Below are 1,153,433 nucleotides of genomic sequence, written 5' to 3' on the forward strand. Positions count from 1 at the left end.
TTATTATAGACTTTCAATTATGAATACATGTATATGTTTATTTATATTGTTTTATATTAATATATTTACCTGTACTTAAAAATTACTATAATTGTAAAGTTTTGTTCTTAATAATACATTTGTGTCATACACATTCTAATATTTAGGACATTTCTTGTCTGTATACCTGTCTTTAAAATTATTGCTCAGTATTCCCTTGTATAGATACCATATTTATGTTATTTCTTATTGAGGGAAATTTGATTTATACACAATTTTTACTATTACAGACTTGGATGTAATTAATCTGATTGTTCATATATCTTTGAGTACAGGTTAATTATGGGATCAAAGGCTTTGATGGATATTGAAAATTGACTTCAAACAATAATTGATTCATAATTTATGGAATATGTGGTATTGTTTGTGACAGACTTTACAACACTAAATATTATAGAACTGTTCACTGTCCCAGAAGATTAAAACAATAATGTTGTATGGAATTAACTGCCATTTTCCTATGATTATTTTCATCCATTTTTTCTTTCCTGAACTTTTTGTTTTTATTTTTAGACCATTTTTATGCCATGATGTTAATTCTGTTCTTATCTATTTTTAAGAATTGTCTTTAGTTTCAGTTGAGTCTTCAGTTAGATTAATTTTTAAAATCAATAGTGGAACTCATGACATTTAATGTTAACACTGAATAAAAAAATAAGAATTCAATATTTATTTGCTACCCACCACTAATAATAATGATGAGTTCTGGAAAATTTTGACCAGGAGTTTACTTTTATATCCTTGAGTTTAGTCACTTCTGTAGGAATATGATAGGCACCACACTAGTGGAGGTAGTGTTTATTACTCAAATTTAAAAGAGTTGGTTTTTTAAAGACACACCTGTCTTAGAGTCTTATATTAGCAAAGAGAAAATATTTAGGAATTGACTCATCTTTTTTTGTTTTAATGAATGAAGTAACTAGATTCTGACAGATGGATTATCTTCCTCTTTATTTTATCTTAGAAAATTTCCACCTGCTTTATAAAAGTTCTGTCTATTGACAGGCAAACTATGTTAAATGCAAGTTAATAATTAAAATTCTTAAGACATTGTTCGCTTACATAAAGGTGATTGTTCCTATACAAAAGCTTCTGCTTTTTGGAGTACATCATGCAGATATTTGCTCCAAAAAGTAATGCATATTTAGGACTTAATGGTATAACTGAATTACGAGACTGGTGCTCAGCGTCATTTGTCCTAAATCATAGTCAATGCTTCTTTCATAATTCAATAACTCGCTGACGTTCAGATATAATACTTGAACAAAAATAATTCTTAAGAGACATTATTGGATTATTAATTTACCTTTCACAGTGAAATGTCGAGAAGGTGATTATGATTAAGCAAAAACTGTTAGCTTATTTAAATTTAGAGTTAATAACTGGGAATAGACTACTGCAACTGGCTTTAGAGTAGCCAATAAATGACTAATTTTAATCGTATTGTATTTAGGTAATGATGCCTGCTACTTCCTGATTACCAAAACAGACAACAGAAGCAAAGTTTTCACTCCTTGCATTTCATCGTCATAATGGATTTCCTCATTTGTATTCTGTTCTCTGTCAATTTTGTGATACCCCTTAGAAGTTTTACAAGAGTCTTTCCTACCTTTGTAAGTTGGAGGATAGCAGTATTCACTAGGACAGACCCAGATGAAATGGTAATCTGGACCATTAAAAACACTTCCTTCTTGGAAAATAATAATAATACAATGTTGAAAACTCTGATGTGCCATGAAGGAGGAGCAAAGGTCTCTGTCTTATGGCTTCAGACGTGCTTGTTGAAAATAAATTACCTGGGATAGAATAATCCCCAATCCGCATAAAGAATGCCTTGAAGTCATGGCTCATTGCTAATGCTTCTTCCATATCGCTTTTAAATTGTGGTTCTGGTGACCCCATTACCTTTTTGACAACTGACATTTATCCTTTGCAGTCCTCTGCTACAAAATCTAGTTGCTTATCCTTATCCCATCAGTAGTAAATTAGACTGAATGTGGGGGAAATGATGCTACACTTTAGGGGCCTTGGAAGTAAGAAGTCCACTTTATAATGTGTGGTGAAAATATGTGAAATGAAATAAGCTTTCTCAATACACAGCTTAAGAACCTCCACTCTTTGAAATCTCCACCAGGAACTCACCTTCCTGGAAACTGTCTATCTAGAACAGAGCAGTGCAACCTCTTAACACTCTTTTTAAGATAGGCAATTGCTGAACATTTTCCCCGTACAATGGGCAGGATTCTCTAGGGGAAAATGAGCAGTCTACAATCATGCAGCTGGACTGAGCCAGGCAGAATTTCTCACCTTCCTCAGTAAAATACCATTTTCAGTGGTTTTAAACATTCTATGTATAGGATAAAATTACCTCAGAGATGACTGAGTGTGACTTGCTATGAACTTTTGAGCAACATGGCTAAAAAAGAAATAAAAGGACACATTTTAGCCTGTTTCAGTCCTGACTGTTTGCTTTAATGCTGAGGCTGAACAAAATGCTTTTAAGGAGATTGTGGTTTGTGCCTTAGGAGGACAGCAAGGAAGAAAATGAAAACAGAGAAGGTGAACAAATTCCAAAGAATAGGAATTATTATTGTCATCTCCTAAATGCCACTTGATTTCAGAGATCCTATTTACCATAGTTTGACAACATAGAAGAGTATATCTTATTAAAATATTACCAGTTTAAGCAGAAATCTTGAGAATCGACAAGGGATCATATTTAAATGCACTGCCTAGAGTACAGTGCATTTTACATACTAGTTGATGCCCTCTCTTGGCAATAACAGTCAATCTTAGATTGCTTTAGGAAGAACTATAAAAATGTAAATTACTGAGACCTGATTTGATCTTACTGCCTTAGCTAACTTCTAACACTTAAAATATATGGCTGCTGGAGCTAATTAATACTGGCTAATTTGCATATTTGAGAGTGTTCCCATAGTGCTCCTTCACTCTCTTAACTAATATAATATGACTCTTTCAAAGCTCATGAGGCCATTTAGTGAGTTGGATTGAAATGTGTGCCTTCATTTAAGAATGTTTGAATTTTTTCTTTTTTCCATATCTCAGTTTGAATTCTATCTTGTATTCCTTACCAGTTTTCCTCCCTAGTAAACAGAAGACAGGGACTGTTTTGTATCAAATTACACAATTTAAATAAAAAGTAATGTCTTAAATTAGCTCAAAGAAAAGTTTTAGAAGTGATTGTCTACTCATAAAATGATTAAACCCTGCATTTAAATACAGAAGAAAGTAAGCCTAGAATATATTTTTGCCAATAGGTCATAAAATTATCTAGCAGAATAGATTCATAACACAGCAGAAAAAGGATTAAAATAGTTACATCATTGGAATATAAAAATCTTTATTTGATATCAATATTAATGTTTCTTAACTTCGGCACTCTCTAATTTTGAGGGTTTTTTTGAATAAATAAGAATTAATGATTGGTAATAACAAAAGAATGTTTGTTACAAATTATGAAATGATATCAGCTATATATACAATTATATATTACTTACAATAATTAAAGTATATTTAGGTATATAAGCCATCTATACAAAAAATAAAGTCAAAATATGTGGATAACTGATATCAAATGCAAGATCTGGTAACTCAACTCTAGTACTCCAATATTTATTTAACTTTTTTCATAAAGTCCATCGATATTCAGATTCTTATTCCTTTCTTTGGAAAACTACTTCAGAATTTCTTATCTTCCAAGGTTAACATTAGCTTTTACCACCTGACATTGCACCCCTCCTAACAACACCTCTGAAATACATGAGAGGAATTTGAGGGCAATGTTATTATTGAAGTATGTGCACGGTCACACCTGGTGACTAATTTGCCAGAAAGAATACAGTATCTATAAAAGCTCTTAGCTATACAAAACCAATAAATGATAACAGAGATATGTGGCTGAATTCACCTTAACACAGTTAGTAGTCAAACCTCATTTTATAGTTCTAATTAATACCTGAACCATCCAAGCACACAAACTCCAGACAAATCTAGAGCTAAGAAGAGAAGGAGAAAAGCTGAGACAATTGGTCCTCATTTGGAGGCTTTAAATGTAGTTGCAAGCAGATTTAAAATATGTTATTTAATGCCAATGGATCGCCAAAGTGTAATTAATTTGTATGTTTACCATCCTCTTTCTTGAAGGACAAAATAGCTCCTTGGACGCTGTCCTTCCGCAAGTTATTTTCCTCACCCTTTAGATTCTCTCTTGAAACACTTTTTTCTCTATAAAATTAAACACCTGGCTTTTCATGAGTCTAAAATCTCTCAGTTTTTGTTTTCAAGTGAATGTCCTAGCATGTTTTGTGGAGAGGATATACAGTTTCAGTAGAAGTAATTTAAGAATGAGATGCTTTTAACACTAATAGAGTTAAATCATCATTTACATTCTACCAGAATCGTCTACTCCCGATTCAAAGACATGGCTGGCAAATTCAATTAATTGGACATTGTGGTTTATTTCAAAGTAAAAACCTGGTATAATTATTGGAGTGCATGAACCCATCATTGTTTTTATAAGCTCTTATAAGCATTTTCACTATTAGAAATGTGAAACTTGCTCCTCAAACATCACCACCACCTCTTGTACCTGGATCAACATGAATCAACCCTGAAGGGAACACTCAGGATGGTAGAAATGCCCACTAATGAGAGAACCCAGCAACTTTGAAAGTCTGAATTTCAGAAAACACCAGAAAAAGAATTTGGGGATGAGTACTTGACAGCACTTCTCCATACTAAGCATCTGACATCAATTACAGTTAGAAAGAAGAATAGTGCATCTTTTGAAAGCTAGATACCGTGATTGAGTATTGCATAACTTTACATAAATTAGTCTATTTGCAAATAAGAAATGTATAATGATGACTGTTGATAAAACACTAATGGCTCGTATATTCATTTGTAATTCTTAAAACAAGTTATATATTAGTTTATTTGAACTTTACAACATTTCAGTAAATTAATTGTGAACAAACTGAAGCCCAGTACATTTAGGTAATGTGTTCAATTCACACACTTAGAAAGTACAGAACCACTGTAATGGTCTCTTAATTAAAGTAAGTCCTCACTTAACATCACCCGTGGGTTCTTGGAAACTGCAGCTTTAACTGAAACAACATATAACAAACCATTTTTTTTCTCATCTATGTTATACTGAAATGATGTTGAAAGAAATGGCATTATTTGGGCACCTATTGTAAGTAATTTCACTTAAATTCATATGTTTCCAAGAATATCCAGTAGATATTTTATTTCACTGAAAAGCAAATAATTCCACTGCTGGAAAATTTAATTCTTAGAAAATTTCTCCTTTTATTGAGTGAAAATGGGTAAACAAGTAAGTCTTTTTTATTAAAGTATAAAGAACCCAACATTAAATCTGAATTCAATTAATGATTTTCTTTGCTGGTCTGAGATGCAGTGGTGTTAGTACTTCAGTTTATGATGTTTCAACTAAAATTAGGGATTCTCTGCAATAAAATACACACTATTTAAAATGTGCAGTGAAATATGCAATAATTGTTAAACTGAATGCTAAGAACAGAAAAAAAATTGGTGTTTCCCCTACAATATTGTCTTCTTTAAATAAATTTTGAAGATAATTAGAATAACACTAAAAATTGTGACTGTGAAATTAACAAATGCCCATCTGTGCTGTAGTTAAGTTAGATATCTAAGATAAAGATGTCAAAGTAGTCAGTTTCCTTCAAAAAATAAGAGTGTTTTCACCTACTCCCAAACAGAAAGCCAAAATACTCCAGTCTGGTGTCATTTGTAAGAATATCCAGTAGATTACAAACCACGGGATAGCTGTCCCCTAGGCTAATGTAAATCTCTCTACATATCTTTTATCCTGTCTTTTTTAGAAACTCTGTTCTATTGATTATCATTTCACTCTCCTGTATCTACAACTGTTACTCATTCCTTCCTGTCAAAGTAAAATTTGTACCAATGAAGTTAAATAAGTAAGGAAAACTTTATTGCAGCATATAGCAATGGACAAGAGGGACTAGAACACAGTATTAACTCCACTGAAATGAAGCCGTAAGAGTTCCTCGTAGCTTGAGTGGGGGGATCATAGACCATCTGTGTTTGCTAACTGGCCTTCAAAAAGAAGTCAATTTTCTGATGTCTTCAAACAGGAGGTAGTTTTACAACTTGAAGCAAGGCCCATCAAAGTTAGGTTTCTATCCTCCCAAGGAGACTGGGAGATAGAGACTCTATTTTCCTTAATGATCACATTTCAAAGGAATTGTTCCCATGTCCTTGAGAAAGACAGTCAGGGGTCATAAAGCTAACAAGAGGATTTTAAAAATATTCACATCTCAAAGGGGCAGAGAAAGAATTTGCAAATACAATGTTTCTAAAGTAAATGCTGTAAGAAAAGGGAAGGGAGAGACTTCTGTGGTTAGATATTTGGGTTCTCTAACTGCCAGGATGAGAGCAAGCAAGGTCAGGGGTGTAAAGGCAAGGAAGCAAGCAAGCAAATAAATAAATAAAAAAAAAAGTTTGTTTAAGGCTTAGCCAAGTTAAAGGAAATGTTATGGCCGTTTTGGTCATATCAGTATCTAAACATATACAAGTATTTCCTTTCTTATAACAACAAGCATAACAAATCAGAAATCCTCCTTTAACTTCTTGCCCTCCTTTTTATTTTACTCAATGGTGTTGGGAGAAAATGGTAGAGATGAGTGGTCTTCTCTGACCGAGAATAATATTTTGTCATCGAATTGCCTATGCACGGTTATAATAAAAACAGACAGACTTGGTCAACTGTATCATTGTTTTAAAATTCTCTATGATAATCCAGTCTTATTGCCTCTGTATTCGGCAGAAAAGACTCCTCTCCAGCTGCTACCCTTTTATGCCACCTAACCTTTTCCAACCTAACTTCTTGAAAGTATTCTCTGTCATCAATGTGGTTCCCTTAAAATAATATTTTCAAGCTTTATCCATGTTTTAGCATGTATTAGAACATTATTCCTTTTTCTTGCCAAATAATATTTCTTTGTATATGATCATTTATCCACTCATGAAATGATGGTCATTTGGGCTATTTCCACATTTTGTTTATGGATGATGCTGCCATAAATATTCATGTACACATCTTTGTATGTACATATGTTTTTATTTCTCTTGGATAAAGACCTAGGAGTAGAACTACTGGATGATATGATAAAGTTGTTTTTAAAATTTGAGGAACTATCAAACTATTCTCCAAAGTGGCTGCCCGGTTTTATATTACCATTAACAACGAATGAGATTTACAGTTCCTTTGCAACCTCACCAAGATGTTTTATTGCCTACCTTTTTACTTTAGTCATGTGAATGTGTATGAAGTGGTATTTCATCATAGTTTTGAGTTGAATTACTCAAATGGCTTAAGAGATTGAGCATCCTTTTATGTGATTACTATTTATATATATTGTTGGAGAACTGTCTATTCAAATTCTTTGTTCATTTTAATGGGATTATTTGTATTTTTATTACTGAGATGTAACAGTGTTTTTGTAACGTATTCTAGATATAATCTTTTATCAGATATATGAGTTGCAAATGGTTTCTCCCATTTTAGGGGTTCTTTATTTTCCTGATTTATCATTTACTGCACAAAAGTATTTTAATTTTTATGAAATCCAATGTAACTATTTTTGTCACTTGTGCTTTTAATATTGTATCTAAGATACCATTGCCTACTGTTGATCCGTAATATTTACTCTCAGGTTTTATTCTAAGACTTTTACATTTCTAGCACTTATATTTAGGTCTATGATTCATTTTGAGTTACTTTGTGTATGATGTGAGGTATGGATTCCACTTCATTTATTGCATGTAGATATCTAGTTTCTAAGTACCATTTGTCCTTTGTTCCCCGCCTGACCCCATTAAAATGTTTTCACACCCTTTTCAAAAGTCAATTGGCCACAAAGATCTGGGTTCTCAATTTAATTCCATTGATCTATGCAGGTCTAACCATATGCTAGTCCCACACTCTGTTGATTAAATTTTAAAGTCAGGAAGTGTTAGTACTTCAACTTTGTTGTTTGTCTTTTTGTAATCAAACTTGTTTTGTATATTCTGGAACCCTTGAATTTCCACATATGTTTTAGAAACTGCTTGTCAACTTCTGAAGAAATAAGGGAGCTAACATGTTCATAGAAATTGTATTAAATTTGTAAATTAATTTGGGGAGTATTGCCATCTTCACAATTTTTTGACCCATGAGCTTGAAATATCTTTCTATATTTTTAAATCTTCTTCATTTCAACAATGATGCTTACAATTTTCAGTATGAAAGTTTTACATTTATTTTGTTAAATTTGATAAGTATTTAATTCTTTTTATAATATTGTTACAGAAATTTTTAAAATTTATTTTCATAATGTTGATTTCTAGTGCATATAAGTACAATTGATTTTGTATGTTGGTCTTTTATCCTGCCAAATTGACTGACTCATTTATTAGGACTAACAGTTTTTAAATGAATACCTTGGAATTTTCTATATACAAGATCATGTCACCTGCATATAAAAATTGTTTTAGTTCTTTCTTTACAATCTGGAGTTTTTTTGGAGGGTAGGGGACAAGACCAAACAGCCCTGGCTAGAACCTCTGGTAAAATGTTGTGTGGAATGGTGAGAGCAGACAACCTTGCCATTAAGAATGATGTTAACTACTAATTTTTCATAAATGTCGTTGGTCAGATTGTGTGTGATTTTATCAAGAAAGGGGTAATTGATTTTGGCACATCTGTTTTCTGCATCCATTAAGATGATCATGTGAATTTTTTCCTTTATTCTTTAATATGGCATATTATACCAATTGATGTTTCAGATGCAAAACCAACTCTGCATTACTGGGACAAATCCCACTTGGTTATGGCATTTAATCTTTAAGATGTTCCTAAATTTAGTTTGCTAATATTTGGTTGAGGATTTTCTCATCTAAATTCCTAAGAAGTATCTGTTTATAATTTTTATTTCTTGTGACATCTTTCTGATTTTGGTATCAACAGATTCTCTTGGATATGGCTTTTCTAGGAAATTCTTTCCTTTTCTTTTATTTTTATGAGGTAGTTTTGCTATATATATGATTTTTTGTGGATTATTTTTACTTCCTATACTTTGAAAAAGTCATCCTGCTGCATTCTAGTCTCTATTGTTTCTAATATAAAGTCAGATGTTAAACTTATTGTAGTACCCTTGTATGTGGTGAGTCATTTTTTTTTCTCCTGCTGTTTTCAAGATTTTTCTGTTTTTGGCTAACAGCATTTTCATTTTAATGTGCCTGTCTGGGTGTGGATTTTTTATGTTTATCCTACTTGGAGCTTATTGAGCCTCTTAGATGTGTAGATTAATGCTTTTTATCAAATTCAGGAAGATTTCAGGAACTAATTTTTAAATTTATTTTTTGGCTCCTTTCTCCTTTTTTCTAGTAATCCCATTTTACATATGTTGGTACACTTAATTGTTTCACACATTTCCATGAATCTCTGTTTTCTTTACTTAAAATTTCCCTTTTTCTCTGTTCTACAGATTGCATAATCTCTATTGAACTATCTTCTACTTTACAGACTCTTCCTTTGGCCAGTTCAATTGTACTTTCAGTCAATCTAGTTAATTTTTACTTTTGTTTTCTTATTTGTCAACTCCATAAGTTTTTGAGATGAAGTCTCATTTTCTGTCGCCCAGGCTGGGATGCAGTGGTGTGATCTCGGCTCACCGCAACCTCCATCTCCCAGGTTCAAGCAATTCTCCCGTCTCAGCCTCCTTGGTGGCTGGGATTACAGGCACCTGCCATAATGCTGGGCTAATTTTTGTATTTTTGTAGAGACAGGGTTTCACCATGTTGACCAGGCTGGTCTTGAACTCCTGACCTCAGATGATCCACCTGCCTTAGCCTCCCAAATTGCTGAGATTACAGGCGTGAGCCACGGTGCATGGCCCATAATTTTCATTTTACTGTTTTTATATTTTCTTTATTTGATTTTTTTCTTCTATTTGATGAGACACTATCCTCAAACCTCACTTTAATTATTTAGTTCTGTTTAGTTAGTTCCTTGAATATAGCCACAATGATTGTTTTTAAGTCTTTATCTACTATATTCGACACCTGGGTTACATCAAACAAAATTTCTATTATCAAATTTTTTCCCCTGCATATGTGTCACACCTTCCTGTTTCCTTATAATTCTTATTATTTAAAACTGGTAGTTTTAGATAATACAGCATAGCAACTCTGAATATTAATTTGCCCAAGCCTCTGAGGTAATATTGTTGTTTGCTTGGTCATGTTTTTATTTTGTAAGTGATTTGTATAAACTGTGAAGCTGATTTCCTTTGTGTACAGCATCTGATATTCCTGCTTAGAACATTTTTGTTATTGTTTCTATCAGTTAGCCTGGATATGTTGGGGTCTCCTCTGCATCAGAATGAGTGAATTTTTTGTTAAAGGTTGTGTTTAAGCTCTCTTAGCCAGTTAGGTGTTTACCCTTTACCTTTGGATGTATAAGTGGCTTGAAAGTGGCTTTCACAGTTCAGTAAGTTTACATTTTTTTCCACATATTCTGCCAGGTACTAGTAACTTAAATTTTTCCTCTCTCATCTCTCCTAAAAAGGCACAGCCTTGGACACCCACACAATCTTCCAGACTGCTAGAGATGAGTGCAACTTTGTTTTAAAGGCTTGTGTCCTGGGAGTTGTTCCTGGTTCAGGGTAGCTTCTCGGCTTCTCAATCAGCCAATGTTTGGTTAGGGGTTGTGCTCAAACACCTTCTTTGTATCAATTAGGTTTCTGCCTTTTACTGATGCATCTGCATGTGGCTTGGAGAATGTCATTGAGTCTATTTTCAGAATGTTCCAGATTAGGTGCAAATTAGTGCTTGTGCAAAGCCTTCCCAATCCCCAGAGTTGATTATCATTTCAGGAGAGTTCTTTTTGACTGTTTATCTGTTTTATTTATTTATTTTTGTCAAAGTTTTTATTGCTCTGCCATTTTCCTTATTTCTATAAGTATCATAGTATTATGAGTGCCCTCTATTATTTTCTACCAAAATCTCCGTCGTTTGCAACAATACTCTTAGATGCTGAATTCTTTACCCTCTATTCTAAATAACATGAGTCCCCTCAGACATGCTGAAGAACTCTTAGGCCTTATGGCTTGCTTTTTCCTCTGACAGAACTCCTGCATCATTACATAGAATCTGGGAGCAGAGAAAATGGCCCACTTTTTTTTAGAGTGACACTCCTGCTCCACAAGTGGGTGCTGGAGGGGGTAGCAGCTTCTAAACTTCTTGTTTTGCCCCTTCTAATGGGGAGACTTTTTTCCCTACAAACAATCCGAGGCAGGGTAATCAGGCGTAGTGTCAGCCTGCTGCATTACCACTGGAGTGGTTTTACTGCTCAAATGCCGTAGACTCTCAGTTCTTACCAAGATTTAGTCAATTTTCTTGAGGGAATGATTCTCAATAAGTTGTATATCTTTAGAACAATGTCCAGACATTTAAATGGTTTTTTTTTTATTGTTTGTTTCATAATTTTCTCCAGTTAAGTGACTGTTTTGGCAGAAAGCATATCTACTTTATTCCCCACTCCTCTATTTCAGAAGCCTGTCCCTGCTCATTCACTTCTGAGTGTATCTAGGCTCTTCTTCAAACCAGGAAGATAGCTCAGTGTCCATCAGAGTTCTGGCAGGGAATAGATGGCACATTCTGACATTAACTGAGACTACTTTAATAAAAGTATGGGGAAGTTTAAGAAATAACCAGTTTTAGTGAAGCATCCAGGGTATGGGAATATTAGGAAGCATTATTACAGGAATTAAAGGGGCAACAGAAGAAATTGTTTTAATTGAGTTTGTAGGGAGGTAAAAACCATGAGAATGGTACCCCCCAATGGGCTGTATCTGTGGATCCTACTCTTATTAATTCGTTTCCTGCTTTGTTGTGAGTTTTTAACCACTCAATCTCTACTGGTTTCTTCTTATCAGCCAAAATAATTCAGGTGCGGAGAAGAAGTGGAGTGTAGCAAGGAAACTACAAACTCTTTCTCCTCCTTCCACATTTGAATCTTTTGTTGGTTCTTTCTGTTGTGCAATGGACCCAGAAATGGGACAGAATGGATTTGGAGCAAGCAAATAGAGACAAATCAGCCTTACTTACAAACATGATTACTCAAACATTCTTGATATTAAAGATTATCACAGCCTATGGCTTTATGTTAACTACAACATCTGACTCCTTTAGATATTTTCAAAACTGTGCATCCAGGCTGAGATTGCCAATTAGCTTTACATATGATCATTTAAATTTTTTACCATTTGGACTCTACAGTACTTATTCCTCCAGTTTTAATTTCTGGCCCTCAGTATCCCCATCAGTCTGTTAAACAGTCCCTAAAAGGCCTTACTTCCTGTACATTGGCATGGCCTTTGCTCAGTATCAATTTTAATTATAATATCTAAGGACGAGCTAGCTACAAAATGTGCCTGAAGGCAGAAGATGAACTAAAGTGTGACTTGAGTTTATATGTTGAAGAAAGCCTTACCATCAAGGTAATAATTTAATTTTGACAAAGTTAATAAAAAACCTTCCTTTTGTAAAACATAGTAAGCTAAGAGAACTCAATGTTTTAAATTATTTTTTATCTGATAGAATAAAATCACATATGTATAAATATATATGATTTATATATAACATTTAGTTATATATTATCTATAATTATATAATTATATATAATATATATTTAGATAATGTATATTATTATATAATATATATAATTATATATAATATATATTTAGATAATATATATAATTATATATATTTATATATAATAATTTTATATATAATATATTATATATTATATAATACATGTTATATATTACATATAACATATATTATACATTATATATAATATATAAATATATTTTATTTATAATATATTTATAATATATTCACATAACTATGTAACATATTATATAAATTATATATTTATAATATATTATATAATATGTTACATAATATATTATGTTTTTATATGTTATAGATAATATATATTTGATATTATATAAAACATATAATCATATATATTATATAATATAGGACATATTATATGTTATAGGTTTTATGATATATATTATCATAAATTATATATACATTATATATAATGTAATTTTATATATTTTATTTTATTTATTATAATATATATATTATATATTATTATAAATATAATTATATAATTATATAAATATATAATTTTATATATTTTATTTATTATAAAATAATATAAATTTTATATACATTTTATATATATAATGTATATAAAACTTGGAGAAGAACACTTACTGTTTTTTTTGATAGAAGGAGGCACTTCACTCAGTTTATTGGGTACCTGAAAATAATTTGAGTATAATTGAAAGGAGTATGACTTAAGGTACTATTAGATACATTTTAATACTGAATGTGTATATTAAATGAAATCACACTCACTCAATTTTAGCAACAGCAGTGTGTTAAACACTGTGAAGTCTCTAGTATATATCAAGAATATATAGTTTGGACCACTGATACTTTTTATCAATTAAATAAAAGATTAGCTTATATTGCCTTTGGCATCCTCGATTATTTTCCCATGAAAAACAAATTAAAAAATTACTGAAAATCTATGTATTATTCATGTAAAATGTTAGTTTGAAAGCTTAGTCCTACTGACATTAATTTAAAACTTAACATTATATTGAAAAACTTATCTAATATCCTGCAATGGAATTAACAATTTTTTTTCCTTTCCTAAAGGCCTACTTGATTATGATCTGTGCCCCTTTCAAGAGAAGGGCATCGAATGTATTTACAGGAATTGGAATCCATCCTCAGAATAATGGGGGACACATTCAACAATTATGATTGCAAGAGATCACCCACTCTGGGCTTTTTGAAATTTTTAAATAATCGATCAAGTATTTTAGACAGTGTGTGATTGGAAAATGTCTGGGAAGGTCAGTGAAACATGACAAATTACAGTGCAATTCTCATAGGTTTGTGATTCTACAATTCATCTTACAAAACCCATGTCTACAAGCAACAGAAGCCCAAGTGCATACTTATGACTAGCTTTTCAAGGGAGTTGCAACTTCTTATTGGGATTATAATTTAGTTTAGGGGGTTAAGAAAAATGCTACTTATGGATTTTTTCTTAAAATTGAGTATCTCTAATTTTAACTTTCCAATTCAGCTTTCTGTAATTTTTGCCTCCTGTCAGTGTTATATATGTTTCTGAAACAGAAGGTTAAAGGAGAACATTTCATGCTCTGTCAAGAGAATTTCCTAAAGAGTATCTCGAAAACAGGAGAATTAAAAGTGACATTGAATATAATTTTATTTGATACACACAATGAAAATGGGATATAACTTTATCTAGTCAATGATACCTAGCCATAAGAATATTTTGATTCTTTGTGTTAGGAAACTATTTTCTTCTGTAAGTATTGTAACATAGTTTTCCCAACAAGAAGCAAATCTCCATTTATCTGAATAGATCTTGGCAGTAAAATGTCCAAAATATACTAAACCCTGGCTTCCAAGTTGGCATCCTTGCTGGGGAAAGAGAAGGGATAAGCACTGCTCTGAATGACATATGAGAGTTAAAGTGATTGGTCTTCATCTGATGGAAAGAAGTGAGAAACATGAAGAAAGATTTTAACCCCAGAAAACTGATCATAGATAACAAACCATAAATTAGGACCACTATTTAGAAGCCTATTTACCATGAAACTGATAAACTACATGGTTTATAGCCCCTAATTTTAAAAAATTCTTTCTTGGTAGATATCCTATTAATGTATTCAAACAAGTCATGTGTTTTTGTTAACACTGCAAAAGTAACTCATTGGTTAAAATAGTGCCAATCTACAGTTTTCGTGGGTGGTATTGGCTTAGGTATAGGCAATTTTGTGATCCAACAATAGGGATGCTGAGTTTAGATATATTCGGTTACAGTTTAACCGTTACAGTTTTGCAATTTGTGCTCACTTCTATCTTTAATTAAATTGGTGCTGGCTGTCTTGGTCTAAGAATGGCTACAGTGTTCCATAACCTCAATATTCTGACACAGGGACTCCTGCCCAGCAGGTGAAAAAAATACGAACAAATCCTACCTGCCCAAACACAAGTAAGTAGGTAGTGAGGGAGAAATAGGGTTTGAAATGCTTATAACTCCAAGCTGATCTTCAGAAGGTCTAAATATAAAAGCTCATATATGGAAGTAAATTATAACAATTCTAAATGTTTACCTGATATTACCAAAAATGAGCTATAAAGCTAAAAGTAACTTTCTCTACTACTAATAAGAAACAATATTTGATTATACTAAAGAAAAAGTATTTTTTATTCTTTCAAGTTATTGCTATGAAAGAGCTATCAAAGGCTGCAGCTGCAAAATATAAAAAAATTAAAATATTTTGGGAATAGATGCAGCAGTTAAATAAAAATGTGTTGTTTTTTCATATTTTGTGATAATTTTGATATTTGTCAGCTTTTTAAAATTTGGAATTTCAAAAAATTTGAAATATTTTCTCCTTCTAAATAAATATTCAATGTTGTGCCTAGTCTATGTTCTTTTGCTTACGTAGGATATTGGAAATTGTATGAGCTTCATGTTTCAGAAAACCCAGATCTGCTGCTTCCTTACTGTCTTCCATGATATTTTTTGGTCCAACCTTTCTGTGACCAAATCCTACCACCCTGTTGCCAACACTCCTAGAAGATCTGGGATTCGTATGAAGTTAATCTTAAATCCAAAAAAAAAAATAATAATAATAATCCATCAACACTGCTGCAATTCATTAACAGGAAAATGTTCAGATTTCAAATTGTTTTTTTTCTGGCACCAGGGATGTATGATTAACTGAGGTAGACATTTGGTGTTATTCTTATCTTCACTATCAAACCTTACCCCATCCAAAATACTAGTTCTTTCCATTGTACATGCCTAGAATTGAGCTTAAATTATGCAGATATGTTAAGAAATGTTTTTATTAACCCCTTATACCTTCCCTTAATTACCATAACTATTTTAAAAGTCATTTCACAGTGGATTGTCAATGTTTCCTTTCTTAAATGTATTAGTCTGTTCTCACACTGCTAATAAAGATATACATGAGACTGGGTAATTTATAAGGAAAATGAGGTTTAATGGATTCACAGGTTCACATTGCTGGAGAGGCCTCACAATCATGTCATAAGGTGAACGGAGGAGCAAAGTCATGTCTTACATGGTGGCAGGCAACACAGTTTGTGTATAAGAACTACCTTTTATAAAACCATCAGATCTCATGAGACTTATTCACTATCATCGTAAGAACAACATGGGAAAGACCCTCCCCTATGATTCAATTACCTCCCACTGGCTCCTTCCCAGGACATGTGGGAATTATGGGAGCTACAATTCAAGATGAGATTTGGGTGAGGACACAGCCAAACCATATCATCAAGCAAAAGCAATTTAAGACTATATGTTTGCATTTACTTAAAATTAAATTTTCAGAAAAATGAGGCTGTTTTGAAATCCTTCTTGGGAAAATTCAGTTTTTCCCTTTTTCAGTGTGCCCTACTTCCTTCCAGTAAAAAATAATGAAGTCAGTGCTCATAGAAATTACTTGTGTGCTTCTTGTATTATATATGGCTTTCTGTCTTAGATTTTAGTTACAAATCAAACTGACTAAATTTGTCAATAAGGATGTAAACTAACTGAGGACAGAGAAGACATCTTTATTCTTTGCAAATAATAAGAGTTTAGAAGTATTTATTAAGATATGAGGACAATTTCATTGTCGCTCTTTATTGTGTGGTCCTATCCAGAGTCATACAGTAATTAATTTTTGACTGCCTACTGCTGATTACATAGTTACAATTGATTAGAGAAAATATTGATTTGTTTTATTGAATTATATATCTTTTATAACTTGAATCTTTATTCTAGTTTGGAATCTGTCTTTTATTTTTAAGGATTTGACATTTTTATTTTTTAATTATTTGGTGATTTAATCATTATAAAATATATGGAGACTTTTTAAAAAAATAAGATAGGGAACATATAATCCATTATCTTTCTGCCACAAGTTTTACCATGAGAAATTATGTTTTTGTAATATTTAACTCTTTAAATATAATTTACACAAACAAATTTAGTTACATGTAGTCTTGATAAAATATTTAAAAAAGCAGTATAACACATTTAATAAGAGAATTAAAAATATTTAACTTTAAAACAACAGTTACATTAGATACTGAAACTATAATGTGATATTTCTATAGCATATTACTACCTAAATGGCACATTTGCCAAATAAATAAATCGATTAGACTGATGTCTTAAGAAAATCTCCCAATTGAAATGACATAATGACCATAAATTTGTACTATTTATACTAATAGACCATCAATTGGTCCTTAATCACCTTGATACATAGCATTATAAATAGCACAAATAAGTTCAGTTGAAAGTGACTCAGATGATCCTTTGCATTGATATTTCTATTGTATATTTTCAGAAATTATTTGGAATTGAATAAAGGGCAGAAAATGTATTTGAGCAGCTTTTGTTAAGCATTTTATTAATTAATTTGAACATTTGTAACTGAACAGTTAGCACTGCCTAAACAACAAAGTCCAAATCCTTTCCCTGATTAATTAATTTCCTTCCTTCCTTCCTTCCTTCCTTCCTTCCTTCCTTCCTTCCTTCCTTCCTTCCTTCCTTCCTTCCTTCCTTCCTTCCTTCCTTCCTTCTTTCCTTCCTTCCTTCTGCCCTCCCTCCCTCCCTCCCTCCCTTCTTTCCCTCCTTCCTTCTTCCTTCTATGGCTGAGTAGTTACCAGAGGCTGGGAATAATAATAATGGGATGAAGGAGAAGCGGGGATGCTTGAACAAGTACAAAAAAAGTTAAAGCATAAACAACATCTAGTATTTTATAGCACAACAGGGTGACCACAGTCAGTAATAATTTAATTTTACATTTAAAAATAACTAAAAGAGTATAATTGGGTTGTTTGTAACACAACGAATAAATGCTTGAAGTGATGAATACCCATTTACCCTGATGTAGTTATTACACATTGTATGTCTATACCAAAATATCCCATATACTCCATCAATATATGCATCTACTGTCTTTCCTTCAAGCTCAGGTTTCTCTTCCTCCATTAATACTTCCAAAAACATTTCAGCTCACTTTAATCTCTTTTCCCTTTCTGAACCTCTGAAACTTTTTAACCACTCATTACAAATTAATCTTTAAAATTCCTTATGGCTTCACATTTCTCCATGTCTGAAAGAGTACACTCAAATATTTTGCACTGTAATTACCATTTCCCCTATTTTAGCTTTCCTATATCATCTCTAGTCTATGACATCATCTAGATTTCTAGAACCCATTTATTTTTCCCTAGTTATCCACCTTATTCACTTTACACCCTTATTGACCATATCACTTTCACAACACATTTTCATGCCCTACCTTACACAAGTACCTTGCTGCACTGATCTGATCAAAACGCCTTTGACTAACCCAATAATTGCTTTATATATATACATAATATCTAAAAAGTTGATATCTTCTATGGCAAAAATTATGTAGCCATGTAGATCAGTGCCATTGCAAATCTAGCCTTCAACCTCATGTGAAACTTCAGTGTGTATAGAAAATCCTTTTGTGTCTTACCTAGCTAACTATATCATTTTTTTATCTTCAACAATCTCTCCAGACTTTGCTTTTTTCTTAAGCCCCTTTCACAACACCCACCATAGTCATTTTCAATAGACTTTCTGCCTTTTTTCTCTGACTCTAAATGAATGGGTTAAATTGAATTTATTACATGAACTCCTTCAAATTCAAAATCCTAATAACAAAGTAAACAGGTTTGCTATGATATCCCTTCATTTCATTTAGTCCATGCGAAAAAGATACTCCATTTCCTCTTTAATTCAACCAATTCATGTCCAGATAATGGCTTCTTTAAAATCGCTGTAATCCTTCTCATCTACTAGATCTTCTCCTCTACTACTTCATTATTTTTCACATTCTACATGGTTTTTTTATACCTAAAGTCTGACCAGTCCTCTTTCCACTCACTAACAAATTTGTTCTCTATATTTCCATTCAGAGTGATATTTCTAATCTTGTCAGTATTTGCAGTTTCCATTCAACCAAGTACAGATGAAAAATATTTTTTTTAAATAAAAATACAAGAAAAAATACAAATAAAAACAATACAGTATAACAACTATTTACGTAATGTTCACATTGCATCAAGTGTTATTAAGTAATTTAGAGATTATTTAAAGTATACAGAGCATGCAAATATTGTTCCATTTTATATAAGGTACTCGAGTATCTTGGCTTTTGGTATTCTCAAAGGGTCCTGGAATCAATTTCCCCACAAACACCAAGAGATAGCTGTATAGATAGATTTGATACATTATTCTTTCTTCAACATTCTCAATGTATTCTCTATAACTTTGTTTATAACCCAAATGTCTTAGCCACACTAATCAGGCCTATCATGAGTCTAGCTCATCATTCAGCTGCCCTCAAGCCACATACCCCACATTTCTTATATACCACATATTATCTTTTATTTTTTATCTCAGTATATGTTGCTTCTTCTTCCTGGAATGCCTTTTCCCAATCTTTCCTGTGAAAATTCCCATATGTAACTTAAAGTTTTCCTGTTCTATAATATTTAACCAGATAGTTCATTTTCCAATGCTCTTATCCACCAGTTTGGGTTTCACAATCTTCTTTGTGCTCCGTGGCATTGTGCTTGCCTTCTGTCTTTTGCAGTTATCTCTGCAGTGGAGGTGCAGATAGCTTCTTTTACCCAAGATCACATTAACTTTAATACAAAGGGCTTTTCACCCAAAATCAGCTTGTTGCAAACCATCAAATGATCCCATTTATTTTCTTCTGGTTTTGCTTTAACATCTCATATTTTGCAGCTGGAAACCATCATTCTTAGCAAACTATCACAAGAAGAGAAAACCAAACACCGCATGTTCTCACTCATAGGTGGGAACTGAACAATGAGATCACTTGGACTCGGGAAGGGGAACATCACGCACTGGGGCCTATCATGGGGAGGGGGGAGGGGGGAGGAGGGAGGGATTGCATTGGGGAGTTATACATGATATAAATGATGAATTGATGGGTGCTGACGAGTTGATGGGTGCAGCACACCAACATGGCATAAGTATACATATGTAACAAACCTGCACGTTATGCACATGTACCCTAGAACTTAAAGTATAATTAAAAAAAAAATAATAAATAAATAAAAAAAATAAAATAAAATAAAATAAAATAAAATGCTAAAGTCATATACTCTGTCTTTAAACACTGTGGGCAAAATGAATAGCACTGTTTAGCACATATTATAATGTCACATTTACTTTGCATGATTTGTATATTTTATTAAGCAGTAGGCATTATTGAACAAAGTACTTAGTACTATTCTGGGCATAAAGAACTGGATTGAAGTGTCTATGATTTATTGGTATGCAGTGGGCAGGGCAATGAGAGCCTCCCTAAAGGGAGGTTTGAAGATTGTGTTTAGATATATGGATATAAACACAGAAACATCTTCATCATTCATATTTTATGTCAGAGCCCAGAAGATAGTACAACTTTATTCATTTATATATTTTATTTCTTCAATATATATTTATTGAGTATCCAATAGGTTCTAGGCACTGTGTCAGTTCATGGTTATATGCTGGTGAAATACTATAGGTATATCTAGCTGTTTGACGCAGTTTTTAATCTTACTATTTCAGTTTCAAATAGAAAGTGACAACAATATCATATATCAAATAAGGAGAAAGTAAATGCTTCTGATCTAATATAATTAACTATTTGCAGGTATAAGGTAGGCAAAGACAAATTCACGTCCAGCCTTGAATGATGCTAGAAGAAAAATTTCCATTAGATGTCTGCATAAGCTTTCATTTAGTTTCTATATGGATAATTAGCAGATTAGAGTCTTTATTAGGCAATGCATATCCACCTTATAACCGAGGAATACTTTTCAGTTATTCGTAGTCTACTGGGTCAGAAAAAGTGTAGCCATTTTTTGTTTGGAAGTGAAGGAAGAAAATAACCATTTTCGAATACTTGCCATGATTCTGTCAGTGAACTAGCCATTCTTATATGCTATTCCATTTGATGTAACAGACCTACTATTTATATTCTTACTCTCATTCCATGAACAATGGTTCAAATATTCAGAAAAATGCATTCCCAAGGGCAAATATTTAATACATGTCAGAGTTATTAATAAGATTTTAATTCAGCATAATATTCTTCCTATTACCCAGTTGCTATATGATCAAAAACACTGGTTTGAATGGGCCTTTATCTGACCAAAGACACAGAAAAGTCAAATAATTTATTGCTAGAGATGTGACTGTAGGGTAGTAAACCAATGAAATCAGGAATAAGCACAAGAAAGCTTATTTGCTTTCAAGGAAATCATATTCTATAGTTAGCAAAAATAAATTAAAGTGTGAGGAACAGTCAGTATGAATATTTAAGGCCCCAGTAGATAGTACAACTGAAAAAGAATTACACTTTGAACAGAAATAATAATATCACTTAATGGAGATGTCAATGGAAAAAAAATCAATAGATGAAGAAACTTGTCCATCTGATAGATTTTCATGACAAGTTGCCAGGGAGGATCATTTCAGGAAAATAATACCACACTAGATGAATTAGTGTCAAGATTTAGCCCCTCATACTTTTAGAACTGTTTTGTAGGAATTTAAGTTCTCAAACCTGTCTATGAGATCTTATATTCTGCCTCAGAGCAGAGGCAAACTGGCACAAGATCACCTTACATCATTTTCTATCCTCCTAAAACATTTCATGAGAATCTTAGGCTGAACATAACCCAGAAGCGACACAGACATTTTCCTTTTGAAACTATGGGTTTGGCTTTATTTGTTTCCCTTATGAGAACTAAAAAGAAGTTAAGGCTGAAATTATTTTAAGATGTTTTTACATGTAAATTTAAAGTATTTGTAACTAACTTGTATTTCAACTTTGTATTAAAAACATCTTAAAATAATTCCAGTCTTAACTTATTTTTAGTTCCCATAAGAGAAAGAGATCAATCATGACTGTATACAATTAGAAACCCTCTGTAGTCCTTCATTAATTTATTCATTCAATAATATTTGAGTGTATATTTTGTGCCAGGCTCTGAGCATGTACTAGGAATATAGAGGTACACAAAACAGACATGGTTCCTGCCTTCATGGAGTAGCAATGTAAGGGAAAACACTTCATAATGTTTAAAAAATGCTTTAGGGATATGAGCCATCTTGGTATACAGTCTAGATAATCCTTCCGAAATATCTGATGGCACAAACATTTTAATAAAAGATTAATTAACTTCCTGTTGGTTATTCTAAGGGAAAACTGACATTAAAGGAAATGTGACAGCTTTTATTTTGCATATCTTCTGGTATTGTTATTGTGAATAACTTATTGTAAATACAGAACCATTTGTTTATTCTCTGTAATGAGTATCTCTAAGTTTTGCTTTCCTGGTATCCATCCCTGCTATGGTCTGGTAACAACACCTGGATTTTCTGTGAGGAATTACTATTCTTTTATTGTACACAGTTTGTGTGTCTATCAGTTCAGGTGCCCTGTGTTCTTTTTGCCAAGAAGCAGGCAAGGGACTCAGTCCAGAACAATTTGAGCATTTTTTTTTTTTTCTGCGCATTTTGAGTCAAAGAGCATAAAAATACAGATAAGGAAAAAGTTGGTTTGTCCCCTGACAGGACCCTGAAGAGTTAGGCCAATAATTCTGCAGCCTATATTCTCTTTGTAGCTCTCTTCTTTGAATTTTCTTCAGTTAAACCCTGCCTTAAGTGTTAGGGTACAATGGTGAACAAAAGGGATGTGATCTTTGCTCTGACAGTGGTTAAAGCACAGTGGGGAGGATAGACATTTATCAAATAATCAAATAAATAAATTAGTTGCAAATTGAGATTAAAGAAAGGCCAGAAAAAGATTAAGACTGAGTATAAATGAGGTGTTCCTTTTAGTTAGTGTCATGGAGGGTGTAAGCCCCTGCTCATCTCTCTTACTTGGAAGGAATTCTAAGATTCATTGAGAGTTATAGTCTAATTTGATTTATATAGGTAGATACAGATGAACTCACACAGAAAACCCCAAGAAACCAAAGAGAACCAGCAGCCTCCATTGATGTTTGTTTGTTCTATCTGAGGAATATGTGTACAAACAAAAGTGTTTTTTTTTTTTTTTTAATTCAGTAGAATACTAACACCATCAAAACTAAAGTGATATGGATCAAAAAGGTGAAGCAATTATAATACTGTTAAGCTTGTATGGAATAAATATAAGGCACTCAACACTTCACATTATATACTTACAGGTAGCTAAGAGATAATTGAATATTACAGGAAGGTAAACCATCTGCCTTAATGATTGTGGTAGATATTGCCTCACAGTTGAAACTTTTCTATGCAAGTGTTATGTTTCTTTTGGAAGAAAGACAGTCATGTTGTGTTTCTCTTTATAAATGATTTTCCATGATTCAAAAAGCAAAATCAAAACAAACAAACAAACAAAAAGTCATTATCAAAAATAAATTTGTCAGAAGACGGAAAATATACATTTAAGTAAACAAAGGTGAAAATCAAGGTTGAATAGTTATTTATTTACAGGTTAACTCTTCTCCCCATATAACATTCATGCAACTGAAAACAGCAAATATTATAACTATACTTAATCCTGTAAATTTTTAAATTTCTTATACGGCTAAAAATATTTATAGGTGAACCCATTATCTAATTTATGGATGTAAAATATTTCTTATTAATCATAAAATATAATACTGATAAAATATAAATATTAGCAATAATCTTATTCATCAACAGTAACCCAAATTCAAGGAAGAAATGGAAGTAATGACTGGCAATATAAAAACAAGAGCTAGAATTTCACACGATTCTTGGCCTTGCATCCTGGTGTAGCTCATAGGTGTTAACTGCTGTTGTCATGGTTCATCCGCTAAACTGCATTGTCGCTGTTTCCCAGAAGATGGGCATTGTCAGGAATGGGGACCTGCCCTGACCCCAGCTCAGAAATAAATTCAATTCCAAAGAATGACCACACCCTCTTCAGTAGAAGGTAAACAGAATCTAGTATTTTTGAGTAGGAAGACCTGGTTCTCGATTACTGAGAAGAATCAACCTTTGAAGTATATAATTAATTTAGTTGTCAGTAGAGAATCCAAGGAACCACCACAAAGAGCTCCTTTTCCTGCCTAAAGTCTGAGTAATGCCTTAAAGCATATTGAGCAACTAGAATTAGCGAATAAACTAGACATGGTTTTTACAGTGGGAGTCAGTTCTGTTTATAAGGAATCCATGAATTAAGAGACCATTTTAAACTATTTGTGGTATGGATCATGCAAGACCTTGAAAGTGACACTTTTTTTCCCCCAGAAGACGATTTAGACAAATATACACTTCTCCAGAATACCCACAAGGTGTTGTCTCTGATGTGAAGGAGGAGAAAGGCATTAAGTACAAATTTGAAGTATATGAAAAGAATGATTAATATAAAAGTGTTTTCTGATTTATTTCAAGTTGTTCTCCCTTTCTCTAAAATCTTATATATCGTTACATTAGAAAAAAAAAGATTTTGTTGACTTTAGATCTATGAATAATTATTTCTAAGCAGCATGTTTTTATTCCCCATTAATCTTAGACTATATCAAACACTATTTATAAAACATTCTTGCTGTAACTGTCTAAGTGCTTCTCTAAGGCCAGACTGTCTCCAGCACCTGCTGCGAAGAGATGCCATTTCACACTCATCACATGTGACATGTTCACCAGTCATTGACATTGTCAGGTTTTTAAATGTTGGCAGTATTTATTAAAGGTGAAGATGCACATAGCCTTAAAAAAAAAAGAGTTAGATTACATAAGCTTGTTTTCTGACTCCAGCTATATATACTTGCACCTATTTGTCATCATTACTTTTTCACCCCCTTTTGGAAAATATGTTTTAAAATTTTGAAGAAAAATCTTATTCATTAATTATAAAAATTTCCCAGATTATCCATCAAAAGATACTTATGAATTCTACATGAAGTTTGCCAGTTACTGAAACATGGTACACCTCAGATGACTTCTTGATTTTAATTTTATATTTAAAGATGTATAAATAAGTATCTTTTTGTGACTTAGATTTGCAACTTATTTTATCTTAATATTATAGACATATTTTTCTGTATTTTTGTTTTGTTTTTAATAATCAATATAGTTGAAATAGATAGATATGGGATTTTAGCCCCCAAGCTTTTCTACGTATTCAAATTTGATCAAACCCATTTTAAACTCTAAACATACTTTGGGCATATATAAGTGGCTAAAACAATTTATTAAAAAATGTTATTTAACTTTTCTTTCTTTTTTTTTTTTTTTGAGACGGAGTCTGGCTCTGTTGCCCAGGCTGGAGTGCAGTGGCCAGATCTCAGTTCACTGCAAGCTCCGCCTCCTGGGTTTACACCATTCTCCTGCCTCAGTCTCCTGAGTAGCTGGGACTACAGGTGCCCGCCACCTTGCCTGGCTTGTTTTTTTGTATTTTTTTAGTAGAGACGGAGTTAACTTTTCTTATTAAAACTTATTGGCCGGGCATGGTGGCTCATGCCTGTAATCCCAGCACTTTGGGAGGCCTAGGCATGCGGATCACAAGGTCAGGAAATCAAGGATAGCCTGGCTAACACGGTGAAACCCCGTCTCTACTGAAATACAAAAAAAAAAATTACCCGGCATGGTGGCGCGCGCTTGTAGTCCTAGCTACTCTGGAGGCTGAGGGAGGGGAATCGCTTGAACCCGGGAGGTGGAGATGGCAGTGAGCTGAGAACGCGCCACTGCACTCCAGCCTGGCGACAGAGCAAGACTCCATCTCAAAAAACAAAAAAAACTTATTACAGTGCATTACGCAATGATTTGAAATAATTATAGTACTCACTGTTGTAACCTGTCTTTACATTTCATTAAATACTTTGATAAAACAAGAGTTTTGGAAGAGGAAGAGCCTTTTGTTTTTAAGGATATATCACAATTTATTTATCCAATTCTATTTAATGGAGCATTTTATTTGTTTTCCATCTTTCCTTACTATGTAGATTTGCCAGAAACATTTTAATTTTTTTTTTTTTGCATCTAAGTCTTTGATTATTTTTAAATAATCAGTAATTAGAATTAATACTGTTGGATTTGTGCTTGTATAATTTGGATTTTAGAACAAATTTTATTGTTTACTTACATTTTTTGCTGTATGTCTTTACTTTCAAGCGGAATTGCTTTCATAAAATGTGTAACCATATTTTCATCAATTATTTAAATAATGATTGCATTACCTGTCCTTTCAGACCACAAATTTTCCTTCTGGAGTTTTGTGGTGATTTTTTTACGTTTTTTTTTTTTTAATTGAATGAAGTGAATGCTATTCATTCTAAGCCCTCTGGCATTACAAGGTAGTTGGGGAGAGGTCAGTTTGGCTGTTTTACTCCCTAACCTCTCCATTATCTTCTCTTGTTTAACAAAGCAGAAAGGAAACCTAAGAACAAGCAACAGTTTGCTTTAATGAAAAAAAAAGTTTGCTCTTTGGGCTTACACAGTATATAATTTTTAACTTATAGTTAAATAATTTTAATATAATTTACTTGATAATTTATCTTTTCTGAATTTTGTAGTATGTGAAGGACTCTTTTAGATGTATAGAATTTTCTCTTTAGCAGAGAAAATTAGTTTTCTACCAAACATACTTATTATTTTTATTCTATTTGTTAACACATTGTCCTCAAGAATATGTACTAAAACTCTATTGGGGCCAGGCGCGGTGTTTTACACCTGTAATTCCAGCACTTTGGGATTACGCCTGTAATCCCGCTGAGGCGGGTGAATCATGAGGTCAGGAGTTGGAGACCAGACTAGCCAATATGGTGAAACTCCGTCTGTACTAAAATTACAAAAAATTATCTAGGCGTAGTGGCAGGCACCTGTAATCCCAGCTACTCGGGAGGCTGGGGCAGGAGAATCGCTTGAACCTGGGAGGCGGAGGTTTCAGTAAGCCAAGATCACGCTACTGCACTCCAGTCCTGGCCACAGAGTGAGACTCCATCTCAAACAAAACAAAACAAAACAAACAAAAAACAACCAAGATAACTCTATTAGATTATTTTTCTTGTCTTCATAACTATCACCTTTAACTGTTTTCGTCCATTTGCTATTTCTCTAAATTCCTTGACCATATTTATTCCCATACAAATTGTTTGGCTTTCTAAAGTCCATTTCTACCTTTATTAGTATGAAAGAAGTTTTTGTTGTTGTTGTTGTTGTTGTTGTTGTTTTGCATTGTGTCATTACAATTTGTGGTTCCTTGTAATATTTCTAACTTTATTTACCTTTTTAAAAATCTCATCTCAGTAAAAAATCACCCTATCTTTTAATGTGTTCTTCACAAAATTAATGCCTATTCCCAATGACCTTTCTTTTCTGTTGCCCATGATATGAATGATGAAATGTCTGTTTATTCTGATTATTCCCTCAAACACCATACCCCCAGCTATGATATTAGAGTTTTCTTGAATTCAGACCCTCCTTGTGCATGAATTTAGGATCTCCTGTTTACACCTTAAGCAATCTTGATAACTAAGGTAAACTGACATCAAAAGTCCGGGAACTCAGCATTTTGGTATAAGTAAGGGCTAAAACCAGCAGTTTTCCTACTTTTCTTTCTAACATTAGCTAAATTGTTGCTCCCAAATATACTTGGTTTTTCTATGTTCTCCAGTAGCATATTTGTGATCTAGAAGAGAAAGGTGGCTAAGAGGTACAATTAAAAAAAAACCCATCAAAAAGTGGGCTAAGATATGAACAGACAATTCTCAAAAAAAGACATTTATGCAGCCAACACACATATGAAAAAAAGCTCATCATCAGTGGTCAGAGAAATGCAAATCAAATCCACAGTGAGATACCATCTCACACCAGTTAGAAAGGTGATCATCAAAAAGTCAGAAAACAACCAATGCTGGAGAGGACATGGAGAAATAGGAATGCTTTTACACTGCTGGTGGGAGTGTAAATTAGTTCAACCATTGGGGTAGACAGTGTGGTGATTCCTCAAGGATCTAGAACCAGAAATACCATTTGACCCGGCAATCTCATTACTGGGTATATACCCAAAGGATTATAAATCATTCTACTATAAAGACACATGAATACATGTGTCATTACAGCACTGTTTATAATAGCAAAGACTTGGAACCAACCCAAATGTCCCTCAATGATAGACTGGATAAAGAAAATGTGTCACATATACACCATGGAATACTATACAGCCATAAAAAGTGAGTTCATGTCCTTTGCAGGGACATGGATGAAGCTAGAACCCATCCTCAGCAAACTAACACAGGAACAAAAAACCAAACACCCCATGTTCTCACTCATAAGTCGGAGCTGAACAATGAGAACACATGGACACAGGGAGGGGAGCATCACACACCGGGGCCTTTTTGGGGGTGGGGAAAAAGGGGAGGGAGAGCATTAGGACAAATACCTAATGCATGCGGAGCTTAAAACCTAGATGATGGGTTGATAGGTGCAGCAAACCACCATGGCACATGTATACCAATGTAACAAACCTGCACGTTCAGCATATGTATCCCAGAACTTAAAATAAAATAAAAAAATAAAAAAATTATTCTCCAAAAAAAAAAGAGGTACAACATAACAAGAATATTCAACAATATTCAGGTAATACCTTTTAGACATGAGATACTGAGCTAGAGACTGGGAATTAAAGCCCTGAGCACACCAAACACTACACTACACTACACCTTCATGGAGGTCGCAGTTTAGTGGGAGAAAGTAGATTTTAAACAAATCAAATATACATATACATATACATATATATACACACATACTATATATGTATTTAACTACAATTCTGATAAATGATATAAAGGAAAAGTATATAATAATTTCTATTTATACTGGAAAAAGAATTGGCCAGTGTGGGAGATCAGAAAGCTTTGCTGAACGATTGCCTTTTAATGAATGTGTAGGAGTAACTAGGTGAAGGCAATTGAAAACAGGGATTCAGAAAGAGGAAAAATGTACATATGAAGGAACTGAAGTAGGCTTTTTGGAGGGTTAGTGAGGTCAGATTGCCCAGAGCATAATGAAAAGAACAGAGACTGGCAAGAAATGAGGCTTGAAAGGTATTCAGGGAACAGATCATGCAGGGACAAGATAGAGGGTACTTGAAAGGACTGGCTAGTCATGCAAAAAAGTTAGGACCTCATCTTGTGGGTGGAATTTGGGGATATTCAGGCTTTTGTGAATCAACAAATTTTATTCAAAAGCACAAGACAGATATACCTTTGCATTCTAAAATGGTGACACTGTTAATCATACTGTTCTTTGAAGTTTTTTTTCACATACATTAACTGGTATTTCTTTACAATTTTTCAAAAAAAAAGTCAGTAAGTCTTAACCGTTGTAATTTTAGAGGTAAAGAAAATGTAGCAGAGTAAGTTGAAGTGACTATCCTAAATTTTCATATAAGTTAGCTGACGTTACATGATTCTTAAATTATTTTTTTTTCTATTTAGATTGCATTTAGGGCTATTATGCAAAAAAGCTCATAAGATCTTTAAAGTGCTTATAGATTCTCCCTTGTTTTTTATTATATTTGAGACCCAATTTTCCTATTCCTCAAAATTATTCCCTTTATCAGTTCAGAAAAGTGGTTTATTCATCCTGTTTCTGTTTTTCTTATAAAATAGAGATAATAGCCTTCAACAGTGATATCAAAACTAACTATGTGATATGTATTAAAAGTGCTGCTGTTGGAAACATTACATAAGAACTAAGCATTAGGCTTATCTCATATGGGGTTATGGGAGAAATAACTAAGCAATTATTTCAACATGCTTAGAAATTCAAAGCACAATGCAAATACTAATCAAGCATACCATGCATAAAGGCAAATTCATTAGTAGAGAATACAGAGGATGTAAAACTTTTGAGTATGGTAACAGATATCCAAAGGTGTTATATATTTCAGGTACCTCATGAAAATGAATATGAAAAAGGCATGGACTGTTGCATTCTCATGCTTCGAGTATCTAGCATTATATGAATGAATGATAGTAATTAAGTCTCCTTCAAAATTATTTTGCAAGTGACAGAGTCTCTCCTTGACCAAACTGTAGATGGGCTTCTCTGAGCCCTCTTTTCAACTTGGCCTCATCCTTGGGCCTTGTTCCCAAGCCCATCCCAGTTGTAATAAGAATCCTGCTGACTGTACTCTTCACAACAGCAAAGCCATGGAATGAACCTAAATGCCCATCAATGGTAAACTGGATAAAGAAAATGTGGAACATAGACACCATGGAATACTACACAGCCATAAAAAAGAATGAAATTATATCCTACACAGCAACAAGGATAGAGCTGGAGGCCATTATACTGAGCAGACTAACACAGGAACAGAAAAATAAATACCACATGTTCTCACTTTTAAGTGGGAGCTAAACATTAAATACATATGAACACAAATAAGGGAACCAAAGATCCAGGGCCTACTTGAGGGTGGAGGTTGGGAGCAGGGTGTGAATCAAAAAACGCTTTGTCAGGTACTATATTTACTACCTGGCTGATGAAACAGTCTGTACACCATACCCCCACAACATGCAATTTACTTATATAACAAACCTGCACATGTACCCCGAACCTAAAATAAAATTAAGAAAACAAAAACTAAAAAAAAAAAAAAACCAAACAAACAAAAACAAAGGCAGATTGTCAGAATGGATAAAAAAGCAAGACCCATCTAAATGCTGTCTACAAGAAGTATATTTAAATAAAAAGACACACATTGGTTAAAGGATAGAACAAGATATATCATATTAACACTTGACAAAAGAATGCTTATGGGCTGTGGCTATTTAATACTGCAGTAGATTTCATTGTAAAAATATTACCAGCAATAAGCAAGTTCATTTCATAATGATAAAAGTTTTAATTAATCAAGAGGATATGACAGTCCTATACATTTATGTACATAATAACATAAAAGTTTCCAAATACATGATACAAAGAAAATGGACAGAACTGCAAAAGAAACAGGCAGATTAATAAGTATAGTCTGAGATTTTTGTATCTCTTTACTCAATTGATAGAACAAGGAGACAGAAAATCGGCAAGAATAGAGGAGACTTGAATACATTCTCCTCAAGTACGTATGGAACACTCACCAAAATAGACCTTACTCTAGATCATGCAACATATCTTAATAAAAGGATTAAGTCAAAAGGATTTAAGTCATATGAAACATATTCCCTGACAAAAAAGCAATCAAATTAGAAATCAATAACAAAATTATATCTGGAAAAACTCAACCATTTGGAAACCAAGTAACACAGATCCAAATAACCCTGGGTCAGAGGTAATAAAAACAGAAAGTAGAAAGTATTTTTAACTAAGTGAAAATGAAAACACAACATATGATAAATTGTGGAATGCAGCTACAACAGTAAATAAAAATTTTCAACACTGATATCTGTAATAGAAGAGTCTCAAATCAATGACGTTGACTTCTACCTTAAGAAACTAGAAAAAAAGAAGAGAAAAATTAAACCCAAAGGAAGCATTGGAAAGGAAATGATAAATACATGTTATGGTCTGAGTGTTTGTGCTCCTCCAAAATTTATATGATAAAGCGAGATCACAGAGGTGATATTATTAGGAGATGGAGCTTTGTGGACATGATTAAGTCATGGCGGCCAAGCCCTCATAAGTCAATCAATGTTCTTAGATAGATGACCCAAGAGATCCCCTTAACCTCTTCTGCCATGTAAGGTCACGGGGAAAAAATAATGCATCTATGAACCATGAAGTGGTCCCTCACCAGACATCAAATCTGACAGCACCTCGATCTTGGACTTTGCAGTTTCCAGAACTGTGAGAAATCAATTTCTTTTGTTTGTAAGTTACTCCGTGTATGGCATTTTGTTTTAGCAGGATGAAGAGACTAAGATATCAAAGCTGAAACCAATAAAACAGAAAAACTGTAGGAAACATCAATACCACCAAAGATTTGAGGAGTTCAATAAAAGTAATAAACTTTTATCTAGTCAGACTGCTCAGGAAAATGAGAAGATATAAATTAATAACTTTGGAAATGAATAATGTGATATTATAGATTCTATAGATACTTTGAAAAACAAGGCAATATTACAAAATTTATGTGAATAAATATGGCTAAATTGCCAAAATTGAAAAATTCCTTGAAAAATGAAAATTACCAAATCTCAATCAAGAAAAGATAATCTGTATTGCCCTATATCTATTAAAGAAAATTTAGCCATAGTTGAAAACCTTCCTACAAAGAAAACTCCAGACCCAGATAGCTATACTGCTAAGTTCTACTAATTATTTTAGGAAGAAATAATATAATTCTACATAAACTCTACCCCAGAAATAAAAACGAGTACATATCAACCCATTCAATAATGTTGACCAGACAATGATTTTTTTTGTAAAAAATAAGAAAACTTCCTCATGAGCATGAATGTATAAATTCAACCATTTTTTGAAGCAAGCAAGATATCCTCCAATAGGTGAATGAGTGAAATGTGGCGCAGCCATATAATAGCATATTACTCAGTGATAAAAATAAGTGAACTATCAAGCTATGAAAAGACATGGAGGAACCTAACTGCATATTGTGAAGTAAAACAATTCAATCTGAAAAACCTTCTTACTGCATTATTCCAACTATGCAACACTATGGAAAAAGCAAAATTATGAATATGGTAAAGAGATCAGTGGTTGCCAAAGGACTGGCAAGAGAAGAAAATGATACATTGGCAGAGTGGAGGGTTTTTAGGGAAGTGAAAATACTTTATATGTTACTATAATGATAAACACATGTCATTATACCTTTGTGTAAAGCCATACAATGTACAACAACAAGAGTCAACCCTAATGTAAACTATGGACTTTGGGTGATTATGTGTCAATATAGGATCACCATCATAGCAACTGTACCACTGTGGTGAGCGATATTCATCATGAGGGAGGCTGTGCATGTGTGGAGGCAGGGGGTATACAGAAAATCTCTATCTTTGTCTCAATTTTGCTGTGAACATAAAACTGCTCTAAACAAGTAGTCTTTCTAAAAAAAAAAAAAAAAAAAAAAGAGAGAGAGAGAATCCAGCTAACTAGTATACAGCCTCTATGAAGAACAGTATGGAGCTTTATCGATAAACTAAAAATATAGCTACCATATAATACAGCAAATCTGCTTTGTATATACTCAAAATAAAGAAAATCAATGTATCAAAATGATATCTATACTCTCATGTTTATCACAGCACTATTCACAATAATGAAGATATGGGATAAACCTAAGGATCAACCTAAGGGAATCAACCATCAATGGATAATTATTTTTTAATGTGGTATACACTGTGTGTGTGTGTGTGTGTGTGTGTGTGTGTGTATACCACATTAAAAAAACCTATTTATCCACTGATGAACATTTAGGTTGATTCCATATCTTCATATCTATAATAAAATTATATATATAATTATAAAATTATTTTATATTTATAATTTTATAAAATTATTATATATAATTATATATATATATAGTACTCCATCTATATATAATGGAGTACTATTCAGACATGAAATTAGTGAGATCCTTCATTTGCAACATGGATGGGACTGAAGGACAATATTAAGTGAAATAAACCAGGCACAGAAAGACAAAAGACAAATACCATATGCTATCACTAATAGGTGGGAACTAAAAAAAAAAAAAAATAGCAAAGAAATAGCAAAGACTGAGTTCTCTTTTCTTTCTTTCTTTCTTTTTTTTTTTTTTCGTTCCCACCTATTAGTGATAGCATATGGTACTTGTCTTTTGTCTTTCTGTGCCTGGTTTATTTCACCTAACATTGTCCTTCAGTCCCATCCATATTGCAAATGAAGGATCTCACTATTTTCATGTCTGAATAGTACTCCATTATATATAGGTGGAGTACTATATATATATAATTACATATATAATAAAACCCAAATGTCCATCAGTGACAGACTCGATTAAGAAAATGTGGCACATATATACCATGGAATACTATGCAGCCATAAAAAAGGATGATCTCATGTCCTTTGTAGGGACATGGATGCGGCTGGAAACCATCATTCTCAGCAAACTATCACAAGAACAGAAAACCAAATACCACATGTTCTCACTCATAGGTGGGAATTGAACAATGAGATCACTTGGACACAGGAAGGGGAACATCACACACCGGGTCCTATTTTGGGGAGGGGGTAGAGGGGAGGGATAGCATTAGGAGATATACGTAATGTAAATGATGAGTTAATGGGTGCAGCACACCAACATGGTTCATGTATACATATGTAACAAACCTGCACATTGTGCACATGTACCCTAGAACTTAAAGTATAATTAAAAAAAAAAAAAAAAAAAAAAGAAGAGAACTAAGGGGATAGAGAGTAGAATGATGGTTACTGGGAAGGGAGTTTGTTAATCGGAACAAAAATACAGTCAGATAGAAGGAATAAGATTCATTGTTTGTTAGCACAATAAGATGACTATAGTTAATTAATTTATTCTATATTTCAACATAACTAAAAGGGTAGAATTGGAATGTTCATAACACAAATAAATGATAAATGCTTGAGGTGATGGCTTCCTGGCTTACCTATTTTGATTGTTACACACTGTATGCTTGCATCAAAATATTACATATAACCCATAAATATGTACAACTATGATGTAGTCATAAAAATGAAAACCAAATAATCTTGCTAAGTCAGTTTAGCAAGAATCCCCCACCCTTCATATCTGATCATCTGGCTTGCCTTCAGCAAGAATCTCATTAAGTCAGTTTAGCAAGAATCCTCCTCTGAGTAATTTTCCATCTACTGATGCCTTCACTTTGCTCGTTGTCTATAAATCCCCAGCTGTTGTTCCTGTATTCGGAGTTGAGTCTGCTCTTTTTACCCTATTGCAAAAATCATTACATCTATTGCTACTAATTCTGAATAAAGTAGTCTTCATTTTTTAACTAGTGTCAGAATAATATTTCTTTATTACTGGTGATAATTAACTTATGCAATCCTTTTTCCTTTTTTACTGCTACTTTCCCACTCTCAAAAAGAAGAATCTAATAATCTAAATAATGAGATTTGAAATTATTAAATTTTTGCATTTGTTTTAAATAACATGGTTCTTATCTACTATGAAAAAGGAATTTAATATGAGGTAAATATCTTGTAGAGATGACTTTGAAATATGTCATTATGATTTGTGTGTGTGTATTTCATCTAAATTCAACGATTCACAGCAGAAAAAGCATGTACCACCGAGGCAAGCCAATTCCATATATTTAAGAGTGGAAAGCAAACTGAGCATTATTTATTTATTTTTAAAACATATTTTGACTAGTTTTACATTTCTGTGATCATATGTAGACAGGGCTTACATAAATATTGTCAATAATAATTAATATTATTACTGAGCTTGATAAAGACACATTCATTTCAAACTTTTACCCCCTTAACTATTTATTTGCATGTTGGAAACTATATGGAAAGAATTTCATATAGTTTTCATATAGTATGAAATTTCATATAGTATGCGTTTTTCTCTTAATTTCAAAAACTACCTCAGAAACTGTTTAGGTATGGAATCATTTCAACGTGTATCCCATCAGAACTGTGTTTGCATATGTCAGATGAAGACTCTTTGATTCAATGGTTTAAATGCTTGAGCATGGGAAATACTGTTTTAATATTTGACTTGTGCATGTATGCCCACCTGAGTGTGTGTGTGTGTGTGTGTGTGTGTGTGTGTGAGTGTAGACACTACTAATGAAAAATATTACTATGGTTACAAAAACCTTTTTTAACCTTTTATTTTATATTTAAATCTATGCTTAGAAAATAAGATTGTTTACAATAAAATATTGTCTTTTATTTTTTCTGATATTCTGTAGAGCTCTTTTTTTAACCTAAATAAATATTTTTAAAAATCTGTATGTTGGCCAGTCGCGGTGGCTCAAGCCTGTAATCCCAGCACTTTGGGAGGCCGAGACGGGCGGATCACAAGGTCAGGAGATCGAGACCATCCTGGCTAACGCGGTGAAACCCCGTCTCTACTAAAAAATACAAAAAACTAGCCGGGCGAGGTGGCGGGCGCCTGTAGTCCCAGCTACTCGGGAGGCTGAGGCAGGAGAATGGCGTGAACCCGGGAGGCGGAGCTTGCAATGAGCCGAGATCTGGCCACTGCACTCCAGCCTGGGCGACAGAGCGAGACTCCGTCTCAAAAAAAAAAAAAAAAAAAAAAAAAAAAAAAAAAAAAAAAAAAAAAAAATCCGTATGTTATTTGTGAGGTAAAGTACAACTTTAATGCATACATGTCTGCTAAAGAAAACAGATAAGCTTATCTAAACATCATTTTTTTTGCCCAATTGTCAGCTTTCATTTTATCACCAAATGTATTTCATTACCAAATGGCAAGAATGACATTTTAACTCTCAGCTGATGAATTATTTAAAACATTTTTCAACAATTATTATCTTTCATAAAGTTTAAAGTCAGTCAATGGTAAAATGAAAGAAAACATTAGCAAGTTAATGTAAAAAAGTAAGCGCTACATAGACAAACATATGATTTAATAGATACATGTAAATTTTTATCAGAGTATAAATTTTTCACTGGATTTTTATTCCCATGTTTCTATATCTATTTTTTCTATTTAATATATATTATGTTTAATATATTTTCTCCTTCATCTATTTCTTGAGCAATTTATACTACCCATCCCCAAACCACTACTTCTCCCTCATTCTTCAATGATCAAACATCTTGTAAAATGAAATATTTGGTAAATAATTTGACGTATTCTGTAGATGCTGTCCCTTCAACTGACTTTTTCTCTTCTAAGTTTGAGGACTCTGCCTCAGCCAAACAAAATAAATTAATTGAATTTCAGAAATATAAAGCTATTCATCTGCCTTCGTTTATAATTCAACAAAATATTGCCCTCAAAATACCTTTCAGACTGGTCTAACGTCTTTAACTTCAATGAACTTCTCAACCTTTATAATTCCTCATCTCCTTGATCACTTTTCACTTCCATATTTCTCAAGCGTTATTTCCCAACATGTGCAGCATTTAAAAAGAATTAACAGGATAAATACACTAATTTTAAATTTAACTATATACAGTGTAAGAAGAATATATTTAAGTGAAATATCAGTATTTAGGTATAGACTGTCTTTTCAAGAACATCTTGTGTCATGTACTATGATTTATTTTACTACGAGGTGTCTTTGCACTTAAACAGAATGGCCACTAGAGTGCTGCAAGTATCCATTCAAGTCAGTCTCCATTCTGCACAGACGTTCTATTAATGATGAAAACAATAAGGCTGATATATCTTTAGAACTTATGGGCCACGATCAGTAAAGAAACACCAAGATTCATTTAAACTATGCATAGTTTTATCTGTTGTACATTTATGCTGATAACCCTTTATTAGGTTAGATGCAGAAAGTATGTAGATATAATTGAAATAAAGTCCATCTCTCAGTTAATAAAAATTAGTTTTCCTTTACCATCTTGCTATCAGCACTTTTACAACTTACTTCATTTTAATAATATATATAGACAAGTATCCATATGGGCATTGTTTACAAATAATTTCTTAATTTTTATTTACAAAGAATATAGGTCATGCTGGAGATGAACTTTGATTAAATTTCTAAGATATATTGTTTAACTTACATATCTATTCACTATATCAATGAAAATATTTTTGAAAAAGGTGCTCCTTTTAATATTTTACTGGTTTTAATTTTAAAGTTCAACCTAACACCTGTAATGCATATTTTTGTACTTAGAAATGAATTTTTTTTGAAGATCAGGCAATATTTTATTTATCTTTATAGTTGCAGTGTATACTATATATTTTAACAAATAAAATCTGAATATTCATCGTTTAAGAATAGATGGACGAATGCAATGTATTTACTAGCAAGCATCAAGAAAAGCACTTGTCGAAGCATGCATATACTTTATTTTCTGTATTGTTTACTGCTACTTACCTTTAGTAATAGTTTACATGAAATATCTTATTTCTTCTGTTAAGATTAGAAGTATAGGGCAGTGGTGTTTTCATTTTAAATATAAATTGAGAAACAGTTTGTTCCATATATTATTGATAAATACTACATTGGAATTCAGATCTCCTTAAAACAGAACTATTTAAATTATTTTTTAATATATGATACTGCCTTGAATTTGCCAGAATCTCCATGTCTGATCAGTTTGTAGCTCAGGAAAATGTGCTATATTTTAATTGCAAACATGTCACTATACACTAACGAAGTATAAACAGTTAACTTCAAGTTAATTCACATAAGCATTTCTCAAATAAGGCCAAGAACTAGTATTTCACCAAAGTCAAATGAGTAAACAAGAGATCAGAGCCATTAAGTTCCCACTTCTGTTGATTTGTCTCAAGGACTAATGGATGCACTTATATTTATATAACTGCACGTGCATGATTGCCCGTTGTTGCCAAATAGAGCCGGTGGTGAGACAGGTATATTCATTTCTTAGGTAAAACTCTACAGCTTCCCAATGCATGCAAGTATTCAGTTGGTTTTGCATGACCCTGGAGGCAAAACTGTAACTCCAGGCTCACTTCCCACAAAAATCCTTCATAAATGCTATCACTTAAATCATTTTCTGCCCTGCCTCTGCATGCATCATGCCGTCTTTTTCTGAAATACTTATTTCCCAAGTCAGCTCAAATTTCAGTTAATTTGTAATGCCTTCTATGAATCCCAAGTTGGAAATAATTGCTTTCTTATTTAGAATCACAAAGGATTTTGTTTACAGATCTCATTTTAATATTATCATATGTATTTCTCTCTGTCTTACAATTAGTCTATTTTTACAAATGTATTTCTCTCTGAAAACTGACTAACTGAATCACTTATTCATTCATTTGATGAATACCTGCAAGTATACATCAATGATTACCTAAGGTAAGTATTCAATGAGCACCCCTACAGTGAACTCAGAAGTGTTGTAGGCCCTGAGAATAAAATAGTGAACAAGACAAAAATTCCTGCCTTCACAGAGTTTTCCAGAATATAGATAAATCAGGTTATAAATAAGTACAAACATGAATATGTACTATAATTGCAGGAAATACATACTATAGAAAAATTAAAGCAGGCTAAGCAAATCAAGAGTGATTACAAGTTTCCTCTCTGTGGAGAAAGAAAAGGTGAGATCTGACTGCCTAAAGGAGGCAAGACATTCACTGTCTAAGGAAGGAGTGATTGAAAGAGAGGAAGCAGCAAGTGCAAAGAATAGAGATAGAGTAAATTTGGCAAGGTGAAGAACATAGAGATTAGCAAGGGGGAAGTTAAAGAAGGAAAGTTCAGAGAGTGGAAAAATTATATCTTGTCATCATGCTTTATCTTCCCCTAGTTTCTTATATTTCATACCACATTTAGTACACAAGATTTTACATATAGTAGGTACTCAATAGTAATACAATGTTGTGATTTTGAGGTAAGCAAAATCTGGGTTCGAATTGAAGTTTATCGTTTTATTTGTTTAATGACCTTGACTTATTTGTTTAATGACAAGCTTGTTGACTTAATAGAACTGGTAAACTCCTTAAGGAATTTAAAGTCTTCCTGCGTTGAAAATCAGTTCTAACAGAGCCATGTTTTGTTCCAAAGAACAAAGTTCTTGAACCAGGCTCATCTACCTGAACTTTAGCATTCCTCGTTTAAATTGTTCTGCATTAAGTTCTGAGGTTGACTTCTTCCACTTTCTTTCTAGATAAGGCAACTGAAAAAATCTCATTCAAATGATGTAAACCACCAGCTGATGAACATCAAATTATACCAATCAGTTTATGCCTATGATAAAAAGCATCTTGAGATAAGAAATAGTTATAGTGATTCTCTTCTATTTTCAATGTGTAGGTAAAAATCAGGGTCAGTAGTGAAAATATTTTTTCCCAAAATCTAGAAGACTATACAAATGCTATCAGTTCTGCCAGAATTATCTATTGTTCTCTTTGAGATAGAATAATCTTTGGATAGTATTTATGTCCTGCACTTACATGACTTCCAGCCAGTCTTCTTACATATGTGGGTAGAAAGTATTGATCATTTTAAATGTGAACTGAAGCAGTGTCTTCATTTACTTCTTTGATGAGCGCTCCAGAGCTAGCAGCATACTTAATATGCTTGAGAGGCTTGGGATCGCTTTACTAGAGAATAATAAAATAAATAGAATAATTTTACTTTTTAATATATTTACTTTCAGTACATGCCCTGAAAAAGTAATATTGACTAGTTAATTATGAGTTTAGGAATAAATGTTTTATCCATCTTATTTCTACTAGCGTCCTCCTTTGTGTTTCCACTCTTCCTTTGTGCCTTCATACCCTGGAAAACATAACCTGTTCTTTTAATATCTCTGTGAATTGGCATGTTTTGCCTTCTTTGGTATCCTAGTCTCCCTTTACCAGTTCTTGTCTTTAAAAAACTCCTGTTTTGCACTCACCTACAGCCACACCCCACCTGTGTTGCACCCCACCACAACACTGCTGCTCAAGTGAGCACACCCTGGTATACCCTGGTCGAGTGGCCATTGCTGATGTACATGTGTACAGATGCCAGAGGCCCTGCTCCCCAGCCTGCACTTTCACTGCTGTGGGAGCAAATGTGTGCATGCAGTCCAGCAGCCCTGCAGCCTACCAGTGCCCAACCACCGTGCCGGCACTGCTGCCAGTACATAAACGACAGCATATAAATGCCAGCAGCCGTGTCCCGGCCCCATGGTGACACCATGCCACTGCAAACATGCACATGGAGGCTGGCAGCCCCATGCCCACCAGCTCCCTATCCCAGTCAACCAGTATGTACCCCGTCATGCTGTTGCTGCTGCTGGATTGTGCAAATAAGCAGAGATCTCACTGCCATTGCCCAAACATAGTACATTGGTTGGCATCACACATTACAGCATTGTGACCAGTGGTCTAGGACCACCATAGCCTTTCCAGCACAACAGGTTTCTAACCTAAAGAGACCAGAGAACAAAGCTACTGGCCCAATATCAGCCCAAAAAGTTATGGCATGCAGCCCAGGAGTGTTAACTGAGCCTTGGACCCTAAAATCTTCCATAAACAAAGTCAACTGACTGAACCCACATTATATTACAATCAAACCCTCAATGGCATCAAAGAAGATAAAATCAAAGAAAAAAAAACCTATCCAAAGAACAACAGCTTCAAAGATTAAAGAAACATCAACCCACACAGTTGAGAAAGAACCAGAACAAAAAAAACTCTGGCAACTCAAAACATCAGAGTGTATTCTTACCTCCAAATGCCCACACTACTTCCCCAGTAATGGTTCTTAGCCAGGTTGAAATGTCTGAAATGACAGACATAGAATTAAGAATATGGATAGAAACAAAGATCATTAAGATTCTGGAGAAAGATGAAACCTAATACAAAAATTCTGAGGAATACAATAAAATGACACAGAAAATAAAAGATGAAATGGTCATTATAAGAAAGAACCAAAGCGATCTGATACAGCTGCAAAACTCACTTCAAGAATTTCATAATGCAATTGCAAATATTAAAAGCAGAATTGTCCAGGCTGAGAAAAGAATTTGAAGCTCAAAAAGCTGTTCTCTGAAATAACTCAGACAACAATTAAGAAAAAAATTAAAGAAGAATGAACAAAACTTTGAGAAATACGGAATTATGTTAAAAGATAAACTATATGACTCATTGGCATCCATGAAGAGAATGAGAGAAAGCAAGCAACTTGAAAAATATATTTGAGAATATCACTCATGAAAATATTCCTATCCTCATTAAAGAGGCTGACATTCAAATTCAGGAAATGCAGAGAACCCCCAGAAGATAGTACATAAGACTATACCCAAGATGCATAGTTATCAGATTCTCCAAGGTCAAAATGAAAGAAAAAATGTTAAAGGCAGCTAGTGAGAACAGGCATGATACATACAAAGGGACCCCCATTAGGCTAAAAGAAGACCACTCAGCAGAAATGCTACAAATCAGAAGAGATTAGGGGCCTATATTCAGCATTCTTAAATAAAACAAATTCCAACATTTCATATCCAACCAAACTAAGCTTCATAAGCTAAGGAGAAATAAGATCCATTTCAGGCAAGTAAATGCTAAGGGAATTCATTACCACTGGACTTGTCTTTCAACAGGTCCTGAAGGGAATGCTGTATATGAAAATAGAAGAACATTACCAGCCACTACAAAAACACTAATGTACATAGACCATTGACACTATTAAGCAACCATACAAATATGTGCATACAATAAACAGCAAACAACATGATGAGAGGATGATCAAATTCACACATATTAATATTAGCCTTCATAGTAAACAAGCTAATTGCTCCAATTAAAAGACACAGAAGTAGCAAGTTGGATAAAGAAGCAAGACCCAACTGTGTATGGTCTTTAAGATAGACATCTCAAATGCAATAATGCCATAGGCTCAAAGTAAAAGGTTGGAAAAAAAATCTACCAGTAAAATGGAAAACAGAAGAAAGAAGGGATAATAATCCTCTTTCAGACAAAACAGACTTTAAACCAAGAAAGGTTAAAAAAGATAAAGAATGGCATTGCATAATGCTAAACAGTTCAATTCAACAAGAAGACCTAACTATCCTAAATATATGCTCCCAACACAGGAGCACCCAAATTCATAAAGCAGCTCCTTAGAGACCTACAAAGAAACTTGTATTACCATACAAAAATAAAGGGAGGCTTCAATACCCCACTGAAAGTATCAGACAGATCATTGAGGCAGAAAACTAAGGTATTCAGGACCTGAACTCAGGACTGGATCAAATATGCCTGATAGATATATACAGAATTGCCTACTCAAAAATGAAAGGTTATACAGTCCTTTCATCACCACATGGCACATACTCTAAATTGACCACACAATTGGCCATTAAAAAAACAACCACAACAACAACAAAGAAAAACTCATTAAATGCAAAAAGAAAAAAGAAATAATGGCAAACACACTCTCAGACCACAATACAATAAAAATATAAGTCAATGCTAAGATTGTTCAAACCACAGAATTACATGAAAATTAAACAACCTGCTCCTGAATGACTTTTGGGTGCACAATGAAATTAAGGCAGAAATCAAGGTTATTTGAAAATAATAAAAATGAAGATTCAACATATGAGAATCTCTGTGACACAGCTAAAGCAGTGTTGAGATGGAAGTTTATAGCACTAAATGCCCACATCAAAAAGCTGCAAAGATCTCAAAATAACAATCTATCATCACACCCTACAGGAACTAGAGAAGAAAGTGCAAACTAATCCCAGAGCTAGCAGAAGACAATAAATAACCAAAATTAGAGCTAAATTAAAGGATGTTGAGACAGAAAAACCCATACAAAACTTGAGTTCATGAGTTACTTTCTTGAAAAAAATAAATAAGACAGATACGCCACTAGCTAGAATAATAAACAAAAAAAAAAGATCAAAATAAACACAATACAAAATAACAGAGGACATTAACACTGATGCCACAGAGATACAAATATCATCAGAGGCTACTACAAACATCTTTATTTACTTATGCTAGAACACCTAGAAGAGATTGATAAATACCTGGAAACACACAACCTCCCAAGATTGAACCAGGAACAGACTGAATCACTGAACAGACCATTAACGACTTCCAAAATTAAGTCAGTTATAAAAGGCTTACAACCAGAAAATGCCCGGGACCTAGATGAATTCACTGCTGAATTCTGCCAGATGTATAAAGAAGAACCGATATCATTTCTACAGAAACTATTCCAAAAACTTGAGGAAGAGAAACTCCTCCCTACCTTATTCCATGAAGCCAACATCATCCTGATACCAAAACCTGGTGCTTACACAACAACAACAACAACAACAACAACAACAACAACAATAACAATGACCTTCAGGCCAATATCTTTGATGAATGTAGATGTAAAAATTCTCAACAAAATACTAGCACACTGAATTCAGCAGTACATCAAAAAGCTAATCCATCATGATTAAGTAGGCTTTATCCCTGGGATACAAGGTTAGTTCAACATATGGAAATAAATAAATGTGATTCAACACATAAACATAAGTCAAAACGCACATGATTATCTCAATAGATGGAATAAAGGCTTTTGATAAAATTCAACATACCTTTGTGTTAAAAACCCTCAACAAACTGGGTATTAAAGGAACATACCTCAAAATAATAAAAGCTATCTATAAAGAATACACAGCCAACATCATACTGAATGGGCAAAACCTGGAGCATTCCCCCTGAAAACTGGTACAAGACAAAGATTCTCTCTCCATCATTTCTATTCAACATAGTACTGGAAGTCCTGGCCAGAGCAATCCGGCAAGAGAAAGAAATAAAGGGCATCCAAATAGGAAAAGAGGAAGCCAAACTATCCCTGTTTGCAAATGATATTGTTCTGTACCTAAAAATCCCCATGCTTTCTGTCCAAAAGCACCTAAAATTGATAAACAACTTCAGCAAAGTTTTAGGATAGAAGATCAATGTACAAAAATCAGTAGCATTTATATACCCAACATCATTTTTGCTGAGTGCAAATCAAGAACACAACACACTTCACAATAACCACAAAAATAATACAATACCTAGGAATACAGCTAACCAGGTAGGTTAACGATCTCTACAAGAATTACAAAACACTGCTCAAAGAAATCGGAGATGAAATATAGGAGGGAAAATAGCAGACAGGAGGGAGGACTAACTAGCAGCTTCCACTCAAACAGGGACAGTAGTGTATGGAGACTCACATTGTGAAATTTTGCTTGAAGAACTACTGCAGGAATATACCAGGAAAGTCTAGAGAATCCACAGACAATTTGAAGGAGGTGTATTACCCCCACAGGCTCCATGTGAGAGCCAGGAACTGTGAGTCTGCTTGCTTTCTCAGCTGGGAGGCTTGTACCCTTAGGCAAGTCCTCAGCTCTGCTCACCAGCTGCCAGGAAATAAACTTGGTGCTGTTGGAAGGGCACAGCTGGAGTTAGATCAATCTTTCAGGCTGTGGGTTGCATGGGAGCTGGGTGAGGCCTGTGGCTGCCAGCTTTTCCCCTGCTTTCCTGATGATCTGTGTGATGTAGCACAGGCAGCCATATTCCCCCTGGGAACATAACTCCATTGGCCTAAAAATCACACACCCATCCATCACAGCAGCCACAGAATGCCTCACCCAAGGAGAATCTGAGCTCAGACACGTCTAACCCTGCTTCCACTCGATGATCTTTCTCTACCTGCCCTGGTAAAAGAAGATGAAGGACATATATCTTGGGTGCCCTGTGGCCCTGCCCACTGCCTGAAAGCACCACCTCCTGACTGGAGGCACTCTAGAAAGCACCACCTTTTGGATGAATGCCAAACAACAATTTAAAAAACCCAGCACACTGAAAAATACAACCAAGTACCCTCACAGAGTCCACTTGACTCCTATGCTACCTCTGTGAGAGCAGATACAGGTATCTACAGCTGAGAAACCTGAAGATTAATCACATTACAGGACTCTTTGCAGACACTCCCCAGTACCAGCCCAGATAAAAACAACCACAACTTCTGGAAATGAAGGACACGCTTAGAAAATTGCAAAATGCACTGGAAAGTCTTGGCAATACAATCAAACGAGCAGAAGAAAGAACTTTAGAGCTCAAAGACACGACTTTCAAATTAACCCAATCTGACAAAGAAAAAGAAAAAATAATTTTTAAAAAAATGAACAAAGCCTCTAAGAAGTTTGGGATTATATTAAATGACCAAACCTAAGAATGATTGGTGTTCCTGAGGAAAAAAAGCAATCTTAAAGTTTGGAAAACACATTTGAGGGAATAATCAAGGAAAACTTCCCTGGCCTTGTTAGAGATTGAGATATCCAAATACAAGAAGCTCAAAGAACAACTGGGAAATTCCTCACCTAGGCACATAGTCATCAGGTTATCTAAAGACAAGACAAACGAAATACTCTTAAGAGCTGTGAGGCAAAAACATTAGGTAAACTATAAAGGAAAACTTACTAGTTTAACAGCAGCTTGCTCAGCAGAAATCCCACAATCTAGAAAGAATTGGGGTCCTATTTTTAGCTTGTTTAAACAAAACAACTATCAGTCAAGAATTATGTCCAGGGAAACTAAGCTTCATAATGAAGGAAATATAAAGTTTTTTCCAGACAAACAAATGCTGAGAGAATTCGCCACTACCAAGCCAGCACTACAAGAATTGCTAAAAGGAGCTCTAAATCGTAAAACAAATTCTCAAAATACACCAAAATAGGCTCTCCTTACCGCATAAATTCCCAGGACCTATAAAACAACACAATGAAAAAAAAAAAAAAAAGGTATTCAGGAAATAAATAGCATGATGAATAGAATAGTACCTCACATCTCAATACCAACATTTAACGTAAATGGCCTAAATGCTCCACTTAAAAGATACAGAAAGGCAAAATGGAATTTACTAACCAAGCATCTTCTGTCTTCCTGAGACTTACCTTACATAAGGACTCAAATAAACTTACCATAAAGTGGTGGAAAAAGATAATCCATGCAAATAGACACCAAAAGTGAGCATTGTAGCTGTTCTTATATCAGACAAATCAAACTTTAAAGCAACAATAGTTAAAAAGACAAAGAGAAACATTATATAATGATAAAAGGACTAGTCCAACAGGAAAATATTACAATAATAAATATATTGATACCAAACACTAAAGCTCCCAAATTTATAAAACAATTTCTACAGACCTAAGAAATGAGATAGACAGCAATACAATAGTAGGGGACTTTAACACTCCACTAACAGCACTAGACAGCTCATCAAGACAGAACGTCAGCAAAGAAACATTGGACTTAATCTATATCCTAGAACAAATGGACTTAATGGGTATTTACAAAACATTCTACCCAAAAAGTGAAGAATATACATTTTATTCATCAGCATATGGAACATTCTCCAAGATAGACCATAGGATAGGCCACAAAACAGGTCTCAACAAATTTAAGGAAATCAAAATTATAGCAAATACTTTCTCAGACCACAGTGGAATACAACTGGAAATCAACTCCAAAGTGAATGCTCCAAACCATGCAAATACATGGAAATTAAATAACGGGTTCCTGAATGATCATTGGGTCAACAATAAAATCAAGATGGAAATTTAAAAAAATCTTTGAACTGAACAATAATACTGCCACAACCTATCAAAATCTCTGGGATACAGAAAAGGTCATGCTAAGAGGAAAGTTCATAGCATTAAATGCCTACATCAGAAAGTCTGAAAGAGCACAAATAGAAAATCTGAAGGCACAACTGAAGAATCTAGAGAAACAAGAACAAACCAAACCCAGCAGAAGGAAAGAACCAAAATCAGAGCAGAATTAAATGAATTTGAAACAAACACACAAGCAAAAATACAGAAGAAAAACGAAACAAAAATATGGTTGTTTGAAAAGAGAAATAAAACTGATGGACCATTAGCAAGATTAACCAAAAGAGGAGGAAAGATCCAAATAAGCTCAATTAGAAATAAAACAGCAGGGCCGGGCGCGGTGGCTCACACCTGTAAACCCAGCACTTTGGGAGACGGAGGCTGGCGGATCATGAGGTCAGGAGATTGAGACCATCCTGGCTAACATGGTGAAACCCCGTCTCTACTAAAAAATACAAAAAACTAGCCGGGCGAGGTGGCGGGCGCCTGTAGTCCCAGCTACTCGGGAGGCTGAGGCAGGAGAATGGCGTGAACCCAGGAGGCGGAGCTTGCAGTGAGCCGAGATCACACCACTGCACTCCAGCCTGGGTGACAGAGCGAGACTCTGTCTCAAAACAACAACAACAACAACAACAAAAACCAAATCAAACAGGAGATATCATAACTGATATCATAGAAATACAAAAGATTTTTCAAGGCTACTATGAACACTTTACACACATAAAGTAGAAAGCCTAGAGATAAGGACAAATTTCTGGGAATATACAAGTCACCTAAATTAAACCAGGAAGAAGCAGAAGCTTGGAAAAGACTAATAGCAAGCAGTGAGATTGTAATAGTAATTAAAAAGTCACACACACACACACAGTCCAGAACGATATGGATTCACAGTTGAATTCTATCAGGTGTTCAAATAAGAATTGTTTCCAATTCTATTTACACTATTCCAAAAGATAGAGAAAGAGGAAATCCTCCTTAAATCATTCTATGAAGCCAGTATCCCATAATACCAAAACCAGGAAAAGACATAACAAAAAAAAAAAAAAAAAAAAAAGGAAAAGAAAACTACACACCAGTATCCCTGATGAACATAGATGCAAAAACTGTTAACAAAATACTAGCTAACTGAATACAATAGCATATCAGAAAGATAATCCCCCATGATCAAATGGGTTTAATACCAGGGATGCAGAGATGGTTTAACATCTGCAAATCAGTATACATTATATACCAGGTAAACAGAATTAAAAACAAAAATCATATGATCATCTCAATAAATGCAGAAAAAAAATTGACAAAATGTGCATCTTTTTATGATTAAAATCCTCAGCCAAATTGGCATACAAGGGACATACCTCAATGTAATAAAAGCCGTCTATGACAAACCCACAGCCAACATAATACTAAGTGTGGGAGAAGCTGAAAACATTTCCCCTGAGAACTGGAACAAGACAGTGATGTCCACTTTCACTTCTTCTATTTGACATAGTACTGGTAGTCCTAGCCAAAGCAATCAGACAAGAAAAAGAAATAAATGTCATCCAAGTCAGTAAAGAGGAAGTTAAACTGTCAGTGTTTGCTGAGGACATGATTGTATACCTAGAAAACCCTAATGACTCATCCAAAGGGCTGCTAACTGGTATATGAATTTAGCAAAGTTTCAGGATACAAAATTAATGTACACAAATCAGTAGCTATGCTGTACACCAACAGTGACTAAGCTGAGAATCAAGAACTCAACTGCTTTTATGACAGCTGCAAAAATAAAATAATAAATGAATAGATAAATCAAACAAACTTAGGAATATACTTAGTAGAGGAGGTGAAAGCCCTCTGCAAGAAAAACTACAAAACATTGCAAATGAAATCCTAGGTGACACAAACAAACAGAAACACATCCCCTGGTCATGAATGAGTAGAGTCGATATTGTGAAAATGATTATACTGCCAAAACAATCTACTGATTCAATGCAATTCCCATCAAAATACCACCATTATTCTTTACAGACCTGGAAAAAAAGCAATCCTAAAATTAATATGGAACCAAAAAAAGAGCCCACATAGCCAAAGCAAGACTAAACAAAAAGAGCAAATCTGGAGGCATTACATTACCTAACTTCAAACTATACTATAAGGCTGTAGTCACCCAAACAGTATGGTACTGGTATAAATACAGGCATATAGACCAATGGAACAGAATAGAGAACCAGAAATAAAGCCAAATACTTACAGCCAACTGATCTTTCATAAAGCAAACGAAAGTATAAACTGAGGAAAGGACACCCTATTCAACAACTGGTGCTAGTATAATTGGCAAGCCACATGTAGAAGAATGAAACTGCATCCACATCTCTCACTTTATACAAAAATCAACTCAAGATGGATCAAAGACTTAAATTTAAGATGTGAAACCATAAAAATTCTAGAAGATAACATTCCAGACTTTGTCTTAGGCAAAGACTTCATGAACAAGAACCTGAAGTTGAATGCAATGAAACAAAGATAAATAGATATGACTTAATTAAACTAAAAAGTTTCATCACAGTAAAAGAAATGATCAGCAGAGTAGACAGACAATCCACAGAGTGGAAGAAAATCTTCACAATCTGTACATCTGATAAAAGACTAATATCCAGAATCTATAAGGAAATCAAGCAAATCAGCAAGAAAAAAACAAAAATCACATCAAAAAGTGGACTAAGGACATAAATTAAAAATTCTCAAAAAAGATATACAAATGGCCAACAAACGTATGAAACACATGAAAAAAATGCTCAACATCACTAATGATCAGGGAAATCCATCAAAGCTACATTATGATACTACCTATGTGGTGAAAAGGGAACACTTTTACACTGTTGGTGGAAATGTAAGCCAGTACAACTACTATGGAAAATGGTGTGGAGATTCCTTAAATAACTAAAAGTAGATATACCACTTGATACAGCAATCCATCTCCTGGGTATCTACCAAGAGGAAAATAAGTCATTATATGAAAAAGATACTTGCACATGCATTTTTATAGCAGCTCAATTCACAATTGCAAAAATTTGGAACCAGCTCAAATACCTATCAATCCATGAGTAGTTAAAGAAAATTATATAAATATAATTGTATATAAAATTATATAATATAGTATTTACATATATATTATTTACATATATTACATATAATTACATATATTATTTACATATAGTACATTATATATAATTATATATAATAATTATAAATGTATGTAATACACACACACACACCCCATGGAATACTACTCAGCCATGAAAAAGGAATGAAATAGTGGCATTTGCAGCAATCTGGATGGAATTGGAGACCATTATTCTAAGTGAAGTAACTCAGGAATGGAAAACCAAATATCATATGTTTTCACTCTCATAAGTGCGAGCTAAGCTATGAGGACACAAAGGCATAAAAATGCCACACTGAACTTTAGTGACTTTGGGGAAAGCTTGAGAGGGGGCTGAGGGACAAAAGACGACACACTGGGTACCATGTATACTACTCAGGTGATGAGTGCACCATAATCTCAGAAATCACCACTGAAGAACTGATTCATGTAACCAAACACTACCTGTTCCCCCCAAGCCTACTGAAATAAAAAAAAAAGAAAAAAAGTCAGAGATGACACAAAAATGGAAATATATGCTATGGATAGGAAAATTCAATATTGTTAACGGGGCCATAGTGCCAAAAGCAACTTACAGATTCAATGCTATTCCTATTAAACTGTCAAGGAAATTCTTCACAGAATCAGAAAAAAAAAAAAAAAAGAAAAGAAAAGAAAACTATCTTAAAATTCACATGGAACAGCAAAAAAAAAAAATAAATAAATAATAATAATAATAAAAAGAGAGAGAGAGAAAAAAAGAAAAAAAAAATAGAGCCTTGAAAGCCAAGGCAATCCTAAGCAAAGAAAACAAAGCTGGAGGACATCATCTTACATGACTTCAAATGCCACTACAAAGTTACAATAATGAGAACAGCACGGTGCTGGAACAAAAATAGACATATAGAACAATGCAACAGAATAGGAGAGCCTCGAAATAATGCTGCACACCTACAACCATCTTATCTTTGACAAAGTCAACAAATACAAGCAATGAGGAAATAATTCCCTGTTCAATAAATGGTGCTGTAATAACTGGCTATCTGTGTGCAGAAGACCCCTTCCTTACACCATCCACAAAATTCAACTTGAGATGGAGTAAAGACCTAAAGTTCAAACCTAAAACTATAAAATCCCTGAAAAATATCCTAGGAGAAATCATTCTGGACATAGGATGGATCAACGATTTCATGATAAAGATGCCAAAAGCAATTGCAACCAAACCAAACATTATCAAATAAGACCTAATTAAACTGAAGACCTTCTGCACATCAAAAGAAACTATCAAGAGCATACAGAGAACCCACAGAATGGGAGAGAATATTTGCAACCCATGCATCTGACAAAGGTCTAAGATCCAGAATCTATAAAACAAAAACTAACTAATGATCAAAAAACAACCCCATAAAAAAGTGAGCAAAGGACATGGACAGACACTTCTCAAAAGAAGACATACATGCAGCCAACAAGCATAGGAAAACATGCTCAACATCCCTAATCATTAGAGAAATGCAAATCAAAACCAAAAGGAGATACTAGCTCATATCAGTCAGAATGGCTATTATTAAAATGTCAAAAAAAAAATGAATGCTGGTGAGGCTGCAGAGAAAAGGAAACACTTACACAGTGTTTGTGGCCAATTCAGTATAATGTTGGCTGTGGGTTTGTCATAGATGGTTCTTATTGTTTTGAAGTATGTTCCTTTGATGTCTGGTCTGTTGAGGATTTTTATCCTGAAAGGATGTTTGATTTTATTGGAAGCTTTCTTAATGTCTATTGAGATGTTCATATGCTTTTGATCCTGTTTATGTGATAAATCAAAAGTACTGATTGGTGCATTTTGAAGTGCCTTGCATCCAAGGAATAAAGCCTTTCTGATCATGCTGTATTAACTTTTTAATGTGCTGCTGGATTCAATTTGCTAGTAGTTTCGTGAGAATTTTTGTGTCTATGTTCATGACGAATATTGGTCTGAAACTTTCTTTTCTCATTGTGTCTCTGCCAGATTTTGGTATTAGGCTGATGCTGGCTTCATAGAATGAGATAGGGAGGAGATTCTCCTCCCTGATTTTTTTGGAATAGTTCTTTAGGATTGGTACCAGTTCTTCTTTTTACATCTGGTAGAATTCAGCTGTGAATCCATCTAGTCCAGGAATTTTTTTGGTTGGTAGATTGCTTATTAGTGATTTAATTTCAGAAGTTTGACATTGGTCTATTCAGTGTTTCAGTATCTTCGTGATTCAATTTTGCGAAAGTGCTTCCAGGAATGTATCGATTTCCTCTTGATTTTCCGATTTGTGTGTACAGAGTTGTGCATAGTAGTCTCTAAGGGTCTTTTGTATTTCTGTGGGATTGGTTGTAATATCATATTTGTCATTTCTTATTGTGCTTGCTTGGATATTTGTTTTCTTTTTCTTTGTTAATCCAGCTAGAGTCTATCAGTCTCATTTATTTCTTCAAAAAAACAGCTCTTGGTTTCATTGATTTTTTTGTATGAAAATTTTCATCTCAATTTCATTAAGTTCTCAAATTTTAGTTATTTATTTTCTTTGGCTAACTTTAAGGTTGATTTTATTTTCTAGTCTCTTTAGATGCAAAACTTGATTATTAATTTGAGATCTTTCTAACTTCTTAATGAAGGTTTTTAGTACTACAAACTTTCCTCCAAACAATCCTTTGGCAGCATCTTGGAGATTTTGGTATGCTGTGTTCTTCTTTCATTAATTTTAAATAATTTCTTGATTTGTGCCTTTTGATCCAGGAGTTATTCAGAATTAAGTTGTTTAATTTTCATGTATTTGTGTACTTTTGAGACATCTTCTTGTTACTGATTTCTACTTTTATTGTATTGCGTTCCAAGAATATGCTTGGTATGATTTCAAATTTTTTGAATTTATTGAGGCTTGCTTGATGACTGAGTATGTGGTCAATTATAGAATATGATCCATGTATATATTCTGTGGTTGTTAGGTGGAGTGTTCTGTAGGTGCCTATTAGGCCCAACTGGTCAAGAGTCAAGCTTAAGTCCAGAATTTCTTTGTTCGTTTTCTCCCTCGATGCTCTAACACTGTTAGAGAGTTGTTGAAATCTCTCACTGTTATTGTGTGGTTGTCAGAATCATTTCATAGCAAGAATTTGTTTTATGAATCTGGGTGCTCCATTCTTGGGTGCATCTATATTTAGGATCATTAAATCCTCATTTTGCATTGTACCTTTTATTATTGTATAAAGCTCTTTATTATCCTTTTTAATTCTTATTGATGTAAAACTTGTTTTATTCGATATAAGAAGAGTGACTCCTGCTCTTCTTTGCTTTCCATTTGCATGGTAGATCTTATGCCACTCTTTTACTCTAAGTCATGTGGGTGTAGTAACATGTAAGATAGGTCCCTTGAAGAAGAGAGATGATTGGGTCATGTACTTTAACCATGCTGCCATTCTGTATCTTCTAAGTGGGGTGTTTAGTCTGTTTACATTCTAGTTTAGTATTGCTATGTGTGATTTTGATCCTGCCATCATGTTGCTAGTTGGTTGTTATGTAGACTTAATTGTGTAGTTGCTTTATAGTGGCTGTGGACTATGTGTTTAAATGCGCTTTGTGGTAGTACGTATTATTCTTTCAAATACGTGTTTAGCACTCCCTTAAAAAGACTTCCTGTAAGCCTTGTCTAGTTGAAATGTATTTCATTCAGCATTTGCTTGTCAGAGAAGGATTTTATTTATCCTTCACTTATGAAGCTGAGTTTAGCTGGATATAATATTCTTAGTTTGAATTTCTTTTATTTAAGAATGCTAAAAATATGCCCCCAATCTCTTCTGGCTTTTAAGGTTTCTGCAGAGATCTGCTGCTACCCAGATGGAGTTCCCTCTGTGGTAACTTGCCTTTTCTCTCTAGCTGCCTTTAAGACTTTTTAATTTATTTTTTAATTTAATTTAATTTATTTTATTTTATTTTATTTTATTTTATTTTATTTTTGCACTGGCCTTGATGAATAACTATGTGCCTTGGGGATGATCATCTTGTATAGCATCTGCCTGGGATTCTCTGTGCTTCTTGAATTGGCACATTGACCTCTCTAGTGAGATTAGGAAAATTTTTATAGACTGTAGCCTCAAATGTATTTACTAGTTTGCCTATTTTCTCCCCTTCTTTCTCAGGAATGCCAATGAGTCATATATTTGCTCTCCTTACATGATCCCACATTTCTCAGAGGTTTTGTTAATTTTTCTTTCTTTCTTTCTTTCTTTCTTTCTTTCTTTCTTTCTTTCTTTCTTTCTTTCTTTCTTTCTTTCTTTCTTTCTTTCTTTCTTTTTTTTTTTCTTTTTTTTTTTTTTCTGAGACGGAGTCTTGCTCTGTCACCCAGGCTGGATTGCAGTGGCACCACAATCTTGGCTCACTGCAACCTCTGCCTCCCGGGTTCAAGGAATTCTCTTGCCTCAGCCTCCCAAGTAGCTGGGATTACAGGCGCCCGCCACCGCACCCAGCTAATTTTTGTATTTTTAGTAGAGATGGGGTTTCACCATGCTGGCCAGGCTGGTCTTGAACTCCTGACCTCATGTTCTGCCTGCCTCAGCCTCCCAAAGTGCTGGAATTACAGGAGTGAGCCACCACACCTGGTCTTGTTCATTTTTCTTAATTCTTTTTTTTCTTTATTTTTATCTGACTCGGTTAATTTGGATAACTGGTTTTTGAGATCTGAGATTCTTTCCTTAGCTTAGTCTCTTCTGCAGTTAATAATTCCGTTGTATTATGAAGTTCTTGTAGTGAATTTTTCAGCTCAAGAAGTTCAATTTGACATCACAAATACATGGGAAGATCACTTCATGCTTATGGATTTGAAAAATCAGTATTTTTAAAGTGGCCATACTGCCCAAAGCAATTTATAAATTCAATGCTATTCCTGCCGAACTACAATATCATTCTACACAGAGGTATTCTAAAATTTATGTGGAACCAAAAACGAGCTCAACTAGCTACAGCAATCATAAGCCAAAAGAACAAAGCTGCAGGCATTACACTACCCACCCTCAAACTATGCTATGAAACCACAGTAACCAAAACAGATTGGTGCTGATAAAAAACAGACATATAGACCAATGAAACAGAATAATAAACTCAGAAATAAAGCTGCACACCTAAAATCATCTGACTTTCAACAAGACTGACAAAAATAAGCAATGAGGAAAGGACTCTCTATTCAATAAATGGTGCTGGGATAAATGGCTAGCCATAAGTAAAAGACTGAGGCTGGATCTCTAACTTTTACCGTATACAAAACTTAACAAAAAAATGGATTAAACATTTAAATGTAAGACCTCAAACTATAAAAGTCCTAGAAAACAACCTAGGAAATACTCTCCTCAACATCAGTCTTGCCAAATAACTTTTGGCTGAGTCCCCAAAAGCAACTGCAACAAAAACAAAAATAGACAAATAGGACATAACTAAACTAAAGAGCCTCTGCACAGCAAATGAAACTATCAACAGATTAAATAGACAACCTATAGAATGGGAGAAGATATTCACAAAATATGCATCTGACAAAGATCTAGAATTTAGAATTTATAGGAAGTTTAAACAAATCAACAAGATAACAACAAAAAACCCCATTAAGAAAAAGAACATGAACAGGCGCTTGACATAGAAGAACCCATACAAGTGGCCAAAAAACACATGAAAAAATGCTCAGTATCATTAGTCATCTGAGAAATGCAAATCAAAACTTCATTGAAATATCATCTCACATCAGTTAATGGCCATTATTAAAAGAGTCAAAATCAACAGGTCCTGGTGTGTCTGCAAAGAAAAAGGAACACTTATGCACTGTTGATGGGAATGTAAATTAGTCCAGCCACTGTGGAAAGCAGTTGGAGATTTCTTAAACAACTTACAACAGACCTACCATTTGACCCAGCAATCCCATTACTGGGTCTATATCTAAACGACAACAAATCATTCTACCAAAGGATGCATGCACTCACTCGTATCTTCATCGCTGCAGTATTCACAATAGCAAAGACATAGAATCAACCTAGACGTCCTTGGATGCTGGATTGGAAAAAGAAAATGTAGTATACCATGGAATACTATGCAGCCATAAAAATATATAAAATCATGTCCTTTACAACAATATTGATGGAGCTAGAGGTCACAATCCTAAGCAAATTAATGACAGAAAAGAAAACAAAACATCACATGTTCTCACAAGGGGAAGCTATACAGTGAGCACACAAAAACATAAATATGGGAAACAATAGACACTGTGGACTACTAGACAGTGGTGGGGGTAGGGTAAAAAAACTTCCTATGATCACTACCTGTGTGACAGGATCCATATTATACACCTCAGCATCACATAATACCATGTAGCAAATCTGTACATGTATCCCCTGTATATAAATTGAAATTATCTAAACATTTAAGAAAAATGAATAAAGTTCAGTATCAGAAGCTAAATGTCTTTTAAAGCTATATTTATTTCATGTTACTCCGAATAAAAGGTAGTATTATCAAAGAGATGTCTGAGATATTATGAAACCAATCAAAATTTATTTCTTAAATTAATTTCAAGTGTGACACACTGAACAAGCACACTCTCCTTCCCAATAAATAAGCAAACACACACACCATGTACAGAATGTTTGTGTCCCCTGAAAACTTATGATGAAATCATAATTCCCAATGTGATGGTATTTGGAGACAAAGCCTTTGGGAAGTAATTAGGGCTTGAAGTGGAGTCCTCATGCTGGGATTATGCCCTTATAAAAAGAGACACGAGAGCATTTTCATACCCTCTCTTTAACATGTGATGATACACAAGAAGGTATCCCTGTACAAACCAGGAAGAAGGCCCTCTACAGAAACCATATCAGCCAGTGCCTTGGACTTACCAGCCTTCGGAACTGTAAGAAATAATTGTTTGTTCTCTAAGTCACCAAGTCTATGGCCTTTTTAATAGCAGCCCAAATTAACTAAGACAATATGAAAATAAAAACTAACCAATGAAAACAAAGCAACACAAACAAAAGTAAGTCTCTATAGGAAGAAAACCAAACAAGGTGGAAGAAGAGGAGATAATTGATAACAGCTTGGCAGACTGATAGACACTGCTCCTCACATTCTCTCAAAAATGTTCTAGGAATGTGAACCTAACAGGCAGCTGACAGGGAAATATAAACAACAGCATCTGAGACAAAAAGAAGTGTTCAGCCGAGCCCATTCCAAATTGCTAACACACAGAATCATGAGTTAAATAAATGGGTGTTACTTTAAACAAATAGGTTTCTGGAGCAGTTTGTTCCATAGCAAAGGAACAACCGTGACACAAACCCAGATCACTCTCTTTCTGTCTGTCCTAATTCCCAAGCAGAACAAGAGAGGCAATATGAATACAGGAACATTTAGCTTATTTACATTGACTTCAGCTAAATTGTGGAGCAATAAAATATATCTGCCTTAACCAATAAGCCCTAAAGATTTCCTGGTCATTTCAGCTATTTATTTAGATTCCACTTGCATTTCTTCATCTCTTCATTTATATTTTACTGCACAATATTTTTTCAAAATTCACCTTAGTTCTGCCTCCATTTCATTTCCTCCTTCATTCTCAACCTAATACTTTTCTCTATTACTGTATTAATCTCATGAGGAGCAGAGTCTAATCACCTAGACAGCTTTCAGAGGTAGCTGTATACTTTAGTGTTAACTTAAATATCATGTCAGATTTTGTTAGCTTTCCTTACTTTACTCTTTAATGGCCTAAAACTGGAAGCATTTCTTTAGTCCCTAATTTTTTATCTTCCTAGACTTTTCCCCCAACTGTTCCCTGAATTTACTGGAAAAAAAATCACATTATTTTCAAAGAATTAGCATGCAAAATATTAATTAGCATAAAAATATTAACAATTAGTATGAGTATTATTAAATGTACATTACCAAATAATTATATTCTTCTAAATATTTACCAGTTGCCCCAACATCATTTTTCAAAATTTATCTTTCATTAACTGAAAAAATACTAACTTTATCATATAGCAAATTCAAAAATTGACTCAAATTTGCTTTTGTACTTTCACATTCAATTCCATTGACTTGCCTAGTCCTTCAGTAGGAAATCTCTTTAATTATACTTTTAATCTCTTTCAACATCTTCTAGGGCCTATTTATTTCAGTTCATTATTATTCTTTTGTAGCATCTATATGATCCTTTTCATAAGGTATTTTTGTTTACATAAATTTATATTATTGATCAAGTTTCATAATAATCTTAGTGCTTCAATTAAAATTATTTTGAATTTTAAAAAACTATTTAGGGGTACTAAATCATAAGATTATCTTCACGAATATCAGAAAAAGCATCTGACAAAATTCAGTTCTCCTTTATGTTAAAGCATGTACTGAAGAGGAATTTATAGATTTTCCTTTAATATAATAAAATTTTCATAACTTAGTGCAGTTTCCAGCATGTTACTTGGGGAAGTAACAGACTTTTCTGATAAAGTCAAGAAAAAATAAGACATAGATTTTGTCATAATATTTAATATTTAGTTGAAGATGTTAGCCAGTGTGATTAAACAAGAAGAAACAAATATAGGTTATAGATTAAAAATTATAAATTAAAAATATTTAAGACAGATAAATTCATATCAACCATCACAATAATAGGCCATTGTGTGTAGTCACCACTCAATCCTCTCCCTAGTGTATCATCAACTGATTTCTTGAAGGTTCTGCATATATTGGTTACATAAAGATGGAAGGCAGAAGGTTAGATGAGGGTAAGCTAACACAATCTGACAAGTTCACAGATCAGTGGGACTTAAAAGATAGTAATAAGTAAATATCTGTACAAATCTGTGGATGGAATAGATCCTATGACTCAAGATTCCACCTTTTTCACAGATGGTGATGACTAATTATTTGAATTCTGAGGGTGTCATGATAATGAAACCTGAGAATAGAGACCCTTGAAGTGTTTACTGGCATAACCTACATATCATTAATCTTGTCTCTTAGAGCTCTGCTTAAACTAGGCCTCAATCTCAATTCCATTATCCAAGAGAATATAAAGTTCTGCTCATACTTCTTATGGTTTTACATCATGTTTTCAATTTTACTTTCTCACGTTCTCTCTCTGCTTCTGAATCTACATGGGATTCTCTTGATTTTACCATCATTCTGCTTGAGAAGTTAGCCCCTTTGCTGGGTTTCACAAATATATGCTGTCACTAAATTTACTCTTATTAAATTTTCTGAAGATTTTGAAATCATGAAAATTAAATCATCTTCTACCATATTACTGACTTCATACTCCACCTCTTACATCTTACCCCACCTCCATATTTTTGCCTTCTAATTTTTTCTATTGTGAAATATTTTTTTCTACATTCAGTCCCTGGGGACTTACATGCTATCCAAGGGGACTTGCAAATAATTATTAATAACAAACCTAATATCCTCCCTAAAAGATGTCATGGTTGATAGCATTTCCTTTGTCTTCTTTCTTTTGAATATAAAATGAAGATCACATAACTTTGGTTTTTTGTACATTCCCAACAGCCATTGGGGACATGACTTCAGAACTTTTGCTTGTCTAAATCCTTCTGATTATAAAAGGGTTAGGTATCTGATTACTCTACCTTGCTAAATATTAAAGAACAATTACTGGTCAGTTTCACCAAAAGTTACATCAGAATTATTTAGGACAAAATCTGCTGGCAATGTAATTAAAGAAAAAGCAGACTTTGGTCTTGGCATGCATGACCAAATATCTAAATTCATATAGCCAGTAGGATTGAAGACAGCATTTAATTCATTTCTCATCATTCATATGAGGACAACAAAGAAGAAAAAAAGACTTCCGTGTTGCCAGAGTTGCTGACAACACCAGAGCTAGAATGCAAATCTTTGAATTTGTTGTCCAAAATGCTTTCTACTCTGTCGCGTCTAATCCCAAAAAGCATATTTTTCTCTGTGAAAATGCCAGAGTTAAAAAAAAAAAAGCAGAATATCTTCTGACTGAGGTACAAAGAGATAAACTTTCCTTGAAGTATGAATTGAATAGCTGTTGAGAAGTATGACAAACTCCCATTTCGATTGAGATTATAATTCCTATTCTCTTCAGATGAGATAGATAATTATTCCAGCAAGTCCTATGGATAGTGAAACTTGACAAATGGTGGAAGGGAAGATTTGAAAGATGTAATTGAAACTGCAGGTATTTTTTAGAAACGAAGTGCAAAGATTTTGTGTGTGTGTGACAGAGCAGAATGATTTATTGATTCCAAGTTACAATGTATTTGTGAGGATTTATGCAAGATAATAAATGAAAATTATGATAAAAACAACAGGTATTTTAACCATATTGTCAATTAATACACATCAAAATATAATCAACAAGTTGAAAATCATGCTATTTTAAAACAGATATAGCAATTAGAAAGAAACGATCTAATTTTACATTTTTTAAAATGTAAACACAGGTAATTCCCAGTCAATGAATGCAGACAAAACCCGTAAGTCAGATCTTCTTAAATTGCAATGCACATCAATATTACCTGGGAACGTTTTTAAAGAACATGTACCTGGCTCCCATTCTAGGCCTCTTGCCTCCAAATACCTATGGAGTGAAGTTCAAGAATTCTTGTTTTGAAAATGTTCCCCAGGTGATCCTAATGCCCTACTCTTGTTAGAATTTGGTCCCTAAATACAATACTCTTGGTATGCTATGTTGAGCTACTGAATGGGAAAGAGATTTCAGGCACGAATCACTCATTATCAGTCACTTGACAACTACTGATGCCTGTACACTGATATCTCCAGGTGGTGAGTGATATAGGGCATGATTACTCACAAGGACAGAGGATTTTTCTGTTGAATGAATTTTTATCTTTACCTCTATTTTGAATTTTAAAGAATCTGGTTATTCCTTTGTGTTCACTCATGGTAAATTGACCACTTCAAACAAGTTTAAATAGACTTCATTGATTAGAGATACTCAGAGAAATACTACAGAGTAAGAATGTGAAGCGAATTGACCAAAACTCTAATATTAAATATGATTTAGATAATAAAATAAAGCTTATACAAATTAGTGAGAAAACAACTAATGATAATTTTATAGTGTTTTCTTTCTTGTCATTACCTATCAAAATGCTGATTATTATATTTAACATTGTAGAATGAGTAAGTAAATTATTGTACAATTAAATCTTGTGTTCATTTGGATCTTTCTAATCTAAAGGAAAAATCTATGAAGACTGAGACTTTTTAACTTTTTCATATGTAAAATTACAAAAATAGAAGTAAAACTAATAGTGCTTGTTTTTATTTTCCTTACATAGCTTCAACAATCTGTTACTTTTGTATTATCTAGTTTTATACGCACCTCATCCTTCCACGAGATTGTTATGTTTCTTTGTTACTTTTTAAGCTAAATTTCAGAGGCATTTTGCAAGTTTTGAGAGCGTGAGGATAAGTTCTAAAACTTCTCTCAGGCTCAATAGTTTTCCAGAAGAAATGACAGAACTCACTGAACAATTATATTCAACGTTATGGTTTATTACAACAAAAGGATAGACTAAAATCAGCCAAGGAAAGAGTTTGGAAAGATTCCAAATGCAAAACTTCCATTGTTCTCAGAGAGACATTACAGTCTGGCTTTGATGTGCGACGTTAGGAAAAAGTATTACCAACCTAGGGAACTCACCCAAGCTACAAAGTCTGAAGATTTTATTGGCCCTTCATGATGGAGGCATGACTGACTAATTTTCCACATGGTTGAACTCAGTCTCTAGACTTCATCTCCATCCTTGGTGGTCTGGCTGACAAGGTGTGACCCAAAGTGTCCACAGTGAGTCACCTCATTAGCTTAAACTAGCAGGTGTGGTGAAAGGGGCTCATCACAGATATCAAAACATTTCTCTAACTTTAAAAATTCCAAAAGTTTAGAGGTGACCTCCTAGGAGTTAGGGACAAAAATCAGATCTCTCTTTAAGAAAGGACAAATTCTGCATGCATGTATTATGAGGTACATATCTTAGCTATTCAATTTTGTAACTCATATATCTATCACAATAAACAAAATTTTCATCTTTCTAGGAAATTTTCTTGATTTCTTTTCTACTCAGATAAATTGCCATTTTGGCTACCAGTATTTTTGTTTGTTTGTTTAAGTTCTGGGATACATGTGCAGAACGTGCAGGTTTGTTGCATAGATATACATGTGCCATGGTGGTATGCTGCACCCATCAACCCATCATTTACATTAGGTATTTCTCGTAATGCTATTCCTCCCCTAGCCTCCTACTCCCCGACAGGCCCAATGTGTTATGTTCCCCACCCTGTGTCCATATGTTCTCACACTTATGAGTAAGAACATGCAGTGTTTGGTTTCCTGTTCCTGTGTTAGTTTACTGAGAATGATGGTTTCCAGCTTCATCCATGTCCCTGCAAAGGATGTGGACTCATTTTTTTAATGGCTGCATAGTATTCCATGGTGTATATGTGCCACATTTTCTTTATCCACTCTATCACTGATGGACATTTGGGTTGGTTCCAAGTCTTTGCTATTGTGAACAGTGATGCAATAAACATAAATGTGCGTGTGTCTTTATACTAGAATGATTTATAAATATTTGGGTATATACCCAGTAACGGGATTGCTGGGTCAAATGGTATTTCTGGTTCTAGATCCTTGAGGAATCACCACACTGTCTTCCCGAATGGTTGAACTAATTTACACTCCCACCAACAGTGTAAAGGTGTTCCTATTTCTCCACATCCTCTCCAACATCTGTTGTTTCCTGCCTTTTTAATGACTGCCATTCTAATTGGTGTGAGATGGTATCTCATTGTGGTTTCGATTTGCATTTCTCTAATGACCAGTGATGATAAGATTTTTTTCATATGTTTCTTGGCCACATAAATGTCTTCTTTTGAGAAATATCTGTTCATATCTTCTGCCTACTTTTTGATTTTTTTTTCTTGTAAATTTGTTTAAGTTCCTTTTAGATTCTGGATATTATCCCTTTGTCAGATGGATACATTGCAAAAATTTTCTCCTATTCCATACATTGCCTGTTCACTCTGCTGATAGTTTCTTTTGCTGTGCGAAGCTCTTTAGTTTAATTAGATTCCATGTGTCAATTTTGGCTTTTGTTGCCATTGCTTTGGGTGTTTTAGTCATGAAGTCTTTGCCCATGCCTATGTCCTGAATGGTATTGCCTAGGTTTCCTTCTAGGTTTTTTATGGTTTTAGGTCTTATGCTTAAGTCTTTAATCCATGTTGAGTTGATTTTTATATAAGGTGTAAGGAAGGGGTCCAGTTTCAGTTTTCTGCATATGGCTAGCCAGTTTTCCTGACACCATTTATTAAATAGGGAATCCTTTTCCCATTGCTTGTTTTTGTCAGGTTTGTCAAAGATCACGTGGTTATAGATGTGTGGCATTATTTCTGAGGCCTCCATTCTGTTCCATTGGCCTATATATCTGTTTTGGTACCAACACCATGCTGTTTTGGTTACTGTAGCCTTATACTATAGTTTGAAGTCAGGTAGCATGATGCCTCCAGCTCTGTTCTTTTTGCTTAGTATTGTCTTGGCTATGCGAGCTCTTTTTTGGCTCCATATGAAATTTAAAGCAGTTTTATTCTAATTCTATGAGGAAAGTCAATGGTAGCTTGATGGGAATAGCACTGAATCTATAAATTACTTTGGGCAGTATGGCCATTTTCACAAAATTGATTCTTTCTCTCCATGAGCATGGAATATTTTTCCATTTGTTTGTGTCCTCTCTTATTTCCTTGAGCAGTGATTTGTAGTTCTCCTTGAAGAGGTCCTTCACATCCCTTGTAAGTTGTATTCCTAGGTATTTTATTCCCTTTGTCGCAATTGTGAATGGGAGTTCACTCATGATTTGGCTCTCCATTTGTCTATTATTGACATACAGGAACGCTTGTGATTTTTGCACATTGATTTTGTATACTGATATCCTTTATTGTTTATTTCTTTCATGTTATATTGGCTTTATTGAACTTCATATTAATGCAATCTGGGTAGCATATTTTTGGTAATGGCATCCTGAAAAAGTTGAGAAATTTCCTTCCATATAAGAAATGTATAAAAGTGGACAACAATGTCACAAACAACCATTTCAAGGCATGAAGCAGAATACAATGATAAAAACCTGAGAGGAGCATATTCTTACAAATTGGTTCACTATCGCGTAATAATGGTTGTAAGTCTCCAGTCATCTTGTTTTCTATTCAGCTCTAATTCAGGATGCAAAAACTCAGCTTTATCAGAGGCATGTGGTGTCCACTATCTATAAGTGGTGGATTCAAAACAGGCAGAAACACACACACACACACACACAAAACAAAAAAATTAATTAATTAATGCCAGGTTAATAGGTATAAACATTGCTTTCTGTTTAGACATATGGCAGATTAGTCATAAATTTAGCAGAGAGATCCTGGAATTGAGGGAGAAGTAGAAGCACTGACATAACAAACTCTCCACCAAAATCCTGGCTTGCTATTAAACTACATGTACAAGGAAGAGACCTGAAAGCACTACAGAAAATTCAAATTCAAATTAGACTTTCGAACTTGCCACACCTTTAATGCTGCATTATGCAACCCACAAACAACTTAGGTGGCAGAAAGTGGAAGGTTTACAGGTCCCAGATATGTGATCATAGACTCTTAGCCCCAACTCAAATTATTAGCTGACTAGTAAACTAAACTATACAGAGGACGGCCCTAAATGGGGATACATACACGCCCACACACATACACATGCACACATAGACACACATAGACACGTACACACACATGATTGTATACTGTAAAGGAGATAGTTATGCAGTTTAAGTCCATGCAAGTAAGTAAATCAAAATCCGTTAGAAGAATAACACAAAATTTAGAAATATTGAAATGTCTTATCTATGATGAACAGTTTTCAAACAAAAATTAGTAGGAATATAATTAATTAAAAAGTGTGAACAAAATTCAGGAAAACTAAAAGGCACTAGTTATAAACTGACTCTGACTGGTTTTTGACATTGGTTTTAGCTAAAAAAATTTTAAAAAAACTTAAGGCAGCTATGATAAATGTGCTCAAAGAATTAAATAATGATATGCTAAAAATAAGAGATAAATGAAAGCTATAGTAACAACCAATTGGAAATTATAGACCTGAAAAATATAACAACTTAAATGAAAAATTTACTAGCTGGCATGTGTATAAAACAAGCAGTTGCAGACATGATCCTACAGGTAGAGAGACATGGATGGATGGGACATAGGTTCTGTTCTAATAAGTGAATTTACCATTTCTCTGTTGCAGCGACATTTTCTATGAGAAGATCTTGGTATTATTACTTATTCTGACTTTCCTTATAATCTTCTGTAATGTATTTAACATATTTGTGCCTGTTTCCTTATGTCTTCAAAACTAAAACAATAATAGTATGAAAATATGTTGCAATTTGTTTGGTAAGAATCATGAGTTACTTTATACAAAATTAACATATGATGCATATTAGTTATAAGTACTATGATTAACACATAATTGTGATGAGAGGTTTTATGAATAAGCTAGCAGAAATTTCTAGATCTCTAGGAAATTTTTATTGAGAAAACTTCCTAATGGCACATCCTAGTTCATCAGATAGAAAATGAATTGCCATTTATAACTATCTCACAGTATCTCTAATGTACAAAATTTCAAGTTCTAAAATAATTCGATTTTTCTATTCTAAGATTCCAGATTTAACTGAAGGTATAATAAATTTTAGACATGGGAAAAAATCAGCAATAGCACATCATCTGGTCAAAATCATCTTCCTGAATTTTCTGACCTCCTTATCCCACTCAACTCTTCCCCATTCATAAACATTGAGGCACATATACAAGTATGTGCAAACAATGTTGCCTTTTACTGTAATGAGCTTATAAAGATGTCAATATTAATGCAACACTTTTAATTTCATTCATTGTTACATATGTTAAAACCACTGTATTTGAATAATACGGAATAAATATTTTTTCATAAAATGAGATTTAAGGAAGAAGTATAGATTTTACAAACTAAGCTTAAAGACCATGAATATGTGTTTCTTTCTTTCTTATAATGATAATCCAATGCAATGACAAGAAGGTATACTTTTTTTTTTTTTTTTTTTTTTTTTTTTTTTTTTTTTGAGACAGTCTCCCTCTGTCGCCCAGTCTGGAGTGCAGTGGCGCAATCTTGGCTCACTGCAAGCTCCGCCTCCCAGGTTCACGCCATTCTCCTGCCTCAGCCTCCCGAGTAGCTGGGACTACAGGCGCCTACCACTACGCCCGGCTAATTTTTTTGTATTTTTAGTAGAGACGGGGTTTCACCGTGTTAGCCAGGATGGTCTCGATCTCCTGACCTCGTGATCCGCCCGCCTCAGCCTCTCAATATGCTCGGATTATAGGCGTGAGCCACCGCGCCCGGCCAAGAAGGTATACTTTTTAAAGGTGTACTAATAATGAGTAAATGAAAGATATAATATTGTTGGATGATAGTTCTATAAAATTTTGGAAGAATCTGATGAAAGAGTGTTGACTGATGAACTAGAAGAAAATAAATCTTACTTAGAAGAATATACAAAAGTTGATATACCTGAAGAAGGAACTATCTGTGCAGAGGCTGCTAATTTCCCTTAGTATCTCTCTGCTTTTCTTCTTTTTTGAAAATTAAAGGACTCCGACATCTAGTCTCTCATTTTTAATAAGAAATATGGCTCAGCTAGGAATTACATATTTCAGCCTTCCTGTGGCTAAATACAACCATATGCCTAAGTTCAGATCAATAAAATGTAAGCAGAATTTCATGTAAAATGTCTCAACAGCAATCTTAAAGTGAAAGTTCACTGTTTTCTATTCTGTTTCTGCTTTACTTAGTCAGGAAAATGGCGATAGCCAAAGGAGTTGCCTTGGCCTCCAAGACAGAATTTTTATGCCAAGTATAGCAAAATCAATCCACCAGCTTGGGTCTATGAATGTCATGGAGTGGAGTCACCTATCAGCCATGAACTGTACACAAAGTTCTTATCTTCTATGTCAGAAATAAATTAATTTCTGTTTATCTAAAGAATTGTATTTTGTAATGTCTTTGTTAAAGCAGCCTTTATCTTAACTAATATCATATTTTTCCTGACAAAAATCACAGACAGGCTCCAAACCATAAGAAGGAGATTACAGTTAAGAATGAGAATAAGAGATTGAGCTTAAAGCAAAGTATTAGTTTGAAATTTGTGAATAGAACACCCCCACCCACAACTTCATTCCAATATCACTCTTCCCAGGACTCCATTCTGCAGTCTACTATCTTGAAAGGAAAAGAAAGTGCTATTCTCTTTGGAAATAGAATGGATTCTTTGTAGAAATAGGACAGTTAAGTTTAGGTTTACTCAGGGCAGGAATTAGGGTGAGTTGAGTGGAAGTGAGTAGAGTCAAGTGAGCCAAGTAGAGAATTAGATCCTATCTTTACATACATTATTGATATTTTTCCACTATGGAGTTTTGCATTAATTTCAATTTTTTAAAACAAATTTCCTTTCCAATTATCTTGATTACTGAGATTTTTGTCACCATCCTCAATTCTGTGCCAGAGGTGTTTCATTTACATCACTGTAGTCCTGCCAAGGTTTTACCAACTCAGTCTTCACTATTGACCATTTAGATCTCTTAACAATCTTAAGGATATCTTATTGAAAGCTTACCCTAAGCAAATTTTAATAGCTGACAAGTTCAGTACAAATGCACAAAGGTACTAATTTTATCATTCTTTTATATTTAAAAAAATTCTCAATTTCATACAAATTATAGAAATATTTTTAAAGCCAATTACTACTAAAAAGTTTATCTAAGCTGGGCATGGTGGCTCACGCCTGTAATCCTAGCACTTTGGGAGGCTGAAGTGGGCAGGTTGCCTGAGCTCAGTTTGAGACCAGCCTGGTTAAAATGGTGAAACCTTGTCTCTACTAAAAATACAAAAAAAAATAGCAGGGCGTGCTGGCACACGCCTGTAATCCCAGCTCCTCAAGGGGCCGAGGCAGAAGAAGAATCACTTGAAGCCAGGAGGCGGAGGCTGCAGTGAGCTGAGATTGTGCTACTGCACTTCAGCCTGGGCAACAGAACAAGACTGTCTCCAGAAAAAAAAAAAAAAAAAAAAAAAAAAAAAAAAAAAAAAAAAGTTTATCTAAATAACTTGAATAACTATAGTTCCTATTTACTTTTACATAAAATCTATAGATGACATTATTTAATAATTATTGAGAATTTAGATGTCATACACCACTCCTCTTTACTTCCCAATACACCTGATATGTTTATATTTTTGTTTAAATAGTCAGTATTTATTTTGTTTTGACTATAGAGATCTTTCATTGTTGAGCCCAATAGTATAACAAAATTTTTAATTTTTTCCCTTTCAACTTTTTTGTTTTGTTTATCATTTGCATGCTTCTCTCTGTCTCTACTAAACAGTAAATGGGAGGCATGTTTTCTGAGTCCTTGAGCCTGAGAAATATCTTAATTATACAAGAATAATATTTGAATAATGATCTGACAAGCTATAGGTTTCTAGACTGAAAATTATTTTCTTCCATATTTTTGAAGGCATATATATCCCAACTTTTCAATTGTAGTATCTGTTGACTATTTGGGTACTATTCTTATTCCCACTTCTTTTCATATTACTACAACATTTTTCCTATTGGAAGTGTTTAGATTTTCCTCTACTACTGGTGTTGTACATGTCATAATGATGTGACTTTGATGTGAGTTATTTTCCCTTATTTCATAGTTATTTCATAGGCACTTTCAGTTGTGAGAAATGTTCTTGTAATTTTATTTTCTAATATTTTCCTCTGACCAATTTCTTATTTGTCTTTTTAAAAACATTTTAATATTGAACTTCTTTTTTATTGGTTACTAACTTTGCTTCTTTTCATTTCTACTACTAAAATATTTCTCTTGGGGATGCTTTTGGAGAGGCATTCTGGAATTTGTCTTCCAAGTCTTTAATTGAATATTTAATTTGAAATATCTCAAGAACAATGTTTAAAAGTGCATCCTTACTCTCTTATTTTATAGTATGTTTTTATTATAGTATGAGATTTTAAAGTATGTTTTTAAAATTTCTTTTTTTAAACTTTTATTTTAGGTTTGGTAGTACATGTTCAGATTTGTTATACAGGTAAACTCCTGTCACAGGTGTTTTCTGTACAGATTATTTCATCACTCAGGTACTAAGCCAAGTACCCAATAGTTACTTTTGTCTGATTCTCTCCCTCCTCCCACTGTCTACCCTTTAATAGGCTGCCAGTGTCTTTCTTCCCCTCTATTTAGTCATGTGTTCTCATCATTTAGCTCCCACTTATAAGTGAGAACATGTTGTATTTGGTTTTTGGCTCCTGAATTAGTTTGCTAAGGATAATGGCCTCTAGGTCCATCCATGTTCCTGCAAAGGACACAATCCTATTTGTTTACAACTGCATAGTATTCCACCATGTATAGTACCACATTTTTTAAAATCAAGTCTACCAATGAAGGGTATTTAGGTTGATTCCATGTCTTTGTTATTTTGAGTAGTGCTGCAATGAACATATATATGCATGTGTCCTTATAGTAGAACAATTTGTATTCTTTTGGGTATATGCCCAGTAATGGGATTTTTTGGTCAAATGGTATTTCTGTTTTTGATTATTTGAGGAATTGCCACACTGCTTTTCATAGTGACTGAACTAATTTACACTCCCACCAACAATGTATAAATGTTTCCTTTTCTCTGCAACCTCACCAGCACCTATTATTTTTTGATATTTTAATAATAGCCATTTTAAGTTCCTTATAAATGTAGAATATTAGACTTCTGACAGACGTATAATTTGAAAATATTTTCTCCCATTTTGTAGGCTGTCTGATAACTTTGTTGGTACCTTTTTTTTATGTGCAGAAGTTCTGAAGTTTAATTAGATCCTGTCTCTCAATTATTGCTTTTGTTTCATTTGCTTTTGGAGTCTTTGTCATGAAATTTTTGCCCAGTCCTATGTCCAGAGTGATATCGCTTAGGTTGTCTTCCAGGGTTTTTATAGTTTTGAGTTTTACATATAAATCTCCAATCCATTTTGAGCTTTTTTTTTTTTTTTTTTTAATATGGTCTAAGGAAGGTGTCCAGTTTCAATCTTCTTCATTTTGCTGGCTGGTTATCCGAGCACCATTTATTGAATGGGAAGTCTTCCCCCATTGTTTGTTTTTGTTAACTTTGTCGAAAATCAGATATTTGTAAGTTTGCAACCTTATTTCTTGGCTATATATTCTGTTCCATTGGTCTGTGTGTCTGTCTTTGTACCAGTACCTTGCTGTTTTTGTTATTGTAGCCCTGTGGTATAGTTTGTAGACAGCTAGCATGATGCTTCCACGTTTGTTCCTATTTCTTAGAATTGCTTTGGATATTTGGGCTCTTTTTTGGTTCCATGTAAATTTTTAAATAGTTTTTTTTTTTTTTAGTTCTGTGATGAAAGTCACTGGACATTTGATAGAAATAACACATGAATCTATAAATTGCTTTGGGCAGTATGACCATTTTAGTAACAATGATTCTTCCTATTGATGAGCATGAGATCTTTTTCCATTTGCTTGCTGCATCCCTAATTTCTTTGAGCAGTGTTTTTTAATTCTCATTGTAGAGATCTTCCACCTCCCTTGTTATCTATATTCCTAGGTATTTTATTCTTTTGTGGCTATTATGAATGAAATTATGTTTCTTATTTGATTCTTAGCTTGGTTGTTCTTAGGATGTATAGGAAAGTTAGTGATTTTTGTATGTTGATTTTGTATCCTGAAACTTTGTTGAAGTTGTTTATCAGCTGAAGCAGCTTTTGAGCCAAGACTATGAGATTTTCTAGATATAGAATCATATTGGCTGCAAACAGGGTTAGTTTCTTTTCTTTATTCTTGTTTGGATGCCCTTTATTTCTTTCTCATGCCTGATTGCTTTGTCTAGGACTTCCAATATTACGGTGACTAGGAGTGGTGAGAAAGGTCATCCTTCTCTTGTACCAGTTTTCAAGCCGAATGCTTCCAGGTTTTGCCCATTCAGTATGATGTTGGCTGTGGGTCTGTCATAGATGTCTCTTATTACTTTGAGGTATGTTCCTTCTATACCTAGTTTGTTAGGAGTTTTTAACATAAAGTGATGTCGAATTGTATCAAAAGTCTTTTCTAAATCTATTGAGATGATCATGTGGTTTTTGTCTTTAGTTCTGTTTATGTGATGAATCATATTTATTGACTTGTATATGCTAAACCAAGCTTGCATCCCAGGAATAAAGTCTACTTGGTTATGGCGGATTAATTTTTTGATGTGTTACTGGATCTGGTTTGCTAGTATTTTATGGAGTATTTTTTCTATCAATGTTCATTAAGGTTATTGGCCTGAACATTTCTTTTTTTTTTTTTTTTTGGTTGGGTCTCTGACAGATTTTGGTATCAGGATGATGCTGGCCTCATAGAATGAGGTTGTGAGGAGACAATCCTCTTCAATTTTTTGGAATAGTTTCATTAGGAATGGTACCAGTTCTTCTTAGTACAACTGATAAAATATGGCTGTGAATCTATCTGGTCCTGGGCTTTTTTTTTTTTTTTTTTTTTTTTTTTTTGGTTGGTAGACTGTTTGTTACTGATTCAATTTTGGAACTCATTTTTCATCTGTTCAGGAATTCAATTTCTTCCTGGTTCAATCTTGGGAAAGTGTATCTATCCAGGAATTTATCCATTTCTTCTAGATTTTCTAGTTCGTGTGCATAGAGGTGTTTGCACTAGTCTCTTATGGCTATCTGTATTTCTGTGGAGTCAGTAGTAATATCCCCTTTGTCATTTCTAATTGTGTCTGTTTGTGTCTTCTTTATTCTTTTTTATTTGTCTAGTTAATGGTCTATTATTTTATTTCAAAAAATTAGCTCCTGGATTTATTGATCTTTTGAATGGTTATTTAGTGTTTCAACCTCCTTTACCTCAACTCTGATTTTGTTATTTCTTGTTCTTCTAGCTTTGAGGTTGGTTTGCTCTTGTTTCCTGGTTCCTCTACATGTGATGTTAAGATATTAATCTGACATCTTTGCAGCTTTTACTTATAGGCATTTAGTGCTATAAAATTCCTGCTTAACACTGCTTTATCTGTGTCCCAAAAATTCTGGTATGTTGTGTCTTTGTTCCCATTAGTTTCAAGGAATTTCTTGATTTTTGTCTTAATTTCATTGTTTACCCAAAAGTCATTCAGGAGTAGGTTGTTTAATTTTCACGTAATGTGGTTACAAAAAATCTTAGCATTGGCTTATATTTGAATTCTGCTGTGGTTTGAGAGAGTAGTTGGTATGATTTTATTTTATTTTATTTTGTGCATTTTCTGAGGATTGTTTTATGTCCAATTCTGTGATCAATTTTAGAGTACATGCTATGTGACAATGAGAAGAATGTAGTAAAATGTTTTCTGCAGGTATACAAATTTGTGGACAATGCTATTGCACACATAATACACTGCAGTATAGTGTAAGCATAACTTTTATATGACTGGCAAACCAAGACATTTTTTACATGCTTTGTTGTTATATTCACTTTTATTGTGACGGTCTGGAACTGAACTCCCAATATTTCTGAGATATGCTTGTGTCTATATTTATATTTATATATACATCTATATCTAGCTATCTCTATATAACCTTTTGGTCCCACTTCTGTGGAGAGCCCTAATACACCCCCAGAGTTCCTCACTTTTCTCTTACTGTTAATGCTAAAGATACTAGATATTTCATTCTTTTTTAGATCTGGGCCTGTCACAGAATTGTGGAAGTAAAGCTGAATAAAGAGTATTACTTAATACATATATTTGATACAAACTGTAAACAAAACCATTTCAAAATTTTTATTATTCAATGAAGATCAAATATAACAAACAATTTGTCCACTCACATAGATAATTAATTGCAGAATCTAGATCACAATCTAGGACTTTCAATACCCATTCTATTTCTTATTATACTAATGGAAAAGTGCAATTCACTTTCTACTACTAAGGTGATATTTAATAGGGTGCAGTTTTTGACAGAAAGATGGAAGAGAATTTTTTTTAATCCAAACAAATGTCATAAGATATATAAAGAAGAAAACCGTATAAAATTAAGTACAGCCGGGGTTCAGAGTGGAGAGTTAAATTATTCATCCATAACACAAATTAAACCATCAAGTCAGGGCACTGAGATGTCAAAACGTATACACCTTACATATTAATGAAGAAGTTTTTGGACTAATTTTTAGGTTTTCTTCATGATCGCAAACACTCATAAAGCAAGTTAATGAAAGAACGTAAAGATTTCAGACAGGTAGGAAATTCATCTTAAGTGAGATGGAACCAAACATAAAACTTGACTTGAGACCAAAGTTTGTCATGAGCATCAAAGAATAACCCTTCCTGTGATAAGAGTTATAAACTTAAATTACTACCCAATCTGGTCCCCAGTAAACATGTTCTAATTTCTGGAAATGCCACCGTTCCATTTGTGAATCTTAAAAACAGGTGTAATCATGAAGGGAGTAAATGCTCCTACACATTTGGAGCACCAGTAACAGAGGCAATCAGAAAGGCAGGAGAAAAAAGTACAGCAGGCTGGGCGCGGTGGCTCATGCCTATAGTCTCAGCAATTTGGGAGCCCAAGGCGGGTGGATCACCTGAAGTCAGGAGTTCAAGACCAGCGTGGCCAACATGGTGAAACCCCGTCTCTACTAAAAATACAAAAATTAGCCAGGCTTGCGGTGGACTCTTGTAATCCCAGCTACTTGGGAAGCTGAGGCAGGAGAATTGCTTGAACCTGGGAGGCAAAGGTTTTAGTGAGCCAAGATCATGCCATTGCACTCCAGCCTGGGCAACAGAGCAAGACTCCGTCTCAAAAAAAAAAAAAAAAAAAAAGTAGAGCAGAGCTGCCTTGTAGGCAGGAGAAATAATATTGTAAGTCACTGGTGTGCACTAAGGAGGGTCTAGGAGGTCTTCATTCCTAGTCTATGGTCTGACTCACTCGTTAGCGGCAAATGCAGCTGGGCAACAAGTGGAAACACCAAGTCTGTGGTTCTCAAATGAATGACCTCTTTACCTAACAACTTACTAATGTTTTCAAGATTTAGGTCAGTTTAATTATACACACATGAAAATATTTAAAAGATAAGTCAGTTTATTAAATGTTAATAAATTTTTGACCTTTTGCTATAATAGGTCATTAAACTGAACTCATAATTTATTTGAGTATAAATAAATTTTTATAAAAAGCCAATTTTGAGGATATACATGTATAACACAAAGACAAAAATTCTTCTTTCTTCTTTCTTTTTTTTTTTTTTTTTTGAGTCAAGGTCTCACTCTGTCACCTAAGCTAGAGTGCAGTGGCATTATATTGGCTCACTGCAACCTCCACTTCCCAGGTTCAAGCCATTCATATGCCTCAGCCTCCCAAGTAGCTGGGACTACAGGCATGCACCACTATACGCAGCTAATCTTTGTGTTTTTAGTAGAGATGGGGTTTTGCCCCATGTTGGCCAGGCTGGTCTCGAACTCCTGGCCTCAAGTGACCCACCTACCTGGGCCTCCCCAAAGTGCTGGGACTGACTACAGGCATGAGCCACCGCGCCCACCCTGTATGTTACAAATTCTATTGTTAGTCATGACATTGAGCATTTAGTGTTCCTTTTTATAAATTTCATTTATGAATTTTGCTTAAATCTTGTTTAGTTGGTTTTTGGCAGTTATAAAAACATGAGTAATTGTAAACTTTATGTTTTAGCAGAGAGAAAATAAGCTCAAATCTCAACATATCACCAAAGGTACATGACTTGTTAAATAAGAAAATGAAAATAGTGTGCACAAATTACTGCAATTTTATTTCTCCTTTCAGGGTCATATTTTCACTGCCCAATATAAAGAATATTGAGTTAAAAATGGCCTTAGGAAAAAAGTCCATATGATTGTCCTAATTCTTTTTCCAGGGGATGCATTATAAACCTTCCAAAATATATATTGCTATGATTATCATGCGTTTTGTTCCACATAAATATTAAAAGCTGAACTTTTTTTAAACGTTTATTTTAAGTTCAAGGGTACAAGAGCAAGTTTGTTACAAAGGTAAACTTGTGTCATGAGATTCATTGTACAGATTATTTCTCCCCCCTCCTCCCCTCCATCTTCTGAAAGTCCCTAGTGTGTGTTGTTCCCTTCTCTGTGTTCATGTGTTGTCATCTTTTAGCCCTATGTGAGAACATGCAGTATTTGGTTTTCTGTTCCTGCATTAGTTTGCTAAGGATAATGGCCTCCAGCCCCATCCATGTCCCTACAAAGAACATGAACTCATTCTTTTTTATGGTTGCATAGTATTCAATAGAGTACATGCTGAACATTTTGAATTTTAAGGTATTTTATAAAATATTTTACAAAGAATAAACATGATTAAAAGTGAGACAGCATTTAAACAATTTTCATTTCTTTGGACTGTCCATTTTTCCATTTTGAGGGAAATCTACATTTTTATTTTTTTATTACGGTATTATTCTGTGTTGAGTAATTATTCCAAATGCTTTTTAATTTGTTCATATAACATATGCCTATAAGTAGTAGCAAATCAAAATTATGTATTCTGACATGTTCTTATTAAAACCGTGATCTGAAAACATTATAAGAAAAAAGAAAGAAACAGAACTCTGATTTCCAAAAATTCTCGTTGAAGCAGCTATATTATGGTTATGTCCAAAGTAATCCATAGATCTTTTCTAAAACATCCATTCTCCTTGCGAACAAAGAGAAGAAAACAGGCATTTGCTCCTACTGGCAAGGCTCTTCTTACTAGCAGTCACTTAAAGAAAGTGATGTTATTTTATATATCAGAACTTCTGTAATGAACCTCCACAATGGTTCAATCATTAATTGAGTTTTCCTAGAACAGGACTTTTTAATTCACATGAAACAAGCAACTATTCACTACACAGCTTTTATAAATAAAGATTTTTTCTCAAAATAATTTATATCTGCTACATTTTAACTTTAGAATAATTTCTTTTTATTTAGTTGTATGCTTTCCTTTTATTTTCAGTTGTCATGTAATAATTGTACATATTTGTAGGATACAGAGCCATATTTCAGTACATGTATTCCATGTGTAACGATCAAATCAGAATAATTAGTATATTCATCACCTCATACATTTATCATTACTTTGTGTTGTAAACATTCAAAATCTTCCCTTCTAGTTTTTCAAAATATAAAATAAAATGTAGTTAATCATATTCACCCTACAGTGATGCAGAACACCAGGGCTTTGGAATGATTTCTAGTCAGTGTTTGAAATATTGTTTTTCTGAAGGTCTATGGGTTTCAGAAACACTTCTTATATGTAGATTATCCCATGTCTCCTTTTAACAAACCAGTGGATATTACAGTTGTACATTTCAAATAAGTAGCAAATTTGCTTAAATACAAACTATATTTATTTGAAATTCCATTGGAAATGAATTAATTGGATCTTATAATTTTACTGTTCCTTTGCGTTTTAAGTTGACTTTGTCTTATGATGATATCATTTCAAATTCTTTTGACAGGCAAAGAAACATATGATTAAACAAACATTCTTTGCTATCATGAGTTTTCAAGAATCACTTAGTTTGGAAAAGTAGAGAATTGAATGATGCATTTTTCCTTCATTTAATTTCCTTTATGTTATTTTTATGAAATATAAAGCTGCATGATACAAACATCATGACATATGCATGCACAAAAGACTGAGTGACAGAGAAAGAAAGAACATCAGACAGAATGACAAAGAAAGAAAGGGAAGGAAGGAAGGAAGAAAAGAAGGAAGGCAGGGAGGGAGGGAGGGGAGAGAGGGAAGGAAGGAGGGAGGGAGGGTGGGAGGGAGGGGAAAGAAAAAGATACTCAGGAAAAGATGCAAAAGCAAAGAAATAGAAAGACCAAAAAGCACGCACACAAAGACACAGAAACAAGAAAACAAGAAAAATAAGAAGATTCACTAATTTTTATTTTTTTCTCAGAATGTACATCTATACAAAGAGATATTTTCTCCCTCCCCTGGGCACAAGGTCTTGGTAAGTTGCAGTTGCAGCATGCACTAATGCGTGATATTTCAGAGTATGGGCCCTAGAGTCAGACAGAACCAAATAGTAATTTAAACTCTGCCATTTATTAACCATATGACCTTGGATAAATTACTCAATCATTCAAAATTTCAGTTTCATCATATGTAATACAGGAAAAATAATGTTACCACCTCCTTTGTGATAAATATATAGCTTTAAAAATGCTTAACAGGGTATCTAGTACACAACCACACTTTTCTATATTCTAACGCTTTAGAGAGGCCAATTGATTGGTCACAATCTTTGTCACTGTTCAAATAACAAAAAAGAATGAGGAAAGAGATTAAGAAAGGAATAAACATGTCTGAAATCCACTTGTTCCTCATGTGTAATATTGGATTGCAAAGCCTAGACTTGTAATTTATTAATGGCATAAAATAAAGGTCATTAAGTAAGCCCTACTACAAAATATCAGAACAAAAACACTCAACAGATCTTTAAAATGACATTGCCTATGTATTTTGTGTCTCTCAGTTGAGATTATATCCTGGAATTAATTTGAAGAAGAGTTTTTGAGAATAAAAGTCAACACCTGGGTGTTTGGGATGGTTTTATGAACAAAAGTTTAAAATTTTTGCTTTTATTCAACTTTCTAAATCAATAAATAAAAATTACTAGATGTCAGTTAAAAAGATAATTTAATATGTATGGATTTTAAATATTTTTATCTCAGGACTGAGCAGCTGACAACTCACAGGCAGAACACTGCTTCGCTCATTTTACTTCATGACCTATATTTTAGCCTACTTTTAAAGTTTGAGTTTTTCCTCATATTACATTTTTTGAGACCTGGGGTGAAATTCCTAACACACATACAATTTTTTTTCTTTCCCTCAACTTTATCCCACCCCATGTCTGGACTCTACACACCAATATTGTCTTCCACGATAGATATTTAGGAAAATAATTTTCAAAGAGAACGTAGAATAATTACTTAGCTTATGGATGTCCTTGTGGAAATGTTTTATAATGCATTTTCCTTTCACTAACACACAGTCTGAAAAAAATATTCTCCTCTCTTCTCACTATATATTTCTCTGATGTTAGCAGTTTTTACTTTTTGTTGCAATAATTGATTTTCTCGTCTATTTTTCTCCACTAGTTTATAAATGTATTGAAAGAAGCTATTGTTACTTACTCATCACTGAATAGTCAGAACATAGCATTCTATGCGGTTTTGTACCAAGAATTCAATCCATATTTGAAACAGTGAAAAAATGAAGTGGTGAGTAAATGACATGACTATAAAAGGACAAAATAATGGAAAGCCACATTTCTTACAGGAAGCATTTAGAAAGACAATTTTTAAGCACTACTTGTGTCTATAATTTTTGCAAGGACAAAAATAGATAAATTTATGGTGTAGTCTTACTTCTTAAGGTTTTTTTTTTTTTTTTTTTTTTTTGCCTTCACAAAATCTCTTACAACATGCTGTATATTATGGCTTAGTATAATAAAAGGGTTCCAATAATTGGATTGGTTAGAAAGATAGAGAATAAGTAGATTCCTCCATCAATAGTTCCTGTTAAGATAAATGCATTGCAATATTTTTTGTCATGTCAGTCTTTTCAAGCTTCTTTCTCACCATCATACACAATAGAGAACCTATTCAGTCAATGCCATGTCTTTAAGGTTCAAGTCAATGGAGAAGCATAAGGAAATCAATTTGTAAATTTATAATTCATGATTCAGGCGGGAATACTGTTCTTGTTTACAGCTATTTCTTTATGATGCTAACTAATTGGAACTATCAGAAGCCATGTAACAATTATTTTTGGTATGTATGTCAATCCCAGTAAAATAGAAGTTACATAGTAAGGTTTCACTATTTGGTTGTAAAAACACAGCATAATGTTATTTAAAAAGCTAAGGTTAATTATGCATTATTTTAAATCAAATGCTAAGAGTAAATAGAGTTTAGCTCATGACACAGCTATGAATATTGTTTAATATTAATGCACTAAATCATCAGGTAGATCACCTAAAGCTTTAATTGCTTGGGTGCTTTTAGGGAAACACCCTTAAAATAACATTTGTGAGATGTTAAAAATATTAATAACGTTTGAACTCATCATATATTAACATTTTCTTATTTTTTTGGCATTGAGAAATTATAGAAAAGCAGAAACCACTGTTGAAATTAGCTTTATTAAAGAGTTGATATCAATGTTTGAGGGAATAATCAGCTCTGTAGTTAGCTTATTCTTTTCAAAATTGTTGTAATAAATGATAATACTCTACATAGGTATATATTTAGTTTAGCATTTTTGTATACCTTCAAGAATGTTTTACAAGTCCAAATCAATGATCACATTTTTTCTTAGTTCATACTATCACTATATTGAAGGAATGGCTGAAGTAGGATTTCCAGAAAAATACAAGACACTCATTTCAATTTGACTTTTCGGATACACAATTAGTAATTTTTGTAGTATATATGTAATACTTCAGAGAGTCTTAGCCTAAAAAGTATTGGTTGTTCATCTGAATTTCAAATTTAAATATTTTCTTGTATTTTTAGTGGGTAAACCTGGGAAGCCTAACTGTAAGAGTACTCCTAGAATAGATTACAATAATTAAATATTTTAACTCCCTCTAAGTGCTCTACTCTTTTGAAACTATGAGCATTAAGCACAACAATTCTGTTACTATTGCCTGAGATTCACTCTATGATATGCAGTCTAATGGCCTTCAAAATATTTGGAAATGATTAAGTCCTATTAGGCAAAAAGAGAAAAGAAAGAAGAAAACTGATAGTTGGTGTTAGATTTATGCAAAGATAGCACAGTTTGTTTTTGTTTGTGGCAACATTTTATGAAACATGGTGAAAAAAGGCTAAAATGATAAAGCTAGAATACCATTTAAAGAAGAATTAGTAGAATACAGTTAGTGAAGCCCAAATGAGGTCTGGCTTTTGTCCTTTACTGCTGGGAGATAATATCTGAACCATTAGAATGTCATGCCTAATAGCACTATGTTTGTTCAAGGACCTTGGGGCAGCTAGATAGTAATACTGTGATTTGGGTGAGAGCATTGAGCCACACCAACAGTATAATGTAGCATCTGGACATTGGGTAACCTTAACCTCCTGAGAGGCTAGAGACTGAAGTCCAAAAGTCCATAAGGGAGTCAACCAGGCCTATGTGATAGAACCCCTATAAAAACTGGACACCAAGAGCTTCACTGGTTCAAAATATTCCATGTGTATTGTCACAAATAATCTCCAAATGGCGTTACCACTGTCTATCATTCAACGGGAAAGGACATTTAGAAGTTTGGAACCCTCCTGAACTCTGCCCTATGCATTTCATCTTTTGTATGATTTTTATCTGTACCCTGCTTTCCCTGTTATAAATTGTAACCATGAGTATAATGGTTATCAGTAAATTCTGTGAATCCTAGCAAATTATCAGAACTGAGGGAAGCTTTGAGAGCTCTCTAAACCTGCAATTGAGGATGGTTTTGTATAGTCTGTTCCTTCAAACTTTGTAGTTGGTTAACTCTCACCCACCTCAATCCTGTTTTACTCTAATGGAATGAAAATTAGATTAGTTAGGCCGGGCACGGTGGCTCACGCTTGTAATCCCAGCACTTTAGGAGGCCGAGGCAGGTGGATCACAAGGTCAGGAGATCGAGACCATCCTGGGTAACACGGTGAAACCCTGTCTCTATTAAAAACTTCAAAAAAAAAAAAAAAAAAATTAGCCGGACGCAGTGGTGGGTGCCTGTAGTCCCAGCTACTCGGGAGGCTGAGCCAGGAGAATGGCATGAACCCGGCAGGCGGAGCATGCAGTGAGCTGAGATCGCCCCACTGCACTCCAGCCTGGGAGACAGAGCAAGACTTGGTCTCAAAAAAAGAAAAAAAGAGGCCGGGCGCGGTGGCTCAAGCCTGTAATCCCAGCACTTTGGGAGGCCGAGACGGGCGGATCACGAGGTCAGGAGATCAAGACCATCCTGGCTAACCCGGTGAAACCCCGTCTCTACTAAAAAATACAAAAAACTAGCCGGGCGAGGTGGCGGGCGCCTGTAGTCCCAGCTACTCGGGAGGCTGAGGCAGGAGAATGGCGTAAACCCGGGAGGCGGAGCTTGCAGTGAGCTGAGATCCGGCCACTGCACTCAGCCCGGGAGACAGAGCGAGACTCCGTCTCAAAAAAAAAAAAAAAAAAAAAAAAAGAAAAAGAAAAAAGAAAAAGAAAATTAGATTAGTTAAGAAAAAAAAAAAAAAAAAAAACAACCTTTTTGTAAACAAATAAATACAAAAAGGGAATGGACTAATTTTATAATGGTTATTTGCTGCTCATAATAAACCAGCTCAAAAATCTGTGGTTTGAAAAAATGTGTTATTATCTCTCAGAGTGTGGTTGGTTTATTGGACTCAAATAGAAATCCCTTTCTCCATAAGGCTAGCTTGAGTTTATTCACAGCATAGTAAGCTCAAGTGATGGAGATATTTTACACAGGGCTGACATTCCCCTGGAGTAAACATTCTAAGACCACATGGTAAGTTGCAAAGATTCTTAAGACATAACCTTAAGTGTCACCCAGTATCAGTTGCTCTGCATTCTATTAGTAAAAGCTAGTCACACTGCCAGTACCAGTTCAATGAAAATTGTCTACAAAATGGTATAAATACTAGAAGGTGTAATTTACTGGATGACCATTTTAGAGACCAGAACGCAATATTCAATGTAATATCAGGAAAATAATTACCCACCAGAAATTAATAAAACACCAAGATTTTTTTAAAAAAATACACTTAATTATGTTTTTAAAAAACAAAAACTGAGAAAGTATGTGACTAGCTGATTTCCAATAAAATAAATTTTAAATGAGTTCTATGGTCAGAAAGAAAATAATCCCAGATGGAAGCATTGTGATACAAGTAATAAGATGAGCACAAAGATTGTACATTTGTTGCCAAATCAAATAAGTATTGACTGAGTAAAACAATGATAACATCTTATAGGCCTATGAGATTTAAACAACAAAAAAAGAGATAGATATAAATACTGGAAAATATTACTATGAAATTTTGAATAGAATATTTGGAATTAAATATTATATAGTGATTATATTTTCTAGTGAAAAATATATTTATTAACTTTAGAGTGTGGTAAGTTGTGTGCGTTTATCTAGCACATAAAAAAATGTTAAAGTCAGAATATTATTTCTAAGCCCTGAGAAAGAGAAATATAATGTGAAAGCCTATTGAATTGATTTCAAACTTGTCTGGAAAAGGAAGAACATAAGTCCAAAAGAAAGCAAAAGACAGGAAAATACAGACAATATTTTCAGCCCCACGCAAAGATTTTCAGCAAAAAATTCCAAGAGATTCATATTAAAAGAATTCAAAATTAAAATTTAGCAGGCAAATACAAACAAAAAATAAGTTGTAGAACTTAACTATAGTTCCTAATATGACTGACTTTAAACAAAAGTTATTACGAGAGATAAAGCGATCACCAAAAAGATTTTTTTAAATTTTAATTTAGCAGAAAATTATAACAAATCAATCATGTATGATTCATTAGAATAGCATCAAATTATATAACACATAAATCAAAAACTAATATAATTGTGCTAAGAAATAGATATGTAGTATGACATTTTTACATGTTTTATAAGTGGTAGATTAAGTATACAAAAATAGTTAAATTTAAAGGCATTATCTAACACTACAAGCTTGATCTAATAGACTACATGTAAAATTCTACTCAAAAAGTTAATAATACAAATAATTTTCAAGAACACACAAAACATTAAGAAAAGTAATTTTTAAAGTATAAGCTATGTTTTTTGAAATAAGTATAAAATAATCTTTAAAGCCAGAAAAAGAAAGTATAAACATATAACTTTGAGAATTAGTAGTACTATAATCTCAATTTGTATGACATTTAAACAATTTGTATTTCTTAGTGTCTCCGTGTCAAGAGTGAAAAAGTATGACATAAACCATATTCTGAAGAAAATGTTACTAAGAATCAAACAATTAGAAATTTGTAAAAATTTAGATAAATCAACAGCCATTAAAGACATTGAAAAAGTTTTTAGGGAATCACCTACTAAAATAGCTCTGGAATGGACATTTTCAAAAAATTAAGGTGAACTTTCTGGAAGTAGAAAATTCACATCATGATCTCTAATCCATCTTGAATTAATTTTCGTATAAGGAGTAAGGAAAGGATCTAGTTTCAGCTTTCTACTTATGGCTAGCCAATTTTCCCAGCACCATTTATTAAATAGGGAATCCTTTCCCCATTTCTTGTTTTTCTCAGGTTTGTCAAAGATCAGATGGCTGTAGATGTGTGGTATTATTTCTGAGGGCTCTGTTCTGTTCCATTGGTCTATATCTCTGTTTTGGTACCAGTACCATGCTGTTTTGGTTACTGTAGCCTTGTAGTATAGTTTGAAGTCAGGTAGCGTGATGCCTCCAGCTTTGTTCTTTTGACTTAGGATTGTCTTGGCAATGTGGGCTCTTTTTTGGTTCCATATGAACTTTAAAGCCGTTTTTTCCAATTCTGTGAAGAAACTCATTGGTAGCTTGATGGGCATGGCATTGAATCTATAAATTACCTTGGGCAGTATGGCCATTTTCACGATATTGATTCTTCCTATCCATGAGCATGGTATGTTCTTCCATTGGTTTATATCCTCTTTTATTTCACTGAGCAGTGGTTTGTAGTTCTCCTTGAAGAGGTCCTTTACATCCCTTGTAAGTTGGATTCCTAGGTATTTTATTCTCTTTGAAGCAATTGTGAATGGAAGTTCATTCCTGTTTTGGCTCTCTGTTTGTCTGTTACTGGTGTATAAGAATGCTTGTGATTTTTGCACATTGATTTTGTATCCTGAGACTTTGCTGAAGTTGCTTATCAGCTTAAGGAGATTTTGGGCTGAGACGATGGGGTTTTCTAAATATATAATCATGTCATCTGCAAACAGGGACAATTTGACTCCTTCTTTTCCTAACTGAATACCCTTGATTTCTTTCTCTTGCCTGATTGCCCTAGCCAGAACTTCCAACACTATGCTGAATAGGAGTGGTGAGAGAGGGCATCCCTGTCTTGTGCCAGTTTTCAAAGGGAATTTTTCCAGTTTTTGCCCATTCAGTATGATATTGGCTGTGGGTTTGTCATAAATAGCTCTTATTATTTTGAGGTACGTTCCATCAATACCTGATATAAATGTCGAATTGATGGGTGCTGACGAGTTGATGGGTGCAGCACACCAACATGGCACAAGTATACATATGTAACAAACCTGCACGTTATGCACAAGTACCCTAGAACTTAAAGTATAATAATAATAATAATAATAAATAAAAATAAAAGATAAAAGAATTTTAAAATTGTAACATGTCTACAAGATCTAGAAAATAGCCTCAAAAGGGCCAATTTAGGAGTTTTTGGCCTTAAAGGAAAGGTAGAGAGAGAGAGATGGAGGTAGAAACTTTATTCAAAGGGATAATTCATAGAGAACTTCTCAAACCTAGAAAAAGTATCAGTATTCAAGTAAAAGAAGGTTATAAAATACTAAGCAGATTTAACACAAAGAAGAGTATCTCAAGACATTTAATAATCAAACTTCCAAAGGTCAAGGATAAAAAAAGGATCCTAAAAGCACTAAGAGAAAAAACAAACCATATGCAATGGAGCTTCATTATATCTGGTGGCAGACTTCTCGGTGGACACTTTAAAGCCCAGGAGAGATTGGCATGACATATTTAAATAGCTGGAGGAAAAAGAAAACATTTATCTTGGAATAGTATATCCAGTGAAAAATCCTTCAAATATGAAGGAGAAATAAAGACTTTTCCAGACAAATAAAAGCTGAAGGGTTCCATCAACACCGGATCTGTTTTACAAGAAATGTTAAAGAGAGTCATTGAATCTGAAAGAAAAGGATATTAATGAGCAGTAAGAAAGAAACTGAAGGTGCAAAACTTACTGGCAATAGTAAGTACACAGAAAAAGAGAATATTATAATACTGTGATTGTAGTGTATAAACTACTCATATCTTAAGTAGAAAGATTAAAAGATGAATTGAACAAAAATAATAACTACAACTTTTCAAGATATAGAGTACAATGAGATATAAAAAGAAACAATAAAAAGTTATAAAGTGGAGAACAAAGTTAAAGTGTAGAAATTGTATTAGTGTTGTCATTCATTGTTTGTTTATGCAATCAGTGTTAAGTTGACGTAAGTTTAAAATAATGGGTTACAAGATACTATATACAAGCCTCATGGTAACAAGAAGGAAGAGAAGACCAAAAAGCAACCATGAAACAAATAACAAAATGGCACGAGTAAGTCCTTACTTATCAATAATAACAGGAATGCAAATTGACTAAGCTCTCCAGTCAAAAAGTTATAGAGTGGTTAGATAATTTTTTTGAAGACCCAATGATTTGTTATCTACAAGAAACACATTTTACTTCAAAAGGCATTCATAACCTGAAAATAAAGGGATGGAAAAAGAGATTTCAACAAATAGAAAACAAAGAAGAGCAGGAGTAGCTATGCTTATATCAGACAAAATAGATTTCAAGCTAAAGAAAAAACTATAAAAAGAGACAAAGGTTTTTATATAATGATAAAAGGGTCAATACAGCAAGAGGATATAACAATTGTAAACGTATATGTACCCAACACTGGAGCACTCAACTGTATAAAGCAAATATTATTAGAGCTAAAGAAAGCTATAGGCCCCAATACAATAATAGCTGGAGACCTCAACACCCCCAATTTTGGCATTGGACAGATCTTTCAGATGTAAAATCAACGAAGAAACATCAGACTTACTCTGTGCTATAAACCAAATGGACCTAATAGATACTTGCAGAACATTTTATCCAGTGTCTACCCACATTGTGTCCTGAGTTTATGGATCACTATCAAATATAGATCACACTTTAGGCCACAAAACAAGTCTTAAACATTCAAAAAATTTAAATTATATCAAGTATCTTCTCTGACTACAATGGAATAATCTAGAAATCAATAAAAGAGAAATTTTGAACACTATGAAAACACATAGAAATTAAATCATATGCTTCTGAATGACCAGTGGGTCAATGAATAAATGAAGAAGAAAAATAAAATTTTTTTGAAACAAATGATAATGGAAACACAACATACCAATACCCATGGGACACAGCAAAAGCAGTACAGAAAGAAATGTTTATAGCTATAAGCACCTACATCAAAAAAGTTGAAAGACTGCAAATAAACAACCTAGCAATGCATCTTATGTAATTAGAAAAACAAGAGCAAACCAGAACAAAAGTTGATAGTAGAAAATAAATAAATATCAGAACAGAAGTAAAGTTGAAATGAAAAAAAAAAAATAAACAAAATGAAAAGTTGCTTTTTTGAAAAGATAAATAAAATTGACAAATCTGTTGCCAGACTAAATAAGAAAAAAAAAGAGAGAGAGAGAGAGAGAGAGAAGACATAAACAAATAAAATCAGAGATGGAAAAGAAGACATTAAAATCAATACCGGGCCGGGTGCGGTGGCTCATGCCTGTAATCCCAGCACTTAGGGAGGCCGAAGCGGGCAGATCACGAGGTCAGGAAATCGAGACCATCTTGGCTATCACGGTGAAACCCTGTCTCTACTAAAAATACAAAAAATTAGCCGGGTGTGGTGGCGGGCGCCTATAGTCCCAGCTACTCAGGAGGCTGAGGCAGGAGAATGGCGTGAACTCTGGAGGCGGAACTTGCAGTGAGCCGAGATTGCACCATTGCACTCCAGCCTGGGCGACAGTGCGAGACTCTGTCAAACAAGCAAACAAACAAACAAACAAAACCAGAAATTCAAGGTATCATTAAAGGCTACTGTGAGCAACTACATGTCAATAAATTGGAAAATCTAGAAAAAAATGGATAAATTCCTAGACACATAAAACCTACTAAGATTGAACGACAAAGAAATCCAAAACCTGATCAGACCAATAACAAGTAGTGAGATGGAAGCCCATAATAACAATCTCCCAGCAAAGGAAAGCCCATGACCCTAAGCCTTCACTGCTGAATTCTACCAAACATATAAGGAAGAACTAATACCAGTCACACTCAAACTATTCCAAAAAATAGACAAAGAGGGAATACTTCCAAACTCATTCTAGGAAACCAGTGAGTGAGTCCAGCATTACCCTGATACCAAAACCAGACAAAGCCACTCAAATAAAGAAAACTACATGCCAATATCCCTGATGAAAATTGATGCAAAAATCCTCATTAAAATACTAGAAAACCAAATTCAACAATACATTAAAAAAAATCATGCATCATGACCAAGTGGGATTTATTCCAGGGATGCAAGCTTTGTTCAACATATACAAGTCATTGTAATACATCATTGCAACAGAATGAAGGACAAAAAAATCATATGGTCATTTCAATTTCACTGAAAAAAACACTTGACAAAATTCAACATTTATTTATGATAAAAAAACTATGTATAGAAGGTACATACTTCAATGCAATAAAAACCATATATGACAGACCCACAGATAGTATCATACTGAAGGTGGAAAATCTGAAAGCCTTTTTTCTAAGATCTGGAACACAACAAGGATACCCACTTTCACCACTGTTATTCAACATAGTACTGGAAGTCCTAGCTAGAGCAATAAGACAAGAGAAAGAAATAAAGGGCTTCCAAACTGGAAAAGAAGAAGTCAAATTATCTTTGTTTGCATATGATTTGAGCTTATATTTGGAAAAACCTAAAGACCCTAGCAAAAAATTATTAGAATTATTAAACAAATTCAGTAAGGTTGGAGGATACAAAATCAACGTACAAAAATAGTAGCATTTCTATATGCCAAAAGCAAACAATTTGAAAAAGAAATAATAAGATAATCACATTTACAATAGCTACAAATAAAGTAAAATACCTAGGAATTAATTTAACCAAAGAATCAAAAGATCTCTATGATGAAAATTATAAGACCTTGGAGTAAGAAACTGAAGAGGCCCCAAAAAGCTGAAAAGCTATTCCATGTTCATGAATTGAAATAATGAGTATTGTTAAAATGCTCACACTACCTAAAGCAATCTGCAGATTCTATGCAATCCCTATCAGAATACTAGTAACATTACTGACAGATATAGAAAAAAAATCCTAGAATTTATATGGAACCACAAAAGACTCAGAATAGTCAAAGCTATCCTGAGCAAAAGGAACAAAACTGGAGGAATCACATTACTTGATTTCAAATTATACTACAGAGCTATAGTAACCAAAACACCATAGTACCAGCATAAAAATGGACACGTAGACCAATAAAGCAGAATGATGAGCCTAGAATCAAATTCATACATCTACAGTGAAATAATTTTTGACAAAGTTGCCAAGAACATACACCAGAGAAAAAACAGTCTCTTCAGTAAACGGTGCTGTGAAAAAAAGGAGATCCATATGCAGAAGAAAGAAACTGGACCCTTATCTCTTACTGTGTTCAAAAATCAAATCAAAATGGATTAAAGACTTAAATCTAAGACCCAAAACTATGAAACTGCTCAAAGAAAACATTGAGAAAATTCTCCAGGACATTGGACTGGGCAAGAATTTCTTGAACACAGTACCCCACAAGCATAAGCAACCAAAGCAAAAATGAACAAATGGGATCACATCAAGTTAAAAACTTCTCTACAGCAAAGGATACAATCAACAAAGTGAAGAGACAATCCACAGAATGGGGAAAAAATTGCAAACTACCCAACTGGTAAAGGATTAATAATCAAAATATATAAGAAGCTCAAACAGCGGTATAGGAAAAAAAATCTCATAATCCAATTAAAAATGAGCAAAATATCTGAATAGACACTTCTTGAAAGAAGACATACAAATGGAAAACAGGTATATGAAAATGTGCTCAACATCATGAGAGAAATACAAATCAAAACTACAATGGAATATCATGTCACCCCAGTTTAAATGGCTTTTCTTCAATAGATAGGAAATAATGAATGCTGGCAAAAATATGGAGAAAGGGGAACACCTGTACACTGTTGGTAGGAATGAAAATTTAAATAGCCACACTGGAGAAGACAACAGTTTGGAGGCTCCTCAAAAATGAAACATTGAGCTACCATGTGATCCAGCAATCCCACTGCCAGCTATATACTCAGAAGAAAGGAAATCAGTATATCAAAGACATATCTGCACTCCCATGTTTATTGCAGCACTATTCACAATAGACAAGATTTGGAAGCAAACCAATTGCCCCTCAAAAGATAAAGAAATAAAGTATAGTACATATACACAATGGAGTACTATTCAGCCATAAAAAAGAGTGAGATCCTGTCATCTGCAAAAACATAGATGGAACTAGAGCTCATTATGTTAAGTGAAATAAGTCAGGCACAGAAAGACAAATTTCATACATTCTCATCTATTTGTGGGTGCTAAAAAAAAAAAAAATTGAACTCATGAAGATAGTAGCAGAATGGTTACCAGAGGTTGGGAAGGGTAGCAGGGTATGGCTAGTGGGGATGGTTAGTTGGTGCAAAAATATAATTAGAATAAATCAGATCTAGTATTTAAGAGCACAATAGTGTGACTACAGTCAACAACAATTTATTGTACCTTTAAAAATAACTGAAAGCATATAATTAGATTGTTTGTAACTCAAAGAAAGGATAAATGCTTGAAGTGATGGGTACTTAACTGACTCTATTGTGACTTTTATGCATTTATGCCTGTTTCAATAGATCTTGTGTACCCCATAAATATACACACATAATATGTACCCTCAAAAAATTAAAAATTAAAAAAGTCTTGTGGGCAGAAATGTGAAAAAAAAGAATGTATTTTTAAAGTTCTAGGTTTATACACAAAGACACACTGATAATTTTGTGTTTGTAAAATATTTTAAAATTTATAACTGCAATATTAAAATTCCAAACCAGATTTAGGAATCTTAACTTACTGATGAAAAAGTTATGTTTCATTTTTTTCTAGGAACTGCTATTAATGAGTTTTCTGTAAGTGCCCCTTTTCTGTGTTTGATATGTCCTTTAACAATATCTTTGCCTGAGCCCATAAAGTTTTTGTTGTTTTGGTTATTCGAAATGTCTTATTTCAGTAATTAAAGCTTGGTCTTGTTTATCTAAATCCTTCAATTTTACATTTCATTCAAAACATTCATTGTCTCTATCCCAGAGATGTTAGGCTAAGAACTTCAGCTGTGGGGGTTGGAGAAGGCAGTGGTCTCTCCTTTCACAGGAGACTCTTTCCAACACTCTTACTCTTATCTTGGTGCAGCAGGTAGAGAGGGCAAAGACATTTCTTTATGCACTTAGCCCTGTGGGCTAGGACAATGTGAGTAGCCCCAAGCCCGACATATAAATGATGGTGAGGATGCTCTAGTGTTGCTAGTTTTCATTGTTTCTTTGCCTTGCACTGTTTAGAGTTTTGTTTCTTTTTCTGTATTTTATGTGTCCTAATGCCATCTCACTCTTGCTGATGCATTTTTCTGGTTTAAGAACTGGCTTCTTTCCCTGTGTGATCTCCTGGCATAGACGAACCATTTGAAGTGCAACTTCTTCTTTTCTTCCTCATGCCAAACTTTGCCTCTAGCTATCTACCTTACAGCCTTGTGCAGTTGGGATATTCTCCCAGTAGGCAGCTCATTTGGAGAAATTGGCAAGAATGCTTACGCCCCTGGAAACATCCAAAGTGTGTGTGAGACCCATGAGGAGGGACTTACCATTGTTACATTAATTAGAGAGAATCTAGGTTTTAATTTCCACTCTACCTCCTCTTCTTTGCCTCTTTTGTGTCCTCACAGTTGAAAAGACTGAGCTGTTTTAGTGTTTCAGCAATTTCCTGATAAAAGGACATCATTTATAAAAGCTTAGCAAATGCATGTTTCAGGCCGTTTCTATAGGAGAAAATGAAAGGAAAAGAGATGAGATGATTACTGCTATAAAAACCACATTTTTTTAAAGACCACAGTTTTTCATTTCTGGTGTAGCATGTGTGTGTGTGTGTGTGTGTGTGTGTGTGTGTGTGTGTGTGTGTGTGTGTGTATCTTGATAGCAAAGTTTATCAAAAAAAGTTTAACCTTCCTTTTTAAACCAGAGAGCATAAGAATCTTATATGAAGAAACAGGTATTCTTCTAATTCTAGAGCATTTAGCAACTTCTTTGTATCTCCACTTAAATCAGTGCATTGTTTGAGTTAGCCCTCAATCAGTACCTCACAATTACTTTTATAAGAGTAGCTTTGTGTTGGAGATTTACAAAAATAGGAATAAATTATCCATGAGACATTTGATCTTCTTCAATCATCTATAAGCACAAAGGTATACAAAACTGTATCTTAGAGGATTTAATATTTTCGGGGATGATATGGGGACATTCTGTCTGAAGAGACGGATAGCTAAGGTTCCTTTTGGGCCATTTTCAGATGCATAGTTGACATTTCAGCATAAATGAGATATTCAAAGTAGCACGAAAGGTGAAAATTAAGATTGGTAATAACTCTGGCATCAGTTATGTTAATATCATTTTCTGAAGTTATTGTCCTATACAAAATTCTCTTGAGAAAGACAAAGAATGAGCCATATAATTCCACAAAATATAGGCATCTTACAATTGCTTCCTGTGAAAGTTCTTTAAATGATTGCTCTCCATGTGAATGTTTTAGTAGCTGGAACTATCTAATTAGAAAGACCAAGGCACAGTAAATTAAAAAGTGCACGACATCTATTGCACCTCTTGAATAAATCACACCAGTGGTTAAGCAAGGAAAAGTCTTCAGAAGTGTAAATCAAAGTGAAGAAAAATATACTCTTTTTTGGTTTTGCAGTACTTTCTGAGCTCCTCAGATGGACAGATTGTCATCACCATACCTATGTCTCTAAGAAACATGGCTGGTTTTCTCTTTGTCAAAGAGCAGAAAAGTGGTTTTCTGGTAATAACAGTTGCATTTCTGCCATCCCTTCACACCAAATTTGACACAAGTGGAACACAACATCCTACAATTTTCCAAAAAGTGGCCCCAATGATATGACACCATCCTGAAATTTCTGTTGGCTCTATTCCCAGAGCTAATGGCTTACTGCTGAGAGAGACAAAGCTGGAGATGAAATTCTCTCCTGAAGACTGCATGGGATCTTTGTCAGTATTAGGAGTCTGTTCATTTTCAGCAATGCTCTGATTATCACAATATACAAAAAAAATGCAAAAGCAAACAGAGACATTTTAGTACTGAAGAAGGTTTATCTTGGAAAACTATAATCATCAAATAATATATGCTAATTATCAGTTGCATCCCTACATTTGTAGCTAAAACTCCATTGTAATGAGATTATTTGTAAATTGAATTCTATTCTAACAGACCTTACCTTTCTCAAATATAAAACCAATTACAGAGCACACTGTCTCACATCATTCCATCTCCTAAATAACCTCGTAAGGTAAATGATTTTACTACTCTACAAGAAAGGAATTGAGACTTGCAAATAATATTCACATTTTTTTCAAACCACATAGGTAATACATTTTAGAAATGGAACTTGAAGCTGAGTCCACTTCAAGATCCATGCCTTTCCTAATATATATCATAGTTGTGTCCACCATGTGAAAGTACAATTGGTGAGATGGTGGGAGGACCTGCCTTTAAAGATTTCAAGCAAACTCAGATATGGGGCTTGGATTTTGGAAAACATATAATATATTGGTTTGTGAATAAATGTTTTTGAGAACATTGAAAATCATGTGTTGATTTCATTATGGAAGAACTCATCTGAACTACTTACCATCAAAAACAAAGACATGGCCGGGCGCAGTGGGAGGCCGAGACGGGCGGATCACAAGGTCAGGAGATCCAGACCATCCTGGCTAACACGGTGAAACCCCGTCTGTACTAAAAAATACAAAAAACTAGCCGGGTGAGGTGGCCGGCGCCTGTAGTCCCAGCTACTCGGGAGGCTGAGGCAGGAGAATGGCGTGAACCCAAAAGGCGGAGCTTGCAGTGAGCTGAGATCTGGCCACTGCACTCCAGTTTGGGCGACAGAGCGAGACTCCGTCTCAAAAAAAAAAAAAAAAAAAAAAAAAAAACAAAAAAAAAAAAACAAAGACATACAAGTTGATGCTTGAAGCACTTTAATTATTCATTGTAAAGAGCAGGAACTGAGACTGAAACATGCTCCAAAGTCAGATTGCGGGTGTGTGGTTGCCTCTCTTAGGACAACTCTGTTTCTGTTCTATCATTGGTACTTACAGCCTAGAGTATGCAATTGTTATGTCTCAGAAAAAAAAGTAAGAGGAAATACCTGCTGCTTGCAGCATCTTACAGTTTTATTTTTTTTTTCAGTGAGTAATTCAAAGTTTATATAGAATACCAAAAACCAACCACTTAGAAGTGATAAACAATATAACCTGGCAAATCAAAAAGGGACATTAGCATTTGATTTACTATCTTAGTGGCTCTCTCACCACTCTATTGATTAGTGAGGTGACAAAAATAGGAATCAAGAAACTAAGACAGAGGAAGAGAATTCTGTTTTAGCATGCTGTTACCTCATAGCAGAAGAAACAAGAGAGTGGCTTTGGTGTTTGAATGGGCATTAGCTATCTCCCATGTGACCAAGGAGGAAATAAAACTTTGTGACCTTGAGAGTCACAACCACTTCTTAATTTTGTCTCTTTTATAATGTGGAACCAGATTAGAAGAAAGTTTTATTTTTTATTTTTTATTTTATTTTATTTATTTATTTATTTATTTATTTTTAGTTAATAAAACACAAGCAATAGTGTCAGAGAGGAAATTGTCAGCTACTTAGCCATTTCCTTTTGGTGTTGCATTTTTCAAGAGTATCTTCCAACCATGGTATAAAACCTTACTTTCACAATAAAATGACATAGTTCTTTTGAAAATAATTTGGGTACTATAATCAGTACTAAATGAAAAAAAAACATCCTATGATAATGATGTCCTGGGAGGTGGTCAATATTCTGACACTAAACAAATGCTCCCATCTACTTGGTTTTGCTTTGCTGGAGCCAACCAGAAGCTCAGCAGGAAGAAACAAGAGCAAATGCCAGAAGGAAGTATGTTTTGAGCAAATAACAACTAGGAAATGATGACAGTAGGAAGCCAGGACTAGTATGTGTAGCAATTAGAGATGAGAAAGCCCAATTTGAGCTACATTATCTGGTCATCCATGAGGCATATTATGAGTTACTTTCTGAGTCCAACCTGTAAGTAATCATACAAGTTAGTTATTTCCATCATTGGGCTCCACCTCTGTGTGCAGGTGTAGCTCTAGGTAAACACAGGGAAGAGTGTAAAACTTATGACGTACTTCATGATGGTGATGGTTTTTGGATTATTAAACGCATGTTTCAATAAGTTAGTGGCTATTTGGATATGGTCTCTGCACCTTCAAAATTGCAAATGGACAGCCATTGGCATATTTGAACTTCCGGTCATTTTTAAAAGTCAGTGCTTTTTATGAACATTAAATCAAAGTGAACATAAATAGCAATAACACCCTATCTTATTAATAATAGAATTAAGGACCATATTATAAACTGTGATTATAGCATACACTAAATAAATGCTTTTTGTTTGTGAAGGACTGCCTGACTAGTGTCATTTATCTGATAATGGGATATATTTTACTGATGCAATGTTTTAGTTAGATAATTACAGGTTTAGTCCTTCTTATTATAATTTGTGAGAAAATAGTCCTAGTAAAGTATCCCAAACACCCTCGTAGGCAAATGAACAAAACAACTATCAAATAAATGTTTTTAATTAGCCTGATAACAGGATGGACCCATTGTTTGATACGTGTTCTAGAAACACTGAATTAATTGCATTGTCCAAAATGCTCCTGTCAATTAACTTGAAGAGGGAAATGATAATAATGTATTTCATTGCAGACATTTACTAAAGAATAGCATTTTCATATCTATTTAGACTGTGGAGGTTCTTGTGACAAAATAGGGAGCTTCATTTTCATCTGTGCAATATAGGAAAAAAGAGGATACATTCTCTTTTTACTACCAGGTGAAGTTACAAACCTCCCAGGTGACTTTGTAGATTACAGTAAGATATTATTGTATTTACTTTATGTTTTATAATATTTCTGACTCATGATGTAGCCAACTCTTTCAACAGAACCATATTTGAAGTCAGAAGACCTCATATATAAAGTGCAGGTAATAATACATATGACCAGTATAGTAAAGATTAAATACAATAATGCACATTAAAATGTTTTAAAATTATAAGTATTACTTAAAATTGTAGAAGTAAAACTTTCTATTGACCTCAATATTTCTAAGGTAATTAGTCTCTGAATTTAATTCTACCTCTTTTTTGCCTGGTTATAGCTGACATTAATTGAAGTATAATTTACATGTAATAAATCAAACAGATTTTAAGAATACAATATCATGAGTTTTGAAAATGTACACCATTTAACCATTTTGAAAATAAATATACAGGAAATTATCATCATATAATAAAGTTCCCTTTCAACAATTTTTAGACAATCTCCACCCACTTCTCCCTCTCGGAGACTAACAAAGTTCTTATTTATATTATTACAGTTTTCCTATTCTTGAACTTTATATAAATGCAATTATACAGTATTAGTTGTATATATACCTGAAATAATTACTTTTTGATACTTCACAAAGTTACAACCAACTAGCTGACTTCCTGGATTATGGTAGCATATTATTTCATCTATTTTCCTTTCTTTTTTAAGGAAAAATTAATAGTAAAAATCCCTTTATCCTTGGGAGAGAGACAAGACATAGTCCTAAACCTAGGCCATACAATTTTTTTTTTATTTTACAACTAGAGGATGAACAGAACTATTTCGAAAGCCCCCACCACGAAGACACGGAGATAGAGGGCCAATTTAAGACTAAAGCTAGATACAGTAGAGCACCCAACCTACTTTCCACAACCAGGCTGGCAAACACCAAGAAACCAGCAGCATCTGTCTGCTGCTAGGGAAGAGCAAAAGCCTTGAGAGAAGTAATGAGGTACTTAGGGTGGAATAGAAAGATGGAGCAAAATTACCTGGCAATCAAGTTCTCACTTTACAAGGTAAAGGTAGGCAAATTTGAAGCTGGAAGTACACTGAGGGTACCTATAGCAACACCAAAATCCAAACCTATCTCAACATGTGACTAGATTGACTCTCCTCCTCACATTTAGTGCCAAGTAGGAAAAGAGATATATGCCTGTTTCCAGGTCAAAAATAATTACTAACCACTTAATAATTACTAACCATTTAACCAGGTCAAAAATAATACTAACCACTGTTAGTATTGTCATACACACAATATGTGAAATATAATGAAAAACTGAAGACATACAAAATGCAAACATAAAGAAGCCATTGTAAAAATACAAAGCAATGAATAAAATAAGATTCAGAGATCATCTATATGTTGGAACCATTAGACAAAAATGTTTAAATCACTTAGATTAATGTGGTAAAGACTCTGGTAGATCAGGTATAGAACATGGAAAAGCAGACGGATAATACCAGGGGAGAGATGAGAGCTAAAAGAAAGACTCCATTTGAAATGCTAGAAAAATAATGGCAACACAAATGAAGAATATCCTGAATAGGTTCATCAGTAGATGTGACACAAACTTGGATAGAGCAGGTGAACTTGAAAGATTGTCCATAGAAATTATTCAACCTGAAGCACAAAAGGAGAGAGAGAAAATGTAAACCAAAGATGTAAGATTGTATCAAGTGGCCTATTTTATGTATATTTGGAATGGCTAGCTGAAAAGAGCAGAAAAGAAACATTTGAAGTGATAATGGTCAATAACTGAAGTGATAATGGCCGAGAATTATACAAAAATTATAAAAGACACCAAGTACAGATATAACCTCAGATAATTTCAAACAGGGGAGTACACACAGACACACACACACACACATACCTAGATACATTATATTCAAATAGCTAAAATCAAAGGTAAAGACAAAGTTTTGAAGGCACAGTGGGGCGGGGCAGGGCAGGAAGGCAGGAGACATGTGCAAGGAAATGAGGATAAAAAAGTATACAGCAAACATTCTATCAGAAACTACACAGGCAAAAAGACAGTAAACTGGCGTCTTTTAAAATGGAGAAAGAAGAACAAATATCAACCTAGAATAATATACTCAGGGACAGTGTCTTTAAAAAAAATCAAGGAGAAAAGACATTTCAAAATATAAGAAATTGAAGGACTTTATTGCCAACACACTTGCATTACAAGAAATGTTAAAGGAAGTTCTGCAGGCAGAATAAATATGATATGAGACAGAAATTTGAATCTACAAAAATGAACGTCTATGGAGACGGTCCAGAATAGATACAGAAACCTCTAAGAGCTCAATAAAATAAAAGCCGAATTTTAAAACTAGACAAATATTTGAACAGGCGTTCAGATAGATGCATGGAGAGCAAATAAGTACAATGAAAAGATGCTCAAGATTATTTAGCCACTAAGGTAATTCAAATTAGTGAAAGCCACAATGCAATGTCACTATACAATCATTAAAATGCCTAAAAATAAAAAGACAAGATATCAAGTTTTGGTGAGGAAGTATGTAGTGGAACTCTCACATATAGATGATAGGAATGTTTTTCACTGTAAATGCAGTTGGGACATTTCTTTTAAAGTTAAAAATCACACATTTCACATGATCCCAAATTTTAATAACATGGATAAATATATGCTTATATAAATATATATGTACGAATATTTATAACAGTTTTATTCATAAAAGTCCCAAACTGGGAGCAACCGAATTTCTACCAACAGACATTAAACAAGTACTGGTTACAGGAAAGAAAAATATAATCTATAGTGAAATTAAGCAGACCAGTAGCTGTCTAGTGCTGGGGGTTGGGGCAGCTACCTTTTGTGACCACAAAATAACTTTGTATGGTGATAGAAATGTTCTATATCTTGACTGTGATACTACATACACTGATGTATAAATTGTCAAAACACATCAAAATATATACTGCATATAAGTACATGGCATTATAATGAAATTATGCTTCATAAAATTGATTTTAAGAAAAGAATGTCAATTTGTGAAAGAAAAATCAATTTAAGGAATAATATATTCCTCATAAAGAAAATTCTAGAAACCTGGAAGTTTCCTGGAAATCTCAGATGAAATAGAACAATTATATTATTAGATTCATTTTACAGACTTTGAAAGTTGTAAATTTCTATAAACTTTATTTTTTTTAAGGTCCCATAGCAGGTGAGCAGAAATTACTAATCCAAACTATAGAATTCAGTGGGAAGAATTTTAAGGAGCAAATTGAAGGTGTGAAAGACTAGAACACTTTTAAAAATAATTTTCTAATATTTATCTTGGGATATCTAGCTCAATTAAAGTATTGCTGTTTTTAGTCTTATGAATCACCTTCATTTAAGAAAACATTTCAACAGCAATTCAACTTTGAAATAGAGGTATTTAATTAATCAAAACATTGACATATTCTAATACTTGTATGTTGTGAGCAAACTAGCTTATGGAACAAATTCAACCTATTACCTGTTTTATAAATAAATAAAGTTTTCTTGAAGCAGCAGCCACACCCATTTATTTATATATATTTAAAAAATATTTAAAACAGAGATTATGTGGTTTATGAAGGCTAAGATATTTAGTATCTAGTCCATTACTAGGAAGTTTGTTGAATCCTACTGTAGAGAAATATTTCTTGTATGAATTCTTTGACACAGAACATATTTCATGATATTTATGACATTTGCAGTGATGATTTAAGAGACAGTATTGTATGGTGGTTGACAATGTAACTTTTAAAACCAGATAGCCAAGATTTCTTCCTGGTTCTGCCCATACTAGCTGTGGGAACTTGAGCAGATTATTTAGCCTCTGTGTCCTTCAGGTCTCCTGCTTTTAAATTCTAAATATAATAGCATCTACTTCATACAGATGTGAGAATTTACCAACTCAATACATATCAACTACTTAGAGCAGTGACTAGCACATAATGTCCAATAACTGTTAGTTAGCATCACCACCATCATCATGACCATCATCATCACCACCATCATCATTGTTGGTAAGACATTATCACACAACAGGTCAAATAAAATTTCAAAATTAAAGGTATATTAAAGTGTATTATAATGATGATTATAGAGAGAAGAACAACGTGAAATTAAGGTATTTTAAATTTTGAAAAGTTATCAATTTAACATTTACATTTTTTATTATAGTTAATTATCTGCATGCCCTTTATTTTCTTTTCTTTTTTTTTTTTTTTTTTTTTTTTTGAGACGGAGTCTTGCTCTGCCACCCAGGCTGGAGTGCAGTGGCCCGGATCTCAGCTCACTGCAAGCTCCGCCTCCCGGGTTACGCCATTCTCCTGCCTCAGCCCTCCCGAGTAGCTGGGACTACAGGCGCCCGCCTCGTCGCCCGGCTAGTTTTTTGTATTTTAAGTAGAGACAGGGTTCACCGTGTTAGCCAGGATGGTCTCGATCTCCTGACCTCGTGATCCACCCGTCTCGGCCTCCCAAAGTGCTGGGATTACAGGCTTGAGCCACCGCGCCCGGCCGCCCTTTATTTTCTATTTGAGTTTATATTCTTTGATTCCTAGAAGGTTCTGGTTTTTAACTCCCAAAGTTTTGAGCAGTTCTACGCGTGATCGTAAGAAAAAAAATGTCAATTTGTAAAAAAATTCAATTTAAGGGCCAATGTTGTCCTGATAAAGGAAATTCTAGAAACCTGGCAGTTGCATGGAACATATGTAGTGGTTATTCAATATTTATTGACTGATCAGCAAATTAACAAATAATGTGTCACCATTTATAGCACAGGACATTGGAAATGATGCATCATTCATATTAAACAGAAAGTTAACTGAAATAACTAGCTGTTTTTGATTAAGCACTTTTCTCAGTTATTTAAATCCTTTGAAAGCATTGAAGTTGTCTGTGATATAAAGGGATTACTTCTGTTGAGGATGTGAATTAAGATATATTCATTTGTGTTTAATTAGATGAGGATCTTTTACTACTGGAAATTTCAGAGTTCAATTACAACCCTATTAGAACGTGAATGCTGAATTCCTTTGTTACAAGGCCATTAAACGATGATCATCTCATTGCATGGGTAAGTTGAAAGATATATTTTATCAGTAGTTTCTTATCTTGTTACTTATTTGACAAGACAAATAGAGTAAATGTAATAAATTAAAAAAAAAAAACACTTTAAAACATTTAGTTAAAAATTCCCTAAATGACTAGAAAGATTCATTTTGTTCTTTTTCTAGTGATGTGATATGGATGTTTTTCCAATTTTCATTTCAGTAATTTATGCTCAAAATTCATGTAAAAGATGTTTCCACAAAATATTCTGCATTAGTACAGATAGTAACTAGTTGATTCACATACTAAGTCATCAAAGGCTGATCATGACATGAAATTAATCTTCCACAGTGGAGATTCATCCTGGAATTGTTACCCACGTGAGAGCATAATGTGCGTTTCTCAATATTCCTGCTTGGATAGTTAGAGCATATTCATATTGATTTGTAACAGTCAATACCATGATAACATATGAGTGCTCACTCTTTTGTATAAAACAATTACACTTTCAAATAAACCTTTGAGAAACCTGTAAGGAATTGAGGTGAATGTGTCTTTGAGTATAATGTTCTGTGTTAATGAAAAAAGTGGCCAATGCCCATAATCTGAAAAATATTCTGTGTACTAAAATTAGAGGCATCTTCAACATTCTGGTATTTGCTTACTGGTCAAAAAAGGTAACATATAATTCTTAAGCAGACACTGAGAGTGCATAAAACTGCTATAAAAATCAAAAGGGAGTAGGTTGTGACAAATGAGAATTCTATTTATTTATTTATTTATTTATGTATTTATTTATTGGAGACAGAGTCTCACTTTGTCACACAAACTGGAGTGCAGTAGCAAAATCTCAGCTCACTGAAACCTCCACTTCCCGGGTTCAAGCGATTCTCCTGCTTCAGCCTCCCTAGTTGCTGGGATTACAGGCACACACCACCTCACCCAGCTAATATTTGCATTTTTAGTAGAAACAGGGTTTAGCTATGTTGGCCAGGCTGGTCTGGAACTCCTGACCTCAGGTGATCCACCCCCCTCTACCTCCCAAAGTGCGGGTATTACAGGCATGAGCCACCGTGCTGGCCAAGAATTCTTCATTTGAAAGTACAAAGCAATACGGGTATACGAAAGAGAAACTTGAGGTCTCTTTGAAGAATTTAAAACTATAAAAATGTCATCAATACACACAAATGAAGGATAAGAAAATTACAAATTAATTTTTTAAGAGTATCTGCTAGAGCCTATTAGTCATGGACATTCAGATACATTGTACTTTCATATTTTACAAGAGACTATGAAAAATATTTCTGTAAAATGCTCTTAATAAGAAAATGTTATCTGTAAACTAGTCATGTTCTGTTAATTAGAATAAAGGATTGAAGGAATAATCATTACTATAATTGCTGGTAGAATAAGCTAAAACTATCTTATTATCTTTCCAAACTTTCAGCATCCTGCTAATTTAGGATAATAAATATCCTCATGTGTATAGTGGTTTTTTTTTTTTTTTTTTTTGAGACGGAGTCTCGCTCTGTCGCCCAGGCTGGAGTGCAGTGGCCAGATCTCAGCTCACTGCAAGCTCCGCCTCCCGGGTTTACTCCATTCTCCTGCCTCAGCCTCCAGAGTAGCTGGGACTACAGGCGCCCGCCACTTCGCCTGGATAATGTATAGTGTTTTGTATGTGTATAAGTGCATGCATTTTGTGTGTGTGTGTATGTGTGTGTGTGTATGAATTTGTATGTATGCATTACTTTGAGGAGTGTAAAGCTCTGTGAGCTGTACAGTATAATTTTATGTTATCATGATATTGATTATGAAATGTTCACTCTACTTTGGATATCTCAGGTCTACTGTCACCTATGCCTAAGGAGATTAGAATTGCTCTGCTTCCAATATTTCCAATTCTAAAATTCTTCTCTAATAACAGTCTCCATGTCTCCAATTCTTAACTTTTTGCCTATCTCGTTTTTTGACCAGCTATAAGCAGCCCTTACTCTTCTTGTTGTTCCCATCTCTGATATTCTTCTTGATCTTCCCAGTTTCTCCTGTTCCTAGAAGCTGGATTCCCCCCAACATCCCTATATCCCCCTTGTATCTTGAGCTCCCAATACTCTAGAGATCACTGCAACATAGTCTTCTCTGATTTGAGAAGACCTGCTATTTTCTTAGCAATCTTAAACTGATATCTATTTTTCTTCCTATTGCTTTGTTCACAGTGTCTTTAGAAACTTCTTGATAATTATTATAATAGTAGATAATAGTTCAAAAGTACCTACAATGTACCAGATTATCTAAGAATTTTGTTAACTCATTTAATATCACAGAAACATACAGGTGTTTAGGCAGGAAGATTTTCAGAAAATGATTAACTTAGAAATGCAGGAGGAGTGGCCGGGCACAGCGGCTCACGCCTGTAAACCCAGCACTTTGGGAGACCGAGGCTGGTGGATCACGAGGTCGGGAGATTGAGACCATCCTGGCTAACACGGTGAAACCCTGTCTCTACTAAAAATATAAAAAATTTGCTGGGTGTGGTGGTGGGCACCTGTAGTCCCAGCTACTCAGGAAGCTGAGGCAGGAGAAGAGCGAGAACCCGGGAGGTGGAGCTTGCAGTAGACCTAGATGAGGCCACTGCACTCCAACCTGGGCGACAGAGCCAGACTCTGTCTCAGAAAAAAAAAAAAAAAGAAGAAGAAGAAGAAGAAAGAAATGCAGAAGAAAGTATTTATGGCCAACTTTCTAATCCACTTATACAATTACATTTATATTTATATAGTCAACTATCATCTCTCGTAAACCCAATTTGATAGCATTCTTAGAACATCTCATTTTTGAGCACCTTCTAAGGTTAAAGCTTTGACCAGGCTCATTGTGGCAGTCTTTTTTATTTTGTTTTGCTAATATTGCTTTCATTTATTTCTCTTCAGGTATTTATACTACTTAAGCTTTTCTCATTTTCTTACTATTCCCTTTCTTTTTTACTCTAATTATGGGTATTCTTTAAAGTTTATGTTGAGACCCACAGGATTGAAGCAGGCATCCCTTGTAAATGTGTCCACTGCTCAGTTTTTCCATTTCAAGATAAATGAATCCAGTGTAAGGACCATTGTAAAGAAAGAAAAGGAAATTCATGACGTCATTATTGCATCTATACCGGCAGGCATGCAAACCTTGCTCTTTTGTTGAAATATCTTTTTATCTCATATTGAAAATGCAGCTTTTATGTGAGTGCAGGATTGCTATAAGAAAAGGCATGCCTATAGACTATATTATGATTCGAGAAAAAGTGAAATCATTATATGATAACTTAAAGCACAAGGAAAGTGAAGGATCTGAAGCTGGATAATTTAAAGCCAGCAAAGGATGGTTTGATAAGTTTAGAAAGAGATTTGCCTTAAAAAAAAAAAAAAAGTCAACTTAAAAAGAAAAGCAGCTTCTGCCAGCCAAGAGGCAGCAAATGAGTTTCCAAATGGCAGTAAGAAAATCATCCATGAAAAAGGATATCTGTCTGGATAGGTTTGTAATGTAGAGAAAAATATCCTATTCTGAAAAAAAATGACACAATGGACATTTATTAGTAATGGGGAGATGCAAAAATAAGGTTTTAAGGCAGGGAAGAATAGGCCAACTATTCCGTTTTGCACAATGCAGTCAGGTTTATAGTGAGGACTGTCCTTACCTTTGAAACTGCTACCTGTCAAACATTGAAGGAAAAAGATAAACACCAGCTGTCAGTCTTGTGATTGTACAACAAGATGGCCTGAACAATGAGAACACTTTTTCTGGATGATTTAATTGACACTTTGTCTTTGTCCCCAAAGTCAGGAAGTACCTTATCAGTAAGGGACTGTCTTAGTTTTTTTGTTTGTTTGTTTTTTGTTTTTGATATTGGGCAATGCCCCTGGCCAACCAAACCCTATGAGTTCAACAACAAAGGCATCAAAATGGTTTACTTGTCCCCAAACATGTCTTTAATTCAGCTTCTAGATCAGAGGGTCATAATAAACTTTAAAGCTCATTACACATGGTACTCTATGAAAAGGATTGTCAAAGTTATGGAAAAGAATCCTGATGGAACATTGTAAAAATCTGGATGGATTTTACAGCTGAAGATGCCATCGTTATTGTAGAAATAGCCATGGAAGCCATCAAGCCCCAAACAATAAATGTCTGCTGGGGAAAATGCTGTCCAGATGTTGTCCATAACTTAACAGGATTTATGACACAGCCAATCAAGAAAATATAAGAGATTGTGGATATGGCAAAAGAAAAAAAAAAAAAAAAAAAAAAAAAAAAAAAAAAAAAAGGTGGAGGCATGAAGCATTTCAAGACATGGACCTTAGAGGAATTCAAAAGCTAATAGACACCACACCAGAGAAATTAACAGAAGATTATTTGATAAAGATGAGTGCTTCTGATCCAGTGCCAGATGATGAGATAAAGACATAGAAGAAGCATTGCCAGAAAACAAATTGACATTAGGCAATCTGGCAGAAACGTTCTGATTATGCAAGACTGTTTTTGACTTGTTTTATGATATGATCTCTTCTATGATATGGCCACTGAAACTAAAGCAAATGGTGGAAGAGGGATTGGTACTATGTAGAAGCATTTTTAGAAAAATGAAAAAGCAAAAAGTCAGACAGAAAGTACGATTGTATTTCCATAAACTTGCTCTGATTGCATCTGTCTCTCCTGCCTCTCCTTCTACTTCCTCCACCTCTTTGGCCTCTGCCACCCCTGAGATGAGACCAAATATTCCTCCTTCTCAGCCTACTCAACATGAAAATGACAAGGATGAAGATTTTTATGATGATCTGCTCCCACTTAATGAATACTGAATATTTATCTTTCTTCTAATTTTTGAAATAACATTTTCTTTTTTCTAGCTTACTTTATTGTAAGAATATCATATGTAAGACATACATCATACAAAGTATGTGTTAATCAAGAGTTTATGTTATTGGTAAGGCTTCTGGTTAGCAATATTTTATTAGTTAAGTTTTATGGGGGTAAAAATTATACATGGATTTTTTCATGTGCTGGCGGGTGGCACCTCAACCCCCATGTTGTTCAAGAGTCAAGTGTATAGATAATTATACATATGCATATGTATGTGTGTATGTGTGTGTATATATATATACACACACATATATGTGTGAGGCTTTTACAAAAATGTAAAAAGAATTTAAAAAATCTAGTGTTGCAAATTTTACAAAAATATATCACCATGTGAATACATTCCTAGGGACCCTACTATGGCTTCGGAAGGAATCCATGTAAGTGAGAGGACAAGAAGCTTAAGCTTCATTAATTTCTTAGCATACGTTGGTATCGTTAGTCCCTTACTCTTTTCTCTCCACACTCTTTCATAGCAGTTTTAGCTATTATTTTTGTGTATTTCATCTGATTCTGAACTATAGATCTAAATAAATATTGGTAAGCTGGATACACCAACCCGAGTGTACCTTTGAGACTTCAGATATAATGTGAATAAACTAAGCACATTTTCTTTCTTAGGTTCCTTTTTCCAATTGCTTAGTGTTTTGCACCTCACTCCTTACATGCAATAGCTTTTATGACATTCTTTGGATGACTCATCTCATATATAATCTTATCCTTTCTAATCTAAAACAACTTCTTAATACCTCGTCTGAATTTTTAGATATTCCTAAGCATAGGCTATATATTAGAATAAGGGATATAGGCTACATTCTAATTGAGGTCACCAGATGCAATCTTGAGCCTACCAATAGAGAAAGCACACTGACTATGGGTTAATGTTTCTTCCCTATGACTCTAATAGTATTCATTTATTTATATATCTTTAAATCTTTCCTACTATCTAAACTCGCATATTAATCTCCAAATTATTCTTTCTCTCTCTCTGCAAAGATGTACTGGTAGAAAAACAAAGAAAATATTTGTGAAGGAAAGGAAAGGGTAAAACCAGAAAATGTAAGTGTTTTCGCCCCAAATTCATTGTTTATAAATCAGTTTTAGGATATAACTCATGCATTCTGGCTCCAGAAAATACCCGTCACTCCTGTGCTATTCTGACTTCTTTAAGCACCATTGAAAGATAGCTGTTTGGAAGTTGTATATGAAGAAATTGTATAGAACGTAGGATATTTGAGGACAAAGGGAAATACATGTGAAAGAGGAAATCAACAATTTCAACATGCAGAATCTAGCTATGTCATTTATTTCTACTGATTTATATTTGCTGGGTTTTCTGAATCTAAGAACTAGTACTTTTTGTGAATTCTGTTTAGGAGTTTAATATATGTTTGATAAAATTGTAGAGGCTGAATGGACTGGTGCCTGATTCCCATCCAGGGACTGCTTTTTAAGAATAAGATTATTTGGTTAACAACTTGAGTAAAGTAGTAAGGAGCTTTATTATTACAATGGAATTGACCTGACTATTGGAAATTGCCAGGTAAAAAATACCTGAAAGTTTTCCATGGGTCAGAGGGGAGTGATTCATCAGAGAAAGATAACCTGAAGCCAGTTTAAATCTTCTCAGAAGATTGTCTGAGGGGGAATGGGAAACTAAGAAGGAGTGGAGTGAAATTGTTAAAAAGGAAGATTCAAGGAAAACACATGTTCCATGTTTCATTAAGCACAGTCAGATATCACCAGTGGGGAGTCCCCAGAGAACCTTTGAAAGTGTCGGCCGGGCGCGGTGGCTCAAGCCTGTAATCCCAGCACTTTGGGAGGCCGAGATGGGCGGATCACTAGGTCAGGAGATCGAGACCATTTTGGCTAACACGGTGAAACCCCGTCTCTACTAAAAAAATACAAAAAACTAGCCGGGCGAGGTGGCGGGCGCCTGTAGTCCCAGCTACTCAGGAGACTGAGGCAGGAGAATGGCGTAAACCCGGGAGGCGGAGCTTGCAGTGAGCTGAGATCCGGCCACTGTACTCCAGCCTGGGCAACAAGCCAGACTCCGTCTCAAAAAAAAAAAAAAAAAAAAAAAACATGTTCAAGAAAGATAAAAAGACATATTTAAAACTATACACTAAACCCAGAGAACACAAATCCATCTTAACAACTTATTAATCTGTGTAAGAACTTTCCTCCCCACTTAACTGCCTCTTTTTGATCAGACCTGGTTTGAAACCACACTTAACAGGCTTAGAGAGAAAAAAAGAAATAGGATTACACTCCTATTTCCCACATCAAGCAGCCATTCATCCAGGGAGTAAGAGAAGAAGAGCACATTTTGGTTAAATCAAATTCAGTTTTTATTATCATTGAGATGTCACATTTGCTTTGAGACTGTGTTAAATCTTACACAACCATAGGTTTTTCTATTGCTTTACATTGATTAGAAGAGTCATAGTATGCAAGTAAAGAGATACTGAGAAGTAAAATAAAGTTTCTTTTATAAATAATTTTCATGAGTTCTTATTCAATGTAACAGTTACATATATTCAATTGATTGTCAATTTAATATATTTGCCCAGGATATTAAAATAGGTTTATCCATTTAATTGTGTAATCAACATATCCGAGACATTCACATCCTGTGAAAAAATAAACTTTTACATTCATCTGAAAAAGGTCTTATTTTTTAGTATGATTCGACAAAACGTTGGCATATGTCTGCTTCTGGACCAACACCATGAACCAAAAAAAAAAAAAAAAAAAAAAAAAATCGCAAATGGTGATTGGAATTCTGTATCTGGTGAGGAGGATGAGATTATCCTGATTGATTAAGACTAATTAGTATCAGTCCTAAAAGTGAAAACAGAGTCAGCTTTGAAGGAATCAGATGGGCTGGTTTTGAAAGAGAGATATATATATATACGTCAAAGCAGCATTATACTTTCACGAGGTCTGGTGAAGCGAATGTTATGACTTGTCAAAAGGATTCTCTTTACTGATTTTACCTCCATTTTGGATCCATTAAAATTCTACCCCGTTGTCTCCCAGTATGTATCTCAAATCTAAGTACTTCTTATGCTAACCACCATTGATCTATTATCCATCATCAGTCCTTGCCTTTCCTAAACTACAATTCCTTATCTTTTATCTCAAGTAGCTATCCTCGATTTTCTTTGTTAAATTTGTGAGTGTGTGTGTGTGTGTGTGTGTGTGTGTGTGTGTGTGTTTGTGTTGCTGTATTGGATCCATTCTTTACGAGAAACATGTGTGTTGTTAAACACTATGGAGAGGCTGGGCATGGTGGCTCACGCCTGTAATCCCAGCACTGTGGGCGGATCACGAGATCAGGAGATCCAGACCATCCTGGCTAACACGGTGAAATCCCGTCTCTACTGAAAAATACAAAATATCAGCCGGGCGTGGTGGTGGGCGCCCTAGTCCCAGCCACTCGGGCTGACGCAGAAGAATGGCGTCAACCCAGGAGGCGGGGCTTGCAGTGAGCCGAGATCGCGCTGCTTTACTCCTGCCTGGGCGACAGAGTGAGACTCCATCTCAAAAAACAAGTAAACAAACAAACAAACAAAAACACTAAGGAGAGTTGTTATATAAATTATTCCTCTTTCTGATCATATTTACCATATTTTTCACCTTAATTTTATAGGTTTCTTATTTTCTATCTCTTGAGTTTGGGTCATATCCATACATTAATGCCGGGGTAGTTCCTTCCTTATTTATCTTTCTCTTCCTTTATTATTTTTGACTGAAGACAACCACTTGCTGAATAATAGTTTAAGGATTGTGTGAACGACATCTGGGGACAACCACAGCTTTAAATTATGACTGTTGTTTGGAATCCTAAATTTCTTATGTCTATTACCCTCTGAGACATGACCTCCCTCAGCTGTTTACATTCAGATGTGATATGGTTTGGCTACGTACTCACCCAAAATCTCATCTTGAATTGTAATAGCCATAATCCCCATGAGTCAAGGGAGAGACCAAGTGGAGGCGATTGAATCATGGGGGTGATTCCTCTATGCTGTTCTGGTGATAGTGACTTCTCACGAGATCTGATGGTTTTATAAGGGGTTATTTTCCCTTCACTGGGCATTTCTCCTTTCTACCACCATGAGAAGAAGGTGCCTTGCTTCCCCTTCACATTCTGACGTGATTGTAAATTTCCTGAGGCCTCCCAGACAAACTGAACTGTGAGTCAATTAAAACCCGTTCCTTTATAAATAACCCAGTCTCAGGCAGTTCTTTATAGCGTATGAAAACGGACTAACACAAGCTGGTTGATATGATTTATAATATAGTCCCTTAATTCATGAAGTCTTTAAGTTATAAAAACTGTTTTTCTTCCTTCCTTTGTTGCAATTTATTTGGAATCTCTTCTTAGCTAAATGTCTGGCTTAAATTGCAAAAACTGATAATAATTATAATCTTTCAGTTCTAATTTCTCCTACATTTATAATGTGCCAAACTGAGGCAACACCCATATTTTTTTCTATGACCACCTGTGTCAATATATTTGACAATCATTAAACATACCATTTAGGAACTTAATTCATACTTTTAGGGGTAACTTAACACTTTCCCACCTCCCCATGTCTAAGGACATACAGGTGAACTGTTGTCTCTACGTTTTGATTCACATTTTTGAGTACTTGACAGCTTTTCAGTATAATGTATGAATTGTGGTTATAATCTTTTATTTTTTTCTACTTCATTAAAGAAGCAGAAAACTCCTGCATTAAAGAAGGGCTCTTCTATTTTTTGTTCATTTTGTTGTATTTTATAAGATTTAACAAAAGTAAACTAAAAACGATATCACATTGTCAGAATTAAACCTCCATTTATAGCTATTTATTAGTACTACTTATTAAGAATGATTTTTACAATTATGTTTTTCTTAGACTAATCTGATTATAAATGCAGCACAATATTTAGACTTTTACATGTATTTATCAGCTGGAAAACAATTATAAACCTAATTACTTTCAATCTCAATTCACAAAAAAGGCTCAACCTCAGTATGATTTTCTATCTTTACTGATAACTCAGCAAAGTGTCTCAAATAAAATACTATCTAGGAAGTTGTACTTAAAATTTGGCTTTAAAATCCCATTTTTCCTTTCCTTAAAGGTCTTTCCTTGAAGATGTATTTACTTGGCTAAAATATGACGTGAGATTTACAGCGAATTCATGCAGGAAAATGTGTAGTCCAGCTTTATAAATATTCAAGACAGTAAAAATGGGAAGAAATATAGAGAATACCTCATTGGTTCTTTTTACATTATACTATAGATTAAACAACTTAACAGTAGACATGAAAAAGAAGAAAGTATTTTGCTTTGTAGAAATTCAAAAATAATACTATTGTTTCAATTTCTACATATTTATATGTTCCTCATTGTCTCACGATTTATGTTGAGGAAATGAAATTTTCCATTTTTGACAAACAGAACTTATTCAAATATTTTGAATTTCTATGTTCCAGTGTATGACAAAGCTGTCACTTATAGGATTTTTGTACATCACCAATTTTGAAATTTGGATTGCCAGATAACATGCTTTGGCATTTAATTTAGTATATGTTAAATCCTTTTTATAGTAACCTTTATTATTTTTGACATAAGTATAAATTTTTTTTCAAATGGCATCCAAGGGGGCTAAATTACTGAATTGTCAAAATTATTTCCTTACAAAATAGTCCTGACACATGTATTCTAAAGGTAAAGAAAGGCTCCAGGGTTTAATGATGGTTCTTTTTTTGCTGACATCTATTAGCTGCATTCCTTTCTGTACTTTCTGTAGGTGAGGAAGCATGCTTGTTTTGTGTTTACACGCTTGATCCTGCTTACAGCTCAGCTTCCTCCCTTTATAAGAATCATCCTATCTCAGATTACTAACATGCCAACTTGTTCTTCCTGTTGCTATGGTTTCTCAGTCATTGGCTATGCCCTGTTGCTCAAAATTATGCTTAGGCATGTCCTCATAGAATTTCATGTTTCTACCATGATTTTGGTTGTTCTCAGTTTTGCATAAAGCAGTTATTCAACAACCCTTTGCAATTCATATTTAGATTGAGCTTATTTGACTTCAGTGTAACTGAATGTGTCCCAACGATTTGGTTGGCACACGATTTATGGGGGCTTGTCTTGTTAATGGTGGACTCTAAACTTATAATCTCTCTACTGCCCAATTAAGTTGAACAAATGGCATCATCCCTGAATCTGTTTCAATGTCATCATAAATCTGCAATGTATTATTTACTTAAGATGAGTTTCAATAGTGACACAGCTGTTGGTTTCATATAATGACTTACTTTTTGTTCATTGTGACATGGTGTAAGTACTGACATTTACAGTGGCATCTGCGAAAATCTAGGCCTCACAGTCAAATTATAAAATGCATACTACTACCATTCTGTGAGCTATTAGCTCTGTTAAGAGCATTTTGCTCTGTTAGTGTCATATTTTGTTAGTTAGTCTTCCTGGGAACATGCTGCCTTTCTTTATTTTGTTCTCTATTTCCTGGAATGCATGCTATTTAATAATATTTAGCCAAAATAGTAAAATTCAAAAATCAAGTTTTCTTTTTCCATCTCCAATAAAGATTTTATGTTCTTATGCTATGATGCAGTCTCTCACCTTAGTGGACTTTAGACTCATTATCATTATAAACACCATTGCATAATAATTACTAAACATTTGTTAAAGTAATATACTTTGAAATAGAAGTACTGAATCAAAAAGAAAGAGGTGAATCATTTTGATTTTTGAATCAAATAATTTGTTTTGGATTACTTATTTGTTCTCTACCCAAAGTTAATTTTTACATAATACTCTTGTCAATAGAAGACAATAAAGGGAAAAACAAAATGAGAACATAGGTTAAGTTAATTCAGGACAAAAAAAGGGCAAGATTAATCTGTATTAGATAATTAAATATTATGATGTTATATCCTCACATACTTTACACATCTACTTCCATGTATTCATGTTAAAGACAAAAATATGATCTGCTAAGAATTTTCTCTTTCTCTCAGATACTTCTAATTTATATTCAGCCATTCCCTGGAGTATCCTACATTTAAATTTACAAGGCTAAGTTTAGATCAGGAGAAACAAAATTACAGTCTCTATTTTCTTTAATTTAGCCATGACTAGAAAGTGTAACTTCATTACTGGTTAGTTTAAAAAATCTCAGAAGAATGGTAGACATTTAGCCTAGGTAATTTGATTGTACAAGCCATGTGCTAGCTAGTTCATTCTGTTGAAAAACAGTTAAGAAATAAGTAGCAAATTTTTAGCTATTACCTTAAATTTAAGTTAAATCTAAATGTATATGTATCTTGGCAACATAAATCTGAAGTTCTATCTAGATCCTTTTGTTAGAGCAAAGAGTTTTCTTAAAATATTAAAAAGGTTGTTATTATAAGAAAAATTTATTGTATTTGTTACATAAAACCATGTTAACTCAAAGTTTAAACCATCTTTCTATATGGAGTTAATTTTATACCACAAACTTGGTAACACATTGGCTCAATTTAACTCTAACAAAACCAATCTATATAAAAGGACAATATGGAATTTATTTCAAGTGGGTATGGCTAATGTTCTATTTCCCCTCCTGAAATATAATTACTAGTAAAATAAAAAGATAAGTAAAATAAAGACAGGTTTGAATACAATACAGTTATTCAATTTGTCTTCACATGATATTTAAGAATGTTCAACTGGACAAAGGCACTAACTCTAAGAGTTAGTCTCAAAATCTCAAATTTAAGGATGTTAACATTGACAACTTACCAATAATGGTGCTTTTTATGATGTACAGCATTTTGTATTATTCTATGTGCATTTTCTTGCCTTTGCTATTTTGAGTCTACATGGTGAATAAAACAAAATTTGGAGTCAGAAGTACTGAATTGTAGTCTTATTATACCACTTGTGTCCTCTGTGGCCTCAAAAATATCACTTTGATTTTCTGATTTTCTGTTTTCTGTAAAACGAGGAGGCAATGTATGAGAATCAAATGGGGAAAAGTTTTGACTTTTTTTATTTACCCAGGCTGAAATACAGTGGCAGGATCATAGCCCAAACTCCTGTGCTCAAGCAATCTTCTCACTTCAGCCTCCCAAGTAGCTGGGACTACAGACACGTGCCACTATGCTTAACCAACAAAAATAAATAAACTTCAAAGTATTAATACAAATGTTAATTGATAATTTAAAGGTTGAGCCTCAACTGACAGGTTTCTGAGGATGGCATGTATTAAATAGTCTAAAGTTGAAACTGTTTTCTATGAGAACATAAGACAATATTTATTTTATGCTGGATATTAAAAATATTCTCTTAGTCACTTCAAAAAAAGCATAAAATCTAGTTTAATGAATATAACCATTTTAAGAGAAAAATACACTTTTCATCTTCAGAAATGTTTCTCTCTCCATTTACAAATCATTTTCTGCTTTTACTTTCAGGTTACCAACTCCATACTTTTTGAATTATTATTATTTTAGCTTAAACACATTTCATCAAAATAATCCATATTCATTACAAAGATATAAAATATAAATAAATGTAAAGAAGCTGGAAAAAAAACCTATCATATTAAGAACAAACTAGATACTCTGGCAGATTTAGACTTAAATTTTGATGCTGCTACTTTCTTACTCTGAACTTTGGAAAACATTATGAAATTATTTTGTGCTTCTCATTACATAACATGGGAAATAATATCAATTTTTCCAAGATATTCTGTGTGAGTGACATGAAATAATGCATGTAAACTACATTCTATAAAACATGCCACCTAAATGCTTAATAAATCACAGCTTTTGTCATTATAATACTACCATTTCCCATGGAACTATTGTTCATATTCTTATTTCCTTGTTTAACATTTTAAAATTACTTTTAAATGTTAACTATAATAAAATCAAAACATTTAACCCCTTAAACATTTTTAAATTATCTGTCTAAACCTTCTTCTCATATCATATGGCTGCTTTTTTTTCTGGTTTACAATTTATATACCTGGAGCTTAAATAACAATTCCTAAGCATTTTTACCTTTTGGATAAGCTTTTGTGTCTTAATCTCATATTTAAAATGTAAAAGTCTGAATTAGATATACTATGTTTAAAGAGGTCAGACTCCTGAATATTGAAATGAGACTAAGCTCTCTCATTGTCTGAATAATATTCTACTAATAGAACGTTTCTAACTTCCTCTTTCACCATTGCAAACATAATAGTGTGGCTTCTGGTTAAGCTTGAGTTCCACTGAAACATTCTGTCTGCCACGCCTAAAAGAGCTGCTAAACAATCTTCCCTCACCAAATATCTATATTTTTTAATTGCACACATTAATATAACATTTTATATTTATTCTTAACAAAATTTATCTGCTCTTTTTTGCTCATTATACTCTCCTGTTTTCACATAGTTTTAGCCTAATTCTGTCACACAATATTTTAGCAATTCTTACTGCTTTGTAACATTGATCTGCTTGCTTTATACATTTTCAGAAATATTGTTGTTTTAAAATTGAAAAGACAGCCAAAATATAATCCTATGACATACTTCACTAGAGCAGTTTCTCTACAATGACATTTCATTAATCAATACTCTTTTTTTTGAGAAGATTGCACAAGTAGCCATGTATCTAAATGCCTATAATATAAGCTAGTGTTTAGTTTTTACACCTTATTTGTAAAATTATTTATATTATGCTGTATGTAGACAAATAAAAATACACCGTTTATGCAGCAGTCACTTTCTGGGTCTAAAGATCTAATCAGGATTTAGCAAGCCAATTTAATTTTACATATGTTTTAACCAGGATGATCATTACTGATATTACTTTTGCATATCTTCGCAAATTTATTTAATAATCCTTGTGGAGTTTTTATGTTGATATCAAATGTGTTGGTTTGATATGATAGATTCTAGAATTCATTTTTTATATTAAAAGTCAATTTCCCTTATTTTCATCTGATTAATTTTTGTTATCCCAAATATCATAATATTGCTTTTATTCTATAAAATAATAAATATATATAGACCACCTACCATGTGCTAAACCCAACAATAGTGCAATGTTGAACTATATAGACAAGTTCGCTTTTCTCATAAAATTTATATAAGAGGGAGTTACACACAAAATTAATGTATCACCTAATACATACATAAAAGAAACCTAGAAGGGAGTATAATTAGGAAAGAAAAGAACAGATTGCTATGGTAGAGAATAATAGAGGCAGTTTAAATAGATAAATGGCAATGATTATCTAAGGGAGTGATATTTTAGACTAAAAGGGGCCACCTAAGGGAAAAACCAGAAAAATAACATTTCAGGTATAGAGAACAATGCAAAGACCCTAGGCAAAAATATTTTATCTTTTCTGGAGTGGGACAAAAAGCCAGGTGACTACATTATCGTAAAAAAGAGGAGAGTGGCATGAGATGAAGTTGACGATATAGTTGGGGTGAAATCACCAAAATACGCGAAGGCTTCTGGTAAGAAGTTTAGATTTTACTTTGTAAATTGAGGCTCCATGAATATACTCTAAAGGAGTAGCGACATGATCATCATAGAATTTAAAAATGATATTTCTGACAGCTTGGTAGAGATAGGATTGTTAGAATCCCCAAGAACAAAAGAAGAATGGAAACCCTGGCAAAACAGGAGTTTAGACCCTTGTACAACCCCTAAGAAAGGGGGTCAATCCAGAGGGCTGAGCAGCGACAGTCTGCACGTCCCCACTTTGATGACCCCTCGCAGGATAAGACCCAGTAGCTTAGAATGATATTTCTGACAAATTGGTAGAGATAGGATTGTTAGCATGCCCAAGAACAAAAGAAGAATGGAAGAATTGTAATATTCCAAAATTTTAATTTGCCCAAGGGAAAACATACATCAATTATAAAATGACCAAATCCTTAAAAATAACTCATAAGTATATGGAATGATTAATTTGTCAAATTTATCAGTTTACTAGAAAATGTTATTTATTCATACAGTTTAGAGATATTTTGATTGAAATGAATGATTTTAATTTGAAAAATTTCTGAGTTGTTTTAGTCAAACAATTTAAGTTTTTGTCTATTTTTATATCCAGTTTATTTTTATTTATTATGATCCATTTTACTCTAGCAAGCCAAAATTTAGTGTATGCCTGGTTGTTTTACTATTCCTGATTTGAGAATAAGAATATCTTCTGCATTTTTAATGACAGTTATGGGGCATATATTCAATATTGGGACTTTAAAGTGAAATAATGTTTCTATTTTTCAATAAATTTTCAGTCATATAATCATTTTTGAGCTCAATTAGCTTAATATTTGAGGATTTCTTGAAGTCTGAAATGTGAACCCCTCTTAGACATTTGAGTAAACTAGTACAACAAAATTCAGTACAAACAACTGGAGTAAGTAAAATTTAGCAGTCTCAAAACTATTGTGAATCAACTCATCTCACAATTTAAAAATCCTCTAGAAACCATGTTTGTAAAACAATATGCTAGAAACTATATAAATATTTAATATAAAAATGTTTGAGCCTGTAATACCAGCACTTTGGGAGGCCGAGGTGGGTGGATCACGAGGCCTGGAGTTTACCAACCTGAACAATATGGTGAAACCCCGTCTCTACCAAAAATAGAAAAATTAGCCAGGTGTGGTGGTGGGTGCCTGTAAACCCAGCTACTCAGGAGGCTGAGGCGGGGAACTGCTTGAACCCAGGAGGCAGAGGTTGCAGTGAGATGAGATCACACCACTGCACTCCAGCCTGGGTGACAGAGTGAGACTCCATCTCAAAAAAATAAAAATAAATAAAATGTTTGAGTGAATTTGCATTTTTGGTAATTGGATTCTGATTATTTGGCTTTTAAATAATTGATTTTAAGCAAATTTGTTTATTTAGAAAAATAAAGTTGTGGGAAATTAATTATTTGGAAATTTAGTAAACTGGCCAGTGAGTGAATTGATTACTTAACAAATTTATTTTGGTAATAGTTATTCGGTTTTCTTAAAGAAATACTTCAATTGAATTTTAACATGTTGGCTACAAGCAGATTGATTTTTATGAATTGAAATCAATATATTGGCCTGCTTTGGACTTGCACTCTAATAATAGAAATGGAAATAGAGGGAACTGAGTGGATATGATATTTTGGCAAGGACAGTATGGTTTGAGGTTGCTTTGGTTTTGAAAGATGGGAGGTAAAAGAGTTCAATGATTACTCCTGCAGTTTTGGGTTTGAAGTCACGGTGAACACTGGCATCATCCACTGACATAGCGAAACGTGGTGAAAATGGGTTTGCTGATGGGGGAAGAATCAGTTTCTAATTAATATTTGAATATACTTGAGATGCTAAAAAAATGTGAAGATGCCAAATATTATAGACAGGAGAATATACCTGCCTAACAGGGGAGGAATAGTGCGGAGGTAAAAATCAAGTAGTCATCAGAATATGGATGGAACTTAAAACTAAGGATAGGAGGTAAAGAAAGAAGTACCAGGATTCTTTCCTAAGGTTCTCCAACATTTAGATTATGTGTAGAAATATTAACAACACATCGAAGAAAGGAATCTAAAAGGAACAGCTGATCAGATACACCACTACTAAAACAAATGACAAAAGAAAGTTACAAGCAGGGTAGAATTATCACGTATATCCAATAAAAGAGCTTCATTCAGGCTATCTCACTTGGACCCCCACCTCCCTTTTATTTATTTTTAAGATTTTCACTTCACTTTATTACTCATAATTTCTGTGCTTTGTCTTATACATACACACACACACAATGTGAGTGTGTGTGTGTGTGTGTGTGTTATATGATTATGTCAGTATTCTCCCTTATGTTCAACCTTTAACTTTTTAATAACAGGCACTCTGTCATTTACCTTTACATGCCCAGGAGAATACATAAAAATACAAAGTTCTCTGAAATATTTATTGAATTGCATCAGATTATTTCTATAAGTACTTTGTCTCAGACACCATCATGACACAAATATCAATATTTATAAAACATGTAGATATATCTTGTATATTCAAGCCAAAAACGAGAGTATATTTCAATCCTTACCAGACATTTTAATCTAACTTAAAACCGTGTATTGCTTTTTTGATTGAACATGTATTTTTTTCCCTAAAGTTTCCTTTTTGAATTTTTATGAAAATCTTTCAAAGCCATATAGTTAAATCACACATGCTCGTCTCAGAGCAGAAAATTTGCAGAAAGCCATGTCTGCCTGCTACACCAGCTACTAATCTGAAACTGCAGCCTGTACCTTTAATGCTAAATTGATTTTACTCATCTTTGCATATGTCATCAAGATCGGTATACATTTTGAACCATTACTTGAATTTTTAAAATTAGTTTTGGAAGTTGCAGTCTGTGAAAATGATTGGTTTTCTGAAAAGCTCTTTTGCTCATTTGCACTTAGACAAAGGCCATGTGTAAGCTCCTTGACAAAACTATAAACTTGGTATTAGGCCATTATGTGAGCAAAATTTCTAGAGATTTGTTTTCTTCTGGGATTGAAATATTTACTGTCAATATAAATGGGAATGAGTTTCATTCTATGAGCTAACACTATTAAAAATAGAAAAATGTAGCCCAATGTATATAAGAAAAATTAAAACAGGCTGGGTATGAGTCTTCAAAATCAGTAAGCATAATCCAAATAATTTGTGGTTTAACAGGCTTTAAATACGAATCTACATGCAATAAATTGTCTAGCATTTCAACCTCATTTTTCAGGATTCTATCATCATCAAACCACAGAATATCATCATAAAGAGGAATCTTAGTGGTCACTAATCCAAACTTCTGCAGCATGCAAGAATATCCTCTAAGATCTCCAACTAGTAATTATTCAGATTCTGTAGAGACAGCCAATAATGAGAATTGCATTCTGTCCACAACAACCTATTTTAAAAGGTATATTTAAAGGCACCAGAGCTAATAATATATTTATCTCTGTTGGTAGATTTTGAGCTCTTTTGGAACCAAACTTTATTTATATTTCAACTACAATGTTTAGCACAGTTTCTGGCACATCGAAAACATTTGTAAATTTTTGTTTTGTTTTGTGTTAATTTGCTTTGTTATAATAATACCATAAATAGTTAAAGTGGAAACATTTATATTTCTCTACACAGTTCTTGTATAATGGTTGCAAATTCCCATAAGGCTTACTTTTCACTTCTACTATGGAGTGATCATGTTTTGCTTTGTAGTATGAATATGAAGCAGATTGACTTCTCAGACAGTAGAGATGTATAGCTTCAATTTTCTGTAACACAACTCACTATCAGTTTAGGGGGCTCTCACTCAGCATTAGGAGGAAAATTAATTTGGGCTAAGTTTTAATTGTCCTCTCCTTTTAGTTGCAACATAAACGCTACAGGGCTTTTGGGGGCCTCAAGACTTTGAGGTGGAGTAATCTGCCTTTTCCTGTCAAATTCTGTCACTTTTACTTTTCCGGACACCCTTTGATGAATTTTGTTTTTTACTTAATCTTTGGCTTTAACTCAGTTCAATCCATTGCTATTTCAGCTTTCCTTTAATGTACTATCTCTTGAATACTTTTGGACCTCCTTTTAGAAACTCAGAGAACATTCTAAAATTGCATCATATTGAGCCAAGGAGATCCCATGAGCTAATTCTTATTTTTCTAGGTACACCTGCCAATATTTCTGTTCTGGAGACCTGCCAGGCTACCCAGACTCTATAGGGAAAGTAGGTACAGATTCCACCATTGTCTAATTTCTAAACCTAAGTGAGGATTCTCTTTATCTTCACTCAATCCTTGACAGAGACCTGACAGAGTAATAACCCTGTGCTCAGTGACAGGTGATTATTTAACTCTCCTCACTTGCCTTCATTTTTCCTGCCCCCGGAGCCTGTTATCTAGTCTCAGGAGTGGAAAATCTTCTTTTGATACATCATCTTTTTTCCAGACCACCTGACCCTGCTTATGAGCACTTTATATGATTCCTTGGAGTTCTAGGCTTTTGAAATTCAGAAGTAGAAGAAATAACTTTTTCTATTTTGTATTCTGTTGCATCATTTCTTCCTGGAGCTGATGATGCATAATTCCTTATCTGATTCAAAGAAGCAAGGCCATACGAATATGACAATACTGGGGATAGGAACAAAGGAAACTTGCATTCATATTTCAACTAACATATTTTTCTACCAAATCATATGCTTCTCCAATAAGACATCAAAGCTTTTATCCTAGATAATCTAGTTCAGTACCTTGAAGTTCCCAATAAATAATGGTGTGATTGCAAGATAGGATAATTTGCTTTCAATTATGCTCAAAGTTAAGGTACCAAAAAACCTTCTTTTTATTTGGCTTTGTCATGTATTGTATGACTAATAACAGCAGTATATCAATCTAATATTAATATCAGTCTGTGCTACCTAACTACACACTAAGAGGAGTGAGAAAGCAATGCTAAGGGCATATAATTGAGAATTTAAAAATTCACATTTGAAATTATTTGACTATAAAGAGCACTATTTCACCCAGTTACTTTTTAAATATTTAAAATATTGATGCTTGTTACTCACCTTTTCTATGAATTTTGTAAAATAAAAGATTCATTCAATGTGAGCAAAATAGAAAAGATCTTTCAGTTTATGTATTTAAAGTATGAATCAGTTATAATAACTCCCATTAGCACTAATGGAAATTTGCATGTAATAAATCCTTTTGGTGTCTGGAGAATATACCAGAGATCTTTTAAACTGTCTGGTGCTTTACCCCTGAGTTTTTCAGAAATGATGAGCCATCAGCTAACATATAATGTTCCTGGAAAGGAATAGGAGTAGCTCCAGTTTTCTGTCTTTGCGTATAATAGCCACTTTTTTCTTTCTAGAAGTTCATGCATATGTGTCTTAATCTCTCACAACTACATTTCGGTGGAGCTCAAGGAAAAAAAAAATGCCAGATCAGATGAGGGGAACTACGATTATTAGTTATTATTAGTTATGAGACTCATTAAAAATTTCTATAAATATAACTATAATTGGTCATAAAAGTAGTTACAGAAAGTTGTTTATAACTTTAAGTAATGTCTGTTTAGCATTAATATTACCATTTTGCTTGTTTCCTTTAAAAAAGGGAAAAAATCTATCAAGATAAAAATCATCTTTTAATGTATCAATTTTTCATTTTATAGGAAAATAAAGTACAATCTAGTTTTTATTGACAAGTGAAGCCTGAGTCTGTACACACTAATTGCTCTGGTTGATTTGTCAGATTAGTAACCTAAAAATGGACTCATAAGGAATAATTTGATATAGCAGGAAGTGTTTTGTGTCTGACAATTTCTGCCTCTTTTGCTTAAGGCCCACTATTTTTTTTCAATTTTTTTATTGTGATAAAATAAATATAAAATTTACATTTTAACCCTTTTTAAGTGTACAATTCAATGGCATTAAGTACATTAATATTGCTGTGAAAGCATCACCACCATCCATCTCAAGAACTCTTTTCATCTTGTGAAACTAAAACCCTATAACCATTAAACAACTCCCCATTCCTTCCTTCCCTCAGCCCCGGGTAGTCCTTGTTTTAATTTCTATCTCTATGAATTTGACTACTCTAGATACCTTACGTAAATGGAATCATACAGTACTTGTGGGATTTTTTTTGTGACTGGCTTATTTCACTTAGCATTGTGTCCTCTAGATCCATCCATATTGTAGCATGTGTCAAAATTTCCATCTCTTTTAAGGTTGAATAATATTCCATTGAACAGTATGTATATAGTACATTCTTCTTATCTATGTATCCATTGATGAATATTTGGGTATCTTCTACCTTTTAGCTAGTGTGAATAATGCTGGTATAAATGCTGAAATACAAATGTCTCTTCAAGACTCTGTTTTTAATTCTTTTGAGTGTGTATCCATAAGTGGAATTTCTGGATAATATAGTAATTCTGTTTTCAATATTTTGTGAAACTGAAATACGGCTTTCCACAGTGGCTGCACCATTTTACATTATCAGTTGTGCACAAGGGTTCCAATATGTTGACACTCCTTGCCAATTTGTTATTTTTCGACTAGATATTAGTTATCCTAATGGGTAGGAAATGGTATCTCACTGTCCTTATTTGCATTTCCTTAGTGATTAGTAATGCTGAGCATCATTTAATGAGGACCTACTAGATGTTTGCAATCCTTTTTTTCTTCCACAGTATTGACACTTCTAGGGAGGTCCACCTGGCATACATGTTGACTTTAGTTCTGTGTTTAATTTCTTTTTTCATTCATAAGTTCTATGCCCTCTTATTACTTCCTCATTTCTTAATTGCTTATAGTGAGCACTCTATTATTTCAGAGTTTGCTATAATTCATATTTAATTTTTTCAGCTTTTCTGATGTTTAGAGGTTTTATTCTGTGATACATTAAGATGGTAATATTATTAATGGAATAACATTAAAGTATCTATTTTTACTGATAGGGTTTCTTTCCAAAAGACTATCCACAGCACATTCATTCATAAGCTTAATGAATCTAAATCTGAACATCTTATCTTCCTAGTAAGTCTGATGCTCCTACAATCTCCTTCCATGTAGCATTTGAATTCCTTCAATAGAGACTTACTGAGTGACATGGCTATAAAATATCAAATATAAGTGAGGGCTCTAAAATTAGAATCATTTATTTATAATCCTTGTTTCACAGCTTAATAGAATGAGGGCTGTGGGAAAATCATTAACTTCTTCAAGCTGGTTTACTCACATAAACGGGGATAGCAATAGAACCCATCTAGCCTTACTCTAAATAGATGTGGGACACTGAGTAAGTACTGGCTAGCTGTCAGATATATTTTTTTCAAATATTTAAAGACAGTCTTCATATCAGTTATTCTGTTGCTGTCCACATAAAAATGCAGACACATTTCAAATTTTCTGATATTTCAGAATATGTATTTCCTCCCACAGAGAGGATTTCCAGTGCTGCAAAAGTACAAAGAGAATATACTGGTTTACATATTTCGAGATTTGTATCAGAATATATAACACTAAATTTTTATCAAGGTAATTTTACATATGAGAGACTAATGAGTAAAAGAGAATGGAAGTAAACATATCAGTTAAGGCTCTGAAAAATATTTTAAGTGAGAATTAAACAAGCCCTAAATGAAAGAGGTGACAATGGAGAAGTAGAGATTTATCCAATAGAGTTCATAGGTGATTATACTTGAGAAACAGGGCAAGCACGATTTATTCCGAGTATTTGTCTTTGTATCTGAGTGTTCCTCTCATTTGGTGGTGCCCTTAACAAAATACAAAAGAAGGGAGCATTGACAGGTTTAGGAGGGAAGGAAATGCACTAATGTTCTCTAATTGAATTTGAAGTGCCGAAATAATTCCTAGAAAGAAGTGTGCAAGGAAATGTATGGGCCAGAAAATAGACTGATAGGCATGAGAATTGAGGCCATGAATGTGCAAGAAAAATAGAAGGAATAAAGGCAAGAGAAGCCAAAGATAAGCTAACCAGACATACATCAATAGATAAACAGCCTTAAGCCAAACTTATGCCCAAATTATAATAGTATAAAAAAAGTTACTAGAATTTTTTTTATATGTATTAAGGAACATAAGGTGTGTCATTATATGTGCAAAATATACACACAAACATAATATATTCCTTTTATATATTGGGCTCTTTTTTGTCAAAATAGCTAATTATAATTAAGGTATAGGAAGTAAGCATAGCAAATTCTCTGAGAGTATACTGTGGCATAAGTCAGAGAACTTGAGAAAGCAGAAATTGAGACAAGAAAAACCATTTGGATTCAGTTACATGCACAAAATCAGCATTACAGAAGATCAAGGAGGAAATGGTGTGAGTAATGATGTCTGAGTTTATATACCTTCTAAAAGTTTGAGATGAAAAGAAAAGAGGCAAAACAGTGAAAACCAACTTCAAGTCAAGCAAAAATGTTTTAGCTGAGATCGAGACTTATACAATTTTATAGTCAAACAGGAGCCAGAAGAAGAGAGAAAAGAAGACAGTGAGGGAATGAGAACATCTGAGAGCCAGAAGAGGGCAAGAGAATAGTCCTTGATAAGTCAGAGGAACCAGAAATGTGGTATTACTATGAATTTGAGGAAAATAGGGGTAAGCGAACTGAAAACATGTTCTCCTATTCTACAGAAAATTTATTTCTCAAAATAATGTAACATTTTTCTTTTATGCAAGATAAACTTAGATTGTAATGATGGTTTTCAGTTAACGATGCCAAAGCAATTGAGCCTTATTTATTAGAGCAATATTTCAACTTAGGAAAGATCCATTCCATTTTTTTTTTTTTCTAAGAAATGCTGAAGATACATTGCTCTGCTTAAAAACCTCCATGGATTCTATAGGAAATTATTATGCAAGTTCAGATTTTCATTGGCAAGGGATTTCCTGCTTTTCATTTTAAATGTAATGAATTATGACCATGTATATGGTGTTAATAATACAACACTTTGTGTTCCCTACTGAAGAGACACTTCACTGTTGGGCTTTTTCATATTTGCCTTTGATCTTTATCTTAAAGATCTCCTCGTAGCTGAAGCTTAATGACTTAGTGTCACAACCTTGACAAAAATCAAGAGGAAAACAAAATTAAAAAAGAAGTTAAAAGGGTGAAAATAAATAAAAGGTAGAATGATATACTTTCCTTAAATAATAAGCTCTCAGGAGTTCTTGGTTGAAAAAAAATATGCTGGGAGTAGTAACAGAATTGTAGATGATATTTCTGCTGCTATAAACTTCACAGGAAGCAGAAACAGCCTACTTTAGAATTGGGCCACAGATGCCAATGCGTAGATGTGGGAAGTGTAGATAATGAAGACTAGAAAGAGGGTAATGCAATATTTCAGGAGTGCTGAACTGTTCAAATTCTTTCTGACAGCTTCTATTCAGCAATATCCAAACTGAAATCCCACTTCCTCTTATCTACAATGGACAAGTATGAGATATTGGCAGTAAGGAGACTGATAAAGGAAATCGTCCAAACCGTGAGGAGGTGAGGTCTAGATAGCTGCTCCAGGTGTTTTTTTGTTTGTTTGTTTGTTTGTTTGTTTTTTGTAATTCCAGGGAATAATCTTGCAACCCAAACGTCAAAGAGAAAAATTAATTCGGCTTCTAACGTGGAGCCTAAAATAAACACTTGTATTTTTCCATCCTGCAAAGATTGTTTTTGAAATAATGAATAAAACAGGAAGAAAGAAACAGAAAAGATAGAAAAAGACAATAGTATATATACACAGAAAAGAATTTTTGCAATCAGTTATTCAGTAGTGCGATGTCTGTATTTCTTACAACAGAAAAAAATGAGGAAAATATTCTTCATTTTCTAATATATTTTAATATCTTTGCTATTCTCATGGATAGTTTTGATTTCTAAATATATAGCAGCTGTAGCAAATTATTTCTCCATGATGCTTTAAGCTTTTTGAGTTTGCAATCTAAGCTTTGTATTTAAATTTATACTGAGAATCCACATTCTTTCAATAATATACATGAGTTAATATACTCATACTTTCTAGGAATCTATTCTTAATGCTTTAAAAATATGAAGAGATTAAAATTGAATTCATAGCATCTTAAGTCCTATCACGTATACTGAAAAGAGAATATAAAACTAGGACACGAGGAAATTCCTTAAAATTGTATTCTATCCCCCGTATCTACTAAAAAAAATACAAAAAACTAGCTGGGCGAGGTGGCGGGGGGCCTGTAGTCCCAGCTACTCGGGAGGCTGAGGCAGGAGAATGGCATAAACCCGGGAGGCGGAGCTTGCAGTGAGCTGAGATCTGGCCACTGCACTCCAGCCTGGGCGACAGAGCGAGACTCCGTCTCAAAAATAAATAAATAAATAAATAAATAAACAAACAAATAAATAATATTCTATCAACAAATAATTTTTAAGCACTGATTTTATGCACGACAGTTTATTAGGTGCTATGTAATATTTAAAAATGAAGCTCCTATTCTTAAAGAATATAGCCACTGACCTATTTCTGAATTCTATATTTTCTTACTTTGTTATAATAATTTACAATAATTATCTAACTGATTTTCCTTCATCCAGCTCTTTTCCCTTTAAAGCCACCTAAGTTCTTGTTTTGAATCTATTTCAGTTGTTGTTTACTATTTTTTTTCAGTATTAATGTCTTCTATTGAAGACCCCTGCAAATTTGCTTTTCAGGGATAAAAATAACATGTCAATGAATGAAGGTCTTCCCCTCTAGGTTGAACGTTACGTAAATTCAGAGATCACATTGTAATTACATTTTCCTTAATCAACAGATACATACCGGTTGAGTTGAAAGGTAGCACAAATCAAATTGCTTTCAACAACAAATAAATGGAAAATATTTTCAAAAGAATTTTTGTAAATAAAGAAGGAAACCTGAAGTTTGCTATTCAAGTTAGTACTAAAAATGCAAATTCTTTGAGTAGTAAGTCACTTTGTAAGTTTCACATTTTGTTGGACACAATTTATATTTAAAATTATTTAAGGATTGAAAGTTGTAAGAACAAGAATAATTTCTTATACCATTAAAGATTGTCAATGAAAATGTTTATTTTACAAATAATCAAGGGATTATTTAATTCTAAATACATTTATTTAAATATTACTGCTTTCGGCTAATGAATGAGAAATTAGTAGAGAGTAAAGAAAGAAGAACAAGTACAAAGCAGAACTTAAGAAATACCAGAATGAAAGTGTCCCATGGTTTATTTAATTAAATATTACCAACCCACTGATGGCAGGGACATTTGCCTAGAGGGCAATGTTCTCCATTATAATAATCTTTAAGTATATCTATATTGTTTTATCCACTTCTTGTAAGTCCTCCATTTATGTATTTTTCAAATGCTTCTTGAACCTATTAATAGTTTTAATGTGTATCACAGCTTTAACATACTGATTTGAGCCAATTAAATCCAAATAATATTTACCAAGTGCTTATGATAAACCAGCCTCTATTCTGACAAAGAGATACAAAGACAAAATAGCATCTTCTGTTTTTAAGAAAGTTGGCTAACATAAACATTGTTATTAAGAAGTGATAAAAGTGGTAATATTACAGAAAAAGTATTTTAGGATCTCTTTAGGAGGAACACTTAACTAGTACTAGTGGGGGTACAGGTTTTCAAACTTGTCAGAAAACTCGAGGTGAAGCTAGGCAGTTAGAAGTGGGGAAGATAAAGAAAGAAATGAAAACTCCAAGCAGAGGAAAAAATGTGATTAAAACCAGAGAGAAGCATGAATCAGTGGTGCCAGAAACTAAAGACAGCTCAAAGTTGCTGAGAGATAAACCTCTCAAAACGACATTAAGGGAATGATCACTATTTGGAATGTCTTTGAATTTGGTGAATAAAACTGTTGTATGGGGTTGTCTTTCCTTTTTATTTAGATGTCTTTAAAAAACTGACCTTTTAGAGCAGTCATCATAAGAATAATAATAATGACTACCCTTTGTTAAAGGGTAGTTAGTTGTGCTAAGTACTTTGCATGTCATATAACTTTATCCTCACAAAATGGTTTGAAGAAGGTTATATTACCAGCTACATTTTATAGAATGAGGAAATAAGCAAGTAAACATACCCATTTAAGTTCTAATTTTTTCCAAGTATAAGAATTCAAATAATTTTAGATGCCTTCTCCAAGCACTTTAGGTTTCTCTGTATCATTTTGAGGTAATCATTAGTCTTACTAATTGCTATTTCAAGCAAAGAACTTTTTAAGTGATGTTTTTTGGTGCTAAGAAATTGCTTGTTATTTTCTCTGTTCTCCAGAATAATGTAGAATTTTCTATGAAAAATAGCAATCCTATTTGTCACTGATTTTATTTGAGAAATAATTATTTTTGCTCCCCAAAGCTCTTTAACTCCTTACCTCATTTTTAATCACTTTCTAAATTACCATCATTTATTCAGTCATTCAGGATTAAATCATGGTTATTATATTTTAATATCTGTTCTCTTTACCTTCTTTGAACTGACAAGTTTCTCTGCAAAAATGGACGTACTGTCCCTGCCTTTTGAAGCAGATGATGTATCTACTATTACGGCAACATCACTACTGTGACCTCTTAGTCTTGATTAAACTAATTTCCTATTTTGAAACCTCCCGGGATCATATTTCTCTCTAGAGCTCAGACAAAAATTAGTATTTCTTTGTGTTGTCATTAACTTGTTTTTCTGCATTTAGAATATGTTTACTACATTTCTGACATTTAAAAAAGGAGTTATGTCAACAACTTAAAACAACTTCCATTTGTCATATTATAATTAAATCTCATTCAGTCTCACTCAAAATTCCTTTCTTCCTTTTCTTGATATTTCCTTCAGTGAATCAAAGTATTTATTTTGTTCTAGGCCTTTACTTTATTTTATAGATTTATATTATTTTATAAGATATGTTGTTTCTGAAACTTGAAAGTAATTCATTTCTTTTTATATGAAGAGATTTATGATTTTCTTTATATTTGACACTAATAATAGCATCATGCTGTAAAAATGAAATCCTAGTTGAGCTTAGAAACATTCAACTCTCCATCTATTCCTAACCCAAATCTTCAATGTACTATATTATTAACCCACATTACCTAACTCTTTTGACCAGCTGTTCTCAAATGTTAGTGTGAAAAATAATTACTTCAATAACTTATTAAAATGAAGATTATCTGGCTCCAACATAGGATGGCAGGATAAGATACAAAAATTTTTATCTGTAACAAACTTCATTATAGAATTATAATATAAAGGGCTCCTCAGGTAGTCTTAAGAATCACTGCATATGACTGCTATAGAACACTCACTTTTACAGGGCTGTCCTTTTGGTTGGGAAGTTCCTAGGTACATATTCCCAGGAAGCTCACATAATTAATTTATTTAAAAATAATTTTATTGAAGCAAAATTTATATACTGTAAAATCCACTTGTAAGAATATAATTCAAGACTTTTAGTACATTTATTGGATCATGTAATCATTATCACAATCAAATTTTAGGATATGCCCACTATTCCAAAAAATTTTCTTATGCCTTTTTGCTGCCTTCACTTCACTTTCTGTCATTACACATTTGCCTTTTCTGGAGATTCCATGTAAATGAAATCATGCCCTATGGTCTTTTTTGTATGGCTTTTTCACTTAGCATAGTGACTGGAGATAAATCCATGTTTTTGTAGAATCAGTGGTTCATTCCCTTTCATTAATGTATAGTATTCCATTGTTGAATTTACCATATTTTTAAAACATCTCACTAGCTGACAGACATTTGGATTGTTTCCAGTTTTTGTCTGTTATGAATAATACTGCAGATTTGTGTATGAGTCTTTTTGTTTATATTTTATTGGGTAACTTTATATAATTGATTCTTAAAACCATGTGTCCAATATTGAAATATTTTATTTCCATAATCAAAATGGCATTATAAAAATAATTTTTATTTCTCAAAAAATTTATTTACATATATTGCTTTTGTCACATTAAAGAGACTATTTATAGACCATGCGCCAGAGATCACCAGTTGTCTAACCCAAACTTTATGCTCTCTTTCTCTTTAAGAAACATAATTTTGACTTTTACTTGATAATGTTGTCACCTGAATGAAAATACTTCCTAAGTTCCTTTGCAGCTAAGTGTGGCCATGTGATTAAGTCTTAGCCAGGCTTGTAACTAAATATGATGTTTAGAATTTCTAGGAGGGCTGCTTAGAGCAAGTTTACCAAGCTTTGGGTCAGTGAAGATATGTATTTCCCCTCTATATTAGGAGTGAATAAAGTTAAAAATAGATCTTCATATCAAAGAAATGCTAGACAGAGTTACTTGAAATGACCAAAACATGGTAGAGTTTCTCTCAGATGTATGCTGATGACAACTACAAAAACAATTTTTAAAAGAATAATCTTGTATGTCATGTTTTGGGAACAAGTAACAAGATGAATGGCTTTGTTTTATTTTAAAGCGAAGATATATGTCTTGGCATCATTTGTCCATGAATACAACAATGAAAAAGTTCATATAAATACTTTTGTTATACCGGTGGTAATATTTTTTGTTATATAGAAAGTAAGTATAGAAAAAGGAACAATATTTGTTCCTTGCCACAACACCTTGCTGCTTCTTTCAGGTTTAAATGATGATACATTGTCTGGGATTCTAGCATCCACCTTAGATCATAAAGTAAATTAGAGGATAGAAGCCATTCCTCGGAAAGAAGAAAAAATAGAAGCTGGATTCCTGCGAAAATAGAGGAACAATCTATAAGAACACTCTTACTTCTGACACCAACTGCAAATCTCAGGATTGCCCAAGACCACTCTTAGGTTTGATAATTTGCTAGAACTCTCAGACCTCACTAAAGCTGTTTTACTTATGGTTATGGTAATACTACAGTTAAAGGATTAAATAAAGTCGAGGGAAGAGGCACATAAGGGAAAGCCCAAGTAAGTTCCAAACACAGAGGGTCTAGCTTCCAACTTACAGTTGTCATCTCCCCTTGGAGATGTGGACAACGTTAATTTCCCAGCAACAAAGTGTAACAATATGCACAGATTATGCCTAACCAGGGAAGCTCAGCAGAGCCTTGGTGTCTAGAGTCTATCATGTGAATCTTGGTAATCACCCATGTTTCTGACCTCTGTCTCCAACTCTTCTGGAAGTCAACTGTTCTGTGACCCAAAGCCAGCATCCTAAATCATCTTGTTACTATCTGGTCCAGCTTAAGATCCTCAACCTACATCACAGTGTTGGTGCTGCACAAAGCTCTCACTGTAAACCACGCTGTTATATATAGCTGGCCCAAACCCCCCAGGGAAACAGACTTTCATCAGGCAGGATATTCTAAGGATTTAGGGATTTCTGCCTCGGAACCAAGAAAAAAGAATAGACCTCTCTTTGAGTAAGGTTAAACTATTTACTACACAATCTCTGATGACACCAGGAAACAGCAATAACATACCTGGACTGTCTATCTCCAGGCTTTCTGAATAAATATGAGTGATTTTTTATTTTTATTTTTTGAGACAGTCTCACCCTGTTGGCCAGGCTGGAGTACAATGGCACGATCTGGGCTCACTGCAGTCTCCGTCTCCAAGGCTCAAGCAATTCTCCTACCTCAACCTCTCAAGTAGCTGGGATTACAGGCATGTGCTACCACGCCTGGCTAATTTTTGTATTTTTAGTAGACGTGGCATTTCACCATGTTGGCCAGGCTGGTCTCGAATTCCTGACCTCAGGTAATCCTCCTGCCTCGGCCTCCCAAAGTGCTGGGATTACAGGTGTGAGCCAATGCACCCAGCCAAATATGAGTGATTTTAATGTTATTTACATTTTTGGGAAGCAGTTTTTTTTTTTTTTTTTTTTGGCTATGCACAACCAAACACTATCCTACGATTTTCCCTAAACAACTGACATGGGACTGTTTAACACAGGTAACACAGATAATAGAATATACTCTTTGTAACTTCTTCCTAACAGTGCATTAAATATTTAAGAATAAAGCATGATTCATATTAAAAAGCTATGCTTTATAAGAAGACATGAAGCTGTTATGATTGCATTAAATTATATAATTAAAGAACAGCCATCCAAATGTAAGAATGTTATATAAAAAGTTAAATATAAAAAAGGATAAAAATAACATTCTAGAGATAGAGAGATAAAATATAGTCATATACACCAATAAATAAATGGTGTTAATACGTAGGTGGTAATTTTGAAAAAAATTTCTATGTGAAACAAAACCATCCTTTAGCCAAGAAACAGCATTAATAGTGGCAGGGAGAGGAAAGGACTATCACTGTATTTTCAAAATTACCAACCACAATGAAAGGTGCTACAAAACCCTCCTCCTATCTTTTGGATCATCAAAGAATTCAATTTTCAATATCCCAGTGGTCTATAATTCCAAACCCAAAGTGAGCAAGCTGTTCTATAACCAATTTCTGGCACAAAAGATAGTATATAGCATGATGGAATTTTCATGCATAAGAAACTTTGTAATAGTGTTTTAACTAAATAATGGCTTATATTTATCGGTTATTAGAAATCTGTAAGTAGGCTGTCCAAAGTTGATGAAATTGCTTAGGTAAGCAAAAATTTGGGGTTATTCAAGCTTCCTGTTCTGCTTTTTAAAATATATGCACTTTATCCCGGTGGTTAAAAGATGACTGATCTACTTCCAGGATAGACAAGATAAAAAGAACAAAGAGCAAAGAGCAAACGAACTAAGACTTTCATCTGCATTCGAGAAACTACGTGTTCTTAGAAGCCACTTCTTAGGAGACATCTGCTCCATCTTACTTTATGTAGCAAGGTCTCACATCTACCACTAGACATATACGTATTTTCATTAAGCACATTGCCCTAAACAAAACCAGGAAAGATACTGATTATGAAACAAGATACTGATTAGGAAACAAGATACTGATTAGGAAACAAAGATACTGATTAGGAAACAAGTAATAATATGAGTCAAATAAGAAATGAACTGAACTTAATAAACAAAAATTTGTTTTTTCTCTTACTGTCATAAAAAAAGGAGAAGAAAACGTTTCATAATTTTTTAGTTCCCTTGTATAACATAATGTTTTGCCAATGCATGTTGAAATATCAATTATACAAATATATACTATTTTATTAAATTTTATGATTGTGTTGGTTTATACCAAATAGCTTTCTTTTGACATCAAGATATATTGCTTTCTAATATTTTGTAACCAATATTTAGCACAAACATGACAAAATGTCAGAGGTCTGTTTATAGATCTTTTTGTATTGTTATGAATAATATAACAGAATTTACATAATCATCCATAAAATTCCAACTTAGAACTTACTTTCCAGAGTTAATTGGAAGAAAATGAGAGAGAAAAATCATGATATATATCATGTAGTATTCTCTTTGATTTTAAGGTCTTTAGAATTTTTTCCTAAAGTTAAAAAATTTTGACTTAGCTAATGTCAAATTTGGCTTTTATATGAAGGTTTTTCTCTCTGTGTGCATAATAAAACTTTCATGATTATTAACTTACTAGCAGTTTATATTAAATAAAAATATTTTAACCATGGAAAAATTTCAAAACATTTGTATCATCAGTGCTTGTCAAATTTATCAAATATTGCTATGACTTAATAAATCATGAAGACAAGTAAACATTTTAGCTTTTTAAAGCAAATTTTTATGTTGGAATAATTTTAGATTTAAAGAAAAGTTGCAAAGATAGTAAAAATATTTGCCATATACATTGTATCCTCCATTTTGGCATCTTAAATTGTTATTGTACATTTGTCAAAACTAAGAACATAATATAGGTATATTATTATTCAATAAGCTCCAGACTTTAAATCTCACCAGGGTTCCCATCAACAACCTCTTCCTTTTCTAGAATTCAGTTCAGAGTACCACGTTGCATTTAATCATATAGCTCCCAATTCTACTGTGGTCTATGACATTTTCTCAGTCTTTTCTTATTTTTCAGAGTTTTGGCAGTTGGAGAAAAATGTTCATGTGTACTATAGAATGCCTCCCTTATCTCAGTTTATCTGCCCTTAACAGAAAGACCCCAGCATTTACCTTATGCTTAGCCTGGGCTTATAGGTTTTGGGGGAAGAAAGCACAAAGTACTTTTCTTTTCTTTTTTTTTTTTTAATTATACTTTAAATTCTAGGGTACATGTGCACAACGTGCAGGTTTGTTACATATGTACACATGTGCCATGTTGGTGTGCTGCACCCATTAACTCGTTATTTACATTAGGCATATCTCCTAATGCTATCCCTCCCCCTTACCCCCTCCCCACAATAGACCCGGTGTATGATGTTCCCCTTCCTGTGTCCCCTTCCAATGATCTCATTGTTCAATTCCCACCTATGAGTGAGAAAATGTGGTATTTGGTTTTCTGTTCTTGCAACAGGTTGCTGAGAATTATGGTTTCCAGCTGCACCCATGACCCTACAAAGGACACAAACTCATCCTTTTTTATGGTTGCATAGTATTCCATGGTGTATACGTGCCATATTTTCTGAATCCAGTCTGTCACTGATGGACATTTGGGTTGATTCCAAGTCTTTGCTATTGTGAATAGTGCTGCAATGAACATACGTGTGCATGTGTCTTTATAGCAGCATGATTTATATTTCTTTGGGTATATACCCAGTGATGGGATGGCTGGGTCATATGGTACTTCTAGTTCTAGATCCTTGAGGAATTGCCATACTGTTTTCCATAACGGTTGAACTAGTTTACAATCCCACCAACAGTGTAAATGTGTTCTTATTTCTCCACATCCTCTCCAGCACCTGTTGTTTCCTGACTTTTTAATGATTGCCATTCTAACTGGTGTGAGATGGTATCTCATTGTGGTTTTGATTTGCATTTCTCTGATGGCCAGTGATGATGAGCATTTTTTCATGTGTCTGTTGGCTGTATGAATGTCTTCTTTTGAAAAGTGTCTGTTCACATCCTTTGCCCACTTTTTGATGGGGTTGTTTGTTTTTTTCTTGTAAATTTGTTTGAGTTCTTTGTAGGTCCCGGATATTAGCCCTTTGTCAGATGAGTAGATTGCAAAAATTTTCTCCCATTCTGTAGGTTGCCTGTTCACTCTGATGGTAGTTTCTTTTGCTGTGCAGAAGCTCTTTAGTTTAATTAGATCCCATTTGTCAATTTTGGCTTCTGTTGCCATTGCTTTTGTTGTTTTAGACATGAAGTCCTTGCCCATGCCTATGTCCTGAATGGTACTACCTAGATGTTCTTCTAGGGTTTTTATGGTTTTAAGTCTAACATTTAAGTCTCTAATCCATCCTGAATTAATTTTCCTATAAGGAGTAAGGAAAGGATCCAGTTTCAGCTTTCTACTTATGGCTAGCCAATTTTCTCAGCACCATTTATTAAATAGGGAATCCTTTCCCCATTTCTTGTTTTTCTCAGGTTTGTCAAAGATCAGATAGCTGCAGATGTGTGGTATTATTTCTGAGGGCTCTGTTCTGTTCCATTGGTCTATATCTCTGTTTTCGTACCAGTACCATGCTGTTTTGGTTACTGTATCCTTGTAATATAGTTTGAAGTCAGGTAGTGTGATGCCTCCAGCTTTGTTCTTTTGGCTTAGGATTATCTTGACAATGCGGAGTCTTTTTTGGTTCCATATGAACTTTAAAGCAGTTTTTTCCAATTCTGGGAAGAAAGTCATTGGTAGCTTAATAGGGATGGCATTGAATCTATAAATTACCTTGGGCAGTATGGCCATTTTCACAATATTGATTCTTCCTATCCAAGAGCATGGTATGTTCTTCCATTTGTTTGTGTCCTCTTTTATTTCACTGAGCAGTGGTTTGTAGTTCTCCTTGAAGAGGTCCTTTACATAAGTTGGATTCCTAGGTATTTTATTCTCTTTGAAGCAATTGTGAATGGGAGTTCATTCATGATTTGGCTCTCTGTTTGTCTGTTACTGGTGTATAAGAATGCTTGTGATTTTTGCACATTGATTTTGTATCCTGAGACTTTGCTGAAGTTGCGTATCACCTTAAGGAGATTTTGGGCTGAGACGATGGGGTTTTCTAAATATACAATCATGTCATCTGCCAACAGGGACAATTTGACTTCTTCTTTTCCTAACTAAATACCCTTTATTTCTTTCTCTTGCCTGATTGCCCTGGCTAGAACTTCCAACACTATGTTGAATAGGAGTGGTGAGAGAGGGCATCTCTGTCTTGTGCTAGTTTTCAAAGGAAATGCTTCCAGTTTTTGCCCATTCAGTATGATATTGGCTGTTGGTTTGTCATAAATAGCTCTTATTATTTTGAGATATGTTCCATCAATACCGAATTTATTGAGTGTTTTTAGCATGAAGGGCTGTTGAATTTTGTCAAAGGCCTTTTCTGCGTCTATTGAGAGAATCATGTGGTTTTTGTCTTTGGTTCTGGTTATATGCTGGATTACATTTATTGATTTGCTTATGTTGAACCAGCCTTGTATCCCAGGGATGAAGCCCACTTGATCATGGTGGATAAGCTTTTTGATGTGCTGTTGGATCCGGTTTGCCAGTATTTTATTGAGGATTTTTGCATTGATGTTCATCAGGGATATTGGTCTAAAATTCTCTTTTTTTGTTGTATCTCTGTCAGGCTTTGGTATCAGGATGATGTTGGCCTCGTAAAATGATTTAAGGAGGATTCCCTCTCTTTCTATTGATTGGAATAGTTTCAAAAGGAATGTTACCATCTCCTTGTACCTCTGGTAGAATTCGGCTGTGAATCAATCTGGTCCTGGACTTTTTTTGGTTGGTAGGCTATTAATTATTGCCTCAATTTCAGGGCCTACTATTGGTCTATTCAGTGATTCAACTTCTTCGTGGCTTCGTCTTGGGAGAGTGTAAGTGTCCAAGAAATTATCTATTTCTTCAAGGTTTTCTGGTTTATTTGCATAGAGGTGTTTGTGAAGTGCTTTTCTTGTCACATCACATTGGAGTCCATGCTATCCATGTGACATCACTGATGATGCTAAGCTTCATTACTTGAGTAAACTAGTATTTCCTAGCTTCTGCCACTGTAATATTGCTTTTTTTAAAAAAAAAAAAACTTTCCCTACTTTACTCTGTGAAAGTGAGTCATTAATTCTAGCTTACCTTCCTAGAAAGGAGTGCATTCTCTTTGAAAGGATTTGGAATTCTTCTGTAAGAAATATTCATATGTTGGTCCTCATGTAATTTACTCAATATAAATATTTTCTTTATGCCAACAGTTTTTTTTCATGTAATGAATTAAACAGTATAATACATTTAGAATATTATGTTTAAATATTACATGATATACAATTTCTTCTTCACCAGAGAAACAAAACTAGTGAGATCAATTCATATGCACACACATATATCTTTCAAAACCAGTGAGATACAGACATATGCATATATATAGTGAGATACATACATATATACAAACATAATGTAATATGCATGTAATACATATACACACATTATATATATGTGATATGTAGGTACATTGAAAGAGAGCGAGAAAAAGATAGATGTTAGAATTATTTGGCTACTGTGATTGTGGGGACTAGAAAGTTTGAAATAGGGCAGATTAGCATGCTGGAAGCTTTCAGGCTGGAGTTGATGCTGCAGTACTGATGCATATTTTTTTTCTTCTATGGGAAATCTCATGTTTTGCCTTTTTTTTTCTCTCTCTTTCAGCTGCCTAATTTTATTCTTTTATTTTTTTTATTATATTTTAAGTTCTAGGGTACATGTGCATAACGTGCAGGTTTGTTACATATGTATACTTGTGCCATGTTGGTGTGCTGCACCCATCAACTCCTCAGCACCCATCAACTCATCATTTACATCAGATATAACTCCCAATGCAATCCCTCCCCCCTCTCCCCTCCCCGTGATAGGCCCCGGTGTGTGATGTCCCCTTTCCCGAGTCTAAGTGATCTCATTGTTCAGTTCCCACCTATGAGTGAGAACATGCGGTATTTGGTTTTCTGTTCTTGTGATAGTTTGCTGAGAATGATAGTTTCCAGCTGCATCCATGTCCCTACAAAGGACTCAAACTCATCCTTTTTTATGGCTGCATAGTATTCCATGGTGTATATGTGCCACATTTTCTGAATCCAGTCTGTCACTGATGGACATTTGGGTTGATTCCAAGTCTTTGCTATTGTGAATAGTGCCGCAATAAACATACGTGTGCATGTGTCTTTATATTAGCATGATTTGTAATCCTTTGGGTATATACCCAGTAATGGGATGGCTGGGTCATATGGTACTTCTAGTTCTAGACCCCTGAGGAAGCGCCATAGTGTTTTCCATAACGGTTGAACTAGTTTACAATCCCACCAACAGTGTAAAAGTGTTCCTATTTCTCCACATCCTCTCCAACACCTGTTGTTTCCTGACTTCTTAATGATTGCCATTCTAACTGGTGTGAGATGGTATCTCATTGTGGTTTTGATTTGCATTTCTCTGATGGCGAGTGATGATGAGCATTTTTTCATGTGTCTGTTGGCTGTATGAATGTCTTCTTTTGAGAAGTGTCTGTTCATATCCTTTCCGCACTTTTTGATGGGGTTGTTTGTTTTTTTCTTGTAAATTTGTTTGAGTCCTTTGTAGGTTCCGGATGTTAGCCCTTTGTCAGATGAGAAGATTGCAAAAATTTTCTCCCATTCTGTAGGTTGCCTGTTCACTCTGATGGTAGTTTCTTTTGCTGTGCAGAAGCTCTTTAGTTTAATTAGATCCCATTTGTCAATTTTGGCTTCTGTTGCCATTGCTTTTGTTGTTTTAGACATGAAGTCCTTGCCCATGCCTATGTCCTGAATGGTATTACCTAGGTTTTCTTCTAGGGTTTTTATGGTTTTAAGTCTAACATTTAAGTCTCTAATCCATCCTGAATTAATTTTCCTATAAGGAGTAAGGAAAGGATCCAGTTTCAGCTTTCTACTTATGGCTAGCCAATTTTCCCAGCACCATTTATTAAATAGGGAATCCTTTCCCCATTTCTTGTTTTTCTCAGGTTTGTCAAAGATCAGATAGCTGCAGATGTGTGGTATTATTTCTGAGGGCTCTGTTCTGTTCCATTGGTCTATATCTCTGTTTTCGTACCAGTACCATGCTGTTTTGGTTACTGTATCCTTGTAATATAGTTTGAAGTCAGGTAGTGTGATGCCTCCAGCTTTGTTCTTTTGGCTTAGGATTATCTTGACAATGCGGAGTCTTTTTTGGTTCCATATGAACTTTAAAGCAGTTTTTTCCAATTCTGGGAAGAAAGTCATTGGTAGCTTAATAGGGATGGCATTGAATCTATAAATTACCTTGGGCAGTATGGCCATTTTCACAATATTGATTCTTCCTATCCAAGAGCATGGTATGTTCTTCCATTTGTTTGTGTCCTCTTTGATTTCACTGAGCAGTGGTTTGTAGTTCTCCATGAAGAGGTCCTTTACATAAGTTGGATTCCTAGGTATTTTATTCTCTTTGAAGCAATTGTGAATGGAAGTTTGTTCCTGATTTGGCTCTCTGTTTGTCTGTTACTGGTGTATAAGAATGCTTGTGATTTTTGCACATTGATTTTGTATCCTGAGAGTTTGCTGAAGTTGCTTATCAGCTTAAGGAGATTTTGGGCTGAGACGATGGGGTTTTCTAAATATACAATCATGTCATCTGCCAACAGGGACAATTTGACTTCTTCTTTTCCTAACTGAATACCCTTTATTTCTTGCTCTTGCCTGATTCCCCTAGCCAGAACTTCCAACACTATATTGAATAGGAGTGGTGAGAGAGGGCATCCCTGTCTTGTGCCAGTTTTCAAAGGGAATGCTTCCAGTTTTTGCCCATTCAGTATGATATTGGCTGTGGGTTTGTCATAAATAGCTCTTATTATTTTGAGATACGTTCCATCAATACTGAATTTATTGAGCGTTTTTAGCATGAAGGGCTGTTGAATTTTGTCAAAGGCCTTTTCTGCATCTATTGAGAGAATCATGTGGTTTTTGTCTTTGGTTCTGGTTATATGCTGGATTACATTTATTGATTTGCGTACGTTGAACCAGCCTTGTATCCCAGGGATGAAGCCCACTTGATCATGGTGGATAAGCTTTTTGATGTGCTGCTGAATCCAGTTTGCCAGTATTTTATTGAGGATTTTTGCATTGATGTTCATCAGGGATATTGGTCTAAAATTCTCTTTTTTTTGTTTTATCTCTGCCAGGCTTTGGTATCAGGATGATGTTGGCCTTGTAAAATGATTTAAGGAGGATTCCCTCTCTTTCTATTGATTGGAATAGTTTCAGAAGGAATGTTACCATCTCCTCCTTGTACCTCTGGTAGAATTCAGCTGTGAATCCATCTGGTCCTGGACTTTTTTTGGTTGGTAGGCTATTAATTATTGCCTCAATTTCAGAGCCTGCTATTGGTCTATTCAGGGATTCAGCTTCTTCCTGGTTACTCTTGGGAGAGTGTAAGTGTCCAGGAAGTTATTCATTTCTTCTAGATTATCTAGTTTATTTTCATAGAGGTGTTTATAGTATTCTCTGATGGTAGTTTGTATTTCTGTGGGGTCAGTGGTGATATCCCCTTTATCATTTTTTATTGCGTCTATTTGATTCTTCTCTCTTTTCTTCTTTATTAGTCTTGCTAGCAGTCAATCAATTTTATTGATCTTTTCAAAAAACCAACTCCTGGATTCATTGATTTTTTGGAGGGTTTTTTGTGTCTCTATCTCCTTCAGTTCTGCTCTGATCTTAGTTATTTCTTGCCTTCTGCTAGCTTTTGAATGTGTTTGCTCTTGCTTCTCTAGTTCTTTTAATTGTGATGTTAGAGTGTCAATGTTAGATCTTTCCTACTTTCTCTTGTGGGCATTTAGTGCTATGAATTTCCCTCTACACACTGCTTTAAATATGTCCGAGAGATTCTCTTATGTTGTATCTTTGTTCTCATTGGTTTCAAAGAACTTCTTTATTTCTGTCTTCATTTCGTTATGTACCCAGTAGTCATTCAGGAGCAGGTTATTCAGTTTCCATGTAGTTGAGCGGTTTTGATTGAGTTTCTTAGTCCTGAGTTCTAGTTTGATTGCACTGTGGTCTGAGAGACAGTTTGTTATAATTTCTGTTTTTGTACATTTGCTGAGGAGTACTTTACTTCCAATTATGTGGTCAATTTTGGAATAAGTGTGATGTGGTGCTGAGAAGAATGTATATTCTGTTGATTTGGGGTGGAGAGTTCTGTAGATATCTATTAGGTCTGCTTGCTGCAGAGATGAGTTCAATTCCTGGATATCCTTGTTAACTTTCTGTCTCGTTGATCTGTCTAATGTTGACAGTGGAGTGTTGAAGTCTCCCATTATTATTGTATGGGAGTCTAAGTCTCTTTGTAAGTCTCTAAGGACTTGCTTTATGAATCTGGGTGCTCCTGTATTGGGTGCATATATATTTAGGATAGTTAGCTCTTCCTGTTGAATTGATCCCTTTACCATTATGTAATGGCCTTCTTTGTCTCTTTTGATCTTTGATGGTTTAAAATCTGTTTTATGAGAGACTAGTATTGCAACCCCTGCTTCTTTTTGTTCTCCATTTGCTTGGTAGATCTTCCTTCATCCCTTTATTTTGAGCGTATGTATGTCTCTGCATGTGAGATGGGTCTCCTGAATACAGCAGACTGATGGGTCTTGACTCTTTATCCAGTTTGCCAGTCTGTGTCTTTTAATTGGAGCATTTAGTCCATTTACATTTAAGGTTAATATTGTTATGTGTGAACTTGATCCTGCCATTATGATATTAACTGGTTATTTTGCTCGTTAGTTGATGCAGTTTCTTCCTAGCCTCGATGGTCTTTATATTTTGGCATGTTTTTTCAACGGCTGGTACCAGTTGTTCCTTTCCATGTTTAGTGCTTCCTTCAGGGTCTCTTGTTAGGCAGGCCTGGTGGTTACAAAATCTCTAAGCATTTGCTTATCTGTAAAGGATTTTATTTCTCCTTCACTTATGAAACTTAGTTTGGCTGGATATGAAATTCTGGGTTGAAAATTCTTTTCTTTAAATATGTTGAATATTGGCCCCCATTCTCTTCTGGCTTGTAGAGTTTCTGCCAAGAGATCTGCTGTTAGTCTGATGGGCTTCCCTTTGTGGGTAACCCGACCTTTCTCTCTGGCTGCCCTTAAGATTTTTTCCTTCATTTCAACTTTGGTGAATATGGCAATTATGTGTCTTGGAGTTGCTCTTCTCGAGGAGTATCTTTGTGGCGTTCTTTTTATTTCCTGAATTTGAATGTTGGCCTGCCCTACTAGGTTGGGGACGTTCTCCTGGATGATATCCTGAAGAGTGTTTTCCAAGTTGGTTCCATTTTCCCCCTCACTTTCAGGCACCCCAATCAGACGTAGATTTGGTCTTCTTACATAATCCCATACTTCTTGCAGGCTTTGTTCATTTCTTTTTCTTCTTTTTTCTTTTGGTTTCTCTTCTTGCTTCATTTCATTCATTTGATCCTCAATCACTGATACTCTTTCTTCCAGTTGATCGAGTCGGTTACTGAAGCTTGTGCATTTGTCACGTATTTCTCGTGTCATGGTTTTCATCTCTGTCAGTTCGTTTATGGCTTTCTCTGCATTAATTATTCTGGTTATCAATTCTTCCACTCTTTTTACAAGATTTTTAGTTTCTTTGCACTGGGTACATAATTCCTCCTTTAGCTCTGAGAAGTTTGATGGTCTGAAGCCTTCTTCTCTCATCTCATCAAAGTCATTGTCCGTCCAGCTTTGATCCGTTGCTGGCGATGAGCTGTGTTCCTTTGGAGGGGGAGATGCGCTCTTACTCTTTGAATTTCCAGCTTTTCTGCCCTGCTTTTTCCCCATCTTTGTGGTTTTATCTGCCTCTGGTCATTGATGATGGTGACGTACTGATGGGGTTTTGGTGTGGGTGTCCTTCCTGTTTGTTAGTTTTCCTTCTAACAGTCAGGACCCTCAGCTGTAGGTCTGTTGGAGATTCCTTGAGGTCCACTCCAGACTCTGTTTGCCTGGATGTCAGCAGCAGAGGCTGCACAAGATAGAATATTGCTGAATAGTGAGTGTACCTGTCTGATTCTTGCTTTGGAAGCTTCCTCTCAGGGGTATACTCCACCATGTGAGGTGTGGGGTGTCGGTCTGCCCCTAGTGGAGGGTGTCTCCCAGTCAGGCTACTCAGGGGTCAGGGACTCACTTGAGCAGGCAGTCTGTCCATTCTCAGATCTCAACCTCCGTGTTGGGAGATCCACTGCTCTCTTCAAAGCTGTCAGAGTCATTTGCATCTGCAGAGGTTTCTACTGCTTTTTGTTGTTGTTGTTGTTGTTGTTTAGCTGTGCCCTGTCCCCAGAGGTGGAGCCTATAGAGACTGGCAGGTCTCCTTGAGCTGCTGTGAGCTCCACCCAGTTCAATCTTCCCAGGGCTTTGTTTACCTACTTAAGCCTCAGCAATGGCGGGCACCCCTCCCCCAGCCTCGCTGCTGCCTTGCGGTTAGATCACAGACTGCTGTGCTAGCAATAAGGAAGGCTCCGTGGGCGTTGGACCCTCCCGGCCAGGTGTGGTATATAATCTCCTGGTGTGCCCGTTTGCTTAAAGCGCAGTATTGGCGTGGGAGTTACCCGATTTTCCAGGTGTTGTGTGTCTCAGTTTCCCTGGCTAGGAAAAGGGATTCCCTTCCCCCTTACACTTCCCAGGTGAGGCGATGCCTCACCCTGCTTCAGATCTCGCTGGTTGGGCTGCAACGGCTGACCAGCACCGATTGTCCTGGCACTCCCTAGTGAGATAAATCCAGTACCTCAGCTGAAAATGCAGAAATCACCTGTCTTCTGTGTTGCTCGCGCTGGGAGCTGGAGACTGGATCTGTTTCTCTTCGGCCATCTTGCTCCGCCCACCATGTTTTGTCTTTAAAAAAATTTTATTTTAGATACAGGAGATATATGTGCACATTTGTTACGTGGGTATATTGCACTCAGGTAGTGAACATAGTACCCAGTAAGTAGTTTTTCAAGCAACTCTTCCTTCCCTTCCTCTACCGTCTAGTAGTCCACAATGTCTATTGTTCATGTTTATCTTCGGTGAGTGCTCAATATTTAATTCTCACTTATAAGTAATAACGTGGCATTTGGTTTTCTGTTCCTGCATTAATTCACTTAGGATCATGGCCTCCAGGTCCATCCATGTTGCTACAAATGATGAGATTCCATGCTGTTTAATGGCTGCATAGTATGCCATGGTGTACATGTACTGCATTTTCTTTATGCAATCTATCACTGATGGACCCTTAGATTGATTCCATATCTTCCCTATTGTGAAAAGTACAGATATGAACATAGGAGTGCATGTGTCTTTTTCTTTTTTTAAAAGAAAAATTTTATTTTAGGTTCAGGGATACATGTGAAGGTTTGTTCCATAGGCAAACTCATGTCACAAAGGTTTATTGTACAGATTATTTCATCAGTCAGGTATTAAGCCCAGTGCCCAATAGTTATCTTTTCTGCTCCTCTCCCTACTCCCATCCTCCACCCTCAAGTGGACCACAGTGTCTGCTATTTCCTTCTATATATTCGTGAGTTCTTATCATTTATGTCCCAATTATAAGTGAGAACATGCAGTGTTAAGGTTTCTGTCCCTGCATTAGGTTGCTAATGATAATAGTGTCCAGCTTCATCCATGTTTCCACAGAAGACATGATCTCATTTTTCATGTCTGCATAGTATTCCATGGTGTATATGTACCACACTTTCTTCAGCCTTTCTGTCATTGATAGGCATTTAGGTTGATTCCATGTCTTTGCCATTGTGAATAGTGCTGCAATGAACATTTACATGCATGTGTCTTTATGGCAGAAAGATACATATTCCCCTGGGTCTGTACCCAGTAATGAGATTGCTGGGTGGAATGGTAGTCCTGTTTTTAGCTCTTTGAGGAATGGCCCACATTGCTTTCCACATGGCTGACCTAATTTATACTCACATCAAAAGTGTATAAGTGTTTCCTTTTCTCTGCAAGCTTGCCAGAATCTGGGTTCTTTTTTTTTTTTTTTTTTTTTTTGGACATTTTAATTATAGCCATTCTAACTGATGTGAGATTGTATCTCATTGTGGTTTTGAATTGCATTTGTCTAATGATCAAGATATTGAGCTTTTTTTCCATATGCTTGTTGGCATACGTTTGTCTTCTTTTTAAAAGTGTACGTGTCCTTTGCCAACCTTTTAATGGGGTTCTTTGTTTTTCTCTTGTAAGTTTAAATTGCTTATAGATGCTAGACATTAGACATTTGTCAGATGAAAAGTTTGCATGTATTTTCTCCCATTCTGTATGTTTTACTCTGTCGATAGTTCCTGTTGCTGTGGTGAAGCTCTTAAGCTTAATTAGATCCCGCTTGTAAGTTTTTGCTTTTGTTGTGATTGCTTTTGTCATCTTTGTCATGAAATCTTTGCCTGCTCCTATGTCCAGGATGGTATTGCCTAGTTTGTCTTACAGGGTTTTTATAGTTTGGGATCTTACAGTTAATTCTTTCGTTTATCTTGAGTTGGTTTTTGTATATCGTGCAAAAAAGTGGTCCAGCTGAATCTTCTGCAAATGACTGGCCAGTTATTTTAGCACATTTATTGAATAGAGTCTTTTCTCCAATACTTGTTTTTGTTATCTTTGTCAAAGGTCAGATAGTCATGGATGAGAAGCCTTCTTTATGGGCTGCATATTCTGTTTCATTGGTCTATATGCTTGTTTTAGTAGCGATATCATGCTATTTTCATTATTGCAGCCCTGTAGTATAGTTTAAAGACAGGTAATGTGATGCCTCCAGTTTTGTTCTTTTTACATAGGATTGCCTTGGCTATTCTGGCTCTTTTGTGGTTCCATATAAAGTTTTAAACAGTTTTTTTTTTTTTTTTTTTTTGATTCTGCAAAGAATGTTTTTGGTAGTTTGATAGGAATAGCATTGAATCTGTTAGTTGTTTTGGGCAGTATGGATATTGTAATGATATTGATTCTTCCTGTCCATGAACATGGGATATTTTTCCATTTGTTTGTGTCATCTAGTATTTCTTCAAGGAATGTTTTGTAATTCTCATTGAAGAGATCTTTTACTTTCCTGGATAGTTTTATTCCTAGGTATTTTATTGGAGTTTTCTTGGCAATTGTGAATGGGATTGTTCCTGATTTGGCTCTCATCTTGGCTGTTGTTAGTGTATAGCAATGCTAGTGATTTTGTATATTGATTTTGTATTCTGAAACTTTGCTGAAGTTCTTTATCAGATTAAGGAGGTTTTGGGCTGAAACTATGGGATTTTCTAGATGTAGAATCAAGCAGAAATAGCTTGACTTACTCTCTTCTAATTTTGATGCACTTTATTTCTTTCTAATGCCCGATTGCCCTGACTAAAATTTCCAAGACTATGTCAAATAGAAGTGGTGAGACAGGGCATCCTTGCGCCAGTTTCCAAGGGAAATGCTTCCAGCTTTTAACCATTCACTATGATGTTGGCTGTGGGTTTGTAATAGATGGCTTGTATTATCTTGGGATATGTTCCTTCAATACCTAGTTTATTGATACTTTTTAACATGAGGGACCATTAAATTTTATTGAAAGCTTTTTCTATGTCTATTTTGGTAATCATGTAGTTTTTGTCTGTAATTCTGTTTATGTGATGAATCACATTTATTGATTTGTGTATGTTGAACCAATCTCATATTCCAGGGATGGAGCCTGCTTGATTGCAGTGGATTAGTTTTTTGATGTGCTGCTGGATTCATTTTGCGAGTATTTTTTTGAGGATTTTTTGCATCAATGTTCATCAAGAATATAGGCTTGGAGTTTGTTGTTGTTGTTGTTGTTATTGTTGTGTCTTTGCCATGTTTTGGTTTCAGGATAGGACTGGCCTCATTGAATGAGTTGGGGAGGTGTCCCCCCTTCTCAATTGTTTGTAAAAGTTTCAGTAGGAATGATTCTGAATCCACCAGGTCCTAGGCTGTTTTGGTTGGTAGGATATTTATTACTGAATCAATTTTGGAGTTTGTTGTTGGTCTGCTTAGGGAATCAATATCTTCCTGGTTTAGTCTTGGGAGGGTATGTATCCAGGAATTTATCCATCTCTCCTCAGTTTTCTAGTTTGTGTGCATAGAGGTAGGTGTAGTAATTTCTGATGGTTATTTTTATTTTTGTGGGGTCAGTGGTAACATTCCCTTTGTCATTTCTGATTGTGTTTATTTGGGTTTTCTCTTTTTTCTTCTTTATTACTCTGGCTAGAAGTCTGTCTATCTTATTAAATTTTACGTAAAACAACTCCTGTATTCGTTGCTCTTTTTTTTTTTTTTTCAGCTAGAGTCTCACTCGGTTGCCAGGCTGGAGTGCAGTGATGTGATCTCGGCTCACTGCAACCTCTGCTTGCTTCCCGAGTTCAAGAGACTCTCCTGCCTCAGCCTCCTGAGTAGCTGGGACTACAGGCGTGCACACCACCATGCCCAGCTGATTTTTTAAATTTTTTATTTATTTATTTATTTATTTTTTAGTAGAGATGGGGTTTCACCACGTTGGCGAGGATAGTCTCGATCTCTTGACCTCGTGATCTGCCCACCGTGGTCTCCCAAAGTGCTGAGATTACAGGCGTGTGCCACCAAGCCTGGCCTCTTTGCTCTTTTGAATGGCTTTTTGTGTCTCGATTTTCTTCAGTTCCACTCTTGTTTCAGTTGTTGATTCTCTCATTCTTTCAGTTGAGATGCTAGGTTTTTAGTTTGAGGTCTTTCTAACTGTTTTGCATCAGCATTTAGTGGCCACAAGAATTTCCTTCTTAACACTCTCTTAGTTGTGTCCCAGAAGTTCTAGTATGTTGTGTCTCTGTTCTCATTAGTTTCAAATAACTTCTTGATTTCTGCCTTAATAATTTACCCAAAAGTTATCCAGGAGCATGTTGTTTAATTTCCATGTAATTGCGTGGTTTTAAGTAATTTTCTCAGTCTTAACTTCCGTTTTTATTGTGTTGTGGTCTTAGAGTGTGCTTGGTATAATTCTGGTTCTTTTGCATTTGCTGAGGATTGTTTTATGTCCAATTATGTGGTCAATTTTAGAGTATATGCTATGTGGCAATGAGAATATATATTCTGTTGTTTTAGGGAGAAGAGCTTTGTAGAGGTCTATCAGATCCATTTGGTCCAATGTTGAGTTAAGTTCCTGAATATCTTTGTTAATTTTCTACCTTGATGATCTAATACTATCAGTGGAGTGTTGAAATCTCCCACTAATGTTGTGTGGGAGTCTGTGTCTCTTGGTAGGTATCTAATAACTTGCCTTATAAATCTGGGTGCTCCTGTGTTGGATACATACATATTTAGGATAGTTATGTCTTCTTATTGAAATGAACCCTTTACAATTATGTGATGCCCTTCTTTGCCTTTTTTGATCTTTGTTGGTTTGAACTCTGTTTTGTCTGAAATAAGGATTGCAATCTCTGCTTTTTTCTGTTTTCCATTTGTTTGGTAGATTTTCCTCCATCCTTTTATTTTGAGCCTATGGGTGTGATTACCTTTGAAGTGGGTTTCTTAAAGACAGCATACCATTGGGTCTTGCTTTTTTATCCAACTTACCACTCTGAGCCTTTTAAGTGGGGAATTTAGCATGTTTACATTCAAGATTATTATTAATATGTGTGCATTTGAGCCTGTCATTGTGTTGTTAGCTGGTTATTATGCCAGCTTATTTGTGTGATTGCTTTATAGTGTCATGGGTCTGAGAGTTTAAGTATGTTTTTGTGTCAACTGGTAGCAGTCTTTCCTTTCTATATTTAGTGCTCCTTTCAAGATCTCTTGTAAGGCAGGTCTAGTGGTAGCGAACACCCTCAACATTTGCTTATTTGAAAAAGATCTTATTTCTCCTTTGCTTAGGAAGTTTAATTTGGCTGGATATAAGATGCTTGATTGAAGTTTTTTTTGTTTTGTTTTGTTTTTTTTTTTTTTTTTCTTTAAGCCTACAGTCTCTTCTGGCTTGCAGGGTTTCAGGTGAGAGGTCTGCTGATAGCCTCATGGGGTCCCCTTTGTAAGTGACCTGCCTTTTCTCTCTACCTGCCTTTAACACTCTTTCATTTAGACCTTGGAAATTCTGACAGTTATGTGTCTTCAGGATGAGCTTCTTGTGTAGAATCTTGCGGGAGTTGTCTGTGTTTCCTGAATTTGTCTGTTGGCCTCTCTAGCAAGGTTGGAGAAATTTTCTTGAACAATATCCTGAAATACAGTTTCCAAGTTGTTTCCTTTTCCTCCCTCGCTTTCAAGGATGCCAGTGGTTTGTAGATTTGATGTCTTTATGTAATCCCATACTTTTCCGAGGTTTTGTTCATTTCTTCCTTTTCTTATTTTTGTCTGACTGTCTTATTTCAGAGAGCCAGTCTTCAAGTTTTGAGATTCTTTCCTCAGCTTGATTTATTTGCTGTTAATATGTGTGATTGTATTGTGAAATTCTGTCAAATTCATTAGGTTGTTTCTTATACCAGCTCCTTCAACTCCTGTATTGTTATATTGTGACTCTTTCGTTGTCTTGGGTTTTGCTATCCTGGTGTATCTTGATGATCATTCCTATGCACATTATGAATTATATTTCTGTCATTTCAGAAACCTCAGCCTGATTAAGAACTCTTGTTAAGAACTGCTGTCGTTGTTTGAAGGACATACGACACTGGCCACTTGAATTACTGGTGTTCCTGCATTAATTATTTCTCATCTCTGCATATGTATGTTTCTTTAACTGCAGTGTAGATTGAGTACAGTCAATAGATTTATTTTCTGGTTGTTTGCACAGGGCTGGGGCTTTGCATAGGTCTTTATTTGAAGCTGACTTCTTGTCTTTGGTTTCAGAGGGGGCATATTAGCAAGGTGTTTTTGATGTTAAGCTTTTGGGGAATGAGCCAATAGGTGACACTTATGTGTATTGGTCAGTTGGTAGACCTTTGCTTGGTTGTGTGACTCCCTTATGTTTCTTAAAAGTTGCAGTCATGTTTCCTCTCAATTATCTGAAAGGGTGGGTTTTCTCCCCCTTGAGTACTGGTTGTAGATCACAGCTGGGCACACCTGGGCTGTCCACTGAAGCTCTGGGGTAATCTCAGTATTATGTCCCTTCCCCAGTGTGGCAGCAGTAGAAGAAGGTACCTTCATAGTGGTTGTGGCCAGGGTCTTTTGCTTGTCACCTAGGGGCTACCCCTTAGAGAGATGCAGGTCAGCAATTGTTCAGTGCAATGAACCCAGGATGGCGGGTTCGTGCTGTGGGCCCAGGTCAGGAGTTCCCTGTTTGGTAACAAGCAGTGGGGTAGGGTTCGTACCCATGTGAGATGGACTGGCATCCTCTCCTTGGGTTGACTGCAGCTTATTATAGGTGTGGATAAGACCCTTAGGATCTTTGCTTCTTTGTTAGTCTGAGGGTAGCAAATGTAGAGGCAGAAATTTCACTGCAGAGGCAAGTGGCAGAGAGGCTTTCAGTTGTTCCTGGGGGCCCTGTCCAGGAAGTTGATAAGCTGTTTCTCTATAGCTCTAGCAGGAGATAGCTGGATGCCAAGCCTGGAGGACCTGCCCAGTGAAGAGATATGGGAATAGGCACCCATGTAACAGTCTGGTCACTTTTCCATAGGGCTGCTGTGGTATGCTGGGGGTCTGCTCTAGTCTCTATTCACCTCCGATTTTCCAGTTCTTGCAGGTATCAACAATGGCCATGTTTGTAGAGCAGCTGTGCTGGGGGACTGCTTCTGCCCCTGGTTGGCTTCAACTCTCCAAAGTCCTAAGCCTGTAACAGCTAAGTCACCCAAACAGCAAAGACGATGACTCACCTCTTCCCGTGGAAGCTCCATCTCAGGGAGTTACAATTCCAGGTACAGGTGGCTGGCTGGAATTCTAAGCTACTGGGTCTTATCCTTTGAGGTGCCATCAAAGTGGGGCTTGCAGACTGTCACTGCTCAGCCCTCTGGATTGACCCCCTTTCTTAGGGGTTGTACAAGGGTCTAAACTCCTGTTTGGCCAGAGTTTCAGCTGCTTTTGCCAGGAAGCCTGGAGAGCCTGTGTGTCTAAGGCTCTCTCATCTCCTCATGAGCCTGAGTGGCTGCTCTGCCAAAACACTACATAGCTCTGTGTGTCAGACTGAAGGTCCTGGTGGAGAGGGTTCATGAGCAGATCTCCTGACCTGAGGATTGCAAAGATCTGTGGAAGAAGCATGGGTTCTCAGGTCACAGATTCACTCGCCACTTACTTGATGGAGGAGGTTTCCCTGGCTTCATGTCACTCCCAGGAGGACCAAGGCAAGGTCTTGCCTTGCTTTTCTCCATTCTCCACGGGTTGAGTTGTTTCCTTGGTTAATCCCGATGCATGTACCTAGATGTTTTAGTTGAAAGTGCTATATTTACTCACACTTCTGTTTCTCTCTGTGAGAATTGCACATACTAGTTGCTTCTAGTTGGCCTTCATGGCCACCCCTGTCTCCCCCCACCCCACTCCAACCCCACCACACTGCATGTATCTTTTTCCCATAATGGTATATTTTCCTTTGAAACTCTACCCAGTAATGGGATTGCTGGTTTGAATGTTATAGTAGCTCTGTTTAAGTTGTTTGATAAATCTCCAAACTGATTTCCAGAGGGGCTGAATTAATTTCCATTCCTACCAAGAGTGTGTAAGTATTCCCTTTTTTCCTCAGTCTCACCAGTATGTGTTATTTTTACTTTTTTTTTTTTTTTTTTTTTTTTTTTAGTGATGGCCATTTGACTAGTGTGAGATGGTGTCTCATTGTGGTTTTGATTTTCATTTCTCTGATTATTGATGCTGAGCATTTTTTATATTTATTGGCCTCTTGTATGTTTTCTTTTGAGAAGTGTCTGTTCATGTCTTTTACCCATTTCTTAATAGGGTTATTTGTTTTTGTTTTTGGCTTGTTGATTTGCTTAAGTTCCTTATAGATTCTGGATATTAAACCTTTGTCGGATACATAGTTTGTGAAAATTTTCTCCCATTCTATAGGTTGTCTATTTATTCTATTGATATTTTCTTTTGCTGTGCAGAAGCTCTATAATTTGAATAGGTCCAATTTTTGTTTTTGTTGCAATTGCTTTTGGGAACTTAGCCAAAAAAGTCTTTGCCAAGGCCAATGTCCAAAAGTATGTTTCAAGATTGTCTTCAAGGATTTTTGTAATTTTAGGTCTTACATTTAAATATTTATTCCACTTGTGGCTGGGCATGGTGCCTCATGCGTGTAATCCCAATACTTTTGGAGGTCGAGGAGGGTAGATCAACTGAGGGCAGGAGTTCGAGACCAGCCTGGCCAACATGATGAAACCCTGTCTCTACTAAAAGATATATAAAAAATTAACTGGGTTTGGTGATAGATGCCTGTAATCCCAGCTACTTGGGAGGCTGAGACAGGAGAATCACTTAAACCTGGGAGGGGGAAGTTGCAGCGAGCCAAGATTGCACCACTGCACTCCAGCCTGGATGGCAGAGCCACATTTCATCTCAAAATAAATAAATAAATAAAATATTTAATCCATTTGGTTAATTTTTTCATATGGTGAATGTTACTGATCTAGTTTCATTCACCTGCACATGGCTGTTCAATTATCCTAGCACCACTTATTGTATAGGGAATCATTCCTCATTGCCTGTTTCTGTCAGGCTTGTTGAATTTCAGATGATTATAATTGTGAGGCTTTATTTCTGAGTTCTCTATTTTGTCTTATTGATCTGTGAATGTTTTTTTTTTTTTGTTTGTTTGTTTGTTTTTTTGTACAAACTGTTTTAGTTACTGTGGCCTTACATTATAGTTTGAAGTTGAAGTTGGGTAGTGTGATGCTCCTGGCTTCGTTCTTTTTGCTTCGAATTGCTTTGGCTATTTGGGTTCTGTTTTGGTTCCATATGAATTTTACAATAGCTTTTTCTAATTCTGTGAAAAATGGCATTGTTAGTTTTGTAGAAATCGCATTGAATTTGTAAATAACTTTGGGCAGTATGGCTGTTTTAATGATATTGATTCTTTCAATCCATGAGCATGGGATGTTTTTTCATTTATTTGTGTCAGAATTAATTAATTAACTGATTTATTTCAGCAGTGTTTTGCAGTACTCTGTGCAGAGATCTCTCACCTCCCTGGTTACCTGTATTCCTAGGTGTGTCATTTATTTGTAGCTATTTAAAGTGATATTGTGTTCTTGATTTTATTATAAGCCTGGATGTTATACTTCTAGCAGCCTTTTGTAGAGTCTTTAGGACTTTTTAGGTATAAGGTCGTATTATCAGTGAAGAGAGATAGTTTGACTTCTTATGTTCCTATTTGAATGCCTTTCCTTTTTTTCTCTTGCCTAATTTCTCTGGCTAAGAATTCCCGTAATATGTTGAAAAAGAGTGGTGAAAGTCAGCATCCTTGTTTTGTACTGGTTCTCAGGGGAAAGTTTCCAATTGTTGTCCATTGAATTCAGTATTATGTTGGCTATGGGTTTTTCATAGATGACTCTTATTATCTTGAGATATGTTCCTTCAATGCCTCGTCTGAAGTTTTTATCATAAGGAATGTTGAATTGTATTGAAATCTTTCTCTGCATCTACTGAGATGATTATATGGTTGTTGTTCTTAATTCTGCTTATGTGGTTAATCACATTATTGATTTGTGTATGTTAAAGCAGCCTTACATACTTATCCCAGAAATAAAGCCCACTTGATCATGGTGTATTAACTTTTTGATGTGGTACTGGATTCAGTCTGATAATACTTTCTTAAAAATGTTTGTATCTACATTTATCCAGGCTATTGGCCTGAAGTTTTCCTTTTCTTTTTTTCTTTCTTTTTCCTTTTTCATTGTTGTCGTGTCTCTGCCAGATCTTGGTGTTAGACTGATACTGGCTTTATAGAATGAGTTAGGTGGGAGCCCCATCTCTTCAATTATTTTGAATAGTTTCAGTAGGGTTGATACCAATTTTTCTTCGCATGTCTAGTGGAATTCAACTGATAATCCATCTGGTCTAGAGAGTTTATTGGTTGGTAGGTTTTTATTACTGATTTAATTTCAGAGCTTGATATTGTTTTATTCAGGGCTTCAATCTCTTCCTGATTCATTGTGAGATTGTGAGTTTCCAATAATTTATCATTTTTTTTCTAGATTTTCTAATTTGTGTGCATCCAGTTGTTCATAGTATTCTCTGAGCATATTTTGTATTTCTGTGAGACTGGTTGTAATGTCATATTTGTCATTTTTGGTTGTACTTATTTGGATCTTCTATTTTTTTCTTTGTTAATCTAACTAATAGTCTTTGATCTTATTTACTTTTTCAAAAAACAAACTCTTGGTTTCATTAATCTTTAATTTGACTCTTCACATACCAATTTCATTAAGCTCTTTTCTAATTTTAGTTATTTCTTTTTTTCTTCTGTTAGCTTTGGATTTTTTTTTCTGGTTCCTGTAGGTGCAAAGTTAGATTATTAACTTGAGATCTTTCTAACTTTTCGATGAAGACATTTAGCATTATAAACTTCCCTCTTAACACTGATTTATCTGTATCCCAGAGATTTTGGTTGCTTGTATCCCTATTTTCACTAATTTCAAATATATATTTTTAATTTCTGCCTTAATTTAGATGTTCATCCATGAGTTATTCAGGAGCAAGTTTAATTTCCACGAATTTGTGCAGTTTGAGAGACCCTCTTGATAGTAATTTCTATTTTTATTGCACTGTGGTCCAAGAGTATGCTTGGCATGATTTCATTGTTTTTTTAATTCATTGAGACTTGCTTTGTGACTGAGAATCTGGTCAATTTTAGAATATGTTCTATGCATAGTTTATAACAATGAAGATTCTCTAGTTGTTGGGTGGGATTTTCTGTATATGTCCTATTAGGTTCAATTGGTTAAGTGTCGAGTTTAAATTCAGAATTTATTTATCAGTTTTCTGCCTCAATGATCGATCTAACACCATAGTGAGGTACTAAGGTCTTCCACTATTATTTTGTGGTTATCAAAGTCATTTTGTATGCCAAGAAGAACTTGTTTTATGAATGAGTGCTCCAATGTTTGGTGCATATATATTTAAAATAGTTAAGTCTTCTTTTTGACTGTACCATTATCATCATGTAATATCCTTCTTAATATTGATTTAAAGTCCATTTTATCTTGTATGAGAGTAGCAACTCCTCTTTTTAAGTTTTACATTTGCATAGTAGATCTTACTCCATTCCTTTACGTTAAGTCTGAAGGTGTCCTTACAGTGAGATGGGTCTCTTGAAGACATCAGAGGGTTGGATCACGGATTTTTATCCAAATTTTCACTATGTCTTTTAAATGGGGTGTTAAATCATTACATTCAGGATTCACATTTATATGTGAGATTTTGACCCTGTTTTCATGTTGTTAGCTGGTTGTTATATAGACTTGATTTTGTGATTGCTTTGTAGTGTCTGTGTGCTATGCACTTAAATGTATCACTATGGTAGCAAGTGTCATTGTTTTAGTTCCATGTTTAGCACTTCCTCAAGGATCTCGTTGAAAGGCACCATAGTTTAAATATATGCCCTCAGGATTTGCTTGTCTGAGGGGAATTTTGTTTCTCTTTCACTTATGAAGTTTAGTTTGGCAGCATATGAATTATTGGTTGGAATTTCTTTTCTTTAATGATGCTGAATATAGGCCCCCAGTTTCTGGCTTGCAGTGTATCTGCTGAGAGGTGTACTGCTAACCTGATAGTGTTCCCTTTGTACATGACTTGACCCTTAACTCTAGCTGCCTATAAGATGTTTTTCTTTTGTGTTGACCTCGATGAATCTAATGACTATGTGCCTTGAGGATGATTGTCTTTTATAGTATCTCACCAGGGTTTTCGTATTTATTGAATTTATATGTCAACATATCTAGTGGCATTATAGAAACTTTCATGGACAATATCTTCAAATATATTTTCCATATTACTTATTCTCTCTCTTCTCTCAGGAATGTAATGAGTTGTAATTTGGTCTGTTTACATAATCCTATATTTCTCAGAGGTTTTGATCACTTTTTCAAATATTTTTTCCTTTTTCTTGAGTTGATTTGAATTATTGGTTTTCAAGCTCAGAGATTATTTCCTCAGTTTGGTCTATTCTGTTGTAAATACTACTGATTGCATTATGACATTCTTGTGGTGACTTTTTTATCTCTGTAAGTTCAGCTTGGTTCTTTCTTAAGATGATTATTTCATCTTTCAGCTCTTAAACAATTTTCCTAGATTTGGGATTTCAACTTTTCTCCTGAGCCTCGATGGCTTTCCCTGCCATCCAGATTATAAATTCTATGTCTATCAATTTGGTCGTTTCTAATTGTTTAAGAAGCATTACTGGGGAGTTAGTGGACGCATTTGAAGGTAAGAGGACACTGAAATTTTTCATTGCCACAAGTGTACTGGTTCTTCTCATATGCGAAGAGTGGTGTTCATTTAACTGTGGTATAGTATGGGCATAGTCAGTTGGCTTTATTTCTGGATGTTTTCAGAGGACCAAGGATCTGTGTAGTGTCTTTATTTGTGGCTGACTTCTTGCCCTTGGTTTCACAAGAGTGTGTATTAACAAAATATTTTCAGTGTTGTCATTTGGGCCGTGATCTATTATATGGTGCTTAAGAGTAATGGTTGGTGGATAGGCTCTTACTCATCCACACTGCTCCTCTGTATCTCCTCATGCTTGCAGCCATGCTCTGTGGTGACAGGCAGAGAGTGGTGACCCCCTTACAAGGTCCACTCCTGTGCTTCGGGGGAGCCACTTCTGTCACTAGCACTGCACCCATGTTTCTTTTGTTAGGTGTTCCAGGATGTGGGGTTCTCTGGGGCAGACACCACATCAAGGAGATAGGTGTTACCTTTCCCAGGCCAACCCTGGAGAGAGAGGCACACCCTACTCAAATGGCACACCCCCAAACCCAAGCAATCTACCCCTCTAAGAGTGTAGGCTTCTCTTACTCACGTGCTGACCACAGATCTTACCTTGACAATCCTGAGCTGTGCACTGTAGCCCTGGGGCAAGGTCAGGCTTTTTATTCCCTCCCCAGCTTGGTGGCAGCAGAGGCAGAGGCAAGGGCCTTGGCAGTAACAATGACAGAGTGTCTTTCTTTGGGAGCTGCACCCCAGAGGAGCACAGAGCTGCTGCCAATTTGAATGATCAGCTGGAGGTGGGGTGGCTACCTGCTGGCCCAAGCTGAATTGGTCCTGCCTGGTAAAGAGCAGGGGTAAGAGTGGAGGGGCTCTCAGGAAAGACAATCTGACCTCCTCCCTATAGGGTGGCTGTTGTGTGCTGTAGGTGCAAGCAAAGCACACACTTTTTGCTCCTTTCCCAGCCTGAGGTGAACAAGAGCAGGCGCAGCACCAGACAGTGGCAGAAGGGCTATTAGTTGACTCTGAAAGCACCACCCAAGAGATGAACAAAGCCATTGCCAATGGGAATATTCACCTGAGGGTGGAACAGCTAAGCTGTGGGCCCATGGCAGAGGCTGGCAAGGCTTGCTAGGTGAGGAGCAGGGCAGCAGCAGTTTGTGGGGAAGACAGGTTGGCCTTCTCCTCATAGGGTGGCTGTGGCTACTGGGGGTGCCAGCAAAGCAATCAGGAATCAAGGTCTTTGTTTCCTCACTAGCCCGATGGTAGCAAGGGCAGGTACTGCTGTGGCAACAATGCCAGAGAGCCTGTTGGGTGGCTTTGGGATTTCCACCCCAAACAAATGCAAGGTCACCATCACTGAAGTCATCAGACAGGGGTAGGTCAGACAGGTGTAGGCCATCCCTCCTGTCGAGTGAGGAGTAGCAGGGACAAGGACCCAAGTGGAAAACAGTCCTGAAGCATTTCTGTACAGATGCCTGGGACAGTTCTCAGGCTCTTTGTTCCCTCCCCAGCCTGAGAGCAGTAGGGGTGAAGCAGTGGCAGCAGGCTATCCCAGTGGGCCTGTTGGTTACTTCTGGGTGCTCTCTCCCAGGGAAATGGAGAACCAGATGGAGTACTCAGACAGGGTTGGGGTGGTTGCCCAGGGCAGGTTTGCCCGGTGATATGGTTTGTCTGTGTCCCCACCCAAATCTCATCTTGAATTCCCACGTGTTGTGGGAGGCACCTGGTGGGAGGTAATTGAATCATAGGGGCAAGTCTTTCCCATGCTGCTCTCATGATAGTGAACAAGTCTCACAAATCTGATGGTTTTGAAAAGAGGAGTTGTCTCGCACAAGCTCTCTTTCTTTGCCTGCCGCCATCCATGTAAGACATGACTTGCTCCTCCTTGTCTTCTGCCATGATTGTGAGGCTTCCAAGCCATGTGGAACTGTGAGTCCAAGTAAACATCTTTTTTTGTAAATTGCCCAGTCTTGGTTATGTCTTTATCAGCAGTGTGAAAATAGACTAATACACCTGGCGAGGTGCAGCAGAGATGAAGCCTGTAGGCTATCTGCACCTCAGCACCATGGATGTGGCCCCTATGCTGGGGGTATGCAAGAGTGTAGCCTCCCTTGTTGGCAGGTCTACAGCAGCTGGCCCCATGTTGCTCATGGACGCAAGGTTCATGGGGCTTCCTGTGGGCCTGAGCAGTGTCTTTGCCTTGAGCTGCTCTCCATGTTGGTCTGGAGGTCTTGAGTGGGTCAGGGGGATCTCCTGTGCCTGGGATTGCAAAGATCAGTGGCAGAAGTCTGACTTCTGGGGGTTTTCACTCATTCACCCTTCCCCTCCATAGGGTGCCTCCACTGGCTCCACACCAATCCCAGTGAGGCAATTGTCCTGCCTCACTCCTCTCTACTATCCATGATTTGACATTGCTTCCTTGATGAATCCCAATGTGGCCTCCTGGATGATGCACTTAAAGAGCTAGTGTTTCCTCTCTGTGAGAGCCTCGTTTACTCTCTCTCTGTGAGAGCCTCGCACACTAGCGCCATCTAGTTTTTGCTTTAAAAGTCTTTCAACTGATTAGATGACCCCCACCCACATTATCCAGGGTAATCTCTTCTACTTGAAGAAAGCTGATTGTAGATGTTAACCATATCTACAAAATAACATTCACAGCAACACCGAGGTTGGTGTTCGGTTGTATTACTGGGTGTTATAGCCTAGCCAAGTGAACACGTAAAACTGACATTTACACATGGCCCATGGATTAAATCTGTCTTGACACAAAAAAAGACAGTGGTGCTAGTTTTGAGAGGTTTTTTTCTATCTAATGTAAATTTAACTTTATTGTCTGTCACTTGCATTTTAAAATAAACACACAGAATAATCGATTAAATAAAGTATGTAGAGCTACATGATTACTGGAGCAAATACTAACTTTGATTATTTTCTGAAAAGGAATAAAAAAGAAAAACTATTATGTAAAAGGCAGAAGTAACTGCTCTGTCTTTGCCTGGGTTCCCTTGAAGTAGAGGCTGAGACAGAGCCTTGGGTTTAATTTATTTGGGAATGTAAGCCTAAGATGCAAGAGTGAGGGACACATGATTACATAGAGAAAAAGTAGGAACAACAACATGTGTCTATCATGGGGGCCAATTCTGTGAGTAGAGAGTGTGAGTACTTCACTTCTGAGGAATCTTATAAAATGCACTTCAGAATTGGCTTCCATTTCCTATTGGTCTAATGTACCCATCCTGGCCAAAACCCCACACTTCTGTGTGAGTGCCAAATAGATTTCTAAGATACTGGGGCAGAAAGTGTGCAGGCTTAAGGGAGGGCCTGTTAGATTGCACCTGTGAGAAGCTGGTCATGCCTAGGGAAACTGGCATCTGGAGGGGTGGCTGGGGTAAAAGATGGACCAGGGTAAGAGGTAGGGTTATGAGGATAGAAGAGATGCGTAAGAGGTGCCCAGACATGCATCTATTATGTACAATGATGTTCAATAAAACCATCCTCCATGTCTGTCTATTTCACTGTCACTAGAACATCTGTGTCATTAAAAATACTCTCTTTAATTTCTCACAAGCAAACATAGCCATTTCTTTATTTACCTTGGTACACCCAAAGGGCTAGAATAGAACTGAATGGCTGAAGAGATGCATTTTTCAAATTTTAGAAAAATGTGGTAATTTTTTCTTAGACATTTGAGGATTCATTATTTTAACATGGAATATGACTTCTTGATTGAGGCTCCAGGGCCTTCCAGGGACTCTCCCATTCAGTATCTCCTGCATTCTTCTGTCTAACAAATCTTTTTATTCTATTCCTTTTGAACAAATTGAGGCATCTTACTGCAGTGTTTTTGATAACATTAGAACTAATTTTGAACTTTAAAAGCTAATTTCAGCATTTGAATGATTCCCAGAACTTACTCATCAACTTGTAGTATTCCTCTCTATGAGACAGAAACTATTATTTTATTTTATTAATATTTTTGTTGGTAAATCCCATGGTCTATTGAATCACAGTTCCTCAATATGATCCAATTTTAAAACATTTTCCTTTAAAATTAACTCTTCTTTGCTTGATCCTCTGCACAGGAGCCATTAGTCATAAATATAGCTTGCATATATTTTTCTTTTTAAGTCACGAAGTTTAGAATTTCACTAACAAATACTTTCTCTGACAAAGAATACTGTGAATGAAATGTTCCTATACATATAATTACCATGTAATATTAATTAGGACAAACATCATTTAGTCAGTTTTAGCCAGTACTGCAAAAACTGTAAACTAAAGCATGTCCCCTTTCTTATTTGTTCATCTCTTGTTATGTGGGAAGTCTTCTTTCTGATACTATTTTTAATTATGGGTATGGATTCCTCTGGGTTTCATCAAAAAAAAAAGAAACCTGCAATGTTTCAGAAAATTGTCAGCACTTCAGATGACTGATTGATGAATAATGACAGCGAAATCCATTGTTTTCCTACCATGTGCCAAACATTGTGCTAAGTACATCACATACATTACAGATTCAGTTCTTACAAAGACCCAATCAACAGATGAGGACACTGAAGAATTTTTAGTGACCTAGTTTTCAAGGACTGCAGAGTCAATCGTAAGAGTAAAATGCAGGTCAGTCTGTCTCCATAATCAGTGTGACAAACCTAATTTTAGAGACCCTGCAAAAGCTGGCACTACACTAAAATATTTTTAATTTCTGCTTGATATACATCATTGACTCCACTTTAATCCTTTGTGGAACTCTCATATAAGGTCTTCTAAGCGGTACTGCTTTAACAAGAGTTTCTGTAATTTTCTTCCTCACAACCTCAATTTCTCTCTTAATTTAAACACAGTCTTTCTCCTTTTTACCACAGTGGAAAAATGTATTTTTTCCTCTCTGTCACTATTAAATATACCATCACTGTTACTCTGCCATTTCTTTATTGCTTCTGTCTCCTCTAATACCTTTTGCATGGAATCCTCTATCTTGACTGTACATTTATTTGCTCTCTTGCCTCTAGTTCCTCCTCTTCTGTGTAAAAACATGCTTAAATGTCTTCTTTTCTAAGCCATTTAAAAACTGATAATATTCCTTTGAAAATTGTTTGACTCTTGTTGAGACCGGATTGTTGGTTGGAAGGAGACTGAACCTTTACATTAAGGTATCTGTGGTTCTAGCTGTGCAGAGTGGGTAAGAGCAGAGACAGGGAAAATAAGACCTAAATTGTCAAATGCCATAAAAACAAAGTAAAATTTAGATTAACAGAGGGAAGCAGAGAGGTGTTCTAGATTGATAAGAAAGAATGGGCAAAGGAAGAATAATCCTGGCAAGTCCAACAGATAGCGAAGAATTAACCATAACTAGCAGAGGGACAGAAATTTGGCGTAGTTCACCATGAGTTTGAAATTCTAGCCTGGTGGTAGATTTCAATTAAAATACCTGGAAGAGCTTCCTTGATGAGGAGGTAAAGGAATGAACTAGTGTTTCTGAAAGATATTTCAGATGAGAATGAGAAAAAGAGACTGCAGTGGAAAATATCTAGAAGCAGAAATATTGGTTGAAAGATCTAGTAATCCTACTGATATCATGAACTAGGCTGGTAATTGTAGATGACCCTGAAATATATTGTGGCAGAAACATCAGGAAACAATAAGGTCTAAACTGATAGTAAATGGAATGGTGTACAGTCAGAATGTAATACAAGATAATATCAAAATGTTAAGAATAATGGACCTAGAGATTGATAGCTCCTATGGTATAGCATAATTTTGTGTGAGAAGATCTAATAAAGGCACTTTTACTCATGTTGTTGAAAGCTAGAAAATTTTACAATTTCTCAGAAAAAAAATAATTTTATCTTCAAAGAACAGGGTTTCATAATCATTTATTTTTAATTAAAATTTTAGGGGAATATGTGTTATCATGTGGAAATTATTTCAGGTTGTAATGCATTTACTTTGTGTAAATCACTTATGTATTCACAGAGTTGACCTTTTGTGACTAGATCAATAATTTCAAGGTGATCTTTAAATGTCAGCCTCATTTTCTATATCCTGATTTCTGCTACTTACATGTCTCTTTTATTTTTTTTTAAACTTCTGTTTGGATGTGAATCCCAATGTCTTACCTTGATATTCAAATATAGGCAGAACACATCTTTTAAATATCTGCTAAATAGATGAATATATTAACACAAGCCATAGATTCACCTACTATTAAGCTCATCAGGAATTTCCCCCTGTCTTTGACCCTGCATGAATTTTCTTTTTGTCACTCTCCATTCATTAATGTATTATTTATTGGACACTTAAGAAGTACTAGTGCTAGGAAACCAACCATAACCCAGCCCTTTAGGAGATTATATTCTAGTAGGTAGAAACTGACAATAAGTAAGTAAATAAATAGGTGGTATATTTCCGATTGTGGAAACTGCTTTAAAGGAAATAATTATGGTATTGTGATAAAGAAATATATGGAAAGAAAAGTCAAAATTAGACAGAATGGTCAGCAAAGACCTTTCTGAAGACATGACTTTTGAGACAAGACCTGAAAAATGAAAACATTAACCATGCTAAGTGCCAGATGAAAAATATCTGAGGCAGAGAAAATAACAGTTAAAGGCTAAGACTGTAAACACTTAGAGGAAAACAGTGAGATAAATTTTTATGACCTTGTATTTAGCAAAAAAAATTTCCTAGACAATTTCAGAAGCACAATCAAGATCAACAAAAGACAAAAATAGATAAATTGGCCTTCTTCAAATTAAAAGCTATTGTGTTTAAAGGACACCATCAAACAAGTGAAAAGACAATATGTAGAATGAGGGCAAATACTTGCAAATCATAATCTATCTAGAACATATAAACAATTCTAACAAATCAATAATGAAAAGGCATCCCAATTAAAAATGGAGAAAGAATTTGAACAGGCATTTCTCCAAAGACAATATACAAATGGCCAATAAGTACATAAAATTATGCTTTTCGTCTTGAGTAATCAAGGAAATGTAAATGAAAACATCAGCGAGATACCATTTCACATCCAGTAGGATATTTTAGTCCATTTAAGATGCTCCAACAAAAGTGCCTTAAGATAAGTGGCTTGCAAACGATCGAAATTTATGTCCCTCAGTTCTGGAGATTGAGAAATCCAAGACCAAGACATGAACATATTTTAAGTATGGTGAGGCCATGCTTCCTTGTAGACAGCACCTCCTCTTTCTGTACTCATATGGTGGAAAAGGTGAGCTAGCTCTCTGGGATCTCTTTTATAAGGGCACTAATCCCATTCATGACGACTCTGTTCTCACAATCTAATTGCATCCCAAAGGCCTCACTTCCTAGTGCTATGACGTTGGGATCTAAGATTTAGACATATAAATTTGGGGGGAACATAAGCTTTCAGTTCATTGCAGATGCTATAATTAGAAAGTCAGATAACAAGTGTTGACGAGGATATGGAGAGATTAGAAGTGTCATACACTGTGGGTAGGAATGTAAAATGGTACAACTTCCTTGGAAAACAGATTGATAGTTTCTAAAACAATTAAACATATAGATACCATATGACCCAGCAATTCTACGACCAGAAGTATATTAAAGAGATGTGGAAATACATGTCCACATAAAGACTTTGACATGAATGTTTATAACGGCATTATTCATGATAGTCAAATGGTAGAAACAACCCAAATGTACATTAACAGATTTATAAACAGTATATGATATATCAATACAATGGAATATTATTTGACCATAAAAAGAAAGGAAGTACTGACTGATCATGACTGATATATGCTATAATATAAATAAAATTTGAAAACATTATAGTGAAAGAAGACAGTCACAAAGGAAAACATATTACATTATTTCATTCATGTGAAAATCTAGAATAAGAAAATAAAGAGACATAAAGTAGGTTAGTGGTTGGTTAGGGATGGAGGTGGGGGATAGCAGGATAGGGAACTGATAGTAGCTAATGGGTATACTCTTTTTTGAGGTGATAAAATATTCTAAAATAGACTGTGGTATGGCTACACATATCTGAGAATATACTACAAAGCATGAAAATGTACATATTAAATGAACGAATAATATGGTATGTGAATTATATCTCAATAAAGTTGGGGTTTTTATGTTTGTTTTGTAAAAACCCCTATAGAACACAAGCCTGCATGGCTGAATTAGAATGATATAAATTGAAGCTGGAGACACAACAAGGCCAGATCTTAGAAAGCCCAGGACATCCTCTGGAAGCTAACCTGTGGGCTTCCCCTCCTTTCCTGCTAACTCTCACCTCAGTAGCTTCTGCCTGACATCTGGGAATACCAGCAGGCACTGAATAGCTGTTGAAATTTACCTTCACAGCCATCTTCATAACATGTGACTTTTCTCTATTGGCAAAACCAAATCTCAGCTTTCCTAGGAAAGTGAGTGCTAAAAATAGGAGTCCCACATCTCAGGCTGAATTTGACTGTTTCCTTCTCCTAATTAAAAAAGCTATCCACATAGTCACCCTGAGACTTGGTTATTATTCCTGTTCCTTTTTGTATCTCCTCTTTTGTCTACTTTTCAGAAAAGGTAGATTAGTGTCTGGGAGATTAGGGGAGAAAGGTATGGGTTTCCATATGGATCTGTACTTGAAGTTTTTAATTAATGTTAAAAGGTTTTCTGTACTTGGACATGTAGCATTTTCATTGTAGCATGCCTAACACAAAATGGGCAGGATATCACATGTGTATTGAAACCCATTCTTTGTCCGTTTTTCCATTTCTTCAATTGTGACATAGAATAATAATACGTGAGAAGGGAAAATTACATGAAATGAGGAAAGCAACCATTTATTGAGTCTGCTATGTACAAAATCCAATGCTCAAAAAACTTTATATAATTTAAGTCTCTGGACAACTCTATCTTATACATGTCATGGGTTTAATATTATACCTAAATAAACTGAGGTTCAAATTTATCATTCTCTTCCAAAATGGACAAATGCCTGTGTTGGGGGTTGGGGGGTACTCTGACATTTGAGACAGAGTTAGGAGGTAACAGGAAAGTGGATTGCGGTGCATTGTGGAGAGAGTGATGCTCCCAACACTACCACAATGAATTCTGAAATGTCCAAGAATTCTAAATTTGAACATGAGCTTCCAGAATGTTCTGAGAGTAGGAGAATGGAACATATTTGTTGAATATTATTAGTTTAATTTATAAGTAAATTTAAACCTATGGTATATGGCCTCCCTTTGTCCTTTTGTCTCAGGCCCTTCAGTGTTGGAGATAGGCTCAAGTCAATGTATGTTAGCATGCAGGGGTTGCAGTGTAGACATGGGGTGGGCACAGTGCAGGGTAAATTAAGGAACTGATATTGTGTTTACAGAATATGACACATGAAGACCAAATAATCTCCAGAACTTGATACATGAAGGCAAAATAACATGATACACGAAGACCTAATATTTATTGGGCACAGAGTCTGGAAGAAACTATTTGGCTTCGTGAAGGATGTTTTTCCTAGGTTCTTCTCTAGAAAAGAAGAAAGAACAGATTTGCATGGCAATCTAGAGATGAGAGTCCTTATGAAGCTACATCTGGCTGAGAGCCAGGGGAGCAGGTGAGAGGGTGTTTATTGCTGACCAGAAGGAGAAACTCCTTAGTGTCATCCCAGCCCTTTACTGTTGAAACAGTTCTCAGCAGAACAAGACTTTGATCAACTTCCATTGTGCTTTTTTTTTTTTTTTTTTTTTTTTTTTAAGCAGTAGGAATTCTTGTGGGAATAAGAAAAGCAACCCAACCCCATGCCTGACTGAAACAGAGTAGAGAGAATGGTAGTTGGTTGAGAATATAACCAAACACTTAAAAACACTTGCTTCCACTTTGAGGGTTTTATGGTACACCCAGTGAGACAAGAATTCTCACTTATTCTTTCCACAGACCACAGTGGGTGCAGTTGAAAGGAGTGCAGGGTGACAGGTAAAGGAAAAGAAATAACTCTGTTAGTTCTTCATTATTATGGTAGATACAAAATCCACTGGGGATAAGGTAGTTTTACCAATCATGGGTTAGTTAGGAAGATATTTCTCTTCCTTCTAATGTACTTAGATTGAGGGTTACAAAGGAATATAGACAGGATGAATTCAGCCTGCTGACACTTTGCATTCTGTGCACATGACATTTGAGTTTGTTTGATATATTTAGATAAGGATACATACATACTTAGAGTTTTTTGCTCCCTAAAGTTTCACATTATTTTTATTATTTTATATTTACATTACCTGACTGGCTCTGGCAGCATTCTAGTTTGTGGCCTGGAGCTTAGAACATGTTGTCTCTGAAAATTAATACTTATCCTTGGAAGGTGTGTGTGTGTGTGTGTGTGTGTGTGTGTGTGTGTGTGGTGAGAGAGAGAGAGAAAAAAAGTTAAAAGAGAGGCAGAGAGAGACACACAGAGAGAAAAGAATGACAGGACAGGGAAGCAACAACAGAAGGCAGGTACTGAGCAGAAAATATCAGATAAATGTATGCAGCCATTAGCTGCAGCATACACTGATATGGTGGCCTCTCAGTGGCCTTGACATTGGATATCTGTCATCTCCCTGACACCTCTAGGAGATTGGGACCCACTGGATCAAACACATTGGTGGAAACAAACTGCTAAGATTGAATTGTATTTCCCCCCAATTCTTATGTTTAAACCTTATGCTCCTATGTGACTGTATTTGGAGAAGGATTTTAGGAAGTAATTAAAGTTAAATGAGGTCATAAGGGTGAGGTCCTAATTCGACAGGATTGGTGGTCTCATTAATAGAGAAAGAGAAAGAGCGATCTCTCTCTGTTCATGTGCATGCACTAAGGACAGGCCATGTGAGGACACAGCAAGGAGGCCATCTGCAAGCCAAGAAGAGAGCCATCACCAGAAACCAAACCCTGCTGGAATTCTAATCAGAATTCCAGCTCCCAGAACTGTAAGAAAATAGATTTCTGTTTAAGTTACTCAGTCTATGATATTTTGCTATGACAGCCTGAGCTGATTAATACATATATTAGAAAGAAAGAAAGCTGGATTTCACAGTGAGGCAACATCTACAGTAATAAGGCTTCCTCCCAGGGTGATCAGAAAAATGAGGTACCAGAGAGTTGTATATTGAGAACAGGGTAGCAAGAACAGAAAATGGGATAGCTAAATGGAGTTTAACTTTGGGGTGCTTTTCTCTGGTGCTCTGGGAAAGTCATATTTAGAGCAGTGATTGAAATTTCTCTATCTCCTTTTACAAAGAAATTGTCTCTACCCCTTAAGAAAAATCTGATAGACTCCTTTGGTGTTGTTTGTTGATGTGGAAAATAAAGATGTAAAGATGAGAATGTTCTGCCAACTTTTCTTCAGAGAGAGAATTAGAATATCAAAAAAGAAAGGAAAGCAGAGAGGGAGGGAGGGATGGAGGGAGAGAGAGATAGAGAGGCATAATATATACTGACTCCCTGGCTAAATTTGGTATGGCAGGGAGAGAATAAGTTATTGAGTAGCCACTGCCTGGTGGACAAAAGGAAAAGGAATATGAGATAGCCCTTTGTTTCTCAAGCTAAGAATAGAGAGGTAACCTCAATGAGTCCTAAAGAGCTTGCTGAAACTGAAATTTGAGTAACTTAAGTAGTATTATATGAAGTAACTAGACTCAAAGTTACTTTGCAATCTGAACTCCTTGTCCTCTAATTCCAAAAGAGGGATGATACATAGGCATACCTGGAGTGTATTTTCTTCTGCCATGTACTTTTAGATTGGTAATTGGTCACACCAAGAGAATAGAAGGGATTCAAAGGCAAATCATCACACAGTCTTTTGCAATGGCTGGCCCTGTAGAGGGTGTGGTGATGGGAATGTGGTCAGGGCATTTTAAAAGTACATCTATCTCAGCCCTGATGTTTCTGGCATACATCTTAGGTGCAAACTATGACTCAGCATATAGGTTGGAAGATTTTACTATATTTCCAGAATCCTATACTCAATGCATACTGTACATTTTATTAGGAGTGGAAATAAATGTAATGTTATTTTGTTTTGTAAAAGATCTGCATTTATTTCTGTGGAGCATGTACTGAGAATATAGTTAATAAAATATTGAGTCAGCGTTAGCTACAAGACTATGATGAGATTTCCATGAGAAATGAAACAATAATTATATCTTGCATGTGTATTACACTTGATAAATTATCACAGATGCTCGCATTTAATCTTCACAATAGCCCTTTAATCTAGATAAAATAGATATGATACTATTTCAACATTTTTGCAAGTCCATCTAATTTATTGATCAAAGTTTACAAAGTAAATCAAGAACTCACTGAGTACAGTAAGTCCACTGCTCCATCCACCATACCACAGGCTGTTCTGCTACAGTAATTTTCTAAATCTGTTATTGAAATATTTAGATTAATTTTTTATAATTTACTAATATGGGCCCTTATATGTTGCTCACAAATTTAATTGTAACAAATACAATATAAATTTACTATTTTCACTGAGTCATTAGATATTACATCTTTTATTTTAGCATTATATTTTAGGATTGGTCAAATATTTATTTTTGAAACCAAGAATACTTGGAGACATTTACAAGACCATGTGTGTATTAGATGATAGTTTTTTACAAGTGGAATCCTTGTCTTTGGTATATTTTTAGTCTCAGCACAGAATACAATGCCTGGCAGTAAGCATTGAATAAACATTTAGTTAATGGAATAGAAGGCCAAAAATTATAAAATTCAAGAAGTTAAAGGCATGGTTTTAGATTATAAGCATTATAGTATTCCAGATAAAAATAAATTCAAAAACAATACCAGAGAATACATAATCATTAAGGGGTAGCAATATATAGCTATATATTTGTAAACATCTTTTCATTTAAAGTCTCTAATTGAAAATCCTCTACATGATAAAATCCTATTGAAAATCTAGGTTGTGTTTGATTTTCATTATGTTTTGTTTTCCAGTGTACATTGAGTTTCTTAATACAGAGAACTGTGATTTATCTGTGGGTTCAGATTGGCCTTCCCTGCACTATACTCCCACAGCAAAACTGGCTTCCCTCCACAGATTACTCTATAGACTAAATGCACATATGAATTGCACTTTGGACTACAATTCCAAGAAGACAGGCACTGACAATTGACTTGTCACTATTGTCTACCCAAAGTCTTGTATATATACTGCACATAATAGACACTTAATAAATATTTGTTTACTATCAAAATTATAAAAATATAAATACAGAAAATTTTGCAGTTTATATAATCTCAAAAATAGTATATACCAAAGGTAAATCAGGACCTTACAGTAACTTATTTATTGAACCATTATTCTGTGTAGAAAATTAAATCATATAGTTGGAAACAAAAAATATTTTATAATGAAGTTAAAATAAAGCATATGAAATTACTTAAAAGATTTATTTGACCAGATGTTTTGGCATCTGCTAAACATAATGTAAATAGATTGTTTTAATCCACTTTCAACAGAACTGGCTAGAGAAAAAAAATGTCTCAAATAGATTATTTTCAGCTTCTAGAGCTGTATTTGTGTTTATATCCAGTTACATGCTGCAATTCACTCAGTTATTCCTGGGGCATTCTTTAGTCAGAATCTGAAAATACTTCTTCCTTGTTCTTCTTATTCCTTTTTGTTTCCCCTCAAATTGCAAGACAAGCAAACAGAATGCACAAGAAAGAAAAACTTACATTGAGGCACAGAGTTTCACTCTTGAAAAGAAAGTGAGCAAAATACTGTCAGTGGGTGAGTCATATCTTCCTTTTTGTAGTTGGATTGGAGCTTCGGGCTCTTTTTACACCCAAGGAAGAGAAGTCCATTGGGGTCTCCTCCTTATGTTGGGCATGACCCCTACCTCAGGCATATCAACAATGTCCAGTGTGTGAGTTGACCCTATGTTATCCATTGATTAAATGTCTCATTTGAAAGCTAGGAAGAAAATAAATTAAATTGGTATTTAGAGATAGGAAAATCAATATATTAAAATCCCTATATCACACAATGCTTTCTAGAATTTTACAGAAGAAAAGTAACAAATTTACTAAATAGAAGACAAATTCTTAACCATAATTGTTATGCATGGTCTGAAACAGACACTAAGATTTGTAAAATCTCTAGATTTTTGGTAATTTTGACCTAAAATAGCTAAATAAAGGTAATTTTGACCTAAAATAGCTAAATAAATCTCTTTGAATGACAAAAATCTCAAAATATTTCCAAGTTATTTTTGTTGTTGTTTAGGATTTTCAGTCTTATAATGCTGTTTTGGCCTCTCACTCAAGTTACTAAGATAGTTTCCCAGCTGGTCTCCATGTTGCTAGTTTCTCAATTACCAAATGTCCCAAATAAAGCTCACAGAATAATTTTCTTCAACATCAAATTTAAGAAAAAACATTTGTTCCAGTGGCCACTTCTAGGATAGTGAGAGGGGAATTGATGTAGTGCTGGGCAGCCTGAAGTTCTGAGGATACATCTTTGAGGATACGAAAAGAAAAGGCATGAGCAGCTAACATATAGAAATGTGTCTGTGGAAGTGGTCTAGGTGCTCATTCTTAGAATGAAGATAAAGTGATGGGAAACAGAAAATACTGGAAAAGTTCTCTTTGTTCCCGGAGGGCTGTTTGAAATGATAGGTTAAGAATCAGAACATGGACTAAAAAATCCCCTGAGAAAATATTGTCATTCAACAAGTTTCTAAATATAGCGTAGTGATAGCATCATGAATTATTTTCCTGTCTATCTCTTTTGGATTTGGTCCGTGTGTCAGAGTGAGAGTAAGCACACCACAAAAGAGCTATTTCATTGACACAACATGAAGGGGTATGAAAAAGAATGGTGTCTGCAATTCCTTCGATTGCTTTTTGCAAACATAGTCACGCAGGGGCAGGTGGCTGGTTTTTTGGCCTAAAGAGAAAAATGAGCTATGAGTGAATAAACTAAAGTAGATGTGGCAGACAATGGTGACACCACTACAGGAAAACGAAGAGGATTCACTTATAAAACCTAAGTGAGAAGTGCCATTCAAAAGAAAGACTTAGGGGCTCTTGAGGTGTGGGGATTCCTTCATTTCTGGAACTATAATTTATTTTGTAAGAGGTTTCATTCTCCCTTCAGCAGTGCAATCTGTCCATGCAACTCTAGGATTTATAGTGTATCCCTGATTTGTAAATTGTATAATAATTTTCAATTGTATAATAACTACTCTACTTGGATGACGTAGATGGACCTTGAGCAAACCCAAATTTATTGCTTTGGCTCCAAAATCAGCAACTCTTGTTGACTTGCATGTTTTGATTAATGGCACTTGCAGTCTCTGACTTATCCAGAATTAAACCTTTGTGACATCTTTGACTTTTTTCACATCTACCCTATAAGTTGAAAAATCCTCAGTTACCTTTACCTGCCATATTCTGCTTTCCAGTTTTCATCTACAACCATTTTTTAGTTAGCACTATTGATAATGACAATAGCTGTTAGTGTTTGGTGAGTTCTTACTAGGTGCTTACTAAAGCATGACGGGCCTTTCATGACTACTCTTAGGTAATCCTCATAACAAATATAAAAAAGAGGTAAAATGTTAATCACTGTTTTCCAAAATAGTGGAAAATAGTACTCAAAAAGAATTAATTATTTGTTTGAAGTCACTAAGACAATAAACAATCAAGCCAGGAGTTGACCAACAACAGTGTAGCCCCAGAGCCCAAAGTCTTACACATGTACTCATCTAACTTCCACAGAGATATTTGTTACTTTACAGAAGAACAATTTACTAGACTCCTGCCTGAGTCCTGCCCTCCAACTGACAGTCGCTCACAACACTAATTTATTCTAAACATTGCTGTAAGAAATATTTTGTGAAAATGTGAAACCTCAATTATATCAGCTTTACAGTAAACTTTTAATAGCTGTTCATTGCCTTCCCAATTAAGTAAAACTGCCTCCCTTTACAATTTCAGACCTTTCATTTTTTAGACACTATCTGCCTATTTCCTATCACCCTATTTCCTTCTATTCTTTTCTATTTAATAATTCCTGAGCAATTTCTGTTGTTTGTCTGATACCATAGTTTATCTTCTGTAGTTCTTTCCACCTTGACTGGCATCCTACTGATTTACTACTTTGTCTTTAAAAATTTTTTGAAATAGTGTCTTCATGATTAATATATTTCTGAGCAAACCTTTGTATTGGGGCATTAGGTCTCTTGGTCTCCCATTGTACTTGGTCTGTAAATCACTAAAAACCCTTATCTTACTCTCATGATAGCTAATTACATATGGGTACAAGTAAATTTATCAGAGACTAAATTACCCTAACATTGGAACTTAGTCCCACAAATACTACTCATTTTTTTTCCACAATGATTAATTAATTGGCTAATTAACTATGAATTGAATTGGACTGAAGTAGGGACAGAGGGTTAAGGAAAAGTGTTCAATGTGGAAAATAACTAAGCAGAGGAAAGAGCAGGAGGGCAAAAGGAAATGATAAAGTTTAAAGGAATGGGGAGTCCTAAGTGACATATGAACTACAAATTCAGGCATGAGGAGACCACAGACTCAGTCCTATACTGGAATGGTTATGGGCAATGTCGAATGTAGTCTGCAAGAAAACTGGAAATAAGTAGAGTTTCTAAGATGTTTTGTGGCAGTACTGAAAGTGTTAGGACAGAGATATTTTAAAGCGGGGAAAAACAACCATGTATGTGAGACTCACACTGGATAGCCAAATTTCGTAAATTGGCAACAAAGCCATCATCTGCGACTAAAGAAGAAAGAGCAAGCTGATACTTGAAGAACAACACTGTCGCCTGTGGGGAAGAAGGCAAGAATCCAACACAAATAAATATAAATATTTATCTGCATCAAGACTCTAGTGAAAAGGAGGTAGTATGAATTCTAATGAGCATAGTGAGCATGACTTTCTTAGGTTTATCCACAAAGCTTAGATAGATGTCTAGGTAATTAAGAAACAGTAAGTTCTCATATAGCACTATCAAAAATATTGCATGGAAACAATTAAAATTAAATATAGATTTTTTCTTTCTTTCTTTTTTTTTTTTTTTTTTTGTTAAAAAAGACTTTTCCAGAAGTTTTAGGTTCACTACAAAACAGTGGCAAATACACAAGGTTCCCATATACCTATGCATGGCTTAATCCACAGTCCATATCCTGTATCTGAGTGGTACGTTTGTTACAACCAATGAACCTACATCTTTTCACGTTATTATCACTAAAGACTACAGTTTACATTAGGTGCATTCTTGGTGTTTACATTCTATGGGTTTTGACAAATGTATAATGAAATATATCAGCCATTATAGCACCACACAGAATAGTTTCACTGCCCTAAAAATCGTCTGTACTCCACTTACTCGTCCCTTCCACCTTTCTCCTAATCCCCAGGCAACCAGTGACATATTTACTACCTCCGCAGTTTTGCGTTTTCCAGAATGTCATATAATGGTTGGAATCATATAATATGTAGCCTTTTTGGATTGGTTTATTTCACCTATTAATGTGCTGTGAAGGTTCTTCCATGCCCTTTCATGGCTTGTTAGCTCCTTCATTTATAGTGCTTGGTAATACTTCATTTTATGAATATACCACAGTTTATTTATCTGTTTTACCGAGGGACATCTTGGCTGCTTTCAAGTTTCGGCAATTATGAATAAAGCTACTCTAAAACTCCATATGCAGGTTTTTGTGTGGATATAAGTTATTCAAATCATTTGGGTAAATACCAAGGAGAACAATTGCTGAATCATGTGATAAGTCTATGTTTAGGCTTTAAGAAACTGTCCTCTAAAGCACCTGTGTTATTTTGCATTCCACCAACAATGGATGGGAGTTCCCATTACTGCACATCCTTGCTATCATTTGATGTTGTCAGTACCTTAGATTTCCCCCTTTCTGATAGTTGTGTAGTGATATCTTACTGCTGTTTTAATTTGCATTTTTCTAATGGCATGTGATTTTTGAATATACATTTTTAACCCATAATCTGTGTGTGCATGTGGATATATATGTATATACACAGTCAATTTTGGCACCATATAGTTCTTAATTCCAAAAAAGAGCAATATTTTATAGGGTTAAGGCACGTGTGTATATAGATATATATTAATTAAATATATAATTTATATGTTTAATTGAACATAATATATGCCTATACTCTACACATGTTAATTAAATACTAAACACAGATGAGAGGAGAAAGTGATGAATAAAGTGATACTTTTTCTTTAAAAAGTCATATGTTAATATTCAAATGTAGCTGATTTTAATAAACTAAATATAATTGACTAAGGAGATAACTTCAAATCAATTGAAATGTGATCATTTTTTTCAGAAAATCAACTAAATTAATGATGATAATTTCCACCTTAACGTGGATCCCCTTGTTTGTTTTATTTAAAGTATTTTATTTTCATAACACTATAAATATTTGTTTTACCTTACTTTTTAAAAAACGATTTTTCTGTATTACATAGTTATCTCTTTTCCTCAATAATACTCACCCATGCATATAACAAATACCATTCATAGGGTACTATTAAAGTCTTATCATCATCAAATATATGTCTGTAAATAGTCATCTATATTTCAAATGGTCTCTCAGGCTCTAAGCTCTTGTTCTCTTCTTTATCATGGCTCTAATTGGATATAACTGGATTAAATATTAGGATTTGTCTTAGGTTAAGCTACTCAGAAGCAGCACCTTAACAAGAATAAATGTGGAAGTTATTAAATACCAAGTGAATGGTGGAAGCAGAATAGAAAAGATGAGGCAGGCAAGGGTGCAATTTTAAGCAAAATCCTGCCAAGGCTTTTCCTTTTGGGTTAAATCATTTATATTCCATCCTCTTACTTCTACATCTCCCAATCTGCCTCTTATTTTTCCTTGTCCTTCTCTTTAATGTTACATTTTTGAGCATTCAGATTTTACAGTCTAGCTTATAGGGATACAATTGCAAGACAAATTTTTTTTTTTTTTTTTTTTTTTTTTTTTTTTTTTTTACTATCAAATCATTTCATAGCCTTGCCTCTCTATCTAACACTGGTTAGAATCCCAGTACCTCTCCAATCCTGGCATATCTGAGACTCATCTTTCCAAGTCTGATTTGCTCAGAAAATTATGAGGTTCCCAGATTTTACTCTGACAGTATTTATGCAAGAATACACAGACATTATTAAATAATTAACTTAGCAATTGGTTTTTATTTTCACTTTTCCTTTTAAATAATAAATAAAACTGGATTAAATATTAGGATTTGTCTTAGGTTAAGCTATTCAGAAGCAGTACATTAACACGAATTAATGTGCAAGTTATTAAACACTAAGTGAATGGTGGAAGCAGAATAAAAAAGATGAGGCAGGCAAGGGTGCGATTTCAAGCAAAATCCTGCCAAACCTTTTCCTTTTTGATTAAATCATTTTCATGCCATCCCCTTGTTTCCATGTTGCCCCATCTGCCTCTTATTTCTTCTTGTCCTTTTCTTTAACTTGAAATTTTACACTTTTGAGTGCTCAGCTTTTGCAATCTAGCCTATAGGGGTATGATTGTAAGACAAACATTTTTTTTTTTCAAATGTAGTAAAAGACAGAAAAAAAAATTCTTTAATTAAAAATTTCAGATAGTTTTAGGTTATTTCTGAGAAGGGGGGCTAACTGAGATCAGGTGGACTAAAAATGCCTAACTGTGGAATATCTTTGGGATATTATGACAAAGAAACAAGATATGGAACAGGGTCTTTCATGCAGAAGACACTAAGCAAATGCCCAAGGAGATAAAAAAATTGCTTTATTTAAGGAGGAGAACGTAGGCCTATGTAGCTGGGGCAAAGGAAAGAGGTCTCATATTTATGAAAGCAAATTCCTATATGGTCTTATAGCCATACAAAGAATTTAATTTTTTTAAAGGTGATGGGATGCCACTAAAGGTGTTTGAGTTTGTTTTTTAACCCTATTATATTTGTTGTGTGGAAAATAAACTGTATAAGACTGAGAGGAGATAAAAGGAAAATCATATTTGAGGTGAAGTAAGAAAGAAATGTTGATGACTTACATTCGAGTGTTAGTTGCATTTGAAAAAGTTCTCACAAAGAAACCTGCTCAACTTGGTTTCCTCCTTTCTGTCAAGGCTTATAACCCTATATTTTTCATTGTATAACTATTTTAAGCAGTTGTTATGCAATATAAAATATGTAGCCTGAATAATTATTTAGCATGGAAGCATACCAATACCAGCAGACCTGTTATGGCACTAAATAGAAGTGTTTCTCTGTTTTTTCAGGCTTTGTGTCATGCTCATTTGTTTTAGTATCTACAAAGATTTCTAACCCTGTGTTCCATACTAAGTACCAAGGCAGTGCATTAGTTTTCTAGGGCTCCCATAACAAAATACCAGAGACTGAGTGGCTTAAGCAATAGAAGTTTATGTTCTCATGGTTCTGGAGTCTGGAAGTCCAAGGGGGAAATGTTGGCAGATTTGGCTTCTGAAATTTATCTCCTTTGCTTGCAGATAGCCATCTTCCTGCTGTGTCCTCACATGGCCATTTCTCTGCCCATACATGCCCCCAGTGTTCCTTTGTATGTTCAAAATTAATCCTCTAATAAGGATGCCAGTCATATTGGATTAAGCCCTGCCCCCAACAGTCTCATTTTAACTTAATCACCTCTTTAAAGTTCCTGTCTCCAAATAGAGTCACATTCTGAGGTACCAGTGGATAGTCAACCTATGAATTTGGGAGGACACCATTTGGTCCATAATAGGTAGACTGTTCTTATGCTAACTACCTGGATCTAGGTCCATTGCCTATTGCCAGATCCCTTAATGGTGAACATTATCTGGAATATTTTTTTTCACCAATAAACCTGTGTCTTGCCTGTACATTGACTTTTTCTACTGTTTGTTCCTCTCACACTGTCATTCCCCATCCTACCCAAGGTAGCTATCTAAGCATCAAATCCTATTTGCTGTTAATGTCTGAAATATAGTATTAGTTATTTTATATGATATCTGCTTTATGTAGAAAACTTTTTGATACTTTAGAACTTAATTTCTTAAAAAGGACGAGTTTGCCTTGTTTAAAGTTGAAGTTAACAGGAAAAAAAATTCATAGACATTTCTATTACATTAGTAAGATGCAACACATAAACTTTATTTCCAAGAGCCACTTAAGTGAAATAGAGGGAATGGAGGTCAACTTGCTGAGGCATGAGAAATGAATGGGAAATAAAAAGTTCAGAACAAATAATTATTTGTAGATACTGCTCTGTGAATCAAATGATGTTAGTAGCTGGAGCATTTGAGCCTTCTATGGATAAGTTTGTTAATTTTTTTCTTATATTCCTTAATAAATATTCATTGAGTTTCTGCTACATACCAGACACTGGAATACTGTGATGAATGTAACAGAATGGCATATGGACTTGCCATCGTGGAATTTAGACATAATGGAAGACGAGACAGAATAAACACGTGGGCAAAATGTGAGATGGTCATAAATGCCATGGAGAAAAATAAAGTGAGAAAGCAGAAAAGGATGTAGGGAGGGATGGTGCAATTTTCAATGAAGTGACAGCTTCTTTGATAAAGTGACTTTCAAGCAAAGACTTAAATGAAGTGAGGGCATAAGTCATACTGAGGTCAAGGGGAAGCAAGTTTCCAGCTGAAGAAATATTCAGATGTTTAAATACTGATGAAAGAGAGCCAGTGCCAAGAGAGAAGTAGAAGATCCAAAAAGTAAAATAATTGAGAGAGCAAAGTACCTGATGAGGTGAAAATTAACAGGGAACTATAATGCTTATCAGATAGTCTGACTGGCCTTAGAGAGGAGAAGTGACAGAATAAAAGCTTAGATTTGATTTCATTATAATAACAAGTAACTCTTGTGAATTGCTTCCAATAGTCCAAACACTGATGTAAATATTTAATGTACTTACTCATTTATTCCTCATAACAACACCCTTAGGTAGTAGTTATTCCCATGTTACCGATCAGGAAACTGAGTCCAAAGAGGAATTTGCCACAGGTCACAAGCTAGTAAGTGATGGAATTATGTGAATACTCAGACATTCTAGAAATGATAAAACTTTTGAAAAAATGTAATGAAAACATGGGAGTAGTGTTGTGAGGGGTTAGATGTCAGTTAAAAGGGAAATAGAATGGAAAAGGGTGACAAGAATCTGGGCTTTGTGAGTAAATGACAAGTTTTATAATTATTGTTTTTTTACTCCAGGCATAGAGATAGAATTTAAAAACATTGTCATAAGAACTTGTTATGGAATTTATTTGGAGTGGAAAAAGACAGAGAAAGACAGCCAACAAGTAAATAAGCAAACCATCAGCTGTTTTCTACCCTGTTCTTTTTTTCCATAAGTTATTGAGGTGCAGGTGGTATTTGGTTACATGAGTAAGATCTTTAGTGGTGATTTGTGAGATCCTGGAGCACCCGTCACCCAAGCAGTATACACTGCATCATATTTGTTGTCTTTTATCCTTCACTCCCCGTCCCACTCCTCCCCCCAAGTCCCCAAAATCCGTTGTATCATTTTTATCCCTTTGCATCCTCATAGCTTAGCTCCCACATATCAGTGAGAACATACGATGTTTGGTTTTCCATTCCTGAGTCCCTCCACTTAGAATAATAGTCTCCAGTCCCATCCAGATCACTGCAAATGCTATTGATTCATTCTTTTTTGTGGCTAACTAGTATTACATCATATATATATATTATATAAAATGTATATATCACAGTTTCTTTATTCACTCATTGATCGATGGGCATGTGGTTTGGTTCCATGATTTTGCGGTTGTGAATTGTGCTGCTATAAACATGGGTATGCAACCATCTTTTTCGAATAATGACCTCTTTTCCTCTGGGCAGATACCCAGTAGTGGGATTACTGGATCAAATGGTAGTTCTACTTTTAGTTCTTTAAGGAATTTCCACACTGTTTTCCATAGTGGCTGTAGTAGTTTACATTCCCAGCACCAGTGTAGAAGTGTTCCCTGATTGCCACATCCACACCAACATCTACTGTCTTTATATTTTATTATTATTTTATTGTGGCCATTCTTACAGGAGTAAAGTAGTATTGCCTTGTGGTATTGATTTGCATTCCCCTGATCACTAGTGATGTTGAGCATTTGTTTTAAATGTTTGTTGGCCATTTGTATATCTTCTTTTGAGAATTGTCTATTCATATCCTTAGCCCAAGTTTCATTCTTGTTGCCCAGGCTGGAGTGCAGTGGCGTTATCTTGCCTCACTGCAACCTCCACCTCCCAGGTTCAAGGGATTCTCTTAAGAGAAATCATGTAAAATTAACAGAAAAAATTCTTAGTTTAATGAGCATTAAAGAGGCATTACTTGGTTGATGTAGTAAGCTAGTACAACAATGTGTAGAAAAGTTAACCTAGAATTAACAATACAAAGATTGATGACATTTGAACACTAGGGGATCAGAAGGTGTCAAGAGATATTTATTGAAAACAGCCAGTTGTGTATATTATATTTTGTGACTGCCTCTTGTTTAAGATTGTAACAATGGTAGAAGGTAGAAAATGGATAGTCTTGAAGTCCATGTTAAGAAGTTTTTGAACAATTCAAAAACACAAAGGTGGGAAATAGTGTGATCAGAATTGAATTTTTAAAAAAATCACACTATCTTTAAACAATGTATGAACTGAAGAGGATGGAGTAAACCTGGGAGGCCAAAAATGTATTTAAGAAGTTATAGCAAAGTATATGGAATAATGGTAATGACATTAAGGCAGACGGTGGCAGGAGTAAAGTTAGAGAAGAAGTTATAAATACGTAACGTATTAAGAAGTAGAGCCTACAGAATTAGTGGCCGATTGAATGTGGGGAGGTGAGGAACAGGAAGGAATCAAATACTACCAGGTCACTGGTTTGTGCAACAGAGCAGGTAGAGGAATGCCAAGGAACTTATTATGTTGGATATCTTCCATTTTCTTTGCAAATCCACCTGCTCTGTGCTCTAGGAAGGTGGCCTCTGTCAACTGTTGCAGGTATCTTCTTGTCCTTTGGCTTCTGGTTTGGATTTAGCTTATAGGTAAAAGAAAAGAGAGAGGAACCAAGTAAGATGAGTGTTGTTCCCTGGCCCCCTCCTCAGAGTCACCTCAGCTTGTGGATCCTTTTGAGGGAGTTCCCTTGAATCTCTTTTTTAGAGTTTTATTAAGGACTTTTGGTCCTAGACCCCCAAAGACTAGGGTTAATAACACCTCTGCTACAAAAACAAAACAAAACAAAACAAACAACAACAACAAAAAAACAACCTGGGATTTTTATACTGTTTCTTGTGAATTCCCCTATAAACCACTAAACCTCTGTAAATATCCCCCCACCCCCCGCCCCCGACCCTTGGATACAAACACTCTTCACATTTTTCAGATTTGATTTTACTATCTACTTCCTGTTGGGACTCTGACTAAAATAAGTATGTTCAGTTTTTATTCTAAAATGTATTTGTAGACTTCAACTTTTCATCTAGATGAAGAAACAGGTACTGAATGTCCTCTCTTGCCTGAAACAATAAAAAATAGTGGATATAAGTTAATAATGGACAACAAATCTGGACAAATAGAAAACATAAAAGATAAGCTCTATGATTACTACATGTCTTTGAATGCCATGAGAACATTTCTAAGCCAAGATATAATAAGGAGCACCCATATGGAGATAGAGGTGAGAATGCAGAGATGCCAAGGAAATTGCTGTTCACAAAGAGAGCTGCATACAGACGGAATTCCAGACATCTACAAAAGGTCCACATCAATTATTTAAGAAAAAGCTGATCAGCTAATGAGTGTGAGGGAAAATATCCAGAGCTGAGAGAAAGAACCATCTGGAAGGATTAAAGGAAACAGTGCCCAACACTCAAGAAAGCCAGGAATAGTACCTGTTCCAACCAAGCAGCCTGAGAAAAACTCACAATTTACAGAATATTAGGTAGGATATTCAGGAAGGCTTACTCAAATAGTGGATAAAAAGCAGTCCTAGACTTAACAATGCTTCAGACTTACCGAACAAATTATTTTATTAAATAGCAGGAAATAGGGAAAAAAAGAACGTGGACAAATAGAAAAGCGCTATCAAGAAAGTAGATTTAAATCCAAATATACCTGGTGATCCCAATTACCCTGATTTGACTATAGCACATTTTATATACGTAGCGAAATATCACATGTAGCTACAAAATATATACAACTCTTACATATCGATACGTTTTAAAAATATGTGAATGGTGTAGTCATTCCAATTAAAATATATTATCAGAGAGACTAAAAACATATGACCCAATTTTATGCCGTTTATAAGTATACTAACTTTAGGGCCGGGCGCGGTAGATCATGCCTGTAATCCCAGAGCTTTGGGAGGCTGGAGGAGGGAGGATCACGAGGTCAGGAGATCGAGACCATCCTGGCTAACACGGTGAAACCCCCTCTCTACTAAAAATACAAAAAACTAGCCAGGCGTGGTGGCGGGCGCCTGTAGTCCCAGCTACTCAGGAGACTGAGGCAGGAGAATGGCACGAACCCGGGAGGCGGAGCTTTCAGTGAGCTGAGATGGCGCCACTGCATTCCAGCCTGGGCGACGCTAACTTTGTATGCATAAAAGTAAAGTGTAAAATTGAAAGACTAGAAAATTATTAAGTATGAATTCCTTAATCATAAGAAATATATAGTAGCAATAATTGCATAATATCCCAGAATATTAGAGGTAATCTCCAGTCTTTTCATAATGACAAAGGAGTCAACTTATGTGAGGGTCATAAAAATCCTAAAGGTACATGCACTTAACTGAGCTTCAACATACCTGAAGAAGAATTTATAGAACTGAAAGAATAAATAGAAAAAAAATCATAATTTCAGTTCAATAACATATCAAAAATTGATAGAAGAAATAGAAAATCCATTAAGTATGTTGGAGATTTCTCTGATTAATTGATAGATAGTTGCACAGATAAATGATAGATAGATAGATAGATAGATAGATAGATAGATAGATAGATAGATAATCACATTCTACCCAACAACAATCCATGGAAGATTAACAGAGATGGACCTTGTACTGAAAATTAAAATGTGTCTCAATAAATTTAAGGTTATTCACATCAGAGTATGTTCTCTACCAAAACAAGATTAAATAAGAAATTATTAACAGAAAAATATCCAGATAATCTTCAAGTATTTATAATGTAAACGATATTCTTCATGTAATGCACAGGTAGAAGGCTTTTAAAGTACATTATAAATCATTGGAATTAAATGAAAAAAAGAATGATAGTATCAAATATTGATGAGGTTAGGAGTTATCAGAACTCTCATACTTGCTAGTAAGAATTGTAAAACAAACAAACAAAAAACAAAAAAACCCTTCAGAAAGTCTGCCACTTCTTATAATATTAAATATTTACTTATGATTACACTAAGAAATTATATTCCTAAGAATTTTCTCTATAGAAATGAAAATATATATCTACACAAAGACTTGTACATGAATCTCATACTAGCTTTATAAATAATGAAAAGAAAACCGGGTAATCCAAGTGTCCACACACATAAATGGATGACCAATTTGTGGTATAATATAATAAAAGCAATAAATAAATTGCTGATATGTCTGACCATGTATTATAGAATAACCTCAGAAATTGTATGGTAACCAAGAGAAGCCAAATACAATGGATTATATAATGTGTGATTTTAATTATACAAAATTTTAGAAAAAGCAAAAAACAGTTTATGATGGCAGAAATGTGTTCTGTGATATCTGAAGCCAAGGACTTGGGAGTAACTGTGAAGGACCATAAGGGAGACTTCTGTGGTGTTGGATATATTATACATCCTGATTGGAGTAGTGGTTACAAGGGTATGTAAGTTTGTCAGATTTTATTAAACGGTACATTCAAAATAGGTGAATGTATTATATGTAAGTTACACCTTAACAAAGTTGACTTAAAACAAGAATAAACACATTGAAATGACATATTTGAAGTGCTGCGAAAAAATTCTGTCACTGTAGAGTACCATGTTTACTGAAAATACCTTTTAAGAATAAAGGCAATAAATACACTGTCAAACACGTATCAAAGACCTTCATTAAAAGAAATACTGACAGAATTTTCAACTAGAAGAAAAATTGTTTCAGACAGAAATATCGAAAGAAAATGTGGGATTTGATAAAGGAGTCAATTGAGCAGGAAGATATAATCCTACATTTGTATTTAGATAATAAAATAGATTCAAACATATAGAGCTGAAATGGACATAACTAAAGAGATAAACATAATTATCTATAGTCACGGTGAAAATTTTTAACATCACTCTCTCAAGAGCTCATAGAACAAACTGATTAAAAACTAGTAAATATACAAATGACTTAAACAACTTTGACATATTATTACCTGTTGTATACTGAAACTACCAGTGGCAATTCACGAACGTTCTAGCAGCATAAGGAATTTTACCGAAACTATAAGCGATGGGATAAAGAAAACCTAAACAAATTTCACATGATTAAATTGATTCAGAGTGTGCCTTCTGACCTCAGTGGAATTAAATTAAAGGTCAATAACTAGGACATCCCAAACAGACTGGAAAGTAAGTAATACTCATATGCATCACATATGATTCAAATACAAATAAAAGGTAAATTAGAAAATATTTTATACTGAATGATAGCAAAAATATAACTCGTAGGATGCAGATAATATGCGATCAGAGGGAAATTGTAATCTTAAATGCAGGTACAATAAAAGAACATCTGGGCCGGGGGCGGTGGTTCACACCTGTAATCCAAGCACTTTGGGAGGCTGAAGCAGACGAATCACCTGAGGTCAAGAGTTCAAGACCAGCCTAGTCAACATGGTGAAACCCTGTCTCTACAAAACAAACAAACAAACAAAAAAATTACCCTGGAGTGGTGGTAGGCGCCTGTAATCCCAGCTACTCAGGAGGCTGAGGCAGGGCAAACTGCTGGAACGCAGGAGGCGGAGGATACAGTGAGCCGAGATCCTGCTGCTGCGCTACAGCTTGGGCAACAGAGCAAGACTCAGTCTCAAAAAAAAAAAAAAAAAAAAAACCTGAAAATCAGTGGTCTAATTTGTCATCTCAAATACTAGAAAAAAAAAAAAACTGCAAAATAAATAAACATTAAAATATAGATGATAATAAATAAAAATAGAAATTAATTAAATAGAAAAAATATATGAAAGAGAAAATCAACAAAGCCAAATGATAGTCCTTCAAAATAACTATTTAAAATGACAGACACAGTACTGTTGGTCAATAAATCCCAGTCACATCCAAATAGGTTTTATTGCAGAAATGTAAAAGGTTTTACTGTTTGACAATTATTTAATTTAATTCACTATACTATTATAGTGAATTAAATTAAATAGTGCAGCACCACTTCTATTCAATAATGTAGCAGAAAAACTAACCAGTGGAAAAAAAGAAAAGGAAATAAGAAAGATAATTTTAAAAGGTCAAGTTAAGTGGCTCATACCTGTTACCCCAACACTTTGGGAGGCCAGGGCAGGAGGATTAAGGACAGGAGTTCAAGACCAGCGGGGGCAACAAAGCTAGACACCCATCTCTATACAAAATTGTAAAAAATTAGTTGAGTGTGGGGGTGTATGCCTATAGTCCCAGCTACTCTGGAGGCTGATCCTACCCTTCAATATCTTCGGTTAAGGAATTCAAAATTACAGAGGTTACAGTGAGCTAAGATTGTACCATTGCACTTCAGCCTAGGTGACAGAGTAAAATCATCTCCCCCACTTTAAAAAAAAAATCAAAAGGACTAAAAAATAAGTGATATAATTTTCCTATTGCGGTAATACCATATGTATGAAGAAAATTCAAAATAATCTAAAGACAGCTATTAACATTATAAGTTAATTCAACAGGTTTAATGCATATATAGTCAAGAACCAATAATTAATTGCATTTGTATATACAGCGAATAAACAAATAGAACTTGACATCTAAAAAGTCCCTGATATCCAAGCAACCAAAAAAATCAAGCATAAATTTAATATGCTATTCAAGATTTCCATATTATAAAGAATACACTATAATTGAGGGAAAATTTTTAAAACGCTAAGTGAAGGAATATACCGTCTTCATGGGTCAAATGATTCAATATTTTTAAACTATTCATTCTCCCTAAATTGATCTATAGATTTGATGGATTTAATCATATTTCAAAGGGTTTTTTTTTTCTGTGGTAATTGGCAGGCTATTTCTAAAATTCATATGGAAATGAAAATGGGCACAAATAGTCATGATAATCTTAAATAATACAACATCGAAGGACTTACATCAAGTATCAAAACTGATTATGAAAGCATAGTGTATTTATACTGTAATACTGTTTACATGTGAAATTGATTCAGAGTTACACAAATAGACCAATAGACTGGAATAGGAAAAAAAGGAAGTGTCACTAAGGTAGTCTTTTCAATAAATGGTCCTGAGTCAGTTGGGAATTTATATGGAAAAATGTATATATTTGAGCCTATCTCACATGTATATTAAAAAATCAATTACAGATGGATTTCAGATCTAAATTTAAAAAGTAAAATAACTTCCAATGCAATCGATGTAAATGACGAGTTGATGGGTGCTGACGAGTTGATGGGTGCAGCACACCAACATGGCACAAGTATACATATGTAACAAACCCTGCACGTTATGCACATGTACCCTAGAACTTAAAGTATTAAAAAAAAAAAAAAAGTAAAATAAAGCCTTAAAGAGAAAATAAATGTGCACCTATAGTCTCAAATACTCTGAAGCCTAGAGAGAAAGATGCCTATGCCTGAGGCTAAGAATTTCAGGCTGTAGTAAAATTTTTTCATTCCTATAAATAGCCACTAGCCATGGTACTCCAGACTGGGCAAAATAGCAAGACTCCTGCCTCTAAAAAGTTGAATAAACAAGAAAACTGAAGAACCTCTTGATGACCATAGAAAAATCAGATTTATTGAGCAGGACACAAAAGACAAATTGTAAAGGAGAGAATGACAATATGCACCACACTGAGGTTAAGAATTCCTGGTCATTTAAAGTTACTATTAAAAGTGAAAATGCGATTGACAGAGACAGAAAAAATATTTGCAGTAAGTATATTACAGCCAAGGACTAACATTTAGAATGTATAGATTTCAAATAAATCCATATGAAAATAAAACAACTAAGCGAAAAATGGTCAAAAGTCTTAAATGAGAGAAGAATTAAAGATGAAAATATCCAAAGAAAACCAATAAACATCTGAAGAGATATCTAATATCATTATTAACCAAAGAAATGCAAATTTTCAATAATATGTCATTACATACTCACCAAAACAACTAAAATGAAAAATTTTAGCAATATCCATTTTTTTGAAAGAGTGAGAATAACTGTAACTATTGTGCTTAATAAGTCATAATATAAAACTGTAAAATCATATAGTAGAACTTTTTGGTAGTTTCTAATAATATGATTTAAAATATATATATTCGATGTCATAGTAATTTACATAATGGAATATTATACAGTAATAATAAAGTGCCATATAAAATGTCATGGAATAATATTTAAAATAATACTATAAATATAATATTGCAAATGTAATATATGATGAAATACAAAGTATTAAATGTTGACTGATTCAAATTTTGTAAATTTTAAAAACTTGCAAAATGAATATATAATATGTAAAAAGTAGAATAGTAGTTATCTTTGGAAAGTGAATAGAGAATACAAGGTGAATAAAAGTGGGTTCTGAGATTCTTCTGCAGTTCTATTTCTTGATTTGGATGCCAGTTTTACATGTATGTTCAGTTTATGCACATTTACTCAATTATACACTAAGATTTGTAGACTTTATTTAAAGTACACATCAATAAAAAGATAACATATAAAACCATCTTTAACAACTGGGAAAGTATTTGAATTTCCTAATATAAAGGGCATTTTTCTGATGTATAAAGTGTACCTATGAATACATAAGAAAAACACCATCAGCATCTTTTTACCATATGGAATGGCATGAACAAAGCTCATAGAAAAGGAAATAAAAATAAAAATACCTTTTACACATTCTAAGATGCTCAATCTCCTTCATAATAAAAGAAATACAAATTTAAATTAAACTGATAGAATGTTTCACCAATATATCAGATTAGCAAAAATCCAAAAGTTTGACAACACACTGTGAAAAAAGTATGAAGAAAAATCAATTTGATAAAGTACTCTTGGGACTATACATTTGTAAAAAAAAAAAAAAAAAAAAAATGGAGGCTAATTTGGAGATAAATGCTTTGAAAATCTTTGTTCTGCTTCTAGGATATTATTTTAGAAATATATTCATGTACATGAAAAATGACATAATTTACGCTCTTGGCAATATTAACAAATTTGGAAAGCAACCTGAATGTGCATCAGTGGGTGTATGACAAAGATACTCATTTGTGATCACTAACATTAGTTTCCTTCTGGTCGCATTACATTTATTAATCTCCCTATTTTTAGGTGGGATTATATAGCTGAGTTCTGTGGGCCAAAGGAATGTGGACAGAGAGATGTGACTGGCTTCTAAACTGTTCTTCACTATCCTCCATTCTTCTATGTATATATGGATATTTAAAACATAGTGCCCTATGGGCAGGAAAATTTCATGAATGGGGATGTTGGAATAAAGAATAATAAGTATATGGTCGGGTGCGGTGGCTCGCACCTGTAATCCCAGCACTTTGGGAGGCTGAGACGGGTGGATCACAAGGTCAGGAGTGCAAGACCAGCCTGACCAACATGGTGAAATCTCGTCCACACTAAAAATACAAAAATATTAGCCCGGCATGGTGGCACGCACCTGTAATCCCAGCTACTCAGGAGGCTGAGGTAAGAGAACCGCTTGAACCCGGGAAGCAAAGGTTGCAGTGAGTCCAGATCGCGCTACTGCACTCCAGTCTGTGTTACAGAGTGAGAGTTCATCTAAAAATGATTTAAAAAATAAGTATATTATAACAATAATATTATACAGGTTATTAGTTTAAACTTTATAATCTGTATCAAGTAAATTATCTTTTTATTGTTTTTCCAGTTTTCATATGGATGTTACATTTCAGGTAATGCCTTTCCAGCTCATATTATCTATATTTCTCCAAGGATATATTAATACACTGAATTTTTAAAATCATTTTTCAATAAATAAAATAACTGCAATAATTAATACTGGTCCAAATAATAGGTAAGAAATGATGAACTCCTGCAATTTTCTGGGCACTGTCTTAAGTGTTTAACAAGGTATTAACCAACCTAAATCTTCACAAAATTTATCTGAGATAGGTAATATTAGCCTGATAATGTGGATTAAAAAAGTAACGCATGGCGTTTCATTAACGTGACAAGGTTAGACATCCAAAGTATAGCTGAGCTAGTCTTCCAACCCTCCCTGATATATAGATTGGATGTTTCCAGTTTAAATTTATTTTTTAAATTAGCTTTGCCTTTCTGAAATTAATGTCACTTGATTATAAGGAATTATTTTAATGTACTAATGAACATATTTCCTTAATATTTAACTTATAATTTTGCATTTTAACTTGGAATAGAAATTGGGAAGGTAAAAAATAAAGTTTAGGTTCACTTATATTAGCTTTTGAAAATGTTGTGGATGCCTTCTTATTCACAAATATACAGTATAATGTGAATAAGGTAGCTCTAGGAAAGTTTGGATTGAACTCATCCATCCAACAGTCAGACTGGAGGTTTCAGAAGCTTTTTATTTCCAATATTTTCATTCTCTTCCCTAGTTGTCTTCTATTCTTACTGCTTATTTTTAAGCCAAGTCTGGTAAAATGGTATATTTTCCCTTAGAATTATTCTCGACCTATATTCTTGTAACTAGAAAAAGTAGAATTTGTTTGCTGATAGTCTAGAAACTTTATCTGTAAAATGACAATTTCTTATCTGACTTGTAACTTGACCTTTACTTATTTGAATGGATATCCAGTGTGAGACTGGAATTTCCTGTTTTAAGAAATCTTCCACTTCTTCATACACTAAAAGTCATTAGTTTCTATATTTAAGCCTTCCAAAAGTCTTGCAGAATATATCTACTTTGTTCTATATATGAATATAGAAGAAAATATTACTATAGTCAACTGTATTAAAATTTTGATTTTAAAACTACGTATGTGCAAAACAACATTTCACTGAGTTTTTAAAAGCATTTCTAAATTTCCAAGTAGAAATATTTTCTTTAGCATTGAAATGAAAATCTAATTGACAATTGACTGGCAATTTAGACAATTTTCTTTTTAAAACATCTATCAAAATCAAACAGCCATCATATCTAAGATGCCTTATTATGCCCATCAATTTCACTTTTTACAGGTGTCTCTCAAAGTTTGCTTCATTTCTCAAAATAATAAAATGTGCTAGAAGACACCAGTGAACCTTATTCTACTTGATAAATGTATTTTCTGATTTGATGAAAATAATAAGTTCCAGTAAGACATACTTCTTTTTAAAAAAGCATCAGTCAAAGAAAAAAAAATTTTTTTTTTTTTGAGATGGAGTCTCGCTCTGTCGCCCAGGCTGGGGTGCAGTGGCCGGATCTCAGCTCACTGCAAGCTCCGCCTCCTGGGTTCACGCCATTCTCCTGCCTCAGCCTCCTGAGTAGCTGGGACTACAGGCGCCCACCACCTCGCCCGGCTAATTTTTTTTTTTTTTTTTTGTATTTTTTTAGTAGAGACGGGGTTTCACCGTGTTAGCCAGGATGGTCTCGATCTCCTGACCTCGTGATCCGCCCGTCTCGGCCTAGTAAATTTTTTTAAAAAACAAAGGAGACATGGAGAAAAGTTTTGTCCCAAGGGCAAAAAAAATACAAGGACTACACATTTTTTTCATGTGAAAGTATCATCAAATGGAAATGTAAGTTACTTCAAATATACAAAAAAATATTTAACTGGAAGATTTAGAGTTAAGATTGCACAAGGCAAGGATAAAATTTGGGAGAGGGCAAGGATGCTAACTTATGTTCAAGAAGGAAATGTAGCAACCTCAGGGTAAGAGCCATTAGCCAGCTATGTATATTTCCTCAATGCCAGAGGAAGGAAGTCCAACCAGGTATTCACCTTTTATGTTATATGGGAACAGCAAGGAAAGCTGTAGGTGAAAAGGTATCTGTACATCACTGAGAATGTGTAGCTTCCTGATTCAAAAGAGAAGATGAAGTAGGAGGTGGATAGCCTTACAAAAACCCCAAATGCATTAGGAAACATCAATGGGAAGGAAATGAGCTGTGAGGGGGTGGTGTGTAAATAATTGCTGTTGTCCTAACTGTTCAATAGTCAGCTTAAATGTCTTAATTTGGAGTTAAAAATCACTGAGTTGGCAATATGCAATGTTTGAATATGCAAACTGAATGTAAATGTAAGGTTACTTCTAAAGGCACAATTCATGTATGGATCAAATTATTGTTCACTTCTTTGACATAACAATTAACAATGGTTATGATATACTAAATAAGTTCATGAACAGTTAAGCTTGTTTTTGTTGGTTTAGAAATACAGCATAAACATAATGACAGGCTTTCCTTGAACATGGTTATTTGCATATACATATATGTTATTTCAGTGGGATGTGAACTTCTTCAGATGAGAAGCTATTCATTTCTTTTATCCATTCATCACCTAGTACAAATCCTTTTATATAATGGGTACCTAATGACGGTAAGCATGATATGGTTTGGTTTTTGAATATAATGTCTTTACATTTGAATCTAATACTAAGAACAAGCAATTTGCATGATAATTTACTCTGTATAGATAGTCAAATAGTAGAATCTTAGGATATTATGCAATGATATACTAAGGAAAAAATAGGACATTAAAAAAGGAATTTAGGGAAAAGAACTCTCTATATGGCTAAATTATTATTTTCTATGAAAATGTATTCAGGCCTTTTCCCCACTGGATGCACTGTAATTTCTCTGGCTAGAACTGGCAGTATCCTTTAATTTACTCCCTTCACTTCTCATTTGAATATCATGCACTAGATGACCATTCTTGATTGTACTACTTTTTACTGCCTATGGGCTTTTATTTTCAACTCATTTAAAAGGCATTATGCTTTGATAATGGACTGTCTGAAGATAGAACTGAATTATAATTTTTAAACTTCAATTTAATCAGTGCCAGAGGCTACCCAGAGATACAGGTTTGCTCACAAAAAGTTCTACTCTAGTTCAACTCTTTATATATTGTTCTTATTGGAAAATATTTAGAGTGTATATACATGAAAATGTATGGATAAATATGTAAATATATTTTCAAAAGTACTTTTCATAATGATAACAAATTAATATATCTTAGAATTAGCTTTGAATTCTTGTTCTGCATTTTTCTAGCTATGTTACTTAACTTCTCTGAGTTTGGCAAATGATAATGACAAGCCTTATTGCTAAGGTCCAAATTAAATAACATTGTAAATCATCAACATGGTAGAAAGCCTTCAAAAATATTGGTATCCCCCTTTAGAAAAATTAGAGAATCTGCTGGCCTAAATCTAGGTGGTGGCAGTTTTTTGTTGTTGTTGTTGTTGTTGTTGTTGTTGTTTTTTACTCTGGAATTCATAACAACCAAAAAAGAGAAAATTGCATATTTGCACAGCACCTTAGTCTGCTTATGAGTAACATAAAGCAAACAGCAACCAAATCCACTTATGAGTAACGTAAAGTAAAAATAAACTAAGTTCAGTGAGACTTCCTAAGCTGGCTATAGGTCTTCTAGTAAAATTGTAATTAACTACGAATGTTATAAGAAATTTTGCAAATGTATTCAGTTTTGCCTGATGAACTTAGCACATATTTAAAACAAATATGAATAATTTAACATTTTTAAAATATATCACAAATGAAGTCTTTATGTTGCCTCAAATCTGCACCTCTTCAATTTTTCCCCACTTAGTCATAACACCATGTACAAAATTATTGCTCAAGCTACGTATCTTGGATTGATTTTTGATATTTTTATTTCCCTCACTCTTCCATTCTCAATCTTTTGTTTAAGTCCTTTGTGCTCTGCCTCCAAAATGTATCTTTAATTTGTCCTCTTCTCCTTTTACACACTATTATTATAGCACAAGCCAATGTCACCTTTCATTTGAGCTACATCAGTCTCCTGAATTATTACCTGCAATCATAGAAACATCCAAAACAGCCATTACTTTAAAAGGTAGTTGTTTTCTCTTTAACATAAAATAAATGAAAAGTTAAGTAATCCAGAGCTGGTATGATAGTTCTATGAAGCTGTCAGAAAGAATTAAGCTAGAGCTCACTATGTAGGTGTGATTCTCAAGCCTATGTCACAGTCCATGAATACTGATAGAATTCCAGCTATCACAAGCAGCAGTATGGAGGAAGCAGAGCAGAAGACTCTGCTCCTCCCATTAAAGCAATCTCCTAGAAGTACGTATGACATTTCAACTTTCAGTACTTTGGCCAGAAATTAGTTATATGTTTCAACTAGCTGCAAGGGAGTCTGGAAAATCCTTCTAGGTCAGTGTGACTCCCTAAGAACTGGGCTTTTGTTTTTTTATGTGCTTCTTGCCTACCTCTCTAAATTATGATGCAATATGCTCCTATTACACTTCAGTCATCTAAGTGTATACTAAGGTTTCTCCTTCTTTATAATCTTAGCACACACACTCTTTTCTGCCTAGGAGGTTCTGAGGTTCCAACTACATCTCCCACCTCCCTCCCCCACTGAATAACTGTTTATCTTTCAGGTTTTGCTTTAATGCAACTTCTTCAGATAGATCGTCCCTGATAACCCAATCAAAATTGCTACCTCTCATGGACTATCTGTTTCTCTTTCTCAGGGGCCCATTTTTATTCTTCATCAAAATCATTGTTTACTTGTCCATTTTCTTGTTTGATTTCAGTCTATCTCATTCTCTAGTCTAAAAAAAGGTCTGTGAGAGGACTGTGTTTCTTTTTTTCTCAGTGTGCAAAGCCTGGTATTAGAAAAAAAGGAAAGAAAGGAAGTAAGGGAGGGAGGAAAAAAGGGAGATAAATAAAGGAAAATAGAAAATAGAAATTTATTTGAAAACCCAGGTATGTTATCTTTTACAGACTGGTTGTTTGGCTTTCACATGCCTTTTGGACACTTTCCATGTTCCTTGCCTCACAGTTATAGTTCAGCAAAAGATACATCTAATTCAACAAACATTAATTGAGTTAATAATTTGATCTTAAATGGAAAAACAATCAGCACTGATTTTTCAGTTCTGTTTTGCTATTTCAAAATAATATTATAAAATCAATACCCACTGGATTCAACTCTCCAAGTGAAAATGGAACAGAGTGAATGAAGAGTTTTAAATCATACTTAGACAATGCCTCCTAAGAAAATGACTTGAATTCATTTTGGAATACGGTATGTGAATAAAGGTTAACAGGCCTCTCTGCAAGTACAAGCACAAAAATATAGGAATTAAATTTGTGAGTGTTTTATAAAGTACATTGTTTGCTGCTAAAATTGTATGTAAGAAAGTAAAAATACTTTAAAAGGTCTTTCGCCTGTGTGATAATGAGTATGAAAGTGTTCTATTACATACAAGATCATTTATTTCCTCTAAAAATCAATCCAATTGGATTAAGTGTTCCTGACTACCTTATGAAAGTTTTTCAATCTTAAACATCTCTCTTAAACTTGGTTTGTGTTCAACTGTCAATACTAGTATCTTGTTTTGCCTTTCCCCAAATGGCAGTTTTACTTTCAGTGATGAGTATAAAAAAATTAAACCAATATTTATCTTGACTAGCATGAGACTATTCTCAATGCTCTTAGCCTTGCAATCTGTACTTTGATTAGTTTTATTTAAATATTTTCTTCTGTTATACCACGTTAGTGTGTCATTTGGATTTTCCTTTCTCTCTTTTTTTTTCATTGATTTGATTTCACTTCTTTTGGTTGGCTTTGTAGGAAATATAAATTTCCCTTCATTTTACTTTCCATAGGCCATCCTGGAAACTTCAGTACCTTTTTTCTAAAACGTATGCCAAAGAAAGCTTCATAAACATTTGTGAAACAGTGTACTGCCAATACTTTTAGCTGAGCTATATTTTATTTTTAATAAAAGCATGTGTTAATATTCATGGGAGAATATTATATATTTTGAGCTCAGCCACATTTCCATTTGGCTGCTGTGTAGAAATAATTTTTTTTTTTAATGTAGAACTTATCAGAGAATTTTTAAAAGGGAAAAGAGCATTTGAAAGCCATTACCCTGCCACTGGCAAATGATGCAGTGGTCATCATTATATATGAAAATTATTTTCACCTAAGTAGAAGATGATTCTTCATTGACAAATACAATAACAAGCATGCATACTTAGGAACTCATTTACCTAAAAATATAGATGTTGTGATAGGCAGAATAATGGCTTCCCCAAAGACATCCTCATCCTAATGCTAGGAACCTGTAAACATGGAGAGGTTGTATTTGTGAGTTTATTCTGGCTACTATATTACCACACACTTAGTAGCTCAAAACAATACTATTGTATTACTTTATAGTTCTTGAGGTCAAAAGTTAAAATGGGTTGGCAGAACTGTGTCCCTTCTGACTTATCTAGGGGAAAGTTTGTTTCCTTTCCATTTTTAATTTCTAGGGGTCACATACATTTTTTTTTTTTTTTTGGCTGGTGGTCCCTTTGTCCTTTTTCAAAACCATCAGAATAACACCTTCAAATCAATCTCTCTCCCCCACCACCACCGCTCTCTCTATTTCTCTCCTTGATCCTCCTGCTTCCATTTTATATGACCCTTATGATGACATTAGACCCTCACCTCTGTAATCTTGAAAGATCTTTTGTTTCTAAGGTCCTTTACTTAATCATATCTGCAAAATCCCTTTTACCATTTAAGGTAACTTATTCACAGATTCTGTGTATTAGAATGTGGACACTGGGGCATTATTCAGGTTATTGGAATTGCAGATAGAGTTTAGACTGTTAATCCTCTGACCTTAAAATAAGGAGATTATTCTGGATTATACAGATGACCCCAATGAAATCACGAAGGTCTTTGAAAATGAAAGGAGGCGGAAGAGGAAATCAGTGTGATGCAGTGTGGAAAAGGTATAACCCACTGTGTCTGGCTTTGAAGGTGAAGAAAGGGAACCATCAGCCACGGAATGTAGGCAGCCTCCAATAGCTGAAAAGGCAGATTTCACATTACAAGAACAAAATACAGCTCTGACAACACATTGACTTTAACTCAAGGATTTCCATTTAAAATTTCTGACCTACAGAACTGAAAAATAACAATGTTTTATTGTTTTAAGATGCTAAATTTGTGGTAATCTGTCACAGCAGCAACAAAAATTAATATGGGTACCCATTTACAAATAAAACAGCAAACTGGTTAGTAAATGATCTCATAACATTTTTCTTTCACTTAAAAAAGTTTCATTCACTTAAAAAAGTCTTAAATACATAATACATCTGATGAAATAATCCAGATCATGGGAAATGTGTGCTTACATGGGGCATGGTAAAAATATATCTGTGGCTTCACTTCACTATTTTTGAGACCATTTGGGTTGCTTTGGCATCTGGAAAAAAAAAATATTGGCTGATTTGTGTGTAATCACTGCCTTGCTTTTGTTAACGTTCAAGGAAATCACAGTAACTACTGTGAGATGTAATACATTTTATGTGTTTCCAGATGCATTTAATGAGAAATTTATAATCTTTGAATTAGTATCTACAAGTCCCCGGCAAGCAGAGAAAATTTCTGCTTCTATAATTCAATGTTATCCCGAAAGAGTTAAATTTAGTTAAAGCAATAAGCTTTAACTAAATAAGCAATAAGCCATGAAAAATATATATCTTGATTTTATATTCTACATTTTGAAAATTCTTCTTATAAGGTACAGCTTTTGTGGTATGTGGACTAATACTAGTACTTAACAACAAGTCCTAAGAAGAGGATAACGTTTTCTTTTGAAGATAGATATCCACAAAGAGATGGCCTTTAAAATGACGTGGACTACAGGTAATATAAGAACTGTTTGCATTTCCCAGAAGTGCTGGGGAAATTCTCTCTGTGCTATCAGCACTAGCCTCATTTAGTTATGTTATTTTTTTAACATCTTTTGGTTCTTAGGTGCACAGACCCTTGGTCCCAACCACTTGTTTTTGAATATTAATTCTGTTACTTGTCAGTTTACATACTTTGGCCAACTTAACTTTCTCATGCCTCAATTGTTTTCATTGTAAAATGAAGAGGATGGTAATAGTACCTACTTCAAAAGGAATTCAGTGTAGCTGTTCTGTATTTGTGGATGCCATCCTGAAATTCTCTCTGCGGAGAGACCCGTGTCATGACAAACTGAGGGTTCTGGCCAACAACTATGTTGGAGAAGTTCTATATATCAGTCAATGCTTCAGATGACTATAACACTAGCCAAAACCTTGACTGCAACCTCATGAGAGACCCTGAACCAGAACCACCCAATGAAGTTGATTCAGAATTCTGACTATCAGAAATTGACTTATATATTAAATGTTTATCATTAAAAGCTGCTAAATGCTGTGGTTATTTGTTGAATAATAGATAACTAATGCAGTAATTAAAATAAGCTTGGCAAATTGTCAGCATTATATAAGTGACAAGTATTGCTATTCTCTTGTTTTGAGGATAAGTGAATATATATCTATATAAGATATATATATGATGTATATAAGAATATATATAAGATATATATTCACTTATCCTCAAAACAAGAGAATAGGAATAGTTGTCGCTCATATATATTTATATATTATATCATATAAATATACAATGTAATATAATGTATTATATACATATTTACATAATATGTATATAATATATAATATATAAATATTATAATATAAGATAGTTTTCCCACTAAAATCAGAAATAAGACCAGCCTGCCTACTTTCTGCTGAGTACAATAATACTGGGTTTTCCATAAATGCCCTTTGCCATATTGAGAAAGTTGCTATCTATTCCTATATATATGTATATATGTGTGTGTGTGTGTGTGTGTGTGTATGTGTGTGTGTGTGTGTGTGTCTATATATATAATGAAGGGGGTGACTGCTCCCAAACTTTGATCACTATATATGTGTGTGTGTGTGTGTGTGTGTGTGTGTGTGTGTGTGTATATATATATAAATGATCATTTAAGTTTAGTTTGAGAGAAAGTGGACAGATGAGCCCAACAGAGTTGGATGTTAGAACTCATAATAAATGAGAAGGATAAGCATGTGTGCATGTGTGTCTGTGTGTGTGTGGTAAGTGAATGCATTAAGGATTCAACATTTTGTAATGAACTGTATTATTTAACTGACCTTCGGGGCAAAATATTTTGAGAACCTATTAATAAAACAGGAAAACAAGTTTATGTCCAAACAAAACTTAAAGTGTCTAATTGTGGTGAAGCCTACATAAAAAATTCTTGGTTGTTGATTTGCTAAATAAATAACTTTTGATGGGTTTGGTTTCTAAGGACATAGTGTTTAATGAATGTTATGGGTATACATTACTTGTCTGCTTTCAACTTAGAGCAAATTAGGATTAACTTTGGAAGCACTGATTGCCTTCTTATTTTATTTATGTTTATTTTTATTTAAATAATATAACTCCTAAGAGTCTTAAATTATTGAATCCAAGATAAATATGAGATTGATTTTACTCCTTTAAATTTCAAAAATCCCTGGTTAGTTTAACAAGTTTATGCTGCCATCCTGCTGTCTTTATATTACATAATTCAAGAAATACCTGATTTTTTCCAAGATCTTTCATGCAATTAGCAAGCATGGTTTGATATCATGTATGGTCAGAGCTAAAGTCTTTATTCCCAATGTGTGTGTGTGTCTGCGTTTGGGTTGCTTGCATGCACAAACGCATAAATATTTCTCAATTAAATAAGCCAATTCTGCTATATTATTAGTTAGTAACTTTGAGAAAATAATCTGAATAAAAGAAAGGGATGGCAGCTTAACCGGAAAACAAAACGAATAGAGTGAGAGACTCCTTAGCCCTGGAATCCCCTTGAATAAATAGAATAAACAAAGATGCACTATGCATATTCCCAAGCTTGAGATCCTACTGCAGCATTTTCTGCACCTAAACACTTAACAAAATTCATCTCACTTTATAAATTTTATTGAAATGTGAATTCATGTAACACAAAATTAATAATTTTAAAGAAAAAAAATCAGTCACATTTAGTTGATTCACAGCCATTACCTTTATCTATTTCCCAAACATTTTATCACCCCAAAAGGAAATCCTGTATCCGTTAAGCAGTCAACTCCCATTTTCTTTTTCTCCTAGGCCCTGGTAACCATCATTCCACATTTTGTCTCTATGCATTTACCTATTCTAAATATTTCATATAAATTGAGTCATATAATGTGTGATTTTTTGTATCTGGCTTTTTTTGCTTAGTGTAGTGTTTTTGAGATTCATCTACATAGCACATACTAATATCTTATTTCTTTTTATGACTGAATAATATCTCATTGTATGGATACCCCACATTTTGTTTCTTGATTCAGTGGATGATAAGCATTTCAGCTGTTCCCTCATTTTAGCTATTGTGCACTGTGTTGCTATGAATATGTGAGTACATGTATTAATTCGAGTACCAATTTTCTTTTCCTTTATATATATATATACATAGGATAGGAACTGCTGGATCATATGGTAATTTTATGCTTTTTGGAGAGCTACCAAACTCTGTTCCATAGCTTCTGCACCATTAGCCTCTGCATTGTACACTCCCATTGGCAAAGTATGAGGATTCCAGTTTCTCAATATCCTTGTCAAAAAGTGTTACTTTCCTTGTTTTTATACAAATTATAGCCATTCCAGTGGATATGAAGGGGTGTCTCACTATTGTTTTAATTTGCATTTCCTTAATGACTAATGATATTGAGCATCTATTCTGGATACAAGAGTTTTATCATATATTTAATCTATAATTATTTCTCCCTTTGTGTAGGTCTTTTAATTTTACTGATAATGAGGAAAACAAACATTTTCAGATTAAGCCCAGTTTATCTATTTTTTTGTTTTGATGCACGTGCTTGTGATATATCCAAGTATTCATTGCCAGTCCAAGGTCATGAAGATTTACTCCTACATTTTCTTTTAAGAGTTTTATAGTTTTATGGTTTTAGATCTTACACTTAAGTTGTGGTTCCATTTTTGAAGTATTTTTTGTGTATGATATGAAGCAGGGGTCCAACTTCATTCTTTTGCACTTAGATATCTAGTTGCCCTAGCACCATTTGTCAGAGGCTATTCTTTCCCAGTTGAGTGACATTGACATCAATGTTGAAAATTAATTTACCATGATATATGGGTTTGCTTACAGACTCTAATTTCTATATCTTATGCCAGTACCACAGTTTTTTGATTACTGTAGCTTTATAGTAAGTACTTAAGAAGTGTGAGTCCTCCAACATTGCTCTTCATTTTCAATATTGTTTTGGCTATTTGGTGTACCTGACAATTCCACAGAAATTTGAGAATCAGCTTTTACATTTCTACAAAATGTGTTATTGGAGTATTGACAGGAATTACATGGATTCTATAGATTGCTTCAGGGAGTATTGCCATCTTAATAATATTAAGTCTTTCAATCAATAAAATATTTTTTATTGGGATGTCTTTCCATGTATTTAGGTCTTTAATTTCTTTCATAATGTTTTGTAGTCTTCAGTGTATATCTTTCATCTTCTTGGTTAATTTATTCCTAGGTTCTTTTTTTTTAGATGCTATTGTAAATAGATTTTTTTTTTCTTAATTTCCTCTCCAGATTGTTCATTGCAGGTGTATAGGAACACAACTGTTCTATGTGTGTTAACTTGGTGTTTGCAAATTTGCTGAATTTGTTTATTACCTCTAGTAGCTTTTTGTGGATTCTTTGGGATTTTATACTTACAGGATTATGTCTCTGAATAGATAGAGTTTGCTTCTTCCTTTAAAATCTGGATTCCATTAATTTCTTGCTTTCTAAGTGTTCTGGCTAGTACTTCCAACATTATGTTGCATGAAGGTGGTGAAAGTAGGCAGGCTGGTCTTATTTCTGATTTTAGCAGTAAAACTATCTTTCTCTGCTGAGTACAATAATACTGGGTTTTCCATAAATGCCCTTTACCATATTGAGGAAGTTGCTATCTATTCCTATATATATATATATATATATATATATATATGTATATGTATATATATATGTGTGTGTGTGTGTGTGTGTGTGTGTGTATAATAAAGGGGTGACTGCTCCCAAACTTTGGTCACAATAATACAGCAGTATTTACTGCTTCTAAACATTTGCTACAATGGTAAACTTTTGTCACAATATGACAGCAATAACTTTTGTTACTTTGCTCCATTACTTCCATTCCTCCACGTAGTTTCTGAACCAGCCAACTGAATGCATTCAAGGACACGTAAAAAACATTATGTTAGGGGAAAAAAAAAAAAAAAAAACATACGCTTTGTCCATGGCAGCTAACAAACTGAATGAAAGCGTTTAGAAGATACAGGGTAAAATCAGAAATGCAGGGATATCATAACACACTCAAAGCCCAAGATCATATACAAGAAGCATGTAAACTATAGCTTTTGTCCTTTTTTTTTTTTTTTTTTTTTTGAGATGGAGGTTTGCTCTTGTCGCCCAGGATAGAGTGCAATGACGTGATCTTGACTCACTGCAATCCCCACCTTCCGGGTTCAAGTGATTCTCCTGCCTCAGCCTCCCACGTAGCTGGGATTACAAGTACTTGCCACCACACCCAGCTAATTTTTGTATTTTTCGTAGAGACAGGGTTTCACCATGTTGGCCAGGCTGGTCTTGAACTCCTGACCTCAGGTGATTCACCCACCTTGGCTGTGGATCCACCCTCCCAAAGTGCTGGGATTACAGACATGAGCCACCGCGCCTGGCCAGCTGTGTTGGCCAACACAATTATTTGTACTGTCCTTTATTTGAAAAAAAAAACAAGATAAATAGGTAATTTACACACGTGTGGTTGGTATTTTCAACAAGATTTGTAAAGTTATGTTTTTTAAAACAAATTTGTCACTTTGTGACCAAATTTGTGAACTCAATTCACAGTATAACAAAGGTTATGTAATATAAATATGGACTTATGTACTCCATGACTAGCTAGTAAAATATGATACTTAAACTGAAGTATGGATAAAATACATTGCAGTTATTTTTGTTAATAACTAGCTAATTTTAAAGTTATGTTTATATTCTGAAATAACTTCAGATTTACAAAAGTGTTGCAAAAAAATACAGAAAGTTTAAATATAGCCCTTATTCAAACTTCTTCAAGTGTTAATATTTTACCGTACTTACTGTAAGTTGCCATTTTTTCTTTTTATGCTTCTCTCCCTCCCACCTCCTTTATGTGTATTCATAAACATTTATTTTTTTCTTAATTATTTGAAAGTAAGTAGCTGATCTGATGCCCGTTTACCCATTGAATGCTTTATTGTGTATTTTTAAAAATTCATACATTCATTTATATAATCACAAAGCATTAGCAAAATCAGTAAATTTAAACAATAGACTTTTTTACATTTAACAAACTATCCAATTAATGTTCTTTCTCATGAAAAACAGAAATAACAAAATCTGGTTTAGGATCTAATCCAGTATTACACTTGTATTTATTTTTAATGTATTGGGATAATTTTTATGATATTTATTCTATGCTGGTTGGATTGTCACAACAGTCTATTACCAAGCATCACGTACAATGTCTGTGTTTTTGATTTTATTGTTTTGTTTTCCTCTCTTGGAACTGATAAATTCTTAAATTTGGAGCTGTCTATTCTAATTTTATCATTCTTTTAAAATGCCTGGCACTTGCTTTGTACGAACTATTTTATACAGTAGATTTCATAATGATTGTTAAATGCATGGTAATGTCTTTAAATGTGAGAGACCAGAATGACAAAAACTTATACCAAACAAGTGTCTGTTGTAATATAAAAACTTGAATGGGATGGTATTCTCTTAAAATACTATTTTGATATTAATAAACCTTTTCAATTGTTTTTTATTAACCTCCAAATTAAATTGAAATTTAATTCATGCTTCCTTTTTTGTATTATTCATGATATAAAACAATTGCTTATATATCTGCGTCTCTGGCAAAAGTTTTAATACACTTTAACATCGTTTTTATTAAATCATCTCCTAGCCTTCATATTTTTATTTCATACTGAATACAACAGAGATTAGATCTTCATTTGATGTATAAGAAAAATACGTTTAACTGATGTGATTTTTACCTTAAAATATTGATCTCCAGAAATAATCAATACTTGAGCTACAATTCAAGGACTTAATTTTAAGAATATGGTAAATAACTTTCACCTTGGAACAACAGCGCCATTCCCCTTTCCTATAATGAAGTACTGCTCCTCAGCCGCTCTGGGTGCCACCTGAAATGTGTCAGTGCAACAATTGTCCATGGAGATACAAGGGCATCAACTCTGTGAGTTTTCCAAACACAGATAATTTAAACCTCAGAAATAGTTTCTCTGGGCTAAGCTACATTAGAATTAAGAACAGTTTCTTCCTTGGCCTTCCTTCCTTCCTCCTGCTTGTGAGGATTCAGAACAGCAGTGTTCTAACACAGTAGCAGACCCTCAACAAATGTCAATTATTTTCTTTCTGCCTCTATTCCGTTGTTCTTTAATTATACATTTGTATCAGTTTAAATATAATATGCTATTAAATAACTAGAATGCTTTCCAATTAGAAAACACACACACACACCCACATACACAGACACACACCAGCTTTAAGTGGTGAATACTTATGTGGTACTATGATATATTAGCATATGGCATAAATTTTGTCTTTGAGCATATTACATATTAGAAATTTCTTACTACACATGCAATTACCACTATTGGTCATCAGCAGAGCCAAGTCCTCATTTCCCTGTCTTTTCTTACAATCCTAAAGTATAACATAGAAGTTCTAAAATAAACTGGAACTGATTTCACTTGTGTAGTTAGTGAAATTCAAATAAATTAAGATATTAAAATAGCGTCTTTTATATAATGAGTTCTGTCGGGCTCTACTGTAAATGTAAGTGAGCCAGTCCTTTGTTGTACTTTATTATACTCTGTTCTAGGCACCAAGGCATTAGATTGCTAAAAGAATATCAACACCATCATTCTCTATTTTCATTATGTAAATTATTGGGTCAGGATAATTTTGGAAACATAGGGTTCTTATTGTGAGTTGGTTTTACTGAATCCTTTGAGTAACTAGTCAAGAGTTAGTTAATCCTTGGAGTAACTAGTCAAGAGTAGCTAAAGTGGTATCCATAAAGTTAATGAGAACTCTGAAAGCAACAGAAGCTGTGCTCTATTTGATAATGCAGGTTGGGTATTTTTTATTAGTTTGCAAGGATTAGTCTGATTAAATGCCCTTTAGCCTGACCTTTCTTACAAGGGTGTGTGAAAATATTGAAAACACAGTTTGTGCTTTAACCAAAGAACTTATTCTATGGTGTATGACTTGTTCATCCTCCAAAACCAAATTTGGTTGGGGCAAAATTTTCTATAATAATCCCATTTAAAAAATAATGTTAAAATTACTAGAACTCCATTAAAAGTGTTTTGGGGCTAGAAGTCATGTTTACTTAAGTTAGGCAAATCAATTCAGTTATAATTTATTCAAGGGTAAACACAAAATATTCTATACTCAATAATCATTTTTTAAAGTTTTTCTGTTTGCATTTATGTTTATAAAATGTTTGCATTTTCAAGGTTTCTCTGAGAATATTAAAAAATAATGTTGTACCTATAAAATATTTGCATGTGAAATAAATGGAAAACATGCAGTAACACAGAGCCATCTATTGAAAACACGTGGATCTGATGCTGGATGAGTGTATATGTAGGGTCCTTGGTGTTTACCTTTATTTAGTCATATTCTTTTTAAAAATGGGCAATATTTTGTGAGTTAATTCTGAAGCACATTAATTTTTAAGGGTCAATATATTTATATATCTTTATTTTACAATATCCATCATGTACTAAGTACACAAACTTTTCTAAAGATTAGGTTAGAGTTTATTTTCTTTTGATTTTTTAGGTTACATAAATACATTGCTTTGTTAGAATGCATTTTAGGCATTTGATGAGGGATTACCTGAGGAACTACAAATAATAAATCTTTAGTTTTGATAATAACTAGAAAAAAATAACTTGACTATATTTATAATGACTTGAAGACATTATATAATAAAGTCAGCACTTGGACAGCTCTCTGTGGTATCTTCTTATTAATTCTGCAATCACAGAAAAGATGGCTTTGAATAATAAAGTAATTGTTGTTGCTGGACATTATAAGATTTCCTACACCGTCTTCATTCATGAAACTGGGTTTCTGCACGTCCCCATCCTCACCATATGCTTTTACTCTCTTGATATGCAAAATATTATTGTAATTATTGTAAAATATTTTGTTCTAATTTACATTTATTTGAAAATATTTACAGTTTTTTGGCTGTGATTGGCATCGTATTCATCCTTGACTACAATAGCGAATCATAGCCACCTCTTTGAAGTTTGAAGCATATTTTCCCTTTATATCCCTGTTGCAGACCAGGTGCAGGATGCATGACCCATCAACTACTAAACATTCTGCACACCGATAAAATAGCAAGAACTTTTTGTATATATACTCATTTCTAAATAACAGCTTCTTTGAAAGTAACATAAGAATCAGAAAGAGATTAAGAAGAACATTCAGAAAGACACCAATACTTTTTGGTCCCCTATTACACTTAGAATAAAATCCAAATAATTTTCATTCATCGAATCCTGGATGTTTGTACACATCAATCCCCCACCCTTACTGATTCCATTCTTTCCCATATTATAGTAGTCACACTGAAACCAGTCAATTCCAAAAGTCAGCACAGTTCTTTCCACCACAGGGCTTTTTCAGTGGCAAGTTCCCGTGCTTAGAATGCCTTTCTTTGCACATTGTACACACTTGGTTCATTCTTTTTCATGAATTTTCACTGTAAATATCAGCTGCTTATCGAGATTGTATGTTTACCCTAGTCAAAAATAAAGAAACTAACGTCTTCCCTTGTAGTATCTTGCTTAACTCCTTGGTTCTTTCTTGACCTTTATTGCAGCCAGCAATTACCATTTCTCTTGTGTACTTGGTTTTATTTGTCTTCTCTCATTAGAAAATATCTTTGTGATGACAAGGAATGAATGTGTATCTTGTTCATCAATGTTTCTCCAATTTTAAGTACTGTTCCTAGACTCTTTTCAGTATCCAATAAACCTTTATTCAACGCACTCATGCACAAATAAATTAAATATTTAACACACAGAAAGGTAGGTTGAAGCAGTATAATCTGGATCTAAATGGTGCTAATATGGAATTGAATTTTAATCTCAACTTCAGCATTCACTAGACATGAGACGAGTTCTCTGTTTTGCCTCAGTTCCCATATTTATACAGAAAAAGTAATACTTGGCTGGCAACTTTCAGAGTGCCTCTGTGAGGACATATTGAAATAATTGATGTGAGGCACGTTACATTATTTAAACATTATATAAATAAAAGATAATCTCCTAAATTTATCTAAAAATTAAATAAAAAGGAAAATATTTAAATTCAGTAAGAGAAGTTGGAAAAATTTCAGCATATTTTATTTGTAGAAAAGTTGGCCCTCATTCTTCTACATCAAAAATAATGGCGGCCGGGCGCGGTGGCTCAAGCCTGTAATCCCAGCACTTTGGGAGGCCGAGACGGGCGGATCACGAGGTCAGGAGATCAAGACCATCCTGGCTAACATGGTGAAACCCCGTCTCTACTAAAGATACAAAAAGCTAGCCGGGCGACCTGGCGGGCGCCTGTAGTCCCAGCTACTCGGGAGGCTGAGGCAGGAGAATGGCGTGAACCCAGGAGGCGGAGCTTGCAGTGAGCTGAGATCCGGCCACTGCACTCCAGCCTGGGCGACAGAGCGAGACTCCGTCTCAAAAAAAAAAAAAAAATAATAATAATGGGGGAAAGAATCAGGAAGTGACTGCTTATGAAAAGAGAACCCAAGATTGGGGAAAGATTATTTCCTAGCGATTGAGGCATGCAAGTTACATTTTATGGCCACATTGGTAAAAGAAGGATGGGCTTTGTTTTTTTTGTCACGGTTGGTGATATCATGAAGGTTTAACTTTCCTTTAAATAGAGGTGGGATAATGCAAAGTAGCTCAGCAACAGTACCTGGTGAAAGAGACTGGCACATATGCAACGAGGAGAAAGGGGAGAATTAGAGCAAACGTGATTACCTATGTTCTAGTTTCTTCTTTTACATGTCTTCCCAATTTCTTCACAAACTGTGACTAATGAATCATATATATATATATATATATATATATATATATGCACATATATGTTTTTAAATTAGGCCCCTCCCAACCTGCCTTCCACAGATAGGGTCTGGGGAAAGGAGGCACAGATAGGTTACCATAACTAGTTCAATATCCCAATGATTCTACACTGGAAGAATGTTTCTGCACAATATTTCTCTGAGCCACTTTATTTGTTTATCAATGAACATCCTACTGCGTATCTGAGATGTAGGTCATCGGAAATACCAGCTGCCGATCACATGCAGTCTTCATTATATTTCCAGACCCAGTGCGCTGCTGATTCCTGCACAACTGTAGTGCGTCTGAGCTGTGTGAGGGAAAGGAGACACCTGTGCCTTAGGGACGCAGGTGAAGTCCCATCTACCTTCCTGAGACTTTTGCTGGCGCTTTTCCACCCTCTCAGCGGCTCACTTCTCATCTCCATCTCCCCTGTCCACTTGGACTCAGACCTCTCTGTTTAACCTGCGCTTTTCCCGCCCTCTCTCTCCTCCGCACCTTAGCTGAAGACACAGAGAGCTCCACAGAACTGGGCATGCCTAATAGCCAGGGAAGGCTTGGGCTGCAAAAAGAAAGCGTTTGCATCTTCCGAGCTCCCCTCCCCTCTGCAGCTGCCTCCTGCCAGTCAGGCGACCCGACGTGCACCACGGCCCAATGAGGGCCCGCGGCCTTCGCCAGCGCCCCGCCTCTCCTGGCATCCCCACCAATGAGTGGTTGGCGGAGGTGGGCCGCGCCCTGTTCCCGCCTCTCCAGTTAAGGCCGATGGTGTGAGCCCGGGCTCTGCGCGAGCGAGGGACAACGGAAGGGACGGGCAGGTGTGGACGCGGGGCCACGCAGCCCGACGGCGGGAGTCGCAGGTGCTGGGTGCATGGGCCAGTGAGGACGCACGGAGATCCCCTCGCCGCGCAGAGGAGGAGCAGCGCGGGAGCCAGGCGCTGCCCCACGACCCTGCGTCCGAGCGAGCGGAACCTCGCACTTCGCCCGGGGACAGTCCAAAGTCCGCGCTATGGAAGAGGAGAAATATTTGCCTGAGCTGATGGCAGAGAAAGATAGCCTGGATCCATCTTTTGTGCATGCATCGCGCCTTTTGGCAGAAGGTAGGACTTGCCCCCACCGAGGGGCACAAACCGCCGGCTGCCTATCTCACCCTTGGCTTGATTAGGGGAGTGAAGTTGGGGAGGGACTCCTGTCGCCGCCTTCGCAGAAACTGTCCCCCTGAAGATGCTCGTCTCAGAGCTCGGGCGGACAGACCCCATTCTTGGGGCGGACAGCAGTGCTCCTTCTCCACGTCTTAATTTGGAGAAGACCAAAGCTACGGAGATCTAATGGCAGTGGCGATGTGACCTGTTAGGATCATTGATAGAGAAACCGTAAAGTGTAACGCGGTCTATAGGGACATTTTCACTTCGCTGAGAGAGGGGAAAGCAGTTTGGAAGTCAATGGTGATCAATGTAGTGTTCTAAGAGCTTTTTAGCTACAGATCAGTATTTTTATTTTTATTTCTTACTGCATTTAGGAAGTGATTTTTGATGCCCTTTAATCAAAGTCTATCGTATGGAAAGTGTTAGAATTAACCTATGCATTAAACTGTGCATGCTCTTATATGTATGTTAATGTGGTAAGTAGAGGCTAAAGTGCTTATACATTTATTTGAAGTGTGATGATTGGGTACTCTGCGAGATATTGGTCCCTGGGAACACTCTATAATTGATCAACTGTTTTACCAAGTGTGCATTTTCTTTTGTGTACCTGTAATGTTAAAGGAGATTTCATTCCCAGAGGAACATATATGTCTTGTCTTTTGCATTGCTTTGAAAGGTTAAAAAAAAAAAAAGACACGCAAACTTTATTAATCAAATTACTCCATTTATGTTATAATAATGCCATCTAAATACTCAAGACACCTATATCTGTAGTTATTTACACATGCCTTTTTAAAACAGCTGCAGTTTTTTTTTTTTTTAGATGAATGCTTCATTAATAATGAATTGCTTCATCATCAAATTGGTTACAGTGCAGTTTTGTAGCTAAGGTTGTTATGGACTTACATACAGCAAAAAACTAAAAGGGATAACTTTCTCTACCCCAGCTCCTCAGTATTAAAAGATTTTTTTGAGACTTAGTTGTACCAAGGAAGAATAAATTCTGCTCCTCAATATATAATTTAAATCGGTATTAGCTATATTTTTAATTGATGGATTGTTATTTATGTTAACAATAAAGTGTAAGGTATTTTTCTATATTTAAATGCTAAACAGGAAAAGATTTATAGTCAAAACATGGAACATGTGAAATAACTGAACTGTTTTCAGGGGAAAAGCTTGTTTTATAGCTAAGTGGGAAGGTGAAATACAATTATGCCTACTACTTTGGTTACTGAATGAAAAAAATAGAAATTAAAGTGAAAAAGTAAAGTCAATAAAAATGCACTTTTTTGCTTTCTCAAAAAAGACTACATAAAAATAATAGCAAAATAATGAGTTAATAGATGTTTAAGATTGTTTGAAATGATTTAAAAGGCAAGTCTTACCAGTCTTCAGTATCTTTAATATATTTTGAATAGTCTTCAATACATTTTCCAGAAGTTTCTTTATGTAGCTGATAATATGTCTTTAAAGTGAAAAAAAAAAAAAAAACACTTACAAATTGATCGTTCTCTCTGACCCGCTAATTAGAGTTCTATTTGAGACAAGTGGCTCAAAGATTAATTCATCAGTCATTAATATGAGTTATTGTACTTGAAGGCGGTCAAGCTAAATCAATGCATACAAGAAACTCTTAACAGAGTGCATAAGTATTTCTTTGTCTGGTAAAACAGTCAGAGAAGGCTATGCACTTGGTTCCTTAACATTTTATCTTTCCTAGGAACTTGATTTCTTGATATAATACTTAGGAACATGTTCTGATGTTCCCTGTAATTTGATTTTTTCCCAGCAGGGGGAAGCATGCCCTGCTTTTGTAAAGAATTAGAAGGAAAAGCTCCTAAATAGAGGAAAGCATCTAAGTAAGAAACAAAGAGGGTACCCAAATTTCAGAGAAATCAGCATGAGGAAAAGAGAATGGAGGTTGTGATAATCTTGGAGTACATAAAGAGTTATGCAAAAGGATGCATAAGTTTTAGATTACCTCTGTACTTGGGGCTCTTTACGTGTGCTTACTAAAGAGTGTAAGATGATTGTTCTTGGAATCTCAATGATCTTAATGTATATTTTATGGCATAGATCTTTCATTATCTTTCCAAAGGCCAATTGCCAAGATATCTATGCTTAGTTTCAGATGTCTATAGAAGAGTATCGTTGAGGTGATTTTATTTCTCATACTTGAGAGAATGCACTGATTGAAGGCAGTGGCTATAAATAAACCTGACATAGATATTCATTTGGAAAGAAGGTGCATACTGAAGTACATTTCAGTCAGTACTGTGCAGACAGTGTCAAGCCTGAATGAGTAATAAAAATGATACAGATGATTCAGTTCTTCAGAATGATTTTCCGGAAGCTAATATGTATAAAGGCAGTAATATAAACCAATGAGCTTTCCAATGATTTATTTTGCATTTTGATTGGTGATAGATGCAAATCAGTGCTCAATTGACAGTGCTGCATGTAGAATTGAAGGCTGTGGGGTTGAAAGTACTAGTTGGGTGTTTATTTGGGGTTTTCGGGGGTCCATTGTAGTTTGTTTTATTTCACTTGTTTCTGCTGTGTGTTTTCAATAGGAATGATTTCAATTGATTGTTACTCAGAAGAAATTTTGAATAATGTAGTTTGAAGTTTGTTTGTAGTATGCTTAAATAATTAAAATAATGTTCATCCTGTGATTATAATGTTGTTTAGTTATCCACTTGTTATGGTAGGTGCTTTTGAATATGATAAAACAGCAAACTCAGGACTATCCTTAAAGTTCTACTCAGCGTCTGAATTTGGTTGCCAGATGAAATTACATGAGGTTATTTATATCTATTCTGCTTCTGGGAAGTGCATTAAACTGTGAATCTAGATACCTGGATTTGAATTCCACTTTAACCTCAACTGAATCTGGGTAAGCTTTCTTTCCCTGGGCCCAGTTTCCTTGTCTCTCAAATTAAGGAGTTGGACTAAGTGATGTATACGTTTTCTTTTTGCAATTCTAATTAAGTCTCAGACTACTGATGGATACAACGAAGTGATGTTTGTATATTCGGAACAAAAAATCAATGGCTGCACATTTTCAAAACTTTTTTCATTCTTTCCTAGTTTAATGATTAATATATTTATGGCACTAAAATGTAATTTGAGGTGTATACTTTATTTTGGATATTGGGGACAGATTTATGTTCTTAAGTCTATTGAACTACTATTAATGTTTGAGGCCAAAAATATATATACATGAGAATATTGTCTGGAAATATTCTATGTCTACTGACAGACATAGATCTGTTCAGATTTATATATTCAATTACGGTGATTCCATATTCTTAGGAGCATTAGAAATTTTTGTCCAATTGAGAGCGGTTTGGGGAAGGTTTTCTAGCCTGAAATCTTTGCAAGCATTATATGATGATGTCAAACATTGCCAAATACCCCAGCAGTTCGAATGGTTTTCAAAAAACTGTAGGTGCTATTTTCAATCTTTAGTGAAAAGTTTGACCTCCCATCTAGACTTAGCCTTTATTTTTGCAGATATAAATGAGATCTTAAAATATTAAGAAAACAGAGATTAATACTTATCACAAATGCAAACTTTTGAGTTAACTACATTTTGGTTATTAATAAGAACCATTTTTTGGTTAGATAGTGTTTCTTAAATATTTTTCATAAAGCTTGATATGTTTTTAAATTAAGGAAAGTTATTAGTGTCATGTCTAAAGCAGCTTCTGGTTAAAAATAGTATTCCTGTGACTCTTTAAAGTGACTTTTCTTTTGATTAATGTAATCACCTTTTTCTCCCAATAGATTTGGGATAATCTTACTTATGTTTCTTAAATATAAGACAAACATGGACAAAAAATTAAATTCAAGTTATCTTTGATCTTCAATTAAAACAATTTATGATATAGTGGAAAATTTGTACTTTGACAAGAAAAACACTTAGGAGTGAGTATTGACACTTCTACCTACTGGGAAATATAGGATGTGTCATTTCCCCCCTCTCTGATACTCAGTTTCTTCATCTATATAACAAGAAAAGTAATACCTGCCAGGCAGAGTTCTTTTGAGATGGAAAAACAAACAAACAAACTTGTGCTTGTGATGCCTGTGATAACATAAGCAGTATTTTTAAAATTTATTTATTTTATTTTATTTTATTTTATTTTATTTTATTTTATTTATTTTCGAGACAGAGCCTTGCCCTGTCACCCAGGTTGGAGTGCAGTGGTGTGATTTTGGCTCATTGCAACCTCTGCCTCCTGGATTCAAGCAATTCTCCTGCCTCAGCCTCCTGAGTAACTGGCATTACAGGTGCATGCCACCATGCCCAGCAAATTTTTGTATTTTTAGTAGAAACGGGGTTTCACCATGTTAGCTAGGCTGGTCTCAAATTCCTGACCTTGTGATTCGCCTGCCTCGTCCTCCCAAAGTGCTAGGATTACAGGCGTGAACACCATGCCCAGCCAGTAATTTTTATATGTATAACAAATATATAAGCAGAAATTAAACAAATATAACATGATGCACCTCAATTTGAGAAAATAAGTAAAATAAACACTTCCTTACCTTAGATTACTGCTGAGTTAAATTTGAATTCATAAAGCAAATTATGAAATAAATTACCTTATGAAAAATGATTAGAGTTTTAAAAATATCATGTTTAGTAAATGATCACTTGTTAGTCTTTAACCATGAGCTTGATTAGCCCTGATCCTATTTATTTCAAGAGTAATTTCAGACCTATTCAGACTTCCCCTTAAACCCACATGTTCCTCACTCTCAGCAGGTGATTTCATCATCCTTTTTATTGGAGGAAATGGATATATCTCTTCTGCTATTCCTTAACCTCCTACCACCTAAAAACTTCCATAGCCATCGTCACTGTCTTTCATTTCCAGAAGACCAAATGTTTCTTTTCTTCAAGGTTGACTTGCCACTCATATCCTTGACCTAAATGCTCTTCATCTCTGGACTCATTCTGGAGTTAAATCCTTTATTCAATATCTCCTACTCTTTCTCCCAAACAACTCTTTCTTTATAGCAGCTGTCAACATGATTCAATCTGAATAATTTGAAGAAATAGAATACTTCTTTCACTTGCCACGAGTATTAAAAAATGATCTCTCTTGACATGTATCCTTCATTGTTTCCTTCAAACTTCTGATAATACTAGTATATACTAACTGCCTCACTTTCTTCATTTACGTTTTAAAATTTATTCAATTTGGCTTCTGTCTTCATCATTGTCCTGAAACTGATGACTCTAGTGACAGAATAATCTCATAATTGCCAAATCAAATAAAATTTTTCTGACCTGTCATCAAGTCTCTTGGCTGCACTTTCCACTATTGACCTTCTTCTGATTTCTTTCCACCTTCCTTGTCTTCTAGGCACTATACTCTGCTGGTTTTACTTCCTTCTTTGACCGTTTCTTGCCCTCATCATCCTTCATTTCCCTTCTTCCCACACCAACACACACAATGCTGTCACAGTACTTCATTTAAGGCTAAAGTCTCACCATGTCACACTTCTTAATAAGTTCCATTGCCTGCAAGGTGTAGTCCATACTCCTTGATGTTCTTATAACATGCTTACCTCTCCAGAAGCATCTCTTCAGCCTTTCTGCTTAATTTCTCTCAGGTATACCAAACTGCTTATAGTTCACTCTCTAGACTCCCTTGACATTCCCATACCTATTCACAGAAAACTAGGTATTTTCCCCTCATTCCCATAATGAATGCCTCTAGATCACTGTCCAAACTGTTATTTTAGAACGATCAGGTTGTGCCTGTCTCTATCACTAGAGAAACAGCTCCTCTTTGTCCGCTCTTGAGCAGAACTAAGTCTTTTTCATCATTATATTAGCAGCACTTTTCACAGTACCTGGTATGTGGTGGTGCCAGGGAGAGCCCAAACAGGCTTTTCTCCATCAGACTTCAGAACCCGTCTCCTGTTGGCCCCTCTGCTACCTCTTCTGCATGTGGATAATACTTGCCCTTCTTTCTGTCCTCTCCTATGTCTAAGGTGTTGCACATGCTAGGACCTCGCTTTAGAATGCCCTTTCTAGCTTCTCTCCATGATTATAATTTATCTTCATTCAATAAAACTGAGTACCGCTATTCCTTCTTCTAGGAACCCTTTCATAATGGCTTCTCATCTAATTCATTATAAATTAAGTGCACTTCTGGTTTTATTTTCAACCTATCCACCATTACTACATTGCAACATGCAATTCTGTTTTGGTTGTCTTCCCCTCTAAGCTTGAGGGCCAGACTATGACTTCTGTCTTTGAATTTTTAATGCTTGCCTTCAGCCTCATATGTAGAAGGACTCAATAAATGTTTATTAACTGAATGATGCTGACCTCATATCTTCCTTTTTCTCCTATTTTGTGTTTAGAAAGTATCTCCAGAAACAAGTTTTCAGTAATTCTGTCATTTAGAATGATAATACTAATTCAGTCATATTTTATCTTTGCATAATGCAAAACCTCAGGAGGCCACTTTGAAAGTTTCCATTTGTTTCTAAGTCAATTTTGAAAAATTATTCATTTGCAGGAGGTTGGAAAGTTAGTACAAGAAAGTCCTGCTTTACTCTGTGAGGTCTCTGAGAATCTGCTCATTTGTTTCTTTGTTGTTTGGATTGAGGCTTTGTGTGTGTGTGTTTGCTTTTAATACTTCTGAGTTGCCAGCTTTTCTAGCACTCAGTCTGGCACATACGCGGCACAAAGAAAATCTAGGAAAACCATTAAAATGTCATTCCCCGAGTCTTGTGGTACTCAGACAATTGGCCTCCTTTTCTCTACTTTCTAGAAAAGAAAGTTTTCTTATGTTTATCTGTAATGTCCCATCCCCATTCATTTATGTGTTTTAATTTATATCTTTATGAAATCTTTTGAATGAATATTAGGCCTTGTACATTAATATTAATATTTCATTAACTAGTTGTATAAGAATGAGCATTACCATGATAAATTCATCTGGATAATGGACACAGTAGTATTCTCTATATTTATCTCATTTTAAGATTCTTTTTATGGCCTGGTACCTGAGAGTGGGAACATAAGTGATCATTATTCTTAGTTTCTCTGTATGTACACAGTCTGTAGTGAAGCTGTTTGTTCCCACAGCAGCTGTAGAAGGGGAGGAAGTGAGGTTTGGAGGTAATTCTTAGAAACCCTTGGAAATAACTGTAATATCATTGGCTTTCCTTATGCACTTATTTGAACACCGAATTTGATCCTTCTTCTTGGTTTGGCTATATTATAAGAAATATATCTTCATTGGAATTATATTCTGACACCAGTTTGATTTTTTTTAAAGCTATAAACTGTGTAATATTTAATATATTCCATAGATCAAAATTTGGTACTATTCCCTATAAAATGCTGAATTCCAATAAAATAAACATAATTTGGAAAAATTTTTAGAGGTAGAATACCCACTAATTGCTGATATTCTACATTAATGTTAGCAAATATCCATATTATATGACTTCCTCATTTTCTCAAGTGCAGAGTTCTGTAATGAGTGCATCTTTTATTTGCCAAATACTTGCAAGGTCATGGCCAAGCATCCTCTTGCTCAATTGTTTTAATTTTTGGGGGGGAAAGAAGTCATTTTTAGCGCATCCTTCATTTGACTCATGAACAGTAATTCCAAAAAGATTTTGCAGTATAGAGAGATAATAAACAATCATAAAAGCATTAGGCTATTTACTTTATATTTTAGCTATAGTTTGGAAGATTAATTCCATCAGACTAGTACTCTACTTCATTTGACCACACAATCACACATCCCCTTAAATGTGTGTTGGTAAAAACTGCACACGATATGTGCTATTAGTAATGAAATATCAAATGTTTAATTTATGGGGTTTACAATCTATAGGGGATTCAACTGTATACATATAGACATCTATATATATGTGTGTATATATATGTATACATATACATATATGTATATATACACACACATACACACACATGATATAAATAAATATATGGAAGGTCCAATAGGTTTTATATAAATTTTAGAGACAACTGATATAGGAATTCAGAGAAAGTCATAACCTCGGTTGTTTATGGTAATGAGAGATTTATCATTATTACCATTATTATCTCAACGTTTATTGTGAGTTTACTCTTTGCCGGACACTGTACTAGATGATTTGCATGCATTACCACAAGTAATCTACCCACCAGTCTTATTGTGTAGTTATTAGCGTTAGTTTTACAAATTACAAAAATTAAGGCTTAGAGAAATTAATTTATATCAAGTCTTACAGCAAAGAAATTGTACCTGTAACCATTACACCATATTTTTTCCTATGATAGAGATTCAATGTTAGGCTTTGGAAGAAGGCCAGATGCTAGTATGCAAATTTTATCTAGAAGATCAATGTTGTTGTTGCCATTAACTTCTAAAATATGTTTCTGAGTGCAAATATTGGATGAATTATTATATGATATCATAAAATATAAGTATAGCTTATAAAAGTCAAATTTATAAATGGGGGGATTTACCTTATTATAGAATTGAATTAAGGATCATCAAGACAGCCTACATTTCTGAATGACTTATATTGACTACTTCGTAGAGAGTTTAGTGATGTGGTAGCAGAGCAGAGGGAACATTTCAGACTTCTTTTGACCCAAAAAGTGATGGATAATTTTGTGTGGTTTGCTGAGGCATTTTTCCCCATATTTTTTAGACAACTGCTTATATTTGCTGAATTCTTCTAGAAACAAAAGAACAACTGTAGGTCCTCTCTTGTGTCCTGAGGCGGTCACGGTTTGATTTAACATTTAGAAGTGAGCAAATTTTACATTTGATCAGAAGCAGAAAACAATATGGCTTGATTTAAATGTTATCTGCATGTTTTGAGGTATTAGAATTTAATAACTTTGAAAGAGATTGACTGGTGTTATTGTACTGTTATCAGAAATGGCACGATCAATGTCTGTTTCCTTTAAAACATTAAAGATTAGATTTTACTCTTCTTATAGAAAACCAGAATAAGTGTGTTTTCTGTTAAGCATATTTTTAGCAGTTTCATAGCATTGTATGCAAGATAATGATAAGCCCTGACTGCAACTTAGGAGAGGGAGCTTCTGTGATAGAAACAAAATAAAGAGCCTGAATGAGAAGAAATTTGTTGAATTTTGAGGAGAAGAAAGGGGTGACTCAAGTAATGACTGCTTTACACAGTGGCTTAGGTCTTTATTTTTTATTTTTATTGTGTTATACTTTAAGTTCTAGGGTATATGTGCACAACGTGCAGGTTTGTTACATATGTATACATGTGCCATGTTGGTGTGCTGCACCCATTAACTCGTCATTTACATTAGATATATCTCCTAATACTGTCCCTCCCCCTTCTCCCCACCCCACTACAGGCCCCGGTGTGTGATGTTCCCCTTCCTGTGTCCAAGTGTTCTCATCATTCAATTCCCACCTATGAGTGAGAACTTGCGGTGTTTGGTTTTTTGTCCTTATGATAGTTTGCTGAGAATAATGGTTTCCAGCTTCATCCATGTCCCTACAAAGGACATGAACTCATCCTTTTTATGGCTGCATAGTATTCCATGGTGTATATGTGCCACATTTTCTTAATCCAGTCTAACATTGATGAACATTTGGGTTGGTTCCAAGTCTTTACTATTGTGAATAGTGCTGCAATAAACATACGTGTGCATGTGTCTTTATAGCAGCATGACTTATAATCCTTTGGGTATATACCCAGTTATGGGATGGCTGGGTCAAATGGTGTTTCTAGTTCTAGATCCTTGAAGAATCATCACATTGTCTTCCACGGTGGTTGAACTAGTTTACGGTCCCACCAACAATGTAAAAGTGTTCCTATTTCTCCACATCCTCTCCAACAACTGTTGTTTCCTGATTATTTAATGATTGCCATTCTAACTGGTGTGAGATGGTATCTCATTGTGGTTTTGATTTGCATTTCTCTGATGGCGAGTGATGATGAGCATTTTTTCATGTGTCTGTTGGCTGTATGAATGTCTTCTTTTGAGAAGTGTCTGTTCACATCCTTTGCCCACTTTTTGATGGGGTTGTTTGTTTTTTTCTTGTAAATTTGTTTGAGTTCTTTGTAGATTCTGGGTATTAGCCCTTTGTCAGATGAGTAGATTGCAAAAAGTTTTTCCCATACTGTAGGTTGCCTGTTCACTCTGATGATAGTTTCTTTTGCTGTGCAGAAGCTCTTCAGTTTAATTAGATCCCATTTGTCAATTTTGGCTTCTGTTACTGTTGCTTTTGGTGTTTTAGACATGAAGTCCTTGCCCATGCCTATGACCTGAATGGTATTGCCTAGGTTTTTTTTCTAGGGTTTTTATGGTTTTAGGTCTAATATTTAACTCTTTAATCCATCTTGAATTAATTTTTGTAAAAGGTGTAAGGAAGGGATCCAGTTTCAGCTTTCTACATATGGTTAGCCACTTTTGCCAGCACCATTTATTAAATAGGGAATCCTTTCCCCATTTCTTGTTTTTGTCAGGTTTTTCAAAGATCAGATGGTTGTAGATGTGTGGTATTACTTCTGAGGGCTCTGTTCTGTTCCATTGGTCTATATCTCTGTTTCGGTGCCAGTACCATGCTGTTTTGGTTAGGGTAGCCTTGTAGTAGCCTTGTGGTTTGAAGTCAGGTAGCGTGATGCCTCTAGCTTTGTTCTTTTGACTTAGGATTGTCTTGGCAATGTGTGCTCTTTTTTGGTTCCATATGAACTTTAAAGTAGTTTTTTCAAATTCTTTGAAGAAAGTTGTTGGTAGCTTGATGGGGATGGCATTGAGTCTATAAATTACCTTGGGCAGTATGGCCATTTTCACAATATTGATTCTTCCTATCCATGAGCATGGTATGTTCTTCCATTTGTTTGTGTCCTCTTTTATTTCACTGAGCAGTGGTTTGTAGTTCTCCTTGAAGAGCTCCTTCACATCCCTTGTAAGTTGGATTCCTAGGTATTTTATTCTGTTTGAAGCAATTGTGAATGGGATTTCAGTCATGATTTGGCTCTGTATAAGAATGCTTGTGATTTTTGCACATTGATTTTGTATCCTGAGACTTTGCTGAAGTCGCTTATCAGCTTCAGGAGATTTTGGGCTAAGACGATGTGGTATTCTAAATATACAATCATGTCATCTGCAAACAGGGACAATTTGACTTCCTCTTTTCCTAATTGAATACCCTTCATTTCTTTCTGATTATTTCTTATTTCTGTCTGATTACCCAGCCAGAACTTCCAACACTATGTTGAATAGGAATGGTGAGAGAGGGCATCCCTGTCTTGTGCCAATTTTCAAAGGGAATGCTTCCACTTTTTGCCCATTCAGTATGATATTGGTTGTGGGTCTGTCATAAATAGCTCTTCCTATTCTTTATATTCCGAGAGACAGGTAATATTGTCCCTATTTTATAGGAAAAGATAAAAAGGAAGATTACAAGGTAGCACAATCAATTTGGATTTTTTAAACCCCAGTAAATCAGAGGTTAGGCAAATGTCCAATAAAAGTGCGAAAGAGTGTCAAAAAACAGCCATTATACATTGAAATGTAAATTGTATTAAAGAACATAACTCGTTCAAGGGAATAGCAAAATGTTGCTTTGATAAACTTTTAGAAAAATGAACTAACTAGGTTACTGTAGAACTTGTTTCCTTTAAAATAATTTTCTCTGGGAAATTTGAGGAATTTTTTTTCTGGAACTTGATTTACATCCACCAGTACATTCATTTTATAAAATAATACTATAAAATGCAAACAATAGATGAATGACTAAATAATAGAATACACTTACCATGATGTTTACTCCTGTAAATTATAAATGGAAAGGCTTTAGTAAGTGTAAAATTGGATTAAGAATCATCTATGTCTCCACACAGTGTACCTTTTTTTTTTCTGGCAAATGTAGAAGCTGCTTTTTTATCCATCCAAGACCTTGTGGAAAATGGAGCCTTTAAGGAATTGTGTAAAGATGAAAGAACATTTGGTATGCCGAGGCAGATGGCATTTTATTATATGATATTACTTTGGAATGGACTTCAGTATGATAGATGGTCATGCATTAAGCTAGTCTTCTAAAATTACTGAAAGATTGGGTATTATGTCATCGCCACATAGGGAAAATCTGTTAGAATAAAACATTATGATAATTAAAAGCAGTTTAATGAAGTCAGATGAAGTAATAAGTATTTAGAATGAGTTTCAATAAACCAAATGGTTTCCCTTTGAGTAAAATGAGTGTTTTATATATATATATATATATATATATTTAATATATATATATATTTAATATATATATACACTTAATATATATATAATATATTCTAAACAAGTAAGGGATTTAAGGGAATATATATGTGTGTGTGTATGTGTGTGTATATATATATTTGATGAGTGATATATGTATATATTGTGTGTGTTAAGCATACATTAGATATTGGGAATCAAAGAGAAGCGATGCAGACTTGACCCAATTGGTTCTTATTGTTTGTGTTTCTCTTTACTAACAGAGACTTACATTTAGTTTGAGGAGGGGGCAGGAGTTACATAACATCTACACAATACAATGATAAGAGAAGTAGATGATGCTTTAGGAGTTTGGGGCAGGACACCTAAACAAGTGTACGGAGATGAAAGGCTTCCATAGGAAGGGGCATATTAGTTGAGATGCTACAAATAAGTAGAATATGACCAGAATTCAGTGATGAAGCAGCTATAAATTGGAGAGAATTATACATACATATAGTAAACAACATCTTTAAAATCTGACAAGAAAGAGAATATTTATTCAAATAGGTAGAAGTTAAGCATCGTTGGAGACATAGTAAAGGGAAAAGAATCAAGAAGAGTGTGTGTGTCCAGAGAGTGGCAGAGGCTTATCACACATACCTTGTAAAATATGTTAAGAATTTTGGACTTTATGCTACAAGTAATGGTAAATCATTGAAAGGTATTAAAAAAGGGCAAGTGTGATGGAGTTTTATTTAAAGTATAATGTAGCTGCATTGCTGGAGACTGGATTGGATAGGTACAAGACATGGGCAGGACATCAGCTAGCTAGAGCAACAGTTCAGTAGACAGATCTAGGGAGACCGAAGAGGGCAGATCACGAGTTCTGCCCAGGAGTTCAAGACCAGCCTGACCAATATGGTGAAACCCCATCTCTACTAAAAATACAAAAATTAGCCAGGTGTGGTGGTGCATGCCTGTATTCCCAGCCACTCAGAAGACTGAGGCAGGAGAATCAATTGAACCCAGGAGACGGAGGTTATAGCAAGCTGAGTTTGTGCCACTGCACTCCAGCCTGGGTGACAGAGGCTCCATCTCAAAAAAAAAAAAAAAAAAAAAAAAAAAAAAAAAAAAAAAAAAAAAAAAAAAATGCAAGTAAAATGTAAAGTGTTGGTTTGGATAGAGGGGCTGAAAAATAAAGGGTGGTCAAGTTGGCCATCTGGGTTGCTCGTTGGTAATTAGTTAATGACGGTGTCAGTTACTGAGATATTTATTAAAAGAAGGTTAGTGCTGCATTCAGTTGGATATACACTGAAGGGATGCAAGTGGAGAGCTGGGTCTGGAGAAAGATGGTGCTACAGGTAATGGTTTAAGTTTTACTAGCATCTAGGTGATAATTGACCTTTGGAGTAGAAGAGATCACCCTGAGAGAGCATATAAAGTACAATAGAAAGGAGACTTAGGATAAAATTCTGAGGAATATCAGTATTTAAGGGAAAGATAGAAAACTCATCTACAAAGTTGACTCAAAGGACTTTACTAAAATGTAGGTCGGAAAGACCAAGTAAGTTCAGTATCGGATAAATAGGGTATTTGAAGAATGAAGGATTTGTTCAGTATTTTCAAATGTTGCAGTAGATCAAGTACGACAAGGATTAAGAGCCTTTAATGGATTTGGCAACAAAGAACAGACTGAGAGAAGGGTTGGAGAAAACCCCTTATTTCTGCAAGTTGACGAATGAATAGAAAGTGAGGCTATGAGAGAAGGTAGGAGAACTCGCCCAAGAACGTTGACTTCATAGGGGAGGAGAGCTAGGAGTAATATGTTGAACTGTATGAAATTGATAATATTTCATCATTTTGACCTGAAAAAATAGCAATTTTGTGTGATTTAATTTATAAAAGGGGACAGTAGAATGACAGAGTCATTTGAGGGTAGTGGCTGACATGCTGAAGCTAGACTCCCTAAGTCCCTTATTTCTTCCTAGAATTAAAGGCCCATGTTATTCTGAGTGAGGTACTTTAACTTCTATATCCCCTTTTTTCCTCATGTGCAAATTGGGTACACTCTTAGTTCTAAACTGAAAAGATAATGACGGCTGCCTATTGTTTCTTTTGCTCACTGTAAACTACAACAGAACTCCTGTAGTCTCCTATTCTCTGTATCTCTGTTCTTCATCCTATCTGCTTCCACCTTTCTAACTTGCTCAGTGTAATGTGGAACATCCTTTTTATAAAACTACATATGATATTATAAAATTGTGAAATGAATTCTGACTCCTTTTATAAGACTGTTCTTGGAATCCTGAATCTTTTCCTCTCTGAAATCCATTGTAGGCATTTGCTTTTTCCTTTGGCAATTCTTACTGACATCTGGCATATGTGATTTTACTGACCACTCACTGCCAACATCATGATACTTTTTTCCTTTGTATTTGTCCTCCTGTACTCAATACAGAAATTTACTGCCTCCATTGTGGTCAGTGAAGCTATCATCCATGGTGAGCATGAGATGGAATGCCTCAGTGGGCATGCTGCTGGTTCCTCACTGCTTCTTGTAATGTGAGCAGTTCTCTTATTGACTGAGGATATAATATGAAAAGATAAATGTATTATCTTTCAATGCAGCCTGCTACATAGGTCTGTTTCAGTATTGAAGGAAATCACGACTGTGTTGGACCTAAGAAAAAGAATGTGCTTGTGTATCATTTCAAATACAGTCGTTTGTTGCTCAGTGCCAAAGATCTATTCTGAGAAATGTGTCATTAGGCGATTTCATCATTGTGTGAACATCAGAAAGTATACTCACACAAACCTAAATGGAATAGCTACCACACACCCAGTCTGTATGGTACAGCTATTGTTCCTAGGCTACAAAGCTGTATAGCATGTTACTGTATTGATTACTGCAGGCAATTGTAACACAATGGTATTTGTATACCTAAACATAGAAAAAGTATAGTAAGTATCCAGTATAAAATATAAATAGTGATATACCTATATAGGGCATTTACCATGAATGGAGCTTGCAGGACTGGAAGTTGCTCTGGGTGAGTTAGTCAGTAGTGATAAGTGAAGGTGAAGGTCAAGGACATTACCGTACAATACTGTAGACTTTATAAACACTATAAGTTAGGATGCACTCAATTTATTTTTTTAATTATTTCTTCAATAATAAATTAATGGCCATCTATAACTTTTACTTTATAAGCTTTTTAATTTTTAAAAACTTTTTGACTTTTTGTAGTTAGCTATACAAATATCTTTATATCCATATTCTGTAAGCTTTTTTGATTTTTAAATTTATTTTTTTTTTACTCTTCAAATTTTCTTGTTAAGTAATACCCAACTACACACATTCGCCTAGGACTATACAAGGTTAGGATCATCAATTTCACCGTCACCCCACATCTTGTCCTACTGGGAGGTCTTCAGGGGCAATAACACATAGGGAACTGTCATCATCTATGATAATCATATCTCCTTCTGGAATATCTCCTGATGGACCTGCCTGAGCTTGTTTAACAGGTAACTTTTAAAATATGTAAGTTGAGGAGCATATTCGAAAATAACAGTAAAAAGTATTGTATAATACATACATAAAATAGTAACACATTTATTATTATCAAGTATTATGAACTCTACATGATTGTGTGTGCTATACTTTTATACTACTGGCAGCACAGTAAGTTTGCTAACACTGACATCACCACAAACTCATGAGTAATCTATTGTGCTAGATACTAGGATGGCTAAACCTCAGGAGTTTTTCAGCTCCATTATAATCCTGTGGGACCACCATGATGTTATATGTGGTTTATTGTTGATTGAAACAACATTATGTGGCATACGACTATATATACACACACATACATATTTATTGATACATACACATACACGTGTATATATGTGTGTATACTATATATATATATTTAAGGTTAAACATAACTTTATGAAACATTTATTATAGTTTGTGTGTATATATGGAATTTGTGGATTTACCAGGTCATTATATAAAATGCATTTCTTACTGTGGAATATGGTGAAAATGCTGAAAGCTACTGTTATAGTAAAAAAAAAAAAAAGGTAGGTAAAGTCAAAATATTACCATTTGAGTGCCAGATCTGCTAACCTGGTACCTTTGTGACAGTGGGCCAATTTCTAAATCTCATTGAGCCTTTCTTTCCTCATCTATGACATAGGTTCTTACCAACGATCTCATAGGTCATCCAGTCATCTCATGAATCCTATGAAAGTGTATATGCAGTATTCATCTGATAGCAGAAATTAATAAAGATTTATTTTCGTTATCTATTTTCCTTTGGTTTTCTTTCTTTAAAAACATTGAGGTAAAATATATAAACAGTGAAATTCAGATTTTAGGTATAAAACTTAATGAGTTTTGGTAATTGTATAGTCTTCTGTGAACAATGCCCGTATCAAAGTAGAGAACATTTCTGTCAGCCTAGAGACTTCGCTTGTGACCCCTTTCCATAACCTGCTGTGTCAGTCTTTTTTGTATTGCTATAAAGGAATACTCGAGGCTGGGTCATTTATAAGGAAAATAGGTTTATTTGGCTTACAGTTCTGCAGGCTGCACAGGAAGCATAATACAAGTATCTGCTTCTGGCGAGGTCCTCAGGGAAGCTTCAAATTATGGCAGAAATGGAAGAGGAGCTGATGTGTCACATGGAGAGAGAGAGAGAGAGAAGGATGGGGTTCCACACCTTTTAAACAACCAGCTCTTGTGTGAACTAATAGAGTGAGAACTTATCTTTACTGTAGGGAAGGCACCAAGCCATTAATGAGGGATCCACTCCCATGGATCCAAACACCTCCCAACAGGCTCCAACTCCAACACTGTGGATCACATTTTAACATAAGATTTGGAGGGGACAAATATTCAAACTATGTCCCCTCCATTTCCTTTAGGAACCACCTATTCTGATTTCTGTTATTAGAGAAAGCTTTGTTCTTCAACTTCATATGAGTGGAAAAATGTAGTATATACTCTTCCTTTTTCTTAGGTTCAGTATATCTTTGACAGTCATCCATGTTGTTGCATGTATTAATAGTTTATTTCTTTTGTGGCTGAGAAGTAGAAGTACACCATTATACAAGTATGTCCCATTTTGTTTATTCAATATCTTGAATGTACATATGGGCTCCTTTCAGTGTTAGCTGATTATAGATAAGCGGTTATAAAAGTTCATGTACAGGATTTTTATAGACATGCATTCTTTGCATGGAGTGTAATTTCTGGGTCTTAGAGCACATATAATGCTTAACCTTTTATTATAATATATGGAATTGCAAACAGTTTTCTAGAATGCTTATACAGTCTCACTCTCTTACCAGTGATGTATGAAAATTCTGGCTGTGGCATTTCCTTGCCAACATTTGAAGTTCTCAGTCTTTTCAACAATAGCCACTTCAGTGGTTTGCAGTGATAACTTACTGTGGTTTTGATTTGCATCTCCTTGAATATTAACATTGATGATCATGCTTTCATGTGCTTTTTTGGAGTCCATTATATGGATTCTTATTTGAAATGAGTGCCTAGAATGCTGAGACAAATTTTTAATTGGGTTGTGGGTCTTTTATTCTTGTAGCAGTTATTTGTGTTCTGGGTTTGCATCGTTTGTTACAAATATGTTTTGTGAATATTTCCCCCTAATATGTGGCTCAGCTTTTAATATTCTCATCTTTCAAAGAGAATAAGTTATTAATTTTGCTGAAGTCAATGTATAATTTTTTCATACTTGGTCCTGTATGTGTCCTCTCTAAGAAATCTTTGCCTATATCAAGATCACAGAGTTATTCTCAATATTTTCTTCTAGAAGCTTTATGGTTTTAGCTTTTAAGTATAGGTTTATGTCTCATCTAGAAATAGTTTTTGTATGTTGTGTCAAGATAGTCAAAGTATTTTTTAATTGGAATATCCAGTTGTTCCAGAATCATTTGCTGAAAAAATTTTTCTCTGCCCAATGCTGTGTTTAAAGTGTTCAAAAATACCGTGTAAATACAATGAAGGTTTGTGTTTAAATATATAAAATATGGCAAAATACATTTTATAGTGTTTTATGAATATATGAATTGTCTTTCAATATTGACCCTCTGCATGACTGTTTTAATTCTGAAGGAGACAGTGACTCTGTTGAGATTATTAACCATGATATTTGTTTATACTGTACTTTTAATTTATACATAGCTATGGAATCATATCTAGTAAATCCTAAGCACTGCACTGTCCTGAGTGGCGAAGTAGGCTCTGGTGTGAAAAAAAAAAAAATAGAGGAAATATTTTTTCTTGTATTAACACATTAAACATTTCCATTAAAAAGGACCATGTAAGCTTAGACAATATGTTACATGGTTTTTATATTTTTTCAAGAAAACAGTATATTTTACACAAACAGAATTGGCATCCCCACGCTTGGTAGAGTAGATGTACTTGTAGACTAACAACTAAGACCTACATCTGCATCCACAATGATAGCTCATCTTTGTATCTTCATCTTCAGGGGCATGTTAGCTGCCAGCATTGCTGTCACCCTGAAATGTGACATAAATTTCTTGAAATTGCTCAACAGCGTGACTGGTGACTTTATGCTTATCCCTCAAGTACTAAACCACTATCATTTAGTAAACATGTATGTACTCATCATGTCAACACTAATAACCAAAAAGAAGATTTAACAATGATCTAGACTGACAGAATATATCAGTGCTGGCATTTGGTGAGGTAATTCTCAAAGAAGTATGTTTTTATGGGCATGAAAGCTACTACCCCCAAAAGCAAATGAACCTGTATAATGAGGTTTAAGATAGTGTTGCCGTGGAAACTTTTTGTTTGTATTTAGGACAGGAAGAGAAATGAATTTACATGCTATCAAGCGATATAAAATTATAAAATACTGAAATGTGTTCCCATAGGATTAATACCCCCTATAGAAAGTTATGAGAAAAGAAAAATACTTTGTTTTCTTCAAAAGCTATGTATTGATACTTTCTTGAAAATGGAACTTTTGCTTAGATAACATATAAATATCTATTTCATCTTATGTTTTTGCAATTTCATAGTATTGAACAATAATTTCATAACTGATTATTAAAGCAAAACAATTTTGAAGTTTAATCACAAAATATTTTGTGTATGAATGTATGATTTGATGTTAAGTAGTAGTTGATAGATTTGAATCCCTGAAAGCATCTTTTTATACATTTATCAAACTGTTACAATACTAGTCAGTTTAAGATCCACATGGGGGGAATAGGAGAGAATAAAATCTCTGTTGCACTTCAACATTTATCATTAGTCTGTAGCTCATTTTGACTACCCCCAATTACAAACAAAAAATAAATACAATTTGCTTATGTGCTCCACTTTCTATTCCCTAGTAACTGTTATTATTATATAATTGATATTTTATGAGATTTTTAAGGAGATTGTCCAAGTTTGTTTTGACCCATTTTAGAACCCCTGTCTCCTTCTCTGAGCATTTTATTATGGACCCTTGTTCACCTGACTGCAGCCAAAAGGCTCAGAGCAGCTAAAAGACTCTTTCTGTTGGGAGCTTGGCATTAAAACTGAGAGGAAGCAAAGCAGTTTGGGCTGATTCCTAATATAGAGGACATGTAAACTTTGGAGCTGGGGGTCTAATCTTCAGACAGAACAAAACAGTCAGGTAGAGATGAAGGAGAATTTCCTTGGTTTCCTGTGGGCTTCCAAGAAAGTCTTTCAAGGGGCCCCGCTGACCTTGGTCTCTTGAGAAACTCTGGAATTTTTCCAAGATATGTCCTTTTCTGATTATTGTTTAAGATGGCTTCAATTGGTTTATGTTATTTGAAACCAAAAGGGTTACAAAGGAGAACAGGTCTGGTTGTAAGATAATAGCAATCTTTTATAATGTTTCAGTTTGGGATCCCCCAGAAGCAGATGTGGAAATTAGGACTTGATTGTAGAAATTTACTTTTGCTACTACTAATTCCCAGCACTGAAACTAGCTAAAATGCCAAAGGAGCCTTATTAATTTCTAAAGAAAAAATATTTTTATTTGAATGTGTGTGAGTCTAATTGTAATTATGTGTAAATTAAGAACATCTATATATGTATTATACATCAATATTTAAAATTTTTCCTTTTCAAACTCTACTAATTCTCAGAGATAAAAATAAGGAGAAAGAATACAGTTGTTCTCTGTTGACATCTTTATTTTTGCTTTCATTTTAGGGTAAATATGTATCTCAGATTTGCCCTTCATTCATTTTGGCTGAAGTTAGGCCCAAACTTATTTAGTAAGAGGTGCACTGTGTCTTACGAATTCTCCCAGAAATAGTAGACTTTGAGACACATCATTTGAAATGCAGGTAATTTATTTTTGAGGTGATCTCAGGAAATGAGGAAACTAGACCTGCAAAAAAGGCGCCCACATATGATTTGTTTTCAAGCGAGTTACTACTATTGGCAACTGGTGCTTAATCACACAGGAAATTTTAGAAGGTAAGCATACACACGTGGAGAAGTGAGGGAGCTAATATATTTTCCTGAATTCTATCAGCCATAGATTGAGAGCAGCTCCTAGGAGGCATTAATTTGCTGATATTTCATGCTTGTCATGTAGGGGCAAATAAGCAGGCTCTGCCAGCCAGAGCCAGCCCTCAAGCAAGAAATATATAGGCCCTAGTTCGTAGAAGGTGGAGAGATATGCACTGAAGCCAAAAGGACGAGGGAAGGTGGTCAATGCAGACACTGCAATGCATAGGATGCTATAATGTAAGATTATTTTTAATCCCTTTTGGCTGTGCAATACAAATAAAACCTGCCAGAGTCCTTCTTGAGTTGAAAGTTAGTCACCTAAGTGAGGAGGAAGATGGCTTGTCAGCCCTATCTCCTCCTACCCCCCACCTCCAAATCAAGAAATGAATAAACATGAACTAGGCTTGGAAAATACCACCCCTGAAATGTTTCTGTATGAATGAACTTTGGAATAATGCTGCTCTTTGAGCTGAGTTAAAATATTGTAGCTGCCTGATAACAGCCTGCCACATTACAAATCACCACTTGCAAGGTTATACAAGGTGCTTTCAGAAAAAGCTAAATGAGTTATTTCAAATAGTATGTTTGTATTCAAAAGGGAAATAGCTGGTAGTTTGGGTGTGACAATCTTTTCCTTTGGTTTCAAAAGGCCCATTGCCATGTTCTGCCTTTCCATTTGCTGCTGGGAACTAAAAGCCTGCAATGAACAGGTGAATATAAGATACTCCTAATTGAGAAAGAAAATAAGAAAAGAATTTTTGTGAAATAGTCACAAGGTCTCTCATTTTACTATTGTAATATTTATAGGCTTTGGGGTTGGTTAAACTAAATGTAATTGAAAATATAACACTTAGCTGATTCATTTTCTTAATCCTTCCTCAACTTTAATTTTTTAAAATGTTCCCTTTTTAAATTCATCCTTATGTGTTAAATCTGGAGGAGTTCACTTAATTTCACTGCTAATGATATGCCTCAAATACACACATACACACACACACACTCCTCTCACTGTCATCCTGTTATTTCTGCCTATCAAAGTGGATGCTAATTAATTAGCAAATTTGGTTTGTAATTGAAAGGAAATAGCTGCTCTTTTAGCAAGGGTGGTATGCAGGAGACAGTCTTTTCAGTGGTCTATGTTATCCTTTCCCTTTATCATTAAATCACTTATTATATGAACAAGATCACATAAGCTCATTTTCTAGATAAATATTTTAGTGTATATTGCAACACCAGTACTTGGAGGGTCCCCATTTCATCCTTTAGTTAAGTTTTAAGTAAAACTTTAAGCTTAATAGTTCTCTGATAGTTTGTGAACCCAACTTTACATAATCATTCTAACAAAAATGCAAATTTCCTATGATTATTGCTCTAGATCTATTTGTGTTTTGGAACTTATCTTCATATTAGATAGTTGAAATTATTCATCTTATGAGTTTCAGTGGGTAGGGGCAGGGATGTGAAACAGAATACTAGCTATTCAATTGTTAGTCACTGTGAAGTTGTATTTGTGGGACTCCTAAGAAGACAGCAGGACTTTTAATGCCACTTACTTTTTGAGCTTCATGTCGGCTTTTTGATTCAATGACTGTAATAAGGAATAGGAAAAAGGCCTAATATTAGATGATAAATATATATTATATATATATTATTCAAAATATGTATTTCAAAAAACCGAAAGGCAGTCGTAATGATGTGGTAGTAAATCCCTACTCTGTGTATCTCAATAAGTGTAAAATTAGTCAATTATTGCATGTCACAAAAAGAATAAGATCATTTGAAACTGTTAATGGTCTTTTGTGAGTTCTTGCAAGCAGAGAGGCCTGTTGGGATAAGAAAGGATAAAGGCTATAATAAAGGAAAAGAAAATAGCCAACCCATGCTCTTTTGTAGATTCAAAAAGTCACCAAGTTGAATTTGAAAATCACAATGGGAAGAAACAAACTGGCTTTCTGTTTAAACTGGAATATAACTGCTGTATTAGAGTACATAGAATAAAAGAAAGGTTTTGGATATATTCATTTCAGTCTTAGAGTTTCTGATTAAAGGAATGAGTAGTAAGCATTTTTGGTTTGACATGTCACAACAAAGAGAGCCCTTTGGCAGATCCCTGAAACGCTGATAATTTTTGTTTTTGAAAGTAGCATTGGGAACATAAAGAAAACAGAGTAAAGTGATCAGTTAGTATTTTTTCAAAAAATGATGTGACTCAATCATTTCCTATGTTCGCTGACTTTGGGACATAACTTTAGGTGCTTATAAAGAATATATATTACTTGCATCTTTTTTCTGTGTATTTGACTGTATACCCAATTTACTTGTCAGATAAAGGCAGGTTGACGTCAAATGAGAAATAATATCTGGTTGATGTTTTCAGATTGCATTTTGTGCAAAACTGTGTACCTGACTCTGCATTTTGAAAATCAAAGCTTCCCCTGGAGCTTTTATTTGGTAACAGTAAGGACAATGATGTCCTATGACTTTCATCCTGGAGGTTAAAATGATATCCCTGAAATTAAAGCATTTTCTGATTTGCAGAAAATGTGCACATTCATTTAGGTGCAATAATTAATTGTAAATGTTACTCTATGGCAAGGATGTAAAACCAATGTGTCAAGACCATTTCACCTCAAGGCTTCATGCACATTTTTATAAATTATTGAATATTAAGTAGTAATTAAGAGAATTTAGTAAATAGATATAGTATTTAAAGTAACTTCATTTTATAAGAAACACAGAGCATTCATTATGTTATGTACACTTGTGAAGAGATTCTCAGATTTTCCTGTTATAAAGTTGAGAAAAATATTGTTGTATTTGCAGTAATGTTTTTGGATGGTAAAATATGAAAACAATTGATATGAATTATTCTAGTTGGATTTAACAGGTTATCACTCTGCTAAACAAAAATAGTCTGTTGTTTCCATTACAGTAAACATTAATCATGTATCAGTAATATTTGCTTGAGACAATATGCAGCAACTCTTAGTTTAAAAAATATTTTCAAAAAATATAGTTGATAACTGAAGTAATGGAAAAAAGAATTGATGTTACAGTAGCTGCTAGATCCCAAACATGCTAAAAAATACCACTGTGTTTTTAAAAAAAAACATTACATGCGGTATTTGGTTTTCTGTTCTTGTGATAGTTTGCTGAGAATGATGGTTTCCAGCTGCATCCATGTCCCTACAAAGGACACAAACTCATCCTTTTTTATGGCCGCATAGTATTCCATGGTGTATATGTGCCACATTTTCTTAATCCAGTCTGTCACTGATGGACATTTGGGTTGATTCCAAGTCTTTGCTATTGTGAATAGTGCCGCAATAAACATACGTGTGTATGTGTCTTTTTTTTTTTTTTTTTTTTTTTTTTTTTTTTTTTTTTTTTTGAGACAGAGTCTCGCTCTGTCACCCAGGCTGGAGTGCTGTGGCCGGATCTCAGCTCACTGCAAGCTCCGCCTCCCGGGTTCACGCCATTCTCCTGTCTCAGCCTCCCGAGTAGCTGGGACTACAGGCGCCGCCACGTCGCCTGGCTAGTTTTTTGTAGTTTTTAGTAGAGACGGGGTTTCACCGTGTTAGCCAGGATGGTCTCGATCTCCTGACCTCGTGATCCACCCGTCTCGGCCTCCCAAAGTGCTGGGATTACAGGCTTGAGCCACCGCGCCCGGCCTGTGTGTATGTGTCTTTACAGCATCATGACTTATAATCCTTTGGGTATATCCCCAGTAATGGGATGGCTGGGTCAAATGGTATTTCTAGTTCTAGATCCTTGAGGGATCACCACAGTTTTCCACAATGGTTGAGCTAGTTTACAGTCCCACCAACGGTGTAAAAGTGTTCGTATTTCTCCACATCCTCTCCAGCACCTGTTGTTTCCTGATTTTTTAATGATTGCAGTTCTAACTGGTGTGGTGGGAATTGAACAATGAGATCGCTTGGACACAGGAAGGGGATCATCACACACGGGGTCCTATTGTGGGGAGTGGGGTGGGGGAGGGATAGCCTTAGGAGATATACCTAATGTGAATGATGAGTTAATGGGTGCAGCACACCAACATGGCACATATATACATATGTAACAAACCTGCATGTTGTGCACATGTATCCTAGAACTTAAAGTATAATTTAAAAAAATAATAAAATAGAAAAGCATTACAATATTCCACATTCTTTAGTGAATTATATATTTGTAAGAAATAATTTATAAAATTACCCCAGACAATAAATGGCATTTTTTTGTGTGTGAAAATTTCATAGCACTGAATGTGTTTTTTAAAAATTAGGTTGAACAAAGTACACTTACTGCAAATGGCATAGAAAATGCAAATATAAAATTCTAAATTACTAACGAGTCTTTCCTTTGAGTTTTCTTGGCAGTCCAATACATGGCAGTGTATGAAAATCAAGTTTGTTTCCTGTAATTTTAATGTTTATACTCAAGCTTTGATTTCTTGCTTTTTGCTTGCTTGCCTGTAAGGCATAATTGAATGTCAGTATGACACAGGTAAAGCTGACCAAGGTATCAGTTTTACATGTATTTGTTTTTAGAGAGAATGGTTTCTCTCTAGAGAAAAATGTTACTATATATTTTCTATATATTTGTAATGTATTTTTCTATGAAGTTTGTTTTATTTCTAACAGTGATGTGCACATACTTCTGGATGCTTTCATGTATTAAACATATTCTAATAATTCAATTTAGCCAATATTAATTGAATATAACCTTGTTTTAAGCATTGTACTAGATGCTGGGAATCAAAGATCATAAAGCAATACTTGCTAAACATAAGTTCACTAACCCCCCCAAAAAAACTTACCAGAATTTCAGATAGTATTAGTTTAGATTCCAGTTGAGATTTGATTAATTTTAATAAGTTTTTGTTAAAACCTATATTTCAAATTCTTGAGAAATCTCTTTTAGGGTTCAACTTCATTTCTATTTTTATTATTTCATGATATGGATAATATGAGTGTTTGATTTTGCTGACAGTGACAGAAATGATTAATTCTGTGATATAACCTCAAATGGTTTGGCTGACAGATGGGTTTTAATGTAATTTCACTTGGGGTTAATTTCATCTGATTATATACGAAGTGGAAATCTTTTTATAAAGCGATTATGAGGTCAAATGCTGGAAATGCATGATTCCTGAGTCCTGATTTCTATGGTTTTGTACTAAGAGAATGTTGTATTTCCAGAGTTATCCAGATATTTGAATCAAAATACTGGAGTATGTGCCCTGCTACATCTTGATAAAATAAAGAAAGTAAAAAAATAAAAATAAAAATAAAAAACAAAAAAAAAGTAAAAAAAATAAATAAAATAAAATAAAGAAAGTACATCTATAGAAGTTCAAAGATAAGTGGGAAAAAATTGACTGAGAGCAGCTACAGAATGTGAAATTTTGTTGCACTAAATTCATACCACAGGATAGGCGACCTTAATAAAATTCTCATGCATTTTACATTCTATGTAAACCTAAATCCCCCCAAAAAAACTCAATGGAAATTATTATCTTACAGTTTTAAGAGTAATCTAGAACTTTGGCCAAATTTGTCAATTCTTAAAATAAATATATCTAATGCCACAAATGAAAACTACCAGGTATACGCTCATGTATATCCACAACTGATATTTATTTTAGCAGATAGTAATGCACTGGAAGATTAATATTATCAGTATCATTAGCACTGTTTTTAATTTTAACAGAAGCCCACCTGCCTCAATGAGTTGTAACTAATTAGACAGTCCTATTTTATAACATGAGCCATGCATTACTATCTGCTAAAATAATACCAAAAAGCATTATATAAAGTGTCCTATGACTACAAAGATGGGTATATGCTCTTTAGGTATAAACTTATTAGGGCATGGAGCTGGAGCATAGGCACATGTGGAATGAGGAGACTGGAGAAATTGACAAGGACAAAATCGTGAAGAAATGTATGCCCTAATGAGTTGAGTACTTATCTTTTTGGTAATAAGGAGAAATTACAGATCTTAAGTAAAGCAGTAAAATTACTGTATTTGCTTAATGCTGCTTAACTAAACAACTTTAGCACATTCATTTGGGATCCCTTCAGTTTTTCACATTAAAAGCTATCATTATGGAATAAAAGTGAATATATCTGTTTGGTAGTCTAGAAGAAGATACATTGCCAGTGACTAGATTTTAGGAGGAGAGAATTCTGGTTCTGAGAAATGAAAATATCTCAGATATCCCTGAAAAAAGGACACTGGAAAACAAAAGCTACACTAACAGTATTATTAATTATTATTAAATTATGATTTTCTTATTAACAAGTATTTCTTAATTTTGCCTGGTTATTATATTTTTATTTAGGTATTGTGCATACTCATTATACTTAAAAACAACAGGAATGGAAATACTCAGACCTAAAATTTCCCACAATCAGCTTTGGTTCAACTTGCTACAGAGAGATTGAGACTGTTCCTATAGTGATTTTCCTGTAAGAGGTAGCTTCAGAGTTAGATATATTTATCTACAAATACAATTCTTGAAAGAGATCACTGGGAATTCCAGGTAAAAAAGCAAGATTAATCAAGTTTGCTTTTTTAAAAAAAATTCTGAATACCAGTTCATTGTGGAGATCAGATCTGTATCTAAGATGGCTTTTTCTTGGACAAAAGAGAAGTGGAGATCAAAGGCTTGTTGGTAACTGCTTGGAAATAGTGTGGAATTGTTAAATCTACGGGTGGCTGCCACTGTGTTCCATTTAGCCTAAACACACAGCTTAGCTTGGACCTCTCTGACAATCAGATTTTGGTAATAGAACTAAGAATTATATTGACAAAAGGTCATTCTACCCTTCTATCAGGAACCACAGTCTACATTAATCTGTAAGATGCTGTAAAAGGAGGTGCCTGGCACTTATTACTTTATTTGAGACTCATTCTGCCCTTTTATTGATAAGCACAATCTATATTAATCTGTAAGATCTTATAAAAGGCAGGTAACTGGTGCGTATTACTTCATTTGGGCCTCAAACAAAGCTTTTTGAGATAAATGTTAGTATTACCTTCTACTTGATGACAGAGCCAAGGTCCATGCAGCTAGGGAGTGGCCCAGCTCAGCTTGGACCCCAGCTCTGACTGGCAGCAAAGCCTGAGTTCTATGTACAGCATTACATTGCCTTCCTGACAGCAGTGAAAGATCCTCATAGCCTCACCTACATGTAACAGATCCTACCCTGTATAATATTGACCACATAAAACCGCCTTGAAAATTAGACTTATAGAGCTGTATGAGGTATTTGAACATTTTTTGCCATATCAGAGTATAGGTAAATACACATTTTGAAAAATGAATTCTGATTATAACTTTTTATTTGTGCTTTATTGATACAAATAATAATATTTTTAGGGCTAAGTGGCAATGAATATGATGGGTAAAAAAATTGCTTTGGAGTGGCTTTTACCTTTCTGTGGTCCAGGATCTACTATCATGAAAATTATCATAAGATATGAAGTTGATTATTTAACCAGGTGATCAGAGCAAGATTTATTATTTTCAATAGAGAAATGTTTTCTGTCATCTGATTTTTATTTTAGTTAATCTAAACCATTTCCTCTATTTTCCTGACTATATTAACAAAATAAAACATTGGGAAACTACTATTGTGTATGTACAAGGGTGTTTATTCATCATAATAATATATAATGAAGTAATGAATAATGAAATAGTAAACTGAATGATGGAATGAGGCAATGGAGTGATAAAAAATAAGAAGTTGTAAAACTAAATTCCCAGTTAGTTGTCATGTTGTGTACCTTTGTATGAAATACAATATAGAAATAAAATATAGTATTTGAAGAAAATTTAAGGTCTAAATTATAAGAAAAATCATAGAACAAAAATTATATATGCAATATGATCCTGACATAAATATTGGAATGTGTATAGCTAAAGTTCTGAATTCTGGAATTATCCATGATTATTTTCATTATAGTTTTGGTCATTTCCAGTTTTCTTACAATGGCCATATATTTCATTTAGAATCAGAAAAAATATTATTAAAAGCAAACTCTTGCTATTCTGGCCTGTTGCCTCTAATAGGCATAATTATTTGTCTTTTGAAATACATCCTTTTTTCCTCCCTTATCTATTAGAGCACAAGACTGGTTTCTCTCCTGGACTGTGCCTTGGTAAGTGAAAACTTGGGAGAAGAACAATTTCTCTTTTCTTAATTTTCTTCTCTTTGAAGTGAAGTCATTGCAGCTGATCACCTGAAGTCTATTTCTGTACCATCACTGGGTATGCTCCAGAATGCTGTCATGCCTGAGAAGTCACCCTGATGGGGACATGTGCAGAGCTTGAACCGCCTCCCAAGGGTTACCAGTAGAAACACTACTTATTTTCATATACAGGTTGAGTATCCCATATCTAAAATACAGAAGAGTTTTGAATTTCTGTTTTTTTCTTCAGATTTTGGAACATTTATATAGAAATAATGTGATATCCTAGGGCTGAAACTCAACTCTGATCGTGAAGTTCATTTATATTTCATATGTACCTTATACGCATAGCCTGAAGGTGATTTTATACAATATCTTAATTATTTTGTGAATGAGACAAAGTGTATGTACATTGAACATCAGAAAGCAAAAGTGTCACTCTCTCAGCCACACATGTGGACGATGTGTGGCTGTCTGGCATCGCTGTCATTTGTGACTCTAAATTTGTATGCCACTGATCCTCAGCCATTTTCTTACACCTGCTCACATGTAAGTACTTAACAGTAAGAAGTATGACATACCATTAACACAATGAAGAAGGTCATTCATCTGTTCAGGGTAACTAAGCAGCACAGTAGCATCCAGAATATCCGAATTAACCATTAAAACACGGCAACAACAAACAGTACCAGGCTTTCAGTCTATCTGTGACACTGTGTTTCGATTAAAAGGTTGCTATAGACTGGAAGAAACATTTAAAAAACCCATCTAGCAGAATGCCTCTTTATCCTTTGAGGATCCACTTCCTGGTCCCTCAACTGCTTCTGATGTTTCTTTTCACCTAGAATAGTAAAATAAGTGCACAGTAACCCTTTAATCAAAACACAGCATTATACATGGAGACTGAAAACCTGCTGTTGTTTGTGCCACTGCTGTTTAACAGCTAACATAGGTATTCTGGTCTGTGGCATCATGTTGTCACTCAAAAAGCTTCAGATTTTGGAGCATTTCAGATTTTGGATTTTTGGATTAGGGATACTCAACCTCTGTTGGTAACTAGTTAAATGTGCTTCAGTCTTGAACACAAGCTGGGTCATCCTAGAGAGCAAAGGGAGAAAAAATTTTCTGTAATTGGGTAAAGACCAGAAGATGGATGTGAGTTTATGCTTCTGGGAGAAAAAAAAAAAAAAAAAGCAGGATACTTGCTCCATAGCTTTAGTGTTCACAAAGAGAAACTTATTGGGAAGCAGGTTGAGTGAGAGGTTTGAAATTCTTAAAGTAGGTCAGGAAAAGAGGGAAATATGCGGCTGAAGGTAGTGGTGCAATTCATAAGCAAGCAAAATGTGGACTTTTCTCATTGAGCAGGGGAAATAACCCCCAGCTACAGGGGCCACCTCTGCCCAGATATCAGAGGAAAACAAACTGCTTGAAGACTTTCAAGCACTAACTTAATATTCACAGTAACTTTTGAAAATAAATTTGAGTTATTCTAGGGCAAGTAAAAATTAGCAATAAATGAATGCCTGTTGTAGGAGGCTTAATTGCTTCATGCAACTGTAGAGAATAATCCGCTCTGTTATTTATTTCAAATATTTTTGAGTTTGATAATTTTAATAGAGCCAAACAGATAATACACAACCTCTACCAAGGAAGGAATCAGTGTGTATAGCATTGGTTATATGCTAGTCAATATTGTAGTGTTTTACATTTCCTTAAATCCATTTAACAACCCAGTAATAGGGTTGATAATAGGGATGACAACAAAAATCATAACAATGCATTTTTATTGCAAATTATGTATCTAGAAGAATGCTGCACTTTAGTGATTGAGTTTGGGACAGAAGATCTACACTGCCAGTGTTCAAATTCCAGTATTAGTACTTACACCTTAATTTACCTTGGAAAAAGTTCTTATCATTCTGCAAACCTCAGTTTCCTCTTTTGTAAGATGGAGATTACATTTGACCTAACATGTATAGCAGTTTGAGGGTTGATCTATATGAAGCATTAATAAAGCACATGACATAGGATATGCTTAGTGAGATAGCCAAGGCTGCTTTTCCTCCACCACTACCTTGTTAAGCATCTGCACAACCAACTCATGGTACACATACTGTTTAACCCTACATGGGGAGATAGGATCAAGGAATATAGGTAACTAGCTCAAACACAGTTTATATGGATCCAAGAGTTTCCATTCCCATATTCCATATAGTTTCTCTTCTGTGCAACCTGCATTTACAGAAATAACTACTGCAGTCTCCTTCTCCTGACTAGCAGAGTAACGATGCCTCCCCTCTGGCAGTTTTTGAGAGGAATAATTTAAATTCTTCAAAAGCAGATACAAGTATGTATTAGTCTGTTTTCACGTTGCTGATAAAGGCATACCCAAGACTGGCAATTTACAAAAGAGGTTTAATGAACTCAGTTCCACGTGGCTGGGGAAGTCTCACAATCATGGTGGAAGGTGAAATGCACGTCTCATGTGGCGGCAGACAAGAGAAGAGAGTTTGTGCAGGGAAACTCCCCCTTATAAAACTATCAGGTAGTGAGATTTATTCACTATCATGAGAATAGCAAGGGGAAAATTCACCCCCATGATTCAATTACCTCCCCTGGCTCCCTCCTACAACATGTGGAAATTGTAGGAGCTACACTCAAGATCAGATTTGGGTGGGGACACAGCCAAACCATGTCCAAGTAAGAAGCTGAGTAAAATGCTAACGGGTTACAAGGTTCCCTGGGTTTATTCAGCTTGGAATCTAATGTCAGGGCAGAGGTGGACCCTGTAGCTGGGGCTCAACATCTAAAATATTTTCTTAAAGCTGAGATGAAGATTATTGGGTTTTATTTATTTATTTATTTATTTGAGATGGAGTCTCACTCTATTGCCTAGGCTCTAGGCTGGAGTGCAGTGGTGTGATCTTGGCTCACTGCAACCTCTGCCTCCCAGGTTCAAGCAATTCTCCAGCCTCAGCCTCCCGAGTAGCTGAGATTATAGGCGCACATCACCTTGCCTGGCTAATTTTTATTTTCTTTTAGTATAGACGGGGTTTCATCATGTTGGCCAGGCTGGTGTGGAACTCCTGACCTCAAGCGATCTGCCCACCCCAGCCTCCCAAAGTGCTGGGATTACAAGTGTGAGTCACCACTCCTGGCCTTGTTTTGAGTTTGTAAAAAATGTTGTGTCAATATAGTTCACCAACTTAGTTGTAAACTAAGTTGTACAAATCTATAGGATGGTTTTACCTGGGGTAGTATAGTAGTATACCTAGTATTCTGAGATGGAGTAGCAGGATATAGCAGTAAATTCCAAAAGGGTTTGGTAAGGACTCACAGGCAAACAACAACCATTTCTACATTGTGTGTGTGTGTGTGTGTGTGTGTGTGTGTGTGTGTGTTTTAAAGAATGAGGATTGAGAATAAACACAGCATTGCATGGTTGTTAACAGTATTTACAGAAATGGTTACTTCCTTTGAACTGTAAGAGTTCGACTCCCTGCTCTGTAGGTAGTGCATGGGGTAGTTTTTCACCTCTGTGTTTCTTAGGGTTTCATACCTAAGATGGAGATAGCAATAGTATCTACCTCATGAAATTACAACAGGCTTCAATTAATTAGTGCTTAGAATAATGTTGGCACTTATTTAGCATCCAATGAATAGTGCAGTTGTTATGTTCCTCTGATATATCATGTGGACTTCTGACTCCAAAACCAAAACTAGTGTTGGTAACATGTTATAGATTAGATAGAATTCTCCAGGCTACCCTGAAAAACAGCTACAATTTTTGTTTCTATGAGAAAATGTGTTCTGGATTTCCAAGGATGGATGTGTAAGGAGACTTTGGGAAGATGATCTATTTGTAAATTGAAAGATGCCGGTTTATTTTTCTCATATTAAATAGTGTCACTGTCTACAGTGATTACATTTGCGTGACCTTGAGCAAAGTATATCTTGGCATAACTCTCGGGTAAGGTCTTGACTCACAGCACATATTTAAGAACTCATGGGAGAAACAACGGCAATACATTTTTATCACTAATATTTATTTTGGATATACAATGTGCTGTGTACTGTATTAATATTTTACATGCATTATCAATTTAGTTGAACAATTGTTTCATGATAGTATTATACTTATCCTTTTATAATCCTTCCATAATCCATTCCTTCAATTGCTTTCAGAAGTTTCAGAAGTTAAAGTATATTGCCAATCTTCTCCAAACTCGAACTGCTTGTTGCAGTTAGAACAAAATCCAGTATCCTGTTCTACTCCTGCATCTGACTGCTATCTATTTTATGACCTAATTTCACACCACGCTCATTCCACTGCTTATTTTATGCCAGCAGTGCAGGTTTCCTTTCTCGCTTGACTAGATACTGGCTTTCTCCTGTCTTAGGACCATTGTAGTAGCTGCTTACTTTTCTGATAAAGATCTGCTTACTTTTCAAAGATCAGTCCCAGATATTTGCATGACTGATTCCATCTTATCATTCTTGCCTCAGCACAGAGTGGTTTTCTGTGGATGGTATAAATCAAGTAACCTGCCCACTCTCCTCTGTCTCATAATCATCTTTTCTTTTATTGAAAACATTTGTCACTAACTTAAATGTCTTAAATTATGCATATCTTATTGCCTGTCTCTTTGTGGTTCACTGTACCTAGAAATGTACTTGGAATATATCAATGATTCAAATATTTGTTGAATGAAATAGTGGGTACAGTTTAGCAAGGTTACAAATGTCTCCTTTATCTTGAGCATAGTAAAGTGGCAGGACTCTGTAGCATTTTAATCTAAAGGCTTCTGTGCTCTGAAGTGGTAGACATATAAAATGCAGGAACAGCAACTGAAACAAAAGTGTAAAACAAATGTTATCATGTAATTGTTTTTTGACATTATTTTTTCAACACTCTTCCATGCTTTACTGCCTGTTTACTTCCCATATGAGTTTCTGTCAACAGTGTTGTTGTGGATCAGTCATTTCAGTCTTTGTTAAAAGTTAGGATTCTTGCTTGTGTTATTCCCCATGCTGCTAATGGGATAATTCCTCAAATAAAAGAAGAACTCTGATATCCAGTCCTCAGGGCTATGCAAATGAAGAAAAAATATTCTCCACTGTTATACCAGAAATAGCAACATTTTATGACTTCGCAATAATAATGCTAATTGCAGTATGTTATAAATTCAACATTCAAGTAATTTAAGATCATTTAAGGAAAGGTGAGAATGTATTTGGCCTCAGGGTCAGATGGAAATTTGGACTTCAGGGACACAGGCTGTTATTGTAATAATTATTACAGTAAACATCATTACAAATGTATTGCAAAAATAATAGGAATTTGTTCTTCCTCTTCCTCCCCCTTCTTTTTCTGTGTGTCAGTTTTATTCACTCATAGATTTTTTTTTTTTTTTTTTTTTTTAGAGGAAAGGAAACCTGGATTTCGAACAAACGGCTTTCAAACTGTACAGTTTGCATTTTAGCTAAGATAAAGAGACGGAGGGAGGAAAAGGCCAAAGAAGGAGAGGCAGGGTTTCAGGGGGAATAGAGACAGAGAGATTGCCTTAATGAATTTTCTGATCCTAAATACAAAAACCCTAGGGATGGGTCTCATTGACCCAGCTTTGGCTCAACTAGCTCTTTTCAGGGGAGGACCACATAGAGGACAGTCTGTAATTTTGTTTGAATATGGATAAATTATGTGTAATTCATATATAAACATATACAAAGCAAAAAACCTCCCCTGATTAACATGTAAGACATTCTTGATACTTGACAGCATTACTGTATGCCAAACAGAGTCCTGGAAATGATGTTGGAGAAATAAAAGATACTCACTGGCTTCAAAACCCTCATAATGACATTTGGGATACGTTAAACAATAATTATAAAGCCCACACTGTTTTTTGTAAAGAATACAATGTTGTATATGCTGTTTATAGAAATTTCATGAGGAGGTGGATCCACGGAACAAGAGAAAAGCCATCCAATGTTACACTGTGAGGCTATTACTGATAATATCTTTATGTATGCAATTCTACTTTAGTTGCTTTATAGTATAACTTGTTTTTTTATTACTTATGATCATAATTTACATGCAGTTTCTATTTTGTAGGTTTTACTTAATATTTTACTTAAGATTTTACAAATCTTTGATTCACATTCAAATTATCAATAGACTGACCTGAAGAAGAAGAGAAACTGGAAAATTCTATGAAAATATATTCATTTGAACAGGAGTTTTAGAAATAGAATGTTTTGAGCAGAGAAAAAGAAGGGCATTTGTGCCATTTGTTTTCTATTCTTTTAAATAATCAAAAGCGGTATCATAAAAGACTGAAAGTTATTTTAACTTTCTTTGTGAAACTTTGAGACAGGTAAAAATAAAATCAGTACAAAGTATTGAGCTGACTTATCCAGAGGCTAGTAGGCATTATGATTAATGAAAAGAAATCTGATACAGTCCTTAGCTCAAGGAGTACATAATCTGTTTGGTTGGAAATGATAGAACTGGTAAAAAAAAAAAAAAAAAAAAAAAAAAAAAAAAAAAAAAGTCCAGTATCTATAATAAGATTTGAATAGCTGTTCAAGGTAATAATTAGAAGACATAATAGAAAATGCTACTTATTGCTAAACAAATGAAAATATTTGAGTCTGAAATAGGAAAGGTGTTATTCAAATAGATAAGATAAAAGTGATCGTAACAGATGAATGAAGACCAGCAGTGATGTGATGCTGGCTGGCATGTTGATAAGAATGAAAGCATGGAGACCCCAAAAGTATGAAGTATTGCTGCAAACAAGTCTACCGTGAAATGTTCTTCTCGAGTAAATCTAGTACTGATAATATTGAGTGGTATCATCAAGCAATAAATATTATCTTTATTTTTTTGTCAAAGCCTATTAAAAATACCAAAACCTGAGGGAAAGAACACATTTCTAAAAAATTTATTATACCTCTCCTCATAATTTTAGTCAATAAATATTATTATGTGAAATGCTATAACAAAATCTTCTCCTCCTCCTACGGAAGCTATTCAATTCATGTTCACAAATGCTCCACTTTGAGGTATTATAAATGGTTGTGGAATTGTATTTTTAAATATTTTAACATTTAGTAGGATTTTTATTATCCTCACAACTTTAAATATTATTTATGTTTTATATTTAAGACTGCATTTACTATTTTTTAATAATTATTAATTTTAAGTAAACATGTGAGTCTTTGCATGTCTGCAGGAAACAACCTATTTTTCGTTGATTTTCAAAACTGTTCTGTTTCCATATTGTGTGATTACATCAAATGTAGTGTTAGGTATATATGCTGGCAAGAGTTTTAGTGCCTGCAACTGTTATTAAGTAGGCATCCTCCAACCCATCTTTGGGGATAATTGTACTACTTCAATGTCATTTATTGAAATTCCTCAGATTCCTTTGCTATGTATAACAAGCTAATATTCTATTATTTAACAAAACAGAATTGTTGTAAGAGTAGGGACTTTGGATTCGGACTCCTTAGATTAAAATCTTACCTCTACCAATTATAATCTCTGTGATATGGATCCAGTTGTTAACTTCTCTGTGCCACATCCTAATATTTTTTTCTAAAATAATTGCAAACTTACATGGAAATCGCAAGAATAAAAATAGTTCATAAACACCAGTATACCCTTTATCCACATTTACATATTTTTACATATTTATGTTTTTTTAATGAACCATTTGAAGATAAGTTGCATACATCTTGACTCTTTGCCTGTAAGTACACCAGTGAGTATTACCTAAAAGCAGAGATATTCACTTAAATAGCTACAGTTTAGTTATCCACCTTAGTGATTTAACTTTGATGCAATAGTTTACCAATCTTAATAAGATTGTATCATTAACACAGTAATACTCTTTGTAGTATTTCTTCCTGCAGTACAGCATCCAGCTTGGGACCAAATAATCTACTGAGGAGTCTCTTTAGCCTCCTTTATCTAAAACATTTCTATAGCTCGTCTTTGTCTTTGATGACTGATATTTTTTAAGAATACATTTTATCCCCCACCTTTTTAAATAAAAATAACTTTCCTTATTTCTTTTATAATAAATATTTTTTCTCCCTTGCAACTTGTGAGTCTGTGATGAGATATTTCAATATCATGAAAATATCTAGTTTCTCCTAATACATGTCTTATCTAGTCTTTACTATGAAGATTAAAAAATGATGGTTTTCCAACTACAGCACCTCTCCACATATGCCAGCCAGACTTCAACATTCTGCTAAAAGCAAGGGCTACCTCTCTTCCTTCCTTCCTTCCTTCCTGCCTTCCTGCCTGCCTGCCTGCCTGCCTCTCTTCCTCCCTTCCCTTCCCTCTCTTCCTTCCTGCCTGCCTGCCTGCCGGCCTGCCTGCCTGCCTTTCTTTCTTTTGATATGAGCTCTATTTTTCTATGTCTGAAATATATTTCCTAAATTACATTATAGAATTCCTCATAGAAGTTAACTATTTAAGTACGTAAAACAAATGGATAGAAACAGTTTTATTAGAATTACAAGACACTTGTCTAATTACTCTTTAACTTAGATCAGTCAAAACCAGTTGTGTACTGGTTTGTCATTTTATGATATTATTTACAGGAAATATCAAGAGATCATGTTATATACATGGAGAAGCATGTCTAAACAATAATTTATAATTACAACATTTCATTAACAATAGCTGATCTAGAGGATGTCGTTTGTCCCCTTTTATAACTGAACTTTTCTTCATTTGTCAGGAGAGTCAGCATGCACTTTGTATTCCTTAGGATTGACGTTTGAAAGTTTTCTTGACAGCAGACCATTGCCCCTAGAACTGTTCCCATTTATCGTCTTAAACCATACAAAAGCATTTTTCTCTAATTTAATTCTAGTACTCAATGCAAGAACAGAGTGCTACAGTTAATAAAGAAGATAATTAAGAGACAACATGGGGATAAAATTGACACCTTAGTGGATCTTCAGAACATCCTATGAAGCTGCCTTTTTAAATGTGAACTTTAATTATATAAATTTACATTAGTTATTTAAAGCAAGGTTTTTTTTTTTTTTTTTATGGCAGTGTTTAATCATTTGTTGAGAGTGGAAGAGCATGTTCTTTTCCTAAATATGAAAGCTACTTGTCTGAATAATTCCACATAGAAAAGAGTCCCTTTATAGAGAAATAGAACGTGTGTCATGCGTTGATTTTCATGTGGACAGCAAGCTGGTGGTTTTCAATTACACTTAAATGGCCGCCTGCATTCCACAAACTATAGGAGGTAAATGTGAAAGTTGAATTTTTTTTGTTATATTTTATATATTTCCTAAGTTACTTAATATTTGTGAGTTAAGGGAAGAGAAAAATATACAAATTAATGTTTTCCCAATATTGTATATTTTCTTTTGAAAAATTAAAATAGGCTTTAACTGTATAATTATCTAGATAAGATTTTGGTACATTAATATGTGTGATTTATGACAAATAACCTTTAGTGTTCAATAATTTTCCATGGAAACTGATATTTGAAAATAACTTTCAGGTTAAAATATGTTCTTATTATTTTATAAAGTGTACCTTGTACTATACTTTACAAAATCTATTGAGGGAAACTTATAGGGTGAGACATTCATTAAGGACTTATTGATTTACTGTACTTTTGATCAGTGTTACTATAAATATGGCTAAATGACATGTTCATATGTCCGTAATTATGGCATTTAAGTAGTAGTGGAGCAGCTTTACTGATAATTTTAACACATTTGTCCTGTAAATTACTTCAAAGAACTTATTTAGAAATGGCTGAATGGACATCTTTAAAGCATCTTTTGAAACAGATTCTTCAGCACTGAGTTGTAAAAAAATTGATTGGCCTCATTACTTTTCCACAGACATTTTGCTGAATGTACATGGTCAAAATGTAAAGAATTATTTATCAAAAAATATTACATTAATATTTTGGCATCTATGCTAGTTTTGTTTCTCTTCTCTCTCTATCTCAGGTTTTTAAATTTAAATGCCCACGTTGTCTATTGAGCACAGTTTTTACTATCAGTGTTTGTCGACTTCACTTATCCTGTAGTTGCCTTGCTGTGTTTGCAGTAGCAATGGTACAGCACGTTTACTTTGTAATTATTTTGTAATATACCTTTTGCCGTTTAGGATTTTCCTCAAAGTAAAATCAGGCAATTCAATTGAGCTCCCCATCAGTCTTCTGAAGATGAAGATATAATGCCTCATTAATATTGAAGATACTAATATCTTCAATAACTCAAGGTGACTCATGCCTGTAATTCCAGCACTTTGGGAGGCTGAGACAAGTGGATCACTTGGTCCAGGAGTTCTAGACCAGCCTGGCCTGGAAACCCTGTCTCTACTAAACATGGTGAAACCCTGTCTCTACTAAAAATACAAAAATGTGCTGGGCGTGGTGGTGCTCACCTGTAATCCCAGTTACTCGGGAGGCTGAGGTGGAAGAGTCGCTCAAACCCAGGAGGTGGAGGTCGCAGTGAGCTGAGATTGCCCCACTTCACTTCAGCCTGGGTGACAGGACAAGACTCTATTTAAAAAAAAAAATGAAAAAATAAAAAATAATGAAAGTAAAATATTATTGAAACTGGATTAGACATTTTGTTGGACCCCAGATACAACAACAAAAAAGAGAATTTTAGACCAATATCCCTGATGAACATCAATGCAAAAATCCTCAATAAAATACTGGAAAACTGAATCCAGTAGCACATCAAAAAGCTTATCCACCATGATCAAGTGGGCTTCATCCCTGGGATGCAAGGCTGGTTCAACATACGCAAATCAATAAACGTAATCCAGCATATAAACAGAACCAAAGACAAAAACCACATGATTATCTCAATAGATGCAGAAAAGACCTTTGACAAAATTCAACAGCCCTTCATGCTAAAAACGCTCAATAAATTCGGTATTGATGGAACGTATATCAAAATAATAAGAGCTATTTATGACAAACCCACAGCCAATATCATACTGAATGGGCAAAAACTGGAAGCATTTTCTTTGAAAACTGGCACAAGACAGAGATGCCCTCTCTCACCACTCCTATTCAACATAGTGTTGGAAATTCTGGCTAGCACAATCAGGCAAGAGAAAGAAATCAAGGGTATTCAGTCAGGAAAAGAAGAAGTCAAATTGTCCCTGTTTGCAGATGACATGATTGCATATTTAGAAAACCCCATTGTCTCAGCCCAAAATCTTCTTAAGCTGATAAGGAACTTCAGCAAAGTCTCAGGATACAAAATCAATGTGCAAAAATCACAAGAATTCTTATACACCAGTAACAGACAAACAGAGAGCCAAATCATGAATGAACTCCCATTCACAATAGCTTCAAAGAGAATAAAATACCTAGGAATCCAACTTACAAGGGATGTAAAGGACCTCTTCAAGGAGAACTACAAACCACTGCTCAGTGAAATCAAAGAGGACACAAACAAACGAAGAACATACCATGTTTATGGATAGGAAGTATCAATATTGTGAAAATGGCCATACTGCCCAAGGTAATTTATAGATTCAATGCCATCCCCATTAAGCTACCAATGAGTTTCTTCACAGAATTGAAAAAAAACTGGTTTAAGTTCATATGGAACCAAAAAAGATTCCACATTGCCAAGACAATCCTAAGCCAAAAGAACAAAGCTGGAGGCATCACGCTACCTGACTTCAAACTATACTACAAGGCTACAGTAACCAAAACAGCATGGTACTGGTACCAAAACAGAGATATAGACCAATGGAATAGAACAGAGTCCTCAGAAATAATACCACATATCTGCAGCCATCTGATCTTTGACAAATCTGAGAGAAACAAGAAATGGGGAAAAGATTCCCTATTTAATAAATGGTGCTGGGAAAATTGGCTAGCCATAAGTAGAAAGCTGAAACTGGATCCTTTCCTTACTCTTTATATGAAAATTAATTCAAGATGGATTAGAGACTTAAATGTTAGACCTAAAACCATAAAAACCCTAGAAGAAACCCTAGGTAATACCATTCAGGACATAGGCATGGACAAGGACTTCATGTCTAAAACACCAAAAGCAACAGCAACAAAAGCCAAAATTGACAAATGGGATCTAATTAAACTAAACAGCTTCTGCACAGCAAAAGAAACTACCACCAGAGTGAACAGGCAACCTACAGAATGGGAGAAAATTTTTGCAATCTACTCATCTGACAAAGGACTAATATCCAGAACCTACAAAGAACTCAATCAAATTTACAAGAAAAAAACAAACAACCCCATCAAAAAGTGGGAAAGGATATGAACAGACATTTCTCAAAAGAAGACATTCATACAGCCAACAGACACATGAAAAAATGCTCATCATCACTGGCCATCAGAGAAATGCAAATCAAAACCACAATGAGATACCATCTCACACCAGTTAGAATGGCAATCATTAAAAAGTCAGGAAACAACAGGTGCTGGAGAGGATGTGGAGAAATAGGAACACTTTTACACTGTTGGTGGTACTGTAAACTAGTTCAACCATTGTGGGAAACAGTGTGGCGATTCCTCAAGGATCTAGAACTAGAAATACCATTTGACCCAGCTATCCCATTACTGGGAATATACCCAAAGAATTGTAAGTCATGCTGCAATAAAGACACATGCACATGTATGTTTATTGTGGCACTATTCACAATAGCAAAGACTTGGAATCAACCCAAATGTCCATCAGTGACAGACTGGATTAAGAAAATGTGGCACATATACACCATGGAATACTATGCAGCCATAAAAAAGGATGAGTTTGTGTCCTTTGTAGGGACATGGATGCAGCTGGAAACCATCATTCTCAGCAAACTATCACAAGAACAGAAAACTAAATACTGCATGTTCTCACTCATAGGTGCGAATTGAACAATGAGATCACTTGGACACAGGAAGTGGAACATCACACACCAGGTCCTATTGTGGGGACACGGTACAGGGGAGGGATAGCATTAGGAGATATACCTAATGTAAATGACGAGATAATGGGTGCCCTACACCAACGTGGCACATGTATACATATGTAACAAACCTGCATTTTGTGCATAGGTACCCTAGAACTTAAAGTGTAATAAAAAATAAATAAATAAATAAATGAACAAAAAAAATAAACCCAAAAAAAACACCACAAGCTGTCCTTTATTTTCCTAATTCATTTAATTACCCTTTCTCTTGTGTTAATAGCTGTCTCTTTCTTTCCTTTTATTTTTATTTTTGGAATTATAGAGGTAATGAAAGCTAGAATACTCACAACCTTAATTTATGCTAATTTAATTAAATTTATCTTGTGACTGCAACTAGGTATAAAGTGGAGCTAACAACTCTGAAGTAGGCTAATAACTGATAATTATTAATTTATGGGTAACATTTCCTGTTTAGCAATCAATGCTGTACTTCTTTTACACTACTATTCCATTTAGGGAAATACAAAGAAAATGTCATAGCATTCTAGAAAAACTTTTTTTAATCCCTGTTGAATTTTAAAATTCATGGATTTAAAAAAAATGGATATATTCTCTGGGGAGTTTCTCAAATAGAAGATTAATACTACCTATGGCCTTTTCTTTGACATGAAGAGTGATAATATTAGTTCCTTGGTATTCTAATCTTTTGCAGTTATTAGTAGAACTAACTGAAATTTAATTATTATTGTACAAAATGCTTATAGGTTCTATCTCTTTTCATAGCGATGATTGCTATAGGAAGTAGGAGCTATATCATGTCATGTGCTTTCTTTTACAAATGAAAGATGTGATGCTTAGAGAACCTAAGATAATACGGTGAGAGAGTGGAGCAGCAATGTCTGGAATCCAAGTTTGCTGGGCCCCAAAAGCCTACATTTTAAATAACTTTGATAAGTATAAGAGATTTGTGAAATATTTAGTGTAGTTGGTTTTTCTATTTAAGATATACCATTATTACTTTAGTACAGTTCTGAAAAATCTCCCCTTTCTCTTCAAAAGCTAAAAATTTCTTGTTTGTGTTAAATAATGTGAGATATAGTATAAGTATATACTCTCTTTGCTGTTAGGTTGGTACAAAAGTAATGTGGTTCAGTGGCAAAAATCACAATTACTTTTGCACCAACCTAATGCCAAAGAGTGTATATACTTACACTATATCTCATGTTATTTACTTTTAATGGCAAAAAACACAATTACTTTTGCACCATCCTAATAACTTGCATTATAATGTCTTTGGAAATAGAACTTAAACTTTATCCTAAAGCTGTGGTCCTGGTAGGTAGATTTTTAAATGCCCAGAAATGTTAACTATAATACTGCTGGTAACCACAAGTATGAGACCAAAGAGTTACTATTTCTCTATACATTAAGAAGAAATCTCTTTCCCTTCTCTTCCAGGAGACAGTTTGTGTGAATATGTTTGGAAATTGAACAAATAACCTTGATCTTGATGATGAATTGTTGGTAAAATTCTTTCAAACATACCTTTTTGCCTAGGATTTGGCAGTCAACACGTTTTATAAATAATTTGCTATCAGATAATTATTCAATGTTACCACATTTTACGATTTACTTGCTAAAGTTTAGTTTCTTTTATGTATAAAATTATATTATTTATATATAATTGGCTTATTTCATTGAAATTGAAATCATTATTACTCACAACTGAGTAATATTTTGACTTATGAAATTAGGAAAACATATCTTAATATCAGAAATCACTAAAATATGTATAGACATATTTCCCTGAAAGCTCATTAAAGATACATGGGGGTTGATTTTTCTATTCCTACTTTGTCAGCATTTGAAAATAGTTCTATGTCTTGTTTTTTTTTTTTTTTTTTTTCCTTCTAGCTAACTGTATTTTTTTTTTTTATATATACTTTAAGTTCTAGGGTACATGTGCATAACGTGCAGGTTTGTTACATATGTATACTTATGCCATGTTGGTGTGCTGCACCCATCAACTCGTCAGCACCCATCAATTCATCATTTATATCATGTATAACTCCCCAATGCAATCCCTCCCTCCTCCCCCCTCCCCATGATAGGCCCCAGTGTGTGATGTTCCCCTTCCTGAGTCCAAGTGATCTCATTGTTCAGTTCCCACCTATGAGTGAGAACATGCGGTGTTTGGTTTTCTGTTCTTGTGATAGTTTGCTAAGAATGATGGTTTCCAGCTGCATCCATGTCCCTACAAAGGACGCAAACTCATCCTTTTTTATGGCTGCATAGTATTCCATGGTGTATATGTGCCACATTTTCTTAATCCAGTCTGTCACAGATGGACATTTGGGTTGATTCCAAGTCTTTGCTATTGTGAATAGTGCCGCAATAAACATACGTGTGCATGTGTCTTTGTAGTAGAATAATTTATAATCCTTTGGGTATATACCAAGTAGTGGGATGGCTGGGTCATATGGTACATCTAGTTCTAGATCCTTGAGGAATCGCCATACTGTTTTCCATAATGGTTGAACTAGTTTACAATCCCACCAACAGTGTAAAAGTGTTCCTATTTCTCCACATCCTCTCCAACACCTGTTGTTTCCTGACTTCTTAATGATTGCCATTCTAACTGGTGTGAGATGGTATCTCATTGTGGTTTTGATTTGCATTTCTCTGATGGCGAGTGATGATGAGCATTTTTTCATGTGTCTGTTGGCTGTATGAATGTCTTCTTTTGAGAAATATCTGTTCATATCCTTTGCCCACTTTTTGATGGGGTTGTTTGTTTTTTTCTTGTATATTTGTTTGAGTTCTTTGTAGATTCTGGATATTAGCCCTTTGTCAGATGAGTAGGTTGCAAAAATTTTCTCCCATTCTGTAGGTTGCCTGTTCACTCTGACGGTAGTTTCTTTTGCTGTGCAAAAGCTCTTTAGTTTAGTTAGATCCCATTTGTCAATTTTGGCTTTTGCTGCTGTTGCTTTTGGTGTTTTAGACATGAAGTCCTTGCCCATGCCTATGTCCTGAATGGTACTACCTAGATTTTCTTCTAGGGTTTTTATGGTATTAGGTCTAACATTTAAGTCTCTAATCCATCTTGAATTAATCTTTGTATAAGGGGTAAGGAAAGGATCCAGTTTCAGCTTTCTACTTATGGCTAGCCAATTTTCCCAGCACCATTTACTAAATAGGGAATCCTTTCCCCATTTCTTGTTTCTCTCAGGTTTGTCAAAGATCAGATGGCTGTAGATGTGTGGTATTATTTCTGAGGACTCTGTTCTGTTCCATTGGTTTATAGCTCTGTTTTGGTACCAGTACCATGCTGTTTTGGTTACTGTAGCCTTGTAGTATAGTTTGAAGTCAGGTAGCGTGACGCCTCCAGCTTTGTCCTTTTGACTTAGGATTGTCTTGGCAATGCGGGCTCTTTTTTGGTTCCATATGAACTTTAAAGCAGATTTTTCCAATTCTGTGAAGAAACTCATTGGTAGCTTGATGGGGATGGCATTGAATCTATAAATAACCTTGGGCAGTATGGCCATTTTCACGATATTGATTCTTCCTATCCATGAGCATGGTATGTTCCTCCATTTGTTTGTGTCCTCTTTGATTTCACTGAGCAGTGGTTTGTAGTTCTCCTTGAAGAGGTCCTTTACATCCCTTGTAAGCTGGATTCCTAGGTATTTTATTCTCTTTGAAGCAATTGTGAATGGAAGTTCATTCCTGATTTGGCTCTCTGCTTGTCTGTTACTGGTGTATAAGAATGCTTGTGATTTTTGCACATTGATTTTGTATCCTGAGACTTTGCTGAAGTTGCTTATCAGCTTAAGGAGATTTTGGGCTGAGACAATGGGGTTTTCTAAATATACAATCATGTCATCTGCAAACAGGGACAATTTGACTTCTTTTCCTAACTGGATACCCTTGATTTCTTTCTCTTGCCTGATTGCCCTAGCCAGAACTTCCAACACTATGTTGAATAGGAGTGGTGAGGGAGGGCATCCCTGTCTTGTGCCAGTTTTCAAAGGGAATTTTTCCAGTTCTTGCCCATTCATAATGATATTAGCTGTGGGTGTGTCATAAATAGCTCTTATCATTTTGAAGTACGTTCCATCAATACCGAATTTATTGAGTGTTTTTAGCATGAAGGGCTGTTGAATTTTATCAAAAGCCTTTTCTGCATCTATTGAGATAATCATGTGGTTCTTGTCTTTGGTTCTGTTTATATGCTGGATTATGTTTATTGATTTGTGAATGTTGAATCAGCCTTGCATCCCAGGGATGAAGACCACTTGATCATGGTGATAAGCTTTTTGATGTGCTGCTGAATCCGGTTTGCCAGTATTTTATTGAGAATTTTTGCATCGATGTTCATCAGGGATATTGGTCTAAAATTCTCTTTTTTTGTTGTGTCTCTGCCAGGCTTTGGTATCACGATGATGTTGGCCTCATAAAATGAGTTAGGGAGGATTCCCTCTTTTTCTATTCATTGGAATAGTTTCAGAAGGAATGGTACCAGCTCCTCCTTGTACCTCTGGTAGAATTCAGCTGTGAATCCATCTGGTCCTGGACTTTTTTTGGTGGGTAGGCTATTAATTGTTGCCTCAATTTCAGAGCCTGCTATTGGTCTATTCAGGGATTCAACTTCTTCCTGGTTTAGTCTTGGGAGAGTGTAAGTGTACAGGAAATTATCCATTTCTTCTAGATTTTCTAGTTGATTTGCGTAGAGGCGTTTATAGTATTCTCTGATGGTAGTTTGTATTTCTGTGGGGTCGGTGGTGATATCCCCTTTATCATTTTTTATTGCGTCTATTTGATTCCTCTCTCTTTTCTTCTTTATTAGTCTTGCTAGCGGTCTGTCAATTTTGTAGATCTTTTCAAAAAACCAACTCCTGGATTCATTGATGTTTTGGAGGGAATTTTGTGTCTCTATCTCTTTCAGTTCTGCTCTGATCTTAGTTATTTCTTGCCTTCTGCTAGCTTTTGAATGTGTTTGCTCTTGCCTCTCTAGTTCTTTTAATTGTGATGTTAGAGTGTCAATTTTAGATCTTTCCTGCTTTCTCTTGTGGGCATTTAGTGCTATAAATTTCCCTCTACACACTGCTTTAAATGTGTCCCAGAGATTCTGGTATGTTGTATCTTTGTTCTCATTGGTTTCAAAGAACATCTTTATTTCTGCTTTCATTTCGTTATGTACCCAGTAGTCATTCAGGAGCAGGTTGTTCAGTTTCCATGTAGTTGAGTGGTTTTGATTGAGTTTCTTAGTCCTGAGTTCTAGTTTGATTGCACTGTGGTCTGAGAGACATTTTGTTATAATTTCTGTTCTTTTACATTTGCTGAGGAGTGCTTTACTTCCAATTATGTGGTCAATTTTGGAATAAGTGCGATGTGGTGCTGAGAAGAATGTATATTCTGTTGATTTGGGGTGGAGAGTTCTACAGATGTCTATTAGGTCCGCTTGGTGCAGAGATGAGTTCAATTCCTGGATATCGTTGTTAACTTTCTGTCTCGTTGATCTGTCTAATGTTGACAGTGGAGTGTTGAAGTCTCCCATTATTATTGTATGGGAGTCTAAGTCTCTTTGTAAATCTCTAAGGACTTGCTTTATGAATCTGGGTTCTCCTGTATTGGGTGCATATATATTTAGGATAGTTAGCTCTTCCTGTTGAATTGATCCCTTTACCATTATGTAATGGCCTTCTTAGTCTCTTTTGATCTTTGATGGTTTAAAGTCTGTTTTATCAGAGACTAGGATTGCAACCCCTGCTTTTTTTTGTTCTCCATTTGCTTGGTAGATCTTCCTCCATCCCTTTATTTTGAGCCTATGTATGTCTCTGCATGTGAGATGGGTCTCCTGAATACAGCAGACTGATGGGTCTTGACTCTTTACCCAGTTTGCCAGTCTGTGTCTTTTAACTGGAGCATTTAGTCCATTTACATTTAAGGTTAATATTGTTATGTGTGAACTTGATCCTGTCCTTATGATATTAACTGGTTATTTTGCTCGTTAGTTGATGCAATTTCTTCCTAGCCTCGATGGTCTTTACATTTTGGCATGTTTTTGCAATGGCTGGTACCGGTTGTTCCTTTCCATGTTTAGGGCTTCCTTCAGGGTCTCTTTTAAGGCAGGCCTGGTGGTGACAAAATCTCTAAGCATTTGCTTATCTTTAAAGGATTTTATTTCTCCTTCACTGATGAAACTTAGTTTGGCTGGATATGAAATTCTGGGTTTAAAATTCTTTTCTTTAAGAACATTGAATATTGGCCCCCACTCTCTTCTGGCTTGTAGAGTTTCTGCTGAGAGATCTGCTGTTAGTCTGATGGGCTTCCCTTTGTGGGTAACCCGACCTTTCTCTCTGGCTGCCCTTAAGATTTTTTCCTTCATTCAACTTTGGTGAATCTGGCAATTATGTGTCTTGGAGTTCCTCTTCTGGAGGAGTATCTTTGTGGCGTTCTCTGTATTTCCTGAATTTGAATGTTGGCCTGCCCTACTAGGTTTGGGAAGTTCTCCTGGATGATATCCTGAAGAGTGCTTTCCAACTTGGTTCCATTTTCCCCCTCACTTTCAGGCACCCCAATCAGACGTAGATTTGGTCTTTTTACATAATCCCATACTTCTTGCAGGCTTTGTTCATTTCTTTTTCTTCTTTTTTCTTTTGGTTTCTCTTCTCGCTTCATTTCATTCATTTGATCCTCAATCGCTGATACTCTTTCTTCCAGTTGATCGAGTCGGTTACTGAAGCTTGTGCATTTGTCACGTATTTCTCGTGTCATGGTTTTCATCTCTGTCATTTCGTTTATGATCTTCTCTGCATTAATTAGTCTAGCTGTCAATTCTTCCACTCTTTTTTCAAGATTTTTAGTTTCTTTGCGCTGGGTACGTAATTCCTCCTTTAGCTCTGAGAAGTTTGATGGACTGAAGCCTTCTTCTCTCATCTCGTCAAAGTCATTCTCTGACCAGCTTTGATCCGTTGCTGGTGATGGGCTGCGCTCCTTTGCAGGGGTAGATGCGCTCTTATTTTTTGAATTTCCAGCTTTTCTGCCCTGCTTTTTCCCCATCTTTGTGGTTTTATCTGTCTCTGGTCTTTGATGATGGTGACGTACTGATGGGGTTTTGGTATAGGTGTCCTTCCTGTTTGATAGTTTTCCTTCTGACAGTCAGGACCCTCAGCTATAGGTCTGTTGGAGATTGCTTGAGGTCCACTCCAGACCCTGTTTGCCTGGGTATCAGCAGCAGAGGTTGCCGAAGATAGAATATTGCTGAACAGCGAGTGTACCTGTCTGATTCTTCCTTTGGAAGTTTCCCCTCAGGGGTGTACTCCACCCTGTGAGGTGTGGGGTGTCAGACTGCCCCTAGTGGGGGATGTCTCCCAGCTAGGCTACTCAGGGGTCAGGGACCCACCTGAGCAGGCAGTTTGTCCGTTCTCAGATCTCAACCTCCGTGTTGGGAGATCCACGGCTCTCCCCAAAGCTGTCAGACAGAGTTGTTCGCGTCTGCACCGGCCCTCGCTGCTTCCCCTCTTGGTCTTCAGCTGTGTGCTGTCCCCAGAGGTGGAGACTACAGAGACAGGCAGGCTTCCTTGAGCTGCTGTGAGCTCCACCCAGTTGGAGCTTCCCAGGGGCTTTGTTTATCTACTTAAGCCTCAGCAATGGTGGGCGCCCCTCCCCCAGCCTCGCTGCTGCCTTGCGGATAGATCGCCGCAGACTGCTGTGTTAACAATGAGGGAGGCTCCGTGGGCATGGGACCCTCCCAGCCAGGTGAGGGATATATTCTCCTGGTGTGCCTGTCTGCTTAAAGCGCAGTATTGGGGTGGGAGTTACCCGATTTTCCAGGTGTTGTGTGTCTCAGTTCCCCTGGCTAGGAAAACGGATCCCCTTCCCCCTTGCACTTCCAGGTGAGGCGATGCCTCGCCCTGCTTCAGCTCTCGCTGGTCAGGCTGCAGCAGCTGACCAGCACCGATTGTCCGGCACTCCCTAGTGAGATGACCCCAGTACCTCAGTTGAAAATGCAGAAATCACCTGTCTTCTGTGTCGCTCGCGCTGGGAGTTGGAGACTGGAGCTGTTCCTATTCAGCCATCTTGCTCCGCCCCCTCTATGTCTTTCTTCCTAAAGTTGACTTTGATTAAATGTCCTATGTACTATGCACTGAAAGGTTCTTATATCTTTTATTTTGCAAAGCAGGGTATTTAAAGTTTGTGAGCTGTACATCGCAAAGAACAAGAACAGAATTGTGTTATATACCCTCCCAGTCTAAATGATAAGTAAATCTAAGATACCGCACTTGAAAAATGAACTGTTAGCAGTAGAAAAGAAAGGAGGAGTGAGGTATTTCAGATATATGTTGACAGAGAAAATATGTTTTGTGAGATACAAAATTATGTAAGTCCAGCTAGCCTATATAATTTGCTCACTAATTTAAAAAGATCTTGCCTGTATCCTCTTTTGTAGATAGTTCACTATGGTAAGAACTCCCTATTTTAATATACATTCCTCTTCTTTGTGCAGTCTTTTACAGATAAAACAAGGTTAGCATTAGCTTATCTGGGCAGCTTTAACATTGATTATATATATATTATATATATATTTGATTAAATTAATGTTTCTATGCTGTAGAATATGCTGTAGAACTCATAAAATACTATATTCTCCTCCTCAACAGAAAGTCACCTTTATCTTCTTGGTGTGAGCAAAGTTTGCAGTTGCTGCGTGGCCCAAGGTACCACAGCCCTGAGGTTGTGAGGTCCAGATGTTTATTTGGCTGGCCCTGCCCATTCGTTTATTCAAAGTCACAAACCTCTGCAGATACAATATGAAAACATGGACCAGCAAATGCAAACTGCCCTGTTCCCTAGAAGTGACATTCTAAAGACCTGAGAGTAGATCCAAAAAGACTGACTTCAGAGATACGTGACAATGATTTATTGAAACAGATTAAATCTATTGCTTAATCTATTTCTATTTATCTAATCTGCAATTAGAGCATATTATTATTTGCCACCTAAGTTCATATATGATGTATCTGTAAATTGTATGACACACATATTCCTATAAACTGTCTTTAACAGACTGGCATTGGCACATAATTTATTGTATTTTATATTTAAAATATAGTTTGAATCTTTTAAAGATATAAATAAACATTGTTTGGGATGATCCTGGCCAGTAGTTATTTCAATAATTGCATTTATTTAGGCCCAAACTTTACGGTCTATTAAAATTGCTTGAAGTAGAAACAGAAAGAAAATCAAACATAATTATTTGATGTCCAGGTTTCAAAGGATTTCAGCCACTGTTTTGAATTAGCCACATACTCCACAAAGGTTTTTTTTGAGTAGTGGAGCCAGGATTTCCTTTCATGGACTACGTAGGGTTAAAGCGTTCAATAAAAATTTTCTTTTTAATATATCTCGGCAACAGAGATGACATTTGTGAGATTAAAATACTAGAAAGACAACCAGAAAATATGTTGAAAAGTAACAGGAAGAATAGTAGAAACAAAGAGAATGCAGCAAATCTTCTAGGAAGCATTAACATGATGGTGAACATTTTTGATTTGCACTTTCCACCTTGTGTTCAGGTATTCAGTAATGAGTCTCCAAAAACCCTTCTAGCCGCTTGAGAATATTGTCTCTGTTTTCAGTTTTCTAGTATATAGGGATCTTGGGAATATGCTGTAGAACTCATAAAATATTATATTCTCCTCCTCAGCAGAAAGTCACCTTTACCTTCTTGGTGTGAGCAAGGTTTGCACTGGCTGCTGCACGGCCCAGGGTACCAGAGCCCTGAGGTTGTGAAGTCCAGATGTTAATTTGACTGGTCCTGCCCATTCTTTTATTTAAAGTCACAAACCTCCACAGATACAATGTGAAAACACGGCCAGCCAAATGCAAACTGCACTGTTCCCTAGAGGCAACATTCTAAAGACCTGATAGTAGATACAAAAAGGCTGACATTTGAGATCAGTGATAAAGATTTATTGAAACAGATTAAATCTATTGCTTGATCTATTTCTATTTATAAGCCTACAATGGGACCCTGGATTGGTACTATGGTGACTCAATTCACCTGTCTAAAAATATGTTGAAAAATGAAAAAAAAAATTGTCTAAATATCTGAGCTATGCTTCCCCAAAGATCTAGCCAATTGTCTTTAATTTATTCTCAAGATATTATTTTAATTACTACTTGACAATAGCCATGTGCTTTCTTTATCATGTCATAATGTTGACACTTGTTACTCTTCTCTCACTTCTCTCTATTCTCTTTGCTTTTTAAAACACAACTAGGACCATGGACAGATGAATTTAAACTTCCTTTAAATCCTTTTTAAAAAGGATAATCATTTAACAGTGTGAAGAGTCATTAAAAATAGGCAAGTTCCATCCAATTTTCATGGAACTTTGATATTTATGATATATAAATACTTTTTCTAAGTATAGAAAAATACAGAAATATCTCAGCTTTTATTTATGATAGCTAGCAAAACCTAACACAGACTGATAAAGCAAACAAAGCAAAAATATAATAGTTTCATGTGTTAAGTTTAGATACAAAAACCCTACATAAACTCTTGGCAAACTCAGCAATCTTTTTTAAAGTAGCAGATGACAGGAGCAGGCAATGTTTTGTTTTGTTCTAAGATGGACAGCATGACTCAATATTAGAAATATGATTCATAGAATTTATCACACTAATTGATTAAAGGGGAAAATAATACTTGATATACACTGGAAAATTCCAAACAAAATATATTGAAGTCTAATGGATTTTTAATACACTGTGTATAGGATACTTCCTTAATCTGTCAAAGATTCACAGCCACCATTTAGTGAGTATCTGCTGTGTCAGGCTCTCAGCTTGGCATTTGGCATACCCCCTAACCCATCCTCTCAGCAACTCTGCAGTGTTGGTGATGACATCTTCACTTTGTAGATGAAGCCCCAAAGGATTATAAGCTGAGAATTGGTTTTTGAACCCTCAGGATGTGACTGAAGTCCATACTTTTCCTAGTAGTTCCTTATTACAGCAATTCTGTTTTCTAGCAATTATTTACATTTGTTCTTAGTATAATGAGTCATTTTTTTCATATAGGTATGATGTATTATGTTTGAGTCTACTGAATACTGTGCTTTTTCTTTACACTTCAGAGTAAAAGTGACATATAAAATAATCATCTTTGAGCGTGGACATCTTAACACATCTCGTGTCTGTTATTGGCTTACAAGCCTGACTAGCAGTGTGATCATTTTGATTTTAGATTTCTATGTTGAGGTTACTGAATCTTAGGGTATCCACTGTATAGGAATAATATTTGCATTATAAATTTGAAATTGACCCATGAGCACATGTAACTGCACCATGTCAGTATTTATCAAGAAGTTCACTGACCATTACAGAAGCATATAGAAACTCAGTGTTTACTGTCTGGAAAACATCAACAGTAACATTTTCACAACAAATATTCCTATATATATATATAGTGTGTGTGTGTGTATATATATATATAATATTGTATTTCGAGAGCATATATTGTATATATTGTATTTCTAGAGCATATAATATATAAATATTGTATTTCTAGAGCATATATTGTATATATTGTATTTCTAGAGCATATGTTGTATATATTGTATTTCTAGAGCGACTTGCATTGTGCCCAAACAGGTAACACTGAGCCCTGTATTTAGGCCACTGTGTGACTTCCTTTTAGCTTCAGACACAGAGGTAAACTGATGCAAAGCTTACCGAATGGGAAAGTGTTTCTGAAAAAAAATGATCTGAGTACACACACTGTTACTTTCATACCTTTTGTCATTCTGTGATTGTTATGGTTGTGGCACCTGACAAAGTGTATAGTAGCAAAAAGGCATGTCCTGCAGGCAAAACATGTGGCCCAGATTTGGATTGGATTTTAAATTGTGTCACTGCCATAAGGGCAGATGTCTTTAAAGAAACAAGAAAAGCATCAGTTCTGAAAGAGATTAGCTTGTTCAGTTCTCCACTTGTAAGGATGTAATTTTTAAAGGAAATATATTTTTCTTTTTTCTTCAGTGCTACTGAGGACTGTATTTTGGAATAAAATTTAGTTAACTCCTAGGGGGAAAAAACTTTTTTTTTTTTTTAATTAAGACTTTTCTGGTTTGCTGTATTACCAATGGTTCTTCTTTTTAAATTCAATAAATTCCATTCATCTAAAGTATTGGTTTTCATCCTGGGTAATATTACTCCCAGGAGGCATTTGGCCATGCCTAAACTATTTAGCTTGTCACAACGTGGAAACGATTCTGATGCCAGTGAGTGGATGTCAGGGATGCTGCTAAATATCCTGTAATGTGCAGAATACGCACCACAACAAAAGTTACCTGTCCTAAAATGTCAGTGGTTGAGAAACCTTGCTAAAAAATGTATCTTTTGTTGTTGTTTTTGTTGTTATACTTTAAGTTCTAGGGTACATGTGCACAATGTGCAGGTTTGTTACATATGTATACATGTGACATGCTGGTGTGCTGCACCCATGAACTCCTCATTTATTAGGTATATCTCTTTTTTTTTTTTTTTTTTTTTTTTTTTTTTTTTTTGAGACGGAATCTCGCTCTGTTGCCCAGGCTGGAGTGCAGTGGCCGGATCTCAGCTCACTGCAAGCTCCGCCTCCCGGGTTTACGCCATTCTCCTGCCTCAGCCTCCCGAGTAGCTGGGACTACAGGCGCCCGCCACCTCGCCCGGCTAGTTTTCTGTATTTTTTAGTAGAGACGGGGTTTCGCCGTGTTAGCCAGGATGGTCTCAATCTCCTGACCTCGTGATCCGCCCGTCTTGGCCTCCCAAAGTGCTGGGATTACAGGCTTGAGCCACCACGCCCGGCCTATTAGGTATATCTCTTAATGCTATCCATCCCCCGCTCCCCACCCCATGACAGGCCCAGGTATGTGATGTTCCCCTTTCTGTATCCAGGTGTTCTCATTGTTCAGTTCCCATCTATGAGTGAAAACATGCAGTGTTTGGTTTTTTGTCCTTGCGATAGTTTGCTGAGAATAATGGTTTCCAGCTTCATCCATGTCCCTACAAAGGACGTGAACTCATCCTTTTTTATGACTGTATAGTATTCCATGGTGTATATGTGCCACATTTTCTTAATCCAGTCTATCATGATGGACATTTGGCTTGATTCCAAGTCTTTGCTATTGTGAATAGTGCCACAATAAACATACGTGTACATGTGTCTTTATTGCAGCATGATTTATAATCCTTTGGGTATATACCCAGTAATGGGATGGATGGGTCAAATGATATTTCTAGTTCTAGATCCTTGAGGAATCGCCACATTGCCTTCCACAATGGTTGAACTAGTTTATGGTCCCAGCAACACTGTAACAGTGTTCCTATTTTTCCACATCCTCTGCAGCACCTGTTGTTTCCTGACTTTTTAATGATGGTCATTCTGACTGGTGTGAGATGGTATTTCATTGCGGTTTTGAGTTGCATTTCTCTGATAGTGAGTGATGATGAGCATTTTTTCATGTGTCTGTTGGCTGCATAAATGTCTTCTTTTGAGAAGTGTCTGTTCATATCCTTTGCCCACTTTTTGATGGGATTGTTTGTTTTTTTCTTGTAAATTTGCTTGATTTCTTTGTAGATTTTTGATATTAACCCTTTGTCAGGTGAGTAGATTGCAAAAATTTTCTCCCATTCTGTAGGTTGCCTGCTCACTCTGATAGTAGTTTCTTTTTTTGTAAAGAAGCTCTTTAGTTTAATTAGATCCCGTTTGTCCATTTTGGCTTTTGTTGCCATTTCTTTTGGTGTTTTAGACATGAAGTCCTTGCCCATGCCTATGTCCTGATCAAACCACCAATGACTTTCTTCACAGAATTGGAAAAAAGCTACTTTAAAGTTCATATGGAACCAAAAAAGAGCCCACATTGCCGAGACAGTCGTAAGCCAAAAGAACAATGCTGGAGGCATCACGCTACCTGACTTCAAACTATACTACAATGCTACAGTAACCAAAACAGCATGTTACTGGTACCAAAGCAAAGATATAGATGAATGGAACAGAACAGAGCCCTCAGAAATAATACTACACATCTATAGCCATCTGATCTTTGACAAAACTGACAAAAACAAGAAATGGGGAAAGAATTCCCTATTTAATAAATGATGCTGGGAAAACTGGCTAGCCATACATAGAAAGCTGAAATTGGATCCCTTGCTTACACCTTATACAAAAATTAATTCAAGATGGATTAAAGACTTAAGTTTTAGACCTAAAACGATAAAAACCCTAGAAGAAAACATAGGCAATACCATTGAGGAAAAATGTATCTTTTAATTTCAGTAAGTGGAAGAAAAGGTGTCATCAAGTAAAATGAACAACCTGACTTTAAGATTTTGATAGGGCTGCTTTAGGCTGATATAGATGCAATGTTCTGTAAGTTAAAACTCCTGCAGGATGGCTGACATGTGTGAACTGGGTTCTTAAGTCTGTAAACATGGTTTTATCCTCTGTACCTGTAGTGGTCTTTCTCTTGGATTGCCAGTTCCAGTGTAAATTTTAATATTATGACGCTAAATACCTGTTTTTCTTGTTTGAGGTAAAGTGAAAAGTGTGTAAAGTCATTTGATACAGACTACAAGTAGAAGTTTTCAGTTGTCATGTCAAAAATCTGTAAGTTGGGACAGTCTAAACTTCCTGATGTTGAAATTCTACAAGTTGACACTTGGGAGATCTTTCCTGACTGACTTCCAAAAAAAGAACACCACTCCTGGAGAACAGAAGACCAATACAGCAAAACATTATTTTCAGAGCCAGACTATATGCATATGTATAATACCTATTTGCCCTTCTACTGTACTTGGCTCACAAATCTTGAATCCTGGATAATTATTATAATTATTGCTAACATTTTTTGAGCAATAACTGTGTCCCAGGCATCATGCCAACTGCTTTATTATCCCTGTGTTCAAATAAAAACTCAGACATAAAGTATTTCAGTAATTTATTCAAAGTTACTCTTTTAGTTAATGGTGAAACCGAGAGTCAAACCATCTGGTTCTAGACCTGAACTCTTATCCACAATGGTGTGCTACGCCATCAACACACTTATTCAGGATAACTGAGCATTGCTGGGAAGAAAAATCACATAAAACTATGTGGAATAGTGCAGGTGTAAATGTATTTTTTAACCTCAGCTGGTTTTCTTAGTAATCAATTTATTGTATTATTTTCTGCTATTTAAATGAACTTTTCAGTGTTTCATCACTTCCTTCAATTTATCTTGGGATTCTTACTTCAAGTTAATAACCTTGTATCTTTTATCATAGAAAAAAAGAAGAGTAAAACGACAGTTATTAGTGTTTTTAAAGTTAATTCTTGCAGAGAACCTTATTCTGCATCCTTCTATGATGTGTAGTTTCACTGTCTTTACAGTTTTTCCTCACTAAGTTAACCACAAATATACTAAGGAGCTAATAAAGCTTAAGGTTCAGAGTCTCTTTTACATGCTTTCTTCAGAGACACTAGGAGAGCCACTAGCGATGTGTTTGCACAGTTTTATAATTTTATAAATTTTTCAAAATATGTTTTACTTTATTCTTTGCACACTTAAAAATTTTTGAAACACTTCAAACTGACAAAGAGGTAATAACAAAACACGCATATAAAGGGAAGAGGTGCTGATCTAATTATCTTTGGAAATGAGTGCAGTCTGTAAGATTAAAGGCAAAAGGAACTGCACATAAATATTGTTCTCTATTGATAGAGTTGTGTCCTATGGAGATATGGGTCAACTGAAGTTGAAAAATGAATGAAATCTATGATGGATGACAGACTTGGAAAGAGAAGTTACAGATAAAAAAGGGGAGAAGACTAGAATAATTTCCAGCCTAAAGGTTTTGAGTTAAATACATTAGTATGAACTCATGTTTAGCTATATATATATACACACACACACACATGTGTGTACATATGTGTATATGTAGATATATGTGTATATATTATGTATATATGTATATGTAGTCACAGATATTTATAAATATTATACATCCAATTGTATGTATGAAGTTAGTGTATACCTACTTATTTCCTTGTTCTTTCAGCTCAACTAGCCTGCAAGCAATGACACCTCAAGAGCAACAAACATACCCAGTACCCAGATCTTAATTTTTGCTAAACTTTTCTAGTAAAGGAAACCAGGGTCTTTGGAGAACTGGCTGATGGTAGGACTGGGTAGAATGTATACAAGATGAGCCTAAACATGTTTTAGTACTAGAAAGTAAAGAATTTCTCAAAACAAAACACCCACAGTGATGGGGATATGTTAGAAGCACATAGGAGCCTACTGAGAGAACTCCCAGTGGCAAATCTGGAGCAACTTGAGTAAATAGATAAATAAACCAATATTAGATTATAACCCAAAGTCTAATGTAATGTATCAGTGGTGGTTCATTAATTGTGACAAATGTACCATACTAATGTTAGATGTTAATAATAGGAGCAACTGGTGTGTGATATATGGGAACTCTCTGTACCATCTTCGCAGCTTTTCTGTACTCTGTACTATGTATTCTGAAATAAAATTTTTTATTTAAAAAAAAGTTTAGGGCCTGGCATGGTGGCTCATGCCTGTAATCCCAGCACTTTGGAGGCCAAGGTGGGAGGACCATTTGAGGTCAGGAGTTCGAGACCTGCCTGGCCAACATGGTGAAACTTACCTCTACTAAAAATACAAAAATTGGTCAGGTGTGGTGGCAGGCATCTGTAATCCCAGCTACTCAGGAGACTGAGGCAGGAGAATTGCTTGAACCCAGGAGGTGGAGGTTGCAGTGAGCCTAGATCCCGCCACTGCACTCCAACCTAGGTGACAGAGCAAGATTCCATCTCAAAAATAAATAAATAAATAAATAAATAAATAATAATAAATAAATAAATAGTTTAAGAAACATACACCTGTCATCTAAATTGACAGTATGCCACTTTTTTTCCCCAAAAGCACACTTATGCTTTATTTATTTAAGATGTGGTCTAACTCTGTCATGCAGGCTGGAGTGCAGCAGCATGATCTTGGCTCACGGCAACCTCTGCCTCCAGGATTCAGGCAATTCTCCTGCCTCAGCCTCCCGAGTAGCAGGGATTACAGGTGTGCGCCACCACTCCCAGCTAATTTTTGTATTTTTAATAGAAACGGGGTTTCACCATGTTGGCAAGGCTGGTCTTGGACTCCTGACCTCAAGTGATCTGCCCTCCTCGACCTCCCAAATTGCTGGTATTACATGAGTCAGCCACCGTGCTCGGCCGCACTAGTGCTTTCCATGTGTGTAAATGTTTTTGCAAACCACTTGAAAGTAAGTTACAGACATCAAGACAGTTTCACGCCTACCCTAAGCATTTCAGCGTGTATTCCTGAGAACAAAGACATTCTCGTATACAACAATACCACTGTGATACCCAAGAAATTTAACATTGATTCAATAATATTTAATTTACATAGTCCGTTTAAAAAAATCGGGTTTGAAGCAAGATTCACATATTACATTGGGTTGTCATGTCTCTTTAATCCCTAACTTCTTTGTCCTTCATAACATTGAATTCTTTTTAACAGTTCCATCTAGTTATATCATAGCATCATTGCATTGCTTATATTGTTTTCTCATTATTAGATCCAGGTTAAACATTTTTGAGTAAAGTATTATAGATGAGTCATAAATCTCCATATCACATGAGAAGGCATGTTATTGCTCCTGCTCAGTTTGTTTACTTGATTAAGGTGGTTCAGATGTATCAATTTTAAAAAATTAAAAATTTTTCCACTGTAATAAATAATCTGTGGGCTATTAGTTTGAGTCTGTACTCAAATACATGTGTGTGTGTGTGTGTGTATGTGTGTATATGTGTATGTGTTTATATATATATGTTTTACATATATATATGTGTTTATATATATATGTGTTTATATATATATTTTATATATATATATATATATATTCATATATATATATATATATAAAACTTAAAAGCCTTTCACCCAGTCATCTTAGCATCCATCAATGGTGATCACCTGAATTATTTATTATTTTAAGGGTTGAATACGGTAATTTAATAATTACACATTTTCACATTTAGAAACTTGAATTCTTCTGTAAATAAGAGTTTTTCCTTCCCTCCAGAACTAATTTTAGATGTTATATATTTTCTCAGAAAACATAGTTTTATTTTATAAATAGGTATCCTTTTAAATATAGCATGTTTATGTCATCCCCTAAGAAAGGTAAAAGGGAATAAGGTGTTTGAATTACAAAAAAAAAAGTTTTCTGGAAACAGTTTGGGAGTTTCTTATAAAGGTAAAAATATACTTATATAAGACACAGTCGTTAAACTTGAATCTCACTCTGTCTCCTTTCCAGGCTGCTTGTGGGAGAATAATAATGGGAAGCACTAAATAACAACACTGTATAGAAAGATGCATATTTTTCATACATAGTATTAATAAACTACTGTGCAAAATAATGTATGCTAGACCATGTGGATGTATAAATTAAAATATACCAAGTGAAACTTACATCTAGTTAATTTGACAATTTTTAAGGATATCTTTGCTCTTACCAAGAAACTATATCAATTCACTGCTCACTGCAACATCCGTCTCCCAGATTCAAGTTATTCTTCTGCCTTAGCCTCCCAAGTAACTGGGATTACAGGCACGCACCACCATGCCCAGCTAATTTTTTGTATCTTTAGTAAAGACAGGCTTTCACGATATTGGCCAAGCTGGCTTGAAACTCCTGACCTTGTGATCTGCCTACCTCAGCCTCCCAAAGTGCTGGGATTGCAGGCATGAGCCACTGTTCCAGGCCTCAATATTTTTCTTCATGTGAGACAGAGCAATAATGGAACAAGCTTGATTTCCAGATGTTTTGTATATTTTCCCTCTAGTGCGAATGACTGGTATATTTTCTCATGCCTTTTCATTGCCCTGTGCATATTATAAAATACTTTTATAATCTTCTCAGGCTAATACTTTTATTCTTAGGAAAAACACCTGACTTCTAAAGTGTTCAGACATTTATTCTCTTTCACCCATCATGTTTCTGCTTTTTGATACCATTATGCAAACAAAAAATCCAAGCCAGAACTCTTTTAGACACCTCTATATCCAGTTATGTATATGCATCCTGATAAGGATTAGGACCTTGAGTAGGTGATTTATTAAAAATTAATTATTTTTGAGATTAGAGAGTAGTTGTTGGACTTATTTTTTCCCTGACTTGTCTAAAACTATGCAAAATAATAGATCACTTACAGCACACTTATATTTACATAACACAACCTGTAACTGTTATGTAGTAAGTCCACTGCACAGCCATTATGAATTTTTTTATTAGGTACAGATTGGGAAATTCAAATAAATACAAGTTTTAGAGCCTCTATCTTCTTAACATGTTATTAAAAAGAATTATGCTTATGTGATTTTAGAGTTTCTTCCATATAAAACAGCATGTGTAATGCAATGGCAATCTGGAAAACAAACAAAGTAAGCCACCTTGCGTCATTTAGTGAGGAAGTAAGCCATCATATGCAAGTCATAGGCTCCAAGTATAATGCTATAATTCAGGACAAGATAGTTATTGAAGCTCAAAAATAGATCCTGAGTCATCAAATAATCTCTTTTGGTAGTGTGAAACTTCTAAAATTGTTCTTTTATATGAAAAAAATGAAGATAGTTCCAAATGACAAATTTATTGAGGATTTACCCATATGTTATTGGTTAATTTACATTCCTATGAATCTTTTGCCACTGTAAGTTACACCAAGCACATATTTAGCATCATGCCATGTTGTCAATATAGTAATATACCTAACAGTTTATTGGATATTCTTTCTGTGGCAACTTTTAAGTATTTTACATGTATTTTTTTAAATTATTAGAATAAACATTTGAAAAAATGTACTATTACCCTTCCCATAATATTGATGAGGAAACTGAGGCACAGAGAACAAAAGCTAATGTGATAAGGCTAGTGCTAGAACTCATATTTACAGTGTTTTTATATGAAATTGCCTTATCATTTTAAATACTTGTTGGTGAGGTTCCATGGAAGTCTTGATGCTCCCCATTCTCAAAAATATATAAAATTATTCTGATAATACATTATTTTTAATATTTTAATATTATATGTATACATACCTAATGCCCTCTAATTCTCTGGTAGAATTATGTTGTAAATCCTGAAAACCAGAAATAGAGAACTTTTTCATTAATTCTATTAATTTATCTTATTTTACTATACTACTAGATAACACTTTGAGATTAAACTATTAATGTTTATTGATTAATCTGAAGAGTTTTTCTCCACTAAAGCTATGTGCATAGAACATGATATCAATGAAACTTTCAAAAGAAAAAAATCCCTCTTTTGTTATTAAGGTATAGAGGGGGCTAAATAATAAGCAGTTTACAAAGAACTCTAATATGTTATTTTATGTGGTATGTTTATGGTGTGTCAAATATAATTAGCAATCAAGAAAATTATTTTGAAAATGAATTAGTGGCCTGTGCCAAGACCTTGAACAATTTTGATTTTTACTTTCATCAAGCAAATTCTATAAACAGAAATAGACTATTGAAAGACATTAAAGTTGATCTAATTTTCCTCCTCCAGAATAAAAAATGGTATTTGAAACAGATAATGTGATTTACCTGAGATTATAATGCTAGTTAATGTTAAATAAAAATGTTTAATCTGTCACTTCTGTAGGTTCATAAATTATTTTCAATGCAATTAACGTGGTCTTTATGTTATGTTGTTTATTTTGGAGAAGTAAATGGTAGTGAGGAAGGGAAAAACTTGGCTGATATCACCATTTATTTTATTAAATTTTAAATGGACTCAGAATGTTTTTCTATTTTCATCTTTTAAATAGGTGTCACTGAAAATATTATATTATTACATCAAGTTGTCAGGAGAAATTTTGATTTTCCACTGCCTTCCTGGGACAGACTTTAAAAATATTCAATGAGAAAGCACAAGATAAAGGTACATAATATCTGATCCCAGAGGAAATAAATAAAATTCTGGGTCCAGAAGATAAAATTAAAAGGAAACAAAATTCTCAGTAATAATTAAACTCAGAAAGATATGAGAAGATAATATGACTTTCAGTTTCAAGTTTGCTAAAATAGATACAGAATGCAGACTGGTAAATAGGTGGGTTACAAAACTAACACGTGGCAGAAGAAAGTGTCTATCTAGGAGCATTTAGAAGGTTGTGGTACCAGTCAACTGAAGATTAAGATCTAACAGTATAAGAATCTCTAGAGGAAATGGAGAGATAAATATAAAACAGAGTTCAGAGTATAAATAAAACAGCATTTCTTGAACAATTTACCATCCCGTGTATCAAGTGTTTGGTCAACTTTAAACTGAAAATCTAAAATAGAAATGGCTCACGTAAGCATTAGTCCAATGTTTCTTTATTTTGAGAAAAAAAAAAAAAAAGCCTAAAGTAAATGGAAACATCTCAGTTTGTAAAATAATGTGTTCTATCATTTCATAGAATAAATTTTGGTGATTTTTATTCGTTTGTTATCATTATGAACAAAACCACTTAAAATTAGATATACTAACATTTTAAATATTACAATTTTTATAGTTCAAAATTTTGTTTTATTTTGAGTTTTGGTGCAGAAAGGGAACCTCATGGGACTTACTCTGACCTAGAAGCTCAGTTTTAATCTTTGTCAAATCTACTTTAGCCATTACAGATAGCACTGTAATATTATAGATAATGATTGTGTGGTGGTGTCAGAAATTCTTCCGATGATTTCTTTTCAAGTACTCCTGTGGTCACCATTCACTTCCTAAGTCAAGTAATGAGGTAGTCAGTGTTAAAGGACATTAGGTATTTGGTGAAATTAAGGCCTATTCTCTCTATCAAACTTGCTCAGACTACTCTGAGGCTATTGAGTTAGAAACTTTTCAAACTAGCATTCTTCACTTTATTACAACATTTTTATATTTTTAAAACAGTATTTTAAAACCCATTGTTTATTTTTTTAAGCTCCAGGTTGAGGTATGATGAAGAATATTGGATATTAAAAATGATATTTGTCATTTTCATCATTGTGTATGCAATACCTGGCATGTAAACAGTTCTCGTTAAATATTTCTGACTGATTGAATAAGTTACTTTCATTCGAATTGACCTTTCATATGCAGATTGCTTAATCTTTGTAACAACATTGTGCTATAATTAGTAATAAACATACGTTGCACAAAGGGAGAGAAAGATCAGATTACTTTTGCAAGGTCACCTAATTAGTATGTAGTAAACTAGAACTCAAATCTATTTTTCTTCCAACCATAGGTGCTAGTTTGGGAGATGTTTTTACCTTAATCATTCCAAAGCATAGAAGGGTGCTATTTTTTGAGGATCCTGGATAGATCCCAAAAGGATTTTATTTCATGATTGTTATAGGCAGTTATCAATCTGGAATTTAGTTTTCTGAACATATTGCTTTTATTGACCAGCTTTTTTTTTTTTTTTTTTTTTTTTTTAACAGAAATACCATTTGACACAGGAACCGCATTACTAGGTATACACTCAAAAACATATAAATCATTGTATCACCAAGACACATGCACGCATATGTTCCTTGTAGCACTAATCACAATAGCAAAGACATGGAATCAACCTAAATCCCCATCAATGGTAGACTGGATAAAGAAAATGTACATATACACTGTGGAATACTATGCAGCCATAAAAAATGAGATCGTGTTCCTTGCAGGAACATTGATGGAGCTAGAGGCCATTATGCTTAGAGAACTAACCCAGGAACAGAAAACCAAATACCACATGTTCTCACTTATATGTGGGTGCTAAATGATGAGAACACATGAACACATAGAAGGGAACAACATACATTGGGCCTATCAGAGGGTGGAGGGTGGGTGGAGGGAGATGATCAGGAAAAAATAACTAATGTGTCCCAGGCTGAATATATGGGTGATGAAATAATCTGTACAATAAACCCCTATGACACAGGTTTATCAATGTAGCCAACCTGCATGTGTATCCTGAACTCAAAAGTTAAATTTTGAAAAGACCAGTTTTTGTTAACTATGCTATTCCTAAAGACAACTTAGATGAAATCTCCTTTAAATGTTAAAAGCTTAACATTTAACTGTATTGATTAGATATGAGAAGTTAAATATTTGGTGTCTTTGAAATGAATGTGATATTGACAGCTTTTAATGAGAACCATTAAATTTCCATTTTACACCTTCAAGAGTTAGAAACATTGAGACAATCATGGTGTGGGGTGGAGGAGAAGGAGATTATTGTTGGATGTGTATTTTACCCACTTACTCATTATGCCTTCATTCTTTGCAATGGAAGCCAGATCTTCCTCTGGCATCTGAACCTCCTTCACACAGCTCTGTGGTTCTGAGGAAGCTACCCTCTTCCTCGCTTCAAGGGTGGATCCCAATTAGTCTAAGTTAATCTTCATATGACATTTTCCAAGCAACTGTGGGAAACTTAATACCATCCAGTGAAAGTAAATGAAAGGACTTATGGCTATGGTTCAAAGATGGATTTATTTCTCGTTTTGTAAGATGTGACAAAGAACTATGACTGTAAGTGCTACTCTTTGGTTGGACATTAGAGCAAGAAGAATCGGGTCTCTTTGACCTTGTTGTACTTTATTGGTGAATTCTAGTTCCGTGGTGGCTTACATTAATTCTCGGCTTCTTAAAATGTCAAATAATTACCATTTTGAAGCCATTTTGAGCTTTTTTTGTTGTTGTTACTTGCAGTTAAAACCAACTTAACTGACCTCTTTGAAGACATTTTGGAGAGTTTCACATTAGAAAAACTGGGCAAAAGAAGATAATCATCAGTTTACCTGGCTATATATAGGGATATGTTTAATAAAGTATTAGGCGCAACATAGTCACAGGGTTTCAGGTGTGTGTATTTCAGGTACATTTGCATATTTTAAATAAGTATGTGTGTGTATTTCTGGTGTGTTGGTGTGTATTTCAGGTGTATGTTTTGTTGTTGTTGTTGTTATTGTTTTTCCATTGGGGAAGTGACTAGTACCTGTTGTGAACTTACTTCCTTAGAATTATTCCATAATTGAGCAATAGTCTGGTCAAAAATATAATCTCCATTCTATATACAATGGGATTAGGTAGGATAAAAATCATTCTCAATTACATGAGGGGAGGACAATTAGACTTATTTTCTGATGTTTATTCATTCAATAATTATTTATTAAGTGATTATTATTTACCAGGCAATATTTTGAGCAATGAGAATACAGATCTCAGCAAAACAGAGGTCTTTCCTTCATGGGGCTTATGTAAGTCTAGATACCTAACATAATGTCATATTACAGTGTTATTTTATCTGTACTGTTCATGTAAGTTTGAAAGTTGGTGTAAATAAAAAGCAAAAAGGTCTCTCCTTTTTAAGAATATTACTTTCGCAGTAACTTATTTTTTCATGACTAAAAATGACAGTGTAACTCAGGTTTCATACTGCCCTCAAAGAATACAGCAAATGAATAACATTAGATAGGCAAATTATTTCAAAACACATTAAACCAGGAAACCCTGTTTAGATTCATTTCAATGAAATATGGCAAATTAATGTTTATAGGAAGTATTTTAACATGCTTCGTAAGAATTCATCAGGAGGCAATCAAGACAGATTGCTGTCTTGAGTGCTGCATCATAAATAGTTAGAGTATTTATTCTGCTTTATCTCAAATAAGTACTGAGAGTAAATGTTCCAGAGAAAGAAAATTCTTCACGAAGAATAAACAAAGGGAAAAAAAGGAAAGATATTAAAGATATTCTTTGGAAATTAAACCGTAGTACAAACAATATTTTATAAATTTTACCAATTTCTTTTCAGCTGCACCTGATATGCATAATTTATTAGGCTTGATGTAAAGTACTCTTGATGATTTTTTTGTTTTCACTGTTGAATAATCTTGGCATGTTTTATATTGCAGGGTAATGTGGTTTGGCTCTTGTGTGTCCCCACCCAAATCTCATCTCAAATTGTAATCCCCATGTGTCAAGGGAAGGACCTCTAATCCCCAAGTGTAGAGGGAGGAAGGTGATTGGGTTATGGGAATGGTTTCTTCATACTGTTCTCATGATAGTGAGTAAGTTCTCATGAGACCTGATGATTTTATAAGTGTCTGACGTTTCCCCTGCTTGAACTACTCTCTCCTGCTGCCATGTGAAGAAGGTCCTTGCTTCTTCTTTGCCTTCTGCCATGATTGTAAGTCTCCCCAACCATGCAGAACTGTTAGTCAATCAAACCTCTTCTTTCTAGAAATTACCCAGCCTTGGGTCTTTCTTTATAGAAGTGTGAAAATGGATTAATACACTGGGACAATTTACATTTGTGTGTACATTTAGATCTCTCCAAAAGTGATTGGCTATGAGATAGTTACAAATAAAAACAAAGCATTTCTAATATTATATTAAATGAAAATCTACCTTCTTGTTAATCTTCCCTAAATGAGCTTAAAGCACGTTTGAAGGTGTAACAACTCATGTGTTTAAAAACTCAAATGTGTACTTAACTAAAATTCAAACTTAGTACTTAACCAAATAAATATAGCCCTTACATATATAGTGTTATAATATTTTTAAAATTACCTAGGATAGCATTTTGAATTTGTTTTGATGTAACTCTTAGTCAGTTCTAATCATGGGGTCATCATAGGTTATTAAGTAAAAAATAAAGTAATAAAGCTTCTAACATTTATGATTGCTAAATTCCTGATAGTAGCAGCATAGTCTGATTTAATCAAGCTGAAATATCATAGTTGGGATTTTTAAATGCCCTCTGAATCTTAATTGGTCATTCCCCCTCACTTTCAAAAGGTTTTAGAGGGTGGTGAATTGGAGATAGTAATAATTAAACATTAAATAAAATATATAATAATAGTTAGAAATTTGCTTCTAAGTGCTAGGAGCTGTTGTAATCACTTTCTTCAACTTCCTCTAAAGAAGCAAAGCCAGAAATTGATCAATGGGAATGGGGCTCTAAATTCTGGATAGGCACCATTATTTATATTGCTCTAGTCTGTTCAAAACAATGTTTAAAAAGATAAAAGGTCATTGCCCTATTATAAAATGGATGTCCAAGATGAATCTTGGAGTTTTAATTTTTTAACAATTTACTTACATTTAAATTCTACCAATTTTCTATCAATTTAGAGAACCTATGAGTCACTTAATGGTAGAAGAACACTGCAGAAAATTCATTTTTTAGCTACTTCTGTCATATCTGTCATTTAATTTCCTGCTAAATATAACTCAAAATTAACCCAAAACTATTTTGTAACATTTTATGAAACATTTCTTGCTTTAGTGTTTTATAAACATAAAGTAATAAAAAAGAAAAGGAGTTGAAATACATTGTATACAGGAAGACTTTTTCAGGTGTGTGTACTACATATTAAAGGACATACTACATTCAAATTTTCAGCAAGGAAGGTGCTTGCTCACCACTGCTAGAGCAATTTCAGAATTGTGATTTCTAGACACATAAAGACAATGTCCGGGTTTCAGGAGGACCATTATGTTTCTAATGCCAATGTATAAAATATAAATAAACTGGAAGCTGGGGCCAAGATGGCCCATTAGAAGCAGCAGAGATTGGAGGCTCCCATCAAAAAGAACCATCACAGCGTGCAAATCCTGCACCAGCAACCGAGGTCTCCAGGTTCTGTCATCAGGACTGTCTAGGCGGCTGGTGTGACCCAGAAGAAGGAAGGAAGAGCAGTATGGTGTGGCAGCCCACCTGAGAGCCACAAGGGGCAGGGGAGCCCCTACCCCCAAGCCAAGTGAGATGGTGAGTGAGTGTGCTACTCAGCTTGAGAAAACGTGCTTTTTCCATGGAATTGTGAAACCCATGGATTGGAAGATCCCACTTGTGAGCCCACGCTACTGGGGCCTAGGGTCCCAACCATGGAGCTGCACAGATTCTCAACAGCCACTAAGCTAGAATCTGCATAAGCCTGCCTAGCTTCAGCAGGGAGGGGCAACAAGCACCACAGCTGCAGAGGCCTGCTGTCTAAGCCATCTGAGCCACTTGGGGGAGGGGCGATGTCCACCACTGTCATTGACAGCTGCCTAACACACTAATCTCCCAGGACAGGGGAAGGGCAGCAGCCATCTCTATAGCTCCAGGCCGCACTTTTCCCCTATTGGAGCATTTAACCCTATGGGAGGCTAGATGGCTTGATCCTAAGAGGTATCTGTCCCCCACAGCTCAACACAGGAGCTGTGGCAGACTGTGGACAGAGTGCCTCTTCAGGCCTGACCTTGGCCCATCCCTCCTCATTGGGCAGGGCCACTCTGCAGGAACTCTGACAGCTCCATCCAGGGGCTTAGGGACCCAACTCTGATCTCCCTGGGCATAAGCCCCTAGGGAAGGGGATGACCACAGTCTCCACAGACCAGCAGATTCAGCCTTTCCTCCTGCTAGTTCTGAGGAATGAGGGCAGCCCAGATTATTGGGTTTCCCCCCACACCCCCTCTACCAAGGGACAGTCAAAGTGCTTTGTTAAACAGATCCTGCGCCCCGTGCCACCCAACTGGGTAAGATCCTCCAACAGGGTTGTCAGACACCCTATACAGGAACGTTCCTACTGGCAATCAGTTCAGTGCCCCTTGAGGTCAGAGATCCCAGAGGAAGGAGGAGGCACACCTCTTTGCTCTTCTCCAACTTCCTCGAGTGACATCTCCAGGTGTGGAAGCAAATCAACTTCTGAATGACTCCTAGGTAAATAATGGAATTAAGACAGAAATCAAGAAATTCTTTGAAACCAATGAGAACAAAGAGACAACATACCAGAATCTTTGGGACACAGCTAACACAGTGTTAAGAGGGATATTTATAGCAGTAAATGCTCACTTAAGAAAGTTAGAAAGACCTCAAACCGACACCCTAATATCACAATTAAAAGAGCTAAAGAAGCAAGAGCAAACAAATCCAAAAGCTAGCAGAAGAAGCAAGACCAAACAAATCCAAAGCTAGCAGAAGAAGCAAGACCAAACAAATCCAAAAGCTAGCAGAAGATGAGAAATAACTAAGATCATAGCAGAGCAGAACTGAAGGAGACAGAGACATGAAAAACCCTCCAAAAAAATCAATGAATCCAGGAGCTGGCTTTTTGAAAAAATAAAATAACAAAACAGATAGACTCCTAGCTAGACTAATAAAGAAGAAAAGAGAAAAGGATCAAATAGACTCAATAAAAAATGATAAAGGGGATATCACTACTGACCCCACAGCAATACACACTACCATCAGAGAATACTATAAACACCTCTAGCAAATCAACTAGAAAGTCAAGAAGAAATAGATAAATTCCTGGACACATATACCCTCCCAATACTAAATTAGAAATAAGTTGAATCCCTGAATAGACCAATGAGAAGTTCTGAAATCGAGGCAGTAATTCATAGCCTACTAACCAAATAAAGCCCAGGACCAGAGGGATTCACAGCCAAATTCTACCAGAGGTACAAAGAGGAGCTGGTGCCATTTTTTTTCTGAAATTATTACAAATAATAGAAAAGGAGGAACTCCTCCCTGGCTCATATTATGAGGCCAGCATTATTCCGATACCAAAACCTGGCAGAGACACAACAAAAAAAGAAAATTTCAGGCCAATATCCATGATGAACATCAATGCAAATATCCTCAGCAAAATACTGGGAAATCAAATCCAGCAGCACATCAAAAAGCTTATCCATCCTGATCAAATTGGCTTCATCCCTAGGCCCAACGCTAGTTCAACATATAAAAATCAATAAATGTAATCCATCACGTAAACCAAACCAACGACAAAAACCACATGATCATCTCAACAGATGCAGAAAAGGCCTTCAATACAATTCAACATTCTTTCTTGTTAAAAAAACTCTCAATAAACTAGGTATTGATAGAACAAATTTCAAAATAATAACAACTATTTATGACAAACACACAGCCAATATCATACTCAATGGGCAAAAGCTGGAAGCATTCCCTTTGGAAACTGGCACAAGACAAGGGTGCCCTTTCTTACCACTCCTATTCAATATAATATTGGAAGTACTGGCCAGGGCAGTTAGGCAAGAGAAAGAAATAAATGGTATTCAAATAGGAAGAGAAGAAGTCAAATCGTCTCTGTCTGCGGATGACATGATTGCATATTTAAAAAAACCCATCATCTCAGCCCCAAAACTCCTTACGTGCTAAGCAACTTCAGCAAAGTCTCAGGATAAAAAATCAATGTACAAAAATCACAAGCACTCCTATATACCAACAGAAGATAAGCAGAGAACCAAATCATGAATCAACTCCCATTCACAATTGCTACAAAGAGAATAGAGTACCTAGGAATGCAGTTAACCAGGGATGTGAAGGACCTGTTCAAAGAGAACTACAAACTGCTTCTCAAGGAAATAAGAGATGACACAAACAAATGGGAAAACATTCCAGCCATATGGATAGGAAGAATCAATATTGTGAAAATGGCTTTACTGCAGAAAGTCATTTATAAATTCAATGCTATTCCCATCAAATTAACATTGACATTTTTCACAGAATTAGAAGAAAAAAAACTTTAAATTTCCTATGAAACCAAAAAGAACCCATAAAGCCAAGACAATCTTAAGCAAAATGAACAAAGCTGGAGGCATCATGCTATCTGATTTCAAACTACACTACAATGGTACAGTAATCAAAACTGCATGGTCCTGGAACCAAAACTGACATACAGACCAATTGAACAGAATGGAGACCTCAAAAGTAACACCACACATCTACAACCATCTGATCTTGGACAAACTAGAGAAAAACAAGCAATGGGGAAGGGATCTCCTATTCAATAGATGGTGCTGGGAAAACTGGCTAGACATAGGCAGAAAACTGAAACTGGACGCCTTCCTTATGCCATATCTAAAAATTATCTGAAGATGGATTAAAAACTTAATAGTAAAATCGAAAACCTAGAAGAAAACTTAAACAATACCATTGAGACATAGGCATGGGCAAAGCCTTCATGAGGAAAACACCAAAAGTAATGGTAACAAAAGCCAAAATTGATAAATGGTATCTAATTAAACTAAAGATTTTCTGCACAACAAAATAAACTATCACCAGAGTGAACAGGCAGCCTACAGAATGGGAGAAAATTTTTATAATCTACCCATCTGACAAAAGTCTAATGTCTAGAATCTACAAGAACCTTAAACAAATTTACAAGAAAAAAGCAACCCCATCAAAAAGTGGGCAAAGGATATGAACAGACACTTCTCAAAAAAAGACATTCATGTGGCCAACAAACATACGAAATAAAGCTCAACATCACTGATAATTTGAGAAATGCAAATCAAAATTACAATGAGATACCATCTCATGCCAGTCAGAATGGTGATTATTAAAAAGTCAAGAAACTGTAGATGCTGGTGAGGCTGTGGAGAAATAAGAATGCTTTTACACTATTGGTGGGAATGTAAATTAGTTCAACCATTGTGGAAGACATTGTGGTGATTCCTCAAGGATCTAGAACCAGAAGTACCATTTGACCAAGCAATCCCATTACTGGGTGTATACCTAAAGAATTATAAGTCATTCTACTATAAAGACACATGCACATGTATGTTTATTGCAGCACCATTTACAATAGCAAAGACATGGAACCAACCCAAATGCCCTTCAATGATAGACTGAATAAAGAAAGTGTCGTACATATACACCATGGAATATTATGCAACCATAACAAGGAATGAGATCATGGTTTTTGCAGGGACATGGATGAAACAGGAAGCCAACATCCTAAGTAAACGAACACAGGAACAGAAAACCAAACACTGCATGATCTCACTCATAAGTGGCAGTTGAACAATGAGAATCCATGGACACAGGGAGAGGAACAACACACATGGGGACCAGTTGGAGGTGGGGACCAGTTGGAGGTGGGGGCCGAGGGTAAGGAAAACATTACAACAAATAGCTAATGCATGCAGGGCTTAAAGCCTATATGATGAGTTGATAGGTGCAGCAAGCCACCATGGCACGCGTATACCTGTGTAACAAACCTACATGTTCTGCACTTGTCTCCTCCTGGGACTTAAAGTAAAATAAAATATATAAATTAATTTTAAGTTTAGATTTTTGTTTAAACAAACATCCCAAATTGATATCGTAATCATGTTTCTTCCACTTGTCAGATTTATAATTTAAAAAGTCTTTTCAGGAAATCTGAATAGTTGATTAATAGATTAAGTCCATAATTGATGATAATAAGTATATCCTAATTTTATACCTTAAGGTTTTGACTATCTTTAATTTTTTATTTTTTGTTTTAAAGATAGTCTTCATCTAATCTAGAAAACCTGACAGAAAATGATGCAACATTACTGTCTCACAAAGATCAGTGGGATAAGAAAACCCTCCTGGATTGTTCAGATTAGACCAGAGTTTCTCAGTGCAACACTCTTGAAATGTTGAGCTAGATCATTTATTTATATGGGGAGCTGTTCTGTGCACTGTAGGATGTTTAGAAGCATGTGTAGCTTCTACCCACTAGATCCTGATAGAATCTTCCTCAGTTATGAAAAATAAAAACGTATTCAGATAGTACCAAGTGCTCCCTAGGGGTAAAATCTCCTTCAATCAAGAGTCACTGAGTTAACCAGTATTACAGTGAATGTCAAAACCAAGACTAGTCCAACTTGGGGATCATGGTTAAGCCCCAGGAAGTATGTTTTTATATGATATGTCAGGTAAGGATATCTTTGAGCATGAAACTTTTCTTTGTACTAATATTTGGATAGTGAGTTATCATTTTATTCTATGGTAGTATAACTCAGATATTCACCAATTAGCATGTAAAAGACTTTTGCTTAGCTAATTTTTAGTCAGTATTGGTGGAAACTTAAGCCATGTTTCCACTCTTAAACCCTGTACTCTTTAACACTTCATATAAAATTTCTGAGATAGATTGGACTGATACTTTTAAAAAATATTACACAGGATAAATTCTAAAGTATATAGGGAGAAAATTGTGTATGCCAAAATAATTTCTGAAATCCATAGGATGGTGCCAGTGTGAAAAATGATGTAAATTTCTCAGTTAAGTCCTACATAACCAGTGTTTCCAACAATATTATGAAAGTTTAACCATTTCTTCATCTTAATACTAGACAAAAGAGTTGTGTTTAGGAAGTCATATTCCCATGCAAACCTACGCTTTACACACACACACCCCCACTGATATGGTTTGGCTGTGTCCCCACCCAAATCTCATCTTGAATTGTACTCTCATAACTCCCACATGTTTTGGGAGGTACCCGGTGGGAGATAATTTGAATCATATGGGCAGTTTCCCCCATACTGTTCTTGTAGTAGTGAATAAGTCTCACAAGATCTGAAGATTTTATCAGGGGTTTCGGCTTTATGAGGAGTTGCATCTCTGTTCATGAGGGGTTGCATCTCTCTCATTTGCTCTTCCTGCTGCCATGTAAGAAGTGCCTTTCACCTCCTGCCATGACTCTGAGGCCTCCCCAGACACATGGAACTGAAGTCAAAATAAACCTACTTTTTTCCCAGTGTCAGGTATGTCTTTATCAGCAGCATGAAAATAGGCTAATACAGTAAATTGGTACTGCGAATAGGAAGTTGCTGAAAATATACCCAAAAATGTGGAAGCAGCTTTGGAACTGGGTAGCAGAGGTTTGAACAGTTTGGAGGGTTCAGAAGACAGGAAAATGTGGGAAAGTTTGGAACTTCCTAGAGACTTGTTGAATGACTTTGACCAAAAGCCCAATGGTGATATGGGCAATAAGGTCCAGGCTGAGGTGGTCTCAGATGGAGGTGGAACAAAGGTGACTCTTGTTAGGTTTTTAGCAAAGAGATTGGTGGCATTTCCCCCTTGCCCTAGAGATTTGTGGAACTTTGAACTTGAGAGAGATGATTTAGGGTATCTGGTGGAAGAAACTTCTAAGCAACAAAGCATTTAAGATGTGACTCGGGTGCTTAAAAGTATTCATTTTTATAAGGGAAGCAGAGCATAAAAGTTCAGAAAATTTGCATCCTGACTATGTGATAGAAAAGTAAAACCCATTTTCTAAGGAGAAATTCAAGCTGGCTGCAGAAATTTGCATAAGTAACAAGGACACATATGTGAATCCCCAAGACAATGGGGAAAATGTCGTTAGGGCAAGTCTAGGTCTTCACGGCAGCCCTTCCCATCACAGGCCCAGAGGCCCAGAGAAAATGGTTTCGTTGGCCTGGCCCAGGGTCCCCAACTTGTGTGCAGCCTAGGTACTTAGTGCCCTGCTTCCTAGCCACTCCAGCTGTGGCTGAAAGTGGGTAATGTAGAGCTTGCACCATAGCTTCAGAGGACGCAAGCCCCAAGCATTGGCAGCCTCCACATGGTGTTGAGCCTGCGAGTGCACAGAAGTCTAGAATTGAGGTTTGGGAAACTCTACCTAAATTTCAGAGGATGTATAGAAACACCTGGATGTCCAGGCAGAAGTTTGCTGCAGGGGTGGGGCTGTCATGGAGAACCTCTGCTAGGACTGTGCAGAAGGGAAATGTGGGATTGGAACTCCCACTCAGAGTCCCTACTGGGGCACCACCTAGTGGAGCTGTGAGAAGAGGGTCACTGTCTTCCAGACCCCAGAATTATAGATCCACTGACAGCTTGCACCGTGTGCCTGGAAAAGCCACAGACACTCAATGCCAGCCCATGAAAGCAACTGGGAGGGAGGCCGTACTCTGCAAAGCCACAGGGGTGGAGTTGTCTAAGACCATAGGAACTCACCTCTTGCTTCAGTGTGACCTGGATGTGAGACATGGAGTCGAAGGAGATTATTTTGGAGCTTTAAGATTTGACTGCCCCACTGTATTTCAGACTTGCATGGGGCCTGTAACCCCTTTGTTTTGGCTAATTTCTCTCATTTAGAACAGCTATATTTACCCAAGTCCAGTTGATTTTGCAATGTAAGGATATGAGATTTAGGAGGGGCCAGGGAAGGAATGATATGGTTTGGCTGTGTCCCCATTCAGATCTCATCTTGAATTCTACTCCCATAATTCCCACATGTTGCACATGTTGTTGGAGGGACCTGGTGGGAGATGATTTGAATCATGAGGGCGGTTCCCCTCATACTGTTCTTACGGCAGTGAATGAGTCTCATGAGATTTGATGGTTTTATCAGGGGTTTCTGCTTTTGCATCTCTCTCATTTTCTCTTGCCACTGCCATGTAAGAAGTGTTTTTCACCTCCTGCCATCATTTTGAGGCCTCCCCAGCCATGTGGAACTGCAAGTCCAATTAAACCTCTTTTTCTCCCCAATCTTGGGTATGTCTTTATCAGCAGCATGAAAATGGAGTAATACACTCCTCCCAACCCCTCCCCACTCTCTCTCTCATTCTCTCTGTCTCTCTCTCTCCCTCCCTCACTCTCTTTTTCCATCTCATGCAGTATTCATGCAAAATACTAAGGCGTGAGAGGCACACCTAATCCATTTCTACTGTACATCACACAATTAGAGGTGTGACCTTTTTTACTATTCAGCTTAAAATATTTTCTAATTTTGAATATCATATCTTTGGTCAATGGCATATGGAGAATTACATGTCTCAACTTCCAAATATGCAGAGATTTACAGTGATTTGATTTATTTTTGCTACTTGTTTAGAACTTAATTATATTATAGTAACAGATTGCTGGCTGTGGATTATTTGTATGATTTTTAGTTACTACAATTTGTAAAAATTAGTTTTCAGTTTAGTGTCAGGTTTTTTTTTAATTTGTGAATCCTCAGAGTGTGCTTATATAGAGTGTTGACAGTGATATCATTAAAAATCAATGGTTGATATGTCCATGAAGTCAAGTTTGTAATAGTTTTCTCAAAGTTTTGAGTCATTTTTTTTTCCTGATTGACTTATCAGTTGTTGAGAGGATGAAATTTGACTCCAACAGTGATGGTGGATTTTTCTATTTTATTTTACATGCAGCACCAACAGTTTTTGCCTCATGTATAATGAGGCCATGTGATTGTTTTTTAATTTATTTTTACAGTTTTATATTCTTTTTAAAATAATTGTTTGTATATAAGTTGGTATTATCAGACACATGTAGATAACAAAATAGTTAATAGAATGAAGCAAATGAACATATCCAGCATCTCTCATAGTTACCCATTTTTTCTCCTTTGTGGCAAGAGTAGCTAATATCTACTCAATTAGCAAAAATCTTGAATACAATATTAGTAACTATAGTCTTAATGTGGTACATTATATTTCTAGGTTTGTTTAGCCTGCCTTTCTGCTGCTTTATATCCTTTGACATACATCTCCCCATACGCTCTACCTTAATCCTAGTAACCACTGTTTCATTCTCTATTTCTGTATATTCAACCTTTTAATTTTTAGATTCCTCATATAAGTGACATATGCAATACTTTTATTTTTATGTCTGGCTTATGTCACATAGCATAATGTCCTCTAGTTTCATTCACGTTGTGGCAAATGGCACAATCTTTTTTATTTTTTGTATGGCTGGATAATGTTTCATTGTATATATGTATCACAGTTCCTTTATCTGTCAGTGGACACATATTGTTTTCATATCTTGGGAATTGTGAATAATGTGCAATGAACATGGAAATGCAGATATCTTTACAAGGTGGTGATTTAATTTCTTTGGGATATATACTCAGAATAGAGATTTCTGGGTCATATGATTAATTTATGTCTTTTATAAACAGTAAATAAGCGTTTCTTTGTAATCTAACAAATTTTTTCTTTAAATTGGAGCTTTAATTTCATTTCCATTGAAATAGTCACTGACATACTTGCTTTTAAATCTAGCATATTCTAAGTACTTTTTATTTGTCTTACTTGTTTGATGTTACCATATGTTTTCTTGGATTCTTTTCTGTTGATTATTTTATTATTCCATTTTTATCTGTTATAAATCTCTGTGTTCTTATGTTATTCTTTCATTCATTGCACTAGAAATTACAACATGTAATTTCTAATGTTGAATGATCATAGTCTAATGTTAATTGCTAATTCTACCCTCCTCCTGATCAATAGAAGTACCTTAGAACACTCTATTTCCATTTACTCTTATTTACCCTCTAAGATTATATGCCACTTTTACTGTATATTTTAACTGTATACTTGTGTATGCATTTGCTGTACATACTTGCATATATATACACACTTATGTATATTTGTATATAATGTATAATTTCCCCTCAAAATTATTATTTTACTGAAGAAAATTGTTATTTAGGTTCCTCATGTAGCTACCATTTCATTGCTCTGCTTTGTCCCTTTCATCTATGCACGCTCATCTGAGATCATCTATTGCTAAGAAGAAATACATTACTATTTAAATTGTACAGTTTGTTGGTGGAAAATTGTTTGGTTTGACTGAATTGTTCTTTAGTTCACCTTCATTTTTGAAAGATTTTTACTTTGTATAGAATTCTAGGTTGTACTTTTTATTTCAGAATATTTGAGAACATCATTCAATTGCTTCTGGCTTACACTGCTGTTACTGAGAAATTATGTCAGTCCATCTCATGCTCCTCCCGAGAAATTTCTTTTTTCCTTACTTATAATATGTTCTTTGTCTTTTTTATTTGCAACATTTTATTTTCAAAAGTTTCAAACATACAGAATATATACAAATGTACTGTATATCCAGATAGTATATATAGTCATATATACACTATCAAGATATATGTATAATTTCAAATATAGATATATATACACAAAATGATAGTATATATAGTTATATATATAACTATACACATAATTTCAAGTTATGTATACAGCTATATATACTATCATATATAGTAACTATATATCATATAGTAAAAATTTATATATATCTATAACTTGAAAATAAGTTAAAGATGTGCAACTTCAACCCTAGATACTTCAGTGTGTGTCTCCTAAGAATAAGGACATTGTCTTATGTAACTATAGTGCATTATTACTCTTAAGAAAATTAAAAATAAACTTGTATTATCTAATATCCATTCCATATTTTAAAATCCCCAATTATTTGAAAAAATGTTTTCTATAGTGAATTTTCTTCTAATATGCATCTTTTAGGTTGCTAATGGGTTTTTCAGTTTTATTATTTATCTTGGTATTTATTTTTGCTCTTTCATGTTGATATAATCATACATGAGAATTTGTTTTTTTTCATCATTTTTAGGATTGATTGTAATATTGAATTTGTGGATTGATGTCTTTAATCAATTTTGGAAACTCTAAGCTATTATTTCTTTATGTTTATTTTTCCATTTATTTTCTTTATTCTGTTCTTCTGGCACTCCAATTTAATTTATGTTAGTTCCTTTCACTATGCTTTCTGTATCTCTTATAATTATGTATATTTTTTCTTTTTTGGTCTTTACACTTCCTTCTACAAAATCACCAAGTTCATCAGTTCTCAAGTTAGCTGTGTTTCATCTGCAGTTGAATCTGCCTATTTAGTTTTTTGTTTGTATTAATTTAAGGACTACAAGTGTACTTTTGTTACATCCTTATACTGCATAGTGGTGAAGTCTTGACTCTTAGTGTGTTCATCAGCCAAATAATGCACATTGAACCTATTAAGTAATTTCTCATCACCCTGCCCACTTCTTCCCCCTCAGTACTTCTGAGTCTCTGGTGTCTATAGATCCACACTCTATGTCCACGTACATATTATTTGGCTCCCGATTATACACAGTGTGTAACTTTCCATTTTGAGTTGTTTCACTTAAGATAATGGCATCCAGTTCCATTTATGTTACTGCAAAAAACATTGTTTTACTTTCTTATGGCTTAACAGTATTTCATTGTGGATATATACTTCATTTTCTTTATCCAGTTATCTGTTGATGGATACTTAAGTTGACTCTATGTCTTTGCTACTGTGAACAGGGTTGTGATAAACATCTGAGTAAAGGTATCTATTTTGGTAAAATGACTTCCTTCAGGTAGATACCCCATGTTGAGATTGCTAGTTTTTACTATTATTTATTAAATATTTATGTTCTGGAAATTCTGTTTGATTCTATTTTAAATTTATAACATACATCTTTAAAGGTTACCAATTTCTGGCTAAATTTTTTAGTTTCAAATTTTAACTTTATACATATTTGATGTCTGTCTTTTTCTGAATAATTTTCACTACTGTACTCTCTCTGGGCCTTTGCCCATTTTCTTTGTTTGTGTTGGTTCTGTTCATGGCATGTTATCTTTGCTTGAATACCTGCAATTGTGTGCTGCACAATGTTATTAAAAATGCTTGAAGAAATAATTATATGTCTAAGATGATGATATCTGATTCCAAAGGGGATATTCTTTTGCTCTTTTAGATACCCAGAGCATTGCAGATTTTAAAAATCACTTTAATCCTATTTCAAAACTTGAGATTGTTCTCATCTACTGAGATGAGTAGCAGCCTGGCTGCCATCCATTGAGGGCTGCTTTCTTTTGGTATATCCTTACTCTTTTTCCATTGGACTTCTCCTGACTCCACATTTCATCCCTGTAGCATGAGAGGTAATGAACATGCTGTGCAGCCCCTTTGTTGTCCCTTCTATGTCGGCAAGATGCCCCGAGGGTGAAAGCAAACCCAAATGCCAGTCTTATCTCTCCAGAGTCACTCTTCTCTGGGACCTTAGCCCAGGGATTCCTCCTCTTCATTAGTCTTTTGCTGCTTTTAATAAGATTTTTAAAGTATTAAATCAATTTGAAGGATTGGTTCAGATTATCCAGTTGGACAGTTTTGAAAACAGCATCTTTGTCCTAGTTGCAATCAATAAATAATTTAAAAACTTAACTTATATAAACTTTCAGGACTCTATATTTTGATGCTTTATGGATTCCATGATACTGTAGTTTTATCTTTGGCTTCTTCAACATGAGTCCTCATGATTATAAAAGCAACTTATGTTTTATTGTTACATATGTAAGACAATTTGACCCTTTTATTAGACTCAGACTGTTCTAATCAAGGCATCAGTTGGTCATTTTTCTAGAAAATGTAACCTAAATGTCATTTTTGTAAGTCCATCTCCAAGAACTCTGCCTGATTATTTTTCAATCTCTGCTGCTTCCTTAGTATCTTGATAATTTATAAATCATATTTACCATATTGTATTACCAACTATGTGTTTGAAAAACAACTCTTCAATAATAAAGATTGAGTCTAAGACAGCATTTGGAATTTTGTAAGTCCACAGTAATTGCTAAATAAATTATATATGTTTACTTCTAAGTCAGAAATATTGACTGAGAACAATCAGTGACATGATATTGAAAATATACTCCTTAAATAAAAAAGTCACAACCCAGTTGTGAAAGGTTTCTATATATGAATTTAGCTTTATTTCTGGTCATTTGAATATAGGATTGATTGATTGATTGTTAAAGATCTAGATTAATGACAGTGTGATTTTAGGTTCATGAGAAAGACTCAGCTCTTATTGAAAATGTCAAAGGGCCGGGCGCGGTGGCTCAAGCCTGTAATCCCAGCACTTTGGGAGGCCGAGACGGGCAGATCACGAGGTCAGGAGATCGAGACCATCCTGGCTAACATGGTGAAACCCTGTCTCTACTAAAAAATACAAAAAACCAGCCGGGCGAGGTGGCGGGCGCCTGTAGTCCCAGCTACTTGGGAGGCTGAGGCAGGAGAATGGCGTGAACCCGGGAGGCGGAGCTTGCAGTGAGCTGAGATCCGGCCACTGCACTCCAGCCTGGGCGACAGAGCCAGACTCCGTCTCAAAAAAAAAAAGAAAGAAAGAAAGAAAGAAAATGGCAAGAGACATTGCTACTTCTGCATTAAGTACATGCATTATTCTCTTTGAATTGATTTAGTGTTTGGAATAAATAATAATATAACACAGATGTTGTAGATGAAAATAACATAGTGTCAAGGTTTGTTCTTTGGCAGACTTTTTTTTTTTTTTTTTTTTTTTTTATCAGATCATCTCTTTCTGAGAAGATATAAAGACTCTTAGGCCAGGAAATTTCTACACTCTGTTAGTTCACATCATTCTGATACCAAACCCTGTAGCCACTGCTAAAGGTTTTGAGTCCCTGATTTTAATAATAGTGTTTGGCTCCCCAGAGGCCTAAAGATGAGTAGATATGGTCTAATTTTACCAGGTGCAAAATTCAGTTTTCTTATATCTCACCAAAGTGATCAAGGCTTTTAGTCATCTACAGTCTACACTGGTCTACTTGAAACTTGTTGTTCGCCCACTGGGAGAAAAACTTCAAGTGCTTAATTAAAAAAACAAAAAAAAAAAAAAAAAGAGGAGAAAGAATATGTTTAGATTCTTTGAAGCAGGTGGATCAAACCTTGGTCATGTGGCTTTCTTTTCCTTACTTCCCGAGACCACCACCATCTCAGTGCATCATCATAAACTTCACTTTCACAGAGACATTTAGAATGAATATATATTAAATACTGATGATGTCTTGTTTTGCCCTTTTAGTTCCCTAACCTTTAGGTGGCTGTTGGTGTTATGGCATAGTAAACATTTCTGTGTTTTGCATAAGAACTTTTAGATTCCATGTTAAAAACAAATATATTAGATATGCTCTGCTGAGAGCTTTTAGAGGTCCACAAAAGAAATCATTGTACTATGAGTTTTATTTAAAAGTGTCACTCAACCTATTCTTTTTTCTTTCTTTTTTTTTTTTTTATTATACTTTAAGTTCTAGGGTACATGTGCATAACGTGCAGGTTTGTTACATATGTATACTTATGCCATGTCGGGAAGGGGAACATCACACACTGGGGCCTATCATGGGGAGGGGGGAGGAGGGAGGGATTGCATTGGGGAGCTATACAGCACTCAACCTATTCTTGATCATATTATTCAAACTTGTATCGAATGATTCCAAATTGTCATTGAATATCTTCTGTGGCAATGTAAATTTCTTCATACAGGGATTCTAATCCTTGAAAGGGAATTTTATTGGATTTATTGGGAATTTAAATGTAAAATCTAAAAGGGGTCAAATCAAAACTTTTACAAGTCAGGCACAACTCATGTGCCTTTTGGCTAAGTAAAGATGAAAATGTTGAATCTAGTTGGGTTATGATCAATCCAACGTGCATGAACATCTTAATAAAGTACAAAATCTTTAAAATTAAAAACTATATATTATGGGAAATATTTCTTTTTATAAGTGTATTTCTCAATGTGATACCAACTTCTTGGAAATATAGTTTATGGCGTATAAACAATCACAGAGTGTCATATTTATCTTTTCATGTCCTGTATTAACATTTACATTGATTCTTTCTGGTTTAAGTAAGATCCCAATTTAATGAAGGTAATACCTGTTTGCAACTTTGGCTTCTTCAACATAAGTCCTCATGATTATAAAACCTATGATTCTGAAAACCTATGATTTATTAAAGATTGTGTTTCATAATCGAGCTGATCACTGATATTCTGGAGTTATGAAACCAAAATTGTGAAAGCATTGTTTATTCCAGTGGATTGAGAAGATTATGGTAAGATATGTAAACTCAAAATAATTTAATAACCTAAGGAATTAATTATTTTCTAATTTAAATATTATATGTATTTTTAAAAGGGGTAATTTTTTATTGTGGTTGGGGCTGGCATCTTCACAATGTCTTCTATTTCTTTATCATGTGAAAGATCCTCCAATGACTTAAAGTTCCCGAGTGCTCTCCAGTTCCTCAGTTCCTTCTATCTGCAGGGAGGAGTGGCTTATATGGTTGAGTTGGAGGAAGGAGCTGAGTAATCATAACCAGTCTCTATCTCCTTCCTTCTACAGTAAGCTACTCTGCCATAGGAAAGGTGTATTTTGCTCTGCACCTTCATACTCTGGATTGTGATGGGCAACACTCCATGCAAGTGACGATATATAGAACTGCATGTGGGTAGGTGAGGGGGGACATATGTCGAATTCTACAGTTCAGAACCGGAAAACTATCTTGTGTATGTACGTTATATTTTTGAGTTTTTTTTTTTTATAGTAATAATGTGATATTTTGGTCTTTCTGGTGCTTCACTGTTATTTTACAACTAGTTCTGACTTCCTATGGGGTTTAAAAGGTATGCTACCTGTTAGACAGACCTCTGTAGGCTTTCTAAGGAAACAATGAAAAATTCCACAAAACTCTTGAGATTTTGGATGGGTTTTTAAAATTTTTTTAATCTTATGTCTTGATATGTATGTATACTTCTGTCCTTAATTAACTGAATGAATAAAAAATGCAAATATCAAATGAAGAAGAACATACGGTTGGAATTGTTGATAGAAGAGACAAAAGCTTTCAGCTCGTCAACTTTAGAAGAAATAGGGGGAAACTGATTATTGTGATATGTTACAGAAAGAAGAAAAGTATATGTAAGATGTACTTAGCTTCCAGCTAGTTTTGCTGCTCTGGGTAAAATCTGTATGTAACAGAGACTTGCTGGATGATACTCAGCCAGTTTCCTCTTTTGAGCACTCAGAAAAATCTACCTTTCTAGGTCTCCCTTTCAGATAAGTTGCAGTCATGTGAATGAGTTCTGGTCAGAGAGATGTGAGTAAACATATTGTCTGACCACTTCCAGTCCTGCTTCTGTTTCTTTTTCAGGGCCCTCAAGTGGCTGTTTCTGTTTCAGTGCCCTCAAGTGTCTTGGTTATGTCTTGGGCTTACTTCTGTTATCCGTGGAAGGATGGTCTGGTAAGGTCTTAGCCATTAAAAACAGTCAACTTTTAAATGGGTGTATAATTTTGTATAAATAGTTTGTAAGTTACTATTTCTAAGAAATTTTATCCTCTGAAATTTCCTATTATTACAGTTTTCTAGGGTCGTGATTCTTAATATTTAAAAAACTGATAATACATTAATTTCATACTGACCTGCATTGTTATAATCACTAATGGCTGTTCTAATTTGATATATAATCCTTTCCTGCATATAGAAGAATGATATGAAATGTCTACACTGTAGTTGAAAAAGTAAAGTGTATATCGGCAGTCACATCAGTATACTTTGCACAAAGAATTTTTCCATGGATGCATTTCAGAAATATAAATCAAATCTCAAACTTAAGTGAAGCATCAAAAAGATTCGAACATACAGAGAGACCTGCAAGAGATAGAAGATAAAGCTGTTCAATTTGTTGTGGACAAAATAGTACAGTTTGTTAGCTATTTTCTAAATACATTTTATAGTTAAATGGCTAAATATTTTATCATTTATTTCTCTTGCTAGAAAATCTATTTGAGAAAACAAACACACATGTATTAGAAGTTGTCTAGGATACATGTTTTTTTTTTTTTTTTTTTTTTTTTTGAGATGGAGTCTCGCTCTGTCGCCCAGGATGGAGTGCAGTGGCACAATCTCAGCTCACTGCAAGCTCCGCCTCCCGAGTTCATGCCATTCTCCTGGCTCAGCCTCTCAAGTAGCTAGGACTACAGGCGCCCGCCACCACGCCTGGCTAATTTTTTGTATTTTTAGTAGAGACAGGGTTTCACCGTGTTTGCCAGGATGGTCTCGATCTCCTGACCTCATCATCTTACCACCTCGGCCTCCTGAAGTGCAGGAATTACAGGCGTGAGCTACCACGCCTGGCCAAAGCTATGCATCTTTAACTGACTTTTCCACTGGGCTTCTCCTGACCTCATAATCCGCCCACCTCTGCCACCCATTCTTTATTTTAATAAGGATACCATGCCCCAGACTTGATTCATCCCTGAAACATGGCTACAGTTTGGTTTCTTCTTTCCCCATGATTCTGCTAAGTATTTTCTATCTTCCAACATTCTATCCCTGCTGAAAGCTTTTCTTACTTTCACTTTTCTGATTTTCCTTTGATTTCTAAGACTTTTATCTTTTCATTACCCTTCATGATCCCTCTTCCTCTGCTGGCTCCCTGAAAGAGGTGGGGATCCACAGACCCCTATTCTCAGATAATTTTTTTTTCATATTCTGCTCTATGCAACTGCAACCTCAATCTCAGGACATAAAAAACACTTTGGCATCTTCTCCCCAAAACTAGCTTCTACAATTGAGCTTTCTCTCTCAAATAAACATTTCACTGAAAGGAAGAAAAAAATATTGAAACAGAAGGTGAGAGCTATTATGAAAGGATTAAAATTTCCCTTTCTGCTTATCTCTGGAATCCTGCACTTGCTACTTCTGCTGCCTAGGATGAGCCAGGTAGCAATATTTCTTTATTCTGAACTAATCTCTGAATAGCTTTTTTTTTTTTTTAACACTCTCCCATGTCTTTAAGTCTTCCATATTCTACTGAAATATTTAATCACTTTATTCATATATCTAAATCTTTTAGTAAGTGATTTTCTAGCACAGATCCTGGTACATATTATGCACCCGCTTCCCTCTCCCCCCATCCTGCCTTCCTGTATTAGTTTGCTAGGGCTGCCTTAACTGACTATGCCCCCTTCTGAATATATACCCAAAGGAGGTGAAATCACCACCTCATAAAGGTATCTGCATTCCCTTGTTAATTGCAGCATTATTCACAATAGACTAGATACTGAAATAACCTAAGTGTCCATCAGTGCACAAATAGATAAAGAAAATGTGGTAATACATATACAGTAATATTTTACTGTTGTTTTTCATCTTTAAAAAGGAGATCCTATCTGACAAAGTGGTGTGCCCTGTAGTTCCAGCTACATGGGAGGCTGAAGCATGAGGATCATTTGAGGCCAGGAGTTTAGGGCTCTAGTGCACTATGATTGTGCTTGTGAATAGCACTGCACTCAAGCCTGTGCAACAAAGGGAGACCTTGTCTATAAAAAAAGAAAAAAAAAAATTGTAGATCTTGCCATTTATTGCAACATGGATGAACATGGAGGACATCATGCTAAGTGAAATAAGCCAGATATAGAAATAAAAATATTACCTGATCTCACTTTTATATAGAATATAATTCAACTATATAGAAATAGAGAACAAAGCAGCATTTACCGTGGATGAGAGGGAGCAGAGGAAACGAGGAGATGTGGGTCAAAGGATATAAAATAGCAGATGTGTAGGATGAACACATTTAGAGATCTAATGTACAACAAAGGACTAATAAAAATGTATTAGAGATTTTTGTCAAATAAGATTTTAGTTGCTCTTGTCAAAAAAGTGAGTAACTGTGAGATGATTTGTATGTTGTTTTGCCTCACTACAGGAACCGTCTTGGTATCTATATGTATTTCATAACATCATCTTGTAAACATCAAATATGGATAATATAATTATTTTAAAACATACAATATCGTTTTAATCTTTGTATGGAGTGCTCCTCAAAATACAGAAATGATACTAGGTTTAGCCATATGACAATCAATGGGGTTGACAGATGTCAAAGGCAGCTTATCCTGTTGTAATATCACTAGTTAATGGTAAAGAGCTTTGTGGATTCCTATTAAATGTTCTTGTTTTATCATGTGTATCTTTTATTAGTTACAAGTTATTTGAACTTAAAATTCACGTGGATTTTTACTTTGGCTTTAGGCAGTTTGTAAGATAAATTGGTACAGGTTTTATATACTCACCTTCAGGGCTAAGTAGGTATCAGGTTTTGTAATGTAATGGCTCTGATTTCTTTTATAGTTTATATGTAAAGTTTAAACTGATAGGTCTAGGAGTCTTGTTTATCATATAAACTACATTAGCCTTTGCATTTGTGGATAAAGCAGACATTGATAATACATACTGAAGTATATTTTTGGATAGCAAAGTAGACCCTTTAAAATAATTAATTTTGATATTATTAGTGTATTTATATGTACATATGTGATTTTCTAATTTTTATATAATGCCTTATAATTTACAGAATCTTTATACTTTTTTCCTCTGATTTGCATAACATAGACATAGTTCTGTGTTATAGTTTAGAAAATTAGATGTTGCACAAATTTAAAAGAAAAATGCAGCTCACAAATAGGAAGTATCACAGCTAGGATAACTACTTAACCCTACAAAATTAAAGTCTTACAGAATTAAAGTCCATTGCTTTTTTCATACATTATATTGTGATGTGTTTATGCACACACACATCTGCAAGCATGTATATGTACCTGTACATGTAAGTTTGAAGAGAGAAGATATGGACTTTTTTTATTCTTGGGAATGAATCATAGGATTGAAATTTCAAATTAAACCAAATTAAGGAATTTTTATTGAAGTCACACTTTATTCTTCATCACAAGCACTGAAAAACAAAATATTCTTTAGCTTCTGTCCCCAGTTCTAGTCCTCATATACTGTCCAGGTAAGGGTCATTATTGTCACACATATATATGACTTATAAAGGAACAAACTAAAGCAGAAATTTGGGACAGAAAAACAGAAAAATAATCATAAAGAACTGAAACTTACTGGGAAGAATAATTAATTATAAGTATTATCAAAATTATTCCTGACTTGAAAATCTTATTATCATTTTATTTCTGTATTTATAAGGAATATCCAAAAGCATCACTGTTTCAATTTTATTGAAGGTATTTAAATATTTAAGCAAATGAATGAATAGCGAAATATATTAGAATATTCAGCAAAAAAATAGAACTTAACATAACAATAGTGTTTAGAATTTTCTAGACACAAGTGGCCTTATTAATAACAAGGCATCTGAGAATGCCATTTATTTACAATCAATGGATTCAATCAATATATATTTCAGTTTCTTTTTACCAAAGAACATTGTGAGTAAAGCTACACGGTTAGAGATGTCCTTTGTGAGCATTTGCTAAATTTATTATGACATGTTTGTGCATAAACATTTAGGTTGAAAAATGAAACCTAAGCAGACTTGCTCAATGAACTCTACTTATCTTGTTAATGATTTTCTAAATTTATGCATAGTTTTGAAAATTAAATGGATGTTCTATTGAAGGTACTTTTAGTTAGGGTCTCTGTCACATGTGGACTCTTTAGTCTCCAACAAGTATTTTAAATAGCGTGAATGGATGTTTGTTTCTAATACGTAAACCATACTGTTATTCACCATTAAGCATTTGACCATTTCTTCTTAAGCTTCTTCAGCAAGTTGGCTTCTCTTCTCTTTAACTAAAATTCATCATTTCCCAATTTTTTGCTATTGATCATTTTTTGCTTTTGCCATACTTCTTGGATGCTCAAGGTCCCAAAGCCAAATTCCCCATCTCACCAAACCTGCTCTTTCACTTTCATTTCCTGTCACAGTTAATATAATCACAAGTATTCAGTAATCCATAATAGACAGTTTGATATGATCCTACACACAATCTTGTCTGCCGCTCCCTATATTCTAAGATGTGCAGATTTTATTTGAGGCATGAGAGGAAGAAACTTGCTGAGAAAGGAAACCTGTCTTCATCCTGTATTCTTTATTTTTCATTAATTTTTGCCTCACCCTGCATCTCTACTCTTTTCTTTTCTCTGTAATGCACAGATTCTGTCTTTTCTGTTTCCTGACCCTCTTGAAGTCAGCTGGTCCTGAAATTAAATCTGGGCTTATCCTAAGGGAAGGAGACCCGTAATAGGTTTTAACCTGTGATTTCTGTCTAGTTCAGCAGAATGCTTTATTGTTATTTGGGGCACAAACACAGCCGATAATAAAGAAGACTTACTTTGTGTTGCACTTGCATCTTATAAATTTGGGGATCTAATAGGAAACAAATGGTGACTGAGTAATGCTAGATTCAAATATTTCTGGGTCCCTTAACCATAGTACTGTCAAGAACTATAAATATCTTAGATGTTGCCCCGCTTGTGTACTAACAAGTTAGCCTGCCACATTTGTATGGACGTTGTCAGAATACATAAAGATCCTGGGTCATTAATGAAGGACTTTATTACTCATAGTAGTAGCAGTAGCCAGAGTATTAGCATTTGTGCCAATTCCCTAAATTCCAGGTCCCACAAGTTGTTTTGAAATGGACCACATGATTTCTGACCATGCAGTGGATTATGTTACAAAAGATGAACCTTAAGTTTAGGCAACCTGAATGTTTTAAAATTGGCACTAAGCTGATTGACTCTGCCCCAAAAGAAGATATGATATTTGTTACATTAATTAATTAACAAACATTCCCTTTGCTTCAGAACGAGACACTATTTCTGTCCTCTGAGGCTGTTTCCTACATACTGTTGACCCTTGAATAACATGGGCTTGAACTACATAGGCCCATTTATACATTTTTAAACAAAATACACATGGAAAACACAGTACACACAGGATGTGAAACCTGCTTATAGTGAGGACCAGATTTTTTTATATGCGGATTCCTCACAGTCATGGGTTGAGTATACATAGGAGTTCTGGTACCAACCCATAATTTATACCAAAAGACCACAGTAAACATCTTCAAAAAATTAGTCTGGAATAAAAGCAGTCAATACCTTTTCTCCTAAGAAGCACAGAAACATGAGAGGATATCTAGCATTCTAATACAGGTTGGGCATCCCAGATCTGAAAATCTAAAATCTGAAATGCTCCAAAATAGGTTACTTTTTGAGTGTTGACATGGTGCTTAAAGAAAACACTGAAACATTTTGCAGATTTTTAGATTTGGGATTCTCATCTGTTAAGTATAATGCAAATATTTCTAAACCAAAAAAGGCCCAAATGCAAAACTCTTCTGGTCCCAACCAGTTTTGGACATGGGATACTCGACTTGTAATATCCAGTTTACCTCATTGCATAAAGCTGCTTTCCAAGGATTTCATGAATCAGTTCTTTGCTAATCAAAATCATTGTTGCAGTCTTAGTTTTAGCACTGACATATTACGGTGCCTTCCAACTGACCTTTGATATCACTTCATCCTCTTTTAGTAAGTTTCCAATAATTTTATATTGTCTCGTGTCATAATCCATTTGTGGTGCTACAAAGGAATGCCTGAGGCATGATCATTTATAAACAAAAGAGGTTTATTTGGCTCACAGGTCTGCAGGCTATGCAAGGAACATGGCACCAGCAACTGCATCTGGTGAGGGCCTCAAGCTGCTTCCACTCATAGTGTAAGGGAATGGGGAGCTGGGGTGTGCAGATCACGTGAGAGAAGCAAGCAGAGCAGAGAGAAAGGCAGGCACTTTTTAACAACCAGCTCTCATGTGAATTAACAGAGTGAGAACTTATTTGTTACCACAAGGAAGGCACCAAGTCATTCTTGGGACAAGTGCCCCCATCATCCAAACACCTGCCATTAGGCCCTCCAAAATTTGGGACCGAATTTCAACATAATGTTTGGGGGGACAAACATCAAAAGTATAGCACTTGGTATGTAGGAAGTACCAAATAAATGCTAGTTATAGCTGTTTCTCAGTTAAAAATCTGATCTTGCCAGTTCCCTCCAGTATTCCATCTTAAACTTACCTTTTACATAAAGTCTTTTATGGTTCAGCTATGGCTACCTCTTCTGCACTCCTGACCTGCATTGGATAACCCCATATGGATGCTTCAAACATCTCAAGCTCATAACATCTTATACAAATCTGGTTCTCCTCCCTCCTTTCCCCCACCCACAACAGGCACACTCATTCTCTCACAGTGCTACTGTTGTGAGTGAATTTTATGCAACTACCAGTGGTGCAAATCAAAACATAGAAGTCTTTTATTATATGTTCCTCTTTTTTGCCCATTCGTATTTTGAAATTTATCTTCTAAAAAAATATCAAGTTATTTCACTTCTCTCCATTACCACCTTAGTCCAAACCATCATTAGCTCCTCTCTTTTCTGAAACATTGCAATGGCCTCCTCTCTGTATTATCCCTGCCCTCCCACTGCCCCCATATGTATTTCAGTTTTTCTAGGTAAATATGCTTGTGCTAACTTATTTAAAATACACCCTAACATCCCATTGCCACGAGGATGAAGACAAAACTCCTTACCACATCCTAGAAATACCTACAAGATGTTTTTCCTGGATACCTCTCTACTCTCATCCCACTCTTGCTTCCCCTGGCTCCTTTTACTGCAGATTCACTTCACTGGTCCTTCAACAGATATTGCTGAACGATAATTTTGTTCCATGAGCTGGGGTTATAGCAGTAAACAAAGACAGAAAACATTCATGTCCTCAGAGATTGCATTCTTTTGAGGAAAGACAGACAATAAATAATAAAATACAATCAATTATAGTTGCTATGACCTTTTCTGCCATAAGCTGATCACACATGTTGTTTTCACTTTCTGGAATGAATTTTCGTGCCCTTTTCACACAGTGATCTCATCCCTCATTTCTCAGATCAGGGATCTCTTGCTTGAGATCGCCTCCTCTGAAATCATAGACTGAACCCATTCACTGTAAACTCTCACAGAACCACGTACTTTTCTTTAGTGGCACTTATCATGATCATGACTTTATATTGAGTTATTTATTAATAGATTTATATTTGTCTTACACAGCAGATCATAAGGAATTACTTTGGTTTTCCTTTTCCATAACATATCTTGGGCCTAGGATGAATACCACATAACCGTAGACTACTCGAGGCTGGAGAGTTTATTCTATTTTTGATTCACTGATGTGTCCCAATCAGCTACTCAGTAGGGAGAAAAAACAATCTGTCTCCGTTTCTCTCTTTCTGTATTATATAGAATAATACTTTTGTCTTATGATTGCATAAGATGTATTGTGTGAGTATACTGAAAATATTTTAAAAGGAAACTGGGAAAATTGAGCAATGTCTTAGATATATAAAGATAACAACTTTTGAGATTAAGGATGTTATACAGTTTCTATGTTTTTATGTTACCAAGGATGATGAGTTGGATTGGAAGGTCAATTATTAGTCACAGTTGGTGTGGGAGTCTCTAAGAACACAGTTGCTAAATAATTCATTTCAAAATTCTTACTTACTGATTACACATATTTGAGAATGGTATAACGTGTTTTAAACTACTATTTTCTTTTTTTTATAATTTTTTTATTATTATACTTTAAGTTCTAGGGTACATGTGCATAACATGCAGGTTTGTTACATATGTGTACTTGTGCCATGTTGGTGTGCTGCACCCATCAACTCGTCAGCACCCATCAACTCGTCATTTACATCAGGTATAACTCCCAGTGCAATCCCTCCCCCTTCCCTGCTCCCCATGATAGGCCCTGGTGTGTGATGTTCCCCTTCCTGAGTCCAAGTGATCTCATTGTTCAGTTCCCACCTATGAGTGAGAACATGCGGTGTTTGGTTTTCTGTTCTTGTGATAGTTTGCTAAGAATGATGGTTTCCAGCTGCATCCATGTCCCTACAAAGGACACAAACTCATCCTTCTTTATGGCTGCATAGTATTCCATGGTGTATATGTGCCACATTTTCTTAATCCAGTCTGTCACAGATGGACATTTGGGTTGATTCCAAGTCTTTGCTATTGTGAATAGTGCCGCAATGAACATACGTGTGCATGTGTCTTTATAGCAGCATGATTTATAATCCTTTGGGTATATACCCAGTAATGGGATGGCTGGGTCATATGGTAGGTACTTCTAGTTCTAGATCCCTGAGGAATCGCCATACTGTTTTCCATAACGGTTGAACTAGTTTACAATCCCACCAACAATGTAAAAGTGTTCCTATTTCTCCACATCCTCTCCAGCACCTGTTGTTTCCTGACTTTTTAACGATTGCCATTCTAACTGGTGTGAGATGGTATCTCATTGTGGTTTTGAATTGCATTTCTCTGATGGCGAGTGATGATGAGCATTTTTTCATGTGTCTGTTGGCTGTATGAATGTCTTCTTTTGAGAAATGTCTGTTCATATCCTTTGCCCACTTTTTGATGGGGTTGTTTGTTTTTTTCTTGTAAATTTGTTTGAATTCTTTGTAGGTTCTGGATATTAGCCCTTTGTCAGATGAGTAGATTGCAAAAAGTTTCTCCCATTCTGTAGGTTGCCTGTTCACTCTGTTGGTAAATTCTTTTGCTGTGCAGAAGCTCTTTAGTTTAATTAGATCCCATTTGTCAATTTTGGCTTTTGTTGCCATTGCTTTTGGTGTTTTAGACATGAAGTCCTTGCCCATGCCTATGTCCTGAATGGTATTACCTAGGTTTTCTTCTAGGGTTTTTATGGTATTAGGTCTAACATTTAAGTCTCTAATCCATCTTGAATTAATTTTCGTATAAGGAGTAAGGAAAGGATCCAGTTTCAGCTTTCTACTTATGGCTAGCCAATTTTCCCAGCACCATTTATTAAATAGGGAATCATTTCCCCATTTCTTGTTTTTCTCAGGTTTGTCAAAGATCAGATGGCTGCAGATGTGTGGTATTATTTCTGAGGACTCTGTTCTGTTCCATTGGTCTATATCTCTGTTTTGGTACCAGTACCATGCTGTTTTGGTTACTGTAGCCTTGTAGTATAGTTTGAAGTCAGATAGCGTGATGCCTCCAGCTTTGTTCTTTCGGCTTAGGATTGTCTTGGCAGTGTGGGCTCTTTTTTGGTTCCATATGAACCTAAAGCAGTTTTTTCCAATTCTGTGAAGAAAGTCATTCGTAGCTTGATGGGGATGGCATTGAATCTATATATTACCTTGGGCAGTATGGCCATTTTCATGATATTGATTCTTCCTATCCATGAGCATGGTATGTTCTTCCATTTGTTTGTGTCCTCCTTTATTTCACTGAGTAGTGGTTTGTAGTTCTCCTGGAAGAGGTCCTTTACATCCCTTGTAAGTTGGATTCCTAGGTATTTTATTCTCTTTGAAGCAATTGTGAATGGAAGTTCATTCCTGATTTGGCTCTCTGTTTGTCTGTTACTGGTGTATAAGAATGCTTGTGATTTTTGCACATTAATTTTGTATCCTGAGACTTTGCTGAAGTTGCTTATCAGCTTAAGGAGATTTTGGGCTGAGACAATGGAGTTTTCTAAATATGCAATCATGTCATCTGCAAACAGGGACAATTTGATTTCTTCTTTTCCTAACTGAATACCCTTTATTTCTTTCTCTTGCCTGATTGCCCTAACCAGAACTTCCAACATTATGTTGAATAGGAGTAGTGAGAGAGGGCATCCCTGTCTTGTGCCAGTTTTCAAAGGGAATTTTTCCAGTTTTTGCCCATTCAGTATGATATTGGCTGTGGGTTTGTCATAAATAGCTCTTATTATTTTGAGATATGTTCCATCAATACCGAATTTATTGAGCATTTTTAGCATGAAGGGCTGTTGAATTTTGTCAAAGGCCTTCATTCCTGGGATGCAAGGCTGTTTCAACATACGCAAATCAGTAAACGTAATCCAGCATATAAACAGAACCAAAGACAAAAACCACATGATTATCTCAATAGATGCAGAAAAGGCCTTTGACAAAATTCTACTATTTTCAATTAAAATAGAATTTGCATACTTGTTTTAAGTGCATAGTCAGAATAAATACAGGTCCTATACCCAATTCCAATTTTTCTGTAAGATTATTTTCACATATTACTTGAAAACTACTTTTTAAAAAATGAATATATATTTCTTCATTTAAATAATTACATAGAGTTTTTTAACCCTAAATGTTATTTAAAGATAATTTTTACATATCCATAAGAATAAGTATTTCTGAAATCCAGGAGATATATTTCATATGCTCTAAATATTTATGTCTTTAATCTTATGAATGTGTGTAACTTTCAATTCTGTAAACATTGACATGTCTATTGTCATGTCAATAGTCTATTGATGATGATCTATTTTCAATAAAAATGAATATTATCTATCTTTAATAAAAATGACTTATTTGCCCCATTAGCTTAAGGTATTAGTCAAAAATTACTTTATAATAGTTTCTGGTGTTTTAAAGTCCTGGAACAAATTATTTTATCCTTCTAACCAATTTTTTTCCAAAGCAAAAGTGAAACTTTGAATTTGCAAATTAGTTTTGTAAGAAGCATGTGTTTTTCTACGTGTAGCTCACTGTCTTCTATTATTTATATACTTGGTAGATTTCATTTATGAAATTTGTTAGAAGCATGTATTTTCTATGTGTACTTCATTGTCTCCTATTTATACACTAGGTAAATTTCATTTATGTACAGTCTGAAAATACTTTGGATATTTTAATAATAACTACACGCTAATGTTCTAAGCATGTTAAATGATTCACAAACCCTTCTTACAACTTTCAAAATGCCTTTCAAATGTCTGCCACATCTGCTACATTTTAATTATACCTGTTCTGTTCTATTTTTTGTATAAGTTTTCTTTCTTCTGTTTATATCAGCATTAGAATTCTTGTCCCTACTCTAAAATCTGTATTTATAAATTCATGGACTTTGTCTCCACTAGACACACTGGAGGGATTTCATGTTTATTAGTCTGAAAAACTGGGCTCAGGAAAGCTCATTTTCATGCTTAGTGTGATAAATACTTGAATTGGCAAATAGCATGTCTTACAAGAAGGGTAAACTCCTTCAAGACCCATTATCGCTAGAAGCAGTGTTCTTAGAGTAATTTTAAGGAACAGTTTCTGTAGATGATTGGTGATGTATTGTATATAATACCAGTTAAAATTCATGCTGATTTGAATGTAACCATAGGTTTTCCTCAGTAAAATACAGGTTTTCACAAATATTCTTTGATCTATGTTCAAAATTGAGTTTGCAAGTTTTAACTTGATATCACAGTACATATCTTTATCCCATTTGCGTCAGCTTGTGATGGAACATTAGGGACTACATTAGACTGTTAAATTTACTGTATATGACAAATTCATTTACTATAATTTAATACCCATTTTTGAAGGGAAATCTTCATGTTCTATATCCTTGTTATGAAATTTTCCAGAAGATTTAAAGGTTAAATAGTTGCTCTACTTACTGTGCCACTTCTTTTGTCAGTGTGATTTTTATACTGCATGATATACTCATTTTTATACTGCACTGTGATTTTTATACTGCAGTGCTAGAGAGCAAAGTAGATTATAGAATGAACGACATAGTACTGGTCCTATTAGACCTGGGCTAGAGGGGACATTTATGCTTTATTGGAGCTTCCTATGGTTCTCTTCTGGCTGTACCCACACCATAAGGCAAGGAGTTTCATAGGACCCAGGTGTCAGCACGTGGAGCCAGCATTCCCCTCGTCATTCTCTAGTACATATTCTGAGCACCTGAGATCCCCCAAGTCCTTGCCTATTTGGCCCCCAAACCACTTCCAGGACCTATTTAAGTTTGTTCCTCAAGCTCATCTACCTGAGAGCAGACCTCATTGCTAGTGAATGAACATCTAAGTCTGCAGAGTTTCCAAGAAGTGGATATATGCAAGGGATGTGTGACTGAAGCTGGCAATGTGGGTTTATTGTCCATCTTCCCAAGGATAGACCATACCACAGATGTACATACCTCAGACCTAAAGAATTCCAAGACATGAGTCTGTACAGGGAGCTTGGTGGTTTGGGAATGGATGCCCATACAAATGTGAGCATAACCTTTTGTAGTACTGTACAGAACTGAGAGTGAGTCTAGGTCTTCCCATACCAATCTGTTCTGGCACAGGTGGAGTTCTAAAAATCTGAATTCTATAAGGCACTTTGCCTAATTGGAAGTATACTTATTGGGAAGTAATGAATGTAAAGCCAATATGAAGAAGAAGGTCTATTGTCATGATAGAAGTATAGAATTTATTTTATTTGATAGTTTGTTAACTTGCCTTATAACTCTAAATATTTCAACTTATTCTATAGGAGATTCCGTTTGCACTACTACCCTAGGATGTAAAAACGTTAGAAGTTAGCCTATACAGGGGTTTCAAATTCTGTTTTCTAAAATCAGTGTTAACTATTTATTAGAAAATTTGTCTCTTTTAATAAAGTTATTGATCCTAAAGGGAACCTTGAGGTCGTTGGCTCCACTCACTCACCCAGAATGGGAAATCACTTTTTAGAATCCATAACAGATGCTTATTCTGTCTCTATTTTAATATTTTTAGAAACAGGCAGCCCAACAACATTAAAAGCAATGTTTCTAACTGTTTAATTAATTTACATTTTAAAACATTATTTCTAATGTTTAGTTCTATTCTTTCTTTCTTCATTTATTCATGTGAAACAGAGCTCAGTGCTCTCACTGGCCAGCCTAAGCCAAAAATTAGTGGCAGACTGTTTTTCCACACTGACGCCTTTATTTGGGGATGAGAATTCACTGATTTTTTTTTAGCTGGACTGTGCACACTTTCTGTATTGTTATCTATGTCATTTACTTTTACATTCATTCACCCAAGGTTTATCAGGTACCCAATGCCCAAGGGCTTTTTATTCATTCCTTAGTTCAGAAAAGAGTCTCTGAGCGCTGTCATTATTTCACAGGATTAATTTTAATTTTACTAGAATAAAAAAATAATAAGCCATACTTTATAACAAATGCGTTTATTTCCCTAAGGGAGAACTTTTGTTTGATGACTAAGAAATTTCTCATTCAGCCATTGCTTCTTCCTTGAGTTTATTTTATTAAAAATTTTTGCTGATTTGGAAGAAAAATGCAATAAAACTTCTTTCAAAAATACGTTGTGGGAAACAAGGAATATAGAATGCTAAGATAATATAAATCAAAATATAATTGATGTAGAAAATCCTTTAGTATCCACATAAAAATGTTAGAACTAATAAGTGAGTTTAGCAAGGTTGCAGGACACAAGTGCATACAGAAGTAAATTGTTTTTCTGTACATCAACAAAAAAAAAAGGATTTGAAAATGAATTTTTAAAATTCCATTTATAATAGCATCAAAGGAGAAAATACTTAGGAATGAATTTAACAAATAATTGCATGGCTTGTATGCTGAAAATTATAAAACCTTATTGAAAGGCGTTAATGGAGGCCTAATTAAATGTAAATGCATCCCATGTTCATCACTTGAAAGACTAAATATTGTTAAGATGATAATATCCCTTATTCATCTACAGATTCAGTGAAATCCCTATAATATTTCTTATATAACTGACAAAATAATCTAAAAATTCATGTGGAAATCCAAGGGACCTCAAATCACAAAAACAATTGTGAAAAGAATGAACAGATTTGGAATACTCATACTTTGTGATTTAAAACTTTACTACAAAAATACAATAATAAAGAAATTGTAGGCTGGTCGCAGTCACTCACACCTGTAATCCCAGCACTTTGGGAGGCCACCATGGGAGTGAATCACTTGAGGTCAGGAGTTCAAGAGCATCCTGGGTAACATGGTGAAATCCCGTCTCTACTAAAAATGCAAAAATTAGCTGGGTGTGGTGTGTTGGCGGGCGCACCTGTAATCCCAGCTTCTTGGGAGCCTGAGGTAGGAGAATCGCTTGAAATGGGAGGCAGAGGTTGCAGTGAGCTGAGATTGTGCCTCTGTACTCCAGCCTGGGCAACAGAGAGAAACTCCATCTCAAAAAAAAAAAAAAAAAAAAAAAGGAAAAAAGAAAAGAAAAGAAAGTGTAGTATGGACGTAAGGATAGACACGTATATCAATAGAATTGCTTCGAAAGTCCAGAAATAGACTCTCACACATTTATGGTTAATTGATTTTTTTACAAGGGTGTCAAGAGCATTCAATGTGGAAAAAAATAGTCATTTCAACAAGTGATGGTAGGACAGCTGGTTGTCCACATGCAAAAAAATGAAGTTGGACTCTTATCTTGTTTATAAAAATTTTGCTAAATATGGATTGAAGTTATAAAACTCCTGGAAAAAAACATAGAAGTATGTTTGCCACTATGGGTTAGGCAGTGGTCTCTAAGATTCTAAGATATGACCCAAAAGTTAAATGACAAAGAAAAAAACTTAATAAATTGAACTACATCAAAATTATAATTTTGTGGGTGCAAATGATGTCAAGGAAGTGAAAAGAAAGCATGCATAATAGGAAAAAATATTTGCAAATTATTTTTCTGATAAGGGGCTTGTATCCAAGAGTGTAAAGAACTTTTATGACTCAGTAAAAAAATGACAAATAATTCACTTAAAAATTGACAGCCGACTTGAGTAGATTTTTTTTTTATAGAAAGTAGCAAATTTACAATGATCATGTTAATATATGCTCAACTTCATTCTCATTCTTTATTAAAGAAATGCAGATGAAGAATCCTCAATGAAATACCATTGCATACATGCTTGGATGGCTAAAATAAAGACAGACAATAGCAATAGCAAGTGTCAGTGAATATGCAGAGATCATGGAATCCTCATACATTGCTGGCGTGATTGTAAAATGGTACAGTAACATTGGAAAACATTTTGCAGTTTTTCAAACTGTTAAGCATATTGCTACTGTATGACTTACTCCACTTCCATGAATCTACCCAAGATAATGCATTTGAGGAGCTTTCTCCTTAGAGTTGGGTGAAGGGGATATGTTTAAAGGGAAAGGATGTATAATCTTTTCCTAGAGATTAAAAATCACCACAAACATCAAGCCCTTAAATTATATATATCTTAGGCCTAATTTTCAAAAACCACCCAACAAGTTAGGAAATGGTTTCATCATTTTATGTGAGATCTATTTACAGTTCTGAGGCCCATAAAAATTAGAACACATATTTGATTAGTCTGACTTCAAAAATTGTGGCTGTTTTATCCTACATTTACTGTCTCCAAGCACAGAATCAGTTACAAAATGGGGCCTATATACCTAAAACAAAGGAACGATATAAGATTTCAGGTACACCTTATTTTAACATATCTATATATGTATAGATATACACAGTAAATACATATATATTCATTTTAAATATATTTTAAGGGAACCGCTTAATTTCTTCAATTTGATAGCATTAGTATTTATTATATTCAGTGAAAATATTGATGCTAAGGGAGATGGCCTTCCAATTTATATTTAAGCCATTCGTAAATACTAGAAATGTATTTAATAAACTTCTCAATTTGCCTTATGTAAGTTTGGCTTCTTGAAATATACAGGTAAGAAATTAGGAGTAGCATGTGCAACAAATGTAATGACTGTTTCATTGTGACACTTGCAATGAATGGTCACTAGATAACCAGCAGTTTAAAACAGTGTCACGTCACCTACTTCCCAATAATTTACACACAGTAAGATGCTTTCTATAACATGTGCTGAGTGAATGAAATTATTTCATGACAAAACTGTGCCCTGGGGCAAGATGTATGTGAAGCAGGTCATATTCAGTTCTATTTAAATACCTCCTGCTATTGACATAGTTGGAATTTTTACCTCTAATGAATAATGGCCCGCCTCTATACATTCAGAAAAATTGAGTTTTAAACACAAGGAATGCCTAATGTAATTAGATTTCTGAACATCTTGAAAATAAATTAATACAAATTCAAGCACATCTGCTTATAGCATTTCTGTAAATTGAGTCTAAATGATGAATGCCATTTTATATAATTATCACAGTAAAAGTAGGATCAGGGAAAAAGTCTTTTCGTTTGAACTAAACCAATGCAGCTTGAGTTGCTGATTTTAAATATGTTGTTTTCTTTTCATTAAGATAGTAGATCTCAAGATACCTTTGGCAACAGTAAAGCCTCTTATTTTTTTGCACTCACATAGGACATATATTCTACTCATGCTCTGGAAACAAATGCAATTGAATTTGAATGTGATGTGAGAAAATCAGAAATAACTTAGTATTGAGTACAGGTTGTTCCCAATTAATAATTTATTTAAAAAATCAGATCTATTGCTTTTTTATATCAATATCAGATCTACTGATTGATGAGATCTATTGAATAAAATAAGCTCTCTGAGAGCTTATTTTCTAATATTTTACATGAAAAAATTAGAATTCATTGCATGTCAACCCAAAACTTTCAAACACTTTTCTAAAATATAACCCAAATTATCCTTAACCATTTACGTATAAGTAACAAGAGATTATGCTAGGTTTTAAAATGCGTAAATTGTCACTGTCTGATCACTGATCAATAAGGTTGTTAAAAAAAGTTTTTTTTAAATTTATGTCACCTCTCTTAGATGTCACTCTTTTGTTATGGTTTCCAAGATGCATATATGATATTAAAATCAATCCAGATTTTAAAAATGTATTGCATTTTGTAGATATAAATGTGAATGTTAAAGTTTAGTACCATGTTTTGTGGAAATAAATGTAAGTTTTCTTGCATAAACAGCAGTCTAAAAATCATTGTATCGAGAACTGCATATGTTTTATGAAGTTTTCATGTTAAAAACCAAGTGATATTCTTCTAGAAAGATTTATTCAGAGGGAAGGCTGATGGGTAGACCTGAGTTTAAATTTAAATTATCTATTGTAATGGGTGCCAGGAGTGAAAAATAATAGATGTGATATGGTCCTTGGCTTCAAGGAAGTCATAGTCTAATGAGGAAAACACTTGCAAATAGCACAATAAAAAGTGACAAAAGTGTTGCATGTAGAGTAGAAAGTGCTAAAGGAGACCTGGGATGGAGCAATCATGTGAAATGAGTATTAAAGCTGGGCCTGCCTTAGAGATGAAGTAATCCTCCACTGGTCAGAGGAAGGAGGGAAGTTCATCAGCAAAAGCCTAAGAACTTTGAGAGTATTGTTTGCTCAGAGTATGTACGAGGATAGACTGTGCCTGTTTCAGGATGGCAAGAAAGAAGACTAGAAAGTGGTGAGAGACACGACTAGAATGGTTGATCATTTTTTAGTGACCGGGTAAAAATTAGAATTTAACCTTCAACAGTGAGAAGCAGGTACATGTCAGGGTAGTGACACTCATTCATTCAACAAAGATTTGAATACTTAGTATAGCCAGGGAATAAACACAGTTCAGATATCATATTCCAACAGAAGAGAGAAATGTGGAATGCTCAGATCTGTGTTTTAGAAAGATAGCTTGGATGTGGAAGACAAGTTTTACATGGATTTTCAGGGAAACTGGTTGAAGGGGTCCTGCCCATTCAGGTGAGAATGATGGGAAAGTGAATTGAGGCAGTGAGAGAGCATCTGAGTGGAGAAGCTCCATGTGAGAGAAGCTCCAGAGATGGAATCAACAGGATTCCTTGACTACTGCATATAGAATGGGGAGTACCAGGGAGTTCACATGGCTGAGATTTCTGGTTTTGTTGTTCTTGGGTGACTTAGGAAGCTTGTGGTAAAAGAGAAGATAGTGAAAGAATAGGTTTTCGAGCTAATAGGTTTTAGAATACAGTTTGAGATGCACTGAGTTTTATTTGTATTAAACATTTTAGAGTAGAAATATAGAGTAAAATATTGAAAAAAGTATAAAACCCAGGAAGGTAGTTTGGGCTTGTCTAAAAAGATGAAAGATGGTAGATGTGTATTATGAAAGTGGATGAAATCAACTGGAAGTGTGCTTAGCACAGATGACCTTAACAAAAGGATTTAGTTCCAAATGGAAAAGGAAATGGGAAAATGTTATCTGGTTGAAGGAACTGCAGTACCGATGGTCTCAAGAATTTAGAGAAAGGTTCAGGAAGGCAATGAACCAGAGTAGCCCTACTGAGGTATAGGGGGAAACTTCATACTGTGGCCACATCCTCTTCACCTGTTCTCTCATAAATCCACTCTAATGAGTGTCTAAAATTATTCTTATAAAGATACGTGGCATCTTTCACCTTGCCAACGCCAATAGTCAAAACTCAGCTTCCATTTAACTATACTTCTCAATAGGATGAGTCAGTTGATTTCTTTCTTTTTCTAAGATACTTTCTGCACTTGAATCTTGTGATTTACATTTTCCTGATTTTCTTCCTCTTGCACTCATTGCCCCTTCTTACTTCATTTGCTGGATTCTCATTCTCTTTCTAAGCTTTACATATTAGAGTATCACTGGGCTCAGTCCCTGGCGATCTTCCTTCCTTTATCCCACTCCTATAAATTTGAGCATCAATCATGTACTAATGACACAAACATTTATGTAAACCCCAACTTTTTCCTTAGTCTCCAGAATTCCTTATCCAACTCCTGATTCTACATCTCTGATTAGGTCTCACCTAAATGTAGCCAAAGTACAACTTATATTTTTCCCAGCCAAGCCTGTTCTTCTGCCAGTCATTTTTATATCTATAAATGTTGCTACTCCCCACCTACTTACACAGGCCAAAAACCTGAGAGTCACTGCTGATTTCCCCCCTTTTTCTTAGACTTCCATTCTATCTACAGCAAACCTCTACCTTCAAAATAATCCAACCAATTTGTAGACCTTTACCTCTAACACTTTATTCTTCAGCATATCTCACCTGGTCTAGTGCAACTGCCTCACAACTGGTCTTCCTGTCTCCACTCAAATCAGATTAAAACTGTGCTAAAATTATTCAGAATTTTAGCATTGCACTTAAAAGAAAATAAAAATTCTGTCTCATGATGTTAGTTATTGTTGCACAATAAATTACCTCAAAACCTAAGAGCTGAAAATGGCAAACACTTACTCTCTGGCTGTTTCCATAGGTAAGGAATTTTTGAAAATCCTGGATGCACAGTTCTGGCTCAGGGTCTCTTAAGAAGCGGTGGTCATTGAAAAACCTTAATGTTGAGAGAGCACTTATGTCTAAGGTGGCTCCCTCACATTACCGTTAGCAAAAGGCTTCAGTTTCTCACAACATGGGCCTCTACATAGGGCTAGTTGAAAGTTCTCAGGACATGGTACCTGCCTTCCCTCTGACACATGTTCTGTTTCTTTCTTTTTCCTTTTTTTAATTTTTGTTTGTTTGTTTTTTTGGAGACAGTCTTGCTCTGTCGCCCAGGCTGGAGTGGTCAGTGGCACAATCTTGGCTCACTGCAACCTCCGCCTCCCGTGTTCAAGCAATTCTCCTGCCTCAGCCCCTTGAGTAGATGGGATTACAGGCACATGCCACCATATGCGGCTAATCTTGTATTTTTAGTAGAGACGGGGTTTCACCATGTTGGTCAGGCTGGTTTTGAACTCCTGACCTCAAGTGATCCACCTTCCCCAGCCTCTCAAAGTGCTGGGATTACAGGTGTGAGCCACCTCACCCAGCCTACAGACACGTATTCTAAGAGAAAGAGTGAAAGGGAACCACAGTGTTTCTAATGACCTATTCTCAGAAATGGTGGACTTTCTATCCCTTTCTCCCACGTTCATGCCACACTAAACACATCACCCTTCTAGCAATTTCTTAAATGTACCAAATTCTTTCCAGCCTGAGATGTCTTGCACTTCCTGTTTCATTTGCCTTGAAAATTCTACCCCAGATCTTCATGTATTTATTTCCCATACTTAATTCATGTCTCTGGTCAAGGATGACTTTCTTAAAGAGGCCATTTTTAATCACTCTTATCTAAACATCACTCACTTCTCACCATTTTATATGCCGTTACCCCCGTATATGTTTTTCAAAACATTTATTTTCATTTGTGGCAACATGGATGGACCTGGAGGACATTATGCTACGTGTCACAGAAGGACAATCACTACATGATTCCACTTACATCTGAGATGTAAAGTAATCAAATACATGGAAGCAGAGAATAGAATTGTGATTACCAGGGGCTGCAGCAAGGGAGAAATGAGGAATTGTTGCTCAATGGATATAATGTTTATTATACAAGATGATAAGTTCTAGAGACCTGCTTGATATGGTTTGGATATTTGTCCTCTCTCAGTCTCATTTCGAAATAGAATCCCCAGTGTTGAAAGTGGAGCCGTGGAGCCTAGTAGGAGGTGTTTGGGTCATGAGGGCAGATCCCTCATGAATGGATTCGTGCTATCCCCATGGTAATGAGTGAGTTCTTGGTCTGGTAGTTCACCTGAGGACTGGTTGTTTAAAGAGGCCTGGTCCCTCCTCCTCTCTCTCTTGCTCCTTGACTCACCATGTGACATGCTGGCTCCTCTTCCTTTTCACCATGACCAAAAACTTTCTGGGTCTCACCAAAAGCCAAGCAGACGCTGGCACCATGTTTCTACCATCTGCAGTCATGAGCCAAGTAAACCTCTTTTCTTTATTGATTACCCAGCCTCAGGTATTCTTTTACAGCAATGCAAATAGACAAATATACTGCTGTGCAACATAGTACTTATAGTTAACAATACAGTATTGTGTACTTTAAAATATGTTAAGAGGATAGATTTCACCTTAAGTATTCTTAACACAAAGAACCAACAACCGCCTTCTCCCCCCAAAATTAAAACAAACCAAAGCACACACACAAAAGAACACAGGGAAATTTTTGGAAATGATGAATGTATTCAGTATACTAATTGCAGTGATGGTGTCGTGGCTGTATGCATATGTTAAAAGTCATGAAAATATAATAGAAATATGTTCAATATTTTGTATATAAACTTACGTAGTAAAACTTTTAAAAAATCCTTCTCTGAATTACATTATAATTTACCTATTCATTTACTTTCTACCTCACTAGACTGTAAGATTGAATAAGGCACAAATTTTGCTTCACCACATTTTTCAGTTTCTGGGATGGTGCCTGGGACATAGTAGGCCTTCAATAAATCATTATTGAATGAAAGAGTGCATAAGTAAGAATATGAATGATTGATATAATGGTTCAGAACCTGTGCTTTATAATTCAAATCTCTTACTTTCCTTGCTGTGCAATTGGGGAAACTAATATTCAGGTTTTCCTTTTGTATAATGTACGTAATATTTGTGTATAGTGTCGTGGGTTAATATGAAGATGGAATGATATAATGCATACAAATCACTTGAGCAATTCCTTGCACCAGGTACAAGTTTAAGGCAACTTGATGTTGTCTTTGTCAGCATGATGGACTGTGGAACTCTGACACACAAAGTGGAATATCAATATAAGATTGTTACTTTTCTTTTGTAATGTGATTATGGTTGCTCAGCAAAGAGAAATATGTGTCCTGAATTTTTTGTTGTTGTTGTGTTGAAATCTATGTGTATTTAACTTAGCAAGATCTAATTCAAAACACTGAATACATTCAGAGAAAGGGACCCAGATGGGACGACTACATGTAGATATATATGGAATGAGTATCAATAAAATATTTTATTCTTTATAAAAACCCATTAAAGTTCTTAACATTAAAATTTAAGAATTTGTGTCTGAGTCTCAACACAGTTAAAAATAAATAAATCTTACCTCTTGCCTTCTGTGAAGTAGCACTGCTTAGTTTTAGATGACAATACTATCCAAAAGATTCCAACATTTTTTTGATGATGGTTTCAGCAAATTTATACCACACCCTATTCTTATCATCACCATAGTTGCATTTTTCTCCTTCATTTTGTCCTATTTCTTATTTAAATGAATATGTATGATATTCCTAGCATTTATATAATAGTATCAGTCTGATAAAGGACACATTCAAATGTAAATCATGGGTATACCATCAATAATTAACAGTCTACTTAAAGACAAGGTGTAAGCTTGTGAAATACATGACATTGACTGTCATGATGTTTGGTTTCAATGATACAAAACTTCAGTGAAGTACCATGTCCAGCCCACAAATGCAAGTAAATAAAATGATAATAGCTAGTATTTGTCATGTTCTTATTGTGTACCAAATGCTATTCTAAGTACTTTTGAAAATTGGACTCATTGAATCCTTACAACAGTTTTATGAGGCTATGATTCTCATTTTAAATTAAGCAATGTGATGCAGAAAACTTAAGTAAACTAAGTAAATGAACTAGAATATGTGCAGGAATTGATCATTGCCTAATACATAGAAAATGCTTAGAAAGCAATAACTGTCATCATCTTGTTGGCAAGTGTCACACAGTTAACAAGTGGCAGATACAATACTGTATCTGAAAGCCTGCATTCTTAAGAAGATACTAGGATACTAGGATGCCCCTCATAAGATTTGATTCCCATATTAGGGTGAATGGGTGGGAAAGAACAACAGAAGCCCAGAAAACTTAAGTGACTTGTTCAAGGCCACTGTGTCAGATTGTGGTCTTATCTTAAAAGCAAAACCGTACAACCTGAATATTTAACATATGAATTAGGTGATAGGAGTTTATAGAGAGTGAAATTTCTGAGTTACTCTGTACAACTCCATGAGAGAGAGGAACTGTAAGCCAAACCTTGAAGTAGTTATAATTTGGATAAGCAGACAGGAAATGGGGATCGGGGTATCAGATGGTTTCAGAATTTTAGTAACTTCAACGCATTAAAATAAATGAATAGTGATTAAAACAGTTAACTATCTTATGGTTAATATCATTGAAAATATATACCTGGATCATAGTTAAATTGTCTAGCAGTTAATGTCTCTATTTCTACTTCAATAATCAAAAATAATTACTTGTGGCCCGGTGCGGTGGCTCAAGCCTGTAATCCCAGCACTTTGGGAGGCCGAGACTGGCGGATCACGAGGTCAGGAGATCCAGACCATCCTGGCTAACACGGTGAAACCTCGTCTCTACTAAAAATACAAAAAAAAAAAAAAAAAAAAAAACAAAAAAAACTAGCCAGGCGAAGTGGAGGGCGCCTGTAGTCCCAGCTACTCGGGAGTCTAAGGCAGGAGAATGGCGTAAACCCGGGAGGCGGAGCTTGCAGTGAGCTGCGATCCGGCCACTGCACCCCAGTCTGGGCGACAAAGCGAGACTCCGTCTCAAAAAAAAAAAAAAAATTACTTGTGAAGATACTTAAAATTATTTAGCACTGATTTGTCATTAATGGATCTGACAGTCTCTTATCCCTTCAATAAAAAGGAAAATATGATTCTATATTCAAGAACAACTTTCCGTACCTTAAATGGTTGTGCCATTAGACCAGTATTCACTAAACTTTATGACCTGCTGACCGTTGGTCTGGGAGATCCATGATTTACGACATCTGTTTTGCTAGCAACATAGTTCAGATTTAAGGTTAACATGTTATCAGTTAAGGTTTGTTCTGTGAGAAATTACCCATTTTATTTTTGTATGATGTAAAACATAGGTTTAAGGTATAATTTCCTATTCTGCTTTGGCCTAAGAACCAAAGCTATAACGATGGGTAAAATAAACTTCCTGCTAAGAGATTACAAAATACAGGGAGACAGATGTGATAATATCAAAACAATGCAATGATTATTGCCAGAGAGCAATGCACAAAATGTTAATCATTATAATAACATCATTTGAAAGATTTACTTGCTTTTAAAAAGATAAGTAAACAGGCTAACTAACTTGCTTAAGATCATGTAGCTAGCAGGTGACAAAGATATTTTAGTACCCAGATTTAACTCCAAAAACCACAAAGGGAGCTCAAAGAAATTTTGCATTAGTAAGGCCTGTTGGATTAATATTATTAATGCACCATAATAATTTTAAAGTGGCATTTAATCACTTACCTATTTCTGAGGTGGATTTGAGGCACCTTACATAAAAGCAAGTACAAGATAAAAATAAAATATTCCTGCAGAATAAAACAAATACAAAGTTGTAAATTTGATGAAAGGAAAAAAAATTATGCAAGAAATCCTTATCTGAGGAAAGTTAGAGCTATTTGAAGACAGACTTAGCTTTGAGCTTCCTAGAAGGAGTTGTGGCAAAACATGAACCTTAATTGCCCACTCCCTGGAAAAATGTTTTATATGAAGACAAATTTCTAAATGGTATTTTTAAGCAAAGATTGGCTTCTGTTTAATTTTGTTTACATTATTAAATGTAAAACTACATTGAGGACTCCTCAAATGTTACATTTTTTTCTATCTTTTCTTTTATGTATTTATAATATGTATTATATATGCTCTTTGAACTCCTATTTCTTTCTTTGGAAAGTGGGATAATTGTTACAGATTCTACAGGGTTATAATGCAGATATTCATGGCAAAGTACCATTGATGTTTCTTCACCCATTTTTTGATACTGAAATTTGAAAATTTCTATCTTTCTCATGAGTATCAAAGAGGTAAAATTTGTGCAAAGTCATTTCCCTGTATTCTGTGATTAATGTTAGGTTTTTATTTCATGACAATTGTAGTCTATTTGCCCTTTTATTCTGGACTTAGATTTTGAAGTGATGGAAGCTTATTATAATATAGTATACATAATCTCTAAATTTTCATATGAAAATTTCTAAAACGAAGATGAAAATTATTCTTCTGTGTTGCATTATTCTGTTCTATTAACACTAATTATTAAAGGTTTGGTTCTGTATTCAAATACAAAAAGCAAAATGCATTTTTACTTGGAAACTAAAAAAGTATAATTTCAGAGTGGAAAAAAAGTAGTATAAACTTTACTTGGTGATATTATTTAAATATAAGTTGTCCGTGTTCCATTTATAATGAGTTTTAATTATCAGGTAGTTACGTATCATTTGTAAAATAAAGTTCCTTCTGAAAATGTTCGTAAAGAAAAGTTAGGTGTTTTACAACCTCTCATTGAATTTTGGTTATAGATGACCAAAAATTTGAAAACACTGAATACTGGCATTCCACCCTATTGTTATATTTCAAGGTCATTTTCATTTCATTAACAAAAAATATTTTCTTCGCAGACAAATTCCATGTTCTTCATTTAAATACACTCTAAAATTATATCTTGCATGCAAATGTTCTTTTATGTAGCATCGAAAGATTATTTTTGAAGTGTACTCAATAATTAAATGTATCTGGATTCTGAAAATTTCCATAGAACTAGAAACTTCTAGTTGCACATATTGTAAATTTGTCTCTTCTCTTTATTTTTAATTTTAGAAATATAAATATCTGGAAGACCAAGTCATTCATCCTCTATAAAGAAATTAGGCATAAACAGGTTCTACATAATTGGTCCTTGAAGTACATATTTAGTATAATTTAATATTTAGTTTTATATAGCTCTATATTGTGTTTGAAATGACTGGAAAACAAGTAATTCATTTAAATTTATGTAAATTTTGACTTTAGGGGAAATATTATATAATTTTAAAATCCATCTTGAATAACCAACTTAAAATATAAACAGATAATTGTGGTTTCTGTGTTTGTGCATATGTAATTATGTCATTTATATTTAAAAATATGAGCCTCTACAATGTGCCAATTGTAAAAAGAAATATAATCACAACAAAATAACTTGTGTTAAGCATCAAAATACAGACACAGTCCTAACACATTAATTTTATAGCTATTAAGGATTCTAATATCTTAAGCAAGTTCTATTTTGAGGTCAGATAAATACTAGAAGTGTGTGGGAAGCCAGTGTTAAATACTTAGTATATGTGGTTCAGGAAGTATGAATTTTGTTGCAGGAAAGAAATCATGTGGGTTAAGAAAGTAACTTGACAAAGTAAAGATTCACATATTCAAATAGTTCCTTTCACTGAAATATTACTCATATTTTCAGAATGAATATAAAATAATCTTTACATTGATATTGAGTTTTGAAGTCATAGACTATACTAAACTATACATATAGGAGAGGTATTAAAAATATTTTTTAAAAAACTTCAGCAAAATGAAGAACCATTCTTAGTATAAAAGAATTATATAGTATGACTTGCCAGTCCAGGCAATTGCATCTCCTATTTTTCTATAATCCTTTATTGTAAAACAAAGCAAAACAAAATAAAGTAACAGAAAACAAAACCTTCAAAAATTTCCTCCACTTTATTGAGATATGGCTGACATACAAAAAGCTGTACTTTTGTAATGTATACAGCTTGATGAATTTGGAGAGAAGTATACCCCTATGAAACCATTAACACAACCAATACCATAGTCATACCTATCACCTCAAAAAGTTTCCTCCCACTACATTTATTTATTTTTGTGATAAAAACACTTAATACAAGATCTTCCCTCTTAGCAAATTTTTAAGCCAACGATACAGTAATGTTAACTATAGGCATTATGTTGTACAATAGGTCTCTAGGACTTGTTCACTGTTTATAGCTAAAACTTTGTATCTCTTAACTTCCCTGTTTCCTCCTCTCTCAGTCCCTGTCATCAACATACTTCTTGCTTCTATGAGTTTGACTATTTTAGATTCCTCATGTATAAATGTATGGTCTCTTAGTCTATTAGGGCTGCTATAATGAAATACCATAAATGGAGTTTCTTATAAACAATAAACATTTATTTCTTACAATTCTAGAGGCTGGAAAATCCAAGAAAATCCAAAATCTTGGAAAATTCCAAGATCCGGTAGGTTTGGTTTCTGGTGGGGGCTTATTTCCTGCTTCATAGATGATGCTTTCTTCTTGTGTCTTCACATGGTTGAAGGGGTGAATGAGCTCCCTTAACTTACTCATTTATGTGTCATAGCTCTGAAGTTTAGGAAGTCCAAGATCTTGATGCTGGCAGATTCAGTATCTGGGTAGGGGCCCAATTTCTGTTTTATGGATGCTGCCGTGTAGTTGTCTCCTTACCTTCCAGCTGTGTTCCCACTGGGGGAAGTTGTGTTGGGGGCTCTCCCTCAGGCCTCTTTTTTTAAGAGCATGAATCTCATGAGGGTTCCATTCTTATGAAATAATCACCTCCCAAAGGCCTAACCTTTTAATACTATCATCTTGGAGTCAGGATTTGAACATGTGAATTTTGCGGGGGACACAAACTTTCAGACCATAACAACTAGGTCATATGGTAGGTTAATTTTTTTAAGGAATCTGTATACTGTTTTTCATAGTTAGTGGATTCACCAGTTTACATTTTTATCAACAATGTACAAGGATTCCCTTTTATCCACATCCTTGCCAACATTTGTTTTTTCAATAATAGCCATCCTAACAGGTGTGAAGTAATAATTCATTGTTGCTTTGATTTGCATTTCTCTGATGATTAGTGATGTCCAGCATCTCTTCATATTGCTATTGTCCATTTGCATATCGTCTTTGGAGAAATGCCTATTCAGGTTCTTTGCCCATTTTGAATTCATTATTTGGTTTCTTGCTATTAAGTTGTGGGAGTTCCTTATATATTTTGGATATCATTCTATTATCAGATATATGGTTTTCAAATATTTTGTTCCATTCTGTAGGTCACATTTTCATTTTGTTGACTGTTTCTTTTGCTGTTTGGAAACTTTTTGTTTGATATAATCCCACTTGTCTATTTTTGCTTTTATTGCTTATGCTTTTGTGGTCATAGCTAAGAAATTAGTCCCCACACCAATGTCAAGAAGCATTTACCCCTTTTTATTCTAGGAGTTTTACAATTTCTGATCTTATGTTTAAGTCTTTAATTCACTTTGAGTTGATTTTTTTGTGCAGTGTAAGAGAATGGTCCAATTTTATTGTTGGGCATGTGGACATCCAGTTTTCTCAACACTATTTATTGAAGAGACTTTTTTTCTCCCATGTGCATTCTTGGAACCTTAGTCAAAGAACAATTGAACATACATGTATAGATTTGTTTCTAGGCTCCCTATTATGTTCCACTAGCCTATATTTCTGTTTTTATGCTAGTATAATACTGTTTTGATTACTATGACTTTATAATATATTTTGAAATTGGGAAGTGTGATGCCTCCAGTTGTATATTTTCTCAAAATTACTTTGGCCATTTGAAGTTCTTTTATCATGTTATATAAATTTGGGGATTTTTTTTTCTATTTTTGTAAAAAATGCCATTGGGATATTGACAGAGATTGAACTGAATCCTTAGGTTATTGGGGTATTATGGACATTTTAACAATATTAATTCTTCCAATCTATAAAGTGTCTTTTCATTTATTTTTGTCTTTGATTTATTTCATCAATGTTTTTGGTTTTCAGTGTACAAGTCTTGAACCAGCTTAACTAAGTTTATTCTCAAATATCTTATTCTTTCTGATACTCTTATAAATAAGATTGTTTTCTTAATTTCTTTTTTGGATAGTTTTTGCTAGTATATAAAAATGTAACTGATTTTTGGATGCTGATTTTTTATTTTGCAACTTTATTGAATTCACTTAGTAGTTCCAATAGTTTTTACGTGAAGTCTTTAGGGGTTTCCTACATATCAGATCGTGTCAACTGCAAGCAAATAACTTTATTTTTTATTTTCTTATTTGGATGCCTTTTTTCCCCCTTGCTTAATTGCTCTGGTTAGGTCTTCCAGTAGTACATTGAATAGAAGTTGTAAGACAGGGCATCCCCACATTGTTCTGGATCTCTGGAACATGCGGTATTTGGTTTTATGTTCTTACGTTAGTTGCTGAGAATGATGGTTTACTACGCAGTCATAAAAAAAATGATGAGTTCATGTCCTTTTGCAGAGACATGGATGAAGCTTTCTTTGGTTTTAAACCCAGGCAAGTTTGGCATATACCATTTTGTTACTATGCATTTGACAAATGCAAGTATTGAGTTATTAGTCATGGAGATATGCCAGAGAAGACAAGATAACTTCCTTTAAGTATTAGGAGGGCAAAATAATACCAAAACATTTCAAAAGAAAATTGTAGAATTGAATAGAAATAGCAGTGGAAATGCTATTTCACTTAACTCTGTTTCTTGATGGAAAGGTTATTAGAATTAATCCTGGCCTGATCAAATTGCAAATGTCTAAAAAAGCCTAAGGTAGTAGTTTTGTGGATAGCAAATAATGTCAGACAAATTCAATTTATTTTTATGAAAAAGTAACAAGGGAGAAGCCATATGTATTATAGATCAGGAATTGAGTCAGCTTCTGCAGTGTGATCCACATTACAATTACCTCAGCAAGCTATGGTATGTAGGTGCATGCCCCCACAGGGCAGTGATCAAAAGTTTATTCTTAGTATCAGAGCACATGATGAATGGATTTTCTTTGCAGTTATCATAGTTCTGGTTGTAATAATTATATAAGGGACTGAAAAGTTGGAATAAAGTGATTTTCAGTTTAAAGAGTCAAAGTGACTTGTTAGTACTTCCATGTAGAACATACGAATCTGATGTTATCATACCAAGTAGAAATTATAGACATATAACTTATTTTCAAACAATTCAGTTTAGTTCAAGATACTTGTCTTTAGGGAAATTGTACCATATAACAGATAAGATGATTATAAGGCCGGGCGCGGTGGCTCAAGCCTGTAATCCCGGCACTTTGGGAGGCCGAGAAGGGCGGATCACAAGGTCAGGAGATCGAGACCATCCTGGCTAACCCGGTGAAACCCCGTCTCTACTAAAAAATACAAAAAACTAGCCGGGCGAGGTGGCGGGTGCCTGTAGTCCCAGCTACTCGGGAGGCTGAGGCAGGAGAATGGCGTAAACCCGAGGGGCGGAGCTTGCAGTGAGCTGAGATCCGGCCACTGCACTCCAGCCTGGGCGATAGAGCGAGACTCCGTCTCAAAAAAAAAAAAAAAAAAAAAAAAAAAAGATGATTATAAATGACTTTGTAAAAATTATGCAGTGTAGATTTCACTCAGGCACTACATGGGTAAGTAATGTAATATTACTCCAAAATAATTGTTTCAAATTCCACACAGCCCAAATACATAGTATGCAAAAACATTACTAATTGGAATGTTTTAGGAATTTTTCTTTAAGGCATTTGAAAACATTTGGGGGAAAAATTTTAGTTAAAGCTAGAATAACAAAGAAGAAAACTATTAGACAAAATATATATTCCCCTTACCTTTGGAAGTAGTCAGATCTTTAAAAGATAATTGTTTTAAAATGCAATATAAATAAATTTATATGAAACATGTTCATACTTAATAACTATCATCACCTTTTCTCTACTCCAATATAACAAATATAGAATGTTTTGTTCTATCCATAGCAAAAGTGAAACACTGTCACATTCATATCTTAATTTAGTTATTATTTTAGTACACTGACCAACAGCAAAGAACAAAAAGAAATATTTACTGATTATGTCATGGTCTTAATAATAACTATATAAAAGGGAAATTTTCAAAATGAATTTTTAATAATTCTCCAAAACACTTATTTTACATAGTGCATTGCATGAGATGACTCTAGTTGTAACTACACAGTCTTTTAACATCTTATTCCTACCTTGTCAGCCTCGTTTCTCAACTAGACAAATGTAAGTTGGTTTCCTTGTTTGCTTGCCTTCTGCTGTGATTGATTTTGCATATTACATACTATGTTATCCTTAATAATAAAAATACAATGTGACTGCCTTCCTTTATTCTTCAAAGTGGTCCAGAGGCTTACCATTGCATCACAATATAAAGTAGAAAGCATCATGTATCCTAGAAGTTCTTACATGATTTGTCCTATAATCACCCATCAAGCCTTTTTTTTTTTTTTTACATTCACTGTTCTTCTACCACACAGGCTTTCTTGCTTCTTACTATTCCAAGAGCAAGTAAAGCTTGTTTATCATCAGACTGTTAAGCTCTTCTCAGTCTTTTCATGGCTTATTCTTCTCTGTCATTCAGGGCTTTGATCAAATGTCACCCTTTAAATCTGAAGTAATAGCCACTGCTTGACTCTCCTTTGTATTCATAACAGCATATTTTATTATTTGCCTCCAGCCATAACTGTATGTGTGCCCATATATTCATTTTCTCGCTCTTCATTTTCCACGTTAGAATATAGAGTCTGTAAAAGCAGACATTTTATTGTTTTCTGTTGTATTTCTGGTACCTAGTAGAGATTTAACATTTTTTATGGAATGAATTAATTCAAAAATGAAGGAGTGGATAAGTATGCTCCAAAATATCAAATTTGATAATATTCTAATGTTTTTCTTAAACACCTATATAGATAATGTCTTGTTGATGAATATGAATGTTAGCATTTACAGATTTAATCATTTATATGACTTTTCTATAACCCCTTGTAAAATATCATGCAATTTCTCTTTACTACGTATTTTAGCTAACTAAATAATTACCATTTTAATTATTTTTATTTTCTTAGGAATAATTCTTAGTAAAAATAAAGCATATATCCTTAAAATGTATTTTGTTCTATTTATTGCTCCTAGAAAAAATTAAGTTTGTTAAAATAGTTTAAATAGTCAAAGGACATATATTACCTTTTTAATTTTGTTTGAAGATATTAAAATTAATTAAATTCATCAATTTTTTCACAGAAGACACAGTCACATCTTCAATTATCACTTTTTAGTTTGAGTTGACAGAGCTTCTCTTACATACAGTAGCAGCATTCACATAACTGTTAGCGAGATGCTGTTTCAGGCCTTTTATCACTATTCATCGAAATCTTATCTGAGACGACGAGTAATATGAATATTATTTATGATAGCATTTTTCAGCATATTTATAACATTTTTCCTTATTTCACTTGTTTTCTTCCTGTGTTTTTCTTCCAGAAATTGAAAAATTTCAAGGTTCTGATGGAAAAAAGGAAGACGAAGAAAAGAAGTATCTTGATGTCATCAGCAACAAAAACATAAAGCTCTCAGAAAGAGTACTGATTCCTGTCAAGCAGTATCCAAAGGTACTACCATATATACTTTGTTCTCATAGAATTGATTTAAAAAATGATAAAATATTTTATTTATTTATTTATTTATTTATTTATTTATTTATTTTTTATTTTTTTTTTTTTGAGACGGAGTCTGGCTCTGTCGCCCGGGCTGGAGTACAGTGGCCGGATCTCAGCTCACTGCAAGCTCTGCCTCCCGGGTTCACGCCATTCTCCTGCCTCAGCCTCCCGAGTAGCTGGGACTACAGGCGCCCGCCACCTCGCCCGGCTAGTTTTTTGTATTTTTTAGTAGGGACGAGGTTTCACTGTGTTAGCCAGGATGGTCTCGATCTCCTGACCTCGTGATTCGCCCGTCTCGGCCTCCCAAAGTGCTGGGATTACAGGCTTGAGCCACCGCGCCCGGCAAATATTTTATTTATTGACTTTTATAAAATAAATATTTGACGCTTCATAATGTAGGTATATGCAAGCACGTGATATTGACAGAGGGAAAGGAAAACTTTTGAAAGTGCAATGATGAGGGTAATTTTAAACTGAAGGCTACAGCATTTTTGTTCTGTGAATGTAGGAGGCATAATCAGATATTTTAATCATGTATTCAAAATATAAATGATACATCAATTTGTCCAAATATGTGCACCCACATGATTATCTTCGATTCATGTTAAAATGTATCTCCTTATTATAAAACGGAGTAGAGTTAATTATACTAAATATGTAACATTAGAAAATTAGCAGGGAATTATTATTAATATATCTAAGAAAATCATTTAGGTTATTAGACTCTTAGATTATAACCTATAGTCTTCTATAATCAAAGTTTATTCGTAAAATAATTACAATATCATTCTTAATGTTACATCTTTCTTTAAACTAATTTTTCACTAGTAGATCATTGATTATAAAAGATAGCATTCAGTGGCATGGTTTTATCAATTATATTCATACATTTCAATGGGTAAAAAGAGGGATTTTTTGTTTTGGTCAAATGAATGGAGGAAACTAAAATGTAAACTCAAAGATTCAAGCTGATAATTAACTTTCTGAAGAGTGAATGTGAAGCAAGGACCATGTAATTATCCTAATAGTAACGATTACAGAAATAAATGCTCTGGTTTACCAATTGTCTTCTACTATGATAAACTTTAGTAAATATAATTAACTAGATGCTTTGTCTATAATTATTTCAAACAGGGATAAAATTGTTAAAGCCCAGCAAACCATAAAATTTGTCTTTGAGATAAAATGTTTTGGGCATGGAATTTGTTTTTGAGCTCGACTCTACTACAAGAAAGCTGTTTAAAATGGGTGTATGTTTTTAAAATAAACTTTATTAGATTTGCTTTATAATCGTGTTCTCTTGAATATTAAATTGGGCAGGCTTAGAAATGTACATGAAAAATTTGCATGGTAGTGAAATGAGGTAGAAATATGTCGGAGTATAAAGAATAATATGTCGTTTTTCACTTGATCAATTAACCAGTTATAGTCTTGAATAGAAGGTTCTTTTCTTAAATCATACATTTAAATATGGTATAACTTGATGATGATTCTTGGAATAACATATTTGTATCTCTGGATAAGGGAAAGTCAATGACAGACTCAATACCTGCCTCTAAATAAAAATTTAGTTCTGTAGTCTCTGATCAAATTACACTGACAAGGTATGTAAGACATTTAAAGTCTTGATGGCTCTTCAAGTTCCCATATGAGTGGTTTTTTGCTGATTATTACTGGATCTATGTTTGATTCAGAATGATGAATACCCAAATAAGAATATTCTATGATGTCAAATTTTTGTCTGAAGTTTAATTTTGTAATGTATAAGAAAATGCTCTAACAATAAAACTGCTTATTCTCAACTGCCATGGACCACGGATCACCAGCAAACTATTATGTCTCTTATAATTTTTAAAATTATGGAATGTTTAGGCTGGGACTAATCTTGGAAATCACAGAATATATAAAACTTTTATTTTATAGATGAGGTAACTGAAAAATCATGAATTTTTCAAGGTCATGCTTCTGTTAGAGATGGAAATCTTTAGTGCAGTTAGTATAATTTTAGGCTCTTCATTTTTGGTGCACCGTTACATTTTTAACTTGACTGATCATGCCCACATATTTGCATCACTTTTTCATGTTAAATGTGGAAGAATGTGAAAAATGATAACACCTAATAGTTTTATGGAATAGTGTCAAATAACAATTCATGCTTGAGAAAATTTACCATTTCTTTAAATTATGAATAGCCTGCGAAACTCCTTTAATTTATTTTTAAAGGAATATTCATTTCATCTAATTATCACACAAAAGAGAACTTTAGAGGTTTTCTACAGAAAAACAGTGAAATTCTGAGGAGGAGACTATACTCACTTATCAAAGTTGACCTACCTTGTTCTTGTTTTTATAGTATAATAAATCATAATATTTTGAAAACAAACTATATCTTACTATATTTAATAATCTTTTGAAAACACACCATATTTTATTATAAAAGTTGTGATTTTTTCCTGCTGTTCGTTGTCCATTTCTTAGAAAAATATCAATCAGATAGTGTTAAGATTGTGATCACTAAACTTGAGCTGTATTCAATGTACATTTATGAGCTGTAAAATGTGTGATGTGGTGTAATACTATGAGCTGTTGAGCAGAACACAACAGTATTTATTGGTTTAAAGTTGAATCTTTTGTAATAGAAAAGTGATTTATCCTTCAGGGGGCCACACTGGTGAAAGACTTCCTTTACACAGCTTTCTCTCAGAACGATTTCTCCCCTTGACAACTGCTGTCTATTTGTACCAATAATTAATGTGTTGATGACACAGTCCTCTCAAAGAGCAATAAATGACTATGGGAATTCTTAGGGAAATGGTCCTCTCAAGACTTTACTACATGACTTTTTTTGGATAGATTGTGTTTCAATTACTCTCCAATTTCAAGTGAATTTGTTGACATAGTTGAATACTACAAGAAATTGAATGAAGTTTAAAATTTAATTTATAAAAATTACTCTTTAATTTTTACTCTTTAAAAAAAAATGCTCTTTAAGATTGATTTATCTAGCCCTGGTGCTTTACATTTAATAGTTTGACTTGGGGAAATATGTCATATTATAATATTAAATTATTTTAATGAGTAGTTTTTCTTATTTGGCTATACACACACACACACACACACACACACACACACACACACATATTTTTTTTTTAGAAAAGCCGGCATAAAGCACTTTTATTGCAATAATAAAACTTGAGACTCATATATGGTGCTGGGGGGAAGGGGCAGCAATGATTTCTCTCACCAAATCACTACACAGGACAGCAAAGGGGTGAGAAGGCACTGAGGGAGGAAAAGCCAGGAAACTCTGAGATCAGCAGAGGGAGCCAAGCTCAAAAAACAGGAGATGCTGAAGCTGTGATGACCAGCATCATTTTCTTAAGAGAACATTCAAGGATTTGTCATGATGGCTGGGCTTTCACTGGGTGTTGTCTATAGACAGCACCTTCAATTTAAACTGTCAATTAAAGTTCTTAAGATTTAGGAAGTGGTGGAGCTTGGAAAGTTATAAGATTACAAAATTCCTGAAAGTCCATTAGAAAAACCACAGGATGAAAAAAAATAAAAATAACAAAATAAGCCAGGCTACGAGGAAGGCTTCAGAGGTCCCTGCGGGCCCAGGGAGAGATGCCTATATTGTCCAGCATTGCAGTGAACATGATCTGCTTTCAAAGGCAGAGAGTTTAAGGGGAGGGTGGGGTGGGAATGGTGGAGGCAAAGGCTCTCCCCATCGCCACCTCAGTTTTAGGTAGGGTTTGTAATTTAACCCAAGGACATCTCTCAACTTGGAGAATAATTCAATCCTCAACAGCACCTCAAATCTGCTATGGCTTTGCAGCGCAGCAGCAAGAATGTTTAATGTATAATAGATAAAAATTTCATCTAAAAAATTAAAATAAAATATTCTTGCAACCCCCGGCCCCCAACACCAATTCCTATTCTAACATTAACCTATCACTTGTGCTGCTAATGCCTGACCATGTACTTAACTGGAAACCTATATCCAAAAGACTGAAACTGAATCTTCATCCCAAAATGAAAACAAAATAAAATGAATAACTTGAGGTTTATGGCATATAGTTTAGGTAAACACACATATGAGGAGAAAGGGGAAGAGGAAACGGAGGTGTCAGAAGCAAAGCTGAGTGACAGAACACATTCAGTCAGGGCAGATGTCTATACGGAGTGGAGTGGAACATCAGGAAAAGCTCCATATGGATTCATGCGCACACGTCTGGAGGCACCAGATCCCTCTATGGCAGACCAACGAACAGGGAGCTAAGGGAGGAGGCCCTTCCTGTCATTCCAGTTTTAGAAGCTCCGCATCGAAGACGAGAGTGGCATGTGGTGGGATGATGCCTCGGTGCCCAGTGGCACCATAGGCATAATCTGGAGATATAGTCAGTTTGGCTCTCTGACCCACACTCATCTGGGCAACCCCTTCTTCCCAGCCTCGGATCACCTCCTGCTTGCCTAGCATAAACTTAAAGGGCTTGTTTCTGTCCCGGGAGTAATCAAATTTCTTTCCATCTTCAAGCATCCCGGTGTAGTGCAACACGCAGGTCTGGCTGCACTTCGGGAAGGTGCGCCCGTCTCCTGGGGAGATGGTTTCCACTTGCCTCCCACCGCGGCGGCGGACGCTGAGCGCTCTGGCAGCGCTACGTAGACCGGACAACGACCCGGCAGCGGTTCCACGGCTCTGCCTAGTCCCTCTTGGCTTTGTATTTTTATAATAAAATTAATAGACATGTATTTGTGATTCGTGCTAAATGAGTAGAATTTAGCTGCTTTTGCCTACAAAAGCAAATAAAATAATGGGCAACTATTCGGATGAATATGTTAATTTGCTTCACTTTAGTACCTTTTTTTTTACTTTGTATATGTATCCCATAAAATAATTTTGTGTACCTTGAAAATACACAACAAAATTTATTTCAAAAGAGATTAATAGAGAAATAGATGTTGTACATCTATTGTTTGCATTTGCAAATGTTTCGGAATCACAGCAATTACTTATTTTTAATATTCAATTTAGTTTCATGGTTACATGCACAGATTTATTATATAGGTAAATTGTGTGTCATGGGGATGTGGTGTAGAGATTATTTCCTCACCCAGGTAATAAACATAGTACCTGATAGGTAGTTTTTCCATTCTCACCCTACTCCCACCCTCAACCCTCAAGTAGACCCCAGTGTCTATTGTTCCTTTCTTTGTGTCCATGTGTACTGAATGTTTAGCTCCCACTTGCAAGTGAAAACATGCAGTATTTGGTTTTCTGTTCCTGCATTAGCTCACTTAAGATAATGTCCTCCCGCTCCATCTATATTGCTGCAAAGGACATGGTAACTTCTTTTATGGCCGCGTAGTATTCCATGGTGTATACATACCACATTTTTTAAAAATCCAGTCTACCATTGAAGGGCATCTAAGTTGATTCTGTGTCTTTGCTGTTATGAATAGTGCTGTTATGAGCATATGTGTGCATGTGTCTTTATGGTAGCATGATTTATATTCCTTTGAGTATATACCCTATAATGGGATTGCTGGGTCAGGTAATAGTTCTATTTTAAATTCTTTGAGAATTTGCAAAACTGCTTCCCACAGTGGCTGATAAAATTTACATTCTCACCAGCAGTGTATAAGCATTTCCTTTTCTTGGCAACCTCACCAGCATGTGGTATTTTTGGACTTCTTAATAATAGCCATTCTGACTGGTGTGAGGTGGTATCTCATTGTGCTTCTGATTTGCATTTTGTCTAATTATTAGTGATGTTAAGCATTTTTTCATTTGCTTGTTGACCACATGTATGTTTTTTGAAAAGTGACCGTTCATATACTTTGCCTACTTTTTAATGGGATTGTTTTATCCTTGTTAATTTTTTTATGTTCTTTGTAGATGCTGCATATTAGAACATTGTCAGATGCATAGTTTGCAAATATTTTCTTCCATTCTGTAGGTTGTATGTTTTATCAGTAGTTTCTTTTGCTGTACAGAAGCTCTTTAGTTTAACTAGGACCCATTTGTCAATTTTTGTTTTTGTTACAATTGCATTTAGTGTCTTTGTCATGCAGTCTTTGCCAGGGGTTACTTCCAGAATGATAATTTCCTAGGTTATCATCCAGAGTTTTTGTAGTTTTGGATTTTGCATTTAGGTCTTTAATCCTTCTTGAGTTTATTTTTGTAACTAGTGTAAAGAAGGTGTAAGCTTCAATATTCAGCATATGGCTAGCTAGTTATCCCCATTGCCTGTTTTTGTTTTTCTTTTTTTTTTGACTTTGTAGAAGATTAGGTGATTGTAGATGTGTGACTTTATTTCTGGGTTCTCTTTTCTGTCCATTGGTTTAGGTGGTTGTTTTTGTGCCAGTAACATGCTGTTTTGGTTATTGTAGTGTATAGTTGGAAGTCAGGTAATGTGATGCCTCTAGCTTTGTTCTTTTTGCTTAGGATTGCTTTGGCTATTTGGACTCTTTTATTCTGTTCTATATGAATTTTAGAATCATTTTTCTTAATTCTGTAAAGAATATCATTGGTAGTTTTATAGGGATAGGATTGAATCTGTAAATTGTTTTGAACAGTATGGCCATTTAAAAACTATTGATTCTTTCATTATCCATGAACATGGGATGTTTTTTCATTTGTTTGTGTCTTGTCTGATTTCTTTCGGGCAGTATTTAGTCATTCTCATTATAGAGATCTTTTACTTTTTTATTTAACTGTATTTCTAGGATTTTTGTGGCTATTGTGAATAGATTGTGTTATTGATATGATTCTCAGCTTTGATGTTGTTGGTGTATAGAAATACTACTACTGATTTTTGTACATTGATTTTGTATCCTGAAATGTAGCTGAAGTTCCTTATCAGGTCTAGGAGCTTTTGAGAAGAGACTAGTGGGGCTTCATAGGTACAATATCATATCATCTGAAAATAAGGATATTTTGGCTTTCTCCCTTTCTCTTTGCATGTCTTTTATTTCTTCTTCCTGCCTGATTTCTCTGGCTAGGATTTCCAGTACTGTGTTGAATATGAGTAGTGAGAGAGGGCATCATTGTCGGTTCTGGTTTTGAAGGTGAATGCTTTCAGCTTTTGCCCATTCAGTATGTTGGCTGTGGGTTTTTCATAGATGGCTCTTACTATTTTGAAGTATGTTCCCTCAATGCTTAGATTGTTCAGGGTTTTTAACATGAAGAGATGTTGAATTTTATTGACATAATTTTGTGTGTCTATTGAAATGATCGTACGGTTTTTGATTTTAGTTTAACTTGTGTGAATAATCACATTTATTGATTTGCATATGTTAAACCAACCTTGCATCTCAGGGATAAAGCCTATTCGATTGTGGAATATTAGCTTTTTAATCTGCTGCTGGATTTGGTTTGCTAGTATTTTGTTGAGGACTGTTGCATCTATGTTCATCAAGGATATTGGCCTGAAGTTTTAGTGCTTTTTCATTGTGTCTATTCCAGGTTTTGGTATCAGGATGATACTGTATTCATAGAATGAGTTAGAGGTTTAGAATAGTTTCAGTAGGAATGGGACCAGCTCTTCTTTATATATCTGGTAAAATCTGGCTGTGAATTCAACTGTTCCTGGGCTTTTTCTGGTTGGTAGTCTGTTTATTACTGATTCTATTTTGGAACTCATTATTGGTCTGTTCAGGGATTCAGTCTCTTCCTTGTTCTGTGTTGGGAGGTTGTATGTGTCCAGGAATTTCCCAGTTTCTTCCAAGTTTTCTAGCATGTGTTATAGAGGTGTTTTTAATAGTCTCTCAAGGTTATTGTATTTCTGTGGGATCCCTAAAGTGGTAACATCCCCTTTCTTATTTCTTTGTGTTTACTTGGATCATCTCTTTTTTTTTTTTTTTTTTTTTTTTTTTTTCTTTATTAGTCTAGCTAGTGGTTTATCTTATTTATTCTTTCAGCAAACCAACTCCTGGATGCGAACTTTTGTGTTTTTTGCATGTTACAACTTCCTTCAGTTCAGGCCTGGTTTTGTTTATTTCTTGTCTTCTGCTAGCTTTGATGTTGGTTTGCTCTTGTTTCTCTAGTTCCTCTAGGTGTCATGTTAGGTTGCTAATTTGAGATCTTCTTAGTTATGTGATATGGGCATTTTGCACTATAATATTTCTTATTAATAAGGCTTTAGTTGTATCCCAGTGATTCTTGTATGTTGTATCTTTGTTCTCAGTAGTTGCGAAGAAATTCTTGATTTCTGCCTTAATTTCATTGTTCACTCAAAAGTCGTTCAGGAGCAGGTTAATTTCCATGTAATTCTGTGGTTTTGAGCAATCTTCTTAGCATTGATATATATTTTTATTGTGCTGTGGTCCAAGAGCGTGCTTGGTATGATTCCAGTTTTTGTTTTGTTTTGTTTTGTTTTCAGTTTTCTGGGGATTTTTTTATGGCCAATCGTGTGGTCGATTTTAAAGTGCCATGTGCAGAGAGAAACATATATTCTGAAATTTTGGGGTAGAGAGTTCTTTAGATGTGTATTAAGTTCGTTTAGCCAAGTGTTGAGTTCAGGTTCTGAATATCTTTGTTAGTTTACTGTCATGATGATCTGTCTAATACTGTCAGTGGTGTGTTGAAGTCTCCCACTATTGTTGTGTGGTTATCTAGGTTTCTCTGTAGGTCTCTAAGAATTTGCTTATTAATCTGGGTACTCCTATGTTGCATGCATATATGCTTAGGTTAATTAAGTCTTCTTGCTGAATTGAACCCTTCTATTATGTAATGTACTTCTTTTTCTCTTTTGATTTTTGTTTGCTTAAAGTTTGTTTGTCTGAGATTAGAGTAGCAACCCCTTATTTTTGGTTTGTTTGTTTCTTTCCATTTGCTTTGTAGATTTTTCTCCATCCCATTACTTTGAGCCTATGGATGTCATTGCATGTGAGATGGGTCTCTTCAAGGAACATACAGTTGGGTCTTGTTTCTTTATCCAGTCTGCCATTCTGTGCCTTTTAGTTGGGGCATTTCACCCATTTATATTCAAGGTTAGTTTGGATATGTGTGATTTGATCCTATCATCATGTTATTAGGTAGTTATTATGCAGACTTGACTGTGTAGTTGCATTATAGTGTAAATGGTCTATGTACTTGTGTGTTTTTGTGGTGGTACATAATAGTCGTTTGTTTCTATATTTAGTATTCCATTAAGGTCCTCTTGTAAGGCAGTTCTGGTATTAATGAATTCCCTTAGCGTTTACTTGTCTCAAAAGAATCTTATTTCTCATTTGCTTATGAAGCTCATTTTGGTAGGATATGAAATTATTGGTTGTAGTTTCTTTTCTTTAGGAATGATGAATATAGGCCCTCAATCTCTTCTGGCTTACAGGGTTACTGCTGACAGGACTGTTGTTAGCCAGATCGGGTTTCCTTTGTAGGTGACCTGCCCCTTCTCTCTAGCTGCCTTTAATGTCTTTTATTTTATTTTGACTGAAAATCTGATGACTATGTGTCTTGGGGATGGTCATCTTCTATAGTATCTTACAGTGGTTGTTTGCATCTCCTGAATTTGGATATTGGCCTCTCGCAAGGTTCAGGACATTGTTATGGACAATATTCTCAAATATACTTTCCAAGTTGCTTGCTTTCTCTCTCTCTCTCTTTCAGAGATACCAGTGAGTTGTAGTTTTGATCTCTTTACATAATCCCATATCATCAGAGGTTTTCTTCATACATGTTTTTTCTTTTTTTCTTTATTTTTGTCTGACTGAGTGGATTTGTAGAACCAGTGTTTGAACTCTGAGATTCTTTCCTCAGTTTGGTCTATTCTGTTGTTAATACTTGTGATTATATTATTAAATTCTTGTAATCCATTTTTCAGCTCTATCAGATTACTTTGGTTCTTTCTTTAAATGGCCACTTCATCTTTTATTCTCTGTAATGGTTTATTGTATTCCTTAGATTACTTGGATTGGATGTTTACTATCTCCTGAATCTCCGTGATCTTCATTCCTATCCATACCCTGAATTATTTATCTGCCATTTCACCCAGTTCAGCCTGGTTAAGAACATTGTTGGGGAACTAATGAAGTTGTTTGGAGGTAGGAAGACACTCTGGTTTTTTGACTTACCAGGGTTCTTACACTGGTTCTTTTTTCTCTGTGTGGGCCAATGGTCCTTTAATATTTGAAGTCACTGTCCTTTGGTTGGGTTTTTTTTTTTTTTTTTTTTTTTTTTTTGCATTTATCTTCTTTGATGCCCTTGGCAGTTTGACTTTGGTATAAGGCGGGTTCAGTCAACTGGCTTTGATTCTGGAATATTTCAGGGGACCATAGCTCAGTTCTGCACTCCTGGGCTACATGCTCTTACCCTGAGTGGACTGGTACCAGGTCCCCATCTTTGTTCTCTGGCCCCTTGAGGTGAGGAACCTGCTGTGCTGGGGAGGCTAACGTGATTCTGGTTTGTGGTCACAACTGTTTGATGGGGGATCCCAGCCAAAGTGCTTCGTCAGGGTGGTGGCAATGGGATCCATGATTCTTCTCATGTGCCAGCAGCCATGGTGGTATAGCAGGGTGCACATGTGTTGGCTGGGATATGCTGGCAAAATATTTTAGTCCTGTATTTTTTGGCCATAGTCCAGTAGGTGGCACTTAAGAGTGTTAGCCAGCAGATAGGCTCTTACTCCGCTGTGTGGCTCTTCTGTTTTTTGGCACAGTTGGCAGTAGTTCTCTGTGATGCTCCAGAGACGGATGGCCCACTCACGTAGTCTGCTTCCAGGCCTTGGAGGAGCCCCCTTCAATCAAGCTCCATCCCCGCGTTTCTTTTGCTGGGTGTTTTATTCCATAAGGCTTCCTCAGGTAGCGGCAGTGGTCTGCAGACAGGCTGTAGTTGGCCCTGTGGAGGGAGGCACGCCCTGATCCTCCATCAGCCTATGAACAAAGGTGTCTCACTTCTTTCGGTGAAGGCTTCTCCCTGCTTAGTCACCAACCAAGCCAGCAGTGGGTGGGGTCAGACGACTGTCCTGGGTACTTTCCCAGGGAACACGTGATTGTGCCTTCCCACAGAGTTTGGACAGAAGTAAGACAGCGGGCTAAAAGATCTAGCAGGCGTGGCACACATTGCTACCAGTGTTGGGGGTAGGTGAAGTCACCCGCCCTGCTCTCTGGTTATTTTCTAAGACAACAGAAGGCTGTATCCACCAACTGAGTTCAAGCAGAAGAGGGACTACTGGGCCAGAAGCTGGCCCCAAGCTTTGTCTGGTGAGGGTGAATGGATCAATCTTACTGCTCCCACACATTCCATCAGGGCTATGGCACTGGTACTAGTCTGTTTCAGGGTCTAAGGCTGGAGAGGTCTCTGTGGACTTCAGAGTTACCTTTGCCAAAACTACTGGTAGCTCTCTGCCTCAGTTTAGAAGTGTGTGGTGTAGTGCAGCGGGGCCAGGGGCATTTTCCCATCCCCAGTCTTGCACAGGTCCCTGTCAAGAGAATCTCCCATGGAATTTCTATATGGGGAGCTTTCCCTTATGGGGAGCTTCTCCTGTCTACGCATTGATTCCACATGGGTTTCTGCCCAGCTTTGTTCTTCTCTGCTGTGTCCTCTTCCTGCCTTGATGGATCCCAAAGCGATTTCTTAGGTGATCAGCTTGTTGGGTCAGCGTTCACTAGCCCTTTTCTTTCCTCTCCATGAGAGCAGTACACATGAGCTTCTTGCTTCTAGTCCGCCATTTTGACCCTTTGCCTCTACAAAGGCAACTTGTGTCAATATGTTCCTCCATATTCCTAAGACATTCTTGAAGAATCTGGAGGCTGACTCTAGGTGCACTGCCTATGAGTTAGCCCTGCTTTGCAAGGAACAGTTAAAAAAAAAATGTGTGTGTGTATATACACACACACACACATAATTATATATGTATATGTAAATATAAATGTATATTTATATTCATGTATACATATATATTTATATATATGAAGAGAATAAACACTATTCTTAACATTTGCTATTTCTCCTCCACATATACTATGTTTCATTGTCCAATATGCCATTTCTTTCAAAGTTTAACATCTCCACCTATTGTGCATATTACAGTCAGCATCATAATACAATCTCTTTCAGGCATGCAGTGATCGTAGCTCACTGTTTTTGCCTGTACATGTGTAAATGTGGTACTGGCTTCTTATAGTAAGTTGTTGGTAGTGTAGGAACTATGTGTATTGAGTTTACTTGCAGTTTTAAATGTCTTCAGTACAATTACATCATGAGTTAGTGGTGAAATGCAAAGCTGTTACAGATACAAAAAGAATAAAAACATAGCTTAGGGTATAAATTTGATATTAATGAAGACAATTGTTATCCTTGGAGAAATGATAAAAATTCCATATTTTCTTGTGCCACAACAAACAAGTGCCTTGTAGGATCTAATAAACCAAGGTATACCTAAATGGCACAAGCTGTGCTATATTTTGTTACTGCTAGATATGCAAAAGGAATGCTTGGCACATGTCTGGGTAAACTGAGAGACCATTAGAGGACAGGAATGTGCGGCTTCCTCTTGTAAGAGGGTATCTAGTTGTTGCTTGCTGGTGTACCTGTTTGTTCGCCTAGGCAATTCAGCCTCTCAATGCCTTTTAAAAGTATCTCTTTGATGTACCTTTAGAATTCTGTGAAATACATCAGACCTTTTCTTCAATTAAATTTGCCCCAAGGCCCACTTTATATTTCTTGACTTGAGTTACTGCCAACTTTTTAAAGCAATATCTTGCCAGGAGTGTAAATCTGCCCCAAATTTGACCTTTTTTAAGATCAAACGCAGCCACATTCCCCTGTGCTGGTTTTCAAATCAATTTCTTATGTAGATTTATGCAGAAAATTAAAGTTCCAAAGTGTTTAAAACCATCTCACTTGCTCTATACTTATTCTTATTCTATTTAGTCCCAGAAAAAGGGGCAGCCTTCTGTGCCTGGTTGGAAGAAGTCTCATCCATGATTGCAACTTGCCATGTCTTCCCACAGAGTGTGAGTTTCCTTCTTTATACATCAAAAGATGAAATACCCAAGTCCAAGTACTTGATGAGTGTGATTTTTCTGACTTTTAAAGTAGTTATCAGATCATTTAAGAATAGTTCCTAAATGTGGAAACTACGACTCTTGTGGAAACTAAAACTCAAAGCCAAATATAACCACTTACAATCTTGGAAACACATCTATTTTTGTAAGCAATATGGTTTTTCAGAAGCCACTCTGTAGCTTACAGCTTAAACCTGTTTTATCTTTACCACAGACCACTGCACAGCATTGCTTTTTATTTTTCTAAAGTAAATGGAAGAGAGGATTTGACGGGCTTTGTGATTTCAGCTTCATTCATATCAGTTTCCCAACTCCTCGTTTGTGAATTTAAATTTTAACTGAGAAAACGATATGACACTGATTCACATGTTTATGAGGAAAAAAATTTCAAATTGCTGTAGACTATACTCTCTCAAATAGAATGGCATGTGAAATAATCCTGTTTTCTAGGAAAATTTAGAAATTTTCAGTGGTATTATGTCTAGAATTTGTCTTTTCTGATTACCTGTCCTTTTAATTAATGCCTATCCCATGTACTTCAAATATTATTTTTCCATTTTGTATTTTTTTAATTTTTTATGTTTTCCTCCCACATTGAGTCATACATTTCTAATTCTGAATTAGTTGTGCTTATAGTCACATCATTTTTTATGACCCCTTGCAAATATGTCCTTGATTTTCCTGAAATCATACCAGTCTCCTTTTCTAGGTCTAGTGAATATTCAGCCTGTTTTAACTAGTTGTTTTCATTCTCTAACAAAACCCCTAGCCCTTTCCTTCTCATACCTCAGGCTAATATTTTCTACCTTATTTGGGAGGGTTGCTTCTTATTTTCACATTTACCCTCAACTGGAAAACTGAAGACTGCTTCAAAAGGACCATTAAAATGCAGGTGCTTTTAGAAAAATGTCCAAACCCGTATTCTTTCCTTAGGGCCCTGTGACAGCCAAAAAATCTTTCATCTCATGTGCCTCTCTACAATCCTGCCATTCTTTATTTGCTTGTTTGTTCATTTGTTTGTTTGTTTAACTCAGGGAGCCTTCAGTAAGCTTCTCTACACTCATTAGCGCACAGATGGATCTTCTGCTATTTCTTTTGTTGTTGCAGTAGAAGTGGCCTTTTATGTAGACAGATGTTTAAGAGATCAGAAAAGAAATATCACCATTATAATCAAGAGACATTGCATTATCAATAGAATGGATTTCCATTTTATTATTGATTTTGAAAAGTGGAAGCAAGTGAATTTGATATAAACTTAAATACTGTATTTTGGGGGATTAGCAGAAAAATAAAACTTTCTATGAGAAATAAGGAAGTGAAAATTAATGCTTTTTACCTAGAAACATGTAGATAAGGGATTATTAATACTTTTATTAAGTTAGGAACTGACTGCAACCAACTTGTTGAAAGACATTTAGATCCATGTAGAAAAATTAGGAGTAACTTTTATTTTCATTTTTTAAGGTAAGTCATTGTGAAAATAAATTTGTGTAATACACAGTTTTAGATTTATGCAATTTTATAAAGAACCTTCTTAAAAATACATGCGTTTCATAAGGATGTCACAAAAATAAAACTGTAGAACAACCTCAGTTGTGAATACGAATTGGAAAACTGTAAAATATTACCAAGTGTTGAGCACTAGTGTTCATAGAAGTATTATTCACAATAGCCAAAAGGTAAAAACAACCCAAATATCCTCAACAAATTACCAGATCAATAAAATGTGGTATACACATATAATGGAATATTATTCAACCTTAAAGAGTAATGAAATTCTATTATATTCTACAACATAGATGAACATTGAACACATTATGCTAAATAAAATAAACCCATCAAAAAGAACAAATATATGATTCTACTTTTATGAGGTTCCTAGGACAAGCGAAATTATAGAGACACAAAGTGGAATAGAGGTTGCAGGGGGTTGTGGGGGAGGAACGAATGATAAATTATTCGTTAATGGGTACAGAGTTTTTGTTTGGAATGATGAAAACGTCTAGAAATGGATAGTTGCACAACATTGTGAATGTACTTAATGCCACATATTTGTGCACTTAAAATTAGTTAAAATGGGCTAGGTATAGTGGCGTGCAGCTACTTCCCAGCTACTGGGTAGGCTAAGGCTGGAGGATCACTTAAACCCAGAAGTTCAAGTCCAATATAGGTAATATAGACCCTGTCTCTAAAAATAATAATGACAATGATATATTTTAAAAATAGTTAAAATGGTAAATTTTATGCTATGTCTATTTTACAGTAATAAGAAATATTACAAAAATATTACCAAATGTATTTCAGTAGAACACATCTATCAGCATAGTAAATTACACTCAAATGTAGTTCATTTCAGGAATGCAAGATTGATTTAATTTTTAAAAATAAACAAATTCACTAATTTTTTAGATCAAAAAATGCATTTAATAAAACCAATTTTCTATTCCTTATTAAATAAACATGGATGTATATAATTAGTAGATATTAACAACAATGTGAATAAATCATTTATTGAATAAGTGTTAGAGAGATAACCAGTAAGACAATTGGAGAAAAAAGAAAAGGAAGACCAGATCCCTATCTTACCTCTACACCAAAATAAATTCTGTGTCTAACTAAAATTAAGTGCCAATGAATAAATAAATAAATAAATGTACTAGAATGAGTTATGGCCAATTTTATTTAATAAAGTTTAATTGGGGAAAGCATTTCCAAAAAAATGATGAAAATTACTGAAGCCATAAGTAAATGAATAAATTACTTTAAAACATAAATTGAAAACTTCTGTACAAGAAAAGTCATGTTGATAATTAATTACTAAAATCAAAAAGGAAATTCTAAATTTATGTGAATAGTTGAAACACATGACAGAAAATCCATGCCTTTCTATATAGATGAATTCATATTTCTAATTGAACAAGAAGCTAATGTTCCTATCACACATGTATAGTGTAAGGGAACTATACTATACTATACTATATAATACTATATATACTATACTATAAAAAAAGTGAACCTCACTTTTTAGAAAAATACAAATTATGATTAATTTGAGATGCTTCTGTTCTTTATCTGACAAGTTTTGATTATAATCAATCATGATTTTAGGGCATGTAGAAAATTTCACCCCATAATCTCTTGGTCAGAGATTATAGACTCAAGTATTTTAGAGAGCAGTTTTGCAAAATTAATTAATATCACAAAGGCACAGACTTTTGAAAGCAGTTGCCCATCTAGCTATTTATGTTAGAATTATATATTTGCAAAAATACACCTTGCTACATGAAACAAATGCATTTGTTCCCCTTTAGTATAAAAGGTATACATGCATGTGTATACATGTGCCTATAATTATATGTAAATAAATGTAAGACAGATAATTTGAAGTAAAAGGGGGTTCCCTTTTTATTGCAGGCATTTTTGTGCTGTTTGAATTAGTTACTATTAATGTTATTTTCCTAATAATAAAGACATTTTAGAAATAGTTTGGGCTAATGGAAAGCAAGTAATGTAGAAAAATTGGTTCTATGTAGAAGCTTCTTTTTTCCTAGATAATTAAAACTAAGAATTATTATGTGTTGTCTATATGCCAAATAACTTACAGTTTTTATCTATGACTCATTTGATTGTCACAAAATTCTAATAATACTATCCTTCCCATTTTATATGTAAGGAAACTCTCATAGGAACTGACTTGCCAAAATAATATCATTAGTAAGTTTACAGCCTGTTGCCTTTACCTCATTATTACATCGTGTAGTTCATTATTATAATCTAAGCAAATCATATCTTAAAACATGCAGTAGAAAATTTAACCCCAAACATGACTCCAAAATCCACCAAAATCTATTATGAGTTTAAAAACTATATTCAAATTTTGTCTTTATGAAAAAACAATGCACATTTTATTTCTGGTTTATGAATAGATATGGTGCTTAAATTAAGAGCATAGTGTAAAACTCAAGCTTAGAGGAATGACCAACTTTAAAACATTGTAAAATAGTCCTTAAACCTGGGACCTCACACTTAAGAGAATTACAGTTTTTATGACTACCCTGTATATATCAGACACTGAGAAAAGCAGAACAAACTGCTATTTTCTTTTCTGAAGTACATTGTGAGTGTTCTAAAGAAGAGCATAAGGTTTAAAACTATGTAAGTGGCTTTCCTACAGCCCCACAATATATTAATGAGTGTGTTAACATTTGAACCTGGATCTGTCTGCACCAAAGATTCTCTTTGCATTAAACCATGGTATAATTCACTTTCTTTTATCTGAGGAGGCATTGAGATAATTCTGGACACAGACTGCTAAGATTTCAAAGGCCCACAGATGGAAAAACAGATGTATTTCTCCTCTGGTGTTAAGTGAGGCAGAAATAAACTACTCATTAGTTGGGAGTGTGTCTCATAGGTCATATGGCTGAATCTTCTACCCAATTTAGGAATCATTTCTACAGTATTTGTGCTACTCATCAGTCTGTATATGAATACTTCTAGGATTGAAAAGAAAGTTCAATGCCTCATAAACCAGTTGGATCTAATATTGAGTAGATATCGCTGTTCAGTTTTTCCATTTCCTCATTGAAATATGATCCTTATCCTTGTAAGTTTCCAGCGGTGCTGGTTTTGCCTCTGCAGCAATAAAGAAATCACAGTAATTAAAGTCTGTCTTTAACTATTCTTGATAAATTGCCTTCATTGGCTTCCAGGACAAGACTATTTTTATCTCCTGTTGCAAAACTGCTTGTATTTTTCAGCCTAGTTTGCTGGTTTCTACTCTTCCACACAACTTAATGATATTGAAGTTCCCTAAGAATTATCTATAGTGCTCCTCCCTGTCTACACCCACACTCCATTTGTGATGTCACTTGTGCCATGCCCTTACATAAGCTTCTGATCAAGCCAAGGCCTCTCTCCAAGGCTTACTTGAAGCTGCCCACTTGACATCACCATATGGATATCTAGACATCTCAGATTCAACCAATATTCTTCTCACCCCATTTCTACTCTACCTGTCATCTACACTGTCTCAGCTGGTGACAACACCTGATCCTTTTACTTGGTCATGTCAAAAACCATGGATGCCTCCTTCACTCCTCTCTTTCTCCTGCACATTCTATCCAACCTGCCAGGCAAACTTAGTAGTCTTATGTTCAAAATATACCATGAAGTTGAGAAGGATCTGTGGGAAGATGATGAAGTAGGAAGCACCAGAAATCTGTCTTCCTACCTAGAAAACAATTGCAGTTGCAGAATCTGTCTGATGTAACTATTCTGTAACTACTGAAGCCTATTGAAGTATTGCAAATTCCAGGGGAAGCCATGAGTAGTAAATTGCCATTAGTTTTGATCCATTTCAACTGTTAGCAGTTGACTATAGAGACCAGAAGGCAGTCGGAAAATATATCTCAAGTGCTAAAACAAAAATGCTGTCAATCAAGAATCTTATATCTAGCGAAACTGTTCTTTAAAAGTGAGGAATAAATTGACACATTCCCACACACACAAAAGCTCAGAGAGAGTTCATTGCCACTAGACCTTCCCTGCAAGAAATGCTTCAGGGAGTCCTTCAGGGTGAAATTAAAAGAAACTAGACAGTAACTTGAAGCCAGATGAAGACATAAAGATCTTAATAAAGGTAAATAAAGGACAATTATAAAAGCTAGTATTATCTTAACAATGGTTTGTATCTCCATTTTTTTTTTTATTTTCTACAGATTTAAGAGACTAATACATCTTTTTAAATGGTCTAAAAGCTGGTAAAATTGTAACTTCACTTTTTTACTATATAATTAAAGATATTAATGTACTTAAAAAATTATTAGTTTATGTTTTGGGGCATATAATGCATAAAGATGTAATTTTGTGACATGAACAGTGGAAACAGGTATAAAGCCGTAAAAGTGCAGAGTTTTTTGTGTCGCTGAAATTAAGTTGGTATAAATTCAAATTAGAGTGTTACAATTTTGGGATATTAAATGTAGTGCCCATGGTAGTCACAAAGAAAATAGCTATAGAATACATACAAAAGAAAATGTGAAAGGAATTTAAATATTTCACTACAAAAAATGAACTAAACATAAAAGAAGACAATAATGCCAGAAATGAGGGACAAAAATGCTATAAAACATGTAGAAAACAAGTAGCAAAATGACAGAAGTTCATTTCTCCTTATCAGTATAGTTTTTCATTAAAATCTTCAGAGGATTTGTTCTGGGACCCCTGCAAATACCAAAATTCTCAGATGCTCAGGTTCCTTATTTAAAATGGCCTAGTATTTGCATAAAACCTAAGCAATTCTCACATATACTTTAAATGATCTCTAGGTTACTCATAATAACTTATACCATGTACATAATTTATAATATCGAATACTATGTAAATTATTGTTATACTGTATTGGATATTATTTGTATTATTTTATCATATTGTTATATTTTATTTTTTTAATTCTTTTAAATTCATGGTTTACTGAATAACTGAATCAATAGATGTGGAATTGTGAATATGCAGGGACAACTGTAATTACTTTAAATGTAAACAGTTTAAACTCTCCAATCAAAAGTGATTGACAATAGATTTTTAAAAATGATTCAAATATATGATATTTATAAGAGACTCACATTATATCCAAAGACAAGTAGATCGAAGGTGAAAAAACGAAATCCTGGCACGTGCTGCAACATGGTTGAAACAAGAGGACATTATGCCATTCATAAAAGGAGAAATACTGTGTGATTACACTTATATATGGTTACTTAAGTAGTCAAAATCATAAAGACAGAACATAGAATGGCAATCGCCAGGGCCTTGGCAGAGGGATGAATGGAGAGTTATTGTTCAATGGATACAGAATTTCAGTTTCAAGGATAAAAAGAGTTGTGGAGATGGATGATAGTGATGATTGTACAACATTATGAATGTGTTTAACACCACTAAACTGTATACTTAAAAATGTAAATACAGTAATATTTTATGTGTATTTCCCCCATTTTTTTTTTTTTAATTAGAACAAAGAGCTCTTGTTACCCTGGCATAAGTCATCACCTTCTCTCAACTGGGCTCTTACCCTGGCCTAAGTCATCATTTTCTCTCAAGTGGGCTATTACCTGGCCTAAGTTGTCATCTTCTCTCAACCCAGCTCTCTGCTCCTATACAAGTATCTTTACAATCTATTCTTAACAGAATAGCCATCGTCATCTTTAAACATATAGGTCATACAGGTCATGTAACTCCTCAGAAAGTTCCAGTGGTCCTTCATTTTGCTCAAAGTAAAAGGCAGGGGTTTGCAGTTGCCTACAAGAGTTGACTGCCCATTACCATGTCCTAAGTTGCCTTGTTTATTCATTTTGTGCAGTAACCCTGGCTGGCTAGCGTTCCTAACACTTGGCCCTCATACGTTTACAAAACTACCTATCTCATGTAAAACCACTCCTGATTTGGATAACACTTTCTCAATGAGGTCTAACTTAGACAACCTATTTAATATAGCAACCTTCATCCATCGCTACCCAAGTACTCACAGTCCCTTTACCTTTTTCTAGTTTTTCTTTTTTCCCATAACATGTATTATCTTTTAATATAGTTTATAATTTGCTTGTTATATTATAGTCACTTCATGTCAGAGTGTAAAGTTGCAAAATGGCAAGTTCTTCTTTCTCGATTACTCATGTATTCCACTCACTTAGAACAATGTCTAGCACATAGTAGGTGGTCAATAAATACTTTATGAAAAGATACAGAATGCAAATGACCCTTGAACAATAGAAGTTGGAACTACTGGGCCCACTTTTGCATGGATTTTCTTTCACCTCTGCCACCCCGAAGACCACAAGATCAACTCCACCTCTTCAACCTTTTCCTCAGCCTACTTTTACCTCAGCCTACCTTTTCATCAGCCTACTTGATGTGAAGACAATAAGGATGAAGATTTTTATGATGATTCACTTCCACTTAAGGAGTAGTAAATATATTTTCTCTTCCTTATGATTTTCTTAATAGCATTTTGTTTATCTAGCTTACTTTATTGTAGGAATACAGTATATAATACATATAACATACAAAATATGTGTTAATTGACTGTTTATGTTATCAGTAAGTTTTGTGGTCAACAGTCGGCTATTAGTTAAGTTTTAGAGGAGTCAAAAGTTATATGTGGATTTTCAACTTTGTGAGTAGTAGATGTTCCAACCCCCTTGTCGTTTAGGGATCAACTTTAATTAGGTAGTCTCTTCTCTAAGATACTCCCACTTATGGAAGCACAGTTACTGTAGAATGGATTCAGAACAGGGATCACCTGATCACCATTTTCCTCATCTTACAGAATTCCCAGGCACCTTTCACAGTTGCAGCAATGACGTCATGAGTCCTCTGAAAGAGGTTCCATATTGCTGTCTTCATTGATGACAGTTGCCTCAATGCTACTCTAATCTTGGCAGAGAGAGTTAAAGTATAAGAATAAAGCAATTAAAGTGAAAATTTTACTCAACTCTAATGCCTAGCTTATCGGTTACTTTGCTTAACCAAATTTTCTTGTTAAAATGAAGTTAAAAGGTTAACTTAGGAATCACTTTCAAGTCATTACTGAACATTATGCTTTCATTATTTAATTATCCATTTTTACTAAGTGCGGCATATTGAACATTATTTGAACTTTTATAAATGAGCCTACACATCCTCCACATCATCATTTTGAATATTAATTCCAATTAATTCATTAAATCATTCAAGAGATTTTTTTTGGATCTGTATGACAGTCACGTGGCATTTAACTCATGTGAAAATGAAAAAGATGCTATCACTGGTCTAAGTAAATGCTATAGTACATTTGAACAGTTTTCCTAATTTTATCTCACAGTAGGCTGGATTGAGAAACTTTGAGACTAGTATTCGTTTGCATAGAAGCCTGAAGTCAGGTTGTTTTTAATTATTTCCCTTAAAATTTAGAGGCTAACGTTTGAAAGAAAAAACAAGAATATGAAAAAAATAGATCATTATTTTTAAAACACAGAGCAAAGAGAGAGAAGGTATTGTTTGGAATGTAGTGTTGAGAGGAACAGAGAAGTAAGATCAGGGTAATGTTTATCTTCCTACTCTCAAGTTCTCTCAATAAGAGAAACCTTCATTTATATGGATGTTTTTGTAACATGGTAATTTTTATGTCTGGCCTCTTTCCTTGCCTGTAAAGTTTCTCCATGGAAAGAAATCTGTAAGGATATATTAAGATATAGAGTTTTTGAGATGCTAATGAGATCTGTGGAAAGATAATGTAATGTAGTGGGAAAATAAAATTTTGAACCAGATAGACCTGAGTTTCAACCATAGCTGTACTATCATTTAACTGTGACCAGTGGGAAGTTTCATAAACACCTTCATCTTAACTGTTTTATAGCTTCAACATGAATATAATGACATGCCGTGAGGTTTCATCAGGAATACATGAAAATTTATGTACATACCTGGCATAGTGTCAGCACATGGTGTAAGCTGACACAAGTATAATTATCAAGTAAATATTAGCTTCTTCTGTTTCTTCATTTAATGATAGTCTTTTTGGAGGGAGCACCTACTCTGTGCCAGATTCTGTGTGAGTGTAATAAAACAGATAGTCGGAATTATTTATCTAAGAGTTCTGTAATGCCATTCCTGAATGAGAGAATGATGAAGGCACTAATTAGAATAGGGATGAAATGGATGAAAGGAGATAATGATTATATTACAGGTAATAAAAGTTGTGATTTGCTCACTGCTTACTATGTATCAAGCACTTTTCTTTGTGATTTATATTATTACCTGATTAAATCCATTTAATGTCTGTGGAATAAATACTGTACAGAAGAGAAGATTGGGCCACATATAATTCAATTGTTGAAACTCACATAGACATTTGAAAATGCATCAAGATTGAAAAGGGGGAAGCTATGCATAAATCTTACTTTTATATCTGCTTATTTATATCTGCCTATTTACAAACTGAATTTTTAGCCATATTTATTTAAATACAATTCTAAAACATTGTTTCTCTTTATGCTTCTTCTTTGTTCAAATGTTTGGAAGTGGTGATTGATATTCGTGAAATGTCATAAATTGGAAAGTGAATAATCTACATGTAATATTAAATAATGAAATGATAAACATTATATAAAACATGCTATTATTATTGTATTTTATGTATTAGACCTCTGACTCATAGTTATATGCCACTTGGAATTAAAATAAATGAGTACATACTTCAAAAGAACATTTCCTGTGTTCCCATCTGAAGACACATCTCAGAGTTAAAATTGATGCTGTTGCTTATTACCCCAAAAACTGGTTTAATTTTAATTCCATGTGCTAAGTAAAGGAGACCAAAATGTTCTACATTTCAGTTAGTTGGGAATATGTTGAATAGTTCCAGAACTATCAAACAAATATTGAAACTTCACAAACGTGCATTAAATTATACCCATATTGGGCTTAACTTACCTCTTTTTTGTTGTTGTTGTTCTTGTTGTTGTTATTGTTGTTGTTGTTAGAAGGAGTCTCACTCTGTCCCCAGGCTGCAGTGCAGTGGCACTATCTTGGCTCACTGCCTGCAACCTTCGCCTCCTAGGTTCAAGGGATTCTCCTGCCACAGCCTCCTGAGCAGTAGCTGGGACTATAGGCGAGTGCCACCACACCCAGCTACTTTTTGTATTTTTAGTAGAGACAGGGTTTCACCATGATGGCCAGGATGGTCTCGATGACTTGACCTCGTGATCTGCCCACTTTGGCCTCCCAAAATGTCGGGATTACAGGCGTGAGCCACCGCACCAAGCCCTCGTTCTTATTTTCTTCTTTTAAGAGTAAGATATTATATTTAACCTAATGGAAAAAGTATTAATTTTGCGGTGTCATAAAAATCTACAAAATTAACTTTTTAGAAGAGTACCTCTAAATGGTTAAAAAAAAAAGTCTAGTAACACATTTTTATGATTTTACCAGCAAATGAAATCTAACAAAATGCGAAAAATATTCCCTATTCTACGCGTTTTATTTCAGTCTTAAAATAGTTTTTATTTTATAGTTTTATACTAATATTGCAGTTGACTTAATAATCAACATATGATCATGTATCCCATTACTTCATCTTGCTTTTAGTTCAATCTAAGTCTGCTGAACTGACCAAATAAGTGCTTTATTGTAAGATTTAATGTAGTCTTCAAAAGTTCTCTCTGAAATTGACTATTAACGTAAAACTTTTTGGTTAACAAAAAATAGGTAGTACAAAATGCATTAAAAAGTACATAGTTGAGTAGAACTTGGGAAACGTTTTTCACATGTTTATTATTTTTATATTTGTCACAGATCCTTTGAAATTATTAAAAGTTTTTTACACACAGTGATTGGGTACCTGAGCTATCAGGTATAATTGGATTGATGGCATTGCTAAGATCCTTTTATTTTTTAGTATATAAAGAATTTTTTTTCTGACTACACCCTGGAAAATGTAGGAGGAAATGCCTTAAATTAACATACAAAATTTGGCTGCCAAACAATATATTGTCTAACTAGACAGAGAAATTGCTGCAATCTTATTTCACATGTGTGAGCAAAGGAATGAGCCCATTCTGCACTCTGAAATTACGGGATTTTTCCCCTAAAATACACCAGCAGGATAGAACAGTCCAATTTTCACAAAAATTGAAAGATTATGCAGAAACACTCACTTTTTAAAAATTTTCCACTTTTTCACCCTTTCGGCAAATGACTATGTGAACTCTTGTATTTTTGTAAACTGTGGAAAACAGATATGGGAATAGCTTCTACTGTTCATTTTAAAAACAACTATGGGGGGCATTGTTTTAGATTATATAAATAGTATTCATGAGTTACAGAAACAATAGCTTAGCAATGAAGTTGAATAAAATGATGCATGCATACTTTACTATGTCTTGGGCAGTGTTGGGGCCAGAGACAAACCTTCGTGGTCTTGAAGACAGCATGCAAGGCAGAAGGCATATGCATAGATCTTGACCTAGGTCCCTTATGTTAGTCTATACCAATCCCAGACAATCTCGTCTTCTGCCATGATCTTCCGATCCATGTATTTGCTAATGACTCCTAAGACTGTATCTTTTCTCAACGCGGATACTTTTTCTTGATCTCCAGATTTACATATTCAGTAACTTGGTTGATATCTCCACCTGAATGTTTCTAAGATGACTCAAACTCACCACATTCAAACCTAATTAATTTTATTTTCCTTAGAATCTCTGCTGGTACTTTTTTATCCCTCTTCCAGTGAATTTATTCTCTTTGTTACATAGCCAGAATTGGGTGTCATCTTTAACTCTTGCTTTGACTCTTCAATTACTAAATCCTGTCCATTTTTTTTTCTCTAAACCCAGCTCAAATCCAGTTACATTTCTTCAGCCCCACTGCAACCCCTGTCTTCCAGACTACCATCTCCCAGACTCCCATTATAAATGTTATATACATTTCTGCTACAGCTTTCTGACTGGTTTTGCAGAATTCAGTCTTTCTCTTTCTGGTTTATTTTTCACAAAAGATCTTAGTGAGGATTTTAAAATAATGTCATTCTCTGTTGTAAGACCCTTCAATATTTCTCCACTGCTTCAATTCAGTCTACATGACAATTCTTGTATGACTTGAATGGCCCCTCCCTCCCTTGAATTGTGCCATTAGTCACTTACCTGTTTTGGTTTAATTGTGGCATGAGTAATTCTCAAAACTAAAAGCTTTTGATATCATTGCATAACCAGAATCTAAATAAAATAAAGCTATGTGGTAGTATTTTTAATATGGTGTTCCTCCAGTTGGCATTCTCCTCAATGTCATTTGTGACACCCTCATTGTTTTATCATTTTTGCTCCCATGACTTTTTAACCCCTTTATCCATGAATCATTCATTCCGTTTTTATTTTTTTCCTTTACGTCTTAACTCTAAGACGAATAGGAGAAACTAAGGAAATTGTAAGAAGTGATTTTCCTTCATACAGAGAAAATAAGCAGAGATTGAGGCGGTATATAAATCAGAATCCTATTTCTATTTTTCAATGGATAAAAACCAGGGCTTATATTACTATTTTTATAAATTAAAATTTGATATATTCTAGAAGTAATCTGACTAGATGTCCTATAAAATCACTTTGATGCAGTAATTTTAGGGAATTTCATTTCGTTTTTCTTCTACTCAAATCCAGACTGGGAAGTAATGCAGCAGGTGAAATAAGGCAGAAGAAAATAGGAATAGGAAAGGGAGCTATCAAGAAAGGATACAGATGGAATCTCCATGACACCTGAGTGTTGGTGTGTCCCTGGAGCCTGGGCATGTTATTTCACCTCTATGCCCACCTTTCCTAACCTGACATTTGGTTTTTCCAATGTCTTCTTTAAAGTCTTCTCTGATACCTTTTCATACAGCCTCTCATTTGGTAGTCTCCTTGACTTACCCCATTTTGTATTGTCTGGGAAGGGCTGTGGTCATTTACTACCAAGATGATTAACCGAAGAATAAAAGAAAGAAATGCTTCTACTAGTGTAACAAAGAAATCAAACACTCAGGACGGTAGTACCTCGAACTCCTTCAGAGAGGCCTATTTTGTGACTCCAGGATAGGCACGTTGGGGATGAAATAGTGGATGCTGTGTGAGAAACGCCTAAGACGGTTCCCGTTAAAATCATACTGTGAATGCTTTAGACAAAGACTGGATGGAGAGTTTCCAAGGGTAGCAAAAGAATCTCCCTTGGACTATACACATGGTTCAAGAGAACTAAGTATACTTTATGCCAAATATTTTTTTTTTTAAAGGCAGTAGGATTGAGTGAGTCTAACAGTAGCTGCTCCTAGGTCCCTACCACCCTGAGCAACTCACCATGATGTAAGTAAGCATGGCCCTAGTAGATAGCAATGATCATATTCGGCCATTTTTCTCCCCATGCTTTAAAATCAATGTAAATAAATATCATGGTTCATATTTATCTAATTTATTTTTAAATGCATACTCTTTTAAAGGGGCAAAGCATTGTGCTTAGTTATTTTTTCATGCTTAAAAAAACAATATAAAGGCTGAAACATTTTTTAAGAGGCTAGTATTGACTATTATGTCATAATATTAATCGCAGGATAATGCAAAAAGAAGGTGTCTATTTGCTATTTGAGATGAAATATGCTTGGACTCCAAGAATTTGACTCTCTACTCATAGTTTTTTTTTCTTTATTACTAACCGGATTTTATTTTAAAATAAACAGACCTGAAGGAATTTCATCATTTGCTCAGCATTAGAGTTGTACAAGCAAATTTGGATTTGGAATTTGACTCTGTAGCATGTTCTGTTTAAAATACTAAGCAGGTTATTCCCTAATGTTCAATTCATTCATAGTTTATGGTAATGAATTTAAGTCTTGGAAGAGAGTGAAACTAATCCTTGAGATATGACCTTAAAATGTGCAATTTAATGTTTTTCCCATTGAGCAAGCTATAAACTGTGAAATAATGTTTCAAAATCCAGGGTTTCCCCTCCAAGCTGTTCATTCACATACATAATCACCAGTGAGCCACATGTGGGCCAAAGCCCCGATGCTATCAGGTGGATCCGGGATGCTGTATCTTTAACCTGCTGTGTTCAAAGAATCTAAATATGCAATTTAAAGAGCTTGTAACAGGCTGAATATATTAATTTGTTTATTTCAGATCTGAGTTATGGTCTCGGAGCTTGCTTGTCATGCACAAGTTACTTCTGAGTCATTCCTGAGGATAGTGTGTGTATGTGAATGACAGCCACAGAGCAGCCTGCACCAATTTATACCAGCCATCTCTGTGGAGCAAGCAGGTGGCAAAGGAATAAATGAACCTCAAGGAGGATTTAGTCAGGTCAAGATTTGAATATGTATTTCTCATCATCATGTTTAATAATATTTTAGTCAGTCTCCTATGCAAATTCTACCTCTTCAACTTTTAAAATAATATCATAGATTAAATGAGTAGTGTATATCATACGAAGAATTTTTTTGTCATTTATATTCTTTCTTGAGAGTCACTGATTACTAAGTAAATAAAACAATGCCTTCTCTAAAGCAAGATTATCAATCCCATTTGTCTTTATATGCATAAGAACTAACATTTAGTGAATTCTTATTAAGTGTCAGACACTGTGCTAACTGACTTATTTGTATTATATCAATTAAGCCTTACACAAACCCCATGTGGTAAGTATTGTTTTTTGTTTTTTGTTTTTGTTTTTGTTTGAGACAGAGTTTCGCTCTTGTTGCCCAGGCTGGAGTGCAATGGCACGATCTCGGCTCACCTCAACCTCCGCCTTCCAGGTTCAAGCCAGTCTCCTGCCTCAGCCTCTTGAGTAGCTGGAATTTCAGGCATGCACCACCACAGCTGGCTAATTTTGTATTTTTAGTAGAGTCGGGGTTTCTCTATGTTGGTCAGACTGGTCTTGAACTTCCAGCCTCAGGTGATCTATCTGCCCGCCTCGGCCTCCCAAAGTGCTGGGATTACAGGTGTGAGCCAATGAGCCTGGCCAGTAAGCACTATTATTTCCATATAGCAGATGAAAACACTAAGGCATGGAGAAATAAAATATTGCCCATCACATAGCTATTAAGATATGGATGTGGTTCTTAAACCCAGGCAATCTGACCCCAGACCACATACTTATATTAGCTACTTTATAAAGTAGATGGGCACATGTTACCTGTTACCATTTTTTATCCATGTGATTGATATTTGCTGCATTACACTCTGTCTTTATTTGAAATTATTCACCAGTGTTACTTCTTTGCTAGGACAATCTACTCACATTTTTCAGTTATGTTGCATTACTTGAAGTTTTGTGTGTGTGTGTGTGTGTGTGTGTGTGTGTGTGTGTGTGTGTGTACATACCATATTCTTCTTATTGTGTTTATAAGGACTTCAGTTCACAACCTAACAGGTTGAATATGCCACTGCCACTTCCTTCAGAGGTTGTTGAGTTAATCTGTATCTCCAAGATGTGTGCCAATGTCTGTTTCAGCTTATATATAGGCCTTATAGAAGTTTTTTTTTGGTAACTTTTGAAATATTTATTCTTTTACTTAAGATAAATTTTAAAGATGCCCCATTCATCACTAAAGAGGAATATCTTAAATATAGAACCAGCACTATTGTTTAATACATTTTCAAAAAGTGGATTATCAGGAATATTCCCAGACAGAGAGATTAATTCTGGGACTGTGATTGTGAAGTGTAGAAACAGATGGATCGTGTGTGACTTATGTGAATCCAACTTGGGTTTTTGTGCTAGAGGAAGGCAGAGCAACTATCAGTAACTATCTATTGGCCACTTAATCAGCAGCAAGTTTTAGCCTGGTGTTCTTATGTTCAATTTAGAGATGAGGAAACTGAGGCTAAGGGAAATTCATTAAGTATCTCGGCATTTCACCAATAGTATGTGATTGATAGTCCGTGGCTAAGCCCGAATTTGACAGTTCTGAGTCCAGAGTCCATATATGCTTCCACCCCTGACCCTGCTACTTTGTAGCAAAAGGTGCAGATAGAAGTATGGGGTAGGGAGGGGTGAGGTAATGAGGTGAGGAGGGGAGAAAATTTACAAAGTAAAGCTTAAAGATTGTCCGAGGGGAATTGAGATTAAGATCAAACATGAATTATAAATAAATATTACCTTTGGCTCTCAAATGGATGTAAGAACAAAAGAGAGATCTGTCGGTTGCTTACAGAAGTATAAATTAAAATTGTTAACATATTGATTTGATGTCTCCCTTATAAATATTCACTGGGTTGTGGGAATGTAAAGACTTCTGTGACACAAAGCTGAGATAACAAAGGACTAACTACTTTTGGAAAAACAGCATATACATTGTGAGAACACACCCAAATAAATGAAGGGAAACGAATCAGCATTTTTTATTTGGGTGCTTCGAAAGTTGTACAGTTGGTTCAAATATTTTTCTAAACAATTTATATTCCAATCTTTAGTAGAACACCATTTAGAAAGAAAGGAAAACATTATGGTTTGGTATTTATGCCCTGAAATGGGACTGCTCTGAATTCAAATATTGTACAACTCTATCACTTACTGGTTGCATAGACCTAGGGCAAGTACTGTCCCCTCCTAACCTCAGTGATCAGTAGCCGCCTACAAAATGAAGATATAAATAGCACCGACTTAGCATTTTTTAATTAAATTAGATAGCATATGTCAAACACTTAACACATCTTTTAAACATGGTAAGCAAGACCATGTATGCTACAATTTCTAAAGACTTTTTTTCACAATCTCTTAAGCATGATCCCTGCATCAACTATCACCAGCCACATGGTGGCAGCAAAAATACTGTCAGGGCCATTACCTAAAAGAGACACTACTCCCTCACATGATGAAACTGGATGTGGCAAATAAATGAACCAGCCCAACGCAGCTGGATTGGATCTAGTAATTCCCACTGGCTGGATTACTTTCTAAGAGTCCCTTAATGCTGATTGGTTTTTACCATGAATTAAAATGAAGAAAGGTAGATAAACCTGAATTCAAGATGTACTCTGTACCAGCCACACAGCTATGTTTTGCATTTATCTCATTTCATTGTTTTAATAGTTTATGATCTAGACATTAAAACTTCACACATGGAAAAAAAAAAAGAGTTCAGTTGAATTAGATAGCTTCTTATGATCTACTGCTAATACATTTTAAATGTAAAAGGTTGGAACACAACTTTGTCTAATTTAGGCCTATGCTGATGAAATGCTGATGAAAGAGTGCATCACCGTGCTTCTGGTATACCTGTAACTAAAGCTGATTTTCAAACAATTGTTCTTTCTTTGGCTGTGACTTAAGTTCTTAAATCACTGCACTCTATTTTACTTAGCTATAAAATGACTGTCAAATTCTTTCAAAGTGCTTTTCTTATATCAGTTAATTCTCATATTTATTCAGAAGTTAATTTAATGAATATTTGTTAAGAAAATTATGCTAGAAAGTGGAACCACAAACACCAGTGGGATAATACTCATTTTTTTAAATGCTCACTTTTTCTTGAAAGACCTTTTGGTTTGGGGAATGGACAGAGAAGCAGACCACTACAGTACAGTATGGATGGACCCTGAGAGGTGAACTGCAGGGTGATTTGGTAGCATGTAAGATAGCTGTTGCTCTAGACTTCAGAATAAGGAAAGGCTCCTCATAGGATCTCAAAGACATTTGAAATGTTTAGGAATTAACGCATAAAGGAGGAAGGAAAGGAAAGTGAAAGGGTGAAGGGATGGGGTTCTTCAGTGAGTTAAAAGAGAATACGTAAAAGGCTGTGATGTTATAAGCAACTTTGAGTGCAATTGGAAGAATTGTGGGTATTTTTTAAGGGAGGACATCTTCTTTTAGTGGTGTAAATTGTTTTAAAAATGGCTGCAGTGAGTCTCAATCATTTTATGTTTACTTGCCAAGGTTAAGGCTGTGTCTGGGAAAGAACACAGATCCACAGGAAAAATTGTGGTCCATTCTTTTTTTCAAAGGAGATCTAAGGACCTCAATATTTAAAGGAAATAGTGCAGGTATTGGGGAAAGAGGAATAAATTTTTAAAAGAATGTGGGTAGATAAGAGGCAAGTGGTTGCATTCTTTTGAGTCTTTGATTAGCCATTCACAAGTGAGGGGGGTAGAGGAATAGTTACTTATGTATTCACCCAGCTCAGTGAATCTGAATTTTTACATAAGATAAAATAAACATAGGGCAGAGGAAACAATTAGATACATTTGTCTCAGGTGAGCAGAAGATTGACTTTGAGTTCTGTCCTTTGTCCGGTACCTATGAAGATAGGCTATCAATTTACATTGTCAGGGTGAAATTTAACAGAGCTTTCTTAGGGTAAAGTTCTTGAGGCCCTCAAGGGATTTTTTTTTTTTTTTTTTTTTTTTTTTTTTTTTTTTTTTTTGGGGACAAAGGGTGAGAGAGGTCTGAGGCTTTTCATTTTGTTTCCTTTCTTTCTTTTTCTTTTTTAAAAAAATATTTATAGCTATCTTATTTAGGAACAAAATTGGAGGCAGGTTTGTGTGACCCAGTTCTCAGCTTGACTTCTTCCTTTGGCTAAGTGATTTTGGGATTGTGAAATTTGTTTTCCTTTCACAGTGGTTATGATGGACTCTGTGTTTATCTATATACTGCTTACCATGTTGTACTCTAATTCTCTGTTCCTTCAATTGTCCTTGTCTCCAAGACTCAAGAGCTTCTTAAGGTTAAGGATTATCTTTAATCATAGTATTCTTACTGTTAAGTAGAGTATCAAGATCATAAAGTGAAGTTAACAAGTGTTTAGATAGATTAGCTAATTTCTGCCCATATTATGGGCCTTGTTATTTTTATTGATAAGTACTAAGAAGCCGTAGTTTGGTCTATGGTCGGAGAACAGACTTTGTTTAAAAAGAGGACACCAAGATTTTTGTTTTGTCCTTTTGCTCTAATCAATTTAAAAATATCACCAAAGATAATCCAATTACACCAACTTTGTATTAATTTCCAAAGTCAATTCACGAAGTCAATCTGCTCTGTAAATATTAACATAAAATATTTCTTAACACATTTGTCATGAATAATATTTATTTTTTCCAGTTTGCTTGCTTCAGAATATTTAACATTTTTTCTACATCCTGTGGAATGTATCTATGTTTACTTATTCCTAGTTCCAAAATGGATAAAACTTGTAAGAGCTTTGTGTTATCCTTGCATATGCAAACGTTTTAGTGCTGAAATGAATTACTTAATCATTGGCTATCTGACCTTCTCAGGCACCAGTGCCAGGTATAGAGAAGAGCAAAGAAACTTTTGTGTAAAGAGAAAAAGATAATGCCATCACTATTATCACACACATACACAACCCTTCTTAACAAGGCACTGTAAGTGGCTTAATGATTACATTCATTATCCCCTGCAGTCACTGGACTTTCCAGATTATTCAAGGGCATACTTTCAAAAATATTGGCAATTTCTAGGATTTTAACAATTACTTTAATTCTTTGTTACATCACATTCCTCTTGTAACACATAATTACTCTTAAGGGCCTTTGAATAGCAGCTTCTGATGTGGTATCCAAGAAGTTACAGCTGCAACCTCTCTGCACAGAAAAAAAAAAAAAAAATACTGTGGAAACTGAACAAAGGGAAATTAAGCAATGCCCAGTGACTTATGGGAAGTGGTATGTTTTCTCTTTCTCTCTCTCTTTAAAAGATATTAATAATGTAATTTATAAAATTGGAGAACATTAACTTACTAAATATATTGCTATTACTTGGCAGATTTAAGGAAGCTCTTCTGCTTAGTAGAGCATTTCTGGGAAGGGATAGAAAAAAAGACTTTTGCTGACTTCAGTTTCGGCCATCTCCAAAGTATTTGAAGCCCTAAGATTGATCATCCTAGAAAATTGAAGCAACACAGTGCAAACTTCTAAACTGGGGCTAGGATAGTGTATAGATAAGAATGACTAATAGAAACCCAAAGTGCAATTTCTGAACAGAAACCAATTGTAGGGCTGAATAAATGGGCATATAGTCGTGTGACTATCCTTTTGTATATCTTACAAGCATTTTTAATAGTAAGGAATGTAAACAACTGAGTGTAAATATAACTGCTGGGAGTGTGGATTTGGGCATAAAAATATAGCCTTTTACAGGGGGAGCTGCTCATATCCACATTCACTGGATCACAGATTGGGCTCCTTAACCTGTGGAGAAGCCTATGCTCACATTATTATGCAGAAATATTTTTGAGTGTGTCTGGTGACATATCAAAGTTAGCCTTGCCATAGATGTATAGACTTACCATTTTTTCTTAACTCTTGCATTGGGGTTGGAGCAGAAGAGAAAAATCTTTCCTCTGCTATTTAAGGGACAGCTTTCTTTTGCTCTCTTTACACATTTTGGCACATAAATGGAGTTTATGTGCATATGGCTTCCTTTATTTTTATTTTTATAAAAATAAATTTATTACTCTGTGGATAAGAGACCTTGGTGGTAAGAGAAAAAGCATTGTAGTAGAGAACATATTTTACAGGAACATATTTTACAGAAACCAAATCTGGAGAAGCTTTTGTAAAAGCTATCCTTCCAAACTTACAAGTATGTAAGGGAATTTTTAAACCTTTTTTTTTTTTTTAATCCATCTATAAAGTAGCATTTAAAAATAAGACTTAATGAGTTAAGGAATAGTAGAGAGCAGAAACAACAACTAGTGAATTTTAAAATACTTTTCTTTGTTTAGGTGCTTTGAGAAACTTGTCACCCAAGGTACAACCTTGGATCGTATTCCACCTTGGAGAAAGATTATGGGAACAGATAGTGAGGAAAGTTTAAAAGCTATAGAGGATTTTTTGTTTGTTTTTGAGAGGGACTAATTTATAATAATCAATGATACTCTGAGGGTAGTAGCCAGTTTTGCCCTTTCAGTAGAATAGAGAAGAAATATCCTTCTCAAGGGGGAGATGTATGTATATGAAATCTCTGAGGACAGAGATATGGAAGTGACTTAACCAAAACAGACAGTGGTCTCATTATTTTATTAACATAATTTCCAAATCTTCTAGGATTCTTAGCTGACCTACGAGTAGGGAAACTGAAGGGAAGATATATTTTGAAATATTTGCATATACATAATGCAGTCTCTTGGGAGTGGGACTCAAGTCTAATCACAAAATTCTTTGATGTTTCATATATACTTTACACATAAAACTTAAAGGTAGTTTTATACAATGTTTTAAATAATTTTATGCATGAAACAAAATTTATGTTAAGTGCTTATGTGTAGAATTTTCCATTTGTGGTGTCACGTCAGCACTCAAAAAGTTTCAGATTTTAGAGCATTTCAGATTTCAGATTTTCAGATTCACAGGTGCTCCAGCTGTCTTAGATTACAATGAAAAGTTCGATTAAGCCTCTACAGTAGACATGATACAGTTAACATTGATGTGTTAAAATATGACTAAACTAGAATTAATAGCTAAGGTGAACTCCAACTCCTAAACACTTGGAAGTAAACCTAAAAATAAAAGAAAGAAAAACTATTACTTTAATATCACATTGGTCCAAGGGCAAAGTAAAACTAAAATTATTGGCTAGAAAATAATTTCACAGAAAACACTGTACCTAGAAAAAGATATGATACTAGTAAAATTTTTCTCATACAAAAGTTATTATCATAATTACTTTTATTAAGAATGGAAATTATTAGAAATGCATTAAAAAGTGAGAAAACAATGTAAGCTTAAATTGAATATAATGAAGTAAAATGATAAATTAGAAAGAAAACTATAAAATAATTCACAAACTGATATTTTGAAAGTATCTAGCCTACCAAAAAAAAAAAAAAAAAAAAAAAAAGAACAAAAAAGAGACAGCATTAGGAATGATATATTGGATGTAACCATTATTTCAACAAATAGATTTCAAGAACTGAAAACATAAAAGTTATAAAGAAATTTATACAACTGTCTTAGTCTTTTTGTATTACTGGGTAATTTATAAAGAAAAGAGTTTTGTTTGGCTCAGGGTTCTGCAAGCTGTACAAAAATCATCGTGCTAGAATATGCTTCTGGTGAGACCCTCATACTTCTGCTCATAGCAGAATTGAAAGGGAACCAGCAGTGGGGGATCTTTTAAAGATATACATTCAATTATGAATACTGTTCAAAACAATTTGGTAGCTCCCTAATGCACTAAGGACATATCTTTAATGTTTAATAAGGTCTATTACATGGCCTTCCTTCCTAAATGTGTAGGCATGCTACTGTCCTCATTACTCATTATTATTCTTCATCCATGGCACCACCTGTCATGCATAATCTTATCTCAAATCTTTCACGTACCTTGCACCTTCATGCTGGGATATTCTTTCACTGTACTTATTGTTAACTAAAAACTGCTTTTCTTTGAGCTATTAAGTTACATGTTATTTTTGCTAAGAAGATTTTCTTAAAAAACTAAATTAGATGGTGCATATTATTGAAAATACTAGAGTAAGTATTGATTGGTAAGATGAAAATGAGATCCAAATCATTGAATATATTTGTAAAGAGCATGTAGCTATCTCATGTGAACTCCACATTTCTAGAACTTAGAATTTACATATACAGGTATTAAAGGAGATTGCAGACAAGATTATTGAGCCACTATCAATGTTTGTTGAGGAAAAAAACACATGAGGTTAGGAAGAGTTATGAAGGATTAAATATGGGAAACTGCCTATTAATTTAAAAACTATAATAGTCAAGTTTACAAATTATTAACTGGATGACTTGCTATCAATGCTGAATGCAATTTTAGAAATAAATATTTTGTTAACATTTAAAACAGGAAAAATGTGTGATTATAAGTAAGTAGTATGGGTTTCTAAATGCAAAGCCTGTCAAACTAGCTTTTCAGCTAAGAAAATAGAATAGGCAGCATTTCTTGTCTTTATTAAGAGGTTTTCACTAATTTATTTAATATATAATAAATAGAGAAATATGAAACACAGGTAAAACTAAGAAGATGGTAACTGGTTGAAATACGATGCTTGATTTTAATAGTCGATTTTGAAAGATGTTTTTGGTGTGCTACAGAGCTATGTTTACTACTTTATCACTGTCTTAAATGAGTAGAGAGTGGGCTTATTATATTTTGTGTTTCAACTGGCAAAGGATGGTTGTTATGTTGAATATCTGAATTAAGTGGTAAGTTTTGTATCTTAAAAAAGCATAAATTTCAAAACGGTAAATATAAGACCATGTAATTTGTTCCCAACACTTATGTCAGAAGTACTGTCAACATGAATCCATAATATAGGACAACTTTAAGAGCAGCATACCATTCAGAATAGGTGAGTCAGTAATCCTACTCTGCACTACTCAGACTCTTAAATATTACATTCTGTTCTAAGCCTAACATTCTGAAATAGAGAAAAAAAAAATCTGAGACTTAGCCAGGAGAGAGTAACTATTATGATTGGAGAGTTGCAAAATTATCTCCTATAGAACAAAGTGCATGGAACTGGAAATTTACCATAGAAAAGAGAAGACTCCAGAGGAGAATAAATGTAGCAGTCTTCAGATACTTGAGAGTGATACCTGGCCATAGACTAGATGTAGACTGTGAAGTCCCTAATACTAATGGGTGGTAAATAACAGAGACATTGCAGCCCAGTGCAAAATTATGTGAATGAAATAGATTGCTGTCTTTGTCTATTAAATGTATACATTAAAATTAATTTTTATCCATGTTAAAATAGTTTATCTGCTATATAAAAGGCAAAAGCCTATATTCATTTCTGAGCTCAGTACAGTACAAAATATGTGTAATCATTCATGAAAAGAAAGCTTTTGTGGGAGGTGTATAGATAAGTTAGGAATTAAACCCATCAGCTTAGTCACAATACGTTTATGTCATACTGGTATTGCATAAATTTTATTGTCAGAAGACTGAAACATCAAGTATATGCAGAAACATTACTGGAGTTTTTGATGTATTTTCCCATCGTTTTTAAACCAGAATAAGTCAATTATGTTATAATTAGCTTTAAGGTAATTCTATTATTGAGCTTAAGATTTCACAGATACAGAAATGAAAGTGATTTTAAAATTCAATATTTTATACAAACTTAAAACTTATGTTTTCCAGTAAATATGATATCTTTGTTATGAGAATGTTGATTTATTAAAATAAATTATTTGTTACTAACCACTGAAACACAAATCAAGTCAATTAAATCATTCAATAATGTGATGATATATAATATTGTTATAAACCATATATATTTTTCTGTCTCTCTATATATTACATACAATAATAATGCTTGTCTGGATATATTTTGCCACCTGCATGTTTGAAATATGAAGATAATTTTTAGGACTTCAAAATACATTTTTTATAAAAAGTATACACATATAGCTGATAGATACTTCAGCAGTTATCCAGACCTTCCCAATTTATAGACATATTCATTTGGGCTTAAAGTAGTCCTATATCCTCTTTATCATGAAATTTCTTCAAACATTCATGCTGATTATTTCATTGTGGTGTTTTAGAGCTAGGAACAGTGCTACTGATGTTTACTTAAGATTAAGAATAATTACATTGATTACTGTTTTAGATGGAAAGTAAACCCACATTTGCATGTAAAACAAACACAATGGTTTGGTACTTAGAAGAGCTAATCATGTTATGGATAGCACCCAAAGGTTCTCATTGAAATCTATGTGTAAATTTATCCGAGAGATGCAAGGTTTCTCAGTTGTGCACTCCAGGAATATTAATCAGCAAACTTTCAGGTTACAAGACACATTTCTACCCATCAAAACACAGATAGAGACCTAAAACAAGACAACAGTTAAAAAGGATGAAGGCAGAAGTTTTTCATCCTGCTTCAATTTTATATCCTCTTCACCTAGACCTGGGCCTTTGGCAACCAGGAACCTCGCTACAGTTTACCCACTGTTATTTTAGAGTATCTTGGCATATCAACCCCAATTGCTTGCCCTCATCAGTACTCTTCTTTCTCTATTTCCCACAAATTCAGTATATTCAGAAGAAAAGTGTAGAGGTGCTACTGGAGATGAGGTCGTATAGTATGCAAAGAGCTCTTGGACTGGTAGTTAAATTTTGTTCCTCTACTTTTGGTGAATTTTTGTAAGGACTACTTAAAATTACTCAGCGATATTTTTGCCTCCATATAGTGTTTGATAAAGCTTAGGAAAGGCATATTTTTAAGCCCAGGAAAATCACACAAGATAGTATGTTTTAGATATAATACATTTGACTGAAAGCTCTACAGATCAACTTCTAACTTAAGATCTGAGGGTCAGCTTCTAACTTAAGATCTGAGGGTAGGCCGGGCGCGGTGGCTCAAGCCTGTAATCCCAGCACTTTGGGAGGCCGAGACGGGCGGATCACGAGGTCAGGAGATCGAGACCATCCTGGCTAACACGGTGAAACCCCGTCTCTACTAAAAATACAAAAAAACTAGCCGGGCGAGGTGGCGGGTGCCTTTAGTTCCAGCTACTCGGGAGGCTGAGGCAGGAGAATGGCGGGAACCCAGGAGGCGGAGCTGAGATCTGGCCACTGCACTCCAGTCCGGGCGACAGAGCGAGACTCCGCCTCAAAAAAAAAAAAAAAAAAAAAAAAAAAAAAATCAGATCTGAGGGTAAAATTGTATTAGCACTCATGTACATGAAAATATTAGCACTCATGTACATGAAAATTATCCAAGAAATCCACTTACCTTCTACATTAGTAAGGGTCAGAGTAATACCTAGGATAGAGTAAATGCTCAGAAAAAGAAGGAATGTTTACTATATAGAGGGATTGCATATGTATATCAAGACTGACTGTAAAAATATAATCATGAGCCTATGATACATTTTTTCAAACAACTAAAAATGCAGCATCTTATTCATTAGGCAGAGGAAGAAGATTTTCTTCAATGTACTGCAGTAAACATGAAAAATTAGAAATCATCTACTTCACTAACACTCAAATGTATTTTATGGAGAAAATTCATAATACCCAAGGGCTTCTCCTTCCTCTGTCACATAGGATGAAGTTTTTTCTGTCCTATCTAAGGTCAAATCATTTATATTTTGCCAATTCTTATATCATGCAGTGAACTTCCCCAGAGCCTTGGTCTATGATATTATTTTTCCATCTCACTTTCTCTACATATCGTTTACTCTTTAGTCTATATATGTTTAAATCTTCCCCATTGTACAAAGAAAGCTACATCTAGCTACTGTCCACTATCTTTTCTTTTCTTTCTCATGTTAGCTTTACAATATGCATTCTACTCTCAACATACTCACTTTTACACTGCCATTAGTTGTCAAATTTAGTGTATTCTGACTTTCATGCTTATGTCTTCATTGTTCAAGATAGTTGCATATATTTTGAAAATGTTTAGCATCTCTTAATCCTGTGTATTAAATTTCAGTAGTTATAATAATCTGAAAACACGTCATGTATTTCCAGACACCCCATAATGGGATGGAATTATCCTGATTATAAATTATTGTTCTTTCAAAATTGTTCTTTTTAAGGTCCTCAGTGACACTCTAATTGTGAACACCAGTAGAAGTTTCTTTGCATGCAAAACTTCCATGCTGCATTGTACACAATTAAACTCATCCTCCTTTTTAAAAACTTATATTTCCTTTGATTCTAAAGCAATGCATTCACCAATTTCTCTTTATACTTCTGTGATCTTTCTCTTTGCCCTTTGTCATTGATCTGCTGCTTAAATATCAGTGTTACTCAGAGTTACATTCTTAATCCACAGCATGTAACACTCTACAACAGAGGTTCTTAATACTTTTGGACTTTTTTGAACATCTCTTTTAGAATCTGTCCCAAAACAGGAAAGTGTGGATGGTAATATGTATATCATACAAACATAGACAATTATATGTACATTTCAGAAAGCTTATGAATTATTTGAGACTCATTAATGGATTTTTGATTAAGAACCCCTAATCATCTATTCTCTCTAACTGGGTTCATTTTGATAACCCTCAAATTTACGTAATTTATCTCCATGTTCACTACAAAAGTCTCCCGACTGTCCCTGCCTCTAGTCTTGCCCCAACAAATGCATCCTCTATTTAGCTGTCAGAATTATTTATCTAATATGGGAATCTGATTGCAAAACCTAAAGTCCACATTAACTGCTTCCCATTATCCGTCTGTACCTAGCTCTTCTGCCTCATCTCTTGTTATCTCCTACATAGAAATACTTTTTATGGGGTGCTCGCAATGAACCAGACGTTGCATTAATGATTTTACCTTACTTGTTTCAAAAATATTGAATCTTTTAAAAGATATTGCTAAGAAATTTGGAGTTTTTAGTGGAAACTACAGTAATCTAGGAGCTTAAGCAAAATATGGAAGGAAAGTAATAGTGAAGGAAAAGATTTCCTGTGAATCATAGAATAAGATTAATAAACCATAGGGTTTAGGTTTTTTAAATTTATATCCAGACATTTATGATATTTTAATTGAATATTTGAAAGTCATTAAAATGGGCTGAGGAAAAGAATAGTGATTGCAAGGTCTCAGGACAAAAGTGAAAGGTGGAACTGGCATTGGGGGGCAAGAGCAGAGCATACTTCATCTGTAGAGAATCTGCTAAAGGGCTGCTAAAGCAGCCCTTACGTAATTGTCATTTAATGAATGGTTTGACTTACCTCAAGTTAGCATAATGGTTAAAAATCAATGAACTTCTCATTCTTCTCATCAGTGTTGCATAGCTCAGATTAAGTTTACATTGTCCTGGAGAGGGTGTTATTTAATGTGAAATATGTATATTGAATCAATATTTAGGAGATGGGGCAATAAAGAGTAGTCAAAAGATGTATTTCCTCCAAATTTGTCTTTACATATAAATATTTTTAAAAGTTTTTCACTCAAATTAATAGTTCTTTTTGCAAAGTAATATATATATATTTATTCTCTTGTCTTCCCATTGGCATCTAGGGAAGAATTTTTTTTTTCTGAAAATTTTTGTCAATGGCTTCTTGAAAAGTAATAAAATCTGAAACTAAAGGTTTCAAAAATCCTATGTTCTCACATTGTTTTCCATCTAAAAAAAAATCAGGCAATTTGTTTTCAGCACTACTCATTTCATGATAAAAACAACATTGTATTTGCTAAAGGAAAAGTGGATTGCAAACAATTACTTATGACTTGCCCATGGCCATTTTTATACATTGCCTTGGGGGAGTAATTTAAAATAACCAATTTTACACTCTTCCTGTAAAAACATGCAGGCACTTTGATAAGATAAAACAGTAAAGATGCAGGTTTGTTTATAGTTAACCTTATATTTTGTTGTAATAGCAACACATATAGTTTTTGGTAACATATCTTTATTTTCTTTAAAATTTTCTTGAGGATTAATCTATATAAGTCTTATCTGCAAAGTATAATGGGTTCATAAATTCTAGTTCACAGTCAATTTCACAGGGAACCATCTCTAGGTTTAATCAGCCTCCTAGATGGTCTTGACAAGCTTCAGTTATTCTGTTATTTCTCTTGTTTGGCAACAGACTGCTATTTTAGGATTAAGTGAAAATGCAATATGAGTGACTCACTGTAGAATCATTTTTTTAAATCAGCCTTTGAGTTGGTCACAGAAATAAAAGACAACATTTTTAGTTAAATGTTTCACAAGTAGCAATTTAGAGACACACTTGCTTTACATATAACACAATTTCACATAAATTGCAGTTGATGGTGTAATTTTCTCCTGAAATATGGATCCTTTAAAATACCAATGACTCTTAACAATATTGGCTTTATTGCAGAAGTGACACTGCATTTTTAAGTTATCTGATTAGTCAAAAGAACAAATGCATTTCAAGGGCACAACTGTTGAAAAACAGTGGCAATTGCAAAATGATTGAAGCATGTCAGGATAACCTAGATAGCTGAAGAGGAGTATATGATAACCTTTATGTATACAGTATTTGGAATCAAGGAAGACAGAAGGTTATTGAGTGCCTTTTCATATGGTTGCTAGAACTTCAAGTCTTATTCAGAATATAGTGATCAATTGTGGTTGTGTTCCTACACCATAGCAGAGTCAGCCCACAAGTCAGTTAAAATCCATCAGCTGGGGACCTAGGCAATGAGGGATTAGGAAATGCCTAAGTGAACTTTGCAGCAAAGCAACCACATAGAACAGTAAACATGGAAAAACAGCACATTGTGAACTTTTTGTTGTGATATCAAGATCACAGCTAAATCTCACTGCATAACAATTAAACCACTTAAAAGAAACTTTGTTATTATAACTTTGGTACACCAGAATATGAACTGGAATATTTTAAATAATGTATAAAAACTCAAATCAAAGTTTGTAAAGTGGTAGTCTATGAGCAGTCAGTCCTCACAGTGTTTTACATTTAAAAAACTTTATATACTGCCTTGGGGGAAATTAGTAGACAACATTTAAGACTTGAGTATGAAGAAATATGTTAAAGAGAGTACCCTGGGATTTTATAGTCTCAGGTAGGTAGTAAGCAGTGACTGTTTCCGTTATACAGAGCATGGTTTCTCCAGTTTGCCCAAGTATCCACCACTCCCTATTGTTCACTGACACTAAAGCCAACTATCAGTCGTCACTTAATGTAAATCTTGCAATGTTTTTTGGTTTATAACTAGCATTTATAATTATCATTGTTCATTGCATTGACTCTGAAGACCTTGTGTTTATAATTCTGCTCTAAATAAAACTGATATGAAATTCTATGTCTAAAATGAGTTATCCTAGAAGTGTCTACTTACATGCCAGAAATCTAAAAGAACAATTAGGCACAGGATCTGAGAATTATATTGAATTAAGAAAAAAAGCTGAAAGTCAGTCACATGAGGTTTAGCATCCAAGGGTCAGACCAAATAGTAGGGAAAGAGGAGGAATACATTTCAGATAGAGAGACAAAGCCAACTTTGGGAATATTATCACCTTAAGCAAGTTCTTACTTATGTCACCAAGAGCAAGGCTCTTTGCTTCAGGGAAAAGGATGGGTGACTGTGTGTTTAAATGACTGTGCTTTTAAAATGGTTGGTAAGTGTTTGCCAGGCAGAAGCCAACAATCTCATGTGATAGTGACTGTTCATTGTAGTAGGGGGCCAACCTCTCACTGACATTTTAGCGTTAGTGATATTCTTACATTGTAATTGATTTTCTAGTGTTATTTTCATAGAAGAGAAAAATACAAAGCCATAACATTATAAAACATAATTTCAAAAACGAAACCTATCATCTAAAGCAAAAGCAAACACCATTTCTTTTGTGACTATCATACAAAATTAAGATAATCTAGAATAAAATATAAAGAATAAAATGTATTAACGGTAATGAATGATGCTGAAACTTTAGCTATAATGCGTTTTTCATATTTAAAGGAGCATATCACCTGATAGAGAATCAATTAGAGAAACTGTCTCGTGATCAGCTGTATGATTTGAACAAAATTCTTCACCTGGCTTAGTTCCACTTTTCTTATATAAAGTGTTATCGTTGGAACACAAGATTCCTTAGACCAAGAGTGGACAAACTGTGGCCTGTGGACCAAATTTTATGAGTTGTTTCAATAAATAAAGTTTTTTTAATGTATACATTTAAAAATATTTTATTTTATGTATTTAAGGTATCCAACATGATGTTTTGATATACATATGCATAGTGAAGTGGTTACTACAGTCAAGTAAATTAATCTATCTATCATCTCACATGGTTACCTTTCTTTTCTTTTTTTTTCGTTTTGTGGTGACAGTACCTAAAATCTACTCTCTTAGCAAATTTCCAGTACATAATACAATATTAGCTTTAATACTTTTGCCATAGCTTCAATCTCTAAACTTATTCATCTGAGATAACTACATCTTCGTGCCCTTTGATCAATATTTCCCGTTTTCCCCCACCCCACCTTTCTACTCTGTTTCTTATAGTTCTTTTTTTGTTTGTTTTTTGTTTTACTTTCCATATGTGAAAGAGACTATGCTGTACTTTCCTTTGTCTGACTTACTTAGTATAATATCCTCCAGGTCATCCACTTCGTGGTAAATGGCAGGATCTCTTTCCTTTTTAAGGCTGTATAATGTTCCATTGTGTGTGTATGTATATATCTGCACATATGTATGTGTGTGTGTATGTGTGTGTGTGTATATATATATCACTATTTCTTTACCCATTCATTTATCCATGGACACTGAAGTTATTTCCGTATCTTAGCCATGGCGAACAATGTTGCAATAAACAGGAGTGCAGATATGTTTTGGGGGGTGATTATTTTATTTCCTTTGGGTTTGTACACAGAAGAGGCATACGTGGGTCATAAAGTAGCTCTATTTTTAATACTTTTTAGGAATCTCTATACTGTTTTCCACAATGGCTGCACCAGCTGCATTAGTCTGTTTTCATGCTGCTGATAAAGACATACCTGAGACTGGGTAATTCATAAAGGAAAAGAGGTTTAATGCACTCACAGTTCCACATGACTGGGGAGGCCTCACAATCATGGCGGAAGGCAAAAGGCATGTCTTACATGACAGCAGGCAAAGAGAGAATGAGAACCAAGTGAAAGGGGATTCCCCTTATAAAACTATCAGATCTCATGAGACTTGGTAACACAAGAACGGTATGGGGAAAATCACCCTATGATTCAATTAACTCCCACAGAGTCCCTCCTACAATGGGTGGGAATTATGGGAGCTACAATTCAAGATGAGATTTGGGTGGGACACAGCCAAACCATATCATTCTGCACCTGGTCCCTCCCAAATCTCATGTTCTCACTTTCCAAAACCAATCATGCCTTCCCAACAGTCCTCAAAGTCTCAACTCATTTCAATATTAACTCAAAAGCCCACAGTCCAAAATCTCATCTGAAAGAAGGCAAATCCCTTCTGCCTGAGCCTGTGAATTCAAAAGCAAGTTAATTACAACCTAGATACAATGGGGGCGTACAGGCATTGTGTAAATACACCCATTTCAATTGGGAGAAATTGACCAAAATGAAGGGGCTAAAGGCCCCATGCAAGTCCGAAATATAGTAGGGGAGTGAAATCTTAAAGCAGTGATCTCCTTTGACTACATGTCTCACATCCAGGTCACGCTGATGCAAGAGGTGAGTTCCCATGTTCGTGGGAAGCTCTGCCTCTGTAGCTTTGCAGGGTATAGTCTTCCTCCTGGCTGCTTTCACAGGCTGGAATTGAGTGTCTGTGGCTTTTCCAGGTATACAGTGCAAGCTGTTGCTAGATCTATCATTCTAGGGTCTGTTGGATGGTGGCCCTCTTTTCACAGCTCCACTAAGAAGTGCTCCTGTGGGGACCTCAAAACAACATTTCCCTTCCACAATGCCCTAAGCAGAGCTTCTCCATAAGGGCCCCATCCCTGCAGAAAGCTTCTGCCTGGATACCCAAGCATTTCCATACATTCTGAAATCTAGGCAGAAGTTCCCAAACCTCAATTCTTGACTTCGATGCACCTACAGGCTCAACACCACATGGAAGCTGCCAAGACATGGAGCTTGCACCCTCTGAAGTCACGATTGGAGCTGTACCTTGGCCTCTTTTAGCTATGGCTGGAGCAGCGGGGACCCAGGGCAACAAGTCCCAAGGCTGCACATAGCAGGAAGTGCCTGGTCCCAGCTCACAAAACCATTTTTTCCTTCTAGGCCTCTGGGTCTGTAATAAGAGGGACTGCCAAAAAGGTCTCTGACAAGCCCTGAACACATTTTCTTCATTGTCTTGGCGATTAACATTTGACTCCTCATTACTTATGTAAATTTGTGCAGCCAGCTTGAATTTCTTCTCAGAATATGGGATTTGCATCATCAGGCTGTAGATTTTCCAAACTTTTATGCTCTGTTTCCCTTTTAAAACTGAATGCTTTTAACAGCACCCAAGTCACCTCTTGAATGCTTTGCTGCTTAGAAATTTCTCTCCCCAGATACCCTAAATCATCTCCCTCAAGTTCAAAGTTCCACAAATCTCTAGGCCAGAGGCAAAATGCTGCCAGTCTCTTTGCTAAAACATAGCAAGACTCACCTTTACTCCAGTTTCAAACAAGTTTCTCATCTCCCTCTGAGACTACCTCAGTCTGCATTTCATTATCCATATCACTATCAATATTTTGGTCAAAGCCATTTAATAAGTCTCTAGGAAGCTCAAAACTTTCCAACATTTTCCTATCTTATTCTGAACCCTCCAAAATATTCCAACCTCTATTACCCATTTTCAAAATTGCTTCCATATTTTCAGATATCTTTATGGCAGTGCCTCACTCTACTGGTATCAACTTACTGTCTTGGTCCATTTTCATGATGCTGATAAATACATACCTGAGACTGGATAATTTATAAAGGAAAAGAGGTTTAATGGACTTGCAGTTCCACTTGCTGGAGAGGCCTCACAATCATGGTGAAAGGCAAAAGATGCATTTAACATGACAGCAGGCAAAAAGAGAATGAGAGCGAATGAGAGCCAAGTGAAAGGGGTTTTCTCTTACAAAACCATCAGATCTCATGAGACTTACTACCACGAGAACAGTATGAGGAAATCTGCCTCCATGATTCAATTATCTCCCACTGGGTCCCTCCCACATCACACGGGAATTGTAAGACCTACAATTCAAGATGAGATTTGGATGGGGACACAACCAAACCATATCACCAATCTACATTCCCACTAAAAATCTACAAAGGCTTCCGTTCTCCACACGCTCACTAACATTTGTTATCTCTTGTCTTTTTAATAACAGTCATCCTTATTTAAAAATAAAAATCCCATTTGTATATGCATTGTCTATGGCTGCTTTGTGTTATGACAGAGTTGAATAGTTTCAAAGACCATATGGTCTGAAGAGACCAAACTATTTACTATGTGGCCCTTTATGGAAAAACACTGTTGACTCATACCTTATATCCTCAACTAATTTTTTTTATGGTTTTATTTATCCAATGTTCTATAATTTTTTTTTATTATACTTTAAGTTCTAGAGTACATGTGCATAACATGCAGGTTTGTTACATATGTATACTTGCGCCATTTGGTGTGCTGCACCCATCAACTCATCAGCACCCATCAACTCGTCATTTACATCAGGTATAACTCCCAATGCAATCCCTCCCCCCTCCCCGCTCCCCATGATAGGCCCCAGTGTGTGATGTTCCCCTTCTTGAGTCCAAGTGATCTCATTGTTCAGTTCCCACCTATGAGTGAGAACATGCGGTGTTTGGTTTTCTCTTCTATAAAGGAAATAAAGGATTTTATTTCTCCTTCACTTATGAAACTTAGTTTGGCTGGATATGAAATTCTGGGTTCAAAATTCTTTTCTTTAAGAATGTTAACTATTGGCCCCCACTCTCTTCTGGCTTGTAGAGTTTCTGCCGTGAGATCTGCTGTTAGTCTGATGGGCTTCCCTTTGTGGGTAACCCGACCTTTCTCTCTGGCTGCCCTTAAGATTTTTTTCCTTCATTTCAACTTTGGTGAATCTGGCAATTATGTGTCTTGGAATTGCTCTTCTCGAGGAGTATCTTTGTGGCGTTCTCTGTATTTCTTGAATTTGAATGTTGGCCTGCCCTACTAGGTTTGGGAACTTCTCCTGGATGATATCCTAAAGAGTGTTTTCCAACTTGGTTCCATTTTCCTCCTCACTTTCAGGCACCCCAATCAGACGTAGATTTGGTCTTCTCACATAATCCCATGCTTCTTGCAGGCTTTGTTCATTTCTTTTTCTTCTTTTTTCTTTTGGTTTCTCTTCTCGCTTCATTTCATTCACTTGATCCTCAATCGCTGATACTCTTTCTTCCAGTTGATCGAGTCGGTTACTGAAGCTTGTGCATTTGTCACATATTTCTCGTGTCATGGTTTTCATCTCCCTTATTTCGTTTATGACCTTCTCTGCATTAGTTACTCTAGCTATCAATTCTTCCACTCTTTTTTCAAGATTTTTAGTTTCTTTGCACTGGGTACGTAATTCCTCCTTTAGCTCTGAGAAGTTTGATGGACTGAAGCCTTCTTCTCTCATCTCGTCAAAGTCATTCTCCATCCAGCTTTGATCCGTTGCTGGCGATGGGCTGCGCTCCTTTGCAGGGGGAGATGCACTCTTTCTTTTTTTTTTTTTTTAATTTCCAGCTTTTCTGCCCTGCTTTTTCCCCATCTTTGTGGTTTTATCTGCCTCTGGTCTTTGATGATGGTGACGTACTGATGGGGTTTTGGTGTAGGTGTCCTTCCTGTTTGATAGTTTTCCTTCTGACAGTCAAGACCCTCAGCTGTAGGTCTGTTGGAGATTGCTTGAGGTCCACTCCAGACCCTGTTTGCCTGGGTATCAGCAGCAGAGGCTGCAGAAGACAGAATATTGCTGAACAGCGAGTGTACCTGTCTGATTCTTTCTTTGGAAGCTTCCTCTCAGGGGTGTACTCCACCGTGTGAGGTGTGGGGTGTCATTCTGCCCCTAGTGGGAGATGTCTCCCAGTTAGGCTACTCAGAGGTCAGGGACCCACTTGAGCAGGCTGTCTGTCTGTTCTCAGATCTCAACCTCCGTGTTGGGAGATCCACTGCTCTCTTCAAAGCTGTCAGACAGAGTCGTTCGCGTCTGCTTAGGCCTCTGCTGCTTCCCCTGTTGTTGTTTAGCTGTGCCCTGTACCCAGAGGTGGAGTCTACAGAGACAGGCAGGTTTCCCTGAGCTACTGTGAGCTCCACCCAGTTCGAGCTTCCCAGCGGCTTTGTTTACCTACTTAAGCCTCAGCAATGGCAGGCGCCCCTCCCCCAGCCTCGCTGCTGCCTTGTGGTTAGATCGCAGCAGACTGCTGTGCTAGCAGTGAGAGAGGCTCTGTGGGCGTGGGACCCTCCCGGCCAGGTGTGGGATATATTCTCCTGGTTTGCCCGTTTGCTTAAAGCGCAGTATTGGGGTGGGAGTTACCCGATTTTCCAGGTGTTGTGTGTCTCAGTTCCCCTGGCTAGGAAAAGGGATTCCCTTCCCCCTTGCGCTTCCCAGGTGAGGCGATGCCTCGCCCTGCTTCAGCTCTTGCTGGTCGGGCTGCAGTGGCTGACCAGCACCGATTGTCCGGCACTCCCTAGTGAGATGAACCCAGTACCTCAGCTGAAAATGCAGAAATCACCGGTCTTCTATGTCGCTCACGCTGGGAGTTGGAGACTGGAGCTGTTCCTATTAGGCCGTCTTGCTCTGCCCTCCTCAACTAATTTTTATAAGCAAATTAGATCAAAGCAAGCCATGTTGATCTGATTTAAAACTATTTGGATCTGTGTTATGATATATGATTTGTGGGCTTGATGCTGGAATTTACGGGAATTTCATAAAATCCATTAGAAGGGAAGAAAATAAGAAACCTGATAGTTTTTAAACATATTACACTCAGTGGTGTAATGAAAATGATAATGCTATGTTTTATGTTTCTACTGAGCATCTTTCAGGAAACAGCAACATAATGGTTGATAGGTTTCTATGGAGACAGATTTATTTTTAAATCAGCCTAAAACCATAGAAAAACCCTCATCAGTATATTTTGTTTCTTTCCACACACTCAGTCTTCAACCATGGTAGCTGCCTGCAGGTGATTAAATGTAATCCATTAAAGGAATGATTTTCAAACTTCAGCTGCATCAGAGTCACCAGAGGGCTTGTAGCGAGACAGGTTACTGGTCTCCATCTTTACAATTTCTGATTCAGTGGGGTTGGGAGAGGCAAGAATATGCATTTCTATTAAGTTCCCAGGAAGGAATGATTTGGGTACTTGGTCAAGGAACCGCACTTTGAGGACCACAACCTTAAGGTATTTACTCAGCAATGAAAAAACAAGTGGTGTCCTACATGACATCTGCATGTGTACATTTTGTTATGAGAAAGACTTAGATGACAGATTAATCATTTAAGCAAAATAAGTAAGCTTTAAATATACTCTTCCATGAATTCATCCAATCAATTAAAATCTCAGAATTATAATAATTAGAGGATGGAGATGAATTTTTGCCTCCCTTACAAGGTTATTTGGAAGTATTTTTGATTACTTAGTAATGTGAAAAAATTACTATTAAAGTATAAGATATTTATAAAAATTTTAAGATTGGCAAGTTTATAGAGATTTAGTTCTATTTCACTGATTTCTATACAGAATGCCTACTTCATCTTATCCCCAATATATTTTGAATGAACAGGTGCTATTTATATTGTTACAACCTATATAACAATAAGTTATATTGTTCCACAATTCAGAACACATTCCAACATAGAAATTATAAACCATTCATTGAAAATGAGACAATGTACTAGATACCTCAAACGTAAAACATATATTTCTCATTTACTTCTCTCCATATCTACTCTTTACTTGTCTTCTCCCTATTTTCTGCTATGGGAGACTGATATACATGTGTTGCAACAACAGGCTTCTATGACCTCTGGTCTACTGTTGGGTTCAGCCAATTGGGACCCCAACAGGAAACCAGAGGATGAGAAGAGAATGGAAAGTAAGGGAAGGATATCTATTTTCCTGGTTCTTCCCTGTGAAATTCCCTTATAATGTCTATGTTTCATCAGTGTCACTGTTCCTCTCATAGTAGCCTGCTCTACAGAACTTCCACTCCTTCCACTAACCTCGGTTCCCTGCTTCCTTCAGACTTGGTGAAGGTACAGCTTGATGCTGCTAGCTTCACATGGGGATTCATTTGTACTGCCTGTATGCACTACTCTAATCTTCATAAGAAGCCCTTTTGTAAATAAGCTCCCTTTAAATTATTGCAAGTTCAATGGAATTTGTTACGATCCTTGCTAATAAAAGCATCCTTGTAATGATTTAATTAAGGAACTATTTCTTCACTTAACAGATGAGAAAACTAAGACTCCAAGAGATGTGGCAGTGTCTAGATTCAAAATCAGTCTCAATTCTCAAAAGTACAGTTTTTCTGCTGTCAAAGGTTCTCAAGCATGGGCAAATATAAGATTACTTGGGGACTTTGTAAAACATGTTGATTAGTAAGCTTCATCCTCAAAAATTCTGATTACAAGATATATTACAAGTTTTAAAAATCTGTATTTTGAAAATAGCCCAGGTTTTTCTTAAAATAATAATATTAATATTAATTCTTACAACATTATTATAATAATTATGTAATCATACTAATACAGGTCTTCCTTAACTTGCAATGGTTTGACTTACAATTTTTCAACTTTACCATAGGTATGAAAATGATAAACATTCTGTAGAAACTGTACTTCCAGTACCCATACAACCATTGTGTTTTATACTTTCAGTACAGTATTAAATACATTGCATGAGTTATTTACACTTTATTATAAAATAGGCTTTTTTAGATCATTTTTGACCAACTGTAGTCTAGTGTAACTGTTCTGAGTATGTTTGATATAGGTTAGGCTAAGCTATGATATTCTGTGTGTTTGGTGTTTTTAAACACTTTCTACTTAATATTTTCAACTTGTAATGGGTTTATTGGGACATAACCTCATTGTAAGCTGAGGAACATCTGTATATTATTAATTATATATTAACATATAAATCAATATATTAATATAGTAAAATTACAATTATGTCAATAAAAGTTTCTTTATAAATACCATTGCTCATTAACAATTGTTATCTTCCCTATTAATTATCTTCATAACAATTGTAATGAAAAACGTAGTATTTTTATTCTCCTTTTACAGATGAAGAAACTAATGAATCAAGAATTTAAGTAACTTAACTAAGATTATATACTTTAGTTCAGCAGCACAGGTATCTGATTACAGAACACATACTCTTGAATCCTGCACTGTGCAGCGGGCCTCTGGATGATTCTTGGTGAGCTGCAGCAAACTATCATTAGGTCCCCAATTTACTGCCTCAATTTTCTCACTTCACCTTACGTCTCTACTTACTCATTAAAGGGCATGATTCTACCACGATTGTGGCCCTAATTTTAAATTTATCTTCTCATGTGAAGGGCTGTGAAATGAATAATTTAACCTGTTTTTATTTCTTTATTCATTAGTTTTTTATAGACATAGCTGTATCCCTTCTGAGCATTTTGGAATTAAAAATGATGACCATAAGCAATTAAACTAGTTTTTAAAAAATTATCTGGATTTAGTAGTTATGCACAAATATGTGTCCAGTAGAAAACACACAGGTGTTCTTTCAACTAATTATATACAAATAATCTCAGGTAATTTTCCTCAGTTTTTAAACATCATATTAAACGTTTAGGACATTGCCTACAGGTGATAATCACAATTTTATTATATAGCATTTTCTTAAAATTCTAGAATACCATTCTCCAATAAAACTGTGCTGATGAAAACAATCTGTCTGCACTACCTAACACAATAGTCACTAGCCACATATGTCTATAGAGCATGTGATATATGGCTTGTAACAGTGAAAAAATATTTGTAAAGATATTTTAATTCAATTAATTTAAATTTAAATAGTCTATTGAGTGGTGGCCATCTTATTGGACAAAACAGTTCAGTAAAGCACCTTAAAGAGCATTATTTTGTCACTGCTTCTTTATTTGACGTATTTTAAGAATATTTTAAATCTGTGTTCTTTTTAAACTTGCAAGTGGTTAAGATATTTAAGCCACTAAAAAGATTCTGCTCTTCTTAAGTTCCCTTTTATTGCTATTTTAATTTAACCCACTCTATCAAAAAATATAGTTGCATATGTATTTTGAATCTAATGACTTATTCCTTTTGTTCCTGTGTTATATTTTTCATGACTACAATTTTTTCACCTTGGAACTTACCTCCCTGTAGCTGTGATGGATGTTGTCAGAGTACTTGCAATGTTTAGACAGTTCCTCATGAATGACATTTACCTGTAAGAATGCAATCCAGTGTGTCTTCTATAAATCTTTAATCAAATGTATAACTTGTTGTGGGGTTTTAATAAACTTGTAAACATAGGAAATTTAAAGCCATCATCTCACAGTTTTAATCCATAAAACATAGAAAAGTGGTTGTTATTTTATCCATCTGCAGCAAGATGGAGTAATTTTAACAAGCCTTGGAATAAATGCATTGAATATGATACACATTTGTCAGTTGAGTCTGACATCCTACTTCATGAATATAAAAGGTCCTATTTATCATGCAGTGATAGTCACACACATTATATTTATGATGTCTATATAGGAATAAGTTATTTTCTGAAGCTTTGTTATGTCACTGCATAGGAATTATCTAAAACAAAGAAATTATAATCATGTTAAGCATATAAGCAGAATGTAACTACTTCAAATTTGCCTTTAATTTTATATTAATCTATATGTTGGCTGGATTATGATTTTAATTTGTTGATTTTTTATTGTGTTCCTGTAATTGGTTACATCTGGAAGAAGGAAAGATTAATTCTGTCCTGCTTGTAAATGTCTACATTAAAAATATATTTAGAAATATATGACTTCAATTTATCAAGCTGAACAAAAAAACAAAATTAAAGCAGTTGACTTATCTAACAGATATGAAAGGAGATTTTTATTTTAAGAGACAGTGTTACTTGTACATTCACCATAAAAGAGAATATTCAAAGAAGAGTAACAGAGAGAGAGATCATTAAAAGAAATTTAGAGATCATTAAATTTTTGACTTAAATGGTGTCTCATTCCTAAAAGTCACCTCTCCTACATTTTCAGTAAAATACCTATTAAAACACATTCTAAAGAGAAAAGCTTACATGATGAATAGTTGGACTGTCAGTCTACCTATTTACAGGAACACAAAGATCTTTTTACCACCTGCATGGCCAATGAAAGTAGACTAAAATATCCAATCACAGGAACTCTCACAACAACCTTATAAGGTAGCTACTGATTATATCCCCATTTTACAGGTGGGAAAAAGAGCCCAGAGTCATATGCCCATAATTCTATAGGGAGTAAGGGGAAGAGTCAAGATTTGAACCTAGTCCTGCTCATTATTTCATGCTCTTAACTATAATTATATTATCAACTAATAGTCTCTACCTTGTGAGACACTAATAAGATGAGAAAGATTTGTAACCATTTAGATGCCAGGAAGTAACTGTTTCTGCATTAGAATCATGTAAAGGGACATAAAAGAAAAAAAGTTGCTAATTCTATAAAAGATGGGAAAAATATAAGACAGATACTGTTGTTTTAGCCTTAGTAATTGACTACTGTCAGTAGCTTCTCAGCACAACCCATGATCCCTGGCAGATGTTAACTAATTGATAATTACATGATTGAATAAATGAACCAATTTTATGATCAGTGAATTGATCAATCAGTGAATGAGAGACTTTACAGAAAATCATAACCAGAATGTTGAAGGAATCTTGAAGTGTTATATGGAAACTATAAATGTTAGATTTGAAAGACAAATATACCTTCTAACAAGTAAAAATCCTTCAAATAATTGAAGACGGTAGATTTGTTCTGTGTGGCTCCAGAGAGAAAAATTAGGACAAATTAGTAAAATTACAACCCAGCAGAGTCTAACAGAAAATAAGAAAGTATTAGATAAGAGTTGTTTCAATTTGAATTTTAATTTATAAAATGTAAAAAAAGAAAAGAAAAAAAAAAACAGTGTAGTAAAAACCATTTTTCAAATTACATGTCAGACTCTCAGTGTGTAGCCTATTAATATATTATTGAGATTTTAAAGTAAGGATTATTTTATTTGACCAACTCAGAGATAAAACTGACCAGTTTTATGTTTTAAGCTTCATTTGCCTCTGAAGTGCTTGGCAATATATACTTTTTTCACTCTTATGTTTAAAAGGGAGTTTAATAATGGCCAAAGTTTGTTTATTTCTTTTGAAAGCCCATCCTCCTAATAGGGCTAAATACTCAAATTGAAGCAACATTGGTAGCACATAGAATTATGAGTATCTCTATCTTCAAAACACTTTCAGTATACACATGACAATTATGTATATGATTATATTTCAGTACTGTAGGTTTTGAATCTGAAGTTGTATTTAAAGTAAGGAGACTCACTTTCCACCATGTCCTCCTACTCTAAACCACACCAATTTAAATTATTCTAATTAGGAGTTGGCAAGAGTAAGACAATAGCTCCCTAATTACCGGCTATTTACTTACCTTATTGTGAAAGATGGTGAAGCATTATTTAATGACTTATTCAGCCATGCATAGGAAACCTGGTTTGATAAGTGGAAAAGATAGAACTAAATAACTCAAGCCACTAAAAGGTGTATGTTTCATTGTTGATCAGCCAGGGAAACCTGTATATAAATTTAAATAAATCATGGTTCTAAAGCTAAACTGAGTTTGGGAAGTTTCTCTCTGAATAAGGAACTATTGCATCAGTACTGTCTCAGGGATCACAAATAAAATAAGGAAAGAAGAGATCTGTCTAGCTTTATGAAGAATGGAAAACTTTGAAATGAGGAAGAAGCCTTTCATAGAAAATATATTCTTCTTAGGAAGGAGGCAAAATATACCAGCCCTTCCCTTACTTTCCCCCAATCAAATGAAGTCTGTCTGTGGTGAGCTGCCTAGAGCTGAGGGAGGGGTGACCCAAGTACTTTTGTGGCCTTCATCACTGGAACTGTGCTAGTTTGTCTCTGAAGCCAGCCCAGCACTGAGTTTCATCTAAGGCTCTTGGTAAGCACTGTCTGGCTACTGCCTATCTTTGCTCAACATCCTAGGGTTCTACAGTCAGCAGGTGGTGAACCCATCCATCCTTCAACAAAGTAGTTTCCCTAGCCCTAGGCAGGTCCAGAGATGCTGTCTGGGAGCCAGGGTCTAGAACTGGAAACCTTAGAAATCTACCTGGTGCTCTATTTTACTGCAACTGTATTGGTACCTAAGGCACAAGATAAAGTTCTGCCCACATTTCCCTCCTTTTTCATAAGAAATGGAGTCTCTCCCCATGGCCACCACTGCTCTAGGCCCATGGCAAATACTGCCAAGCTACTGCTAATGGTCACTCAAGACCCACGGCCTCTTCAGTCAGCTTGTGGTAAATGCTGCCAGGCCTAGAACTCTCCTTTCAGGGCATTAGACTCCCTGCTGGCCCAGAGCAGGTTCAGAAATGCCATCCAATAGCCAAGACCTGGAATTGGGGACCCCAAGAGACTGCTTGATGCTCTACCCCACTGTGGCTGAGCTGGTACTAAGCTTTAAGACAAAGTCCCCTTTACTCTTCCCTCTCCTTCACTCAAGGAGGAGTCCCTCTCTGTAACCACCACAGCTTGGAATATTCTGGATCTTATCTGAAGCCAGCACATCTCTGAGTAGGTGTGTACTTCCTGGCTACACCTGCTGCTTATTTAGGATCAAAGGCTCTTTAGTCAGCAGGTGAAGAATTCTTCCAGGACAGGTCCTTCCTCTCAAGGCAGCAGGTTCCCTCCTGACCCAGAATGTGTCTAGAAATGTCATCCAAGAGCTGGTGCCTGGAATGAGGGCGTCAGGACCGTGTCCAGTGCTGTATCCTACTATGGATGAGTTGGTAACCAAGTCATAAGACAAAGTCCTCTTTACTCTTCCCTCTCCTCTCTTCAAGTGGAAAGAAGGAGTTTCTTTTGAAGCTGTTGACTGCACTGCCTGGGGCAGGGGATGGGTGGTGCAAGCACTACCTTGGCTGCCCTGGCTAGTATCTCACTGGGTTGTTTGCCCCCCAAGTTCACTGGCTCTAAGCCCAACATAGCATCAAGACTTGCCCAGAGGTTTCAGTGCTGGTGGCATAGACTACCTTTCAAGTTCACTGAGGACCCTACAGCACTTTAGCCAAGGATGGCAAGGCTTACTGAAACTAAGATTCTGACAACTAGAATGGACATTTCCCCTCTGGGGGTCTAAATCCCCCCACTATGGGAGCCAGCTGAGTTCTCAGCATTACTTTCTGCTGTGACAAGGCAGCACTAAGTTCCAATACAGAGTTTCATAATCACTGCCATCTTCCTCTCCCAAGCACACAGATTTTCTTTCCCTGCCACACAGTTGCTGCTGCTGCCAGGGTTTTGGGAGGCATGGCATGGGCAATTCAAGACTGGCTCTCTTACCCTCTTCAGGGCCTCTTTCAGTGATATGAAGTTAAAACCTTATTAATAAGTGGGCAAAGGACATGAACATTTTTCAAGAAAAGAAAAACAAGTGACCAAGAAACATATGAAAAAAAAGTTCAATACCCCTAATTATCAGAGAAATGCAAATTAAAATCACAATGTGATACAACCTTACACCAGTCAGAAGAGCTATTATTAACAACTCAAAATAATAACAAATGTTGGCAAGGATTCAAGGAAAAAGGAACAGTTATACATGGCTGGTGTGAAGGTAAATTTGTGCAACCTCTATGGAAGACAGTATGGAGATTTATAAAGAAAATTAAAAATTGAACTACCATTCAGTTCAGCAATCCCAGTACTAAGTATCTACCCAAAGGAAAAGAAATCATATACAATGGATACCTGCACTCGTGTATTTATATTATTATTTACAATAGCAAAGAAATGGAATCAACCTAAGTGTCCATCAACAGATGATTAGATAAAGGTGGTGTGTGGGTGTGGGTGTGGGTGTGTGTGTGTGTGTGTGTGTGTGTGTGTGTAGGATAGTTTAGAAAAGGTTTCATGGTAGAGTTGATTCTTAAATTAAACAAGTTCCTATTGAATTAAGTAGAGGACATTCCAGGAAAAGTGAAATACGTTAATAAGACACAAAACAGGTTTGCATGATAAGAATCTCTATATGTTTTTGTGAGCCCACAGCACCTGGTTTAAAGGATGTCTCTTGATGGGAGCTCTCAGAGAGTGGTTTTTGGAAATAGGATTACACAAGAACCATGTATCCATCTGAAAAACACCTTGGACTTTATGTTACAGGCATTACAGAACTATGAGCAACTTCTCTCTTGTAGGAAGTTATAAATTTCTTGAAATTGGTACTCAAGATCAAGGTTCTAAGTACACATTTACTATATGATACTTGAAGCCAAGGAGATGAACAAGCTCAGTCTTAGGCAAAAGTAGGAGGCTATGCTCAGACTCCTGGGGGTACTAATATTTAGAGACCCCATGTCTTTACAAAGCTGTCAAGTAAGATGAGAGCAGAAAAGTGTCCATCAAATTTAGCAATTTTGAAGTTACTTGTAACCTTTGCCAAAGCAGTGTAAACATATACAATGAAAAGGGCAAGTACGGGGGGGGGGGGGGGGAGGAAATCAATGAATTAGTGTGATAGGATTTTATCTATTCTGCATGTTACCAAGTTTCAAAAGAGCAGTTGTTTTGCAGGGAATATATCTCATTTGTTTGTATTTTAATTGATAAATGCAAATGTGTCAACAAAACAGTACATAACAACAAAAGGAGCAATATTCATAAATGTCCACAGGCCCCAGACTGCCTCATGTCAAATAGCACTGTAGGATTTCCATACCTGAATACAATCATGTCAAATGCATCCCCTCGAGTGACACTATCAGTGATAAGGTTCAAATTTTCTCATATTTATGGCCTAATATTCTCTGAAAAATTAAACACAACTTTGAACAAATGTAATTTGCTGAGTGGTGTAAATTATTTAAAAAATTATGAATCTCAGTATATCTAAGATATTCAGAGGCTGGCTATACCATTTAAAAGACAGTAGGTGGGATTAAAGGGTGCAGGATACATTTTGTGGCATGTTTTATAAAACCTTTTTAGTTCAACCATTGTGGAAGACAGTGTGGTGATTCCTCAAGGATCTAGAACAAGAAATACCATTTGACCCAGCAATCTCATTACTGGGCATATACCCAAAGGATTATAAACATTCTATGATAAAAACACATGCACACCTATGTTTATTGTGGCACTGCTCACAATAGCAAAGACTTGGAACCAACCCAAATATCCATCAATAATAGACTGGATTAAGCAAATATGGCACATATATACCATGGAGTACTATGCAGTCATAAAAAAGGATGAGTTCATGTCCTTTGTAGGGACATGGATGAAACTGGAAACCATCATTCCCAGCAAACTGTCACAAGGACAGAAAACCAAACACCGCATGTTCTCACTCATAGGTGGGAGTTGAACTGTGAGAACATGAACACAGGGTGGGGAACATCACACACTGGGGCCAGTCGGGGGTTGGGTGGCTAGGGGAGGGATAGCATTAGGAGAAATATCTAATGTAAATGACGAGTTGATGGGTGCAGCAAACCAACATGGCACATGTATACCTATGTAACAAATCTGCACGTTGTGCACATGTACCCTGGAACTTAAAGTATAATTTTTTTAAAAAAGGTCAAAAAGTAAATAAATAAATAAATAAATAAATTTTTAAAAATGTAAAAAATAAAACATTTTTAAAAGAAAATTAGAGTTTATTCTAAAGTGCTCTGATGATGTTTATGAAACTGGCCTTGTTTAAAACTGGCCTCCATTCACCCAAGTGGACACTGGTTAAAACAGGGCTGTAGTGCTGCAGCTGTCCACTTTCAGGTGGTGTCTGCATATTATGCAGAGCCACGGTATGCAGACACCACTCATAAACCACACCCTAGTCTTCTCTTCCTATATCAACTGATCACAGGGAACTTCTCATGAGGCCATCAGTGCAGGCTGAGTGGGAAAAAGTGGGATAGCAGTAGTGGGAACTATGGGCATTTGAACCACTTCCTCATGAAACCCACTTGTTTCCTCAGGACCTGCTCAAGCCTGATCACATATTTACCACTTCCCTTTGATGATGGAATGGAATGCTGCTACACAAGCCCAACTTTATGGTTAGATGTGTCAGAAAGCACCCAGTTCATGATAGGCAATTCAGGTCACATGGTGATTTGATGACCCATAGTCAAACATTCAGTTTCTATCAAAGCCCAATAACAAGCCAAGAACTGTCTGTCGAAAGGAGGGTGGTTATCTGCAGAAGATGCAGGGCCCTCCTCCAAATCCTAGAAACTTTTGCTGTGATCCATCTATGGGACCTGCCAAAGCCTCCAAATAGCATCCCTATCTGTCACTGACACCTCAAGCACCATTGGATCTGCTGGATCATATGTCCCAAGTGGCAGAGCAGCTTGCACAGCAGCCTAGACCTGTTTCAGAGCCTTCTATTCTGGACCTGACTCAAAACTGGCATCCTTTCGGGTCACTAGATAAATGGGCCAGAGTAACACACCCAAATGAAGACTATGTTGCCTCCAAAATCCAAATAGGCCCACTAGGTGTTGTGCCTCTTGGTTGTAGGAGGGGCCAAATGCAGGAACTTATCCTTTGCCTTAGAAGAAAGGTCTTCACAGGCCCCTCATCACTGGACCCCTAGAAATTTTACTGAGGTAGAAGGCCCCTGAATTTTAGTCAGATTTATTTCCCATCCCCTGGCACACAAATGTCTCATTAATAACTCCAGTGTGTTTGCTACTTTTTGCTCACTAGATCCAATCAGCATAATGTAATCAATGTAATGGACCCACGTGATATCTTGTAGAAGGGAAAAGTGATCAAGATCTCTGCAAACAAGATTCTGGCACAAAGCTGGAGAGTTGATATACCCCTGAGGCAGGAGGCAGATTACTTCAGGTTGGCCTTATGGACAGTAATGGAGAAAAAAGCATTTGCCAAATCAGTGGCTGCATGCTTGGTACCAAGAGATGTGGTAATTTGCTCAAGTAATGAAACCACATCTGGTACAGCAGCTTCACTTGGAGTCACCACTTGGTTACGCTTATTATAATGTACTGTCATTATTCAACATCCATCTGTCTTGTGAACAGGCTAAATAGAAGAGTTGAACAGGGATGTGGTGGGAATCACCACCCCTGAGTATCTCAAGTCCTTGATGGTGGCACTAATCTTTGCAGTCGCTCCAGGGATGCAATATTGTTTTTGATTTACACTTTTTCTAAGTAGAGGTAGCTCTGAAGCTTCCATTTAGCCTTTCCCACAATAATGGCTCTCATCCTACCAGTCAGGGAGCCAATGTGGGGATTCTGCCAGCTGCTAAGTATGTCTATGCCAATTACACATTCTGGCACTGGGGAAATGACCACAGAATAAGTTCAGGGACCCACTGGACCCACTAAGTAGGATCTGAGCTAAAACTCCATTAATTACCTGACCTCTGTAAGCCCCTGCTTTAACCAGAGGACCACAATGACATTTTGGTCCCCTGGAATGAATATCAACTCAGATCTAGTGTACAGTAATCCCCGGAAAGTCTCAACATTCCTCTTTCCCCAATGCACAGTTACTCTGGTAAAAGGTTGGAGGTCTTGTTGGGGAAGGATGGGAAAAAGGTTAACATTATAATTTGTTGGTAATGTAGTGGAGTCCTTCCTTGAGTACACCTGGCCTTCCCTTTATTCAAGGGGTTCTGGGTCTATAAACTGGTTCAAGTCCTGAATTGATTGAGGGGCCATGATTCTCTATTTTTATAATTTAAATTATTCATTTGTCCACTCGACCTGGAAGTTTTCTACTTCTACAAATTAAGTAAGAATGCAGTAGGCTTCCTATCAATTTCACTTCTAGGAATACCATGATTAATTAGCCACTGCCAGAGCTCTACATGAGTCAGACTATTCTGATTGCTGCTTTGCCTCTGCTGTCCATTATGGTAGCTACGCCCACCTTGCCTTTGACAGTTGAATGCCACCACTTGACCCCTGCCACCTCGGGATCCAATTATTCCCTTTGCCTTTAACTTTTCTAATTGAGTGACTGTGGTTCCATTGTAAGATCTGTCATACAGAGAAGATCAATCACAGAGCTCTTCAAGGATGCAGATGCTCACCTCACAAATCTATTTCACAAAGTATTGGTGAAAGATATGTGTTCTAGACCCTTCCAACTGGGATGAGTGGATTTAAAGTGGTTAATTCACTTTAGCATCCCTATCTTCCTAAGCCTTTGGATCTCTTCCTCTACATTAAACCAAGGGAGATCACGCATTTCAGCTCATTCACAGTGGGCCACCTTTTTATTCCTATTTCAGCTAACCAAGCAAATAAACTATTAGAACCCTTTTTAACTCCATGAGCTGCAACATTAAATCCAGAATCCCTGCTTACTGGGCCCAAATCAATAAATTCAGCCTGATCCAACTTTACATTTCTTCCACCATTATTCCAAACCCTTAATATCCATTCCAATGCCTATTCTCCAGGTTTCTGCTTATATACATTAGAAAACTCAAGCAGTTATTTTGGGGAGTAGTGTACTACCTTGTGGGTCACACTCTGAACTTCACCTCTTGAGGCCTGCCAGGACTTTGGTTACAGGTCTAGAAGCAAACAGGGGTGTTGGGGTTAGTTACTGAGGAGAATCAGCATTGTCTTGCCTGGCAACTGCCTCAAGAGAGGCCATCACTGTTGCCTCAGGCAATGTATGGTTAATCACCTCAGTCAAAAGTGGCAAGACTGATGGCAGTGTAGGTGGAGGAGGGAATGTTGCCACCACTGGGGATGGGGAGGCTGTTTCCTCTGGTAAGAAAGGCTTATCAGAGTTTACAAGCTTAGTATCCCCAGCTTCATCAGGGTCCTCCCACATGTCCCCATTCCAAGTTGCAGGGTCCCATTCTTTTCCAATCATTTCCCTTACTTTATCAGTAGACAGGTGGTGAGGCTGAGCATACACCTTTTGTTGAAGGTCAGCCACTCGCATGATAAGAGCTTGTGTCTGATTTCCCACATTTTCAGCCCTTTGTCTACAGGAGATAAAACTCTCACTCAGGACAATCTTAGATGTGAGGCTTAGTGTGTGCTTCTGGAACCACGAGTTAGAATCCCTGAGCTACCTATTTTCTTTAATCACTTTGTCCAGTGAACTTAGGAGCAACCCATCAACTTCACTATATTCCCTGGTTACCACATTTGGTTGAAGGTATTATATATAGAGTCACTAAATTTCTTGACTCTCAAGAGCAGTGAATCAGGAACATCAAGTCCATTTATTTTGCATAACCCTCTAAACAGTTTATGCCAAGTTCTGTTAGTCTTCTCCCTACTTTGAGAAGTAGAGTTCTTAGCATTCTGGGGTCTAATCATATTTAGCAGCCAACTCCAGTAACCCCAAAACCAACTAAAGAAATCCATCTTTAAATACGGTTCCTCTAAAACCACTTCTGGTACCAAAATCTGCATTAGGGTTCTCTAGAAGTAGAAAACCAATAGGATAGATGCATCTATGAAGAGAAGTGTATTAAAGAGTATTCAGTCACATGACCACAAGGTAAAATTCCCTAATAGGTCATCTGTCAGGAAGCTGGAAGCCAATCTGAGTCCCAAAACCTCAAAAGTAGGGAAGCTGATAGGTCAGCCTTCAGTTTGTGGCCAAAGGCCACATCGCCCCTGGAAAATTACTGGGGTAAGCCAAAGAGTCCAAAAGCTGGAGAACTTAGAGTCTGACATTCAGTGGCAGGAAGCATCCAGCACAGAAGAAAGATGAAGGCTGGAAGACTTAGCCAGTCTGCTTTCTTCATTCTTCTGCCTGCTTTTATCTTAGCCATACTGGCAGCTGATTAGATGGTACCTACCCAGATTGAGGGTAGGTCTTCCTCTCCTAGTCCACTGACTCAAATACTAATCTCCTTTGGTGACACACCCAGAAACAACATTTTGTTTCCTTCACTTCATTAACTATCACACTGGTATTTTAAGAAACATTGAAAATAAAGAGTAAGGAAAATGTTACCTAAAGTAATCCACAGATTCAGTGAAATTCCTAACAAAACGTCAATGACATTCTCCTTAGCAATAAAAAAAAGAAAAAAGTCCCCAAGTTTGTATGAAGTCACAATGACGCCAAATAGCCAAAGCAATCTTGAGCAAATAGAACAAACGTGTAGGCATCACACTACCTGGCTTCAAAATATACTGCAAACTTACAGGAACTAAAACAGCATGACATTTGCATAAAATCATACACATAGACAAATGGAACAGAACAGAGAACCTAGAAATAAGTCCACAAATTGATAGTCAAGTCATTTTGACAAAGACACCATTAACATACATTGGGTACAGGACTTTCTCTTCAATAAATGGTACTTGGAAAACTGGATAATCATATGCAGAAGAAAGAAACTATACCCCTATCTCTCACCACATATAAAAATTGAGTCAAGGCCAGACGCGGTGGCTCACGCCTGTAATCCCAACACTTTGGGAGGCCCTGGCAGGCAGACCACTTGAGATAAGGAGTTCAAGACCAGCCTGGCCAACATTGTGAAACCCCGTCTCTACTAAAAATACGAAAGTTAGCCAAGGATGGTGGTGGGCACCTGTAATCCAAGCTACTCAGAAAGCTGAAGCAGGAAAATCACTTAAACCCAGGAGGCAGAGATTTCAGTGAGCTGAGATCACACCACTGCACTCCAAACTGGGTAACAGAGCGAGACTCCATCTCAAGAAAAATAAAATAAAATATTTGAGTCAAAATGGCTTAAATATTTAAATCTAAGACCTGAATCTATGAAAATACTAGAAGAAAATATTGGAAAAACACTTCAGGACTTTGGTCTGGGAAAACATATTTTGTGTTAAGACCTCCAAAGCGGCCAGGCGCGGTGGCTCAAGCCTGTAATCCCAGCACTTTGGGAGGCCGAGACGGGTGGATCACGAGGTCAGGAGATCGAGATCATCCTGGCCTACACGGTGAAACCCCATCTCTACTAAAAAATACAAAAAACTAGCCGGGCGAGGTGGCGGGCGCCTGTAGTCCCAGCTACTCGGGAGGCTGAGGCAGGAGAATGGCGTAAACCCGGGAGGCGGAGCTTGCAGTGAGCCGAGATTGCGCCACTGCACTCCAGCTTGGGCGACAGAGCGAGACTCAGTCTCAAAAAAAAAAAAAAAAAAAAAAAAAAAAAAAAAAAAAAAAAAAAAACCCTCAAAAGCATGGGTAACAAGAGCAAAAATATACAAATGGGATTACATCAAACTAAAGAGTTTCTGCAGAACAAAGGAAACAACCAACAGAGTGAAGAGACAGCACACAGAATAGGAGAAAATATTTGCAGGTTCTTCATCCAGCAGCAAATAACAACCAAAATATATAAGGAATTCAAACAACTCAATAGCAGAGTCACAAATAATTAGATTTTGCACATATACCCTATAACTTAAAGTATAATAAAAAAAGTTTGCAATGATTGAATAGACATCTCTCAAAAAAGGATATCCAAATGGTCAACAGGTATGTGAAAATTACTGAGTGTCCTTAAGCATAAGGGAAATGCAAATCAAAACCACAAAGAAATACCATCTCACCCCAGTTAAGATAGCTACTATCAAAAAGACAAAAAATAACATATGCTGGCAAGGATGTAGAGAAATGAAAAGACTAGTAGTACACTGTGGGTTGGAATGTAAATTAGTACAGCCACTATGGAAAACAAGAGTGGAGACTCCTCAAAAAAAATAAAATTGGATTTACCATATGATCTAGAAATCTTATCACTGAATATATCTGAAAGAAAATAAATCAGTATATTGAAGAGATATCTGCACTCCCGTATTTATTGCAACACTGTTCACAACAGCCAAGATATGTAAATGATTTCATAACTGTCCATTAGCAGATGAATGGGTAAATAAATATGGTATGTATGCACAGTAAATCGTTATTCAGCCATAAAAAAAGAATGAAATCACATCACTGGAGGTCATTATGTTAAGTGAAAAAAGGCAGGCATGGAAAGACAAATATGGTTTGTTCTTCCTCATATGCAGGAGCTAAAAATATTGATCTCACAGAGGTAGAGAATAGAGTGGTAGTTACCAGTGGCTGGGTGGGGTGGAGGAGGGCAGGAAAGAAAATGAAGAGAGACTGTCATATATATATATATATATATATATGTGTGTGTATATATATGTATGTGTGTGCGTGTGTGTGTGTGTATATGTATATATATGGGATTACATATATATGGGATTTTTGTGTGTGTGTGTATATCTATAGTTAGAAGAAATAAGTTCTAGTGTTTGATAGTGCAGTAGGGAGAGGATATTTAAAAATAACTTATTGTATACTTCAAAAGAACTAAAACAGAAGATTTAGAATGTTCCCAACACAAAGAAATAAGTATTTGATGTGGTAGATATTCTAATTACCTTGATTTGATCATTACACATTATATACATATATCAAAATATTGCATGTACCCCATAAATATGTACAATTGCTATGTGTCAGTAAAAAATTGACAAAACATTAAGAAATATGCCAGGTACAAAAAGACAAATACCATATAAACTCATTTACCTGTGGAATTTAAAACAAACTCAGAAACAAAGAGTAAAATGGTGGTTTACCTTTACCAAAGGCTGGGGGATGTTGGAAATGAGATGTTGGTCAAATATTACCAAGTTTCAGTTAGACAGGAGAAATATGTTTTAGGAAATCTGTTTCACAGCATAGTGACTATAGTTAATAATGTGTTTTATATTTCAAAATTGCTAAGAGAATAGCTTTCAAATGTTCTTACCACAAAAAAATACATGTTTGAGGTAATGGATGTATTAGTTAGCTTGATTTAATCCTTCCAGTTTTTATGCATATAACATAATTTGTCAATTTGCAATTTAAAAAGCAATAATGATCTCTGACACAATGATGTCTACTTTATGAAATTTTTTTCTATGTATAAATATATTTATGCATATGCATATAATTTTTAATTTTTTAACTCCAAAACACATTATATACACTAACTTTTTAATTCTGTTTTTCATTTCAGTAGATACATTTTGCAACTACATTTTAATGTATATGTATTGTATAACTTTATGGTATGAGGGAATAGAACAAATTACTTTTGTTTCCCCGTGAGTATTTAGGTTACTTTCAAATTTCTCTATTTCAAATAGCTCAAACAAGTAGAATTAGCTGAAATTCTTAGCAAAAAGGCAAAAACTAATCTGAAAAATACTTAAAACAGACAAAAACTATTCAAGATGTATGAAGATTAAGTAATTGCCATATCGGGCATCTTGTTTGGAAGTTAGGTACTTGGAATATGTTTTGACCACTTTGTCATTTTGACTAATCACCACTTGGATTAAATTATTTTAATCAAATCATGTGGGGATAATGTTATTTATAATTATTGCTGTTATTACATGCTATTATTTTATAACTTTTAAGAATGTGCATGTACCATAGAGGAAAACGTTCTTGGACATCTTTATTGCTGAGTTACTTACTCTGTAATTTTGTTGCAAATGCCAATAGTTATTGGTGGCACATCAGAATCCCATTTATACTTGCATATTCTATTATCGCTAAGGTAGCTTAGTTGAGCTAAAAGAGAGATTAAATTTATAGTGACTGTGCTCTCCCTGCTTCCCCTCCCTGGGGTATTTTTTAAATTATAAGCACAGTGCTTATTTTTTCTTTTCTTATTTTGATGATGAAATATCTGAAGTCATGAATTTACCTACAAACATAATTTCTGACTTAGCAGTAGCCCATCTTGGGGATACTGTTTTCATATCAATTATTTTCAAAGTGTTGTTAATGTATTTTGTATTTCTTTTCTGTCTCCATGTTTTATTTAAGAGAATATTCATTGGCTTCTTAATATTGGGCCTGTCTTTTTCCATCTCAGATTAGTAATTTTTGTTTTATATGAGTTCTCATATCTCTTTTAACTCAACATATAATTAACATTAAAAAACTCAATTTGTATCTATCAAAAAAGAGAGTACAGAGAGATTCACTATATGTGTAGAAATAGCCTCACAAAATTTGATCTCTGTTGATTAGAAAAAGAATAGTCTCTGGATTTTCCAAAGTTGTTCTACCTTTACCAATCATCTGCAGAAAGCAAGCCAGTACATACATAAACAGATATTTTCCCCTGTGATTTACCTTGCCATTATTTTTATGAAAGATCATCTCGTAATTGTAGGATTAACTGAGTTCATCAAGGTGATTAAGAGTTTGGCATTTGGATTTCATCCTAGCTTTGCTATTTGGTTTCGTGATCTTGGAAAAGTTGACTTTATCTCTCTGAAGTTAATAAATATTTTTGTTGTAAAATTGGATAATGGTAGCACACACATCCAGCAGCCTATTCTTATGCTGATATCAAAGTAGTCAACCTGGGGTGTGCTGGTCCATTGGTATATAAGGTGCTGAGCAGAATGTAAACATGTTATTTTTTGACTCTTCTTTATGGCCTCATGTGAATACTCTTACTATAAAAATTAATTGTTCTTCATATTCAAAACAGTTCTGTTTTGGGGTAAAACTGACTTTTGAAAGAAAGCAGACAGCTATGAAACCATCAATTTTGAAATGAAAATTTACATTTCTTTGTGGACATTTTTGAAGAAAATTCAGAATAATTTTAATATTCCAACTTAGTCACTCCTAAAACGAATGATCACAGATAGATTGACAACTGATAAATAGTTTCAAAAGTCAGGTAAGAATTTCTTGTGTTAAATATTTATGCCAACAAAAATATACATAGATTTTAAAATTACTTACTAAATATTAAATACCATGTTTTCTCAGTAGTGAGAGTTTTTTTCCATTTGTAACATAAATTTCTAAAAAATTATTATTACATATTGTAATCAACATGCATTTATTATATAGCTTTGTTTGTTTATTAAATTAGACTAATAAAATTGTGGTGGTTGAAAGTTCAGACTCTGGAGCCAACACTTACTAATGCCTTTGATTCCTTATCTGTAAAATGGGCATAATATAACTGCTCCTATGTTAATGTATTTAGTATATGTAAAGTACTTGGAACAATACTTAGTGAAAAATAATGCATATTGAGTGTAAGATATTTTTATCATTGTTTATAATACCAAAACTTCTGCCTTCCATCACTTAGATCATAATATAATTGGATAATGAATATTATTTATGCAGAGGAAGCTTTTAAAATAATTTTACCTATTTTATTCTATTTAATACTCCTTATAATTGATTTCATTGCTATTCTGTCTCTCAAATAAGAAAAATATAGACTCAGAAAAGTTTAGTGACCTGATCAATGTCACAAAATTATTACATTTTAGAAGCAGTTCTTTAAAACATGCTGTTTCTTCTTTTACTCAGCTCACAACTCACAGACCTATTAACTCCTATTTATTTTCCTTTATGCAAATAAACGTTTTATGCAAGTGACACCGGATTTTGTTACTGAAGCATCTTATGGGCCTTTGTTAATTCCACAGGATAGGAATTTATATGGTTTGGCTGGTCCCACCCAAATCTCATCTTGAATTGTAGTTCCCATAATTCCCAAGTGTCATGAGAGGGACCTGGTAGGAGGTAAGTGAATCATGGGGGAAGTGACCCTCATGCTGTTCTCATGATAGTGAGTGAGTTCTCATGTTATAGTTTTATAAGGGACTTTTCCCCCTTTGCTTGGCACTTATCTCTCCTGGCGCCTTGTGAAGAAGAACGTGTTTGCTTCCCCTTCTGCCATGATTGTAAATTTCCTGAGGCCTTCTGGCCATGTGGAATTGTGAGTCAATTAAGCCTACTTCCTTTGTAAATTAACCAGCCTCGGGTATTTCTTCATAGCAGTGTGAGAAGGGAATAATACAGTAATGTTACCATCTTGTGGACTCCTGAAATTCATTCCCAAGTGTGTCAATTGTTTTAATGTTAGAGTTTGGGATTTGTAAATTCCCTGTTAGTAAATATATTTTGTCAAGTCTCTCATCCTTCCTGCTGATTTGTCAGGTAATTTTCATCATCTGATAAGTAGCAAATATGCAAGATATTTTGCACATTTACAAAAGGCTCTAGAGAGAGACAGATGTTCACAGTATTACTCAGTTAAGAACATAGAGGCCATGTGATTGTGTTAAAAATAGCATTTGGAAAAATATGAAAAGATGATAAGGTTTGTTATTTCCACATACACATCCCTTGTCATGTTTCTCTGAGGGAGTTTAGATCAAAACAAAGCAATATTTTTTCTGTATTTTGTATATTGAACCTAAGTACTCGACTCTCAAATGATTATTCCAAATTAACACTTGGTAATTCTGGGTTTTCAGGAATTTATAATATATTTTAACCACATTAAAATTATGTTCTCAACTGTCAGAAGCAATTCAAATATACTGTGATGCTGTTTTTCCTCCTCTCCTATTTTTAGATCTTGGTTGCCTGAGTTTAGGTAGAAGTTAGTATATTCAGTGAGTCATATGTTCAGCCAGAGCCTGAATATGATGACATCATATGTGCCTAAAGAATGTCCATTCTTAATGGGAGGGTTCTTCTAGCCTTCAATATTTGATATACGGCCCTTATCGTGACACAGTTCCCTTGGCTTAAATTTCAAATGAGGTATTTGAAATCCATCCACTGGGCAGCTTCATTGGCTTTAACCAAATAACCTCAGATCATTTTGGATGTCATGTATTATACATAAATGGTACTTTTTTAAAAGTGGTAGGTAGCTTTGTAGGTATGTGAGTGAGAAGATGGATCGGTGAACGGACTGATGAAGAGACAGCCAATACAACTTTGGCGTGTAGTTTAGTTTTTTAATGAAATGTTTTTGCCTACATGATAATTTCAGGGAAGATGCTAGCTAAAGATAATTTTGATGCACCAGCTGCTCTGTTATTCTAACAATATTTTTATCGCACCATTTTGTTAAAGGTATGGAATCCACTGAACACTTTGGTGGACAGTATTCCTGTTTGTCACCACCAACTAGTTTATTTCAGTGAGATAGAAATCGGAGGAAGGTTACCAAATAATTCACCATCTTTATTAGATTTTGCTATGACCCTTTCATTATATAACTGTTTTCATTTATGAAAAGGATTCTCATATTATGTGACTGACTTTATTACCTTTCTGTAAGTTCCAGTCATCTCTTTTATTCTCCTCATGGGAACTCAGGGAACATATTTGCTGGTGTATAAATCCTAGTGGAGATGCCCTATTTGTTGAGTGTTGCCTGAATGTTTTATGCTAGAAGGGTTTCATCTAGTCCTGTTGCTCTGCTGTGAAATTTTAATATTCTTAGAGTAGAGATATAGATGGCTCAAGCCACAAGGATGCTCAAACATACAATAATCATTTCCCCCATCAAAACTGCTTTAATATGGCTCTTCCATTAACTGGGGAAATAATATTTGAGGATTATAGAAATTTTATCCCAGTCTTGTAAAATAAATTTTGCAAGTATAAATGCCAACTTTAATAGCACTGACTTAGTTTAACTATAGAGTTTCACATTTATGATTTAGATCCATTGTGAGAGGTGAGATTTATGACGAATTATAGGTGCTTCCTAGGTAATATTTATTTATTTTCCATTGAGGCACCTTTCCTTTACACTTAGAAGTATGAACTCTGTTCTTAATTTTTCACATATCAGTTAAAAATGATTTCCAGTAAATGAATGGCTCTCAAAGTATGGTTCCTGGATTAGCAGCATCAGCTTCACCAGGAAACTTAGAAATGCAAATTTCTTGGATCCAACTCAGACATCCTAATCAGAAACTCTGTGATTGGGGCCCAGCAGTCTGATTTTTGTTTGCTTGCTTGTCTTTTATAGAGATAGGGTCTCAATCTGTCACCCAGGCAGGGGTTCAGTGGTATGATCACAGCTCATCACAGCCTCAAACTCCCGGACTCCAGTGATCCTTTCACCTCAGACTCCCATTGTAACTAGGGCTACAGAAGTGTGCCACCATACTCAGCTAATTTTCTAATTTTTTGTAGAGATGGGGTCTTACTATATTTCCCAGGTTGGCGTCTAACTCCTGGCCTCAAGTGATCCTCCAAGGAGCTAGGATTACATGTGTGAGCTGCTGCATCTATCCTGAAGTCTGTTTTTTAAACTGTCTAGTAAACTTTGATGCTGCTAAAGTTTGAGAATCACTTTAATTAATCATCTAACTTACCAAAGAAAAATTGGGTATGAGACTTGACATGATTAAATTGCCTAAATGTACTGTCCAATTCCAGAGAATACTTGTTAGACTTCACCATCAAATAATTTTATATAAGATACTATACCATGACAGAGACAACACATAGAATAGGTGTTCAAAAATACTTGTTGAGCGAATGAATGAATTCTGTGCAGACCTAGTTCATTTAGGCTTTATAGTGGTAGTATAATTTCAGTATTTTAAAAATGATCCAATATGAAGCATATTTGAATGTTGTTATCTGTGTTTAAAGGAAGTGTTAATATATTGCAAATTTCTTTTAAAATGTTAATATATTTAAATCTATCTGTGAATTCAAGGTATGTGGATAGTTTAGTTTCTAAAAGAAGCATAAAATGTCTACAAAGTGCATAGTGTGAAAAATACAATTAAATTGCAGTAATTGATCTAGTTCTGAACTTGGTTGTTACAAGTTGTAAGCAGTTTCTCTAGATCCTTAGCTATCCCAGAAAAATGAAAATACTTACTTTATGTATTTACTGGAGTTATTATAGAGGTCCGTTATACTTAAAAACAAGTTCTAAATTTTAACACATGAGTGCTGGTTCACTGGGCTATTAAATTACCACTTTACTTTTTTTTTTTTTTAATTTAACAGCTTTATTGAGCTGAAATTACACATGTAAAATGTGCACAACTTGGCAAGATTTTACATATTTGCACATCAGTGAAATCATTACTACAATCAAAATAATGATTAAATCCTTCAACCCCCAGTTTTTCTTGTTGAAAAGATTGCTTTGTAATCCCTCACTCCTAGCCTTCTCTACCTGACCTAGTCCCCAGGACACTGTTTCGCTTTTCAGTACTATGCATACATTTGTGTATCCTCAAAATCTATATAAATAGAATCATGCAGTATGTGTTGGGTTTTTTTGGGAGAGGGGACTCCAGGAGTCTGGCTTCTTTCACTCAACATAATTATTTGAATATTCATCCATTTTCTATATGTGTAAATAGGCCATTTCTTTTTATTGCACAGTAGTATTCCATTGTATGGCTGTATTATAGGTTCTTTGTTCATTAATGTGATTTGGGTTGTTCCCAGGTTTGGCTTGTTTCCAAGTTTGGCTCTTACAAATAAAACTGCTGCAAACATTAGTGCAGAAGTTTTTGTATGGATACTGGTATTTCTTTCTCTTGGGTAATCAACTATGATTTGAATGGCTGAATCGTATGACGGATATATGTTGGCATCTTAAGAAATTGTGAGATTGTTTTCCAAAATGGTTGTATCATTTTATACTTCCATCAACAAGATATCAAAGTTCCTTCATATTAGCACCAGTATTTGATGTAGTCATTCTTTTTAATTTAAACAATTCCATTAGGTAGGTAGTATCATTTTATGAGATACATGCTTTGGAAATATTTCCTTCCTTCCTGGCGCATGTCTTTGCATCCACTCTAGAAGAGCTGAAAATTTTAATTTTGATGAAGTTCAATTTATCACTGTATTAGTGTTTCCTTTTATGACGTTGCTTTTGTTTTCATATCTAAGAAATATTTTCCTAACCCAAGGTCATGAAAATTTCCTCCTACATCTTGTTTTAGAAGTTTTATAGTTTTAGGTTTTAAATTATGGAATCTATTTTTAGTTAATTTTTATATATGATGTGATTTAGATTGAAATTATTTTTCTTTTTCCTTTCCTTCTCTCCCTCTTTCTCTCTCTCCCTTCCTTTCTTTCTTCCTTGTTACCTTCCTTTAATTCCTTTTCCTTCTTCTTCTCCCTCTTTTGCATATAGATATAAAATGTTTCTAAAACCTTTTTTAAAAAAGACTATTGTTAATGTTTTCAGATGCTACTGTAAATGGTATTTTAATTTTATTTTTCAATTGTTCATTGCCACTGTATGAATATATTTTACATATTCATCTTTTATCCTGTACCCTTGCCAAACTTCTCTATTGGTAGCTTTTATATAGATTCCATTGGATTTTCTACACAGTTGAGAGTCATCTGTGAATAAAGACTATTTTTTTTCTACACAGTTGAGAGTCACCTGTTAATAAAGACTTATTTTCTAACCTAAATGGCTTTTTTCTTTTTCTTGCCTGATTTTGCTGGCAATGCTGATTAGAAGTGTTAAAACCAAATATCTTTGTATAATCTCTTATTCCAGTAAGTATGATATTAGCTATAGAATTTTTGAAGATGCTCTTGAAAAAAATAAGGAATTTTATTTTTTTTTCTAGTTTGGTGAGTACTTTTTTAAAGATTAGGAATGAATATTGGATATTGTCAAATGTTTCATCAGCATCTTCAGGAGATGATCAGAATGTTCATATGATTTCTCTTCTTTAGATTGTTAATATGGTGACTTACATTGCCTGTTTTTTAAATTGTAAACACCTTTCCATTTCTAGGACAACCAGCCCTTGTTCAAACTTTTTATATAACTGTTGGTTTCTGTTAACTAAAATTTTGTTTAGAAATGTTGAATTCATGTCTGTTTATGATACCAGAGTAATGCCAGCCTGTTTGAATGAGATGGGTATTTCTTGCCCTACTTCAACTTTTTGGAAGAATTGATGTAGAATTAGCATTATTTCTATTTTAAATGTTTGATAGAATTGACTATTGAAGCCATCTTGACTTGTTTTATTTGTGAGAAAATGTTTAACTAAAAGATCAATTTTTAATGATATGGGACTGTACAAATGATCATTTTCTTCCTGTTGAGAATGGTAGTTTGTTTTTCAATGAATGTGTCAACGTTTTCTATATTTTCAATTTACAGATGCAGCATTGTTTATGATATTGTCTTACTTCCTTTTAAATGTCTCTAGAATCTATAATGATGTCACTTATTTCACTTCTGTTACTGGTAGTTTTTATCTTTCCTCTTCTTTTATGACAAGTCTCACAGAAGGCTTATCAATTTTATTTACCTTCTCTAAGAACTACTGTTCTGTTTTATTAATTTTCCTCTATTATTATGTGTTATCTATTTCATTTATTGTAATTATGAATTTTTTATAGTGATAACATAGATTTAATTTGTTCTTTTTTTCCAACTTCTTAAGTTGGAACCTGAGGTCATTGATTTGAGAACTTCCAGTTTTATTATAGTCATGTAGTGCCATCCCTTATCCTTATGGATTGTTTTGGTGAGATGCCACAAATTCTGATTTTTTGAGTTTTGGTTTTCCTTCAGTTTAGAATATTTTTTTTTCTCTTTTGATTATGTTTTGACTCATATGCTACTTAGACATGTATTATATACTTTTCAAATTTTGGGGAATAATCAAGATTTTTTAAATTACTGATACCCAATTTTATTCCATTATGGTAATAGAACATAACCATGAATGACTTGAATGATTTCAAATTTAATAAGACTTATTTAATAGTAAAAAGATGGTCTATTTTGTGTAAATGTTCTAGGTACACTGGAGAGAATGTGTATGTGCTGTTGTTGAATAGAATGTTCTAAAGATGTCAATAAGGTCAACATAATTGAAAGTTTTGTTTAAGTCTTTTATACCTTACTGATATTCTAAATCGTTAGTACTTTTATTTAAACAGCAATCATTTAAAGTAATTTAAGCAATAAAAATCCTATATATTTTTCTATAAGGTTGTCATTATTTCCAGTGTTCTTCAGTCCCTTATGTATATCTGTATTTCCCTCTGGTAGCATTTTTCTTTTCCATGGTCATCCTTTATGTTACTTATAGTAAAGATCTATTGTTGATGAATATTTTCTGCTTTTGTGTCTAAAATGACTTTATTTCACATACATTTTTAGTGCTATTTTGAGATGGAGTCTCGCGCTGTCACCCAGGCTGGAGTGCAGTGGCACGATCTCGGCTCGTGGCAAGCTCCGCCTCCCGGGTTCACGGCATTCTCTTGCCTCAGCCTCCCAAGTAGCTGGGACCACAGGTGCCCGCCACCGCACCCGGCTAATTTTGATTTGCATTTTTTAGTAGAGACGGGGTTTCGCAGTGTTAGCCAGGATGGCCTCGATCTCCTGACCTCGTGATCCGCCTGCCTCGGCCTCCCAAAGTGCTGGGATTGCTATTTCACTTTTAATAGAATTATAGATTGACAATTTTATTTTTTTCAATAGTGGTATCAGTCTTGTTTCATTGTTTCTGATGAGGAAAGTGCTGTTGACGGCGGCAGCGGCCTGTCTGGAGGGGCCCCTGCGAGGTCACTAGCTGCAGTGGGAGAGACGCAGCTGGGGCTTGCACTCTCTGCGGAGCCAGAGGAGTCCAGCAACAGGTGACTACAGAGGGAGCCCGTTGTTGAGGTGGAAGCCTGCGTTCCTGGGCGCAGCTGTATCTTCCTGGTTGTGAACCCAGACCAGACATCCTGGTGCTCTCAGAGGTGGGGCTGGGGAGGGGGAAGCCCCCTGCTTTCGCAGGCTAAGAAGTGCCTGTTCCCACTCCTTGCCCTCCCTCTGCTCCCAGTGCCCACTCCAGTGCGGAGCAACGTTGTGACCAAGCCCAGGCACTGTGACAACCCAGAAGGTTGTGCTCGCTGAGACAATTCTGACATGCGAGCCCCTCCCTGCCCTCCTCCTCTGGACTTTGGGCGCTGATGAGGTGAGAGGCAGGCCTAGGGGCTGAAGGCGGTTCCACCAGGGCCTGAAGGAACCCGTTGGTGTGGACAACCTGGCCCAGCAGACTACATATTGATGTCAGCAAGGGGCAGACAGGTTTCTAGGCAAGAGGGGACAGGTCCCTGGTGAAACCCCATCTTCAAGCCAGGGATGGCCGAAAGCCTGGAAGCTGGGCTGCAAGTTCTGGGTGAAGTCTGCAACCTGGAGTGAGAACTTCATTGATGCCTTTTGGCTGGTTGGATGGTACTTTTTCCAGGCCTGCCCATGGCTGTCCATGGACCAATCAGCACGCATTTTCTCCATTTTGAGCACATAAAAACCCAGACTCAGTCAGAATCAGGTACTCATTGGGACAACTGCCTGTGGAAGGAAGGTACCCACTTCGGATCTCTTGAGAGCTGTGTCTCTCAATAAAGTTTTCTCTACCATGCTCACCCTCCAGTTGTCCATGTAACCTCATTCTTCCTGGATGTCGCACAATAAACTTGGGACCCACTAAACACCGGGAGCAAAAGGAGCTGTAACAGGTTCCTTACTGGGTGGCTGAGCTGCAAGCAGTGACACACTCCCAGACTGCAGGACTGAAGAGTGGCGACCCTTCTAGGGCCCCAGATCTTGGGGTTTCCCAAGCCAGAGTTGCTGTAACACTATAGTCCTCCCGCCCTCTGCTGGTGCCTGGCAGCCACCCCATGTGACAGAAAGCAGTATTGTCAGGGCCAGGCTAGCCCAGGAGCCGTGAGCCAGAGTGGGGGAGCAGGACTGAAACAGTGTAACAGAAACGGGCTGAAACACACATTCCCTGCCACCCCACTCACCCACCATTCTATGGCATCGAGAGAAGAGCTTCAGCCCTCTAGGGGCTCAGACCTCGGGACTCCCCAAGCCTGGACTGTGACATGCTGTAACACCCTCTTTGGGGCTTTGCAATCCCTGTTGTCTCAGAGGTTTGAGGTGCCATTGAATTCCCTGGTGCCCTCAGCGGAAGCCACTTGCGGTATGCCTGGTCCAGCCATAGCTTTGCAGGGAGCAAGCACCTCTGCCAGCACCTGAGGTTGTCCTCCCCGCCGTGGCTGGTGTGCCTGGCGTGCCTGGCTGTGCGCAGTGGCCAGGGCCTGCACTCGTTCAACCACACACCCTTCGCCACTCTGCTCCAGACTCACCCCTGGCAGGCGTGGGATCGGGCCAGTAGCCTGAGTCCAGTGCAGCCTATCAGACCACGTGGGCAGAGCGAGCCCAGCAGGTGCAAGGAAAACTGAAGCAGAGGTGTTGCTGGCTACAGAGGTTTCTGGCTGGTGACGTGATACCCTAAGGATCCTGTGATGCTGTTATCCTCATTGTTTGTCTCAATGTGTCTTTATTCTCTGACTTTTTAAAAAAATTTTCCTTTATCAGTAGTTTGATCAATTGTAATACGTTGTACCTTGGTGTAGTTTTTTCATGTTTATGACACTTGGTGAGCAATGACTTGCATCTTTGGTTTATAGTTTTCAAGGATTTGGAAAATATTCAGTCACGATATCTTCAAATTTCTGTCCACTTTGGGGATGTAAATTGCATAAAGATGTGGGCTCTTGAAGTTGTCCCACAGTTCACTGATAATCTTCTTATTTATTTGTAATTTTTTTCTTACTGTTTTATTTCAGACAGTCTCTATTGCTATGTCTTCAAGTTACTAATATTTTGTTCTACAGTGTTTATTCTGTTGCTCACCTCATCGAGTATTTTTTATCCTTGATATTTTAGCTTTCATCTCTAGAAGTTATTGGGGTCTTTAAAAAATCTTATATTTATCTCTAATTTTTTGAACATATGGAATACAATGTGATGATTGTTTTTATATCCTGATCTATTGATTGCATCATCTATACTAGTTTTGGATCTGCTTCATTACTTGATAATTCTCATAACGTATCAGGCTTTGCTTCTTCACATGCTTGGTACATTTTTGATTGTATGCTAGATTATAAATTTAAACTTGTTGGACACTGGATATTTTTGTATTGCGATAGACATCCTTGAGCTTTTTTCTGAGCTATAGCTGAGTTACTTGGAGATACTTCAATTCTGTCGGGTCTTGCTTTAATGATATGTTAAGCAGTTTCAGAGCTATGCTCAGTCAGAGCCTAAGTATTCTTCACTACTGAGCCACACCTTCTTGGATATTGTATTCAGTGCTTGAATTTTTACTTTTTCAAATTGGCTCATGCGAACAAGCACCCTTTCCAGCCCTATGTGAATACAGGCAGTTTTCCCTTTAATTCTTTCAAGTGGTTCTCTTACTGACGTCAGATAATTTCCTCCGTAGCTTTGCATTTACTGCTAATCAGTAATATACTGAATACTTGAGGGAAACTCTGTAGATCTCTGATATTCTCTCTTGATAAATCCCACTCTTCTGTAATGCTCAAGTGAATTCTCTTGGGCTCTTAATTTTGTCTCTTAACTCAGGGAGTGCATAGCTGTCTGCCTGTGAACCCTTACCTACCTCATTCCCTAGAAACTGTCAAACAATAAATTGGGATAGACTGAGGCTTCACCTAATTTGTTTCCTTCCTGTCTCTTGGGAAACTGTTCTTCATAAGCAGTCTATAAAAAAGGTTTTTTTTTCTTCATATTTGTTTTCTGATTAATTTTTAGTTGTTTAAGGCAGGAAGTTAAAGTCAATCCTACTCAATCCTAGATTTTTCATCTTACCTAGAAGCTGAAAAGCTATGTAAGCTATGTATCTTTTTTTTTTTTTTTTGAGACAGGGTCTTGCTCTGTCACCCAGGCTGGAGTGCAGTGGCACGATCTCGGCTCACCTGCAAGCTCCACCTACCTGGTTCATGCCCTTCTCCTGCCTCAGCCTCCTGAGTAGCTGGGACTACAGGCGCCAGCCACCACGCCTGGCTAATTTTTTGTTTTTTTAGTAGAGATGGGGTTTCACCATGTTAGCCAGGATGGTCTCAATCTCCTGACCTCATAATCCACCTGCCACAGCCTCCCAAAGTGCTGGGATTACAGGCGTGAGCTAGCATGCCCAGCCAAAGCTATGCATCTTTAACTGACTTTTCCACTGGGCTTTATGCTCCAGCATTATTTTGTTCAGTATGTAATGAAGCCTGTGTCTGAGACACCAACACATATATATCATTTTCATGTTTTTACCTGCATAACAGTATTTGATGTACCTTGTGTTGTGTAATGCTCAGTGTTTTTCCAGTATTATTGGCTTAAGTTGGTTTCAAATGGCTTATCTCAAAATTACATTTTTTTCAAACATAGGCAGTAGAGAGTTTAAGTTTTGTTTACAGAAGAAGAAAATCTTGTTGCAAGGTTATCTCATATAGAGCTTTATTAAATTATACTGGAAAAAGTTAAAAATATTAACTGGATAAATTGGTACAAATGAGCAACTATTATTTATGTTCATCTGTGCCTTTGTGCTTTGTTGTTATTCTATTAACTGACATTGTTAGATCATAATTTGTTTCAATTATTATTTCTCATGGTTACTGATTGTTTTGGAAAAGTTCGAGTCAACAGAATTAATATAGGTTTATATTTGAAAATTATCTGACCGGACGTGGTGGCTTAGGCCTGTAACCCCAACACATTGGGAAGCCGAGCCTGGCAGATCACCTGAGACCAGGAGTTAGAGAGCAGCCTGCCCAACATGGGGAAACCCCATCTCTACTAAAAACACAAAAATTAGCTGGGTGTGGTGGCACATACCTGTAATCCCAACTACTCCGGGGGCTGAGCAAGGAGAATGGCTTGAACCTGGGAGGCAGACTTTGCAGTGAGCTGAGATCACGCCACTGCACTCCAGTATGGGTGACAGAGTGAGACTCCATCTCAAAAAAAAAAAAAGTATTATATATTGTTTAATGATATAATTTCTACAATTAGAAATTAAATAGGAACATATCTGATATGATTTGGCTGTATCCCCATCCAAAATCTCATCTTGAATTATAATCCCCATAATTCCCATGTATTGAGGGAGGTATCAGGTAGAGGTAACTGGATGATGGGGGTGGTTTCCCCAATGCTGTTCTCGTGATAGTGAGTGAGTCTCACAAGATCTGATGGTTTTATAAGCATCTGGCTTTTCCTCTGCTTGCACTCACTCCATCCTGCCACCCTGTGAAGAAGTTTCCTGCTTCTCCTTTGCCTTCTGCCATGATTTTAAGTTTCGTAAGGCCTCCCCAGCAATGTGGAACTGTAAATCAGTTGACCCTGTTTCCTTTATAAATTACCCAGTCTTTGGTATTTCTTCATAGCAATGTGAGAACATACTAATACAATATGTAATACATTAACAACACAACTATCATATGAAACCCTCTAATTATATTTAAAATTTGTGCGTTTATTAATTCATAAAGGATCCTGCATTTTCAAGACCTATTAAATAATTGCCATTAGAATATAGTTCATTATTATTATTTTATATAGAGAAAAATAAACATAGGAAAAATGATTTAGTTATTGTAATCAAAGAATGTTGCTTATTGCCTGAAACAATGACACAACTAGTGTATTTGCTTGTATTTAAAGTCTTATAGACTCAAGGAAAAAGATCCATAAATATGAGTAAACTTCATGGTAGAGTTGTAATACTTGTTTGTGCATTTTAAAGACTATGAGAAGACCATGTTATGTTAATATAGTTATTTCTTTGAATTTTGAAGATGTGTACAATAAAAGAATGATGCAGAAATAAAGAAGACAGTCATGTGGTATTTGCATTGAATTTTAGATCCTTAAGAATAAATATTCATATACAAAAATTAACATTTCTACACATATCTCCAAAACTGAATTACTGATCATCTATCCATTCTCTAATTTCCTTTACTTACATTTCTTACATTTGTTTAGACCAAAACATCTTTGATACCTGTTTCCCTCATGCTCCATATCCATCACTCAGGACATCCAGCTAGTTCTACCTTCCGTACATATCCAGAATCCTACTATTCTTCCCTGGCTAACACTCTTGTCTGAGCTTCTGTCATCTCTTGCTGAGATTATTGCAGTGATCTAATCTATCTCTTTGCTTACCTCCTTGTACTTTGACATATATTCACAACACAGCAGTCAAAGTGATCTGTTAAACTCTAGTTTTTCCTACCTCTACATAAATCCTGTGGAGGTCCCTATTTTACTCCATGAAATCCAAGACCTTGCAGTTACTTAGAAAGCCCTACATAATCTGTGTTAAGCTCACTCACCTCCATTGAGGCCATTGTTGCAAAACTGTAGATGTTGATATCTTGTAGTATAAACTGAGATTGTCCATAGCATCTAGGTAGGAAGAAAACATTTTAGGACAAGTTTATAATAGGTATAAAGTTGTAGATTTTGATTGTGCAAGCCTAGATTTTCATACCTTGCATGTTTTATTCTCTTCACCTTATAAATAAAAAGCAACTGCCTGAACATTTTAAACTCAAGGTCACATTATGAATGAGCTATAGTGCTTGTCTTGCTGTAAAAAAGAGTTTAAAATTCATGCTCTTCCAGATACTGGAGATAGATTTTCTGCCTATAACACTATTGAAGGACTGCTTTGAGTGTTGAAGGTTTATTCTCATCAATTTGCTATTTTTTTGTAAAAATCTGTAGCTGTAATACAATAGCTTTCGTCTCTTTCTTTAGTCTACCAATAGGCATATACTGTTATGGGCTTGGTTACAGATCAGCACAATAAAATGAATATTGTTCTAAAGTTGCACAAATTATTTGGTTTCCCAGTGCATATAAAAGTTATGTTTATGCTATGCTATAGTCTATTAAGTATAAAATATCATTATTTCTAAAAAATGTACATATGTTAATTATAAAATAAATTGCTGATAAAAATGCCAGTGATTTCCTGAACCCTCAGTGAGTGAGTCTTTTTGCTGGTGAGGGTCTTGACTTGATCTTGATGGCTGCTGACTGATAATGGTAGTGGTTGCTGAAGGTTAGAGTGGCTGTGGTAATTTCGTAAAAGACAACACAATAATGTTTGCTGCATCGATTGCCTCTTCTTCTTATGAAATATTTCTCTGTAGCATGTGATGCTGTTTGACAGCATTTTACCCAGAGTAAAACTTCTTTTGAAATTGGGTGCCTCCAACCTACTGTTTCTTTGTCAACTAAGTTTATGTAATATTCTGAATCCTTTGTTGTCATTTCAACAATGTTCACCGCATCTTCATCAGAAGTAGATTTCAACTCAAGAAATGACTTTCTTTACTAATTTATAAAAACCAATTCCTCATCCATTTAAGTTTTATCATAAAGTCAAGATAATTCAGTCACATCTTCAAGCTTCACTTCCAATTCTGATTATCTTGCTATTTCCATTACATCTGCAGTTACATCCTCCACTGAAGTCATGAAACCCTCAAGGCCATCCATGATGGTTGGAATCAGCTTTTCAAAACTCCTGTTGATGTTGATATTTTGACCTTTCCCATGAATCATAAATGTTCTTGAAGGCATCTAGAATGGTTAATCCTTCCAGAAGGTTTTCAATTTACTTTGTTCCGATTCATCAGCAAAATCACTATCTGTGGCAGCTATATCCTAATAAAATGTATCTCTTAATTAACAGGACTTGAAAGTTGAAATTATTCCTTGATCCATGAACTGCAGAATATATATTGTGTTAGCAGGCATGACAACAACAATAATATCCCTGCACATCTCCATCAGAGTTCTTGGGTGATTAGGTGTGTTGTCAATGAGTGGTGGTCTGAGCCTACCTCAGCAGCAGGTAGGTCTATTGCAATGTGGTCCTTGGATGTACCGCACTGCTGAGCTGGTCTCTGTGACTGTGGAACAAGCAAGAAGAGAGACATCATTTGCTTGAGAGAAGGAGAGAGCAGTAGAAACGAGATGTTACCTTGGAGCCCAGTGCTGGCCCTCCACAGTGGGGCCCAGCATGGGTCACAGCCCCATGGTGCCTGACCCAGGTGGGTTATCATGAACAGGGCATCTGGACCTTTCCTAGCACCAGGTAGAAACTCACAGACCCAGCAGAATATATTGCCATCTTTAGGCCATCCCCTAGGGAACAACACACCAACCAATGCTATGGGATAAACCTTGGATTAGGACACCTCCTGCTGCTGAAAAAGTGGCAACATACTAACTGCAGACTCTTGGCAAACCTGGGCTTTGGGCACTATTTAGAGGTGAAACTGTGGTAGTGATCACAGGCTCTGAGAACATAGTAATTAGCCTGTTTAGAATCTCTAGAAGGACTGGCATAAAAAAAGCTGTGTTGTGAAGACTGAAATAAATACCAAATCCTTGAATGTGCAGACATCATTATATGCTCATAAGCATTAAGAACAGTTAGAGAACCATAACCTCACCCCACAGACCTAATAAGGTGCCAGATACTGACCCTAAAGCAATGAAGATGTAATTTCTTAGACACAGATAATTTAAAATAGCTGTTCAAGGAAACTCAATGAACTTTAAGAATATATAGAGAAACAATTGATTAATTTATCAGAAAAATCTTAACAAGGAGATTAAAATAATTTTTTTAAAAATCCAGCAGAAATTCTGTAGGTAAAAACCATAATGAACTAAATAAAAAAATAATAGAAAGCATCAACAGAATAATAGATCAATTAGAAGAAAAAAATAGTGAGCCAAAAGACAGACTATTTGAAATACACAGAGGGGAAAAAAAGAATGTAAAGGAATGAAGAAAGCCTACGGAAACTATGGGGTAGCATCGAAATAGTGACTCTTCATGTTTTCTGGGTTTAAGTGGGATTTGAGAATGTCAAAGGGGTAGAAAGAATATTCAAAAAATTGTAACACACAACTTCTCAAACCCAGAGAAAGATACAAAATCAAGTTACAGGAAGGCCAAAAGCCACTTAGATTAAACTCAAATGAGTGTACCCCAAGACATATTATAATTGATCTCTCAAAGGTGGAAGACAAAGATAGGATTCTGAAAGCCACAAGAGAAAAGAAGCAAATATTTAATATGGAAGTTCCAACTTGCCTGGCAGCAGACTTATCATCAGAAATCTTACAGGCCAGGGGGGAGTATGATGATATAGTCAAAGTACTCAAGGAAAAACAAAACAAAGCAAACTGTCAACAGAAAATGCTGGAGCCAGCAAAGTTATCCTTCAGAAACGAGAGCAACACTTTCCCAGACAACAGCTGAGAGAGTATATCACCACCAGATCTGTCTTATAAGAAATTCTACAGAGTTCTTTAAACTGAAAGAAAGAGGTTCTAACTTGTAAGAAAAAAGCATTTGAAGCTATAAAACTCACTGATAAGAGTAAGTATACAAACCAATTCATAAAACTCCTATACTGTAGACGTTGTGTGTAAACTAGACATATCTTTAGAATGAAGATAAGAGACAACATTGTTAAAAAATAACTATATTAAAAGGTGAAAAGATAGGCAATATAAAAAAAGTAACATTGAACATTAAAAATTCCAAATGTAGGGGGAATAGAATTATAGTGTAGAGTTTATTTTTTGTTTCATTTCCTATCTTTATGATCAAAGTTAAGTTGCTATCAGTGTAAAATAACTTGTTATAAATCCAAGATGTTTTGGTAAGACTTATGATAACCACAAAGCAAAAACCTATAACATATACACTAAAAATAAGCCAACACATCACTGGAGAAAATCACCTAACCACAAAGGAGGATAGAAAGGAAGAAAGAACTGCACATAAACATGTGTGCACATACACAAAGACACAAGAAAACAAATAACAAAATAGCAGTAGTAAGGCCTTACTTAGCAGTAATTACCTTAAATATAAATGTATTAAATTTCCCAATTAAAAGATGTAATTAGTGAATGGATTGAAAAAACAAGATCCAGCTATATACAAGAAACTCACTTCACCTGTAAGGACACACATAAACTAAAAGTGAAATAATAGAAAAAGATATCCATACACATGGAAAGTGAAAAAGAGCTGGATTGGCTATACTTATGTTAGATAAAATATACTCTAAATATAAATCTGTAAAAAGAGACAAAGAAGGCCATTTTGCAAAGATGAAGGGGTCAATTTGCTAAAAGGATGTAACAGTTGTAAATATATATGTACCCAACATAAAAACACCTAAATATATAAAGCAACTATTATTAGACTTAAAGAGAGAGTAATACTCAAATGCAATAATAGTAGGGTACTTTAATACCCCGCTTTCAGCAATGGACAGATCATCCAAATAGGAAATCAACAAAGAAACAGTGGAGTTAAATTGTACCATAGACCAAGTGAACCTAGCAGACCTATACAGAACATTCTACTCAACAGCTTCAGAACACACATTCTTCTCAACAACACATGAAATAGTCTCTGGGTTAGGTCATATGGCAAACAATAAAGTAAGCCTCAACAATTAAAAAAATATATATCAAGTGTCTTTTCTAACCACAATGCAATAAAACTAGAAATCAATAAGAACTTAGGAAACTATACCAACACATGGACATTTAAAAACACGCTTCTGATCAGCCAATAGGTAAATGAAGAAACTAAAGAAGAAATTAAAATATTTACTGAGATAAATGAAAATGGAAACACATCCTTCCCAAACCTATAATATTCCCAAAATTGTGGCATTCACTTAGGTGTTTTAAACTTCCCTCTTGAAACTACCTTTGTTGTAATGCCTACATCAGAAAAAAATTAAAATAAAACAATCTAATGTTGCAGCTCGAGGAATTAGAGAAACAAGAATGTACCAAACCCAAATAAACAGAAAGAAATAATAAAGATAGGAGCAGAGATAAGTGAAATAGAGATTTTTAAATCTATACAAAAAATCAATTAAATGAACACCTGTTTTTTTTAAAGATAAGCACAATTGACTAACCTTTAACAAGCCTAAGCAAACAATGAGAAGACTCAGATAAATAAAATCAGAGATAAAAAGGCAATCATTAAAACTGACACCTTAGAAATATAAAGAATCACTAGAGATTATTGTGAACAATTATACTCCCACAATTTGGGAAACCTAGAAGAAATGCATAAGTTCCTGGACACATACAGCTTACCAAGATTGAATCATGAAGAAATGGATGATCTTATGAGACCAAAAGTGAACAAAATTGAATAAGAATTCGAAAGTCTCCCATCAAAGAAAAATCTAGGACCAGAAGCCTTCACTGCTGAATGCTACCAAACTTTTAAAGAAGATCTGATATCAGTTATTCTCAAATTGTTTTAACAACAACAACAACAAAAAAAAAAAAAAAAAAAAAACTGAAACAAAGGGAATTCTTCTAAATTGATTCTATTAGACCAGCTTTGCCCTGGTTTCAAAATGAGACAAGGTCACAAAAGAGAACTGCAGACCAGTATTCATGATGAATATAGATGCAAAAAATCCCCACCAAAATATTTGCAAACCAAATCTGAAAGCATGTCAAAAAGATTATTCACCATAATCAAATGGGATTCATCCCATGGATGCATATGGTTCAATATATGCAAATCAATAAATGTGATACATCACATGAAGGGAATGAAGAATATAAATTATATGATCATCTGAATAGATGAATATAAAACAGTTGATAAAATTCCATATCACTTTATGATAGAAACTGTCAACAATTTAGTCATAGAAGGAATGCACTTCCATGTAATAAATTCTGTATAGAATAGACCCACAGCTAACATCACAGCGAACAGGGAAAAGCTGAAAACTTTCTCTCTAAGATCAGGAACAAGACAAGGATGCCTACTTGTATTACTTTAATTCAGCATAATACTGGAAGTCCTAGCCAGAGCAATCAGGCAAGGAAAAGAAATAAAAGGCATTCAAATTAGAAATGAGAAAGTTAGATTGTCCCTGTTTGAAGACAACATGATCATATACAGTTATATGTCCCTAAATGATGGGGATAAGTTAAGAAGTGCAGTGTTAGGTGATTTCTTCATTATGAAAACATCATAAAGGTTACTTACATAAACTTAGTTGATATAGTCTTCTAAATATGTAGACTATATTTGTTCACAGGCTACACAACCATAGAACATGTCACTGTACTTAATACTGTAGACAGCTGTAACACAATAGTATTTGTGTATCTAAACATAGAAAAGGTGCAGGAAAAATACAATATAAAAGATTAAAAATGATATAGCTGCATAGGACAGCACCATTATAAGTTTATGGGACAACCTTTGTATGTGCAGTCTTTCATTGATGAGAATTTCATTATATATCTTTCATCAGTGTTTTATATTGTTCATTGTAGAGCTCCTTTTACTTTCTTGGTTAAATTTCTCCCTAGGTATTTTACTTATTTCATAACTATTGTAAAAGGGATTGCTTTCTTTATTTCTTTTTCAGATGTAGAAAACATAGAGAATATTTTCAGATTCAATGCAATCTCCATCAAAATACCAATGGTATTCTTCAGAGAAACAGAGAAAAAAGATCATATAATTTGTATGGACCAAAAAAGACCCCAAATAGCCAAAGCAATCCTGAGCAAAAACAACAAAGCTGGTGGTAGCACACTACCTTATTGTGAAACATACTACAATGCTATAGTAACCAAAACAGCATAGTACTGGCATAAAAACAGAAACACAGACCAATGAAACAAAATAGAAAGTTTATGAATAAACCCACACATCTACAGTCCACTAATTTTGGGCAAAAAAATGCCAAGTATACATAATGGAGAAAGGAGAGACCTCTTGATAAATGGTTCTGGGGAAACCAGATATCAACATGCAGAAGAATCAAACTAGATTCTTATCTCTCACCATATACAAAAATCAACTCTGAATGGAGTGTGCCAATTCCTCAAGGGTCTAGAACTAGAAATACCATTTGACCCAGCCATCCCATTACTGGAGATATCCCCAAAGGATTGTAAGTCATGCTGCTATGAAGACACATGCACACCTATGTTTATTGCGGCACTATTCACAATAGTAAAGACTTGAATCAACCCAAATGTCCATCAGTGACAGACTGGATTAAGAAAATGTGGCACATATACACCATGGAATATTGTGCAGCCATAAAAAAGGATGAGTTCGTGTCCTTTGTAGGGACATGGATGCAGCTGGACAGCATCATTCTCAGCAAACTATCACAAGAACAGAAAACCAAACACTGCATGTTCTCACTCATAGGTGAGAATTGAACAATGAGATCACTTGGACACAGGAAGGGAATCATCACACACTGGGTCCCATTGTGGGGAAGGGAACGGAAACTACAAAACTACTAGGAGAAAACTGGGGGAAATCTCCATGACATTGGCCTAGGCAAGGATTTTTTGGATACAAACTCAAAAGTATACTGAAAAGCAACAAAATACACACAAATCATAGGCAGTAAATACAAACAAATGGAATTATCAAACTAAAAAGCCTCTGCACAGAAAAGGAAATAATCAACAGAGCAAAGAGATAACCTACAAAATGAGAGAATATATATGCAAACTATATGTTTGATAAGGGATTAATATCCAAAATATATAAGGAATTTAAATAATTCAAGAACAACAAAAATAACCTTATTAAGAAATGATCAAAAGAGCTGAATAGAGATTGCTCAAATGAAGACATACAAATTACCAAGAAACATATGAAAAAATGCTCAACATTATTAATCACCAGAAAAATTCAGATCAAAATTAAAATGAGATATCCCCTAACTTCTGTCAGAATGAGTACTATTACAAAATCCAAATATAACAAATGTTGGGGAGAAGGTGAAGACAAGGGAACCCTACACACTACTGGTGGAATTGGAATTGTAAATTAATACAGCGATTATGGAAAACAGTATGGTATAAAGGTTTCTCAAAATATTAAAAATAGTATTGTCATAAGATCTAGCAATCCCACTACTGGGTATTATATACAAAAGAAATGAAATTGGTATGTCAAAAAGATATCTGCACTCTCATGTTTATTGCAGCACTATTGACAATAACCAAGATATGGAATGAGCAAACATAAATGTCTATCAAGGGATGAATTGATAAAGAAAGTGTGATATATACACACACACAAAAAAAACAATGGAATACTATTCACCATAACAACGAATGAAATCTTATCATGCAGCAACATGGATGAATCTGAATGGCATTAAGTTAAATAAGCAAGCACAGAAAGACAAATGCCACATGATTTCATTAAAATGGGAATCTAAAACATTGTTTTTATATAAGTAGAGAGTTGAATAATGGTTATCATAAGATTTGGAGGGTGTAAAGGAGGGAAGTGATAAGAGATTGGTCAACAAGCCCAAAGCTATATTTAGATAAAAATAAATTCTAATGTTCTATTTTATAGTGGGATGATTAGCGTTAACAATAATGTATTGTTAAATATAGTATATATTTCAAAGTACCAAGAAGAGAGGTTTTTTAATGTTCTCATTACAAAGAAATGATAAATGTTTAAGGTGATGGACATGCTAATTACCCTGATTTGATCATTGCATAACTTATACATGTATGGATATATCACATTCTACTCCACAAATATGTATAATTTTTATGTGTCTGTCATAACATAAAGCTTATTTGGGAAAATAATATTTATAGGGAATTGCCTGAAGCTTATCCATTTAAGTTGAAACTATAAATTTTATTCTTGGATTTAGTAAAGCCATCTGAGACTTGTGTTTTGCATATTCCTTATTTTAATTTTTTTTGTTTACTTTAAAGTCAGGACAATTTATCCATTTCCTTAGTTTTATCCTGTTTTAGTGTACATATTGTTGAAAGTTTCTTTAGGATTTTTAATGAGTTTGTGCCAAATTATTTTAAAACAGAGGATTTTATTTGCCAAATGATTATAGTTGAATAAGACATACAAACATGTATTAATAAAGATATGCAAAATAAGTAACATAAAATGCTTACCATTTCATTGATTTCCCAGTATTAAATAAAACCATAATATAAAACTCATTTAATCTTGCCATCAGCCCTTTAAAAAGTAACCTGTCTGATGATTTTTGATGGTTTTATCTAAATATCTCAATGAAAGCTAGAGGAAGGGCTAATGGGTGAATGCTCCTTATTTCTTCCTTATCCAGGATTCATATGGTTTATGTATTAATTGCTAATTTAACCTAAACGTAGAATTTCTTTTTCTGTAATGAAAATTAAGTGATTACCTTGCCCTTTCATTATTAAATGATTTTTACACTTTGCCTGTAAATTAAAGTCATAGAAGAGTGATGAAAATAAAGCTCACTTATAAATTCATTCCTATTCCAGGGAGAAATATTTTAGGAAAACATGTAATAGAAGAGGCAGAGTTACAATGAAATATTATTTTTATTTAGGTAGGCAATTATGATTAACATGAAATACGCATTTTGCCCATGTGCAGAAACCATAGGGGAAATAAAATTACTTACACATTACTTCTTACCATTCCAACTTTTATTGGAAACTTTTAAAGAATCTGGCAAAATGGTTCTTTGTAACATTTTGATTCCGTTGTGCCTATACTTTCTGATATGAATGAGAGCTAAGAGAAAACATTTGAATCTAATTACCTCTGTGAAGATATTTCAATAAAGATATTATGTATTTTCATGTATTTTTACTCTCAAGAATATGATTTGATAGGTCTCTTTGTGGTACTGTAGCCTGGTAAATGCCATTTGGGTGAGTTATGTAGTGGGGTTGCAGGTGTCAAACCCCAAATTCACTGTCTGACACGAAGGGGAATGAACAAGAGTCTCAGGTTGCTGGAAATGGTAGAGAGGTAGTGGAAGCTGAGCAGAAGATTAAAAAAGAAATGGAGACATCAAGCAAAATTTTAGGAAATGTGTAATTGGATATGGATAGAGAATAGTAACAATAGGCCTACTTACCAAGTAAGGGTAATTTTATATTATCTTTGCAGCATGCTCACTACAAAAACCCAGTTTGGTGCATCCACTTAGAGGCTCCTTGATTTACTAAAGTCTCTTTAATCCAAAACCTGGGTAATAATTATATTTAATAATAATTTAGTATGTGATAGGAATTGTTAGTCACTGTTCTGAATGCTTTACATAACAAAACATAGTGTTCCTATCAACCCTACTTTATAGTTCAAGAAACAACAGTATTCCATTAAGTAATTTGTCCAAGGACTCATGGAACAGGTGGAGGATGGACCAGGTCATCTGGCTCCAGCATGTGTAACTTTTTTCTCCTGTACTCTACTTTTTGATGCTCTGTAAATTTTGATACTTTTTCAAAGTGAAAATTTGAAGAAGTGGTATCTTTTCAAATTTGGTGAAAATTTGATATCTATTGTTAATTGGTAATTCTGACAGCCAACTTGCGACAACAAATTGCACTCATATGGACTTTTAAGTAACTGTATAAAAATACAGTTTATTAAAGGAAAATGAATGGTCAACAACTGCAGTCCCTGTGGAATGAGTGCCCCATTTAAGTAGCTTTATTTGGTAACTTTCCATGAAAGCTATCAAGGGATTTGTAGCTTCAAACACATTACTATTATCTCAGATTTCCTTATGAATAGCAACAGAATAATTAAAAACAGGTTGATATTTTATACTAAGAATTATTAGAAAATTATAAATCTGTATGTATGTTACATAATCTAACTAAAAATTAAAAAATACTGTGGGACAGTTATATTAGCAGCTACATGTATGGACTCAGTGACCTTTGGGCTTCATTCTAGTGGTAAGATTTGACCCTAATGGGATAATTTAAGAGTACTGTCCAGTGGAATCAGGAACCTGGCAGTTCTTGTCCTTTTACAGAGGTGGTGTGCTCCACAGTCATCCCATCAGGCACCCAGATAGCATTCTTGCTCTATTCCAGATGGCAGAGCAACAGCTAGGTTGCAATGAACAGTATGACGGGCCCTGACATTCCCAATTACAGTATCACTCATAGGTTGTGGAAATGAGATTATGCCTGTAGTAACTATTTTTCATAAAAGGCTCTGCCATTCTAACCCTGCTTATGTGGTACTTAAACTACTTGTTGGTCAATATTCTCTGCGGCACTTGCAAAAATTGGGTACCTAAATATACCTCAATAATATGATGATGTTTCCTCATCCATTTAGGAGAGTTTGAAACAAAATTTAAATCAATAACATAGAACATTGAGTTCATTGGAAAAAAAATTACACTTAAATGAAGGGTAACATTTGTCATTTATACTTCATTTTAGCAACTTCTGTTTCTTTTTAAATGAGACTGTTGGATAATAAAAACAGTATCTCTGTTCTTTCTGGCACATAAACACTTTCAGTTCTCTTTAGAGCATGATGCATGACTGGTGCTCAGTAAATGTTACAAAAATTAAATAAGTAAAATTAAAAAAAAAAAAAAAAAAAAAAAAAACAGCTTTCCTGTAACCACTAGGTGTTATTGGGAGGTAGAGCATTGCATTTATATTAACAGATACAGCCCTGCTTTTATACGATTTGTGCACCAAATGGGAATTTGCTTTGACACTGAATTATCTGACAATGTAATGCGCTTATAATGCCAAGCACAGAATTATTGACTAATGCATACTAGTTGAAAATGAGTATTAATTTATTCTGTTTTCATGAGATAAACATTGTCTATCTTTAGAGCCAACTATTCTTGGGACCTTAAAACTAGCAACTGTGAATGAAAATATATAATCTCATTAAAAATTTCTAACCTTTTCAAGGACCAATTTCTTGAGTATGGTGAAGGAGCCATTTCCTTAAGTAGTTTTTGTTAATATCCACTCAAGCCTCAGATTATTTCTGAAATTTTTTTTGTATCTTTTGTTTTTGTTATTATCTTTGTTCTACTGTCATCTCTTCACCTCTCTCACCACCATATATCAAGCCTGGGCAAATTCCACACATTTACTAATGCTTTTTCTACTTTGAGCAGTTTTATTCCACCACTGTCATGTGAGAATCATTTTTGCCTTTGTGGACGCCCCAGTCAACATGCAGATGTTGCAGTTCCTTAGCCTTCACTATTTATTCTACCTCAGACCCCTTATCTGTCACTTTATTCTAAGTTTTTCTTAGACCTAGAATGGCCCTACATCTTTATTCAGCCTTTACATACACATTACACAAACAATAGTCTTCAAAAAACATAATTACTTCAGACTGAATTAAAATGTAGATACAGAAAACAACACAAATGTGTGTCTTTATGAATAATTATAAGACAGAAAACTTATACTTACTACTCAGTTTAAAGATAGAACTTTGCAGGATTCCTGGGCAAGACAGCTGAATAGGAACAGCTTCATTCTGCAGCTCCCAGTGAGACCAATGCAGAAGGCAGGTGATTTCTGCATTTCCAACTGAGGTACCCAGTTCATCACATTGGGACTGGTTAGGCAGTGTGTGCATCCCAAGGAGGGCAAGGAGAAGGAGGGTGGGGCATCACCTCACCTGAGAAGTGCAAGGGGTCAGGGAACTCCTTCTAGCCAAGGGAAGCTGGATCATGCCATGGGGGATGGTGGTATCCTGCCCAGATACTACACTTTTCCCAGAGTCTTCACAACCCACAGACCGGGAGATTCTCTCAGTTGCCTACACCATAAGGGCCCTGGGTTTCAGGCACAAAACTAGGTGGCCATTTGTGCAGACATGGAGCTAGCTGCAAGAGTTTTCTGTTTGTTTCTTTGCTTGCTTGCTTTTGTTTATTTGTAACCCAGTGATGCCTGAAATGCCAGCCAGCCAGAACCGTTCACTCCACTGGAAAGGGGGCTGAAGCCAGGGGGCCAAGTGATCTGGCTCAGGGGATTGCACCGCCACAGAGCCCAGCAAGCTAAGATACACTGGTTTGAAATTATTGCTGCCAGCATAGCAGTCTGAAGTCGACCTGGAATGCTCCAGCCTGGTGAGGGGAGGAGCATCCACCATTACTGAGGCTTGAGTAGGTGGTTTTCCCCTCACAGTGTAAACAAAGCTGCCTGAAAGTTAGCACTGGGTGGAGCCCACCACACCTCTGCAAAGCCACTGTGGCCAGACTGCCTCTCTAGATTCCTCCTGTCTAGTCAGAGCATCTCTGAAAGAAAGGCAGCAGCCCCAGTCAGGGGCTTATAGATAAAACTCCCATCTCCCTGGGACAGAGCACCTGGGGGAAGGAGTGGCTATGGGCGCAGCTTCAGCAGACTTAAAAGTTTCTGCCTGCCAGCTCTTAAGAGAGCAGTGGATCTCCAAGCACAGCACTCGAGCTCTGCTAAGGGGCAGACTACCTTCTAAAGCGGGTCCCTGTACCCCATGTCTCCAGACTTGGAGACACCCCAGCAGCGGTCTACAGACAGCTCATACAGGAGAGCTCCGGCTGGCATCTGGCAGGTGCCCTTCTGGGACAAAGCTTCCAGAGGAAGGAACATGCAGCAACCCTTGCTATTCTGCAGCCTCCACTGATGATACCCAGGCAAACAGGGTCTGGAGTGGACCCCCAGCAAACTCCAGCAGACCTGCAGAAGAGGGGCCGGACTGTTAGTAGAAAAACTAAGAAACAGAAATCAATAGCATCACCATCAACAAAAAGAACGACCATGCATAAACTCCATCTGAAGATCACCAACAGCAAAGACAAAAGGTAGATAAATCAATGAAGAGGAGGAAAAACCAGTGCAAAAAAAGCTGAAAATTCCAGAAGCCAGAATGCCTCTTCTCCTCCAAAGGATCACAACTCCTCACCAGCAAGGGAACAAAACTCAATGATGGAGAACGAGTTTGACAAACTGATAAAAGTAGACTTCAGAAGGTGGCTAATAACAAATTCCTCCCAGCAAAAGGAGCATGTTCTAACCCAATGCAAGGAAGCTAAGAACCTTGATAAGAGGTTAGAGGAATTACTAACTAGAATAACCAGTTTAGAGAAGAACGTAAATGACCTGATGGAGCTGAAAAATGCAGCATGAGAACTTCGTGAAGCATACACAAGTATTAATAGCCAAATCAATAAAGCAGAAGAAAGGATATCAGAGATCGAAGATCAACTTAATGAAATAATGCGTGAAGACAAGATTAGAGAAAAAAAGAATGAAAAGGAATGAACAAAGCCTCCAAGAAATATGGGACTATGTGAAAAAAACTAAAACTACATTTGATTGGTGTACCTGAAAGTGACAGGGAGAATGGAACCAAGTTGGAAAACACTCTTCAGGATATTATCCAGGAGAACTTCCCCAACCCAGCAAGACAGGCCAACATTAAAATTCAGGAAACACAGAGAACACCACAAAGATACTCCTCAAAAAGTGCAACCTCAAGACACATAATGGTCAGATTCACCAAGGTTGAAATGAAGGAAGAAACGTTATGGGCAACTAGAGAGAAAGGTCAGGTTTATTTTCTTCTTCAGGGAACCATCTCATCCTATTTGGAACTATTTTACTCACCTTGAGTATTTCACTTTCTGGTAAATTTTATTTAATATCTTTTTTCTTTCTTTTTGGCCTTTAAATTTTCATTTCTACCTTTTATTTTTCATAATTTTTGTTTTTGTATCTTCTAGATTAGTCTAAATTTATGAAATAGTCTTTTTATTTCTAATCTTTGTCTCAGTTTTAAAATACAATTTTTAAGATCCTAAAACATTATTCTTCCTAATTCTGATTTATCTTTAACGCCAATATAATTTTCTTAATGTCTTTTAGGTTGTTTAGAATCATGAAAAACAATTTTCATGTATTTTGTGACCATATCCTTTGGTATGCTTTCATTGTTTGTGGGAATGTTATATGGATCAATTATCTTTTTAAGTTATAATAACTGTATGAGATTGGATTTGATCCTTTTCTTTTGCTCATTTTCATGTGAACTTATATTTTTCTGATCTTCTAGAAGGAGACAAGTTTCATATGTGTCTTATAAATTTACATAGTTCCTTCTTTTGTTGTTTTTGTATTGAGTTAAACAATATAGTGGATTGATTTTGTGATTTCCTGGCTGTCGTCCCTTTTCTCACCTACATATTTCCCTGTTTTTTTTTTTTTTTTTTTTTTTTTTTTTTTAGTTATTGCACTGTTCTGCTCCAATTTTGACTTTACTCTTGGTAATTTTTGCTCAGTGTGATGTTTTACCCTGAAATGGATCCCTGCCTGTCAATTTTGAAGAGGTTATAGGGGCTGCACTGCTCTTTAGAACTTACAGTGGATGCCTTGTACCCACCTGCTACTGTGTTGGGAGAAACTCCTCTCATGTTCAACTGCTGATCTCAAACTGGCCCACTATATTTTCCAGTGAATACAACTTAATGATTTTCAGATTCTTTTATTCTCAAGTTTGTCAGACAACTTGCTTCTCTTTCCTTTATCCTGAACAGATGCTAATAAAAGACAGATTACCATCATTTATGTTGTATGGTACAAGGGGAACCCTTGTCACCTCGTTTTGTTATGCATTTACTATCTAGTTGCTCAGTTTGTGTTTATGAGAGCATTCCAGGAGATTTCAACACTATGCCACCACCACTGCCTCGACTTTCACAATATTTTCAGATTTCATATATCTAAAACCCAAATTTCTAATTTTCTACTATACATTCTCTATAATTCTGGATCTCCCACTGTTTTGCTTAATTAAATATTTTTTAAAGCCATACCAAAACTTCAAGTCTTTCTACCACTTTCTATTTTTTCAGACTTTGAATCATTTCTTATTCAGTCAGAATCCTGGGATTAATCAATCACTTTGAAGTACTAAATAGTGCTGTCATTTCCCTAATCTTCTTTTCCTTTTTCAGAACAATTCCTGTCAAAGTCCCACTATATTTTAAGCTAACTTTTGTGCTTCTTTACTCTTATATATATCTGTCAAGCATCACTGAAAATTGGCAAATGGAATTGCCAGACACAATTAGACATAATTTCCAAACTCTTTCAAACATCTAGTTGAATTGTTGATGTACGTTGGTAATTCTTTTGTTTCCGCTCAGCACCCTTTCAGATTCTCCACAGCAAATTCTCAGTCATCACCAGTCTTCAGAAGCCCTTCAGCCACTCCTCTTAACTATTAGCAGATCACATTTTTTGCTAATTCCTAAAGGAAATCCACTTCATCAGATACTCTTTTCCCCAATCTTAACCCTAACTTTATTCAAGTAAATTATTTTTCCCTCCCATCCCTGTCTTTCAGTGCCCCGTTTACATTTTTTCATGAATTTTCAATATGTAACAACATTCTATGATTCTGCGGTCTTCTAATTAACCCTAACCCTAACTCTAACCTTAATGCTTATTTTCTATTTATTTGGCAATAAATTGCTAAAGACCTTTGCCTTTAATTATTCTTGTAAAAATACATTCCTCAGTACTTCCCCTAATTTCCTAAGGGCTAAGATTCACGGACTTGGTTTCTGAACAGCATTTTGTTTGTGCTTAATATAACATTTATGTCATTTATACATTTATACATTAAACTCTTGACTTCTATAGATGCAGTCATTTTTGCATATTGAAGACCTCGGATTTTCTGTAACATATTTTCCCGTTCACTTTTTGTTTTTTTCTGAAACTCACTTTGCGTGTTTAACACTAATCTTTCCTATTCTTTTCAGTTACCTTTGATGATAATTTTCCACTGCTTTCACCACCCTCCATATTTTAATGATTCTCAGCCTTATTTCCTATGCTTTTTATATCTCACTTCACATATTTTTCATGCTTTAACCATTGAATTTATGCTATTCCTTCTTTTCAATCCACATTCTCCATTGCCCTAATTCAGAATTTCATCTAACTTTGCCAACACAGTTTGATCTAACTAGCTTCACCATGTTTTGTGTCTCAAATAAATAATGTAAGTATTTATTAAGCATCCTAATATTCTTAATATCTCAAATATAATGAGTTCTTATTATAAGAATGAGTAGGTGCTAAATAGCACTCCTTTAGAATTCTAATAGAGTAATATTTAAAATGTAATTTCTTGGAAATTTACTACTATGCAGATAATTTTATTATGCCATTTTATTGTTAGATGCTTGAGTTTTGCCTGCATACATTTAAGTGTTTTGTTAGAATTATTTTTGTAGGCACTAGTATTCATTTCCATGTTCCATAAGCATTCAAAATTCACTAAATCACTTATCTTTCTTGAAAGGAAAGGAAAATAGTCATAAGTTAATTTGTCATAAAAATCGTATTTCTGTAATGGGTGAAATACACTTAATGAACTATTTAATGGGGGCACTTTTCTCAGCTGAAGCATATTTTGAGAAATGTGAGCAACCATGATAATAAATCCACATAATAGTTCATTAAGTCTATTTACAGAAAACACATTTATCATTTTTTTTATTTATTTTTATTATACTTTAAGTTCTAGGGTACATGTGCATAACGTGCAGGTTTGTTACATATGTATACTTGTGCCATGTTGGTGTGCTGCACCCATCAACTCGTCAGCGCCCATCAACTCATCATTTATATCATGTATAACTCCCCAATGCAATCCCTCCCCCCCCACCCATGATAGGCCCCAGTGTGTGATGTTCCCCTTCCCGAGTCCAAGTGATCTCATTGTTCAGTTCCCATCTATGAGTGAGAACATGCGGTGTTTGGTTTTCTGTTCTTGTGATAGTTTGCTAAGAATGATGGTTTCCAGCTGCATCCATGTCCCTACAAAGGATGCAAACTCATCCTTTTTTATGGCTGCATAGTATTCCATGGTGTATATGTGCCACATTTTCTTAATCCAGTCTGTCACAGATGGACATTTGGGTTGATTCCAAGTCTTTGCTGTTATGAATAGTGCCGCAATAAACATATGTGTGCATGTGTCTTTGTAGTAGAATAATTTATAATCCTTTGGGTATGTACCCAGTAGTGGGATGGCTGGGTCATATGGTACATCTAGTTCTAGATCCTTGAGGAATTGCCATACTGTTTTCCATAATGGTTGAACTAGTTTACAATCCCACCAACAGTGTAAAAGTGTTCCTATTTCTCCACATCCTCTCCAACACCTGCTGTTTCCTGATTTTTTAATGATTGCCATTCTAACTGGTGTGAGATGGTATCTCATTGTGGTTTTGATTTGCATTTCTCTGATGGCGAGTGATGATGAGCAATTTTTCATGTGTCTGTTGGCTGTATGAATGTCTTCTTTTGAGAAATGTCTGTTCATATCCTTTGCCCACTTTTTGATGGGGTTGTTTGTTTTTTTCTTGTATATTTGTTTGAGTTCTTTGTAGATTCTGGATATTAGCCCTTTGTCAGATGAGTAGATTGCAAAAATTTTCTCCCATTCTGTAGGTTGCCTGTTCACTCTGATGGTAGTTTCTTTTGCTGTGCAGAAGCTCTTTAGTTTAATTAGATCCCATTTGTCAATTTTGGCTTTTGTTGCCGTTGCTTTTGGTGTTTTAGACATGAAGTCCTTGCCCATGCCTATGTCCTGAATGGTACTACCTAGATTTTCTTCTAGGGTTTTTATGATATTAGGTCTAACATTTGAGTCTCTAATCCATCTTGAATTAATCTTCGTATAAGGAGTAAGGAAAGTATCCAGTTTCAGCTTTCTACTTATGGCTAGCCAATTTTCCCAGCACCATTTATTAAATAGGGTATCCTTTCCCCATTTCTTGTTTCTCTCAGGTTTGTCAAAGATCAGATGGCTGTAGATGTGTGGTATTATTTCTGAGGACTCTGTTCTGTTCCATTGGTCAATATCTCTGTTTTGGTAGCAGTACCATGCTGTTTTGGTTACTGTAGCCTTGTAGTATAGTTTGAAGTCAGGTAGCGTGACGCCTCCAGCTTTGTCCTTTTGACTTAGGATTGTCTTGGCAATGCGGGCTCTTTTTTGGTTCCATATGAACTTTAAAGCAGTTTTTTCCAATTCTGTGAAGAAACTCATTGGTAGCTTGATGAGGATGGCATTGAATCTATAAAGAACCTTGGGCAGTATGGCCATTTTCACGATATTGGTTCTTCCTATCCATGAGCATGGTATGTTCTTCCATTTGTTTGTGTCCTCTTTTATTTCACTGAGCGGTGGTTTGTAGTTCTCCTTGAAGAGGTCCTTTACATCCTTTGTAAGTTGGATTCCTAGGTATTTTATTCTCTTTGAAGCAATTGTGAATGGAAGTTCATTCCTGATTTGGCTCTCTGCTTGTCTGTTACTGGTGTATAAGAATGCTTGTGATTTTTGCACATTAATTTTGTATCCTGAGACTTTGCTGAAGTTGCTTATCAGCTTAAGGAGGTTTTGGGCTGAGACGATGGGGTTTTCTAAATATACAATCATGTCATCTGCAAACAGGGACAATTTGACTTCTTCTTTTCCTAACTGAATACCCTTGATTTCTTTCTCTTGCCTGATTGCCCTAGCCAGAACTTCCAACACTATGTTGAATGGGAGTGGTGAGAGAGGGCATCCCTGTCTTGTACCAGTTTTCAAAGGGAATTTTTCCAGTTTTTGCCCATTCAGTATGCTATTAGCTGTGGGTTTGTCATAAATAGCTCTTATTATTTTGAGGTAAGTTCCATCAATACCGAATTTATTGAGCGTTTTTAGCATGAAGGGCTGTTGAATTTTGTCAAAATCCTTTTCTGCATCTATTGAGATAATCATGTGGTTCTTGTCTTTGGTTCTGTTTATATGCTGGATTACATTTATTGATTTGCGAATGTTGGACCAGCCTTGCATCCCAGGGATGAAGCCCCCTTGATCATGGTGGAAAAGCTTTTTGATGTGCTGCTGAATCCGGTTTGCCAGTATTTTATTGAGGATTTTTGCATCGATGTTCATCAGGGATATTGGTCTAAAATTCTCTTTTTTTGTTGTGTCTCTGTCAGGCCTTGGTATCAGGATGATGTTGGCCTCATAAAATGAGTTAGGGAGGATTCCCTCTTTTTCTATTGATTGGAATAGTTTCAGAAGGAATGGTACCAGCTCCTCCTTGTACCTCTGGTAGAATTCAGCTTTGAATGCATCTGGTCCTGGACTTTTTTTGGTGGTAGGCTATTAATTGTTGCCTCAATTTCAGAGCCTGCTATTGGTCTATTCAGGGATTCAACTTCTTCCTGGTTTAGTCTTGGGAGAGTGTAAGTGTCCAGGAAATTATCCATTTCTTCTAGATTTTCTAGTTGATTTGCGTAGAGGTGTTTATAGTATTCTCTGATGGTAGTTTGTATTTCTGTGGGGTCGGTGGTGATATCCCCTTTATCATTTTTTATTGCATCTATTTGATTCTTCTCTCTTTTCTTCTTTATTAGTCTTGCTAGCGGTCTGTCAATTTTGTTGATCTTTTCAAAAAACCAACTCCTGGATTCATTGATTTTTTGGAGGGTTTTTTGTGTCTCTATCTCCTTCAGTTCTGCTCTGATCTTAGTTATTTCTTGCCTTCTGCTAGCTTTTGAATGTGTTTGCTCTTGCCTCTCTAGTTCTTTTAATTGTGATGTTAGAGTGTCAATTTTAGATCTTTTCTGCTTTCTCTTGTGGGCATTTAGTGCTATAAATTTCCCTCTACACACTGCTTTAAATGTGTCCCAGAGATTCTGGTATGTTGTATCTTTGTTCTCATTGGTTTCAAAGAACATCCTTATTTCTGCTTTCATTTCATTATGTACCCAGTAGTCATTCAGGAGCAGGTTGTTCAGTTTCCATGTAGTTGAGCGGTTTTGATTGAGTTTCTTAGTCCTGAGTTCTAGTTTGATTGCACTGTGGTCTAAGAGACAGTTTGTTATAATTTCTGTTCTTTTACATTTGCTGAGGAGTGCTTTACTTCCAATTATGTGGTCAATTTTGGAATAAGTGCGATGTGGTGCTGAGAAGAATGTATATTCTGTTAATTTGGAGTGGAGAGTTCTATGGATGTCTATTAGGTCTGCTTGGTGCCGAGATGAGTTCAATTTGTGATATCCTTGTTAACTTTCTGTCTCGTTGATCTGTCTAATGTTGACAGTGGAGTGTTGAAGTCTCCCATTATTGTTGTATGGGAGTCTAAGTGTCTTTGAAAGTCTCTAAGGACTTGCTTTATGAATCTGGGTGCTCCTGTATTGGGTGCATATATATTTAGGATAGTTAGCTCTTCCTGTTGAATTGATCCCTTTACCATTATGTAATGTCCTTCTTTGTCTCTTTTGATCTTTGATGGTTTAAAGTCTGTTTTATCAGAGACTAGGATTGCAACCCCTGCTTTTTTTTGTTCTCCATTTGCTTGGTAGATCTTCCTCCATCCCTTTATTTTGAGCCTATGTATGTCTCTGCATGTGAGATGGGTCTCCTGAATACAGCAGACTGAATGGTCTTGACTCTTTATCCAGTTTGCCAGTTTGTGTCTTTTAATTGGAGCATTTAGTCCATTAACATTTAAGGTTAATATTGTTATGTGTGACCTTGATCCAGCCATTATGATATTAACTGGTTATTTTGCTCATTAGTTGATGCAGTTTCTTCCTAGCCTCGATGGTCTTTACATTTTGGCATGTTTTTGCAATGGCTGGTACCGGTTGTTCCTTTCCATGTTTAGGGCTTCCTTCAGGGTCTCTTGTAAGGCAGGCCTGGTGGTGACAAAATCTCTAAGCATTTGCTTATCTGTAAAGGATTTTATTTCTCCTTCACTTATGAAACTTAGTTTGGCTGGATATGAAATTCTGGGTTTAAAATTCTTTTCTTTAAGAACGTTGAATATTGGCCCCCACTCTCTTCTGGCTTGTAGAGTTTCTGCCGAGAGATCTGCTGTTAGTCTGATGGGCTTCCCTTTGTGGGTAACCCGACCTTTCTCTCTGGCTGCCCTTAAGATTTTTTCCTTCATTTCAACTTTGGTGAATCTGGCAATTATGTGTCTTGGAGTTGCTCTTCTGGAGGAGTATCTTTGTGGCATTCTCTGTATTTCCTGAATTTGAATGTTGGCCTGCCCTACTAGGTTGGGGAAGTTCTCCTGGATGATATCCTGAAGAGTGTTTTCCAACTTGGTTCCATTTTCCCCCTCACTTTCAGGCACCCCAATCAGACATAGATTTGGTTTTTTTCATAATCCCATACTTCTTGCAGGCTTTGTTCATTTCTTTTTCTTCTTTTTTCTTTTGGTTTCTCTTCTCACTTCATTTCATTCATTTGATACTCAATCGCTGATACTCTTTCTTCCAGTTGATCGAGTCGGTCACTGAAGCTTGTGCATTTGTCACGTATTTCTCGTGTCATGGTTTTCATCTCTGTCATTTCGTTTATGACCTTCTCTGCATTAATTAGTCTAGCTGTCAACTCTTCCACTCTTTTTTCAAGATTTTTAGTTTATTTGCGCTGGGTACGTAATTCCTCCTTTAGCTCTGAGAAGTTTGATGGACTGAAGCCTTCTTCTCTCATCTTGTCAATGTCTTTCTCTGACCACCTTCGATCCGTTGCTGGCGATGAGTTGCGCTCCTTTGCAGGGAGAGATGTGCTCTTATTTTTTGAATTTCCAGCTTTTCTGCCCTGCTTTTTCCCCATCTTTGTGGTTTTATCTGCCTCTGGTCTTTGATGATGGTGACGTACTGATGGGTTTTGGTATAGGTGTCCTTCCTGTTTGATAGTTTTCCTTCTGACAGTCAGGACCCTCAGCTTTAGGTCTGTTGGAGATTGCTTGAGGTCCACTCCAGACCCTGTTTGCCTGGGTATCAGCAGCAGAGGTTGCAGAAGATAGAATATTGCTGAACAGCGAGTGTACCTGTCTGATTCTTACTTTGGAAGCTTCCTCTCAGGGGTGTACTCCACCCTGTGAGGTGTGGGGTGTCAGACTGCCCCTAGTGGGGGATGTCTCCCAGTTAAGCTACTCAGGGGTCAGGGACCCACTTGAGCAGGCAGTCAGTCCGTTCTCAGATCTCAACCTCCATGTTTGGAGATCCACTGCTCTCTTCAAAGCTGTCAGACAGAGTCGTTCACGTCTGCACAGGCCTCTGCTGCTTCCCCTGTTGTTTTTTAGCTGTGCCCTGTCCCCAGAGGTGGAGTCTACAGAGACAGGCAGGTTTTCTTGAGCTACTGTAAGCTCCACCCTGTTCGAGCTTCCCAGTGGCTTTGTTTACCTTCTTAAGTCTCAGCAATGGCAGGCGCCCCTCCCCCAGCCTTGCTGCTGCCTTGCGGTTAGAGCGCCGCAGACTGCTGTGCTAGCAATGAGGGAGGCTCCGTGGGCGTGGGACCCTCCTGGCCAGGTGTGGGATATATTCTCCTGGTGTGCCCGTTTGCTTAAAGCTCAGTATTGGGGTGGGAATTACCCGATTTTCCAGGTGTTGTGTGTCTCAGTTCCCCTGGCTAGGAAAAGGGATTCCCTTCCCACTTGTGCTTCCCAGGTGAGGCGATGCCTTGCCCTGCTCCAGCTCTCGCTGGTCAGGCTGCAGCAGCTGACCAGCACCGATTGTCCGGCACTCCCTAGTGAGATGACCCCAGTACCTCAGTTGAAAATACAGAAATCACCTGTCTTCTGTGTCGCTCGCGCTGGGAGTTGGAGACTGGAGCTGTTCCTATTCGGCCATCTTGCTCCGCCCCCTCACATTTATCATTTTTAATGATACAACATTAATAATTTCATACTTAAAAAAATCTTTGTTATTAGTTCAGAATAATTGTATTGATTTCAGAGAAAACCTTGTCATTTTATTCATGCCTTGAGATAGCCCCATAAACTCTGATTTCTTGGTATATCTATTGTTCCTCTGGGAAAATGCTAATCTCCAAAAGAGTCTCTTCTCAGGGTACACACAGCAGAGTGTCATAACTTTTTTCTTCACTGATTTTTTCATGGGAGCTCTTCTTGATTCCACTCAGAAATGGGGAAAATACCTGTTACCAACTTTGGTGGAGTTTTATCACCATAGCTCCCCAACATCATTGGATAATGTTAAATCTTTAAAAATTTATTTGGCTTTTGTATGTAGTCTCTTATTTTTCAGAAGCTAAAAGCCAGTCCATGAAGATGAAGAGGGGAAGACATTAAACCATCTCCTTTGGTTTTCTCCTCTTTTTCAAAATTCATCCCCCCTCCTTCAGTCCAATATTATACAAAAATGCCAAAGGTAGACAGGAAGCATCTGCAATCTCCATTATTCAATATCTCGTTAGGGATTATACTTCACAGGACTATATGGCTACACAAAAATTTGTACTAATTGGAGGAGTACAAGGAAGGAATAACAAAATATCTGGTTATGTCCTTCTCTAACATATGAAAATTAGAAATGCATTTTACTTTTCAAGGTATTTGGTTCATAATTAAATTTAGCATTTCTACATCCTTCTTGATGGTATACATTATTATACACCTAATTGTTTCCAATGGGACAATAATAAATTTGGAAAACAACTAGTGTAATGAAGCACTGTGGTGATAAACAGCTTGTCACAACAAGCCTATGAAATACAAAAGTATGTATAATAGTTTGCTACTGAAGCTGCATTTTTCAGGATACTTTTTGAAACAGGTTAGTTCCCTTGACCCCTTTTTGGGACTTGCAACGGAGTTAGTTCACTTACTTAGCCCACAGCTCTCAACCCCTCATGGAAGGTGGAGCATGAGCTCACTTAGCCCACAGCTCTCAACCCCTCATGGAAGGTGGAGCATGCAGGTGAGTGGGTGCAGAGGCAGGGATGAGCACTTCTGAGCAACTGGCAGGAGCAGGACTCCATATGGGCCTGAAACAGCATCTAGGGGTTACCTAAAACCCCTGGAGCCCCAGAGGGCGTATGTTACAATGTACTCCTTTAGTTTTGCTGTCCATGGATGGCTTAAGTGGTAAACACCTCGATGGAGGGTCAGTGTGACAGCCTCTTGCACCCACACCTGGGTCTTTGTCTGGCATCCAGGATGAATCAGGTTGCACAAATGGATTGAAGATGGTAAATGCAGAGGATTTTATTGCCAATGAAAGTGGTCCTTAGTGGGATGGGGAGCTGGAAAGGGGATGGAGTAAGACAGTGGTTTTCCCCTGGAGTGTGGGTGTCCCTGGCTGAACTCTTCTCTGAGCTCCCACAATGAAGCCATCCCTCTGGAGTCAGGATGCTTCTCACCAATGTTGAGCTGATTCTTCTCTTCTCTCCTTCTCTGCTGTGCTGCTCTGCCCTCTCCCAGTGAAGCCTGGGGTTTTTATGGGTACAGAATTGGGGGACAGGGCAGGCCAGGGTCATTGTGGAAAAGGCAACATTTAGGTGGGAAAACAGGAATGCATGTTCTTACTTTAGGACACAGATCCAGGCTTGAGGGTGGAATCCTCACCAGGGACCCTACCCTTTTCTACCTAGTATTTCCCTGCCTTCTATCTATATCATTTTGATTATAAGTGATGGGAATTCAACGTAGAGTACCTTAATCATAGGAGGAATTAATAAGTGGATTCTGGGGATATCTCGCATACTTGAAGGAAGGATTGAATATTTAAATTTTGGAACATGGAGGACTTCAGCTGAGCATCAGGAGCAACTAGTAAGCAGGATTCCATAGTCATGAAAGCTTGTTCTTCATTGCCAGTCTCTGTTTTGAATCTAAATTTCGGCTTTATTGTCCTCCACTTTATACCTGTTTCCTACACAGAACAGGAAACATGGCTACACTTATCTCTGAATTTCATATTTAAATCTCAAATCAGAAGAGAGGTTCTCTGTCCCAATTCCAATGTTTAAAAATCCCAAGAAAGGGTCCTTGTTGATCAGGTCACATATCTGTACAATTCAAATGTTAGAAGACAGATGTAGTAATAAAAGTATGAAATCATTTCCATGAAAGGAGAAGAAGTCTAGCACATAATATGGAGGGAGAAGAGTGTCCACTGGACAGCCTTAAGATTTATCCATCAATTTCACTGGTCTTCAACTCAAATCAGGACAAAAAAAAAAAAAAAAAAAAAAAAAACTTTATCATAAATATGTAAAATGTTCCTAGGTATTCTTCTGTGATATGTAATAAAGTTGGGTTGTTCACACACACACACACACACACACACACACACACACACACACACCAGTGTGTATTTGCTCTGTCTTTAAGAATTTCATTTTGGCCTGTTTTCTTGTCAAAAGATGGGTTTTAATAATCTTTAATCATTTTGTTTCATTTTCTTTTTTAGTCTAGAAGTCAGATTAACTGGGCAGTAATCCAGCCCCAGTCCTACACTTCCATTAGCTCCGTTTTAGGAGATGAATCTTAAATTTTGGCTTTGTCACCTCCTTAAAGCAGCTGTTTTAATGGTAAATTATCAGTTCCCATTGGGCATACAACTGTTTTCTTCATTCTAAATTCTCAGATCAATACCCTCTTGTGTTCTTTATGTATTTCAATATTGCAATTAATTCATTTAGTTATTTCCATCCAACACTGGCAACAATATTATGCATATACTAAATACTTAAATCTGACTTTTCAGAGGTTACATGAAGAAGAGTAGGTAACTATATATATACATGTATTTTTCTCTTTTTCTCCCAAAAAGTGTCTGAAAAAGTATGAACATCTAAAAAATTTTAGCAATAACAAACCATGCTGATAACTGCAAATATGAGATGATAAATGAAAAAATACAAAGGAACAATTTAATTGCATAGTTTTATACTCTAGTAATGAATATATTTACATAAAAAATATGTTCTGGTTTAGATAAATCTTTGAAATGTGCTACCATGCAGTACATTTTGTTAATTTTGGAAGATCTTTCCTTTCCTTGATCTACTTTAACAGAGAACTTGATTTTATTCTTTTGTCTTACTGAGTTCTAATTTTGCGTGATTCCATTTAAGCAACTTCAGTAAATTATTGTTGCCCCAAATTTATATCTTTGACAGCATATGTTATTCAGAATTTTCAAACTCACTCTCTGTTTAGACACAACTTTAATACACAAGAAATTTAATTTTCCCATTGAAAGATATTTGGGAAACACTTAAATCCTCTCTCTCCTTCAAGTATAACACTTTACTTTCTTTAGAAGTCTTTCCAAGACCCTCCAGCTACATTTGATCTCACTTAAGAATTCATTTAACCCAAGGAAACTGTATTATTATAATATTTTCCCAATTATTTTACTGTATCTTTTAACACATTTCTGTATAAATGTGACATGTTCACCTATTACATATGTAAGCCTTTTTAAGATATCTTAATTGTTAAAAATGTATAAACATTACCTTTGTTCTTCCTTGATATGTTAAGAAAGCCAAAAGAAAATAGGACACATTCAAAGGTGGTGATTTACAAGAGTTTAATGAAGAAGATATCTATAAAGTATGGTCAGTATTACAGGAAACTGATAAGAAATGATGATGTGCTTCCAGGATAGTAACACTGGGGAACCTTACTGTTCCTAGGCCAAGAGGAACAAGGGAATAGAGACCATTAGCTATAGAAGAAGGCTACCAGACAGGAGCTGTATACTGTGATAGAGGAACCTAATATTGCCAAATCAAGATGCAGCAAGGTGGGAGCCAGGGTTATAAGCATTCCAGTTTCTCTGTCCTACTCTCCAGGTGCTTGAATTGTCTCCAATTGGCCAAGCTCTACAAGAACCCAAAGTGAAGGAGCATGGACAAGTCAGGTTTCACAGACTTCACAGAGAAGCTCAGGACACAGAGCAAGATACAGAGGGTAGTCAGTGGGTCTAAATGGACAAATTGAGACTATCTAGAACAATAATTGACATATAAAATCTTCAATCCAGTGTGTTGCCACAAAGTATAATCACAAACATTCACATCACTGATCAGATTTTATCACATGATTCATTGAGAAGGAAGAATGTAATGGATTCTATATTATAGAACTTTGGGATCATTTATACGTTTGTAAAGTCCGTATGTTATCTCTAAATCAATCCCCATAATTAAAGGGGTTACATTTTTTTCTAAATTATCATTTTGAATGGAAAAAAATGCCTTTGAACTGTTTTTAATATTATCCTTGAAAACTTGGGTACGTAAGTCAATACCTCCATGTTGGCACTCTGTAGAATTTTGTCTATAGAGGTTTGTGTATCATGGGCTTGTCTTAAGAACTAAGTAGAATAATGTATATATAACATTTAGTATGGTGCTTTGGCACATCATAAACATTTAATAAGTATTGTTATGTTTTTAGCTAACTTTAGGAATGCAACAAGAAATTGCCTTATGTAACATGTCTCTGAATGAATTCCTTTATGTAATTGAGAATCTATTTATAGAGTCATAAAACATTTATTTCACATGTTTTAGGTATTTTATAATTACACTTTAAATTTGCATTTTATTTATAAATATATATATATATATATATTTCATCAGAAACATTGTATATTTTATAACTCATCATCTTTTGTTTTGACCACAAGAAAACTTATGGTCAAATGTGCTTTCTTGCAGTACCTCCATGCTTGAATGTCTGTAGGCATTAATTTTTAAACTATTATATTGTATGACTTTATTTGGAAGAGTTCCTATTGGGAAAGTAAGAGAACTATAAACATAAATAAATACATCTTCCTGAGACTTGGATTTAATTATGTGGAAACTTAGGATATGTCTGTCCTTTCATCCTCCCTCTTAGCAGAGGCATTAGGAATACAATTAATATTTGTCTAATTATATATCACTGTTAGTGAGAATAATTCTGTGTTTTCAAAGTTTCATGGGATTAAGTAATTAGAAGCAAATATTTGAAACAGGTTGGATTAAGTTTTCAATTTTGCTTTGTCAGTGAAATTCCTTTTTGTCGTTTGAAATTCAGCAACTGAATCCAGTGCCATTACGAAGATGCTCAAATGTTGTATAGTGTTTGTCTAAAACCACCTATGCAGCATTAAATTTGTCTTAGAATTTTCTGCAGTGACAAATGTAAAACATGTTTTAATTTTTTAAATTATTGCTAAATGCTGAAACCTGATTCCAGGCTGTACAATAATGCTACATACATATTAGCTTCCTACAGGATTTTAACTTGTGTTCTGGTGACCATTATGTTAAATACAGCCATCTTTCTCTGCTATACTTCACGAGAATGATTAACATGTAAATCTGTAAATAATTATGTATCAGATTAATAGAAAAGACACTTTCCACTTAAAATGGGAGACAAGACAGCATGCTAAATAAAAATATAATGAAATGCACATCCTTACACAGAAAAACCAAAGATGACTTTACTCACAGTGGGCAGATAGATATGGATCATGGCGAATTATTTTTTGTGTTTAGTTCATGATTTAAAGCAATTTTTTTAGAGAAGCCCCGCTGAATTTTTCTAGTGGGCTTTGCCACCTTGATTATCATCCCTTTGCAAGTCAGTTAGGAATGCAGTTTGCCTTTGGAGAAGTTAGGTATTATGATAAAAATTTTGTGAAGAAATAGCTTAAAACTATAGCTGACTTTTCTAAGAGCGAGTCTTCCAACAGTGACACACAAAAAATGTTCCCTTTTAGTAGCAAATGCAAAACATATTGATTGTCTCTAAAGTATGTGATTTGCCATTTTGCATCAAAGCACTTTAAAACCTTTTAACATCATGGGAGTAGGAACTGAAATATATTAAATATACTTTCTGTGGTATAATTTTGTTCAGAATATTAGATCTTAGGTATAGAATAATTATTACATTTCATGCACACTTTCCTGAATTTACTAAATTTTCCTTTCAGTTTCTGTCATGACTTCAATGGTATAAATAATTACAAAGAGAAGCCCTTTTCTCACTTCCCCTAATACAGATGAAATGATAAATTAAAATATTTTTCTCTTAGAAGACAAGTAATCAGTATTTTTATCTTTGTTTTTGGGAAAATAGTCATAAAAATTATTCCCTTACCTAGAGGTAAAATCATAACATTTTTGGATTATAAAATTTGATAATTTAAATATTCTAAAATAACTTTACACATTTAATAATATACATGTTGTCATCTCTGATAAAGCCATGTAACTGATAAATTTGTGAGAACTTTGATAAAATAAGAAACAAGACATACACACCAAAAAAACTACAGTTATTTTATAGTATCATCTATTATTTGTATATTATTTTATGATATTGATCATAAGATCCTAATGCATAGTCAGACATTTCTGAATTTCTCAATCACTTGGAATTTACATTTGGACAGTTTTATATTCATAAATTATGTCAGGGTGTTACATGATTAGAGTGAATTGCAAAACTGTGGAGACTAGGTGATTTTACAAGCAAGGTTCTATGCAGATACTCTTAGCCAGCAACATTTATTAAGTCATTTTCCTGACAAAAACAACAAAAAATGCCATTGTAATGATGCTACGTGTGCATTTTCAAATGTATGGTACGAAGCCTTTTCCCTTATGTCGTAAAGGTACTTAGAAAGATAAACATTGTATTTCTTAATGAGATTTTTAAATCAGAGGAGACACTATATCTGTTGGCACTGTACATTTCTGATGTATTTATTTGCTCCTCAGTCTTATATTGCCTTGTGACATATCCTTCTTATTCATTTATCAATTAATTATTTCCTTCAGTTTGATTAATAGAGTAACTACTGTGTGTCCAGCTGACAGGTTGCCTATTAGGATAATGAGTATAACCGAAGGTAATCATCAAGTCCTCACGCAATTGTTGTGGTAGTGCAATCAAAAGGCAAAAAGGTGATGTGGGCCGTTTTTCTCCGAGGGGTGGCATCAGGTGACCATCAGATGGATGCAGCACAGATGAGGTGAACTGTCTCACTGCCAAGGAGTCCCCAGAAAAGGGCTCCTGTCTTATTGGACTGAGGGTTGAATCAGACCATGGAAAATTGCCTCATTCAATGATCCCAGAAAAGAAGTCTTTGTGGAGGTCCCTGGAACTAGGAATGCAGACGTGCATGTGAGTATGGCTACCCTGAAGGCCTGAGTCCTTGACTGCAACACTTTTCAGAAAACTGCAGTGCATTCGCTGTACAACAAGGCTGGCATGGGAAAGTCAGCTTCCCTCCCACCCCCATAAGGCCTGGCACGCAGTTTCATAATTGCTTCTAGTAGGTCCGAAAGATCATACATAGGATCTTGGCCTGGAGTCAGCCTTCTTAAAATGTGATGTGCACTAGTAAGAAAAAAACAATGGATTTAATATGGCCCTTGCTCTTCAGTAAATTAAGCTCTGTCAAATGCAGCATTTTTCTTCAAAATAAAAAGTGTATTCTGCAATGATAAATTCAACAAATATTTCTACAGGTTCTGCAAGATCTTGGAGTCAATTTATTATCCATGTTTTTTAATTTTTTTTAGACATAGGAGCTCACTCTGTTGCCCAGGCTGGAGCAGAGTGATGGAATCATAGTTCACTGCACCCTTCAACTTTTGGGAATCATGTGATTCTCCCACCTCAGCCTCCTAAGTAACCAGGACTACAGGTGTACCACCACCACTCATGGCTAATTTTTAAATTTTTTATAGAGATGAGGTCTCACTATCTTGCACAAGCTGGTCTTAAACTCCTAACGTCAAGCAGTCCCACTGACTCAGTGGCCTCCCAAAGTGTTAGGATTACAAGTGTGAGCTACTATTTTTATTATTTATTTGGTCTTTCAGCAAATACTATTGAGCATCCCTTCTATTCTCATCAGTGTCAGGACCTGGAGACATGAGGAATTAATAGACTTGCCTCCTAGGCAAACACTTTTAAAGCCCCTATTATTTGCTAAATGGCATCAAGACCCTTTAACCTGGCATTCGAATCATTTAATTATATGACCCCAACTAACTTTGTAGCCAAAAAGCCTTCACAGTGAATTTCTGGAAGTGAATCCTTTCCCCACACTTCAGTACAACTAACGTTATCTGCTGATTTACATAAATTACAGAGCCACTTAATGAACCTCGACTTGTTTGAACCTTCCATAAACATCTACCTAATTCCCAACATCACCATCTCTTCATCTTCACACAATTCTTTTAGCACTTATTATACTGTGCTTTGTATTAATTATAATTTAACCATGTCACCATAGGAAATCATAGCTCTGTTAAGATGAGATGAGTTCTCCTTTTGTGTAATCCACAATAGCACCTTTGCTGGCACATCGTGAGAACTCAACATAACTTTGTGTAATTTAATTCAATATAGTGTTTTAATCCATAGTTATCATCTAAGAAAAAACTCTTTAATAAAAACATTAATTTGCACTATGCTAGGACTGACAGAAATATATGGGGTTGGGGAGAAATAAACATAGATATTTGAGTTAATTTGATTAACAAGCAATATTGAGATATGTGGATGAGACCAACTCCCCTGCCCCATATTCAAGCACATGCATACCACATGCACATAGAAATTAGAGTAAAAGTATAACAGCAACAAAAATCTACATACAAATTGACCAAAAGCTTCCATTAATATTGAACACACACAGAAAGAGAGGAGGGAGAGAGAGAGAGAGAGAGAGAGAGAGAGAGAGAGAGAGAGAGAGAGAGAGAGAGAGAGAGAGAGAGAGAGAGAGAGAGAGAGAGAAAGAAAGAGAGAGAGAGATTACCAGGCCACCGGCAGGGTATACGCAGAGATTAGACCACAGATAGGCTTTGGAGTCTGGAGACTGAAAGCAGAGGCTCTATTACCTACAGAGGCAGAGTGTTACCTTAATTAAGATTGTCATAATATGCCCACAATGTCAAAGTGAAATTGTGCTCATGGCATAAAGCCTGGGATGATAGAGTTACTCATCTATGAAAATGGGACCAAAAAACTTACGCCAGCTACACAAAGAAAGCAGGAGGATAAAATTAAATGCTGATAGGAGCTAGGAATGGAAAAATAAGTAACTTATAGATTGAAACCTCAATCCTGTGCCAAAGGAAAATGGTAATCTGTATACATCCTCCCACGTGGTATTTTAAACTAAAGCTATTAAAATTTGTATAAAATTTAACCAGGACCATTGGTATACCAGGATGTTTTAGTCTTTTGAGCCTGCTTTAACAAAATACCTAGGATTGGGTTATTTATAAACAACAAAATTAATTGCTCACAGTTCTTTCGGCTGTGGGGTCCAAAATCAAAGCACCAGAAAATTCCTTGACTAGCTTGCTCTCTGCTTCATAAATGGTATATTCTTGCTGGGTCATCACATGGTGGAGGGGGTGAACAAGCTTCCTCAGGCTTCTTTTATAAGGGAATCCCATTTATGACAGTGTGACCCTCATGACCTGTTCACCTCCCAAAGGCCCCACTCTTAATACCATCACCTTGGAGGTTAGGTTTCAACATATGAATTTTGGGAGGACACAAACATTCAGATCATGGCACAAGAGTTAAAACATAAGCAAACATTAAACTACTCTATATTTACAAAATCTAAGTGTTACTCTCACTTTGACTCAGTATCTCTGTCTTTCACGTATACACACATACAAGTTCATTTTAACTAATTAAAGAGAGAATAAGTAATCAAAATCATAATTTTTAAAGTATCAGAAAAGTGATTCTAAAAATGAAATTCAAAAATTGAAGGGATATTAAACAGGAAAATTGTCATGGTTTGCATAATACATTTACTGAGTAATCTGAGAAAATTATCTAGGATGTAGTTCAGAGAAGTAAAAATGTTGAAACTATAATAAAATATTTAAGGTCCTAGAGGATATAATGAGAACTTTTTTTTTTTTTTTTTTTTTATTATACTTTAAGTTCTAGGGTACATGTGCATAACGTGCAGGTTTGTTACATATGTATACTTATGCCATGTTGGTGTGCTGCACCCATCAACTCGTCAGCACCCATCAATTCATCATTTATATCATGTATAACTCCCCAATGCAATCCCTCCCTCCTCCCCCCTCCCCCCTCCCCCCTCCCCATGATAGGCCCCAGTGCGTGATGTTCCCCTTCCCGAGTCCAAGTGATCTCATTGTTCAGTTCCCACCTATGAGTGAGAACATGCGGTGTTTGGTTTTCTGTTCTTGTGATAGTTTGCTAAGAATGATGGTTTCCAGCTGCATCCATGTCCCTACAAAGGACGCAAACTCATCCTTTTTTATGGCTGCATAGTATTCCATGGTGTATATGTGCCACATTTTCTTAATCCAGTCTGTCACAGATGGACATTTGGGTTGATTCCAAGTCTTTGCTATTGTGAATAGTGCCGCAATAAACATACGTGTACATGTGTCTTTGTAGTAGAATAATTTATAATCCTTTGGGTATATACCCAGTAGTGGGATGGCTGGGTCATATGGTACATCTAGTTCTAGATCCTTGAGGAATTGCCATACTGTTTTCCATAATGGTTGAACTAGTTTACAATCCCACCAACAGTGTAAAAGTGTTCCTATTTCTCCACATCCTCTCCAACACCTGTTGTTTCCTGACTTCTTAATGATTGCCATTCTAACTGGTGTGAGATGGTATCTCATTGTGGTTTTGATTTGCATTTCTCTGATGGCGAGTGATGATGAGCATTTTTTCATGTGTCTGTTGGCTGTATGAATATCTTCTTTAGAGAAATGTCTATTCATATCTTTTGCCCACTTTTTGATGGGGTTGTTTGCTTTTTTCTTATAAATTTGTTTGAGTTCTTTGTAGGTTCTGGCTATTAGCCCTTTGTCAGATGAGTAGGTTGCAAAAATTTTCTCCCATTCTGTATGTTGCCTGTTCACTCTGATGGTAGTTTCTTTTGCTGTGCAAAAGCTCTTTAGTTTAATTAGATCCCATTTGTCAATTTTTGCTTTTGCTGCCGTTGCTTTTGGTGTTTTAGACATGAAGTCCTTGCCCATGCCTATGTCCTGAATGGTAGTACCTAGAACATTTAGCTCATTTCTAATAGCAGTTGTAGAAGAAGGTAAAGGAGCATATTTGAATACATGACTAAGAATGTGTGATAAAGCTCTAGCTGGACATGTTTAGTCATGACAATATATATATTTTTAAAAACTTTAAAGTTTTTGAAACTTTGATCTAGTTAAATATTCATCTCAAGAAGACAGAAAATAAAAGTTAGTGTAAATAAGAAGGTACAAAATGAATTTGTGACCAGAAATTGTAACTGATTCCGGGTTTGGCTGCTTGCCACTCAAAAGCCAGATATGAGAGGTGAGGATTAGTGGGAGAAAAATCATGTTTATTTGGAAAGTCATCCAAATCAAGAAGATGGTGTACTGTACTCACAAAGACCATCTTAAATTTTACCATTTCCTTACAGATTTTAAAGGGAAACGTGGTATGGGAGACATGCAGGAATGGTGCTCGGTGCAGGATTTCTGTGTCTTTCTTCTAAGGCCTATCTTGGCTAATCACCCATCTGGAGGTCTGGTTGGCATTTTCTTGACTTTGGCCTGATGGTGGTGGAATAATTGTTCTTGTATTCCCTTAAGTGAAAAGATTCTGCAAGGGCTCCAAGCCTGGTTTATCTCAAGATGCGCTTCTAGAATTTTTGAAGCAAGAACATAATTAAATAAGCATGCATTGGCAGAGAAAAGTGTCTACAGTGAGAAGGAATGAAGAAATGAAAGGGGAGAAAAGGAAGGAAAAGTAAATGATTCATACATATTTTAAAAACTGAGAACCCCAGTTACAAAATGAACATAATAAAATGAAAGAAAAAATAGAGTGCATCAGGTAGTAACAAATGGACATTATTTGGGGAAAAATAGTAAAAATACCTCTAGTAATACAGTTCAATAAATACTAGTCACCAATATGAAATGTTTTTTTTTTTTTTTTTTTTTTTTGAGACGGAGTCTGGCTGTGTCGCCCAGGCTGGAGTGCATTGGCGCGATCTCGGCTCACTGCAAGCTCCTCCTCCCGGGTTCATGCCATTCTCCCGCCTCAGCCTCCGAGTAGCTGGGACTACAGGCGCCCGCCACCACGCCCAGCTAATTTTTTGTATTTTTAGTAGAGACGGGGTTTCACCGTGTTAGCCAAGATGGTCTCGATCTCCTGATCTCGTGATCCGCCCGCCTCGGCCTCCCAAAGTGCTGGGATTACAGGCTTGAGCCACCGCGCCCGGCCTACAATATGAAATGTTATGAATGAAAATGGTACATAAGCATACATAGAATTGTTTCAAGAACTGTGAAGGGTCTGCCTTGTACTGTGTTTATTTAATGTGTTAGCCTGCCAATTTTATGGAAGCAGATAGAAAATACATGACTCTTGAGTCAAAGACAAAGGACTTTATTACTCATGGCACAGTATATAGCATAAGCTTTGGTCTATTTTCATCAGTTCCCTTTGTTCTTAAATTTCAAGGGTGACAGCAAAGGGATCATATGTATGCCTGCACACATAGTGGGTCACATTACAGGATAGTAACCCTAAGATCACAAAATGTGTGGATAAGGGAGAGAGCATATGACTTTTAAGAAAAACTGTTTGCAGTAATCATACTGATGACACAGTAATAAAATTGTGATTCTAAAATAATTGGGTTTGGGATTTGGGATAAAATAATTGTGTATATGTGGGATATACTTGTTTTTTTGTTTGTTTGTTTTAAATAACAAATTGCCACAAATGTGGCTTAACACAACACACATTTATTATCTCACAGTTTCTATGGTTCAGAAGTCCAGGAATGTCTTAACTGGATCCTAAATTATGGGTTTGTGTTTGATTAGAGATTGTGTTTAAGCTCCTTGTGTCAGTGAAGTTTCAGCTTCATGCTGATACGTCCGTGTGTGATTTGGGGAATGCTCTCAAGTCTGCCACATTTTCTGCTGTGACGGTTCCTAAATGGGCGCAGCTTAGCACATTTTTACAGCTTACCAACTCTCTGAGTTGATTGTGATCCATATTACAGAGCAGATATGTTACTGTAGAAATAGTGGATTCCCACCCAGTTCTGGGGCAGTAGTGCGGGAGTTCCACTTGGGGGAAAGCAGGCATGAATCCAGAGTGATCTGCAGTTCTTCTTTTGAGAGTAGATATTATTTGGAATAGAGAGTGGAGAAATACATGATTTAGACTGTTGACAACTAATGCCGATCTTGGTGAAGAGCTATTAGGAGGAGGCTGAGAGCTGCATGATAAAAACAACATGGGATAGCAACCAGAAATTTCATAAAGAGAAACAGGAAATAGTAGCCAAGAAGTGCCCTTCTGGGATCACAATAAATGCCTATATTAAAAAGAAGAAAGGTCTCACATCAATGAACTAAACTTCCACCTTAATAAACTAGATAAAATAAACTAGAACCAAAACAAGCAAACAGAAAGAAATAACATTAGAATAGAAGGGAAATGGAGAATAAAACAAAACAAAACAAAAACAGAAAAAATCACCAAACCATAATCTGGCTCTTTGTAAAGATGAGCAAAATTGGCAAACAATTAAATATACTGAAGGGAAAAAGAGACAAATCAAAACTACTAAAATAAAAAATGAAACTGGGACATTACTAGTGATCTCTGAGAAGCAAAAAAGATTATGAAAGAATATTATAAACAAGAGCATGCCAACATATTAAATAACGTAGATGAGATAAAAAAATTTTAATACACAAATTATCAAAACTGACTGAAGAATAAATAGAAAATCTATATAAAATTATGACACGTACGAGTAAAATTAGTAATTTTAAAACTCCCACAATGAGAATTCCAGGTTCAGATATCTTCACTAATGAGTTTTACCATTCAAAGAATTAAATGAAATATTCATAATCTTTTCAAAGATTAGAAGTGAGTACTTTCCAACTTACTTTACAAGGCCAATATTTTTCTTTTTTTTTTGTTATACTTTATGTTCTAGGTTACATGTGCACAACGTACAGGTTTGTTACATATGTATACATGTGCCATGTTGGTGTGCCGCACCCATAACTTGTCATTTACATTAGGTATATCCCCTAATGCTATCCCTTCCCCCTCCCCCAACACCACAACAGGCCACGGTGTGTGATGTTCCCCTTCCTGTGCCCAAGTGTTCTCATGGTTCAATTCCCACCTATGAGTGAGAACATGTGGTGTTTGGTTTTCTGTTCTTGTGATAGTTTGCTGAGAGTGATGGTTTCCAACTGCATCCATGTCCTTACAAAGGACATGAACTCATTCTTTTTTATGGCTGTATAGTATTGCGTGATGTAAATGTGCCAGATTTTCTTAATCCAGTCTGTCATTGATGTCCGTTTGGGTTGGTTCCAAGTCTTTGGTATTGTGAATACTGTCGCAATAAACATACGTGTGCATGTGTCTTTATAGCAGCATGATATATAATCCTTTGAGTATATACCCAGTAATGGGATGGCTGGGTCAAATGGTATTTCTAGTTCTAGATCCTTGAGGAATTGCCACACTGTCTTCCACAATGGTTGAACTAGTTTACAGTCCCACCAACAGTGTAAAAGTGTTCCTATTTCTCCACATCCTCTCCAGTACCTGTTGTTTCCTGACTTTTTAATGGCTGCCATTCTAACCGGTGTGAGATGGTATCTCATTGTGGTTTTGATTTGCATTTCTCTGATGGCCAGTGATGATAAGCATTTTTTTCATGTGTCTGTTGGCTGTATGAATGTCTTCTTTTGAGAAGTGTCTGTTCATATCCTTTCCCCACTTTTTGATGGGGTTCTTTTTTTCTTGTAAATTTGTTTGAGTTCTTTGTAGGTTCTGGATATTAGCCCTTTGTCAGATGAGTAGATTGCAAAAATTTTCTCCCATTCTGTAGGTTGCCTGTTCACTCTGATGGTAGTTTATTTTGCTTTGCATAAGCTCTTTAGTTTAATTATATCCCATTTATCGATGTTGGCTTTTGTTGCCATTGCTTTTGGTGTTTTAGACATGAAGTCCTTGCCCATGCCTATGTCCTGAGTGGTATTACCTAGGTTTTCTTCTAGGGTTTTTATGGTTTTAGGTCTAACATTTAAGTCTCTAACCCATCTTGAATTAATTTTTGTATAAGATGTAAGGAAGGGATCCATTTTCAGCTTTCTTCTTATGGCTAGCCAGTTTTCCCAGCACCATTTATTAAATAGAGAATCATTTCCCCATTTCTTGTTTTTGTCAAGTTTGTCAAAGATCAGATGGTTGTAGATGTGTGGTATTATTGCCGAGGGCTCTGTTCTGTTCCATTGGTCTGTATCTCTGTTTTGGTACCAGTACCATGCTGTTTTGGTTACTGTAGCCTTGTAGTATAGTTTGAAGTCAGGTAGCCTGATGCCTCCAGCTTTGTTCTTTGCGCTTAGGATTGTCTTGGCAATGTGTGCTCTTTTTTGGTTCCATATGAACTTTAAAGTAGCTTTTTTCCAATTCCATGAAGAAAGTCATTGGTAGCTTGATGGGGATGGCGTTGAATCTGTAAATTACCTTGGGCAGTATGGCCATTTTCACGCTATTGATTCTTCCTATCCATGAGCATGTGATGTTCTTCCATTCGTTTGTGTCCTCTTTTATTTCACTGAGCAGTGGTTTGTAGTTCTCCTTGAAGAGGTCCTTCACATCCCTCTTACGTTGTATTCCTAGGTATTTTATTCTCTTTGAAGTAATTGTGAATGGGAGTTCACTCATGATTTGGCTCTCTGTGTGTTATTGGTGTATAAGAATGCTTGTGATTTTTGCACATTGATTTTGTATCCTGAGACTTTGCTGAAGTTGCTTATCAGCTTAAGGAGATTTTGGGCTGAGACAATGGGGTATTCTAAATATACAATCATGTCATCTACAAACAGGGACAATTTGACTTCCTCTTTTCCTGATTGAATACCCTTTATTTCTTTCTGATTATTTCTTGTTTCTGCCTGATTGCCCAGTCAGAACTTCCAACACTATGTAGAATAGGAGTGGTGAGAGAGGGCATCCCTGTCTTGTGCCAGTTTTCAAAGGGAATTTTTCCAGTTTTTCCCATTCAGTATGATATTGGCTGTGGGTTTGTCATAAATAGCTCTTATTATTTTGAGATACGTTCCATCAATACTGAATTTATTGACTTTTTAGCATGAAGGGCTGTTGAATTTTGTCAAAGGCCTTTTCTGCATCTATTGAGATAATCATGTGGTTTTTGTCTTTGGTTCTGTTTATATGCTGGATTACGTTTATTGATTTGCATATATTGAACCAGCCTTACATCCCAAGGATGAAGCCCTCTTGATCATGGTGGATAAGCTTTTTGATGTGCTCCTGGATTCGGTTTGCCGGTATTTTATTGAGGATTTTTGCGTCAGTGTTCATCAAGGATATTGGTCTAAAATTCTCTTTTTTTGTATGTCTCTGCCAGGCTTTGGTATGAGGATTACGTTGGCTTCATAAAATGAGCTATGGAGGATTCCCTTTTTTTCTATTGATTGGAATAGTTTCAGAAGGAATGGTACCAGCTCCTCCTTGTACCTCTGGTAGGAATTTGTCTGTGAATCTGTCTGGTCCTGGACTTTTTTTTTTGGTTATTAGGCTATTAATTATTGCCTGAATTTCAGAGCCTGTTATTGATCTATTCAGATATTCAACTTCTTCCTGGTTTAGCCTTGGGAGAGTGTGTGTGTGCAGGAATTTATCCATTTCTTCTAGGTTTTCTATTTTATTTGCATTGTGGTGTTTATAGTATTCTCTGACGGTAGTTTGTATTTCTGTGGAGTCAGTAGTGATATCCCCTTTATCATTTTTTATTGCATCTATTTGATTCTTCCTGTTTTCTTCTTTATTAGTCTTGCTAGTGATCTATCAATTTTGCTGATCTTTTCAAAAAAACAGCTCCTGGATTCTTTGATTTTTTGAAGGGATTTTTGTGTCTCTATCTCCTTCAGTTCTGCTCTGATCTTAGTTATTTCTTGCCTTCTGCTAGCTTTTGAATGTGTTTGCTCTTGCTTCTCTAGTTCTTTTAATTTTGATGTTAGGGTGTCAATTTTAGATCTTTCCAGTTTTCTCTTGTGGGCATTTAGTGCTATAAATTTCCCTCTACACACTGCTTTAAATGTGTCCCAGAGATTCTACTTTGTTGTATCTTTGTTCTCATTGGTTTCAAAGAACATCTTTATTTCTGCCTTCATTTCGTTATGTACCCAGTAGTCACTCAGGACCAGGTTGTTCAGTTTCCATGTAGTTGAGCAGGTTTTGATTGAGTTTCTTAATCTTTAGATCTAATTTGCTTGCACTGTGGTCTGAGAGACAGTTTGTTATAATTTCTGTTCTTTTACATTTGCTGAGGAGTGCTTTACTTCCAACTACGTGGTCAATTTTGGAATAAGTGTGATGTGTTGCTGAGAAGAATGTATATTCTTTTGATTTGGGGTGGAGAGTTCTATAGATGTCTATTAGGTCCGCTTGGTGCAGAGATAAGTTCAATTCCTGGATATCCTTGTTAACTTTCTGTCTCATTGATCTGTCTAATGTTGACAGTGGGGTATTAAAGTCTCCCATTATTATTGTATGGGAGTCTAAGTCTCTTTGTAAGTCTCTAAGGACTTGCTTTATGAATCTGGGTGCTCCTGTTGGGGTGCATATTTATTTAGGATAGTTAGCTCTTCTTGTTGAATTGATCCCTTTACCATTATGTAATGGCCTTCTTTTTCTCTTTTGATCTTTGTTGGCTTAAAGTCTGTTTTATCAGAGACTAGGATTGCAACCCCTGTTTTTTTTTTTTTTATTATTTTTTGTTTTGTTTTGTTTCCCATTTGCTTGGTAGATCTTCCTCCATCCCTTTATTTTGAGCCTCTGTGTGTCTCTGCATGTGAGATGGGTCTCCCGAATACAGCAAACTGATGGGTCTTGACTCTGTACCCAATTTGCCAGTCTGTGTCTTTTAATTGGAGCATTTAGCCCATTTACATTTAAGGTTAATATTGTTATGTGTGAACTTGATTCTGTCATTATGATATTAGCTGGTTATTTTGCTCGTTAGTTGATGCAGTTTCTTCCTAACATCAATAATCTTTACATTTTGGCATGTTTTTGCAGTGGCTGGTACTGGTTGTTCTTTCCCATGTTTAGTGTTTTCTTCTGGAGGTCTTGTAGGGCAGGCCTGGTGGTGTAAAAATCTCTCAGCATTTGCTCTTCTGTAAAGGATTTTATTTCTCCTTCACTTATGAGACTTATTTTGGCTGGATATGAAATTCTGGGTTGAAAATTCTTTTCTTTCAGAATGTTGAATATTGGCCCGCACACTCTTCTGGCTTGTAGAGTTTCTGCTGAGTGATCACCTGTTAGTCTGATGGGCTTCCCTTTTTAGGTAACCCAACCTTTCTCTCTGGCTGCCCTTAACATTTTTTCCTTCACTTCAACTTTGGTGAATCTGACAATTATGTGTCTTGGAGTTGCTCTTCTTGAGGAGTATCTTTGTGGCATTCTCTATATTTCCTGAATTTTAATGTTGGCCCGCATTGCTAAGTTGGGGAAGTTCCCCTGTATAATATCCTGCAGAGTGTTTTCCAACTTGGTTCCATTCTCCCTGTCACTTTCAGGTACACCAATCACACATAGATTTAGTCTTTTCACATAGTCCCATATTTCTTGGAGGCTTTGTTCGTTTCTTTTTACTTCTTTTACTCTAAACTTCTCTTCTCGCTACATTTCATTCATTTGATCTTCAATCACTGATACCCTTTCTTCCAGTTGACCAAGTCATTTCCTGAAACTTATGCATTTGTCAAGTAGTTCTCCTGTCATGGTTTTCAGCTCTATCAGGTCATTTAGGGACTTCTCTACATTGGTTATTCTAGTTAGCCATTTGTCAAATCTTTTTTCAAGGTTTTCCCTTCTTTGCACTGGGTTCGAACTTCCTCCTTTAACTCAGAGAAGTTTGATCATCTGAATCCTTCTTCTCTCAACTCGTCAAAGTCATTCTCTGTCCAGCTTTATTCTATTGCTGGTGAGAAGCTGCTTTCCTTTGGAGGGGGGGAGGTGCTCTGATTTTTAGAATTTTCAGGTTTTCTGTACTGCTTTTTCCCCGTCTTTGTGATTTTATCTACCTTTGGTCTTTGATGATGGTGACGTACAGATGGGGTTTTGGTGTGGATGTCCTTTCTCTTTGTTAGTTTTCCTTCTAACAGTCAGGACCCTCCACTGCAGGTCTGTTGGGAGTTTGCTGGAGGTCGACTCCAGATCCTGTTTGCCTGGGTATCAGCAGCGGAGGCTGCAAAGGAGTGAATATTGCTGAACAGCAAATGTTGTTGTCTGATCGTTCCTCTGGAAGCTTCATCTCAGAGGGGTACCCAGCTGTGTGAGGTGTGAGGTGTCAGTCTGCCTCTAGTGGGGGATGTCTCCCAGTTAGGCTACTTGGGGGTCAGGGACCCACTTGAGCAGGCAGTCTGTCCTTTCTCAGATCTCAAACTCGTGCTGGGAGAACCACTATTCTCTTCAAAGCTGTCAGACAGGGACATTTAAATCTACAGAGCTTTCTGCTGCCTTTTGTTTGGCTACACTCTGTCCCCAGAGGTGGAGTCTACAGAGGCAGACAGGCCTCCTTGAGCTGTGGTGGGCTCCACCCAGTTCGAGCTTCCTGGCTGCTTTGTTTACCTACTTAAGCCTCAGCAATGGTGGGTGCCCCTCCCCCAGCCTCGCTGCCACCTTGCAGTTAGATCTCAGACTGCTGTGCTAGCAATGAGGGAGGCTCTGTGGTCATGGGACCCTCAGAACCAGGCACGGGATATAATCTTCTGGTGCGCCATTTGCTAAGACCCTTGGTAAAGCGTAGTATTAGGGTGGGAGTGACCCAATTTTCCAGGTGTTGTGTGTCACGGTTTCCCTTGGCTAGGAAAGGGAATTCCCTTCCCCCTTGCGCTTCCCGGGTGAGGCGATTCCTCTCCCTGCTTCGGCTCTCGCTTGTTGGCTGCACCCACTATCCGGCACCCACTGTCCAGCATGCCCCAGTGAGATGAACCCGGTACCTCAGTTGGAAATGCAGAAATCCCCCATCTTCTGGGGGATTATAGACAAAAGAAAATTATATATCATTATCCCTTATGAATATATGTGTAATATATGTGTAAGTCTTCATCAAAATACTACAAACCAAATCCAGCACCTATAAAATGGATTGTGCCCTGTTACAAAGAGGGACCTCCTAGGGATGCAATTTGGTTTAACATCTGTAGGTCAATTAATATAATATACCATAGTAATTAAATAAAGAGCAAAAACCATATGAATCTCAATTGATGAGAAAAGGACTCTGACAAAAGTTAACACCTTTTCATGATAAGACACAAAAACAAAACAAACGAAAAACCCTAGGAATAGAAAGGCATGACCTTATCCAGAGAAAGAGTATCTATGAACTATTCACAATTAGCATTATACTCAATGGTAAGAGACTGACTGCTTTCATCCTGAGACTGGGAATATGACAAGGAAGGCAAGTTTTATTATTTCTATTTGACATTGTGCTGTATGTTCTATCTGACACAATTAGGCAAAAAATATAAATGAAAACCATCCAAATTAGAAAGGAAGAAGTGAAACAATTTTTATTTGCAACTGATATTATCTTATATGTAGAAAATACAGAGAAACACACTAAAAATGCTATTATGCCATTACTCTTAATGGCAAACTGCAGTTACTTTTGCACCAACCTAGAACAAATAAAAAAATGTAGATTTGTGACACACTAGATTAGTATACAAAAAAAGATTGCATTTCTATATAATAGCAATGTATATTCCAAAAATTAAATTATGAAACTATTTTATTTATAATAATATCAATATTAAGAGTAACATTCCTAGGAATAAATTCAACAAGAGAAGTATAAGGCACATGCATTGAAAACTAAACAATATCACTGAAAAAAATTAGAAACCTATAAATAATGGAAAGGTATAACATATTTATATATCAGAATATTAATACACTTGACCTTTGAATAACATAGGTTTGAACTGCTGTGGGTTTACTTATATGCTGATTTTATCAATAAATGTATTTTAAAATATTTGGATATTTGCAACAGTTTGAGAAAACTCCAGATTAAGCCATATAGCTTAGAAATATCAAAAAAGGCCGGGCGCGGTGGCTCAAGCCTGTAATCCCAGCACTTTGGGAGGCCGAGATGGGCGGATCACAAGGTCAGGAGATCGAGACCATCCTGGCTAACACAGTGAAACCCCGTCTCTACTAAAAAGTACAAAAAACTAGCCGGGCGAGGTGGTGGGCGCCTGTAGTCCCAGCTACTCGGGAGGCTGAGGCAGGAGAATGGCGTGAACCTGGGAAGCGGAGCTTGCAGTGAGCTGAGATCCGGCCACTGCACTCCAGCCTGGGCGACAGAGCGTGACTCCGTCTCAAAAAAAAAAAAAAAAAAAAAAAAAAAGAAAGAAATATCAAAAAAATTAGGCATGTCATTAATGCATAAAATGTGTGTAGATACTAGTCTACTTTATAATTTACTACCATAAAATATACTTAAATTTATTATAAAAGGTAAAATTTATCAACATTTACTCATATAAACTCAGACCATGATACCATTCTCAATTGAGAGAAATGTAAACAAACATAAAATCCTAAGTGCATAAAATTAATGGCAGTACACACTATCCTATTGTAATAATTTTATAGCCATCTCCTTGTTGCTATTGCAGTGAACTCAGATGTTGAAGGTATCCATTTTACATGTTGTGTAATGTTAATCATCTCTGCATGAGCAATTTGTCTCTCAACAAAATTGCACATTCCAGTGAAAAGTGATCTCTCACTGTTCTGGTGTATTTCTCATTGTGTTAAATGCAATATCATAAACCTTGAATAACACCATGAGACCTATATGAACTGCCACTAGTGATCCTGGAAGTCCTCTCAGAAAGCAAAGAAAAGCCATGATATTACAAAAACAAAATAATAACTTGATATATACTGTGATTGAGTCCTATAGCTGCAGTTGCCTGCCATTTCACATAGACTATTCATCTTCTAAACAGATGACGTAAACTTATGGATGGATACATGTCATAAATTACTACAAATGTATTTTCTGTTCCTTATGCTTTTGTTAGTAACATTTTCTTTTCTTCAGCTTATTTTTTATCAGAATATAGAATATAACATATATAACATACAAAGTATGAGTTAATCAACTGTCTATGTTATCGGTAAGGCTTCCAGTCAACAGTAGGCTATTAGTGGTTAAGTCTTTGGGGACCCCAAAGTTATATGCAGATTTTTAACTACACAAGAGGTCAGTTTCCCTAACTCCCATGTTGTTCAAGGGCCAACTCTATTGCTAAGATGACAAGTTCAATCCAATCTCTATGAAAATCCCTAGTATAATTTTTTCCAGAAATTTACAAGTGAATCATAAAAATTTTAGATTGAAATATAAATAGCCAAAACAATCATGAAAATGAAAAACAAATTTAAAGAACTGAAACTGTTAATTTCAAAATATACTACAAAGCTACAATATTCAAGCTGGTTTAGTATTAGCATAAAGATAAAAACAAAGACTAATGGAATAGAATTGAGATTCTAGAAATAAATCCATAAATCTGTGGCCAATTGATTTTTTTTATAGTAATGCCAAGATCATTCAATAGGGAAAGAATAGTGTTTTCAACAAATGGTACTGGGAAAACTGATTAGTCACATGTCAAGCAATGAAGTTGGAGCAGTACCTCACACCATACACAAAAACTAATTCAAAATGGATCATAGATCTTAATATATGAGTTAAACTATATGATTCTTGTAGGAAATCATAGGAGTACATCTAGATTAGGCAGTGCTGTTTTAGATATGACACCAAAATCACAGGCAACAAAATAAAAAAGGTTAGACTACTAAATTTTTTTTAAAAGTTTATGCTATAAATGGCAGCCATCAAGAAAATGAAAACACAACCCAAAGAATAGAAGAAAATATTAGCAAATCTTGTATCTGATAAGGGTCTTATAGCCAGAACATGTAAATAACTCATATCTCGGTAAGAAAAAAAAAAAACCTAAAACTGTATATATAATCTGCATAGACATTTATCCAGGTAGGTATACAAGTGGTCGATAAACATATGAAAAGATGTTCAATATCATTTTCCATCAGTCAACTTCAAATCATAACAACTTCACATCCAACTAGAATTACTACAATCCAAAAACCAACAATTACAAGTGTTGACCAGGATGTGGAAAAATAATCCCACATGCGTTACAGGTGGGATTGTTAAATGTTGCAGCCACTTTGGAAAACAACTGGACGGTTCTTCAAAATGTTAAACTTAAAATTCCCATATAATCCAGCAATTCTAACTCTAAACATAGAGATAAAAGCATTCAACTCACACAAAAAGCTGTACACAAAATTTCCTAACAACATTATTGTAATAGCCACAATGTGGACACAACTCAAGTGTCCACTGTTAAATAAATAGACAAACTAAATCCACATAATTGAATATTTTTAGCAATAAATAAGTAAAGTTCCAACACGTGCATGAACCTAAAAGACAGTAGGCTAAAGGAAAAGCCACATGTTGTATGACCGTATTTAAATAAAATGTGCAGACTAGGTACAGCTAAGCAAATGTATAGAGATGGAAGTAGATTAATGAATGTTTAAGTGTAGGGGTCCAATGGGTAGTAACTAAGTATTAAGTATGGGATTTTTTTACAGAGGACTTAAATATTCTAAACTTAGATTTTGGCAATGGTTGTATAACCCTGTGAACATACTTAAAAAATTGAATTGTACACTTTTAATGAATTAATTTTATGGTATGTAAACTATATATCAATACATATGTTTAAAATATTCAAACCAATAGTCTGAGACTTTCTAGAGGGTATATATGATATAATGATGAGTTAGCAGCCATGACAATTTAAATTTATCAGCAGAGCTCTTAAGACAGTCTTTAGTTTGGACAGAGCCTACCGTCTTACTAGAATCATGTACAAACATGAGACACGTTGAGTTTAATATAGAGCATTTCTGTTGCTGGTATAAAAAACTTCTTTTAAAATATGTAGTACCTTTACTATTTTCTAAAACCACTAAGTGGATATTAAGGAAAACGTAATGGGTATTAAGAAATTTGGATTCCCCATTTCGTTTTCTAACAGATCCGTATCAGTTTCAGTTGAGCATTTCAGAAAAGCGGATAGGAATACTAACTGGAATTGGGTAAAAAGTAACCTAAGTAATCTGCTCAGTCCCCAATTCTCTATCTAATTGAACAGATTGACAATATTTAAATGAGGTGCTAAACAATTTGCTGTTGTTCCTTAAAATATTAAAGTTAAGTTAAAATTTAAAACTTAAGTTACAAAAATAACTTCTTAATTTACTCCTACTGCTGAATTAATATTTAACCTTAGGAAACTAAAGGCATATCTTTTTTATAATGGTTAGATCTGTCTGTATTGTGTGCAAGAAAATAATAAACAATACTATAGTTAATTTTTAAGTAGCCCAAACCTTGAATAATCTAGATACATCCAGAAAAAAAAAAAAAAAAAAAAAAAAGCAATTACTTATTTTAAAATGTTTCACTTGGAAATGAATTTGTATTTAGAATGTAAATTCCATAGAGCCAGTGATTTTTGTTTCATTTGATTCTATGTCCCCTAGAAAGTACCTATCACATAATGTATGCTCAGTAAGCCCCTCTTGATGGATTCATTTGTCCTTATCAAACATGAGCATATGTATTTATTTCATGAAATTATATAGAGATGGAAAACTTCTTTACAAACATCTCTAATTTGCACATGTAAGCACAGCATACAAGGGACTTATGTGATATTTAAATAAAAGATTTACTTGGAAAGCCAAGATTTCGTCTGATGCAATAATGAAAAATCTGATAGCTCCGTTATGGCTCATTTAAAGAAAGTCGAAATCCTAAAATATAAGAGTGCAGTTGTCATTAAGATGTTAGTTTTATGACTATTTGAAAGGCTATAGAAATATCTGTTAAGTATTAAAAGGGCAAAGATTTAGATAAAAATATAATTGTGCAGCCACATTTCACTGTACTGAGTGTACATTCAGTCTTGTACCTCTACAGATGATTTTATGAACTGTATAGCACTCTAGAAACATTTGTATTCAGACAATTGGATATGCTGAAAAAATTAGGGTTTGGTTTTGAGCTGTAGTTATAATTAAGATTGGGGTGTTTGTTAATGTAATAGTTTTTACTTAACAATGATATGTGAAATGAATCTTTTTTTTTTTTTTTTTTTTTTTTTGAGACGGAGTCTTGCTCTGCCGCCCAGGCTGGAGTGTAGTGGCCGGCTCTCAGCTCACTGCAAGCTCCGCCTCCCGGGTTCACGCCATTCTCCTGCCTCAGCCTCCAGAGTAGCTGGGACTACAGGCGCCCGCCTCGTCGCCCGGCTAGTTTTTTGTATTTTTTAGTAGAGACGGGGTTTCACCGTATTAGCCAGGATGGTCTCGATCTCCTGACCTCATGATCCGCCCGTCTCGGCCTCCCAAAGTGCTGGGATTACAGGCTTGAGCCACCGCGCCCGGCCAAATGAATCTTTTTAAGTACAAACTTGAGTTTGGAGAATGTAGCCCTAATACAGTTGCATAAATATGGCAAAGGCGTGTCTTTCAACACATTTAAAGATTCTCCACACAGGATGAAATTCATTTAAAACATGACCAAATTCTCTTTAGATGTCTCTATGAAAGAAAAATGTGATTAACATACACAATAATGCGGAAACATAGTAAAGAATTGTTTATAACAGAATGAATGGTACGTGAATTGTGTATGTGTTGATATTATTAAAATTCATGTTGAATCATTTTTATCAACATTCTCATTTCTTTGTTATTTCTGTAAAACATGGATCATTCTGTAAAGTATATGATTTTAACATAGACCATGTTATTTTGAAACATCTGGGGCATATATCGATTAAGCGCACAATATATCTAATCAACAGATTTGAAAGGACCCACATTTTCATACTTAGTATAAATGGATTTTATTATCCAACTATGTATACATTCTTCAAATTCAAGTGTTTTCTTCAGTAGAGCAATGCCAAGTGGGATTTTTGGGTCTTATAGCAGACAAGAGCAATTGTTTTTAATACTTCTGGTAGATATTTCTCTTTTAAATTTGTTTTAGTTCCTATATATATATATATAGAGAGAGAGAGAGAGAGAGAGAGAGAGAGAGAAAGAGGGAGAGAGAGACACCTTTACTGTTTCATTTTGTAATGTTATACAAATTATGAGATTAAGTGTATTGTAAGGTTGGCATCTTAGCCTAGAATCATCATTTTTCCTAATTGCCAAATCCAATGAATTATTTCACTTTTTCTCAAACTTGAAATTACTCCCATCTATAGCCTTTGCTGTCATGATTGTTTCCAGATTTTTATAGTTCTTTATGTAGTCTTCCAATCCTCAAACTGCAGTCAGACTTTAAATTTACATTTAAAGTCAGCTTTAAAGGTAAATGTTAATCATACCACAGCCTACTTCCCACTCACCCCAAGCCCATCCCTCAATTCACACCCTTCAATTGAGCTACATTGCTTTTACCTAAAGATCCGAATTTTTAACAGGGTCAATAAGTTCCTGAATATTTTTTTCTGTATCACCCCTTCAAAATGAATTACTTTCCATTTATCAAATTTGTTATGCTCTTGGGGTTTCTCACATGTTATTCCTTATGCCAGGAAAGTCCCCATCAGTGCCCTTCTCTCCTGTCCCTGCCCCAACTTCTCATACATCTTAAACGCTAGAGAAATGCTTCCTTTCCGGGGAGGGTTTCCTGCTGATTCTGGTTATACATTCCCATAGAATTCTAGACTTTGCCTTGCATATAGCTGGGCACATAATTGTCATATGATACGTATTTGCTGATTAACTGATTTATAAAAATTTTTTCCTTCTTTTTTTTAATTTTGTATTCTTCCAGAAATTATTTACCCTTCTTCCTTATTTTTTCTTCAAATATATGTGTTCCTCAAGTTTCTCGCCTGTGCTGTCCTTCTCCCTTAGCAATTTCATAACTTGAAATAGTACTCCTGTATAGAAAATTACTACATATATATTTTCATCTTAGATTTCCCTCTCAAGTTCTACCCATACATGATTGCTAGGTTTCTTCACTTGGAAGGCATCTGAAATTGAATATACTCCAATTTTTTCTCTAACATTTTTGTTCCTATATTCCGTAATTGTATTAACGGTACACTATCTTTCCAATCACCTGTGATTAGAATTTATTTTGATTACTGCTTCACACTACTCTCTTCATATTCCCTCCAACTTAATATAATAAATTGCCATGTCTTATTGAGGGTATTTCCTCAGTCTCACCTTATCTCCTTTTCTTTCTTCTGTGGTCATCATTCTGCTTCATGTTCCCATTATCATTTATTGAGCTTACACCAAGCAACTTCTAGTGGGCTCTGCCATCTTTAGCTTTTTCCTGCTCCACTGCATCTGTCCCATATGTTTTCCTTTTTTGGAACTTGTTTCTGTCACTGCCTTTTTCCATGCCCAGCTTCAAGCTCCCTATTCAGTGCTCTGTGCTCAACACACAAAAAAACTTCCTAACTTTTCTATGTGGAAATAAATTTTTTCTTCCTTTGAATTCTCATAGCACTTAATCTGTACTTCTTCTATGGCACTATTAGTTTTTTGTTTAAACTACAATATAATTGTTTATGTACAGCCCCTTTCCCCTCAGTGGAGTTCTAAGTTTTCTGAAAGAGGTATTTATGCTTGGTTCTTTCATAAATTTACTGAGTCTCAGGTGCTAAGAAAATGTGGTTACTAGTGAGTGACTGAATTGATTTTTATATGAATTTTACATAAATATTTTATTTTATATAAATATATCTATTGAATAAAATTATATTTGTGGTAATATATTGATATTCACTTTAATGGTTAATTCTAAATCACTCTACTTTTCTTCTCTGTTTTCTTCAATACTCATCATTGTCTATTTTGCTACATTAGAATTAGTTTTCTTTGGTAGAAACCTCTGTAAATTCCAAATGAAATTAATTTTACAGGCATAGCTTGATGTTTTTGCAGTAGAATAAAACAATGTTCTACTCTATTCTAGTAAAACTTTAGTCCCTTGCTCACCACTGTTTTTTGATGATTGCTACTATGAATACCTGAAGTGTTGTCATTTCCTCTCTATTTATACAAGAAGAATATTTTTGATCTGTGACTATGGTCCCACTTAGTGCAATCTGCTCCAAATTGCTTTAATTTGTTTTAATGGCAACAAACACAAGGATAGAGCACTGAAGTATGATTTAATGTTGAGTTCCCAAAGCACAGAACAGTCACTCTGTGAATTCCTACTGATTAAAAAGGGGATCCATTCCCAAATCAGGAATATGATGGACATGAAAGTAGCATTCCAATATTTTCAAGTGTTAAGAGAAAAGGAATTTGAGTGTCAAGGAATGAAGGAATTCAAGAACAGCTGTATCAAATGAAAAACGAAGCCTTCTCTCTGCAGGAAAGACTGGCAGGTCAGAAATTGTTCACAGGTGATGCCAGTGAGCAACACTGGCCTTGGATCACATAACAGATACAGTTTCAGTGCCCACACAAAGTGAAATAAGAGTAGGTGGATTGCCTATCTTCTTAGAGAAAGCACAGAGTTGATGGAATTAGTTTATAAACATGTAACCAGAAAAATGCCATGTGTAAAAAAAGAAACGGTTTTTTTAATGTGAGTGTTAATGAAATAATATCATGAAGAATTTTAAAATGTATATGCCCAATATTATTAATGTGACTTAATTTTAAACTGTTCTTGGCTAAACTACCTTAAAAAGTCCCTAAAATATTTTTCTTAAAATGGCCTGACACTTATGATAAGCACTCGTTTTGCCACCAATTATGTTTTGTTGCTTTTCAAATCCATTGAAATACATTATTTTGGTTTATTTTACTTGTAACACAATTTAAATATTTGCTTTTAGAAAAAAAGTCAAAAATGATTAAAGTTACCCAAAAGACTTTTTTAATAGACATGTTATTACAGAACAACTGTTTAATGACAAGCATAAATGAATTTGACTTACGCAAATTTAATTGTCTTAAAACACATGTGAATAAAATACCTGGAAATTATTTGAAGATACTTAATCCACTGAAAACACAGCTGTATTCACTCTGTTAAGCCCTAAGAATCTTAGACATTCCTAAGTTACTAAATTATTGTTAAATATTAAAGACACTGGTGTGTAGTGTTTGATTTATTTTCGGTCTTCAAAAGAGGTTTACTTTTAAGAAGAGGTTAGAACCAGTTGCTGTCTGTGAACTGATAATTCACCTGTCATGATTATGTCAACTGGTTTTGTTTGAAGGGGAACTGAGCATAGGTTGAAAATAGGTGGAAAAAATCGTATTAGAACAACTTTTGTGTTGACTAGTTTCAGTTTATCTTAAAATAAATTTCCAAGAACTAAGAACAGCATCAGAAATATGTAACCAGCTTTGTGATTACTTCTAATGCTTTATCTCACATAGAAATGGTATCTGATTTTTCATGGTTTTCCATGAAAGCCTTCTGAGCCTTTCCAGAGTGTTGTCTCCAAAAACTCCAGAAATTGTGGAAGGGATAGAATCACATAAATAGACTAAACTGTGACAGGGAAATACTTTTGAGCAAGAACAAATGGTAGATTGTACTTTTATAAATTTTACAACACACACATTAAAAGAAAGGTTGCTTACTTAAAATACTTTTATATTGTTAATGTTGCTCATAAAAGCTAACTTTCTCTCACTTTGTGAAACTCGGTTTCTGATTATACAACGTCTTCTTTCTACTGGCTCTTCATGTTCTATTTTAACAGAGTGTGTAAAAGAATTTAAGGGCATGATTCTTTTGCAGCTTCACAGTTTGGTTTCAATTTGATTATTGCTTAGAAATAAAATGACTATTGAAATAGAAGTGTTGGGAAATGTGTCACAAGAATCAAGGCAGAGAATAGAAAATTCTGAAAGTAGGTACCACATATTCTGTCAATAACCTGTCCTCAGCCAGGATTGTGTGAAATTTTCTCTTTTCATAGTCTTAAGCATTCTTGGTGGAGATACCACTTTGGATGATTTGGTATTTCTGAGTTTGATGTTTTTCTGTCATCAATAAAGGGGAAAGAAGGTTTTGTAACAGAATATGAAAGAGAAGTTCAGTGACATTTAACTCAACTTGAATTGTTCTTAATTTTTAAAGAGTTACGTAATATTTAATACATCCAAAAGAATATGTTTAACTTTCATGTGGAGTATAAAACAAAATAAAATGAATACTCTCAAACCCATAAGTTAAACTGAAGTCTAAAATATCACCCTTTGCTTTGCAATACCTTAATGTCTTTCTTTGATCATGTCCCCTATTCCCCATTCCCAGAGATTACCAAGATCATGGATTTTGTGTTTATTATTAGCCCTGTCATTTAAGAAATATGTTTACTACATAGGCATGTGTTCATAGTAGAATATTATTTAATTTTACTTGTTTATGAATTTTATATAAAGTGTTATAGGTGTAGATGAATTATCAGTCAAATTTTATTTCTAGGATTAATGAAATTTTATATAGTTATGAGTAATTCATATTTACTGCTCTGTAATACTTCACAGCTAATATGTCACAATTTATTTATTTGTACCTGTCAGGATTCTGACAGGCAAACAGAAGCCACTCTATATTTAACAGTTATAACCCACAATTCAAGACTAATATAACTGTGGGAAGCGATGAGGGAAGGGTCTTCGGGAAAGTTCCACCAACAGGCCGTAAAGATTGGAGCCTAAAGCCTCAGAACACAGGGGTGAAACCAGAGCTCCAGGATATTCTGTGAAGCCTGTCATGATCACAGAGTGGAAGTTTGGGGAAATATTTGCAAAACTTGCCAAGACCAAGAACTGGGAATTTATGGACAGGTCTGTGTGGCTGCCGCATCCATGGAGTGAACACTCACGTAGAAGTCAGCAGAGCACCACGTCTGATCTCTATGACTTGCCGAGAATAATGGACTCCAATTCATGTCCACCTTCCAAATCTGATGCAACTTCTTGATATTGACAAACCCACCACAGAAGTAAACCTCCATGGAAAGGGATCTGAAAAGTTGTTTTGAGACATAAAAATGCTGGTTATGGTGTGGAGCTGACAACAACTATTCTTGAATTGATCATCGTTTTTCCCCATTATTTTTACTCTTGAAAGGATTGAGACTGAATACTCTTGTACATGTGCCAAGATTTCTCTGGATTTTATATCTAGGAATGAGATTGCTGAGGCATAAAGTAAATGGATTTACAGATTGACAAGACACTGCCACTATGGTTGTATCCATTTACACTCCCACAGGCGTGTATATAAGTACATGTTTCTCCACACTCTGGCCAATGCTTGATGTCTAACCTCTTTATTGTCATAGACCTCTTATATAGTGTGTGTAAAATTGTATGTCATCATGGTCTTAAATTTGATTCGTTTAAATTATAATGCGATTGAATTTCTCATAAGATTTTTCCATTCCCATTCCTCCTTCAATGACATATTTATGACTTTATCCTTTATCTATTAAAGTATTTTTCTTTTCCTTAGTTCTATGTTTGTTTTTATAAACTACTGCTTTAACGGTAACATGTAATGTCAACCATCTTCAGCTTTATGATTTATATTTTCATCTACTTTGTGGTGTATTTTCACAAGCAGATATTCTTAATTTTAATCAAACTTTTATTTTACAGTTATTGTATTTTTGTTATTTTAAAAATATTAGAAAATGTTCTTCTATAAGTTCTAAAGTTTTACATTTCACATCTAAGTCTATAAACCTTCTAGAATTTAGTTTTTCTGTTATGATGTAGGAATTAATTTTATTTCTCTTACTATGGATAGCCTATTATGCTGTATATTAGGTAGTTCCTTCTTTCCTTAGTATTTTAGTTTCCTATTGCTTCTGTAACAGTCACCACAAACTTAAACTTCATGGCTTAAAACAAATCAAATTCATTATTTTACGGTTGTGGAGGTCAGAAGTCTGAAATGATTTCTTTGAAGCTAAAATCCAGGTGTCTGCAAGGTTGCATTCCTTCAAGAGGCTCTAGGGGAGAATCTGCTCCCTGACATTTCCACCTAATAGAAGCTGCCTTCATGCTTTGGCTCATGGTCTCCTTCCATCTTCAAAGCCAGCAATCTCATCACACGAGCCTGTGCTATTGCCATCACATCTCCTTCTCTGACCCTGCTGCCTCTCTCTTTCTTTTAAAAAGACATTGGGCACAGCTGGTTAATCCAGGATAATCCCCCATCTCAAGATCTCTAATTTAATCACACCCATGTAGTATCTTATGTAGAATAACATATTTACAGATTCTTGGTATTAGGACATGGACATCTTTAGGGGACCATTGTTCACTCAAAGATCTGTAACACTACCTCTGTAAAATGTCATTCTAACATACACAGGAGTCTGTTAATGGATTCTGGATTCCATTGCTCTATTTGTCTATCTGTGCCCCAGGACTGGATGCTTCATACTATCATAATTAACACAGCTTTATGATGAATCTTGATATGTGAAAGGAATAACTCTTGACTTGTTCTTTTGCTTCTGAATGGTTTTGACTGTTCTTGTGCTTTCACTTTTTCAAACAAATTTTAGAACCAATTAATAAGTTGATCCAAACCCTATAGTGATTGTAATTAGAATTGCAGATGAAATTTAGAAGACTAGAAATCTATATGCCATTGAGAGTTCCTATTTATGAACACAATATCTGTCAACAAAATGTGTTTTATACATGTTCTGTAAAGGTTTGAACATCTGTGGCTAAATTTATTTCTAGAAAATCTAGTTTTTAAAATTCCTGTTATAAATGGTATCTCCTTTTTTAAAAAAACATTTTCTAATTATGTGCTGCTGGCATACAAAAATACAATTAACCTTTTCTGTATAACAGCACTTTGCTAAGCTCTCTTACTAGTTCTAATACTTTTATGAAAATACTTTGTTTTCTATGTATATAATTATATAAATGGCATATTTTTTTAACTTTCTGATATTTATAATACTAGTCTTAGTAGATGGTTTGAGTCATTGGTGCTGAATAAAGTGTTAAGAATGCACATCTTTACCTTGTTTATGATTTTTTAAATCAGTAAGTCTACTATTCCTATGAATTTTGAGTAGAAGCCTTCTATTTACTGATGATGTTTCCTTTATTTTTCAGATGATGTGAGTTTTTATAATGATTAAGTTTAAATTCTATCAAATCATTTTTCCAAACAAATAAAATGCTGACCTTTTTCTCCATTAATTTGTTAATGAGTAAATTACAATTAAGAATTATAAATTTTAAAATACTTGTATAACAATGATAAATATGACTCAATCATGATGTATTTTGTACATACAACAGGCCTTAGCTATGCTACTATTTTGCCAAGTGGGTTTTTTCATTTTATTTTTTCTTTTTTCTTTAATGAGTGGCTTTGGTCTGTATATTTCCTTTTCTGATTTGGTTTTGGTATGAAGGTTATATTCTCCTGTTGAGTTATTGGATATTTCTCCATTTTTTTCCTCTGGTGCATAGATTGGAATGATATATTTCCTATAAGTCTAAAGAGGTCCCTTTGTGCAACTAATGGGACTGGTATTTCTTTGTAGTACATTTCATTATGATTTTATGCTGATTTTATTTTTTAATACATTTTATTGTATATATTTAAGGTATACAACATGATGTTATGGGATACATATAGAGAGCAAAATGTTTACTGTAGTGAAGCAAACTGATATATCCATCATCTCACAGTTACCCTTTTTTTTTTTTTTTTTTTTTAGTTTTTTGGCAAGTGCAGCCAAAGTCTACTTATTTAGGATGAAATCCAAATACAGAACAATTTTATTACCTATAGTCTACATGGTGTACACCAGGGGTCCCCAATCCCTGGGGTGCAGACGTGTACTGGTCTGTGACCTGTTAAGAACCAGGCCGCATAGCAGGAGGTGAGCAGCTAGCAAGCCAGCATTAACGCCTGAGTTCTACCTCCTGTCAGATCAACCCTGGCATTAGATTCTCACAGAAGTGGAACCCTATTGTGAACTGTGCATGCAAGGGATCTAGCCTGTGTGTTCCTTATGAGAATCTAATGCCAGATGATCTGAGGTGGACAGTTCTATTTCAAAACACTCCCACCCTCCTCCACCCCCACCAGTGGAAAAATTGTCTTCCATGTAACTGGTCCCTGGTCTTTTGACTTTTTTGAAACAGCCATCCTGATAAGTGTGAAGTGGTATCTCATAGTGGTTTTGATTTGCATTTTCTTGATTAATGATGTTGAGCATCTTTTCATATACCTGTTGTTTATTTTTATGATTTCTTTTATTAAGTGTCTATTTAGATCTTTTGCCCATTTTTAAATCTGTTTTTCTGCCATTGAATTTTATTAATTCATTATAAATTTTGAATAATAACCCCTTAGTAGATGTGTGCTTTGCAGATATATTTTTTCCCAATCCCAGGGGCTGTTGTTTCAGTTTGGTGATTGTTTCCTTTACTGTGAAGGGGCTTTTTAGTTTAATGTAGTCCCGTTTATTTGTTTTTGCTTTTGTGGCTTAACCTTTTGGTATGACATCCAAAAATTCTTTACCAAGGCCAACCTTCAGAGGTTTTGAACCTATGTTTTCTCAGAAATAAATCTAAACATATACAGTAGACTGATTTTTTTTACAAGGGCACCAATAGAACACAATGAGGAAAGGACCATCTTTGCAATAAATTGTGCTAAAAAAAAAAAAAAAAAAAAAACAAGCTGGATTTCTATATGCAAAAGAATGAAATTGGACCTTTATCATATATCATATGCAAAAATTAACCCAAAATGGATGAGACCTAAATGTAATAACAGAAACTATGATGCTATTTCAAAAATATTTTTACATGAGTTTTTATTCTTTCATTTTGTTTTTCACATTCTCAATTGAAATGCTATTTGCATATAATGAAATAATAGTTCCTAAGAGTGCAGCCTGATAAATTTTAATAAAAGTATACCTCTACCTCCAACAAATATAGAGCAATTCTGTCACCCCAGATGTTTCCTTCATGCCATTTTCCAGCCAGTTGAACACCAGGCTGTGTTCCCAGCATACAACCAGTTTTATAACTCTAACACCATATATTATTTTTGCTGCTAGAATTTTGTAATAGTGGAATCTAACATGATGTATTCTTTTATATCTGGCTTCTCAAATGTCTGTTAGATACATCCAGGTTGTTGTGTCCATCAGTGGCTAGTTCCTTTCTGTTTATGTATAAACTCGTTTGTCCGTTCTTCTAGGATGAGCACTTGTTTACATTTGGCTTAATGGTGATTGTGAATAAAATGTCATGAGCATTCACGTACAAGTTGTTTTTATGAACATATGTTTTTAATTCCCTTGGATAAATACTTAGCAGTTGAATTACTGGATCATAGTGGAACTGTATGTTTAATTTTATAAATAACTGCCAAATCTTAAAATGATACTACTGTATCATTTTAAACTGCCAACAGCAATTGCACTAGTAATTCCACATCTTCTTCAGCATATACCATGAGTTTGCTTTTAGTTTTAGCCATTCTGAGGTATGTGTATATGTGTGTGTGTGATTTACCATTGATTTGATGGAATTCTTTATAGATTATAGGTATTAGTCATTTTTCAGAAGTAAGGAGTGTTTTCTCTCAGTCTGTGGCTTATCTATTCAATTTTTAAATGAGTGTTTGCATCAGAAGGAATTTTTTTTTCTCACTTTTTTTTTTTTTTTTTTTTTTTTTTTTTTTACTTTAAGTTCTGGGATACATGTGCAGAATCTGCAGGTTTGTTACATAGGTGTATGTATACACATGCCATGGTGGTTTGCTGCACCCCTCAACCCATCAACTCCATTAGGCATTTCTCCTAATGATATTCCTCCCCTTACCCCCACAGGCCCTGGTATGTGATGGTCCCCTCCCTGTTCCATGTGTTCTCATTGTTCAGCTCCCACTTATGAGTGAGAGCATGCAGTGTTTGGTTTTCTGTTCCTATGTTAGTTTGCTGAGAATGATGGTTTCCAGCTTCAACCATGTCCCTGCAAAGGACATGAACTCATCCTTTTTTATGGCTGTATAGCATTCCATGGTATATATGTGCTGCCATATTTTCTTTATCCAGTCTCTCATTGATGGGCATTTGGGTTGGTTCCAAGTCTTTTCTATTGTAAATAGTGCTTCAGTAAACATATGTGTGCATGTGTCTTTATAGTAGAATGCTTTGTAGTCTTTTGGGTGTATACCCAGTAATGGGATTGCTGGGTCAAGTGGTATATCTGGTTCTAGATCCTTGCGGAATCACCACACTGTCTTCCACAATGGTTGAGCTAATTCACACTCCCACCAACAGTGTAAAAGCTTTCCTATTTCTTCACAGTCTCACCAACATCTGTTGTTTCCTGACTTTTTAATAATTGCCATTCTAACTGGCATAAGATGGTACTATCATCAGAGTGAACAGGCAACCTACAGAACGAGAGAACATTTTTGCAATCTACCTATCTGACAAGGTTCTAATATCCAGAATCTACAACGGATATAAAAGACCAATTTACAAGAAAAAAGAAATATCATCAAAAAATGGGTGAAGTATATGAGCAGACACTTCTCAAAAAATGACATTTATGCAACCAACAAACATATGAAAAAAAGCTCATCATCACTGGTCATTAGGGATTTTTTGTTTTAGTGTTCTTTGCTTCCTCATTAAGTAATCTCTTCCTAGCCTAGGTTCACAAAGGTTTTTCTAATGCTTTCTTCTTATAATCTTTATAATTTTAGTTGTCACATATAGTTCTATGATCGAACTCAAAATAAGGTTTGCCTAAGTGTGAAAGTGGTCATGAAAGGTTGTTTTTTGTTTCCTTTTTTGTTTTGTTTTGTTCTTTTTCATACAGATATTCAACTGTTTCAGTACCATTTGTTGAAAACACTTTATTTCTCAAATTTGGTTGCTTTGGCACTTTTGATGAAAATAAATCAACCACCTATGTATAGTCTTTTTGGGCATTATACTATCCCATATCTATTTACCTATGCATACAACAATCCATACTCCAGTACAAAATTGAATAAATGTGGTAAGAGCAGACATCTGTCTTTTTATCCTGGACTTGGGAAAAAAAACCTGAGTGTTATATCATTAACTGTGGTGTATTTCTTACTGAGGGATTATGGCGAAAGAAAGAAAGGAAGAAAGGGAAGAAGAAAGAAAGGAAGGAAGGAAGGAAGGAAGGAAGGAAGGAAGGAAGGAAGGAAGGAGGGAGGGAGGGAGGGAGGGAGGGAGGGAGGGAGTTAGGGAGGAGGAAGGAAGGAAGGAGAGAAAGAAAAGAAGGAAAAAAGGAAAGAGAGAGAGAAAGAAAGAAAGAAAAGAAAAGAAAAGAATAGAAAAGAAAAGAATAGAATAGAAAAGAAAAGAAAAGAAAAGAAAAGAAAAGAAAAGAAAAGAAAAGAAAAGAAAAGAAAAGAAAAGAAAAGAAAAGAAAGGAGGGAGGGAGGGGAAAATCTCTGATATAGAAAGCAATTTTACTTAGTCATGCTTATCATTGTTCTTTGTGTTCCCAAGACAGTTTTTGGTGCATTCTATGTTCTTTGTATTTTTTAATTTATTCAACGAATTATGGCACAAATTATTACCTTGGTCATTCAGTTTGGTAGTGTTCCTTTAGTAGCTAACATAAATGCTTTCATAACTGCTCTTAGTTCACTTGCTCTTATTCATGTTTCAAGATGATTAAGCAAATTGTGTGGAACCCCAGAATTTTTCATTTAAACAAAGTGTTTTGTGTATATGCTTTATAAGTACTGTTTTTAAACTTTTATGTGCTCACATCCTTTATTTACTAATCCTAAAGCAACTGTTTAATAGAGGCAATGTAAGATTGAAGAATAATTGAGTCCCTTTATTCCTGATTATGAAAGTTGTAATAGAAAGTTGTGGACACCAGACAATGCCTAACAAACTTGAATACCAAATTTCATTTTAGATATCAATTTTAAAATATTGATTGCAAACTTTTACAATTTTGCAGGTTTATAGACTTATGTTAAAATCACCTCTTATTTCAATAATATAATTTGAGAGAAGAAGCCTTTAGAAATTCTGTAAACCAGCATGATTCTCCTTGATTTCTTTCCTTAATAAATGATTCATTTGATTATATATGTAAATGATATTTTCAACATACTTTTGACTTAGGCATTGTTTTAAGAAGAGATACAGCTTTTAAAATGAGTGTTAGATTAGATATCTGAAATAGTTTGCGGGGTGTGTGTGTGTGTGTGTGTGTGTGTGTGTGTGTGTGTTTATGGCATGACTCTCTTCTCAGTGGTAAAGTTTGAAAAACCTACAACCCATCAATTATTCTTGGTGCAAATAATCACTTTATTGTACCTTAAAACAGACATTCTATTGATTTTGTTTCCTAGTTCAATTTTGTGGGGAAATTGCTTGGACCAAGAGGAAATTCCTTGAAGAGGCTACAGGAAGAAACAGGTGCTAAAATGTCTATCCTGGGCAAAGGATCAATGAGAGATAAAGCTAAGGTACTGAACTTTGAATCTGATATTTAACACATTCAGGAGGTTATCTATAACGCTGATGGCCAAATTTACAAGCACGCCTGAACTGCTCTTTCACCATTTCCTGTGATTTCTGTCTCCTGGCATCACCCTGTGTCACTTTCTGCTATCTCTGCTGTCTTCCTAAAAATCAATTATTGGCCTCCCTTCTTTTTCTTTTCAGAGTGTATATTCTGGATTTTCATTTTCTTTAGTCCTTTGTATAGGTTGCCTATCAAATCTTTTCACTTTTTCTGTGTCCTCTGTAGGATGTTTCTATATGTCTGTGTTCATTTTCTTTAATTCCCTGGCTGGTTCTTTTTTCTTTCTTCAATCATATCACCTAATCACATCCATTGTATCATTCTCTTATTTTATCTCTCTGCTCTATTTCACTTTGGTCCTCTTATCTGAAGCAATTTCAAATACTTATCTGCAAATCTAAAAGAATCCTGCTTATTTCTTGAAATGTTTCAATGATATTAAACAACTCACCTGACCTGCAAATGAACAATAAGCTAAGAGATATACGAATTTGATGTTTGAAATAATTTATTTCACATCTGAACTACATTATTTCTTATTTTATAAAGTGTTAGCAATTTTCTCAGTGTTAGAATTCAGCGTTTGGGAGAAATGACAATTTGTAGAGATTTATTCCAAAAGGATCTTTGAGAATTCACTGGGAAAGGCTGGATGTGTTTGGTAATATCATTTGACCAGGCCACACTCTTATGACTTGGTAATGTTATTATGGAGAATGAAATGTTCAAATATTTATTTTTGACTGTAAGAATCCTTAGAAAATTGCTCAGGAGTCCTGTATCTGTGTTAATGAGACATATTAAATGAGGAAATTTATAGGGTGAAATGTCACTGAACTGGTGAATATAGCATACATAAAGTATCTTTACTGTAATAAGTCTACATTAGGAGTTTGGGCAAAACTCTCTATTTGAGCGCTTTCTCAGAATGGTTCAATAGTCAACTGTAGAAAGGCATGGAAGGAATGATTTTTACTAGCCCTTTCTTTGGGATAACTTTTGATTACTCTATACTGTGTACAATTTCAGCAACAACTACATTCTTGCCAACCCTTCTGCCTCTAGATTCTTTGACTACACTTAAAATAAATATTGTAAGTATTTAAGAGGTGAGCGCACCAGCATCTAGACATGAGATAAGCTTTTGTCTCTGCCACAAGTTTAGATTTTCTTTATATAGGAGGAGAAAATGACACATAATAATCTATGACTGTACTTTCATCTATTCTTTAATATTGTTTTTGTTATGAATTTCCCAAATACTTCATGCTCTTATATTATAAATTTCATATTGTGTGTTCTTGTAGTCTCGCACATTCTTTAAGATTTAAGTTTGTCATCATCTCCCCAGCATGGCTTCCCTGAAGTCCTAAGTCCTCTTTTATCACTTAACACATTTTACTGTATCTGTTTATCTCCAGGATGGAGAACTGTTCTAGTTAGCTTTGCACATGCAGAATCTCCATGTGATATTTCTGTATCTTTTAAAACAGATGGATGCCTATTTTCTATTCTCATATATTTGTACATTTTTTTCTGTTCATAAAGTTTTAAACTAGATTTCTTTTTCCCTATAAGCATGTTAGCTACCAGCAAAAGTATTGGAAAATCCAATAGGAAACAAATTTGCTTCTATTAAGATTCCATTAGGTTTAATTTACTCATGTTACCTGTTACTTACAATTCAATTTCTTAATACTCTTTGCATGATCCATCATGTTGGACTATGATTTGAGTGTTTTCACTTTTTACCAAATTAAATAAAATAAACATATTAAATAATAATAATATATTGCATTGCGAAATATTTTTTAGACTCTAGATAAGGCCTTTTTATCATTCTTTTTGTTGTTGTTGTTGTTCCACTTGCTTGCTTTTGAATGATAAGGTCTTAACTTTCTAAAGTATTGGACACCTAGCTGAAATAAAATCACAGACACGGATATGAAAAATTTACCTTAGTAAACACTTGATTAAAATAAAAAATAAATCCTTGGTAAATTATTGATTATGATGCTGTTATTTTGCCTCTTTGCATCAGGACATGAACAGGAAAGGAGATTTTACATACTTTTTTTCTAATTATTAAATCACATCAGATTGTGCAACAAAAGTGTGTATGTGTGCATACATGCAACCATACAAGCTGGTGTATATTCATGCTTTAATTGAACATATTTTGTGTAATTGAACATATTTTGTGTAATTCACAGTTCTAGTTTATATTAATGAATACAAGGTTTTACTGTCTTAGAGTTTACATTCCAACGGGAAAGACAGATAATAAATACATGAATAAATTTTATAATTTTAAGAATTGATAACTTTTATGGATTTAAATGAAACAGAAGGAGGGAACAGAGGTTAGTTGTGATGGGAGCAAATTTTGGTACAGTGATGAGTTAGAAAGAACACTGGAAGATGAGAACGAGCCAAACAGAAATATCAGAAAGGAGAGAGAATGCCAAGTATGAAAGCCCTGAGGGAGAATCTGTACTTTATGTATAACCATAGCTATATCTAAAACTATTATAACAACTATAGCCATATCTTCATTTAATAACTATACTTATTGCCCTTTGGCTACCATCTGATTTCTTTATAGTAAAACTCCCAAAAAGTTATTTGCGATCACTGGCTCACTTTCATTCTTTATCGTTCCCCTCCTCAGCTCTGTGACTGGATCCTCCTGTTCCAGACCTCCAAGCCCAGACTTAGTCTTCAGATTTCTTTTTTTCCTTCGTGCTCTTATAGCACCAATGTGCTCTGAACCTCAAATTTATGTCCAGCCTCCAGTCTCCCACTTAAGTGCTAGATTCTAAATTTATATATTTACCTACTCAACATGTCAATGTGCATGTAACAGGCATTGAAATGTAATATGTCCAAGGACACACATATACATACACACAAATATGTATGGGTATGTAAGTTGACAAGGACTCTCCTTGACCAAACTTTAGTCAGGCCTCTCACAACCCTCTTCTCAACTTTGCCTGACTTTACAAAGATTAGCCATGTTTAAAATTTAGATCAGCAAGTATTAAGAAGTTCAACATGCAACTGCCAATCTTTTTATCCAACAGAAAAACTAAATAACCGAAGCCACATGAGGGGCTCCTTGTGTGCTTTACAAGGCCTGGGCCAGCACTCCTCTCTGTGGTTTCACAGATAGGTGACTTTGCAGAATATACTGTTTAACAACATGTTTGCTTCACCTTTATAAGACATGATAATGCAGATTGCTTGTCTATGTTGGGTATGCTGCTAAGGTACTACACGATGTATGTCTTTTTTTTCTTTTTCTTTTCTCTCTCTCTCTTTTTTTTTTTTTTTTTTTTTTTTGACAGTGTCTCATTCTGTTGCCCAGGCTGGAGTGCAGTGGTACTATTGTGGTGTGATCACAGCTCACTGCAACTTTGACCCACCGCCAGGCTCAAGGCTTGAGCGATATTTCCACTTCAGCCTCCCAAGTATCTGGGACTGCAGGTGAACGCCACCAGACCTGGCTAATTTTATTTTATTTTTCGTAGAGATGGAGTCTCATTTTGTTGCCCAGGCTGGTCCTGAACTCCTGGATTCAAGTGATCCTCCTGCCTCAGCCTGCCAGAGTGCTGGGAGTATAGATGTGAGCCACTCTGCCTGGTCCAATACAAAGTGTGTCTTAAACTTGGTCTTTACTTCATGATAAAAGAAGATATTTGGTTGTGTAAGTCAGGGAAAAAAATCAAAAATATTTATTTCATATCTACTATTAGTTCAAGAGTAGATTCAATATTATGCTATATAAAAAGTATTAGACATGAGTCAAGGCCTCACAAAGCTTGATATTTAATTAAATATATTGACCAGTGTAACTTTTTTTTTTCAAAAAAGTTAAGAAAATAACAGTCATTTGGATTAGTAGGTAGATAGAATGACAAACTCATTTCGTTTTGTTTTTGTGGTCTAATAATACTTCTTAATCCTTACATAAGAAAATACGAAGTATTAAGATTTGTTTCCGGATCATTATAAAGTTAACTGCGTCATATAGAAAATAATTCTAGTGGTATCTAATAAGACTATTCAAGTTTAATGTTTTTTTTGTGTGTGTGTGTTATCTTGTGTTGGGGGAAAATTACTTTTTGTTTAGTTATACCTAGCCAATAACTCTGTAAGCAGAAAAAGAAAACAAAACAGAGTAAAATATAGTAATACTCAAGGTAGCACCAGTAGCAAAATCCTACCATACAGTCATGATTTCTTTCCCATATTGGTCAGATCCCACAACATATGAACTCACATCCTACTTAAGACCAGCCAGAAATGCTTTCACAGAAGCTACATTTTAAATTGTGAGAAGAAAAAGTATTCTTAGAGAAATCTAGAAAGGAAAATATGCAGTATGTATGCAATATTTCAAAATACCTCAGGAAATTAACTAGCAGTTTAGAAAGTTCTTTAAAGCCTAAGTCTTCATACACCATATGGCCAGCTGGTTCTAAACAACCACACAGCTGCTGGTTTCACTGGCAGTTGCTTCTGAGCAATCTTCAGGGTAACTTACTGTAGCTTCAGATAGAGTGTTGCTATTTTTGGTGGTGTTCATGGCAAAGACTGGTGAAGGAGAACAGAGGAAGCAGTGGTTCTACAAGCTTATTTTTGAAAACGGTGGCAAACGAACATATTATCTCTAAGAGAAAGAGCTAGAGAAGTTATAGAAAATCAGACAACGGCTGAAAACACCCAGACAAGAGTAAGGAAAATAGGAAAGCTTGAAAGCAAATTTCTTAGACTAACCTATTGTCCTTAAATGGAAATCACAAATGGACATGTTGTGAATAAATAATGTTGTAATGCCAGGTATTTTGGCATTTCTGTTAATAAGCTTGGCTGAAATTACGAAATGGGGTATTAAAGCAGTCTCATGATTATATGTTAAAAGTACAGTGCTGTTTGGTGGACTTTTATTTGAAAAATATGTAATACTTCTCAAGGCAAGCTTTTCTGTCTTTGATGCAGTAATAACATGCAGTTTCTATTTTAGAATATTGCTTCTGCATTTTGTGATGACTACTTTAGTAAATTCTTTCTGATTTCATGGCAAATTGATTTTCATCAACAATAAAATCAACAAAAAGCCTTCAAAGAGATGTGGCTGCCTAGTGGGCAATATGGGTGTGAACCTAGCAACAGCCGTCTCTCATCTGGCTTCTGGGCTCTGCCTAACATCAAACAGCGTGATAGTCTCTCAAATCCTGAAGGAGTGAAGTTATGCTCACTGCTTGTCAGTCAGACTGTGTTACATACACTCCTGTTTCAACGTTTTAATATCTTGAACACCAAAGCAGTTTATAATCCTACAAAATCAAGAGCCCAGACACCCTGACTTTCATTTTAGCTGTGCCTCTAATGAACTGCACAGCAGATCAACAACATTTCTTTCTCAACTGGCCTTCTGAAGAAAAGAATGGCTAACTCATTTTGATTTCCAGCACAGTTAAAGGAATCCGCATAATAACTTGCTTAAATATCATTTGTGTTTGTGAAACATAAGCAGAATATTATAAAATACAGATACTTGGAGTTTTGTTTATATTTGATTCAATCAACTTTTCCGTTTCTCTGATTTGAATTTTAGAGCAGGAGTAACAGACTGAAAGATTCCACCTGAACCAATGTTTCTTATGATAAAAAACATTGTGTTAAAATATATATATTTGTGGGAATACAGTGAAACTTATGTTGCAATGTTGAACCAATAGATTATTTCAGTATGTGTTATATTTGGAATATACATGACCAAATAATTAAACTAATTAGGTTTGAGTTGAAGAGTGAAATATATCATTATATTTGTGAGACAATTTTTCAAATTAGCATCTTCATCTTTTGATGTATGAATAATTTATCATTCAGTGTAGTGTAGTGTGCCTGTGACCTTAGAATGAAAAAAAAAAAGCCATAAAGTTATCTGGGCTCTATTTCTTCATAAGCTTCAATGACAGAGTATGAGGTAGTAATGTTTTATGAATTTTGAATCAGTTATGTATTATCTTAAATCATTAATTTCCTCTCTTCTGATTTTATTCACATCTAGACAAATTCCTTTTAATTTTTATAATTAAGACCTGCTCCTTGGAAACTTTCAGGGACCTAATGTCACAGCCATAAACCAAGTTTCATATGCAGAAAACATTTTATTAATGCTACTTGTATAGTAGCTTGTCCTCATTGTCACTTGTCACTCATTATTTGTACTGTGCTCTTATTTCCCTAGAAGAGTGAAATGAGGGAATCACAGAATCAGGGTCTCTCCTACCATATTGCAAGACATTTTTATTTATTAAGCTATTAAAAAAGAATGTATGAAAATGGAAATTTTTAGGCATTTTACATTTTATAAACCAGAATTATAATGATGTAGTTCCTTTCTACCACTGAGGATGGTCTATTACTTTTGGTCATAAGCTTTACTGCTGATCTGAATTTTTTCTCTTGCTGCCCAGGCTAGAGCGAAGTGGCATGAACTCGGCTCACTGCAACCTCCACCTCGTGGGTTCAAGCGATTCTCCTGCCTCAGACTTCTAAGTAGCTGGGATTACAGGCGCCCACGACCATGCCCTGCTAATTTTCATATACTTAGTAGAGATGGGGTTTCGCCATGTAGGCCAGGCTGGTTTTGAACTCTTGATCTCGGGTGATCCGCCCGCCTCAGCCTCAGAAAGAGCTGGGATTACAAGTGTGAGCCACTGTGCTCAGCCTAAAAATGTTATAGTAAAAGTACAAATGCAATATAACCAATATATATAACCAAAACATAAAATATTCTGGAGAATATTTTAAATTTCACATTCTGTGGAACTTTTGAAAATGGCTGCAAATTATTTGACATTTCTCTTAGAGAGAGATGAATAGGGTCCAGTTCTCTTCCCCTTGAATCTGAATAGTTTCAGTGACTTGCTTGTAACCAATAGAATGCAGAGAGTAATGGTGGTTCGTGATTTTCGGGGCTACATTGAAAGAAGCTGTGCACCTTCTTTCTCATTTGCAGAAACACTCTCTTGGAATTTAAAGCTGCCTTGCAAAGATTCTGAAAATCCTGATGCTGCTTACTGTGAAGAAAGCCAAAATTACATCGAAAGGCCATGTATAGGTGCCAGTGGGCAGTCCTACTTCAGTCCAGTCTTTGAGTCATCTTAGTGCAGGGTTTACACATGCACGTAAAGAATTCACCAAATGATTCCAGTCCTTAGCCATTTGAGTGATCAGCTGCTCAAGTCTTCCTATCCATGGCCCAAAAAATCCTGGAGCAGAGATGCAAGCTATATTCATGGTACACTACCTAAATTTCTGACCCACAGAAACCATGTACATAATAATAATATTAAAATCATTATTTTAGACCACTAAATGTATCATGGTTAGTTATGCAACAATAAATAACTTGAACACACTACTACTACTTTATATGTAAAATTATATTCTCTTTTTGCGTTTCTGCTGCCTTCTAATGGCGATAAGCACAGATTGATCATTTCTAGAGGGGTGTGTGCGTGCATGCGTGTGCATGCGTGCATGTGTGTGTGTTGGGTGTTTGTTTTTAGTTTAGTTTTGTTCTGTTTTGTATTTTATTGTATTGTATTTACAACTCATTTTGAATTTGCCTCTCCCACCATCAAATAATTGAAGCGCATGTCAACATTTTATTTAAAACTTGTCAAAGAAAAGGCTGCCAAGAGAAGGAATTTAAACATTTCTTCTTGGTACAGACATTTTATGAGATACTAGACATCAAAAATAGAAAGCTCTAGTTTTAAAAGCATTAGGTTAGTCATAAAGCTGGTTTAAAGTCTTTCTGTTTTTGGATGTCTGATTTAATGTCACAAGACTCAAGGTTAATTGGGCAGGTGATTCCAATTTCTCTGTAAGTCTTCTTAATTTTACTACAACTTCACAAAGCCAGTGTTCTAGCATTTTATCAGAGATGCTAGATGGATCCCAAAAGGGAAAGTAAATGGCACCACACAGAAAGTACTTCCTCAGACCAAGACTGGGAGAGTTTTTATTACTTAGTCCCTCCTTTTGAACATTTTAGATTGTTGAAGATTTGTCTTGGTCAACAAAATGTTCAATATGATGTTTTTGTGGGGGAGACTGTTAACTGAGTTTGTTATGTCATTAGTCATTTCTCACATTTTATTGAAGGAAGAATTTAGGTATGAGATCAGTTTATGCAACACCTAGACCAAGATTACTGGGAATATATGTACCCATTGACATGATTTACTTAGATCAGATTGTTATATTAGAGAAAAATGAGAGAATCCAAAGGCAATTTTGTTTAGAAAGATGTATTTGTATTCTATTAATATATACACATATATATATTTAGTACCACATACATATTATGTAGCAGATAATCTCTCTCTCCATACATCATACATATATATGAATTTTGAATGAAATTCAAAATTATATGAAATTATTTATATATAATGTATAATATTATATATTATATATGTATAACATAATATACATTATGTATCATGTATATGTATAATATATTGTATATGTATAATCTAATATGCATATATAATATATATGTATAATCTAATATATAATATATAATTATATAACTGCATATATATATATCTGCTGTCCTCTAATGGTGATCAGTGCAGACTGGTAATTTCTAGAGGGGTGTGTATGTGTGCATGCGCATGTGTGTGTGTATGTTTGCCTGTGTATCTATATAGATATATACATGTTATTTTATTTAATAGAAAGCACTGATTAACACATAAAACACCCATAGTTGTATAGCAAACAAATCTAGAGCATGTATAATTTCTCAAGTTCTGCATTGCATATTTTACTTTTTAAAAATATTAAAATTTACTTAATTTTTATACTAGATTCTATCTTTGCTTTGCCTACAAATTCAGTCACCAAAGCAAAGACCCATATTAATAAGTTACTGTTTTAATAAAATTGAATATTAGAAATAACATTTACTTAAATAGCTTTATTTTGCTTGTTGTAACATATAATACATTATTAATTAATGGGTAATTTTAATGTCAAACCCTGTGGGAATGGTTATTGAAAAAGCAAAATAATAATGATATTTAATCTCATAGAAAAATCTTCAGTGCAAAGGTGGTTGTTGTTATTATTTGTATGTTTTTAGAATGATTCCATTAAATGTTTATTTTAATAGTTGAAACGACCCCAATATAAGCCATGTTTTTTAAAGAGAAACTTGGACAACTTGTTCTAGTACAGCTTGGGGAATTTGGAGGTACAGTTAAGAGGATAATGGGCCCAGAGTGGGAATGTTAATGAGAAAAATTCTGCACTTAACTCAAGTGCATCATCAGCACTAATTTAGATTCTGAATTTCATTAGTTGCAGTGATGTTTATTTGACAGTGTTCTATTTTCTTATTGGTTTTTTAAGTTCACAAGTCATTCAAAAGTTGAATAGTAATCTATTTTTATCAGTCATAAATATCTGAATCATTCCTTAGTTGAACAGAGTTATCATGAATGCTTGAAAATTTGTTTGGGCTCTTCACAATCATTGTTAAACAGCAGAAAACTGTTTTCTGGCTTTAGTTAATGACACTAAATAGAACTCAAAGAAAAACCAAAAAAGAAAAAAAAAAAAAATCCAGCAGCTTCTCAATCTAATCAATAACAACACTGCAGAGTTTACTTTTGTTTTCTGGGTGTATGGGTTCACCAAGAGGGAAGTCAAAAACACTGAGGAAAATGAAATGCCAAGGATACAAATACAAATTTACATATTTTGCTATAAATGCAATCAATTGCACCACTTGATTTTTTTTTGCAGCAGGACAGTGTTTTATGCACTTCCAGGGATGCATATATTAATAAATTAATTAATTTATTATATATAAATATATTTAAACACATAAATATGTATTTTATAATATATAATATGTGTGTAAATATATTTAAATATATAAATATATCAATATAGTTAAATATATAAATATATATAAATATATATTTTTTGCTTAATTATTCTCGCTAAAGGTTTGTCAATTTGTTTTTAACTTTTCAAAAAACCAACTTTTTATTTCATGGACATTTCATATAATTTTCTTCATTTCAATTTCAATTATTTCTGCTCTCTTGATGATGGGTTCAAGCAATTCTCCTGCCTCAGCCTCCCTTTTGTTTGTCTTGGAAAGTCGTTATTTCTCCTTCATGTTTGAAGATATACTCTTATAGGGTAAAAGTGTTTTCCCTTCAGCACTTCAAATATGTTAGGCCAGTCTCTTCTGGCCTATATGATTCCCACTGAAAAGTCTGTGGCCAGATGTATTTGAGCTCCATTGCATGTTATTTGTTTATTTTATCTTGCTGCTTTAGTAGCTTTACTTTATTCTTGATCTTTGGGAGTTTAATTATTAAATGCCTTCAGGTAGTCTTCTTTTGGTTAAATCTGTTTGGTGTTATATAACCTTCTTGTACTTGAATATTGATATCTTTCTCTAGGTTTGGAAAGTTCTCTGTTATAATGCCTTTGAATAAACTATACCCTTATTGCTTTCTGTACCTCCTCTTAAGACCAATAATATTTTGCCTTTTTGAAGATGTTTTCTAGAACCTATGGTTGTGGTTGTTTGTTTTTATTCTCTTTTCTTTTGTCTCCTCTGTTTGGGTATTTTCTAATAAGCTGTGCTCAAGCTCACTAATTATTTCTTCTGCTTGATCTATTTTGCTATTAGAAGACTGATGTATTCTTTAGTATGCCAGTTGCATTTTTCAACTGCTTGATTCATTTTCATTATTTCAATCCCTTGTTAAATTAATCTGATATAATTCTGAATTCCTTTTCTGTGTTATGTTGAATTTCATTGAATTTCCTCAACATTGCTATTTTGAATTCTCTGTCTGAAAGGTCGCATATCTCTGTTTCTCCAGGATTGATCTTTGGTTCTTTATTTAGTTCATTTGGTGAGGTCACATTTTCCTAGATGTTATTGATGATAGTAGATATTCTTTGGTGTCTGGGCACTGAAGAGTTAGGTATATATTATGATCTTCACTATCTGGGTTGGTTTGTACCTGCCCTTCTTGGGAATGCTTTCCAGATATTTGAAAAGACTTGGATTTTGTGATATAGGTTGTTTCTGTTTTTGTGGGTACCCCAAGCCCTATAATACTGTGGTTCTTGCAGACTCATAGAGGTACCATCTTGATGGTTTTATTAGTCAGGGTTCTCTAGAGGAACAGAATTAATGAAATATATATATATATACATATTCATATATATATGAATATATATGGGAGTTTATTAAGTTCATGTATATATATGTGTGTATATATGTGTGTGTGTGTATATATATATATGAGTTTATTAAGTATTAACTCACATGATCACAAGGTCCCACAATAGGCCATCTGCAGGCTGAGGAGCAAGCAGAGCCAGTCCAAGTTCCAAAACTGAAGAACTTCAAGTCCAGTGTACGAGTGCAGGAAGCATCCAGCGTAAGAGAAAGATATAGTCTAGGAGACTAGGCCAAACCCTCTTTTCACATTTTTCTGCCTGCTTATATTCTAGCTGTGCTGGCAGCTGATTAGATTGTGCCTACCCAGATTAAGGGTGGATCTGCCTTACCCCCCCCCCCCCCACCCACTGACTCAAATGTTAATCTCCTTTGGCAGCACCCTGTCACACCTAGGATCAATACTTTGTATCCTTCAATCCAATCAAGTTGACACTCAGTATTAACAATCACAATGGTCTTGGAACAGATCCAGGAGAATTCTCTGGATTACCTGGCAGAGACTCTTGTTCTCTTCCTTTACTTTCTCCCAAACATGCAGAATCTCTGTCTCTCTTCTAAGCCACCTAAAGCTGAGATTGGAGTGACACAAGCACCCCTGTGGCTACCACCACTATAACTATTTGGGGTCAAATAACCACTTTTTGGCTACTGCCTATTTTTGCTCAAGGCTCTGGGGTTCTATAATCAGCAGGTGGCAAAGCTCACCAGGTCTGTGTCCTTCCCTTCTGGGTAGTGATGACCCCCAGACCCCAAGTGGGTGCAGAACTATCAACTGGTAGCCTGGCACTAGAGTCAAAAACCTTATAAGTCTACCTGGTGTTCTCTTGTACTGTGGCTGAGCTGACACAAACCACAAGATACATTTCTTCTTACTCTTCTCCCCTCTTTCCAAAGGCAGAGGAGCCTTACCCATGGCCACTGCCACTACTGGCACATGGTGTGTACTGTCAGACTACCGTTGATATTTCCATTGATAGTTCCTTAAGGTCCAAGTCATTCATTCAGCTTGTGGTGAATGCTTCCTGACCTGGAACTCACACTTAGGCTTCTTTTCTGGCCCAGGGAAGGTTGAGAAATGCATGTTAAGATTCAAGTCCTAGAACTGGGGATCTCAAGAATTCACTTGGTGCTGTATTTCACTGTGGACCACCTAAGGTACAGGACGAATTCTACCTTACTTTTCCCCGCACTTTTTTTAAGTGGAAGAATTGCCCCATAGCCGCCACAACTGGAAATGTACTGAGTCTCTCCTGAAACCAGCAATTCTCAGAATCCTACCCAATTTTCTCGACATTGTGTCTGAGTATCATTGTTGGTTATTCCAGGCTCAAGGGCTCTTTAGTTAGCAGGTGATCAGTCATGCCAAGACTGGCACCTTCCCTTTAAGGCAGCAGGTCCCTGTCTGGCCAAAAAAAAAAAAAAACTAATTTGAGCCTCTCTCCACGCCTGGTCCCTGGTGAGCACTAATCTGCTTTCTATTGCTATCTTCTGTCCTTTTTCTAGTATTGCATAAGTAGACATATAATGACTCGTCCATGCTTTTTTCACTTAACATAATGCTTTTCAGGGTCATCCCTGTTATTGTATATGTCAGTAGTTCATTGTTTTATGTCACTGAGAATTTCTCCTTCATGTGCCTATACCACCATTTATTTACTCATTCTCCTAGTGATGGTAATTTAGGTTGTTTCTAATTTGGGCTAGTATAAATAAGGCTACTGTGACAATTTATATATGTCTTTGTGTGGGCATATGTTTTCACAGTAGAGTATTTGGGAATTATTCATGAAAAATTAAAGCACAAGGACATTTATTGCATCTTTTTTTATTATTTTAATGTATTTATCACAGGACTATGAATTTTTTAGAAAGTTAGAAAGTCCTAATGTACCAGCTAAATATTTAGTCTGATTTTTGGTTTAGTTTACTTGATGTTAATAACATCTATTAGTTCTAGGGATGACTCTTCTTAATTATTCATTTTTCATTCTGCAAATAATCATTTCTAAATTAAGGTTTGGAAAATCTTTTTTCAGGAGTACCCTAAATGAAGGTACCAATATTCAGAAGGTAACTTGAGATTCTGATTCCCTAGTAAGAGAGACTAGATTTGTTAGAAAAATGAAGCCATCTGCATCAATTTAGACAGTTTTACCAAATTGATTCATGAAATGTCTAATATTTCCATGTAATTAGCTGTGGCATTTTCAAACTCTATAACCAAGAGGAAAATTTAACCTTCTCTGAAGAATTGCACACTCTAGGGCTGATACTTTAGAAAATTATATTGTTCTAAGGGAGTACTCACCAAAGAATTATATCAGACTTTCAACAGCTGCTGCAAGATCCTTGGCTTATTACTAGTACACCAGAGTGATGATATTAGAAATCTTCATCTCCTCCCTCACATCTGATGTTAAAGCAGATTTCCTATTTCTCATCTCTGACATTTTATTGGTGAATCTCCTGTGGCTGCTCCAGAAAAGTTCTCCTTTCTCTTATATTTTCTACTGTACTGTAAAATTAAATTCTAGTCATTAAGTTCAGTGCATGTCTTTTGTTGGAACGCTAAAGGGTCTTTTCCTCTAATGGAAAATGAAGGGCTTATTTCAGATGATAGTATCTGTTTTTTTATCACGTAAAATTTTATTTCTTAGTGAAGGAGCTTTTATATCCACATTCACTTAAAGTAAATAAAAATGCAACATCTATGTATAATACTAATAGAATTTTATCTACGGCATTAAAATCCGTCCATTGAATGTCTTATAAAAGTGCTTCACTTGCAGAAATCTTGGAGATGGATGTATTATGAAAAGCCATAGGTCTTCTAACATGCCACACTCCTTTCTGTTTTATCTTTGAAACTTGTATTTCTGATCTGTTTCTCCTTTGTGCTGTATTTCTGGTACTGAATGCAGATTAATCACTCAGCTATTTTATGTAATAGAGGATAGATATGCCTGGATTATTAAGCTGGAGAATGTTTGTCTCCATGGCCTATTGCATAGGAATTAAAAATGAATTCATAAACTTAGCCCTGTTTCCTGATAATGTTACTTATTCTTGAATATCTTGCACATTATAATAGATACTAGATTTAGCTTATTCTGTTAGAAAATATTTGATACATTTTATGAAAGTTTCATAAGAAGAATGTTAGATAAATTGAGCATATCTTAAAAGCTGTTGGAAGGTTTTATTCAACTATACATAATTCATGTAATAAAACAGTCCCCATCCAAATGTCAAGCAGTACATGTCAGTGGGTCCTATTAATGTTGAAAAATAAATTTTGTTACCATATTCCTAATACTTTCTTGCAACTGTTACTAAAATTTTGTCATGAATTTTTGATAATTTAATATCATTAAAGTACATGCTATCAAAAATTATGTTTAGATAATTATTACACAAAAAGTTAAAATATAAAGACCATTGCCCATACTTAGGTAAATTATAATGTAATTCATAACTACAGTTAATTTTTCCAAGTGTTTTCTTTTTATTTTTTAATCTTGTAATCTTGTTTTTTTTTGTTTTGTTTTGTTTTTTGTTTTTTTATACTTTAAGTTCTAGGGTACATGTGCATAACGTGCAGGTTTGTTACATATGTATATTTGTGCCATGTTGGTGTGCTGCACCCATCAACTCGTCAGCACCCATCAATTCATCATTTATACCATGTATAACTACCCAATGCAATGCCTCCCTCCTCCCCCCTCCCCATGATAGGCCCCAGTGTGTGATGTTCCCCTTCCCGAGTCCAAGTGATCTCATTGTTCAGTTCCCACCTATGAGTGAGAACATGCGGTGTTTGGTTTTCTCTTCTTGTGACAGTTTGCTAAGAATGATGGTTTCCAGCTGCAACCATGTCCCTACAAAGGACGCAAACTCATCCTTTTTTATGGCTGCATAGTATTCCATGGTGTATATGTGCCACATTTTCTTAATCCAGTCTGTCACAGATGGACATTTGGGTTGATTCCAAGTCTTTGCTATTGTGAATAGTGCTGCAATAAACATATGTGTGCATGTGTCTTTGTAGGAGAATAATTTATAACCCTTTGGGTATATACCCAGTTTGTGGGATGGCTGGGTCATATGGTACATCAAGTTCTAGATCCTTGAGGAATTGCCATACTGTTTTCCATAATGGTTGAACTAGTTTACAATCCCACCAACAGTATAAAAGTGTTCCTATTTCTCCACATCCTCTCCAACAACTGTTGTTTCCTGATTTTTTAATGATTGCCATTCTAACTGGTGTGAGATGGTATCTCATTGTGGTTTTGATTTGCATTTCTCTGATGGCGAGTGATGATGAGCATTTTTTCATGTGTCTGTTGGCTGTATGAATGTCTTCTTTTGAGAAATGTCTGTTCATATCCTTTGCCCACTTTTGGATGGGGTTGTTTGTTTTTTTCTTGTATATTTCTTTGTAGATTCTGGATATTAGCCCTTTGTCAGATGCGTAGGTTGCAAAAATTTTCTCCCATTCTGTAGGTGGCCTGTTCACTCTGATGGTAGTATCTTTTGCTGTGCAGAAGCTCTTTAGTTTAATTAGATCCCATTTGTCAATTTTGGCTTTTGCTGCCATTGCTTTTGGTGTTTTAGACATGAAGTCCTTGCCCATGCCTATGTCCTGAATGGTACTACCTAGATTTTCTTCTAGGATTTTTATGGTATTAGGTCTAACATTTAAGTCTCTAATCCACCTTGAATTAATCTTCATATAAGGAGTAAGGAAAGGATCCAGTTTCAGCTTTCTACTTACGGCTAGGCAATTTTCCCAGCACCATTTATTAAATAGGGAATCCTTTCCCCATTTCTTGTTTCTCTCAGGTTTGTCAAAGATCAGATGGCTGTAGATGTGTGGTATTATTTCTGAGGATTCTGTTCTGTTCCATTGGTCTATAGCTCTGTTTTGGTACCAGTACCATGCTGTTTTGGTTACTGTAGCCTTGTAGTATAGTTTGAAGTCAGGTAGCGTGAAGCCTCCAGCTTTGTCCTTTTGACTTAGGATTGTCTTGGCAATGCGGGCTCTTTTTTGGTTCTGTATGAACTTTAAAGCAGTTTTTTCCAATTCTGTGAAGAAACTCATTGGTAGCTTGATGGGGATGGCATTGAATCTATAAATAACCTTGGGCAGTATGGCCATTTTCACGATATTGATTCTTCCTATCCATGAGCATGGTATGTTCTTCCATTTGTTTGTGTCCTCTTTGATTTCACTGAGCAGTGGTTTGCAGTTCTCCTTGAAGAGGTCCATTACATCCCTTGTAAGTTGGATTCCTAGGTATTTGATTCTCTTTGAAGCAATTGTGAATGGAAGTTCATTCCTGATTTGGCTCTCTGCTTGTCTGTTACTGGTGTATAAGAATGCTTGTGATTTTTGCACATTAATTTTGTATCCTGAGACTTTGCTGAAGTTGCTTATCAGCTTAAGGAGATTTTGGGCTGAGACGATGGGGTTTTCTAAATATACAATCATGTCCTCTGCAAACAGGGACAATTTGACTTCTTTTCCTAACTGAATACCCTTGATTTCTTTCTCTTGCCTGATTGCCCTAGCCAGAACTTCCAACACTATGTTGAATAGGAGTGGTGAGAGAGGGCATCCCTGTCTTGTAGCAGTTTTCAAAGGGAATTTTTCCAGTTTTTGCCCATTCAGAATGATATTAGCTGTGGGTTTGTCATAAATAGCTCTTATTATTTTGAGGTACGTTCCATCAATACCGAATTTATTGAGCGTTTTTAGCATGAAGGGCTGTTGAATTTTGTCAAAAGCCTTTTCTGCATCTATTGAGATAATCATGTGGTTCTTGACATTGGTTCTGTTTATATGCTGGATTATGTTTATTGATTTGCGAATGTTGAACCAGCCTTGCATCCCAGGGATGAAGCCCACTTGATCATGGTGGATAAGCTTTTGGATGTGCTGCTGAATCCAGTTTGCCAGTATTTTATTGAGGATTTTTGTATCAATGTTCATCAGGGATATTGGTCTAAAATTCTCTTTTTTTGTTGTGTCCCTCCCAGGCTTTGGTATCAGGATGATGTTGGCCTCATAAAATGAGTTAGGGAGGATTCCCTCTTTTTCTATTGATTGGAATAGTTTCAGAAGGAATGGTACCATCTCCTCCTTGAACCTCTGGTAGAATTCAGCTGTGAATCCATCTGGCCCTGGACTTTTTTTGGTGGGTAGGCTATTAATTGTTGCCTCAATTTCAGAGCCTGCTATTGGTCTATTCAGGGATTCAACTTCTTCCTGGTTTAGTCTTGGGAGAGTGTAAGTGTCCAGGAAATTATCCATTTCTTCTAGATTTTCTAGTTGATTTGCGTAGAGGTGTTTATAGTATTCTCTGATGGTAGTTTGTATTTCTGTGGGGTCGGTGGTGATATCCCTTTTATCATTTTTTATTGCATCTATTTGATTCCTCTCTCTTTTCTTCTTTATTAGTCTTGCTAGCGGTCTGTCAATTTTGTTGATCTTTTCAAAAAACCACCTCATGGATTCATTGATTTTTTGGAGGGATTTTTGTGTCTCTATCTCCTTCAATTCTGCTCTGATCTTAGTTATTTCTTGCCTTCTGCTAGCTTTTGAATGTGTTTGCTCTTGCCTCTCTAGTTCTTTTAATTGTGATGTTAGAGTGTCAATTTTAGATCTTTCCTGCTTTCTCTTGTGGGCATTTAGTGCTATAAATTTCCCTCTACACACTGCTTTAAATGTGTCCCAGAGATTCTGGTATGTTGTATCTTTGTTCTCATTCGTTTCAAAGAACATCTTTATTTCTGCCTTCATTTCATTATGTACCCAGTAGTCATTCAGGAGCAGGTTGTTCAGTTTCCATGTAGTTGAGCGGTTTTGATTGAGTTTCTTAGTCCTGAGTTCTAGTTTGATTGCACTGTGGTCTGAGAGACAGTTTGTTATAATTTCTGTTCTTTTACATTTGCTGAGGAGTGCTTTACTTCCAATTATGTGGTCAATTTTGGAATAAGTGCCATGTGGTGCCGAGAAGAATGTATATTCTGTTGATTTGGGGTGGAGAGTTCTATGGATGTCTATTAGGTCCGCTTGGTGCAGAGATGAGTTCAATTCCTGGATATCCTTGTTAACTTTCTGTCTCGTTGATCTGTCTAATGTTGACAGTGGAGTGTTGAAGTCTCCCATTATTGTTGTATGGGAGTCTAAGTCTCTTTGTAAGTCTCTAAGGACTTGCTTTATGAATCTGGGTGCTCCTGTATTGGGTGCATATATATTTAGGAGAGTTAGCTCTTCCTGTTGAATTGATCCCTTTACCATTATGTAATGGCCTTCTTAGTCTCTCTTGATCTTTGATGGTTTCAAGTCTGTTTTATCAGAGACTAGGATTGCAACCCCTGCTTTTTTTTGTTCTCCATTTGCTTGGTAGATCTTCCTCCATCCCTTTATTTTGAGCCTATGTATGTCTCTGCATGTGAGATGGGTCTCCTGAATACAGCAGACTGAATGGTCTTGACTCTTTATCCAGTTTGCCAGTCTGTGTCTTTTAATTGGAGCATTTAGTCAATTTACATTTAAGGTTAATATTCTTATGTGTGACCTTGATCCAGCCATTATGATAATAACTGGTTATTTTGCTCGTTAGTTGATGCAGTTTCTTCCTAGCCTCGATGGTCTTTACATTTTGGCATGTTTTTGCAATGGCTGGTACCGGTTGTTCCTTTCCATGTTTGGGGCTTCCTTCAGGGTCTCTTGTAAGGCAGGCCTGGTGGTGACAAAATCTCTAAGCATTTGCTTATCTGTAAAGGATTTTATTTCTCCTTCACTTATGAAACTTAGTTTGGCTGGATATGAAATTCTGGGTTGAAAATTATTTTCTTTAAGAATGTTGAATATTGGCCCCCACTCTCTTCTGGCTTGTCGAGAGATCTGCTGTTAGTCTGATGGGCTTCCCTTTGTGGGTAACCCGACCTTTCTCTCTGGCTGCCCTTAAGATTTTTTCCTTCATTTCAACTTTGGTGAATCTGGCAATTATGTGTCTTGGAGTTGCTCTTCTGGAGGAGTATCTTTGTGGCATTCTCTGTATTTCCTGAATTTCAATGTTGGCCTGCCCTACTAGGTTGGGGAAGTTCTCCTGGATGATATCCTGAAGAGTGTTTTCCAACTTGGTTCCATTTTCCCCCTCACTTTCAGGCACCCCAATCAGACATAGATTTGGTCTTTTTACGTAATCCCATACTTCTTGCAGGCTTTGCTCATTTCTTTTTCTTCTTTTTTCTTTTGGTTTCTCTTCTCGCTTCATTTCATTCATTTGATCTTCAATCGCTGATACTCTTTCTTCCAGTTGATCAAGTCGGTTACTGAAGCTTGTGCATTTGCCACGTATTTCTCGTGTCATGGTTTTCATCTGTCATTTCGTTTATGACCTTCTCTGCATTAATTAGTCTAGCTGTCAATTCTTCCACTCTTTTTTCAAGATTTTTAGTTTCTTTGTGCTGGGTACGTAATTCCTCCTTTAGCTCTGAGAAGTTTGATGGACTGAAGCCTTCTTCTCTCATCTCCTCAAAGTCATTCTCTGACCAGCTTCGATCCGTTGCTGGCAATGGGCTGCGCTCCTTTGCATGGGGAGATGCGCTCTTATTTTTTGAATTTCCAGCTTTTCTGCCCTGCTTTTTCCCCATCTTTGTGGTTTTATCTGTCTCTGGTCTTTGATGATGGTGACGTACTGATGGGGTTTTGGTATAGGTGTCCTTCCTGTTTGATAGTTTTCCTTCTGATAGTCAGGACCCTCAGCTATAGGTCTGTTGGAGATTGCTTGAGGTCCACTCCAGACCCTGTTTGCCTGGGTATCAGCAGCAGAGGTTGCAGAAGATAGAATATTGCTGAACAGCGAGTGTACCTGTCTGATTCTTACTTTGGAAGCTTCCTCTCAGGGGTGTACTCCACCCTGTGAGGTGTGGGGTGTCAGACTGCCCCTAGTGGGGGATGTCTCCCAGTTAGGCTACTCAGGGGTCAGTGACCCACTTGAGCAGGCAGTCTGTCAGTTCTCAGATCTCAACCTCCATGTTGGGAGATCCACTGCTCTCTTCAAAGCTGTCAGACAGTGTGGTTCGCGTCTGCTCAGGCCTCTCCTGCTTCCCCTGTTGTTTCTTTAGCTGAGCCCTGCCCCCAGAGGTGGAGTCTATAGAGACAGGCAGGTTTCCTTGAGCTGCTGTGAGCTCCACCCAGTTCGAGCTTCCCAGTGGCTTTGTTTAAGTACTTAAGCCTCAGCAATGGCAGGCGCCCCTCCCCCAGCCTCGCTGCTGCCTGGGGGTTAGATTGCCCAGACTGCTGTGTTAGCAATGAGGGAGGCTCCGTGGGCGTGGGACCCTCCCGGCCAGGTGAGGGATATATTCTTCTGGTGTGCCCGTTTGCTTAAAGTGCGGTATTGGGGTGGGAGTTACCCGATTTTCCAGGTGTTGTGTGTCTCAGTTCCCCTGGCTAGGAAAAGGGATTCCCTTCCCCCTTGCGCTTTCCAGGTGAGGCGATGCCTCGCCCTGCTTCAGCTCTCGCTGCTCAGGCTGCACCAGCTGACCAGCACCGATTGTCCGGCACTCCCTAGTGAGATGACCCCAGTACCTCAGTTGAAAATGCAGAAATCACCGGTCTTCTGTTTCGCTCGCGCTGGGAGTTGAAGACTGGAGCTGTTCCTATTCGGCCATCTTCTCCAAGTGTTTTCTAACTCGGTTTGTAGAATGTAATTTGCCAGGTACATGTGCTCATAAACATGTTACTGTTATTATTGTTTCACTGAATAACTGAACCCATTTCTAGTTGTAGGTTGCAGAAAGTTACTTCAAGGCAGAAGAAAGAAAATTATCACTTCTCAATTTTAGTTATTTTGAAGACATGTTTTTCATACACTAAGACAAAGAGGTCCTGTGAATTCTCCACTGTGTTGAGAAGTAAATTTTCACTTTCTGTGAAATTGACTAGTTGAAAGATAAGCATAACTTTATTTAAGCAGTTTATTTGCTTTAAGAATTTATTTGTCTTTAAGAAAACAAATTACCAATGAGTTTTACTAGTCTGTGATATTTCACACACATATCCACATGCACACAAACATGTTCTTGTATAAAAAGCCAATATGATTTAAAAACACATGACTGTAAAGTTTTTCTAAAGATATATGGAGAATGTAAGTGTATATGGAAACTAGTGTCTTTAGAGTAAATATAGATTTAACGTTGCGTATCTAATTATATACTGGCTATAAGAATATTAAATTTACCATATATAAGCACAAAAATCCATATGAAGCAAGTAGCTCATTTTCAGGTTAACCAGATGATCAACACAGGATTAAATCTGCCAACATGCATACAGATGACGTTTTAAGATACCGAGTTCTCAAATATTTTCATCAAAACACACTGAACAAAAAGAATTAATAGGAACCTTAAGTCTTATTCAGATTTTATCCTGCTAAGCTCAATGTTTTATGAAATCTATAGTTTTCTATGGTGTTTTTTAAAAATGAAATATACATTGCATTTTCAAAGAAAAAAACTCCCATTTTTTTTTCTATACTCTGCTACTACTCTCAAGATTTCATTTCTGGCTGCAGCTGTGTGGAGTTTTTTCCAAATACCAACTGATTCTGTGACACCAGCAGGGTGTCCTGCAATTCAACTCAGTTCTGATACTAACTGCCTAAAGTTAGTACAGATCTCACAGGTTACGAGCTCTATCCCACAAAAGTGCCCCCCTCACTTCAGAGGCTAGTCAGAAGTGGTTAGTCCCTGTGTTATCTACAATTTGTGACGGACTTAGCTACAAACTGGAGGTTCCTACAACGGCTTCCTCAGGTTTGTTAATTTGCTAGACTGGCTCACAGAACTCAGGAAAACAATTTACTTAACTAGATTATTGGTTTGTTTTAAAAGGGTATATCTCAGGAACAGCAAGATGGAAGAAATGTATATATAGGGCAAGTTATGGGGAAAAGGCATAGAGCTTCCACACCCTCTCTGGGCACGGCACCCTCCCACCACCTCTATGTGTTCAACAACATGAATGCTCTCCAAACTTTGTCCTTTTGGGTTATTACGCCAGCTGCATTTCATAAGCATGATTTATTAAATCATTGAGAGTGTATGATTCAGTCAGTCTTTAAACCCTTGCCCCTCCCACTCCTAGGAGTTTAGGAGAGTAAGGCTGGAAGAGCCAACCCTCTAATCACATGATAAATTACCCTGGCAACCAGCCCCTTATCCTTAGGGGCTTTCCAAAAGTCACCTCATTAACATAAACTCAGGTGTGAAGAAAAGTGATGGGATGTGTTATGAATAACAAAATATATTCCTTTCTCCTTTATTGCTTTTACCACTTCAAAAATTCTGAGGTTTCTAAGAGTTCCATGCTAGAAACCAGGGACAGGGAAGAAGATCAAATATATATTCTTATTATATCACAGTCCTACAAATTTGTCTTTATATTTTCCTGATTACTTAATTTTTAAATATTAAATGCAATTGGCACTAAGAAAATAAAAGTTACATTTTTGCTATGATTTTGTGAACTTTATAATGATAATGTTGCTTAACATACTCTCCCCACAAAAACCACTGCAATCCAGCTTTATTCCCTCACTTCATTCAAACTACAGTAGAAAAGAAGGTAGTTAGTTGGCTGCTTATTTCTAAAGTGAATAGTTATTTCTTCCAGAGATGGATCTAAAATAAGGCAAAGGCATCCTCCACTTGTACAATAAGAGTTCTCAAAATGAAAAAAAAAAAAAAAAAAGGAAATAAGAATTAAAAGCCATAATTGAAATAAAATGTTCCTGGACAAAAAGTAAAACTTGAAACTACATCAAAAGTATTCACCATGTATCTAGCTATACTGGCCAAAAGGTATTAGACACACTTATAAAAAAATTAGACTGAAAAAAGAGGATTTATGCATGCACGCAAAAATCAGGCTGTCTCACCAATGGCTTTTGCCAGAGTTATGGGAATAGCTTTTAAAATATGCTTAAGAAAAGATAATGTGAACCAGTAACTTTTTATTCAGTCATACTAACTTTTATGCAGAAAAACACTGGGCATGGTGGCTCACACTTGTAATCCCAATAATTTAAAAGGCTGAGACAGGTGGATTTCAAGACCAGCTGGGCAACATAATCATAATGAGATCTGATCTCTGCAAAAAAAAAAAAAAAAAAAAAAAAAGTTAGTCTAGCACAGTGGTGCATGCCTGTGGTCCCAGTTACTTGGGAGGCTGAGGTAGGAGGACTACTTGAGCCGAGGAGGTTGAGGCTAATGTGTGCCATTATTGTGCCACTTCAGTCCAGCCTCGACAACAGAATGAGACCTTTCCTCCAAAATGATAATAATAATAATAATAAACAAAAAATTAAATAAAATAAATAATTAATTAAAGAAGGAAAGAAAGAAAAGAAAACCCTCGTAGGATCAGTAACATGCAAGAACTAAGGGAATATTGTATACTGTTCTCATGGGGGTTTTATGAGTAATTTACTACAGAGATCAAGTGTAGTGGGCTTATTGAGTCACCTCCATTGCATATTGCCAAGTGGGGAAAGTGTTATAGAATTCTGTCATTTATATTAGAAAAGAGAAGTATAAATATTAATATAAGTAAGTAAATGGACACTTAAGAGTTTGAAATACCGCATCATAATAGAAGTTAAGAAGAGAATTAACCCTATAGGTCTCAGGAACCATAATTAAAATTTATATCTAAAAGAGGAGGAATATGTTAAAAATGCAACAGTGAAATAATAAGCAAAAGCTGGACTGTTATGAAACCACAGGAAAAAATGTCTGGATGACTTCTATGAGGAAAAGATATGTGAGAAAATAAATGAGATTGAGGACCAACATAAAAATTAAAAGAGTTTTAAGAAACTTATGAACCAACCACAGTGCATGAACTGAATTTCAACCCTGATGCTACCAAAAAAAGTATTAAAAAAATTGGACAAATCAATATAACCTTGTTAATTGTTGAAGCAAAAAAATTATTGTAAATTATTATGTGTGATAATGGTATTGAGGTTTTGTATTATTTAAAAAAATCCTTTAGAAATACATACTGAAATAGAGATACACTTTTTAAAAATGTACATATGTAGAAGAATATTTTTATATGAAAATAGGTAATAATGTATTTTCTAATTTAAAAAAATAAGATATTTCTTTCAGAGGTAGAAAGACACCAATATCTTAAAGACATCAATATCTTTATAGTTTTTCTCATTAAAAAATTAGGAAAAATAATGTAGTAAGGAAGTGATGATATAAATTTTGAAAAAATAGTGATGAAGGAAACATGAAAAATTGAAACTTTATGTTCTAAGACAATACAATGTAAATCGCCATTAACATAATATTTTCATATGCCAAATTCAGACTATCTCTTTGGTTGGAAAAGGGAGAAAAATCTATCACAATTAAATTTCAGTTTCATTAAGTATACTAATTTGAGAATATTGGCAAATTTAAAGAAATTTGCTATTCATTAGAGTGATTTTTTTCTGATTTCTAGATATAGACATATTTAGTAAATTTCAATACTTTATTGATTTGTATAAAAATAAGTTTTAGTTTTACTCTTCAGTTTAATGGTTATTGTTTTAACTGTTTTACATGTTCATAAATGGAGGCAGATTCTTCTGAATTATTTGTACTGATTGTATATCCCAGATTTCTATTGGTTTTATTATTGTTACTCACAAGGACCATGATCAATACTTTCAATATACTTTACTGGGTTACTGTTACAAGAAATTCTGTAATGGCATAATAGACACAGCATTTTCATCAAATTACGGTTTACATTGGAATAGAATGATGAAAAAAGAAAAGCTCAGAGCAACAATTTCATACAACCCAGATAAATTAGATTCCTTGACAAACCATTCAAGAAGATGATAAACAGAATTTAGGTATCTAAACAAAATCATGTTGTTCATAATAACACAATAAAAGATTAATGATCTCTTTTAGAAAGTTTGATAAGTCAATAAAATTATTTTATTTTGATAAATTACTATCACAATATTTTGTTTTCAAATGTATCCATGGTGAATTATTTTAATTTAAAAGTTATCACTTTAAATAGGGTGAGATATGACAAAACTTTAGTAATTCATGGTTTACAAAAATATATATGTTTAAAGAAAATTTTATAGTGTGTGCTTCAGTTACTATGTGCATGCATAACAATAGATGGAAAATAATGTTACAAAAAAATCTTGAAGGGGGCGGAGCAAGATGGCCAAATAGGAACAGCTCCAGTCTCCAACTCCCAGCGCCAGTGACACAGAAGACCGGTGATTTCTGCATTTTCAACTGAGGTATTGGGGTCATCTCACTAGGGAGTGCCGGACAATTGGTGCTGGTCAGCTGCTGCAGCCTGAGCAGCGAGAGCTGAAGCAGGGCGAGGCATCGCCTCACCTGGAAAGCGCAAGGGGGAAGGGAATCCCTTTTCCTAGCCAGGGGAACTGAGACACACAACACCTGGAAAATCGGGTAACTCCCACCCCAATACTGCGCTTTAAGCAAACGGGCACACCAGAAGAATATATCCCTCATCTGGCCGGGAGGGTCCCACGCCCACGGAGCCTCCCTCATTGTTAACACAGCAGTCTGCGGGGATCTAACCGCAAATCAGCAGCGAGGCTGGGGGTGGGGCGCCCGACATTGCTGAGGCTTAAGTAGGTAAACAAAGCCGCTGGGAAGCTCGAACTGGGTGGAGCTCACAGCAGCTCAAGGAAACCTGCCTGTCTCTATTGATTCCACCTCTGGGGGCAGGGCTCAGCTAAAAAAACAACAGGGGAAGCAGGAGAGGCCTGAGCAGATGCGAACAACACTGTCTGACAGCTTTGAAGAGAGCAGTGGATCTCCCAACACGGAGGTTGAGATCTGAGAACTGACAGACTGCCTGCTCAAGTGGGTCACTGACCCCTGAGTAGCCTAACTGGGAGACATCCCCCACTAGGGGCAGTCTGACACCCCACACCTCACAGGGTGGAGTACACCCCTGAGAGGAAGCTTCCAAAGTAAGAATCAGACAGGTACACTCGCTGTTCAGCAATATTCTATCTTCTGCAACCTCTGCTGCTGATACCCAGGCAAACAGGGTCTGGAGTGGACCTCAAGCAATCTCCAACAGACCTATAGCTGAGGGTCCTGACTATCAGAAGGAAAACTATCAAACAGGAAGGACACCTATACCAAAACCCCATCAGTACGTCACCATCATCAAAGACCAGAGACAGATAAAACCACAAAGATGGGGGAAAAGCAGGGCAGAAAAGCTGGAAATTCAAAAAATAAGAGCGCATCTCCCCCTGCAAAGGAGCGCAACCCATCGCCAGCAACCGATCGAAGCTGGTCAGAGAATGACTTTGAGGAGATGAGAGAAGAAGGCTTCAGTCCATCAAACTTCTCAGAGCTAAAGGAGGAATTACGTACCCAGCGCAAAGAAACTAAAAATCTTGAAAAAAGAGTGGAAGAATTGACAGCTAGACTAATTAATGCAGAGAAGGTCATAAACGAAATGACAGAGATGAAAACCATGACACGAGAACTATGTGACAAATGCACAAGCTTCAGTAACCGACTCATCAACTGGAAGAAAGAGTATCAGCAATTGAGGATCAAATGAATGAAATGAAGTGAGAAGAGAAACCAAAAGAAAAAAAGAAGAAAAAGAAATGAACAAAGCCTGCAAGAAGTATGGGATTATGTAAAAAGACCAAATCTACATCTGATTGGGGTGCCTGAAAGTGAGGGGGAAAATGGAACCAAGTTGAAAAACACTCTTCAGGATATCATCCAGGAGAACTTCCCCAACCTAGTAGGGCAGGCCAACATTGAAATTCAGGAAATACAGAGAACGCCACAAAGATACTCCTTGAGAAGAGCAATTCCAAGACACATAATTGCCAGATTCACCAAAGTTGAAATGAAGGAAAAAATCTTAAGGGCAGCCAGAGAGAAAGGTCGGGTTACCCACAAAGGGAAGCCCATCAGACTAACAGCAGATCTCTCGGCAGAAACTCTACAAGCCAGAAGAGAGTGGGGGCCAATATTCAACGTTCTTAAAGAAAAGAATTTTCAACCCAGAATTTCATATCCAGCCAAACTAAGTTTCATAAGTGAAGGAGAAATAAAATCCTTTACAGATAAGCAAATGCTTAGAGATTTTGTCACCACCAGGCCTGCCTTACAAGAGACCCTGAAGGAAGCCCTAAACATGGAAAGGAACAACCGGTACCAGCCATTGCAAAAACATGCCTAGACAAAAATCTAGGTAGTACCATTCAGGACATAGGCATGGGCAAGGACTTCATGTCTAAAACACCAAAAGCAACGGCAGCAAAAGCAAAAATTGACAAATGGGATCTAATTAAACTAAAAAGCTTCTGCACAGCAAAAGAAACTACCATCAGAGTGAACAGGCCACCTACAGAATGGGAGAAAATTTTTGCAATCTACTCATCTGACAAAGGGCTAATATCCAGAATCTACAAAGAACTCAAACAAATTTACAAGAAAAAAAACAAACAACCCCATCAAAAAGTGGGCAAAGGATATGAACAGACATTTCTCAAAAGAAGACATTCATACAGCCAACAGACACATGAAAAAATGCTCATCATCACTGGCCATCAGAGAAATGCAAATCAAAACCACAATGAGATACCATCTCACACCAGTTAGAATGGCAATCATTAAAAAATCAGGAAACAACAGTTGTTGGAGAGGATGTGGAGAAATAGGAACACTTTTACACTGTTGGTGGGATTGTAAACTAGTTCAACCATTATGGAAAACAGTATGGCAATTCCTCAAGGATCTAGAACTAGATGTACCATATGACCCAGCCATCCCACTACTGGGTATATACCCAAACGATTATAAATTATTCTACTACAAAGACACATGTACACGTATGTTTATTGCAGCACTATTCACAATAGCAAAGACTTGGAATCAACCCAAATGTCCATCTGTGACAGACTGGATTAAGAAAATGTGGCACATATACACCATGGAATACTATGCAGCCATAAAAAATGATGACTTTGCGTCCTTTGTAGGGACATAGATGCAGCTGGAAACCATCATTCTTAGCAAACTATCACAAGAACAGAAAGCCAAACACCGCATGTTCTCACTCATAGGTGGGAATTGAACAATGAGATCACTTTGACTCGGGAAGGGGAACATCACACACTGGGGCCTATCATGGGGAGGGGGGAGGGGGGAGGGATTGCATTGGGGAGTTATACATGATATAAATGATGAATTGATGGGTGCTGACGAGTTGATGGGTGCAGCACACCAACATGGCACAAATATACATATGTAACAAACCTGCACGTTATGCACATGTACCCTAGAACTTAAAGTATAATAAAAAAAAATTAAAAAAAATCTTGAAATGCATATTTTCCAAGTGAATGTTTTAAAAATAGTGTGAATAAATGATTAAGTCATATTCATTTTGTCATTCTCATTCTCTTTTTATCTCTAAATTTCGATTTAATTCTTTCGAATATTATAGTCACAAATCATTACTTCGTTATTACAGTAATATTCAGTTAGGTATGCAGACCTTGGATTTATTCAAGATGATGAATGAGTGGAGAAGAAAAAATATTATAAATTCTATTTGTAATTTTTATGAGAAAGATATTAAGATTTCTTAAAATAATACATTAACTCCTATTGTTAAATATCTTGTATTTAACATATAAATTTTCTTATATTGGGATTGAATGTTTAACAGATTATTTTGGCGGAGGCTCTTGGTCAAAAAACTTTAGGAAACAATGATCTAATGCCATGAAGATGCAAATAACTACATAGATGTTTAAAAAATGGTATAGTTTTAAATAATATGTATTATTAGGTGAAAAAAGCCTCTTGCTTTGTTTTTTAGCAATGTTTATATTTTACATAGTAAAATATTTGCATATCTAAGTAATTTTAAGAATAATGATTCTGTATTCTCAAATTTATGGTTACAGTCTTACTCTAACTTCTTTCCATTATATATAATTTACTGACTGTAAATTTAGTTCACATGATGATGCAAAATATTATGAAAACCATAAATTTGTTTTCTTTTATGTTTTTGTTGTTTACATTAAGAATAAATGTATTACATTAAATACAATTTCTCCTTAATCTCTAAGAACATTAGATATTACTTATTCAGTCATTTAAAAGACAATAGTCACAAAATTATTTTTAATAAAAATATTTCTTTGCACATAAATTATTGTTTGGGGTTATTTGCTCTTAGCTAAACAATGAACAAGAAAGGGGAAAATGTTAATGTAGTATGAAAAATGAGGGGTAGAAAGCAAAATTATCTGTATGACGAATTACAATGCTTTAGAGAATATCTATGCTGAAAACTGACATTTATGAAGTCCATTTGGCCATGGAACCTACTGTATGTGCTCAGCATCTGGCCTTATTATTTTGTGATGAATCACAAAGATACATAAGCACATACTCAGATTGTTTCTTGAGACAGACAGACGTTGGTTGGTAAATTAATATTGTTTAAATATCTGACACACATTTTAATAAGCTGAGTTTTTATGGCTCTTTCTTAAATATGGATTAGTGTATAATTTTAAAAGTAAATTATCTTAATCTTACTTTGACCTCCTAGGTTTTGATGAGATGTAAGACACTTGTTTTTTAAGGTATTGCGTTTTTTTCTTTTCTACGTTCTAAACTAAACATTCTTCAGTATTTCCAAGGTCATGCAAGCCTGCCTTTTTGTTCAAGCTTTTAAAAGTTTAATGTCTTTCTTTTATCTTAATTTTGAAGATGATAGCTATTTCAATTTGCTACTTCAATTTGAAAGCTGCTGCCAGTTTCCTGAGAGCTCTTAACATGTTTTTACTGCTTTGTGACATAGCAAATTAATAAGAAAACAACAAAAATTAAAGAACTTGACTATTGTGATAACCAAATATTAACTCATAAGAGGAAAATATATACTATGCACATGATATGGGATGATTACATTGATAAAATGAGAATTCAGAAATTTCTTGAAGTTGAAATTCTATTGAACTTTGAATGTTTTTTATGGTAAGTTTGAAATTAAAAGCTGAGATAATAGCCCAAAGAGGGAGCTCATGAATTTTATCAGGATGAAATGAACAATATAAAAGAATTCTAATGAAAAGTTAGAAATAAAAATTAAGCAACATATAAACAATTATCTCAGTTGTCATTAAAAACTTAGTTGTCTTTTCTTGGATATAGTACACAAATAATTTGCCCAGAATTTCTTCATCTAGTAAGGTGGCCAATACAGTATGTTAATCTGTGGTTACTGAGAAATTGAAACACAGAAAACACATTCTCCAGATTCACTATTTTGATACAGAGACAGGTTGGTTAACTCATACAGGCCTACAGCCTTTGGAAAACTTCAGGATGCTTCATAATATGATAAATTCCCAATGCAATTGGCTAAACATTTTTACTTCGTAAATTACGTTTTCACTTCATAACATTAAGCATTTTTACTTTTAATGTTTTTATTTATGTAAACATTTTTAATTCATAAGGAAACATTTTTACTTTTAATCAAACATTTTTACTTCATAAGGAAAAATGTGTTTTCTAACCCTGAGGGATAATCTACTTTCAAGGTTAAATCCTAAGAATTATCAAGAGCTTTCCTAGTACTTGATCTACCATATGAAAAACTTTGTTTTTCCCTATAGAATTAATATATACACACATAAATATACACATACACACACAAAAAAAAAACTTTTTATCATGAAACATATTTATCCTTAGAGTCTCTTTAAATTTTGAAAAAAGACATCAAATTTTCTTACAAATTAGCCCCTAAAGTCAATAGAAAAATGTGTGATGCAGTTTGTCCTTTTAAAGAATTAGTTTACAAAAATGAAAGATTATCCTTTAATTTTATATCATTTTATTCATAAATCCAAATTTGAAAATGATATCAAAAGATCTTTGATTTTCCTAGACAAAATAGAGTGACACATTTTATCTTAAGAATATGATTAAGAATAGCTAGACAACATAAACACTGGTCCATGGGTTTCATTACCTCCCAGAAATGAGATTCTACTATGTCACCAGGACGTAGACTCTGACTGTATGGCCAAAAGAACTTATATATGTAAAATGATCAGAAGAACTTACAAGTGTAAAAAGAGGACTGTCAGGTTGGATAAAAACATACACAAGACCCAACTATATGATACTGCAAGAAACCCACATTTTTTTTTTATTTTTTTAACTTTTAAGTCCAAGGGTACATGCACAGGTTTGTTATATAGATAAACCTGTATCATGGGAATTTGTTGTACATATTATTTTGTTACCCAGGTATTAAGTCCATTGCCCATTAGTTATTTTTCCTGAATCTCTCCCTCCTCCCACCCTCCATCCTCGTTTAGACCCCAATGTCTTTTGTTCTGCTCTATTGTCCATGTGTTCTCATCATTTAGCTCCCACTAAGTGGAAATATGCGATATTTGGATTTAATAATAAGTGAGAATATGCAGTATTTGGATTTCTGTTCTTGTCGGTTTGCTAAAGATAATGGCCTCCAGTTCCATGCATTTTCCTGAAAGGACATACATGATCTCATTCTTTTCTATGACTGCATAATATTTCACGGTATATATGTACCATAGTTCCTTTATACAGTCTACCATTGATGAACATTTAGGTTGATTCCATGTCTTTGCTATTGTGAATAGTGCTGCAGTGAACATATGCATGCATTTGGCTTCATGATACACTGGTTTATATTATTTGGGGTATATATCAAGTAATGGGATAGCTGGGTCAAGTTTTGTTTTTAGGCCTCTGAGAAGCACACTTGAAATTTAACAAATAGTTAAAAGTGAAAATATCGGAAAATATTTGATAACACCAATCAACAGGAAGCTGAAGTGACCATATTAATATCAGATAACTTATATTTCAGATAAAAGAATAGTATCAAGGTTAAAGGTGGTCTTTTAAATGTTATGGGGTCAGTTGATAAAGAAAATACAAAAATTATAAAGTTTACACACATAATAACAGCCACAAAGTACATAAAGCAAAAACTGTCAAAAATGCAATCAGAAATAGACATATCCACAGTTATAGTTGAGAAATACCCTCCATCAATAAATTATAGATCATGTAGACAATCATTAAGGGTAGAGAAGAGTTGAACAATATTTTCAACCAAACTGAGTTAATTGGCATTTTTAGACAATACTCTGCACTCCAAACAATAGCAGAATATACATTCTTTTCTCAAGTGCACATAGAACATTTAATGTAACACATTCTGGACAATAAAACAGTTACCAATAAATTTATAAGGATAGAAGTGTTAAAAGGTTATTGGTTGACCACAATGTAATTAAATTAGTAATCAATAAGCAAAAAGTACATAACCTCTGGAAAAATTCCCAAATATTTGACAATTAAATAGTACACTTCTAAATAACTTCTAAATAGTACACTTCTAAATAAGTTTAAGAAGAAAAACAAGGACTGTAGAAATTATTTTTACCTGAATGAATATGAACATTTAACGCAACAGAATGCAAGAAATACCACTAAATCAAATTTAGGTGGAACTTCATAGCATTAAACATATGCTTTATATAAGACGAGATGTAAAATTGATGACCTTTGACTTCCACCTTAAAATTAGGAAAAGAAGACCAAATTAAATGTAAAATAAAGAAAAGAAAAGAAATAATAAAGATCAGATTGAACATAAATGAAATACAAAACAAAAATAAAGGTGAATAAAAATTCATGTTCTTGGAGAAAATCAATAAAGTTGATAAACCCCCAGCTAGATTAATCAAGAAAAAAAGAGAGAAAAATAAATTCTCAATATCAAGAATGAGAAAGATGATATTACCATGGATTTAACAGATATAAAAAGAAAAACAAGTAAAATTATGAGCAGCTTTATGTCGGTAAATTCTACAGATGAGATGAAATAGAAAATATTTTAAAAACTATTCAAACTATCAAAGTTTATTCAAGAAGAAATAGTCTGGCATCCCTTTACCAAAGAATTATATTTTGTACTGAGAAGCCTTCTGCAAAAACCTCCATGCCAGTGGTGGTGATAAATTCTACCAGTCAATTTAGGAAGTCAATTAAGGAAGTTACAATACCAATTCTACACAAGATATACCAGAATATTAAAGAGGAAGGAATTATTTCCCAGTTCATTCTATGAAGCCAGCATTGCCCTGATACCAAAATCAGAAAAGAACATTATAAGACACATAGAAAAAGAAAAATAAAAACTATGTGATAGTCTCAATTGATTCATAAAAAGTACTTGGTAAAATCCAAAAACCATTTTTAATAAAAATATTCTCAGTGAAATTGGAATAGATGTAAGCTTCTGCAAACTTCTAAGAGCATCTATGCAAAACCTGCAGTTAACATTATACTTAATTTTATTAGTATTTAGTAATACTACTAAGACTAATTTTGTGAATATTTATTAATTCTAAAAATAAACCTAACTAAAATTCTAATGCTCAGTTCCACCAGAAACATCAGAGTTATCACAATGAAAATAGATGCTATTTCAGATTAGCACCTTCAATGACTGAAGTGTGATTCACCTTATGATGGCTTATTTGTTACTATCTATTTAACATAAATTAGCTTATTTTGTCTTCATTTTAAAGTTCACTAGTGTCAGAGATAAAATTCTTTTTAATTTTAAAAAAGAATGTATGTATAACTAATAACATTAGAAAATTATGTGTACATGGTCAGAATATAACTCAGCAGCCTAGCAAAGTATATTATTAAAACTCTTATTATATAATAGCAAAGTAAGTGAATTTCAATCTTTTTAAAATCTGTACTATTTAATGGGAAAATCAGTAAATGGTATAAAAATATTTTTGCAATGAGAACGTTTTAAAGTAATCTCAAATTAATAACTGATTCTTCTCTTATCTACTCAGTCTTATGTCCATAAGTCTTCTGTTGGTACCCTGGGATAGTTTGGCTTGCTCCTTTTTGAATATAAAAATAGTAATATTTATAGCAGAAGTAGTAATGGTAATGTGTATGTGTTAGCTATTATTGTTCTTTTATTATCATTATAAGTACTAATTTTAGTAGTACTGATTTATACTACTAATACTTATTAATTCTAAAATAGTAAATCCTAATAAGTACCAATGACACATGAATAATAAAATCATATGTCTTCAGTAACTTGCAGTGGGGAATAAATTTTTTATATCCCATTTATCAGAAGCAAATTGATGGATTAAAATTTGCTCTTTGTTCTCTACAATTATGTAATTCAAATCAAAGTAATAATTGAACATCCTTATACTTGGGATGTGTTTGCTATTTTGCCACTTATTTACACTTTAGAATGAAAAAGATTACAATCTAAATTGTTATCCAAAATTATAGTTCTAAATTAAATTTAGAGCAGTTTAGCTCTAGATCTCTGAACACTACAGTATTGCAAATTTCAATACTGCTATGGATTTTTCTTTTGGTGAAATGGGGAAAAAAAATCATCTCATTTTGTTCTTGAATTTATGCCACTCATGAAGATAGTAGTAGGTATCATCTTATCAGAATACAACATTTTTAAAGAGTTTTTCATAGGATAAGTTTCTTTTTCAGAGTTTTGAAGAGTCAGTTCAAAGACAATAAATGGGTAGCATTATTTTTTTCTCATATAACAACCCTATTAGTTTGCAATTTGAGGATTGATTTTTAAAAAGATAATTATTTCAGATCATATTTCACTGATGAAGTTTTGTGTTTGTCATTACTATTTTATGATACAAGTTTCTTTTATTACTCCTCTTCTATGATTTTATCATGTTCTGGTGGCAAGTCTAATTATTCCATCGTTTCATTTAATCAATTCCTGTCTAAAGCAATTTTTACCTTCCTACAATGCTACCAGAGTGCTACTGAAAACACCATGTCATGTGATCCTAGGCACAGCCTCTTACAGGTGTGGTCCATCGATCTGAAGATCAGGAAGAAAGAACATGGTATATATTATTGACTTTCACGTTTTTGTATGTGTTTGGTTCATTTGATATACCTTATAAAACAAAACCAGCAATGAGGAAGGGAGAAGAGATGAGAGAAATAATTTATTTAATACAAAAAAGAAAAACAGATTGATTCTACCAATATAGGGCATTTCTTTTCACTTGATTATTTTGTTTTGATTTGTTGAATATTTTTAGTGTGTATTCCATTCTTTTAAGTGGTAAAATTTGAATAAGAGAAATAAAGGGTTTACTGACATTATATAGTATTGAGATGAGAAACCCTGCCTTTGAAGTAGTAATGTTTTAGTATGGCTGACATTTAATGGGAGCTCAGTTGTGGCCATTGCTTATGACCAGCATCTCTTTGGATTGCTCAGTGTCCAGGGATGTTAGGTCTGTACACATTGCTAATTGATCATTACCCATCTGTACCAGCTCTTAAATACTTCAAATGTCACTCTCCATCAGACTCTATATAAAATAAAATTATATATAATATAATATCCAATTATATATACTATACCTATGTATACTACATATTATATAAATGTATTTATATACAAATATTCTTATATTTATATAAATATACTTATACATCTAAATGTATAAATAGGTATTTATAGTATATATGTGTATATACACACTATATATATACACATATATGTTTCCTTATTTCCTTCTCACCCAAATACTTTACTAAACCTTTATCAAAGTCATCAGTTATCAAGTATTTTCTGAACTCTTACTGTATAGTCAGTTATATACTGAATGTTCTTGTATTTCTGCTAGTATGACTAGAACTAAATTTTCTACACTAGCATGAAGATACAAGAAATTCAGTCTCATAAATTATTTCTAAAAATTATTACATGTGATGAAACTTTTGAGATTGTTTTATTTTGATCCTACCTCATTCTACTGTTAAATATATCCTGGGGTCTGAAGGTGAAATTCCCAAGTATAAGCTCATAGAACCACTAGAAACCAAAATATCTATGGGGAAAAAAGTGAAAGAAAAAGGAAAGAGCCTTTGTTAGAAGGTCTGTTTAGTTTTCATAATTTGTGTTCTTGCTTTGGGTCTAATTAATGCTTGATTTAGAAACATACTTGAAAGTCTAAACCTGGATGAACTAGCTTGAGGGATCAGAAGGAAGGCTAATGACTGTAAGTATAAATGGCACCATCTCTCTTTGCTGACACTGGAATAAAATTATTGAAATTATCATGAGCAGGAAGGAAAATCTTCAAACAATTTAACCTTTGTGATTCAAGAGGGAATGCTAATTGTACTTACCTAAGAGAAATGCAGAAATGGCATGAAATTCATCCAATTTTCTGATCTGTGGATAACAATTCTGGCTTTCATCAGTAAGACTGGAAAATGTAAAGGCTTTATCTTTTCAAACATTTTATACCTGTATGGAACTGTTGTTTTTGCCATCTCTGCAGACTTCTTTGTGGATCTCTGAGTAACTAACCATGAAACTAGAGGTGGAGTTAGTGAGTAGAAACAAAGATTTTCAGTTTTTGTCTGGAGCTTTGGAAATTGTCAGGGTGCTAAAAGAAGGATCATGGGACTTTTAGATGGAGGGCTGATCATGAACTTGACCATTTTTGGTTATGATGTTTTTACTAGAGGAATATAGACTACATGGTACTGTGTAAGGTAAAGAGTGGCGGGGTGTGAAAATACTGCAGCAGACAGAAAGCACGCACCTGCATCTCCACCACTTTTCCCTTACATCTTGTAAAGCCAAATGCAGCAGGACATGGGTTCTGGGCTGGGCTCTAGCTGTTTCAAACAATACTACCTTTAATAAAACTTTTAACATTATTAGACTTCAGTGTCTTTTTTTTTTTTTTTTTTTGAGACGGAGTCTCGCTCTGTCACCCAGGCTGAAGTGCAGTGGCCAGATCTCAGCTCACTGCAAGCTCTGCCTCCCAGGTTTACGCCATTCTCCTGCCTCAGCCTCCGTAGACTTCAGTGTCTTTATCTGTAAAAATCAAATTGTGTAAATAGAAAATTCCTCTAACTCTGTAATGCCATATGTACTTTATGTGTGTATTAATCTGAGTATACTACCCTAAAATGTCATTGAACCAGTGATATAATGATGATTCAATTATGTAAGTTTGAAAAGTGAACAAAAGAGGTAAGAATTACTTTTGAATGTGTCCTTTGTTGCATTAACATTCAGACAACCATCCCTAATCTCATTTACTGATTACGATTTGTCCTCATAAATGTTTCTAGCCTTTCCTTGAATACCTTCTAGGTATGAATTGCCAAGGTAAAAAAATCCACATAAGAAAACCAAAGCTAGGAAACTAAAGGATAACATATTTGCATATATATCTTTGTGTATTAAGAAACTTCCTAAATGAAAACACATTCTTATTATTTTCTTATATAATGTAATTATTTTCTTATATAATGTAATTTGTCAAATATATTACAAGTTGTCAAAAATAGTAACATTTCCATGAAAATATTTCATGTGCTGTATGACTAGACAGAAGTAAGATACAGGATGTTCCATTTAGGAAACAAATAACTCTAGAATATAAATTAAGTGTTGAATATTATTTAAGAGAAATTACTCAGTTAATCTTTGTTTTGTTAGTAAAATTATTTGGATTTTATGTTGCTTAAATAATAATTTTAGGTCTTTGATTACTATATGAATTGAATTATTATTTTTTCTCATTTATTCTGACACTTGTACTGTATCTAGCCAGTAGGGTCACACAGTGTTCAAAAGAAATCAGAGATAGCAATTTGTTATGTTTATACTTTCAGGAAACTTACCTGTTACTTACTTATTCATAAACAATTTTGAACTTGCATTTTGACAAATTATAGGAGTCCTTTGATAAATTAAATCCTAAATCAAAGGATTGGGTTTTAAAAACCAGAAATAAAACACTTTTCTATCTCTAAGAGGACATAAAGCAAGATCTTCCAGAACATTTATCCTTTATTTATGAGAAACTATAAGGAAGACAATTTAAATGTAATTGGTTCTTATCAAAGATATTTGAAACTAATATATTGTAGACTGGAAAAATTTAGAAGAACTCATTGAGAGTAGATATACCACCTAAGAATTGGATGGAGAATAACTAATACTTATTTTATTAAAATAGGTTTGCAATTAGTGCATACACCACGCATTTAATCTCATGTTTTAATAATATTTTCTTAGAAATATTAATCAGTGTCATTCATACTCACTGCAACAATCCACTTAGTTTTCAGACCTGTCAATCAAAACTGTAGTGAGGCTCTCGTCACACATAACTGCTTTGTAACCTAGGAAACGAACATGGTGCAAAACTGTGGAGTAGGGAACATCTCTTTCCTTCCTGTGATTGCTAGCACCTCTTTGACTTAATTCTGCCATTTAAACCATTCTGCCATTTGCCACATCAGTGATCTTTACTGAAGTGTTTATGGCATTGGGTTCCAGAAACACAGAGGTATTAACATTATGGTGATACTGTGGGAATGGTGTCTGGTGTGAGGCAACGCACTGCCAAAGGATAGTAGTAACCTCACTGAGTTACTTTAAGGACTGATGCCTGTAAAGGCGTGGATAACGTAGTGATTCCAAAAGCACATAGCACAGTGTCTGCCTGAGTGTTAGTTCATAACAATCCTCAACTTGCCTCATTTTCATAATAATAATGTAATAATAGTAATTTAAATAAAATTGATTTTGCTATGATTTTACATTGTACTACCACATCTTTTTTGATATTATAATTATTAAAATTTTGCTAAAATTATTATCAAATAATAAAATTCTATTATTTTAAATTAAAGGGGCCAAAATGTTGAAGATGTAAAATAAAATTTTGTTTCCATTTCAGTTCGATCAAATTAATCAGTAAATTTTAATTCATACATTTAGGGTCTGATCTATTTGAAATAATTTAAGTACCTTATCAATTATTATTTTTCAAATGGACTCAAATTTAGGAATATTTTTTCAATAAATTCTATTCATGTTTATAAGTAGGTACACATCATATTTTCTAGCTTTGGTTTGTGCCTTATAGCTTTCCATACTGCTATCTAGAAGTATGAATAAAATGCTCATAACTTTCCAACTGATTAAAGTTTCTTAGAAATCTTGTCAATTAACATGGCTCCATAGAATCTCATTTGAATTCCAAAGAAATCAAAGTCCTCCTTTTAATTTTGCAACCAGACTATATTTTTACAGCGAAGAAGCTATTCAACTGCTAGGAGCACAATGCATGACGTGATCTTCCCCTCAGTGTCATTGCAGTTCCCAATCCTTCTTCCACAACACCATCTGTTCATTTTCTAGTTGCTAGAGATATTGCCTGAACAAAACAAACATCTCTGCTTTCACTAAACTTAAATTCTATTTGGGAGTACAGTGGAAATGAAAGGAAATAGATGAGCAAACAAACAGGAAAATGCCTCAGGTTGTGAGTAGTGCTGTGTATGTAACTAAAATGCATCCGTGTGATAGGAATGCCTGGTTGGCTGATCTAGTTAGAGTAGTCAAAAGAGATCTCTCTGAGATAGTGGCAATGAAGCTGAGATACTAAGGAAGGCACTTGCTTGGTGTGTTTGGAGGACTTAAACTAAGTTTCCTTGAATATAAAGGATAAGTAGAAAAGTGTCACAAGATGAGGTCAGTGATATCTAGATAAAATAGAGCATTTAAGCCAGAAAGAAGAGTTTGGATTTTACTCCAAGTGAAATAGAAAGGACTTGAAGTGAATTTGATTTTATATTTTAAAAACACAGCTTTCTCCTGTTTAGTGGAAAACAATTGTGGATGAATAAGGGTGGATACAGGGTAACTTGTTAGGAAATTGCTACAGAGGACAAGCAAGATATGCTAGTGACTTGGACTTGAAGCCTGGTATTCTGAAAGAGAGAGAAGTGCATGATTTTGGAATGTGTTTTGAGATCAGAATCGGCAGGACTTACTGATAACTGTGGTATAGTTAATGAGGAAGAGTGAATAATCAAGATTACTCTTGGACTCTGGAGGAAACGTGAACAACTCCTGTCAGGTAGGTTTATGCTGGTAAAGTTTAGTTTTAGCTGTCTTGCTGACATCCACATGGACTCGTCAAGAAGGGGATTGTTATATGAGTAAAGATCTGGGGAGAAGTCAGTACCTGTGTTCAAATCAAGAAACATTGGTCAGATGCCACTTTTTATTTGCTTACTTTGTGTGAATACCCCTACCACTTTTTTCTTGTTTATGTAAATATACCCCTAAATCTGTTTCTAAGTCGCTTGAAATCTGTGCTACTCTTAGAAACAGTTTTAACACCTTTAACCTATTTGCTGAACTTGTTTTTCTTTAGTACATTTGAGAAAGTTTATAATAAAGTGAATGCAAATAAGAAACTAAAATAGTAATAATGATACATAGCTTACATTGAGCACTTAGTATTTGTCAAGAATTCCTACAAGTGCTTTCAAAGGTCTGTTATCAAAATTAATCACAAAAATCATAAAAAACTACCAATTAAAATAAGAAATCAAGACCTTAAGGAAGGAGCAAATGGGCTAACCAAGGGTATTAATGGTATCACTGTCATTGATCCCCGTGTGAAAGTAGGTTCCCTGTAATGCATTTGACATAAATCTTGAGGTTAATATGGAGAAAACATACTAGTTTTTCGAAGGAGACAAATATTGTCCTAGTACTATTAATGAAAGGAGTTTCCACTAATCATGTTATTTAGGCAGTATTGAGTTATAGAATTTACCTGTATTGCCATATTTCATTCATTGTAATATGAATATTTTTCACTTTTCTACATCATTGTTTACTTTTGGTTTTTATTTTCAGGTGCAATGTGTTGTTACTTTCTAATGTTGATTCACAGTAGAATTTATGTTTGTAAATACTTTCACTTGACTTTTGCATGACAGGTTTTGTCAACACTATCAAAGAAATGATAGAACTCATTTGTACTTCATTCATTCCAAATTCTAGGTGCTCCTTGAGTTTTAGCATCTGTAATTCTGAATGGATGGCAAAACCTTAAGATGAATTCTAATAATTTCTTTCACACCAACCTGATTGTGCATTTTTAGAGAAATATATAAGTCATCAACATATTCCTGACTTTATAAGCCTCACTATTATTTAATAATAACCTCTTGGTTAGAAACCACAAAATAAAGATCTGTGCAGGTTAAAAATAAAACACTTTAAAGTAACAATCTGAAATAAGAGGGACATATGTTTATTTTTTTTTAATAAAGAAGATGGAATGTTTAGGCCCTAATTTTGTTTGCTGATAGATTTCTCTTCATTATTTTTAGAAAGGTGAATTTTTAAAAAGTAAACATTTTGAATAGGCATTGGGTAATTAACAGTTTTTAAAAAACAGTTTTCATTGAAGTATTTAACAGATGAGGTTTTTTTAAACTATTACCCAATGCCTATCCAAAATGTTTACTTTTTTAAAATTCACCTTCCTAAAAATAATGAAGAGAAACCTATCAGCAAATAAAATTAGGGCCTAAACTTCCACCTCCACCTCCCAGGTTCAAGGGATTCAGGATTTCTCCTGCCTCAGCCTCCCGAATAGCTGGAAATACAGGCATGCACCACCACGCCAGGCTAATATTTTTTTATTATTTTTTAGTAGAGATGGGGTTTTGCCATGTTGGCCAGGCTAGTCCCAAACTCCTGACTTCTGGTGATCCATCCGCCTTGGCCTCCCAAAGTCCCAAAGTGTAGGGATTACAGATGTTAGCCACCACACCCAGCCCCTGCATTTTTTATCTTCTATACATTTTTCATCACCTGTAGACATTGTCCTATAGCAGTTTTCTTATTACAATTTTTTCACTCAATTATCTCTTATAATTTGTTAAGTGACGCCATAAGCATCTAGATGCCGAAAGGAGTACCTTAAACTTGTATGTTCCATAGCAATTAGCCTCTAACAAGAAGCTGTAATTAATGTGTGGAAGAAAAGAGACAGGGAGATTCTCAATTTCAACCTTGAGGTCAGTAGCTGTTAAAGAACATTAAGTCTGCAGTTTTATTACAGAGGCCTGCCATATTTATGTGTTTTCCCAAGTTATGAATAATAATGATGAAAACAAGGAGAATAATAATGCTAACTGTGAACTAGAAATTGGACTGAAGTAATTGTGTAGATCATGACCTTTAATGCTTACAAGAAGGCTGTGAGGGAAGAATTATTTCCCTATTGCAGAGATGAAGAATTTGAGGATTTTGAAATGTTAGACAACTTAACAATGTCAGCTTATAACTACCAGGTAGCAGATCTGGGCCTTAGAATCACATGGATTTAACTGCAGAGCTTGTGCTCTTAACCTACTAGCATGCCATCAGTAGAGCACTGTCTTCTGATACATAAAGCTTGATAAATCAGAATGGTGATTCATTATTTTAAAATGGAAATTTAAATTTTCGAGTGAACATTTTCTGACAAACTGTTTTCATTTAGAAACTCTATCCTTCTGTTTGTATTAATCAATAATGTGGTTTTCATTGTTGCATTTTATGTGGAATGTACATTTTTTGAATCTGAGGGTAAAGGAAAGTTCTCAGCAAAACACTCTATCAAATGTAGGCTTATCGTTATCAGTTTCAATTTTAGATGTCTATTAGTCCATTTCTACACTACTGATAAAGACGTACCTGAGACTGACCAATTTACAAAAGAAAGAGATTTATTGTATTTACAGCTCCACATGGCTGGGAAGGCCTCATAATCATGGTGGAAGGCAAAGAGGAGCAAGTCACATGTGGACGGCAGCAGGCAAAGAGAGTTTGTGCAAAGCAATTCCCATTTTTAAAGCCTCAGAGCCATTCATTATTACAAGAACAGCATGGGAAAGACCTGCTCCCATAATTCAATCATGTCCCACTGGGTCCCTCCCACAACATGTAGGAATTATGGGAGCTATAAGCTGAGATTTGGGTGGGGACACAGAGCCAAACCATATTATTCCACCCCAGTCCCTCCCAAATCTCATGTCCTCACATTTCAAAACCAATCATGCCTTCCCAACAGTCCCCCAAAGTCTCAACTAATTTCAGCAGTAACTCAAAAGTCCACAGTCTAAAGTCTCATCCAAGACAAGGCAAGTCCCTTCCACCTATGAGCCTGTAAAATCAAAAGCAAGTTAGTTACTTAATAGATACTTAGATACTTAATAGTGGGGGTACAGGCATTCCACATGGGAGAAATTGGCCAAAACAAATGAGGCTACAGCTGCATGCAAGTCTAAAATCCAGCAAGGCAGTCAAATCTTTAAGCTCCAAAATGATTTCCTTTGACTCACTCCATGTCTCACATCCAGGTCACGCTGTGGCAAGAGATAGGTTCCTGTAGTCTTGGTCAGGTCCATCCTTGTGGCTTTGCAGGGTACAGCCTTCCTCTATGCTGCCTTCATGGGTTGACATTGAGTGTCTACCAATTTTCCAGGCACATGGTACAAGCTGTCAGTGGACCTACCATTCTGGGATCTGGAGGACAGTGGCCCTCTTCTCATAGCTCCACTAGGTGATACCCCAGTGAGGACTCTGTATGGAGGTTTCCACCCCATGTTTCCCTTCTGCAGTGCCCTAGCAGAGGTTCTCCATGAGGATCCTGCCCCTGCAGCAAACTTCTGCCTGGACATCCTGCATTTTCATATGTCTCCTGAAATCTATTTGGTGGTTCCCAAACCTCACTCCTTGACTTCCATGCACTTGCAGGCTCAACACCACATGGAAGCTGCCAAGGCTTGAGGCTTGCACCTTTTGAAGCCATGACCTGAGCTCTACGTTGTCCCCTTTCAGTCACAGCTGGAGCAGCATGGACACAGGGCACCAAGTCCCGAGACTCTGCACAGCATGGGGACCCTGGGCCTGGCCCACAAAACCACTTTTTCCTCCTAGGCCTCTGGGCCTGTGATGGGAGGGTCTGCCATGAAGACCTCAGACATGCCCTGGAGACATTTTCCTCATTGTCTTGGTGATTAACATTTGGCTCCTCATTAATTATGCAAATTTCTGCAGTGAGCTTGGATTTCTCCTCAGAAAATGGGATTTTCTTTTCTATCACATTGTTAGGCTCCAGCTATTCCGGACTTTTATGCTCTGTTTCTCTTTTAAAATTGAATGTCTTTAACAATACACAAGTCACCTCTTGAATGCTTTGATGATTAGAAATTTCTTCCAACAAATAGCCTAAATCATTTCTCTCAAGTTCAAAGTTCCACAAATCTCTAGGGCAGGGGCAAAATGCAGCCAGTCTCTTTGCTAAAACATAAGAAGAGTCACCTTTACTCCAGTTCCCAACAAGTTCCTCATCTCCATCTGAGACCATCTCAGCCTAGATTTCGTTGTCCATATTTTTATTGGCATTTTGGTCAAAGCCGTTCAACGAGTCTCTAGGGAGTTCCAAACTCTCCCACATGTTCCTGTCTTCTTCTGAACACTTCAAACTGTTCCAGCCTCTGCCTGGTACCCAGTTCCAAAGTCACTTCCACATTTTCAGGTATCTTTTCAGCTGTACCCCACCATACTGCACCAATTTACTCTATTAGCCCATTTTCACACCACTGATAAAGACATACCTGAGACTGGGCAATTTACAAAAGAAAGAAGTTTATTGGACTTACAGTTTCACATGGCTGGGGAGGCCTCACAGTCATGTTGGAAGGCAAGGAGGAGCAAGTCACATCTTACATGGATGCCAGCAGGCAAAGAGAGAACTTGTGCAGGGCAACTTCTGTTTTTAACACTACCAGATCTTGTGAGTTCCAGTCACTACCACAAGAACAACAGGGGAAAGACCCACCCCCATAGTTCAGTCATCTCCCATGGGGTCCCTCCCACAACACGTGGGAATTATGGGATCTAAAATATGATATATGTGTGGGGACACAGAGTCAAACCATATCAAGGGGATCACTGTTTCATAATTCCATCCCCAAAATCAGCTTGTATATACTACCTAGGAGTGGAATCCTTCTCTGTATTGATTATATTTAAAATTTGTAGACGTGTAATAAAGATAATCATAGCCATCATAGTTAACTATAGAGCATTATTCTAAAAGCTATGTACATATATATTTTATTCCTCACAAAATTTCAATGAGACGTTTATTATACTGTCCTCATTTTTGTAAGGACATTAGAATAAAATATACAAGATAAATTACTGATTGTCACGTGACTAGGAAAAGAGAGTCTTTTGTTTACTGTAGGTTTAAAAAAAATTCCTCTCATGTGACAAAACCCTAAGCAGTTGGTACTTTTTAAAAATACCTTACTGAGGCAGGTTATATCCAGCTGCAAATCTGCATTTTATTTGCTTAATTGACCCTGAATGCAATCATTATTTCTTCCTTAATGAGAACTTTTGTGATTCAGCCAACAGTAAAATTTGTGGTATTTTAATCAGAAATATGTTACCTTGTCTGCTTTTTAATATGTGAAGCTCCATTTCCACATACAGTCAATGCTTGGCATTTTTTAACATATGAAATTCATTTTACATATCATTTTGTATATTCATCTTGTATACTCACAAATCAATTTGTACTTGGTATTTTCTATACTTTTGCAGGTTCTCTCTACTGTATTTTGCCATTTTACAGTAGAGAGCACAACACGTGTTCTAGTTTATTTTTTCTATAGCATCAAATATGCCTTTATAAATATATCATAGATATGAAGACATAAAGCAGCAGGTTTGGGTTTTTTTTTAACTTATGGTATTGAAGATTTGACTTTATGAAAAGCCTCCTTGTTGACTATACATCTGTTTTTCAGCCACTAAATTTCTTCTTGTGAATTTTAGTTGATATTCCCTAAAGAGGTGTATGTGTGGTATATATTTATTCCTTACCAACAAAGCTGTATGTTTTAATGATTTTCTTCAGAATACTAATTATACACTTAGTTTCACTTACTATTTTTAAGAAGTAATAATTAATTCAACAGATTAAAGCTTGCATGATAATTAAGCATAAATAAAAATGTGTCCTGTGTCATTAGTTTTCATATACCCAATTAGGCAGAGAAGTAAATTCATGCGTTTTACAAAAAACAGTTGAAGCCTGTGTATGACAAAAAAAAAAAAAAAAAAAAAAAAAAGCCCATCAAAATGTAAAAGAGTTGTAACCAACAAAATAATCTCTCACAGCGACTTTGAATAATCATGGCAGAGTAAAGGTCCTCAGAACTGTCCCACAGATATCAAAGTCTGGACAAACTGTTTAAACAGAAAACGTATTTAAAGGTGTTGAAAAGTTAATAAAGTTTAAGCAGAAGATGAAAGTTCTGCTTAATGGAAGATTCTGGAGAAATGGAAGAGGCTTAATTTTTGAAAAAGTACAACTGGATTGGGAAATATTTGTTTTTCTTTAGCTTTTTGTTTGAGAAGGCTTCCCAACCCTTGTGATTATAATGGGAGCAGAAACATGACAGGTAGCCTATCTGATCACGGAAGCAATCAGTTTGTTTTACATGTAGATGTATGTACACACACACATACATACAAGTTTTATTTTGGTAAATATTGCCTGTTATGACTTTTACAATTTTTTTAACTTTCAGGACATTTGAGTTTTTGGAACACTAAACTGTATTTTTTAAAATGTATCTAATAACTCCTGCCTTGTACTTTGGGGCTTTATTTTATTTATGTTTATTGATATATTTTGATGATTCCACCATCATTCTTTGATATCTTTAATTTTCTTTGATCTATTCTTTTTTCTTGTTTTGTCTTCTTTTAAATTAATGGAAATTTACTATTTAATTTTTCTATATATATGTTTGAAAGTTATACATTCTATATTATACTTTATTAGTTACCTTTGAAACGTTTACTATGGCCTTGTATAGGATAAATCGGATCAGTATTTTTATTTCACCTATGAGCAATAGAAGAATTGAAAATACTTTATTATTGTCTGCTGAATCTAAATGTTGTGATTTTCAGTATTTTAGCTGTGTGTGTGTTTTAAGCCATGTTCAGTTGTTATTGTCATTTTTATATAGTCTTTGATTAGATGTATCACTATGCTTATGAATTTCTTTGCTCATCCTACGTTCAGCTCTGACCTTCATTTTTATTTGATTTATTCCTTCTTAAAGTACTTTTTTAACAATTTCTTTGGAGAAAATGACATTTAGTTTTATTTACTTGAAAATGTTTGTCTTGCTCTCTGTCTTACAAGATTCATTTTTGCATATATAACTTTAGATTGGCAGTGTTTTACTCTCAGAATTTCAAATTTATTACTACATTTCTTTTTGTCTTCCCTTGTTGCCTTTAAGAAGTCTGTCAGTCTCTGTAATTCATGCAAAATCTATCCTTTTTAGAGGATTTTTCTTTTTGCTGTTTTACAGTTTCATTACTGTATTGTCTAGAGTGAAATAGTAAAAATTTGTCCTGCATGAGATTTATTCTGATTCTTAATTCATTTTTTAGAGATTCTCAGCCCATAGAATATTTCGTTTTCCCAATTATGTTTTCTGCATTGGAGGCTGCTATGGAACATATATTAAACAGTGTTATTGCGCATTCCATTTCTTAATATTGCTTTCAAATTTTTCATCTCCTTGTATCTCTGTGTTGTATTTGGTATAATTTCTTCAGTGTTAGTAATCGCTTAAACAGTGTATTATCTCAAGATTGGTTCATCTGTTGAATTTTATATATTTTACTGGTTTTGCTATTTTCATTTTAGAAAATTCTATTTAGTGGTTTTAATATCTGCTTTATCATTGTTTATTTTTTATTTCATAACTATAGGGTTTTTTAATTTGCTTGATTTGCAGTTAGAATTTTATACATATTTTGTTATTTTATATTCTTTATTGACAACTTCAAATTCTAAAGACTTCTGTTTTTATACATATTTGATTTTTTTTCATATTCTCTTGCAAAAGCTTTTTTTTTTTAGTGTTACTAATATTTAAATGAATATGATTTTTGGTCCCTAAAGACTTTCCTTCCTCTCTTGTAAGTCTATAAATGTGCTGAAAGGTATGTTTGTTGTAATTTCTACAAGGGAAATTCATATTTTAGGAGATAACTCTTCAAAATATCTAATCTTTTCTATTATGAAAGCATATTTAAATAATTTGATTTTATTTTCTTATAGTACAAATAAGTTTTTTTAATTGGAGAGTATTGCAGTGGCTTCAAAATAATGATGACAGAAATAGAAATAGCAAACAACAAACAAAAACAAGGTTACTAATAACGTCTTTACATGTCAGTTATATTTGTTATAAGTAAAATCAGTTATATATCTGAATTTTTCCTTTGAAGTAGGTAGTTTGCAAGTGTTACTTTGCTGATGAGGAAGAGGAGAGGATTGAAAAATCACTTACTGTTGTGGCAGACATAACCCTACTGATTAATGACCATTAGTATGACATATACACCAAGAGCATCAAGAGATTATAATAAGAACTTCAGATCTTTTAAATGAACTTTTAAAATGAATGTGTTTTGACTTTGTTTAAATTAAAGGAAAACACAGCTAGGATTCTCAAACATGAAGTTCCATCAATACCCATTTTATTGAGAGTTTTTAGCATGAATGGCTGTTGAATTTTGTCGAAGGCCTTTTCTGCATCTATTGAGATAATCATGTGGTTTTTGCCTTTGATTCTGTTTATATGATGGATTACGTTTATTGATTTGCATATGTTGAACCAGCCTTGCATCCCAGGGATGAAGCCCACTTGATCATGGTGGATAAGCTTTTTGATGTGTTGCCAGATTTGGTTTGCCAGTATTTTATTGAGGATTTTTGCATCGATGTTCATCAGGGACATTGGTCTAAAATTCTCTTTTTTTGTTGTGTCTCTGCCAGACTCTGGTATCAGGATGATGCTGGCCTCATAAAATGAGTTAGGGAGGATTCCCTCTTTTTCTATTGATTGGAACAATTTCAAAAGGAATGGTACCAGCTCCTCTTTGTACCTCTGGTAGATTTCGGCTGTGAATCCATCTGGCTCTGGACTTTTTTGGTTGGAAGGCTATTAATTATTGTCTCCATTTCAGTGCCTGTTATTGGTCTATTCAGGGATTCAGTGTCTTCCTGGTTTAGTCTTGGGAGGGTGTATATGTCCAGGAATTTATCCATTTCTTCTAGATTTTCTAGTTTATTTGCAAAATGCTATTTATAGTAATATCTGATGGAAGTTTGTATTTCTGTGGGATGGGTGGTGATGTCCCCTTTGTCATTTTTGATTGCGTCTATTTGATTCTTCTCTCTTTTCTTCTTTATTAGTCTTGCTAGCGGTCTATTTTGTTGATCTTTTCAAAAAAACAGCTCCTGGATTCATTGGGTTTTTTGAAGGGTTTTTTTTTTTTTTTTTTTTTTTCTATCTCTATCTGCTTCAGTTCTGCTCTAATCTTAGTTATTTCTTGCCTTCTAGTAGCTTTTGAATGTGTTTGCTCTTGCTTCTCTAGTTCCTTTAGTTGTGATGTTAGGGTGTCAATTTTAGATCTTTCCTGCTTTCTCTTGTGGGCATTCAGTGCTATAAATTTCCCTCTACACACTGCTTTAAATGTGTCCCAGAGATTCTGGTACGTTGTGTCTTGTTCTCATTGGTTTCAAAGAACATCTTTATTTCTGCCTTCATTTCGTTATGTACCCAGTAGTCATTCAGGAGCAAGTTGTTCGTTTCCCATGTAGTTGTGCGGTTTTGAGTGTGTTTCTTAATCCTGAGTTCTAATTTGATTGCACTGTGGTCTGAGAGAGAGTTTGTTATAATTTCTGTTCTTTTACATTTGCTGAGGAGTGCTTTACTTCCAACTAGGTGGTCAATTTTGGAATAAGTGCGAAGTGGTGCTGAGAAGAATGTATATTCCATTGATTTGGGATGGAGATTTCTGTAGATGTCTATTAGGTCCACTTGGACCAGAGCTGAGTTCAAGTCCTGGATATCCTTGTTAACATTCCGTCTTGTTGATCTGTCTAATATTGACATTGGGGTGTTAAAATCTCCCATTATTATTGAGTGGGAGTCTAAGCCTCTTTGTAGGTCTCTAAGGACTTGCTTTATGAATCTGGGTGCTCCTGTACTGGGTACCTATATATTTAGAATAGTTAACTCTTCTTGTTGCTCCATCATGAAGTTGAAAGATTTTCTACTCTCAAGAAATAACTTGAGAGTTTAGCTAACAAGAATTACATTTTAGTTGAATAAATGATTTTATTCTAAAATATAATATCCATCTATGTGGGTACAAATGTTATGTTATTTTATTTTTTTGAAAGACAATGTCTCACTCTGTCACCCAGGCTGAAGTACAGTGGTGCAATAGTAGCTCACTGCAACCTTGACATCCCAGGCTGAAGTCATCCTCCCACCTCAGCTGGGACTATAGGCGAGTGCCACCATACCTGGCTAATTTAAAAAATTTTTTATAGAAATGAGAGCTCACTCTATTACCCAGGCTGGTCTTGAATTCCTGAGCTCAAGCGATTCTATGTTTTACATATGTAGAAACTCATGACTAGGAGACAGTGTTATTAAGAAAGATAAGGACTATTGTCTTAATTGGAAGTATGTTTACATGCAAAGATAAATTACTTAATCAGTTGGAAAAAAATGTATAATTTTGCCAAAAACAAAGGGATTAGATTTTATGTGCATTAGGTTTAACTATGAAATTTTTACATATGAATTAATAGTATTACTAAATCCTCAGAATGGTTTGATAAAATGGAAGAATTATGAAATTTTAATGGTCTCAATGTTCTAAATTGCATGTTATTATTTTAAAATAGTTTTATAGATTATCATATTTTAACTGAACATATAGGACATACCAATCATGAAAATAAGAAAATTAAATTATAAGAAATTTAACCTATAATATATTTTATCTTTGTGTTATGACATTTGTGACTAAAATGTAGTTATAGAGAAAGAACATGCAATAGATGAGACTTTGATGATAATGCCATTTATATTACCTTCTTTGTAATTTTTATTGAATCATTGACATTTTAAAATAATTATGATGATTTTTATATTGCTCTATTCTACATTACAATTAAATTTTCAGATAAACAATTTATTTTTAGAAAGAATAATATAGTATTTAAAAGGTTAAATACTGTTATTTAGAGAGGTGTGTATAAAAGAGAAAATTAAATAATTTTATAACTATTATTAATATAGAAATTGTTACAGATAGCAAAAATGATAGAAAAGACAGTCATTTATGATGTTTAATGAACATATTTGAAAATACATTTTTGTCAGAAAAGTAGCCCAATACTAGCTGATGCAAAGATATATAATAAATAAATAAACCTTCACTTTTATTTTGTTATTTCAAGCAATAGCAATGTACTGAGAAAAGCACGTATCCAATATTATCATCTTACTTCATTCATGATTTATTCTGAGTAATAGGAAATTTTAGAGGCCCATGAATATCAAACACCTTTGGTGGATTTTTTTTTTTTAAATCACTGTGGTGATTATGCTTCTTAATGCTCATAAAGGAAGCTTAAAATGTCAAAATTGAATGGTTTCAAATGTGTGCACTTTCTGATTACTCAAAGTAATCAAAAAGGTGCTCTAACTATTCAGTAAAAGCTTTACAGATATCAGGGAACATTACACTTTCTATGCTTCAGGTAAAGTGAGTACAGTGTCATAACATGCTAAAATTTAATTTTCCCTTTGATCTACTTTGCAAGTTCACTTGCTTCTTGAAAATAATTTCTCAAATAACCTTCTTTCCGTAAAATCCATGCAAGACTAATCCTCTTCAACCTAAAGATGAAATAGATATGTCAGTAGTAAGCACAAAGAAAATTGAAACAAAAATTCAATAACTTTTCACCTCTGAGATTTGTTCACTTGAGTGTCATTTTAGTTCAACTTCTGTATGTATCATTAATATTTGCACAGACTCTCTGTGTGCTATTTCATGGAAAGACCAAATTAGTCTATTCATATTCAACAAATTCTAGAAGCAATACCAGCAGAGTCTATGAATGACTTGCATTAACATTGAAAAGTGAATATATTTACCAGCTGTTAAAATGTAATGTTATTAAGAATATGGATATGCTAAGTATCACTTTATTGTCTTGGTTTTCTGTAAATTTTTCACTCTGGGCAGTTTCAAGTTAGCAATTTTATCCCATTCTTCGTAAAAGTATCTGTTATTTTGAAAAATATTTTCATTTTTCCAACATATTCCATGTTTTAATGTAGTGTCACAGTAAGAAGAGCACCAATATGTAAAAACAATAAAATAAATGATTGTAAGGATTTCAATTTTACATCATACATCCACAAAATAAACTTACTTAGTAATATTCTATTCATAGATAATCATGTGTTACCTTCTTTGTTTGATGAAACTCTGTATAGTTGATAGTTTTTAAACTTTAACCCTGAGACTACTGATCCATTATCTCCACTAATTAGGCTGAAACCCAATTTGCATGTTCTTTAAGGACTTCGCTTTTAAATTGCTTATCTGTTTTACATTTCACTAATTATTTAAATTGTCCTCAAGTAAGATGACCAGAACACAAGAAGCTAATCCAATAATGTCTGAATGAGGCCAGGAAGGGCTGCTTCTCAAACACCGTGACACATTATTGCTCAAGCACAAATGGTGGCTCTTGCTTGTCAAAGTCACTTTGTGTTACTTTAGCAGCACTTTCCTGTTCTTAGTTTCTCTTTTGAACTATTTATATGCCAACTAAAAACATTTCTGCTGAATTTTTGACCGATTAATAGTACTAGTTTTTCATAATACCCAACTTTGTTTTTATTTTTGCTCCTGAAGGACTATACTTTTCCAATTTTGACTTGTTTGAAAATTCAAAATATTTTGAACATGTGACGCCGACGGAGGCCATGCAGCACAGCTACTCTGGAAGAACTTCATGAGACTGGCTCTCTGCTGAAGTTCTCTACCTTCCTGCCCCCCTGGATAAATCTTGCCAAGTGCCACTTTCTGCAGGAAACCTTCCCAGAGCTGAAACCTCTGGCATCTTTTTCTCTGATTCCCTATACGCTTTTACCAGACATATGTAAAGCCTATATTGACCACTTACAAGAACACTGATTTAACTCTCACAAATCTTTATGGTGCTTGATTTGATAGTTTTTTCTCACTTTCCTATCACTTCTTTGACAAATGTGAAATTTTCAGTTTAATTGTGGAGCTCATTGTTGCTTATTCTTTCAACAATAATGCAATTAGGAGATACAGTAAAAAGTGAAAAACTTACATTCCAAATCCAAACAACTAATATTTTGTTAAAATCTGTGTTGAGAAGGATTCTGAGGTTACATTTGAGTTTAGCAGGAAAAAAAAAATTGGGATCAATTAGTGACATTTTCTAGGCTATATAACTTGGGAAATGGTATAACTTCTTCTGCGTATCTGCCTATCACTGGATCTAAATGAGTATTTCAGATCATTTTAAACCAGAACTCACTACAGGAAGTTTGTTTTATGTCATGATCCAGCAAACACGTGTGCATGTGCATACACACACACACACTCACACAATTGTGGTAGTCTGTATAAGGGCCTCCTAAAGATGTCCATATCATCCTAATCCTGGAAACTGTAGACATTATCTGATATGGTAACAGATACTTGCAGATGTAATTAAGTTAAGGATATTAAGATGAGAATACATTATAAAAGAATAGTTTTTGTTTTGTTATTATAGTAGTGGGAAAATCATTTTAATGTCCATTGATTTTTCACCATAAGATATCTAATAACTAACTTTAATTTTGTTTCTGATTTTAATAATGATGCTATAATATATTTTATGTTATTAGTACAATGTTTTTTATCAAATAAAAACTCAAACTCATTACAGCGAGTTTGATGGAAGAAAAAAACTATAAAACTATAAAAGACAAAGATGCCTTTCCATAATTTAACATCTTTTCACTGGCCTTAAAATTCATTTTGTGCTAGTATTACCAAAACTCACCTGGTCTAATAATTTTTTATCTGATTTGAGTTGGTAGACTGAAATTTATGCAAATTGTTGGATATTAAAAATATTTGTAATTTTAAGCACTGTAGAAGCTATTTTTGAAATTTAAGAAAGATCATAGCTCTGGATCCATAAAATCCAAAGGTATGTGCCATAACACATCCAAAGGATGTGTTTTTGGTACACCCAAAAACATGTGCCACATTATATAAAGGAAAGAAGTATACTGAAAACAATTTTAAGTTATATCAGCATTATTACTCATGATAATGATGCTTGACCAGGTAAGAATTTATAGAAATTGTTCTCCATACGTACATAACATAGTAAATGTCCATTTCAGTAATTATGCAAACCTTGATTAGAATTTTTATTTACAGGAATGCTTGTTTGCTAATACAGAAAGAAAAGGTAGCATTTCTCTGGGCATTTAAATAAAATCACTTGAGGATGCTTTTATTTGGGTTGGAGCTTGGAAATTGGTGAACAGATTTTTACCCTAATGTAAATGAGTCAGGTCATTTGTTAGGTCAATTTATAAGTGTAGTTTTGTTTCTTTCCTCCCAATTATTGAATATTTTCAAATTTATTTATAATTTGCCTTAATGCAAGAAAGAATTTTAGTCAGCTTGTAAGTATATAAAGATAACAAGTCTCAAAACAAAACAAACGAGAAAGTGTAGGCAAAGAAAACATAAATTTTAGAAATATAGCTAAGCCTAAAGCTTACTAGATATAGTTTAAAATATATATGTACATATATTTGTGTATATGTGATATAGTATATGTTTATATACAGGAGAAAGTTATACTTAGACGAACAGATGAACAGGCAGTATTTTGTATGACTTCAAGGTCAATGTTTGAAGCAGGAAATGTCAAGAGAAGCAGAAAGCTGTTTTGCCCTGGAGTTTTGCAGATTACTTCAAATGGTTCAGAGTTTTTATTTCCTTTTATTTCTAACCAAGGTGACCTTTTTAATTATTGGCATGAATTTGGAAAGCAAAAGGACCAAAGATAAAACACAAAAAAAAAAATACGAAAAAGATATGCCAAAAAGAAAGAATAAAACAATGTTTTCTGGAACTCGTATCTATGTATTTTGGTTTAAAGTGACCTCCAAAAATAAAGATAAAAAAGAAAATGTGTGTTTTCCATTCTGGGAAAGAAATCCCATCAAATTTGGCATGTTTGACCAATTTTGTTTTGTTCATAAGATAGAGATTCAGTATTACTTAAAACCAAAATGTAGATATTATGACAAAAAGAAAATCTCATTTTGCTAGAGGGAATTGAATGTCTTCCAGACACCTTTGACTGAATTTTTCAGGAGTGTAAGAAATAGCAACTAATTGTAGTATGAGTAAATTATGTCAATGAAGTATGATTACAAGATGGAAATAGTTGTTCAGTGAATTAATTCAATTGCTTCTTTTTTTTTTCATTTTTTTATTATACTTTAAGTTCTAGGGTACATGTGCATAACGTGCAGGTTTGTTACATATGTATATTTGTGTCATGTTGGTGTGCTGCACCCATCAACTCGTCAGCACCCATCAATTCATCATTTATATCATGTATAACTCCCCAATGCAATCCCTCCCCCCTTCCCCCTCCCCATGATAGGACCCAGTGTGTGATGTTCCCCTTCCCCAGTCCAAGTGATCTCATTGTTCAGTTCCCACCTATGAGTGAGAACATGCGGTGTTTGGTTTTCTGTTCTTGTGGTAGTTTGCTAAGAATGATGGTTTCCAGCTGTATCCATGTCCCTACAAAGGACGCAAACTCATCCTTTTTTATGGCTGCATAGTATTCCATGGTGTATATGTGCCACATTTTCTTAAAATTGACTTAATTGGCCGGGCGCGGTGGCTCAAGCCTGTAATCCCAGCACTTTGGGAGGCCGAGACGGGTGGATCACAAGGTCAGGAGATCGAGACCATCCTGGCTAACACGGTGAAACCCCGTCTCTACTAAAAATACAAAAAACTAGCCGGGCGAGGTGGCGGGCGCCTGTAGTCCCAGCTACTAGGGAGGCTGAGGCAGGAGAATGGTGTAAACCCAGGAGGCGGAGCTTGCAGTGAGCTGAGATCTGGCCACTGCACTCCAGCCCGGGCGACAGAGCAAGACTCCGTCTCAAAAAATATATATATATAAAATAAATAAATAAATAAATAAATAAATAAATAAATAAAATTGCCTTAATTAAATTGCATTAAAGATTTTTTATTTTACTTATGGCTTTTGAGACTACTTTGAAGTTTTCAGTAAGTCTCCCTCATTCAGGTTCTTAATTTAACTAAATGTATTTAAAAGTAAATGTACTTCATTTCCAGTACCACTGTATGCACAATAAGTAAATTATGTAATGTTAATTTATACCTATAATTCAGGTTTAAAATTAATTACAATTGCTATATCTCCAAACTTTAGAGAACATTAGTAAACCAGGCCTATTAATTCTAGTTGATTTTAGGCTCCAACTTCTTTATTCTAAGCATTTGTTTAGCCATATTTTGGAATATCTAACGCTTTCTGAATGTGCAGTAGTTATTTCTCTCCTCTGTGGTACTGTACATTTCTTATAGAATGGTGTCCATTGATCTTTGGAGAGTAACAACAGAATGTCTATTGCTTAGGAAAATAACATGTAACCTGGGCTGGGAGTTAGTAGGAAACAAGGCCTTGAGAGAAGATTCTCCAGAGTCAGTATGTATGATACTGCTCATTATACCCTCAAGGGCTTTATTGAGAATTAGTAGGATTCATAGCTGGCTAAACCCTAAAAGTGCTCATGTATATGGATTGGTGTTAAATTAGAAGAAAGTTCTAAATTTAGGTAAGGTCATTTTATCAGTGGGCTTAGATGGCAGTGACAATCACATCCTCAACAATTTTGCAAGAGAAGGGACCTAGAGAGGGATGTTTGAGAAAAACTGTTAAAGATAAACAGTGGGCTGCCTTTAGTTATTTCAATGAAAAATTTTAACAGCTAATTTCAGAATATCAGTGATATTACTTATGAGCATCCAGCAATACATGTCACATAATCCTAGAGGTCTCCATTTACTGTAAGTCAAAGAGGAGTCAAGTGTGGGGCAATCCTATCTTATCAAGTATTTATGTACCTTTGCACTCAGAACCAATAGGGTGATAATTATTTTCTCTTTCCTCTGACAAAATAATACATTTAAACTTGTGGACAGCTAAAAGCTATGCTTTAAGAAGAATATTAACAATGTAGAATTTATCAGAATGAAAGAGTCCAGGATGATGAAAGGTGCAAAACATGCTTTAACACAGAAAACAAATAAAAAAACAAATAATGAAAAATGTTTTAGTTTAAAAATATGTGTGGATGAGCTGGGCATGGTGGCTCATGTCTGTAATCCCAGTACTTTGGGAGGGCAAGGCGGGCCTGATCATGAGGTCAGGAGTTCAAGACCAGCCTGACCTACATGGTGAAACCCCTTCTCTACTAAAAATACAAAAACTAGCCGGGCGTGGTGGCGGACGCCTGTAATCACAGCTACTCTGGAGGCTGAGGCAGGAGAATTGCTTAAACTTGGAGGACGGAGGTTGCAGTGAGCCGAGATTGCGCCACTGCACTCCAGCCTCAGTAACAGAACAAAACTCTATCGGGGGGCGGGGAAGGGGGGAAGTGTGTGTGTATGTTTGTTTAATATTTAAAAGGCTATCACATTGAAAAGATATTACAGTTATATGTGACTCAAAAAGAGCAATAGATAAAAGTAAAAAGTTCATTTTGTCTTAATTCAATTTAGAGAAAATGATAAGAAATAGGAGTGCCTGAACTGGAAGAAGCTGACTTTTCAGAGGAGGAACACATCCACTTTGCCCTCTACTAACCATTCCTTGATATAACATAATCCAAAATGCAAAGTGAATATGCAATTTGTCAATAAAAAGGCCCAGAAAAAAACATTTAGCAAATTTGATTATCAAGGAATGCAGGAATATAGATATAAAGCAAATATCTACTTAATGATATTAACTAAATTGGATAGAGATTTAAATAGTGTTTTATTTTTCTATTTGTCTCACATATTTAATGTCTTCAAACTCTTGACATCACTATCTTATTTGGCTAATCTTTGAGTCATTTAAAAGCTTTCCTTAGCACATCATTTTGATTTTCATGTAAGTTATTTTCATGTAAATACTTTTTTGAAACTCTGTGTGATGCTCTAATTGGAGATTTCTTTCCAAGTCACAGATACCCTTTCACAAAGTATTCAAACATTTTTAACATTTGCCCTGTAGACAGATTAAATCTCACTTGAAAGACAGTTCACATAGCTAGTCATGAGGTCATATCTCCAGAAATAGTTATACTTGTGTTCAATTTCTTTGTCTGTTTTCCTTTTTAACCAGTGTTATTAGATTATCTGTAAGTTTCTCAAGCTAGCATGCATTGATGGAAGTCTAGACAAATGCATTTTTCACAAACAGTAATTTTTCATTTAAAATTAAGCAACTGGTAAACATCCTTGTAAGATAATACTTAAAAGACATAAATTTAAGGCATCTATTTACAAATAAATAATTGATGTGGAGAAGAGTGGTGAATCAACTTAAAAGTGGACAGATACATTTTTTAAACTACTAGCTGACTTTTTTCTCTCAAACATATTACTACTTATCCTCCTTATATATCTTCAATATCCTTCCCCACTCTCAGTTAAAGTAGCTAAAGTCCAATCTCTCAGGTATAACTATGGAGTCCCCACTCTGAGACTCACCCTGACTTTTGCACGTGGGATCATCTGGACCCCTTGCATGCCTGCCTTTTGAGTGGGTTCTGAGAGTGAAAGGAAGTACTATTAATTATTGGACAAAAACAGTGTTAAATCCCTGGACTTCCCAAAGCAAATAGGCAGGTGAGATTACGTTCTTGATGTTCCTTCTTCTTGACTTGCTCCTTGTTCCCTGCTCATTTTTAAATCCCAGAAATTCTTCAAAGCCTAGCTGAGCCAATACCTCTTCTATCATACTTTGTATGTTAGAAAAGTAGACATTAAATATGTTAAAAAGTAAAGCAAAAATAGTCACTTCTAGGATAAAGTCTTGTTTTTCTAACATTTTGATATATTAGCAATTTTATCACTTGACAATTGGACACTTCTTACCATTGAACTCTTCTCAATTAATTGTACCTTTTGTGATACACTTAACTATGTGTGTAAAATTCAGTATCAAAGTCCCCATCTCCCCTAATAAGCAACATATAGATACCCTATATATTATACATAATATAGTGCTTTGTAGGCCATGATAAAGGGTTCAAAAGCAGGAAAAAGGAACCCTTTATTGTGGCCTTACAAAGCCCTATATTATTTGTCTACATCTGCTACTTCAAACCTTATTTGCTTCCATTTTCTATTTTATTCTCTACACTCAAGCCACACAGGCTTTCTTTCTGCTCCTCAGGCATGCCCATTTTTTTCCTGCCTCCCTTAGAATATTTTCTCTTCTTCTCCTCTGTGCCTGCAATATGCTTCACCCCCTCACCCCTGGTGTCCCTGGAGGTGAGCACCTTCTCATTACTCACCACGAAGACCCCACACACACTCTGTCCAAATAGTACACCATTTTACCAGGATCTTCCCACTCCCTTTTGTTTCTTTTATTGTACTTACAATAAATATTTTGCATCCTTACTCAGTAAACTTTGCTGAATGAGTATATAAGCCCATGAATAAACTTCCCATAACTTTTCTTCTGACCTTTATCTCATACCAGAATTTATTATATGTAGTTGCCTTATCTCTCTATGTAAACAATGAGCTCTCTCAGGTCAGAGACCACCCCTCGAAACTCAACACAGAATCTTCACAAGAACGTGCATTTTAAATATTTATTACATGAATACATTAACATTATGTTAGTGACTGTTTAGAGCAGAACCATCAAGGCCATCTTTCTGGATCCTTATTTTTCAGGCAGATGTAGGCAGTCTCAAAAGGGGAATGATAGAGGATTCTTAAGAAAGTGATTAGTTTCTTCTTACCAGTCTGACTCTGGAATAAAAGTAATCTGTCAATTCATGCTGGTCCTGAAAGACATTCTTTTAGAGGTGAGTTCTATCCCAATGCCTATTCTGGGCAAAGGGATTCTTTGAATCTGTAAGACTGAGGTGACCATATCCTTGGATTACTCCTCCTTGCAGCAATCCTCCCTTGAGAATTAAGACTTTGTTAGGATTCCTGAGACCATTGAAATCAGGAAAATCGTAATTTATTTGGTACCTTACATTTAGCTCACTAAGAGGACTTTCTTGTGCTCCAATATCAGCTGCATTCCTGCCAGTCAGTTCCTTGAGCAGCAGGCAGCAAGGTAAACAGCAAAATACTCTGTAGATCAGGATCCAGCCTCAGGCTTGACTTTACTTTCTAGTTTGTTATATGAGAAAAAAATTATCACATGTGAGTTTGACAGTTACCATTGAGCTGAACATTTGAGTCCATTCATTTCCTAAAGTTTAGTCTAGTATGGTCAAAAAATCTTTTGTTTCCTTAAGAGTCAAAATGCAGATAACATTAACCTATTATAAGGTTTAAATAAGTTTGTAGGTGAGAAAATCCCTAGTGTTGTTGTAGGACATTGTGGATAGCCAATATATGTTTGTTTTTCTTTTCAGAGCTGTAGCAATGTTAGCACCAAGAGCAAGCAGCTGAATATATAAGCTCACATCAAAAAAACATATATATGATTTTATGGGGCTGAAGGAGTAAGAGGGCAGTTGTAGCCCTCCTGTCTGTGATCTTAGTTCTCCAGATATGTTCATTACTGCTGATTGCCAAACTCTAGGCATGCTGGCTTTTGAGGCTAGCAGTGGTGGGGTGGGGGATATGCTGAGAAGAGATTGGATTAAAACTTTGCAGACTCTGTTAATATTTCTACATCTCTTCTATAATTATCAGTTCTATAGGACAAACACTTATTTTAAGCTATTATTTTTCTTTCTGTTTATGTAGCATCTCAATATGCTTGCTGCCCTGGAGTAAAGAAAGAGTGAGTCTAAGCCCTATGTAAACATAGGTAGGTGGTGATGAAAGGTTTTCGGTGATACTATGAATAAAACATCTGTCATGGCTAGTAGGGAAAAGTTTCTCTCCTGGCAAGCATATTTTCTGGGCCATATGAAATAAGATGTGTGCTAACAAGTATAAAGCATTATGGGGAGCCCATATCCAGGCCTTAGTTCTTCCTCCCATACTCTGCCCTTACACTTTTCCCAAACACGTCAATTTTGCAGACTTAGAGAAAACATTCTGCAAAAGGGCTCTTCAGGGCCCAAGAGAAATTTTGTAGCAGCTTCAATATCATATCAGTTTCCTGGCAAGCAACTGCGCTTGAAGCTTAGTTACAGAAGGGCACCAGTACACCCTTCCTCCCATATACTCTATCTCTTACAGGTTCTCAGGTATCTCTGGTACTAGGGTTGTATTTTCCAATATTGGTAGAGCATTCATTAAGTTGACAAAAATAAAGGATAGAAAGGGAAAAAGACCATTTGATAAGACATTGCAATATTTAAAAGGTCAATTTTCTGTGTCCTTCATTCCCCCTGGAAAATATTTGTTTTCCAGGTAAAAGAAAGCTGTTTCATTGATTAAAATGATTTATACAAATGTATATAAATATTATATATTTTATTAACCATTTAGATATGATTTAAAAAGCCTCAGTTAACTATACTCTTCCCACTGTGGTTACACATATAAGCGCACGCGCACGCACACACACACACACACACACACACATCAGACCCCTACAGAAAAACATACTCCATGTTTAGAAGGACCCATGGAGCCAAATATTATGAGGCAGGATACAATTGATATTATTACTATAATACCAAATATTTATGATCTAATATCATTTAGAAGATATTACATGGAAGATACTATGGCGCAATTACTTCTGCATTGCTGAGTCTGTGGAGTCTGGCTAAGTATATTCAATCTGAACATTGCAAGAAGAAATGTACACAGAGGTTTAAAAGAGGATGGTAATTTCAAAGAAAGGTATTTTCTTGTGATTGAAAAATGGTATTCACAAAGGAGATGGCAGAAGATAGAACAGGTAAGCTAAACCAGTGTCAAATTTTAAAAATCTGAAATGCCAGGATAAAATTGTTGAAGTTTAGGTAAACAAGATGGTAGCCAAGACTTGTAAGCAAGCAGGAACTAATATGATCAAGTTTGATTTTCAAAAGCTAAAAGTAGCAGCAGTATATATTTTCTGCCCCTGGCACATGCTGTAAATTTGGATGCCCTTTCGCACTGATACCAGTTATGTTCTAGTAAGTGGTTAGCCACTTTATAGGTCCTGATGGTGCTTACGTCCCAGTCCATTTGCCTGAAAAACAGCATAATGCTCTGTCCAAAGTAAAACATTCCATATGACATTGTCTAGGGCCATATTGATCAGACTGCAACCATTGCTTTCCCAGTGGGCAGCATCTATACAATTCTGCAAGACCTTCTTCAGCAGCCTTTTTAGCCTCTCATTGTGTTGTTCTTGTTTTCCCCTCTCTGGCTTAGTCACTCCATTCAGAGTCCTCGGTCAGAGCTGACTGGGCATCCTGCTGCTGGCTCCTCCACAAACAAGATGTCCTCCCAGAAACTGATATTCCACTCTGAAAATTTCTTTCAAAAACAGGCATTTAGCCTATTGCTCCCTGTCAACTGGGACTCACTTGTGTTTGCTTTTCCATTATTGGTTGGCAGTTACGGCTCACCCTTTCAACATCATAAGGCTCAGAAGTGATTCTGGCAATATCTACTGGGGGAAGATTTCTTTATTGTGATCCTCTTGCCAGGCTCACTGGCTGTCTTCATTTTTTAATTGGTTTCATAAGTTTCTGTTCAACCCATCTTTCTTCCTGGGCCCAATTCCAAACTCAAAGCATGCCGGTCTCATACTTCATTAAGCCTTTTCTTCACAAGGATGCCTCTTCTTGAAATAGAAAACAGGACCCAGCTACCCTAAGACTCAGCATGCTGCATAAAGTGATTTCAAAATACTATCTACAAACATGTTCTTCACAAACAGCTTTTGATTTGCTTATAACTTTATTTGGTATATACTCAGAACATTTTAATTTCTCACTAATTTTAGGCTATTGAGCCTTCTTAGAAATAGGCTTTTTCTGTTTGCATTAGTGAAAATGTTTTAACGGACTTAATTCCAGGTGGTCTGAACATTGCATTTCCTGGAAGAATATCACATTTTATAGTGGAAAAGTCAAAATGATGACACATCACCTTATTGTACTATAATCATCCATGGCCCTGGGAACTCAGGAGTCATGCAGTTCTCAATGCAAAAAAGGATTATCAGGGCGGACACTGTGGCTTATGCCTGTAATCACAGCACTTTGAGAGGCCAAAGCAGATGGATCACAATGTCAGGAGATTGAGACCATCCTGGCCAACATGGTGAAACCCTGTCTCTACTAAAATACAAAAAATTAACTGGGCATGGTGGTGCATGCCTGTAGTACCAGCTACATGGGAGGCTATGGCAGGGGAATTGATTAGACCCAGGAGGCAGAGGTTGCAGTGAATTGACACCACACCACTGCACTCCAGCCTCGTGACAGAGCAAGACCCAAAAAATAAAAAATAAAAAGGTCGTCAAATCCTAGGTACTGTTTCTGAAGAACAAAATGAAATTATGTGTGTGAAGTACTCAGCACACAGCTTGCTGTTCTGAGGCTATTTATTATTCTTATTTCTAAATTCAAATTTTCATAGATGAGAAGTTCAATACCAATTGAATTTTTTTCTTTGTAGTTCTACTTCTAGAAGCTTGTATGAGCTCTTGTTTTTGTTTCACTTAAAGGTCGGAGACTTTAATGTGATATACCCTGTGAGTCTTTCCAATTGTGTGGAATCAAATAAGCCATTGCAATCAGCAGATTCATTATTCATTTTTGTTATTTCTTGGGTTATGTTTTCTCTTTTTAGAATTTATACAAGTAGCTTTTTAAAAAAATATTGCCATATTGACTTTGCTGATTCTAACCTCCACTTCCCTAATGTTTTCTTCATGATCTTTGTTACTTTATGGCTTTATTTTGCACTTAAACTTTTGTGTCCGGAATTGGTGGGTTCTTGGTCTCACTGACTTCAGGAATGAAGCCGCGGACCCTTGTGGTGTTACAGTTCTTAAAGATGGTGGGTCCGGAGTCTGTTCCTTCAGTTGTTCAGATGTGTTCAGAGTTTATTCCTTCTGGCAGGTCTGTGGTCTCACTGGCTTCAGGGTGAAGCCTCAGACTTTCACGGTGAGCATTACAGCTCTTCAGGCAGCGCATCTGGAGTTTTTCGTTCTTCTCTTCTCAGTGGGTTCATAGTCTCGCTGGCCTCATGAGTGAAGCTGCAGGCCTTCACAGTGAGTGTTACAGCTCATACAGGCAACATGGACCCAGAGTGAGCGCCAGCAAGATTTATTGCAACCAGCCAAAGAACAAAGCCTCCACAGTGTGGAATAGGACCCCAGTGGTTGCTGCTGGCTGACTTAGGCAGCCTGCTTTTATTCCCTTATCTGGCCCCACCCACATCCTGCTGATTGGTCCATTTTACAGAGAACTGATTGGTCCATTTTGAGAGAGCTTATTGGTTCATTTTACAGAGAGCTGATTGGTCCATTTTGACAGAGTGCTGATTGGTGCATTTACAATCCCTGAGCTAGACACAGCCTGTTAGAAAAGTTCTCCAAGTCCCCACTAGGTTAGCTAGATACAGAGCACTGATTGGTGTATTTACAAAGCCTGAGCTAGACACAGAGTGCTGATTGGTGTATTTACAAACCTTGAGCTAGATACAGGGTGCTGATTGGTGTATTTACAATCCCTTAGCTAGACATAAAGGTTCTCCAAGTCCCCATTAGACCCAGGAGCCCAGCTGTCTTCACCTAATGGAACCAGCACTAGGGCTGCAGGTGGAGCTGCTCGCCAGTTCAGCCTGGCCACCCCACTCCTCAGCCCTTGGGCGGTTGATGGGACCCGGGCACTGCGGAGCAGGGGGCAGTGCTCTTTGGGGAGGCTCGGGCTCCGCAGGCGCCCACAGGCGCAGGGGAGTGTTGGGCATAGTGGACTGCAGGTCCGGAGCCCTGCCCCACAGGGAGGCAGAGGAGGCCGGCGAAAATTCCAGCACAGCCCCTGCGGGCAGGCACTCCTGGGGGACCCAGTGCACCCTCTGCAGCTGCTAGCCCTGGTGCTAAGCCCCCCACTGTCCAGGGAATGTGGCAGTGGCCCGCCCTGCAAGTACTGGGCCATCTGCTCCGGCACTCGTGGGAACTTGCGCTGGCCTGTGAGTGGCTGGTGTAGCCCTGGTTTCTCCCAGCGCCTCCCCCTCCGCGCCTCCCCCTCCGCGCCTCCCCCTCCGCGCAGAAGGAGCAGGCTCCGGCCTCAGCCAGCCCAGAGAAGGGTTCCCACAGTGCAGTGGCGTACTGAATTACTCACGTTGGCACAGGATGGTAGGCTCACAGTCAGGTCACAGACCCACAAGGAGGGGCAGGGCTTCCTAGTGGAAGAGGGGAAGCCCAGGTGGGCCGAATTGGTGCCGCTGTCCTGGGGAGGCTGTGGTGGGCTCCCTAGAGGCCAGTCTCCTCTGGGCTTGACTAGAGTCCTATGCTGGAAGTGAGGACAGACGTTACAGAGGAGGAGCTGAGAGTGAGGGCTGCTAGCACGTTGTCACCTCTCACTTTCTGGACAAAAATTCTGATTTCGGCTATCTCTTTCTTAATTTAAGCTACTGAATTATCTTAGTTTGAGTTCCCCCAACAGAAGGACTGTGGCAAAATTTACTTATGTGAGGTTTGTTTGGAAGATCTCTGGTGGTCCAGGTAGAGGCATGAGAAGTGAAATAGGAAATGAACGAAACCCAGAGAGGGTGCATTCTCAAGCAAGTTAAAACTGTGGGCAACTAACTGTTTCTTATTCCACCACAGAACTCTGAGAAAGAACATACAAGTTAGCACATGCAAAGGTTGAACAACCTTGGCTCTTTATACACCCAACCCCGCCCCAGTCACTAGTTGAGCCTTGGAAAGCAGATTTCTTCCCTGTTCTATGCTAGGGTGGAGGGATCCGCAGGCCAGAGCAAGCCCTCAGGCGAAAAAGACAAATCAATGCTGATTGCATGGAGATACTAAGGCATGGGGATATGGGCAGAGTATGAACAGAATCTGTTACCATTTGTTTCAGTGGGTGATGAGGAAATGCAATTAAAAACAAAAATCTCTCAACCCAGAAAAACTCTACTTTCCAGAGAAAGTGAACACTTTTATTAGTGAATGAGCATTAAACCTGAATGTGATGTACATCAAAAGCAATCTACTAAGAGATCACAAAGACAAAAAGAAATCTTACACTTTTATATAGCCAAGCAGATACAACCCATTACATACGTGTTTTCAAGGAAAACAGTAAGTAGGCTCAAGTAAAAATGTGACAGCACCATTTGTCAAACATAATTCACCCTAACTTTACCTGGCAATTGGGATGAGCATCTGAATTAGCTAATTGGCTTTATCCAAAGGAAAAACAAACTTCTTTTATCTTTATGGCAGGAACTGGTTTTGCAACTTGGAACAAGACATCCACCAAAGTTAGGCTCCTGTCCTTTGACAGAAAATGGGAGACAGGGATGCTATCGCCAGTGATGTTTACATTTTAAAGAGATGATTTCCTGAGCCCTTGGGAAAGACATTACTAGGTCATAAACCTGACAAAAGGCCTATCTAGTCTCCAAAAGGATTTATATACATTTCAAAGGGAGGAGAAAGCACTTATAATTACAAGTTTTCTAACATAAATGCTCTGAGAAGAAGGAGAGTGGGGAAATCTGTTTTCAACAGGGACAATCTAGCCTCTGATTTTTAATTTGTATTTGTCCTTACATGGTAAATCATGTCTTTTAACACCATAAATTTTGTGTCTGCATTTTATCTCTTCAACTGCTTTTAAAAATGTTTTTATTCAAGTGTTCATCTTTTTCTTCCAGCAATTCAATTGACATGTGTTCAGATTTCTGATTTTCCTCTTTATGGCTGCTAGTATTAGTTACTGTTTTTATTTGTTAGTGGAGATATAGTTGTTGAAATACAATAGTGTAGGAATCCTTCAAATAGTGGAAACCAAAGTGATTCTCACCCTTGTGGACCTGTGATGCCTCTCCTGATACCTTTGCTCTTCAGTTTTTCTGATTTTTCCCAGTCTCAAAGGCAAAGTGTACTCAACCCGTTTCTTGGTTTCTTCTCAGCTTTTGAAGTCAGAGAGAACTAGAACACTTATATGCACTTCCTCTGCGAGTCCAGAGATGTCTGAGTGCCAGTTTCTTCCCAGCACCCACTCCCCACTTTCTATGTATTTTCATTAGATTCCAACGCTGTTTGGCAAGTACCTCTGTAGTCTTAGACCAGTTTCTTCTACTGAACCCTAAGAAAGTCCATTTGTATTCAGTTGGAATTGAGAAAGAAAACATAAGAGAAGCTCATTGAGATAAGTGTACTCCCATATTGCCCTGTTCCATGAAACAAGTATTTGTGAGTACACTAATTAATAGGCAGCTGAAATGTAGGAAAACAAGTCTCTCATATGTTAATTCAGAGTGAAGACCTATAAACTTTTCTGTAGATTCCATTTGATCAAGATCAATTGCCTTCTTTTCCTTGATTAAACAGCTGTTCTTATTGTATCAAGACACTCATTCACTGTTTGGACAACACCCTTTTATTATTTGAGGAATTTACCATCCTTGATATAGCCTAGAGTGTATGATTTAAGCTTCCTACTCTCTAGTAAACCCACAGACTACAAACTGAAGATAAGTAAACTTGTGTTTGGCACTAACCACTTCTCTGCATTCAGAATCCTGTGCTACTTTTTAAAATATCACCCTTGGTTCTGTTGATGCTTCTAGTACTTTCTGTGCCCTAAATGAATCTAGTGAGTATTGTATGGATGTGCAATTGTGAAAAGATTTCCCTTCTCATAGGTGACCATTTGGAGTATGGATGGCCTGATCCTGGAAGAATTCTTGCCACATTTAATTCAAAGAGAGCAGGCATTTAGAAGTGAAGTGACAAGAGTTTGAAGGTGCTCTTTAGGATCTAGCTATTGTTCTCTATCATGCATTTATATGTATCCATTTGTACAAAATCCTTTTGTGTGTGTAAATTTGGGGCAACTAATTTGTTCTGGCATGAAAGAATTTCCACATATGCCCATTTAAAAATGTCTTTAAATTGGGAATTCAGAACAATCCCATTCAGGGCAAGGTATAAATAATAAATGTGTGTTTATTTGAATTTCTTGATGGTAAAAGCTGTGCAGACAATAGACTTACTTATTTTTGAAGAAGATTTATGTTAAAAGAAAGTACCCTGTGGCATCAAGAAGAAAAAACCTGCAAAAGGCACTTTAGTAAATTATAACTCTGAGGTAAAATATGACAGTAATAATTGCTAAAGCAAAAATAAAAGTATAAAACTTGCACATACAGTATATCATGCATTTTCAACTTTTTTATTATTTGGTTTATTCCTGTCATTGGAAGAGCTACTCCTGTGAGAATAATTGGGATTTTAGAAGTTTAATTATTTTGGTTCATATATAATTTAGCATATTGTATTAAAACTAAGATACTTCGGCCGGGCGCGGTGGCTCAAGCCTGTAATCCCAGCACTTTGGGAGGCCGAGACAGGCGGATCACGAGGTCAGGAGATCGAGACTATCCTGGCTAACACGGTGAAACACCGTCTCTACTAAAAAATACAAAAAACTAGCCCGGCGAGGTGGCGGGCGCCTGTAGTCCCAGCTACTGGGGAGGCTGAGGCAGGAGAATGGCGTGAACCTGGGAGGCGGAGCTTGCAATGAGCTGAGATCCGGCCACAGCACTCAGCCCGGGCGACAGAGCGAGACTCCGTCTCAAAAAAAAAAAAGAAAAGAAAAGAAAAAAAAAAAAAAAACTAAGATACTTCCTATAATAATATTTAGTAACAGTAATATTGGATTTGGTCTTGTGTTACTACCGTTATAACTACCTACATTTTGTAAGTGAGGAATTAGAAGGCTGCAATAGTGGAGCTACTTTCCCAAGTTTATGTACTATTAAGTGGAAAAGCTGGAATTTTAAATTCTGGCCATCATGAAATAGAAGCTGTGCTGTTAATTGCCATGATATGTGGTCCATGTTATGTGATGTATGTAACATATTGTAGACAATAACCCTACAGTTTATTTGAAAGGTACAAATTCAAGAAAGTACACATGATTCTGTGGACTAAATGTTTGTGTCCCTCAAAATTCATATGTTGAATCCTTGATCCCCGATGTGATGGTATTTGTAGGTGGGGCTTTTGTGGGTATTTAAGTTTAGATGAGATCATAAGGGTGGAGGCCCCCATGGTGGGATTAGTACCCTTGTAAGAAGAGGTGCCAGAGCCCTCTCTCTTCTGCCATGTGTGGGAGGATACAAAAATAAGGTGACCTTTCTGCAAGCCAGGAAAAGAGCCCTCACCAGGAACAGAATCTGCTAGCATCTTGATTTTTACTTTCCAGCCTTCAGAACTATGAAAAACAAATGTCTGCTGAATAAGCCACTCAGTTTATGGTATTTTGCAATAGCAACCTGACCAGACTAAGAAATATAGTGATGTTTATTTTTCCTTATCTTTCTAAAACACTTGAGCTTTTTGGTTTAGAATAATTTTCAAGTATATATTTCCTTAAAGTTATACATTTAAATTAACTTAATAGCTAAACCAACATCAAACTGATACACTCTTCGTTATACCACAGCAACATTTAATTGGAAACTTTTGTAATTATATTATTTCAAGTGAATTTAATGTACAGAATAAACATTCATTAACATAAAAGTGTGACCTTGGCATAGAGCAGACCATTTTCAAACCCCTTACTAAGTGAATAACCACAACCAAGTTACTTAGCTTCTCTGAGAGAAAAACTAACCTTCTTTGAGTGTTTATACTATGCCAGGCACTGTACTTGCAGTTTATGTATATGACCTCATTTCCTCTTTTCATGAGAGGTCCACAGTCTCCCAAATTAAACAACTTTCTTCAAACATCACAGATAATAAATATCAGAGCTATTAATTTAAATCTAGATTTCTCTGACTCCAAAATTCATTTTTTAAGAAACCATATAACTCTAGTGCTTCCAAAATCCACCCAATGTTTCTCTGGTTCTATAAAGATTAAATTACATATGTACATAAAATATGCAGGAATGTCTTTACTGTAGATGCTTAAATAATCACATAAAAGTAGTCATTTATTTTTAATTTTGCTGGTCGTGTATCATAGAAGACACTGTATTTGGATCGTAGTATTTTCTAATACTGAAGTTCTAAGTATCAGGATGCCTGTGAGGGGAAGTCACATGCTAAGTCATAAATTACTGAAGCTGTGAGAAACCGGAGACATCATCATGTCTAATGTTGCCTACTGTTTTTGGTTTATTGTACTCGCAGAACAGTATCATCTCACCTGAAATTTTTACATATAATGAGGTCCAACTTGAGTTGATGTCGTTGAATGCATAGAAAAAGATCCTCATTTTGATCCATGGCAGTCTCTGAAGTGCCTTTGGAACCCCTGTGACTCCCTATAACAACATTTGAAAATGTCCTCTTGGGTTACCTCCTCTTCTTTTGCATATGAAGTAACTGGGAGCCACGAGAGCAAACTACTTGCTGCAGTTTCACACAGTTAGTAGTTCTAAGGCAGCTTTAACTTCTGGTCAAGGCTCTTCCTGGACCCTGGGCTATATAAGAATCTCTACAGGAAAGGCTGATATTTGAAATATTGAAATTTGAGTTTTGAAATATTTGTTTCAATACACAGAAAGAAGTAAAAAAAAAAAAATGGTCTTTAAAATTGTGGTAGTTGAGGCTAACCCATATTACTAAAAAGTTTCCAGTCTTTGGGACCTTTCTCTTTGGACTCTAAAGATTCATAAGGTTGATTTAAGGGTGAAAGAGTAAGCATTATATTTATACAGTTATTGTTTCTCCTAAAGTTGAAATATCCTAATTAGAACCTATGCAACTGCCCATACCATTATCGAGTAAGGTAACAAGCCATAGGAGAGACTAGGTGGGAGAGGCTATTGTCAAAAGTTACTTATCCTAATTTGTTCATGAGCACCACGATAGTCTTTTGGATTACAACCTTCTATTATTTATTTATACAGCCTGTGTTTGTGCTTATAATTGCAGAAAAAAAATATGTGATGTTGTGCATACTTTAACTGCATAGTTTTTTAATCATAAAATGAATTATAACTGAATCTGCGTATTTAATGCTGGCAGAAAAACTTCCTATTCTAACTTGGGTCCAGTTGGTTGGAGGCTTGCAAATTAACAGACAATAAATTAACAGAGGAAAAGACAAAATGTACTTACACAGGCATGTGGCGGTTGCTCGGTACTGAGTAGTTCACTGAATAGCCAGGGATAAAGTTTATATACCAAACTTTAGGGAAGGGGTGTTTTCAGGTTTTAATGAATGGATGGTTCTGATAAGCATTGTTTACACAATATTTTGGAATGTCCTAGTGCCTAAGATCAGTTCTTCCCTGACTGGAGACCACTCCAGAGTTAGGGGTTGTGTAGCTGACTTTGGTAAATCTCTGTTTTAGTAAGATTAGGTTATGTTCAGAACATATTTTTTTTCTGCTTATTTAGCTCAACTGTTTTCACTTTAAAATAACATTTGTATGAACCCCTGGGGCTCCAAATGGGTCTCCACATTTTTCCCATCTGAAACTTCCCTAGAAATTTCACAAAAATAGCTAGGTTGATTGCTCTGGGGAGAAATTTCAGGTTAAAAATTATAAAATATGATATCTGTAAAAGGGAAACAGAAAAAGATTAATGATTGGAGCATAGGATGAATCCAGTTTTTAACTTCATGGTATAGCCCACTGAGAAGGGTTCTTGATGTTGGGCTCTAAGTATCTTAAGGGAGAACAGAAGTGGTATAGGTGTAGTCATGGTTATTTTCTGGAGCACAGCATGGAAGCTACAAGTGTTCTGGTGAAATTTTTGAGTGGTCCAAACTCTTTCAGCAATAAATCTGTTGGTGTTTACGTGAAGTCAGAAAGCTTTTGTTACGGGATTTGGGGAAAGTGGCAGTTTTAATTCTCAGTGATTCCAAGTAAGGAGGGTGGTAGAAAAAGTAGAACTGTTAATTGATGACAAAATTAAGAAGATGGTAGGACCCAGTTTACACAGAGATGCAAGTAGCTAAAAAACAATAAAGATTAGAATCTAATAACCTGTAAGAGTAGTTTATAGTTTTCCATTGAAACGTAAACCTTGTCTTTACAGTACACCTGATTTTTAATCAATGATAATCAAATGAAAATTATTCTTGTTTGCAAAACAAGTCCTGATTACATTTGATTTGGCTTGATTATAACCTAAGTGAAGCAATAATGATAACTGACCACATGGATCTTTTTAAGTTTCCTCTGCTGAAGTTTTTTATTAACATAAGGAATCTCAGATTGGACTTTTAAAAGCCTTCTCAATGCTGTGAAACCAAGCCAAGAACCAACCACCTTACTTCACCTGCAGTACCTATAAATTTTTGTGAATTCCTCTCTTCTCGAGGTCCCCAGACTATCCCAAGTATCCTAAACCCAACCAGAAGTGACCTTTGTTACTTATCTTAAAGGCTAGAAACCCTGTAATCTAAGTAGGTATCAGGCCAGTTTTTCCAAGAGACCTTTGTAAGCAGTGGCTCTATAAAATCAGTCTTAGCTGACGCCTATAATCCCAGCACTCTGGGAGGCCAAAGTTAGAGGAGCACTTGAGCCCAGGAATTTGAGACCAGCCTGGACAACATAGTGAGACTTAGTCACTATATAAAAAAAAAAAAAAAAAAAAAAAAAAAAAAAAAAAAAAAAAAAGAAAGAAAGAAAGAGAGAAAGAAAGAGAGAAAGAAAGAAAGAAAGAAAGAAAAAGAAAGAAAGAAAGAAAAGTTACTCTATTCTAAACTGCCTCATCATATCTGATTTGATGCACCTAATTCTCAAATATGACATTCCAGTCCAAACTATGGTTATAAAATCAATGTTTCCAATTATTTCTTCATCACATTACCTAGGGTAAATTGTGGGGAAAAGAAAGATCAGACTGTTACTGTGTCTATATAGAAAGAAGTAGACATAAGAAACTCCATTTTGTTCTGTATTTGAGATGCTGTTAATCTGTGACCATACCCCCAACCTTGTCCTTGCAAGAGACATGTGCTGTGGTGACTCAAGATTTAACGGATTTTGGGCTGTGCAGGGTGTGTTTTGTTAAACAAGTGCCTGAAAGAAAGTTATCACCATTCTCTTAATCGCAAGTACCCGGGGACACGTACACTGTCAAAGGTCGCGGGGACCTCTGCCTAGGAAAGCTAGGTATTGTTCAAGGTTTCTCCCCATGTGATAGTCTGAAATATGGTCTCGTGGGAAGGGAAAGACCTAATTGTCCCCCAACCTGACACCCGTGAAGGGTCTGTGCTGAGGAGGACTAGTATAAGAGGAAAGAAGGCCTCTTGGCAGTTGAGATAGAGAAAAGCATCTGTCTCCTGCCCGTCCCTGGGCAATGGAACATCTCAGTGTAAAACCGGATTGTATGTTCTGTTTACTGAGAAAGGAGAAAACCGCCTTAGGGCTGAAGGTGGGACATGCTACCCTAGCGGCAATACTGCTCTTTATGCACTAAAAAGGTTTATGGAGATGTTTGCATATGCATATCAAGGCACAGCACTTTTCCTTAAACTTATTCATGTCACAGAGATCTTTATTCATATGTCTTACTGCTGACCTCCCTACGATGATCCTATTATCCTGCCACTTCCTTTTTCTAAGATGGGTTTATAAAATTATTGGACATACTGCTTCTGGAAGATGTGATTCCAAAGGGTCATCCCAAGTAGCAAATGACGATCACCACTGTGTCTTCCAAGGATAGTAGGGTCAATTAACTGCTGTTTTCTTTATTTTGTTGAGCTCCACCATGAGCTAGTCATGTCACTCTAGGTAATATCAATCAATAACCATTTTATTTTACTTAATACAGTTGAAAATTACTTGAGTTCCCTAGGAAATTCTAGGTGTAAGGAGAGGTTAACACAAAAATAACCACATGAGCATCAACATAGGAAGTGATAGAAAGGGACGGTGTCAAGAAATCTCTGATTTAATTATTTCATCATGTGTGCCAAAACCAGTTGGCCCCAGAGTGAACAAGCAGCTTGCACCTTAGCAGGACCCAAAGAGAAAATGAGTGTATTTTCATTCAGTCTAGTGTTGCTTCTCCTCCCCAAACTGATAATTGGGCACTAAGAAAAGCTCTGAAGTCCTAGGTAGAGTTTGAAAGTATCCTTAGAGAAGTGAAGAGTGGATTTCCAGGCTACAAGGTGCTATTATCAGAAGGATTTGAGTATGTGAAGAGCATATATACAGGAACGCAGGGATGCCTTTCCATCTCTTTCAGGGATCCTTCATCTTTTAAAATAATGAGCATTTCTGATCAGGTTAACACTCACATTAACATGAGTTATACAGTTAACTCACATGACATCAACAGCAAATTTGTTGTTTTTTAAATCCAGGTAAGTTCTATTCATGTCATGTCTCTAATCTCTACATAAAACCAATAATTACATGTTTAGTTTTATTTTTTGAAATTTAGTGAAGTAATTGCTGGTTGTTTCTGTGAGGTCCAAGAAAGATAAAACATAATTAATGTTATTTATGTTAACTTTTCCACCAAATTTTACATCTTGAAATTCTAAAAAATGCAAATCTGCTTGCAAAATGAACTGAGTCCGGATCCAAATTTGGCTGAAGCTATTTAAGTCTTCTAACTGCAGTTTCATAATCTGAAACATGTGAATATGTACAAAATGATTTTGATTAAAGATGAAATGTATAAAGTACTTAGTATACATTAACAAAATATATGTATCATATATTGATTTGTGCTGCACCTGTACTGAATTAACCAGGTTTCAATAATGACTTGGGCACAATACTAGGAAAAGTCTCTTCCAATCGAAATGTGTTAGGTTGGTGCAAAAGCAATTGTGGTTTTTGCCATTAAAAATAATGCCATTAAAAGCAATTAATGGCAATTGCTTTTGCACCAACCTAGTATCATTGGTTAACCAGAAGTTATGTAGCCTATGCAGAATCAATGCCAGCAAAATGTTAAGCAGCCACCCTTTAATATTCCGCTATTGACTAAATAAATAAATAGATAAGTAAATAAAGGCAGCAAGAGATAGAAAAGCTGCGGGTATGAGGCTTGCTGATAATCTGGGCTGGTGAGAACATAGACTTGGAAATAAGCCTTGACTTGTATAGTTAGCCTACTTTTTATCACAATCAAGTAACCTTCCTAACTTCTCAAAAAGTAGCTAGAAAGTTCTAGTTTTCTTAAAGAACACAGTGATAATCTTTCACTTACTATCTGCAAAATGCTAAACATCAAGCACAAAACAATTCTTTCCTTCCACAGTGTAGTCATGTAGACTGCAGTGTTAATGGTAATTCTGACTTATTTTCAGGGGTTTAGCATTTTCATTTAGCTAATTAAAATCTGTTGTAGATGATAATTATGGAAGTTTTTTAAATCATTCAAACACTCAAAAATGATTTTAAAATCTTTAAATGGCTTGTAGCAGATTTTTATTTCTCAAAGGGTTTCTTTCTACTTATGGAAAATTTGCTTAAATTATGCCCCTTTGTCAATTCTCAGTAAATGTTAAATCAATGTACAATGAGTGGATTTGTATTTCTAAAAATAACCTTTTTCACAGGAAGAAGAACTAAGGAAGAGTGGGGAAGCCAAATATGCCCACTTGAGTGATGAGCTTCATGTATTAATTGAAGTGTTTGCTCCACCTGGGGAAGCTTATTCACGTATGAGTCATGCATTGGAAGAGATTAAAAAATTCCTGGTTCCTGTAAGTGTCTTTCATTTTTTACAGTGATGTTTCTTATCAGCTTCTATTTTAAAATGCACCTTTGATCTTCACTGACTTTTTAAAAGGAAACTCATATTGCAAACCAATGATCTATCCATCGGTCAATACAAAGCTAAAATAAAACAGGATACCAAAACCGTTTAACACAGGACCTGGCATGTTGTCATATAGTGATGGTTTAACAGCAATATTTGTCATGCTGGTGTCATGCCAGGCACCAGTTCATAGTCATGAAGAAGAAGACATGTTTATAAACATAAATATATAATTGAAGTTGTAGACTTTTTTATTGCATCTTAATCACTTGAAAGGTTATCGTTTGCAATTTACAATTAATAGGGAAATTATTTCCTGGTATAGTGGAAAGGGAAAGAGATCAGATATGTAATAATTTGAAATAAGACAATGATATCATCTAAACATATCAAATGTATTTTCATGTGATGGTATGCCAGGTGTTGGCTCATAATAAAACATAATATAAAATAATCTATATTAGTAAAGCCAGATACTTGTTGATTTTAAGCAAAAATTGGAAAAATAAACTCACCTACTATGTGACGGCAACAGAGACTGTTTATTTAGTAGGGCAAGAAATTCAGGGTTGCATACTGAGTAGAATTCTCTACTGATTTTCTAAGAAATAGAGGAAGGTTAAATGAATGTAGCTTTCCTAAAGGTTGACAATTTAGCATTCTAGGAAGAAGTAGTTCAAATAGAAATCTTGGCATCAGGCTTAGAGCTGGGAATAAGATAATTAGAAGAGAATGCTGATTAAAGTTTTCTGGAGTGTCTGGCAGAGTCTTCAACAGAGAAAGCACGCAGCTAAGATAGATCTACACAATGAAGAAACTGTAGATTTCTAAATAAGCAATAAACTAAGAGGAAATGGTGGGTAAGGTTCATTGATTGGCAGTTATTTTAAGAATGGAAAAAGAAAAATAAAACCAGAGAATTTCAAGAATTTAAAAGTATTAAGATCTAGTCACATAATCTATTTGTATGTCCAGTTTAAAAATTAATTTCTCTCAAGACAAGGTTATAGAATAATTGCAGACTGTTCTGATTATTCCTTAACTTCATTTGCACACTGAATTTCTGCACAATTTATTATCTGGTGCTCATCTGAACATCTCCCTAACTAGATCTCATATTTATTAAGAATGAGGATGCTATGTTTTCTTTTCCTTTTGCCTCCAAACTAAATGCCTAGTGCTGTATTGTGTAAGGAATTTTACTGTATTTAGTTCAGACCATACCTCTGGTAACATATATAGTACAGAAATGAGACTAGGACTGTACGTTACTAACATACTTCGTGACTTCAAGTCACTTAAATTCTCAAGGTTTCAGTTTATTCATCTTTAAAATGAAGATAGTTATCACTGACCAGACTCTATCACAGTTATGGTGAATATTAAATGGGGTAATGCGTATGAAAGGACTTAGAAAATTATAAAGCAGAATATTAATGTATGGTTTAAATATATTATGGAAAATATAATAGAAATATCTAGGGATGATTTTCTGCATAGTCATTAATTGATATGTATATACACATGCAATATATATATATATATATATATATATATATGCCTGTATGGCTTACTCTGTAGGCTAAGTTAACACTCCTTTATTAGAAATGTCAGTAATACATCTCACTTGCTCACTTCCTAGATATAATGATTCTTGTAATTATTTCATTTATATACTCTTCTCTGAAATATATACTGTGTGAAGATAGGGCTGACTGGTAGTATCTCTTTTGGCCAACACTATATCCCCATCTTAGCATCATGCCTAGCACAATAAATATTTATTTGATAGTTTGACTGATGGAATGATGGAATGGCTGACTAAAGGCATGAGGAGTGATGCAGGGGATAAACTAGCTATCCAGGTAAAATTTTGGGGCTAATACCCCACAATCAAGATGCAGCATATATACAGACACAGCTGAAGAATGAAAATATTACCATGACTGGTGTGACATGGCCATACCTACCTCTGTGATTTCATCTTGTATATCTAACTTCTTATCATTGCACTTCAGACATGCTGGCTTTTGTTCATTCAACAATCCAGGCTCACTATTCATTAAGCACCTTTGAAGATTTTTCTCCAAAGTGTTGACATGGCTGTTTGCTTAGCATCCAGCCGTCAGCTTAAATGTTAGCTTTGCAGAAAACTCTTCCCCAACCACACAATCTAAAGTAGCTGCCCCCTTTACCTTCTATCATACAGTCTTACAATATTTTATACATAGTATCACTAACCACTGTATTTAACATTATAATTCATTGTTCCATTATACTCTAGCCCTTTTCACTTATTTATTTTCCTCATAGCTCCTATCACCTTCAGATATTTTATGTGTGTGAGTGTGTGTGTGTGTGTGTGTGTGTGTGTGTGTGTGTCTTGCTTATTGTTGGTTTCTATGCTAGAATATAAATGTCATGAGGGCTCTTCTCATATGTCTCTCAATGTTTTATTAGTATATTTTCCCATCAATGAAAGTCATAAATTTGTCCCATTTGCCTTGCTTGTATCAGCAGAAAGCAAAGAATGGGAGAACCACCAGGGGCAAAAATGAACTGCCAGTGTTTTTTATTCTATGAAATCACTTGGTGATCTAAGTTTCTTTTGATATTTGGTATTAAAGCCCACAGAAATGCTAACGTATCTATACATTAACATTTACAAACATCGTAGATGAAGAATTCTAAGCAGTAAGAGGCATGCTAGAACAACAAAGAAGGCTAATATAGGGCAAGACTGGAATTCCACTGACATCTTGTTCTTCTACAAAAGGGAGTAATTTTCCATGGTAGAACTTTTTACCTTCTTCTACCTCTTGTATGTTATTCAGAATTTACTAAACCTGCTGTATGTCCAGGAATTGTAATTGTCCAAGATAACCAACTTTGGAACATAGAACTCCTTGTGAGCTGTCTGAATGCCTTACGATGTTGGTAAACAACCCAGTTTCAACATTTTAAGTAGATTGTCGAAGACAAAATAATTATTATTGCCTTGGGGACAATTTCCAGCCTGTTGGTCTCCATTCACACACGGTAGCCATTTATTTATTTATTTATTTATTTTTAAGATGGAATCTCTCTCTGTCACCCAGGCTGGAGTGTAATGGTGCGATCTCGGCTTACTGCAATCTCCACCTCCTGGGTTCAAGCGATTCTCCTGCCTCAGCCTCCCAAGTAGCTGAGATCATAGGCGTGTGCCACCATGCTCGGCTAATTTTTGTATTTTTTGTAGAGATGGGGTTTCACCATATTGTTCAGGCTGGTCTCTAACTCCTGACCTCATGATCCACCCACCTCGGCCTCCCAAAGTGCTGGGATTACAGATGTGAGCCACTGCGCCCAGACGCACTATAGTGTTTTGAAAACAAGTAGAGTGTCAAGCGTCAGTAAAATACCTTTAATTTGAACATTGCTAATTGTAAATATCTAGTACTTTTGGGAGGTGAAGTATTAAATTTTTCATTATATTTGATTATTTATCTTAAAAATACAGGTTAAAATTGTAAAATACATTATTTGATGAGTAACGACAAACAGGATATAAAATCCTAAACTAATATATGCTTCAATAATGTTGATGCACTCCTCTTCCCTTTATATTCCATAAAGAGGTAAACATGTATTGCCACTATTATATTTTATACTATTTATTTCCTTCATAGTTCAGACACTAGGATTGCCACATATGGTTGTGAGAGTTGTGTGTTGTGCAACTCTAGGGGGTGACTTTTACACCGTAGTTTGTGAATGTGCTCCCTAGGACCATGAACACAACTTCCCTATTTCTAATCCTTCTCAGTAGGTTACTTCAAAATAATGACACTGTTTTATTTTCCTACATTGGCTTATTCTCACCTTCAGTTTAATTGAACTAATAAGTTTTACTAATGCTTAATTATTAACTCATGACTGAAACATAATACATTGTCTCATAATTAGAAATTATGAAGTGTTCAATGAAATTCTGCTCATTGAATGTGTGTTTATATATTTCATTAAAAAGATGAAAGGAGGAGTTTTTGCACAGATAATTTGATTAGGTCATGGATAACAAATAGATTGCTTTTTTACCTATTCCAATAACTATCCTATTGACATAGTTAAGGGATTGTGATGCTGTTTTCTACCTTGGCCCATCATGGCCTAGAATCTTCCCAACACAGCATGTTGCACAGCATTGCAATATTAGCAGAGTTGACACAACTTGAAAAATTTTGCCATGCCAGGTTTAAGTCTTTAATGATTATCGCTAGAGGTCTGTATAATTTAAAGAAAAGATATATATAACTTTCATACTTACGGAAACGTGTGTGTGCATGTGTGTATCTGTTACTAGACTCATATATAAGATTTTAAGTCAATTTAAGACAGAAAAAATACAGATCATTTCAGGTCCTTTCTTTCCTGCATTAGTTGGATGTGTGTCTTGGTGACAACTGTGATTCTTTTTTTTTTTTTTTTTTTTTTTTATACTTTAAGTTCTAGGGTACATGTGCATAACGTGCAGGTTTGTTACACATGTATACTTATGCCATGTTGGTGTGCTGCACCCATCAACTCGTCAGCACCCATCAATTCATCATTTATATCATGTATAACTCCCCAGTGCAATCCCTCCCTCCTCCCCCCTCCCCATGATAGGCCCCAGTGTGTGATGTTCCCCTTCCCGAGTCCAAGTGATCTCATTGTTCAGTTCCCACCTATGAGTGAGAACATGCGGTGTTTGGTTTTCTGTTCTTGTGATAGTTTGCTAAGAATGATGGTTTCCAGCTGCATCCATGTCCCTACAAAGGACGCAAACTCATCCGTTTTTATGGCTGCATAGTATTCCATGGTGTATATGTGCCACATTTTTTTAATCCAGTCTGTCACAGATGGACATTTGGGTTGATTCCAAGTCTTTGCTATTGTGAATAGTGCCGCAATAAACATACGTGTACATGTGTCTTTGTAGTAGACTAATTTATAATCCTTTGGGTATATACCCAGTAGTGGGATGGCTGGGTCATATGGTACATCTAGTTCTAGATCCTTGAGGAATTGCCATACTGTTTTCCATAATGGTTGAACTAGTTTACAATCCCACCAACAGTGTAAAAGTGTTCCTATTTCTCCACATCCTCTCCAACACCTGTTGTTTCCTGACTTCTTAATGATTGCCATTCTAACTGGTGTGAGATGGTATCTCATTGTGGTTTTGATTTGCGTTTCTCTGATGGCGAGTGATGATGAGCATTTTTTCATGTGTCTGTTGGCTGTATGAATGTCTTCTTTTGAGAAATGTCTGTTCATATCCTTTGCCCACTTTTTGATGGGGTTGTTTGTTTTTTTCTTGTATATTTGTTTGAGTTCTTTGTAGATTCTGGATATTAGCCCTTTGTCAGATGAGTAAGTTGCAAAAATTTTCTCCCATTCTGTAGGTTGCCTGTTCACTCTGATGGTAGTTTCTTTTGCTGTGCAAAAGCTCTTTAGTTTAATTAGATCCCATTTGTCAATTTTGGCTTTTGCTGCCGTTGCTTTTGGTGTTTTAGACATGAAGTCCTTGCCCATGCCTATGTCCTGAATGGTACTACCTAGATTTTCTTCTAGGGTTTTTATGGTATTAGGTCTAACATTTAAGTCTCTAATCCACCTTGAATTAATCTTCGTATAAGGGGTAAGGAAAGGATCCAGTTTCAGCTTTCTACTTATGGCTAGCCAATTTTCCCAGCACCATTTATTAAATAGGGAATCCTTTCTCCATTTCTTGTTTCTCTCAGGTTTGTCAAAGATCAGATGGTTGTAGATGTGTGGTATTATTTCTGAGGACTCTGTTCTGTTCCATTGGTCTATATCTCTAGTCAAAAGGACAAAGCAGGAGGTGTCACGCTACCTGACTTCAAACTATACTACAAGGCTATAGTAACCAAAACAGCATGGTACTGGTACCAAGACAACTGTGATTCTTGAAATGGGGCAATTAGGTTGTATTATCTCATTTCAAGTTTGAGATACTGTTAACACATCTAGGAAGCCTACCAAGAGCCTGACTATGGAGGAAAAGTAAAACCTTTTTCTTCTTTATGGCAAAAGCAAATGGAGGATATTCTTGCCTTCCTTCTTCAAACACTGTAATCCTAGCTCTGAAATTGGAAAATGACACTGATCACTAACAGCAATCATACTGGAAAGTAAGTAAATGTAAGGAAAAATAGAAAAGGGAAGCAGGATATTTTCAGTCTAGTAGATAGATCTAAACTTTTGTACACTAAAAAAATTTTATAAAGTTTTAGAAGATGATAAATATAAAAATGTGTCCCTGAAATTGATGCCATAATTTGAGAAAAAGTGAAAATTTGATCAGTCTATTTTTTATTTTTCTTTTTGAGACAGAGTCTTGCTCTGTCACCCAGGCTGGAATGCAGTGGTGTAATCTCAGCTCACTGCAACCTCCTCCCAGGTTCAAGTGATTCTCCTGCCTTAGCTGGGATTACAGGTGCATGCCACCATGCACAGCTAATTTCTGTATTTTTTGTAGAGATGGGCTTTTGCCATGTGGCCAGTCTGGTCTTAAACTCCTGACCTCAGATGACCCACCTTCCTCAGCCTCCCAAAATGCTGGGATTACAGGCATCAGCTGCTGCACTCGGCTGATCAGTCTTTTATGCAAGTGAATATATAGGGAAAACAATGTATTCAATTAAACCCCACCAGCCAGCAAAAGTAACTGATAAATGGCAAGACCTAAAAGGTGAGAGATGGCAGATACATTTTGTCTGACTGACAGCAGGAGTTTAACATTTATAGCAATAATATCCTAGGAGTAAGAGAATGATTGGTTATAGAATTTAAAAACAAATTTCAGGGCAGAGAGGGAAGCAGAATCCATAACCCAGATTTCATTCCTTCATTGTTGTGGTTCTTAAAATGTTGTCAAGGGTTCCCTCATATTGCTATCTAAAAACCAATTAATTCCTTTTTCTTTCTTGTAACTAACTGTATTCTGATAGTGTGGTAGCTAATGGCGGTAAGCGTAAAGCCACATGTATTTATGTAATTATTACTTGCTCAGAAATATTTCCTGTATTACTATAGTGCTATAGCACTCTGATAATAGTCTGATTTTATTGGAAGCCATCTGTAATCATCTATGGAGTATTTCTTCTTATCTGATAAGTTGTAATAGATAATACAGGCTTTCAACTTAGAAAAAACTAAAATTCTTATTAGTTCTTAGAATAGAATAATAATAAGAATCACGATTATTATCATTGAAATCCAGGACTACTGTAGCATTGCTAATTGGTTGGCATAACTTGGAAGACAGATAAAAGAAGCAGTTGGCATAATAATCATGTGTCAACACTGACCTGCAAATAGCTTTTAGATGAATGCAACTCAAAAAGACTCATGATTACCGGAGATTGAGAAGAAAAGGTGCTCAGTAATCAGAATCTGTTAAATAAGGTTTGTAATTTTTATCTGAGAAAAGAATTGGAAATAAGTGAATAGATCATACTAATTAACACAACAAATATTTCTTGACACCAATATATGCCAGGCACAATTTTGGCAATGTATGTTACATGAGCCACTGACCTAGTAGAATTTAAGAACCAGAAAACTATTTCCAAAATATAAAAGATAAAGATTATAAAGATTTATTTGAGAGCTACTGGAAATGGGAAACCAGATTGGATAGTAATGTGCTTAAGGAAGGAGGGTGGCAACAAGGGAACTGGAAACACTGATCAAACAGAAAGTGATATTCCTAGGGTCAACGAAAATGAATTGCTCGCAAAGACCACCACCATACAAACAGGGGTAATTTATCTACTGAGACAGAGTAAAAGAAAGTGGAAGGGGGAGAGGAAGAGAGAGAGAAAGAGAGTTCAATTAGCCTCTTGAAAATATTGATGACCTCACAGCCAAAGATTCTATTTCACAGTGAACATTTTAAAATACAACAAGAAACACCTCCAGAGAAAAGCATACTTAAAAACGGATTTTTTAACAAAATTGTGTATTTCTGAAATGTATGTTCAACTTCTAGCAACTAGTTCTCACTTTTTAAAGAGCTAAGTAACATAAAACATTTTTTTTGAATTGCCCTTCCTTGATTAACTGATCCCATTTTACTACTTTGAAACTCAGCAAGCTACAATGAAAAATGTATTGATTCCTCCTGACAGTATTTAAACTAGAGAGCCAGGAAACTTTGGAGAATCCCTGTTCTACCAAAAATATAACTTCTATCTCATCTTTAGTATTTTTGTTTTTGTTGTTGTTCCCTTCCCATTCATTCCAGGCCAGTCTCTCTATATAGTGTATGTTAAGGATGCATATGTAACAATGCCTTAAAATACAAGTACAAATGGCTTACTGGATGGTCTGTACTCAATGTGATACAAATAGGACTTGGCTTTATTTTTTTGTAACAACTGTCATTCTCCCGTTCTTATTCTTAATTGCGGCTTGAACAAATAACGTAGTTTTCTATTCCTTCTTCTATAAGAAGAGTCTTAATTTAGGCAATTGAGGTTTTAGGAAGCCCACTTATTTCCAATTTATAATTGCCATTTCAAATATAATACAAAACTCTTCTCCTCCCACAGGTTTAGAACAAAATTACAGCTTGGGGAGTAGCAGTGGGAAGAGGGCATGGTATACTCATCCATCTCCTTGTACAGCCTCCAGCTTTGAGTGCTCCCAGAGCTTTGTGAAAAGGTCATGGAGAATGAGACTGGTCAATGATGGGAAAGTAGAGCAAGAGAGGCATAACACTGGTCCTGTAGTAATCTGGTTGGCCTGGTTGGTCTGAGTCTTAATTTCAAATACTTTCCCCTGATGGGATATGTGAATGATAGCCCAGTAGAATTGTTGCAAATCCTCATATGGCTTTCTTCCTTTTAGCTCAGTGAACTCTTGGATGTGTTCAGGGTTCTCAAAGTGAAGTGTTCCTCTGAGTAATCTCGAAATGCTAGGCTACCATCTTCCTGCATCCAGTGTTGCATGCCAGCTTTGCTCTATGTACTTAACTTGGTCTTTTTGATTGAGAGCTGTAAGATTATTTTACCTTATCCTTAGAGTTCAGGCATTTTACCAAGATATGCTCAGGTTTTGCTCTTCTCTCATCAGCCCATCCTGGAAATAAAATGAAGTGCGTTTTTTAAAAAATGCACTTGAAAGAGTCTGAAAATATGCAGTTATTTTTGAACTAATCATCTCTTTACTTTATTCATGCAAACAAGAAACTTTCTTTAAATGACCCAATCAAGTAACATGGGAGTTCAATAATGAATTATCGATATATGATGATGGCAGTAATAGCACCATTTTTAATTAATCAATCACCAGGATTGTATGATATTATATATATATAAACATGTATGTGTGTGTGTGTATGTGTGTGTGTATATATATATATATATAGACAACAATCACTTATGTTATTTCTATCTACATAATGAGTCAACTGTAATTTTCCAAAACTGTTTCCTTTTATATTGCTACTATTTCTCATATGGCCTTCATTCCCTTTCTTCATTTTCCCTGTTCTGAAGTTTAGAATTTTAGGGCTTGGCTTCTATGATATGGAAATTGTAGTTGCTCTCTTATACCAAGAATAATAACATCTTAAATTTTAAGAGATTTTATATGGTTTGTTTCAACCACACTTCTCATTTAGAATTCTACATCCTCCAACTAGTATTTATCTTTATTTAGGTCAAAATAAAATTTGAATACACTAATTCATATAATCATTTCACCCAATTTCACTGGTCTTGTCTGTTACCCATAGCATACTGAAGGGATTGAAAATGCCATCTGATGAAATTAGCACATTTTTCCAACATAAATTACATTTTAACCGTCTTCTGTTCTTTTCTTCTTATTCCTAATCTACTTCTTATTTGAGGAATTTGAAGCTTTTAGAAAGACAATTTATAAACCAGGATAGATATCAGAATCAGAGGAAATTTATTTTACAAGTGAAAAAAGAATGTTTTAGAAATAAAGGGTATATGACTACTCTCCTTCAACCTATAAATAGACAAGTTATAGTTAGGGTAAGATTTCGGTTAAAACTAGTCCTCATGCAAAGTACAGACATGTTTTTAGACCAGACACATTTTTACAGCAAAAGAAACTCACTGCATAAAACATAGTTTTATAATATCCTTTGTTTAGAGAAGTGTACTGAATTGTTATGATTAACAATTTGCTAGTAACTATGCATGTTAGTGATACAAGGAGAGCAACCTTTTCTATAGAACCTAAATGATGTCCTCACCAAAATGTGGCAAAACACAGGTCACTTCTTATAAGAATTGCATTATCAGCCTTAGGTTCTATGAGCAACAATAATCTGTTATCCAAAAATTCTTTATTTAGATAAACTTGCTACCCTTGCATTAAGCCCAGTTCACCTTATCACAGAAAAGATCTTCTATGTAAAAGCTTTTATCTCAATACCTATATGGATTCATTTCTATAACTATAGAACTGGAAGGGATACTTAAAACAATTAACAGGTTTCTAAGCAATTCAAATATTAACGTTTGGAAGAAAGTACTTGAAATTCATTCTTTTTTCTTTCTTTTATTTTTGTCAATCCTCTAAAGAATTTTCAGAAGCCATAGAGCTCCAAAGAGGGTTATTTGAAAACCACAGGTAGAATCTAACACTCATTTTACCAGTGAGGATACTAAAGGCCAGCATGGTTACTTAAACTGCCCGAGGTCAGGCAACAAAAAAGGGACTGATCAGATGCCTCCTCATCAAGGATATTACCAAAATATGCGGGCCCAAATATTGTAAGTTTTCTCATGCTGTATTGAAGGGCACTAAATAAGTAACTTGCAGGTGGCAATGGTTTGTGCAATTAGTGTTAGGCTTCTCTGTATTTAGAGAATCATATAATGCCTATTTCTGGTTACATAGACAACTCTGGACTTATTATCATTCAGTAAGCACTTGCCAATATTATTTTTAGTGGTAACACAGGTACAATTTTTCCTGCACATTCTTAGATACTCATTAATTCAATGATATCTTCATAAGGCTATTCTGTTTGGGGACCTCTTTCTTGTTTTTGCTTTCTTATTTTCATGGCAGAAACATATTATACCCATTGGTGAAATCACTTTGTGGTTGTTTTAAACATAGGCAAGGAGTATGTGACAGAACTGTGGTAGGTGTAGGGGCATGAACATATCGTATGTTGGAATTATGCATTGCCAGACATTATCAGGAATACTCATATCTGGAAGCAAGATGATGCCTTTTTACATTATGATGTGGTCATTCTCACAGTTAGTAAGAATGGTTAATAGTGCAGTGTACTGAAATATATTTAGAAACTAGATTTCAGAAGCAAAAGAGGGACTGGCATGGAAATGTGTATATATCATCGGTTATTCTCGGGAATAAAAGAAAACACTATCTATTTAAATTACAGTAACATTCTAAAGCTTCAAGATCCTCTTCTCTTGTATGCCATACACTGTGAGGAGAGCAGAGGGAGGGAGCATATTTTCAGTATGTGTGTGTGTGTATATAAATATGGGTGTGCGTGTGTGTGTGTGTGTATGTATGTATTGAGAGAGAGAGAAAGGGCCAGAGAGAGAGAGAGAGATAAGGGAGATTCTCATGGAAATTTTAAGAGCACGCAAAATAATAATATAGAGCCTCACAAAGAACTGTGAGTCCTAGACAGTGTAGGAAATCTAATAAATAACTTCAACATTAAAATAATCTACCTCTCTCTGTGTGCTTATTCACTTTCAGCCTCTTCCCAACCTGCTTGCTTACCTCCACTCTCCTTCCTTTGCTTCAGAGCTACTACTCACTCCTGGTTTGGAACTCCTCTGAAACTGGGTTTGCTATAACAGCTCTTGCCCTCTCCTTTCCCCACTGGCCCGTTATAACTCCTTTCAGCTACAGCCCACCCTGCTGCTGCTTGTTCTCATTCATATCTATCTATCTATCATCTATCTATCTATCTATCTATCTATCTATCTATCTATCTATCTATCTATCTCTCTCTCTCTCTCTCTCTCTCTCTCTCTATCTCTATCTCTCTATCATCTATCTATCTGTCTATCTTCACAGCATCCAACTTGGAGAATGGCTTACATTTCAAAGCACTTTCAAATAAATTAAAGTCTTTTCTCTCGAATTTCACAGATAAACTATGATTTACTGTTATAAAGTATTTCATTTTTTAATTTGTTTTATTATTTCCTTCGTTTTAAGTCTAAAATTTCAGTGGGCTCATTTATCCAATTTTTTTGTGTGTGTAAATGTAGTGGAAAGAAATCCTACTCCAATCTAATAATTTAAACATGGCACACAATTGTAATTTCATGTGTCTTGTTATATTTGTATGACTTGAAATGAACAGGATAATTTTGAAATTATAAAGGAAATTACCACAATTCTATTTTTCTTTAAAATTTATCTCAGCTACAGATATACTTAATTTTTATAGATCTCAGTGTATAAAACTATCCCCTTCATTTATTAAACATAATTAGGAATTTTAAAACAAATCGACCAAATGTTTTTAGTTTAAATTAGCTTCATTTTTAGAATTATAAATATATGAATGAATGAGCATTTCTGACTATTGTACTGTTTAAGGAGAGGTTTCCTTTAAGTGCATGATAGGGAAAGGCAGAAAAAAAAAAAGGAAAATAAAAAGAAATTTCTAAGCCAGGAAACTAACCTTATTGTAATGGTTTTGTGGAAGCTTAAGACTCTCAAAACCCATATTCCAAAAAATAATAACAATAAAGTTACAGTTAGAGTTAGAATAGTTTTGGGTTACTATGGAATGCCATGTGATTAGTGACAGCATGAAGAACTTGAAGAACTGGGCTGCTGAATTTTGGCTTCTTAAGATATTGTGTAATTTGTATTTTCCATGGTCAAGTAGATCAATGATCACTTAGAGATCACTTTCAAAATGAGAAGAAACCTCTAGATTCTCTGCCCAGAAAAATGCACATGCACATTATCATGTCCCCCAGACAACAGAGGTCCAGGGAATTCACATTCATGGATCAAAGATGAAGGAGACTTTCACTAGAGGCATCACAGTCATAGTATGGGAGAAAGAAATATTAAAATGCATAACTAAAATTGCATTAAAATGCTAAATTTACTTCATATTAGAAAATTAAATGATCTGTATTGAAAAGCACAGGTCATTTTGCCTCAAACTCTCCGAAGATAGTTGTAATAGAAAAGTACATTTTCTTACAGTTATCTCCTTAAATGAATGAGTATTTTATCTTACAATGAGATAATTTTACTACCAAACTGTAATTCATTACCTTTCAGTGTAATTCTCATTTTCAGATTTAATTTTAAGCATGAAACAAATTCTATGTCAATTAGAGTACGGTTAGAATGTATTGCATCCAGATATTTATTTTCCTCTGATATCAATCATAACACTTGATCTGCAGGAGCAAGAATGAGAGTCGGTATACTGTGAATAATAGGAGGCTTTTCTGCCTGTTGCTGACTGACCCTAAACTTCTTATCTAAGTAATACAATGAAGAAATGTAGCTCATTATAAAGAATACACACAAAGGTGAGGAAACTTGACTATGGAATGTCTATTATATTTTAAACTAACTTATTGTAGTCACTCAGACATCTCCTTCCAATTTAAGTGACTTTCTAAACATTATTCATCAAAATATCAGTAGTCCCATATCTCTCTGCTCTCCTCTGCAAGAAAATGCCTTAACTTATCCTCTAAAGTAGGACAACTTTACCATAGTCCAGAATCTCCATATCTATAAATTGTACATATTATTTATTTCTGATTCTTTGGAAATAAAAAATAACTAAAATATTATAAAAAAAAGAAATACTACCATGTATTGGTAACCAGAGTGACCCTTCTTAGAATAACAGATTTTTCACTACCTAACTCTCAACCAATCTGGAAAATATCTACCCTCTCTTGCTTTTTAATCCACATTTGCCTCCACTGATCATGCAGTTTTCGGAGATAAGAAGAAGAAATTGCAGGGAATAATGGTGACCCAAAAACTACACGCCTCTCCAAACCCCACCTGACATGTGGTAAATACTTAGTGATCAGGAAAGAGCAGGACACCTAATATCCGCCTGTCTCCTTCCCAGTCCTAGCGGTGCGCCATACCTGCAGCAGTCTAGACTGGATCCTTTTGCCTCTTTCCAAGACTTTCAAGCTTCTGGACACATAAAGGCTATAATTGATTTGTAAGTAGGGGGAGCAGATGTTTCAAGTGCCCTGAAATTGGCCCCTGGCACGTGGCAAACCATAAGCCCTCCCAGAGCAGAGTGGAAAATCTCTCTGGACTCTTGTCACTGGAATTTAGTATTTCCCTTTTAATTTTTTACATCTCAACCCTAGGAATCCAACATCAAGCTCCCCTTTTCCAAAACGCAACATAACTTCATTTACATTCACCCAAGTGCAAAGATTAACAAATTCTGTGCAATATACATCAATATTCATGAATACACACGTATACTGAAATATAAAGTGAAGCATTAAAATATCTAAACATTTCTGGGTATACAGATGTTTACCCATGTGTAGAACAAAATGTACAGATATTTGACTAAAGTATTTTTTATCCTGTTGGCAGACTCTATTTTTGCCTAAGCACCTGTGTGGAAATCTGTTTAAGTGCTTTTCCTTTAGAGCACATTTCTGCCACTGCTATTTGGCTCATTCATCTGTTATTTATGTTACAACTCAAATGTCAGAATCACTTGAAAGCTAGACCAAGACAATGATTCCTCAATTTATTTTTTTAGATAACTCAGTATCTGTAAATCACATTAGCTGATTAAATCCATTAAGTGTTACTTTAAAATAATTCAAAAATCAAGTCACAAGTAATAACAGGCTTTTAATTTCAAGGAGAAAAAAACCTTATTTTTTAGAAATAGTCAGTTTGCTTTCATAAATTAAAAATTTGATTGGTAAATACACTAGTGCACGTCTAATATGCTCGGGAGACATGTAAGTTGACAGCGAATATGCTATTTACAAATGTGTCTCTCTTCACTCCCTCATGAAATGCAGCTTCCTAAAGTCAGAAATCAAAGCTTGATTATACTTTATAAGCCCCATGCTGCCTGATGCGATTGCATGTGCCATCATTCTCAATAAATATTGACTGATGAACACATATCTCTCTACTCTCCTCTGCAAGAAAATGCCTTAACTTATCCTCTAAAGTAGGACAACTTTACCATAGTCCAGAATCTCCATATCTATAAATTGTACATATTATTTATTTCTGATTCTTTGGAAATAAAAAAATAACTAAAATATTATAAAAAAAGAAATACTACCATGTATTGGTAACCAGAGTGACCCTTCTTAGAATAACAGATTTTTCACTACCTAACTCTCAACCAATCTGGAAAATATCTACCCTCTCTTGCTTTTTAATCCACATTTGCCTCCACTGATCATGCAGTTTTCGGAGATAAGAAGAAGAAATTGCAGGGAATAATGGTGACCCAAAAACTACACGCCTCTCCAAACCCCACCTGACATGTGGTAAATACTTAGTGATCAGGAGAAATCTTACAATGTGAACAGGCTAAAAATGTTTAAATGAATTTTTGCATTAGCCAGAAATTGTTCTACAACATATATATGTGTAGGCTCCTAGAGAGCAGCATTATTCCTCTATAGTACCAATTGATACGACAAACTATAAGTGATAAATCTTGGCTTCAAGCTCAATTTTTTTTCTGTAAGTGAACTTGTGGTGATGAGCTGCAGTGCAAGGAGGTTCGATATTTTGTATTGCGGTATATTCAGAGGGAAAAAAGTATATGTCTTTAGATGTCATTACACTTGATAAAGTCAACTGGAAATCAGAATTAAAGTTGATCATTCCTTTGGGCACAAGTTGGGAATCTTAAAAGTTGTCTTTTTGTTATGGAAAACTTCCTTTAAACCTTAGGTGTAAAGGAAGAAACAATATTTTCCTCAGCTTACTTTTTAAAATATGGCTAAGAAATTATTCTAATTTATAGATCACAGAAGTTATCTCCCTTAGATATTGAGAAGAAACTTTTCACTTGGATTTATTGGGCCCATATACAGGATTGGGCATCAAACTGTGGGGGATGAAGAGAAACTCTTGTGAGGTTCTGCAGGCTACGTGTCCCAGTTAGACTGTGTTAGGGAATTTTCCTTAATTTAGATTGGGTTAGGACATCATTTCCCAAAATACTATGTAGAACACTTATTTCACACAGTGGTCTCTTGAAAAAGAAAAAGTGAGAGGGCCCCTGTACTCAATTAAATTTAGAAAATACTGTCTTCAGTATTCCCCTTTCATGGAGTCACAGCTGTAATTACCATGTAAAGGCTCTGAGGAGTCCTGCAGAGAAGAAGTTAAACTTTTTCAATCCCATGTTTGCGTATTTATTTGGCCAAGTGGTCCTTGTTCAGGAAGTTATCTAACTTCGTCTCAACATACTTTAGAGATGGTTATATTAGAGCAGTATTTCAGCTTTTGTAAAGTGAGTTAGTTCTTAAAACAATAGCATTTCCCTCATTCTGAAATTTCTGTATCCTCAGGTATTTTCTTAGACTGCTAAAATGTAATTGTTCATGTTTTCATAGCATATTCCATATCACTAAATGCCATAATTTATAATTACATTAAACCAGGGGTTTATCTCATGCTTAGAACATAGCCTCAGGTAACCAAACTGATTTGGAATATTATCTGCTTTGCATATATTTGTGATGGCACCCTTACTCCCTGCAATCATGTTTACTGCCATGTTTTATTTCACTATTAAATAGTAACCAGCTTATGTCGTGTTTGGTAGTGAATAAGTCTGCTGCTGTCAGTGTGTGAAATAAAAACAGAATGGTCAGCACAAATATTTAACATTGATACTCATTTCCTTTTAATCATACATGCTTACCAGTGAAGACCTATTCACACATTTGCTATCACATAAAATGTAAATTCATTTCCCTTTTTAGTAACTGCAAATCTGAGCTTCCATAGCCAAAATCCCACATTGAGAGTTGATGGAACAAAGGTTCTAAATCTGATTTGTATAAAATTCACATGATATTTTATTGTCACCCCTATGAGTGACCTGGCCTAGACTACAGTCATGACTATCTAATTTTTGTCAGAAAGCAAATATGAAAATTGATAATGAAAATGATCACTTTTGACAGATATCCTCCAAATTTATTTATGCTAATTTATTTATTGTAAGCATCTTCTAACTATAAAAAGAACTCCCCAAATTTTACAAGTTTAATGTTGAAAAAGTTAGTGGATCTTCTACAGTGTAGTAGTTGTACTTTGTATTAGTTGAAAGGTCACATGCAAATATAGTATTAAAAAAATACCTTTGCAAAACCTTGACCGCTACCACACACACAAAATTACAATCACTTAGAGTGTGCAGTCCACAGATTGGGAACTACTGAAATGGGAGCACAGATCTACAGGCCACACATACTATTTTGTTCGTGTGTTAGAGCAGCAAATTTTTGAGAATATTATTGGTTGTGCCCACAGTTACTGCTTCATCACAAGCTGATCAAGAGGAGAAGTCATGTTTCTTTCTACTGAAGCAGGAGCCCAGGGAAACCAGCTTTTTAGAACCTAACCATGAACTTTCAAAGCATATGGTTATACTTTTGATTGGCAATACAACAGAACTGCCATTCAGCTTCTGCCAGAGATTATAAACCCACTCAGCTGCCCAATTTCTAGCAAAGCTTACTTGTGAGAAATAGTGTTTATTGAAGATTGCCTGTAAGATTTACCTGCCTTTAGAGCATGAATTCATTCATGCATTACCTTTCCTAGTGTATTTTTCACAGAACACAGGTTCTTGTTGGTTCTCTATAATATATATATTATGGATATATATAGATAGATATAGATATATAAGTATATATATTTATATATAAAACCATATAAAATATGCTATTGTATTTATTATATGGTCCCTACATAGTCTATTTTAAACACATCTGACAGAATAATCCTGTTTAAACTATAATCCAGATCATGTCAGTCCTGTTCTTAAAGCCCCACACTGGCTCTCTCCTTCGTGCTGAGTGAAAGCTATAGAAATTATAATGGCCCTGTATGATTTTGCCCACCCAACAACTTCTCTTTGACCTCATGTGCCATGGTCTTCCCTTTTTTCCCTCTGGTCACTCAAACCTTTTCATTGTGCCCTGCGCAAGTCAGACTTGCTCTCTCTCTAGAGTCTTTGAACAAACCCTGAGTATGAAAGCCTTCCCACAAGTCTCCAGTTCAGCACTTCAGCTTTTTCAAATCTTTGTTCAAATGTCGTTCTTTCTAATAAGGCCTTTCCAACAACCCTACTTACAACTCTGCTCCCCTGAAACACATTCTTGCCTTATATTGTCCTTTACTTTCTCTGCCAGCACTCCCTGATTCTTCCGCCCTGGAATATTCTCTCTTTTCTTTCTTCTTCCTTCTTCTTCTCTGTCGTTCTCTTCCTTCCTTCCTTCCTTCTTCCTTCCTTCCTTCCTTCCTTCCTTGCCTTCCTTCCTTCCTTTCCTCCTTCCTTCCTTCCTTGTTCTTTCTTCTTCTTTCTTTTTCTTCTTTCTTCTTTCTTTCTTTCTTTCTTTCTTTTCTTTCTTTCTTTCTGTCTTCTTTTCTTTTTCTTCCTTTTCTTTCTCTTTCTCTTTCTTTCTTTCCTTCTTTCTTTTTCTTTCTTTCTTGTTTTTTCTTTCCTTCTTTCACACGCATCACCTTCTAAACCACCTTATAATAAGCTTAATTATTGCTGTTGTTTATTATCTGTCTCCCCTACTAAAATGTACAATCCATTTTTTTATTGGATGTTTTATTCATTGACTATCATTAGAGATAAGAAAAATCCCTGGCCATAGTAAGCACTCAGTGAGTAAGTGTTGGCTTAGTCCATGAATGAAAGTTGATTGTAAAGCTGTTGTTGCAACATAGTATAATGCTCACTTTCTTGGGATCTCATAAGGAAAATTTCTCTCAGGTTTCTCTTTATCCATACAAGTCTCACTTATAAGCTGTGGACTGACTTCAGTCTGGGCCGGGGGAAAAAGGAAGGGAAAAAAGTGATAAACTGAACACTACTTCAATTGTATTATAAATTGTGGTTTCTGCTCCCCAATCTGCATGATACTCTTTACCTTTTAGTATCTTCAAATAACTGCTTCATGTACTCAGTGCATAAAACATCGTGGAGTATGCTTACTTCATCTTACCCTGAATACTATGCCTTATTGGAATTCTTCTACTCTTTACCTCATGAAGATTAAGCCTTTAATCTCAAAATTTTCTCCCAAATGTACATAATGTCTATCAAAAATAAATTTATGTATAAGGAGAAAAATTGGTCATTTTCTTGCAGGAAATTTGTTAAAATGCTTAGAATAATCTATCTGTTACTGAATTTTGAGTTTTGTTAATGGAGGCATTCTGCTTTTTGTTGAAATGTTACAAATATGACCTTTTGTGCTTATGTTATAAAACCCATCCCTATAAGCTAGTCATGTTTTCATTGATCTAAGGATCAATATGTTTATTGCTTCTGAAATATTTCATTTTATTTCACCACAGTGTTGTGGTCATGCATAATTGTGGTAGTTAATAATTGGTTAGTTGAGTGTAAACATTGCCCCTGCACCAATTAGATGCAATTTTTTCCTATGTTGCTTTAAAAATATAAATTAGAAAAATATTTAACACTCTTATTTGTAACTGCTCCAAAAGGATCAGGGCTCATGATTTTTTTTAATAAATCTTTTTTAGAATTGGGTAGTTTTTGATACTTATCTCAATATCAATAGAAAGAGATAGATTACTAGATTAAGGACAAAAGAATAAGTACTATGAGCCCAGGTGGAGGAGCAGGTTGTATGGTGCAGATTAGCTCAAATAGGGGGTTTTAAGGTGGGTACCTTCTGAGCCCTGGGGATCATCACAGATAGCGTGAAGCCAAGCAAGTACCTGAAAACTACAGGGAAATATTTGGCGAGAAGGGACAAGATATTAAGTGCAAATTCTAAACTTTACATTTCATTGACCAGTCTTGATAGTGATGCAATGTTTTCTGAAACAGAGGATCCTTATTTATTTATTTTCCTAAATGAAATTAGAACCAAGCCTTGAGTTCATTGAAAAGGAAAAACATATACCTAGCTAGAATTTAGGAGCATAGAGGCAGGGAGCCAAGAATTTCTAACAGAAACATTTAAGCATATTTAATATCTTATTGTAGAGCTAAGATTTACTTTGTTATTAGAAATTTTCTATGAATATGGCTGCCATTGAATGCAGACTTAACTTTTTCATGAATGTAATATTGTATTGCATTTTACCTAACCCATAACTGTCTTCATATTTAGCTTGTACTTAGCAGAGTCTACTTTCTGTTGCATTTTGTATTCTATTCTTGGTCTTGTTATATAATTAAGAATAGTAGATGTATCAAGAAACAAGAGTATATAATCTCATGAAACCCTTAATTGACTTACGTATTAACTTTTCCAATTTCCCTGCAGAAATTGTTTCTATCGATATGTTAATTTCCTGTGAGCCGAATGACAGGAAGTAAAGAGATTTCAGCAGATGGTTGCCACAAACTACATACTACATTTCAGAATTGGTCTACGAAATTCTGCAGCTTGGCAGTGTGTGGTGGATCATTTTACTGCCTGTTAATGCCAAAAGAAATCTGGCTGAAACGTGTGTGTTGTTCCATTTAATTTATTCTCTGACTTCATTAAGAGCTACCAGACTTGATTTACTTTTTTTGATGTATCCATAAAATTTAAATTCAAGAAGTTTCACAAGTCAATGTTTCCCATTTGTCTTAAATGAAATTTCATGACATCTAAGATTCAAACTTCAAAGAAACCACTGATAGCTTTAAATATTCTTCTCAATAGGCAGTCTGTAAATACAGGTGGCAAGTGATGTGGTAACTAAGAGTATGCCCTTTAATTTTTAACCTAAATCAATATTTTCTATTCTTAACAATCTCATCCAATAACTCCCTGTGAAGTAGAAGGCAATGTTATCTGCTGATTGTGAAGGCGGAGAAACTGGGCTGGAAACAGGGAAAGATGTGTAAAACATTTAAACATTGTGGACAATAGAAGAAACTAGGCAAACACAAAAACGTTTGAAGAACAGACATTGTTGAAGTGACACCAATTGAGGTTGTAGTGGCACCATTGATACTGAAGTGAATTGTTCTGCAGCATTGTCTCTCCCTCTCACTGACCACAGCAATCTAAGTATGGATACTAAGCGACAGAGGTTTGGATTGACTCCGAGTGGGTTTGTGTCAGGCTGGTTTGATGTAAGAATGAGGAGCCCAGAGAATTGAAGGCATTGTCAAGGGCATAGATTGAATTATAGATCAGAGGGTCAAAGCTCAACAGAGCAGAGAATAAAGGCAGAAGACAGGAGGGCTACAACAGAAAAATAAGACATTAGGTGAAATAGAGTATTTTATGTAAGCTCAGGTTCTGTAGAGTAAGAATATTTAAGACAGAGTTGGCACAATTCTGTAAACAAGGCTCATGGTGTTCAAAAGTAAATATTTAAGAAGTGAAACAATTCCGAGTGGTGCAAATTCAAGGGTGTGATGATTACAATGGATCACTGAAGTGGAATACAGAGAAATACCACTGTTGGTGAGAGGAAAATTATATATCAGTGAATAGTTTGTTAGAATAAACCAAACTTTAAAATCACAAGTGAATGAAATTACCTATAGGCAGCTTACAGAAAGCAGCATGAAGGGTGGCCAAATGGCCTTCTCTTCAAGGGTGTGGGCATTTTTATCCCCCAAACAGGAAAGTAATTATATGGAAGCAACATTGATGATGAGAGGGGTAACTGTTTTGCTTCTTGACCCTGACAGATACAGGATATGCAGAAACAGCATGTACTAACTGGACTGCAAAGAAGCCAGACTTCAGTTAAGAAAATGGAAATTGTGTCCACCAAGAATTTAAGAATAGAAGGGATATTGTTCTGTGTGTCTTCTGTTACACCATAGAATGGGAGTACAGAGAACAGAGGGAAATGGTTTAGATGTCAATAGAGAAATAAGTTGCTGGATTAGAGACTAGGTCAATCAGAACTTTATGAATGAGAATAGAGGATAAAAGTAAATGATGATGATGATGATGATGATGATGATGATGATAATGATGAAAACCAACAACTATGGAATGTTTGCTATGTGTAAGGTGCTATTCTAAGCAACTTAACTCAGACCTGAAAAAATCATTTTTTTTTTTCATTTTAAAATGTATTTAAGGCACAGACTTTTAGTGTTTTGAGTCACACAGCTTGATATGTGGAGAAGCCAGAAAGATTGGTGGAGTTTAACTTTGTTCAGTGGCCAGGAATATAGGGGTGTGTAGAGAATGGAGAATTTACCTGGTCTCATTTTTTAAACACTAAACCAATTAACCCCTCGTGGGCTTTTCTCTGTGCATATGCGAAGAGTGAGGGAAGGGAGATTGGTGGTGTTCTGTGATTTGTTTCCTGAGTGCTCACTGTGGCTCTGACAGTGGCTGTAATGTTTAGTGTCCTGGAGAAGTAAAAAAAGATATACTGGCTGCAGGTGTTTGGGATGACCGAATGAAGCACCACAACTGTGTCCCAGGAAATCAAAGAGAAAAAAGGGTCGTGTCTTCAATTTTGTCAGTGAATCTTGAGATGTTTATCAGTTTACCCCCATGATGTCTTTTAAGTGTACTAGTTGATGGTGTACAGTAAAACCAAGTCACTAACATTGGTTCATGAGAATCAGAATTACATATGCTGGAAAAAAATTACATATACTAGTGTGCTATGCTTTGAAAATAAATTAAGAGTGTCTGTTTTTTCTTGCTCTGTCACCAGACTGGAGTGCAGTGGTGTGATCTTGGCTCACTGCAACCTCCGCCTCCCGGGTTCAAGTGATTCTCCTGCCTTAGCCTCCTGAGTAGCTGGGACAACAGACACATACTACCACGCCCAGCTAATTTTTGTATTTTTAGTAGAGATGGGGTTTCACCATGTTGGCCAGGATGGTCTCGATATGTATGAAATCTATAGCTAGACTTCTGCGTTCAAATTCTTGCTCCTTTGCTTACTAGCTGTAGCTATGGGCAAAGTTAACTCTTTTGTGTCTCAGCTTCATAATCTCTAATTGAATAATCTATAATTGAATAAGAAGATAATTAGATAATTAGAGCACTGACCTCATAGGATCATTCTGAGCATTGAAATACATGATTGGCACTTGAAAATGTTCATTAAATGCTAGTGGTTGTATTCTCTCTCTCTCTCTCTCTCTCTCTCTCTCTCTCTCTCTCTCTCTCTCTCTCTGTCTCTCTCTCTGTGTGTGTGTGTGTGTGTGCATATTTAAATTTTCTAAGACAGTTTATTTATTTTATATATAAAATATATAAATTGTCTAAGACAGTTTATGTATTTAATTTAAACCAAGACAGTTCCAGACCTTGGCAGGTGCTTCTGGAAACAATGACATACTGCTGAAGCATATTTCTCAGTGTTATGCTTGGTGGCACTCTGAGATGCCTGTGGAGCCTCCCTCTGCCAGAATATTTCTCTGTTACTATTTGACAGACCTTGATTTTGTGGCGACATTGTCCTGATGTCTTGTTTATTCACTTGTCGTGTTTCTATCACCATCTGTTTCCTTTCCTGGTCTCTTTTTCTCAGTCTGGAAACTTGTCATAGGTCTTCTTTAAGTTACTTACAGCTTTCTCTTCTCTCTGCTGGCTGCAAAGTTAACTGTGATGTCTTGCTTAGGTTTATTTGCCTGGGGCCCATGCACTTCCCCTCACTCTTTCTGAGTCAGCCTCTGAATTTGTTCTCTCTCAAGCTGCACTTGGATCTTTTAAGTAGACAGAGAGGTCGTGGCACTATCTCTCTCCAACAGTGTCAGCAAATTGTTTTGATTTCTAGAGCATGGGTGGGTCATGTGCTTTTTATTTTCCTGCAGAAAAATGAATTTCATGAACATGAAAAGAGTTCCTCATTTTTTATATTTTTACAACTTTGTTTCTGGGAGCTATACTTAATGTTCTAGTAGCCTGCTTTTTCAGTTTGTGGCTGAAGGGTGTTTTTGTCATCAGATACAAAAGCAGCTATGTCAAAATGCTAGCAGTATAAAGTAAAATTCGGCACTTTCTGTCAAAGCGGAGCTGGCATAATAAGAGTTTTTCTTAGACAATTTAAAACAATGTAATGATGTTCCTAAATTTCAATTTACCTTTTTCAGTTTAGGTGGTTCTGACTCAGCATGTGTATCACTGCATGTAACAAGCAGAGATGGGGAAAATTGCAAAAATACTGACCATTCCAATCTTTGTTTTTCTAGTGTTTATCAAGGACTAACTATAAATTTACAACTCTTGTAAGTTTTGGAAAACTCACATAGATTGTTTGGGCTGAGAATATATAAAGTCTTGGATGGCATCATTTAAGACAGAATTTCTTCATATTTAAAACGGAAATGATAATTGCTTCTCTATTTTTCACTGGGTCATTATAAATCTCCAGTTACCTAATATATAAGAAAGTGATTTGAAAATACTAAATAAATACAAGATTTCATTATAAATAAAGTACATAACATTTTGGGGAATTTTCTAAGTTGAGTCAAATACGAAAAGGTGTTTTTTTAAACTCTGAGTTATTTTAACTTTGAATAAGTATAATATATTAAAAATGTTTACAAATATAACAAAAAGAGTAAGTTCTAAAGCATATGTTTCAGAGAAAGAAACTGTATTGCATTCGTACAAAGAAACCATATTGCAGCAACACAGTTCCCCAAGACAGAATGTGAATGAGAAGACAATAGAATATACATGCAGATAATGTGTGTTGTGAGTTGAAGTGTAGTAAAATGATTAGTGGGAATACTAAACCGTTTTACACATTTGTTTTGTTTAACTTTATTAATGGCAGTTGCAAGTCATGGCAACATTTTGAGATCATGTGTAATGCACTTGACACATTAAGCTATGATAATCATACAATCTTCATAGTTCTATTTCAAGTATGTAATGATATCCAGGTGGAAAATTGTACTTGGCTTGGAAAGCTATAGTGAAAGCTATAGGGAAGATAGATGTGAGTCATGGGATAATCCATGAGCTTATATTAGGTTTGGGCAAATGTAATTGTGGTTTTTGCTATTGAAAATGATTGCAAAAAACCACAATTACTTTTGCACTAACCTAATAAAAACATGTCTGTATAGTACTTATTAGTTTTGAATTTATGTTCAGTGCACTCAGTGAAAAGTTCTAAATGTCCAAAGTGGGAAACTAGAAAATTATCATGACAAGATTATAGTAAAAAAGATTAGGTGGAAGATCCAAAATTTTTTTTTATTCCAGTGTTCATTGTGTCAGTGGTGTATTGACACTAAAGCCATTGTCCCCAGCTAAATTGTCCTTATTGTGATGCTTCTGACCTGTGTAGCTCCAAGTCTACCTTTTCAATGTAGTTTTTAACTGAAAAGTTCTCCTAACCCACCCTTTAAAAACAATTAGTTTTATATAATTGCTCAAAAGTAAAAAAGGGATATGTATGCTTATGCTCAGTTGTAAATAAAAATAAATTAGAAAATATTCATGCAATCTTACAAATTTTGCCTTAGTCATTATCATCAAATAAATACAGTGTCACAGATGGAAGTTACATCATTATTCTCCAGTGCAAAGTTTTGAGTATAATTACAGAATTCTGATCAACAGTTTAGTTCTTGGTCTAAGGAGTGGCTTTCTTTGGTTGTACAGATAATGTTTTACTGCACTTTAGTGTAGCTATTTAAACTGAAAAAAAAAAATAACTACAGAACCTCTTTAATGTGTCCTTTGAACTTGTCTGACAGTATGCCAACTTAAAAAAAATCTCAACAAGAGAATGAGGGATTGCTTATGGAGACACTGATGTGATAAACACCTGTTATTCACTTGAGGTTAAATTATGCACCTTAAACATGGCCATAAATGGCTCCGTCAAAGTCACTTTATGGCCACTAATCCCAGATTAGTGGCCTCTATGAGCATTCAGTAATTTATACTGTATACTAGTTTTTCTAATTCTGTCTTTGAATTCATTAAAGTACCTTTACTGTGTGGCTAATACATTTAAAGGAACTGGATGGGTGAGCAATCACACATGTTAGCATGCCAAAGTGTTATACAAATGCCTTAAATTATTGACCATATGTTAGGAGGCATAATCTTAAGCATTTTCTTAAGAAATGTTTATGATAATGAAGGTAGCAATGATACTAGAATTTCTAGTACAATACTAATAGATAAAGTTTTTAAAAGTTAAAATGTACTTGTTGCATGTCAATGTAAAATGATTGGTAGGTTGATAAGTATACATTGTCCAGTTACTTTCCCATGCCCAATATATTTTAGCGCCACTTTATAGTCACATGAAGAATTTCTTCTCCAAAGAGAATTTACTCCCTATTTGTACGTGGAGCCGTTTGTCAATCTCAAGTCTACCTTTTTAGAGCAGCAAAGGCACCTTTTCTCTAGTAATTGTATTGGTGTGACAAACCTGCCCCTTACACAGGTTCACTGACATCACACGAAGTTTCTTTCTTACTCATTCTTACCCATTTTTGAAATATTGAAAGTATTTATAGAACCATAGAATGTTCTATCTATTTCTGCATAGAACAGAAAAGATAAAACAGGCAATTTGCAGCCAATCTCCATTCCACTTCATGCCTCATGCTTCTCTGGAAGGAAAAATATAAAAGTCATACAGCTTAGCTCTCAGCGTTTATGTATGCCTGTGATATTTGTTACTTCAGTCACCCCAAATTTGTACATACATTTCCTAATTATGAAAATACTAGTAGTGAGATTCTCATTTACTGTAAACATCACAGAACTTAGTACATTGCATATTTAAGTTTATTAATATGTATAAAGAAAGAAATACAACCACACAAAAGATATGGCAGTGGAACTCAGTTTCTTCTCCTTCTCTGACTTGGCATTCAGCTTTACCTTAAGGAAAATCAGCTTCGAGAAAATATCACTTAAAGCCCTCAGGAGACATCTTTTTTTTACACATTGTAAGTCTTGTAAAGACAAATAATCCTACTCCAGGGAAGACAATAACTTCATAACTAGTATAGTTGAAATAAATACATCAAGATAATAGAATTACATAGAAAATATAGATTTTCATAGCACTCAAAATGAAGTGTATTAATACAGAATCCAGAATCATATCAACATCACTGATTGATCGGGGAAACAGAAGGAAGCTCTATCTATATGAAAAAAAAAATCTGGAATTAAAAGTCTTGGAACATCTGGAATGTTAAGTTTTAGTTAGCATTTCAGCATTCTACTATCTTAATTGAGGAAATTCATTTCCTAGCATCTGTTTCAGAAGGAAGTTGGTGATGTCAGTAGTGATTACTATACGATCATTTACACCAAAGTAATATATTGAATTTTCAACATCAGCGCTTACTGTTAAATAGCAAGCCATTCAAGTCTTGGAGCTGTACTATATCCAAGGAAAGAAAATTAAGATGCGACAAAATAGCATTTTCACACAGAGAGTCTTTTCCTACAGTATATCAGCTGTCACCCAATAAACTTGCCAAAGAGTGCTATTTCCAAACATACAGGAATTTTTAGTCATGCAATCACCCACCTTCCTGTTGATTCTGTTATTAGGCATTTTTGAAAGAAATAGCAACGACCAGCTTTCAGAACTATCAGCTGTAATGAAACACCACATTTTGATTTTGAATATTGTGCTAATAAACTTTTTACGTGCTCAAGAAAAATATTTCACTTTCAAACAATTGAACTAGTGATAGCTGAAATTGCCAATTTCTATTTCAAGTTTAAAACATGAGGTAAAAGAATGGAAGATAAAATAATTTATGGATGTTTTTGTGTTTAGGAAGATATATTTAGACCTATGAAATATTTATTCTTGATAATATAAATAAATTGTTGTTGATATGCATTATTCTTTTAAAATTTTGTCCAGATACTTTTATATAAATACACAAAAAAATACCACCTATAAACATAAATCTATAAATAAAATTACAATGGATAGTAAATTTAATGGATTTAGATAAAATTTCTAGTATGTCATGTATAAAGACATTACCAACGTATTTTCCAATGTAAGAGGTAACAGAAACTTTTGGGCAAAACTTTAAAAAAAAATCGTATATTGTTCCTGTAAACAGAGATGGATACCCTTTAAGTTATAGCATATATGTAGAACCGTATAATTGTGAAATATGCCCTATCGCTGAAGATAAGACTGATTTTAACTCTCTTGAGACAATGTCTCTAATAAGGGAAGGTCATTCTGTTTGTTCACCATAAAAAGCATGCAACATGTAATAAAACAAGTACAGAAGTATTATTCACCATGACTTTAGAATGCAGGAGGCCAATAAACCCCCCTATCTTTTCCTTCTGAGTTCAAAGTAAATTGAGAATCAAGTCACAAGTCAAAATAATACCAGGTTCATTTAAGATAAATTGAGAAGCTTTAAATATTCAGTCAAAAGAGGTTAATTATTCTCACCCCTACTTAAACAGAATTACCACTATTCAGTGGGACAGGAGGACAATCACAGCCTCTTTCAAGGGGCCTGGTCCTGGATGTTTATAGCTTGGGGAAGATGAGAATGATCTCTTGGAGGAAGGTTGGTTCCCAAAAGAGGGAAGGAAGAAGAGACTGAGCTGAATAGCTGAGTTTCTTCTTATATATCGGCTAAACTGTAGGTTGCTCCCACGGGTGGATGGAGAGACCTGAAGTATTCCACTAGCGTAAATACTTACACATGGAAATCTGAAAAGCGGGGCATAAGGGCTTTATTGCATTGTTATTCTCACCATCAACACTATCACCATAGCCACTGATTTGTAAGGATTTAGAATATATGAGGTATAAGCTAGGTGAAGAGGCATGTGCGTATAGTTCCAGATACATGGGAGGCTGAGGTGGAGGATCACTTGATGCCAGGAGTTCAAGACCAGCCTGGGCAACATAGCAAGACCTCATCTCTAAAATAATAATAATAACAACAACAAGTGAGGAATATACTGCTTACCAACACATTATTTTTAACTTAACCCTCACAATGATGCTTTATGGCAAGAATTACAATCTCATTTTATAAGAAAGGAAATTGGGTGACAGAGAATTTAGGTAACTTGCTCAGAGGTACATAGATGGTTGGATATGCCAAACTCATTCTTTCAATTCTTAAATTATGAGGGTATCATTGCTGTAATTTAAAGAAATGGCTACCCAGTGGCAAAAGTATGCATTTTTAAACATCGACTAAGTTTTTATTCAGCTAAAAAAGAGAACTTTTTTAGCTGCAATTATTACATTTTCAGTGCAATTATTATAGCTTAAAAATGCAATTACATAAATCACATAGATAAAATAATGAACAAATATTAAAGCAAATGAAAAGTTAGACTAAAAAGTCACTTACTTAGGTACATTCATGATTTATCTGTACAAATATTCTGATATTGCTTCATGATTGCTTGAATTTTCTATAATTTGTATTTCTTATTGTCATTTGCTTTCTCAGAATGATTTCTTTCCAAGCATCTGCTTTGCAGTATAAAATTTGAAATGCCAGTCTTCGTAGACTTTGCTTTCTTGTATATTGTTCCTAGGTGAAGTATTAGCAAATTACCTTCCCTTTATGTACTCTTATGATATTTATGTTATCTTTCTGCGGCTATCCTGAACTTCATGTTCTTATGATTTGTCATACCTCTGTTTTATTTTATTATTATTATTATTATTGTGTGTGTATGTGTGTGTGTGTGTGTGTTTTGTCATGCCTCTGGTTTTTGTTCCTAACTGAAATCAAGGAGGTGCCTAACTTCCATGTGCCGGTGGTTTTCAAAGATTTTGAAATGAGAGCACAATAAGATACATTTCGTATTATGACTCAGTATATTTATACATATAAATATGAAGCAAACATTTCACTATGCATATTCCTACTGCTTGCATTGTGTGCTGAAAATTCACACTACATTTTTTTTCTTGTATGTCTTTATTTAAAACCCTGTTCAAAACCTACTAAGTTTATTTTGTGATCCACTAGGAACCACACTGTCCTAGAATAAAATTTTTAATTCCTCTCTCATGGATTCTTGGCTGCAAAACCTGATACTGTATTTTCCCTTAGCCTTTCCACTTCTGTTTTTCTCCTCTTCACTAAACAACTCGCTTCTTCATTAACAATATCTCTACCTCATACTACAGAACTTAATCCTTCAGATATTTAGTGGGCATTTCATATTTGTTGATATTGTGTCAGGAACTGGATCTATGAAAATGCATGTCATTGTGCCCTGGAGCTGAGTAATGAATTGGGCAGTATCTTTAATAGTGAAATTGGATCATCTTGTGCAGTTTTTTCCAAATTATTATTTAGAGACTGTTGTGTTCTGTTGAGATTCTCCATTGCCAATTCACATTGACTGATGAGCACTAACATCCATTTTGCGGATGTCTTATCATAGTGGTTACAGGTAGGAAATGGATGATTGTCAGCTGTCTAATGTCAATAGATAAGATGTAAAAGACAAAATTGACATATAGTTTTAGATAAATGCTTAAGATCTTAATTCTCGATCTCTTTAATTGGTTGAATATATGATTCTAGAGTGAAACAGAATACAGTTTTAAAAGATGATATCTCTGTTGGATTTTTATCCATTTGCCCACCCAAGATCCATTCTTCTTTCTTTTCTTCTATAAAATAAGGAAGGATGACCCCTGAATCTTGTATGCCCTTATTTCCTAGCCTGCTGATTTAGTTGGAGTTGGCCCAGCGAAAGGCAATAGCAGATGGTCAGAAGAAAGAGAGAGATCTGGATATTTCACGTGTTTGTTCTCTTTGCTTCAGATCAACATCCTTGGCGGTAGCTACATCTCCTTAGGACTAACTTCCATTGGCAGTTCCTCCTCCGTAATGCCAGCACTCCAACAGCTATTTCCTACCCTCATCTCCTCAATACCAGCAATGGTCATAGCTTGCCATTTTGTTAGATTCAGGATGGCTTATCCTCTCTAGCCCACACTTCTTCAAATAGCCCCTCCATTAAAATATGTTCATATGAGTCATCTGAGGTAAGTTTTTATTCTTGCCTGGATTTGACCGATACAGGACATTTTTTAACTTAAAAAGAAGGTTTGAAACATTTTAGGCGAGGCTTGACTTTAGGACCATATTTTGACTACTTGAAAAACAATTGTAAAAGAGCACTCTCCTGTACACAGGTCTAGTGCCAAGCAAGACATCAGCGTGGATGACCTAAGGGGGATGCCATTCTATCTTTAAACTTGCAAGAGGGCAAAATATAATTTTTAAGAAGTAGCTTTGGTGCATTTTTAAATACATGCTATTCTTTCATTAGGATATTGCTAAAAGAATCTAACCTGAGTGATTAATTCATTGTGGACCTAAGAAATAATAAGAGGAAAGAGTAGTACACAAATATGCTTATAATGTCCAGTTGTTTCAGATGTAGAGGAGGACATTGATTCTCTGGTCTTTAAGATTTCTGAATTGCATCTTATGCCTATGTGGTTTATTTCCCAGTTCTTGCATAGGAGGATGACATACTTGTGTAAAAGAGATGATGCCTGCATCATCTCTCATTACTCTTTCTCTTTCAATCTCTTCCTCTGAGTTTGAGTGTGCACACATGCATAGGCAGACACAAAGATAACATATTTATGTGATTTATAAAGGAAGAGTTACTAGTTCTTTATTTACCTGGATTGTGGCATTTTGTGCGCAGTTTTAGTGTTTTGTTCTAAGTGGAAAATCATTCTTGTATGAATAAGTATTTGCTATTAATAGACATAAATGGACTTTATGTATTGATGTTACTGTTCTAGGAATCCTGTCATATTTTTTTCATGGGTTTTTGCTCGATGGTCTCAATTATGTTTATTTATATCTAAGACATTTCTATTAACTTTGAAAGGTGTTTTTGGCTTAGTTTTATACAAAAATAGTAGGAAAAAATTGAAATCAAGGAAACATGTTTAAAATTAAATCCATAAAAATCTAATTTTCAGGGAACAGAGTAGAACACATTGCAAAAAAGTTTTTAAATAAATAAAATGTTATATTAAAATATTCCTCTATGTGTTTGAATATTAAATTCAGTAAAAAATACAGATGTGGTTTAAGTTGTGCATTTTGTATCTTGCTATGAATTGTAAATAAAGCTTGTGGTTATGGAGAAACTGATACAGATGAAGAAATATTAATAAATTCTGCCTCTGGCTATGCTTAGCAAAATTTTTAGTACAATAAATACTAGGGTGTAATTATATGTTTTAAAACATACTGTTTATGAAAATTTTCACAAATGGTCTAAATAAGGTAATCTGTTTTATTTTCATGAAACTTACCTTAAAATACGGTTTTAAATTATTGAGATGTTAAATGAGAGTTTTTAAATTTTTAATCAATAAAATCTTACTATTAAAAATAAACTTTATTAAGACAAGTGTGTGTGTGTGTGTGTGTGTGTGTGTGTGTGTGTGTGTGTGTGTATTTTTATTTTATTTTATTTTTTGAGACAGAGTCTCACTCTGACTCCCATACTGGAGTGCAGTGGCATGATCTCGGCTTACTGCAACCTCCGCCTCCCAGGTGGGAGCCATTCTCCTACCTCAGCTTCCCGAGTAGCTGGGATTACAGGCAAGTGTTACCACCATTGGCTTATTTTTCTATTTTTAGTAGAGATGGGGTTTCCCCATGTTGGCCAGGCTGGTCTCTAACTGCTGATCTCAAGTGATCCACCTGCCTCTGCCTCCCAAAGTGCTGAGATTACAGGCATGAGCCACCACGCCTGGCCACATATGTTTTTTACTGATACGTAATATTTTACATATTTATAGGGTCCATGTGAGTATTTTTTACATACATAGACTGTGTAATGATCACGTCAGGGTAATTGGGATTTCCATCACATTAGCTATTTATCATTTCTATGTGTTGGCAACATTTGAAGTCCTCTCTTCTAGCTACTTTGTAATATGTTAATATATTGTTGCTTTCTGCTACTCACCCTGATCTGCTATCAAATATTAGAGCACATTTCTTCTAACTGTAAGTTTGTACCCACTCACTACCATCTCTTCACTTCCCTCTCAGACTTTCACACCCTTCCCCACCTGTGGTATCTATCATTCTATTATCTCTGAGAGATCTTTTTTTTTACCTTGCACATATGCATGAAAATGTAGTATTTGTCCTTCTGTGCCCTGATTATTTCACTTAACATAATAACCTTCAGTTCAATATATGTTGCTGCAAATGAAATGATTTCATTCTTTTATACGGACTAATAGTATTCCATTGTGTGTGTATACCACATTTTCTTTATCCATCTATTCATTGATGGACACTTAGGCTGATTCCATCTTTGCTATTGTGAATAGTGCTACAATAAACATGCAACTTCAGATATCCCTTTGATATAATGATTCGTTTTCCTTTGGATACCCAGTAGTGGGATTGCTTGATTGTATGGTAGTTCTAATTTTTGTTTTGAGAAATCTCCACAGTGTTTTCCATAGTGGTTGTACTAATTTACATTCCTACCAGTAGTGTATAAGTGTTCCCTTTTCTCCACATCCTCACCAGCATTCGTGGGTTTGTTTGTTTTTTGTCTTTTTATAATAGCCATTCTAACGGGGATGAGTTGATACCTCATTGTGCTTTTGATTTGCATTTCCCTGATGATTACTGATACTGAGCATTTTTCATATACTTCTTTGCCATTTATATATCTTCTTTTGAGAAATATCTATGCTTGCCTTTTGCCCATTTTTTAATAAGATTATTTGTGTGGTTCTTTTTAATCGTTGAGTTGTTTGCATTCCTTGCTTAGTCTGGATATTAGTCCCTATTGGATGCATATTTTGCAAATATTTTCTACCATTCAGTAAGTTGTCTCTTCACTATTTATTGTTTCCTTCGCTGTGCAGAAGATTTTTCGTATAACATAGTGCTATTTGACTATTTTTGTTTCAATTATCTGTGCTATTGATGTCTTAGCCATAAAATCTTTACTTAGATCAATGTTCTGAGGTGTTTTCCCTATGTTTTCTTCAGTAGTTTTATAGCTTTAGGTCTTGTATTTAAGTAGTTAATTCATTCTCAGTTCATTTTTGTATATGGTGAGAGATAGACATCCAGTTTCATGTTTTTGGCATGAAGCAATTTAATTTTTCCAGCAACATATATGAAGAGGGTATCTTTCCCTGATATATGTTCTTGGAATCTTTGTGCCTTTGTGCTAAAATTAGTTGGCTACAAATACGTGGATTGATATCTAAGTTATCTTTTCTATTCCATGGGTCTACATGTCTGTTTTTATACCAATACCATGCTAGTTTGGTTACTATAACCTTGGAACGTAATACAATTTGAAGTCACGTAGCTGTGTTCTTTTGCTCAGGATTGCTTTGGCTATGCTGCCTCTTTTTTGGTTCCATACAAATTTTAAGATTTTTTAAAATTCTATTTTGATGAGAAATGATGGCATTTTTATAGGGAGTGAATTGAATCTGTATAACTGATTGGGCAGTGCAGTAATTTTAACAATATTACTTCTAACCCAAGAGCAAGGAATGACTTTCCATTTCTTTGTGGCATCTTCAATTTATTTTGTAGTTTTCCATGTAGGGTTATTTCACCTCTTCATATGTATTTTAATTTGGGGTAGCTACTATAAGTGGGATTGCCTTCTTGGTTTATTTTGACTATTTCATTGTGATTAATAGATAGGCTACTGATAATTAGATGTTGATTTTGTATTCTGAGACCTTGCTGAATTTGCTAAACATGGTCTTAGGGCTTTTTGTGGAGTCTTGTTTTTCTAAATGTGTAATCATGTCATCCTCAAAGAGGAACAGTTTGACTTCTTCTTTTCTAATTTGGATCCCTTTTATTTTGTTCCTCTTGCTTGATTGTGCTGGTTAATACTTCCAGTACTATGTTGAATAGGAGTGGTAAAGTGGGTATCTTTATTCTTGTTCTAGTGGTAAAGTGGGTATCTTTATTCTAGTTCTTAGAGGATAGTCTTTTGATTTTCCACTTCAGTATGATGTAAGATGGGGTTTGTCATATGTGGCCTTTGTTATTTTAATGTATGTTCTTTTTATGCCTAGTTTACTGACAGATTTTTTTTCATCATTAAGGGATATTAAATTTTATCAAATTCTTCTTCTGCATCTGTGGAGATGATTACATGATTTTTGTCCTTTATTATGTTGATGTAATGTATCACATTTTCTGATTTATATATGTCAAACCATCCTTGTATCACTGGCATAAATTCCACTTGATCTGGTGTATTATCTTTTTGATGTTCTGTTGAATTTGGTCTACTAGTTTTTTTTTTTATTGTTGTTGTTGAAGATTTTTACATATATGTTCTTCAGAGATATTGACCTGTACTTCTCTATTTTTGTTATGTCCTTACTGGTTTTGGTGTCAGGATAATGCTGTCTTTATATAATGAAAGAGGATTCTCTCCTTTTTACTTTATTTGGAATAGCTTGAGGAGGATTGATATTAGCTCTTTTCTGTACATTGGTAGAACTCAACAGTGAATCCATCCAGTCTTGGGATTTTTGTTGTTGTTGTTGTTGTTGTTGGGAGACTTTTTAATTACTGATTTAATCTTGCTACTTGTTACTGGTCTGTTCAGGTTTTCTATTTCTTCCTGATTCAGTCTTGGTAGGTTTTATATTTCCTGGCATTTATCCATTTAATCTAGGCTTTCCAATTTGTTACCAGAGTTATTCTTAATAGTATCTGACGATCTTTTGTATTTCTGTTGTATCAGTTGTAACATCTCCTTTTACATTTATGATTTGCATGTGGGTCTTCTCACTTTTGTTTATTTAAAAAAAAATCTTTTCACTTCATTGCTCCTTTGTATTGTTCATTTAGTCTCTGTTTCATTTAGTTCTGCTCTGATCTTTATTATTTATTTTCTTCTAATTTTGGGTTTGGTTTGTTCTTGCTTTTCTAATTCCCTAAGGTGCATTATTACAGTGTTTATTTGAAATCGTTCTACTTTTTTGAAGTAGGCATTTATTGCTATAAACTTTCCTCTTAGTACTGCTTTTGCTGTGTCCCACAGATTTTGGAATATTGTATTTCCATGTTCACTTGTTTCAAGTTATTTCTGATTTTTATTTTAACTTTTTCATTGACCCAGTGGTTGTTTAGGAACTTGTTTAATTTTCATGTTTTTTGTATACTTTCTGAAGTTTCTCTTTGTATTGAGTTTTTAGTTTCATTCCCTTATGATCTGAGAAGATACTTGGTATGGTTTTGATTTTTAAAAATTTGTTGGGACTTATTTTGTAGCCTAAAATATGGACCATCCTGCAGAATGTTCCATTTGCTGCTGAGAAGAATGTGTAGTCTTCAGTTGTTGAATAAAATATTCTACAAACTTCTGTTAAGTTCATTCGGTCTAAAGTCCAGTATAAATCAAATACTTCTTTGCTGATCTTCTGTCTAAATGAACTGTCCAAAGCTGAGAATGGGGTGATGAAGTCCCTTATTATTATTGCATTGGAGTATATCTCTCTTTAGATCTAATAATACTTGCTTTATGAAACTAGGTGTTCTAGCGTTGGGTGCATATACATTTATAATTGTTATTTCCTCTTGTTGAACTGATCACTTTATTATTATATAATGACCTTCCTTGTCTTTTTCTTTTACTATTTTTTACTTAAAGTCTGTTTTACCTGATTTAAGTATAGCTACTCCTGCTCACTTTTGGTTTTCAAATAAAGATGGGGTGCAGAACCATGCAATTTATCTCCAGCTTTGGCCTTAAATAAATGGGTTTTATCTTACTGTTTCTCATATTTAACTAACTTTAAAATGAGTAGATTGCACTAAAATGTCTCACAACACTCATTCAATCCTAATACACTGTGCAGAATATAAATAATACTGAAGATTTAGCAGCACTGAGCAAAGCAATGTCACTCAGGGGAATTTGTTTCCCATTTACAGAATAATGTGCATAATTTCTATGATAGTATTGTAAAACCTCAGATAATTAACTGTGACTGTAATTGTTTAGGTAATAAAATGTTAAGCATTCATGCGTGTTCTGACCTCTGCAATGCAAAGTATTGTTCATGGATGATTCCTGAAGAATAACGTGGGCTTTCTTTCACCACCAGTCATGCTGAGTACCACTGATTCATCCCTTTGCTATCTGGATATCCCTTAGCCATTATCTGTCTTTCTCTTGTCCTGTTGTTAGTCCAGGACAGACTTGACAGAGGTGATACTGGCAATGGTCAGGGAAAAAAGAAGGATAAATGAGCTTTAAACATCTCTCATTCAAAATTCACTGATACTTTCCTACATTCCAGGGATGCTATCTCTTAGGGAATATTTACTACCTCATGCTCTCTACTCCCTCTTTTAAATGTCTGTATAGAAATCCCAACCCTCAAGAATCTACCTAAATTTTCTTAGTGAAAAATTAGGGGTTTTAGAAATAGAAATAGGGTTCATACAAGTTTGACTCCCCGCCACTCCTAATTCTTCTTCCTTTCTTGCTAGAACTCTAAAAATTCAGAACACCTCAAATGGCAAGGTGATTTTGAGAGAGAATGGAGGAAACTGATTGTGAGAGACAGACAAAGTTGTTAGAAGCCATACTTGGTAGCAATGGTGAAGCTCTTGAGATCACTCTTCAGTTTCTCTAAAGAAATCCCATGGGTTTACTCAGTCTTGTATGCTTTTCCTAATTGTCTACGTGTCTGTTTTTACATCCTTGTAAATCCTCAGTCTCCTGAATTACTTTTCCAGTAACTTTGTAAGAATTCTTAAACTCCAAATTCCTGTTACCCCAATTTGAGACTCTGAGTGCATTCTTCCATCCACTAAAGTAATAATAATACAATCACAACATGAAGTTTATTTCTTTTAGTTTCTAATACGGTAAATTCTGACATTCTTAACTATTTTTCTGTTAATCAGAAAAATGACCTATTAATGTCAAAACTAAATTAAATAAATACAAGTTTATGTTACACTGGATCGTACAATTCATAGTGAAAAGATAATCTACTTCTTTGAATAGATGTTATTTATTGGGTATATTTATAAGTATCCTAGATTGTGACAATGCATGTACTCTATTACAGCTTTTATCTGTGTGATATTTCACTTTTCTATTAGATTTAGGAATTAGTTAGTCTCCTAGGAGAAATGCTTCATGACCTTGGTCTGGGAAGGATTTTTTGGATAAGACCTCAAAAGCACAAGCAATAAAAGCAAAAATAGACAAATGGAATTACATCTAACTAAAAAGTTTCTGCACAGCAAGGGAAACAACAGAGTAAAGACACAAGCTATGATAGTATTGTATGATATTACAATATGATAGTATTCCATATTATTTATGGCAAATAATATGGAAGGTCCTTAAAAACTTAAAAATAGAACTACCAAATGATCCAGCAATCCACATTATTGGTTATACAACAATATACTGCATAACAATATTTCACCCAATTGTAGATTGCATATACATGGTGGTCGCATAAAATTATAATACTGTATTTTTACTATACCTTTCTGATTAGATACACAAATACCATTGTGTTGCAGTTGCCTACAGTTTTCAGGACAGTGACATGCTGAACAGGTTTAGAGCCTATGAGCTATAGGCTGTACCGTATACTCCTAGGTGTGTGGTAGGCTATACCATCTAGGTTTGTGTAAATCCCTTCCATAATGTTATGATAGTGGTGAAACCACCTAATGGCATAGTCTTCAGAATGTAACCATGGTTAAGCAGTGCATAACTGTATATCCAAAGGAATTGAAATCAGCATATCAGAGAGATATCTGCACTATGTCTTTTGCAGCACTAGTCACAATTGCCAAGATATAAACTCAACCTACGTGTCTCATATGACTTGGATTTGTTTTCTCACCGAAATCTCATGTCAAATTGTAATTCTCAGTGTTGGAGGAGGGGCTTCATGGGAGGTGATTGGAACAAAGGGGCAGATTTCCCCCTGGCCATTCTGGTGACAGTGAGTGCTCAGGAGTTCTGGTTGTTTAAAAGTGTGTAGCACCACCCTCCTTCTGTCTCTTCCTCCTCCTCCAGTCATGTTAGATGTGCCTGCTTCCCCTTTGCCTTCTGCCATGATTGAAATTTCCTGAGGCCTCGCCACCCATGCTTTCTGTACAGCCTGTGAAAACGTGAGCCAGTTAAACCTCTTTTCTTTATAAATTGCCCAGTTTCCGGTATTTCTTTGTAGTGGTGCAAGAACAGATTAATACAGTGTCTATCAATAGATGAATGGATTAAAAAATGTCATCTATATACACAATGAAATACAATTAATCCATAAAAAGAATGAAATCCTACCATTTGCAACAACATGGATGAACCTTTAGGACAGTATTTTAATGGAAAGAAGCCAAGTACAGAAAGACAAATACTGTCTGACTTCACTTTTTTTTTTTTTTTCTTTTTTCTTGAGATGGAGTCTCGCTCTGTCCCCCAGGCTGGAGTGCAGTGGCACGGTCGCGGCTCACTGCAAGCTCCATCTCCCGGGTTCATTCTCCTGCCTCAGCCTCCCGAGTAGCTGGGACTACAGGCGCCCACCACCACACCCGGCTAATTTTTTTTTTTTTTTTTGTATTTTTAGTAGAGATGGGGTTTCACCGTGTTAGCCAGGATGATCTCCATCTCCTGACCTCGTGATCTGCCTGCCTCAGCCTCCCAAAGTGCTGGGATTGCAGGCGTGAGCCACCGCGCCAGGCCTGTATGACTTCACTCTTATGTGGAATCTAAAAATGTTGATCTCATGGAAGTAGAGAGTAGAATGATGGTTACGAGAGGCTGGAGTGGTTAGTGGAAAGACAGATGTAGGTCAAAAAATACATAATTACAGTTAGGAGGAGTAAATTTTAAGAGATGTGTTGTACCACCAGGTGACTATAGTTAATGATGATGTATTCTTGAAAAATATAGAACGTGAATATTATATTCTTTCATTATAAAAATTATAACTATGTAAAATAATACATTTGTTAATTAGCTATATTTAACTATTCCACAATGTATGTGTATAGTTGACCCTTAAACAACATGGGGGCTTAGGGGTGCTGACCTCCTGCACAGTCAAAAATCAATGTATAACTTTGACTCTCCAAAAACTTAACTACAAATAGCCTACTGTTAGCTGGGAGGCTTACCAATAACATAAACAGCCAATTAACACATTCTAAAAATTTTATACATATTATATATTGTATTCTTACAATAAAGTAAGCTAGAGCAAAGAAAACATTATTAAGAAAATCCGAGGAAAGAGAAAATATATTTACTATTAAGTGGAAGTGGATCATTATACAAATCTTCATCCTTGTTGTCTTCATATTGAGTAAGGTGAGGAGGAGGAGGAGAGGACGGGTTGGTCTTGCTGTTTCAGGAATGTCGGAGGCAGAAGAGGTGGAGGAGGTGGAAGAGGAGACAGGATAGGCAGGCACACTCAGTGCAACTTTTCTTTTAAAAAAATCTGCATATAAGTAGACCTGCACAGTTCAAACCTATGCTGTTCAAGGGTGATTGTACTTCAAAACATCATGTTGTACACAGTAAAAGCATGCAATTTTAATCTGTCAATTTTTAAAAATTGACTAGTTTGCAATTCTTATAGTGATTTTTGGTGAAGATGCATAAGTAGTATTTTGGATGCAACTTCTTATATTTTTAATAAAATATACCTTTTTTATTATAACGATGAATATAAAAATGTTATTGTATATGTGTAATATGATTGAATTTTTTGTTGATTCACATTATTATGTAAAATTAGATGGTATTTTATTACATATGCAGAAGAGTTGCTTATTTGAAACAAAAATTGTCAGCAGAATATTTCTATCCACCTGAGTAGAAAAATTGCCATGTGTTAAATTTGAATAATCTTTCTTTGAGTAAAGAATGTGTTATTAGGTTTAACATTGAAATGAAACAGAGATCTACTAAAGCCTGATACTTAGCTTCCTCCAGGCAACTCATGAACTAAGTTGCTCAGGTAAACTCATCCTTTATTTGTATTTATTATGAGTCTTTTTTTATATTAATTTTTATTTGACTTACATTGACTTACACTGATTAGCCGTCTTCCTTTCTTTTTTTTTTTTTTTTTTTTTTTTTTTTTTTTTTTTTTTTTTTTTTTTTTGAAATGGGATCTCACTCTGTCGCCCAGGCTGGAGTGCAGTGGTGCCATCTTGGCTCACTGCAACCTCTGCCTCCCGGGTTCAAGCAGTTCTCCTGCTTCAGCCTCCCAAGTAACTGGACGAGTCACTTTTTTTTTCTTTTTTTTTTTTTTAGGATCTGTATAGAGTCCATTATCACCTCCCAATACATTCAGAAAGTCTACACTTGGCACACAGTGATAACTAGAAGTTATTCCCCTTGGGCATTTCCTATAAGAATTGCCAATTATGAGAACTAGTTGTTTCTTAACACTTCTGTTTCATTGTTTTTACAAATAGAAATCGTAAGTCATAAGATGTTTGATTTGAGGGAGGTGTTAATTTACTCCATTTGTGCTGCTATAACAAAATACCACAGACTGGGTAATTTATAAAGAAGAAAAATTTATTTCTCACAATCCTGGAGTCTGGGGAGTTTAATACCAAGGTGCCTGCAGATTTGGTGTCTGGTGGAGTCAGCTCTCTGCTTCCAATATGGCATCTTGTTCCAGCATCCTCTGCAGGGTCTGAATACTGTGTCCTTAAGTGGCAGAAGGGGTGGAAGGCAATGAACCCCCTCCCTCATGCCCTTTTATGAGGGCCCTAATTTTATCCATGAGGGCTCTGCCCTCATGACTTAATCACCTCTTTAAGGCCTTACATCGTAATACTATCGCATTGGCAGTGGAGTTTTAACATATGAATTTTGGCAGGCACATTCAGACCATAGCAATGAGGGAGGTTAAGAAATAAAATAGTTACGATTATGTATTTAATGGATGAGGAGACTGAGGCAACCCAGAGATGACATGTTTATGTTAAATCAAACAATTTCATCTAACAATTTTGAATAGAATATGTATCTGTACGAAGTGTGGATTAACATTTGTTGAAGGAAAATGATACCTTTTTTAGCTTTTAGTTTTCTGCTTGTAGTGGAATCCAGATTTGCAGTGTGTTTTTTCTTATAATCATGATAATATTCAGCAACTTAATAACATCAGAGCGTCACACTAAATTAGTGCATTTTGAGTAAGCAATTTTATCTTTCTCTGTGATATGTTTCAAACTACCCGAATCTTCTTAATATCTCTGGATTTTCCTCCTATTTCTCAGTAAGTTGAATGTGAATGACTGAGGGGGGTCTTACTAAATTACAGGTATACAGGTGGTAGAATGGCCTTTGGGCAGACTCACATTACATTGCTATTACAATGACTAAGTGATGAAAATTAGTTACTGTGATGAAATGTTCCGTAAGCCAAATTTGTGCAGGTTGAAAAACTGATGTTCACTTTTAATTTTGACCTCTATCACACCTGTTAAAGACAGCTATGAAAAATCAGTATGAAGATTTCACTACTACAGTGCACCTATCAGTAAAATTAGAATATTCTTCCAAAGTTATTTTTTCTAGTAATTACTTGAAATTAAAAGATTACACAACCCCATATTTGCTTTATGACTTCCCACTTCAGCACTTCTTCCCATTGTTTTCTGGTGACTTTTATAACCACACAGGAGCAAACCTACATTACGTTCAACTTTCCCATAGATTGATATTGTACTTCCTTGCCTAATTTGGATGTTTTTTGGCAGCCATCTTTAGAGGAAGGAAATTTGCTTGTAGCAGACTTGTAATTTTTTATGTAACTGTTAAAATATGATATTGTGTAATAAGTATTACTCTTCACTTTCAAATTTCACTACCAAAGAGCTGCCAGGAGTCTTAAAAAATAATGATAACAATGGAAAAGGGAATCAGAAAGAAAACAAATTTTGTAGTGTAACAAACAATCCTAGTTTTATAATATTTTTTTAAAGCTCATAAAATCTAATTTTCAGCCATAAATATGGGATGTATCATAAATTATCTTTGCTTTAAACATATAGGTAGAAAACACAAGCATGATAAAACCTAAGAAAACATATATGTCCTATAATTGTTCTATCTATATTGCTAAAATGTAATGGCTTGCATGTAATCCTCTTTTAAATCCATTGCATACAGTGTTTCTCCATTAAGATGAATATTTGTTATGATTATATCATCTTAAAATATGCAGAAAAATATATTGTGAGTAGAGTCAGTAAATAAAATGAAGTAATTGTGTGATATTTGATCATTATGAATAACAATATGAATAATTTAGTACTTAAAATACTCATGCCACAACAGAATGAGAATTATACAAATAATAGACTCATAATTCCTCTTTACTAACCTATTTCCACACAGTGATTTTATAATTTTATCATGAAAATAGTGTTTTTCTCCTCTGAGGATTGGAGAGTTGTAAATAAGAAGAAGGAATAAGGAATTATTTCCTCGTGAATTCATTCAGCTTTGCTTAGCAATTTACAACAAATAAGCTGCAGGTACTACAATGACTAAGCAAGCATAAACTTGAATATAGAAGCCAACAAGAATTGTTGCATTATATGCTGCATTTGAATAGGCAATCAAAATGTGAGTTGATAGCAATCACATTGTTTTCTGTACAAAACTTCCATTTCTCCTGTGAAAGTTGTTAGCATTTTACATAATAAGGTAAACACAAGAACATAATTTGTATGACTTGTCAATGCAAGCAGTAAGTAGAACCCAGCAGGTATTTCCTCTGACCACCAGAAAGATACTTCATATCTTTGAAAGATACTCTGTAAACAGTATCCAAGATTGGGCAGAGCTCAGTGGAGTCAATGTATCGATCTCTGTATCTGCATAACAGTTTCCAATACTTATCTCCTTTCATAGCCTACTTAATTTGTAGATGCAGAACTATCACATGCCACAATTTTATAGCTGATTGAAAATCTCAGCTGTAAGAATTAAAATAAGTTTGTCATCTTTGTGTTTTCCCATTTTCTCTGCAACAGATGGCCATTATGGTATTATGCATTATAGCATACTTCCATCCATTTATTGTGAATTGAGTCAACCTGTGTTTTCAAAGTGATTGATTATGAATGTGATTACAAGACTCCCATGGGCTACCAAATTGTTAGAGTGTTAAAGCAATAGATTGGGGAGTTTCGGCAATCCGTTATTTACTTTAGACAATCAAGGAAATTTTATTTTCAAGATTGCAGAATGTTATTTTATATATATTTAAATGAGCAACAGCCTTGGAGACTATGTAGAAGGTTTCTATAACAACACTTTGGGTAACAAGCACCACTTTTTTGAAGTTGTCAGTACCTGGTTCAGAGTATGCTGAAATTCTGATGACTAACATTGATGTGACTATATGTCTTATAGGATAATTTGTCATTTAGATTTTATGCTGCTTGAGAGTAAAAATAGTTACTTGTTCATAATAACATTACCAATATTTAGGTTATAATAGTTATAACATATGTTTTTTGAAAATAAATCTATAAATCTATTATGTGCCAAAGTTATACTTTCCATTTATTATCATTTATTCTCCTAAGGACCTAAAAGCTGAATAACTTTATATTATTGTTGTTGTTGTTGTTACTGTTGCCTCTGAAAAGTTAAGGAAATTTTCCTGTTTACCCAGGTATTCATTGACAAAGTTAGTAACCTAAAACTGGCCATAATCCTAATCTTAGGCAGTTTATTCTGAGTGACATAGGGTCAATCAGACCCCGCTCCTGAATAAGCACTAGATGATGATTGCTAAGGACAATGGAAGTGGAGAATAACATCACTATACTAGAGACTTATTTGAAATCTTCCCCAAAGTTTTTCGTTTTACACACACATAAGAGAACACCTTGAAAAAAAATAACTAAGAAATGCAGGAAAATGTTGTTTAGTCTATGGATCATTTATCTCTTTCTCTTTGAAGCATTCGTTTCTGGATGATATTCTCTGCTCTACTGGCTGTCACTCTCACCAATTCGCAAATGACACCAAAAACTCTTGCTTCAAATTATCTCCTGAGTTTCCAACCTACAGACTCAATACCTAACCCGGTGCTAGTTGATACCAAGAATTTCTGTTACCAATAATCCTAAATCTCTGCTGCTCATTAAGACCCTTAAAGATGATTACTGGCCCAACTCTATTCCAGTTTGCTGCGGCCCCTTGAGTGGTATGATTTGGACTTGAACACCTGCCTAGGAGTGTCATTCTTTCCTTCTCTAATATCTCCAAAATTGCACTCTGAATTGGCCCATTTTTGTTTTCCATCTTCTAGCATGTTATAAACAGTTAATTGCTTAGGAGAGAATTCTATTGCTTTTCAATTCTTGTCTTTCAAAAGCACTCTAGATAAAAAGCCTTTGTAATCCACTTGCCTGCATAGGTTTAACTTCAAATTCCAAAGAATCTTACTTTCACAGTCAGCTTCCAAACTACCTTTCCAAGCTCATTCCCTTTCCCTTCTAAGCCCACCCAGTCCTATACACCACCCATCTAAGAGTAATACTTCCTACACAGTTATTTAAAAAATACATTCTCCCTTTGCACATATGATTCCTTCTATCATGATTTGCCTCTTTTCTGTCACCCAGATTCTACCCACGTTTTCTCTACTATGGCTCCTACATGCCCTAGGACTTTCTTATATAAACCCACAATGCTTTTACATAACACTAAAACTATAATTATTTATGTATGCATACTTAAGTTTTCATAATTATGCTACTTGTATAGACATACATTTTATCTCAGTGTCGGCTTCCTCATTATTAAAATGTCAATAATATTACTACCTGCTTCATAGACATATGGACATTGGAGATATAAAACATGCAAAACAAAATGCCTAATACCTAATAAGTACTCAATAAATGTTCCATAATGCAGTGTGCTAACCACATTTTACTATCACAGCACAACACTGGGAACTACTTTCAATAAAAGTTTTATGTAATACTTACATGTTAATCTTTATTAGAATTTTTTTCATTGCCCCACAAAACTACAAATTTCTTTTTTTTTTTTGAGAGAGAGAGAGAGGGCCTCACTCTCCTGCCCAGGCTAGAGTGCAGTGGTTCAATCAAGGCTCACTGCAGCCTCAACCTCCCAGGCTCAATCAATCCTCCCACCTCAGCCTCCCTAGAAGCTGGGACTATAGGTGTACACATGCACACTACTATGCCTGGCTTTTTAAAAATTTTATTAGAGACAAGGTCTCACTATGTTGCCGAGGCTGGCCTTGAACTCCTGGGCTCAAGCAATTCTCCCACCTTGGCCTCCAAAAGTGCTGGAATTAGAGGTGTGAGCCACTGTGCCTGACCAAACTTGCTTAATGAAAGTATAACATCTTGTTTACCTTTGGAACTGTGAGAGATACAGTGAATTAGTTATTTATTCCTTAACATCTCTACATTTCTATGTTGGTAATCCTGAATCTTTCTTTTTTTATTTCAAAAAGTGAGGATCATACATATAGCAATATAAATTAGATAATATAATCACTACTGAGTAGGGATTGAACACATTTTGCCAACTGCAACACACAGTACATACCTGTGAAATAGAGCATCCATTTAACTCTTCTACCTTTTGTTGGAAATCTTAGTGATCACTCTTCTAGCAAGTTAATTTTGCAAGTATTAATATCAACCAATTCAATTACAAGACTACATGCTGTTTGAGGCACCACAGTATAAAAATGATGGTCATTAATGTGAAATAATTAAATGGCTTAAAATTAGTATTAACAGTTTTAAATGCAAGCCCATATTATGCCTTTGGTTTTAATTAATTCAACCTATGAATGTCTGACCACCCTATCCAATTACAAATGTAGAGCCAAAGAGAGTGGGCTCTCTTAACTAAGCTTAACTATGAAGTTCCAAGTTTTAGGTTATCATGTATTTTTGTATAACTACTAGCAATAATAATCCATATATAACAATTAAAACATATTTATTTGGAAATAATAAATTAATAAATGAGTAAATTGTAAATTGAATGAAGTTTAAAATAAAATACTAAATGTTAAATAGAATATAAGAAAATATTTATATGACCTTAGTTTTTGCCAGTATTGTAATGTAATCTAGGAATCACAGATTACATAAATAAATTACTAGATAAATGTATCTGATGAGACATATTTATCTATACAATGGTAAAAATAAACAGTAAAAGATACAATGAATAAAATCAGAAGACCATTGTTAGACTTTTAAAAATTATAGTGTTCATCACAGTTTAAAGATTAATATTCATAATATAAAAGAAGTACCTAAAATTAATTTTTAATTTGACTTATTGTAACTTGATTAGAAATTTTAGCCTTTAAAACGGATAATTTAATGTCTTGATGTATGCATCTGTGAAACACTCACTACTGTCAAAATAATGAATGTCTCCATCACCCCTAAAATTTCCTTATGGCCCTTGGTAAAAAAAATATCTTCCTCCTGGCATCACTATGGCCCACTTACTGTTGCAGGAAGGCACCATAGATTAGGCTGAATTAAATGGGTAAATCAATTTCAGGAGAATTGATAACTTATCAATATTGAATCCTTCCTTCATCCCATGAACATAGTGTACATCTCTTTTTTATTTAGTCTTCTTGAATTTTTCTAAGCAAGGTTTTCTCAGCAAGATTTTCTAATTTTCAGTGTATAAGTCTTTAATGTTGTTGCCAGATTATATCTAATTTATGTAATTTTTTATTATGAAGAGTATGATTTTGTAATTTCAATTCCTAATTGTTCATTGCTAGTAAATAAAATACAATTTTTTCTATATATATTTTATATTATTTTTCATTGATGAATTTATTTACTAATTGCTTCTATTTACTTTTTAATATATTCTATTAGATGATTTACATAAACCAATGTCATATCCCAATGCAGTTTAACTTCCTTCTAATTTGAATGCCTTTTATCCTTTTCTTGCCTTGTTCAATTAGCCAGAACCTCCAGTGCAATGTTGACTAGAAGTGGGGAGAGCAGACTTGCCTCTTCGCTGATCTCAGAGGAATGATTCAGTCTTTCACACTGCTATGGTATTTGTTGGTTTTTCGTAATTATTGTTATTGAATTGAGCAAGATCTCTTATATTTCTGTTTAGGTGAGTTTTTGTGGTCAGGAATGAATATTGGATTTTAGTAAATGTTTTTTCCACTTCTATTGAAATTAATATATGGATTTTCATTTTTAATTTGTCATTATGATAAATTACACTGATTGATTTTTAAATATCAAACCAACCTTGCATTCCTGGGATAAAGCCTATGTGGCCTTACATATCTTTAATAGACAAAGTATTATTTGGAGTGTCCATGAAGTATGTCTTCTTAAGTGCACTTTGGAAGTTTTTGTCTTCCAAAAATTTTTTCTAATTCCTTTAAATTGTTGAATTTATTGGCATGGTTATAATAGTCCATTACTATACTTTTAATATCTGCATAATCTGTGGTGATATTACCTCTCACATTTCTTATGCTAGTAGTTTGTGTCTTCTCTCTCTTTTTTTTTTTAGTAATTCTTATTTATCTCTAGTGTTCATTTTGGATAGTTTCTGTTGCTATGTCTTTACATTTATTAATCTTTTCTGCAGTGTCTAAACTGTCATAATCTCACTTAGTTTATTTTTTATCTCAATCTTATCACTTTTATCTTCAGAAATTCAATTTAGACTGTTTTTCCTCAATGTCTACTTAATGGTTTCATTATATGAAATACATTTTATCATAACCATTTTAATGTCTTTGACAGCTAATTTTAACATTTGTATCAATTCCAGGTCAATTTCCATGTGCTGATTTTTATCCTCATTATGTATGATATTTTGCTGCTTCTTTGCAGGCCTGGTGATTTTGAATTGATTACCACCTTGTGCATCTTGCTATATTAAGTGCTAAATGTATTTATTTCTATAAATATTCTCAAACTTTATTCTAGAATACCAGTAAGTTACTTATAAATTGTTGGACTCTATTGAGTCTTGCTTTTATAACTTTTTAAAAGCAAGACTGAAGAGCTGTTTAATATAGAGATAATTATTGCCCCTCAAGGAGATCATTATTCCCTATCACTGATGCAAGATCTTTCTGAGCAGCGTACCTGATGTCCATGTGAATTATGGCATTTCTACTCTAGTTGGTCCTCTTCCACTCCTGGTTCCCTGTGAGTGCAGTGAACTGTTCCTTCTAGTCTTTTCTGGTGGTTCTTTTCCTGGACCTAGATAGTTTCCTCCTACACAGGCACTGAATTGTTAAATACTCCAGAAAAGATCATCTTCAGATTTCCAGAGTTGTCTGTTTTTGCAGCTCTTTGTTGTTCTTTCTGGAAGTCTAATCACCCTGGTCTCCTTGACTGTCAACAATGTCTCTACCACTCAGGGAGTCTGCTGGACTCTGCCTAGATTATTCCTCTCCGTGCCATAATTTTGAGACTTACTAAAGGCAGGAAGTCGTAGGGCTTACTGCAGTTGTTCCCCATAGTTCAGGGATCACTAGCCTTAGTTGCCTGATGTCCAGTGCTTTGAAGTTTTTTAAAAATATATTTTGCCCACTTTTTTGCTTTGTTCAGAGGGGAAGATAAATGTGGTCCAAGTTACTCTATCTTGACTGGAAGCATAAGTCTCTATAAATAGATTTTTAGAAATTATAAACATCTCAATGCAGACAACCAATTCAAAAAGGAGAAAATCCAAATGGCTAATACATATAAAATGATATTTACTATGAGATATAATTTTTTAACTACATGGATGTCAAAGAAAAAAAAATGATGCCTTGCCATTCTAAAGAAATCATCTTAATGTTTGAAGAAACAAGCACATTAATATTCTGTTGATAGTCATATAATATGATCATTATGGAAAGTCTGGCAATGTGCATTAAAATTTAAAAGTACTAGCATGTCATTCAACACAATAATTCCTTTTTAGAGAATCTAATCTCAGGATTTAAAGGAACCATGTAATAGAATGATAATCTTAGAATAGTAGTAGTAAAACAGTGGAAAACTCTAAAACATCCATAAATAAATAATTGAATGTATTAGTGAACTACAGATATGCTGTGGAAAACTAATTAGCTACTAAAAAGAATGAGTTCTGTCTCATTGTCTTGGAGCAATGGTCATGAGGTATTATTCAGTAAAAGAGTGTGTTAGAGATGTGTCATAAAAAGATAATATTAACTTCTAAAAGAATTTATATTTGACTCACATTACTTCCTATACTGAGCAGGTATTGCTTTCACAATTTTTTTAAAAATATAATAACAATTTTAAAATTCCAGGAAAGTTGCCAGCCAGAGTCCAATATAATTTGCTAAAATATTCACCCACATATTGAACAAATATCAGTAAAGAGGGCTGCTTTAATGTGTGCAAAATGAAACTTGGGAGTTAGTATAATATCCTGTTCATCTAGAATTGCAAGAGAAATTACTCAGTAGATGAATAATATAAGAACACTTGCTGATTGGTACAATTTAGCATGTATTCTGAAAACAAGGCAGTGGAAATGACAGGAGCATTTAAAATGCTTTGACATGTCCTGTAACTTTGACCTATATGGCTCATTGCCCAAGGATATTACCATGCAATTTAAGTTGGGATTACTAGTTTTCACTAATGAATTCATAATTTACATTATCTTTGTTTATACATCTCTCCTAAGTGAATTGAATTTAAAAGTTTTGTCTTGAGCATTTCTGTTCTTTTAAACTTTTCTTTGCCTTTTAGTTTTCTTTTTCATTTAAACTGATTTTGAAATATGAAATCCACCTGCCTCCTTTCCCTGAATAGCTATTTTCATTTACATTGCCATTTTATTAATTGTTGCCTTTATGGAGGGACTTGCTTGAGTCTCCTAATTTATTATAAGTGTTTTACTTTGCTCTCTTTCCATCTATATTTCTACAAAATCTTCACTTGAGTCAGTATTTTGTTTTATTGGTCTTCCTTAGACCTTCATTTCATACCAGTGATACTAAAATCACTATGTCTAAATGTACTCTGACAGCATTTTTTTTTAGGACTGAATCCTTTCCAACTACTCAGTCAAGAATAGCTTCTGACTCAACCATTTGCCTGTAAAAATGTTCTCACCCTAGGCCTTAATCATCCAAGGATAAATAGCCAAAAATCATTTTTTACAATTAATAATTTTTTGTAGTCCAAAGATTCTCTACAACTTTAAAAAAAAAAAAGCATTCACATATACTTATCACTTCATGATTTATTTTTTTAACTAAAATTCTTCAAAGAAATAAGGTAAGGTAGAAGTAACAGACTTACCTTATTTTTTCTAATAGGTGGTATAGGAGAGTAAGCAATTTTATAATCCCCCTGGGGAGCATAAGAGCTAACATTTATCAGGTGCTCAGTGTGTGCTAGATACCATTTTGAGCAATTTGCATGTTTGTTTAATCCATCCAACATCCATATTATATTGCTTATTACTCTTATTGATCTATTTTAGGATATGTAAATTTAGGCCTCAGAATGACTAGCATTTTACACTAAGTCACGAAGTGTCAATGTCTCTCACCCAGGCAATGGGGCCACATAGTGATATTCGTAATTGCTGCATGAAACAACCCCTCCAGAATCTAATATATATAATTTCAGCTCACAATTTTAAAATTTAATTTCTGAAAATTGGCATTACACAAATTTTATCATGAAATTCAGCAACGTAAATTTTACCTCTATGTAGTATGCTATAATCATGCGTTTCATCTACTTTAAGCTCTTGGGGTCATGTATCTTTTTTAATAAAAATTGATTTTGGTTCCAACTCAAAATACATAAAAATAGAATTTCTCAAACCATTTTTCAAACCATTCGCAGAATCACATAAGAGGAAAAAAAGGGTACTAAAGTGATAAGTGTTAAGAGTACCACGTGTAGAATAGTAGATATTACAGCTTCCCAAAAAGAGAGAGCAGGTCTTCTCTTATTATTGCTTATGTACGCCAACCAATGGTCTTCAAAATGTGAAAAGTGTGATGGTTTGGTGGGTTTTGTTGTTGTTCTTCAGGGTTTTTAAGATTTTTACATCATAGTGAACATGGCCATAAATAATTTAAAATGAAGAAATTAAAATAATATCTGTTAGAAGGAGGACACTAAATGAAAGATCATGTTGTAGTCATGTTTCTACAAATAGAGGTTATATAAAAAGTAGTCAATACATCAGAATTGAGACAAAAAATGGTCTTCTGAGCCAGCTGGTTTACAAAAATGATTTTGACATTACGGTTGTATCTAATCACACTGTAGAATTTAGACCTCATCAAGCTCTGCACTGTCGATTTCCAATGTGCCTACAAATGACTATGCTGTCATTTATTGCCCATTTTGCTATAATGTGAGCTCCTCGACCCCATTTTTCCCATTCCCTTAGCCACATTTCTATTGCTTTGCTAACCCTTTTTTGGATTCTTCAGATGTTTTCCTTTTGTATTTCTTTACAAATTTTTACTCAATCACATGTTTTATATAACCCATTCTGCTGTGTATTTGACGTGTCTATTCATCTAATCCTTGCCCTCAGTTTTTATTTCCTTTCTAGTTGTATACAGTCTTGTTCCCATAGATGTGTTCTAAATAGACACACATAAATGTAAATGAACATGTATGAGGATGGTATGTGGTTACCAAGAAGTTCGCCATATAGTTTGAATCATCTTCAAATCTCCAGATGTGGGGCCAAGTTTTATTTAAGTCTATTTAGAAATTCATAAAACAGGTTGTAAAGAGAAGAAAGCTGATTTCTGTAATGCCACATAGACTCTGAACTAGAGCTCAGAATTCCTGTGTTGAGGCCTAAGAAGCAGCCTATCTGATTTATCTATGTAATTTGATTACTTAGTCTCAATTCATTAAACAGCTAAAATGCACACATTTTACATGCATGTCAAACACACACATACACCATCAGCACCAACAGTAGCAACAATAATACCAGTTTCACAGCAAGGGCAAAGTTATATTTTTTGATTACCTCTTCTTCTCTCAGAAAGAGTACACTGATTCAGAATAGCACTCATACAGCCTGTCTTAGCTTAGGCTGTCCTAACAGAACACTATAGACTGGGTGGCTAAAACAACGCACAATTCTGAAGGTTGGAGGTCTGAGATAGTTGGATTCTGGTGAGGGATCTCTTCCTAGCTTGCAGATGGCCCTTCTCACTGTGATTTTACGTGGTGGAGAGAGAGAGAGGGAAAAAGAGAGTATGTTTTGGTGTATCTCCTTATAAGGGAAATAATCCCACCATGAGGGTCCCACCCTCCTAACAACATCCAAACCTGGTTTCCTCCCAAAGGCCCCACCTCCAAATAATATCACATGAGTGGTTAGGGCTTTAACATTTGAATTTGGGAGGGGGATATAATGCAGCCAATAGCATAGTCCCTTATAACGTATGCAGAGTAAAGTGCTTAGAACTCTGATTTAGGTATGTATGAGCTATTGATTTCAGCATTCTTAATTTTGAATAGGTCTCTGACAAAATGTCAAAACAAGAGGAAAATAAAAAAAAAGGAATAAGTTAACTGGTATAAAAATGAGAAATGAAAGGCATTTAAAGTGTTTTCTACCACAAAATCCCTGCTTGTGATTTGCCTCACATTTATCATTTAACCTCTGAGTCCATAAATGGAGTAATAATCCTCCAATGCTTCATCATTCGCCAGGGCACCATAAAGATGAATTTGGCTAGATGCACTTAGGTCTCCTTGAAGATCAGAAATGAATGTGGAGGAGGCTTCAGTATCCACCTATCCCTAAAGAGGAGGAAAAACGTGCTTATTTAGCAATATGATATTTTTAATCTTGAACAGGGTGTTTCAACTTGATGAAATGGTCTGTATTTCATAACATCATGCTATTGAAATCATATTCTTATCAATCAAAACAAATTAATTGATCTTTTATTTTTAGAGTAGTTTCACATTCATAGCAACATTGACAGGAAGGTAAAGAGATTTTTTATATACCCATTTTCCCTCAGTCTTCCCTACCATCGAAAACCTGCACCACAGTAGTATAGTTGTTACAATCAATGAAATACATTGACACATCGTTGTCACTCAAAGTTCATAGTTTACATTAGGGCTTACTGTGAATGCTGTACATTCTTTGGGTTTGGGCAAAGGCATGACATGTATCCGCAATTATAATATCATACAGAATAGTTTCACTACCTGAAATTTTCTGTGCTCCACATACTCATTCCATCCTTCCCCTAACCCCTGTCAATTACTGATGCATTATTGTCTCCATAATTTTGCTTTTTCTAGAATGTCATATATTTGGAATCATATAGTATGTAACCTTTTCAGATGGAATTCTTTCACTTGATACTATGCATTTAAGCTTTTTCCATGTCTTTCCATGGCTTCATACAAACTCATTTATTTTTATTGCTGAATTACATTTCATTTTCTAGATGGCCCACAGTTTATTTATCCATTCACCTACTGAAGGACATCTTGGTTACTTCCAAGTTTTGGCAATTATTAATCAAGCTGCCTATAAACATTTGTGTGCAGGTTATTGTGTGCATGTGTAAGTTTTCAACGCATTTGGATAGATAACAAGGAGCACAACTGCTGGATCATATGGTAAGGGTATGTTTAGTTCTCCAATAAACTGACAAACTGTGGTTCAAAGTTTCAATATCATTTTGAATCCCCACCAGCAAAAAAAAAAAAAAAAAAAAAAAAAAAAAAAAATGAGAATTTGCGTTGCTCCACATCCTCACCAGCATTTGGTGGTGTCAGCGTTCTGGATTTTCCAAATTCTAAGAAGTACATGGTGGTATCTCACTCTTTTAATTTGCAATTCCCTAATGACGTATGATTTTGACCATCTTTTCATACACTTACTTGTCTGACCTAATACCACTTTCACCTTTGCTCACTAAATTCTATACATCTGTACATCTTTGATGAAGGATATGTTTAGATCTGCTCATTTTTAAGTTGTTTCCTTCTTGTTGATTTGTAATGAATTTTTTGTATATTTGGGATGACAGTCCTTGATCAGATGTCTTTTGTAAATATATTTTTTCCAAGTCTGTGGCTTGTCTTCTCATTCTCTTGAAATCCAGATACATTTAAAAATTTATCCTGCATCATTTTTCACTTTTTTTTTTTTTAACTAAGTCAGTGTTTGCATTGATAGCAATGGTGAACATAAAAGTCCCTTTGTAATACTGAGGAATAACTTGACAATTTTTCTAATATTGACATATATATATATATATATTTAAATATACCACAGTTACATTCTAAATATGGATAAAATAAAGGTGGAGATCTCTGGAAAGCTTGGGTGGAGTCCCAAAACTCCAGTTGTGTTGCAAATAATTTAAAGTAATAGCAAGGGTAATTTTTTGAGAGTAGAATTCTCTGTCTTTATATGTACAACTTTGCCTGTGTAAAATTCAATAACTTAAAACGATACAGGTCTGTAGACCAACAACATTTTACAAATATATTTTAGCTTTTCAGAGCAAGGCCATATGAAAATCTCTCAAACTGAATTCTAAACCTCAGATGGCTGATTTGCAGGCATCTGGAGAATTAAGTTTAGAATTAAGTGCTTCAGAAACCTATGTAAATCAAATCTCTTGGAAAATGTTTTTGACCATTACAAAATAACAATTGGAGTATGTATATTTAATCTATAAATTATCTGTATGGTGAGAAAGGGAAGAGATCACAGATCTGCTCTGTACTTACTGATGCTTTGGAAGCAATATCCACGACAGTGCAAAAGACAGCCAATTAATGGCTTTTGTGGTTTGCTAAATGCCTAAGTAAAATTGAAGTGTTTAATAACCACAAAAGCCCTTTGCTGCCATTAAAGTCCTAAGACTTCAATCTCCATTCAGAGTCTATATCAACATTGAAGCTGAGCTAACAAACCAAAGCATAAAACTCTTTTTATAACATTCTCTTTCTCCTTGAGAGGGTTTGTTTATAATATTTTTAAATCTGGTTTTTAAAAATATTCTTTTCTGTTTCCCTCATTGACTTGGTAGCAAAGTAATGCATAAAATGAGATGGTGTGGAAAGCAAATTGTTATTTGAGTAGGAGTTTTATGAATAAATTATTATATAAATAGACCTTCAGCCACATTTCCAAGTGTACATAGGACCCTAATCATTTGATTTTGATTCTACTGTAGGACAATAAAAATTAAGTAGCCTGCCTTCCTCTTGCTATCACAGAAAGCTCCTTCATGAGAAGATCTTATGGAGACACCTTGAGAAATGCTTAGTTGAGTCATTATGACCACCTTCCTATTTTCCGCATACAGAAATGAGAGCAGATATGACTTGTTCACAGGGACAAAACTAGTTAGTAGCAAAACTTGAATTCTGCGCTCATTCCAACTTCCATTGCCTTTTGTCTGGATTGTTATAAGAGTCTTCTGTAGTAATTTGGTTTCTGTAGAACTGTTCCACACATCCCTACAACTCCAGTTCCTTATCCACATTCCTAAGAATGATCCTTCCAAAGGCCATCGTGGTGATATGCCTTCTTGTGAGGATTCATTACCTTAAGAAGACAAGACTCTAATATTCCAGCCTGGCTTCCATCTATATACCCTTCTACTGTCCACTCCTGACATAATGCTTAGGAAAACTGGGTTATTATTTTGGATTGGATTATTATTATTGTGACTATTGTCACAACTATCTTCTAACTCTATTACTTTTCTGTCATGGCTTCGTGACTTCCCACATGGACATCTACCTGGATTGCTCTTTTTCATCTCTTAATTGACAAGTTCACAACTCTATTTTTGATCACTGGATGTCTTCATGTAAAAGTATTTATTTCCTTTTTATGATTAACAGACTATGTATTTTGTCTTTTTTTTTTTTTTTCTAAGCAAGATTATTAATGATTTTCCCATTTACTCAGAAGACAGGCTATCTACAGAAGAGAGAAATCACATCACACTGAAAGATTCCCAATTTAAAAAGTCTCTTTGTTTAGAAATGCTATTTGCTTCCCTATTTAAAATTTGAGAGAGAGAAGAGGGAAGCCCACATTCAGTAACTTTTCCATCTCAGTGATGGCACTACAATTGAATCAGTTACACAAACCAAAAATGTAGAAGACAGCTTTAAGTTCATTTTTTTTCACTATTTCCCATGTCTAATCCATCAGCAATAATCTAATTGCCCTTTCTCTCCACCACTTATAATGGTACTGGTAAAGATGACTGCAGTACCTAATGCACATACTGCTTACAATGGTGTCTTAACCCCTCTCTCGTTTCCAGTCTAGTCCTACTTTAATCCATTTACCTCATGGCAGCCAGAATACTCTCTTTCAGATAAAAACTGGTTATTTCACTATCCATCTTAAATATTCCTTAGGCCTTCTGTTATACCTACAATAAAGCCAAGAAGCACCACCGTGATACAGAACCTACCTATTGTCTGACCTAATATCATTTACAACCTTGCTCACTAAACCTTTGATATATATGCACTGGCATTCTCCCTGTTCCTTAAAGATGCTCAGCTCCTTCCTGACCTTCACATTCCATTTACCTGGAAGACTAGTGAACCACATCCTCACATGACAGACTCCTTTGCATTTGGGTCTCAGTTCATATATTCTCTCTTCGAGTAGGGCACTGCTGACTTCCCTTCTAAACCAGCTTCCCCAGTCCCTCAATCCTGTTGCTCTGTTTCTTTTTTTCACAGTATTACTCTCTGAACTAAGATTATTTATTCCTTTGTGTTTTTTTAGTCTTTCCCCACATTAGAACGTAAGCTCAATGAGGGCTTTTTTACTATATTCTTACCACCTAGAACATATATATATAAAAATAAACCCGAATATTTGTTTTATTTACTATATATAATATTCATATATTTAATAATAATAAATATATTTATTCACTGAGGAAAGCAATAAAGAAATCCCAAATTCTCCCTTCCTGCCCTTTGGAATGCATGCCTGGTGATGTTGCACAAGTTCAACAGAAACCCAGTTTTCTCCTTTCAGTGCTGAGCAGTATGAGCTTGTTCCAGTACTCCGCATCTTAGAACTATATAAAAATCCCACCTCAGGCAAAGGACAGGAGCATCGTGGGTAGTATCCAGATATTCCTTGAAACTGAATTTCTTTTAGCTGATCTCCACTTCTTGAGATCCCATCATTTCTCTAATTGGATGAAAAAGAATCAAAGTGTAACATTAATCATAGAGCTCAAAAATGGCCTTATACAACTAAATGGTTACCTTCTCACAATCAGAGTTTGAAGAATGAATTTTAAAAATGAATAAGGAAAGAGGTTGGGGAAAAATGATGACTTGCATTCTGACTCTTGATACCATGGTCTTCTCCCATGTCCGTGATGAAGGCACTTGATAGACACAAGCAGCTTAGGAGTGTGGCTTAATGATCTTAAAATACCTCATATTGAGAGTGATTCCAAGAGAGCAGGCATTGTGGTTGCTCTTTGAAATGTGGGGTTGGAGAGGGAAGAGATCCAAGAACTGAAAGGAGCCTTAGAAAACAACAATCATTCCCATGATTGCTAAGAATATCTCATGACTTCTTTGCAGTAAATCCTTTCTGTAACATACAGAATAGGATTGATTCTGACCACTTGCTGTGCATGTATATTTTGCAGAGGACAGAAAATGGGCTGTGTGATTCAGCTAACTATAGTGCTCTTGCAGAGACCTACACAGACGGGCTGTGGAATTAGCAGAGCTTGGGGGAAGCCTGAGAGCAGAGAGATGACATGTCACCCTTCAGAGGAGAACCTAGTTGTACCAGTTGCTCTGTCATGGGCCCACTAGAGCAAAGAACCCAGGTCTTCCCTATTTAGATTTGCTCCTGCTAGAAAGGCTTGGACAAAAGACCCATTCGGAATTATGGGTGAATTCACCTCAAAGACAGGCAAATACAGTTTGCGACCGTTGAAAGGACTCAGGTAATTAAGGAAAGAAGCCTGGCTGAACAATTCAAGAGATGTTTCCAATTGAGGCAGAACCAATGGAAGCAAGGAAAGCAATAAATGACATATACCTGCATCTTCTCAGTATAAATCTGTGTTCTTTACATTTTGTAATTCTAATTTATGTTGTTTTTGGGGAACTTTGACATCAAATTTTGACACATCTTTTTGATGTATTTTTTTTCCAAATACTTTTTCACTGTATTGTACTGTATTACATTTTACAAGTTCATTTCTTCAGTTACTGACAATGGAAATAAATTTTTTCATCATTTTCCCCTTTATAAGTATTCTCAGTTAGAATGCTTCACTTAACATTCTTAACCCTTGCCTGCTCTCTCTCACTCTTGCTTGGCTTTGCTTATTCTCTGTGTTAGATTCACTTTTCCCATCTGGCAATTGTTGTTGCTTTATGCTGGTTAGAAAACGTGGCACAATAATTGTTTTTAAGGACTATCTTATTCTAATATGATTAAATATTCAGAAAGAATAGTAGGAATAGTATTCAGGGTGTTTGTTTGTTTTTCAAGATTGAATTAGAGGGGAGCTAGAAACTGCAAGCCAAATAAAAGGATAACTTTTTGTAAAGAGGCAGGCATGGCAATATTGTATACTCTTTACAAAGAGCTTCAAGAAAGTTACTGTGACAGAATAGCTTGACAAAACTACAGCTAGAAGGAATCATCACAGCATTTTCATTTGGGGAAATATATAGGAGAACTTCTAAGAGGGATTTTCTCGTGAGGAAATATAGCAAATGTCTTTCTTTCTAAACCAAAAATGTAGAATTCAACATCTTAAAAATAAAACAAAAAGCAGCAGCCACTAAATAATTGGCATAATATTGTAAATAAATATTTTAAACCAACAAAAAGGATCAAAGTTGAATTGAGCATGCGCTGATTCAGAGAGTATTAAAGAAGGCTTCGATCCGTGCCTACTGTTTTATTGAAATGTTTCTTTAATTGTTGTTTACCATTACATTACATAAACAAGTGTAGGGAGCTAGTCATCTACATGCGCTTTAACTCCCCTGGATCAGACCTTTCCTCCACTCTCTCCCCAGAACCTACATTAGTGCCTGCTACTTACCTGCTCCTCAGAAATGCATTGACTACATAAAAGGATGATTTATTTAGCAAAACTCCTTCAGGAACTTAAAAACATCTAACAGGTTAAATGCATCCCTGTCTTGAATATATAAATTTTCCATGTCCAAAGGAAGGCCTGGAATTCCTAGGTTATTGGTAAAATATCACCCACAGGACCTATATCCTATCAACCTTTTTTATGCATAGCATGTGTACACTTTAGTTTCTTGGTTAAGATTTGGTCCCATAAGATCATACTGAGAACCATCAATTCTGTCTTAACCAAGAGTTCATTTTATATACTTTTAAATAAAGGTGGATAACTTGCTGAAGTATTAAATCAATGCCTATTTTGACTTTAAATGAAATAAAGCTCCTATATCATGTGTACAATAATTTGCCAAGAAAATTTATTGAAAAAAGTAGCCGTTTTGACTTTACCTAGAGAAATGAAACTTGTTACTTTTATAATTACAAGTCAAATCTGTCACTTAATATTATCTAAACATTTGTCTGCTATCCTGAATTTACCCTGAACAGTGATTCATTTTCTAGGGTAGGATGGATAAAAGCATAACGCCAAATACATAAGTTTTTTGTTGCTCATTCACAAGGTCTGGGGTCTTAAAACCTTGTGTGGTCAAAGTTTAATAAAGTCAAATAAAATAAGATAGAAAATAAGCCTTTCCAATCTTCCTGCAAAATGTCTAAATAGTATCTGTATTGATATTATCTTATGCTTTGATTATTTTTGAGTAATGGGCAATATGACTTTAGTAATGGGAAAATAAGATAAAACATTGTTTAGGTACAGAAATTTACAATCACTCACTGTTTAAGATACAAAGCCCACAATATTTTGACTTTGTGATATCCAATCTTCTTTGATGAATATGTTTTATAAAGTCTTTATATAAAACTTATGCAGAGTCATACACAAGCAGATGCTTAATAAATCTTAATTGACTGCTCTCTGACTACATTTTGATAATGAGGTTTTTCTGGTTCTGAGTCGGGGCTGATTAAAACTCATGCTGTGGTTGCTAAGAGATGTTATCTAATAGCATGTTCTATTTTGCTAAATAATATCCACCACAGCACTAGCTTGCTACCCATTCCAACTTAATTGGAATAGCTTACTGTTTTCTGAAATAGCTTGCTACCCATTCCAACTTAGTTGCAGGTCTGATATTGGGCAGAACCCAATACTTTCCACGCCTTCTTTACTACTGCGTAAAAGTGCCCTAATCTGTTTGTAGGAGCTGAGAAAATTCCAGTTCTCTTTGTCATGGCCCAGAAAGGCTAAAGACTACATATCATTTCCATACATATCATTTCTGATGATTTCTGAAAGTCTTGGCATTACCAGAGTTGAGTGTACATTCACATGTTACCAGTGGCTATAATCAGAGTTTTAAATGTGCAGCACCAGTGTCCATTGTATCCTCAGAAGAAGGAATTTGGCAGGGAAATGGTCCCTCACTGCACCACCAGGTAGCCTGTCTACACCTGTCATTACCTGGCATCCATATGCAAGTGAAATAATCTTCCCAATTTGTATTTGGGCAAAATGCCATTGTAACAGATGGACATGAGTGTATGTAACTGGGAAATTATGCATATATATTACATATGCAGACTATGAGCATAGGTCCTTTCTAGGAACATCCAAACATCTGTCTGGTCTGAGCTTTTGTGTATACTGTTTACACCATATGGCGTCACGGTGGGAGGGCCTTGTCAGAGAGGCAAAAAGGAGCACTCATGAATTTCATGGAAATTATTTGATGGGGGAATTGGCCTTACCTTGGACAAAAGGAATATGGAAAATTATTGTGAATATCTTTGCTATTATTTCAAATAACAAAGTTTTAAAATTTATTTTGATAGCAAAACAGATTATTTGGACACTATAGGAAAGTAAATTTAAAATTTGGATCAATTATAAAAAATATCTATGAGGCCAGGCACAGTGGCTCATGCCTATAATCCCAGCATTTAGGGAGGCTGAGGCGGGCGGATCACTTGAGCTCAGGAGTTCGAGACCAGCCTGACCAACATGGCAAAACCCTGTCTGTACCAAAATTACAAAAAAAAATTAGCTGGACATGATGTCCTGCACCTGTGGCCCCAGCTACTCAGGAGACCAGGGTGGGAGAATCTCTTGAGCCTGGGAGGTGGAGTTTGTAGTGAACTGAGATCATGCTACTGTATTCCAGCCTGGGCAACAGAGAGAGACCCCATCTCAAATACATACATATATATATATGTGTGTGTGTATATATATATATATGTATATATGTATGTATATGTATATGTATGATATGCATGTGCTATTTAAGCCCCAGTAGATATTTTAAAGGTTTACTCAAACTTTAGTCTTTTCTGTCTGAAATCAAAGCCATAGATTAAACTAATCATCATTTTTTTTATTTTTTTTATTTTTTTATTATACTTTAAGTTCTAGGGTACATGTGCATAACGTGCAGGTTTGTTACATATGTATACTTATGCCATGTTGGTGTGCTGCACCCATCAACTCGTCAGCACCCATCAATTCATCATTTATATCATGTATAACTCCCCAATGCAATCCCTCCCTCCTCCCCCCTCCCCCCTCCCCATGATAGGCCCCAGTGCGTGATGTTCCCCTTCCCGAGTCCAAGTGATCTCATTGTTCAGTTCCCACCTATGAGTGAGAACATGTGGTGTTTGGTTTTCTCTTCTTGTGATAGTTTGCTAAGAATGATGGTTTCCAGCTGCATCCATGTCCCTACAAAGGACGCAAACTCATCCTTTTTTATGGCTGCATAGTATTCCATGGTGTATATGTGCCACATTTTTTTAATCCAGTCTGTCACAGATGGACATTTGGGTTGATTCCAAGTCTTTGCTATTGTGAATAGTGCCGCAATAAACATACGTGTACATGTGTCTTTGTAGTAGAATAATTTATAATCCTTTGGGTATATACCCAGTAGTGGGATGGCTGGGTCATATGGTACATCTAGTTCTAGATCCTTGAGGAATTGCCATACTGTTTTCCATAATGGTTGAACTAGTTTACAATCCCACCAACAGTGTAAAAGTGTTCCTATTTCTCCACATCCTCTCCAACACCTGTTGTTTCCTGACTTCTTAATGATTGCCATTCTAACTGGTGTGAGATGGTATCTCATTGTGGTTTTGATTTGCATTTCTCTGATGGCCAGTGATGATGAGCATTTTTTCATGTGTCTGTTGGCTGTATGAATATCTTCTTTTGAGAAATGTCTGTTCATATCCTTTCCCCACTTTTTGATGGGGTTGTTTGTTTTTTTCTTGTATATTTGTTTGAGTTCTTTGTAGATTCTGGATATCAGCCCTTTGTCAGATGAGTAGGTTGCAAAAATTTTCTCCCATTCTGTAGGTTGCCTGTTCACTCTGATGGTAGTTTCTTTTGCTGTGCAAAAGCTCTTTAGTTTAATTAGATCCCATTTGTCAATTTTTGCTTTTGCTGCCATTGCTTTTGGTGTTTTAGACATGAAGTCCTTGCCCATGCCTATGTCCTGAATGGTACTACCTAGATTTTCTTCTAGGGTTTTTATGGTATTAGGTCTAACATTTAAGTCTCTAATCCATCTTGAATTAATCTTCGTATAAGGGGTAAGGAAAGGATCCAGTTTCAGCCTTCTACTTATGGCTAGCCAATTTTCCCAGCACCATTTATTAAATAGGGAATCCTTTCCCCATTTCTTGTTTCTCTCAGGTTTGTCAAAGATCAGATGGCTGTAGATGTGTGGTATTATTTCTGAGGACTCTGTTCTGTTCCATTGGTCTATATCTCTGTTTTGGTACCAGTACCATGCTGTTTTGGTTACTGTAGCCTTGTAGTATAGTTGGAAGTCAGGTAGCGTGACGCCTCCAGCTTTGTCCTTTTGACTTAGGATTGTCTTGGCAATGCGGGCTCTTTTTTGGTTCCATATGAACTTTAAAGCAGTTTTTTCCAATTCTGTGAAGAAACTCATTGGTAGCTTGATGGGGATGGCATTGAATCTATAAATAACCTTGGGGATGGCCATTTTCACGATATTGATTCTTCCTATCCATGAGCATGGTATGTTCTTCCATTTGTTTGTGTCCTCTTTTATTTCACTGAGCAGTGCTTTGTAGTTCTCCTTGAAGAGGTCCTTGACATCCCTTGTAAGTTGGATTCCTAGGTATTTTATTCTCTTTGAAGCAATTGTGAATGGAAGTTCATTCCTGATTTGGCTCTCTGCTTGTCTGTTACTGGTGTTTAAGAATGCTTGTGATTTTTGCACATTAATTTTGTATCCTGAGACTTTGCTGAAGTTGCTTATCAGCTTAAGGAGCTTTTGGGCTGAGACGATGGGGTTTTCTAAATATACAATCATGTCATCTGCAAACAGGGACAATTTGACTTCTTCTTTTCCTAACTGAATACCCTTGATTTCTTTCTCTTGCCTGATTGCCCTAGCCAGAACTTCCAACACTATGTTGAATAGGAGTGGTGAGAGAGGGCATCCCTGTCTTGTGCCAGTTTTCAAAGGGAATTTTTCCAGTTTTTGCCCATTCAGTATGATATTAGCTGTGGGTTTGTCATAAATAGCTCTTATTATTTTGAGGTACATTCCATCAATACCGAATTTATTGAGCGTTTTTAGCATGAAGGGCTGTTGAATTTTGTCAAAAGCCTTTTCTGCATCTATTGAGACAATCATGTGGTTCTTGTCTTTGGTTCTGTTTATATGCTGGATTACATTTATTGATTTGCGAATGTTGAACCAGCCTTGCATCCCAGGGATGAAGCCCACTTGATCATGGTGGATAAGCTTTTTGATGTGCTGCTGAATCCGGTTTGCCAGTATTTTATTGAGAATTTTTGCATCGATGTTCATCAGGGATATTGGTCTAAAATTCTCTTTTTTTGTTGTGTCTCTGCCAGGCTTTGGTATCAGGATGATGTTGGCCTCATAAAATGAGTTAGGGAGGATTCCCTCTTTTTCTATTGATTGGAATAGTTTCAGAAGGAATGGTACCAGCTCCTCCTTGTACCTCTGGTAGAATTCAGCTGTGAATCCATCTGGTCCTGGACTTTTTTTGGTGGGTAGGCTATTAATTGTTGCCTCAATTTCAGAGCCTGCTATTGGTCTATTCAGGGATTCAACTTCTTCCTGGTTTAGCCTTGGGAGAGTGTAAGTGTCCAGGAAATTATCCATTTCTTCTAGATTTTCTAGTTGATTTGCGTAGAGGCGTTTATAGTATTCTCTGATGGTAGTTTGTATTTCTGTGGGGTCAGTGGTGATATCCCCTTTATCATTTTTTATTGCATCTATTTGATTCCTCTCTCTTTTCTTCTTTATTAGCCTTGCCAGCGGTCTGTCAATTTTGTTGATCTTTTCAAAAAACCAACTCCTGGATTCATTGATTTTTTGGAGGGTTTTTTGTGTCTCTATCTCCTTCAGTTCTGCTCTGATCTTAGTTATTTCTTGCCTTCTGCTAGCTTTTGAATGTGTTTGCTCTTGCCTCTCCAGTTCTTTTGATTGTGATGTTAGAGTGTCAATTTTAGATCTTTCCTGCTTTCTCTTGTGGGCATTTAGTGCTATAAATTTCCCTCTACACACTGCTTTAAATGTGTCCCAGAGATTCTGGTATGTTGTATCTTTGTTCTCATTGATTTCAAAGAACATCTTTATTTCTGCCTTCATTTCGTTATGTACCCAGTAGTCATTCAGGAGCAGGTTGTTCAGTTTCCATGTAGTTGAGCGGTTTTGATTGAGTTTCTTAGTCCTGAGTTCTAGTTTGATTGCACTGTGGTCTGAGAGACAGTTTGTTATAATTTCTGTTCTTTTACATTTGCTGAGGAGTGCTTTACTTCCAATTATGTGGTCAATTTTGGAATAAGTGCGATGTGGTGCTGAGAAGAATGTATATTCTGTTGATTTGGGGTGGAGAGTTCTATAGATGTCTATTAGGTCCGCTTGGTGCAGAGATGAGTTCAATTCCTGGATATCCTTGTTAACTTTCTGTCTCGTTGATCTGTCTAATGTTGACAGCGGAGTGTTGAAGTCTCCCATTATTATTGTATGGGAGTCTAAGTCTCTTTGTAAATCTCTAAGGACTTGCTTTATGAATCTGGGTGCTCCTGTATTGGGTGCATATATATTTAGGAGAGTTAGCTCTTCCTGTTGAATTGATCCCTTTACCATTATGTAATGGCCTTCTTTGTCTCTTTTGATCTTTGATGGTTTAAAGTCTATTTTATCAGAGACAAGGATTGCAACCCCTGCTTTTTTTTGTTCTCCATTTGCTTGGTAGATCTTCCTCCATCCCTTTATTTTGAGCCTATGTATGTCTCTGCATGTGAGATGGGTCTCCTGAATACAGCAGACTGATGGGTCTTGACTCTTTATCCAGTTTGCCAGTCTGTGTCTTTTAATTGGAGCATTTAGTCCATTTACATTTAAGGTTAATATTGTTATGTGTGAAGTTGATCCTGCCATTATGATATTAACTGGTTATTTTGCTCGTTAGTTGATGCAGTTTCTTCCTAGCCTCGATGGTGTTTACATTTTGGCATGTTTTTGCAATGGCTGGTACCGGTTATTCCTTTCCATGTTTAGGGCTTCCTTCAGGGTCTGTTGTAAGGCAGGCCTGGTGGTGACAAAATCTCTAAGCATTTGCTTATCTGTAAAGGATTTTATTTCTCCTTCACTGATGAAACTTAGTTTGGCTGGATATGAAATTCTGGGTTTAAAATTCTTTTCTTTAAGAATGTTGAATATTGGCACCCACTGTCTTCTGGCTTGTAGAGTTTCTGCCGAGAGATCTGCTCTTAGTCTGATGGGCTTCCCTTTGTGAGTAACCCGACCTTTCTCTCTGGCTGCCCTTAAGATTTTTTCCTTCATTTCAACTTTGGTGAATCTGGCAATTATGTGTCTTGGAGTTGCTCTTCTGGAGGAGTATCTTTGTGGCGTTCTCTGTATTTCCTGAATTTGAATGTTGGCCTGCCCTACTAGGTTGGGGAAGTTCTCCTGGATGATATCCTGAAGAGTGTTTTCCAACTTGGTTCCATTTTCCCCCTCACTTTCAGGCACCCCAATCAGACGTAGATTTGGTCTTTTTACGTAATCCCATACTTCTTGCAGGCTTTGCTCATTTCTTTTTCTTCTTTTTTCTTTTGGTTTCTCTTCTCGCTTCATTTCATTCATTTGATCTTCAATCGCTGATACTCTTTCTTCCAGTTGATTGAGTCGGTTACTGAAGCTTGTGCATTTGTCACGTATTTCTCGTGTCATGGTTTTCATCTCTGTCATTTCGTTTATGACCTTCTCTGCATTAATTAGTCTAGCTGTCAATTCTTCCACTCTTTTTTCAAGATTTTTAGTTTCTTTGCGCTGGGTACGTAATTCCTCCTTTAGCTCTGATAAGTTTGATGGACTGAAGCCTTCTTCTCTCCTCTCGTCCAAGTCATTCTCTGACCAGCTTTGATCCGTTGCTGGCGATGGGCTGCGCTCCTTTGCAGGGGGAGATGCGCTCTTATTTTTTGAATTTCCAGCTTTTCTGCCCTGCTTCTTCCCCATCTTTGTGGTTTTATCTGTCTCTGGTCTTTGATGATGGTAACGTACTGATGGGGTTTTGGTATAGGTGTCCTTCCTGTTTGATAGTTTTCCTTCTGACAGTCAGAAGGAATGTCTGTTGGTCTATTGGAGATTGCTTGAGGTCCACTCCAGACCCTGTTTGCCTGGGTATCAGCAGCAGAGGTTGCCGAAGATAGAATATTGCTGAACAGCGAGTGTACCTGTCTGATTCTTCCTTTGGAAATTTCCTCTCAGGGGTGTACTCCACCCTGTGAGGTGTGGGGTGTCAGACTGCCCCTAGTGGGGGATTTCTCCCAGGTAGGCTACTCAGGGGTCAGGGACACACCTGAGCAGGCAGTCTGTCCCTTCTCAGATCTCAACCTCCGTGTTGGGAGATCCACGGCTCTCCCCAAAGCTGTCAGACAGAGTCGTTCGCGTCTGCACCGGCTCCCGCTACTTCCCCTGTTGGTCTTCAGCTGTGCGCTGTCCCCAGAGGTGGAGACTACAGAGACAGGCAGGCTTCCTTGAGCTGCTGTGAGCTCCACCCAGTTCGAGCTTCCCAGAGGCTTGTTTACCTACTTAAGCCTCAGCAATGGCGTGCGCCCCTCCCCCAGCCTCGCTGCTGCCTTTCGGATAGATCGCGGCAGACTGCTGTGTTAGCAGTGAGGGAGGCTTCGTGGGCGTGGGACCCTCCCGGCCAGGTGTGGGATATGTTCTCCTGGTGTGCCTGTATGCTTACAGCGCAGTATTGGGGTGGGAGTTACCCGATTTTCCAGGTGTTGTGTGTCTCAGTTCCCCTGGCTAGGAAAACGGATCCCCTTCCCCCTTGTGCTTCCAGGTGAGGCGATGCCTGGCCCTGCTTCAGCTCTCGCTGGTCAGGCTGCAGCAGCTGACCAGCATCGATTGTCCGGCACTCCCTAGTGAGATGACCCCAGTACCTCAGTTGAAAATGCAGAAATCACCGGTCTTCTGTGTCGCTCGCGCTGGGAGTTGGAGACTGGAGCTGTTCCTATTTGGCCATCTTGCTCCTACCCCACTAATCATCATTTTTAAAGCTACTTTATAATTCATCTTGCAAGAGGAATCTTTTTAGAGTGTATATATTTCATTTACTGCAGGTATATGCCAAAACAGTAAAGCATTCTTTACTATTTGAAGTGTGGAATCCCAGTAATTTGTAGTTCTATCTAACATACCATTAAGGTTTATCCCTAGATATAACTTACATTTTTTTGACAAGTGGAGCATTATCTTCATAATATGGGTAGGCCTAGGGATTATTTAAGTTTTGTAATATTCTAGTTTTCCAGAAAAATGAAATACATATGTTAATTTTCCTTTATTATGTATTGATTTTTAATGACTGGAAATCAATTTTCCTCTTTGTTCATTCTGAATTGCCATAACTTTACCTTCCTTTGTCTCTTTTGTCTTTATTCACATACTTAGGTAAATATTTGTCTATCTCTAACTCTTTATCTCTCCAGGGTGTTTTAATACTAAAGTAATAAAACAATACTAAAATAATATTATGTAACTATAAATTACCTCATTACCATTTGTGAACTCACATTTTTACTTTTTAGTGATTATCTATGTTAGCAAAGTTGAGCATAAAATTTATAAATGCTATAAAACTATAACCACTCATTCATATGTATCGTGTGACTTCCAAATCTTGGAACTCAATACTACTCAAGTGAATTAATATGTAGTATATTTCTGATGTTGCTTCCAAGGTAAACTTGGAATAATTTGTTTACTCATATCTTGAAAGTTTTATATAACAGAAGCATCAGCAACACATGCAACAAATAAATATCAACAGGATATTCTAGTTTCAGCTAGACTCATGTACTAATGAATGAAGATTAATTCAAAGTTAGACCTGATGCTTAAGAAAGGACTGGAAAAAAAGCACTATAATATAAAACTTTCAGGGTTTAGAAAATTATATATGTTATAAAAATAATGCACAAGAACTCATTTTGGACAGAGGTACCAAGAACATACTTTAGGGAAAAGGCAGTCTCCTTAATAAATGTTGCTGGGAAAACTGGATAACCATATTTGGAAGATTGAATCTGGACTCCCATCTCTAACCATATACAAAAATAAAATCAAAATAGATAGAAGACTTAAATATAAGACCTCAAACTATGAAACTACTAAAAGAAAACATTGAGGAAACTGTCTATGACTTTGGTTTGGGGAAAGATTTCATGAGTAATACTTCAAAAAACACAGGCAACTAAAACAAAAATGGATAAATGAGATCACAGTAAGCTAAAAGGCTTCTGCACAACAAATGAAACGATCAACAAAGTGAAGAGACAATACACAGAATGGAAGAAATATTTGCAAATTACACATCTGACGAGGGATTAATTACCAGAATATATAAGGAGCTCAAACAGCTCAATAGGAAAAAACAAATAATCTGAATTTAAAATGGTCAAAATATCTGAATAGACATTTCTCAAAAGAAGACATACAAATTCCAACAGATATGTGAAAAAAATGCTCAACATTATTAATCATCAGAGAAATGCAAATCAAAACTACAATGAGATATCAACTCACCCCAGTCAAAATGGCTTTTCTCCAAAAGACAAGCAATAGCAAATGCTGGCAAGGAATTGGAGAAAGGGGAACCCTGATACACTGTTTGGTAGGAATGTAAATTTGTACAAACACTATGGAGAACAGTATGGAGGTTCCTCAAAATACTAAAAATAGAACTACCATATGACCTAGCAGTTCCACTGTTAGGTATATATATCCAAAAGAAAAAAAAAAGCAAACCAGTATATCAAAGAGATTTCTGTAGGCCCATGTTTATCACAGCACTCTTCTCAATAGCTAATGTTTGGAATCAGCCTAAGCATCCATCAATGGATGAATGAAAAAAGAAAACATGGTTGGTATACAGGATGGAATATTATTCTGCCATAAAAAGAATAAAATCCTATCATTTGCAACAACGTAGATGGAACAAGTCATCAGGTTAAGCAAAATAAGCCTGGCACAGAAACACAAATTTTACATGTCCTCACTCATATGTGAGAACTAACAATTAAAACAATTGAACTCACTGAGATAGAGTAGAATGATGGTTACCAGAGACCAGGAAGAATAGTGGGAAGGAGAGGGGAAAGTTGGGATGGTTAATGGGTGCAAAAATATAGTTAGATAGAAAGAATAAGATCTAGTATTGGGGTAGCACAACGAAGTGAATATAGTCAACAATAATTTATTGTATAATTTAAAATCACTAAAAGAGTGGAATTTGGATGTTCCCAATACAAAGAAATGACAAGTACTTAAGGTGATAGATACCCCAATTATCCTGATGTGATTTTTACAAATCATATACCTATATCAAAACATCACATTTACTCCATATATATATATATATATATATATATATATACATACATATGATATACCCATAATAATTGAAAATAAAAATTTTAATGGCTGAAAATATAAGGCACAGAATATGTTCAGTCTAGACAATATTTAAGAGTTCAACTATCCCTAGATTTGGACATTTTAAAAAATGTTTTTTGGCCAAGCGCGGTGTCTCACACCTGTATTCCCAGCACTTTGGGAGGCCGAGGCTGGTGGATCATTAGGTCAGGAGTTCAAGACCAGCCTGACCAAGATGGTGGAACCCCATCTCTACTAAAAATACAAAAATTAGCCGGGCATGGTGGTAGGTGCCTGTAATCCCAGCTACTCAGGAGGCTGAAGCAGGATAATCGCTTGAACCCGGGCGGCAGAGGTTGCAGTGAGCCGAGATCACACCACTGCACTCCAGCCTGGGCGATACAGTGAGACTCCATCTCAAAAAATAAATAAATAAAAGTTTTCTTCCGTATTTTTTTTTGAAGCATTTAAGTGCCTCATTGCTATAAATAATGTGGTACATATGTTTTGATTGTCTAATCAGGAAAATCAGAATTTATTAAAAATCTGCGTGAGTTAGCATTTAATGATATAAATATTGCAACTGATAAATCAACTATTTTCTGTGATATAAATTTGCATTAAAATTATGATTAGAAAATTTCTGTCTCTAAACATAATTTTACCGTTTTCTTACACAGTCTTCATCCTTCAGTTATCACAAGTATGTGTAGTTGACACTCAAATGTACTCCCTTAACCCAGATCTGAATTTCTAAGATAAGCCTGAAGGTCTCTCTGACATTTTAAACAGAAGGTTATTCGAACCAAATACAAATTCTCCACCTTCAAATTTTTTTTCATTTCCCTTTTTCTCTGGCTAATGTCTCATTATGCTTCTAGCCATTTCTGCACCTGGAAACTTCATTTGTTTCTACCTTTCCCATTCATACCATGTATTTTCTTCTACTAGAGCACTCTTAAACGACCTGTGGTTGCCCATATTCTCTCTCTCATACTCTACCACACACATGAACGCACTAATCTTTTCATTATTGCCACAATTTGTGTCAACCAATTTGTTCCAATCTCTGGCTCAAGATATGGTTTGTGTTTGCCCATCTTCATGAGTCTTTGTTATTTTCTTATTAAGTAAAGTATTGAAAAAATTGGACAACATACAATTTATTTTCTTAAAAATACTCATTACTACCCTCTTTGGTCATCAGTAATCAGTTTCATGTTTAACCATTCTCTAGCCACTTTACAGTAAAAGAGAAACAAGCAGTTCAATTTAATCATACATAGTATAAAGTATGTTGAATGGGATAGGCTTGACTATCATTATCATAAATGGATTTACCAAAGCTCTCAGCCTTGTGATCTTAGGAACTTGATTTTATCAGCAGTCCGTATATTAGTTTGGGTCCTCCAAGAAGCAGATGTAATAATGGGATTAAACATGTAAGAGTTATATTAGGAAAATTTTCTTGTGACAAAAAAAGAGGGAACCAAGGAAGGCTGAAGAGCCCTCGCCCTACAATGTCTGACCTCGAGGAAAGAGGGGTGGAATCCTTATGGATTGCCCTGGTGCAATGAAGTTATAAGGTAAGTTCAGCAGTGCTATTAAGGAATCCCCGGAGGCATAGTTAGAGCAATCCTGTGGGGCCAGGAATGGATCTGTGTTAGCATTTAACTACATTTGGTCATCAGCTGGGAGAAGCTTTTGGGTAGCCTAGCCTTGGAAGCAATAGGATTTTAGAGCACAGCAACTGGAGTCTTTGGTCAATTACATCTGTAGTTGCTGGTCTGTATTCTCTTGGCCACCACAACTCTGACAGGTGGTTTATTTCTCAAAGCATAGCCCTCTAGCTAAGCTCATAAGAAATTCAGTTACATTATATTAGTTGCTTTGCTTACACTAAGAATTAACCTGCAGTGTCAAATATTCATATTAATAATAATAATAATAAATCCCCTCCATGTTAGATTTCTGTCTAGGAGCTGAACTCCAATGCAGTTGAATTGGTGAGCATGGACTCTGAGCAAAGATTTAAATGGGCAATTCAAACTGTAGTGACACCAGGATATGACATTTGGATATATTCGCCTCCAACTAAGGCTACAGCTGCTCCAAGAAACATTCAGATCACACATGGACCCAAGAACTCCCCCTCTAGGCAGGGCTGGAGAGAGGCTGCTGAAGTACGCTCCTGAAGTATATTGTCTCATGTACCGTGCTGACTGGTCCCCTCTGTATTTTTTAGCTTTTGCACAAAACAAACCACCACGATACTTACTGGCATAAAGCAGCGATTTATTATTGATTTCTCCAGATTCTGGGGTTGGCCAGGTGATTTTTCTGATTGCACCAGCTTGACTGGAACAGGATGGCTTAGGATATCTGGAGATTCAATCCTCACTGTCATGTTTGGATACTCAGACAGGATGGCAGGGAGAGCAGGGATGACTGGAGCCTTTCTCCATGTTACCTCTCATCCTCCAGAAAGCTAGTCTAGGCTTCTTCACCAGGTGGCATAGGGGTTTCCAGTAAGAAGAAAAGGAAAGCTCCAATACACAAGCACTTTTCTAATCTCTGCTTTTGTCATGATGTTTTAGCTAAGGCAAATCACATGGCAAATCCCAGAGTCAGTGTGGTGGAAACTATCTAAGGATATGGGTGCAGGGAATCCTGAACAGATTGGCTTAGTCTGTGACACCATCTGATTAGTATGTTGCTCTTCCTCTCTCTCTTCCCCAGCCTCCTTAACTTCATCCTTTTCCTCCTGTTCCTCATTCTTCTTCTTCATATTCTTTATTATTATAAAATGAATAAGAGCACATCTACATTCTTATATTTTCTGATTCTGGCATAAAAAATATTTATGCTCTAAAGTACACTTCTATCTATGTTGAATTCAATTGCAATTTGTTAAAATGTTTATTCTAACCTTCAGTCTTGCCAACAGTGACAATCCATATCTTTCTACAATTCATAAGCACCCCAAGTATCTATGTGTTTTCCTCAGAGAAGAAGCTACAAATATTCCCCTTTGAAACTGGTAAACATTACGTTGGGAAATTATGGGATTAATGTTTCATTTTGATAGTACCTGGTCAGTTCACTATATTTCCTGATTCTAATAAAATAATAGACATGTTTCTTCTTAAGTTTAGTTGTTTGAATGAGAAAATTAGGAGGTAGAAATTGAATAATATACAGCTTGTTAGAAACTATAATTTTCTACTCTGTGGCTCTTCTGTCAGCTAACTGTGTTGAGGCTATTATCACTATAATCAGGTGCTGAAGAATATAAACATGAAAGCAACATGCTAAAAATAAAATTAAGTGAAATGCTTTGGGGCTTTTTGCTTGTAATCTAGGTGGTTTCTAGAGCATGAGGTAAAGCTGTGCCAAAGAAATCCTTGGAGGCTGAATGCTTCCCTGCCATTTTCTAGACAGAGGTGTGTGGGTGACCCTATGCAGTTTTCATGAGTACCACACATATGCAGAGCTACACTGACATCGTTTGGTGCAGATGATAATCTTAATTTTTATTCTCACAGATAGGCCTCAGACATCCTTGCTATTAGCCAAACCTCTACAAATATAGTGTTAACTCCTGGACCTCTCTCCTCACCACTAGAAGAACCACTAGATTGATTTCACTTAAACTGTGTTTCCAGAAAAATAATTGATCAGATTGGCCATTTGGCACAAATAACCAGTTACTCAATTTTGTACTATTCAACCAGGGGTGTGTGAGTGAGTGTGTGTGTGTGTGTGTGTATGTGTGTGTTGATTAGTAAAAAGAGAAACAGGTGACACTGGCACTTGTTTTTTGAAGGTAGCATTTACCTTTAATGATTCAGCTCCACTCTTGTGTCCTCTTGAATTGGCTGGTATATTTCCGCCCTGATAAAGGAAAAAGTGCCTTTGACTGAATCTCTGGTTGTTATTGTGAAATTTGCCTTTTTCTCTGGCTCACACTTTCCCTTAGGCCAATACTGGAACTCGTACAAAATTTGTAGTGTTTAAATATTTCACACTGCGGTCAGATGCAGTGGCTCATGCCTGTAATCCTAGCACTTTGGGAGGCCGAGGTGGGTGGGTCACTTGAGGCCAGGAGTTCAAGACCAGCCTGGTCAACATGGCGAAACCCTGTCTTTACGAAAAATACAAAAATTAGCCAGGCATGGTGGTGTGCACCTGTAATTCCAGCTACTCCGGAGGCTGAGACAGGAGAATTGCTTTAACCCAGGTGGCGGAGACTGCAGTGAGCCGAGATCATGCCACTGTACTCTAGCGTGGGTGACAGAGACTGTGTCTCAAAAAAGTAAAATAAATAAAAAATGAAAGTAAATAAATAAATAAATATTTCACATCAAGCTATTTAGTTGGATTCTGCAGCTGCTGGTTGTCTGAAGTAGAGACATACTATCCTACTTTATGGTTGTAATACATGCTCAGTATCTACTCTGGACCCTTGGGATTGCTGTTTTTTGTTTATGCATCAGAAGCTATTTGAATATCACATAGTCATTCATATTCTATACACATTCATTCAAATGAAGTTATTTTTTAGTAATTGTCATGTTAACAATCATAACTTTAGTGCATTCCAAGTTTTTGTTTTATGTTGCTGTCTTCCCTTTTCCAGCTGACACATCTCAGCAAATCTAATGTGATGTCCTGCTGAGTATTTTCTTAATAAAATAAACAATTCCAATTTGTCTATATAAAAATAGGAATTTAAAGTATGTACACTTTTTAATATCATTTTATATTTTTGCATATAAGGTTCCGGGAAACAAATGAAAAAAATTATTTCCTATTGTGTTTTGTTTTGTTTCTTTTTTTTTTTTTTTTCCAACTCTGAGAACGGCATGTCCCATTTTTAACTCCTCGCATCATGTTTTTTTTTCCAGGACTACAATGATGAAATTCGTCAGGAACAACTACGTGAATTATCTTACTTAAATGGCTCAGAGGACTCTGGTCGTGGCCGAGGTATTAGAGGCAGAGGGATCAGAATAGCTCCCACAGCTCCTTCAAGGTACATTCATTCTTACTTTAAATAAATTAAGGATGATGGCAGGCCTTTTCTGTCCTGCTTTATGTCATGATTATCACTAGCAGTAAACAGCAACATCAGCCACAATCAATACCACCACAGCAAAAACAATAACGATGAAAGCTTATCAGGTACAGAAGAGCTTTACACATATTAACTCACCAAATCCTCCATACTAGGAGATAACTAGCATCTATAGGTGAGAAATTGAAGTAGAGAAAGGTGTATGAAATTAACCTAGGGTCACGTAGACAGTCTGACTCCAGAATTCAGTTTATACTCTTAACAACTACCCCGAGAAAATAAGGCAGCAAATCGGAGATTTTCTACTTTCCTGTTCTATCCTCAGGATAAAAACACACAGATGATACAACTATTCACCTCTTCAAACCAAGAAACCGTTGTATGAAGAGAAAACTATAAACTTTTTCTGTGTTTTAAATAGTCTTTCAATTGATATAGTCTTGCTAGATAAGGAAGTAGATAGATAGAAATGCAGAGAGAGATACAGATAACATACATGCCATCAGCCCAGAAGGCCAGAACACTTCTTGCATGGCTGATGGTAAGGATATTCAAAGTTCAGAGGGTATTTATAGCTCCTCTTGGTGATCAGAGAGGATTTTATTTGATTTTGCTTATTTGCAGAGAAATTGGTATCTTTTGGTATTAGAATTTGTTTTGCAGGATTCTGAATTGTTCAAGATTTTAATAGAAGGCATTGGTTTGAAAAGAGTTAAAGTAAAACATATAGCCTTCACAGAACAACTATGTGATTTAATCATTCTCTTCACCTTGTTATAATTGGCCCTTAAATCTCTAAAGGACAGAGATCTAAAATATTATTTAATATATTACATAAAAATTATCTTAAGATATGCTAAGATATTTTTCAGATTCAGTTTATTTACTTAAATTATACCTCAAATACTTTCAACCACCACTATCAACATAGCCACTGTTTGTAACACTTAAATCAAAAATATCTCAAAATGTTTCTCACTGGTCAGAAACAAAAGTAAAGAAGGATAAATTACCAAATAAAATATCAAGGAATACTATTTACTAGAGGTAAAATGCGGTAATTCTAGAAATTCTGTTTCACTAAAAGCAAAACTTCTGAATGTGTTCTAGAGCTTATTTATATTTTAACTTTAAAAAATCAAAAATAAGCTGTCTAATGCCATTCAGGATCATTTGTTTATGCTAAGAATTAATGTGACATAATACAATACTGTACTTTTTTATGGGATGAGTGTTTTATAAAACCGTGTACATTTCTAAACTCATCTTGATGAGGTAAAAAGAGACTTCATTGCTAGTCATCTTTAATGGATTTAATTATAAGTTAAATCATATGAAATTGCAACTTTTGTAGTTCAACAAATGCCAATTTTACAGCTTTATGTGGTTGAAACTAAGTATAGAGATAGGGTGGAGCAAGATGGCCAAATAGGAACAGCTCCAGTCTCCAACTCCCAGCACGAGCAACACAGAAGACTGGTGATTTCTGCATTTTCAACTGAGGTACTGGGGTCATCTCACTAGGGAGTGCCAGACAATCGGTGCTGGTCAGCTGCTGCAGCCCGATAGCGAGAGCTGAAGCAGGGTGAGGCATCGTCTCACCTGGGAAGCGCAAGGGGGAAGGGAATCCCTTTTCCTAGCCAGGGGAACTGAGACATGCAACACCTGGAAAATCGGGTAACTCCCACCCCAATACTGCGCTTTAAGCAAACGGGCACACCAGGAGATTATATCCCACACCTGGCCGGGAAGGTCCCATGGCCACGGAGCCTCCCTCATTGCTAGAACAGCAGTCTACGATCTAACCACAAGGCAGCAGCGAGGCTGGGGGAGGGGCGCCCGCCATTGCTGAGGCTTAAGTAGGTAAACAAAGCCGCTGGGAAGCTCGAACTGGGTGGAGCTCACAGCAGCTCAAGGAAACCTGCCTGTCTCTGTAGACTCCACCTCTGGGGACAGGGCACAGCTAAACAACAACAACAAAAAAAGCAGCAGAAACCTCTGCAGACGCAAACGACTCTATCTGACAGCTTTGAAGAGAGCAGTGGATCTCCGAACACGGAGGCTGAGATCTGAGAAGGGACAGACTGCCTGCTCAGGTGGGTCCCTGACCCCTGAGTAGCCTAACTGGGAGACATCCCCCACTAGGGGCAGAATGACACCCCACACCTCACAGGGTGGAGTACACCCCTGAGAGGAAGCTTCCAAAGTAAGAATCAGACAGGTACCCTCACTGTTCAGCAATATTCTATCTTCTGCAACCTCTGCTGCTGATACCCAGGCAAACAGGGTCTGAAGTGGACCTCAAGCAATCTCCAACAGACCTATAGCTGAGGGTCCTGACTGTCAGAAGGAAAACTATCAAACAGGAAGGACACCTATACCAAAACCCCATCAGTACGTCACCACCATCAAAGACCAGAGACAGATAAAACCACAGAGATGGGGAAAAAGCAGGGCAGAGAAGCTGGAAATTCAAAAAATAAGAGTGCATCTCCCCCTGCAAAGGAGCACAACCCATCGCCAGCAATGGATCAAAGCTGGTCAGAGAATGACTTTGATGAGATGAGAGAAGAAGGCTTCAGTCCATCAAACTTCTCAGAGCTAAAGGAGGAATTACGTACCCAGCACAAAGAAACTAAAAATCTTGAAAAAAGAGTGGAAGAATTGACAGCTAGACTAATTAATGCAGAGAAGGTCATAAACGAAATGACAGAGATGAAAACCATGACACGAGAAATACATGACAAATGCACAAGCTTCAGTAACCGACTCAATCAACTGGAAGAAAGAGTATCAGCGATTGAGGATCAAATGAATGAAACAAAGCAAGAAGAGAAACCAAAAGAAAAAAGAAGAAAAAGAAATGAACAAAGCCTTCAAGAAGTATGGGATTATGTAAAAAGACCAAATCTATGTCTGATTGGGGTGCCTGAAAGTGAGGGGGAAAATGGAACCAAGTTGGAAAACACTCTTCAGGATATCATCCAGGAGAACTTCCCCAACCTAGTAGGGCAGGCCAACATTCAAATTCAGGAAATACAGAGAATGCCACAAAGATACTCCTCCAGAAGAGCAACTCCAAGACACATAATTGCCAGATTCACCAAAGTTGAAATGAAGGAAAAAATCTTAAGGGCAGCCAGAGAGAAAGGTCGGGTTACTCACAAAGGGAAGCCCATCAGACTAACAGCAGATCTCTCGGCAAAAACTCTACAAGCCAGAAGAGAGTGGGGGCCAGTATTCAACATTCTTAAAGAAAAGAATTTTAAACCCAGAATTTCATATCCAGCCAAACTAAGTTTCATCAGTGAAGGAGAAATAAAATCCTTTACAGATAAGCAAATGCTTAGAGATTTTGTCACCACCAGGCCTGCCTTACAAGAGACCCTGAAGGATGCCCTAAACATGGAAAGGAACAACTGGTACCAGCCATTGCAAAAACATGCCAAAATGTAAAGACCATCGAGGCTAGGAAGAAACTGCATCAAATAACAAGCAGAATAACCAGTTAATATCATAATAGCAGGATCAAGTTCACACATAACAATATTAACCTTAAATGTAAATGGACTAAATGCTCCAATTAAAAGACACAGACTGGCAAACTGGATAAAGAGTCAAGACCCATCAGTCTGCTGTATTCAGGAGACCCATCTCACATGCAGAGACATACATAGGCTCAAAATAAAGGGATGGAGGAAGATCTACCAAGCAAATGGAGAACAAAAAAAAGCAGGGGTTGCAATCCTAGTCTCTGATAAAATAGACTTTAAACCATCAAAGATCAAAAGAGACAAAGAAGGCCATTACATAATGGTAAAGGGATCAATTCAACAGGAAGAGCTAACTCTCCTAAATATATATGCACCCAATACAGGAGCACCCAGATTCATAAAGCAAGTCCTTAGAGATTTACAAAGAGACTTAGACTCCCATACAATAATAATGGGAGACTTCAACACTCCACTGTCAACATTAGACAGATCAACGAGACAGAAAGTTAACAAGGATATCCAGGAATTGAACTCATCTCCGCACCAAGCGGACCTAATAGACATCTATAGAACTCTCCACCCCAAATCAACAGAATATACATTCTTCTCAGCACCACATCGCACTTATTCCAAAATTGACCACATAATTGGAAGTAAAGCACTCCTCAGCAAATGTAAAAGAACAGAAATTATAACAAACTGTCTCTCAGACCACAGTGCAATCAAACTAGAACTCAGGACTAAGAAACTCAATCAAAACCGCTCAACTACATGGAAACTGAACAACCTGCTCCTGAATGACTACTGGGTACATAACGAAATGAAGGCAGAAATAAAGATGTTCTTTGAAATCAATGAGAACAAAGATACAACATACCAGAATCTCTGGGACACATTTGAAACAGTGTGTAGAGGGAAATTTATAGCACTAAATGCCCACAAGAGAAAGCTGGAAAGATCTAAAATTGACATTCTAACATCACAATTAAAAGAACTAGAGAGGCAAGAGCAAACACATTCAAAAGCTAGCAGAAGGCGAGAAATAACTAAGATCAGAGCAGATCTGAAGGAGATAGAGACACAAAAATCCCTCCAAAACATCAATGAATCCAGGAGTTGGTTTTTTGAAAAGATCAACAAAATTGATAGACCGCTAGCAAGACTAATAAAGAAGAAAAGAGAGAGGAATCAAATAGATGCAATAAAAAATGATAAAGGGGGTATCACCACTGACCCCACAGAAATACAAACTACCATCAGAGAATACTATAAACACCTCTACGCAAATCAACTAGAAAATCTAGAAGAAATGGATAATTTCCTGGACACTTACACTCTTCCAGGACTAAACCAGGAAGAAGTTGAATCCCTGAATAGACCAATAGCAGGCTCTGAAATTGAGGCAATAATTAATAGCCTACCAACCAAAAAAATTCCAGGACCAGATGGATTCACAGCTGAATTCTACCAGAGGTACAAGGAGGAGCTGGTACCATTCCTTCTGAAACTATTCCAATCAATAGAAAAAGAGGGAATCCTCCCTAACTCATTTTATGAGGCCAACATCATCCTGATTCCAAAGCGTGGCAGAGACACAACAAAAAAAGAGAATTTTAGACCAATATCCCTGATGAACATCAATGCAAAAATCCTCAATAAAATACTAGCAAACTGGATTCAGCAGCACAACAAAAAACGTATCCACCATGATCAAGTGGGCTTCATCCCTGGGATGCAAGGCTGGTTCTACATTCGCAAATCAATAAACGTAATCCAGCATATAAACAGAACCAAAGACAAGAACCACATGATTATCTCAATAGATGCAGAAAAGGCTTTTGACAAAATTCAACAGCCCTTCATGCTAAAAACACTCAATAAATTCGGTATTGATGGAATGTACCTCAAAATAATAAGAGCTATTTATGACAAACCCACAGCCAATATCATACTGAATGGGCAAAAACTGGAAAAATTCCCTTTGAAAACTGGCAGAAGACAGGGATGCCCTCTCTCACCACTCCTATTCAACATAGTGTTGGAAGTTCTGGCTAGGGCAATCAGGCAAGAGAAAGAAATCAAGGGTATTCAGTTAGGAAAAGAAGAAGTCAAATTGTCCCTGTTTGCAGATGACATGATTGTATATTTAGAAAACCCCATTGTCTCAACCCAATATCTCCTTAAGCTGATAAGCAACTTCAGGAAAGTCTCAGGATACAAAATTAATGTGCAAAAATCACAAACATTCTTATACACCAGTAACAGACAAACAGAGAGCCAAATCAGGAATGAACTTCCATTCACAATTGCTTCAAAGAGAATCAAATACCTAGGAATCCAACTTACAAGGCATGTAAAGGACCTCTTCAAGGAGAACTACAAACCACCGCTCAGTGAAATAAAAGAGGACACAAACAAATGGAAGAACATGCCATGCTCATGGATAGGAAGAATCAATATGGTGAAAATGGCCATACTGCCCAAGGTTCTTTATAGATTCAATGCCATCCCCATCAAGCTACCAATGAGTTTCTTCACAGAATTGGAAAAAACTGCTTTAAAGTTCATATGGAACCAAAAAAGAGCCCACATTGCCAAGACAATCCTAAGCCGAAAGAACAAAGCTGGAGGCATCACACTACCTGACTTCAAACTCTACTACAAGGCTACAGTAACCAAAACAGCATGGTACTGGTACCAAAACAGAGATATAGACCAATGGAACAGAACAGAGTCCTCAGAAATAATACCACACATCTACAGCTATCTGATCTTTGACAAACCTGAGAGAAACAAGAAATGGGGAAAGGATTCCCTATTTAATAAATGGTGCTGGGAAAATTGGCTAGCCATAAGTAGAAAGCTGAAACTGGATCCTTTCCTTACTCCTTATACGAAAATTAATTCAAGATGGATTAGAGACTTAAATGTTAGACCTAATACCATAAAAACCCTAGAAGAAAACCTAGGTAGTACCATTCAGGACATAGGCATGGTGCAGGACTTCATGTCTAAAACACCAAAAGCAACGGCAGCAAAAGCCAAAATTGACAAATGGGATCTAAGTAAACTAAAGAGCTTCTGCACAGCAAAAGAAACTACCATCAGAGTGAACAGGCAACCTACAGAATGGGAGAAAATTTTTGCAATCTACTCATCTGACAAAGGGCTGATATCCAGAACCTACAAAGAACTCAAACAAATTTACAAGGAAAAAGCAAACAACCCCATCAAAAAGTGGGCAAAGGATATGAACAGACATTTCTCAAAAGAAGACATTCATATAGCCAACAGACACATGAAAAAATGCTCATCATCACTGGCCATCAGAGAAATCCATATCAAAACCACAATGAGATACCATCTCACACCAGTTAGAATGGCAATCATTAAAAAGTCAGGAAGCAACAGGTGCTGGAGAGGATGTGGAGAAATAGGAACACTTTTACACTGTTGGTGGGACTGTAAACTAGTTCAACCATTATGGAAAACAGTATGGCGATTCCTCAAGGATCTAGAACTAGATGTACCATATGACCCAGCCATCCCACTACTGGGTACATACCCAAAGGATTATAAATCATGCTGCTATGAAGACACATGCACACGTATGTTTATTGCGGCACTATTCACAATAGCAAATATTTGGAATCAACCCAAATGTCCATCAGTGACAGACTGGATTAAAAAAATGTGGCACATATACACCATGGAATATTATGCAGCCATAAAAAAGGATGAGTTTGCGTCCTTTGTAGGGACATGGATGCAGCTGGAAACCATCATTCTTAGCAAACTTTCACAAGAACAGAAAGCCAAACACCGCATGTTCTCACTCATAGGTGGGAACTGAACAATGAGATCACTTGGACTCGGGAAGGGGAACATCACACATCGGGGCCTATCATGGGTGGGGGGAGCGGGGAGGGATTGCATTGGGAGTCATACCTGATATAAATGACCAATTGATGGGTGCTGACGAGTTGATGGGTGCAGCACACCAACATGGCACAAGTATATATATGTAACAAACCTGCCCGTTATGCACATTATGCACATGTACCCTAGAACTTAAAATGTAATAATAAAAAAAAAAAAAAAAAGAAACTAAGTATATATTTAGGATGCCTGAGGAGGGCACATACTTTTCTATTTCATATGCCTTAAAATGGGGGGGCATTAAAATAATGAATTTATCTGCATTTGATAGTATGAAATCCTCATAGTAATAGATTTTGTTTTGTTATTGATATCCCTTAGTAGAATTTTGCATCTGGCATTTTTGAGTGGACCATATAAGATTTTAATTCCAGAGAAGCCTTATTCTAAGATTTTAATCCATTTAAATAATTGAATATAGGATAGTGCATTATGGTCTGGATTTTAATATATCTTCTTAGAATTAAAATTTGATTGAAAGATTTTACTGTTTAATCTCATATAACATACAGATCTGACACTATATACATAAAAATAAAATAAAATTAACATTAAAAATTAAATTTCACTTCCAGTGCTGTACTGATATCATTAGTGGTGCTAGCATTAATGAGAGGAAATGACATTGTCTTCTATTTCAAACAGTATGATAAATTGTATCTACAATATAAAATGAGTAAGAAAATAGCCTTGCAAAATAGAAAATCATATTAATAAGAGAACTTTGCATGAGTTAATGGTTGCTAATTTGAATTAAGTCATGAAATTATTACTTTATGAAGTTATATAATTACACTTATATTAAAAAAGATGATGTCTAGAATATTTTTAAATTATATAATTTGTTGAAAATATATTTAATTAAAACAATTTACATTTCAATAATCCTATCTATAACTTTAATTTTCCAATAATAATGTGCAACAGAGAATAAAGCATTACATCTATATATTGTAATAATAATTTATTTTGCATAATTGATGAATGAAAATATATGACATCTCTAACACATATCACCACATGTTGCAGTGAGTACAGTCACTGGAAAATGAAACATTAGGGATAAATTTTGAAGGCTTTTGTTTACCACATTGAGAACTAATACATAGAACTAATAGAGTTTTTTTAAAGAGGAGAGTAATCATATTTATTTATATGAAAGACTACTCAGTTATCACTGTAGATGATGCAGAAGAGTTACAGTGATTGAGATTGAGAGACAGAGACAGAGAAACCATCTTATAGCAAGGGAGCCAATGAGAAAATGAGTCCATCATCCAAGGCAGATAAAAATGAGCAGCATTTGTAATAGACAGGGATAGGGCCGGATTAGAGATTAACATTTATATGAATTAATGCCAATTAGATGTTGGATAAGAAGGGTTCCCCAAGAGAAAGAAATTTTTGGTGTCTAGATTGATGAGAAATTGATGATATCATTAAGAGTAGGTGAAGGATCAAATTAAATGAAGAATATAATTATTCCTGTAAATAATCTGAGCTCTGTGGATGGCTGGTGTGACCTTGGCAGGTAACTTGTACCCTCCATGCCTTAATATCTCAACTTGTGTTTAAAATAGTTTAGAACTGCCCACATGACAAGCTTGTCAAGATGCTTAAATTAGAGTATTCTTTTAAGGCAGTGGTTCCCAAATTGGCCTGTATTTTGGAATCACTGGGAGCTCCCTGTCTCCAGAGATTATGGTTTAATTGGCCTAGGACATGGCCTGGAATTTGGAATTTTCAAAAGATTCTCAAGTAACTTTAACATGCAGGCAAGTTAAGAAACTTCTGATATAAGGAAGACAAGCCAAGATATGGCATTGTGTTAGGAAGAAAGAGATTATAGTCATCATCAGAGGTAGAGATTGCAGGGTACAACCATGAGATCAAGGATAGAAATTGGGTACATCCAGATTCCAAAGTGGGTCCAGGAATAGAAGCCAGTGAAAGAGGATAAGGAGTAAGAAGGAAGAATGAGGAAAAGTAGAGAAAAGCAGAGTCATAAAAGTCCAAAGAAACATTTTCCAGATAATGGTCCACAATCTTAAAAATAGTAGAAATGTGCTGTGGCATGGAAACTGTAAAGAAATCTAGTGGATTTGGAAATCAGTAGGCTACTGGTGATCTCAGCCAAGAGCACTTTCAATAAAGGGGTGAAAGCAAGAACTAGACTGATAACATTCAGTTCAGAAAGGTAGAGGAAGTCAGACAAATAAAGGAAAGGATACTGTGGTGTGGTTTTAGCCAGGGGCAGTATCCTAAAAAAAAAGTGATGTGAATTAAGTTGGAGGAGAGAACAAGGAGGTTAATATTCCAGGGAAAGAACATAGTGGATAAGAGGTAATGAGTCAGGTTCAGGAGACAGGTTTGCTAGGGCTGTGTCTGGTAGTCAGTTGATGAAGGAAGAAAATGGAAAATTAGATTTGATATGATGAGCATCATATAATATTAGAGCAGAAGGAAGTACGAAAAATTTAGAAATCTGCATTTTACTCATTAGAAAAATATATCTACCTCAAGCCTGGGTAATTATAATACTTACCCATGACTATTCAATGGTATAGTGAAGACTTGTGCATATAGTTTACAGTAGGGTGACCATATAATTTATTGTCCACACATGGATACTTTTGAGAGTGTTAAAATGCTAAACTGAACAGGAAGCTAGGACAACAGTTCTAAAACCTGGACATATGCTCATCTTGCTTATGAGGAAACAGAAATGTGCTTGGAGGAGCAGTGAAGGCAAAACTGGTTTTTACATCCCTTTATATATTATCATGATAATACAGAATACTGTATTCTCAGCCATGTTGTACTTGAAGCCAGCACTGGGCCTCTGGATCTTTGTGTTTCACCCTCTCCCAATCTAGGAGAGTATTCTTTATACATTAGACTCACAATAAGTTCTTTGATCATTTCTCTATTCATCAGCTCTATAAACTATTCAAAAATTTTAAAGGCTTTTCCCGCATTGGTATTCTTCACTCATAAAAGCTCACTTTTATTTTAAGCAAGAAAGAGCAATCTGACTGCTATTCATAGCAGACAGCATAACCTACGTCCCCATATGTGGCTACAGCCAAATACTGTGATTGTTGACATCCCAATGATCATCATTTTTTTTTCCAAAGCTTTAGTGTTCCCACTGAAAGCAGTGCTATCTAGAGGCCAACCTTTCAGACATAATAAAAAGTGAAATAACTGTGCTTTTGCCCAAAGACTTCAGACAAACACTCAACCTTTCTAAAAGCTTCAAAATACCACAAAAATTGGCTACAACCATTTGATCTTACACTTTTATTGCAAGTTAATTTTGTATCAAGAACTGCAATACAAAGTATTCAGTCGATTATTTTTATTACAGATACTAAAGTATTCCTCTAACACCGTAGTTACCATTAGAAAATATGTTCTGTCAGGAACAGCACCAGCTCAGGGGGTTACATGCATGATAATAAATCAGTGACAAAGAGTTGTGATTTCAAGTGACCTCAAACTTAAGCCCCTGTAATAAAATGATATCACTATGGTTAGACTTCCACATTTTATTTAAGTGCAGACAACTTTTTTTTTTTTTTTTTTTTTTTTTTTTTTTTTTTTTTGGTGAATGACAGCATTGTCCATCACTGTCTATGATCCCCAGCATAGAGGAGATGTAGACATCTAGCTGCTCAGTTTCAGAGATGGTCCAGTGAGTCATATATCAGACAATGCTCTGATTTGTGTCTTCTTGGAGAATTTGGAATTTAATAGGGTTATATTCAGAGTGGGTTTTTGTTTGTTTGTTTTTTTCTTTGCTTTGAGTTTTTAGTTATGTAAAAGAAAATAACAAAGTATTTTACATGGTTTTTACAAGAACTAATCATAGTATTTACAATTATTGTCTTCTATAGATATCAACACACTTTGTATCTTATATAATTTCTATTAAACACACACACACAAAGAGAGAGAGAGAGAGAGAAATTTGTATTTCTTTCATTGTATGGAGGCTGTGAGAGGAAAGCTTTTTCTGTAATAGGCTCTTTTCTCGCATCACCTGTTTCTCATCTATACATGACTTGTTTCTCTTAGGGGCCGTGGGGGTGCCATTCCTCCTCCCCCACCACCTGGACGAGGTGTTCTCACCCCTCGAGGAAGTACTGTAACCCGTGGAGCCCTTCCAGTGCCACCTGTAGCAAGAGGTGTCCCTACCCCTCGAGCCCGGGGGGCACCAACAGTGCCAGGATACAGGGCGCCTCCTCCTCCAGCCCATGAAGCTTATGAAGAATATGTAAGTACTCTCAAGAAATCAGTTGTAAGGATGAGTTAAATTGATTAGTTAACAAGCTACATCTCAAACTGTTCATATACTGTGAATATAGCAGGTAATGTTTGTTACAGAAACGAATGTCATTTGCAACAGAATTTAAGCAGTGCATTTAAATGAGAGCATTTTGAGAAAAGGTTTTGTTTTACAGGTATCATCACTGTTAGTGCTAGTTAAAGAGCTTGTATTTTAAGAACCAAACTATCCCGAGGCTTTCTTATCCTTAGGAAGTTTGATCAGATTTCAAATGAGAAATAATTATAAACAAAAGGTGAATTGCCATGTATTCAGAGATTTCTGGAACTTGATAAAGATTAGCATAAAACTCAGAAATATTTGACAAATATAATATGATTATATTATACACTTTGGGAATATTGTAAGACCGTGTGGCTGGTCTTTCATTTATATATCCTGACTCTTTCTTTCACCATGTTAAAGATGGGATTGGCATAAAAAATTCAAAAAAGTATACAATGAACAGATGAAATGCAGTGTTTCCAAGCATCCCCCTCCTTTCCTATCTACTATATCTTTTGGTTATCTTATGTATCTAAACATCTTTTAACCTTTAGTTCTGATTGTCAGTATTCCACTAATTACATTGTGGTCCCTGTGTTCATTTCTCAGACTAGATTGTGAAACTTGTGAAAAGGGAAAATTTACTAACAGTGTAACAATAAGCAGTCTTCTGTAAATGTTAAATTTAACTGATGCAAGCCAGATCATTGTACTATGAAAAAGATTTATTTTGCCTTTAACCTCTCTAGCATGTCCACCTCCTGATCTAGGTATTTGTTTCATGCAACTGTCCATAAGCGTGCTGTCCTGTTCAACGTCTTGTATAAATGATTGCTCATTAAACATAAACTCGTCAAATACAGTTACTGTCACATATGGGGCACTCAAAACATATGGACTGGTTAATAGTCAAAACTTAGCTATAAAATAAAGTGAATATAGTTTATAGGTATTACTAAGAGTATATTAATTTTATCATGTATTCATTTTTAGGAATAATGTTACTGCTTAAATATGAAATATTGACTATTATCTATAAGAGTGAAGTAAGTGTAAAAATCCACTTCTACTGGAACAGATGAAATGTGTTCATCTAAGCATCTTTACTACATCAAGTATCAATATTTAAAAACTTAGACAATCTTAAAATTGCAAAACTAGAAACAGAAATCATATTCTACTCTGCAAACAAACCCACAAGTCAAAAAAACTCAGGGACTAGCCCTAGTTCTGCCATTTCTTGCCAGAGACATAGTATGTGAAAAATAAGTACTTGTTTAAATGAATTAAAAATCTACAACAAGGGTGGCAGGATCACTGTTTATCTTTGAGGAACTGTTTAGCTCAACAATCTTTATGTACGTCGTCACTACGGTGTTTTTGTCCTCCAAATAGAGGCTTAAACAGATCAGTTTTTAAAAATTAAGAAGAGAGAAAAACTTTTCAGGTAATAGTAGTTAACATTGTTATTAATAGAAGAATTTACACAGCATATTTGGGACTGTGAAAGAGAAGACTGGCAAAACAATGGTAGCCTTTCATGTGCATTCCAATTTATAGTGAATACATCACTAGAATATGAGTCAAGAGTAATCAACAAAAGCATAAAGAGTTTATGGAAATGTGGGTGAAAAGGGTTATATTCTGAATGGGAAAATATAGGAGGTGAGGATGTTCCTTAGAAAAGATAACCGAAAATAGCAAAATATTAAATATTAAGTAATCTGAAATTATTACTTAGATTTTAAAGAACCCACTTGCTTTTATCTATTCAGTCAGTCAGGGGTCACTGAGCCGCCATCTTATTTTAGGTGTGTTCTCAAGGTCCTGGAGACATATCTGTGAGCAAATCAAACCAAATGTCTGCTTTCATAAAGCTTACATTTTAGTGGGAAGAGACAGAAAACAAACATATGTAAACAAATGAATAAAAATTAGTGAGGTAGAGATAAGTGCTCTAGAAAGAGATGAGGAGAGTCCACTGCCAGAAAATGGGTGGTTAGGGAAGGTCTCACTGAAGTGGAGGCATTTGAGCAAATGCTTAAAATAATTGAGGGTCTTGGCCAGTGGCTGCCTCTGTAAACACTTATTCCTGGTAGAGAAAACTGCAAGCATAAATGCCCTGAAATGGAACCTGTTTGAAATATTTGGGGATCAGCAAGGAGGACATTAAAGCTGGAGCAGAATGTGTGAGGGAGAGGTAGCAAATAACACTGGGGCAGTGGACAGTCCAATTCATGGTGCTGTTGGAGGGCGCGGAGGAGGAAAGTGGCATGATTAGATTTATATTTTAAAAGGTTTATTCTGCCTACACCATGGATAATAGAACATGAGGGTGGAGGTGGGCACACAAGTGGAAACAAGGAGACTGTTAACTGGTTGCGGTGCCCCCGCACCCACCCCATGACAGGATGATGGAAGGGATAAGAGGATGTTCAATTCTAAGTGTACTGCAAAAATCATCTGTTAAGATTTGATGATGGAAAATATGTGGATGTGTGAAAGAAAGAGGAGTAAAGGAATGTTTTTATAAAGTGAAGGTGATTAGACTGAATGACTGGATTAAATTGAGACATTGTTTATTGAAATGAAGATATCACAAGGGAAGTTGAAGGTTCAGTCTGAGATTCCTAAGTGTCACTGGGTGGACAAGATGTGGCATTTCAAAACAGCAGCATCTCAAGGTCTGAATTCTAGCTTTGACACTACCTGTGTAATTTTATAAACACTTTGAGGTTTGGATTTCTCTTCTATCTAATGGGAATAATTGTTTCAGCCTCTCAAGACTCTACTGAAGATTAAAAATAAATATTCATAAGCACTTATAAGCATGTGTAAATACCTAGAATGTTGTTGGTATTCAGTAAAAGGTAACTATTACATAACATTTTATCATATATAATATTCTTTAATTTTTGTTTGTGATAAGTTATGGACGCTTTGAAGTCATAGATACTTATAATCTATTTTTTGTGAATCAGGCATTATTGATTGCAAAAAGCAGACGCACTTTCAACTTCATTTAGTAAAAGTTTTAAAAAGCCGGCTTTGGGGGAAGTGTCATATGAATATAAGTTCATAAAATCCTGCCATAGGAATGCCAGGAATTCCATCTGGGCTTAAGAAAGGTCTGTACCAAACGGGTGCGGTGGCTCACGCCTGTAATCCCAGCACTTTGGGAGGCCGAGACAGGTGGATCATGAAGTCAGGAGATTGAGACCATCCTGGCTAACATGGTGAAACCCTGTCTCTACTAAAAATACAAAAAGTTAGCCGGGCATGGTGGCATGTGCCTATAGTCCCAGCTACTCAGGAGGCTGAGGCAGGAGAATTGCTTAAACTCGGGAGGCAGAGCTTGCAGCGAGCCGAGATCGTGCCACTGCACTCCAACCTGGGTGACAGAATATCTGTCTCAATAAATAAATAAATAAATAAATAAATACATAAATACATAAATACATAAATACATAAATAAAAATAAAAAGGGAATTAGAAAACTATAAGGAATCTCTCTTTTTATCTCATCTCTGTTTTCTCTGCATGTGTTTCCATTCCATTTTATCTACATACTGGATTTTTTTTTTTTTTCTTGGCTCCTCTGACAATGTGACTTACATGTGGTAAAATACCTCCACCCAGGGTTGCCATGTTTTTCTGTTCAGCTCTAGTCACCAACAGATACTAGCCTGTCCATTCTGTTCCATATCCTCGATGGGAAAATGGCATTCAGCCAGGGTTGTCAGGTGTCTAGCACTAGTCAGTCACCTCTAACTATAGGGAAGAAGTCAATTGAAATTAGGTCTGGGATCTACCACTCATCAGTCACCAATGGCAAAGGGAGGGGAGGGGAGGGGAGAAGTTTGCACAATATAAACATAGTTACTGGGGACCCAGCCCCAACATGGAGAGACACTAATTTTTAGAGAGGAAAAAGTATTATGAGCTTGGCAGACATCCCAAAATCTATCTAGGAGAACATACTATTGATAATAGTAAAAAGTATATAGATATATTTTTGAAAAACTGTTTATAGCATATTTTATGAAAACCTGTCCTGTATTATATTTTCATTATTTTTGTTTCTAAAAGCAATTTAATGAGTAAGGTTTAATACGTGGCTGATAGGCTGCTGGCTGCAATCTTTGAAATCCTTAGTGCCCAACCCCGATTAGCACTCAAGAGCTGCTACTCTCTGCTCTAATTTTAGACTATTGATTCCTCTGCAAGGGGTAAGAAAAACAAAAGTTTAAGTGTTTCAATAACAAAATAATAGCACCATGCTGAGTTGATGGTGAAAATCTCAAAGGAGTTCTTAACTTTCAGATAAAATTTCTTAGAAAAGCTTCCTTTTATTGTAAATCACACTATGAGTCAATTCACTCTTCAGACTTCTTTCTCCCCTGCTGGGTTTTCAGTGTTAAATTTCTGACCACATAGAATGTATTTAGGTAATCAAATCCACTCCTGGCAGCTGGCCTGACAAGAAACAGCTTACTGTAATTGAGAATGCTGTTTAAAACCATCATTAGTGTTAGCTGAGTCTTAAAAGTTTTTTTGAATTTTAGTGTGTTACACATCGTAACCCAGACTTTAAACATTTTAAAGCTTTTTTTCATTGACCTGCTAAGACGGTATATTTACATTTTGTAGATCCATCTTCATGATTGAAGTAGATTTGCCGAATCAAAAATAATATTTCAACAAAAGCTTCCATAGGACAAAATATTAAGCATTATCAGCTCTACCAGTGCTAAAAGAGAATAAATTAAAACTAAAACTTTTGAATACCTCCTAGGTTCCAGTCACTGTATATTAACTCTCTTAATCTCAGGATAATACTAGCAACTAGTTTTAGATTTTACTATTTTAGTAGGTAAAGAAACTGAAGCTTGGAACTGAGAATTACATCCACTTTTCTGTCTCTACAACCTCTCTACCTGATGCATTGTGTTTCTTCTTGGTAAAGAACCATAAAGTATCCTGTAGAGTACTGTCTCACAGAGAACTCACACCATTTCACACAGATCAGTTGTACTTCATACTCCCATCTAGACCACTAGCCAGTGTTTTAGTCCTCTCAGCAGTACTTAGGACATCTCCCAGTATTTATACCTACATGAATACCTCCAACTACAGAGAACTCAATACCTCCAGAAACTAAGTGCTGGAAATATACAAACTGTAGTTAAAGAGAAACTGTACTCTAAAAAGTATGCCATCTAGTGGGAGAGACAGCATTAGTCCAACAATTAACATATATGCATTTGCTATATAGGGCTCTTATCTTACTCTCCCTCTATTAGAAGTCAATTGCTATTATCTTATCTCACTTACAAGATTTTATACATCCTAAAGGCAGTGTTTCTTAAATTTGCTTTATCTTTTCAGTACTAAGTAAAGTGCTTTGAATTGAACCTACTTATGATATTTAGAGGAAAAGGTTATACATATGCATGCTAATACATATATAAACATATATATTATGACAGTACAATACAGCATATAATAAGTACCAAATAGAAAATATGCCTGCTCCAGTAAAGGGAATTATCACTGATGGCTATATGGCTGTTTTAGAAAACCTCTAAGAGGGTAAGAAAAACAACTGCAAGGAGACCAGGATAATAGTTATAACATTTAGAAGCAGAGAGAAGAGGGAGAAAACTCCATGCAGAAGGGATGGTAAGAGCAAAGAGAAGAAAAGGAAACTTTCAAAGCAAGTCTAAAGAATCTGGAAGAACAATTTGGTGAAATAGAATTTCTTTAAGATAGCAGGGAAATAATGGAGAGAAAAGTAGAGAAGAGTTACATATACCCTCAAGGCTGAGGTTGTAACTTCATTTATAATAAAATGCCACCTGAAGATTTCATAGCAGAAGGTAACCTGAGGTTTTGGGGAATTTCATAATTCTTAGTTGTCTAGGGTAGATTAAAGAAGAGGATGAAGAAAGGAGAAGATTTAGGGAATTAACAATAGTGAGGCTTACTGAGATGTGGTCCTACCTATGACGACAGGGATGAGACTGGAAGTATTCAGGCCAAAGGTAAAGCTGAAGGTAAAAACAATAGGGTTTGATGGCAAGTGCATTTGGAAAGAGTAAGAAAAACCAAGCAGGCCTCACTCAAAAGTGTGTTTGTACATGGGAATGGTTAAAGGAAGAGGCACAGGAAGGAAGGCCATAATGGGGAGGGGTGGACAGTGAAGGAGTGACTTTGATGCTAAAGAAGCTCCCTCCATGGCTGTGGGAGGGGATTATAAATGTGTTTACATGGTCATCACTCTTTGTTGCAAAAGTAAGGTATTTTACCTGCAATCCCCAGGTGACATCCCCACCTATCACACTGCCCTTTGGGTCAAATGGTGGTAGAGGGGGCATGACTATCTGTGAAGAAGAGTTAGACATTTATTTAGTTTGGGTTTAGAGAAATATTTTGTTTGCATTATTTAGATATTGCTACTGTTCTGTTGTAGAAATATTTCCAGGAATACTCCTACCATCTCACCTAGTGTTGTGACCCAAGTATTCACAGATAGAGGTTTTACGGCTATCGATTGTGAACTACAACACTGATACAGGAAAGATGTGATTAGTGGAGGAGAAATAAGGTTTGAATTGTATTGGGCCAGATTATGCTCTGTGGACAACTCTTTCAAATCATTCAGCTCAGCTATGAAGACTTGACAGAAGTTTCCCCAAATATCAGAATAATGCTAATGGCTATAACATAACTAGCAATGAGTTGTGAAACAGAAATGCACTTTTTAAAACTATCTGTAACAACTCTATTTTTTTTCTATCAACCAGCTAAAGAAAAAAATCCTTAATTTTCTTTCTTCTCTATAGAAAATATTATCAAAATTATTTTCATATTAGAAGATGATCAAAACGTAGACCTCCAAAAAGCATAGGGATTCATTGACTAACAAAACAGAAATTCTGTATTGTTTTCTAGATTTTGTGATGTTAATAGTATTTTCAGGTTTAGAAAATTTACAGTTGCTTGTTATTGCTTTTCTCATTCAAAATAAATATTCACTTTCCTGCCAACTATGTATACATAATTTTTTAAATCTTTTTCTTAAACAGAGAATGCAAAATTATATAGTTTTGAGGCCCCATAAACTTTGCATCCCACCCTGAAGAGGAAAATAATGGCAACATTTATAGGAAAATACACATCTCTAAGGGGGACAGAGCAGTGAGACAGTGTTTAAAGAAAAAACTGTGTAACCTTAGTTTCCTTCTGGTACTAAAAGTCTGTTCTCTGCTTAGCTAGAACCAAGTTAGTGCTGTTAATAAGTATGCTATTCCTTGTGGAAATGCTGTCCTTTTAACAAAGGTTATATAGTGTAACAGTAACAAAGGTTACTGTTACGTGCATGTAAAGGCACACAGTGTCTGTCAGAACATTTCACCCTATGGAAACATACTGACAGCATAAAAGTCTGCTTATATAAGCCCTCCCTTGTAACTCATATGTTGGTGTATAGCTTTTTAAAAAGCAGATCAAAAACAAAAACGAAGACTTCAGGTATACAAAACAGTTTCTAGTTTCTAAAGACATATGTTTAATTTATTTTTAAATTATTTCATATTTTCTCTAAGGGTTAACACCCAGACATCAAGGAGATGTATTGGGGCACAACAAAGCAAGAAGAGATATAACTAAAATTCAGTTCAGCACGACATGAGAAATTTTGACTCTATAATCAATCATGCTAACCTAATTTATAAAATGCATTTTGACAAATTTTTGAGAAGTTTCTCTTTTCATCAGCCTTGAGTAAGCCTATCAGCATTCCAGCCTTTCCTATCATCTAATTCAGACTCTGAGGCATCCTTCCAGTAACAATGAGAGAACTAGAAAATTCAATGGTAAATCAATAGTCTTTAAAAGTTCCATAAATGAGTTCAGGCTGCCAACCCTCAGTTTCATGTGTATGGAACATTTTTTGACAGGAGAGGGAAATAGGTATTAAATGATAATTGAAATCAATTCTTGTGCCATTTCTGTGCAAGGAAAGATTATGAGCCTGGTCTATAATGCATTTTGAGGGGAGCCACGTGTGGTTTTTTGTGTAATAGCCAAGAGCCTTTACCCAAAGAAGGCAGATTTTTATTAGCGTTTTTAGACTGGATATTTGTATTCCATTAAACATTCTTGTTTGAGTTTCATGCTCTAGTCCCCATTTATTAGAGACTAATTTACCAGGATGCATTACAGAGTTTTGTTTCTTGAAATGTAACTAATATTTAAAATAACTGAAACATGCAAGGTTAATGAAATGTATTGTGAAACTATAGGGTGGACATAATACTATTACGGTTCAACTATTCATAGAAAAGAAAAAGGCAGAGGTATGTAAATACTGTTAAAATATTACATTTATTTCCAATAGTTATGTAAGATGTCACCTTTTAAAATTGTACATATTCTTCTTCTGCAGTTGAAATTCGAATAAGCCAGCCTTCTTCTAGCATTATGTTTAAATTTTAAATCATTTTAGAACAAATGCAGATTCTTCTATTGGCTACAATACTCAGAATTATATTCAAACCTGTACTTTATAATTAACATGATGACTAATGTCTTTTGTAACACTTACAAGGATGAAAATAGGTTTCTCTCTGTGCCATTTTGAGATGGTTTCTAGCTGCTGTAAAGTATTATATCATAAAGTATTTTAAAGTTTCCTCTAGGCTCTGTTGGAGTAAAAAATGCCATGATCTTTATGCAATTTCTGCTGTAGACACAGGGAGGACAGCAGTGGCAAAAATGACAAATTGCCATCTCAGCCTCAAGGAGTTCTACCATTTTTTTGCAACATTATTTGTATATTTTAGGCTATATTATTTTCTATCTTTTGATCATACTTATGGCCTAAGGATTAAAAATGAAAGTGAGTTGAACCTTGATTTATTTCTATAGGTATATTCCTAAAAAGCTATGCTGGGTACAAATGAATAATTTTAAATCATTTTTTCCTTCTGAGTTCATTATAGTTTTGACAATTATACTCCCACGGAAAAATTAACACCCTATATTGAGTTACAAATCATACCTAAGAATCCTAAAATTCACTTTAGATTTTGTTGGCTGAAAAACATTCATCACTGTGTTTTGACAACACCACCCTTATAATTTTCTGGCAAGGAAAATGTCAATACAAATTGCCTACTTAGTAAGATTGTCACTGACTTTGCAGAAAGCTTTATAGGAATGGTTAATTAGCATTGAGATCTTTTCTACATTTTGGACCTTTTCTGTTATGGATTCCCTATTTAGTGGAAAATAGAGGTTGCTAAATCCTTCTATCAGAAACAGATATTTGTGATTATTTTCTATGATACCTTATGATCCAAAGGCTTTTACTAGGGAAGCTGCAGATGTTCTTTGCAATAACTTGTAATAATCTCAAGATTTGAGTTAAGACTACTTGTCTTCATCGTAGAAGATGGAAAATCACATGTTTCCTTTATATGAAACCATGTTGTGGGTCAATTTGGTAGAGGAAGGACACGGAAAGGACGCTTGTTTATTCCTTCTGCCTCGTATTTCTTAGAAACCAAATAGAGAATAGGCTGCATTGCTTAGAAACCAAATAGAGAATATACTGATGGCTTTTTATTTTTTCATCTTTCTTCAAATGTTGACATTCATTCTTCAGCAATACCTCTGACTTATAAACATCCATATAAAGTGAGTTTTTATTTTACACTTTCATGGATACTAACAGAGTTGGAGATGTGCAGATACAACTGGTGTGAGTGCCAGATAGAAGGTGCAGGTTGCTGGGGGATGAGTAATTTGTTATTTCAAGTGATCTTTTCTTTCTTCTTCTCAACATCTACAAATAAGCCTGAAACCTTTCCTACTTTTTTCTATTCTTGGTATAGGGGGAGAAAACCTCACATGTTAAGAATCACAGAGTTTGTGTATCAAAGAGAACAAGAGATATTTTGCTTCTAATGTTCTCACTTTCTTCCTCTTGTGCAGCAGTACTGGATGTTGTAAACTACTTGAAAATAAAAGCTGATGCCCTTTGTTGTAATTTAGCCCATGTTGTAATTTATATTGCAATATTTTTGGATTAAATAATATAGCTACAATATATACCTTTGCAGAATAATAAATAACCAACCTAAATGGTAACTGGTGCCCACAGCCAATATATTTTGCCCTTCTGCGCAGGTACAGAGCACCCGTTGTTGTCAGACCTCCTATTCAATTTGTTGGTGCCTGAGCCATACTGACTATGAATATTGCAACGCTTCCATACTGGTGAATTTTAGAAATTCAGCACTACAGGTGTTCCCAACTAGACAAATTAAGTCAACTAAATTAGAGATTAGGAGGATTCCCTATTGAAGTCCTTGAAGCAGATGTCTAAGCCAGATGGTTGCACTGCACCAGAACCTTGTGTGATCACAGTGCTGATGCATTTGTGACTTCAAAAATCCCTGTACTTTGCCTGTCAAGATGTTGAACTTTCTCACTGTCTCTTTCTTAGTCTTTCAGTGTGTCCCACATCTGTAAAGAGGGTTGAACATAATCTAATGGACCTCACTACCTCTCTGCAGCATTTATGTAGAATCTCCCGAATGCAAAAGACTTCATGCATTTTGAATGTTAAAAAAAAAAAAAAAAAAAAAAGGTCTTTTTGAGTTCACTATTTTAATTTAATGTTGGAGAAATTAAAGTTAGGAGAGTGGCCGGGCGCGGTGGCTCAAGCCTGTAATCCCAGCACTTTGGGAGGCCGAGACGGGCGGATCACGAGGTCAGGAGATCAAGACCATCCTGGCTAACATGGTGAAACCCCGTCGCTACTAAAAATACAAAAAACTAGCCGGGCGACCTGGCGGGCGCCTGTAGTCCCAGCTACTCGGGAGGCTGAGGCAGGAGAATGGCGTGAACCCGGGAGGCGGAGCTTGCAGTGAGCTGAGATCGCACCACTGCACTCCAGCCTGGGCGACAGAGCGAGACTCCGTCTCAAAAAAAAAAAAAAAAAAAAAGTTAGGAGAGTAACTAACTAAAGTCACACGACTGGCAATGCCAACCATAGATTTGCTGACTTTCCCTACAACTCTTTTTCCAATGGATATTACAAGGAGAGAAGAAAAGGCACAAATGCACTTAATCATGGGCCTTCCATGTCAGTCATCTGGCACCCGTGTGGATCTGAGGTTCAGGGTTTTCTAAAATTACAGGGAGTAGGCTGAGAACATGACATATGAGAATGTTTGAGCCCTTATACCAAGTACATATACGCACGAAGTTTCTGTGGCCCAAATTTCTCCTCTTATCTTTCCTCCTTAGAAACTTAATGGCCTTCTAGAAGCTGCACACAATCCCTGCCACATCCTCTGCCTTTTATTTTTTAGTTAATGACACTCCTAAGGAAGCAAATGTTTGTCAGCAGCGTAAACAAAATGAAGGACCCTAGTTTTCCTTTATTTATCAGAGTGGTTTCTTCTTGGAAATAGGATTGATAGAAATCATGTAAGAATATTCTTCCCTCCATGTCACTTCTTTCTAAGACTTCACCCAAAAGTAAGAAGTTATAGTTGTACAGACAGGAGTATAGTTTACTGTAAGACAGAAAACACACTTGGAGGCAGGAAAATATTTTAGGAGATATTTCTGAGGATTTAGTCAGTTAAAAAGTAGCTCCTTACTCATTAAGCAGGAACTGATCCCTTATATGTTTGAAACCAGATCTTTAGAAAATGTGCCTGTTTTATATTCCAAATACATTAAAATGTTTTAAGCAATGTATCTGGTACAGAACAGAATTACACATATAGATCTGTAAATATAATGAAGCAAAAATATAAATCATTTCCTATCTAGATTTTGTTTGAGATTTTCTTTTACGTAAAATATACACTTAAGGTCTAGACAGCAGAATATGATTGTTTCATATGTCACTTAGGCAGCAGATATTACCCCTAAAATAAATCTACCAAATCCTCTCCCTTCCAGAATGCAATCTCCTCTATTAAAATTGGCTCCCAAATTAACAATTTTCCTCCAGCTATATTTTGTATTTTTTCTATTATAAGTTTTTATAGGGCTATTATAACACCACAATTTCAGCTTTCATCTCCACAACTATCTTAAATCTTGACTCTCTCTATTGTCATATCTGTTCGACAGTCTTCAATTTTGTGTGTACTCTTCCATTCGGAGTACCTCTCTTCTTATACTCATGCATCCGAACCTGATTTCATCAAACAATTCCAATTTAGAATTCCTCCTGATTTGCCTACTTCGACTTAGTTGAGCCTGAAAAGTATCTAAAGATTTTAATTTGATTCTTTCTTTGTTTTGTCTCAAATATTAAATCAGATTTATTTTCCTAAAATGCTAAATTTATCTTATCACTTCTTTGTTTAAAAACATCAATCTCTTCCTGTTACCTAAAGGTTAACATTTCAAATTTTTACATATATAAATATATAATACTATGAGAAGATAAAGATATATAATGTTCTGAGATAAATATTATGAGAAGATAAAGATGAACTTACTCTTAACTAATGGTTTCATTTTCAAATAAGATTTTGACAAAAAAAATTTTTAAATAGATGAACAAGAGACAAAAGTCCTAAATTAAATAGTAGATATAGTTAGCAGTAACTTTAAGATGTTAGTACGTTAAAGGATACTGAGCTATTTGACTAAATTTACTTTAATGTTTATAGACTCCCCATTCTGTATTATGCTAATTTCCACAGGCAGAGGCAATGAAGGATAAAAAGATGGTCACCTTTATTAGATGTCTATTATATATTAGGACTTTATGTATTTAATATCACAATAATAAAAGTTAAGAGGCATAATTCTTGTTTTTTTCATTAAGGAGTTTTAGGGTCTAATAATTAGATACATATATCAGGCATAGGCTTGATAACAGAGCCAGATAGGTCTGTCTTCAAAGCTAACAGCATGTAAAAATGTGAAAGGCAGAGGCCCTGGCTTTAAAAAGGAAACAGGTAAGATAGCTGGAGAAAAACAAAGCTCACAGATACAGGGCAGAATATAATTTGTGAGGGTGAACTCCAGACTTCATTGTTAGATATATGCTGATATTTTCCTGACTTACCTCATAACGTGGGTGTGAAGTAGTAGCAGCTGGAAATCCCATTAAACTAAATATATCTGTAAGGTTTTTTGTTAGCCTTGCTTCTACTCAGAAAGCCTGAAGAACTAAGTAGGTATACTGCTTTCTGTTTGATATAGTAAGTACGTGGGAATTTGGTGGAGGGGAAGCAACTAATAGTCTTCAACTTTATGGTAGTCAGGATAGAAAAGACTAGGGCAGTTAGATGTATAGTCAAGTTCTTTAGAAGTCTAGAATATTAATAGTAGCAACACAAACAATGGGAATAATGAAAATTATAATAGAAGCAACTAATATAATTAAGTAGTTACTATGATCTACACACTAGGCAAAGGTCTTTACCTTTAGCACTTAATTTTGCAGTAACCATGTTTTTATTGGTATTATGCTCATTTTACAAACAGATTTGAAGAGGTTAAGTAATATGCTCAAAGTTGCCTAGCCAGTAAGTGACAGAGCCAGTGTTGGTAAGTTTGATTGGAAAAGTGGTGCTCATAGCCTCTAAGCTGTAACAATGTAGCGTTTAACACATGGCGGGTGCTTGTCTAAGTGCTGTATACATATAGATTCAAGTTATTTTCTTGGCACCCGTATAAGTATTATTCCTGCCCTAGATATGAAAGCTTACATCCAGAGAAATTGAATAATTCAACCAACATCATCCGGGCAACCAGCAGCAGAACAGCAAGTTCAAAATCAGCCGTCTAGTTCTAGTTCATGCTGCTCGGCTATCCCTGGGGAACCAACAAAAGTGTCATTTAGACAGTCAGCTACAGGTAATATCAAAGGAAAAGAAATAAGTACAATACTTGAAGGAACTACTTGGTCAATCTACCTGGACTATAAGTGAACATATAAAAACAAGGTCTTGTCAGGAGAAAAAGCTTGAAAAATAAGTTAGGGGAAAAGTAGTACAATGAATTGTGAAAAAGAATTGCCTAGAAGAAAACGTAATAATTAAGTTGGTTATTAGTGGGGGGTTGTTCAATGTTTCTGAGACACCTAAGAAACTGTACTTCATGAAGATTAATGTGGCTGTGCAGGGCAGCAAGGACCGGAGCAGGTAGACAAGCAGAGACGGGAAGTATCGTTGGAAGTTATGTAATGACCTAAATAAGAATGGAACAGAAAAGAGGGAACTATAGGAAACACTATGGAACATATAGTAAATTAATTGGACCATGCTCTGGAAATAATTCCACAATTTTTGTCATTACATAAGACATTTTAGATAATCTAAAAATGGAATACTATTCAATATTATATTTCTTTTTACTATAAATCATTTTTAATTCATCTACATAATGATAAAAGCTTAGACTATTAAACATTTTAGATAATTTTTATGAAAAAACAATCTTCATAAGATTTTTTAAAAAGATTTAGAAAGGTAATATCTATATTTTTACTATAAGTAAAATAATGTAAGGTAATCATGTAATGACTACAGATTTTTTAGCCAAATGCTTGAACCATTTTCTAAAGAGATGTTTTAAACATACTATCACTGAAACACAGTGGTTTTTTACACCGCTTTTTTAGAGGTACCCATCTGTCAAAGGCAATTTTAGCCCTTGCTCCAGTTGCATAATAGTTTTTTTTTTTTTTTTTTTTTAAGTAGTTTGTGTCTTTATTATTTGTCGGAAATTACTTCTTTGTTTGCAGAGCCTCTGCAGCTCCTCAGGGGAGCAGTGTGGGTTTGCGTGTGCTGTAACCCCCTGAGAATATAAACTCAGCCGAGTTAAAGGAGGGAAGCAATGTGGGTAAGGGAGAGGGGAAAAACAGAAAAAAAAAAAAAAGAAAACTGAATTTTCTATTTCTACTCCCAGGAAGGCATTTAAAAGACACACTATAGGAAGTGTGTAATTATCTTTTTTCTAATGTATTTTCTAGGCATTTCTAGGTCCTCTGGCTTTCTAATTTTCTTTCTGTTCCTTTGGGTCTTTTAGCCAGATCAGAACAAGAAAATTTAGAGGGTATGTAAGACAGGAGGTCCAGTGCAGGGGTCAACAATATTTGCCTGTAAATAAAGGGCCAGATAATAAATGTTTTAAGGTCTGTAGGCAATGCAGTCTCTATCATGACTACTCAACTCTGCCATTGTGGCACAAAAGTGGCCATACACAATATGCAAATGAGTAGAGTGATTATTTTTCAGTTAAACTTTATTTATGAAAACAGGTGGCAAGGCTGGATTTAGCCCATGGGTCATAGTTTGCCAACTCCCAGTCTAATGTATACCACCTACTGTATTTGGGTCTCATGACAGATATCAGAATCAAATTTACAAGGAACATATTTCTGCAATGGTGACCAAAAAAAGTCCCTGGAATTTTAAGTTGGTTAAATTACCCAAGGCCATTTATTTCCTTTTCTCATAGGGGCTGCATGACACAGAGGTAGGACGAAACATTACATAAAATCATGTCAAATTTACTCTATCAGTTCTCAGAGATGGCAGTTTGCATATACTTATTTTTGACTTCAAGCTCCTCCTGTCCTTTTAAAGATACATAAGTGATGCAGCACATTGCCAAATTGCTCACTGCAACAACTGAATGCCTTTAAAGGAAAAAAAAAATCTCATTTTCAGCAGAGCTTCAGAAGGCTAGATGATGAAGGCACCAGGCAGGTCAGTGTCTTGCTAAATGATAAATGAGCTTGGATCCTTGTATTTTTTTAGAAGAATGTAGGTACACTAATACCAATATTCTATATAGCTACCTACTTCTGATGATAAATTCTTCTGTGTCACCTCACTGGTAGTGCTAGGTCCCTGTCATTTGTAATAATCTAGTATTGTAAGCTACTGTCAGATAAATATTCACACAAGCGCACTACTTGTTTTCTTCTGAAAGAACCTGTTAGCCATCATGCTTTAGACAGACTCAAATTTAATGCATCCTTTAAAAAATGTGTTTGGCAGTAAAAATGTTGTGGAAATTGATCTTGTTGTAAAATTTAGCACCTTAGATTTGACATTAAGGCCACTTAAAGACTTCAGCAATCAGTAAGGCATAGAGAGAACAACTGAATTTCAAGGTAATGGTTTGGAGGGCATAAAGTGAAAAATTGCAAGATGCTGCAAAACCTAATCTTTTAAGTTGGTCATTTATTTGTCAACTATTCCTGCTCCAGGGTACTTCACGTTTGCAAATAAAAAAATAAATAATGTCTTTCTCTATGACATTGTTTTAAATATGGGAGAAATATACCTGAATCTTTTAAGATTATCCCAACTTCACAGATCAGCAAGAAAACAAAAACCCAAATCATACAGAAAATGACAAAAAGAATATAATAATTAAAAAAATAAATAAGAGGGTAACTACGACATTTAAAGTTAGACAGTTATAACCAAATCTGCTAGTTTGAATTCAGAATTAAAGAACTATAAAATTAACTATTATGGACATGGAGAATAAAATAATTATCACATTAGCAGCAGAAGGTAAAAAGTCTTATTTGTATTTGGTGCCTGGTAGAAGGTTGATTTTAATGACATATGTTGTAATCATGACACAGTTCAATAGAAGGATAGATACAATACTTTGTGGAAGTGTGGAAAGTTCCTTGTTCAAGGCTTCCTTTGGTCTGTGAAGGACAGTTATATAGATGTAATGGAACCTATTTCTCAGAGTTAAGCCTGAATCAGTCCTGACAGTGTAGGTTGTATAATTTCTGAAAAGTGTTATCTTTAGGCAAGAGTAGAGTCTCAGTAAAGCAGATTGAAAGGATTTCACTTATTGGCGTGTGTAACATACTTATAGGGGCTTTTTGTTGACCCTGGAACTGAGCTTTTACGGACAAGCTTGGCTTCTCGCTCCATCTCCCCCCACATCCTGACTCTATAAGCCTAGCTTCGGCCTGTTCTATTTACTGTGCACAGAACATTATATGGGTTTCCATACCTCCCTAATTTGACTCTGCATAGAATTCTTTCTGCTTTTCAACACCACTCTCTGTCTCTCTCTCTCCCTGCCCCCACCACGCCCACACCCACGCACACTCACACATTTACCCGTGATGGGATCTATTCAACCTATCAGGTCCCCAAATCAAAATTCCCATTCCCATTCCTTAGCTACCATCTTAAAAAGCAATGCTTAGTCCAGTCGGCCTTTCAGGTAGTAGTTACACACTTGCCTGTCTCTTCTGCTAGATGGTAGGCCTTACAGAGGACATGCTAGGGTTTATTCTCATTTATTTTCTATATTGTTTCGCAAATAGGTGCTCAATTAAAAAATCAATTAAATGACTGACTTTTTTCAGCTAGATAGCCAGTTCTAAAGAAATGTGGAATCCCTGCCAGGAGTTGGACATTTTAAGAAATACCGGAAGGATTTTACATCATGGCATCAGTTCTGACTAGACTCCTGTACTGATACCTGGATGGGCATATGGAGCAGGGAGATTGAGCCAACCTCTACTCAATTTCCTTGATTTTTCAGACTTGGTTGTTCAGGTTTGTTTGACTCTCGTTATGAAGCTCTTTCAGGCACATTTAGATGAGGTGCTTTTCTCATTACCTATGTTGAGCTCTGCATTCTTGTAAGGCACAGCTTTCTCTACCAGGGTCAACATTGCTGTGGTTATACAAAAAGAAGCATCCAAGCAAATACTGACTAGCTACTGATAGGGAAATAAAGTATATGTGTAGTAGTGATTACTGGTGTTGAAGAAGGGGGAAAAAAGTAGACACATTTAGGAAGGATGGGCTAAACAACATTAATTCCTGATATACATTAGAGACTGATTTTGTGCTTGTTCTGCTAGCTATCCTGTTCAATCAGCATGAATTATATGATGTTGACAAATGTTCTAAATGAGGTACTTTTTGAAAAAGGTGTCAAATATTAGATTTCATTAAAAATTAATTATCAGCATTTATTTTTGGTGAAGACATATATTATTAAAGCTATTTTTGTGTATATGTGTAATAAATGTTAGTTACTATTTATTTGAAAAAAGTCTTCAAATGAATAAATTCCTCTAGCATTTCATATAAAAAATTATATAATCAAAGACAATTATCAAAAAATAAAAATATATTAATCCCATTAGCTAAACAGTTGCTTTCACCATTTTTATTAATGTGAAGAATTATATATATGAGTTTGTACCATTACTGTGTAGTTTAAAAATAATATTCATAAAATAAACACACACAAAGTACATAGATTAGAAAACAAAACAAGTCTGAATGCCCCCATGCATCTTTGTCCAATCCTATCCCCATTGTTCTCCTCAGATATATTGACCTGAACTGAATTTTAATTATCACCTTGATTTTCTCTTATTGCTTATATATATCTCTTAACGATTATTATGTTTACTTTGTTTCTTTTCAAACTTTAAAAAGAAGAGACCCACACTATGTATATTTTAAGTTTTAAGGTTTATTCATATTAATGCATGTAGCATAGCTTATTCATTTTTACTAACAAAAATACCAGAATTTTAAAAATCCATGTTGTTGTATATAAACATTTGGACAGTTCCTCTTTTTTTTTTTTTTCTTTTGTGAACAACATGAGCATTCTTGTGCGTGCTTTCTGGTGCTAGGTCATAAAGAATGAGAATGTTCAACTGTTTGAGATAAATTGTTCTTCTAGGCAGATATACTAAATTACCTAGTATATTATTACTGTCCTTAGTTCTCCACATTTTGCCAACTAATCAAGTATGAAATCAAATTTTTTTATTGTTTTAATTAGCATTTTTATTATTACTAATGAAATTTGGTATATTTTCATAAATGTATTGGGTGTTGCTACTTCCATTTTGTTGGAAATGCTTGCATAACTATTTCCTGTTTTCCTATTGTATTGTTTGTTTTTGGATTTATTTGTGAGAATTCTTTATATATTCTGGATACTATTTGCCATTTATATCTTTTTAAAAAATCATCCACTGGGCGGAGCAAGATGGCCGAATAGGAACAGCTCCCGTCTCCAACTCCCAGTGCGAGCGACACAGAAGACCGGTGATTTCTGCATTTTCAACTGAGGTACTGGGGACATCTCACTAGGGAGTGCCGGACAATCGGTGCTGGTCAGCTGCTGCAGCCTGACCAGGGAGAGCTGAAGCAGGGCGAGGCATCGCCTCACCTGGGAAGTGCAAGGGGGAAGGGAATCCCTTGTCATAGCCAGGGGAACTGAGACACACAACACCTGGAAAATCGGGTAACTCCCACCCCAATACCGCGCTTTAAGCAACAGGCACACCAGAAGAATATATCCCTCACCTGGCCGGGAGGGTCCACGCCCACGGAGCCTCCCTCATTGTTAACACAGCAGTCTGCGGCGATCTAACCACAAGGCAGCAGTGAGGCTGGGGGAGGGGCGCCTGCCATTGCTGAGGCTTAAGTAGGTAAACAAAGCTGCTGGGAAACTCGAACTGGGTGGAGCTCACAGCAGCTCAAGGAAACCTGCCTGTCTCTATAGACTCCACCTCTGGGGGCAGGGCTCAGCTAAAGAACAACAGGGGAAACAGCAGAGGCCTGAGCAGATGCGAACGACTCTGTCTGACAGCTTTGAAGAGAGCAGTGGATCTCCCAACACGCAGGGTGAGATCTGAGAAGAGACAGACTGCCTGCTGAAGTGGGTCCCTGACCCCTGAGTAGCCTAACTGGGAGACATCCCCCACTAGGGGCAGTCTGACACCCCACACCTCACAGGATGGAGTACACCCCTGAGAGGAAGCTTCCAAAGTAAGAATCAGACAGGTACACTCACTGTTCAGCAATATTCTATCTTCTGCAACCTCTGCTGCTGATACCCATGCAAACAACGTCTGGAGTGGACCTCAAGCAATCTCCAACAGACCTATAGCTTAGGGTCCTGACTGTCAGAAGGAAAACTATCAAACAGGAAGGACACCTATACCAAATCCCCATCAGTACGTCACCATCATCAAAGACCAGAGACAGATAAAACCACAAAGATGGGGAAAAAGCAGGGCAGAAAAGCTGGAAATTCAAAAAATAAGAGCGCATCTCCCCCTGCAAAGGAGCGCAGCCCATCACCAGCAATGGATCGAAGCTGGTCAGAGAATGACTTTGACGAGATGAGGGAAGAAGGCTTCAGTCCATCAAACTTCTCAGAGCTAAAGGAGGAATTATGTACCCAGCGCAAAGAAACTAAAAATCTTGAAAAAAGAGTGGAAGAATTGACAGCTAGACTAATTAATGCAGAGAAGGTCATAAATGAAATGACAGAGATGAAAACCATGACACGAGAAATACGTGACAGATGCACAAGCTTCAGTAACCGACTCAATCAACTGGAAGAAAGAGTATCAGCGATTGAGGATCAAATGAATGGAATGAAGCGAGAAGAGAAACCAAAAGAAAAAAGAAGAAAAAGAAATGAACAAAGCCTTCAAGAAGTATGGGATTATGTAAAAAGACCAAATCTATGTCTGATTGGGGTGCCTGAAAGTGAGGGGGAAAATGGAACCAAGCTGGAAAACACTCTTCAGGATATCATCCACGAGAACTTCCCCAACCTAGTAGGGCAGGCCAACATTCAAATTCGGGAAATACAGAGAATTCCACAAAGATACTCCTCGAGAAGAGCAACTCCAAGACACATAATTGCCAGATTCACCAAAGTTGAAATGAAGGAAAAAATCTTAAGGGCAGCCAGAGAGAAAGGTCGGGTTACTCACAAAGGGAAGCCCATCAGACTAACAGCAGATCTCTCAGCAGAAACTCTACAAGCCAGAAGAGAGTGGGGGCCAATATTCAACGTTCTTAAAGAAAAGAATTTTCAACCCAGAATTTCATATCCAGCCAAACTAAGTTTCATAAGTGAATGAGAGATAAAATCCTTTACAGATAAGCAAATGCTTAGAGATTTTGTCACCACCAGGCCTGCCTTACAACAGACCCTGAAGGAAGCCCTAAACATGGAAAGGAACAACCGGTACCAGCCATTGCAAAAACATGCCAAAATGTAAAGACCATCGAGGAGAGAAAGAAACTGCATCAACTAACGAGCAAAATAACCAGTTAATATCATAATGGCAGGATCAAGTTCACACATAACAATATTAACCTTAAATGTAAATGGACTAAATGCTCCAATTAAAAGACACAGACTGGCAAACTGGATAAAGAGTCAAGACCCATCAGTCTGCTGTATTCAGGAGACCCATCTCACATGCAGAGACATACATAGGCTCAAAATAAAGGGATGGAGGAAGATCTACCAAGCAAATGGAGAACAAAAAAAAAGCAGGGGTTGCAATCCTAGTCTCTGATACAACAGACTTTAAACCATCAAAGATCAAAAGAGACAAAGAAGGCCGTTACATAATGGTAAAGGGATCAATTCAACAGGAAGAGCTGACTCTCCTAAATATATATGCACCCAATACAGGAGCACCCAGATTCATAAAGCAAGTCCTTAGAGACTTACAAAGAGACTTAGACTCCCATACAATAATAATGGGAGACTTCAACACTACACTGTCAACATTAGAGAGATCAACGAGACAGAAAGTTAACAAGGATATCCAGGAATTGAACTCATCTCTGCACCAAGTGGACCTAATAGACGTCTATAGAACTCTCCACCCCAAATCAACAGAATATACATTCTTCTCAGCACCACATCACACTTATTCCAAAATTGACCACATAATTGGAAGTAAAGCACTCCTCAGCAAATGTAAAAGAACAGAAATTATAACAAACTGTCTCTCAGACCACAGTGCAATCAAACTAGAACTCAGGACTAAGAAACTCACTCAAAACTGCTCAACTACATGGAAACTGAACAAACTGCTCCTGAATGACTACTGGGTACATAATGAAATAAAGGCAAAAATAAAGATGTTCTTTGAAACCAATGAGAACAAAGATACAACAAAGTAGAATCTCTGGGACACATTTAAAGCAGTGTGTAGAGGGAAATTTATAGCACTAAATGCCCACAAGAGAAAGCTGGAAAGATCTAAAATTGACACTCTAACATCACAATTAAAAGAACTAGAGAGGCAAGAGGAAACACATTCAAAAGCTAGCAGAAGGCAAGAAATAACTAAGATCAGAGCGGAACTGAAGAAGATAGAGACACAAAAAACCCTCCAAAAAATCAATGAATCCAGGAGTTGGTTTTTTGAAAAGATCAACAAAATTGACAGACCGCTAGCAAGACTAATAAAGAAGAAAAGAGAGAGGAATCAAATAGATGCAATAAAAAATGATAAAGGGGATATCACCACCGACCCCACAGAAATACAAACTACCATCAGAGAATACTGTAAACACCTCTACGCAAATCAACTAGAAAATCTAGAAGAAATGGATAATTACCTGGACACTTACACTCTCCCAAGACTAAACCAGGAAGAAGTTGAATCCCTGAATAGACCAATAGCAGGCTCTGAAATTGAGGCAACAATTAATAGCCTACCCACCAAAAAAAGTCCAGGACCAGATGGATTCACAGCTGAATTCTACCAGAGGTACAAGGAGGAGCTGGTACCATTCCTTCTGAAACTATTCCAATCAATAGAAAAAGAGGGAATCCTCCCTAACTCATTTTATGAGGCCAACATCATCCTGATACCAAAGCCTGGCAGAGACACAACAAAAAAAGAGAATTTTAGACCAATATCCCTGATGAACATCGATGCAAAAATCCTCAATAAAATACTGGCAAACCGGATTCAGCAGCATATCAAAAAGCTTATCCACCATGATCAAGTGGGCTTCATCCCTGGGATGCAAGGCTGGTTCAACGTTCGCAAATCAATAAACTTAATCCAGCATATAAACAGAACCAAAGTCAAGAACCACATGATTATCTCAATAGATGCAGAAAAGGCTTTTGACAAAATTCAACAGCCCTTCATGCTAAAAATGCTCAATAAATTCGGTATTGATGGAACGTACCTCAAAATAATAAGAGCTATTTATGACAAACCCACAGGCCAATATCATACTGAATGGGCAAAAACTGGGAAAATTCCCTTTGAAAACTGGTACAAGACAGGGATGCCCTCTCTCACCACTCCTATTCAACATAGTGTTGGAAGTTCTGGCTAGGGCAATCAGGCAAGAGAAAGAAATCAAGGGTATTCAGTTAGGAAAAGAAGAAGTCAAATTGTCCCTGTTTGCAGATGACATGATTGTATATTTAGAAAACCCCATTGTCTCAGCCCAAAATCTCCTTAAGCTGATAAGCAACTTCAGCAAAGTCTCAGGATACAAAATTAATGTGCAAAAATCGCAAGCATTCTTATACACCAGTAACAGACAAGCAGAGAGCCAAATCAGGAATGAACTTCCATTCACAATTGCTTCAAAGAGAATAAAATACCTAGGAATCCAACTTACAAGGGATGTAAAGGACCTCTTCAAGGAGAACTACAAACCACTGCTCAGTGAAATCAAAGAGGACACAAACAAATGGAAGAACATACCATACTCATGGATAGGAAGAATCAATATCGTGAAAATGGCCATACTGCCTAAGGTTATTTATAGATTCAATGCCATCCCCATCAAGCTACCAATGAGTTTCTTCACAGAATTGGAAAAAACTGCTTTAAAGTTCATATGGAACCAAAAAAGAGCCCGCATTGCCGAGACAATCCTAAGTCAAAAGGCCAAAGCTGGAGGCGTCACGCTACCTGACTTCAAACTATACTACAAGGCTACAGTCACCAAAACAGCATGGTACTGGTACCAAAACAGAGATATAGACCAATGGAACAGAACAGAGTCCTCAGAAATAATACCATACATCTACAGCCATCTGATCTTTGACAAACCTGAGAGAAACAAGAAATGGGGAAAGGATTCCCTATTTAATAAATGGTGCTGGGAAAATTGGCTAGCCATAAGTAGAAAGCTGAAACTGGATCCTTTCCTTACTCCTTATACGAAAATTAATTCAAGATGGATTAGAGACTTAAATGTTAGACCTAATACCATAAAAACCCTAGAAGAAAATCTAGGTAGTACCATTCAGGACATAGGCATGGGCAAGGACTTCATGTCGAAAACACCAAAAGCAACGGCAGCAAAAGCCAAAATTGACAAATGGGATCTAATTAAACTAAAGAGCTTCTGCACAGCAAAAGAAACTACCATCAGAGTGAACAGGCAACCTACAGAATCGGAGAAAATTTTTGCAATCTACTCATCTGACAAAGGGCTAATATCCAGAATCTACAAAGAACTCAAACAAATATACAAGAAAAAAATAAACAACCCCGTCAAAAAGTGGGCAAAGGATATGAACAGACATTTCTCAAAAGAAGACATTCATACAGCCAACAGACACATGAAAAATTGCTCATCATCACTCGCCATCAGAGAAATGCAAATCAAAACCACAATGAGATACCATCTCACACCAGTTAGAATGGCAATCATTAAAAAATCAGGAAACAACAGTTGTTGGAGAGGATGTGGAGAAATAGGAACACTTTTATACTGTTGGTGGGATTGTAAACTAGTTCAACCATTATGGAAAACAGTATGGCAATTCCTCAAGGATCTAGAACTTGATGTACCATATGACCCAGCCATCCCACAACTGGGTATATACCCAAAGGATTATAAATTATTCTCCTACAAAGACACATGCACACATATGTTTATTGCAGCACTATTCACAATAGCAAAGACTTGGAATCAACCCAAATGTCCATCTGTGACAGACTGGATTAAGAAAATGTGGCACATATACACCATGGAATACTATGCAGCCATAAAAAAGGATGAGTTTGCGTCCTTTGTAGGGACATGGATTGTAGCTGGAAACCATCATTCTTAGCAAACTATCACAAGAAGAGAAAACCAAACACCGCATGTTCTCACTCATAGGTGGGAACTGAACAATGAGATCACTTGGACTCGGGAAGGGGAACATCACACACTGGGGCCTATCATGGGGAGGGCGGAGGGATTGCATTGGGGAGTTATACATGATATAAATGATGAATTGATTGGTGCTGACGAGTTGATGTGTGCAGCACACCAACATGGCACAAATATACATATGTAACAAACCTGCACGTTATGCACATGTACCCTAGAACTTAAAGTATAATAAAAAAATGAAAAAGAAATAGAAAGATGTCAAGTTAATAATCTAACATCACAACTAAAAATACTTGAGAAGCAAGTGCGAAGACATTCTAAAGCTGACAGAAGAAAGAAATAACCAAGATCAGAGCTGAATTGAAGGAGATTGAGAGACCAAAAAAAAAAAAAAAAAAAAAAAAACCTTCAAAAGATCAACAAATGTGGGAGTTGGTTTTTTGAAAAAAAAATAAGGAAAAAGACCACTAGCTGGACTAATAAGAAAAGAGAGAAGATTCAAGTAAGAAGAACCATAAATGATAAGGGGGATATTATCACTGACCCCATAGAAATACGAGCAATCATGATAGAATATTATAACACCTCTAGACATATAAATAACAAAATCTAGGAAAAAATTGACAAATAAGAGACACACACCCTCCCAAGACTGAACGAGGAAGAAATTGAATCTCTGGATAGACCAATAATGAGTTTTGAAATTGAGGCAGTAATAAATAGCTTACCAGATGAATACTACTAGAGGTACAAAGAAGAGCTGGTACCATTTCTACTAAAACTATTCTGAAAAAATTGAAGAGGAGAGATTCCTCCCTAACCCATTCTGTGAGACCAGCATCATCCTGATACCAAATCCTGGCAGAGATATCACCAAAAGGAAAACTTGAGGCCAATGTCATTGATGAGCATCAGTGCCAAAATGCTCAATAAAATGCTGGCCAACTGAATTCAGCAGCATATCAAAAAAGCTTATATACCATGATCAAGTAAGCTTCATCCTCAGGATGCAAGGTTGGTTAAGCATATGCAAATAAATAAATATGATTTATCACATAAACAGAACTAAAGACAAAACCACAGGACTGTCTCGATAGATGTAGAGAAGGCTTTCAATAAAATGAAACCACTTTATGTTAAGTGTTCTCAATAAACTAGGTATTGAAGGAACATACCTCAAAATAAGAAGAACTATATGTGACAAACCCACAACCAATATCATACTGAAAGGGCAAAAGCTAGAAGCATTCCTCTTGAAAACCTGCACAAGGCAAGCATAGCCTCTGTCACCACTCCCATTCAACATAGTATTGGAAGTTCTGGCCAGGGAAGTGAGGCAAGAGAAAGAAATAATGGGTATACAAATAGGAAGACAGGAAGTCAAACTATATTTCCTTGAAGATGACAATAGGATTAGAGGAAGTCAATCTATCTTTGCTTGCAGATGACAATAGGAAAAGAGGAAGTCAAACTTTATCTTTGCTTACAAACTACCTTTGGTTGCAGAGATTTCCTGTATCTACAAAATCCCATCCCAGTTGTCTCAGTCCTACAACTTCTTAAGTTGATAAGCAAATTCCACAAAATCTCAGTATATAAAATCAATGTGCATAAATCACAAGCATTGCTATATAGCAACAATAGACAAGCAGAGAGCCAAATCGTTAATGAATTGCCATTCACAATTGCCACAAAAAGAACAAAATACCTAGCAATACAGCAAACAAAGGAAGTGAAGGACTTCTTCGAGGAGAACTACAAACCACTGCTCAAAGAAATCAGAGATGATATAAACAAATGGAAAAAGATTCCAAGCACATGGATAGGAAGAATCACTATCCATGATCATACTTCCCAAATCAATTGTAGATTCAATGCTATTCCCATTAAACTACCATTGACATTCTTCACAGAATTAGAAAAGTCTATTTTAAAATTCATATGGAACTCCAAAACAGCCTGAATAGCCAAGGCAATCCTAAGGAAAAAGAAAAAAAAGCTAGAGGCATCATGCTACCCGGATTTATATTACAGGGCTACAAGTAATTGAAACAGCATGGTACTGGTACAAAAAAAGACACATAGACCAATGGAACATAATAGAGACCCCAAAAATAAGACTGTACATCTACAACCATCATATCTTTGACAAACCTGACCAAAAGAATCAATGGGGAAAGGACTCCCTATTTAATAAATGGTGTTGGGAAAACTGGCTAGCCATATGCAGAAAATTGAAACTGGACCCCTTTCTTACACCTTATACAAAAATTATTTCAAAGTGGGTTAAGGACTTCAATGTAAAACCCAAACTGTAAGAACCCTAGAAGAAAACCCAGGCAGTACCATTGAGGACATAGGCGCAGGCAAAGATTTCATGACAAAGACACCAAAAGCAACTGCAACGAAAGCAAATAATTGACCAGTGGGATCTAATTAAAGTAAAGAGCTTCTGCACAGCAAAAGAAACTATCAACAGAATAAGCAAAACAGTCTACAGAATGGGAGAAAAATATTGCAATCTCTGCATCCGACAAAGGTCTAATATCCAGAGTCTATAAGGAATGCAAACTAATTTAAACAACCTCATTGAAAAGTGGGCAAAGGTCCTGAATATATGCACTTCACAAAAGAAGACGTACATGCAGACATCAAACATATGAAAAAGAGCTCAACATCACTGATAATTAGATAAATGCAAATCAAAACCATAATGAGATACCATCTCACACCAGCCAGAATGTCTACTATTAAAAGGTCAAAAAAGAACAGATGCTGTCAAGATTGTGGAGAAAAAAGAATGCTTTTACACTGTTGGTGGGAGGGTAAATTAGTTCAACCATTGTGAAAGGCGGTGTGAAAGACAGTGTGACAATTACTCAAAGACTTAGGGATAAAATACCATTCAACCCAGCAATTTCATTACTGTGTATATACCCAAAGGAAGAGAAATCATTCTATTTTAAAGACACATGCATGCATATGTCCACTGCAGCAGTATTCATGATAGCAAAGATATGTAATCAACCTAAATGCCCATCAATGATAGAGTGGATAAGAAAATATGGTACATAGACACCAAGGAATACTATGCAGCCATAAAAAAGAACAAGATCCTGTCCTTTGCAGGGACATGGATGCAGCTGGAGGCTATTATCCTTGGTAAACTAATGCAGGAACAGAAAAAGAAATACTACACATTCTCACTTATAAGTGGGAGCTAAATCATGAGAGCACATGGACGCATCGAGGGAAACAACACACACTGGAGCCTGTTGGGGGCAGAGGGTGGGAGGAGGAGTAGGATCCAGAAAAATAAATAATGAATACTAGGCTTAATACTTGGGTGATGAAATAATCTGTACAACAAACCCCCATGACACACACACAAAAAGACATTAACTATGAGTCTGTCTCTTCTTGTGGGGAATTTGTGTGTCTCCGGTTGCTTTTAAACTTCTTCATCTTTGATGTCCTACTGTTTTTACCATGAGGTGTCTAAGTGTGGATTTATTTTTATTTATTCTACTTTGGATTTTAAGATTGATTAGATCTTTGGGTTAGCATTTTTTATCCATTCTGGGAGCTCTTGTAATTTCAAAAATTCCCTTTTCTCAATCCATCTTTTTTTTATTCTTAAACATTGATTATGATACATTGAACTTTCACACACAATTCTCTATGTCTCAAACAATGTCCCATATTCCTCTCGTTCTCAGGCATCTGTGTAATCTCTCAGATCTTTCTTCCAATTTACTTCTTTTAACATGATATTTGAATTCCTTGTTATAATTATTGTATCTTCAACTTCTAAAAGTTCTATATTCCAGTTTGGTTAAATTTTATTGCCTCATATTTTCTCTTCTCAATTGCCCTTGTCTATTTATATACATATGTTAAATATACATATATCATTTCTGTCATTCTGATACGTGCACTTGCATGTTTATGTTGATTCATATTTATGATGACTTATTCTCCCGTGTGATTAATGAAGTGCCAGCTGAGAATCCATTGAGTCCTGGGTTTAAAGTGCAAAGGTATACATACTTATAACCCCCAGGGTTCTAGGAGCATTGCCAAAGAGGCCGTAAGCGACTGTTTTATTTGCAGGGATTTCGATCAATTAGTGTTATGAATATATGCCCAAACCCCATATAAATGGGAGATTTTATTTCAGTTTGACTCAGAGATAAGACCCTTTCAGGATAATATTTTCATCGTGTTTATCTCTTAAACAGTATGTTTCCCAATTACCCACTAATGTGTCATTCTAAAAGTGATTTTAACGTTTTTGTGGAATTTTTTTACATGATTTTTACTTTTCTTGTGCTAATGTGTGTATCTCCTGCCCCAAGCGTATATGCAGCCTGCTAAAAATTAAACAGTTGGCAGCATGGGTAAGTAGAGACTGAAGAAAAACTTGGAGTCGTTAACATACTTTCCAGAATCACATCTTGTAATCATTTGAAGCTCTCGAGGAATTCCTTTATATCTGCCCACTTATATAATTTTAAATATACGTATATTTTAATATAGCACTTACATAGTTTTAAGTGTATATATTTTAATATAGCATTTTGTTCCTCATTTTAAAGTCTAACACAATGTAAAAGAGCTTTCACTGAATTTCTCATCAATGATATTGTTGAGAATAACTTCTATTTGTTCCATATATTCCAGTTTTTATCCATGTGTAGAAATAATTTTAAATTTATGAATCGCAATATATATACAACTATACAATAAGTTGAATGTTAAATCAAATAATTTTATATTACTTGAATAGGTTTCCCCAGAATCTGGCCAATATACAACTGTTATATACAAACTAGCTATTATGTATTACATTGTAAAATTAGTATCTTGGAGAAGATACACCTTTGAATATAAAATTTTGATTCAAACCTACTGATTTCCTTAATTACAGGCAATAAATAGTGGAAAATTTGATTTCTTTATAGACTTCAGTAAAAGTTAAGCAAAATTTCAACCTTTAGGAGGATTTGTATGGACCTGATTATGCTGGAAAATTGATGCAGTAAAATAGGAAGCTATTATTGTTTGTAAAGTAAGAAATGATCTTATATTGCAATAAGTTAGTGTAAGTACGTGTATTTTCACAAAATTTCATGTTACATCTTTACAGTGGTCAAAACCATTTTCAGTTAAAATTTAAAATTATAGGGGAGGTATTAATGGTAGTATACAGAAAAAATTAATACTGAGAAATTTAAAAAAAAAAACTTACACCAGATTTTAAATTGCTCACTTGGTAAAAACAGAAAATGCAATAATAAGATTACATATCTAGTATTATATCTCTTCAAGAGTAAATTTACCCTTTTTGCATAATATGGAAAATGTTGAATTATATTATTTTTTTCTTAAGTTGCATGAGAGATTCTTAAAATTAAGATATTAAGTCTCTCAGATACAAATAGACACTAAAGAGAATGTAAAATGGGAAACAGGAATAAGTTATTCTGAGGTGCTCATTTGGTTGTATCAAAGGTAGAAAAATCAACCAAATAAGTCAAGCTGCTTGACACTAATATAAATCTATACCATGATGTCAATCTTGAATGCATTTTATTCCTCACAGTGAGTCCGTGTTACTTGACCTATAACATTCGTTAGATGTCATACAATTATAACATATGATATTGTATATGATATGATATATTATGACACAGTGTGCCATAATAGACATAACATATACATATTATAACATAATATAAATTTTAAATCATCTGGCAAGTTGAATAGATTTGTCCTATATGTAGAGGTCATACATATCATTTAATATCTGAAAAATCTCCATCATGTTGCACTCTATGTTTTAATAAAGGAGGTTATTGGATACCAGTAATTTCAAGGTATTGCAGAGAGCAGGAGTTGCCACAAATGATTTATAGTCACATCGGCATTGCCCTGCTTGAGGTTTATGAAATCATACTGTTCAATCAATTCCAAAAGCTACAAGTGGAAGCTCTGTGTATATAAGTTGCTGGGGTTCACTCTCGCAACAAAATCAGTATGTTGCTAACATGGCTCTTTCTTAAAAGTGCTATGAAAATTTTATTTTTTTTAAATATGAAGTAAACAATCACATTTTCCATTATCCATGGAAACATTGATTATAAGTTATATCAGAATCCAGCAAATATTATTTTGAAGAGTCAAGAGAAGAAGATGTCCATATGCCAGCCTTGATTTGAAAAAAAAACTTTTCTCCACCATACATGCCCATTTCTTATCACGAGTGTGGTTGATCATTTGAGACTATTTTTAAGCCATGGTTATAGTTAAGTGGATGATTGATATAAAAAGAAACATCATTATAAAGTCATGGAAATTTAAGAGAGATGTTTAATCATCCTGTCAACTTTTGTAGTGAAAGTTATATTTTGAAATATTTTAGTTATATGCAATTATATCCAGGATTTATTCAACAGAAAATTTTCCCATTTACTGATGAAATATGTAGTTCATAAAATTACTGAAATCCATGAATCTTAAAAAGAAAAGAAAGGACCTCCAGGAAGGCTAGTTACTTAATAAAAGTCGATTTGACTCTATTATCATTACTGGAATTACTATTAATATATGATTACCAGATGAAGTGTGCCCTAAAGCAAGAATCCTTTTTTTAGATCCATTCTTCACATTGGTGCTATGCACTTCAGCACAATATGTGAAGAAGGCCAGAGCCTTCAATCTTATAACTGTTCTCATTTTCTGGACAGAGAAACTGTTTTTTTCCCAATATATTCTACCAGTACTATATGTAAAATGAAAGGATTAACAAAACTACTGCACATATCTGTCCCCACTCTACCTCCAGCAATCCCAGGGGTATGCCTTGACCTCTTTAAGTGCCTGTCAGTCTTAAAAGCCACTGCAGTTGGAGTTTAGCATGAAAATGCACCTGTACACCTAGGGGAAAGAAGAGGACAGGCTATGACAGTTTTACAAAACAACATACTAACTCAGTAACCTGGAAAGAGACCTTCCTTCTACATGTACTTTCTAAATCTTCCGAAACCTAAAGGCAAAAGAAACTCTGCAAAATAAAACTTATCTTGAGAATAAGAAATACTTTACAATTCTCTTTAAAAAAAAAATGCAATCATAGTACAAGCATTTTTATTTTTATCATATCCAATAGTTTTCTTCTATTTTAAAGTAAAGTAAAGACAGGAGACATTTAAACAGTTTATGAAGATTTGAGGAAATTTCTTCAGACTCCACCATCTGCTCTGAGTGAAAATAAGTAAGTGACTATTGCAAAGAAGTAAAAATAAAAGAGGCTTTGTTTCTGTTGTTATCAGGGTAATAAAATAGCCAGCGGGTTTCAGGCAAATCAATGTTACTTGTTCTCCATTGCACTAGTGAAGCTTAGACACTATGTTACTTGTTCTCCATTACTAAGTGAAGCTTAGACACTAAAGTGTGAAGCCACAAGGCAGGGAGGGATTCCAGTGTTGACACAGTGTAATACAAGGGGCAAAAAAGAGGAGTCATAGACAAATTAAAATACTAAATGGAGTATGAAAGCACAGAGTGAAATTTAACATCAAATATCTGAGAGATGGGAAAACACTGTATAAAAACTATACATAACAAAAAAGGAAAAGGCAGTGAGACCAGGAAGTGTTGGACAAAAATCACAGATGTGACTCACATAGGATGTAATAATGGTAACATCTGTCCATTTGTATTATGGCAAAAGCAGAGCCTGAAGCAAAGATTGAGTGCAAGTAGTTTATTAAGAGGAGATCCCAATAACCAAAATGGAAGGAGTGGGCTGAGTGAGAGAAAGGGAAAAAGGCAATGAAGGGTGTGCTCATGAGCCAGCTACTATTTGGGAAAGAGGACCTCATTCTCACTCCCTAAGGAACCATGTTGAAAGCACTTCAGAACTGTCCCACCAAAGGAAAGAGACACTGGGACATTTATCTATAGACTACTGTTCCTCAGGACATTGAGTACCCTGGAACCTCTGGGTTATGTCTGTGTGGACTGCGTATCTTAGACTGCAGGGGAAAACAACAAAACATAACAAAACACCAGGCACGTACTTGATGTTGAACCTAGCAGTGTGCCTAGAATCATCAATTTCAGCCAGGTTGAAATAAGATGTACCAAAGAGATATAGTTCTAGTATACCATGAGGGTCTAGTATGCATATATATACATATACACACACATATAAAATCAATTCATTCTCAAAGAAACCCTAGGAAGCACCTATTATTATCATTACCATTTTACAGATGGAAAAGCTAAGGCACATAAGTAAATTACCAGAAGTAGAACAACAAGTAATGGTCAGAGCTGTGATTTCAACTATTTTGTATTTTTACAAACAAAATACAAACTATTTTGTATTTTAACAAAATAATTGTTCCTAAAATATTTACAAAAATCAAATGATCCTCATATCCTAACAGCATTATGATGTTTAAAATTTACAGTATAGAACTACTTATAGAATTAATCTTTATTTACAAAGGATATGGCATGTCTCCTAGTAATGCCTTCCTACGGTGTCAATAAAAGAACAACACTCCCTCCACCCAAAATTGAGGCAGTCGTTGTATGGAAAAATTGAGGTTTCAGTGCATTCAGACTGGTTAATAAATATAAAACCTTTTTTATTCTTGTATACTTTGAATATTAGGGGAGATGAAATTCATTGTCATTGCTTTGGGGACTTTTGACAGTCCTATATGTGAATACAGATTAGTTTATATGGGGAGCCATGCATGGCATATGGAGCACAGAAAATATATGGTCTTTCAAGAAGGTCTCTTGCACTATTAAATCCAAAGTCACCATATGCATCAATTAATTCAACTATCTCTAATTATGGTCTTCAAAGACTTGGTGAATATATTTTACCTTTTTCATTATCAAGACAAATTTTGTTTCCTCTGTAAATATTCTCATACCTCCTTTTATTCTGGTTCATCTTCAAAAGCTATCAATTCTGTAAATAACTTTGGTATTTGACTATGTAATCATCTTAGGCCTGAATTTCTTAAAATGATAAAGATCAAGTTTTGATTAAAACAAGTTGTAGGCATAAAATAGCGAGATATGGATCAGTTACAAGAAGGAAATTATAATTTTGTTTCATAAAGCTCAAGTTTGCTCAAACTGTGCCTTTTTAAAGCATTTTGGAATGATTTCAGTGTATTAAGGTCTCATACCAGTTAATGGTTCAAGAGTATTGGCAAGGTAATCATTAGAATATTATAAGAAAAAGTATCTACATGAAATTTTAAACTGAGTGTGTGTGTGTGTGTGTGTGTGTGTGTGTGTGTATATATATATATATAGTTCTTTTAAAACCAATATATAAAAAATTTTGCTCTATTATGAGTAAATGTAGTAGTTAAGTTATAAAAGGCATACATTAAAGATAGAACAAAGAAAAAATATGAAATAAGAAATTTAAAAATCAAGATTATACAAGTCAAAGTTGTTAAAACAAAGAGGTAGAAAAAAATTTCGAGTATTATGATAAAATTGCCATGGAGCAAACAAAATTCCAGGACTTGAATTCTGCAACTATTTTTCAAAATTTTCAGAATTATTGAGCGAGTTCCAGAAATGGTGAGTTTTCTCTTTATTAACTTTTTTCATTTTTCATACAAATAGATATATAACTGTGACCAAGGAAATCCCAAATAGGGACTAGATGTCCCAGACTCCCTTGCAGCTAGGTAAATAGAGACATGTGACCAAGATCTGGCCAATGTAAAACATTCTGTGGTAGTTTCTAAAAGACATTCTTAAGACAGCATGAAAGGTTATCTCTTGTTATCTTTTCCTTCAGCCAGCTTAAGCTGCATGAAAAACAGATGCTACTTTTACAAACCTTAATATCAAAGTCATGTAGGATAGAGCAACAAATAGAAAGAGCTGATGTATGAAAAATTGCATCAGCCCCAAAACCATCCACCTTGATTTTTTATGTGAAAGAGCAATAAGATTTCATCTTGTCCAACTTACCTTTATTTGGGGTGTTATGTTTTCTGCCCCTGAAGCTAATCCTAGTGGATACCGAGACAAAAATCTATCAATTATAAAATGTTACTGCTCTTGCTGCAGATGACGTATCAAATGGCACATGTTGGCTTAAGCAACCTTTCCTTATCAATCCATGTTTACATTCAGGAGATTCCACAATGTCAGCAGGATGTCAGCAGGATGTAAGAAGGGAGGAGACAAAAGTACTCATTAAGATTTTAGTACATTTTCTTCTAGTCTTTTTTTATGCCTAGGTTTTTGATCACAGAACTGTAATTATATTTATGCAACTTTTTTTATAATCATTTTTCTACAGTATGATACAGAATTAAGAAAAATTTTAATGGCTATAAATTGTTAAATTATGTGGTAAATACATTTTATAGTTATATAATGTGAAATAGGGAACTAAAAATAGCCTTAATAACCAGCTCAGTGAGTAGATTTGGAGAGAGACTCTAGAGAGTTGTAGCCTAAGCAAAAACTCACTGAAACATAATGACAAAAAAGCAGAGAACAGGAAAGCTGAATCCATAGAGTAGGGCTGAATCCAAGGTCAAGGAAAATATTGGTACCAGATGCCAAATATGTAAAGGCCAAAGACAAAAGAGTCTGTGTTCATAGCCAGAAGCTCAGAGCTCAGGGGCAAGATCCAATGGCAATAGATCATTATCCCAAAAAATATGTGTGTGGGTGTGTGAAGATGGAGGAAACAGGGCCATAGCCTTTTAGAAGATTGTTCTAGCTTAAATGGTTAGGTATGGTGGGTAGAGTTAAGGTCCTTAATATACTGTTGTCATATATGTAGGTGGTTTTTAATTTTTCATTGTAAATAATATTTCAATAAAGGAAAGTAAACAGAACTCGCTACATACACATACACACACACTCAATTTTTAAGATTATTTTAATTATTTAAGAAAAGTGGCCGGGCGCGGTGGCTCAAGCCTGTAATCCCAGCACTTTGGGAGGCCGAGACGGGCGGATCACAAGGTCAGGAGATCGAGACCATCCTGGCTAACACGGTGAAACCCCGTCTCTGCTAAAAAATACAAAAAACTAGCCGGGCGAGGTGGCAGGCGCCTGTAGTCCCAGCTACTGGGGAGGCTGAGGCAGGAGAATGGCGTGAATCTGGGAGGCGGAGCTTGCAGTGAGCTGAGATCCGGCCACTGCACTCCAGCCCGGGCGACACAGCGAGACTCTGTCTCAAAAAAAAAAAAAAAAGAAAAAGAAAAGTGGAATTGCTAAGCCATTGTATAGTTTATGTTTTTGTTAAATGTTTACAAAATTCTCTTTAAAAAAAAAGATAGCCTTATAAAACCTTTCTATAAAGGCTGTAACAAACAGGACTGTCAACAGTAATGGATTTGACCTCCTTTAATCACACTGGGTATTAGCAGAATAATTAAAGGGGGAAAAATCTTTTTTATTTTATTTTTTATTTTTTTGAGACGGAGTCTCGCACTGTCGCCACACTGGAGTGAGGCGGCGTGATTTCATCTCACTGCAGCCTCTGCCTCCCAGGTTCAAGCTATTCTCCTGTCTCAGCCTCCCGAGTAGCTGGAACTACAGGTGTGCACCACCACGCCCAGCTAATTTTTGTATTTTTAGTAGAGATGGAGTTTCACCATGTTGGCCAGGATGGTCTCAATCTCTTGACCTTGTGATCTCCCCGCCTCGGCCTCCCAGTGTGCTGGGATTACAGGCATGAAAAACTCTTTATTTGATAAGTGATAAAGTCAGTGTTATTCTGGTTAACTTCATTTTATTTTATTTATTTATTTATTTTTCAATGGAGTTTTGCTCTGTCTCCCAAGCTGGAGTACAGTGGCGTGATCTCAGCTCACTATAACCTTTGCCTCCCAGGTTCAAGTGATTCTCCTGCCTCAGCCTCCCGAGTAGCTGGGATTACAGGCATCCACTACTATGCTCAGCTAGTTTTTTGTAATTTTAGTAGAGATGCGGTTTCACCATGTTGGCCAGGCTGGTCTTGAACTCCTGAACTCAGGTGATCCACCTGCCTCGGCTACTCAAAGTGCTGGGATTACAGGTGTGAGCCACTGCACCCAGTCTGGTTTACATTTATTTAATTCAGAGTATGCACATTTTCTTGAACTTATATCATAATTTCAGTTATTCTATAAATTGCATATTGATATTCTTCACCTCTCACTGTATTCTAATTCACTGATGTAATAGCATGTAAATAATAAAACATATTGAATATCTTTTTTAACACATCTGTATTATAGTTCACTAGGTTGCCATAACAAAATGCTATAGAATGGGTGCTACAAACAACAGATATGTATTTTCTTGGAGTTGTGAAAGCTAGAAGTCCAAGACTAAGTTGTCGCAGATTTGGTTTCTTCTGAGGCCTCTTTCTTGGACTTGTAGCTGGCCATCTTCCTGCTGTGTCCTTAGCTTAGTTGCCTCTCAGTCTGTATATTGTCTGTGTCCCAATTTCCTTTTCTTATGATGACACCAGTCATAATGGAGTAGGGCCCATCCATATGACCTCATGTTACCTTAATTACCTCTTTAAAAGCCACGTCTCCAGAGACAGTCACATTGTAAGATACTGGAGTTTAGTAATTCAACATGTGAATTTTTTGGTACACAGTTCAGTCCCAAACAACATACAGATGCAAAAAGCGTGGATTTATGTTGTATTAAAGCAAGTAGGATACACACACACACACACACATATATACACACACCTATATATACACACGTATATATACATATATACACATATATGTGTATGTGTGTATATATATTTTTTCTCATTTTTTCAAAAGAGGCTTTTAGTAAAGGAAGTAAAATAATTATATGTATTTAGGGATAATTAATCCTAACAATGTTGTAGAGGGCAGAATCTATAATGAAAAAATGGAGCTGAGTGACCAACTGTGATGCTACTGCTACAGTTCAAGAGGAAGACCCTGAGGTCCTCCACCATGCTGAGGCAAGGGTACTGGGTGAGGTAGTCATTCAGGGGGCATTTTCTATTTCTTAAACAAGTAATCTGCAACTTTCTCCCAACTAGAACAAGCCTGGAGGGTATAACAAAATCCCTTTGGTTGTGGTGACTTGTGGCAGCAATGATTTGGGAGGAGAATTGAGGTTCTAAAGGCTCCCTGTTGTCCTGTTGGTTCTCTTAGGCCCACCGCATCCCTAGATCTCATGACCGTCCCCTTCAAAGGCATTGCCTCACCGTCCCCTCAACAGTTATCTCAGCTGGATTGACACAAGCTCGATCCTCGGTAGTTGACAATTTGAAATCAAACTAGGGCTTGAAATTACAATAACTAAAGTTTATTGGAAAAAATTCTTTGTGTGTTTTACATAAATTTTGTGTCAAATGACCATGATTGACCTTTTCTGAAGTGTGATTGATACAATTATAAGTGAGTTATTTTATATAACCTCTTCAGATACTGTAGCAACATCACATGACTAGATGAAATGGAAATATCAGCAGTAGCCTTAAGGCTGGGATCCACTAATTTTCCAAGAGTAATTTTCTTCTTGCTAATTATTTGCTTATAATAAATGCAAATGTGTTTCCCTATGGTACAATGAAAATGACTATATTTTTTCCCCAAACACTAGGTATCTACAATTAGTTAGGATTGACTTGAGGCTGGTCAAAAAGCAGATGCCAAAGGAATTTGTTAAATGATAGCTGACATATATTAAAAGTCTGATTTGTGTTACCAGGTCTTGGTCTAGGCAAATGCTTAGTCCAAAAAACTAATATAAATAATATTACTTTTCTCGGTCTATCCTCCCAACGTTAAAATGAATATTTGAAATCTCCATTCTACCTTGTAGGAGATTGAAGCTCTGAAAGGTAACTCAAAGATGGAGAGTTAACAAGTGTAAAGGCTTAGAGTTAACCCATGTCTTTGAGGGACAAGGACTAATTTACCACTCTGAGGAGCTTGGATTTTAGAAAGCATTTGTGGGTACCAGTCTTATTATCTAAAAATATTTTTGTCTATCAAAGTTCAGACAGATTACGTTAATTGAGATGCTAGTAAATTAATTTAAGTTCAAATAGTTTTGGATACTAGCACTTCCATCCCATTCAGTAAGCCATAGGATTCATCCACAGGACAGCTGGGCAACGTGCTATTTTCTGTTTCTACCATAAGGTTAAGATTAGTTCTAATAAACGTTGAACCACAAGGGAGATCTTAAGAGATCTTTAGCTGCTATCAAATTCAAAAGAGGCTTAATCATAGTCTATGATTCATATTAATAGCTTTCTATGAATCTCACTGAAAGCTCCGTCTGGGTCTTTGGGAAAGATTTAGTTTAGAAAAAAAAAAAAAAAAGCTTTGTTTCTCTGAAGGACATTACTTGTCAGGCCATTGAAATCCAAAGTCAATACTAAGAACAGATACATTCTGTCATACTTAGCAAGCTAATAGTTAAAACTGATTCATATTGATAATCCAAAGAAAAATGTTAAATTTCCTATTTTAGAACTCATTAAAGAGATTTTCAATTGGAATAGGACTTAAGTTATGTACTTTATTGTTTCTATTTAATAATGTAGATGTTTCAAAATAGCATGACTTTAGTACATGCAAGCAACTTCTAAGTGATATTTGGAAATATAAATCATTCGTTTAATAAGGAAAATATTCATGTGAAGGAATAATTTCCAAAGAGGTAAAATCATTACTCTCAGACAAATATCACAGGAACCTGTGTCAAAGATTCTTTTTAACAATTAATTAGAGAACCAGTGATATTATGATCAGTTCAAGCAACATTTAAGAAGCTAAGGTATTTATAGTCAATTTAACAAGAAATATTAGGATAAGATACAATCTGATTAATTTCTAACAGGCTATCAATCTTTGTGGTTATCTGTTCCACTAGGCAGGAAATATTTGTATCTCTACTGAAGAAAATCTGCTTGTTAACAAGCAAACTCAGGAGAAAACAGTGAAATGAATCACGTACATTTCTAGAAAAACTTTGGGTAGCTGTTGCCCTGTGTGATATGTAATGATTGTGTTACCCATCCTTTTGCTTTCTTTCAAAGATTTGGATAATTTTTCTGGCAGCAAAATGCTTAAATTTAAGTTTATGTAAAGTTTATGTAAAGATGCATTTATTTAACTATTCAAAATTGTCTGCTTTTCAACTTATCATAGATCGAAATATAAATAAAAAATTTACCCTGTCTTCAAATAGCTTACAGTTTAAAAAGGAAAGTAAAAAGTATACACATTATTATGGTAAACATCATAAAAGAGATATAAATATGTGATTGCAGTAGTTCGAGTTAGGCCAGTGATTTAAGGTTTCAGTGACCAGAAAAGTGCTTCAGGGGGATCAGTTGAGATATAGCTCATTGAAGAACAGATAGGATATATGAAAAAAGCCTGGAATTGAGTAAAAAAATATATATATATACCTCCATTTCTCTCACAATATAACCTTTGGAGCATTACCTTCTATCTTCATTTCTAGATGGGGAGTGTTATACATCTTAGTATTGGACATGCAGCATTGTGACTTGCTTGTTCACTTACATAAGCACTTTTCTACAGATATGTCACGCTCTAGGATTTTGAATGTGGAATGAAATAGAGGCAAGGTAGTCAATTTCACAAATGGTGTTTCATAAAATGTGGGCTATAGGCTACCTGCATCAGAATTAAAAGACTTGTTAAAAAGACAGGTTCCTGAAACCACTTCCCCAAAATACTATCTTGCCTTGTCTTGTACCCCAAGTACCTGAATATAGCATGGCACATTGTGATTCTCAAGCAATTATTTAGTAAACTGAACCGCAGGAGCTAGTATGGTAACAGAAGATTGGCCAGAGGTAGTGATTATTAAGAGTGTGCTGCCAGTCAGTAACCCAAGTAGAAGAGAAATGCAAAAGTATGTCACAAATACCAATTATGGAAGGGCAGTGAATTTTCAGTTTAGTAACAATAGAATTAGCTTGTAACATTAAGCAGAAACAATCATTTTAAAGTATTTGTTAAATATATTCTGACCTCTAAAATATAATTGATTGATTTACATTCATTGCTCTGATGTAGCATACCTATATACGTTAGTAACTTACAAATTGTTGAAGAAATATAGTTAAAAATAAAATATTCTCCCAATCCGGAAACCCTCCCCATAAAGGAAGTCGAGAAAGAAAGCACCTTTATTATCAAGTAATTACTAAACCAAAATATGATGCAGATCACAGGCAATCCACTAGGAGATTACAAAGACAGAAAGAAAACTCCCTCTTTTATACAGCTAAGCAGATACGTCCTGTTACGTACGTGTTTTCGAACATAAACAATAGCTAGTCCTCAAGTAAGAGAACTTAATAGCACCATTTGTCACACATACATAGCTCATCCTAACTTTACATGGTAATTGGGTTGACTATGTGTGGCAGCTAATTGACTAAACCAGATGAAAACAAACTTCTCATATCTTTATGACAGAAGGTAGTTCTGTAACTTGGAGCAAAATGCCCACCAAAGTTAGCTCCCAAGTCCCTGGGAAAGACAGTTGTAGGTCATAAAGCTGACAATAGGCCTACCTAGTCTTCAAAAGGATTTTTGGACATTTCAAAGAGTGGAGAAAGGGTTTACAAATATAAGTATTCTAAAGTAAAGGCTCTGAGAAAATGGAGAAGAAGGAAATCTCTTCCCTTATTTTCAACAGTGAGAATTTAGCCTATTTTTCACTGTATTTGTCCTTACCCTATAAAAAATAAACATTAGGAGAAACATGGTGAAAAATTACAAAATAGAAGACAAAATTAGAACCACTTGTTCATCTAGGTTTGTATAAAATGTCCAAATATATTTTAAATAAAATACAAATTTTCTTAATACATGTTTGAAACCAAGGTACATTTCTGAAGAAAAACTATGACAGTTGTGATTTATTTACACTCTTTCTCCACAACACTAACACAAAATTGGATAGCTATCATATTACTAGAACAAAATAGCATCTTTTTTCTAAAAGTCTTTGAAGGAAAAATTATTGTAAATGTAATTTTTAAGATGTTTTGCACTTTTTAAACAGAAAATTAATCAACAGTGTCCTATGCTTATCCAGTATACGTACATATATATGTGTGTATTTGCAAGGGCTATATCTTATTTAGAACTACCAAATTCCAGTTTCTTTTTTCGAGTTCTTACCTTGTGCAATTATTTAACGCTTATAAGGAAAGTCTGCTATTTTTGAGAAAAAATGAATTATAAATATATATAATCATTACATGACTTCTTGGTGGATAGAGAAAATTGTATTTGCAAATCATTTATTAGTAGTATTTTTTAAATTTTAACTCTTCTTTCTCGATGGAAATATTTTCAAATAGGATGAGTTGGATGGTGAAATCCAGCTCAGGGCAGACTTTTCTGAGCTCATTCTCAACCAATAGGCATTACCATGCCCTAGGTAATCAATCAGGAAAGTAGTAACACATGAATGAAACACGTCTATGTGACTCATTTTATGGAATTTGTAGCCACTTTGGGGTAAACGAAGGTAGCAACTGTGGTTAGATTTTCTATTATGTGATAGATTTATTTATATATTTACATATAAAATATTCCCTATGGAGCGTGCAATTTAATCAGTAGTCTATAATTTAGTCTATTTTACTCTTGCCTAGTGTATTAGTCTATTCTCACATTGCTATAAAGAAATACCTGAGACTGGGAAATGTATAAGAAAAGGGGTTTAATTGGCTCACGGTTCTGCAGGCTGTACAGGTGAAGCATAGAATCATATGCTCTTGGGGAATCCTCAGGGAGCTTTTACTCATGGCAGAAGGCCAAGTGGGAGCAGGCATTTCACATGGTGAAAGCAGGAGCAAAAGAGGAGAGAGAGAGAGGTACCACACACTTTTAAATGACCAGATGTCATGAAAACTCACTGTCATGAGGACAGTACCTAGAGAATGGAGCTGAACAGTTCATGAGAAATCTTCCCTCATGATCCAGTCACCTCCCACCAAACGCCACTTCCAACATTCAGGATGAGTTTTGGGTGGGGACAAGTTTCCAAACAATATCACCTAGAAATGATACTTACAATAATAGTAACGAAACAAGAGGTGTGCTGCATCTATGAAACACTACTGTTCTTTGGAAAGAATGATGTATAGAGAGGCTTTCTCAAATTTATTCTCTCCACATTCACCACCAGTGACCTAACCAGCCAGTAGCCATTTAATGAGAAGTGTTTTAAAATTCCGTTGGCACCAACTCCGATCTCAAAGGTGACAGAGAAAACTGTATCCCTCATTGGGTTGGGCGCGGTGGCTCACACCTATAATCCCAGCACTTTGGGAGGCCAAGGCGGGCTGATCACGAGGTCAAGAGATCAAGACCATCCTGGCCAACATGGTGAAACCTCGTCTCTACTAAAAGTACAAAAATTAGCTGGGCGTAGTGACATGTGCCTGTAGTCCCAGCTACTCGGGAGGCTGAGGGAGGAGAATCGCTTGAACCCGGGAGGTGGAGGCGGAGGTTGCAGTCAGCCAAGATTTTGCCACTGCACTCCAGCCTGGGTGACAAATCAAGATTCCGTTTCAAAAAAAAAAAAAAAAAAAAAGGTGGTGAGGACCTCTGCTATCACTGACTATTGGCAAAATGGGTAAATACTTATATATACTTGGCTTCAAAAGCTACACTTTTCTTTTTTGAATTATTTTTACTAGTGTGAACTCATATGTCAATCACATTTGTTTTTAAAAGACACATTCTATATGATTCAGTAATTCCCAAACAAAATGTCATGAAATCCACCATTTTAAGTAAAAACTGAATAATTAAAATACCTAGAGTTTATCTTGTCAACTAGTTTTTCTCCTTCTAGGCATGTAATATTTATGTAAATCAGCCTGCAGCAAAAACAATGCAAAGCAGATACAATTTCCAAAGTGAGCATATTGGCCTCTGTTGATTAATTTAATTCAGCCAATATTAACTGAGCAGAGATCAAGTGTAAGGTGCTGTATTACAAAATTCAGGAAATAAGAAATGAACAATTACAAGGAAAATAAAGATAAATAGTCAAATAACTAAAATGTACAGCAGAATATGAATATAATAGAAAGGTAGCTTTTCATAATTTCAGAAGAAGGAGAGTGAACAGGAGTATCAAGAACATATGAATGCTATTAGCTCCTTCATTTAACTATAAATTAATATTGATTGATTGATTGAATTTCCACTTTGTGCTAGGCACTGTTCTGGTCACTGGAGTTAACTAGGGAATAAGACAAAGTTCTTGCTTTTATGAGATTTTGTATTACCTGTGATTTTTACATGAGCCATAAGAAACAAGTAAAATATCAACAAGGGTACTAGAAGTAAAGTCATTCCAGGCAGTAGGATATCATAAGATCATTATAAGAATGTGTGGGAATGGGAAAAATAAAGAACCTGTTCATCTGATTTATAAGATAGATGCAGGAATTAGTAAAGTGTGGCATGGGAACGTCAGAAAAGCCAAAATATGCTAAAAATTATACTAATTTTAATAGGAAAGCAGTATTTGCTGAAAATTTTTGAGGAGAGAAATATTATAATGGAATATACTTTAGTGAAGATTAAAAGTGTAGGATAAATTAGAGAGGTGGGGCCAGAGGTTGGATGATGCCAGTTAATAGCTTATTTTTATAGTCCAGGGAAAGATAATGATAGATTTTGAGAAATATGGTAATTTGAGGTCTTTAAAGTACGTTTATTTTTGCCTGGGAGGTAGAACTTTATTTCCAGTAGTCTTCTAGAAACAGAATTAGAAAGTAGAAACAGCATCCTTCTCCTTCATCCCTGTACCCCAAAGGCAATAGGATAAATTTTAAAACAGCTCAGATTTTAAACCTACGTGAATACGAGCAATGGAGTAATTCTCATGATCTGAAACAGAAAAGATTGACACTTAAGCATATTAAAGAAAATCAAAGAGAATTAAGGGTTCATTCAATAAAAAGAGGTGAGAAATGTCAAATATAATAGATGAAATGTTAATTAGAAACATATATGAAAAACTAAATCTTGGGCTCTTTGATAAAAATGTACAATAGTGGTTAATATAATTTAAGTGCTTCTTAAAAGAAATTAATCCAAATAAGCTTTCTATATGCATGTGAAAAAAAATAAAGGCCTAACAATTACTAATACAAAGATGCACAGCACATGAAGATATCAATAATAGTATAATAGGCTGGGTGAAGTGGCTCACGCCTGTAATCCCAGCACTTTGGGAGGCTGAGGTGGGTGGATCACTTGAGATCAGGGGTTTGACACCAGCCTGGCCAACATGGCAAAACCCCATCTCTACTTTAAAAATACAAAAATTAGCCAGGTGTGGTGCCTTAGCTACTCGGGAGGCTAAGGCAGGAGAATCTCTGGAACCTTGGAGGCGGAGGTTGCGGTGAGCTGAGATCGCCCCACTGCACTCTACTGGGTGAGGGAGTGAGACTCTGTCTCAAAATATAATAATAATAATATTGATAATAAAATAGATATAATTCACATACCATGCCATTTGTCCTTTAACAAAATTTGTAAATTTTAGTATATTCACAAAGTTGTGCAACCATCACCACAATCTAATTCCAGAGCATTTTTATCACTTCGAAAAGATACCCTCTACCCATAAGCAGTCACGTCCCATTCCTCCTCCACCCCCACCCCCCAATCCCTATCCATCTACTTTCTGTCATTGTGAATCTGTCTATTCTGGACATTTCATATAAATGGAATCGTATAATTTGTGACTCTGTGTCTGGCTTCTTTCACTGAGAATAATGTTTTCAAGGCTCATCCATTTTTTAACATGTATCAGAATTTTGTTGTTTTTTGTGGCTGAACAATGTAAAATGTGGTATATCTGTCATCTATACAGATAACCTATCTGTGTAGATTATATATATCTATAGAGATAGGTTATAGATTATCTGTATAGATGACAGATATACCACATTTTGTTTATGCATTCATCAGTTAATGGACATTTGGGTTATTTTCACTTTTTGGCTGCTATGAATAATACTGTTATGAACGTTTGTGTACAAGTGTTTGTGTGGACATGTGTTGTTAATTCTCTAGGTATATGCCTGGGAGTGGAATTGCTTAAGTGTTTGAGAAACTGCCTGATTGTTTTTCATAAAGCAGTTGTACCATTTCATATTCTCAATAGCAATGTATGAGGGTTCCAATTACTCCATATCCTTGTCAGCACTTGTTGTTGTCTATCTGATATGTGTATTTGGCCAGAAAATTTAGAAGCATACTAATGCTATTTCACACTGTGGCCTTTTCAGCTTTTTAGATAATTATGACACAGCTAGCAGGTCAGCCCCAGGAAGCACTCAAAATCTTTCCTCTCTTTAGTATAAAATTTGGGTCGCACATGTAAAGGTAATATAGACTGTCATTATTCAAAACAAGTTTTGAATGTACATTTGTGTCTCATTGAATAAGGAAAACATGTCTCACACAGCCGGGATGCCAGGCCCTGTCAGCCTACACAGCAGCAACCAATTTTGCTCTTCAGTATGTATGTCACTAGAATACTGCATAAGTAATAGCTATTAGATTCCCATACTAAACTGATGTTCTGACCTTGTTTTGTCATAGGTGGCAGCACAAAGAACCTTAGCAGCTTTCAGATTGGGTAGCTAAGTAAACATTGCTTTCAGTTAAGATCCAGCAGGAAAGTAATAAGGCAGCAATTTTGGATGTCATAGAAGCCAAGAACACATCGAGTGAGGTGCATTTACTTTACACAGCTAAGAATATAAAGGACAGACATTCTTCAAATGTCAGTTCACTGAGGAAGGAACAAAAGTGGTTCAGCATTGTTTAAAGCTCATAAACTGCAACCATAAATCAGCAAATTAGCTAATGATTGCCTCTGGGTAGTGATTCATGATAAAAAAAAAATGAGGAAAGGTACTCAAGCATTGAATTTGGTAGCTACTGAAAAAATTAAAGTTCCATCTTCATAAAAAAACTCTTTAAGGGATGTTATAAAGGGTTGTGCCCTGGTAGCAGAACAATTACTGCTTCAAATGAGTATGTTTTATAATAAATGCCACCACATCAACTGTGCTTTTCAATGCTAAGTGTTGTAAATGATTCATACCGTACCCAGGAAGATGCAATTGTGGGACTCATTTAGGAAGATGTAGTCAATCCTGTTTTAACAAAGTATATGGAAATAACAAGAGTCTAATGTACAGTACCAAGACTAGGTCCGTGTCATTAGTAAGGATCTAATAAATATTTATTAAGGAGGCCTTTATTAAAATCAGAGAGTAACATTAATCTTTGTAAAGCCAAATTAATCTTCTGGATCTTGTTTACTTTCTATTTCTAATTTATCACTTTATTTTAAACATAATTTTTTAAGTTGACTTATTTTATGTTATAAATGTATTCAGGAAGTATGTACCAAACATTTCCCATATGGAAAGCACAGTTCTAGGAAAGGAGGTAAATTTAAAGACATGGAGCCTGCCCTCAAAGAGTTTAGGATCTAGTAGACCATGCAAAACAATACTTAGTCATTTGTTACCTATTTTCAAAGTATTTAAGTAGCAGTAAAGAAGAGTAAGTTGAAAATTAATATTTAAACTGAGACTGATTGATTCCAGTAACAGCTTGTTAGATAGTTTATCTTAAAAATAAGAAAGCTTTATTTTCTTTTTATTAGTACTAGCAGAGCTAAAGTGCCTTGATTATACAAACTTAAATGGTTGTAAGGGCCACTATAGACTACAAATTCAAATTAATTTTGATAAAAACTGTAACTCTCAAATTTAATTCCAGAATATTATAAAAACACATGAAAAAGATGGCTTCCAGTGGTCACTGAGGCCTGTTGTTTGGGCTGCATGTCTTCACTTCCATTTATGAAGATTATTTTCTGCATGGTTAGGGAATGAAACATGAGAGCTTAGACAGAATTAGTGAGCTTTTTTTTGTACTCCCATGTAACACACGTTAAGAATTTTGTTTCTTCTTGGCTCAAGTTTCTGAACTTAATGAGTTCAGTTGGAATGCAATGTTGAGGATTCACCACGGAATGCAGCTGGAGCAGAAGTCATCAATTATGCCAGCATTAGCATGTTGCATCACACATGCCACTTGAATGAGAAATGTCATTGTCCCTCTCTCTCAGTAGATACCAGTAGTTGCCCTTATCTTTAGAAAGTCAGCTTAGATAGGCTAGTTAGAATCAGCTACTCTTACTATCTAGTGGCATCTTGGTTGTGAAGGATTTTAAGCTTCAGATTTCCCCCACTTACTTGTATTTGATTATTTAAGGAAGTGTTGTTTTTAGGAAGCACTTGTCCAAAGAACTTAAAGTAGCTTTAGTCATTATTTATATTATATTGATTATCAATAGAAAAATCGCTGTTTTTTAAAGGTGCTAAGTTATATGCTGAATCTTGGAATATATGAACTGAGATGTTGCAAGCAACCACAGTCATTTTTATATTACCTGCTTTGTGATACAAAAGTTATTATTTATAATGATGTAAAAACGATCCCTTGCTACTAGTTTGACATTGGCAAACTTACACATTTTAAATGCATGCAATTTTAATATCAGTTTACAGTGTGAATCCTGGTACGTTTTTATTCAAGTCTTTACCCATTTGAATTGCAAATGATGTTGTGGAACTGCTTTGAATGTGACCTTTCCTTTTACTCACGCAAAACACTTTTTGTTCTAGTAATAATTGAAGACAAATATTATTATATAAGGTAACAAAAAACTGGATAGATTATTTTACTGAAAACATTTTGCTTAATCATTAGTGCATAAATAATATGCAATATTTTCATTCTAAGATAAATATTCACTCTAATGGGGAAGGGAATCGCAAAACTAGAAGCCATCAGTCATGAACTGAAAAGAAGAAGAAATATTTCCTATTTGCTCTTTCATATTTCTTTCTCACCTATTCCTGCTTCTTTCTTTTGATATCCATACAATATTCTTTCCCTGTTCAGGCAGCGTTTCTGCTTCATTCTTTCTAAGGATATCAAAACACCTATGTTCTTCATCTTTCACCCACTTTCAATAACTTGTTTACATCACAGTTTTCCCTACATTCTCTTCACTTTGTATCTTTTTTTGCTGATGGTATTATCCACCAAATCACTGCAATTTTACTATTATGGTAAAGCCAAAAACATAAAGTAAATTAGAAGAGTAAGAAAGTTTATTAACTTGTCCAAAGTCACCCAGAAAATAGCCAAGTTATATTTGAACCCAACCAACAATGAATCCTTTACAGTTGACTATTAAACACATTTGCCTATTTGGATATTAGTCTTAACTCTATCCATTTATCTACCAATCCATTTCCTCAGTCATTTTTTCATCCTCTTACAAATATCTGTTACTTGCTGGTTTGCTACTGGTCATATCCTTGCAAGGCGCAGAGTATTTAATGTAAAGTAATAGAAACAGTCATGGAGTGGGGTAGGATGATAGAGAAATGATTAAAAATAATCAGAAATAAATACATAATTACAAATTATAATCAACTTTCTATGTAAGAAAAGTAGATACTGCAATGAGATACTATAAGATGAACAATTATTTAAGATTGGAGATACAGAAGCTTCTTTTGGATTAAGAAGTTTCCATGGTTTCCCCCACCCCATCTCTATAAAATGAGATCTAGAAGATGTGAAAAATTATCCAGTTGTAGCAGAGGGAAGTGCGTTCCAGCCAAAGGAAAGGTATCTATCTGCAAAATCCCTGAGGTGATCAAAGAATTTCTGTAGTGTTGTGAGACTGGAGGAGAGTGGTGAGGAATGACCCTGAAGAGGTAGACAGGGATGGATTATTCAGCAACTTTTAGGTCATATTGAGTAACTTTTCAATCCCATGCAAGGGAAAAGCTTTAAACTTGTAAAACAAGTGAATATATGAATGCATCTGGATTTCAGAAGATCACCCCAATTGTGGCACAGAAAGTGAATTGAAGGTAAGCAAGTACAGAAATAGGGTCTAGTTAGAAATCCATTGTATTTAGTCCACGTGAAGGATGATAGCAGTTTGGCTTGCTGTGGTAATACTGGGGCTGGGGCAAAATAGATGGATTCAGGTATATTTATATTTATTATCCTTCACCGAAGCCTGGATAAATCACAGATTCCGTCTGAGCTCTAGTACCTCTTTTATATCATTCCTGAATCCGAGACTATATATAGGTTGAAGAAGGCAAAATATGTTAAGGAGCTTTGATTTCTTAGAAGAGACAATAAGATGTTTTCATTATTGTATTACAATAGTGTATATTAGCGTTTTGAGATAAATTGTACATAGAAATATTCCCAGGATTCAAGAAATAAGTATAATATAAACATTAGCATGTTCTTCATTTTGATGTGGGTCAGTGATATGATAGTATGCTTTCTTTAATTTTCTTGTATCTTTGGCCTTAGGCATTACTGAAATATAAATGTAACTTAATGATGTTTTAATTTGAACATCTCAAGAATTGATATTTACAAAATATGTTTAACAACACAAGCTTTTTAAATAAAATGGACTTTCATTCCCAACTTTTAACTTCACAATACTTGTAACCTATATGTATGAGAAGTATTTCATATAAACCCTGCACCAAGATAATCTTTGGTTAATCCCTGTGGAAAAATCCACAGCAAAGTAGAAAGAATTTGATTAAATTAGTGCCCTTCCTTTTTCCAGAATGTCTTCCTTTCTATTTTATTAGTCCTGAAGAAAAGTTTGCTATATTTAGATTCTTTCTGATTCTCATACCAGTACTAGAAGAGGATCTTTTTGTCAATTACTAATATTCAAGGTAATTCTCAGTTATATATTTTTCTTCTTTGATCAGCTGATAGAGCATCTACTTCATACTGCTCTCATAGGTGTCCAGGTTCTGCTGTCATAGGTGTCCAGGTTCTTTGACCATATTTCTGGCTTGGATGGTATACAGGTGTTATAGGTCTCCTGAGTTGTTAAATGGGGATTGTTTACAGAAGTTGGTTGGAATGAATATTGCTGTATGTAAGGCAGTAGTCTGCTGCATGCTGTTGATTGTTTATTCGTACCAGATAACAAAAAAGTGTGGTAACCGGCCCTACATCTTTTGATGCTTGTAGTGTTTGAGTCAGGTGCTACTTTTGCCAGTGTGGTCATTCATCACCTATTTCCACCCCTTATGACCCATAATTATGACATTAGAGAAAAGGGAAAGTAGGCCAGCATTATTGACTCTGAAAGTAACTGTTTGAACTTTCTGTCTTACAGTAAAGCTTGCTGCTTTTTTACTTCATAGTATAAATCTCTTCTTACCTTCAATTTGAATTTTTTTTTTAATTATTATTATGCTTTAAGTTCTAGGGTACATGTGCATAACGTGCAGGTTTGTTACATATGTATACTTATGCCATGTTGGTGTGCTGCACCCATCAACTCGTCAGCACCCATCAATTGGTCATTTATATCATGTATAACTCCCCAATGCAATCCCTCCCTCCTCCCCGCTCCCCATGATAGGCCCCAGTGTGTGATGTTCCCCTTCCCGAGTCCAAGTGATCTCATTGTTCAGTTCCCACCTATGAGTGAGAACATGTGGTGTTTGGTTTTCTCTTCTTGTGATAGTTTGCTAAGAATGATGGTTTCCAGCTGCATCCATGTCCCTACAAAGGACGCAAACTCATCCTTTTTTATGGCTGCATAGTATTCCATGGTGTATATGTGCCACATTTTCTTAATCCAGTCTGTCACAGATGGACATTTGGGTTGATTCCAAGTCTTTGCTATTGTGAATAGTGCCGCAATAAACATACGTGTGCATGTGTCTTTGTAGTAGAATAATTTATAATCCTTTGGGTATATACCCAGTAGTGGGATGGCTGGGTCATATGGTACATCTAGTTCTAGATCCTTGAGGAATTGCCATACTGTTTTCCATAATGGTTGAACTAGTTTACAATCCCACCAACAGTGTAAAAGTGTTCCTATTTCTCCACATCCTCTCCAGCACCTGTTGTTTCCTGACTTCTTAATGATTGCCATTCTAACTGGTGTGAGATGGTATCTCATTGTGGTTTTGATTTGCATTTCTCTGATGGCGAGTGATGATGAGCATTTTTTCATGTGTCTGTTGGCTATATGAATGTCTTCTTTTGAGAAATGTCTGTTCATATCCTTTGCCCACTTTTTGATGGGGTTGTTTGTTTTTTTCCTGTATATTTGTTTGAGTTCTTTGTAGATTCTGGATATTAGCCCTTTGTCAGATGAGTAGATTGCAAAAAGTTTCTCCCATTCTGTAGGTTGCCTGTTCACTCTGATGGTAGTTTCTTTTGCTGTGCAGAAGCTCTTTAGTTTAATTAGATCCCATTTGTCAATTTTGGCTTTTGCTGCCATTACTGTGATGCTCTCCTCCAGTAAAACAATAGCTGACTTATGTCTAGCTGTTGGTGCCTAAGGAAGATATGGTCTTCAGAGACCAAGTTTTGTGATAACAGGTGGAGAAAAGCATGCAAAATCATGCATATTCAGGATTATTTCAGTAGCTACTAAAACATGAAACAATAATGAACACTTTGAATAGTTACGTGACACTCAAATAGTAATGCTTTGTCTTAAGTATTAGATAGATAGAATGAGATATGTCCTGATTTGTGAATTATATATTTTTTCCTGCTTTTTAGAAGTTACAAGAGTATTTGCATAACATCATTTAGGGTTAAACCCAAAATGGTGCTCCACACCTAAGGTTTCCATAGTTTCCTTATCATACATTTAAGATATTTTTATGACTCCCTCGATCCCTGGTTTAGAAGGACTCTGTCACAGATAAATGAATTCTGCCAGTACTGCACAATAGATAAATTTTCATATTTCCACCAATTTGTTTTCCAACGTATAGCAGTTTTAAAAAATAGCATTCTATCTGCATAATATGATAGAATTGTAAGCCTCTTGTCAACACCAACTAATTGAAGTATAAATACTTTGGCCTGCAAAAGTAATATGATGACTTTGGATTGCTTAACCTTCTGTGTTATTAATATATTGTATATATGTGTTTACGTGTGTATATCCCATCTTGAATTTCTACCTAACAGGTGTAACACTAAGTATAGCCATGGTGTTATTACTTTTAGCCAATTGACACTTCATCCTTACTAAATAATTGAAGAGAGGTCATAGACATCCATTTTATTTCTCTAGTTAGTTATAGCACTGATGTCTGAATACAAATTAGATTCATCTGTTGCAAATAACACAAGGCAGTCAAAAGATTTTTCATGCTGCAGGCACATTTTTCTTATTTATTGGAAGCTTTAAAAATGTGTCCCACCTAATTTTATCTGAGTAGATAGATAATAAAACATGAAAAATTTCATAAAGTTAAAAACAGACACACTGCCTGATCTTCCTGTCATTTTGCCAACTCTTCAGACCCATCCAATAGTACCTGCATCTTTCACAATTAAAAAGTCTGAAACTTGTCTTACATGGAGTCTGTGCTTAAGGGAAATGTGGGTGGGTTTATGGAATACATTAACTAAGATTCCTGCACTGGTTGACAGGACAGGGTTCCAGAGTAGTTTGAATAGCCATTTTGTGTTGAACAAAGCGGTGGCAAAGATGAGATGATGTTCTAAATATTATTGTTCAGATGCATAAATCTCCAAGACAGTTCTGATTCCATGAGGTCGATAGTAAAAAGAAAACTAGATTAAAATTAGAGGGTATTACCATTTCAGCTCTACTCCTCCTAAGTCAGATGACTTTGAGTATAGTACTTAATCTCTCTTGAACCTCATTTTGTCATTTCAAAATTTAAGGAGAACAGGTAGACATAGATGATGTATTAAGTTGTTCACAATGTTGGTTATCCTGGGAAATATCCTCTAGTTTAAAAATAGTAGAATAAACAACAAGTGTCCTATAAGTGCATGAAGGTTGAGGAAATAAATGATGGTCCCCAGATTTTCAACACTGGTTAAGTAATTCATTAATAAGACTACAGCATATTATTGATTTTCTTAGTACCTTAACTGCTTCTGTTAAAATTTGTCTTAGAAGTCTATCTGTACCTCTCTCTCTCTATCTCTCTCTCTCATACACACACACCACACACACACACCACACACACACACCACACACACACACACACACACACACACACACACACACACACACACACACACAAACATTAGCTGCACCGATGCAGTATATTTATATTTTTTAATCTGGAAATGATGTCAATGAAATATTGTTTTATTGTAAGGCCATAAGCCAAATCCCTCAAGGGTTTGGGAAAGCATCATGTACAATTTGTGTTAAAATAATAAGTCCTTGTCTTTCTATAGTACGCTGCACTGTTCAAAGCTATTTCATATCCATTATCTCAGTAGATCTTGGCAGAGGCACTGTGAAACGGCTGTAGCTGATGGCAATATCCCTGTACTATGGAAGAAAGAAATGAAATGCTATGATTAATGAGCTGTATCCAGGGATCACACAACACAACTGATTAGTAAAAGACCCTCTGACACTTACTCATATACTCTTTTCATGCCTCATTGCCATTGCAGTTAAGATACATTAATAAGAAACATTTCATTTAGAATAGCCACATAGGCATGAGAGGGTGATTTTCAGGAACTTTCTGCAACTGATACTAGTCTGAAGTTGTCATCTCCATCTGCATTAGTTAAAATGTCAGCAGTGGATTTTGGCTGCATCTCTCCAAGGTTGAAAGCTCCAAACTTCAGATGATAACCCCCCAGCTTTTCTCACTTTCCTAATGAAATTGACAAACTTAAAAACCTGATAAAAGTAAAATCTGTGATAAGTAAAGGTATCATTCCAGCAGAAAAATATCCAGTTAGAGACCATGACAAATATACTTTGCATCCTTTTGCTTTTCTCATTGTGGGAATTTAATGTTTGAAAGAAAGAGTACAAATGAATTAAGTAACATAACATTTCTATTAACAAACCATAAATCATATATTAGTATTCAAGAAAGTTACAACACTATTTTTAAAAATTATTCTTTAAGTTCTAGGGTATATGTGCACAAGGTGCAGGTTTGTTACATATGTATACATGGGCCATGTTGGTGTGCTGCACCCATTAACTCATCGTTTACATTAGGTATATCTCCTAATGCTTTCCCTCCCCACTCCCCCCACCCCAGGACAGGCCCCCGTGTGTGATGTTCCCCTTCCTGTGTCCAAGGGTTCTCATTGTTCAGTTCCCACCTAAGAGTGAGAACATGCAGTAAAACACCAAATTTTTAAATAAATCTGTATTAAGTAAGCTTGACTGAAAATTATAAGTACACATAGACTTGTATTTTTTCTATTAAATTATCCATTTTACAAAAGGCTCCTATGCATTAAGATTTTATTGATTTTATGTTACTGTCTTAGAAAAGCAGACTTATTTTTAGTGCACCCTTTGTAATGAGAAGAATTAAACGATGAAACATACAAACAACCCGGGGAAGGTAACCAAGTCTCTATTTTGCGATTCCCATCAGCTAAGGACTTTGGCATAGTGACATCATTACATTTGCTTCCAGAGGAACAGATGTAAAAAATGCAAACACAATAGATGCATAGATGCCCTTAAACCAAAAAGAATTAGCTTTTGAGAGTATTCTTTACTTCAGTTATGATAAAGAAAATTAAACCAGAATCAGAGCTATCAAAGGTGAAATAACTCATCTTCTCTGTTGTTAATTAGTTTTCCAATGCTAAGTGATTACGTTTACATGTTGACTTCATTATGTAGTTTCATTGTATTTTTCATATGCTAGTTAAATACATATTTTTGTTTTTAAATAACAATATTGAAGAAAGTAAGGAAAATGTCTTTTGTGTTTTGGGGTTCCAAAAGTTAGGAGAATTCATTTGGCACCTCGAAATAGCTCTCTTTATTTGATTAATTCTACCCTGAGAGAATTTTTTGAAGCTATTAATGTTTAGTAATATATACAGAAATAATATTTATGGTTTAAAAAGTAAAACAGATACTCCTGAAGTTAATGGAAGTATAGGTGAAGGCTTTGTTTGCACAGAAAGTGAGAGTAAAATGATTTTCCATTTAGAAAAATCTACCAACAAACATAGATCAAGACATCAGTATTTAACAAATGTTTGTCCATTTCTCTTTTATATCTGTATGTAGCCTTCAGTCTAATTCTGGCTGTTGTATAGAAACACTTGTGGCACAGTCCTTTGAAAAAGATTCAAATGAAGGGTAGAGGAAGAAGATATATATATATATATATATATATATATATATATATATATATATTCTTTAATATATATATAATTTCTTTAAAATATATATATATATATTAAAGAAATTGAAATAATTGCTCAGGGATATTATGTTCTTTCAATAAGTTTTCTTAAAGAATTCCAGAAATATGTTTTATAAAAGAGAATCTGGGCACAACTTCAGTGTAGCCATAATATTTTTCACACCAAAATGTCTGGAAATGCATTTGCCCTTGGAAGAGCTTTTCAAGTCATTAAAGCCTGCCTTGTCTAACTACCTAGAATGATGAATGATGGAGAACTATATGCTGGGGTTTCATTTAATTTGTATCTGGAAGGAATGTTATAGCTCACGACCAAATGTCTTCCAAATAAACACCTTGTTGATTGATGTGACGCATCATAAGACAGAAGGTTTTTTGAACTGGGAATATATGATAGAAGCTGAACATATGGTATTATATAGGAAAAGAAACTCTTCCAGAATGTGTGAATGAAATAGCAGTTTCAAAGCTATTTCAAAAATATTACATTTTGGAGATGTTAGCAATTGCCTGGCCTAGAATTTAATCAACAGCAAGAGCTTTGAAAAGACTCCAGGACAAAGAATGTAGGTAATGTGAAAAATGTCACTCAGGCCAGAAAGCATTACTAACAAATTGTCATGTCTCTGTGCTGTAGACATCATTCATACCAATGTCAATAAAAGCTCCACAAACTATAATTTCATAGATACACTGAGATAGCTAAGGTAAAGAGCCTGACCATTTTGTCTTTTAAGCACCTATTCTGGTAAATCCATTGGAATATGAAAAAAGTCATGGTGTTTTATAGGAAAGTTGTAACAAAACTAAATTGCTAAATTATGACTTGTGCATATAAGTAAAGATCAGCACAAATTACATATGCCAAGTCCAAAAGGTATTTGTATTCTCTTAGGTTTTGACAAAAAATTAATTTTAATCAATGTATTAAGTTTATGAAGATAAAAATATGAACCCTAAATATACTCTTCAAAAACATTTATAAATTATGTTTTTGGCTATAGACTTAAAACCAAAAAAGCCATGGTTTGATCACTCAAGCCATTTGGACACAAAAAGTCTTGAGACTTCCATCTCACAGTTATCTTAGGTTCCAGATACACCACAGGACATCAACAGCCAGATCATGATTGGGCTTCAATCATTGTATCTTTCTCCATTTGGACTGTTCTTAGGGAGTTTGGTAATCAGCCAGTTGTCTTTTAAGAACTAACAAACAAAGTGCTAGTTGCCTAACATGGCACTTCTCAGTTTAAAGTAGAATTTTACAAATAGTTTTTTTCCTCATGCCCCTCCCAGCAATCCTTTTAGTTAAGTATTTACATAATTTCCTTTGAGGAAAATAAAGCCAGCACTTTCCCAAGGCAGAAATGGCAGCTGAATTCAAATTTCCTGATGTCGTTGCAGCTTTTATTTACCTTATCACATTATTAACACTTTTGAAGTTACTTGAAACTTTTCAGACACACACAAGACAAGAGGGAAGAGACCTATAGATAAGAAGGTATATAGGTCATACTCCAAACCATGATTAAGTGGCCTTGTTTCTAAAGTCAATCCTTAAACATGTATTTATTGTGATATTTAAAAATAATTTAGACAATTCAATACTTTCCTTTTTTTTTTTTTTTTTCTTTTGAGGTAGTATCTTGCTCTATTGCCCAGGCTGGAATGCAGTAACCCAAACGTGCCTCCCTTCAACCTCAACCTGCTGGGATCAAGTGATCCTCCTGCCTCGGCTCCTGTGTAGCTGGGACCACAAATGTGTACTAGCACACTTAGCGAATTTATTGGAGAGATGAGAGTCTCACTTTGTTGCCCAGGCTGGTCTCAAACTCCTGGACTCAAGCAGTCCTCCCACCTCGGTCTCTCAAAGTTCTGGGATTACAGGCATGAGCCATCACACCAGGAAAAATACTTTCCTTTTTCATTAGTGTACAAATATCCTCACTTTATATAATGACTTATTCCTAATTATGCTCAGAATATGCTCACAGTTTACTATAGTTAAGATTGCCTTTGGACATTTTTGTGAAAATTGTTATGTAATTAAATTGTTCCTTAAGTTATTCTATAATATTGGCATGTTTTGAATAGATAATTTCATTTTCTTTACCAAAAAGGAATTGTTTTCTTAATATAATTGTATTTTCACTATGAGATTTAAGAAGACATTTGAGAAATTTTAGATAAATCTATTGATATTATATACATTTTATGTGCACTGAGTATATTAATTTCATTTGTAAAGATACAGAAACCTTTTTTTAATTGGGTTATACTATGAAGGTTCATGTATTAGTCATTTGCTCAGAATTCAATTTTTCTCAGGAAAATAATGTTATAAATATTGACTAAATCAAAATACCTTTCAAAAGTCCCTTTAAGTAATGGTATAAATGAAGGAATCACAGAAACAATAATAATATTGATAGAAACATATTTTATTAATTAAAAGTAAGGGTACATTATAAACTTAATGCTAAAATGCCACACACACACACACACACACACACACACACACACACATTTGTCTTATCTTCAGGAGTTGGACAACTGGTAATGCTTTAGGGGTAAATAGGTATGTAACCTTTCTATCATTTGTGGTTTTTTAGTCTATAATGTAATAAGACATTAACAATAAGGCAGTCATTTGAAATGTCCTTTAACGCTCTGAGTTCCTTTGGTATAGAAATTACTGAACATGTCTTTAAAAGGCTTAAGGAGCCTCAATGCTAATCACAAAGATTTAATAACTTCAAAAAGAAGAAAAGCACTGATCTTCTGACCTGTTATTATGTTCAGTGCATTTTTAAGTATGTTAAGAGAAGTACATCTGATCTAATATAAATTTTCTCAAATTTTCAGACATAAATTTTTTATTTAAAAGTAAGCTTTTCAAATAAAAAATTATTTAGAAACATTTTTCCCTTTCTTAATGATATATAAAATAATAGCCTATCTTATCATCATTTTATATTTTGCAGAATAAAATATTACAGATGTCTAAATTATCTACATCACTAATATCATTTTTACATTATTATCATGACTAATAGCAAGCTTTGGAGTATATTATTACCAATAAACTCAAGCATGTATTCCAACTGCCACTTTACCATTTGGCTCAAAGTTAGAATGGCAAGCTAGCCTTAACCTGGACCCAGGCCATGACATTAGACCTACAAATGGGAAACCAAAGACACAAGTGCCAAGTTAAAGCAGACAGGCTAATGAGAAGAGGTTGGCCTGCCAGCCTGTTTGTCAACTAGAATAGAAAGGAATGGGAATTAAAAGTTTCAAAACTAAATTCTGTATGATGAATGCAGAATTGCAGAATTCAATAGTCAGTGGAGTATTCAACATTCATCTCTCTTGATCACGTAAGGGAAAGTTGAAGACAGGTTCCCAAAATGTTCTATGGTTTACCAATTATTTTTTTCCAATTTTCTTTCTTAGACAGTGAGTTATATAAGGACACATTTAGAGAAGACTTGGATAGGTATCAGAGAAGACCTCTAACAATAACTCCTGAATGTATAGCTGTCAATTTGTCGTTCTTGAAATTCACTCCAGACTTACCCCAAACAGGAAAAGACAACAAAAGCAAACCACTCAGAACTTAGCTAGGCTGAGTGTGAGTCTACATTTCTTTACCCTGAGAGTGAGCTCTACCGTATCAATATACCCTCCACTTTCCAGTGTTGTCTGCTTGGAGAATTGAATTAGAGAGGGCATGGAAATTGAGGGTTCATATTATGTTTTATATTTCTTTTTCTTCAGGCTTCTCAGACTATCATCTATATTCAGCATGCAATTATCTATCTGTTTTTTTAACTTAGAATAGATTCAGAGTAGTAGACAACTTGAATAGGTATGGTAAAGAGTTAATTCCCTTGAAATTTTTCTGAAGCATCTATGAGCAGGCATATGGGGGAAGATGGAAAAAGTGGGTTTTTAAATGTGTCTCCTGTCTGCATGTTGCTTTGCAGTTGGAGTAATCTGGCCATGACAGATCACTGTCATGAGAGAACCTTTTGTTCTCTCACTCTGATGCGTTCTCTCTAGGTCCCAGACTATGGGTCCAGTCTTTGTCCTGACTAGTGTTACTGCACCCAAGATTTATACTATGTGTGACTCCAGTTTTACATTGATATATCACTATTAACTTGCATGAAAATGATTTGATACATGAGTTTATGGGCACCATTTTCTGCTTTACTTCTTGCTTTACTTGTAATGTGACTCTATAAATATCTGTGTTTCCCACCGTGCTTAATTGACCTGCTAACAAATAGTTTTAATAAGATTACTGTATTACCTTTTACTAGGTTTTTTTGATCTTCTAAGATTTTTTGGGCTTATCTCTTGCTCAATTCAGTTTATTTTTCTAAGCCAGTAACAAGGCAATTTCCCTAAAATTTTCAATCCAATCGGGTGCAGTGGCTCATATCTGCACTCATAATCCCAGCACTTTGGGAGGCCAAGGTGGGAGGATTGCCTGAGCTCAGGAGTCGCCACAAGCCTGGGCAACACCGTGAAACCCCATCTCTACTAAAATACAAAAAAATTATCTGGGCATGGTGATGGGTGCCTGTAGTCCCAGCCCCTCGGGAGGCTGAGGCAGGAGAACTGCTTTAACCTGGGAGGCGGAGGTTGCGGTGAGCCGAGATCTCACCACTGCACTCCAGCCTGGGTGACAGAGCAAGACTGTGTCTCAACAACAACAACAACAACATTCTCAATCCCAACTACACACACACATGCACACAATGTCAGCTATATACACACTAAAACGTACATCCGTGTTATATTAATAGATAGTAGAAAATTAGTTTGAATAGAAAATACTTCTATATAACTCTCTGGAGTTAAAGACTGCATACATTTTTAAAGAATCATTTTACTTGTACTTAATGGTTTTCAGAGTAAATTAATAATCCTAACCCACTGTATAGTAGTTAAGAGAAATGCTTTAAACACAACTTAAGTTTCATTTGTTAATTTGACAAACTAATGTGAAGCATCCCCTATGTGTCATGCATACAAAGATCAATAAAAGACAAATGAAAGATAGCAAAAATATACAAAGATAAATACAATATTGTTATCTGCCATCAAAGGTCTTATGATGGTCAGTGTAAAACCTTGTGATAAATGTTTAATGTGATAAATACTTTAAGAAGCACATCAAAGAACAGGGCAAGGAACAGAGAAGAATGAGGGGACTTGCTGAAATGCAGAAATGGTTACCTCTCAGTAGCCTGAGGGATACACAGAAGGTATATAGAGGAAAGGACCTTTGAGCTAAGACTTAAAGTATAATATCTTTTAATGACTTACTCAGTGGTTATGATAAACTCTTGATGCTTTATCAAATGCTAGGTTAATAATGAAATGAAAGATAATTGACAAAAATTAACCATACAAAGAATAATGAAAGGGAGCTTATAACCCTTCACCCACACCTGTAACTTGTAGTTCTGTTTGCTAATCTGAACCTTTTAGGCCTTACTCCTGAATTTACCTTCTCAGAAATCCTTCTTTTATACCCTCTTAAGATACCGGCACCTTTTCTTTGTAGACTTTGTCAAAATTGATAATCAGATGTGATCTCTGTGCTTATTTGTGCATTGAAGCATCATGAGATGGTTGAGCTAATACGCAGGATCAGATTGTCACATTGAATCCATGGATCAGAGCTTGTACCCAGCATGAATATCTGTTAAGAATATCAAGGATTCAGGAAATCCGGAAGGCTTGGGCAAAGGACAGAGAGGTCTGAACATCATAGATGTCTCCCAGTTCCTTCTTTCTTGCATCAGACATGCATGTCAGTGCCAGAATGATCAGTGATGTCTGTGGGTGAGGTCCACAGGGTTACCTCACAGAACAGGGAGGATTTAAATTGTGCAATATCTCCACTTTATACCTGCTATGGACCTAATCATGCTCTTCCCACAGCCCATGAATTCATATGCTGAACTGTCCTCCAATGTGATGTATTTGGGAATAAGGCCATTGGAAGATAACTGGGTTTAAATGAGGTTGTGAGAGTAAGGTCTTCATGATGGGATTAGCGCCTTTATAAGAAGAGACACTAGAGAGACTGCTATATCTTTCTGTTAGCCATGTGAGAACACAGCAAGAGGGTGTGATCTGCAAGCCAGAAAGAGAGTCCTCACCAGAGTCGGACCACATTGGTACTCTGATCTTGGACTACCAGCCTCCGGAACCGTGAGAAAATTAATTTCTGTTGTTTAATCCACCCAGTCTATGGTGTTTTGTTTAGGCAATCTGAGTGGACAAATATGTACCCCAGAGAGCTGTCCAAGTTACTTTTATTGTACAAGGAACTATGCCTTAAAAATCCATAGATACTAGATTTATTGACTCTAATGAATCTTTTAGCAGGAACATCCTGCCTAGCATTTTCAATATAGAAAATTGTTTCCTCCTAACAGGCATCATGTGTCAGCTTACCTGGAGGTTCAGTGGATAAGAAAATAAATGAAGTTCTGGCTTCTTCTTCCCCAAAGAGCAACACTCACATCCCGACTTCTACAAAGTTAGTTGGGGGATCACAGGCAGCCTGCGTTAACATCCTCCTCCCAACTGTAACCTAGAGGATGAGAGGGACTTTGTGCATTTTGAGCACCACAGTGAATCCTGGGCTTTGCAAGTCATCTAGTACAGAGCTATTGAAAGAATGAATGACCTGATGATGTTTATTATCTACTGGGTGAAACTATAACTTATATTTGTTTGTTCTAAATATGCTTCCCTCACTGAAGCCCCAAAAAGTATATACTTCCAGCATGAGGTGATTGAAATAATCATTGAAATGACTGTCCTGTATTTTCTAATGAAGTAAGCAGTTGATATAATTTTATATAGTCTCAATTATTTCCTTGCTAAAATTGCGTTCTAGTAGATATCGAATAATTGAGGAAAAGAACACAGGCCTTGGAATCTTCTAGCTAGCTGTGTCATGTTAGGATGGGTTCACTTTTAATATTGTTTTGGTTTCTGTAACTCACACTAAAAAAAAATTATGAAAGTACTCTGCTTTCAAAAAACTTGCCAAATTTTATGGTAAGGGTTTGTGAGTAGAAATGTCTCCCAAAGAACCACTGCATTTTATACAAATAAGTGTTTCAAGGGCAGATAGGAAATAGTGAATCATCCTATTATTTTAAACACTCAACATGAGTTTCTTTAGAGGGCAGAAAGGTAAAATTTATAACTAATTAATAAATACTACATGTATGAGGCAGGTTGCTAGCATTAACCAGATGACACACTAACTGGGGTAAATGAAAAGAGCTAACAAGGGGGCCATTTCAACTAGGGATGGTGGAGCAGCCAGAAGCCAGTAACAGTAGGAGGCTTTAAAACTCCTCCTCTGAAGGGGCAAACAGGAGGCAATGTTAAGAAATCTGTAAAAGTAGCCACCATGGAAGAGTGGCTGTCAGACAGGAGCCACTGTCAAACCTTGGCCCATCAGAAGAGAGCAGATGTGGCAATGGGATATATATATCCTCATCTTTTTCCCTTTCTTTCCTCTGATTTCTTGCCAGTGCCTGCTCCTGCACTCATAATCCCAGCACTTTGGGAGGCCAAGGTGGGAGGATTGCCTGAGCTCAGGAGTCGCCACAAGCCTGGGCAACACCGTGAAACCCCATCTCTACTAAAATACAAAAAAATTATCTGGGCATGGTGATGGGTGCCTGTAGTCCCAGCCCCTCGGGAGGCTGAGGCAGGAGAACTGCTTTAACCTGGGAGGCGGAGGTTGCGGTGAGCCGAGATCTCACCACTGCACTCCAGCCTGGGTGACAGAGCAAGACTGTGTCTCAACAACAACAACAACAACATTCTCAATCCCAACTACACACACACACGCACACAATGTCAGCTATATACACACTAAAACGTACATCCGTGTTATATTAATAGATAGTAGAAAATTAGTTTGAATAGAAAATACTTCTATATAACTCTCTGGAGTTAAAGACGGCTTAACATAGGAGAAATCCAGGTGTTAAGAGAGCTTGGGGATGCAGTCTAGAGAGGTCTCCTGGTGTACAAAGAAAAGTGGATGAGACAAATTTTAATTATGGGAAGCAAAACCTTAAAATACACCCATAAAACCCCTAAAAAATGCCACAGTTATTTACATGAAGACCAGGGTCAAGGACTAAAAATAATTCAGGGGGAAAATAAAACATTGGAAAAACTCCTTCTTTGATTATTTGCAACCCAGAAGTATTTTTACATCTATGTTATCAGGTTAAGAATGTCCTATCTCTCCAACAGAGACAAATCATCCAAGTGGTGGCATCTGAATCTAGCACTGCTTCTCACAGTTATTTACCCATCAATTTTACAGTGCTTAGTATGTGGCAGGTACTGCTCTAAATTTTTTTAAAATATTGACTTATTTAATTTAATCTTCATACAGTGAGGTGAACTAGGTTCTATTCTCATCACCTCCATTGAGTACACGAGGACACCAAGACTCAAAGAGGTGAAGTAGTTTTCCCTACACAGACAATAGGTGGTAGAACTACCATCTGAACCCAGATTCTTGGGCTGTAGGGTCTGTGTTCCTAGCCACTATAATGTGTCACATCCTTTATGGGGGACTTGTTGCGTGACTACAAGCACATATAAATTTTAAACTGTCACTATGTCCACATATCAAAGGGAATGATTTTTCTTAGATTAATTTTTACAACCCTCTTAACTGTGTTCATTTACTTGTAAGACCTTTAAAGAAGAAATGCATTTTCTACTCAAAATCAAACAACTACAAAAAATATTCAGGATAATTTTGGTGTAAGTACACATAGGTTAGGGCATTATTTGTCAGAGCTAGAAATTTAGAGGTACATTAGAAGATTAAGTGTGATTAGATGCAGAATCATGGCAACTATTTATATGAGCAAATCCAGCATTTACACTGTCAATCCCAAAGACTCAGAATATGTTTTGCCTATGGAAACACTATTTTAAATTGATAATTCATTTCATTTCACAAGAAAGAAAATGTGCACTTTGTCAGATGACAATTCATTGAAAAACATAATGTTTAAAGGTTGCAATGACATTTTATAGAAATACTATTTTAGCGTAAATTAGTTTTATTTTCAGACTCTATGTTCTTTTTCTATATGCTTTTGTCTAATGAAATAAATTCCTCCTTGCTTTCAACTAAAATAGCATAAATATTAAAGTGAAGATTAACTTTGTGATAAAAAGTTTCGCATCTCTGAAAATTGTCCAGATAAGAATTGTGAAATGATAGATTTTAATAATCTATGCATAAGCATTTTCCCAGTTTTAATACTGGTGAATATTTGGCAATGTGGACAGTTGGCCATTTGAATGACATGACTATGATTAATGTACTACTCTTATTTTTAAAATGTGTAGTAAATATGATTTTTAGGAAGCTTAGATTTCTGGTAAATATTTAAATATTGTACATAAACAAGTATTTGCAGACAATCTATTTAACTGAATTTGACCACATTATACTATTATGTATAACAGAAATGATTTAATGTCATATTAATAAAACTTAAAATCTCCCTAGTTATGTATGTTATATGAAATTTTCAAAGTATCTTAAATTTCCTGAGAAATTTGAAAGTGTGGAAATTCTAAAATGCATGTTTTTCAGTGCTCCAATTTTAGTACAAAGTAGAATCCTGCACTTTCAACAGTTGTTGATGTCTTAGTCCATTATACTGCTGTGAAGAACTACCTGAGACTGGGTAGTTTATGAAGAAAAGAGGGTTAATTGACTCACAATTCCTCAGGCTTAACAAGAAGCATGGCTGGGAGGGCTCAGGAAACTTAGAATCATGGCAGAAGGCTAAGGGGAATCAAGCACATCTTCACATGGCAGCAGGAGAGAGAGAGAATGTGAAGCGGGAGCGCTACACACTTTCAAATAACCCGGTTTTGTGAGAACTCTATCATGAGACGGCACAAGGGGGATGGTTCAAAACCATTAGAAAAACACCTTCATGATCCATTCACCTCCCACCAGGCCCTCCAACACTCAGCATCACAATTTGACATGAGATTTGGGTGGGGACTGAGCCAAACCATATCAGTTGACTAGACAAGATGAATAAAAATGGGAGCATAAACTTTACCAGATTCAGAGCTTTGTTTATTGTAAACACAACTGCTTGGTACTCTTGAACTTTTAAAGTTATGCATATCTTGTATTATTAAAATTAAAAAATTTTCTTTTGGGAAAACTCTGAAGATACAAGTAAATATTTTCTGTTTGTTTTTTGTGTCACCAAATTAAAAAGAATTGATTGTTAATATTTCTACATGATTTAACTTGGATCTCATATTTTGGAGCATTTATTTCAGGCATTATTTCTTCCTTAAGAGATTCTTATACACATTTTACTGGTCCTTGATTTCTCAGTTTTAATTTTATAATCTCCAAATTGTGAGTAGCCACACATTTTTGAAAACTGTAAATTTGAACAACCTATACTTCCAGTACAAAGTCATCTTAAATCCACATACTCAGGAGATAAAATGTATGTTACCAGGAAGCAACAATTCATCAATACCTCCCAAAATTCAGGAAAAGTGATAGATAATGGAAAGCCATTTTGAAGGAATTACCTCGTTGATGAGGATAATCATAAAATTAACTGATTTGTTAAAATATGTATCATGTTCTGAGAGAAGTATCACATAATAAGACAATATCCTGGAAGAAATATTCTATTTCTGAGTTTGCTCACTTAGCACGTTAGACTGTATCTTTAACCATCAGATAAATTCTTCACAATCTCTGCAATCTCTTTATGTAAAGAAAGTACTTCTTTACATAAAATTGTATAGAGAATAGCAGTGATATTCTGCAAAAGACTGCACATGCTTTATCAGAAAATGTATTTAATTTTAGCTTAATATCAAAAATTATATACAACTTTTAATAGGGCTCCAATATAAACTGAATTTTTCCTCTCTGATGATCTGGGGAAAACCGTTAGTGAGAACTAAGAAATGTTAGCAATGTGGTATGCATGTCTCCCCAGTCCTCCTTCCTTGGTTGTGGCAGAATATTAAAACATACTCATGGCCCCTTTGCTACTGAGTCTAGTCAGAGACATAGAATTTACTTTAACTCAGTAAAACGTAGCAACCAACACCTATCAGCTAGAATGACCCCATCATGCATTATTTAACATATATATGTTACCCTAGGCATTGTACCAGACACTGGAGATTTAATAGTAAAAAACCAAATACCCACATAGGAATAGTGCCTGTCCTTATGCAGATGACCAACTGGTGGAATACAGGGTTACAAATCAGAGAGCTAACTATGATAGACTGTTTCAAGGGTTGTAATCGAAATAATATGAGTTATCATGGGTACAGAGAAAAGAGACACTGATCTCTTCTGAGGAGATGTGAGAGAGTATTTAGCTGAGGTTATAACCCATGTCACAGCTTAGAGAGTGAAGATAGAGTTTGAGAAGGAGACAGCTTGTTTGTAAGACTGCATTGCTGACATAGTGCAGAAAACTGAACACAAAAGCATAGAGGAGGGAGTAGAAATAGGTTAGCTGGAGAGTTAATCTAAGGCTACATAAATAAATAAGAAAAATTTTAGGGTGTTTTAAGAAGTTAGACTTTATCCTAAGAATCACAGAAAACCGTGAGAAGATTTTTAAGTATGCTAGAAAGAGACCTGAGTTTTGTGGAGAATTAGGTACTGGTAAAACCATATGAATTCACTCTAGCCCAAACCCAGTATGCAGAGACCAGGATCCTTCATTTCCTGGATACTTCTTTCTTAAGTCACTCAGAGATACTGCAGAATTAGCACTCCCAATTTTTTAACATTGGAGCTTCCACTCCTCTTTTTAATCATTGTTTCTTCTTTTCATCTTAGTATATTATATCAAATTTCAATAACTTCTTAAGAGTCCCTAACGTCTTTTTTCCATCCTTTTCTCTTCCTCTGTCTCTGTATTGCCTGCTCTCCCTTTTTTTTTTAACTTAGAGAGGTTTTTCTTGCCTAATATTCTGATTTTAACAATTGAAAGGTCTTTTTAAAAGAGGAAGGCAGCGAAATATCCTTTCTGAATGGAACTGATGTGAAGAACAGTAGAGTTGCATCTTATCATAGTAGATATTATCTTGGCAAGTTGAATATGAAAGAATAAGTGAAATTCCTATGTAAATTGTGTGGCACTTTTTAGGGATTTTTCCCTGTGATACAAGCCTCTGGGTTTTAAGATGTGAGATGCGGACGTGTGCTAAAAAAACTTAATCACTTTAATCTATGGAAGTTGTCGATCAAAATACAGAACTCCACATAGACAGCCTTAGGCATATCAGCACCCTAATTACAGAAAGTCTGGCCTGTCACCGATGTTTTAACACTTGATTTATTTCCCATTCAATTTGTTCAATAGAGCCAGAGTTAATTGGTTTTCCAAATGAGTATTAAAAATATAAAGATCTAGCTTCATTAAGTGGAAGCTATACTTATTATGCACCAATGACTTGTAAGTCTATGTAAAGGTTAGTAGGGTGAAATTTCAGGGCATTGTACAGAAAACCACAGCTCTAAGTTGGCACTAATATAGCTAATAACTAATAAATATCCAAAGCCATAATAGTAAAAACAGAGAAAAGTTTATGAACTAAAAATTCTCCCCAAAACCATAGGTATCTAAACAGACTGTGTAAAAACATAGCATTGTATTTTTCAAATCTAATGCATTTTACTTTCTTTAGAAATAGATATTTAGATTTTTCTTATAGCAAAGGAAAAAAATGTCTAATGTACCATTGGATATGTAGCACACTGTATTTTTATATAGTGCTTAATATTTCTATAATTGCCATTCTTCTTTGGTACAGCAATGCATTTAATGTGATATTTTGATACCATAAGTGACAAATGGGGGACTAAATAAAGAAACGTAATGTGTATTGGGATAGTTCTGTGCTCCTACATGGACACAAGAAAATCATAAAGTGGTGATTTTCATCTTACCATTTTCCACAATAAGTGCTTTTTTAAAAAACTTGAACACCATCATCAGTAATGTACTGTCAAATGTAATTCTCAAGAAATGCAATCATCACTTTGGAACTGAGTCATCATTCAGGGGGCAGCATTTGCATTCTTTGTAGAAAAACTAGAGAAATCAGATTGCTTGTGAAAAGTTTTTTAGAAAACCTGAATATTATCTACAAGTATAGAACTCATACCTCTGTACCTCTCCTTAATGTTTCAGCCATCATTACCACTTTCCTTGTTTTTTGATATGGTGGCAAAATATCACCAGGTAAGTTGTCTCAAGTAGAAATACTAAAAATTGAAGTGGACTAACTTCTAGCTACTGCATAAATTGTAAAAGTGCATGGTTTAAATCAGGACAACACTCATAGATTTAAAAGGGATATTTTTCACACTTAAATATTAACATAAAATGTATGTGGGAGAGTTCTAAATGTCACCTTGAATGAATATGGTGAGTTAATTTTGTTTCATTACGTAATATGGCATTCTACATTTTAGTAGATTTATTCTTTAAGAATAAATGAGTCTGTCTTTGCAAAACTGGATTTTCAAAACGGATAACACTTGTATTTGTTTCATAGCATTGTGATAACGAAGTACCACAAACTGAGTGAGTTAAAACAAAAGACATTTATTTTTCTCATAGTTCTGGAGGCTAGAAGTCCAATATGTCAGCAGAATCACACTCCTTTTAAGACTCAGGGTGGACTCTTTCCTTGCCTCTCCCTGGCGTCTAATGTTAGCCATCAATTTTTGGCATTCCTTGGCTTGCAGCTACATTACTCCAGTTTCTTCTTCTGTCTACACATGTATTCTCTCTGTATGTCTCCATCTTCACACAGGCATCTTCCTTCTTCATATTAGGACACCAGCCATGTGGGATTAGGATCCACACTAAGGACTGCCTCCAAATTTGATTGTATCTAAAAAGACCTTATTTTCAAATAAGGTCACGTTCACAGTTTTCAGGGGTTCATATTTAAAACATATCTCTTTAGGGACACAATGTAACCAATAACAACTCTTTTGTGGAAGTAAGCACTATGCGTAATTATTTAATTAAAATTTAGTTAGTGTTTTAACAAATAGTTAGAAGTCTAAGGGATACATTATTCCATCTCACAACAGTGTGCTTTTAGATTTGGTAGAGTGAGTTTGGGCTTACTAAGGAACTTTTGATATTTATGAGTGCTCTATTAAGCTAAGCAGCATGGTTGAAAATCCTTCCTAATATAAAATGTTGTGTTTATTGATTCAGCTTTAATATTATAAAATTTTTAATATTATATATTTATATAATATTAAATTATATAAATAATAATATATATTATTAATATACTATTAATATATTAATATAATACTTATTAATATATTAATAATATAAATAATAATAACTAATATTATAATATTTTAATATTATAAAAAGTTTGTTAAGTTTTAAACTGTATGCCATTCCGAGTAGTGTGATGCCTTCCCACTCTGTTCCTCCTGGAAAATGAGTCATCCCTTTGTCTAGCATATACATGCTGTATATGCCACCTGCTTCCTACTGTAAAGGAAAAACTCATAGTACAATTTTCCCTCTGTATCCATGGATTCTGCATCCATGAATTCAACCAACCTTGGGTGGAAAATATTTGGAAAAAAAATGGGTGGTCCAGAATATTTTCTTGTTGTTATATACTAAACAATGCAGTATAACAACTATTTACATGTCATTTACATTATATTAGGTATTAGAAGTAATCCAGAGATGTCTTAAAGTATACAGGAGGATGTGTGTAGGTTATATACATGTAGGTTATATACTAATACTATACCATTTTATATAAGGAACTTGAGCTTCTGTGCTCAAGTTTAGTTACCTGCAGAGTCCTTAAACCAATCTCTGAAAGATGCTGAGGAACAACTGTATAAACAGAGTTCCGTACTATCCACAGGTCCAGACATCTGCTGGGGATCTTGGATCATATCCCCAGCAGATAAGGGGAGACTACTGTATTTTCACTGTGTTATTTATGCCCACCCCTCACCGCACTCATTTGAACCCAAACAAATCCATGCAATTCTAAACTTTAGGTAAAGTGAAACCATATTAACACTACATATAGTTTTTTGTTTGTTTGTTTTTGTTTTTTGAGATGGAGTCTCAGTCTGTCAGCAGGCTGGAGTGCAATGGCGCGATCTCGGTCAACTGCAACCTCAGACTCCCTAGTTCAAGCGATTCGCCTGCCTCAGCATCCCGAGTAGCTGGGATTAAAGGCACGCGCCACCACACCAAGCTTATTTTTGTATTTTTAGTAGAGATAGGGTTTCACCATGTTGGTCAGGTCAATCTCCTGACCTCGTGATCCACCCGCCTTGGCATCCCAAAGTGCTAGGATTACAGGCATGAGCCACCACCCCTGGCCACATACAGTTTTTAATGTAACTAATTAGCTCTTAGATTGGAGTGTGTTCATTTATTTTAATTTCAGTCATAATGAATTATAACATAATACTAAAATAGAAGAGAGCAGCAGCTCAAAGTTCTGATGCTTATTCAATAAGTAAACACCATTTCATCCTGAAGAATTCACTTGATATCTATTTGCTACAGGATTCAAAGAATCATAGAATCACTCATTTAAGTGGACTTAAAGGTCAGCTAGTATAAATTTTCAGCCACAGCTTCATAAATAAATGAATAAATTTGTTGCTTTATTTCATTAATCTTGTTGGAGTTCAACCAGATTTAACCCAGGACAAAACTTTTTATCACTGGCATGGAGGTGGGAGTGGGACTGAGTTGTTCAGCAGGATTCTGAACAATAATGAGAGGTAAGTAAAAACAGGAAACAAGAATGGAGGCAAAGTGCCTAGTGTGTGTCTTACTACTACTTCTAAGCACTGGAAGGTCACCAAGGAGAAAAATATTTTTTCTTTGTTATAATTAACCACTATCTAATTCATTCCAGACAGTGAGTTAATTTCATTTAACTCTTATGGGATTTCACTATATTAATATTGATAAAGTAAAAGCAATTCTGCTAGTAGAACAGAGCAGAGAACTGAGAATTCAAATGGAAACTACACCCTGGAAGACTGTACTATATAAAACAGATGAACTATACCAAGTAATGACATGCATGACTATCTATCCTGCAAATGACATGCAAAAACAATCTAAACGCAAACTCTTCTAATATTAGCTTACTTAAATCTATATACACCATCTCAAAACCACAGACAATAGTAACTCCTCACAGATTAATGTGGTACCAGCAGTTCCTAGATTTGCAAATCCTGCCTGATCCCTGCCAATTCAGTGGTCTCCCTGGTGATGTGGTCTCCTTGCAATAGCATGCTATTAAACCTAGTTTTATATAGTTAGGTTCCAGTGGCCTTTAGTAGTATAATATTAAGAATAATTCTGAACACAATATTGTCACATTACGGCAAAAAAGATGGTCTTCCATCAGAGTGGCCTATACCTCGTTAACTGAACCAGCTCTTTCTCATCTTGGATCATCTTTGTTTTTCTCTTGTATGTCATTTTCATAATACCAGAATACTTTTTCCATTCTAATTCCTGTATATGTTCTTAGATTTGATTTTCTTAAAATTGTTACTTTCATTTTCTTTTCCATTAAATTTTAATAATACATACAATTTACATATACACATTTGCTTGTGCACATTACATATAATGGTAGAAGCAAAATCTTTTCATTTGTTGCAAACTATGTTAGATTTTGAGAGGCTTCCAAAATAAAATAAGTATCTTCAAGTAACTTAAATTATCATGATCTTAACATACTTGTGAAAAGACATAACTATATATGTATAAATGTGAAAATATGCTGAGGCCAAGGTACAAATGTGAAAATGTACTCAGGCCAAGGGCATTAGAAAAATATATAAATGATTATATCTCAACTCTCAAACTATGGTTTATTATCAATATTTTTAATTTTTGTTTCCTTGTAAGGAATTTTACCACATTAAATATGTATTTATTCTGTTTTACAGAGTAGTGGTTTGTTTTATATTTTATCCTTTTATTGGCAAAGTTGACTATGTGAAATGTATTATGAATCTTTCTGATGTTACAATTTCCTTAATATGAAATTCAAAGGTATTAACCATTCAAAGTTATAAACTAGCTGATTAATGAGTCTTATTTTTCATTATAATATATGATGCATTTATACTAATTATTTTACTTACTTTTGACTTTGGTTCACTTATTTAATATATATAAACTTTAGTTTCCTCCTGGGTTGTTGGAAAGATTAAATCAGATGATTCATGTGAAGCTCCTCATGAAAGGTCTGGCATTTAGTAAGCATTGTTTCTGGAGTTATTATTTAACACGCATTTATTGAGCACCTACCATGTGACAAGCACTCTTCACAGTACTGAGAAGTTAAAGAGGTGTAGTATACTTTTTATTAATGGACACTTCAAGGTTTAATTATCTGGAGAATGCAAAATCATATTGGTTATTGTAAAGAGTGCTGAAAGGCTATCTTGTCTTGATGGTTGGAAGAAGATAAGAGAAGGATGGTGAAGGTAAGTGAAATTAGTCACTGTGGTTATAAAGGAAGGTAAATTATAAAATTAGCATGACACCCATGCTAATAAAAATGTACATGAAGAATAAAAATGTACATGAAGAAACATCAGATTTTATTGTGGGCTGACTATAAGTCTCAAAGGAGTAAAAGAAGGAATGTTATGACATTTAGGTATCTGAATTGGTAATATATAAAAGCCAACGAGAAAAATGTTAAATGTGTTTAATCTTCAGAACAAAAAAAAAAAAAAATCCAAGAAGAGAGGAAATAGATTGAGCAAATGATATTGAAGCTGAGATATCAAGAAACATGTTGGTTCACTCACACAGTCAGAATGGCTATGAGAAAGTCAAAAATAACAGATGTTGGCAAGGCTGCAGAGCAAAAGGAACACATATACTGTTGGTAAGAATGAAAATTAGTTCAGCCACTGTGGAAAGCAGTTTGGAATTTTCTCAAAGAACTAAAAATATAAGTACCATTGGGCCCAGCAATTCTATTACTGGATATATACCCAAAGGAAAATAAATCATTCTACCTGAAAGACACGTGGACTTGGATGTTCATCACAGCACTATTCACAATAGCAAAGACATGGAATCAACCTAGGTGCACATCAGTGGTGGATTGGATAAAGTAAATGTGGTACATATACATCATGGAATACTATGCGGTCATAAAAAGGAATGGAATCAAGTTTTTTGCAGCAACATAGATGCATCTGGAGGTCATTATCCTAAGCAAATTAATGCAAAAACAGAAAACCAAATATCACATGTCCTCACTTATAAGTGAAAGCTAAATCTTGAGTACATAAGGACATAAAGTTGGAAACAATAGACATTGGAGACTCCGAAAAAGGGAAGGAGGGGGAAAGGGCTGAAACACTTATTATTGGGTACTATCTTCACTATCTTGAGTGACAGGATAAATAGAAGCCCAAGCCTCAGTATCATACAATATACCCCTGTAACAAACCTGAATATGTACCTTCCTGAATCTAAAATAAAAATTGAAATTCAAACTTAAAAAATAATAATAAAATAAAATGGTTTTCCATGGGGAGGAATAGGACTAGGGAGTAAAAACAAAAATGCATTTAAAAAACACATTAGTCCTCAATCTCCCTTTCCTTTGTACCCCCCAAAGAACCCGCTCATTCATTGATCTTTAGATCACAATCCATTATTTTACTCTGTTCTTATTTATTAAAGATGTAGCTTATTTTATTCAATTCTCAGTCCCTCTCTAAATATTCTAGAAGAGTTTTGTACCTGAAGTCAATATTTTTGCTATGTCTTCTTCTTTTTAAATATGTAATAAGCAGTATATATTTGATAATCTATCCAAAGTCTCTTATGTATGGTAGTATTAATATTCCTTTTTCATTCTAATATATATTTTTATTAAATGTTTACATGATTTGCAAATTTGTATGCTTCATTTTAATAACAAAGCATATATTATTTATTAGAGCATACAAGTATGTTGTGACCTGATGAAATGCTGCTCTGGAGAAATTTTTACTGGCTAGGCAGGGGAGAAGAGGTGTAGGAAGCCCAAGGCTTATATACATACACAAAGACCCTGTAAGTATGACTGCTCTGCCACTCCCTTCTGGCCTTTTACTCAATTGGTCACCTCTTAACACCACACATCAACCTTGGGCCTGACCTCAGCAATGTCACTTTGATCATGTCCCTTCAGGGCATAGTCTAAAGGATGCTGGGCTAGTTAGTAACCTAACCTTGCTCTCAGTATTCCAGAGTGATCAATATTACCATACAGAGGCCATTCATTGCAAGACACTTACTGGTGACCCACCGGCTGGGATCCCAGTCACCCTGAGAAACCGAGGTATGGATGAAGAATGCTGTACCTCAAAGCCATTTGCCTCCTACAAGTGTCCAATTCAGTGATTCTGGATCTTATCTATCATAGTCTACCTTTTTTTAAACCCTGTGGGACCTCCAGTTTCTCAATCCTTGCTCCTATAGTATTATTTTCAACATCAATTTTCTTGAGATACTACTAAAAGTGATATCTTTTTCTCTTATACTTTACAACAAAGGTCTTTACATTATGAATCTTCACAATGATAAAACTAAAAATATTCAATGACTGGTGCTCCAGGATTTTCTCCATGGTTTATACAGTCAATCCTTGTTACAGTATAAAAACTGCAATATTTGTTCATAGCCTTGAAGTGATTGAAAAGAAGAGGTTGTCAGGTAGGGTCTTGATCAGAATGTGTCTTAAGAAGCTCCATCACATTTGTCAGATAAGTTTTTGAGGTAGACATTTTCTGGGCACAGCAGTTTAACCTGACATTGGTTTGCAACGCTTAATAAAAAGATTTTGCAATCCACATTAGTTTAAGTATCAGTAAAATATTGGCTTTAGGATTTTTTTATTGATTTGACATCACCTCAGAAGAAGGCAGGAGTATGAGGGTCAATTTTTTTCTTAAGGTATTTTGTAGAGACCTGTTCTAATAACAGCTCAGATATTACAATAGCTAACCATTTCAGGCCTGTGTACAGTAATATCCTTTTGCATGAAAAGTTGCCCAAGTTTCTAGCTAGCCAAATGTCAAAGCATGTACTTGGGCTGTAAACTAATTGGTAGCAAAACTCATTAAGAATTCTGGTTGCAGTAATAGCTTTTCTTCTATTGCCATTGCCTTTAATGAGAAGCAGAACAACAGAAGCCACATTACTGGTCTGACAATTTGTTCTATTGATTTATTATGCCTGCTCTGCTGCCATCTACACGAAGGGACTACAAAACATTAGACTGGTATTAGTAAATTTGACTTCTGCAAATATAGTAAAAAGAGGCTAGTGCTCAGATGTGATACCATTGCATGACACTTTACCTTCTATTTTTTTTCCCCAGTGGAGTTCACTGGCTAAAACATAGATGAGGAATACATATTCAAAAAATCATTATTATAGACAATTATTATTTCAATCATGGAAATAAAGAAATAGATGTTGAATTCAACAAATTTTCTAAGCACATTTTATGCCAAATTTAATTGAATTTCACTTAATGTTCTACTTTTTTCTTCCCTTTATTCATTTTATAGAATTATTTGTATTTTGTTTTAATTCATGTAAAAACCAAGAAAGAAAAAAGAAAACTTGAATTTAATTTTTAAAAAACAGCGAAGATACATGAAATGCCAATACAGATACATTTTTCACATTCCTATAATCTCTTATCTCATTTCAAATCCTAAAATGTTCAATTTTTCATTTAGTTACAATTGCAGTCATTGCAATACAGAAAAGAAGACTAATCCAAATCTAACCTAAAACATGCATTTCTCATTTATCTATTTTTTGATGTTTTATCCTTAATGAGCAGACACTCCAAAGATATGACTCTGGCAATAGGCATTTTATGGAGTTATATTTAGGAGAAAAATTATCATCGCACTAAGAAATCACATTTACCCTTGGTCAATACTTCTTCAGAAACCTAATGCTAAAACTCAGTTTCATTGTAATTACACTGACTTCTAGTAATAAATGTATTTAATGGAACTAGAACTAGAATTCTGGATATAGTTTCATGTTTATAATCTAACATATAAAATACAAGTTTTATATTTTCTTTTAGGGCACATTTGAATACTCCAACTTCATATTAATGGGTTAGTATCAATTTCTACATCTCTCTAGTGGACATACGTAGGAACTGGGTACTGAATGTGATTGTCCCTTGAAAATGAACTCTACTTCAAATATTTAAGAGTAATCAATTTCATAGATTTAAACTACTAGTAGTGGTTGAGCTTACACTCCCACATATTACATGTTACTTGACTTTATATATTTGAAATCATTTTAAATAAAGCTTAAGTAAGTAAATAAGTTTGCTAGTGGAAACATTACTTCTCAAATAAGATGTCCACTGAGCAATAAGATGGAGCTTACTGGATGAACATCCAAACAGTCGCTTTGTTTAAGTGACTGAAAAAGTATTTAATTTGTTCTTCAGATCTCTCCCTAACATGACACTTGATTTAATATTGTTATCCAGTATGAGTCTTATTGCTGGATTGTTACAATCTCAGTATGTAACAGAGTATGTTACATACTGCCATATGATTTGTTTATTTTTTTATTTTAACATTTAGGTTCAGAGGTACACATGCAGCTTTGTTACACAGATAAACTGTGTGCCATGAGGGTTTAGTGTACAGATAGTTTAGTCACCAAGTTAATAAGTATAATATCCAATAGGTATATTTTTCTGATCCTCTCCCTCCTCCCACCCTCCACCTTCAAGGAGGCCTTAGTGTCTATTATTCCCCTCCTAGTGTCCATGTGTTGTTGTTGTTGTCTCCCACTTGTGAGACACATGTGGTATTTGGTTTTCTGTTTCTGAGTTAGTTCTGCTTAGGATAATGGCCTCCAACTCCATCCATGTTGCTGCAAAGGACATGATCTTGTTCTTTTTAAGGATGCATAGTATTCTATAATGTATATGTGCCACATTTTCTTATCCAGTCCACCATTAATGGGCATTTAGGTTGATTCCATGTCTTTGGTATTGTGAGTAGTGCTACAGTGAACATACATATGCATATGTCTTTATGGTATAATGATTTATATTCCTTTGGGTATATACCCAATAATGAGATTGCTGGGCCAAATGGTAATTCTTCTTTAAGTTCCTTGAGGGATTGCCACACTGCTTTCCACAAAGGCTTAACTAATTTGTACTCCCACTAGCAGTGTATAAGCATTCCCTTTCTCCACAGCCTCACCTGCCTCTATTATTTTTTGACTTTTTAATAATAGCTATTCTGACTGGTGTGAGATGGTATCTCACTGTGGTTTTGATTTACATTTTGCTAATGATTAGCGATCTTGAGCATTATTTCCTATGCTTGTTGGCCATCTGTATGTCTTCAGTGGTTTCTTATTCACAAAGTAGAATGTTTCATCACAAGAAGGGGATATTTTGCAGTAATGTGGACTTTTCATCCTGAAAAAAATGGTTTGACATAATTAAAGACAGTGAGTAAAATATAAGCTTAATTTAGCTACCACACAATGTGTACATACATGTATCAAAACTTTATGTTGTACATCATTAATATATACAATTTTTATTTAATTACAAAATAAAAATTAAAAATTGAAAAATAAGTTACAACTTGTAAAATTTAGCCAGTATCTATAGAAATTAGGCTTTTCTTTGAAATAATAGAAGGCAAAACAAAACTAGTAACTAGATTACATCAACACTTAAAATTCAAATGTGATAATATCATAATAAGAATATTTCTGTTTGGGAAATCAGACCCCTATACCAATATAATAACATAATTAAAACACATTTTAAATATAGTGATTATATTGCTTCATTTTAAACAAAGTCCACTTATCTCCTATATAATGGGTGTTCAAATCATCCATTTGCATTTGGGAATGGCTTGGCAAAGCAATTCTGATTTCCATAAATCCTCTGAAATGTAGGTGGAGGTTCCCAAACCTTAATTCCTGACTTCTGTGGACCCACAGGCCCCACACATGCAGAGTACCCTGCATCCCAGCCATGGCTAAAAGGGGCCAACGTACAGCTCAGACTGTTGCTTCAGAGGGCGCAAGCCCTAAGCTTTGGAAACTTTCATGTGTGGGGCCTGTGGGTCCACAGAAGTCAAGAATTAAGGTTTGGGAACCTCCACCTACATTTCAGAGGATATATGGAAATGCTTGGATATCCAGGCAGAAGTTTGATGCTGGGGCACAGCCCTCATGTAGAACCTCTGCTAAGATAGTGCAGAAGGGAGAGGTGTGGTGGGAGCCCCCACACAGAGACCCTACTGGGATACTGCTTAGTGGAGCTGTGAGAAGAAGGCCACTGTCCTCAAGACCCCAGAATGGTAGATCCACCAATAGCTTGCACCATGTGCCTGGAAAATACACAGACATTCAATGCCAGCCCATGAACACAGCTGGGAGGGGGGCTGTACCCTGCAAAACCACAGGGGTGGGGCTGTCCAAGGCCATAGGCGCCCACCTCTTGCATCAGCTTGACCTGGATGTGAGACATGGAGTCAAAAGAGATTATTTTGGAGCTTTAAGATTTAATTACTGCCTTGTTGGATTTCAGACTTACAAGCGGCCTGTGGCCTCTTTGTTTTGGCCAAATTCCCCCATTCCCTAGGAAGTAACTAACTTGCTTTTGATTTTACAGACTCATAGGTGGAAGGGACTTTCCTTGTCTCAGATGAGACTATAGACTTGGACTTTTGGGTTAATCTTGAAATGAGTTATGACTTTGGGGGGGCTATTGGGAAAGCATAATTGTGTTTTGAAATGTGAGGAAGATGAGATTTGGGAGGGGCAAGGGGCACAATGATATAGTCCGGCTCTGTGTATCCACCCAAATCTCATCTTGAATTGTAATCCCCATATGTTGGGGGAGGGACCTCATGGGAAGTGATTAGATCATAGAAGTGATACCCCTATGCTGTTCTTGTGATGGTGAGTGAGTTCTCATGAGATCTGATGGTTTTATAAGGGGATTTTTGCCACTTCACTCTGCACTTCTCTCTCCTGCCACCCTGTGAAGAAGTGCCATTTGCCATGATTGTAAGTTTCCTGAGGCCTCCACAGTCATGCAGAATTGTGAGTTAAACCTCTTTCTTCATAAATTACTCAGTCTTGAGTATTTCTTCATGGCATAAGTAATGAGGAGCCAAATGTTAATCACCAAGACAATGGGGAAAATGTCTCCAGGTCATGAGAACGGACTAACACACTGCCCAATAGTATTGTTTTGAAGATTAAATGAGATGATATGTGTAAAAATGCCATGAACAATGTCTGACATATAGTGAGAATGATTTAGTGTTGGCTGTTATTATTATGAAGCTTGAAAGTATACAAATATATAAGAGTCCATGTGCTTCTCAGTAATAGGTAATTTTATCAACACACAGCTGCAGGGTCAGCAGGCTTTTAATACCTTTACTTCAAAGGATGCCTATAACCATTCAGTTCCTCTCTGAAAAGTGTGCTGGGAACCACCTTGATTCTTACACTTCTTAATAATCATGGTTTCCATAGGCAACAGTGCTATCTGTAAAAGGATTGTGTCTTTGAGTCTGAAACCAATTGACAAATTGTTTTGTTCCCAATTCACACTAACTCAAGCAACAACTAAAGAATTGATTATGAGGAGTAAAATCCTTTTGCAGAAGTAGCAAGATTAGTATTTGATTGAATAACTAAGAGAAGTTGTATGTACAGAAATGGCCAGAAATATTGAGGGCCGTATTAATATGATGCCTATTATGAGAATCAAATGGAACAAAGACCATAAGGCTATAAAGCCATTGTAACAGCCCTCCTGGAATATATAAACACTCAGGAAGTTTTTGTTTGCTATCATTATCATCACCAATGTCATTATAATTACCAGCATCAATAGAAGACGGAGCAGTGGCACCTTCAGTCTACTTTGGCTGAAATGCAACAGAATTGAATAAGACAAATGAGCTTTCACTGGTGTTCTTTCTTTATCAAATATAATTCCTATAAATTATCAGCTTAAGTAGAGATATATGGAAGCAGATACAAATCCATTGCACATTTTCTTAAATTTTACTTAATCATTAATGCTCAGCTTAAGTGCAAGCACCTTATCTAGAAAGCTCTAACTCATACTACTTTTCTTTTTTCCTTAATTAGGGAATTCTTGTATGCTTTTAGCTCCATTTTATTTCACTATATTCTGTTCTCTAAGTAGTATTTAGACTCCTTAAGGATAGAAATCAATGTCTATAATTCCTAGGAAATGTCCTGGAAAAACAAAGGTGCTCTGGAATTATTTGTTCAATAAAAAAAATCAATGGAAATGTGAGAAAACATATGCTTTCGTATATTATGTTACCTAAAACTAAAGCAAAGAATGAAAACTATTGATGTAGTATAATATACAAAATATGTTGATGAATTAGAATTTTGGTAGAAATTATAATAACTGTTGTTATTGCTCCTGTTATCATCCTTAGATAGGTGCAAATGCAGGCATGTATTTGGCATAAAGGAAATCCAGTGTATGTATCCAGGATGTCCTGCCAGGCAGGCGAGTTGGCTATGGCAACACAGCATGTAGGAACTGATAGTGTTTAGATACCTATGAAAGCAGTCTACATTAGGAAGTAGGGCCTTAGTCATAGGTGTTTGGAAGCTGTCCAGGTGCAAGAGACTGACAAGAACAAGATGGTGTCCCAATCTTAAAAAGAGAGGAAACTAACAAATAGATTCCAGCAAAGGTAGAACAAGTTAAAAAATAAACTTCCATAGCAGGATATGGGAATGCAATTTCTAGGTCAGAAATAAGGGTGGACACATGAAGGCTATGTCCCCTACCTGCAAGTAGAATAGACTCCATTTCTGGAGAAGGAAGTAGATTCAGCTGTTAAGTTGAAAAAAGTCCAGAGTCAGGAAGATCCTAAAAACAAGATATCAGAGTTAAGATTTTTCCCCACTAGCATATATAAAAGAAAGTAAGCTAACTGTTGTACTACACAACTATGTCCCAGTGTAGATCCAGGTTAATTTTGGACATGATAACTCTGAGACATAAGCAATATTTTTGTTTTGCAGTTTATGGGGAAGAACTGGGAGAGCCAAGACACAAATGCAGAAAGGAGCATTTATGATCACCTAACTAAAGCTCCAAGTATTAATGATGACAGGAACTGCCATTCAAACATATTTTTAGACTGGAGTAGCTGACTTTCTGTTCTAACAGTACACTATATAGCAATGTGAAGTTTTATCCATATAGGATTTGAATAACAAAAATATAAAATTTAGTTCTTAATCATTCCCTTTAAAAAATTCTACACCCTGATTAATTAGGGACCAAGAACTATGATTCTTAGCTTAAAGGTTAGGGAAACTCCTAGACATTAGGACAAGTCCAAGTGGTCTTACTACAATTCAGAATTAAATTTTACCATGTATACAAAATGCTGTAGCAGTCATTCTTATAGGCATATTATGGAATAAATCTTGTTACTTAAAACGTGTGTATATACACTTCTACACACATATATAGTGTGTATATATGAATACTAGCATATATATAACTTAGATATCATTTGTTTTGATTAATACACATAACTTACTACTTCATCTCTTCTATATATAATACTTAAAACTAATATTGTCATAGGTTTATTGAACCACAGTAGAATTAGTATAGTCTTTACAGTGAAAGAATGTGGATATAGAAGGATGAATAAATTAAGGATTATCCTTCAATCTCCTCTTTACTGTCTGTCCAAATGTTTTCTGTCTTCTAAGCATTATCTTAATACATTCTAACCCTGAATAAATATAACACTATGGAGAGAATAAGGGTCAGGGTAGTGTTGATGGCAGGTTTTGGTTTTATGTGTGAAAGGATTTATTTGTGGAACTGTAGTTGGAAGGAAACTAACTGAAAAGTAATTTTCCAAAACGGGCAGATCTGTGCTTATGTGTTTTAAAAAAAATTTGATTTCTATTAGAAACTCTGAGACATTACTTTGTTTCATTAAGATGTCATAATGATGGTAATATTTCCTGATTATTTTCTTGCAGATATACATTATTAACAAAATCATGAACTATGTGAAAAAGGAAAAAGACAGAATACATTTTTATAGGTCAGAACAGTAGGAATCTGCACTGAAAAGCCCTCGAGTTATTCAAAATTATGAAAAGAAACAAAGAGGCACTTATGTAGCTTATGTCTCTGCCTACTTACATCTCTGACTGCCTATTTAATGTTTTTTTGTTGTTGTTTTTTAAAAAAGCATAATGTTTTGTAACAGATACCTGGGGAGAAAGAACTGCAGCATTAAAAACGGATGGTACTGTAATTCATGACTGATGCCTCACAGCCCAGTAAAAGAACAGCAAGGCTTATGGAAGATGCTTCAAGTCCAGACTAGTTTTTCACCTGTTCCTTTGACTCCTTTTCTGATGGATATCAAATATCCACATAATTCAAGGCTGTCTTCATCACTGTCATCATCATCAGTTCTTTTAATTTTCCTTTCATTTCTAGTGGATTTTAACAACGTACCATTATAAATATATAACTGTTTACTTAAAGTATTAAATGTACTGAACAGCTTTTTTTGCCTTACATATACTAAAGGTATGTATGACTATAAAAATAGGTCGCATTTTTTCAAAAGGAAAACTACTTTTGAGAGTATTAGCACTGGAAAACATAAAAAATGTGGTTTCCAATTTTATCTTTTAATTAATAAATAAGCTAAAATGCCTCCTTACCCAAAATATGTGTGTAATAAGAAGAAAAAGGTAATTATTTGCATTTATGGTGACTGTGGTGGCCAAGTAGAATAACATTTACATTTAGAAGTAATTCTGATGTCATAAAATTGTCTTTTATAGATTACTGTAGTAGAGAGCATAAAATACATTGGTACTGCAAAACATTTATGTTTCATACTTACCAACTAACCACAGTATTCTATAACGAAACTCACCGTGACTAATTACTCTTCTCTAATGGTTTACATAGCTTTAAACAATTTTTATTGGTAAAGAATGTGGTCTCATATTCTTTTTGCTGCTTTGTCAGTATGAACACAGATTAAGACCCTTCAGGCCTTTGAGCATGGAAGTGAAATACTTCACCTTGCAGAAGGTTCTTTGATTCTGCATTTTAATGTTTCTACTCATATGCAGAATGAACTACAAACATAGGCTAATAGTATGATAAGGATGCATCAAAATGACCACTCTTCATGGAGATATTTTCACTAATTGTGGTGTGAGATTTTTCTCCTGTGAATCAAAAGACTGCAAATTAACGCAGGAACAGAAAACCAAATAGCACTTGTTCTCGGTTATAAGTGAGTGCTAAACAACAAGAATACATGGACACAAAGATGGGAACAATAGATATCCGGGCTGACTTGAGAGGAGAAGGTGGGAGGAGGGTGAGGGTTGAAAAACTGCCTTTCCGGTACTATGCTCATTACCTGGGTGACAAAATCATTTGTATACTAAACCCCAATGACATGTAACTTACCCATCTAACAAAACTACATATATACCTCCTGAACCTAAAATAGAAGTTGAGGAAAGGAAAATAAAATGACTGAAGTCCCCTGTACAAATGCATGTATTTTTATCTGAAAAAAATATATTCAATATAATATATAAATTATATATATGCGGCCAGGCGGGGTGGCTCAAGTCTGTAATCCCAGCACTTTGGGAGGCCGAGACGGGCGGTTCACGAGGTCAGGAGATCGAGACCATCCTGGCCAACACTGTGAAACCCCATCTCTACTAAAAAATACAAAAAACGAGCCGGGCGAGGTGGCGGGCGCCTGTAGTCCCAGCTACTAGGGAGGCTGAGGCAGGAGAATGGCGTAAACCGGAGAGGCGGAGCTTGCAGTGAGCTGAGATCCGGCCACTGACTCCAGCCCAGGCAACAGAGCGAGACTCCGTCTCAAAAAAAAAAAAAAAAAAAAAAAAAAAAAAATTATATATATGCATATATTATACACACACACACACACAAAACACCATACTGACACAGTATCAGTTATCATCAGATTATTTTGTTTTGTTCATTTTTAGGAGCATTATGTTACAATGAGGTATGTTGGGTTAATGCACGTGAGGTATAACAAGTGAAAGTGGAACTTGGCATTTGACATTTCCCAGGGAGGCTCTGACAGTTCAGAGGCCAGCAGTAGAAGGGGAAAACACTTATATATTTTGCAGAGGCCTGGTACTTGCTAAGTGCTTCAAAAAATGTTTTTGGGATGAAAATGATTGAATCTTGACAATCAGTTATCATTTTTTCTTTAGCCACACATACTTAATGCTTCTCTCACCTCTTGCCAGTTAAAGGCTCTCTGTGATCTTTGGTGTAAAGATGGAGATATAAATACCTACCTCACTGGGTTGTGATAAAAATTATTTGAAATAAGATGCATTTAAAATATGCCCAATAAGCTTTTATAATGCCATTATGCAAAGGTGGGAAATTATGTAGCATTGTTTTTGGCATCGTCTTCAACAAACATTTCCCCTTCACTCAATTTCTTTTTTACTGTCTCTAACTGCTATGTGAAATAGAACCTCAGCTTTCCTCCTGTTTGTGGTTAAAAATATATGTTCACCTAAGTTCCCAGGGGTATTTAGTATTTTTTATTTTTTTCTTTATTTGCAAGGAAATTATTTAAGAATACATCTGAAAATGCTGTATTAAACCAGAATCTCATTTCTATAAAGACCAGACTACTTCATTTTATTCTGTATTATCACTTATATTATTTAAAAAGTTGAAGTGATATTTGTTCTGTATATTTTAAATGGAAACATAAAATACAGATAACTTGGAAATTCAAGTGCACTGTCAGGATTTTACTTACAGTTATAAATAACTCTCATTAATTACTGGGCAGTCTTCATACCACATGATATATTTTCAAATGCAACCATCTTTTCCTGTGAACCATTGCTGTGGCATACAACATGTGGGGTAAAATTGCATCTTTTAAAAGTCTGTCAAAATCAAGTATATAGCCCCTTTCAGAAATAGTCATGCATTTTAAGTGTAAAGGGTATTTTGTACATAACCAAAATTATACCCATGCTAGGTATTAAATACCTTTTTCAAATTTCTTAAGCATTCATGTAGATTATTTTGTCACTATGCACTATATTACTCTTCCAATTACATATTTTATTTATTTGTATAAAATTATTTACTAATAGTTTTTAATGTACCCTTTAAGAAAAAATAGACTCAAAAGTGAGGTTTGTAAATGTGAGAATATGTCTTCTGTAATTAATACCAAATTCTCATAATATGAATCATGCTTGGCAGATAATGAATATTCTGATAATATTTTTAAATAAGTACAACACTGAAAGATATATGTTGAATGCTATAGGGCACTTATTAAAATTATTACATATTTTTATAATTGCCTACTAATTACATAATCTTTCATTATTATATAATCTTCAGGCTCTGCCGAGAAAGCCAACTCCCAATTATTCACACTGAAAGAAAAGAGTTAAGTAACATGTTTCAAGCTTATTTATTTTTCTTATATTTACATAAAAATAATAAGGCAAATCATGATGATCTCAATAAGTGAAACTACAAAAGACTAGTTATTTTCTATTATCTAGAAAATAGAATTTTAAATCCTATTTAATCTTAGAGAATGCTATTCGTATTTTCATTTTACAAATGAGGAAACACAATTGATTAGAGTCAGATTACTCAGTTAAAAGTGACCAAAACTGAGACTCACGCCCATTCTGTCTTATTCCATCCTCATGCTCTTAACTACTGGACTTTGTCACTTGTTCTTTGTTCTTTTTTTCTTCACTCTTTTTAAAAACACTCTAACTTTGGAGAATCCTAGGACACTAAAAAGATAACTCTTACTATTTCAGCAAAAAAGTACTCAGGTGTACTGAAAAATAAGATGATTGAACTGGAGCAAAGTAAACAAGCCAAAGAATATAGCATATTATCTGTTGCTCAAATATATACTCTGCAGCAAGAAGAAAGAGGCAAAATGTAAAAAATGATTTTCAGGGGAAGAACAAATTATAAGTTGCATTGATCTGGAGCAGGCATACACACGTAAGAAAATTGTGGCAAGTGAAACTTGCCATGAAATTAAAGGAAGAGAAATAAAACTGGAACAAAAGTAAGTGGCATCAAAAGCATCTTTTTCTTCTTACATTAGTGAGCATTGATTTTTTTTTTTTTAAATACCATTTGTATCAGTGGCTTCAAGAAGCCTGCCTCAACTGAAGCAGTTTATTATTTATTTTTTTTTTTTTTTTTTTTTTTAAGATGTGCAAGCATTGTGTATGACAAAAACAGCTCTGAGTGTATAGAGTCCTCATCAAGGTATTGGCTGAGAAATGTTTTACAGCAGGAGATTTAATCTTGTGTATAAATTGACACGCCTCCCTTTTAGTGCTTTTTGTGTTGGGTTTTTGCTGAATTGTAAGCCATACACAATAATTCATTCTCTTTAACTCAACATTTCTTAATAGTGTGACTTTCAATACTTTGAATTCATGATTGCTGCTATATACTTATATAGTTGAGACCTATGTGCATAATTAGAAGGTATGTAGAAAAGATGCAAAGAAAAACTAAATGAAATATGTTTTTCTTTCTTTCTTTCTTTTTTCTTTCTTTCTTTCTTTCTTTCTTTCTTTTTTTTTTTTTTCTTTTTTTTTTTTTTTTTTGAGATGGAGTCTCACTCTGTCGCCATGGAGTCTCACTCTGTCGCCAGTCGCCAGGCTAGAGTGCAGTGGCACAATCTCGGCTCACTGCAACCTCCGCGTCCCGGGTTCAGGTGATTCTCCTGCCTCAGCCTCCCAAGTAGCTAGGATTACAGGCATCCACCACCATGCACAGCTAATTTTTGTATTTTTAATAGAGACGGGGTTTCACTATGTTAGCCAGGCTGGTCTCGAACCCCTGACCTCAAGTGATCCTCCCGCCTTGGCCTTCCAAAGTGCTGAGATTACAGGAGTTAGCCACTGCGCCTGGCCTAAATATGTTTTTCTCCATTTCTAGCAGAATTTGTCAGATTTACCAAAACTCACTGATTAAGCATTCTTGAGGGATATACTATGTTTAAAAAAAAATGTATTTGTGCCTATAACTTTCTAAAATTTGTTAAGAACCACTTTCGTTGGTACTATATGATGTCATCTTGCCCATATTTCAAATTGTGAGTAGTCTCCGAATTTGAAGAGCTTCCACTATTCTGATTCCATGTTGTTTTTTTATAGCATTTGATGAAATTTCAAATATTTTTAGAGAAAAAAATATTAACTAAGAAAATGTTTGACCTACTAATTCTCATCCAGTCAGGCAAAAACCTATTGCTTTTAAAATTTTGCACTAGGTAAAAATCGTCCACCACTAAAATGTACAAATGCTTCAGTAGCTTAAAATACAGCAGGCTAACATGCCATAGAAAACAAAAACCAGTTCTTTGTTAATGAAGTTGTTCCTAATGGCCAATGATTTGGAGCTTGCCTGGGCTGCATTTGCTGGATTCTGCCACCTATTGTGATGTCATACGTGTATTAGAACACTTACTCTTGGCTTCCTTATCAGTGAAATGGGCAATATTGTACTTCTCAGGATTGTTGTGAAAATCAAATGAGATCATGTATATAGAATTCTCAACTGTCTATCATAATGAGGGCTCAGTAAATTGAGTTTTTATTAATGTTGTACTATAAAGATTTCAGTTTGTCTTAGTAATACCAAAACTCTCTATAACTTAATTATTAGTCTTATAATTTTGTTTTAGCATTCTATATGTTTAATGCCTTTTTGAGCAAAGAAATACTAAATGTTTGTTCCTATCTTGGTAGCATGCTGAATTTGAATCATAACACAGTACTGAAATTGTCTCATGTAGGTAACTAGCCATAGCCCATTGCCATCTGAGCTGTTCTTATTATAATATATGGCATTAACACCCCTATAATTCAAAGATAACACTACATTTGTTGATGATTATAATCTTTTTTATGAGGCAACATCTGGAAAAATCAGTGTGTGTGCACTAGGAACAAAAATACTGTCTGCACATAACCATTAAAAAAATAAGTGATTTGGTTTGTGGCATCTGGTGCAATTTGCAAATAAGGTTTATATTTCTGAATTAACTTTTTAAAATTATGAAATATTATTAACATATTGAAAGATATGCAGAATAACATACCCCCATAGACTCCCCAACTACATTTACTTAATATTAAAATTTTTCAGCATTTAGTTGATTCATTTTGAAAAAAAATAAAACATTACAGTTTGGTTGAAACTTCCTTTTCACATCTCCTTATCCTGATTTCCCTCCTTAGAAGTAATTAGTTTACCTAAGTTGATAAATTCCTGTTTATATTTTTATTATTTTACTGCATCTACAGGCATCCATAAACATAGTATTCCTTAAACATTGAGGCATTTGTGTCTTATTTATATCAAATGTATCTTATAAATGTGTACATATATTGTGTATCAACAGATAAAAGCTGACCCTACAGAATGACATACATATTCCTACATTTACTTGTTCATTTTGTTTATTTTACTTTTTGGATTCAGATTTTTATCTGAAATCTGTTTATAAATATTGTGAAGTAGGTTTCAGATTTTACTTTTTTTTTCAGCAATAAGCTTACTGTCCCAACATATTTACTAAAGAGCACGTTGCTTCACCACTGGTTTCTAATATCTACACTGTTGTACAGCAAGTTCCCATGTAGGCACGAATCTGAGCATTCTCTTCTTTTGTGTTTATCCATAAGTAAAATTAAAGATATTAATCATCAAAGCTTTGTGATATCTTGATATTGAGTGGAGGAAACCCTGCATTACTGGTCTTAATCTTCTTAACTGTTTTCTTGGCCCCTCTTGGCTCTTCATACTTGTCTCTGAATTTTGGTATGGATACACACAGGTACACACAAACCACAGACCTTTAAGAATTTTAATTAAAGTTTCACTGTATTCACAAATTAATTTGGGAAAGGCCGACATCTCTCTGAAACTGAGTCTCAATATTCAGGAACATGCTATATTTCTTCATTCAAAATATACTATATTAAATTAATTTATATTTGTACAACTCCTAGCTAACTTACAGATTTGAAGATGAGGGGCTTGAAAGGTTTTTTGGTGTGTTTTCTCATTCATAGTTATCATTGTGACTTTTCAGCAGCAACAATGAAAGTAAGGTGATAGGAATGATATTTTCAAAGTGCCAAAAGTAAAAAAAAACTATCACTCCTCAGCGATACACTCTATGTGTACCATATACAATTTCAAACTCAGTGTTTTAAAAATAAGAGCCAAATTATTAAAGAAAAACTAATTGATACATCTACCAGCAGATGCTCATAAAGAAAATTTTGAAATGATGTAAAAGAAAAGTGATTTCAGGTGGAAATTATGAATTTCAAGAATAAATAAGAGGATTGAAATATGCTTTAAAAAGGTAAATAACTTTGATTATGTAGGAAAAACTAATATGTTATTTAAAATAATATAGAAATAAATATATATATATATAAACCAGTAGCATATGCATATATATATATAAACCAGTAGCATATGCATCAAAGGAGACGAGCAGTGGATGGAATTAAAATGTTCTAATGTTGTAATGTCTTATTTTTTACGAAGGAAGTAGGTACAGGTTTCAACTTTAGACTTCAGACTTTGATGAATTAAGTATGCTAATTAAAATTTAATTACCAAGTTAAGATTTTAGTAAGCTAGAGAGAGAAGGAATAGAAAAAGAGTATAATTTCTAATCTAGCAGGAAGCAAAACATTAAAAGAGAAGAAAAAAAATATTTGGCAGATTTAAGAAAGAGGAAAGAAACACACAGACCATGAAGGACAAATCAAGAAAAACAAGATAAGATGGTAAGGATTAAATTCAAATATATCAACAATTATAATAGTTATAAATGGACTAAATTAAAAGGCAAATATTATAAAGTAATAGGAAACATATATATATATATCAAATATGTATATATCGAGGAAATTATTAAAAAGAAAACACAACTGGTTATGTTAATATCTGAGTACGAGAGTAAGGCCCAAAAAAATCTTGCTAGAGACAGAAGGTAACTTCATAATGATAAAAGTTTCAATACACCTGTAAGTTGTAATGATTTGCATTTTTATTTTTGATCTGCACCCAACAACTGCAGAATCACATTCTTTTCAAGTGCATGAATTCATCTAGGAGAATTTATCATACAAAGACTCTTATTTCAAAAAACTTTAAAATATAATGTTTGATCTCTATTTAATCTCTAAAGAAATAAGAAACAGCTTGTATATAACCAGTGCTTTAAGGGAGAATTTCAAATGGGTATTGGAAAAATATAATTCAATGATAATAAAAAATCTTACACATTAAAATTTGAGAATATAGTTAAAACAATACTTGGACATAAACTTAGCACATATTAGTAAAGAAGGTAGGCTGAAATTTAAGGAGCCAAGCAAGTATTTTTTTAAAAGAAAGATGACAAAAACAAAACCAGTCCCAAAGAAAACAGTAGGAGAAAAAAATATAACGGAAACAATGAAATAGAAACATTCCAGAGTGAGGCAGGGAAAAAAAAAAGAGCCGGAAGCTGATTCTTTAAATAATGGCAATAAATTTAGCAAACCTCTGATTTAAATAATATAAAAGTGAAAACTCACAGATTAATAAAATTCTCTAAGGAGATCAAACTACGGATATTAAAATAATGAGTATATTATATTAAGGAGATGTTGCAAATCATGACCTATCTTTTCTACTGAGAAAATTCTAGACCATAATGACTTCACTCATGTGTTATGTTATACATTCAAAGAATAAATGCCAATGTTTACACAAACGATTCCAGAATATAGAAAAGGGGTAAACCATTCAAGGGTTCATTTTATTGAAGCTACATAAACTGGATGTCAAAACCTGAGGAGCAGTGCATGAAAGGTAAATTACTGAATGCTACTGTGCATAAGCACAGATGCAAAAATTCCTAAACAATGAATAACAATAATTTTAAAAAGAATATATATCATGGAAAAGTTAGATTTATCCCAAGAATACAAGGTAATTTAGTATAAAAATCCATTAATAACCTCATTTCAAGGACTGAAAAAGAAGAAAGTGATTTTTCTTTAACTTAGAGTTATTTAGAGGACTATGTGAAACCATCCAGGTACAGACAGAGCTTGTTAAGTTGAATTGCCATTAAAGAATTATTCTTGTTGGTTCAGACTACTATTGTCTGCCTCTGCTGTGTTTCTGTTTGTTTGTTTGTTGTTAAAAAAAATCCCAAGTAAGGTGTATTGTGAAGGCTTTGATTAATTTCTTTAGCAATTGCTGCTTTAAATTGCATTCACTTAAGCATCTTTCAAATCTCACGGATTAAAAATCTTGATGAAATAAAAGGACAAATTCTTCTAAACAAGTAGAGAAAAAATTAGAAGAGCCCTCTGGTGAGCACCCAGTGAGGAAATCCTTCTAGTATTTTACTTTTACACAGATTTCTATTTTATTTCATATAAAGACATCTTTTGAAAAGCACCCCTAAATGGAAAACACATTTCTCATTTTGGTCAGTACAATCTAGAATCTTGCTCTGGATATAAAATATCTTTGATTTTACAGGGTGTTATATGCCTGAGTCAGTTCATTAGCACCCAAGCCAACATAAATAAAAGATAATCATTTATACTGCATCTTTATAAAACATTATTTCACAGGAATTTCAATTAGCATTATAGTAATAATCTCATGGAATTTTGCAATTCCTAATTAATAATTGAGCCTTACTTTATTTCCCTGACAATAAAGTAAGCATAGTGGTGCCTTCACTGGATCTTTGTGAGGATTAGGTGAGATAAATGTACTTCAGCAGCTTTTCACTGGTTACCAGTATAGACGTGGCCATGCATCCATTAAAGTTATTTATTTATTTATTTATTTATTTTCTGAGACGGAGTCTCGCTCTGTCGCCCAGGCTGGAGTGCAGTGGCGCGATCATGGCTCACTGCAAGCTCCACCTCCCGGATTCACGCCATTCTCCTGCATCAGCCTCCCGAGTAGGTGGGACTACAGGCGCCTGCTACCATGCCCTGCTAATTTTTTGTATTTTTAGTAGAGATGGGGTTTCACCGTGTTAGCCAAGATGGTCTCGATCTGCTGACCTCATGATCCACCCACCTCGGCCTCCCAAAATGCTGGGATTACAGGCGTGAGTCACCATGCCCGGCCCCATTAAAGTTATTTTATTTACTAACCAAAGTCTGAAATTCTAGACCCAAAGAAATAACTTGAAGATTATTATCCTATTCACAAGTCATTTAGGAGTAAATAAATTATGACAAACCAGGGCCTTTCCTATAAGAGCCACCCCAAAGCCTGTTTTTGGTGTGTCAAAAACAAAATGTTGAAACACATACCTTACTTACAAGGTCTCTAATATATTTGGTGTAGTTTTCTTGAGGCTAATCTCTATACATACATCTTCCAAACATGTTACTTGCCTATACAAATAATTCTTTTTGAAACACTAATACTGTGTTTCTTCTTTCCATGCTTGTGTGCTTAGCAATTTCACTTTTTAAATTTCTTTATTCTTTCATATTTATTAAATCTATTACATAATATTGATTTTTGCTTTTGTGACCAATTGTTCTAATAACTTCATTTAGTTTCTTGCTATGCCAATACTTTTCTCCTACTACTTTCCTTTCTATTTTAAATACTCAAGATTTGCTTTTTCAATTTGTCTTTTCAAATTTTTTATATCTGTTGAATGCTGCTCTGCTAATATTGGGTTTTCTACATATATTAACTAATGAGTGGATATGTACCTTTTCAAAGTAAGGTAGTACTAATGTATTAATATTTTGAAGATTATTAGATGCCAACCACTATTCTGTTTTATATAAATTACAAGATAACTACTCATTTTTTTAACAACGATTTTGCAGATGAGAAAACTGAGGCATAGAGAGAGAAAGAACTTGCCAGGTAACTAAGTGACAAATCCATGATTAAAACACTGGAATTTTCAGTTTGGAAATCTTACTATTAACAGTTTCAGCCTATTATATATCTAATTTATCTTCACTATTTTTACATGTATCTTGGGTTAAATATGTTTTAAACATTTAATGGAAAATTTTGTGTAGATTTTTTTCAGGTATCATGGTATGTAATATTTATAAATAAAATCTATGAACATTTTTCTTCCTAGGAATGGCATATTCTTTATAAACTTCAATTTAGTTTCAGTAAAACTTGTAATTAAAAATTATTTTCCTATAATCAGCATTCTAGTTTAAAAAAGAAAAACAGAAAACTTGGGAGTTTTCCATTTAAATAAAATTAGCCTATCTGAATTTACTCTGTAATAAGAGTTTTACTTAATTAGATATGTGGTATCTGTCTTTAAGAATAAAGGGAATATGACATTCTCATAAAATATGTGAAACTCTGTTTCAAAAACCACAAAGGAATATGTGTGAGATGCTACATAAATATCTCACAATTACATGTCAAATGTATAACAACACATTGTTCTCATACATATTTTGCATGATAAAATAAAGCAACATTAGAACCCCAGCTGGAAGAAAACCTATTCTCTCTCTTATTAGAATACAATGTTGTTACGCAAATGATTTGCTTGAAATGACAATAAGTGCAGAAATAACCATTGCTGAAACCTTATTTAAAAGCTATAAGTAGTAAAAGTCTTCAGTAATTTTTCTTCCCCAATATTTCTTTCATTAGTCAAGGTTGTAAGCCAAAGTCTAAAACACAATAGTATTTTAGATCATGAAAGCGGCTGATTCAGATTTTCTTTGCCAATATATCTAATAGAATATTTTATTTTGTAACAATGTATGAGACCATTATTTTGTCCATATTTGTAAATAGACAACTACTCAAATTGTTGGCCAACATTGATTTAGGATGCACTTAAAATATTATTCCCAAAAAATGTATGAATTCAATTTCACTAAAATATAGTACTTAGTTAATGCATTAGAATGTCTCTAACAATAATATATTATGTGATGCATACCTATGTGTTGTTATTCAGTACTATGTGTAAAGTAACGTTAGAGGTGTACAGTTTCAGGGAACAGACTTATTTTATAAGTTTCCTGAGCTGAGCTGAGATTATGATAAACTTTTACTGTTAAAATGCATTCTACTTATAAAAACTCATCTAGAAAAGTAGCATTACACTGTCATTTCCAAGAAGGAAGGTAGTAACTTTTCCAAATGAATCTGATTGGAAGAAACCAAGAAATATGCAATGATGTCATTGGACTGGAACACAGGTTAAGACCTTGATATTAGTGAAGAATACCAGAGCTTTTTAGACTCATAATGTGTCAGAGCAATTTGCAAAGTAAAATAATGAAAACAAAACCAACAAAAATTTAATAAGAGGAAGGATGAAGTGCCTAATATGAAACCTTTGACATTTGTTTAATAAAAGGCATAGGAAGGCTGAGTAATCAAGTTCTAAAGAAAATTACTCCATGATTTTCATTTGTGATGAAAAACCACAAGAGATAAAATGTGTAAATTATTCGCATTCTAGAATAGTATCTGTCATTTAATATCCTCAAAAATTACAAGAAGGTTGAAACTGTGATCGTAGTGAAGTCATAAATAATTTCACTCAGTTTTATATTAAATAGAGATGGACACCCTTTGGCGGTTAATTTTATTTCTAAAAATGTATACTAAAGAGATAATAAAAGATGAGGTTAAAGATTTATGTGCACAGATGTTCATTACAGCATTATTTATAATAGCCAAATGTTTAAAACAACTAAGTATCTAATAAAAGAGACCTGGTAAAATAAATCATTGGACATTTCTAATAACATCATAAATCTATCCACCAAAATAGCATACTTTTAGGAATATTTAATAAAGAAAATAACTTGTTTAATATAATATACATATTTATATATAATTATATAATATTATAAAATACATTATAAAATATAAAATATAATACTGCCAATTATATAAAATACACAAAGATATTTATGTGAAGGAAATTATGGGAAATGAAAAATGTTTTTAATTGTTATTGGGATTCTTTTTGGATTATGGGATTAAAAGAAACTCAAGATAATTTCCTATCCCTGTGCTAAACACTTGTACGACAAAGGACATATTCCTCATAGATATGTGTGTGAGTATTTGCTGGGAAATACTGAAGACCAGCAAAAAGATCTAAACTACTGTACCTGCTCGTTGAACCAACTAAAACATTTACTTACCAAGACTAACTGCTTATTCATAAAAGCAGAGTTTAAGACCTTCATGTTTTAAAAAATATATTCTGCAACAGTACATTTTAAATGGGTTTTACTACCCACTAATTTAGAATTATTATGTCATAAATTCTGCCTGATCCCACCTAATTCCCTTGCTTGCAAGACCCACCTCAAGATTACTCAGTTTATCACCTCAGATTCCATAGATACTTTGTTCTAATTTTTTGTTTAGAATCATAAATAAATGTAGCTTTGTTTCATTTAGCAGATTGTTTGATCTTTGCTTTAATAGCAATCTCTTGACAAAATTATGGATATTTTAATTTTCTTTTTCTTTTTCTTTTTCTTTCTTTTTTTTTTTTTTTTTTTTGAGACGGAGTCTCGCTCTGTCACCCAGGCTTGAGTGCAGTGGCCGGATCTCAGCTCACTGCAAGCTCCGCCTCCCGGATTTACACCATTCTCCTGCTTCAGCCTTCCGAGTAGCTGGGACTACAGGCGCCGCCACCTCGCCCGGCTAGTTTTTGTATTTTTTAGTAGAGATGGGGTTTCACTGTGTTCGCCAGGATGGTCTCGAACTCCTGACCTCGTGATCCACCCGTCTCGGCCTCCCAAAATGCTGGGATTACAGGCTTGAGCCACTGCGCCTGGCCACGGATATTTTAATTTTCAAAAGTATTTTACAAATTTCTCCAATGGCCATGTGTTAATTTTATCAAAATTGTTTATTAAGCAAATAAAATGTTATATTCAGTGATTAAATATGACCCCTAATCATGAAAAAGACTGTTTCATAAGAGATTCACTTAAATAAACTAATATGTTTGGGAGGGTATGGAATATTTTTCAGAACATGTAATTTGATTAATTTAATAGCATATTTTTCCACTTTCTACTCCATTTTCCTTCTTCTTCTGTTCTCTCTCTCTCTCCCTCTCCTCCTTTCATTATTAGATTATAAAAACTAAATAAAAGTTCAATTTAAAGGCTAGCATTGTTTACACTTTTCAAACTGTCTTACAGGAGTGCTTGGTACTGATTACATGAGGTATCAGGGAACTATGTGTGTGTGTATGAACAAGAGGGAAAGAGAATGAGAAAGACTGTGCCTGTGTGTCTATATGTCTGGATTTGATATTAGCCAAGGATCAGCAGAAAAACAGATATAAGTAATTAGTAACTACATTTGCCTGAATAAGTTAAACTGAATACAACTGGAAGAAAAAAAAGAAGCACAGTTTCACATTTGACAATGAAAGCTCATTTCACACTATTGCTATTATTATGTAAGCAAAAATGGTATATACTTTTGTTTTCCTTTTTTTGTCTGGAGGTGAGAGATGGATAACTTTTAAAAAATATATTCTGCAACAGTACATTTTAAATATAGACAATTTTTTTAAAACATACAGAAAAAATGTAAAATCTATGTAATCCCAATACTTCTTCATCTTTCTATTGTGGTTGGAACATATAATTTAAAAAAGAGAATCCTCTCACTATCCAATCCCACAGACAGTTATTTTTAACAATTTTTATGTCTTTCCAGTTTTCATATGCATATACACAGACACACATTTTATTTTTCAAAAAAGGGTCAAATTGCACTTCACCTTAGTAGTATATTTGTGAAATAAAGTCCTAAAAATGTATTACTAGGTTATAAGGTATGTACATACTAAATTTTGATGCCTGTTGTCCAATTACTCTTCAAAATATTTATACAAATTTATACTCTTACAAAAAAAGGAATATTACTTTTCCTACATTGTGAATAATAATGGTTGTTGGCCATTTTTGTTGAGATGAGAGGCCAAAAATGTGGTATCTTATTTTATAAATTTGCATTTCTCTAAGTATTAGATTCTGAGTAGCATGTTTGTACTCTTCCATCTTTTTCATTTTCTTTGATTGCCTATTCTTTTTTTTTTCTAAGACAAGGTCTCACTCTCTCGCCCAGGCTGGAGTTTAGTGGTACAATTATCACTCATTGCAGCCTCCATCTTCCCAGGCTCAGGTGATCCTCCCACTTCAGCCTCTTGAGTAGCGGGGACTACAGACATGAGCTACCATGCCCTGCTAATTTTTGTATTTTTTCCAGAGACGGAGTTTTGCCACGTTGCCCAGCCTAGTCTCAAACTCTTAGGCTGAAGCAAACTGCTCACTTTGGCCTCCCAAAGTGCTGGTATTACAGGAGTGAGCCATTGTGCCCAGTGCATGCATGTATTTTTAAAAGCTTATCAAATTTGTACTAACTTAAAAATCCTAATATTGGTAACAATTAAAAACAAAATACTAACATTACTGTATGGATACATGTAGATTTAGAGTTTTTTTAGTAAATATTTTTAGTTAAGTTGAACCATGTGAAATTATCATTTGTAGGTAAAAATTTCAGTAGATATTGTCAATTTCATGTAGTTCAACCTAATGTATTCACCAGAAATTATACAAACAGTGTTAAGGTGAAATAGTTTATATTTATACATTTAATTGCATCAAATATTCTCACCAGTTTTTATTTCAAAGATGTATTTCATACCATATAAATTTCCAGATTAAATTGATTCAAAAACAAAATTGGTATGCAATGAGGAAAATTATATTCTGAAAGAAAGCATTCTTACTTATGTTTTGAGTTATTTCTCATATTACATTTGTATAGAATTTTTTAGTTTACCATTTCAAAATAATTGAAATCATCTTCATAGAATAATTATTGAATGACCGTGTACCACTTGAAAAAGTCATTAAATGAAGTAGATAATTTTTTAAACTTATCCAATTACTATAATAATTAGAGTAATAAATACTTTTCATAGGCTTAATGAGAAGCTGTACCTCAGAACATGAGGCTAAGATTCCTAAAATACTAAAAAATTTTTAGGAATATGCATGGGTTTTCAAATTAAATAACATATTTTAATAACTCTCTGAATCCAAATATTAAAGTAATTCAGGCTTTGAAAACTATTTTAAAAAATATTTCTAGCTGGGAAGCCTATATTTACTGCTAGATTTAATTTTAGGGTTTATTTTTTAACTGAATTAAAGAAAACTTAGTTGTCAGAGTCATTCTAAGGTTTGTTTTCATGCTTCTTTAATGAGAAGTGAACGCTGTAATCCAATTGCTTCAATGATTCACACTTTATAATTTGAAACAATGATGCCTGATATTATCAAATAATCCTTAACAAACATTCACATAATTAAATGCTGTATTTTCCTCCTAATATAGCAGTCAATAGTTTACATATGATTAACAACAAAGCACAGGCTCATATAGGTAATGATTACTATTATTAATCTCCTATACATACTGTAATTTTAGACAAAATAAAAATTTAGTTTTAGAAAATAAATACATTTCACCTTTTTGTAAAGAGATGGTGGGGTTCTAAATTCTAAATATTTTCATGAATAATTACTTAATTATATAACTTTATTTCAGCAAGAAAATCAATTTGATCTTATAATTCAAATTCACTGTATGAAACTATTGAGACAATGTATTTTTAGAGCACAGAGCATAAATTTTGAAGGCAGGGACTACGTCTTTTTTATCTTATTTCTTTTGTTTTTATGTATTTTCTTTCTTCAATAAATATGTAATGAGTGCTTGCTACATGCTAGATACAGTGCTAGGAGCAAAATATTCAAAGGAGCTCTCAGCCTTCTGGGAAGACTGACAAATAGATCATGACAGTGCAACATGGAAAGCGCAGGGCTAGAGGACTTGTACCTCTTCTAGAAAGTGATATGTATGCTGAGCTTAACGGATAAGTAAAGAAGTATCAGGCTAAAAAGAAAGAGCAAGACATTCTGGAATAAGGAACAGTCTGTGAGAATGTATAGGAAATGAATGATAGGAAGTAACTGATTACAAATAAATTATATATAGATAAAAGGTGAATATATTATTTCTAAGAAGGTGATTTGCATTTCATTAAAAATTATTTTCTCTTGAAAGTGTGGTAGTTTCAAGTACTGTACTCAATTATTCATTCCCCTGTAATAATATACATCCATAACTTGGCATGGCCTCATGATGTGCAGTGTAAGTCCTCACCCCTTGACTATGGACAAGGCCATGTAAATCACTTTGGCCAATGTAATGCAGTATAAATTAAGAAAAGGCATAGAATGTTCTTGTGTCCCACTCTGTTTCTGCCATTGCCATAAGAAGAATATGGCCTGAGTAACCATCTATTTCAAGAATAATGAGAGACATGTGGACCCAACCATTAGTCTGAAGTAAGCCCAGCCATGCCCAACCTAGATCAGACCGACCATATATATATATATATATATATATATATATACACACACACACACACACACACACATATATATACACACACGTATATATATATACACACACACATACACACAACCTTCATACACAGGTATAAAAAAATACATGCTTATTGTTATATGCTATTAAAATTTTGTAGTCTTTGTTATGTAATAATAGCTGAATAATACATAATTTTGAGCATAAATGCAACCATACTGGGAATCTATAGAAATCTTCTGAATAGAAGAAAGTACTTTAATTCATCTGTGATAGTTTCTTGAGGTTTAGATTTGTCTGTATTTGTATAAATCATATTAAACTTTCACATAATTCCCCTCTAACTGCAAAAACAAACTAAGAGTTCCTGGTGCAAAAGGCTATATATTTGGGCCCTTCAGAAATGGTATTTTATAGTCTTTATCAGGAGCATAAAACTAGCAACTCGAATAAGTTGGTTGATCTTAAACCCATGAAGTGACATAACTTGGCCTTGTCGTCTCACGTGATGACAGAGGTTCAAATGTGAATCCTGATAAAACAAGAATTTAAATAACTGCTGCCTCATTTATTCATTAAAACCTCTTCCTGGAAAAAAAGAAACAAAAAGGGAAATTCAGTTCATTGCCCACACAATACCTAATGAATGAGCCCAAATATCCCCAGCCAATCAACACAATTAGTTGCCAGACTTCGATTTGCTAATATATGACAGAGACTGGATCTTCATCTCTAAACTGCACCCCCCCCCCCCGCCAAAAAAAAACCAACAAACAAACCAAAACACGCTTCCAAATTTCCCTTCCTGGAGTTCCTTAAAGGTGTCCCCTTCTCAACATTTGTCCAAAATTCTTAATTTGGCATACAAGCATCATTATAGGTGCTCAGTATTATGTTTCCATTCCCTAGACACAATTCATTTATCTTCCTGTCATGCAAAAGTTTTCAGAGTGAGGGGCACAAAGTCAAATCATAAGAGGTTTCTTCTCTATCTCCCTGGAGATTTATTGATGAAGTCTACCCTCCAGTTCCAAAGATTTGGGGAGGGAAGGAGTGGATGATGAAAAGTTAGTTAATGGTTACAATGTACATTCTTCTATTCGAGTGATGGATATCCTAAAAGCCCTGACTTGACCACTACGCAAACTATGCATGCAAGAAAATTGCACGTGTATCCCACAAATTTGTAAAGATAAAATACATAAATGAAATAAACAGGGAGAAAAGGTTATAAAAAATGAAGGTTTGGGAAAAGCAAAAGTTTGCAGACTTCTATTGGGGAAATGCTAATTTTACTCATTTATTTATTTTGTTATTATTTGCTTCTCTGGAATGGTAGATCTTATTTATGGCATGGAGTTGTCTACACAATGGGATTTTCAAAAACAAATTTCTAGAAAAGGGTTAGCCTGGGTTTTTAAAATTAGAATACTGAAAGTTGATTTTTTTAAGGGGAAATTTCATTTATGTTATGAATATTATTCACATTTTACCAATTTTTACTTTATCAGTTATTTTGGAAAACCATTACATATAAATATAGAGTTGAGAGTTACTGGGAGGATAAATTATATGCACACCTGTCTTAAAATGATTAATATAATTGGGGCATTTGGAGATAAAATGGAAGGGATACTAGAATGTAAATCAAATGAAATTTCTGTCTTTGTGTTACTGCATTATGTAAAACTGAGTAGACATATTTTCCTCAAATTTAGAACATATGTTTGGGATGTTCTGTTTTAAAATATTGGCTTGTTGCTTACATAATTGTCACTTTAAGAACTTTATCAGACACCTCAAAGCATAAGGCCGTTTCATTTTGTAACAAATGAAACTGATATATAGGGAAAGACCTGTACACCTGCTGAATGGGATGCCTCGTATGCATAAAGATGCAACTGAGAAGCACAAACTGGTTTCAGATAGGCCTGCCCAAGAAACACTCACAAGGGCAGAAACCCTGATGACAGACAGGTTGCTCTTCACATGGCAACAGTGGGTAGCAAGAGGTATATATTTATTATAAATGGTTAACTCTTTCATCAAATAGCTACAATCTAGGTTTCAGAAAGAAGATCCATAGTTAGATTTAAATGGATGTTTGTTACAAAGAAATTATTAGAAAGCCACAGCTAGATTTGTTTTGGGGGTAAAAAATGATCATGGATAGCTTCAGTGATTTCAGTAAGTAAAATGTTAGTCACATGTGGTATAATACAGTGTTAAATATTCTCCCAAATCAACAAGTGTTTTTTTGCTATTTGTTTGTTTGTTTTGCTTTTATTTATTTATTTATTTTTTGACTCTTCCAGAGAGAGTGTGGCTCTGTCGCCCAGGCTGAACTGTACTGGTGTGATTTGTAACCTCTGTCTCCCAGGCTCAAGCCGTCCTCCCACCTCAGTCTCCCAAGTAGCTGGGACTACAGGCATACGCCACCACACTTTTTTGTATTTTTTATAGAAATGGGGTTTCACCATGTCGCCCAGGCTGGTCTGAATTTCTGAGCTCAAGTGATCCACCTGCTTTGGTTTCCCAAAGTGCTGGGATTACAGGCATGAGCCACCGCATCAGGCCTTCAACAAGAGTTTTATAGTTTGGTTCTGAAGGGATATTTTTTAATTTTTTAAATTAAAAAGAATATTTTAAGTATAACTGAATGTAATTATTCAGACCACTATTCTTAAGTTGTTGGTTAAAAGAAATTCTCAATTTCCTGGAGAAAAATGTACTGAGAGTACAGTATTTTGAAATTCTGTTTCATCCATGAATGCTGAGTTTCAGAGTCAGACAGACTTGAATTTGATTGCCAGCTTGGATGCATTCTATCTATGTGGTATTGGAATTTATGCCTCAGTTATATCATTTTTAAAATGAGAATGAATACCCTACCTCTTGGGGTTATAAGCAGAACAAATGGCAATTATTAAGGTAAAAAATGTAGCACAGTGCCTGAAACGTCACACTCATTGAATATTAGTTACTATTAGTATTAATATAAAATTTAATTATAGCAGACATCATTTTTGCAGTGCCATATTTTCTAATTGAGGTTTTTGGTTGGGTGGTTCAAAAACTAAAGCATTTTACACATTTTTTGGTCAAATATTATTCTCAGTCATTCTTTAACTTCTTTTCCAGTTTAATCCATTTAGGGAAAGTATATTATTTGCCACTATAATCTACAGGTTACCACACTTTCTTTTTCTTGTGATGTTAATTAAAAATGTTTTTGAACCATACACTCATCTAAAAAATCAGCAATCTTAATCCAGTGGTTCCCATACTATTTTCATCCTTATATTATTACTACATTTATTAAAACACATATCTATCTTTTACTATTACATTATCTCATACCATAGAAACTCCATGGGTTATTTTTTATGGCCCCAATGGGAGGATATATCTGAGTTAAGGGACTTCACATGTTAGGAAGTGGATCCAAGAAAGACTATATAAATATTTTTAGTGTCATTAAAATTTAAAAAATTGGTATACTACATTACATTTATATATTTAATGTAATATTTCTGAATAGAGGAATCTGTATCTTATTATTGTTAATGATGGCATGATGGGAGGATATTTCATTTAAATGTCCACCAGTATCCCAAATCACCAAGTAAACTAATTGCCCCCAGTTCTTTCCTTAAAGCCTTTAGAAACTTGAGTACATTTTGGCAATGAGCAAAATAGAAAGGAAATGCCAGTGTGGAAATGGGTCTGATGCCCATTTCCCAGTTAGGCAGGCAATGAGTGGTAAATTGTCGGTGAGCAAAGCAATGGAAGATAAGGCTACAGAAGTAAGAAGAATCAAATTGCTAAGGGTCTGAAATCATGACCAAATGGTTTGGCTTCCAGTCAATAGCTATTCCATTGTTTCTGGCATTTTATTCCTTAAACTGGCTGAGCAAAGAGATTAAAAATACAATCTACTGCCTCTTGGCATTAAGGGTTTGGAATATGTCACTTAGGACTGATGGAAGGGCAAAAGAGGATGCAAAAAAGCAACTTGTGGCATGGTGGCACTATGTCCCAGCAAAGAGGAATCATCTGTGCTTTGTGTAACTTTAGAAAACTGCCCATTATGGCATCACGTGACACTTGTATCCTTAGAATTTGTCTTTTTATCTTTTTCTTTTAACTGTCGATTTTATTTTCTAATATTCTCCTCTGTAAGTCATGTTTACTATGCCTTCTGTTTGGAGGGTTACATGGTACCTGAATTTCTTGTGACATAAGCCACAAGAAATTTTATGTTTTTGGGTAAATTATCATCACCTCTGTAAGTTTCTGCAGCTGTAATTTGGATGAAAAATAGTTGTTTCACTGAGTTATGGTAAAGATTTATAACTGAGACCAAGAAAGAGAAGGTGTCTTGCACAGTCCCAGGCATAAAAGGCAGTGCCAGCTCGACCCAAATGCCTTAGTGACAGATGCTCTGTTCATCCATGGAATTAAATGAATCCTTATGACTCTTGGAGATTTTTCTAATCTATTTTAGTATTTGCTCATTGTTTCAAAGATAACTTTGGTAAATTATTTTTATTAAACAGTATAAAGGCTGATATAAGATTAAAATATTTTTCTTGCCTGATTGCTCTGGCTAGGACTTCCAATACTATGTTGAATAGGAATGGCCATGAACACACCGAAGGGAGCAACAGACACTGTGGTCTACTTGAAGAAAGAGGGTGGGAGAAGGGAGAAGGGTAGAAAAAATTACTATTGGGTACTAGGCTTAATACCTGGGTAATGAAATAATCCATACAACAAACTCCTGTGATACAAGTTTACCTATACAACAAACCTTCACATGTACCTTGGACCTGAAATTGAGGTTAAAAGAAAAAATAAAGCAAATAAATAAATAAATAAAATCTTAATCTTTATTTTTACAGCTATGTGATGTTTTTATTTTATACTCTTAAGAGTGCTGGAATTTTGGAAAGATATCAAGAACGTATTTTTATGTTCTTTCCCAAACTAAGGAGGGTATTTCCTTTAAGATTTCTATCACCAGAGAACATCAGTGTCCTAATGTCCTGTGTAATTCTTTTACCCCTCTAATCATGGATCTCTCTGGAGGCTTCCATTGCTGTGTCACTTGAAAATTCTACTCTGCACTTTCCCAGATGAGGAATAGAATGAGTTTAGATTTTTTTTCCAGAAGTTTTGGCATTCTCTGTCTTCATGTTCATTTGCAAGGAAGAAGCAAAATAAGTTCATTACTCTTCGTCTGTGTTGGTAACCTCCTCTAGCATTGCTGAGTCTTCATCGATGAGTTGATAGCACAGCATGGCAAACTGCACTGTTTTCCTCCTTAATTCAGGCCCTCTTCTAAAAATAAAAACTGGAAATTTATATTTTGTTAGACTCAGTAGAATTTTTTAATCATAAATATTTTAGGTGACTTTCATTTAACATCAGCCTAAAATGCAACATATTAAACTGTAAAAATGGTTTAAAAGACCATTCTCTTTATCTGAGCATTTTAATTTCATTATAAATAAAATATACTAAAGACTTTGAATAAAGGCTGGAAATCAAAAAGGACTGGCAATATAATTCTTTCACATGCAGAAGAAAATGATACAGATATACTTTGAATCAATAAGAAGGTAGGGGGAAGAGACAATACTAGGTGACTGAATAGAACCCTCCAGCAATCATTCTCTATGCAGGAACACCAAATTGAGCAACTATTTACACAAAAATCACTTTTATGAGAACAAAAAATCATGTAAATGATCACAGTTCCTGGTTGCAACATCAAATCAAGGGCAGTGAAGAGGGTAGGAAAGACTGTCTTGAATTGTGGACACCACTCCTCCCTCAAACCCTGGCAACAGCCATGTGGTGGAGCTAAAAAATGCAATCGACATACTGAAAAATGCATCAGAGTCTCCTATCAGCATAATTGATCAAGCAGAAGAAAGAATTAGTGACCTGAAGACAGACTATTTTAAAATACACAATCAAGGAGACAGGAGAAAAAGGAATAAAAAAGAGTGAAGCATGCATACAATATCTAGAAAATAGCCACAAAAAGGAAAATCTAAGAGATATTGGCCTTTAAAATGAGGTAGAGAAAGAGATGGGTGTAAGTATATTCAAAGGGATAATAACAGAATTTCTAAACCTGAAGAGAGATATCAATATTCAAGGACAAGAAGGCGACAGAACACCAAGCAGATATAACCTAAAGAAGACTGTCTCAAGATGCTTAAAAATCAAACTCCCAAAGATCATGGATAAAGAAAGATCCTAAGCACTGAGAGAAAATACAGACACAACATGCAAAGTATCTCCAATACATCTGGCAGTGGACTTCTCAGTGGAAACCTTACAGGCCAAGAGAAAGTGACATGACATATTTAAAGTACTGAAGGAAAAATACTTTCATCCTAGACTAGGATAGCCAGTAAAAATATGCTTCAAGCAAGAAGGAAAAATAAAGATGTTTCCAGACCTGGCTTATAAGAAATGCTAAAAGAAGTTCTTCAATCTGAAAGAAAAGGACTTTAACAAACAATAAAAAACCATCTGAAGATACAAAACTCTTGGGTAATAGTAAGTACACAGAAAAACACAGAATATTATAACATCATAACTGTGGTGTGTAAATAATCCATATCTCGAATAGAAAGATTAAAAGGTGAACCTATCAAAAATAACTGCAACAGCTTTTCAAGACACGGACAGTATAGTAAGATATAAATAGAAACAATGAAAACTTTAAACATAGGGGATAAAATTAAACTGTAGAGTTATTATTAGTTTTCTCTTTGCTTGTTTATTTGTTTATGAAATCAGTGTTGTCATCAGTTTAAAATTATGGGTTATAAGATCTTATTCACAAGCCTCATGGTAACCTCAATGAAAAAACACAGAACAGATACACAAAAAATAAAAAGCAAGAAATTAAAATATACTACCAGAGAAAATCACCTTCACAAAAACAAAGGAAGGAGGGAAAAAAGGAAGGTGAGTGAAAGGGAGGGAGGAAAAGATGACAAAACAACAAGAAAACCAAAAACAAATTAGGAGTAAATCCTTACTTATGAATAATAATATTGAATGTAAATGCACTAAACTCTAATCAAAAGACACAGAATGGCAGAAGGGATTAAATAAAAACAAGACCAAATGATATGTTGCCTACATGAAACACAGTGTACCTATGAAGACACATACAGACTGAAAATAAAGGGATAGAAAAAAGTATTCTATGCAAATAGAATCCCAAGAAAAGGAGGAGTATCTAGCTATACTAATATCAAAATGAAATAGATTTCAAGACAATAACTATAAAAGACAAAGGAGATCATTATATAATAATAAAGTGGTCAACTCATCAAGAGTATATAGCAGTTATAAATATATATGTACCCAACATTGGAGCACCCAGATATATAAAGCAAATATTATGATAACTAAAGAGAGTGATAGATTCCAAAACAACAATAGCTACAGAATTCAACACCCTGTTTTCAGCATTGGACAGATCTTTCAGACAGAAAATCAATAAAGAAACAACGGACTTAATCTGCGCCATAGACCCAATAACCCTAGTAGGTATTTGCAGAACATTTCATCCAATTGCTACAGGATACACATTCTTCTCCTCGGCACATTGATTAAAAACAGGTCATATACTAGGACACAAAACAAGTTTTAAAAATTTCAAAAAAAAGAGAAATCATTCTAGTATCTTCTCTGACCACAATGGAATAAAACTAAAAATTAGTAACAAGAAGAATTTTGAAAACTATACATCCACATGGAAATTAAGCAATATACTGCTAAATGACTGGTGGATCAATGAAGAAATTAGGAAGAAAATTTAAAAATTTCTCAAAACAAATGAAAATGGAAATATAACATACCAAAACCTATGAGATACAGCAAAAGCAGTACTAAGAGGGAAGTTCATAGCTTTATGTACCTACATCAAGAAAGTAGAAAAACTTCAAATAAGCACCCTCACAATGCATCTTAAAGAAGTAAAAAAGCAAGAGCAAACCAAACCGAAATTAGTAGAAGAAATAATAAAGATCAGAGCAGAAATAAATGATATTTAAACAAAAATAATACAAAATATCAATGAAACAAAAATGTGGTTTTTGGAAACGATAAAATTGGCAAACCTTTACCAAAACTAAGTAAAAAGAGAGAAGTACCAAATAAATAAAATCAAAGGTGAAAAAGGACACATTACAACTGATACAGCAGAAATTGAAAGGATCATTAGAAACTACTATGAGCAACTATATGTGAATTAATTGAAAAACCTAGAAAAAATGTATAAATTACTAGACATAAAAACCTACCATGGAATTGACACTGTAATGTAAAGTCTTCCAGCAAAGAAAAGCCTGGACACAATGGCTTTACTGCTGAATTTTACCAAACATTTAAAGAAGAACTAAAAACAATCCACTCAAATTATTCAGAAAAATACAAGACGGAAGACTTCCAAATTCATCCTATAAGGCAAGTATTACCCTGATAGCAAAACTAGACAAAGGAACATCCAAAAAAAGAAAACTACAAGCCAATAAACCTGATGAACATTGCTGCAAATATCCCCAATAAAATACTAGCAAACTGAATTCAAAGACATACTAAAAAGATCATTCATCATGACTCAGTGGGATTGCAAAGATGATTCAACATATGCAAATCAATCAATGTGATACATTATGTGAACAGAATGAAGGACAAAAACTATATGATCTTTTCAATTGATGCTGAAAAAGCATTTGATAAAATTCAACACTGCTTTATGATTTAAAAAACCCTCAAAAATACTGGGTATAGAAGGAACATACCTCAACACAAAAAGGCCATATATGACAGACCCACAGCTAGTATCATTCTGAACAGGGAAAAGCTTAACAGTCTTCTCTAAGATCCATACCCCATAAATATACGTACCTATTATGTACCCATAAAAATTAAAGATTAAAAAAAGTAGGATCCTTTATTTATTATTTATTTTTTTACCAGGTCTTGCTCTGTTGCCCAGGTTGTAGTTCAGTGACACAATCAGAGCTCACAGTAACCTCAAACTCCTGGACTTAAGCTATCCTCCCACCTGTCTCCTGAGTCGCTAGGACTAGAGGTACATGCCATCACATTCAGCTAATTTTAACTCTTTTTGTGTTGAGATAGTCTCCCTATTTTGCCCAGGCTGATCTCAAACTCCTGGCCTCAAGCAATCCTACAACCTCAGCCTTCCAAAATGCTGGGATTATAGAAATGAGGTACCATGCCTGGCCAGTCACTTCTAAATTCCCTTTAAGTTGAACCAAATTTTAAAACAAATGAGTTCACCATTTTAAATTCCCTGTACCCTTCTGTTGACAACTGAGAAATGACTTTCATAATTTGAAGTTCTATTGAAGAATAGTTCTATTACTATCAAGCTTGATTTCAATGTAAATTAATCTAATTTTTTGAAAATTTAATTTAATGTAAGTATTAAGTTTTCGTTTTTTAAAAAAAGTACAATGCACACCTGAAATGTGACCTACTAACATGAACCAACAGATAGTCTTTATCAGCTTCTGCACAGCAAAAGAAACTATCATCAGAGGGAACAGACAACCTACAGAAAGGGAGAACATTTTTGTAATCTATCGATCTGTCAAAGGTCTAAAATCCAGAATCTACAAGGAACTTAAACAGATTTACAAGAAAAAAACAAACAACTCCATTGAAAAGTGGGCAAAGGACATGAATACGCACTTCTCAAAAGAAGACATATATAAAGCCAACAAATATGAAAAACAGCTCAATATCACTTCTCATTAGAGAAATGCAAATCAAAACCACAATGAGATACCATCTCATACAAGTCAGAATAGTGATTATTAAAATGTCAAGAAACAACAGACGCTTGCAAGGTTGTGGATAAATAGGAATGCTTTTACACTGCTGGTGGGAATGTAAATTATTAAAAGTAATGTTAAAACTGCCATTATTTTGCACCAACCTAATAGTTCAACCATTGTGGAAGACAGTGTGATGATTCCTCAAATACCCAGAACTAGAAAATACCATTTTACCCAGCAATTCCATTACTGGGTATATACCCAAAGGAATATATATCATTCTATTACAAAGATGCATGTATACATATGTTCGCTGCACCACTATTCACGATAGCAAGGATATGGAATCAACCCAAATGCCCATCAATGATAGATTGGATAAAGAAAATATGGTACATATACACCATAGAATACTATGCACTCATAAAAAGGAATGAGCTCATGTTTTTGCAGGGACATGGATGGAGCTGGAAGCCATTGTCTTCAGCAAACTAACACAGGAACAGAAAACCACCAAACACTGCATGTTCTCACTTGTAAGTGGAAACTGAACAATGAGAACACATGGACAAAAGGAGGGCAAGAACACACACCGGAAACTGTCGAGGGGAGGGTAGGAGGTGGGAAAGCATCAGGAATAACAGCTAATGCATGCAGGGCTTAAAAACTAGGTGATGGGTTGATAGGTGCAGGAAACCACCATGGCACACATTTGCCTGTGTAACAAACCTGCACGTCCTGCACATGTATCCTGTAACTTAAAATATTTTTTTAAAAAAAGATAGTTTTTATCAACCCAGTTGTGCAGAGAAATTCACAATTGACCATTGTGGAAGGACAATCATAAAATGACTTAAAGATTCCACGTAAGTCTAAAGTGGCAAGATGTCACCTCTAGCTTTAAAAACTTGCAGTTCTCTATTATTATTAATATGCCTCGTGTACTTTCATTGTATAAAATATGATACCTGTAAAGATTTTATTCTGGACACTTGCCCATTTTCAACTCTAAAAGGGATCCTAATGATCTCATATATGATTCCTAATGCTCTCCATTCGTTTTAGAACTTGGTCGGAAATTCACATTTACTGCTGCTCAGCACAAACTCTCAGGAACATCTGGCCTCTCATTTTAGCCCTGCCTCTTCCATCTATGTTCAGATGATGTTCCAAATTCTTCACAATAAAATCTGAGAGGCCTACATATACTGCCTCCACAGTATGCAAGTTAGAGCTACAACAGCATTAGGAATCAGAATCCTAATGTTTAAAAATTTGTTTGTTTATCCAATTATTTATTTATTCCATGATATTTATAAAGCCCATTTCGAATCCCCAAGGTAGAAGAACACTCTAGTGATCAAACACCCTTACTGTCACAGTCTCCAAGACTCTTTTCCACTCCCCACGTCTAGCAAATTTCTTTGGCTTTTCTGCTCAACCCCTGGGCTTTCCCTTGTTCTAACGCAGATTACATATGATGGAAATTGGGCAATAGGAAAAGGGAAGAGGTTATGTTAATGTAGGTTAACAAGATCATGAAGCTACTCATTGAAGAATAGACAGAATAGATCCCAAAGGCAGAACAGGTAGTGAGGAAGTGAGAGTAAAAGCCAAGAAATAGGCAGAAGAACTGCCTTCTCTCTACCCCTCATTCCTGCTGCTGGCTTGATTGAGTTGGGGGAAGGCAAAAAAAAGCAAGGGCTTTGAGGAAGAGATGGGTAAATAACATTTAAGTAGAACCTTCTGGTTGGTGATACAGCCTTTGTTACAACTTGTTTGAGAGACTTTCAATGCTGGTTGTGTTTCTGGGATATTGACATTGAATTTGAGCTTCTGTATGTGTGAAACCATGCTGTTACTGGCTATCTTAACTCATTTGTGTTGCTAAAGTTATTTATAAAGGAAAGGTTATTTGGCTGACAATTCTGCTGGCTGGAAAACTGGGCATCTGGTGAAAGACTCAGGTTGCTTCCAATCACAGTACAAGGTGAAGAAAAGCCAGCATGTGCAGAGATCACTTGGAAAGACAGAAAGACGAGAGAGGAGAGGGAAGTGCAAGATTCAAACAACTAGCTCTAGTGGGAACTTACAGAGCAAGAACTCACTCATTACCATGAGGACAGCACCACACCATTCATGAGGAATCTGCCCCCATGACTCAAACACCTCCCATTAGGCCCTGTCTCCAACATTGTGGATAAAATTTTAGCATGTGTTTCGAAGGCTTAAATATCCAAATTATATTACTGACTATGATCCAGCCCTGTTCTGTTTGGGATATGCAAGTCCCCAGTAGACTCTTCCCAGGTCAAAAAACTGGGGAGGAAAAAGTATCTAGTTTATCCAGACCCATATCTGAGAGTCAATAATGGAAAAGTTATGCAGGATTTTATCCTTCTAGGGGATTTCCCCAAATTCTCAATTTATTTTATTCTCATAGAATATTGTGGCCTTGACTTATGCTAAGCTGGTCATTGAAGTGTATGAAATATAACCAAATAAGAATTATTCCTTTTGCTAATTTAAATCATTTTGTATTAGTATCTGAAGATTGCTCATTTGCAATAAAAAACACCAAGAGTTTTCACTCTTGTTTATTACCCTTTAGACCAAGGGAAATACATAATATTTTGATTTATATTTTCATAATTTATTATTATAGCTGAACTGATATTTTTGTTTAGTAATAACAGATATTACAGAAAATGATTTTTTAAAGCTGAAAAGGAAAAATTAGATCCTGTGTGATTTTATGGTGTCAGGGCATCCTTATTTAGTTGTGCAAATTAACTCAAATTCTTCTCCACCACCCCAAATACAATGTTTACATTAGTATCACAATTTTACAAAATGGGATAGTGTTAAAGCCGGAATTCAAATAAGGCTTAATCTGATCTCAAATTCTGTAGTTCTCTACCGCATCATATTATAATGGCAGTTCCATTTAGTACATATGTATACATTTAAAATAATTTCCATCAGTAGGTTTAAAGAACCTGTGCTAGGTGATATTTATTTGACATTTATGGCGTTAGTCCTCAGAAAAAAATAATACCAGACACCTTAATGCAATGATCTGCAATTCCATTTTGTAAATATTCAGGAACAGATTAGGTGGTGTGTCTAAATCTCCTGGATTAAAATGAACCATTAGAATTTTATAAGCTGATATCACCAGCATATTATTATAATAGAAAATATAAACAAATACTGTGTGTCACTGGCACAAAATCAATGGATGTTTATAGGAATACCTTAGCAGACATGTACTTGTTTTCTAAAACATGTAATAGTCAAAAGTGTCAGTTAAATTTAAGCCCAGACACCCTGATTAATTCCAAAAGAGGCCCGCCTCTGTGACTGACAACACCTTTCTTTGATCCGCATCCTGATTTGCATCGGACAGGCATTACATCCCTTCACTGACCACACATTTTAAGCTTAAAGACAATTTCTCTGGAAAACCTTACTTAAAAGACAACAGAAATAGCTATTCCCTATAGCATATGAAGCTCATCCACAAAAATGTAGCTGGGGAAGATATTCGGAAGGCAAAGCTGCTGCAAATTTCATTTTCAATATCTTTCAACTCTGACTATTTGCCTAAATCTTACCACTAAAAATAGCTTTATACTAATAATAAACAACGTGTAATACAAAAAGCAGTAATCTTTGCCTCTCAATTATAGAAGAATGTTTCAAAACTGTTCAAGCATTTCTTCATGGCATTTCCAAATGTGTCATTGAGTAAACCTATTTGTGTGATGCCTGCCAACACATTTAAATTGTATGCTTAATGTGAAGGTGCTTTGCCAAATTATTGGTTTTCTATCAATTTCTGTAATTCTGTGTTTTCATTTCAAATAAGCTAAAACCAGGAATGTCATAAATTATTTCTAAGATGTATAATTTTCTATTCCATTGCTAATGGCTTTTCTTTCTTTCTTTTTTTTTCTTTTTTTCTTTTTTCCTGCTTGAGACAGGGTCTCACTCTGTTGCCCAGGCTGTAGTGCATTTTCATGATCCAGGCTCACTGCAACCTCCACCTCCCTAGGTTCGGGTGATCCTCCCACTCAGTCTCCCAAGTAACTGGGACTACAGGCACATGCCACCACACCCAGCTAGCTTTTGTATTTTTTGTAGAGACAAGGTTTTGTCATGTTGCCCAGGCTGGTGTCAAACTCCTGTGCTCAAGCGATCTACCTGCCTTTGCCTCCCACAGTGCTGGCATTACAGGCATGAGCCACTGCATCCAGCCCAGTAATGGCTTTTCTTTTAGAAATCATCCTCTCCAAAGCTCTAATTGGTTTACTAGTATTAGTAACAATTTGGGGCCTTGTTCTTTTGTTTCTCTACTTGTTTGCAAACCTTCTCTATGAGAACAATACAAATGCTTTTAGAAAAACAGTCACAAATTTATTGAGTTTATTTTCCCTAAAATGTCTTTAGGATGTTTAGCACAATGTATAATTGAATTACCCCTTAAAAATAATACAGCATTCATTTTAAATAGCTCATTTTTTAAATGAGGTTCAACATTAAGGAAAACGTATTTAAGTGCATGTTATTTTTTCAATATTATTTTGTGAGTAAGCAAACAAATACAAGAAAGCTGAATTCGTTTACAGTAAGTCAAGTTTGCCATTTAGTGCCTGCCCAAAGGCTCAGACCTTTAAGAAAGTTTGGCCGGGCTTAAAATACAGCATGTTCTGGGCAAAGACAAAAGTTAATTAAAGCTGAAAGAGACAATCCTTTTCACACATTCTGGCTCCTTTAGGCTGCTAGTGTTCATTTAATTTTTGTTGATTAGCCAAATCCTACTATTATTATGATGCCCATTATTGTATCAGAGGGCCTGCCTGTTTAGCATGACTTGAGGTCGAATCGTGCTAACAAGGGAAATGAAAGAGATCAAACATGTTCCCAAATAGTTTGGTGTTTAGCCAAGGAATAAGTTACCTATTGGAAGCATATGGCTTAGTGAGTCTGACAACATCTTCAAAAAGAGCTGGTTAACTTTGGGGGTACCCCTGAAACCTAACAGACTAAACAAAATTCCTATCTTAAAAAAAAAACCCTTCAAAAATAATTAAAATCAGTAAGTCTATTTTAACAGTATCTTCATGTTTTAAATTATGAGATGTAATAAAGTTTAAATTACTATGAAAACTGCTTTCTTAAATGCATTTAGAAATGTGTTGTACAAAGGGAATGGGCAGTGCATTTTAACTTTCATGTTTTTAAGAAGCACATGAAGGATCACAAAAAATTGACAAAAAATGCAAAACCATCAATACAACTATATGGAAATATAAATACCTTTGGTGTACATTGTTAGATAAGTCATAGATCAGTATCTATCATAGTTACCAATATTGCTAACCTGTATACACAAGCAGATGTCTAGTTAAGAATGTTATTTTCTCTTCTGAACAAAGAAATAGTGACTATCCATTTATGCTTTTTTCCATTAAATGCTTTGAAAGGCTTGAAGTCCTTTGAACATCAGACATTCTATATGTAAAATCATTGTTTCCATTAATATTTTAGACAGCTGCTAAGAGAACACTATGCCACATAAATTCTTTGTAATTTTATGGTATCATGGCACATTATAGTATTGTCCATGTATTTCCACCATTTACCATAAAAATGAGAAATTTTATTTGCAGTGTGGTAAATATGGCACGTTGTGAACCAACGGAATGGCTTCGAGCGTCTGTGAGAATATGTTGATTCAATAATATACGTGTCTCCTATACCTTAAATATATATTTATATAACAATTGCTATTACAGCAATCATTTAGTGAGAACCAGTATTATTATGTTCATTTTATAGATATGAAAACCAAACTATAGGTTGATTAAGAATTTGCTTAAAATGATACAGCAGGAGTATACTTTATGTTGGACTCTAATTTTAGAAAAGTTATGAACTCTTGCGGGCCATATTTGACGCAATTATAAAATGAGGTTGGGGGACAGAGTTTAACTTTTCATGTTTTTAAGTTATGTAAAGTATGAAGTACAACACTGAACAAATCCCAACTTGAACTTTTGTTTATTCAAATTCCACAAACATTTACTAAGTGCTTAATGTATATAAAATCCTGTGTAAGCCATGGGAACAGAAATAAAGATGGAAACTGACAAAGAACCTATGTGTCAAACATTCATGATCTAGTGTAAGAAAGGAATACAAAGCTATACTTACAAGCAGAATAAAGGTTAGATGGCACATGCTTTTGGCCATATGCAGTTAACATGAACTAGACTTACCTTTTGATGTAAAACAACAACAACAACAAAACACACAAACTATATGACATGATATCAGACATCTGATAGGGAAGAACCGTGATCTCTGAGAGATAGGAAACAAGTAAGATGAGCCCTACAATTTCCCCGGCTTATACTCTTCAGAAAGTTTCCAGTCTGTGACATAGTGAGGAGGAACCCAGGTAAAGCTTGGGAGACTTCCTGAATTGAGAATAGAGAAGTGAGAGTTCAAGGAAACCAAGGCAGCTAAAGATTGTAAGAGTACTGGACAGGAGAGAGATGCACAAAGAGAGAATTCCCGAGATCTGCAGAATATTGATCAGTACCTGTATGGGAATAAATAAACCGAGTTTGGGGGAAAATGACTGCCTACAGTATCAGAGGTAATTGTGTCCAGCATTCGCACAGGACTGGGTATAATGTCTATTCTCAGTTGTCATACTGGAAAACACCTTTTATTATTAATGGGGCATTGTGTAGAGTATATAAAAAGATCTTACTAAGTAGTAAGGAACAAAGAGCCCTAAACTGAGAATTACTTTGGTTTCACCTAATAATTATTAGATGCAAAACTGAAAAGGAAAAATAGACAATAAAGAACATAAAATTGAATCATAAAAATATTGAGTTACTCCAAAAGAAGTCAGGAAAAGAGGAAAAAGGGAAGAACAAACAAACAGGACAAATAGGGAACAAAGAGCGAGACGATAGTTTTAAACCTTTGTCAACAATCACACAAAATGTAAATGATTTTAAGTACTCCAATTAAAACCCATAGATTGTCACACTGAATAATTTTAAAAGGCCAAACTGTACGCGGCCTCCAGAAAACACATTGTAAATATAAAGATATAATAAGTTAATTATAAAGGATATAAAAAGTATATACATACTGTTCTAACACCAATCAAAAAGTAAGTTGATAGGGAGTATGTGGCAAAACTGGAGTCCTCACACATTACTGGGGAGAAGGGAAAATGGTGGATCCACTTTGGAAAACAGTTTGACACTTTCACAAAATGTTAAACATACAGTTCCCATATGATCCAACAACTCTATTCATTGTAATATACCCAAGAGAAATGAAAACATGTTTACACAACAACTTTTACTCAAATACGCAAGGCAGCATGATTCATAATAGCCAAGAAGTGGAAACAATCCAAATATTCATTATTTGATTAATGGATAAACAAAATATAGTATATAGATATCTATACAATGGATTATCATTTGGCAATGAAAGAATGGGATACTGATTCATGCTAACGTGGATGATCTTCAGAAACATTATGCTAAGTGAAAGAAGCCAGTTATAAAAGACTACAGATTATTTGATCCCACTAACATAAAATGTCAGAACAGGCAAATTTATAGAGACAGAAATTAATGTTTGCCTAGGCCAAATGAGGGATTGCAGAGGGAAGGATGATTAGAGAGTCACTATTAATGGGTACAAACTTGTGGAGAGAATGATACAAATGTTTAAAATTAAGTTATTGTGATAGTTGACTGACTCTGTAAATATACTAGAACCCAGTGAATTGTATACTTTAAATATATGAACTTTATGGTATACGAATCATGTATTTGAAGAAAAAGCTTTTTAAGAAAACATATTGGAATGGCCATATCAATATCAAAGTGAGTTTCAAAGCAAAGCACATTAATAGGGGTAAAGAGAATCTTTTCATTATGATAATAGGCCAATTAACAACATGACATCACAAAACATTAACAATCTTAAATATTTAACCTTCTAATAACAGATCTTTAACTACTTTAAGCAAAAACTAATAGAATTGCAGTGAGAAACTAATAAATCAAAAATTATAATAAGAGTTTCAAAACCTCTCTTAATAACTGCAAAAGCAGGTAAACAAAATCAGCAAAGATATAGAAAATGTGAACAATACTACCAACTCTGCCCTAGTTGACAATTATAGAACACTTCACCCAGCAGCAGCAGAATATACATATTTTTTCAAGTGGACATGGGGCAGATTAAAGGACAAACAAACTCATACCATAAACTGCTACTCAGCAATATAAAATAAACTTAGATGAAAATCAAACTATGGAGGAAGCTCTGAATAATTATGCTGAGTGAAAGCAGGTAACTGTAAAAAAAAGTGCATTCTATATTATTGCATTTACATAAAATTCTAGAAATGTCAAACTAATCTGTAGTAACAGAAAGCAGATCAGTGGCTGCCTGAGGAAACAGGCTGGAGTGGAGAGGGAAGGGAGAGAGGAATTACAAAATAGCGTGAGAAAACATTTGGGGATGCTTAATATGTTCCTCATCTTGATTGCGGTGATAGTTTCCCTGATGCATACCTGTGTCTACACACTAGTTTGCGCCTATGTCATATTGTATACTTGAAAAGTGTTTGCGAAATTACTGTTAAGCTAAACTATTTTGTTTTCAAGTTTAACCATTTAGTAAAATGCACTGCTGTTTATTTCCTAAAGATTCCACAAGTTGAGAATGAATAGTATCCAAGATTACCCATACGTAAATTCTGAAACACTAAAATTCATAATGAGGCCGGGCATGGTGGCTCATGCCTGTAATCCCAGCATTTTGGGGGGCCAAGGCAGACTGATCACTTGAGGTCAAGAGTTCAAGACTAGCCTGGCCAACATGGCGAAACTCCCTCTCTGCTAAACACACAAAAATTACCTAAGTGTGGTTGCAGGAGCCTGAAACCCAGCTACTCCGGAGGCTGAGGCAGGAGAATCGATTGATTGAACCTGGAAGGCTGTGGTTGCAGTGAGCCAAGATTGTGCCACTGTACTCAAGCCTGGGCAACAGAGTGAAATTTCATCTCAAAAAAATAAGTAAATAAAATAAAATTCAAAATAATGAACTTGACATATAGTAAGTATCCATAAATATGTACGAATAAAAATTAGTTTCTAATTCAATTATTATATCCATAAATCTATTAGTCTTGTCAAAACTATATGTCTGGTTTAGAAAATGTGTCACTGTGTCACTGTATAAACTTTCCCTGCCAGAAGCCACTGTAATACGCTAGTCAATAATGATGTTGATATATAAGCATACTAATATTATATATCACTCTTACCAATACCCACTACTTTGCCTAAAAGCAATACATTAACTGTAAGATGTTGCTTAATCACTGAAAAGTGAAAGAGCTCAGAACAAGCAGTTTTCAAATCACAGCATTGGTGGTCTCTAACTCCACCTTCTGGCTCAGTAAGTCTTTATTGGACCCTCACCCCATTCGATTAATTATTATAGTACATTTTTCAAAATAATCTACTGAATTAATTTTCTTTTTTTAGATGGAATCTTGCCCTGTCACCCAGGCTGGAGTGCAGTGGCCTGATCTCAGCTCACTGCAACCTCCATCTCCCAGGTTCAAGCGATTCTCCTGCCTTTGCCTCACGAGTAGCTGGGATTACAGGTGCGCACCACCACACCCAGCAAATATTTGGTATTTTCAGTAGAGACAGGGTTTCACCATGTTGGCCAGACTGATCTCAAATTCCTGACCTCGTGATCCACCTGTCTCAGCCTCCCAAAGTGCTGGGATTACAGGCATGAGCCACCACACCCAGCCAATCTACTGGATTTTATACACATACTCAAGTTGATGACCTCAGAAGCTGCTTAGGTTCTGAACATGGCAGTTCAATTTTCTGATGAGCTCTGTTTTTCTGCAGACTAGCTTTGATGAACTTTTAGCCTCATTAGGAGGTTTCCTTCATAGTACAGGACTAATAAGGCTCTAAGGCAATGGTTCCCCAAACTATCTGTTTATCTCTATAACTTGAAGAACTTTAGGAACTAAAGAATACTCAGTACCTAAAACAGATCAATTCAATCATAATGTTGGGATGGGGCCCAGATAAAATATCAAGATATTCTATTAAATAATTGTTTTAAAGAACTTTATAGGTTATCCCTAAAGATGCTCTATTTTCACACATTCTTGAACTCAAAAATAATACCCTGCATGGAGGATAACATAAACCCATACCTGTCAAACTGTTCAGAGAAGAAACTGCCTGAAAGTAACCTTTGCAAAATCCCTTGAAATATTGATTTATTAGATGTAAAATAGATAAGCATGTAATTTTAGCTCAAATAAATATTGTTATACTAGCTTCTATTATAAATGTGATATTGACATCAAAATTGCAATGAAAATTGCTGGAGGAAATACCTGATGTTGAAAGTGTTCTATCCACTAACTCTAAGGGCTGAAAAACATTGCTATTATTTTCATTTTACCAGAGCAACACCTTACACTACCTTTCAAAGTTATAATTTAAGAAAGATATCCCTAAATGTATGCATCTTGGTTATTGATTTATCTGTGCACTCCTATTTTTTCTTCATTTTTTCTCTTGCATCCATTTCTTGGTTTACATCCAGTCCACAGGAAGTAAGTAGCTTCCATACACTATACTGCATCTTTTTCCAATAATCAATTATAAAGATTTGTATAAAACCATGAGCAAAGTCCTATGTAAGGTGGAGCATCAGAGGGAAGACTGATACAGAAAAAGCATAAAACATAGTTCATATCCTTAAAGACAGTCACTTCTGTAAACTCATGAAATCCTGTCTTTGTGTAACAGGATTTGTTGTCCAGGTTTGTAACACCTGATTCTCAAACTTGTACCTCAGTTTAGAGAGAATCAGAACTTTGGGGAGGTAATAGTAGGCTCACTTGCTCACTCATTGAGCATTAAGTCTGCAGCACACATGAAGACTGGTGAGCTCTCAAACCTGTAATATTCTCTTGCCCCACTCATGAATAATGAATCAGGTCATTTCTCCATTTTTCATGATCCATCACTAGACCCCTTGGCTCAGTGGTTTTGTTTTAACATAGAGAGCTTTTAACCTCTCAGCTTGCTGAGAACTCCAGATATACTGCCTTTTTACTCATCCACATCTGTATTAGTTACCTATAGCTGCTATAACAAACTACCACAAACTTGATTACTTAAAACCACAAAAATCTATTCTCTCACAGTTCCGGAGGCCAGAAGTTCAAAATAAAGGTGTCATGAGAACTTGTTCCCTCTGGAGGATCTGGGGGACAATCCTTCCTCGTTTCTTCCAGTTTCTGGTGGCTGTCAGCATTTCTTGGCTGTGGCTGCATCACACTCCAATTTCTATCTCCATCTTTTGTCCACATGTCTTATCTCCTTCTGCTTCCCTCTTGTAAGACACTTGTGATGGTAGTTAAAGCCTCCCTGAATTACACAGGTTAATCTCCTTATTTCAAGATTCTCAATTATACCTGCAAAACCCCTTTTACAAAGAAGGTTACATTTAGAGATTCCTGGGATGGGGATGTGGACATAACCATTCATGCCATTATTAGTCTACCGCACAACTTTACAACACACATTAATTGTAGATGTGGGTAGCAGAGTTGACGGCTTATAAGATTGGCTGCCATATCCCCACTTTTCCTCTTATCCTCATGCTTTCTTCATTTTCCATGTAGCCCCAAGGAAGAAAATAAAAATTCTAACACTACACACATATGGGCAAAAGATCCACAGTGCCACCACCAGTCAAGTCCTGTGACCTAAGCTAATTAGGGTCCTCCTTTGTCAGTTTGAAAACAGACTGAGGAAGAAGCTTTCTTCTGTCATTGGTTGGTCACTAAATAATGTGACTGCAAAGCAGCTACAGAGATGGCTGTGTTTTCTGCTGACTGGAGATGGCTGAAAGACAAAGAGGAATGATAAATGGAGAGTGAAGAGAGAGAGAGGAAAAATGAGAGGGAGAGAGAAGGAGTAACACGAACAGTGAGTTTATTGTGTTCCTAGTGCTGCCTTCCCTTGCATTCTGTGAATTATTATGTCCAGTGTAATTTAGCTGGTTGTGTGATATAAATAGAGTGGAAATGCTTATGAATAAAATACCCAATGAAAGGTAACTAAGAGCTTGGGTTCCCATAGAATTCTGCAAGTCTGCTTTTAAAATTATTATTATTATTCTATTAGTCCAGAACATATCCTCTCATTCAAACAATGTGTTCTGCCTCTCAGGAAAGCCTGCTCTGACTCCATTAAATACAACTTACATACCGACCTCTCACCTCAAATAATTCACTTTATTTTTTCTATAGTATTTATTTCCATATAGTATAATATATATTCAGTTTAATCTTTTTGTTTATTCTCTGTCTTCATCTTAAACCACCAACTAGAATATGACCTCAATGAGCATGGAGATTTTTGTTCTTTTTTTATATTATTATTTTTTATTTATCTTATTTTATTTATTGATTGATTGATTTTGTATACCACAATCACTAGAATAGTGCCTGGCACATTTCGGGGACTCAAAACACACATGTCAAGTGAAATAATTAGGTTTTCAGCTTGTTAAAGTCTATAATAAAAATTAAAATACTAGAAGGAGCTAATGGAATGCAAGTTTAAGAATAATGCTATTGAATAGAATACCTATTTGTATTTTAGCTATAATTATTTTGTATGTTTGAGCTTAGAGAAAAGCAGATTTAGCAATATGAATTAGTGGAAAGAGACTAGCATTTAGAGTTAGATAAAGCTAGGTCAAATCCTGTGTCTGCTATTTATGAATCTGTGAGATCTTAAGCATGTTCCTAAACTCTGTGAGCCTTATTCTTCTCACCTTTGAAATGTAAAAAGGAATCCTTATCTTGCAGAACAGTCTAGACATCATCTAAATGTTGCATAGAACTGACTCATGGCAATCTGACTAGACTTGGCCCAAACGCCATCTCCAGGCCTACGATATCTCAGTGCCTTTCCACCCCTTCCTGTGATTTACGATGCCTCACTTCCTTATGGGCTGAATTGCGTCTTCCTCCCATAAATTTGTATGTTGAGGCTTTAATATCTGGTACCTCAGAATGTGACTGTTTTCGAGATAGGGCCTTTAAAGAAGTGATTAATGTAAAATGGGGTCATTAGGGAGGACCCTAATTGAATATTATTGGTGTCCTTCTAAGAAGAGGAGATAAGAACACACACACACACACACACACACACACACACACACACAGAGATAGAGAGAGAAGTGTGTACACAGAGGAAAGAGCAAGTGAAGACACAACGAGAAGGCAGCCATTTGCAAGCTGAGGAGAAAGGTCTCAGAAGAAATCAAACAAGCTAACACCTTTGACACCTTGATCTTGGACTTGTAACCTCTAGAACTGTGAGAAAATGAATGTCTGTTGTTTAAAACACCCAGTTTGTGGCATTTTCTGATGGCAACTCTAGGAAATTAATACTCTTTCTCTAGCTTCTTTCTACTAACAGGCCGTTCCTTCAGTCAGACTGTGCCAATTTGGTTAATCCCTAAAATTTAAATAGCAGCTCCTTCCTACATTTCCAGGCAAAATACAACACTACACAACATTTAGGTGTTATGTTTATTTAGTGAAAATGTGAAGGACTCTAAGGATGAATTGCAGCATGTACGGTTCAGACTTGTGTCATATAGCAGATGGCCTTGTCCTCTTTTCTCTGCTCACTCTTATATTTTACATTATAAAGACTGCACTTCTGCAACAGGGCATATTGTTCTGTGTGTGAACCCTGAGGAAGTTTATCTCATACCCAATTCTTACTGTTTCTGCCATGGAAGGACCCCTTTGCCAGATTAGCAGATTATCATCAGTAGCCCCTGGAACTCAGATGATTACAAATGTGAAGATATGATCCCTTATGTAGGAATCAACATTTACAAGCCATTAGTAATTTCAGCAGTTAGAAAACTGAGTATAAATTTTGAAAAAGCATGATGAAAAATGTAAAGTATAGTCAAGAACATTGGAAATTGAACCACTGTTCCTTTAGACCATCACAATTTTACTTTAGAAATCATACAAGGTTATCCTCAGTTATAAAATGGGTATAAGTAGCAGCTTCTTAACAATAAATGGAATAATTTATGCAAGTATTTAGTACAGGTCTTAAAATATATCAATCAAGGTTTTTTTTACTATATTATCATCACATAATGTAATATAAAATTATATATTTGTATTTTAGTGTTATATGATAATAATAGCAATCGTGATAATTTTTGTCATCATTTACCTTGTTGTTAATAGAGATACATTAACACTTTCTATGCAGGCTACTCAAAATATAATTAGAAACAGAAATTCCGTGTTGGAAGGAACTGTAACATTTGTCAAATTTGACTACTCCCATGATGATTTATTGCCTTCTAGATTTTTTTTTTTTTTTTTTACTTTTTTCTCTGGTCATAAATGAGAAGAAGAAAGTCAGTTACTCCCTGGTAAATAAGCAAAATGTGAAAGAGGGAAATGAAGAAAGTTGAAAACAAGATACTGAGGCATAGAATCAGGAGATGGATTTGTCTAAAAACTCTTGGTTACTTTCCCAGAAATTTGGTAGAAGTAGTGAGCCAAGCACCATTGGTGGGTTAGCGGATTGAACAGGCGAAACTGACGGTGCTGGTACGTAAGAATCCAGACATAATGCAGTAAATATAAGAACAGCAGAATTTCAGAAAGACAACACCCACTACAAGCTGCATAGCTAAAAGTCTTAATCAAGATTGAACAGAAATCCAGTTAGAAAAAGCCTGAACCCCATAGGCTGGCCTGGCTTATTCCTCTTGTTTCCTACTTTACCAGTCTTTGTATAAGCACCCTCACAATTATTCTGCTCATTTCATTTCAATTTCCATTTGTCTCTGGAGTTAAAGGAAACCTGTATTCATGAGCCTCCCTCAGATTTAAGTACATCAGAGACTTTTAAAAGAATGACCTTTTGTCTCTTTTGATGCTTTTGTCAATCTCTTTTTTCTTCTTTCTATATGTAAGATATTCCTCATGGTAAGAATGTTATCTTGTTGGTGCTGTGGCCTTTCAAAATTAGATAACATCTAAGATATATCTGATATCTTCTACTCTTTTTCACACAGTGATCCTTTATATTTTTAAAAATAACTCATTATTATTTTTATGAGTGCTGAAACCCTCCTTAAGTATAAAATGCAAGGTCATTCTACTAGTTTATAAGAAAACAATAACAAATATAGACTAACTGACAGCATAAGATTCTTCTTTAAAATAACAGTCTTTTAATCATCAAAGACTGGGACATGTGGATCTAATTTTTTCCCTTTTGTTAATTCTTTTATGTTTATAAGAAGGATATGTGCAAAGTCAAGAAGTATTTTTCATGTTCCCAGGCTGATTGCTCTTGGATATTGTTCGGTGTCTGCCTATTCAAACGTTTTCCAGAACTCTCAAAGATTGTGATGTCATTAATGTTTTCTTCATCTTATTTTTGAGTGTTACCAAAGAAGTAAATCATACAGAAAATGTCATCCAAGCTACTAGTTCATCTCATTTATTGAAAAGCTGAATCATTTAAAATCACAAAAGAGAAAATCAAGGATAATTTAAACAACAGGACAGGAAAAGATGAATGAGAAATGAAGAGCAGATTCAAAACTGTAATTTTGCTATCAGACTGACATCATTTATAAGTCTAAGCCCTTTGGCTTTTTATGCTTCTACAGTTAAGTTTGAACCAAAGAAGAAAATAGATATTTTAAAAATTTCTGATCACCTATTTCCATAGACATCTATTTACTAGTTATTCTGTGTCCAATATGGTTACCAGTAGCCACGTGTAGCTACTTAAATTGAAAGGCTGGGCGCGGTGGCTCAGGCCTGTAATCTCAGCACTTTGGGAGGCCAAGGCGGGTGAATCACGAGGTCAAGAGATCGAGACCATCCTGGCTAACACGGTGAAACCTCTTCTCTACTAAAAATACAAAAAAAAAAAAAAAAAAAAAATAGCCAGCGTGGTGGCGGGCACCTGTAGTCCCAGCTACTTGGTGTGAACTCGGGAGGCAGAGCTTGCAGTGAACCGAGATGGTGCCACTGCACTGCAGCCTGGGTGACAGAGTGAGACTCCATCTCAAAAGAAAAAAAAAAAGGTAGCATGATGCCTCCAGCTTTGTTTTTTTGACTTACGATTTTCTTGGCAATGCAGGCTCTTTTTTGGTTCCATAGGAATTTTAAAGTAGTTTTTTTCCAATTCTGTGAAGAAAGTCATTGGTAGTTTGCTGGGGATGGCATTGAATCTATAAATTACCTTGGGAAGTATGGCCATTTTCACGATATTGATTCTTCCTATCCATGAGCATGGAATGTTCTTCCATTTGTTTGTGTCCTCTTTTATTTCATTGAGCAGTGGTTTGTAGTTCTCCTTGAAGAGCTCCTTCACATCCCTTGTAAGTTGGATTCCTAAGTATTTTATTCTCTTTGAAGAAATTGTGAATGGGATTTCACTCATGATTTGGCTCTCTGTTTGTGTGTTATTTGTGTATAAGAATGCTTATGATTGTTGCACATTGATTTTGTATCCTGAGACTTTGCTGAAGTTGCTTATCAGCTTAAGGAGATTTTGGGTTGATACAATGGGGTTTTCTAAATATACAATCATGTCATCTGCAAACAGGGACAATTTGACTTCCTCTTTTCCTAATTGAATATCCTTTATTTTTTTCTCTTGCCTGATTGCCCTGGCCAGAATTTCCAACACTATGTTGAGTAGGAGTAGTGAGAGAGGGCATCCCTGTCTTGTGCCAGTTTTCAAGGGGAATGCTTCCAGTTTTTGCCCATTTAGTATGATATTAGCTGTGGGTTTGTCATAAATAGTTCTTATTATTTTGAGATTCCTTCCATCAATACCGAATTTATTGAGAGTTTTTAGCATGAAGGGCTTTTGAATTTTGTCAAAGACCTTTTTTGCATCTATTGAGATAATCATGTGGTTTTGTCTTTGGTTCTGTTTATATGCTGGATTACGTTTATTGATTTGCGTATGTTGAACCAGTCTTGCATCCCAGAAATGAAGCCCACTTGATCATGGTGGATAAGCTTTTTGATGTGCTGCTGGATTCGGTTTGCCAGTATTTTCTTGAGGATTTTTACATTGATGTTCATTAGGGATATTGGTCTAAAATTCTCTTTCTTTGTTGTGTCTCTGCCAGGCTTTGGTATCAGGATGATGTTGGCCTCATAAAATGAGTTAGAGAGGATTCCCTCCTTTTCTGTTGATTGGAATAGTTTCAGAAGGAAGGGCACCAGCTCTTCCTTGTACCTCTGGTAGAATTCGGCTGTGAATCCATCTGGTCCTGGACTTTTTTTGGTTGGTAGGCTATTAAATTATTGCCTCAATTTTAAAGCCTGTAATTGGTGTATTCAGGCATTCAGCTTTTTCCTGGTTTAGTCTTGGGAGAGTGTACGTGTCCAGGAATTTATCTATTTCTTCTAGGTTTTCTAGTTTATTTGTGTAGAGGTGTTTATAGTATTCTCTGATGGTAGTTTGTATTTCTGTGGGGTCGGTGGTGATATCCCCTTTATCATTTTTTATTGCATCTATTTGATTATTCTCTCTTTTCTTCTTTATTAGTCTTGCTAGCAGTCTATCAATTTTGTTGATCTTTTCAAAAAACCAGTTCCTGGATTCTACCTGACGTCAAACTATACTACAAGGCTACAGTAACCAAAACAGCATGGTACTGGTACCAAAACAGAAATGTAGACCAATGGAACAAAACAGAGCCCTCAGAAATAATACCACACATCTACAACCATCTGATCTTTGACAAACTTGACAAAAACAAGAAATGGGGAAAGGAGTCCCTATTTAATAAATGGTGCTGTGAAAACTGGCTAGCCATAAGTAGAAACCTGAAACTGGATCCCTTCCTTACATCTTATACAAAAATTTATTCAAGATGGATTAGAGACTTATATGTTAGACCTAAAAGCATAAAAACCCTAGAAGAAAACCTAGGCAATACCATTCAGGACATAGGCATAGGCAAGGACAAGGACTTCATGTCTAAAACACCGAAAGCAATGGCAACAAAAGCCAAAATTGACAAATGGGATCTCATTAAACTAAAGACCTTCTGCACAGCAAAAGAAACTACCATCAGAATGAACAGGCATTCTAAAGAATGGGAGAAAATTTTTACAATCTACTTATCTCACAAATGGCTAATATCCAGAACCTACAAAGAATTCAAACAAATTTACAAGAAAAAAACAAACAACCCCATCAAAAAGTGGACAAAGGATATGAACGGACACTTCTCAAAAGAAGACATTTATTCAGCCAACAGACACATGAAAAAATGCTCATCATCACTAGCCATCAGAGAAATGCAAATCAAAACCACAATGAGATACCATCTCACACCAGTTAGAATGGCGATCATTAAAAAGTCAGGAAACAACAGGTGTTGGAGAGGATGTGGAGAAATAGGAACACTTTTACACTGTTGGTGGGATTGTAAACTAGTTCAACCATTGTGGAAGACAGTGTGGCAATTCCTCAAGGGTCTAGAACTAGAAATACCATTTGACCCAGCCATTCCATTACTGGGTATATACCCAAAGGATTATAAGTCATGCTGCTATAAAGACACATGCATACGTATGTTTATTGTGACACCCTTCACAATAGCAAAGACTTGGAACCAACCCAAATGTCCATCAATGACAGACTGGATTACGAAAATGTGGCACATATATACCATGGAATACTATGCAGCCATAAAAAAGGATGAGTTCATGTCCTTTGTAAGGACATGAATGCAGCTGGAAACTATCATTCTCAGCAAACTATCTCAAGAACAGAAAACCAAACACCTATATTCTCACTCATAGATGGGAAATGAACAATGAGAACACTTGGACACAGGAAGGGGAACATCACACACCAGAGCCTGTTGTGGGGTGAGGGGAGGGGGAACTGATAGCGTTAGGAGATATACCTAATGTAAATGATGAGTTAATGGGTACAGCACACCAACATGTCACATGTATACATATGTAACAAACCTGCGCATTGTGAACATGTACCCTAGAACTTAAATATAATAAAAATTGAAAATTAAATAAAATTAAATAAAATTTAAAATTCATTTCCTTGGTCATACTGGCTACATTTAAGTGCCCATTAACCACACTGACTCATGAATATCGTATTGGATAGCATAGGGCATAGAGAATTTCCATTAGCACAGAAAGAGCTATTGGACAGCACTATGCTAGCATATGTGAAGTCTCCAAGTGTGATGTATAACAGGAGTTTTAACATTACAAACCAACACAATGCTAAATTTGGAAAGAAATGAATCACTACCCAGAAAATAAATAGTTAATAGAATAATATAGCAATTTGAATTGTCTTTTGATGAAAATTTTGGTCTCTATATGGCAAACTTATATTTTTAGCCCATATAACTTACATTTGGTAGTTACAATAGAATATGTAAAAATGTTTATTAATACAGCAGAATGTTGTACACTAACATATTTGAAACCTTTTCAGATAGAATTATTCAAAGACATCTCATGTGAAACTTAATATAGAGCTGGTGAGTTTGCAATATTGATAGAGAGCCTCTTCCTGTTCACATGGTGGGCTTCCAGGACTGGTGGTTTCCAGGGTAGCCCTAAGTCACCAGCCCTAAGCAAAGCCTGAGCCATCAAAAATAAATAAATAAATGAATAAGTAAATAAGTACCCTTACCAGAGTAGGAGGGAGTAATTTTAAAAATTGAATATTAAGTCCAGTTGTGGTGGCTCACGCCTGTAATCCCAGCACTTTGGGAGGCCAAGGCAGGCAGATCATGAGGTCAGGAGTTTGAGGCCAGCCTGTCCAACATAGTGAAACCCCGTCTCTCCTAAAAATACAAAAAATTAGCTGGGCATGGTGGCAGGCACCTGTAATCGCAGCTACTTGGGAGGCTGATCAGGAGGATCACTTGAACCCCAGAGGCAGAGTTTGCAGTGAGCTGAGATCACACCACCGCACTCCAGCTCAGGCAACAGTGTGAGACTCTGTCTCAAAAAAAAAAAAAAAAATTAAAGATCAGAACTAAGCCTAAGTTAGCAGTGAGGCCCCTCCCTATTCAAATAATATCAAAATACTTTATTATTAATAACTTAGTTAACCTGAACATTTACATTTTATCTGTTAACTAGCACTGCTAAATAGAAAACAACATTCTGGGAAAATAAAATTGGTAATTCCGTCATGACTAAGAACAGGATTAAATTTTAGAAGCAACTCATGCTGTTTACTCTTATGTACCAGAGGTTAAAGATGACTACAGGGCATTGTTAATATGTTTCTAATCATAAGAATCCGAAAACAATTAGAAATGCCTTCCTTTCAGGATAACAAAGGAATTTTTGTTATATTCAGTACCATATAATAGAAAAATAGCCACCATGAAAATGAAGATTACTTAACTGGCTTATAGAAAATTAATTACTTCATTTTGATATACATTTGTCATGTTTATTACAAACTAATAGTTGTGTGAAATAATGTGTAAAAATTTCTTTATATTTATCAATGTAAGTGATCGGTTCTTAAATTCTTTCTAATTGAAAAAATATTACTAAAGAACAGAACTGAAGTATTTTGGGGGAAAAATTTAAAAATATTAAATAGGTGCATCATATCATCATGCTCTTATTTAAAAGCTATAAAATTCCTTTTCAACAACCAACATAATACCAAGAAATGTGGCAGGAATCATTATGGGATATTGTTTTCTTATGTTTTTTTGTTCTGGTTTTCCTAATTCATTCTCCGTCTAACACAGGTTGAATTAGATAATTTGAATCAAATCAGCTATGATGATGCCAACATGTTAAGCTTTCGTTACTTATGTCCTAACATAGCAATATAAAACACAGAGAAATGATGAACTTTTTATGTCTTCTTCTGAAAAATCTCTGTTCATATCCTTTGCCCACCTTTTGATGGGGTTGTTGTTTTTTGTTTTTGTTTTTTGTTTTTACATTTGTTTAAGTTCCTTGTAGATTCAGGATATTAAACCTTTGTCAGATGGGTAGATTGCAAAAATTTTACCCATTCTGTAGGTTGTCTGTTCACTCTGATACTAGTTTCTTTTGCTATGCAGAAGCTATTTAGTTTAATTAGATAACATTTGTTAATTGTGACTTTTGTTGCTATTGCCTTTAGTGTTTTAGTCATGAAGTCTTTGCCCATGCCTGTGTCCTGAATGGTATTGCCTAGGTTTTCTTCTAGGGTTTTTATGGTTTCAGGTTTTACATTTAAGTCTTTAATCCATCTTGAGTAATACCATTTGAGAAATACCACTGAGAAATACTATTTGACCCAGCAATCCCATTACTGGATATATAACCAAATCAATATAAATTCTTCTATAAAGACACATGCCCATGGATGTTTATTGCAGCACTATTTGCAATAGCAAAAACATGGAACAACTCAAATGCCCATCAATGATAGACTAGGTAAAGAAAATGTGGCAGCACATATACATCATAGAATACTATGCATCCATAAACAATTAATGAGTTCTTGTCCTTTGCAGGGACATGGATGAAGCTAGAAACTATCATCCTCAGCAAACTAACACAGGAACAGCAAACCAAACACCACATATTCTCACTCTTAAGTGGGAGTTGAACAATTAGAGCACATGGACACAGGGAGGGCAACAACACACACCGTGGCCTGTCGGGGGTGGGGGGCAAGGGGAGGGAGAGCATTAAGACAAATACTTAATGCATGTGGGGCTTAAACCCTAGATGACGTCTTCTAAACCTGTCATCTGAAACTTGATCCTCTTCTTAGTCATGACAGCATTAACAGTTTTATCTGTCTCTTTCTGGTTGATTGGAGCAGGAAACCACCACGGCACATGTATACCTGTGTAACAAACCTTCACATTCTGCACTTGTATCCTGGAACTTAAAGTAAAATAAAAATAAAATAAAATAATATCTTTTGGGGGGAAAAAAGTAAGTACTAAGTCTAAGTGACTGGTGGGACAACGGAAATAGGACAAATTCTAAAGAAATACAAGACACGCACTCTTTGCTCCTAAGGACAATATAGTTAAGGAGAACACAATTAGCAAGTATTTTTAACGCCACTTAAAGGTGTGAGCGAATAAATAAAATAAAACAAAAGGCACACAGCAGCAACCTCAATGCACTATACAGATAATTGGCATTAAAACAGACCGTTTTAGAAACAACAGCTCTCCTCTTGTATGGCCAGTCTGCTGGATTTCTATGATTAGAAATATAGTAAGATATGCCTATGCCCTTGTATTCATCTTTAACCTTTTGGTACTTAGAAGTGAAAAACATGAGTTGGCTTCTAAAACTTGATCTTGTTCTTAGTCATGACAGCATTAACAATTTTATCTGTCTCTTTCTGGTGAGTGTGTTAGAAGTTGTTAGAGACATACCACTGAGTTTTTACAGCCTTTGCTTTGGGCTCTATCCTGAACCAGTAAGGATGCCTACAATATGAAGTACATAAAGCATTAACACATTTAAAATAGATCCATTAACAAACTACCACTTCATTACTCTAAACTTCAGTTTCATTAGTCATAGTTCTGTTCATTAACTGGGTTGAACAGATTGCTACCTGATTTCTAAGGTGTTAAAAGGCATTTAAAAAATGGGAGTAGAGGGAAACCTACTGACAACTGAATATTTTCAAAAAACACAAAGTTAACATCCTTTCATGTCATACTACAGAAAAATTGCTAAAATGTTTCAGGATATCTCATTTTAATTATAGCCTAGAAGCAATCTCTAAATAACCAAATTTTCCTTTGTCCCTACCAAGCACCAAGTTTTATTATTTTTTAATCTAGAGTTTATAATGTACTTTTGTTTATTACATTGCTTCCTTTTTTAAACAGGAAATTAATTCAGCTGTTCATGATTAAGAGTCACCTACTTGGAAACCTAAATCACATTAAATAGTGTTCATCACCAAAACATAACTTGTAAAACTATTGAAATTAATTTTCAGTCATTCTTTCCAAAAAAAGGAAAACAGATTTGAAAGTTACGGTAGTAAATCTTAATATTCTGTAGGAACTGGGTAGTCTTACTAAAATAGCCGTGTTTGTTAGGAGATAGTATCTCACGATTGACAATGTTTGTTTCTCCTAATAAGAAAAGATTACTGGCTTGTACTGCCCTTGGGTAAAATGTTATATAGAACTCTAGAAGACAAAGGGAATCCAGAATAAAAAGGATAAAGCATGGTAAATTTTGCTGAAGAGATCAAAGTAAAGGCACATATTGTCATTTGCTGCAGATATCAAGGAAACAGTATAACCATCTGCCCTTCCCTCCTCAATACAGAAAATCACTTTTGAAGGACTCCCAGTTTTCATGTGTTTTGCTCATCTCTTGGTAGGAGACACAATTTGCTATGGAACCTGAACATCCTTGCACTTTCTGGCTGGTTATGCCAAGAATACAATGCCCTAATTACTCTTTACCAGGGTGATTTTTCAGGACTGTGCTTGCAGCTAGCAACATAAAGAATAGAGTAGCATCTATCCCCAAAGAGCGAGCAGGTTTGCTTCCACTTACTTTAAATTCCATGAGCTCACTGTTCCTACCCTGCAATACAACCCACTGAGTATACAGGCATCTAACCTAGACCCACTTGCATTGCCCTATGGGATGTGGGACAAGCCAATATGAAGATTTGGCTTTTAATTTATTGAGAATAATAAAGTCCCTTGTTTTTGACCCAAGAGTTATGTCTTCTGCCAGCATCCATGACACAGTAATAGACTAGCTTATTAACTTAAAGTACATTAAAATCCCAGATATGCATAGTTCTTTACATTTTATATTCTCATGAAACTGCATATCAATTTAAAAATAAAACACCAATTTTTAAAAATATGATACAAAATTATTAACGCCAAATATTTTTTCATTTTTCTTCAGTATATGTTTTAACAGGTAAAATTCCAAATTGTGTTTTGTGTTATTATTGTAAACTTACTGAAATTATTTAAAAAGTCATGAGAATTATATTTTGCCATTAATGATATTAGGCCTTTAGTAAAGCAACTAGAGATTAAATACTAGACAGTGCCAGAGAACTGAGTTTACATTGTAGCCAAGACACTTCCTAGTGGACTGTAGTCTTGTGAAATTATTGCTCATTTTCCTGATCTGCTAAGTAAGTGTAAAGATACAGAACATGCCATATAGGCTTGATTTTGGTTTTTAACAAAATAACTGTATGTGAGTGCTTCACATACTGGCTCTTACTGATCTCCCAATGCATGCTTGTTATATATGATTATGAATGGTGTTCAGTTGAATGAGATATTATTAATTTTATTTTTAAATATATACAACTTCCTCAAGTGTCTCTTGAGGTTTGTTATTTGATTTTACTGGGCTGATTGAAAAGTTAGCATTAGCCTCCCCAGAGATTAATTTGTTAATGTAGAATACTGGGTTGCATATGCATGGCTGTCAGAGAACGTCTTGTAGTTCCATAGGAGCTTTTAATTTCCAAAGAATCTAGATTTCAGAAATATGTAATTTCCAGCCTTCATATTGAGTGTACATATATAAGGGAAAATTGTTTAGCAGCTACAATCGACATAGGAAAGGAAGGTACAGAATAGCTTCCTTTTATTAGAGACTGATTTGCTGATTTCTATAGAAAACTCCAAAGATTTAAGTATATTGCCTAATTACAGAGCTAAACTGTTAGGTTTAATGACCTCAATGAGGATGTGGACCTTTATGCTCTCATATGGTTTTCAACACATAATGAGTTCCCATGTTGCATCAGTAACAAAAGCTGCATACTGGGGAGTAACCATTGCCATATTATCCCAAGCCAGCAATCTAGTCATGCTTTCAGTGGGAAAAAAGAGATGGAAGAGACTATTAAAGTATTTCTTATTTTATCAGAAACTCAACTATACAATATCAGAGAGAGAATGTAACAATATCACAGATAGAATGTAACATTTTTAAGAAAAAATACATGGAAAAGTGTAAGTAACCTATGGTCAAGAGGCTACACAAGCATTAATAATTTATATCCTAAAGAAATATTAACTATCAAAATATTGGCATTGTACAGTTAGTTTTTGTTTTAGTAATATTTTATGTTTTAAATTTTTAATTATTACCATGAAGTGCTTTTGTAGTAACAAGAGATCATATATGAAGTAGACATTCTATGCATTTTATGGTCTAAATGAGCTAAGACAGGGACGTGTTTTTAAGAATTAACCACACTTCATAAAGTAATTTAAATGTTAAGTTCCTATCTTACCTGTTAATTGCATTCAATAATATTAAAGGGCAGCATTTGCAAATCTGTTTTGTGCCTAGCATTTTAGTTTTTGGTGACAATTTATTATCTTGACCCTCATAATTAAATTACTTAATTATAGAATCTTTTATGGTTCTTGATTATTATTGCTTTCTTCACTTTATTTTTCTCTCAATTGTATAAGAATATTCCACATTACTTCCCTTAATTTATGTATTTTGTTGTAATACCTGCTGACCTTTTATAGAAAATAAAATCCAAATGAAAATAATGAGCAGATGCTAAATCTGTCACAAAGACCTGTTAATTTTTAAAGTCTTTACGGAAAATGTGGGTATATTAACAGAGTCAGGATGACATTTCGTATCATTTAAGTTTCTAAATGATTTTCTTCTAGAAGCCACAATAACTTACCGGTATCACAAGACACTTTGTTCTCTTTAGTTGACAAAAACCTGTCAATTTCACAGTTTCTAATATTAGCATTAGGTTGAGCCTTAGGAAATTAACAACATTTGACAATTTTTGACTTACAAAAATGGCAATTTCCTGTGGTCCTACTTGACTTTTTAAATAGGTAAAGAAAAGCTACCTTTTGAGTCCTATACTCACTACCTGGGTGATAGGACTATTTATACCCCAAACCTCAGCATAATGCAGTATACTCATGTAACAAACATGCACATGTACCCCCTTAATCTAGAATAAAAGTTGAAATTATTTTTTAAAATTATCTGAACTGTCAGTGATGTAATATAATAGTTTCAAAACACATTTATTTTCTAAAATATGTGGTGAGATGTTTCTGAAGTGTTTTAATGTGATGATTCCCTTTTCTGAGTTACAAGCAATCTTCAAATATCTTAGGCTCTGTAAACTAGTGCTGATTAGAAAAGCTCTATCTACAGGTAATTTAACATATATTCTGTTTATGTTTTTTCTTTTTGGAACTTTTTGATTCTGTGTCTATGGGGTAGTAATGCACGTAAAAGAAGAGCCAGAAATTTTCACAGGTCTCTGTTAAACAAGAACAGCAACAACAGAAAAACATTGGCATGGGGGTTTAATAAAGACTTTAAAGAAATAATATCTTTTGTGTAAATTCAAGACTGATTTTTTTAAGTGGGGTCTTTCTGTACAAAATATATTTATTACAGCTGACCTTGTGCCCTCATTTTCTAGAGGGGAAGTAGTGCTTGGAACATTGTGTTCACGTAGAGCTTTCTGTAAATTAAGTTTCTCTTCTCAGTGGACACTGCACAATGGTGGTTATTATGGTTGCCACGTATATGTTGATGACTACCAGAGCCATATCTCTAGCTCAAACTGTCTAAGCTTCAAACCGGTATATCCAGCTGCCTGAAACCAACTCTTAATGGTATCACGGTTACCTGTTGCTATCCTAATGACCTGGCAAGAACACACTTAATGCTTTTTGGAAGAAAATACCATCAGCCAAAGCTTTCACAAATTTCCTTACACCATATCAACAGTTCAGTGAAAAGCCATAAGAATGTTGAAAACAATAACAAATCAATAAAAACTAAGAGGAAAAAAATAGTCATGGGTAATTCAGATGTTAGAGTTACCATTCAGGGACTTTACAGTAACTATGATAACATGTTCAAGAAAATAGTGGGAAAATAGAGCCTACTCTAAAAAGCCCTGGTAATTTTTATTTTTGAGTCAAATAAAATATATAAAATGTTGATCTAAATTTGTCGTTCTACCACCTGGAACCCTTCAATGGCTCTTTACCTACTGGATACAGATAAACCCTTTACCAAGTTATAGAACACAATTCAGACCTGACCCCTTCTGCTCTTTAGTCCAACTCCCTACTGTTTCTTAGACATTTTGTGCTTTAGTTAGATCCAGCTACTAGCAGCTCACAAAACACAATTTATTTTCATAATGCCATGCATTCACACTTGGTGCACCTGGAAATGGAATGCTCTCATTTACCTGCTTGTCCACCTGAAAAACATTTATTTATCCCGAAACACCAATCTCAAACAACACCTTTTTGGAGAAATTCTCCTTGAAATCCTCAGACCTATTTAGCCATTCCTCCAGTGTGCTTCCTTAGCACCTGTTACATACTCTTAGAGTGCTTTCTTTGGTATTTCAATTGCATATACATTTGTTGATATCTTCTAGTAACGAAGAGCAAAGGTGACTCATACTGGCTCACAAGATTTCTTGTAAAATTTGTAGGAATTTTGTAAATTGATTGTTAAACACAGTCATTATTAAAAATTAAATTACATAACTTAGAATTAAATAGATTATATTGAAGATAAACATTTACAGACTCATCAGTATCTGTTAGAATCTGTGCTCTTTCAGTTATTTATGTCTAGTGTATCCGTTTGGTGGAAATAACATATGATGGTGTGTTAATGTTCACCTCTTCCCAAATGTGTTTTCAGTGGTAACGTGGTGATAGCTTAAAATCAGCTATACTACGAGTTTTTACACTACAGATATTGGCAAACACTAAAAGCCAGGACTTGACTTTTTGTTTTATTCGTTATCTAGATGTAAGAAAGCTATGGAAAAAATGTTAATAATGCAGATTTCATTTAAAAGTTAGTTATCCCTATAGCCTTAACATTGTAAATGGAACACAAAATTGAGGAAATATTCTTCCAGCATGTCAAAACCATTGTCTAATTCAGAACACTTTATTTATTTAAAAGTGTATTATGCCTGTAGCCTTTACATTGTAAACAGAACACAAAATTGAGGAAATACTCTTCCAGTATGTCAAAACCATTGTCTAATTCAGAGCAAAGTTGCTCCTATCATTAAGAAACAAGAAAAATTCTGACATATATTTGAGATTTCACTTTACTGGTGAAATTTTACTAGTCATTTTACTGGTCAACATAAATAAACATAAATAAAAGTGTCAAATAACAGTCATGTCAGAACCCTACATGTTTATCAATAACATTGGCATCATTGCTGAATCAGATAATAAGCAAGCATTTATCTGTGCTGTGATGTATTGGGATTCTATTGTGGCAATACAATTATAAAAACTTATAGTGGATTTTGCAAAAAATTTGGCAAGTCACACTGAAGTTATGTGTTTATAGAATTTATAATAAATTATATATTTATGAATCCTGGGCTTTATGTCAGTAATTAATTTGTATGTATATGTTCATATACACACATGTGCATACAATTTTTTGGAGAAGTAGTTATTAAGCGTTTACCAGAACTACTGGATAAGAACTTCTCAAAGATAGGATTTATGTCTGAATCTTCTCTTATGTTTAATGCCTGGATAATAGGTAATTCAGTGGTTAATATAACATCTGATGAATTACTATTATTTTAAGCTCATATGCAGAGCCAGTATTAGATTTGACAACCCAAAATTGGAAATCATAGTTCAATAATAAGTGTTTTAAGTCAATGACCTCATTAATTTGAGAAATTGGTAGGCATATTAAAGACAGGGTAGATTTGAAAAGGGCTCGTTTTGTAAAGATATGTGTTTATGGTAACACGTATTTGTCCTGTATGCTGCTTGCCCAATACCCAAATGCATAAAGTGGTCTATAATTCATAGCAAGCTATAAAGAAATTGCCTTCTTTCATTATAGCTCAGGTCTTCATTTTAGACCTACACTTCACATTGTGCCTTAAGTATATTGTAGAGTACTTAGCAAATACTCAGAAAGTAGTCAAGATTATGTTTCACAAGGATCCTGTAAGGACTTGTCTTGTTTGACTCAAAGAATAGAAAACTAAAGAATTTATAACTTCACAGATAGAAAGAAATCTTAGAAGAGATATTTTTCATGACCATGTTCCAGAGAGGAATGAATCATATCTCCTTGAGTATTTTCTTTTTTGTGGGAGATATCAAATCATCTGTCTACAGCCAAAAGAAAGTAAAGTTAAAATTGTTAATTTATTTAGAAGGTTTTCTTTTACTGGACACATTGGATGTGCTTTTTGTACCTGAGGAAATTCTACGTTGGGACTCTGATAATTTAAGTACCATAAAGTAGTATTTTTTTTAGTAGAAATATACTAATAAGCCAGGACATAATAAGATAGTAATTTCTTCAAACAGCAAAAACAATGAAGCAAAATTGGAAAAATCATCATTTCAGAATTTTTGATCTTTTGTGTTTTGATTTCTTAATTGAATATTCATATTCAACTTAAATCTCATGCAGATACTGACTGGCTTTTTAGGGGGCATGTCTATTTTAGTGATTTATCTTAGACCATCATCAGCACAATGCGTATTTTTACTTGTCTTAAGAAAACCACATAAATATGGTTTCCTAGAACTATGGTTTTCTTTTTCTACAACTTTATTGGTCTGAATAAAAACTGTATTATGTAAAACATTATATGTTCTATCTTTACTCTTCCCTATGTCTTATGAGTTTCCACATCTGGGAATCTTATTCAGATTCAGGATTTGAATGCAGACAGAATAATGCCGGAGTCCATGCCTTTTATGGCTCTGCGGTTGTCTCTCCCTGCCCTAGCTGCTAGAACACTCTTGCTTTTTTCTCACTTCTTCAGAAATCCACCTACTACTTCCTTAGTGCTAGCATTAGGAAAACGATCTGATTTATGCAATAAGAATATACCAATGAATAACTTACAGTCTGTTTTTAACATTTAGGATGCAGTGTTGGCATCTTAAACATTGTGATGCTTTTCATTTTGTGACGGTTGTCTAATGATAGTTTACTGTTTTGTAGTACTATACATTTACATACATACATATATATTTATATTTATATACATACACATTTCTTAATAAAATGATAGTTTTAAAAATACATCAAGTATTAGAAAAATATCCCCATTTACTGTCCCTTTTACAGCAAGTACAGATATTTGGAGAACATTGCACTATATATGCTTTATGAAATTTTAGGTTAACAGGAAAGATTTCCATCCACTCTGTGGATTTTCTGTGTAACATTTAAAGAAGTAAAAGAGTAAGTGAGGGAGTAAAATGAAATAATCTTCCTGGGCCAAATAGTAAAAATATTCTTCATAAATAGAGACAATAGCTCTATGTATTTATTATTTGAAACAATTATCTTTTAGTGGTGATTAATTTATGTTAATCCATATCTACAGTGGATAAGAATAGTCTTCTTTGGCTAATTTAACAATTCAATATATATTTGTTACATGGCTATTCTATGGAATAAACTATGCTAAGTACTACAATACATCAAAAAGGTTATAAACTATGATATAGTCCTTGCTTTTCAGAAGCTTCAATTCTAAAAAGAAAAAATTATATAAATACAGTATATGTTTAGGTATTTTAAGAACAATGAGAGAAAACAATAGGCTATTGGAATTTGGGGAACCAAGTGTTGATAATATATGGTTGGTAGAAAAAGGAAAAGATTTCTAAAGATGATATTATGTAAAATGACCTTGAGGAATCAGTAGCATTTCAACAGGTGGAAATGGGGGGAGCATAGGGATTTCAGGAGCCCTGGAGCCCTGAAGACAAGTACCTACTGCCATCCCTGGTTCTCCTACCTCCCTGCTCAGAAACAGAAACTCAAAAATAAAGTGGAACAAAACAAACAAATTAAAACTGCCTTGCCTCCTGTTGGAAGCTAGAGATCTTGAGTCCTGAGTAAGAAATAAAGATGAGTGAAGCCATATTTCTGTAATCTTGGTGAAGGACTAAAAGCCCGATTCCTAAAACGAAGTTTGCACCCCTTGGAGCACCTGTGGATGTCCTCACAACTGACCAGGCGGATCCTCAAGATAGAGTGCTGGACTGCCCTGACTCTTGCAGCTCCAGAAAGCTCCAATTATGATATTAACCCTTGTCCCGCCACAAAGGAGATGAGACCTTGGGCTAACAATAGCGTGCTTAAACTATACCTGAGAACACAAAACATCCACTCCACATCCTAACAGTTGTTAGTGTGTGTGTGTGTGTGTGTGTGTGTGTGTGTGTGTGTGTGTGTGTGTTAAGTAACATAAAAAGAATAAGAGATATCATATAGGACAAAAAAAGTAAATTTACTGTGCCAACCCAGAAGACTCAATGTCACTAGTAAGGGTGAAAGAGAGAGAGAGAGAGAGAGAGAGAGAGAGAGAGAGAGAGAAATAAAGAAAAAAATATGGAGAGACAGTTTCCACAACTGAAGAATATAAGCCTCTAGATTGAAAGAGCTCATTGAGCACCCAACACAATGAATGAAAAGAAACACACACACAACCATTCAGGTTGTTAAATTCAGTTCTATTATTTCCCTTACTTATCTTCCCAATGTAATTTCATCATAATTTTTATTAGTCAATATTAATATTATATACACAAAGGCATTGCATTCTGTAATTTCGGAACACCAGAGATAAAATTGTAAAAGCATCCAGAAGAAATAGAAAAGAGACAAAACAAATCTAGGTCACATGTAAGTAATCGGACTTCTCAACTTTAACATGGAATAGTAAAAACTATTGTACCAAAGCTCTCAAAATTCTGATTAAAAGTCATTTTTTTCAGCCTAGACTTCTCCACCCAACCAATTAAGTATGAGACAACAATTTAAAAATTTCCAGTAATGTAAATGTACAATACAATATCACATATGTAACATTCTTTCAAAAATATTAAATCTGAATGTAATTATGAGAATAATCAGACAAATACAGAATGTGGGGTGGTGTACAAATCAGTTGGTTTGGACCACTCAAAAAAGTTAATATTATGGGAAGCAATAAGAGGTTGGAGAACTATGCTAGCTCTAAAAACATTAAGCAGATATAATTATCAAATGCAATTCAAAATTATTTATTGGGTTATGATTTTTAAAAAATAGCTATGCAAGATTAAAATAGCTACAAAATTCATAATGCTTGGGACAATTGTAGACATTTAACTAGGGACTTCACAGTAATGTGGAAATATTGTGATTCTTAAAGAGTAATAATAATATATTTATGTAGAAGAATGTCCCTACACTCAGGAGATAAAAGCTGAAGTATTTGGGGATAAAATATCATGTTTCTGGAACTAATTTGCAAATGGTTTCTTAAAAAATGTATGTATAAGATAACACAAATGAGACAAAATGTCAATAATTGTTGAATCTAGGTGAACGGTAGATGAGTTTCCATTGACTTCTTGTTCCAACTTTTGTATAATTGAAATTTATCACCAAAAAAATAAAAACAGAAAAGCTACAGTGAGTAGGGGGGCAGTGTAAAGCTAAGCAAAAAAGAATCAAAATGTTTTTCTCCAAAATGTCTCTTAATAGAGGTTATTGAAAGAGATGTTTCAGCAAGAAATTAAAGCAAGGAAAAGATGGAATCTGGACAAAGGAAATTCAATACCAACAATAGTGAAAGAGGCCTTAGGAAAACACCTTGGCCTTCAGGTCTAGAAATTCATCAGTGTGGACCAGAGTGCAATAACACAGTTCTTCTGGTCATAGTCTCCATGTTACACATAAAAACATTATGGATGAGCTGATGTCTTTGAATCTTAGAAATATTACTGCTAGTTTAATATGACCATTGGGACAACTGATGAAGGCATTTCTAAATATTTGGAAAACCAAGAAAATAATAAGATGAATGAACAATTATCAACTTTGGAAGAAAGGAAAAGGTGTATGAGACTAAAAACAGAATTATATTAAATAATTCATGTCATAAGAGGATACAATGATGTATTGTCGCTCAATAATATTAATATTGACTAATAAAAAATTATGATGAAACTATACTGGGAAGATAAGTAAGGGAAATAATAGAACTAAATTTAACAACCTGAATGGACAGTCAATAGAAAATGACAAAATTTGTAAACCCAACAACAATAACTTAGGTGTATCGTTAATAACACAAAAATAAATACTAAAATAATAGATGAAAATACTGAAAGAGAGCTGAAGGTTAAAGGAGAACAAGACAAGGAACTACTATTTTGGGGACATAAGCTTGTTTGTATTATTTCTAAACAATCTGCATGTAATTATTTTATAAATACTAAAATTAACTTTAGAACATTAAAAAAGTTGACTCAATAGGAGCTAATTAGGGTATTTAAGGAACAAATAGAGAAACTATTTCATACTGCAGAGCAAAAATATAATGAAAAATGACAAGAGATGGAAGTTAGGTTCAGAAAACTTCATATGTAAATAATAGCATTATATAAAGGTTAAACCACATGAAAATGAAGAAATAAATAAAATTTTTAGAAATTTGTTAAGTTGATAAATGTATTAGTCTTTTCATTAAATGGGCTTAAAAGTGTTAGCCAAGGTTAATGTCAAAGATTTCACATGTAGGTATTTTCTATTGAAACTCTTGAACAAGATGAAGAGAGATTTGTAAGCCTCCAGAAATGAAAAGAATTTATGAAGTGGTAGGGTAGGGTGGAGGGTGGAATTGTATTCCAGGGAAAGAGATGCACCAGCACCAGGCACAGAAAACTTGAAGGTTTTTCCAGAAGTAGGGAATAATCGAGATGGATGGCTAGTGTTTAAAATTAATGACCACAAAGAGAAACAAAACTAAATCATTCAGAGTGATTGATAACTGGAGTGTATAATTACTAGCTTGTTTGAACGTGCTGCCATGACAAATCTCCATTAGCTTGTTAGTGTAACTTACTCGAGTAATAAATCTCATCACATAACATTATTTTACTTATGAGATTTAAAAATCATATAATGTACACATATACACAAAGTCTTTTTTTTTTTTTTTGAAACAGAGTTTCACTCTTGTTGCCCAGGCTGGAGTGCAATAGGTGCAATCTCAGCTTACTGCAACCTCTGCCTCCCAGGTTCAAGTGATTCCCCTGCCTCAGCCTCCTGAGTGGCTGGGATTACAGGCGCACACCACCATGCCTGGCTAATTTTTTTTGTATTTTTTAGTAGAGATGGGATTTTGCCATGTTGGCCAGGCTGGTCTCGAACTCCTGACCTCAGCTGATCTGCCCACCTTGGCCTCACCAAGTGCTGGGATTATAGGTGTGAGCCATCAGGCCCAACCACAAAGTCTTTATTTCACTTCTTCTTTCCTTTTTTCTTCCCTCTTTTTTTCTTTTATTTATTTATTTATTTTAATCAGCAATGACTCCATAATTTTTACTGAAAGTTGACTACAATTTAAGGATCCTGTAGTTTATAGTTTCTATCTTAATTGTGATTATTAAAAGGAGAAGAAAAAACTCCCAGTGGGGTAGTAACAAACATGTTAACACCACCATTAGGTTATCACAGTTGTTCTTGTATACCCAAATAGAAAACTTATTTTGAATTTCTTAGTCATTATTATTGATGAAAACTGTAAACAAGTCTTAGATAAGTATTGCTGCTTCAGTGATATGCTGAGTTTAATAAACATTAATACCTGATCAATGAAATATTATTTAAGGTTATTTGAGAATTATTAATCTAGTAAAATGTGATATGTGGCTACTTACCCAACATAAAATCTAAACCAAGATCACATTGTATAAAATTGTGCTAACTGAAAACACATCAAAGTTAATCAAATTGATTGCTAACAGGTGTTTGTACCACTTTTTATCTCAGGGTTATGATGATGGCTACGGGGGTGAATATGATGACCAGACCTATGAAGCTTATGATAACAGCTATGCGACCCAAACACAAAGGTAAGGCTTTTGCTATCTAAAGCAGCCTTCTCAGAATTATCTCTTATCAGTTTTGTTTCTTGAATCTGAATGTCAATTATATTATGTGAGGATTTCTAGTAGTGTTTTTTCTCCATTATCTCTCTGAATTATTAAGTTGCTTACCAGACTGTGAGAGGTAAACTATAATAACCTTGCAACTGCAAACAAAGAAATAGTAGTGTGTCATTCTGAGACTAGATGATTGTGGTAACCACTCAACTCATTAAATAAGCTTGCATTTAACTAAATGTTATTTTTAGATTTTTAAAAAAGACAATAATAAAAGTAAGGCACTTGTTCAATGTAGCTTTTTTTTTCCTAAAATGTCATATTGATTTGTAAAAGATAATAAAATGTCATTGGTACTCTGGAAAGAGGGAAGTTCTTGAAACATCTTAGGGAATCAGGAATTCCTTTGCTTTCTTGATAGATCTCATATTGATTGTTGAATATATGTCTTTAGATTGACCCAAAATTTGGGATATAAATGATTGTTTACTTATTCAAAGTCAGATTTATTGAGATGTTATTTATATATAATGACATTTATCCATTTAGAATATAGTTGTATATGTTTGGCAGATGCAAACTAGTGTGTAACAACCACCGAAGTTAAGATATAGAGCATTTTCACATTCAAAAATGCTTCTTCATGGCCCTTTGTAGTCAACTTCTCCCTCATCCTCAGGCCCTGGAAACCAACTATCTATTTTTCGTTACCACAGTTTTACTTCCCTAGAATGTCTTGTAAGAAGAAGCAACACAATAATGTAACGTTTGAGTCTGACTTTTATTTTTGTTAACTATGAATAAAATAGATGTAAAACAAATGCATTTTTAGAAAATTCAGTCACCCACAGGTTTTTTTCTTTAAAATGTTATAGATTTCATAGGAAAATACAGGGGGCCTATGTGATAGTTAAGTGAGTCTCCCATTTATGTGATTGACAGAAGCCAATGGAACTTATTGTTGCAAAATCATTATAGCAATGATCATTTATTGGCCAACTTTATTGGCACCGATGGAGACTTAATTAATAAACCTCCTTTAGGACTTAAGTAATATTTGAGTGAGGGGAAGTGGCAAAAAATAAACAACTTTAAGGTCATTATAGATTAGAAGAAATCTACATGTATTGAGGAAGTTTGAGTTTTCCATGGCCTGAGCGACAGCACAGTAAAAGTATTGAAGGGAAATTTTATTTAGAGGGAATACTGTGGGCAATGAGAGATAAGAGGAGTGTGAACTGATACCTTTAAAGCTAAGTATGACTTAAGTTATCACTGTAGAAATAACCGTCACTGACACTGAATAATTGGTTAATTTGTAGTAAGTTAAATAGAGAAGCCATCATGAGCCAAGAGCTTTTGCTGTAATATCTTAATTGTCCCAATTACATATTGGAAAACAACACAATTATTTAGGCTTAGGGTAATTTTTGCATCACATTACAGATACTGAACAGAGTATTATATGCAAATTGGCTACATGTTTAGACCATCTGTGAATATTTTCAATCAAATTGTTAGTTTATCATTATACATTAGCACATAAAAACAGTGATAACAAGGTTCCATAACTAGTTTCAGAAACCCTTGATAGAAAGTGTGGTTACCACACTCGACAAACACAATTAGAATAGACTAAAATAATTTCTTGATGCAGCTCTATAGAGCTACGTTTAAATAGAAGAAATTTTGGAATAATTTTCTGAAAATGAGGGACTTTCTCTTTCTTATGGTGAGATTTTTTTTTTTTTTTAATACTTTAAGTTCTAGGGTACATGTGCATAACGTGCAGGTTTGTCACATATGTATACTTGTGCCATGTTGGTGTGCTGCACCCATCAACTCGTCAGCACCCATCAATTCATCATTTATATCAGGTATAACTCCCAATGCAATCCCTCCCCCCTCCCCCCTCCCCATGATAGGCCCCTATGTGTGATGTTCCCCTTCCCAAGTCCAAGTGATCTCATTGTTCAGTTCCCACCTATGAGTGAGAACATGTGGTGTTTGGTTTTCTGTTCTTGTGATAGTTTGCTAAGAATGATGGTTTCCAGCTGCATCCATGTCCCTACAAAGGATGCAAACTCATCCTTTTTTATGACTGCATAATATTCCATGGTGTATATGTGTCACATTTTCTTAATCCAGTCTGTCACAGATGGACATTTGGGTTGATTCCAAGTCTTTGCTATTGTGAATAGTGCTGCAATAAACATATGTGTGCATGTGTCTTTATAGCAGCATGATTTATAATCCTTTGGGTATATACCCAGTAGTGGGATGGCTGGGTCATATGGTACATCTAGTTCTAGATCCTTGAGGAATTGCCATACTGTTTTCCATAATGGTTGAACTAGTTTACAATCCCACCAACAGTGTAAAAGTGTTCCTATTTCTCCACATCCTCTCCAGCACCTGTTGTTTCCTGACTTTTTAATGATTGCCATTCTAACTGGTGTGAGATGGTATCTCATTGTGGTTTTGATTTGCATTTCTCTGATGGCCAGTGGTGATGAGTATTTTTTCGTGTGTCTGTTGGCTGTATGAATGTCTTCTTTTGAGAAGGCTACAGTAACCAAAACAGCATGGTACTGGTACCAAAACAGAGATATAGACCAATGGAACAGAACAGAGTCCTCAGAAATAATACCACACATCTACAGCCATCTGATCTTTGACAAACCTGAGAGAAACAAGAAATGGGGAAAAGACTCCCTATTTAATAAATGGTGCTGGCCATAAGTAGAAAGCTGAAACTGGATCCTTTCCTTACTCCTTATACGAAAATTAATTCAAGATGGATTAGAGACTTAAATGTTAGACCTAATACCATAAAAACCCTAGAAGAAAACCTAGGTAGTACCATTCAGGACATAGGCATGGGCAAGGACTTCATGTCTAAAACACCAAAAGCAACGACAGCAAAAGCCAAAATTGACAAATGGGATATGATTAAACTAAAGAGCTTCTGCACAGCAAAAGAAACTACCATCAGAGTGAACAGGCAACCTACAGAATGGGAGAAAATTTTTGCAATCTACTTATCTGACAAAGGGCTAATATCCAGAATCTACAAAGAACTCAAACAAATTTACAAGAAAAAAACAAACAACCCCATCAAAAAGTGGGCAAAGGATATGAACAGACATTTCTCTTATGGTGAGATTTAAGTGGGCTTAACTGACCCTAAGAAACAAGAAGAAAAACATGGGATTAAGATAATTTAGCTTTGAATATCTGAAAAATGAATATTAGAATTATTGAACACACACACACACACATAGTAATGGCTATATACAATAATTTTAGAATAAAACTTGCTTTAATAAAGTATAATTCGTATGTAAAGGGACATTTTCTACACACTTCTGCTGCCTTCTCTGTCTCCTTTCCTATCCACTCAATTTTCATAGCTAAATTCTTCCCATCCTTCCAGCCCCAGCTCAAAAGCCAACTCTTCTAAAAAGTCTCTTCTTTTTTGTGTTTTGGGGAATAATCTGTTTCTGCCCTGAATTCCAATAGTACCATATATTTACTTTTCTATAGCATTTATTTCTCTGCTTTACATTGGGATTATTTGTGTACATGTCCCTTATCATTTTCTCTATTTGTTCCAAATCCTTTTCTAATACAGCCTCATGTCTTTCACAATACCAGGTACAAGGTCTTTCATGGGATATGCACTGAGGGATAATTGTTGAGTATGTGAATGTCGAGCCTAATATGTTCCACACTATGGGTATACAAAATAAGAGCCTCATTCCTCAAAGAGAATAAAAAATTCAGAATTACATATATCATATTTACTGACAGAATATTTATGTGCTTCTCTGATACTTTACTGTTAAGCCAGAGGGACAAAGAAAGTAGGTGATGCAATTAGTTGCAGTGATGCTAATGTCTATATTACAATAATGATAAAATGCCTATTTTGGTCAAAATTATATCATCAATACTGGTATGGTTTCTGGAACACTAGAGGTTCTCAATAAAGATTTGTTGAATAAATAAATGAAAAATGAGTAAATGTATTAATTAGTAAACTATTTTTTCAGAAAACTGTGAAAAATAATTTTTTTAATATCATGCCAATTTCTAATTGAAATAGATACACACACTGGAGTTTTTATTAGGTAAGATGTTTAATGCCGGCCTTTAGATTTTTTAAAATCAATTGTATTTTATCAAAATTAAATTTTATTCTCTAAAAGACACTGTTATTAAATAAAGTGGCAAGCTACAAACTGTGAAGCAATATTAGCAAAATATCTATTTCTAAAGAATATCTTTGATTGTATCCAAAATATGTAAAAACTACTAAAACTTTAGAATCAGATAAATAACCTGACTTTTTAAAAAACCGGCAAAAAATTTGAAAGGCATTTCACCAAAGAAGATATACAAATTGCAAGTAAGAATCTAAAAATATGTTGAACATCATTATTCATTAGGAAAATTGAAATTAAAACCACAATTAGATACTAGTACAGATTGTGGAATGACTAACATTAAACAGATTGAATTATCAAATGTTAGTGAGGATGTGGAGCAACTGCAATGCTCATATATTGCTGATAGGGATGTAAAACTGTAAACCACTTTGGAAAACAACTAGGCAGTCGCTTATGAAGTTGACCTACATTTACCATATGACCCAGCAATTCTTCTGTTCAGTATTTATCCAAGTGAAATGAAACATTCATCTGTCATGGAGGTTTGTTGTACAGATTATTTCATCACCCAGGTTTTAAGCCTCATACCATCAGTTCTTTTTCCTGATCCTCTCCCTCCTCCTGAAGGTCAAAAGGCCCCAGTGTGTGTTGTTCCCCAATGTGTGCCCATGTGTTCTCATCATTTAGCTGTCACTTATAAGTGGGAACATGTGGTATTTTGTTTTCTGTTCCCATGTTAGTTTGCTAAGGATAATGGCCCCCACTTCCATCCATGTGCCTGCAAAGGACATGATCTCATTCTTTTTTATGGCTGCATTGTATTCCATGGTGTATACCTACCACATTTTCTTCATTCTGTCTATCAGTGATGGGCATTTAGGTTGATTCCATGTCTTTGCTATTGTGACTAGTGCTGCAATAAACATACACATGCCTGTGTTTTTATAATAGAATGATTTATATTCCTTTGGGTATATGCCCAGTAATGGGATTGTTGGGTAGAGAGGTATTTTTGACTTTAGGTCTTTGAGGAATCATTACGTTGCCTTCTACAATGGCTGAACTAATTTAATAACAAGACTTCACTTATATACCTGAACGTAAAAGTTTTTTTAAAAAGAAAATATAGTAAGAAAGAAGAAGATAAATACAGCCACCCAGAAATAGCTGTTGTGAACATTTTTGGAGTATCTTTTTATCAGTGTGTCATCTTTTTATCTATCTTTCATGTGTGTTAATACATCTACCTATATTTGAAATCATATATTGCAAACTGTTTTTAAATTTAATTTTAACTCACCAGCACATAAGAACATCTATGTTAATAAATGCATGTCTACAACATAATCTTTAATGGCTGTAGATTGTTTCATTGTATGACTGGATCACAATTTAATCATTCTAGTACAGTTAAATGTTTAAGTTATTTTTAATTATTTAAAACTCTAAACAAATACGTGATTAATATCTTTGTAGCTAAATCTTTTTTTTCTTCAACTTTTATTTTAAATTCAGGGGTCCATGTGCAGGATGTTCAGGTGTATTACATAGGTAAACAAGTACCATGATGGTTTGCTGCATAGATTATCCCATTACCTAGGTATTAAGCCCAGCATCCATTAGTTATTCTTCCTGATGCCCTCTCTCCCTCCACAGCCACCCTCCAAGAGGCCCCAGTGTGTCTTGTTCCCGCCGTGTGTCCACATGTTCTCATCATTTAGCTCCCCCTTAATAAATGAGAACATGTGGTTTTTGGTTTTCTGTTCCTGCATTAGTTTGCTGAGGATAATGGCTTCCAATTTCATCTATGTCCTGCAAAGAACAGGATCTCATTCCTTTTTATGGCTGCATAGTATTCCATGTGTATATGTACCACATTTTATATATCCAGTCTATCATTGTTGGGCGATTAGGTTTAGGTTGATTCCATGTCTTTGCTATTGTGAATAGTGTGGCAGTGAACATATGTGTGCATGTATCTTTATAATAAAATGATTTATATTACTTTGGGTATATACCCAGTAATGGGATTGCTGGGTCAAATGCTATTTCTGCTTCTAGATCTTTGAGAAATCAACCCACTGTCTTCCACAACAGTTGAACTAATTTATGCTCCCATCAACATTGTAAAAGTGTTTCTTTTTGCCTGCAACTTCACGAGCATCTGATGTTTTTTGACTTTTTAATAATAGCAATTTTGACTCATGTGAAATGTTATCCATTTTGGATTCGATTTTTCTCTAATGATCAGTGATGTTGAGCTTTTTTCATGTTTGTTGGTCACATATATGTATTCTTTTGAGAAGTATCTGTTCAGGTCCTTTGCCCAGTTTTTAATGGGGTTGTTTGTTTTTTTCCTGTAAATTTGTTTAAGGTCCTTGTAGACTCTGGATGTTAGACCTTTGACAGATGGATAGGTTGCAAAATTTTTCTTCCATTCTGTAGACTGTCTGTTCATTCTGATGATAGCTTCTTTTGCTGTGCAGAAGAAGCTCTTTAGTTAGATACCATTTGTCAATTTTTGCCATTGTTGCAATTGCTTTTGGCATTTTCCAAAAAACCAACTGCTGGATTTATTGATTTTTTTGGAGGGTTTTTTGTGTCTCTGTCTCCTTCAGTTTTGTTCTGATCTTAGTTATTTCTTGCCTTCTTCTAGCTTTTGAATGTGTTTGCTCTTGCTTCTCTAGTTCTTTTAATTGTGATGTTAGAGTGTCAATTTTAGATCTTTCCAGCTTTCTCTTGTGGGCATTTAGTGCTATAAATTTTCCTCTACACACTGCTTTAAATGTGTCCCAGAGATTCTGGTATGTTGTATCTTTGTTCTCATTGGTTTCAAAGAACATCTTTATTTCTGCCTTCATTTCGTTATGTACCCAGTAGTCATTCAGGAGCAGGTTGTTCAGTTTCCATGTAGTTAAGCGGTTTTGATTGAGTTTCTTAGTCCTGAGTTCTAGTTTGATTGCACTGTGGTCTGAGAGACAGTTTGGTATAATTTCTGTTCTTTTACATTTGCTGAGGAGTGCTTTACTTCCAATTATATGGTCAATTTTGGAATAAGTGCAATGTGGTGCTGAGAAGAATGTATATTCTGTTGATTTGGGGTGGAGAGTTCTGTAGATGTCTATTAGGTCCGCTTGGTGCAGAGATGAGTTCAATTCCTGGATATCCTTATTAACTTTCTGTCTTCTTGATCTGTCTAATGTTGACAGTGAGGTGTTGAAGTCTCCCATTATTATTGTATGGGAGTCTAAGTCTCTTTGTAAGTCTCTAAGGACTTGCTTTATGAATCTGGGTGCTCCTGTACTGGGTGCATATATATTTAGGATAGTTAGATCTTCCTGTTGAATTGATCCCTTTACCATTATGTAATGGCCTTCTTTGTCTCTTTTGATCTTTGATGGTTTAAAGTCTGTTTTATCAGAGACTAGAATTGCAAACTCTGCTCTTTTTTGTTCTCCATTTGCTTGGTAGATCTTCCTCCATCCCTTTATTTTGAGCCTATGTATGTCTCTGCATGTGAGATGGGTCTTCTGAATACAGCAGACTGATGGATCTTGACTCTTTATCCAGTTTGCCAGTCTGTGTCTTTTAATTGGAGCATTTAGTCCATTAACATTTAAGGTTAATATTGTTATGTGTGAACTTGATCCTGTCATTATGATATTAACTGCATTTTCATCATGAAATCTTTGCCTGTGTCTATGTCCTGAATAGTATTGCCTAGCTTTTCTTCTAGAGTTTTTATAGTTTGGATTTTATATTTAAGTATTTAATCTATCTTGAGTTAATTTTTGTATATGGTGTAAGGAAGGAGTCCAGTTTCAATTTTTTCCATATGGCTAGCCAGTTCTACCAGAACCATTTATTAAGTAGGTAACCTTTTCCTCATTGCCTGTTTTTGTCAGGTTTGTTGAAGATCAGATTGTAGGTGTATGGTCTTATTTCTAAGTTATTTATTCTGTTCCATTGTTCTATGTGTTTGTTTTTGTACCAGTATTGTGCTGTTTTGGTTACTTTAAACTTGTAGTATAGTTTGAATTCAGGCAGCGTGATGCCTCCAGCTTTGTTCTTTTTGCTTAGGATTGTCTTGGCTATTCAGGCTCTTTTTTGGTTCCATATTAATTTTAAAATATTTGTTCTAATTATGTGAAGAATGTCAATGGTAGTTTAATGGGAATATCATTGAATCTATAAATTACTTTGGGCAGTATGGTCATTTTCATGATATTGACTCTTCCTATCCATAAGCATGGAATGTTTTTCCATTTACTGCTTCCTCTCTGATTTCCTTGAACAGCAGTTTACAGTTCTCCTTGAAGAGATCCTGCACTTCCCTTGGTACCAGTATTTCTAGATATTTTATTCTTTTTGTAGCAGTCATGAATGGGAGTTCATTCATGATTTGGCTCTTTGCTTGTCTATTGTTGGTGTATAGGAATGCTAGGAATTTTTGCACACTGAATTTGTATCTTGAGGCTTTGTTGAAGTTGCTTATTAGATTAAGAAGCTTTTTGGCTTAGATGATGGGTTTTCTGGATATAGGATTATGTCGTCTGTAAATATAGTTGGACTTCTTCTCTCCCTGTTTGAATATGCTTTATTTCTTTCTCCTGCCTGATTGCCCTGGCCAGAACTTCCAGTACTAAGTTGAATAAGAGTGGTGAGAGAGGGCATCCTTGTCTTGTGCCAGTTTTTAAGGGAAATGCTCCCAGGATTTGCCCATTTAGTATGGTATTAGCTGTGGGTTTGTTGTATCTGACTTATTTCGAGGTATGTTCCTTCAATACCTCGTTTATTGAAAGTTTTTAAAATGAGGGGATGTTGAATTATATTGAAGCCCTTTTCTGCATTATTAGTTCTGTTTATGTGATGAACCAAATTTATTGATTTTTGTATGTTGAACCAACCTTGCATCCTGGGGATGAAGCCTATTGGATCATGGTAAATAAGTTTTTTGATGTGCTACTGGACTCGGTTTTCCAGTATTTTATTGAGGATTTTTGCATTAATGTTCATCAGGGATATTGGCCTGATGTTTTCTTTGTTTGTTGTATCTCTGCCAGGTTTTGGCATTGGGATGATGCTAGCCTTATAGAATGAGTTAGGAAGGAGTTTCTCCTTTTCAATTTTTTGGAATACTTTCAGTATGCTTCCAGCTCATCTTTGTATCTCTGGTAAAATTCAGCTGTGAATCTATCTGAGATTCTGGTCCTGAGAATTTTTTGGTTGGTAGGCTATGTATTACTACCTCAATTTCAGAACTCATTACTGGTCTATTCAGGGATAAAATTTCTTCCTGGCTTAGTCTTATGAAGGTATATGTGTCCAGGAATTTATCAATTTCTTCTAAATGGTCTAGTTTACGTGCAAATAGGTGTTTATAGTATTTTCTGATGGTTGTTTGTATTTCTGTGGGGTCAGTGGTGATATCCCCCTTAACATTTCTGATTGTGTTTATTTGATTCTTTTCTCTTTTCTTATTAGTCTAGCTAGCAGTTTATCTATTTTTTTAGAGGTTCAAAAAATCAGCTCCTGGATTCATTGATTTTCTGAAGGGCTTTTCATGTCTCTGTCTTCATCAGTTCCACTTTGATCTGGGTTATTCCTGTCTCCTACTAACTTTGGGTTTGTTTGCTCTTGGTTCTCTAGTTCTTCTAGTTGAGACGTTAGGTTGTTAACTTGAGATATTTCTAGCTTTTAAATATGGGCATTTATTACTATAAATTTCCCTCTTAACACTGCTTTAGCTGTGTCCCAGAGATTCTGGTACATTGTCTCTTTGTTCTCATTAGTTTCAAAAAACTTCTTATTTACCCAAAAGTCATTCGGGATGAGTTGTTCAATTTCCATGTAGTTGTGTGATTTTTGGTGAATTTCTTAATCTTGAGATCAAATTTGATTGGACTGTGGTCTGAGACACTGTTATGATTTCAGTTCTTTTACATCTGCTGAGGAGTGTTTTACTTGATTACGTGCTCAGTTTTAGAATTGCCATGTTGCAATGAGAAGAATGTATATGCTCGTGCTTTGAGGTGGATATTTCTGTATATATCTACCAGGTCTACTTGATACAGAGCTGAGTTCAGGTCCTGAATATCTTTATTAATTTTCTGTTTAGATGATCTATCTAATATTGTCAGTGCAATGTTAAAGTCTCCCACTACTATTATATGGGAGTCCTAAGTCTCGTTGTAGATCTGTAAGAACTTGCTTTATGAATCTGGATGCTCCTGTATTGAGTGCATATATATTTATGATAGTTAGCTCTTCTTGTTGAGTTGAACCCTTTACCATTATGTAATGCCATTCTTTATCCATTTTGCTCTTTGTTGGTTTGAAGTCTATTTTGTCAGAAACTAGGATTACAACCCCTGCTTTTTTCTGTTTTCCATTTGCTTGGTAAATTCTCCTCCATCCCTTTATTTTGAGCCTATGTGTGTCTTTGCATATGAGATGGGTCTCCTGAAGACAACATACCTATGGGTCTAGGCTCTTTATACAGCTTGCCATTCTGTGTCTTTTAATTGCGGCAATGAGTCAATTTACCTTTAAGATTATTATTGTTATATGTAAATTTGATCCTTTAATCATGATGCTAGCTGATTATTTTGCAGACTGTTCACACGGTTCCTTCATAGTGTCACTGGTCTGTACTTCAGTGTGTTTTTGCAGTGGCTGTTAATGGTTTTTCATTTCCATATTTAATGTATTTTTCAGGAGCTCTTGCAACGTAGCTCTTGCAATCCTCTTGCAATGCAGGCTCTGACAAATTCCCTCCACATTTGCTTGTCTGAAAAGGATCTTATTTCTCCATCACTTATGAAGCTTAGTTTGGTCAGATATGAAATTCTGGGTTGGAAATTCTTTTCTTTAACAATATTGAATACTGGCCCCCAATCTCTTCTGGCTCATAGGGTTTCCACTGAGAGGTTCTCCATTAGTCTGATAGGCTTTGCTTTGCAGCTGACCTGGTCTTTCTCTCTGGCTTGCCTCTAAATTATTTTTGTTTCACTTCAGCTTTGGAAAATCTGATGATTATGTGTCTTGGGGTTGATCTTCTCATGGAGTATCTTACTGGGGTTCTCTACATTTCGTGAATTTGAATGCTGGCCTGTGTAGCTAGATTGGGGAAGTTCTTCTGGATGACATTCAAGTTTTCCAACTTGGTTCCATTCTCCCTCTCTTTCAGGTACCCCAATCAGTCATAGGTTTGCTCTCTTAAATAATCCCATATTTCTCAGAGGTTTTATTCATTATTTTTCCTTCTTTTTCCCCTATTCTTGTATGCCTATCTTCTTTCAAAAGATAGTCTTCAAGCGCTGAGATTCTTTCATCCATTCAGTCTGTTCTGCTATTGATACTTGTGATTGCATTGTGAAGTTCTGGCATTGAGTTTTTCAGCTCCATCAGGTCAGTTATGTTCCTCTCTAAACTGGTTATTCTACCTGTCAGCTTCTGTATTTTTTGTTTGTTTGTTTGTTTGTTTTTGAGACAGAGTCTTGCTTTGTTGCCTGGCTGGAGTGCAATGCAGCTTCTGTATTGTTTTATTATAATTCTGAGCTTCTTTGCAATTGATGTACAGCTTGCTCCTTTAGCTTAGCAAAGTTTGTTATTACCCACCTTCTGAAGTCTACTTCTGTCAAGTCAGCCATCTCAGGCTCAGCCCAGTTCTTTGACCTTCCTGGGGAGGTGTTTTGGTCATTTGGAGAAGAGGCTCTCTGGCTTTCTGAGTTTTCAGCATTTTTGCATTGATTCTTTTTCATCTTTGTGGGCTTACCTACCTTTGATCTTTGAAGTTGCTAACCTTTGAATGGGGTTTTTGTGAGTTCTTTCTGTTGATGTTATTGTTGTTTGTTTGTTTGTTTGTTTGTTTTTATTTACAGTCAGGCCACTCATCTGTAGTCCTGCTGCAGTTTGCTAGGGGTCTGCTCCAGACCCCAGTTTCCTCAGTTTTTCCCATACCTGAAGGTATCACCAGTGAAAGCTGCAAAACATCAAAGATGGCAGCCTGCTTTTTTCTCTGGAAGCACTGTCCCAGGAGGATACTGACCTGTTGAAAGCCCTAGTGCACCTGTAGGAGGTGGCTGGAGACCCCTGTTGTGGGCTCTTACCCAGTGAGGAGGAATGGGATCAGGGATCTGCTTAAAGAAGCATCTGACTGCTTTTTGATAGAGCAGGTGTGCTCTGTTGGGGGGGACTCTTCCTCGTCCAAACAGTTTGTATTCTCCAAAGCTGGCACGCTGGAACAGCTGAATCTACTGAACCACAGAGATGTCAGCTGTCCTTCCCAGGGAGCTCCATCCCAAAGAGAGATCAGATCTCTGTCCACAGAACCCTTGCTGGAGTGGCTGAAGCCTCCCAGGGAGGTCCCACCCAGTGAGGGGGAATGGATCAGGGTCCTGCTTAAATAGTCTGGCCACAATCCTGCAAGGTAGCCATGCTGCATTGTGGGTAGCTCTTCCTCATCTGGACTGTTTGTATTCTCCAAACCCACAGGCAGGAGCAGCTGAGTCTACCAAACCACAAAGAGAGTGGCCACCGGTCCACCCAGGAACTCAGTCCAGTCTCAGGCCAACTCCAGCCTGTTGCCACTGGCTGGCTGGAATTCCAAGCCAGTGGGTCTTAACTTGTGAGGTGCTGTGAAAGTGGTGTCTGCAGAATGCTGCTGCTTGACTTCCTGGATCCAGCCCCCTTCCTAGGGATATGTACAGATGGATCTCCCTTCTTGCCAGGGATCCTGGGACCAGAGTGTATAAAACTCCTGGGTCCCTGTGTGTGCCTCAATGGCTGCTCTGCCAAGACTCCACATAGCTCTGTGTATTGGACCCAAGGCTCTGGTTGTATGAGCTCACGAGGGAATCTCCGAATTCACTGGTTTCAAAGATCTATGGGAGAAGCTGATTTCCCGGGTGGGGTTGCACCATCACTCAGCATTTCCCTTTGGTGGGGGTGAGGGTTTCTTTGGCACTGTGCTGCCATTGTCCCTCGCTGCTTGTCTTCATTTTCCATGGGTTGAGTTGTTCGCCTAGTCAGTCCCAGTGAGAACATGGATATTTCAGTTGAAGGTGCCGAATTCACTCACTGCTTTCATTCCTCTCTGTGAGTGCCGTGGACTGCAGCTGATTTTAATCAGCCATATTCTCTGGTCTCCCTAGATTATTTCTTTTGGTCCAAATACACCAGCAGAAAGTAAGATTAGTGGTTCAGTTAAATAAACACTTATTAAATTATTGTATCTGCCAGATAATATACTAACCATACAGTGACAATACTTATTTTTAATTTTTTAAATATATTTTAATATTTCCTTCTAAAAATACAGACACATGTATACACATACATACTTAAACAAATATAAGTCAAATAACAAGATGGTAATCAATTATGGGAATTAGGAGTGAGAGGAAGTTCATTTTCTATAAGGATCAGTTTTGAATTGTCTTTCTTTTCAAGTTGTGGCTTTTTTGTTAGACTGAAATGTAAGATTTGGACTGATGGAGGGAAATGTTTTCTAAAGAAGTAAAATAAAGAGAAATATATAATTATAATCATCCTCCAGTGTTTACAAACAATATTAATATTATTTTAGCATCGTCGCAGTCTAAATCAGAAGAAATGCTGTTTTTGAATTGTGAAAGTAAAACAGTAGAATATGTGTGACTTAGCAGAACTAAGATAAAAGATAAAAATCTTTAGAGAAAATGGTCTTTAATTGACTAGTTAGCATAGGTGAACACAGAATTTGTGAGATTATAAAATAGAATCTGGCAGATGCCTAAATGGAATAATTATATCATCCTCAGTAGAAATTCTAGAGGAGGTTCACAAGGTAACAACCCTACAAAGGTTCACCTGAAGTTCAGCAGCTATAACAACTTTAATTAATCCCCAGTTATCTTGCAAGATATTGTTAGTTCAGAAAAATTTAAAATTGATCAGAAAAGGTGCTTCACCAAAGAATCCTCAAGAGGCAGCTTAACTGAATGACATTAATGACTGGTAAAGATGACAATGATATAAGGGGTCTCTGACCATCATCTTTTTCTCTCACCTTGTGTCTATGAGGAGAAAAAGTTAAGAAACAAATTGATGAGTTTATTATGCAAGCTTCAAATTGTAGGGCTAGTATTACAGTTTCCAGGGAAACTCACATACTTCAAGTTTTGGCTTAAGGCAAGTTACGTCCTGGGATTAACACCTTTAATTGAGCCAAACATTTAAATTCTGTTCATGTTCTGATATGTTTTTTTTTTTTACATACTCCTCAAAGACATTAATATTTTCAAAGATCAAGCTTCTGAAATCATGGAAACTCACAAGATTTTGTCAGCATTTCCCAATGTCCAAATTAAAAAAAAAAAAAAAAAAAAAAAAAAAAAAAAACAACTCTACCAAACCAAATTATACATGTAGAAAAAAAGTGGTTTTCATTTACTTAGATATCAGTGATAATATTGCGAATAAAAGTAAAAGACCAATTCAGATATTTGATTCTAATAGTAATTTAATTTGGATGTGAAATGCTAAAAATTTATAATCTTCCAATGTAAACTTTTAACTGTAGATTGGTATAATGGGCAAAATATTAAAGTGGAAGTCTTTGCTTTTCTTAAATAATGAATCAGGTAAGGAACTCACACAACCTAGGAAAAGAAGCCTCCCTTCTGTGGAGAATGTACTAGGAGAGCAAAGATGTATAGATGTAGATATAGATACAGATATAGATAGAATCTCCCTCTGAAATATAAGGCATTAGTTACAAAGTTTTCTAGAATGAAGACTCTTTTTGAATATCTGTAGTTGTCAGGGATAAAACAGTAGGGGGAAAAATTAGACTCCTAAATTAGGATAATCTGTGGAGACTTTAATCAGGGAACTATTTTCAGTGGAAGAGTACCACAAGGAACAATTTAGTCCCCTGAAGATAGTATCCGTAAGGTGAGGTGCTCTACCACCAAAAATAGAAATGAAAGGGAAGCAGAGAAAGCTGTGGGAGAGGCCACCTGACAGGAACTGAGACCCTCTGCTTCAGAATGGCAACCACGGCCATCCTACAGGAGGAAGTACAGGGAGTTTGCATCCTGATCTCACTCTCCTTCCTCCTGCCAGTCTCCTACCATTTTTCCCACTGGATGGACACATTAGGAAGCAGAGAAAAACTGATCCAATAGACCGTGTTGCCATTAGTCATCCTCTAGGGAGAGAACAGAATGGGGGCGAGAATGAAAGTGGGAAGGCAAATTGCAAAGATCCAGCACAACATCTAAAATTTTTATCACACTTCAATTAGTAATTGTGCATATTAGTGTCAGTTGCTTGAACATATAAATAATAATGTGAAATTGTTACAGAAATAGTAATGCTTTTAAATGCAATTTATATTTTGTTTATGAGAAAGCAAAAGAAATCAGAATATACAGTGAATATACATATCTACATTTGGTGGAAAGATAGGTTCTCCCTCACACAAACTTCTTAGCTTCTCAAGGGTCAGAGCCTATAGGATGGGATCCACTGCCTTTTTTGCTCAAAGGCTACTTGGAGCTATTGGTTTATAATAGCTAACAATCATTTTGTGCTAGCTGCTACACGAAATGTTTGGAGGCGTTTTATCTCATTTAATCCCTGCAACAACATATGAAGCAAGTATTTTTTTGTTGTTCATTTTATCTAGAGAAGTTTTAAATTTTAGAAATGTTAAGTGATTTTTCCAAGTATAATACGTTTAAATAGTAAATGTTGCATTTGAACCCACATCTGCCAACTCCACAGTGTTAGACATAAAGACCAACAGGTACTACTACCTGAAAATGTAAATTAATTCAGACATCTGTTATGTACTGCAAAAGGCCAGAGAGAATATGCATTTAATACAAGAAAATAGGGAGCTATCTGCATGCTTTGCAAACAGGTCTGACCAAAAGATACTTCTGAGCAAGAAGAAAAGAAGAAATTATTTGTTTTTAGGCTATATGTTTAATGTAAGCCCTTATATTTGATACTGAGTCTACAGAAATCCCTCTAATGAAAATTAAAGTGGGAGGCACTGCAGTTACCCAGTAACTTAATAAAAGTTATAATATTAAGTATATAACAGCTTGTCTTATTCATTTAAGTGGCACTGTTCACTATAAAGTTACTCACCCTCATTTTGTAATTTAATTCTCTTATGTCTCAATGCTATAGTCTATAATGAGATTGAATTTACAGAAGTTTATTGGATTTAAGTATTTTCCCACAGTTATTCTACAATTTACTTGTATTTTCCTGCCATCTACAGACCTCTGCATGCATAAACAGTAGGTTTGATATTGTTTGAATTTACCATACCAGGATGAGAATTCAGCTCTCAATAAACACTGGATTTTTTTTTCTCTTTTTTAGTTCTTATTTGACATATTTATTTTAGGCACTTTGAAGAACCAATGTTAGTTTTAGGAAAGAAATAATGTGTTTCCTCAAATTATCATTATGTGTACATTGTATTTATTGATTTTTTAATTAATTTAAGGTTAATTTTGATAATAACTAAACTACTTGCCTAAGTAGTTTAAATACAATCTGTATTTAAAAATCTACCATTAAAATACTTTTTATGAAACTCTAATAAGAAGAGTTAGAAAAACCATTTTCTCTACTCACATGAATGACAAGTCTCTCAAGAAAACCTAATGAAGTGTTTTAGAAAGTAACTAAAACCTGCTTAATCTTTTATTGAGATCAAGGCATGTCAACATGTCAGTCATTTCTCCTCACCAGGTTAATTTAGAATTGGAAACACTCCTCAGGAGGAAATAAGAAGGTATTGGGTAAGCCATACACAATCAGTGCTTCAAAAATAGGAAGAATTAGATCATCTTAAATTCTGAAAGAACCTGATGTGTTGCAAAAAGCCCAGCATTAAGGACAGATAAAGAACCTAAAGTGAAATTCTGGTTTCACTGGTAGGTGAAGAGAAGCCTAGCTTCACACACACAAAAGAAAGTTTAACATATGAATAGCATATATAAGGAATCAGGAATGTTTATGAATGTATACAACTGTCAAAGTATGCAATAAGGAGTGGTGAAGACTGTGGCAGACTGGAACGTATGTGCCCTATCTAAAGTGACTATCATTTTTTCAACATTAGGATATTGTGGCCAAGTAGTCTAGGTTAAAAAAAAAAAAAAGGGAGGTCAGTAATGCTTGTTATTTTTTCCTCCCCAAGAAGAGCTGGAAGTCTAGGTTTTCCGGTTACTATTCCTGCATTTAGAAACCACCCCAAAACCTCGTAGTCTAGAACAACCACTTTTACTATGCTCAGGAATTTTTTTGTGCATCTGGAGTCTTAACAAGGTACAACAAGGGTGGCTTGTTTTTGCTCCACTATGTCTGGGGCCTCAGCTGGGAAGGCTCAGAAGCCGAGGGTGACTCAATGGCTGGGATGTGAAATCACCTGGGGATTCTTCTCATATTATACATAGCAGTTGATGCTGGCTGTCAGCTTGTCCCTTAATTAGCACTGTTGCGTGGAGCACCCATACAGTCCTCTCCATGTCACTTAGGCTTCCTCATAGCATGGCAGCTCAGGCTACCAGATATGAGTATCCCAAAAAGCAAATGAGAAGTTGCGTTACTTTTTATGACTTAGCCTCATTCTGTTGATTGCAAACACCTCACAAGTCCAGCCAGATTCAAGAGAAGGGATAATAGCCTTTACCTGTCAGTGGGTGACAGCATGATTCAAGAATGGAAGAAAACATGTTGTAGCCATTTTTTTTTTTATAATAAAACCTGCTACATCAGTTTTTCTGTGCAATACTCTGATTTTTAGATGCTGACCACTAATTTAAAGAAATTATACACTTTAAGGATTCAAACCTATCTATAGATAGCTATGATTTTCTAAATTCTCTTCAACACAAAATAATCAAGATAGAGAAAAAAATATCAGTATTCAGGAAATTCTTCCAAAGGCACAGTAGGAAGGATGTACTAAAATACAGAGGACTATTTATAAACAATAAGAGAAGAAGACAGACATTCAAATAAACTCATAGCATGTGATAAGTACTGTGCTGGGAGGATGTGTTAGAGGATATGAGAGCTTGGGCGTTCACATAGGTAGAGGGTTAAGAGAAAGTATCACAAGACTTCCCAGAAGAGCTGATGCCAGGCTAAGATTGTAATGTTAAGTAAAACTTAGGCAAGGACCTCATCACGTGCAAAGACAAAGAAATGAGAATATGATTCATTACTAAAGAACTACATTTTCTTCAGGCAGATCAGATATTTGAAAGTGATGGGGCATATCGTTGAGGCGATAGGAAGGAAATAAAGCCTAAATACACCACTAAGAAATAAGAAAAAAATGGGTATTTGGATAGAATTTGAGGTTATCATCAAATCTAGAATTTAGCAAGACCAAATTCATCTTTGGAAAAAATTATGATCATCCTTTTTCTGCACCAGGCCAATGTAGTTATCTGAGCTCAGTAAATTCTCCATTGGCTGCCATTTCATCCCTTTCCTGAGCAACCTTTCTATGCTTTCATTGTTTTCTTTAGTTTCTTAGTCAATTTGCATGTTTAAAAAAAAAAAAAAAAAAAAGACGCCTCCAGGTCTTGCTATTTTGCACTTACACCCTGGTAATTAGAGATGAGAGATGTTTTTATATTTTTGTATAAATTTATAGGGTACAGTTGTAATTTGTTCTATGCATAGATTGCATAGTAGTGAAGTAAGGGCTTTTAGGGTAACCATCACCCACATATCATACATCGGACCTATTAAGTAATTTCTCATCACCCACTTCCCACCTGGTTCTCCCACTTTTCTGAGTCTCCATTGTCTGCCATTCCACACTCTTCATCCATGTGTACATATTATTTATCTCCACTTATAAGGGAGAAATGCAGTATTTGTCTTTCTGTGTTTAAGTTATTTCACTTAAGATAGTAGCCTCCAGTTCCATCTATGTTGTTGCAAAATACATGATTTCATTCTTTTTTATGGATAAGTAGTATTCCATTGTGTACATATGCTGTGTTTTCTTTATGCAATCATCCATTGAAGGACACATAGGTTGATTATATCTTTGCTATTGTGAATAGTGCTGTGATAAACGTGAGTGCAGGTTATTTTTTATACGTATATATAAAATGATTTATTGTCATTTGGGTAGTTACTTAGTAGTGGGACCACTGTATCAAATCATAGTTCTATTTTTAGTTCTTTGAGAAATCTACATACTGGTTTCCATAGAAGTTGTACTCATTTATATTTCCACCAGCAGTTTATAAACATTTCCTTTTCTCCACATCCTTGCCAACATCTGCTATTTTTGACTTTTTAATAACAATCATTCGGACTGATGTGAGATGGTATCTTATTGTGGTTTTATTTGCATTTCTCTAATGATTGGTGATGTTGATGTTGGCCATTTTTATGTCTTCTTTTGAAAAAATGTCTATTTATGTGTTTGCTTACTTTTTGATGGGATTATTTGAGGGATTTTTTTGTGGTTGTGTTGAGTTGTTTGGGTTCCTTGTAGATTCTGGATATTAGTCCTTTGTTAAATGAATAGTTTTTAAATATTTTCTCCCATTCTGCAGGTTGTCTGTTCACTCAAGTAATTATTTATTTTGCTGTGCAAAAGCTTTCTAATTTAATGTAGTCCCTTTCATCTATTTTTTTTTTTTTTTTGTTACCTGTGCTTTTGTGATCTTAGTCATGAATTATTTGCATAGACCAAAGCATAGAAGAGTTTTTCCTAAGTTTCCTTCTAGTGTTTTTATAGCTTCAGGTCTTACATTTGAGACTTTAATACATCTTGAGTTGACTTTTGTACATGGTAAAAGATACGGATCTAGTTTCATTCTTCTGTGTATGGCCATCCATTTTTTCTAGCATCGTTTATTGAAGAAGGTGTGTTCTTTCCCCAGTGTATATTGTTGTCAGTTTTGTCAGTGATCAGATGGCTGTAAATATGCAGTTTTATTTCTGGGTTCTATATTCTGTTTCATTGATCTATGTGTATATTGTGTACAAGTACCATGCTGTTTGGCTACTATAGGCTTGAGATTCATATGGAATCAAAAAAAGAGCCCGAAAAGCCAAAACAATTCTAAGAAAACAAAAACAAACAAACAAACAAAAAAAAACTAAAGGTATCAGATTACCTGACTTCAAATTGTACTACAAGGATATAGATAAGGAAGATATTATCTTCTAACACTGCAGTCCACATGGAAAAAGAAAGATCTTTGTGGTCTTAAATCACAGAATTGGAAAACTAATAACAACACACTTTATATCTTTGGAGGACCTCAGAAAAGAAAATCAAATTTACCTGGGAAAAATGTAGGATAGAGTCAGAAGAAGATACAGATATTATTTATTTTTATAATTAGAATTTCAAATTTCTTCAATCTTTTGATGTGTTATTAAATTCATGTTTATTAAGGGTTTGCTATTTTGCTAGGTGCTAGTAATGGAATGGTTAACAAATATGGTACATTAAAGTATGAGTTCACAATCCTCCAGTTGCAATGCTGTACATCTGATGTTTCATACTCAGAATTTTTTGTATTTTAGAAAGACGATACAATGCATATTTTATATATTGCATATCACTACTTGTGACATCTGGGCCAAAAATATATATTAATATTATTGTATTAAGTATATGAATAACTATACTAAGCAAGATATAAATGATTATAAATAGCTTTTTATCATGTTAGGTCAGAATTTTGTTGCTTAATTCCTTCAGACACCCTATTTAAGAAGAAACTTTTGGTTTTATAGCTTTTGGATTTGAAATTTGACGATAAATAATTGTGGACTTGTGTTACATAATATTCAGTACTATTAAATTATAGGAGACATATGAAAGAAGCAAAAGAGAAGTGTAAAATGATAGGCAGGGGGCACAACCATTTCCAAAGGTAGAACTTTACTACTACTAATAATAATAGCTAAAATACTAAGCATTTGCAATGTGCCAGATGCCTATATTAGGTACTTTGTAAACATTATCTAATGAAGTAGATAATTTTATCCTCATGTTATAGATAAGGAAACTAGGATTCCAAATGTTTGCTATGTCCAGGACTTTATAGCTTAATAAGTAAAAGATCCAAACTTTAAACTGGTTTCTGTCCAATTCCAAAGATGGACTCTCTGTCCTAATATCATATTGCTTCCCAAATACTTCATTGTATTTTTTAAACACCTCAGCTTATTGGAAAACTCTAAAACTGAAACAACATCTACCTCCTTGTAATCTCAATTTATATACATTGGTCTCTAATGTGTCATGTAAACCTACACATAAATAAATCTAGGTTGTTTTTGCATCCACATGTCAGCCTTGCTTAAAGAAGAAGATATCCCTCTGTCAATATCCAACCCAGAATGTGGTAGAGTATTCTTGGTTATGGTTCTTCACCCCTCCCTACTTTCATGACCTTTGCAGTGTGATTTTTCAGTACCTCTCAATAAAGTGACAGAGTATGTTTTTCTGACTTTTGCTATAATGTATATTGCCTCAACTGATACAGTAAAGTCACAACTAAACCCAGGTCTTAGGAGATTTATGTATTTCCCACTTGTCTTCTTGCCATTGCCATGAAAAGAGCTCCCCCATGTGCCTGATTTTCTTTTAGTCTTGGCTTCAGAATGAACACATGAGGAGCTTAGACCTCAGGGAGTGCCAAGCCCAGCTCTGTGCATAACTAGAACAGAGTACAGGAAGCCCAGCCTAGATCAGCCAACTTCCAGCCAAACCAAAAGCTCATGAACTAAGTAATTTCTTATTGTTGTATGATGTTGATATTTTGTAGTCGTTTGTTATGCAGTATTACTATACCAGTAACAAACTAGTATCAAGAATAATTGCCTCAGACATGATTTCCTTCAACTATTCTTGGTATATCATAATTCCCATTTCACCAAATATCTTAGATGTTTTCTCCTGAAATAACTCCAGTGGTCCTAGTGTCCATCTTAAAGTTGGGCTCAGTGATCTTGAGATATATCAGATGAGAGTTGATGGGTGCAAAGAAAGGGCACTATTACATCCTGTGTTTCTTTCTTCAAAAGTCCTTCAACATATATGAATTTGTGGTTTTCTTAAGTGGCTATGTCACATTATTGTATTTTATTAAACTTGTTATCAACTGAAAACTTAGGTTCTTTCTAAATTAACTGTTGTCAAACCAGTTCTAACATTATCTTGAGTTTTCACAATTGATTTTTTTAAACTAAGCCTAGAAATGCACATTTATGTCTGTGACATTTCACCTTGTTGTTTAAGCTTCTTATTACTGGTTTTGAACTCACTTTTGAATATTAATTCTTAAAACAGGTTACTAGTTATACTTCCTAGCACATCTTATATTTATTATTTTTATTCAAGTACTATTCAAGAAAAAATTTAGGAAAAAAGAATACCAAGAATTAAGTTTAGTAGCAACACTTAAATTGACATTGACCACTAATTAAAGTTCCATAAGAACAGATGTAAACATAGCCACAAATCTGTGTGCCTGTACTGTCAGTCAGCTTACAAATTATTCACATAGAAATTAAATAGTGTTTTTAAATTATTCATTTATTCAACAAATATTTGTTGAATATCACTATTCTGGACTCATGTATACAGAAACAAATAAGGTATTGCTCAGGCTTTGATTAATTCACAGTTACTATAGGTTTTTGAAAAGTATGATTTCAGACTTCTGTATCAGGAACACTGTAAATGCAACTCCAGATTTCTGAGCCTCTGCTGAGTCCATTTGCATTAAAATCTGAAGAATGGGGCTCAGAAGTTTGCATTTTTTGCCCAGCATCCTTATAATGCTTATGCATACTAGATGTTAAAAACCATTGTGATAAAGAATTAGATCAAGATTGGAAAAAAAAAAAAAAGCAGCTCAGGTACAATGAGAGCTGATCTACCTGAAGGTGTGAGCAGAGTCTTACACAAGACAAGTGAGAAAGGGTGAATCTTGCCTGGGAGGGTGGGTAAATACATAATACAAAGCTGACCATTCAGCTGGATATCAGGAGGATGATGAATACCTTCCTGGATGAACAAGTAGAAGGAGTTCCATGTAGAAAATGATTACCATAGTCAGGGTCATAGAGTCATAAAAAACTCAGGTCTTTAAGAGACACTCCACCCTGTCTTGATACAGAGCATATTAAGAGGGAAGTGACAGGGAAGAGGCTGGATAGAATTGAAACATAGAAAATGGACTTGTGCTCGGTGCTAAGGAATAATCACTCGCAATCTGAGAGAAAAGGAAGACATGAAAATACATGATTAAAATTGAGTTCAAAGTATGCCTCAGTGATGGTAAACAAAGACAAACAGAATTCTGATTTCCTTTCTCTTTGCGGTAATTTGGCATTATTACTAATGTTTTGTGGTAAGCAGGTTTTATAATGCTTCTAATCACGAAACAGTAAAAACTGCACCTGACTTTAGGTACATACCAAGAGTTTCTGGGTGAATGTGACATTTTTTTTCTTATAGAAAGAAAAACTGCCAAAATGAAATCATTGTTGTCAGCTCACGTATTCTTTCCCCAGACTCTGGTCATTTAAATTTCTAAAGTCTGATGCATGAAAATAACCTTTTACTTAATAAGTAACAACTGATTTTGGAACATCATGCAAACACAGGTGAAATTCCATTTGGGACTTAAATGAGGAAGAATATAAATCACTATTAACACATAGCTGTAGTGCAGCTTGCACCAATGAATTCAGTAGCAAACTCAACTAAAGTATTGAAATAACTAGAAATTATACTGATGTTTACAGCACTGAAATCCTACTGATGTTCATGAATTGTGACAGCCAAAGGTATATGTGATATAGTTAAAATTATGTCCATTTCAACTAGGGTTCAATAGCGTCTATGTACTTGTACCAAAAGCATGTAACAGTTCATTTAATAACATCATGTACCACTGAGCCTAATTAGTCAGTGGAAAGCATTATTTATAGAAAATTATTCCTATGTTCAAATAATAATTCTACATAATAAAACAAAGATTAGTACTTTGTTATAAAATTGCTCACCCCTCATTTATATAATAAAGGGTCAAAGTAAGCAAAAAATAAAAGCTAAATTGAAAAGAAAATATTGAAGAGTGTTTATAAAGGGAGACAATTTGCAGAATTCTATGCTCATTGTTATATTCAAAAAGCAAAAGCATGTATAAATATATTTCCTTCTCAATTGAGATATGAGGTTACCTCAAATGAGGCAAAATACCCATTTTTTATAAAAGGAATCATTGCAAAGCTGATCATAATTCTACACTAGATGCCTTATATAGATCATCTATCTTGATTCCTAATCTATGAATAGAGCAAATATGTCACTTTCCTCATGAATAATCAGCCTATATTTCATCCTGTGAACATTAAATACCATCAACTAAAACTTAAGAAAGCATATATGGTTATTTCATGTTTCAGAATATTTCAAGAAGATGAAATCTCTCCAGCACCGCAACTTTTATGAATATTAAAAAGAGAAGCTTTGCGTCTATACGTTTATTGAGTGGACAAATACTTATTAATAGTTATTGAGCACCTGATGTGTACTAGACCCTTAAAACAGCCCTATCACAGGTTATCTCATTAATACTTCAAGTCGACATCACTATTGCCCATATTTAAAGATCAGGAAACTGGCAGTTGGTGAGATTAAATGATTTGTCCAAAATGACACCCAGCAATTCTCAAATTTAGTTTCAATTTTTTTTGGATTCTGTATATCATTTTTAGAAAAAGTACTGATTGTATTCCAAGTGGATCACAGAATGGAGACTTCACTCTTCTCCATCATGAGACTATGGTCTTTACTTGTCTCACAGTGACTTGGCTGTGAGTGGGAGATTTACATCTTTGACTTTCTCAAAACAAACCAATCAGAAAAATAACTGCAGGAAGTTATACTGTTTTCTATCTATCTACCAATATGCCTATATGTCTATTTATGTTTAATGTATTTAGTGTACTCGTTAATTTTGGAAGACAAAAAGTTATGTTACATTTATACAGAAACATGGCTGCCCTGTAGCAAAATGCTTTCCGTGTAATATTATTCATTGAATGCATTGAATAAGTAAATAATACAGTAATAAAATTTCAAAAATATTTAAAAATTATTTATTCAATCTTAACAGAATTTCAAAGATACTTTAGAAATGTAGTAATAAAACCCATGATCTTTGCTTTGTTAGTCTGTGAGAGCCAGTGATATTTGAGCACAGAGAGACATATTTGCATTTTGATTGAAACATATACATGCAAAAAAAAGTATTTTATTTAATATTTTTAGTACAAAAATGATCAATTTTTCAATTTTTGAGTAAAAATTGTTGAGATAGTTCTACTTCTTTGAAATATATTTTAATTATTCCAATACTTAAAATGTGTAAAATAAAAGTTATTTAGGGAGTTTGAAGGGTTGATGTGGTTTATTTTCATACCAATGTGAATGTAAGGATATTGAATTCTCAGCAAAGCAAATGATCACACATGTGAGCACTAATTTCTAATATCAGAGAGATTAACTTGTATGTTTTAATTCTCTTGCAGTCCTCAGATTAAAGGCCAATTTCTAAATGGAAAAAATCTTGAATGAAAATTTAACTGTCTAAAATATGTACACAGAATGTGGGCTAAATAAGCTATATATTTTTATATTTAAATATCTTGTCCATTCCAATAATATTGGCACCTGTGATTTTATTATAAAAAGAGATTAATAATTTTTAACTCTATAAGAATTAATTCATAACAGCAGTTACAAATAGAATGTATTATCTTTCCCATGGCTTTCCATTATGACTGGATGTATCACGCTTGTTTGTTATACCTATCTATTTTAATGACTCAGAGCATTTCATTTCTAAACCCATGAAATTAACAGCAGCCTGAAAAAGAGTATATATCTTCATTTCTTCTTACTTATACTATTAGTATTAATACTAACTTATAGTATTGATAGTGTTAATCATGACTGGATTCAGAGACTACCACTCATTTATTTAATTTAGTTATCAAAATTCAAGCTTGCTTGAATGTGGTTGCTTTCAAATAAATTAATGTTTTCCCAAATCACTGTAATTTTGCATTTAACTAAAATAATTGGCTTTTAACATTTGAATGAAAAATGTATGTTTTTAACCTGAACAGTATTAGCACCAATATTTTTAACAGTCATGCCACTTTGATGTTAATGTTACAACTGCTATTTTTATATTGGAAATTTCTTTATAGAACTTACAGAGTTTGTGGCCAATGAAGGCTTAGGAATGGACCTGATGGCAAAGATGAAGGAGATAGAGAGTCAAGTGAGTTCACAATACAACTTTGGGAAAGACTGCACTTAGGGTGGACATGGAGTAGAATCCTTGATCCCCTACCTCATCTCCTGCAGCTCTCTCTTGCTTCCTCTGCCCTGATACTCTGGCTTTCTTGCCATTCCTTGAATATCCTAAATACACCCCTACCTCAATGCCTTTATGTTTTCTATTCTTTTTTCCTAGAATGCTTTTCCTCTGAAAACTTAATGTTCCCCCTTCCAGATTTAGTCTTTTCTCCTTAGCACTTATAACTGTTTTTTGTTTTGTTGTTTTGTTTTGTTTTTTGTTTGTTTGTTTACTTGTATAGTATTTTACTTTTGAACTCCATGAGGGCAAATATCTTTGCCTATTTTGTTCACTGCTATATTTCCTAACACTTAGAATAGTGTCTGGCACATGATAGGTTATAAATAAATTTTGTCACATAAACTGAGATAAAGTAGGTTGAAAACATTCACAATATTATTCTGTTCATGCATACCTTGCAACATTTGTATATTTTATTCCAGCATATCTAAGTGGTATGTTAATATATCTTTTCCACTTTATATTCCCAGAATAGTACTGGTACTCCAAATACTTGTTGAATTATGTAATGATTTTTATGTGATCACAATTGTCTAGGTAAATAGAAAGCAAAGGCTTTGGTCCTCAATCCCAAGAGAAGTAGTAAAAGAGAATGATCTCAAATTTCCATACCTTAAACCCAAGCCTCATTACCTGGCATAGTTTCCAGGCTTCTTATCTAAATCTCCCAGCCCATGTCTTATCCTCTCCAGGTGAATAGCATCTTTTCCTTATCACTTAGGAGCTGTCTAATAGCCAGATCTACTTTTCTGGATACAAACTTCTCAAAACCTTTAGGTTCTCCCACACATTTCTTGAATATAGTCAGACAGTTGCCTCTTATTGAAGTTAAGTCATAGAAGAGTCAAGGAAAGTGGTAAAGGAAATTCTGTAGCTTGTTCCAAATAGAACTGAATGCTAAGGTGATTGATCAGTGGCATAAGATAGCATGAGGGTCCCGAAATAGAATGTGTAGTGAAAGGGAGAGTACACAGGGAGGACTGGGTGGTGATCAACGGTGATGCAATGATTTGTTGGATGGTGATTGCAGGTTAGAAGGTAGCTGTTTAGAGTTGGAATGAATATAAAGCACAGAAGTTCCAATACTTCAGTTTATTCATTTGGCCAATATTCCATTTACTGTGTCAGGCACTGAGTTGCCCCCTGGGAATACAGTGATGATACAAATAGGCCTGAGCTCATGAAAATCACATTTTAGTAGGGAAGACAGATAAGCAAATAATTGCACATATAAAGATGGATTTTCAACAATACCATGCTATTTGTGGGAGGTGTATAGCATTACAGGGTTATTGGGTATCTGAGAAAGCTTCCCAGAGGAGGAAAAAATTGAAAGGGGATGTTGAGAAGCATGTGTGCTTGGGACAAGCCCTTGTTCTTGATGGTAGCTGAAATTTTTCTGAGAAGGAAGAGCAGGACAGGTAAATGTAGAGGGGAGCTCACAGCTCATCTAATATTCCTAATCTCAATCAGCTCAAGATCATACTATAAATAGTTACCCATTTTTTGTCTAGTATTGTGCAAATACAGATGAGAGTGACTGTTTTAGATGCATATAATGGACTAGATGAATTGCAAAGTTGGATTAGTTTAGGACAAGTAACTTAATTAGCTAAAAATAAATTTTCTTTTCTGGTCTTGGGCTGATACTATCACTCAAAAATTGTGGCAATTAAATAAGAAAGGTTGTATAAAGTTCTTAACACTGTTTGGTGTGTACCAAGTGCCAGGGAAGTATTAAAGATATATTTTTGTGGTTATTGTTTTTTCTTGGAGGGGATAAGAAGTAGAAGAATGTTAAAGAGACAGATTACTTAATTTGTTGTTTAAGGCCCTCTCTTACTTTAAAATTCTTGACTGTAGAAATCAGATGGTAGAGGGGTAGGGAGTAGGAAAGATTTAAATCAATTAGGAATTAGCATATAATGGATGTAGGCTCTGTCTTTCACTGCAGATGTTATTAAAATTTTGGCAAAAAGAGAATTAAGCAAATCCTGCTTCTTAATAACCTATGCATTTGAATTTGGGCCTCCAAAATATCAGATTTTACAAACCTTTCAAAATGCTTTTGAGTTGATGATTGAAGTTAGCCCAGAATTATCCTGCAAAGTTGTAAAAAAATGCATTTAGCAGTTTTAATGGTGGATCCTAAATGTAGCATCTAATGACCCGAGATATTATAAATGGTGTTCACAAATCATTTATCTTAATATGTCGATTTTCTCACGTTTTAATTTAACAAAAAAATCCAAGTTCATGGATACAAAGGAAATATAGGTGTAAAAACACAAAGCAGAGATCAATTGTGAAAATTATTCATACTACAATGATTTGCTTATACATTTATTTACACAATAAATATTTGTAGAGCATCTACTATGTATTGAATAATGTGCCAGGTGTTGATGATACAGCATCAAAAAAGAAAGACACTGCCCGCAGAGTGACCTGTTTAAGCCAAAATATAATCATGCTTCCCTCTTAAATCCTTCATGGTCTTCAATGGATCTTAATATAAAAATCCAAGCTGCTTACCATGTTAAGACAAGGTCCTTCAAGATTTGGTCCCTGTATGTGTCTCGAGATTGAATATTGAGCCCCTCTCTCCCTAATACTGACACGTGGTCACTCCAGCGAAGTAGCTGCTGATGGCACACTTTTTCTTACCTCTGGGACTTGGCTGGTGCTGACCCGTTACCATAAGGCTTCTTCATTCCATCTTACTCAGGAAATTTCTACTTATTTTTAGGGTTTCCATATATGATGAACAACAGCAACAACAAAAAGAATGAATGAGGCACTCCTTAACACTTGTTTAATGGCTTTTCTATTAGACTAATTTCCATGAAGCCCCTTTCAGCCCCGTTTATTTGATGTTTAGTGTTTTACAAAATAGACTGAATGTATCTATATGTGGCTACTAGCCATTTGTTTTTGTTTTGTGGTCATTATACTATTACTTCGTATGGTTAGGGATGATGAAAATGAAAGAATGTGTTGGGATAGGTGAAGGTGGGAGAAACACATGCAGCTAGTTTCTATGGGAAGGTAGGACTTTCTCTAGAAGGAACAGACAAATGAAAATCGTCTTTAAAACCTACCTGCAAGTAGGTTTTCCAACATAAGCATTCCATAGGTATAGGTTTCCCACCATAGGCATGAAGGTGAACTGTTGGTTAACTTCACCTTCAGTACTGGGGATAATAGATTTTCTCCTCCAAGGGAAGATTCAGTATAATAATCATAATTAGCATATAATACAACAGTATTGAGATGTGGATGGAAGTTGTGGAGTCTTGAGCTATTTTGTGAGGGGTTTCCCATTCCTTCAATCTAGCAGTGTTTAGTGAATACCCTGAATGACATTAAGAGGGGGTTGTGGTTGGTGGTGAGAGTGGATATATCTACATGTGTGTTATACTCATTCATCTACACAGTAGCTTTAATGTTTTTTAGATAGCCTTTCATGGAGCTTTAGGAAGCTTAATAGAAGAATTTGATAGAAACATAAGTGGATATAAAAATAAAGGCACTATCAATTTGCAATTTGAGGATGGAGACCTGGCTGAAAATTTATCTTTGCTTGACTAATATCTCTATCAATACAGTATAATTGCACAATATAATAAGGTTTCCATGTAAATGCTGATGAGAACAAAATTTAAGAACACCCCCTTAAATGCTAAAAATAGTTAGATAGTTATATATCTTTCACATGTGATTTTCATTTGTTGTTTCATAATATTTTTAACATAGGTTAATTGGCTTGATTATAGTAACCATTTCACCTTGTATATCAAAAGATTGTGTTTATACCATAAATATGTGCAATAAAATAACAAAATGAATTTTTAAAATGTGTGACATTGACTAGCAAAAGTCAACTCTATACTTCTTTTCATTATTTCAGAAGGCTGCTATTTTTATTACATTTGTTTCATTTATCATGTTCTTTAATCATGTTGAAATAGGAATAAATGTACAAATGAATTCGATATAAATACAACCTGGTTATTTAATTTTTAATTCACTATTACTCTATATTCTAGAAATACAGTGATTAAGGTTTCTAAACACACTGTTACAATTATGGAGTTGTTAATTAAAATTATGGCAATTATCAGTGATTTGGAACTTAATTACTTTGGTGGTTATAGCAGATATAATTTTTCTTGGAAATGGCACATACTTGAAATCAAGATATATCATGTTAGCTGCATTGACTCAAAATATATCTAATTATTAGTAAAGTTCTACACACCATTTTGGCTTTTTGACTTCTAGACCTTAGACATTAAAAATAATGAAATAAATTAGTATGTAAATAAGTGGAGTAAATGAGGCAGGAGTCAATAGCAGATTAATATATTACTTTTAATTTGAATTTTATTTTTATCAAAAAAGAAATCAGTTGTTTTTGTTTTACTGTTCCAATTGCTGTCAATATAAGTAGACATCCCTTCTGAAGCATACACAAAATTCTATAAAGAAATTTCCTTCAAAATGCTCTAAGATTATTCATGTTCAAATACAATGATCTCTAACTTCAGTCTTTAAAATTCAATAATTTATTCATTCATTCAGCAAATTTTACTGAATGTCTGTTAGTCTCCAAGGGATTGTGTTAATTGCCAACTATATTATTTTGGGATATGGACTAAGTTTCCATAATAAGGAGGTCTCACAATGCAGTGGCTCAAACAGTAGAAAAGTTTATCTCTCCTACGTAATAGGCTAGGGCAGGTAGGTGGGCTCTGCTCCATAGCATCATTCATGGATCCAGGCTAGTGAGAAGCCATCATTAACATGAGTCCAAAGTGACTCTAGTCATTGCCATTTCCAGCCAGTTACATGAAAACTGAAAGGAAATAGAGGATAAGCAAGTCATAAAAAATTAGTAACATCACTCTGCACATAGACGCTCAAAGGTAAACGAGACTAGAAAATGTAGTTTTGAGCTGATCAGTATCTCTTATGGAATAAGGGATGAATTGGTTATAGAGGGGAAAAACGAGAAGTCTTCTATAGCCCAATGCTGTGGTCATCCACATGTGAGTGAATATCTTTCTTTCTATTAAAAAAAAAGTACCTACTTTCTTCCCAACAAAGAAAATCTAAGTTTCATTCCAATTATTGCAACCAGTCCAAAATCCAGGACCTCTGGAAAATATGCAGATCTCGACATTAAGTATTGATGTAGTTCTTTACAATTTGGCAACCTGAAAATGATAGATTGTCTTTCTTATTCTCAACCTTCGTCCCCATACAAAACACTCAATATTAAGTGGTCAAAGGGGAACAGAATAACTGCAATAGAAGCTATCATGAGAAAAACAGAAGAAAACACATAAGACTCAGTGAGCAATAACAGTTGCAAAATCCTGCCAAGAGGTAAAGACACCTAGAAACAGCAGTGAAATGTTTTGTTTTGTTTTTTGAGAGCTGGCAACCTCAGTTCTCCTTTCGGGGAGTCAAGTCAGATATCCTGGAAGGATTTTCTTTATCCCAGTGGATAAATGAACTTATCCATGGCCGTATCTTAATCCAGTAGAGTATGCCCTCCTTGGGAACTTCACAATTTTTGCAGCATGCTTTCTTCTGGTGTATGTTTGGAAGCCTGAGGATTGTTCTAGGGATCATATATGGTAGCAAAGTCCAACGGGAAGATGTGAGGACATCTTTGAGCAACATATATTATCTCTTGCTATTGAAATAGAGAAGCAACTAACTTCACTGTACCCTGTTAAGCCTCAAAGTTTTGAACCTTCTATCAATTTAAATTATAGAACTAACACATAAATCAGAAAACGATAGCCTCTCTTAGTAAAGTTCTATTCACTTTTATATCATCTTATAAAATGACCATTCTTATTTGAACTCTTATAATTTGTAAACCTTTCCAAAAAGTAACAAGGATCACCAATAGTTGGGCTTTGTTCAACATTTTTCTCTAGCAATGTGCATCCAGGTCCATAGCCTGCTTTCCAAGTTGTCACTGGCAATGGTATAACAAGGGCCATAAGTTTCCCACCCTAAAGTGTTTTTTCTTTGCACCCTCCACCCTCCTACTAAGCTAATGCTCTATAGTTTGAGATTTAAATGGTAATTCCACATTTCTACATAGTTATTTCTATGTTCATCCACTCTATTGTAACAGAGGCTCAAAATTCAGTGACTCAAATAATATTTTTAAAATGTATTTTTCTCTTAACAATCCCCGAGGCAAGCAGTAGTGTAAAGACTGCTCCATGTGATCTTTTAGAGGCAGAGGTATCTCCCGTGTTGCAACTCATGACTTCTTAAAGCATTGTCTTTATTTGCATTGTAGATACTAGATCATCACTTTGAATGCCTTCTACCAACTGAGAAGGTAAAGGTGCACAAGCCCAGGATGAGGAGATTATTCTTAAATGGGAAAGGATGTTGATTTCCACTCCCATCTCTGCACACGTCCCATGTGTCCTAACTTAGTCATGAGGGCACATCTAGCTGAAAGGTTGTATTCACTATTAGTGCAGCCATTTGTCCAAGTAAACATTTATCTGTGGAAGAAATGAGAAGTTATATTTTAATAATCTAAGGTATAGACTGTGGCAGAGTCCATTTTGATTATTATACGTCATTTTCCATTATCTTCCATTATTTTACAAATATCTTGTATGTTCTGTTCTCCCTTGTTTAGAGTTCTGAAAGTTCAAATTCCCTCTTGCTGTGTATGTATCACTTATGATAGACAATAACTGTGCTTCCTTATATTCTCTCCCACTGCTGCTCTTTTTCTCTCTCTTATCTTAACAATTAAAATAAAAACTGAGAAACATATTAATGCCACGCAATGCTGTTATAGTGCTACTGGTCTTCACACAGCACACTTTGGGGAACATGATCAGGGGCTTACTCGCAGAAAATGTATTGATGATGACAAGGGAAGGAGAAGCTTCCCTCAATGCCAGCATTTTCCTCTATGTTGTTATAAGTGGGACTGCTGGTTGTTAAATCATTTTCTTATGAAGTTCACCTCTTAATCGTTTAAGGAATCAATTTAACAATTCTCAGGAATTTGCTATACCTATATGAGGACTCTGAGTTGGGTTACATCATTTCTATCATGTCAAGTAAGTGAAAGAAGAGATACGCATCCAGATTCCACGCAATGCCATTAGCCTTCTACAATCTCCAGTCATTAGAAGGATGTAGAGAACACATTAGCATAATTTTTTAGACAGTTTGAATGTAAACATGTTGGGCAGTGAGGGCTGAGCTAGGCAATCATTTTTTCAGATTCTTTACACTTATATTGAAGTTCATGCATTATAAATTGCCTCCAAGGAAGATAAGGTTGACCAAAGTTTTCTCTGCCCCTCTTTTTATCTCTGATATATAGACTTTGCTTTTCTTTTTTTTTTCTCTTTCTTTACTATCAATAAAATCAAAAATACTTAAAATAATGAGACCTATGGAATTGCTTTGCAGGATAATAATAACCACATTCAGAGAACATCTAATTTTAGGCCCTTCTGTCGTTCCTTCCATCCTAACCCTTTGACATCTATCCCCTACCCTCAGCCCTTACACAATTAGGTTTTTGATATTCACCCATTGTCTTGATACACTTTTATATACTTAAAATGAATTACTAACCTTGACATAACTTATAAATTAAGATTTATATAGGGGGACAATGATTGATAGCTAACTTTAAACCAAGAAGTGTATTTGAAGGAAAATATAATGTATCATGAATATTTATAGATCCCTCAGTAAGACTAAAAATATATGAATTAGCCCAATAATTAAATTAAATTAATTTTCACTTTTACATGTTATTCTTTTTAAATTGTGACATGGTTTTATTAGGCTACTCAATTAAATGGTGTCTGGGCTTCCTATGAGCAATTTATTCTATTGTCCTATAAATATTCATTGAGCAGCTGTTATGTGCAAACCATTGTTCTAGAAAATCTGCTTGGAACAACGAGAGCAAATGAATAAATGAGAGACCAATTTTCTATACCAAGAAGTTTATATTCTAGAAGTGGGGAATAGGCAATAAATAAATAAGCAAACAGGTATTTGTGTGTGTGTTTGTATAATATGTATGGTGGTGGTCAATGAATGCTAAGGTGACCAAAGCAAGGTAGGTGTGGGTGGGCCCTGGTCTAAATATATTGATCAGGGAAACCTCTCATAAGTGACATTTGAGTGAGCTCTGAAAGAATGAGGAAAGGGACAACTGGACATTTAGAGAAAGCATGTTTCAGGTAGGAGAAACAGCAAATGAAAAAGCCCTGAGATAGTAATGTGTTTGTAGTGTTCAGAGAACATCTAGGAGCCCATGTCCCCTGAGCAAGGTGAGTGAGCAAGGAGAAAGTGTTAGAGCATGAGGTCTGAGAAACTCTAGGGGGGGGCAACTGGTGTAGGCAAAATAAGAATTTTTTATTTTTCTCCTAAAGAATATGGGAAGCTATTTATGAATTTTTGAGTAGAGAGCTAATATAGTCTAACTTATTTCTATAAAAATGACTTTGACTACTACGTAGATAATAGCAACAGAGCAATCAGTGCATAGAAACCTCTTAGAAGGATAGCATTCTCATTTAAATGCGAGATAGTAATAACTTTAACTCAGTGATAGCTGTGGATATGTTTAGACATGTTCAGATTCCGGATATATTTTGCAATTCGAAGTGAATTTGCTACTAGATAGAGCATTAGGAACTAGATGAGACTGCCTAGGGAGTAAGTATGAGTAGAAAAGAGAAACATTTAACTGAGCCCTAGTGGTCTCCAAGAATAGGTGATTGGGAAAATGAGAAGGTAACCACAGGGAAGAATGAAGAAATGAAGTGCACTTGAAGACCCATGAAAGAGGAGATCTCAGAAGCAAGTGAAGTGTTTGCAGAATCACAAAATAATCAACCGTGTTAAATGGTGCTAAAGTAAAATGAACACTAAGTCTTGGCCATTGAATGTGAATATGTTAAGATCTTGTCAAGAGCTGTTTCAGTGGAGCAGTGGAATGGCAGCCTGATTGAGCGTCTTCAAATGCCTATGGAGAAGAGTCAGTGAAAAGAGTGAGTAGAGTCACTTCTTTTCAAGAAATGGGATAATTGCTGGAAGGAGTTATGTGGATGAGGGAGAGCTTTTTATGGATAAGAAACACATAAGACTTTGAAATGCTAGTAGGCATCATGCCTTAAAGGGGGAAGTGGATGCAGCAGGAAACAATGAGGACAATTGTAAAGGGGTAACAGAGTGGGTCGGAGAGAGAGTGTCCTTTGAGTAAGAAATGGAGGAAGAACACCGTTGACAGTTATTGAAACGTGGAGGCATCTAGTAAAATGTCGAGTGAAACAAAATAGCTTATATATTTGGGGAGTGCACAGACATGATGTGAAAGGGATAGAGGGGAGTATAAATATAGTTTAGTGTTTCAACGTGAAAAAAATGATGCATATTTCTTAAGATAACAGCATTAAAAGCCATACATGATTGACCAGATTGTCATCTTAGAGAGCACTGTTTCTTGGAAATAGGCCTTTTATAACTCTCTTCTTGACAGATTTTGAAGTGTTATACTTGTGTTTTAGGGGAAATTTGATTTATCAAATTGGAGGATAGAGATAAAGAAATACTGAGGTGGCATTACAAAACATCATAGCACTCCTTGTCAATAACCTGTGTTTTTCTTACTGAAGATTTATTTAGGATTGTGTTTTATGCCTTGAAGTTCCTGGAATATTACCTCAGCACACATTTTGCCTTCAAATTCCATATGAGTTTCTGGGTTGATTTTCCCGGTTACAGTAACATTGATTGCTGTCTAAATTTGTTGCAGTGTGCCTGAATACTATGACTACGGTCATGGAGTAAGTGAGGATGCCTATGACAGCTACGGTAAGACCTTTTCTTTACTAAAACTGTGAAATCGGAACATCCATCAGTCACTGACAACTCGAAAATTATTTCCATCTTTCTCCCCCTAGTTTTTCCAGAAGTTTAGACTAAATTGATTTATGTAATTCCAGAGTGAGATTTGACTTACACAGCTAGTACCAGAAAATTAGACAGATCAATTTTGATCAAAATTTTAAAAGCAATTAATCACAATCATAAATCATTTTCAACAGCAACAGTGATCATTCTAAATAGTGTCTTGTATGTTTAACTGTGTTCATTGTCTACTCATTGATTTGGCAACAATATTGTGTCTTTTCTGCTGTCAAAAGATCATCAGAGCAATACACATTTAAAATATTTACAAACTTTAAGGGCAGAAATTGTTATTATAAAATAACTCTCAGATTATTTTTCTAGCATGCATAGCCAAATAAGGCTTGGCTCATAAAAATTGATAGTCAATAAGGATGTCAGTCTATAAAACTAATTTATTTAAAAAATATATTCCTTAATTAAAATACCACTTAAAATTGATCATAATTATACTCAGTTAAGATCTATTGAATTCCTATGACATATCAATACAGTACATCATTTTTGAGACGTACTTTGTGATTCTTTAAAATACATATGTACCCGGGCACGGTGGCTCACGCCTGCAATCACAGCACTTTGGGAGTCCGAGGCAGGCAGATCACGAGATCAGGAGAGCAAGACCATCTTGGCCAACATGGTGAAACCTCGTCTCTACTAAAAATGCAAAACAAATTAGCTGGGCATTGTGGTGCATGCCTGTCATCCCAGCTACTCGGGAGACTGAGACAGGAAAATAGCTTGAACCAGGGAGTCGGAGGTTGCAGTGAGCCGAGATTGTGCCACTGCACTCCAGCCTGGCAACAGAGCGTGACTCAGTCTCAATAAATAAATAAATAAATAAATAATAAATAAATAAATAAATAGCATCACTAGCTCCCCACCTTAAAAAATGACACTCATATAAATATTTATAGTCTTGAATTTTTATTAAAATAATACCAAGGCTGCTTGGCATTGGTGCATGACTATAGTCCTAGCTACTCCAGAGACTGAGGCAGGAGGATTGCTTCAGCCCAAAAGTTTGAAGCTATAATTGTTCAATAATCATGCCTGCAAATAGCCACTGCACTCCAGTCTAGGCAACAGAGTGAGACCCTGTCTCTAACAAAAATAAATAAATTAAATAATACCATGTTCATTTTATTCCTCTCTATGGGGAAAAATAAAGGAGACAATGGTTGTTGCTATGTTTGGGGCTTCATATGATGCTGGGAAAGGCAAGTGCTGATGTCAAGAGAAAAGGAAGAAGAATATCTTCCTTAAAACCAGTCATAAACTAACACAAGGCCTAGCCCAGAAATAGGAGGAGAAAAATAAGCCACCACCACCAACCAATCATGGGATAATTAGTTACAGATATTTTGTATTTATTTCTTTAAAATAAATTGAAATACTATGACTACGGTCATGGAGTAAGTGAGGAGATAAAGTATCTTTATACCCATTTTTATGAGGAAACTGAACAACAAAGGTGAAGTCAATGTGAGAGTATGGCTGTGAAGCTCAGCTTCTGTTCTGATATTCTCATCAGTGGTTGAAATACTATTAATTGCTGCTACCACACATGAAGTACCTATTATGGCTCTGTACTAAGCATTTTATAATGAGGATTAGCAATTGCAGAAGTAATCCTTATAGACATTATACATCTATCTATTTGTATACTCTAATCCCCATTAGAATCCTCTAGAGAAGGATGGGAAACAGATAAGGCTTTGGGATGCATACTCATATTGTCATCTGCATTTTTCAGGTGAGAAACTAAGACTCAGAGCATCGAGTACCTTGCCTCAGTTCAACAATTTGCCAGTGACAGAACAAGAATGTGAATTCAAGTGTGTCTGATTATTTGGCAGTTTGTTTGTTTGTTGATTTTGTCAGGAGGCGGGAGCAGGGTTCAGTAGACTTGGTCAAAAGAACAGGATGTCGTACTTTAAACCTGAGTTTGTTTAAAGGAAAGTCGTTCAGCTTCCTTCCTAAATCCTAAATCTTCCTTCCTAAATTTGGATTTCTCAAAATGCTATCACTTGCTATTTCACTATTTTAAGGGGAAGGATATCTTTTATACTATTATTCAGGAAAAAAAGTAAATAATCCAAAATGAGCACCAGGCCCACTCCCAAATCCAAGTTTCTCTAACACTAATCAAATTAACCTAATCTTTTGCTGTTATATAGCTAGAACTCTTTTCCAAAACAAATTAACATAATTTCAGAAAGTATTTCACAGAAATATACGTGATGAACAAGTCTGCACAGTTCTGGCTCAGTTGGAAAGCTGCCATAAGAAGTACAGCTTTGGTTTTGTTCCTTATATAATTTCCACTCATTGGAAGGAAGGGATCAAAGGCATCAGATGGTGTTTGATAAAAACACTAGCATCCAAATCCTAGGCTGTCTCCAAAGCCGCAGCAGGGGACCAGCCAGGCTGAGGTGTAAGATTGCCTAGCATTTTAGAGATTCCACATCTGCCCTGCAGCACTCTTGGAGTTCAACACAGCAATACTTATATTTCTATTGTTCCAAGCACATTCTTGATCATATAGGAATCAGGCCACATGCCGTGTACAATTGGTTACTCAGGATGATCAATGAGTAAGACACAAACTGGGCCTTTCTTTAATTCATTGAAAATTTGCATATAGATATTGCTAGTCTCTGAGAATATGATGATATACAAGGTGGACATTGTCCTTCCTTGGTTTCTGATATTTAATGTTGAGAAACTTACACCTACAGATAAAAAACTGCTGGGAGGCCGAGACGGGCGGATCACGAGGTCAGGAGATCGAGACCATCCTGGCTAACACGGTGAAACCCCATCTCTACTAAAAACTACAAAAAACTAGCCGGGCGAGGTGGCGGCGCCTGTAGTCCCAGCTACTCGGGAGGCTGAGGCAGGAGAATGGCGTGAACCCGGGAGGCGGAGCTTGCAGTGAGCTGAGATCCGGCCACAGCACTCCAGCCTGGGTGACAGCGCCAGACTCCGTCTCAAAAAAAAAAAAAAAAAAAAAAAACTGCACCAGATTTTAAACCATTGTATGTAATAATTTTATACAAGATGAGAGAACATTACTCATTTAACAGATATTTACTTAATGGCTAACACATGTAAGCCATTGATCTCAATCTTGGAGATATTGTAGTGAACAATCTCTTGAAACTTACGTTCTGATGAGAAGGCATATTCTTATTTGTAAGTAGTCGTTTCTGGAAAAATCGAACTTTTACTTGCAAAATACAATCATTTTTTACACTTGATACATCAATTTGAGGAAAATCATGCTCATGAGCTTTACAGAATTACATGCACTGAGATAAATGGAAAGGATAAATTTGATGATATCTGGTGATAAGAGATGAGATTTCTATTTCTGAATTATTTACATTTTGAAATGTCAATACTATGTAATGCTATTGGAAAAAGTGTGTAAATACAAACTTGCTTCTCAAGCCTGTTAATGGAGATGCAAGGGCTATGGTCTGGAGGGCCAGGGCTCACCTCTATAATCCCACGTCTTATATTGTACTTTCTTTGTAGTCTGGTTCTCCTGCTCTAGCAAAGTCTAGAAAGAAGTGATCCACTTTACTTTAGGAGAACTAACTACCCATAAGCACTAAATTTCATTCTGGGCCAAATTACCACTTACCAACCAGAAATTTTCTGCATATAGAAAGTAGTCAATAAATTCTTCACAATAAAGTAATAGGGAAAATGTAGAAAGGGATTTGACTGTCTGAACATAATAAGGAAAATATTAATTAGGCAGCAATTTTTACCTAATAATGTGTATTTACCTATTTTACTAACTAAATTTCATTCCTCTTTTTCCATAACCAAAAAATAAAGTACTTGCTATAGATCCATATGGTCATGAGATTTGAATTTTGAGAATCTTCTTGTAATAATTGTAATAATAAAGGCAATAGAGCAAGGACAAAGTAAGAGGACAAGGAATAGTAAGAGCTCAACACTATAACCTTGCAGCCCAATTAAATTAATATGCATTATGTGCACTCAGATTGTGGCATCAGGTATCATGTAGTATGATATTAGGTATTAGGTAGTTGGTGATAAGTTGCTTATAATAAAATATCCAAATAGGCAGATGATACAATGTAAATACAGATGATGAGCAGTGATTTGAGGACCCACACAAGTCAAATATTGATTGATTGTTTTTATTAACTGTTCATACTTTATATATTAACTATTACCTATTTATACCTTATCTCTAATCAATGGTACACAGTCTTTGTGTGTACACAAATGGCTATTCTAAAATGTAAATCTCATATCTCCAGCTATTCATTTACTTCCGATCTGAATCAGTAACTCCTCTCTGTTACATTGTGGTTGTATCATGGGTACTGATACTAAATTCCAATGGAATGTCTGCATTTTTACAAAACTAGTAGCCTCAATGTTTAGTTTCCTGGCAACCCCCTCGACTTGGAGAGTTATGTGAGGAGTCTCAGAGTCAGCTGTCCCAGGCACCTTTCTTTCCAGCTCACATTGGCAGGAAGAACTGTGAGGTCAAGTGAAGGCACTGGGAGGGGAAGAAGGAATGCTCTCCCAAATGACAGGGTTCTGCATTCCAAAGACTCAGAGATGGAGCTTCTCATTTAGAAATGATGTGAAATAAGCCCACAGAAATAAAAATTCAGTCCTTCAGTGGGACACTTCATTCTGAATCTTCATACATTATGTTTTGTGTATGAAAACTGAAATTGTATTTGTCTCTTTGGGGCCTATATTTTGTCACTAAAATAATAAATATGTTGACTTTCAGAAAATAATGTATTATTTTAGGTTTTATCACAGTTAAATTATTCAGGATATTTGCAGATAATTTAATATTAAGTATTAAACTATCTTGCTCATAATGTAAATATAACATTTAAATATTAAAATCATGAATGAATTTTATTAAAATATAATTATCTTGTTCATTATAAATATTAATGTTTAATGCATTGGTATTCATTAAATATTTAATTGATTTTAAATTGGTTACTATTAACATTTAGATATTACATTTCTGATAACTTGAATTTGTTTTTGGAGCATGAATATTTGACTTACAGGAATTCCAAATCAGTTTCTGCATTTTAAAAATATTTCTTAATTTATCAGAATCACTATGATTGTTTCAGATGAGTCAGAATGGCTAATAATTCATTAAGGCTGTATTTTAAATACAGTGCCTACATTAGCTTAGCTAAGCAATGCTTCACATAAGAAATACCCTCTAAGTTCTCTCTGAGACTGATAGCTAAGAATGGACACCAATATTCTTTTCTCTGAGAAAAGAGCTATTTATTAAAATGTATTTAATGTATGAACTGAAGAGCTAATTATGCATCCATTCTTTAGTGGCGTTTTAGATGACAGCTGTGTGGAAGCAAGGAGGATAATATTAATACACTATCTTGAAATGAATGAAAGCAAAAAGAAATTTTGTGCCATATTCTAGGGCATTTGAGTGCCTCACTTCAAGTCAATTGTGGAAGACAAATGTATTCATTTTGTGTTGAGGAGCTGGACTTATTATTTTCCCAGTGTGAAAATGAGCCCTGCATTGATTAATCTGTGAAAACGGCAAAGGAAAATGAAACTAACTGGCAGTTGTGCCAGCCATTTAATTCAAGAACAAAGACTGTTTTTAATAGTAAATAGAATATAAATTTTGGAAAATTGACTTAGAAATGGAAATGAGATTTCTTAATTTGGCAATAATTTATCAGTCATTTAAAAATAATATATGCAAATAATTTATTTTTTCTGAGATGTATTAAAGTTATTACATAATAGGTTATGGGGAAAAATATCACTGTGCTTTACTTTTCATATAGATTTTTAAACTTTATTTGTAATTAAAAGGAAGAAGGCCTAGTGAAATAATGCTTCTAAAGTATTTTAAAATCCATTTGTGAAATTAATTTTAAAATTAGCTTTCCCTTTTTGCTATTTCAGTGGTTATCATTAGATTGATATCTAATCCAATTAGCCTTGGTAACAAATGCAGAGCATGTTGCCTAGGCAAGAAACAATGAAAAAGAGCAGTGCACCACTACGTCACTGCTTATATTGCTTATTTTACGTTCAAAGTATTTACAGTTTCAATTTTGTTTTGAATAATGCACTCCTTAATCCAACAGTTTTAGGTGAGACAAAAACCTGCTTTAGAGTGTTTCAGAGATTATTAACTGTGATTACACATTTTAGGATCACCTGTTGAACTTTGAAAAAAAATACCAACTTTCAGTTTCCACCCCAGACTGGATCTGTCACAACCTTTGGAGATGAGAACTAGCCATCAGAATTATTTAAAAGCTTCATGGGTGGTTCTACTGTAAGCTAAGGTTGAGAATAAGTTTTAGATAGCCACATGCACGGGGGCACATTAGAAGGATCCTGTGATCTTAATTTGTAATATCCATTTTTTGATAACTATCTTTATAAGTTCTCTCACAGTAATAAAACCAAATTATACTTGAAGCCCTTTTTTTTCCCCATCAGTATCTGCTTCTCATGACTACTGAAAAGATGAATGGCCATACTGTGCCAGTCATTTGCATTCTTGAAGGTGATACACAACTTATATGCAGGCTCCTTTTATAACACTGGGTATTTTGTAATCAAACATTGTGTTAGAGCACCTGATATTTTAAGTCCACTTTATGAAAACTGTAAGTTTAAGTAGTAATAAACGTAAGTAACTACCTTTTGGAACAATTGTGTGTTGAACAGTTAAATCTCAACCTTGACTTTTTAAAAAAATTTACCCAACAGATAGAGTCAACAAAAAATTACAGTCCACAACGCTCTTGTTGAGACAATAACACAAGCCATAGGAAAGGTGTTTTTATTTTTTTTGATCACTTTCTTTTCTGCTGAGTTAATGGCACAATCATTTTGGCTAAGAGGGATGGGAGAGTGACTTATTGTCGAACTCTTGGGATGAACAGATCATGTACAAGAAAGTATATTCAAGATGATATAGATTTATATGTAGAATGTAGGAAAAATGAATTGTTTATAAAACACAAAGTACAGAATACAAAATATAAACCTGGGGAAAAAATTTTGCCCACATGGAAGTATGTCAGCTAAGAAAAAAAAATATATCCTGGGATATGCCACCTTAGAAAATCTTTACAGAATTTCCAGAATTTGAGGAGATTTTTTATGTTTATTAAAAGAGAGCATGGATAAAAGAAAAAAAAAGACTAAATACATTGGTCTAAAATAAATGTGCTACACTTGATTTATCAAACATCATAACTTATTGAATGACGGCATTTTTGCTAAATATTTTGGAATAGAATATTGTTAAATGCTCTGAACTAAAACAGAATAGGCATTTTAAAAACACCATCACCACCCCCAAGGAGTTTGAATTACAGGGATTCTTCCCAACACTGCAAATATATATGTATCTATGTATATCTGTATATATACATGTATATATGACTTACAATCGGTGTCTTCTTGTATTGAACAAATGTCTTAACCGTACTGGTACCTTATCAAACCTTTAGTTCAGTGGGTAACAAGATATGCCAGAAAATAAACGAACAAAGACAACAACTAAAATAGTTAGATCAGTCTCTCTGAAGCTTGCAATTGTCCAGGAAGATCCCAGGAGAAGCTCCCTCAGACTCAGGGGAGTGCAGCAGCCCATAATAGACAGATAACTCAAGGGGATTTTGGCATCCAGAAGTTCTGGCACAGATAGGTTCAATCATGGGCCAAGAGCTAAGATTTAGGCTTCTGAGAAGACTGAAGAGAGCAAGCAAAGAGACAAAGGGGATGCCCATAGATAGGCCAAACTTTGCAAAGTAAGGGCACAGTTTTCCACAAAATTTCCACGAAAATCTACTTCATACATCACTCACAAGTTTGGGGGACTCCAGGCTACTCTCGCTTCTGACCGGCTGGCTACAAATTCAGGAGTTCCCACTGTCTTCTCAAGTTTAATAATTTTTCAGAACAACTCAAAGGACCAAGGAAAGTGCTATACTTACAATTATAGTTTTATCAGAGCAGAAGGGTACAAATCAAAACCAGTCAAAGAGAGAGACACATAAGGCAAGAGCAAAGTCTGAGAGGATCCCAAACATAAAGGTTCTGACAGCTGCTGAGCCACATTACCCTCCTGGCACGTCACTATGTAATAAAATATAAAAGTATTGCTAACCAGGGAAGCTCACAGGAGTCTCAGTGTCCAGACATTTTATTATAGTTTCATTTTATAGACATGATGGATTAAATCATATCAATATCCAGCCTTCTCCACTCCTCAGGTTGGGCTGCTATCACATAGGCCAAAGCCCCAACTCTCTAATATTATGGTTAGTCTTCCAGGCATGACCATTGCCATCTTGAATCATCTTCTTAGTATAAACTATAAGGTGTGGTTGAAGGGGCTCACCATGAATAACAAAGACACTCCAATCACTAGGGAAATTTTAAGATTTAGAGCTTACCTCCCCGTAACCAGGGACAAACACTATCTAAGATCTTTCACAAGTGGTGGGAGCCATTTAACAACCTGGAAAAGCAGGGAAAGGCACACTGTGGTATAAGCACAGGGACTTAGAGTAGGTCATGCAGAAATATTAACATTTGTAGAGCTGAAAACCTGATTTTTTCTAATTGCTATAACTTTGGCTCATTTCTGTTCTTAGGTAGAGAAATGAAGAATGTAGGGGGAGTGAGACTATCAGGCAACTACAAATTTAATCTCTGTCTATGAAGCTCTGTCACCAAGCCTACCTTCTTTGCTGAGTTAAAGGGAGTGTTGAAATTCTTTGAGAAGAGAATTATACCATATTACTTTATATCACTATTTTTATTCTCCCTTCTATTATTCTTCATATTATAAACTCCTTATGTGCATTTCAGAAAGTCTCTAGCTGAATTCCACAGTCTTTTGAATGATTCGGGATTTTATTTGATAATAATGAAAGTGTGTTTTAGACTTTAGTCAGATAACCGTCTACATTGTTTCCAATTATCATTCACCATTTTTTCTGTACCTTCCATTTTGAAAATCCTTTCTCTAGCTAGCTTCTTTGTCTCCTTTTTATTTAAATGAGTTCTTAACCCTATAGCAATAAAATAGGCACATACTTATTTAAAAATATTAAGAACCACTGGCCTGTATTATTCTACAGCTGCAGGATACTATACAGCAGACCCAAGAATAAAATGTTTAAATTTTAATGACATATATAATTTTCAATTATTAATGGATGATAGTTAGAAATAAAATGGTACAGATTGAGTCAACTTTTTAAATACAATAATGTGTAGGATAGGAACTAGAACTGAATAGGCAATTTGAAAACACCACCACTACCACCAAGGAGTTTGAATTATGGGGATTCTTTCTAATATTGCAAATCACAGTGGCCTCGCCTGGGAAAACAGAAGCTGGTAAAAATTATGCATTACTTGCAAAACTACCTGGAATATTGTTCTTGGAGCAACCTGAAGTTTGTCAGTCATTTTTTTTAACCTTCCTTGAGTTCACAATTAGAATATAGCAGTAATTCAAACCAACTAAGCTTAGGCACAGAAGATAAAATTGTGAAACCAGGTTATAATATGGAAATTAGGTATATACGTGAAGTAAATTGGAGATGTTAAGCACAATAATATAAAAATACAGAAAAGTTTAAAAAATGGTTTTAAGATTGTTGAAAGGAATCTTTCAACAAGAAAGAGGCAGAACAATAACGCAAATGCAGATCAGCTGTAAGACTCTGGGAACTACCATTCAAAAGTGAAGGAATCCATCTGAGGGAAGCCTATGGGTCTGAAAGGAAGATGCAAAATATTTAAATATAACTAATTTATTCAGTAAATAATTACTGAGTGCTTGCCATGTGCATGGTAAGATTTTAGGGTTGAGAATGGACTTCATAGAAAGGCTAAGTCCTTGTTACTCTCTAAATAGATTATCCCAAGTGATACATTTTTTCTAACAGAGGACATCTGATTAAAAATTTGAAAGAGTGATAAAAGCTGTAAATGCTTCCCAGAAGCTGATTGAATTTTCTGAGAGGATAAATGATGATGAACTCAAAGTTAGCAACCCTTCTTGTTGGAACATAATGCACCGTGTTCATCCGCGAAAAGAGATGCTGGTCACCCATATTTCTCCCTCTTCTATTACCCTCTGCATCTTAAAATAATAAACTATATAATTACAAATAGTGGGAATACACGTTGTACAGTTGAAATGGTTGGGCCACTCAGTTCCAAATTTCCATTAATATTTTAAAATGCTCAGAGCAGTGCAAAGAACTCCGCATTCCACTTTGGATTTGCACCTTCACAAATGCAGTTGAAGCGGCCCACATTCTTGCTAACAGAATTATAACTACAGTTTCATTCATTTGGCTAATTAATTGTTGTTGGAATCAACACTAATTATTGTATAATTCAAGGGAAGTAAAATAAATTAAGTCTTGTTTTCTAGGGGAAAAAAAAGAGGAAAAAGAGAAAGCATTGGTCGATAGATGGTGAGACAGTTAGAGACAAAAATTCTGTATCTTCCCAACAACTAAACTTTCTGAGCCATAGTTTCCTCATCTTTAAAAAAAGGTAGTGTCAACAGCTACCTTGTAGGAAAAGTGTGATATTTGCTAATAATATACACAAAATACCTAGCGCTGTGATAGGCCCTTCAAAGTTGTGATAATAGTGAAGGTTTTAAAAATATGATAGGTGTTTAAACATTAAGTAAATAAAATGGATGTTATCATAATAGTGAGTTGCAACAATAGTAAAACATCGAAACTAACATATTCTTTGGGACTAAATAGCCTCAAAACAACCCATAAATATTGTATTTGAAAGGTGCTTTCAAATAGAATAATACTCCTTAGAAACATCAGAAACTTAGCTGAGATGAACAAACTGAGTGGCTCAAAGCCAGGGTGAATTTTAATCAACCATGTCATAATGCCATTATATGATTTGCAAAGCAAAAACACTAGTGGTTTGTAATGATAGAGACTAACTTAAGTTTCCTACTTTAGTTGTGATTTTTGCATATTGATTTACAGTGTACCAAAAATAAATAGCATGAACTTCCTTCTTTTTGCTGTGGGTTTAACAAGCTTTTTTAAAGATTCTTTTCCATATTTCAGATATACAGACAAATAGCTATCTAAGATAGCAAAATAAGAGTATCATGACTGCACTCAGTAAGCTCCATGATCTCCTTTATCCTTTCTGAACTGATCTCTAAAATTAATTTCCTCTTAGATAGTGTTTTAAAACTACTTCCTGAAACATAAACATTAAAAGTTTGCTTTCCAGATACTTAAATAATGCCAGCTTTTCCTGAATTGGCCCCTCATTCCTATACTTCATGTTTTTCCCAACTACCTCAGTATCTCTGGAACTATCAGAGAATGCAGTTTTGCAAATTTAAAAATCATCCAGATTTTTCTTTCCCACTGTGAATGCTCCCCAAGTTACCTAGTCCCACTGCAGAAATAAGAACACATTGACAAATGCACAGCACTTAATAGGCCTCATTTCACACAGTATTTGAGATACAGAAACTTTTGAAGTCACAGTAATATTTAATGCACAAAAGTTACCTAGGTAATTTATACTCTTCTATCAAAGTCAAATGTTCCTCAATGATGCTGACTACCATGAAATAGAGATGAACTCTAGGCAGTCTGTAAAACCTGATTCGCTGGGTAAAATAGCAGCCTAAGTTAATAAAAAACAGAACTTTTGAAAGAAATATTGACATATACTGTATACATGCAACATGACAACCTAATTGCTAACAATGCCTTTTTGAAAAGTTCTGTTTTACTTATTTTGCATAATTGGTTTGAAACCCCTTTTTTATTTAGTAGCACCATTCATTTATATACAGCTTATGAATATTCTTATTTGTTCTTATTCAGTGACTACTACTGTAGACGATATCTCCTCTCATAGATCTTAGAGTCCAGTTTAGAAGCAAGGCCAGATAATACAAAATAATTAACACAGGAAAGTCTTTAAAGAAAGTGAATTCTCTTAGATAAGTTAAACAGCACCCGTGTTCTTACTGAGTGTATTTGCTCAGAAAATCCCTTCTTTGAGATGATTAAATGTTAGAGTTCAATACAAGTTCAGCTGAATGATGAAAGTTAGACCTCCCTTCCCTGTGCTTTCCCCAGCATTTTCTTAAAACATCAATTAAAATTGTGTTATAATCTATGAAATTTCATGTTAGTTTTTTCCTGTGTCTTTTACGGGCCCCTTCAACTGTCCTTATATGCAGGGCATAGTTCAGTAACTAGCATATGGGAGATCTTCAATAAATGAAAAATGTATTTAGTGATGCTTTATTATTCGTATAATAAATATAAATTTATCTCATATTTCTTATAATATGTGATACTTTAAAGCCTGAATTGGAAGCCAAGAAAGGGTGGCAATTGGATCAAGTCACTTAACTTCTGTTTCTCATGTCCTGATTTGCTATTTTCATATTCACAGTTATGTAACCCATTCCATAATTTTAATTTGGCAGATAGTTATTTCATACATTTTTTGAGGAGGAATTTGTTATTAGATTAATTCATAGCCTAGCTGGTGCTTCTCATGTGACAGTGATCCTGATATTGACAGAATCTTAATTCTTGTATCATTTCCCTAAAGGATAAATACATTTCTAAATTTCATTGGATGCAGTGAGTTTTGTTTTTTAAATTTTAATCATCATTGTATTTATGTATTTATTTATTTTATTATACTTTGTGTTCTAGGATACATGTGCACAACATGCAGGTTTGTTACTATCACAGTGAGTTTTTTAAATGACGTCTTAGAACACACCATGGGACTAGAAAAAAACAGGATTCTAAAATTCGTAGGAAGGCTTAAAATATTTAGAATCTTCTTGTCTACTAAGAGACCCAAGAGGACAGATGAATTATAAGTTCATTGGTGGGTCTTTATAACTTCAAATTTCAGAGAAACTCCATCATGAGGAACCCAGTCATGATTTGTCTCTCCCTATGTTTGGGCCTCTTCCATGCTCAAGATTCCATGGGACTCAGGTTAGAATCCCTTCTATCTGTGGTACTGGCAGTAAAGAAATCCAGAGGCTTAAATATCGCTGGTGAACAATGAGGGGCTTGGCCGACCATATAAAGTTCAATGACGCACTATATGGTGGCACTGGAAAAACATTCACTGGGTCAGGACTCTCCAATTGCAATCCAAAGAACGTATTTTCACTAAGAAAAACTGGCGTGCATTATCATATGGCAATTGTAAATCTGTAGCTATATATAAACATTCTGATATTAGGAAAGATAAAGATGGACACAAATAAAAATAATATTTTTCCTGATCTCTCTTTGCTATTGTTACCAAGAACATGTAAACAATGGAAGCAAGGTCTGAATTAAGTGAAATAAGTCCTTAATTTCCTCTGCTAATGGTATGGAATCTTGGACAATTAGAAAGTTACTTTCGCTTCAGTAGGAAATCACTTTGCCTGGCGATTTACTTTTCCAGTTACAAGTATCATGAACTAACAATAATTTCCATTTTCCTACCCTTGAGCAAGGAGGAAAGAGCATAGTATTAATTCACATAGAAGCACAGCATTATGAAAGAGCACATTTTTGTGCCATGAAATATGATGTTTTTCTACTTTTTTGTAACGGGATCCCACTACGATTACTTCATTGAATTCAATAGTGAAATGTTTTTGATACTTAGATAACTAACCCTTTTGAGTAAGAAGTCTGATTTTTAACTCTATAACAAATATATAAGATTTCTAATTAAAGAGTTTTAAAAATAAATGTTAAACTTCTTTAGCTCAGCTCTTTCTGTTTTTTGAATTATCACTGGAACTTTCTGCATAGTTCCTTTCTTCATTCATCCACCCTTTCTTTCATGTAACCTTTTACTGCTTCAGCCGTAACTAGGCATTGCATTTCTCCCAGGCACTGGGGAAGCAACAGTGGATAGCGACAGTCCCTATTCTAATGTTGGCTAACATTTAAGACATGAAGAGTTTTAGCTCATCAATTAACTGCCCTAGAGACTTAGAAAAAGTCAACTGAAGCCAAGTTGATGAGTAGTTATTAAACACTTATGTCCTCTGTAGCAAGTTCCTAGGTTTATGTCAATTTAAAATTCTGAAAAAATCTGGGAGTGTATGTGACAAGTGTTCTGTCACTCCGCTCATGATTGTTCAGCTATTTTTCAGGAACATTCAGAATCTAAAAAAGGGCCTGGGACTTCTATTTCCTGGGAAAACTTGAAGCCTCTATTATCTCAGCTCTTAAATCCTGTAGAGTGAAACCCAGGGATTTCTAACACTCTAGGATAATTGGAGCAAAAAGTAGTACATTCTTTTTGCTCCAATAATATCCCATAATAAATTGGTATCCCATAATAAATTGGGATACATTTTACCATCAGAAGACAAAAACAATGATATAGCCTGGATTATCTCATGAACATGGTGTAAATACTCATTTTACATAAGGCTAAGTAGGTACTTTCAAGCTTGCACATGCTGAATGTGTTTTCCCTATGAGTACACCAAAAACAGTTTTATTTAGTTCCAGTCAAGCAAATACATGGAATTCTTTTCATTTTTATGTTGATAAAGTCAAATGGTTTGGGGATAAATTCCTGCCCTCAAAAGATTACAACAGAAAGACCAACATCTGCATTTTCCTACCAAAAGCAACATGGTCTAGAGCAGGAATCTGTAAAACTTTTCTGTAAAAGCCCAAAGTATAAATATTTTAGGCTTTTCAAGCAGTATAATCTCTGTCACAATTACTCAACTTTTCCTTTGTATCGTGAAAGCAGCAATAGACAATATGTAAATAAATAGCATGCCTGTGTTCCAGTAAAACTATTTACGAAACAATAAGCTGGCCAAATTTGGTTCACAGGCCAGAGTAAGCCAACCTGTGATCCAGGTAAACCTATATTTTGAGCAACGGCAACATTTGTTGTGTTCATTTCGTTTCTTACTCCTATTTTATATCCTATTACATACTGAAATACAATACTAAATAGTAAAAGAGATTTTTTTTAAATTTATTATCAGGTATCAGTTGTAATAATAATTCCCTGGTGAGAATATTCTCAAAAAACTAATATTTGTCCACTTAAGTGCCATTTTTCCCAACAATGATAAACTTTTGGTCATTTTTCTACATAGTAGATTGTTTTCATTTGCTCTATATTATAATGAGTACAACTGCAATTTTGTATGCTTTTCTAGTAATCTTTCTCAACTAATTCTTATGATCAGATGAACTATCTAGGGGCAAATGCCCTACCTTAGTTGACCTCAATCTGCAATTATTTACCAGTTAATATTTCCATTATTTTATATATCAGTTATCAATATCTATGTGTCTCTAGTAACCTTCTTCCCTTTGTCCATACCTCCTTTTACACACCCATGCGTGAAATACGCTCTTGATGAGGAACTGAATTCTGATTGAGAGACCAAAATAACCTAGTGGCTGGAATCATATAACATGTTACCATAAAGCCCACGTTGAGTTCTTTTAAAGAATAATTGCATTTCTTTTCTGGGGACACAGATTTTACAATAGCTATTTTCCACAGTACTCAAAAGCTTGGTTGCTTCTTTCTTGCTCTTTTGGAATAATAGATATCTATTACTCTCAATGTTTTGGAACCTAGCCAAAATTAGCAGGTAAATGGAGTTTTCCTGGTGTACTAATACTTCTTTATTTACTGAATTGTTTACTTGGAAAAAGTGATACCTTTGTGTTTTGTTTTGTTTACTGATTTTGCTGCTTAAGGTTTTTTTCTACTCTATCTTCTGCTTATCTCTTACTTTCTCTCTACAATTTAGCCCAATGGATCTCAACCCTGGACTATGTAACTATCATCTGGGGAGTATCTGAATACCAAACCCTAGGTCCCAGCCCATAGATTTTTCTAATCAGTAGATTTAGGGGACAGCCCATAGATTTTTCTAATCAGTAGATTTAGGGGACAGACACCAGGCATTAGTTATCTTTTATTGTGATTGTTTAATATTTCCAGGTGATTCTCAAGTTATTCAAGGGCTAAGGACTACTGGTTTGCTATATCCGATTTATTTATTTATTTTTAAGAATTCTGTGTAAAAAGATTTTGTGGGCAGGGGTTTACACTAATACTCCTCTTTCTATTTTGTGGCATTTAAATCTAACACATAATAAATACACGGTACACATTTCTATACACATTTATGATAGTCTTACGATGTGGAAAAAATAGGCTTTAGCATTCAGTGTTGAGATCTTTGGTTTATTTTTCTCAGTCAACTATTGTGTCTTAAATGACTATTTTTTAGTAACTGTGAAGTCATGTGTGTGTTACTGTCTTTCTCTTTTTCACAGCACCAGAAGAATGGGCCACAACCCGCTCTAGCTTGAAAGCACCACCGCCGAGGTCAGCAAGAGGGGGATACAGGGAACACCCCTATGGTAGATATTGAAGGTCCTTCCCACCTGTGACCTCACCTCAAAGACAATTCATAGCCTGTGGTCTCCACATAAACAGCAACAAGACAAGTAATAGTCCTTTTTTTTGTTTGTTGTTTTCTATTCTAGGGATAACTGCTCATGATTACTCCCATATATTTCTTGTATTTCCCTCTATACTGTTGGCGTGACATTGACATTAGTATTATTTTACAAAGCAGACTGAAGAAGACATTGGCAAGCATAGTCTATAAACCTCTCAGTAGGATGATATTCTCTTGGTTGTTTTTCATTGTTGTGTGTAATCTTTTTTTTTTTCCTTTTTTTTTTTTTTTTTTTTTTTTGAGAAAAAGCATGAATCTGTTAACAGATTTTGAGTCTTAACCAACTAGCAGAAACTTTGTTTAGGGTTGCTAAAAGACTGTAATATGATTTTTGAACTAGCTGATAATAAAGTTGTAGATAAGATGTTTTAACCTGTCTTTCAATATCTGTTAGTTAGACAAAGATGTTCGATATTAAGTTTGTAAATTTAATTTTAAATGCTGTTTTAATGGGGTTGAAAACAAGCAGCTACTGTATGTATGTAGCTAACTGAATTTGTTCAGTGTTTTAACCTGTATTTGTTAAAAAAGAAAAACACACACACACACACACATAAAGTTCCATGTGTAAGCTTCTCTAAATAGGAAACCACAATTTGTCAAATATGTTTGCCATAATTTGTCAATAAAGCTGAAAACTTTTGTAAAAACTAAATTTGGAATTACTTGTTTTCTAGCTTTAAATGCCTGCTTTATTTCTTCTTCAAGAGATGCCTAAACTGTTTTCTATTTAAAAATTACAAAAATGAACCCAAGCCTGTTTTAAGATATTTGTGTAATACTTAAAAATGTATTAATAACTTATGGTTGTTAAATAATTTAAAAGTTAACAAACTAAACTGTTACATGAATCATGGTTAGTAAACACTAATGTATAACATGTTAATGGAAAAAAATGGATTTAGAATAATAAATGGATTTTAAACTATCCTCTAAGCTTTATCTTGCTAAACACAAATTCTGATTGACTTGTTTGCATTAGCATGTCTCTCGTGAGAAAGAGTAATGGAGTATAAAGAGGTAAGATTACCACTTACCACTGTCTAAATGCCTAGTTCTTCAACCTTTGAGTTTCCCCGCACATTAAATATCCCATCCAACATGTAAGCATTGCGTAGATTCACTTTATTGTTTTCACTCAAAGGAGTGCGTGGACTTCATTTGCGTAGTTTATAACAATTTGTTTTGACAAACAAATCATCAGTGTCACTGGCCAGTTGTTGCTATTCAACCTCAAAAACTTTATTTGTAATTTTCAGTGCTAAATATCACCGCCCTTGAAGGCAGTTTAGAGGGCTGATATTTCTTTTGAGACTATCAGACTTGATGGCTGATGATTATTAAGGAAATATGTCGCAGGACTCAAAGGATGACTAAACGTTAAACAGGTAACACTAACAGTAACTCTGTAATTTTGCCTATGCAACAGTAATGTTAACTATTCTCAGTTATTAAGTTCCTGATAGTTAAAAAAGTAAACCTACAAAAATATAACAAATAGGTCTATAGGCTATTAAAACAACTAATTAACATTAACTAGAGGCACCAAAATTATTTGAAATTATATAACCCTCAAGGCAATAAACAGAACTAAAATTAACAATAATAGTAATGCAACTCTTGCTAACTTCAAACGTAAGCTAAATTTTGATGGAAAAAAAGAAAGTGAAAGACTTGATAGTAGGGATGAATGCCAAAACTGTTAATCTTTTAAATACAGTTTTTTTGTTTATGGTGGCTTTTTGTCGATGTGATTGGTTTACTTTTTTGCTGCTAACCAGCTTAGGCATATTGCTGTTCAGTTTTTGCAGCTGGAGTTGCATGCTAATAGTATTATGAAGTGTGTGTCTGTCATCAATTAAAATTGTAAATATTTGCCTTTTACAAAGTGCTGTTGAGTTATATTTAATTTTTGTTTTCTATTCCTTCTCATTATTTCAGGTACCCACAAGCAAAGAACACATAATTGAGTAATGGATGTGATTTGCTAAGAAGGATGGAGGTAAGCTTATTTTTTATCTTCTTTGAAATAGATAATCTCATCAGCATGAACACATAATAAAGCGTGAAGCTGTAGTGGTGAGCTAAAACACCTAATGCCGCTTGTTGAACTACTGAAAAGGCTTAGGTAGGTTGTTGTCAGGAAATGGATGTATTTTTATCCTCTTTGAAATAAAGTGGTATGACTTAGTATTTACCTGGCAAGACTTTGTGAATTTAATCAGAAGTTTGTCAAGTGAATTGTGAATTAGTAGTTAAACTTCAGCCTTTTTCTTTGCTATGAACTACTATATTCTACCTCTCCTTAGTTTTACAAAGAAAGAGTACTAAAACTTGGTTATAGGAGAAGGAACTCACAATCATTGGCTAAAATAAAGGGAAGGGACAGGGTGGTCCATAACCAACTCCTTACCTACCCCTTGTCATAAGAGTAAAATAAAATAACTAAACATTACCTTTATTTCCCCCAGTTATCCCATTAGACTGATCAGTAAGCTTTTAGCTTCTCATCCAGCATTCTATTTTATTTAGCAGCTAGTTACTGAGCAAAATTGCTATTTGAAATTGAGACTTGGTTTCTGTACACAAGGAGTTGAAAACTTTAGCCAATAAACTTCAGACTGAAAAGAGTGCAGGGACAGTTATGAAATCCACAGGCTGAGCCGATGCTCAAAGAACTGAAATGATTTGGTGTGATGTTTAAAGCAGGGTTTTAAACCCCAAGTTTTAATCTTCTGTGTCTAGTCCCGTTTTTACTACATAAATATGCATAATATATGTTAACTTTAGTGATCAGCTGAGGGGAGCTATGAGAGAACCTGGAGATTCCTTATGATGTGGGGAAAGGGGGCAGTGACAGAGACTGAGGGAGATATGAGGTAGAATGGACGGAAAGGAGTAGCTCATTCACTGTGAGGAAGGCAGCACCTCCTGGTGAGGGGAATATGCTGTCTCAGTTTGTGCAGCTGGAAAAATTCAGTGTGTTTGAGAGGAAAGCAGAAGCTCAATGGGCCCTGAGGGGCAGACTTATGAAAGTACACAGAGAAAAGGCAAAGCCTGAAAACACTACTGGTTCAGCTGAGGTCCCAGTTGTCACTAAGTGCTGTGTTGAATTGTTCAAATTTTATAAGGAAAAGGAAGAAGAAGCTATTACAGGTTTGAAGTAAAGAATGAGTGCTGTTCCTAAGAAAACTACCCCAATAAGACAAGATAAACCTCACATTTAGTCAATTTTATCATTATTAACTGCCTCTTCGTCTGAGATAGCTTTTCTAAAATTCAAACTCTTAAAACAATTATTTAATACTGTATTGCCTCAACTAAAGTTCTTTTCTCTGTAAGATTGAATTCTGAGTTAAATTCTGAAATTTTATTTATCAGTAACATTTCATATATATATTTGAGTATTAAAAATTGTCACTATTTTTGTAAAACAAGAGGAAAAAGAATCTCTCATCCAGACATCCTGCTCATTATTCTCTTTTATCCATTTCAAACATTGGGCTTGATCTGATAAAGCAATGAAAGAACAACCAACCATAGGTTGTTATTCTTTTGATGTATTAATCAATATGACTTTTTATTCACTGTAATTATTTGATTGTTGTTGTGGTCTTATAAACCTATGACTCTCACCATTCGGACTACATCTTTATATACATTAACTCAGGGCAGAGTTATCACAGCAGAAACATTAGTGTTGAACAAGAAAAGAGAACATTATTTTTAAGTACAAAAACAATGATTTGCAAGAAAGGGAAATTTGATTTTCAGATACCTTCATTTTGAGTAGCATATGCCTGATTGACTTTGAACACAAAGTTTATGCATTAAACAGTAGCTATAAAAGACTTCTATGTACCTACCTACGTATATCTACAAGGTAAAGATTGTACAGGCTGAGAAGAGAGCTCAAGAGGCAGCAACATCTAAAATATTAGTATGGCCTTTAATATGGCAATATTAATGGCCGTATACACTGTGTCCCTTATCCAATAAAAGCCTCAGATGGGTTTGGAACACAGAGAGGACCTCTGACTAAAGGGGAGTCTGGGAGGCAGCAAGCCTCACAGAGTTGTCCACACCAGTGCGTGTCAGGTGCAATCCTGTGGAAGTATCTATAGGGTGTATTCACTGGCAAGTGTGGCAGAGAAAACTGCACACACAATTGCTTTCACAGGAAGGCAGGGAAGATGCAGTAGCTTCAACGTGGACCAGTGCTGGCCAGGATGCAGATGTTATCAGTGGACACAATAACATGGAAAGGCGAGAAGATCGGCTGCTCCCTGCCACCAATGCCTCCAGAACTTAAATCCAAGCTAGGAAAAAGAGAAGGGGAAAAATAAATCCCTGAGTTGACAGAGGAACTTCTGATCAAAATTAATCTGAATTGGCTGGTATGATTTTTCTCCACTCGGCAGAATGGAGACTTAAGTTTGAAATCAAGTTGAGGTTTAGAAAAATGTAATTATATATAGCAGAGACATTTATAGGCAAGTCATAACTTGCCTGACTGTTAAAATAATCATAAATGAATATGCTAGGTTTCTCCAGCAACAGAGAATGATAATTTCTTTTTTTTTTTTTTTTGAGACGGAGTCTCGCTCTGCCGTCCAGGCTGGAGTGCAGTGGCTGGATCTCAGCTCACTGCAAGCTCCGCCTCCCGGGTTCAAGCCATTCTCCTGCCTCAGCCTCCCGAGTAGCTGGGACTACAGGCGCCCGCCATCTCGCCCGGCTAGTTTTTTGTATTTTTTAGTAGAGACGGGGTTTCACCGTGTAGACCAGGATGGTCTCGATCTCCTGACCTCGTGATCCACCCGTCTCGGCCTCCCAAAGTGCTGGGATTACAGGCTTGAGCCACCGCGCCCGGCCAGAATGATAATTTCTTTAAGTTAGTATCCTTTAAGTAGCAACTTTTATTTGAATGAGAATCATTCAGCAAGTGGTCCTAACTGGCAAACTTATGCACAGAGGATGCCTTCTCTTGTCAGTATCAGAAAACAATGCTAGTCTCATATGGGTTCTTGGCATAATGTCTATTCTCATGATCTTCAATGTGGTGGCTCCCAAAGTTGGCAAACATCATGTCTGGCATCCACCTCATGCAAGTGATACAAACTTGCATGGCATTTTAAGGTTTTTTGATAGTAGTGCAGCCTAAGCATATTTTAAAGTTATATATATGCATGGTTTATGTATTTTTTCAGATAATGCTCTAACTCTTGGTACACTGATGATTCCATTACAACTGGAAACCTCACCGAAAAATCAGATTAACTAGACAAATCAGATTAGCTAAAAACTAGACAATCAGACTAAACAAAGTATTTTAGTAATAATAAAATTAAGAATAAATTCTTTGTGCCTACTAATATTTGTGCAACAACATGTATTACTGAACTCACATATGATTAAATTAGAATCAATTTGATGCCATTTAGGAAACTGAATAGTGCCCTGAGGTCTTATCGTGCCCTGAGGTCGCTACGGCACTAGATGCCCTAGTGTAATATTTAGATAATTTTCACTTTTAATATACAGTATTAATGGAACTGTGACCATTTAGCTTAATAACAATTGAAGCACCAACAGTTTTTAAATACAGTTGTCACAAAATGACATATGAAAGCTTGTCAATAGTTATTTGAAAGGAAATTGTTTTTTAAACTATGTTATTAAAAGATTACTCTTGTTCTTTTAGGTCTTTACATGAAAATATATAGACGAGTATTTTAAAAGCTACAAATACCTTTTAAAAATGTAACTTTTTAAGGTTGATTAATGGATACAAATATATAGTGAGTAGAAATAAGACCTAGTGTTTGACAGATCAGTAGGGTGACCGTGGTTCATAATAATCTATCATACATTTCAAAATAGCTGAAAGAGATTAATTCAAATGTTTCTTGCATAAAGACAAATATTTAAGGTGGTGGACATCCCAATTACACCGATTTGATCTTTACAAATTATGCGAACGTATTAGATTATCACCTGTACTCCAAAAATTTGTACTCTATTACATAACAATAAATAAAATTTTAAAATGTTACTCCTTATATCATTCACTCTGTATTTTCATTCACATAATACAGAAATTTGTAGGGTTGTTTTGTCTTGTCTTGTTTTGTTTCTAAAGGGAATAGAGAACAATGATTAGTAATCTGAGCTGGTTGAGTATCAAATATTAAGTTTCAGTATCAAAAGACCTATTGCTAAAAAAAGTTTAACTTTTACTGCAAAAAAAAATCATGTAGTAAGTAAATGATTGAAAATATTGAATTGTATGGTAATTGTTAAAGTTGATTACATGATTTATGATTGATATAAGGGTATATAGCATTAATAACAATAATGATAGTGGAATCCTCTGGTTTTGGGGCATATATACTGGGCAAGTTACTAGAATTTACACATAAAAACTTACATGAAGCATCTGTAATTCTTTGAACAAGCATGCAAATGAAGTATAATTAAACTCATTTTACAGAAGAGGAAATACTGTCACACTGCTAATATGTATAGCAAAGCCAATATTTAAAACACAGTTTGATAACCCACACATTTTCCAAAATACTGTAGAGTTTCCGAACTCTGAATAAATTTGATCGAAAAGAGGATACAGAATTCCAGGTAGCCTTAACATAATTTCTGTTCTATAGCAATATGATGAATATTGATGTAAAAAATGATATGACAAAACATCTTAAATTGAAGTCAGTCATTTTACTTTGATCTTTCGGCATTTATCATTCTGATTTCATTACAGAAAACCATAAATGAAAGTATTCCACACTTGCCACAAAGCATGACTACAGTCATTGGTAGAACAAATGAATTCATTTATAATCCAAATTCCATTTTGACATTTAAGAAAACCACTCACATGATTAAATAAGCATGAAAGCAATTTCAAGCTTTTATTCATCAATCTATAGATAAAAACTCTGCTTTAAAGAATAAGGGTCAATTTCAAACTAGAAATATCTTTGTATGAGCCATGCAGTCATGTGTTAAGAACCTAAGTGAAGATAGCATTCAGTGTTAAATATTTTTAAAAGGCATTTCCTGTTGTCAATATAATGTGTAACATTTGACTTGACATTCTAGTTTCCAATTAAATATCTGAGTTAACAAGAAAACAGCTGTTTTTGGTGACAGGCACCAGTTTTCCAAATCCATCATTAAAATTAGTTTCTTAGTCTTTTTATGTAGAATAAATTAATTGTTATTCAAAAGAATATTTACAGTGTACATTAGAAAAAGTAACTCTACTTGATATATTGTTTTACATCTCAGTCTCTTACACTTTATTATGAGAGGAATTGAGAAAACAGGAGAGAAAGTTGTCTGATTTATATACTACTGGTTGCCCTAACAACAGCTGGCTTATCTTTCTTTATACCCCCACACAAAAAAATACAGAATGAACCAACTTAAAAATTGGCAACTAGTTAATGAACACTTATCTTAAGTTCCTGTTCCACCATGCTTCATACTTCACTGTGGGGTATAGTGAAGGATCTATTTCCAGGAGAAAATTGAAGATGCTTGATCTCACAGGTTTTCTATCATCTTGATGCCTCTCAGGATGACATATCAGTAGGAAAATGTTCCCTCTCCTCTGTCTCATTGTCCACTCTCACAATGGTAAACCATATTTCCTATCCTCTAAATTCACAGTCTACCTTTTTAGACATGAAGACATTTGTCAAATACTCTAATGTCATCATGCTCCTAGCTTCTCAGTGTCTTGTGTCATTTTCCCAATAGAATACAGGAAAATGAGAAGACAGAGAGAAAGGCAATTGACAGCTATGTGGGAGAGTGCAATGTCCAGTCTATTCAACAGAGCTCCTACAATGAGAAATGTTTATTGAGTTAATTATGAAACCAATACGTGTCCATTTTAAGCCAGAAATTATAAAAGGGAAAGAGAAATATATTTAATGAAAATGGAAAAATAACAACATTAATATGTAATCTCTTCATAAAATTTTGATTTCTTATCTATAAAGTACAAGAGGATAAATTAGATGAGCAAACATCTCTGATTTGTCCAACTTCTATAATTTTTTCAAAGTATAAACTTTAAAATTAGAAATGAACACTTATTTATAGAATTTACAAAGATCATTAAATAAAGTCTGTGACTGGAATGAAGGCAGTTTTAAATGCCTTTAAACAGGGAAAATTATAATTATATGTTGCTTAAAGATATTCTTTAAAGTGAAATTAATGTTGAATTTTTAAACTTTGTTTTTAACTTTCCTGTTAAGGGTTTATAAGTATAAATTAATTTATTGACTTTATTGACCAATAAATAATTATTTAGAATTTATTTAGATATGTTGCTTTATGCTTTCTTGTAAGGCAAATAATTTGTAAAATAAGTAATATCACATTTCATCAGAGAAACTTCTCTGGAATCCTTTTATCACTGATAACCGTTAATGAAACACAAATTGGCATAACTTTTTAAAGATCTTTTTTTGTTTCTAGTGAGTAATTGAAGTACAAATAATGATTGTCTTAGAATTTGACAGAATTGTTAGGAAATCAGTATTTTTGGAGGGTTTCTTTCTTTTTTTTTTTTTTTGGTACATTGTCATCTATGATTACAAAGTAATCCATTCTCAAGGTAAACAAAAATAATATATAATGTAAATATGTAATTAAAAATAAAAAATGTATAATCCTACTCCTCAGAGATAGCTGTTAATAGACTGGTTTATAGTTCTTTTCTATTTCTTTGTCTTCCTTTCCTTCATTTCCTCCTCCATTCTTCAGCTGTTTGTTATTTATTTATTTGAAGTGGGACTCTGGTGTGTAAATATATGCAATTTTAATTTTCAGAAGTGAGCTGAATTTTGTTTCTTAGTGGAAAATAAGCTAATGCCCATTTCCAGTAGGTTGATTTGTGTGTGGGGGGGATGGTAATTAAAGTTGTATCATGTATTATGGAACTAATCCATACTACACACTCTAGAGTGTGAGCAAAATTTCTTTATCTTTTCAAGCTTAAATTTCTTATCGGTAAAATGGTGATAATAATAGTACATACTCATAGACTTATGAGCTATGTTAAGCAAAATCATGCAGGTTTGTGTATAATCTCCCAAGTTTAGTAAATATCCTCCCCAAGTTAGTTATTTCTTCTTGGGCTAACATTTTTACTTGAAAATATCCATGGTATATATCAAACATGTAAATAAAAATTTAGTCTATAAACATATTAACATGTTTAAATATATTTGAGCATTTAAACACCTTAAACACTTTTATAGTGTTCTCTATAAAATATTTAGCTAATGTAGCCTTTAGAACAGTTGTTAAAAAATCGTCATTATATTTATAAGCAAATATATATTGGAAGTATTTATAATAGGTATTATAAGGTATGTTTATACATAAAAGTCCTTATAATAATGTTGCATATATATTGTTTACAATGAAACAGTCAGGGGTAAAAATGAAAGTGAGGCTAACAATTGTTTCAATAATAATAATAATCTGAAGAAAAAGACATTTTCAATAATTGAGTGCATACTACCTGTCAAGACTGGTGTGTTTTTAAGAATTATTTCATTTATTTTCTCAACAACCCTATGTACAAAGTTGATATTGGTTCAAGATATTGAGTCTTGTACAGTAACGCTAATCATCATGTATATTATGCCTGTCTATATTTGTATTTGCCTACTTACCATTGATTAAATGGAAGCTATGTGTATCTAAGTATGGAATTTAGCCTTCATGGAGGTTGAGATATCCTAAACAATGTAGTAACATAAAATCTCAATGAAAAACGAAAATAAATGGGAAATTATCCCTCTAGAAAAATAGTCGTGGTTACTTATTTGTTTATTTATTTATTTATTTATTTATTTATTTATTTTATTTTTTTTTTTTTTTTGAGACGGAGTCTCGCTCTGTCGCCAGGGCTGGAGTGCAGTGGCCAGATCTCAGCTCACTGCAAGCTCCGCCTCCCGGGTTCACACCATTCTCCTGCCTCAGCCTCCCGAGTAGCTGGGACTACAGGCGCCCGCCACCTCGCCCGGCTAGTTTTCTGTATTTTTTAGTAGAGACGGGGTTTCACCGTGTTAGCCAGGATGGTCTCGATCTCCCGACCTCGTGATCCGCCCGTCTCGGCCTCCCAAAGTGCTGGGATTACAGGCTTGAGCCACCGCGCCCGGCCTACTTATTTGTTTATTAACAGCACGCTGTATTGTATCGATTTGTCTCAATCTATGTGACTGCAAAAATAAAACGGAGTTTTCTATTTATCTCTTTTCCAATCAGATTATACCCACCACTAAAATATATTCTATACCTTATTATACTTAGTAACAGGGTACCAAAGTGAAGGTGAATATAAAAACAAAGAAAGAGATTTGGAAAGAAAAAGAATGTGGCTTAAAAGCTGATAAATATTCATTAGAAGTGCTGAGATTAAACAGATGGTAATGTGAAAAACAAAGGAAACACCTCTCCTTACATCCTTTAGGGAATGTAATGTCCTGAGATCTAATAATTCTCATAAATTGCCATCTTGTACTGTTTATCACATAAAGCAATGACGTTAGATATTTAAAATGTGCATTCCCTTTACAGCGAAAAAAGAACATTCAACTATCGAATGCATCTGGAGCTTCTTTTGTCGGTCTCAGAATAATTACTTTCTTAGACCATTGCACTTTCCTTTTACTTCCACCAGCAGATTTTTCTTTTATCATTTTGTAAAATTTCTGTGTCCAGCGTTAGGTAAAGAATAAAAATTTATACCAGCCTCTCACTTGTCTGTTAAATAAAATTTGTATTTTTAGAAAATTATAAATACTGCATATCATGCACCTTCAGATTTGTTCAGAGATATTAAAAAATAAGAATACTAAATCTATGCATGCCAAAGGTATACCAAAGTAATTTTACCACACTATTTTATAAATATATTGATGTTTGAGAGACAGTATTTTTGAACCTATATTTTAAGAGTTCCTGGCCGGGCGCGGTGGCTCAAGCCTGTAATCCCAGCACTTTGGGAGGCCGAGACGGGCGGATCACGAGGTCAGGAGATCGAGACCATCCTGGCTAATATGGTGAAACCCCGTCTCTACTAAAAAATACAAAAAACTAGCCGGGCGACGAGGCGGGCGCCTGTAGTCCCAGCTACTCGGGAGGCTGAGACAGGAGAATGGCTTGAACCCGGGAGGCGGAGCTTGCAGTGAGCTGAGATCCGGCCACTGCACTCCAGCCTGGGCGGCAGAGCAAGACTCCGTCTCAAAAAAAAAAAAAAAAAAAAAAAAAAAAGAGTTCCGTAGTTTGGTATATAATACTAAATACTGTAAGTAACAAATAGACCTTCTTGCAAGCCTTAATAATACAAAGGTTCTCAATAAGAATGTATTCTTTATTTGTTGTATTTAGATTAATAGGAAATATCTAGCATAGAATATTTTAAAAAGTTAATTACTCATAGGTAAAACTTAGTGATGAGTTTATTTGATTCCTCAGAGGTAGGAGAGAGCCACTGATTAATTTTCTCAGGATTTAATTCCAAGGTATTTGCATATGTTAAGTAATACTCAAATGATTTACTAAATCCACATAATTTTCCATCACTAATTCTACTATTTCATTGTATCACCCAAGAAAACACTTCACCCTGCAATAACACTAGTAATGATAGCCTGTGACTAAATGAAGTAGGTTCAGAAGAAAGTAGCCTCATGACAATTTAGCTAAAAAATATTCAGTGAATGCCAAATAGTCTGCTGTGCTGAATATACTGCTAGCTGTCACATAAGGAAAAATGACATCAACTGTAGTATCCTGGTTTAAAGATAACGAAGAAATATTTTATGGAAAAGCAGCCGTTTTTACCTTTCTAATGGAAAAACTGGAGCCCTCTTAGGAAAAGGCTTAGTGGTTTTTTTCTTAACTAGTATATTGATCCAAGTTGAAGAGAGACATTTGTCAAATTTAACTAAATGAATAAATATCAATATGCTTCCATCTTTTAAAACTGGTCTTATAATACTTCTTATGTACTGTTTATGATTTATGCAAATTATTGATTTGTATGCACAATGCTAATATTTTATATGCTATTACATATACATACATACATATACATTAATGTATGCATTGATACTTTTAACAACTTCTAAGATTATTTCTTATTATATGGTATTTAATTATCATAACAGTTCCATAAAGCAAACAGGGCAAATTTTCTTATGCTTATTTTAAGGATAAGAAAATAAAATTCCACAGGATTAAGAGATTTATCCAAAAATTACATGAATTCTACATGGTGAGAGTTGGACTGAAACATTATTCTCTGCAAAATAATTAAGCTTCTCATTTTGTAAGCGATAGTGTTCAGTGGTAGAAGAGAAAACAATCAAGATTGTATGAGAGAGAAAGCTGTTTATGTACAGTAATTATCAACATATTTTTATAACCCATTCCAACTTATCTACAAGTATTGGAATTTTTTTCTATATATAAATATTTACTCATAGCCTTATTTATATGCTTACTGCAGGCATGTCATAATATTGAATACTTTTTAAAATAGCATACTGGGGACAAATGCATATGAAATTACTCAAAATTGATAACCTAATGATTACAAAGTGTACATTGAAATTGTAATATCTAAATTAAGTAATAATGTTTTCCAACTTTAGCTGGGGAAGAATAGAATTGAAATTAATTAAAAATGTGAAACACTAAGTAAGAAATAAATGGAAACATTCTAATTTATATTTAAAATATCAGAATTGTGATTTCATTTCTTTAGCATCTACTATTACAAGAACGTCATTAAAAAAGAGAGAATTAGGTTGTTATTCTACCACTAGATAAAAATTAACATAACTTTTGTCATTGTTTTTATATGCTTACTTACATTTGTCCTTCCATCTTCAAAAAAAAAAAAAAAAAAAGAAGTACTTTGAGGCTATTGGATAATTTACATTTTAAAATGAGTTTAAAAGTCTAATTTTGGTTTGGTTTGCAAAAGCCAGAACAGTCACAGAAGTTTTCTAATTTTCAACCAACAATCCTGCTTTTGAGAGAAAAAAAAAATCCCAGAAGGTTTGTGTCTAAATTAAACAGGTCAGCAGTTGATCTTAATTTAATTTACTAAACAATTTCATTTAGCAGTTCAGAGACTTGGACTTCTTCGTGAAAGTGTAGCCATGTGGAGGATTCTACTATTTGATCTAATTTATCTCTGTCCTCCTTTATTGCTAAAGTGCATTGCAAGGATCCAGAAATACCTATTTGTCACAAACCCACCGTTGAAGCAATACATGGCAAATCATTATAGAGTTTAGTGTTTTATAATTAATCTGCTGTATTGCATTGTTTAAAAAGAAAAAAAAACCATCTTTTTCAATATAAAAGCAACATATTTCAAAGCCTTAGGCTTATTTAGTTTCCAGGTCAAACTATTTTCAAGTTCTACACAAGTTTCTGAATTTTCATTCCTGTGGTCAGATAGTTCCACTGTGCTGTACACTTCAGGGTCTGGTGTACTCAGAAGCACACAGATCTCTGGTTTACTACAAGAATCAGGAAATGCACTTTTGTATTAGGAAGTGACCCCTAAGTTGCAAATTGTGAAGCAAATATATATATTTGGTAATAAAATTTTCCCCACCACCTATTCTCATCCTGCAATGTAGAAGAAAGGGTCTAGAAACACAGTGTAAATGAAAAATAACTTTAAGTATGTCTACAATGTCCACAGTAAAAATAATAATAATAAGATTTTAATATGCTACAGAATGTTTCTAGAATGTGTATTTATTTATAAAGCTAAATTATTTGATAATGATATTTGGTAAATATTTAGGCATTATTTTATTCTCTGGATATGTTTTTAGAAATGTGAAGATATAAGTGCTCTATTGTATTTATTTTCCAAGTAGGATTTATTTTATTGCAATAGAAGTATGCCTTATTTCTCAAAATAATGCTATGATAACATTAATGTTTTACAGCTGCATTGAGTCAATTCATAGACTTATCAAGTAATAGAAATAACACATATCTCTCTTCTCAAATGATTTGTATATATGACTAATAATTTTGTTCTTAATAAGATCATAGCCAACATCAAAATATAACTATTCAACTTGTCAGACTATTGGTTCCTAGGTATAACAGTTTTTTTTTTTTATTTTCAATTATTTTCAATGTATAAAATACAAAAATATAACTTGAGAATAGAAATTTCAGAACTAAGCACCATCTATTAATTTGTTATGAAAATGTAACTTGAGAATAGAAATTCCAGAACTAAGCACCATCAATTAATTTGTTGATACCTATTCATTATGATGGAATTAAATTTCAAAATCAAATTATTAGAGTAAAAACTGATCTATGAATAATCTTTATAATTAAAAATTAAAGTAAGGTACTCTTTATATAATTACACAGAACATCAGTTTTATAATATGTTTAATTCTGTATACATTTTTTTCTTCAAAAGATATTCAGATTTTACCAGAACTTACTTACATAAATGAATAAGATTATATTTCAGACTTTAATGAAACATTATTTGTGTAATTTTTCTATTTTCCATATCATATACTTACCCACCTTCTAATTTTATTGATTACACAGTTTTGAAAGGTTATTTTTTTTCTACATTAAGACAGTAAAGTTTAGAAATAAGCATTATGTACTGAACTGATCATCTATTCAAATAGGACATTTGCCAGAATTAGCCAACAACCTGTTAACTCTTTCTTCTCCCCGATTTTGTGAGAATGCCAGCATTACTTATAAGTGATGCAATTCCTCTTTCACTTAAAAATATACCCTTACATTATAGTGAGTAGAAAAAACTCATAAAACACTAAAATATTTCCCAATAGTTCCGGCAACATTTGACACCGGTGATTTATGTCCTATATTAACATGGTAATACCTCAACCTTATTCCCAATACTCTATTTCCTAAAATATTTTCTTCTGCTTTAATTTTTGACATAAGAAAAATAGCTATAAAGTAACTGGAGAAACATACTATATTGATTTTTAATTGGAAGTAAAATTAGGATTTATAATTTAACTCCTTTATGAAATGCACACCAAACACATTCAAATTTTTATGTAACACATAATTTGCTCAGAAGCATCAAAAATAGATGACATGAATTAGAATATGAATTATTAGATAATATGTGGAATTAGAAAAATTATATCTGTTAAATTACAAATAAATTGTGTTAATGTCAAATAGGCATATATTTAAAAATTAGAAGTAAATTAATTGCTCAGCTAAAATATTTTTCATGTGCTGTAACACCATAGACAGACCTTTATTTATTACAGATAATAAAACTATAGTGCTAAACTAATCAAATTCAAATCAATTTAACCAAATATATTTCAGCGAAACAGTGTTTAAGAAATGCAAAATATGCTAAAGAATGGAAAACTAATTGCCTTTTAATCAAAAGCAGTCAGTTTTAAACTTCTACCCAACAGGTAGATGATAAATTTTTAATTTCTCAGTTGTGTTTTTAGCAGGAAGTTGTAAAGACTGTTTGACATCTCTTAAACTTGCATCTAATTTGTCTGTGTTTATGAACCTAATGTTGATATGGAAAACCACAGTACAGGAAGAAGAGGGTGGCTACAGTTCTGTTAAAATACGTATACATCAGGGTTTGCAAATACCATGCATGGTGTGAAAGGATGCTTGTTTTCCAAAAGGAAATGGGCACTGTCTTTTCCTCAGCTCTTGTTGTTGTTTTTCTCTTATGTCAAATGATTCCCAACTAAATTTGAGACAATAAAGGGTATTGTTAATTAATTTTCCCAGTATTTGGATATATTAGAATGAATAACAATGGATAAATATAATGCTGTTGTATCCAAAAGGCTACAAAATTAAGAAGTCATTTTTTCTCATAAATTCAAAAATCTCAACATTCCATTGATACTATATTTTCAGTAATTTTATAAAACTTCTACCCAAGGAAGGGTGTTGAATTAAAACATCTAATCTGCTTGTACTTTAAAAATGCTTTTATATAAGAAAAGTAGAATGATCAGTAAGTGTGGTGTTACAAGTTCAGAAAACAATTGAAATACAAAGTTTAAGCCTTTCTGGTACATTAAACCAAGTTTCACCTTTGACTGGTTTGACCTGGTGATTTCTGTTTTAACCATTTTGATCTTCAATTTCAAGGCAGCAAGAGTCAAGCCACATAGATCAATTCTTTCCAAACTTGATTTTTCTTTCATTTTTACCTGAGTGTAGATTTTTGAATATCAATGTGCGCTCTTTACTCCCTAGCTGATAATGTGGATACTATAAGAATCTCAGGAGTTTTTAATAATAGTTGAGGTTTCATTAAACTTAGTTCTCAAGTGACACCTTCAAGTTTATTCATCAAATAACTCAGGGTGTAAAAGTAGCACATAAACATTAATCGAACTGTCATTAAGCAGTATAACTGTTTGTTTTCAATTAATAGAGGACATTTAGCTCCATACCGTGTGGTGGAAAACAATTAGGTCTTATGATACACGTGCCGTTAAGGATACTGCTACCAGACTTGACCAGCTACACTTTACAAAATAGCAGTCAGCTGTAGTCAGAAGCGTGCCCAAGTCATAGGAAGTCATATTTTTACTGCCATGTACTCACTGCTTATAAATATTGTTATGTGCCTCATGCCTTATGCTAATGGCAATGACTAATGTTTGTCATTATCTTCACTCCACCTTAGTTTAGAAAACCCCTCAGGAGAGACTGATCATAGCTAAGATGCTGCTTAAAGTGAAAGTGTTTTTCTAAAACACATAATATAAAAAGCACTTAAATACAAAAGGTTGGATGGATAATTTATTTTGTTTTGGGTATGCTTGACAACCGCTACTGTTATTAAATTTGCCATGAGACTGATTGATATCCTATATGAGAATGCCTTATAGATGCTTGTATGTGTGATTGCACAATGCTTTAAAGTTGTTCTGCTCATCTGGGACTGTAGGTGAAGATGTATGATACAAAAATGAAAAACTGGAATAAACCCAAGACTGGCTGTTTGGAGGTTTCATTTTTTAACAGCGGAGGTGAGTCCCTTCATCCGTTTGTGATTTCATTTATGAACTCTGCTTATAAGACAGGTATAGAACACTTCATTATGGGCCCAAACATATATGTTTAAATGGATAAAGTAGCTGTTACATCAGATGGAGGCTAAGTGGGGACATTAAATTAATGTCAAACAAGGAGAAACTCTTTTAGTTTTATTCTACATTGTAGCAGCATAGTAGTAATGTGCTGATTTTCATATGCACACAATTTCTGTATGTCTTATATCACCAGAATGTGAGGTTATGAATTCCTGTATCACAAAGTAAAAATAAAAGCAATAATAAACTAATAAGGAAATATATTTTGCTCAGAGAATGTGATGAATGTTTGCACTGTTTTTCATAATAAGGAGGATGGGGGACAAGTTTCTGTGAAGAAATGTCATCCACCATACATGATGGCTCTTTATTGAGTCTTTGTCTAAAGTATTACTGTAGTCATCCTGCCAAGTATCACCTTTTTTTATTAGAGGAGAAGTTCAATTTCACGGGATAGGGCCAAGATATAGGGACTTCCAATAAATCTTCATAGAATGAAATGGGATGGAATGGAGTAGGGTAGAACAGAACCCAGTAGAATAGGACTGCAATTATTTGTTCCTCCCTTTAATTTGAATTTGTTCTAAAACACAAAGAGAAATAAATGTATGGCTGGATGGTCAGCGATATAGATGATTTGGAAGATAAGCTTCCGTTTTCTTCCTTATATATTCTTGTATTTTAAAACAGGGAGTGTAAATTACAGTTATATTTGCTGAATGAGATAGGAAATTGTGTAAGATATATTTCAGAAATTTTTTTCTTAAAAGAACTTAAGTAACTTTTTTTAATGAAGGTACATTTCCCAGGACTTGATATTCAGAAAGACCTTAGGGAAGAGTTGAGAACAGTTATAGATACTATAGAAACATTGTGGGCTTCCTTCTATTTTGTCTCAGAGCAGTTTGGAGGAAACATTGTGGGCTTCCTTCTATTTTGTCTCAGAGCAGTTTGGAGGAAAACAGAATCTTATCTTTATGACCGTCTTAAATCTGATCCATACTTTCCCAATTCTTTTTAGAGTTCCATATAAATTCTCCTGTACAATGTGACACTGTCTTTGGAATTCACTGTCAGTTACAAACTACATTGTAGATAAAGTGACCATATGTCCTGGTTTATGCCTGTTGTTTTAGGGTCATTATCATTAGCACTACCTTTTACTCTCAGATGTGTCCCAGTAGGGATGACAAATTATGGTAGCCTTATCTATAAATAATAATAACATGTCAATAATGATAACCAATAGCCCTACTGGAAGCTTGCTATTTGTCAGAGACTTTGAGTGCTTTCATGTATAGTGAATTCTTCATAATAACCCAATGAGGCAAATATTTTATTTCCCCCATTTTACAGTAAAAGAAACAAAGAGTTAGAGAGGTTAAATAGCATGGCCTGCTCACATAATGGGCCTAACCTTAAATCAGACAAAGATCTGACTTTATAACATCGTGTACCAGAAGATGGTTATGCTATCTTCTTATTTGCTTGCTGATAGAATTAGCTTTGCTTTTTTAAATACACTCAAAGATTATCAATAGTTCTCATTTACTATTCTTCCTAGATTTTACAACTATGTTTTTATAAGGACTGTGGATTTTAAGATGCAAGAAAAGAGCTAAAATTTCTAAAAGAAGTGAACTAAAATTCATCTGGGTTTTAGTTCAGGATATTAATTTTACTATATTAATAAAAATAACTGTGATTTGTTGAGTGACTAGTTTATGCAAGATTGGGACTTTCCCTTTGTTATATCACTGACGCTAAAAACAGCAGTGCAAGGCAGAACATTTGAACTCCATGAATGTATATGATTGCTTTAGCTATTAGCCCTAAATTGGTTCATAGGTTACAAATGAAGCTTGGGGCATTAAATAGTTTCAGCAGGCCTCTCCAAGCTCTGACAGTCTTATCCCTAGCTGTCTCTAGGAGTATTTGATTATCAGGATATAAGACACAGAATCTGGATGCAAGGAAAAATTCTTGGGCACAAAGGGACTTCCTCAGCACCTCATGTTTATGTTAATTACTGTGCAGTGAGTGCTTAATAAGGGCATGCACTTTACATATTTTTGTAAACATATTTTCTTTTATTTTCCTCCTTACCATAGGTCAAAAAAGAAGATAATTTGGATTTGAACCAATGTAAGTTTAGCTCCACTATGCTAGAGAGATCATCTATCTCTGAAACTCTCTATAGATTACCATCATTTAGGAACTTTTCTGAAAAGCAGTATTAAAGATGAATAAATAATATTTGCTGATAATCAAATTTGTTCCACAACTGTATAAAGAATATAAAAACAGATATAATAGTGTATAGAGATTGTTGAAATTCCTTGTCATATTTTCAAATAAAAAGTGTGGAAATTTTTATTAGTGCAGAGTAAGTTCTGTATACTGCAAAGAACAAGGTAAATTTAAATCTGTGCCTATACTCAAAAGATGATTACAATTCACTTGGGAATATAAGAATATAAATCCACAAATGTGGATTGTGTACTATTATAAAATGCCAAATTGTATAGTGTTATTTGAACAGTGGTTCTTAACCACATATGCATATCAGCATCATACATGGTGTGTTTTAAAACTACAGATGTCGGGACCCTACTGCATTGACTAAGTAACTTTTTAAGGTTAGAACCTGGAAATGTGTGTTTTTTAAATTCCATGGATGATTTTGAGGTGTACTATGGATAACAACCACTGGATTAAAATATATGTGTAACATATTAATATGTTAATTATGCAGATTTTAAAAGTTAATTTTGGCTGGGATAAAAAGATGGCTTTATAGAAGAGATAGGATGTGAATGGAAGGTCAGATGTGGACAGAAGGTAAAAGAAACATTTATTTCTTTTTCTTACTTAGCCCAAAATAAAATTTTATCTTTAAGGTTTTTATCTGCATTTCAGATTCCTAATTGGATTAGGCTGCAATAGAAAATAAAACATAAAACAATAAATACCTGGAAATGTTCAATTATTTTCTAATATATCTATGATATGGCTATATGAAAATCAGGTTTGAAAACTTGCCAGAAAACTTGTATATTATTATATTTATATTAATATCAATAATAAGGAAATCTAATCATGGCTAATGAATACAATTTAGGCCACAAACTACCAAAGGGCAGGATTCGTGCTTTATTCAAATTTGAATTCTTAGATATTTAGCATAGTGGACTAGCCTATGCATAATATATATTTGTTTGTTGAATGAATTAGATATTTGGATTTATTTGCTTTATTTATTCCACCTTGTGGGGCAAATTTCATTGGTCTCCATTTGAAGGCTTAAGAACTTTTGCTATGAAGGTTTTGGTTTATTCATCTATTTGTTTCTTGACCCAGAACCAATGTTCTGACAAAGACTCACAATCATTAGCTTATAGGAGAAAGCTTTTAGGTTTATTCTTTCCAAGAAAAAGACTGAAGGGAAGGAAAGACAGGTGGAAAAGGCAAATGAGAGTTGCAGGAGAGTTCCTTTTGAACAACAGGAGAGTTCTCCTTCTAAGTTTATGCCCAGAACAGCTGGTAAACCACTGTTCTCAGACCAGTCCTTCCACAGGGAGCACTGAAGTCACCAGACCCACCTATGATCAGAAGAAAGGCTTCCAAAGCTTTCCCAAGCTCTATCTACTAACCATTTTTTTTTGGGGGGGGGGGGGCGGGACACGTTTGTTTTGTCACTGTTTTGGTTTGGGGTGTTAATGGAGCTTTAAAGGCACAGTAGAAAAGATCACAAAAGCTCTTTCTCTTATGTTGCATTATGTCTTCCCAGCACCAGTCAAGCCAGGGTTCTTTTGCTTTTTGGTTGTTGTTGTGGAAACGATGTCAGATGTTCATGTTTTCCCAGTGGAATTTTACAATACTTTTGGAAACAGTTTTGTAGGGTGAAAATAAGAAGAAAGAATGAAAACAAAACACAGATGGGAAAAAAGTACGGTGAGTTGATGACAGAAAGCTTTGATTTTCATGGTTCTACTTTTGAAAATAAGGGTAAAAGTCGAGGGCGTCATACAGTGCTTAGCTGTGGACATCCATGTGTAAAAACATTTTCAGTGTGAGATGACTTTGATAATGATGACAGCCTCTTATTTTGGTATTAGGAAAGGGGCAGGTAAGATCCGGAAGATGGAGCTTGGGCAGAAGCTGTTCTTACAGGACAGGATTCCTGTAATCTACTGTCTCTATGGGCCATCTTTTGAGTAGCTGCACTTTTTCGGCTTCCCCACTCCTTTCTCCAGGTGCTATGTGATTGCTTCACCCTAGACAAGCCTGTTTTTCCTCAAGGGAAAACAAATCCAAAATAAACATGATTACATAATTCTTTATAAGCAATGATTGAATGAGAACATATCTAAAACAGTTTAATTCATACTGGGTGGCATAAAACAACTGAAAATCAAATGAATTTCTGTTTTAGGAATGTTTCAAAAGTGGACCATCACATGCATGGTATATACGTCATCTTGAATACAACATTAATTTCAATCAGTCAGTGATGTGCTGGCACCGGCGCGTATAAGCTCAGAGGATCCAAACATGTGCATCTCTTCTCAACTAAACTTCAATGACTTCATTTTGGTAGCTTGAAGTAGACCCTGGTGTGTCTACTTACACCATAGAAATTGGGGAATGTTACAATTCTGGACTTTTTAATTATTTTTCAGAGAGCCAGTTTACCAGCACACCACTGAGTTACATGCACATTTTAGAAGTAAAAAGAGACCCAATATAAATATATGTCTCTGTAATTAGGGATGTTACTTGCTGAGTAAATATTTAAAGAAGACACTGCTTAAGAGAGACAGTATTATTGTCAGACTGCCTACGCTCAAATCTGTTACTAGTTGTCACTTAACTTCTCTGTCCTTTTGTCTTCTTATCCTTAAAATGAGAACTTCATATGATTTTTCTGATGATGAAATGAGTTAATATATATGATGCACTCAAAAATGTGCCTGGCAGAGAAGGTTCTCAATAAGTATATTCTATTACTAGCAACAAGACATGAGGCTATATGGTTTTTACAATCTTCTCTTAAAAGACTGCCTAAATTCATTGTTATTTTCCTTGTTGAGCTTTTATATCTCAGAAGCCCATACTCAATTTCCACAAGTTTTGTAAAGATCTGTTAAATGAAAGCACATCAAATCACTCTGAAATGCATAAAGCACTATGTAAATGAAAGGTAGAATAGTTATGTTAAAGACATCATCTTGAATTTTGTTTATACTGCATCTCTGAAATGAGCATCAGATTTCTCTCTAGGCAGTTACTGCTCCTACAGAAACAAACACAGATGGTGCCCAAACTTCCTACTGAATACTTTGAGGCAATGGCGTTTATCAAAATACATCCGGTCACTAAATGTACAAAAACTTTAAACAAACTCCACATCTCAGTATCAGGCCAACATGGTTATTTAGGCAAATAAGCCTTTCTTTGATAATTCAAGGATTTTCTGATGTGTGAAATGGACTACTTCAACAAATAAAAAATCTTACATGTAGGCTAAGTTTTATAAAACAGGATATTAACATAGCAATTTCTTTTAGAGAAAAATCAGTTTGTCTTCTGTAATGAGCATTTCTAGTTAAATTTAAAGTAATTTTTTGATTGTGCATGGACACGTTCCCTTTTCCCATTGACCTTCTGGTCACATAAAGCAGAAAAAATATATGTTTTAAAAATATGTATTTAGGCAAGGCACGGTGGCTCACGCCTGTAATCCCAACACTTTGGGAGACCGAGGCAGGTGGATCACCTGAGGTCAGGAGTTCGAGACCAGCCTGACCAACATGGTGAAACCCTGTCTCTACTAAAAATACAAAAAATTAGCCGGATGTGGTGGCACATGCCTGTAATCCCAGCTACTTGGGAGGCTGAGGCAGGAGTATCACTTGAACTAGGAGGTGGAGGTTGCAGGGAGCTGAGCTTGCACCACTGCACTCCAGCCTGGGCAACAGAGTGCAAAACTCCATCTCAGAAAATATATGTGTGTGTATATGTGTGTATTTAAACATTTTAAGAATCTAGTCTTTGGAACACAGTCTTTATTCCGCAGGATAGTCCTGGGATTTCTGTAACTTAAACTCTCCTTAATGGGTTTTGTGTTGTTTCTGGGCATGTTTGCCTTTGAATGCACCTTTTGCCCTTTCTCTGGCTCAGTGAGCAGGAGGGAGATCTGACCCCTGAGGTTTCGTTTCCCGGAGAGCTGTCTCAGGTAGCTTGCAACTGGCTTCTGCCAGTGGGGGTTTGGGGATAAGTACCCTGGAAGGAGCCTGTGAGACTGAGAAAAAGGTAGAAGTCAGGCTATTTTCCCAACATTCACTTTGCCTCCTGCACCTTCCCCAGCAGCAGCTGTATCTTTTCCCCACTCTGACTCTCATGACTCAAGTTTGCCACAGTTCCAGTTCCCAGCAGGTAATCCAAGGCTCCTGTGTTAGTTATAGAAGCATCCCCCTGTGTCCCTCCAGCCTAGGGTTAGCTACAACTTGCTCCTGTTACTAATTTCACAGTTGAGCAACTCAGAGAAGAAATGGGTAATGAAAGAGACAAGAAGTGAGCCTTTCCTCTATTGGTTTCTTGTCTCTTTCATTACCCATTTCTTGCTTTAACTAAGCCCCTGCATTATAGTCCTTTACTCCAAATGAACCCTATTTTCCTAATTGAACCCTGATTGACCCAAGATCTGATACAGGCCACTTGCCCATACTGGATTCTTGAGCAAACAACAGAAGTGCTCTTCTCTCTCCTGTACCCATCATGAAGATTCCAGAGATTTCTGGTTCATGAACACTAACAATCATGGTTCCCTTTTCAGCTCTCCTCCTTTAGTTAAATGATGATTCTACCCTCAGTCTGCACCATATTCCTGAGATGTTGGCAGAGAGAAAGTATTTTTCTGTGTTTCTGCTAACATTAGTGTCACAAGACACTCAGAAATTATACTTGATTATTAACCTTCTTCAAGCCACATCCCTCAAATCTACTGCAAGGAACTAATTTATAGGTGGTTGGTCTATCAAATGTTAGTGCCCTTTCTAGTAAGTCACACAGAATGACAGGGTCTCCAGATCTATTTCCACATAGGAGAATAGCAGGACTGAAGTATGGACCTGTTAGATTTTATCATTCTAAAATTCTATTTCTTGTGCTTTTTTTTTAAGGAAAGAAATTTGGGCCACAAAGCAACTTCGTATCTTAAAAGCTTAAATTAATCCTGTAAATATATTCTTAATCCAAAGCTGCCAAACTAGGGTTGTGTGTTCCATGAATTTGTTAAATTTATTTTGAATTTTGAATGTTGAAACATGCAATCTTGCTGAGTTTCTAAAAATAATATTTTATAATTTTTTCACCATTTTTCTGTATACCCATCCTATTACACTGCTCCTTCTTCCCTACATGATCTTTTTTATTTTACTTTCTTTTGTTGTGTTATAAATTCTAAGCCAAATAACTATCCTTGCAGGAGTATTCTCTGAACTCTCCCAGTCACCATCTGGGGAGCATTGCTTTGTAGCCTCAATTTGTGCCTCCATAGAGCGTTTTCTGAAATGGTTTACCTCTCTCTCTCTCTCTCTCTCTCTCTCTCTCTCTCTCTCTCTCTCTCTCTCTCTCTCTCTCTCTCTCTCAGTTTCACATTAGACTTAAAGTTCCATAAAGGAAGGACTGGTTTATCTTTGCATTCCTAGTGTCCGCTAACTTCCCTGACACCTAGAAATCATTCAAATAATATTTGTTAAGCTCATTCTGAACAACACTGAAAGTTTCAAGGCCTCTCATGCTGGACAAATTTTAGTATTAGGATCTTCAGATAGAAGATTTTTATTTTTAAATATTTTTAGAACTAGAAATATTTACAAACATATAACAGACTTGTTATTTCAGAAGATGCCTAGTGTTTATACCCTGTCCATAGAAGTCGTTACATCTTTGTTGAACGACATTGATAAGGTAAACAGGCACTTGAGAGGAACAGTAACACTTTAACAAGTTTAGGACAAAGCTTTTCAACTCCTTATCTCGTTTACATTCTTTTCACTAGAAATTGCATCCTCTCCCTGTGTTTGTCTTCCTAAATTTAAGCCTTTATTTTCAGTGTCCATCTAAATATATTCTCACTGACTCCACCATCAATTAAGTAAATGCCATGTCTCTAACTCATTTCCTTTAAAAAGGATGAGCTCAGCCATGCTCTGTTTATTCCATTTATAATAGCTCTCTTGCACATTTTGGTCCATTGCCTCCGGTGTCATTTCTCATGCATCTGTTTATTCTACCCAATTAGACTCAGAGCTTTGCAGTCAAAGGTACTTTTTCTTTTATATCTCCTCACAGCATGTTCACAACATAGGCTTGTAAACTAAATGTCTTCTAGATTTCACCAATCTGTGCTGGTATGTTGTTTCTTGAAAATGAACACACTGCTGTGCTCACTCTGTGCCCGTGGCTACATCCATGGGCATTTTGGTCACCCACACAGGACACAGCTCTGAGTGGTTCCTTTATTCCAGACCAGGGATTCTGGGAGCTAGGCTATGAAGCACAGGGAGTTCAAGTCCCGTTTGCCACTTTTCTTTGAATCAAGTAATATCCCTAACCTATCTCTCCCCAGAGATTCACTATTGCCTTTCTAGTAGTTCCCATCATTAATAATTTGTTATCTGTCAAATAACCTGTTCATTTTCTTCATAGCACTTGTGATGATTTGTAACTATATACACATGTAAAGTATGTATAGAATAAGCACATAAAGTGTATAAGTTTAAATTATATATAAATACGTAAAATATATAGTAAATATAAAGTGGATGCATGTATATGTATAGTAATACATACAAAAATCGCATCATACATATGAGCGTACATATGTGTTTGCTTCATTTTTTCATCTTTTTTTCTCCACAGATTTTCTTCATCTCAACTTGCCTCACCATTACAGAACCAAGTCTGACACAGAGCCTAACAGAAGTAGGTATCATAAATATTTGTTAAATAAATAAAAGGTGAATGAATGTATCTACAACAGTGAAGATTTCTTTCCAATTATTAATTATATGAGATATTAAGTTTTACTGAACAAAAAGCATAAAGAGGAGAGAACTAGAAACAGAGAAAAGCAAAAGAGCAAATTTTCTTCTCTCCACTCCAAAATTTCATAGGTTTATAATCTGTCTTATCCTAGAAAGGGGCTCCCAGACTTCTCAGTTTGTTTTTACCTGGAGAAAGGAAAGGGGAAGTCAAGAAAATCTCTGCTGTCCACTCTTGGTGCTACCCACCAAGAAAATCTATAAATATTACAATTAAAAAGCTAATGATTTCCAAGTAGTATAGCAAAAAAACGAATTGGGCATTCCTACATTTACTGTTACAACCTCCCACTTCTTTACCAGTACAATCTGGATATCTTTAGAACATACTTATAGCATATGCACTTATTCCTCCTAAATAAAAAATTCTGATGACTAAACAAGAGTGGAACATAATTACAAGAGTAAGTATTGACTGTGGTGATTAATGACAAGCATTGTGAGCCAGAAGGCTTGGTTTCAAGTCCTGGTTCCACAATTTTCTAGCTGTGAGATTTTGGACAAGATATGTAATCTTACTTTGCCTCTGTTTTTTCATTTGTAAAATGAATATCATAATAGTTCAGGTTGAGCAGACCTAATTGCAAGTCCAAAATTTGAGCACCATATAATGCTACAAGAGGAAAATTTTACACCTGACCTCATGTGACGAGTTGCAGTCAAAATGCAGGTGCAAAATACACAGTTTATTCAGCATCCCCAAGACGAAAATAAAACTACCTTCAGGTTATGAATATAAAATGTACATAAAACATAAATAAATTTCATGTTTAGACTTGGGTTCCATCCCCGAGATATCTCATTATGTAGCAAATATCTATTATAGCAAATATTACAAAATCCAAAAAACAATTGAAATCCAAAACACCTCTGCTCTCATGCACTCCAAATAAGGAATGCTCCCCCTGTACTTAAGTCATAGGCTTTGTTTTAGCATTAAATCACTTAGAGCACCTAAAACCCTTAGAATAATGTCTAGCACATAGGAAACAATAAATGTTTATCAATCATATTCTTATTATTTGTATTATTATTTCTGTCACCATTTCCAAATTAAGACAGCTTCACTTCCAATACAGAATGGTTGAATTTCCATTAAGACTAAGCAAGGAAAACAGAGAGAATGTACACATTGGAAATAGTAAGAAGGAAAAGGAAATATAGCCAGAGATGCCTTAGAAATGTAAAACAGCACAGTAGAAAGTCAGGATTCTCAGATATTGTTATGTCCTGTTAATAAAGTTTTTCTTTTTAATTCTTACCCCCATTAGAAAACCTTTCCTCATACATCTTCTAGACACTTAATGATGATAATTACTCTTATTTTATCTTCTTTGGTCTAAAAAATTTGGAGAACAATGTATCACAATGTACTTTTTAGTACCCCCAGCCTTACTAAGGAATTTTAATTGATTTAACTCTATGATTTTCAAATGTGTTCATTCAAGAGTTGTTCATAATCCCCATAGTTGTTTACATCCTTGGCCTAATTTTTTTTTTTAAAAAGGGGGCATTAAGTTTTTCATATATTTGACTGTATGGCATAAGATAATAACATCATTAACCCTTAAAAAGAGAGACCTTTCCCATCTGACTGTGCTTATTCACTTATTTATGTTTTGCAAATTTATGTTTATATTTAAATTAACAAATATTTAGTTAGATTCTATTATGTGCCAGCCCTGCACTAGACATCTGATTAAAGCAACAACAACAAAAAAAAAACATTTTTTAAAAAAAGCAGTGAACAGGGCATGACAGACAAAGTATCTGCTTGCATGAAGCCTAGAATCTAGAGAGAGTTTGGAACAATAAACAAAACACATAATATTTAAGTTACAAACTGAAATCATTGTTATGCCAGAAATAAATGGAAAGCAGGAGAGAAAATAATGGGGATGAGAGGTGGGGAGGTTGAGGGAAATTTTAGGCCAGTTACATAAGGCCTCTCTGAGGAAGTGACATTTAAGCAACACCTGAAGGTAGAAAAGGAACCAGCCACTCAAATTGTTGGAAATGCTGCATAATGCAGGCAGAAAGAATAGCAGTGCAGAGACCCTGCTATAGAAAAGAACATGCACGAGTCATTGAGCCTGTAGCTGGACACTGATGAGCAGCTGGGACTTGGAGGGAGAATTACAGGTCTGATGATGCAGCGTTTTTCTAATTTGGATATTCTCAGGGTGGAACAGGGTACTGTTACAAGGTACCTAAGCAAAGAGCTAGCATGATCTCTACATGCTTCAAAAGATAACCCTGGTTGCTGTATGAAGAACCTATGGAAAGGAGATAAGAGTAAAATAAGAAGACAACCTAGCAGAACATTAGAGTAATCCAAACAAGAAACATATGTAACTTAGTCTTGAGTGTTGGTAATGTAGCTATCGATAACTGGATATGAGAGACAAGCAGGAGGTAGAAATGACAGAATTTCGTGATGGTTTGGATTGGAAATGGAGGAACTGTGTATGATCCTTAAGTTTCTGCCTCAAGTCTTAGATGATAGTTCTATTTACTAAGAAAGAAAAATTGTTGAGGTATCAGTTCTATCTTAATTAGGTTAATTTCATGATATTTATGTGACACCCCAGTGGAGATAATAAATCGGCATTTGATTATACTGATTTATACAGATGTGAAGCTGTTATATAAATGAGCCAAGGATGGCCTCTGCGTATTGGCCCCCAGGTTGTTACTTCCTCAATATAGGCTGACACCCACTAGCCCAAAAGCCCGCCAGGGGATCAAATCAAATGTTTACACACGCATTTGTTTTTAAAATAGGCTACATAAGCAGATTTTTAGCCATTTAAAATCTGGCTGTTTTGTATATGCCACAAAACCTCACCCCACAGCTGCTAGCAGTAGATAAATCTCATGGGTTCTAAAGACCCAAGCCATTGCTGCCCTTTAGAGCTCTTTGACCCGGACTCCCCAGCATGCCACTGAGCAACATTGCCTTGACACACAAGCCCCCTCTCTCCTAGGAGTTCCCTTGCGTTCCTTCCTTTCTGAGTGGTGACCCTGACCCTTAGCTACTAGACAGACTCCCGCTGTGAAGGACTTCCTCCACAAAAGAAACTGTCAAAGTAGCCCCCGGTAAAGCTACTGCCACCTTGTGGTTACATTTTTTTCCCCTTGATCAACCACAAAATGACCTACAAAAAACTCAGAAAAATATACCCTAGAGATACCTATCTGGATGGAAATAATTAGCATAGGGATGGAAATATTTAGCATAGAGATGGAATTAAGGCCAAAAGAATCAATGATACTAATTCAGGAAGAGTGCCTGAAAATAAGGTAGGAAGGCCCGACTAAATCTGATGTGTTACAAAATTTGAGCTCCAGTAAAGAGGAAAAACACAAATATTACCACTTGATCAATTTCTATTCATATTCTTTTACTCAGGCCACACACTGGTTTCTTTGAGATAAAACTGTCTCCTTCCCTCCCCAGTCAGGATGGTTAGAATGACAGCCTTGTTTTCTGTTTCCACAGCTTTTCTATATAATTGCTTCACCACATATTATTGAAAGTGTCTCATTATTTGTCTGTCTTCATATGGTGCTGTCCTTGGAGGCAGAACATGTATTCATCTCTAAATTCCAGGAATCTAGCACAGCACCTGACACACAGGGCAAAATAAATATTTTCTGAATGAATAGGCAATCTGAACATATTAGAATAGCTGTGGAAAAGGCTCATGATGATGATGCAGTCATAGAGGACTTCAAATGGCTGGGGAAGATTAGGATACTTTTCGTTTTCATGATGATGGTTTTACTATCCATTCTTTCTTCTCAATCTGAAGTTAGATCCTAGCCTTATCTAAACAAAGACATTAGGATATTGAGCTCACATGTATTGTCCCACAGGAATAATATAGGGAGAAAATGAAATAATATAAAAATATCTCAAGCAATTAGCAAAGCACCTAGTTTCATAAAAACTCAAGATGGCATAACTGAGGGCTAGTTTAAATTTTATCTTATAATATTATTATATTAATTTGGTTTTGCTTTCTTAAAATAAATTTAAAATAAAAGAAAAAATAGAATTTTAGGTCAACTTATGTAAGATCTGAATCTGAGATGATTTTTCTGTTCCTTATTAGAAGCCCCCTTTGTGGTATCAGTGCTGTTATTAGTTTACTTTTATTTAAGGGAGCAAGTCTGGTCCAAGCATGTTATGACTTAGGTCATTGCTTCCACCTATTTTTTACTAAGATACTTGTGCATAGTTCATAATTTGGCCATTGAAAACCAAAACTAATATTGCGAAGTCTTTGACCTCTACATCATAGTATTTGCTGATTAAGGTAGAATAAGAATAAGAGTTAATAAGTACTTCATCGCAAAAATAAATAGTTGGAATGCATAAAAGATCATGGAGGCTAACTGAGTGATATCAACATATCCACAAAAGATCTCTGGAAAAATGGTGGTACAATATCCTCTACTTCTTTAACTATGAAACAAAGTTGGTTGCAAGACATGTCATACATTAAATGAAAACTTTTTGTGTAAAATATAATCAGCAATTTTTTGAATATTGATTGTGAGAAGCATCTGATTTCAGAATTTAAAAACTAAGTGCATCTTATAATCTATGTTTTAATCCTGTGCATCACAACTAATAACTGAACAGGATTCATATCTATGGCAGGGAGGAATGGTTAACAAACACTGGAGTTCTGTATCATGTTATATAATTATCTACAATTATAGATAATTATAGAAAATTACACATTAGTTTACATAAACATCATGTTTTATTGACTTGTCGATATCTGTTTTTGAAAATACTGACTAAGGTTGGTCCCTCCTTTGAAATATAAAACAAGTAATATTATAAACCTAAGTATGAAAATCCCCACACACTAATTTGTTATTATAGCTCTCAGTAAACGTATTTTCAGAATGATTTACCATATAGAAAATACTTTCACCATCATTTTTCACTGATCTTATTTTATCCTCAGAATCATAAGAGTAAAGGTTGTAAAGATGATAAAGATCAATTGCATATTTAAATTTGTAACATATGCGCTGGGAATAGTGGCTCACACCTGTAATTCCAGCACTTTGGGAGGCTAAGGTGAGTGGATCACCTCAGGTCAGGAGTTCAAGACCAGTCTGGCCAACATGGTGAAACCCCATCTCTACAAACATACAAAAATCAGCTGGGCATGATGGTGGGTGCCTGTAATCCCAACTACCTGGGAAGCTGAGAAGGGAGAATTACTTGAACCCTGGAGGAGGAAGTTGCAGTTAGCCGAGATCATGCCACTGCACTCCAACCTGGGCGACTGAGCAAGACTCAATCTCAAAATAAATAAATAAATAAATAAAATTGTAGCATATGTATTCGTTTTCTGCTTGTTCTTTCCTAATAAAAAGTTAGATACAAAAGAGCTCAAATATATAATAAACTTTTCTGGTTGCATACATAGGTGAGTGAAATATGTTTTTCTGGGAGGTAAAGATGATATGGGAACTGAGGAACTTCAAGGACTTTTCTGAACTTATGTGAAAGCTAAATTACAAAGGCTATGTTCTTCACAACTTTATAAGTTCAAGAAACCAGAATAATCATTTTCTTAATAATGGACAAATGAATGACATGTGTTGACATGTCTCTCCATAATTACCAAATGCTATTTTTTTGCATACCCCAAATAATGATGTTTGTGTATTTTTTTAACTGACAAAAAGCAACACAGAAGGAAAGAAAGTAGTTGTCCTTGGAGGAAAAGACATACACTGTGAAATATGGCCCTGAAAGCATCTGCCTACTCCTCTGGATCTGGGAGCCAAGGAATCTGGGAACAAACTGTGTTAAGAGACTTGTTACTCTGGGAGCTTATTTAGTGTTCATTGTAGAAAACAATACCTCTGTTTATAGCATTGTGTGCCCATTTACATAACATTCCTATAACTAAAAACTGTCAGAAGGATAGATTGCCATTGTGTGCAAATATTAGTGTTTTCTAGCTGAGCCACAGGAATTGTCCAAGATCACACCATAGAGTGATTGAACACAGCTCTAAGTACCTTCTATGGACTGACTCATTTAATCCTTTCAAAACCTCATGAATAGGTATTAGGTTATCTTGATTTTACAAATAAAAGGACTGAGACTCAGAGATTAAATAACTTGCCACAGTTATACAACTGGTAAATGAGAAGATGGATACAAGCACAGGAAACTGTTCAAGGAACAAAATATATGTGTTTACTAAAAGGAATGTAAGTGATGCTGTCATACCACCATCCATAGCACCATCACAATCATCAGCCTAACTGTTAGGGTTCTACTTAAGGTAGATATTGGGAATGTTATTAAAGGTCATGTTAAAAAAGAAAAAGTGATTCATTATCAAATGTATTGGAAACATGATGTTAAATATTTCTTTCTTGACAAATGTCTCTAAGCCTTTAATGTGTTATTATGCTCCATAGGTCTTTCAGAGATGTATCTGACCAACACGTTTAACTACCAATTTCTTCTCCACCAACTTCCACACACAGTTAAATCTTTTGGGGATAGCATTCAAGGAAGGAAACAATTTGAAAATACCAACCTGAAATATCTTTAGGTTATCCATCTGCTATTTCAAAGCTCCAAGAACTAATCAAATACAGTCTTTTTGGCTGCCAAAGTATTTTGTTGTTGTTGTTGTTTTAGTTTTTATTTTAGGTTCAAGTGCATATGTCAAGGTTTCTTACATAGGTAAACTCATCTTGCAAGGGTTTGTTGTACAGATTTTTTTTATCACTCAGGTGCTAAACCTAGTAGCCAATAGTTATGTTTTCTGATCCTCTTCCTTCTCCCATCCCCCACCCTCTGATAGGCCCCAGTGTGTGTTTTTTCCATCCTATGTGTCCATGTGTTCTCATTATTTAGCTCCTACTTACAAGTGAGAACATGCTATATTTCATTTTGTTTCTGCATTAGTTTGCTAAGTATGGTGGCCTCCAACTCCATCCATGTTCCTTAATAGGACATGATCTCATTTTTTTATGGCTGTGTAGTATTCCATGGTGTATATATTCCACATTTTCTTTATTCAGTTTTTCATTGATGGGCATTTAGGTTGATTCCATTCTTTGCTATTGTGAAATAGTGCTACAAAGAATGTTGGCATGCATGTGTCTTCATGGTAGAATAATTTTTATTCCTTTGAGTATATACCCAGTAATGAGATTGCTGCGTTGAGCAGTAATTGTTTTTAGCTCTTTGAAGAATCACCACACTGCTTTCCACAGTGGTTGAACTAATTTACACTCCCACAAGTAGTATATAAGTATTCCCTTTTCTCCACAACTTTGCCAGCACCTGTTATTTTTTGACTTTTTAGTAATAGCCATCCTGACTGGTGTGAGATGGTATCTCATTATTATTTTGATTTGCACTTCTCTAATGATTAGTGATATTGAGCTTTTATTCACATGCTTGTTGGCCACATGTATGTCTTCTTTAGAAAATGTCTGTTCATGTCTTTTGCCTACTTTTTAATGGGGTTGTTTTTGTTTCTTGTAAATTTGCTTAAAGTTCCTTGTAATTTCTGGATGTTAGACCTTGGTCAGATGCACAGTTTGTAAATACTTTCTCTCATTCTGTAGGTTGTGTTTACTCTGTTGATAGTTTCTTTTGCTGTACAGAAACTCTTAAGTTTAATTAGATTCCATTTGTCAATTTTTGCTTTTATTGCTATTGCTTTTAGGTTCTTTTTCATGAAATGTTTGCCAATTTCTGTGTCCACAATGACATTGCCTAAGATGTCTTCCAGGGTTTTTATAATTTGAGGTTTTACATTTAAGTCTTTCATCCATTGTTAGTTGATTTTTTTTTATATATGGTGTAAGAAAGGGATTCAGTTTCAATCATCTACATACGGCTAGCCAGTTATCCCAGCACCGTTTTTGAATTGGGAGTCCTTTCCCCATTGCTTGTTTTTGTTGGCTTTGTCAAAGAATAGATGGCTGTAGGTGTGTGGCCTTATTTCTGGTCTCTCTATGCTGTGCCATTGGTCTATGTGTCTGCTTTCATACCAGTACCATGCTGTTTTGGTTACTATATCCCTGTAGTATAGTTGGAAGTCAGGTAACATGATGCCTCCAGCTTTGTTCTTTTTGCTTATGATTGCCTTGGCTATTTGGGTTTTTTTGTTTGTTTGTTTTGGTTCCATATAAATTTTAAAATAATTTTACTAGTCTTGTGAAGAATGTCACTGGTAGTTTGATAGGAATAGCATTGAATCTGTAAATTGCTTTTGGCAGTATGACCATTTTAATGATATTGATTCTTCCTATCCATGAGCATGGAATGTTTTCATTTCTTTTCATCATCTCTGATTTCTTTGAGCAGTGTTTTGTAATTCTCATTGTAGAGATTTTTCACCTCCCTAGTGAGCTGTATTCCTAGGTATTTTATTCTTTGTGTGGCTATTATGAATGTGATTGTGTTATTGATTTGGCTCTTGGCTTAGCTGCTGTTAGGGTGTATAGGAATTGAATTTTGTGCATTGATTTTGTATCCTGAAACTTTGCTGAAGTTGTTTTTCAGATCAAGGAGATTTGGGGCTGAAGTTATGGGGTTTTCTAGAGGTAGAATTATGTTGTCTGCAAACAGGGATAGTTTGACTTCCTCTCTTCCTATTTGGATGCCCTTTATTTCTTTCTCTTGCCTGATTGCTTGGCCAGGGTTTCCAATACTGTGTTGAATAGGAGTGGTGAGAGAGTGTATCCTTGTCTTATGCCTGTTTTCAAAGGCAATGCTTCCAGCTTTTGCCCATTCTGTATGATGTTGGTTGTGGGTTTACCATAGATGGCTCTTGTTATTCTGAGGTATGTTCGTTCAATACCTAGTTTATTGAGAGTTTTTAACATGAAAGGTTGCTAAATTTTATCATAAAAAATTTTCTTTCTCATTCCCAGAAGAAATTTTTCATTTTGAATCTTTTTGATTTTTTTATATGCAGAATTTGCTTGATATTTCTGATATAAGCTATAACCAGGGAAATAAAAATATGCAGTGTGTACATATGTGTATACATATCAGTATATGTATACACAGATCAGTACATATCAAAATATATGTACATACCATAATATATATATATGTATACATGCACACATATCAGTATTTGCACACTCAAGCTCTCTTTTAAGTGGCCACCTTTGTGAGCCTTGCATCTCCCAAAATAATTTTTAAATGTCATTTTTCGCATTGGATTTTAAAATCACATTTTAAGTATTCTCACAATGGTTTTATCCTTTCAGGGTGGAAAGCATTTCTTTAAAGAACAAAAACTATTTGGGACAAGTAGGAATTTAGACTATAAAGTAATAAAATGTATTTTCTTATGAGACATATATTGATTCTTAGAACAGTTCCAAAAGTGGATTAGAACATATTTGTTGGAACATGATGGCATTATTTAAATAGGTGCATAGGCTCATGATGTGTCTGCTTTGTGGAAGTAAATGTAACCTATAATTTTTATTTAAATTTCTTCTTTTTTTTTTTTTTTTTTTTTTTTTTTTTTTTTTTTTGAGGTGGAGTCTCAGTCTGTCACCCAGGCTGGAGTACATTGGTGTGATCTCAGCTCACTGCAACCTCTGCCTCCCAGGCTCAAGACATCCTCCCACCTCAGCCTCCCCAGTAGCTGGGACCACAGGCATACTCCACCATGCCAGGCTAACTTTATTTTTTTTTAATATAGAGACAGAATTTTACCTTGTTACCCAGGCTTGTCTTGAACTCCTGGGCTCAAGCAATCCCCCTACCTTGGACTCTAAAAGTGCTGGGATTATAGCCTGACATATATATAGCCATATATATATAGCGCCCGGCCTTAAAATCATTCTTAGTACATTAAGTGAAGAGTTATATATTTCAGTGCATTCAAGTAAATAATTTAAGTATGTAAAATTATCTGGTATAAGACAAAGGTAATAGAGGATATAATGGCAAATAAAAAAGTGAATGTCCTATCTTCCAGGTATTCAAGATAAAAATAAAAAGTAAAATTTCACTATATAAAACAAAGAAAACAGAAATTTTTCTGTTACAGAAGTAGGGAATGGGAAGTGAGATTATTGTCTGTTTTAGTTTGAGGTGTCCCTTGTGGTATGTCATCAAAACTCTAGAGCTCCATAGACATGTTAATAGTATAATTAGAAAGGGAATCTCAGACCACATACAAACAAACTACCTCATCTCTCCAAATCTCAGTTCCCTCATCTCTAAAATTATAGAATTGAGAGGACTAAATGTGAAAAAACAAAGAATGTACTTAATCCAATTTCCAGCACTGCCCTAATTGAATGACAATAATTTATTTCATAACTAGAATTTAAATATCATGATGTTTCAATTTGTGAAAGCACTGCTTGACCTCTATATCTTTGCATAGAACTTTTAATATTCTTTCTATCAGCCCTTTAACCAATGTCTATTAAACATATTGTAAGTACAGACCACTGTGCCAGAGACTAGGGTTAGCTTATGGTTCAAAGCGCTTATGGTTGACCAGAGAAATGAAGCTCATAACATGTTATAATACCAGTGAGAGAAATATCTAAGAAAGATACACATGAAGAGCTATAGATTCTTACAGAGTAAGAGGCTAATTCTGACAAGGTTACATGCTAAGGGATGATGAAATGAAGAATTGGAGGGTACCTTGAGTGGAAATGTTGAAAAAGAGATGCTTTAACTAACAGGTGGAAAGAATGGAGATGCCAAAGTACAGAGTATTTTCAGGGAACCTGCAATTAGTTCAGTTGGTTTACAGTTTCAAGTTGCTTACAGAAAGTCAAGATTAGAGTGTAGAGTTTAGACAGATTTGTGAGGTCTGAAATACTGAGTGAACGGGAATGCGCTTTATTTAACAGGCAATGGTGAGCCAGTGAAAGCTTTTGAATATGAGAGTGGCATGCTAAGTGCTGTATTTTAGGAAGCATAACCTAAAAGCACTCCATTATGTGTGTTGCAGAGAGAAAATATTGGAAACAAGAGACCAATACAGAAGTTATTTAAGTAATCCATAGGAAAATGGAGGTGCATCTCTGACAATGGAGGGAAGAGCTTAATGGTGACTGAAAACTGGGAAGGCAGAGCACTTCTTTGGAGGTTGTGTTCCCATAGCATGCACAAGAATATAACTTAAGTTTTATGCTTTTGGGGGGTGGTTTTGAGCATGCTAACAGATAACAAAGGTTAGAGGCTTCAGATCAATGGAAGGAGTAATAAAGAGGAGTTTGTCTAAGAAAGTGGCAACAAAACTGAAAGACTATAAGTCTGAAGTTCAAATCACCAATTCATATGTTTTCTGCCTTTGAACACCATCTTTCTTTATTGTTTGCTACTTGGCCATGTCCAAAATTTCTTACCTGATCCCTGGTATGTCTATTCAAGAAAGGTTTTCATCACATCGTTTTTCTTCTGTGATGTTGAAGATGAATGGATCCAGTTCAGCTAACAAAGATAAAGAAGCGTTCTGCCTTTTACAGGGCTGTTGGTCATTCTCAGGATAAAAGAGTAAATCCTTTTCGGTCAGTAACTATCTATTGTGTTGACTCCAACCTTCTTAAGCCAGACAGTTATGAGTAACAGTGATGAGTCCTTAGAGAACAGTGAAAAGCAGACTCACTAAGCATTCAATAGCCTTGGGTGGTATACAAGGGAATAGGACATTAAGCAACCAGTGGAATGTTTTTGTATTTGAATTGGTCTTAGGTGTTGGGTTACACACTGTAAAATGCAAATGTATTCAAATCATAGAATCTCTTATAGTCAGTTTCTTAAATAACTTAATAATTACTTTCCTACTATATGAATGACTGAAAGATTATTGTATGGTATTTTCCTTTATGTATATTTAAACTTTTTATGGAAATATTTAGACCTACATTAAACTACAGATGTATAGTATAATGTATACTATGTACTCTTTACTCTGCTTCAATAGTTATTAATATTTTGACAAATGCTGCCAAGTTTTTTTTATTATTTCTCATACATTTTATCTAATATTTTAAAGCAAATATCAAACTTGTTATTTGAAAATTATCCAGTGTGCATCTCTAACTGATAACTATTTTGACATAATGAGCATGCCTTTCTCATACCATAGATTCTTAGTATCATCTATTATGCATTTCACCAGTTGTGCCAGAAATGCCCATTTACAGTTAGTTTGTTCAAATCAAAATCCAAACAAGGTCCACACATCACTTTTGGTTACTATATCTGTATATATTATGGTTTGATTATTTGGTTATTATATCTATAACAGTCCCTTCTTCTTTTTTCTGGACATTTATTTATCAGAAAAACACTTTATTTTATGTTTTATAACCAGGTTGTCACACCATTTTCTAGTTCTAATGCAAAATCATAACTCATTCAGCATTTATTTAACTACTGTATAATGAACAATTACTATGTACAGGACAGTGTACTACTAGGTGCTGAGTGTGATTCAAAGATGTCTGTAAATCACGGTCCCTACCCCCAAGACTTTACCATCTGAGGAAAATGAAAAATAAAAATGCACAAATATAATGACAACAACATGGCAGCATAGCTTAATTAAGTAGTATAGGGACTATCATTTCAAAAGCAGAAGTATGGTTTGAAAGATGAGGGGCGGCCATTTTGGAAGAGTTATAGCATGTGAGATGGATGAGTTACAGTAATCAGCAATTCAAGAGGAATTTGGATTGGGAGAAGGGTAAAAAGAGAAAGCTCAATCTGTGATAGAAAAATGTTCATTCTATAGATTTTAAGAAGGAAAAAGACAAATATTAGAGGTGTGGAAAGTGAGAAATATATTCAAGAAATTATAAGTGAAATAATTCAGCAGAAGCAGAATATTTATGAAAGAGATATGCCTAAAAGATAAGTAGGGGACAGCTTTGGGAAGATATTGAATGGCAAGCTAAATAGCTTGAACATTGTCCTCTAGGACAGGCAGCCACTAAGCTATATTCATTTTTCCATATATGGGAGACTGTAGGACATTATGTAAACATAGATATTTAATTAGTAACCAAAATGCATCAGCTCATTTCATCAGGGAACTTAAAAAACTGTTTATGTATTCCAATAGCAATGATTTTCAAATATTTATAGCAAATTGGCAAGATAATTTAATGTTTTATTTTGCCCAACAGCTAGATGCTCCACTTAGAGGAATGCAAACAAATTGGAGCTGATTTAACCAGCACCTACTGTACAGCAGCTGAGAGACCTTCATAAAGCAAGGATTCATTGCTGGTAGCACATTAAGACAACAACTACTGAACATATTTAACAAAGGAGAGGCAGAAGATAACTCTATTAAAGATAGATATATTAGCTCTGCAAACCTCAAACTCTAAACTTTTCATCTGTTATAAAAATACAGTGAAGTTTATAAAATAATGTTTTTCTGCTTATTAGCTATAAATATATATGTTGAACTATAAGTTCTGTCTTTACTAGAATAATGCTAATTGATTTTTACTATTAAAAGATCCTCAAATGACAGCTGAATTATCAAAGTCATCAAAGAAAGTATATGTTGAACATAATGGAGCTGTATTGGTAAGTGTTTTCTTCTTGTATGTTTATTCAATAAATGGTGATCTAGATATTCTATGTCACATAGGTTTATTTTTTAACATTTTTGAGTGTCCACACATATGCCAGCCTTTGTGCTAGGCCTTTTGAAGAAATAAAATTGTGCATAAGATGTGGTCCTAGTATTTCAAAGACTTGTATTCTAGTATGGACTAGTATAGATGATTAACACATACATATAGAAGTAAAATTATAGGCAGGTTTGAAATAGAGGTGTAAGATTGAATTAGGTTAGGATTTTTCAACAGCAACACCATTGACATTTTGAATCAGATACTTCTTAGTGGTGGAGAGCCATCCTATATATTGTGGAGTATTTAGCAGCATCTCTGACCTCTATTCATTAGATGCCAATAGCATCTCCCCAGTTGTGACAACCAAAAATGCCTCCAGACATTGCCAAATGTCCCCTAGGAGCTGAGTACAAAATTGCATGCCATATTGAGCCACAAGATTAGATGGAAAGTCCTATATACATTTTGTTAATGAAAATAACTTCCATTTGAGGAATCAAGGAAAGTCCATAAAGGTATGAGGACTAGTATGAGTAGGTTGAGAAGAGGAGAGCATTTCAGGAACAGAGAAGGTGGCTAAACTCTAGATGGTGAGACAATAAGTATAAATTATGTTCAGGAGTCACAGAATTCAGAGTTTTAGAAGTGATTAGTAAATAAAAACTGATACAGTAAATAGAAATCAAATTATGGAGGTTCTTGAATGTAAAGAGGATGTTTCTCATTTTGCAGGGATGTCACTTGAACATGTAAATGAAATGAATAAAGAATCATTTTCAAAATGTTATAATGGCAGTTCTGGGCAGAATGATTTGACCATACAAAAAAGTTCATTTTAGGTGTAGGAATCCATTAAAAACATAATTTGGAAGAAACTGGGGAATATTGTGGGAAACATATTTCCCAGCATAGGATAAGAAAGGAAGACAAGTTAAAAAGTTAACTCTATAATTTTCTTCTATGTTTGATCTTGGAAATTGTTGTTGAGATTGTTTTCTTGTAATACGGTTGATACCTGATGCTAGAGCTGATTGAGAGATGTACTCAGATTCTCTGGGTCTCCATGAAGTGGAAAGTTGTAACTGATGAATTAGAATGGTAAATGAAAAGATGTTATCATTTTCAATAATAAATCTCCAGTGACCTAGAAACTATGAATCTAGGCTTTTTAATCATTATTTTTATTTGACAAGTTTTGAAAATTTGTTTGTGTGATGGGAACCTCAATATGGAGCGTAGGTATGTAAAGAACATTTTCTATTCCAGGCCTTGAGATTTAAGTTGAATTATCTTGTTGAAGAAAAATAATTATTAAAAAGCCTAGATTTATTCATTCATTTCAGTTTATCTTCATTTCCCCCTTTGCTACATAAACATTAGGGCAGGACAAAATTCAATTTCGAGTGATATGCAACCATAATACTAGAACCCCTGAGAAGCCCCTAAATGTGCACTTAAGTAAATTTACACTTGGTCAGTAACTATGCTGTCCACTCCCTCTGAAAAGATTTATTATCCCTTTGAACACTAAATCCTCTCGTGTGCAGACATTATGGTTTTAAAATTAGGGAGAAAAAGAAGCAACTGACAAAGAGACAGACCAATCATCACTTCCCTTTTATCTTCACATCTTCTCCCATTCTTGCCCAAGTCATTCTGACTTGGATATGAGAAAAGGGCATTTTTTGAAATCATAGAGACCTTCTATCTTTGTTTACCAGTGGGCTGGTATACTTATTTTAGAAATTCTTAAACTACATTTTTAAAATGATGACTATATTTGGTAGTCATCAAAAAATTAAAATGTACTTCTTGAAAAATGCTAATGCAATGAATTAATGAGATTAATTAGATATTAAGAAATGAAAACCTAGGAAAATTGATGGAGAAAATTTCATCTCAAGCATAGGAATTTTGATTTTGTTAAAAAAAGAAAACTAGTTTCATAAGCAAGAAATTACCTATGGTGGAAAATTACAAGAAGGTTTCTTTTTTTGGCAGTTAGCTATAAAATAGATAATAATTGGAAGGAACTTAAATAAAGTAAGACAAGTTAAGAGGCTGCTGCAATAAGCCAGATGTTGTTCATTTATCAAAAGCAATTTTTAAGTATCCACAGTATTAATGACACTTTATTAGATACAAATTAATGCTTACTTGAACTAGGGCAGTGACTACAGAAATGGAAATTATCCTATTGAATATTAATACACTGATTAAATCAGCTCTGAGCCCATTTTTTCTTGAGACCTTTATGCCTGCATTTACAGATTTTACATATTTGAAACTGCTCTGCAGTTTATAGATGCTTTCCTAAAATAAATTGAATCAAAAATCACAGGGAGAATTTAGCTAATAGTTACAGATCAGCTGTTTGTCAGTCGCTACCAAGATGGCAATTTTCAGAGTTAAACACCACCACTGTCTATTAGGACAGGGAAAGACAGTGGAGAGCAATGCAACCCCACAGGTTTTGTCAAAGGCTCTATTTTTGTCAGTCACCAGAGAATTGAAATCCATCCCAGTCCAGTAAGAATGCTTTTAGTGAGTTGTGAGCATGTTCATTAAGTGAATGAAACCAAATGGCTACCATTATTGATTATTTCTGCCCTTGTGGCTTTAGACTGGAAGTGGTTTCCAAGAGTTCCAAAAGCCATTTCCAACTTTTTTTTTTTTTTTTTTTTTTAATTTGATCTGCAGCATTGTGGACACAAGTCATTCTAACCACATCCGATCTGTCTGACCAGGCCACTGGGAGTGATTGTCAACAAATAAAGGAACTGCATTTGAAAGCCTTTTTAAATCCTTCTATATCATTTTAAGTTTTAATTGAAGTATATAAAAAACAAAAACAATTTTAGTCCCAACTCTGACTTAGACTTAAAGCATAGCTCAGTGTGAACTCCAAAAATATGGTTAAGAAATGACATCTCCGTCATTGTCCCAGTTCATCAACATAATGTTCACCACTTAGAATTGTTAAAGTAATATTAATTACAGTGTTAATTACAAGGGCATGCTATTTTGGTACTTTATAAAACTTAAATGACATAAATGAGTATTATGTAAGTCCTTTCTGAGAGGACGTCTGGAAGATTTAAACATAATCAGTGAACATATGGATCTATTTTCAACGCTTGAGTAATATAAAGGTATCTCAATCTATATATTAAGATATACTCTTTTACATAAAGAATTGCCCTTGGGCTTCGGTGCTTGTTTACTCATTCTTATATTTGGCAAACATGTGTGCACACATCTATCATGTGTTAAGTGCAGTACAAGGGACTGGGCACATGGGGATGTGCAAGACAGAGTTCCCCATGTTTAAGGAGTTGATGTTCTCATAAAAGAGAAAAAATTAAAATGGCACATGCAGAAAAATTGAAAATGTGCTATTATAAATATGAGCACTTAGGAGAATACCTAAGCCAGATTGCAGAGTTTGTATTTTAATGTTGTTTATTCTTTTTCCAGTATATTTAAACTTCTGACAAAAATCTTAGAAATTACCTATAAAAAATAGCAGTGTGAACATGTGGCATCTAGAAATCATTCAATATCCTCACAGCATGTAAAGGGCCTGTAGGCATCTATAGCAACGATTACTTTTAAAATAAGTTCATCAAATACTTCCCATATTTTGCCATTCTTATGAGATCTTTTAAAGCCCTCCAAATTTCGTATTTTGAGAGTATCTTTCTGAGTCAAAATTATTGTATTTTTCCCCGTTTCTCTATTTTTCTCTAAACAAGTAAGTTTGGAAACAGTTCTTTTCTTTGGCTGGTAAATATGATTTATCTGCTTTTGGAAGAAAAATAAGAAACACTAAAATACCTGTGGTGTATTTTCTGCTTCTGCAAATGGGTCACGCTTTGTCAAATTCTGAATATATTAAGCCTTTGTGGAGTTCTGTTTTTCTCAAATACTAGGTTGCTGCACTGGATATCAAAGGGTAATTTATGTTATTATAAGTAGGCTTTTACTCAGTTCTTTTTTTAACCTTAAAACATGAATACTTCAAAAAAGATAACTGAAAGATAAATTAGAATGTTTAAGCAAAGAGAATATTAATTTTCATTTATATTTGTGTAACTGCACACTGCCCTTCATGTATGGGAAAACTATTATTGTGACCTGAGATCGGTAGGATATCTGCTTTGTTAATTTTCCTGTGGCAGCGATGAATTTGAGGTGAACCACCCCTGAGAAAATGTGCAGTGACCCTGCCAGAAGAAGTAGCTTCAACCAACAGAGCGAAGAAAATTAACCATCTTCATAGGGATTGACCTAAAGCATAGGCAACAACAGAATTACATATAAACAAAGGTAGAAAATATGTATAATCAAGAATATGCCATTCACAATCAATGGCCTAAAAGTTTTAAATTTCATATGAACTTTTACTTTTAGATTTCTAAATTATTTTTCAAAATTGTTTATGCTGTAATCTTATTTGTTAGGATGAACTAATGTATTCTACTAAACTTCTCAACCAAGATAATAAAATATGATCTGTGCACATTCTAATTCATGAAGTATTTTTATTCTAGTAAAACGCCTAGTACAATGCATGAAGTATAAAGGCTCCTTAAGTGTTTTCTTCCTCCTTTACTGCACTGATATTTATCATGATAAATTATTTTGAGTTTGCTAAATTCTCATACTAGGACTTCTAAAGTATCACATATCACTTTCTTCTAAAGATCATTTGGTATCAAATAACATTTAGGCGTATCAAAATTTATTTTGACCACAAGTTTCTGTTGGCCATATTCATAATACTTGGTGCCAATCCTTTCACAAAGTCATTCCTCTCTTCTTTTAAGAAATTTTCATAATGATGAAAAAACAGTAGCAGAAGCAATGTTAAACAAAAGGATAAAGGGCATGTAAGTGGACACCAGTACCTTCACCTAGGAACCAACTTTTACCTTCTTCGCTGTTTATGTTTATTCTCACTTCTCTTTCAAAATCTATATTTACATCTCAAAAGAGTTTCACAGATAGTCTTTGAAGCAGTTATCAGTTGGATGCTCTTGCTGATTGATTTATGGTTTTCTTCTCTCTTCCAGTTTGGATGAAATGACCATTCCTATGGAAAAGCCACTGGAGACAAACTCAGAATCCAGACTCACATTCAGACGATTTGTGTTTTCCCCATAACCACCCTCCTAGATTCAGGTTGGTTTCCATTGCCCTACACTCAAGTTGTTTAACAAAATAACTAACTTACATCTCCACCTCCAATCCCCTTTCCATCTGATTGATCTACAGACAGAAAGGTTTAGAAGAATTTCTGCCTTATTGTTGCTCCCAGCTTAAAATTTTAAATGACCTCCTATTTCTATCAAGTCAGAATTCTCTGGTGGACGTTCAAGACACAATACTAACTCATCTCTGAATACCACTGCTATAATTACTTGTCATAATTCAACAGAGAGCCCTTTACACAAACACTCACAAAGACGTATTTGATATATAGACTTACTTCAGCCACTACTTCTTTGAAAATATTTTCTAACCCTTTCCCCTTGCTCCTGAAGTGGGTTAGATATTCCCCTCCCAAAGTACCTCCAGCAAACTTACCAGAAAATGTAACACATTGTATTGTCTTTTTTTTTTTTTTTTTTTTTTGGCTTATTCATCTGTATCCCCTATAAAGATATAAGTTTCCTTAGGGCAGAAGGAACCTATTTGTCTTTATAGCTCCAATAGCTAACATTATATTAGCATGTAAGAGGTGCTTATAAACTGATTGTTTAAAATGATGGCATGTCCTGAATAAGTATTGTGTTGCTGGTCCTGATGCCAAAAACTTAGTGATGTGTCTCTTCTAAGTAAACAGCTGCCTTTCCCTTTTATCTTTCTTTATGTTCCTTCCCACTTCCAAAATTTGGATCAAATTTAACTTCCTTGGAAAAGATCAGATATGCTTCAAAGAAAGACAGACGTGTTACTTGAGAATCCCAGGCTGAGACAAAGCAATTTGTTTCCAAAGCAATCCTGCCTCTCACTGAAGAGTCTAAAAAACCACAGAATACAAAGAAACAAATGGACAATGTATGCAGAATCCTGATATAAGAGTTCCCTATTCAATTCAGCATTAAAAATATGCACCAAACTCCAAAATGTCATCTTTGGGACAGTTTGTGTCCCCATATTTAGAGCCTAAGCTCCCCTCCCTTGGCAATGTGATGAAATCCATTCCCTGCTCAAAATTGTGGGCACTGTTTCCAGGTCACTCTCTTCTCTGGCTCAGTGTCTGAGGACCCCTAAGAAATCTCACTTTTTTGGTCGCTATTCTACACCTCCTTGTTTCAGGCATCATTTGAGAATTTCTGTTCTGTAAGCATACAACTCACTGTTGCCATAACACAATACTTGATTGCATGTGAGACGTTTCCTAGGAAGCCTTTCTGAATCCATGTATGTCTCGTTTGGTTACAGATACTTTCCTCCAAATACAATCCTGTTCACCATGGAAGACATTAAAACCTTCAGGGGTTGCTGCTGGGGGCCTTCACTAAAATGCAGCCATTCACGTTTAATTTTGCTCTACCTACAAAAAATGTTCATGGGCTCACTCCCAAAGTCAACTTTGATCCAACGATAGTCTTCAGTTACCAAACCTTATCACACATCTGTAAAACTCGATAATAAAGAAGGGTTTAAAATATGTACTTTTTTGTATTTCTTTCTACTAGTCTCATTTCTCCTTAGCTTAATATAAAGCTTAACTAACTCAAGAGGCAAGAATAACAGTAAAAATGATTGAACTTTTCAGTCACCATGTCATTTTATAGACTATTATATCAGCACATAGTTTTGCTATCCCTTTGAATTGATAGAAATTAATTTAAAATTTTCCTACTGGATATTTTAAAATGTGTATTGACCCACAAACCTGTAAATGGTTGAAAGTACTGTTTGAGAGAAATCATTAACTCAGGTGTAGGAATATAGAACAACTACAAGATTATATTTGACAAAGCAAGATCTGTAAAATATATTTTCATTGACAGTAAGTAAAAATAATGTGGACTCTTACGAAGAAATTTGAAATTTATCAGAGAAAGCTTTGCAGAGAAGTAAATTTTCACTATTCACTTCATCTTTATTTTCAAACACATTCATCTCTATTCACAGATTAAGTGTTCTACACTTTAAAATTCAGCTTCATAACATTATAGTTTTTCAGTAGTATTATTGATCATTCAGGTTCAGAACATATAAAACTCTTTAAAACAATGCTGCCGTAATTCTGCAGAACCCATTTGCCCAAAAAGCTTAGTAAATTCCCTGCAATCACTTCTAGGGCTTTAGCTTTCTTTAAAAAGTTGTGTTTTCTCAAACTAGGGCCATTTCTACACGAGGTATGTCTCTTTCTATTAAGTGAATGCTGAATTGTGTATCTTTTTTGACTAGTGAGACTGAAGTCTTATTTTTCTTCTCTTTACCACAAAATGAAGAAATTGAATGCTAATATTTAGTCTTCAATTATATATGGGCATATGGCAGTGTAAGAATATATGCCAAATTATAGATGCAAAGCTGTCTGAATATGTTGTGTTGCTTAAATGATGTTTGGGACATGATTCCTTCTCTGTTGAGAAAGAGAAAGGGTCACCTTATTCTACTTAAAGGCGCAGTTTTGTTTGGTTCTATGGTGGGAGAAGTGAGCCTTTGTTATCTGGGCATTCAAGTGAGAAAAGTTTAGATTACAGCAAGTAAGTGAAAAACCATACATGCCCTAATGAAGAACAGCAAATGAATTTCTCTGTAATTGTGGCTATCAGCAGGACAACATGGACAATGCTATCTCTACCATTTCAAGGACATTTAAATTATTGAGTTGATTAGAATATATTAAGAATTAGTAGCTAAAATATTCTTCTCACCTTCATTGTTTTTAACAGTTCAGACTTGACTGATTGTACTAATTGAACAAGAGAAACTCTATAGCAAAACTGAAAAACTTTCGCGTCTATTACATATGTCCTTGAGATCACAAGAAGTTATACTTGCCTGTTTTCGTAAGTCGATGGTGTAGTTTTACAAAATAACCTGCAATAATAGAAAATAACCCAAATCCTGTGTGGTTTAGACTAGTAGCCAATTGATAACCACATACAACACAACACATACAGTATGGAAGTATGCATACAATAAGTACTACAGAAATTCAGAAGTGAGAGCTATCCCTAAGGAATGAAGAAATCTAAAAAGACACACAGCAGAGATGGAACTTAGTACAAAGGGAGACAGAGCCTTTTTGACAGGCACTGGTTGGTCAGTGGACAGAGGATGGATCCACAGTGTTTGAGAGTAAGCAAAGTAATGAGTAAAGTAATTGGTTTGGAATACAGGATTCATTTACGTAAGTAAGAGAAGATGAGGTTGAAGGGGTACCTAGGAGACAATTGCAGGCTCCCCTGCAGCTGCGGAGTTCGGACAACAGGGAGACATTTATTTAACATATACATGTGTGCCTGCTACTTGAGAGATGTTGCGGTGGGTACTAGCTAGACATCTCTGAAAAAATATATTTGAGTTTGAAGAGTATGAGGAAGATGAACTTCACTGGGAAATACAGAATAGATTACAGTGAAGATGAGCCAGTTTAAGTAGTATTGGGACAGCCCAGGTAAAAAACAAAAGAAAACCAAGGTTACACATATAGCATTGGACATGAACTGAAGCCAAAGCATGTAAGAAGTTTATGGGAAGAGATTAGACTGAGTGGCTGATAATGTGGGAATAGAAACAAAGTTCAGCAGTTAAGCTTGTTGGCTCTGAGAAAGGATTATGCTTCAGGATTTAAAGAATATGCCATGCAGTTCAGATACTAACAAACCAAGTTAGGTCAAATTACACAGGTTAAGGGCACAGACCCCACAAGACTGCCCTCACTTGAGACTCCAGTCACAGGTCTGGAGTTCCCAGGCCACCCATACTTGGGACCAACTGGCTATATTTTTTGAGGTTCTCACTACCCCCTTGGGTTTGAAAATTCACTAGAACAACTTACAGAGTTCAATAAATTATATCAATACTTCAGAAAATTCAGAATTACAGTTTTGTTAGACAGGATGAAAATCAGGACCAACCAAATAAAGAAATGCATAGGGCAAGATCTGAGAGGCTTCCAAACTTGAATCACCCATGTCCCCAGAATGCGTCACCCACTTGGCACATCCATGTGTATCAACAACCAGAAAAGTGAACTGAGCTTCATTGTATCGAGTTGTTGTTGGAGCTTCATTATGTAGGCATGACCGATCGATTCATTGGCCATAAAGTTGAACTCAAAATTCAACCTCCTTCTTCTAAGCCAGAAGTCAGGCCAAGATCACAAGGCTCAAAGCCCCAACCCTGTAATCACATGATAGGACTCTCTGCCATGGCCACCACACATCTTTACTCATCTAATCAGCATAAACTATCTAGAGGCTCTCCATAAGTCGTCTCATCAGCATAAACTCAGGTGTTTATGCTGATAAAACATAAATAACAAACACTCCTATCACATGGAAAATCCAAGGATTTCGAGGCTTCCACCCAAAGACCAGAGACAAAAACCAGCCAAATTCTTTATTACACAACAGAATGAATTTGAGGTAACATTAGCTCTTTCAGGTGGAAACTCCAGCAGGCAGGTGAAACTCCAAAAACAAACTGAAGAGAGAGAAAAATGAAGACTAGAGATGTGGCTTCAGCCACAAAGTAAAAGGTCACCTGATATATAATTCATTGTTCATAGCTACTCAGCAAGGGCTGCAGTTGAGGGAAGAGTCCTTGACAAGACAGTATGCATAGCAAAAGCCACCCAAACGTGGACAGCATATTTTTTCTAAATAAAGCAACTTTTAGCCTGATACAAACTTCATCTTGAATAGAAATAATTCTTTTTGCATCTCTTTTCTTAACCAAATGTCTAGAATATATATCTTTTATGAGCAGATAAAACAATCTCTAAAAAAAGTGTGATCTTAAAAAATTATGTAAATCCAAAGTTAACATAGCAGTGACTTAAATACTTCATTCTTGTTAGACAAATACAAAAGTAATGAGGTCAAAAATTATTAATGCTCCCTGTATTTTCTGTATTGCGGACCAGTGGAAACTTAGCTGTAATTTACCCTATTTGATGTGTTCTCATTTTAATTCAATGTCACAGAATACTGCAGTTTTCAGCTAACAAACAATAGAAGACCAACCAGCCTACCCTCTGTACCTGCAACAATACCCACAGATTACTGCAGTTTTCAGCTAACAAACAATAGAAGACCAATCCAGCCTACCCTCTGTACCTGCAACAATACCCACATATACCTACCTCTGAAGAGGATTTTATCCAAATTAAAAATACGATTTTTTATCTTGCTCTGCAACAGTGGCAAAATTAAAAACGATATAAAATATGTATTTCTATTTAGGCTATTTTTTTGTTTAACCTTTGAATGATCAGAGGTGGATTCCAGAAGGAATATGACTTCCTTTAAAGTATATCTATAAATAGAAAAGGAATATGTTGTACGATAAATTATAATTTATAATATATAATATAATATATTGGAATTTTGCTTCTCTATACTTCTATAACAGATTATGGACATCTGAGAAATATAGATGAACATTTGTTGTTTCAAATTAATAAATGCAATATTATATCCATGTGTTCACATAATGAAAATGTATATGCATGCAAATTATTCACAGTTCCATGGTTAAGTGTTATTAGAAAGCTGTTTAAGAAATAAACCATTTCTACAACATATTAGAGTGCTTAGTTTTAATCACAATGAGAACTTTCGTAGGTATTATCTGATGTGTCAGTCTGAATCCTGTGAGAAGCAGATTGCAAGACAGAATTAGATGTGTAAGTGATTTACTGGGAGAAATACCTGCAGAGAATAAAAAAGAGGAGCAGGAACAGGAAAAACCTCCAGTTTCTGATGCAAGTCTGACATCTGTGAAAGGAGAGAAGAAAAAAAGAGAGCTTGGGTAGGGTGAACAATACAATCCAAAAGCAAAGATGGGCTCTCAGCTGAGCGCTGTGTCACGCAGGAATTGCCTGGCCCTAGTCGCTCTGCTGACCTCAGGCTGTTTATGGGCTAGGGACAGCCCAGGAGGAGCATGAACTTTACATGAACACTGCGATGCATCCAAAAATGTAGCAACTAGAGGTTATTTGCCAGTCTATTCTTGCAGCAGATTATCTTGCCGGGGGTATCTGCGTGGTACACTTCCATGACCACCACAGTCCATCTCGAATGTCTCAGAGTCTCTGCACACGTTTTCAGGAAGTATTCCCTCATTCCTGTGGGTCACTCTCCCTGAGAAAAATTCTGAAAGAGGAAGGTTTGGAGGACAAATTACAACCCCATCTCTGTAGTTAGTCCCAGAGGTCCTGTTAGTTTACCTGGTGACGTGACCCGGATACTCATTCCTGATAGTTCAGCCCGAGGTAATCACACTTTCTCAAACTAGGATTGCTGCACATGTCAATTAACCATTAAAATTGAACAAGAGAATCCCACAAGGCTTCAAAGTAGATCACCTGGATTCCACACGCATACGTCTATCCCCTTACGGTAAAAGCACACTTAACTCATTCGGGAGATCAGGTTCAATTTCTCCTGCCAAGATGATGACTTCTCTTCTCTCCTGCTGTCTTCTGGATACAAAGTTTAAAATGCCCAGGAGCAGCTCTATATTGTAGTTTAACAGGATCTCTGCTGTTTCCCGTGGCAAGAGTTTGCCCCTTTTGCAGACTAGGACCTCCAAATGGGTCATTAGGAGTAATGGCGGATGGTTAGGATGCCATTTTTTCTCTAGCCCTTGGTTCTTGGGCCCATACAGCCTTCCTATTTAGACCTCTGACTTAGTGCATATATTGTGTCCTAACGTATACCAACCCACCCTTGCCCAGCATTGCCATCAAGGTGGCACTCCAGCTGTGCCATAGAAGTGCCTTCCAGCATTATGGGACACAAGCTGCCTCTGGGTGTTGTGGTATGTGATTCAATCGGTAGCCCAATTTTGTACCGTATTTGTAATGAAGTAGTTCCTCTTGTTCGATGTTATGTTACAGATTCCATGTCTGTGGATCAACCTTTTATTAGGCAAATGGTGCTGACTTAAGGTCTGTGGGAAGAAAACTCAAAGCCATAAGTATTACCCCTACTCATAATAAGAGTATTTCTATCCCTGTGAGTGTGATCTCCTGGTTCTTCTATAAGGGAACAATTCCAACGTAACTGAATTGTCAACAGGTGTCCACTGGGTGTTTGTTGTTGGAAGGTTGAACATTCAGAGGTGCCAATAGCTGGATCAGCCTCGGTTAAGTGGCCATAGGGCCAATGTATGGCCCCCATCTAGGCCACTGTGGCTAGGCTGTTCATCTGCCCATCGTGCCATCTCTGGAGGGTCTATGAAAAGGGCTTTCTGAAGTTATTGGCCAAATCATTTTGTCTGCTTGGTTATTCAGGACTTCTGCTGTAATAGGCAACTTCTTGGCATTGACAGATGATACAAAATTCTTCAAACTTTGTACCCTCTCTCATATGTCTTTCTGCATACTTCTACCCCAGACCTCCTTGTCTTCAGTGTTCTAATCTTTTTCTTTTCCAGTGTTAGGCCATTGGCTTCTGGCCAAGAATTTGTATGTGTTTTCACCTCATGACACTCTTCCTTTCCCACAGAGTAGATAACCAGGTGCCTAACTTGCAGCTCCACCCATTAGGAAAAGTTTCTCTCTCCACTGTGTTTTAAAGCCATCCCTGAATGTGACTGTAATGCAACCACTACCAATTTTCAGTTCACACCCACATATCAAACTGACCTATTCATAAGCTAGACAGGCTATTTTCCCTTCTTCAGCTGGTCATAGGGGACAACCTCTATCAGGCCATATGTGCAAGCTGGAGCACAGGCACTGAAGCAATTGTAGTGGGTAACATGAACCCTAAAAGGGCTACCTGCTTATGTTTCACACTCCTGCCCTCTGGTTCTGCTCAGGCTCAATCCATGATGTATTATTTCCATCTTAAAATAAATGGAATGCTAATGGACCCATTCAACTTTATGATTTCTGGGTCCAACAGAATCCAGTTTATAATGAGTAATACTGAGTAGAAGGTCGCCTGTTACTCCATGGGCAAACAGTATGTCTCTACCAGAGCTCAGCAACACAGCAGGAGCTGTTTCTCAGAAGGCACATATTCTTCTACTGCAGATGGCTCCAGAACTCCAGAGACCTGTGTTATAATGTTCCCACTAGGGCTTATAAATACCACACTGCATACTTACCCACCACTGACATTTCCAACACTATAGGATTTGCCACAGAACTAGAGGAACCTTTACAGTCTATTCTTGCTGCGTTGTTACAGCATCCTTTCTCCTGGAACCCATATCTTTTATTCAATTGGCATTACACCAGAAAATTTGTTCGGATCCAGGAATTGAGCAAGGGATCATGACTTTTAATAAGAGCTACTGCCTTTAGACTCATGTTCCTTCATTTTTGCCTTCTTCTGTTTGTGGATGTAAAACAGTTCCTTCATTGACTGTCCATCTAATTTTATCCTAGAGATGCCAAAGAATCCCCCCATAATTTCTTGCAAGTCAAGTCCTCATGGCTGCCCTTCCAATCCTGCCAGTCATTATAATAACTGTAATCCCCTGGCTTCAGGCAATCAAACACCTCGGACTCTATTTCTTTAGGTCCCATTATTCCCTTTGCCATTAACAAAGTCAGTTCTGTGAACACTTATCTGACCATCAGCCCTGGCTTGCAGAGGAGAGCTACCACTGACGTTCTTGGTGATGCACATGCCCCTATCATATTCTCATTCTTGACCTTAATTAGTGGTGTGTATTCTGGGCTCTTCCATACAATATAATCCTGTTTGGTTTTCGGGTCTTACATAATACAGCCATTCAAGCATGCTCACTTCCTGCTGGGGAAACTCAGGCATTTCCACTTTGTTTAGAATGGACCCTCACTTTCTCCAGGCTTCTAATTGCCCCTCTAACACTGTGTTTGCATTATCCCCTATGGTCTTTGCTGTAGTGTTAAATCTTTTGTTCCAATAAAAGACACCCCAGTCGATGAAGACAGCTTTGCATATTCAGACTTACATTCTGGCTTACTTGATCAAGCAATCTCAAAATCAAATCTTACTGGCACTCTCTTGAATTCATCTGGTACATGGTAACAAACTTTTGCAGTTCCTTCGGATATAATCTCTTTCCTCCATTGTCAGGTTCAGCGTGTTTCTAGCCAGGTTACACTGAGATTTAACGCTATTGACCCAACAGCCAAAAAGGGGAGGTTAGGCAACTCCTGAAGGGGTGTCTGTTGCCTTACAGAGGAGAGAACTTCATAGTGGCCTCAAAGATAGGGGAAGCCCCTAATAGATGTGACCACCTTTGCAAGCAGTTAAGGTTTAAAGAAGTTTACCAAGCCACATTAGTTTTTATATCAGTATAATAAATTACAACAAGCTTAGCGACTTAATTCACGTTTATTATCTTAAAGTTCCTGTAGGTCAAAAGTGTAGATCTTAGCTAGATCCTCTGCCCAAGTTCTCACAAGGCTACAATCAAAATGTTGCTGGGGAAAAACATCTACTTCCAAGCTCATTCAGGCTGTGATGAATTATATTCTTCTGGCTGTATAACTGAGGTCCAAGCTTCTTACTAGCTCTATGGTGAAGCTTTTTTCAGGTGATAAAGAATACCTAAACTCTTTCTTATGGGATCCCCTCTGTAGTCAGTTCATTGATGGCTATTTGCTTCTTCAAGGTTAGCAAGAGAAACTCTCTTTCCAATCTGTGAAAATGGAAGTCTTACATAAATGAAACATAGCCACAGCAGTGACATCTTACCACTTTTGCCATGTTCTGTTATGATTACAAGCAAGTCAGAGGTCCTACCCACACTAAAACAGAAGGAATTATACAAGAACATGGATCACTGGGGGTTACTTTAGACTGTGTTCACCACAAGTATAAAAATATTTCAGAGCATCCACCCAGATGCCCCATCCAATGTTTCAGTGGGCCAGATTTTCCCTTATTGGAACAGACCTCGTTTGGCTGTGTATTTAAATGTCTCCGGAGCTCTTAATTGAGAGCTATTAACTGTGGGAGCTTTAGCCTGCTACTCAGCTGTGTCAGCTCTTTCACTGAATGAGATAAGGGGCTCTTTCTAAGCTACAAAAAAGTCCTTGGTTTCACGTCTATCTATTAACTACTTGCTACCCACAATTAGTTTTCATTTCTAATTTTCCCTTTAAACCCACAATTTGTTTTCATTTCTGATTTTCCCTTTACAGGAGTCAATACAACTTAGTAATAAATGTACGACTCCATCATCCGTGTAGGCATTGTTCTTCCCTATAGATTTCAAATGACTGGATTATTGTACTGGCAAGGGGATTCCCCTCCACCGGGATGGTTTTCTAGGTTATCAGTGGATGCCTTTTCAACAATTAGGCCTCCATCTTGTGCCAGGGATTATCTGTGCCCCACATTCTACTCAGGCCGGTGTCCTTCATGCCAGCTAGACAGTAAGCAATGTAGTCCCCAGCCCCGTCATACTGCATCCTTTCTCGAACTGCTTCTATATTAACTGGGTCACTTTGAGTCCTTTGAGAAGCAGATTCCAAGGGAGAGGCAGATGTGCAAGAGAATTATTGGAGATACATATTAGGGATAAAAGAGAGGGGTAGGAATAGGGAAGGAGACTTCAGATTGTAATGCAGTTCTAACATATGAATGGAGTGAGGCAAGGAAGGAAGAATGGCAGCGGGGCACGTTGGCTCAGGCCTGTAATCCCAGCATTTTGGGAGGCCAAGGCGGGCGGATTACAAGGTCAGGAGATCGAGACCATCCTGGCTAACACGGTGAAACCCCGTCTCTACTAAAAATACAAAAAAATTAGCCGGGCTTGGTGGCGGGCACCTGTAGTCCCAGCTACTCGGGAGGCTGAGGCAGGAGAATGGCGTGAACCCGGGAGGCGGAGCTTGCAGTGAGCCGAGATCGCACCACTGCACTCCAGCCTGGGCGACAGAGCGAGACACTGTCTCAAAAAAAAAAAAAAAAAAAAAAAAAAAAAAAAAAAAAAAAACAAGAAGAAGAAGAATGGGTAGTAGGAACTTTAAATAATAATTTTAGCTTTCACTATGGAGAGCCCAAAGCAAAGACTGCCAATCAGCAAACTCCTGCATTGGGCAGGAGTAGCCCAGCTCTAAGTCCCTTCTGATTTCAGCTATCAGCTGGGAGTAGTCTAGATAAATAGTAGCCTCTAGGTGAATGCTGAGTGGGAAGGAGCAGCAGGTGGAGGCTCTTCCCAACTGCTCTCCTTGCAGCAGTTTTTCCTGAAGAAAGATCTAAGGGTCACAACTCCATGGCTACCATATTTCACTTAATCTCTGTAAATGTTATTGTTTCCCTTTTGCAATGGTGAAATTTAACTTAGCAACACTGAGTAACTTCACAGAACAATACATCTTATAAGCTGCAGAAATAGAACTTTAATTCAAGTTAGTCTGGATCCAGAAGCCATGCTGACTCTCCAATAACACACTGTAATTACTAACTGAATACCCTCTGGCTCAACAAAGGCACTTTGGAAAGAATAAATACTGTTTTAAATACATAATATATAAATAAGTAAAATCTCAATTAAAAGAATAAATAATAATAATAATGAAATAGGCTCCTTGAGTCTATTTGCTTACAGGGTCACTGGCAGATTAAATAAGAATTTTTTTTAAATGATTACCAAAGTCAGTGAAAAGGAATTAAGAAAGTGGAATTAAGCTTCTGAATGCTTATAGTTTTATTTTTTTATTCATTTTACATTGCATATTCTTAAAATATAATTTTACATTAAAAATGATTTAGGCAAATAAATACTACACACGGAGTTTTGAGGAGAAATAGCCAACAGCAATGGAAAAATTATTATGTGGTAAGCATTTTTCTAATTGATCCATAACTATATTTTTATCCTCATAACAACCCTTACATAAGTAATCGAAACATAAGATTAGAGACTGGAGTTCTTAATGCATAATAACAGACTTTGATTACAATTTAGACATTTTCTCATATGAAAAAGATACTTGTATATATATGTTTATAGAAGCACAATTCACAATTGCAAAGATGTGGGAACAATCTAAGTACCCATTGACTGAGTGGATAAAGAAAGTGTGATATATACACATCATGGAATACTACTCAGCCATTAAAAAAAAAAATAGGCTGGGCTCGGTGACTCATGCCTGTAATCCCAACAATTTGGGAGACCGAGGCAGGTGGATCACCTGAGGTCAGGAGTTCGAGACCAGCCTGACCAACATGGAGAAACCCCATCTCTACTAAAAATACAAAATTAACCAGGAGTGGTGGCGCATGCCTGTAATCCCAGCCACTTGGGAGGCTGAGGCAAGGGAATCACTTGAACCCAGGAGGCAGAGGTTGCTGTGAACTGAGATTGTGCCATTGCAATCCAGCCTGGGCAACAAGAATGAAACTCCATCTCAAAAAACAAGCAAACAAAAACGATGTGTTTTCCAGTAACTTGGATGGAGCTAGAGGCCATTATTCTAAGTGAAATAACATAGGAATGGAAAACCAAAAGCTATACATTCTCACATATAAGTGGGAGCTAAGCTATGAGTATACTGAGGCACACAGAGTGATACAGTGGACTTTAGAGACTCAGAAGGGGGAGGGTGGGGAGAGAGCTAGGGACAAAAAACTACATATTAGGTACAATGTACACTACTCGGGTGATGGGTGTACTAAAATCTCAGAATTCACCACTATAAAATTCATCCATGTAACAAAAACCACTTGTATCCCAAAAGCTATTGAAAAAAAAAGACTTTTTAATTAAACTTTTTTAATATTCAACTTCACTAAACTTAGCTCACTTACTCTTCAATACTATTTTTTAAAATGGACTAGTTCCACAACGACAGGGAAAATGTTTTGTTCAATGTGCTACTGAGGAATATACCATAACTCAAAATAGGCAAAAAAGTCTGCCCTCATAGAGCTTACATTCTAATAGGAAAATGACCAAAGAAACGGATAAATACAAATAAATAAGGCATTTGAGAAAGAGCAATACATGGGAAAACAATTAAGATCGGATCTACAGATATCAGCAGATGCCCACTAAAAGAGCTCCAACTGAAAGGCTAATTAACTTCCTTGGCAGGGATACGGATGGAGCTGGAGGCCATTATACTTAGCAAACTAACACAGGAACAGAAAACCAGATACTGTATGTTCTCACTTAGAAGTGGGAGCTAAATGATGAGAACACATGTACACACAGAAAGGAATAATGCACACCAGGGCCTATCAGAGGGTGAAGGGTGGGAAGAGGGGGAGGAACAAGAAAAATAACTAATGGGTACGAGGTGTAATACCTGGGAGATGAATGAAATAATCTGTACAACAAACCCCCATGACACAATTATACTTATGTAACAAACCTACACTTGTATCCCTGAACTTAAAATAGAAGTTAAAATAAATAGACAAATACATAAATAAGTAAAGGCTAGTAATCGTCTAACAGGAAAATGTAATGTGAAAATTAAAATATGTTTAAAATGTCTTTAAAAACTATCCTTTAAAATCAATTAAAAAATTGGTCATGTCATGCATGGGGCCTAAAGAATGTTCCATGTATAGTGGTACACTGAATTCTGGAACTTCTAGGTAACTAGATCATGAAAAGACAGCCATTTCCCAAGGACACAGTCCTTGGTACAGAATTGGACTCAAATAGTGCCCCACAAATGGTAGAGTCTCTATTTGTTGATTAATTGATTCAGGCATCCAGACTGATTTGCCTTCAAAAGTGTTATCGTTGCTAGAAAACAACAACAAAAACATTGCTTATTATTTTGACTTTCTGTTTAGGTTCAGGTTCCTTCTATATTTTAAAAATTTGTATCAATGTGGAAAACAATGCAAAGATAGACTAAAGAAATAAATGGCAGATCATTCTAAAATGGTGCAAATTTTTTGGAAAAATAGCAATTTGGGGAAAAATGATTTATTGCTTTAAAAAATTTTTAGTGTTACATAGTCTTCTTGAAAATCCAAAGGTTAAGTAAAACTTGATGAAATTCTCTAATTATTTCTAGGGAATGTGTAGAATTAATTACCTAGTGTCTAGACATAGGCAAATACTTCTTCACACAAATTCAATTTTATTTGTGCTTTTATAAGCTATTAGCATTCATTTGGACACAATTTTTTGTTAAATTACTTTACTTAATGAGGTATGCTATGAACATGCTATTGCTGACATTAGATACTCAAAATAGATAAAAAATCAGAGTCTTGTTCAGTTAATAAGCTTTCAGAATAAAATAAATTAACACTCTTTTTAATTTGTATTTTAATATTTAATTCTAATCACATACCCTCACTGCCTAACATGTCAAAATAAATCTGGTTTACAAGATATTAGAATGTTATAAAGCACTGCTGCAACAAAATAATCTCAAGTCATTATTTTAATAATAGGTATAGTACTTTAGAAAGAAGATAATCAAAATAAGATGAAAACTAGGACAATGAGACTGATAATCTAGATCAAAGCATAGTCATCCTTCAAAATCAATACCCAGAATGCATGCAGACAGCCACACCGATCATTTAACTCTATGTTTTCCTTTAGATCTTATTTCCCCATGTTTGTTTGTTTTTGCCAACTGAAACCCCTTCTTAATTGTTTAGTCCCTTTAGTACACTTATTTTCTCAGTGGCAAGATTTTTGGTATTAAAAAAAAAAGGTGCAAAATTCCATTAGTCCTTTTGGGAAGCTTAAGATCTCCCCAGACTGGCTCCTCTAGAACTCATTCTTTCATTTATTTCTGTCCCCTATTTTGCCACCTTCAATCTCCCATCCAGTTTCCTTTAGTCATTGATAAGTTATCCTGCAAGCCTCTACTTTCTCCATCTACTGGTCAATGAATAAGAATTATTAAGAACAAATATGAGAGTTCTAGTTATCACATAAAGGGATCTAAAAGAGACTTCCAGTGACTGTGAGACCTCTTGAGGAACTCAATCAAGGTGCCACTGACCATTCTTGGGTCCCTTGTTCACCTCACAGAGCCCTAAGGGTCAGGAGTTGGTTTAGCCTTATTCATTAATAGGCTCTGCCTTGAATTGCATATCCAATTAAGACACAGAATGTAAATTAAAGTCACCTCCCAAATAAATTGGTCCCCAAAATGCAACTTTCTGGCATTTGGCTAGCTAAACTATTTGTAAAAGAAATTTACATCTAAAAAGAAAATCTTCATTTGAAAAGGCATCTTCCTCCTCTGTACCTAAACCACCAGAAAATTTTACAATGAGAAAGGTATTGACTTAAACGTTTACATAAAAAATCTATCTTACTTTTGTTTAAGATACTTTTCCTGCCTATCATGCCTTAACGAGGCCTTTACCTATGTTTTGGCAAAAAAAAAAAAAAAAAAAAGATATTTAGATCTAAGTTCTTTATCTTTGAGATATACATTTCTACTTTGTTTAACCTAAGAGCCGTCTCTTTAGAAGTACAAATGTGGCCGGGCGCGGTGGCTCATGCCTATAATTCCAGCACTTTGGGAGGCTGAGGCGGGCAGATAATGAGGTCAAGAGATGGAGACCATCCTAGCCAACATTTTGTCTACTAAAAATACAAAAATTAGCCAGGCGTGGTGGTGCGTGCCTGTAGTCCCAGCTACTCGGGAGGCTGAGGCAGGAGAATCACTTGAACCCAGGAGGTGGAAGTTGTAGTGAGCCGAGATCCCGCCACTGTACTCAAGCCTGGTGACCGTGCAAGACTCCATCTCAAAAATAAATATATTAATTTAATTTAATTTTAAAAAAAGAAGTACAAATGTAGGGTTGCCTAGTTAACAACTAAACAACTACTTAGAGCAATAAAACAGGTCATCAGAATAGCCATGGTCTAAATGAGGGAAAGAAACCAAGTTTGGAAGCTGGCAAGTAAAGAATCTTATCCAAAGCTAGAAGATCTGCTTCTGTCTTAGTAGCTATATGACTACATGTGTATATGTATTAAGTATATGTGCTATTTCTATGTAATGTGTGTTAGGCAGGGATCTAGACCCGACATGGCGGCGCCACCTGGCATAGCAGGCCCTTTGTCCAAGACTTCCCTTCCTCTTTGAACACACCTGCAGACTTGCATACGTCAGAGGTTCTGGCTGGGCAACCACACCCCCCCATGACTTGCAGCTCACCTGCTTTCCACAAGTTCGTAAACAGCAGTTTCGGTTGACAGTTTCCAAAGACCCCGTCCTCATGACCCTTACTTGACTCCTGCCCTAGTAGTTTCAAGACCCCCCAGGCCCTGTTTGCACAACCAGCTTCCCTACCTCTCGGGCTATAAAAAGCCCCTACCCTCCTCCCTCAGCGTGACTTCCTCGGCCTGCACCTTCGGACTGAGGAACCTCGCCCGTGAGTCCTAATAAAGGCTATCCTCACTGCCATTTGCCTTGTGTCTTCGTTCCCGGTTCAGCTCCAGCCTCAGTTTACCTTTACAATGTGAGATAATCTTTGGTAAATACAGCCAATTTTAAAATTGTTGGTAAAATAAAATGTCTTCAGAATTTTCAGTACTAAAAATAATTTAAACTATTTTTGTTTGGGACTACTGATCAGATTTTGACTTCCTCTGTTAGCAGTCTTAAGATCATGAAACTGTTGCTTCTGTAACGTTTTTTATATTTGTTTGGTTTTTCCATAAGCTGAAGCTGTAAGGGCTGCCTGCTGGGCTCCCCTGAAGCCTTGCACACATCTTGCTGTGAGCTTATGTCTTTGTTTTTCAGCCTCTGGATTCTGAGATCTGGACAGGTGGCCATGGTGAGGTGTGCCTACAGCACCTGAACCCCCAGCTGCCATCTTCACAGTTCTGTCCTCTGTTCTGAGCTCCACATCTGGTGTATGAATTCAGAACCCAGGTGGGACCTGCATTTCACAGCCATTCTGGATGCCATGTGAGTACTTGAAACCCAAGATGACTAGAAAAAATATAGGGAGGGTACCTCTGTCATAGTTTCAAAATTCTTTTTAGTAATTTAAAATATTAAAGTCATGTTATGTTAAATTAAGTAATAATCATAAAATGTCTGAGTCATTTGTAAGTTAAATACTAAAACATTAATTATTAAACATGTTTGTTTATATACTTTGACATCTTTTTATATCATAAAGTTAAACTTAGATCTGTTAATTAACAAAAAATTGAGAAAACATTTTTATAAAAAATTATGAAATGCATTTTCATCTGAAAATACTGATATAAAACAGTCCAAAATTGCTTTCCATGTTTTCACTAGAAATTAGAGCTACCGAAAGTCAAAATTTAAATTATTATATGTAATTAGGAGTATTAAAATAAGAGAAATAATTTTATATGCAAAGTGTATGAGAGAAGCAAGATACGCTTTTGGTGAGGAAAGTTATAAAGGCATGAATATGTATGTTTGTTTAAAAAAATTGTTTTGTTTCTAAGAGAAGAAAAAAACATAGATTTCTATCCTTGAAAAGTTAGGGAAGTGGATATAGAAAGTTAGGGAAAGGGAATTTCAAAATTTTGTGGATTAAATATTCATTAATATTAAATCTTCATTCATCTCTTAATGGACACTTAGGTTATTTATAAATCTTGATTGTTGTGAGTAGCACTGCAATAAACATGGGTCTGCAGATATTACTTTGATACACTAATTTCCTTTCTTTTGGTACATACCTAGCAATGGGATTGCTTTATTATAAGTGTTTTTAGGTTGAGCCTTAATAGCAAAAATACACTAATGAAAAACTAGAATTTGATTTTTAAAAAGAATTTTACATACTATTAAAAAGAAGTAGTAAAAGATGTTGGCTCATCCTTTAAGTAAACTGAAAAAACTTTTGGGAGAGAGAAAAGGAAACAGAGACTGTATATCTGATGCTAATTTTGTTAGGTCTTTTGATTATTTGGGAACTAAGTGTCTTCTCTTGGTGAAGATTTTTGCTTTTAATTATCACTGTGGCTAAATGAATGACTGCTATTTTACAGTGATTTGTGATCTATTTTGGTCAAGTATTTTAAACCTTTGACATATTTGACAGGCTTCTCAAAATCAAATTTCACAAATCAAAATTAAGTCTTTTGACCCCAAACTTACTTTGGGATGTTACAGACAGCCCCTGAGGCATCTGAAAAAGAGATAATAAACATATTTATTTGATATGTTAAGTTATATGGGAAGCATTGTCCAAAAAGGAATAATGTTGAATCTTCTTTGCATTGTATTTGCATAAATGTGTTCCAAAATTGTATGAGATTCTTAAAAATCTGATATATTAAATTGTAGGCCACAGAAAATAGCTAAAGGTATTTGTCAATCGCATCTCTAACCATGGCCATTGTAAGCCTTTTGTCTGCAGTAAATTGCTTTCTTCTGATGCTTTTTTTCCTAAAAAGTCTTTGCAACTCCTAAAGTATTGTGTCTTCAAGGAGGTTTATGGAAAAGACTACAAAAAGTACCCTGAAATACAGGTTTCCAACAACTTTAAGATCATACAATTGGACTAGGTAAGAATTTTGAAAACTCCAATTAGAAAACTGGACTCATAAAATTGCCAACCTAGTATCAAGCACAATAAGAATTAAATATGTGGGACTGAATTGATGAAGAACCGAAATTATTTTTATTTTTTTTGTTTAAACTATTGCTCATTTTTTTAATGTTTACTTTTCTAGAGTTACAGAAATTGGATGAATCATACTTTTGTGAGTAAAATTGAAATGTTTACCTTTTTCACTTCCTAATCCCTCCAGGATTTGTAAATTGTTTGGGAGTATTCTTATTTTATGGCAGTATACATATTTGTATGAGCTCAATAAAGATCTGTTTTCTTTTATTACAAGTCACAATTGGAGATACTGTTATTTTACCAAAGCTTTGACTGGAATGTCATATTTTCAAATGTGACCAGGCTGCTTTGAGATGTTCAGCTTGACTTTATAAAGCCAATAGACCTGGAAAAAGATTAACTTGGTACTTTGTCTATATAGTTCCTCTACATGGTTTCTGACCCTACAGTAAGTAAAGAATGTGACAGGCCCAGGAAACTCAAGATATTTTGAGGACCTTAAGAAGAATTCACCTAATTCACACAGATGTTACAGACACTGTCTTTCGTTTGGCTTCTAAGCTTTTCAAAGTTTCCCGAAGTCTAATTCAAAAGTCCTTATGAAAAAATTCCTGTAAAGCTAACTTAAAAATAATCTATATGCCAATGACTGTTCTTGCTGCACTTTATACAAATAATCAGGCCAAGTATAATAAGACTAAAATTTATTTTACAAATAAATTCATCTTACAATAATTTATCTTTGGTAGAAGTGAGAGACTAAAGAGAGAAAAACTATGTGTCAAAAAAAAAAAAAAAAAACCTATAGTACACTTATAATGAGATTCCAGCTTATTGTAGCTTTTTAAAATGAGATTTTATTATTTGCCTGAAATCTAGACTAAATCCTAAATTTTTAGTTTCCTCCAGTATCTGGCTGTGACTCTCCAGATTAACATTTACAACTTTTCTCCTACCCTTCTGATTTAAAATCACTAGAGATTAAAACTGCTTTTCTTAAAGCCCTACCAACTGAAACTAGACAACTTGACATAAACGTTGGGAGAAATTGCTATAGCAACTTACAAACAGCCTTCATGCCTGTTGACTTATGAACTATGCAGAAAGTTTCCTAGAACACTTTACTGAAATTACAACCTAGGAACATCTGTCAGTTTGCCACTGTCTGCCCAGTCCAACTAAAGATGCTTCAGAGACTCTAGAAAAACTACTTTATGACTACTCTAGACATTAACCTTTTTTCTTCTTCTTCTATTTCTATAGAAATTCCCCTTAAAGATCTGTTTGCATAAATCATATATAGATACCTAGCTTTGCGTTTTCATCTGCAATGCCACCTCCTGGAATGGGACTCAACGGTTTAACTCCTGGAATGAGACTCAACTATTTAACTGATCTGACAGATTCTCATATTCTCAAGACTGAGTTTGATTCAAGAAGATATGGCTGCTGGTCCTCATCTATGCTTTTGTTTTTCTTCACCAATCTCTTATCTCACAATCTCTAAGCCAAATCTCTCTATAGCCACCAATCCCAATTTAATATATGAAACTTTCTGAAAATAAACTTTCAGCTGGGGCACTAAAAAAAAAACAAAAATATTTCACCCCAAAATATACTTCTTTGACATATTTTGAGCTAGCTATTCAGAGATCCTGCAGACAGGAATAGCCTTGAAAAGCTGCCTTTTATGGAGAATATTTGCATTTGTAGAGAAAAATCTACTTCAGTGAAATAAACTGCCAGGCTTTCTCTCAGGCCCGCCCCTTTATCGTGATCTAGGAAAGATGAACTCCACCATAGCCTTCCATCTATTCTTTCTGAGGTCTGCTACCTGTGAGGCTTCATCTGCATAACAAGACTATCTTTGCAGGCCTTACCTTTCTTTCTCCTTCTCTCCCATAACCTGTCTTGCCGTGCTTCAGGCCCTTATTTTTAACGTAACCTCAAGATGATATAAAAGGATAAACCATCTGGTCTTTTCTTTGAATTTTCATATTTTGTAAGACTTCCGTGCACACGTGTGCACTTCTAAAAATCTGTATCTCTTTTCTTCTCTTTCCTCCTTTTTTATTTATTTATTTCTTTTTGGCAGAGTCTTGCTCTATCACCCAGGCTGGAGTGCAGTGACACAATCATGCCTCGCTGCAGCCTCGATCTCCTGGGCTCAAGCCATCCTTCCACATCAGCCTCCAGAATCACTGGGACTACAGGTCTGAGCCACCACACTGGGCTAGTTTTTTCTGTTGTTTGTAGTGATGCGGGTTTCTCTATGTTGCCCAGGCTGTTCTTGAATTTCTCGGCTCACATGATCCTCTCTTGCCTTGGCCTCCCAAAGCACTGGGATTATAGCTGTCAGTCACCACACCTGACCCCTTTTCTCCTTTTAATCTGCTCTTTGTCAATTGATTTTCAGCAAACTTTCAGAAGGCAACGGGAAAGTTTTCCCTTGACCCCTTCCTTGCTTTGATGATTACTGCTTGCCCCTGATGTTTACTGGAAAAAAAAAAAGGAGCAGGGCTGTGGTAAATTTGGGATGTGACTTAAATTGTTTTATGGGTAGATAACTCCCTGGTATCTTGTCTTGATTTTATAATTCTGTTCTGTGGTCCCTGATCTGGCTTCCTGCTTCATCTTGTGAACAAGGAACACATAAACCACTGCTTGATCAAGTAAGGGAAAAGAGGGAGTTACTAGAGTTTAGTTACTCTTGGTGCACGAGATGTAGCTCACCCGTGAAATCATCCTGACCAATGCCCCATGTTCTCTCCCACAGTTAAATATCCCTACCTCAGAAGTATTCGGATCATGTTTTATATTTTGTTTTCCTATCGTTTTACTTTTCATTTATCCATTTATGTTTGCTTTTTATGTTTTGGAAATTTCTTAATGGTTTTGGTTTTCTAATGACATTCTATATAGCTTCTCCATACTTACGGATTTATTCATTGAATAAATTAATTTTTATATATTTTCATTGGCCTTTAGAAGGGAAAGTGAGTAGGCACGTATTCTTAGTATTTCATTTTGGTGCAGCCTCCCTGTTACTGATGATAATTTTGTGGGAAAACTTGACACTCTATCAATGATGAAGGAATTCCAAGGCACATTATTTCCCCACAAGTGCAAGTCCCTGAAGCACAGTATGAGAAACAGTGATCTAATTGTTGTGATTTCATTCTCATCCTGCAACATTTTAAATGTGTTCTGGCTTCCCATATGTCTCTACCTACAGAAAGAATGTAAATGATGCCCTTTGAGTGTTCTAATCTGTATGGTGGCAATTTCTTATTGAAAATTATAAAGTAATCATTCTGGTTTGAAACATTAATCTGTGAACTTAGTCTCATGTTCCTCCAAGCCTAGAGATGAAGCATCCCATGACTGTGAACAGAATTAAGTTTCTTAAAATTTAATGTTGAAAATTAGACCTTGGATATGTAATCATCAAATGTCTGGACTTTAGCACCAAACATCCAGAGTATGAATTCCAGCTTTTTCACTTAATAGCTATGTCATATTGTTAGATCAGTCTCCTCATCATAAAAAAGTAGTTTGGCTTATAGACTGTACTTTATAAATATTGACAAAAGATACCAGAAAGAAAATTCACATAAGCCCTATTTCCCAAAGTAAACCCACAGGATATTAAATGTTTCAAAGAAGAGAAGTCCTACTGTGAGAAACAAAGGTTAAACAGGATTATTTAATTTATATCTTCTTAGATCCCATAACATGTTATATATAAAACATGTTTGAGTCTTTAATAGTGAGATATGATATATAGATAAATTTATTTGACTCCAGCAATCTTTTATCTCAGAGTAACTTGCAGAATTTATTTTCTCAGATAAGACTTTGGATACACCAAGGTCAATGTCATCCTGATGGTCTCTTAGGAGACCGCAGAGCTGTTATGTATCCAAGAGACAATACCCAAGACATCTCCCTGTGTCTGGTAGTGAATGAATTTTTAGTATTTGTAGCTTTCTGCAGTGCAAACTCAACACCAAGAAATTCTGCATCATAAAAGTGCTCCATACTTTTAATAGTCCCCATTTTTTTCATTATTACAACTTGTTTTTCAAGATCCTAGTCCTCCAGGCCTGTTGAGCAGAATGACTAATCCAGGAATGCAAAAAAAGTGGGTAATAACACATATTAAATAGGCTAAACTATTGAGCTTCTTCATCTAATATTTGTTTCTATTTGGCTGCTCCTTTGTTTATCAGCAGATGTTTCTTGGATATGTAAAACTTAACCACATCCAAGAGTCCCATTCACTGGCAGGTTTTTTGTTACCGTGAGGGGGCTGTTTTTGAGCAGTTGAACATTTGGGAATTTGAAAAGATATCATAAGGTTTCCTCCTTTCTCTGCTGGTGATCGGGACTGACTAGGGATCCTCATAGGGAATGTGGGAGAGACTATTTATAGTCCTCTGTGAGGAAAATAAAACTCCAAGTGAAATGTCACTAAAACGATTATTTTCCAACATCTATAAACATCTCTTTTTGGCAAATGAATTTTTCTTCTATTACAAAATACTTGGGGCAAGGAAGACATAGAAAAAGAAAATGATCCACTGCTGGGATTGGGAGTCCTTGCCCCCTTAACTTGTTCCTATCCAGACCATAGTTTGCTCAAATTATATCCAAATAGTAAAAAGGGGTATTTTGAGTATGTTTGAGTGATGTAGGCTAGTTCATAATGCTTTCAGGTCAAACTATCCTGAGAAACTTGTACAATAAATAAAGAAAATATTACTTGAACTTAGAAAATGTTACTCAAACAATAAAGAAGTTATTCAAACGTAGTTGTTGAAATACATACTTATTCTTTTTTTTTTTTCTTTTTATTTCTCTTTTTTTTTTTTTAAATTATACTTTAAGTTCTAGGGTACATGTGCATAACGTGCAGGTTTGTTACATATGTATATTTGTGCCATGTTGGTGTGCTGCACCCATCAACTCGTCAGCACCCATCAATTCATCATTTATATCATGTATAACTCCCCAATGCAATCCCTCCCCCTCCCCCCGCCCCATGATAGGCCCCAGTGTGTGATGTTCCCCTTCCCGAGTCCAAGTGATCTCATTGTTCAGTTCCCACCTATGAGTGAGAACATGCGGTGTTCGGTTTTCTCTTCTTGTGATAGTTTGCTAAGAATGATGTTTTCCAGCTGCATCCATGTCCCTACAAAGGACGCAAACTCATCCTTTTTTATGGCTGCATAGTATTCCATGGTGTATATGTGCCACATTTTCTTAATCCAGTCTGTCACAGATGGACATTTGGGTTGATTCCAAGTCTTTGCTATTGTGAATAGTGCTGCAATAAACATACGTGTGCATGTGTCTTTGTAGTAGAATAATTTATAATCCTTTGGGTATATACCCAGTAGTGGGATGGCTGGGTCATATGGTACATCAAGTTCTAGATCCTTGAGGAATTGCCATACTGTTTTCCATAATGGTTGAACTAGTTTACAATCCCACCAACAGTGTAAAAGTGTTCCTATTTCTCCACATCCTCTCCAACAACTGTTGTTTCCTGATTTTTTAATGATTGCCATTCTAACTGGTGTGAGATGGTATCTCATTGTGGTTTTGATTTGCATTTCTCTGATGGCAAGTGATGATGAGCATTTCTTCATGTGTCTGTTGGCTGTATGAATGTCTTCTTTTGAGAAATGTCTGTTCATATCCTTTCCCCACTTTTTGATGGGGTTGTTTGTTTTTTTCTTGTATATTTGTTTGAGTTCTTTGTAGATTCTGGATATTAGCCCTTTGTCAGATGAGTAGATTGCAAAAATTTTCTCCCATTCTGTAGGTTAACTGTTCACTCTGATGGTAGTTTCTTTTGCTGTGCAGAAGCTCTTTAGTTTAATCATATCCCATTTGTCAATTTTGGCTTTTGCTGCCATTGCTTTTGGTGTTTTAGACATGAAGTCCTTGCCCATGCCTATGTCCTGAATGGTACTACCTAGGTTTTCTTCTAGGGTTTTTATGGTATTCGGTCTAACATTTAAGTCTCTAATCCATCTTCAATTAATCTTCGTATAAGGAGTAAGGAAAGGATCCAGTTTCAGCTTTCTACTTATGGCTAGCCAATTTTCCCAGCACCATTTATTAAATAGGGAATCCTTTCCCCATTTCTTGTTTCTCTCAGGTTTGTCAAAGATCAAATGGCTGTAGATGTGCGGTATTATTTCTGAGGACTCTGTTCTGTTCCATTGGTCTATATCTCTGTTTTGGTACCAGTACCATGCTGTTTTGGTTACTGTAGCCTTGTAGTATAGTTTGAAGTCAGGTAGCGTGACGCCTCCAGCTTTGTCCTTTTGACTTAGGATTGTCTTGGCAATGCGGGCTCTTTTTTGGTTCCATATGAACTTTAAAGCAGTTTTTTCCAATTCTGTGAAGAAACTCATTGGTAGCTTGATGGGGATGACATTGAATCTATAAATTACCTTGGGCAGTATGGCCATTTTCACGATATTGATTCTTCCTATCCATGAGCATGGTATGTTCTTCCATTTGTTTGTGTCCTCTTTGATTTCACTGAGCAGTGGTTTGTAGTTCTCCTTGAAGAGGTCCTTGACATCCCTTGTAAGTTGGATTCCTAGGTATTTTATTCTCTTTGAAGCAATTGTGAATGGAAGTTAATTCCTGATTTGGCTCTCTGCTTGTCTGTTACTGGTGTATAAGAATGCTTGTGATTTTTGCACATTAATTTTGTATCCTGAGACTTTGCTGAAGTTGCTTATCAGCTTAAGGAGATTTTGGGCTGAGACGATGGGGTTTTCTAAATATACAATCATGTCATCTGCAAACAGGGACAATTTGACTTCTTCTTTTCCTAACTGAATACCCTTGATTTCTTTCTCTTGCCTGATTGCCCTAGCCAGAACTTCCAACACTATGTTGAATAGGAGTGGTGAGAGAGGGCATCCCTGTCTTGTACCAGTTTTCAAAGGGAATTTTTCCAGTTTTTGCCCATTCAGTATGATATTAGCTGTGGGTTTGTCATAAATAGCTCTTATTATTTTGAGGTACGTTCCATCAATACCGAATTTATTGAGCGTTTTTAGCATGAAGGGCTGTTGAATTTTGTCAAAAGCCTTTTCTGCATCTATTGAGATAATCATGTGGTTCTTGACTTTGGTTCTATTTATATGCTGGATTATGTTTATTGATTTGCGAATGTTGAACCAGCCTTGCATCCCAGGGATGAAGCCCACTTGATCAAGGTGGATAAGCTTTTGGATGTGCTGCTGAATCCGGTTTGCCAGTATTTTATGGAGGATATTTACATCGATGTTCATCAGGGATATTGGTCTAAAATTCTCTTTTTTTGTTGTGTCTCTGCCAGGCTTTGGTATCAGGATGATGTTGGCCTCACAAAATTAGTTAGGGAGGATTCCCTCTTTTTCTATTGATTGGAATAGTTTCAGAAGGAATGGTACCAGCTCCTCCTTGTACCTCTGGTAGAATTCAGCTGTGAATCCATCTGGTCCTGGACTTTTTTTGGTGGGTAGGCTATTAATTGTTGCCTCAATTTCAGAGCCTGCTACTGGTCTATTCAGGAATTCAACTTCTTCCTGGTTTAGTCTTGGGAGAGTGTAAGTGTCCAGGAAATTATCCATTTCTTCTAGATTATCTAGTTGATTTGCGTAGAGGTGTTTATAGTATTCTCTGGTGGTTGTTTGTATTTCTGTGGGGTCGGTGGTAATATCCCCTTTATCATTTTTTGTTGCATCTATTTGATTCCTCTCTCTTTTCTTCTTTATTAGTCTTGCTAGCGGTCTGTCAATTTTGTTGATCTTTTCAAAAAACCAACTCCTGGATTCATTGATTTTTTGGAGGGTTTTTTGTGTCTCTATCTCCTTCAGTTCTGCTCTGATCTTAGTTATTTCTTGCCTTCTGCTAGCTTTTGAATGTGTTTGCTCTTGAACTCTCTAGTTCTTCTAATTGTGATGTTATAGTGTCAATTTTAGATCTTTCCTGCATTCTCTTGTGGGCCTTTAGTGCTATAAATTTCCCTCTACACACTGCTTTAAATGTGTCCCAGAGATTCTGGTATGTTGTATCTTTGTTCTCATTGGTTTCAAAGAACATCTTTATTTCTGCTTTCATTTCGTTATGTACCCAGTAGTCATTCAGGAGCAGGTTGTTCAGTTTCCATGTAGTTGAGCAGTTTTGATTGAGTTTCTTAGTCCTGAGTTCTAGTTTGATTGCACTGTGGTCTGAGAGACAGTTTGTTATAATTTCTGTTCTTTTACATTTGCTGAGGAGTGCTTTGCTTCCAATTATGTGGTCAATTTTGGAATAAGTGTGATGTGGTGCTGAGAAGAATGTATATTCTGTTGATTTGGGGTGGAGAGTTCTATAGATGTCTATTAGGTCCACTTGGTGCAGAGATGAGTTCAATTCCTGGATATCCTTTTTAACTTTCTGTCTCATTGATCTGTCTAATGTTGACAGTGGGGTGTTGAAGTATCCCATCATTATTGTATGGGAGTCTAAGTCTCTTTGTAAGTCTCTAAGGACTTGCTTTATGAATCTGGGTGCTCCTGTATTGGGTGCATATATATTTAGGAGAGTTAGCTCTTCCTGTTGAATTGATCCCTTTACCATTATGTAATGGCCTTCTTTGTCTCTTTTGATCTTTGATGGTTTAAAGTCTGTTTTATCAGAGACTAGGATTGCAACCCCTGCTTTTTTTGTTCTCCATTTGCTTGGTAGATCTTCCTCCATCCCTTTATTTTGAGCCTATGTATGTCTCTGCATGTGAAATGGGTCTCCTGAATACAGCAGACTGATGGGTCTTGACTTTTTATCCAGTTTGCCAGTCTGTGTCTTTTAATTGGAGCATTTAGTCCATTTACATTTAAGGTTAATATTGTTATGTGTGAACTTGATCCTGCCATTATGATATTAACTGGTTATTTTGCTCATTAGTTGATGCAGTTTCTTTCTCTCCTTCATGGTCTTTACATTTTGGCATGTTTTTGCAATGGCTGGTACCGGTTGTTCCTTTCCATGTTTAGGGCTTCCTTCAGGGTCTCTTGTAAGGTAGGCCTGGTGGTGACAAAATCTCTAAACATTTGCTTATCTGTAAAGGATTTTATTTCTCCTTCACTGATGAAACTTAGTTTGGCTGGATATGAAATTCTGGGTCGAAAATTCTTTTCTTTAAGAACGTCGAATATTGGCCCCCACTCTCTTCTGGCTTGTAGAGTTTCTGCTGAGAGATCTGCTGTTAGTCTGATGGGCTTCCCTTTGTGAGTAACCCGACCTTTCTCTCTGGCTGCCCTTAAGATTTTTTCCTTCATTTCAACTTTGGTGAATCTGGCAATTATGTGTCTTGGAGTTGCTCTTCTGGAGGAGTATCTTTGTGGCGTTCTCTGTATTTCCTGAATTTGAATGTTGGCCTGCCCTACTAGGTTGTGGAAGTTTTCCTGGATGATATCCTGAAGAGTGTTTTCCAACTTGGTTCCATTTTCCCCCTCACTTTCAGGTACCCCAATCAGAGGTAGATTTGGTCTTTTTACATAATCCCATACTTCTTGCAGGCTTTGTTCATTTCTTTTTCTTCTTTTTTTCTTTTGGTTTCTCTTCTCACTTCATTTCATTCATTTGATCCTCAATCGCTGATACTCTTTCTTCCAGTTCATCGAGTTGGTTACTGAAGCTTGTGCATTTGTCACGTATTTCTCGTGTCATGGTTTTCATCTCTGTCATTTAGTTTATGACCTTCTCTGCATTAATTAGTCTAGCTGTCAATTCTTCCACTCTTTTTTCAAGATTTTTAGTTTCTTTGCGCTGGGTACGTAATTCCTCCTTTAGCTCTGAGAAGTTTGATGGACTGAAGCCTTCTTCTCTCATCTCGTCAAAGTCATTCTCTGACCGGCTTCCATCCATTGCTGGTGATGGGCTGCGCTCCTTTGCAGGGGGAGATGCGCTCTTATTTTTTGAATTTCCAGCTTTTCTGCCCTGCTTTTTCCCCATCTTTGTGGTTTTATCTGTCTCTGGTCTTTGATGATGGTGACGTACTGATGGGGTTTTGGTATAGGTGTCCTTCCTGTTTGATAGTTTTCCTTCTGACAGTCAGGACCCTCAGCTATAGGTCTGTTGGAGATTGCTTGAGGTCCACTCCAGACCCTGTTTGCCTGGGTATCAGCAGCAGAGGTTGCAGAAGATAGAATATTGCTGAACAGTGAGTGTACCTGTCTGATTCTTACTTTGGAAGCTTCCTCTCAGGGGTGTACTCCACCCTGTGAGGTGTGGGGTGTCAGACTGCCCCTAGTGGGGGATGTCTCCCAGTGAGGCTACTCAGGGGTCAGTGACCCACTTGAGCAGGCAGTCTGTCCGTTCTCAGATCTCAACCTCCGTGTTGGGAGATCCACTGCTCTCCTCAAAGCTGTCAGACAGAGTCGTTAGCGTCTGCTCAGGCCTCTGCTGCTTCCCCTGTTGATTTTTTAGCTGAGCCCTGCCCCCAGAGGTGGAGTCTATAGAGACAGGCAGGTTTCCTTGAGGTGCTGTGAGCTCCACCCAGTTCGAGCTTCCCAGTGGCTTTGTTTACCTACTTAAGCCTCAGCAATGCCGGGAGCCCCTCCCCCACCCTCGCTGCTGCCTTGCGGTTAGATCCCCGCAGACTGCTGTGTTAACAATGAGGGAGGCTCCGTGGGCGTGGGACCCTCCCGGCCAGGTGAGGGATATATTCTTCTGGTGTGCCCATTGTTTAAAGCACGGTATTGGGGTGGAAGTTACCCGATTTTCCAGGTGTTGTGTGTCTCAGTTCCCCTGGCTAGGAAAAGGGATTCCCTTCCCCCTTGCACTTCCGAGATGAGGCGATGCCTCGCCCTGCTTCAGCTCTCGCTGGTCGGGCTGCAGCAGCTGACCAGCACCGATTTTCCGGCACTCCCTAGTGAGATGACCCCAGTACCTCAGTTGAAAATGCAGAAATCACTGGTCTTCTGTGTCGCTCGCACTGGGAGTTGGAGACTGGAGCTGTTCCTATTCGGCCATCTTGCTCCGCCCCCTTACATACTTATTCTTAACTATAAGAAGACATTTAGGTGTTGGCCTGAATAGGCAAGCTGTCTCCCAAGAGGTGTCCCTAGTGACTTCCATTCTTTCTGAGAATCTAAAAGGTCAAAGCTAGAATTATCTGAACCATCTAACTGCTATCATGAAATTAACTTGATATCTATAAAATCTTGATACCTATTTTATTTTATTTTATTTTATTTTACTGTAAGTTCTGAGATACATGTGCTGAACGTGCAGGTTTGTTACATAGGTATACATGTGCCATGGTGGTTTGTTGCACCTATCAACCTATCATCTATGTTTTATGCCCCGCATGCATTAGGTATTTGTTCTAATGCTCTCCTTCCCCTTGCCCCCCAACCCCCGACAGGCCCCGGTGTGTGATGTTCCCCTCCCTGTGTCCATGTGTTCTCATTGTTCGACTCCCACTTGTGAGTGAGATCATGCAGTGTTTGGTTTTCTGTTTCTGTGTTAGCTTGCTGAGGATGATGGTTTCCAGCTTCATCCATGTTCCTCCGAAGGACATGAACTCATTCTTTTATGGCTGCATTGTATTCCATGGTGTATATGTGCCACAGTTTCTTTCTCCAGTCTATCATTGATGGGCATTTGGGTTGGTTCCAAGTCTTTTTTTGAGACAGGGTCTTGCCCTGTCAGCCATGCTGGAGTACAGTGGCACAGTGATGGCTCACTGCAACCTTGACCTCCTGAGCTCAAGTGATCTTATCACCTCAGCCTCCCAAGCCACTGGGACTGCAGGCATATGCCACCATGTCCAGCTAATTTTGATTTTGTTTTTTTTGTAGAGACGGGGGTCTCTCTGTGTTGCCCAGGGTGGTCTCAAACTCCCAGTCTCAAACAACCCTCCCATCTCAGCCTCACAAAGTGCTAGGATTCCACTTTTTAATAAAATACTATATCTGAGTATAAGTGTGAATGTTACCACTTTAAATCATGTGATCCACAAAGTATCACTCTCACATTCTCAGGCAATGCAAAAATAATCATAGTCACTATCATGGAGGTTAAAGAAACTTTAATTTTTCTTAAATTTGTGTAACCTCAAAAGAAGAAAAGGTAGAGAAAGGGAGAGAGAAATGAATACAAAACAGACAGCAGCAGCTGCAATGAATGTCCTCTTTATCTTACTGTTGCTTTTAGAGTTATTGACACAATTAATCACTCATATTTGCATGCAGCTTTATAAATTTACAAAGGGAACAAGCAGTAGTTACATGAATCATAATTAGGATAATCCATTTAAAAACCCTAATAAATGGACATTTAACTAAATGGAAATGGAACTAAGGGTTCCCAACTCATCTTTTATCAACTAGTTTGATGATGGTAGGGTGTGGCCTTTTCTTGCTTTCCACGGTGTCTGGCTTAGAATATGCACTTCATAAATATCCATCAATTAAATGAACTAGAAACTGATGACAAAGGATGAAGCAGTCCATTGCCTGCAAATGTAGTTTCTTAAGCACAGATTTGAATGCAAGAATGGGAGAGATGACTACAGTTAGTTTTCTAAGCATCTATAATTAGATAGTAACACCAATCTCTGGAAGTCAGAGACTGGTCATTTAAAATGATGTGTGTGCATGGAACAGTGTAAGGGCATTTGAGAGAAAGATGAAATCAGGGAAAGACAGAGACAGTTTAATATAAAGATATGTTCTGTAACCAATGACATTCTGAAAGTTAACAAATCCATTGTTCTTATAGCATGAAGAACCACAATCTGTCAAATTAAAAATATCTTTTTTTTTTTTTTTGACCTCAACTCTGGGACCAAAACTAGTACTAGTACAGTACTAGTATTGTATTAGACTGATCCCACATGGAGGAAGACTGGGACATCCATGCCAATCTTAGTGTTATTTCTGAATGTTTGAAAGTGGAAAAATGTATGTTTTCTATTGAAATACAATAAAAATAAGGGTAAAATGCAATATTAAGCTGGTATTACACAAGGTGAGTGCAGGTGTTCCTGTTGGTCTGGGGATGTGCTCTCACAGTAGGTTCTGCCCCCAGAAACCTGATTGCAGAGAGAGAGAGATAAAAAGGCTGTCTCTTCATAGTCTCCCTAGCACCAGCTGACTGTGTCTTGACACATGGTCAGCAAAATGATGTTGAGATTTCAGTTATAACATAATTCATACGCATGCTAGTATGTTTGATTTGGCAGCTCCAAAAGAAGTATCTGCTAAGACTAGTTGATATAAGACCCAAGCTGTGATTCAAAAAGCCAGCTGTGGCTGCTTCCTCATTAGGAGGCTTGCTATCAGGAGAGTGATAAGCAGCACAGAGTTTTGGTGGGGGAGTAGGGAGTGCTATCAGTTTTCCCAACTCATGACAGCATCAAATGCTGAAAACAGAATAAAAATGGCAAGGAGAAAGTGAAATGAACAGGTGTGCAGCTAAATTAGTCAGAAGGTATCTTTATGCACAAAGAAATTTGAACAAGTTTTCTTACGTATTATTAGTCAGGACTTGAGAAATGCAAAAACCCTATTTATATTAGATTAACCTCAAAAGGGAATGTAATGAACTGAAGAACAGAGAAGTTCAAGGATGAAGCTGGCTTCAGGCATGTAGAGAATATTGGTCTTGAATGCTATCTTCAGGGCCCTCTGTCTCCCTCATTCCTGCTTTCTTTTTTTTTTTTTTTTTTTTTTTTTTTTTTTTTTTTTTTTTTCCTGGGCTGGCTTTATTCTTTCCTATGGCATATATATTTTCTTTCAAGTGACTGGGAACATGGCCGCTGGATCCCTAAACTCAAATCCTCCCAGACTAGAACCTCAAGTAGAAAAAAAAAAAAAAAAAAAAAAAAAAACCTTCTTTTTCCAAATGTCATAGATTGATATCAAGAAAAATTCTAATTCTTCTATAGAGTACTATGTTCAGTCTTGTACTAGTCACCTTGCCAAGAATGTTGGATTATTTGATTGGCCTGAGCTAACATAAAAGTCTTGGACATTGTCATTACAGGTATTATTAAAGCCACTTAGAGAGAACTAGAGAGTTCCCTTAGAGAAAGTGAAAGCTGGTCCCAGAAGAAGCGAGGTAGAAAACATGGAAGATATTCTTCCCCAAAATGAATCTGTTTCATAAAGAAGCAGGGTGGGAAAATATACTGAACAGAAAGAGAATTCACCACTAAAGGGGCAATGTTCTGATATTGGGACAAATACACATATCAGGAGACATATGCTCCTTGAAGCTTGTGTAGCTGTATCTTAAAGCATTTTCCCAATTAATATCAGCAGGATCTTTTTTATCATAAGTAACAAATACCCAAAGCAAACTGGCTTAGCAAATAAAGGATTTAAGTAACTAAAAAATCCAAAGGTTCTGGTGTCTTATGGCAAGGCTTGATTTAGAAGTTCAAACAAAGTGACTATGACCTCAATTCTAGTTCTTTGTTTTTCAGTGTTATCTCAGTGTTGGCTCCACCATCAACAAACTTCCCCTTTATAGTCTGGAGACGGCTACCGATAGCTCTCAGATCATCATGCTTTCTCTTTCATGATAAGCACAGAAGTTAATTGTTCTGTAATTTCTAAATACGAGATCTTGGGTTGAGTCTAATTGAATCAACTGGATATCAATTAGATACCCAGTGAACCACTGAAATCAGTGAAATTGAATTATACCAATTATTATAAGCTTGAGCCCCTGGTATCAATCGTGAAACAATGAACTATGAGAGGGAAGAATGAATATCAAAGAAATATTTAAGTGCTATTCCCAAGAGATGGAATAGATGCTGAGTGGGCAAAAACAGTAAATGTGCAAAATAAAAATTTTTACCATAACTGATTTGATGACCCAAGCACATTTCAGGACTTTATAATGCTTCAGAGTCATCACAATGATTATTAGTTATAAAGTGTTGTGGTACATCTGATGTCCAAAAAAGATCTTGCAAAACATATTTTCTAAGCCTCTTATCTTAGAGAATAGCTAAGATAGAACTATAGCTTCTCAAAAGCTACAGTTAGCGTGTACTACAATTATAATTTTAGTCAAACTTTCCTTGTATTTCCTTCTCATGATTGTGATGGTAGCCAGCAACACTGAATTATTATTGCATGAGTTTTGGAACTCTGTAAAATGCTTTCATCACTGGATGAAGTCTTATAAATGATGAAGTACCATTTTTCTCTATTATATGTATTTTTGAGGACTTTTAAAAAATCACAGCTGTCCGATAGTTTCTCTAGTTTTATTGAACATTTATTTTTATCACTCTTTTATGTACTGAATGGAAGATGGTCCTAGGAATAAATCCACAATGGGTTTTAAGTAAAAATGATTACTTATGTGTAAAATAACTATTGCATTCAAGTTGTTTTGCTGCAGCTCTTTTCTATGCTCCATAAAATCACATAATTTCTACATCATATTATCTATTTCTCCATGAAAGAAATACAAGAATAGTTTCAAAGAAAATTTACAATTTTGGTATACATCTACACAGCTACATAGAAAAAAATTGCAAGTGTCAATATGAAACAGAAAATTTGCAACAGAATTTTAAAATTTGCTATAAAGCAAATGTTATGCTTTCAAAAATTATGCTTAAATTTTTTTTTGCTTGTTTTCATGAAAAAAACGTGCAAAACTCAGAATAAGTTGTTATATTGTGATTTCTGATACCACTGAATATTCACAATCTCTACTTCAGATTCTGTTCACTAAGGGTCAATAAATAAGCCTAGAGGAGGTATTATGTAAGATGACTAAACAAGAAGTATGCACTCACATTGCTAGCATATTTTTATTCTAATGATCTTAAATGTCTTGTTAGATGGTATGTTTGTTAAGTCATCCTCTTATTATCCCAAAAATTATAGATGCCTAAATCCTTAAAAAAAGCAAATTAAATTCATCAATATACAAAAAAATGATAAACTTTGTACTAAATGGGGTTTATTCTACAAGTGCAAGGTTAGTTTACCACATGCAAATCAGCCAATATAGTTAATCACTTTAGCAGATTGAGGAAGAAAGTTCATATAATAATACATATAGATGTTTTTGATAACTGCCCATTTATATTAAAAACTCCACAAACAAGAAATAAAAGAAAATTTCCTCAAGTTATTTGAGCATCCATGAAAAACTTAGAGCTAATATAATACTTAACAGTGAAATATTAAACGCTTTCTTTTTAAGATCAGGAACAAAACAAGGTTGTATACTTCCATCACTTCTATTCGACATTGTCCTAGAGCTAGCGCTAGTGCAATGGGACAAGAAAAGATAGGAACAGACAAGCAGATTGGAAAAGAAGTACTAAGACTGTCTTTATCTTTGTCATGGTAATGTTATTTAGAAAGTTCTAAGGAAATCTATGAGAAAAGTACTAAAGCTAATAACTACATATAGCAATGACACAGGATACAAAGAATATAAATATCAATTGTATTTATGAATACTCACAATGAAAAATTTGAAGATGAAATTTAAAAATGCCATCTACAATAGCATACAAAACATTAAAGTTATGCAAAAATATAATAAAAAATATATATATATAAGACATCTACAGCAAAAACTATGAAACATTTTATAGTTCAATTAAAAAGGATTAAATGAGAGATACACTGTGTTTATTGGTTGGAAGACTCAATATTGTTAAGATATTAATTTTCCACCAATTGATCCATATATACAGTACAGGTTCAATAAAAATATTAGCAAGATTCTTTCTAGAAATTTAAAAGCTAATTTAAAAATTTATTTTAAAAAAACAAAGGAACTAGAATAGCCTAAATAATCTGGAACAAGAAGAACAAAATTGAAAAGCTTATTCTACCTGACTCCAGATTTGCTATAAACCTACAATAGTCAAGTTAAGTGTGGCAAAGGGTGAACAAATAGGCCAATGGAACAAAATAGAGTGAAAATTAGACTTCCACATATATGATCAAATGACTTTAACAACGATGTCAAAGTAATTCATTGAAGTAATAAAGATCCCTTAAACAAATGATATCCATATAAAAAGATTCTTGTTCAATTCATAACAGCTTTATTCATATTGGCCCCAAACTGTAAACAGCCCAGAGGTCCATCAAAGAATAAATAAGCTGTGTTATTTTACAAAATAGTGTTCTACTCAGCAATAAAGAGAAATAAACAACATATATATGCAACTATATAGATGAATCTCAAAAATGTTTTGCTGAATGAAAGAAGCTAGAAACAAAAAAGGTGGATACTATTTGACTCAGTGAAATTCCAGAATAAGTAAAATTAACCAGTGGTGATACAAATCAGATCACACTTCTCCGGGATATCAGATCATTGAAAAAGGGCATGACAGAAATTTTGTAGAATGGTAGAAAATTTCTTTTTTTTTTTTTTTTTTTTTTTTTTCCCAACTGAACAGAGCAAAGTTTTATTTATTTATTTTTTTTTTTTTTTAACCTTTTTTTTTTTTTTATTATACTTTAAGTTCTAGGGTACATGTGCATAACGTGCAGGTTTGTTACATATGTATACTTATGCCATGTTGGTGTGCTGCACCCATCAACTCGTCAGCACCCATCAATTCATCATTTATATCATGTATAACTCCCCAATGCAATCCCTCCCTCCTCCCCCCTCCCCCCTCCCCATGATAGACCCCAGTGTGTGATGTTCCCCTTCCCGAGTCCAAGTGATCTCATTGTTCAGTTCCCACCTATGAGTGAGAACATGCGGTGTTTGGTTTTCTCTTCTTGTGATAGTTTGCTAAGAATGATGGTTTCCAGCTGCATCCATGTCCCTACAAAGGACGCAAACTCATCCTTTTTTATGGCTGCATAGTATTCCATGGTGTATATGTGCCACATTTTCTTAATCCAGTCTGTCACAGATGGACATTTGGGTTGATTCCAAGTCTTTGCTATTGTGAATAGTGCCGCAATAAACATACGTGTACATGTGTCTTTGTAGTAGACTAATTTATAATCCTTTGGGTATATACCCAGTAGTGGGATGGCTGGGTCATATGGTACATCTAGTTCTAGATCCTTGAGGAATTGCCATACTCTTTTCCATAATGGTTGAACTAGTTTACAATCCCACCAACAGTGTAAAAGTGTTCCTATTTCTCCACATCCTCTCCGTGGCTCACGCCTGTAATCCCAGCACTTTGGGAGGCCGAGGTGGGCGGATCACAAGGTCAGGAGATCGAGACCACAGTGAAACCCCATCTCTACTAAAAATACAAAAAATTAGCCGGGCGTGGTGGCAGGCGCCTGTAGTCCCAGCTACTCAGGAGGCTGAGGCAGGAGAATGGCATGATCCTGAGAGACGGAGCTTGCAGTGATCCAAGATCGCGCCACTGCACTCCAGTCAGGGGGACAGAGCCAGACTCCGTCTCAAAAAAAAAAAAAAAAAAAAAAAAAAAAAAAAAAAAAAAAGAAAATTTCTTATTCTTGACATGCAACCTATTTTTCTATGAGAGTGACAGAGACTGAAAATGTAGCTACATGTTAACAACCAGTGAATGTAGATCAAGAACGTAGGAAGTTTATATTACTATTCTCGTGTTTTTCTGTGGGCTTAAAATTTGTTTTACATAAAATGGTTTTTTGAAGAAAGTAATTAGTTTTGTCCAAATCTCATTCTGAAAAGATTTGAAAAGACTTACAGCAAGAATACACACAAAATTATAATTATACAAGAATGCATAAATTATACATTAAAATGTAAAATGAAGTCTAGAGAAAAACAGGACCAATAAAAGTTTATTACAAATCTGCAACCACATATATCTTTAAGCTTTAAATTTATCTTTGTGCTTCTAAAACAAAAACCAGTTTTTAAAAAATTACATAATAATTACCATAAGGAATATGAAGATTTATCTTTGTTGGCTCATGAATGTTGTGCTAGCTTTATAAAATTGTAAAAAGAAGCTATTTTCCCATCTTTTTAAAGTTCTGGAACATTTTATATGATATAGAAATTTTGTTCTTTATACTTTGGAGAAATTTATCTGTTAAAACCAGCTCTTCTTTGAATCATTTTATTAGTGATATTTTGAACACTATTTTACTCATCTGCTTAATGGTCTATTCTGGCATTATACTTTATTCTGATTAAATTTAGGAATTTTTATAGTTTTCTGGAAGTATATACTTTCATTTTTAACATCTGTATCTATTTGTATACTCTTGTTTCAAATTTATTCTCTTGTATGGGCTTTCTAGGCTTTTTTGCATGTATCATTTTCGAAAACAATGATTTTTCATTGTTCATTCTAAATAACTATTTTCTGCTTATTTTCTTCTATTTATTGTTCTTATGTTTGGTTTATTACTTTTTTCTAATTCTTTAAGTTAAATGCTTAGCTCACATATTACCACCCTATTTTCACTTTTGCTTCTAATATAAAAACTTTTTAGATAATAAATTTACTACTATTCCAAAAGAGGTTCACTTATTTTTTATTACTTAAAGTTGTAGTATTATCTTTTTTAAAAAATAAGATTCCCTTTTATTTGTTTTTTAAAAATCTCTAAGTTTAGAGACATTTTCCCTTTACACCTTGTTATGTCTAGATTTAAAATGGGAAAATGTGTTTGATATAATTTATAATTTTTCTTTTAAATTTTTAAGGAGTAAATTTTTGAAGATTCATGAGCATTTCATATACTCTTTTTGATCTTGGTCATAAAGCTATCCACATATCTCTTTCACAAGCCTCCTTAGTGTTATTCAGATTTTCTATTTTAATACTATATATATCCATCTTGGTTTCCTTGGGCTGTCTCAAAAGCAAAGTGATGTTTTCAGATTTTTGAAGTCAATTTATTTCTTTCTATTTTTCCTTATACTACTATAGTTGTCTCATATTTTTAAATGATATTTACTTCATACATTATTTCACAAGTTTTATGTCTTCACTACTTCTCCTGGATGCTTTATGCTTTTAATTCAAATTTGACATTAATTTTGCCATTTTTGCTGTATTTTATATATTTAGCCATATATTACTTAACATTTTTAATTTCTGTGGTCAGAAACACAGGTTAAATAAAAGAAAAAAATTGTTAGAAGATATTGAAGTTTCTCAGAATAATTAAACCACCAAACCACAGAAGAAAAGAACACAAGCATCCCATTTTGAGGACACAGTGCACAGTACCAGGCATGGCAAAGAGAAAACGACCTATGATTTGGAAAGAACATGCTCTACAGCCCGAGTGAAGCAGAGAGTTTGTATTGGGGATGAGTAGAAAAGGGGAATTCCTATTGATTTCTAAATGCTTGATGTCTCCTCTCCCTGTTTTGAAAACCCAACCTGATAATGTAGATTTAAAGTGCCTACCTTCTACATTATGTTTCATTATTTGTACTAAATTAGTTCATAGTATTATTTTTTTTTATTATATGCCTTGTAACTTAGGTTTGTACTTTGAGTCTGGAATTTATTCTTTCCAGTGGGTTCTTGGTCTCTCTGACTTCAAGAATGAAGCTACAGACCCTTGAGGCGAGTGTTACAGCTCTTAAAGATCGTGTGTCCAGAGTTTGTTCCTTCAGATGTTCAGATGTGTACGGAGTTTCTTCTTTCCAGTGGGTTCGCGGTCTCACTGACTTCAGGAGTGAAGCCTCAGACCTTTGCAGCAAATGTTACAGCTCATAAAGGTAGTGCCGACCCGAAGAGTGAGCAGCAGCAAGATTTATTGAGAAGAGCAAAGAACAAAGCTTCCACAGCATGGAAAGCGACCTGAGTGGGCTGCCCTGCTGTCTTGGGTGGCCAGCTTGTATTCCCTTATTTGGCCCTGCCCACATCCTGCTGATTGGTCCATTTTACAGAGTGCTGATTGGTGCGTTTTTACAGAAGGCTGATTGATGCGTTTACAATCCTTTAGCTAGACACAAAGCGATGATTGGTGCATTTACAATCCTTTAGCTAGACAGGAAAGTTCTCCAAGTCCCTACCTGACCCAGAAGCCCAGCTGGCTTCACCTCTCACTTTTAATCCTGGCTGGGAATTCTTAAATAAAATAAAAAGTGATTAGTTGTCAAAGTTTACTTCAATCCTAGCTAAGAAACGTTTGACCCATGGATGTTCTCTTTTGTTGCTATAAGATCTGTGTTTTCTTTCATCAAGTAGAAGCCTTTATCATTTTCTTTTTTTTTTTCTTTTTTTTTTTTTTTTGAGACCGAGTTTCACTCTTGTTACCCAGGCTGGAGCCCAATGGCGCGATCTCGGCTCATGGCATTCTCCGCCTCCTGGGTTCAAGTGATTCTCCTGCCTCAGCCTCCCAAGTAACTGGGATTACAGGCCTGTGCCACCACGCCCGGCAAATTTTCTATTTTTAGCAGAGACGGGGTTTCTCCATGTTGGTCAGGCTGGTCTCCAACTCCTGACTTCAGGCGATCAGCCCACCTCGGCCTCCCAAAGTAGGGGGATTACAGACCTGAGCCACCGAACCTGGCCTGCCTTTCACATTTTCAGTCTTTGGAGTCATGCTTAGGGGATTAATAGAAGATTACCCAATGTCCCTATTCAAGAGAAATTCTCAGGGTTGAGTCAAATTCTCATAACTCAGGGTTTAATTACACAAAGTTTACATTTTCTTATATAAATTTTTACCCTGCCAACTTTGCAGGTAGTTTCAAATAACATTCGGTCACTAGCAGTCATCAGTCCAATCATGATTTGCCACGGTAATTTCTTCCTATCATTCTATCTCTTCTGCATTGCTGAGTAAACAATGATCAACTTAAAACATGTGGAAAACAAAGTAAATAGAGACTCGAAACAAAACAAAACAAAATGGTACTTGTGAGGTCAGTCTTCAGTTTCAGGCTGAGGCAACCTTTCTAAAGAGTTTGTTTTGGTTCCTCAGTATCTCTACTTCAACCACATATATTTACTAATAGTCGTAATATGGTATTAACAATTTGTATAGGAAGAAGATACCAGCATTTCCAGACATGGAGTCCAAATAGTTTATTCTTCATTACCAAAGAGAAATTTAGCCGAGGTCAGAGTTCTGTAAGCAGAACTGAGCTGGGCACAGAATTAAGAGCCTGAAAGAAGTTCTGAGGACAGTAGAGCAAAGGCGGGAAGTTTCTATCAATAGCCAATGTGTTCTCTGTACTACTTGTAATCCCGAACCTACCCATGTGCTTATTCTGCATTTAAACTTAGCACTGGAGCCCACCTCCCTCTCTTCCTGCTGCAGGGAATGAAAACAACTAATATTTTGTGACAAGTTGTCACACTTTGTGCTTGTTTGAATAGGGATAAAACTATTACCAACCCTTCCCCTGGGCCGATAGAGGAAATGACCACTAACATGTAAATCCCATGGAAAGTATAAGATGTTAGAGGCAAAAGGAAAGTGCTAGCCAAATGTTAAAGAAGACAATAAGCAAAGAAAAAGAAAATCCTCTTCCCATTGCCCTCAGTAAATTGGAATCTGCTTTATTTAATTGGTGAAGATGGTTTCACTGTCCAAGCATCTGACTATAATTGGTTTACTACCGACAAATCTGTAAAAAGATGATTTTATCGCACTAAAAATATCTTATCACTATGACTATGACACGAACGCAATGGGGCAGCCACACTTCTTGTTTGATGAATCCAATTTCGTTTTTATAAGGCAAATTTTTAGTGGCAGATAAAAGCACTTTAAGATGAACTGTAGAATACAAGGGCAATGATATCTGGAACATTTTACCCGACTGAAAGCTTTACTGCTGTGGAGATATAAGCGGCTGACCTAATAAACTAGAGACTTGCAAAATTCATTCTATAAAAGTCCATGATTTTACAGCTACACTGTCTTTTCAATTCCAAATGCAGTCATGACACATAATTGTCGCTAAAATCTCTCACACACACTTTTGACTACTGTACTGTTTTGTGGAAAGATCACTCTGAATTCTTCAGTGAAAATAAGCACCTAATACTACAAACACTTGACAAAATGTTGATGCAATATGCCATTAACGACCTATTAGGTTGGTGCAAAAGTAATTTCGGTGTTTGCTGTTTAAAGTAATGGCAAACACCACAATTGCTTTTGCACCAACCTAGCCTTCCTTTGTGACCTAATCTCCCCACTATTCATCCCACGATCCTTCAGCCCTGCCACCTGCTCCTGCCCTGACTGCTTTAACCAAGCTGAGGACATTTAACGTTCAGCCTTTTCTCTGGGAATCAGTCCAGTGTCTTCTACCTTCAAGACATGAGATTTCTTTATGTATCAGAAAAATAATGAGTGAAGTTTCATTAATGAAGAGAGACTTTTAAAAATAAGTAGTTCTCAAGTATTTACTCATAATGTTTGAAGATATTAATTTTACTGTCAAGTTTAACTTCTGTGAAATCATCATTGAAATAAAAATTGGGAGGAAAATACTCTCATTCCTTGACTAAAATTTTTACAACCCTCATGTTCGACATGTTAGGATAATAAAAACAAAACGACTGTAGTATTTTAGCTGCCCCAGAACAGTTACAATAAAATGTTAATAATAAGTATTTTACTGTAAGAATACTATTTCTATATTCTGGTCCTAACTGTATGAAAAACACATATTGTATAAAGAGCATTTCAGTTATTAGTATATTTCTTATTTTAGTATTGTTAATCCAAATGGTATATTTTTGCTAAAAAGTCATAATTTAGAAAAGAAGCCTTAAAATATATGATTTCCCAAAATGTTCATATCAATCATAAATAAACATTCAAAGTCCTCAAAGCAATGTATTGATATTTTCTTTTCTCCACATCAAAGGTGCAGTTTGCTGGTATTGGATCAGTGACTCTAAAATAGCATTGTGAATGTCTCTGACATGCTCTAGGCTTTTCTCTCACGTTCACAATATTGCTGCTATGAATCTATGTTTCCTCCTCCAGTTCAGGCTGAGATCTCAAGTACTTTGTGCAACCTTACACAGGCGTGGAAGAAGCTGGTTTGAGTGGGATAGCTGGGGCTAGGTACACCAACCTGCAGCATTTGTAAAGTAAAGAGTAGTGATCCTGGCTCTACACTTCATATTTTACTCCAAATAAATTTCAGAAAGACAAACCAAAAAGTACTAAAAAAAAACTTGATGGAAACACACACACACACACACACACACACAGATTCTCCCATCTGAAAAACTAGACATGATCTATAAATCAACACTTTTCTGAACACTAGAATCACAGCAACAAGGTACAGTGATCCTGAGAAATAGGAAACAAAGTAGTCAAGCTAAGTTTCTCCAAATGTGAAATTAGACAGTATTTTAACTGCATGAAAATAAAAATAAAACATATTAGAATTTGTGGGAGGTTGCTAAATAAGTACTTCATGGGATTACAAAGGAGGATGATGAAATTTTTAGACTATGTTCCCTATCATGATGTAAGTGATGATATCACAGGTATAGTCTTGAGTTAAAATTTCTCGAAGCATACAGTTTATGTACAGTTTAATTTATGTCATTTACATGTCAATAAAGCTATTTCTCAAAAGCTCAAAATTTTGAATAACTGTGTTAATTGTGCCTAAATAAATTTGTGAACAAAACATTTTAATTACATCAGGCAAAAGAAAGAAATAAAAGGCATCCAAATTGAAAAAGAAGTTAAATTCTCTGCTGATATGATCTTATACTTAGAAAAGCCTAAAGACTCCTCCACAATTATCCTAGATTTGATAAATGAATTCAGTAAAGTATCAGCATACAAAATCTGTAGCATTTCTATACACCGATAACAATCAAGCTGAGAAACAAATCAGGAAGTCAATCTCATTTACAATAGCTACAAATATATATATATATATATATATATATATATATATATATATATATATTATATACACCTAGGCAAACACTTAATCAAGGGGGTGAAGGATCTATACAAGGAACACTACAAAACACTGATAAAATAAATTTTAGATAACACAAACAAATGAACCAACATCTCACACTCATAGATTGGAAGAATCAATATTATTAAAATGATCATACTGCCCAAGGCAATCTCCAGATTCAATGCAATCCCTATCAAAATACCAGTGTCTGTTATTTATTTATTTTTGTTTTGTTTTGTTTTGGGGGAACAAGTGGTTTCTGGTTACATGGATAAGGTCTTTAGTGGTAATTTCCAATATTTTGGTGCACCCATCACCTGAGCAGAGTACACGGTACCTAATGTGTAGTCCTTTATCCCTCACCCCTCTCCCACCCTTCCCCCTAAGTCACCAAAGTTCATTATATCATTCTTATGCCTTTGTGTCGTCATAGCTTAGCTCCCACTTACAAGTGAGAACATGTGATATTTGGTCTTTTTTTCCTGAGCAACTTCATCTAGAATAGTGGTCTTCAACTCAATCCAGGTTGCTGCAGATGCCATTATTTTGTTCCTTTTTATAGCTGAGTAGTATCCTATGGTGCATATATACCACATTTTATTTATCCACTCATTGGTTGCTGGGCATTTAGGCTGGTTCCATATTTTTGCAACTGTGAATTGTACTGCTATAAACATGTGTGCAAGGCGTTTTTCATATAATGACTTCATTTGTTCTGGGTAGGTATCCAGTAGTGAGACTTCTGGATGAAATGGTGGTTCTACTTTTAGTTCTTTAAGGAATTTCTATACTGTTTTCCATAGTGGTTGTACTAGTTTACATTCTCACCAGCAGTGTAAAAGTGTTTGCTTTTTACCACTTCTGTGCCAACATCTATTAGTTTTTGATTTTTAAATTATGGCCATTCTTGCAGGAGTAAGGTGGTATCTCATTGATTTACATTTCCCTGATAATTACTGATGTTTAGCATTTTTTCATATGTTTCTTGGTTATTTGTATATCTTCTTTTGAGAATTGTCTATTCATGTCATTGGCCCACTTTTTGATGGGATTATTTGGGTTTTTCTTGTGATTTATTTGAGTTCCTTGTAGAGTCTGAACATTAGTCTTGTCAGATGCATAGTTTGCAAAAGTTTTCTCCCACTCTGTGGACTGTCTGTTTACTCTGCTGGTTATTTCTTTTCCTGTGCAGAAGCTTTTTAGTTTAATTAGATCCCATCTATTTATTTTCGATTTTGTTGTATTTGCTTTTGGGTTCTTGGTCATGAACTCTTTGCATTAGTCAATGTCTAGAGGAGTTTTTCCAATGTTATCTTTTAGAAGTTTTACAGTTTCAGGCCTTAGATTTAAGCTTTTCATCCATCTTGAGTTGATGTTTGTATAGGGTGAGAGATGAGGATCCAGTTTCATTCTTTTCTCTTTTTTTGAAATGGTATTTTGCCCTTGTTGCCCAAGCTGGAGTGCAATGGCATGATTTCTGCTCACTGCAACCTCTGCTTCCAGGTTCAAGCAATTATCTCACCGCAGCCTCCAGAGTAGCTGGGATTACAGGAACTCACCACCACACCCAGCTAATTTTCGTATTTTTAGTAGAGATGGTGTTTCACATGTTGACCAGGCTGGTCTCAAACTCCTGATCTCAGGTAATCCTCCTGCCTCGGCCTCTCAAACCACTGGGATTACAGGCATGAACCACTACGCTGGGCAGTTAGTTTTTTTACATATGGCTTGCTAATTATCTCAGCACCATTTGTTGAATAGGGTGTCCTTTACCCACTTTATGTTTTTGTTTACTTTGTTAAAGACCAGTTGGCTGTAAGTATTTGGCATCATTTCTGGGTTCTCTATCGTGTTCTATTGGTCTATGCATCCTTTTTAATATCAGCACTGTTCTGTTTTGTGAACTATAGCTTTTGTAGTATAGTTAGAAGTTGGGTAATGTGATACTTCCAGGTTTGTTCTTTTTGCTTAGTCTTGCTTTGGCTATGCAGGCTCTTTTTCTTTTTCTTTTTCTTTTTCTTTTTCTTTTTTTTTCTGAGACAGAGTTTTGCTCTTGTTGCCCAGGCTGGAGTGCAATGGCATGATCTCAGCTCACTGCAACCTCCACCTCCTGAGTTCAAGTGATTCTCCTGCCTCAGCTTCCCAAGTAGCTGGGATTACAGGCATGTGTCACCACACCCAGCTAATTTTGTATTTTTAGTAGAGACAGGGTTTCTCCATGTTGGTCAGGCTGATCTTAAACTCCTGACCTCAGGTGATCCACCCGCCTTGGCCTCCCAAAGTGTTGGGAATACAGGCATGAGCCACCATGCCCATCTTGTCTCTTTTATGGTTCCATATGAATTTTAAGGTTTTTTTTTTTTTTCTAGTTCTGTGAAGAATGATGATGGGAATACTGTGATGGGATTGCAGTGAATCTGTGTATTGCTTTTGGCAGTAGGGTCATTTTCACAATATCGATTCTACCCATCCATGAGCATGGAATGTGTTTCCATTTGTTTGTGTCATTTATGTTTTCTTTCAGCAGTGTTTTATAGTTTTCTTTGTAGAGATATTTTACCTCCTTAGTTAAGTATATTCCTAAGTATTTTATTTTTTTGCAGCTGTTGTAAAAGGGATGGAGTTCTTGATTTGTTTCTCAGTTTCATAATTTTTGGTGTATACCAGGGCTGCTGACTTGTGTGCATTGATTTTGTATCCTGAAACTTTACTGAATTTATTTATCAGATCTAGGAGCTTTTCAGATGAGTCTTCAGGGTTTTCTAGGTATACAATCATATAATCAGCAAACAGTGACAGTTTGACTTCCTGTTTACCAATTCAAATGCCTTTAATTTCTTTCTTTTGTCTGATTACTCTGGCTAGTACTTCCAGTACTACGTTGAATAGAAGTGGTGAAAGTGGGCATCCTTGTCTTGTTCTAGTTTTCAAAGGGAATGCCTTCAACTTTTCCCTGTTTAGTGTAATGTTGGCTGTGGGTTTTTCATATGAGGCTTTTATTCCTTGATGTATGTCCCTTCTGTGCCAATTTTGCTGAGGGCTTTAATCATAAAGGTATACTGGATTTTGTCAAATACTTTTTCTGTATCTATTGAAATGATCATGACTTTTGCTTTTAATTCTGTTTATGTGGCCTATCATTTTTATTGACTCACACTTGTTAAACCATCCCTGCATCCCTGTTATGAAACTCACTTGATCATGGTGTATTATCTTTTTGATATGCTTTTGGATTTGGTTAGCTAGTATTTTTGTGAGGATTTTTCCATCTATATTCATTGGGGATAACGACATGCAGTTTTTTGTTTGCTTGTTATGTCTTTTCCTGGTTTTGTATTAGGGTGATACTGGCTGTTGCAGCAAGTCAGGGACCCCAAATGGAGGGATCGGTTGAAGCCACGGCAGAAGAATATAAACTGTGAAGATTTCACGGACATTTATTAATTCCTCAAATTAATACTTTTATAATTTCTTACATCTGTTTTTACTGCAATCTCTGAACATAAATTGTGAAGATTTCATGTGCATTTATCACTTCCCCAATCAATAGTCTTATAATTTCCTATGCCTGTCTTTACTTTAATCTCTTAATCCTGTCATCTTCATAAGCTGAGGATGTATGTCACCTCAGGACCTTGTGATGATTGCGTTATCTGTACAAATCGTTTGTAAAACATGTGTGTTTGAACAATATGAAATTTGGGCATCCTAAAATAACAGGATAACAGTGATTTTCAGGGAACAAGGGAGATAACCATAAGGTCTGACTGCCTGCAGAGCTGGGCAGAACAGAGTTATATTTCTCTACTTGCAAAAGTGAATAGGAAAAATATCACTGATTTCTTTTTCTCAGCAAGGAACAGCCCTGGGAAAAGAATGCATTCCCAGGGGGAGGCCTCTAAAATGGCCGCTCTGGGATTGTCTGTCTTATGCAGTTGGAGATAAGGGATAAAATATGCCCTGGTCTCCTGCAGCACCCTTAGGCTTGCTAGGATTAGGAAATTCCAGCCTGGCGAATTTTAGTCAGACCGGTTGTCTGCTCTCGAACCCTGTTTCATGTTAAGATGTTTATCAATGACAATGCGTGCACAGTGGGACATGAAACCTCATCAGCAATTCTAATTTCACCCTGGCCTTGTGATCTTGCTCTGCCAAAGTTGCCTTGTGATATTTTATTGCCTTTTGAGGCATGTGATCTCTGTGACCCACACCCTATTTGTACATTACCTCCCCTTTGAAAATCGCTAATAAAAACTTGCTGGTTTTATGGCTCAGGGGCATCACAGAACCTGACGGCATGTGATGTCACCCTCGGAGACCCAGCTGTAAAATTTCTCTCTTTTGTACTCTTTGTTTTTATTTCTCAGACCAGCTGACATTTAGGGAAAATAGAAAAGAACCTACATTGAAATACTGGGGACTGGTTCCCCTGATGACTGGCTTTACAGAATTATTCAGGGGAGAGTCCCTCTTTCTCTATCTTTTGAAATAATTTCAGTAAGATTGGTACTGATTCTTCTTTGAATGTCTCATCGAATTTAGCTTTGCATGCATCTGGTTCTGAACTTTTGTTGTTGGCAATTGTTTTTATTACCTGTTTCAATATCGCTATTTGTTATTGGTTTATTCAGATTTTCTATTTATTCCTTATTTAATCTAGGAGAATTGGATATTTCCAGGAATTTATCTGCCTCTTCTAGATTTTCTAGTTTGTGTGCATAAAGGTGTTTGTAGTAGACTTGGACAATCTGTTTGTATTCCTGTGATATCAGTTGTAATATCTCCCATTTCATTTCTAATTGAGCTTATTTGGATCTTCTCTCTTCTTTTCTTGGTTAATATTTCTGATGATCTATCAATTTTGTATATCTTTTCAAAGAACCAGCTTTTTGTTTCATTTATCTTTTGTATTTTTTGTTCTTTCAATGTCATTTAGTTCTGAATTTATCTTTATTAAATTTTTCTTCTGCTGATTTGGGTTTCGTTTCTTCTTGTTTTTCTAATTCCTTGAGATGTGACCTTACACTATCTATTTACACTCTTTCAGCTTTCTGATGTAAGCATGTAACATTATTAACTTTCTTCTTAGTACTGCTTTTGTACAATGTATGCTGTCTCCTAGATGTTTTGCATGTATTTGTATATTTTGAGGGTTCCTTTTGGGGTTAATTTCCAGTTTTATTCCACTGTGATCTGAAAGAATACTTGACATAATTTCAATTTTCTTAAATTTATTGAGACTTGTCTTGTTACCTATCATATGGTCTATCTTGGAGAATGTTCCCTGCACTGAAGAAAAGAATGTATATTTTGCAGTTGTTGGGTCAAGTGTTCTGTAAATAGCTGTTAAGTCCATTTTTTCTAGGGTATAGCTTCAGCCCATTGCTTCTTTATTGACTTTCTGTCTACATGGACTGTCTGTTGATCAAAGTCCCCCATTATTATTGTATTGCCATTTATTTCATTTATTAGGTCTAGTAGTAATTGTTTTATTAATCTGAGAGCTCCAGTGTTAGGTGCATATATATTTAGATTGTGATATTTTCCTGTTGGACTAGTCCTTTTATCATTATATAATGTCCCTTTTTGTCTTTTTTACAGTTGTTGCTTTAAAGTCTGTTTTGTCTGATATAAAAATAGCTACTCCTGCACGTTTTAGGTTTCCATTTGCATGGAATATCTTTTTCCACCCCTTTACCATAAGTTTATGTGAGTCATTATATGTTAGGTGAGTCTCTTGGAGACAGCAAGTACTTGGTTGATGGATTTTTATCTATTCTGCCATTCTGTATCTTTTAAGTGGCACATTTAGGCCATTTATATTCAATGTTTGTATTGAGATGTGAGGTACTATTGTGTTCATCATGCTAGTTTTTGCCTTAATACTTTGGTTTTTTTCATTGTGTTATTATTTTATAGGCCCTGTGAGATGTATGCTTTAAGAAGGTTCTATTTTGGTGTACTTTGAGGTTTTGTATCAAGATTTAGAACTCCTATTAGCAGTTCTTGTATGTTGTTGGTAGTGGTGAACTCTTCAGCATTTGTTTGTCTGAAAAAGATTTTATCTCTCCTTTGTTTATGAAGCTTAGTTTTGCTGGATACAAAATTCTTGGCTGACAATTTATTTTGCTTCAGGAAGCTAAAGATGGGACCCCAATCCATTCTGAGTTGTAAGGTTTCTTCTGAGAATTCTGCTGTTTATCTGATAGATTTTCCTTTATAGGTTATCTGATACTTTTGTCTCACAGCTCTTAAATTATTTCCTTCATCTTGACTGTAGATAACTTGATGACTATGCGCCTAGGTGATGATCTTTTTCTGATGAATTTGCCAGGTGTTCTTTGAGCTTCTTGTATTTAGATGTCTAGATTTCTTACAAGGTCAAAGAAGTTTTCCTCAATCATTGCCTCAAATAAGTTTTTCAAACTTTAAGATTTCTCTTCTTTTTCAGGAACAACAACTATTCTTAGGTTTGGCTATTTAACATAATCCTAAATTTCTTGGAGGCTTTGCTTTTAAAAATCCTTTCTTCTTTGTTTTTGTCTGACTGGCTTAATTTAAAAACCTTGTCTTGAGCTCTGAATTTTTTTCTTCTACTTGTTCTAGTCTATTGTTGAAATTTTACACTGTAATTTTATTTCTCTAAATGTGTCTTTCATTTCCAGAAGTTGTGATTGTTTTTCTTTTCTATTTCTCTGGAGAATTTTCATCCATATCCTGTATTGATTTTTAAATTTCATTAAGTTGGATTTCACCTTTCTCTGGTATCTCCTTGAGTACCTTATTAATCAACCTTCTGAATTCTTTATCTAGAATTACAGAGCTTTGTTCTTGGTTTGGAACCATTGCTGAGGATCTAGTGTGATCTTTTGGGTGTGTTATAGAACCCTGTTTTGTCATATTACCAGAATTACTTTTCTAGTTCCTTCTCATTGGGGTAGACTGTTTCAGTGGAAAGATCTGGAACTCAAGGCCTGCTGTTCATACTCTTTTGTCCCATGGGGTAATTCCTTGGCATGGTGTTCTCCCCTTTCCCCTAGGGGCCAGACTGCAATGATTGTTACTGTTCTTCTGAGTCTAGCCACCCAGCCAGGCTACCAGGCTCTGGGCTGATGCTTGAGAATGTCTGTGAAGAGTTCTGTGATGAGATCTGTCTTCAGGTCTCCTAGCTGTAGATACTGGCACCTGCTCTAGTGGAAGTGGTAGGAGAGTGCCATGGACTCTGTGGAAGTCTTTGGTTGTAGATATGTTTAGCGTGCTGCTTCCTTGAATGCTGGTTATGCTAGCTGTGATTTTGTTGCATGGACTTCTGGTTTGCCAGGATGTTGCAGGCAGTGGAATTAGCTGTTGATTTCTCCTTTCTGGGATCAGGGTTAGTCTGTCATGAGTTGCTTTAATGGCCTGAGTTGATTGGCCTCCAGCCAGGAGGTGGCATTTTAAAGAGAGCACCAGCTGCAGCAGAAGTAGGGGGATCTAAACTTGCTCTAACTTGTCCAGTGTAAGTATTTTAACTTCTTAGATGATGGGCAGAGCCATAAAGCCCCTAAGAGTTTCTATCTTTTGTGTTTGGCTACAAGGGTGGGTAGAAAAATACCATCAGGTGGGATCAAGGTTAGGAGGGTCTGGGCTCAGACTCTCCTTGGACAGGGCTTATTGTTGCCACTGTGAGGGATGGGAGGGTGGTTCTCTGACCAATGGAGTTATGTTCCAGAGGGGATTTTGGCTGACTTTGCTGTGCCAGGGAGGTGAGGGATAGCCAGTAGCAAGAGGCTTCACCCAGCTCCCATTCAGTTGTTGAGACTGGTCTCACTCCCACAGTGCCCCACTCAAACTTTGCCCCATGCCATGAGCTTCCAAGAAACCAGGCACAGTTTTTGGACCTCACACTTCCCCATATGCCCACTCTGTCAGTAGCAGCTCCTGTGCTTATATCTGCAGCAGTTTCCATTTTCTCCCCAGATTCTGCTCAAGAAAATTCATACCAAGTCAAAACTGTTGCTAATTTCTGTTGGAAGAAACTTTTGCCCTGTGACCCCCTCTCTAATTACTCTTGCTGCCTTCCCTGAGGGCCCCTGTGAGAGATGTCAGGGATGGCTTCCCTGGGTTTGAGCTGGAGACTGGGAGTGCCTATAAAGCACTTCCCACTGCTGCTTCTACTTTTATATTTCACACAGCTGCCTAAATTCATTTCAGCTCTACGTAAGATAAAAATCCTTCTCCTGTGATCTGGATTTTCAGATTCTCCAGTGGGGATGTATGTTCAAAGTCAAGTTTCCCACTCTCATATTTTAGGAAGTCACAGTTTTTCACCTGCCTTGTAGAATTTGCAGTAGCATTCAAAGGATCTGTGATTTTTTTCTGTTTTCCTGTTATGTTCCTACCATGGTTCTTGGAGCAAAAGTTCATACTGTGAGTCTCCATATGCTGTTCTGTTCATCCAAGTCAAAGCTGCATATTAGCCCTGTCTTTTATCTGCCATCTTAGCACACCCTCTCACCAATGTCATTATTCATAGTTAGAAAAAAATCCTAAAATTCATATGGAACTTAAAAAGAGCCTGAGCAGCCAAAGAAATCTTAAGCAAAAAAGAACAAAATGGAAGGCAACATATTACTTGTCTTCAAATTATCATCCACAGCTATAGTAGCCAAAACAACAAAGTACTGGTATAAAAATAGATACACAAATCAATGGAACAGATTAGAGAACCCAGAAATAAAGCCACAAATCTAGAGCCCACTGATATTTGATAAAGTCCACAAAAATATACACTGGAGAAAGCACACTTTATTCAATAAATAGTGCTTGGAAAATTGGATAGCCACATGTGGAAGTATGACATTGGACCTGTATCTCTCTATATATACAAAAATTAACTCAAGATGAATTAAAGACTTATATTTAAGACATGAAACTACAAAATGATAGAAGGAAACCTGGAAAAAAAAAAACTTCTGTTTGTAGGCCTTAGAAAAGAATTTATTACTAAGACTCTCAAAAGCAAACGCAACAAAAACAAAAATAGACAAATGGGACTTAATTAAACTAAAAAGCTCCTGCACAGCAAAAAAAATGTAACCAACACAGCGAACAGACAGACTACAGAATGAGAGTAAATATTTGCAAACTATGCATCCAACAAAGGACTAATATCCAGAATCTATAAGAAAATTGAACAACTCAACAACAATAACAAAAAACCCCGTTAAAATGTGGGCAAAAAACATAAACATACATTTTTCAAAAAAAGACATACAAGAGACCAACAAGCATATGAAAAAATAATGCTCGACCTCACTAATTCTCAGAGAAATGCAAATTAAAACCACAGTGAAATACCATCTTATACTAGTCACAATGTTTATTAATAAAATGTCAAAAAATAACAGATGTTTGTGAGGATGCAGAGCAAAGGGAATGCATACACACTGTTGGTAGGAATGTAAATCAGTACAACCCCAATAGAGAACAGTATGGAAATTTCTCAAAGAACTAAAAACAGAAATACCATTCAGTCCAGCTATCCCACTACTGGATATCTACCCAGAAGAAAAGAAACATATTAAAAACAAATACATGCACTCATATGTTTATCTCATAGCACTATATATAACAACAAAGATATGGAACCAACCTAAACGTTCATCAACAGATGATTGTATGAAGAAAATGTTATATATATATATATATATATATATTTTTTTTTTTTTTTTTCAACAGAATACTACTCAGCAATAAAAAAAAGAAATCGTGTCTTTTGTAGCAACATGGATGGAACTGGAGGCCATTATCTTAGGTGAAATGACTCGGAAACAGAAAGTCAAATACTGCATGTTCTCACTTATAAGTGGGAGCGAAATAATGCAAACACATGGGCATAGTGAGTGGAATAGTAGACAATGGAGTCTCAGAAAAGTAGGAGGGTGGGAAAGGGATGAAAAATGAGAAATTACCTAATGAGTATAATGTATACTATTTGGGTGACGGTTACACTAAAAGCTCAGATTTCACCATTACACAAAATGTCCATGTAAAAACACTGTATTTGTAACCCTTAAATCTGTTTAAATCTGTTTTTTTAAAGGTTTTTTTAATGACCCTAGAAAAAGCTACTATAAATAAAGTTAGAAAAATTTCAAGGTTCAAAATAGTGTTTGCAACTCATATGACAAACACGGTATAATTTCCATAATATATAAATAACTACTATACATCAGTAAGAAAAAGTCAAACAATGCAGAAAGAACAAAGTATATGATTGGCCAGGCACAGTGGCTCACGCCTGTAATCCCAGCACTTCGGGAGGCCGAGTAGGCAGATCATGAGGTCATCAGATCGAGACCATGGTGAAACCCTGTCTCTACTAAAGAATACATAAAAATTAGCCAAGCACAGTGGCGGGCGCCTGTAGTCCCAGCTACTCAGGAAGCTGAGGCAGGAGAATGGCGTCAACCTGGGAGGCGGAGCTTCCAGTGAGCCGAGATCGGGCCACTGCACTCCAGCCTGGGCGACAGAGCAAGACTCGGTCTCAAAAAAAAAAATAAATAAATAAAAAAGAAAGAAATATGGTTATTAAGTTAATAAAAAATATGCTCATCCTCATTCATAATACAAAAAATACAAAAACACAAGTTAATAGTACAAAGCAATACCAACTGGAAAGTTCGATAGTAAATTGCATTATTGAGGATATGAGGAAATAGAGATCTTCATATGTTATTTTATTGTGGGAGTGTCACTGATGAACTTTTTGAAGAGCAATTTTCCAATTTAACAAATTTCCAAATTTATTTCAGAATTCCCATTCTGGGAATGTAATGTATAATATTAATATGAAAGTATTTCCAGGATATATTTTTAATGAAAAATACAGGGTGCACATATTTTTTTTCTCTTTATCTCGGTGGTTTATCTACCAGCTAAAGTGGCGGAAATATGGTGTGGGATTTTTGGTCTAGGGTCAATTTAGTACAAATATGTGAAAGAAATATTTGTGTAATTTATAGAATCAGGATTTTTTCTCCTTAAGTACATTCAATCATTATTAACTTCTGAAGACTTTTAAAAAATTTAAACAAAATCTTTCCAGCAAATTTCTTCCTATTATTCTGTCCCTGGAAGTTGGGCTTATTCTGGCTTATGTGCTATTATATATGTCTCCTAAAATGCCTTTTCCACTTTCATACACCTATTAAAATCCTGTCTACCTTCAAGAATTACCTTTGAGCACTTACTTTTTACCTTACCCTGAAGGAGGCATTGACTAAGCTGGCAATTTAAAGCCAGGAGATCGTTGTGAAGGGTGATAATAGCTACCATGTATTTTTTATTTTTTTCAGCCTTTCTCCCAAAAATGTGGTGTCTATTAAAGGTGCAAGATTTTAATAGTTATAAATAGTAACTATAATGTTTAACACAATATGACAAAATTATTTTTCTTACTACAAAATTTATGTATTCATCAGTAAAACGTAGCTTGAAACATTCACAGTAGAATGGGCTTTTTTAAAACAATCATAATACGTTTCTAGGAATTGAGAGAGGGGAAGTAAAGTGCCAGGTTTAAGAGTATAGACATTGTCTTATGGGCAATGGGTACCAAAGGTAATGAAATCTAAATTTAAACAAGTATAGTATATGGAGATATTTATATCAAATATCTAACCTTTTTCTAAATCCTTTGAAAACTAATTTTGTATAGGTGTAGCTTCATTTAACATCTGCAGACCAAAGATAAAACACCTTTATTTTGTTGCAATGGCTAATTAGACAAAATGCAATTAAAGAGAGAATGTGCTAGGGAAAGAATGTAGAATCCACAGGGTTAACATGATTAGCCAAAAAAAAGAAGAAGAAAAAAAAAAAAAGCTGGTAATCAATAGGGAAGCAGAAGATATCAGAACCATATGAGGTTCTGAATTTTCTTTTTCATAGTGTCCAGATTATTACGTAAGATAAATACGTAAAATAACACATCTGTTGAAATGAGTCTTATATGGAAGAGACATAAAAAAATATTTAGTATTTGTGCATGTATAAACACATTCTGTATTAATTAATTAGTTCAACAAATATTTATTAAGCATCTGCTATATGCCAGGCACCGTGTTAGGAACTGGGAAGATTTTACAAAATCCCTATGTTGAGATGATTCTTTTATACTGTTACTTGTGTCACCGTCATCATTATATTTGAAGCTGATCTACTGGCAACTGCTGAACCCTCTAGGCTCCCATTTAGAGAATGGAATGTTATTGCATAAAGAGGAGACTTGGAGAGCACCATTTATCATAATTGGAAGTGAGTGAACAACACCCATTTTCTGGGGACACAAGTAAATAACATATTCCTTATGCCTATTTCCCCACGTAAGCATATCACAGGGTGGAAGCATTTGGACGGCCATAATTTCTTCAGACCAAGAAACACTGTATAACCCGTAATGTCCAGACGTGGACAAAGAGATATCCTTCTCAGAGTAACGCCTTGATGGAGAAGTAGAACAGGCAAATAAAACACTGGTTATGTGAAAGCGGCAGAGGGGTAAGAATAAAGGCATTCTGAAGGGCTGGCTTACACACTTTTCATGAGTGGGTCTTCACAGTCAATATGAGTGCGGCTGGAGCAGTGTCCCAACTAAATTTTCCTCTTTTTCTGTTTGATCTGAGGATGAGGGGGTGAGGAAAGATTCTGGAATAACTATGCAATTCTTGCCATGTGAGGAGTATACTGATATAATGATTATACCTTTTTCCTTTCTCACATCACCTCAATTGTTTTTCTGTACCTGATGCAGTGGTCGCAGGACCAGGCAGGGCTGCAACTTAACAAGTGCTGGAAACAAGGATGATTCCTAACCAAGCAAGTTCAACTACGTTTTTAAACTTTATGTTGGAATTGGTAAGGGCCTGATGGGGATGGATTTTGTCTTTACCTCATCTGGCAACATTGAGGTTAACAGTGAATGCAGCTGAGTTGTCGGTGGTAAAAATAGCTCACTAGTTCTGCGCCTATGTAATCTTACCCTATCTGAATTGGAGTAGACTAAATAGGGGAGGGTATTTGCTATACTAGTATTGCTGCCTGCAATCTAGGCCAGCACAGTGGTTGATCTAGATGCTAATGTCCCTTCCAAAGATAAAACAGTTTGGCTCTTAATGGGGAGAAGGAGGAATAGGAGCTGAGGGGAAACCAATAAATAAGGGGATCCTTTAATTCATGGGTTTTCATTGGATGAAAATCCAATATTCTGTTAATACCTCAAGAGAGGCTCAGAGCAAGAGACTGTATTGGCTCTTAGCTCAATTACACCAGATGCCTGACAGAGTGAAGATACATGTTTGCTGAAACCACTTTTGCTTTTGGAACCTGAAAGTATCAATGGAAGCCTGCATACCTGAGTAACCTCACCCTGAGAGACATATTCATACACTATGATGATGAACTGGACTGATTATTAATGTGACTGAATGGGATTCTAGTAATGTGGAGTATCTTTTGAGTTGTATATTCTTTTCATGTAAGAGATCTAGGTTCAAAGATCAGTGGTGAACTGTAATAATGCAAAATACATGTTTGATTTTTTATCTCATTTCCTTGCATACAACTCCTAAAATTCTTAGAATTAGTATTTTTCTATGCTAATGAGTTAACTGGTAGCCCCTAAATAGCTCCAAGATGGGGGTTGGCCACCTAAAGGTGATTAGAAAGTTAGGGCTTTAAGCCCTACCTCACCACCTCCAGGGAGGCAAGAGGGGTTGAAGGTTAAGTTGATTATCAGTGACCAATGGTTTAATCAACTATGCCTATGTAATGAAGTCTTAATAAAATCCAAAAGTGCAGAGTTCTGAGAGGTTTCTGAAGAGCTGAGCAAGTGGAAGGTTCTGGAGGGTGGCCTGCCTGGGGAGGTAATGGAAGACCAGTGCCCCTTTGGCTATACTTTCCCATAAGCATCTCTTTATCTGCATCCTTTGCAAACCAAAAATAAAGTTCTCAGCTCTCCCAGCCAACTGAATGGACCCTTTCTGTCTGCCAAGGGCATTCCAAGGTTAATCTGAAAAACAGTTTAGGTCATGATGAGAAGGGGAAGCCAGATAATAATGTGCCTCATTATACCCTCTTCTCTTTTGGAATTACTAATAAAATAGGCTCTTTAAGTCTGATAAGAAATATTTATAATCTATTCTCTCTGAAGCCTGCTACCTGGAGGCTTCATCTGCATGATAAAACCTTAGGCTGCACGACCCCTTATCATAACCTAGACATTTCTTTCTTTCTTTTTTTTTTATTTTTTATTTCTAATGATAATAACTCTTTTAACTAATTGCCAATCTGAAAATGTTTAAATCTACCACTGACCTAGAAGCCCCCACTTTGAGTTGTCCCACCTTTCTGGACTGAACCAATGTATGTCTTACATATATTGATTGATGTCTCATGTCTCCCTAAGATGTATAATACCAAGCTGTATCCCAGCCACCTTGGGCACAGGTCATTAGGATCTCCTGAGACTGTATCACGGGTGCATCCCTAACCTTTATAAAATAAACTTTGATTGAGATTTGTCTCAGATACTTTTGATTTACACCTTTATAATAAACCAGTAAACTTGGAAGGAATAAAAAACCTTTATCTATCTACTTCTCCCCTTTGCTTTCCCGGTATTCAAGATGCTACTTTTATGATGAGACTGAAGAATGTACATTTTGAGCTGGAGATTTGGGCACTATCTTTTAATCTGGGCTATTTAGAAGGGATCAATGAAGAAAAAATTAGGAGTGACTTGTCAAAACTTGCTTTGTGAGGTAAAGCAGGGTGGTAAGAAAATGGATTTCCTTCTAACCTCCCTGCCTCATTCACTGAGTAATTTAAATAGAATTCTGGGCAGGGTCCTGCTCATGGAATTAGAGTGTGCATTTGGCCTGAACATCACTTTTATTATTTTTTATAAAACACATCTGGGCCAAGGTCACAGACAATCAAATACTAGCCCTGTCTTTTCATTGCCCATCTCTTTTCTCCAGGCTCTATATTATGCTTTACAGTTTCCATATGTAAGTACCTAGCTAAAAGTTAGTTGTACACTTCAAAAGTTTCATGTGGAACACAATAAGCTCTTAAGAGGAGAGGTGCTATATCAATTCAATAATAAGCAAATATTTGATGATCCACATAAAGTTTGTCAGCAGCACTCCTGTCAGCATGAACAAAATTAACAGGTTCAGAAAACAACTGACCCAAAGTAAGTACTACCAATCACAATATAAATACATACAACTCAAGTCAGCAATAATTATATCATCCTCTATCATGTCCATGTCTTCACCATTACTTTTTATTAAAGTAGCTCCTTTGGAGCAAAAGACATGTACACTTTGATTATTAGTGTGTGTGCTCTAAACTCTGTTTTCAGTGCAATCACAGTATAGCAATTCACACAAGAAGAAAGAACATTCATCTTCTCTTCTTTCTGATGGAAGAAGTGTTTAAGTATGCTCCATGTTTCCACGGAAAGTCAAGACTACAATTTATATGCTTCATGTTTCCAATTCTTGTGCCTTTCTCCCTCCCTATTGGCGCATTAAATTCTCCAAGATGGAAAAAAGTAAGTTATAACTGAATTTCTACAGGTAATACAAGAATTTTTTTCTACTGCCAGGCTTGCAGAGTATATATGTGAAAAGATAAGTGTGGCCTCTACTACAGCTTGAGTGTGTTCCCTCCAAAACCCATGCTGAAATTTGACCCCCCAATTTAGCAATGCTGGGAGATGGGACAAAGTAGAAGGTATTTGGATCTTGGGGACACTATCCTAATGAATAGATTGTTGCCATCTCAAGAGACTGAGTAACGTCTCACCCTCTTGGGAATACATTAGTTCCTGAATTGTTGGAAAGCAAGCCAAGCCTTGTCTACATATCTCTTTGACCAAGCCTGCTCACTTTTCCACTTCACCATGTTAGCAGGCAGCACATGGCCTTCACCAGAAGCCAAGTAGATGTTGGCACTATGCTCTTGGACTTTGTATTCACCAGACTTGTGAGCCAGATATACTTCTTTCTGACAAATTATCCCATTTCCAATAGTCTGTTTAGAAACACTAAATGGACTGAGACAGCTTCAGTGTAGAACAATACAGATGTCCACATGTAGAAAAGTATAAAGAAATACTCCTTTTATTCACCTGTGCCAGAATTGGGTTCTTATAATAGGAAAGGGGTCTTAAAAGATGCCATTTTATTAAGTAACTAAAAATTTCTGAAGGGAAGAAGAATTCCACACAACTATCACCACTATAAGATTTAAGTGGTTACTCAGAAAGTTTGCGCCCATGAGCAGCTGGGACACAGTGTGGGAGCACAAGAAAGCCACTACAGTGTGACCTAGTCTCAGAGGCCAGAAGTACATCAACACTCAACATTAAAGTCAACCATGAATCAGAAACCAGTCTGGCAGAGAGAAACCATGGTGATACAAAGTAAGCAAAGTGAGAGTTCAAAACTTCAGTTAGATAATCAATGGCCAGCATATTTAAAGACCCAAAAAGATAAGGCAAAGCTGGCAGGAAACCAAATATGAAGAACTTTATAAAGGATGCAACTCTTGAAATTGTCAAAGGAACAGTTTTGTCCTTCATGCAAAAGTTGAAACAAATTTTCAGACATGGTTAACCTCAGAAAGTCAAGTAGGAGTCTATACGTAGAATGATTACAACAAAATCAAACAAAATAAGCTAATAAAAAGAAGCCTTGGCATTTATTGAATGCCTATTATATGCCAGTTATAGTTCTAACTGCTTTAAATTTATAATTTGTCTATTGAACAAACTTGAATCCTGGGATATAAGAAGAATGCAACTTTATTTTTTATTCTCTGTCTCTGTGAAATTTACTCAATGGGGGAATTCTTTCCTTCTGTCTGAACAAAAACTTGGGTAGGCCCTATGGTAATGGAAAGTCATGCTATCTCTTTACATTATAAACACATTCTCAGTTTAGTAAATTAAAAGTTCCCTGCTTCCATGTAATAATCAAATTTCTCAACTTGATTGAGGAGGAAAACGGTACAGAAAGGTAAGGAGGGCAGAAAGATTCTCACATCTCATAAAATGATGTCCTGCTCTCTGTGCCTGGCAGGGTCCTCTAACTGACCTTTCTCCCATAGGGGTGTTCTTGGTCACTCCCTCAAAGCTCCCTGGTTTCCAGGATAATGGACTGTGTTGGGTCACTTTCTCTACTCAGCTCCTGGAAATCCTATGTTCCATATTCAGCTTCTCCCATATTAAGGCCTCATGGTCCTCCAAGCCACCCCTTTGGATGCATCTATCAGCACACATCTAGTCTACATCTGGTCCATAGGTAACACTCATACATTTGTTTCTAGAACAAGTTTAATAAGTGCAGGAGTGTAGGGCAAAGCAAAGGAGCTTTATTTGACTTCACTCTGCCACAGAAGTTTACCATATTTCTACTAGGGTAGAAATTAGATAGCAGCCTCCTGTATCCCTCAAGCTAGAGTACATATAGCAAGCCCTCTAACTGATGCGACAGAAGCCCTCTCCCCTGACCCTGGGGGAAATATGAAGACATCCTCACTCTTACGCTTTGGCATAGTGGTAAAAGACAAATAAAGAACAGCAGCTATTCTCTTCAAGAGATTCTATTTACAAATCTAAACTCCAAGAAATTTGACTCTTTTATACCAGCAATGTGTCATCATGTAATCTACTTTGAAATTTCTACAGAATGGGCTATCTTACAAAATGATTTTGGCATTTATTTTCTTTTGGTGTCTCAGTTGAAATTTCCAATTTGACATCCTTTTACATGGTTATTACTTTATTTGCTTTTCATACAAACTCTGTCCTGTGAGTGCTTTTATCTTCATTTAGAGATAAAGAAACTAAAGTTAAGTAACTTGCACAGGTATAATTTGTAAAATACCCAAAGGCATTCACCTCCAGGATGCAGCACAGATTTTAACTCTGGTTATATGCAGTGACTGAGTGGAAGCTGTCAAGTAGTAAGTAGTAGGGCAGTCTGTATCCAAAGTCTGTGTGCTTCACATACGTCATATTATATCATCTCTCAAATATCGAAATGAAAGACAAAATTGGGGAGTAAAAGTATGAGAGTCTTCCCTGATGCCATTTTTTCAAAAATGAGCTTATTACATCAGTCTTAGCATTGACCCAAGGCACTGGCCATTTTAAGAAACAGTGGGTGAGACCCAGAGGAGAGCTGATATCCCTTGTGCTGTCAACTAATACGTTACAGAAGTGAATGCTGGCCAAGTAAGTTTAGGGCTTGTTATAGCAGCAGCTATACTTACTCCATTGCCTAATGTTCTTATTATCATTTTTTAAATTCTGGCATTTTATTTTATTTTATTATTTCAATAGGTTTTGGGGTAACAGGTGGTGTTTGGTTACATTAATAAGTTCTTTAGTGGTGATTTCTGGGATTTTGGTGAGCTCATCACCCGAGCAGTGTACACAGTACTCAATGTGTAGTCCTTTATACCTCACCCTTCCTCCTACCCTTTCTCCCAAGTCCCCAAAGTCTTTTGTATCAGTCTTATGCATTTGCATTCTCATAGCTTATTTCCCACTTATGAGTGAGAACATGCAAAGTTTGATTTTCTGTTCCTGATTTACTTCACTTAGAATAATGGTCTCCAGTTCTATCCAGGTTGCTGAAAATGCCATTATTTCATTCCTTTTTATGGCTGAGTAGTATTCCATGCTATATATGTACCACATTTTCTTTGTCCACTTATTGATTAATGGGCATTTACACTGGTTTCATGTTTTTGCAATTGTGATTGTGCTGCTATAAACATGCATGTGCAAATATCTTTTTCATATAATGACTTCTTTTCCTCCAGGTAGATACCCAGGAGTGGGATTGTTGATCAAATGGTAGATCTACTTTTAGTTCTTTAAAGAATTTCCACACTATTTTACATAGTGGTTATACTAGTTTACATTCCCACTAACAATGTAAAAGCGTTCCCTTTTTACCACATCCATGCCAACATCTATTATTTTTTGATTTTTTAATTATGGCCATTTTTGCGGGAGTAAGGTGGTATCGCACTGTGGTTTTGATGTGCATTCCCCTGATAATTAGTGATGTTGATCATTTTTTCATATGTTTGTTAATTATTTATGTATCGTCTTTTGAGAATTGTCTAATTATATCCTTAGCCCACTTTTTGAAGAGTTTTTATTTTTTCTTGCTGATTTGTTTGAGTTCTTTGTAGATTCTGAATATTAGTCCTTTGTTGGATGTAGAGATTGTGAATATTTTCTCCCACTCTGTGAGTTGTCTGTGTACTCTCCTGATTATTTCTTTTGTTGTGCAGAATCTCTTTAGGTTAATTAAGTCCCATCTATTTATCTTTGTTTTTGTTGTGTTTGCTTTCTGGTTCTCTTTTTTAAATTTGCAAGTGTTCATTTATTCTTTTCACCCTTTTTAAGTAAATTGCTTACCTGGCTTTTGACCATAGCGCTTCTCTGTTTGAACTCCTCCTAGTTAAAACTTTACTGAGGTCAATAAATAACCCAGTACTGGCTTTGTAAGAACCAATATATAACAATTTCCAATCAGCTTGTGTCTGCCAGCCCCAGAAACTATAGTGAATTAATAACCATCCAGGTCCTGGCTAACTATGGATTATTACATCTCGCAGTTATGAAGATCAGTAGAAGCAGGAAATTTTTCTAAATGAAAAAGTCATATTCTTTCAAAATGTTCACCTGAATTTGAATGAGCAAATCAAGCAATAAAATAAACTGGATAAAAGCTTATGATGGATATTTTGGGATACACTTTATTGAAACATTGCTTTGATATTAATTACTGTTAGGAATCTCAATCATATTTTTATACTTTCAAAAAATATTTTTTAGTCTTTCATATTAACAGTAATAAAATGTCAAATTTTTTTATACCATTTAGGAAAATAGACCTATTTCCATAATATTGTTTACAAATTATGTTACCAAAATTGAAAATTATCTTGCATATTATATTCTAAACCATCAACATTATAACATAACCAAATTTGTTTTATGCATGTAATGGTGATTTTACTTGCATCCCACAAAAACATCTCAAATAGTTCACCAATAGTAAGTTCAATTACATTTAAGGTTATGATAAATACATTTCATCACATTCTAATTGATTACTGCCAAATCTATTATTAATATGGTAATTTACTCCTGGTGCAAATGTCCATTATCAGATCACACAGGTTAAAAAAAAGGTTAATATATTATGAGACCTTGTTTGGAGGTTCTAGCAGGGGGAGCGCAGCTACTCCTACACCCTTGACCCTTGACCAAAGGCCAAAGACTGAAGACCAGATGGTTGTCCTCTTTGAGCATGTAGTGTAGCAGGGCCAGTCTTAGCCAAGACCTCTTGGACACAGGTTTTAGGAAGGAATAGGCTTTAATCAGCTGGGAGCATCAGTAGACTCGCGTCTCAAGAGCCTAGCTCCTAGAAGTCAAGATTCCTGTCCCTTTTAAGGGCTTACAACTCTAAGGGGTCCAAGTGAAAGGGTCGTGATACATTGTGAAAGGGTTGTGATACATTGTGCAAGTGGGGGCTAGGGGACTGGGGCTGCATGGACCGGTGATCAGAACAGAATATAACTGAACAGGGAGTTACACAATGCTTCCTCACACAATGTCTGGAATCTATAGATAATAAGTGATTAGGTTGAGGGTCGATCTTTAACTACCAGGCCTAGGGTATGGCGCCAGACTGTCTGACTATTAAATTTCACATCTGCCTTTTCTTTAACTCCTACTTTCTCTTTCCTTTGAGGCAGAAATTAGGCAGAAGACAATATGAGAGGTGGTCCTCTTGCTTAGCAGCTGTGGGAGCAATGCATATGGAGCGGTGAGGGAGCAAGGGGACACCTGCCTAGCCAGTCAGATCAGCCGAATCAACCCTGGCGATCACAGCCAGATCACCCTCACATCCAAAAAGGCTACTATATTAATGTATTAGATGTACTAAGGCTTGGCTTCATAGATTAAAAAAGAAAAGATGAGGAAAGAAAGGTAGAAAAAGAGAAAGAGAAAGAGAGAGTGTTGTGTTAGGGAGGAGTGCTGAAGAGAAGGAGGGAGAGCGGGAGAATAAGAAAGAGGAAAGGATGGAGAGAAAGAAAAAATCCTTTTGTTTCTTTGTTTGTTTGTTTTGTTTTAAGACAAGGTCTCTCTTTGTTGCCCAAGCTAGAGTGCAGTGGCACGAACACCTCTCACTGCAGGCTCAAACTCCCAGGTTCAAGTGATCTTTCTGCCTCAGCCTCCAGAGTAGCTAAGAGCACAGGTGCACCCACCATGCCCGGCTAATATTTCATTTTTATTGTTTCTGTAGAGACAGGGTCTTGATTTGTTGCTGAGGCTGGTGTCAAACGAATGGACTGACGCAATTCTGATTCAACCACCTAAACAGTCTAAGATGTATTTTACATTTATCTTTGTGACCAAGACAGCCTTAATGTTCCCCCTCACCTTGACTAAACTTTAGATCTAGGACCTTCCTGACTACAGGCTCTTGGCCTCCCTTTTCTTAGGACATTTACTTTAGAAAACCTGCAGCTACAAATACTTTGTTTTCCCCCCTTTGAGATATAAACCTTCTGCAACCCAGAAATATCTTTCTCAAGAACATGGGAGCCATCCTTTTGAAATGTAATCATTGAAAGAGATAGCATCCTTGTTTCTGTCTGTATGGCAGAGTAGGAGCTAATTTCAATAAGAGATAACTAGCAAACACAGATGGTCAAATCACATTCACCAGCCTTCTCCCCGAAGTTCTCTAGCAATGTCCCATTAGCTCATTCCAGCATTTAAAAATCTTGCTGCTTTTTGTTTCAGTAGAGTTAGGTTCAGTCTTTCTTCCCTATTGCTTTAGTCTTAAATAAAGCCTTTCTTGACTGTTTTGCTGGTTTGATGTAATTTTTCTTTTACATTGCCATTACTCTAACTTAGTTTAGGACATCTTTGATGCCTACTCTAAGAAGTGAGTGTCAGCACCCATTTACTTCCCTTGGAACTGTGGCTCCTAGATCCCTGAATAAATTACTGGAAACATAGTTTGATTGGCTAAAAAAAAATAGAACATTTTTTAAAAAGTTATTGAAACCACCTTTGCAAAATTTATAACTGAAGAAATTATGACAGTGAAAGAGATCAGACCTAACCTATTCCACCTTGCTTCTAACCTTTAAGCTCTCCTTTTCATTCGTGGGCATAAGCCAAGCTAACCTTGGGAAGGTATTCAGTTTATGTTTTGAGTCTCAAACAAAATTGATAATAGCCATTTCCAAAAAAAAAAAAAAAAAAAAAAAAAAACTACCTCTTCTTGCCTGAGGACCAGTCTGCCTCTGTAGGGCTAACAAATTAGCTATAAGATTAGAAATCAAGTTCAGAGGTCATGCAGCCTCTGGCTGAAAAAGTCTGAATCTCACCAAATTGTTTCTGGGAATAGCATTATTATTGTAAAACCTACGATCAGCGCTTGAGATATTTTTCAGACCCTGCATTCCATAGATCAGCTGACACCACCCAGAGAAGTAATCTGACTCAACAGTTCTGCCATCCCACTCAGGGACAGAAGACAGCAAGAAAACCTCACTTTGATCCCCTATGATTCCATCTCCAACCTGACCAGTAAGTACTCCCCACTTCCTGAGGTCCTACCCACCAAATTATCTTGATAAGTTGACTCTGTCTAGGAAGCAGGCAAAGGGAACCCATTGGGTGATTACATTATGATTACAAAATAATCACAAATGTTTATGGGGTACATGTGATATTTTGATACAAGCATAAAATGTGTAATGATCAAATCAGGGTAATCGGGATATCCAATACTTTAAACATTAATCATTTGTTTGTGTTGGGAATATTCCAAATGTCTTCCTTCAGTTATTTTAAAATACACTATGCATTACTGTTAACTATAATCATCCTATTGTGCTACTGAATACTAGTTCTTACCCCTACAATCTAACTGTAATTTTTGTACACATTAGCCAACCCCTCTTTATCCCTGCCTCCCCATGACCCTTCTCAGCCTCTGGTAACCATCATTCTATTCTCACCTCCACGAGATCAACTTTTTTAGCTCCCACATGTTAGTGAGAACATGAGATATTTGTCTTTCCATATCTGGCTTATTTTACAACAAAATATCTTTCAGTTCCATCTGTGGCATTGTGAATGACTAGATTTTCTTTTTTTATATGGCTGCATAATATTCCATTGCATGCACGCACACACACACACACACACACACACACACACACACACACACCAATTTTCTTTACCTATACATCTGTTGATAGACACAGATTTTTTTTTCATTTTTTTATTATACTTTAAGTTCTAGGGTACATGTGCATAACGTGCAGGTTTGTTACATATCTATATTTGTGCCATGTTGGTGTGCTGCACCCATCAACTCGTCAGCACCCATCAATTCATCATTTATATCATGTATAACTCCCCAATGCAATCCCTCCCCTCTCCCCCCTCCCCATGATAGGCCCCAGTGTGTGATGTTCCCCTTCCCGAGTCCAAGTGATCTCATTGTTCAGTTCCCACCTATGAGTGAGAACATGCGGTGTTTGGTTTTCTCTTCTTGTGATAGTTTGCTAAGAATGATGGTTTCCAGCTGCATCCATGTCCCTACAAAGGACGCAAACTCATCCTTTTTTATGGCTGCATAGTATTCCATGGTGTATATGTGCCACATTTTCTTAATCCAGTCTGTCACAGATGGACATTTGGGTTGATTCCAAGTCTTTGCTATTGTGAATAGTGCCGCAATAAACATACGTGTGCATGGATAGACACAGATTTATTTCAAATATTTTAGCTGTTGTGAATAGTGCTGCAATAAACATGAGAGTGCAGATACCTCTTCAATATACTGATTTTCTTCCTTTTGGATATATACCCAGCAATGAGATTTCTGAATCATATAATAGTTCTATTTTAAGTTTTCTGAGGAATCTTCATACTGTTTTCTTTAAATCTTCATACTGTTTTCCCTGTGTTATAAAAATGTGTATAAACATTTTATGCAATAGTCTCCCATATTTACATTCCAACCAACAGTGTACGAGCTTTCTCCTTTCTTTAAATCCTCACCAACATTCATTATTTTTTTATAAAGGCCATTTTAATTGGGGTAAGATAATATCTCATTGTGGATTGATTTGCATTTTTCTGATTATTAGTGATGTTGAGCAATTTTGCATTTTCCCGTTGGGCCATTTGTATGTCTTCTTTTGAAAAACATCTATTCAGACCTTTTGCCCATTTTCAAATTAAATTATTATTTTTTGCTATTTAGTTGTTTGAGTTCCTTTTATACCCTGGTTTTTATCCCTTGTCAGTTGAATACTTTCCAAATATTTTCTTTCATTTTGTAGGTTGTCTTTCCAGTTTGTTGATTGTTTCCTTTTTTGTGCAGAAGCTTTATAGCTTGATGTAATCCCATTTGTCCATTTTTGCTTTGGTTGCCTGTGCTTTTGCTGTCTTACTCAAGAAAACCTTTGCCACACCAATGTCCTAAGCATTTCCCCAATGTTTTGTTCTCATAGTTTCATAGTTTCAGGTCTCACATTTAAGTCTTTAATCCATTTGATTTTATATTTGTATGTGGTGAAACATAGGCGTCTAGTTTCATTCTTCTGCATTTGAATATCCAGTTTTCCTGGCACCATTTGTTGAAAAGACTGTCCTTTCCCTTAATGTACATTCTTGGCACCTTTGTTGAAAATGAATTTACTGTATATCTGTGAATTTATTTTCGGGTTTGACTGTAAATGTGTAAATTTATTTCTGGGTTCTTTACTCTGTTACATTGGTCTATATGTCTGTTTTAATGCCAGCACCATGCTATTTTGGTTACTAAGTTCTGTAGGATAATTTGAAGGCAGGTAATATGATATTTCCACCTTTGTTCTTTTTGCTGAGGATTGTTTTGGCTATTAAGAACGGGACCTTTTTTGTCTACGTAATATTTATGAAAGACAAACCTGACCTAGAAAGGGAAAATGTCGGGGCCAATCGAGAGCCACTATTCAATACTGAAACATTTTATACAATAATGCCCTAATTTTGCCAGGTTCTTCTCCAGCTCCACAGCCTCCCCTTTCCTTAATAAACAGAGCAACAGAGGCAGGAGTGGATATTTCTTGCTTCTGTCTTGTAATTCTGTTTTTCTTTTACTCTCTCGGATATTGATACTATCCTCAAAGTTACATTTCTGCCTTGGAAGATACCAGATCACCTTCATTTTATATAAAGGAGGGAGGTACTCACCAGAGAACCATAAAACGGTATAGACAAACAATGACTTAGGACAATAAAAGAAGCAAAAAGAAAGCTATTATGTAAATGTGGCCCAGGTAAAGCTGGCCCCACCTGGAGGAACTAACATAAATCATTATTTTAAAAACCAAGAAAAGTTGAAAAATTATTTCTGGATTTCTGCCCAGTTTGTTCTAATTCTGTTTGAATATTAAGGTTTGTGAAGGACAGAAACATTACCTTCTACTACCTTTATTGTATTCAGAACACTTCATGAAACCATGTGGTAGATGCTTAATAAAATGCCCACTAAATTGAACTTAAATGAATTGCCATGCTTACTAAAGCTAAAGAGAGGAAGTAGCTGATTCGTGCTTTTTAAGATTTTGAGAAAAATTAGTTTTGTACTTGGCTGAGGTATTTAGCAGAGACAACTGCTTGTTTTGTTTTCTCCAAACTGACAATTTTATGCAGTAATCACAGAGATACAGAAAATCCTTCTTCTTGACCGGAATATGATGAGTATTACATGAAAACTAAGATGGATTGCTGGCACCAATAAATGGTCCAAGATCATAAGAAGACTCTCATTCCTCTATTGCTTCATGTTTTAAAACTTGTATAAGGGAGAAGCAAACTTTATTTAAGTGCAAATGACCTTCAAAACACTTTTTCACACACTGCAGTGAGCTTTTTTGGTTAACTATCTTATCCTCTCTTAGGCTCTATCTGTCGCTGTGTAATGTATTTTCTATGACTAGATCTCAACAATAATATCTTTAGAATATATCTTAATGACTGTACTTATTTTGTATGAAAAGTACAACTGTAAGACTCATTAAAAGGATGCCTTTCGGGAGGTAAAAAGGGCTGTGACTAAAATCGCCCTTGATTCCTATAAATCCATATTCTATCGACTGTGACTTTTATTTGTAATGTCTGTACCTTGTTTCTATTCATTAATAAATTAAATTGTTCCTATCAATATTGCCATTAGTAAAGTTCAGCAATCAGTTAAAATTCAGCCCAAGATTAGGAATTGATGTTTACTTCTTAAAACAGAAATCTCTGTAAGGCAATAGAGAACTTTAGAAGTTGTTCTTTTTATACCTAAAATTAAGGAGGTTTAAAAATACATTCTAACTCAGGAGTATAGATAAGATATGATTTCATAGATGGCATTTTCAAATACAGTCTTACTGAAAGCAGAACTTCCAAAGGACCCCATATTTGCATACTAGTAGCAGGGAAATTTGACATGACAAAAGTAATAAAATGCAGTTGAGAAAGTGATATTTTTAAGACTTGATTTTGAACAATTTTGGACCAAACCTGAAAACACTAAATACTTATTAGTGTTGATACCAGAAAGTCTTGAAGAAACTGGTAGAGGAGAAAGATAGCTGGGGAACGAGTTAGGGAAATATAATTAAAAACAGTATCTTCTCCTAACTTGGAAATCTTCTTGACAAAGGTGGCAATAGGAAACACTGTTATTATTGAATAAGCATTAAGCCAGTATGTAATGTGCTGCACAGGTAATCCACAAAAATGCAAAGACAGAAGAAGCTCTTTCCCTTTGAAATAGCCAAACAGATATAATGCATTATATACATGTTTTTAAGAGAGATAACAACTCATTCGCATGTAAGAGGACTTAACAGCATTTGTCAAAACTAATTTATAAAAACTTTAACACATAATTGGAGTAACCGTCTGTGTTAGCTATTTGGCTTTATCCAGAGGAAAAACAAACTTCACATACTTTCATTACAGGAGATACTCTTGTATTTTGGACCAAGGTACCCTCAAAGTTAGGTTTCTGCTCTCCCACAGGGATTGGGAGATGGGGGTTCTATCTTCCTTGATGTTTACATTTCAAAGACTTGACTCTGAGGTCCCTAAGAAAGACATTTCTAGGCCATAGTACTGACAAAAGGCCTGTCTAGTTTCCTAAAGGATTTATATACATTTCAAAGAGAGAAGAAAGTGCTTACAAAGTTTTAAAAAGTAAAACTCTAAGAAAAAGAGGGAAAGGAAAATGTCTTCCCTTCTTTCAACAGGGAGAATTCACCCTCTTATTTTTAATATGTATTGGTCTTTATACTAAAAGCATATCCATGAAACCAGCCAACAATTGAGAACCATCCTGTGAGAACATCCCTAAAGGATCGCAACAGAGATATTCCCTTGCAAACTCTTGACTGCATAACTTACCAAAGTCCAAATTAGATAAAATTGAGTTCCCTCCCTGATTTTGCCTCTCAGACTAGAGTAGTCTCTGATCTTGCATGAAGTTGTGATAAACTTCTCACATCTTCACAGACTGTCGATTTTACTAGATGATTTGAGACAAGTTTTGAATTTTTACAATATTTGTGCCCTACATATATGCAAGAAATTTAACTGAATATATGATGTCAAATTATGTTGTCAGAATTTTATGTTATTATGAGGTAAATGGTCTGAAAATTTCCCTACAGTTGGTTAAACGTGGTCATTTAGCCATTTTTTTTTGGGGGGGGGGGTTAGAGTGATTTTATCTGTGAAGACATACGTGAAGCAGCCAAGAAATAACTGGAAGTATTATTTTGGTGAAAGAAGTGACTAGCAGATATCTTGGTATCTAAGGGGCTAGAGGGTAGGCTGTTGGGAATGGGGAGGGAAGAGGTATAGATATGCGTAAAATGAAGACCAAATCTGTGGTAGGCAAAATTGTGGATTGGTAGACTGACTCAAAACTACTATTCTGCCTTTCTGGACCTATCCTGGTCCAGAGAGGAGCCCACTGCCCTGAGGGCTAAGTACCAAGTCTGGCAGCATTCACCATAAGCTGACTGAAGAGTCTTTTGGCCTTAAGTGAACATCAGTGATGCCATGGCAATACTCTCATGTGCCTGTGGTGGGGATGAAGTGGGGAGAGGCTCCTCTCCCTGTGAAAAGGGAAGGAAAGAGTGGGAAGAAATTCATCTTGTGGTTTGAGTGCCATCTAAGCTGCAGTAGAATAGAACACCAACTAGGTACCTAAGGTTTCTGACTATAGGTCCTGGCTCCCAGACAGCATTTCTGAATTTTCCTGTGGTCCAGGAAAACTCACTGTCCTTCATAGAAGGACCTACTGATTTTCAAGCCACAGGGCTTTGAGAGAACACAGGCAGTAGCCAGGTAGTAGATACAGTGGGCTTTGGGTAAGATCCAGTACCATAATAGTTTCAGGTCTGACCCAGTGGAGTCACAGTAATGGTAACCACAGGGGTGCTTGTGGCATTCCTCCCTTAGTTTCAGGCGGCTCAGGAGACAGACAGAGTGACAGAGACAGAGACAGAGAAGGAGAGAAAGAGAAAGAGAGTCCATTTATTTGAAAGAAAGTTAGGGAAGAGAAGACAAGTCTCTAACTGGTAATCCAGAGAATTCTTCCAGATCGTATTAAAGGTTGCCACGGTGGGACTTCTATAAATCTGCAAGAGACACATCGGTACTGGGTTTGGGGTGCCCAATTAATACAGATAAGAGTGCAGTGCCCCAAAACTTAGATCAGAACACCCAAGTACCTGTGAATACCTGAACAGTTTTCCCAAGAAAGAGGGGTATAAACAAGTCCAGATTGCAAAGACTGAAATAAATACCTAACTCTTCAATGCCCAGACACTGAAGAACATGTACTAGCATCAGCACAATCCAGGAAAACATGATCTCACCAAATGAACTTAATAAAGCATGAGAGACAATCCAAGACAGACAGAGATAAGTGACCTTTCAGAAACAGAATTCATAATAGTTATGTTAAGAAAACTTAATGAAATTTGAGATAACATAGAGAAGGAATTCCAAATTCTATCAGATAAATGTAACAAAGAGATTGAAAACATTAAAAAGAATCAAGCAGAAATTCTGGAGCTGAAAAATACAGTTGGAATACTGAAAAATGCATCAGAGTCCTTTAACAGCAGAAAGAATCAAAAAGAAGAAAGAATTAGTGAGCCTGAGAACAGGATATTTGAAAATACCCAGTCAGAGGAAATAAAAGTTAAAAAAATGAAAAAGAATGAAGCATGCCTACAAGATGTAGAAAATACCCTCAAAGGAGTAAACTTAAGAGTTATTGGACTTAAGGAGGAGATAGAGAGATAGGGGTAGAAAGTTTATTCAAAAGAATAACAGCAGAACTTCCCAAACCTAGAAGAAGATATCAATATTCCAGCTCAAGGAAGTTGATTGGACATCAATCAGACTACACCCATGTTTCAAGGCATTTAATTATTAATCTTCCAAAGGTCAAGATTAAAGAAAGGATTATTGATTTTTCAACAAGAGTAAAAAAAAAACAAATAACATAGAATGGAGTTCCAATGTGTCTAACAGCAAACTTTTCAGTAGGAACTTTACAGGCTATGAGAGAGTGGCATGAAATATTTAAAATGCTGAAGGAAAAGTCTTACCCTAAAATAGCCTACTTAATCAAAACATACTTCAAACATGAAGGAAAAATAAAGATTTGCCCAAACAAACAAAAGCTGATGGATTTTATTAACACCAGACATGTCCTACAAGAAATGCTAAATGGAGTTCTTCAATTTGAAAAAAAATTTACGTTAATGAGCAATAAGAAATCATCTGAAGATACAAAACTCACTGTTAACTGTAAACTCAGAAAAATAAAGAATGTTATAACATTGAAATTGTGGTATGTAAACTGCTCATATGTTAAGCAGAAAGACTGAAAATGAACCAATCAAAAATAATAACTACAGCAACTTTTCAAGACAGTACAATCAGGTATGAATAGAAACAACAAAAAGTTTAAAAAGTGGGAGTTAAAGTGTAGAGTTGTTATAAGTTGTCTGTTTGCTTGTTTCTTTGTTTATGCAATCAGTGTTACATTGTTGTGAGTTTAAAATAATGAGTTATAAAATATTATTTGCAAGCTTCATGGATATTTCAAATGAAAAAACATCCAATGAATACACAAGAAGTAACATGCAGGAAATTAAAACATACCATCAGAGAAAATTACCTTCATTAAAATGAAGACAGGAAAGAAGAGAAGACCACAAAATTACCAGAAAACAAATGACAAAATGGTAAGTGTAGGTCCTACCTTATTAATAATAACATGGAATGTAAATAGACTAAACTCTCCAATTAAAAGCCATAGACTGGCTGAATAGAAAAAAAAAACATGCAAACCCAATAATCTGTTGCCTACGGGAAACACACTTCACATATAAAAATATGCATAGACTGATAAGAAAGGGATGGAAAAAAACATTCCAGGACATGGAAACTCAGAAAGAGCAGGAGTCGCTATATTTATATCAGGCAAAATAGATTTCAAAACAAACACTTTAGGAAGAGACAAAATAGTTTACTATATAATGATAAAAAATCAATTCAGCAAATAGATATAATGCTTATAAATATATATGCATCCAACACTGCAGCACCCAGATATATAAGACAAATATTATTAAAGCTAGAGAGAGAGAGAGAAAGACCCCATCAAAATAAGAGCTGGAGACGTCAGCACCCCACTTTCAGCACTGGATAGATCCACCAGACAGAAAGTCAACAAAAACATCACACTTAATCTACATTATAGACCAAATGGACCTAATAGATATTTACAGAACATTTAAACCGATGGCTGCAGAACACATATTCCTTTTGTCAGCATATGGATCATCGTCAATGATAGACCATATGTGAGGCCCCAAAACCAAGCCTTAAAAAATTCAAAAATGATGAAATTCTGTCAAATAACTTCTTTGACCAAAATGAAATAATACTAGAAATCAGCAACAACAGGAAGTTTGGAAACTATACAAACACATGGAAATTAAAAATGTACTCCTGAATAACCAGTTGGTCAAGGAAGAAATTAAGGAGAAACTTAAAAAATTTCTTGAAATAAATAACAATAGAAACACAACACACTAAAACCTATGGGATACAGTAAAAACAGGTTTTTGTTTGTTTGTTTGTTGAGACAGGTTCTTGCTGTCATCTAGGCTGGACTGTGATGGTATAATCATGGCTCACTGCAGCCTCAACATCCTGGGCTCAAGCTATCCTCCTATCTCAATCTCCCAAGCGGCTGGAATGATAGGCATGCACCACCATGCCTAGCTACATTTTTTGTAGTTTTTAGAGAAAGGGTTTTTTCATGTTGCTCAGGCTGGTATCAAGCTCCTGGGCTCAAGCAATACACCTGCCTTGGCTTACCAAAGTGTTGGAATAACAGGTGTGAGCCACTGAACCTAGCCAAGGAAGTTTATGGCTGTAAGTGCCTACATTAAAAAAGTAAGAAAACTTCAAATAAACAACATAATGATTCATCTTAAAGACATAGAAAAGCAAGAATAAATCACACCCAAAAGCAGTAGAAGAAAATAAATAATAAAGATCAGTGCATAAATAAATGAAATTGAAATAAAGGAAACAACACAAAAGGACAATGAAACAAAAAGTTATTTTAAAAAAAGATTAAAAAATTGATAACCCTTTAGCCAGACTAAGAAAGAGAGAAGACCCAAACATATAAGATTAGAAATTTAAAAGGAGACATTACAACTGATACAGCAGAAATTCAAAGGATCATTAGAGATTGCTTGGAGCAACTATATGACAATAAACTGGAAAACCTAGAAGAAATGGAAAAATTCCCAGACACATTCAACCCACCAAGTTTGAATCATGAGGATATTCAAAACCTGAACAGACCAATAACAAGAGATCAAAATTGTAATAAAAAATCTCTCAGCAAAGAAAAGTCCAGGACCCACCCAATAGCTTCACTGCTGAATTTTACCAAACATTTAAAGAACGACTAATACCAATCCTACTCAAACTTATGAAAAATGGAGAAAGGAATACTTCCAAACTTGCTCTATGAGGCCAGTATCATCCTGATATCAAAACCAGACAAAGACACATTTAAAAAAGAAAACTACAGGCCAATATTCTTGAAGAACATTTATGCAAAAATTTTCAACCAAGTACCAGCAAACCAAATTCAACAACACATTTAAAAGATTATTCATCATGACCAAGTGGGATTTATCCCAGGGATGCAAGGATGGTTCAACATATGTAAATCAATCAATGTGATACCTCATATCAACAGAATAAAGAACAAAAACCATATGATCATTTCAATTGATGCTGAAAATGCACTGATAAAATTCAACATCCCTCCATGATAAAAACCCTCAAAAAACTGAATTTTTAGAAATATACCTCAACACAATAAAAGCCATACACCACATACCCACAGTTAGTGTTGTACTGAATGAGGAAAAGCTGAAAGCCTTTCCTCTAAAATCAGAAACACAAGGATGCCAACTTTCGCCACCTTTATCTAACACAATACTGGAAGTCCTGGCTAGAACAATCAGAGAAGAGAAAAATAAAGGGAATCCAAATTGTAAAGGAAGAAGTAAAATTATCCTGTTTGCAGATGATATGATCTTATATTTGGAAAAACCTAAAACCCCACCAAGAAACTATTAGAACTGATAAACAAATTCAGTGAAGTTTCAGGATACTACATCAGCATACAAAAATCAATATTATTTCTATATGCCTACAGTGAACAACTGAAAAAGAAAATTTAAAAGTAATCCTATTTAAAATAGCTATAAACAAAATTAAATATCTAGAAATTAACCAAGGAAGTGAGAGATCTCTACATTGAAAACTATAAAACATTGTTGCAAAAAACTGAAGACACACAAGGAAATGGAAAGATATTGCCATGTTCATGGATTAGCAGAATCAATATTATAAAATGTTTATACTACCCATAACAAACTACAGAATTCAGTGCAATCCCTATCAAAATACCAATGGCCTTCACAGAAATAGAAAGAACAATCCTCAAATAAATGTGGAACCACAAGACTCAGAACTGCCAAAGCTGTCCTCAGCAAGCAAAAAGAATGAAACAAAAAAAATTACATTACCTGAGTTTAAATTATACTACAGAGCTATAGTAACCCAAACAGCATGGTACTATAATAAAAACAGACATACAGACCAATGAAATATAGTAGAGTACCCAGAAACAAATCCATACATCTACAGCACACTCATTTTCAACAAAGGCACCAAGAACATACACTGGGGGAAAGGACAGCTTCTTAAATAAATGATGCTGGAAAAACTGGATATCCATATGCAAAGGGGTAGAACTAGACTACTATCTCCTGCCATATACAAAAATCAAATAAAAATGGATTATATATTTAAATGTAAGACCTCCAGGCTATGAAACTCCTAAAAGAAACATCAGGAAACTCTCCAGAACATTGGCCTTGGCAAAGATTTCTTAATACTCCACCAGCACAGGCAACCAAAGCAAAAATGGACAAATCAGATCACATCATGTTAACAAGCTTCTGCACAGCAAAGGAAACAATCTACAAAATGGACAGACAACCCAAAGAATGGGAGAAAATATTTGCAAACTATCCATCTGACACAGGATTAATAATCAAATTATATAATGATCTCAAAAAACTCTATAGGAAAAAAATCTCATAATCTGATTTTTTAAACGAGCAAAAGATCTCAATAGACATTTATCAGAAGAAGGCATACAAATGGAAAACAGATATATGTAGAGGTGTTCATCAATGATCATTAGAAAAATGCAATGAAATATCATCTCATCCCAGTTAAAACAGCTTTTATCCAAAAGACAGGCAATAACAAATGCTGACAAGGATGTAGAGAAAAGGGACCCCTCATACACTGCTGGTGGGAATGCCAATTAGTACAACCACTATGAGGTATGGTTTGAAGACTCCTTAAAAAACTAAAAATAGAGCTACCATATGATCTTATCCACCAATCCCACTGCTAGATATATACCCCAAAGAAAGGAAATCAGTATATAGAAGAGATATCTACACTCCCATATTTATTGAGCACTATTGAAATAGCCAAGATTTGAAAGCAACCTAATTGTCCATCAGCAGATGAATGGATAGCAAACAGGTGGTACATATACACAATGGAGTACTATTCAGCTATAAGAAAGCATGAGATCTTGTCATTTGCAATACCATGGATAGAGCTGGAGGTCATTATGTTAAGTGAAATACGCCAGGCACAGAAACACAAACTTTTCATATTCTCTTATTTGTGGGAGATAAAAATTGAAACAATTGAACTCATGGAGACAGTGAGTAGAATGATCATTACCAGAGGCTGGGAAGGGTAGTGGGGCTGTAGGAGTAAGTGTGGATTTTTTGTGGGTACAAAAAAAAGTAGTTGGAAGCAATGAATTAGATCTAGTATTTGATAGCACAATAATGTGACTACAGTCAATAACAATTCAAGTGTACATTTAAAAAAAACTGAAAGAGTATAATTGTATTCTTTGTACTACAAAGTATAAATGCTTGAAGTGATGGATATGCCACTTTCCCGATATGGTTACTATGCATTGTATGCCTGTATCAAAATATCTCATGTTCTCCATAAACATATACAGCTACTGTATTCTCACAAAAAGTTAAAAATTAACATAAATAAATAAAAAGTATAATGAGTTTTAAAAAGCATTATTCTTACCAAATTAACAAGCAGCTTCAGCAGATTTCATAATCAGCACCTTAACTAAGAGCCTTATGGAACTGTTAATCTCACAAGTAAAAGTTGAGGGGTTTTTGTATTTTAAAATCCTTTTCTGAAATTTTCAAGAATTTAAAAATAAAAGGCACTTTGCCTCTAAGCTAAAATAGCAAATAAATAATAAAGGGCAAAGACAATCTCTTGTTTAAAATGCTTATTCCTCTCCCACTAGGTTTAACTGGGGAAAGTGGTAGGGAAGAGAAAATCTTGAAATCATTCTTTTACTTCCTCACTTTCAGGTGTGGTTGAATGAAAGATCTCCTGGACACTACGTTAGATAAGAGGGCCAGTAAGGAGTTCTTCACAAAAATTTGAGTTGGAACCTGCTCCCTGACTAGCTCAATGTTTTTAGGTCTTCAGTGGAGACATAACTCTGGCTTAAGAAGTGATACTTGGGGCTGTGCATGGTGGCTCATGCCTGTAATCCCAGAACTTTGGGTGGCCGAGGTGGGAGGACCACTTGAGGCCAGGAGTTGGAAACCAGCCTGGGCAACAAAGTGAGACCCCATCTTTATAAAAATAAAAATAAAAAACGAAGTGATAGTTAGGCACTAGGCCATCATCCCCAGTTGCTTCTTCCTTTCCCAAGATAGATTTACTCTTCGTAATTTAAGCCTTGTTCTTGTTATGTGGATCCTCTGCTTCAACATGTGCTTTTGACATGAAATTTTAGGTCATTGTGAAGGAGGGTGGAGGGGATTATGTTAGCTCATAGGTAAAATATGTATCATTTTTAGTTACTCTGTGTGTGTGTGTGTGTGTGTGTCTTTGCTTGTATACATTTCTTTCTGATTTTCACACACATACATCAATTCATACTCAAAAACAGTATATGTAGCATACTGAATATGTTGAGTAAGAAAAGCAAGGTTTGTGATAAACTGAGATCCTCTCTGTTATAGACTGAATGTTTGCATCTGTGTATCCCCCATCCCCAAATTTATTATGTTGAAGCTCTATTTCCAGAGTGAGTGTATTTGGAGCCTCTAAGGATGTAATTAAGGTTAAATGAGATCATAAGGGTAGTAGGTCTGATGGGATTAGTGGTTTTATAAGCAGTGACACCAGAGAGCTCTCTCATGAGTGCCTGCCTGCACCAAGGAAAGCCAGGTGAGCACACAGAGAAGGCAGCCGTCTTCAACCCAAGGGGAGAGGACTCACCAGAAAGGCACCACACTGTTCCCCGATCTTGGACTTCCAGCCCCCAGAACTGGGCAAAAGTAAATTTCTGTTGTTTAAGCCACACAGCTCCTCATATTTTGTAGTGGCAGCCCAAGCTGACTAATACAGTCTCTCTAAATGTTTTTTCTTTAGACAAACACGTAAAGATATATGACATTAAACCAAAAATCTTCACCTAGTATTTCTCTCCTTTAACCAGAGGAAGTTGATGATGACAAGTTTTCTGACAAAATTTTAAGTATATCAATATTAAGATACCTATATTTTAAATTATATATTAAGTAAAATGTACATATTTGATCAAATATTAAGTATATTATTATAAAATATTTATGAAATAGAATGTAAAAAATAATGGACAATTTTAAGAAAAAACAAAACTTTATATAACTGCAGGTTATTGTGCTAGGCCAGTTTGTGTTTGTGCATTAGGCTTACCTGAGATTATGCCCAGTAAATCCTCACATAATGTCATTGATAGGTTCTTGGAAACTGTGACTGCAAGCAAAATAACATAATGAAACCAATTTTACCATAGGCTAATTTAAACAAGAGTTAAGTTTCTATGACATATTTCTGGTCACAAAAATAGCATCTTTAACTTCTAAAGACATCAAACACTTCTTATATTAAACATTGAAATAAATGTGAGCTATATACACATTTAAGAAAGGTTAATAAAAAGCAAGTAAGATAATGATTTACTCCATGTTTGGTTCATCAGTGAGTATCAGTTGTCACAGCGGTGGTGGGGTAAATCAAAGAATAAATATTCTCAAAGCAAAAATTATAAGGAATACCTCCTACCACCATACATTTCAAGTACCAGCACTCACAAATAGGGTGGGGTCACCGACTGCTTTTGTACCACATTATTTATTGTCATGCATTTGTATGATTATTATATAATTTACAAATTTTTGTTTTACAACAATTTGTATTCATTCATTCATTCATTCGTTCATTCATTCATTCATTCATTTTCCAACCAAATTATTCCAGTTCAGAGTTTAGGGCAGCTGGATCCTATTCAGGTAACTCAGGGCACAAAGTTGAGACCAACTCTGGACAGGATGCGATTCCATTGCAGGACATAGACCCACACCCACACTCACTTAGATTAGGGCAATTTAGATAGGCCAATGATCCTAATGTTCACATCTTCGGGATGTGGGAGGAAACCAGAGTACCCAGAGAAAATCTACACGGATATGGAGAGAATGTGCAAACTCCATACAGACAGTGGCCCTGACTGGGAATTGATTTTTTTTTTTTTTTGGTCAATATTATAATGAGAATCTATGTTGAATCAAACAACATTGAGGACCTACTGTATTTGTATTTTGCCTCTTCTTGGAGGACAGGTTTGAGAAAATTGTCATATACATTCACCCTTACATTCTTTTAAGTGTGCATGCAGATTTAACTTAAAATTTGCTATTTCTTAAGCTTTCTATAATTTATTCCATAGTGTAACCTCATTATCTTCTTTCAGTATTTTTGCTGTTTTCATAAAGGCAGGTTGAAAACAAATATTTCCATAATTCCTAAAGATATGTAACTAAATTTGATGGACCCAGCTGACAAATTTAATCACTATATATACTAGTATCCAGGATAAGTAGACCCCTTAATGAAAGAGGCTCTTGTTACAGTGTGGCTGACCAAGTCATATTTATTTTTGGCTTTGTGCTTTGGTAGAGCATTAACTCTTAATCCCTGGTTTGCATCATTTTCAGAGTTTAAAAAAAAATACAAACATATGAAAACAATGCTGGACCAATTAAGCCAGTGTCTCTAGGAGAGGGGGCCAGTACTGGGGCTTCTTAAAATCTTCTCAAATAATTCTGAAGTGCAGCCAGGGTGAGATTGGCTGCCTTAGAGGGACTTGTTTAAACTCCTATAAATGTGTTAATACATTTTATATGCATTCTTCTTCCCCAAAATATCCAATTTCTCTGTCAAGCTCTTGAACTATATGATAGTAAATGATGTTGGCCTTTATAGCCAAGGGCTGGGAATGATTCACAGAAATCAACGGTACAGCATTTTAACACTTTACTAATTTAGTAACACATAAAAGTGAATCTCCAAATCAACAGGGAAGAAAAAATATGCACCAACTCTGACTGATCATTCCACAGAGCAAAGAATTTACACATCAATATTTTCAAGGAGACAAAAATCTAATAGGAACTGACATGATGAATCTAATACTTCAAAAGAGAATAGAAAATCTGTTTTAAAGAAATGGATTCTGAAAATACATAGAAACATTTCAGTATTTGGAAAGAGACTTAAATTCAACTAACTATGGAAAAATAACATTGAGGACAAACTAAGGAACAAGCGAAAGCATGAGATATTTTGGCTAAACGTAACACATTTTATGAGGGCTGTATTTATATAGCAACAATTTTCCAATTATAATGCAGCAAGCTGAAATCATTAGAGCTCAAATTACCCTAAACCAGTGCTCACAAACGTGGTTTCCATAAGAATCACCTGGGAATCTTGTTCAAATGCAGATTTGATTAAGTCTAGGATGAGGCCTGAGAGTCTGCATTTCTACCAAGCTCTCATGGGATGTGGAAGTTATTGTCCAAGAACTACAACTTGAGCCCTAGCAACGCAAACTGTTAATCTTTAAAGTCCTTGCAGATAACATTATCCAGAAGATAGTCAAATTTAAAATGTAAAGTGCGTAATATGAACTTGCACTTCAAAAGCAAAGAATATTTGATTCGTTTTACAGCTTTGTCTCTGTAACACACTGAGGGTCCAAATGGGTGACTACTAGATGGAGAATGAGCAACAGAAAACAGACTGACTCTAATTTTTGATGAGTGGTATCAGTACCATCACCACAGATAAGTTCTGGTTGAAAAATAGGAAAAAGTGGAATTATCTTTTCTCAACACAAATCATTGGCCGTTAATATTGACCTAGACCAGGGTATGTTGGAGTTGGCCCCTACCACTCAGGAGAATAGGCTCTGTGCATCTCTTCCCAACTCCAATACCATGAATAGTTACATTAGGTTGGTAGTGTAAAGATCTCAGCAAACACTTGGAACGGGGCCTTTAAAAAATGTCCCCCAGAGTGGGTTTGCCAACATAGCATGGCATGTAGCTTCTGGCTTAACACATGATTCTGAAAGAAAAGAAATATAAACGTAATGTGAAATATGGTGAGTAATGCAATGACCTTGGGATTGTCAAGACTAGAAGACAATAGGGAGCTTAAGGAGGCCGTCTTCTTATCTAAACAATGAAAATAGATATTGGAAAAAACACAAAATATGACACATAAGAAAAAAACACAAAAATAACAAATGGATCTATCTAAATTGCAGTAAACAGTGGCATAATGCTAAACAATGTGTTTTAGTTGTTTCTTTGTGGTACTGGTTCAAAGACATTTGGTCTCAGACTCTTTCACAGTCTTAAAATTTTTGAATACCTCAAAGAACATTTACTTACATGATTATGTCAATTGTTTATCATATTCAAAATCAAAAGAGAGAAATTTTAAACTTGTTTGTATAGTAAGCTGCTTATAAATGACAGTAATAAGCCCATTACATGTTGCTATTTATGATGAATATTATAAATACGCTATTTATGAGGAATAATTATATTTTCCAATACAAATAAAATGAAATAAAATGTAATGAGAAGAGTTAGCTCTAATAACAGTAGTATCCTCCTATTTGGTTTGGACTGCATTCTATTGCTATATGTTTTGGTGGAAGTACATGAAGAAAATCAGACCATAGAGAGATAAGCACCAGTTGGAAGAGGGAAAAGTATTAACTTTCTCAGATGATTGTGAATATTTCTTTGATTCTATGCCAAAACTTGATAAGTAACCTTTTCAGATGATTATGAATATATATTTTTGATTCTACACAAAAATTGGGATAGTTTTAGATTCAACCTATCAACTAATCTTTAAGAAACCATATCAATGAACTTTTTGTATTGCTAAATTAAAATCTATTAAGTTATTTTCTAGGTTAAATGATTCTTTTTGGTCATTTGGAAAAATTGTTTCATTGAGTTATGCAGAGCTTCCAAAGATTGACATGTTTTATGATGCACTAAACAAAAGCTATTCTTTTTTAATTTAAAAAGGCATGAATATTTAATCCCTCCATGCACAGAGTTCCTAAGTTTAAATTACTTTTGAATTTTTATTTTAGGGTCAGTGGTACATATGCAGGTTTGTTATATGGGTAAATTGCATGTCATGGGGGTTTGATGTACAGATTATTTTGTCACCCAGGTAATAAGCATAGTACCCGATAGGTAGTTTTTCAAATCCTCACCCTCCTCCCATCCTCCACTCTCAGGTCCCATTGTCTCAGTGTCTGTCTTTCCCTTCTTTGATTCCATATGTACTCAATGCTCAGTTCCCATTTAGTAGTGAGAACATGTAGTATTTGGTTTTCTGTTCCTGTGTTCACTTAGGATACTATCCTCCAGCTCTATCTATGTTGACGCCAAGGGCATGATCTCATTCTTTTTTACGCTGCATAGTATTCCATGGTGTATAGGTACCACATTTGCTTTATCCAGTCTACAGTTTAGGGGCATTTAGGTTGATTCCATGGCTTTGTTATTGTGATAGTGCTGCAACGAACAATATGAGAGCATGTGTCTTTATGGTAGAATGATTTATTTTGCCAAGGTTAGGGGGTGGTGGCGTCTATACTCAAAATGGGATTGCTGGGTGAAATGGTAATTCTGTTTTAAGTTTTTTCAGAAATTGCCACACTGGTTTCCAAAATGGCTCAACTAATTTACATTCCTACCAGCAGCATATAAGTATTCCCTTTTCTCTACAACCTTTCCAGCACATATTGTTTTTTCACTTTTTAATAACAGCCATTCTGACTAGTTGAGATGGTATCTTTGGTATCTTTTTTTTTTTTTTTTTTTTCTGTTTTTATTGTTTTTGAGATGGAGTCTTGCTCTGTCACCCAGGCTGGAGTGCGGTGCATGATCTCTGCTCACTACAGCCTCCACCTCCCATGTTCAAGTGATTCTCCTCCTCATCTTCCCAAGTAGCTGGGACTACAAGGCACATGCCACCATGCCTGGATAATTTTTGTATGTTTTGGTGGAGATGGAGTTTCACCATGTTGCCCAGGTTGGTCTGGAACTCCTGGCTTCAAGTGATATGCCTGCCACAGCCCCCAGGTTGCTGGGATTACAGGCATGAATCACCATGCCCAGCAAAGATGGTGGTTTTGATTTGGATTGATTTAATGGTTAATAATAAGCATTTTTTTCATATGCTTGTTGGCTGCATGCATGTCTTTTTTTGAAAAGTGTCTTGTCCTCTGACCTTTATTCAGTGGGGTCGATTGCTTTTTGGTTGTGAATTTGCTCAAGTTTCTTATAGGTTTTGGTTATTAGACCTTTGTCAGATGTATAGTTTGCAAATATTTTTTCCATTCTGTAAGTTGTATGTTACTGTGTTGATAATTTCTTCTGCTGTACAGAAGCTCTTTAGTTTAATTAGGTCCCATTTGTCAATTTTTGCTTTTGTTGTAACTACTTTTGGCATCATTGTCATAAAATATTTTTCCTTTCCTATTCCAGAATGGTATTTCCTAGGTTATCTTCCATGGCTTTTTAGTTTATGATTTTACATTTAAATTTGTAATCTATCTTGAGTTGATTTTTTATATGGTGTAAGGGTGGGGTCCAGTTTCAATCTTCTGCATATGGCTAGCCAGTTAACCCAGCACCACTTATGAAATAGGGAGTCTTTTCCCCATTGCTTATTTTTGTCAGCTTTGTTGAGGACCGGATGGTTGTAGGTGTGCAGCATTATTTCTGGACTCTCTTCTGTCCCATTGGTCTATGTGTTTATTTTTGTGACATACCATGCTGCTTGGGTTACTGTAGCCTTGCAATATAGTTTGAAGTTGGATAACATGATGCCTTCTGCTCTGCTTTTTTTGCTTAGGATTACCTTGGTTACTCAGGCCTTTTTTTTTGGTTCCATATGAATTTTAAATTAGTTTTTTTCTAATTCTGTAAAGAACGTCATTATATATCCCATGTGAATGGGATTGCATTTTTGATTTGTCTCACAACTTGGATGTTGTTGGTTCATGGGAATGCTACTGATTTTTGTACACTGATTTTGTATCCTAAAACTTTGCTGAAGTTGTTTATCAGCTCAAGGAGCTTTGGTCATTTCTATATTATATAGAAATAGCATTGAATTTATAAATTGCTTTTGGTAAATGGTCATTTTAACAATATTGATTCCTCCTATCCATGAGCATGGAATATTTTTCCACTTGTTTGTGTCATCCCTGATTTCTTTGAGCAGTGTTTTGTAATTCTCATGTTGAGATCTTTTTACAATGTAGAAAGATCTTCTACATTGTAGAGATCTATCTCCCTGGATAGCTGTATTCCTTGGTGTTATTCTTTTTATGGTTATTGTGAATGGGATTGCATTTTTGATTTGGCTCCCAACTTGGATGTTGTTGGTGCATGGGAATGCTACTGATTTTTGTACATTAATTTTGCATATTAAAACTTTGCTGAAGTTGTTTATTAGCTCAAGGAGCTTTTGGGCAGAGATTATGGGATTTTCTAGGTATAGAATCATATTGTCTGAAAATAGGGATAGTTTGACTTCCTCTTTTCCTACTTGGAGGTGTTTTATTTATTTCTCTTGTACAGGTTTTCCAGTACTATGTTGACTAGGAGTGGTGAAAGTGGGCATCTTGTCTTTTTCTGATTTGCAAGGAGAATGCTTTCAACTTTTACCTATTCAGTATGATGTTGGTTGTGCATTTGTTACATATAGGTCTTACTATTTTGAGGTAGATTCCCCCAATGCCTAGTTTTTTGAGGATTTTTTAACATAAAAGGATGTTGAATTTTATCAAAAGCCTTTTCTGCATGTACCAAAATAATCATGTGGTTTTTGTTTTCAATTCTGTTTATGTAATGAATCACATTTGTTGATTTGCATGTATTGAAACAACCTTGCATTCCAGGGATAAAGCCTACCTGGTCATGGTGGATTAGCTTTCTGATGTGCTGCTCAATTTGGTTTGCTAGTATTTTACTGAAGAATTTTGCATCTATGTTTATCAAGGGTATTGGCCTGACCTGTTATTGTTGTTGTTGTTATTGTGTCTCTGCCAGGGTTTTGGTATCAGGATGATGCTGGCCTCATAGAATGACTTAGGGAGGAGTCCCTCTCCTCAATTTTTGAAATAGCTTCCATAGGAATAATACTTGCTCTTCTTTATATATGTGGTTGAATTCAGCTGTGAATTCATCTGGTTCTGGCTTTTTTGGCTGGTAGGCTTTTTATTACTGATTCAAATTTTGAACTTATGATTTTTTCAGGGATTCAATTTATTCCTGGTATACTCTTGGGAGGTTGTATGTGTCCAGGAGTCTACCCATTTATCCTACATTTTTTCATTTGTGTGTATAGAGGTATTTGTAGTAGTCTCCGAGAGTTTTTGTATTGTTAGGGGGTAAGTGGTAACATCCCCTTTGCCATTTCTGATTGACTTTATTTGTATCTGCCCTCTTTTTTCATTATTAGTCTAGCAAGTAGTCTATCCTATTAATTTCTTCAGAAAACTAGCTCCTGGATTCACCCATCATTTGCATGAGTTTTATGTCTCATTTTTCCTTCAGTTCTGCTTTGATTTTGGTTATTTCTTGTCTTCAGCTAGCTTTGGGGTTAGTTTACTCTAGTTTCTCTAGTTCTTCCATTTGTGATGTTAGGTTGCTGATTTGAAAATTTTCCAACTTTTTGATGTTGATGTTTAGTGTTATAAATTTCCCTCTTGTCATCACCTTAGCTGTGTCCCAGATTCTGGTATGTTATATCTTTGCTCTCATTAGTTTCAAAGAATTTCTGGATTTCTGCCTTGATTTCATTATTTACCTAAAAGTTATTTAGGATCAAGTTGTTTAATTTCTGTGTAATTATAGGTTTTGAGGGATTTTCTTAGTACTGATTTCTATTTTTATTGCACTGCGATCTAAGAGCGTGGTTAGTATGATTTCAGGTTTTTAAACATTTATTATGAGATTGGTTTATTTCCAATTGTCTGATCACTTTTACAGTATGTGCCATGTGCTGATGCAATAAACGTATATTCTGTTGTCTTTGGGTGGAATGTTTTGTAGATGTCTATTAGGTCTATTTTGTCAAGCATTGAGTTCATGTGTTGGATATTTATGTTAGCTTTCTGCCTCAATGATCTGTCTTATATTGCTAGTGGGGTGTTAAAGTCTTCCAATATTATTGCATAGTTATCTAAATCTCTTCATACGTCACTAGAACTTGCTTTATGAATCTGGGTGCTCCTGTGTTTGGTACATATAATTTAGGATAGCTAGGTCTTCTTGTTGAACTGAGTCCTTAACCATTAAGTAATGCACTTCTTTGTTTCATTTTTAAAAAATCTTTGTTGGTTTAAAGTCTGTTTTATCTGAAATTAGAATAGCAACCCCTGTTTTTTTCTGTTTCCCATTTGCTTGGTAAATTTTTCCCCAATCCTTTACTTTGAGTCTTTTGGTGTCACTGCATGTGAGATGGGTCTCTTGAAGACAACAAACCATTTAGTCTTGCTCCTTTATCTAACTTGTCAATCTACACCTTTTAATTGGGGCAATTAGCCCATTTACGTTGAAGGTTAGTATTGACATGTGTGAATTTGTTCCTGTTATCATTTTGTTAGTGGGTTACTATGCAGATATTTTTGTGTGGTTGCTTTATATTGTCATTGGTCTATGTACTTGTGTGTTTTTGTAGTGGCTTGTAACTCTCTTTCCTTTCCCTGTTTAGCCCTCCCTTCAGGACCTCTTGTAAGGCAAATCTGGTGGGAGCAAAATCTGTTAGCATTTACTTGTCTGAAAAACATCTTATTTCTTCTTCACCTATGAAGCTTACTTTGGCTGGATACAAAATTCTTGGTCAGAAATTCTTCTCTTTAAGAATGCTGAATATAGGCTTCTAACCTCTTCTGGCTTGTAGGATTTCTGCTGTAAGGTCCACTGTTAGCCTGTTGGGGGTTCCCTTTGTAGGTGACCTGCCCCTTCTGTCTAGCTGCTTTTAACATTTTCTATTTCATTTTCACCTTGGAGAATCTGATGACTATGTGTCCTGGAGATGGTCTTCTTGTTTCACAGGGGTTTTTTTTTTGTTTTGTTTTTTTGTTTTTTTTGCATTTTCTGAATTTGAATGTTGGCCTCTTTAGTCAGGTTGGGGAAATTTTCATGAACAATATCCTGAAATATGTTTTGCAAGTTGTTTGCTTTCTCTCCCTGTCTTTCAGGAATGCCAGTGAGTCATAAATTGGGTCTCTTTAAATAATCACATATTATTCAGAAGTTTTGTTCATTCATCTTTATTACTTTTTCTTTATTTGATCTTCATTGTGTTATTTCAGAAAACAGGTTTGGAGTTCTGAAATACTTTCCTCAGCTTGGTCAATTCTGCTGTTAATACTTGCAATGGTAATCTGAAATTCTTGAAGTTAGTTTTTCATCTATGTCAGTTCAGTTTATTTTTTTCTTAAAATGGCCATTTCATCTTTCATCTTCTGTATCATTTATTTTATTCTTTAGAATCCATGGATTGGATTTCAACTTTCTCTTGATTGTTGATGATCTTCATTCCTATCTATCTTCTGAATTCTATTTCTGTCATTTTAGCTATTTCAGCCTGGTTAAGAAAAACTGTTGGGGAACTAGTGTGGTCATTTGGAGGTAAGGAGACACTCTTGCTTTTTGAGTTGCCAGAGTTCTTGCACTGATTCTTTTACATCTGTATGGGCTGGTGTTCTTTCAACTTTTGAAGTTGCTGTCCTTGAATGCTTGTTTGTTTGTTTTGCTTGCTTGTATCTTCTTTGATGCCCTAAGGGGTTTGATTGTTGTATAAGGTGGGTTCAATTGACTGGCTTCATTTCTGTTAGATTTTTCTTTTGGAGGACAAGGCTCAGATCAACCCTCTTGAGCTGTATGCTTTAAGTTGGGGGCCTGTTATCTGGCCCCCAGCTTTCTTCTCTGGCCCGCTGAGGTTGGGAACCTGCTGTGCTGGAGAGGCCAAGGTTTTCCTGGATCACTCGCTACAACACTCTATAGGATAGTGCCAACCAAAGCAATTCATTGAGCAGTGGCAGTGGGGTTCATGCTCATTTGCACATGCCAGCAGCAGTGGCAGCATGACAGGGTGAATTCTTGTCACCTGGGGCCACTGGTGGGCCTAGGACTGCCTGCATCCATGGGGGCATACGCAGTGGCAGCAACCGTGGTGCAGGGTGGAGGAGGGAGACAGAGCTACTGGGGTCCATGCACATTCACTCCTGCAGTGGTGGCAGTGCCGGGAAATGGTGCTGGCCACATTTGTGTGTGCATTAACACCAGTGATGATAGCAGCATGGGACAGGGGACAGAGCTACTGGTGGCTGTACATGCATTCACACTGGCGGCAGTGGCAATGCAGGGCAGGCGGCAGGGGTGCCAACGTCCATGCTAGAAAAATCATATTTCTTAAATCACTCTGGATCTCAAAAAAAAAAAAAAAAAAAAAAAAGGTCAGTAAGAATGGGAAAGAAGTCAAGCTTATGGTGATAAATACAAGTTTTTCACAATTCTAATTTTTACTCCAAAATTCAAATATATTCATTGGCAAAGACATTCTAAGTCGTTTTCTTTGAAGTGACAGGCTCACTGCATTCTTCTTGAGAAAATGCCTACCAAATACCCAAGTCTCAAAAACCATAGTGTGTCAGTTTTTCTTTCAGGAAAATATGGAGTTTAACCAAAAAAGAACCAAATTCAGCTTACAGCACAGTGTTTTTCTTCAAGATGTTCTGGGAACTTTGGTGTCTGGTACAAGTGCTTTAAGCATTCCTCACCCTCGTTTTCTATACAGAATATTCGAAAGGCATGTACTAAATAAAGGGTCAATATTTCATAAAATTAATAATAGTTACTGATTTATCAAGGACATCCCTAAGTGAAATTGAGGTGTTTTGTTGTTGTTGTTTCTTTACTGAGAGTGCCTAGTGGTGAAAAATACAATGACTACCAATAAAGTTTGTTGCCAGTAGCTTTATTTATGCTGAGGTGTTAGCAGTTTTATTCATTATAGCTTTGCACCATCAGTGTAAGTTCCAACACAATAAAAAAGGCAAACAGTATTGTTATAGTACTGCAAAAATACTTTTGCCCTCATGTACCACCTGAAATAGTCTTGGGGCCACAGAGATCTGCAGCTGCAGTTAGAAGTCCATTACTTCACACTAGTGCACCAGCGCAGGATTTTGTTTTAGAATAGGAGCATAATAATATTGCATTATATTTGTTTATAATTTTTGTTATAGTATTTTGTAGTTTAGTAATGCTCTTCATAGATATTATCTTGCATTAATCACAGTATAACAGCATAAAATTTCCATCCAATTTTTCTAGTAAATAAAAACAATAATGCAGAAAGTGAAATAAAGTGTTCAGAAGTAGATAGAATATATATACAGTGACTCTTGTACCATGTCAGACAGAAATCTCTAAAACAGCAATGATATTTTTCCCTGAATATCTCCATTGTGCATGGTAGGACACTTCTGGAAGTTTTCATTGCCTTTCCTTTCGGTTATTTAATAAAACACTCCTGGCTGTGCCTTTATACCATGTTCTATCCTTATCAGCTTATAGAATAATTGCTATTTAACTGCTCTAAAACATACCTTTACATACCTGACAGTTATCATATCTTCTTTTTATCTTGTTTTTCTGTTTCCAGCAGGGCCAACTCTCCTAAACTCCACTCAAATTTTCTGACTCTGTGAGCTTTGCAGATTGCCTGTGCATTTTGTGGTGAATGTGTATATCTGCTTCCTGTCTCCCCCATTATTAATTGGTATCAGGGTTTTCCTTGGAAACAATAAAGTTGCCTTGTAAATAATAAACACTTTGATTTGAAGTCTTGAAATAAACACAGTATCATGGAAAATTTTGTGTCTTCAGTAGTATAAAATTAAGAGGAAAGATCGTATCTTTGATTTTCATCATTACTTTATTTTATATATATATAATGTGTGTGTGAAAATTAATTATAAACTAATATTAATTTTCTGTAATTAATATGTAGGCCTATATATAACTCAATGTTTTTACTATACACATTAATATAGCACCTATGAGTATGAATGATTGAGTGTACATGTGTGTACTTTTGTATTGCCGTTGGAATTGTCAAACATTTTATGGTAGAAATGGCTAATTAGCTAAGCTTAAGTTTTGTACACTTCTTACTTTTTAAAAATATTTTACTCGTTCATGATTATTTGAAATTTTTCAAGTCGTTTTACACCTGTACACTCATCTAATTCCCTCAACAGCCCTGTGAGGTAAGAAGATGTAGCAGTTACTGTTTTCTCCTCCTCTAATACCAGAAACTCTAATTTTACTCACAGCAGAAATATGTTTAAAACTTTTATTTCCCAGCCTCCTTTGAAGCTTGAAGAGGCCACGTGATATGAATATGGTCTTGTTGCCAATTAGTTGTAAGTTGAAGTTGGCTGGGGATTTCTAGTATAGGCTTGCCCCATTTTCCTAGTCTCTTTCTCCTCCTCCTCTTGTTCTTGATACATTGATGTTATAACTGAAGGCCCAGCAGTTATTTTTGAGCATGAGGGAAATGCCACAGGATCATAGTGATCTCAGCCTAAATGTTCTTGAGCCATTCCATCTCCTCTGGCCTGTTCCCATAGTTCTCATGTGACTAAAAATCTAAATCTTTGTTGTTGTTGTTGTTACGTGTTGCCAAACATATTGCCAAAATGGCATGGAAGTATAATATTATGAATTTATGTGTATAGATCAGAAAATGGAGGTTGATTTGTTTTATAGCCAAATAATTTGTACAGGGCAAATCCCAGCTGGGAGAAATTAAGAAAATCAAAAAATCAGCCCAATATACTTAGAAAACAAAAGAAACTCATGTCATAACTATGTGAGATAAAGAATTTGTTAACTTTAAATCTGATCTGTTTATAAAATGAAACTCTGATTTCCACCACTTTCCTACTCTGTTTTCACTTGCTTTTTTAAAGGTAGAATTACAGACCAGGAATTCCTGACATATCTCATAGTCGAAGAATAGTTAGTTGGTGATGTATAAGACCCTAACTTCCCCAACAATACGTCTGATCTCCCTTCTCTTGCACCATTTATGCTTCTTGGAACTCACCAAAAGCTTGCATGCTACTTATAATTTTTTTATATAGGTCTTTCTTGTGTTTCAGAATCCTATTATTCATTATCATGACCTCATTTAAGCATTACTTTCTTGGGAAAATCTTTTCAGATCTACCCCAGTTTATACATCTCTCTTATGGGAGCTATTACCATATGTTTCTTTTAAATTAGTTGTGAAGATGTTCACCCAGGACTTCTTAAATGTCTAATTCAAGTCCTTATAATTATTTCATGATACCAGTACTAACACAACTAGCACACAGAAGATGTTCAATTAATGTTTCCCATGTTTTCAAAGGAAAAAAAACAGAATCAAGGATTGAAAATAATATTGCTTTCGTGTTCTTACAGCTGTTAGTCAATGTTTTTGAGTTGTAGTTTGTGAAATCAATTTAGTGGGCCATGATTAGCACTTTACAAAAATAAAATAGAATATAATACAAAAGACACAATATCTTAGAAATATCAGAGTACATCATATAATATTTTATTGGTTAATATAATCATGTATCCATTTAAAAATACTTATTGTGCACCTACTATGTTCCCTGCACTGTTTTACATGTATATACATACACACACACACACACACACACACACACACATATACTGGGATACTGGCTCATATAAATGTGTGTTAATAGTGGGTATAGTCTCGTTTATTTGAAATATCTGGTGCCCGGTGCGGTGGCTCATGCCTGTAATCCCAGCATTTTGGAGGTCGAGGCGGGAGGATCACGAGGTCAGGAAATCGAGACCATCCTGGCTAACACGGTGAAACCCCGTCTCCACTAAAAATGCAAAAAATTAGCCGGGCGTGGTGGCGGGCGCCTGTAGTCCCAGCTACTCGGGAGGCTGAGGCAGGAGAATGGCGTGAACCCGGGAGGCAGAACTTGCAGTGAGCCGAGATCACGCCACTGCACTCCAGCCTGGGCGACTGAGCGAAACACCGTCTCAAAAAAAAAAAAAAAAAAGAAATATCTGGTATTCCTGCCTGTCAAGCCACTCTTTGTGGGAGAATTATATTCCATGTCCATTGAGATTTGGTTTGGGAACATGACTTGATCTGGCCAATTAAAAAGAGGGAAGTGATGTGTACTACTTCCAAGCAGAAGATTTAGAAGTCACCTTATGGTTCCACCTTTGCTCTTTTATTCTGTGCCATAAATCTGATGATATCCCAGATAGAAGATGATCCATAATCCTGAGTCTTGGAATGAAACTGACAAAGAGTAGAACTGTATCCAATCCTCAATTGACACATATTAGATGCAAGAAACAAAGGCGAGGTGGGGGGGAGGGGGGTGGGGGGTAGAGAGAGAGAGAGACAGAGAGAGAGAAATATGAGACTCATTTGCTGAAACAGCCTACCTTGGGCCAAAGTAACTATTTTCTGCTGGGCAGATACTGAACAAGAACTCCTTGGTTTGAGGGGAAAACAGTATGGATGCGAATGCATGAAAGAAAAAAATGATATCGAGAATATAATTTTTCTTATACAGGTCTTTCAAACATTTCACAATTCTATTATTCATGACTTAGTTTAGTCATCACTTTCTTGGGAAAACCTTTTCAGATATATCCCAGTTTATATACCTCTCTTATGGAAGCAATCAACATGCTTCTTTTAGATTAATTGTCAAAGTATTAACCCTGGGCTTTTTAAATGTCTAATTCAAGTCCTTATAATTATTTCATGACACCAGTACTAACACAATTAGCAAACAGAAGATGTTCAATTAGTATTTACTATGTTTTCATGGAAAAATATACAAATATTTTCTTAACATGCAAATATTCCCAATATTGTCTTTGGACAAAGTATCCCAAGCAAAGAAACCCCAGTTAGAGGGACTATGGTATATATAAACATAAATGTGTGTGAGAGAATGTGACAAATGTCTGTTTTCATGATGTTCATAGTCATTGAGAATATTGTCATCATCAATGTTAATTATGGATATGTGCAAATAAACAAAGTAAGAAAAAAATCATAAAAGTGACATCTGTCTGCAAATAAATATTCAAAATAAAGTTGTTTATGTGAACATTTTGTCAGCTTTCAGTACCACTATTATGTATATCATTAGAAGTATATCAGAATAGCTTTGTTGTTTTGATTTTGATTGCCAAAATAAACTCTGAACATGTACAACCAGTTTTCATGGTTTCAGGTTTATGCTGCCTGTTCTTATGGTCACAAAATAAGAAAAAAAAAATTGTAAGGCATAATTGTCAGTCCTAAAGATTTTCTCTTAATATACAAAAGCATGTATTTTTTTTTCTCCTTTGAAACTAATATAATAATATATGTCTACTTAAAATGTTTACTGGGCCAACTTATTCTGCCTGACAGGTCTCCAAATTCGACCTGATATAAGAATTCAGTTAATGAAATTTAAAGCAGCCTCATTTTCATCCTTTTTTTAAACACAACTATGTATTAGAAATCTGGCAAAGGCTTCTGTCAAATTGAACGATTGAACTCAGGGCAGTAAAAGTCCCTCCCCAGGCAAGAGATTTAAATCATTTTCAAAGTTAATTTCCTGCTCCCAGATGGAGAACAAATCTAATCGGGTTTACTTCATTCTTTGGATGAACAGGAAAATGTCACTTGCATACTCAAAAAGGGAAAAGAAAATCTTAGGGAAGGCAGCCTCCAATCCACCTCACAGCAGAAAAAGAAAGTAATCCTGAAATGGAATGTATGGGGTCATTTTGAATCTGAAAGCAAATCTAAATTTAATCTAGACAAATCTCTAAGCTTACCTCTAACCTAGTTCTGTTCAGAGATGATGTATGTTTACCCCTGAAATACACATGTTTTTAAAACTGTTCGCTGTAAAGGGGAAAAACAGTTTCTAGTCCTAAGAAGGAATCTGAGTAAACTGCCTGAGCTTAATCTGTGAAATGAGGTTAGAACCTTCAAAGCCCTTTGGATAGTAGGGGAATTTTGCTCCTTATCAGCTACAGCTTAAAAATAAGATAGGGTGAGTTGACATTTGAATCACAGAATAATGGGACTGTAGAAAAAGTGAAGTAAATATTCTTGTTCTTGATTTAACAGCTGCTGGATTCTATTTAAAGCTTTGTTGCTATGTACCTGTTAGAAAAGATTCACATCTGTTGTCAGGCAGACATTGAGTGCCTACATCCCTCAATTGTGTTCTTTCTTGGTAACAAAAGCATCCTCAGTAAAGATGCAGGTATATCATTAGTTCTTCACGAAATAGGTTAACACTGGTGGGGCTTCTCCCAATCTACCCTACCACATAATGGCTTTGCATGGCTTCCATGAAAAGAAAAGCAGTAGGTTACAATCTAACATGGAGATATTTTCCTAAGTAACATATAACTTTATCTCTGCTTGAAGGACAAATTACCCCTGAAGTCAACAATGCAAAGAAATCTTTTCAGAAGGGACTGCAATGGAATTGATAATATTAAAGTTTACATTTACTTATGAATATGAAGTAGGAAAACACTTAAGCAAAGGCATTTAGAGTTTAAAGTAGAATTTCATCCATTCTTTGTTTTACATGTCAGTTCAGGTTGCAGGACTGCAATTTCTTGTTTAAAGTACATTTGTTTGTTTTACTCTATTGCTTAATCCAAAGCATGTCTAGATAATTAAAAGCAAATTGTCTATGTCTAATGTGCAAAAATCAATAACATAAAAATTTATAGATTAAAAAGAGGACCTCAGGGATCTATTCTTTTCAAAACTTGGATGTTGTTGCTCAGTCAAAGCAAGGTAAGTTTTGAGACATCACTATGAGCCATGAGTTTTGTATTCAAGGTGTAAGGAAGGGGTCCATTTTCAGTTTTCTGCATATGGCTAGCCGGTTTTCCCAACACTATTTATTAAACAGGGAATCCTCTCCCCATTGCTTGTTTTTGTCAGGTTTGTCAAAGATCAGATGGCTGCAGATGTGTGGCGATATTTCTGAGGCCTCCATTCTATTCCACTGGTCTTTATATGTGTTTTAGTACAAGTATCATGCTGTTTTGGTTACTGTAGCCTTGTAGTATAGTTTGAAGTCAGGAAGTGTGATGCCTCCAGCTTTGTTCTTTTTGCTTAGGATTGGCTTGGCTACATGAGCTCCTTTTTGGTTCCATATTAAATTTAAAGTAGTTTTTTTTTAATTCTGTGAAGAAAGTCAACGGTAGCTTGATGGGAATAGTGTTGAATCTATAAATAACTTTGGGAAATATGGCCATTCTCATGATATTGATTGTTCTTATCCATGAGCATGGAATGTTTCTCCATTTGTGTCCTCTCTTATTTCCTTGAACAGTGGTTTGCAATTCTCCTTCAAGAGTTCCTTCACATCCCTTGTAAGTTGTATGCCTGGGTATTTTACTCTCTTTGTAGCAATTGTGAATGGGATTTCTTTCATGACTTGGCTGCCTGTCTATTACTGGTGTATTAGGAATGCTTGTGATTTTTGCACATTGATTTTGTATCCAGAGACTTTGCTGAAGTTGCTTATCAGCTTAAGGGATTTTGGGCTGAGACGATAAGGTTTTCTAAATATACAATCATGTCATCTGCAAACAGACACAATTTGACTTCCTCTCTTTCTATGTGAATACCCTTTATTTCTTTCCTCTTGCCTGATTGCCCTGGCCATGACTTCCAATACTATGTTGAATAAGAGTGATGAGAGAGGGCATCCTTATCTTGTGCTGGTTTTCAAAAGGAGTGTTTCCAGCTTTTGCCCATTCAGTATGATATTAGCTGTTATTATTTTGAGATACTTTCCATTGATGTCCAGATAATTGAGAGTTTTTGGCATGAAGGGGTGTTGAATTTTATTGAAGGTGAAGGTCTTTTCTGCATCTATTGAGATAATCATGTGGCTTTGTCATTGGTTCTGTTTATGTGATGGATTATGTTTATTGACTTGCTTATGTTGTATTAGCTTTGCATCCCAGGAACGAAGCCAACTTGATCGTGGTGGATAAGCTTTTTGATGCGCTGCTGGATTCATTTTGCCTGTATTTTATTGGGGATTTTTGCAGCGATGTTCATCAGAGATATTGGTATAAAATTTCCTTTTTTTGCTGTGTCTTTGCCAGGTTTTGGTATCAGGTTGATGCTGGCCTCATAAAAAGAGTTACGGAGGAGTCCCCCTTTTTGTATTGATTGGAATCGTTTCAGAAGGAATGGTACCAGCTCTTCTTTTTACCTCTTGTGGAATTTGACTTTGAATCCATCTGGTCTTGGGCTTTTTTTGGTTGGTAGGCTATTAATTACAGTCTCAATTTCAGAACTTGTTATTGGTGTATTCAGGGATTTGACTTCTTCCTGGTTTAGTCTTGGGAGGGTGTATGTTTCCAGGAATGTATCCATTTCTTCTAGACTTTCAAGTTCATTTGTGTTGAGGTGTTTATACTTATTCTTTGATGGTAGTTTGTATTTCTGTGGGATCAATGGTGATATCTCCTTTATAATTTTTATTGTATCTATTTGATTCTTCTCTCTTTTCTTATTTATTAGTCTAGCTAGTGGTCTATCTATTTTGTTAATCTTTTCAAAACACCAGCTTCTGTATTCATTGATTTTTTGAAGGGTTTTTCATGTCTCTATCTCCTTCAGTTCTACTCTGATATTAGTTATTTCTTGTCTTCTGCTAGCTTTTGAATTTGTTTGCTCTTGCTTCTCTAGTTCTTTTAATTGTGATGTTAGGGTGTCGATTTTAGATCTTTCCTGCTTTCTCCTGTGGGCATTTAGTACTATAAATTTCCCTCTAAACACTTCTTAAGCTGTGTCCCAGAGATTCTGGTACATTGTGTCTATGTTCCTATTGGTTTCAAAGAACTTACCTATTTCTGCCTTAATTTCCTTATTTACCCAGTAGTCATTCAGGAGCAGGTTGTTCAGTTTCCATATAGTTGTGTAGTTTTGAATGAATTTTTCAATCCTGAGTTCTAGTTTGATTACACTGTGGTCTGAGAGTCTGTTTGTTATGATTTCCATTCTTTTGCATTTGCTAAGTAGTGTTTTACTTCCAATTATATGGTCAATTTTAGAATAAGTGTGATCTGGTGCTGAGAAGAATGTATATATTGTTGATTTGGGGTAGAGAGTTCTATGGTTTTCTATTAGGTCTCCTTGGTCCACAGCTGAGTTCAAGTCCTGAATATCCTTGCTAACTTTCTGTCTCGTTGATCTGTCTAATATTGACAGTGGGGTGTTAAAGTCTCCCACTATTATTGTGTAGAAGTCTAAGTCTCTTTGTAAGTCTCTAAGAACTTGCTTCATGAATCTAGGTGCTCCAATATTGGGTGCATATATATTTAGGATATTTAACTCTTCTTGTTGCATTGATTCCTTTACCATTATGTAATGCCTTTCTTTGTGCTTTTTTATTTTTGTTGGTTTACCATCTGTTTTGTCAGAGACTAGGATTGCAACTGCTCCTTTTTTATTTTCTTTCCATTTGCTTGGTAAATCTTCCTCCATCCCTTTATTTTGAGCCTATGTGTGTCTTTGCATGTGAGATGGGTCTCCTGAATACAGCACACCAATGGGTCTTGACTCTTTATCCAATTTGCTGGTCTGTGTCTTTTAATTGGGGGCATTTAGTCCATTTACATTTAAGGTTAATATTATTATGTGTGAATCTGATCCTGTCATTATGATGTTAGCTGGTTGTTTTGGCCATTAGTTGATGAAATTTATTCATAGTGTTGATGGTCTTTACAATTTGGTATGTTTTTGCAGCAGCTGGTACCAGTTTTTCCTTTCTATATTTAGTGTGTCTTTCAGGAGCTCTTGTAAGGCAGGCCTGGTGGTGACAAAAATCTCTCAGCATTTGCTTATCTGTAAAGGATTTTATTTCTCCTTTACTTGTGAAGCTTAGTTTGGCTGGATATGAAATCATGGGTTGAAAATTCTTTTCCTTAAGAATGTTGAATATTGGCCCCCACTTTCTTCTGGCTCATAGGGTTTCTGCAGAGATATCTGCATTAGTCTAACGGGCTTCCCTTTGTGAGCAACCCGACCTTTCTGTCTGACTGCCCTTAACATTTTTTCCTTCACTTCAACATTGGTGAATCTGATGATTATATGTCTTGGGGTTGCTCTTCTTGAGGAGTATCTTTGTGGTGTTCACTGTATTTCCTGAATTTGAATGTTGGCCTGTTTTGCTAGGTTGTGGAAGTTCTCCTGGATAGTATCTTGAAGAGTGTTTTCCAACTTGGTCCCCATCACTTTGAGGTACACCAATCAAATGTAGGTTTGGTCTTTTCACATAGTCCCATATTTTTTGGAGGCTTTGTTCCTTTTGATTCTTTTTTCTCTAATCTTGTCTTCATGCTTTATTTCATTGAGTTGATCTTCAATCTCTGATATCCTTTCTTCCACTTGATCAAATTGTCTGTTGATGCTTGTGTACTCTTCACGAAGTTCTCGTGCTGTGTTTTTCAGCTCCATCAGGTCATTTATGGTCTTCTCTAAACTGGTTATTCTAGTTAGCAATTCCTCTAGCCTTTGTCAAGGTTCTTAGCTTCCTTGCATTGGGTTAGAACATGTTTCTTTAGCTCAGAAGAATTTGTTATTACCCACCTTCTGAAGCCTACTTCTGGCAATTCACCAAACTCTTTCTCCATATAGTCTTGTTCCCTTGCTGGCAAGAACTTCTGATCCCTTGGAGGAGAAGAGGCGTTCTGGTTTTTAGAATATTCAGCCTTTTTGCACTGCTTTTTCATCTTTGTGGATTTTTCTACCTGTGGTCTTTGATGTTGGTGACCTTCAGATGGGGTTTTTCTGTGGACGTCCTCTTGTTGATGTTGATGCTATTTCTTTCTGTTTGTTTGTTTTCCTTCTAACAGTCAGGCCCCTCTGTTACAGGTCTGCTGGAGTTTGCTGGATGTCCACTCCAGACCCTGTTTGCCTGGGCATCACCAGTGGAGGTTGCAGAACAGCAGAGATTGGGGCCTGTTCCTTCCTCTGGAACTTCACCCCAGAGGGGCACCTACCAGATGCCAGCTGGAGCTCTCCTGTATGCGGTGCCTGTCAACCCCTGCTGGAAGGTGTCTCCTCATCAGGAGGCATGAGCATCAGGGACCACTTGAGAAAGCAGTCTGTCCCTTGGCAGAGCTCAAGTGCTGTGCTGGGAGATCCACTGCTCTCTTCAGAGCCAGCAGGCAGGAACATTTAAGTCCGCTGAAGTTGTACTCAGGCTGCCCCTTCCTCCAGGTGCTCTGTCCCAGGGAGATGGGAGTTTTATCTCTAAGCCCCTGACTGAGGCCACTGCCTTTCTTTCAGACATGCCCTGACCAGAGAGGAGGAATCTAGAGGGGCAGTCTAGCTACAGTGGCTTTGCTGAGCTGCAACAGACTCCACCCAGTTAGAACTTCTGGGTGGCTTTATTTATACTGTGAGGGGAAAACCACCTACTCAACCCTCAGTAATGGCAGATACCCCTCCCCCACAAAGCTAGAGCATCCCAGGTTAACTTCAGACTGCCGTGTTGGCAGCAAGACTTTCAAGTCAGTGGATCTTAGCTTGCTGGTCTCCGTGGGGGTGGGATTCGTTAAGCTAGACCTCTTGGCTCCTTGGCTTCAGCGTCCCTTTTCCAGGCAAGTGAATGGTTCTGTCTCACTGAAGTTCTAGGCACTACTGAGGTGTGAAAATAAACTCCTGCGGCTAGCTTGGTGTCTTCCCATTTGGCCGTCCAGTTTTGTGCTTGAAACCCAGGGCTCTGGTGGTGTAGGCACCTGAAGGACTCTCCTGGTCTGTGGGTTGTGAAGATCATGGGAAAAGCGTAGTATCTGGGCCGGAATGCACCTTTCCTCAAGGCACAATCTCTCACAGTTTCCCTTGGCTAGGGGAGAGAGTTCCCTGACCCCTTGCACTTCTAGGTTGAGGTGATGCCTCACCCTGTTTCAGCTTGCCCTCCGTAGGCTGCAACCACTGTCTAACCAGTCCCAATGAGATGAGCTGGGTATCTCAGTTGGAAATGCACAAATCACCCACCTTCTGCATTGATCTTGCTGGGAGCTGCCAACCAGAGCTGTTCCTATTCATCCATCTTGCCAGTCATCCCTTTCTCTCTTTTTTTTAAACTTATTTTAAGTTCAGGGGTACATGTGCCGGTTTGTTATATAGGTAAACTCATGTCACAGGGGTTTGTTGTAGAGATTATTTCATCACCCAAGTATTAAGCCTAGTATCCCTAAGTTATTTTGCCTGACCCTCTCTCTCCTCCCATGCTGTAGGCAACAGTGTCCGTTGTTCCCCACTATATGTCCATGTATTCTCATCATTTAGCTTTCAGTTATAAGTGAGAACATGTGGTATTTGGTTTTCTGTTCCTGTGTTAGTTTGCTAAGGATAATGGCCTCCAGCTCCATCCATGCTCCTGCAAAGAACATGATTTCATTCTTTTGTATGGTTACATAGTATTCCATGGTGTATATGTACCACATTTTCTTTATCGACCCTACCATTGATGGGTATTTAGGTTGATTCCATGTCTTTGCTATTCTAAATAGTGCTGAAATGAACATATGCATATATGCATCTTTATGATACAATGATTTATATTCCTTTGGGTATATACACAGCAATGCTATTGAAGGGTTGAATCTGTTTTTACATCTTTGAGGAATCAGCACACTGCTTTTCACTATGGTTGAACTAATTTTCACTCCCACCAAACAGTGTATAAGCTTTCCTGTTTTCTCCAGAACCTTGCCAGTGTCTGTTAATTTTTGACTTTTTAGTAGCCATTTTGACTGGTGTGAGATGGTATCTCATTATGGTTTTGATTTTTGTTTTTCTAATACTCAGTCATGTTGAGCTTTTTTTCATATGCTTGTTAGCAATATGTGTATCTTCTTTTGAAAAGTGTCTGTTCAGGTCCTTTGCCCACCTTTTCATGAGGTTGTTTGGGTTTTTCTTATAAATTTGTTTAAGTTCTTTGTAGATGCTGGAAATTAGAACTTTGTCAGATGCACAGTTTGCAAACATTTTCTCCCATTCCGTATGTTGTCTGTTTACTCTGCTGATAGTTTCTTTTGCTGTGCAGAAGCTAATTTAATTAGGTCCCATTTGTCAATTTTTGTTTTTGTTGCAATTGCTTTTGGGGTCTATGTCATGAAATCTTTACCTGTTGCTATGTCCAGAATGGTTTTGCCTCAGTTGTCTTCCCAACATTTTTTTGTTTTGGGTTTTACATTTAGGTCTTTAATTCATCTTGAGTTGATTTTTGTATATGGTGTGTGATGTTTAATACTGAGTGTCAACTTGATTGGATTGAAGGATGCAAAGTATTGTTCTTAGGTGTATCTGTGAGGGTGTTGCCAAAAAAGATTAATATTTGAGTCAGTGGACTGAGAGAGACAGACCCACTCTCAATCTGGGTGGGTATCATCTAATTAGCTGCCAGCACAGCTAGAATAAGGTAAGCAGAAGAAGATGGAAAGAGCAGACTTGCTGAGTCTTCCAGCCTTCATATTTCTCCCATACTGAATGCTTCCTGCCCTCAAACATCAGACTCCAAGTTCTTCAGCTTTTGAACTCTTGGACTTACACCAGTGGTTTACCAGCGGCTCTCAGGCCTTCAGTGACAGACTGAAGACTTCACTGTTGGCTTCCTTACTTTTGAGGTTTTGAGACTTGGACTGGCTTCCTTGCTCTTTAGCTTGTAGACAGTGTACTGTGGGACTTCACCTCATGATCGTGTGAGGCAATACTCCTTAATAAATTCCCGTTTGTATTAGTTCTGTCTTTCTAGAGAACCCTGACTAATACATGAAGTAAGGAAGAGGTCCAGTTTCAATTCTCTGCAGATGGGTAGCCAGTTATCAAAGCACCATTTATTGAATAGGGAGTCCTTTCCTCATTGCTTATTTCTGTCAGCTTTGTCAAAGATCAGATTATTGTAGGTATGCAGCCTTATTTCTGGGCTCTCTATTCTGTTGCATAGGTTCATGTGTCTGTTTTGGTACAAGTGCCATGCTGTTTTGATTACCATAGCCCTGTAGTACAGTTTACAGTTGAGTAGTGTGATGCCTCCTGCTTTGTTCTTTTTGCTTAGAATTGCTTTGGCTATGCAGGCTCTGTTTTTGGTTCCACATGAATTTTAAATAGTTTTTTTCTAGTTTTTTGAAGAATGTCATCGGTAGTTTGATAAGAATAGGCTTGAATCTGTAAATTGCTTTGGGCAGTATGGCCATTTTACCAATATTGATTGTCCTATCCATGAGCATGGAATGGTTTTCCATTTGTTTGGAGACACTGGCTTTCAGTGACTGTCAGATAAATTTTGCTTTTAATTTCAATATTTTTCATGGGTTCTTGATTATGTAATATTACCATATTGACCAAATGTTTAAAAAACTTTCCAAACCTGAAACATCAAAGTACAAAACCCACCAGGAAAATTTTAGCTGATTTCTTCTATGTAGCTGGTTTTGCCCACTGGAAACTTAGAACTAGTAATGGCAATAAAATACTTTCATGAATTAAAGTAATATAATGCAGATGCTATAGGAATTACAGATAAAATAAACAACTAATGATTCCTAGGAAGGGTCATTTTCTTTCAGAAACAAGCAAGGATGACTTCATGGAAAAAAATAAATTGGTGATAGATTTTAAGGTTGGGGTGGGATTTCCACAGGTGAAATAAGTTTTGGTGATAAAAGACTACCTACCACACAGATGTAAAATTATAAACAGAAGTATGAAACAAGAAGTAAAGAAAACAGCAATGGTAATTATTGTTATCATTTATTGAGTACCTATGGTGTGCCATAAATTAAGCTGAGGTTTTATATATACTGTCTTTAATACTCCTACAGGAGGAGTACTCTTATCCTTATCTTATAGAAAGGTAAAACATTGAGGTGAGGTTCAATAATTTCAGAGACAGCAAGCAACTACAATGTAGAAAATCTAGAATTTATGTTTACATCTGCCTGACTCTAAAATTTGTGGTGTTTTTAGTATGTTCGTGCTGTTCAGGCCAAGCAAAGCAAGGTCCAAGAACAGGGAGTGTTCAGCCATGCTCAGTGCTACTGAGAAGTTGAAAAAGGGAACTGAGAACTGACCTTTGGCTATGACTAGAAGATCACTATTGGCATTGAAAGCAACAGTTTTAACGTTTCGTTGAGGCTGAATTACTGATTACAGTGGATTCCAGAGAGAATGAGGTATGAGAAAGTGAGGACATTGATGGCAGACAAATCTTTAGAGAATTTGACTGTGTAGGGGAGGAAAAAAATAATTTTCTCTCTATCCTTCATAGTTCTTAGCTAGGAAAAAGACAGATTAGTAACAGAAAAACAAACAGAAACAGATAAATAATGTATATCTCATGTATACATGGGAGATACTCAGGGAAAAAGAGTAAATCTCAACAAGGCAGGCTAGAACTCTAGCTGTGATACAGTATCTTCAACTCAAAGAAAGAAAGAAGGGTGTTGGGGAGGCAAGGTATGGGAAATTTATGGTAGATAAAAGTTAGTTAGTGAAGTTTGTTATATAGATTCCTCTGGTGCCATATCCAGATTTATAAGGGTCTGAAGTAATATCTAGTGATCAGCCTGTCTTTCCTGGTAGAGAGAGATGGGAGGACACTTTTTAAATGTATGTATTGCTTTTAGGTTAATACAATCTGGGGGCCAATGGGGAACTTCCCCTTTGGAAGGTTCTCTGAAAAATCAGCTTGCATAATGCAGGTTAATACAAGAAAAGGCATATAAATGTGTTTAACATGTGTACACAGTAGCCTTCAGAATGAAGACCCAAAGATACAGGGGAAATTGCTCATTTTTATCCTGAGGTTCAACAAAGTATGCACAGCCATGTAGAAATACGAGTGGTCAAGGAAGGACACAGTGAAACAGTGCAGGTCAAATAATTTCTTTACGACCAACTTTTACACAGATAGGGCAAAGGGAAAGCTAGAGTAATACTTTTAGGTTTCATGGCTGACTTTAGGAAAAAAGGGTTCTTGGTTTCTATAATCCTACTTGAGGAAGAGGGATTCTAGTTTTTACAGCTAGCCTTGGCAGAGAATGGGACTGAAATACAGGATTGGAGAAGTTCAGACAAAAACTTTGGCTTCTGAGGCCTTCATTTTAGGGTATTGTTTTGTGAGTCCCAGCAGAGAAGAGGCAGACACCTTTTCTTGTGTCTGCTTCTGAATTGCCTTCAGCTAAAAATAATTCTTAAGCCAAAGTGGCATATTTTGGGGTGGCATATTCTGCTGTCTTTCAGCTATCAAGAAAAGCAGTCAAGTAATGCAATAACTGGACAATGATCTGGGGTCAAGGAAATATTTTTGGTTTGTAGTTTCATGTTTTTTTGTTAGTAAACATGATCCAATAAAGAGGAAGAAGATGATGATATAAGAAGAGGGATCATTATGGGATCCAAGTCCTCAAGAAGGTGGCACTGTCTGGGAACCAGTGGAACGAAGGGCTGTCTGGAACCAGTGGGAGGGCAGGAGTTGTGATAACTTATAGTGATAGAAGAAAGAGCAGAAGACCTGGGCACGGATCCAGGCAGGCTATTTGTTTTGGTGCTGGGGGAAAAAAAGAAGGCATTATCAGGATTTTTTTGTTGTCAATAAAATAGGAAGCAAGGTTGTCAACTGAGAAGTAGGGCAAGGGGATATAATGAAGACTATAGTAGTGAGTTGTACTGAGTCTATTGCATTTTTATTCTGAAAATCACAGTATGAAGTCTGAGGCTGCTTGCTTTATGGAGGAGGCATAGCACCTGGAACAGAGGAAAAAGACAGAAGTCAGCAATGCTGAAATAAGATAATCCTACAAAAGCCTGAAGATCATTTCTATAGACACAGATCTGAGTAGCCCAAAGTGAAATGAGAAATAGATTCCAAAGTATATAAATCATCTTAGATACTGACAGTAAAGCATTCACAGAGCATTCGGCAGGAGGAGTAGAAGCTGCTGACCATGGGAGAGTAATAGCAGTACGATTCCCAAGCTTGTGTTTCCATACATGAAACATAGATATAATACTATTTGTTGAGTTAGGTGACAAGTTCTGTAGTGGCCTTGAAGAAGTGGGTGGGAGGTAAAGCAGTGCAGTTAGGGGGCTTCTAGTGATAACTGAGAAAATGTACATTTATCCAAATGAAGTGATAAAATAAGGACATTCAAAGGAAATATAACTATGGAATGAAGATTTAATGAACTATAAGGTTAAAAGAATTGTGAATACAAGTATGTATTTATAATCTATTTCAGGTGGTATTCTAAAAATATGTCACCAGTTAGGTATTTGTTTATTTTTTATTCATTCATACATTTTAAAAATCATATTACACAAATGTGTTGTATAAAATTAGTTTATATATAACAGTCACTACAATGTGTTTGGTGCAAAGAGCTTTACATACATTAACTCACTTAATGAAAACGACAACTCTTTGACATATATGCTGTTATTATACCCATTTTACAGATAAGAGAACTGAAGCAAGAGACCTGCAAGGATCTCATTCTTAGCAATAGGTGAGGCTAAGGCTATAAATAGAGAATGATTCTAGCTGTTTTTACCCTCTGTCATGTGTTATCTTCTAATTGCAGACATTCAGTGCAATAAGTACATTAAAATAAGAAATCTAGATAACAAAGTAGATATAAGAAGTAGAGAGAAATTATTGTACCAGGACATAAGTGCAAGAACTACTAAATAGATCTCTGAGTTTTTTGGTGTTCAAGGTAAAAATAGAAACATAATTTGTAAATCTGCAGATTGGGCATGACTGCTGCTTACAGTAATAATTACAGTAGCTCCCAGTCCGCAATGACAAATCATGAGTGTTATGGGCTGAATCGTGTCTCCTCAAAATTTATATGTTGAAGCCCTAAACCCCAGTACCCAAGAATATGACTGCATTTGAAGTTGGGTCCTGTAAAGGTATGATTAGGTTCTGAGGTCCTTAGAATGGGCCCATATGAAGCCATTAGAATGGTCTCTTATGGGTTCTTATAAGAAGAGATCTGGACAGATAGAAAGACACCAGGGATATGCACACAGAGAAAATGCCACGTGGAAATGAACGCAACTAAAAGGCAGTTGTCTGCAAGCCAAGGAGAGACTTTAGGAGAAACCAAACCTGACAATAAGATCTTAGACTTTGAGCCTCCAGAACTTTGATATTATAAATTCCCTTTGTTTAAGCAACCCAATGTGTGGTATTTTCTTATGGCAGTTGGAGCAAACCAGTACAATGGGGCTTGTATTTTGGAACAAAACAGTTTAAATGGACCTCAGGACAGAAGTGGAAATTTTGACCAAGATTACTCATCAGTGGACTATGATTGAAGATAGCTTTAGGCCACATTATAACCTCTGTAGAACCAGACAACCTCAGCAGCTATCCAAGAGCAAGAGTTGAAATCCAATGGTAATTATATTAGCTAAAATTTATCTACTGGCAATTTTCTCTTGCACATTTCAAAGAAATGTGGGAAAAAAGCAAAAGACACTTTCACAATAAATGGATGATCCTTAATTATATGATTTTCTTTGCCAAAAAAAGAGAGATTATTTTCTCCCATCTCTTTTATTTTAGCAACACATTTTTGTAAAAGCTACTTGCAGAAACATGTTCTGAAAACTGACATTTTCAAGCAGGTCCAGGCACTGCGCGAGGCATTGAGGCAACCCTCTCAGCATGTTGACCTCTGTCTTTCCCTGCGCCAAGTACTGATCGCAGCGGGAGATTTGAACTCATTATGAAATAGAATTCAGCTTCCAGAACTGGGTACCATATGTCTTCCTTGGTGATAAGGTTGACATTTGCATCCATTGAAAATACATAAGTCAAGTCATTCTTGTGCTAATGCTCAAGGGAAGAAGCTGCTGCTGACTTAAACCCAAGCATTGACAGATAGTAGCCCTGGGATCCTGCAGGTTTTCACATCAGCACATCTTCCACCAGGTGCAATTGTAAGGCAGTCGTGCCTTGGAATTTTGAAACAGATAACAGATAAAGAGGTAAAAGGAAGTTAGGATTTTTGCTTTCTCTTCTTCTTTTGTCTCCATAGCTTACACTGCTCATTGAGAGACTTTCCTCTCTGTTCAGTTTCTGCTTGTTTCTGTTTTATGGGCAGTGAGTTTCTCCATAGAAAATTTTAAGTCTATTGTGCTCTGTTTTAATTGGAAAATGTGAATATTACCTTATATCAGCAAAGAGTTGAGAAAAATGCATTTATTGAGGTTTCTTTTTCTTTTTTAATTCTCCAAATGAGCTTTATTAGTGACAGTGTTTTGATTTCCATCTGTCTGACTCATGTGTGAGTTTTTTTTTTATTATTATACTTTATGTTCTAGGGTATTTAACAATGAGAACACTTGGACACAGGAAGAGGAACATCACACACCGGGGCCTGTTATTGAGGTTTCTTATTGTTCACTACATTCTATCAGTGATCCATTATGACCTTTGAGTAATATTTTGTGGCAGAACCGGAATAAAAAGTATGTAGAAATAACCATTTGTATTATTCTCTGACTAATATGACCTTGATAAACAAAAAATTCTAAGGTATAATAATGACTGTTAACTTACACTAATTTTCTAATTGATTTTTACCTTAAATGTATTCAAGTTCTTGCTTTGTTATTCATGTGACTTTAGTCAAACCATCCTAAATCACCACAATTACTTAATATATCTATCATCCTACAAACAGTAGACACAATGTTATTTAATTATTTCATGGCCAATTATCCATCATGGATCTTTGGAAAGATGTGGGGTTGGTTAACATTTCACTAGAGGGCAGGAAGAGGAAGAAAGAATTAATAAAACTTGAATTCATTACCTTTATGGTAATTGGGTATTTGAATACCTAAGACTTCTCTTTAAATCACTGAAGTAATAGGGAACAATTTAGTTTTTAGTTGGTTATTTTGTTACATTCTAGCAATGCAGCCAGGCTGAAGATATTACAGAGTACAAAAACATAAGCAGGGGATGGGGATGAGGGGGTGGCATGGCAAAAGCAATGCTCAGAAAGTAAAGAGGGCCTGCCTTTTTGCCTTGCCTCTGCCCCTGATTTTCTCTGTGATCTGTCACATTCACAAGGTCTGTCACATTTTCCTCATCTATAAACAGCAGTAGTGAGACCTTGTCTGATATGGTATGGATTGTGTGGTCTCTAAATCTCATCTGGATGTGTAATTCCTAGTGTCACAGGTGGGGCCTGGTGGGAGTGTTTGGGTCATGGGACGGAATCTCTCATGGCTTAGTGCTGTCCTCTTAATAGTAAGTGAGTTCTCATGAGATATGGTGTTTAAGGGTGCATGGCATTCCTGTCCTCTGCTGCTTTCTTTCCCTGGCATTTCTTTCCTGCTGCTGCTTTCACCATGTGACATATCTGTTCCTGCTTGGCCTTCCACCTTGAATAAAAGAGTCCCCTGCCTGAGGTTTCCCTGGAAGCTCAGCAGATGCCAGTTCAATGCTTGTACAACCTGCAGAACCGTGAGCAAATTAAACCTCTTTTCTTTATAAATTACCTAGGTTCAGGTATTCCTTTATAGCAATGCAAGAACAGCCTAACATGTTGTCTCTCTACCAAGTTCCTTGTGATTAAATTAGGTAATGAATAAAATGCAGTTCAAAAAATGTATAAGTATAAAGTATTCTCACTATTATTTGAAGGCTGATCTATTGGTTAGCTTGAATGGTGAGTTAGTCTAAGCCCAAAAAAGATCCTTTTGTAAGTATTACTCTCCAGAACTGGTATTGGATTGTGCCTAATGTTATGTACCTTTTATTTAAATAACGTTCTTATAGATTTAAAAACATATTTACATAGTGTCACTTAACTTTGTGTATATCTTATAGGCTCCATGATATTGGGCAAGGTGTCTTGGCATGGTAGGTATTTCATAGATGATGAAATGGATTTTGAATGAATGAATTACCTAACAAATGCAAGCATGTTCAACATATTCGGTTGTCACAAAAGGAAAAGGAAATTAGATTGTAAAGTATTGTAAAATACGTTTATGCTACATCATTTAAAATACGTTCAGTGATTTCCGGTAATGATGTAGGTTGAGAAAAAAAAACTATCTCCCACAAATTATTATTTTGCATTATTATTTCAAGTAGTTACTATAATTTTCTTATAATTAAAAAATTATTTTTCTCTTTTCAAAAATACCTGGAATAAAAATTTAGCCTGCTTTATTACCCTGGATGCACTGGTGGAGATTGATGGATGACTGTTATGAGCTAAACTTTTGGGAAATTCAGCCTATTCTAGCAGCATTCAGGAGGTCGGGAAAGGCACTGGGGTGAATATGTAAGACAATAAACATCAACATAAAGCTAAATGGACCTGTCTTTGTCAGGTTTAAAATTCAAAAGTAGAGCCTTCCATTGAGATGTAATGGAAGATTTAGGAAATGCATTTGCCTCCTTCCCTTTTTTCTTCCCTCTCTTCCTGCCTTCCTTTCTCCTTATCCTTCATTTTTACTTTCCTTCAGTTCTTTGACTCCTTTTTATTCCCATCTAGTTTATAAATGATTCACTTTTCTGACATTCCACAGTTACCACCTTTTGCTTTCAGATAAGTAATTTCTCTCTGCTTCAGAAGATGAAACCATAGAGACTGGTCTTGTCCACTATTTCCTTCAGCCATCTTCTCACCATTGTTATTACTACAATTTATCAATGCTTCACAGGATATTTCTTTTAATTTTTATTTTTTTTATACTTAGGTCCTTAACTAAGTATAACTAGTATAATCACCTACATAATATAGAGTTACCCAAATAAAACACAAAGGTAAGTAGCTATCCATGTAACAAAAATGGTTTATCTATTTTTTCCATGATAAGTTGAAGAGAAAGTCTACTTATGTACCTAAGAGCACACTTTGCTTGTAATATATATTTTATTTCAGTGGAAAGGTAACTAGAGCTTTGAAAATTGAAATACTTGGTAGCTAAGAAGTATTACATATAATACTGTAAAGCTCTAACATTTTATGAGAAAATATATTGGATTCATATATATATATATATATGTGTGTGTGTGTATATATATATATATATAGATATATATATATATATACTGATATTTTAGCCCCAGTTTCAAGATTCTGTTCTATTTTCACCATAAATATAGTATTTAGATTGCATTTCCCAATTTTATCTCTGTTACATGTTACTTACAAAAGTTGCATTTGAAAGAGTGGTATGATATTACCTTTACAAAAGAATTACTTATAAAACTTTATAAAATGTCTGTATAAAGATATCTAATGGTAATTATATTGAATGTGGAAGTTGTCTAACATTAATTTAAAATAGCTTAAAAATAAAACCTAATAGTATTTTATTCAAACCTGGTACTAGAATATGTTTTGCATATCAGATTTTATTATTTTAATTATTTTATTCTAGTTGTACTATGCTACACTTGCTTATCTGAGTTTTTATCCATTTCTCTTGCATATATATATGAAACAGTTCTCTTGTTTATCAATGTATTGTAATCTCAATGTAATAAAATTTTTAATTAACCTCTCATATTTGAAACCATGACTTCAATTTTCTTGCATTATAAAATGATTTTTCTCCAAATATAGATATTTCTAGAAATTTCACTATTAGAAATATCCTTATATTTTAAATCTATGACTAAAACACAAATTATTTCCCAATATTGTGCGTGTATACTATGGCATATAAATAAGAATGTAGATTTCTCAAAGCATATGTAAACAAATCAGTAACCGTAAAATGTGTAACATAATTATATATGCAAATTAATATATTCTGAGGGCTAATACTTTGAAAAGCCTTTTAAAATTAAAATATTTGAGTTAATAGGTGTGTGTGCTGCCCAATACGATGCATTACAAACTATTTTTCTCTGAGACAATTAGGCTTACCCATCTAATTTTTATTTTCTTACCCTGACTATTAATCGCATGTAAAGCTTAGTTAATGTAAATATAATGTAAATAAAAATTCACTGAGAGTTAGCAAAATAAGAACACTAACTCGGGTTATACTTCTTTGTGGCTTCGTGCAAATCACTTATGTTCTTTTACCCTTTGGGACTGTTCAAAATTTATATCACACTCTTCTGGAAGCCATGTTTTATTTCCCTAATAGCAATTGATTCCTTCTCTCTGCATTTTTACAGCCCAGTGTTTGACTATAGAATATACCACATTTTTCTTCTTATGTTTCAATTTAAGTTCATTTCCTTCACTAGATTTTAAATTCTTAGTGGTCAAGACACAGGTCTTTTCCTGTAGTGTACCTCAGGACATTTTGGATTAAATGCTTAATGACACATTGTTAAGTCTGAAACTCTGAAGGGTCTGGGATGTTACCCTACTTGCAGACTAAAGAGTTACCATTCTGCAGAAACTTGAAACCTCTAGTTCAGATGAAAGAATATTTGCTCATGGAACATCTTGCACAAGTCTCCATGTCCCAAATCCCTGCAAGCCATGCAGTGAGAGCTAAATTTGCACTGGAGAAGAGGAGTTCTGAAATACGAAACTTAGAGCTTATATAGGGTGCTGCAAGGTCTGACCATTCTCCTCTTGGAAAAAGAAAGCGAAACTTTGCTATGGAATGTAGACAAATCCTCTCTAGGAAAAAAGGAAAAGGTTACTAAGTCACTACTCTGATATGAAAACAAATAGCTCTGAGAGATACATCTCTGGTCATTCCCGTGGCTCTATCTGTAGGGCTGCTATACAATCATCCTTTAATTCAAGTGCCAGGGCTCTCTGCTCAAAATACTCTGATGATGCAGAATATTCATCAAACATTATCCCCAATTACACATAAATAAGATGATATATTATTTATTGTCCAAACTAGGAAGCCTTTGAGAGTGAAAGGGGTGCCATTAAAATTTTTTCCAGAACAATATTATGAAAGACGAAGAAAGGCTGAGAAGCTATTGTAGATTTAAAAAAAAGAAGTACATATGCATAGACACCATCACCCTGCCTCCACCAGTGTGTGTGCACCCCGCTGCACCACCGCCACGAGCACTCACACATGCATCGTCCCTGCCACCTCATTGCCACTGGTGTGTATGTCTAGACCCAACCACATTACTGCCACTGGCATGTGCATGTATGTATAGATCCTGCTGTGTGACCGCCCTGCTGCTGCTAGCACACATGCATGAGTGCAGATCCTGCTGATACCACTCCAATGAAGTACTTTTTTTGCCAGCATCCCCATCAGTATTGTTGCCAGTGGACTGGGAACACCTCAGCCCCTCCAACACAGCAGGTGCTTAACCTTGAGTGACCAGAGAACAAAGCCACAGACCTGGTACCAGCCCCTAGGGTTAGAGTTTGCAGCCCAGGAATGCTGAGATGAGCCTTGGCCCCCTGAAATATCCATAAACAAAGCCATTTGACTAAAGTCAATATACCACAGTCAAACCCTCAAGGACATCAAAGATTGTAAAAGCAAGAAACCCCATCCAAAGGTCAGCAACTTCAAAAATTAAAGATACATCAGTCCACACAGAAGATAAAGAACCAGCACAAGAACTCTGGCAACTCAAAAAGCCAGAGTTTCTTCTTACCTGCAAATGTCCATACTACCTCCCTAGCAATGGTTCTTAGCCAGATTGAAACAGCAGAAATAACAGACATAGAATTCAGAATCTGAATAGCAACAAAAATCACTGAGATTCAGGAAAAATTCAAAACCCAACCCAACCGAAGGAATCCAATAAAATTATATGAGCTGAAAAATGAAATAGCAATTTTAAGAGAGTACCAAACTGATCTGATAGAGCTGAAAAACTCACCACAAGAATTTCATAATATAATCAGAAGGGTTTTTTGTTTGTTTTGAGACAGTCTCACTCCATCACACAGAGTACAAGTGATTCTCCTGCCTCAGCCTCCTCAGTAGCTGGGATTACAGACATGCACCACCACGCCCAGCTAATTTTTGTGATTTTAGTAGAGACACAGTTTCTACGTATAGGCCAGGCTGGCCTCAAATTCCTGACCTCAAGTGATCTGCCTGCCTCAGCCTCCCAAAGTGCTGGGATTACAGGCATGAGCCACTGTGCCTGGACCAATCAGAAGTATTAAAAGCAAAATAGACCAAGCTGAGGAAAGAATCCCTGAGCTCAAAGACTGGTTCTTCAATTCATTCAGATAAAAATTTTTAAAAAAGGAATAAAAAAGAATGAATAAAATCTAGAGAAACATGGGATTAGGTAAAAAGACCAAACCTATGGCTCATTTGTGTCTCTGAAAGAGAGGGAGAGGGAGCAAGCAGCTTGGAAAACATATTTGAGGATATTTTCTATGAAAATTTCCCCAGCCTTGCTAATGAGGTCGACATTCAAGTTCAGGAAATGCAGAGAAACTCTGAGATACTCTATAAGATGACCATCCCCAAGACATAGTCATCAGATTCTCTAAGAAAGAAAGAAAAATTATTTAAGACTGCTAGGTAGGAGGGGCAGAGAACCACACCAGGCTAATAGTGAAACTTTCAGCAGAAATCCTTCAAGCCAGATAAATTAGTGGCCTATATTCAGCATTCTTAAAAAAAAAGGAATTTCAACCAAGAATTTATTTTATTTTTGATATGGAGTTTTCACTCTTGTTGCCCAGGCTGGAGTACAATGGCACAACCTTGGCTCATTGCAACCTCTGCCTCCCAGATTCAAGTGATTCTCGTGCCTCAGCCTCCCAAGTAGCTGGGATCACAGACATGTGCCACCACGCCCAGCTAATTTTTTGTGTTTAGTAGAGACAGGGTTTCACCATGTTGGTCAGGCTGGTCTCGAACTCCTGAGCTCAGGTGATCTGCCTGCCTTGGCCTCCCAAAGTGCTGGGATTGCAGGCATGGGCCACGGTGCCCGGCCCCAACCAAGAATTTTATATCCAGTCAAACTAGGCTTCATAAGTGAAGGAGAAATAAAATCCTTTTCAGACAAGCAAAGGCTAAAAGAAGCAGATCTGATATACTAGAGGTCCTTAAGGGAGTGCTAACCATGGAAACAAAAGACTGTTACTGGCTACCACACAACACGCTTAAGTGCATAGATCATCAACACTATAAAGCAACTACAAAATCAAATACGCATAAAAACCACCTAACAACATGAGGACAGAATAAAATCCTCACATCAATATTAACCTGGAACATAAACAGGCTAAATGCTCCACTTAAAAACACAGAGTGGCATGTTGGATAAAGAAGCAAGATCTGGCAGTGCTGTCTTCAAGATACCCATGTCATATGCACTGACATCTATAGGTTCAAAGTAAAGGGATGGAGAAAAAAGCTACCAAGCAAATGGAAAATAAAAAAAGAGAAGGGATTGCTATTTTTATTTCAGAAAAAAAAAAAAGCAGACTTTAAGTTAACAATGATCAAAAAAGACAAAGAAGGGCATTACATAATGATAAAGAGTTCAATTCAACAAGAAGACTTAACTATCCTAAATATCTCTGCACCCAACCCTGGAGCACCCAGATTTAGAGACATATGAAGAGGCTTAGTTAACCACACAATAACAAGGGAAGACTTCAACACCCCACTGACAGTATTACACGGATCATCAAGGCAGAAAAGTAACGAAGATATTAGGAATCTAAACTCAACACTGGACCAAATGAACCTAATTTAGGGAACACTTTATCCAACAACAACAGGATATACATTCTTCTCATTTGTACATGGCGTGTACTCTAAATAGGCCACATACTCAGCCATGAAACAATTCTCAACAAATTAAAAAAAACAAAATCATACCAAGCACACTCTTAGACCACAAGACAATAAAAGTAGAAATTAATACCAAAAAAGATATCCCCAAATGATACAATGACATAGAAATTAAATAACCTGCTCCTAAATGACTTTTGAGTAAACACTGAAATTATGGCAAAAATCAAGAAAATTTTTGAAACTCATGAAAACAAAAACACAACATACTAGAATCTCTGGGACACAACTAAAGCTGGGATAAGAGGAAACTTTATATCACTAAACACCCACATTGAAAACTGAGAAAGATCCCAAATTAACAACCTAACATCACACTTAGAGGAAGCAGGAAAACATGACCCAACCAACTGCAAAGGTAGCAAGAGAAAAGAAATAACTAAAATTAGAACCAAACTGAATGAAATTGAGATGCAAAAAACTATGCAAAGGATTGATAAAACTAGAAGTTTGCTATTTGAAAGGAGAAATAAGATTGATAGACCACTAGCTAGACTAATAAAAAGAGAGAGAAGATCCCAATAAACACAATCAGAGTAGACAAATGTGACATTACAACTACCCCCAAAGAAATATATTTAAAAAAACCTCAGAGATTATCAGGAACACCTCTTGGCACACAAACTAGAAAATATAGAAGAAAGGAATGCATTCCTGGAAATATAGAACTTCCCAAGATTGAACCAGGAAGAAATTGAACAGACCAATAATGAGTTCTGAAACTGAATGAATAAAAAAAAAAAAAAAAAAAACTACCAACCAGAAAATCCCTGGATCAGATGGATTCATAGCCGAATTCCACCAGACTTACAGAGAATTGTACTAATCCTACCAAAACCATTCCAAAACTTTGAGGAGAGACTCTTCCCTTACCCATTCTGTTAGGCCACCATCATTCTAGTATCAAAACCTAGCAGAGACACAGCAAAAAAGACAACTTCAGGACAATCGCTCTGATCAACATAGATGCAAAAATCCTCAATAAAATACTAGCACACTGAATTCAGCAGCATTCAGAAAGCTAATCCACCATGATTAAGAGGTCTTCATTCCTGAGATGCAAGGTTGGCTCACCATATGCAAATCAATAGATGTGATTCATCACATAAATGGAACTAAAAACAAAAAAAAAATGATCATTTCAATAGACATACAAAATTTTTCCATAAAATTTAACATTCCTTCATGTTAAAAACCCTCAATAAACTAGGCATTTAAGGAATATACCTCAAAATAAAAAGAGCCATCTATTACAAATCCACAGCCAATATCATATTGAATATGCAGAAGTTTGAATCATTTCCTTCTACAATAAAGACATGTGGACTCATATGTTCATCACAGCACTATTCACAATAGCGAATGTATGAAATCAACCTAAGCGCCCATCACTATTGGACTGGAAAAAGAAAATATGGTGCATGTACACCGTGGAATACTACACAGCAATAAAAATGTACAGAACCTTGTCCTTTGCAGCAACATAGATGAAGCTGCAGCCCTTTATCCTAAGCAAATTAACACAGGAACAGAAAAACAAATACCACATGTTCTGACTTAAGTGGGAGCTAAACATTGAGTACACATGGACACAGAGAAGAGAACAACAGACACCATGGCCTACCTGAGGCTGGAGGGTGGGAGGGGGGTGAAGATAAAAAAAACCACCTATCAGGTACTATGCTTATTATCTAGTTAAAGAAATAACCTGTTTATCAAACCCCCATGACACACAGTCTACCCATGTAAAAAACCTGCACGTGTACCTGCTGAACCTAAAATAGAAGTTGGGAAGAAAAACTAAATAAAGAAAAATAAAAGAAAAATTTGCAAAACAAAAGAAGTAAGTCATCTAAATTCAATGTGTGATCTGGATTGGACCCTAAATTGGAAATATATAAAAAGATTGCAAAAAAAGACACTGTTAGCTAATTGAAAAAAACTCAATATGTACTATATATTAGTTAACATATATTACATATACATATATTAAAACAAGTTTAAATTTCTTGAATGTGAATAATTTTACCGAGAAGATAAAATAAAATATTTTTGTTCTTGGAACACACATGCTAAAGTATTCAAAGTTGAATTGCTGTAATGTCTAAAACTTATCCTAAAGTGGTTCAGATAAAGTATTTTTTATATGTGCATATATACATACACACATGTATTTATAGATAGAATATATATATTTAGAGAGTGTATATATATATACTTAAAGAGTATATATATACTTTAGAGAGTATATATATACATTTATATATATATATATATATATATATATATATATATATATATACTTAAAGAGCAAGAGAAGCAAGAAAATAAACATAATTTAATTGGAGAACTTGGTGAAGGATAATATATGGATGTTCAATACATTATTCATGCAGTACTGACTGGCTCTAAAGCCCGTGATGGCCCTCTCTACTGTACCTGCTGCCTCCCTAAATGTTTGTCAAATAAAGTCCACTATTATGTTAGTCTTTTCACTAAATCTTTCAAGATGAGGAGAGATAAGAACAGGAATTACTTTATAAATTTAGAGTGTGAGCTGGGCATGGTGGCTCATGCAGCACTTTGGTAGGCTATGGTAGGATTGCTTGAGCCCAGAAGTTTGAGACCAGCTTGAGCAACATAATGAGACCTTGTCTCTACAAAAAATGAACAAAATCAGCCAGGCATGGTGGCACATGCTTGTGTTCCCAGCTACTTGGGAGGCTGAGGTGGGAGGATCTCTTGAGCCTGGGTGATCGAGCATGTAGTGAGCCGAGATCGCACCACTGCCCTTCAGCCTGAGCAACAGAGCAAGACCTTGTCACACACACACATACACACACACACACACACACAAAGTAAAATATGCTACATAGATCCAAAAAAAAATCTAGTATATGCATTCAGAACTAAAATCAGTGATGATGAATATTAAACACCCAACAGAAATACATTTGAGGTTCTGTGTAGTAGAAACCCAGAGAAGGGAGCCATTACTGTCCTTCAAGATTTGGTCTGGATCTTGAAGACTTATTAGCTCTATAGAGATGAAGGAAAAAGGGTTCCCATAACAGTTTCCAATAAATGTACATTTGAGTTGGAACATGTAGCATATTTTTTTGTTCTCTTTCTTTCCTTTTACCACTTTGTAAAAGGCCATCACATTACAGGAAGAAAGATGTTGAATCGTAGGGCATTGGTTCTACTATTCACTTATCTCTGCAAATATTTTATTTTCAAAATGGAGTTTTGTACACATACATCTTCTGTTGGTAATTGAGTATATCTTGTTAACATGTAAAGAATAATTCTGCTTGAGTGGGTGGTGGTAGATTTCTGAGAAATCTTAAAAGAACCACAGGACTTAGAAGCATAATTTATCGGTTATCTACATTCTATATTGTAAGTGAGGTGAGTATGTTAGCCACATTTTAAAGTATTTTTAGGTCAAAACAATTAAATTAATAGGAGAGAAATGCCATTTTTATTTTCTTCATTCATTTATAGCTTTATATACGTTATTGAAATTATATAGATATTGCAGTGGAACATTTGCCTTTGAAATTTCTTAAAGAAAGAGATATATGGATTTCTCCAAATATGTGCTTTGAAAGATTTTTCAAAACTATGTCCTTTGGCACACACATATATATAACTTTCTCTCGATATATATAGCTTTCTCTTTCTATATATATATATAGTTATATATATATAACTTTCTCTCTGTATGTAGCTACCAAGATGATCACAACTGTCTTAGTGGAAATAAAGTATTGCTTAAAACTGAAACCATCTCAGTGGAGCTGTGAAACTCAGACTTCAGGTATTCCATATATCCAAAGCTAAGAACTCCTGGGCTTTCTATGAATTTAGTTGAATCATATTTGGTTTGCATTAATAGGAGCTGAAAGTCATTCATAATCTGCTGATCACATAGCCAATCTTTGTTTCTTCCCCATTATTTCTTGTGGTGTAACACCCAGGGAAAGAAAATTCCTTTGGATAGAAAAGAGAGTCATGTGCACATATCAATGCAAGAATAGAAGGAAGACCACTAAGGACATATAAACTGTTCTAAATACTTTCTTTATATAAGACCAAGTCAAATGAAAATATATGTTCTTGCGAATGTATTCATCACTTTTTCTCTATGCTGTAAATTCAAAGTTTTCCAATGTAATAAAACGATTTGATTTTTCCATAAATAGATTGCACTGGCTGGATTAGCCAGCAACTTCTATGTCCATTTGAGATCATAACCAACCAAATGGAGCTTTGTAGGTGATGTTTCAATTGCTGTGAATGCCAAAATTATTTGGAGTGTTCAGTTCACTTCCCAGAACAGGAGAACAATAGGTTAATGTAACATTACGAATAGTAGTCAATCATTTTCAACCCAATGACCCCAACTTATTCTACTTTTGCTCTGTCTTTCCTCACTGTCTCCCTGTCAGAAACCTCTCACTCTATCATAATAATGAAATTAAATGACAGGAGGAAGGCTGGAACATTTCGAATTAGTCTTTCCATCAACCCTGGATCTTTTTACTGTGATACAACTAAGAAATCTGCCCCTCCTTCTGTTATACCTCTAAAAATTTCAGAATGGTAGAATTGTTCTATCACATAAATCATTTGACAGAAAGATCATTAAGTATCTAGAGCCAATGGTTTCTATATACTTAAGGGTCTTTCTGAAGTTGAGGTGAGGTGAGGACATAATCTATCTGCTGGATCCCTCCCTTAAAACATGCATGCCGGAATACTCTTTCTTTAATTTCTCCTAAATTTATCTTCCTTGATAGTTACTTTAAAGATTTTCTATTAAGAAATTTTAAAATATTTTAGTATGTCAGGAAATTTTGCATCTTTGTAGTGACAAACATGGCTCTAGTTAATTTTTATCTTCATGATATTATTTATTTGTTCTTTCGATAAATACTTATTGTGGAATTACTATGTGGTTAGCACCATCTTTTCCCTCCAGAAATGTAGAATCTAGCGAAAGAGACAAAGAAGAAACAACTTACTGTGCATTAAGTGCTATGATAGAGGTAAGAGAACATACGGAGAGGACATCCAATTTAGTCTTGAAGGGATCAAGGAGGACATTTTGGCACAGTTGATGTCTCAGAAGATATCTGAAGGTCAAAGCAAGTTTATCTACCAAGAAGTGGGAAGCGTATTTCACGTAAAGGGAACAATATGTTCTAGTTGAGCCAGTTAATTAAGAATATGGTTTTTTAGCCTAGGCAATGTATCAAGACCTCATTTCTTTTTTTTTTTTTTTTTAACTTTTATTTTAAGTTCTGGAATACATGTGCAGGATGTGCAGACTTGTTACATAGGTAAACGTGTGCCATGGTGGTTTGCTGCACAGATCAACCCATCACCTAGGTATTAAGCCCAGCATCCATTAGCTATTCTTCCTGATGCTCTCCCTGCTCCACTCAACAAGCTCCAGTGTGTCATTCCCTCCCATGTGTCTACATGTTCTCATTGTTCAATTTCCTTTTATAAGTGGGAACATGTAGTGTTTGGTTTTCTGTTCCTGCTTTAGTTTGCTGAGGACAATGGCTTCCACCTCCATCCATGTCCCTGCAAAGGACATGGTCTCATTCCTTCTTATGGCTGCATAGTATTTCATGGTATATATGTGCCACATTTTCTCTATCCAGTCTATCATTAATGGGCATTTTGGTTGATTCAATGGCTTTGCTATTGTGAATAGTGCTGAAATGAGTATACACAATCATGTACCTTTATAATAGGATAATTTATATTCTTTCAGGTATATACCCCATGATGGGATTGCTGGGTCAAGTGGTATTTCTGCCTCTAAGTCTTTGAGAAATCGCCACACTATCTTCCACAATCGTTGAATTTTTAAAATAATTTACCCTTCCACCAACAGTGTAAAAGTGTTCCTTTTCCTCCAAAACCTTGCCAGCATCTGCTGTTTCTTGACTTTTTAAAAATCTCCATTCTGAATGTTATGAGATGGTATCTCATTGTGGTTTTGATTTCCATTTCTCTGATCATCAGTGATGTTGAGCTTTTTTTATATGGTTGTTGGCTGCATGAATGTATTCTTTTGAGAAGTGTCTGTTTATATCCTTTCCCCACTTTTTAATGGGGTTGTTTGGTATTTTTCTTGCAAATTTGTTTAAGCTCCTTGTAGACTCTGGATATTAGACCTTTGCCAGATGGATAGAATGCAATTATTTTCTCCCATTTTGTAGGTTGTATGTTTACTCTGATAATTTATTTGGCTGTTCAGAAGCTCTTTAGTTTAATTGGATCCCATTTGTCAATTTTTGCTTTTGTCACAATTGCTTTTGGTATTTTCATCACGAAGTCTTTGCCCATGCCTATGTCCTGAATGGTATCACCTAGATTTTCTTCTAGGAGTTTTTATAGTTTTAGGTTTTATATTTAAGTCTTTAATCCATCTTCAGTTAAATTTTCTATAAGGTATAAGGAAGGGATCTAGTTTCAATTTTCTGCATATGGCTAGCCAGTTCTCCCAGCAGCATTTATTAAATAAGGAATCCTTTCCCCATTGCTTGTATGTGTCAGGTTTCTTGAAGCTCAGATGGTTGTAGGCATGTGGTCTTACTTCTGAGTTCTCTAATTTATTCCATTGGCCTATGTGTCTGTTTTTGTACCAGTACCACACTGTTTTGGTTACCATAGCCTTGTAATATAGTTTGAAATTGGGAAGCTTGATGCTGCCTCTAGGTTTGTTCTTTTTGCTTAGGATTATCTTGGCTATATGGGTTCTTTTTGACTCTATATGAATTTTTGAAATAGTTTTTCTAATTCTGTGAAGAATGTCAATGGTAGCTTAATGGTAATATCATTGAATCTATAAATTACTCTGGACAATATGGCCATTTTCATGATTTGATTCTTTCTATCCATGGGCATGGAATGTTTTTTCTTTTTGTTTTATTTGGGACAGAGTCTTGCTGTGTCGCCCAGGCTGGAGTGCAGTGGTGTGATCTTGACTCACTGCAAGCTTCACCTCCTGGGTTCATGCCATTCTCCTGCCTCAGCCTCCCAAGAAGCTGGGAATACAGGTGCTTGCCACCACGCCCAGCTAATTTTTTGTGTTTTTAGTAGAGACGGGGTTTCACTGTGTTAGCCAGGATGGTCTCTGATCTCCTGACCTCGTGATCCACTCGCCTCGGCCTCCCAAAGTGCTGGGATTACAGGCATGAGCCATCACACCTGGCCATGTTTTTTCACATGTTTGTGTCCTGTCTGATTTCCTTGAGCAGTGGTTCATAGTTCTCCTTGAAGAGGTCCTTCACTTCCCTTGTTATCTGTGTTTCTAGGTATTTTATTCTCTTTGTAGCAATTATGAATGTAGCAAATGAGTTCATTCATAATTTGGCTCTCTGTTTGCCTGTTGTTGGTGAATAGGAATACTAGAGATTTTTGCACATTGATTTTGTATCCTGAGACTTTGCTGAAGTTGTTTATCAGCTTAAGAAGCTTTGAGGCTGAAATGATGGAGTTTTCTAAATACATGATCATGTAATCTGCAAACAAAGATAATTTGATTTCTTCTCTTTCTGTTTGAATATTTTATTTCTTTCTCTTGCCTGATTGCCCTGGCCAGCACTTCCAGTACTATATTGAATAGGAGTGGTGAGACAGGGCATCCTTGTCTTGTTCCAGTTTTCAAGGGGAATACTTCTAGCATTCGCCCATTCGATGTGATATTAGCTGCGGGTTTGTCATAGACGGTATGTTCATAGAGGTAAGTTCCTTCAGTACCTAGTTTATTGATAGTTAAAAACATGAAAGGATATTGAATTTCATTGAAGGCCTTTTCAGCACCTATTGAGATAATCATGTGATTTTTGTCTTTAGTTCTGTTTATGTGATGAATCATATTTATTGACTTTGTGTATGTTGAACTAACCTCACATCCTGGGGATGAAACCAACTTGATCGTGGTGGATAAGCTTTTTGATGTGATGCTGGATTTGGTTTGCCAGTATTTTATTTAGGATTTTTGCATCGATGTTCATCAGGGATATTGGCCTGAAATTTTTCTCTTTTTGTTCTATGTCTGCCAGATTTTGGTATCAGGATGATTCTGGCCTCATAAAATGAGTTAGGTTTACAACCATCTGATCTTTGACAAACCTGACAAAAACAAGAAATGGAAAAAGGATTCCCTATTCAATAAATAGTGCTGGGAAAACTGGCTAACCATAAGTAGAAAACTGAAACTGGATCCCTTCCTTACACCTTATACAAAAATTTATTCAAGATGGATTAGAGACTTAAATGTTAGACCTAAAACCATAAAAACCCTAGAAGAAACCCTAGGTAATACCATTCAGGACATAGGCATGGGCAAGGACTTCATGTCTAAAACACCAAAAGCAATGGCAACAAAAGCCAAAATTGACAAATGGGATCTAATTAAACTAAAGACCTTCTGCACAGCAAAAGAAACTACCATCAGAATGAACAGGCATTCTACAGAATGGGAGAAAATTTTTACAATCTACTTATCTCACAAATGGCTAATATCCAGAACCTACAAAGAATTCAAACAAATTTACAAGAAAAAAACAAACAACCCCATCAAAAAGTGAGCAAAGGATATGAACAGACATTTCTCAAAAGAAGACATTCATACAGCCAACAGACACATGAAAAAATGCTCATCATCACTGGCCATCAGAGAAATGCAAATCAAAACCACAATGAGATACCATCTCACACCAGCTAGAATGGCAATCATTAAAAAATCAGGAAACAACAGTTGTTGGAGAGGATGTGGAGAAATAGGAACACTTTGACACTGTTGGTGGGATTGTAAACTAGTTCAACCATTATGGAAAACAGTATGGCAATTCCTCAAGGATCTAGAACTAGATGTACCATATGACCCAGCCATCCCACTACTGGGTATATACCCAAAGGATTATAAATCATGCTGCTATAAAGACACATGCACACGTATGTTTATTGCGGCACTATTCACAATAGCAAAGACTTGGAATCAACCCAAATGTCCATCTGTGACAGACTGGATGAAGAAAATGTGGCACATATACACCATGGAATATTATGCAGCCATAAAAAAGGATGAGTTTGCAGTCCTTTGTTGGGACATGGATGCAGCTGGAAACCATCATTCTTAGCAAACTATCACAAGAAGAGAAAACCAAACACCGCATGTTCTCACTCATAGATGGGAACTGAACAATGAGATCACTTGGACTCGGGAAGGGGAACATCACACATCGGGGCCTATCATGGGGAGGGGGGAGAGGGGAGGGATTGCATTGGGAGTTATACCTGATATAAATGATGAATTGATGGGTGCTGACGAGTTGATGGGTGCAGCACACCAACATGGCACAAGTATACATATGTAACAAACCTGCACTTTATGTACATGTACCCTAGAACTTAAAGTATAATAATGAAAAAAAAAACATTGCGTCCAAAAAAAAAAAAAAAACGTCTAATCAACCCTTTTGCCCATTTTTGATCAGATTATTAGATTTTTTTTCCTATAGAGTTGTTTGAGCTCCTTATGTGTTCTTGTTATTAATCCCTTATCAGAGGCGGTAGTTTGCAAATATTTTCTCCTGATTTACTGAGTTGTCTCTTAACTTTGTTGGTTGTACTCTTTGCTGTTCAGAAGCTCTTTAACTTGATGTAATTCCGTTTTGCCATGTTTGCTTTGGTGTCTGTGCTTCTGGGGTACTGTTAAAAAAATCTTTTCCCAGACCAATGACCTGGATATTTTCCCCAATATTTTCTTGTGGTAGTTTCATAGTTTGAGATCTTATATTTAAGTCTTTAATCCATTTTGATTTGCTATTTTTATATGGTATGAGATAGGGGTCTAGTTTTATTCTTTTGCGATCCATGGATCTATGGTGATCCAGTTTTCCCAGCACCATTTATGCAAGAGACTGTCTCTTCCCCAGTGTATTTTCTTGGCACCTTTGTCAAAAATGAATTCACTATAGGTGTGCGGATTTGTTTTTGGGTTCTGTATTCTGTTTTATTGGTCTATGTGTCTGTTCATATGCCAGTACCATGCTGTTTTGGTTACTATAGCTCTGTAGTAGAATTTGAAGCCAGGGGAAAATGTGATTTTTCCAGTTTTGTTCTTTCAGTTTAGGATAGCTTTGGCTATTCTGAGTCTTTTGTGGTTCCATATAAATTTCAGATTTCTTTTCTGTGGAGAATGTCATTGGTATTTTGACAGGTATTGCATTGGATCTATAGATCACTTTGGGTAGTATGGACATTTTAACAGTATTGATTACTCCAATCTATGGACATGGAATATGTTTCCAGTTTTTTGTGTCCCTTTCAATTTCATCAGTGTTTTATGGTTTTTATTATAGAGATCTTTCACTTCTTTTGTAAGTTAATTTCTGGGTATTTAATTGTTTTTGTGACTTTATAAATGGAATTACTTTTTGATTGGTTTTCCACATTATTCACTATTGACATATAGAAATGCTACTGGTTTTTGCATGTTGATTTTGTATCCATCAGCTTTACTGAATTTATGAGTTCTAATTGTTTTCTTGTGGACTCTAGGTTTTTCCAAATATAAGATCTTATCATCAGCAAAGAAGGATTATTTGACTTCTTCCTTTCCAATTTGGATGCCCTTTATATATTTCTCTTGTCTGATTGCTCTGGCTAGGAATTCCAGTGCTACGTTGAATAACAGTAGTGACAGTGGGCATCCTTGTTGTGTTCCAGATCTTAGAGGAAGGACTTTCAGTTTTTCCCCATTCTGTATGATACTAGCTGTGTCTGTCATATATGGCTTTTATTGTGTTGAGGTATGTTCCTTCTATACCCAGTTTTTTGAGGGTTTTTACAATGATGAAATGTTGAATTTTATCAAATGCATTTTCAGCATAAATTGAAATGATCATATGCTTTTATTCTATTGATATGATATATCGTATTGATTGATTTGTATATGTTGAACCATCCATGCACCCAGGGATAAATCCTACTTGGTCATAATGGATGATCTTTCTAACATATTGTTGAATTTGGTTTGCTAGTATTTTGTTCAGGATTTCTGCATCAATATTCATCAGTGATATTGGCCTGTAGTTTTCTTTCTTTCTTTTTTTTAATATGCCTTTATCTGGCTTTGGTATATCAAGATAATATTGGCTTCATACAATGAGTTTGCAAGTATTTTCTTCTCTATTTTTCTGAATAGTTTGAGTACAATTGGTGTTAGTTGTTCTTTGAATGTTTGGTAGAATCCGCCAGTGAAGCCATCAGGTTCTGGGCTTTTCTTTACGGTAAGACTTTTTATTATGGCTTTGATCTTGTTACTTGTTATTGGCTTGCCCAAGTTTTGAATTTCTTCCTGGTTCAATTTTGGCAGGTTTTATATATATAGGAATTTATCTGTTTCTTCTAAACTTTCCAATTTATTGGCATGTAGTTGCTCAGAGTAACCATTAATGATACTTTGAATGTCTGCAGTTATCAGTTGTAATGCTTCCTTTTTTATTTCCAATTTTATTTATTTAGATCATCTCTCATTTTTTCTTAGTCTGGCTAAAAGTTTGTCAAATTTGTTTAACTTTTCAGAAAAAAAAATGAACCTTTTTTATTGATCTTTTGTTATTTTTTTTAACTTCGATGTCACTTATTTTGGCTCTGATCTTTATTATTTATTTTCTTCTGCTAATTTGGTGTTTGGATTACTTTTGCCTTTCTAGTTGTATCATTAGATTGTTTATTTGAACTTTTTTCTCCGTTTGAATGTAGGCACTTACAGCTATGAACTTCCCTCTTAGTACTGCTTTTGCTGTATCACATAGGTGTTCCTATGTTGTGTTTCCATTATAATTTGTTTCAAGAATTTTTTCAATTTTCTTCTTAATTTCTTCACTGACCCACTGGTCATCCAGCAGCATATCACTTAATTTCCATCTTTTCTTATAGTTTGTTAAATTCCTCTTGTTATTAATTTCTAGTTTTATTCCATTGCAGTCAGAGAAGATACTTCATATTATTTCAATTTTTTGAATTTTTAAAACTTGTTTTGTGATCTAACATATGATCTGTCCTTGAGAATGATCCATACACTGAGGAAAAGAATGTGTATTCTGCAGCTCTTGGATAACATGTTCTGTAAGTATCTACTACCTTCATTTTATCTACGGTGCAGATTAAGTCTGATGTTTCCTTGTTAATTTTCTATCTGAATGATCTGTCCAATGTTGAAAATGGGATATTAAGGTCTCTAGCTAGTATCGTGTTGGAGCCTATCTCTCTCTAGGTCTAATAATATTTCCTTTATATGTCTGGGTGCTCCTGTGTTGGGTGCATATATATTTAAAATTGTTATATCCTCTTGCTGAATTGATCCCTCTATCATTATATAGTGACCTTCTTTGTTTCTTCTTATAGTTTTTGTTTTGAAATCTATATTGTCTGATATACGTGTAGTTACTCCTTCTCTTTTTTAGTTTCCATTGACATGGAATATCTTTTTCCATTCCTTTATTTCAGTCTTTGTGTGTCTTTATAGGTGAAGTGTGTTTCTTGTAGACAACAGATTGATGGGTCTTATTTAGTTTATCCATTCTGTCAGTCTATATCTTTTGATTGGAGAGTTAGTCCATTTACATTCAATATTATTATTGATAAGTGAGGACTTACTCCTGCCATTTTATTATTTGTTTTCTGGTTGTGTTGTGGTCTTCTCTTCTTTCTTCTATTCCTATATTCCTGTCATGAAGATGATTTTCACTGGTTTTATGATTTATTTTCTTGCTTTTTATTTTTGTTTAGCCATTGTATGTTTTTTTGGTTTGAGATTACCATGAGGCTTGCAAATAGTATCTTATAACCCATTATTTTTGTAGCTTCTATTTGTATCTAATTGTACTGCATATGCCTGGAAAAGTTGTTGCAGTTATTGTTTTTGACTGGTTCATTGTTTAATCTTTCTCCTTGGGATAAGAGTAATTTACACACCTTGGTTACAGTGTCATAATACTCTGTGTTTTGTGTGTGTGTGTGTGTACTTACTATTACCAGTAGGTTTTGAACTATCAGTAATTATTTATTTCTCATTAGTGATTTACTTCTTTCTGATTGAAGTACTCCCCTTAACATTTCTTGTAGGGCAGGTTTGGTATGATAAAATTTTTCAGATTTTGTTTGTCTGGGAAAGTCTTTATTTCTCCTTAATGCTTGAAGGATATTTTTGCTAGATATACTATTCTAAGATAAAAGGTATTTTTCTTTAGCACTTTAAGTATGTTTTGCCACGCTCTCCTGTCCTGTAAGATTTCTACTGAAAAGTCTGCTGCCAGACAGATTGGAACTCCATTGCATGTTGTTTGTTTCTTTCCTCTTGCTGCTTTTGGGATTCTTCCTTCATTCTTGACCTTTGGGAGTTTAATTATTAAATGTCTTCAGGTAGTTTTTTTTGGGTTAAATCTGCTTGGTGTTCTATCGATTTCTTGAACTTGGACATTGATATCTTTCAATATATCAGTTGGGAAGGTTTGGGAAGTTCTCTGCTGTTATCTTTTTGAATAAACTTTCTACCTAGACCTCTTTCTCTGCCTCATCTTTAAGCCAATAACTCTTAGATTTGCCTTTTTGAGCCATTATATCTAGATCGTGTACATGTGCTTTATTGTTTTTGATTATTTCTTCTTTTGGCTCCTCTGTGTATTTTCAAATAGCTTTTCTTCAGGCTTACTAATTCTTTCTTCTTGATCCATCCTGTTAAAGGACTCTGACACACTCTTCAATATTCCAATTGCATTTTTCAGATCCAGAATTTTTGCTTGATTTTTAAAAAATTTCTCTGATAGAATTCTTAATTCTTTCTCTGTGTTATCTTGAATTTCTTTGAGTTTCATCAACACAGCTATTTTGAATTATCTTTCTTAAATGTCTCTATTTCTCTAGGATTGGTCCCTGGTACCTTATTCAGTTCATTTGGTGAGGTCATGTTTTCCTGTATGGTGTTGATGTTAGTAGATGTTCTTCGGTGTCTGGGCACTGGAGAATTAGATATTTATCATAGCCTTCATTGTCTGGGCTTATTTGTAGCTATCTTTTTGGAGAAGCCTTTCCAAATATTTGAAAGGATGTGAATGTTGTGATATAAGCTGTTCCTGCTTTAGGGGCCACCACAAGCCTAGTAATGCTATGGTTCCTAGAGATACCACCTTGATGATCTTGGACAGGTTCTGGGAGAATTCTCTGGATTCCAGGCAGAGACTCTTGTTCTCTTCCCTTACTTTCTCCCAAATATATAGTCTCTGTCTCTGTTCTAAACCATCTAAAGCTGGGGGTGAAGTTACAAGTTTTCCTGTGTCTACCACCACTATGACTGCACTGGGTCAGAGAAGAAGCCTGCTGTGTCTTGCCCAAGGCCTGCTGTAACCACATCTTAGCTACTGACTATGTTTTCTCAAGGCCCTGGGGCTCTTCAATCAAAAGGTGGCAAAGCCAGCCAGGCCTGTGTTTTTCCCTTCAGGGCAGTGAAGTCCCCCTGGCTCTGGGGCAATCCAGAAGTGCCATTCGGGAGTCAGGAACTAGTCAAAAACTTTAGAAGTCCACTTGGTTTTCTATTCTATTGCAACCAAGCTAACACTCAAACCACAAAATGCAGTCCTTCCCACCATTCTTTCCCCTTTCAAAAGGCAGTGGTGTCTCACCCTGTAGCCACTGCCACCTCTGGTTATAAGGAGTACTTCCAGACTATTACTGATGTTCTCTTATGGCCCAAGGTTTCTTAAGTCAGCTTGTGGTGAATGTCGTCTGAAAGGGACTCACCCTTCAGAGCAGTGGGACCCCTCTGGCCTATGGCAGGTCAAGAGTCAAGTCTTGGAATCAGAGACCCCAAGAGTCCACGTGGTGCTCTACTCCCCTGTGGCAGTGTTGGTACCTAAGGTGCAAGACAAAGACCCTTTTCCTTTTCCTCTGCTTTTCTCAAACAGAAGTAGTTTTGCCCTGTAGCCACCACAGCTGGTAATGCACTGAGTCTAACTTGAAGTCAGCAAGTCTCAGAGGCTCATGAAGGCCCTCAGTGTATAACTGGGTATCTCTGCTATTCAGCACACAAAAGCTCTTCAGTTAGCAGGTGATAAATGCTGGCAAGAACGGGTCCTTTCCTTCAAGACAGTGCTTCCCTTCTGGCCCGAGGTGTGTCTAGAAATGTCATCTGGGAGCTCGGGTCTGGAACGGGGGCCTCATGAATCTGACCAGTGCCCTATCCTACTGTGACTGAGCTGGTATCCTACATGCAAGACAAAGTCCTCCCCACTCTTCCCTCTCCTCTTTACAAGCAGAAGAAAAGGATCTCTTTGAAGGCATGAGCTATGCAGCCTGAGGTTAGAGGAGGGGTGATGCCAGCACTCCCTTGGCTGTCCTAGCTGGTGTCTTAATATGTCACATGCCTCCCAGTCCACTGTCTCTGGGCCTAGGTCAGCCCTAGAACTGGCCTATAGTTGCAGTTTTTATGGCCTAGACTGCCTTTCAAGTTTACTTGAAGACAGAGAGCACTTTGGACCTAGGTGGGAAGTTTGAGAGCACTCAAGTTCAGACCACTGAGATGAGCAGTTTCCCTCTGGCTAAGGCTTATTTAAATGCTCCCTCTGCAGGCAGGCAGCAGCTGAGTTTGGTCTGGGTTTCCTTTCTAATCTAACAGGACAGCACTGAGTTCAGTGCCTCACAATTGCTGTGTTCTCCCTCCCCCAGCACCCAGAGACACTGGCAGCAACATGCCACCACTGCCTTGGGTGGGGGAGGGGTGGCATCAGTGATTCAGGACTGTTTTTCTTAGCTCTTCAGTGCCCCTGTCAGCGATATGACATTAAAATTGGGTACTGTGAGTGCTCACCTTATTTTTGGTTCTTAGGAAGGTATTTTTTCTTTGTAGATAGTTGTTAACTTGGTTTATGGTGTGGGAAGGACAATCTCTGAAGATTTCTATGCTGCTATCTTGCTCCGCCTCTCTCAATGCTACATTTTTGCATGACTTTCTAGATTTCCAGATATATGTTGGAATTTATCTAAGTCCCTTATGGACATATTATTTTCAAGTTTTCCCTTTGATTTTTTAATCAGCCACTTGTTAGCGGCCACTCACAATGCTAACTCAGTCAGCTGTGTTGTTAAACAGTTGTTCTTGATTTTTTTTTGACAAGTTCACTGGAGATAACATTATTTTCACAGCTCTGAGTCAGGTCAAATAAACACAAGCTCTGAAAATGGAGCTTTGCAGTGAATTGCCAAAAGGGTTAATAGAGGCAATTGTCTGGGATGGGGCTTTTGAGGAGCTCCCAAATCTGTTCTTTTCCAGTGCCAGTGAGGCTACTGGTTTTTACAGCTACTATAGTTGCAAATCTGATTATTTTCAAGGCTACCACAGAATTGGGGAGAGAAGAATATTAGACTTTTCCCTTTTTTTTTTTTTGGCCTTTCAGGAGTTTTATTATGGTATTTCCAGGCAGTTTTTTGATATTGTTATTGCTGATATTATTTTTGTTTATCCTAAGATAAACAAAAGCTTATTGCTTGATGTCACTTGCCAATTTTGGAACATTATCGGCCACTTCCTCTTCAATGATTGCTTGTACCTCATTCTTTTCATTTTCTTTCCATTCGTGGCTTCAGATAAATATATATTATGCCTTTATATCATGTCTCATATTTCTCTTATGCCCACTCTTTACATTTTCCATTATTTTCAATCTCTGTGTTTCAATCAGCATATCTTTTCTGATTGATCTTCTGGTTTATTAATTTCTCTTCAACTGTAACTTATCCATTGAATTCTTAATTTTGTCTGTTGTATTTTCCAGTTCTATGATTTTCACTTTTAAAAAATATTTTTCACTTTTTCTTCAAAATTCTCAATTTTGTCTTTTAATTGCCTGAACATAGCAATCTTAATTTTTATAAAATTTGTTTCTGGCATTTTTATTATTTAAATTTCCCATGATAAATAATTTGTATAGCTAAAGTTTTGATCATATAATCTTATATCCTTGTAACTCTGCTTATTTTAAGTAAGTTCTATGCATTATATGTGATAAATAATAGAGAAAAACTGAGGCTCTGCAAGATATATTCTTCCAGAGAAGATTTAGTTTGTTTTTGGCAGAAAACTAGGTTAGAGGCATTAATAATTTCAAATTACTTCAATTAACTTACATATTGGTACAATTTAAATCTGGGCTTTCATTCATTCTTGTTAAGGTTTACCCTTATTCTTAGTGTGTAGCCCTTTATTAAAGTTTCCCATGTAAACTTTGGAGTGTTTGCTAGGGAACATCCTCTTTGGTGTTCTGTAAATTCCAATCCTTCTTCTCTCATACCTATGAGTCTGACTGAGTTCAATTCAGTTTCTCATATATTAATGCTACTGTCACCATTAGTGAACTATTGCAGGGGAAAAAATAACCCAAATGCTTGATTCAATTCTCTGGTCATATCTCTTTTCCTTTCTGCCTGCATGAGTATCAAATATTTTTAAGTAGGTTTTTTTGTTTTTGTTTTTTTTAACTTTTCCCCCCGGTCTTTCTAGTTGTTTTAAGAGAGATTTTCTTTTTCCTTTTCCTTTAATCTGTAGTTTCTAGAAAGAAAATATTCATATCAAATTTTCGACAAAACACTAACCTTTGAGGAAAATCTTGCTATCTTGCTTTGAAGTGCAGTTCATTACTATACAAGGTGCCACAGGAACATATTTACTTGTTTGTTGTAGGATCTTTCCACATGACATTTTGAGAATTATAGGAATGCATTTAAAGGGAAAAGAAAAAAGAGAGTGAGAGAAAGGGAGAAGAAAGGAAGAAAGGACGGTAGGAAGGAAAGAGAGATACAGAAAAAAAGAACAAAGAAAAAAATTTAATGGAGACAATACTAATTTTCTGCTTGAAACTGGGCATCTGATAAGTGCCATATTTCTAAATTTTCTAAATGACATATCATTGTGAAATAAAATCTCAGTTGTTTTTATTTTCTCTCTCCTTAGTATGGCATAAGCTCTAGGGAAAATCTGTGCAACAGAACTTTCTGTGATGATGGAATTGATCTATTCTGTGACTTAATGTAGTCGCCATAGCCATATCTTGCCATTGAGCATGTAAAATGTGGCTAGTGTGAATAAAGAATTAAATTTTATCTAATTTTAATACATTTATGTTCAAATTTAAATAGCCTTGGGTGGGTAGTGATTATTATGTTAGACAGTGCAGCTCCGGTGGATTTAGTCTGCTTTTCTTCTTTGCTCAGTTTCCGCAGTCCATTTGAGACTGACTTTCTCTGGTGGCAACATCTACTTTCCCCTTGTTTAATTTTGACATAGGACTTTCTCCATGATTCCAGAACATCATGCTTCATGTCAGACATACACACACTCACATCGTTTTGAGGCTCTGCCGCTTCTGGAGTGGTGCATCAAGAGTTAAATGTTAATGATTTTAATATTTCACACCTTGTCAGGGTGATTTACTTCCACTCATATAACATTAAATACCTTTAGCCTCCTCTATGCAAAAACAGTATCTTCTGAATCCTATATTTTTAAAAAAGGCTTCTATTGTGGGGTAAGGAAAACCCAGATCACTAACACCCAAAGCCCTAGCTCCTCATTTTGAGGGAACAGGAATGGAAAAACCTATCAGTTCTGTTTCCCATGCTGAGCTCAGGATAGTGAAAAGAACACAATGAATTACTCAAACTATCTTGCTACACATAGCTTATGGTGACAAAAAAGGGAAAACTAGCAAATGAGGGAAATTATGTGGATTCTACATTATATGCTCCTATTTATAAATGTTAGCAATGTTTTTACTACATTACCAAGCACAGGGTAATTGAGAAAAAAATGTTTAGAAATACTTTCTGTAGGAATGAATTTTGCATTTCTGGGAACTAAATGCAAGGTAATAACTGTGTAATAATTGGTGAGTTATTTTAGCAGTCTAGCAACATTTCTATATAAGAAAATTTGAAACATAGGGAGATAGTAACATAAATGGTCATAAAGATTCAATGATGATTGCCTTAAAATGTCCTTGTTTCCATGGCAATTTTAGAGTAATTATCTAATGTCCCAGTAAACATACAAATTCTGGTTTAGTTATAGAATATTCTGATTATATGTGTGTGTCTTGATATAATAAAAACAATCTACCTATTTTTTATGTTAGTAAATACATTCATGTGATTATTACAGCTTACCTTAAACATTTGGCTAAACAGCTTTTGCAAATTAATAATATGAAATTTATTTTAAATGTTGTGTATGACTTACAAATTGTAATTAAAAGCAAAAGGTAAACATTATCCACAGTAATTCTTGTAATTAAAATTATATTGTGTTCATGGTATAAAAACATACTGTGGAATAAATAATATTATAATATTGGTTTATAGAAATGGGAAAAATCACAAAATTGATTGGGCTATGAACATAAAAAATAATATGGCTTTATCTTTAGTAACTGTTCAGGGCATAGATTAAGTTGAAATATGTGATTTCTTTGCTGTTACAGAGATGATGCCTGATAATATATATATATATAAAACACTTCATTACTGCTTTGGAAATAAATATGACACAGTGAGAATAAAAAATAATACATGAGGTACTGAAAGTAATGTGACTTAAAGAATTTAGAAATCATCATGTTAAAATGTAATACTTTAAAAAATATTCCACATGGGTCTTTATTACATACAGATGCATTTTCTGCTATATATTAAATAATAGACATACAGAGCAGAAGACAAAAACAATATTTTCTAATCCTGATTCTATTTTTTTTTATACTTTAAGTTCTAGGGTACATGTGCACAATGTGCAGGTTTGTTACATATGTATACATGTGCCATGTTGGTGTGCTGCACCCATTAACTTGTCATTTACATTAGGTATATCTCCTAATGTTACCCTTACCCCCTCCCCACAATAGGACCTGGTGTGTGATGCTCCTCTTCCTGTGTCCAAGTGATCTCATTGTTCAATTCCCATCTATGAGTGAGAACATGCGGTATTTGGTTTTCTGTTCTTGCGATAGTTTTCTGAGAATTATGGTTTCCAGCTGCATCCATGTCCCTACAAAGGACATGAACTCATCCTTTTTCATGGCTGCATAGTATTCCATGGTGTATATGTGCCACATTTTCTTAATCCAGTCTGTCACTGATGGACATTTGGGTTGGTTCCAAGTCTTTGCTATTGTGAATAGTGACACAATAAACATACGTGTGTGCATGTGTCTTCATAGCAGCATGACTTATAATCCTTTGGGTATATCCCCAGTAGTGGGATGGCTGAGTCAAATGGTATTTCTAGTTCTAGATCCTGTTTTCCACAATGGTTGAACTAGTTTACAGTCCCATCAACAGTGTAAAAGTGTTCCTATTTCTCCTCATCCTCTCCAGCACCTGTTGTTTCCTGATTTTTTAATGATTGTCATTCTAACTGGTGTGAGATGGTATCTCACTGTGGTTTTGATTTGCATTTCTCTGATGGTGAGTGATGATGAGCATTTTTTCATGTGTCTGCTGGCTGCATGAATGTCTTCTTTTGAGACGTGTCTGTTCATATTCTTTGCCCACTTTTTGATGGGGTTGTTTGCTTTTTTCTTGTAAATTGGATTGAGTTTTTTATAGGTTCTGGATATTAGCCCTTTGTCAGATGAGTAGATTGCAAAAACGTTCTCCCGTTCTGTAGGTTGCCTGTTCACTCTGATGGTAGTTTCTTTTGCTGTGCAGAAACTCTTTAGTTTCATTAGATCCCATTTGTCAATTTTGGCTTTTGTTGCCGTTGCTTTTGGTGTTTTAGACATGAAGTCCTTGCCCATGCCTATGTCCTGAATGGTATTACCTAGGTTTTCTTCTAGGGTTTTTATGGTTTTAGGTCTAACATTTAAGTTTCTCATCCATCTTGAATTAATTTTCATATAAGGAGTAAGGAAAGGATCCAGTTTCAGCTTTAAAGTTCATATGGAACCAAAAAAGACCCCGCATTGCCAAGACAATCCTAAGCCAAAAGAACAAAGCTGGAGGCATCATGCTACCTGACTTCAAACTATACTACAAGGCTACAGTAACCAAAACAGCATGGTACTGGTACCAAAACAGAGATATAGACCAATGGAACAGAACAGAGCCCTCAGAAATAATACCACACATCTACAGCCATCTGATCTTTGACAAACCTGACAAAAACAAGAAATGGGGAACGGATTCCCTATTTAATAAATGGTGCTGGGAAACCTGGCTAGCCATAAGTAGAAAACTGATTCTATATCTTACCAGAATGAGACCACAAAATTTTTTGCTATCTCTTGTCACAGTTTATTTACTTATTAAATTGCAATAATTTCCAACCTGTTCACCTTATAAACATAAAGTGATGATTAAACAATACAATTAGAACATAGGGAACTCATAAGACTTCTTGACCAGTAGATGGTGAGCTACTGAATAGTCAAAGCAAACCTGATTTCAAGGCACAACATAGGTATTCTAGTCAAGAGATGATTTGAGGTAGTGATTACATATAATAAGGGTACATGGATTATGACTGATCTATTGGGTTCAGAAAGTGTGTAAACCTACATAATTGTATAAAAGTTAAAAAGACTACTTAGTATGAATATCCAGATGCTATATTTCAGAACATAATTCCTTTCCAACAATATTATGAGTAATGCAACATGAAAAGAAAAAATATGCAGTAAAACAACACACTACAAGATGTTGTGAGAATGATCATAATGGGGATGAATGTGAGAAGTCTTCAGGCATCAGTTAAGAAGAGACTAGCTGGCATGTGTATTACAGAAAACCCAAGATATCTGCTACACAAAAAGAGTTTCATTTTTCTCCCACAAACAAGAAGTCAAGGGCAGGCAGTCCTCAACTAGTATAGCAACTCCATAATCATTTAGAACCAAGGTTCCTTCCATCTTTTACACTACTATACTTAGTTAGTGTCATTACTTCTCAAGATTGCCACATGGTCCAACATACCCCCAAGTCTTTGTTTCAGGGAAGCTGAGGAAGGACATTCAGAAATTCTTTGTACTATATTTTGCAATGTTTTGTAAACCTGAATTAATTTCAAAATAAAAAGTTATAAATGTTTTTAAAATACAAAGGAAAGAAGAAATGGAAACCATTTTAATTTGACATATACTACTATAATGGGCAAAAGAATGTACTGAGTTTATAAAGTATTGAGGTTATATAGAAGAATAGTTCTTAATTTTAATGTAATTGAGAGATCCATGAGTAAATATATAATTCTATTTATCTGCGCATTTAGTAGTTTTGGGGGAGCAAAATACTTCATTATTTTCGTTAAAATTTCAGTAGAGAGTAGCAGAATAAATGTGTTAGTTTTAAATTTTGTACCTAAATATCCTCTTTTTATCAATAAATTCTATTCCTAAATATGAGTCCAAACAAAATCCATAAGTTCATAATATTACATGAAAATGAGAAAACAAAAAGCACTATAAATAAAACACAAAATAAAACATAATTCATTAGTCATAGAAAGTAAGTAGGACACAGCTCCTTATGAAAATTGGCACTATGCAGGAAAATAGTTAAGCATTTATTCATTTATTTGTTTTTTCATGTACAGTTTCTTTGTAGAGTAACCAAATAGTTCATATTGATATTCTTTGTTGTTGTTGTTGTTGTTTCCTTATTTCCTTATTTCCAGTGGGGTTAGAGGGAGAGCTATTCTTTACAGAAAACTGCATGCCAATAAATGTTGAATAAATTATAGAAATTATAAAATCATGACTTTGTGGTTCTTAATAATATAATAATTATCATGGCATAAAATTATTAAATAAAAAATGGATGGGTGATATGGTTTGGCTGTGTCCCCACCCAAAATTTCATCTTGAATTGTAATCCCCATAATACCCCAAATTCCCACATATCATGGGAGAGACCAGGTAGACATAACTGAATCATGGGGCTGGTTTCCCCATGCTGTTCTCTCCTGCTGCCTTGTGAAGAAGGTGCCTGCCTCCGCTTCACCTTCCACTGTGATTGTAAGTTTCCTGAGGCCTCCCCAGCTACACGAAACTGTTGTGTCAATTAAACCTCTTTCCTTTATAAATTACCCAGCCTTGGGAAGTTTTATAGAGCAGTGTGAAAATGGACTAATACAATGGATAATCTTTATCTCCTAACACATAAACACAATATGAAATCCAAGCACATCTATGAAGTATTTTTGCCAAAAATATTGAAACTTAATCTAATCAAGCCTTCACAGATAACGCCCAGTTTATCAGACATATAGAGGATTAAACAAAACCTAAAGAACGCCACGAGGGGAAAGAAACACATGCAGAATGCACGCTATTCTACAGAAACCTCAACACAGTTCTTTCGATAAGTCAGTAGAATGAAGAAAGCAAGAGACTCAACCAAACAACTGGGGCAGACACAGAGATGTACCTCTCAGATCCTCCATTAAAAAAACACTTCTTGGCCGGGCGCGGTGGCTCAAGCCTGTAATCCTAGCACTTTGGGAGGCCGAGACGGGCGGATCGCGAGGTCAGGAGATCGAGACCATCCTGGCTAACACGGTGAAACCCCGTCTCTACTAAAAACTACAAAAAAAAAAAAAAAAAAAAAAAAAAAAAAAAAACTAGCTGGGCGAGGTGGCGGCGCCTGTAGTCCCAGCTACCTGGGAGGCTGAGGCAGGAGAATGGCGTGAACCCGGGAGGCGGAGCTTGCAGTGAGCTGAGATCTGGCCACAGCACTCCAGCCTGGGTGACGGAGCGAGACTCCGTCTCAAAAAAAAAAAAAAAAAAAAAAAAAAAATACAAAAAACTAGCGGGGCAAGGTAGTGGGCGCCTGTAGTCCCAGCTACTCGGGAGGCTGAGGCAGGAGAATGGTGTAAACCCGGGAGGCGGAGCTTGCAGTGAGCTGAGATCCGGCCACTGCACTCCAGCCTGGGTGACAGAGCGAGACTCTGTCTCAAAAAAAAAAAAAAAAAAAAAACACATTTCTTGCCTAGCTGACAGCCTCCAGATGTGAGTTCCTATAGGTTATCCTCAGCTTTTTGTTCTCTGCTCTCCCTGTTGAGTGAATAAGAATGTAGTATATAGGTCTTGTCATTTCTGCCCAAGATGGGACATCTATAATGGGATCCAGAGTCTCTTGCTGGGCTGGCAGAAATTTTATTACAATTGCATGGCGGTTGTACGGTTTCCCCATCTCCAATCTTGTTTTCTGTTTTTTTTTTCCTCCCAATAAATCTCTTGCACTCTTAATATCATCTTACTGCTTTCTTGGAAACTTAACTGGTACAATATCCAAATGGCAATGTGAGAGTAATCTGATATAGATTGTATGTCACAAAACTAACTGTGAAACATATTTTTTAGGCAATCAAAAAATTTGAATACGACTTGAATGTTATCCTTAGTGAAGTATTTTGTTAATTTTATTGTGTGTGACAATGACATTGGGGTTATATGGGAGAACACATATATTTTGGAGACGTTTCCAAAATAGGTGGTGAAATAAATAACATGACATTTGAGATTTTCTTTATTGTTATTATTATACTTTCAGTTCTGGGATACATGTGCAGAACATGCAGGTTTCTTAAATATGTATACATGTGCCATGGTGGTTTGCTGCACCCATTAACCTGTCATCTACATTAGGTATTTCTCCTACGCTATCCCTCCCCTAGCCCCCCACCCCCTGACATGCCCCAGAGTGTGATGTTTCCCTCCCTGTGTCCATGTGTTCTCATTGTTCAACTTCCACTTGTGAGTGGGAACATGTGGTGTTTGGTTTTCTGTTCTTGTTAGTTTGTTGAGAACGATGGTTTCCAGCTTCATCCGTGTCCCTGCAAAGGACATGAACTCACCCTTTTTTATGGCTGCATAGTATTCCATGGTGTATATGTGCCACATTTTCTTAATCCAGTCTACCATTGATGGGCATTTGGGTTGGTTCCAAGTCTTTGTTATTGTGAATAGTGCTGCAGTAAACATACATGTGCATGTGTCTTTATAATAGAACGATTTATAAACCTTTGGATATATACCCAGTAACGGGAAGGCAGAGTCAAATGGTATTTCTAGTTCTAGATCCTTGAGGAATTGCCACACTCTCTTCCACAATGGTTGAACTAATTTATGCTCCCACCAACAGTGTAAAAGCATTCCTATGTCTCCACATCTTCTTCAACCTCTGCTATTGTTTCCTGACTTTTTAATGACTGCCATTCTAACTGGTGTGAGATGGTATCTCATTGTGGTTTTGATTTGTATTTCTCTAGTGACCAGTGATGATGAGTTTTTCTTCATAAGTTTGTTGGCTGCATAAATATCTTCTTTTGAGAAGTGTCTGTTCATATCCTTTGCCCATGTTGACTCTGGATATTAGCCCTTTGTCAGATGGACAGATTGCAAAAAATTTCTCCCATTCTGTAGGTTGCCTGTTCACTCTGATGATAGTTTCTTTTGCTGTGCAGAAGCTATTTAGTTTAATTAGATCCCATTTGTCAATTCTGGCTTTTGTTGCATTGCTTTTGGTGTTTTAATCATGAAGTATTTGCCCATGCCTATTTCCTGAATGGTATTGCCTAGGTTGTCTTCTAGGGTTTTTATGGTTTTAGGTCCTATGTTTAAGTCTTGAATCCATCTTGAGTTAATTTTTGTACAAGGTGTAATAAAGGGATCCCAACACCATTTATTAAATAGGGAATCCTTTCCTTGTTGCTTGTTTTTGTCAGGTTTGCCAAAGATCAGATGGTTGCAGATGTGTGGCATTATTTCTGAGGCCTCTGTTCTGTTCCATTGGTCTATATATTTGTTTTGGTATGAATACCATGCTGTTTTAGTTACTGCAGCCTTGTAGTATAGTTTGAAGTCAGGTAGCATGGTGCCTCCAGCTTTGTTCTTTTTGCTTAGGATTGTCTTGGCCATATGGACTCTTTTTTTGGTTCCATATGAAATTTAAAGTAGTTTTTTCTAATTCTTTTAAGAAAGTCAATAGTAACTTGATGGGGATAGCATTGAATCTATAAATTTCTTTGGGTAGTATGGCCATTCTTTAAAATATTTTAGCTAAGAATAAGGGATTGAAGAAACAGGTGCAGCAATAACCTTGATAGTGTTGGTGATAAGATTATTATAGTCTTTGTGATATGCTGGTTATAAAACACTAGGGCTCACTTTGTAGGCATTTCATATATGACCTTGGATGAACTGACACTGAGGAAGTTTCAAGCACTTTTTGAGGGGAGTGCATAAAATGGGAAAATGAAATAGAAGATGGATAGTTTTTAAAGACAGAAGAATGGATAGGATGCTTTTTTGAAAATATGAAAAATAAGATTAGTATTCAATCATATCTCATTTTAAGACTTACGTTTTTAACTAATAATTTTAAAAGATGAATTACTATAAGATAAAGTGCATTTTCCTTAAATCAGATGATCTAGACCTTATTATTCCTTCCAGTACTTTCAAATTATCTCTCTTAGAATAAATTATTTCAATATACTGAGCTTCAATTTCTAAAACTATAAAATGGGAACAATAATTAATCCATTATTATAGTTGATTATTGATGTGTATATCATAATAAATGGACAAAAATGCAAGACACAACATTGTATACTAAATCACAGTGCCATTTTTGGGAGCCTAAAATTTGAGCATTGACATCTCATGGATTTCAACCTATTATCTCAATGAGGTGAAAATATGTACAGGGCCTGCACATTGTGGTTCATGCCTGTAATCCCAGCACTTTGGGAGGCTGAGGCAGGAGGTTGCTTGAGCCCAGGAGCTGAAGACCAGCCCTAGCAACATAGCAAGACCCAATCTGTACAAAAAATTAGCCAGGTATGGTGATGCATGACTGTTAAGTCGCAGCTACTTGAGAAGCTGAGGTGGGAGGATTGCTTGAGCCCAGGAGATGGAGGTTTCAGTGAGCTGAGATTGCACCATTGCACTGCAACCTGGGTGACAGAGTGAGACTGTCTCAAAAAAAAAAAAAAAAAAAAAAAAAAGATAAAAAATATATGCACAGGAAGTAACAAAACAAACACAAAAAATGCACAAAAACATTGAATGCTTGCCTTCAAGAAATTTGGGTGGTTTTGTTTTCTTCATATTTTATTTCTTCATATTTATCTGTTCATATGCTTTTTTTTATTATATTTCTAGGTAGATAGAATGGATGTTACATATTTTGGTAATAAGAAGAGAACCTTTAGAGAAAAAGATCTTGCTTTTTAAAATTTAAAGTTATCACATAAGATAATACAAAAATATTTTTTAAAATGTAAAGTACTACACATAATAAAATTAACATTTGTTTAATATTAATTGTGTCTATGTGCTTTACATGTTTTATTTCAGTTAATCTCAAAAACCCTGTGATTTTGAAATAATATGTATGAAAGTTGAGGTACAGTGAGGTAAAGCGTATTGTTCAAATTTACCTGGCTAAGGGTAGAGTTGGAATTTGAACCCAGACTTTCTGGAGTCCAAACCTTTACTTTTAATTATATAAATGTAGCCTAGCATCCTACTATTAGGACACAGGAATGTGATAGTGGAATGATATGTCTTTGAATGTTCATACATCATCTTAGGAACCATATTGTGATATTCTTCACTTCCTATTGAAATAACATCAGCATTTAAGCTATATTTTTAAAGAGAAAAGAAAAAAAAATAAATGCAAGCAAATGAAATCCCACTGTTTTCTAGGACTTCCTGAAACTTCCCACTTACTTCATTGGTTATGTGTCAAAACCTCATATCTTTCATGTAGTCAACAAGCAACAAGCATGCATGGAGTAGCCATACTCACGCTGTATATGCTGGAAGCTGTATTATTCTATTTCTATATAATCACAATGATGTTCTATACCTAGCCTCTTCACTCTCTCACTGCGAGAAATGAGCAGAGCAATTAAGAAGTATCATGACTCATTGACATGAATTTCACCTTCTTTTTTTCCTGCCTACTCTCAGGGGTGAGTGCTAATGAGCACTGGAATGCAGAGGGGCAGGTAAGCAAGACAAAGTATAGAAATGCAAGCTCAGTAATCAGCTCCTAAAAACTTGAGAATTGGCAGGATTTCTTGAGAACTTAATTACTGGAGTTATAGATGGCCAGTCATCTATATTTTATTTAATGCCATTTATAGCATTTTCCTCCATTCTACTACTTGACAAAACAGAAACAGAGGGGATATCTAGATGGCCTGAAGCCACAAAATGAAGTTAGAAGAGAATTCAGGTGTTTCTGACAATTATCTCTGCATTTAGAGTATGAAGGTCATTACTGTTATCCTGTTATTGCTCTCCTCTATATATACATTTCGCTATTTTTCCTGAAAATGTTCAGTAAACCTGCATATCTGCTGATACATATAATAAAACTCATTTATAAAGCATGTTATACTATGGGTCAAGCAATATTTCTCCAAGAATCTATGTCTATAATTATGTATCTATATATAAAATTTAGGGTATATTAAAATCTGAAATGCTTATTCAAAGGCATATTTCAAAACTCCATCCTTGAAGATACCCTATAATCAGTAGACAGAAGAAGAGAGACTGGGGCCTGGTTTAGAGGTAGTTCTGCATGATATGCAGGCACTACCTGAGAGTGGACAACTGTAGCACTACAGCCTCTTCGGGGGACATTCCTGAAGGACAGTGGTGAAGGGAAATCGTCCCAGTGGCCAGAATTTTGGGCAGTGCACCTGGTTATACACTTTGCTTGGAAGGAGAAATAGCCAGATACGTTATTATATCCCAACTCATGGGCTGTAGTCAATGATACGGCTGAATGGTGAGGGTCTTGGAAAGAACATGATTGGAAAAGTGGTGACAAAGAAATGTGGGAAAGAGATATGTGGACAAAACATCTCAGAATGGTCAAAAGACATGAAGATATTTGTGTGCCATGTGAATGTTCACCAAAGGGTGACCTCAGCAAAGGAAGACTTTAATAATCAAGTGAATTATTTGTTTCACTTCTCTCAGGGATTACTAACTTTGTTGCCTGTAAACTATTGCTTCATATATTTTGTCCACTTGTTAGTGATTTCAGGTATGAGGACACATCTGGTTCCCATTTTTCATCTTGTCTAGAAGCTTACTTTTTTTCATTAAAAATCTTATTGAGCATATTTATGTAATTGCTTTCCTGCTACTCATCCTACTTATACCTACATATCCTTCTGTAGTCAATGCCCTGTAACCCACCCCAAACATTCTAATGTGTTAATCTAATAAGACCTTACCTTGTATCTGTTTACAAGATATATAGTAATTTAGTAGGGATGAGAAAATTATGATTTTATTGATGTATTCACATTTTCTCTCTGTGAATAATTCAATCCACAGTTGTAAAGAAAAGATACACCATTTGGAAGCAACTTTGGAATAAAGATACATCCAGTGATTATAAACGTTATACAAAAATATGTTCACAGCATGAAATGTACAAATAATTTTATGTACATTTATATTTCTCTTGCTTTCAAACCACACACACCAAATATAAGAAAAGTACCTGCTGGACAATTAAGTCCTTCTCTTTAAAAGTCAAAAACCAAGTCATAAAATATCTTTTGATAACAAAGATTAGCAACATTTTCTGTGGCCCTGAAAGTATCAATACACTGCTCTCCCACCATAGATATTTAAGAACCTTCAAGTTCAGTGACAGTCAGTGCTGGGGCCCATACTTTTTATTAAGAGAACTCTTGTCACTTGGTTTACTTCTACTTTTTATTTAGCCAGTACTATCGGTATGTTAATAATTACACTAAACACTAAGCTGATGTTTTAAAGATTATATATGCATGGTTTATTTACTCCTCATAAGTGCCATTTTAAAGTTGAGAAAACTGACTCAGAGAGGATAAATGACTTACCCAAAGTCACACATATTGGATAAGAACTAAAATTTAAGTTTATTTGATTCCAAAGTGTTTATTTAGAGCAGCTGTAAGAAGCTACCCTTAGTTGCTGTAAGAAATAATAATAAACAGTTAACACTTACATGGTCATTAAACATCAGAGTTAATTTTAATGCTATTGTAAGAAATCAAACATATATCTCAGTTCTGGGCCCAGTACAAACATTCCTCCATTTGTCTCAACTTCCTGGGCCCAGTACAAACATTCCTCCATTTGTCTCAACTTCCTGGGCCCAGTACAAACATTCCTCCATTTGTCTCAACTTCCTGGGCCCAGTACAAACATTCCTCCATATATCTCAGTCCTGGGCCCAGTACAAACATTCCTCCATTTGTCTCAACTTTAGAAAAACACCACCTGGAGAGTCCCCGATAAGGTCACAACCGTTTGTGGAGTGGTTTTACTGAAAGCGCGGGAACCAATAAAAAAAAACTGCTAAATGTATAACTTAAAATGTTAACCAATTGTAATGCTGTAACCTAAAGAATTCCCTTGTTCCTCTGTAACCTTACAAGTCCTGTTTACATCGGGCTATAAAAAGCAAGCACACGCATTGTTCGGGGCCCTCTTGTATGCTGTGGAACAGAGAGACCAAGTTCGAACTTGCAGTAAAGATCCTTGCCGCTTGGCTTTGACTCTGGACTCTGGTGGTCTTCTTCGGGGAATAAACGGTCTAGGCATAACACTATCACAGATATTAACTCATGTAATCCTTAAAACTATATTATGAAAACTAGATAGGTTCGGTTATTACCCTTGTTTTACAGATTATAAAATGAAGGCACATATAGGTCACATACCTAATAATTGGCAGAGCTGGGATCTGAACCCTAACACTCTGTTTTTGGAGTTCATGATCTTAACCTGTAATCCATGCTGACCATGTGCTGCCACATCATCTGCTGGCTTTCATTCTAGCTTACAATTGTCTTCTCTTTTTTTTTTTTTTTTTTCCTGATCACCCTGCTACCCATAACTGGCCAAGGAAATAAGAGTATTCATATGTTTATAGCCTTTAAATCTTATCTCACGTTGTATTGACTTATTTGGGAAATGGCAGATGGCTATAAGGTCATCTCAGTTAACGTTACCTCGGACTCACTTTAGCTTTGTGTAGTTGGAGAAATCAGACTGCTCTTTCCTGTGTGTGCTTTACCTATTTAAGTTGACCTCAATTACTGCCAAAAGTTCCTGGGACATGTATTCCAAATGAAGCACCCACATGCCACATACAACACATACAGGCCTACCAACAAACCACAATGGGTGTATTAATAAAGGGTACCAATTATAAATGTGTATGAATGTGTTTGTGTGTGTGTGTGCATGTGTGTGGTGTTGACCTATTTTATCCTGTCAGATGGGTGTAGTACTTTCCATGATAATTATATTTATCCAGTTTTTCCCTGCCTCTCTCTTTCTAATGAGCTCATTCTAAGCCTCTGAAGACAAGGAAATTTTAAACTAGTGCAACAATACAACTTAAAAACAATCTTAAATACAATTTACTTCCTAAAGTCTAGGGAACATTAATGTTTGTAGGACTATGACTTTGACCTATTTGCAAATAAATTCCTGACAACTCATTCTCCCCCATACACCACTCCCCTACTGCCACAATTCTTTCCTGTAATATTCTCTTTGCCCATTATTTTATGTTCCCTTAGTGATGTATTTGGAGCTTATGGGCCACCAACTATTGTAAGTTAGACATTCTATCTGTGTCATAAGCCTTTCCACCTAAAAATGCTATTGAAATTCAGAAATTATTCCTAAAATCAAGTTTAAAAAGTAAAGTCAATGTGGAATGCTCCAAATACTCATGGCGGGGGGGTCCAATTAATTCTCAGCCTTAAGACATGTATTTTGAATCATCCATAAATTCTTTACAACAAAAAGATTGCACTTACCCAGCTTCTATTAACAAGAGTGAATAAATACAGAGTGGGAGTTTGGAATTCCAGAGTTGAAAGGGAATTTGAGACCTCTCTTAACTCCTTCCCTCCAGCCAGAAACTAATTCTTACTAGATAGGTGGGCATATGTCTTATTTTTTGAGTATACGCAACTCTTGCAACACTTACTAATGTTTACTAAATATTCATCTACAACCTTTACAGTGGAGAAAGCTGACAAACACTACCACAGCCAGATAATCAAAGGCCACATCGACGGTGGTAGGTCATGTTGATTGTATCCTTGCCTTGATACGTATTGAGAAAGCACTTTACATGTGTGGTCTTCTTCCCTATAACCCACAGTCCTAAGAGAAAAACATCAGACCAACACCAGTTGAGAAACATTTCACAAAATACCTAGAATTTTGGGACTAGTGATCTCCAAAACTGTCAAGGGCATCAAAAACAAGAAAGTCTGAGAAACTGTCACAGCCCAGTCAAGTCTAAGGAGACATGACACATAAATGTAATGTGTTGCTCCAAATGGGATTGTGGAACAGAAAATGGTCATTAGGGAGAAAGTACCAAAATCTGAATGAAGTCTAGATTTTAGTTAATAATAATGTAGCAATATTGGTTCATTGGTTGTGATAAGTGTACCATACTAATAAAAGATGTTAATAATAGTAAAAACTGAATACAGGGTATGTGAGAACCCACTGTACTATCTTTGTAACTTTTCTGTAAAAAAAAGATTTTTTAATCAAAAATTTATTTAGACATAAATCATGCAACTACAGAAAGGTTCTTTTTCATTTAGACACAAGAATACCTTGCTGTAAGCAAAGATGCATGTTTGTCCTGTTTTACTCTAATGACCAAAGCTGTTACATAATTCTAGATTATGATAAATGTTAGTATTGGGGTTGCCTATCTGTATGGATATTTGAAAATTCAGAGGATTTAATCAGCAGTCCAGCCTTTTAAAACTAAACCAATGCCTTCTTATCCTTTGGCAATTTCTGTTAAATTGAGAGTCCAGTTATAGTGAAAAATTTCTTGCTCATGCCCAATTTATTTCACAGAGAGTTAACATCAATAGGAAGGATAATTACTTCCAAAAATTTTAGGAAGCAATATCGTTATGGTCATTTAACATAGGCCAGGGAGCCTGATACTTCTTGAAGTGGTGTCCTAAAAATAGCACATGAATTTTTTGTATAACCAGAGCCATGATTCTATTGTATTTTATATTCTAAATTCCCTCTTTAAGAATCTTGCCATGATATTTTTAAAGTTTTATATAGAGAAAATATTTCCTACTTTGATCATGTCTTATTCCAAGAACGCATATATTTTATGCCAGCCTGGGTCATCATTCTTTCTCTGAACAAATAATATAAAGATAATAATAGTTATATTGTATGTCTCTATATTATTTAACTGTTTTGGATTGTCTTTAAAATTTTTAACCGTAACAAAAAATATAGAAACACTTTCAATGCTTTGTATAAAATTTTCTGTGACTCAGAAGTACATAAATCCATTTATTTGACCTTCACAATGAAGTGGAGTTGATATTGTAAGGTTAATGAGGCAATTATTCTTATACAGAACATCAGTCATAAAGCCACAGTTTCTTCCTCCCTTTAATATGAACATTAATTAAAATAATTCTTTCTTTGCTATTTGCATTGATAAGTAATCATCAATGAGGTAAGGAATAATTAACATTCTAAGTATCTCCTACGCAATTTCAGGCCTTAAGTTTCATGGTATAAAACTTTTTCTGGAATAATATGTACTTTCAGATATTCCTTGTATTTTTTCATTGTATTTTTCTTTCTATTTATTACAGAGGCAGAAGCACGAGGTGTTGCTGTGACTATCAGTTATCTGAGGAGAACATATACTGAAAGTGTTTCAAGAATCAGACCTTGACTACTACCCCAAATGCAACTCCATTGGCTAGCCGTTACATTTAATCAGAAACTAATAGTTAAAAATTATTTAGTGAGTTTTCCTTTAGGTTGGTCTATAGAATCTATTTTAGGACACAGTAAAAATTACTTTTTATTTATAGATATACTTATCAGAACACAGATTTTAATATTTTTTTACTCACATAAAATAAACCTACCATAAGAATCAACTATTCTGATCTATGAGTACATAAAATTATTTTCTTTGAAAATAGAAACATAGAAGCCACTTAATGAGGGTTTTTTTTTTTTTTTTTTTGAGTTTTTGTTTTGTTATGTTTTGTTTTGTTTTTTAGACAGTCTCACTTTGTTGCCCAGGCAAACAGTGCAATGGAGTGCACTGGTGTGATCTTGGCTCACTACAACCTCCACCTCCCAGGTTTAAGCGATTCTTCTGCCTCAACCACCCGAGTAGCTGGGATTACAAGTGTGCACTACCATTCCCGGCTAATTTTTGTATTTTTAGTTTCACTTTTTTTGTACTTTAGTTTCACTATGTTAGCCAGGCTGGTCTTGAACATCTGATCTCAAGTGATCCACCTGCCTCAGTCTCCCAAACTGTTGGGCTTACAGGAGTGAGCCACCATGCCCAGCCTTGAATGTTGAATTAAATATTACTTCGCTCATGCACAGTAACTTTCCATGCTACATGTAAATTAAATTTAATTACGGTTTAAATATACATACTTGTTTTATAGCTATATTTAGAAATAGATACTGATACACACTTATTGAAGAGAGAATATAGTTGTATTTTGTAAAACTGACAATGTATCTGCTTCTAACTTACAGGAATGGAATAATTTTTCTCAGGTTGACTTTTTTTCATGTGAAAGGAAAAGAAAAACTAGGGTCCCCAATTCACTATGCCAAAAAAAATACTAATAAGATGAAAGCTGAGTCATGCAAGAAACTACCTTTCCTTTTATTCCTAAGCATATAGCTACAGATAAAAGGTTAAATATCTCCACAGGTAGCTACTCTATGTTCATCTTACTTATGTACAAAGTACAGATTTACTGAGCACAACATGAATACATAATTGACTATTCCCCTTCCTGTTCTGTTTCCCTTGTAACATGTGGATTATGATACCCTCCCTCTTTCCTCTTCACCCATTTCTCCTTTTAAATATTGAAGCCCTCAAAGTCAATTTCAGAGAAAGGCACAGATCACAGACTTTCTGTGATTCTGTGATATTTTCTTCTAGGAATGTCCTTAACCTTGGAAAAATAAACTTCTAACTTTATTGAGACTTTCTCAGATACCTTTTGGTTTTCTAATTGGTGACCAATGGAAGGAACTCTGAGTGGAGGTGGCCCTGACCTGACCTTTGACACATCTATGGGAACTTGGTATCATCTTGAGCTATTATTATGGCTCAAACCAATAGGACAATTTGCTGAGGCCTGGGAGCTTTCCCCTCCAGAGAATCCCTAATCTGCTAAAATTTGGTTGAGATCTAAGGTTTATTTTGCTGTACAACTCCTTTTCTGGAGTTTTACCGACTTCCACTACGGAAGGCAAGTTTTCCTGCTTCCATGATGATGGAGGGCAGACAACTTCTTTCTAGAGTTTCAGCTCGCTTCCAACAGGGTAGGCAAGTTTGAGTTTTCTGCTGCTTCTGAGGTGGTAGAGAGCAGTCTTAAGCCTGGGCCCCATTCCTAGGAAAGCAGCTAAATTGGAGTTTTGTCTTAAAAATCGTCCTTAATGACTAAAAGTTAAGATTAACAACCAGCCGACTTTAATTTCTCTTTACCATTGGAGTGCTCAGTAATTGTATTGTTTGCTTTTTGTTGTTGTTGTTTTGGATTTTCTTCCATTAGATTTGACCCACTCTACCCAGCTTTGTTAAATCCAAATGAGAATTCAAAATTATGAGGAACAAGACCTCTGAACTAACTAAAATTCCCCACAGCTTCAAAAAGAAAGAAAAAACTACACACTTGATTTCTCTGTTCACTTTCTTTCTAAAAAATTGTTCTTTCATTTATTTCTTTCAATCACCCTATTTCTCCTCCCCTTTTCCCACCTTCAGTACTGAGAAAAAAAAAAAAACCTAGAGAAGGCATCTAATGACTCAGACCCCTTAAACAACTCAGAATAAAGGTACCACTCATCTCTTTTGATGATCTGCTTTCTTTGTGGAGTTTCAAGAGTCAAGGGTAGATTCTTCTCAGGTCTACAGCTCTGTTTTCTTGCATTGTATTACCTGATTTATTTGGCTTTTGGTGGTACCAGAGAATACTTTGTACTGTGAGAGCATTTGATCTTGGTGTGTGTAATGGTAGATGAGAGCTACAATGTTAGGGGGTGACTGCAAAGACTTTGCAGGAAATGGTCATTACTACAGGGGCCTACTTGTTTATTTGCACATTTGAATAAGAAAATCACAGTTTAATCCCTAAAAACTGCATATTTTCTGTCCCTGTTCCTTAAAAGGCTCCACCCTAAAGCCAGTAATCTAATCAAGCCAAATTGAAAGGATCACCTATCAAAATAAATCACTTTAATTAAATACTTTGTAAAGGAAATTTACAACTTTAAAGGAAATCACATTTTGTAAGGGCATCTCTGCTTCTCCCCAAAACCACTATGAACTTTAGGGGAAAGACAATAGCTTAAAGTTTACATAACAGACCTTGCCTTTGTTTACATCAATCTGTCTGTGCCTTTGAGATGTACATTTTCTACCTTGTTTCACCTAAGTCATGCCTTTGGAGATGCAAATTGACAGTTGCCTAGTTAACAATTGTGTAGGACATGGAACGTATAATCAAGAGATTAATAGTCTAAAGTAGGGGAGAGAAAATTTTTAAAAACAAGCAAGTAAAAAGATTATAAATCTAAAATATCTGCCTCTCTCTAGGTCTGTTATGTCTATATGTTTATATGTGTCATCTGGAGGTGATATTTTACTACCAAATTATATGAAAGAGCTGTAATTAATTTGCTTTAAAAAAGTAAGCATTTATCAAACTAATAGAAACTAGCTTAGAGGCTTTTTAGTTCACATGACTTTTGTATTCTTTGGTAAGATTAATTTGATAAATTTAATCTCAAAATTCTCTCCAATAATTTAAAATCTTAAAGCCACGTTATGTTAAATTAAATAAGTCTAGGCTTTCAACTGAAAATTGGGGTTACTAAGAATTAGAATAGCAGAAGAATAAGATATGTTTTGGATGAAGTTTAAAAATAATGAGGATATGGTTTTTGCCTAAGAAAATGCATTTTTCTAGTTTAGAGGACTTTTCTACTTGTGTTGAAATAAAACCCACTGTTTGCATCCAACCTTTTTTTTACACTAGTGAGTTTTGACATTTCATGGCTAAAGTTCCAAAATAAAAGCTGTAGGATCTTTGTTTGTATAAGTGTGTATGCATGCTTAGATGTGTTTATGTGTATGTATGTGTGTTTCATCGTGTGTTGTGGCCACAAGGTACCAAATTGGCTTAAAACTAAAGGAGTATTCATAAAATTAAGTAAATAAGCCCAGATGCTTTTCAAGTTCATGTGACTTAAATAAGTCTTTAAAAAAGAAAAGCTTGCTTTAATATTGTTGGTAAAATAAAATTAGAGATGTTTTCAGATTTATCAGCATGCTTTATTATTTAGATGTATTGATCAAATGGTTTTATAATTAAAATTTCTGTAAGACATTATTATAAGGTGTCAAAATTTTGCATAAATCCAGCCCAAAACAGAATGATCTTATGGTAATTTTTTGATAAATATGTTGTCTAATATTGTTGGTTTAATGAAAACAATTAAATCCTGAGTTATTGGAGAAAAAAAAACCAAAACATTTATTTAACCTTAAAAGTCTTACTCAGGTAAACACCTGAAATTTGCAGGCTATAAAAATTGTTAATAAGGAAATAAGTAAATAATGTTTTCTTAAATAATCTAAATAAACTATTAAAATTAATTAATTAAGTAAATATAAGGAAATAAATGCTTATAAAAACTTGTCATATAATTTAGAATCCAAAAGTAAAATATTAAATTAAATAATATATACCAACTAAATATCTGGGTTGTTTCCAATTTTAAAAAAAATTATATTATAGGAAAATAGTCTTCTAAAAAATTTTTACTAAAAGGAAATAATTTTTGTCTTGTTTAAAGGCTTTTTAAGAAACAAGGGAAAAACAACCAGTAAATAACAGAGATGTAAAGAAAGTTCTAGACATAAAGAGGTCTTTTTGGTAAGAAACGTTTAAAGGAAAATAATTTTCTATGAGAAAGAATCATGTACGGTAACTTCTTTGTCACAAAATAAAATAACTGGTTATTTAAGAAAGATGAATGGTTATAATAAAACAGGAAGTCCGAGAATGTCATAAATGGTTTATGTAAGTCACAATAAAGTTTGTAAAAAGATAATTTATGGAAAAAAAAAACTGCATGTGATCAAGTTGGCTATAATTAAAAGGAAGTTATTTATAGTCTTTCTAGAGCTTGGGTTTTGATATTTACTCTAAAAATTGACTAGAACAACAAAATGTTCTGAAAGTATTGATTTACTCTTAATAAAATTGCAAGAGATTTTAATTTTGTAAACCAAAAGTTTAACTCCTATTACATCATGCTATTTTCAGGTTTCTCTCCCCTTTGAAAAGACCTGAGATAATAATTCTCTCCTTCAACCTTTTTGTCAGCTCCTGTAATTTTTTTTCCCCTCAGGTTCTAACTGCTGTTGAGGCCTGATGATAAAAATGTTTTATCTTAAAGGTCTAGAGGAAATGTTTTCTTCCAATATCTTCCAATATAACATTCTGTGCTCTTGGCTTTTCTTAGTATGCCTAAAATGTTCTATGAAACTGAAAACCTTCACTTATGACCCAGGACACATTCTCCCTATGTCTAATTAATTAAGTACCCTATTCATTTTTGACTGGCAGGTTGTATAAATAGAATCCTCACTGGGGGAAAGCAATCGCAATGCAGGAAGTTTTTTTTTTTTATTTTTTGCCTTTTGGTAACTGGCCTAACAACTGGATTTTACATTTAATCAAAATAGTGTCTATTTCATTGTTATTAAGTTTTTCATTTGCTTAGGAAAACCGATTTTAAAAATTTTTTTAAATTAAAGTTATAACATCCATGTAGCTTTTTGTACTGCTTTTAAAGTCTTTGTGCTGTTAAGTTACAGGACCTTGACTTCTGTGTCTAAAAATCCAAGTCCTGCTAAATCTTAAAGTGTGACAGTAGTTAAAGCCTCATCTTCAGATCTGGGAGAAGATGATAATCAAAACAAAATGCATAATTGAGACATGGGGCCAGAATTAAAGCTATTAAACCCCTCTATGTGTAGGGACTATTGAGGAAGAGGTGTCCACATGAGAAGAGGTGTAAGGGCCAATTTTAAAAGATAAAATTAGTTCAGAATTTCTTTGTAAATTAAACATTAATATCAAAGGCACACTGATGCATGACCAGTATCTGGGCCCCTAGGTCAAATTAATAAGATTTTTCTGAAGATTACTTTTAAATCAAAATACTAGGCTAGTTATAAAAAGTTATAAAAAGTTTTGTGAAAATTATATCTTATGGTCAAGATGATTAAAATTTAGTAGATTTGTTTATAAATATTGAGAGATAGATTTAAGTCACATTCTGCTGTCTTTACTAGGGCTTATTGTTTAGTAAATTAAGTCTCTTCTGTCAAATAATAAAGGTTTTTTTCTTTTGAAAATTTTGAGTTAATACTTTAGCTAAATGAATTAATTATTTTACAATGACCTGTGATCCTACTTTGTGATAGCAAGTGTTTGACAAACTTTTTCCAAAATCATATTGAATTCTGTCCCTTTAACCCCATTAATTTTTTGATGTTAGGTCCTCTGTAGTCAAAAAGAGACATATTTGGCTTATTTGGTATAATAAAATCACACAGGCATTGTCAAATAATAACCTTCTATGGATTATATTTATTTACTGTGTTATTACTGTGTGTTCCAAAATTGTATGAGATTATGATTCTGATATGTCTTAGCATATGATATCTATAGTCATAATCATTATGTAAAATTGCTGTATGCCACAGAAATAACCAAATTTTCTTGTTAATTGTGTCTTTAATCATGTCTGTCCTAAGGTTTCTGTCATCCACAAGTGATGTTTTACTTTGATCCTTTTATAGGACAGTTTATAATCAACTATAGAACTCTGCGGAGTACTCTTAAATATAAGTTTCTGGTAACTTTAGAGATTGTACCATTGGAATAGAGAAAAACTTTCAGAACACTCATGGAGAGCCCATGTATTCATGAGGATTGTTGCTCCAATTGTTGTTCTGATTGAGCAGAACAGCAGTTAGTATGGGGTAAACTAACAGAAGACTGAAATTATCTTTTATGACTTTCTGTTTTAAACATTTGTTGATTCTTTTTTTGTTGTTTTTGAGTCAAGAAAATTTTTTCTTTTAAGCTATTACAGCTTTTAACAATTGAGTAAAGTATAATATAGTGAGCAAAATTTAAAATATGATTCCTTTCTTTCTACATAATTTATCCAAAATTTGGAAACTATTTTGAGTATTATTAATTTATGTCAATATAGTTATTGGCATAAGTTCAGTAAGAATCTGCTTTCTTTTATAACAGGGAATAATTGGAGACACTGGTTATTTTACCAAGGCCTTGACTGGAATGACATATTTTCAGATAACTTTGAGAAAATGAGGCTGACCTATAGCTTCAATGAAAGCCCTTTGGAAAGAAACTGGCCTCATACCGTGTCTTTTTCAGAGTCCCGACCTGGTAAGTAAAGAATGCCATTCTCTGATAGGCCCAGGAACCCCAAGTTTTATTGGGACTTCAAAAAGAGAATTCAACTAATTCACACAGGTATCTGCAAGCACAGATAAATCCTTGGCTGGGCCAAAGCTTTATAAACAGGTCTTATCTTAGATTCCTTAAGGAAAAGGTTCTAGCAAAGATAATGTTAAGAAAAAGGGAGAGCCTATGTGAACTTCATGCAAATAATCAAGCCAAATATAATAAGACTAAAACTTATTTCACAAAGAAATTGCTCCTACTATGATTTTTGTCTTTAATAAAATTGGGAATTAGCTGGGCATAGTGATGCCTGCCTGTAGTCCCACCTACTCAGGAGGCTGAGGCAGGAAAATCACTTGAATCTGGTAGGTGGAGCTTGTAGTGAGCTGAGATTGTGCCACTGCATTCCAGTCTGGGTGACAGAGCAAGACTCTGTTTCAAAAAAAAAAAAAAAAAAAAAAAAAGCCGGGCGGGGAGTTGGAGAGAGAAAAATTATGTTTCAAAATAAACTATAGAACTGCTGCTGTTAATTGGATTCTAGCCTTGTACAATATTTTCCAATTTTTATTGTTTTCTATAATTTGGACTGAGTCCTAAAATTTTTCCTGGCTACAAGTCTCCAAAAGAATGTTTTCAGTTTTTTTTTCCTTCTTCATTATTTCCTTCCTTCTTTATTACTTTTCTTTTTTCCCCATTTTTTTCCTGATTTGGAATCCCTAAAAATTAAGCTGTGCTTACTTAAAGCCTTGAAAACTGAAGCTAAACACTTAAACTTTAGAAGACAATGACAGCAATCTATTTATATACACAAATTATTTTATACCTGCCTGCTGAGGTATGGACTTCAGAATAATATGGTCTGTATCACTTTTCAACGATTGTTTTCCCTTTTTTGTTGTTGTATATTATTTCCCCTTTTTTCCCCTCTGTTCTATTTCTCTCTTATTCTTCTTATTCTTTCTTCCTGGGATATGAAACTTCACACCCTGCTAAAAAGTGAGCTTTTCTAACAATATGGGACCTATCTGTCTAGGAATAACCATCCTAGCTGAAGAGATCAGACAAAACCCCAAACCAGAGATGAATTTTCTTCTAAAATGGTTTATCTGAAAGATTTTAAAAAGAAAAAGAGGAGGAGGGAGAAATGTGAAAGGAAAGTTAAAACTTGGAACTCCAATTGATTATGCACAAATGGAAAAAAAATTAAGCTGAAAGCCAGGTCGTGATGATAGCAGCAGCAGCCAGTCTGGAGTGGCCACTGCAAAGACGCTAACTGTAGTCAGGGATATGCGGCTGGGGCTGCACACTCCACAGAGTCTGTGGGAGTTGGGAACAGACAGGGATCCTCACCCGCTTCCAAGTTGGTGGGGCAGGGATCCCACTGTCCTGGGCATAGCTGTAGCCACGCAGCCATGACTGAGGACCCAGGTATCTCTGCATACTGGGAGTCCCAGGAAGCCCCCTGAAGGCTTGAAAGAGCCTGTTCCAGCTGCCTGGCCTCTCCCTGCTTCTGGTGCCCACTCCAATTTCAGAGCAAAGTTGTGGCCGAGCCTGGGCACTATCACAACCCAGCCAGGTGTGCTCATGTTGGGGGAAGTGCTGACACGCCAGCCTCTGCTGCCTCAGCCCCTTCCAGATGTTGGGAGCCAGTGAGCATGTGAGGGAGGCTGAGTGGGGTGCTAAGGGCGGCTCATTGTGGGCCTGCAGGCACCCTCAGCACAGGGAGCCTGGGTGCTGTGGAAACTGTGGATGGCAGGTTAATGGCAGCAGGACACAGACAGGTTCCTGGGAGGAAAGGGGCAGGTCCTTAGTGAAGCCCCATCTTCAGGTCTGGGATGGTCTGAAGCCAAGTGGGCAGGCTGCCAGTTCTGTGGACTGAAGTGAGAACTCATGGTGTTTTTCTGGGTTTGCACATGGCTGCCTATGGACAATTCATCATGCACTTTCTCCCGTCCGAAGCCCACAAAAACCCTGGACTCAGCCAGACTTGAGCAGATGTCAGGATGCCCTGCCTGTGGAGAGGAGCTGCCCACTGTGGGTCTCCTCTCTGCTGAGAGCTGGACTCTCATCAGGATGACCTGTCTGCAAAGAGGAACTAACCACTGTCAGTCTCCTCTGAGCTATTCTGTCACTCAATAAAGCACCTTTTCACCTTGCTTACCCTGCACTTGCCTGCATAGCTCATTCTTCCTGGACATGGGACAAGAACTCAGGACCCACTGAACAGCAGGGCTGAAAAAGCTGTAACATAAACAGGGCTGAAACACACCCCTGCTCACCACATTGTGGTGATGAGAAGGAGATGAGAGGAGAAAAGAGCGAGCTTCCTTCCTTCCTTCCTTCCTTCCTTCCTTCCTTCCTTCCTTCCTTCCTTCCTTCCTTCCTTCCTTCCTTCTTTCCTTCTTTCCTTCTTTCTTTCTCCTTATTTCTTCTTCCTTTCTCTCTTTCTTTCCTTTCTTTTGTGGCTGTCAAGCCTCCTATCTCTTCTTTATATACAACGTAATGGGTGTTTTTGCAAACCTCAGAGATAATATTACTGGATAGAGTGAGCATTTGACTTGGTCATCAGGAGTGTAAATTGGAACAATGGTTTCTGTCTGTTCTTAGAAGCAAGGAGGATGTAACAATTGAGAATTTTCTTTCCCCTGTTGAAGGAACCCATTTGTAAAGGGCAAGAAGCTTTTTCCTTCAGGCACCTTCCCCTCCCCTGCACTTAAGTTGTTTCCTTCTCTTTTCTCTACCATGTCAGGAGTCAACAAAGATCTATGAATACAGGTAGCTTTTCTATTGATTTTTCCTCTTGGGAGGCACCTTGTTAGGCCAGTTCCCCAATGCCCAGGACTCCCTTTCTCTCCCTTGTTTGAGGAGGACCTGGTCCCACAGCTCCACCTGCTTATGATAGGAAAGCAACATAGGGGCTGCCCCACCAGTTGCTGGCTGCAGTTTGGTGAGGGCCACCTGGGACCATTGAGTCCATACACCCTCTGGAGGCAATTCCAAGCTTTGGGTTGAAGCCCCGGAAAGAAAAATTAGTCATGCAGATTAGCATGACTGATTTCTGCCAGTTAGGCCCTCTTGCTTCATGAATGGAGGTTATGCTCATATCCATGGCACAGATAAGGTGTAGGGAACTCAAAAGTTTCTAGCAGCAGGAGGCTTAGGCTCTGCCTAGGTGATTGAGGATATTCCTGCTGGCTATGCCCACTTCACTGGTGAAGGTCACACTTGGACCCATGGTCGGCACCTGCAAAGGTCACAGAGACTTGGAGATAAAAGATCAGAAGAAAGAAGCGGGCACTTTTTTTTTCTCTCCCTCACATACCCCCGGTTTTCACTGGAAAGAGAAAGAAACAAAGAGTGCCCTTTTATCCCCTCTTTCCAGATGGGAAACCAACTATATTCAGCCTGCACTACTCTGGAGGGCATCCTGAATCACTGGGACTTCTTTGACCCTCAGACTCTGGCAAGAGAAAAAAAATGCCTTTTTCCTCCTCTGTCCTCTCTTCCACATGGGTAACCAATCATCTTCAGCCTACACTCCTCTAGTGTGTCTCCTGAATCACTGAGACTCCTTTGACCTTCAGACTCTGTAGGAAATGCACCTCATATTCCTTTGTACAAAAGCATGACTGAATTATGTTCTGCAGGAAGGAGAAGCATGGCCGAAGGAAGCATTAATTTCAATATATTCCTTCAGCTGGATCTTTTCTTTAAATGTGAAGGCAAATGGTCTGAGGTGCCACATGTCCAGGCTTTCTTTGCCTTGCAGGGTAGTCTGGACCTTTGCCAATATTGTAGGATTGATTCAGTCCTCCTGGCGGCCATCTCAGGAGATGCTGCAAGGGGCAATCCCAGGAAACTAGGCAAGCAAACCCCAAAGGTACCTCCAGCAGGGGAGTAAACTTCGTCCCCTCCTCCCTATCCAGGTTTTCTCTTGGACTTTACCCGTCCTAGAAATTCTCATTTTAGTCAAGCTCCCCTTTCACTCCTTCCCCTAAAACAGATGTCTGGTGAATATGGCCCCATTAAGGGCTAAGTCTCCTTTTCTCTACAGGACTTGATGCAAATTAAGGGGAATCTTGGCAAGTTTTCAGACAACCCTGACAGGTATATAGAGGCTTTCCAGAATTTAACCTAAGTATTTGAGCTCTCCTGGAAGGAGGTTATATTAGTTTTTAATCAAACACTGACTACCACGGAAAAGCAGGCCACCCTGCAAGAAGCAGAGAATTTTGGGGATGAGCTTTGTATCTTATATAGTGCCAGGGAAGAGGAGGAGTCTTATCCAATTGGAAAAATATCAGTACCATTGGAGGACCCCAAATGGGGCCCCAGTGGTGAAATGGGAGAATGGAAAAGGAAACACTTTCAGGCATGCACACTAGAAAGGACTACAACTAAGCCTCTCAATTACTACAAGCTATCCATGGTAGATCAGGGATTCGATGAGAACCCCACTGCCTTGCTGGAAAGGCTAAGTGTGGTTTTGGTAAAGCACACCTCTCTATTTCCTTATCCAGTGGAGGGACAACTGATCCTGAAGGATAAGTTTATTACTTGGGCAGCCTGTGATATCAGGAGAAAGCTGCAAAAACAGGCTACCACACCAGATAGTACTTTTGAGAACCTCCTGAAAGTGGCCATCTTGGTCTTTCACAATAGGGATTGGGAGGAAGTCCAAAAAAGAAAAAGAAAATACAAGAAAAAGGCAGAGGCTCTAACAGTGGCCTTGCAGGCTCACAAACCTCAGAGCCCCCAAGATACACATTTTACCTGCTACAAATGGGGCAAGCCAGGGCAATTTAGGAAGGACTGTCCAGCAACATGAGGAAGCCACCTCAACCTTATCCAGTTTCTAATGGGGACCACTGAAGGGCAGACTGTCTAGAGAGACACAGGTCACCGGGTCCAGAGCCAGTCTCCCAAATGGTCCAGCAGGACTGATAGGTTCTGGGGCTCCTCTCCCCAGCTCTGGTGTTCCAGACTACCATTGTCATCCTGGGTCCCGGGGTAATTTTGGAAGTTGAAGGGAGGAAGGTGGACCTCTTCGTGGTCACCAGAGCAGGCCTTTCTGTTCTCATCTTCAATCCGGGCTCGCCTCCTCTCAGCACAACCGTGAGGGGTGTCTCAAGAAAGCCTCTAGCCGATATTTTTCCCAACCCCTTAGTTATAGATGGGGAAACCTCTTGTTTACTCATGCCTTTTAAATAATGCCTGAAAGTCCAACTCCTCTGTTGGGCAGGGATATTTTGGCTCCTATGGGAGCCACCATCGTTATGGCTCCAAGACAGAGTCTTTGTCTCCCCCTAGTGGAGACCAATATTAACCCAGAAGTTTGGGCACCTCAAGGGAAAATAGGACAAGCCACAATCACCACACTGGTGCAGATCCACTTTAAGGATCCTACCTCCTTCCCTAACGAGAGATAATATCCCCTAAAACAAGAAGTTAGAAAAGGACTAGAAGCCATCATCGATAACTTGAGGATGCAGGACCTCCTCAAACCTTGCAACAGCGTAATAGTCCGATACTGGAGGTGTAAAAACCTAACAGGGAATGGAGACTGGTCCAGGACCTCTACCTCATTAATGAAGCTGTGATTCCAGTTTACCCTGTGGTCCCCAATCCCTATACCCTGCTAACTCAAATAGCTGAGGGAACCAAATGGTTCACATTCCCGAACTAAAAGATGCCTTTTTCTGCATACCATTTGTATTAGTTCATTCTCATGCTGCTAATAAAGACATACTTGACACTGGGTAACTTATAAAGGAAAAGAAGTTCAATGAACTCACAGTTCCACGTGGCTGAGGGAGGCCTCACAATCACCGTGGAAGGCAAAAGCCATGTCTTACATGGCAGCAGGCAAGAGAGAATGAAAGTCAAGTGAAAGGGGAAACCCCTTATAACTACCATCAGATCTTGTGAAACTTATTCACTACCATGAGGACGGTAGTGGGGAAACCACCCCCATGATTCAATTATCTCCCACTGGGTCCCTCCCAAAACATATGGGAATTATGGAAGCTACATTTCAAGATGAGATTTGCATGGGGACATGGCCAAACCATATCACCATTACACCCTGTATTAGTCCATTGTCACACTGCTATAAAGAACTGCCTGAGACTGGATAATTTATAAAGGAAAGGTTTAATTGACTCACAGTTCTGCATGGCTTGGGAAGTCACCTGAAACTTACAATCATGGCAGAAGGCACCTCTTCACAGGGCAGCAGAAGAGAGAATGAGTGCCCACTGAAGAAGACAGTCCCTTATAAAACCATCAGATCTAGTGGGAACTAACTCACTATCACAAGAACAGGATAGGGAAACTGGCCCCAGCATTCAATTATCTCCACCTGGTCCCCCCCACAACACAAAGGGATTATATGAACTACAACTCACAGTGAGATTTGTGTGGGAACACAGCCAAAACATACCATTCCACCCCGACCCCTCCCAAATCTCAGGTCTTCACAATTCAAAACACAACCATGCCTTTCCCACAGTCCCCCAAAGTCTTAACTCACTCCAGCATTAACTCAAAAGTCCAAGTCTAAAGTCCCATGTGAGACAAAGCAAGTTACTTCCACCTATCAGCCTGTAAAATCGAAAGCAAGTTAGTTACTTCCTAGATACAATGGAGTTATAGGCATTAGGTAAATACACCCATTCCAAATGGGAAAAATTGGCCAAAAGGAAGGGTCTACAGGCCTCATGCAAGTACAAAATACAATAGGGCACTCACTAAACCTTAAAGTTCCAAAATGATCTCCTTTGACTCCATGTCTCACAACCAGGTTACACTGATGCAAGAGGTGGGCTCCCACAACCTTGGAAAGCTCTGTCTCTGTGGCTTTGCATGGTACAGCTCCCCTCCTGGCTGCTTTCATGGTCTGGCATTGAGTGTCTGCCACTTTTCCAGGTGCACAGTGCAAGCTGTCAGTGAATCTACCATTCTGGGGTCTGGAAGACAGTAGCTGTCTTCTCACAGCTCTACCAGGAAGTGCCCCAGTGTGGACTCTGTGTTGGGGCTCTGACTCCACATTTGCCTTCCACACTGCCCTAGCAGAAGTTCTCCATGAGGACTCTGTCCCTGCAGCATACTTCTGCCTGGACAGCCAAGAATTTCCATACACCCTCTGAAATCTAGACAGAGATTCCCAAGGCTCAGTTCTTGACCTCTGTTCACCCACAGGCCCAACACCACGTAAAACCACCAATGCTTGAGGATTGCACCCTCTAAAGAAATGGCCTGAGCTGTATGTTGGCCCCTTTTAGCCATGATTGAAGCTGAAGCAACTGGGATTCAGGGCACCATGTCCTGAGGCTGCACAGAACAGAGGGGCCCTGGGCCTTGCCCATGAAACCATTTTTCCCTCATAGGCTTCCAGGTCTTTGTTGCTGGAGGGTCTGCTATGAAGGTTTCTGACGTGCCTTGGAGACATTTTCCCCATGGTCTTGGTGATTAACATTTGGCTTCTCATTACTTATGTGAATGTCTGCAGTGGGCTTGAATATCTCCCCACAAAGTGGGTTTTTCTTTCTTTTCACATCTTCAAACTGCAAATTTTCCAAACTTTTATGCTCTGCTTCCTCTTGAATGCTTTGCCACTTCGATATTTCTTCCACCAGATACTCTAAACTATCTCTCTCAAGTTCAAATTTCCACAGATCTCTAGGGCATGGGGGCAAATGCCAACAGTCCCTTTGCATAGCAAGAGTGACCTTTACTCTAGTTCCCAACAAGTCCCTTATTTTTATCTTAGACCACATCAGCCTGGACTTTAACGTCAATATCACTATCAGCATTTTGATCAAAGCCATTCAACAAGTCTCTAGGAAATTCCAAACTTTCTCACATTTTCCTGTCTTCTGAGTCCTCCAAACTGTCGTAACCTTTGACTGTTACCTAACTTAACCTCTGACTTAACCTCTGAAAGTTCCAAAGGTGCTTCCACATTTTTTGAGTGTCTTTACAGCAGCATTCCACTACCTGCTTCCAATTTACTGTATTAGTCCTTTCTTGCACTGCTGTAAAGGAGTTCCTGAGACTGGGTAATTTATGAAAGAAAGGAGTTTAATTGCCTCACAGTTCCATATGGCTGGGGAGGCCTCAGGAAACTTGCAAGTATGGCAGAAAGCAACCCTTTACAGGATGGCAGGAGAGAGAATGAATGCCTAGTGAAGGAGGAAGCCCGTTATAAAACCATCAGGTTTTGTGAGAACTAACTCACTCTCACAAGATCAGGATGGGGGAGACCACTGCCATGATAGAATTATCTCCACCTGGTCCCTCCCACCACACATGGGGATAATGGGAACTACAATTCAAGATGAGTTTTGGGTGGGAACACAGTCAAACCATATCACACCCTGACTCCCAGTATTTGTCTGCATTAGAGAATCCCTCCAGGCAAGATACCCAGTTAATCTGGACTGTGTTAACTCAGGGATTCTGAGATGGCCTCCACCTGTTTGGGCAGGCATCATCAAATGATCTCCCTGAGTCCCTGAATCCTCAGGTTAAATTACAATATGTACATGGCATTGTCCTTTGTGCCCTAACTGAGGAAATCTGTCAGGAAGGCAGTAAGGCCCTTCCTAATTTCTCACTAAGAGTCTCCAAGGTCTCAAAATCTAAGGTTCAGTTCTGTCAGGCTTCAGTGAAGTACCTAGGTCTAGTCTTGTTAGAGGGGAGCAGGGCACTAGGTGAAGAAAGGATCCCTTCAAGTCCTTTATGTTATAAGGTTTGAAGAAAGCCCATCTCCTCCTTTTTCCTCCCCCAAACCCTCAAGCAATTGAGGGGATTCTAGGGTATTACAGGATTCTGCCGGCTATGGATACCTGGGTACAGTGAAATAGTTTGTCCCTTATCTCATCTAATAAAGGTGACTCAGGCAGCTAAGACCCATTCCCTAACTTGGGAACCAAAGGCTAAAAGGGCCTTTGACCAATTAAAACAGGTTTTGCTTGGTAAACCAGCTGTTAGTCTTCCCAATAGGGAGATGTTCAATCTTTATGTCTCAGAAAGGAAGCGAATCACTCTTGGAGCCCTAACCCAGGCCTGAGATCCAGCTCAGCAGCCTGTAGGCTACGTAAGCAAGGAGCTTGATTTGGTAGCTAAAGGATGACCAGCCTGCCTCCAGGTAGTTGCAGCAGTAGTTTGCTAGTACCAGAGGCTATAAGTTAACCACAGGGGAATAACTTAACCATTTATATCCCACATAATGTGACAGAACTGCTGTCTTAGGGGAGTCTCTGGCTAATGGACAACTGCCTTCTCAAATATCAAGCTTTGGTATTAGAGGGATCTGCAGTCCAGTTAAGAACCTGACCCTTGGCCGGGCGCAGTGGCTCAAGCCTGTAATCCCAGCACTTTGGGAGGCCGAGACAGGCGGATCACGAGGTCAGGAGATCGAGACCATCCTGGCTAACACGGTGAAACCCCATCTCTACTAAAAATACAAAAACTAGCTGGGCGAGGTGGCGGCGCCTGTAGTCCCAGCTACTCGGGAGGCTGAGGCAGGAGAATGGCGTAAACCCGGGAGGCAGAGCTTGCAGTGAGCTGAGATCTGGCCACTGCACTCCAGCCCGGGCGACAGAGCGAGACTCCGCCTCAAAAATAAATAAATAAATAAATAAATAAATAAATAAATAAATAAATAAAAAGAACCTGACCCTCCCAGCTCACGCCTGTAATCCCAGAACTTTGGGAGGCCGAGATGGGTGAATTACCTGAGGTTGGGAGTTTGAGACCAACCTGATCAACATGGAGAAACCCCGTCTCTACTAAAAATACAAAAATTCGCTGGGTGTGATGGCACATGCCTGTAATCCCAGCTACTTGGGAGGCTGAGGCAGGAGAATCACTTGAACCCAGGAGGAGGAGGTTGTGGTGAGAGGAGATCACACCATTGCACTCCAGCCTGGGCAACAAGAGCAAAACTCTGTCTCAAACAACAACAACAACAACAACAACAATGACAACAACAACAACAACAAAAACCAAAAACCTGTCCCTCACTAAATCCAGCCACCTTCCTCCAAGAGAAAGTTGGGGAGCTTGAAAATGGCTATGAACAGATAGTAGTGAAAACCTATGTGGCTAGAGAGGACCTCACAGAAAGCCCCTTAGAGAACACAGACTAGATTCCCTTTATGGACAGAAGTTCCTTTGTAGAGCAAGGGGTCTGTGAGGCAGGGTATGCAATGGCCACCCTAAGTGACATTATTGAGAGAACACCTCTCTCCATGGGCAGAAATGCTCAACTAGCTGAGCTAATTGCCTTCATGAGGGCACTTGAATTAAGCAAAAGAAAACCAGTTAACATTTATACTAAATGTTCTAAATATGCTTTTCTAGTCCTCCATGCCAATGCTATATCTGGAAAGAGGAACTTTCTCACAGTCAGTGGGTCTCCCATTAAATACCATCAGGAAATTAACAGACTATTATTCTTGGTCTTCCTTCCACAGGAGGTGGAAGTAATAGATGGATGAAAGAGCTGAGGGATATAAGTTGGCAGACCAGGCAGCGAAACCAGCAGCAAGAGGGCGCCTAGATTTCTGATCCACCATGGAGGCCCCTCTGGTCTGGGAGGGCTCCATGAAAGAAAGAAAACCCCGCATTCCTCTGCAGAGACAGAATGGGCCACCTCTCAGGGATACACACTTCAGTCCTCAGGATGGTTGCAACTGGAGGATAGCAAACTTCATCTACCAGCTACCAGCCAATGGAAAGTTCTCAAAATTCTCCACCATGACTTCTAGCTAGGTAAGGATAAAACCTAACAAGTGGCCCAAAGGCTGTTCTCAGGTAAAAATCTACTAAGAACAGTCAAATGGGTTATTAATTGTTGTGAGATGTGCCTTAAAAATAATATCCTCAATCAACAGCTTCTCCCCACCAGAACCCAAAGAATGGGAGGCTACCCAGGGGAAGACTGGCAGGTGGATTTCAACCATATGCCAAAGACAAGGGGCATCTAGTACCTCCTAGTATGGGTAGATACTTTCACTAACTGGGTAGAACCATTTACATGTTGAATGGACAAAGCCTCTGAGGTGATAAAATTACTACTTAATGAAATAATTCCTCACTTTGGACTTCCTAAGCACCTCCAGAGTGATAATGGTCCCTCATTCAAGGCAGCTGTCAAAGGGCATCTCAAAGACACTAGGCATAGAATACCATCTTCATTGTGCTTGGAGACCACAATCCTTGAGAAAGGTAGAAAAGACAAATGATATTATTAAAAGGCACCTCAGAAAACTGTCTCAAGAGACTCATCTCCCTTGGATTACTCTTCTCTCCATAGCCCTACCATGTGTTAGAAATACCCCTTCAAATCTGAGTTTAGGTCCCCTTGAAATGATGTATAGATCACCTTTTCTCACCAATAATTTCTTGCTAGACCAAGAAACCTCTGATTTAACTATGTATGTTCTTTGGCCCATTTCCAACATGAACTGAAACAACTGTCAGAGGCCCAATACCATGAATGAGGCCACCTCTATTCAACCCAGGGGACTTAGCCCTAATAAAGGCATTTCCTTCCCTTTTTCCTCTCTAGGACTGGAACGGGAGGGACCTTAAACTTTTCTTCTTTCTACTCCTATGGCAGTAAATGTCACTGGAATAGATTCTTGGATTCATTATACTAGCATGAAGTCCTGGGAAACTGATGAAATTACCTCCGTTGACCTAGGAGAGCACCCAAAGTACCAGAGTGAATAAATCAGGGACCTCAAACTAACAATCCCAAAAGAGAAGTGCTAACAATTTACCCTCCATGAATATCCTATGCTTGCTGTTCTCGTTTTTGTTCCTTGCCATAGGGCATCTTCATCAAGGACCCCTTAATCCTGAACTCCCAAGGGATTACCTACTCCCCTAAGCAGTTATTTCTCTTTTAAAGTTTAACTGCCCCCATACAAGATTTAATTCCTTTTACCAGGGTGAAACAGCTCTAGCCACAACATTGTTTTCAGAATGATTAGTCTATTTTACTTCTTACTTCTGTTATTTTTTGGCACTAGATTTTTTTCCTTTGCATACTTAATCTCCTTGTAAAATTTGTTTCTTCTCACCTAGAAGCCATCAAACTCCAAGTGGACATGTAACTGGAGCCTCAGAAAATGGCTTTCTTTTTACCAGGGGTCTTTAGATAGGCCTCTGAGAAAGATCTGACTGCCATTTTTCCCAAAATGCCCCCTTCATGAAGGAGTTAAGAGTGGTCATTGTCCCTATCCTAATGGCAGTTAGGTGCACCTCTTTTGGGGAAGGGAGGTGATGGCAGCAGTGGCCTGTCTTGAGCAGCTGCTGCAAAAAGACCAACTGCAGCAAGGAAGGCATGACCAGGGCTGCATGTTCTGCGGAGCTGGCGGGAGCTGAGAACAGGTGGGATCCCTACCCTCTTCCAAGTTGTTGGGGCTGGAACTCCACTCTCCCAGGCACAGCTGCAGAAGTCCAGCCATGGCCGTGGACTCAGGCATCTCTGCACTTTTGGGGGCACATGAAGCCCCCCCTTCCCCCACAGGCTTGGAAGTGCCTGCTTCCACTGCCTGGCTTCTGCCCAATCCCAGCACCCACTCCAATTTTGGAGCGAAGTTGTGGCTGAGCCTGGGTGCTGTCATGACCTGGCCAGGTGTGCACATGCTCAGGGTAGTGCTGACACACAAGCCCCCTGATTCCTTGACCCTCTCTGAATATTGAGCACTGATGAGCATGGGAGAGAGGCTGAAGGGGGGCTAAGGACAACTTGGCATGGGCCTGCAGGCACCACTTGACATAGACAGCTTGGGCCCCATGGGCACCATTGGTGGCAGGTTAATGGTGGTAGGAGGAAGACAAGTTCCTGGATGGAGAGGGGTGGGTCTCCAGTGAAGCTCCCCCGTTAGGCCTGGGATGGCCAGAAACCTGAGGGCCAGGCTTCCAGTTCCACAGACCAGAGTGAGAATTTATTGTGCTTTTTCTGGACCTGCCAGTGGTTGCCAGTGGACTAATCAGAACACCCTCTTCCCCTCTGAAGCCCATAAAAGCCCCAGACTCAGCCTTACTCAGGCAGACATCAGGATGACCTGCCTTCAAAGTGGAGCTACCCACTGTGAGTATTCTCTCTGCCGAGAGCTGAGCAGACATTTAGACAACCTGCTTGCAGAGCAGAGCTACCCACTGTGGGTCTCCTCTGAGCTGTTCTGTTGCTCAATAAAACACCTCTTTGCCTTGCTCATTCTCCACTTGTCTGTGTACCTCATTCTTCCTGGATGTGGGACAAGAACTCAGGGCTGCTGAATGGCGGGGGTGAAACTGAAAGAGCTGTAACACAAACAGGGCTGAAATACGCCCCCCACTTGCCACATTACAGGTGACAAGAAGGAGAGAACAGCTGCATCCCTTTGGGGACCCCAGACCTAGGAGCTCCCTGAACCAGGACTGTGACACTTTCTTTGGGGCTCTGTGGTTCCTGGTGACTCCAAACTTCTGGGCACTACCCCCCTGTGCCTACCATGGAAGCCACTTGTGGTACTCCTGGTCCAGCTGCAGCCTCACAGGGAGTCAGTGCCCATGACAGCACCTGGGGCTGCCTGCCCTGCTGCAATCAGCATGCCTGGCTGTGAGCAGTGGCTGGACCCCACACTCACTCACTCTTGCACCACTCACCACTCTGTGCCTGGCTTCTCCTTTGCAGGTGTGGGATCCAGGTTGGTAACATGAGCTGAGCACAGCCCGCCAACCTGAGTGGGTGAGATAAGTTCAGCAGGCCCAAGCAAAACTCAGGTAAAGGTACCACTAGCCACAGAAGTTTTCAGCTGGTGAAGCATCACCTGAAGTATCCCATAGCAATGCAGGAAACTGCCTTTCCTTTGTTCCTAAGCAGATAGCTACAGATAAAATTAAATATCTTTACAGGTAGCTACTCTATATCCACCTTATCTTATATAAAGTACTGATTTACTGAGCACAGCATGAATACATAATTGAGTATTCACCTGCCTGCTTCTTTTCTTTTGCAACATGTGCATTACCATACTCTCCCTCTTTCCTCTCCAGCCCACATTTTTTTTCTTTAAATACTGAAGCCCTCAAAATTGTTTTTGAAGAAAGGCACAGACCACAGACTGTTTCTGTGATTTTGTGTTTTTTTCTTCTGGGCATGTCTGTAATCTTGGCAAAATAAACTTCAAAATTGATCGACACCTGTCTTAGATACTTTTAGGTTTGCACTTGTTTAGCAAAATACTTTCATTAAACATGGAAAATGAGGCTTAGACATAGCTATGAAGGCTAAGGAGACAAACCAACATTATGTTGCTCTTAATGTATTATAAAATAAGACTTTTTGAATTTCCTGACAAGTTGAGAAGTGGAAAGTGAAGTAGAAAGTCACTAGAAGGAACAGAAAGGAGGCCAACAACCCAAGGAAAGCCAGAATGCTGCACCCTGTGATGGCAAATGAGAATGGCTGAAGGTGCGTTTATAAACAGGTGTGTTTCATTTCCCACAATAAGCTCTTGGTCATGTAGAGACCTCTTGTTCCCCAGCTCACCATTATATCATAACTGCTGATACTTCAGTGACAGTTGAACAGGGGCATGTCCACTTAGGGAATGGATATGTAATGGTTCTTTCCAAGATTAAGAAGACCAAAAGAGGCATAGAAGTAGCTTGCCTTGAATAGAGAAAGGATCCATAGACTGATTCCCCTAGGCAGAGCAGGAACTCAGAGCCAGCAGGTTTCAGAAGCCAGTAGAATAGATTCTTTCTTATGTTAAATTGAATGTTAAAGGTTCCAGTGCCTCAACTACACCCAGGTTACATACACAATGCGTTTCATACTTCCTGTACACAATACGAATCACCACATTCCCCAGTATTATCTAAAGATTCACTAGTATCAGATGATACCCAATAAGAAAGGAAGTCTGATTTTGAGTGGGAAAATGTCCCACATAGTAAAACCTCAAGCCATTTCTCTCATATACTACTACAATATCATATTAAAGGGGCACGTTTCTCTAAGGTCACAGAACCTACTTGACATATCTGGGAGGGAGGGTGTGTCATTGTTCATAGCCTCTCAAACTAAATGGAGGGAAGTTTTGGGCTCAATTTAGATTTTTCCACTTAAGGAAGATATTATAAGTAGCCCAAAAAGTTAGTATTTCTTAAGATATGGAATGTAGAAGTGACTTGGTGTCATAATTGAAAATTAGTCTCTGTTAAAATGATGTTTAGTTCTTGTCATATATGACTGGCAACCCAAATGACTGTTAATATTGTTAAGTGATATATTTTCTTGTTCATGTATTTTGAACAAAAAGTAACTTTTGAAAAGCACAGGTTATTACACTGATAAGGTTGAGTAATTTTCCCCCTTATTAGATTAGGAAGAAAATTGCATTTTAGTCTCTCCCATCCATATTAATTTCATAATTTAGAAACTCATTTTGTTAATAAGTGACTCTTTTAAAAGGGAAATGTATGGGAGCCATTAGTCACTCATACTTTAGTAGGAATTGTTTATTAGCTGGCCTTTCTCTTAATATGTGTACAATCACTTACAACGAATAATTGAAAATGTTAATAGAGACACAGAAGGATATTTAATTTTAAGTAAGGGCCAGTGACAATAGTGTCCCTGACAGTGACCCTGTGGATGTTTCAGAAAATGAAAAAGATGAAAATGAAATAAGAAAGGCTCAAGTAAACTTCTTCACAGGTTTCCTATAGTAACTCATATATTTGTAATGCTCAGATATTAAGGTAAGCATATAGATTTAAGATAACCAGAAAATATGTGGAGAAAATACATTCCTTTTTTTCTAAGTGAAAGTAATGGGACAAAAAATTTGAAATCTATTTATGTCCTACATTTTAAGAAATGCATTCTTTCTGTGTATCTCCCTTCTAGGCTCCTGCATCTACCAACAGTAAATCATTAGCAACCTTATGAAATGCCACAGAGAATGGGCTTTTGTGGTAGAAAGATGAACATAAAAGGAGAAGCTGAAAGCAATCAAACATCCACTTAGGAAGCAGTTTTACCTATGGGAATCTTCATTGGGTGCCTTTATTTCATTTTGATTATTAGCTTTAGTGTTTCCTGAAGAACAAAGCCCTGATTTCTAGAAGTATGCTTTCTCTCCTGAGCACATAATTGCTGAGCCTAGGGGTATGTTGTAGACAGTAACTATATTGATTCAGTGGATTTAGACAATTTCACATTTTCTGATGATTTTTTTTTCTTGGGTGGATTCCAAAGATTTAGGATAGTTTTTTTTTTTTTTTTTTTTTTTTTTTTCAGAAACACATATAGCACAGCGTAAAAATAATTTGCTTTGCTATGACTATCTCATAGGATATCTTTCTTTCAAGATGCTCAGCAAACTTTTTGGCATGAGTCAAATTTATTTGGGGCCTCAATTACAGAGTGGACACAATATATAAGTTGAATTTTATTTTAGGATCCCTAAAGAGTAACTATTGCCCATAGGACTATGGAAAGAATCATTTGAGTTTATGAGACAAGATATGTAAAAATGCTATAAACTACAAAGTATATGTAATTGCTATTATTCTTATAGTCCATTCTTATCACTTGATACAATAGCTACCTTATACTATTATACCAGAACACAAGGTATAGGAAACATATTAATACAAAGAAAGTATGTAAGCATTGTGGTGTATAAGGTAGAAACTGTTTCTGATGGTAAATTAGGCAACCCAATTATCCTCTTATTAATTTTATTAATTGTATTTGAAAACCTGGGCTTGAGTATAAGTTATCATTTCAGTTTTCTAAATTTTAGTTACCTTTTCTGCCATACAAGGGCAGTGATATCAGGAAGAGCAATTAGACTAGATGACCTCTACGATTCCTTTCAGCTCTAATATCTCATCATTTGAGGAATAGTACATATTCCATAATAAGCAGTAAGCTTCTAAATTAGAGTGCAGTTGGGTTTCAAGGAAACTTCCCTTATTATTGTAAATATCTAGACATATTTGTTCGATAGTATGGAAAACTATTTTTAGTTTAAGACATGTCTATATAGAAACTAGGTACACAATTTGCACATGGTTTATACAGGAATGAATCACAGATGAAATTTCTTTCTTTTTCTCAGGCTGGAGTGCAGTGGTGTGATCATAACTCACTGCAGCCTCAAACTTCTGGGCTCTAGTCATCCTCCTGCCTCAGTCTCCCAAGTAGCTATAACTACAGGCACACATCACCATGCCAAGCTAATTTTTTTTTTAATGTTTCTTTATTTGTTTTTGTGGAGATAGAGTCTTGCTATGATTCCCAGACTGGTCTTGAACTCTTGGCCTCAAATGATCCTCCTACCTTGGCCTCCCAAAGTGCTGGGATTATAGGCATGAGCCACTGTGGCCAGTTGATATTTCTTGATTTTGAACATTTTCTTAACATCTTTGTGTATTCTATTGGGTCCGGATTTTTTAGAGAAAACAGCAACCACTCTAGGTATTTAATGCAGAATGACAGGAAGAAGCAGAGATTATGCTGTGCCTCCAAGTATGACTCCCTGAACACAAGGCACTGGCCCACCAAAGAAGCTACCACCCCTACCACAATCGGAAGATGATTCTGGAGCCCACTCTGAGAATCTCATTGCTGGACCTGTGTTCCAAGAAACAGGAAGCTGAAGTCAGGCCACCTCTTTTGCCATTGTTGCTGCCACTGCCACCGGAGAGAACTGTCAGTACCTATGAGTCTTGTATTTTACAAGACAATGCCAAGTCCAGTTGCTCCTTTGCTGGAGGCTGGACAAAAGAATGCTACTATAGAAAAACCCCAGTTCTCTATACCCTTATATGCCACAAATAGTAGCCCCAAAGAGCATGAAATTAATTTTTTTCTTTTATTCATTCTCCAAATCACAGGAGAGAACATCTAATTAATGGAACAAGATTCATATCTGGATCCCTAGCTGCAAGGGAATCTGGAAAATGTAGTTTTTGCTTTTTAGTCTCTGCAGTGAAATGAGGTAGTGATTTTCAAAATGTGATCCTAGGATCAATAACATCAACATCCCCCAGGAATTTTTGAAAAAAGCAAATTTTTGACCCACCCCATTCCAAATGAATCAGAAACTCTGGGGATGTGTCCACCAGTCTGTTTAACAAGCCCTCCAGGTGATTCTAATGCATGCTGAAGTTTGAAAACACTGTAGTAAGGCAGACTACAAACAATTGAAAAAGAATGCTGATTACTGTTCAACCATATTCAAGAAATATGCTAAAAAATGCATACCATAATACACAGGTGCTCCAAATAAGAACAAAAACATATAAATTACTTACAAAAAATTGTAAATCAAATCATAGTCCTGTTTATGTTAATTATTGTTTATTATATTATTTATTATTAGAAGTATAAGGATTTAAATTCTTACTCATGAAACTGAATATTTGTCCCATGATTTTCATAGGAACCTGTTACTCAAGAAAAGTGATTTTTATGCTTTGTTTTCTCTCTAGGACAGCAATACCATCCTTAATATACCACTAGGTGGCACATGCTGGTGTGAAGTTCTAAGAGGTTAGTTCTCAAAAACCCTGGCAGAAGAATCAATCAATATTTATCAGCTTTTATATACTTTTTTTTTAAATTTTAAACAAAAATATAAGAATACTTGCATTTAGTATTTCTTTTCAAGCCAAATCAGTAAAATTTCTTGAAAAATGTGCAGTTCTGTTCATAGCGAGAAGAAATACATTTGCTTGATGTAAGATTTTTTTTCAAAGAAAATGAACTTATTATGAGTGACTTATATTTATTTGTTAGTTTCCAGAATGTAAAAATTAGCAAAAAGTGAAAACCTCTTCATAATCTTATTACTTAAAGGTAATACAGAGTCAATTCCCAACCCCATCCTTCTAATCCTCTTTTAGAAGAAATCAGATAATAAACGTTTTAAGAATTTTGATGCTTATACAAATACACACCTACACATATGACAATAATTGAGCTAACAGATATTTATTCATTCATTTGAAAAAAAAGTACTTTTACGTATGAACCCACATTTTTCAATTACCAATTCTATCATGGATTTCTTTATGAATCAGCAGTTCATTATTTGTGATGATGGTTGTATGACATCTGATTGAATGAATGTACCCAATGCAGTTAACTATTCTATCATTATATGTTTCTTTTTTGTGTTTTTTTCATATTGCAAACAATATTGTATTGTCTACCCTTGTACACATATCCTGTGTATTGTCCTTTCTATTTCTAAGCTAGATCTTAAAGTATATTTACTGAGCATCACATTTTACAAATATTAATAGATATTACTAAATATCTTCCAAAGTAGATATTTCCATTTAAACTTTCAATAATAGTGCATCTTTTGACACTTTTATTAATAGAATAGATTTTAAATGGAATTCATATGTTTTTTCAACTTCCACATCCTTAGCAAGATATAAAGGTGACAACTGTTTAAAAGTTCCCTTGTCATTACTATCTTCCTCTGCGAATTATCTGTTCCTATCCATGACTCATTATTCTTCTATTGCATTGTTTTTTTCTCTTTTTTTGTGAGTAGGAGCTTTTTATGTATTTGTATTAGCTAACTTTTAAATATATTCCAGATATTTTCTCTCAGTGTATTGCTTTAAAAAGTTTTATTTTATTTTACTTTTTACCATAAGTTAGTTTTAAATTTTAGAAAGTCAAGTTTGTCAAAATATGTAATGGCTTTTCGGCTTCATGCCTTGCTTAGAAAAATGTTTCCACCTCAGGATTATTTTTAAATGACTTAATATTTAATTAATTATAATTATAGTTACTTTTATACATTATATCTTAATATTTCATTAATATATTTTATAGTGTACATTTCCTTGTTTATGCATAGACAACATCACTTATTGGGTAATCTATCTCTTTCCCATTACTTTCAGAAGCCGCCTTTAGGGTATATTAAATTTTCATATACTGTTGGCCCTGTATCTTACTTTTGTAGTCTCTTCTGTTCACCTTACGTTTATTCTGTCAGTACCTTATTGTTTTAATGACAGTGTATGTTAAATTTGTCCCCTCGTGATGACTTTTAAGCTGGCATACTAGAGGAGCCATGTCATTTTCCTTATCTTACAATAATCTTTAAGAATTATATGTATAGGGAAATTTCTAGTGCATCTGAATTGTCATTTTTTTTCAGTCACTACTCACTGCATTTGCAGGGTTCAATATAAATATTAATGAACTTTTAATCAGATATAGCATTAAAGCTCTGTATAACCCTGTATTATAAACTTGTTTATAAATTCCTGGGAGTGTTTCTATTATAATGTTTTAAATTTAACATTGTTTATATACAAAGTATTTGTAGCCATGTATCCTTTTAAGGAAAAAACTAAAAAATAATACAATTTCAACTATCTAAAAATATGGAGTTGTCCTTATTAAACTCTAAGTTGTTATTTAGTGGTATTCAGTCTTATTAAGAACAGTCAATAATGGTAACTTGTAACAAATGTATATTGAGCACCCAATGGCTATATGTACACTGCAGGAATTCTCTGGAGGAGAAAGTAATTCTCTAAAGAATTCTCTACCTTCCTAACTATTGAATAAGACCAACACTTACCTCTGAAAAGCTCAGCATAAAACATTATTACCATAGATTTTTCAGAAAAGGAGTCTGGGGATGGAATGGGGGTTCTAGGACTAGAAGCCCTTTCTTGAGATAAAGATTCTCCTGCCTGCTGAAATAGGCAGGTCTTCTTAGATCTAACCCACACTGAAATTATAAAGAAATATTTATATAATATATATTATATATATATATATTATATATATAATATAAAATAATATTTCAAAAGTTCCAAATCTCTGGACATGCTCAGTCAATGTTATGGGTTAGCAATCAATTAGATTACAGCTGCCTTTCTAATTAATTTATATTGAAACTCCTAATTTTTTTTAACATTCAGATGTTTAGTGCTGCTGACTTTGGAATGATTATTTGTAGTTAATTATTTCTTTCTAATATTTTATGTATATCATCACTTAGATTGACAGTGTCATTATTACTTAAAGCAAGCAATAAACATACTCTTCTTGATTACTTTTGAAAAGACAGAATAAGAGATAAATATTTTATTCAATGGTTAAATATAACGATCTCACTTTAAAGGAAGACTTTTTATAGCTTTTGGATAACAGTATGGCCTAACATAAGATCTTGTATTAACTTTTCACCTAGAAGAAAAATCTAAGTCGTAAAATTGTAATACATCACATAAAAACTTTTTTTGAAATTTTTTAATCAGAATGCTTGATTTGTAAACACTAATAGATGAACAAGTTAATTCCAACCATGATGTGTTCAATATACATGAACTTTCTTTAGTTTGCACGTCTGAAGATGCTGGTATGAATCACAATACTTTTCAACTTCTATTTTTAATCAAATGGTTTTTTTCAGTAACATATAATCACACTTTCTTGCCCTTTGTTTACATGTGTCTTTCTCTATACTTTCCACCTAGTATAAAACCACATTAAAATGCTGTTTTACAACGTCAGATATACTGCAACTCAAATCATATCTCCTAAAACATAACTACATACAGTGAAACCCATGATATAAGACAGCTTAAACCAATGAGTGTTTTTACTGTTCTTTGACAGCACCATAAAGAATTTCTGTGCATACCCATGTATAATGCAAGGGTGGGGAGGCAAAATAGATTAATATTTTGTAAACAATAGAAATGCTTTAAGAATGAATTTTCTTTTGGTGGATGATAGCCTGAATAATAGTTGATGAGGTCAGGACCCAGGGTAGGTGGTAATAAAGTCTGTTGCATTGATTATATTTAAAAGGCATGTACTGTCTCCCAACTAGACACTGTGGTGTTGTGCTAGGGGAAATTTTGAACAGAGGTTAAGTGAGACCTTCCCTTTGTCCTGCCAAAATTAATTATTTTGCAAACTTTTCTAAAAAATGATTCAGAATTCAAAGAGACAAGTTAAAGAAGTGCTTCTCAGATATTAATGTTCACAATAATCATTTGGGGATCTTGCTAAAATGAAATTTTAATGCAGTAGGTTTGGGGCAGGTTTGAGATTCTGATATCCAATAACATTTAAGAGTAGTAAAAATTTACTGGGTGTTTCATCATTTTAAGAAAAAAAAGTTAGGCCGGGCGCGGTGGCTCAAGCCTGTAATCCCAGCACTTTGGGAGGCTGAGACGGGCGGATCACGAGGTCAGGAGATCGAGACCATCCTGGCTAATACGGTGAAACCCCGTCTCTACTAAAAAAATACAAAAAACCAGCCGGGCGACGAGGCGGGCGCCTGTAGTCCCAGCTACTCGGGAGGCTGAGACAGGAGAATGGCGTAAACCCGGGAGGCGGAGCTTGCAGTGAGCTGAGATCCGGCCACTGCACTCCAGCCTGGGCGGCAGAGCAAGACTCCGTCTCAAAAAAAAAAAAAAAAAAAAAAAGAAAAAAAGTTTATACTCAAAATAATACCAGGTAATAATAATGTATTGTCTTCACTGATGTCTCAGCTCTCTGCTGGTGAGGTTACTACTTTATGTAAAACCAGTGCTAGTGAATACCACCCATCCTCACGCTGCTTTTTTAGGAAGGGTGGCTAAAGAGTTTTAGAGATGATCTGGTCACTTCTAAAGGTCTCCAGGATATATGGGAAATGCAAAAACAAACTAACATAAGGAAATAATAATCTTAGTAGAGGAATTTATAATTTATTATTTTAATTTTAGCTATAAAATATTTTTATATAAGCTATTGAGTGCCTTAGTGAACGGACACAGCATATCATACCAATTTATATTTGAATGCACAGAAGTTTTGTCTAATCATTTCCAAAATGAGGCTTTAAATTTATCTTATTTTAATCCCTGCTTTGTGATTTGCTTAAAAATTGAACAGAAAATTGTCATTTTGTCAAATCTAACCAAAGCTAAAATTTCCCAGTCATTTGTTGAGAAAAGAAAAATGGCATTCCTTAATAGTATATTTATTACTCACAATTTTTTCTCTCATCCATCTTAACTTTTCTCTATTAATCACATAAATAAATTTCTTTCCAATATATCCCGCTCTGTGTTCCCATAATATTTAGCACTGGATTCTCTTTTAATCTATCTTAGTCATAGTAATTACCCTCCTCCGTACAGTATCCACCAGCAGTGTTCCTCTCCATCTCACAATTACCCTAATCTTACCTCCCTCCCTTATATATCTCCTTTTCATCCAATTTTATTATTTCATCAATCATATGAGCTCCAGCTCCTTATATTTTTCATCAAGTAGTCACACTTTTTTTCTAGAGGTAACACATCATTCAGCTTCCTATGTATTTTTACTTGCATTTTTATTGTGACATTTTTACCTTTTGGATTTTTTTGTAGGAATTTCCATTTGTTTCTCTATTATCACATTCTAGCATCACGTTAATGTTGTGGCTATTATCTCCTGAAATTTAGTGAATAGACCTCTGGGAAAATATCTTACCCAGGGCATTGTGAGAGACTCATCTCAAATGCCATAAAGGAATTATCAGATTTTCAGCTAGAGGTTTTCTTTTCTAGTAGGTGATATCACAATCTATACAAACAAGATTGGTAGAAAATCAGAACACCAACTTCTCTCATCCAGGCGAAATGAATTCTTCTCCTTCATAAAATCTTTAATCATTCTTATCACTGTGAACAGATTATAAATTGGCCTTACTATAATAAGAAACATTTCTGCATTTTCAAGCCTTTCATATGTGAAACTTCTTTGAGAATCAGCATTTATGTGTAATGTGTATATATATAATTATAATTCATATCTCATATTCTTCCTAAAAGATTTTGAGTCAATTTTTAATAAAAGAGATACGTAAATAAGATTATTAAAATCTGCACTCACAAGTTAATGAAACAAACAAGAAAATATGGAGGAATTAAATAAAATCAATATTCCATTAATTCATTCATTACACACTGTCTAATACCCGTTGTGTGGCAGGTATTAATTAGGCACCAGATTAAAAAAACAGGATATAATATAGTTTCCGATTTTAAGAAGATCACAATCTAGTAAAAACAGACAGACTAATGAAAATAAATTAAATGTGAATATGTTGAGTATCTGTGTCAGATATGTGTGATAATAGAAATTCACAGGGTCAGAGGATTTGAATCATGCTTCCATTTTCCTTGGTTCTCCTATGGCAACATGTTTATCTTCACTATATGCAAAGATGAGGCACAGCAAGATCTCTTAACGATAAAATGAGGGATACTTTTCTGCATCTTATGAAAAATATTCCTAGTTTTTCTTTTGGAACCTCTTTGTTCCAGTGTATCAATACATACATCCCATAAGTGAGTTTAAAAAGCAGAAAAGGAAAGCCAGTTGCAGGCTTCTTATGATCTTAGATACTTGTGAAAATTGCTGTGGGTCAGAGTCAGAAATAATCTATCACTATTATACATCCTGAAGAAGTTAGGTGTGTGTGTGTGTGTGTGTGTGTGTGTGTGTGTGTGTGTGTTTTGGAATTGCAGCAGATTTGAACAAAACTTCTAATAACCCTTATTCTACATAAAATTGACTTGTGGGTAGGCTGATGCATTGTAGTAAAACTTCTAATAACCCTTATTCTACATAAAATTGACTTGTGGGTAGGCTGATGCATTGTAGTAAAACTTCTAATAACCCTTATTCTACATAAAATTGACTTGTGGGTAGGCTGATGCATTGTAGTGTGAGGTCCGGATTAAGTTGAAAGACTATAAAATAGCCATAATATTGGAAACTAAATGACCAAATTATTTCTACTGGGGAAATATTGTAGGTTAAAAGATGTGACTATGGAGTATCAGGGGATATTGAATCAGATGGATAATGTATACTCATCTGTGGTCAGCAGCTGTTTTGAATTCTGGGAGTGGTCTATAGTAGTACTAGGGTTTTCTTTCCATCACAGATGACCAAGACATCAGGCAGATGCACAGAATCAACGAATTCAACTACTTATTATTATCACTGGCACCAGCTTTGCAAAAGTGACCTAACTTGTTTTCCATTTTTGCTTTTCTATTTTCCATCCTGATTCATGCATTCAACTGACATTATTATTATGTTCTCTAAGTCTAGCTCTGGATATCAGCCCAGAGCTTTCCTTCTAAAAGTCCAAGCCCTATGGCCAGTCCTTGATGACTCCCTGTGAGCTGAAGTCAACCTTTCTTTCCAATTTTGACTCCTACTTTCACTTGTCACCCACTGGATGTTTAAATGCACCCACTCACCATTTGCTCTTGACACCCAGCATGTTCACATTTTCACACTTATGTCTTTGCTCATGTGAGGGTGAAGGGAAAACTCCCTCTTTGCCCTCAAAAATTTCACTGGAAAATTAACTCACAAATGGCAGATTGATGAGAGAAAAGGCATACAAACTTACTAGTATGAATGGGAGGGAAACACAGAGTGATTAAGCCAACTCTCAATGGGGTACAGAAGCTTAAATACAATTTTGAGGTAACAGAAAGAACGGGGAGCTCAAAGCACAGCCCAAAACAGTTTATGGTGGCCAGTCAGGTTATTAAGAGGGAGAGAAGACCTGGCTAGCAAAGGTGGTCTTGTTACACAAGTGAAACCTCACAGGTAGCAGCCCTCAGAGAGAATAGATGGTAAATGTTTCTTTCAGACCTTTAAAGCTGTCAGACTCTCAGTTAATCTTTCCTAGACTGGACAAGGAAATGCCTCAGAGAAAGCCTGGCTGCATCAATGCAGATGCTCTACAGATGCCGATGTTCCCCACAAAGGACAGCCTTGCAGGGCTATTGCTGTTTGCAGGGTCTCTAAAGAGCTGTCTCAAAATATGTCACAGAAGTCTATTTCAGGGTAAAATATTTTGATTTCCTTCACTCATATGATGCTCTGTGTACCTCTATATGTATATCCAAATCCTACCACTCTTTCCCACTTCAGCCCAAATTCCTCCCCCTGTGCAGGCTTCCCTGGTACCTCAAGTTGGAAACAAATGTTCTGTCTTCTAATTAACACACACAAAATGCACGGCATCTGTATCTCTATAGATATACTTACTTCTTTCTGTGTAACATTATAATTGAGTATAATCCTGTTCCCTTTAAAATTCTTGGGAAAAGAGTCAGTGTCTTATTCATCATTTAAATTGTAATAATAATAGTTAACATTTATTGATGACTCACTCTCCACTACTTTAACATGTTGAATACAATTGGGCAATAAAGATTACTGAATAAAAAGAGCTCACTTAAGAAATACAACTAAAGAATGACTACATTAACTGCTCCATTAATGTGAGACCTGAATGAGCAAACTTAGTGTTCTAACAACCTTATGAGGCAAATATTATTACCCCATTTTAAGTCAGAGAAGACCAAGACTTAGAATTTAGAATCTTCCCCAGCATCACCTAGCTTTTGATTTAAAGTGAAAGATGTGTGCCTCTTCCTTTTACTTGAACACTTAGAGGCCATTGTAAGGTTATAAATTTCCTTCAAGCATTTTTCGTTTGTATTCCCAACTTGGCTAAATGTTTGATGTAACAGTCCCAGCTTTCAGCCTCTGTCAGCTTTCAACATGCTTTCCTCACTAAGCTTAATCATTCAGGTTGGTGCACAAGTAACTGCAGTTTTTGCATCGTTGGAATTTGCTGCTTGATATTGGAATACATTCTGAATAAATGTTGTTATGTTGTGCATCATTTTAATGTGCATTTTGTGCTTTACTTTTTTGCTAATGACTTATTCCTTACTGCTTATTTTATATTTATTTTAGACTATGGAAATGATGTTAGACAAAAATCAAATTCGAGAGATTTTCTTATTTGAGTTCAAAATGGGTCATAAAGCAGTGGAGACAACTCTCAATGTCAGAAATGCATTTGGTGCAGAAACTGCTAATGAATATACAGTGAAGTGGTGGTTCAAGAGGTTTGCAAAGGATATGAGAGCCATGAAGATGAGGAGCGTAGTGGCCAGCCATGGGAAGTTGAAAACGACCAATTGAGAGCAATCATCAGAGCTGATCCTCTTATGACCATATGAGAAATTGCTGAAGAACTCAGTATCAACCATTCTACAGTTGTTTGGCGTTTGAAGCAAATTGGAAAGGTGGAAAAGCTCGATAAGTGGGTGCCCCATAAGCTAACTGAAAATTTTTTTAAAATTGTCATTTTGAAGTGTCATCTTGTCTTATGTTTTGCAACAACAGCGAATCATTTCATGACTGGATTGTGATGTGCAAAGAAAAGTGGATTGTACATGACAACTGGCGATGACCAGCTCAGTAACTGGACTGAGAAGAAGCTCCAAAGCACTTCCCAAGGCCAAACTTGCACCATAAAAGTTCATGGTCACTGTTTGGTGGTCTGCTGCTGGTCTGATCCACTGCAGCTTTCTAAATCCTGGCAAAATAATTTCATCTGAGAAGTATACTCGGCAAATCGATGAGACGCACCAAAAACTGCAATGTCTGCAGCCAGCACTGGTCAACAGAAAGGGCATGATTCTTCTCCCCAACACCCAACTGCATATCACACAACCCAACTCTTCAAAGGTTGAATGAATTTGGCTACCAGCTTTTGCCTCATCCATTATATTCTCCTGACTTCTTGCCAACTGGCTACCACTTCTTCAAGCATCTTGACAACTTCTTGCAGTTTGCAGGGAAAACACTTCCACAACCAGTAGGATGCAGAAAATGCTTTCCAAGACTTTGTCGAATCCCTAAGCACAGATTTTTATGCTACAGGAATAAACAAACTTATTTCTCATTGGCAAAAATGTGTTGAATGTAATGGTCCCTATTTTGGTTAATAAAGATATGTTTGAGCCTGGTTATAATGATTTAAAATTCATTTTAAATTGCAGTCCAAAACTGCAATTACTTTTGCATCATTAATTTTGCAGCAACATTTTTGCACCTATCTTTTGATTTAAAGTGAAAGATGTGTGCCTCTTCCTTTTACTTGAACACTTAGAGGCCATTGTAAGGTTATTAATTGGCCTAATATTTCAAGGAATAAGAAGGTTCAAGAAGAGGAAGAGAGTCAGGGGAACCGCCAGTCTGTGTAGCAGCCAGAACACACACAACATTTATCAGTTAAGTTCACCATCTTACATAGGTGTGGTTTCTGTCACTCCAAAACCATTACAATAGTAACATAAAAGGTCGCTGATCACAGAACACCATAACAGATAAAATAATAACGGAAAAATTTGAAATATTTGACAATTACCAAAATGTGACACAGAGACACAAAGGGAGCACATGCTGTTGGAAAATTACCACCAGTAGACTTGCTCAATGCAGGGTTGCTACAAATCTTTAATTGTGAAAAGCACAATATTTGCAAACTGCAATGAAGCTAAGCACAGTAAAATGAGGTATGCCTGCAGATACTCGCATTTAAAGGAAACCAAAAACATTTCACCCCCCGATATACTTACTTGACATAGTGTGGGATGGCTACTCAGAGGGCCTGCAGACAGGAATAACCCTACAAAGTTGCCTATCATAGAGGAGATTTGCATCTGTAGAAAAAAATTGCATTGATAACATAAGCACTCAGGCTTTCTCTGAACCTATCTTCTTGTCTGGATCTAGGAAAGATTAACTCAATCATAGGCTCCCATCTATGCTTTCAGGGGACAACTCCAACATTTCCTGAGATATTTTCATCTGCAGAACAGAACAGCCTTTGCTTGAAATACTTTCCTTTCTTCACTCTTCTATAACCTATGATGCCACCTCCCTCAGGGTTCAGAGAAACTTGGCCCCACTTCATTGTTCTTTGGGCTCATTGATTTCCCCTGAAAATCATTTACTCCTACAACCCCTATCCCTCATATCTCCAATAAAAAGGATATTTGAGCATCAACTATCTTGCCTTTCTTTTTTTATACTTTCTATGACTCCTGTGAACACATGTGCATGGTAATAAATTTGTTTGTCTTTCTTCCTGTTTCCCAACACATTGAATGTCTGATCCAACCCTTGATCTATTTGCCCTTTAATCAATTTCTTCCTCTGGTCTAGCTCATGGAGCTGATTCCCATAAACCATGTTTTCCAACCTTTTCCTATTACTGGTTTCCAACTCTGGACAATGAGAGAAACACTTGAAGAAAGAGGGCAGGAAGAAGGGAGAAGCTGGGGTGTTTCCTGCCCTTTCTGTCTGTCTCAAGTAGCATCATCTATACTAGCTACATCTCTTCTTTGGCTCTGCCTTCCCCAGACAGGCCCATTGTGCTCCCAGCTTCCACCAGGTGACTCTGGCCCTGGCCTTTGTTAATACTCCCGTTTCTTTTCATCACCGATTTAGAAATGTTTCCATCTGTCTTCAATTGCTAATCTGTGACTTGCTTCACTACTCCTGGGTAGCTTCTCAGCAATTCTATCATCTGTATACCAATTCCTGGTACTAAATTTTTTCTGTTTTAAATACTAACAGTGGTTTGTGTTTTTCTGGTTGGGTCCTGACTGATAAAGTGTCCTATGAAATTACTGGTGATATGAGTAAAGTAGGAAAATTTTTCAACTTAATATTGGGAATATTTAAAAATATTCATATATGCTCTCCTTCACATATGAAAATAAACAATACAAATATAGGACATCTTCTTTTCTTTTCTTTAGAAGAGGTATATTAAGTTAGTTTAATTTTCACATCATTTCCTTGTAACCAATAGTTCAGTATCCTGAGGTAGTGATGTAGTGTATGGGCATAAATGCAATGGAGTTAACTGGATGATATGGGAATCAAAAGTACTACTTCAAGCCTACCAACAATATGTTTGATTCAAATGAACTGATCAACTACAAAGGCTCCAGTAATACATATTGCAGTAGTATACATTTGACAGTAAATGGCTGAGGATCAACTTACAGAGCAATCACATATTTTAAAATCACAGTGTAAAATCTCATTCAATTAGAAGAGCTATCTGTGTAACGTATTATGTCATGCAGCATATCAGCTAACTTTTATTTTGCTCCCTGTTGATTGATTCAGCAAGACTTTAAACAAACACACAAACCAGAAGAAACTCAACCAGCATTTGATTTGCTATACAAAATATTTACTAGGTGTTGGAAAATATTTACATACATGTGGTTCTTAATCTTGCCACTATATGGCAAAAACACTGAAAGGTAATAACTTTAGTTGAAAAAGGGGTTATTGGAGGTCTTTTGTTCGTATTTAGACTTTAATTTTTAAACAAAAGTGCAGAGCACTGTAAGTTGTCAGGAATCTCTATTTACATATTATGTAAATATTTTCAATATAACTGGATGATGTAGGGAATTTTAAATTTTCCTCCTAAAGTTTTGATAATTTGAATCTATACAACAAACTGATAAGAGATACATTTAAGGGAAAAAGGTCATAAATATTTTATTACATGCATGTGTGTTCACAGTCATACAAAATAGAAGAACTCAAAGAAATGCAATACGGTTGATGCTTTTATACCATCTTGAGGTTACTGAAAGAACGGGGACTCAGAATATGACACGTTATGGTGATCAGACAGGTTATGGGAAGGAGAGAAGTGGAAGGATCTGGTTAGCAAAGCAGTCTTGTTATGCAGATGAAATCTCACAGGTAGCAGCCCTCAGAAAGAATAGATGGTAGCCAGTGGTAACTGTTCTTGTCAGACATTTAAAGGTGTCATACTCTCAGTGAAAAGGTGTCATACTCTCAGTTAATCTTTCCTAGGTCCAGACAACTGGGAGTTGGGAGGATGTTCAGATAGAGCCTGTTGGCATCTGCTGTTTACTTCATTTCCTCCGCAGAGGCAAATATCCTTTACAAACATCAACTTTTCAGCTATTCTTGTATTTCCAGCTCTCCTGAATAGTCATATTAAAAATACATCCAAGATGTATATTTTGGGGTTAAATATTTTGATTTCCTTTTATCCCCCCTTTGAAACTTTACTTTTGGAAAAACTCATATGTTAAAAGCCAAGAGGATAGCTTTGAAGAGATTTGGGTTAGAGGTTTTAGGTAACAGATTAAGTGAAAGGGGAAGAAAACATGAAACTAGTAGAAAGAACAAATTTAAATATATTATCTCATGTCTTCTTGAATCAGTCTCTTAGTACTAAAAATAGGTCTGTTTTGTTAAACAGTTGAATCTTATTTCAGGAGGTGCTGTTACAGACAGGTTCTCATCAAACTTAGGATTCTAGATATGATGCAGGCAAATAGGTCTTTAGTATGAGGCATTTCTACAGAAACAGAGGAAAAAAAGCAAAGGTTAATATCTGGAGTAGTCTGCAAACTACTCCAGAAAAACTTTTCTAGAGTGTCTGAAGCATCTTCAGTTGAAGTGGCAATCTGACAGTGTTTTCTGGAATGTAGTTTGAATTAGATATTCAAGTGAACTTTCTGAGTTGTCCATACAGCAACAGGCATTAAGACTTTTTATATATGAGTTGCTGTAGTGATTTATCCCAAAGTTTACAAGTTGCCTAGCCTCAGTTCGCAGTGCTTCAAGAAGAGCAGAGTTTTAATTTCTAGTGATTTTAACTCAGAATGGTGGGAGAAAATTAGAAATGTTAGTCTGAAGAGCCACAGACAGATATTTGAGGAACTGAAGTTAAACATGTAGTCCAGATTGCAGGTAAACAACAAAATCTCAAAAGCATTGTTCAGGACTAGAATTTAACAACAAATGTACTATAGGTTTTCTTCTGAAACATAATTTTTCCCTCTCTAGTCCCCTGCTTCTACTAAAAACAAATCATAATAAGACTAATTTATTTGTTAAATGTTTTGGTCTTAAACTTGGTCTGATTTTTGCATAAAGTACAGCAAGAATAGCAAGTGGCCATATAGCCTCTTTTTAACTTGGCTTAATGGGAACTTTTTCATAAGATGTTTCAGATTAGATTTTTAAAAACCTCTGAAGGTTTAGGAGCTAACCTAAAGACTATGTCTGTAATATCTGTACAAACTGGGTGAGTTATTCTCTTCTCAAGGACTCCAAAATATTTTGAGATTCCTAAGCCTATTAGAAAGTGACATTTTTTACCACAAGATCAGGAACTCTGTAAGGAAACTGTAAACAAGGTACCAGACCAGTCTTTTTCCAAATCTATTGGCTTTAAAGTCAACCTCAATTTCTTAAAGCAGTGTGACCATATCTGAATATGACATTCCAGTTAAAGCTGTGGTAAAATAACCATCATTTCTAATTGTGTCCTGATGCAAAAAAAACAAACAAACAAAAAAAAACCCTGATTTTTATTGAACTTCTACAAATAACTATATTGCCATAAAATAAGAACACTCAAAAATAATTTTCAAATTCTGGAGAACTCAGGTAGAAAGAAAGGTAAATTATTTTCAATTTTTCTCATGAAAGTATACTTTATTCAATTTCTGTAAGCAATAAATAACCTAAAATAATAAAATTTCCTTAACTCTGGAAAACAAAACATAAAAAGAAGCAATAATATTCCAAACAAAAAGTCATAAAAATTATTTTAGTCCTCTATCAGTTTAGTACCATGTAATTAATTCTTGTTCTGCTTATGAAATTCATAAAAACTATTTTATATATCCAATTTTTTTCCATTGGAGTTTTTGAAATTTTTACCCAGTCAAGTTGAATAATTTCAAAGTTATAAGCAGAGGTCTGTATTTGAGAGTACCTATCAGGGTTGTTTATCCTTTCCATGTTTATCCTTTCCATGAATCTCCTTGAAGACACAACACTGTAGAATTTGCAAAGTGCTTTTAGAAAAATAGCTTTCAAATAAAGCTAATTAATGTGGTCAACAAAACTTAAAATGGTCATGGTTAAAGATACAATTGACAAATTTGGTTATATTTTGTGGCCTACAAAATATTGCAGTATAATAATAATAATTATCATAATGAACAATATATATCAAGACATTTAGGAAATCATACAATTTGGAACATATTAATAACTTTCTTATAAATATAACCAAAAATGTAAACATTTTCTTATTTGATAATTGTTTCCATATATTTATAACATACCAAGTAATCTAAACATACCATGTCTCTCTTGGACTTCCAGGGTCCCTCCTTCTTTGTTTGAATGTCCAGAAGTTAATTTGATATAATAAAGACTGAATTTTAGAATTCTGAAATTTTATTTTTGGAAGTCTGTCAAATATCAAAGGTTTAAAACATTTAATCAAAATAAGATCACACATCATCATCATAAAATAATTGTCACTCATTTAGCCAAAGTAATAATTAAAATATTTTAAAAAGCAAAAACCCTTAATTTATGATAGAGGACTCAGTTTTTCAAACAAAAGACCTAATAAAGACAGCATGAGGCAAAATCTCCCCTCTTTTTTTTTTTTGAAGTTTACTCAAAATGTAAACTAAAGTTATTTATTATCTCTTATTAATACTGTATGAAAATCTTGTTCAAAAGAGAAAAACACATTCTACCTTTGCCTTGGTATATTGTTAATTCTAAATCTAATTTTAACAAAACCTTATAAACAAATCTATCCAATCTCAATCAACTTTGACCACACAAGATACAATTTTCATAAACTTTTTATAACCTCTTACACATTTTTTACTCTTTTTTAGCTTTCTATATCCATTTTGTTTTGTCTGCATGATTTTTCAAATTTCTTGAATTCAACTAACTTTTAAATAACCTCTAGACAAAATTATTTTTTAAAACAAGACCACATTCCTATGTCTTTTTTATAAGTTTCCTTACCAAAAACACATGATACTTTTCTTGTACACTTCGCATACAGAATTGTCTTCTGTACTTCTAGTACTTTTAATTACATATATTAATCACAATTTTTACTCTTAATCATCCTAATTTCCAGTCCAAAAAAAAAAAAAAAAGACCTGGGAAGTAAGCAATTTTAATTGTTATGTTTCAGGTGCAGAGCCCAGGACAAAGGATAGAACTGTGGAAACAATGCTTGTAGAATTCAACTCCTCTCAGTATAGCCAGGAGGCAGAGATGGGTCAAGAAAGACAGGCTTGGCTCTGTCCTATAGCTGATGGCCCAGGATGGTGGATACACATATGCCCATAAGCCTTAATATGGCCACTTGTCTAGCCATCGGAATCTAAGGGCTCAAAACAAAAGACATAAGCTCACAGAGAAATCAGGCATGTATCAAAACTATTACAGAAGCAATGGTATTAGGACATCTAGCAGAGAAAATATTTACTCATCAGACTGGTAGACCTAGGCAAAAATGTCTAAATAAATTCCGAAGACATTTCTATTTCATTTTTACCAACAATTTGAAAACTAGTTTTACTAACCAAAGATTAATAAAATCCGGTGAACTTGAAAAGATTTCAGATAGTTATTTATTTTTATGAGTACTCATTTATTTTTGTCAATTTGGTATTATGTAGACAATATGCAAGCATAGACACTTACACGTACACATAACAATACAGACAAACATAAATAAAAATTTTGTAGAGTTGATTTTAAAATTTTAACCATGATACGAATGAAACTCATTCTTTTAAAAGGACAGTTGGATTATACTGTGGCTCTGTAACTAGAACAAGTTAAATAGTTTATCTGTCCCATATGGCCAAAGACCTTACTGATTTCTACAGAAAGCAAAGTAGTAAATTTATGTCTCAAAGCACATAGAGAGAATTTAAGATTTTTCAAGGAGTTGAGATGTGTTACTTAGAGGAAGATTGAAAATGAATGCCAAGGTAACAGAAGATTACAGGAATTCACCCAGTATTTTACAGATGAGCCTAGGGAAAAAAAAAAAATCAGAAGCTTGCTCACAATACCAGCTGAATATCAAAAGGTTGCATTTTGGAGAACGATTTAATTGATATGTGGCTTTTTAATTTTGTTTCTATTTCTTAATTGGATTACTGAGTTCAAGGTGGACCCATTAAAAAATAGGGCCAAAAGAACATTTCCAGTTTTCAGGGAAAATACTTATATATGCGAAAAGCCAGTGTAGCTGGAAGGCAGAGCAGCTAGATCTCCAGAAATCTAGGATCCCATTTTTCTACTGAATCCTGGTTCCTACCAAAGGAGGGAAACATCATGGGACCAGCCTACAAAACACTTCCACAATGCACCTTGCTGCCAGGACATTCCCCCAAGGCTGGTGAGAAATGCAGTGCCAATCAGCCCACTCTGTAATTGGCCCATCCCCATAGAAGTCTTACTCCTTGGTGAGATTACTAGTGTTCTCACAACTTCCGAGTGTTCAAACTGCATCTTTCTACCTAAACATGCAGGGAAATGAGTAGCACTCTGTAGTAATAACCATTCACTGCAAAAACTGCTGTCAGTTACCTTCAAAACTGCAGTCCTCGGCAGTGATTTGTTAGCCGTTGCACACTTAAAGGTCAAGTGCTCTCTACAGAACAAAGTAATCTCTGATATCCCCCAAAGCCAAAGAGATCAGGGAACTCAATGCAAAAGAGAGTAGAGCTTTAGACCTGATAAAAACCGATCCATGACTCTTCAGGCTCTATGAGTAAGACAGAAGACCCCAAAAAGGCAGTGTGTGATGTCTTCCTCTGTGTTCATCAAGGGGTTTCAGAGCCACTAGAAGTCCCCTCTAGATCTCTTCATGTGGTACCAAAGGTGGCAAAAAAGAAGAAGGTAAATGGGAGAGCAAGTCATAGAGAGGCTGATTTGGAGAGATTTTAAGCTCCCTAATGAAGGTCAATTAAGTTTTACATTTCCTCAGCAAAAATCATACTAACAAAAAAGGAAATGAACAAATGAACCAAATATAAAATAAAAATGGGTTTTAGTGAACTAAAAGATATTCCCACAAACACAATCCAAAAGACAAAAAGCAGAAAGCCCCCCCTTTTTTTTTTCAAAATAAAGTTATAGCTTGAATATCACCTTTTTAATGGACTTTTGACCATAGAGCTCTTTAAAATATATATCCTTTCAGACTTCATATTATTAGATTTTAACCAGGACAAATAGCCAATATTCCTGGCTCTTCGACCTTTTTGCCTTTCTTTTAAACCAAAGATACCTTCAAAGTGACTCACCAAAACCAATCAAGTCATAACCAAGGTTATGACTTGACCAAGGACGCATGAGACATCTCCAGAGGCGCAGAGAAGCAGTCCTCGCAAGACCTAGAACCATCCCAAAGGCAGTTCAAAGAAAAGTTTTGTTAGCCACAAATGGCGTACAAACCACTTTTCTATCTGGCCATATTCTCTATGGTCTCAGCTTCTTAGCTGATGTTTTGCACACAAAGGCCAACAATCTCATGTGTCTCATTACTAGAACCAGTTGGTAAGACAGAAAATCAAAAACTGGCCATGGAAGGGAAAGGAATCAATAATGAATGGGTACCCTAAAAAGTCAATAGTTGCACAAATATCAAACCAATTTTTATTAATGTTTCTTCTCCAGAGTTAAAGGACTTTCATTTCCAAGGGACTGGTTCACTTTCCAGGAACTGAACACCAGGGCATGGTGGTGAATGCATGGAATTTTAACTCCTTGACTAGAAGACAATATGGCCTTCATCGCAAATCCCACAGGGATCCAAAGCAGGCAGATGGAGTGTATGAATAATTTTGCTTTCTTTTAAATCTGATTTCTGTTTTCTTTTAAAAACAATCTGTCAAGGGAGTTTCTAAGGCCATATTTTTTTTTTAGTCTTTTCATAGGTACCATTAACATGGCTGTTTAAGACAAGAGCATTCTAAAAAGCTTTCTTTTAAATATAGCCAAATTCATTCATTTACTGTGTGAACCAGTTCACATATATTTTTTTCCTGTTAATCCAAATTGGGGAAAGAAAAAAGACAAGTCTCTTACCACCCTCATTTGACCTGGGGTCATAGGCAGAGATCTTACAGAACTGACTTGGTAAAAAAATTCTTACTTTCTTTGTTAGCTTTGTGTCAGTTGTCCCAAGATTCCATCTGTAGGCTCCAGAACAAAGTTTCCTACAGTGGGTAATATTAACTAGTAAGTAGGATTTCTTAACCTATTCACTGCACCAAAACTGTATGGAAGTTTAAATTTTCTCCCTGAAGATTCAATAATTTGAGTCTGTAAAACAAACTGATAATAAATTAAAGGGGGAAAAGAGCATACAAATTTTATTACATGTACTTGTGTACATGGGAATTATATGAAGTATAAAAACTTAAAGAAAGGTAACATAGTTGACGCTTTTATACCATTTTGAAATTATGGAAAGAACAGGGACTTGGAATGTGACAGGTTATGATGGCAAAATGGGGTTATGAAAGGGAGAGAAAAGAAAGACTTGGCTAGCAAAGGTGGTCTTATCATGCAGCGAAAACCTTGAAGGCAGAATCCATCAGAGAGAATAGATGCTAAATGTTTTTGTCAGACTTTTAAAGGCATCAGACTCTCTGTAAATCTTTCCTAGATTCAGACAAGGGGTGGTGTGGTTCAGAGAGAGCCTGTTTGCATCTGTTATACACTTCACTTTATTTCCTCTACAGATGCAAATCTCCACAAAAGTCAGCTTTTCAATTATTCTTGTATTTCTATCTTCACTGAAATGCCATCTTGAAATAGATCAAAGAAGTATATTTTCAAGTTTAATATTTTGGTCTCCTACAGTGGGTAATATTAACTAGTAAAAAGGAGAGATATTCATTAAAAATATTAAGTATATGACTATTAAATTAGAAACAGGTGCCTTTCCTAAATCCAAGTGTTCAGAGAAAGTAGTAGGAAGAATATCAGATCATAGTCAGAAGACCTGGGTTTGAGTCTTAATTCTGCTTTATTAGCTACATGAGTTGGGCAAAACCTTTTGGAATAGTACGAGTGTCACCAAGCCAACAGGATGGTTGTAGAAAGGCAGAAAAACAAGGTAAACAAACATTTTTAAGCATAAATAATAATAGTTATTCTTCTATACACAGTGTCTCTAAGCAGATCCAAAGATTTGCCAAGTTTTAATGAGATGGAATGTGGGGTTGTTTTATCTTGATTTATTTGTCTTAAAGTAGATGTATTGAAGCTTAAGGATTTATCCATCATATTCTTTTGTTTTCTGAGGATCACTCTTTATGAGAATGAATGGAATCCATGAATATGTCTACTTTCATTACCTTAGTCTATTTAGACCATTTTAAAATATGTTTCAATTATCTCATATTTCCCCATTTTTTTTTTTTTGTTTGTTAATTTCTGTGTCTGTCTCATTCAGGTATTTTCCTCAAATGTTTGCTATATTTGGGTGTTTGTGAGTGAGAACCGAGAAGCTGGATGGAGATTGTGTGTGTGGGAAAGACTGTGTACTAGAACCTTCATGAAAGTGATATTAGCAAAATTTGACAAATCTTATCCTATTGGAAATTATCAAATGTCAGTATCTGTGTTTCCTTCTCTGGGATTTTTCAGTTTCTTCAGAAAGTGCTTCTCCATTCTGCTGTTTTGGGGTCAGTCTGGCTACTGGCTAGGGAAGGTGGTAGGGTCTCAGCATTAGTGTGTAGTTATCTATTGATAATTCATGTTTTTAGGCCTAAGCCTTGCACCTGTCTCAGCTATGCTTAGTATCTGAGGCTGTCACCTATCTTCAATTCATTCATCCAGGAAGAACCTGCCAGGTCTCCTTTGTACAGGGAAGAAGTGACCACCTGTTTAGTGGGGTCAGGCAGAGAACTGGGAAACCTTTGAGATTACTTCTGCTCCTTCTAGCTCTGTATATTACTCTCTCCTGTGGTATCTAACATTCCCATCAGCTTTGCCTTTTGTGGGTTCTGAATGGTCACTGGTGTGCCTCTTTCTTCAGGCACTTGATTTTCACCTCCCCTTGCTCTGCCACTGAAGTTCTCTCTTAGTTTTTCATCTTCCAAAATTTTCCTGACATCTCATATTGATTCCTCTCCTATTCACTCACCCCTGAGGGTTTACATATGTTTTAGGACATTTGCTTTCATCTTTGTGCTGTGGGGGTGAGAAAGATGGATGTTTGCTAATTCCACAGAAAGTCTACTTCTGTATTTATAAAACTCCAATTTTAAATGTTAAAGCACAAAAAGGGAGATAAATAATCTCCTCAAACACATGATTATCTTTTAAAAACCACATTTTAAGCTTCTCTCCTAGCTCAAAAACATTTTAACATGCAGATGTGAACATGTTTATTTCAAAATGTGGCCTGCTAGTGTATCCTGAGGTGTTGAAATAAGGCTATGGGTCAAAACATACTAATGGAGATTGGTAACCAACGGCTGCAGCCATAGTTTACATTTTTAAAAATATGGATTACTAAAGCATTGATTTTAAAAAGTCAAATTGTTTTTCAGCACAGGTTGTAGCTTCTTCTTCAACGGATAAAATATTGCATGAACTTTAGTCTTCTGATGTCAAAATCAGTGTTAAATTGTGCCAACTTAGTTCAATAACAGCATTTAGTCTTGGGTGATTTTATCTAGCTCTCACCGTGAATTGGCCTCCTGAGCCCCTGACTTTGTTTCTTCCGGTCTTATCACTCAGTTAAGGTAGTACAAAGACTTCATTCCAGTGTTGAAGTGTGAAAGTGTGAGATAAAGATCAAATTACCTGTACAAGAAAGAGAAATGGATGACTTCTCATGTTTTCACATTCTTAAGACTTCTAGGTGAAACTTCCTACCCATAAATGTCAGTTAAATAAATGTCTGAAACTGCATGACTTTCTTTTGCTAAAAATGACATTAGAATTGCTATAACTTATTTTGCCTGTGGGACTAAATTACAGACAAAGCCCCAGAATTTTTTTTCTGCTATTACTTTTATACTTTTAGAAGTGAGATTTATTTAATTAAAATTATTGGGAAAGGTTCACAAAGACAGTAGCCACATAAATAGTGAGGATATTATAAATAATCTCTGTTACAAAGATTTTATTTCCCAAACTAATTATTCAATTTTTTAAATGGCTTTCTCTCCTTGCCATAAAGAAATGGCTTATATAATTTTCTGTGATGAGTTTTAAGGCAATGTTTAAAAAAAAAAAAGAGGTAAGAGTCATATATTGTTGCTTCCCTGACAACTCATTTCACAGCAAGTGAAGGTCAGTACATCTTGGCAGATAAGAAATACACATGTAAAATAAAAACCACATTTAAAAAATTTAAAAACCAAATCCTACATTCCTACATTTAAAGTTTTAAAGATGAGTTCTCTGGGTACATATTTTGTACAATCTGTATCTCTGTCTGTAAATGTTTTCAATCCTGTCAGAGAAGAGAATACTGCTAATTTAATACAAGAAAACACTTGCCGTGATTGGGGCCTGAAATATCTACTCCGACTCTTCGAATGCATTGCATGTGTGCTTATTATACGAAGAATGAAAGGGAGCATATCTAGGTGAACCCCACACCTTGACTCATATCACACCAAGATTTTGCTGTGGGATAATCTTGAGACCATGTCCAAAACACAGATGTTTTATTTTCCTGGATCTCTCACTGATGAATCGTAATCATTCCGGCGGTATCCTTAAGACCAAGGACATGATACAGCGTTCTCGATCTTAAATTGCATTCAGTAGTCTCACAGTTTGTAAAGTGGAGAATCTGCTTTTCCACAGTGTCTGATTGATAAATTCAGATCTTGGCAGAGTGGGCTGTGCTCTAGCAAGGTTTACCTGCTATTTAAACATGTCATGAAAAGCTAAAAGTACTGACTCACATGCCTAAAGCCCAGAATAAATTAGGACAGGCCCACAAAAGGGTGAGAGAGCAAAACTAATGAGGACTAGGCAGGGATCCCACAAAAAAGGGTAATATACTCTACTTCCCCTTCATACTCTCTTTTGATTAGTTTTTCATTGGGCTCTCAGGAGCAAATTCTGGAGTGTATGTGCAACCAGAGGATGCTTGTGCTCTGCAGTCCAGCGTTATGGGAGCAATAGCTGGGGTTGTTAAATGTGGATGGGAATAGTACAAACTTTGCAATCTGTATAAAAATCTTTGTACGTCTACGGAGTTTTGAAGACTCTGTACAGTATTATTTCAGCAGGAGTGCATGATTATAACCTAGAAATCTCAGTTAGACTAAATAACCTCTGAAGTTAAGGTCAACATTTTGAATTTGTGGTTTGTTTTTTCCTTGACGTCTATCTTAAAGGAAATCTAGTTGATAATTTTGAATGAGTTTTCTATAAGACATAATTTCCTTATCTAATTGGATAATGTAAACAAAGGTACAAACATTTTGGCTTTCTCAAAATTTCTAACGATTTTAAGTTTGTATCGAATTATATTACTTTTGAATGAAAATAATGCATCTGCAGATGGTGCTGAATTGCATAAAATTAATTACTTCATATACAAGTTTTCAGTAATTAACTCCAGTGAGGCCTGTAAAAATCCATTGTGAGTAGAATTACATGCTTCTTAGCCTCTTCTCTTCCAACCTGAAAACTGTTTTTTTTGTTTGTTTGTTTGTTTGTTTGTTTGTTTGTTTGTTTTCACTTTTGAGAATAGGTTAAAATGATGTGGGATAGTAAAGGTCATTTAGGGGAAATGCATTATGCCCTTGGGATGTAAAAGAACCAAGCTCTTAGATTATGGTGAGTTCCTGCAGTTGTCACAACTTGTAGGTTTTGATTTAAAGGGTGATTATCTCTCAGAGATGGAATGGGAAAGTCAGTATTGGCAGTACCAGTGCTGTTGCCTTGCATATGTTGTCCAGTCATGCCTGGACATAGACTGACAGTGGGATTTGTCCAAAGTCTCAGTCCTTGGCCTTGGCGCTTCTATGGGATGTCCATTTCCCTCTTATTTTCTGTGGTCTTTATAAAAGAATGTTTGTAATACAAAAATTTAATTAATGCAATTGAATATTTTGAGTGTCATCTTGAATATATTTTGTCAAAAACAATGAAGTGTCTGCACTCACTAGGAGGCTACTATTATTGGATAATGAAGAAACAGGAGAACTTCAGACTTTAAATTCAGACTAATAATATTAATAATGAGAATGTTTACTAGGCATGTAAGTTCTATTTTGATTCATGTGCCTTCAAATCTTTATGAAGTTTGAGAATTGCGGAAACTTCTAAGCCACTCAGCTTTCAACCACATGGGATAAGGCTGTCTCTATCATGCAGTCTGATGCTAGATTTGGATAATGTTTAAATAAAGGCATTTGGTTTGATTACCACTTATTCATGTGAATAAAATTAAGAACTGTCTTAAGAGATAAACGACCTTTAAATATAAGCTTGGAAGACCCTTAAAAACTAACTTCTCTTCATAAGATATAATGAACTACCTTTTAAGCATCAATATTCTATTTATTTATGCACGCATACAACGGTGACTCTCCACCTTGGCCATACACAAAATTAACTACGGGGCTTTTAAAATAAATTTGATGCTTGGGCCTCACCCTAGGAAAAGGGCAAGACACACACATGTACATACACACTTAACCACTCATACAGTTGTTACTAATCTGTCTCTTGGCTGGCTTGCTTACAGAAACCTATGCCAAATGTTTGGGAAAAGTTTCTTACTTCTTTTGCTTTATATATATAACCTTCATTCTAGGCTCCATGAGATATCCCGTGGCTGGGGACAGATTAGGATAAATTACAGAAAGAATTCAAATATTACCATTGAGTAATATTCAATTTCTGACATTCAAAAAATAGAACTTATCAATAAAACAAACAATACATTATATGCAAAACTCTTACACTGAGTAAGGATTCTATAAATTACTTTAACTTCATTTTAAGGGACAGTTGTAGCAGCTGACGACTTAGAGTTTTAGATGAAATAGGTACAGATGAGGAGAAGGAAAAGTCGTCTCTTTATGACCCTGAGATAATTGCGAGCAGAGGAGAAAGAGTGATTAGCAGTGCAAAATGAGCTAAGGTGTAACACTTTGCTTCTCCAAGCTTTGTTCCTCAATAGAAGATCATTTTTTCCTCATGTCTCCTCTTTGGGACACTAAGAAGAGCCTACTTTGCAGTCCAACAATTTGGACCACAACTACATCAAATAAAGTCAGCATCTCACAAAGGTTGGAAAGATAGAGGCCTAAAAGGGGAGCTTTTCTGAGCTTCTCTTTGAGCAGACTCAGAAGTAACTGCAGGCTGACCGGCAAACTGGTCAGAGGAGGCAACATGTTGGTGTAGAGTAAACTTATAGGGTGGCATAGAGGAGACCTCTTGGGCTGAGAGTGAATGGGAGTCAAAACTAGATGACAAAAACCAAGGTGAAGTCAAGTTCAACAGGAAGCACCACCAGAAATCTTCCTGGGCTATGAGATGAACCATGATTAATCAGCTGAAGACTTCAGCATAGGAGGCCAACTGGGCACCCAGTCACCTGCCCAATTATAATTGTTCTGCTCAATTATAATTTATGTGTATAAACATTATAGGGATTGCTCCTGTGACCAGTGGATGCCAGTAAGCACACCCTCAGAAGTCATGCAAGGTTGCAGACTCCTTCCATTCCATGAGGACATTAATGCCACACTCCTCTCCTCATATATACCCAGATTCCATACTAACAAGAGGCATTGGGAGAAAAGAGGGGTGATTATCACAGACTATGCTAAAATTATATCAGGCTAAGCAATTAAGCTTTAAGCCTGTTCAGACTAACTGGATTTGTTTATTGTTTATATATTTATTTCTTTTAGCCATCAGATCAGGACTTGGGAGAAAGATCATATTAGTCGCATAGAAATATTTCGCCTGCAATTTGAGTTGTAACATCAGGTTTATATGTTGTATATCCTTAGAAAAATTAGCTGGCAAATATGGGCCATGTAGCTATTTCCACTTATACCACATATTTACTTTAGAGTAATTCAAAACCTTTCATTGAAGCTGAATTTGTTTTTTAATTTGAGTTTTAACCAACTAAATATCTAACTGCCTATCTCAAATAAAAATCTCATTTTTTTCTTTTTTTTTTTTTTTGAGAAAGAGTCTTGCTCTGTTGCCCAGGCTAGTGTGCAGTGCTGCAATCTTGGCTCACTGCAACCTCTGCCTCCTGGGTTCAAGTGATTCTGCCTCAGCCTCCTGGGAGTGCAGGTACACACCACTACGCCCAGCTAATTTTTGCATTTTTAGTAGAGATGGGTTTTTTGCCATGTCCCAGGCTGGTCTCAAACTCCTGACCTCCAGTGATCCACCCACCTCAGCCTCCCAAAGTGCTAGGATTACAGGCGTGAGCCACTGTGTCCTGCAAAAATCTCAGTGTTTATTTGAGATAGGCAGTTAGATATTTAGTTTTGAAATTTTTGAAATTTTTGCTAGATGTAGTGAAAAGTAAAACTTAATTGATTCAGGATACAGTTAGCAATTACATTAGTTTTCTCAGACTACCATAACAAAATACAACAGGCTGAGTGACTTAACAGAAATTTATTTCCTCACAGTTACAGAGACTGAATGTCCAAAATCAAGGTGCCAGTAGAGTTGATAGCTGGTGAGGGCACTTTCTTTGGGTTGCAAACAGCACTTTCTTTCTGTGTACTCATATGACTTCTTGTGTGTACTTGGGGACGAGAAAGCAATAGGGAGAGAGAATTATTTCTCTCTTCTTCCTCTTATAAGGCCACCAATCCAATTGGATTAGGGCCCCACCCTTGTGACCTCATTTAACCTTAATTACATTCTAATCATCGTTTCTCCAAATACAGTTACATTGAGGGTTAAGGCTTCAACATATGAATTTGGAGAAGATAGAATTCAGTTCACAGCAGCCTTAAAACTCAAACAGTATTTTTAACATAGTTTTGCCCAATTGTAATTTATGTGGCTAAACATGACATTAGGCAACCTAAGATACTGCAGTGCCTTCCGAATTATAAGCAATGAATTAAACTATATTCAGTATACTTCTTGTGTTAAATTGCTTTTTAAACTGGTCATCCATAGATAGAGCATATGCTAACGTTTGATAACTGGCATAATAAATTGGCCACCCATTCCATTCTTTATTAATTCTGGGAAAAATAGAACTCATCTCATTATAATTTTCAGTTGTCGAACTGATCTAACTTAATATTTAAATGCACTGCAGTACAAGCATTTGCTTAAGCTAAAACTTTTATAATGTGAAGAGTGTCTAGTGAGTAAGAAGTCACTTTATTTAGCCATGCCCAGGGTCACAGTTAATAATTTAATTAAGCATATATAGGCCGGGCGCGGTGGCTCAAGCCTGTAATCCCAGCACTTTGGGAGGCCAAGACGGGCGGATCACGAGGTCAGGAGATCGAGACCATCCTGGCTAACACGGTGAAACCCCGTCTCTACCAAAAAAATACAAAAAACTAGCCGGGCGAGGTGGCGGGCACCTGTAGTCCCAGCTACTCGGGAGGCTGAGGCAGGAGAATGGCCTAAACCCAGGAGGCGGAGCTTGCAGTGAGCTGAGATCCGGCCACTGCACTCCAGCCTGGGCGACAGAGCGAGACTCCGTCTCAAAAAAAAAAAAAAAAAAAAAAAAAAAAAAAGCATATATAATTGGCATAATATTTTGAAACCACTATAATGATATGGTTTTCATTCCTTGTTCTTATAAATTACATTTCCCAGCACTTGGCCACTGTTGCTGCCACAGCAACAGGAATAAATAAAATGCTTTTTGGAGGCAATAGTCTTTACTTCAGGGCTGCCACATACAGCTACACCAGTTGTGTGCTGCGTGAGATTGTCACATCTAGTAAGGATTCATTCACCTTACTGACATCATAGTTTGAATATTTATTTTAACAAAAATTTTCCAGTAGATGGCAGCGAAATGTTTTACTCTAAGAAAATCAGTATAAAGCAACAATTTTCTGACAGGTGAAAACAATGTATTTTGAAGACGAACCACCTTTTTTCTAATTTGCAAAAGGACACCGAACCAATTAGCTTATGGGGGACATATATCATGGGAGATTATAAGCATTAAATGAGTCATAATAGTTCCTGGCTCATAGAAAGCTCTGAATAAATATCAGTTACTAATAAGACCACTACAATCACCACTACTGCCACCATTATCATTACCTCCACAAAGACAAGCAGAGTCCTCACACAGACAGGCAATACCATCCGAGAGAAGGAAAATGGTATGGGATTTTTTTCTTCTTCTTTTTGCCTAGAAAAGCAGAATCTTCTATAAGATATTATCTAAATATGCCCAGTGGGGACTTCAACTTTAAATAAAATGAATATTCAAAATGGAAGAGACTTGAATTTTCTTCTAATGTGGTGGGAGATGAGAGTCAAAGACTTTTAAGGAAGATTACATGAGTCCTCGGAGAAGACTCTAAGACAGAATTCCAGCACAGGAGATTTACTGAGTGCAACGCCTGTAAAGGATAACGTTAGAGAGAGCAGAAGGAGGCACAGACAACCTTCAGACTGTGATGTTGGTCGGTATCTACGAAAGGAGAGTCAGAAAGAAGGAGAATTGGGAAGTAAAGGTTTCAGATCGTAGGATGCGTCTGATAAAGCCTTAGTCAAGACAAAGGGAATTTCCTAGCAAAAGTTGCCCACTGAACAAGAATAGCTTAGCTCCAGAATTTGGGCCATGCTCAGTTATTGGCTGGAAACAGCCCAAAGAACTGTGTTCTCTGACTGTATACAATGGTAGATCCAAAGGAACAGCAGCTGGGGCTGTCAGTCAACTATATTCCCTATAGTAGATTGCTTGAAGGAACATCTGAGTGAGATACCTACATGGTCACCATAGATGTGAATGAATTTTCTGATCCTGCTTCATGGTGTTTAAAGGCATAAATATAATTCCATCCGCACCCTTGAAAATACACAATAGTATGAAGCAAACAAATATTTACAGATTTGAAAAGAGAAATAAACAGCTCTAATAATAGTAGGAGACTCCCATACTTTCAATAATCTATAGAATGATCAGACAAAAGATTGATAAGGAAATAGAGGACTTGAACAACAGTATAGACTAATTGAATCTAACAGACATACAGAACGTTTTACACAACAGAAGAACACACATTTTTTCTCAAGTGTGAATGGAACACTATCTAGGATAGACCATATATTAGGCGACCAAACAATTCTTCATAAACTTCAAAAGATTAAAATTTTACAAAGTATCCCTTGTGATCAAAATAGAATGAGTATAAATCAGTCATAGAAGAAAAACCGGAAAATCTACAAATGTGTGAAAATTAAACACATTTCTTAAAAACCAATGGGTCAAAGAAGGAATGGGAAATTAGAAAATATTTCAAAACAAATGAAAATGAAAACACAATATACCAAAATGTATGGGATGCAGCAAAAGCAGTACTAAGAAATTTATATGTATAAATACTTACATTAAAAAAGAAGAAATATCTCAAACCAACAGCCTAACTTGACACATTTAGGAACCAAAAAAGAAAACATGATATGGTTTTCTATGTTCCCATCCAAAATCTCATCTTGAATTGTAATCTAAATTGTAATCCTGACCTGTTGGGGAAGGGTCCTCATGGGAGGTGATTAGATCATGGGAGTGGTTCCTCTATGCTGTTCTTGTGATAGTGAGTTGAGTTCTCACGAGATCTGATGGTTTTATAAGTGGCTTTTCCACCGCTTCACTCTGCACTTCTCTTACCTGCCACCATGTGAAGAGGAACATATTTGCTTCCCCGTCTGCCATGATTGTAAGTTTCCTGAGGCCTCCCCTGCCATGCTGAACTGTGAGTCAATTAAACTTCTTTCCTTTATAATTACTTAGTCTTGGGCAGTTCTTTATAGCAGCGTGAGAATGGGCTAATACAGTAAATTGGTACTGCAGAGAGTGGGGCACTGCTATAAAGATACCTGAAAATGTGGAAGCAACTTTAAAACCTAACGGTTAACAGTCAGAGTTTTGAACAGTCTGGAGGGCTCAGAAGAAGACTGGAAAATGTGGAAAAGTCTGCAACTTCCTAGACTTGGAAGGCTCAGAAGACAGACAGATATGGGAAAGTTTGCAGTTTCTTAGGGACTTGTTGAATGGCTTTGACCAAAATGTTGACAGTGATATGGAGAAGGAAGACCAGGCTGAGGTGATCTCAGATGGAGATGAAGAACCTGTTGGGAAATGGAGTAAAAGTCACACTTGCTGTTCTTTAGCAAAGAGACTGGCAGCATTTGTTCCCTGCCCTAGAGATCTGTGGAACTTTGAACTTGAGAGAGATGGTCTGAAATTGAAATTACATTTAAAAGGGAAACAGAGCATAAAAGTTTGGAAAATTTGGAGCCTGACAATGCAATAGAAAATAACCCATGGGGGGGGGCGGCGCGGAATTCAATCCAGTTGCAGAAATTTGCATAAGTTAACTCGGAATGTTAATCACCAAGACTGGATAAAATGTTTCCAGGGCATGTCAGAGACGTTTGTGGCCACCTCTTTCATCACAGGCCCTGAGGCCTAGGAGGAAAAAAATTGTTTTGTGGGCTGGGCCCAGGGGCTCCTGCTCTATGCAGCCTCAGGACATGGTGCCCTGCATCCCAGCTGCTTCAGCTCCAGCCATGGCTAAAAGGGGCCAACATACAGTTCAGGCCGTTTCTTCAGAGGGTGCAAGCCCCAAGCCTTGGAAGCTTCCAGTAGTGTTGGTCCTGTGGGTGCACAGAATAAAAGAATTGTGGTTTGGGAACCTCTACCTAGATTTCAGAGGATGTATAGAAATGCCTGGTGTCTAGGCGGAAGTCTTCTGTAGGGGTGGAACTCTCATGGAAAACCTTTGCTAGGGCAGTGAAGAAGGGAAATGTAAGGTCAGAGGAGCCCACACACAGAGTCCCCACTGGGGCACTGCCTAGTGGAGCTGTGAGAAGAGGGCCACCATCCTCCAGACCCCAGAATGGTAGATCCACCAACAGCTTGAACCATGTGCCTGGAAAAGCCACAGACACTCAATGTCAGTCTGTGAAAACAGACGTGAGTGAGGCTGTACCCTGCAAAGTCACAGGCCTGTAGCTGTCCAAGGCCATGGGAGCCCACCTCTTGTATCAGTGTGACCTGGATGTGAGGCCTCCCCTCACATGGAGTCAAAGAAGATTATTTTGGAACTTTAAGGTTTAATGATGCCTTGGATTTCTGACCTGCATGGGGCCTGTGTAAGGTCAGCCAAGAGAAAGGACAAGAGAGAGAGACCCAAGTTCAGGCAAGCCTTTATTCAACCTGCCAGCTGCCCCCTTAACAGTCAAGGAAAGCAGCCCCAAGCTTACAGAATGAAGGGTTTATATTGGGGCGGGGAGTTTGAGGGAGTCCTTTGGTATGGCTACATCTCGGGGTTGTTTGCTGGTTAATTCTGCCACATATCACCGTGTGACATTTATGTTACCAGATAGTGTGGGTAAAGTTTGTTTATGCTTCCCACGACCTCCCACTGTGTGGTCCAGATGGTTTGTAATTGCAGTCTGCTTGTCACAGCAAGGTCTGATAAGTGAAGGCTGTTGGCTCCACTGTGGCACCTAGATAAGGGCTTAGAAATGTAAAAAGGCTTGGAGGAAGGGGAGGGCTGGCACAGAGAGGTTTGGGGTGGGGTGTTGGCAGTACCAAGAAGTTTTGGGGGTGGTTTATCCATATCAGCCTGTAGCCCCATTGTTTTGGCCAATATCTCCTGTTTGGAATGGGTGTATTTACCTAATGCCTGTATCCCCATCATATAGAGGAAGTAACTAAGTTGCTTTTGATTTTAGAGGCGCACAGGCAGAAGGGACTTCCCTTGTCTCAGATGAGACTTTGGACATGGACTTTTGAGTTAATGCTAGAATGAGTTAAGATTTGGGGGAAGTTTTGGAAAGGCATAATTGTGTTTTGAAATGTTGAGGACATAAAATTTGGGAGGGGCCAGGGGTAGAATAATATGATTTGGCTTTGCCACACCCAAAATCTAATCTTGAATTGTAATCAGAATTGTAATCCCCATGTGTTGGGAGAGGAACCTTGTGGGAGGTGACTAGATCATGGGGGTGTTTCCTCCATACTGTTCTCATGATAGTGAGTGAGTTCTCGTGAGATCTGATGGTTTTATAAGGGGCTCCCTCTACTTTGCTCTGCACTTCTCCTTTCTGCTGCAGTGTGAAGAAAGATGTGTTTGCTTCCCCGTCTGCCACAGTTGTAAGTTTCCTGAGGCCTCCTCAGCTATGCTGAACTGTGAGTCAATTAAGCCATTTTCTTTTATAAATTACCCAGTCTCAGGCAGTTCTTCAAAGCAGCATGAGAACAGACTCACACAGTACTGTACCTAAACCTAGCAGAAGAAAGAAAATGAAGATGAAAGCAGAGATAAACAAAGAACAGAAAACAATAATGAAACCAAGTATTGAGTCTTTAAACGATAAACAAAAAAGATAAAACTTTAGGTCTATTGATAAAAAAAAAAAAAAGAACACCCATCTAAAATCAGAAATAAAAGAAGGTACATTAGTAAAAATTTTAGAGATATAAAAATATATAAGAGATTACTATGAACAATTGTATGTTAACAAATTGGATAACCTAGATACAATGGACAAATGCCTAGAAATATGCAACCACCCAGACTGAAGAAATAGAAACATCTGAGTTAGACCCATATCTAGAAAGGAGATAATATCAGCTAGTAACAAAAAACCCCACAACAAAGAAAGACCTGGGACTGGAGGGCTTAACTGGTGAATGCTATTAAACACTTAAGGAGGAAATAACACGAATCCTCCTCAAACTCTTCCAAAAAATTAAAGACAAAGGAACACTTCCAAACTCATTTTATTAGGCCTTCATTATTCTGATACCGAAACCAGACAAAAGCACTTCAAGAAAATAAAACTACAGATCAATATCCCTGATGAATATTGATTCAAAACTTCTCAACAAAATACTAGCAAGCAAAATTCAACATTTAGTTAAAAGTCTTATACATATAACCAAGTGGGATTTATTCCAGGAATGCAATTTTTATATGTTTCAACATATAAAAAGTGATCAATATCATATACCATATTAATAGAATGAAGGAAAAAATAAACGTGATCATCTCAATTGATGAAGAAAAAGCACTTGACAAAATTTGACACGTTTTCAATATGAAAACTGTTAACAAACCAAGAATAAAAGGAAACTACTTTAACATATACAGACCATATATTAAAACCTGCAGCTCACATAATACTCAATGGTTAAAGGTGAAAAGCTTTTCCTCTAAGATAAGGAATAAGGCAAGGAAGCATTCCTCTTGCTTCTTCTCTTTTATGTAGTACTGAAAGTTCTAGCCAGAAAAATTTATGAAAGAAAAATAAATAAAAGGCATCCAAATTGGAAAGGAAATAGTGAAATTTTCTCTGCAGGTAACATGAATAATTGTAGAAAACCCTAAAGATTTTACAAAAAACTGTTATGACTATAAATAAATTTAGCAAAGCTGTAGAATACAAAATCAACACTCAAAAGTCAATTACACTTCTATATACTAACAATGAACTTTCTGAAAAGAAAATTAAGAAAACAATTCCATTTACAATACCATCACAAAAAAAATAGAATAAACTAAGAAGGGAAAATGTTTGTTCCCTGAAACCTGTAAAATGTTCCTGAAAGAAATTAAAGAATACACAAATAAATATAAAGATATTCCATTTTTATGGATTGAAAGATTTAATATTGCTCGGATGCCAATACTATCCAAAATGGTCTACAGAATCAATGCAATCCCAAATGGCATTACCTGTAAAAATAGAAAAATTTATCCTAAAACTCATATAGAATATCAAGGAACCCTGAACAGCAAAAACAATCTTGAAAAAGAGGAAGAAAGTTGGAATTCTGACACTTGATTTCAAAACTTACTAAAATGCTACAGTATTCAAAAAAGTGTGGTACTTGCATAACGACAAACATACATACTAGAGGAATAGAATAGAAAACCTGGAAATAAACCTTAATGTATATGGTCAAATGATTTTTGGCAAGAGTGTCAAGACTATTCAATGGAGAAAGGACAGTCTTTTCAACAAACGGTGTGGGGAAAACTGGACATCCACATGTTAAATAATGAAGTTGGACCTTTACCTTAACTACTCAAACTGGATCAAAGACCTATACATACGAGTTAACACTACAAAACTCTTAGAAGAAAACATGGAGAAAAATCTTTGTGACATTGAATTTGGAAATGATTTATTAGATACAACATCAAACACTCAGGCATCAAATGAAAAAGTAGACAAGTTAGACTACATCAAAATTTGAAACTTTTGTGAATTGCAATATACTATGAATGGAGTGAAAAGGCAACCCAATGGAATGGGGTTAAATATTAACAAATCATATATGAGAAGGGGTTAATATCCAAAATACAAAGAGAACACCTGCAACCCAACAACCAATAACCAAACTTAATTAAAACATGGCCAAAGACTTGAATAGACATTTCTCTCCAGATATACCAATGACTAAGAAACTCATGAATAGATGCTCAATATCATTAATTATTAGGGAAATGGAAATCAAAACTGCAATAAGCTACTATTTCACAACCACATGAATGCTATTGTCAAAAACAAAAACAACAAAAAATAATAAATGCTGGTGAAGATGTGAATAAATTGGAACCCTTGTGCACTGCTAGTGGGCATGTAAAATGGTGCTGCTGCAGTGGAAAACAGTATAGTAGTTCCTCAAAAAATTAAAAATTACTATATAATTCAGCAATTCATCACTTCTCAGCCTTTTGGCTAAGATCAAATGTATAATCCAGCAATTCCACTTCTTTGTACATACTTAATACCCAGAAGAATTGAAAGCAGGGACTTGAACAAAGTTCGTTTACCCATGTTCATATTAGCATTATTCACAATAACCAAAAGATGGAGGCAATGCTTCTGTATTTCTGTATCTTTCTGTATCCATCTCTATCTCTTTCTGCCTCTGTCTGTATCCATCTGTATCCATTTCTATCTCTTTCTGCCCCTCTGTCTGTATCCATCTGTATCCATTTCTATCTCTTTCTGCCCCTCTGTCTGTATCCATCTGTATCCATCTCTATCTCTTTCTTTCTCTGTCTCCTCCCTCTTTCTCTGTCTCTACTTTTATTTCTTATTCTACCTCTCCTCCTCTCCCAATTCTTCCTTCTTTTCCCTCTTCTTTCTCTTCTCTCTCTGTTTATTCCCTTGATACTGTATTGATGTTCTTATCTCTGTCCCATCCATCAGTGAATAGAGAAACAAAATGTTTTATGTACATATAATATTCAATGTATTATATGGATGTTATATATTATAGTATATTATATGATACATGTTATATGATATAACATATACATGTATAGTATATTGTATGATATATAGTATATGATATAATGTCATATATGTATCATATAATATAGTGAATAGTACTCAGTCTTAAAAAGGAAATTGATTTGACATCTACTACAATATGAATGAAACTTGAAGACTTTGGGCTAAGTGCAAAAAGTCAGTTACAAAAGGACAAAAACTGAATGATTTCACTTTTATAATGGACCTACAATAGTTACATTCATGGAGACAAAAAATAGAATGGTAGTTACTAAGGGCTGAAGGAGAGGAGGGAATGGGAAATTATTGTTCAATGAGTATGCAGTTTCAGTTTCAGATAACAAAAGTTCTGGAGATGGATGGTTGTGATGGTTGCACAACAATGGGAATGTGTTTAATGCCATTGAACTGTACACTCAAACATGATTAAAATGTTAAATGTTATGTTATCCATATATTAGCACAATTAAAGAAGAACTTACCCAAATATATATTAAGATGCATAGAATAAACCAACTCACTTAAAAATATGTATGTCATAGTTGAACAATAGGAATCATAATTAATTTAAGCACTGATTATTTGATAGATCGAATTAAAACATATCAAGTTAATCATTAACTTGTCAAAGGAAAGGGCTAAGTATTCAGTTTCTTTAAAGTCTTATATATATTCCATTCCAAGAATGAGATATATTTGCATTCCAAGAATGAGACAAAGTTTCAGAAACAAAAACCTCTCCAGACTCAATGTATGGAAATGCCACATGGTTAGTTTAGTCCTAATATCCTCCAATGCATTTTGATGAAAGAATTGAAACTCCAGGGTTTGAGCCCTTCCCTAGGCTAAAACTATGTGTCTATTTAGGGACACTTCCTCATATGTATCTGGTATATATAATATTAAAAGTTTGTGGCTAGAATTTATTCAAACATTTCAGTAAATTGAAAAAAAGTGTCATTAATAAGTGATTATCTGTTTCATTCTTTGATAAGAAAGTTCCTTTCATGCTAGAAGATTTGAAATCAATATGTGGCCAAAAGGAACACAACATTATTAAGAAACCCCAACAATTGTCATTATTTAACAACCCAAAGTACATTAAATATCAATTCACATTGTATATTTTGAGAAATTCCCTTAGATATATGATTATTTTCTAATAATCCATCATATATTCAGAGCATTGGATAAACAATAACTCAGGTACTTCTTTTTTTTTTTCTTCAACCTTTTATTAGGTAAATTAAAAAATATGCAGAAATGTTAAAAAATTGGAAAAATTAATACCCATTTAATTACCCGTTTCACGAATTTTTTTTTATTATACTTTAAGTTCTAGGGTATATGTGCACAACGTGCAGATTTGTTACATATGTATACATGTGCCATATTGGTGTGCTGCACCCATTAATTCCTCATTTACATTAGGTATTTCTCCTAATGCTATCCCTCCCCCACCCCCCAACTCCACCACAGGCCCCATTGTGTGATGTTCCCCTTCCTGTGTCCAAGTGTGCTCATTGTTCAATTCCCACCTATGAGTGAGAACATGTGGTGTTTGTTTTTTTGTGCTTGTGATAGTTTGCTGAGAATGACGGTTTCCAGCTTCATCCATGTCTCTACAAAGGACATGAACTCATCCTTTTTTATGGCTGCATTGTATTCCATGGTATATATGTGCCACATTTTCTTAATCCAGTCAGTCATTGATGGACATTTGGGTTGATTCCAAGTCTTTGCTATTGTGAATAGTGCCACAATAAACATAGGTGTGCATGTGTCTTTATAGCAGTATGATTTATAATTCTTTGGGTATATACCCAGTAATGGGATGGCTGGGTCAAATGGTATTTCTAGTTCTAGATCCTTGAGGAATTGCCACACTGTCTTCCACAATGGTTGAACTAGTTTATGCTCCCACCAACAGTGTAAAAGTGTTCCTATTTCTCCACATCCTCTCCAGCACCTGTTGTTTCCTGACTTTTTAATGATCACCATTCTAACTGGTGTGAGATGGTATCTCATTGTGGTTTTGATTTGCATTTCTCTGATGGCTAGTGATGATGAGCATTTTTTCGTGTGTCTGTTGGCTGCATAAATGTCTTCTTTTGAGAAGTGTCTGTTCATATCCTTTGCCCACTTTTTGATGGAGTTGTTTTTTCTTGTAAATTTGTATGAGTTCCTAGTAGATTCTGAATATTAGCCCTTTGTCAGATGACTAGATTACAAAATTTTTCTCCCATTCAGTAGGTTGCCTGTTCACTCTGATGGTAGTTTCTTCTGCTATGCAGAAGCTCTTTAGTTTAATTGAATCCCATTTGTCAATTTTGGCTTTTGTTGCCATTGCTTTTGGTGTTTTAGACATGAAGTCCTTGCCCATGCCTATGTCCTGAATGGTATTGCCTAGGTTTTCTTCTAGGGTTTTTATGGTTTTAGGCCTAACATTTAAGTCTTTAATTCATCTTGAATTAATTTTTGTATAAGGTGTAATGAAGGGACCCAGTTTCAGCTTTCACATATGGCTAGTCTATTACACATGCCAAACCTTAAAATCTATGAAGAGGAAATAAGTTTTTAAAATTTTTTCCCTCCAGAAATAATTGTTTGTTTCTGATGAAAAGTTGGAAAACTATACATGTATAGACTTGCATATATACATACATACAAAAATAATATGTTAATATTTCTTGTGAAGGAAAACTATATAAACAATAATGACATTTTAAATAGTTTATAAAATGACACTGAGACTGGTGAAACTATCTGAATGCATTAGTATCCAAGTAAATTTAGGCTCCCTCTCTCTATACTGCATAAATCTACATGTCATCTCCCAGAAAGTTAAGAACCATGTATTGGAGAGGAATGTAGGATATTGGAATATAATTTTCTCATTCTGATTCAAAGTATGCTGAGTAGGATCATATCCTTGTGAATCAACTGTATTCACATTACTTGAATAAATATTATATGGTGAAAGAGCTTGGTTTATATTCCCATGCTAAGATCACATAAGAAATCAAGTGAAAGCATTAGTAAGCAGATATTTCTATCAATACTGTAAATTCCATTTTCTATGTATCTGCCCAATGTAGCTGCTTCCGTGACTTGACCACACTGTATCCCTCCACTCTCCACTTCTTTTATAAGCTCCAGCTGTACTGACCATTTTCCAGTGCTCCATAATGCTTTAATTATTTCTCCCAATTATTACCAAAATGAGGAAAGAGCCAAGCTACTTTCATTTGAAAGGGAAAATCATATTGAGAAGGACTGGCAGGAATGTGTATAGTCAGAAATGATGCAAGCCAGTAGGACTCATTCCTATCCCTATGTAAGGCTCCCTTCAGTATGCACACCCTCTAGGATTTATAGAATACTTCATCTGATTTTGGTAGCTATTTATGTATTGATTTGTTTTCATGAAAATATTTTCTTTGCTATGTTCTAAAACAATTCACCACGAGCCAAATCACCCATCATCTCAAAGTTCTGATGTAACTGGGCTGGGAGTGCGGGGTGAGTTTCTTAATACAATGCTATTACATGCGTAGAGGTTCTACTAAACAGTATAATAGAAAAATATGGAAAGTAAGAACCAAATATACTTTCTATATCTGGGATGCTCAGGCTGTGACTCAGTGACCTTTACTATGTTTGCAAGACCAAGTGTGTGTTTGTTTTCTGAGTGTTTTCCATAAACTTATAAACCATATTTCACTGCATAAATATCCAGTAAGTCTTTATCTGGTTTCCAATTGAAAAAATGCAGTAAACCAGAAAGCAAAGCCAATTTTACATTATCCTATAGTTGTGCTTTTATTTCAGCCAACCAATTATTGATTTGATTCTCAAGTTTTTCTTAAGTTATCAGGTGGAAAATTGTGTTCTCCAGAAACCCAGATGCATGCACCCTGTGAATTTTCTGGTAAGAGCAGAAAAATATGCAAAGTGAGTGGGCTTTGGAAAGGGAATAGATGGTTTGCAGAGAAGAGGTGGTAGTAGAGGAGAGATTAGGTATGAAGGAAGAATGCTAGAGGGAATGAAGGGGAGAGAGAGAGAGAGAGAGAGAGAGAGAGAGAGAGAGAGAGAGAGAGAGAGAGAGAAATCAATTGATTGAGAGAAGGACAGAGACAGAAAGCATACATCCAACATCAGAAACAGAGAAATTTGGCAGCTCTAATGGGTTCAGAAATTTCAGGAAAAGAGAACCAGCAAACAAAGATAAGAGATCATGTGCAATGTTAGGTGCTATGTAAATTTCTTCTTCTGTTTCTTGAAGATGTTTCCAAGTCTTCAGATTCACTAGAATTTCTGCAAAGAAATGCTTTTGGAGTTTCATTTTTTAAGTGTGGCAGTTGGGTACGGAACTGACCCCAGAGGTCACGGAAAGAACAAAGTAATATTTGGGTTACACTTATATACCCTGAATTTAATGGTATGCAGAATACTGGAGTCATTTTTGAAGAGTAGTGAAATAATGTTTCCTTTAGCATTGTTATTTTTACTCACTTGGCTCCATCCAATATTTTAACAGTATTTAAAATCAACCTTAGAGTTTTATATGCACATTTCCATGCTCCATACAGGTCAATTTATGCTTGATTGTCACCATTAACCCAAATATGCCAACTTTCTCCTTTTAATAATTGTATGCACTTTCAACAAAGAGCAGGCAAATTTAAAGAACTTCACAGTCCCTTTTCCTTAAATGCTTAATAAGGAATTCTTACATGGATCTATAATTACCTAGCTCAACAAGCAAACCAGATTCACAAAACACAGTTATTTTTAAGATTCTTATATGGACCATCTATGAAGACATACAAAGTTTGAAATATGAGTGTGACAGCAATAGCCTAGGAGCCAAGAGACTGGGGCTCCAGACACAGAGCTGCCTCAGTTAGTCATGTGACCTTGGCCACCTCATTTAAACGCTTTTGGCTTCCGTTTTCTTATCTCTTATATGAGAAATTTTATCTAGACGACCTTTTAAATCTCTTTCAACTCTAAACCTTTATGTGTATTCTGAGGGTTGCTCACTCAGAAAACCAGGGTCAAAGGGTACAATGCCACGTTTTCAGGGAGAAATTGTGTTTATGATTTGCTGTGACTTCAATACTCATAAAGTAGTTAACATCCTACAGTATAGCCTGTTTAATGAATTATTAACAAAAGCAGTATGCATTATCACTCTTCATAAACTAAAAATATTTTCTGAAAAGTTTCATACAATTTTTGTGTTCCTGTAGGCTTAAAGTGTGATGGAAGGAGAGGAGACTCTTCCGTATATTTTTTCAAGTGGTGCTTTTTATTACCATGTAATATTTTGAGGTAATTGTAGATTCACATACAGTTGTAAGAAGTAATACAAAGAAATCCTGCATATCCTTTACCCAGTTTTTCTACCTGATTACATCCTGCAAAATTGTAATGCAATATCACAAGCAGGATAGGATTTTGACATTGATACACTCGAGATATAGAACACTGCCATCACCCCAAGGACCTTATAACAAGCCACCCACAGTTCCCTTCCACCTCACCTCCACCTTAACTCCTGGGAACCACTAATCTGTTCTCTATTTCTGTAATTTTTCATTTCAAGCATGTTATAGAAATGGGGGTCATACAGTATTTAACCTTTTGAGGTTGAATTTTATTATTCAGCATAATTTTCTGGAGATTCATGTAAGCTGATGCATGTATCAATAGTTCATTTATTTTTATTGCTGAGTGGTATTCCATGGTATATGTGTGTCACAGCTTGATTAACAATTCACCAATGAAAGACGTTAGGTTGTTACCAGCTTTTGGCTATTTCGAATAAAACAGCTATAAATCTTTGTCTATAGGTTTTTGTGTTGAACACAGGTTTTCACTTCTCTGGGATAAATCCCCAAGAGTGCAATTCCTGAGTTGTAGTCTAGTTGCTTGTTTCCATTATTAAAATACTACACTAAACTGTTTTCCAGAGTGTCTGTACCATGTTACATTCATATCAGCGATGGGAGTGATCCAGTTTACCTACAACCTTGGCAGCAATTGGTGTTATCACTAGTGTTTTTACAGGTTTTACTTTTTAGAAGAGTTTTAGATTTATATAAAAATTGAGCAGGTAGTCCAGTTTCCATATATTCTTACACACAGTTCCTCTATAATTAACCTTTTACATTACATGATACATTTGTTACAATTAATAAAGCAGTGTTCGTACATTAGCTAAAGCTGGTAGTTTGTTCAGATTTCATAGTTTGAAACCTAATGACTTTTTATTCTAGAATTCCATCTAGGTAACCATATTACATTTAGTAGTCATGCCTCCTTGGGTTTTGTTTTGTTTTTGGCTATGACAGTTGCTCAGAATTTCCTTTATCTTGATGACATGATATTGTAATTTTACTAGTTCAAGTGTAGTGGAGAAACCTTCCTTTACACCCCATTACCCATTCCCATTTATAATTTCCTTAAACATTTCTTCTACATACATTTAGAATAACATCAGTCAGTGTTACAATTTTTGCTTTAACTTTCAAACAATTAAGGGGAGAACATTCTCAAGAAGAGAAGGAAGGTCTAATTAATCTACTCACATTTTACTATGTTCTTTCTTTCTTCCCTGATGTGCCAAGATTTTTTCTTCATTGTTTCCTTTCTGTTTAAAGAGCTTCCTTTACCCATTATTTTATAGTAAGTCTGCTGATGACAAATTCTTTTAGTTTTTCTTTATCTGAGCATATTTTGATTTCACCTTTACTCTTTTTTTTTCCTTCACCTTTACTCTTGAAGCATATTCTGGCTGGATATAGGATCTAAAGCTCAAAACTCTTTCTTTTAGCCTTAATAAATAATGCTCTAATTTTTTCTTACCACTGTGGTTTTTGATGAGAAATATCCTATAATTCAAATTGTTTTCCACTATAGGTAAGGTATTTTCCCATTGCTTACAAATATTTTTCTTTGTCTTTAGTTTTGAGAAGTTTGTGATGTATCTTATAAACCTAAATAACATTTATTTAGGTTTATCCTGTTTGGGATTTGCTTAGCTTCTTGAATCTCTAGGTTTATATCTTTAGCCAAATATGAGAGGTTTTCAGCTATTGTTTATTGAATAGTTTTTCCACTCTGCCCGCTTTCTTCTTTCCTTCTAGGAGGGAGTCTGATAACATAGGTCCCTGAGGCACTATTCTTTTTTGTTGTTGTATATGTATATTTCCTCTTAGTCCAGATGAACTAATTTCTCTGTCTTCAAGTCTACTATTTCTTTCCTCTGTCTCTTCCATTCTGCTTTTGAGTTCATTCCTTGAATTTTTTATTTCAGGTTTGTATGCTATGATTCTAAATTTCCATTTAGTTCTTTATTATGTCTTCTATTAGTTTAGACTTTCTATTTGTTTCATTTATTTCAAGCAGGTTCATACTTACTTAGTGAAACATTTTTATGATGGATGCTTTTAAATCTTTGCCAAATCATTCTATCATCTCTCACCTTGTATTAGCATCTTGTGATAGTATTTTTTTCTATACTTTGAGATCTTCCTGATTTCTAGTGTGATAAGAAATTTTGATTTTGACAGGACATTTATTTTTATGTTAGAGACTCTGGGTCTTATTTAAACCTTCTGCTTTAGCTGGCTTCCTCTAACATTGTTCTGATGTGGGAACAAGGCATATGCCGCCTTTGTTATTGCAAAGTGGAGCTAAAGGTCCATCTTTTCCACTTATCATCTAGTAGGGGTGCTTCTTATTATTTCTGAGTGGAGGTGGGAGTCCCAGCTCCCCACTAGCCTCTACTTGGAGATACAGGGATGTCTTGTTATTGCTTCCTAAATGGCCTTCATGACAACAAGATCAAGGGGTAGGGTGAAGGGTGGCCTTGATATGACTGGGTGATGGTAAAAGTCCCGATTTTCCATTAAGCCTCCTCTGAAACCACCACAACGGAAACAGGGAGGAGTATCTTTTCACTGCTGGATGAAGGAGGAAGTCCAGGCAACCCACTTGGACTCCAGGTCTCATTACTGCCTGGTAGGAATGAAAGTCCTTGCTCTCCTCTCGGTCTTCCCTTTCTTGATTATTTGACTAAAAGAGCAGGCTATTTTACTTTATTTTATTTTATTTTATTATTTATTTACATCAGCAGTCATTGGTGTTTGTGGTTTTCTAGCTTTCAGTGCCAAGTCTGAGATACATAAGGCAAAAAGAAAACCTACAGAACTCACAACCATGTTGTTCCTCGGGTTCTCAGGTCCCTAGCTGTCCTTCTCTCCCCTTCTCAGAGTCCAGCTGGAGTGCAGTGGTGCGATCTGAGTTCACTGCAGCTTCCACCTTCCAGGTTCAAGTGATTCTCATGCTTCAGCTTCCCAAGTAGCTGGGATTACAGGTGCGGGCAACCATGCCTGGGTAATTTTTGTATTTTTAGTAGAGATGGGGTTTTGCCATTTTGGTCCAGGCTGGTCTCAAACTCCTGGCCTCAGGCAATCCACCCGCCTTGGCCTCTCAAAGTGCTGGGATTACAGGCATGAGCCACCGTGCCCAGCCCTCCTCTCAGAGACTTCTAATATTGGTTTTCTTTCTAAAGTCTACGGGTTTTCTTGGAAGGATAGGGAAAAGTATGGTCTACTCCACTGGCTCAGAAGTGGAATTCTAATCCTTTCTGTATATACTTAATGATTTATTTTAGAATTTCAAAAAGTAAATTAAACTTGATGGCATTTGTTTGCCCATTCCAAGAAAAGCAAAAATATTTCTTCCTTTAGAATAATAAGAATCTTCACAATACTTGTTTCATCTAGGGCTACTCTACTTTTTGGCATTTACACCTCCATAGCTTGTCATGATTTCTGAACTGCCTCTAGCATTGGCATTCCCAAAATACACCATTAACTGCCCCAGAAACTTAATAGTTCCAGAACCTAAACTGAGTCAATGAGGGTTATTTTACTTGAATAATTGATTAATTGAATAAACAAATATGCATGCAGTCACTACTACCACTTTTCTTCTAAGACTAAAAATTTTAAGTTAATCTCTTTTTGAACAAAGAGTAATTTTTAAAAAATTTTTCATTATGGAACCCCTTGATAGTGATAACCAACAGTGAAAATTAAGAAATAAAAATATACATCTTTGCTTTTGTTGAGTCTCAAACAGAAACCTCTTTTGTAGGATCTCATATATTTCTTTTTTGATGTTTGCCAGAAAGCTGGGGACTCAAAAAATGTACCTAAATGATCTCAATTAGAACCTCTGTGTGCCTCTTTAACCCCTGTTTACAGATTGGGAGGAAAAAAAGAGACTCAGGGAAGTTAATTAATTTGTCCACATTTGTACAGTGAATAATTTCTGACTCCAAAACCTGAAATGTTTTTATGCATTCTATTTTTCTGAGGCTGGTGATGTTCTAGAGAGGGGAGAGAGAGAGCACATCTTTCTGTGCAGCTTCTCTGAAGCTCAGTGTGGAAACCTGTCCACACACACTCACTAGGCACCTACTATGTGCAGAATATAGTACTAGGCTCTGAGTATGGATGTGTCAAGGAAGAAGTGGGCTGAAGAGATGATAGAGTTATTTGGAATCCTGGGCTGCCATGTTTTAGAATTTAAAAATTCGGCCAGATGCAGTGGCTCATGACTGTAATCCTAGCACTTTGGGAGGCTGAGGCGGGTAGATCACTTGAGCCCAGGAGTTCAAGATAAGTCTGGGCCACCTGGAGAAATCGTTCACTACAAAAAATACAAAAATTAGCTAGGAGTGGTGGTGTGCACCTGTAATCTCAGTTACTTTGCGGGGCTGAGATGGGAGGATCATCCAGGAGGTTGAGGCTGCATTGAATCATGATCACGCCACTCCTGGCCAGCTGGGGTGACAGAGCAAGACTCTGCCAGATGAAGAAGGAGAAGAAGGAAGAAGGAAGGAGGAAGGAGGAAGGAGAAAGAAGGAAGAAGAAGAAAAGAAGAGGAAGAGGAAGAGGAAGAGGAGGAGGAGGAGGAGGAGGAGGAAGAAGAAGAAGAAGAAGAAGAAGAAGAAGAAGAAGAAGAAGAAGAAGAAGAAGAAGAAGAAGAAGAAGAAGAAGAAGAAGAAGAAGAAGAAGAAGAAGAAGAAGAAGAAGAGGAGGAGGAGGAAGAAGAAGAAGAGATAATTATTTTAAAATTATAACTTCTTAGCTTAGTGCAATATAAAAATGAGACCCCTATTCAAAAAGCAGTAAAAGTGGCCATTAAAGATACTAAAATATAAAGTTTTTTCTTTTCTTTCACCGTTGCTCTCTTGGCTTGTCACACTGTTTTTTATTTGTGACTTAATGTTGTTTTAAGTAGAAAAAAATTTAAAATTCTAAATTGTGAGCACAAAATTTACCATTCATCTTTATATCATACTTAGCTCCTATATAGACTCACAAAAATAATTACCAAGTTACAAAAAAGTTTGTGCATACATGTGAATTTTGTTCTTACCAGAACAGTGGAAATGCCACACAAAACTAAGTCAACTGTTTTTATTTCACTTTTTGATATGTACACATTCTATCAACACTCTGTCTTTAGCCTACTGGTGAGTACAGAAGCTAAAAGGAAAGGAGACTGTGGATTGCTCTATATTTGCCTTTTCTTTGATGTCATTTTTAGCTTAATTGGTTAGCTTTTACTGGGAAGTAACATGAGTGAGAAAAGATATGACTATGTTCCTTGATCATTTGTGTTTCTTACAACTCCATTGCATTCTTTTTGCATTTGAAGCAAGTTCTGGCTAAAATGGAATGCCTGGCCTCAGGTCTGGGGGTGCCCCTGCTTACGCAGTTGTAAATGTCACATGCTCACCTTGTACTTGCTTTGAATCTCACTGAAGCCCCTTGAATTGTAAGTTCACCAGAATTTTGTGTTTTGTGTGCATGGGACCACAGGAGCTCTGTGTTTAAACAGTCAGCAACAAATGGTGGGCAGGTATATTGCATGTATATATTTCCTCTGCTCACAGGTATGCTCCATTGTCCCATTGGACTTCACTTACAAAACACATATTCACAGGTAAAACTCTTTGGAGAGTTCCAAAGAAATGACAGTAAAGTATTAAACCAAGCACAGTTCTGAGCATAGAGTCCGGGACAACTGCACAGATCACAGCATGAAGCCTACTCTTATGGATCAGAAATAAGTTTTCCTGTATTTTTAGTGCCACACATCTAAATTCTCCTAGTCTGTCTGCTTTGGCCACCTAAGTACTGCGCTTTCCTATATGCTTTGAAATCTGGCATCTCAGTTTCCTATCACCTACAGGATTTATAGTTGAGCTCAATTTTACTTAATCAATTTTTGTTTGACTGTTAACTTGATTTCTAACCTTCCATATTGCCCTGTGCTGTCTATGTGAGTACACATCTTTTTTCTCATGTTTCAAACTTTCTACTCTAATTGTGGTGCATGGTTACTTCAGGCTCTCTGTTTACTGAAATAATCACTGTCTAGGTTAGAACTCAGGTTTTCTAGTTGTACCCAAACTCACTTTGTTCCTGGTTTGTTTTTTGTTGTTATTTTTGTTTCCTTGCTTTTTGGCTTTTTATCTGCACTCCAGTAATTCCTATAGCATGGTTCTGATGTGGTCTAGAGCAGTTTTTTTTTTCAAACTGTGGCAACACATATACATGTAAATGTTTTTCAACATTCACACACAAAGTTGTGTATTGGTTCACATGTTTAAATGTATTTCTTAATGTGTGCAGTGGGTCATGGTGAAAATGTATGAAATCTGATCTATTGTATGCCCAAATTATTTTCACATCAAAAATAAGTTTAAGTAATTATAGAAATTACAACGTTTTACGAACTGAGTACATGTTATGCCAAAGAAACATTGTATAAAGCAGTGAACATTGTGCCAGAGGATGAGAGACACTTCCTGTTACAGTATACTTCAATGTGGATTACCAATATGCATTGAAGAAGAAGAGGTAGGGGCCAATAGGGTGATAAAGACACAGAGGAAGGATAAGAGATGAAATGTGCAGATTAGCTTGAGTGTAGGAGTCAAGGCTTTAAGGAAGCAGATAATAGTGGGAATTCTGTTCAGGAAATGTAAGGCCACTTTTTGTTAGAGGATGTTGAGTGCTTGGATTCTGAATTTGATAGAATAATTTGATTTGAAGGACACTGGAGATTACTGAGCAGAAGTGTGATGCTATAAAGATAGGACTTGAGGATGATTATCTTGATAATCTATAGCTTGGATTACAGAAGGGAAAGGTTAAACTTTGAAATCAACTAGAGCTGTGCTACCCATCCCTATGGTAGCGACTGGCCACATGCCACTACTGAACACTTGAAATGTATCTAATGTGAATGAGGACCTGAATTTTAAATTTCAATTTATTTTAATTAATTTGAATGTAAATTGAAAACTAGAGCAATGTAAAATATTTTCCATTAAAAACAATTACTGTTTTGGTAGAACTGCATTTCACTTTAACCATTGAAAATGTATTATCTGAACTGAGGTATGCAATAGATATAAAATACTCCCTTAGTACAAAAAAGTAATTTATTTTAGCAATAATTTTATGCTATTACATGTTGAAATGGTATTATTTTGGATATATGGAGTAAATCAAAATATCATTAAAAAGTTATTTTTTGTGGTTTCTTTTTATTTTGTTTTATACTTTATGTTGCTCCTAGAAAATTTAAAATTATATATGTAGATTATATTAAACTTCTACAAAACAACACTAATCTAAATGGCTATTACTCTGAGGTTTGAGAATATTTTCACATTCAGAAAGCACTTACAAAATGGAGATAGTAACCCTACTTTTTAAGTTATGTTTTCTTATCTATGTCAACACATATGAATTAACTAAAACCAATTTAAGATAAATAAAAGTAAATGATCCAATTGTTTTAAACCACTTAAATTAGTAGGTTTTTCTTTTCTTTTCTTTTCTTTTAACAGTGTCTCATTATGTTGCCCAGGCTGAACTCAAACTCCTGGATTCGAGGATCGTCCTGCCTCAGCCACCCAAGTAACTGAGACTATAGGAACACACCGCTTTTTCCAAGTTTTGAAGTAGATCTTTTTGACCAAAAGCAAGAAGTCTGGTGAAAACTGAGTTTTGAAGATAAGTGTGTACATTAGCCAAATTCTAGAGAAATTGGAATATGTAGAATCTTGTTTATAACAGCATTTTTCTTAAATCTCCGTTTTCCCCTCGATTAAATAATCTGGTAAATAACATATTATGATCATCAAATAAAGAATATATTTTATACCAAACTTAAAATATAGCTAGGTCTACATGAAAGCATCCTTCATAGCATGGTTGTCAAAAACGTGGATGTTGGAACCAGACTCTTTACACTAGTTGTGTAATCCTGGCCAATTTTCTTAATTTCACTATGCTGTCATTTCCTTCCCCATCTGTAACAAAAGAATGATAATAATAGTCCCCACCTTATAGAGTTGTATAAAGCTTAAATGACTCATCCACACAAAGTTCTTAGAAGGATACCAAGCACATAGTAACCACCTAATTAATATTAACTCTTGTTTATATTGTTCACAAAAATACCACATATTTGAACAAGTGATCAAATGTGTGACAGTCCCAGAAATGTTCAGTATGAACACTACAAGCGAAGGAATTCTAAGTACCCTTTAAAAATCCTTATACATTGCCATAAACTATTTCTAAACCTATGTTGAGATAGAATACTATATATTTATGGGTCAAATCTCAGGAGTCAGATAAGGTTGGTCGAGTTTGTGACTAAAGGCAAATTACTGAACCTCAGCAAGTCTCTGTTTCCTTATCTCTGGAATGAGCATTAAAATGCCACCTTAGTCTTTGTGTCCATTGTTAGGAGATGATAAATGGAAACAGTCAAGCACAGTGCCTGACATGTGATTTTACTGTCATTACTATTTTACCTAGAACTCTTTGAAGTCCTGTAAGTCTACCACATTTTATTTTAATGTCATTACAACAATACACTTTTAATTATGGCCATAAGATTTGAAAGACAGACTATTCAATTTTCCTTTTCATCTTCTATCATTTAAGGGTGAATTTATTGCAAACAGTCTATTACTATGAGTCTTTTAACCTCTCCACTGGCTTATAAAACTGTTAATTGGTTATGGAAAATAGACATCTGTTATGTCTATTTTTTGACTCAATACCTTTATTTTATTCTTCTTCCTATTCTGAGCATCTTGTGATGTATGCATCTTTTGCATTGTTTTCTCTAGATATAGTGACTTTTTTCTGAGCCTCTGTTTCTGTTGCCTTGACCATGAAGACCTCCCTTTGAAGACTCTGGACAAAATAATTTAACTGAAATCACTATGAATAAAAAACTAGTTTAAGACTTATTGCTCCCTTATATAAGAATACATAGTTTCCTTCTAATCAAACACTAACACTCTGGAAAAGGGGGCTTTTTTTTAGATCATCCCTGGAATGAACAGTTATTTTCTGTGTGTAAATGAGAGGAGATACTTTTAAAGAAACACTTTTTGTCTCATTGATTAAATAGCTAGTTCTAGCTGCCCAGTTATAGCATAGGATTCTAAAGTATACGCTCAGGGAATATGGTGTGTGTGTTCTCTCACTAGCATCCTGAGATGCTGACCCACACAAATGCAGGGAGCTTGAAATAGTACTAGATTGATATTCTCGATAGAAGGCATTCTAGAGCTTCTTTGAAAAGAGGTTAAATTATTTGATTTACGTAATGACAGATTTTAAAATTATTTATTCATTAATCTTTCTACATATGACCTAAATGGGACCACAAATGAAGTATAAGATTTATTTATCTATTCTGTGCTCTTCAGTGTTTGCTTGATAGATCTGTATATTGTTTATATAGATTATGGCCTGAGGAACTGGGATAGCTTTGAAAGCAGAGAATATATCTTATACTTTATGTGTTGTGATATGCATCATAACTGGGAAAGACTTCTTAATTTATATATCTCCTCATTTTAAACTAATAAATTACCATTCTTCAAATTGACATTAGCTTGAGAATTCTTTGTTGCAAGATTAAGCTAATGGTAGATCTTAAAGGATGACATATTTACTGTCATAATAGGGCTTGGGAGGCAATAAAGGTTGCTAGGAGATAAGGGAAAAAGTAAGAACTAGATCCAGGATTCAGAAAATTTTCTAAGGTTAGAAAAATGTTATAGATCTTACAGGAGTAAGGCCAAGGATAAAAACCTGAGTATGTATGAGTGGAGAAGGAACTGTGAAACTGAAGGTCAGCTGGATGAAAAGCAGGGAAGTTCCTTCATTTCTAAATGGAGCTAGAGACTAGTATTACCTTGTTCTTCATTTTTGAGTATCATAGTGTAATTATGTTAATGCTCTTAATAGTGCCTGGTATGCAGGAAATGAACAATGACAGGCATCATCATCATCATCATCGTCGTCGTCATCATCATCATTATTTTTATTTGAATTGAGGAAGCTGTCCTCGATAATATTTGCCAATTATGAAAATGTATATATGGTTTCTTGTGTCCTTTTCTAAACTTAAAAATGTAAATGGGTATTTGTATGCTATTCAATCTTAATGCCATTGCTGCTCATGTCACACGCTCCTTCATCTTTATTTTTATCGCAGAGGGATGTAGTCTCTCCTGTCTATGCATGATGAGTTCAGTGATTTAGAAATTAAGCCCTGTAGCTACATTACCTATTCAGTTGCTGAACTGTGACACACTGTTTCATTAGTCATACCAGGTTGTTTTGGAAATATGTCCCATCAACCTATAAATTATGGAGCTGCTCTTATAAATTCATAGCACAACTATATGTTAAGTTTTAGATTAAGCTCATATTCTCTTTGCCTGAATTAAAATATGAATGAGCTACTTTGCATCCCAGACTTTGGTTCACGGAAAGTCTAAATTGGGAGGATGATCTTAGAAAAAGTATGTATGAGAACACAGTATTATTTGAAGTCCATATCCAACCTGTCATTTTGACAGATGTGTGTTCTTGGCTTATTTTAATACTTAGATTGAAAAAATTTTAAGTATTCTAGTTCAGTATTCTTATGACTTTTGAAATCTATAAAGATTTTTACTCCCATGGGAGAGAGAAGATTATGAGAAACTCAAAAGAATAGGAGGAAATTTTATGCCTGATCATGATTATTAATCCAGGATGTTGTTTATGGCTCTACTAACATATTGCCTTATTTTGCTGAGTCCTTAATCCAATCAGGCAACAAATATATAGTGAATGTTAGGCTATACAGTTACCATGCTTGACAGCAGCCTTCAAATGGGACGTGACACAGACATACAAAAAGACAACAGTGCTATAGGGTCTATTGTATTGTTAAACAAATGATACTGATAGCAAGTGCTGTTAAACTTCAGAGTAATGTCTTTCACTCTAAAAATGTTACAGAGATTTTATTCCCAGGCCAGAGGTAGTGCTTCTTTGTAAAAAAAACTCCAGCCTTGCCTCCAGCTTTGACCTGTGTACCACACTGGGGTTATTCATCTCTCATTGCCTATAGAGACAAACCAGAGTAAGACTTAAACACAGGAAGAGAATTACATACTGAAGCTAAATATATAGAGTCTTTACAATATCTTATATAGTTTTAGACCTTCACTTCCCCCAAAATTGTTCAGTGATGTCAGGTTCCCTGTTTGTAGTGATAGCGCTAAACATTAGTGTTTGGCCCAAAGTAGAAGCTTAACAAATGTTTATATAATCAATGATTTCTAAAGTTGTTTTAACCCATATTTGAATGTCATTATCTATACATTTTAAATATACAATTACAACATTGAAATTTTGGAGAAACTCCAGGACCACATACCAGATTTATGCCACTTGTCATAAAAATCTCTGTACACTACTCATATACCTCATACTCTATGAATGTCCCTTAGAAATAATTTTTGCATGTACTTTACTTTCCACATTTATTCAATTTTTCTTTCAATACATACATTTATTGAATACCTAAAATTCTAGGCACCAGAGATACAGAAATGAACAAGAAATACAAAGCTTCAGTTCTTGCATTCTATTGGGAAGATGAACAATCAACAGAGACATAATATATCTGTAATTATGAAGGCCAAGAAGGAAAACATATCAGGGTAAGAGGATACAAAGGGATTTTAGGGGAGGGGTTGGTCAAATTCATCCTCTCTAAAAAGATGCTATTTGAACAGAGATTTTAATATAGTGAGGGGGTAGCTGACAGCACTCAGGCATAAACAGCAAGGTAGGTACTGAAGCTAGAGAGTGACTGGCATGTTCAAGTAAGAGCAAGGAGGCAACAGGGCTGGTTCGGATTGAGGGAGGCAGATAGTAATAAAGTATGAAGTTGCAGAGTTAGTAGAGACCTTGCTGGAGAAAGATTTTTAGACTACCACAAGAACTTTGGATTTAGCCTGTATGAGACAGGAAAGAGAAATAACAAGGTCTGACTTGCGCTATAAAAGGAAAACTCTCACATGTTGAGACTAGAATTCAGGAAGTCAAGCTAGAAGAAGTGTGAACATTTAAAAAGCTTTTGCAATAAACCCAGCAGGAAATGATGGTAGCTTCAGCAGGAGTGGTAGCTGTTAAGTGGGAGAAGCAATGAGCTTTCTTGATATATTTCAAGGGTAGTTCTACAAGATTTGTTAATGGATTGGATGTGGGTTTGATCAAGAACAGTCAGGATGTCTCCAAGATTTCTGGAAGCCTAGAATTCTGCTTCCTGAGGTAGTGAACACTGGGACAGTAGCAGGTATGTTTGTGTTTAGGGCCAAAAAAAGTTTTCGTTTGGATATATTAATTTTGAGATAGCTATCAGATACGAAAGTGGAGTCATTGAATTGACAATTGAATATATGAGCTTAGAGTCAGAGGAGTAATGAGGCCTGAAACACAATATTGAGAGTCTTTTGCATGTAGATGATGTTCAAAGAATGCAGCTAGATGAGATCACTTAGAGAGTAAACGCTTACAGAGAAGAGAATGAGCCAGAGGACTGTCGTTAGGGCACCCCAAATATCGAGGTAAGGGAGGTGAGGAGGAATTTCTTATGGTGCCAGGAGAAGCAATGAGTGAGGAAGGAAGAGTCCCAAGACAGAATGTCATAAGATTCAAGAGAAAAAGATGTTTCAGGAAGAGGAAAATTATGAGATTTATTAAATGCTGCTGAGAGATTTAGTAAAATGAGAACTAAGAATTGACAATAAGATCATTGGTAACCCCTTTCCTGAAATGCCATTTCCCCACCTTTTCATCTAGCTCAGTGGTCCCCAACCTTTTTGGCACCAGGGACCAGTTTTGTAAAAGACAATTTTTCCACAGACTGAGGTTGGGGCATGGTTTTGGAGTGATTCAAGCACATTACATTTATTGTGCACTTTATTTCTATTGTTATTACATTGTAATCTATAATGAAATAATGATAAAACACACCATAATTCAGAATCAGTGGGAGCCCTGAGCTTGTTTTCCTGCAACTAGATGGTCTCATTTGGGGGTAATGGGAGACAGTGACAGATCATCAGGCATTAGATTCTTATAAGGAGAGCACAACCTAGTTCCCTTGCATGTGCAGTTCACGGTAGGGTCCATGCTCCTATGAGAATCTAATGCCACCGCTGATCTGACAGGAGGCAGATCTCAGGTAGTGAAGCAAGTGATGGTGAGTGGCTGTAAATACAGACGAAGCTCCACTCACTCACCTGCCACTCACCTCCTGCTGTGTGGCCCAGTTCCTAACAGGCCATGGACCAGTACCAGTTTGTTTCCCAGGGGTTGGGGACTCCTGTTTTAGCTGATTCCTCCAAACCTTTACGTCCCTGTGGTATAAAAATATTTATCCAAAAACAGAACAAAAACAAGTAGTGAGAGACAGAGGATGGAGGGCAGGAGAGAACAGGAGACAAAAACACATGTAACTGATTGTTATATGTAAAAATGTAAAAAAATTAAAACACTAAAAGAGGGGTGAGCTCTAGACAGAGGTCTAGGCTAAACGACAGCACTGACAGATATTATGCTGTGGAGGTGAGTCATCAGCTAAACATGCCTATTAACCAGTGATATGAGAGAAGACATCAATGATGTTTTCAGAGCTTGCTATGATAGAACATGAACTAACACATAGAAGACTATTAAAATAGAGCTTTGCTCTCTTTGCATCATAGCTTAATCTGATGACAAATTTGGGTCAATGTTCAGACATTGTGTCCTTGCTATCCCAAGAAAACCATGTGTTAATATCATCGTATAAGGAGATTTTTTTCCCACAAACATTCTGGGAAATAAAAAAAATATATGTATCCTGGGAAATAGTCTTCGAAAGTACAATAGATATTCCTATTTGATTAGAAAATAAAACATTGAGATACAGTGCTGCCTTCTTAAAATAATCTTTAATAAGAGAACAAATGAATAAAAAGGGAAGTGATTGGAGCCTCTCCAATAAAGAGAGATCACACAGAAGATACACCAGATAACTAAGTGTATTAAGTAAAATATAGTTATCAGTGGAATGGCCCCACAGTCTATCTAGATATTTAAAGGAATTATGTAATGGATTAAGGTAAGCCATTTGACAATTGTTTTCTTAAGTCTTGTGGTATTAGGGGAAAACATAATTGAGATTTAAAAATTCTCTTGCTTCAATATAAAGCTAAGGGAAGGCAGGTGCACAGATAACAATTGGAGCGTGTATACACAGTGCAAGAGAAAGCAGGGCTCATAGAAACAGGATATTGAATTTTAAAAATAATCATCCATTTTTAATCCCAGCTCCTTGGGAGGCTAAGGCAGGAGGATCCCTTGAACACAGGAGTTGTAGGTAAGCCTGGGCAACACAGCAAGATGCCATCTCGAGAAAAAGTAGTCAACTGTTTTTAATTTTATTAAAATTTCGTGAGATGCTATCATACTCATCAAGTGAAGAATGTTGACTGATGTTCCTGGAAGATATTTATTTACTCTTATGCATAACAATACAACTATCCTAGAGTTGTTATAATAGATGTAAGAGTTGATGCTACAAATTTTGGGGTCTAACCCAATGCTTCTCGAACTTGAATTTGCAAACATACCAACCAGGGAATCTTGCTAAATTCAGATTATGTTTCAGTAGGTCTGGAAAGGAATTTAGATTCTGCATTTCTAACCAACTCCCAAGTGAAGTCAATGATGCTGACTGATGCATGACACTTCGAGTCAGATGATACAGAGGAACTGTGCCTGGACTGACTCACAGACAAGTTGTACTTGGTTCTTACTCACAGTGAAAGACTTTGGAGCTGACTTCACTTTATCTGCTAGTACCCTTTGAATTTGCATTGTTTCTTATAGACGAAGATGGCCAATAACCGGGCATGTTTCCAGCAGATGTGATGGATTTGTGGTTGCCTGTTCCTGCTCATTATGCAGGCTTTTTTCATGCCCAAGAGGAAACACTTTGAGTGTTGGGGAACATCCTGTGGCCATAAGAGAAAATAAAATCAGTGGTCCTGTGTAAAATTTGTGATCATGGCCTCATTAGCACTGTGCTTAAATCTATTCTTTATTCAGTTTTGTCAATCAGTTCAATTTTATTGTCTAATGAGGCCAAAGTGGTCTTTATATTGTTTCATGACAGCATGGCAAAACAGAGCTGTCTACTTCAGAAGCATGGGCTATGGTTGTTTGAAGAGGAATTGTGTTTAATGAATAGAGAAGCAAATACTAATATTGATAAAAGCTACCCCCCCACACACACCTCAAAAGGTATTAGCAAATTACTTTGATTGGATTAAACAACGAATCTTTAATATTATATATTTACTTTAGTGAACTTTTGCTTCTGAAGACAATTTTTTTCTGAACTCATCATCAAATTCTGGGATGCCATACTTTTTCTTCTATGGAACAGCCACATCATTTAAATTAAAAAGCACATAAGTTGACTCTGACAAAAAGAATGTGATGGTAGTGACATTTAACACATCAATCCCCTTACAAAAACCAGTCAAATCAACTAGGTTAGTGTATTAGTCCATTCTCACACCACTATAAAAAAACTACCTGAGATTGAGTAATTTATGAAGAAAATAAGTTTAATTGACTCACAGTTCCACAGGCTGTACAGGAAGCATGGCTGGGAAGCCTTAGGAAATTTACAATCATGGCAAAAGGTGAAGGGGAAGCAGGCACATCTTCACACAGGCAGAGCAGGAGGAAGAGAGCTATGGGGAAAGAGCTACACACTTTTAAACGACCAGGTCTCATGAAAACTCACTATCACGAGAACAGCAAGGGGGAAGTTCACCCCACCATATCCAATCACCTCCAACCAGGCCCCTCTTCCAATATTGAGGATAACAATTCGACCTGAGATTTGGGTGGGGATACAGAGCTAAACCATATCAGTTAATAAAAGACAAAGGCTCATACATGATATATTCAACAAAGCTTGATGACCAGAATTGCCACATATGTCAGAATACAGAAGTATGTAGCCAGCACTCAACACAGGAGGCTCGGAAAACAAAGAAGAACCAGTGAAACATAAAATTCTTCACAGACTCTAAACTGCAGATGAGAGGGCAAAGCTGTAAGAATCACATGCAGTGGAAGCAGCCTAAGCCTTAAAAATCTGAAAGCATTCAATAAAATCTTGGTTTTAGAAGGATAGAGAAGAAACTGAGGAAAAGACTATCGAGAACAGAATCTAAATTGAGCAAACTGGTGGGGAAGGGACTAGCAGAGAAGGACCTCAGAATATTCCATAACCACAAAATATGATTTTTGAAGGTAAGAGCACCATTGCAGAAGGCCACAAAGCTCGGAATGTTTCAGAGGTAGAGGCAGGACAACTTTCTGAATCAAGCTTAGCCTCAAAAACCAAAAAGAAACTATATTTCTGAATAAATCATGGTGACTACATAGGAAGGAGCTCTTGAGCCATGAATTTGTAAAAGCGACTTTGGCTTTTCTCTGCTCTTCATGCAGAAACATTCTCTGAATAGTTAAAAGAAATTCAACTTTATTTAAACACAGAAAAAAATTTATAATCAAACTCTACATAAATAAGTTGTAAGACAATATGTAAATAAACCAAATAATATTCCAACAAATAATGAAAACACACCCAGTAAACACAGCTATGAAAAAGACAAAATCAATATTTTCAGATTTCTACATAGTCTAGAAAATTTTTTAAATGGTCAAAGCTTTGCAAGAAAAGCATAAATCGGTGATAGAACAGCTCTGAAGAGAGGTAACTAAACAATAATAGAATCTGTAAAAAGAATGGAAAGGAATTAGTAATGAACTAGAAAAATGTAAAAGAAAGACATTTTAGAAATGGACTTTAAAATAGAAGAAATACAAGAAAATATAGTTGCACACAAGAAAAAGTGTACTACAGGAATTAAGGTACAGAATAGAGGAATGCACATTTAATGAACAACAATAAGGGCAATAACAACAACAAAATAAGGTAAAAATGTTTCAAGAGAATGTTATAAATACAGAAGATAGATCAATAAATTGGTAATTTCAATAAATACAAATTGATTAACTCACTTCTTAAAAACAGAATGTTAGTTTGGCTAACAAAGCAATATTCGATTTTACTGCTGTAGCAAGAGACATAAATAAATGATTATTAAATTTTAAAAGCAAAAGGGATGGCTAGAGGTATACATCAAAATGAATAACGGCTGAAAGCTATTTTAAATATGTTGAATATATTTTAAAGTCACAAATAATGACAACAAAACAAAACAACAGAAAAAAGCAAAGATAAAAGACATTGTAACTCATGGAAAGTTGCCAGAGCACCCACTTATTATCCTGAAAACAGATCATTAACAGAAACAAATAGCATTTATCCTACCCTTAGAGCGTAACTTGTATTTCAGGATAATTAAATAGCCTTAGTAGATACATTTTTCAATGCCTAAGCTCTCCAGCTAATTGTCACAAAAGGAATAATAAAATTATAAAAATAATAATTTTGTGATTACTAATATGGTTTGGCTCAATATCCCCACCCAAATCTCAACTGTAATCCCCATGTTCAAGGGAGGGACCTGGTGCGAGGTGATTGGAAACTGGGGGTGGTTTCCCCCGTGGTGTTCTCATGACAGTGAGTGAGTTCTCACGAGAGTTGGTGGTTTTAAGAGCATTCGGTAGTTCCCCCTTTGCTCTCTCTCTCTCCTGATGCCCTGTGAAGAGGGTGCCTACTTTCCCTTCACCTTCTGCCATGATTGTAAGTTTCCTGAGGACTCCCCAGCCATGTAGAACTGTGAGTCAATTAAACCTGTTCTGTTTATAAATTACACAGTTTCAAGTAGTATCTTCATAGCAGTGTGAAAACAAGTTAATACAATTACTAATAAAATAAATGATTCAGACAATGATCATTAATAGATAATAAGGCTACTAGTGAAAGCTGACGGGGAACTTTTCAGTGAAGAGATCATGTTGTCACCATTGATCAACTTCGTTATCACTAAGAGTGAGGTTCTTACACATCATGTGCTTTTTATATAATGATGCAACAGGAGAAACACAGAATGACCCTTGAAGTATTCTTTTTCTCTTGCACACACACACACCCCTGTGCACACAAAGATTGAATCTGATCAAATCTTTAGATCTAATTTGCAGTCTATTGAAAATATAGGGAATAGAGGAACAAGTTAAATGATATCAACAGGAAACAGTCAAATCCAGAATGATGATATTTTGTAGAAAAAAACTGAACCATTTCTCCAATGCCATTAAGAAAAGGTGACAGTAGATCACAAGTAATTTTAAAAAGACTTAAGTGTAGGTGAGCATATCTACCAGTTGGCTGGGACAGTCATGGTTTACTCTTGTTACCACAATGTACTTGTTATTTATTCTCCCTTTAAGCTCAGAGGCATTTAGGGTAGGGCTGCAGATCGTATGACCACTTTACTTAAAAGACATACAACCAAATTTATTGAGAAGACTTTATTTGGATCTGATCCTCACAAGCCAAAACAACAAACAAACTAAAATCCATTATGTTTCAGTTTATACTCACACACACATTTTTTTAACAATTGAGACAATTTGAATATGAATTTGTATTTAGGTCATGTTATGCAATTTCTGTTAGATAATTATGTGTGACAACAGAATTGCAGTAATATAAGAATGTATTTTTGGCCAGGTGCGGTGACTCACGCCTGTAATCCCAGCACTTTGGGAGACCGAGGTGGGCAGATCACGAGATCAGGAGATCAAGACCATCCTGGCCAACAGGGTGAAACCCCGTCTCTACTAAAGATACAAAAAGTTAGCCTGGCATGGTGGCATGCTCCTGTAGTCCCAGCTGCTTGGGAGGCTGAGGCAGGAGAATGGCGTGAACCCGGAAGGCAGAGCTTGCAGTGGGCTGAGATCAAGCCACTGCATTCCAGCCTGGGTGACAGTGAGACTCTGTCTCACAAAAAAAAAAAAAAAAAAAAAAAAAAAAAAAAATGTATTTTTTACTCTAAAGCTTATCTCAGTATCTTGGTAGTTGGGATTTGCAATAAACTATTCAAGCAAAAAAGGAGAGAATGCATTCAGTTTGGAAACAAATATGACAAACATTAATAGTTACGGAAACTGAGAGATGGGTACATAATACTTATTTTCTCTCTGATTTTGTGTCTGTTTGCAAATTTTAAAAATGGAAAGTTAAAATAATTGATTTTATAAAAGAAGAATTGTAGTAACTGATCAAACTTGAGATCAGCTTATTATGGACATAAATTGTCAATGCTTATGCATCTAATAACAGAGCTTCAAAATAGAAGAAAGAACAGACAGAATTGCAAAGCATAATTTAAAAACACAATATTAGTCAGTGATTTGCAAACCAAACCCTCTAAAAATTGATAGAACCTGTAGTCATAAATTAGTAAGGATATAGAAAACTTGAACTACACTATTAATCAACTTGACTTAACATTTATAGAATACCCAACAAAAGCAGAATAAACATGATTTTCAAGTGCACATAGAACACTTGCAAAGACAGACCATATTTTGCACCATTTAACAAGTATCGATACATTTAAATAATTTAAGTCATACATAATAAATTTCTGAAGCAATTAAATTAAAAATAAATAACAGAAATTTCTCTAGGAAATTCCCCCAAATATTTAGAAATGACATAATGCGTTCTATATAATCCATGTGTCAAAGAAATCAAAGAAAATTTAGAAAGTATTTTGAACCATTCAGTTCAAATGAAAATATTGCCTATCAAAATTGGTACCATGTTGCCAAAAAGGTATTTGGGGAACATTTATAGCACTAAATACTTGTACTGGAAAAGAAGAAAAGCTTCAAGGCAATGACCTCAGCTTCTACCTAAAAAAATTGGAAAATAAAAAAGAAATATGCAGAAATATCTCTGAAATGTGAAGAAGAAGGGAAATGATAAAGATTGGAGTCTGGAAATTAATAAAATAGAAAAGAGAAACAATAAATGGAAGAAAAGAGAGACAATAAATGCAACCAATAGCTGGTTATTTGATAACACTAAGAAAGGATAAACTTTCAGCCAGACTTATTAAGCAAAAAAAAAGAAGTTACAAATTGCCAATTGCAGGAATGAGAGAAGTTATATTACTACAGATTCTACATCTATTAAAAGTATAATAAAGAGGTATTATGGAAAACTTTATGGTAATAAATGCAACAATTCAGATGAAATGGACGAATTCTTTGAAGAGAAAAAAACCCACCAAAGCTCATTTAGGAAAAAATATCTAATATGAATAACCCTATATCTATTTTAAAATGTTCACTTTTACTAAAAACCTTCATTAGAGGTATAATAAAGAGGTATTATGGAAAATTTTATGGTAATAAGTGCAAAAATTCAGATGAAATGGGCAAATTCTTTGAAGAGAAAAAAAAACCCACCAAAGCTCAGTTAAGAAGAAATACCTAATATGAATAACCCTATATCTAGTTTTAAATGTTCATTTTTACTAAAAACCTTCCTACAGAGAAAATTCAGAGTTCAGATGCCTTCCCTAGTGGATTCTACCAAACATTTAGGGAAGAAATAATACCAAATCTATATACACTATTTTATATATTTTAAAAGACGGATACTTCAGACTCATTCTATGGGGCCAGCATTACCTTGGTTCCAAAATCAAACACTTCATAAGACAATTACTGACCAATATCCCTTATAAACATGGGGCAAACATGCTGAACAATTTTCTCAAATTGAATTCAACAGTACAGGACCAAATGGACTTTATTCCAGGAACAAAAATGTTGGTTCAATCAGTGCAATTCCCCACATTAACAAAGCTGGGAAAAAATAAATGATAAATTCAATATCTATTCCTGTTAAAAATTCTCAGCAAGGTGCGTATACAGAAGGCATATTATTTTCTTATGGCTGGTATAACAAATCACCACAAATTGGGTGGCAGAGTACAAAAGAAATTTATTATTTCACAAGTCTGAAGGTCAAAAATACAAAATCAAGGTGTCAGCATATCCACACTCCCCAGAGGTTCTTAGGAAAATTCTTCTCTTCCACGTTTGGGTGGCCCTTGGCATTCCTTGGCTTTTTTGGCTTGTGGCCAAATCACTCGAATATCTGCCTCCATCTTCACAGCACCGTCTCCTCTGCGTGTCTGCATCTTCTCTTTTTCTGTCTCATATAAACACTTGTCATTGAATTTAGGGCCACCTGGGTAATCCATAATGCTGCCATTTCAAGATCTTTAACCTAATTACATCGTAATTCCTTTTTTTTTTTTTTCATATAAGTTAACATCCACAGGTTCCAGAGATTTAAATGTGGGCAAATCTTTTGGGGGCCACTATTCAACCCACAGTGAAAGGAAGTTCCACACCCTTACAAAGGGCATCTACAGAAACGCTACAGCTAGTATCATACTTAAGTGAAAGACTGAATGCTTTTCCCCTATGAACTAGAACAAAACAAGGATATCCACTCCCACCACTCCTATTCAACATTGTACTGAAGGTTCTGGCCAGTGTAATAAGGCAAGAAAAAGAAATAAAAAGCATTCAATTTGGAAAACAAATAAGTAAAGCCATTTTTAGTCAAAGATTAAATGGTCATTTATATAAAAAATGATGGAATCTACCAGAAAATGAATGTATGAGTTCAGCATGGTTATAGGATATAAGATCAATATATAAAAAACAATCATTTTTCTATCTACTAGCAACAAACCATTAGAAAATGAAATTGCACAAAATAACCTCACTGCAATTGCACTCGTGACCAGAATTATTATTAGTTGTTGTTGTAATAGTAGTAATATTTACTTTTAATGGCACTTTTGAAACAGTAGCAATATAGAAAGAATGTCAGCCAATTGTGTAATAGTATTATATCAATACTGATTTTCTGATTTTCCTAATTGGACTGTGATTATGTAAAAGACTGGTCTTTGTTTTAGGAAACACATACTGAAATATTTACGTGTTAAGGGTCATCTCAAGTCATTATGAAAATGCATAAAATGTACATATTTGAGAGAAAGAAAGAGAAACAACATAGTAAATGATAATAAGGAGACAATTAAGGAATCTGGATGAAAGGTGTACAAGATCTCTTCATACATTTCTTACATCTTTTCTGTAAGTAAGGCTGACATTACTTCAAAGTAAAATATTGTTAAACACAATGTGAGAAAAGGAATTGAAAATGATGCATCTAAGTAACTCTTGAAGAATTTTGCTTCAAATGGAGCCATAGTTGTTTGGACAGATAGGGTCAGGAGGTATGAAACTTTATTATAATGCCTGGCATAGAGGGGTGCTCAAGCTAAGAGAGGCATTAGGTCAGAGAGATAAAACTCAAGGAAAGCCTTATCCTGATCACTCTGTGGCCAGAAGATGGGTCAGCAATGTTATTCTTTTTCTTTTTCCATTATCTCTTCTCTCTGATTCATACAGTTGGGTTTGTGTAAGTTAAGTGCTTCCATTATACACTTAACATTTTATTTACCAATTCTCATACTCAAGATCAGAATTTGTAATGTACAGCTATATGACTTAAAATGCCAAACATCACAAAGTGTAATAGGATCACTTTTGTTTTTTACAAAGTATTCATAGATCTCTAAACTGGAATAAGGCAATTACCATCAAGCTTTATCAAAACAGCATCTATAGAAAGAAAGAGGGGAGAGACACAAATGCTTTTTCAGAACTGAATGAATCATTTATGAGGATGTTTCCCCAACTACTGTACTGTCCTCCAAGAAGAGTAGAAGAAATTAATGTGGAATAATATTTCCTTTGTAAAGGATCATGATACTTCATCAGGCTGCAAGATGCTACTTTAACGCTCTCAGAGCATTCTGGGGAAATGGCACATGAGGTCTTGCCTCTTGTATTCTTTCCCACTGCTGTGCAAAGAGGTTAATAAGAGAGGCTAGGGAAAGGGTGGTGGGAATCCTTGGTCTATGAAAGCTGCAGTCAATATTTCAAGTTAAGTTATATATTGGAGAGAAAAGTACTCATTATATAGCAGTTTTCTTAGACTTACGTCAGATTATTGCCCTTCAATTACCAACACATATTTATCTTTGACACCTTATAATATTATTACTAGCTGGCATATATTTCAAGTGTCTCCTCTCTTCTTAATAAGATTCTGAAGAAACTGTGGTTCTTTCAACAACACATAAACAAACCTTTCCTTCCTTCTTTTGTTTTGTTTTGTTTTGTTTTCTGCAATGGATGAGTCTCTCTTGTTAGTTATTTTTCCTATTTCAATATTAGAGGATGAATGAAGTCTAGGAATACTTTACTACATTTCAGTGTCCATAGGGCCCAAATTCAAGTTTAGACTCCTGTAAATGATATTTAAAGTATCATTAACATGGTATAATGAAAAGAAGACTCTGTTGTCAGGAGCGTGTGTCTAGGTGAGCAAGAGGGTAGCAGGTGAAGAAGGGGTGGGGGAGAGAAATAATCCCAATGTGGTCACTCATTGATGCTTGGGGATCAAAGCAAAGATAGAAATCAATCACAGAGTTAAAATCAGGGTTCACTAAGCTAATAGATGTGAAAATCATTGTAGATATTAAAAATGTTATGTAAATATTTTATATCTTTATTACAAAAAAGGAAAAAACATCTAGCCATAAGCAGCTTTGAGATAGTGATATTCATTTTAAGGTATATTTTTGATTTTTGCAAGCTGTTTATTTCATAAAATTGAACTAAACTACCTATTTGGTTAATGTTTATTGATAAATTCAGATCTACTAAAAGGCAAGCAGAAGTCAGGCATGGTGACTCATGCCTATAATCCTAGCACTTTGGGAAGTGAAGGTAGGTGCATAGCTTGAGCCCGGGAGTTGAAGATCAGCCTGGGTGATATGACGAAACCCCATCTCTACAAAATATACAAAAATTAGCCAGGCGTGGTAGTGTGTGCCTGTGGTCCCATCTGCTCTGGAGGCTGACGTGAGAAGATCCCTTGAGCCTAGGAGGCGGAAGTTGCAGTAAGCCAAGGTCTCTCCACTGTGCTCAAACCTGGGAGACAGAGCGACGGGACTCTCATCTCAAATGTGTGGGGTGTGTCTGTGTGTGTGTGTGTCTGTGTGTATACTTTAGGGGAATAATACTTAAAGAATATCAATTTTAAAAACCTATATAGGTAGAAAAGATGATCTAGATAGGGCTGTCTGGTTAAAAATAAATTGGGATGGTAATACACAGCCAGTATGAGATTAATTCAATTTTTACATTCAAAATAAGGTAATACTATTTTCTGTGCTTTTCTGGACAGAACATCTTTGTAAATGATAGTCTTTTGACTATTTTAGTAACAGTTAGCAGCAAAGGAATTTTGAGAATATCAAGTAAGTAAACTAAAAACAAGAAAGTTTGACTTCCAGTAGAAGCAAAGAACAAAAACTATTCATTTTACAAAGCTTGGCCAAATTGAAATGGCTCTAGACAAGAATCTGCAGGATAAAAAGGAGAAAGAAAATTTGTTTAGAATGTAGTAATGGGGTGCAATTAAGGAAAAGAAAATTTAGGCTGAATATCAGAAACAATTTCCTAACAGTCTATTAGACTGTACATTAGTTTCCCAGGGGAAGAAATGGAAGCCTCATTGCCTAAGTCATTTAGCACTAGTCTGATTTCCAGAGGGTGTGGCAACCCAGAAGGAAATGAAAAATGTAGAGTCATGAAAGTCAGTCTAAGTTAATTTTATAGCACCATGAACTGCTGCCATAGGTATTGAAAGGGGTGTAAAACCACTGTAATAGACATATTCTATCACTTTAAAATGAATGGTTCACCTAGCCAAGTACCATCAGCAGCATCAGATTATGCTGTCAGATAAATCCAGGACTGCCCCTGGCTGAGTGCTAGGACAACACAACAACAGATGTGATTAGAATGTGAAAAGAATCTTAACTTGGCTGCAACTTCTGTCACACAGAAAGACACAGGGCTGATTCAGACCATTTAGCTGCCTAAGTATATACTTGCTTCTCCCCTCTTTGCCTCATGTGTCTCCCCCAAAGCTCCACTGAAGAGCAGGGACTTTGTAAAATAGGCTGTTCCAAAACTAAATTTCTAACCCGAAAGTGCTTTAGGGATCAACTTGTACTGTTTATTTAACCATATTAATAACAGCAATCTTCTTGTTTTAGATTGCATGGAACATTTCTTTTAAATGTTTTTTAGTCTTTTCTAATTCCTCCATCTTTCTCCGCCTTGCCACGAAGCTGAGATTCTACAGTATTGAAGGACACTTATTTCTCCATGCCAAAAAGAACTTTCTAGATACTTCGAGATCCAGCTAGCATTATATAAAACAGAATCTAAGGGCTATTAATGTAAGACATTGTTATGACTCACAAAGAAACAAAATGCTGCCTGTAAAACTGTGACACAACACTTTTTCTCTTAGAATTTTTACCTTACGCATGTTGGAATAGCTTTTTAAAGACTTTTTGTTGTAGATGATTTACCATCATCAAATTTGTGTATATTTTTAAATTGGTGAAATAAATTTCTTAGTATCTTCCTAAACAATTCCACATTTAGACTGCAACTTTTCTGCATCCCTTTCAAATCCAGGGGTTTCAATACTTATCTGTGTTTTATCACTAAAAATGGTCCTCTGTGCCATAAAGAACATTAGTCATGCAGCCAGAATTTCTTTGAAAAGTACTCCAAAAGTAGTCTCTGGGATTTTCTCACAAGCTGCTGACACCTGTTCTGCAAAATTTGCTTCTGGCACTTTCTTGGTTGGCGTGTAATAGTCAATAGAAGCAAAAGATAACACATCTTTTTCTCCCTGTGGAGTCTTTCTTTCCTAACTCCAACAAATCACTATTTTTGATTTCCAAGAAAATTTTAAAATTTCTTTCATTGCTTTTAGGATAAATATTTGTTTCTGGACTATTAAATATATGTCCCACTGCCTGATTTCTGTTTTTGTACATACAATAATTTTTCATTTTAGCACAGAATCATGATATAATTTTTGAAGACATTTTTAAAGGCAATTAAGCATAATGACTGTAGTACAAGCATAATTCATATAAAATGGCAACATGAACAACTATGACCAAATTTGCTGATGTGCAGTAAGTGATGTCTATGTCATAACTGCCACCTGGTTGACAATGACAGGAGGATGTGAAAACTGTATTTTCCAGAAATGTCTTAAATCCCTTCTTCTTTTAACATTTTCCCCAGGCCTTATTCACCCTAGCTGGAAAATTTTATTGGTCCCTGAGTTAAAGCTAAATTATTGAGAAATAACCACTGGTGTCTTTCTTTAAAAAAAAAAAAAACAAAAAACAAAAAACAAAACTGCAGGACTCTTTTTTTAAAAACAGTCACTCATTGCAAACATCCTGTTTGAAGAAAACACACAAGCTAGAGTGTTTGAAACTTTGCTTGCCGTTCTAAGCATTTTCATTGCTTGTTATCAAAAGGGCTGTGTTCCCCTCAATATGCTATCAAATTATTTCCTTGTAAAAGGTATTTGAAGAAGCTTATGCAAAGGCATTCTTCTTTGCTGTACTCAGTCAATAAGGAGTAACTTTTTATTCCTTCAGCTCTCATTGATTTCAATAAATATTACTAATTTTAAAATGAATTATTATTCTTGATAGGCTGAACTATGGGGAAAGATGTATCTTAAAATTGATATAATAAAGCATCTGTCCTTATATGACCTTTCTTTCCTATTCATTTTTACTCCGGCCAAAGTCAGGTACCATGTGTGTACTGGGATTGTACTGCCAGTGAATGTTATTTGGATATCACTTCCTTCCTATGAATGATCCCTAGTTACTGCAGGATTAGTGCAACATAGTGTGTGTATGCCATATCCATTATTGTTCAAAGTATCTTTAGCAGCTACTAATATTACTAGGGAGTATGTATATACTTAACCTTATAAATTCATACACCCATTTCCCAGTGAACAAAAGTATATTGAGTACCAACCATGCACTAAATGTAGTCCTAAGAATGAGAAGTTAACAATGAACAAAACAGGCATGATTTCTGAGCTTTCCACATCTACAGACTTGTTCTATGCAAAGTCTTTATGGAATTATGAGGAGCTGTTAGATAATTCAGATAGCTCCAGATTCCTAAGGTATGCCCCTGAAATTACTAAGAAAGTGGACCAGAAACTATTCTCGAACAAAAGCACTGGAATAACTGTGATCTGCATCATGGCCGCTTTGGAATGTGTGTACGTGCATGTGTGTGTGTGTGTACTCATTTTAAATGATATAGAATACACCCAGAATTCTGGTTGAAAGGCAGAAGACCCAAAGCCTTCTGAAAGAAAGCACTGTAAATGGCATGTTTTTATGTGGGGGCTTCTCAAAATATTATGCGAAGCCTCTTCTTGAAGTGCCAGAAATTGAGGTCATTAGAATCATTTTGCTAATCTCTGTAACCTTTAAATAAATTAAATGTTAATAATAATATGTTTTATAGTTTCAATAGCTAGAGGACAATATTGAATGTCTTCAACACAAACAAATGATAAATAGTTGAGATGATGGATATACTAATTACCCTGCCCCAATCATTTTACATTATATATATCACAATATCATATGTTCCCCATAAATAGGTACAATCATTATGTATCAATTTAAAACACTTTTAAAATTAAAATTAAAAAACTAAAGGCAAAGCAAAAGTATATGAAGGGATGTGCATAATTTCTATGCAAAAAGAGATAAAAGAAAGAAATTAAATGGAGAGAAAAAAGTACCTATTTAAATTTACCAGGAAAATGCTTTTAAGAGACCAAATAATCCCCTTCAAAGCATTCTAAGTTTCAAAAGGGCAAGAAAATTGTTAATTGAATGTTTAATTAACATTTATTGCAAGCATATTAGTTTTACATGACTCACATTTAGTAATACAGTAGAGTTGTGTTCTTGCTACCATATGTGCACTTTATAGCATATTCAGTCCCCATATATAATCAACACATATGGTTCATTTATGCCCATTTTGTAACACTTGGAATATAATTTCCCTATTTCCAATGATTATAGGGGTTTATAGTTCTATCACTGCTTCCACTGAATTCAGCAAGAATTTATTGAGGAAACTAAGTGTAAAGTACTTTGCAAACGACGCTGTGAGAGGGAATAAAGATGAAATGGGTATGCTTTCTATGCTTAAAGAATCTGGCATCTGAAGGGGAGAGCGGATAGAATTATGCACCTGTATGTGCCTTGTGCTGTGCTGGGCAAACAGATAACAAAAAAGAGTATGGGTGGTTGCTACCTTTCAGCAGTTTAACTTTAGTGGGGCATTGGAAATAAATACACGAGTGTTGAAAGGTTCAGAGGCAAAAGATATCAAGCAAATTTGCAGAAATGGAAGTGTGTTCAATGTGTGTTAAGAATAGAATGCAAAAGGTGACGGAAATGACTAGAAATTAAACCATAGAAGTAGGCAAGAGTCTGACAGCTGTAGACATCACATGTTATGAAATTTGGAAAAGAATTATGGATAGTCATGGTGAGTTTTAAACTGGGGGATGACATGGGTGCCCTTTTGTTGTAGAATTATTATTCTGGTAGGGGCCGAGGGGATAGAGAGACAGACTTGAGGAAGGTTATGCCACATCTCTTAATCTAATGCATAGAAGAGGTGGGGGGAATGGAGGGGTTAGGATTACGAATTCCTACTAATAGGTCCTCAAATCTGTCCTCTTCTTGTACACCCCTCTCTAAATCCCCAACCCGGATAACATTATCATTGTTTCTATATGTAAATCTGCTCCATTATTCTCTCATTATAACAAAATTATCCTTTCCATATTTCATATTTTCCAATCCAAATCACAGAGGAAGCTGTTCTAACTGATATGATTAACGTCTTGGTAGCAGCTCTAGAGCCCTACATCCAACTGCTTATTATTGCCTGGATATTTCAAAGGCTTCTCAGGATTTAAAATAGTTAAATACTAATTCATAATTTTGGGCAATTACTAAATTCCAGCCAATGTGCAAAGCAATTGATATTCACTGTATCATTAAGAGATCATGTTGAATTTGGAAAGGACCTAGGTACAATGAGGTGCTTTAGTCTTGTCTTGCTTCCTGCAGCTATGCTGTCCCAATTCCAGTGCTACTATATTATTATCATAAACCATAAACTCCTTTCGCTGAAGTTGGTGTGATGTTTAATTTTATGTGTCAACATAAGGCATTAGTACCCAGTAATTTAATCACACACTAATTTAGGTGTTGCTGTGAAGCTATTTTTGTAGATAGCATTAACACTGCTGCCAGAGGTAGCTCTTCCTTTGTCTTGCATTTATTTTTTTTTCCCTAAAATTCATAAGAATTTTCTTCATAGTATTTTGGATTACTCCAATGGCACAAATGATGTCTATTACTTGTCTCACATCCGATCACTAATTATATGCATAAAGTATAATACAGCAGTTTTCCAGCTGTGTACACCAACCTGTGATGCTAATCTTTAAGAACTAATATAGTTTTTCCTACTTTAATCCATTTAATTAAAAAACTCTAAAATTATTTCCAAATAATGTTAATAAGTATGTATATGCATTTACATTGTAACTGGATATTGTTTATTGGTTGTATATTTACATTCTTTACATCTCTTTTCCTGATACATACATTTATTTTTACTTATGCAAAGAGTAAAACATATAGCCACTTACATAAATGTTACTTAACAGTTTATTACCAGTTAAATAGCAAGTGAAAAATTTATTTATGATGAAGTACCAAAGATAGTACTTTATAAAATAACTTTTGCTCAACAGACAGTTGAAGAATTTCGAACTGACCAATTATATAATCTTGGACAAGTTACTTAACTACTAAGGGCCTTACTTCCTTCTTTGTAAAATAAAGGTAATAACAGTGCCTAACTTGAACTTTTGTTAGAAGCATGGTTGTCACATCATAGACATTTAATAAATATTTTATAATGCCTTGTCATTATTATTATTGGTGGTGGTGGTGGTGGTGTGGTTATTATTCTTATCATGTGTAGCTAATTGCTACAAATGTCATTTTCTCTTTTTTCCTGGATAATGGAAGTTGAATTTGGAAATAAAGCAGTGATGTGTTCACTTCAGGAAATGGACCATTATTAGTTTTAGGCAGGAATAATAATCTTGTTTCTCACTCTTTCTTAATTTCCCAATATCCCTTGCAGCAAGAGCAGCCAAAGGATCCAAGTTAGGGAAATAAGATTTATGCAGAAATTTTCTGATGATGCTTCTGAGAAGGCACTTAATTACCTTGTAAAAGAGACAGATGTGACTGGCATAGTCCCTTACCTCTTCTATTTGCCTTCCTTGAACATGAATCAGATGCAGCAGTCATCTTTTGACAAGTCATGAGGATAAAAGTCAACACACTCACCATAGCAAGCAACGAAATAGAAAAAGCCTGCGTGTACAATGGCATTATTGAGCAGTGAGGCATAGTTCAGATACATCCTATGTCTGCTAAGGGATACATAATGGCATCATTTAAAATACTTTGGATTCTTCTAATAACTTATTCTTCATGATTTTTCAGATAAATAATTTTGTTTTCAGTGTATAATTATAATAGCATATTGTAAATGGGAAATAGTAATAGAAATGATTTTAAGGGGGAAAATGAGTTTTATCTAGTATGTCTTCCAGATGAATTTAGATGATTTCCTTGTAAAATTTGCTGAATAAAAACTCTTAGAAATTTTAAGATGGCCTGGATATTGTCTACTTACTATAGGACCTACAAGAGTCATTTAATTTAAATAATCACACATTATTCTAAAGAATTATTTTTAAACTTATAGGCAATGGTTCTCAACTGATTGAAACTTTGCATTTGGCAATGCATAAAGAAATTTTTGATTGTTACACTGGAGGGAATTCAACTTGCATCTAGTATGTCTAGCCAGGAATACTGCCAGACATCCTGTAATATACAGGATTGGACAAGGCAGAAGATATTTCCTCCCAACAAAGAATTATTCTGTCCAAATGCCAAAAGTGCCAAAATACTTGCAAAGGATTTGGAATGCATCTGTTGGGAATGCTAAGGGTTGTCTTTATAAAGACTAAATTAATTAAACTATTTCTTATAGTTAGTCATAGTTAATAGCCAGATTATACCTGTGACAAAGCTAGTGCCAAATTTCAGGTCTCTTAATATTTTTTGTAGTTGAAATGATATCATTTAAAAATAGTTTTGATTATTTGGCTATAGATGAAAGCAAAATATTAAACAATAACTACAGCACAGTAGAAATCTGAGATAAAACACATAGTGAGACCATCTGATGTTCTAAAGGGCTTCTACTCTGCTCACTGTTGAAGAACTTCTGTCATTAGTTCTGCAATCTTATCTCTTGAAAATTGTATACCTTTATGACACAATAATAAAAGTTTAGAAGTTAAAAATGTTTTCTTATACTTTGATTGTATCTATTGTCACATATATTGTTTTAATTAGATGACTAGCAATAGTTTACATTGCAGCCAAAAAATTAGAGGTGCTACCATAATCTAATGCAGGAACAGAATTGGAACCCCAGGGATGGAGGGGATCAAGTTTGCGAGGTAATTTATAGTGCTAAGAGAGATAAACACATACGGGCACACATTTATTTGATTTCATTTTTCAATATCTTCTTTCCATTTCTGTACTTTTGGCTCTTCTGGAATAGCAAAATATTCTATTTTTGTCTTCCTAAAAAAATGTATGATACCATACACAGAATAACTGTTTTTTATTAAGGAGTTGAGCTACATTCACCATTCATTATTTTATGACACTGGAGCCACTCAGAATTTTGTGTAATAAAGGTTGCAATACGGATTAAATGAGATTATGCGGGCAAAAAATTGCTTCATTTTCTACCTGGCACAGAATGAGGTTCTCAATAATGCTAAGTTGCTCTTCTCTCTGCTTTGGCATTTTTGCTCCAGTACAAGTGCTTGGAATAATTCATGGTTCAGCTGGGCAAGGTGGCTCACGCCTGTAATCCCAACACTTTTGGAGGCCGAGGTGGGTGGATCACCCGAGGTCAGGAGTTTGAGACCAGCCTGACCAAGATAGTGAAACCTCGTCTCTACTAAAAATACAAAAACTAGCCAGGCGTGGTGGTGTGTGCCTGTAATTCTGGCTACTCCAGAGGCTGAGGCAGGAGAATCACTTGAACCTGGGAAGTGGAGGTTGCACTGAGCCAAGATCTTGCCACTGCACTCCAGCCTGGGTGACAGAGCAAGACTCCCTCTCAAAAAAAAAAAAAAATGAAAGAAAAAAAAAATACAGGTGACAGAGGGGTGGCTGGCAAGATGACTGAATAGGAACAGCTCCAGTCTGCAGTTCCCAGTGAGATCAATGAAGAAGGGGGTGATTTCTGCAATTCCAACTGAGGTATCCAGCTCATCTCATTGGGACTGGTTAAACAGTGGGTGCAGCCCATGGAGGGCAAGCTGAAGCTAGTTGGGGCATCACCTCACCCAAGAAGTGCAAGGGGGGGGAACTCCCTCCCCTAGCCAAGGGAAGCTGTGAGAGACTGTGCCATCAGAAATGGTTCATGCCAGCCCAGATAGTTTGCTTTTCTCATGGTCTTCGCAACCCATAGACCATGAGATTCCCTTGGGGGCCTATACCACCAGGACCCTGGGTTTCAAGCACAAAACTGGACAGCTCCTTGGGAAGACACTGAGCTAGCTGCAGCTATTTTTTTTCATACCCTTGTGGTACCTGGAACACCTGCAAGACAGAACTGTTCACTCCCCTAAAAGGGGGACTGAAGCCAGGGAGGCAAGTAGTCTAACCCAGTGGATCCCACCCCCATGGAGCTCAGCAAGCTAAGATCCACTGGCTTGAAATACTTGCTGCCAGCCCAGTAGTCTGAAGTTGGCCTGGGATGCTCAAGCTTGGGGGTGGGTGGGGCGTCCACCATTACTGAGTCTTGAGTAGGCAATTTTCCCCTCACAGTGTAAGCAAAGCTACCAGGAAGTCTGAACTGGGCAAATCCCACCGCAGCTTGGCAAAGTTGCTGTAGCCAGACTGCCTCTCTAGATTTCTCCTCTCTGGGCAGAGCATCTCTGAAAGAAAGGCAACAGACCCAGTCAGAAGCTTATAGATCAAATTCTCACTTCCCTGGAACAGAGCACCTAGGAGAAGGGGCGACTGTGGGCAGAGCTTTGGAAGACTTAAACATTCCTGCCTGCCAGCTCTGAAGAGGGCAGTGGATCTCCCAGTACAATGCTCTAGCTCTGCTAAAGGACAGACTACCTCCTCAAGTGGGTCTCTGACCCTCCATGCCTCCTGATGGGGAGATACCTCCCAGCAGGGGTTTAACAGACATCTCATATAGGAGAGCTCCAGCTGGCATCTGGTGGGTACCCCTCTGGGACGAAGCTTCCAGAGGAAGGAACAGGCAGTAATCTTTGATGTCCTGCAGCCTCCGCTGGTGATGAACAGCCTCGGCCTGACTGTTAGAAGTAAAACTAACAAAGAAAAAGGGATAGCGTCAACATGAACAAAAAGGATGTCCACACAAAAACCCCATCTGAAGATTACCAACATCAAAGACCAAAGGTGGATAAATCCACGAAGATGAGGAAAAACTGGTGCAAAAAGGCTGAAAATTCCAAAAACCAGAAGGCCTTTTTTTCCCCAAAGGATCACAACTCCTCACCAGCAAGGGAACAAAACTGGATGGAAAATGAGTTTGATGAATTGACAGAAGTAGGCTTCAGAAAGCAGATAATAACAAACTCCTCTGAGCTAAAAGAGTATGTTCTAACCAAATTCAAGGAAGCTAAGAACCTTGAAAAAATGTTAGAAGAATTGCTAACTAGAATAATCAGTTTAGAGAAGAACATAAATGACCTGATGGAGCTGAAAAACACAGCAGGAGAACTTTGTGAAGTGTACGCAAGTATCAATAGCTGAATTGATCAAGTGGAAGAAAGGATATCAGAGATTGAAGATTAACTTAATAAAATAAAGCATGAAGATAAGATTAGAGAAAAAAGAATAAAAAGGAATGAACAAAGCCTCCAAGAAATATGTGACTATGTGAAAAGACCAAACCTATGTTTGACTGGTGTACTTGAAAGTGATGGGGAGAATGGAACCAAGTTGGAAAACACTCTTCAGTGTATTATCCAGGAGAACTTCGCCTACCTAGCAAGACAGGCCAACATTCAAATTGAGGAAATACAGAGAACACCACAAAGATACTCCTCGATAAGAGCAACCCCAAGACACATAATTGTCAGATTCATCAAGGTTGAAATGCAGGAAACAATGTTAAGGGCAGCCAGAGAGAAAGGTCAAGTTACCCACAAAGGGAAGCCCATCAGACTAACAGTGGATCTCTCTGCAGAAACCCTACAAGCCAGAAGAGACTGGGGGCCAATATCCAAAATGCTTAAAGAAAAGGATTTTCAACTCAGAATTTCATATCCAGCCAAACTGAGCTTCATAAGCAAAGGAGAAATAAAATCCTTTACAGATAAGCAAATGCTGAGAGGTTTTGTCGCCACCAGGCCTGCCTGACAAGAGCTCCTGAAGGAGGCACTAAATATGGAAAGGAAAAACTGTTACCAACCAGTTTTTCCTTTCTAATTTACAATACCAAATTGTAAAAACCATCGACACTATGAAGAAACTGCATCAACTAATGGGCAAAGTAACCAGCTAGCATCATAATCACAGGATCAAATTCACATATAACAATATTAAACTTAAGTGTAAATGGACTAAATGTCCCAATTAAAAAAACACAAAGTAGAAAATTGAATAAAGAGTCATGACCCATCAGTGTCCTGTATTCAGGAGACCCATCTCACATGCAAAGACACACATAGGCTCAAAATAAAGGGATGGAGAAATATTTACAAAGTCAATGGAAAGCAAAAAAAAAAAAAAAGAAAGCAAGCAGGGTTTGCAGTCTCTGATAAAACAGACTTAAACCGACAAAGTTCAAAAGAGACAAAGAAGGACATTACAAAATGGTAAAGGGATCAATGCAACAAGAAGAGCTAAATATCCTAAATATATATGCACCCAATACACGAACACCCAGATTCATAAAGCAAATTCTTAGAGATCTACATAGAAACTTAGACTCCCACATAATAACAGTGGGAGACTTTAACACCCATTGTCAATAGTAGACAGATCAATGAGACAGAAAATTAACAAGGATATTCAGGACTTGACCTCAGCTATAGACCAAGTAGACCTAATAGACACCTACAGAACTCTCCACCCCAAATCAGCAGAATATACATTCTTCTCAGCACCACATCACACTTATTCTAACACTGACCACATTATTGGAAGTAAAACACTCCTCAGCAAATGCAAAAGAATGGAAATCAACAAACAATTAAAAGAACTAGAGAAGCAACAGCAAACAAATTCAAAAGTTAGCAGGGGACAAGAAATAACTAAGATCAGAGCAGAACTCAAGGAGATAGAGACATGAAAAGCCCTTCAAAAAATCAATAAATCCAGGGGCTGTTTTTTTGAAAAAATTAACAAAATAGATAGAATGCTAACCAGACTAATAAAGGAGAAAAGAGTGAAGAATCAAATAGAAGCAATAAAAAAATGATAAAGGGGATATCACCACTGATCCCACAAAAATACAAACTACCACCAGAGAATACTACGAATACCTCTACGCAAATAAACTAGAAAAGCTAGAAGAAATCGATAAATTCCTGGACACATACACCCTCCCAATACTAAACCAGGAAGAAGTTGAATCCCTGAATAGACCAATAACAAGTTCTGAAATTAAGGCAGGCAATTAATAGCCTACAAACCAAGAAAAGCCCAGGATCAGACAGATTCACAGCCAAATTCTACCAAAGGTCCAAAGAGGAGCTAGTACCATTCTTTCTGAAACTATTCCAAACAATAGAAAAAGAGGGAATCCTCCCTAATTCACTCTATGAGGCCAGAATCATCCTGATACCCAAACCTGGCAGAGACACAACAAAAAAAGAAAATTTCAGGCCAATATCCCTGATGAACATTGATGCAAAAATCCTCAATAAAATACTGGCAAACCGAAGCCAGCAGCACATCAAACAGCTTCTCCACTATAATCAAGTTGGCTTTATCCCTGGGATGCAAGGTGGATTCAACATAGGCAAATCAATAAACTTAAATCACCACATAAACAGAACCAATGACAAAAACCACATGATTATCTCAATAGATGTAGAAAAGGCCTTTGACAAAATTCAACATCCCTTCATGCTAAAAACTCTCTATAAACTAGGTATCAATGGAACACATCTCAAAATAATAAGAGCTATTTATGAGACACCCACAGCCAATATCATACGGAATGGGCAAAAGCTGAAGCATTCCCTTTGAAAACCAGCAAAAGACAAGAATGCCCTCTCTCACCACTCCTATTCAACATAGTATTAGAAGTTCTGGTGAGGGCAATCAGGCAAGAGAAAGAAATAAAAGGTATTTAAATAGGAAGAGAAGAAGCCAGTTTGTCTCTGTTTTCAGACAACATGATTGTATATTTAGAAAACCCCATCGTCTCAGCTCAAAATTTTAAGCTAATAAGCAACTTAGTCTCAGGATACAAAATCAATGTGCAAAAATCACAAGCACTCCTATATACTAATAATAGACAGACAGCCAAATCCTGAGTGAGCTCCCATTCACAATTACTACAAACAGAATAAAATACCTAGGAATACAACTTACAAGGTATGTGAAGCACCTCTTCAAGGAGAACTACAAACCACTGCTCAAGGAAATAAGAGAGGACACAAACAAATGGAAAAATATTCCATGCTCATGGAGAGGAAGAATCAATATTGTGAAAATGGTCATACTTCCCAAAGTAATTTATAGATTCAATGCTATTCCCATGAAGCTACCAATGATTTGTTCACAGAATTAGAAAAAACTATTTTAAGTTTCATTTGACACCAAAAAAGAGCCCCTATAGCCAAGAAAATTCTAAGCAAAGAGAACAAATCTGGAAGCATCACGTTACCTGACTTCAAACTATATTACAAGCCTGCAGTAACCAAAATAGCATGGTATGCATATCACAACAGATATACAGACCAATAGAACAGAACAGAGGACTCAGAAATAACGCCACACATCTATAACCATCTGACCTTTGACAAACCTGACACAAACAAGCAATGGGGAAAAGATTCCCTATTTAATAAATAAGAAAACTGGCTAGTGATATGCAGAAAACTGAAACTGGACCCCTTCCTTACACCTTATACAAAAATTAACTCAAGATCAATTAAAGACTTAAAGGTAAGACCTAAAACCATAAAAACCCTGGAAGAAAACCTAGGCAATACCATTCAGGACGCAGACGTGAGCGAAGACTTCATGTCTAAAACACCAAAAGCCTGGCAATAAAACCCAAAATTAACAAATAGGATCTAGGTAAACTAAGGAGCGTCTGCACAGCAAAAGAAATTATCATCAGAGTGAATAGGCAACCTACAGAATGGGAGAAAATTTTTGCAATCTATCCATCTGACAAAGGGCTAATATTCAGAATCTACAAGGAACTTAAACAAATTTACAATAAAAACAAACAACCGCATCAAAAAGTGGGCAAAGGATATGAACAGACACTTCTCAAAAGAAGATATTTATGTGGCCAACAAACATATGAAAGAAAGCTCATCATCACTGGTCATTAGAGGAATGCACATCAAAACCACAGTGAGATACCATCTCATGCCAGTTAGAATGGCAATCACTAAAAAGTCAGGAAGCAACAGCAGATGCTGGAGAATGTGGAGAAATAGAAATGTTTTTACACTGTTGGTGGGAGTATAAATTAGTTCAACTATTGTGAAAGACAGTATGGCGATTCCTCAAGGATCTAGAACCAGAACTACCATTTGACCCAGCAAACCCATTAATGGATATGTACCCAAAGGATTATAAATCATTCTACTATAAAGACACATGCACACATATGTTTATTGCAGCACTATTCACAATAGCAAAGGCTTGGAACCAACCCAAATGCCAATCAATGATAGACTGAAAAAAGAAAATGTGGCACATAAATACCATGGAACACTGTGCAGCCATAAAAAAGGATGAGTTCATGTCCTTTGCTGGGATATGGATGAAGCTGGAAACCATTATTTTCAGCAAGCTAAGACAGGAATAGAAAACCAAATACCACATGTTCTCACTCGTAAGTGGAAGCTGAACAATGATAACACATGGACAGAGTGAGGGGAACATCACATACTGGGACCTGTTGTGGGGTTGGGGACTAGGGGAGGGATAGCATTAGGGGAAATACCTAATGTAGATGACGGGTTGATGGATGCAGCAAACCACCATGGCACATATATACCTATATAAGAAACCTGCACATTCTGTACATGTATCCCAGAACTTAATGTATAATTAAAAAAAAAAGACTGCCTACAAAAAACATATAGAAAGGATATGTAAAATGCTTTAAAAGGAAAGCCAGTGTTTCCTAAAAAATCAAATACTTGAAAGATTCATTTATGTCCATAAAGTTCTTTATATCTCTTCTCTGCACTCTCCCCTTGTAATTTACTCACTTGCGCAAGTTAAAGAATGGAAAGTAGTAGAATGAGTAGCTCAGAGAGGAGGAGCTGCATGAGAAGATGAACCAGGAAAATCGTTGGAATGGGCCTGCCCTCTCTGAGGCCTTTCCCTTGCTGTTTATAATGATAGCAGGCATTGTGACTTCTCAAACACTATTTCTAGTGGTAGTACCATAAAAACTTTTTATCAACAGTAAACATCTGTGGACTCTTGAGTACAGTTGGCCTTGATAGCTAAACACTGTTTACTTACCATCTTTGCTTGGCCATGGTCATCTCTTTACACTCCAGTTGTCTCTACAAGCGTATGTTTGATCCTTGTGAAATTCATAATGAAAAGTTTGCTTGATCATTAAAAAAATTTTCACAAGTAGTGACTTCCCTCTGTTTGGGAGGCAGGTGTGTCTGAATGTGCGATATTATGCAATCTCCATAATATATTATTAAGTGAAAAAAGCAATAGACATAATAATCTATCGTGTATGCTCTCATATGCATGCAAATGGGGTATATGTGTATGTATGTATGTATATATATTTGGATATCTATCTACCTATCTTCTTGACCACACATAGATTATCTTTTTGAAGGATTCAGAAGAAATTGTTGGTGATCGCCTTTAAGTAGGTTTTAAAGTTCTGGGAATGATGTTCATTTTTCAGCATGCCATTTATTCTATTTGAATTTTTGACAGTGTAAATGAATTATTTTCCCATTAATAAAAAGTTGGTTAATAATAAAACATGTATTTCATTACATTAGTTGAGATATTGAGTATTTTCTACTTCATCAGAAATTTACATTAATCTAATTATTTTTAGGTAGCACCACTAATACAATGGGAATTCATAAAAAATATTACCCTTGGTTTTGTCACTTTGTAAACCTGTAGATATTTTACTTAAAAATATTTACTTATATAATAGAAAGAATACTATAGGCTTCATTTTTTAATATTTATTATACCTTGCTGTATGTTTATCTCTTCTATACCCCTTTATTTCCCACATCAACCCCTTCCAACCTTCCAGAATATTCTCCATGCTCAAAGATTCATGTAAAACACCCATAAGCATAAAGGTGAAATATTTGGGGTCACTTTAAAAGAGAAGGAATCATGCCATGGACTTTTCTCTGCAACTTGCTTTTCTTATACTATATTATGAAAATCCCTTCAAGTCAATTAATGTATTGCTGATTCATTGTTTCTAATTTGTGTATAAGTTCCATAGCATGAATATAACACAATTTTATCAACCATTCTTAAGTTAGTGGCCATTAAGATCATCATTATATTTAACCACCACAAACCATGTTGTAATAAACATTCTCATCCTAATCTGATAAACTGGTGCTGATATTCCTTAGAATAGATCAATAGGTGTGAAATTTCTCGGTCAGAGGGTAGGCATGACTTGAATTTAACAGATACCACCAAAGTATATTCTAAAATATGAATAGTAATACATATTCATACACAGCAGTGACTTTTTTTTGACACACTTACCAGGTATAGCTGTTTTCATTACTTTTATTTTTTAATTAACACAACATTTAAAAAGTAGGATATTATTATTTTAATTCTTAGTTCTTTCTACTATCGGTGAATGAATGTTGAATCACCATTCTATTTGCCACATAACTTATCTCTTCTGTGACTTGTCCATTCATTTTCTTCATCTATTTCCCAACTTGGTTGTTTTACTTTTGTCATTATTTATAGGAGGATGTTTTTGCCCAGTTTTATCCCAAATCACAACACAAAACAAAAAAGTCGAAAATTTGTCAAATAAAGATGAACTCTCAAAAAGATCTCAGCAAGTCTATAGAGTCTATCACTCCAACCCTTTCTTTGTTAAAACAGCAGGAATGAAAATGTTAGTGAATTATTATTCTCAAATATAAGTTAGTTTATTGATATAAAATTTCTAGGTATCTATAAAATTATTCTAAATTTCTCTTAAACTCCTTATATTTTGTTTAATGCAGTAGTGTCCTACTCCATGACACATTTACTTACAAACTTTACCCCTACAGAGGCTATTTATTGAGTACAGAGAGCCTATAAGACCAATGTTGCAAAAGGGCTCCTCTACAGGCCAAGCCACTCCCCTCCTTAATGACCTACAAATCATCAGTTCTTCTAGTGATTTGGAGGATGATACTGGCTTATATCTTTCTTTTGCTTATGAGAGAATATTCTTCTGACTCTAATCTGTTTTTTCATTTTCTTCTTTAGCACATTTCCAGTTCTGTGGTGAACATATATAGGCAGATCTAAAGCCAATGGATACCAGAAATGGGCATGAGGAGGCTATGCATGAATTTTCATGAGGAATGTTGAGAGACTCCTCAGCTATAGACTAGTCTCCAGAGTCTAATTTCAATCAACCTTCAGAGTCTGGGCTCCGAAAATATTCAGCAAATTTTTTTTCATATACTTTCCTACTTCCAACCTTTGCTTAGTTCATTTGTTCCACCTAGAATATCCTTTCTTCACATTTCCACATGCCTCAATTTTACAAATTTTATCAAGGCCAATGTGGTAGATTATTTACAAAGATAGCCACAAACAATTCTTCCCACAACTGTATATACATGCTATTTTCCCTCCTTTTGAATATGATCCACTCTTGTGATTTGCTTTAGCCAACAGAATATGGCAGGGGTGAAACTTTGCCAGGTCTGGGTCTAGACTTGACTGGGCCTGCAGCTTCTACTTTCACCTTCTTTGAAACCAGCAACCATGTAAAGAAGTCTGATCTTCCTCCTAGAGAGAGAGAGGCTCTGGAGGATGAGAGACCATGAAGTGCAACAGAGAACGACCCAGCAAACCCAGGTAAGATGCCAGACATGTGGTAAAGACATCTTGGATCCTCCAGTTTTAGTCAAACAATCCTAGTAAGCACGACTTGAAGCAGAGACAAGTTACCCCTATTTAGCCTTACTGAAATTGCAGAAATGTGAGCAAATTAATGGTGATTGTTGTTAGGCCCTTAAGTTTTAGGCATGATATTCTCTTATGGATGTGATCTGAACTCTACCCCTCTGTGAAATCCTATGGCATTTTATTTCTCACTTTTTTGTGGTACATGACTTCCTACACTTTGTAAAATAAAATATCTCTCAGATTAAACTCTAAGATTCTTGAGAGAAATTTATTATGTCATATTTATCTTGTATTTCCATGCTAGGGCAATATTTTCTTGTATGGGACTCAACATTTATACATGAGTGATTGTGTGTGTGTGTGTTCATACGCGCTATTCACACATATGAACTCTACACAATAAAATTAAGTAGGGATGACTCTCTCCTCACCCAAAGCAATCAATGTTTTCTTTAGAAACTAAGGAAAATACTTTATCAACTAGATCAGCCCAAGGTTGATACTGAGGTATTCTTAACAGTATTGGTGTTTTCTGCATAACAGCTTGAAATACTCAGATAAAGTTAACCATTAGAATGCATTTGTTTTGGGTTTACCTTCCTGCAGATATATTTTAAAGTTGAGTCACCATCCTAAGGTCCATTTTCCAGTTTTTTACACATGCCTTATCATTTTCCTGTGGATTTTTCAAGTGTTTTATGGTGAAATAGATACTTTTCACCCCAAAATATGCATTGACAACACTGATTACATTGGCTCATATTGGCTCTCAGGAAGGGTTTAGTATACCCGACAGCATGTCATTGGCCTTATGGCATAGGTAGAGACTTTATGGTAGTGAGGAAACAAGCAAAATATGGAGCGAACATCAGCAACAAGGACACATCCAGCACAAAGTCCCAACTGTAGTATCTGGGCATCTGTCAGTAATAATGAGTCAAAGAAAAAAGAGCAGGGACAAAACTTGGGTGATGAGATCAGAAGAGAAATGCCCAGAGCCACATAGAATATGGCATTAATTGGGTATGTCATTTACAAGTGAGGGGAGAGCGTTGGAAAGCAGATGCAAAGAGTTCACAGGATCTTTTAGGTGAGGGCAGGTCAACTCTGCCTACATGCGTCCCAGACCTATATTTTTCATAAATGCCAAGGTTTCTAGGTGATGGGATAATTGACAGGCTGCTGTCCTCTTTGGAAATGGAGTAGGAAGTCAAAAATTCAGCAAGCTAGATTTTTAGGAGTACCTCCAAAATAGCAAATTTTGGCATCAAATTCCAGAATCCCTCAGCCTTTCTGGCATAGAAGAGGGGAGCAATATTCTTGAGTATCATATATATAATGATAGCTACCACTTATTGCTGACTACTATATCAATCCAATAAGGTAGATCACATATGTAATGTTAATAGATAGCCACCACTTATTGCTGACTACTATATCAACCCAATAAGGTAGATAATATTTTCTAGATAAGGAAACTGAGGTTATGAAAGGCGGAGTTACTAGCCTTGGATTTGAACATAGGTCTATTGGCACAAAGCCCAGGCTCACCCCACAAAAACTCTATCCCTGCTACCCCACTTTGGAGAACTACAGTTGCTCCCCAAAATCAGGTTCCAAGGTGTTGAAACAGGAAAGCCTACAGATGGAGGGGCCCGTCATTAACAGAATTTTGTTAAGCCTTGGGTCGGAATTGACACCTTCATCAATATGACATATTTATTCCAGAACAGCCTGAGAGGTATCATGCCCAAAACAACGAACTCTGGATTTAAGGGAAGAAGGGCAAAACTGTACCACAGTGGATTCTAAAATCATCTTCCAAAGAAATAGCATTATTGAAACATACACACACACACACATACAAATTGCTTTTTACTTTTAAGACTAGCTCTGTGTAGATAACGAGAAATTATTCTTCATGTTCCAGAGCAGAAAGAAATTGAAAGAACTTGTTCAATTAACACAAAGGTTCCTTGTTTGCATCACACTGTTGATTTTCAAATTTCTGTTTTGGATTTGGTTTGAAATAATGTGGATGAATATCTTTAAAATATACATGTTCTTTCTCCAATTGGCATGATATGGCACCCTGAGCCTTCAAAAAGTACTTCAAAAATCAAGTACTCATCTTGATTTTTTTAGACATATTCCTGCTTCTTTAGGAACCAGCTTTATAATAACTTCTTTTAGTATTAAGCGCACTCCAAAGCTTGAGCTTTGGAATTGAGAGGTGACAGTGTGCTAGCAGCCCTCACTCTCAGCGCCTCCTAGGCCTCAGCATCCACTCTGGCGGTGCCTGAGGAGCCCTTCAGCCCTCCAGGGGCACCGGCACCGTGGGAGCCCCTCTCTGGGCTGGCTGAGGCCAGAGCTGCCTCCCTCTGCGTGCGGGTAGGTATGGAAGGAGAGGCGCGGGCGGGAACTGGGGCTGTGCGCGGTGCTCACTGGCCAGTGCGAGTTCCAGCGTGTGCAGTCGCGGACCCTGCACATGGAGCGGCCAGTCAGCGTCGCTGGCCCAGGGCAGTGAGGGGCTTAGCACCCCGGCCAGCAGCTGCCGAGGTTGCTCGGTCCCCAGCAGTGTCGGCCTGCCTGCCCAGCACTCAAATTCTTGTGGGGCCTTAGCTGCCTCCCCGCATGGCAGGGCTCCGGACCTGAAGACCGCCATGTCTGAGCTCCCTGTTTCTGTGGTGGGCTCACGCAGGGCCTGAGCCTCCCAGACTGGCGCCACCCCCTGCTCCCTGGCTCGGGGTCCCACAGACAGCCCAAGGGCTGAGGAGTGCAGGTGCTGGCTCTGGACTGGTGGGCAGTTCCACCTGCAGCCCAGGTGCAGGATCCACTAGGTGAAGCCAGCTGGGCTCCTGAGTCTAGTGGGGACTTGGAGAGCCTTTATGTCTAGCTAAGGGATTGTAAATACACCAATCAGCACTCTGTGTCTAGCTCAGGGTTTGTAAATACACCAAACAGCGCTCTGTGTCTAGCTCAGGATTTGTGAATACACCAATTGGTACTCTGTATCTAGCTAACCTAGTGGAGACTTGGAGGACTAGCACTCTGTGACTCTGTGTCTAGCTCAAGGATTGTAAATGCACCATCAGCATTCTGTATCTAGCTCAGGGTTTGTAAATACACCAATCAGTACTCTGTGTCTAGCTCAAGGTTTGTAAATGAACCAATTGGTACTCTATATCTAGCTAACTAGCACTCTGTGACTCTGTCTAGCTCAAGGATTGTAAACGAACCGATCAGCAATCTGTCAAAATGGACCGATCAGCTCTCTGTAAAATGGACCAGTCAGCTCTCTGTAAAATAGACCAATCAGCAGGATGTGGGTGGGGTAAGATAAGGGAATAAAAGCAGGCTGCCCTAGCCAACAGTGGGAAACCGGTGGGGTCCGTTTCCACACTGTGGAAGCTTTGGTTTTTTGCTCTTTGCAAGGAATCTTGCTGCTGCTAACTCTGGGTCCACCCTGCCTCTGTGAGCGGTAACACTCACCACGAAGGTATGCAGCTTCACTCCTGAAGACCACGAACCCACTGGGAAGAAGGAACAACTGCAGACACGCTGCCTTTAAGAGTTGTAACACTCCCCCTGACAGTCTGCAGCTTCACTCCTGAGAGCGAGACCAGGAACCCACCAGAAAGAAGAAGCTCCAGACATATCTGAACGTCTGAAGGAACAAACTCTGGACACACCATATTTAAGAACTGTAACACTCACCCCAAGGGTCCGCGGCTTCATTCTTGAAGACAGTGAGACCAAGAACTCACCAGTTCTGGACACATAATGAGATAACCCTGAGTTCTAATCATGACTATGCCACCACTAGCATTGAGGAAACTCCTTAACTAGTTAAGGGGTTTCCAAACCATGTCAGTATTATTGGACCCTTTTAGAATATAGGGACATCTGAGACTTGATGTCTGAGAAACTGGGATGAAAATCTGAGACTTGATGTCCCTATACTTTAAAAGGGTCTAATAATACTGATACGGTTTGAATCTGTGTCCTCACCCGAATCTCACATAGAAATGTAATCCCTAATGCTGGAGGTGGGGCCTGGTGGGAGGTGATTGGATCATGGGACCAGATTTCCCCATTGGTGCTGTTTTCATGATAGTGAGTGAGTTCTCCTGAGATCTGATTGTTTAAAAGTGTGTAGCACCTCACCTCTGTCTATCCTTCTCCTGCTCTGGCCATGTGAAGTGCTGGCTCCCCCTTTACCTTCCACCATGATTGTAAGTTTCGTGAGGCCTCCCCAGAAACCACGCAGACGGCCAGCATCATGCTTGCTGTACAGTCTGTGGAACCGTGAGCCAATTAAACCTCTTTTCTTTAGAAATTACACAGTCTCCAGTGTTTTGTTTTGTTTTGTTTTTATTGTTTTTTGAGACAGAATCTTGCTCTGTCTCCCAGGCTGGAGTGCAGTGGCGCAATCTCGGCTCCACTGCAAGCTCCGCCTCCTGGGTTCACGCCATTCTCCTGCCTCAGCCTCCCAAGTAACTAGGACTGCAGGCGCCCACCAGCACACCCAGCTAATTTTTTGTGTTTTTAGTAGAGATGGGGTTTCGCCGTATTAGCCAGGATGGTCTTGATCTCCTGACCTCGTGATCCGCCTGCGTCAGCCTCCCAAGGTGCTGGGATTACAGGCGTGAGCCACCGCGCCCGGCCTCCAGTATTTCTTTATAGCAGTACAAGAATTGACTAATGCAGATACCGATCTCATATATTTGTACTCCCAGCACTCCTACTGCAGTTACTCCTATTACTGCTGCTATTGCTCCAACAAGAACCATAGAATGCACTATATATTCAGTGTTCACTATGTTCTAGGCGCTAGATTAATTACTTTATATATACTCTGACTAACGCCCATGCCAACTTTTCAGAGAGGCAGGATATTTATCCCTTTTTTGTGGCTGAAAAGACTTTAAAGCCTAAATATCTTAAGTAATACAATTAGTTGCTTCTGAGAAACTGGGATGAAAATCTAGGTTTATAGGGTTTCAGAATGGGTACACTTAACTAGCAGGCCATGCTCCCTGTGATAACGAAATGAGCTAGTATAAGTGAAGTGTTTGGCACCACCCTAGGAGTAAGTGGGTCCTCCATAGAGGGTTGTTGAAATTATCTTTCCCCCCCAAAGTGAAGCTTTTTTCACCTTCGGGAGACACTCATTAATTCTTCTGTGCTCTCAAAGTACATATTTGTATATATGTACATATCTTTGTCTTTCTGTACATATTTTTACCGAGGCATCTTTCTTGTTAAAATTAAGTATATGTCTGCATCCCCACCAGCCCATGGGCAACTACAGAACAAGAACCCTTATACAACCCTATTTTGCAACTCCCCCATCCTCACTGCCTCCCTTCCATGCCTAGACAGCATTGTAATCTTTTCCTTTTAAGACCCTACACTGCTATAAACTATGTTATAACACCAATCATATCACAATTACTCACTTTGATACCAGTCCTTGCATAAAGGCAAGAATTTATGTTCCCCTATACTTTAAGTACCATGCACATTGCAGAAGCATAATAAATGCTGAATGAGTGAATGAGGTGATAAATGAATATATTTAGATTTCCTTACAGTTTCCCTTTCTCTTACATTTATTTAATAGCAATAAGTTGTAAAAGCCTTAATCTTACATTCATACCCCGTGGATTAAATCCTAAGCTGGAATGAGATCAATCAGTATGAAACATTATGAATACGGTTGTAGCAAATTTTATTTTAAATCATCTTACACGAGCTAGCAAACCCCAAAGGATACAACAAAAATGATTTTTATTTGTATTGTGCTTTTAATTTTTACAGTGATGTGGTGGAAAACAGTATCTCGTTTTCCTTTGGTCCATGAGTAAACTAAGGCTTAGAGACAGATGAAGTGATTTGCCATACATTCCAGGGCAGATAATTGACACAGTTTGTCCTCAAGTCCAATCCTCTGATATGAGGTCTGGCTTTTTATATAAACTAGAACTACCTCTCTTGATGTGTTATATCTAAGAAAAATTCTGAACATGGCCACCAAAATAAATCTGAATTAAGCTGAAAAGCTACATAACTGAAGGGAAAAAAGGAAAAAATGAATTTTTTTCAATTAAGTTATCCAGGCAAAATTTTCAGATATATAATTGTGTGAATGGCAGTTTTGCAAATAAAGCAGCCTTTTTCCCGTCCATCTGTAAGTATGAGAGATGTACACCTCATTGGAGCCTTATTGGCTAACTCTGGAAAAGACAGATACTTCCTCAGGAACACAGGCAAAACTGGGCATAACTTACTGTGTCCATGGCTAAGTCAATAGCCACATACAGCTAGTTATTTTTAAACCTGCAAGGTGGTTATTTAACAGTGAAAAAAATTACTGAAAACTAGTCTCCAGTTGAAAAAAAAAAAAAAAAAAAAACCTTTGGATCTACCCAAAACACTGACCTAATTTTGCATTCATATTACTTCTAAAACAGCAATATAGTTAAACTTATACTACAGAAGAATAAGCAATTCCCCAAAGGCATTAGTTTTTTATTGAGTGGTAAACCTCATCACCTAAGCCACTATAGAGAGAAAGCATTCTGGAATAAGGTACCTAAAAATAAATTATTTCATAGTTCCTAAAGACTAGCTAATGCAGCTGTTCTGACAATGTCATTTGAATATTTGAAAATTCATTATGGAGAACAATAACTCATCTCCCATAAATTGTTTCCAAACAAATTAACCCAAAAGCCATTAATACAACAGCTGCCGCAATTTAACAATTCTTCCAACTTGCTGATTTGTCCATTTGGAATAAAGAAGGGATATAGGGAAGCTGAGAATACTTACTATTTTCATGTAAAGACAAAGCTCAATTTGAAAATCCCTGGTTGTATAAAGAAGAAACTCTTACACCATTATGTAAGCAAACACAGAACACACATACTTCCAGAATGTCTGGCCATGTTTACATTTAGAATTCAGAATCGCTGAAACCTGAAGACATGCATGGAGTCCGCGCTCATCACATCACATCACATCAGGTTTATCATGTTAATTCCTAAAGGTGACTGTAATATTCTATAATATTTTATTCCATAATATTTCAGACCATAAATTTGCTGCACAGAAACACGTTTCCACCTCTGCTACAGTTTTTATTTTGGATCTCTATCTAATGGGCTGTTCCCAGCCTGTATCTCTTATGTAAAACAATCTGTTTAGCACTTTGGGGCTTCCAAGCCCCACTAAGCATGTTTTCGGTTTGTTGGTGGTGGTGGTGGATACTGCATTTCTCCCCTTTGAACTAATGCTCTGCTAAGAATTGCAGCTAAACCTACACATGTAAAGATTAAAGGCAGATCTAGTGTGGCTTTTGAACATCAAACAGCCAGAGTTGTACATGACTCAAGTAAATTGCAGAGAGCTGGCTCTATTTTTTTCCTTCATGCTACAAAACTCTTCATTATCATTTTTGTTGTGACTGCTCTTATCCACTTGCCTGGTGATGTTAGATACCCATAAGAAGTGATAAACGCCTTCTACCAAGAGAAAATATGTTCTAATCCACAGCACAGGAGTGAGCAGGAAGCAAAGAGGGGAGGGGAAAGATAGAGGGAGGACTGGCAGGAGAGGGAGAGAGGGGAAATTTGAACTGACCAACTAAAGTTTTTAGAAAAAGCCACATGTATTCCTGACAGAAAAAGTATTGTTTGCAGAACAAGTGCTGCTCTGAATTCCAATATCTGATTATAAGCATGATCTGAATTTGATACAATTTATTCATATTAAAGAAAACCTCCGGCCGGGCGCGGTGGCTCAAGCCTGTAATCCCAGCACTTTGGGAGGCCGAGACGGGTGGATCACGAGGTCAGGAGATAGAGACCATCCTGGCTAACACGGTGAAACCCCGTCTCTACTAAAAAAATACAAAAACTTAGCCGGGCGATGTGGCGGGCGCCTGTAGTCCCAGCTACTCGGGAGGCTGAGGCGAGAGAATGGCGTAAACCCGGGAGGCGGAGCTTGCAGTGAGCTGAGATCCGGCCACTGCACTCCAGCCTGGGAGACAGAGCGAGACTCTATCTCAAAAAAAAAAAAAAAGAAAGAAAACCTCCTGTGGAGAATAAGCCTTTGTTGGGGAGAAGAAACCAATGCTAAAATGCACCTGCTTCAGTCGGATATAATTTATCACTTATCTTCAAGAAAAAGAAACCCAAGTAACAAAAAAATGTAAAGAAATCTTATTCTGGCACAATCTTTGGAACCTTGAAGCTGAACTACAGGATCAGTGAGGTTGCTTCCTAATGCAGTCCCTGATGTTACTGAACTTGAACCTATGTCTGTTCTCAGAAACTTTCATGTTCAGTTTTTCACACAAAATGTAGTGAAGGATATGTTGTTTCCTTTATAATTAATGCTTAATAAATGCTGTTGACTATGTAAAACAATCTGTTTAGGACTTCTGGGCTGCTAAGCCCCTCTAACCTCCATATGACCAAAAAAATTGCTTCCTGTGAGTCCTACAGGGAGTCTAGAAATGTAAGGAAAAGCATATTTTCCTACTGTAGAAATTCCCACAATGTAAACTCTCCCAATTAGCACCTAACTGGCAGGATGCAATTTGAAATCATTGAATTAAACTGCTTTAAAAATCCATTGTTTTTTATTAATATTTCAGAGACCTTCTTTTATGTGTTCTGGATTTTCTCTAATCCTGGTTTAGTCTTTCTTGTTCATATCATTCAGGGAGCTCAGAGAATCCTAACTTTATGTGCTTATCCACCCACTCCTCTTAGTCACTTACTTTGTGTCCATTTCTACCCCAGAAGGTGAGAGAGTAGGTGCTGTTCATCTGGTCTAGCCTCCTCCTGTGCACCCACACTCTGTCTCCTCTTTTACTGCTTCTGCATTTGCTGTACACATCTCATAAATGCACAGGAGCCTCAGAACTGGTTTGCTCCTTTATGCAAACACATAGTTCTGATATGCTTAGAACAAAATTCCATAGGCCTTCTTGGAATCTTGAGGCTGCAACTGTACACTAACACGATTTCAAAATACAGCTGTTGCCTCACTTTCCCTTAGAAGATTAGTTTCTTGGAGACAAAAAACAACTTGAAGAGACTGATGAAGTTTAAGGCAAACAAAAGTATACAGTTTTTTATTAGTTTCTCCCTATGCGTATTCACCTAACTAAAGCTGATTCCAACCCCCACCCCAATCAAAGAACAATGACCTACGTGAACAGGTCTTCCAGTGTATCTTTGAGAAGTCTGAGCAATGGTCCTGCCTTATTCTCAGAGGTTCACGTTTTGCATATTCTTTATGGCCTCATCTCAAGTCTCCCCAAAGCAATTAAGATTATAGCAATAGACAAGAACTATGGTACTCTGTCAAATGGTGGTTTCCTAGCTTGACTAAGGAAAGCCAGTCATCCATCCAGGGACCCTTGCCCTCCTCTGCCAATCATAACAAGCATTTGTCCCAGGCCCTGTCTTTGCAGCAGTCAGTACCTATAGCTATATTCAATGTACTGAAAAAAATTACAAGAGCAGTAAGGCCCAGAAACATACCAGTGTAAGAAATGCTAACAAAATTATTTTCTTACTGAAATCCTGTTTTTTATAATAATTAAACATAAATTCTAATTAATTAAGGCTTAGAATCAAGAACTTTCCTTAAACTGCAGTACCACTACTGCACAAACTATTATGTGGGCCTGCTGGTGAATCACAAATTTCAGCTATTATGGGAAGAGCACTCTATTAAAGTCAGGGTATTTTCTCCATTCATCTTTCTAAAAAATTGTCCAATATATTAGTCTGTATAAGAATTCATTTTTAAGCCTAGCAGAAGCTGTTAAGATATTACTTACAGTACCATTTAAGTGCTCACTGATGCATCTGTGTAGCCTTTGAACATATACTGAATTATGGCTCTGTCAAACTACGCACATGCCAGCCAAAGGGTAGTCAGGGGAGGGAACCAGGGGAAAAGCAGTGAAGTATCCCATCTATATTCATTTGTTTGTCTCTGCTTAAGTTGATTTTAATGTCAGAATTTGCTTACACTTTTTAAACTGTGTAATATATTTCACATAGACAAGTTCAATTTTCAAGTCAAACAGCAGATAATGGCATCAGGGATGCCTGCAACCACAAAGGAAATATACATAAAGAGGGCAAAATGCAAGTTAAACATTTGCATAAGGAGCCAGATGGAAATGAGATTTCAAATGGTCCCCTCACTACCTGGAGCTCTCTCAGTACTGTATGCTTTTAGGACACTTTCTAGTCACTAAAATCATACAGCATTACTATTATCTCTATTATACATGCTCATCAGCTAATAAGAAACCAAAATATTAAGCAACTTTTCAGTGGCTATACTTAGCAAGAAAGTGACAAAGATATGAATGGCCCTATTCAGATGAGAACTAAAATGTTTTGCTCAGTTTAGGGACACAGAATTCATTAAATACCTAAGATTTTAAGATTTATGTTCAGAAAGCCTAAAAGAAGTTTGGCTTTGAATTAAACCTGTATGAGACAAAAGTATAGTCTGCCTTATTTACTGTTATGTCATTAGCACCTAGTCCAATGTCAGCTCATTGAATGAAAAAAAACAAACAAATGAATGAATTGAACATCAATTGCAAATTAAGATTTCTGACCTATAGAAACTTGAGGAGCATACCCAGTTAGTGCTTCAAGTAAGAATTTCAGAAACCATAAGAGGATGTCCTCTAATTTGGATTTTCCCTACCCAGTATATTTTTATTTTTGTATCTGCCTTGAAAGAGGAGCAGAGGGGGAATGTTCCTGAAAGAACAGCATATGTGGGAGAAATTATACTTTCATATAGATGGAAAGTCATGAGACTGTAACCAGGCTTTGCTGTGTAATCTCTGACAAGGGGTGACTTTTCTGAGTTTCAGGCTCTGGAAGACAGGGCAACCATAATATACTAAGGTGACTCAAAAGAGTAAAAAGCAACTAGGGGAAGGTGAACTTGAAACCACCAAACTCCTTCAGACCACTCTGTGGTTGAAGTTTGGACCCTTTTGTAAGCCAAAAGAATGGTGAGTTCAATTCAAAGATGACCAAATTGCCTTTACTATCAGCTATCATGGCTGTGGGCAAAGGAGAGGATGGTAGAGAACCCGGTCCTATGTGGTGATAGGCTAGGGGTAAAAATGGGGAAGAGGTGAAGATGAAAACAGATGAGTTCAAGGAGACAATTGTGGCACTGAGGAGAAGGAAGGAGAGAAGAATTATCTAAAGACATATAGATTGGATTTTTAATATTTGTGGGTCACATAACTCTTTGAGAATCTTTAAAACAATAAATATTCAGTCCAGAAAAATATACCTACAAACCACATTATTTCTGGAGTTCCAAGCACCTTTTTTAAACACATGCTTGCAGGGAATCAGGACTACACACCAGATGTCTACAAACACACCTCTATCTCTGATAACAATGATCTGATAAAATATATATTTTAGGCTGAGGCAGGAGAATCGCTTGAACTCGGGAGGCAGAGGTTGCAGTGAGCTGAGACTGCGCCACTGCACTCCAGTCTGGGTGACAGAAAGAGACTCGGTCTCAGAAAAAATCATCTATAGATATATATAAAGATAAAGATATAGATATAGATATAGATATAGATATAGATATAGATATTTTAACCTGATGACATTCCTGAGATGCATTGAAGTAATGCATATCACAAAGTTTTATTCCTCTTAAAATGACAACACAAAATTATTTTTCTATCTTAAGTTTGCTCGCTAAAGTAAAGTTTGAGGTTTCCCAAATATACTTTAAGTTATAGAAATAAGCGACCAAATATGTCAAAATTCCTAAATTATCATAAAATTGTGATTGAGAGTGAAGAAACTATTATCACATTGCATAAATTTGAATCCCAGTGGAACCGTTTTGTGACTGCAGATAACTTACTACTTTGTGCCTCATTCTCCTTATCTGTAAAGTAGAAATAATAAACCTACTTCAAAGACTAAATGAGTTTGGATTGCTAAATGTGTTTATATATCAAAAACATTAAGAGCAATGTCTAATATATCTTGAATTCTCAGTACATGTCAGACTGGGCACCAGTCACCATTATTCTCTTGAGAATTCACCATGTTTGAAATTGCCTTAGCCCCATCTTCAGAGGAAGATGCTGTCTTAGGAGTCCTGGTTCACCTCTCAGACAACATCTTCTGATGATTAAACATGTTGGTACCCACAAATTTACTTTAAAGTTCCCTAGATTGAATTCTGGCCATAAATTCCTGAAATCTCTGATTTCCAAAGATTGAGGTCTGACTACCACACCCACTGCCCCCAATCTTTATGCTATTATAAAGCCTGACTTGGAATAAGCTGTGATTGCAATAATTGAGTCCTTGTCTATGCCATCCTGTGGCATCACCCACGAGTTTAATTAGCGTCAGTATAGCCAACCTATGTATCACTTTAAAAACACAGGGTAAATGAGCTTAGTACATTTTTAAGTATGTGTAGTAATTACTGCTCTGCTACCTACTTCTTTACATTAGAGTAGTTTTAGTTACTTACTGGGATTTAAGGACAGCCCAGAATTCATTTCACAGTTGGAAGGATAACATAATGTCAAACACTCAGAAGGTGTAAGACACTGAATATTGTCTTCACTCTAATAGCCCCAGTCCCTGGAACTGAAGCACATGACCAAAGCATTAAGTCATTTTCTGAAATCCTGCTGCTACTAGCTGACTCCACAAACATGCACTTAGCCATATTCTCCTGGGGCTTGCCACTCTGTGGTAGTAAATAGACACCAATTGAAGCTACATTAACTCTTTCAGCTGCACTTCCACTCCCGCCACTGAACAGAAGGTATAAAAGCAGTAATTTACTATATGATTTTGAATTATTCTCAACACAATTCTTGGAAAATGATGGTAAGTCTTAAGTGATTTCAAAGGTTGTAAAATCAAAGAGAATTAGTAAGAAAAAAATATAACATTTAGAATTTCTCTTAACTATAAGAACAGATACTAATTCTATGCAAACTGTGTAGCAAAACATGCATGTTTTCTACTATAAAAATAACCCCCTAAAAAAGTTCATGGTGGAAGTGTAAAACAGCTCTATTTGGATAACTAATTTGCTCAATGACATTGTTCTCAAAACCAAAACTGTCATGTCCTTTTTTGTTACTTTTAAATATAAGGAATTAACCATGACAGTAGATTCCAAATGACATAGATGACTCATTGACAGTTGTGAAAATTATCAGAATATAGCCAAACACTCAACAAGCATATATAAGCTACATAGTGAATTAGGAAGGCAAGATCAGACAAATATTCTTATGGGAATCAAAAATTGCCCTCACGACTGTCATTACCTCTTCCTGAATGTTACCACTTGAATTCTTAGAAATAATTACATCCCAGGTTCCTAATTCCCAGCTACAAAATTTGACCATTTTGTGGTGTTTGAAAAATCTTCATTTAGCATCTTTGAAATTTCATTTGAATGCTTTTACAATCTCTCCCAGATTATTAATTAAGGCATTCTAAGAGGCCAGTCATCTGGTCTCACAATAACCACTTCCTTCAGACTCAACAGAGGGTTATTTATCAGCAATCTTGGCAATCATTCAACCCTTTTTAGAGAAGTTTTTAATCCCTAGAAACTTCTAAACACAATGAAACCTTTAAAGCTTCAAATAGAGCAGCATTTTATCTCCCTTCAAAGCAGACTGTTTTAAATTGCCAAATTTTGTGGTTTAATTGATCTTTTTCATCTTTCCTCAAGATATCTCTATAAAACAAGAATGAGTATTCTGTTACTATCACACTATGCATCTAATGACAACAGAAGAGAATTTTAGGCTATAGTCCCTTAGACTGAACAGGTTTGGTATCCCAAGGTCAAGTTATTCAAATTGCTCACAAATACAGTGTTTCTTTTCAGTCTTTATTTATCCTAAGATATTATCATACTTTAATGATCTCTATGGTAAGCATGTTTTTAAGATGACATAATACATGAGTTAAAAATAATATTACTTGCAAGAAAAGAAATTGTTAAAATACTTCCCTTTCTCAGTGCTTGACAAATAGTAGTTACTCAATTAGGTTTCTTAAACAAAGTGGATCTTTTTCATATGGTCATATCTAGGTATACATGAAGCACACCTTGTAATTACATATTGCATTAATTAACATAAGGACTTTATTCCGAGTTGGAGAAACTATGTAGGTTTGAAGGCACAGTCTCCAGAAGACCACTCTCACTTCAGACACCAGCCACAAGCTTGAGGGCTCCCAGGCCACCCTCACTTCAGTCCAGCTGGCTATAAGTTTCAGGGTTTCCATGACCACTGTCAGGTTGGATAATTCACTAGAAAATCTCAAATAACTCAAGAAAGCACTCTACTCATGATTACAGTTTTATTATAGTGAATAGATACAAATTAGAATCAGCCAAATTGGAAGAGATGCCTGGATACCAGAATCTCAGAGAGGTCCAAATGTGGAGTTTCAGGTCATCTTCTGTGGCATCTTGAATGATGGATATAGTGTGTGACAAGAGTGAGTATTGTAAACCAAAGAAGTTCACCTTTGAAGTCCAGAATTTTTATTGGGGATTGATCACACACTGCCCAAGTGGCTGACTTTTAGTCACCAGCCTCTCCTAGCAGTTCAATTTAATACCTTTAGTCACCAGTTTTTCAGGAGGTGGGAATTCATTGCATATTACAGCAACCCCATTGCAAATCCCATTGTTAGACTTTCCAATGGCAAAAGTCCCTAGAGAAAAAAGAAGAAGAAGAAAGAAGAAGAAGAAAGAAGAAGGAGAAGGAGAAGGAGACGGAGAAAAGAGAAGAAGAGAAGAAGAAGCAGAAGAAGAAAAGAAGAAGAAGAAGAAAGAAGAAGAGAAGAAGAAGAAAAGAAGAAGAAGACACGCCCGAAGAAGAGGAAAGAAGCCGAAACGACAGCGACCATCCTCGCGCATCACCACGCGAAGAGCAAGAAAGAAACTGAGAGGCAATCCCTAGTCAAGAGTTACCTATCTCGCGCCGCTGCCTGCGCCGCTTCCTCCCCCCGCGCCTCCGGCTGAGACCCTCCGCCGCCTCATCGCCTCCGCCCCTCCATCCCCTCCACCCGCTCCTTCGTCCAAGCCGCTACTTCCCTGCTTTCCCGCGCCCTCCGCCACCCGCGTGAATCCGCCTTTTCTACCAGAAAGAAGAAAGAAGCCTTCTGTCAGGGAAGACATTCCAGGGAGGTAGAGGTCACCCCCCAGTAGTCAAGAGTGAAGCCAGATCTGTATTTGGTTAAAGTTAATTGTTTACTATATAGACAAAATCATTTCCTAATAGAATATTGGATACTAGATCAGAAAACGACACTAGAATAAGGACTTACAAACAAATCTTCCCCTATATTCAGGAAGAATTATATGCATAAGTATGTCATATCCAACTTTAGCCAACAAATTCAAGTCAAAAAGCTTCAAGGATGACAAGCAGCAAAAATTATTTAAAGTTTTTTTTTTTAAATCAGGTGTATGATTAAAATGAAAAGCGTTAAAGAAAATTGGTCCTGAAAATATAAAACTATAAGTGAAGCCAAAAATCTTAAAGCAAAATTAATTTTACCCAGTAGTTGTTAGTGGACCTATGCAGATCACATACTTTGTGAGGTATTTCTAATACTCACAAGAATTAGAAATAAAGTTTCAGGGCCCTGAGTAGGGAAAAACAAGTTGGCTCATGTGAGAATTAAGACTATGACTTTTGCTGGACATGTCAACCAATTGGTCTTTAGAAAATGAAAAATGTATAGACAGCAAAAGAAAATTCATTCAGAAATTAATATAGTCCTGGAGTGAAAGGATGATTCAACATTTGGACAGCATTAAAAGATACAACGCAATCTCAGCACATAGAAAGCTTTTAAAATGGGATCAATAAAGCAAAGATTTTTTTTTATAAAAGCAAAATTACATTCAGGCATAAATTTGAACCATATAACATGCTGGAGATCTTGACAGTATACAATTCTATAAGTTTCTAAATAAAACAAAAGCAAAAGCAAAATTCTTAAATTAGACATAAAGTAAGTTAATGTTAAATAATCTGTCTAAAATAAAGTAAAACCTTTGTGACAAATTTTATTAGGAAGAATATTAAGAAACATTTAATTTTTAACATTACCTTTTAAATAAAATTTAACAAAAAGAACATTGGGTTACTCCTGGATAAACCAAATAGTAATATTAAGCAAAATAAATGTTGAAGTGATGTTTTAAAATTACAACATTAGTTAAGGAGCCTAATCAACAAATATTTTTGTTAAAAGTATAAGCAATCAAATAATTTAACCATGCATTTTTCAACATTTTCTTAAGCTTATCCAAGGAAGCTTTCAGAGTTAGATTTCATAGCCTAGGTAAAATCAACCTAAAAATGTCAACAACTAAATTTAACAAATGTTTTTCATGGCTTAAAGATG

General features: G+C 35.5%; 1 protein-coding gene and 2 pseudogenes across 3 annotated transcripts; 2 read left to right on the top strand and 1 right to left on the bottom strand.

Annotated features, from left to right (window-relative positions):
• The first annotated feature begins 24,137 nt into the window (after positions 1-24,137).
• On the top strand, positions 24,138-24,701 carry LOC104666633 (annotated as a pseudogene).
• A 183,361-nt stretch (positions 24,702-208,062) lies between these two features.
• Positions 208,063-835,147, top strand: KHDRBS2 (KH RNA binding domain containing, signal transduction associated 2). Of its 3 annotated transcripts, none has more exons than XR_004056854.1 (10): positions 208,063-208,429; positions 325,458-325,585; positions 469,847-469,963; positions 546,313-546,459; positions 622,824-622,951; positions 634,507-634,705; positions 780,860-780,942; positions 807,435-807,508; positions 817,446-817,504; positions 834,031-835,147. XR_004056854.1 is itself a non-coding variant. In XM_030928982.1 (10 exons), exons 1-10 carry the CDS (start codon positions 208,339-208,341, stop codon positions 834,126-834,128), a joined length of 1,101 nt encoding a protein of 366 aa, XP_030784842.1. In that variant the 5' UTR covers positions 208,063-208,338; the 3' UTR covers positions 834,129-835,147. The 3 variants fall into 3 exon arrangements, 2 of the variants coding, with proteins under 2 accessions (XP_030784842.1, XP_030784843.1); XM_030928982.1 differs by lacking the exon at positions 807,435-807,508 and adding an exon at positions 704,431-704,481; XM_030928983.1 differs by lacking the exon at positions 807,435-807,508.
• On the bottom strand, positions 329,889-330,382 carry LOC115896908 (annotated as a pseudogene).
• Positions 835,148-1,153,433: the final 318,286 nt, after the last annotated feature.

This window comes from Rhinopithecus roxellana, chromosome 4, assembly GCF_007565055.1.
Source record: "Rhinopithecus roxellana isolate Shanxi Qingling chromosome 4, ASM756505v1, whole genome shotgun sequence".
In the NCBI taxonomy this organism is placed as follows: domain Eukaryota; kingdom Metazoa; phylum Chordata; class Mammalia; order Primates; family Cercopithecidae; genus Rhinopithecus; species Rhinopithecus roxellana.

Bases quoted from the DNA above. Each gene is read 5' to 3' on its own strand.
- KHDRBS2 (XM_030928982.1), top strand. From the start codon at position 208,339: ATGGAAGAGGAGAAATATTTGCCTGAGCTGATGGCAGAGAAAGATAGC. The intron at 546,460-622,823 runs GTAAGTGTCTTT...TTTTTTTTCCAG, and splicing joins TTAAAAAATTCCTGGTTCCT to GACTACAATGATGAAATTCG. The intron at 704,482-780,859 runs GTAAGTTGTCTC...TTTTTATCTCAG, and splicing joins TGGTGGCAAAATATCACCAG to GGTTATGATGATGGCTACGG.